This window comes from Saimiri boliviensis, chromosome 13, assembly GCF_048565385.1.
Source record: "Saimiri boliviensis isolate mSaiBol1 chromosome 13, mSaiBol1.pri, whole genome shotgun sequence".
Taxonomy (NCBI): domain Eukaryota; kingdom Metazoa; phylum Chordata; class Mammalia; order Primates; family Cebidae; genus Saimiri; species Saimiri boliviensis.
Genome location: NC_133461.1, coordinates 9,411,871 through 10,565,303, shown reverse-complemented (window position 1 = coordinate 10,565,303; position 1,153,433 = coordinate 9,411,871). Strand labels below are relative to the sequence as shown.

Sequence of the window (1,153,433 nt, the reverse complement as noted above, 5' to 3'; positions counted from 1 at the left end):
ATGAAGATGTGAAGTCCTTGGCATTAGGTATCTCAGAAAAATATAGGATTGGGTTTTGGGATTTAAATGCAAGCAGTCGTTTAAAAATCTTTAAAATAATTAACAAAAAGACAATACGCTGAGGTATAATTAAGTCAAATATATTGAGGAAAGAGTTGTAGCTGCTGTGGTACTGTATGAAGACCTACATGTGTTCAAAAATGTTATTTATCTAGATGTTGTAGAAATGGTTTGAAACATCAAAGAGTACAGTTGCTGCACTAGGAAGATCACTTAGGTAATCCTGTTTCAGCATATTTCCCTAAATATCTAAGAATTTATTTTCAGTTTTAATGAAGTGAGATTTTTGTTAAATAGAAATTGATTTTTAATACACTATTTTTATATTAAATATGAAGTTGATTTGTCAATATTTCATCTGTATGTTTACCTTTCTTTGATGAGACAAAGTCTACAAGCTCAGTATGTGTATTTTTCATGTTTTCAAAATGGGTACATCACTACAAATTAAAAAACTAACAAAAAAGAGAATGGAAAATCATGGATATTCCAAATGTTAAACAATGTAACCATAGATAACTACATGAAATTGAATCCATCCACAATATTTTCCATTATCAAGGTCTGACAATAATGGAAGAATCATCGTCCATATTTTATTTCCCTTGGACAGTGAATTTACTAATTTATAATACAATTTTAGTGTGGGGAAGTGCTAGAGCCTAATTTTCCTTCCAAAGCTAAGATTATTTAGAGTGTGCATCTCCTCCTATACTTCCTCCTCCTCCCCTCCTTCTTCTTCCTTCTCTTTGGGTTTGGTCATTACTTCTAGTGGAATAGTACTGTCTTACAGAACATGCAATTTGTAATATAAACTAGCTCTGAGATGAAGATTTCTCTCTCATTTTGTATGCTGCAAAATTCTTACGTAAGATATAATGGTATAAGTATTACAAGATTAAATAATAAAATCTAGCCTTTCTCTTGGTACAAATATTTATATTCATTTTTAAACTATGGATTTAAATAAGCAGCTTGAAATTTATTTTTCTGAAAATTTTCCTAACAATATGTGTCAGGTAAATGGTAAATGATGTGTAAAGTAATTATCAAAACTGACAATTTCTCAGTGAGGTATGTGCAGTAGAAGAGTGTTATTACTTCACCCATGCAACTTTGTTACAGAAAATTAGAAGAGCTAGGTTATCTTAGCTGTTTAACACCTGAATTTCATTTTGTGATATATTATTTACTCTTCCTGAATCTCACCTGTTGCACAGTAATGCAAGGAGAAGACTTGCTACTCATTACACACAGAGAAACTGTTATTTTCTATTGGTGTAATAACAAATCATGACAGTAACAAATTACTCCAGATTTAGCATGTTAAAACAAAATTTTATTATCTCACAGTTCTGGAGGTGAGAATTTCAATGGCTGTCACTGGTCTTCACTTAAGATGTAGCAGGGCTGACTCCTTTCTGGGACTTGTAAGGAGGATCCTTAACCTTGCTTTTTTTTTTTTTTTTTTTTTTTTTTTTTTTACTTCTAGAGGCTATCTGCATTCCCAGGCTCATGGCTTCTTTCCTACACTTTCAAAGTCAGTAATTCTGCCTCTGTTTTATTTCTGTTATCAAATCTCTCTGACTAGACCTGGAAAGGTTCTCTACTTTTCAAGAATTCATGTCATTAGATTGAGCCCACCTGGGTGCTAATCCATGATCATCTCCCCTATATAGGTTCTTAACCTTAATCCTATCTGCAAAGCCTCTTTCTCAGGTAAGCTAACATATTCATTGGGTATGAAGATTAGGATGTAGTCATCTTTGGGAGTGGAGAGACATTATTCTGTCTACCACAACAAGAAAGGGTTTTAATGTGTTATTTAAGGATTGAGGTTTCTTTGAAGATGAGGGAACAAATTAATCATGCAAATTTTTAAGATACTCATTTGAAGGCAGTATCTAGGGCACCAAGTTGTTTAAAGACAATGACCAGTCAAACTTCATATACAATGAACAAGACAACACTGAAGTGGTGTTATTATTTAGCAGGAAGAAAAGTCCATTCAGGTTTTTATTCTTTAGTGTATAATCCCCAGTGGTGATGCCTTTTGCTTGCCTCCCATAGTGTGAATTCCTTTCACATATGTAGGTATTAGAGATCATGAAGGCTATTGATGAAAGACTATGATGAAGACTGTTTCCCACTTTTCCTTATAGATGCAAATCCCCCTCTCTACTCCCTGGCAGCCAGATTATGGCCATATAATATACACTCTACAAGTCCAATGCACCCATACCCACTCCCTGTTGGCAGGTTAGCTGGTAATGTCATATATGTCCTCAGATGACTTCTGCATCATGACCTGAATGTGGTTCCTCCAGCCCAGTGTCCCGTGTGTTTCTGTGTGTGCGTGTGTGTGTGTGTGTGTGTGTGCATGTGTGTGTGTGTTTCTTCTCTACACTGTTGATTCTAAGAACCACCTGATATCCTTAAATAAATTGCATCCCTCACTACACAAGCCAGAACAAGATCTGCTATTTACAAGCAAGAATGAATGTCTGAGCCTGTGTCATCTTATCCCCAAATCCAAGGAAATAAACGACGTAGCAGAAACTAACAAACTTGGATCTACTCATATTTCAGTCTGTCTTGAATATATACTCTGTTATTTCAATCACCAAAAATCTGCTAAGGGAATTATGTTTCAGAGAGAATTTAATAATAACTCTTTCAAATACCTTATGTTCTCACTTATTCATAGGAGCTACATGATGGGTGCACGTGAATGTACAGCGTGGAATGATGGCCACTGAAGACTGTAAAATGTAGGAGAGTAGGATGAGGGTGAGGGATAAAAAAATTACCCATTGGGTACAATTTAACCTCTTCAGCTGATGATTACACTAAAAGTCCAGACTTTACCAGTACACAATATATTCATACAACAAGAATGTATTTGTAGCCCCCAAATCTATAAATACTTTGAAAGGAAAAAAAGGCTGTGACTTAGACGTTATGCATATATGATTTTTTAAAGTAAAATCATGAGACAGATATTAAAACACTTTGCATCATGGAGCATTAAATTAAAGTAAGCATGCTGGTTTGGCTTTTATATCTACCAATGAAATGAATTAATAAAAATAACTCAATTTGAAAGTCAGATTGCTGTATTTTAGACAGCCGGGAGAATGGAGACATTGCTAATACTGATTTTTGGAGCAGAATGTAAGTGCAGCATAAGAAATTCTCTTGATGATGGATGACATGCAAACTGAATAGCAATTTTAAATATTATATTAGAGAAAATAAAAGAAAGGTATGCTTACTATTTAACTGTTATTTTAAAAGGTTGTTTGCTTGTTTGTTTTTATCTCTGCCCCATGCCCCATAAATGTTTCCATAAGTTGACTGAGTCTGTGCTCACTACCACATGAGCTGAGGACTCCAGTTCCCCCTGGAGTTGGCCTCTCAGTCTAAAATGAAGTCTTTTTACAGAAAGTGGTGAAAAAGAGGGTAGAGGTAGATAGCGAAACATCATGTGTGAAATTATAAAACAAGTCGAATTTGAATAAAGGAAACTTTATTTGTATATTTATATTGTCACAGCAAATGAGAAATGCATCTACAATTAGAGTCATCAACACTAGTCACACCAAAGCCATGTAAGCTTCTTTTTGGGGCCTTTTAAATGTGTGGCCAAATGGTTAAGTCCAGTCATAGAATAACAGTCAATCAGCCAAAATCTGATACTGCTACTTAGGTATGCCAATGATGCTAGAAAAACAAACAAACAAACAAACAAACAAACAAACAAAAAAAAAAACCATGGGCAAAAGTAAAGAGGAGAGAAATTAGAAAGATTTAAGTGAAGAGAGTGATCTGCTCGAGGTGGTGGTGAATAGGACACCAGCAAGCAGATGTGTAATGTAGAGTGAAGAGCACAAGTGGGTTGACTTGAAAATCTAGAAGCATTAATATTCAAAACAGGGGTGGAGTGGACAGGAGTCTGGAAAACACTACTTTTAGAATTAAATGTTAAAAGCATAATCCTATTTTAAAAAGTAGAAAGGGGTCAGTTGACCATTGTACAGTCAGCACTACTTATACAATTTGTCTTTCTTTCAATGAGTTTTTCCATTAATGTTTGATCATTAACCCATTTTAAAGTGGGTCATTTTCTGCATCACAGTACAAGGGCTCTCAAGGACTCTCAAGCTGTCACCAGCTACTTAATAGGAAGCAATTTCATTAGACCAGACATGTGAGCAGTGAATTGATACAGTCTAAACTGAAATATAGAATCAGGAGGTATATGGCTTGGTTCTGTGTTTTCTCCCAAATCGTATGTGAAATTGTAACCACCACATGTTGAATAAGGAGCCTGGTGGAAGGTGATCGGGTCATGGGGGTGATTTCTAATGGCTTAGTACCAACTTCTTAGTGCTGTCTCATGATAGAATTCTCATGAGCTCTGGTTGTTTAAACCTGTGTGGTACCTTCCCCTTCTCTCTCTCTCTCTCTTGCCACCATGAGAAGAAGGTCCTTGCTTCCCTTTGCCTTCCCCCATGATTGTAAGATTCCTGAGGCCTCTCATCCATGCTTCCTGTTAAACCCAAGGAATGGTGAGTAAACCCTAGTCTTGGATAGTTCTTTATGGCAGTATGAAAATGAACTAATATAAAAGGATAACTTGAATTTTAAAAATAAACTTGCTTATATAGTTTTATTAAATTAATGATGTGGGAGAATCCTTCAGGGGTATCATCTCTGTGAAGTCTTAGGCAACGTAGAAAGTCTCAAGTCTCTTAGAGAATCAATAAAAATAGATCAATTTGTTGCCTATCCCCATTACTAATGAAGATAATTATTTATAAATCTTTTTACTAGAAACAGTGATATTTCAGCGTGCTTTTCTGCATTAAGTACTTTAAATATATATTGATAACTAGAATTTCTGCAAAGCTATCCTAAGTTGGTTGCTTTTCTTTTTCAAAGGTATTACTCAATTGCTCCTTAGGACTGAAAACTGGCTTTGATGAATTCTATTCTGATACTCCTAGCTAATCAAGGCCATGAAGACATTGTCCTGTTAAAGCTGTTCTTACTTAACTATCAGATGAGGCATTGATGGAGATCTGATTATACTGAATACCTTGCTCTGCTTATGGTTTGAACTGAACCATATAGATCTGTGCTCTTTGAAACTAGTTTTGAAATGTGTATCAAAGCTTCCTTTATAATTATTTGTGCCCAGTAATGCAGGAAGTGACAGTCAATACTATAGTCATCTCTTCTCAAAATTGATGAAAACGACACACTCTCCATTGGAGCTGATTTTTAAAATGGATCAAAAGTTATGTTTGCCAAAGTTAATGCTTTTTCTCAAGCTTGTCAACTTCCAGTTCTGTTTAGGATCACTTTTCTTGAGTATTACTCTTAGTGGAAGGGGACATATTCTGATTTTGAGAAAACACGTGACCTAGTACTAGGATACCTATGTACTAAGATACCTGTGTACTAAGAATTTATCAAAAGAATCCCATGATTCACATGAACAATTACATGCCACATATGATCTTCATATTTTCATGTCCTTATGAAATTGCCTCTAGGGCAAAAGTGCTCTAGTCCCAAGAAGCCATTCACTTACATTATTTCTTATATTTTTGTAAAATATAAGAAAAAACAATGTGCTCATATTTTTTGTTATGTATGTTCAGCCTTGAGTATGGGTGTGTGTTGCCATGCACACTTTTTTCTTGTACATGAATGCTGCATTTCAATATTCATGAAAACTACAAATGCTATTGTCGTCTCTAATTTGTCATCATTTGGTAAGGTTGAAGAATAGCTGGTGAGCTACACAGTCTTTTTATTAAAATTCCTTGCTGAAACTAAAATTAGATTTTTGAAATTACATTACCATGTTTTAGATGTTTTCACCAAAGGCTGATGCTAAAATGTGCTTATTTACTCTTTTGTTCTTAATCGTCATCCTCTTAAAATTTCGTGTACCTTAAATCAAGATAAAACTGAACCTACATGTTGCTTTTTGTCTGTTCTAGCATATTATTCATTCCAAGTTTATGAAATCTACATTTCAGTTTTTATCATTAGGAAAAAATAAACACTTCAATTTTTAACGGAAATTGATAATCACAGGGGTCTATGGTTAAGCAAGATAGCTAAGATGAGATAATATGTTGTTAGTTAGGTATATGATTTCCTTGTCATTGAAATTCTATTTCTGTAAAAGCCAAGATTTTATTCATAATAAAATAACATACAGATGCCCACACGAAGAGAGAGAGGCAATTTTACAGCAAGAAAAATTGTCAGCATATTTGAGTTCTAATTAAGAAAGGAAGCATGTGAACTGGAGTGATAGCTTAGCCAGGCGGGAGGGCGGGTGGCATCAGGCCCACACAACACATTTCTAAAGGAATATGGCAACTGATATCTGTCTTGTTCCAATTACTATATATCAAACAAATGGCTGCCTCTTCTCTATGATGGGACGCAAAAGAATGTTAAGAAAGCCTGTTTACCTTTCTAAAATTAAGTAATTCTATTTGTCAGAATATGGCCTAGGAGTCAGTTGTTTCTTCAAATTAAAATAAAACAAAGATTTACCAATTCAGTCCATCTCAGAAGTGCCAAACACAAAGGTAATTTCAAAGCTAAAATCATAAGTAGGAAAGGCATTGCCAATAAGACAGATGTTACCCTTGGAAGTCCTCTCTCTTTTTTGCTGGGTAGCATCTGAGCCTTCTTCAACCTTACCAAATGATGAAAAATTAAAGACGGCAATAGCATTTGTAGTTTTCATGAATATTGAAATCAAGCATTCATGTACAAGAAAAAAATGTGCATGGAAACACATGCCCATACTCAAGGCTGCATATATGTAATAAAAAATATGAGCACATTGTTTTTTCTTATCTTTTACGAAAACATTCTATTTGATTGATCAAGTATACATAAAGCAGCATTGTTCTATCATCTTTCCCTCAAGCCCTTAGATATAATGCTTCTTGGAGCCTTATTGGGTGACATGTGGATGGATAATTTGATATTTAATATTTTTTCATTTAAATCATGTCATCATGTCCAGGGGCTTGGTGGGGTGGCTCATGCATATAATCCAAGAAATCTGGGGACCTGGGCAGAGAGCATCACAAGCCCAGGAGTTCAAGATCAGCCTGGGCAACATAGCAAGGCCTCATCTCTACTAAAAAACAAAAATAAAAAAAATTAGCCAGGCATGGTGACACACACCTATAGCACCAGCTGCTGAGGAGGCTGCAGAGGTAGGACTGCTTGATCCCAGGAGTTCTGGATTATAGTGAGCTATGACCACTCCATTGCACTCCAGCCTGGGTGATGAGCAAGACCCTGGTACAAAACAAAACAAAACAAAAATAATGTCAGGACTAGGTACTTGAAAATACATGATAAATCCTAGCTTGTGTCTGTAGAGCTTGTTTCTCATACATGGAGATACATTTTATCAATTTGGATATTACCTCTACCATTAGATTTAGAAGGATTAACTTTTAGTCATCTTCTTATCAATGGGAGAAGAGAAAAAAATTAGTTCCTCCAAATATTTTTACATGGATATGTATCTTTTTGATATGAGAATAGTTCAAGAATTCTGCTTAACCCTACCCATAAACTGAGAACCAATTGCAAAATATATACAAAGATGTGTGTCTGTATGTGTTTGTGCTTCTGTGCACAATTTTTCATGATAGTAGTAAAAATGAAAGGGTAAACAAAAATGTCAGTCTAAGCAATTTATTTGACAGCATGGACGTAAACATCAATCAAATGTAAATGTGAATGGAATGGAATGGAATCTGCAATACATATTTTAAGTGTTAAAATGGCATTACTAACTGAGTTTAATCCTAGGTCTTAGGGGGTAAATGTGACTTAGAACATGTTCTTCTATTTAAAATTTTAGAGTGCAGAAGATAAATATACAAACAATCACCCCCCCAAAAAATAAAAATAAAAACGGATACTACTAGATTGGTGCAAAAGAAATTGCGGTTTTTTGCCATTAAAAGTGATGGCAAGATCCACGTTTACTTTTGCATCAGTGTAATAAGTGCTCTGGAGATAAACAAGTAATTTTGCCAAGAGACAGTAGATGTGCTGTCACAAAAGGTCTTGAAAAATAATTAAACATATTGAGACTATAGGAGCATTCGATCACAGTATTTTCAAAGTCATAGAAGCATAAGCAGCACTGCATATTAAAGAATTATCATTTTATGAGTTTAGAATACATGCTGTGTTAGGCAAAATGTGAGAAGTCAGGGTGGGAAATCAAGATAGACTCATTTTGAAGCGCATGATTTTAAAGACCAGAGAAAGCAAGGTTTTTGAAACAAATAATGGCAACTTCAGAATCATAATTTTTTATATATAAGTGTATGGAAGCACCTGAGGATGTAACGATGCTTAAACAACTAGTCTGTTCAATAAGAAAACACAATGGCACAGGTATAGCTTTCTAGGTTGTGGAAATATGTATGTCATAGAGTTGTGACACTTGAGAGACCTATAACTTATTTGACATCTATCTTTCTGCCTAATTTACTCCATTAGTGAAGAAATGATGTGTAAATATATCAACGCAACTACTACAAATAGTAGCAATACTGATACTGCTTACAACAACAATGACTAATGTCAGTTAAACTACTATGTGTCAATAATTATGCTTAAAGATTCACGTTTTTATTGTTTTATGCCATCAATATTAACCATTTTATATCATCAAGAAGTTCCTCCTCATTAGTCAAACTTAAAGGCACAACAAGAGTTTTCCAAATCCCTTCTTGTATCTTCTGAAGTATAAAAATATAACTGGTGTCTGTGACAAATCAACAAATGCTGTCTTTTAATGAAATTTAAAAAAATCTATAAAGATATTCGACTTTTTTTAATGCACATGATAACATACATCAAGCTAAGAAGCACTTCTCTAGATATTTGAGATAAGCTGACATATTTATTATATTTACAAGTGTATATTATTTATTTTGAATACATTATAGAGAGATTTGTTTTAAATACATTCACTGTATTAATCGTATATATGAAAATTTATCTTAAGACACATATGTATGCATATATGAATGGTTAGTGTTCTTAGAAAAATAATGCACTGTGTATATTAGTAATTTAAAAGCTAACTTTTGTCAGGCGTGGTGGAGCACCTGTAATCCCAGCTAGTTGAGAAACTGAGGCAGGGGGATCACTTGACCATCAGAGTTCAAGGCTGCAATGCCTGTGAATAGCCACCCCGTGCAGTGCCTGGGAATAGCTACCAGATTCCAGGTTGGGAAACGTAGCGAGATCCTATTTCTAAAATTAAAAATTAAATAAATAAATAAAATAAAAGTTAACTCTTTAATGGCCTGGTCTTTTATTCATTTACTCTTTTCAGTCAATCTTTTACTTATTTATTTTTATTAAGGTAACTCTTAAATTATGTAGAAAGTACATAATTTAGCACTGTTGCATATAAATTGCTTCAAAATTTAGCAGCTTATAAAAACAAAAATGTGTTATTTCACCTAGTTTATAAAGCTGAGGAGTCTAGATGCTGATTATCTGCCTGAGTCTGAATCAGGAGCTCTTAGGAGATTGCAGTCAAACTAAAGGTCTGCACATCAGCCACTGAACACTCCAGAGTTCTTTCTGCTAGTGAAGTTCGGCTTCCAAGCTCAATCACATGACTATTGGCAGGAGGCTTCAGTTGCCTGCCATGTGGGTCTCTTGATAGGCTGCACATGGCATGAGTTCCTCAGCATCAGTGATCCAAGCATGAGAGTGAGAGCCTGTACTTAAGGTGGAAGCCATAGTCTATTTATAACCTGATCTTAGAAGGGCATATTATCGTGTCTGAATTTATATTTAATAAAAATAAGTCACTAAGTCCAGCCCACATTAAGTATACAGAAATTAAGCTCCATCTCTTGAAAGGAGCAGTGTCAAAAACTGCTTATTGTCTTAAAAACCAACACCAAAGTATATTATCTTCCATTTAGTTTTTATTTTGATGACTAGAAATAGATAATAGAAAATTAGTGTATTCCGTGTATTTTGCTTTCATAGTTATTACAATTTACTTTAAAAATCTGTAACATTTAAAATGAGGATGATACAATAGAAAGAGCACGGTCTTTACAAGGAAAAATACCTGAATTTGGATTTTAACTCTTTTACTTATTAAATATAGCTGTGGCTGGTGTGCTTATACTTTTAAAGCAATTAGAATAGTGACTAACAGAAAAAGTTACAATAACTTCAGCTATTAGGATTACTTTCTGAAATTTATTCATCTCTAATTTTATTTATATCCTTTACTAATTTCATTGTAATGGTCAGTAATGAAATAAGTAATAATGTATTCATTATAATACTGAGAGTTTGGTTAAATAATAAATCCATATTTAGACATACATAAAAGTGGCAATCAAAGTCTCTTTAGCTGCAAGAACATTGAGATGCGCAGTGAGCCAGGAAGTGTACCATATGCCATGTTACACCTGGACGCTGTGTGGTTGCACCTTAATCACTCTGCTAATGTCATTATAGTTCCTGAATATTGGAAGACATATGGTATTTTGCCTCCTTAGTAGTGCATTTTCATCCTAGACTTGGTTGACGTTTATTTACTATTAATCTTCTGCCAGCTGTAAATATGATGTTAAATATAAAACTTGTCTCTACAGAAGAATTTCCTCTTGGGTGTTTTACATGCTCTTCCTTTATTGGCATCAACTTGTGTCAAGAATTCCATTATCTGTGCTTAGCATTTCCTCCTAAGCAATTCTTAATAAAAATAATCATCAGCTTTTGGTATGAATGTAATATAAAAAATTTTTTTAAATAAAACTAGTTCCTTAACTAAAGAATAATGTCTAGGCTACAGTACAATGTACAGAGTCCTCTCTCCAGTCTATTGATTCCAAGATATAAAATTCCAAGAGAAGTTCTTAAGCAGAACTAACCTGAACAAATATATTTTCACAATGCATGAATTAATGGAGCTTAAAAACATCATCCTTTTTATTTGCAAAAGAGTCCTAAGAAGGTTCTAGTCAATGTCAGAATCTGCCTGAACGTCAGTCTTCACCTCATTTGACATCAGGGCGTGTGGAGAAGAGAAATGAAGTGGGCATGCTACGTTTCCTTATGTGGGCTCAGGATTAACAAGGGGCACTGCCTTTTTCTTAATCTATTACATGGAAAAAAAGAAAAAAAAAAAACCTGCCACTTTCAACACATAATTTGGAAGTCCAGTGATAATGGGATTGAGAGTGAAAGTTTAAAACATCAGGCAGGCCATGGGGGCTCATGCCTGTAATCCCAGCACTTTGGGAGGCCAACGTGGGTGGATCACAAGGTGAGGAGATCGAGACCAGCCTGCCCAACATGGTGAAACCCATCTCTACTAAAAACACAAAAATAAGCCAGATATGGTGGCGGGCACCTGTAATCCCAGCTACTCAGGAGGCTGAGGCAGGAGAATCACTTGAATGTGGGAGGTGGAGGTTGCAGCAAGCCAAGATTGCACCACTACATGCCATCCAGCCTGGGCGACAGAGAAAGACTCAGAAAAAAACTCTAAAATGGTTCTAAGAAGAGCTCCTGGAAGCTGGATCCATGAAAAGTTTCTGTTGCACATCACCTCTCCCCTGCACCTGCTTCTTTCCTGCACACTGCTTCTCCCCTGCTTGCTGCTTCTCATCTACCTGCACAGAGCCTGGTAAGAGGTAGTTATCTAATAAAAGAGGGAAAGGAAAACCCTAACTCAGATGAGAGATGGCCACTGTGGAAATCTATGGCTACTCCCACAGCTGCAAGAAGTATGAACAAGAAAGACACTGAGAAACTTAGAGGAAGGTCCACATGGTGATTAGATGTCTAAAAGTCCTAAATTAAAAGGTTGTGCAGCTGCAGTGGGAGCACATCACCCATTGGTCAGGTATTGAAACAACAGGCTGGAGACTCCCCCTTATTCGCCCCCTGCTCACCCCCTCTGTCACCACCAACATGCAGCCCAGCCACACAGGGAACAGAAGACAGCAGCAGCACTCAACAGCTCCCAGAAAAAAACAGACACAGAAAACAGTCTAGAAGTGTGCATGGAATTCACCCCAGGGGGGTTAAATTAAGTCAAGGTTAACCTGGTATGGAAGAGAATGGGCTATTCTGTGCCACCACCAAAACTACAGGGTGGTGGGCTTGTTCTGATGCCTGAAGCAGGAGATCTTAACTCTTCCTACTGGTAAATTTTTGAAGCATGCTGGTTAAATACTAACATTTCATTGATATGAAACGATTTCAGGCACACAGTGGATTAGACATATTTTTGTGGATTTTTATACCACCTACCAACTGACCACAACAGGTTTCTAGAGAATAAGGCAAATTCTGAGTGACACATCACTGCTGTATAACTGACAATTGAAACCCAGTTTATATATGAGACTGATGAGGTTGATCAGGTAAGATCATACCAAAAAAAAAAAAAAAAAAAAAATGAAGAAAGGGGTTTTATGGTGAGAGTTACTGAGTAAAAACATGCAAGAGAAACACCCCATATAATAAGAAATAGCTATATAAGTTAGCTAACAAGCCTTATTTTACTTAATCCAATCTTGAAAACCATTGGTTTTGATGAAAAATCTTCATTACCCACCTGTGTTAGTCAGTGTACAGGCAGCAGATAGAAAGCAGACAGGAGTTTGAACAATGCACTACAAACAGCAAGGTGAAAATTGCTGCAAAAGCTTTCCAGGCAGACAGAATGCACACAAAGTTCAGATGGAAACATATAAAGTACTTTTAAAAACAACAGCTACCGGGAGGGTAAGTTTTAGACAGTTTTGGCATATTCATAGAGCCTGGTACCCAACTGTCTAATCCTGTCCTAGTTACTGGGAAGTGGTGAGACAGAAATGATAAAACCATGACTATATCCTTAAAAGCCTCATTCTAAGAAATTTATTCTAAGTAATTTATGATGGTTGTATGTACTATAAAGAAAGGGATGTTAGTCAGAGGACAGGCAAGTATTAATGAGATTTGAAAAGGTCTTAAATCCAGAATAACAATGTTTGGATTTTAGTCAGTGCATGAAAGAAAGGAAGATTTTTTAGCATAGGTGTATCAAAATATATTTTAAAAAGGCTAGCTATATGTATGCCTACGGCAAGGCCTGGGGAGATGATGTGAGGAGATGTTTGGCATCCAGAAGCTGTTCATTTCATAGTTTCAGCAAAAACAGATAAATCATGAATTATCTCCATCACACAGTCTTGCTCCCCAGATTGTAAACTCCTCAGAAGCAGAGAACCTGTCTGTCTGCTGAGTAATTACAATAATCACTGGCCAAATGCTAAATTATTAGCATTTAATAAGATTCTTGAATGACTATACTAGTAAATATATCATATTTACATTGTGTGTATATGTTTCAAACTCTCTCTGCAAGAGTTGAGGGTTTTCTTCATGAGTATTTTTTAAGACACTAGCCATGTTTCATATTATTTAAAAAGACAGATATTTGACTATTACATATAAAATGCACTATACTATTACCGCCCCCCCAAAAGAAAGAAAATAGATAGCTTAGAAAATTATTTTTCAATAACATTTCTAATATTTTGTCTTTAAATAATTGAATCTAAAATTTCAATTACCTAGAATTGCTACACATTTCAAACATCTCAAGAAATATTATTTTCCAAGTTCACAATATGCATCTCCATGAACTTAAAAGGTCCATACTGATAACTGATTAAGATGAATTTGTATCTCCATTAATTGGGGACACTAAATATGTTTTTCACCACCATCTTATTCTGTGAGAGCACATTAACTATAAAAACTGACATTTCAAAAGAGAAAGACACAACTGTTAAAAATGTCTTGGTATTAGCATTCAAATATGATTGCTGTTTCCAAAAAAGAACCTCTTTTAATGAAAATTGCTTTGAGTGATATGAATTATATTTACCCCAAGAAAAACATGCGCCAGGATTTTGTGTATATTCTTTCTATGCAGAGTTTCCACTTGGCTGTTCTTTTAATTCCCTCATTTCCTACATCCCCTGGGACACACAAAACACAGGATGGTCAGTACTCAGTGTTTGGGGTTTTGCTGGTTTGGAGTTGAGCTCTGATTTCTTGAAATAAATTTTCATCCCAGCACTTGCAATTATTTGTGCCAGTTAAAATATTAATGAAAATGCAAACTAAAGCTGCCATGAATCATGAAAGTGTTTAGGATAGTATTGGATGACTCTACTAGATGCTTTAATTAAATACTATTAACTGATGTGTATTGAATTACAGAAAATACGAAGTGTTATCTAGTCTTTTACAGACAAATCTTATGTAATTTACCCTGCAGCTCAGCTCCAATCATTTCTAAAACTTTATTTCCATAAAACATATATAAATTCTAATAAACCAACTCAAATTTTACATTTGATGGTTTTTAGCTTACCATTTGTGTCTACCTTTTCCAATTAAAATGGGTTTATATATTTAAATTATTAACCAAGTAAAGTTATTATTTTCCCAGGTATTTTCTAGGCCATTACGTGCTAGTCATAAGTATGTGCTCTGGAATAGCTCACAGCCTAGAAAAATAAACAAATTTACGAAAATGTAGGTACATGTCACTTGTACACACAATGACATGCAAAGGAGGAAGTGAGGGGTAGTTAAGGGGCAGCTTCAGAGAAATACAGTTTTGTGGATCCAAAATGTTCATATGTTTATTCTGGCATGTCAGAACAAACAAGGTTTCATTTCAGAATTCATTAAAGTTACATGAGAGAGCCATTCAGTGCCTTATAGAGCACCTGGAACATTCTGAATGTGTATTTTTGTAATGAATGAATGAAACCAACAACCACAACAAAAACCAGGTTGAACTCGGACTTCCACCAGTTCAACTCAACTTGCATTTCGTGAAGAATCCTGGGTATTGATTGGATTACCCTTTAAACAGGGGAATGCTTTCATAGCCACACCACAAAATATGCAGTGGCAATTTTGTAAAATGAACTCTAGAATCTGAGGGCTGTGAAGGGAAACATTCCTTGAAAAGCATCTTAAGTCAAAGCCATTTGAAAAAGTGGGCAGTTGGTTATATAACAATTCTGGAAAACTTAAATACTTTAAACCACAAAACACCCTTATGAATTAAATACGCCAATCTTCAGTGATCTGCCACTTCTACACAACTATATTGGTAAGGATAATGTGTAAGTGCCAAAAGATGAAATGACAATCAACCTATGTTAAGTAAAACATAACTGTTTTTCATTATACATAGAGTAATCAAAACCTTCTCAACAAGAAGAAATTTTCCGTGGGTCAAATAATCCAATGATGTACATGGTTAGAAGTTTGGCATGAAATATAATTCTCATTCAAATAGTATTAAACTCTCTAAGAGAAAAGTGGTCTTATTTATTTGGGTTACTTCAGATCCTTTTTAGGTCATTTTAGATTGTGGTCATTTGGTCTCTTAATCATATTTTTCCTCCTTCTCTTCAGATTAAAAAAATGACAAAGATCTCTGAAGTTAACTACCAAAAGCACCTGTAAGAATTCCACAGAAGTGGAAAAAAAGAGGGGTTAGTATATAAAATTGGTCTTTAGAACATCTGTAAAATAGTGTATGTTTTTGAGGGACATGCTTGTTAGCGGAGTGGGGGTTATTCATGAAGATTAAAAAAAAAATTGCCAGAGAAAAGCAACATTGGATAACTAAAGTATGACTCGGGTTTAAGTTGAGCATAAAGAAAAGCAAAAAAGAAAGAAAAAATGAAAAGAAAAGAAAAAAGAAGAGAAAAGAAAAATGAAAAGAAGAAGAAAGAGAACAATTCTTGGGACATTTTCAAGGAATTTTCATGCTTAGTTGGTTCTGATAATTTGATCTCCCATGTCTGAAATAGAGTTTATGTAAATGTTATTTTCTTTTTAAAAAAATCTTAATTTTAACCTTACACCCCACTTTCATTTTCTCAAAGTAGAGCTGCAAAAACTGAATGTGTTATTTCAGATGTAAATAACTAAAATGTTTAGTCAGTGCCTAAGGTGGAAGCAACACTTCTGTTGGCTTGGAACCCCTCTCACTGTTCATGTGATACAAAAGTTGTTTCTATAAACATCTGCTATGCCATACAATTTCTAAGAGTAAAGAGTGGGTGAATATTTTTTAACCATGGAAATAAAATAAACTTTTAAGTTATCCTAAAATTAAATATATAAACGTAAGCAGTAATAAGTATTGTAAAATGCGATCTTCTGGGATGGATGTGTCACAAAGGATTTTGTAGTGGTACAGAAGATAAGTGACCCTTCAATTGGCTTATACTGAAATTGGGAGTTTTCTCTCTCCTTTTTCATTCAACATGTGGGTTTTTCTGGTTGTCTTGTACTTATGATTGTAATAATTTAAAATATCTGGGTTAGCTGCCATTTTTGCCACTGCATCCTTGTGGTTCATTACTTTCCTACCTAATATGCCTGCTACATAATATTAAAGAGATAAATATTCACAAAGCTCATTCCGTTGCAGATAATTTATTAAATCAGCAGCTTTTGCAAGCATACAACATTTTTAAAGTATAGATGTACTTATGAGACTTTAAGGCTAATTATTTTTTTTTCTCATTTATTGAATTCAATTAAATGTTATCTCCATTCATTTAGTAAAAAATCTAGTGAATAACTACTTTCCACTTGCCGTTGGAAATAAAACAAGCATAGTACAGCGTGGCCAAAAGATCAGGTCTATTATTTATAAAGGCACCGTGAGAGATTGCAGTTCAGTGGGATGTCCAAAGGACAGGCACTGAATCCTCACATGAGCCAGTCATCCACTGATGGAGTGACAGAGGAAGTTCTACCACCACAGTGCAATGTCTGCTTCTGTGCACACCTTGCTCTCTAGGGACAAAGAGGGCAGGTCCAGAGTGGAGTACATTTAGTCTTGATCTTCCAGTGGCCCCTGAACAAAGGAGTTAACTGACAGAAGCTTTTGTGATAATGGAGCTCCTGTCAGGACTAGGGCAAAGCAGTGCCTTAACACTAGGTTTCAGGACTGCAAACAAGAGCAAAGATCTTTGCTTTCATGCGAGCAGCTCAGAGCGCCTGCACAGAATGCAGCCAGAAAGAGAAGAAACTGCTTTTGCTGAGAGAGTAGGCTGGAATTGCCAGAGAACATGAAATTGTGGTTGTGTGGTTCTATTTTTAGCGATTCTATGTTCAGTCAGAGTTGATGAGGGAATCTGGCTCGGGAGGGAATATTTTAGGCAGCAAATATTCTCCAGTAATTACATGTTTAATCTTCATACAGAGATACCTTCGTTTATCTGTGTGATCATTAATGCCCTCTAATGTCTTCTGTCTGCATGGGTCACCATGCAAAATGTTGATCCTAGTAAGAGTTTACATTTGAGTGATATGTACTAAGCATTTTACTTAAGTAATATAAATGATCTCTTTTATTCTTCCAACAGCCCTAGAAAGCAGTTATTATTATTTTCAAAGGAAGCAGTTATTGTTATTATTTGCATAATACAGATGGAAACACTGTTGTGTTGATGTAGGCTAATTAAATTGCATAATATTACAGAGATATTAAATGTCAGACATCAGAAGATAATCATGCCACCTAGAGAAAAACATAAAAATCTCTCAGAGAGCCTTGGACACCAACTGTGATCAGGTCTCTGTCTACCTTTTTGGATGGCCTCTCATAACCCAGCCTCGTTGGCTTTCTTTCAGTTATTCAAATGCTCCATAATTTTTCCTATTAAAGCTTTGAAAGGGTACTTTAAAAAGGAAAACATATATATTATTTATTGTGTTTTATTTAATATTAAGTATTATATTAGTTATGTAGTTAATTCTAAGAGTTATTTAAAATAAAAGTTATTTAATTTTTATAACATTTAAATTCATACCTTTACATTAAAATTCTGGCCCAAAATATATTTTCTAAACTTAAATTTCATCAGGTGTATCTATGAACTACAAAGTTCTCTTCTGAAATGATGTCAGATTTATTGTTTATAACATTTTTTTAAAACAAACATGCTTCTACTTTAATTTGAATTAATTTTCAAAGAAAGCTCTGGCATACTACATCAGTTTAGCCTCAGTATTGAAATAGATCATGTTTCATTCCAATACTGTGGCATATTCAGTCATATACTTAGTATCGAGATTCTGTTGTTAAAAGATACATTCGCCTGGTTTACTCAAGGAAAACTTCACATAAACAGATTTTGAATTAAAGGGAACATTTGCCTAATAATTAAACCAAACCGAGATCTATGTATTCATTTTTTCCTCTCTCCTACTCTTTGTTTCCCACAAATACTGCTCAGCACTTGTTATACTTGAGTTGCCGTACTACATTCTGGAATTAAAAACGATAAATGAGAGAACAGCATGAAAGTGTTTCCACAGTTAAGTGACAGAAGTTTAGAAAAAGAACTAGGACATGAGAAATTAAATTTAAAAAATAGAGACATAAACTGGTTTTTTGAAGAAATAGATAAATACAAGAACAAGGGAAAGGCAGGTCTTTTGGTCTAATCTAAAGGCAGGTCTAATCTTCAAAGTTAGGGGTGCAAATAATGAGAAAAAACGATCGAATTTTATGAGACTAGATACAAAATTATTCCCTAAGACTACACAAGACATTGGAGGTTTGGGAAGCCAAGAGAGTGACATTTCCAAAGAATCCTAAAATCAAGGACATTTCTTAGTAGAAGTCATAGAGACAGTGGCCCTGTTTATATCTTCTCCAACATTTAGCATCTTTTTGCCATTTGGAAACTTTTTTAACTTCTTTTTCAAATTTTATTGAAGAAGGAAAGCAATGGCTTTCCCTTCAAACAAGGAAGCTGTGTGTGGTTGTTGTTCGTTTTCTTTGCCTGTGTTTGTTTTTAGCGGAAGGAGGAGGGTGCGACAGAAAAGGTCAGCATTTCCTTCATCCCAGTCATAGTCAGACTTCCTGGATACCTTGGAATTACTTTTAAAAAGAAATTTTCAGTCTGAGAACTGAGTTCCTAATGATTCTCTGCTTACAGAATCATCCCCCTTCAATTCACCCTCATCAGAACCTATCAGTTCATCAGAACCAAGATCAGCTTTCTAAAACTCAAAAAGAATCAAGCAATTGCCCAGCTCAGAATCCTTCAACCCTTCTCCCCACAAGACAAGATAGATTTCCTTCTTTAATATGGCAGGTAACACTAAAACAGCGAGGAAGGGGCCTTGCCTCCTTTTTCTGCTGTGTGCCGGATGTTGGGAGCAGGGCTGAAAAGTAGCCTGCTCTCCACTGGATACTGATCTCCCACGACCCAGTCCCACCACGTGCTGCTTTCCACACCACTCCTCGTGCATTGCTGGGGTCACAGTCCCTCTCATCTCTTACCCGTGCTCTCTTTTCCGAAAAGCCTGTTCCACTTTCCATCCCTACACGCCGCCCCCTCATCTCCACTCCAGCCTTTTCTCACCTTGCTGACCCTACACATTTTCAAAACTCTACTAAAATGTCCCTTACTCTCTGAAGTTTTCCTTGATCTCTTATGTAATAAAATGTTTACATAGCAATTTCTGCAAACTTTATTGCACTTTTCTTATGCCCTTAATATAACTTTACATAGAATTCTCTCCCACAAAAGCCTCAGGCAGCCTTAAAAGCAGAACCGAGTTGTTCATCTTTGTATTCTCAACAAAAGCATAATTCTTGGCATCAAACTATTTTTTACATAAAAGCTTTTATAAATTGTTATTAAACATGAGTGAAGAACAATCTTTTCAAGACTCTCTTCTGTGATTGTTTCTGACTGCCAAAATCTTGTTTTCTTAATAATTCTCTTCTAATACAAGGATTTAATGTGAGAATTTTGTGCCCTAGCTCACTAACAATTACTCTCATTAGTAATTTATTATTTGATTCTAACGGAGTTTTATAGTTGGCTTAATCCATTCGTTTATCTATATTTGTGTTTAAGAAGATAACCTGTCCAGAATGAAAATAACCCTGAAACATTTCTGGTCATGGCTGCATTGTCAAAAAGCTGTGACCACTGATTTATTTGAACCTCAGTTTCCTCATCTGTAAATTCAAGATATGGACAGAGGATCCTGAGATTCCATGTAAAACTAAGGTTCTAGTTGAAAATGAAAGTAGAGTACATTGCAAATACACAATAACAGCTTACATGATATGAACTCATTCATAATTTCCTTTTGGTTTTTAACTACATGTACTGTAACTATCAAGTATTCTGGCAAAATGGGCCAAAGCCACTGGGGTGGAAATAAATCTAATTATTGGTTTTTGTTCATTTATTGTCTGTGCATTTGTGCATTCTATTATAATACGGTTTGGATATATGTCCCCGTCTACATCTTACGATGAATTGTAATTTCCAGTGTTGAAGGAGGCCTGAAGGGAGGTGACTAAATCATTATATCAGATTTCCCCCCTGCTGTCCTTGTGCTAGATCGAGTTCTCCCCAGATCTGGTGGTTTAAAAGCGTGTGGCACCTCCCCGCTCTCACTTTCTTCCTCCTGCGTTGGCATGTAAGACTTGCTGTTTCCCTTTTGCCTTCTGCCATGCTTGTAAGTTTCCTGAGGCTTTCCTAGAAGCAGAAGCTGCTATGCTTCCTGTATAGCCTGCAGAACCATAAGCCTATTAATCCTCTTCTTTTTATAAATCATTCAGTCTCAGGTATTTCTTTATAGCAATGCAGGAACAGACTAACACATATTACTCTAATCTGTTGAATTATTTTGTTTAGATGAAAATGCAAATAAATCATTACGATTAAATTAATTTATATTAGGAAAATAGTCCTATGGTTGTATTTCTGATTAATTTATCTTGATGGCAGAGAAAATTCCTTATCTGTTTTCCAATGTTTTCACCTTTCTGATGAAAACTTGAGCTTTTTTTAACCCTATGAGAGTGATAAAAATATACATAAAGCCAGCTTTGGGAATATGTGAATAATTTCTCCTTGCGTATCTTGAATATCTTCTTCTGAAAATGGCAATTTGTTTTTATTTTGAGCAGCAGAATTATGCCTCACCATGTGGCCTTACTTGAGATTATATTATTAAATGTAGCATGGGAGATGAAATATGAAGTGGAGCTTGTATGATTTCTAACTGCCTTTCTGATAAAAGCAGCAGGGAGCTATTAAGCAATCTTATTTTAAAGTGTATGTTTACAGGGGAAATAAGACTTCAATCCTCTCTCTCTATAGGGCAACTCTACATAGGCAAGCAGATAGACTGTATCAGTTTCATCACTGTAGCTTTTTTTTTTTCCAATTTATAGAATTGCACTCTGTTATAGGCATACACAATAAATCAGAGAACTCTCCTTTATTAGAAAAATTTTCCGTGGATCCTTATTTTTACCACTAAATTAGAAGCATGCTTTTTTATAATTCTTGAAACAGTACTGTTTAAGAGAATAACATAACCCTGCATCTGAATATGCACAGATTATTGGATTTTAAGATAAGGATATGCATTGGATTAAGTATCAGCATGCAATTTAATGTATTATTAGATACCCATTGATCACTAATTTGTCATTATTATTCAGTGTAGCACACTCGGCTTGTGTCAAACAGTATATTGGTTTGATTTTAAGATTTTCAAATGATTTTATTGACCCCGTACCATTCATAGATCTCCTTTTAGAAAACTTAAGGAGTTTTGATAGATAACAATTTTTTTTTCAGAGATGAGGGAAGGCAGAGCTTATTTAAAATAAGATAGAACTACTTGTTGCTGCTTTACTTTGTAGAAGGTACAATCAGACATAAATATCCCTAATTAATACCTATAAATCTCTTCATCTGTTGTGATAACATCTTAATATGATCCTTCTTGTTTAATTGCGGTTGTTTGCACAAATAAAAATATACAGAGAATAAGAGAGCAGACAGCCATGATGATAACCCTAATTTAACCACTGTAATGTATACGCTCATGTATTTTCTATCTATTAGAAAAAGCTTTACCAAGATCATGCCACTGAACTCCAGCTTGGGTGACAGAATGAGACTCCATCTCCAGAAAAAAAAAAAAAAGAAAAGAAAAGAAAAAAGGAAAGAAAGGAAAAGAAAGGAAAAACAGAAAAGCTTTGCAGACGTACTGCAGATATTCCCTCCCAGTTATTCTCATTTCTATCTTATTTCTTCTACCTTTTGCCTGAGATGCTGAGTGAATACGTTTCTCTTCATTTGGGATTTTATACATATTTTACAAACATGCTTTCGTAAACAATATATATCGTTACTGATACTGACATAGGTACTAGCGAACAAGCACTGCCTGATTTTTGCAACATGTTAATATTCACTTAAAATTATCTATTTGAAGTTAATTGATTTAGACAACATATTGGTATTCACTTAAAATTATATATTTGAAGTTAACTGATTCAGACAACTTTTTCTTTTTTTTTTTTTTGTTTAATCCATTGTTTGACCATCCTAAATGTATTTATCTATTCTCCCATCAATAAATGTTTAGATTATGTCTACATTTTTTCTACCAAAACCAATGCTGATTGAAGTTCTTTGTGCAGTTTAAAACATGCTAATGCTATTTTCTCAAGAGTATGTTTTTATCTTTTCCTTCTCTTTTATGTGTTTTGTTGTTTTGTTTTGTTTTTTGAGACCTAGTCTCACTCTTTCACCCAGGCTGGAGTGCAGAGGCACAACCATGACCCATGTATCCTGGACCTCCTGGCCCACAGAGATCTTCCCTACTCAGCCGCCATAGTAGCTGGGACTACAGGCACATACCACTATGCCTGGCTCATTTTTTAATTTTTTTTGTAGAGACAAGATTTCACCATGTTGCTCAAGGGGTATATTTTTTTCTAATTCTGAAATTCTTGGGATATAAACTTATTACTTTCTGCTTTTAAAGCTTCTAAGTCTTGTGATAAAGAAAAAGAGGTATGCAGATTTGACCTTCACAGTATAGTCTCTTCTGTGCCGTTACCAAAAAAATGAATAGTGAATTCCTAAAAACCTACTAGTAGAAAGATTATAACTTTTTCAAGAAAATTTTAAATTGTTCCATTCTGTGACTGCAGTGAAGGCTATTTCTCCTTTAAAAATATTCTTTCCTCTTGGCTCATAAATGAAAACAAACTAGTTAAATTTGTTGAAGTGCAATGGACCCAATCTGCAATCTAACTAACAAGAATTTTGTTACTGTTTTTAATATTGCAGTGCTTCTAATGCTTCTTTCTGACATGACTTTTACAAGCAGTTGCTTTACTATACTTACCCTACAGGTGTAAAAGATAAAAATAAAATAAAATACAAAGAGGAGAAAACAGAAACAGCTTTTTCTAAGATTTAGGTTCTATGTGCCAAGAAATTGTCTGGGCCATTTACCTGGATATGTGAGCAAGTTTGACATGTAAGAGTTAGAACTGTCCAAATTATGCCTAACACATTCAATAATTGATGTTTTGAGCTATAACATTTAGAAGTGTAAAATATAAGCAATAGATTTGAGAATTAAATGTTTTGATTATTAAAATGCTAAAAAGAGATTGAATACATGATAAATAACAATATCACTTTTACCAAATTGTATTTTATATATTATTTCTGTCTTAATAAATACCATGCTAGTAAAGAATGACAGAATGTTGTCCATAACAGTCCATTATCACATATAGCTTATATTTAATCGTAACAATTTAAAAAAAGACAAGCATTTGAGATGGTTAATTTTATGTATCAATATGGCTAGGTCATTTGGTCAGATACAGTCAAGATGTTGCTGAGAAGGAATTTTTTAGACACGATTGGCATGTAAATCAGTAGATTCTGAGCAAAGCAAACTACTCTTCAAAATGTAGGTGAGCCTCGTTCCATTAGTTAAAAAATGTAAGAGGTAAAAACGAAACTTCTCTGAGCAAGAAGCAATTCTGCCTCAAGACTATAGCATAGAAACCTTGCCCAAGCATTCAGCCTGTGGATTTAGGACTCAGGATTGTAACATGAAATCTTCCCTGAATTTCCAGCATGTTGGTCTGCTTGCTCAATGAGAAAATTCCTTTAAAATCTCTGCCCCTCTCTCTGTCTTCATAACACATTTGTGTTTGTGCATGTACACATTCACTATCGGTTCTGTTTCTCTGGAGAGCCCTTATTAGTATATCATTTCAATATCAATTATAAAAACCTGTTTGTAGAGATGGAGTAAAATACTAAATGTGAAGCTATTCAAGTGAATTACCAATTCATTGAGCAATATAGAATACTGGGAATTAATTTTGTAGCATACCTTTCCAATTAATAAGGTTTTGCTTTCTATTTTATTAATAATTCATGCTTCTATATGCCTTATTGTTTTTTCTTTTTGTTACACAATAATACCAAACTGAATTAAATGATGAAAAGAAATAAAAATTATGATAAATTGTTTATTAAATACAATTTACAAATTATGTAAATTATAGTCATGATATAAATAATATTAACCAATTAATATTAGGTATATAATTTGTAAGATTTAAAAATATTAAAATTATCATTTATTCTAACATTATTTGTTATGAGATTTGAAATCCTTCAGGAAACAACCCAAAATACAAAAGCAAACAAAAAGTTTGTCTTTTAATGTAAATAGTCTAAATGCCCCATAAAAGGCACAGAGTGGCAAGTAGACCAAAAAAAAAAAAAAACAAAAACAAAAAACAAAAACAAAACAGACCCATCTGTTTGCTGTGCTAAACAGACCCATCTCCAATATAACAACATCCATGGACTCAAAGTAAAGCACTGGAGAAAGATCTATCATACAAACAGAAAACAAAAAAGATTGGGAGTCACTATTCTTACATCAGATAAGACAGACTTTACACCAACAATAGTGAGAAAGAACAAAGAAGGGTATTAAATAATGACAAAGAGTTAAATTCAACAAGAAGACTTAATTATTCTAAATTTATACACACCCATCATTGGAGCACCCAGATTCATACCAAAAGTACTTCTATACCTAAAAAAATTTTAGACAACCATACAATAATAATGAGGGACTCTACTGCTCCCACTGACAGCATTAGATAGATCATCAAGGCAGAAAACAAGAAAAATTGGACTTATATATAACATTTGACCAATTGAACCTAATATACATCTATCAAATACTCTACCCAACAGCCACAGACTATGTATTCTCATCTGCACATGGAACATACTCTATGATTGACCACATGCTCTGCCATAAAGCAACTCTCAATAAATTCAAAAAAATCGAAATCATACCAACCATATTCTCAGCTGATAGTAGAACCAAAACAAAAATCAATACCAAGACGATATTTCAAAATCATGCAATTATGTGGAAATTAAACAACTTATTTTTTAATGTTATTTGGGTAAACAATTAAATTATGGTAGAAAACAAAATTTTTTTGAAATAAATGAAAACAGAGAAACCACATACCAAAATCTCTAGGATGAAGCAAAAGCAGTGTTAAGAGGAAAGTTTATAGCACTAAACACCTACATAAGTAAGTTAGAAAGATCTAAAATTAACAACTTGACATTACACCTGGAGGAACTAGAAAAATACAAACAAACCCCAAGACTAACAGAAGAAAAGAAATAACGAAAATCAAATCAGAACTAAACAAAATTAAGAATCCAAAATATCTTAAAAGGATCAACAAAATCAAAAGTTGGTCCTTTGGAAGGGGCAACGAGATCAATACATGACTGACTAGATAAAGAAAAAATGAGAGAATATCCAAATGAGCACAATCAGAAATGAGAAAGGTGATATGAAAACTGATCCCGCACAAATATAAAAACTGCTCAGGGAGTACTATGAACACTGCTATGCTCACAAACTAGAAAATCTAGAGGAAACTGATAAGTTCCTGGAAACATATAGCTTCCCATAAGGAATCAGGAAGAAATTGAAATTCTAAACAGAACAATATCAAGTTCCAAAATTGAACCAGTCATAAAAAGCCTACCAACCAAAGTAGCCCTAGACTAGATGGATTTACAGCTAAATTTTTCTAGATATACAGAGAAGAGCTTGTGTCAATTCTACTGAAACTATTCCAAAAGAGAAGGAAAAGAGACTCCTCCCTAACTCATTCGACAAAGTCAGCATCACCTTTATACCATAACCTTACAAAAACACACACAAAAAAATAAAACTGTAGGCCAATAATCCTGGTGAACATAGATGCAAAAATCCTCAATAAAATTCTAGCAAACCAAATCCAGAAGCACAAAAAATTAATTCAGCACAATCAACTAGACTTTATCCCAGGGATGCAAGGTTGGTTCAACATAAACAAATCAGCAAATGTGATTCACCACATAAAAGAATTAAAAACAATAAGCATATGATCATCTCAATAGACTTGGAGAAAGGTTTTGATAAAGTCCCACATCATTTCATGATAAAGACCTTTAACAACCTATGCCTTGAAGGACCAAACCTCAAAACAGTGAGACCCAAGTATGACAGCCCCCTAGTGAAAATCATCTCGAACCAGGCAAAAGGTGAAACAACTCCCTTTAAGAACAGGAATAAGACAGGGATGCCCACTCTAACAACTTTAACTCAAATAATACTCAAAGTCCTAACCAGAGCAATCAGTCAAGAGAAAGAAATAAAAAGCTTTCAAATATGAAGAGAGGATGTCAAACTATCTCTCTTCATGGAAAATATAATTCTACACCCAGAAAATACTAAAGACTCTGCCAAAATGCTTCCACATCTGATAAATGACTTCAGTCAAGTTTCAGGATACAAAATCAATACAAAATACAATCAATACAAAACACAATCAATACAAAACTCAGTAGCATATTTATAGACCAATAATTTTCAAGCTCAGAGCCAAATTGAGAATGCAATCCTATTTACTATAGCTGCAAAAAAAAAAAAAAAAAATTCTCGGGAAACATCTAACCAAAGAAGTGAAAGATCACTACAAGCAGAACTACAAAACACAGCTGAAAGAAATAATAGATAACACAAACAAATGGAAAAACATTCATGCTCATGGATTGGAAGAACTATATCATTACAATGGTCATACTTCCCAAAGCAATCTACAAATTCAAAGTTACATTTATCAAACTACCAACATCATTTTTCATAGAGCTAGAAACAATACTTTTTTTAAAATTCGTATGGAACCAAAATAGAGCCTGAATAGCCAAAGCAATACTAAGCAAAAAGAACAGAGCTGGAGGTAACATACTACCCAATTTCAAGCTTACTACTAGGCTATATTAACCAAAACAACGTGGTATTGTTACAGAAACAGACACGTACAAAAATAGGCCAATGGAACATAATAGAAAACCTAGAAACAAAGCCACCATCTAATCTTCAATGAAACTGACAAAAGTAAGCAACGGGGAAAGGATTATATAGTCACTAAATGGTGCAGGGATAACTGGCTAGCCACATGCAGAAGAATGAAACTGGACCCCAACCTTATACCATATAGAAAAATTAACAAAAGATGGATTAAATATTTAAATCTAAGAACTCAAACTATGAGAATTTTACAATATAACCTAGGAAATACTATTCTGGAGATCAACCCTGGCAAAGAATTTATGACTAAGTCCTCAAAAGCAAGTATAACAAAAACAAAAATTAACAAGTGAAACCTAATTAAACTAAAGAGCTTTTGCACAGTAAAAGATGCTATCCGGTGGCTCACGTCTATAATCCCAGCACTTTGGGAGGCCAAGGTGGGTGGATCACGAGGTCAAGAGATCCAGACCATCCTGGTCAACATGGTGAAACCCCGTCTCTACTAAAAATACAAAAATTATGGGCATGGTGGCGCACACCTGTAGTCCCAGCTACTAGGGAGGCTGAGGCAGAACTGCTTGAACCCAGGAGGTGGAGGTTGCGGTGAGCCGAGATCATGCCATTGCACTCCAGCCTGGGTAACAAGAGCGAAACTCCGTCTCAAAAAAAAGAAAGAAAGAAAGAAAGAAAGAAAGATAGATGCTATCACAGAGTAAATAGACAACCCACAGAATGGGAGAAAATATTTGCAAACTATGCATCTGACAAATGTCTAATATCCAGAATCTATAAGGAACTTAACAAAACAAGCAAAAAACATATAACTCCATTTAAAAAATGGGCAAAAGACAGACACTTCTCAAGAGAACACATACAGGTGGCCAGCAGACATGTGAAAAAATGCTCAACATCTTTAATGATCAGAGAAATGCAAATCAAAACCACAATGAGACACCAGCTCTCACCAATCAGAATGGCTATTATTAAAACACAAAAAATAACTAACAGATGTTGGTGAGGCTGCAGAGAAAAAGGAACACTTATAGACTCTTGTTTGGAATTTAAATTAGTCCCGCCACTGTGGAAAGCAGTTCAGAGTTTCCTCAAAGAACTTAGAACTACCATTTGACCTAGCAATCCCATTACAGGGTATATACCCAGAGGAAAATAGATCATTGTACCAAAGGCCACATGCACTCGTATATTCATTGTTTCACTATTCACAATAGCAAAGACATGGAATTAACCTAGGTGCCCAGTAAAGGTGAACTAGATAAATAAAATGTGGCACATGTACACCATGGAATCCTATGCAGCCATAAAAAGAAATGAAATTATGCCCTTTGCAGAAATATGGATGCAGCTGAAGGTTATTCCCTTAAGCAAATTAGCAGGAACAGAAAATCAAACACCTCATGTTCTCACTTATAATGGGAGCTAATCATTGGCTACATACGGACATGAAGATGGAAACAATAGACTCTAAGGACTAATAGAAAGGTAAGAGGGGAGATAAGGGAGGGCTGAAAAATTACCCATTAGGTACTATTCTCACTGTCTGGATTACAGAATCATTCAGCATCATGCAGTATACCCATAACAAACATACACATACACACACACACACACACACACACACACACACACACACACACACATATTCCATGAATACAAAATAAAAATAAAGTTTATTTTTAAAATGATGTTCATTATTTAGTAGCACAGATTGTTTTGATTAGGCAACTAACATAGCCAGAAATTTCAAGTTATTATTTATATTTTAACTGTGCTGACACATCTGGTACTTCAACAACTGCATTTCAATTTACTAAATAAATCCTTTACCTAGATATCTTTAAAAATAAAATACCCACATTTGTACATTAATTAATGCTTATCTAGGGAACATAATATGTATCCTTAACTTTTCACATCATACTCAGAGTTAATGTTGTATCATTTTCTAAAAGATGCAAGAACTTTGCAACCATGAAGTTTTGTTTATGTCTTTATGCTACAGTTCTCATATATGATACATCGGCATGTGCCAAAGCCCCACAATACAATGCCATCATTTTTCTTTAAACTGTCTACATAGGCTAAATAAAGTAAGAGACTTAAATAGTGTTATATATTTTTATTTACTTTGTGCATCTTTTTCTTTACGCTTTTAAGTATAGTTACAACATGACCATGTTACAGAAACTTGTGTCTGCATATCCCACTAGCAGCATCCTCTTAAGGTGGGTCTCCCTTGATTGTTTGTCTCTTGGGTATAAATCCTGTGTTTCTGGTGCTCTTATGATTAGTGATTTTGAATTCTATTGTGAACATTGTGAATGACACATTATAGGAACTCTGAATAAAGTTATTTTATTCTGAAGGAAAGACTTTTCAAGGTATTGCTTACATTTTAGCCAGAAGTTAACTTGCTGTAACACAATCATCAAACTAGGCCTTGGGAAAGTAGCACCTGAAATTGCTTCACGTTTTCTCTGGCCTCATTCTAATGAGCACATGTGCAGTTCGATGGTCAGCCAGAGAATTGGGCAGATTTTATGTACTGAATTTGAGTATCCACTTAGTGGCCGCTTTCCAGAATATTTTAAGCTACTCTGTTCATGACAAACCCTGTACTTTGTATTTCTCAGTCAGCGACATGATTGGTTTCAATCAGATTTCAGTCCTTCACAGTACTGCCCTGGGCCTGCTCTCAGGTGGAAAACCTTAACCATTGTAAAAGATCTCAATGTTACATTTTTCAGTTGTGGAGTCTTCTCCAGTCTTTGCCTGACTTTGATCACTGTCTATTGCCTTTGATAGCTGGTTTGTGTGTGTGTGCCTGTGTGCCTGCGTGTGTGTCTGCATTTCATTTTATTCATAGTATTAGTTTGGTGCAAAAGTAACGGAGACACCATAATTACTTTCCATCAACCTAAATATGTAGTTGTTATCTGCAAAAGAGTTAGTCCTTTATGAGACATTACACTATTACTGGAAATCTAGTGGAAGCCCTTTATTACGCAGATCATTTTAGCCTGTCTTGCTTTTTCTGGTTTTCCTATTCTCATGTTACTAAGTTCTGCAAATCAAAAGAAAATCTGGTTGCTAACCAGCAAGAAAGAATCACTTCTCAGGTGAACATTGCATGCATTTAGCTCACCATTTTATTTTATCTTTCTCATAAAGTTATATCAAATCCCACATAATCAGCCATATGAACTCAGGCTCACCAATCTGTAATTATAGAATAAAAGTAAAATGATTTTTAACATGATTTTATAAGTTCCAACAGACACATACTTTTTACAAATTAGCCCCCTTAAATATCCCTGAGTAATTTCAGAGCTTCCTAGAACACTGCATCGCCTGTGTTCCTAGAATTTCTTCTTGATGCTGTGCTGCTTTTCAGATTGAGACTCTAATGTAATTGCAGCTGTCTCTTCTGTTGATGGCTCCTGCTAGGAACTGATTGTTTGTGTTCCTCCCAAATTCAGGTAACGAAGTCTGCATTCCCCATGGGATGGTATTTGGAGATGAAATTTTGGGAAATAATTCTATTTAGATGAGGTCATCATGATTGAGAGGCCCTAATATAAGCATTGTTGCTCTTATAAGAAGGGACATCAACCAGATTCATTCTCTCTCTCTCTCTCTCTCTCTCTCTCTCTCTCTCTCCATATTGCATAATGTCTATTTATCTATGTTCAAATTTGCTTATTCTTTATTCCGCCAGGTCAAATCTACTGTTAAATCTTCTAGTAAATTTTTATTGCAGGTATTACACTTCCCAATGCCAGAAATTCCATTTGGTTCTTTCTATTTGATGTGACATTATCATATATTCCTTTATTTCTTTAATTATAGATTCATTTATTTCTTTGAATGTATTTCTAAGGGCTACTTGGAACTCTCTATATGTTAAATCTGACATCTGGTTGCTTTCCAAGGCAATTTCTCTTGCCTGCTTTTTCCCCTCAGTGTATAGGCCATAATTTTCTGTTTCTTTTTATGTCTCTTATTTGCTGTTGCTGTTGGAAAATGCTTGTTTTAGAGATTGCATCGTAGCAATTCTTGGTACTAGTTACCTCACATCCAGGAATTAGTAGTGTTACTTGCTTTACTGCTGTTTAGTAATTGGCTGAATTATTTTAGTAAAGTCTATGCCCCATCTCCCACTTTCCATGGAGTGAAGCTTCTCATGTCGCTCCTTGGTTATGCCCTCAGTCACTTTAGAATTACAGTGGTTTTGACAAAGCTTTCTTTGACTCTCTCTTTTTCTGACAACACCCACCTGTTATGATCCACCAGTACCAGCTGATATGTCTATTTGTCTATTGATTTGATGCCCTAGGTTACAAACTAATCCAATCAAATCCAGTCTCTTTTGAAGAGATAGTTCCTAAGGTCGGTGTTTGAAATTTGTCTTTATTTAAATGAGGGCTCTTTCCAACTGTCTCTTTTTCTGCTTTTCTCTGGCAAACTTGTTGGCCCACATACAATTTGGTGTCCACCTGTAAAGAATCTATCAATCTTTCACTTGCCTTTCCCTCACGGCTCCCATTATTGTTTAAGAGTGCCCTTCGGCTTGAACTTTTGTAAACACTTGCAAATGAGGCCATACCTTTTCAATATCTTCTGAAGCTTGCTTTCCCCCTGGGCAAAATCTCTGAATCATGGCTCTGGTGATATGGGGCATCCACATGCTTCTCTCTGAGTGGCATTTTTACTCTAGGAGCTAAACACAGTGGATGGGAAAGCAGCAGCCTCGGGTTATTCATTCCGCACAGAATGCCTAACCCACAAGCCAGGACAAAAAGAATGTAGGCCAGAGTGTTCTCAACAGTAACATGCCCAACATTGAGCCTCTGCCCGTAAAGGGGTTGAGCTGAAAAGGGGAGCCAGCACCTCTGATCCACACTCACCAGAAACTTAGCCTGAGCAACAGGGAGCACATACATAAAGAGAAATACAGGTGTCGTGAGCACATACATAAAGAGAAATACAGGTGTCCTGCTCATCCTGGGATGATGGCACCCCCACTGAGTTCTTGGCTATACCAGATTAGAGGGAAGTTTCCATTTCACTGACCTGTGAGAGAAGACAGAGAACAGATCTTGGTTCAAATACTACAGACTTTTCCATTTCTTTTTAAATTATTATTATTGTAATTTATGTTCTGGGGTACATGTGCAGATCATGCAGGATTGTTGCATAGGTACATACATGGCAAGCTGCTTTGCTGCCTTCATCCCCCATCACCTATATCTGGCATTTCATCCCTCATTTTCCTTCCTCACCTTCCTCACCCCTGCTGTCCCTCCACTAGCCCTCGCCCCCTACTGACCACAGTGTGTGATGTTCTCCTCCCTGTGTCCACGTGTTCTAATTGTTCAACACCCACCTATGAGTGATAACATATGGTCTTTGGTTTTCTGTTCTTGTGTCAGTTTGCTGAGAGCGTTTTAGCAGATTTTCTTGGGCAAATATTCTTAATTTGCTGTGGGCCTTTATAGACATTTCCAGAGACTCTAAATGGTTAGCTTTTTAAAAAGAATTTTCATTGGTCTAGATCTCTGTTTTGGTACCAGTACCATGCTGTTTTGATTACTGCAGCCTTGTAGCACAGTTTGAAGTCCGGTAGTGTGATGCCTCCTGCTTTGTTCTTTTTGCTTAGAATTGACTTGGCTATGCGGCCTCTCTTTTGGTTCCATATGAAGTTTAAGGTGTTTTTTTCCAGTTCTGTGAAGAAAGCCATTGGTAGCTTGATGGGAATAGCGTTGAATTTGTAAATTACTTTGGGCAGTATGGCCATTTTCACGATGTTGATTCTTCCTAACCATGAACATGGACTGTTTCTCCAACTGTTTGTGTCCTCTCTTATTTTATTGAGCAGTGGCTTGTAGTTCTCCTTGAAGAGGTCCTTTACGTTCTTTGTTAGTTGTATTCCTAGGTACTTTATTCTCTTTGTAGCAATTGTGAATGGCAGTTCGTTCTTGATTTGGCTCTCTTTAAGTCTGTTACTGGTGTATAGGAATGCTTGTGATTTTTGCACGTTGATTTTGTATACTGAGACTTTGCTGAAGTTGGTTATCAGTTTCAGAAGATTTTGGGCTGAGACGATGGGGTCTTCTAGATACACAATCATGTCATCTGCAAATGGAGACAATTTGATTTCCTCCTTTCCTATTTGAATACCCTTTATTTCTTTTTCTTGCCTGATTGCTCTGGCTAGAACTTCCAACAACAGAACAGAGGTCTCAGAGGAAACACAACACATCTACAACCATCCAATCTTCGACAAACCTGACAAAAACAAGCAATGGGGAAAGGATTCCCTGTTTAATAAATGGTGTTGGGAAAACTGGCTAGCCATCTGCAGAAAGCAGAAACAGGACCCCTTCCTGACACCTTACACCAAAATTAACTCCAGATGGATTAAAGACTTAAACATCAGACCTAACACCATAAAAACCCTAGAAGAAAATCTAGGCAAAACCATTCAGGACATAGGCGTAGGCAAGGACTTCATGACCAAGACGCCAAAAGCATTGGCAACAAAAGCCAAAATAGACAAATGGGACCTAATCAAACTCCACAGCTTCTGTACGGCAAAAGAAACAGTCATTAGAGTGAATTGGCAACCAACAGAATGGGAAAAAAATTTTGCAGTCTACCCATCTGACAAGGGGCTGATATCCAGAACGTACAAAGAACTAAAACACATCTACAAGAAAAAAACAAACAAGCCCATTCAAAAGTGGGCGAAGGATATGAACAGACACTTTACAAAAGAAGACATACAGGAGGCCAACAAACATGAAAAAATGCTCATCATCACCGCTAATTAGAGAAATGCAAATCAAAACCACATTGAGACACCATCTCACACCAGTTAGAATGGCGATCATTAAAAAATCTGGAGACAACAGATGCTGGAGAGGGTGTGGAGAAATAGGAACACTTTTACACTGATGGTGGGAGTGTAAATTAGTTCAACCATTGTGGAAGACAGTGTGGTGATTCCTCAATGACCTAAAAATAGAAATCCCATTTGACCCAGCAATCCCATTACTGGGTACATATCCAAAGGATTATAAATCATTCTACTCTAAGGACGCATGCACATGAATGTTCATTGCAGCACTGTTTACAATAGCAAAGACCTGGAACCAACTCAAATGCCCATCAATGATAGACTGGATAGGGAAAATGTGGTACATATACACCATGGAATATTACACAGCCATCAAAAATGATGAATTCGTGTCCTTTTTAGGGACATGGATGAACCTAGAAACCATCATTCTCAGCAAACTGACACAAGAGCAGAAAATCAAACACCACATGTTCTCACTCATAGGCGGGTGTTGAACAATGTGAACACATGGACACGGGGAGGGGAGCACTACACACTGGGGTCCATTGGGGGGAAATGGGGGGACGAGGGGGTGGGGAGGTGGGAAGAGATAGCATGGGGAGAAATGACAGATACAGGTGAAGGGAAGGAAGGCAGCAAACCACACTGCCATGTGTGTACCTATGCAACAATCTTGCATGTTCTTCACATGAACCCCAAAACCTAAAATGCAATTAAAAAAAAAAGAAGAATTTTCAGCCATTTTCTCAGGGTGTCTACAGAGCTCCTCAAGTTGTTGTATGAACCACGTTGTTAAATGGCTATTTATTTCAGAACACTGAAGGTGTTTTTAAAAATTGAAAGTATACCAAAATATTGATATTGAAAAGTTTAAAGATTAACTTTAAATATGGATGTGATATGTAAATACCACTCATTGTGTGGTAATTAATACATACAGAGAGTAGAGGTTCTACAAATAGAATGTATCATAATTTTAGCTTCCCAGATTTAATGGAAACAAATTAATCAGTAATAATTTTAAAATTTATTTGATTATCTTATTTTTACTTGAAGAATGGCTATGTTTGACAATTTCTTTTAACCAAGTGACAATCCTAAGCAATTTTATATTACCTTCAGTTGAATGAGTATGTTCTTTAAATTTTTGATATTTTGTTTATTGTATATTTTATATTAATGTTCACTCTTAAACTATTACATTAAATATTATTGATTGTTGATATCAACTGTTGAATAATTAGCATCCTCTGAAATTTTGTGCCCAACATGGGTACTTTATTTTTCTCTATATAGACTCACTCCTTCTCAGAGAGGAAGAGCTGCTTTCTTTCTATCCCAGTCTCTGTTGCTATGTGCTAGTAGGTCCAACCATTAATGTCCTGCCAAGTTGACCCTGCTGATGCTAAATAACTTCACTTTCATGGAGCCCAGAGGATGACTTGCAAAAACTGACTGATTTGCCGTTCTTCTCACTGTTTATGCCTGCTACACCATCTGCAAGCATAGGCAACACAAACCCAGACCCAGAGAGCTCACACATAGTGCCAGAATTAAAGCCTTTCCTCGTCAGTGAACATACCCCCATTCATCTTAACACTGTAGAGTATAAGCTCTCCTTCTCTTCCTCTATTCTAAGTTTTTCCCCAAAAAGAACAACTTTAAAGTAAAATGAAAGTGGTATTTTCAACTGCATGTTCTCACTTATAAGAGAGAGCTAATCAATGGGTACACGTGGACACACGGAGTGTAGTCCCAAATAATAGATACTGGAGACTCCAAAAGGTGGGAGGGTGGGAAAGGGTGAGGGTTGAAAAATTACCTAATCGGTACAACGTTCACTGTTCAGGTAATGGGTACATTGAAAGCCCAGGCTTCGCAACTACACCATATATACATGTAGGAAATTGGCATTTGTATCCCCTAAATAAAAAATAAAGGTTTTGAACTTTAAAATAAAAGGTATTTTATTGAACTTCATAAAAAATTCCTGCTTCAAACTAGTAGATAGGCATGTTTCCAATAGTCCTAACAAGCAAATAGACCTAAAGGGTATTTATAGTCAGCATTTTTTACTTAAATCTTAAAAACAGTAGTCAAATATTTACTTCAGTAATATTAGTTACAATGTAATCACATTAACTCCTTCTATTACATTGTTTTCCTACTTTTTCCCCATCATGGTAATTTTCACTACATAAAATTTTATATGTAGAAGCTTGTGAAAATGTATGCTTGTATGCTTGTCAATTAAAATACATGTTTTTTTTTCTCATTCATTGGTCAGTCTATCATTTAAGTACTCATATACCAGTCTTTGTGCCTATTGTCTTTACTAATTATTATTTTCCTTCCAATCTCTTGAACTTGCAATAGTAGAATCATATTTTGCTGTTGTGAAGAAAATTAAATAAGATAATGTAAGTGACAATACAAGAAACACAGTGAGTGGTCAATAAAAGTTTATGTAACTCACTTTCATTTGGAATTTTGTTGTTGTTTATTCACATACTGTGTTTCTGCCTTTGCCATTGTTTATATCACCAGGAGACTACTTATACTGATAAATTTATCTGTTGAAACCACAGGTAAGGTGTTGTAAGCCACAGAGTAATTTTGGCTTACAACTACTTTTATCTTTTAATATAAAGTGTGTCTTCTGTAGATAGCATATAGTCAGGTATTGTTTGGTTTTATCTATACTAACAAACTCTGCCTTTGATTTGATTATTAAATTGATTCTCATTTAACATTATTATTGAAATACTTGGATGTACACCTCCTGGTTCAATTTATATTTTGTATATATCTCTCATCCTCTATATACTTCTGGTCTGGGGAACTCCATGTGCCACCATTTTGGAAGACACTTCCCAGAATATTGTTTTTAGTGTTAGGAACAAAAACACATTTTTTAAAGCATCCAGTTTGATAGAACTTGCTTACTTTTTCATATGAATATTCATATGTTCATTATGTTTCTAGATTTAGCCCAATATAACATACACATTTCTAACAGCTTATATCAAATATTGCATTGTGTTGTGGAAGGGACATAGTGGAAGGTGACTGAATCATGGGGAATGTTACCTCCATGCTGTTCTCATGATAGTAAGTTCTCATGAGATCTGATGGTTTTATAGGGAGCTTCCCTTACCCCCCACTTTGCTCTGCATTTTTCATTTTTGCCATCATGTGAAGAAGGACATGTCTGCTTCCCCTCCCACCATGATTATAAGTTTCCTGAGGCCTTTCCTGCCATGCTAAATTGTGAGTTAATTAAACCTCTTTCTTCTATAACTTACCCAGTCTTGGGTATGTCTTTATTAGCAGCATGAGAATGAACAAATACAAGTTATTAAATTTTTTAGGAATTTTTAAACTCAAAAGATTCATTTCTTAAAATTCGGTAAATTGACTCCTAGATATATAGCAAAAAGAAAAAAAATCTACCAAAAGTGACATGCAATTCAAATGTCCATCACAAGAAAAAGTAATTGCTAAATAAATTATACAGTGAAATGTCATACTGTAATAGGAATACAGAATAAACAATTATGCCTACATGCAGCATTGTCTTATAATGATAGTCTTAGGCAAGAAAAAAAAAAGCCAGAGTATATACATTATAACATTCCATTTAGAGATGTTCAAAAATTATCAGAATTATCTATAGTTAAAGTCAGGTATTTGCCGTTGAAAGGTTGATGGCCAGAAAGGAGAAGAGGGAAAGTTTTATAAGGATTTAATAATAATATTGGTTTTTGTATTCCCTTGCTATATTTATGAGTGTCTTTACTCAGTGAAAATTCTTTAAGCTTCACACCTATAATATGTGCAAGTTTTAAGGATATGTTATACTCTAAGTTTTTTATTTTTATTTTTAGGGAATGAAGTTAAGAAACGACACGATCATAGTCAAATAGAAGTGCTGATGGTTAAGAATGTAAATAATTTGTTGATGAATTTTATATTAATTGAGTTTTTTAAAAGTTTAAAACACAAATAAAAGCAAGTTTAAAAATTGTTTCAGTGGTATAATACTGTTAGAAGTATATGTGAGATTATCATCAATAGATGTGGTGTATAAATTCATATAATACAGTTATCTCAGATATCATAAAATATTTTTAGTGATTCCTACTTCCAAATTATGGTAGTTGACTCAGTGCTAAATCATAAAATTTAAGGTATTAAAATGATACAGATAAATAATATTCTACCATAAATTTTCTCATCTGTTGATAATTCCATTTAGATATAATGAATGTTCTTTCTAATACTACACATTTAGTGTTTTATAATATCTCAGATTTCAAATGACCATTGAAAGGTTACTAATTTCTGAGCTTGATCAATTAACAGATGATCTCTTTCATTTCTACTTCTCTTTCTGTTCTACTTCTAAGTACACAGATAATAAACCACGTTTTTTAAAAGAGAAATATAGTTCTGTTTTTCATGTCATGACCAAAAAAAGGAAGCCTTCAATGATCTTTATTTTTCTACCCAGATATGACTCCGTTCTTCCACAGTGAGGGACATGGGTTATGGAAGATGCCATGGGTGGGATTACCTGGCCTCACATGTAACCCTAAAGGCCATTTCAAGGGTCCACTCTCTGTGGATAACAATTCCAGTGCCTCTGACAGCTGCCCTTCTTGAAATTCTGTTTCCCTGTGCCTTCTCTCTACAGCCCACATCAAACCACCACCATCACCACACAAATGGCTTCTATTCCTCAGGACAGAGACTGCTTCTCACCATCTTCAAGAGGTTCTTACATTTAGTTAGAGTGTGCAAATTTCTTTTTGGCTCAGCTACTCCTAAAACCTCTTTAGAAGAAGAGAGACTGTAATCATTGAATAGCCTACTAATTAATCTTACATTTGGCAGGTTCACATGAAAGCAAAATAAAACAAAATAAAAACCTCCAGTTAGCTGGTTTTGCTGATGAGACCAGATTTTATCCATGATTTATTGTTTATTTAAAAACAAATCATACTGATTTGTCACTATGGTTCCTACCTCTCTCTGCCAAATCATAAATGGAAATATTCCAATGCATTAGCTAAATCTTTTTCTTTCTCATATTTTAAGATTGTATGTTCTCAGAGAATTATAAAATCTACATCAAATAAGTGTATTTTGGAAGGGTATAACTATTGGAAAATATATCCAAAGCTCCACTCTAGGATCACCAATAAGCCATGTATTCAAAAAGTAATGATTTAGTCAACCTTTGAAATAGCTGCTCAAGAAGCTTGTGATGTGACAGTGAATTACACTACATGTAAATCAGGCTCAAGTCTTTGAAGTTTCATCACTTCTGATCCTTATATGAAATAGGAACATTCATTATCTTTACCCTCACTTCCACCCACTGTGCCAGCTTCGTGGGTGTGCAGCCTGTTCAGTCAGTCACAGAGGGTCTTTCACTTTGGGCCCCACTTGGTTTAATGCTGTACTGTTGCCATCTTCAAATCCTTCACGGTTTTTGAACAAGGGTCCTGAATTTCATACTGTTCCCTAAAAATTGTTGCAGCCAGTCCTTCTCCTTCCTTACAATGTATTTATAATTAAAGGTAAATTGAGTGAGGAGTGTGAATATTTGTAGATCACAGGCTGTGTATATGTTTAAAGTGGTATTTTTTAAATTGTATTTTAGGTTCTGGGGTACATGTGCAGTTCATGCAGGATTGTTACATACATACATACATGGAAATCTGTTGGCTGCCTCCATCCTCCTGTCACCTATATTTGGCATTTCTTCCCATGTTATTCCTCCCCAAACTTGCCACACCCCCTGTTCCTCCCCTAGCCCCCACCTCAACAGACCCCAGTATGTGATGCTCCCCTCCCTGTGTCCATGTGTTCTCATTGTTCAACACCCACCTATGAGTGAGAACATGCAGTTTTTGATTTTCTGTTCTTGTGTCAGTTTGCTGACAATGATGGTTTCCAGATTCATCCATGTCCCTACAAAGGACACAAACTCATTGATTTTTATGGCTGCATAGTATTCCATGGTGTATATGTGCCACATTTTCCCTGTCCAGTCTATCATCGATGGGCATTTGGGTTGGTTCCAGGTCTTTGCCACTGTAAATAGTGCTGCAATGAACATATGTGTGCATGTGTCTTTATAATAGAATGATTTATACTCCTTTGGATATATACACAGTAATGGGATTGCTGGAATTTCTATTTCTATGTCATTGAGGAATTGCCATGCTGTCTTCCACAATGGTTGAACTAGTTTACACTCTCACCAACAGTGTAAAAGTGTTCCTATTTCTCCACATCCTCTCCAGCATCTGTTGTCTCCAGATTTTTTTAATGATCGCCATTCTTGCCTCATGCCTCAGAGAAAATTTCTGAATCCTTTTTTTTAAAATCTCTTTGCTGCTTTTATCTCTTTTGAAGGACTCAGAATTTGTCTGTCTTTATTGTATTTCCATTTATATCTTTTGTCACGAACAGTGCATTTTTCCACTTTTCTATATGATTCCAGGCTCTATGTTGATATTCACTAAAGAAGAAAGACATAAACAAAGAAAAAACTGCATATTTGCAAGTGTAACAAGTGTTAAAGAGGGGGTTTTTTTTTCAGCAGGTAAACTCCTGGATTAAAGAGTACTAATCAAAGATGAGTAACTTTTTTTACTTCTCCCTATATCATCAAGTTTTATAACTGTTCCAGCATGCAAATTAATAACATAAGGCAGTGTTCTGGAAACACTCTCATAGGCACACCCAGAAACAATATTTCACTCGCCATTTAGGCATCCTGCCATTTAATTGAGTTGACACCTAATATTAACCACCACATCATGTGATCCAACAATCTCACTCCTTTGTATTTACCCAAAAGAGTGGAAAACGTGTGTCCACACAAAAACCCATACATGGATGTTTATAGCAGCTATCTTTATAATGGCCAAAACTTTAAAGCAACCAAGATGTCCTTCAGTAGATGAATAGACAAGTTGTGTTACATCCAGACAATGGAGAATTATTCAGCATTCAAAAGAGGTGACTTAGCAAGCTACAAAATGATACGGAGGAAATTTAAATACATATTACTAATTGAAAGAAGGCAAGCTGAAAAGATTATATACCATATAAATTCAACTATATGGCATTCTGGAAAAGGCAAAATTATAAAAACAGGAAAAGGATCAGTGGTTGCCAAGGCTTGGAGGTAGGGAGAGAGGTGTGTAGGTGGAGCACAGAGGATTTTAAGGACAATGAGACTACTCTCTATGATACTATAAATGTGGATCCATGTTATTATGCATTTGTCAAAATCCGTGGAATATAAACCACTGAGAATGAACCCTAAGGTTAACTGTGGACTTTGGGTGATTATGATGTGCCAGTGTAGGTTCATTATATGTAGGAACTGTACACTCTGGTAAAGGACACTGAGAGTGGAGAGGCTGTGCATTTGTGAACGGGGAGGATATACAGGAAATCTCTGTACCTTCCTCTAAACTTCTGTGAAAAAAAAAAAAAAAAGCAAACCAAAATGAAAACCTTTTCAGAAGCTTCTAAAGAGAAGCTGGAGCAAAGAATGACACATTCTATTGACAGGTTCACGTAGATCACCCTTTCCTCCTCAAGCCCCCTCCTTTCCATCCTCTATCCTTTCTTGCCTCTCTCTTTCCCAATTCATCTAGAAGTAGACATCTTATTTTTATGTATTAATGGCACATATAATGTGATTTTCATCTTTAAAAAAATTAAATATATACCTGTGAATATCTTGTCAGGAGGGATGTATGTTTGAAGGGATTGGCATTTTGAGACATTTTATGGGAAGTGAGAGGTCCAAGGATGCAGAAAAATAGAATAATTTTGAAAAACTTTTATGGGACATTGGTAGGTAAGGATGTAGAAAAATAGAATAATTTAGGAAAATTATCCATAAAATCATATAGGTTTATAGTTAGAGTCAGAGAAATGCAGAAGTCTAATAAAAGATAGTTACAGCTATGAGGGGATATTTTTCCCATTTATAATACATCTGCTTTTAAATTCTAGAAGTGCTGCTATTCATTCTCTGTCACTTTTACTAAATAGCTTACGTGACCTAGTTTGTGGTAAAGAGTAAGACAGTTTATGATGCAGTGAGAAGGTGGTCCCTGGTGACTACTTACAGTGTATGGAGAGAGATCATCACCCAGAGAGACGACAAATTGGCTGAATAAATGTCCATGATCTGTAAAGGACACACAATTCAGTTAGAAAGACATTACATAATCTCTGTGGCCCATTTCAATTTCTTATGCTATAATTCTACCACAAAGCGGGCAGCAACTAACCCAGCACGGAAGTGTCCACAGTTATCCACTATGATGACCATCTACTGAAATGTCCATACTACCTTTATTTCAAAATAGCAAAAGGAGAAACATATGTAGAATCTAGTCTTGAGTTCAGATAGTTACATGATCTTGAGTTTCCTAGCTCATTGTCTCTGTATGAATAAGGATTTCTGCATAGAAAGCATGCAATATTGAAGTGGATAGAATTTTACCTATAACTCTGCCCCTTTGACTTCCAGCCATCAGATCAGTAGAAAGAGGTGATACAAAATTTATTTCATGATAATTACTTAGGTGTTACTGAATAGGAACTGGAGTTAAAAAAAAAATGAATAGCATGAGCAACCTTTTGGCAGAGACATATTTGCAATGAATCTGAGCCCATCAGAGTAAAGATTTAGATTTCTGGAGTGTACTAGTGAAGGTAACTCTGAGTCCTAACATCCAGGGTTATCCCCTCATGGATCTAAGCCATTAATACTATATTTCGTTTTTTTCCTCTGTGTTTCATTTCTTAGGTTTTCTATTACAAAGTTCAATAAACTCAGTGGCTTATAACAATGGACATTTGTTCTTTCACAATTCTGGCTCCAAAAGTCCAAAATCAAGATGTTGTCAAGGTTACGCTCCCTTCAAAACTTCTAGGGGGAAGGTCTTTGCCTGCCTCTTTAAGCTTCTGGTAACTTCAGGTGTTCCTTGGCTTGTGACAGCATCACTGTAAATTGGAGTAATGTTTCCGTTTTCACATAGCTGTCTTACCTCTGTGTCTGTGTCTTTTCATCTTTTCTTATGAGGACAGCAGTCCTATTGGATTAGAGCCTATCTAATTCAGTATGACTTCATCTAATTTTGAGTACATCTACAAAGACCATATTTCCAAATGAGATCACATTTACATGTATCAGAGATTACAGCTTCAACTTATCTTTTTGCAGGACATAACTCAACCCATAACACTGTGTATTTGTTCTATCTATTTGGTACACAATTAAAAAATAAGACCTTGTTTCAGAATAGTCAATAATAAAATAAATTGGTAATAAAATACCCCCTTTCTTAAGTTCCTTCTTTGGGTCCATTGTCTTCAATACTACAGTCCAGGAGTTAAAACTGCTACGAGTTTCAAGATGTTGTTGGAGGTTGAACTAAAAACTGTATTTATTAGCACATTTTCCTTGCATGTAAAAACTAATGAGTAAAATATTCAACAGAATACAGTAGCTCTGATAAGAAGTTATCTTTGTCAGAATAAATGCTGCCTATATTGCATCTATACTTACGTTCTTATTTCAATGGATATTTCAAGAACTACTAGTTGTCTCCCATTTTTGTAAGGAGAAATTACTCTCCAATTCTATGAGAAGAAACAGATAAGTCCATAATCGTAGTCAGAGATTTCCACACCCCTCTCTCAAAACAAAAAGGCAGACAGAAAATCAGTAAGAGTATGGAAGATTCAAGCAACCATATCAAACCAAATTGACGTAATTCATATTTATCGAACACTTTAACCCAAAATTGAAAAATAGGTATTATTTTTAAGTGCATGTGGAGCATTTACCAAGATAGAACATATTCTTGGCCATAAAGCAGTTGTCCATAGGTTTCAAATAATTCATGTCATAAAAACTAAGTTTTATGACAATGGAATAAAAGTTAATATTGATGACATGATATTTTATTGTATGCTGGATGCTGTTAACAGAAAAGGATACTTTGACATGCAGGTTTGTAGATAGATACTTCATGTTAATTTCCCCCAGAGAGGGCCCTTATTTTAGTCCATCAGAAATACAGTATTGGTTATGGTTATCTTGATTTGCTGGAGAATTGAGCTGGATCGAGACAATCAGGACTGGGTTGCAGCTTCTATTACAATGAGTTTGTCTCTGTTTCCAGTATCTGGTGGACAATAACCATGGGTTTATTCAGACAACCCACAGAGTGGGAGAAAATCTTCACAATCTATACACCCAACAAAGGACTAATACCAAAGTCTACAAGGAACTCAAACAAATCATCAAGAAAACAAACAAACAATTTCATCAAAAAGTGGGCTAAGGACATGCATAGACAATTCTCAAAAGAAGACATACAAATGGTCAACCAACATAAAAAAAAGCTTGACATCACTGATGATCAAAGAAATGTACATCAAAAGCACAATATGATATGTGATATCACCTCATTCCTGCAAGACTGGCCATAATCAAAAAATAATAGATGTTGGCACGGATGTTATCTAAAGGGAACACTTTCACACTGTGGTGGGAATGTATACTAGTACACCCCGTATGGAAAACTGTGGAGGATTCCTTAAAGAACTGAAAGTAGATCTACCATTTGATCCAGCAATCTGGCTCCTGGGTACCTACACAGAAGAAAAGAAGTCATTATATGAAAACAATACTTGCACTCATAGGTTTATAGCAGCACAATTTGCAATTGCAAAGATATAGAACCTGTCCAAATTCCCATCAATCAATGAGTAGTTAAATAAATTGTGATACGTATGTATATATGCATATGTGTGTATACACACACACACACACACACACACACACACACACACACGCACGCACCGTGGAATAATACCCAGCCATAAGAAGGAATGAAATAATAGCATTTCCACTAACCCGGATGGAATTGGAGACAATTACTCTAAATGAAGTAACTCAGGAATGGAAAACCAAACGTCACTCACAAATGAGAGCTAACCTGGGAGAACACAAAGGCACAAGAATGATACAGTGAACTTTGGGGACTCTGGGGAATGTGTGGAGGGGTGAGGATAAAAGGCTACACATTAGGTACAGTGTACACTGCTCAGGTGATGGGTGCATCAAAATCTCAGAACTCACCACTAAAAAACTCGTTCATGCAACCAAACACCACTTGTTCCCCAAAAACCTATTGAATTTTTTTTTTTAATCTGTGGATCTATTGCAAGAAAGACTGTGGCTTCAAGTACACTGGGAATGGATAAAATTTCGTCTTGTTTTTCAGCCCAAATCTCCAGACTCCCATCCAATCCATTACTCAGCAAATATTAATATTTTATATTAAAAAAAAACTATCCTTCTTGAGCTCCCTTGGAGTCCAGTAAGCCAAACCAGCTCATATGACTGTCAAAGTTATAATGATTGCTTTCTTTATTAGAGACCTTAAGACTACAGCAAGGCCGATACTTGCTGTTTGCCCAAGAGGCAAACAATCATATCTGATCTCCATTGACTTAGGATGATTTCTTACGTCTTTTTAAAACATTATACTTTTGTAATTAATCTTTTTCCCCAGCCTATTGGAAAAAGTGTCTAATATCTTCAACATCACAATCAAAAGCAGAAATCTACATTTTCTTCTATCCTCTAAAATCTACAATTCACCTATATTAAATGTATGTTTCCAACAATGTAAAGTAGAAATTTAAAAAAATAAATTATTTAGGATGTTTCTATTTTGTAATGTGTTTTGTATACCACTTCACCTTCTTAATTTTTTTCTTTAAGTGTTGATTTCTTTTATGTAATTCTTCTGGAGGCTTAAAGCAATATATAAACTGCAAAACAACACAAATCTTTATGGCCAACAAAATACAGAATCTCTTGCAAAAGAAAGCAAAAGAAAATGTGGCAGGTAGATACAGGTGGTCTTACTCTGATTTCTAAACCACCACTGACCTTTAATTTTTTTTTTTTTTTATATTGCATTTTAGGTTTTGGGGTACATGTGAAGAGCATGCAAGATTGTTGCATAGGTACACACATGGCAGTGTGGTTTTCTGCCCTCCATCCCCTCACCTGTATCTGTCATTTCTCTCCATGCTATCTCTTCCCACCTCCCCGCCCCCCATCCCTCCCCCATTTCCCCCCAACAGACCCCAGTGTGTAGTGCTCCCCTCCCTGTGTCCATGTGTTCTCATTGTTCAACACCCGCCTATGAGTGAGAACATGCGGTGTTTGATTTTCTGCTCTTGTGTCAGTTTGCTGACAATGATCGTTTCCAGGTTCATCCATGTCCCTACAAAGGACACGAACTCATCGTTTTTGATGGCTGCATAATATTCCATGGTGTATATGTACCACATTTTCCCTATCCAGTCTATCATCGATGGGCATTTGGGTTGGTTCCAGGTCTTTGCTATTATAAACAGTGCTGCAATGAACCTTCTTAATTTCTTCAATGTAAAGCTTATTGTATCCTTTTCTATATAGAATTGGCTTATATAATGAAAACTAGGACAACTGTAATTGTGAAAATAACTTATTGGCTCTCCTACCTAAAATTGGATCAGCAGTTCCAAATTTAAAATATTGTATCCTATTAGCTATGCTTTCATTTTAAAATACTTGTGTTGAAGATTGTCATTTTAGGAAGTTGGAAAAAAATGGAAATTTTATACGTACAATTTTAAGGGTTTTCTTTTTATCAAATATATTGATTTGGTTTAGAAATCCCAGAGAAAAAATGAGTCAGCATTCATGCAAGAAATGTGATTGCTTTTTAAAATTAAGTGAAAATATAAAGGTTTTATAAATTTGTGCTCAGTTTTCTTAATAGTGTTGAAATTATAGTAATACATGAAGTAATTAAATTTTCAGTCATAGTTCTTGTTCCCTTAACTTTCTTCCAGAGAAAGTAACAAAGTATTCACATTGTTCAACAATAACCTACCAACGTGAAGAGCTTTTTATAAACAAAATTACTTGAAAATCCAACCTCTGGATTTGTCTCATGTACTCAATAAATATCTTCAGAAGTTAATATAAATGCAGTTTGTGTTTTTTGCCAATATTTATATTTTTATGCAAACAATGACAGCCACAAAGAAGACTAAAATATAATAATAAAACACCACCTAACAACCTTTAAGATGTTTTACTCATTTGATATAGGGGATCATATTATTACTTCCTAGGTAAAATGTAAATAATTAAATTCTCCCATATTAAATAATTGATTTTGCTTCAGTATTATTTCCAATGTTTTGTTGAAAATAAATTATTTATAATCTTATGTTAAATAAAGACTTCAGCTTATTGAAGAAAATTACACAAAAATCTTTATGCTCAGTAGGAAAATAGATAATAAATACATTGTATAACATCTTCCTCTGTTGCTATGCTTCAGAGATGATAACATTTCCTTGTTTCTGCTTCTCCAGCAAGATATTATTTGTGAAGGTCAATAAGCAAAATAAAAGGTTTAAAGGGATTCTATTAAAATTGTTTTTAATTCTAAAATTTTCAATAAGGATTTATCAGTTTGTCAGTACTTTACTTTCCAATATTTCAATTTTCAGAAACCTAGATTACACAAATTAGATTTTGAAAGACAAATATAAATAACTAATGTCAAATACTGTGCACATGTAAGTTCTAAAACTATGCAGGTTTTACTATATATATAAACTATATATCTGTGATTTAAAATTATGTATTATTTATATCAAACATAAAAGCTTCTAAATTACACATATAATTTGAAATGTGTTTGTGTGTGTAGTTTTAAAATAGTTCCCTAATTTTAACATAATCTAATCTGACACCTGAATTTCTAATGACTTTATATTTAATCAGTTCAACAATTTGTCATATATATAATTTGACTGTCTAAATATTTGTTATTCCCATAAATAACACTGATATTCTTCGAGGAAACTCACTTAAGAAATCTGAGTCACCTCTGACTGACTTTTCTCCCAGAAATCCCATGATAAATCAATCATAGGCAATAGTTACTGATTTGTTTTTACATGTGTAAGGGTTCAAAAGAATAATGTATTTAAGCAGAATGTATTCCTTTGTATTTCAACTTGAGAAAAACAATTTTAAACTTACGAAGTCTGAGAAAATGATTGTGGCAACCATTTGAATTCACAACCTGGGATTAACATTTTATCATCCCACTTCTAAAAATTTTAGAAAAAGTAAATCATTATGTAGCAAACCAATATCCTGTTAAATTAACACTCCCAATATCTTCACCCATCTTCACTCTCCAGACTTTTGCTCTAGTGACTCTATACCATTCCACTTTTTTTGTTATAGTATTCATAATTTAAAAATTTCAGAAATGTATGTAAATTGTACTATTCTGCAAGATGTTTTTGAAATTCAAAATACTCATTAAATTATTTTAAAAAATATTCCTCTATATAATTATAAAATTATAATTTATTATCTATGTATATGCATGCATATTTGTGTGTGTAGACATATATAATATTAATTTAACCTACATATAACCAAATTACTTATTTTATACCTATTCTCCAATTAATGTCTGTTTCCCTTTTTCCCACTACTACAAAAAATGCCCAAATGAACAATCTTGGGATCCTTCTGCTCACATGTGAGAGCTTTCCTGGATAATACAGCTAGGAGAAATAGTAGTTATTTTAACAAATACGTAAATACAAATGATTTAGTAATGAATACCACAAACATGGGCCAATAGAAAGGATAGATTCTTATGATAAAATTATATATAATTCTTTTCATCAAAGAAGTCTTTAATTATATTATCTTCTTAGTAACTAATAATAAAAATGAACAATTAAAACAAATAATCGGTAACTAGAAACATAGTTGACTATATAAAGACAACATTTTTCAGCCACTCCAGGAACTTGGAGTTGTCATATGATTAAGTGTTGGTCAACCGGATGTGAGCAGAAGTCATATGTTCCAGGCGCAGTTGGCTTTCAAACAAAAGGACCTGTAGTCCTTTGGTGTCTTTCTTTTTTCCCTAGGAAATGTAAAGACTTGAGGTATCCATAATGAGCTCATAAATACAGGAGTATATGGAATTTGCTACAATGCTGGGTCTACTTATATCAAACTGTAATATTAAAAAACTCAAAACCTTCCATTTTTTGTCTAATTCACTGCTTTGGCTGCCTTTTTTTTTTTTTTTTTTTTTTACAGCATCTTAACCTATAGGGCTCCTGATATAAACATTCAAACACAAACTTTCAAAGACTTACATTTCAATACAAAAGTCAGTTCAAAGTGTCTTTCTCAAAACGATGCTTGCAATATGTTATGTTTCGTTTACTGAAGAAAGGGAAGGCACACCAGTCTCCTCATGGTCCATATTCTAAGTGGAACATGTGCTTTGTGACTTCACACACCATCAAGTCTGCATCTGCCACAAGAGTCACTGAATTCTGACTCATTTGACTGATATGCAGTCAATCAAGAATCAGAAAACAGCTCACTTGTTTTCTTTAACAGGGAATATGTTTTCTGATTTTGTTTATTCAATGTGGGGTTTGTTGTTGTTATTTCCCTCACAGAGCACTATTACGTAATTTCAGCCCTACCTTTTTCTGTTGATATGCCAAAGCATGTTCTCATATTCATCTTCATACACAAAACAGAAATATGGAATTCATTATACCTTAGTTTCCTATTCTAAATCAGTTCATTCAGCACAAATGGGCACATCAGCCATTGTACATTTCTAGTGAGAAATGCTTCTAGTTTATTGTAAGGAAGTAGACACCAAATGCTTAGAGTAGACAACGTTTTTAACACTAGGTCTATCACTAAGTTTATTGATATATCTTGGGATTCTAATTAATCTAATTCATTTAGCCATTTTAATAAAATCATGATTATTAGAATTAATTTTTAATGATAAATTTAGAGTCATTTTGAATGAGTCATATTTTTATTCAAATAGCTGAGCAATAATGACATTCCTGACTGTCCAACTTAATCAAATTCTGCAGAGCATTGTATCCTCCTATCTGACTTTAATTTTATTCATTTTACTTACCGTGTGTGTGTGTGTGTGTGTGTATTTGTTTCCTAACTAGTATACAATCTCTTTCCCACTAGAAATGTAATATGAGCTCCATGAAGTCAGAAAGATGGTCATTATTGCTGTACCCACAGTAACTGAAACAGTACTTTGGTTATAAAAGCTACCAGATAAATATATTCCAACTGGACTAATATATTCCAACTTTCTGGATTATTTTATATCAACCTTTTTAATCTTTTGGGTTAAAATACATAGCATTCTTTGCTCTGCGTATGGAAGATGAGGGAGAATGAGAGGTAAGATTCTGTTTGTTATACTGATAGAAATTTTTTATTAAGTCAGGATATTCAACTATTAGCATCACAAAAATATATAGAATATCCAAATAGTATGGGTATTCTATTATGATGTATAATATTTTTTAAATTCCACAATTAGTTAAATAAGAAATGGCAAAAGAAAAAACACAAGACAGTAAAATGAATAACATTAGCAGAACTGAAATAAAAATGTCACAGCATATGATTGAATTGATAGTCTATTAAGGAATAAATATTTAAAGATTATTTTTAAAAAACAAAATACAGCTATATCCTTTTTCTAAGAATCATTCCTAAAAAACACTTGAGAAAGCCCGACTAGAAGAAATGAGCAAGAATGATCAAACAATTAGAGAAAGCAAGAAAGTGGGGGAGGGAGTGAGGAAGGGCGGTGCTGAGAGCAGGTCCTAACGTGTATAATGAATTACATTGTTTACTGAGAACGACAGCAAGGAAAACAGAGAGAGCCCACAAGCAGAAAACTGCTCATGGTGTTCAAAAATCGTAGACAATGTATGTCACACACCAGTAAAACCAATTCTTTAAACTTGGGATGTGTGGTCCTGCCCTCACTGCTCCCTCGTGGACGACGCTTTCTAGTTTGTCTTAGATCCGTGGAAAGCAGGCACCAGCTGCCTGCCTAGTTTATCTTGGTTCTATGAGAAAACACAGAACACCTGTTTGTTAATAATAATCACCTGTTCAGAGGGAATACACACGTGGGTCAGCGTCTGCTTGAAGTTCTCAGCTCAGAAGTCTGTTAGCCCCTGATCCCACTTTGCACCGTATCTTTGTGTTTGTTTCTTAATTCCTTCAGTGCCACTGGGTTGGGGTCTCCACAACAGAGCTGGTCTGGAAGGGATGAAGGGAGGAAGGGAAGAACAGAAGAACGGAAGAAGGGAAGGAAGGTAGGGAGGAAGAGTGGGAGGAGGGAGGAAGCAAGGGAGAGGGAAAGAGAGGAAGGAAGAGGCACTTCTGGCAATATCAGATTATATGAAATTTAAAGTCAAAAAATTAAGGTAAAAAGCAGTGTAAAGTAGAATATTTTACAATTTTAAAGATAAAAGGAAGATCTTTGGTATTTCATAAAGAGGAAAATCTTAATGTGAAAAGTTAGAAAATTATGAACGTTTATACATGCAGCACAGGTGGACACAAAGAAAGTAAAAACTTTTATAATGGAAATGTGATTAATACTACTGAGAGACTTGTGACGTCTTCCACAGTTATATAAAAAGAAAATAACCAAGAATTTTAAAAGATTTGAATAACAGAAAAATATCATATGCTGTCATCAACTGACCAAACAATTCATTATTTCAAATACCCATGGAACATTCCCAAAGACGGACCATGTATTAGGCCATCAAGAAAAGCTAATAATTTTTAAAAGTATGAATTATCTTTGGTTACTCTCTTGCCCCCAAATGCAACAAAAATGTATACTAAGCATAAATACCTTTTCTTTCCCACGTTGTCTTGTCTTACCTGCCTAGGGATTCTTTATCTTTATTTGAAATCATATAAATGCCAGTCATCTTTCAACATCTTCTTCATTAAATAGGAAATCAAAATTAAAATCATCACTCTCTGTAAATGAATAAAACTTGGGGCATAATGAAAACCTATATAGTATTTTAAACAACTAAAGAAAAATGTTGCCATTAATGCCTCTATTAGAACACAATGAATATTTAAAAGAAATGAGTTATGACTACAATTCAAGAGTCTAAAAATATAGTAAAATATTATCCTAACATGTTGAAGGACTCAATACAAACAAAAGGAGAAAATGGGTAAAACCCAAAACACGTGCACAGCTGAAAGCTGGTTCCTGGAAAAGAACAATAAAGTCTTCACCAAGTCTGATGACAAGAGGAGGAAAAAGCAATGACTTAACAGCAACTGTGATGAAAACTTAGATGTTAAAAATAATGTCGAGTAGAATCTAAAACTTAAAAGGTAGTAATGCATGAAATTATATGGCAGGATATTTTTTCTGTAAAAGCATCCACTACCAAAATTGTTTCACAAAGTAGTAAAGCTATAGAGACTAATAACCACAGAAAAAATAGAAAAATTAATCAAAATATAGAGAGCCCTTCCTTTCTCCAAAAAAGGAAGACTTCAGCTTCAAAACAGATGGAAATAAACAGCTGAAGAACAGATAATTCCAATATTATTAAGATTTTCTAAACTTAAAAAAAGTTCCGGATTCATCCTATGAGATAACCAAAACCCTGACAGGGAAATCAGCCAAGGACAACTCACATTCAAAATTAAAACAAGAGATTATATTCACTTGTAAATATATAAACAGATATCCTGAATATAAACTTAGCAATTACCCAGCAGTATATTAACATAAATGAAATAAGGTACTCAAGTACAGTTAAATTTTAAAAAGTCAAAACGTAAGTAAAAATAGAAAAATCATAATAACTTTAGTTCACAAGCCAGAAAATTAAGATGCATTTGTGGTTTTTTCTCTTCCTTACTTATCCTATCTATTACCATACTCTCTTTATTTCTAAACAGTCACAAATGTCTCCATTTCTCTTCATTTCCAGCACCACTTTCCTAGTACAAGAAAGTTAAATACTGGTGGTATATATACCAACATTAATTCTTTTGAAAAAATGTATGGGTCTCTTGTGAACATTATTTCAGCTCATTAGACAAAAATCAGGCCCTCTAATACCTGTGATGGGGAGAAGGCTGGCTCCTTCACTTATTTCTTCAATCCACTCAATGCTCTCCATCCAGGAAGCATTTCTCTGTCACTCACTCAAGCTATTACAACAGTTAACCAGGGTCAGCTGTGAATTTCCCACTCAGTCCCTATATTTTCCACACCTTGGTTTTGGGTGGCCTAGGTGCCTAAAATAAAAAGTGGTTCTTACACTTTTTTTCAATTGCTTAAAATTTTGTTTTTCATATCCACTCCGTAAATCATTTGCTTTTATTTTTTAAAGGATGGTGTGAGTTAAGGTTCAAAATTTACCAATTTTCACTTGCATATCCAATTCTCCAAATCAATTTGGAATTCATTCTCATCCTGGGGTCCCATTGATCTATTCCTTTCTCATATAAGCATTGCAATTTGTACAAATGTTGTTCTACAATATAGTTATAGAATGCATGGATAACAGGTGGGGCAATTTCTCCTTCATTGAGAAAGATATGGCCCAGGAGGTTGTCTGAAAAACATGTTACTTCTGCATTTTAGAGATTTAAAAAGAAAACTCAGTGGGGTTTTTAACAGCTGTTAAAATAATACAGCTTCGGCTCATACAGGAAGATTGACTAATTAAATTTAAAGTGTCTTGAAACTATAAAAGATTTACTAAAAACCATTAAATTCCCAAGACATCCAAATTTAAGTTTTTATCCTTAGGTAACTGTGGAAACAGGGGTATCATTCATTAGTCCAAAATATTTTCAGCAGTGATTTCAAACTAGCAAATAAATATATATAGACCTACTTACAGAGGGTTTGAAGCTGTTTTATGATATCGTTACCTGCAATTCCTTCCAATTTCTACTGGTGAACTAATTAGCATTCTCACATAGATATTCATCAAATCTTGATTTGGAGAGACAGATAAGCATATAAAAAACAGAAGATAAATATTTGCTTGTAAGACTTCTGCTTTGTCAGCGCTAGGATCTTGGCTGTATTAATTAAGCAATAACAACGTAGCCCACAGAAGCTTTATCAGGATGGTTTGTATATTGAGGTGAATGCCCTTGCAAATGAGTTTACATTTACATCTTCTATATACTGGGAAGCTTTAAACCATCATTAAAAAAAATTAGGTAATAGGTATTTTGCATCTCAAAATAGCTATGAGAGAGGATTTGAATGTTCTCACTACAAAGAAGTGACAAATGTTTGAGGTGGTGAGGATGTTCATTACCCTGATTTGAGCATTATGCAATGTATACTCGTATGTCAACATCACCTTGTACTACATACACATGTATAATTACTATGTGTCAGTTTAAAATATAGAATAAAAATTTTTAAATGGTAGGCAATGGGTGGCATGATTTTATAACATTTGAATTGAAATTATATGAAATGGTATATCAATTGTTATGCTTAATTTGTATTTAATTACAGTAGCACAATGAGTTAAAGGCTGGTCAATAGAAATATAACAAATTATATACCTAGCCAGAGTTTATTTTTATTTAGACAGAGATCAGTAAAGACTTACTTGTTCTTATTCATCCTGGACATGGGAGACTTGGCTATATTGTTCAAATAAATTCGCCATCTTTCCTCCATGCACTTTTTCAAAACTATAGAGGTATGATGGATTTAACTTGTAGCTGTATGATGATTACAAGATGCTTTTTTCCGTAACCAAAGCCAAATTTTAGAAATGCTATATAAAAGTTAATTTATACTACATTAGGCCTAAATATAAATGAATATGATTAATAGTTTAACAGAGGAATTTTGATAAGCATATCCATGTAATCATCCCCATATAGCTGGTGTTACTGTTATTTATTGTCATTAAGACAATTATTATTTTAGAGTTTCAGCTGGACTGTACAAATGTTCCTGGTCTGCTAAACCCCGATATTTTTTGTACCTAAGTGTTTATTCTTGCTTCAAGTCTTTTACGATTCGTCACACAATAATTTTTGTTTGGTAATAGACTTATTCAAAGAAAAGTTATGTCGTGCTGCATCTTTCTTCCTGTGGAAGGCTTTCCTTCTCTCTAAAGTTCTCTGCCAAATGTCCACTGTCAGTCTTTTTAACAGAAATAGTTAAACATGAGTGTTCTGTGCCAGCATTCTCTCTGTTGTGTCTTTCTCTGTAGCTTTGTGGTAATTTTTCTTCTACACCATGATGATAATAATTTATAGAACTTGTTTTCTTCACAGAAAGAGTCTTTCCTCACTGAAATGACACTGATGGAAAAAAAAAACAGATATTTTGCTTGGCACAGTTCCACTCCCCGACTGTATGTGACAAGTCTTTTGTCTTCATGCTAGACAGCCATCAGAGGCCACACACTGTCCCCGAGGACATAGCAACAAAGAAAGAGCAAAGCCCCTGTCCTCAGCGCACTTACAGTCTGAAAGCAATTAAAATTTCTCTGGCAGCAATATTTGTCAAGCATTCTTATCTAGATATTTTGGTAACATATCAGAAAATTAAAGAAATATCTTCAAATGGGCACACCAAGATTTTAAATCATGGAATTAGACTGTGTACTATAAATTCATGCTTGGACTCATGAACAGGAGCATTATACACATGGAGTCAATCAAACATAATCAAGGTTTTCATTCATTGACAAACATTTCTAAAACCTTTTAAGGAATATATAATATAGAATTTGTGTTTTTATCAATATTTATGAAGTATATTCTAGTGTTCACCAAATATTCTACAAGTTCAATCTTCTGCCCTTAATTGTTCACATAAGTAAGATTTCTCTAGCATTTTTTCTTTGTGCTGTTGTTGACCACTTTGAAGAGCTGCTGTAGTCATTTATTTCATTATATTTGCCCAAGTAATCTCAAAGAGTTTCACATTTGTTTTCTCTGAATATGCCAAACAACTTGATCAGAATGGATGTCTCTAAAGTCTAGGATGAAAACCATTAGTTTCAGGCAGTGCAGAAGTGATCTGGAAAATAAAAAGTTTTCTTTGTGCTTACTTTTAAATTTTCATTTTTCACTGTAAGAATTTTTATTTGTTGACCCATGCAACTTGAGCTTTCTTGCTTACTATTTATAATTACAAAAGTTCTGATATTACATTGGTAAACGTTTGCTGACAGTTTTACACTAATTTTAAATGCTCACTTGTCATTTTATATTTAATTTTTTTCACCAGAAGTTCAGTGTATGGCTAAATCTGATGGTGTTGTCTGGAGTGTGAAAGAGGTTAAAATAAGTCACCCAAAGTAAACTACAGTTCTTAAATTAAGATTATACTATTTCTAAGTACCATTCCTTAATTCCTTTTTGAAAGGAGGCTGCAAAGATTTTACTTTGATTTTAATAAACAAGTAGACTCCACTGAAAAAGTTTGAACAATTCAAAGCAATTACCATATGGAAATTTCAAGTATTTTGTCAATTTCGTACAAACAGCAATTTGGGGAACTTCTATATTCAATAGAAGAAAAGATGCAATGTTTATTTTGTACTTTCTAGTTCGTATTAATATCCACTGATAAGAGATAGCTTTTGCTAAGAGATAACATATCTATATGAAAGTGAGTTAATGCAGAAGATCTCATATGCAAATATGTTGATAACAAAGCAAATATTCAATACCTAGTAGAAATTAAGAATTCAAGAAGACTCAGAGTCACAAATGCAAAACCAGTTAGGAAGGTTATAGGTCATTGTTTAGCACCAAATGTGTTTTACTGCATAAAAATTGAGAGAAAAGTGCTAAGTTTCATATCCTAAACTATGATTTTTCCAAGAATTAGAAAATGAATATGTGTTTATCTTATTTATAGACATTAGCAGTAATGGAGTAGTTATTTATTTTTATCAAATGCTGCAAAGACATGCAAACAAACCACCTAACATGTTCTCTGTTGCTTCCTCTCTTTGGTAAATATTTGAACAGGTCAGATATAAAACATGACAAGGGAAAAGTCATTTATCAAATAAAATTGAGTGATAGAGATTGCCAACGACATTAGAAAGCATAGAGTATGTTTTTAGGAAACCACGAATCCAATAAGGCACAGATAAAATTGGGCAGATGTAGCTACAAATGAGTAAGTTAAATAATAGATATGAAGCACCATGACAGAGAGTGTAAGGCATTTTAAGTGCTGGAGATTAGAGAAAGCTTACAAAAGGAGTCCAATAACTTTGAATGACAAAATAATTTGGTATGCAAAAATGGGAGAGACATATGAAACTTTCTGCAGTATGTCCCCTGCAGGGGAGAACCTGGGGATTTTGCAGAACACTAATTACAAATTGGCCAAAATAGATTATTTGTAAAGAGGGATAATAAGACAAAAGGTTGAACTTGAGGAGTTGAATGTTAAAGACAAAGCATGGAATGTTACATTAACTGCCAGGCTTAAAAGTTTGTACTTTATTTTTAGGCAAAATTGAGAATACTTGAATTTTTCAAGTGAGAATCTTCTCACCGCAAGGCATAAAGTTTGTTGAAATGGGGGCCTGTTCTGGAATAATTATGTAGAAGGGGATTTGAACGATGCCTGCTTGTTTAATTCTGAAGTATTTTCCTTTTAAAAATGTGTCTACATTCTGTGTCCTGAATGTAACAGAAAAGATAAAGGAAATATGGAATTAGCCATCGTTTTCAAATGTAAAGAAGAGTACTGTAAAGTCAGCGTTCCTTATTTGAAGTTGGATGGCAAACTTCAAACCTGTATTTTTTTTAATATAGACTCATATGCAAAAGAAGGGTGTGTACTCTGACTGAATCCACACATTCTAATAATTACCTTTTCCTAATTAAGGTATTGGGAAAATGGAAAAGTGTTCAGTCCTTAAAGACAAAAAATTATGTCTAAATTAATATACTGAGATTCTTTATTTGAGGAGACTGTGGAGTCAAAGGTGATAATAAAATCATATTAATTATAAATTATATAAATTAATTATAAATAAACCACTATTATAAAACCACTATTATAAAATAATATTTTGTTTATATGTTATTTTAATTATTTTATTAATTTTAAGAAAGGAAAGGTTTGAGAGGAACTGGCAGATACATATTTCATGAAAGCTTAGGAATTTGTAAAGTTTGAAGAAAAAAATCAATAATATATGATAGATTTCAGCAACAGCAACCTTTATTAACTATGAAGCTGAATCATTTTTGTTTTAATATTCCTTCCAAAACTAGTGAGGGTTTCTAGGCAAGTTCTAATCTCTTAATTACACTTATTTTTAAATATTCAAAAAGCTTAAAACGAATGTCATTTATTACTTCACTAAATGATTGACAAAAGTAAATAATGAGGCATTTTTGTTGTATTTGGAACATACAGAAGTGGCTAAATAATTGACATAGGTCAGACAAATATTATATTGACCATTATTTATAGCCAATGGAAAATCTCTTCAGAAATCTGTAACTATTGGGAACATGTAAATATCCTACCTAGATTGAAATCAGATGACACCATCAAAAGACCATATGCTTCTGTGTTCACACAGTATTTAAAACTTTACAAAGCCAGCTGGCTTTATTTCATAATCTAATTACATATGAAAATGTTCAGTTAAATATTGCAATACTTGCCAAAACTTTAAATATCTTCATCTTCCTTAAGCTCCATGTTACTGAATTTATATGTTTCATTTCTCCTATACTTAAACTTTTGTTTTTTGATATTAGTTTTTAATAAAATATCATTTACTTAACCTAAAGTGTTTTATTCTGCCTAATAAATTATTGTTGCTGTTATGCTGGTGATCAAGTGAAGTAATATTATGAGAGTAGGTTATTTATGTATAAGAAGCAAGGAAAGACAGGAAGTTCCACCTTCTAACATGTCATTAAAATGTAAAAAAACATAATATTTATTCAATAATAACAAAAACTCATTTGACAATAAATAAATGTATACAATAGAAATTTTATCCTATTAATGCAAATTCTCTTCACAGTACTCACAAAGCAATACTAACTCTTGGATAAACAAAGAGCCTCTTGTTTGATAGATACACCTGTTATCCAATCCTTTCTGTATGGTTACATTTCCTTTGAATTTGATATTATGCATTGCCTTTTAAAATTTGTAAAATTCAACAATTTTCTGCCTGTATGTTATAATTCCATGAGTTTCTCTCAAAATAATTTTTGGCTATGGGGGAAAGTATTAATTAATATCAAAGATATGTTGGTTTTTGTTGGTTTTGCTATTTTTAATATTTGAAAAACTTTTTCTTTTTTTCACAAAAACTGTATTTTGAAATGACACTGATCCTTAATATATTCACACCATAGGAAGAAAAATGCTTTTATGCACTAACATCATGCATAATTCATTTATGTAAAGAAAAGGACCATGTGGATGTAGCAAATCACCATGGCGTGTGTATATCTGTGCAACAAACCTGCACATTCTGCACATGTATCCCAGAACTTAAAATATAATAAAAAATAAATTTAAAAAAATCCCAGGATGTGATTAGAAAAAAAAAAGACCATGAATAGCATTTATGAAATAAATGAAAAATTTTTAGTGGGATATGAAAGTGTTTACTTTATAAAAAGCAAAATTACATTTTCATGACTTTAGAATTTTTTAAGTTATTCAATTACAGAGCCTTGAATAGGGAATTCTTTTTGGGCTATTATACATAATTTTTAAAATCTGAAATTGCTTGCTATAATTTAAAGGAGAAGTTTTCACATTTTCAGAATTAGAGGGGAAAATGCCCACTCTGTCTTTTTAGAATATTTTTTTTCTAAAGTCCTTCTTCTGCTTTTATTCTGTTTTATCTCCTGATGCTCAAAACTAAAATATATTCTAGATTACCAAAAGCACTGTTTAATGGTCAGCCAATGGAGATAGACACACAGGTCAGAAACCGGCTTAAGCTGCCTCTTAAACATCTCTCCAGTTTCTCAACTTTCCCGATTCCCAAGTACAACCCAACTGGACTATTCAACATTCTTATCACATTCCTTGCACTGTCATTTCTACACTAATTTTTAAACCTGGAATACTCTCTTGTCAATTATTCCAAAACATTGTGCATCCATTTATACCTAAATTGAAATATTTATCTTTCATACAGCATTTTCTGTTATTCATTTCACCTCCAACAATCTCTTGCTTCTCTGACTCCGTCTCTTTTGTCTATACCACACACTTGGGAATTTGTTTTACTCTATTTGTTATTGTCTGAACTATATCTTATTTACCTGACTGCACGTCCCTGAACTGAGGAGTCATATTTAATATTGTCTTCTATCTTTCTTTTTTCCCCAACATAACACTTAACGAAGTAAAATTCTGTTACTTAATTGCTCAATCTAAATTTTGGTGATAAGCTTTACTGTTCCAAATATACTCATGTGTATAATTCCCTACCTAGATTTCAGGGTCAGTAGATATAGAAGGAGTGATTTATCTTTTCCATATTACCTGAGAATGCGAAGTGTGTGAGGCTGTCTCTTAGGATCTAGGCACCCATGTTATAGTCCAAGGAACCATTCACAAAACTTTTGGCTTTATTTCCCATAATCAATTTCTAAAAAAGATTAATTATATAAAATGATTATTTGATAATTGATACATATTACTAACACATATTTTACCTATGCATGTAAAATACATAAATACCATTATATAATTACATATATACTATTATATAATATCAAATATGTATGTAAAATTATTTATGTAAAAACATATAAAATCAATCTGTATAGAAAATAGGCTTGGACAGGAAAACCAAACTAATTTGGTGAGGTTTCAAATCCATTTCCAGAAAGTGTTTTATAATTTTCTGGATTTTAATTTAAGCAGCAATAGTTCTGGAAATATATTAAACCCAAACAAACACCCAAATAAATTTAGCTAGAATACAACATGTAATGACATTTAAACTACAAAATATAGTAAGCTATAAAAATATTACAAACCATAAAAATATGGGTTAGTATTATTGCCTACTTATCTTTTGTTTAAGCCTTAAATAGGAGAATAATATGACTAGTATCATAGGAACAATGTGTTCTGTAACAAAAGTAGGACTCAAAATATTCACGACATCTACATTTCTCTTCCAAATCACTTTATACTTTCATGATTTAGTTATGAATGAGAGGCTTAGGAGAGATCTTAGGATCAGATGCGTCTTTGTTACAAATTCTAATTTTGCTGCTTATTTATAATAAACGGAACCTCCCTTTGTTCATCTGGAAAATGGAAGTAAAACCACCTGGCATGGTTTCAGTGAAGACTAAAGATAAGACGTAAAACACTCAGCTCTATGCTTGGTTCATAAGAGACATTTAACAACTGGAAAATCATTACCATTTTCATTCTTTTGAGGGCAAATACATCGATTTGCACCTCCTTTTTTAGCATACTAAATACTATCTACTACATAATTTTTTCTTATCTGGTGTGATACTCATGATGAAATCTAATTCATCAGCTTGTCAATTTGATCTCTTGAGGTCTTTAACATTGTGGTATTTCCAACTTTATATTCTGTGAAACTGCAAGCTTCCAAATCAAATGCACATTGTTCTGATTTAAGGTACTGAAATTTTTTGTAGAATCACTAGATCCAAATAGTCTGTTTGGGCCTCAGCATCATGTGATACACCCACGTAACAAACCTGCACATGTACTCTCTGAATCAAAAATAAAAGTTGAAGTTATAAAAACAAAAAATAATTATTATGGGGTGTATTAGTCTGTTTTCACACTGCCATGAAGATACTGTCTGAGACTGGGTAATTTATAAAGAAAGGAGGTATTATTGAGTAATAGTTCCACATGGCTGGGGAGGCCTCAGGAAGCTTACAATCATAGCAGAAGTCAAAGGGGGAGCAAGCACCTTCTTCACAGGGCAAGAGAGAGAGAGAACAAGCAAAGGAGCATTGCCGCACTTTAAAACCATCATCTCTCTTAAGAACTCACTCACTATCATGAAGACACTGGGAGAAATCTCTCCCATGATCTAATCATCATGGGGATTATAATTCAAGATGAGATGTTAGTGAGGACATAGAGCCAAACCATATCATAAGGTAATGACTGATTTAAAGGTTTTACTCAGCTTCCAAAACCCTATATTGTTTTATATCAGGCACTATGGTAAGCTGTGGGACAGGTATGAAAACCACAAAACTCTCACCTTGCAAAGGCTGAGTCTCTCAGTCTTATTTGCAAAAAAGGCAAAAAAGGTTTGTGTGTTTGTGTGTGTGTGTGTGTGTGTGTGTGTTTATATATAGAAAGTATGAACAACATATTACAAGAAAAAATGAAAGAGGCATGTAGCACTATATACTATGGTTCTGGTGAAGGAGGGAATAAAGAGGTTGATACCTAAAGGCCACAGATTGGGCAAGAAGGATTAGAGACTACTCCAGCACAGTTAGTTCTGAACCAGTAATAGCAAGATTTTCATCCAGATGCTGTAGCAATAAAATTTAAAGGACAATCTAAAATATAATCTAAGAATAATAAAGCAATCTGGAAATAACATTAACTTTCTTTTCTAGCATCTAAATTCAGGGTAATCATGACTTAGATTGAGAAAGAGTTTAAACTAATTTAGTGCAATGATGCGAAATAGAGACTGTCTTTACTTTTATTTCTCCAATTTGATGTAGGAAGAGTATAAATCTATGGTAAATTCTTTTACAATTGTGAAGTAAGTATACTCATCCATGTAGTTTCAGTACTTGATAAGTAATCAAAACATCCCTTTCTAAGAAATAGTCTTACAAGTTACATACCGTATGTGATTATATAAACTTTTTTTTTTTTTTTTTTTTTGAGATGGAGTTTCACTCTAGTTACCCAGGCTGGAGTGCAATGGCACGATCTCAGCTCACCGCAACCTCCACCTCCTGGATTCAGGCAATTCTCCTGCCTCAGCCTCCTGAGTAGCTGGGACTACAGGCACGCGCCACCATGCCCAGCTAATTTTTTGTATTTTTAGTAGAGATGGGGTTTCACCATGTTGACCAGGATGGTCTGGATCTCTTGACCTCATGATCCACCCTCCTTGGCCTCCCAAAGTGCTGGGATTACAGGCATGAGCCACCGCGCCCGGTCCACATATTTTTATACCAGTATTTAAAATAAATAAAGCCATTTTTAAAGCAACTTTTCTATTTCTTTTCTTTTCTTTTTTTTTTTTTTTTTTTTTTTTGGAAACACAGTCTTACTATGTTACCTAAATTGGAGGGCAGTGGCATGATCCTGGCTCACTGCAGCCTTTTTCTCCCAGCTCAAGTGATCCTCCCACCTCAGACTCCCAATTAGCTGGGACTACAGCCACATGCCACCACCCCCAGCTAATTTTTGTATGTTTTTGTAGAGATAGATTATCGACACGTTGCCCAGGCTGGTCTCAAGCAACCTAGGCTCAAGCAATCTTCCCTCCTTGGCTTCCCAAAGTGCTGGGATAACAGGTCACCACACCAGGCCTTGAAGTGAATTTTCTATATTCAGATTTATCTACACAAAAGGAAGTACCCCCAGCACATATACACACAGGCAAACATATTCAATTTGTTTCTTCTATCTAATCTGATTCCCTTTTCTTGGTTGTCAAATTATACTTTCTCTCATCTGGACATGTACCTTTTATGTATTTTCCTTCTTCAATTCTATTAGCAGAGGCTAACACTTTCACTATTTTGCATCTTTCACCAAATATTTATGTTAATCAATCACCTACAGAGTTAAATGTTGCAGGAGGCGATCATAGCTCACATGGCAGGTTAAAACAGTTGCCTAGAAATTAGGTAGCAAAGTTGAAAGTTGTAAGTAGAATAAGAGAAGTCAAGATGGGTTTAAAGGTGGGCACTATCACTGGAACAAAGAGGCATTTTTGCTTGATCTTTTCATTTTTATTGTGCAGATTTGATCTACATAAACAAAAACATGAAAATAAAATCACTTTTAATCTAATGTCCCCTCCCACCCCATCCACCATTCTGCAAAATATGATTCAGTGAAGGAATGGGACTTTAGTTGCTACCTCTTTGTTACAACAAACACTGTGTACATTTGAATGGCAGACCCGGTTTTGATTCCATCCTATCAGGTGTGTGGGGATCAGACAGGTGTATACAGTTTTCTTTTCTTTGTACTGGCAGGTGGTGTCATCAAAGTGAGAGGTGCCCTTCCAATATGTTCAACCAAAAACCTTTGTCAGCTAAGCAGATGGCAAAACTCATCGACTATGCTGAAAGTTTGCAGATAAATGGAAGCCTTACTTGGCTAATCCATGCACTGCTAAAAAGCAGGAGTAAAAATCCATGGGTCACGAAAGAATTAGGGCAGTTCATATTTAGAAATAGCATAAGACCTTGTCTATCAGTGTTGAGAAAGCTTAAACTTAAGAAAGCTTCAATTAATTAAACCAAAGAAATCAAATACAAAAGCAAGATTACTAGTAACACAACTAATGGCCTCTTTTCAGTAAGGTAAAATTTAAAATCAAAACAGATTCAGCTAAATAGAAGGGTTTAGAAACATAAATCAATAGAATAAAATATTTTAAAATAAAAACTGGAGGACCAACTTACTTCAACTCCTAATATGTTGAAATTTTCATTAGAGTTATTTTAAAAGTCATAATTTCGCTTTTGGAATTTCATAGTGTTGAAAATACTTCAAGTCCATGGACATGATGTAAGCACATTTTTTTAACCTTATTATTTTGAGATTTTTTTGAATAAAAGTTTTATATTACCCTACACTAATGCCTTTCATTTTCTTTCTTCTTACACCTTAATAATTTTAAATGTGTATCCACTGTTTAATTATTTTAATCATCTCATTTTCTTTTCAAATATACAAATTCCCTAACAGTACCAAACATCTAAATTTTTTAAAAAAATTCCACGTTAGATAAAATGTAGACTCCTGGGATCAGAGGATCCTCACTTTGTTTCCATTTTTCTAGCTCCTGGTAGTCTTTCAGGTATAGATACTTTTTTCCTCTCTATCCTTCTTCTTGAAATGAAAAACTATTAATATCAAGCTATGGCTAGAGTTTATTAATGGCTTCTGAATTTTACATTAAAAGCAAGTATATGATTCCAGATTTCACCACATACATTTACCTATAAAGCAACCACGTGGAACTCTCGCACTTCTCTTATCTTTAAATCTTTTAGGAAGGAAAAGATTAACGAACATAACATTTCTCTCTCACACAGGGGTGAAATGGACTGTTATAAAATCTTCATGGGAGTCTGTCTGATTTATGAGAGGAAGAAAAATCCACTCGGTTAAAGGCACAAGGCTTTGGAGTGTTCTGTCCAAAACCATTTAACCTCTGGGTTATCCCTGCCAAGCAGACCTGGGAGGAGCACCAAGCCACTGCCCACAAGCAGACATTACTCCAAGATAATTGAAATGGGCACTTACTGGTTTCTTTTTCCCTGGTCTTGTTTTGAATAGAAAAAGACAGCTGCTGTCAATGCTGTACATTGTGAAGAGGGTACAAGGTGAAGAGGGTACACGGTACAAGGTGAAGAGGGCCAAAACGTCCCCTTGACCAGAAATAACTATCAAAGTCCTGCTTTGTTTTCACAAATTCCAACCTCATTAGCCCTCTCAGTGCCCGTCAGCACTCTTTCGCTAGCGTAATATGTTATTTAAGTTTAAAAGGATAAAGCTTTTTCTATCAAATTAGCTGAGATGGGTTTAACCAATTATCAATATCTATTACTACCATCTGCAGAAGAACCTTGGAAAAATAAGACAAGTAACAAGTTTAGCACATAGAATAAGAGAAGAAGTTTCCAAGAGTACTGAACTTGATCGGCGGCAAATGCTCTAAATTCTAATCCAGGAAAACTTGAGGTGAGAGAATCAGGTTAGAAGTACTTAATAGAGATGGAGTACTGAACTTTGTGGAGAGAGCTGAGTGTTTCCATTACTTAGTGACAATGTAGGGTGTTGCATCCTTTTTAAAAAGAGGTGAGTGAATACCATCACAGCCTCTACTTCCCCTAAAAAAAAGAAGATTTTATATATGCTTAAAGTGGAAAAACATTTTAAATTCTTTATGCTTCCCCCCGTATTAGTCTGTTCTCATGCTGCTAATAAAGATATACCCCAAACTAGGTAATATATAAAGGAAAGATATTTAATGAACTCAAAGTTCCATAGGGCTGGGGAGGCCTCACAATCATGGCAGAAGGCAAAGGAAAAGCAAGGCACATTTTGCATGATGGCAGGCAAACAAGTTTGTGCAGGGGAACTCACATTTATAAAACCATCAGACCTTGTGAGACTTATTCACTACCACGGTAACAACATGGGGAAAAACTCACCCCCATTATTCAATTGCCTTCACCTGGCCCTGCCCTTGACCTGTGAGGATTATTACAGTTCAAGGTGGGATTTGGGTAGGGACACCAAACCATATCATCTGCTTCCTACATACCCATATTAAATCTCACCTGTTTATGGCAAAGGGCAATTGTATTCCCCACGGCAACTAGATTTGACTAAACTAGCACATACAAGAATGCATGGAGGTTAGGGACACAGGAGGTGCTCAGCGAGGAGTTTGGATAGGGGGAGCCAGACAATTCACTAACCCTCATCAAACACATAGAAAGGTCTCCTTTTTTGACCCATAGCAAAAAATTGATCTAGGGCACAATTGCCTCCTAGAAGAATTACATCCCACTCTTTTACTTTGCATGCAGTGATTGTTTATTTAGCATTAAATCATGCAAGATGGTTAAAAAAAATCATTAGCTTTGGTTAGAACTGAAAAGAATTACTTGTTCAACCAAGGGAATTATTTTTGGGGAAAAACTAATACTGTTTTCTTAAATTTTCTATTTGCTGAGAGCTTTAATTATGTATTTTTAGTCAATAGGCAGCATTCTTTCATCCAGATTTTAAACAGAATACTTATCTCATAGTAGTGACATTTTGAGAAGCTTAGTTTTATCCACAGAGATTTTAGGCTAGATTTAGATGTAAGGCAGTTTTCAATAAAAAACATGAGCATTCCTAGCTCATCTTGAATCAAAGGAGGTTTTGGCCATGCATGGAATTGTTACATTGACCTGAAGAGTTTGTATTAAACTCACCTTTCTGACTGAGATACTGAGGAAATATGTAGCTATAGATGCAAAGTGTTACACCTGCTTCATTATTATTCTATTTTAAATTTCAACTAACATTCATTCCTCTAGGCATCGTCCTAGGAGTTAGAGAGATAAAAATAAACAAAAGGCCTCTGTCCTTGAACAGCCTCCCATCCTAAAAGACAAGCTGAGCATGTAAAGATATAATTTTAAACCAATAATGTAAAGGACTTATCTGCAAAATGATAGAATTGCTAAGAAAATGAAAAGGCTAATTGTGCCTAAGAGGAATAACATGAAAGGCAAGTAATGTCTATTTTCTGTGCTTATTGGAGAAAAGGTTCTTGGACACGGTTGGAATATAGACAAAGAGTTAAAAGTGTTACTATTTATTCAATAAGATGCTTTTGGCTAAATTAGAAAAATAACTGGTTGGTGAAATGGAGACTGTAATAGTGTGACAAATAATTGCAACGGTTATCTCCAGGGTACAGGTGGAGAAAGACACAATAGCAGATGCACCCTGGAATTGAGAGAAAGAAGATTGTAAAAGGTATAGAAAGAAACATATTCTGCACAAAGTCCTCAGCCAAGTCTTGCAGGATGGGTAGGGGCTGAGCTGTGAAATGAGTGAAGGCCATGGCTCCACACTCAGAGGATGAGGCGCGAGACGGGAAAAAGCAGAGAATGTGCTAAGCCTGCTGCAAAGCCAAGTTCATCAGGAAACAAGACTGAAAATGTAGGAGGAGCTTGGCTGAGAGGTCATGAAATACCTTCATATGTAACAGGCCCTGGAATTTTCACACCATCTAATAAACAGCTAAGAGCTGTAGAGATTTAAGCAGGCTGTGCCCAGTCAGTTGCATCCAAGGTTGATCACACCACAGAAAGTGTGGTTTCAAATGGGGAATGATACAAAGGAGCACTCCCATGGAAAAGATCTGTGCTGAAGTCTAATTTTTTTTTTTTTTACGGATTCTCACTGTCACCCAGGAGTACAGTGGTGCAATCTCAGCTCGATGCAACCTCTGTCTCCCTGGTTCAAGCAATTCTCCTGCCTCAGACTCCCTAGCAACTGGGACTACAGGTACACACCACCATACCCAGATCTTTTTTGTATTTTTAACAGAAACATGATTTCACCTTGTTGACAATAGGATGGCCTCAAACTTCTGACCTCAAGGGATCCACTGGCCTTGGCCTCCCAAAATGCTGGGATTACAGGCGTGAGCCGTGGCGCCCATCCTGAAGTCTGATTTTTAAAACACTGTTAAAAGCTTTTGTCAGGGGAAAGCTTTAGCTTAAAAAATGTTCACCTTCTCAAGAGTGCCTCACTGCTGGTAGTATTTGTTTCTCCTATTGGTGGCATTTTAAGAGTTTGAATCATACATTGTCTTAGATCAAGCATAAAGTGGAAGATGTTTATAAAACAGTCTTGTGGATTAATATACCCTGCCTTAGTGTGTCCTTTAAGGAAAATATATCTAATGATTCCGTATTTGGCCAAAAGTGACAGGATTATGTATGTATATATTAGAGTAGAACTCATCATGGTAATAAAAGCATCATAAATAGGGGCATTTGTAGACTAACATATTCTTATGGGTAACCAGAGGTCAATGAAGAAAAGAAAAAGTTTCTGTTTATGTCCAGCTTTCAACTAGAATAAATTGTTAAGTAACAGTTTTATTAATATTTACAAATTCATTAATAGTAATGTGATTAATATAAATAATACTAAGTTTTATTTATTGAACTTATGAGTGAAGCACTGTGTGGCACTATGCATAGAATGCTCATTTCATACTTCTAGTAATTCAGTAAAGTGGGTCCTTTTATTTATACCCATTTTACAAGTAAGGTTTTACAGCTTCAAGAATTTAAATAACTCATCTGTAACCAGTCAAATAAAAGAGGCTGAACTTGCTCTTCCGACTCTCCAGCCTGTACTTTTATCACGATGGTGGTGGTATCAATTAAGATGGAAATAGAGAAGGAAGAGCAATCTCAGGGATGACAATTACTTCTGTTGGACATGGAACATAGTTTTCAGTGCTGTATCTCGAGATGTGGCACCATATGTCTATGCGGTAGAGAAACTTGACTGTAAGAGAATAAGCCCATGACAAAATGTCTACCTGTGACTTCCTGTCCTAGCCCCTTAGAAGGGCTTGTTCAGGCCGGAGTCTTTGTGCTGCTGATCTGTCTGCACTTTTGTTCATGTTTCATCCTCTAAATTCCCCACTCATTATAGCTCTCTCCTTCACCTGCCTTAGTGTGGCTTCTCTATGACTCTCCGGAGACCTCAGTTTTTCATGAAGCCTTCACTATTAGTCATGGCCACATGGTGTCCAGAGTCTACGGAGTCACTATACCACTTCATTTAGCACAGTCTTTCCCACAGGATCATCTAAGCTGTTTGTTTCTGTGTCTGTCTGCCTTTCCTAGGGGATCACTAACCCCTGGAGGGTAGGAACTCTGACTTGAGTATTTCTGATGCTTCCTGTTTTCAGCATCTACAGGAGTTCAAGTAAACTTTTCTTAAAAGAAAAAATGCTAGCTAGAAGGATAAACCTTGGTTACCTATGTTATAGAGAAGATTTGGGACAGAGGCGACACTAGGATCTCATTTGTATGAGTTTAAATTACTGAAAGTTAGCTTTCAATTTCAGGAATGCATTCTGCTATTAGGGTGAATATATATATATATATATATTTGGCAGAGTTTCGCTCTTGTTACCCAGGCTGGAGTGCAATGGCGCGATCTTGGCTCACCGCAACCTCCGTCTCCTGGGTTCAGGCAATTCTCCTGCCTCAGCCTCCTGAGTAGCTGGGATTACAGGCATGCGCCACCATGCCCAGCTAATTTTTTGTATTTTTGGTAGAGACGGGGTTTCACCATGTTGGCCTGGATGGTCTTGATCTCTTGACCTCGTGATCCACCCGTCTCGGCCCCCCAAAGTGCTGGGATTACAGGCTTGAGCCACCGCACCCGGCATATTTTTTTCTTAAACATATATTTCAGGAATATATACATATTTTGCTATTAGGGTGAATATATATGTATATTTATATAAATATATATATATTTCTCAGTGAGATTATATACATATTGCTCATATATATTTCTGAAATATATATTTTGCTATTAGGGTGAATATATATATATGTAAATATATATATTTATACATATATTTATCATAGTGAGATTATTAGACATTTTTAAGGAGAGGCCTAATGCCCAATGTTCACAGATATTAAGAAAAGAAATATTTCAATGGGTAGAAAATAGTTAGATTATATTGCCTCTAATATACTCTTCTCTCTCAAAAATATCCTGTAATTCTATGTTGGTTTGAAAAAGTGGAGTTGAGAGCAGCTCCTTTGTGACTTACATTTCTAAGACTATCCTTAACATACAGTTCCACAAAGAGGTGGCCTCCTGTGCCAGATAATGAAACCATGGAGTTTGACATGACATGAGGATTTATGGTCATTCATATGCTGACCTGGCTCTGTGGGTGGTGACCATGGTCAAATACAGGGCAGAAATTGAAGGAGAAAGGATATGTTTATCTTAATCAAGATAGAAAAGGTCCTCCCCTGAAAATGGCAAGTAAAACCAGAAGTCATCTACAGCACATCAACAACACAGAACAGAATCAAGGGATTCTTGCAAACAAAAAGCTTTTCCTGAAAGGACATTTTCCCAAAACACTTCAGTGGACGAATTGATCACTGACATAATGGAAAGGTTAGTTTCCTAGAAATCCTTCAAATTCCAGGCAGCATTGTCACTGTGGATAGCAACAATACTCTAGATCGGATGGGTTAAAGGAGTTAAAGACACAGCCCAAGAAACAACCTTTGAGTAACCACAGAAATAGAACCTTTGTGCGTGCAGAAGGGACTCTGTTAGTACCGAATGTTAATATAGACTCCTGGCCTTGCCTGCATGTCACACTTGGGAAACCTTGGGCACTGGCTAGATAGTGCCAGAGCCCTTCACACGATATAAGGTCAGGTCCTCAGAAACATTAGTAACAGTCATGCTGCCAAGTCAACAATAACAAGAACTTAACCCACACTGTACCCTCCAGAACCTCTGCTCATCACTTCATGTGATTAGCACATTTACTCCTTCCAAAAATACATAACAATATTCCCATGTCATGAGTGAAGAAAGTGAGAATTTAAAAAGCTAAGTAACCAGACTGAGGATGTACAGCTAAGTTAGCAAATCTAAACTAAAAACAGAAAATTAGGCTGGGCATGTTGGCTCATGCCTGTAATTCCAGCACTTCGGGAGGCCAAGGCAGGTGGATCACGAGTAAAGAGATCAAGATCATCCTGGCCAACATGGTGAAACCCCGTCTCTACTGAAAATACAAAAATTAACTGGGCATGGTGGTGTGCACCTGTAGTCCCAGCTACTCGGGAGGCTGAGACAGGAGAATCGCTCGAGCCCAAGAGGTAGAGGTTGCAGTGAGTGAGATTGTGACACTAAACTCCAGCCTGGCAATAGAGCAAGACTCCATTAAAAAAAAAAAAAAAAAAAAAAAAAAAATCTGACTCCAAAGCTAGCACTCTTAGTTACAGCAGTCAAATACCTCTCCATGATCTGATTGAGAATGACAAATTTTACTGTTACAGCAGACGCAACAGGAATTGAAAATATTTAACCACAGGTAATGATGATCTTTTGCTCAGCAAACTCCCACCAGCGCTGCCAAGGGCCTTGGCTCTGCCAGTGAAGTCTCTTTTCAGGACTACAAGGGGCCTGGGGAATGGGCTATTATGGGGGCTGTTCCACAGGAGCTCTGTTAGTATCTTGGTGAGTTCCATGGTGGTCGCTGGAAGTGCCCACAAGGGGCTGCCAGGCTGAATGGAAGAGAAAGGTGGAGAACAGACAGGTGTCCCTCCAAAGTCTCCAGGAAAAGCCAACAGTAGAAATGCTGGACAGAGAGATTTTTGTATGAGTCTGACTGAGACAAACAATGACAAATTAGAACAGTAACCAGCTAGAAGTTGGTACAAAAGAAGGGATTGGTGCAGCAAAGGGAAGCTGGTGGCACTAGGTGACCCAGAACCACAGCTGTTCACCACTAAGTAAATATTTTAGCAATCAGTGCAGCTATCTTGCTGGGGTATAGGATGCCTCTCAAATTTGTAGGCTACAGAGGGGAGCTCTGATGTGAATGTCTAGCTCTTCCTCACAGAGGAACATGTGGAATCCCTTAGTCATCTCTCTTCTGATAGGATCAAGAGTGACTTTCTTCTCAGTTTAGCTAAAGTCCTGCTTTCTAGACTCTGGATTGGCTGACACCTGATTCTTTCAGTGCTCTTATTCCTGATTTCCACTTTTATGCTTAGTCCACAGATCACAGTATAGCTAAGGATGCTTCTCTGTAAGTGAGCTGTACTAACCACTGACTTCTTTCTATATTTATTGCTGTAGTTATAACTCTACCCTTTTCAGGTTGGACATGTAACTTTATATTTATCCATACTTAGCTGGCACTTTTCTTGCCTGCAATATAGGGAGATTTAAATTCTTCTCTTTCTGCAGACTGAGGTGGAATTACCTTGGGGAAAGGGTAGCTTCTTATTTACGGTACAATGTAAAGACAGATTCTGTCATTACACAGAAATGTGACCAGCTCAAAACTTCCTATATTGCAACTTTAACACGCCACCTGCTCCCATATCTGCAGGAGCTCAGAGGTTTTTCAATTTAAATTTATCACTGTACTCACATTCGGCTGTGTGCCACAATAGCAGATCATTAATAGCACTGAACCCTCCTCTGGCACCGCAGTTGGAGAACATCGAAGTTTGTGTTCCTTCTAAACCATCCAGCACACTTGTACAGTTTTCCTCAGCATTGAACAATTTCTAATCTTCATTCCAGTGCTTAGAGTGATATAATTTAGTGTTCTTGCTTTAATAAGTGCTCATTCTGGTCTGTGACACAAGTAGCCAGCTTGTTTTGGCTTTCTTTGTCTGGTCTTCAGCCCCTTTGCCCTCTCCTTCTGTTTTATTTTCTTGTGCTATCAGTGCTTTCTAACCATCAGTCTTTCCTCTCACTTTCCTCATCTTGGATTTTCTATTTAAGACTCCCATTTTACTCCCTTCTCTGTTTTTCTTTTTCTTTTTTTTTTCATTTTTATTTTTAATATTTCTCTTTTAAGATCTGTGCCTGCTGACATTTTATTGCAAGTCTCACTTCCAGGAATCCACAGCACTGAAATTTTAATTCTTTCTTATTTAAGAATATATTTAAGTTTCTCTTTTGATATTTTAACACAGAGATAACCAGCCTTTTAATATGAGAGTAGGTTGCACTAGTCATCTTCTTGTCTTGGAGAGGATACATTTTTATGAAGACCTGATTGAACAGAGACTTGGCCCACCTTCAGGGTACCAGGAAAAGCAGATAGAAGGTGTCTCTCACTATAATCCCCCCACCTCTCAACTGTGATTCCAGAACCAGCCATATTCTGTTCACTTCAGAAGGATGTGTGTACTTTATGCCATGTGCAAAATTTTAGGAGCCACATAGGAACTGTTTACAGACAAGGAATCCATGTCTTTTGATTCTTAGAAGCCAGTTTATTTGCTCCTAATAACTACTGGCTATTAAGAGAACCACTCGGGCCGGGCGCCGTGGCTCAAGCCTGTAATCCCAGCACTTTGGGAGGCCGAGGCGGGTGGATCACGAGGTTGAGAGATCGAGACCATCCTGATCAACATGGTGAAACCCCGTCTCTACTAAAAATACAAAAAATTAGCTGGGCATGGTGGCACGTGCCTGTAATCCCAGCTACTCAGGAGGCTGAGGCAGGAGAATTGCCTGAACCCAGGAGGCGGAGGTTGCAGTAAGCCGAGACCGTGCCATTGCACTCCAGCCTGGGTAACAAGAGCGAAACTCCATCTAAAAAAAAAAAAAAAAAAAAAAAAAGAGAACCACTTGGAGACAGCTGTGTGGGGAACAATCTGCCTCCACCTCCTTCAGTGTGGCTTCCACAGAGCCTCCCATGTGACTATGCCTACACGGTGGAGAATAAGTCCAAATGCTTTGCCATCAATCATTCTATGGCTGAACTCTCAACACGGCCACACTCCAAAAAAGTTAGACCTTTTCATGTGAAAATGATTTCTGAAAGTTTTAGAGGCATTTAGGTTTTTATAGAACACTCACGGAGTCAGCAAGTTATAAAACACTTATTGTGACACGTGGCCTTAAATTTGACCAAAGAGGGAAGAAAAAAAATGAGTTGCTCTCTAAGAGACAGTTCTTTGACCAGCAGGATAAAAACCTTCTTCACACTTCTATTTTGTTGACTATAATTAATGATATGTTAGTTTGGAGCCTCCCACATGGCTGCATGACAGATGAGAAAGTAGGCAGCAGGAAGGAGAATGAGGGCTCCACGTACACCAGCCATTGCTCTGATGACTCATGTGGGTTGCCCACTTTCAGTGAGGGTAGATGAATCAAGACTCATTCCAACAGTGGTGCAGTTAAATGGGGTAAACGAAATGACATTTGGCTCTCAGCTTTTGAATCCTAGCCTGTGTCTTCCTAAAACACTGGGGTTTATTTCAATAACAGAGCACGACAGTAGTTCATCATGAGGTCATTCTCACCTGGGGACTGTGTACTCCCAGGAGTAACACCCAGGAGATGGCTTATTGTCATGGTTTATTATTCAAAATACTACAGATCTCTGAGTAAATTAGAACCCCTATTAGCCACTGACACAAAATCCTGGGAATTGAGCACATTTCCAGAATATAGTTTCCAGTATTAGTCCAGACCTCTTGAGACTATTTCACAACTCCCCCAGGAGGCTCTCACCCCTCTAAAGAGCAGAAGAGCAAACACCACTTGAAGGTTACGATTCATTCTGGCCGAGTGGGGTGGCTCACACCTGTAATTCCAGCACTTTGGGAGGTCTGAGGGATTAAGTGAAATCAGGAGTTCAGATCAGCCTGGTCAACATGGTAAAACCTTGTCTCTACTAAAAATACAAAAATTAGCTGGGTATGGTGGCATGCACCAATAACCCCAGCTGTACAGGAGTCTGAGGCAGGAGACATGCCTGGATGACAGAGCCAATGCAACTAATTTGAGATGATTTAATATACTAACAAAAAAATCAGCAAATTATGAGTCTAATACATCAAATTCCCATGTAATTCTGTAGCCAGGATCCCAAAATTTTATGAAGGGTAATTTTTTTCTGACTTTGAAAGAAAATGTATAACACAAACCAAAAAAATAAAAAAGTAACTTTTTCTTAATATGGGGTTCCCTTTTGGTTGTTTAACCTTATGAACACTGGGACATTCTAGCTATTAAAATCTTTTATGAAAATTGAACAGGAATATACTAGCTTTACTAAAGTAATAGCCAATGAAAAATTTTTGTGTGTATTTTTTATTAGTACATACGAGTTTTCACCATGTTGGCCAGGTTGGTCTCAAACTCCTGACTTCAAGTAATCCGCCCTCCTTGGCCTCCCAAAGTTCTGGGATTATAGACTTAAGCTACTGTGCCTGGCCTAAATGTAATTATAACCATATTCACTTTTAAGTATAGTTACTGTATTAAACATGATGATAAAAATAACAATTTTACAGATTTTAAGGAAATTTTATAGTATGTAGGGTAAAATGATTCAGTTGATCTATATGAGCAAAATCTTAAAGAAATCATAAAAGTCAAAATAAGACTTCCTGTAAGATTTATAATCTTGACAAATGCATTTCTGAGTGACCATCCATGAATTTTTTGCTCAAGTTATAAGTTCCTGTCAGGTATTTATAGAGCAAAAAATCATCCCTGCTTTCACATCTAACCCAAACCTTTGCAGCCACTGGAAGATCGGTGATGGACATTTAATTGAAAAGAGACACCTGTGCCTCTTTTCTAAATTATCCCTCGTTACTGCTTTTTGACATGTGTTGCAAGCAATTGCAAAAGAATAAAAGGTCTGCTTTTTCCTTAAGATAATTGAAATTCCTTTGTCATCTAATTACATTGTTAAACATCTTTTCATGTTCTTATTACCTTTATCTAATGTTTAGCACATATTAAAATGTTCAGAAAATGTTCAGATGCTATCTTTTGTATATTTTTCTCATCAATTTTAATTCTAATGGCTATGATTAGCATACATTATTACTTGAACAAGAAGACTGAGCATTTTATGCTATGGTTGTGAGGGGGAGTTTTTTTATATCTTGACTAACACTGAAAAAAGTCCAAAACTCATGATTCCTAAAAAGATATAAACTCTTTGGAGAATGATCTGTAGAGGAGAACTGAATATTCTATGAGCCATTCTTGAGAAAATCTGTCCTCCCTGCTTCACTGTAGGTGGAATGTAATTTTATAGTAAGATATATATGCAAGGTTATTTTTTTCCTGGCTCATTTCTCTTGCAAGAATTCTCCATTGATTTCTTTAAAAAGCATTATCTGTGATAACAAACATGCCTTTGTACGTGCAGACCTTGATCTTACAAGCTGTCTTACTATTCTCCGTAATTTTGGTGATTATAGGAAAGGTCAAGTTCAGTTTGGCAAGCACTAATTAATAGTCCTTTACATGCCAGACACTACAAAAATAGTGAGGACAGAAAGGAGAAACCCAGATCACCTTTCCCTGGAGAGTCTCTCAGTCTACTCACAACTTCCTAAACAGATCATTTCAGTTTGATGTGAAAAATGCCATGACAAAGTTTATCCAAGAAAATGTAGATGGAGAATAGAATAGTTCACCAAGCATGAGAGACTTTAGGCGAGGCTTTTTGAAATAAATACCTGATATATGCTCTTCAGGACTGAAAAAGATTGCATCAGTTGAAGAAAGTTAACTGAGCATCTTATTTACAGCAAAAGGAAAAAAATAGTAAATACATAAGTGATATGGTATGGACCTATGTCCCCCACACAAATCTCATTTCAAATTGTTATTCCCAATGCTGGAGGCAGGGCCTGGTGGTGGGGGTGATTGGATCATGGGAGTGGCTTTTCCCTTTGGTGCTGTTCTCTTGATAGTGAGTTATGAGATCTGGTTGATTAAAAGTTTGAGGCACCTCCCGCCTCTCTATCTTTCTTTCCTCTAGCCATGTGAAGACATGCCTGCTTCCCTTTTGCCTTCCCCCATGATTGTAAGTTTCCTGAGGTCTCCCCAGCCATGTTTCCTGCACAGCCTGCAGAATGATGAGCCAATTAAACCTCTTTTCTTTACAAATTACTCAGTATGCAGGTATCTCTTCATAGCAATGCAAGAACGGACTAAAACCATAAGCATACGTTTTAGCAAAGAATGTTTAATGAAATGAACAAATGGCATAGGAAATAATAAGCTAGTAAGTATGTAAAATACCTCTGTGTGTTTTATCTAGCATTTACCAGATGATGTCATTTTAAGCAGAGTTCGATATTTTAGTTACTTAGAGAATAGCATAAATCAGTCAACATTTAAAAGGGAGTGCCAAGATATTTAGCAGTATTTTATGAAGACTATGTCATTATTACCATGCTTATTTACAACTAAGGTAACTAAGGGATACAGACTCTAATTAGTCAATAAAGTTAAGTTGCATAACTAATATGTGTTAGGGAGTTGATTCAAATCCAGCTGATCTGTCTTTAGGTTATCTTATCAAAACATGCTATTCTGTCACTCAAGATCCTGACTATCTTCTACCTACTAAAAAACTAATCCATGATGGAGTGGATAGATGATGAACTGGGGAGTAGGGCTGAGAACCTACTTGGTGCTGGACATCAGTTCTTTAGATAGGATATGACACTCATAGGCTGGAAGGAGCTGAGCATGATAAAAAAAAAAACCAGCTATGACTCTCAATACGAAAACAGATATGACTCTCATAGGCTGGAAAAAGGCTGAGCATGATAAAAACAGCATGTGCCAAAGAAAATTAAACATAATTTCAAATGTAGACAAATACATTGACCTAGGTATTAGCAGGGAGTAGAATTTAATAGACAAGCAGTACCAGCTTATGGCCACAAATTGCTAAGAAGTGTTTTCGTCTCTTCTGTGACCTCTTCAAAGCAAAGACCAATACATTCTCAGGTGTTTCCTTGAACTGGAAACATCCTTTTCTGAAGCTATGTTAAATCTATTTTCTATATTATGTTTGCTCTTGCTTAAATTCATTATAAGATATTTTGTAATCTTGGTTCCTTACTTTATATTTGTATACATATTGTCTCCAAAGAGCAAAGACTGCATCCTAAATTCATTTACTTGTCCTCACAGAATTTTTAAATAATGCTATCCATGTTGTATATGCAGTGAAATTATTGTATTATGTGCACGTTCAACCTAGGTAAGTGTAGTTACATGTGCAAGAGAGAAAGAAGAGTAGAAATTTAAAGAATTAAGACTTTGCCCACCTTCTCATCCATAAGCACCCACCCAGAGTGACCATGAAAAGGTAACTGAATCAGTGTTGACCTCAGCCATACTCAGCTTCCTCAGATTATTTGTAACATAAGCATTGCAAGCATTGAATATGATGCTTTGGAATCAAAGTTATATAGTTTTCTTTTAGTGCATCCCCTAAATACAAGGTAACCAACTAATCTGGTGTTCCACTGAAAGGCACAGTTATCTCTTTCAATCTTAAAGAAAAACCTGAAAGTTAAAATTACTATTAAATCACATGTCATTTGCCAATATATAGATTTCCTGAGTGAATTTTAAAAGAAATGTTTACACAATCACTCTAGGAGTCACCCATGAACTCTAACATCAGCTTGGGCTGTAATATATTCAATCAAAATCTTTTAAATAAACTAATAGAATTGGCAAGTGTTAGGGCTGATGGTAGGACCAAGGACACTGTTAGAGATACTTGCTAGGGAATGCCTAGATACGGTTTAACTCTAGACTCCTTCAACTCTCCAATACAAGGTTTGCAAAGCAGAAAATAGGGCCCCAAAAGAATATTCTTTTAGGTCACCCTGGGTTATGCTATTCTCCGTTCAAACTTCTTGTCTAGTTGGATTGAAGTATACAACTTACAGTTTTGATAAGAGTAAGAATCTTGAGTTTAATATGAAAAATATCATGACAAAGTTTATCCAGGAAAAATATGGGTGGAGAATAGAATAGTTTACCAGGCACTCTAGAGCACGACTAAATCTATAGCTCTAGTAAATTCTCCACTTTATCTAAGCCCAAACTCAACATCAGCAATCTGCATGAGATATAAAACTTAAGTCATGACAAAAATAATTATGCTGTGTGTTAGAAAAAAAGTCCAAGATGATTGACCCTATAATAAGATCAGAACTTTATTTTCTGATCACTTGTGATGAACACCAAAGGGAGGATAAAATACAGAAAAACTCAGATGCAATATTTCTTAATAAATAGTAAATGTTTCCACAAGCAAAAGACCCCATCATATTTTTAGGTAATCTGAAACTACCAGATTTCTGGTTGTAGAGCTAGAAAGGTGATATAAAAGAGATCTTTCTCTTCACTCTGAAACATCTCTCTTGATTTATTACCTGTGTTATAGTAGATTTGGTATAATTGAGAACAGACTTCTTGAAAAAAAAAATTCTTCCTAAGTTTGTAACTGAAGCAGTGTCATTGTCTGGGGTAAACACCTGAGATTTGTTGTCTCATGGCCATGGAAAACTAGGATGTGGACACACACAGAGTGAGCTTAAAAGCAGAAGTGTAATAGGCTAAAGCAATGGTATCGCTCTCTCTGCTTCAGAGAGAGGGGTCCGGAATGTGTTTCTGCTCCCGTGGTAAAAATCCAGGGGTTGTTACAGATAAGCTTGAGGAGGCGGTGACTAATTTGCATAGGGCACGAAAGATTGGTCCGCCCAGGTGTGTCATTTGCATAAGCTGCGGAAAACTGGTTAGGACTAGGTGCTGCATTTGCATAGGGCGTGAAAAGCTGGCTGTCCCCATCCTAATCTTCTATTATGGAAATGGATTCTCTACCTGGTCTGTACCATGTTCTTTTTTCTTCTTCTTCTTCTTCTTTTTTTTTTTTTTTTTTTTGAGACAGAGTTTTGCTCTTTTTGCCCAGGCTGGAGGGCAATGGCAGGCTCTCAGCTCACGACAACCTCAGCCTCCGGGGTTCAAGAGATTTTCCCGTCTCCGCCTCCCGAGTAGCTGGAATTACAGGCACCCACCACCATGCCCAACTAACTTTGTATTTTTAGTAGAGACAAGGTTTCACCATGTTGGCCAGCCTGGTCTCTAACTCCTGACCTAAGGTGATCTGCCGGCCTTGGCCTCCAAAAGAACTGGATTACAGGCACGAGCCACCACGCCAGACCCTATTTCTTTACTGTACAGGTGGTAACAAAGAAAAGAGAAGATGAGGGCCTCCACCCCAGGTAGCCTTTTTCTATTGGCACGGTTGCCAGCATTCACCCGTGCAAGCTTCCAGCTCGCTTATCTGTTTGCAGCTCAAATTTCCAGGCTGCTCTTTGTTGGAAAAAATAACTTCTTGGACTGTTTTTTGTTAGAAGTGAAGCCTTGCTGAGGACTCTTTTACCTTCACTGTCTGCCTAAACAATTTGTATCCTGTATCAGAACTTGACTGCGACTTCTATTTCTGTGATTTTGTATGTCTTAAAACAACATTATGAACTATTACCACTTATTTGATGTCAGTACCAGTTTTGAATTCCATAACTATAAAGTCAAACAGATAAACTGAAAAGGTTTGTGAAAATAAGTCAATGATGGAATGAAAGTATTGAAGAATAAAAGCACCTAATAAAATGGAAAAACACCTCAGTAATGACTAACAATAGCGTACACTTCTTCATCAGCTAAGTTTGCCTATGTCTAGGAGCTCAATTGGCCAATGCTGAGTAGTCAACTTGTTCAATTTTTCTAATTCCCCAAATAATAATTACATTGGCCTAAATCATCCTTTTTATAAAGACCAGAAATCACGGTTACTGCTCTTGAATTAGGATTGCAGTTTGTGGCTGCAGAGGGAGGAGTCACGTTGGGTGCAACATGATAGCATAGGTAGAAGTGCCCATGGGTGAATGGACACAATCGATAAGAAAGCTACCATTAACCAGGTCTGGTAGATTTCACCGTATCACTTATATGTTTGTTAGCCTAACACTAACTATGAAACTGAAACACTAACCAATACAAGATGGTCATATTTTCATTAAGGGGGTTTAGTGTTTGGAATCATCTACTTTCTAAGCTTTTGTCTTCATATATTTTTCTAACTGTATGTCTTTTAAAGGTTCTGTAGCTTTGGTAGATCTGTGCATGTGCTATCTGACTTTGTCCAGCATTTTTTGTGCACCCCTTCCTGATTGCTAATGCTATCATGGAGTTGCTCAGGTATAAGAGTTCCTAATGGATTAGCAGGTCTCACTTGCTGGTAAGCTCCAAGCTTATTTTGTAAGATTCTGTCACTCAGGGGATAAAGTTAAGTCGAATGCTCTACTTCTTTGCTGTCATCCTGACTGCCCCACAATTGATTTTATGCCTTTTGATGGCCCTTTGTAGTTATTATAATGCTGCCTTATGTCTCTCAACATGCAGAAAGCCAGAAACTTAAATGTAAAATAAGTAGCATGAAATACTGCTAAATTACAAGAACTGAAGTTATTTTCTTTCTGCCTTTCATCTTAAGCTTAATTCCCAAAGTAAAAGTGTTGCATTATTTCGTTTTAAAAAATTGATTTAATAGTTAAATCCTAAAACAGGTATGTTATAGCTCATACTTCTGTCCTGTGAATGAACTAAATCCAGTCTCACTGTAATGTCAAAATAATCCTATCCTAGTAAGTGAAATACCATCTTACTAGAAAGATAGATTTTCAGTTTTATCCTGGTCCCCAGTTGCCACTCTGTGAAAAGCAATTTGGGTCACTCATTGGAGCACAAATGTACTTTCTAAGGAGCATTTTTGGCTATGCGTGAGCAGTAATAAACACAGAAAGATTCTTCCATTTAGATTGAGTAGCAATGCATTTGAATTTATGGAGCTGCTTCGTCTTTTTTTAAATGGAGATACTGGACTAGCTTATATTTAATTTCTCTTCCAGAATTAAAATGCCGTTATCATATAAGTATACAATATAGTTAAGCATTCCCTTTGAAACAAAAGGATCAGAATTCAGGCAAAATTTGAATTAGATTAAAAAGCAAAAGATGTTTTTTATTCTCCATCGCCTATCAAATTTTCTTCTATACTCTGCTGAACAATAGTTTAGTGTCACAGAGTTAGTGTGTGTGATCATTTTCTAACTGCTTTAAATTATTGCTTCCTTCAGAGCTAAACATTTGTAAAGAAAGCTTGAAAACAGGAAAACCTTCAAGATACCAAGAGATCAATTACCAAAAGTGAAATTTCAGGAAATGACAGATGGTCCTTCAATTGACAGAGTAACTTATCTACTTACTTATTCTGGGGCAAGCATGAAGTTCTGGAGAATTACACTAACTCTGAAAACAAAGTTTCCTCTGTTCTTATAATCAATTATCAGTTGAGTAAAAATGTCAAACAACTATTTCATTTATTGGTCAAAATACAGCTGTTTCATATTTGTTTTGAAGGCAGGCTAGACCAAAAAAAAAAGCATAAAAATATACTGAGTTATTATTATGAAACCTCTGATGTCTGTGCATAGAGATTAAGAAACAATGAGTTTGGGAAATAATGAGTTTGGCAAACAGTACTTGATTCTGTTTTATGAATAAAGCTTTATTGAAACACAGCAATGCTACTTGTTTTTGTATCCTCCAAAAATACATTTGTACTAAAGTGGAAGAGTAGAGTAGTTGCAAGAGACCACATGGCCCCAAAGCCAAAAGTATTTACTATCTGCTCCTTACAAAAAAAGGTTTGCTGACACCCGAATGAGAATGACAATAATTTTAGTTTTAAAAATATTTCAATATATGTGCAGTTAGAGAGAAAAGGAATTCAACTGAAGTGAAATATATCATTTAAAAGAAATGATACATCAAGCATGTTTTGTGCACTGCTCACACCTTGTGCAGTAGACGATGAACCTACTGCCAGACACAGATAGCTGGTGACTGAGGAAGATGACATGTGAACCAAACCTCTCTTTCAGATGACAAGGTTTCCTCATGGTGACCACGAGGAGACAGAGGCGCCATTCTTGGTGTTGCTATTCACCTTTTGCCCCATACTTCTTAGGGTAGTGCCCCATAATGCCTAGCTCAGTACTGAAGTCAGAAATTTTACTTGGGACTGTTCAACATCAAGGGCAGCCAAACCACTGCCAAATAGCACTTTTTCAAATTAAATTCTCAGCTGTCTCTCTCACAGTTAGGGCAAAGCCCTGCCTATCTTCCCTGCCTATGAGCAGTATGTTATTTTAGGCAACTATAGATAGTAAACAATGCTGAAGACTTTTGCCAGCAGCATCTCATGGAAGTTTCACCAGAAGACACCACCTTTTGCTATGTATTACTAGAGATTGCATAATATAAAATATTAAGTACAAAATAGATTTCATGGGTTAATATTTGACCTTTTTTGATTTTCTTGTTTTCTTTTTTATTTTCATATTAATCAAAGAAAAATATGATAGCCAGTCAAGATAGACTATCATTTATAATAAATTGTGTTGATACAAACTATCAAAAATATGCCTATGCTTATGATGCATACTTACGTTTGCTTAAGATTAAAATATATGGCTGGGCACGGTGGCTCACACCTGTAATTCCAACACTTTGGGAAGCCAAGTGGGAGTGGATCAAGAGGTCAGGAATTTGAGACCAGCCTGCCCAACATGGTAAAACCCCATATCTACTAAAAATACAAAAATTAGCCAGGTGTGGTGGTGGGTGCCTATAATCCCAGCTACTTGGGAGGCTGACGCAGGAGAATCGCTTGAAGCCAGGAGGTGGAGTTTGTAGTGAGCTGGGATGGTGCCACTGCACTACAGCCTGGGTGATAAGAGCAAAACTCCATCTCAAAAAAAAAAAATTAAAATGTATTTATAGGATCATCTCTGGTCTGTTTGAATATTTTTTTAAGTTGGAAAGTCATATTGGAATGAATGCCTTTTTAATTTTTTTGGAGAATATAATAGTAGATTCTATACAAGGAGAGGGCAATATTATAATATCATTTGGTGATTAAGGTAATACCAAGTGATTGCCAAATCATATTCAAAGAATTACTGATAGTTAAATAATGCAGGCAGTTACAAAACATAAGCAAAGTATGCAGAAATCCAAGACCATCTCTACAGCTCATGTGGTCCTTCCTTATTATATTAAGATGCACTGTGGTTCAGATTTAGTAACTGAAATTCTAAGCTTCTTTGCTTAAAAAAAAAAAAAGAAAAGACATTTTGGTTATAAAATACCTCCAATTTATAACTCTATTAATTAAAAGAAAAAGATGACATTTTTCCAGGAAACCATGCCTAATACACTAATAAATTCCCTTTTTGTTTACAGTAGGCCTCCTAGACAGACCAAGTTATGTGACTACATACATTTTGTAGATAAAGACTGTGTGTTTTCTGGTAGTGAATATTATTAGGGTGTTTGCCACAAGGTTTCACTAACTTGTGCACAAGATAATTTAATCGGATCACTTCTTTTTTTTTTTTTTTTTCTCCCAGGAAAGAGGAAAGAGGTTAACATCTTACTGTTAATATCTTCTTTCACAGTGATGGCACCTGAGTAGCCCCAACTGGTACACTGTTGAGTATAAAATTTATAGTTTTGATTATCATATAATTTCAACCAGTGAAACCAATATTGCCTGGGAGGAAAAAAAAAGTCATGGTCACACTAGACACTTGCAACCATGTAGCACTAAGGTTACTTTGTAGACATACCAGAAAACAGATCAGACGTAGGAAATTATTAAAAATTACATTACAAGCTAGTAATAAATGTTAACCTATAGTGCTTAACCTAAATAATGTATTTTGTTTCGCCTTAGCATGTGCAGTTGAGAACAATTGTCACGATGATGATTTGAGGGAGGACCCAAAACTCTGGGTCTTTTTCTTGTTGTTGTCGTTTTATTTTTTATTTTTTTAAATCTTTCTTTGTTGTGTACTATGCATATCTCTAAAGCCCAGGGCATTAAATAGCTTCCCTTTGCATGACCTGAATACAATTTTCTGTTTATTACTCCAAAATTTTAAGAGTTCCAAATTTTAGGAACGAAATAGAAACCATACTCAGTCTTTTCTGAAGATAGCTTAGAAAAAGTCTCTTTCTAAATTATGAGTGTAAGAGGTAAGCAAGAATCCAAGATTTACATTAGCAAAAACATAAAGTTCCAGAATAATGGATAAGGAACTGCCCTACATAACTGTCTGAAGTATGGATGCACCATTCACAGCAGGTTCCAACACAGATTCTAAAAGACGTCACCATGGCCCCATCATTTGCCAAGCTCTATATGTCTGGGTTGGCTTGTTGGCCCATGGCAGCTATCCAGTCTTATAGCTTTTACTTCTGGAGGCACACATTCAGCCACTGGTTAGTATCATATTCTCCCTGTTGTTAAGTTGCCTTTGGACGCAGTAACAAAATGCTCGATTGGCTTAAACAATAAGAATGTTTATTATCTCACTTAAGAATTCCACTGGCAAATCAGTTCCAGAAGGCTCTACAAGTTCATCTTTTAAAAAAATAGGGGATTTTTATCTTTCTTGAAACTCCAGGATTCTGACTTTTATCCTGAAACTTGTTCCCAGAGAAATCAAAACTAATTAAGTCATGACAGTCTACAGAATGTATCCAAAGGCAGATAGAAAGGCAATGTTTTCCTCATGGGCCTTACTTTTATTACAGAAAAATTCTTTACCATTAGCCAAAGATCAGACTTATATTTTACGAGTCAAGACTGGGTCCACAATCATCCTAAATCATTTAACATCATAAAGAATTATACTACTGCAATTGGGTATCCAGTCATGATTAATGACCAGAGATACATGTTACCACTCCAAATACATAGGCAAATTTAAGTTTCTGCTCTAAAGGATGAAGGAGAGGATGGCTGTTGGGGATGTAGCTTAGCTTAGGTCTACCTGCCATTGTTTGAGTGTTTCTTGTATTTCAGAGGGTTTGAAGTGCTTTATGTAGTTTCTTTCTCTGAATCCCCACAACAACTCCATAAAGTATATTTATTATCTTCATTTAGTGGAGTTTTAAGGCTTATGTTTATAAAATCTGTTATTCTACCCCAAAATGCTGATGTATGACAAGCATTTCACAATTATCCACTTTCTAATTTTCTCCATGAAATAGAAGTTGTTGTAGTACAAATTAAAATAATCAATTAGTGAGTCCTACTAGAAGCAACAGCTGCATAGGTGCAACTTTGAATGCAAGGTATGCTGTGTGAGTCTCTGTTAAGAGAGAGAATTTGATCCTGAAGTAAACTGGTTATTCCAGACTTAGAAAGAAGAAACTATACAACATAGAAAGTTCATTTCGGAACTCAGAAAAAAGAATTCTGTTATGTTTAAAATTGGATAAGATGTAATGCACTTATTTATCAGACTCAAAAATAGCTTTTGCATAAAATGGTATAGTAATGACGATTAGAATTTTTTTCTCTCTCAATATTACAGAATTCTCTTATTTTATTGGTCTACTCTGAAAAAACACTTTGCAACATGTTTTTCATCATATTTTGAGTAATCTGACTAAAAAGCAAATATTGCGTATCATGGAACAATGTTATTTGCTTTTATGTTGAATTTATCATGTCCTTGATTATTTATGAGAACAAAGTTTCTCACATATTGAAGAACTAGCATTCTCTGAAATCATAACTCCTACATTTATTTTTAAAATATTTTATTTCCACTTGGCTATGAGTTCCCAGTTTGTTTCTCAGCAGCCCAGGATCTTATCTTAACCTCGTGTTCAAACATCCTTTTAATTTGTTTGATATTTTATCTCCCCCAAAATCTAATTCCAAATGATAATTCCAAGTGACACAAGAACTAAGCCTGAATGAATCTAGAGCTTTCAGGGGAGAGAGAAGTCTGATGAAAACCTGTCATGCTCTGACCTCAGAACACAAAAGTGTTCAAGTTAGTCTCTAGTGCCTTACACTGCCTCACATACTCAGTTTTCTAGTCTCCATTTTTCAGTGTTCAACTCTGTCACTCTCTTGACATGACTTTCAACAAGGTGAGTGGCTGTTCTCTAAAGCCAAAGGACCCCTCTTGTTTGATCTTCCTCTTGTATTGGATATTTTCATAACAATTTTTTGTAACACAATCTTATCTTCTTTGATGTCAGCCTCTTCCTTCTTGTAATCTTCCATAATTTTATCTCATTATCTTCATAAATTCTTCCTTTTGTAAGTACCACATGAATTCGGATGCTCATAAGGTCCTATATGATATTTTTCCTAGATATTCATACCCAAACTCAAGTCTTCAATTCTTACTACATTGTGCTGATAACTTCTACATCTTCAGCTTAAACTAGCTATTTGACTTCAGTGATGGGTTGTTCTACAGGCACCTCCAACTTGTTTCATCTCAAGGTCTCCTTTTCATCTCAGGAACCCTTCCACAATGGGAGGGCAACATCATTCACCCTGTTCACCAAAACAAAAAACTAGGATCACCCTGATCTCTTGTATCTTCTTTATCAGTGTGAACTGGTTATTTTCTAAGTCATGTTAAATCAATTTCCAAATTTCCTAAAGCACATGTCCTTCTCTATTTACTTTGCCACTGGCTCTGAGAAGGTGTGCACTATTGTTCTATGTGTCAGTACGAGATTTTTCTATATAGGTCAAAGTAAAAATTGTACCAAGTTACACAGGCAAGAAAGACTATTCAAGACAACTGCAATAGGGGAGAGAAACCAGAAATTAGTCTGGGCTCAGACTGGAAAGGTTTTAGTAGCTAAGATTGAGACAAATCAGGAGCCATCTGTGTTTGCTGATTGGCTTTTCCCTAAGACGAAGTAAATGTTCGTTTATCTTCATGACAGGAGTTAGTTTTACATCGTGGAACAAGGCCCCTCCTGAAAGTAGGCTCCTATAGTTCCACAGAAACTCAGCTAGAGACTGTCTTCTTTGGTGAGACTTCATTTCAAAGGGATGGCTCCTTGAGAAAGGAAATCCTGGGTTGTAAAACTGAGAAGAGGTTTTTAAAAGATGTATTCAAAGAGGCAGAGGAAGTGGGCAGAGAACGATCTCAAAGAAACAGAGAAAGATTTCTAAAGTAAATTTATCAGGTCGGGGCTAGAAGCAGGAAGAAGCCTGTCGAAAAGTTCAGCCCAGCTGAGTCATCTTAGTCAGCTACCATCCGCCACCTCCAGTCTTGCTTCCATAGTGACCCTGTCTCTGACGTTAATGTGATGTTTCCTAATCACAGATCTCATCTTGTCATTCTCTGACTCAAAGTCCTGCATGAGCTGCACACAATCTTCAAAATACAGAAAAATCCTTCTTCATTCTAGGTGCCACAGACTCCCACATGATCTCTCTTCCAACTATACTGAACTGATGGTGATTATAAATGTTCACTGTTTTTTACCCTCAGTGCTTTTCTCCATTCCAGTTTTCTTCTTGCAACATTTTTATCTTACCACTTTTTCTGGTTACATTGTGAAAATCTGTCAGGGCACTCTACTTGGGTCTTCTCCCTGGAAAACATCCTGAGACCCTTTTCAAGTCCATGTAGAAGTTCCCTAGCTTATCCATTCCACCATGGCCTAGGAAGACAAAATGCTTCCCCAAGAACAGCAGATGTGTTTCAGTCCATTTTCATACTGCTGTAAAGAACTGCCTGAGACAAGATAACTTATAAAGGAGAGAGGTTTAATTGACTTACAGTTCATCATGGCTGGGGAGGCCTCAGGAAACTTACAGTCATCGCAAAAAACAAAGGGGAAGTAAGGCATCTACTTAACAAGGCAGCAGGAAGAAGTACTGAGCAAAGACGGAAGAGTCCCTCATAAAACCAGCAGGTCTTATGAGAACTCACTCACTGTCATTAGAACAGGCTGGGGGAAACCACTCAAATGATTCAGTAACCTCCACCTGGTCTCTTCTTTGACATGTGGGGATGATGCAGATTATGGGGGTTACAATTCAAGATGAAATTTGGGGACACAAACCGTAGCAACATGTGAGCATCTACTACTCAGCCTGTGCTCAGCACTGAACCAAAGATAAACAAGAGAATGCCTGGCCTTTGGGTCACTTGCAATTGGGGGGATATGCGCACCACCAGTCCACTTAATAGATATATATGTACAGATATATATAGATATAGATGTATATTTGAGTGTGCAAAGAGAAAAATTTTGCTAGTCATGGAGAATTAGAGAAATAAAATAATACCTAATCTGATAATTAAAGGAGAAGTAGGTTGGGCATGGTGGCTCTCACCTTCAATCCCAGCAATTTGGGAGGCTGAGGTGGGTGGATCACCTGAGATCAGGAGTTCAAGCCTGGCCAACCTAACAAAATCCCATCTCTACAAAAAATACAAAAAAATTAGCTGAGTGCAGTGATGGGCACCTGTAATCCCAGCTACTCAGGAGGCTGAGATGGGAGAATATCTTAAACCCGGGAAGCAGAGGTTGCAGTGTGCCGAGATTGCATCACTGCACTCCAGCCTGGGTGAAAAGAGCAAGATTCCATCTCAAAACAAAGCAGAAGTAATTGTTATCAAGTTCATAAATATGAGGCAAGCATTCCAAACAGATGGTACATCAGGAACAAAGACCTGTAGGTATCACACAATCAACTGTATGTGAAGCATTTTAAGTAAATACTGCTTACGACTTTGATTTTCATGGTTTGAGTAAATCTACATTTACAAAAATCAACGTTGTGAGTAGTAAGAAGTTAGTCTGGGAAGAAGGGCAGACTTCAGTGCAGAGCATGAATTTCAGATGTTGCTGAGTGCGAGGCAGTTATAATAACCTATGCAACCATTTATCAAGATAGGACCTGAGGATATATATTATCAGGGATTGGTGGGTGTTTCAAATATGTAATTTGTAGTCTTCATTTTGATTATACATTGGAATCATCCTGATGACCACCTTATACCCGACTCCTAACATATAATTTCAGCAGCTGCAGTTGGGGTCATTATTTATTAAAATGACAAAAATCCACAAGTAGCATTACTTTAATTGCCAAACCTATCAACTAAAGGAGGCACAGAAACAGGTGAAATAATATATTTGTAGTAAATGAAGGCCATATGGTAAGGCACAAGTGAAAGTTTCAAAAAAATTTCAATAAAACAAAATAAATGGGAGAAGAATTATGTCACCCCTTCCACGTCACAGAATGGATACAGTGAATTCTAGAAAACCAGTGAACAGCAGAAAAATACAAACCTGAGAAGGGTAATTTAATTTCACAAAACATCATTCATCAAATTAAAATAATACATTGAATATTGTTGAATTCATATATAATTATATCTCTAGTTAATTTTTAATTAAATTTGCATTCTTTGTCTGATAGAAGTCAGATCCATGAAGAGTTTATACCTGGATTTTATGCTTTTTATATTTTTATTTATTTATGCAACATGCTAAAAATAAGTGTATTCAATCTTTTCATTCCTCGATATTTATTTTCCTTCGAAGAGGATTTGGAGCTTGTTGCTTTCCAAGTAGAAGGTTAACATTCTGATTTCACATTAGAAGGTCACCATTCTAGTTACTAGAAAAAGGAAGGAGAATAGAATGAAGGAAAGGTCTGCAGAGACACCTCTCAACTTAGGAGACTTCGAAGGGATTGGGGAAAATAAATGTCCTTATCTCACTCTCTTGCCTTTCTCTGACCATCTGCTGGGATTTTCGTGGCCAATATGAGGGAAGGAAAATCCCTGTTGATGTGGCAAGAAGTCAGCATCCTGGAGTGAGACAAGGTGAGGAAGGGCAGATCCAATATGGAGTGCCAAACTGGAGATCCCCAGCACAGCTGCTTCCCAAAATGGCTTTTAAAAAATGAAAAACAAGACATTCTGTTGGTAAAAATACGAAGACTTCTGTTTACATCTTTGCTTAAATGTATGTGTTTCTAGCTTAAAAAGTATCTATGAATCATTTTTATGAAGTGAAAATTAATGAGAATTGAACTTGTTAATCTAAAATTTCTCCCTCTTTTTAGAAGTACAGTCTTATATTTAGAAAGAAATTTAACTAATGGGGTGATAAGGGCAGGCTGCAAGCCAAGAAAGTGATAAAAGGATTAACTAATCCAAGGCAAAAAGGCATTATTTTTCAAGAGTCAGCTTTAAATCTTCCAATAACAAAATTCAGATTTTAGAAAGGTGGAAGACTGATGCACATCCTGCACATATGCCCCAGAACTTAAAAAAATAAAATAAAATGATACTAAAATTTAAAAAAGAAGGGTGGAGGGATAGATATCTCCCCATCCCCTCCTCCACCATATTGGTTAAAGAATTATTTATAAATCTTTGTTTTTCAAAATATGTTTTTCTAATTTTAAAGATAAATGTTAAATTCAATTTACATTTTAAAATGTGTATGAAAAGCCTAAATTGTATAATAAAACTGAAAAGTTTATTTTACCTTAATTGTTTTATAAAAATATATTGTTTATCTTCATGGAAATGAGAGGTTACTAATAATACAAATTTTGAAATTTGGGACATATCAATCTAGTTTCCTGCAAGTATTTGCATTTCTTCACTAAATGTAGACAAAATCTTAAATAAATGTAAAAGGAATTTAGAATTGCTATTGAAAGTCTTTAGGGCTTAAATAAGTTAGAATTTTGTAAGTTAATATAACTCCAAAATTTTGAATTTATAAACATAATCTATAGAAACTATAAAATAATATTACATTTAGTATTTATGTATATCTTATAAATCTTTCCTAAAATTTATTAGCTTTTAGCAGTCAAAATTTGTCATGGAAATAGATTTATATTTTCCATTACCCTCTGAAATTTTGTATTTCACAAGAGGGATTCATGTGGTTAGAATGAGAATGCTTAAAAAACAAAGACATGTGAAGTAAAGTTGGATTTGTCACATTATTCAAAAGGAGATTTTGGATCAAACCTTTATAACATATATTTGCATATACTGTTCAGGGCTAATCATGAGAAATTCCCAGAAAGGCATCATCTCCTGAATTTTTCTACAGGAAATCTGAAGACTTGGACTGCTATTGGGTTCAAACAAGACCACCGGAGAGAATCATTTGGAGTGATACATAGCAGTCATTGGTACAATATACTGTAACAGGATAATGAATAGTTTAACACATTAAATGTGAAAGGTTTTTTGTTTTTTGTTTTTTGAGACACTGTCTTGCTCTCCTCCCGCTTCCTAAGTAGCTGGGGCTATAAGTGTATGCCACCACACCCAGCTAATTTTTGTATTTTTTGTAGAGACGAGGTCTCAGTACATTGCCCAGGCTGGTCTCAAACTTCTGAGTGCTGCAAGTGGTATGCCCACCTCAGCCCCGCAAAGTGCTGGTCTTACAGGTGTGTGCCACTAGTGCAGCCAAAAAAGATTTCTGATATCATAATATAAGAACAAGTTGGTGGTGATTACATATGCCCAACCTGGGACATGTTCTGGTGCCACAAAGCAGAATATATTTCCAAGGTTAATGGAACCATTTCAAAAGTGCACACAAAGGAACTCCTGTTGAATGAGTGTTGACAATTTAAGCATCCAAAGATGAATAAAGACTTTAGTTAATTGAAAAATATCAAATCCATAAAGATGTGAGTTCATAATCATACTTCAAATAAAGAAAAGATAATTTAAAAGTATTTTAAATTATGAAATGCATAGTTAAGATTTTTACTACTTCATACACCTTAAAAACATTATAATACAAAATATTGTGAGAGAACAGAAAAAATATGTGAAAGACTTTTAATCTGTATAAATGTATGTGTTTAAATGCCTGAATTATATAAAGCAAAAAAAAATTGGCCTTTTTTCCTCAAAGTTAGAGGAAAAGCAAAGTTAAACAGCATTGTTACTTTAATAGTTTGAGTAACTGATTTATTTAGACTTAAGAAATGCCATGTGTCTACCTATGCAACAATCTTGCATGTTCTTCACATGTACCCCAAAACCTAAAATGCAATAAAAAAGTTACAATAAAGAGAAATACTCAAAAAAAGGAAAAGATGGTGAAAGTTCTCAATTTGAAAAGAGTCTTGCAGCATCTATGAGAACTAACATTTACTGCATCTGTATGAATAATTTATTAAATTCTAAAAATTATTTAGTAACTAGGAAAAATTTGTTTTAAAATCAAAGAATTGAAGTATTTTAAAAGGAAATGGAATTTTAAAAATATAAATCAATGTAAAGATACTTAGTTAAGTTTGTGAATGGGATCAAAGATACCTTAAAAGTGATATTTAGTAGACATACATTGAATGATAATTTGTGCAAGTGAAATTAAAATCATCAAAGACAACTTCTAGATTTTTGCCATTCTATGGTACTTTCACTCATTAGGGAAAAGGGCCCACCAAGTCCATGGAAAAAGACTCAAAACCACACATCTAACTCTAAAGAACCCGCAGCAACCTTGGGACCAGGGTCTGAAGTGGAGCCCCTAGTGGATCTTCCTCCCCTTCACTTTCTGTGACTCACTCCCTCAACTCCTTTCCTGAGGTGGTTGACGACAGAAAGCAGTAGACTCATGATTACAAATGCTTAAACATGTGGCTATGTCACCACAAAATAAAGAAGATAAGAGAAAAAACATTTCCTTTCAATTATAAAGATATCTACAAGTCATGTGGAGTCAAAGTTAGAGAAAAAGCAAAGTTAAATTCTTTACAAAATCATTTTTCTGAGCAGAACTGAGAAGGCTGCCATGCATACATTAGCAGCATCCTCCATCATTTTGACATTTGTTCACTTGTAAATACTAAGGGTATGAGACATACCTGAGACTGGGTAATTTATAAAGGAGAGAAGTTAAGTTGACTCACAGTGCTGCATTGCTGGGGAGGTCCCAGGAAACTTACAGTCCTGGGAGAAAGTACCTCTTCACAGGGCAGCAGGGGAGAAGAGTACCCAGCGAAGGGGGAAGCCCTTATAAAACCGTCAGATCTTATGAGAACTCACGCACTATGTTAAGAACAACATGGGAGAAACTGCCTCCATGATTCAAGTATCTCCACCTAATCCCCCTGGACACATGAGGATTATCACAATTCAAGATGAGAACTGGGTGGGGACACAGAGCAAAACCATATCATTTAAAGGATGTTAAGAAACCGGAGGATGATGTTCACTTTGATACTGGCTGGAGAACATTCCCTTCAATTCCTTTCCAGTGTGTCTTCAAAGTAAAGAATAGTCTTAAGTGCACTTATGAACCTAGATGAAAAAAATATATAGTAATCAAATCCAACAGTGTGAATAAAAATAAAAACAAAAAACACCAATGCAGAGATGGCTCAAAATCTTAAAATCCATTGATATAATATACAAGAGTAGCAGTTTAAAAGTAAAATAAAATAAACAAAGGAAGTAGAAACAAAGAAAAGAGAAAAATCATCCCAAGTACACTTAATCCAAATTCTCTATTATTTTTGGTACTCTATTATCCAATTTTAATATCAAGATTCTCCCAGTTCGCTTTCATTGTTTGATAAAGTGTCTGAAAAGGCTTCATGTAACTAAAAGAATGTGGAGAGGTGTGCTATGCTTTCAAAGGTTTCACATATTATTTTCTATTCAATAAACTTGGTATGTTGAGCTAAAAAATAAAGCAAAGTAAACAACAGTCTTATATTAATCCTCCGTCCGTGGCCCATTTTTTCTCTTCGCAGGAGTTTCCAGGCACTCTGTATGTCTCTGACACTATATCCAGACAGGACCATAAATTCCAAAATGTGTTCTGTTACCTAGAAGCTCTGTGTCAACTAGAACATTTGTTTATTTCTCTAATTAACTTTTCTTATCTGATAAGTGCTGCTAATATTTCTTACAGTTTCATAAACTCAACTGAAATAATACGTGAGAAACATTTGAATACCGTCTGAATATAATAAGCTGTTGACTATGCAACTGTTAGTAAAAGTTTTATTAGAATTATTACAATATGTTTTTTAGCTTGCTGCCTCCTCACTGATGTTAAGATCACTAAGGGATGGAATAGTCTGTTTGTATTTCTGAAAGTACTATATTTAATACCAGAGTACTTAATGCTGTGTGTAAATGAATAAATTCTTAATTAAATAATTAGCTGGTATAATTATCTTTCAAATACCTTCTAGTTATGGAATTATATACTTCAATTGTGAGACAAATACTTTAACTTGGATACAGAGAAGTCATGGAAGTCAAAAAGCTCGGAACACTGAATCCAAAGTGGCTTGTAGTTTACAGCCTTTCCAAAGAGAAAATACTCAAGATAATTTGGTTCTAGCTTTAAAATAGAATCAGTTGTATTAAATTCAGGAAAACAAAATTGTTTTGTGATTGAGATGATTTACGTGAAAAAAAAAACTGGTATAGATGTGAGACATTATCCTTATCTATCATCTATCTATCTATCTTATCTATCTGTCTATATCTATCTAACTGTATCTATCTACCTACCTACAAATCTAAACAGTGTACTCTAAACAATAAATATAAAGATGTTATAAATATCCAATGTTCCTTATTAGTTTTAAGAGCAATTTGATAGATTTAAAAGTATATACATAAAGAGATAGAGACAAAAAAAAGGATATAGATGGTGGAGATACTGATACAGGTGGACACAGAGATAGAAATAAAGACATAGATTGTGAATAATGCTTAAGTGAAGCATAGGTCTTCAGCTGATAAATGCGTTATTCAATAATCCAGGCATTGGGGATTTCACCTGGGAGATGCTGTAATCATGAAGAACAATGTCTCATGTCAGGGTGTGTACATCAGTTGAAAAGTACCTTAGGCTGAAACAGAAATCTGCAAAGCAGTGGCTAAGGTAAATGAATTAAATTTAGATTTGAGTGGTTCATGGATTTAGTTTCATTGCTGAAGGATCTCAGAGCCATGGCATTTTGATTTTTCTCATCTTTTCCTCATAGCTGCTTTGTGGCCACAAAATCACTACTTTTCCTCTAGCATCAAATACTCATTTTAGCCATGAAGAAGAGGCTGATTGAAGACCAGAAAAATAAAAACAAAAACACAGACCAGACAAAACAAAAAGCATGAGTCTTGAGGTGCTCACTTTTGAGGAGCTTTCTTAAAAATTCCACCCAGCAAGTTCCATTTCCCACAGCCTTGGAGCCAGCCAAAGCTGGAAATGCCATTAGGAAATCTAATTCTTTTAGCTGTCTGGATTTTCACTTCCAACAAAATCCTAGTAATCTTAGCAAGGAAAAGGTCGTGAATGGATATTGGATCAGTATTCTGCAATCTCTGCAACCATTCTTTTCCTTTGACATGGTTTTGTTTTAATAAATTATTTACCGAAGTGTCAAATAAAACCAATTATTTAAAAACTAACCCTGGAAAGGTCACCAACTTTTTTTAACTGATACATTTTTTAAAGAGTAGCTTTAGGTTTAGCATGAAATTGAGCAGAAAATGTAGAGTTCCCAAACACCACTCCCCATGCCACTCAAAAACATAGCCTCCCCTCTATCAACAACTTTCATTAGTTTGGTGCATTTATTTATAATAAATGAGCCAATATAGATATGACATTATTGGCCAAAGCTTATAGTTTTCTTTAATGTTCACTTTGTGTTGTGCATTCTATGGGTTTTGATAGAAGTGTAATTATATGTATCGACTCTTGTAGTATGAAACAGAATGGTTTCAATTCCCCCAAAATCCCCTGTGTTCCACCTGTTCATCCCCGACTTTCCCAAACTTTCTGGCATTCACCAAACTTTTCACTGTCTCTGCAGTTTTGCCTTTTCTGGAATGTAACACACTCAGGGCCACACAGTAATGTAGTCTTTTCGTATTGACATCTTTCACTTAGTAATATGCATTCATGGTTCCTCAGTGTGTTTGAGTGTTTTTGTGACTTGATAGCTCATTTCGTTTTAGTATTGAACACTATTCTACTGTATGGACTATGACAGTTTATTTGTTCACCTGCTGAAGGACATTTTAGCTGCTTCCAAGCTTTGACAATTATGAATAAAGCTGACATAAACATTCATATGCAGGTTTTTATGTGGACATCTGTTTGATTATTATTTAATTTTAGTCACATTGTCTAACAAGTATTTGCAAAAGTGTGAGATGTTCAAACTCCTCTAATCACTGAAAAATAACTAAACTATAATACTTAACAATTTAACTCTTTTCATTAATAAAAAGTACAGTATTATTACCTATGTCAAACATAGTCTTCTACAGTAAAAGTGTATATGGAATTACCAATTCAATAAAACATAACCATAAAATTAGTTTTTTATATTGAAAGTAGTTTCATAGTATCTAGGTTCACTTCCTGCAATGATATTAGCATAACCACTTTGAAATATATTTGTGGCATGTCTTTTGGATGTCAAGCTACATATTGCTGTCATAACAAACCCTGCTTTGAATTCCATTTCTAAGGAGTTCTTTTTAATCTTATTTGCTTATTCCAGGTAAAAATCAGAAACCCTTTCTCTGAGTCAGTCTTCTCCCAAACATGTCTCTGTTTAAGACTAATCCTTTTTTTACCTGACATTGATTCCAAGTTTCTAATTTACTTCTATTCTTTCTTATTTCATTTAAACCAAATCCAGATGCTTCGTTCCACTATTTGAGGTCCAGCAAGCCCTGCAATCTCTCAGTCCACTTCTTAGTTAACTGCACACAACTCCAAACTACTTCCTAATTGACTTATGCTATTTTTAGTGACTTTGCATATAATTTGATTCTCCAGCTTCTACAGTTCTGTCTCTCTGTTTCTTTTTCCCAGTCTAACTTTTCAAATTCTTTACTTAGAAAAGAACCTGCCTATTGCCATTTCTCTAGATATCAATAAACTCTACCCTAATACTTCATGAAACACCAGACTCTCATTTTAAACATCTATATTTTGGTCTATACCACACATTGAAACACTTTATATACTATTTTACATTATGTCTAAGCTCTTTTCTGTATGTTTGTCTTTTCACCTTATCTACACTAGGCTTCCCATGGCACTTAACATGTTATTGATCACATGGTAGATTTTTAATCAATGTTTGCTAAGTTTTTTAATTCATTCACTGTTACTGCTTGAATATATGCCAATACAAGCATTGTCTTGTCATCTGCATTGTTTTATCTAGATGTCATACTTTGTCTCTAATCCATTTAATTCATTCTTGTCTGTTCAATCCCATTCTAGATTCTGTAAACAATCTTCTTTTATCAGCAGGGTGAATAAATAAAGTCCTAGGTCAATAATGTTCTCATTTAATGACTATCTTTTGCTTTGTCATTCATAGACTAATTTCTTCCAGTAGTCCTCCGGTAGCCAGGCTTTTGGCTTATTCTCTCTTTCTCCTCAGATACGCTGCTGACTTGATCCCCAAGCATTTTAGAGATAAACAGATGTTCTTTTCTGATGCTTCATGTTCCATGTGGCAGGTTTCTTTCTCCTGAACAAGTCAACTTCATGAGAGAATGAACTGTATTCCTTTTGTTCCTCAAGTTATCTAGCAAAATTACAAGGCACTAAATGAATGTTCATTAAGTGAGTTAAAGCTCACCCAATATTTGCATTGGGGCTTCACTATTGCTGTTTTGACTTTCACTAATTATCGTCTTCATTTCTTTCATCGATAGACCTGAATTTTGATTTGATTTTGTTTGAGAATTTATTAAAAATAATTGCCTTCAACTTTTCTTTCTTTTAATAAATACTTTAGAATTTACTTTTTTTAGTATTTGGAGCTTCAGCCTTTAGTGAGCACTTAGCTCCTCTCATTGCCAGCTGAGTCCTAATTCAGATACCCACCTCTGTTAGAGCAAATAAATGCAGTTGTATCATGGCATCAAAATTAATCGAGGGAAATTTTAGCACATTTTCTGTCTAAGTATCACATTCCAAATTCAATCCTATTTGGGTTAATGTATTAGTCTGTTTTCACATTGTTATAAAGAACAACCCAAGACTGGATAATTTATAAAGGAAAGAGGTTTAATTGACTCAAAAACAGTTCTGTATGGCTGGGGAGGCCTCAGGAAACTTGCAGTCATGACAGAAGGTGAAGGAGAAGCAAGCACTTTCTTCACAAGGTGGCAGAAAAGAGAGAGAGAGACAGGGAGGAAGTGCCATGCATTTCAACCATCAGATCACTTGAGGACTCACTCATGAGAACAGCATGGAGGAACCTGCCCCCATCATACAGTCACCTCCCATCAGAATCCTCCCTATCACATAGAGATTACAATTCAAGATGAGATTTGGGTGGGGAAACAGAGGCAAACCATATCCGTCAATATCTAAGCAAAATTGAACTAACGTGGATATCTTGGCACCTCATTCCAGTAAGAGTCTTATATCATAAATTTCTTCATAGCAAAATTTACTTATAAGTAACAGAGAATTTCTGTTCTCAGATATATCTCAGCTCCATCTTGATCATGAACTAACTCAGAATTTCTGATACATTCTCAAACCTTTAAGTTATTTCGAATATTAAATATTGCTTTTATTTAATCCTATTATATGATTTTATACCTAAGTATAAAATGTTCTGTTTCCCCTTTTCATTTATCTCTTCTTCAAATGAAGATGGCATTTTTCCAAAATATATTTAATTCTAAAAATATATTCCTATTTGAGGTTTTTAATTCACAATGGGAAAAATATCACATTTTTCAAAAACTTATTTGAAAGGTGAAGAATAAATTTAAGCGATAGTATTTTCTTTTACTTCTTGAATCTGGTAAGTCTAAAGCATACTCAAGAGTAGAATCAGGATTTTAAAGTTGTTTTTTTTTTTTTGTAAAATGTTAATTTACATGTTTTTATGCTTTATCTTTGGCAACAAAAGATATTTGTAAAATGGTTTCTGTTCTAAGGAATGCATTTCATGCCACTATGACAGGCTTTGCACTACCGATGACATGAATGGAAAGAAAGCAGAACAAGCCAAAACAAATACAAACAAGAGGAATTCTAAATGCCAGGGGAAAATAAAGTATATGTAATCTTTGTATTTCTTTTAGAAGAGATATAACCTGAAAATACTGCTTTCAAAAGAAAAACAATGATCGAAATAACAACTTTAAATTGTATTACATTGCCTTACCCTCAAAACTTTTTGTTTCTTTCTTGGCACAACATACAAGATTAAATAAAGATTTAAATCATTCATCTAGTATTAAAACCTCAAGAGTCTAACACTGCCATTTTTAGGTGTTTGCACAGTTTTAAAATAATACATCTGTATATATTATAATAAAACCTTATAAAGCTGTCAGAAAATAGGCATATTGTGTTCCTTCTTTTTAAATAGTAAGAAAAATAATTTCAAAGAAAAATTCCCAAGTATAAAATTCAATAGCACAAGTTTGTGAACCAATTCAGTGTGTTCACATATACTGATATATCTTTAAAGCTTTATGAATATTTTTATAGATGTTTTTAGCCTAATGTACACAATCTTTGAAAGCATGTGAAACACTTGTTAATTAATGTAAAATTATGTATAAAATGAGAAGAAATATACCACTTAATTTTGCTTTTCAGTTCATAAATTTAAAAAAAAAACGGTAAAAACAATGTTTGTTATGTTCTTATTCCTTCATGGAATTATTATTTTCTTTAGATCCTGACTCATTTAGAATTTGGTGCATGGTGGCAATTATAAAGAATAATTTATAATTTCTTTCATTTAATTGTCCCTATGAGAAAAAGAAATAAAAGGTTGCCTTTTCTTTGGTACAAATGGTAATTGCAAATGCATTTTAACTCAATGATTAGTGTTTTTTACTCATTTAGTCATGTCCATTAATTGAGTGACAACCCATTCTGCAGTTGAAAGAGCTGTAATTACTTGGAGGTTGAAAACCAAACAATTTTGTGTGTGTGTCTGTGTGTGTGTAAAAGCACTGGTTTTATATGTTGGTCTTTACCAAATTGAGACGTGTGGAGATATTGTTAACGTTTTTGTCTTTTGCACAACGTCATTGAAATGTAATTTACATAGCATGAAATTCACCCTTTTAAAGTGTACAATTTCATGATTTTTAGTATATTCAAAGAGTTGTGCAGCTATCAACATAATCTAATTCTAGAACATTTTTTGCATTCTGGAAAAAAAAAGAAGAAATAAAGCAGCAGGTTTGCGAACTTGTCTGAGTCTGTTGAGACCCAGCACCCCTACACACAACAAGTTACATAAGGCAGCTTTATTACTTACAGATAGGCAGCAAGGGACAACAGATGTCTACAATCCAGGATAAGTAGGTCCCCAAGGCTCAGGAAAGATGCTTGGGGTAGAGGAAGTGTCGTCTGCACATGCCCCGCTTACACTGCAGCCGAGGGACCCCAGAAAGCAGCCCACCCTGGGTTTTATACCTTGGGGGTTACTGGTCTAGAACACTGATGGATACACTGGGGTATAGTGTGTCCACTGGGCTAAAGCATACCAGGAGATCCTATTTCTCGGAGGGCCTGGAACAGAGCCCAACTGTTGCAGGTGGCTCCCTTTTCTCTCAGGATGCTGCATTCCCACCACATTCTGTAGCTATTCTTAAGAGATACAAGCAAACAAGAGGGCGTGCTGGGTCTGCCTGAGGCCCCCTGGAGAACTGTCCCATGCCACTGTCCCCCACACTCCCCAACCTCAGTCCTAAGCAACCAATAGTTGACAGGCACATTTATTTTTGCTGCCTACATCCAAGATCTAGACTAAATATATTTAACATATTTAGTGCAAAATTTGTTTTGTGAAAAACTGTATATTATTATTCAGGATATTCATTTTCTGTTGGTACCATAACAGATTTCCATGCATTCAGGAACTTGAAACAACAGAAATTAATCTTTGGGTCATAAATCTAGAGTCTTCAGTTGGTTTCTCTACTCCAGACCTCATAAGGCCAAAATCAAGTTATCAGCCGACCTGGGCTCTTATCTGAAGGCTCTATGGAAAAACTGTGATCAGGCTTATTCAGGCTGTTGACAGAATTCGATTTCAGGCAGCTGAGGTGTTGAGGTGGCCATTTTCTTGAAGGCTGTCAGCCAGTATAATTTTCAGCTTCTAGAGGCTTTGTATCTTTCCTGGTTCACCATCTCTCAATTGTTAAGCCCAGCGACTTCCTTTTCTGCAGCATCTCTTCTGCTTTCCTCTTGTGACTCCAGCAAAAGTTCTCCTCTTTTAAGGGCTCAGGTGATTAGAGTGGGCCCGCTCTGATTATCCAGACTAATATCTTCATTTAAGGCCTTTAATTTATTCAGATCGGCAAAGTCCCTGTTGTCAGGCAACATAGTGCAGGCTTTGGGGATTCAAGTGTGGATATCTTTTGGGAGCCATCCTACCTCTTACAAGTCAGCAGTTTTCCTTGTTTGTCATTTATAGGAAGGTGACATACAGCATTGACCACAAAAATTTAAAAGTAGTGAGATAACTACACAATAATTACAGGTTAACAGTAAAAAAAATTGGTTTAAAATGCAATATATATAATCCTTTAAATGACGTTATCTTTATGCTTGTTGTCTCTGTCTTTTTACAATTCATATAAATATTTTCTTGGTAAATGTAGTCAATTCATGGTTACTTTTTGGAAAGTTTCCAGAGGACTGATGTGACAAACTCTCACTTTCCTTCTCCATGCTCCTGGTCACACTTCCCAACTCCCACACACAGTTTCTATTTCCAGAGGAAATTTATACAATTTCATTTGAAAATATGGACGTGGACCCCAGGTTTGATGTACACATTCTAGGTGTACTTTCCCCTTATTATTCCCCTTGCCTCAGCTACTCCTATCTTTATAGTTGCTGGTTTCTGGGTGGAAGCTGCTAGCACACCTGATTTGAAAACAACGTTGAGGGTGTTATCACATGGCTGACGATCTCCCAGATCTGGCAGGAGTTCTAAAAGATAGTCACGTGGGCTCTCAGCTCTGTTACCCAGTTGATTTCTACATTTTCCATCGTTCTCGTGTAAAATGCACAGGATCCACTCTCTGCCATTGCAGGATTTCAGGAAGCCAGGGTGTCTGTGAGCTCCTGGAAAGAGATCAGTTCTTTCTAACCCCTAAAGATCCCGTACTTTGTGGAGCCTCCTGTCTCATTTCTTTCCTCATTTTCTCAGGATGTCACCCGCCAAGGGCAGAAGAACACAATGACAGACAGCTTTTCAACCTTTTGTGTCTATGTCTCACCCTCTTCCTGAGCCTAGCAGTCTTGTTGTGGTGGGAGAGACATAAAACAGCAGCTCTCAGTCCTTACCAGGTCACCACATCCAACAAGGCTCATGTCAGGTACAGTGCCCTTTGAATTGAGTTCAGTGATGAATTCAGTAGTTTCTGAATTCAGGAATTTCTGTAATTTCTCATCCATCATTCCCCCACTTCCTCCCTAACATGTGAACAAGGGCAGAGTGATATGGCGAGGGGGGTGGTATCTGCAGCCTACCTGGCAGAAAAGGCTCACTCTTTTATACTTTGAAACATTGTCATCCCAACTATGTATAAAACATTTAAATTTAGATGCTTTTCTTTTTTCATTGGAATAATAAACCCCTTCAAAAATGTATGTTATTGATACATTCATAATTATTCTTTATTTGACATTAACAAGTCAATAATTATATACACAATGAATGGTAATTGTACCTAAACCAAGGCATTTTAATGGCAGTTTTTAAAGTATTGCTTATAATTGAAAATAAATGCCTGTTGTACTCACTTATAATTGAGACCTGTATAATGTGTACACATGGACATAAGTGTGTAACATAATAGACACTGGAGACTCAGAAGAGTGGGAGACAGGTGGAGAATGATGGATGAGAAATTACATAATGGGTACAAGGTATATTATTTTGGTGATGGTTATACTAAAGCCCTGACTTCACTACACAATGCATTCATGTAACAAAACTGCACTTGTATCCTTAAATTTATACAAATAAATAAATAAAAATGCATTCATTACTTTGCTCTCTTAAACTTTTCTTTTCTAAAAGTTTAGCCTTCATAATTCAAACTTTAAGAAAACTTTATTCTAGCAAAATATGACCTGAATTTATTCAGGAAAGTTAACATTAGATTACCTATTTTCTGTATTCCACTTGATAATTAAAATTCTCATTACACTCTTCTCCTAATACTTCCAAAATTAATCTAAATAATTTATTTAGGAACTTCTCCAGTCATTCATTTCTGTGAAATCAATGACTTTAAAACTGGGTGGCATAAAAAGCAAGCTATTTTTTTTTTAATTAAACTCAAAATTGTGTGGGTCAGAAGTTCGGACAGGACACAGCAGGGACTGATTATTTCTGCTGCATAGTGTCTGGTCTGGGTTGTACACAAAGCTGGAAGGGCTAGAATGACTGTGAAGGAGGAATATGCCTGACACCTGAGTCCTCTCCACCAGCATTTGCTGGGGCAACTCCACACATGGTGTATAGCCTGGCTGGATGTCTGCAGCAGCCATTAGTGCTCCCTTTCTGTGATTCCTTTCCACATGGCTAGCTTGGGCTTCGTCAAAATTCTCAGATTTCTTACTCAACACTTGGCTTCTCGAAGGGAGAATGTTCCAGAAATGCCTGACCATATATGTTAAACATGATCACTTCTGCCATATGTCATAGGTTACACAATGCTGGCCGAGATTTAATATGGAAAGAGATTATGCAAGAGTATAAACCAGGAAGCCTGGTTCATTTGAGCCTCACTATCCTAGAATCTAACAGATGGTGCTAATTTCTTCTCATTCTTCTAACTTAATGTTTCAGTGTTATCTGGAATGTTGGATATTCTAACCACACTATTTTGTGTACTTTGCTTTGTGAATAAAAACACAGAAAGTAAGTAGAACAGTCTATTTCTTAGAGGTTGCCTTGAAACTAAGGAATAAATAATATTTTATTATATGAATGTCACATAACACTGGGTATTAAAGCATACACATAGTCTACAGTCCAAAGGTGTAATTAATTCTAAAAATCCTCCATGGTAGAGTTAAAAAAACTAAAATGAAATGAAAAATAAATTCAAACTCAATAAAGTATTTGGGCTAATATGGTTAAGTTTGATTTTGTTGTTGCCGATGAAAAAGATTGCAGAGAAAAGAAAGATTAGTAGCAACACTCACACTCTTGGGCACATTCATTCATTCTATAGTTTCTCAAAGAGTATGGTAAACATTCTAGATTTTGTAGTGAAATGGGTTGTGGTTATGACAGGTTCAAATTGAGATTGAAGATATCTCCGTCACACAGTCTGCTTTTATTCTTCCTTAAAAATCATATGATTATATACCCAATGGTTATATGAAAGTTGTATGAAGGGGAGCAGGGAGTGGGGAACATGGTTATGTGAAAGTTGTATGAACAGGAGCAGGAAGTGGAGAAGAAGAAAGTTTGTTCAATAATTCTTTGCTCAGAAACAATTTCCTCTTAAATTCGAGTTTTAGACACCCATTGACTACACTTATTTTCCATTGCCACCCTCTCTAGCTGACATAGATATTGCTTACTGTGAACGTAGCTTCTTTCCTACACACATATTTATAATAATTAAATACTTCTAATGTACCACTACAGAAAACATACATATTTAACAATCTACCATATAAATCTCATCTAGTCCCAACGTCTTCTTCAAAACCATTGAGTCTTATTATTGGAAAATTTCGCACTCCTAGATTCCATGTTCTTACTCAAAGGATCTGTTTGACCTCATGCCTACAGTTCAATAAGGCTACTATGTTCTGCAAAGGTACAAGAGAGTGGTTCACCACTTTCATAATTCAGAAGATAGCATGTGGAACACACTCTGGAAGCACATGGCACACTATAGGGAGGCTCCTTTCACTGAGTTCACTGAGTATGCTGCCAACAGGGTAGTGTTGGTACATTCTTAAGAAAATATTGATTCACCATTGTACAAATACAATAAAATTCCAATTCTGTGCACTGCTCCCAAACTATGTCTACAGACGTTTCACCCCATTCTTCATTCTGTCAATGTACCTTATATTCTAGACTTGTCCAATGACATTATATTCCGAATACATCATATGCTTTTCCTTTTTTAATAACTTGGCTTAAACTATTCCCTCACATTTAAATGTCTAGAATACATATTTTCTTATCTTCAATTATCCAAAGCTTTCAGCATTAAAATGAAATTCCCCCTTCAATAATTTCCATATTCCATATTGAAACTGTTTTTTCCCCCTAGAACTCCTTTATGACTTTTGGTATCTCTGTTGCTTTCAATTTATTTTAATTTAATTTTATAGTCTATTACAGTTGCCTACTCTACTATTCTTTTAATTTCTAGATGTTAACCCAAGGCCTAGACCCCAGTATCTCAATACTGAACCATTGAACATATTAGGTGTTTAACTACTGTTACTACATGAATAAATGTATAAAGATAGCTAGTGATCAAATATAATGGTATATTCACTATTGATTTTGAGTAAATTGAAACATTCCTGACTCTAAAACAGGGCAGCCATAAAGCATCAATCAAGTAGACCCCCATAAGAAGCTTGACCCCCATAAGAAGCTTCAGAGAATCTATCAAATAGCTCACAGAAGGGTGATTTTTTTTTAGATGAAGTTTCACTCTTGTTGCTCAGGCTAGAGTGTGATCTCAGCTCACTGCAACCTCCGCTTCCCAAGTTCAAGCAATTCTCCTGTCTCAGCCTCCCTAGCAGCTGGAATTACAGGCACATGCCACCACATCCAGATATTTTTTGTATTTTTGGAAGAGACAGGATTTCATCATCTTGGTCAGGCTGGTGTCAAACTCCTGACTTCAGGTGATCTGCCCACCCGGGCCTCCCATAGTGCTGGGATTGCAAGCATGAGCCACTGCACCAGGTCCAAAGTGGTGATTTTGTACACTTTTCCATGTAGAATCTGCAAATATACTAAATCTGAATTGTCCTGTTGCATAAACGTTTTGTTATAATTTTAACTAAATATCCATAGCTTAAATACAAAAGAAGTTTTCAAAAATGAATTTAGTTATTATTTTTCTTTCATTGCAATTGTACCTGTTCTTTTCAAATAACCATGAACTGGGATGAAAGGAAACGAAAAAATGGAAAAATTCAATGTCAAAATGATTTATTGTATAACATATTTTCAATGGAAAAACATAAAAGAATAAGGATATTCAAAATGCACATATTCTGTGAAAGTGAAAAACAATAATACTCAAAATTAAAATGCTTTCTAAAATAAAAAAGTGACTAGGTGAGGTTTTGTGAAGTTTCGTTTGCATTGTTTTCAGTCAGATTTAGGATAAGTAGGACAAACACAGCCTTCCCATTTCTATGGCTCCATATAATATGACCTGAACGAATAAAAAAGCTTTTATTTACCAGAAAGATTGCCATTGAATATCAGTTGAACAGATACTCATGATTCATATAATAACCCCTTTGAAAGTTAATTTGCCTTTAACTATTTTAAATGATATTTACCTTACTTGCTATTAGAGTGCACTTCATACAAAATATATAAAAATATAATAGCAAGATCAAAAGAACTCAAAAGCCAGCAGAAGACAAGAATAAGATCAGAGCAGAACTGAAAGAGACAGAGACACAAAAAAACCCTTCAAAAAATCAATAAATCCAGGGGCTAGTTTTTTGAAAGGATCAACAAAATAGACAGACCACTAGCCAGATTAATAAAAAAGAAAAGAGAGAAGAATCAAATAAATGCAATAAAAAATGATAAAGGGGATATCACCACCGATTCCACAGAAATACAAACTACAATCAGAGATTACTACAAACAGCTCTATACACATAAACCAGTAAACCTGGAAGAAATGGATACATTCCTGGACACTTGCACCCTCTGAAGCCTAAATCAGGAAGAAGTTGAAACCTGAATAGACCAACAACAAGGGCTGAAGTTGAGGAAGCAATTAATAGCCTACCAACCAAAAAAAAGCCCAGGTCCAGATGGGTTCACAGCCGAATTCTACCAGACATACAAAGAGGAGCTGGTACCACTCCTTCTGAAAGTATTCCAAACAATACAAAAAGAGGGAATCATTCCAAAATCATTTTATGAGACCAACATCATCCTGATACCAAAACCCAGCAGAGACTCAACAAAAAAAGAAAACTTCAGGTCAATCTCCATGATGAACATAGATGCGAAACTCTTCAATAAAATACTGGCAAACCAATTGCAACAGCACATCCAAAAGCTTATCCATCACACTCAATTAGGCTTCATCCATCGCATTCAATTAGGCTTCATCCTGAGGACTCAAGGCTGGTTCAACATACGCAAGTCTATAAATGTAATCCACCACATAAACAGAACCAAAGACAAAAGCCACATGATTATCTCAACAGATGCAGAGAAGGCCTTTGACAAAATTCAACAGCCCTTTATGCTAAAATCTCTCAATAAACTAGGTGTCTAAGGAACATATCTCAAAACAATAAAAGCTATTTACAACAAACCTACAGCCAGTATCATACTGAATGGGCAAAAACTGGAAGCATTCCCTTTGAAATCTGGCACTAGACAAGGATGCCTTCTCTCACCACTCCTATTCAATATAGTATTGGAAGTTCTAGCCAGAGAAATCAGGCAAGAAAAAGAAATAAAGGGCATTCAATTAGGAAAGGAGGCAGTCAAACTGTCTCTGTTTGCAAACAACGTGATTGTATGTTTAGAAGACCCCACCGTCGCAGCCCAAAACCTTAAACTGATAAGCAACTTCAGCAAAGTCTCATGATTCAAAATCAATGTGCAAAAATCACAAGCATTCCTATACACCAATAACAGACTTAAAGAGAGCCAAATCAAGAGCAAACTCCCATTCACAATTGCTACAAAAAGAATAAAATACCTAGGAATACAACTAACAAAGGATGCAAAGGACCTCTTTAAGGAGAACTACAAACCACTGCTCAAGGAAATAAGAGAGGACACAAACAGATGGAAAAACATTCCATGCTCATGGTTAGGAAGAATCAATATCATGAAAATGGCCATATCGCCAAAGTAGTTTATAGATTCAATGCTATCCCCATAAAGCTACCAATGACCTTCTTCACATTGGAAAAATGTGAATTGGAAAAAACACATTAATCTTCATATGGAACCAAAAGACAACCCGCATAGCCAAGACAATTCTAAGCAAAAAGAAGAAAGCTGGAGGCATCATGCTACCTGACTTCATACTCTACGTCAAGGTTACACTAATCAAAACAGCATGTTACTGGTACCAAAACAGAGATATAGACCAACAGAAGAGAACAGAGGCCTTGGAGGCAAGGCATCTACAGCCATCTGATCTTTGACAAACCTGACAAAAACCATCAATGAGGAAAGGATTCCTGTTTAATAAATGGTGTTGGGAAAACTAGCTAACCATGTGTGGAAAGCTGAAACTGGACCCCGTCCTGATACCTTACACTAAAATTAACTCCAGATGGATTAAAGACTTAAAGGTGAGACCTAGCACCATAAAAATCCTGGAAGAAAACCTAGGCAAAACCATTCAGGACACAGGCATAGGCAAGGACTTTATGACTAAAACACCAAAAGCAATGGCAACAAAAGCCAAAATAGACACATGGGATCTAATTAAACTCCAGAGCTTCTGCACAGCAAAAGAAACAATCATTAGAGTGAACCAGCAACCAACAGAATGGGAGGAAATTTTTGCAATCTGCCCATCTGACAAAGGGCTAATATCCAGAATCTACAAAGAACTAAAACAGATTTACAAGAAGAAAAAAAAATTCAAAAGTAGGCAAAGTATATGAACAGACACTTTTCAAAAGAAGACATACATGAGGTCAACAAACTCATAAAAAAATGCTTATGATCACTGGTCATTAGAAAAATGCAAATTAAAACCACATTGAGATACTATCTCATGCCAGTTAGAATGGTGATCATTTTTAAAAATCTGGAAACAATAGTTGCTCGAGAGGATGTGGAGAAATAGGAACACTTTTACACTGGTGGGAGTGTAAGTTAGTTCAGCCATTGTGGAAGACAGTGTGGCGATTCCTCAAGGATCTAGAAATAGAAGTACCATTTGACCCAGCAATCCAATTACTGGGTATATACCCAAAGGATTATAAATCTTTCTGTTATTAAGATGCAGGCACACCTATGTTCATTGCAGCACTGTTTACAGTAGCAAGACCTGGAACCAACCCAAATGTCCATCAATGATAGACTGGACAAAGAAAATGTGGCACATATACACCATGGAATACTATGCAGCTGTAAAAAACGATGAGTTCGTCTACTTCGTAAGGTCATAGATGAATCTGGAAACCATCATTCTCAGCAAACTGACACAAGAACAGAAAATCAAACACCGCATGTTCTCACTCTTAAGTGGATGTTGAACAATGAGACCACAAGGGCACAGGGAGGGGAACATCACACACTGGGGTCTATTGGGGTGGACTAGGGGAGGGACAGTGGGGGATGGAGAGGTTGGGGAGGTATAACATGGGGAGAAATGCCAGATGTACGTGACTGTGGGATGAAGGCAGCAAACCACGTTACCATGTATGTATGTAATAATCCTGCATGATCTGTACATGTACCCCAGAACCTAAAGTACAATTAAATATGTATATATAAAATAAAGAATATATTTTCTGTTTTTAATTAATTTTAAAACACGTTTAAAAATACAAAATATCTTTTACCCAGCTATAATAAGAACTTTTCTAAGCTTTTCATTATTTGAAAGAAAAATGAAAAGCTCAAAATAATTTTCCTACAAAAACAAAAAACTTTAATCTGAGTGTTTGCTCATATATATTTTTAATTTCTTCCTTAACTTTTTATATAAAAAAGTACATTTTCTTAGTAATTTATTCCCTCCTTCCTCCTTCTCCCTTTCTTCTTTCTTTCCTAATATTAGGGGGAAAAGATTTGGTTTAAATGAGGAAAGTATATCTTACAAGTTATCAGATTTTTGAGACTCATGCACGCAATTCATACTGTGAGATGAGAAGTTCCCAGTTCTAACCTATCCTTTTGTCATCACTGTCCTATTCAACTGTCTTACTTCCGTGTGGATATTTAAGAGATGTGTCAAGTTAACATGTTCGCACCATGTCTAAAGCAAAATGTTTTCTTTACAACTCTTCCCTCCTACTGTTTCCTTATTCTTTTCTAAATGACATCCCTGTAATTGCATGAAACAAAAAACATAATATCGCCACTAACTCTCCTATGGATCACCCTGCATATTGGCAACCACAGTCTTTGACCAATTTCCTTTCCTTTGCTCCTTCTCACTCCATTTTCTAGAAAACAAGACACCCACATTTCCATTCTGCAGGCAGCCAGAGGTTGCCATGTGGCCAACTTCTAGACAATGAAAAACAGAATTACAGATTTTTTTTAAAACTTCCACTGTGGCTTTTTTGGTGCAGATCAAAGGGATAGATGTGGGTCAGGTGTGGTGGTTCATGGTTGTAACTCCAGCACTTTGGGAGGCCAAGGTGGGAAAATCACCTGACCTCAGGAGTTTGAGACCAGCCTGAGCAACATGGCGAAACCTGTCTCTACCAATAAATAAATAAATAAAAATGTATACCAAATTTTTTTAAAGGAAAGATGTGACTCATACCATCAAATCCCACCTTTTCTTTATTTTAATAGGTGAACATGATGTCTATAGCTGTGATTGCTTTCATACGACAAAGAGGCAAGAAATATATCAGTAAAATGTCTTCAGTGACAGATTCAAGAACAGAAAAATAGCTCGGATCTTTGACGGCACTAGTAAATAACAGAACCATTACCAGCAAGTACTCGTTGCCAGACTTCTTAAGTGGGGAAGATAACCACCCTTTGTTAACCCACTAAAGTTAGGTATTTTATTCCTTGCAGCTGAAAGCTTTCCTAACTGATGTAGCTCTCCTTCATTACTGCTCCACTCCTATCTTTAACATCAGTCCACCACTACATCTTGTCTATTTAATCTTCATAATATAAGCACCACAACCTTAATTCAGAACTCTATTATCTCTATCCAGGATTACTGGGTTAGCTTCCTAACTGGTCTTTTCATTCCAATTCTCCATATCTCTTCTCTATACAATTTAAAGAATGACATTTGTTGTACACTCTCCTTTCTGTTCCCACTACATAGAATATTCTTTTGTGGATTTTCATATGGTTGTAACCTTCTAATTCTTCTCTTACAATCATGCTGGTTGATAGTAGCCATTCAATATGTATTTAACAGATAAATACATTAGTAAATGGAAATCTAAAAGTATCTGCAACACTCAAATGCTTTACTACCTGAAGTCTTCCTAATATATTAATCCATTAAGTTTCCAACATTAAGTTTCTGCCTTTTGGTAAATGTATGCTAAAAATGTATACATTAGTTAGAATTACTGTCACCTTCTTTTTGATAGATTCCTAAAGATAAGTCATTGAGTAATATCTGTCTATCTATCTATCTGTCTATCTATCTACATATATAAAAAGGGAGAGAGTAATATAAATATATATACACACACATATATATATATGGCAAGGGGAATATTGTGTAATTATATATTGCTAATATTTGTCAGCACTAAATTAGCATTTTTCAGTAAGAAATTCACACTGAAAAACTAATATGGAAAGGGACTGTTTGGGGACAGGTGTAAGGTACACAATGTTAGAGATCACACAGGCACACATACTCTACTTCACATTCTTTCCCAAGGTTGATTCTACAAGAAATGGCATTACAAGGAAGGGGCTCTAACTGTGTGATTTTTAATTCCCAATGGGTGAAGTTCCATGAAGTGTAGTTAACAAATAGTGGATCATTATGGCAAGAACATGTCTAGTTCGTCTTACATTTCTTCAGTGTCTGCCTCATATTTTCTATTTCTCTTAGGCCTTCCCCTAAGAAATAGAACTATTTATTTTAGTTTTTAATATAACTTAGAAAAGTTGCATTTGTTTCTTTTTATACTGATTGTGCTATTAAATTGAAAGAATGAAGCAATAATTGCTAAGACAGATAACTGTTAATAATTTACTTTCTATAGTTAAACAATCCAACCAAAATATCGAACCTGTTTTAACTGGCTGACAAGGAATTACTTCACTTTTGGTTCCTTTCATTTAGTTTGAATAACATTGCAACAGTGTCTAAGTTTAAAATTAGAATACTTTTAGTGCAAGGAGTTAGTAGAGTTAATATCAGTTTCCTGTGTGATGGGAAGCTTCACTGTTTCCAGAATCTACCTCGAAGTCTTATCTGATGGCATTCTCTTTTCGCTAAATACTGCATTGCATGCCTACTTTGCCATTGGCCTGAACAGTCCATCCTCTCTCCCTAAGGCTCTGGATTCCAGACCTCTCGGTTAGAAATGGCCAGCACTGTGTGACATTCTTTAGTTCCTAATGTACCTATTAATTCTACAGCCATCAGAGACTTTACTCTTATTACATCTGGAATAATGCATTGGAGACATCACACTGACATTTCTACTCTACACTGCTTCATCCCAATGGGGTAGGAGATTTCTCCCTGAGACCCACCTCCCCTAACCTATGTATGTTCTGGAACATACAGAACTGGTTGTGCCACTCTTAGATTCCCCAACTTTCAAGGCTTATGTCACTGTATCTCTTCATCAGATTCATCTCAAGGGGTCAAGCACAAACTTTGCATAGACATCTCCTGTGTGAGCATACAATCCCTTTTCCTATACTTGCTAACCTCTAGTCTAGAAATCGAGAAAATAAAAATAAAACTTGCATCTTTAAAAATATATATTTATTAGGCATTTAGTTGCTGAGAATGTGTTGCCATCATTGCTGATATATCTGACAACTCTCCCGGGGCAATGACAGCTCTGTCTTTTGCAAATGTAACAGCTGTGTTTGCAGGGTCTAAGAAAGTAACATATGTGATAATATCAAAAAACCTTTTTTTTACTTTATCTGTACAAGTTAGATTTTTTGTGTCGAATGGAAGTGACATACTCATTTTATCTTCACTGCTACATATTTATTATAAGGATACTGTAAAAAGTGTGAAATAGTAAGATAAGATACCATCTTATGATCTATAAAGTTCACAGGCCAAGCAACAAGGACTGGCTGGAATGGCCACATATTGTCATTGGGAATTTACCTTTTCCCCAAGCATTTAGGGGAAGAAATGCTTTTTGTTGTCAACTGATCATAAATCTTTCAGGACTGAGTTATCCTTTAACTCTTCGATAGCTGTGGGACCCAGTGATCGCACCACTCCTTGGAGGCAGGCATCTGCTGTTTGCCAGGCCCTGCGCCTCTCTCTGTTCTTTCTAACTCTCTTCCACGACCCTGGATGATCTTCCCGGTGGTCATTGTAAGTTTTGATTGCATACTAACTCACCTTCCAGGCGGAATGGGCCATAACATTCTTCTTGAACCAATGTCCAGAATGCCTTTTCCCTGGTCACACCTGTGAACCCTGTGAAAGTGTGCTATGCTAAAGTATTTCTTTGTAAAACATTTTAAATAGTAAAGTCTTGTTATTTTTTGTCAGACACTCATAGGAAACTCTCTTTGAAACTACAGAATATGCCTAGTTAATGGACTCAGGTTCTTAAAACCCCTTAGGCATGTTACATGGGGTGTTTAAGGAATCATGTAAATAAATAGGTATTAATTTAAGGAACTTGTGTTCTCAATGATCCTGGGCATCTGATGTTTTTATACCATTTCCATTTAATAAGAAGATGCTTCGACAGACATCAGTTACTTTAAGGGGCCAAATTAACTTTGTTGCAAGACAGATACTTTATTTGCCAGTTTAATATGTACCCTGGATTGCAAAATCTCCCGGAAATCAGTGATCAAGTATTTAGACTCCACTAGATTCCTACAGCAAGGAAATTCTGTTTCAAAATTGGAATTATTTATATACTAAAGAAAACATGGCTTTGCTTTCAATCCTCCAAGAGATCTTGAAATTCTCCTGTTAATTTTGGTACAGTCCTCAAATTGTGCCCACCTCTGTTTCAGACACTTCAAGCACTATTGGAACTATACATATTTCTCTTTATCGAAATAAGAAATTTTTCTGGTTATATGATAAATGAGTTGCAGAAGGTCATTCATTTCAGGTTTATAAGTTGTTAAAATCCAAAAACTTACACTGATCCTCCTACTATCTTCCAAGTATGGAAGTACACTAATCCTCCTATTACCTTCCAACCTTATGATGGTTAAGTAACAGGACTATGTTCCTCACATGAGGGTATGTCCCTCTGTGCCATGTATCACTGGAGGCCAAGAAATTTTAGAAATGTAATGGGTCTTCATAAGGGTTAGTTTCCATCCCCCTCCATGCATAAAGGACTTGTCACTTCCTACCTGACATTATAAATTTAGCAGACAAGGACAATATCCTAGGAGAGAGAGAATCCATCAAGTTGACAGCGGACAACTTTGGAGTACAGGACTAGGAACTTTTTATAACCTTAGGACAGAATCCTAAACTGCATTGCTGCTATTTGGGGTAAAAATGAAACAGTTTGGTTGTTTATGTGAAAAAAGATAAGAAATGGCTTCACTGTAACAACAGCCCTGTGCCAAGTGTCAGTGAAGATACTTTGCAATAACATCACATTCAGTGTAGTATCTGTAAGTAGAGCTGCTCTCTGCTAGGAGTTGACATACACAGATATCCTTCGAAAGCCAAGCTGGGAAACTTAACAAAGGCTTAGAGAAATTGCCATATTTGCACATCTTTAGTTGTCATGTTCAAGGAGGAGAATTTAAGAAAGAGTTTCCTTAGTAAGTTAGCTTGAGTGTCAGATCATTTTTTTGGTTGGTGTGGTTGTTTTTTTGTTTTTCCTCTCTTAAAATTACATGGGGACTGGTGCAGTGGTTCACACCTGTAATCCCAGCACTTTAGGAGGCTGAGTGGGGATGGATCACCTGAGGTCAGAAGTTCAAGGCCAGCCTGGCTAACATGGGGAAATTCCATCTCTACTAAAAATAATAATCATCATCATAATAATACAAAAATTAGCTGGGTATGGTAGGGGGCACCTGTAATCCGAGCTTCTCTGGATGCTGAGACTGGAGAATCCTTTGAACCCAGGAGGCAGAAGTTGCAGTGAGCTGAGATTGCACTGTTGCACTCCAGCTTGGGAAACAAGAACAAGACTCCATCTCAAAAACAAAACAATACAAAAAACAAAAAACAAACAACAAAAAAATGTGGAATCAGAGTTTTCAGAAAAGATAAATTTTCAAAAATATTTAAAGAAAAAGAAAAGAATCACCCATGAATACACACACCCTCAAATGTATCTACTGGAATAGAAGTCACGATTTCTGGTGAGATGGGGTATTTATGGTGTTGGGTTGTAGTAGAATGAGATGATAAGAGAACTAACTATAAAACTAGGAGAAGTTCCTCCATAAACACATTGGTACATTTCCTTTTCTCAAGTTAAACAGGGCATGATAAAAGTAAAATGAATCGCAGAAACCAATGAGAAAACATAAGTTAGTCCGAAATGGTCAAGTTAAATTGCTTATTATTCACTTGAGACACCAAAATAAATTCCAGATAAACTAAAGAATTAAATGTAATAATTTAAATACTAACACTTTGCCATTCTTTTGGTGCCTTTTAAACTGCCTTGTGACATTAACGTTTTATAACACAACATTTTCTTTTACATCAAAATCATACAATTCTCCATCCATAGTATACCTTACCTTCTCCCAAGTTCAGTTACAGAATTTGCAACCTACATAGCAAAATGACCTTACCTTTAGATTACTGTAAATAGAAGTAGTTATCACCGGATCAATATTGTCCCATTTAAGATGTCTTTTTCTAAGTTCACAGAATGCAGAACGAAACAAATAAACAACACCCATCATTTTTAAAAAGACTTTTAGCTCAATGTTTAATTCCTAAAGAATTCCATGTTAAAGTGTAATATGTAAACCTGTAATTAAGCCATTCCTGATTCTCATTCTCATGAAGTTCTCCAAAGAAAAGGGATGATTCATGTCTAGCAACATAAATTAGAGGTGTAACTGAAAGACGGGCAGTGAAGGAAGATGGAAGATCTAGAAGCATCTTGCCTGGGATCGTATTGATCTCAAAACACTGATTCTGCGAAATGTGAGTAGCCATTGGAACGACGTGGCAGATGCACCGTTGACTCCTGCATTTCTCCTGCAGAAGACTTGCCCAATTAAGACGTGCTCCATTCCTATCTAGGGATGGACAACGTAACGTTTGGCTAACTCAATAAAGCCTTCTTTCTCTCTTTCCCTGTGAGAAGAGCAAGCATTTGCTTTTTAAATTTATGTAGTGTGTTTTTCTTCTGACTTTAAAAGTGTATAATTTGTTTTCCAGTTGCAACTTTTAGTGACTAACACCATCCATGACTTTCTTTTGGAGAATAGAGGGATGCAGAGGAACATGTGGGAAATTTTTTAAAAAGTAATTATTTTAAAACATAACTTGTATAATTTATGCATTTATTTTCAGTGGGATTTCTATGTGTGTTCCTACTAGGGGCTCAATGCTGTGATAGTTGCAGGGAAAGATACCACTCTTATAATATTTGCACTCTGGAGAGATTTGGTTGATAATTCTTTACAATTATTTATGATACATTCTTCAATTTGCTATACAAAATTGGATATTTTGCATATATTTCCCTAAATTGTGATACACTTTCACATAAAATATATTTTGATCTCTTCCCTTAATATTTTTCTAGGCATTAAAATGAAGGGAGGGCTGTATCAGCTTGAACATATTTGCAATAAACCATTCTGTACGAAAGAAAGCCTCCAACCCATGCTGAAAGTGAAACACATCCCTATACCACCCTTGAATCTTATTACACTGCAACCTGTCATGACTTACAGAAAAATAGTAATACAAAAATATCTAGAGCTACTCTTGGCCAGTAAAATTCTGCAAATCACTTCTAAGAGTAAAGGACTCACCATCCCATGTTTGAACTTCTTGTCACTAGGTTAGAAGCCTACCTTTCTACCTATTTCATGCCTGTGCCTAGCCTGTGACACCTCACCTTAGGAATTAAACTCTCTGACGTGGAACACAACTAAATTCATTTTAGAAAATCGAAGTGCAGCTTCATCATTTGAATTTTCCTTATTTATTATGACAGTAATATCTTCAAAGACTTTCATGAGGCTGGGTAAGCTTCACCTCTATGCAGCCTGCAGCTCTGCAGTTAGCCCTTATCAAAAGGTCCTTAAAGTTGTTTTCTCACTCTCTTCTTTACTATTTCATTATTGACTGACAGATTTGATCTCCCTATATCATGCCAAATGTTTCTGCACTCTAGAGTTCCCTGACAATATAATTTTGAACTATCACTTAAGTTTTCCAAAGCCATTTGGCTAGACTCTAAGGCCTCAATTTTATGTGTTTCTTATCTCTTGCAATTCTTCAGGGCATGGCTGCATAGCTGAATTTTCCTATGACAATCTGCAATGATGAAATTAAAGAGAGTAACATCTGAAAATAAAGGATGTTGCACAAAAGCCAATGTTTACAATGAAAAAGATTCACAAACCAAGATAAAATATTGCTTTGTTTATTTATTAAGGTTTTCTTAGTTACTTTCGGATAACTGGAGATAACTACTGTCAGCCACCTTACTTTAAATAGTCATTTTCAAGCATGGTGTTTCTTCAGTGTCTATGTAGCAGGTAAATCAGACAGCTGTAGACATCATTTTGGCCATTGCAACACCCAAATCAACTCTACTTAGATAGCCAGGCTGATTAAAAAACATGAATTGCAGTCCTTTCATACCAACAACATACACATCATATGTGACACAACATGAGCCTGAGAGCAAAAGACCATATAATTTTTTAAAAATTATAATGTAAATAATATTAGTAAAATTATATATTCATACAAAATTATATATATTAAATTGTATATAAAATTATATATATGTTTATATACATACACACACACACACACCAAGCAGGACTTGCCAGAGACCACCCAAAAAAAAATACAATCCCTAAGAATTAAACTTTATTTAAAATTTATTAAATAAAATTGCTGAAAGGGATATAAAGGAAAGAAATGACCTGTGTAATGTTTTGAAACAGGACCTGGACTAGCTACTGTAAGGCTAAAGGCAACAAAATCTATGGATAAATGGTAAAAGGTAATTAGTAAATATATTTGATGTGTATATAAGGATTGAAAATATAATTTATTAGTGGGAGAAAGAAGTTATAAATAAGCAAAGAGTGAAGACCAAAAAGATATCTGTGGTATTACACTGAAATCAGATGCATCAATATAAATTCATAGTGATAGATAGATAGATAGATAGATAGATAGATAGATAATAACAGAATGGATACATGGATAGATAGAATGAATACATGGATAGATAGAATGGATAGATAGATATATCATACACACATGGGTAAATTAGCTCACACTAACCTAAGTGTCTGCCAACAGAAAAATGCATTAAAAATGTGGTATATATAAACAACAGAATACTCTTCAACTTGTAAAAGAGTAATAACATAATTGTGGATTTTAAAATAAAGAATGTAACTGGATTGTTTGTAATCCAAAGGATAAATGTTTGAGGGGATAGATACCCCATTCTCCATGACGTGCATATTTTACATTGCATGCCTGTATCAAAACATCTAGTGTACACCATAAATACATACACCTACCATGTACCCACACATTTTTTAAAAAATAGTTTTTATAAAGCTGTGAAAAAAGAAGAAAATCCTGTTATTTGAGGCAACATGTACGAATCTGGAGGACATTATGTTATGTGAAATAAGTGCCACGTAGAAAGACAAATACCATTTGATCTCACTTAACACGTGCAATCTAAAAAAGAAAAAAACATGGAAGTAGATAATATAATGGTACCAGGATCTGGAAGATGTGGAAGAGGGAGATATTCATCAAATTATACAAAATTTTAATTCTATAAGAGAAATAATTCAAGAGAAATGTATTCTTGAACGTTGCTAAGTTGCTAAGTGAATAAATTTTAAGTCTTCTCACCACAAAAAACGGTAAGTATGTGAGGTAATGCATATGTTAATTAGGTTGATTTAGCCATTCCATACAGTATACATATTTCAAAATGTTGTGTTGTACACATTAAATACATACAATTTTAATTTGCCAGTTAAAAATAAATGAATGTATAAAGAGAAAAAAAATTCCAGACGGGAAATGAAAGGAAACTGGTGATGCCAATAGACATTGTTTGCAGCATATGACTGACTCCCAGAATTATCTGTCTACTATTGTGAGAATTTTTATTTACTTCACACATATATTTTGTTTATCTGTATGGAGGTGACACTCTCAATTTAGCTGTGTGTGTGTGGGGGGTGTGGTGTGTGTGTGTACATTAAAGCTTTATTATTATATAAATATAAATTTAAGTAATATAATCAGATATAATTCAAGTGATTTTTATTAAAACAATTTTGAAAATGTGATTTCTCATAGAATTTTGTGTCACTTACATTTTATCTATAACTGTAAATATTTTATATGTCTTATAATAAGGAAACTTTAAAAGCATAAATGAATGTCATGACAAATTTATATTGAGGAGAAGCATCAAGTAACCAATGGGAAACCTCGAGAGGGTGATATTCAAACCCCAGAAAATTCTGTAACCAGCACTCTTGAGCCTCTTACTGAAGCCGGCTCCCACTCTGTGGAGTGTACTTTTATTTCAACAAACCTGTGCTTTTCTTCTGTTGCTTTGTTTGTGTGTTTTGTCCCATTCGTTCTTCAAAACGCCAAGAACTTGAACTCCCTCTCCCAGTAACACTTTCAGATAAGGAGGCCTTCGGTTATTTCTAGTCACAGAAAGTGACTCAGGTGAATATTTCCGATTCCAGTTGTTCATAAATCTTCCCACTCTATTCGAAGTTAACCACACTCCAGCCCCGTTTTGCTATGAGCCAATCGCGGTAAAGGCCTGAGTCTGTTCTCTTCTCTCTTTCTCTATCTGGTACTTCCATTCTGCCCTGCTGACTACGGTTTCTGAACTCTGGATTTCAGCTTGTAAGGAATGAGAGCAGCACTCTCGCTCATTCCATTCTTGGGCTTGGCAGTTCTTTACAGCTACCACTTCCTCTGCTGATCCAGTTTGTTGGTGGTCTGGAAACCTGCACAATTCTTCCCTCTGTCACTCCTCTGTGGTGGAGGATGGAAGCTTAGGCAGTGCATGCTCAGCTTTCTCTTTCTCATGTCTATTGTGTTTCTCGTTGCTCTCTCAGGTGCCATTCTAGACAAGATCTATGGCAGTTCCATGCTGGCTTCCCCTTCCTCACCGCCCACAGGAGGCACTCCCAGGCACTTTGACTTGACACAGTCAGAAACTGCACACCTCTAATGTCTCTCCTTTTCATGGGATCACATTAGTCAGCCAAAATGTGTTTGTTTCTCGGGTGTGAGTCGAACATTGGTTGATCATATTTTAGAAACTCTAGAAAACAAATATCAAATGATGTAGGTTGTCCCACTAAAGCTCCTTCCAAGGTTAGCCTTTGAATCCTCTAGGATAAGCTGACAGTATTTGCAGACACCGCATTTGTAAGTTTTACAAAGACTTACAAGAGGTCTTCAATCCGCCTTTGAAATGTAGAATTTATATTTCTGGGTTTCACTTGAAAATGAAGACTAAAATAACTTCATTTTTAATTGCTTTCCAGGTAAAAACGTATTTCTTTAAGTTATATCCAAGGAAGTTGTTTTTTGTTTTTCTCCTCTGGCAGTGTTTGTTGAGCACTTGAGTATCCTGAAACTAAAAAATTGAAGAGAGAGACTATATACCATGTTGTAGAATTTGTGAAGACAAGTGCTTAGGCAAAAACTGACCCTATCATTGAAATTCTGTAAGAAAATATGGTAGTTAAAAATGTCAAATATTGTAAGGTTTTCTATTTCTGTCCTAAAAGGATAATGATTTGTTTAATCATTATGACTCATACTAGCCAACTATAATTAATGAACTACTTGGACATAACTAACTTGTAAACAACTTTTTTCCTGCTCTCTTTCCAGTCTCAAAGCTAGAATGACTCTTTTGGCTTTAGAATCAGTTTTCACAACTTCACTTCAGACAGTGCATAGATTTTTTTTTCGTGGTGGAAACTGCAATTAACAATAAATAGAAATAACTTCTAATGTACAGTATATTTACAAATGATCCCAAAAGTAAAGTTTATATTAAGGTCTCTAGACAATGGAAAATAACAAAAAGTATTAAGTAATATGAGGATATGGGGATATAATAGCACGTATTCCAGCACTTTTTCTAGGCAGTGAATCATTGCTGCCAACAAGCACTATAGAAATTGAAAATTTGAAAAATGGCAAAACATTACAGAAGGGAATTATGAAGTTAAGTAAACTGGCAAATCTAAAGTGAAATCGTCTCAATCTAAATGACAGACACAACTTTGTGAAAATGTGAACATTAATTCTGAACAAGTACTGTTCATCAAGTTCAGTTTTTATACTTGCATTATTAAACTGCTTGCTTTCATGAATTAATTTTGAATATTTGCATTATTCTATCATAAAACACTTAGCATCCCCCCATATGTTTTTTCCTTCAAATATCAAAAGGTATATTTTTCTATTTTGTAATATGATAGAAGGTGACATGTAACAGAAAACATTTTTTATTGGTTGACTGTCATTTTAAAAAGATCTCAACATGCTCAAAAAATACACTGTTTAAATCTTACAATAACATTGATATTGAAGTACTACAACAAGGAATTTCATCATAAACTTCATATTTTTGCAAAGATATGGTACTTTGAAACTGCTTATTTTCCCAGGGTCAAGGACGTTTCAAGTCCTGAAAATGATGTGCTGAGTAATAGGAACATCAGAGCTGGACTCAGAAGGGCACAGAATATGCTGCTGCCTAGGTGATGGGATTTTAGAAAATTAGATCCATGCTTCTAAAATATGCCTTCCTGACTTGTTCAATGATCGCTGAAATTCTTTCCAACATAGCTAAATCCTTTCATCCCAGAGTTAATTGAAAATCTTAAACTGCAGGTAAGTCTGGTAGTTTAAAGAAGGGATATTGCATTTTTTCTTTGGTTCAGATTTCAGCACAGGAGGAAGCTAATGAGAGTATGAGCATCCTGAACACTTTGATGGAAAAGAGAGTTTTCATAGTAAAGTAAAAGAATTCAGAAAGAGACTCTGGGGTACCAATTTAGGATATTTTGCATATTTGTAGTGAAACTTTCCTTTCTGTTGTCATAAGTGATCAAAGAATGGCTAAAAGCACGATATGGAGATGGGACATTAGACCACAGAGACTATCAATGGCTGTTGTGGATATGGTAAGTCAAGCACAAACATATATTCTTACTCGTAGAAGTTAGACAATTCATAGAATTATGTCATTATCATCATCAGTGTTATCATACAACATTTATTCATCTTTTAGGAGGTGCTATAAATGCATTAGGGACACTAAGGATAAGAAATGAACAGCATTCTTGGATTAATCTCAGAAATGAGAATTTCAAAAGTGACATTTAGGATAACAATGACACTATGTTCTCTCCTTGAATACCTGATTACCTCTTCTTTGTCTAAATGGGTCCTTACTACATCTAATTAAAAGTTCTTGTTATAGGCACATAGGCATAAGAGCTCTTCAGAGAATCTACCATAAGCTTGTGAGTGAGAGCCCGCCCTTCTTAACCTCCTGGACCACAGAAAGATCTCAGATTGAACTTTTAAAACTGTGTCAGGGCTAGAAATGCAAATCAAGGTAGACTTCAGACTTTGTGGGCAGTACCTATAAACAATTTAAAATATGGCATCCCATTCAAAGCCTTGGTAATACAACTAATGTTTCCAATTGTATCCTGCTATAAAGAGAACAAATTACTATTGAATTTATAGCTTAAGAGAAATGCTTTTTGTAAATCTGAAAAACAAAACATTTAATTAAAGAACCAATAATGTTTACAATAAAAGTTACATAAACATTATCAGCTATTAAATCTCATGTAAGTTTTGTTTTACTTGATTTGATTGGCAGTTTCATGAATTCATTTGTGTTTCTTCATCAGAGTTTTGAAAATGTCTACTTAATTCATTAATAATATTGTAATTATCAAGTCAAGCACTGATTTATTTGAATGCTTGACTTAATCAAGTCAAGCATTCAAATAAATTTTTAAAATTTAATGTGCGTGAAATTTTTAAAAAATATATTTTAAATTATCTTTATTTGTATATCAGTTTTAGATTTACAGAAAAATCAAATGGGTAATGCACTCAGTTTCCTATTATTAAAATCTTGGTTAGTATGGTACATTTCTTACAATTAACCAGGTAATACTGATGCATTATTATTAACTAAAGTCCATGCCTTATTCAGATGCCTTTCATTTTTACCCAGTGATCTTCCGCTCCAGTATCTCATCCAGTATGTACATGACATTTATTCATCATGTCTCCTTAGGCTCCTCTTGGCTGTGATAGTTTCTCAGATTTTCTTGGTTTTGATGGTGTTGACAGCTATGAGGAGTATTGGTCAGTTGTTTTGTACAATTCCCTTTTATTGGAACTTGTCTGAGATGTTGCTCAGGATTAGACTAAGGTTACCTGTTTTGGGAGGAAGACCACATGGGTAAAATGTCATTATCATCACATCATATCAAGGGTACATACTACTAACATGATTTATCATTGTTGATGTTGACCTTGACCACATGGCTGAGGCAGTGTTTGTTAGATTTCTCCACTGGATAGTTACTCTTCCCCTGGTTCTGCTTTGCTGGACTCTTTGGAAGGAAGTCACTATTCCCAGAGCATACTTAAGAAATTTGAAGTTAGGTTTCTTCTTAAGGGATTAGAGTATCTACATAAAGTATTTGAAATTCTTCTAAATGGGAAATTTGTAACCTCCTCCTCTTTTAATGTATGTATTCGACAATTTATTTATATTAATATGGCTTATGGATACATATTTTGTATTTAATGCTATAAGCTGATAATGTTTTGTCACTCCAACTGTTCAAATAACTTTTATTAGAAGAGGATAATATTATTTTATACATTTTAATTAAATTAGTAATGATGTGATATAAAGCTACATCTGTGAGAGTCAGGTGTTACATAAAATTATTTTAATTAAATAAATTAGCTTAGATATTCTGGAGATCTAAGCCCATCTTTAGTCATAATTATATTATTTGTAGTTACAAATTTACTGTTTTAAAGTCATGGGAAAACATGCTTCCCAAACAATGGCACAGATAGAAAATTTATTTAGGGTCACCTATGTGAATAATAACATGTCTGTTTCTTTCTATATTTCTTATAATTTGACAGCTAAATTAATTTAAAGAAGCATTCTTAACATTTAAACTAAAACAGAAATACTGAACAAATAATAACAGAATAATTGCTTTTAGAACTCAAAATTTTCTGCAGGCATATTTTGCATGCTTTAAATAATATAACATGAAATTATTCTTACCAAGGTGATATCCAGGGTCTGTTCCCTTGTTCAGGAATATTTTGAGTATATAAATACATGGATTATTGTTAGCAAAAATGCATTTCTCTCTCTGCCTGATCTCACTGGTCAAATGTACGATTTAATATTCAGTACAGCTGTGTAAAGAGGGATTAAATTCTCAATGCTTAATTACTCTAGCTAGTTTCCATCTGTTAGTTGATTTCGGGCCTTTTCTCCGACATTAGACTACAAAGAAATCTGCAAGCAATCCTTTTACATGACAGACATTTTGCGCTAACAATTCAACAGATTTAATATTCACATTTGAATTCACAGAATGGGCATCCTGGCTGCTATGGTTTGACCAAGCATGTCTCCCATAAGTTATTGTGCTGGAAACTTAGTCTCCAAATTCATATGTTAATCGTATTGGGAGAAAATTAGGATTAAATGAGGTTATATGGTAGGCCCTCTCCCATGATGGTATTAGAGACTTTATAAGAGGAAGAGACACTTTAGCTGTCAGGCTTGCTTTGTCTCATCATGCGATGCCCTCAGCCATGTTATGATGCAGCAAGAAGACCCTCACCAGATGCCAGTCCTGTGGTCTTGGATTTCCCAGCCTCCATTACGATGAGATAAATCAATCTCTATTCTATGTAAATTACCCAGTCTTTGACAATCAGTTATGGCAACAGAAAACAAACCAAGACATTGGCCTTATATGACCTCCAAGAATACGAAAGTGACTTGATTTCTGTACTCTTCATGTGCTTTCCACAATTGCAAACTTAACATTTAAGAGTGTAATGTTAAATTACTTTTTCTATGTCACATCTTTGTACAAGTAAAATAGAATGTTCAGGAACGGTTTATTCAAAACAGAAGCAAATTGAGGTCTAACAAAACCCACATTGTGAAAATCTAACACCCACTTGATGACATGGCTCATATGTACTTGCTGCCTGCCCCTCTGCAAAGGTCAAGAAGAGCAACGGAAATGAGTTGGATGAAAAAGCCACTGGAAATACAAAAATGTCCATCGAGTGGGCCAAATTCTTGATATTTCTAACAGCCTGAGTCAAGGCCCAAATCTAATAAGTGATAAGACTAATTAAAAGGAAGTACTTATTTCCATGAAATATAAGGCTAGCTCAGCAGTATAAATTTTTACATTGAATAAGTTAAAGAGCAAATCGAAGAGGGCATTTAGTTTATCCCATTACTTTCAATAAGGAATGCTTATGGTCCCACTTAATCTTTTCAAAAGACCTGGAGCAGGCATCCCCAAACGTTTTACACAGGGGGCCAGTTCACTGTCCCTCAGACCGTTGGAGGGCCGCCACATACTGTGCTCCTCTCACTGACCACCAATGAAAGAGGTGCCCCTTCTTGAAGTGCGGTGGGGGGCCGGATAAATGGCCTCAGGGGGCCGCATGCGGCCCGCGGGCCGTAGTTTGGGGACGCCTGAGTCCTGGAGAATATTAAAGTGTCCCCTTCAAAGAGATTACTCACTGTTTCTCAATGACCTATTCCAGTGTTTAACAATTCTTAGGCAAGTAAGAATTTTACTGGTTTTAGGAAAAAATCACTGAACAGCCTGTGAGCAAACAGTAGATACAATGTAATTTTTCAAAACAATTATAAGGCTAAGAACCAAGAAACAGAGAATGCTTTTCTTATTATAAAAATAATAATATCTCCAAGCTAATCAGTTCCTGGTACATAAGATATCATTTACCCAAAATTGCAGACCCTGTGGTTTTGTACCCCTCCACCAATTTCCATCCTTCCGTCCTCACTAACACATACCCAGTTCCACCATATTCATGGAATCCCTGTTGGTGGCTACAAAGCCATTTGTTGCTGGTGGATGCCGTCCCTTCAACACCAAATCTGACACTTTACATCCATTTCTACTGGCCCAGAGGTGTGTGACCTTTCATCCAGTTCCTCACAGCTGGCTGCCTGTGACCTGCCAGACACAGCAGGTACTGACACCTAGTTCTGCCTCTATTATGTGGACCCTGCTGCAGCGGCATGACCTCAGATGCCCAGAGAAGATTCCAAAGAGACTCTAGTGCACCGTTTTGCCCAAAGCTCCTCAGCACCATAATTGTATTAAACATAGTATATATCCATTTAAGTCTGAATCAAACTGAAAAGCTAAATAAGATTGTGTGTAAGATTTTAATGCAAATTTTATAAAGAAAATAAGACCAATATCTATGTACTTTAGAAACGCTACTGAAAATAGATACGTATTGAAATAATCTGAAGTATTTGTTAACTGAATTCTATAGCCAGATATAGAAATGACAGCATACAATTTGTGAGCAACAGATAGTTATTTTATGATTTTTGTTACTATGATTAGGTGAATGTGGATTTTAATTAAAGAAGAGAAATATCTTACTCTAAGTTTTATCTACCAGTGTTCTGTACAAAACATGTTTGCGTATGTAGATGTATTTGCAAATGTACATATAAATACAAATTTATAACCAGGCACTATCTTCCTTTTCTCTATTACCAACCACATTTAATTAAAACTTTTATTCTTTTATATTCTTTTGTTTATTTTTATTTTTGTTTTCATAGAGACTGAGTCTTACTGTGCTGCTCAGGCTGGTCTCAAACACTTAGCTTCAAGCAATCCTCTCAACTCTGCCCCTCAAAGTTCTGGGATTACAGGCATAAGCCACTGTGCCCAGCCAGCAATCATTCTTTACTAACTAAATTATTACACAGCTGTCTGCATGGCTCCCTTCTTCTAATCTTCTTGCACTTGTGTCAGGGTGCTTTTATAAAGTTATTTCAGTTACTTACTTTCTTTAGTGACTAACCTCAAACTTCTTAGCATGACAAGAAGACCTTTATAGATATGGCACTCACCCTTTCTGTTGTTCTAGACACACCAAACAATACGCTATTTCTATGATGTGACAAACTTTCCTACATATTGTCATCTGTCCTTGCCTGTCCTACCAATTCTCTCCTGCCCTTGTCTGACCTCTATATGTTATTCCAAATGTATAAGCTGTCACCTTTCTGTGCAGTTTCCTGACTCTCTCCTTATAATATGTATGTGCCTCCCTGCCATGCTATCTTGTCATTGCTGTCACGGCAACATTTGCAAATATTATAGAACATTTATTGACTGATTTTCTGTATTTCAGCATTATTAGCTCTCTGATGGCTGGCATGTGATATTCCTCATAAATATGTTATGGAAATGATAAAATAATTTGAAATTTGTTATCTGTATTGTTTCTTCCCAATTTCAAACTTCAACTACATGATCAATGTGGGTCAACTACATGAAAATATATGAGGGCTGATAATTTAAGTACACTTTGCAACAGGAAAATTTCAGTATAGAATCTATCATTTTGTTTCCTTTTGCTTTCATCCTACTGGTATAGAAAAATATTAGATTTTTTTTCTCAATTCCCATTTTAGATCTTAATGTTTCCCTCCATCCTGTGACCTCATTAAAAAGAAAAATGAAAAAACACTTCACCGGTGTATTTTGAACAGAAAGTATTCTGTTGCTAAAGCTTTCTTAAATCTTTCTTCTGTAAGTTTACAAAATTAAACTTTATTTTTCTCCTTACTGAGAATAATTATTTTTTCTCATTGAAAAACATAGAGGTTTGAAAGCAAGAAGAATCTATGGCAGTGTTGACTTTACATTCTCAATAAATATGAGCAAAGGAACATAATTGTTAGTGGAACTCTGTACCTAAAGATCTCTCAGAGTCATTAATTTTAAATAATAGGAGTAAACCATTTTCAATAAATAATATTTTAATTTTTTTCCTCATTAAAATATTGTCAATAGTGTTTTAAGAACATTTTGAGTTCTTTACTCACACTTCTTTGGAAACATATGATAATTTGTTTATAGATAAAAATCAATAGAGTTTTGAACACTTTAAAGGAGAAATTATTAAACACACACATTTATGTATATGGCACAAAATATGATGAGCATGCCTAGTGAATGCATTTCCAAAATAACATTAAAAAGTTTAATCATTCTGGTGATATGAAATTCACATTAGTACCTAAGCATTTGGGGTTTCCTGTCACTTAAAAGATTTTTAAGCAATTCATTATGAGATGCATTCTTTGTTGGAGAACCAAGCCAAGTGGGGAGAAAAGCTGAAAATCTAACATAATACCCTGATTCAAAGTGTGACAGTAACATCACTGACATAATACCCAGATTCAAAACGTGACAATGAAATCCTCATTATTTTGAGGAGATTTGAAATAAAATATTTGCCTTAATTCAAGGGGCCTTTATGTACATGAGCTCTCATATTTATTGCAGATTACTACAGAGTAATGAAATTCAGCTCCAAAACCCATCTAGAAAAAGATAAGTTAATAAAACTCTTGTTTTGAGCCAGATATGACAATTAAAGAATAAGAGTATATTCTCATACACTTCATCTGTGTTCAGAGATGAACAGGGCATGTGTATATTAGGAATTTCAGAACCACCCCCAATAGCTTCTTTATTCTGGGCAGGATCAGCCAGATCCTTGGAAGGCCATTGCCTTGATCTTAGAGGGAAGATTCCTTCTGCAATCCAAGCAGCTGCAAATCCTACCAAGTGGATACTATTCTTATTGAGACCACAGATCACACCTATTCTTATCTATAGGTGAAGATGAAGATGTCTCTACATCCAATGATTGTGCTAAGGGCTCCCAATGAAAGGCAATCCATTTGGTGCAGGGGTCTGCTCCCATAATACCAGGGGCTGTTTCTTCCATTAGTAATTCGTAGGCTTGCCTCTTGTAAAGTTGACATCCATGCATTGTGACAGCCTCATATTGAAAATTTATATTTATTTATTTAAGAAAGAGCCCCTGGGATGGTGGTATTTTTTATCACCTGAGCAAAAGGTGAGAACTCATATCCCCTTATAGTTTTAAGGCACTGGACATATACTGCCCACAGCTTTGGGAGGTAATAATCATTTCCCATATCTTAACTTTTGTTTGGGTGCACCATCCCTCTCACATAATATTGAAAATATTTTGTAATATACATGTAAAAATTTTATTCTGATTTTCATCAGAATACTGAGACATCATAGATTATCATTTCAATATTTGGGAATTAAAACTTTCTTATTGTGTAGTTGGTGTGTTACATAAAGTTTATGTTAGATGTTATGGAAATCAAAACGAGCAACACAAAACCCTGGTTATAAAGATTTTATAATCTTTTTTATATAACATTCAATTATGTCAAAACTACTATGAAATACAGTATATCCTAAAGATAAGAGGCACAAATGCAGCATTTACCTGAGTAGGAGTTCACTACGGAAAAAGTACTTGAGATGAATGGGATGTTTGTAATGAATCTTTAAAAAGTTATATGAATTCAGTAGGTAAAAAAGAAAAAAAATTGGCATCTGGTGTAAAAGTCATGCACAAAGACATGAAGGTTTGACAGCATGTCATGCTCTGGTGGCATAAAGAAGGGAACATCAGCTGGCTTTGCAAAGACGTTGAGCATTATTTGAGTTTGGTCATTTAGACTTTCTGAAAATCAGCTTTTATCTTTTGTAAAGAGGAGAGGATAAATATTGATAATTGATCACTGAAATGATAATTGATAAAGATAAATTTAGAGAAAATTAGTAATAGTGGTCATGAGTAGCTATGTGTTGGTAGCTATATTGCTGACAATATTAGAAATCCAGTATCTTAGGAAGAGAGGATACTAAAATATGAGTATATTTAGCAGATTTTGAGAGATTCAGTTTCAACTAGATTTATGCTTTATGATGATCCCTGTAGGTGATAGAGTGAACTGTCTACTTATAAATGCACATTTCAGCAATTATGTCATGCCCTCATTTTCCTCATCATATTAATATGGCCTTAATCCTGAGAAATGACTTAAATTTCTTCTCTGCCAGCTACCCTTGAAATAAAATAACCTTGAATTATCCCTGACGCAAAAGAAGGGAAACCCTATACTCCGAAACAATTTCTTTATTTTCCCACTTCCTCAAAACCGCTTTGCAAGTTAACATAACACCTGTTAATAATCTTTCTTATGTTTATAGAACTGAGTTTTCAGCAACAGCTAAAGTTAAGGTATTTAAACATCATGTCTCAGAAATGCATTTGAAATCACAAGTTTTATTTGAGTGGGTAAGAAATGAGAAAATATCTAAAATCAGTCTTTACGATCCATTATGCTAACCTTTCAAAATCTGAAATATAATAAGCTGTAATCTCTGAGCTGAAACATTCTGGTGAAATGAAATGAATTAATAAGCATTTGTTCTATATTTAATTGACAGAAAATTTGGAGGCTGAATTAAAGCCAGAATCAATGAAGTACAAATATGAATAGCACATTTATACCACATGAAGCCAGAGTATTGTGAATATTTACTTTGGCACACAGAGACTGAAGAGAAAAGAAAAATATAATTTTATTGCATTTATATATTCTGAAGAAATTCATTGATCAAGAACCAGCAGTGATATTGAGTGTGTGTGTGTGTGCGTGCGTGTGTGCGTGCGTGCGCACACATTCACACGTGTGATTTTTTTCTTGATTAGTAAAACTCTACTTTTTTCCTAGTCAAAATCATGATATAGGAACTAAAGCATCATTTGTCTATTACATTCTTATAAGTCATGTATCACTGCTACTGCTGTTAAGAAACCAGGAAATAAAATTTTGGCAAAAGATATTCCAGCTAAATTATAATAAAAAATGAATATAGTATCTGTTAGTGCAAATGTTTAGGTTCCTGTGGGACACAGAATTATAAAACAAAGAAAAAGCTACTGAGCTCTTTGCATGTATAAATAATCAAATAACTTCATTCTAAGCAGAATTTTTAGTAAAATACAGGTTTCAGTCACATTTTTAGTTAGAATAAGTATAAATATGATAGATATCTAAATAGCATTATCTAATCTTTTTAAGAGTAATGTAATTCTAAATCTTAGAAGTAGTTTTGTATAAAATATTTAATTGATTTGACTAATATTTTTATTTTCTCACTCAGAAAAAGCAGAACATTTTCCATTTTTTTAGTTCTCCCTTGTAACAGCACAAATAAGAGTTTATTCAAAATTATTTTAAAATGTTTTCTGCAGCTAAGAAATTCTTGATAAAACAAGTCTTAACTAATATTTTTCATGTATATGCATTTTACATAAAATAATATATAAGTTAATAAAATTATTTTAAAATTATATTTTGTAAAGGTATGTTTAGTCTTGCAACATTTATGTATATTTATCAAAGAAAATATATGTTTTTATGTTTACTACTTTTAAATACAAGAACATATATTTCATTTATTCTATTATGCATAGAGAATATTTTACTCTCTAAAATATGCAAAGCTAAAATTATCTTCTAATAGATAAAACCTTTCAAATAATTTTCAATAAATTTTATTTCATGGTCCTTATTTTTAAAGTAGTCATTTAGAATATATCCATTTATTTTCACAATATAAAATTGCAGTCACATATGTCATTTGTCTTAATTTACTTAAAATATTTATGTACAGTCTCTTCAACTATGCTTGGTCGTTTCCGTGATTCTTGCGTTTTGCCTTTTACTTTAGTTGTGAATAGTGTAGACAACCTGCACTAAATTAAAATATGTACAAATTGGGTAGTGTCAAGCAGTTTTTCAAAATTGTAGTAGGTTTTATTCATTCAAGCTCTCTGAATCAGTTATGCTTTCCACATTTTAAATTTCTCAGTGGTTAAATAATTGAATAACCAATTTTTTTTTAATTCCCCCACAAAGGACTTTACATATAAAACAAACTTTACATATAAAACAAACTTTCTCTTCAACAGTTTCATGTAACATGTTAGTTTTTTGTTTGTTTGTTTGTTTGTTTGTTTGTTTTGAGACGGAGTTTCGCTCTTGTTACCCAGGCTGGAGTGCAATGGCGCGATCTCGGCTCACCACAACCTCCGCCTCCTGGGCTCAGGCAATTCTCCTGCCTCAGCCTCCTGAGTAGCTGGGATTACAGGCACGTGCCACCATGCCCAGCTAATTTTTTTTTGTATTTTTAGTAGAGACGGGGTTTCACCATGTTGACCAGGATGGTCTCGATCTCTTGACCTCGTGATCCACCCGCCTCGGCCTCCCAAAGTGCTGGGATTACAGGCTTGAGCCACCGCGCCCGGCCTAGTTTTTTTTTTTTTTTTTTTTTTTTAAAAAAAAAAGAAGAAGAAGAAAGGCCTTATTATCAAACATTCAAAAAAGAAGAAAGAATGAAGAGGGACAGAAGGCAGAACTGGAGCTGAGAAAACTGATTTTGTAGAGGAATTCCAATAGGGGAAAAAATGGATGCATAGAAATCAGTAGCTGACTCTCTCTCTCTCTCTCTCTCTCTCTCTTTCTCTCTCTCTCTCGCTTTACACACACACACACACACACACACACACATTTATATATATATGTATACTCTAATATATACTTAGTATACATATACATGTATACTCTAATGTATACTTATACATATACATATATATATACTCTAAGTATACATATATATACACACATGTATACCTGTGTAACAAACTTACACATTTTGCACGTTTTGGGGTACATGTGCAAAATGTGCAAGTTTGTTACATAGGTATACACACGCCATGGTGGTTTTGCTGTATCGATCACCCATTATCCACATTAGGTATTTCTCCTAATGTTATCCCTCCCCATCCCCCGACCCCCTGCTATCCCTTCCCTAGCCCCTCCCATCCCCCAGCTAGCCTAGCTTACTCTTAAATAGAAATCCTGGAAAGTCAAAGTTAACAAAAAGACATCTATAAAATGTCTAAAGAAAAAAAATCAACATATAGTTTTTTAATGTTTTGAACATATTAAAATATGAAAGAAAGATAAAACTGATTTAAAGTCAAATAAAACTGATTTAAAATCAAATAAAAGCTGAGATAACACTTCATCTGAAAACCAACAAGGTAAAATAAATAGCTAACACTAAAAGTAAGATGTTTAGGCTACAGGAAAATGATATTAGATGTAAGAACAAAGTTGAAGAGAGAAAGGAAGATCACCAGAAGAGTGAGTGTATAAATATTGACGACAAATCTATAAGAATACTGTCTATTTGAGTTAAAAATAGTAATAAGAAAAATAATGATAAATGTCTACTGGATTTTAAAACATATGTAAATTATTTATAACGGTAGCAAGAAGGGGATTAGAGTGAAAATATATAATTGTCTTAGTCCATTTTGTGTTGCTATGACAGATGAGGTTGGGTAATTTATAAAGAAAAGAAATGCATTTGGCTTACAATTCTGGTGGTTGAATAGTGTGATATTGGGCATATGCATCTAGAGACGGCCTTCGGCTGCTTCACGCATGATGGACAGCAGAAAGATAGCCAGCATTTGCAAAGATATCACAGGGCTATAAAGGAAGGAAGAAGAGAAACCAGAGAAGCCAGATTCTTTTTAACAACCCACTCTTGCAGGAACTAATCCATTCCTATGAGAGAGAGAGCTCATTCAACCCTATAGAGGGCATTAATTCGTTAATGAGGGACACACCCCTATGACTCCAAATACATCCTAGGAGTCTCCCCCTCCCAACGGTGCCATCTTGGAGATGAAACTTTAAACACAAATTTTGGCCAGAACGAAGCAAACCACAGCAATGCTTATTCTAATCTTTATGCTAAAATATTGAGAAAATCATCTAACGGTTTACAAATAAAAGGAAAGGCTACTAGGGATGATAAAATGGAATAATAAAAATATGGTAAATACAAAATCAGGTAGAAAAGTTGAAATAAAGGCAAAAAGAAAGTACATAGTACAAATCTTAAAAGAACGCAAATAGCAAGATATAATGCAATTCTATCAATACTTTCATTAGATGCAAATGTGCTAAAATATCCAACTACAATGCAAATATGGTTATACTGAGTTTTTAGTATCAATTATATGTTGTTTATAAGAAACACATATGAAATAAATGAAAAAAGTAAGTTGAAAGTTAAAAGATGAATGACATATTATGCAAGCATTAAAGAAAACTGATATTGTTATATTAATATCAGACAAAATAAAATCTAAGACAAGAACTTTTGCAAGAGGTAAAGAGGGATGTTTTATAATAATAAAATGCTTAATTCAGATAGGGAATATTGCAATCTTGAATTTGTATGCATTTAAAATGTGTGTGTGTGTGTGTGTGTGTGTGTGTGTTATGTAGAGAATTAAAAAGGTAGAAAAATCCACGATAATAGTTGGACATTTTAACATAGCTCCATAAAAATAAAAAAACAATAAAACATAATTAACAAGTATATAGAAGATTTGAATATCACATTTAAGAGCTTGATCTAATTGGCATATATAGAACATTGCAACAACAGCTATAGAATACTCTCTTACGTTCAGTATACCCCAAAGATTTAGCAAAAACATTTGAAAAATAAACACCACATTTCTAACAACACATGGGTACACAAAAGTAACAGAGAGAAATATTCTTAACAGATCAATGATGAAAACACAGTATATCACAACTCACATTATGCATTTAAAACGTTTTGGAGAATACTTTTAAATAAATATATATTAAAAAGAATAATTAAAAATAAATATTAGGCTTTTATTAGTTATAAAGAAATCTATGAAATTACTTGCATTTTTCAGTGAGTGTAATTTTGCAAGACTTTCTGTAAGTCACCAGTGTACATAAAATTTTTGTGATGTATCAGCCCTTTATATAAAAAAAATGCAATAGTAAAATAAGCTCTAAAATGAAATGTAAAAATGGAGAATTAAAAAGAATTACACAAATTAGATGTTTGAAACTCCAAAAGCCAAATTTAGTTCATGTTTTGGTTCTGACAGTTATAAGCAGAATGTCATGAAGAATGAATTTTAAATTTGTTGTTTAAATTTTGTTGATCCCCAATTAGACATCAATGGCTCTATGTCATCCTGAATAACAGCTATCTGGACATCCAGGCCAGTAGGTAGTATTTGGCAGGTTAGATTGGCTGGCAAAGTCTAAGGAGTTTAATCAGAGATAGAAAGAGTCCTTTGGGAGGACCAGAAGCTCAGGTTTTTCCCAGAGAACCAACTCTGACCTCAGTATTACCATAGCCTCACATAATCCTGAAGGAGGTTGAGGGAACACACCTGCTGATTCAGAGGTTAAAGGGGTAGTGGTGAGGGATCTGGGTATTTGTGAGCAGAAAGGAGGGTACCCCAGGGACTGTAAAAGAGGAAGGTGTTGAGATGGAAAGAGGAGTAAAAGGGGAGACAGGAAAGGGGAGGAAAGGAAAGAAGAGTCAACCGTAAACTTTTCACACATGCCTTTACTTTTAAGATTGTTGCCTGGCGCGGTGGCTGAAGCCTGTAATCCCAGCACTTTGGGAGGCCGAGGCGGGTGGATCACCAGGTCAAGAGATCGAGACCATCCTGGTCAACAAGGTGAAACCCCATCTCTACTAAAAATACAAAAAATTAGCTGGGCATGGTGGCACGTGCCTGTAATCCCAGCTACTCAGGAGGCTGAGGCAGGAGAATCGCCTGAACCCAGGAGGCGGAGGTTGCAGTGAGCCGAGATCGCGCCATTGCACTCCAGCCTGGGTAACAAGAGCAAAACTCCGTCTCAAAAAAAAAAAAAAAAAAAAAAAATATTGTTGTAGTTCATGGAGTCTCTGTTTAATTTCGAAATATTCTCTTTATTGTTTACTTAAACCCTTCAATTGCATTCATCAAATTATTTTCTTTAAGGAGGCTATGACTTTTTTTTTTTTTTTTTTTTTTAGAAGACTTGAAATACCAATTGCAGAATGATCTGTTTTGAGGAGGTTCAGCAGCCTCTTTGCAGGGTTGCAGTCTGCAGGCTGACCATTCCACAGGCAGGGAAGCATAGCTCCGGCAGAAACTGGAAGCAGTCAATTCAAAGAAGGAAGAATGAGACAGGAAGTTAGGCTGATACATTTGGCTAAGTGTAGATATTCAATAGATTATGCTGGGAGCTGTGAATATTCACTAAGGGGTGTGAACACATGCATAGTAAGCAAACACACATGTTACGTATGTCCCATGTATGTTCACGTTAGGGTAGAGACTTAACATTGACATGCATTCAAATAGACCCTACATGTCAAAAAGTGAAATGGAGAACACAGAGGCATCCTGTGCGCAGCCTCTGTAAACCAGCCAGAGCTAGTCCATGGTCAATTATCAGGAAGAAATGCTAGTCAGGTGCTGTGGGGAAACCGCCAAAAGGAAAGGAAGTCCAGCAAGTCTTTCAAAAGGGCTGGTTTCTGCTTAACCCTTAGGAAAGAAAACCCAATGGTAGTTAATGAGGGAGAATGTATCAGGAAGTATGTCTGACCTCCTGTCTCACCGTGGCTGGGATCTCAGTTTCTAAGGTTTCTCTGGACACCCTTTGGCCAAGATGGGTTCATTCAGTCAGTTGGGGGGCTCAGGATTTTATTTTTATTTCTCAACAGCTATACCCAAGGAAGCTGTCTCAAATACATGCCATGCACTGAAAACTTGGTCCTCTGTGCTTATGTGGGTGTCCTTTGTAAGCTGTGACACTCTCACACCTTTCATAAATTCATAACAAAGAATGCAAAAAGAAAAAAAAAGTTTCTCTGCTTCCAAATTTTAGTGCAGGAAAGAGGGAAAAAAAGAGTAACTTTACAATGAAGAATGGTACAAACTGCCTCAGCCAGGTGATCAAGATTAATAATAAATTTTATTTCTAATATGAACCCATGTTATTACGTGAAGAGACTGGCCCTTTACCCCTGTGGTCTTTTTTTTTTTTTTTTTTTTTTTTTACCAAAAACACAACATCTATCTTACCATGAGAAAAACATTAAACAAACCCAAACTGAGAGTCATTCTACAATTCCTGACCACTACTTGTCAAAATTGCTAAGGCTATCAAAAACAAGAAAAATTTGAGAAACTCTCACAGACCAGAGGTGAATAAAGAGACACAATAACTAAATGAAGTGTGGTCCTTGGACGGGATTTTAAACAGAAAATGGACTTTAGGTACAAACTTGAAGGAATCTGAATGAAATATCAAATATGGTTAACAATAACATACCAATGTTGGTTCTTTAATTATGATAAATGTACCATCAGTAATAGAACAAACTCTTCTATTACCTTCTGTTACCAGTAAGGAACACTTGGTTTATGGGGTATACTGGGACTCTCTGTACTATTTTTGCAAGTTTGTAAATCTACATTTACTCTAAAATAAAATTTAATTATGCTCAAAAGAATTTAGCCCTTTTGATTGAAGTAGCAATGTTTTCTCTAGAGAAAAATGTGTTTTTTAAGAGATGTTTTATTCTTTGACATTTAGGAGGAAAATAATGCTCTGAAATTTCTCCTTGACTAACTAAAAAAAAAAAAAAACTTGTCTGAAATTGCTTGTATTTCATAGTTTTTGAAGAGTGGGCGAAAGTAGCCTTCCCTATTATTTCTTTATCTTCCTACTGCTTTTATCAATAGCTATATTCTCAGAATCACATCTGCAGTTGTCATGGAAAATGCATTGCTCATTGGCTTCCCGACAATGTTTGAGTAATTGCCTTGTGTTTTCCAGCAAGTTGCGAGACCAACTCTGAGCATGGACATATATCAAAAACAGAAGGTAGCAAATGCACTTTAGTAAGGTAACCTGAATAAATGGAGAGAAGTCAGAAGAAGTAAATAGTGATCCCCTTATCTGTGACACTGTAGCAAAGGTTTTCTTAATATTTAACCGGTAACATCTGTGACTGATTCTAGAGCCATGGTTATACATTTAAAAAGTGTGCTAGTAAAGAGTACAACACAAGAACACAGATGATTTCTTGAAAATGCATGGCTTGATTTCATAAACCGCGTTAGACATTTTGCTTATTTTTATAAATGACATCTTCATTATCTGAATTTTGCTAAGTATAGAAAGAAAAAAATTATCATCTACCTTTGTCAATTTCACATGACCTAATTCCATATATAATATCCAGTGGTAGTTATAAAACTTTTAAAAATATGTGTTGAAACAGGACCAAAATGTGAACAACAAAAAAAGATAGTGTCATTTAATCAACCAGGATTCACAAGGCGGAGAATTTGGATTGGTTACTTTCACTTATTAACTGTGTGAGCTATGCTTGTAACTTCCATCTCTCAGTCATTCTCTTTTCACATAATACTTGATGTTAATACTATGTTCTATATATACCCTAGTGCTTCTGTTACAGTCAAATACTATGTAATAATTTTTATGGGATAAGAAGAGCTATTCAGCTCTGTCTCTTCTTCTTTGTCACTCTTAATACTTCTACAGTTCTTCTGGTTCTCATAATATTTACATCATTGAAATGCTCCTGGTTGGTCCCTAAACCACCAGACACCGAATTCCTACTTAGGGCAAGTCAACTTTTTGAAATATTATCAAGCTGATCATCTAACAAAAACACTTCATTGGTTGGCTAGTAGAAGTGAATCTAGCCACATTTTACGTTGCTGTGTGATCTCCTTCTGTCTACGTATTCACAAAACTCTCTCACGTATCACCTCTAATTCCTCACTGATAGAAATAAAAAGTGCTTATAGTATGGCTATTACATGTGTCTCTGTCTTTGCTCATGTTTTATTCAGTTACTAAGAATGAATCTTTTAGGTGTTATGACTGCCTCACCCTAACCCCAAGACAGGGTAGGGCTCATGAGCTATGCTTGCAGAATACATTTTTGTCTTTATACTTTCACATTCATATTTGATAGTTTTTTATCCTACTGAACTCACAGTCTTAGGAAATGTTCTGTTGTATTTTGAGCAACTAATGCAATATTAAGCAGTGGGTCATATTCAATAAATGTTGTATACTAGAGCTAACATTTAGGATTATAAAATTATTTTACAGTTGACACTTGAATAACTTAGAGGTTAGGGGCACTGATCCATAGCACAGTCAAAAATCCCCCATATAACTTTTGATTCCCCCAAAAGTTCATTACTAAATCATAGGGAATAGAAATATATTTACAGTACTGAGCTGTATTTATCAATATGGGAAGTTTACGCCATCTGTTTCCAAGATGAATCATCTGTCTGAAATGGTGGGCAGTCACAGCCACAGACCTCAATTTGCAGTACATATAAAGCCTTTCACTTTTTTCTTATAATGTCATGACTTTTCTCTGCTTCTCAGGAGCACTTCCATCACTGGTAGCACTTCCTATGAGCCCCTTGATATTATTCAAAGTTTACAGTATTGCCCTAAACATAATTAAAAATAGCTGAGAACCATGAGCAATCACTTTGTACTGACCATGAAAGATAACTTTTTGCTGTGATACAATTTGCCAAACAGATGAAGTGATTACAAGGAGATGATTAATGTCAGCTAGTGTTTTAAGCAGTTATTTGCAACATTTGAGTTCACCCCATAGCAACAAGAGATAGCTATAAAATTATTACAGTAGTACAGTATACACTACAATTAAGTTCATTTAGTTATAATTTAATCCTGCATCTTTATCTTTGTTTACATTTCTCTGCGAATGTGTATGGTGTCATGTATGGTCTGTGTTTGTGTATTTTTTTAAAACAATCCATGTATAACTAAACACACACAGTTCAAAACCATGCTGTTCAAGCGTCAACTGTACTTTCAATTTGGTGGAAAATTTTTCTTGTATCTTACAGTCTATATTATAGGCCATGTTTCTGAGAAACTCTGTACTTAGAATGTGTTATGGATAGATACTCCCCAAAAGGTATGTTGAAATTCTAACTTCAGTAACTCAGAAAAATGCCCTTATTTGGAACTTGGCTCATATGTGGCAGATATAATTAGTATAGAAATAAATATTAAGTAACAAAAATTTAATACATTACTACTCAATGTCAACAATTATAAATAAAGATGAAGGCACATCCAGGAGGATGCATATATACGTTGAGCTTTATTAGTTTTCTGATTAAATTAAGGATCCACACATGTTCTAAGGCTGGGTTCCCACTGATATACTCTTGTGGTTAAAATATGAACCATGTACCACATATAAGATAACTAGTGGTCATAGTTACGTAATCAAAACACCTATCACTGCGTTTCATTATTATTCTAAAGCTAACCTCCTCTTTATGTTCTTAATCCCACCTAGAATAGACTCATGTTAAACATGTAAAAACATTATTAATTGTTGGGGAAATAGAATTAAAATGAAATCTTCTCCCAACCCAGAAATCCTCTCCACAATGGCAGTGGAGGAAGAAAACATTTGTATTATTGAATAAGCATTAAATTAGAATCTGATGTATATCACAGACAATCCACTAAGAGATAGCAAAGACAGAGGGAAATCTCATCTTTTTATATAGTCAAGCAAATATGACCCATTACATAGGTACTTTCAAGGTACACAGTAACTAGTCCTCAAATAAGAGGACTTGACATTATCATTAGCCAAACAGAGTTCATCCCAAATTTACCAGGGTTCATCTGTGTTAGCTAATAGACTTTATCCAAAAGAGAAAAAAAAAACTTGTCATATCCTTATTCTATGAAGTCATTTTGCAGCTTGGAGAAAGGGGTTCACTGAAGTTAGAGTCTTAATTTATCATAGAAACTGGGATATAAGGAGCATTATCTTTCTGCTGTTTACATTTCAAAAAGATGGCTTCCAGGTCTTTGAGAAAGATATTCTCAGGCCATAAAGCTGACAAAAAGCCTCTTTAGTTTTCAAAAGCATTTTTATATAGACTTTAAATACAGAAGGGAGCACCTGCAATTACAACTTTTCTAAAATAAATGTCTAAATGCCCCTCGATGATAAGACTGGACAAGGAAAATGTGGCACATATACACCATGGAATACTACGCAGCCATAAAAATTGATGAGTTCATGTCCTTTGTAGGGACATAGATGAATCTGGAAACCATCATTCTCTGTAAACTGACACAAAAACAGAAAAGCAAACACTGAATGTTCTCACTCATAGGTGGGTGTTGCACAATGAGAACACAGGGGCACGGAGAAGGGGGCATCACACACTGGGGTCTGTGGGGGGGTAGGGGAGAGACATCAGAAGGTGAGGAGGTTGAGGGGAGATAACATGGGGAGAAATGCCAGATATAGGTGATGAGGGGAAAGAGGCAGCAAACCTTGCCATGTATGTACCTAAGCAACAAGCCTGCATGATCTGCACATGTATCCCAGAACCTAAAGTACAATTAAAAAAAAAAAAGAAAAAGAAAAAAGGTGGGGGAATAACTCTGTTCTCTTAATTTTAAAAGGGAGAATCAAAATCTTATTTTTATTTGTCCTGATACAATATTTTATTTTTAAACACTTTCTTCAGTTTGAGTCTTTACTCAAAATACATTCAAACCCTTATTGTGTAAGAAAAAAAAGAAAATACTTTCTATTATATGAATCAAAATGAATAATACATTTTGTTAATTAAAAACAAAATATTTAACTTATTTTTATTGTGTAAAATTACAAATGAATTATATCACATTGAAAAATTAGAATGACTTAATTAAGAATTAAGCTCTTAATTCTATAATCCTTGTCAAATTATTGTGTCAGGGCAATTTTTTGAGATATTAATGTGTCTGTTGATCTAATTAAATATTTATCTCCCCCATGAGTCAGTATCCAGTCTTTGGCAGTTCCTTGTGTTATTTCAGTTGCAGGGCCACAAACTGAAATTATTTGAATAAAATTATTTTTCTTGATTTCTGTGGGCTCATTGAGAGGCTTAGTCTAGGTTTTCTGAGAGGGAGAATGCTGTGAAAGAAAAACAAAATCTGGCACTGGATGTGCTCTTCCTCCTTGTGCGATTCCTTTCCTCACATAAGAGGGAGGGCACTCTGCTCCCTTTCCCTACCTTGGAAGCCCTGGTGGTAGATTCCTAGGGAGTTGGGTCATGGATATCAGAAATCTCCGCCTAGGCTTGCATAGGCAAATGACACAGCAATTCTCGCCTTCAGGGTCATGAAAGGCCATCACAAGTTTAGTGCCAAGGCTTATGGGGACCAGAGGATAAATGGAGAACAGCCCTCAACTGGGTCCAGTAAGTCCACTGGGTCATGTGTTTATTCATCCTGCTGCTGGGACAATACATTCTTACCTCACCAAATGTTTCTTCTTCATATATTTTCCTTGCTCCTTCTCTTCTTTCTGATTTTAAAGATAGACAGAACCAAGGGCCAATCCTTGCAACTTCTCTATACATATTTTCTAAATAGTGTCATTCAATTTCACAGCTTTGAATACAGCCTCTATGCTGATGATTCCCAAGTACATAACCAAGGCTATACCATCTCCATGAGTTTCAGACCAAAGTGTCTAATTCTATCTAGCATCCCTATTAGAGTGCTTTTTGAAACAATTGCAAATGTACTAAACACTGCTGAGAAATCCAGAAAGGTGAAGACTGAGAAAAGATTGTGGTTCTGACTATATGGAAGCTCTGAAGATATTTACAAATGCCTATTCAATGAAAAAGTGAGAGAGCAGTTCAAAAGCAGAACATAAAATTAATGTGCCAAGTATATAAAACTATTTTGAGTTGTGTTATAAAAAGAGAGAAGAGCTGGCAGTTAGCGGGGGTCATGATGTCTCCACAGTTATATTACACTATGATATGTAGCATGACAAATCTATAGCAACACCTAACTCTATCTAATTTGTCAATATTTATTTTTTATAATTATAGAGGATGAATAGAGAAGCTGTTAATATAGGAAAAATATGAAAAATCTTAAGAGTAAATCTATAAATTAAGCAAGAAGTGAGAGGCTGTAGAAGAGATCTTAGTCATTGCATTGGAACATATACCCAGATCATATGCTAGTTTTGTGAACATTATAATTTTTTGAGGAAACTCGATATTGTTTTCCATAATGGCTGTACCAATCTACATTCCCACCAACAGTGTGTAAATGTTCCCTTTTCTCCACGCCCTTATCAACACCTGTTATCTTTTGACTTTTCGATATCGCTATTCTAACTAGAGTGAGGTAATATCTCATTACGGTTATGATTTGTGTTTTCCTGATTATTAGTGATGTTGAGCATTTTCTCATATACCTGTTGACCATTTGTATGTCTTATTTCAGGAAGTGTCTAATCAGGTTCCTGGCCCATTTTAAATTCAGATTATTTGTTTTTTTTTTTTTTGCTATCGAGTCATTTGAGTTTCTTGTATATTCTAGATATTAACTCGTTGTCAGATGTATAGCTTGCAAATATTTTCTCCCATTCTGTTAGTGGTTATCTATTCACTCTGTGGATGTTTTCCTTTACTGTACAGAAGCTTTTTAGTTTGATGTGATATTTTTCCTTCCTTCCTTCCTTCCTTCCTTCCTTCCTTCCTTCCTTCCCTCCTTCCTTCCTTCCTTTCGTTGTTTTCACAGTCTCTAGGAAGAAAATAAGCTTTAGTGAAGTTTGCAATATTCTCTAAATTGAGCTATTAATATCTATAATGCTTAAAGAATAGTCTTTAGAATTTGATTTTCAACAATTTTCTCAGTTAACCTAATGAAAGGATTTTGCAATAAGATAGATACAGAAATTATGAAACAGAAAAGTTCTAGTGAATATACTCATACAAAAAGTGTGTACCGGTCCAAAGAGCTACTAGTTAATGCAAAGCCTTCCCTCTGACTTACTACATTTGCTAAATCTTGTCTCTGATAAAGACTAAAAGGCTTTTGCTATAATTAAATCATATATGAGGACTTTATTCCAAAATGAGGCAATGAATAACTATAAAATTAACTAATTGGTTGGTCATGCCAGCTCATGCCAGTTGCAGGAAAAATGAAGATGCTTAACCTTGTCTACAAGCTCAAAGCACCCTGCTGAACTGCTGGAGGCCATGTATATAACTGAGTAAAGTAATAGGGCTCCTGAAGAGGAAGGACAGCCTGGGGACAGTGAGTCCTCGCATAAGACATGACTCATTTCTCCAGTCCCATATCTTTTCAATGCCTTAGTAATTAACAGTGAGACTATCATATATCATGATACAACAAGCATCTAGGGACCAGAGCACTATTATAAAGAGAGATGATTTCCTAGTTCTTATGGAGACATTAATTTCTTTATATTACTCCTTTTTCTTAAATAAAGACATAACTGATATCATGCAGAATGATATTTTAAAGTTGTACTCTACTATAAGATTAGGATCTAACCCTAAGGGATAACTTCCATAATTCTCTAAAATTAATTTATTTTCAAAACTATAATTAACAGTTCACTAAAATCTCCAGCACCATTATAGCAATACAAGAGCTCCTAAAGTCCCAACTACATGCTCATGAAATTTTGATTACTTCTTGTAATCGTGCCATCTGGTAGCTTGATTACAGCTGCATCTTAAAACTTATTGGAGATTGGCTGAATTTTGAAGTTTTTTACAGTATTTTGATAATTCAACATTTCAGAAATAAAAAATATATAGATTTTAATCTTTAAAAAAGGTATAAATTAGTTGTTCTTGTATAAAAGTAATTTGGTTGTTGCTCTTAATCTCAAGTACTACAATTAGTACTGCATGTAACATTTATTAAATCATTATTAGCTTAAACATAAGGAAATTATGCATCTAAAGTGTGCAAATAAGGGCATTTTGAATACTGCAGTATCATCTTCTATCAAGTAATGTAATTGTAAATTAACTAAAATCTAAATGTCTTATTTTTAGTTTCTTACAAGCTTAAAATTCGTATACAGTCTAACATACCTTAAAATAATAATAGAGAAAAGGAAGACTGCCTTTCTTTCTTTTTTATGAGACAGGGTCTTGTTCTGTCGCCCAGGCTGGAGTGCAGTGGCATAATCATGGTTTACTATAGCTCAAACTCATGGGCTCAAGTGATCCTTAACCTCAGCCTACCAAGGAGTAGCTGGGACCACAGCCATGCACCACAGTGCCCAGCTAATAGTGAGTTAAGAGTTCTCACTATTCTACTCAGGCTGGTCTCAAACTCTTGAGCGCAATCAGTCCTCCCACCTCAACCTCCCAAAGTGCTGAATTACAGGTATGAGCCACAATATCTGGCCAAGACTGCTTTTCAAGAGAATCTGGAATTTATCTACTATTCTTAAGTCAGGCTATTGGGCGACTAAGACAACAGGGCAAGACGAATAACACTCCAGCTACCTCTGAGAGGACAGCTGCAGATCTTTAGGTCATCTGAGAATCTAGGAAGTGGCATTTGTGGAAAGAAATGAACTGTGAAGCTTAGTGAGATCGGTCCCCAGGGATCCATAGACACCATGACCACCTCAGCACTGGGAGGAGTCTGACCTTGCCTGGTCTTCTTGGCTTCTGTCTGCTGGTAGGAGTCAAGACCTGCCTCTCACCTGTTCCTGAGCAGCAAAAAAATATCCTCATGGTGTTCACACAGGTTCAATACCTTCAATAGCTCAGAGAAGCACACAGCTCAGGAAGAACATATCCTAGTCCTACATGTGGATCTGACTCCACACAAGGTATTCTTGCAGCTAGACCACAGCCCCAAGGAGCATATAGAGGAAAATAACCCACCTATGGGCCTATCCTAAGAGACTACAAGGTGAGTATTTGAATCAAGTCTTTCACAAGGCAGAGATAAAAGAAGAGCAAAGCAGCAACTGCAATAAAGTATTTTGACCTTTGGAATATTTTAAACATCACAAAATTTTATAACTCCTTTAGGTATTTTGGAGTACAGGATGATGACTAAGCTAAAACAAAACTTAGAATAATAAGTGGGGAAATGCCTCAAATAATGCAAAAAATAGAAAGGTAAAGTAGAAGAGGAAATAACACCTAGAAATACAGGCACGAACTGGTTTCCACCATTATCAAAATGTTTGGAAGACTTCAACAAAAATAATAAGAAAATAAAATAACAACCATAGATGATAAATTCGCTTTTCTAATATTATGATTTTTACTTAAAATTCAAGATATAAGAATAATTTATTGGACAAATATTTTGTTGAATTACTGGATTTAAATAGTAAAGAAAAATTGTACTCTACCACAGTGACAATGTCAATCAGGAAATACTTAACAATACCATTAACAGAGTCCTGCACCTGTATAGAAGGAAAAATCACTATTAACAAAAAGATATGAACAAATGAAAAATGTCCCATGGATGCAGAAACCTAAAATCACTTCAGTGTAAATTATCCCAAAATTCTATAACAAAATCCAAAGTAATTTCAGTTAAAATTCTGATAGCTTTTATTCAATAGAAAAAAAATACTAATTTTTTTCCCCAGAAGTATTTGTTGAAAATCAACACCATGCCTGGCATTATTCTTGTCATTAAGGATGCAAAGGCAAATGAAATAGGCATGACTCTTCCCGCATGTTATTTATAGTCTACCAGGGAGAAATTCATTTCAAAATTTCACAGCATAATGTCAGGTTGGGTAAAGTGCTACAAAGAAAAAGCAAGAAAAGCTGCTAAATGAATTAAAGAGATTTTGTTTCAGACAGAGTGGTCAGGAAACAACTTTTCTGAGAAGTATGTTTCAATGGAGATGTGAATACAGTGTGTTAAGCTATTCAGCTCTGTCAATAGATGGAGGAAAAGAATTATCAGCAGTAAGAGCTAGTGCCCAAGGTAAAAACGTAGTGTGTTTGAAAAACAGCCAGGCAAGGTAAGGGGAAGAATGTCAGTAACAGAGGGCCAAAATACAGCCAGATGCCACACTTCACAAGGACTTGTGTAAAATGTTAAGGGCTTTGACTTTTATTCCACATGTGGTAGGGAGGAAATGGATGGTGAGGGCAGGGGCAAGGGACCGGCTTGGTGTGTTATACATATTAAGTCATATTATGTTATGGGGTGGTAAATGAATGGCTGAAGGGCAAGAGTGAAAGCAGAGAAGTGATGCAAAGGTCCTTGAGCAATTCAAACAAGAAATGATTGTGACTTAGAGTTTTCGTGATAGAAGAGTGAAAGTAGTTTAATTAAGAAAATATTTTCCGGGTAAACCCAACAGGTACAGTTTATGGAAGGTATGCTGACTGCAAGCAAAAGGGAGAAGTCGGGGTTGACTATGTTTTGTGTTGTTTGGTTTTTATGAACTGAGCAGCTCCATTATCATACATTGTGTTAAAAGGTGTGAAAATCAAGGAATATCCAGGAAAAAAAAGAATTCAAAGATGTCGTGGGGACATTTTTTGCCAACCTAAATATCAGAACTTATTGAATATTGATACAGTAAAAAATGTTACAGCAGTATGCCGGTAGACAAATAGGCTAATTAATCATAATACAGAATCCAAAAATGACAGTCATTATATATGAAAATTTATTATATGACAAATGTGGTATTGCAAGTGTGAAAATCATGATGCATTTAATAAAATATGTTGGCAGAATTAAATATCCATCTGGATAAGTATAATTTGAACTCTCTCACATACATTATTAAAAATAAATTTCAGATGGTTTAATGATTTAATTAGGTATACAGAAGACCTTCTTTACTAATACTAAAACTTATAAATTATATGAGAGAAAACAGCTTTCTTTTTCTACATATGTATCTCACACATATACCTAATACCATATACAAAAGTAATTTGACAAAATAAGAAAATGTTATTTTCAACTCACGTGATCAAAAAAGTGGTTATTATTCACATACTATTTGATCAAATTAATATAAAAATACAAATACTTTAATAAAATCATGGGCAAAGTATATAAATAAGTAATTCATAGAAGGCTTTGTTAAATATATATATATGTATATATTCCATACTTTAACACAGAAATGTTACCATTTATAATTTGTTCCATAGAGAAAAAAATGGGATTGCATATGTATATATAAATACATATACATATATCATATATAAATCTAGATGACATAAAGGTATTATATATAATTATATATGTGCTATATTTATGTGTCATGTAATATAAATATATATAAATATATATATAAATATATATAAATATATATATAAATATAAATATATATAAATATATATTTTGTATATGATACAAAATATATGTATTATTACGTATTTATCTTATACATAAAATTATATTTAGTGCAATATTGTAGCGGCAAAATCTCAAACTTATTGGAGAGTTATTGCTCTAAGTTGGTAGAATGTTATACAAACAGTAAAAATGATGATTTGTATAGTTTTGCTAATGGCCTTAGAAGGAAATTTGTGGATAATTAGTCGATGAGTAAGACAGATATAAACAAGTTCATATGAATCTACTTTTAAAGCAAAAATGAAACAAAAGCCCTCAAATACTTATTTATGTGTATTTTCATATGTGATTGTATGAGTAAAATCATAAATATTTCTATACATCAGCATTACCAGACAGATCATATGACAACTATATACTGCATTTAATATATAAGAGAAATAAAATGCCAGCCTTAGCATATGGGCATTAATTAGAACCTATAAAGAATAAATAGCTGTAAGTAATATTTTTTAAATCAAAATCTGAAATGGTAAAATGGGCCAAAAATAATCAACAAATTTGTAAGTATTTAAAGTACACATAGAATAAATATAATTACAATTCAATTAAGTTGGCAATCCGTAGGAAAAAACACACATGAACCAACAAAACTTGGGAAAAAAATTTGTGTTTGGAAATCCAGTGCAAGAAACACAATTCTGAATCACTGAAATATGCAAGAAAATATAATGACCATGCAAATACAAATGTATCCTTACTTAATGCTGGGCACTATAATTAGCATAGAGGATGATGAACCAAAAAATCGAAACTTCCTGCATTATAAGACTTTTTTTTAAGGATTTTGTCCTAAGCCCTTTATATTTAATCCTCGTAAGACCCCAAAGAGGACAGAACTGCTCTTCGTTCCTCAGTTTGCAGTCAAGACAACAGAATCCAGAAAAGGTAAAAGACTTAGTCAAAGGTACAGCTAGTTTTGAGCAGAGCAGGAGTACTTTGAATTGGATAATAAAGACAAGGAACAGCATAACAAAATTGGATGGAGTCAAAGCTTATGGAAACATTCTTGTGCTAGTGCAACAGGAGACATGTAAAAGGATGTAAATAACAACAGTGCTTAAACAACAAGCAGACAGGAAACAAAGCAAATATCCGTCAACGATAGATTTCATAATTTCTGGAAGAATTATAAAATGGCTTACTCTACATCAATTAAAATGCACAAATATACAGCTACATTCAGAATCAAAGATTTTTTTTTTTTTTTTTGAGATGAAGTCTTGCTCTGTTGCCCAGGCTGGAATAGGGTGTTGTGATCTCAGCTCACTGCAACCTCCACCTCTCAGGTTCAGGTGATTCTCCTGCATCAGCTTCCTCAGTAGCTAGGTGGTGTGTACCACCACCCTGGGCTAATTTTTATACTTCTTTCTAGAGACAGGGTTTTACCATGTTGGCCAGGCCGGTCTCAAACTCCTGACCTCAAGTGATACAGTGGCCTTGGCTTCCCAAAGTGCTGGTATTACAGGAGTGAGCCACTACACCCCACCAGAATCAAATAATCTTGTAAGGATTATGTAGAGAAAAAAAATCAAAGAAAGATAGATTATAAATAACATTTCTATAGAATTCAAGGACAGGTTCAATAAATGTTTCTTAATATGCATAATTCTTAAGCAACATACTTATTACTTTGCCAAGCAATAAAAATAAAACATATGAAGAAAATAAATAAAATGATTTACCAAAAGACACAAAATTGGGGTGGAGGAAAAGTAATGTGAATAGGAAGAGACACATATTTAGGAAGGTGACTTTAAAGTACTGACCATGTTGTTTTTTCTTAACCTGCATGATTAAGTGTGTGATGTATAAATATTTTTGTATTGCACTTAGAAGTTTCTTTTTATTTTATCTTTTCCATGGTTTCTAATTTTAAAAAGAAAAATTTGAAGAGAATGTATTGGGAATCTAATCTTTATAACAAATTTACCCTACAACTTAGTAGCTTAAAACATCATAAAGATAAGTTGTCCTCACAGTTTCTGTACATCTGAAATCTTGGGTCAGTTCAGCTGTGCTGTTTTGGCCTAACATCTTCCATGAGGTTGCAGTGAAGATGTCATTGGGGACATCATCTGAAAGCTTAACTGTGGCTGAAGATTCTGCTTCCAAGGAGGCTCACTTACTTGTGTAACAGGCAGTGCTAGTTGTCTGGCTTCAGCTTCCACACACCAGGGCCTGTCAGGAAGTTGGGTGCAAGGGAGGGAGAGCATTAGGGCAAATACCTAAGGCATGCTGGGCTTAAAACCTAGATGACAGCTTGATAGGTGCAGCAAACCATCATGGCACGTGTATACCTAATGTAGCAAACCTAATGTTCTGCATTTGCACCCCAGAACTTAAAGTAAAAAGAAAGAGTGCCAAAGAATTTGCAGACGTATTATCTGTGGTAAGAATATAAGCGCAGCTGATTAAATCAGTTGACAAAACTAACTGGTTTATAACAATAAATCTTCCTATCGACGTTATAAGGTAGAATTCACACATTTGTACACACTTGTACCCACTTAAATTGAACAATATGATGCTTTAATAAATGTATACTCCCATGAAACTATTAACCTCAATCAGGTAATAGACTATTTCCATTAACACAAAATATTCCATTTTGAACTTCCTAACTCTATTATGGAATGTGGGTCTGGAGGTTTCTCTGTGGAAAGGCTTTTACTTGTGCAATTATGGTAATAAATACAGTTGTGAATGTGCTTGTTAGTTTTAGGTATCAACTTGTCTGTATTAGGGAACACTTGGGGGTAAAACATTGTTCAATCTGGTTTTCACTAGGTCTCAGCTCATGTATCTCAGAGATACACAATAAGACAGTATAATATTGAAGACTTTTCTCATATCTACCAGGTAATTTTTAGTGTGAAAAGATACTAGTATATTTCCCAGAAAACCAAATACGGCCTTTCCCTCATCATAGGCTCTTATATACTAAATGCATTCCCACCCAGCCTCCTGATATACAGGAACATGCACCCCAAAGCCATGAGGTATCTGATCACCTGTTCTGTCATCAAAGAATGGGATTAAATATTTCAAAAGTTATAGTTTAAAATACGAGTATACCCGTTGAAGACTTTGGTGAACATAAATTTCTAATCTGTGAAGTTCAGCATAACTTTGCCCAGAACAACAAGAAGTAAAAAAAAAAAAAAACTTTTTAAATTTACAGGTTGGCCAATGACATTATTCACAGAATAAATTTGAATTCTAGCTGGACATGGTGGCTCACACCTGTAATCCCAGCACTTTGGGAGGTTGAGGCAGTCAGGGCAGATCATGAGGTCAGGAGTTCGAGACCAGTCTGGCCAATATGGTGAAACCCCATCTCTATTAAAAATGCAAAAATTAGCCAGGCATGGTGGTGTGCACCTGCAGTCCCAGCTACTAAGGAGGCTGAGGCAAAATAATTGCTTAAATCTGGAAGGCGGAGGTTGCAGTGAGCTGAGATTACACCTCTGCACTCCAGCCTGGGTGACAGAGTGAGACTCTGTCTCAAAATTAAAAAAATAAAATAAAAAAAGAAATTTGATTTCTTAATTTTATGCACACAATTTATAATGGGGAAGAATTATTGCCCACTTTTAAAATAATCTTTTTTAAATGACATACATAACAGAAAATAATTTAGACCGATATTCTTCAATAGAAATTTCCTTCAGATATTTATTTAACTCTTGCCATGTAATAATTGTTTTAAGGTTTAGATGGCTTTTTTTCTTTTCCAAGATTATCACAATTTCACATATTCGTCTAGTTAGAAACGGGTTAGGGTACATGAGTCTGTACTTAATCAAATCTGATTCATTATGAGAAGAAAGATTACAAATGTGATGCCCTAATCAGTCATGAGAGAATTATCAGGGGCCCTTGTCCATATAAAACTCTCCTATGTTGCAGTTGTGTGGTGATGATAGTGGTGGTGGTGGTGAGCATGTGCCTTCATGTTTATGAGGGTTTTGCTTCTGCAGTGGGTGAGCCAATCTATTTTGTGCTTTCTTCAGTTTTATTTGTGTGCTATGTTAATGTTCAGATAAAACAAATTATAATAGTGGAGTCTGGATGGGATAAATATGTGGAACATCAAGGTTCATTTATCATCTTGACAACAAGAGTAGTCCTGTGGCCAGCTGCAACAGGGGATACGTATTCCAGGTTACTGAGGTGACTTGAAATTAGTCTGCTATGATTATAAGCCTCATGTGTTTCACCAGTGCCTCCCCTACCTTGATGTTCTTAAAGAACTGCTTGCTGTTAATGTGGGGTTCTGCTATGTTCCATGGCCAGGTGGGGTGGGTGAAGTGACATCTTTTGGAGTTTTTTGGTATCTTGCATATGATTTACTCTCCTGTCAGAAAAATAAAATAACATTGTGACTATGAATTGCAGGGGTTTTCTTTTTTTAAAATAAGTAATCTAGAAAAAAACAGCAGTTTAATTATTAACTGTTAACATGTATTCTAATGGAGTTTAAACCAAGTAAGGTACACACAAACACACACACGCATGCACGCACACACACACACACACACACACCCTTTATAAAATAAGTTGTAGAGTAAGAGTAACATTAATGTATGTGACATTAGTCCATGCAGGCATTGCCATCTTTTAGACTATATCCTCTACAATGGTTTTACTATTTTCTAAAGCACACTTATATTATATCACTTTCCAGCTCAAAAGCCAGCTGATATTCTGTCCCTTGTTGAATCAATTTCAAGTCTCTAGGAAACCTATAAGATCAAATATTTCCACAATCTGGCTCCTGCCTAGATTTCCAGAGTTACATTCTTTATTCCTTTTAATGCATTTAGGGACAGGTATCAAAGTAATCTATTGTCTGGTATCTGCATATTTAATTGGCTTCTTTTTTTTTAATTTTCACATTTTGATATAGTTCTTGGATTGAGCTTCTACAATCTAGCATACTTCCTCATTACCGTGGTGAAGAAATGTAAACATCTCCCTGGAGTCTTCCTTACGTATTCACCACTGGACCTCACTTTCCAACTTCATTAGTACTTTCTTAATACTCATTTAATGAACCTTATTACTTTACACCTTAAAACATTTTATAATCTGAATTCTCATTGAAAACAGAACCCCTAACTGTTTTCTGTATATTCTCCATAACCTGATATTGAAAACAGAATAAGCTACAAAGAAATGTTGGAAAATTTTGCTGTTACTTTTTAGTCATGGCAAGAACACGGGAGATTTTTATTTTTCAATTTTCATTTTAGATTTCATACTCTGTAGTTACCTAAAACATTCCCTATTGTTGTTATATAATTTGGCCTTTCCTAGGTTTGATTAAACTAAATCAATATGTTTTTATCAATAGAATTTTTATTAATATGTTTCATCATAGTATCTCTTTATAAATTTGTATTAAAGGAAAATTTAACTTTTCTCTTCCAATAGCTTTTGTCTTGAAATCTATTTGGTCTAAGTATAGTGACTCCTACTCTTTTTTGGGGTTTTATTGGCATGGAATATATTTCTCTATCCATTTATATGTCTCTTAATAACAGATGTGTGCATTTTGAAGATCTTTTAAAATATTCATTCAGTTATTCCATGTCTTTTATTTGGAGAGTTTAGTCAATTTACATTCAATGTTATTAGTGATAAGTAAGGGCTTACTCCAACCATTTTGTTATTTATTTTCTGGTTGTCTAGGGGTCTTCTTTCTTTCCTTTCTTCCTGTCTTCCTTTCAGTGAAGGTGATTTTGTCTGGTGGTATTTATTATTATTATTATTATTATTATTATTATTATTATACTTTAAGTTCTGGGTTACATGTGCAGAACGTGCAGGTTTGTTACAGATATACACATGGTGACATGGTGGTTTGCTGCATCCATCCCCCCATCACCTACATTAGGTATTTCTCCTGATGTTATCCCTCCCAATCCCCCTGCCCCCTGCTATCTTTACTTTAGACCCTCCACCCCCCGACAGGCCCCAGTGTGTGATGGTCCCCTACCTATGTCCATGTGCTTTCATTATTCAACATCCACTTATGAGTGAGAACATGCGGTGTTTGGTTTTCTCTCATGCCAGTTAGAATGGTGATCATTAAAAAATCAGGAGACAACAGATTCTGGAGAGGATGTGGAAAAATAGGTGGTATCTTTTAATTTCTTGTTTATTATTTTTTGTGTGTCTGTTGTAGGTTTCTTTTTCTAATTTGAGGTGACCATGAGGTGTGTAAATTACCATCTTATAACTCATTATTTTAAAGTGATGACAACTTAACGCTGACTTATAAAATAAAAAGCAAAGAGAAAAATAATAAAAACTCTGCACTTCAACTTCATTTCCCCCATTTTTAAACTTTTTACTGTGTCTATTTATACTTTATTATACCATGTCTTGAAAAGTTGTTGTAGTTACTATTTTTGATAGATTTTTCTTTTAGTCTTTCTATCCAAGATATGAGTAGTTTATATACCACAATTACAGTGTTACCATATTCTGTGTTTCTCTGTGGACTTATAATTACCAGTGAGTATTGTATCTTCACATGATTTCTTATTGCTCATTAACATCCTTTGCTTTCAGACTGAAGAACTCCCTTTAGCATTTCTCGTAGGAAAAGTCAGATATTGATTAAATCCTTCAGCTTTTGTTTGTCTGGGAAAGTCTTTATTTCTCCTTCATGTGTAAAGTATATTTTTGCCAGATATACTATTCTAGGATTAAAGGGGTTTCTTTTTTTTCCTTCAGCACTTTAAATATCTCACGCCAATCTCTACTGGCTTGTGAGAGGTTTCCACTGTGAAGTTTGCTGCCAGATATATTAGAGCTCCTTTGTATGCTATTTGTGTCATTTCTCGTGCTAAAAACAGACCAATGTCTGTTTTTAGGATCTTATTTTTCTTCTTCTTCTTTTTTTAAATGAGGTCTTGCTCTTTTACACAGGCTGGAGGGCAGTGGCCCAATCAAGGCTCACTGTAGCGTCCACTTCCTGGGATGAAGCAATCCTTCCTCAGCCCAAGTATCTGGGACTACAGCCATAGGCCATTACACCCAGCTATATATATATATATATATATATATATATATATATATATATATATATACATATTTGTATTATTTGTTGAGATGGGGTTTTGACACATTGCCAAGACTGCACTCAAACTCTTGGACTCAAGTGATCTATCTGCTGTGTCCTCCCAATGTGCGGGGATCAGGCATGAGCTGCTGTGTCCAACTCAGCTAAATCTGGCTCTGAGAGTAGATTAAAATTGGAGGTATTATGACATAACATTTAAAGTGGTATTTTTTGTTGTTCATAGAAGCAAATATAATAGTTCAAAATATGTGCTAGCTATTTGTAAATATGTATATCTGACAGAAGACATTGTATGTAGAATGTGTAAATCACAATTTTTTCAAGTAAATAAAAAAGACAAAACAACAAAGGGAAAAATATATGAAAACATGATTTTAAAAATAAGATATATGAATAACCAAAAAGCACACAGAATGCTGCCCAACATTATTAGAATTTAAAGAAATGTAAAGTAAAATTAAAATAAAATATCACCTTACAACCACTAGAAGGTTAAAGTTAAAAAGCCTGACAACTCCAGGCACTGGCTAAATGTGAAGCATCTGGAAGTTTTGTACATTTCTCATAGGAGTATAAAAAGATTAACCACTTACAAATTTAAACATACATTCCCATGACCTCACAGAAAAAGACTTGCACATCGTATCTCAAATCGGTAAATGACCAAAACATTCATTAACATAGGCATAAATAAACAAATGCTTGTATATTTATACAATAATGTAAATAAAAAGAAGGAACTATTGACACATACAATATTGACAAATCTTGACACGCTATGTTCAGTGAAAGAACAAACACATAAAAGACATACAATATAACTTCATTGTTTTTCTTTCTAATTCAAGACTAGATAAAACTAATCTATAAAGACAGAAATCACAACAGGGGATTCTTTTTTTTTTTTTTTTTTTTTTGGAGACGGAGTTTCGCTCTTGTTACCCAGGCTGGAGTGCAATGGCGCTATCTCGGCTCACCGCAACCTCCGCCTCCTGGGTTCAGGCAATTCTCCTGCCTCAGCCTCCTGAGTAGCTGGGATTACAGGCACGCACCACCATGCCCAGCTAATTTTTTGCACTTTTAGTAGAGACGGGGTTTCACCATGTTGACCAGGATGGTCTCGATCTCTCGACCTCGTGATCCACCCGCCTCGGGGTCCCAAAATGCTGGGATTACAGGCTTGAGCCACCGCGCCTGGCGCATCAGGGGATTCTTATGAAAAGATGGGAATTAACTGCAAGGGACCATGAGGGAACCTTCTGGGGAAATGGAAATATTCTATATCTTAAGTGGGTGGTAGTTACACAAATATATATGTTCAATGTGTCCACCGAGATTTATGTTTTGGAAACTTAATCCACAGTTCTATAGTGTTTGAATGTGGGGTCTTTGGGAGATGTTTGCGTCATAAAGGCTCTGCCTTAATGAGTGGATTAATGCTGCTATAAAAAGGGCTTTTAGGATTGGGTTTGTTCTCTCTTGCCTTTCTTCCATATAAAAACACAGCCAGAAGAAACTCACAAGATGCCAGTGCCCTGATCTTGGACTTTCCAGCCACCAGAACTGTGAGAAATACATTTCTGTTATTTATAAATCACCCAGTCTCAAGCATTCTGTTACAGCAGCACAGAACAGATTAAGACAGTATAGGTTTGTAAAATCCCATTGAACTGTGTGTTTATGAATTATTCATTTACCATATGTAAATTTTACCTTCATTAAGAGAAAATATAATGAAATCTCTCTTTTTATATTAGTTGTAAATCTATGAATCAGGCTTTAAAATATTTTTTATATTCTAATATAATAAATTTTCAGATCAATAATAGTGTAATTGCTATTCCTATATTTCTCTAGAACTTAAAGAAATTTAAATAAAATGTATTATTAGTAAATATACATACTTATTCTCTAAGCCTTGAAACTGGAAGTAAAACTCTACAAATTGTGGGCCATACAGCAATCTGATCTGAAGCTATTAAATCTCATATCAATTAAAAATCACATGGAAATAACTTTTAATTTTCAATTTGTAGATTAAAATATAGTTCTTAACAATTAATAATTATTTCTATAAGCTTAAAAGAATGTAGTCATCATATTTAGTACTATTTTATTGGAAATCAAAGGTGACAGTATTAATTTTCACATCACTGATAAAAGCAATTTTAATTACACTAGCATTGAAATTTAACTTTTAAGTTGTAATGTTAGTGATTATTAATCATAATCAATGTAAATTTGTTACATAGTGTCAATTTAGTAGGTTGATGATGGAGTTCTTTTATTAATGTTATGGAATACTTTTCAGTTGTAATAAAATATCATATTGAGTTTTACTTTTGTGGTTTTTAAACAATATGAATTATTTTTCAAGCTTTTATTAGACTCAATATACTATGATATATAATCATTGATATGACCAAGATTTGCTGATAAATAATTCCAAATTAATGCTTCATTTTAATGCCTATTTCTTAGTCCTTAACTCCAGGTTCTAAATTTAGTATTAACTAACAATAAGCTAGGAAATACACATTCATCAAAACCATTTAAAAATATCCAATGCCTCAATATATTAGAAAGGTAGTATTCTTTAGCCTACAGAAAGTTAACTATAAAAATCAGGTTTTTAATTTTTGAGTATGAACTTAATTTCAGCAGATATTGTTAAAGACCTCTTAGTGTGCAATATATAACTTCCAATAGTCCAATTGTCACTGTGGTTTAAATAAATCATCAACAGCATAGACCAAAGACAAGAAGTCGAACTAGCCATCTTGAGATGGAATGCAGAAGAGAATTGGATTATATTCTCTTTCCTCAGCCCAGTAATGGCCAGGGAAGTAGCAACCGTAGTCGCGTATCATTGCTCTAGACAGGAGAATAATATTTTTCTTCCTCCTAATGCATTCCATGCTAAACCTTATGGCTGGTCTGCACTGAGGAGGAGAAGAGAGTACAAGCTCCGTTCCCTTGGCTGCCATTTATGATTATGGAAGATGCCTTCTTTCCAGGATTAACGCTCAACAACAACAGGCTGGTAATATAATCGTCACCAATTCTGCACGGATAAAAATTTTGTTAAATAATTTTTCCTTCTCAGTTCATCTAGTTCAAATGCTTGACTTTGCAACAGTGTTTCCCAATATTCACACCTTCCTGAGATGATTGGAACTAGGATTTTTAGTGATGGTTTTCACTAAGGTAATGTTTAAACTCTGGAATACTAAGGAAAGTTAGGGAGCCTCTGCATAATAAGTTTCAGGTCTCTTGCCTGTGTGTATACTCTCTTCACAGTTACAGATTGGGTTAGTGGCTCTACTTCGTCGGCCCTTTCTTAAGTAAACTTCTCATTATGGGGGAGCATATTCAGGCAACTCCAATGTCCTTCCCATAAGCCTCCCTATATTGCCTCAGTAAGAACCATCTCTACTGGAGAAGTTTCTCATCTATAGTACTAAAGGTGATTTGGAGGCAAGTGCTGAAATGTTAATGTTTTTCTCTCTCACCTGTAGGAAAACCCACTGCCCCTTTCTATTCTCCTCACATTAGTTTACAATTGAGAAAGGTTGGGTGGCTATGCTATATTTTAAAGCCACAGACCTAGCCACAGCATTTCCCTTGAGTAGCCTTTTCCAAGCCATATATGATCCATGTCTTCTTTGTATATATCTCTTTCCCAATACTTAATGAACTTGTGTTTCTCATTTTCCAATCTCATCACATAAGGTAAAACCCTTACTGTGGCCTTTTTATAAATGCTTAAAATATTTTACTTAAAAAGGCCAATATGATCCCATTTCTATGAGGATTTCTGTATTGAATATTGTGTCAGAATTACCTCTTACCAACTTCAGTTTTTCTCTGAAAATTTTCAGCTGACTGAATGAGGCCCACCACATTAACAAGGGTAATATTTATTTAAAATTAACAGATTGTAAATGTTTCTTTAAATGTAATATGTTTACTTTTTTAATTGGCAAATCAAATTGTATATATTTATCATGAACAAAATATTGTTTTAAAGTATGTATACATTGTGAAATGGCTAAATTTAGCTAATTAACATACTAAATACTTCACATGCTTAACTTTTTTTCATAGTGACAACTCTTACATTCTACTCTTGTAGCAATTTTCCAAAACATAATAAATTGTTATCAACTATAGTCATGATTGTACAATTAGTTGACAAAAAAACTGGGCACCAGTTAACTTAGTCTACTCTCATTGATACCTAAATGAATAATCAAACCACGTAAACACATACATACTTGCAAATGTATGCCTCCAGTTAACTGAGGCACTGTTTATTCTGAGAATACCAGTGCTTCAAAATTTAGGTCCATCAATCTCCTTCTTTACATATCCACTGTCTCGAGATATACTATGGTCTAGCTTTTAAAATTTCACTTGCCAGGTCTTCACCAGCAGCTCTGAGACAAAATTATTTGCATTTCCAGTACAGGATGGCCACAACAGCAGAAAGGAACAGGCTCTCCATGTGACTGTTCCAACATATTGTTCAACCTTAGTTTCTCTAACAGTTCTGGTACTGAAATGGGAACAATTAAACTTGCTCTGTCAGCCAAGGACCTGCCTCTATTTTATTAATGTAGCCATCTTTTACAGAAATTCCATATCTATGGAGCCGAATTGTAGTTGAGTGAATTATCCATGCTTTTTTTTTTCCCCTAAAGCTACTTATTTACTTGTCAACTGGATCTTTTCTAACCTTGCCTAACCTATAAATTGCCCTCTCTCTCTTGCATAATCCTTCTTTTCCTTTTTGATTAACTATTCTCATTACCTCTTGAACATACTGAAATTGGTGTCATCACAAAAAAAAAAACCAACAACTTTTCATTGACCTTCTCTCAGTTACCACTCTGAATCTCAGTTCTTTACTGCAGAATATACTTCCTGCCACACCTTTTCTTTTTTGCACACTCCAATCAGGCTTTTATTCCAGGCAATTGACTAAAATTGCTCTTGTAAAGGTCTCATATAATTTCCACATCACCAGATCCAAGTCAGACTTTATCTCACTCCACCTGTAAGCAATGAAGAACACAGGTCACACTATCCTTATTAAAACACTTTCTTCATTTGGCCTCTGGAAACACTATCTCTTGATTATCCTCTGACCATACTGGCCTTTACTTTTCAGTCTCCTTTGATGAATTATCATCTTGTGGACCTCTAAATGCTGGGGCGCTTTAGAGCTCTGTCTTTCTGCTAGTCCTCTTCTCTATCTGTTCTCTCTTACTGGATAATATCATGTAACCCATCATCTTAAATTTCAGATATAAATGAAATATATTCTGAATTCTCCATGGGAATGAAAGGATTTTCAGCAAGCCTGTAACCTATTCCTTCTCTACTTGGAAACCTGAGAAACAATAAGAACTCAATAAAAAATATTTCTAAACCTACTAAAAAAAGAGATCCTGGCAAATAAGTATAGCAATGGTATTTACTAGCGGAGTAATAATGGCAAGTCCCTAGCTGTAAGAAAATTTTAGCATGATTTAGCTGGTCTGAAAATGTTAATTATTGTATTAAAAAGTTGGACTATGTGCATTTATAGTAAAATTACTGAAGAATGGCAAATAAATTATATAATTAACACATGGGAGATGATGAGTTTAAGATGAAACTATTCCATGATAATTGCTTTGTCTATGCAAAATAACTTTACAGCCATTGCTCAAACACCTTGTCTATTAATCTGAAATTAAATTACATCCTACTACAGAAAACTTGGAAAATAATTTTACAAACAGTCCTGCAGAAGTCAACCATGTCAGTGTGATAAAACCAACGCTTACTGTTTTGCAAAAAACAAGAAGACCTATAATAAAGGTACCCAAAGGCGGCAAGATGGCCAACTAGATGCAGCCAGGAGGAACATCTGCCACTAAGAGTCTGGGCCTTAGGGAAGAGTGTTGCACCCCTAGCAGATCTTCAGATGAAAGGCATTGAGAACAGACAGAGGGAAGATGCTAGGCTGAAGGAGGAGGAGCTGGGGACCCTACACAGGGCTGCCGGGCACCAGGACTCATTCCCGGGCCCCAGCACTCCTGGGGAAGGGGATGAGTTGAATAGGCAAGGAGCAACTCGCTCTTGCCGTGGTCCTCTGTAATCCCAGCAGGAGGAGACTCCACGACCACCAACGACACTTGAATTGGCAGGGAGAGCTGCTTAGGGAAGTGGTAGGGGCAGAATTCCAGCCAGTGTGGAGCCAGAGTGTTTGGTATGAGATTGTCAGTAGTTGGACACAGCCGTAAAGTCCATACCCCCAGAGTTGACTTGTTCCCATATGGGAGCTGTGGGATCTGAGCTTTGCAGGGCGGTTTTCCTTATGAGAAGAGGTAGGTCCGACCAGAGCACTCCTCGGTCTACTGGCCTCTCCTAGTGCCCCAGCCTGGCTGTGCCTGCTTGCAGTGCAGCCCCTTACTCCCACCCCAGGTAACTCCTGGGCACTAACATCATAGCTCCTGTGCTGGCAGACAGCTCGCGATCCGCGGAGGAGTGAGGAGTGGCCCATAAAGACACACACCAGCCCCCTGGCATTCAGCCCACTGCAGCCTCCGGCATGCCACTTTGCCTGCACACACTTGCCCATGGCCATGCCCCACATCACTCTGCCAGTGCGAGTGTGCCTGGGTGGACCTTGCCTCCCCTTCCCAACCGCATGCATGTGTGTGCCCCCTGCGGTGCCACTGCTGCAGGCATGAGTGGACCCCTCCTCCCTACCCGCAGTGCAGGATCATTGCCTTTGGAGCATTGGTGGGCACTGATCTTGCCTGCTCAGCCTCCTCCAGCACCACACCCTGCGCCCAACATATAGAAAACATAACTGACTTGATAGAGCTTCAAAACACACGATAAGAATTTCATGATGCAACTGCCAACATTAACAGCAGAATAGACCAACCTGAGAAAAGAATCTCAGAGCTGGAAGACTGGCTTTCTGAAATAAGACAGTCAGTCAAGAACAAAGAAAGAAAAATGAAAAGGGAAGAATGAAACCACCAAGAAATATGGAATCATGTAAAGAGACCAAATGTATGACTCGTTGGCATCTCTGAGGAGATGAGAAGAACGGAAGCAACTTGATAAACATATTTCAGGATGTCGTCTATGATAACTACCCCAGTGCAAAGACTTGGGATCAACCAAAATGTCTAACAAAGACAGACTGGATAAAGAAAATATGGTACTTACATACTGTGGATTTCTACGCAGCCATAAATAAGAACGAGATCATGTCCCTTGCAGGAACATGGATGGAGCTGGAGGCTATTATCCTGAGCAAACTAACGCAGGAACAGAAAACCAAATAGAGCATCTTCTCGCCTTAAGAGGGAGTTAACGATGAGAACACATGGACACAAAGAAGGGAACAAGGGACACTGGTGACTACCTGAGGCTGCAGGGCGGAGGAGGGAGAAGATCAGAAAAAATAAATACATAAATAACTATTGAGTACTAGACTTAGTACCTATCTGACAAAATAATCTGTGTAACAAACTCCCATGATACAAGTTTACCTATGTAACGAGCCTGCATATGTACCCCTGAACCTAAAATAAAATTTTAAAAATAAATTAATAATTAGAAAGAAAAGTATTTTACTGGAACTGATGTCAGATGGCTTCAGACTTCTCCAAGTAAAATGCTTAACTTTTGCCTGCTGTTCTGCTGTGACCCTTTTATTATTAGTTTGGTACTAAAGTAATTACGGATTTTGCCATTACTCTTAATGGGTTGGGTTCGAGGAGAGAGAAAGGCTATTAAAAAAAATACATATATATAGCTAAGTTTGAATTGAGCTATTTATATGAATTTTCTGAGTCTTATTTTAAAATTTGGTGCTTATGTATCATTCCCAAAATTATTTTTCAACTCAAACACCTTCATAGAACTCCAGTTGCCTAATTCATTTAATTATCTTACGGCCTCACTCAAGTTAGCATTTAAAAAGAATATTAAATTTGAGAACAGGTCTTTCTCATTTAAATAAATGCCCATTTCATTCATCCACTGCTTGCACAAAAATTTTAAAGTCCAGAATTCAATCGCTATGTACTGTAAGTTATCAAATTATCTAGTCTGAAGTACTGAGGTTGCTTTCTACCAGATTTCCCTTCTGTTTCCCACCCGCAGTAAGGTATTCTGCACACCGCGGCCATCATTTCTTTTTCCTCTTCGATTCAGATCCCCCCCACAGCTTCCCAGTTCAGTCAGAATAATCCTGGGATCTACTCCTGCATCATGTCCTACAGGATGTACTTGATATGATGCCCTGGTTCCTCCATTACCTGCTCTCCTACTACTTATTCATGAGATACCTTGGCTCTTGAAACACTGACCTCCTGAAGTTCCTTGAACACAGATTGCTGACACCTCTGGGGCTTTGCACTTGATATTTCCTATGCATGTAACATTCCTCCTCCAGGTGTGACATGGTGCACTCCCTTACTTCCCTCAGATGTCTGCTAAGATACCCCTCCATTAGCAAGGCACGGAATGAAATATCATGTGTTTATTTGCTTATTTTTTATCTCAACAACTGAAAGTTTCTTAAAAACAAAGACTTTGTCTCTTATTTCACTGTCAAGTCCTCAGCTACTTGAACAGCTATTTCATGAATAATTCTTTTATATGACTTGCAATGAAAATTCATAATCACAAGAAATTAGGCTAATTGTGTGCAGAAAACCTCAGCTCAGTGAGGCCATCCACTCTGGAGTACCCTCACTCTTTGCATTCAGCTAGTATGTAAAGTATACACAGCCTGCTCAGGCCTGTGACTAGCCCTCATTTTCTGAGGCAGGGGCGTCTTGTCAAAGCTGGCTACTCACTAACTGACAATAGCTGCTGGTCTAGATACTGATTTATCATGGATCTATATAGTAAATTCCTAACAATTCCTTGAGTTAATGCTGGATTGCAAATCTATTCCTCAGCACATGGTCAGATACCCCTCAAATTGGAGTAACGACCTTAAAGCCAGCTTTTTGCTTTTTCCTTTCATATCTATTTGTTTATGGAGGAAGTAAATATGCTTGCTTGAAATTATCACATATTTCAGGATGATTTACCCATGCCAACAAGAATATATGTATGTATATATGTTTATTTATAGCCTCTCTCTCTCCTAGAACCCAAGTGTGAGTCTACACTGCAGCTCATGCATAGGTTTCAGTGAGAGTCATCACACTATAAGCTTATATCCTGTTTCATTAAGTTAATCAAGCCAGGCATCTTTCTCCTTATTAATTTATGTAAATATAAAAAAAGTACAGTGCAGGTGACTCTTCAACAGGTACTATACATTTAATTATAAAATCGCTATGTATTTCTAATTACATTCTTCTAGCTTTAATTTTTTTCTGGATATTAAGAAACCTTTCTGAACTACAGTTTTATGTATTTTTAATCTTAGCAAAGTGTCTTCCAATTGAAATTGTATCCTTGCTTTCAATTGCTATTGCTTCCATCATTCTTGTATATAATTTATCTTTTGTGTCCTGTATAATATTTCTTATTTTCTTACATTTGCTAATTTCCTCTATATTCTAAAATATCTCAATGTGTTCTTCCACATTTCATATTTTAAACAACAGCTTTATTAAAATATAATTCACATAAAATAAAATTTACCCATTTAGAGTCTACAATCCAGTGGTTTTGATTATATTTACAGAGTTGTGCAACCATTACTACTATTTTATTTTAGCCTATTTTTGTCACCCTCAGATATAAATCCTTTACCAATTGCCAGCCACTTACCATTCCCCATGCCTCCCCCAAACTCCTGACAGGAAAAAACACACTTTCTTTTTCTGTGATTTGCCCATACTGAATATTTCATATAAATGGACCAATGTGTGTGACTGTCATGAATAGTTCATTTTGTTTATCATAGTGTTTTCATTGTCCATCCTTGTAGCATATATCAGTACTTCCTTCATTTTCATTGTAGAATAATATTCATTTGAATGGATATACCACTTACTGCTTATTTATTCATCAGCTGATAAACACTTGGGTTATTTCCACTGTTTTGCTATTATGAATAAAGCTACTGTGAGTGTTTTTGTATAAGTTTTTATGAACATATGCTTTGAATCCTTTTGGATATAAAACCAGAAAAGTAATTTTAGGGTCTTATGAAATTATTTGTTTAACATTTTCAGGAACTGCCAAAATGTTTTCAAAAGTGACTGTACTGTTTTACAGTCCTCCCATAAACTTATGGGAATCCACTTTCTCCTTCTCCTCACCGATACTTGCTACTGTCTGTCTTTTTTTCATGTTAGCCATTCTGGGGTGTGTGAAGTGGTATTTTATTGTAGGCTTGATTTGCATTACCATCATAATTAATGATGTAAAACACATTTAAATGTGTTTATCATCCATTTGTATATCCTCTTTGATGAAACATGTATTTAAATCATTTCCTCCTATTATTTGTCCATTTGTTATTGAGTTTGAGTTCTTAAAAAATGCAAAGATGGTGACTCTTAACTGTTCTCAGCACAAAGATGATAAATATGTGAGGCAATACATTTGTTAATTAGCTAGATTTAACTACACACTATATATGTACTTTAAAGCATCATGTTTTACATGATAAATACATACAATTTTATCTGCAAAAATAAATAAATGAATGAATTTTTAAAAGAAAAATCCTTCAGGCCAGGCACAGTGGTTTACATCTGTAATTCCAGCACTTTGGGAGGCTGAGGTGGGAGGATTGTTTGAACCCAGGAGTTGGAGACCAGCTTGTGCAAGGAATATACATCATGCATTCTTGCTCAACCCCATGAATTATGTAACAGTGAGGCCCTGTCTCTATAAAATATTTTAAAAATTAGCCAGGTGTGGTGGCATACACCCATAGTCCCAGCTACTCAGGAGGCTGAGGCGGGAGAATTGCTTGAGCCCAGGAGATAGAGACTACAGTGAGATATGATTGTGCCACTACACTCCAACCTAGATGACAGATCAAAACCCTGCCTCAAAGAAAAGAAAAAGTAAAATTGTTCAGCTAAAAGATGTGTTCTTCAGATATTCCGGGTACAAGTATTTTATCAAATACACGATTTACAAATATTTCCTTGCTTTCTGTCTTTTTCAGGTTAAAAATTTTCTTGATGGTCCTTACAAGTAAAAGTAATATTGATGGTTTGATTTATCTCTTTTTCCTTTAGATGCATATGTTGTTGGGATTATATCTAAAAAAACTACAGGCCAATAAATAATTATTCCTCTGTTTTTTCCTAAAAGTTATATTATATCTTTTATATTAAGAACTTTTATCTGGTTCAAGCTGAGTTTTGTGTATGGTGTGAGGAAGGGCTCCAAATTAATTTTTTTGTACATGGATATGCAATTGTCTCATCACCATTTGTTAAAAAGACTACTTGACAATTTGTCTTGGTACTCAGGTTGAATCAATTGATGATAAAGGTAGGAGTTGATTTCTGGATTCTCCATACTATTCTATATAGCTATATGTTTATCCTTTTGCCAGTATCATGCTGTCCTGATTGCTGTAGCTTGTAGTAAATTGTTTGTTTGTTTGTTTGTTTGAAACAGAGTCGCACTCTGTCACCAAGGGTGCAGTGCAGTGGCATGATTATGATGCATTTCAGCTTTGACCGCTTTGTTTCAGGTGATCCTACCACTTTAGCCTCCCTAGTAGCTTGAACTACAGTGTGCCACCACACCCACATAATTCTTGTATTTTTTTGTAGAGATGAGGTTTCACCATGTTGCTTAGTCTGGTCTCAGAAATTATATTAAATGTAAAAGCACTAAATAATTGATTTAAAACACTAAGGTTATCAAATCACATTACATATTGTTTACAAAAGACAGACATAAAATATAATGACACAAAAGGTAGAAAGGTAGAAAGTAAAAGGAATAAAATATAATATGCAACATTAACAAGAAAGATAGGGAAGCTATACTAATATCAGAATAAATCACATTAAGCAATAAGTTCATAATGATAAAAGAATAAATAAAATAGGAAAATGAATCTAAATTTGTATGCTCCTAATAACAAAGTCATTATACACTTTACTTCAGATAATCAGATATGAAGTGGTTATTATGACAGAAATGGGGGTTATGCATGGATTCAACCACTTTCTGACTTACTTTCCAAAAGTTGATCTTACTACTGCTACTGATGTACACTTGACTTGGCAGAGACCAGTACTGAAATGCTGTTATAACATTATTCTCTACAGGGAATGTAGCCATTTGGTGACGAAATGATTACACGTGGATTCTCCTATTATGGAGAGGTAAAAAATTACAACCCTGGAAGACATGTATTCTGGATGTGGATTTATATTTTCTGTAAGTAATATGCATACCATCATCTCTAAACTTAGGAGTTTTTTATTTACCATAATGGTATTCCACATAGCATTGCTTCTGAAGAAGAGAACTCATCTCATACCAAAAGAAGAATTGCAATAGCTATCAATGGTCTTACTGTACACCCCATACTAGAGAAAGAATTAGACACATAAAAATGGAGTAATGGTCAACTGAAGACTGAGTTACAGTGCCAGTTGTCAGGGGAAATATGAGTTTACATCTTAAAAGGTAAATATATGTTTTGAACTAGAATTAGTAAGCAAGTTGTGGTATATTCTTCACAAAATCAAAATACACGAGTCTGAGGATCAAGGTCTTAAATGTGGAGCTAAATGATCTCAGTATTGTACAGCCAAATACTTCTTTTTCTACTTTCTCTAACTTTGAATTCTATTGATTCGGAGATCTTGGTTTACAAAGAATTAATGTTTTCACCCACATAAATTGAATTGAAAGCTAAGACTTTCTGCTGGCTATTTTAGATTCTGCATATTAAGTGAACAAACAAGCAAAGAAAGGAGTTAGTCTACTAGATGGGGTGATTAATACCAATTACTAAGTAGAAATTAACAGGGACAGGAAAGAGTAGGTCTGTTATGAAAATGAATGCAAAACTACTGAAATCAATAGCTAAAGGTAGGAACCCTTCAGGAATGAAGATTTGGGTACCAGTAATGCCCTGGCTTAACATAAAGGAAATGTGTAAGCATAGTGGGAATAAACAAGTTAAAAGTACCCACTACAGTCTCATTATAAGTTATAGAAATGAATGCTATAGCAGCTATGCTTATTTTCCCTACATCATTATGTATGTGTGTATCAACTATTTTCTTCTCTCTTCCTTCCTGTTATTGTCTTGTACTATTCTTCTTGAATGTGACCTAAAACAATTTGGATTTTTTTAGTTAACAGAATATTAAGCTGGGATTGTCAGTGGATTTTAAGTTAATAAATATAACTCAGAAAAGATAGTGCAACTTTCTTCTACCGTGAACTTTTAACAGCCACAAGTGCACTATGCCACTAAGGAAGTTATTATATCTGCTTCAAACCAAATTCTCTAAGATATTTTACTATTTTTAAGCTGTTTTTGCTATTTCTTTTCTCTTTCACTAGTACTATATTGCTTCCTTATATTTTAATGAAATTAAAACCAAAGCGTGACTGGATTAGGCCAAGGACAGGGTAAAAGATTATTAGAAGCAAGGTCACTGGGATACTAAGGATCCAGATCCTATAAGGTCTTATTTATAAGTTTTGCAAATCTGCTATAAAACATCTGTATTTTATTAAAGATGCAGATAATGTTAATGATTACATGGGGCTTCTATTATGGAGGGGTAAAAATAATACCCTTGGAAAAGATATGAATCCTCGATACAGATTTATCTTTTCAGAAAGTAGTACCCACACCATCTTCTCTAAACTTAGGATATTTTTGTTTACTATGGTGCTATTTCACATAGTAATTTTTAAATTATATTTCAATATAATGTTTAGAATATCTGCACTAGTAAGGAGAATTTCTGTTGTAACCAATGTTGCAAAATGTAAACTTTTATGAATATAAATAAAGAGTACGAATTCTCTTTAAAATCGTAGTAGAATGGTGTTTTCTGACAGTTTTGCTGTCCTGTAGCAAAATGATTAACCAGACTGAAAACAATATTTATCCTAAAAGCCTGAGAAAGGTCGTTCCTGTTAGGCTACCTTTAAGAGCATGGAATCTAATTCCACCACTTACTAGCTAAGTTAGCACAAAAGATCAAATTGTCCAGTTAGGCTCACACATACAAGAAATTTTATACAGTATTAAGCTTTCCTAATAAATTCAGAGATGGAAATAATCAAGACACATGGATTAAATGGGACAGCAAGTTATTTTTCTGGGTCATTTTTTCCCACATGGAACAAGAATCTTTCACCCAGATTAAGAGATGAGAGCTTTAAAAGAGATGTTACCTCTTGCACCAGGGCACATTTCACATTTGGAGTATCAAGCTCATTTGTTATACACATACAGATGTTTAACTTACATGACATTTTGTAGGGAACCATGACTCGTGAATCTATAATTTATAGTTTTGTTTATCAAGATTAAACCTACCCCAGGGACATCTTGTTAAAGATTACCTAACTAGAGGCTTGATAGAAGCATCACCAAACCACAGGCTTTCCTTCCTATTTTCAAGGACATTTCATTATCAGTGGATTCACAAAAAAATTACATTGAGTTAACTGATGTCTTTTCTTCCCCAGAACACTCCAATCCCTGGTAATCAGCAGAGAAAGGGATCCCAAGCCAACTATTTAACTTTTTGTTTCCTCACTAGGTATGCAAATGTGGGCAATTAATTTAACCTAGACATATATCCGTTTCCTTGTCTTTCACATGGAAATAAAGGGACTCCATGCACAGAGTTGTAGTATTAAGAGGAATGCAACATGCAACTTGCTGAGCACAATGCCTGGCACATAGAAAGCATTCAATGAATATTAGTTATCACTAATGGTATTGTTTTTTGTTTGTTTTCTGTATGTAAGGAGCTATTCCCCCTTCATCAGAAAAAAAATCAAATAAGGTAAGAACAATCAGAGAGATAGTGAGTCTTCGATAATAGTGAATGCATGAGGTACTTTATATGCATTTGCTTTATTGTTCTACGAAGAAATAACAATATGCCACACTCAGCTACTCAAGTACCCCAAACATATCCATTTCAGTAACAGAAGCTTGAACATTCATACCTTTATGCAACATCTCTGAATAATATGTTTTAACTTCATTGCTGAGAATATACAGAAATATAGCTCTCCTTGAAGAGGTCCTTTACGTTCCTTGTTAGTTGTATTCCTAGGTACTTTATTCTCTTTGTAGCAATTGTGAATGGCAGTTCGTTCTTGATTTGGCTCTCTTGAAGTCTATTACTGGTGTATAGGAATGCTTGTGATTTTTGCACGTTGATTTTGTATCCTGAGACTTTGCTGAAGTTGTTTATCAGTTTCAGGAGATTTGGGGCTGAGATGATGGGGTCTTCCAGATATACAATCATGTCACCTGCAAATAGAGACAATTTGATTTCCTCCTTTCCAATTTGGATACCCTTTATTTCTTTTTCTTGCCTGATTGCTCTGGCTAGAACTTCCAACAACAGAACAGAGGTCTCAGAGGAAACACAACACATTTACAACCATCCAGTCTTCGACAAACCTGACAAAAACAAGCAATGGGGAAAGGATTCCCTGTTTAATAAATGGTGTTGGGAAAACTGGCTAGCCATGTGCAGAAAGCAGAAACAGGACCCCTTCCTGACACCTTACACCAAAATTAACTCCAGATGGATTAAAGACTTAAACATCAGACCTAATACCATAAAAACCTTAGAAGAAAATCTAGGCAAAACCATTCAGGACATAGGTGTAGGCAAGGACTTCATGACCAAAACGCCAAAAACAATGGCAACAAAAGCCAAAATAGACAAATGGGACCTAATCAAACTCCACAGCTTCTGCACGGCAAAAGAAACAGTCAGTAGAGTGAATCGGCAACCAACAGAATGGGAAAAAATTTTTGCAGCCTACCCATCTGACAAGGGGCTGATATCCAGAATTTACAAAGAACTAAAGCAGACCTACAAGAAAAAAACAAACAAGCCCATTCAAAAATGGGTGAAGGATATGAACAGATACTTTACAAAAGAAGACACACAGGAGGCCAAAAAACATATGAAAAAATGCTCATCATCACTGGTCATCAGAGAAATGCAAATCAAAACCACATTGAGATACCATCTCACACCAGTTAGAATGGCGATCATTAAAAAATCGGGAAACAACAGATGCTGGAGAGGATGTGGAGAAATAAGAACACTTTTACACTGTTCGTGGGAATGTAAATTAATTCAACCATTGTGGAAGACAGTGTGGCGATTCCTCAAGGACCTAAAAATAGAAATCTCATTTGACCCAGCAATCCCATTACTGGGTATATATCCAAAGGATTATAAATCATTCTACTACAAGGACACGTGCACACGAATGTTCATTGCAGCACTGTTTACAATAGCAAAGACCTGGAACCAACCCAAATGCCCAACGATGATAGACTGGATAGGGAAAATGTGGTACATATACACCATGGAATATTAAGCAGCCATCAAAAACGATGAGTTCACGTCCTTTGTAGGGACATGGATGAACCTGGAAACCATCATTCTCAGCAAACTGACACAAGAGCAGAAAATCAAACACCGTATATTCTCACTCATAGGCGGGTGTTGAACAATGAGAACACATGGACACAGGGAGGGGAGCACTACACACTGGGGTCCGTTGGGGAGAAATGGGGGAGGGGCGGGGGGTGGGGAGGTGGGAAGAGATAGCATGGGGAGAAATGACAGATACAGGTGAGGGGACGGAAGGCAGCAAAGCACACTGCCATGTGTGTACCCATGCAACAATCTTGCATGTTCATCACATGTACCCCAAAACCTAAAATGCAATAAAAAAAAAAAAAGAAGAGAGAAACAGTACTAACTGGCAAGCAGAAAAAATTATCTAGAAAAATAATCTGAGTGTTTATGTCACATAATTTAAGTACCAAAAACCTTAAAAGCAAACTACAACTTGGCATATTTCACTTGAAATTAAGACTCATAGCAAGACACTTTTTTCAACAATTTCAAAAATCAAAAATCTATCACTGGTTTTGTATTCCAAACTATGATTTTTCTTGAAGATTAGTACGTATTCACTCGAGAACTGTGAAAACAATATTTTTTCTTGTGTCCTAAACCCTGTTTGTCAACTCTAAAACATATATAAACACAATGAACCTAATGGCTATTTCCATCCTAACAGGTACAAGCACAGTATGTCCAATGCCAAGACAATTAAGTGTATGTCAAATTATCCACATAGTATGTACAATGTTTGTTCCATCAACAGGTTTTCCTGTGCCAGGGGCAAATAGATGTTCATATTTCTTGGTACAAAGAGGTAGTTTGAAAGTTGCTGGGTTCAAGTTCAACAATCATATATCTTAATCATAATTCCAGCTGTTATAGTAAATCTTTTTCAAGAAATACATGCAAATGATTGTCTTACTAAAAGCAGATTCCAGATTCAAAACTGAAGAGAACATTACTCTCCACTGGCAAACACATTACCCATTTTACTATTCTTAAAAAGAGAGACATCAATCAGAAAGAAAGTATTAACGACCTTAAAATGGGTTAAAATCAAGTGGTAGAAAAGAAAACCAGACACGCCTGGGAGCCCAGGTAAATGTGTAAAAGCCAGCAGCTAAATGTAGTTTAAATCTATAGTATAAAGAATGAGTGCATAAGCTTTCATTGCAAGACAATATTCCAAATTAATTTGTAAAATGAAATAAATCCTTTTGTCTGCAAGCCTGAATTTAAAAATAAAGCAAAGGGACAGATTAAAAAAAAAAAGAAAGAAAAAAGAAAGAAATATAGCTCAGTATCTAGTAGCATTATCAATTACTGAAATAAAATAAATAAATAAACTTGCTTCTTCCTTTGAGACTTCTGTCTTGGGAAACAAAAAATGAAATGAGGGACTCATTTCAAAGGTGAGGCTTTTAATGAAGCAGTAAATTTTTTTCTTCCACTTTGTACCAACTACCCTCCTTTTGGGGCAGTTTAGTAGGTCACTACATTGGTTAGAGAGGTGATTGGTAAATTCATCCTTTATAGTAAATTGGTAGTAAATTTAAAAGAAAAATCTAATAATGACCATAAAAAACCTTAAAAGAAAGTTGAAGTGAGATGTTAACCAGGTTTAATCAGATCACCCCATTTTTCTATGGGTGGATCATTTGTTTTCTCTGAAAATACTATCTGTTGAGTGGATATCAAATATCAGAGACTTGATCAGGCTGCTGGGGATGCTTTGCCATGAATCAGCTAGTCTCAGGCTTCATGGAGCTTGCATTTTGGTGAACGAGAGGAAAAGATTAGAAGTGAGGGGATGGCCTGCTTGTAGGGAGTGATGTATGCAGAGTGATGTATACAAGGATGCACTAAATGGCCTGAAGTATAAGAAGCGAATAATTTTTAATCATCTAAAGGAAAGCTGACACACACACTGAGTAAAGGATTTTCTTTCCTTTTATTTTTGTTTATTTTGGGTGGAGGGGGGTTGTTTTGGGTTGTTATTTTTAGTATACTGTCTATCTTCCACATTACGTAGGACGATGCTTCATATATAGCATTCCATCATCAATATTTGTTGAATGAATTCTTAAGAGGATTAAAAATGGGTAAGAGGAAGGATATAGTAGTTACAGTTATAAATCTAAGAATAGATATGAAATACCAGATGACTGATGAAAGACATAAAATTGCAGGAAATGGTAGTGAAAGCCAAGGAGTTGTAAAAAATAGAACTCACTATATTTTCTAAAGTTTCTCTAAGCAATTTCTTATTCCTTGGGTGAGAAAAATATCTCATCAAACATCACTTTGTTTATTTGTTTTGTTTTGTTGTATTTATCTTCATTATCACCACACAATTTTGGCAAGTCAGTATGATTTTCAATTTATGGTGTAAAATAAATTTTCCTTTTAAATGAAAACTTTATTTTTTACCTGGGGAAATATATTTTTGATTTTTAAGAAATATATTAATAAATACAAGTACAATATATACCTATTTTGGGAAAAATAATACAGGAATTACACAAATAAATGAGGTTTGTAAAACTATGTTTAGAAGCACAAGCAGTAATGACAGTGTATGTATTATTTATTCCTTTAACCTATAAACTGTCATTTCAGCTTGTTTTGTGTTCTCTAGAAGTATTCATCTATTTGGGTTAAGTTGCAAAGAAAACCAACATTTGAGTTAACAGTGTTAGAGAGATTTGCCATCTAAGTACGGAAGGCAAGGGAGCTGAGGTTTCCCACAAGGAATACTAACAATCATGAGCCATGAAATCTTAAGAGTAATAAGGAGAAAAGGAAAGGGATCCAGGAAATATGTAGATAGAAATAACTTATCCAATTCTTGTCAAGATTAGTAGCTTCACAGAATAACTCAGAAGGCTTTCTGTCTTTTTCTGCACTTTGCAACTATTCAAATAAGTATAATATTCTTGAAGATGTGTGAGAATTTAACCTGTTAAAACTATTGATCTGCTGCTCCTTGGAGAATAGAACTTTCCTTATCTTTTCAAATTTATCTTTATTTTTTTCCTATTGCTTCAATAAGTTGCCTTCTTAATCTGCTTACCAATCTTTACTTTTCCTAGTTAATCATCCTCTTTCATCTATAATTTCAATTGAATTTATATAAATTCATTCAAAGTGATCCATAGAGTTATTTTTGGTCTTATTTTTATCTGCAGTTTTGTTCTCTTTTTTATTCCTCAGATTTGCTTGTTTTTCACTTGAATTCACCCCTAGTTAGTGTCTGCTAAAATCAGTCTTTTCCCAGGACATTTTGTAATTGTATGCTAAAATTTTATCATGTCTGTTATTTTATTTTTATTTATCTTCTTTTTATATTAATTCTTCCTTATTATGTATTTTTAAATTATTTTTATTGTTCTTCTAATTCCTTAATGTAGAAATGTTTTTGGTTACCTTCAGTTTGTTTTTTGTTTTTATTTTGAATTGACATATAATTGTACATATGTGTGGAATACAGTATGATGTTTTGATACATATATACATTGTATAAAAATCAAGTCAGGGTGTTCAGTATATCCATCACTTCACACATTTATCATTTCTTTGTGGTGAGAATATTCAAAATCCTCTCTTCTAGCTGTTGTGAAATCTCTTCTAGCATTGATTTTTATACCATAAAGTTCACAGCAATCTTCACTGAGAGGTGGGGAATGAAGCTTGAGGCTCCCAGTCACTTATAAGGCTTGTCAGAAACAGCTTCAAATATCAAGCTGTTAGTTTTCTAGGGATGAACAAACAATTGGTGCCTTGTTTTATTAGTGCTTTCACAAATAGCTATGCTGACTTTTTTGGGGGATTATTCTTTCTATTCTCTGCTGGCTCTGATTTTGCAGTTATCCCAAGGTGAGCTGCATGTAGGATTGTGAGCTACTTGCTTCCTGTTAGATGATGCCAATCTAATTCTTTATGATTTATATGAATCCAAATGTTCTCATTGATAGGTCCACCTCTGGCATACTCCTGGTTTTCTAGAGCAAATATTTATTCTTGTTCTTAATTTCATTTTATATTTTAATGGAATTATGGAAATGGAGATCCCTAATGATATAAAGTCATGTTGAATTAGAAGCCAAAATATAAATTTAAAGAATTCTGTTACATCTCAAGAAGCTAAAAACATGGCTGATGTAAAATACAGTCTTTAAGCATATAATGAGGTAATTCAGAAGCATTCATAATGTGCTACTAGTACTTGGGGCTTTGATATTGCATGACATTCCATAGTTTTTAAGATCTTGGAAATAAGCAAGTTGCCTTGTAGATGTTAAATTACAAAACAAATAAAATGTAAAAAAAAAAAAAAAAAAAAACTTGGATAAACATAAAATAATGGCCCAAAATGTCATTTAACTTTCTTACTGACATCAATGCAAAGTTATCTAGTTATCTTCTTTGTGATTTTAAAACATGCTGTTAGCACAACCTTTACAAATGTGGAGACTAATGAAAGGCATTATTCTGCATACATCAAACACAGAGCAGAAATGAGAAAAGTTTGGTTAAAAAAAATCAAACAAGTGGGTGAAGTATATGAACAGACACTTCTCAAAAGAAGACATTTATATGATCAACAAACATATGAAAAAATTCTCATCATCATCGGTCATTAGAGAAATGCAAATCAAAACCACATTTAGATACTGTCTCACCCCAGTTGGAATGGTGATCATTAAAAAATCAGGAGATAACAGATGCAGGAGAGGATGTGGAGAAATAGGAACACTTTCACACTGTTGGTGGGAGTGTTAATTAGTTCAACCATTGTAGAAAACAGTGTGGCAATTCCTCAAGGATCTAGATCCAGAAATACCATTTGACCCTGCAATTCCATTACTGGGCATATACCCAAAGGATTATAAATCATTCTACTATAAAGACACATGCACAAGTACATTTATTGCAGCACTATTTACAATGGCAAAGGCTTGGAACCAACCCAAATGTTCATTAATCTAGGAATACTAGGCAACCATAAAAAAAGAATGAATTCGTGTCCTTTGCAGGAACATGGATGAAGCTAGAAACCATCATTCTCAGGAAACTAACACAGGAACAGAAAATCAAACGCTGCATGTTGTCATTCATAAGTGGATGTTGAACAATGAGAACACATGGACACAGGAAGAGGAACATAACACACAGGTGTCTATTAGGAGGTGGGGGGCTAAGGGTGGGACAGCATTAGGAGAAATATCTAATGTAGATGACGGGTTGATGGATGCAGCAAACCACCATGGCACATGTATAGCTATGTAACAAGCCTGCATGTTCTGCACATGTATCCCAGAACTTAAAAGTATAATAATATAATAAAGATTTCAAGTATTTCAGTTGCATTTTCCAAACGAGTAATGTATGTCTCAATATTTTGTATTCCCTTAAATGTCATTACAGGAATTATTGTAATGACATTTAAATCTGTTTGACTCTATATGTCAACACATCTTTATTTTACTATAACTTGTCTTATAAAGTAGACTGAGCATAGAGAAATAGTACTTTTTAAATTGTGGACAGGCTTTGAAAATCAATATGTTGGCATCATTTGTGACCATTATAATTTAAATATAGGGGTGAGTCATTTAAAATTATGTAAAATATTTAGAAAATTACCAGTCACATAGTGATTTTTTGGGTAAATATTAAACATTGTCATTAATCTTATTTTGTCAAATTATATTCCTTTTTGATACTTACTGACCATGTTACCCTACAACTTGTCATTTTCTCTAGGATTAAGGAGATAAACTAGCAAGAAAAATATTATATAAGCCATCTTGTACTTTTTTTTTTTTTTTTTTTTACTTTTTAATGTAAATTCTTGGAGCAACTGGGAAAAAACAGCTATATATTACTGCTCTTTAAATGAAGATATTTCATTTCAAGCGTCAAATAGAAGAGTGTTTCATTTGTTTCCTTTAGGTATTTAAAATGCAAATAAAATATGCAGTGAAAAGAAAAAAAGCATGTGCATATATAAAAATCATTTTCAATCATGAGAATTTAGTGATTTGACCCTGAATTTTAGATAGTAGTAGAAATAATTTACCTAGAAACAAATCAATTTCTATGCAAATCCACAAAAAGATTTGGTTTTACAGCTGCAATTAGAAGTATAATGGAATAATCAAGCACCCTTCAGAATTTGAAATTATTTTAAAATATTCTGCTCATGAAAATTTTATGGTGAAATCAGACCATTTTATTTATAAAATGGCATATTGTCAATGCATATTCTCTATAAAATATTCTGTATCTTTAAAGCAATTATAAAAGGCTACTTGATACTTATAATGAGACTTTATAATTATTCCTTTCACTGTGATCATATACTGGGCTAGACAGAAGTGGCTTTTCTCAACCTTATCTCATAATTAATCACTAAGAATTTGAACTATTAAGATTTCCAAAATCCATATATTTGGGACAAGTTAGGGAGTATAATAATGGATCACAGGTAAATTCTTTGCTGAAGAGTAAATGCACACACACACACTTACTTTGCTCTTGATAAATATAATGCAATGAATAACAGCTATAAAATACCATGAGCAAACTGTTCACATAAAGATACATAGCTTTCTTTCACCCCTTCATGAAGATCTTGCTTTCACACAACTGAAGACCAAAACAACTAATTTACTATAGAAACAATAATATTGCAGTGGTTAAACATACACACACACACACAAACACACACACACACACACACACCAGCTTCCAGAGCCAGCCAAGGTTTAAATGCCAGGTCAGTCAGCTTACAGCTGTGTGAACTCTTGTAAGAATGATTGTCAATCTCTGACTCAATTTCTTCTAATTCTGCAAAATAAAGATAATATCGCCACTACTATTGTTACTGCCATTAATAGAAACTCACATTTGTTGCTTACTTATTTGATGTTAGGTACTGTGCTGAGTACTTTATATATCTCATTGGATCCTCATGATAGCCCTAGGAAGTATGTGCAACTTTCATCCTTATTTTCATAGAGAGGACACGGACAGGTTAAGTAACTTGCCCAAGACCACACTTCTAATAAGTGTGGGAGGCAGAAAACATATGAAGGAAATATTGAGGGTTTGTGAAATTGAGTTAACATGCAACCCTGCTTCAGCCTATCTCAACCTATGCTTCCATTCTTACATAACACATAACTGCCAACTCATATTTTACCCGAACATCCCAGGAGATTGCAACATGGAGCAATTATCAAAACTAAAACCCAATCAGGGATAACATGGCATGTACATCTTAGTTGCTAATAGCATGGACAATTGCTAATATTCTGAAGTTAATATTCCCCCTAACAACATATTGTTATATAAGACACCTGGGCCCTAAATGCCACCCTGGACACAATGTTGAATTCATCAGTACTATTGTTTGAAAACAACACTCCGGTCACATTTGCCGTAATTTCCAATAATAACACAAATAATATATTTATTTGTTGATAGTGTCAGTATTCCCTGACAAACTATAAACTTCATAAGACGGTGACTATGATTCTGATTATATTTTAATATTTTGTGTCCCTAGAACATAGTAACTGCTCAAAAATATTTATTGGTTGTAATTAAATATACTGAATTGAAGGTACTTTGAACGATTTACTCAAGGCAGACACAACGGCACTCAAGAAACAGGATTCTCTCCATTAGGCAAAAAAAAATCCTCCTCAGCAAATGGCTTTACACAATGTAATAGTTAGAAAAATGTATTCCTTAGATGCATTATTTGTTCTGTGTCAGGACAGGCTATGTCATGTGTGGTTAAAAAAAATTAGGTTGTGTTTTGCGGCTCACGCCTATAATCCCAGAAGTATTGCTTGAGCTCAGCATTCAAGACTAGCCTGGGCAACATTACCAGGCCCTTTCTCTACAAAAAAAAAATTTAAAAAATATCTGGGTGTGCTGGCATGTACCTGTGGGCCCAAGTACTTGGGAAGCTGAGGAAAAGGCGTTGCTTGAGCCCAGGGGTTTGAGGCTACAATGAGCCATGATTGTACCACTGTATTCTACCCTGGACAGCAGAGTAAGACCCTGTGTTAAAAAAAAAAAAAATCAATTCCAAATGTCAACAGCTTAAAACAATCATGGTTTGTTTCTCATTCACTACACCTGTCTTTACAAAATAAATTTCTGTTGTGTAAGCCACCCAGGCTATGGTACTTTGTTATAGGAACCCAAGCTAACATAGTTACATAGGCAAAGAGACAATGTATTTAGACCATGATCATGATGATAAAAATAATAACATTTATTAAGTACTTAGTTTCATAGTTTTATTTATGTTGTAATTGAAAATTTATTTTGCTTTTCAAGACACATAAAAACCATAGACATAAGGAGCTTTCACCTAGCTTCACGTTTGAAATATTTAAAGATAATTTAAACTAACACTGGAGGGGGTATTATATGAAAATACTTTTCCTTTTAAAAGAATCCATGTTATATACAAATTTGAGAAACATTGGTCTGAAACATAAAACATGTTTTACTTACTCTGTCTCTTACAGTACTGTGTAAAAAACAGCTCAAATATACCCACCTGCCTTGTCTTAACAATTAGGTTCATGAGTCTTGGCCTGCTCCGGGCCCTACCTGTCTTTCCTCCATAAAGCCCTTCTCCTATCTCACACTTTAAACTTCCCTTGTTGTATATGCTTCCCCCAAAATCTACCAGATCAGCTAAAAAGTAAAAAAAGGGAGACAATGTACTGAACTGTGCACTGTCTGTTAATTATTTAACCCAGAAGGGACACAGGACTTCCACTAGCGTTGCTAGAGCAAATGCCATCATTGTCCACTCAAATGTTCTCAACACAAGGCACTTTTAAAATTTTATTAAATTAATTTTTTTTTTTTTTTTTTTTTTTTTTTTTGAGACAGAGCTTCGCTCTTGTTACCCAGGCTGGAGTGCAATGGCGCGATCTCGGCTCACCGCAACCTCCGCCTCCCGGGTTCAGGCAATTCTCCTGCCTCGGCCTCCTGAGTAGCTGGGATTACAGGCACGGGGTGGCCCAGCTAATTTTTTGTATTTTTAGTAGAGATGGGGTTTCACCATGTTGACCAGGATGGTCTCGATCTCTTGACCTCGTGATCCACCCGCCTCGGCCTCCCAAAGTGCTGGGATTACAGGCTTGAGCCACCACGCCTGGCCTTATTAAATTAATTTTACACCAAAAGGACTTTTATGCTATAGAGATATAATTCTTTGCATGGGTTCACATAAATTATTTTACATCAATTCAATAATATAATTATGCCACATATATAAATTGGGGGGCTGAATAATATCTTTCTTTTCATTGTTTTAGCTTCTTTCATTCCTTGATTTTAAAGTTTAGCCACTGAATACATAGAAGCAAGGCACCATATTCAATTAAGTCAAGCTGTGTATCCCTTTATTTTGCATTTTTGTAAATTTTAATATTTTTATCCAAGTTATATAATCAGAAACTGACAACTTTGTGTGTAGTGAACATCAACTCACTAAGAGTTGTACCATTTTTATTTTTCAGACAAAATAGTGTTAAGAAAACTTCTTTTTATATCACTTTGCTTGCTCAGTTCTACTTCCTGGAAATGCCCCTTTTTAGCTGATTTGGCTTTAATTATTTTTAATGCCTTAATATACTCTTGAGTGTATTCTAATTAGTATGAACATCACAGGATTGATGGGTATTTACTTGGTTTTTTGCTAGGGATTAGTATGAACAAATCTGATACAATCAATTTTATTTATACCTACTCTTATACGCATGATAGTATTTCTAAGGGACAGACCCCCTAATAACAGGATTGCAGTACTGAAAGATATCCATGCATTTAATTTCAGCGAAGCCGCAGGGATTGAATTTGTGTAAATACTCAATCTGAAGGCAAACAAAGATTGTCATGTAGCTGATTAATGAGGCTGAAGCAAGTCCTAGTGACAAAGCTTGGCCAAACTAGGCTGGCCAATCTTTAGTCAGATTTCTCAACCTTCTCCTAGGCCTATCTGCATTTCCCCATAAAATTCCATTTTAGCAAAGAACCCTCAGAAGTCAGTTTTGAAAGAATGCCTCCATTTTTGACACCTAATATTCTCGATATCTGATCAAGTTCCCCATCCTCCACAATTCCCCAGATGATGCAAAGAATAACAGTCTTTGCATATAATAACAATAACTGCAACTCATAACAGTCTTATAAGCCTGGCCTGTGTGTAACTGGAATCCCCCTCACCCTGATGTTTTTTCTGTTAGTAATTCCTTATCCATTGACCCCCACACTGCTTCCAGGCTGAAAATCCCACCTGCGTATACACGAATGAAGTTGATCCCAATCTCTCTCTCCCACTGAAAGATCCCATTGTAGTGGCACTTGAACCTATAGTATGGTCCTGAATAAAGTCTTCCTTACTATATGTTAACAAGTATCCCTGAATAATTTTTCTTTCACACTGGCAAGACACAAACATATTGGGCAGTATAGTGTCAATGTGGACTCCAGAAGCCAGCTGCTTGGGGCCATGATTATGATCTTCCCACTTCTTGGGGTGTGGGAAGATCATAATCCTCCCACAAGTTACACTTATTTACTCGTGTTCTTTCTACCCCAGTCTGCTCATCTGTAAAATGAGGATAGTACAAGTACTATTTCATAGCACTTGTTGGAGGAGTTATATCAGTGTATAAGCAAAATGCTCAGAAGAGTACATGACACAACAAAAATGCCATGTAATTATTTCAGCACCATGATGGTCATCATCAGCATTATTATCTTCATCATTATCATCATTTTGTACCCAAATGTCAGACTTCCTTTTTAAGATTTATTCCCATTCAACATGAAAAGATAATAACTTTTATCTCATGTCTCAGGTCTGAGTTTGTTTTAAGCACCTTCGGTGTTACCATCGATATTTCCCCAGACACAGTTAACATCCTATCATGGAATCTCCCACAGATTACGCCTATAACCATGGGAAACTCACAAGCTCCCACCCCAGTTACCAGCATCCTTCTGCTTCTCTTGAGCTTAATCAGCCCAAGCTCAGAGAGTCTCGGAACTGCAGGGAATTTGCTGTCTCCTCAGGAGCAACCCATCACCAGTGAGATGTAACAGAACAATTCTGAGGCCTATTTTCTATAGATCTTACGAGAGTTCCCCAGGATTACATTCAAGTTGCCCACAAGAGTAACCACCTCCATAACATCCCCCGGGCCCTGCCCTCTTCTCGTGTTCTCTCCTCCCACACCTGAGCTTTCTGGGATCACCTCCCAAGTAAACTGCCTAACCCAAAGTCTTTGACTGAGATAAAGAGTGACTGAGGTAAGAAAACTAAAAAGAGTGACTGAGGTAAGAAAACCTCAGTGCTTGAGGTTTTTATTTTCCAGAAAGTACATGCTAAATTACCTCACATTTTCCTATGGGTTTCTTCCTTCTATGGATGATAGATAGATAGATAGATAGAGAGAGAGAGAGAGAGAGAGAGAGAGAGAGAGAGAGAGATGTGTATTTGTATAAATACATATTTTTGTGTATATCAATCTCTTCAATATTTTTGCCTATGCTTTAGGATTTTTGTTGTTGTTTGCGACAACAACAAAAATTGTTGTCTCACTCTGTCACCCAGGCAGGAGCATATTGGTGCCATCTCAGCTCACTGTAACCTCTGCCTCCTGGGCTCACGTGATTCTTGTGCCTCAGCCTCCCACATTGCTGGGATTACAAGTGCCCGCCACCATGCCCAGCTACTTTTTGTATTTATAGTGGAGACGGGGTTTTGTCATGTTTCTCAAGCCGGTTTTGAACTCCAGAGCTCAAGCAATTTTCCTACCTCAGCCTCCCAAAGTGCTGGGATTTTGAGTGTGTGCCACTGCACCCGTGTGCTTTAAATAATGTTTGCATTTAATCTACCAAGCACCTACCACACGAGAAAACGGTGACCATACTTGAACTTACCAGCCAATTATTCAGCTGGAAGTTATTTGTTTTTCACTCTCTGGAAATTATGTTTGTGTGCATGTGGGTTCCTTGTAAATCCCTTTAGGCATTCTCATTATTTCTCTCAAGCTGCCTTCTTCTTCCAATAGCTTTAATCTGCTCTGTGTGGTTTCCTTTGTTCTGCTCGCAGCCTATCTGAGAGAATTTATATTTTTCTGGGAATCCGTTAAGGATGAAGTCCAGAGAATACCCTAAATGTGATAGTTCCTCAGTGGTAGGAGTCTATGCAAGATTGTGAGCAGGGGCTGTAAATTAGGGGTTATCAGACTATCTATGCAAAGTCTGAAGCCCCTCCTACTCTTGGGCTGTTTATATTTTCCCAGGCTCTGCTCCCATAAGTTCCTTCACAATGTCCTCAAGACCAGAAAGATCAGACACAAACACAGTGCCTTGAACTTGACCTTCCTTGTTTTTGATGACACAGATCACTATAGATAAAACTCTTCCCAAGATCTCTAACTCCCTCTTACCTTCCCAGTGTCTTCCAATACTAGTCTCCAGAGACTTGTTTATTCTGCAGAGGGATGAACAAAAGGATGATACCAGCTTTTCCAAAGCAAGCCACGCAAAGGATCTCAGAGCTTCACTTACACTCAGAAACCCCTAAACCTTGATCAAAGTTAGCCAGAAGATGAGAGAGATCAGAGTTGTCATGAAAGGGAAGGAAGCTGCAGTCAGTTCAACATAGTTCCATCATGCCCCCCTTGAGGACACTGGGCTTTTATTCCTTTTGGTTTGTTTTTGGCAACATTATCACAAAGTAAACTTTCCACCAGGGCAACAGAACATAGTTGTTAAGAATTCAGTCTAGAGTAGGAGTACATGGATTCAAGTCACAGTTCATCTACTTACCATCTGTGAGATCTACACTTCATAATTTAAACTCTGTGTTTCTGTTTCTTCTTTAAAATGTGAATAGCAGTACTTACTGCTCACATCCTCCCAGAAAGGATCCTGGAATGAAGATCACATCTCTTTAGCAGATTCTAAACAGTTTGAGAATAAATTATCACTATGCATGTCAAAACATCAACTTATTACTGAAGGTCAATTGAAGTGTGTATCTTGGTAAGAAACAGATGTCGACTAAACCTCAGAATTACGCACATTTACCAGCCATTTTCCAGCAAAAGGAAATATGGCCTCACCGTGGGCAGCTGATGCTCTAGAGGACAAAAGGGCAGTGTTGAATGATGCACAGCTAATTATGTTTCCCAAGTTTGCCAGTTGATTAAGTTTCTCTATCTCTCTGTAGGTGGACAGAACATGTATAGTAGTTTTAAGTCATTTAGTGAAAACCTCTCCTCATGACCACAAGAGAAAGCAAGCAAAAGTGTTTCTGCTGTCACATTGAGGTTAGCATACATCTGAGACAATTTCTGTTCTGAGAATTCTTTGTGACTAATCATCATCCCTGCTGTAAAAAGAGATGTGGCTCTTCCTGACATTGGAAGAAAGCCTGGCCTCCATCTTCCCTTCATGAAGTTATTTCTCTTAAACTCTGCCAAAAAGGCATCCACAGGACTTGTGCTGGGGAGATTAGATTTAGCCCTTGATATGGTTTGACTGTGTCCCCACCCAAATCTCATCTTGAATTATAACCCCCACAATTCCCATATGTCATGGGAGGAATCGGTGGGAGGTGATTAATTATGTAGGTGGGTCTTTCCTACACTGTTTTTATGATAGTGAATGAGTCTCACAAGATCTGATGGTTTTAAAAAATGGGAGTTTCCCTGCACAAGCCCTTTCTTTGCCTGCCACCATCCATGTAAGATGTGACTTGCTCCTCCTTGCCTTCTGCCACGATTGTGAGGCCTCCCCAGCCATATGGAACTGTAAGTGCATTAAACCACTTTTTCTTCCCACTCTCAGATATGTCTTTATCAGCAGCTTGTAAACAACTAATACAGTAAATTTGTACCAGGAGTAGGGTGTTACTGAAAAGATATCCAAAAATGTCAAAGCGACTTTGGAACTGGGTAACAGGCAAAGGTTGGAACAGTTTAGAGGGCTCAGAAGAAGACAGGAAAATGTAGGAAAGTTTGGAACACCCTAGAGACTTGTTGAATGGCTTTGACCAAAATGCTGATAGCAAAATGGACTATAAAGTTCAGGCTGAGGTGGTCTCAGATGAAAATGAAGAACTTGTTGGGAATTGGAGCAAAGGTGACTTTTGTTATATTTTAACAAACAGACTCATGGCATTTTGCCCCTGCCCTAGAGATTTGTGAAACTTTGAACTTGAGAAAGGTGACTTAAGATATCTGGTAGAAGAAATTTCTAAGCAGCAAAGCACTCAAGAGGTGACTTGAGTGCTATTCAAGCCATTCAGTTTTATAAGAAAATCAGAGCATAAAAGTTTAGAAAATCTGTAGCCTGGCAATGCCATAGAAAAGAAAATCAGATTTTCTGAGGAGAAATTCAAGCTGGCCACAAAAAACTTGCATAAATAATGAGGAGCCAAATGTTTATCCTGAAGACAAGGGGGGAAATGCCTTCAGTGCATGTCAGAGGTCTTCACAGCAGCCCCTCCCATCACAGGCCTGGAGGCCTAGGAGGAAAACATGGTCTCATGGGTCAAGCCCAGGATCCCCATGCTGTGTTCAGTCTAGGGACTTGATGCCCTGTGTCCCAACAGCTCCAGCCATGGCTAAAAGGGCCCAAGGTAGATCTTGGGCTATGGCTTCAGAGGGTGCAAACCCCAAGCCTTGGCTGCTTCCATGTGGTGCTGAGCCTGTGAGTGCACAGATGTCAAGAGATTTGAGAACCTCTGCCTAGATTTCAGAGGATGTATATAAATGCCAGAATGCCCACGCAGAAGTTTGCTGCAGGGGTGGAGCATCATGGAGAATCTCTGCTAAAGCACAGAGTCCCTACTGGGACACTGCCTAGTGAAAGGATGCCATCATCCTCCAGCCCCCAGAATGGTAGACCCACCTACAGCTAGACTGTGCACCTGCAAAACCTGCAGACACTCAATACCAGCCCCTGAAAGCAGCCAGGAAGGCTATACTCAGCAGAGCCACAGGGGCCGAGCTTCCCAGGACCATGGGAACCCACCTCTTGCATCAACATGATCAAGACTATGAGACATAGAGTCAAAGGAAATCATTTTGGAGCTTTAAGATTTGACTGCCCTGCTGGATTTCAGACTTGCATGGGGCCTGCAGTCCCTTTGTTTTAGCCAATTCCTCCCATTTGGAATGGATGTATTTATCCAATGCTTGTACCCCCATTGTGTCTAGGAAGTAACTCTAATGCTTTTAATTTTATAGGCTCATAGGCAGAAGGAATTTGCCTTGCTTCAGGTAAGACACTGGACTGTGGACCTTTGAGTTAATGCTAAAATGAGTTAAGACTTTGGGGGATTGTTGGAAAAGCATGATTAGTTTTGAAATATGAGTGCCTCAGATTGGTTTTGAAATGTGAGGACATGAGGGACTGGGGTATAATTATATGGTTTGGCTGTGTCCTGACCCAAATCTCATCTTGAATTGTAACTCCCATAATTCCCATGCGTTGTGGGAGGAACCTGATGAGAGGTGATTGAATTATGCAGGCAGGTCTTCCTATGGTCCTTTCATGATAGCAAATGAGTCTCATGAGATATGATGGATTTAAAAATGGGATTTTTCCTGCACAAGCTCTCTCTTTGTCTGTTGCCATCCACATAAGATATGACTTGCTCCTCTCTGCTTTCTGCCATGATTGTGAGGCTACCCCAGCCATGTGGAACTTTAAGTCCATTAAACCATTCTTTCTTCCCAGTCTCGGGTGTGTCTTTACTGGAAGCTTGAAAACAGACTAATACAGCCCCTCTCAGGTCTTTAACATGAATCAGAAAAATATATTCTGAAAATCAACTTCTCTGGTATATCATTTCCCTTCTGTTCCTTCTTGCATTAAAACTCACGTCCAACCACAAAGTACTATGAGCTTACAAGTAAATAGTAAGGTAAAATGTATAAACACAATGTATAAATTCTAATTAATAATGTCAGCTGAGATATGCCCCCAGTTTTAATTCTAGGCAATTATAAAATGTCCAGGAAGTAATTAAACGTTAAATATTTAAACCTTTTTCAAGTTAAAAATCTAAAAATAGAAAGTTTGAAGCAATTAAAATCAATTATCTTGTTTTTAGAAGCTTAAAATCTACAATTCAAAATTCTTAAGTTATACTTAAGTCAAAATATTATCCTCCTAAATTTCTTACTCAATCTCATCTCACTAAAAGACTTTCTTGATGACTGCCTAAAAATGTTTTCCTTGAAGCAGCTAGAGACAGCATTCACATCTCTCAAGCTAATGGGTATACTTCCTTCAAGGCCTGAGAAATTAGAGATGAACAAACCTTTCGAGAGCTCAACTTTTTCTTGTTTTGTTTTTTTACTTCATTTATTTATTTATTGTAGAGATGAAGTCTTACTATGTTGCCTAGGCTAGTCTTGAACTCCTGGCCTCAAGTGATCCTCCAACCTTGGCCTCCCAGAGTGCTGGGATTATAGGCGTGAACCATTGCGCCTAACCAAGTTTCACTTTTACTGACTTAAAAAGCATCCACAAAACACATAAAATTATTAATTTTCCATATCCATTACTATAAAAATTTTAAAAACATAACATTAGCTTTGATAACAGTTATTCCAGGTATATTTATATTCCCAGAACCTAGTATTTAATTTTGTCAAAGTCCATAGCAGAAGCTGAAGGAAAGGAGAGTCTGCAGAGATAATATTTATGGAGTTATCCTGGCCAGAATGACAATCAATTCATTCCTGTTATTCAGAATCCATACCCTATAAATTTGCATTTGTTTGGAAGCAATAACCCTGCAAAGCAGTGTTTTTGGCACTATGCAGTCATTAAATCTGAAGGAAGGTTCATTTTACACATCCACATCCTGTCTTATACACTGGCATTGAAATGCTTCTAGTTTCTTGGGAGTCTAGAAAATTCCAAAGAAAAAGGTATCAGTCAACGGGTAATATTTGTGGTGCTTTTTATTTTATAATTAAAAAATGGTAATTGCTATTTATCCTAACTCCCCTATTTCTGACCAAATGTTACACTGAAGTTAGCATCTATCTGAGACACCATCCACTATTTTCCTGAGCAGCCTTTTTCATTCCTGGGCTGTAGTGGCTCATTCCACTGCCTCTTATTATGGGATAAATTAAAGCCTGTGAAACCTGCCTATTAATAATTGCCTCTCTTTCATCCCTTTACTTGTTTCAGTTGGAAAATCTCCTTCAGATCTCTGATCCAGAGCTGCTATTTGATGCTTTTGAAACCTGTGCCAAAAGGAACCTAAGAGGAACTGATACCACTGCTTGTTTCCTTTAAGACATGGTCCTTTTCATCCACTTTTTCAATATTCCAAGACTTAAAGCACATTATTTTACGTTGCTACTTTTTTCCTGTACACTCCTGAAATGTGTTTCTCGTGTTTAATTTCTCTGCCATTTCCTTATTCTTTTCAGGAGGATTCAGTCAGATCCCCACAAATACAAACATTTCTAACTGAGTACCTTTCTCTCTCTAATATGTGCAGATTGTTTAAATTTTATTTTTAATTGAAAAACAGTAATCGTACATGTTTGTGGGACACAATGTGATGTATTGATGTATTATATGTTGTGGAATGAATTGATTTTCTAGAATGGAGACTTGTTTCCCTTTAACTTTTTGAGTATTTTGTGCCCCACAGGTTTGTTTTCTCAAAATAATCTTTCATATTTTGTTCTGATAGTAAAATGGTTTCCGACCTTTCAAATGCTTGTGGGTGGTGAACCTTTGTTCAAACCAATATTTTTTTCACCATTTCTGTGACATAAGAAGTCCACTCACGCCATCATCCATCCACGTCGGGAGTCAATTTGCCATTGCCTGCCTTCTCTGCATTCCAGCTTGTGTGTATTTTAGAGTATTCATTACATAAGCATGTTGGGCAACTTGCTGAGGGCAAAACTGTATGCCCACATTCAGTGGCTACACGCTCTTGAAATAAACTAAAAATACTTCGACTCTTTTTTACTAATACTTCTGGACTTCTCCCTCATACCTGCACAGAAAATTTTTGGTAATCACTTGGTAAAGCTGTCAAGTTCTTTGAGGGGTGGTTCCCCTTGGGTTTTCTTAAGGAATCCCTGTGGTAAAGCCCTGTTTCAATGATGTTCTGAATTCTTTGGAAAAAAAAAAAAAAAACACTCCATGTGTCTCATTGAGGACAAATAAGCCTTAGATTTATGTGGGTCATAAGTAAAGTTTTTGTCTTCTAATAAATAAAACACATATTTTATTACATTTCTCTAAAAGAGCAATTGGTTATGAGGGTCTTTTCCCCATATTTATACCATCTCTAGCCTTCAGTATCACATCAGATTTTTCTCTTCAAATCTATTGTCTTTACTTTAGAATCTCTACCTATTTGCAAAGGAATTTCTCTCTCTCAAATATATTTTCCATTGTGAATTGTAGTTTAATGGATATGAAGTTTCAGTTATGCCAAATGAATACGTTCTAAAGCTTTGCTGTAAAACATACTGCATATGTTAACAATAAGAGATTGTGCACTTAAAATTTTGTTAAGAGGGCAGATCTCATCATAAGTATTCTTACCATACACACACAAACACACACACAGAGGAACACAAAGAAACTTTCTGAGGTGATGGATATGTTTATTACCTAGATCATGGTTAGGAATAAGCACATGTCCAAACTCATCAAATTGTATGCATTAAACATGTGCCCTTTTTTGGGTTATGTTAATTATACCTCAGTAAACCTGCTAAGAGACAAAATAACAGAAAAAGATTCTGCCTTTTCTTGGAGCAAATTAGTAGTTTCTTAGCCAATTATCTACATTGTACTATACTTAGACTTTCAAAAGCTTGACGTTTCTTGTGTGGAGGAACTTTATGAGAATTCATTTTTGGTCTATAAATTTTGTTTTTCTGTTGTTAATTATACTTTTTAAACATTGGTATCTGTCCTTTTCTTTATTAATTTCCCCATTTGACTTATTTATGTATTTATTTTGTTATTCTATTTCAAACTTATTGAGCTAAATTATCATTTGTATTTTATTATATTTTCTTTTTCTCTTGTCTTTTTTCTTTTTTTTTTTTTTTTTATTTTGAGATGGAGTCTCTCTGTTGCCAGACTGGAGTGCAGTGGTTTAATCTCGGCTCACTGCAGCCTCTGTCCCCAGGAGTTCCAGTGATTCTCCTGCCTCAGCCTCCTGGGTAACTGGGATTACAGGCGTACACCACCACACTTGTCTAATTTTTGTATTTTTATAGAGACGGGCTTTTGCCATGTTGGCCAGGCTAGTCACAAACTCCTGACCTCAGGTGATTCGCCCACCTCGTCCTCCCCAAGTGCTGGGATTACATGGGCCACCAAACTTGACCTTGTATTTTCTAAAAGTTTGCAATTAATGCAATCTATTTCCTCTCTGTATTATTCTCTCACATAGCAATTTATAAAACAATGTACTCTCATTTTATAATTTCCATTAAAAGAGTGAAAACCTGTCAACAACTAAAAGATTGAAGATTAGCTTGGACTGAAAAGAAAAAAAATGCAGCCTCAGCATTAACTAGGCTTGGAAACACACACAGATAAAGACAGAGGCAAAGTCCACAGGCAGCCATGTCCCTCCCAAGATCACTCAGAGCCTATGAAATGGCATAGTAGCCTGGAGTTAATATACTTTTATATCAGTGATGCCCCCAGATATACTTTGCTGTTCCTATTTAGTGGAAGGAAGTCTCAATTGGTTGGAATTCTTTCAAATGTATTATATTATTGCTTTGTTTTCATCATATTAATTCAATTTCTTTTCAAGTATTTCCACTTTAAGAAGTTTAAGTCCTAAATCAAAGTATCGAGTGGAAAAAAAAAAAAAAAAAAGCTAGTTTCAGAATGGGAGTTAGTTCTTGCCATAACTGGTGACACGATTATGTTTGGGTTATTTTATTATGTGTCTAGAATTCCCTGTTTAAAACTTATTAGTCTATAAAACATTTTTTATTGAAAAGAAACTTATGATCCCTCATCTTGAAGTTCTGAAAAACAGCTCTGGATGGAATGGCTATTTCTGTACAATTGCATTGAACTAACTTGTGGAACATAGAGGTAGAACTGTAAGCAGAGATGAGGATGATGTTTGGAAAGTCTAGAGAGAGTTGAACTTTTTCAGCTTAAAAATCATCTGCAGCCTTAGAAAACTGCCAGAACAAATATTGCCAGAGGCTTCTTGTAGCCTCCATACCAAGCTGTTGGATAACTCTATCGCAGAAGTCAGTATCTCTGAGCCACAATTCTGATCTGACTTTCTATGTTGAACCCACAAAAAATTAGGCTCTACCACAACCCCCTGCCCTTTATTTTTCTTCAGAGTTGCTATGGCAATCTTCCAAACTCTAATTTTTATCCTAGTACATAGACTACCGTTGTATACATTATCAAATTTGAAGCTGTAAATACTACAGTCAGAATCACTAGCTGGATCCCCAAAATGAAAGTTTGTAACAGATATTCTAATTTTTTGAAGAAATGAGCAAGTCTACTTGTAACATAGTTAATATCTGGGCCAACTACAGACCTGTACACAATCTACTCCCATCCACACTTCCTCTGAAGCAGGGGTATCCAGTCTTTTGACTTCCTTGAGCCATATTGGAAGAAGAATTGGTCTGGACCACACATAAAATTCACTCCCACTAATGATAGTTGATGAACTAAAAAAAATGGCAAAGAGTCTCCCAATGTTTCAAGAAAGTTTATGAATTTGTGTTGGGCTGTATTGAAAGCCATACTGGGCTGCCTGTATCCCATGGGCCATAGGTTGGACAAACTTGTTATAGACTATAGTCCTGCTTCATTTGGTTATTCATGAATTACCACATAAAGAACTGTAAACCACATTTTGCTTTATTCTTTTTTCAGTTGCTTAATAAGCAGTATATTTTAAAACGACTTTGTTCTTCACAAGCATGTCTTTTTTACTCAGTGGACATTGTTTTTCTGACTTGAGTTAACTCTTAAAATTTCTCTCTTCTTTTTCCCTTCTTCCATTTCTTTCCTTCTTCTTTGCTTCCTTTTCCCTTCTGGTCTTGGACCTCAGTAGCAGCTAGCACTGCTTTATCCCTGACAGATCTAGAGTATGCTGACCCTTGAATAAACACTACCCTCTCAACTTGCTCAAACTCAGGCTGGCTAGCAGGAAAGCCCATAGGGAATGGGGAGGAAACTATGTTTCTAGTTGGTGCCGATGAGCTGGAAAGACATTCTCTCATCTCCAGTGTGACAGTCCCAGTCTGCTTCTCAGCACTAGATCTTTGCTTCAACACGTATAATCCCAGATACCTATACAAATGCATTCTGAAATCAGTATCCAATATGTTGTAATAGCTGGTAATCATGGGGGTCTTGGAATAATTCTCTATAATCTTCCACAAACTAATGAACGTTTTGATCATTTTCAGGATGTGATCTGTCTTATTCATTTCTTTTTACTACAACAAAGAACTTTTGCATTAAACATCTTTGTGCATAACCTTTATGGCCAATTCTGTTATTTGTTCATTTTCATATGTAAAATAATGGTCAAAGTGACTGTGTTTTTTCAGTTTTGTCATATGCAGCCAGATTGTTCTCTCCAAGTGTTAGCGTTTTCCTCTGGCAGGGTATGAGAAGAAGCGGGGGTCAGGGGGTATGTTATAATTAGAGGGAGATAGACCCAAATCATGTAAGAGACTTCATAGGCCCACAAGAGGAATTCAGGTGGGTTATAAGTTCAATATAAAACATTGAAAGACTTTAAAAAGGGGAGTGACATAATTTTTAAAATATTACAAAAGTACTCTGACATAAATTGTGTGGGATAGTTTTGGAAAGGCAAAGGTAGCAGAAGGATAATATAAGTTTTTTGAGTTATCTGGATCATGAAAATATTTGAAATGAGGTCATAATATTGCAAGAGTCCTCTGACATTTTTATTTAATGTAGTTACACCAAAACTGCCGATTTAACCTGTAATATATATATATATATATAACCATATGTTTGTTTTTAATAAATGGATTACAAAATAAATGTCTATGAAATATAAAATGTTAAGTTACACCAAACAAACAAAATGAAATGCATTTTAACAGGGCTTTCTTGGAGGGATCTGTTTGTGATAACACAGTCTGAAATATATCTTTCTCTGTGTTATGTTCTCATGTCAAGTATCCTGCTTTTATTTTACATCGTGGCTCTTCTCTGATTTTCTTTTGTTTTTATATTTTCCTTTGTTTTCCTTCTAATAATTTCTGGGCCCATCCTTCTGTCAGACCCAAGCTCCAAGGCTGTCTGTTCCCAGTGTATACTCAGGATGGAGTCCAGTGTGAGTGCAGGACGCACGATACACACAGCTAAGCATTTGTTAAATTGATAAATCAATATTGGTATCTAAGAGATTAAAGAGAAAAGTCCATTTGTCTTCATTTTCATAGCTCTTTGAGAAAGACATTGGTGGACTCTTTTCAGATCTAAATGAAAGGAATTACAGAATCCATCTATTTAGAAATATATTTTTGGCAAATGAATACGTCATTCTTCTATCTCATAAGCTTGTATATCAGTCTTGAAAAATGTTTAATGCAGATCTATTTTAAGCGGACAACATGTTTATGGTATATAGTCACTCCCTTATTATTATTTGAATATAGTTTGTCTATCAAAAAAAATATTTTTGAAATGACTTTTGCCTCCAGTCAGGATTCTTCTAAACAGCTTGTCCAAATGGTTACAGGGAGATAGGAAATTCTTCTTGCACTTGAGAAAGAAACAAATAAGAATATGTTGGACATATATATGATTGAATATGAGGATGAGGGAAGAGTTCCAATGAATTTCTGATGTAGTTAAAATTAAAATAGAGAATTAGGGAGTAAAAACTTTGCCTAATAAGTCTATTGCTAAAAAGTCAGAAAAGTTAGAATATTCATGTCTGTTGGCTGTTTCTCGATGCTTTTAACAAGACACCATGAGATAAGCTGAGGCGAGACATGGTCAGTTACCGAGAAAGATGAAAGGAAACACTTTTGCTAAAAAAGGATTTCTCTTTTCTAAGGAGCCGTTTAAAGTGACTGAGAATCCACTAATTTATGGCTTCACAAAATTGGAAAACCCAACTATATGTTTAACCCAAAAAAGAGTAGATATGATTCTGAAAGCGATCCCAGTTGTAACAAGCTAATTAACACTGTCTCCTTCTTGCCCTACCTTCTATTTTGTATGACCTCAAGATGCATACCATTACATTGAAGGGAACAGGATGTGCAAACACAAACCCCAGTAAATAAGAGAGGGGAGTCATCAGGTTTAAGAACTACATGTATGATTAACTTGATGTAGAGTTTATTAAAATAAAACATACATTAGCCTGCAAAAACTCAAAGTTTTATTGCCACAAAAATTACAGACTTTTATAAATGTTGATTGTTCAATTATTAACATTAACATTTGCCCAATTTCTATACCAGCACTCATGCGGCATATCTCTGTCATGAACTTCACATTAGACCACTGAGGATCACGGAAGAGACTCTCAGAGTCTAAGGAAGATAACAGACATGTGAGTTATTCATACACAGCAAAAAAAAAAAAAAAAAAAAAAAAAAGAGGAAGCTGGGGGAAATTCAACAAGGAAGCAGTGTTTGCTAACTGCCACAGATTGAGGACCTTTCTCATTCTTCCCTTTTCTAAAAAGATGTTTGCTTGTTCCCATTCGATCGCTGTGTAACCAATGTCATGGCCAGGTCTGACATATTGGTGTAAAACTCTTATACTTCATGCTTCCTATTCAATGAACTAAATACAATGAACAAAATATGAAAAAACTACCCATAGAATCTGAAAAGTAAGCCAAAACAGATTGTGATAAGGAGTCAGAATTTGGAGAACTGATTGTGTGGATGTTAATTTCCTTGTTAGTGTCTTGTTTTTGTTGTTGTTGCTTCCCACAGTTTTGTCCAGAGGTAGGTCCCATTAACATAGTGGCAGGATGGTAGTGACGTCTAGAACTTCAGGAGAAGTCTCATGTCTGGTCAGAGAAACCAGTGAAGAAAGACCTTGCATTCCAGAGAGTGCAAGACAATCCAGAGCACTGAGAAACAAAAAAGGGGAACTCTAATTTTAAATATGAACATGCTCAATGTCGGTCTCACCCTTAAGCTACACAAATATAAGGCAGACACAAATCAACACAAGGAAGGCTTTGAGAAGTGATGATTACTTGAACCTCAGGGCAAGTATTAAATGAACCCATGAATTATGCATGTACAGAGCAGCCCAAGCCAAAAAAGCAAAAGTTAGAAGTGAGATTTAAACCACTGACAAGTTCTCACTTTTTTTTTTTAATGTATTAAACAGCAAAAATTTGGGGAACTGACCAGAGATTTGCCCTATCACTCACAAAATGTAAGTCAGAAACTATGGCCTAAATCCAACCAGGCTGATTTCTGGCTAAAACGGAAATATCAACATACTCCAGAGGATTCTAATAGGATCCATCATCTTAACATACCATTCAAATGTGTATGATACAACCCAAAATTACAAACATACCAAAAATCAGAAAAAGGTGACCAAATCTGAAGGGAAAAGACAATTAACAGATTTCAACTATGAATAATTAAAGTGTTGAAATTGTGACAGCAAGATTTAAGAGCTTGTCAAACTATGCCAGATTTGGCTGGGCATGGTGGCTCAACCCTGTAACCCCAGTACTTTGGGAGGCTGAGTTGGGCAAAATACTTGAGCCCAGAAGTTTGAGACTAGCCAGGGCAACGTGGAAAAACTGTTTCTACAAAAAATAGCCAGACATGGTGGCACACGCCTGTAGTCCCAGCTACTTGGGAGGTTGAGGCAGGAAGATTTATTGAGCTCAGGAGGTGGAGGTTTCAGTGAGCTGTGATTGTACCACTACACTCCAGCCTGTGTGACTGAGTGAGACCCCCCCAAAACTGCCACATTAAAAATTAAAGATAAAATCAGAGTTTTCACTAGAAAAACAGTGAAACTATAAAAAAACAAAATAATTTAAAAATTTTAAAGTACAATATAATTTAAGTCTTTAGTAGATCTCAATAGTACAATAGAACTGGCAGAGAAAATAATCAACGAACTTGAAGATAGTACAATAGAAATTATGCAAATTGTATAACATAGAAAATGAAGAGACTCAGGGACCTGTTGGATAAGATCAAAAGATGTAAATGTATAATCATTTACAAAGAAGAAATGTAGAAAGAAATTGGGGCAAATAATGTATTTAAAAAAATAATAACTGAAGTTTAACAAACGTAGTGAAACATACACATTTACTTATCTAAGAAGCTGAGTGAATCTCAATAAAAAAATTATATTAAAAAATCCGGCATACAGTAAAATTGCATTTCTAAAGAATAAAAATAAAGGGAAAAAAATATTCAGAGCAACCCAAGAAAAATAGCACTTTCTAAACTGTGGGACTGCAATAAGAATGATTACAATTTTTTCATAAAAAGCATGAAGCCCAGGAGACAGTAGCTTTAAGGGAAGGGGCAGAAAAACACATTTAACCCAGATTTCTATATCTAATAAACATATACTTCAGGAATTAAGGCAAAATAAAGACATTTTTAGATGAAGGTAAACAAAAATAATTAGAAACTAACTGGCTCACTCTCAAGAAATTCTAAAGGCCTTCAGACTGAAGAAAAATTATACCAGAGGTCTAAGGAGATCTTCAGCAATGGAAGAAAAAGAACAGCATTGATACACATCTCCTCAAGTAAGGAAGCATACTTTTTTCTTGTAAGTAAAAATACATGAGTTTTGATAGCAAAAATTACAGCATTGTCTGTGGGGGCTTCCCATCTGTGTAAATGTGATACATATGAAAGATGTATGTAGAGGTCAGTGGGAGGGGCCGTAAGAGACTATATGGTTACAATTTGTTACATTTTAATAAACCGATAAATTATTAATTCTAAATTTAACTGTGAAAGGTTACTATACATGTTGTAATCCCTAAAGCAACTGGACAAGCATAATATGAAGAGTTCTCAGCAAAACAAACAACAAATGAATTAGAATGAAATACTAAAAACATTCAAATAATCTAAAGGAAGACAGGAAAGACAGAATAATTTTGAAAAACAAAAAGTGGTTAATAAAACGGTAAAACTAAATCCAACCATATCAGTACTTACAGAAATGTTAATGATAGAACGAATAAAAAGCAAGATCCTGAGATATACTGCCTACAAAAAAAATTGAATAACATGAGACAGACAGATTTAAAGTAAATGTCTTGAAAAAAACTTTTTTATGCAAACCATAAGCGTAAGAAGGCCAGAGTGGTTGGAGGAGCTATATTCATATCGCATAAAATGAACTTCAAGATAAAGCATATTACTTGAGATAAAGAATTTCATAATGTTAGGGACAAGTTGTTAAATAATTATAACTATAAATATATTTATATTTACTAATAGAACTTCAAAATAGATTAAGCAAAAATCAACAGAATTTCGAAAACAAGATAACAGAAAATTTTAACACCCTTCCCTCAACAGTTGATAGAATGATTAGATTACAAAAATCAGAAAAGACAAAGAAGAACTGACCAAAACTTTTGAGTACCTTAATCTTAATATAAATATATAAAAGATTTATGCCTAACAATTGCAGAATACACATTCTTTTCATGGGCACAAGGCTTATTCAGCTGACAGTAGATTGGTCAATGTCTGGGGATGAGGATAAAGGGAAAAACTGATTCCAAAGGGGTGTATGGAAATCTCTAGGAGTGATCAAAATGTTTGTTATCTTCACTGCAGTATAACTTCCTGGGTATATACATATGTCAAACCTACTCAGATAGTACTAAAAATGTATGTCTGTTCAATATACCTCAATTACATCTTATTAAAGTTCTAAAAAATTCCATTGTTGCATTTGAAATGTTGATTAAAATATTTAAAAGATTTTTAAAGTGGTCTTATTAGCTAGCAACAAATTTGTCTTAAACCTTTCCTTATTTTTTAGCTGTGATGATAGGATACATACATATTCATTTTAAGTTCCACAGTTTACACTCAAATACCCCAAATGTCTGTTCACTAATTGTACTAATGGTAGCCCTTTTCCAATTAAAAAATTATGGTGAATTAAATCAGGGTGTTGGCTCTCAAGGATTTGAGAAAATATCATTTCCTTGATAAAAATTGAAGATATACCTAACAAAAAAAAGATATTGGTTTGCATTTCGAGTGCAAGAGAGAGGAGGCAGATTTTAAGGTCTGAACAACTGGAAGAGTGGGTTTGCCATTTAATTTAATTTAATTGGTTTGAGAAACCTGGGAAAAACAGGTATGAGGAGGTCAGTGATTAACTTTTAGATGATTATTAGAGATTACTAAGTTTAGAAGTATTTCCAGTCTGGAGTTGTTTGGGAAATATTCAATGTCAGAAAATAAGATAACCTGAGAGCTGCATATACACAGACAAGAGTTCCCAAATCCAAGACCTAAGGCATCCAACCATTGAAAAGTTGGGGAGATAGTAACAACTGAAAACATTTCTAGAAATAACAACAGTTCCAGTGTTCCAGGTTACACACACACATACACACACACATACACACACACACCAGTCTTACAATAGGTACTGTAGTCATCCTGATATATTTATATATTGATGAAAAAAACTCGTGGTGCCCTATCATGGTTACCATGGTAGATAGTACCCTACAATCCCTTTATGGTACCCTATCAGCTCTTATTGTAGCCATGGTACCCTATCATCTCCTTATGAGGAAAAGCTGGCCAAGATTTCTAGGAAAGAGGCTTCCATGTAGACAGAGAAAAAGCAAGAGAAAGTGAGGTTGTGAAAGCCACACACATGTCTCTTGGAAGAAGGAGGGATTGGGTAGGTCAAAAGTTGCTGATGGGTCAACTGAGCAATGATGAGACCTGTGCATTAAATTGGGCAGGACGAGTCACTAGTGTGACACAGCATTTTCTCAAAAAAGAAAAAAGAAAAGGCAGGGGGAGGTGATAAGGAGTGAGCTTAGAAGTGATTGTGGAGAAAGTAAAAGCAGAATGTGGAGCTCAATTTTAAGGACAGAGAAACAAGATGGCAGCTTGAGGGGGGATATGAGTTCAAGAAAAGGTGTTTGAAAGATGAAGTATATTACTGTCAGTTTGGGAGATGATCAAAATTATGTAGTATAAAGTGAAAAAAGCAGCAATGCTAGGAAAGAGTTCCATTGTTAGGAGTTACTTTCCTGAGTAAGTGAAAGAGAATGAGACCTATTGCCCAAACGAGTAGATTGGTCTCAGATGGGAAGAAGGACAGCTCCTTCTCCTTCTCAGTTAAAAGGAGGAGGCGGGAGCCAATGAGCTTGATTTCAGAAAGGTGGTCGGTGCTGTAGAGGGAGTTTTTGCCAGTTCTCTTCTGAGTGCTTGTTTTTTCACGGTGTTAGAGAAAATGAGTTTATGGGATGAATGTGAAGAATATGAAGATGAGAGAGAGTGCATGGAATTTTGAGAAGGGGGAACCCAATAAATTGTCAACTGGTGAGTGTTAAAGTAATTTGAATAGGGTAATATAGGATTCCTGGGACAGCACTTAAACTCAATTACTAGTTACAAATTTACAGTCAATCCAGATTCCAGCAATAGCTGCCATTAAAAATCACCACAATCTTAGTGATTTAATATAACAAATTTATTATTTTCCAATTGTGTAGCTCAGAAGGCAAAAGTCTGATCAAATTCTAGGTGTCGGCAGGGCGTGGTTCATTCTGTAAGCTCTGAGTATCTGTTTCCTACTTAGTGAAGTTGTTGGCAGAATTCAGTTAGTCAGTTAGTTGCAGCTGCAGGGCTGAGTGCCTTGTTGCTGGCTGCAATTTGACAGCCAGTCCCGGTTTCTACAAGTCGAGCATCTTTGGCTTGTACCTCTTTCCTCCACCTTCAAAACAAGCAAATGGTAAAGTCCAATTTACATCCTTCCATCTCCCTCATCACAACGGGGAGGGTTCTCTGCTTTTATAAACTCGCATGACCAGATAGGGCCCACCCAGATAAGTCAGAATAATCCCCCCACCTCAAGGTCCCTAACTTTAATTACACCTGCAAATTACCTGTGTCATGTCTCACATTCACAGATTCCTACAACTAGGAGTGAACATCTTTGAGGGCCAATTATTTCATCTGTCACATCCAGTCAGGATAAACATGTTTCTGCAAGCTGCATTCATCTGCAACAGTAGAACCTGCAAAGGTAGGAGTGTATAAAATTATTTACATGCAAATTACTGCGGGGTAGGTATATGGCAAGCAGAGTGACTCTTGAGAGAAAACAGATATGCTCAGCATTTTCTGGGAAAGTTTTATTATTGAAGGGCAATTTTAAAATATGAAGGTACAGAGAAAAACGCCTCAAAGTATAATGCTGTAACTAGTGACAGTAGAATAATTCTACCTCTAACCAAGGACAATGAAGAAGAGGAAGATTAGCTTAATCTGTGTTCCAGTAGCATTGGAGCCTTTGAGAAGAGACAGGGACCTTTGTCCAAGGGGCATAAACAGTTGAGCATGACATCCCAGGACTGGGAGATAAATACCTGACTTCACTCTACTCTCTTCTTATATTCTGCTGGGATTACCATTGGCTACGCCCAACAGGAAGGTATACAGGGTAAACCTCCCTGTAGAGATTAACTTCCCTGGCAAAAGCAGGACAGGAAAGGGTAGAGAATGGGTCAAGATGAACAGAAGGTGTGTGTCCAAAGGTGAGATGTAAATATGAGTGGGATTAGGGGTGTGGGGTGAGGGGTACTGACAGGGCCATAGATATAAAATGTGGTCCTGGTAGGGCTAAGAGATTATTGGGGTAAGTAAGCTGGAAAGAAAGGCCATGGTTGTTAGATGATGCGATGCTTGAAGTGACCCCGTGTTTAACATAATCATATTTGTGTTATACAATCAGAGTGCCGTTCACCTTTAACAATGGAAAATAATGTTACATTAAAAATAGATTTTGCATGTTTGTATATGCTAATATAACATTTCAAAATTAATTTAGATTTTATGTATTTATACGCATACAACTATAGAAGAATTATTCTTGAATGAACTTTTTTTTTATTTATTGCATTTAAAATCTCACCCAAAATACTTGAAAGTATTATGATTATAAATTTCCAAGTGGGACAGGTACAGCACTTTCAAACTGTGTCTCTTCAGTTGCTCTGTTTCTGCACTCAGCGAAAATTCCAAGACTCCTGTAGCAGTTCATCTCTTCCTCCAGAATGCCTCAGGTCTTATCCTCCCTAGTTTCCATTTCTTATTCCCAATGCTCCAACCTTTCATAGCTCTACAGATGTATCTAGTAATGTGGTGCTATCATACCCTTCCCTCTCTTGCCATTAGTTATTTTTATAATAATTTATAAGTACAGTTTATTTGCCTGTACTTGTCTTTTATAATATCTCCAGATTTTCTTCACCTTAATTTTCTGCTTTAGTCTTTGAAAGCACTCAAAATAGCTTATTCTAAAAAACAAATTCTTCATTGATAATGTACATCTCAAAGGCTCAAGATAATGTGGAATGCAAAGTTAGTTCAGTTTTCCCCTTGACTCTTGGTCTCAGGTCTTTAATTTAACACATATGCCCACTCTTTGAAAATAAATCCTTTTTTATGTGCTTATAATAAACAAAAATTAATACAATTAGAAAATAGTGCTTACCATTCAGTATGTCAACCCCATAATTTAAAGGCTATTGTGAGGAATTTCCTATACCCACGTATTTTTCCCATAGTGAACATCTTGGCTTTGGTCCACTGCCTCTAGGGAAGAGGTGGGGCATTTTCTCTGGTGGATCCTTGATGTGAGAGGCTTTAGATAAATTTGGGATGGCTTCAGGGACAATTGGAAATATGATTAGAAAAGGACACATAGTTTGAATACTGTTGTGAGTATGAACACTGACCTCATCATTTTGCTGGGAGATCTGACCTTTTGCTTTCTTTGGTGACCTTTCCTGAATCCTCAGCTCAGTAGCTGCATCATCCCCACCACTCCATCCCCTCATACTCGATCTGACCTTTTGCTTTCTTTGGTGACCTTTCCTGAATCCTCAGCTCAATAGCTGCATCATCCCCACCACTCCATCTCCTCATACTCATTCCTGTATTCTTTGTCTTATCAGGACTCTTCCAAAGAGCCAAAGTTGCATAGGAAAGTATATTGCAGAAACTTTCTTTAAATCAAGGCAGCATTTAGAATTTATTTTTTATATTGACTCTAGCCAAAGGACAAATCCTGATTTTCATCATAAAACCGAAAGTTGGAATGCCTTACTCCTTTTTATCATGTTTTCCTTTGGAAGAACAACAAGGCTAAATGCATTCACGATTTACTGCTCTCTTAAAGAAAGCAGTAATAAGCTTTCAGAAACAACCTTCAGAGCACACTTAAATATTTAGCAACATTAAAGCACTCTGTTTTTTTCCACTATAATTTAATGTCCCTACTATAAGAATTATCCACATATAAATGTTTAAATGTTGAGCATCCCTACATTAGTCATAGAATAAAGTGCAATTAAATAAATGTTTATGGAATCCTTATTATGTAATAGGGTACCCCAAGTGCCAATTAAAAGGTGTGTAATTCATTTAAAAATATTAAAATTCAAAAAGGAACATGAAAAAATATAATAAGAAAGCATATATACTCCCTTTTGCCATTACCATTTCCACTGCTGGTCTTACTGTCCTGGTTCATTATGGTTCTACTTCCACAACTTGGATTCTCCAATCTTCAGACCTGACAACTTGGAAATAACATTTTTCCAGTCTCTGCTCTGATCACACAATGTTGACAATAGTGAATGTCTGTTACACAATTGATGTCACTCCTGCTTCTCTGAAGTTTTCCCAAATATGCACGCATTAATGTGTGTCTTTCTTTTTAGTTTCTAATAGTAATGCTACACTTAAGTTGCTTTATGATTAAAAATAAATTTGCTTGAAGCAATTAAGTGTTAACAGGAGGTCATATCCAATGAGAATCATGAAGAGAGTAAGGGACTTCACAATTTCTCAGGGGGAAAAAAAAGGGTGTAAGTAAGCACTGCAATGTAATTAAACATGTCTTCAATGCCGAAGGTGATACACAGACATATCCTTTACATGTGCAACAGGAGTCTACTGGCTTCAGTTATCTTCATGGTTCATCACAGGAACCAGAACAAAAGAAAAGGAAAGTTAGACCTGTCCTTACATCTGTCCTCTGAAGAGCTCTGGACTATACAGAGCATGTGATAGGAGGCCCCAGGGCCCTCTCATTTTCCCCACAGTGGGCTCAGAAAGTCAGTGCGAGACAAAGGAAATCATAAAGTGGGTAGCAAGATTGACAAGTGGAAACCTTGACCAAGTTTCTTCATCCAAATTTGGCTTTCTGAATTAGTTTAAAATAATAATACTTTACTTGTAAGATTGCAGGCATAATAAAAAACTTAAACAAATTTACATGAAAGAAACAACCCCATTAAAAAGTGGGTGAGAATATGAACAGACACTTCTCAAAAGAAGACATTTATACGGCCAACAAATACGAAAAAAAACGCATCAACACTGATGATTAGAGAAACGCAAATCAAAACCACAGTGAGATACCATCTCACTCCAGTTAGAATGGCGATCATTAAAAAGTCAGGAAACAACAGATGCTAGAGAGGCTGTGGAGAAATAGGAATGCTTTTACACTGTTGGTGAGAGTGTAAATTAGTTCAACCATTGTGGAAGACAGTGCGATAATCCCTCAAGGATCTAGAACCAGAAATACCATCTGACCCACAATCTCATTACTGGGTATATATCCAAAGGATTAAAAATCATTCTACTATAAAGACATATGCACAAGCATGTTTACTGCAGCACTGTTCACAATAACAAAGACTTGGCACCTACCCAAATGCCCATCAATGATAGACTGGATAAAGAAAATGTGGCACATATACACCAGAGAATATTTAAAAAAATGAATTCGGCCATAAAAAATGAATTCATGGGCCGGGCGCGGTGGCTCAAGCCTGTAATCCCAGCACTTTGGGAGGCCGAGGCGGGTGGATCACGAGGTCGAGAGATCGAGACCATCCTGGTCAACATGGTGAAACCCCGTCTCTACTAAAAATACAAAAAACTAGCTGGGCGTGGTGGCGCGTGCCTGTAATCCCAGCTACTTAGGAGGCTGAGGCAGGAGAATTGCCTGAGCCCAGGAGGCGGAGGTTGCAGTGAGCCGAGACCGCGCCATTGCACTCCAGCCTGGGTAACAAGAGCGAAACTCCGTCTCAAAAAAAAAAAAAAAAAAAAATGAATTCATGTCCTTTGCAAGGACATGGATGAAGCTGAAAACCATCATTCTCAGCAAACTAACATAGAAACAGGAAAACAAAAACTGAATATTCTCACTCATAAGTGGGAGTTCAACAATGAGAACACATGGACACAGGGAGGGGAATATCATTCACCGGGACCTGTTGAGGGGTGGAGGGTTAGGGGAGGGATGGCATTAGGAGAAATACCTAATGCAGATGACGGGCTGATGGGTGCAGCAAACCATCATGACATGTGTATAGCTATGTAACAAACGTGCATGTTCTGCACACGTATCTCAGAACTTAAAGTACAATTTAAAAAGAAAAGAAAAAGCCATGTGTGAAGTATCTGTAAAAGGTGACAACTCAGGGTATGATAGTTTTGTTTCTTTCCCTTTCTCGTTACCCGAGGGAAGTAACGTTCAGTCCAATTCTTGCTCTGTTGAATGGACAGAGTTGTTGTTGGCAGGAAAACTAAGGAATGGAAGCCGCAGAAAAACCCTGAGACTGGGAGGTGTAGCTTGAACTATTGACAAAGGCTGCTGGTTAGAGACCTGGGCCTGCAGTGGAAGGTCCTTGCTGAGACACCAAGGAGTGGGCAGTGTGACAACCATATACTATGCTTTAGTAATATGTGACATCAGCTGAAAATTGGCAGTATCTGTGTCACCCTGGGGCTGTGGCAAAGATGGTCAGAGTGTCAGTGGTGTGGCAAGCTCACATTAATAAATATATAAACTGAGTATCAGTGCAGGGAGCCAGAGCTGAAAGACAAAGGTGGGGTCCTTACACCAGTGATGAATACTATTTCTGGTATGCTTTCTCCAAAAGGCCGAATGTGATGATACAGTGGTTCCCCAAGTTGCTGCAACTGACAAACTGCAAGTGTTTCAATCTTTAACCTATTGAATGAGGCTTACAAGGAGATGCAAGACCATTAGAAGTCATTTAAAAGCCATTTTGTGACATTTGGCCTTTACTCAGCTTAAAATTTAACTGGGAAAGGATCATATATTACCTTTTTTGTTTACAAAGTATGCATTTATCAGTTTTTCCCCAAACACCATTCCTGTCCCATGTATAATAGCAAGCCAGTTTTCAGTGATGGAATTAACTGCCTCCTATCATATGCAAAGTAAAGTGATTCTTTTCCTTTATAGATGCTGAAGAGGTTAGATTTTAAAACTGGGTAAAACAGGCTGTAGCATAATAGCAATCTCAATGTCTAGAAAAACATCGACTCTTAAAACAATGTTGCTAAAACCAAAGGAAAGGTGAATACATTTCCTCTGAGGAGCAGAGGCTTATGAGTCCTAGAACAGTGCCGTTGTTCCTACTCCCTGCACACCTCGGTTCCTAACCATACCAGGACTTCCAGCATTCAGAGAGCTCCCCAGATCTTTCCAGTAGATTATATTATGCTTGAGTTACCAAGAAAGAGTTCATGCTGCTTGCCTTTAGCGCTTCTCATGTGATGCATCCTCCAGCATGAACGGTGGGGAGAACCCTTCCTAGAAGCAGAGAGATTGAGGAAGAGCATCTCTGCACATGACTAGGAAAATCAATGACTGAAAACATCACTGCTTCATGATGCAACCACTTTCACATCTGGATTTAGCTAATTAAAAAAAAAAAAAACTCTTCCCAATAGTATACTGAATCTTCTTCCCTGCCATGTCTTAATCAGTAACAGATTATAATACTGAAAGTAATAGGTCATTTGTGACTTAGGAAAAATAGATTTCATTAAACTCCTGGGGCAGAAATCTAATTGCAAAGGTCTGGAGTGAGAGAGAGGTGTGGATTTCAGAGGCAGTGAAGGTTGCTGATGAAGTAAGAGAGAGACATGATATGCTAATGAAGGTGGCAACCAATCACAGGATATGTTTTCCAAGGCAGTGGAAGCTAGTGTATTTTTAGGTGAATTAGATGCAGTTGACAGGAACTGGTTGAAGAACAGCAGAGGGACGAAGAAGTTACAGACAGAAAAGAAAGCTCTCATGAGCAGAAAGCACCTTTGCTCATGGGGGTACAGGAGGGATAAGACAAATGAAGATAAAAGATCATCAAAGAGGTTTGAAAAACCTATGTGAAATGTCTTGGATTATTGTAAGGTTATTCATAAATCTGTAGGTCTGTAAGCATCTTAAAAGCATCTAAGGCTGGGTGCAGTGACTCACGCCTGTAATCCCAGCACTTTGGGAGGCTGAGGCGGGCAGATCACGAGGTCAAGAGATGGAGACTATCCTGGCCAACACGGTGAAACCCCATCTCTACTAAAAATGCAAAAATTAGCCAGGTGTAGTGGTGTGCGCCTGTAGTCCCAGCTACTCAGGAGGCTGAGGCAGGAGAATTGCTTGAACCCAGAAGGCGGAGGTTGCAGTGAGCCAAGATTGGGCCACTGCACTCCAGCCTGGTGTCTCCAAAATTAAAAAAAAAAAAAAAAAAAAAAAAAAGGAAGAAAAGAAAGCATCTAAAATAACCTCCTGACAAATGTTTGTATTTCTTCCTCAACCTTCAGCAGAGAGAGTCAGAAAGTTGTTTCCTGAAACTTTTACGTAGAAAAATACCATCTTATGAGATAATACAGGCTGTTTCTAAGTAGCTCAAACTGTACACTGTGGTAAATTAGGAAAGAAAAATATCCTCCTGTTATAATTCTATGGAATTGTCTTAATTTAATCCTCTAAGACTACAAAAATTCCTATCTATTTTTTCAAATATTCACTCCAAATACTTACTTACTTGAACATAAATATAATTCTTACCTTGGTAAAGAAACTCATCCAAACATATCTTTTAAAATATAGCCTGCCACATCACAATCTGTTATCAGAGATGCGTAATCTGTTCATGGCGTCTATTGTTTTCCCCTAGACTGGAATAGCTTTAGAGTCTCTCTCTGACCCACTCCTCCTTTCTCTCTCCTGGTGCCTCTCTGTGTCTGTACCTCTTTCTGACTCATCTGTCTCTTCATTACTCTCTTCTTCTAGTGTATTCTGCCATGCCTATATTTTTAAGTATGTGAATTTGTGTATAGTTAGATGCTTTTAATCACAAGGGAATCAGTCACTACCACATTTTTGGTCAGGCATTAGTATTTTTCTTTAATCCCTACTATTCAGAAGTTATACTTTTTAATTCATTAATAATTCATTAATCTTTACTTATCATGGAAGAAAATATTTGTAACTCTTAGTTTCCATTAAACAAGCAAGTAAGTTCAAGGTATTAAAAAGTAATGTTTAATTATAAAAATTAATTTGGAATTAAATCGATGTTAATTAATTGGCATCCTCATTGATATGTAATATTGATTGACATACTTACAGGACATGTAACTCAAGAGAAGTAGAATTATCTAGTCAAATGAAGTTACAGAAATTTCTTTCTTTTTAGCTAGAGATATCTAATTTTATAAAGCCAGTAGTTTGTTTTCAACCTTCTAGTAGTTTTTATTTTAATCCAGTGATTTGTCTATGTGGGATGATATTTTGAGGTACAGCAGATATAAGAGAACCAAAATAGGGAAGTTATTTTTCAGTTAGAAAAGGAAGTTATTTTTCAGTTAGAAAAATAGGATGCACAGGATCTCTTTGAACAGAAACTGTGGACAGAGAATGATAGAGGGGGAAAGCTCCTATCTTGGAGTCCCACAACCCCTAAGGGCTGACTTCCCATTAGGATTTTGTAGACCCTGTCTTTGCAGATTTGTCTTGTCCATGATAAACTTTTTAACACACCTGTTCCCTCTCTTACAGCTTCTCAAAAGATGTATATATACTTGGTGCTAACTCATACCTATGGCGTTCAGCTGCTTCTTTGGTTTTCAAAAACATCATTAATCTCTGCCGTTCACAATTCATCTCTGAAACTTCTTTGTTGTAGAAATAGCATGAAAATCAGAGCATGACAAAATATAACTTCCAGGAGCCTCAGTTTTTTCCAGCTAATGAAGATGAATATCAATAATTCAGAGATGTCTATTGATTAAGGTGATATTATGTCACTGACAGTGTCCATATCCTAGATTATACAGAACAAATAGTAGGTATCTTCTTCTATCTTAAACATTTTTTGTATGCATTTACCCTCTTCAAATTTCCTGGAACATTATATCTTAAATTGCAAGCAAAAGGTGTCCTATATATGTTTCTCAGCTACTCTCATTATTTTCCAATTCAGGCCACAGGTAAACTTCTACATAAGTAGCTTAGTTATTTTAATCTGATGATTAGTCCAAATATGTGTGTGTGTGTGTGTATGTGTGTATGTGCGCGCACACACATACACACACACACAACTGTATAACTTATTGATTACAGTCAAAATTGTAGCTCTAGTTTATTCACAGATATTTTACTTTTTGGTCTTTTAATATTTTATACACAAGATTTACCAATGCTAGTGGAATAAATGCAGATTTTAATATCATACCTCATTATGGGAGCTCCATTATGCTTAAAATGACCATGTATACAACTAGGAATCAGCTTGAAACTGAGTAAAGATTCTCAGATTTGAAATCACATGGTCTCATTTAGAATCTTATTTCTTGAACCTACAAGCTCTGTAACTGGGACGGTTTGGAAAGTCATTTTTTTTTAATCTTGTTTCTCTGGTAAAATTGAAGTCAGTATTCAATACAAATAAAATGTTCCATATAATTGGTATGAGGATCAAATGACATTTGAATGAAATCAGGATAACCCTAAAGCACATTACAAATATAAATCGCATTACCTATAACCTTGGTTATTATGAATGATTTTTTAAATATTTAGAGGATAAAGAAAAAGAACATTCACTTTGCCCAACTCTGCACTTAACTGTCTAACAACAGACTCAGATACAAATCACTGATATCTCCTTGTTCATGTGGAGAAGCATTTTAACACATCCAGTATGGAGTCCTGAACACAGATAACTGTATAAAGAAATGAAAACAGTTATTGGATATAAGTGTAAAAGTACCTTAGGGAGGGCTTTGTACCTTACAACATGTTTTTGTTTGTTTGTTTGTTTGTTTTGTTTTTTGAGACACAGTCTTGCTTTGTGACCCAGGCTGGAGTTGCACTGTCTCGGCTCAGTGCAATCTTCACCTCCCAGGTTCAAGTGATTCTCCTGCCTCAGCCTCACAAGTAGCTGGGATTACAGGCGCACACCACTACATCTGGCTAATTTTTCCACGTTGGCCAGGATGGTCCTGATCTCTTGACCTCATGATCTGCCCACTCGGCCTCCCAAAGTGCTAGGATTACAGGTGTCAGTCATCACACCTGGCCCATATTTTTAAAATGAAAGAAATACTGATTCTGAAGAAAGAGAAGAGCTATGGGAAGTTTATATTTAAGTTCATGAGTTTAAAAAAGACAATGATACAATCTCTTTTTTGTTGTTTTTTGGTTTTTTGTTTGTTTGTTTGTTTTTTCCTGAGGATATCCCAAAACACACTAAAGGTGACTGACAGGCTAGCTGGCTTAACACATCGTAGAAGATTTTTAGGCAATTCCACGGTGTCCAGACAAGACCCTGGATCTGCCGTGACTCAAGGAAGCAATTTCTCACCAAGTTTTCACAACCCCCAGTCTTTTGTCAGTGTCTTTCCTCTTCAATCCTTTCTCAATACCACAGCAATTCAAATAACTAAAAGAGAGCCAGAAAAGTTGTCAGAGGTTATCTTGCTCATGTTTTCTTAATTTAAATATTAGTTGGAACAGATTTTTATCAGAAGATCAGGTGTTTAACATGTAATTTAGGCAAGAAAAGGAAAACAAAATAATTGGAAAATGTTTAAGGAAGTATCTGATTATTCAGGAATATTCTTCATTTATGCCATAATAGATCAGATCTAAGGCACATAATTAGGGAATGAGCATTTTGCTTATTCCTATAGGTTCATGAAATACTTTATTTTGTGACAATATGGAAAGTAGCCATGTATTAACATGATACAATCCAAAAATATTCCTTCTTTCCAGATGGCAGATCTACATGATATTATAAAAAAAAAATCTAACTACCATCTCTTCTTGGGATCTCAACTAAAATGACATATCTTCTTGAGGCTGTTTTTGACATCTCTGTCTTCAGACAAAAATCAGCAATTTCTTATTTTGTATAATTAAATAGTTGTTGTGATTGGATAGATGTATTTCTAATATAATCATTGACTTACATATGCAATGCAGTCTACTGGCCACCCCATTAGAATAATCATAGTGTCTTACTTACCTTTCCACATACTATTTACCATGGTGAATTGAATATGATAACTCCTTAACAAAATTGATGGAATAAATCAATGTAGTAACATTTTATAGTAAGGAGAATAAGTGATAAAAAACAAAGCATCAAATACATCTATGAAATCCTGATAATAGTCTAAAAATTTATCAGGTTAAATATTAAACTGTCTTATTTTCATGTGAAGTTGAGATTTGATGAAGTTTTTAGTATAATGTGATAGCAGGATTTGGCTTTCTGGTAAAATACATGGATTCTCTACTCTGAGACCAGATGACTGTTATGAAGATAGATATATATATATATATATATATATTTCCTTGCATTTTATTGATTTCATGACAAGAAATGTAAGCTTAAAATGAGGGAGAAAAAAACAGATCTGATATATCTGTAATATTGGTAGAATCCAGGACATCTTTTCTGTTAAGGGATAAAGAAAATCAATAGAAGGGAGTTTCAGCAGTTTCTGGGAGAAATTAATGTAAAGTGTATTAGATATCATGTTTATGACTTTGGGTAGTACAACATTTAGGTCTGAGATAATGTGAACTTGAGATTCAAATCTAAGTAGAAACACACAAGCATAGACATCACTAAATCCTGAGATCTAAAATACTGGCATCTAGAAAGGCACATTGTTCAAAAGGAACATGCCTGACCAAAAATCTACTGACTGATTCCCCTGTGAAGAAAAGCATCTAACTATACACATATTCACATACTTAAAAATATAGTTGTGGCAGAATACACTAGAAGAAGAGAGAAATGAAGAGACAGATGAGGAGTCAGAAAAAGGTACAGAGACAGAGAGACGGGGGTGGGGAGAGAAAGGAGGAGTGGGGGGTATGATTATTGTTATAACTTAAATAATACTAAGATAACAGAATAAAATTTCTCATGGTTGCAGAGAGATTGTGGTTTTCAAACTCAATGTGCTCATAAAGTTCTCGTTGGGAAAAATGGGAAAAATAAAAGGAACAACTAGAGGATTGGGCCTCTCTTTTTTGCTGCTTCCTGCCCCCAAGCTCATATTTTCTGAGCCAAATGGCTGAGCTAAGATCTGGGTGCAAGCAGGAAAACTGTCTCCTATTAGAGCCTAAACAGATTAACTGGTTGTCACACTGTCCTCTGAGGTCTGAAAAACAGCAAAAAGGTAAGCCTGGAAAGCCACCGATCAAGAAAGGTTGTGGTCCAGAGAGACGTACATACCTTCAAAGGGAAAGGCAAGATTCTCACCATTTATTAATCTGCCACATCTAGACAGGAGCCATTCAAAATAAGTGGAGGTGTCCGTAAGTCAATGAAATACGACAAAGCAATCGGAATAAACCACATGAAGCACAACTGATGGAGGAGATGAATGAGTATCAGTAAAGTAATTCAAAGAGCAGCTGAGAACATCAAAATGACAACTTACTCAATGCAGACAAAAGACTTTCAAGAGATATATACGCGATTTTCCAATTAAATCAGTAGAATATGCATTAAGAGAGCAGAATTACTGTTGATGTCTGAGTGTATAATCTGAAAGATCAAGTGCAAGGTATGTTTCAGGGAAGAGAGCCAAAGAAATAAGGAGACAGAAATAATAAGGGGAAACAACAAAAATTGCTTTATATATAATAAAATTCCAGAAAAAGAAATAAGAGCAGCAAAAATTGAAGAAATCATATAAATAATAGAAAACATTTCTATAACATTAGTAACAAAACAAAAGTGTTAACAAGTTCTAGGGCATCTTAATTAGAAAGCACATGGGGCTCTGTTGGTATATTTCTGAAATTAAAAGATGAAAAACAACTTACGAGATTTAAAGCAGAAAGCTACATACTAAGGAAAAATCCATCAACATTGCGTTTGTTTGTCTGCACACTGTAGATTGAGGACAATGAACTAACATATAAAAATCACCGAGATATAGGACTGAAACCCAGGAAGCTACACTGTAATCAACAAACTATTCAATTTTTGGAGCGAAAGATATTTAAAGAAGATGCAAAAATCCAAAGTCTATCAATTACATACCCACTTCAGAACAGACTCTTCAAAAATAGACAGAAGAGCTCAAGAAACACTCAAATACCTACGATGGAGGAATATAAAACTTGGAGAAAAATATGTTGAGTACTTTAAGATATGTATATGTGTGTGTGTATGTGTGTGTGTGTGTGTGTGTGTGTGCGTGTGTGCATGTATATATATGTATAATATTGATAATAAAATGTAGGAAAAGGGTCTAGAAATTTGTCATACAGTGTTAATGGACAAATTATGAAACAAATTCATCTCAGAAAAAAATAACATAGTTGGAGGAAAGGAAGAGATAAGAGAAATAATCACATTCTAAGTCTCTATTGGGGGTAGGAAAAAAGGGAAGGTGAATATAAAACTGTTCTAAAATTGTTTCTTTGGGACTTAAGGAAAAATAAAATATCTTGGTGGGGGAAATGGTTTTGCTTGGGGAGTTAATTAGTGCATGCAGTAGATTGATCATGTATGTTTGCCTAAGAGGCAAGAAAAGAGATTTATTTCTAGAATAGAAAATTACACTGGAAGTTCTAAATTAATGAAAAAAGTGAATAACTAAAAACATATCAATGTAAGAAACACTGAAAAAGTGAAAACTGTTTAATCAATAATAAAAATGTATATGAAGGGAATGAAATCTAGCATAGCCATTATTATAAGTGTGAATTTAATTATCTTATAAGTCAAAAAAATGTCAAGTTGGGTTGAAATGTAAAACTCTTGTTTGAAAGAAACACACTTAAAATAATGAAAACAAAATGTTTGGAAAAGCGACATGTAACAAATATAATAAAGGAGCACGAAGATTACATATTTGAAGGGTAAGAGCACCAATAGATATAAAGGATCTTAAATGACTTTAAAAGGCATATGATGAAGCTATACCATTTATAAATCTGGATGCAGTAAACAACAGTGCAGTTAAATATGTATGCTAAATCTCAGAAAAATAAACAGAAAATAAGTTTTAAAGAACTCAATATAACTTTCTTGTAACCAGACAGACATAAGGAAAATATAAACTAAATTAAAAAGATTAATTGTTAAACATTCACCACTTAAGTACTTGTTGATATATGAAAATTTAAAGTATAATAAATAAAATTTAAAAATAAATTTGAAAATATAGAGTTGCTTTCATTGGTTGTACTTTCATAGTATAAGCCAAAAAATCTATTATGAATTTACAAATTACTTTAGCATAGGTTAAGTTCCAGGAAAATCATAATATCTCTAGAAAACAATGAAAAGGAAGCATCTTTTATTTTATATATATAATATATATAAATTTATATATATATTTATATATTTTTAATTTATATATTTTAAATTATGTATGTTATATATAATTTATATATTTATATTATATAATTATTTATTTAATATATTTATATTTATATATTTATATAAAATTATTTATATTATATAATTATATAATTTTTAATTTATATATAAATTATATATGTTATATATAATTTATATATTTATATTATATAATTTATATGTTATATATAATATAAATTATATATATGCATTATATATATATTTTATATATATAGAGAGAGAGAGAATGTTTTTTCTTTTTCAGACTGGGTCTCTGTCACCTAGGCTGTAGTGCAGGGCTGGGATCCTGGCACACTGCAGCCTCAACCTCCCGGGCTCAAGAGATTTTCTCATCTCAGCCTCCTGAGTAGCTGAGATTACAGGTGCATGCCACCGTCCCTGGCTAATTTTGTATTTTTTGTAGCGATTGGGTTTTGCCTTGTTGCTCAGGCTGGTCTCGAACTTCTGTGCTCAGGCCATCCACCTGCCTTGGCCTCCCAAACTGCTGGACTATAGGCGTGAGCCACCATGTCTGGCCTACAATAATATATTTTTTAAAAACACGTAAAATATGAGAAAAATTCTCAGATAATGACAAAATTGGACATGGGAAGGGGTTCAGTTTCCCCCCTAAAGAAACATGCTGAATTCTGAACTTATGTGGGATGCTTTAAAAGGTAAGGTCAAAAATTTCTGAAAAGTAGCATGCAACTTCCTCATAGTCTCATTGTTTTTTAGGAGTCAAAGATCCATCAGGTCTTTGAAAACACAACAGAGAATTAAGTGTTTAAAGCCATAGAGAAAGTGGTGGCATCATGTGTAAGCAGTCATTTCTATTCTAAGAACATTTGGCTATATTGCTGTACCTGGTGACAAAATTTTTAGGTTACTCCCATTGGTGGTCCATGGCTATGGAAATGAGAAACCGTGTGGAATTGTTGGAATGACATGGGGCCAGAGTAACCAACGGGAGACTTGCAGGTGCTTTGAATCAGTCTCCTCCTCAAAATATTTACCATCTGATAAAATTCAACCTCTATTCATATAAAATCAAACAGAAAACCAGCAGCAGAAATTTCTGCATAAGAAAAGCTATTTCTGAAATTAACATCTTAATGTAATACTAGATTTCCCCAAAATCAGTGAGTAGGCAAGGACATCCAATCTTACCGATTCCACTAAACTTTAAATAGACTCTAACCAGAGCAGGGAGAAGGGAGAGGTAAAGGGAGGAGAAAAAAGGATGGGAAGGAGGGTGAAGATGGAGGAGGAGGGGGAAGAAGAAGGGCAAGAGAATAGAAAGAAAAAAGTAAAACTATTTTCATTCAGAGATGACATCACTGTATAAGTAGAAAACACTACTAGATCTCATAAGTGACTATACCAAGGTCAATATATAAAATCAATTGTATTTCTGTATACTCAAGTGAAAATAATATTTCAAAAACATTACTTATATTGGCAATAAAACATCAAATTTAAATATCAAGAAATAAATTTAAAGAAATATGTGAAGACCTCCACAGCTATAAAATGTTTAAGGTAGCATAGTATATTAGTTTGCTAGGGTTACCATATAAAAGTACCAAAGACTGGGTGGCTCAAACAACAGAAATGTATTTTCTCACACACTAAACACTAGAAGTCTTGAGAGCAAAGGATCATCAGGGTTAGGCTCTTCTGAGGCCTCTCTCCACAGCTTCTGGACAGACATCTCAACGTGTCTTTTCATCATCTTCTCCCTCTACCTGTCTGTGTCCACACTGCCTCTTCTGAGGACAACAGTCATATTCGATGAGACACCTTCTCCTCACCAATAACCTCATTTTACCTTGACTGCCTGTTTAAATAGTCACATTCTAAGGTACTGTGAACTAGGGTTTTAATATATAAATTTTGAGGAAACACAATTAATGCTATAATACACAGTGAAACAAGTGGAAGTAAAGAGAGTGAAAGAAATAATATTTGAAAAGAAGGGAGGAGAGGGGTGTTCTGTGTGTGATGTCCAACTCCTGTGCCATGGACATCACACACAGAACATGTTAAAATGTGTTTGACTCTAGGACAGGCGTCCCCAAACTTTTTACACAGGGGGCCAGTTCACTGTCCCTCAGACCGCTGGAGGGCCGCCACCTACTGTGCTCCTCTCACTGACCACCAATGAAAGAGGTGCCCCTTCGTGAAGTGGGGGCCAGATAAATGGCCTCAGGGGGCCGCATGCGGCTGCGGGCCGTAGTTTGGGGACGCCTGCTCTAGGAAATAGGGGTGTATCTAAGTAAAGATATAGCAGGAAACTACTTACAAATTTATAAAACATTTTGGACAGCTATGTGTATATGTTAAAGATAAATGAAAAAATAAATGCAGTTAAGTAATAAGAGTTGATTAATGAGAAAAAGCAAACATACTCCTGGTAAACATAATCAAAAGAAAGAAGAAAGGGAATACAAAATTTTAGAAATAAGAGACTACTACTGTAAACATCAAAGAAGTGTTTAAAATTCTGTATATTACATTAAATACTAATTTTAAAGTCATAAAGATAGTCATGATTCTGTATTACATAAATCACTAAAATTAGCAGAGAAAAATTTTTGTACTCCTGGAAGACTCATTGTATTCAGATGAGTTTAAAGCAATCAAAGAATTAACTTGTCAAATACATGGGGCCAAAATTTTGTCAAACTTCTATAGATCAGATCATTTTTTATTTAAAATGTTTCTGAATATAGAAAAAGGAATATAATCTGCTATTTCATTTTTTAAAAATTCACAGAACACTACATGGCAACTATAAAGTAATTACATTGATCATAGGTAACTTATCCCATCAAATTGAATACTTCATTAGATTAATTATTAATCTTGATTAACCAAATTATACTTTAGGAAATAAAGATAGTCAACACTAACAAGTACACTAGTGTACTTAGTTTATCAAATTAAGATACAAATTATATTATTATTTTCATATATACAAAAGATATATTTAGTAAAATTTAATAAACATTTTGGTTAACAAGCGCTTCATAAATAAGGCTTGAAAAGAAGTATTTTATCTGCATAGTTAACCTTTTAACCATGAATCCCTCCTCAAATTCTTATTTAGCAAAAATGTTATTGAATGACTGCACTAGCAGATGTTACTTCACATTTTCTAGAAGTTATATCTATTGCAAATAAATGAATAAAAATATTATAGTAAAAGTATTGAACAGGAGATAAATTATTTTTATTTGAACAAAAAATTCCAGAAAATCAATGTAAAACTAATTCTACATAGTAAGAGCTTTCCATGAGGCTTCTATAAGAGCATTTCTACTAATTTAATATCATCGGTGATAAAATTTAATAAAGGAAGCAGTATTATTTGTGACAGCAAAAATGTGCCAAAGAATAAATGTAAAAGAAATATGTAAACATGATGCATATTTTTAAAAACTAATATTTTACCAAGGAGTATGATTTGTGGAAAGAGGAAACAATGTCATTATCTAAATAGGAAAATTCAAAGTTTGAAATATATGCATTAACTCAAATTTTAATGAAAAACAATATTGAAAGCAAGTCCAATGGAAAAGGGAAAACAGTGGAGTATGGGAGGGATTTATAGACTAAAACTTTGGTATCCCAAATTTTGAAAAGGACAGTTATAATGCACACATTGGGATGGGAAATGAACATGCATTAGCAGATACCCACTTTATATTAAATCCACATCATAATTATTATAAATTACCAAAATATGTCATTCTGTGATAAAAAATTGACTATTCTATTCAGCTGAATAGAAATACAAAAACAGAAGCAAATGCATATTTATTTTTAGTAGATACTATTTGGGCCATTCGTATTAAATAAAGATTTATTCAATAAGTGTATATTAAACATTAAAAGAAATATAGTCATATTGGTTTTCCCTACAATAAGCCTAACAAAGTGGATTAAATATTTATATAAAAATTTTCAATTGTAAATACAGTATCTTATAAAGATAGAAATAGATGCTCTGTATGATGGTGTTGGTGTGAGTAGCAAAAGAATTTGAACACCTTAAATCCTCTCAAATAACCAAAGATGGCAACTGGGATAGAAAAGGAAAAACAATGACAGAATTTCTTAATCTAAGTGACAAGATATGCTGCAGATGCTAAAATCAGGGTGGGTGTGGCTCATCACCAACAGCAACAAGGGTATCTGGGAAAAGTAGTTGTATAAGAGAAATGAGAGGAAATTAACCATCTATTACTGCCCTAAGAATAAAAGAAATCCAAATATACCCAATGATACACCTTCAAGAGGAAGATTCCCTACTTAGACTAAAGGAATAAGTAGACTAATCTGAGAACAATTAATGAAGAACTTGTTTAAAAGATTGGGCTTCAGATGTCCCAAACTTCAAGTGGTTGTGTGGAGACTATAGGTAGAGATGCAAGTGTATGGAGTTGCTTGAGGATTAGCACTCTGAAATATTAAGTCCCACCTTGAGGAGAAAACTATTAGACATTAGAATAAAAATGAACCAGGACAGGAATCTGTCATTATGAGAAGAAGATGGAGATATTCGTGGGTGAGAGACCTGAGTAGGCAAATTTCTGCAAGTCTCAAAAGACATACTTGAAGCCATATCTTTCACTACCTCATGGTACAAGAGACAACTGATGCCCAGGGTATCCTAACTCAGTCTCTTGCCCAGTAAACTAAACATCCTTAAAATACATAATTCACTAAAAATGAGTAGCAGGAAAGATCTATAATGTGTTTTTAGATTTCCAGTATTTTGAATTAGAAACATTTGACTGCATAAATTTTAGATGACATTCATAAGGAAGGAGTATATTCATTTTGCAAATGAAAGGAAAAAAGGAGAGAGCAAGAGATACCTAGGGAATACACCCATATTGTTTTGATAACCTATTCTTGAAAATGACATCCCATCACTTCTGCCAGACTGAGAATTTATTCGGTAGTCCAATCCACATGCAAAGAGGGGATCGTAAGGAGGGGGGAGGTCAGAGACCCATCTTAAAAGCTGCCTCCCACAGGCTGCCCTTTGTGTCCCTCATGTGCAAAATATGCCAGCTCCTTTTAAGACCTTCAAATTCTCACTCACTACAGTATGAACTCAAAGTACAAAATTTTGTTACATTAAATAGAAATGAGGTTTTTCAAGTGTAATGCCTTAGGCACAGTTTTTCAACTGTAGATCTTTTTTTCAAACCTTTGAAACTAAAGAGACAAGTCGTCTGCCTACTATATACCCAACAAGCAATGGTGGGACAAGTAAAATACAACCTCTATCCACATCCTGTTCAAAAAGGCAGAAAACAGAAGGCAAACAATTGCTGGTCCATGATAATTCTGAAATCTAGATGGGGAAATGTTAGAAGTTCCTGGACTAGTTCTCAGGGTGAGGGTATAATTCTCTAAGTTTCTTTCTTCTGCCCTCTAGGCTCTCGGTTCCTCCGAGTAACCTTTTTTTTTTTGTTGTTTAAATAAAATGTAGCATGTTTCTGCACCTGGTCTGTTCTCTCAGCCTGCTTCCTGTCAGTAGAATATTGGGAATCCACGTGCCTCTTCTCATTGTAAACTCTGTCTGGCAATGCTTCAGCATATATGATTCTTTCAAGAATGTTGTGGGTTACCTGTGAATCTCTTCATTAGATCAAATTAAAAGCAGTGCCATGACAAAGTGGTGTAAAGATAAAGCCAAGAGTGTGACCATAAAATCACTGATTTTTAAGATTTCAGAGAAATCTTTAAAAATGTATTTTACAGTCATACCCTTGATTTTACACTAAATATTCATGGCAGTCAGTGCCCAGGATGAGATCTTTGTTCAGCTGCCATTTATTAATTTGAGCATCCTGGTCTGGAGAAGGTGAGAATATTCAAAACTGTCAGTTCTTGGCCCCTTTCTGTTCAACACTCTTTCCCTCAATGTATCTCTCTCCTCTCAAATTTTACTAAGTGGGGCCGGGCATGGTGGCTCATGCCTGTAATCCCAGCACTTTGGGAGGCCTAGGTGGAGAGATCACCTGAGGCCCAGAATTCCAGACCAGCCTGGCCAACATGGTGAAACTCCATCTTTACTAAAAACACAAAAATTAGCCAGGTGTGATGGTGCATGCCTGTAGTCCCAGCTACTTGAGAGGCTGAGACAGGAGAATCACTTGTACCTTGGAGGTGGAGGCTGCAATAAGCCAGGACCTTGCACACTGCACTCTCCAGCCTGGATGACGCAGTGAGATTCTGTCTAAACAAAACAACAACAACAACAAAATTACTAACTGGAAAGGTTGCACTTCAAATACTGTGGTTGGAAATTTTCTAATGTAGATCAGGCGGTTTTTTAGATACATTTTCTAGTTTCCACATAGCCGCAAGGAACATGGTTACTAAGTTTCCTGACACTAAATAACCAGAATATTCCCCCTTCCAATTTTCAATCATATTTTCTTCACTTTGTGGGTAAGTCCACTCAGTGCCCTCAACATCCAAAATGCTACAAACAGCATGTTGAAGACACTTTCAGCCTTTACTAACACTCTTCTGGAGGCCACTCATGAATTCCAAAATCATTCTCAAATTTTAGTTTTTTTTTTTTGTTAAGACAACACCGTACTTCCACATACCAATCTATTTTAGCTATTAATTTATGAATAACTAAGTTTCCTTTGTTGAAAAACAACTGGGAGCAACATTGCTAGCTGGTCTTGGTTTAGTCTCTCTCAGTGACTGCCAGGCTGTGGTCATCTAAAGTGATTGGGCGCATCTATCTCTGAGTTTACTCGAACGGCTTTTGGAAAACTTCAGATGGTCACCCTTCAAGCTCATCTGCATGGGCCTCTCCATAGATTGCTCATATTATGGTAGCTGGCTTCCTCCAGGGCAATCAGTCCAAAAGAGGTTACCCAGCATATAAGAAGCCATAGTCTTTTTAATAATCTAATTCAGGAAGAACACTCCATCACTTCTGCTGTATTCATTAGAAGTTAGGAAAAAAATGAAAATAAAAAGCCCATCCCTGATGAGACCAGCTGGATCGTGGAGATCCCACCCCAGCGGTGATGAAGGAATTAAGAAACACAAAGATAGAGTGCAAATTGGGATCAGGGGCTAACAGCCTTCAGAGCTGAGGGCCTCGAGCAGACTCTGACCCACGTATTTATTCTCTGTAACAGGTGATTATTATTAACAAGCAGGTGTTCTGTGTTTCCTCATAGAACCAAGATAAACTAGGCAGGCAGCTGGTTCCCGTTCACCACTGATTGAACACAAATTGGAGAGCATACTCCACAATGGAGCAATGGGGTCAGGGTCACATATCCCATGTTTAAAGAACTGGTTTAACTAGTGTATGATATACCTACATTGTTTACTATTTTAGAACACCCTGAGCAGTTTTCTGCTTGGGGGTCGGCTAGGTTTTCCTTGCCATGGTTCTCAGTAAACAATATAATCCATCACACATGTTAGGACTTACCCGCAGCACATCCCACACTGAGAAGGAGGAATTACCAGGACCCCATATCAAGTGTTTGGGCCCAATTTAGAGGCTGCCTAGTGGAGTAATAAAATGTTGAATAGTATGCTTTTTTTCTTTTTTTAAGAAGACATAAATAGGAACCCATATACTGTATGTCTCTCATTATATTGGCAAAAAGAACGAAAGGACAAACCAAAAACTAATAAAAATGGTTCCCTACAAAGAAAGAAAGGGAAGGAAATCAGAGCTATATCTCTCAATGTGCCTTATTTTATGTGTCTGACTTTGGAAACTTGTAAATATTTCACATAGGGAGAATCTCAAAGGAAAAGAAGCAATCCTTAAATATGGAATATGTCAACGTTACTTTGAATTGAAAATATCCTTTGAAAGTGAGATTTTTTTTCTTTTAAATGTTTCTGAAATGAAAATATATGTATTTCCTGCTTTATAACTGAAAAGCTTAAAACTAGTAGCAAAAAACCACTAGCAAACAGATTATGGGAACTGAATTTCATTTCCCATTAAAATTTAAAAAGTTCCAAAAGAAATAATGAATTCAAGGTCTGCAGTTGGAAATGTGTTAGATAAGCATGGAATACCTTGTTATTGTTCACAGCCAGGTCAGTAAGGTTCATAGCTACCTGTTCAAAATGCAAAAATGTCTATGGAAGCAGCTCCTTGTTGTCTAAGACAGGATAGTTCAAACAACAAAAAGAATAATGACTGTGATGCACTGAAATACATCAAATATACAAAACTACATTTTTGAAAATGATATTCCAAAGGAAGCAGGGATTCATTTTGAACCCGTTTAGAACCCATTCAAGATTTCTGAAGCATGGATGACAATGGTTAAGAATCAAGCCTGCCATTCTTATTGGGTGTCTGTTTGAGGAGAATTCTTTCATTTGTGGGGGAAAGTATTTTTGTTTATTTGTTTTTTTTAGTAAGAGGGTATAAAGTCATAAACTCAAGAATAAAGTCAAATTAGATATCACAACTTTCCAATTCCTAATGAAATATTGTATTTAAGAAATGATCATCAGTGGCTGCAAAAACCACAAGGTGGAAGTTTGGTGAAGAATTTTATAATTCTATAATTACATATAATTTATAAGTTATGATTTTGTAATGTACAAATGAGGTTGACAACACTTTAACCTTCTGATCAATTGGACAGCTAGATATTTTGTTCCATTGGCATGAGTCAGTAGAATATACACAGCATTTTTTATTAAACATTCTTGAAAAAAAGGAGAATGCAGGTAAGTTTCTGGGTCACATTAGTAGAAAATGTGGGGCTTAGGTGAATATATTTAATTGATGCTATGCAACCAAATCCAGAATTGGGAAAATTTAGATGACAGATAACTTAGTGCTTTCAAGAGGCAAATAAAGATCATAAAAAGAGGAACACATATACATACAAATTGCTATATCAGAAATTTAAAAATAAAAGGTAAATAAAGGAGAACATTGAAATCATGCTAGGGTGTTACAAAGATGTTGATAAACAGGAGTGTAGGCACAGTCATTATATAATCATTAAAAGCCACAGTTATTTTTCATGCCTGACTGTTACTTATGTAAGCACTAAGATTGTTGCTGAGGCTAAACTAATCCCTGACTTCAAAGAATTGACAATTGACTTGTGAAAACAGCCGATGATATAAACAGAAGGTGGAGTCAGTGCTCATAGAAATCATTGCAGACCTCAAACCAATCTTGAAATGTGTGGTTCTGCAGCTGAATGTCTCTGAGCCTCAATTTCATCCAGTAACTGGCAAGTATTCTTCATTTAACATATGTGGTTGCAAAGAGGGCTGAATGAAATAACTTATTTAAAGCATTTGCAAAACTAAAGCAGTCTTTATATTTTAAAAAAATTGCCATGCGGCATATGAAATAGTAAAACGTCAGTGGAATAGACAAGACAAGCTGTGCCAGGTGTTTAGAGGAAAGCATTACAGGGAGTTATCAGAGAGTTGATGCAAATTTTCTGAGAAAGTCAGAGCCTGAGCCCATTCCAGGGAGTTTATGCAAATTTTCTGGGAAGGTCAGAGTTTGGGCCCATTCCAGAGTGACAGCCTAAAGGATTTTGCCATGTTATTCTTAGTATCTGATCTGCCCCAGCATCTGGTACTTTGCACAGTAGGAAGTTTAAAAAAAAAAAAAAAAAAAAAAAAAAAAAAAAAAAAAAAGCTTGCCCACATTATTGAATGAATAGGAATAGTGTGCTGTTGAAGCAAGTAAGAATTTCCACTGGATTACGTGGGCTCTAGATGGAGACTTCTGCTAAGGATGAGACAGAAATCTCCTTTGGATCCTCATCTGGTTGGAGTGAAGGACATGATGCCTTGTTTTTCAAGTTTTTACATTCATCCTCCCACCAACCCCATTCCAGTCCAGTTTCCTTTCTCTCTTAGCATTACTGTGTTTCAAACAGGGCTAGGAAATTTTTAATGAGAACCTGGAAAAATACTGCTTACTGTAATAAACAAATAAATATGATCTTTTGAACTTTTATTAAATATAACTCTTGCAGGAATCGCCTTAAAATTTTTCACTCTTTATACATTTTTTACTAATTAGAAACATCCTTAGCAAGTAAGTACTAAAATGTTCTATAGCCTATAGTAAAAATCCATATACTGCCTCCAACCAAAATTCAATACTCCTCTCTTTCCTTGAATCTTTCACAAAATATACAATCTTAAAAATTAAAATGTCTTTACAATAACGAAAAACCTACTTTAAAAATATCATGTGTTTCTACAATAAGGGGAGAAAGTTCCTCATTTGGTGTTTGTACAACTTGAGCATTCCAAGAAGTCACTGGCATCCATTGATACAGCCACGTTCTCCATTTTCCCAGAAAAGCCAGGAGCCACTTTTAGTCCCAGTTAAGGAAAACGCATGCATAAATCAAGCACCTGGGTCGGTCTTCTCCACTCCTTCAGCTGAGGCCGTGGGCGCCCGCCCACCTCGCCCGCCTCGCCCGCCTCGCCCGCCTCGCCCGTCCGTCCGTCTCCAGGCTGCGGGAGCGTTAGACACATGCGCACGATCGGTCTCTTTGTGTGCACCAGGAAGGGTTTGGCGTCGGTGTACACTTCCTAACAGGGCAGAGACCCGGCCCGGCCGCGTGCGCTCGGGAATAAACATGTACTGTAAACAAGGCCGATGAAATAAACAAGTGTCCCGCTCCCGCTGCCTTCCGCGTGGGAAGCGTCCCCATCGCCCTTTCCCCGGAGCCCAGCCCGCGAGCCGAGGTTCAGAGCCCGGGAATGGGGCGCCGCGTCCTCGGGAATCTTGCGCCCGGGCAGCGCTGCGGGCCCGGGGAGCCGGGTGGGGAGCGGGCCCCGGGGCGCGCGGCGGCGGCGGATGCGCTCCCGCCCTCGCGGACAGGGATGGAGCGCGTCCTGCGAGCGTCTCCGAGCCCAGCCACCCCGCGGGCCGGGGGGAGGGAGCGGGGCCGGCGCATCAGCCCGCCCCTCCGGCCCGCCCCCTCCCCCCGCGCCGGGGAGCCGCGGTGGTGCGCTCCGGCCAGCTGTGCGCCGCGGAGCGAGGCGCCAGCCCGTGGGTGCTGCCGGGGGCGGCGGCGGCGCGGGGCTCGCGGCGGGGGGCGGAGGGGAGCGCCGGAACGCGGAGGGCTGGCGCGGCTCGCGGCGCCGGGCCCCGTTCCCCGTCCGCGGCGGCCCTGCAGGCGACCCCGCGTCCCCACCGGCGGGAGCTCGCGGAGGAGCGGGCGGCGGCGCTGCTGCTGGCGGCGGCCGGCTGGATGCGAGACCCGCGTAGACCCGGCGGCGGACGGCGGCTCTCGGCTCGGGAGAGCGGATCGTCGCGGAGCGCAGGAGCCCGGTCGCGCTGGCCATGGCCTCCAACTTTAACGACATAGTCAAGCAGGGCTACGTGAAGATCCGCAGCAGGAAGCTGGGGGTGAGTGCCGGGCTCGGCGTTTTCCTTTCCCCGCGGGTTCGGCCCGGCCGGCTGCCGGGGCGTAGGGAGCGGTGACCCGTGCGGGGACCGGGCAGTGGGGACCCGGCCCTTCCGCGGAGGGCCCGCTTGTTGCTTGGCCAGGTGGGGGCCCGCACCTGCCGAGGGGTCTGCGGACGGAGCGGGGAGGGGGCTGCGGGAGCGCCTGGGTCCCCGTCCTCGAGTGCCCGGGGCGGGCTTCGACCGCGCGTGCGGGGAGGTCCGCGGACTAAAGGGGTTGTCGGTTCCAGCGAGGAACGTGCCTCGGAGGAGGTTTCTCGGCTGTGCCGTCCGCGATGCTCTGTTCTCAAAAGTGAGCGCCTGTCGGTGGAACTGCTCCGTGTGGCGACGCTCCCGTGTGTTTAGAATCACCATTTTCTGGTCCCCGTTTCCCGAGCTCATTGCGAAATTCCCGAGCGATGCCCTCCCAGCGCCGCGCGTCCCTGCCGGCTGTAACGGGCGAGTTTAGGGCGTCTTAGCCGTGGCCGCGGGCGGCTCCCGCGCCCCGCGAGCGTTCCCCGACCCTTGGACCCGCGCCCGCGTGCAGGCAGGTGTGCGCCCCGCGCCCTCCCTCGGACAGCGCTCCGTGACGGCAAAGTTGATGGAGACCTTTCTCTACTTACTGAGAGATGCGCCGCGTGACTTGGGGGGGGGGGAACAGTGTAGAACCCAAGGGTTCAAAAGCATTCTAGTGACCAGACGAGGAGGGAGGAGGGGCTCTCTGGAGGCGGCAGGACGGGAGGGGCGGCTACCTGGGCCGGAGCGGCCCGGACTCGGGACGCCACGGGGAGGTTGGAGGGACGGGCGGGAGTGTCCCCGGGGAGAGAGCTCGCCAGGTAGGGTGGCCTCCAAGGCTGACCCGGACGGGCTGATCCAGAAGAGGGAGGGAAAGTTGTCTGGGAGAGAAAGTGCCCCTGCTCTGGATACTCTGGTTGTGTCTACCTCACTGTCCGAGTTCCAGTTCTACCAGGCTCCTGCATCCCGGGGCAAAGGGTCCTTGAGCTAGAACCTTCCCTGTGTTCCCTGATGGCTGGATGAATCCTCCAACTTGGAGAAGGGGAGAAAGGGGGGAGGACTTTGCTAATTTTTGCATAAAGAAGAAAGCAAAGGAAGTGTAGCGTTAGAGAGTAGAAGAAAGGTAGAGTAGAATCCCCAGAAGAGGGCAGATCACCAAACATTGGGAGTGGCTTTGTCAGGAGTTGGCGGCGCCGAGAGCGTTGGGACTGGAGGACGGGAAAGGTAGACCTGGCTCTCGCTGCTGCCTCTGCTGGGTTTCGCATTAAAGGTACAGGCTGTACCCCAAGGACAACAGGGGCCCGTTTTGGAACTTCAGCAGCTCTGTAGTAGGCTGGGAGCTGGGTGACAGCAACGCCCCCCTTTCTTAGGCCTGGAGCCACTGGGCGCGGTCCTGAGTATCACCAAGGCAAGAGAGAGCAGGCGCCAGGGTCAGACCCTCGGCCAGGTTTCAAGGGCTTTTTTTTGGGTAGAAGACGCCTCATCCTTTTCCAGGGAGATAGGGACTAACGCACGGGAAAAGCTGCGGTTCTCCTGGAGTCTGGTTGCTCCTCGCAGCCAGGACGCAGTGCTCAAATCTGTCACCACACAGCTGTCAGCCAAGGGAGGTGGAAGGGAGTCATCTTAGCTTGACCTTTGAAGCTCTTTGCTTTATGACAGGCTACTTGTTCGTTTTTCTCAGCCTTTGGTCTTCCTGAAACCGAAACTGTGTCTGACACTTTAGACTATATAAACTAATGGATGAGTTAAGTCCCAGACAAGATGTGTGTCTGCGTTCACAGAGTCTGCACGTGAAAATGAGACTGAAGAATGTAGCCTGCGCACTTGGCCCTGGAGTCTATAGGATTCCTTCCCCCCTCCATCTAAGCTTTCCAGGATTTCACAGAAAAAAAATCTAAGTACGTAACCCAGTTATAACATAGGGCCCAAGGAAAGTGCATTGAATGTTTCTTGGGTTAACTATGACATTCACAGCATTTGAAATGTCATCTTGAACACCATTTCTGCCTAACGATGTGCTGTGCGCAAATGTGTATTTACACTTATAAAGCCTCTTTTACTATGCTCACTGTTCAGAGCTTTGCCTTTGTAAAGTGCAGCCTTCATAGAAAACAATAGAAGTGTGTTTAGGTAAAAGTTAATTGCCTTTGTCCTCCATTTCTACCTGAGAAATGTACACTTCAAAGTTTGATATGGAAACAGTTTTGTTTTAAATTAAATCAAAATATTCACCTTGACTATTTTGGAAACATTAGTTTTTCAGAGGTCAGATACTTTTCTGTTCGGAATATTCTGATACGCAGAAGAGAAATTCAAATGACAAAACTTTACAAAGCTGGTTCTGTGAAGCTTACTAAGTTAAATGACTCCTGTAAGAGAGTAAAACTCCCAGGAAATATTGTGTGCCTTAAAGAGTCATACCCCAAATCATAAAAATGGAAATTATCCAACAATTAATATTTCCTTTCCATAGTTAATAATACATATTCCTAATTTTATGGACTCAAAACTATGAATTTTTCCAAATAACGTATTTTTTAACTCTAAGGACACGATGAGTTTGTATGTTTTACGCCCAAAACTAAATTTCAAAATATAATTACACTTGAACATGCATCGATACTTGATTTATTATGGACAAGACCCATGCTTTCAAAAATTGAAGTCTGTGAAAAAAAGGCCTGGATATGAGGTCGACTGCATCTGAGATAATTATTGATATGAAACATTGTTTTATGATGAAATGTTCTAATGTGCCTTTTTCTCTTCACAGAGGAGTCCAATTTTGAGTAAGGACAGTAAGGCATTTCTTGTCCTCTAGGTAGAAAGTCAGCCCTGTAAGGGGGGCTTCCGGGTTTAACTAGTCAAAAGAGCTCTTGCCCTGTGTCTCATTGAAGAAGCTAGCAACCTGTTGAGTACAGTCCCTTAGCCCACTGTTTGGACAAAGAAGTAAAATTTAGTAAGCAGGGCATATATAGCAAAATATCCAGTAGGTTCTTGGTTTGCAGCCAAACTAAGAACTCAGTCACTGAAAGCATTAATAATCTGACACTTTGTGTGTTGACTCTAAATTTATCAAAAATAAATGCAGCATTGTGGAGTGATAGTATCATCATCATCATCATCACAGTCATTGTCATCAGCATCACTGTACAAATTTTAGACTACTATACTTTGGCTTACTCTAGACACAGACTTCACATCATTGTTTTCAAGGAATCCATTCAAATACATCAACGTGACTATTCACAGACACACTGTACACAGGCAAAATAGTATCTTCTACAGACATTTTATATTTCTTACTCAAACTCAGGTGAGAGATTGATATTGATGTATATATATACATATCAATATCTAATACAATGTATATATGTGTGTGTGTGTGTGTATATATATATATATATATATATATATATATACACACACACACACATACATACATACATACTATTCAGGTACATACTCAGCAAGTGATCAAATTATCCTGGAGTGCCCACAGTTTAAAGAGGCAGTGTACACTGGTGTTTGTGTGTGTATTACAGACTCGTATTAAGCCTGAATTATTTATAATAAATAACCTCTATCTACATCATTGCTACTCAGAGTACAACGGGCCAATCAGTCACTTTACACCAACTTCACTGTAGGGGAAACAGGGAAATGTGGAAGAACAGATTTGGAGTTTAGAAGAGCACTAATTTTATGAGCTGAGCACCTATTGAGAATTCACTTCGTGCATATTTTTCTTTTAACAACTTATTATAGATTCACCTACCTCTTGCCGTTTTTCCCCTCTTGATTAAAAACCTCAAGACACCTCCATTCCTGGCTTAATGATAATCGATCTGCTTTCTGTAAACACTTTTTCCTTTCTTCTCACAACAGCTTTCCTCAGAGTGTTTGTTGCTGAGATATATTTATGAAAATTTACTCTTTTATAGAAGTTCACTGATTAAAATAAATACAAATGACTGGGCATGGTGGCTCATGCCCATAATCCTAGCACTTTGGGAGGCTGACGCAACATGGTGAAAACCTGTCCCTACTAAAAATTACAAAAAGTCAGCCAGGCGTGGTGAACATGAGCCTGTAGTTCCAGCTACTCAGGAGGCTGAGGCACAAGAATTGCTTGAACTCAGGAGGTGGAAGTTGCTGTGAGCCAAGATCGTGCCATTGCACTCCAACCTGGGTGACAAGGCGAAACTGTCTCAAAATAAGTAAAATAAAATGAAATAAATAGAAATATGTGTATGTGCATTTGTATATTTTGTTCTTTAGAACATTTTACAATTTCTTTGGTCTCCAAGCATGTTAAAACTAGTTTTTAAAGAGAGATTATATCTTACATGGCATGCATTATCAATTTGCCAAAAATTAAATGCGATAAATATATCAAAGATAAAACATATAAATAACTTAGTCATTCTGACCATTCAAAAGTTCTAAAGAATTTTCAGGATCATTACTTCAGATATGAATTCTTTATCTATGGATTTAAGGTGCAGAGGTTATAATGAGTGTTTCATTCTTATCTAGAATATTGTGTGTTCTGGGTGTTGCTTTCTGAAATGGATCTGTGATGTCTATGTTTATTTATCATTTGTATATTCATCCTTTCTCATTAAATACAAATTTACCATATTACAATTTGAGTTATTTGAACTCTAGATTTTTATTCATGGTGACTATTATGCATATTCTTCACACTGTATATACATTTGACACTTCTGTATCTATACATATTTCTGCAAATAATGCTAGTTGTTAGAATTTTCCAGTAAGAAAAGATCTTATGTATCCTCTCCGCAGTCCCTATATTTTACGATATCTGCAGCTATATGTTTGTGTGTGTGACATCTCAGGTATGCGTAGAAACTACTATCTCTATTGGCAATTTTTTTCTTTTTAAAAGAATCCATCTGTCTGCATGTGAACATGCTTGATGTTCTTCAAATTTTAAAAATTAAGAAAACACATGAAAATTAAGGTAATTTTAACAGTAAAAACCAAATACAGAAACATGGCCAGATTTTGCTATTAAATTATTATGTCTATAATTTACCTGGGATTTACCCGGGAGGGGCTGGTAAATCAGAGGGAGATAACAGGATTCACATGGAAGTTTTTATCTTGATTTACAGATGACTACTGGCAAGGTGAACTTTAAAAATGGCATTCCTTTTCTTAGATAACAAAGATAATACTCAGTACTTAAAGAGATCTTTCAAATGACCGAAATTAATAAATAGTGAGCAGGGAAGTGTTATAGTGATCAAATATCTTTGTAAGATCTACATTCCCAGTTTTCTTAAATGTCTTTCAAATGTGCACAATAATGGTGAATATTTTGGATTACTATAAAATACAATACTGAATAAAAAATTAGTTTAGGCTGGGTACAGTGGCTCATGCCTGTAATCCCAGCCTTTTGGGAGGCTGAGGCTGGCACATCACCCAAGGTCAGGAATTTGAGAGCTGTCTGGCCAACACAGTGAAACCCCATCTCTACTAAAACTACAAAAATTAGCTGCGTGTGGTGGCCAGCACCTGTAATCCCAGCTACTCAGGATGCTGAGGCAGGAGAATTGCTTGAACACAAGAGGTGGAGGTTGCAGTGAGCCGAAATCGCACCACCTCACTCTAGTCTGGGCAACAAGAGCAAAACTCTATCTCAAAAAGATAAACAAAATTAGTTTCATGTGAAGCACGTATATTTGACATAAGTGTCATCTTTTTGAAGTATATTTATTAGTTAGCATTGCCCTGTTTGGATCGTAAACCATGTAAATACAGTTGAATAGGACAATTATGTATTTGTATCTTTAGACTGTTTCTATTTACATCAGTTTAGAAACTGTACAAGATAAAAGGCATGCAATACAAACAAAATTAAAATTATCTGTAGTCCCACCGTTTACAGATAATCTCTAGATTTCACACATTTTGAAGAGTAGGGCTACTTTTGAGGAAATCATAATTTCTATCAAACAAGATGAAATAATTAAAAGGGATCATACAATAATTTCTTTAGCCTCAGTTTTATTACTTGTACCTCACTTTAGTCACAGTATTTTCTGTTTTTCTTCAAGGTCTTGTAACTTTGTCCACAGAGCCCACAAATTCTAGATAAGGAGCATTTTCGTTAACTTTCTGCATGTATCCTCATTAGTTTTATTTTAAGATACAGAGCAGGATTATCCTCTAAGTAATTCATTTTTATATTGTTACACTGTTACTCAAGGAGAATATTGCACCTGTAAGAAATGGTATTTTGCTATAAGCAGAGAGCAGAAATTAATTTTTAAAAACTATTGTTTGCATAGTATTTGCAATTATTAGTGATGGTTGTAACCTTTCAACATGTACAAAATATTTTGTCTGCCATTTTGCTGAATTAGTTGCAAAAATTCTTGGTTAAATTTTTTTTTTTTGGCTAAATAGTAAAATTACTGGGAACAAAGACATATTAGTGCTTAGTTTAATTTGAGACTTCATAATACTAACATAATCTCACTGCATTTTGTGTGTACTGTGCATTTTACACCTTGTGAAGACTTTCACACATAATTCTTATAGCAAGTTTTTAAACGTATATTCAATTTTTAACCCCCATTCTATACATAAACTAGAATCTAAAAGAGGTAAGGTGAATCACCCGCAGTTATTGAGACACAGGTTGGGTTTGTGTGTTTGTATATACCAATCTAGGTTTATAACTTCAAGTTCAGTGTGATATCTAATGTACAACAGCTACCACTTTACGGTATATGTAGACAAGTTTAACAGTCGTGTACCCTTCAAAGTCAATGTGTTTCCTTTGGTATCTTGGTGTAAAGCTGATACGATTATTCACTTTACTCAATGCTAAATTATTTAGGTTGCAGATAAAAATGCTGTTTAGTGAAATAATTTATGTCACAATATGGAAGTACTATGCAGATACTTGTCCAGGCTGCATTCAATGGACACAATGTCATTTTCATTGATACCAAACACAAATTCACTAATCTCTCCTTTCAAAAAAAAAAAAAAAAAAAAATAGAGCACCTTTCAAAATGTAGCTGATGTTGCCTGGGTAGAATTTTAAAAGTTATTTAAATAGTTAAATACATTTATTTTACCATTATCTTTATTTATAGAAAGTGATACTTTATTTACCATGGCTTTATAAAAGATGATGATTAAATCAACTTAATGAAAGGCGAGTTCATTTAAAGCAAACCTAAATATAAAAACTATACAGATTAATGGGGATCTGACAAACTAAAAGCTGGCACGTGGTGACATAGTCATTGCATTGACAGTACTCAGCCGTACCATGATCTCAACTCAAGAGGCTGCATTATTTTGTTTCTTATTTTTGTTGCTTGCTGCTTTCAAGGGGCTTAAATCAAAATAAATGTATTTAAATTATGTTCCTTTATTTTAACAAAATCTCTTAATTTTTTAAGTTACCTGCATGCCAGTTGCTTATTCAAATGTGTACATTTATATAGAAAATGTATGACATGTTGATATGGTTTGACTATGTCCCTACCAAAATCTCATCTTGAATTGTGGTTTCCATATTCCCCACATGTCAGGGGAGGGACCTGGTGGAAATTAATTGAATCATGGGGGTGGTTTCTCCCATGCTGTTCTCATGACAGTCAGTGAGTTCTCACAAGAGCTAATGGTTTTATAAGGGGCTTCCCCCTTCACTGGGCACTCATACTTTCTCTTGCTGCCCTGTGAAGAGGTGCCTTCCACCATGATTGTAAGTTCCCTGAGACCTCCCCAGCCATGAAGAACTGTGAGTCAATTTATCCTCTTTCCTTTAAAAATTACCCAGTCTCTGGTATGCTCTTACTGTGTTGTGAGAATGGACTAATATACTTATAGAAATGCATGTAGTAATTTTTTTCCTAGTGATTTTTCCATTGTAAATGTAGAATTGCTTTTGTCTGATTTCTTACTACCCTTTCACATGTTTATGTGTGTATGTGTATATGTGTACACACATAGATACATATATAATGTGTTATATATTTTTATGTATATTTTTTCAATAGAATATGTATGTGTTTTTAATGGCATGTTACTACCCATACACATGGAATTGCTATCTTTCTTGAGTAGATAGTATCCACTCCTCATCTCTGCACCAGAAGGAGATATTCATAAAATGCTTTTATAAAATGCAAGGAAAGTTTTTATTGTATAAACCATTTTATGTCTACATTAGTCTTTACTTGGAAAAATAGATGCAATGTTTGTCTAAAATTGAAAAATTTGTATTTTTCCCCCAGAAAATATAAAAAAAACATAAGTTTAACAGCCTGGCAACCAGTACATTTCATATTTATTTTTGTTTACATAATTCTAGTAAATTTTCACACGTTATACAAAAATAAATCATACTTTTTACATATATATCCTTGCTTTGAAAAATACTCATTTTTGTTTAACTTACTAGCAAACAGTAATACGTTTTCCAGAGTGTTTTAAAGACCCTGGGGTAGTTCTGTAGAAAGCATCCATGTAATTTTACTTATTCTTTCATAGACTTTATCACATATTTGGAATCTTTTAAGTGTTGACTATGGAAGTCTTCTAAATAAAAGTACATCTCGTGCCGAGTCATGATACTGAATTTACCTAGAAGCTACCAATTTTATGTATAAGTATGAAATGTACTATTCTAGACATTTAAAACTGGACAATTATTTAGTACTCTGAAGGCCACTCAGCACATTCTGTTGTTTTCTGATACCTCACATAATTAAATTATCTATATTACTTATCTCTTTATTTAAAAAAAATTACTGTCAACCATGACTGCATTTAAGAGTGACTTGCAGAGGTTGATCCTTCAGCCTGGTCTTTCTTCACTGAAGTGGCCTGGCTGGAGTTGAGCATGGGTTTACTTTAAAGTTCCTTCAAGTGTTTTTAATGTGACACCAGAGTTGCTAATTGTTGTCATAAAATGATAACTTTTTTTTAGGAAATAGAGAAAATATGTAACATGTTAGACTCCTCTAAACTGCTAACTACACTGTTGTTAGTGCCAATACCTCTGAAATGTAAAGTTAATTATCCATTAAATCCTCATGTAACACTAAGTTCCTGACAGTCTATAGTGCTTTATAATGTGAACACAGAACAAATACAACAAATAATTTCTTTGATGTACAGAAATTCACTTCATGAACAGTGTGACAAACATGAGTTAATTCTTCCTAAAAACTGGATTGTGCCTTCTGGGCTCTGTTAATAATGACTGATGCTTCTGCCAGCAATGTGGATGCTCTTGAAAGATTTCCATCATCTAATTTGTATATTGCCATCTAAGTAATTAAAACACCATGGCTGTTTAAATTGTGCTTAAGACTCACCAAGTTCTAAACAATGCAATCATGGTTTTCCCAATGGGAGATTCAGTGCACGAGATTTTATTTTAAAAAATCAGTAGCTCAGACTCAGTTTTGTATTCTTCATAAGTCTGGGCTTGTGGTTGTGAAAGACAGTTGCTACTGTGCAACACCTTGCTCCTGATATCTGTGAGGTTTCTGTTTTATGTCCTTTCTTTTGTTCCTTGTTTCCTACTTAAAGAGATAGGGCATAAATGGATGGATAGGAAGAGAGAAAATTGAAGCAATTTATAGCATATACATCTTGAGTCCATGCAGATAGTAGGTACCCTTGTGGTTTTTAGAGAAAGTGACCATCAAGCTGGCAAATGATGAATAAAGAAGGGTTTGTTAAAAGTTCTATGCATAAGAAACAACATATCCAGACAACAGTACATGTCTAGATGAGATGAGTGTGGAGTAATGAGAAAAGATCCAGAATAAGGGCGCTTGTGGTATTCTAAGAAGCTGGGAAATTACTGATGTGTTTTACAAGAGGGTTTAAATGCTCACTTTCAAATTAACAAAACCCCTGAGGCTGGGGTAGAATAGACTGTAGGGAAATAGAACTGTTGGCAAGGAGCCAACTAGAAATGACTTTCAGTATCTAGGAAAGGTACTGAGTGATTCTAAGGGCTAGCCAGAATGGAGAACCATTGCTATATAGAAGTATTTTGTTTTTCTAGCTCTCAGAAAAAATGAGTCTTTCACCTGTTATTGCCTGCTTGAGAATCCATCTGGCAGTCTTATTTTTGCCTTTGGAAAATGATTAGTCTGTTTTCCTCTGTCTGCTTTTAACATCTTCTTTATCTTTGGTTTTCGGGGATTTTGTTATGACATATAGAAATACAGATTTCATTCTATTCATCTTTCTTGAGGTGTATAGGGCTTTTTGATTCTATGGCTTGATATCATTCATCAGTTTTGAAATATTATTCACCATTACCTCCTCAATTATCAATTCTGTCCATTCTTTCTCTTCTTCCTTATATGTAAGAAAGCAGAGATATGGCAAGTAATTAATACCATATTGAGTGTCTTTATGCTTTTACTCTTTCACCTCTTTGCCTATCAAATCTTCAAGATAAATATTTTTCTTGCATTTTTTTCAGTTTGCTAATTTTCTATTCAGCTGTGAATAATCTGTTAAAACTATTCGTTGCTGTCAATTTCAGTGATTTTATTTTCATGTCTAGAATTGTCATTTGGTTCATTAAAATGTATTATAAGAATAAATTATCAATTTTATCTTTGGTAGTTTTCAATGCCTTCGAATGCTTATTTTTGTATATGTGCAACGTTTGTGATTATGAACATGTGGACTTTCTTGAGTTACTTGGTACACCATGATCAGAAATGGAACTTTCTCACTGGTTAATTTCTTTTTGTGGAAATAGAGGTCATGTGATCTTCCAAAACTCCACTGAGAGCCAATAGAGTTGGATATGGCTTTTTCCTCATTGTGAGACCCTCTGCCTGTGATAATTTTGACTTGGAATATTCTCAAAGCAAGTTATCTACCTCCGTTGTAGAACTATGGCTTGTGATAATGAAGGTGAAGAAAAATGAAGATGTTTGAGTGATAGAGGTAACCACAGCTGTTGCATGTGGTATATGTGTGCCTAACTTGCTTCTGTATAAAGATGGGGGAGTGTGAAATGAGAAAAGAAGCAATGATAAGCCTGTTCAAGCATTTGACTTAATGAATAGAACCAAATAGTCTTACCCCTTAAAGCAGTGGCTCTTAACCATGGCTGCCTATTAAAATCGTAGGAGAAGATTTTTGAGGGTTATTTTTTCTCTTTTGCTTGTTTTAGTGAACAGCAATGAAAAGACCCACTCCCAGAAATTCTACCTTAATTCATCTCTGGGCAGAAGATTATCTGTTTTGGGCATGGTTTTTATCTCAAGTGATTCTAGAATAAATGAAGTACATTTTACCAGAATAATTTTCAGTGCAAGCTGTTTATCACCATGTATTTCCACAGAACCCTAGTAAGCTAGGATAAATAGGTTAAAATATGCCTCCATAACTAAAATAATAATAATAATAAGACTGGCTATATTGACACATTTGTCACTTCTTCATTTCATCCAGAATTTGAGTCTCTTTCCCATATTTGGAGAGTCCCACATTATGAATAGTGAAGGTAGCAAATAAGGTCTTGCATTAAAGATGATATGCGAAAAATACTTCTCTCTCTTACAGCTGGAGCACAAGAACATGAGCTGGGTTTTACAAATTACAGGAACCTAGGGCCAACTTTGAGTTAGTGACAAAAGAGGCAAGACAGTGGAGGACTCTTTACAGGGGATGACATAGTAATCATTTCTGCTGGATCAGTGTAATGACACAAAAGTAGAAACAATGCAAATTATTTCACCTATCGTCTCGAAGCGGTATCCTCATCAAGCCGCTTTAGTAACGCTAGAGAACATTTATGGTTGCTTAGTCTTGAGCCTGGTTCTCTAGTCCTCTGTTCCTTTTTAGAAATAATAAAAAATTTAACAAATTCCTTTCTATATATATCAGGTGTCAGCTTCTGTTGCTTGCAACTAATAGATATAACTGATAAAACAGCATTATTGGAAGTGACTCAATTAAGTTTTAAAATATTTTTAAATCGTCAATGTTTAGAGTAGTGAATATTAAATAGTGTCTTTAGCAATAAGTAGATAGAATTCATTTCTCTTCTGTTTACTGTTAGCTTAGATATTAGCGCATCATTAGTGAATTCTGCCCTTCACACATGGGGATTTGTAGGAGCTTTGATATAAGGATACATCCAGATTATATAATTATGGAAAAGTTTGTTTTAAGTAGGAACCCACACAAATACACATATTTTTGACAGAGGTGAAACACTAGTTTGATAAAGAGGAATGCCTTTCTAACAAATGTTACTTAAGTAATTGAATATCCATAAGCAAACTCAGTGAAACTTCACGTTAACCTCATACCTTGTAACTCAAAACAGATCACAGACTTAAATGTAAAACATAAAGCTATAACATTTTTTGGAAAAAACATTCAAAGAAAATCTAGGACTAGGTGGAATTTTTAGACGTGACACCAAAATCATGATCCATAAAAGGGAAAATTGACAAATTCTTCTTGCTGAAGTTAAAAACTTTTGTTCTGTGAAAGACCCTGTTAAAAGGATGAAAAGACAAGCTATTTACTGGCAGAAAATACTTACAGACTATACATCTCTGACAAAAATCTAGTATAAAACACTCTAAAAACTGTACAATAATTTTTTTAAAAAAATGCAGTTCAACCAGAAAAAGGGCAAAGGGCATCAACATTGCACCAAACTTGACGTATTTACAAATAAGCACATAAACAGATGTCTGACATCATTAACCATTAGGAAGATGCAAATTAAAACTACCAAGAGTTAATTATACACCTATCGGAAAGGCTAAAATAAAGTGACAGTACCACATGCTGGCAAGAATGCAGAGAAGCAGGATAGCTGGATCACTCATACATTACTAGTGGGAATATAAAATGGTTCAGACACTCTGGAAAACAATTTGGCAATTTCTTAACCTACATATGCAAAAATGAGACTTAGCAATTGCACTCCTGGACATTCACTTCAGAGAAATGAAAACTTCTCACATACAAACCTATTCATGAATGTTCATGGCTGCTTCATTTGAAATAGTAACAAACTGAAGATTAACCAGATGTCCATCATTAGGTGAATGATTAAACAAGCTGTAGTTCCCCAAATTATGCAGTACTACACAGCAGTAACAAAGGATCAAATTATTGATACATACAGTAAGAAATTCAGAAAATTATGGTGGGTGTTTGTAAAAACAATAGTCATCAAACATCACATACTGTGCATTTTCATTCCATTAACATTCTTTTTTTTTTTTTATTGCGTTTTAGGTTTTGGGGTACATGTGATGAACATGCAAGATTGTTGCATAGGTACACACATGGCAGTGAATTATAGAAAGGAATTGGTTGGTAGTAAGAGATTATGGACAGAAGAGTGGGAACTGGGTTTGTATGTGAGGTAGAAATGGTTATAAAAGCAGAGTATGGGGAATCTTTCTGATGGTTGAAATGTTCTGTATCTTGAATGTAATGTCAATATTTTGGTTATAAAATGAGACGATAATTTTATAAGTAGTTACCATGGGGAAAATTGGATAAAGCGCATGTAGGGTTGTTCTATATTGTTTCTCACAAATGCATGTGTAACAACAGTTATCTTAAAATTAAAAGTCTAATTAGAAAATGTAAGAGGGGGCATCAAAACCTAGCCTCATTTTACAACATGATAAGCCATCCATTGGGGCACAATTATAGCGGAAGTAGTGTAGAAAAGTGGAAAAAGTATAATCTTTTAGATCAGTTGAGGGATTTAATTAATAACTTGTCAATTATGAATTGCATAACGTATGTTAAGTTTCAAATACCTCCAAGTCTCACTTTTCTTAATTACGTATTACGTAGAAGAACACCAACCTCATTGTGTCTTGTTAACATTGAGTAAAATAATTTACAAGATCTAAAACAGTGCTTAGTCTATGATGCTCAAACCGTTGAATAATAGAATTGATTGACGATACCAAAAGCCTTGTGGGACAGACCTTTGAAAGGAATCTATTTCTTGGCAGCCTTTCTGAACCAGGGTTTCATAAGAGAAGAAACTCTTACTTCCTCCAGTTTTCCAATGTATGTAATGAGTTAACTTCCTTCCTGTATGGAAAATGGTGGCAACTGTGCAATGTTTGTGAACTGAGGAAAATAATGACTCCAATAATTTTTTGTAAGTCTTAATTCTCTCATGAAACTCAGGTTGAGAGAGGCCAAATTTTGATTGATGGGCTGTCATTTTCTGCATGTCATCAAGAAAACAGATAAAGGAAAAAGGTGTCATTCTGTGATGATTTGAATCATGAGACCCCCTACCTTCCAGTATGAATTTTAAATGATTATTACTGTCTTAAAGATAGGCACCAGATATTTATTTTTACCACAGTTTTACCTCAGTAGCTAAACTCAAAAGTCTGATACGGTGAGTTCATGTAGATAGCCATATTAATATACTATGTAACATTTTGGATTACTTTTTGCAAACATCTGTGGAAGCATGCATTATTTCATTTTCAGTACCTAAAGGTCAATGCATTCATGAGGTAAATTCTGATTTTGGAAGAAAAATCTTAAAAAAAAAAGAAAGCCATATTTTGAGGGTCACAAAAGAGAGGTAAAAAATATTTACCTTAACCCTACGATTTATATATTAAATCCCAAGATTATGAAACATATAAAAGATTAATTTATGGCTTACAGAATTTTAAGGGATTTTAGGTTGACTGTATATTCATATAAACATTTCCAGTGAATACACTCATCATTTACAAATTTATCATGAGGTTAGCTTATTTCACACATTATTAAGGGTACATTTCACAATGTCGTCTTCTGAATCTACTCCGTTTTCTTCTGCTTTCCAGATCTCTAGACAAATTTTTCAGAAGGAAGGGAGGAAGGGAGAAAGGGAGGAAGGGGAGAAAGGGAAGGAGAAAAAAGGAAAGAAGGGAGGGAAGGAAGGAAAAAAGGGAATGAAGGGAGGGAAAAATGGAGGGAAGGAGGGGGAAGCAAACACGTCCTTAAAATGAATGAATATGTTTTTGCTGAGCAGTCTTAATAGGACAACAGTTATTCTGAAACTCAAGCCACCATAGCATGGAAAAGCTAAATTTGTATTTTTGCATACAATTTAACTATCTGTATAAATATATGAATACAGAAGGATAATTAAATGGAATAACTAACTGCATCGCCCCTGTGAAAACATAAAAAATGTCTTTTCATCTGGAGACACTGAGAATTGTTCCCTTCAAAGTGGTGAAAACTGGACATAAAAATGTCTTGTCTTTTGGAGACAGAATTGTTCCCTTCAAAGTAAAGACTTGACATCCTCTACCACTGTTTTTCCTAGAAATACAGCATAAGGGCTGGCTTCTGTTCTTAATAATATATAGACCCCAGTATGCCCCATTGAGAAATTTCACTTAAGAACATGCCCAAGGCCGGGCGCGGTGGCTCAAGCCTGTAATCCCAGCACTTTGGGAGGCCGAGGCGGGTGGATCACGAGGTCGAAAGATCGAGACCATCCTGGTCAACATGGTGAAACCCCATGTCTACTAAAAATACAAAAAAACTAGCTGGGCGTGGTGGCGCGTGCCTGTAATCCCAGCTACTTAGGAGGCTGAGGCAGGAGAATTGCCTGAGCCCAGGAGGCGGAGGTTGCGGTGAGCCGAGATCGCGCCATTGCACTCCAGCCTGGGTAACAAGAGCGAAACTCCGTCTCAAAAAAAAAAAAAAAAAAAAAAAAAAAAAGAACATGCCCAAATCTTACTCCCTCCCTCTAGAATGTATCACCTCTCTTCCTCAACCTAGAAGTTTTCTACTGTCTCTAAGCTCATAGGGTTATTATTTGTAATCTAGGGTCACCACACAGGGCTGCGAGGGTTGTGCCCAGCACAAATCTAAGAGAGTGCATTTATGTAGACTATGATGTGATCCCTTTGAAATTGTATATATAATCCCGGCTGTTTGAATACTGTTTGAATGCATTGTTTTCAAGCTTGCATGTATTTGCCTTTGGCCTCATAAACCAGTTTAGGTTGTTGGAATGTTACGGCGATTATGCCGTTTTAAATTTTTTAATTTTTGATGTTTATGGATACATAATAGTTTACATATTTATGGAATACATGTAATATTTTTATATAATAATGCAGTGTATAATGATGGAATCTTGGTGACTGAGATATTCATGACCTCAAACATTTATCATTTATGTCAAGAACATCCAACTCAACTCTTCTAGTTCTTTTGAAATATACAATAAATTATTAACTTTACTATAGCCGGCCAATTGCACTACCAAACGCTAGGTCTTATCCTCTTATCTAACTGTATTTTTGTGCTCAGTAATCAGCCTTCCCTCTCTACTACTTTTCCGAACCTCTGATACCCGCTGTTCTGTCCACTATGTCCATGAGATCAGTACTGTATCTCTTATATATTGTGAGACATATGATGTTTGTCTTTCTGTGCATGGCTTATTTCACTTAACATAATGACCTCCATTTTCATCCACGTTGCTGCAAATGACAGGACTTCATTCTTTGGTATGGAGGAAGAACATTGCATTGTGTATAGCTACCACATTTTCTTTATTAATTCATCTACTGATAAATACTTAGGTTTATACTATATCTTGGTTATTGTGAATAGTGCTGCAATAAACATGGGAGTCATATCTTTTTGATATACAGATTTCCTTTCTTTTGGGTATATACCAAGAGATTGGATTGCTCTATTTTCAAATTTTGAGGAACCTCCATGCTGTATTTTAGATGGAAAGAATTTTTATTTCCATCAACAGTGTACAAACATTCCCTTTCCTCGGCATCCTCACCAGCATTGGTTATTTCCCGTCTTCTTCATAGTAGCCCTTCTGACTGGGGTGAGATAATGTCTCATTATGGTTTCTATTTGTTTACGTTGCTGCTGAGTTGTTTGGGTTATTTATGCATCCTGGTTATTAATCCTTGGTCAGTTGAATAGTTTCACGAAATTTTTTTCCTCTTGTGTAGGTTTTCTCTTCACTTGGCTGATTGTTTCCTTTGCTGTGCAGAAGCTTTTAAACTTGATGTGATCCCGTTTTTGCTTTGGTTGTCTGCTTTTGAGGCCTTATTCAAGAAATCTTTTCTCAAACAAGTGTCCTGAAGCATTTCCCTAATGTTTTGTTCTAGTAGTTTCATAATTTTAGGTCTTATTTAAGCTATTAATTTGATTTGATTCATGTATATGTTGATAGACAGGGGTCTAGTTTCCTTCCTCTGGATATGGTCTAGACAGTTTTTGGTGTTTGTTTTGTACCTTGGGGATTATTTCACTTCATTTTATGTCAAATGTAAATGGATGATCTTTTATTACAATATCTAATAAATTTTATATTTTCATTTAAGCCTGATGCATGATGACAGCTTTTCTCAGTGAGTTCTGAGAAATATGTAAAGTAGAATTTATATTTAAATATTAAACAGCCTTCTTTTTTCTTTCTTTAGAGATGGGGCCTTGCTCTGTCATCCAGGCTGGAGTGCAGTGAGTATGATCTCGGTTCACTGTAACCTTGAATTCCTGGGCTCAGGTGATCCTCCTGCCTCAGCTTCCTTAATAGCTGGGACTATAGGCACGTGCTAATTAAAAGAAAAAAGAATTTTTTTAGAGATGGGGACTTGCTATGTTTCCCAGGTTGGTCTTGAACTTGCAGCCTTAAGAACCTCCTGCCTCAGCCTCCCAAAGTGCTGGGATTACAAGCATAAGCCATTATGTCTAGCTGAATAGCTTTAAAATCAACATAAAGGTAATGTTTATTTAATGCCAGTCAAGAAATGGCTGCTTCTTAAATTTCATATGAAACTAATAGTAAATTAAGAAATGACAGTGAGACAAAACCTTTTTTTTTTTTTTTTTTTTTTTGGCTAAGTACATATATTTCAATTATTAGCTGGAACTTTTTCATTTTTGGTTTTCTGTTTTGAATTAGGGAAAACATAGATGTTAATCATTTTGCAGTTGCAGTTTAGTGTTCTTTGTGAAATGAGGTTTATGTAAGCTACAGTTGCCCATGGAATACCATACTAGGAGCCAAGTGGTTTGAACACTCCATTGACTTTAAAAACAAACAGCAGTGCAAAACTTCTGTCTTTGATGTTGAGCTCTAGAGCCATCTTGACTAAATGTTAGAAGACTTCATTACTTAGAAGATAACATTCAATGCCTTTTCAATGAAATTCTATTTTGTAACTGCAGTAAAAGACAGATCACTGAGCTGCATTCCCATCCAAAAAGTACAAATAGCTATCTTGATACTCATGGTTTTAACTAGTCACAACTCCCTTTTAAAGGACAGTAAAAGTGTACAGAATACAAAATAAATAAAGTCCCAAATAAAGCATCTAAGAAGTTTAAGTCATTATGCTCTCTGCTGACAGCTTAATGTCAGTATCTGAGTAGAATGTAAAGGGAAAACAGTAAAAATTACTTTTCAAAATAAAAGTGCTATCACCTAAATAGCACTTAAAGAAATAACACCTAATGGATTTGGATATCCATGGTTTACTCATTATTCAAGATCAAACGTGAAGTAAATAATTGTTTTACTCTACAGTTAGAATCTGTAATCTATCTGGTAGGTTTTTTTTTCAATTACAAATATTAAGGGTATGTTAGCATATGTATTAATTAAAGATATGCTAATAGGAACTACACTAAGGATGAAGAAGTAAAAAGATGGCATTAATACCATGCCCAGCATTTACTATACACAGGAGGATACAATGACATGAGAATAATACCATTACCAGACTAGTCCAGCCTGGCACAAAAGAGGGAAGTCAATAAACATTTGTTAATTGTTAAATAAGTTTACATTCGGAACTGCACCACTGTGGTTTTGAGTGATATGTACAAGAGCATTGGCACTGCCTTCATAGAGGCACTTTGTAATATCCACCTTTGTAATTAGTTTTAGCAATATCAATCGATTGCAATGTAAAGCCTGTAATTAGAAATACGTCAGCCAGAAAATATTTTATATCTTACCTAAGATGTGTTATTCAATGTTTAATTTTTAAAAACTACATTTTATAACTTCAACTAAATTTATTTTTTGAAAAATTTTTTGTTAATACACAAATTCAGCTTTTTAATGAATAAAATGTACAAAAAAACACAACAAAGGACATTAATGTTTTGGAGGGCAGAGATTTTGTTTTAAAGGCTATCTAAATTAAAAAAAAAATCATCCTGCATTGCCTTCAGTTGTATTTCTTATATTGTGATTTTTTTTTCAGTTGGCATTTTGACTATTCTTTATGTATATATTCGTCTTTAACATTTACTGAGAAATTTCAAATAGTCTATATGATATAATTATGCATAACTTTTACAGCAAGTGAAATTTTCTATTAGGAATCACCCACACAACATGAATTCTTTTTTTTTTTTTTTTTTTTTTTTTTTTTTACATAGAGTTCACCTTTAGCACAGCTACACTGTTCAGTGGGCAGATCAATATCGTTTTCATTTTATACAGGAAGACCATGAAGTTAAGGAAGCTGAGATAACACACGGAATCAGAAGGCTCAGATCTGTTACACTGATTTCTAGCACCTTCTCAGAACACCTGTTTCAACCACTGCACACCATTTCATGACAGTGTATTCCACTCTTACTCCAGTGAAGGTTGGTATATCTCTGAAGATGCCGACTGGGGGTGCCACCCTAGAACAGGACATGATATGCTTTTTCTGAATAATTTACAGTAATTCTAAGGCTCCTATTTTATATGGTTTTCCCCCAATTTAATTGGAGCATTGATAGTCCCTGATGAGTGCCTCAACTAATCTCAAAGGTAATGTCACTAATGATGGCTCAGATCTCTTTATCACTTTTTCTGTTATGTGTGTAGTCTACTGTCTTTGAAACCCTAAGATACATGCATCATTTTAAATGTACTAAAAAATTAAGACATGTTCTCAATTGTACTTGTTTTAAAACATGAAAAGCCTTTACAGAAATACACTATATGCAATAGTATGATTCTGAAATGGCTTCTGTTCCATCTCATTGATGTTGATTTTTATAACGTGATTTTATGACTTAGCTGGAGCTTATCAAAGACTACATTCATTGTTTTTGTCTTTGAAACAGCTCTCCACAGACTTCTACTTCAGGGAAACCCAGTGTTTCCGATTATTAACATTATTTAAGCCCCACCTCAAGAGTACCAAGTTCTGAATTTCACCGAAATGTAATGGAGAGAAAGAGCTTTGAAAATAGAGACATTGGTTGAGGCCATTGTCTTTCAAGCTCCATACCTCATCTGTAAAATAAGCATGATGTGTCGAATGGCTGACTCCCATAGGGATATTTCAAGCTGTAAATAAGATAAAACTTGCAAAGTACCTGGTGCGTTGTAAGCTCCATACCCTTTTACCTATTGATATTGGTATTTCTAAACAAGAAATAGGGATTTGATTTGCCACAGTGAAGGAGTATTTTTACATTTAAGTTCATCTCTTTGGGGACCACTTCTTTTTTTGCCATAGTGAAAGCAGTTTTATATTTGATACAGTCAAAGCCAAAATGCGTGATGTTTCCATCCAGAGCAATTAACTGATTAGATATGGTTTTACACATATTCATTGGACAAAATTGTGTGCATGAATTGATACATGGGAAAGACACAGAAACTGGTGTGGGGTTACCAGGCTGATGTCTCGATCATACTCTGTATAGAGGCATCGCAGCTTCCTCACCTGGAGTGCTGGGCTTCGTCATGTTCGCCTGACTAGCTCTACCTTGTCATTAAAACAAAGCAAAATAAAACAAAGACCACTTTCAATTTCCCTTCCGTTTGTATCACCCACCAGAAGTCCAGCTAAAATCACCTAGAAAGCCCTCAATTTCTGAACCTTCCATGATGTGTACCCTAACAATTTCCAGCCCTCAAAGCACTTCCTCTGCTTCCAATACCTGATGGTCCCATCTTTCTGAAGGGCCCGGGATCCACATACGTGCCTCCTGCTACCTGGCCCACTGTACCTCCTTCCCTACTTCTCCTCCTCCTCCTCCCCATGCCCTCTCCACCCACCACTACCAGAGTTCTGCTATTAAAAAACCTTATTCTCTTTCCCAAACAATCCATCAAGTCCCGAGCCCTATAGTTTTATTACTACTTCTCAAAAGACTTCTCTGAAATACGTATTTTATACTTTAATCTCACGTTCAATGTCCGGATTGGCATGATCAAATTTCTACAAAGTATTTCCTGCTTTCTACTCATATTTTACTCCAGGCCAATGAGTCTAAATGGAATATGCTCTGTTCCCTCCTGAACCAGCTACTCTGTCACATAGAAACCTATATTAAGTAGATATTTCTATTAACATGGCCACTGTTTTCATAGTTATTCAGTATTAGACCTCAAAGGCAAAACTGTCTTGTCTTTATCTCAATGAGCACATCCAACTGAATGCTGTATCTTATTGGTGCCGCCTCAAAATGTCTCTGCCTTCTGTGGTCTCTTTTCAGTCGTTATATTGTTTGTCTAACTCAAGGCACAAGTGTTGGAGGGACTTTCTAATGGTTTTCACCGCTCACTCAATTATCCTTGTGCTACTGCTAGATTAATTTTACAAAATTTTAGTTTGAAAGATAATTTTCCTCTTATAATGTTCCATGCTTTTTAATTACCTAGACTAATAATTATTCTTAAACTTGCAATTCAGAACCATTTGCAACATCTACCATTGTTGCATTTAGATTTTTAAAAATGTACTATTTCAAGCATGCTGGAAATTGTAAAGAGTCATATTATAAACCTCCACGTGCGGACTACTATATTTCAGAAAGGGCTTTTTTTCTTTAAATTTTTTAACGTAGAAAAACGTGGCCAGGCGCAGCAGCTGATGGATATAATACCAGCACTTTAGGAGACTGAAGTGGGAAGATCACTTGAGCACAGGGGGTTGAGACCAACTTGGGTACATGGTGACAACCCATCTCTACTAAGAATACAAAACTTAGCTAGGTATGGTGGTGCACACCTGTAGGCTAGCCACTCGGGAGGCTGGGGTGCAAGGATCCTTGAGCCTGGGAGATCTAAGCTGTAGTGAGCTGAGATCATGCCACTGCACTGCACTGCAGCCTGGGCGACAGAGTGAGACCCTGTCTCAACAAACAAGCAAACAAACAAAAATGTTAGGAGTCGAAGACCCATTTGAACCTCTTGCTGTCTTGCCATTTTCACACTGAAGAATTGCCTTCAGTATTTATCTGTGTTACTACCTAAGTCTAGTCCAGGCGTCCCCAAACTGCGGCCCGCGCATGCGGCCCCCTGAGGCCATTTATCCGGCCCCCCCGCCGCACTTCAGGAAGGGGCACCGCTTTCACTGGTGGTCAGTGAGAGGAGCACAGTATGTGGCGGCCCTCCAACGGTCTGAGGGACAGTGAACTGGCCCCCCTGTGTAAAAAGTTTGGGGACGCCTGGTCTAGTCTGTGCACTTCAACCGTTATATTGTCCTCTATTGCGTAAATTAATCACTCTTCCTCTATTAATAGACATGATCAGGTATTGCAGGTTTTGCTACTACAAACCATGCTTCCACAAACACAGATAGAATTATCCTTGACTGCATATATACATGTTTTTCCAGGATATGCGGATAGAAATAGAAATACTGGCTTTAGTTGTTGCTGTTTTTTTTTTTTTTTTTTTTTTTTTTTTTTTTTTGAGACGGAATTTCGCTCTTGTTACCCAGGCTGGAGTGCAATGGCGCGATCTCGGCTCACCGCAACCTCCGCCTCCTGGGTTCAGGCAATTCTCCTGCCTCAGCCTCCTGAGTAGCTGGGATTACAGGCACACGCCACCATGTCCAGCTAATTTTTTTTTTTTTTTTGAGAAATACTGGTTTTTAGAGCGTGCACATGTTCACTAGATATTTTCATATTGGTCGTAAGTAATTGTTCTAATTTACAAGCCTAGAAACAATGAAATGGAAACCTCGTTTATCCTCAGCAACAAATGCTTTTGCCAGATTTTAAATGATGAAATATTTCAAACATACAAAGAGCATAAAGTTTTCTTATAACATAATTTGCTATATTTGTTTCAGATTTTTAAAAAGAAATAAAATGAATATAATTGAAGCCTGCTGTATATCCCAATACAGTGATTTCAGAAGTAAACTCATGTTTATAGTTCTATGCAGTTTTTCTACATTTATTACATTTTTGTATGTCTTTAAATAATATTTGCTATTGCATTACGTAGCCTCAACTTTATGTAATTGGACTCATACAGTATGTGATTTCCTGTTTTTGCTTAAGATTATGTTTTTGAAATGTAATAGTTTTGATATATAGAATTGCAGTTCATTTTTTACTTCAGTATACTGTTGCTTTGTATAAATACTCTACCATTTGTATTTTAATGCAAATGTGCAAGAGCTTGGTTAGGTTACATGCTTAGAGGTGGATTTGCTGGGCATAGGTTGGCCACATACTCACCATCCATTGCTGGTTTGTCAGGTGGTGTATCCAGATGCACCCAGGTAAATTCCCAGACCTTTTGTTCTACCTTCTCAGCAACACATGACAGTGTGAGACTTTTACCGCTTGGATAAATGAGTGGGTAAATGTTGCATTTCTCTGTACTTTGAACATGTTTTCATGTTTTTGTTGACCAAATGATTTTCTTAATTTTTGAATTATTTATTCAGGTCTATTGATTAGTTTCCTATGCGATACCTTTTCTTAATGTGTACAGGAATTCTATCTATATTTTAAGAATTAATTATTTACAGTTATATACAATATAACTGTTTCACATAATAGTTTGTATTTAAATTTACTTATAGTCTTCCATGTCTTACTAACATTTTACATTTTGATAAAATTAAATTTATCTATTCTCTTTGTAACTTGAAATTTTTTTGCCTTATCCAAGAAGGCTCTTTCTACAGTAATGTAAGGCTATTATTTTTTAGTCTAATGATAGAATATTCTATTCTAATTAATTTACACATAGGTCTTTAATCAATGTCTAGTTAATACTTACTTTAGAGTTTGAATTTGGGATTTATTTGTTTCCATATAGGTAGGCTGTTTTTCTCCTCCGTTTATTAAAATCCTTGCACATGAGCTTGTTAAACATGCACAGCTTTTGATGTTTTCATACATGTATTTTCAATATTGTGCTTGATTTGCTTAGGCAAATAGAGCAACATGGGCAAGGCAAAGGCACAGGAGTCACAGAACACCTGCCATCATGCCTCAGTGCAGCTTGTGTGTGAGGTGTCGCAGATTAGGACACATTTGTTAGGTCAGAGTAACACAGTAATATTTGTACATGTGCAGTCTAGATTAGTGTGGGCAGGACCGGAAGCAGAAGTAGTTTATAGAAGCCAAGCCAAAAAGTGCCAGGAAGGGTCAGCATGAGCACAAAAATAGAGAAGAGATTTGCTGTCATAGTCAAAGTAGCACCTTTTGTACGTTATATCATTATGTAGATGTAGATTGATAATTTGCCCACTTCCAGTTTTTTTATTATACATATTTATGTTTATATAATAATTTTTTCTCCTCATACTATCACAGCTTGTCACAGTGCTACTTGCCACTTAAGACCATTTACAAAGCCACCTCATTTACAAGCTTTTCTAGATGTCATATACACTATGTGGTTTCTGCTCCTCCCCCTTTCAATTATTCATGGTGCTTTGCTTGTGCTCTTAATATACCCCCTTTTTTCTGGTTTACATTATATTTACATGTTTATGAAATTAATTTGTTCTCAATTATCCTACAATGATATGTTTACTTTTTAAGATCTCACTAAAATGTATTAACTGGAAATTTGAATATATTATAACATATTTTACTCTTTCATTGCATCACTATTAAAGCAATCATTTTTTAATTTTTAGAAAATAATTTTAAATGAAAATGCAATTTTAAAGCAACCTTTAATCAGATATTAGCATTTTGAATCAAAGTATTCTGATTTAAAATGTTGAAAAAAAAAAGTTGCACTAAAATTAAAGCAATCATGTTAACTGTTAAACATATACTTAATTTCCCAATTACCTATATTCCTTGACTTTATTTCTCTATCTGCATATTGAGTTGAATTTTTTTCTCTAAATATTAAGGGAGTCAGCAAGACTGTCTTTAAGACTGTTTTAACACTAGCATACTAGAGCTAGATATACAGATTTATATTATTTTAATTTCTGGAGAAATTTTTCCCTGCCTTAAAATCATAAAGATATTCTCCCACATTTTATTCTAATCATTTTGCATTTTAATTTTCATATGTGAGCTATCCATTCACCTGGATTGTTATTGGGTGGTGTGAGATTATGATCAGGTTAATTTTTTCATATATTTAGATAGTTTTCTTATCACCATTTGTTAAGTAATCTGTTCTTTTCCATTCATATTCAATGCTGCTGCTTCTTATACCATGTTTCTGCATGTGTGTAGGTAATATATGGGCTCCCTTACTCTTCCCCACTTGTTCGTTTCTGTATAATGGGCATTGCTGTTCCTCTCCATATCCAAACACATTTTCCTTCCTCTCCAAAGCTGTTCAGGGTCTTCCTAATCCTTTACTTTGCCATTAGCATTTTAGGATTTGTTTATTAACTTGCGTCAAATACTTTGCTAAGATTTGAATTAAAAAATTCATTGACTTTTAAAATTAGAAACATAAATACATTACAGGCATTACATGGTTTAACTCAATTTACAAATGTTGAAATAGGATCTCAAAAGAGTAAACTCAGATTAGCTGTGAAAGTTGTTTTGAGTCTAAGTTTCTAGGGGAAGATAAAAAGGACTAAACTTTGGGCCATGTTCCTAAACACCGTAGATCATGAATATGCCATTAAAAAATAATAAAATGAGAAACACAAGAAAATCTATAAAATTTGATATTCAATTAATGCAGTGACTTGATGTGAAAAGTGTCAAAAATGATTGTTTTAACAAACATTTATGCCCGTTTTTTCACTTTGTAAACATGGAATGAATGTGTCACATTTTGACTATCTAGTCATCTTGATCCCTGTTAGCCTGACGTTACCCTACCTTTATTTCAGTTGTTTGATTTTTTTGTACTCTTCTTTATTTCTTTATTTTTTTTAACTTTTATTTTAAGTTGAGGGGTACAAATCCAGGTTTGTTACATAGGTTAACTTGTGTAATGGGGGTTTCTTGTATAGCTGATTTCCTCACCCCAGTATTAAGCCTAGTGCCCATCAATCATTTTTTCTGATCCTCTCTTGTCCTCCAACCTCCACCCTCCGAAAGGTCCTAGTGTGTGGTGTTCCCCTCTATGTGTCCCTGTGTTCTCATCATTTATCTCTCATTTGTAAGTGAGAACATGTGGTATTTGGTTTTATGTTTCCATGTTAATTTGCTAAGGATAGTGGCCTCTAGCTCCATGCATGTCCCTGCAAAAGATATGCACTCTCTCTCTCTCTCTCTTTTAATTGCTACATAGCACTCCAACAAAGTTCTGATATCCAGCATCTATAAAGAACTTAAACAAAATTACAAGGAAAAAAGAAACTACCCCATAGAAAGGTGGTCAAATGACATGAACAGATACTTCCAAAAGAAGACATGCATGTGCCAACAATCGTATGAAAAAAAGCATAACATCACTGATCATTAGAGAAGTGTAAATCAAAACCGCAATGAAATACCATCTGACACCAGTCAGCGTGGCTCCTGTTAAAAAGTCAAACGTAACAGATGCTGGCAAGATTGTGGAGAAAAAAGAATGCTTATATATTGTTGGTGAGAATGTAAATTGGTCCAGCCATGTGGAATACAATGTGGTGATTCCTCAAAGACCTAAAGACAGAAATACCATTCAACCCAGCAATCCTATTACTGGGTATATGCCCAAAGGAATAGAAGTCATTATATCTTGAAGACACATACACACATAGGTTCATTGCAGCACTATTCACAACAGCAAAGACATAGAATCAGCCTAAATGCCCATTAATGATAGACCGATTAAAGAAAATATGGGAAAATGTGGTACACATACATCATGGAATACCCCACTTTTTTTTTTTTTTTTTTTTTTTTTTTTGAGATGGAGTTTCACTCTTGTTGTCCAGGCTGGAGTGAAATGACACAATATTGGCTCATTGCAACCTCCACCTCCTGGGTTCAAGCGATTCTCCTGGCTGATATTACATGTGCCCACCACCATGCCCGGATAATTTTTGTATTTTTAGTAAAGATGGTGTTTCACCATGTTGACCAGGCTGGTCTTGAACTTCTGACTCCAGGTGATCCGCCTGCCTCGGCCTCCCAAAGTGCTGGGATTACAGGTGTAAGTCATCCCACCCGGCCTGTCCCGGAATACCCGACTTTTAAAGCTACTTTACTTTCTTTACAGTTCATCTGGATCTTAACTTTGCCTTCATTGTAGTGTACTTAATTAAATTATAAAATATACAGAATATGGTATTTATATATAGAGAAAAACATAAAATACAGAGCATATAGATTATTTCTATAGTAATTTGCACTGCCTTGTTCTGTGACCACACAATGTGGGCTCTGTATATAAATTTGGTAAATTAAAGGAAATGTGTTTAAAATCCTGTAGTTTAATATCTTCATTCATTCATTCTGCAATATAGATTTAGCATTTACTTTGTGCCAGATATGATTCTAACCATTTGTAGAGATTTGATTTCTTACTCCAGTTGCCTTTTCAAGAAAGATTTCTTCTTTTTATCTGAAATTTGAGTTTCAAACAGAAATTAAATAATATAAAAATATAAATTTTGGACCCCAATAAGGATTAATTCTTAATCCTTAAGAGGATAAATCTAGAGCTTACTCATGAAAAATTGTTGGGTTATGCAAGTCAAAGAGAAAGTGATTTAGAATATAAGCCTCTGATAGCTCATTTGCTGGATAAAATACCAAAAATAATAAAATCCAAATAAGTTGACTAGGATTGTCTAACATGTTAAAAAACAAATCTACTTTTTCCAACAACCTCTATATTCTCCTTTAATATACTCTATAATTTTTAAAAAGCAAAAATGAAAGGACTTGCTCAAATACTAGAGCAGGCGTCCCCAAACTACGGCCCACGGGCCTCCTGTGGCTCCCTGAGGCCATTTATCCGGCCCCCGCCGCACTTCAGGAAGGGGCACCTCTTTCATTGGTGGTCAGTGAGAGGAGCACAGTATGTGGCGGCCCTCCAACAGTCTGAGGGACAGTGAACTGGCCCTCTGTGTAAAAAGTCTGGGGATGCCTGTACTAGAGTGTCAGTGTGGTACTATGTTTTACCTCAATGATGAATAATTGTCAGAATCATTGTCTTTTATTGTGGAATCATCATTCATGTTTATTAGTATTTCCTTATTGGCATCTAGAGTGATTCATAGAAAAGAAATCTGCAAAATCAACTTGTAGCTTTAGTCTCTGTTCCTTTTCACAAATGAGTGTACTCATGATGAAAAGCCTAACATTGCTTGGACTACTTCAATCTGGAATAAGAAGAAATCTTGCCTGTTCAGAACAGCCACAGGAGAAGTAATTAATTGAGGGCTTTGGAATCAGATTTTTATAGGAAATGTTTTAATTATTTGTTCTATCCTTTTTGGTTGTAGTATACGCTTAAATTTCCTCCTGTGACTCTTATAATTTCCTTATGTAGTAGCATGGACATATTCCTGTGAGTTGAAGATGTGATGAGAACTTCTGATTTAAGAATCTTTAAATATTCTTTGGAGAAAATGTGGTCCTGTCCTGATTAACTGCATACTAAAATGATTTAATTTACTAAATGTTAAGATGATCTAAAATTCCAGAATTTAAAAATGATTGGCTTTTTTATTTACTGCATATGGATAGTTTATATTTCTATCAAAATATATTGGAAATAATTCCTTAGATTCCTGTTTGTACTTGAAATTGTATGCTTAAATATATGTTGAAAACCACAATGTATTCAACCAGTTACATTTAATACAAACAACTTCTATATCTCTGTTGATTTTGCTATAAGGAAAATATTGAAGGATTTCCCTCTCTCTCTGTATGTATGTATATGTGTGTGTGTGTGTGTGTGTGTGTGTGTGTGTGTGTATAATTAATATATAACCTCTCAATATATATAAATGTATCTTATTAATATAGAATATCTATATATATCTTACTGGTACAACTCAAGGTCTTCCTTTCCTTCCATAACACCTCCAATGCAGTGTCTGTAATTTTTTATGATTTTTTGCATTCTCACAGTTGTAATTCCTAAGCCTAGTATTACAATTTAAACCTGATAAAAAGAGAGAAACTATTGTTTACATTTAGATGTAAAGTATGAGATTCATTGCTCTTATATCTGGAATTTTTCCAACGATAAACTGGTTAAACTATTCACTATGATTACGAAACACTGATTGTTAGTGATTATGAAATGCTGATAAATTGGCCATTTTTATCAATTGAATTTTCCTTTTTATGAAAGCGAACCATAAAAACAATCTCAGTGCAGAGAAGGTTATTCAGCTGCCTCTGAAAGAAATTTCTAAGTGGACATTTTACATCATTGATTTCCTAAACTCTGAATTATCAAAAAGCTGTTAATCTGTAGAGGGACAATTATAACTATTAGATCTACCTGTGTTGAAAGGTCTAGAATTGACTTGATTACAAAGGAGAAGAAAAAGCCATTATTTCCAAAAAAGTTTTAGGTTGTCTACATGAATACTGTCATCTTTTCAACATCCAATTTTAGAATATTTGTTATGTCTGTATCTTCAGTCTAAGCATTCTGAAAGGAACAGTAACTAGTGACAATGGCTTATTCAGATCATTTCTTTTTACTTTCGTTGTTTAATTATTTTTTGAGAGCAAAGGTCTATTCAAAATATTTTTTTAAAGTCTTTAATTATAAAAATGACTTGCTCATTATTAAGATAACAATCACACAACATAGAAAATGATAGTTGGACTTACCATAATCTTCTCCACTTCCTCATTAGGATCAGTACCATTATTCATTCTTTGAATGAATCTACCTAGATTTTTTTCTTTCCCTAAGTTGAATACATAAATAATTTTACTTTGCAAAAATAGCAGAGTATATGCAATGCTTTATAGGGATTTTTTTCCCCACTTAAAAATAGATTACTGGCCCAGCGAAGTGGCCCACACCTGTAATCCCAGCACTTTGAAGAGGCCAAGGTGGGTGGATCACCTGAGGTCAAGAGTTTGAGACCAGCTTGGCCAACAAGGCGAAACCCCATCTCTACTAAAAATACAAAATTGGCCAGGTGTGGTGGGCCTGTAGTCCCAGCTACTTAGGGGGCTGAGACAAGAGAATCACTTGAACCCAGGAGATGAAGGTTGCAGTGAACCAAGATCATACCACTGTACTCCAGCTTGGGCAACAGAACAAGACTCCATCTCAAAAAAAAAAAAAAAAAGATTATTAATGTTTTCCAATGTCAATTTTCCTAGCTCAGTCAACATAGGACCAGCACTGACACTCTCTACTGTGACAAAATCAGGTTTATTACCTCGGTATAATGAAGGAGACTGCACAGCAGAGAAACTTTGGGAGTTTTCACCAAACTAAGGGAAAGAGAGTTATCGCAGTGTGTAGGGTGTGATGGAGCTTAGGTGAAATGTAAATAAGACAGTACTGTAAGCAGACACAAAGCAAGACTATTTAAAGGGACTAACATCAGTTTTGGACTGCAGTGTAAACTGAGAATCCTTTCTCCTTGTAAACTACAGAGTTGAGATAATTATGGAGAGCTGTGTCCAGAATCTGCTTATCTGAATCTCTGCACCTGAGTTGTCAATTCCTGCGGTTTCCCGGAGTCAAAGTAACTTAACAACTCTAGGCAAGAGTGGGAGGTTTCATTCCTATTTATATAATTTCAAACATCAAAGTTTCTGACAGCAAACAAGGTTTCTCAGTGAGTAGAAAAACAGTACTCATTCATAAAAGAGTATCCTTAAGCTGCTCTTGATTGTGTAATAGCTTATTTTGGGGAGAAAGGGTGATTCCTGTTAACTTTGCATCTGGCATTACTTGTATTATTCTAGCCCAGGAATGGCAGGGCTGATTTTTACAGTTCGAATTAATTTTTAATTTCTCACAATAAATATAGGTGTGCACAATTTTCAATGAGTATGATTTACAGATATTATGTAATTCGTTTAATCACTACCTACTGTTGAAATTTCCTCACCCCACTGATAAAGCATTATAACAATTGTTGGGTCAAAGTTAAATGTAACTTTTACATTTGGGATAGTTTAAGGCTTACATAAAAGTTACAAAGATAGTACAGAGAATTCTACATATCCTTCATCTGGCATTCCCTTATGTTAATATCTTACATAAGCACAGAATAATTATCTAGCTTAATTTTTTGTTTTACACATATTAAAAATAGTTTGCATCCTACATTTAAACATAATACTTTAAAAGATTGCAGCTTAACCATAGGAACCTCTGTTAAGTTTTAATAACCAAAAATAAAAAGTTTGAAAGGAAATTACAATTAAACATTGATACTTCACAATATAGTATACAATTAGGGAGATTTTTTTCCCTAAAAATTGTTAAACTAAACATGTTTCTCATTTTGGCTGGGCACAGTGGCCCATGTCTCTATTCCCAGCACTTTAAAAGACCAATCCATGAGGATTACTTGAGCCCATGAGTTTGAGAACAGCCTGGACAATATGGCAAGAACCTGTCTCTATTAAAAAAATTAAAAACCTTACTCAGGAGTAAAGGTATGCATCTGTCATACGAGCTACTTGGGAGGCTGCAGTGGGAGGTTTCCTTGAGGCCAGGAGGTCCAGGCTGCAGTGAGCTGAGATCGTGCCACTGCATTCCAGCCTGGACAACAGAGAGAGACCTTGTCTTGAAAAAAAAAAAAAAAAAAAAGGTTGGCCATTCTTATTATTTTGAAATGTGTAAAAAATGTGAAACCCATGTGAACCTATAATCTGATTGCCAGTAAGATAATGCTATTTTGAGAGAAGAGAGGGAATACATATGCATATTTCTGAATTCAAATGAGGTTTCAATATTTAAAATTAATCTTTCTCACAGTTGGAATAATTGTATGACTACTGGCAACAGTGATGCATTTGGTGGTTTTACTGCATTAAAACTTGTTTCCAAAGTTTCCACGTTTAAATTTTCCCCTTCAAAAAAAGTGAATTAATATAATTTTTAAAATATTTCATTAGGAAGCATTTGTGTTGTGCTTGATATAAAATTAATGAATTGAGCTAACGAGTTACCCCATAGAATTTCATTGTTAAAGTGTGTGTGTATTATATTTTCTGGCACATTCCATGTTGATAAATCAGGACTTTAAGGTTATGGATATGTCTGCTTGACCTCAAAGCACAGTGATTTATTTGTTTTGATGGTTTTGATTACTGCAAAGTCATAGAAGTGGCAGTTTGTGAAAATTGTGGCATAGCTAAAAACGGAAGCTCTCTTCTGCCTTCTTTAGTCTGATTTAAAAAGCTTCATTCTGTGTGTTCTAATACATTTGAATCTAGTTTTAGTCCATATATTAATAAAGTTGAATTGAATTTTAAATTGAACTAGAACACATCCGTAATTTTTAGGAGATCTATTGGCATTTTATTTATTAGTGCTAATTGAACCCTGCCTCTGCTTGAAGAATTGGTAGTAAAACACTCTTAGAAAGCAAGTTTCCATTTTCTTCCCTGATTTTTTTTTCTGGGAATCAGTGTAATATGTTAAAATATCTAATCGTTTAATTGAACGGCAAAAGCATAATAGTTTTGGTTAAACATTGCAATAGAAATGGCAGGGAAAATTAAGGAGGTCTTTTAAGTGAGCTACATTTTTTAAAATTGTGTCAAATTTTGTAAGTAAACTATAATGTAATAAAAGTGCATTTAACCAAAATAGTAGCCAAAAATTATTCCAGATTGAGATAAAGCTTATATACATCTAAGTCTCATGCTGTACTTGAAAATGTAATACAGCAAGCCACATTGCAGGGAGGAATCCAGGACAATGAGACTCTGTGTGCACACAGTTTTAGAGGCTTTGCTCTGTCTGTGTCATCTGTATATACTGCAAAAGAAAGAATTCTTCCCTTCTAAAAACCTGGATATAAGTAGTTTGGAAAGAAATGTGGACTGTTTTCTCCCAGAAACTGGTTAAATATATAGTCACATTTATGACATGAAGTTCAATAGAAAGCACAAATATAGAAAGAACAATATGCATTTCACATTTGGGATTTTGTCACATATATCCCTATGTACTTTTTCACTACAGATTTTCTAAATGCTATACAAAGTTTTGCCAAAGTGTGGCTAATATAAAAAGAAAACCACGTGCACTAACTTTATAGCCCCAACTATAGCAGCATTTTCTGTTCACACATGATTTTTCTGCTGGGGATAATCAGTTCCACTTTTGTTATGCATTTTAATGATTTCTTACTGATTTTCAACTTCCCTTACGAGCATATTTATGTGAGGTCATGATCAGTTTGGTGTGGAAGCAATAGAAGGGTCTGGGAATCCTCGTGGAGCGAGTAGAAGCAAGGCTCCCAGACAGGCAGAACGATGTTTGAGACATGTTTTTCAACTTTTCTGTCGTTCCACAAATACCTGTTGATTTCTGGCTCTTTGGATATTTTTCTTGATTAATGTTTCTGCCACATTCTCTCCATGTGATCTTGGACAGATAAACACTTTGCACTTTAAACTCATTGAGAAAAAAACGAGAGGAAATAACTCTTCCCCTTCAGACTGTGGTGAGTCTCAAAAAAAAAAAAATGAAAGAAGTGGCATGTGCCCCACATGTTGGATGCACATGTAGATTTGCATGTGGCAGATATACTGGGTTGTTCCTGGGAGATACAGATGTAAGGAAATGGAAAAGGTAAGTTTGTTGTAGGGGAATCGTGATCCACAGTGAGGCTGTAACTGCCATCTTAGCCTGCTCCACAGTTGAGTTCTGGAACTGGGATGGTTCTTGAGAGTTGTCATAGATTGAGGCCAAAGAAGTAGTCTTTGCATTTGCACGTTGGCCAATCACTAGAGTCAGGTTTTCTCCCTCTCCCTTCAGTTTCCTGATGTTTTAAGTTTATTAATCATCCATTTATCAAATATTGATTTAGGCAGTGCACTCTACTGGAAATGTAAATACAGATAAAATATGGGTCCTTCCATTAGGAATGCATTGAACGGGTGGGTTGACTTAGTAAATGAGCAAATGGGTTGAATCTTGTAGAGCCATAATAAAAATACAGGTAAATGCTGTGCTTCTGAGGGAACACAGAAAGGGGCCTTTTCATTAGATGTGGACATGAAGTGGGAAAGGATTCCTGAAACCTTGCTTAATTATGTGGATCTTGAAGTAGAACTTTGGAACAATGAAGTCAGGATGGATACTGAAGTGGTAAGAAGTTCAAGTTGTAGAATAACCTTAAGTATCATTTTTTCACCTTAATGAATATATTTTTAAATCTTTTTATTTGTTTACCTTTTTTGGCCTGAAGTATTTACAGTTTATTATTGTTTTGATTTTCAAATAATCCATATTACTTGCTAAAAGGAAAATACATAAATATATATTTCAGTGATATTTCCCCCTCCCTCTTTCATTTTTATCACTCTGAGATGTATCCAGTTTTTCTCTTGGCTCATATGTGCTTTTCTTTAGCTATATAAAGATACAATTTAAGATAATTTAAGATAATATTGCTTTGTTCCCAGCTATGAAAACTAATAAAGTTAATACACTTTTAATCTTTCTTTTCTTTCTAATTTTTATGTACTATTTTAACTTGTTAGGGTTTTTAAAATTTATGTCCTGTTTTATAATTACAGTTCTTACACCTTAGTTCTTTATTTAAAACTTTAGTTCTATATTAAAATCTATGTGATTCACCACTACAGACTGTCTATTTTTGAGTTTTTTTATTTTGATACATATGTGAATTATCTGGATTTTTAAAATATACTTGAAGTTCTGGGATACATGTGCAGAACATGCAGGTTTGTTATATAGGTATACACATGCCATGGGTTTGCTGCATCCATCAACCTGTCGTCTACATTAGGTATTTCTCCTAATGCTCACCCTCCCCTCATCCCCGACCCACTGACAGGCTCCCGTGTGTGATGTTACCCTTCCTGTGTCCAACTGCTCTCATTGTTCAACTCCCACTTAAGATCTTGTGTTTGGTTTTCTGTTCCTGTGTTAGTTTGCTGAGAATGATGGTTTCCAGTTTCATCCATGTCACAGCAAAGGACATGAACTCATGCTTTTTTATGGCTGCAAAGTATTCCATGGTATATATGTGCCACATTTTCTTTATCCAGTCTATCACTGATGAACATTTGGATTGGTTCGAACTTTTTGCTATTGCAAACAGTGCTGCAATAAACATAGGTGTCCACATGTCTTTATAGTAGAATGATTTATACTCCTTTGGGTATATACCCAGTAATGAGATTGCTGGGTCAAATGGTATTTCTGGTTCTAGATCCTTGAGGAATCGCCACACTGTCTTCCACAATGGTTAAACTAATTTACACTCCCATCAACAGTGTAAAAGTGTTCCTATTTCTCAACATTCTCTCCTGACTTTTTAATGATTGCCATTCTAACTGGTGTGAGGTGGTATCTCATTGTAGTTTTGATTTGCATTTCTTTTTTAAAAAATTTGTTATACTTTAAGTTCCTGGGTACATATGCAGATCGTGCAGGTTTGTTACATGGTTACACACGTGCCCAGGTGGTGGTTTGCTGCATCCATTGCCTTGTAATCTACATTAGGTAGTTTTCCTATTGCTATCCCTCCCCAATTCCCCTACCCCCTGCTATTCTTCTCCTAGCCCCCCAGCCCTCAGTCCCTGGTGTCTGATTCCCCTCCCTGCATCCTTGTGTTCTCATTGTTCAGCACCCACTTACAAGTGAGAACATGTGGTGTTTGGTTTTCTGTTCTTTAATGACTAGTGATGATGAGCTTTTTCTCATAAGTTTGTTGGCTGCGTAAATGTCTTCTTTTGAGAAGTGTCTGTTCATATCCTTTGCCCACTTTTTGATGTTTTTTTTTCTTGTAAATTTAAATTCTTTGTAGATTCTGGATATTAGCCCTTTGTCAGGTGGATAGATTGCAAAAATTTTCTCCCACTCTGTAGGTTGTCTGTTCACTCTGATGATAGTTTCTTTTGCTGTGTGGAAGGTCTTTAGTATAATTAGATCCCATTTGTCAAATTTGGCTTTTGTTGTCATTGCTTTTTGTGTTTAAGTCATGGAGTCTTTGCCCATGCCTGTGTCCTGAATGGTATTGCCTACGTTTTCTTCTAGGATTGTTATGGTTTTATGTCTTATGTTTAAGTCTTTAGTCTGTCTTGAGTTAATTTTTGTATAAGATGTAAGGAAGGGATCCAGTATCAGTTTTCTGCATACAGCTAGCCAGTTTTCTCAACACTATTTATTAAATAGGCAATCCTTTTCCCATTGCTTGTTCTTGTCTGGTATGTCAAAGATCAGATGGTTGTAGATGTGCAGCGTTATTTGTGAGGCCTCTGTTCTGTTCTATTGGTCTATATATCTGTTTTGGTACCAGGAACCATGCTGTTTTGGTTACTGTAGCCTTGTAGTATAGTTTGAAGTCAGGTAGTGTGATACCAGCTTTGTTCTTTTGCTTAGATTGTCTTGGCTATACAGGCTCTTTATTGGTTCCATATGAAATTTAAACCAGTTTTTTTTTTTAAGCAGTTTTTTTTTTTTTCTAATTCTGGAAGAAATTTAATGGTAGCTTGATTGGGTTAACCCAAAATAATTATCTGGATTTTATCATGTCTTGGAAATATTCTGGAAATATTGTTCATGCCGGCATATCTTTAAAATGTTGTTGGTTCAGTTCTAGACCACCACAATAAAACAAATTTCAAAATAAAGGGAGTCAAACAAATTTGGGGGTTTCCTGGTGCATATAAAGTCATGTTCACATTCTGCTGTAGTCTATGAAGTGTCAATATAATTGTGTCTAAAAAAATTGTAATTCCTTTATTAAAAATAATTTATTGCTAAAAATGCTAGTGATTATCTAAGGCTTCAGTGTGTAGTAATATTTTGCTGATGAAGGGTCTTGCCTTGGTGTTGATGGTTGCTGATAGATAAGGTGGTGGTCGCAGAAAGTTAAGGTGGGTGTGGAAACTTTTAAAAACAAGACAACAGTGAATTTGCCACATCTATTGTGTCTTCCTTTCATGAAAGATTTCTCTGTTGTATGTGATACTGTTTGATAGTATTTTACCCATAGTAGAACTTCTTTTACAATTGGAATCAACTAAGTTTATGTAATATTCTAAATCCTTTGTTGTCAGGACAATTATATTCACAGCATCATCTTCAAGAGTCGATTCCATGTTAAGAAACTACTTTATTTGCTTATCCATAAAAAGAAACTTCTCATTTGTTAAGGTTTTACCTTGAAATTTCAGCAATTCAGTCATATCTTTAGGCTCCACTTCAAATTCTGATTATCTTGCCATTTCTACCATGTCTGCAGTTCCTTCCTCTGCTGAAGACTTGAGCTCAAAATCATCCACAAGAGCTGAAATCAACTTCTTTCAAACTCCCTGTTAGTGTGTATGTTTTGACTTCCTCCAATGAATCAGAAATGTTCTTCATCTAAAATGCTGAATCCTTTTCAGAAGGTTTTCAACTTACTTTGCCCAATTGCATCAGAGGAATCACTATTTGTGACATCTACAAACTTATGAAATGTATTTCTTTTCTTTTCTTTTCTTTCTTGATTTTTTTTTTCTTGAGACACAGTCCCACTCTGTTACCCAGGCTGGAGTGCAGTGACTCAGTCTCAGCTCAGTGCAACCTCCAACTCCTGTGTTCAAGCAATTCTCTTGCCTTAGCCTCTCAATTAGTTGAGGTTACAGGTGCTCACCACTATACCCAGCTAATTTTTTTTTTGTATTTTTAATAGAGACAGGGTTTCACTATGTTGGCCAGGCCAGTCTCTAACTCCTGACCTCAGGTGATCTGCCTACCTCATCCTCCCAAAGTGCTGGGATTACAGACATGAGCCACCATGCCTGGCCATGAAATGTATTTCTTATATAATAAGACTTGAAAGTCTAAATGACTCTTTGATTCACGGTGGTAGAATGGATGTTGTGTTAGCAGGCATAAAAATCACAATTATTACCAGGTATAATGATCACGCCTGTAGTCCTAGCATTTTGGGAGGCCAAGGGAGGTGGATCGCCTGAGCCTCGGTGTTTGAGACCAGCCTGGCCAACATGGTGAAATTTTGTTTCTACAAAAACTACAAAAAATAGCTTGACGTTGTGGTATTTGCCTGTAGTCCCAGCTACTCAGGATGCTGAGGTGGGAAAGTTTCTAGAGCCTAGGAGATGGAGGCTGTAGTGAGCCATGATTGTACCACTGCACTCCAGCCTGGGCAACAGAGTGAGACCCGGTCTCAAAAAAAACAAAACAAAAACATCACCTCTTTGTACATTTCCATCAGAGCTCTTGGGTAACCAGGTATATTGTCAATGACCTGTAATATTTCAAAAGGAATCTCTTTTCTTCTAAGCAGTAGGTCCCAACATTGGGCTTAAAATACTCAGGAAACCATGCTGTAAACAGATACGCGGCTTTGTTCTCCTGTTTATAGAGTACTGGCACATTAGATTTAGCATAATCCTTAAGGATCTTATGATTTTTGGAATGGTAAATGAGCATTGTCTATAACTTAAAGTCACCAGTTGCATTAACCTCTAACAGGAGAGCCAGCGAGTCCTTTGAAGCTTTTAAGTTAGGCATTGACTTCTCCTTTCTAGCTATGAAAGTCCTGAATGGCATCTTCTTCCAGTAAAAAGCTGTTTTGTCTACATTGAAAATATGTTTTTTGTACAACCACCTTCATAAGTGGTCTTAGCTAGATCTTCTGGATAACTTGCTGCAGCTCCTACGTCAGCACTTGCTGCTTCACCCTACAGTTATATTATGGAGATGACTTTTTTCCTTAAACCTCATGAACCAACTTATGCTAGTTTCAAACCTCTCTTCTGTAGCTTCCTCACCTCTCTCAGCCTTCATAGAATTGCACTGAGGGCCTTGTTCTGGATTAGGCTTTGGCTGATGGGAATATTGTGGCTGGTTCGATCTTTTATACAGACCACTAAAACTTTCTCCATATCAGCAACCCAGGCTATTTCATTTTCTTATGATTCATGTGTTCGCTGTAGTAGCACTTTCACTATTTTCAGAAACTTTTCCTTTTGCATATCTCAACTTAGATAACTGTTTGGCACAAGAGTGCTTGCTTTTGGGCTATATCTGCTTTCGACATGCCTTTCTTACTAAGTTTAATGATTTCCTAATAATTTGTAGCTTTTGATTCGAAGCAACAGGTATGCTATTCTTTGTTTCAGTTGAACACTTAGGGGCCATTGTAGGGTTATTCATTGGCCTGATTTCAATATTGTTGTCTCAGGGAATCTGGAGGTCTGAGAAGAGGGAGAAAAGTGAAAATGGCTGGTCAGTGACATCAGAACACATACAACATATTTGTCAATTAAGTTTAGCATCTTATATAGCATGGTTTGTGGTGCTGAAAACAATTACAATAGTGATATCAAAAGATCATTGATCACAGATCACCATACCAGACATAGAAATAATGAAATGGTTTAAAATATGAGAATTACTAAAATGTGACACAGAGACATGAAGTGAGCACACACTGTTTGAAAAATGGAGGTATTGATACACTTGCTTATCACAAGATTCCCACAGAATTTCAATTTGTAAAAAATGCATTATCTGCAAAGCACAATAAATTTAAGTACAGTAAAACAAGCTATGCCTGTAGTTGTTTTGAAGAAGACATTCAGAGTAGCCATGAATCTGTTCTGTTTTACTACATACTTGGGAATGTTGGTCTGGTGCTTTTATACTTGCAGGATAACTTGCGCCCAAGTATATTTCTTGGGTTATAGTCTTTTCTCACTGTGACCCTTGTAGACATTGTTTCACTGTCCTCTTGCATTTACTGTGTCTATGGAGAATTTCAGTCTCTCTAATATCTCACTTTTCTACACAAATTGCTTTTTCTTCTGGGATTTCTGTTCTCTTACACACACACACACACACACACACACACACACACACACTGCTTTGATGATAAGATACATTGAATGTGAAACAAAAAAATTGTTGACTTATGTAGAATGGTGACCTTGGGAGAAAAAAACAACTTGACGTTGTCTGGTTGAAGGTTTAATAAGGGTGCTGAGTGAGTGGGTAGTGAATTTCAGCAGCATCTTGAAGTATTTCAAACCCTACTATTTGATTTTCAATAGGCTAATTTAAAAATTAGTTGATGATTTTAAACCTTTGAAATGATAAAAGCAGAAAGATATTAAAATTAAACTTTTCAAATTAATTCTCTATTCTCTATACCACTCAATTTCCAGTAAAGTGTGTGTGTGTGTGTGTGTGTGTGTGTGTGTGTGTGTGTGTATGGTTTTGTATTCAAATTAAATCTGTCCCTATAGCCAATAACCACCATAAAAAACACTCCTTATATGAATACCAAATGAAGTTAAAGTAACATTTTATTGCAGTTTTAATTATTATAATGTTACTGTCAAAAAATAGTATTAAAGTATGGCAAATATTATGTGTACTCAATTTTTAAAATTCAGTAGTTATTTCTTTTTTGTTCATCTTTCTCACAAAGATTGCATATACTTTTAGCTAGGCAATTTCCTTTGAGGATCTCAGTTATTTTATACTTTCTGAAACATTTTTGCAATTTAAAACATTAAAAGACTAGAGAAATTTAATAGAATAAAATTTGTACATAACATCTGTTGTTACTCAACTTAATATGAATTACTTATTTTGAAGTATATTGCTTGTAGAGAAAAACTTCCAAAGCTATACTGAACCTACCTCCAATGTTTCATTCAAAAGTGAGTGGCATAAATAACATACATTTACAAGATATTTCTGAATTAGACAGTTACATTCTTTGAGCCCACCAGAACATGCACTGGACAATATAGCAATAAAAGTAGCTAAAAAAATGTGTTCTTCTTTTTTATAATAGAAATATCAACAGCCAGAGGATGCACAGAATAACTGTTCATTCAACAACTGTTGCATTGTGAAAAGCACAATAGGTGTTTCATGGCATAAAGAGATGGCCCAGAGGTAGAGGTAGAACACCGGTGTGCATAATGTTACACAGAATGTAATAAATGTCTTAAGGAGGAGACAATGAAGCAATTTGGATATTGAGAGGAAAAAAAATGTTCAGGTTGGAAGGAAGAGTTTAGAAAAATACTTCAGAAGGGAGATAACCTTTAAGCTGAGGATTAAAATATGGTCACTCAGGAGCATACAGAGATAGAGGTGAGAGAACAAAGTAGTCAGAGGATTTGGATAATTCTATAATTGTTTATAAATCCTGCATAATTAACCAGTCTGTCTTTTATCTTGTGTTTTTTAAAATTCACCAGTAATGTTGTTTTTGACTTGCTTAATTCTCTCTTCTTAAAACAGAATCAATTTGCTCATTTTATGAATATTAACAACAATATTTGGAGGCATATTTATGGTCTTTTTATTTTTAAAGATCTTCAAGGAACTTTAAATATGCTTTATGTGTTAGTCTGTCTCATGCTGCTATAAGGACATACCTGAGAGTGGGTAATTTATAAAGGAAAGAGGTTTAATTAACTCACAATTCAGCACTGCTGGGGTGGCCTCATGTAACTTACAGTCATGGTGGAAGGAGAAGCAAATACATCCTTCTTCACATGGCAGCAGGAAAGAGAAAGGCAGAGCAAAGCAGGAAGAGCCCCTTATAAAACCATCAGAAGTCATGAGAACTCACTCACTTTCACAAAAACAGCATGGAAGAACTACCCCCGTGATCTAGTCACCTCCCACAAGGTCCCTCACCCATTATGTGAGGATTAAATTTGTATTACAATTCAAGATGAGATTTGGGTGGGGACACAGAGCCCAAACATATTATTTTGCAAATTATTTTTGAACAAGAGACATGTAATTTCTGCTTGCTACTTTATATATGTTGCTTATTATCTTATACTATACTTGCTTATTGTCTTGAAGACACTTGTATTTTCCCATCATTACACATCTTTCATTGTATATCTCTGTCAATACTTTGTTAGTGTTTCTCTACCTTACTAACAAAATATGTAAGTTTTAAGATGGATATAAAAATATGTAAGTTTTAAGATGGCTTTAAGCGACATCAAGGAAATGGCTGAGTTCATGGAGGATCAAGTAACAGTAGGCAATTTAGAATTTTTAAAGATCTTTGATGTTTTAGAGAGCATGGCACTTTTTATTCTTTTAATTGCAGCCTAGGCTGGTTCATTTGCAATGTAGCTGAATAACTATTGTAGCATTATCTCATAACGGCTGAATATTTGAAGAGAACCAGAGAACAGTTCTGGATGTATAAGTCCAGGAACTCATTGCCTTAGTAACTGCACAAAAAGGGCAACATATGGAGTTGATTCAATTTGTGGTTGTTCTCCAAGAATGCATTTCCCAACCACCAAAGCCCACACATAAGCTATGCCTGTTTTGTAAATGTTCCTCTGAGGTCTACTTGGATGAAAACTTCAGTGGGAAGAATTTGTCACCTTTCTTCCTGTCTCCTCAGTGCTGAATACCATATTGGTTTTTTTTTTAAATTTTTGATTTATATAAGTTATTATTGAGGCAAAGTTAACATATTATAAAATCAGCCCCTCCCCCTCTTTTTTTTTTTTTTTTTTTTTGGAGACAGAATTTTGTTCTGTTGCCCAGGCTGGAATGCAGTGGTACAATCTCGGCTCACTGCAACTTCCACCTCCTGGGTTCAAGCTGTTCTCCTGCCTCAGCCTCCCATGTATCTGGGATTACAGCTACCTGCCACCATGCCCAGCATTTTGTATTTTTAGTAGACATGGGGTTTTGCTATGTTGGCCAGGCTGGTCTTGAAGTCCTGACCTTAGGTGAACCACCTGCCTTGGCCTCCCAAAGTGATGAGATCACAGGCATGAGCCACTGCATCTAGCAACAATCAACCATTTTAAAGTGGACTGTTCACTTTTTTATCCACTGTTACATTTTAGTGGTATTCAGTGGCATTTAGTACATTGGAAATGTTTTGTGGCCATGTGTCTGTCTAGTTATGAAACATTTTCATCATTATTATTGTCATCATAGTGTGAAGTAGTATCTCACAGTGGTTTTGATTTGAATTTCTATAATGACTAAGATGTTGAGCATCTTTTCATGGGTATGTTGGTCATTCATATATCTTTGGAGAAATGTCTGCTCAAGCCCTTTGCCTACTTATTGGATAGGGAGACATGGTAGTTTATTTGCTGTTAGATTGTAAGTGTTCTCTATATATTCAAGATACTAGACCCTTACAAAATACAGGGCTTAAAATTTTTATACCATTGTGTAGGTTCCCTTTTCACTTTCATGATAATACCTTTTGATGCATATTTTTTTATTTTGATAAGCTTAATTATATTTTTTTCATATTCTTTTGATATGTATAAGAATATTTTGCAAAATTTCATGTCATAGAGATTTACCTGTATGTTTTCTTCTAATAGCTTTATGGTTTAAACTTTTACATTTAGGTCCTTGATCCATTTTTAGTTAAATTTTTCATATGGTGTGAAGTAGGAGTTCAATTTTATTCTTTTCTATGTGGATTTCCAGCTGTCACAATACCACTTGTTGAAGAGACTGTTCTTTCTCCAGTGAACGGTCTTGGCACCCTGTTGAAAATAAATTGACCACAGATGTATCAGTTTATTTATATTCTGTTCTTTTAATCCGTATGTCTATCATTATTCCAGTGCCACACTGTTGTAATTATTGTTTTAATAACTTTTGAAATCGAGAAATATTAGTCCTCCAAATTGGTTCTAATGTATCATAATATTTATTTTTTTTTAACTATTAAGGATTACTTACAATTTCATAGGAATTTTGGATCAGGTTTTCCCTTTTTTAATAGAAATTATATTGATTCTGTGGATCACTTGTGGCAGTGGATACTGCCATCTGAACACTATGATGTCTTTAAGTTAATAAACATATACTGCCTTTCTATTTAATTTTGCCTGCCTTAATTTATTTTGACAGTGTTTTTTAGTTTCAGTATAAAAGTCTTGCATCTTCTTGGTTAAATGTATTGCTAAGTATAACATTCTTTTTGATCCATTATTTTCTTTATTTCATTTTCATATTATTAATTGCTGCTGCATGGAAGTACAACTTATTTTTTGTGTGTTGATCTTGTATTCTGCCACTTTGCAATTTGCTTTTTAGTTTAATAGATTCGTGTGTATGCGTATGAATTTTTAAAGATTACCTATGTATATTATTAGGTATAAATAATATATTTATATAGATACAAATAATTTTTCCTTTTTCCCACTTTGTGTGCCATTATTTTTCTTGGCTAGAACTAGTAGTACAACATTGAGTAGTGGTGGCGAAAGGGTTTGTCCTCATCTTGTTCCTAGTCATAGAGGGCAGATTTTCAGTCTTTCACTATTTAGTATAATGCTAGTTGTGAACTTTTCATAAATGCCTTTTAACAGTTTGAGAAAATTTCCTTCTTTTCCAAGATTATTAAATGTTCTTATCATTAAAGCGTTTCTTTAGGATTTTGTCAGATGCTTTTTTTGGCGTCAGCTGAGATCATCATATAGAGGATTTTTTTCCTTCAGTCTATTGTAGCATATTACTTTAATTGACTTTCGTATGTTGAACCACTCTTTTATTTCTAAAATACATTTTACTTGGTTATTGTATATGTATTTTTAAAATATGCTGCTACATTCAGCTTACTAGTATTTTGTAATATCAAAAATCTATTTTCTGGGCCAGGCATGGTGGCTTGTGTCTAGAATTCCAGTCCTTTGGGAAGCTGACATGGGAGGGTCACTTGAGCCCAGTAGTTCAAGGTTACGGTGAGCTATGATTGCATCACTGCACTCTAGCCTTCGTGACACAACGAGGCCATGTCTCTTAAAAAATGTTTTTGGTAATGTCTTTTATAATTCTTATTTATATATTAAGATCTGTAATAATTTCTCTACTTTCATTTCTGATTTTAGTAATTTAAGTCCCCTTCTTTTTTTCATGGTCAGTCTGTCTGACAGTTTGTTGATATGATTTATATTTCTTTCAAAGGACCAACTTTCGGTTTTGTCGATTCTCTCTATTCTTTATTTCATTCATCTCCACTATAATCTTCATAAGTTTCTTTCCCCCCACCACCAGTGGCTTAACACAACAAGATTTATTTATTTTTTTGTTACCTTTTAAAAATTATATTTTATTTTAAAATGTTTAAAAAAATTTTTTTAATTGCATTTTAGGTTTTGGGGTACATGTGAAGAACATGCAAGATTGTTGCATAGGTACACACATGGCAGTGTGATTTAAGTTTAGTTTATACTCCTTCAGTGCTCAGCCAGGTCATTTACAACCCTGCCCTAGCTTTCACCTCCTATTTTCATGGAGTCAGAAGGTGAGCCAGTGATGAAAGCTAAGGTTATTCTCTGCTTCTATTAGAGTATGTATACAGCCCTGGGCACATGATTAATTAGTCTTCTTCATATTCTGGTATAAACAGATCTTTTAAAAGTTGGCATATCTCTTTTTCTAACCTCTTCTTCCCTGGAGTTTTGCTGTATTGCCTGTTATATTTCTTGTCTCTGGCTTCCAGTGACCTTTAAATACTTTTGGCAAATGTTATCCCAGCCCTGAGAATGTGTTGGTTCAGACAAATTAACTGTAGCCCTCATGCTAGTCATTCAGGGAGCTTTGAACCGTAGATCAAAACACAGCCAGAATGATTTGATAATAGCAATTGTATTGCTGTCTTTGTTTGGCACTGGCAGCCTGAACAAGGAGTGTGGTCTGCTGCTGTCCGCATTGCCATTACCCATCTGGAAAGTGGGAGATGGTAGGCAGACAATTTAAAATGCCTCAACGATCTCTTACACTGATACAGCAAATTCTTTTTTTTTTTTATTTTTTTAAATTTTGTTTTACTTTAGGTTCTGGGGTACATGTGCAGGTCTTGCAGGGTTGTTGCATGGATGCATACTATATCCAGCATTTCTCCCCGTCAGTCAAGTAGGCTTCATCCTGGGGATGCAAGGCTGGTTCAACATATGCAAATCCATAAACGTAATCCCACATAAATGGAACCCAAAATTCCACATAAATGGAACCAAAGACAAAAAACCCATGATTATCTCAATAGATGCAGAGAAGGCCTTAGACAAAATTCAACAGCCCTTCCTGCTAAAAACTCTCAAAAAACTAGGCATCAATGGTAGGTATCGTAAAAAAGCTATATATGACAAACCTACAGCCAACATCATACTGAACGGGCAAAAGCTGGAAGAATTCCCTTTGAAATCAGGAACTAGACAAGGATGCCCTTTCTCACCACTCCTGTTCAATATAGTATTGGAAGTTCTAGCCAGAGCCATCAGGCAAATTCTTTCTTCATTAAACTTTCACCAGATTGCTTTAAGTGTTTAATTAGATTTCAGAATTCTAAAAAAGTTGACTCTGAGATTTTTTTTTGCTGGTGTTTTAGTTGTTTTTGTGCAAGGAGGGTTGGTCTGACATTTCTTGCTCTGCCATTTGGGTCATGTCATCCTAAACTGATTCTTTTTTTTTTTTTTTTTTTTTCTTTTGAGACAGTTTCACTCTTGTTCCTGAGGCTGGAGTACAGTGGTGAGATCTTGGCTCACTGCAACCTCCACCTCTCGGGTTCAAGCGATTCTCCTGCCTCAGCCTCCCTAGTAGCTGGGATTACAGGTGTGTGCCACTGTGCTTGGCTTTTTTTTTTTTTAAGTAGAGACATGGTTTCACCATGTTAGGCTGGTCTCAAACTCCTGACCTCAGGTGATCCACCCACCTCAGCCACCTGAAGTGCTGGGATTACAGGCATGAGCCACTGTTCTGAACCCAAAATTGATTCTTAATAGTTGATTATACCATTCTTGGTCCTTAATGAGAGATTATTAATTTTTTGAGCACTAAATAATAAGAAATATTGTTATGTGTTCAAATAAATGGTAGGTGCAATAAAAAAAGACATACTTAGTATGCGTTCTACAAATACTGAGTGACACACATATATATACACACATACATATATATACATATATATGAAAAATATGGCAATTTTCAATTTGAAATGTGGCAATATACTTCAATTGCCACATTTTTCAAAAGTAGAATATAGCAAAACGAATGCTATATGGAGAGTCACCAAATGATTTGTCATGCAAATCTGGATACTTTGAAAATAAAAAGAAGAACTGATCAGGAAATTAGGATTAAAGCATAACCAGGACTATAAGACTAATTTGTACATATGATTATTCTGGAGATCTTTTGCTATGTTTACTAATTGATAATCTTGACTTCTGCTCTAGTTAGTAGTTTTCTTTAATTACTGGTGCTTGTTGTATATTTTTGCAAAGAGTTTATTGCTAAAATAGTGGGTGCAAGATAAGTCTACTTTTGATAAAATACATATATGAACCATAGTTTCCATTATCACTTAAGAATAATCAAGTTTATGGCAGATACAATATTAGAAAACTTTTGTGTCAATATTGTGGAAATATGGTTTAATATGCAAAATTGAGGAATTAAGAGCTTTTCTCTTAGTCAGAAACTTTAACATAAATCTGTAAACAAGACCAAAGAAAGAAAATAGCTAGGTAAGTTCATATCTTAATAACATACATTATCAATATACCTTAGCATTGAAGTAAGGAATTTTTCATTAACTACGAATTTAATATCAAAGGTTTTATTGGGTTTTAGATAATATATAACCATATATGAAATAGCTGTGAAACATTTTCAAGTATGTTTACAATTCTCCTTTAGGTACTTTTGCTGAATAGCTATAGCAAAAACAAAACAAAAAGAAAAACCAAGCTGAAATTCGTTAATATGTAAAGGCACAGAACATCATGAAAGAAAGAACAGTAACCAGTTGGTATGCTTTTAGCAGTAATTGCAGTGCCTCACAGGATTGCAGAATAACAATGAAAGGCATTCTTGCAAGGTCAAAAGCCACTTGACGTACTTTATTTCTTAAATCTGCAGAAAGCTTTTGCTGTACTGAGGGTCTGTAGGTTGATTTTGTATGTGTGTGTTTGTTTTTAATACATAAAGTGAACATTGACTCAACTATTTTTAACAGAAATAGATTTGAATAATTCATTCTGTAATTTTTTTCTGTTTCTGTCTTTCTCACTCTCTCTCTCTCTGATATTACATGTGGCATATGCATTAGAATTGTGTAGAGTCACAATTGTATGTTGGGAGATGTTTTATCAATGTATCAGTTTGTTTTTACCTAAGGATGGGAAGTAAGATACACAGAGGCTCAGGAATTTAGCTGATGGCACATGAGAAGAATATAACATTTTGGGGTTAAATGCCCCAGCATAAAATGTGAAATATTGGCAGTCCTTCTCCTTCAGTAAAATTACCTACAGCTGTATTGGCAAATAACTTGTCATTTATATTCAAAAAGCTAAATGATAGGCAATTTGGAATAATTTATCTTTTTAAAATCCATACAAATAATGACAACATTAATCTTATTTCCCCCCAAAAGTATAAACTAGTTTGAAAAGCCAATTCTCTAAAGAGACTTACACTGACTATAGTGTATCTAAATTAAAAATCAGAATTTAAAAGAGGGATTGAAGACTTCAAATTTGTTTCTACCATATAAAAATAAATATTTAGCATTCACCCACTGCAGTCAAGAACCATATCTACTATATGAAAACACAACTCTTTTTTCATGACATCAAAATATTGTTTTTATCCCAGAAATTATTTCAAAAATGAAGCCATTTTTTTCTAAGTTTGAATTTTTATTTCATATACAGGGGGTACCTGTGCAGTTTTGTTACATGGGTATATTGCACCCAGGTAGTGAGCATAGTACCCAATAGGTAATTTTTCAATCCATGCCTCACTCCCTTCCTTCTCTAGTAGTCTGCAGTGTCTATTGTTTCCATATTTATATTCACATGTGATCAATGTTTAGCTCCTACTTATAAGTGAGAACATGTGGTATTTGGCTTTCTGTGCCTGCATTAATTAGCTTAGGATAATGGCTTCCAGTTGCATCCATGTTGCTGCAGAGGACATGATTTCATTCTTTAGTATGGCTATGCCGTATTCCATGGTGTCTGTGCACCATATTTTCTTTATCCACCTTCCTGCTGATGAGTATGTAGATTGAGTCCATGGCTTTGCTATCGTGACTACTGCTGCTGTGAACATGGGAGTCCATGTGTCTTTATGGTAGTATTAAAGATTTGTATTCTTTTTTCTTTTATTTATTCATTCATTTATTTATTTTTTGAGACAATCTCTCTCTGTTGCCCAGGCTGGAGTGCAGTGGCACGATCTCAGCTCATTGCAACCTCTGCCTCCCAGGTTCAAGCGATTCTCCTGCCTCAGCTTCCTGAGTAGCTGGGACTACAGGCACGTGCCACCACATCCGGCTAATTTTTGTATTTTTAGTAGAGACAGGGTTACACCGTGTTGGTCAGGCTGGTCTCAAACACCTGACCTCCTGATCCTCCCACCTCACCTCCCAAAGTGCTGGGATTACAGGCATGAGCCACTGTGCCTGGTTGAATGATTTATATTCTTTGGGGTATATACCCATGAATGCAATTGCTGGATCAAATGGTAGCTCTGTTTTAAGTTCTTTGAGAAATCTCCAAACTGCCACTAGGTTGTCTGTTTACTCTGTTGTTTGTTTCTTTCACTGTGTAGAAGTTCTTTACTTTAATTAGGTCCTACTTGTCAATTTTTTGTTTTCTTGCATTTGATTTTGGAGACTTAGCCAGAAATTCTTTGCTAAAACCAACATTGAGAAGGGTATTTGCTAGGATTTCTCCGAGGATTTTTAGAGTTTGAAGTGTTACATTTATATCTAACTTACCTTGAGTTAATTTTTGTAAATGGTGAAAGATAAGGTACTAGTTTCATTCTTCTGCATATGGCTAGCCAGTTATCCTAGAACAATTAATTGAATAGAGAGTCCTTTCTCCATTGCTTGTTTTTGTTGGCCTTGTTGTAGGTGTGTGGCTTTATTTCTGAGTTTTCTGTTATGTTCCATTGGTCTATGTTTCTGTTTTCATACCAGTACCGTGCTGTTTTGGTTACTGTAGCCCTATAGTATAGTTTGAAGTTGGGTGATGTGATACCTCAGGTTTGGGTTTGTTTTGTTTTGTTTTGTTTTGTTTTTTCTTAAAATTCCTTTGCTAATTTGAGCTCCTTTCTGTTCCTTATGCATTTCAGAATAAGTTTTTTTTTTTCTAATTCTGTGAGGAATGTCATTGGTAGTTTGATAGGAATAGCTTGAATCTGTAAAGTTATTTGGATAGTATGGCCATTTTAATGATATTGATTCTTTCAGTCCATGAGCATGGAATGTTTTTCCATTTGTTTGTGTCATCTCATATTTATTTCAGCAGAATTTGGTAGTTTTCCAGCAGCACATCAAAAAGTTAATTTACAGGCTAGGTGCGGTGGCTCATACATGTTATCCTAGCACTTTTGAAGGCTGGGGTGGGTAGATCACCTGAGATCAGGAGTTTGAGACCAGCCTGGCCAACATGGTGAAACCTGTCTCTACTAAAAATACAAAAAATTGCTGAGTGTGGGGGCATGTGCCTGTAATCCCAGCTACTTGGGAGGTTGAGGCAGAAGAATCACTTGAACCCAGGAGGCAGAAGTTGCAGTGAACCAAGGTCATGCCATTGCACTCCAGCCTGGGTGACAAGAACGAAACTCTGTGTCCAAAAAAAAAAAAAAAGAAACTTAATTCATCATGATCAAGTAGGCTTTATTTTTGGGATGCAAGGCTGGTTCAGCATATGCAAATTGATAAATGTGATTCACCGCATAAACAGAATTAAAAGCAAAAACCATATATCATCTCAGTAGGCATACAAAAAGCTTTTGATATAATCCAGCATCCCTTCATGATAATAATCCTCAACAGACTAGGCATCAAATTAATATACCTCAAAATAATAATACCCTCATATGACAAACCCAAAGCCAACATTACACCGAATGGAAGCATTCCCTTCAAGGATACAAAATAAGGATGTCCTCTCTCACCACTCCTATTCAACATAGAACTGGAAGTCCTAGCCAGAGCAATCAGGCAAGGGAAAGGAATAAAAGGTATCCAAATAAGAAATGAAGTCAAACTTTCTCTTCACTATCAATATGATTCTACATCTAGAAAGCCCTGAAGACTCTCTCAAAATGCTACTAGATTTGATAAACAATTTTAGCAAGGTTTCAGGATATAAAATCAATATACAAAAATCAGTAGCATTTCTATACACCAATAATGCCCAGACTGGGAGTCCCATTTACAGTAGCCACAAAGAAAATGAAATACTGGGTAGGAGCTTTCGCTTGTGCCTGTAATCCCAGCACTTTGGGAGGTCAAGGTGGGTGGATCACCTGAGGTCAGGAGTTCAAGATTAGCCTGGCCAACATGGTGAAACCCAGTCTTCAGTAAAAATACAAAAAAATTACCCATGTGTGGTGGTGGGTGCCTACAGTACCAGATAATCAGGAGGCTGAGGCTGTAGAATTTTTTGAACCCGGGAGGTAGAGTTTGCAGTGAGCCAAGATCACACCACTGCATTCCAGCCTGGGCAACAGAGTGAGACTCCTCACTCTCAAACAAAAAAAGAAAGAGAAGAAAAAAAAAATGAAATACCTAGAAATACCTAACTAAGGGGGTGAGAAATATCAAAAAAAATTTGTGTGTGTGTGTGTGTGTGTGTGTGTGTGTGTGTGTGTGTGTGAAGCTGCCATGTAATGTATTGTATTCCAAACTCAGTAATAAATTAAACTTTAGTAACCCCTAAAATTAGCCTTTTATACTTCTAGGGCTCATACGTTTCTCTTAATATTTTGTGTTTGTTTCTCATTTAAAATTTATTTCTCCAAGTTTTTCTGGCCCTAGTTGTTGGTTTTTATGTTATAGAGCTGATAACATCAATAATAATTATTATAATTATTATTATGTTGAGGTGGAGTCTTGCTTTTGTCCCTCAGGCTGGGGTGCAGTGGTGCAATCTCAGCTCACTGCAACCTCCACCTACTGGGTTCCAGTGATTCTTCTGCTTCAGCCTCCTGATTAGCTGGGACTACAGGTATGTGCCACCATGCCTGGCTAATTTTTAAATATTTTTAGTAGAGATGGGGTTTCACCATATTGGCCAGGCTGGTCTTGAACTCTTGACCTTGTGATCCCCCCGCCTCAGCCTCCCAAAGTGTTGCAGTTACTGATCTTCATCTAGTATTTAAAATGTGTCAGTGTTCTTAGCATTACAATTTTAAAATTACTCTGTGTTCACCTCTTCTTAGAGTTGAGGAATATAATATTTTAAAACAAGAACAAATCTCAGTCAGAGCTGCTCCAGGACTTGTGCTCAGAATGTCGAAACTCACTGCCATGGTCATTGTCGTAGAAAGTACTGCCTTCTGTTTCTGTATTTATATTCACTATCACTAAGTTTTCATCTCATACTGAGAACTTTACTATTTTTTAGCACAATAAATAAGACATTATAATTCTCGTTCAGGGAAGAACTCAAAAGAAATGTAAATGCAATATGTTAGTTACTTTTGGTGCTTGGCTTGAATATGCAGAGTTGATTTTAAAATATACAGTTCAGATGGTTTTTGCTAAATAACACAACCCAATTTTGATGTTACGTGTGGATAAAAGTTGTTGGAGAAACTACCTTCTTACTATGTTATTCATGTTTAAATATCATTTTTGCTTATTTATTAGCATGTATGAACTCTTCTACAAAATTTAATTTATAAATAATTGAAATCAGTATTCCTTTTGATACTTGAATTGTTCTAAGTATAGCCAATGAGAGCTTCTTGGAGCTGGCTTCGGCACCCTTTTTTTCTAAGTATAGCCAATGAGCGCTTCTTGGAGCTGGCTTTGGCGCCCTTTTGTTCTAAGTATAGCCAATGAGAGCTTCTTCAAGCTGGCTTTGGCACCCTTTTGCCATTTCCTTGTCAGTGTTTAAGCACATCTCTACATTCTGGCACTGTATACAAGGGATGTAAGGGAGAGGAGAAAATTCCTCATTTCTAAGGAATAACGAGTGAAAATGCAAAATGAGTGATCTATGTAGAAAGACATAGTGTTTACAATTACCAAAGCACTCAAACATCAATTGAACCACTCTAACATCATCAATCATTGGCTGAAAAACAGCAGACAGGGTATTCACAACTTAAGTAATAAAACATCACCAATGATAGGTCAGATGTAATTATTGGACACTGACATGATGCAATGACAAGAAGATATATATGTTAATACATTGTAATCAACAAAATATAATACAATATAGTGACAAGAAGATATATATGTTAATACATCAATCATAATCAACAAAATAGAATACATATATTGAGTTATATTAATATCAATAAGTTTTATACAGGTATAGCTAAATAACATCATTTATGCTATATATAAAACTGTTAGATGAGCTTGATCAATGTATTTGTACATGAATATATTAATGTTTCCATACCTATATAATATTCCAAAACAGTAGTTAAACATTAAGTCATACATACCTTTCTGGAACATGGAAGAAATTGTAACAAATTTGTTGTTACCTGGCAAACTCATTAGTATGATAAATTTATATAATCACTTGCGTGTTTTATTATTTTGCAAATAAACCACTGAATCTCCTACTTTTTAACTCATAAAGGCCTGTTAAAATAGTGACTTCTAGCCTGTAAGTGTATTTCCCTCTTTTCGTTTTTCATAAGCATCATCTAAAAGCCTACCTCTGCCTTTCCTGCAATCTCATCTCAAGTTAGACCATGCCCACTTTTGAACTGTCAGAGCAGCAATACTTTATGTTTCATACTTGATCTTTTTAACCTGTTTTATTTCTCTGTGTGTCTGCACATGCAAAATAATACAGCATTACGTTTGAGGAAAGCACATAAAAGTCTTAAACTGAATTACATTTCCCAAAGTGCCTTTTCCATATCCTTGCTCTTAGGAAGTTCTCAGTATTTGTGGAAGGGCACTGACATCTTCATCATTATTGTTAATCATTGTTAATAGTAGTAGTGGCGTTGTAAAGCAAGCACATTCTTTTTTGGTTCTGATGAACACATATACTTCAGAAACACACACACACACACACACACACACACACAATCACACAGTCTCTCTTTTTCTCTCAGAAACACATGCACAAGCTTATAAGTGTATTTTATTAGAAGCACTTGCAATCTTATCTGGAACTCAGAAATGCTCCCCAGAATTACTTCATGTTTCACGAGTTTATTTGTGCTTATTGTCAAACTTCTTCTATTTCCTTTAGTTTCTGACCTCCCGTATTCCTCATCACTCACAGTAAATAACCTCACCTCCCAACTCCATCATGGGAACAGCTGGCAGGGGGTCCTCAGTTCCTGATAAATGCCTGGCAGTCTTACTGGCATCTGCTAAATACATTCCCCTTTATTTATCTCATCTGATTACAGTGGAGCACATATCCCTATTTGGTCTAAATTTCTCCCAGCTTTTCTCTGAATTATAGTCCCTCTTGGAAGCCTTATTTAATCTGTTAATGTTATGTTTTCCTCCAATTTTTATACTGTTTCTCTCACTCCACTTTTATTCCAGCTATCATGAACATCTTCACAAAACCCTCTTTAAACCTAAAATTAAGAACATTGTTGATCTCATATTCCCCGCCAGTCATAGTCCTATCATTGTGTGCTAACCAAATTTTTGAAATGACTTCATATGTGCATGTGTCTGTATACGTGTGTCTTAAGAATTTGAAATAGAAATGGCAGTGTTGTTCGTCACTATCTCCTTTGATCCTCTCAACATCTTGTGGATTACGTCATCTGGTGAAACTCCACTCCATCTTCTCTCTTACAACTTCCCACACAGCTCAAAAGCCTTAATCCTTGCTGTGGCCCATAGGATCCTTTCGTGGTACTTATGCCTGTTCTTCCTTTTGTCCAGACTGCTTTCCTTTGCATTTTCAAAAGGAAGTCACAGTCCCTTGCATTTTCTCATCCTCTTGTGTGGTTAGTTGCCAACAATTTTTCAAGTAGATAGGATGTCTCTTCTTGGATATCTTCCTTAAAATTCCAAAGTGTGTTACATTTCTGCATGTGTTCTCATGCCAGTCATTAGATCATATAATAATTGTCTATTTATTTGTCTATATTTCCCTCTATCGTAGGATTTATGAAACTAAGCGCCCTGTGTATTTTTTTAACCGTGTACTTTCAAAATCTTGCAGGAGCCCTGTCAGATGAAAGCTGTCCACTAATCACTGATTAAATGAAATCTTAGCTATTGGCCTTCTTGCAAAAGGCTATTAAGTGTGGTATATTTCTATGTCTGTGTGTGTGTGTTCTCAATCTATTCCTTATGCTATGAAGGTTAAGAATATTTACAAAAGTATCCTCAGACATCAGCTTTTCATGAATATTTTGATTACATTATTGCTTCTTTCCATTTTGGTATTAAAAATTCTAAATGTCATGGGTATTTAAAGACATATTTATTCAGCACATTGTAGAAAATGATAGAAAGTCCCTGTCCTGTTTGTGCTAGATTTTGGTCTTTATTTTTATTAAAAGCTTCAGTGAATAGCTTTGGCTTTAAAAAATGTTTTTATACAGCATTCATGTAGGGTATTAACTGATTAATCCCTCTGCTAGAAGATTATGAAACTCTCAAATCTGAACCGAATTCAGCAAATCCAGATTAATAGCATTTAAGCATTGGAAAGGTGGTTTCTCTTGGGAGCGTAGGCAATTATTTTAAACTCTGTACCCAGGTAACTAGAGCCATTAAGAAATGTCCTGCCTTTTAAATTCTTTGAGCCCAAAAAGGTGACTGACAGCTTTGCCTGTTTTTCATTACTTTCATCAGATCAGTTTGTATTAACAGACTCAAAGGAAATTGGAATTTAGTCTATGGCTAAGCATTTTGAAATACATTTAGCTACCGTCTTAGTCCATTTGGATGGTTGTAACAAAATAACATCAATTGGGTAGTTTATGGACAACAGAAATGTGTTTCTCCTAGTGCTGGAGGCTGGGATGCCCAGGACTGGTGTCTGGTGAGGGTCTGCTTCCAGGTTCATAGATGGCACCTTAGCTGTGTCCTCACCATGGTGGAAGGGCTGAGGGGTCTCTCTCAGGCCTCTCCTTTAAGGGCACCAAGCCTAATCACGAAGACTCTGCCCTCTTTATCTCATAGCCTCCCCCAGGCCTCTCCTCCCACCAGTATCACTAGGGGATTAGGATTTGCACACACCAGTCTTGGGAGAACACAAAAATTCGACCGTGGTAGTTCCTCCTTCTCCCGTCAGAGGGCGTCCTCGGGAGTGCCCTCATCAGCCCTCAGCATTTGGAGGTGAACCGCAACGTCTATTATATTGCTGTGTATTGTTGGCTTCTCCTGCCTCTCCTCCATATCCTTTTGACTTAGCAAGTATTTTTGTGTGTAAAACATTAGTTTTGCCATTAAACTAACTGAAACATGAACTCATTTCTGAGTAAGACACTTGAGAGAGAGATCCACAGAGCACTTGCAGTTCTGTCTGCTGCAAGACTATTTCATTGTCTTTTGTCTTGTGTGTGTTTGTGTGTATGTGTATCTTTGTGTAAATATGTGTGCATGTGTGTCTATGTATACACATGTGTATAAGCATGATTGTTTATGTGTGTGTGTCTGTGCAAATGTGTGTGTGCATGTGTGTGTGTTAATCTCAAGTGTGTCCTCTTAGATTTTTTTTTTTTTTTTTTTTTTTTTTTTTTTACTGTAAGGTTCCACCGAGATATGAACTCGGTGTCTGTCTTGTCAGGCTAGTGCTTAGCATCCCATTGACACCAAGCAAACTGTAATTGTTGTAGTTACTGCTGCTTTTATTTGGAGATGGTATTTGCTATAGACTTTCGTCAATATTTTGTAACTTAAATTGCTCCCTCCTATGTTTCGAGCATTCTGATCTCTGAACCTGACAGCATAAAGATCTGGACGATCTAAAGATTTGGCAATTTTTAAAGTGCACAGTTTACCCTGGGCTTTAAACATAATTGTAAATTGTAGCACACTTAATGAGTATAATAACCTAACAGCATGAGTGCTGTTTTCATAAACATGCCTGCATAATGATAGACTCACTTCTGAAAAGAAATCATCTAATCAATGTGATTTTCAGTTATTTGTCACATATCCTGATGTGGGATTGACATCCTGATGTGAGATTTTCTAAAAACCTTTCTTGGCAAAAGCTTGTCTCAGGAGAGTGTAAACAATGGAGTGGGTATATGTGTTTCTCTGTTCAAATTTTAGTTATTAGGTCCACTTTCCTCTTCTTTAAGCAGAGGCCTATTCCAAGTATTTTTTTATGTCTTCAGCTTCAGGTATACTGAAAATTTGGTGACAGCAGTTTGATCTTTTTTTAATTGGACTTTATATTAGATTAAGAGAACAGGAAGCTAATATAAAATGACATTTTTATTTCACCATCTTCAGTGTAGAACAGAGATGTTCAGTGAAGATTTTTGCCCTGGGAAATTAATGAGGGAAAATAATCTATAAAATATTGTGTTGACATCATCTATAAAATTCTGTAGCTAAAACACTGGGTATTTTGTATTTGTCAATAAAATGTTTGCAATTTGAACTACGTGTGAAGAAGCCAGTCTTAATTATGAACAATGTAAACTACAGAATGTATTTAAAGATCTAGAGTATTATTGCACAGAATTAATCAGGGCACTTCAAATTAGTCTAGGAAAGTATTGGCCGTTGAAATGCTTGGAGGATCTGTTTCCAAGAACAACAATAAAAACAAAACTTCTGTTTTTAAATTTCAGATCACACTTTTCAAAGTAAATGTTCTTTAAGTGTAATCCAGATTAACTTTTATTTAAAATTATGTATCCTCCTAGCATCTTTACATATTGTAATTGGTCATTGAATACTAATAAACAAAAGAAGTTGGACTTTTGTTCATTCAATTTAGTTTCAAGTTCTTCACATCTAAAATTTGTTGAACTCAGTAATTAGGGGAAAGGTACATACACACACAAATGGAAAGCAGTTCACTAACTTTCTTGTATGGCATGTTTGATTTCTATCCGGAATTGAAGGAACTTTAGTTTTCTTAGAATATAAAATAACAGAAATCAGATACTGATAAATTTATATTTTCATTTACATAAGAAAATATAAAATTCTTTTTGTATTTATGTAAAAGAACTATATAAAATAAAATTTCTAATAAAATTATTGTCTTAAAAGTTTTAAAGGTATAGTTGCTACTTTAAAAATTTATAGTTGATAAATAAAAATTATATATACATGGTATATAACATGATGCTTTATACACTGTGAAATAGTTAAATCAAACTTACTAAACTATCACCTCACATACTTACCATTTTTTGTTGTGAGAACATCTAAGATCTACTCTGTTACCATTTTCTAAGTATACATTATTATTAACTGTAGTTACCATGCTGTACAGTAGATTTTGTGAACTTATTTATCCAGTCTAGCTGATACTTTGAACCATTTGACAAACATTACTCTATTCCTCCACCCCTCCCTCCAGCCTTTAGCAACCACCATCCTGCATTATGCATTTATGAGTTTGACCTTTATAGATTTCATATATGAGTGAGCATTTGTCCTTCTGTGTCTGCTTTATTTCACTTAGCATAATGTTTTCCAGATTCATTCATGTTGTCAGAAATGTCAGGATTTCTTTCCTTTTTTAAGGCTCAATAATATTCCACTGTACATCTATACCACATTTTCAGTATCCATTCTTTCATCGACGAACACAAAGATTGATTTTATATCTTTGCTGTTGTCAGTAATGCTGCAATGCACATGGGAGGTCAGGGTTCTCTCTGAGGTAGCATTCTCATTTCCTCTGAACATGTATCTAGAAATGGGACTGCTGGATCTTATTGTAGTTCTAGTTTTAATTTTTTGAAGTTAAATTTATATTTACTATAACATTTTACATACGTTTTGTCTTTGAAAAAGTTTTCAAAAGCAAAAAAGAAAGCTGTATGAGATCATAAGGGAAAATCTCTAAGTTATTCAGTGATCAGTTAACAGTGGATGTGATAAAATCTGAACAATCCCAATGATTCAGGGGGGAAAAAAGAAACGGTGAGAGAGAGGAAAGGAGGGAGGGAAGGAGGAAAGAAGAAAGGAAAGAAGGAAGGGAGGGAGGGAGGGAGGGAGGGCCCTTCTTCTCTGTCTGTAATGAAATATTCTTTTCTGGTGAATAATCCAAGTTACTTTTATGTTGATACTGGGAAAAATAGGAACTTTCTTTCATTTTCTATACTTTTCTTCTTTTAAATAGGAAGGAGAAAAGACCATGAAGGCATTCAGTGCCTAGGAAGTAATAAATAAATAGCAATGTCAAAGAGATCATAATGACTAATTTTAACCTTAGTAAAGTTTTTGATAAGGATCAATTCTGTCTGCATAATATGGCACAGGCAAAATATTAGCCACTGCCTTATTTAATAATGTTACAAAGTAAAGAGGAGGGCAAGATTAAGAAGTAACTGAACAAGTGATGAAAACACACCATAGTCTATTATAGCTTCTAAAGAGGTCATGTGGCAAACACAATAATTGCTGGAGTTATTGACAATTATATAAGATCATAGATCATTTTTAAATGACAAAGATGAATAGAATTTTAAAAAGTGCTTACTGTAACACAAATAAATTTCATAGTGAACTAAATAAGAATTTATTTTGAATCAGAAATATGAGGCAATTTATTTTGAATTTATTTTGAATCAGGAATATAGCCCTGTGCTGCAGGAAATACATGAAAATATGAGTGGCTTTATATTTATGTGAAACATAGTTTAGGTTGTTTATTTCATAATTAAGGAAATACAATTTGCTTTTCTCATCTATATTTGACTAATTTATATTTGGCTCATAATGTTGTAAAAATAATTTAATCCTTTTTTAAATAAAATCATCCAGATATTATCCAATCACTTGATTTCTCATCTCTTGTGTAATGAAAAACACCGGTGCTTTTTAGTAAACCTATCCTTTTATGTTCCAGCAGATAGTCAAACACTTACTGTTACCATAATTACCTGAAGAGTTTGTATAAATATGCAGTTTCCTGTATCATTTATTATTGTGAAGTACACATTAGCTGTTAGTCTTGCTATTTACAGTTACTATTATTTTTGTGATATCTGTATTAGAAGTGACAGATAACACAGTTTCCAAGGGACTTGAAGGAGTTATGATAGCTCCTGAATTGTGTTGTAAATAATAACATGGAGAGACAGCTTGCAGTTTTGAAAAGTACTATGCTATGCAATAGGCAATGGTTTAATTTTGAAGTCATGTTATTTTCAAATGAAATGTAAAATTCCCTTGTTTCTTACTGTATTTCTTATTAATTCATCGTTTATCCTCCTTAGGCGATTATCATGGTTCATGTATCATTCTTTGGCTTATGTATATACATAGCTGGCATTATATATTGTGGCAATTTGATAATCTCATTATAATGGAATTACTTTTTTGTATACTATAAAGGAGGTTCCTGTATTTCAGGAAGCAAATTATGAATACTTATTTAACAAATGGAAACATGTCACTGAGCAGATTCTCTCATTAAATTCTGCCACACTTAGAATTTGAAACACTTGGAATTAGCCCAGTTACCTTAATTTGATCATTACACATTATATGCTTGTATCAAAATGTCATATGTGCCCCATAGATATGTGCAACTATTATGTACCCATATAAATTGAAAATAAAATTCAGTTAAGCTCAATGCATTAATAAAACACACTATAAATTCAACTGCCTACTATACACCAGGTCCTCTGAGAGGTAACTGGTAGTGTCTGTATCCTTCACGAGTGTGTGGCTTGATATATAGATTTCCTACAGAGTCTATCAGTTTATCTGTGCTTTATTTTCTGAGATCTGAGAAGCAGGGATGTGGCTAAAGAGAAGCTGAACGATCTTAAAAATATTTCATATCTCATGTGATATACAATTAGATGTAGGGCGATAGATTTCAAACTAGTTGTGGTAATAGTCATAGATTTGAACAATTTATTGCAGCTGCATGCAAGATGGACTAGAGCAGATAAAATTTAGAATATAGCTTTTTCTCGACAAGATGGCCACGCCGGCGGTATCAGCAAGTGCTCCTCCTGCCACGCCAACTCCGACCCCGGCGGCGGCCCCAGTCTCGGCCCCAACCTCAGTCCCAGCCCCAGCCCCAACGCCAGCACCAGCTGCGGCTCCGCCTTCCGCTGGGACTCCAGCTTCATCCTCAGACCCTGCGGCTCCTGGCCAGACCTCGGCCTCAGCGCAAGCTCCGGCGCAGACCCCAGCGCTCGCTCTGCCTGGTCCCGCTCTCCCAGGGCCCTTCCCCGGCGGCCGCGTGGTCAGGCTGCACCCAGTCATTGTGGCCTCCATTGTGGACAGCTACGAGCGACGCAACGAGGGTGCTGCCCGAGTTATCGGGACCCTGCTGGGAACGGTCGACAAACACTCAGTGGAGGTCACCAATTGCTTTTCAGTGCCGCACAATGAGTCAGAAGATGAAGTGGCTGTTGACATGGAATTTGCTAAGAACATGTATGAACTACATAAAAAAGTTTCTCCAAATGAGCTCATCCTGGGCTGGTATGCTACAGGCCATGACATCACAGAGCACTCTGTGCTGATCCATGAGTACTACAGCCGGGAGGCCCCCAACCCCATCCACCTCACTGTGGACACAAGTCTCCAGAATGGCCGCATGAGCATCAAAGCCTATGTCAGCACTTTAATGGGTGTCCCCGGGAGGACCATGGGAGTGATGTTCACACCTCTGACAGTGAAATATGCATACTATGACACTGAACGAATTGGAGTTGACCTGATCATGAAGACCTGCTTTAGCCCCAACCGAGTGATTGGACTCTCAAGTGACTTGCAGCAAGTTGGAGGGGCATCAGCTCGCATCCAGGATGCCCTGAGCACGGTGTTGCAATACGCAGAGGATGTACTGTCTGGAAAGGTGTCAGCTGACAATACTGTGGGCCGATTCCTGATGAGCCTGGTTGGTTAACTCAAAATAGTTCCTGATGACTTTGAGACCGTGCTCAACAGCAACATCAATGACCTGCTGATGGTGACCTACCTGGCCAACCTCACACAGTCACAGATTGCCCTCAATGAGAAACTTGTAAACCTGTGAATGGGCCCCGGGCAGTGTACCTGCTGGTCTGGGTCTCAACCCCAGGACAGGTTTTTTGTGGTCTTGAGTCACACTGAGACAGTCAACTGCCTGTGAGTCTAATAAACATAGCCTACCTTTTGTAAGTTAATTTCATCTTACGTGAGTGTATTGCTGGGAGAATAGAAGGGAGGAAAATGTTTTAGATCACACAGAAACCCGGAAGTGAATATTAGAGATGGAGAAGTTGGTTATGTGTTTGGCATGTTAGTGCTTTACCAGACTGTTCTTTTGATTTTCAATATGGAAAGGTGTCCTTTGGCAAAACTGAATCTTTTCTTGAGGATTCCTGTGATTTCTACAGGAAATGAAAATAAGAATCCATGGAGAAAAAGTACTTGAGAAAATTGGATGCTTAATCTGAACTAAAAGAGTAGAGTGTGTCGTCACTATCTTAAAATACATTAATAGTTAGATTGAGCTGTTTGCCACTTTGGTTCAGGGAGGCAGAATTAAGATCTGTGGGTTAAAGATGAAAGAGATTTCCCCAAAAGTTCAGAAAATTCTTAAGTGCTGTCTGTAACTTGAGAGTACAGTGTTGGGTTATATTGAGGTCTGCTAGTGACTCAATTTAAGCAAAGACTAGATGGCATTTCCCAGGGACCTTGTAGGCTAGAGTACTTGCCTGTGTAACTTCAGACATCCCTTTCATCTGGTATTCTGAAGTTCCACCTTGCCACTCTATGTCTTAGAAAGAAATCATTATTCAAGGACTGAGGAAATTACATACTGGAGTGGAAAGGTGAATGAAGGCAATGGGGAATCAAAAAGGCCTGAATCCTAGTTCTGAGTTATGTGTAGCCTTAGGAAAGATAAATTATAAGGGTTAAAAAATGTGCATCATTAACATAGCCCATTAGGGTATTAGGAGGATTCAGTTAATTAATAAATGTCAGGTTAGTCAACACTTGCAGAGTGTTCCTGGCATGTAATAAGCACACATAGGTGGTAGATATTATGATGTCTGAAGCTGAATAGTTTGAAAGTAATAAGCAACATGAACCCCAACCTAGAACTCAGTTCTGAGATAAATAACCTTAGGAAATACAAGTTATGGGAATCATAAAGTATGGATAGTAATGCTACTTTCTTATAGGTAGGGAAATGTAAACAGAGGTTATCTGCAAAATAATAATGACAGACCAAATTGTGTGGTTAAAAGTAGAAAGCATGGTGGGAAGAAGGTTAATCAAAGTGTTTCAGTATTCTTATATTTTTGGGAGTAGCCAGTTAATATCAACTTAGTCTTTTTAAGTATACATGATAAAATTCCAAGGTTAGTTACTGGAAGTATATATAATCTCTAAATGAATAGTGATGAGAGATCATGGAATAATAGGGAAGAAACAAAATTTTAAATTTGAGAAATAAACATAGGAAAGGTGGATAAAACAAAATAAGATGCCAAACGAGTCCAAATACATCAGTAATTACAATAAATGTAAAAGTATTAAACTAGCCCAAGGGGGGAACATTGAATATTAAAACAAATCCCAATCATGCTATTTATAGGCGACACATCTAAAACAAGGACATGAAGTTACCCTGCAGCTGTGAGTAACAATACAGGTGAATGTGAATAAAAGGGTTGAATGCAAAAAGCTGGTCTTGGAAAACATGATACTCCTAAAGTTCAAAAACAAGTGAAACTTGTTAGACATACAGTTGACCATCTGCATATGTGGGTTCCGCATCTATGGACTCGGCCAACTGCAGGTTGAAAATATTGAGAGGAGGCCAGGCGTGGTGGCTCATGCCTGTGATCCAAGCACTTTGGAGGCCAAGGTGGGTGGATCACCTGAGGTCTGGAGTTCACCACCAACCAGCCTGACCAACATGGTGAAACCCCGTCTTTAAAAAAAATAATTTTAAAAAATTTAAAAAAAATATTGAGGGGAAAATTGTCTCTGGACTAAGCCTGTAGAGACATTTTTCTCTAAACAATACAACAAGTATTAGTGTTTACATTGTATTAGGTATAAGTAATCTAGAGATGACTTAGAAGTATGTGAGAAGGCATACACAGGTTATATGCAAATGCTGTATATTAGGGACTTGGGCATCAGAGGATTTTGGTATCTGTGGGAGGTTCTGGAACCAAATCCTCCATGGATACTAAGAGGTGACTGGGTATATATATGTACAGTCTGTTCTCATTATCTGTAGTAGTTCTATAAATTTACTATGAACACTGAAAAAAAAATTGAGAATATAAAGAGACGAACTTGAATACTAGTAGAGACATACAGCTCTGGATAAAAATGGAGATTTTAAAAAATGAAAGCAAAGGAGGAACCTATGACACACTTCAGAGTAAGCTGCGCCAGGATTTTATGACCACTTAGGTATTTGGGACAAAGGATGTGTGTGAGGAATTACTTTTGAAAATGACATCCTCTGCGTCTGATAGGTCAGGGGAGAAGACGAAGTTGATGTTACTGAAGGAGCCGCAGGTTTGCTGGGAAGTAAATGAGTTCGATATTGCTGTGGCTTCAAAGTCACATAAGGAGGAGGAGTGACATGGAATGGCAACCAGCAGCTGTGGGCAAGAGCTCCAGGAGTCAGAACTAGCAGTACCGATTTTTAAACCTTTAGTGTGTGCCGAGTACTGATAAGTACATAAAGTAAGGAGATTTTACCGTATTCGATTTATTACTAGTAGTAGATTTATACAAATTTAAGTAAGAATGCATTTTAGTCTCACCCTTCACTTAAATTATAATAAACTATATCAAATGCAAGTCATTTTAATTTTGTGTTTGCTGTGCAGGATAGGGAAAGAGGATTTAAAAATTCATAGAGATGGTAATTATGGTTGGTTTTTCTTGGTTTTTATTTGAAAATACATACAATCTATAACCTTCACTGGGGGTTATATGTCGCCGTGAAGGTGGCGGCGCCGCCGGCCCAGGAGAGAATGACGTCATCTACGCGCACGCCATCCGCCGGAAGTTGCTCTTTACGTCACTAACATGGTGCCCGGCATGCTCCTCCGGCGCCTGGTGCTACTCGCTTACTTCCTGCCTGTTCAACAGAGCCTGGCGCCGCTGGCCCCCAGATCCGCCGCTGTGGGGATGCCGTGAACTTTGTGGCCATCGGCACGTTGGGATGGGGAACCAGCGGCGGGTGGAGCACGGCAGAGGCATCCCCACTGTCTGCGGTGCCACTGGGTCCTTCAGCCGCCTTGCTGAGGACTGTTGGAGCCGACCCTTCCCCAGAAAGTGTCCTACTGGGTGCGCATGGGAAATGCCCTTGACAGCATCTGCTGCTGCGCCCCGGCTCCAGCCTCCTCTCCTCCGGGTCTGCTTGAACCAAGTGTCCGATCTCCCCTACCCGCTCAGCCTTAGTGCGCACCGACTTCAACTTCCCACCCATCACCAGGGGGAGATTGATTCTGGAAAAACAGGATGTTGCCACCACAGCATGATGATCCTTTCCCGCTGCTGATCAGTCTGTGTTTTGTGAAATTCGCAAGAGGAATGGTGTGTTCCCATTTCTTGGCCTGTGTAGGTCTGGCCCTAGTCCAGGGGTCAGCAGGAGGGAAAACAGCTCACGCAGGCTCTCACGTGCCAGTGTTCCACCAAGTGAGGACTGCCCTTTGTTCAGCCTTGCTGACCTTCCAGCTATCCTCTGACCCAGCTGCATTTGGCTCTGCAAGCTGGGAGCTTCCGAGCTATCTTTGTTCATCTCATAGCCATGCAGGAGACCCCTTTGCAGGACCCACACATCGGGAGGCAGGAGCCAGGGAACTCTCTCTTTCCCCGGCCTGGCCCTGCTGGCGTGAGTGGAAACCAGACACCCTCAGTGCCAGTGGCCCTCAGGCCCACAGGTTTAGAGCTGAGAATGCCCTGCCCCTCCCTCAGTCATTTCTTCTAGGTTTTGTTGGCCCAGCACTACCCATCCCACCCCCATGAGACTCACTCATTGCAGCTCCCACCCCACCCTGCCCCTTTCTTCCCCACCCTGGAGACTCTCTTTGCCTAGAATCCAGAACTGTAAGAGAAAGCAATAACATGGGACATGAATGGTGGGAAAATTATATATATATGTATATATGGAAATGACTTCATCTCTGCCATCTCTAAAGCACTTTTCATTGCCTATGTTAGCCTAGGATATGTACAGTAAATTAGCAATGATAGCAGCAGATCCCTAGCTCACCCTGGGTTTGCTTCTGACCTCGTCATGTGTGTGCCACCACACATGTTATTGGCACCTTTTTAAAATAAGCTCTCATGATCAAGATGGTGATGGTAGAGAAGCTGCCTGGAATAAATTGAATTTCATGTGTTCTAACTGACTAGCAATTTTATATATATATATATATATATAAGAAATTATATATATATATATATGTAAGAAATTTTCATTCCTTCAACATGTGGTTGTTGACTTTGACTTAGGTGCTGGAGATAAAGCAGTCAAGTTCTGTTAAAGTTTTCATTTGAGAGAAGGGGGCTGAGAGTACATACTTAGCACGTAAACAAAAAATAGTTGAAGATAAATACTGTGGAAAGATTTTTTTTTAATGTGATGCAGTAGAGATGAAGGGCAGCTCTTGTCTGAGGAGGCTGCCTCCTGTCTCCAGGCGAGGAGCCACCGGTGGATCAGGGAAATGCATTTGGAGGTTAGGGAAAGACGGTGCACTTAAGGAACAGAAATGAAGCAAATATGGTGGGTAGAGTTGAATAACATGTTTGGAAAGGTCAATGGAAGACAACTCAGTAGGACCATGGCACGCCGCTTGGATTTTATCTGCAATTCTCTGAGAAGACACTGGACAGTTTTAAGCAGGGATTTGTCCTTCTTTGATTTATGAGGGTTTGTTTTTTTTTTCTTTCTTTTCTTTCTTTCTTTCTTTTTTTTTTTTTTTAGAACACTCTGGCTACTGTGTTACAAGTGGGTGGGGGGTTGCAGGGAGAAGGGAGAAAAGGATCAGGGAGACAATTTAAGATGCTCTAGTGATATTACATTTGAAAGAGATGTCTAATCAATAAATATCGAATGAGCGAGTGAGTGAGTTGCCTTTTGCGGCAGGAAAATTGTCATTTGCTCTGTTGTAATAGAGAATTGTTCTTGGTTGAGCCTGAAATTTAGAGAAACTTTCAAATCACCTGATACGATTTGCCACTACTCAGTGATGAATTCTGTTTTGCCCTATTTTTTTTTTTTTTTATTTCAAATCTCAAGCACTCTGGTTTCTTATCCCCTACCACAGTACTTACTTTACAGTGTTGGTTATGGAATAATTATTACTGTTCTATTTCACATTTATTTCCTCAGCAGGGACTGTGGTCAGTGCTTTACATGCATTATTTCATATGATTTTCCCAAATAATCCTTTAGTTAGGTAACATAAATATAAATATCCCTATTTTACTTATGAGAAAACTGAAGTATAACCTCCCCTAGGAAATAGATCCTTAGATTCTTATTTAGGAAAAGCCAGAAAACTGCTTAAAATACCTGTTTCACTTAGGTTAGAGAGGTAGAATAAAAACAGGTGGATCTACCAAAGTATTTCTGGCCAGTTTCTGAGTGTGAGCACTTGGGCCAGGTAAGGTTACTGTGCACACAATGAGGTTCCCTTCTTCCTTGTGCTGTACCACTCTCTCAAGTGTCTTCATAATGTGAATACCCTCGGGGACCTGCAGACCTTAGAAGAAAGGTGGCACATCATACTCTTGCCTTTGGGTCTCAGATTTCTGTGCTAAGTTCACTACCTGGGCTCTCCTAGATTGCATGGGCCTTGGAATTGTTTTCTGTTCATTGTTGCAGTAAAGAGAAGGTGGCTTCCTCCTGCTCCCAGGTCTCTGGGCCACTCATCCCTAGTGCTCGTTGATGCTCCCAGGAAAAGAAGTTCTCTAGCCATTAATAGAATCTTTTTTTTTTTTTTTTGGCCTTTTTTCCCAATCCCTCATCAGGAGAATTGAAAACACATACATGCAAGCGCATACACATATGCATACATACGTATACACATAAACATACACACACACACACACACACACACACACACACACACACACACACAGGGTCTTTATTTCTTTAAAGAAACATTTATTTTCTTTTCATCTGTCCTCAGCCACAAAGTCTGATCTAGAGGAAGACAAGTGATTCAATTCAAAAGCTGCTTTAAAAGAAAAAATTTCAAACATAGGTCATTCATATCATATTGTTGTATGTTCTGTACTTATGCATGTGGAAAAGTCTCATTCTATTTGAAACCTCTTCAAAGACAGTTGCTATCATTTGCTTCTCTTGTTTCACAGCAGTGCTGATATGTAAGTTAGAGAGAAAACATATTTTATGTTTATCTCATATGGTAAAAATGTAACAAGTATCAGCTTGGTTGGGAAAAAAATTAATATTTTTTAACTTTGTGTAGCTAATATAACCCTGCTTTCCAAAGATGAGAGATAAGTTTATACTTGCTGCTTAATTATAAATAGGCTTGCCATGTAAAATATAGGAAATACTATTAAATTTGAATTTCAGGTAAACAATGAATAATTTTTGAAAATATGTCCAGTGAATAATGTTGTTAAATATTGAAAAATGTAAACATTATTTGTATTTGCTAAATATAGCAACCCTAACTTTTAGATAATTTTAAGTGAAAATCGAAATATCAAAAAGGTGTTAAAAGGTTCCCATCAATTTATCTAATCACAGTGGTGACATCATGCTCCCTCAAGTTTCCCCGGCAGCTAGACTGATTCCTGTCGTAGTTGAGGCCTGGTGGTCCCTGTTAACTCAGACTCACCTGAGTTCTTGCAGCCGTTGAAGATCCCTACGTGTCAGCTGTCTTTTCTATCTGGAGTCCGTCTTGCATCCAGCACTGTGAGTCGCTGCCCTGGGGCCAACTAGACTCACACCATAGCGGCTTGCTGGCAGGCCAAGCCCATGTCTTTACTATGGCATATCCAGGGATTTTTGAATCCCTCCCATGTTACAATGTTGCCGAGGGAAAAAAGACTAAAGACTACTATTTCATGTTCTTTCTCAACCAAAATAATCAACATGCAATGATTTTAAATGGCTTTGACCACATATCTAGCTATGGAATCCACTGGAGGGAAACTGTCTCATAGAATTACAAATAGAAGCAGGATACGTACCTCCTGTGCTGCCCCTCTTGCTTTCCTATCCACCCTATCTGGTTTTTTCTATCACAGCCCTACTGGAAGTGAACACCTTTCCCCCATGCATCCAAGCTTTTTAGACCCAGTGAAAGTTCAAGTAAGTCAGCTTTCAGATTCAGTCACCCTTTTTTTTTTTTTTTTTTTTTGAGACGGAGTTTCGCTCTTGTTACCCAGGCTGGAGTGCAATGGCGCGATCTCGGCTCACCGCAACCTCCGCCTCCTGGGTTCAGGCAATTCTCCTGCCTCAGCCTCCTGAGTAGCTGGGATTACAGGCATGTGCCACCATGCCCAGCTAATTTTTTGTATTTTTAGTAGAGACGGGGTTTCACCATGTTGACCAGGATGGTCTCGATCTCCTGACCTCGTGATCCACCCGCCTCGGCCTCCCAAAGTGCTGGGATTACAGGCTTGAGCCACCGCGCCCGGCCAGTCACCCTTTTATTTCCTTCTGTCAAAGCCAAAAATCATGGAAAGAAGCTTCATTAAAATAGAATTTTTAGGAAATGAAAATATATTCCAAAATAATTTTTTAAATCCTTCGTATGTTACAGCTTTTATTATGTGTGCGTCCTTCCTTGGTGTGTATGGGGGTGTCTATTTCTTAACGCTCCTCTTCTTTCTTTCTCTCTCTGCTTTTTGCTCTCTCCTTTCTCTCTTTCTTCCTTTTTCTCCATCTCCCTTCCATTCTACCTTTATCTCTTTAATTTTTTTTCTTTCTTTCTTGAAATCATGTGTGAACAATTATAAAAGCAACATGGCCCCTAAATATTGGAGAAACGAAAAACCTTTGAAAGATTGAGCAGCCTTGATGCTGAGTTTTCAGTTATAAGGCAAACTCTCACCTGCTTTATTCTAATGTAAATAAGAATTGGTAATTTTAATTGTTCATTTTAGACTCATTAGAAAATATGTACTTAGATCTTTAAGCTAAAAATTTTACATATAAGCAATTTGAATTTAACTTTTGCCATGGTTTGTTTATGGTTTAATGTATTCCAAAGGCTCATTTATTGGAAAATGTTTTGAAACTTTTTATAATGCCATCTTTCGCTTTTCAGCCAACTTGTATACCATTCCCTGGGGAACAGTCAGTGCCTTCTTTGGCAAGAAAATTTTTGGCCATAGGATAACTAAAATAATTCGAAAGGTTTCCAAATGCAAAATCTGACAGTCAGTGTATTCAGAGGTAGGACAACTCTTATCAAAACAAAAACAAATTCAGTTTTGTAATTCTTGTTAACAAATGGAAATAATCTCTTTAGAAATGCTACAGCCTGCGATTTTAATTATCTATAGCAAAAACTTGCACTAAATTAAACAGTATAACAGAATGTAATGCTTTATTTAACAACAATGTATCCATTCTAGATATTTTTAAATTATTCATATTAAAAATTTATGTTTTTATATCACAAAAGTATAAAACCTGAACCAAATAGTTATTTTACTTCGAGTTCCATAAGGGTACATTTTGCATTCACTTTAATGTATCAAGAAAAAGAACTCAGTAAATCACTCCTGAAGAAATAATGCAGGTAATAAATAGCCATTGTGTATTTCAGGATTTTCATCAACTTTAGCACAACAGAATAAGCATTTGTATAACATGTTTCACCATATTGGAAAAAAGAAAATGTGGTTAAGTTGAGGAGAATATTGGAGTCTTACTTTCACAGGGTAAAGTTGGCAAAACAAAAGTATTTATCTTACCAGGAGTAAATCGTTTCCAAGAGCATGCAGTAAAACTGAGCATTAGGATTGGACCTAGTGGAAATGCAGTAACGTTAATTACAAATTCCCACTTAGTATTTAGAAATTTTCCTGTAATGAGACTGCAAAAAAATCAAGTAATTTGACATTAGAAGTATGAAACAAAGAAAAAAATAGGAACAAATTATCACAGAATTGGCAAATAGTTTTAACATTTGGAGAGAGAAATTCAGCATTTTCTGTACTGCTAAACATTGCTGAACATACTTTCCTATGTGAATTCTCATTTAAATGGTCCCGCCTTTACCTGGAATTGTACTTCTGACTAATTTAATCTATAGAAATGAGGTATCTAACCTATCTAAAATACACCTAAAATATGTTAAGATCATCCAAAATATTTTTGTAGTCTCTTCTGTAATTACTTTTCTCTGAATTTACATCATACTACTTACAGCTAGAGACATATCTAATCTCTTTGAATTAAGATTTGTCAGTTGAACAAAACGATATTGTATAATCCCTCTGTGTCCTGCTATTTGAAGGCATCTTGATGTAGTGAGAAATGTCTTACACATGTGGGGAAGGAGATAGGACTTTTATATGACTGAGATCACAATACAGCATGAAGATTTTAACATAGGCACAGGATTATAGGCTAAGGGACAACAATAGTCCAGGTATGGGATATTGGTTAGGGCAGGTTTTACTTTTCAGGCAATGGAGATGGGTAGATGTCCCATGTCAGGGAGCTGTGCATGAGAAAGACTCTGGAGGACCCTGTGGAGAACTCCCACATGGTCTGAGATGACTGGATGGCCAGAGAAGCCCGGTATCTCTACCTGGAAAGTGAGAAGTGAAGGAGGCAGATATTTGCCCTTTTCCCACATTCTCTTTAAATTCAGCGCAAGGGGAGCAAAGCTTTGGTAGAGGATTGGGAGACCCAGCCAAAACCAGCACACACCTTGCACCAAGCTTTCCTTTGTCAGAACCCCTCTGGAAGAATGGAAGGTTCTCATGCAGTCCATGAAGACCAGCCTCCAGGACAGCAGGACAGAGAACAATGAGACTGAAGGAATCTAGAGGGGCCAGTGGAACTTACATTCCCATGGTCACATACACAGTAAAAAATTACTTGTATTAGTCAGGTACGAGATACATGCTTTACCTGAAATCTTAATTATGTGAGTGCCATGCACAGCCCCATCACTGAATTTATTTGCATAACGGACTTTATAAATAGGCTACTTGTAGCACAGGAAGAGTATTATTTTTAAAGATAGATTTGGTATATGAATGACTACGTATTGTTGTGTGCTTCATAGAGCACACACATCCCATGGTGACAAAGCTGTTTAAAATGTGTATTTGAAGTTTGAAGTAAAGTTTAGAAAACGTTTATATTTTTTGGGATCCCATCAATCCACGAGTGTGAAAGCAGGTTTCTGGATGCATTCTAAGCCCAGAGCGTCAGTTCCACAGATTGCTGAGACAAGTTTGTCCCATTGGAGGCTACAGTGGTAGTAGGGTGTACCTGGGAGCAAGTGGACCTTAACTTTCATCAAGACCAAAAAGTGTATGTTTTATATATTTTTTTATCAAATAAAACTATGTTTCTTACTGTATTTCTTTGTTTGCTGTAGCAGTGGAAAGCTTAAAGCCAGAGGGAGTCTAGCTGTACCATTCATTTGTTTCAACAGCTATATCTTGATTTCCTACCCGCCAACAAAAATACGAAATGCTGAAGATTCGAATAAACAGTATTCATTTCTCCATTTCCCTAAAAAAAGTATAAATTTTGTATTTGAATAGAAGCTAATGTATATTTTGTGTATGCTAATCTATGCATGTTTTAAAATTCAAAGGTGACCCAATTCTTGGTTTGGGTCAGGTATGATATGATTGTCTCGAAATTTCAAAGAAACGATATTAAACACTGATAACTTTTAAAGTGATTTTGGGACCTCCTGCATGATCAGTATTCATTTATCAGTCTAACAGCCAAGATGATAACCTTATATATCAGCACGAAGTAACCTTAAAACCATGTTTTCATATCTGTTATCTTCCTTCTACATTTGGTTTGTTTAAACCTAACTTGAAAAGAACACTGCTGTAGTATTTGAGCCTTTAGCTTTGATCTCGTTTAGGCTGAATGTGTCACAATCTATCACTAATCTCATTTAGGCAGTCTGTCACAAAATATATCAGTGGTGAATGCAAGTAAAAAAATTATTAATAACAAATGGTAGGAAAACTTATATTGTTGTTCTTTTAAGGTATAGAAAATTACACTAATATTACCTTAAACTGAGCATTCAAGCATGATGTTCATCCCATAGGTAAATTAATGTGTACTTTACAAAATACGTGGATCTGTGCGTGTTTATTCTATACTCCCGTTAGCTCAATGTGGTGGAAGAGAGAACAGACTTTGCAAATTACGCTATTTTGGGCACTAGACTTAACAGTATTTTGTGCATAGTTTAAAAATCAGATTAGCAGTCTTATTTTAGCACAGGGCATTTGCTTGTTACATTATATCAGCCACCGTTTAGTCTAAGGAATTTTCTTGCATGTTGAACATAAATCCATGTTTTAGAGCTGCAATTTCTAATCTGACCCCTATCTAATTTGGTTCCTCCTCTACTCCCCTTCTTTATTCTCTCTCTTCTTTCGTTTCATGTAAATCATTTTCAGAAAGCAGTCACTTTAAAGTTACTGTTTTATTTCCTAATCTGAAAAAAAATTGGGAAAAATAATTAATGTTCTAGTTTCCTGACTATAACTTCCTCAGTCAAGTTCATCATTTTCTTTGAGAGACAAATTCAATATGTGTCATTGTAAGATTAGTGTTGTTTTCTGATTCTGATAATACACATTTATTTCATGATTTTTTTTGCAATAACTTTTAATTTACAGAAAATTCACAAAGATTGTACAGGGAGTTTACTGTTTATCCAGTATCTTCTAATGTTAACATCTTCCATTACCATGATATATTTGTTAAAACAAAGAAACCAATATTGGTGTGTTACTATTAACTAAACTACATACGTTATTTAGATCTCCTGGGCTTTTCCATTGATGTTTTTTTCTCTGTACCAGGATCCAATTTATGATACAAAATTGCATTTAATACTGCTTTAATTTAGTACTGCTCTTCAGTTACAGAAAATGACTACCAGATTATAATATAGATTTCAAATAAGATAAATTAAGACATTTTTTGGAATATATCCAATTTAGATATTTTATCAGTTTCATTTTTGGTAAACTGTTTCTTGAGTGCTCAGCACACTGAAGAATACTTGCATTGGGAAGTAAGGAAGCATGTAACTAAAAGATAAATATGTGTTGCCTACTCGGGAACTAGTGGTTATTATAAACTAAAATGGAATAAACCAAGAAATAGGATATTTGTCAGAGGGAGGAGAAGAGTGGATATATTAAGTTCACAGTGAACAAGTTTAATCTTGAAGGATTCCAGTGAAAAGTTAAAAATATGAGAATAAAAATCAAGAAAGCGTTCCTAGGTGACTCAGAGAAAATACAGTAACATGAGTTGATATAAAAGCTAGCAACATGTGGTACATTTCACAGTATGGGCTAGAGTAAGGGAAGAATGTGATTCACATACCTAGCCCTCCATCTAAAAGGGATGTTGAGCCAGTTAATATATGGGAAGAAATGTAGAAGCATGTTTTGCAGGGTTCTGGGATTACAGGAATACAACCTTTTCCTCAGCTTTTACATTGTTGCAGTTATGTTTTCGATAATATGATCATCATAATACACTTTTAGAGAATTAATTATGATCTCTTTGGAAGAAACCAATTCATTAATAGAAGTTAATATTATGTAACTTAAAATATTCTTCTTCAAAAGTTAATATTATGTAACTTAAAACATTCTTAATATTCATTAACTTTGGCACATTTTCACACACAAAAAAGAAATACTCCTTGTCACCTGTGGTCTCAGTTGAAATGGAATTGTAAATTTCTTCCCATGAGCAGACGAAAAGGTATTTAACACTCTTAAGTTGAGATATGAAAGTAATTGAGTGAATTGCTTAAAATTTCATAAAGTGCTTTGAATGAAGGATGCCACTAATATGATTAAACATTTATTTTGCATCTGTTTAGTCTCTTGTAAGTGTCTAGTAGTGACCTGATTTTAATTTAATTATCAGAAGCATTAATAAATTTAGACACAAGTCAAGAGGGAGCAAGTCAGTTCCAAAACTTATTAGTAAATTGGCGCACTCAAAACTCATTCATTTCTCCAGCATCTAAACTAATGATGTGTTACAGTCTATTTGTTGGCATATTAATACAACTGAATGCCTTTTTATTAAATATGCACTACTTGAAACAGTAAAATAAATACAAGTTAGTAGTAGTGATAACTCAGAATAAGTTTAACTAACTTTAATGATAAATTTTAGGTTTTAAAAAATATGGACTCTTATCATTTCAAATATCCTTATTGGTATATAATTTATAAAATTAGAGCTAACAAATGATACATGTGGGAAAATGATATATGTTTCTTTTTTTTTCACAAATTTCATCTAACTTTTGAGATGAAAAGTTTACCATTTTGAGATGATAAAATGAGTCTCAAATATGTGAACCTTGACTATAATATTGACAAGAACCAGACAGATTTTTTATTTGCTAGTAACATATCCCTGACTAATTTAATCTATAGAAATGAGGTATCTAACCTATCTAAAATACACCTAAAATATGTTAAGATCATCCAAAATATTTTTGTAGTCTCTTCTATAATTACTTTTCTCTGAATTTACATCATACTACTTACAGCTAGAGACATATCTAATCTCTTTGAATTAAGATTTGTCAGTTGAACAAAACGATATTGTATAATCCCTCTGTGTCCTGCTATTTGAAGGCATCTTGATGTAGTGAGAAATGTCTTACACATGTGGGGAAGGAGATAGGACTTTTATATGACTGAGATCACAATACAGCATGAAGATTTTAACATAGGCACAGGATTATAGGCTAAGGGACAACAATAGTTCAGGTATGGGATATTGGTTAGGGCAGGTTTTACTTTTCAGGCAATGGAGATGGGTAGATGTCCCATGTCAGGGAGCTGTGCATGAGAAAGACTCTGGAGGACCCTGTGGAGAACTCCCACATGGTCTGAGATGACTGGATGGCCAGAGAAGCCCGGTATCTCTACCTGGAAAGTGAGAAGTGAAGGAGGCAGATATTTGCCCTTTTCCCACATTCTCTTTAAATTCAGCGCAAGGGGAGCAAAGCTTTGGTAGAGGATTGGGAGACCCAGCCAAAACCAGCACACACCTTGCACCATCAGGCACTAGGAAGCGGAGGACAGAAGTGGCCAAGCCATTTCTCTTTCACATCCCTTGAGGTTCATATCTGAGAGTGGAGATGAGGTGAGATGTCAGTCACATGTGGGATGGGGATTTTAAACTGTGCTTGGCACGAGTCTTCCAAATGGAAAATTACCAGAAAATGAGAGAGGGGTTCATCCAAGTGTTATAAATGGAACTGGATCTGACAGTTTTCTTACAGCACATTTTAGGGGAAAGAACTGAAGAAAGATTAACTTCATTTATGTTTGTATGCCATGGAATTTAGAACATTAAGTGCCCTCATGACATATATGCTGGAAAAACAATTCTGTTCTAGGCTGAAGCCGTTACCAAAGTGAGACTATATAGTTAAATTGGAAATGACAAAACAAATTAATATTTCATAGCAGCTTAAAAATGATTCCGTTTAGAAGTTTTAGCTTGTGTAGCTTATGTATATCTATGCTAGCTAGGAGTTTCTGTTATAAAAATTATTCTACAATATAAGAAACTATATGAAAAAGGATGAAACCAAAAAATTATTTAAGAAATATGAATTACGTAATTTAAAAGAACCTCTAAATACAATAATTTACTAATTGCATGAGTCTTCATGTATGTTTGTAAGCCATGGAATTTAGAATATTAAGTGCCCTCATGACATATATGCTGGAAAAACAATTCTGTTCTAGCCTGAAGCTTTTCATGCAGGGACATGGTTGGAGCTGTTGTTTTTAAATTATTTATTTATTTTTAACTTTTAAGTTCAGGTTGCAAGTGCAGGTTTGCTACATAGGTAAACTTGTGTCATGGGGGTTTGTGGTACAGGTTATTTTATCATCCAGGTATTAAGCCTAATAGCCATTAGATATTTTTTCTGATCCTCTCCCTTCTCACACCCTCCACCCTCTGACAGGCCCCAGTGTGTGGTGTTCTCTGTGTGTTCATGTGTTCTTATCATTTAGCTCCCACTTATAAGTGAGAACATGTAGTATTTGGTTTTCTGTTTCTGTGTTAGTTTGCTAAGGATAATGGCCTCCAGCTCCACCCATGTCCCTGCATGAACCAATATCTAGAAAACCCCCATAGTCTCAAGCTCAAAAGCTTCTTAAGCTAATAAACTTCACCAAAGTCTCAGGATACAAAAAATCAGTGTGCAAAAATTACTAGTATTCCTATACTCCAACAACAGTCAAGCTGAGAGCCAAATCAGGAATGAACTCCCATTCACAATTGCCACAAAAAGAATAATTGCTGTTCTTTAATGATACAGTGATGTTATTTGATGACAGAGTTTGAGGCCCCATCTAAGAAGACTCATTCTCTTTACAACATGTAATCTTAGAAAACCACTCTCTTGAAAGCTGTTTCAGCCCGTTTGGAGGGAATGGGCATCTATCTTTTCATAGCAATGGGACAGACTATGAAGTACTCACTTGTCTGCTGATTTCCTTTCCTAGTCTTTGCTTTTCTTGGCTGCTCCTTTCTTCTGAATTCTTGCAACACTAGAGTCCTTGTAACTCCCTTCTGCTCAGTGAACTGCAGATGCTGTTTGAAGCTCAAGAAAGTCTTCCCTCCAAATTGCAATAGTATGTTTGCAGGATAGACTTGCTTAATTACAGCAGTGCCTTGGCAGACATGCAGGCTTTACTCATGCTGGCCTAAACCAGATTTGGAAGTGAAAAGCATTAGAGATGCATTAGTATTTGTGTTTTTTTTCATACTGATTATGGCCTCTCCTTTGTTCATTGCTTTCCTTTAGTGATTAAAATAATTTTTCCATCCATTAAATATATATCAAACCAGGTTCGTTCGCTTGATTAATTTAAATATCTATGTATTTTTATTTTTTAAATTAGCAAGGATGTTTAACAGTTCTTAACAATTAATCCTAATATTTTATTTCTCTGTTGTATTAGAAAGCAACAAGTTGAGGGATTCTGCTCTTGGTGGATATCCTTGTGACCCTAATATATATTGAAGTATTGTTTACTTAATTTATAAATCCTAAGGCCTGAGCCTTTCCATAAAAAGTAATTATATATTCAATAGGTCTCTAAAATCTGAGACTGGCTGAAATATTATTCTTATGAAACATTTTGATCAACTGATTTCTATGTAATATGTACATGTCTTTAAAAGACTCAGTGCTTTCTCTGCTTTAAGTGAGGTATTTATTTAGAGAAGGAATCCAAGTAAGTATTTCAGCTTCGTATGTCTGCATAGAGATACTCAGTTGATTTAATTTTGCTGATGGGAACAAAGCCTAAATTTAGAAGCTATCTTTCTTTGATAACACTGTCCTAAAATACTTGCAGATATTTTCAGTTTTTGTGTTTTGTATTTGTTCAATGAATCAAATAACTAATATGGCAAAAATCTAGAAGGGTTTTAAGCTTTGTCTTTCATCAAGTAATACTGAAGCATTGCTCCTAGAGGAAATACAGAGTTGGGTTCTAAGAGCTTCAGGTCACAACATTGTTACGCACGGATCAATACATAAACTTGTTTCGAGTGTGTTTCCCATGAAAGACATCTTATGTAATATACGTTCTTGGTTCATTAGCATTAAACTCACGGCCAGCAGCCCTGTAACTCATGCCTGACCTAAGATTCTCTAATCATATTTTTTCCTTAAGGTGCATTACAGCCTTCCCCTGGTTAAGAGCCCTGAACAGCACTTCAGCACTGTGCTTAGGAGTCGTTTAAATGGTGAGATAGCCAAGAAAAAGTGCAAAAATGTAGAAATCATGACTAACAAATAGACCTCTCGAAAAGATATTTATTTATACTTAAGAGAGCTGGAACAGGAAGGCAGAGTGTTGCCTGCTGGGCTTCATCTGGGGAACTTGTGCCGTGGGTGACTCAGATTTCTCCCTTTCTCTTTCCGAAAAAATGCAGTGAGTATCGATTGGGTGGTTACAGATACAATGTAATGAGTAGGAGAATTTGCAAACGTGGAGTCTGCTAATAGTAAAGGTCACTTATATCTTCACAATGGATTCTTTGTACATCCTTTGGGATTTGGTTTGGGATTTGTGGAATCAACTATTCAGCAGATGATGCCACAGCAGTGCTTCTGGATTCCCAGTGGTTCCATGGTGAACAAGGGCAGCAAGTGAGAAGGCATGCTGGGAGCCTTGTTGAAATTTGTTGTGATTTTAGATCTGTTGGATCTAATTATATATTTGTAGTGGTGTCTATCTCACATATATGCGTTTTTCTTAGAAATCTATTTTAATGTGCTTTATAAAGTCTCTTAACAGATAGGAGATAACAAAGAAAAGATCCTTTACCCCAGACCATTGAAGAGGCATTGCCTTATTCAGTTGGCCATTTTATTCTGTCCCATGGATGCAGAATAAAACCAAGAGGATTTAGGATATCCTGCAGTTGAATACCCTAATTATTCCCTGACCCCAAGTCTGTGCCTGAGAAGTAAAGGCTTAATCCTTTTTTGTGCCATTTTGTTCTAAGATTCTTCAGAGGAGTGAAGAGAGGCCTGGTTGACCATTGGCCCGTTTGCTTTGTCTGTCTTAGGAAGACAGAAATTGGTAAAGTTCTAGGAATAAAAAAAAATACATATCTGATTAGATTTAAATGACTAGACAAGATGTTCTCTGATTTCACTGAAAATTTTAAATGAAAATATACAACGTATTTTGCCCTAAACATAGCCAAGATGAGATCCATTAAATTTTTCTCTTCCTTTACCTCCCCTACCACTAAAAAGAAAAATAAACTTAATAATATAACCTTTGGAAATATTTTCATCAACAGTCTCTGACTTGCTTTTTTTCTTTATTTCTAGAATGAAATGATGACAAAAATGAAAAGTATGTGTGTGTGTGTGTGTGTATATATACATTATATAAATGTATGTTTATAATGTATATTTTATATATATATATATATATATGCACACACACACACACATTTTCACAAGCCCAAGATCATCTCACAAGCGCTATTACTCATTAATTTACAATAAATATTTAGTGACCACATTCCATGTTTTAGAAGTGGTTCAATAAGTATTTCTATAATGGTTTTGTTAATCAATGATTACTCAGCGATGCTTTATAAACCTTTAAAAATTATTCATTTTATATCAAGGACTATAGTCATTATATATCTATCTAAATCTATCAATCATCTAGCTATGATCTATCTGTCTAAATTACAGTGAATTTATGCAGCACTTGCAGGAAGAGATAAATGGTTCAAATAAGTGCATCAATACATGCTTGAAAAGTTATACAAGGTAGATGGATGATTATCAATCTGTGTGTCATATTGTCCAAAGGTGGTCAGAGAATAGGAAAATGTAGTTAGACAAGAAGACCACTCCTCTATTGGAAGAGTTAAAGCAAATTTGTAACATGAACATCTTGAGTTGGCTCGGGGTCCTTTCCCTTTTGTTTACCTGAGACTCAGCTGATGAAAATCCCATCACGTTGAGACCAACCCATTTGAAGAAGGCGGCTCCTTCTTTGCCATCACAGAAGAGTAAGAGCCTGCAGGATTTTACCTGGCCTTCTACTAACTGAGCTAATGGTGACACTCCATTGCTGTTACAGATTAGTCACAATATGGCCCTTCCTAACTGTAGGGGCTAGAAAATATGGAGAGCAGATGGAGTGTGTGGTGCACTGCCTTTGCCACCCCAAATGAGTGCTGCTGGGGATTGGATTCTGCTTATGAACTGAAAACATTTTACAACTAGTACTTACGTCATTGTGTGCTCTCAATGACTTTCTTTTAGGCATTGGGGCAAGTATGGATTTCTTCTTTTGGGGATATGACTTTTTAATTAAACCCATTGTTCACTCCATAAAATACTTTGATTTATGACAGTGAGCCTCATAGACCTAGTACTGTGTTTTCAGAATGACGTGCTTGGAAACCTAAACATCTACAGAGGTACTTCAGTAACCCTCTCAGCGGAAGAGGGAGAGATCAGGTGGGCAGGAATATGACCAATCTCAACCTCTGGTCCCCTAAAAGTGTGACATTGTCACCTGTTTTATTTATTGCAGTTATGAGGAAGGTTTTGTTACAAATTTTAAAAGTTTCTTTTACTGAAGAATCATTTGAAAACCAATCATATTTTACAGAAAACCACTTTGTATTTATTGAAGAATTGACTTTAAAGTCTGTAGTGTAAAAAAATGAAATTTGATGTTCTTGACAAGCAGCTTATTTGAAGTGTCAACACAATGTAAGAACATAAGTCTTTGAAAGGCTCTTGTTCACAATTGAATCCACTTGTGATAAATATCATTATGTAGGATAAATAAGTCTAGAGATCTGATGTACAGCATGAGAACTACTATAGTTAAAAATATTGTATTGTGTACTAAAAGTTTGCCAAGAGAATAGTTAGGTGCTTTTATCACACACACACACACACACACACACACACACACACACTCTCTCTCTCTCTCTCTCTCTCTCTCTCTCTGTCTCTCAGAGTGTGGTAATAGGTCAAATGCTAGACGGCAGTAATCATTTCACTATGTGTTTGTATATCAAAACATATTGTTGTACAACTTAAATGTGTACAATAAAAATAAATACATAAAGATAAATGTTGACCACGTATCTGCTTTATAGTATCAAGGAGAATCTTATTTACTTGGTATTGGAGTATTTTAACCATCTAATTCGAGTCTTAATTTGTTATTTGATTTTATATATTTATACATGAAAGTTGAATTTTTCATAAAGAAATCAATAACACCGAATCAAAATCTTAACCACTGAAAGGATATAAGTGTATGAATATATATCATCATATTAAATGCAGATATTTATAGATTATCATAGCAAATAAAGATATTATAAAATTTAACATATGCAATTGTGTGTTAACAATGGGGACACATTTAAGAAGTGTGTCGTTAGCCGATTTCATCACTGCGTAGGTGTAACAGAGTGCACTTACAAAAACCTAGATGGTGGAGCCTGCTGCACTCATAGGCTACATGATATAGCCTACTGCCCCTGCACTTCCAACCTGTACAGCAGTTACAGTACTGAAAGCTGTAGGCAACTGTAACACAGTGGTAGGTATTTGGGCATCTACACATAGAAAACGTACAGGGAAAATAGAACATTATAATCTTATGGAACCACCATTATGTATGTAATCCATCATAGACCATAGCATTGTTGTATGGTATGTGACTGCGTATATATCACAGTAAATAAATCATAAAAATTATAAACTCTTAGAATGATATGTGTGTCAGGAAGTAAAAACGCCTTACAGCAACATGGCTCAAAAGAGTTGAAATAATGAAACCTTATTAAAGCATTTGTAATCGATTTGAATGAGCTCTTAAAAAGAATTACCCTTTGGAAAAATGCCACTTCATTCATACTAAATGCAGGGCTTTTACTTTCATTTAAAATATGTTATATAAATATTTGACAGTGAAGTCGAAATCATTGGCAGAAATGACTATAGTGCTGTTTGAGTTGTTATTTATTTCTCCTGTGAAACACATTTTTTTCCATCATTTAACATTTAACTTACACTGGATAAAAATTCCAAACTTGGAAGAGAATCAATTGATAAATAATACTTCCTCTGGCCTTTGAGGAAAACAGTTTTATATTCAGTATCTGTTATAATTTTCTTATTTTTCTCAGGTGTGATTTTAATATATTCAATCACAAAGATTAAACATCTTTGTGAAGTAAACACTATTATTATAGATAGAAATTGTGTGTAAGGATATAGAATTAATCATTTAGGCAATCAGATATTCAAATTTTAATTTTATTTTGCATTTTTCTTTTGTCATGTTGGCTAATAAACAATTGGCCAATACCTCTTCTTATCTATTCAAGCTCCTTTAATCCTAGTGACAATGTTTTTGGCAACTAGGAAAGAGGCATGCAGCAGCTGAGCCTTGTGCCTTGGAAAATTAACCTGTAAGATATCATTTATGAGACTTCATCCCGGGATAGTCTCTGAAAATAAAGTTAGCCTTAAATAATAGAAAGTCATTAGAAATTAAGACAGACGCTTTGATGCTTGTTTGGTTTATCTGTGCTTTGTTGTGTTAACCCCAAAAGTTAGTGGCTGGAAACATTTCATTTTATTCAACTTTTGTCACGACTGGAAAGCACTCTGCTGGTGTCCCACCCCAGATCTATGGGGTGTTAGCAAAAGGGACTGAGCCTGAAGGAGCTATGTCCAAGTTGCTGGGTTTCTCCAGAGAACAGGTTTATCCCTCTCTCTGTCTCATGGAGAAGACTCCCTTCCCAGGCCCTCTCCCTGTGGCTTAGGCCACTTTTTGTTTGCCACTTGGCTCTTCAGAAACAGGAAGCAGAAGGCCTGCATCCAGTTAGAAGCAGAAGGACTGCATCTCAGTCAGTGGGACTGAGATCACTTCATTCAGTCATTCACTGTTGGTCTCAGCAATTCAGAGGGGCTGTGCAGATTGAAGGAGGCGGAGAAATAATGAGAGAAGAGCAGGGTTACATTGCAGAAGAACATGAAATGGGAGAGATTTCTGCAGCTGATATAAAATAAAACCTACCACAATTCTTAATCTGAAAAAAAATAATATTTTAGAGCTTGAAATTCTTCACATTGATAAATCAAATAATTATTGGTAAGCAAAAAAGCCATTAACCAATAAAACCCTTTAATAAAAGTCTAATTAGCACATACGTTTTTCAGTTAACACGTTCTTAAAGAAATTCGCTTATTAGAAATTCAGAAATTCCTGTGATAAATTAAGATTAGAAAATGAAGGGTAAATATTAAAACATTCAACTCAGTTTGAGAAGAGATGATTTTTACGTCTAATGGACTCTAGAATGCAAAACAAATTGGTAGGAAATTTTGAGAGAACAACTTTTAGAAAGAATTTTAGCACAGACATATCCTGCTCATTCTGATAAGAAGAAAATTTAGTCAAATCATTTTGAATATAATTTTCTGTCTCATTGAAGACTTCCAACATTTCAAGGCTCGTGTGTGTGTGTGTGTGTGTGTGTGTGTGTGTGTGTGTGTGTGTATACACATCCCAGTATCCCCTAAAACTAAGGGTTTTTTTTATTAATATGTATTTTATTTATTGAAATATATTTGGTCTTCCTGTAAGTATTACTAATTATCTTTTGATCTATAAATGGCACTTCTTGGATGAAAAATATGAAGAAGGAAAAATAGTATATTTCATAGGTAAAAAGATTTGAGTTCCTATAATAAGTAGTAATAATGTCTAAGATGTCTAAGAGTATAGACATCATTATGATTTAATATATAATGTAACATACTCATTGTAAGTAATAATATCTACATTCTTTTGCAGAACATAGACATTTCTTGTTTTTATTGATATATTTAAACATTAGTTTTACTAAGAACATATTTTTAATTAAGAGTAAATTAACACATATAAACTGACTGGACTGTTGAAAAAATTATACATGTTTAGTTTTTGTTTAATCTGAAGGTACTTTAGAAAACGTTAGGAGAAATCGTTTTAAAATGCAAGAAAAGTCTTAGTAAAAGTCATAGTAGGGCCAATTAAAACGGTGGGGTGGGTTTTTGTTTTCCACTTTTTAGTTTTCCCTCTCTCTCCTGTGTGTGGTGATACTCACAGAAGTTCACTGCGCTTAACCTGGGCCGTAAATCTGCCATCCAAAATGAAGACCTAAAATCTATTGCAGAAACGTACACTGAGTACTTTCTTGAACTTGAAATTTAGTGCTTTTGGTCAAATTGTAACGCCAGTGGCTGCACCCACATTTTGTTAATTTATACAAATCTATCAAATGAAACTTTACACAGCGAAGTCTGAAAATACTAATTTTCACTTCAACAAATGCGGTGTTTACGTCTCTCCATGCTAGTTTTGGATTCAATGAAGGAATTTTTATTGGTAAATCCTAAACCTACCACTGCATATTTTTCTTTTTAACTAACAGTGCTAAGGAAATTTAGTTTGAAAATAGTGTTGATTTTAAGGTTTACATTTGTATGAATGTTTGCTATAGAAATACCATCTGCAGTTTATAAGCACCTATTTTTCTGTTTGACTTTTTATATTTTTCTTCATTCCTTATTTTTCACCCCCTTTCTTGTTTCTGTTGTATGTTATGCATGCTCTACTTACTATCTGCTCCTCTGTAGGGTTGTAAGTTTCCAAATCCTACCTTTCCTGTCAGGGCCTATTGGTATAAAAACACGGGGAAAGGAGGAGAGTGAAGGGAAGATACACCTGTATGGTGTCAGCTGCTGTCTTTATCCCTGATTTAATAATTTATGACTGCAATTAGCCTTGGCACTGATAGAATGTGTGTGTGGGAGGTCATTATTGTTCTGACTTTTCATGTCCTGTTACAGTCTTTAAAATTACTTATTTTTCACCTTTTTCTATTTTATAAATCTAGTGGTCATAAAGTAGGGATGAAGGACTGAAAGGAGGCATTTCTAGATTTGGGGGGGTCACTGAGATCACAGTCTTTGTTGAGGACAACTGGGGCAAAATCTGTCCCCAATGTGCAAGGAGCTGAAAGAATCCTGATCTCTTGTTTACTTTCTTGAGGTTTATACTTTGATGTGAGTAGATTATCCTTTGATTATTTTCATTAATATGAAACAACCAAAAGTCCCCTTTTTAAACTTTTAGTGCTGACTTTAGATGTGTACTCCTGTTGCTGATACTTTGCTACAAACATCCATTCCACAAACATCCATCGATGTTTTGAGAATAATTTTCTGTGTATTCAAAGGAACTATGCAAGGCACCTTCTGGACGGAGTCAGGAAAGAGGCCCTGAGAAGGGGATGACAGGTTCTTATCAGCTGGAAGCCTTTGGGCTCTGGAGCTCCAGTTTTAGGGCAGAAGGTCTTAGGCCCTCCACATTTTGAAGATCTCTGCCCTGCCTGACATCTTTCAGAATTTCAGGGAGCATCCTGCTCTTACTTTTGACTTCTGCTTCCTACTCCTTTGGGCTACTCCTCAAATGCTTTCACAAAAACTCTTTCTGGTCTAAGCACAGTCTGCATTCTCTGAGGGTCCCAAACAGCCTTGATGTTCTGCTCACATAGAGCTGACATGTCTTAGTCCCTCCAGAACCACAGTAAAATGCCATGAACTGGGTGGCTTAAGCAACATAAATTTCTTTCTCATGGTAATGGGAACTAGGATGTCCAAGATCAAGGTACTGGGCAGGTAGGTTTCATTCTGAAGCCTTGTCCCTTGGCTTGTACCAGACCACAATCTCATAGTATGTTTCTATGACATCTTGTGCTCAAGGGGAGAGAAGGGGGGAAGGCTGTCATGTCCCTTCTTAGAAGGGTGCTGATCCCATCAGGAAGAGTCCCAACCTCATGACCTCATCTAACCCTAAGTGCTTCTTAAAGACCCAGTCTCCAAGTACCATCACATTGGGAATGGAGGTTTCAACATATGAAACTGTGGCTGAGTGGGACACAAACATTCAGTCTTAACATGGGTGTCTCCCTCCCTCTCTTTGGGCCACTACCCAGCTGCTCCCCTCTGGTGTCACCAGCTCATGAGGCCTCAGAGTTGCTGCCTCAACATTCTTGTCATGTGTATTAGTACATTTTCATGCTGCTATGAAGAAATGCCCTAGACTGGGTACTTTGTGAAGAAAAAGAGGGCCAATGGACTCACAGTTCCACATGACTGAGGAGGCCTCACAGTCGTGGGAGAAGGCAAACTAGGAGCAAAGTCAAGATGAGATTTGGGTGGGGACAGAGCCAAAGAATATAATCGTGATTCACTTACATTATTCTCTTTGTGCCACTTCCTTTAATGTGAATGTCTCTGCTGCCTGTACTGCTATAGCCAGAACTCCTGTTTATTTATCTGTGGCCTTATTAATAGAGAAATAGGTTCAGGTTTCTGATTGGCTCAGCTCTTATTGATGGAGTCCGTAGGGTTCAAAATGCTGTAGCTGAAGTTTTATACACATAAAACTTTTCTACTAAATGGAAAATAGGGGGGTGCATTGAGAGAGGTTCCATAAAGAATTAGTGCTGAACTCAGAAACAGAAGTTCACTAGTTAGATTGTCTCTAAAATGATCACAGTGTATTCAGTGATTTGGCTGTAGGTTGGTGCCCCACCCACCTTGTCCAGCTTAAATACTTACATAGTTCTGAATCCCAACTTTTCAAAATCTTTTCCAGAACACTTCTCAGGTTCTAAATAAATTGTCAATATAAATACTGAAGATTCATCAGCACCATCTCCACTTTCTCACACAGGAATAGGTGGTCCACTTCCAAATATTGAGGGTCCATCATCTTCCCATGAGTGATAGGCCATAGGCCAGGGCAGAGAGGGTAAGCCCATTTCCATAGTGCTGTATACTTGGAATGATTTCAAATTAATAGCTTGAAATAAGCCATGGTGGTGAAAGTTTTTACACTGTGGAAATTGAAGTTCTATAACTCTAAGCTTTTCTGAAGGAAAGGTGTCCAAAATACCAGTATTATCACCATGGTTGATTATGAGTTACCTCAGAAGTTTACCTGGCTTCCCCCTTCCCATTGTCATTACTATTTTACTTTATTTAGGGTCCCATTTCTTTTGTTAATTAAAGAATAAAATACACAGTTGTAGGTTTTTCTTTATCCTTCTCTTTCTAATGCATATAGAAAGCCCTGTTCAGATTTTCATGAATTTTGTAGTTTTGGTCACATATGTTTTGGTGTATCTTAGGTAGATATTTTATTAGCTGATACAAGTTAATATTTCTTTAGAAGTGGATGGAAACAAGCTGGGTGTGGTGGCTCATGTCTGTAATATCAGCAGTTTGGGATTCCAAGGTGGGTGGATCACCTGAGGTCAGGAGTTCGAGGCCAACCTGACCAACATGGTGAAACCCAGTCTCTACTAAAAATACAAAAATTAGCCAGGCATGGTGGCGACGCATGTAATCACAGCTACTCGGGAGGCTGAGACAGGAGAATAGCTTGAATAGGCAGAGGTTGTAATTGGCGCCATTGCATTCCAGCCTGAGCGACAGAGCAAGACTCCATTTCAAAAAAAAGAAATAGATGGAAAAAAACAGCCGTATTTTTTCCAATATATTTCCTCTAAAATACATTACGAAGAACAATTTTGAAGTGGCGAATATATTTTGAGACAAAAATTCTAAAAAAAAACCCCAAAACCCTATCTTTACATAAATATAGTTTTTAGGCAAATTCTGCTATATTCAATGCAATATTGTATGATGCCATTTCATAGTTTTACATATTCACAGGACATGCCAACTGTTCATAAACTGAGATTTCTTGAGAATCAGAATTTGCAAAAGAATTGTCCTGATGTATTTTCTGTTTTAAGAGTTTAAGAATTTCTGAAGAAAAAAAAAAGGAGCAAAACAAATGTTTTGCTGTAATGGGTGAATGCTCTGTTTGCACTGATTATGACTTCTTGTCGGTGGTGAAATGCCAGATCTCACAGGGATGTATATCCTTGGACAGCAGTCGCAGCTCATGACACCATCAGGAGGTACTCTATTCCACATTGTTTTAACCTGCAAACTCAATTCCTCACAAAGGCAAGAAGCAATTTGGCCAAATTTCAATTGTTACATAAACATATGTTTGACAGAACATTCAAAATTTAGAAAGAAAAGACTTTAACAGTCAACTGTGGAAATCTGAAGATAATAATTTTGAAAAAATGTTTTAAGTTAAGAAGGAGTTTTAATGAATTTGTAAAATGACTTTTTTTTAGGGACATTTGATTCATTTTCCTAAAATGAATCCAATTTTAGGTAATTAATATATGCCTGTTAGCGTATATTTAATCTAGAAAGTTCTTTTTATATTATGTAGTACAAACTATTCACTTAAAATCTTAAGATCAAAGACTAAAGTTATGACCAGCTAGATACTGTTACAATAATTTCCCAAGTATCTGAATTACCTCCATTATGTGCAAAAAAAAAAAAAAAAATTAAAAACACAACTGATTCTAGTTTTGTTTTTTTAATTAAATAGAAAACATTTTAAGAAAAACGTAATAAAATTGTAAATTGTTTTTATTTGAAGCCTTCTTTTGGGTTTTATATTCAACTTTAGCAAATTTGACCTGCTAATTTCCAAGTGGGTTGAATTCTGCATATGGGCGATATGTACATGTTCTTATTCTGTCATGAATTTTACAAGAGTGACTCATGTCTCATTGTGAATGGCCTCAGAAGGCTGCAGTCTCTGAGCGTTTGCTGCAGGCAGTGGAGGAGCAGGTGGAGTAGAAAGGGAAGCCTTCAGCATGCTCTGCTCCTCTGAGAGCCTATGTTTCTTCCCCATACTGTGCCTTACACACATGACATTTTATCTGAGGAAGAAAAAAAATGTATCATATACAATAAAGCTATTTTTTTTTAACTTAGAAAGTGCTGACTTCTTAGTTTGAGTAGATGGGAGAGTAGTCTGACCTAGGAATCAGAAGGTCTGGAATGCATGTCAGCAAAACAAGCTCAATGCCGATGATTGTCAGATTTTAGAAATGCTTCAGGGGTTCTACAGGTATAAAAGTGGGTCACACATTCATGGCAATTTACAATGTTAAAGTTGTCCATTCATTACTTTTATTCATTTGTTTAAGAAATATTTTATTTGAAAATAAAAATTATCTCAAAAAATATAAACCTCTGACGTTCACTAGATCAGCTTAATGAATTTGATGAACACACTGAGCACTTCCATTTTTTTCTGACTATAAATTAAATATGTTTTTATAGTAAAAGAAATTGGGAAATGTGACAATAAATTATCCTGAAGAAAATAAACCATCGACAAATTCTAAAATCACGTCTTTACTCTGTGTATACTTTGAATAGCAAGACATCACTCTGAACATTTTTTAGATATCAACTTTATTTAGATACTAAATGAAGTGGAAAGTTAGTCTTATCATATGTCTAGACAATGGCACTGTGTATTTGTAATTGTCCACATTTTAGTAGTTTAACTAGATTAAATATTTTAAATAATTTTTAAAATTATGCTTTTGAGGATACTCACAAAATTGCTTAGAAGTTTGGTACTAATTAAAATGCTTAGAAATATAAGATAGTTCTTTGATTCAATAGTATTTACAGATTAAGTAAGAATTTTCTTCTTCCACAGCACATGAGAACACACATCTAAAGATTAGAAAAATTATGTATATACTCCCTAATATTGAAGGGATTGTGCTAAAAATTCTACCTCTGTCCATTATTGGTGATGGTATAAATTCACACAAGACTTTCAAAATCAATTGTATAACAAGGACCTACAATTATGTATACATTTCTCTACTTTTTGAAGTAAAAAGCTTTTTGAAATATAAAATTATCACATACATTTTATCAACTAAAACAGAATATATTCAGTATTAGACATTTGGGTGACAGTGGAAGATATACTTAATCTCTTCTTGAGTATGCTTCTTTAGATAGGTATTGACTCATTAAAACTAATTATTCAAGTATGAGATAATATGAAATAATGTTTTAATAAAAGGTTCAAGAAATATTTTTGTAGCTACTAACTATACAATATTTTTAAAATATCATTTGTTGCTTTCAAATCGGTTTCCTCATCTTAAATTGATAATACCATTTAGTTGGTTAATGTAAATTAACCAATGGCATGGTATATACTAATCAGTATTAGCTATTAATAGTAATAATAAACACAATGAAAGGAAAATAGTTTAAATTGACCAACCAGTGTTGTCCGTGAAGACCATCTATGGGATTTACTTAGATAATTAATAAATACTTCTACTGGCTAACCTAGAGGACATGCATAATTCTTGCACTTTTCCATCTCGATCGGTTAAAATGCCCTTCACAGCAGAAAGCTAGCTATTGAAGAATGATATTACCTGTCATTTTCTGATGTAATAAATACATGTTTGTGTACATAATAAAAAAGTGTTTTTATGCATCGTTTTCTTTCTCGGGAAAATAGCTCTAGGCATTGAAAGAATGTTTTCTAAAAAAATCAGTAAAAGTACTTAGGGCTAAATTTGAAATTCTGAAATGTTGTCTCATTGGCCACGTTTGTATTATATGTCCTACCTGTGATACGATTCTGATCATGTATTTGCAAAATGTTTAGCTTGTTAGCAGTATGTTTCCTAAGGAGGAAACAAGAATCTGTGCTGAATATTAACTCCAGGCATGACTGAGGGATTTCCAAATTGCAGTAGTCATTTAGCAGGCTGCTACTTGACACAAGACTATGGCCTTGGAGATTGTTTATTGTATCTGCTGACTTTGAATTTGTTTAGACTAGGTTGCCCAGGAATGTTTCTGAACATGCTGTCTTATTAAATATATAAATCATCTTTTTTCTTAACTCTGCCATCTAAATATATAAATCATCTTTTTGCCAACTGGCTAGACATTACTGAGTAAATGGAAATCAGTCTGCAGAGAACCAAAATAATATTAAATATGAGTATTTCCAGTTGAAAGCTCAGATAGTTTTATTACAGCTATATCTGTTACAAAGTGTGAAGTCCCAAATCTGTCTTTTTACAAAGCTAATTGTATGCCAGCAACAGATAGAAACCTGAAGAAATGAGTAGTATGAGTCTACAGTTCTAGCTGTTATCTTATTTGCAGATAAACAATGCATGTAAAAAGACTAATGGACTATACTGATTTATTGAAAAGGTATAATAGGAACCATAAAAATCACAATACTATTTATATGAAAACAAAGTGTCATACAATCATTAATTTTAAATTTATCGATATCATACACAATGTAAAATAATGTGAGATGTCACCTTCTTAGACAACAAAGAGCAATATTTTTTCTTCAGAAACTGGATAAGTCTATATCAGCAAGCTCCAATTCTGATAAACCCCTTATTTATTTTTGTAAATATATTTTATGTTATTTTATTTTATTTTATTCCTCTTTCACTTTAGGTTCAGAGCATAGGTATGCAGGTGTGTTATAGGAGTAAATTGCCTGTCGTAGGGGTTTGATGTACAGATTACTTTGTTGTCCCGATAATAAGCATAGTACCTGGCGGGTAGTTTTTCAGTCCTTACCCTTCATCCTCACAGGCCCTGATATCCATTGTTCCTTTATTTGTGTCCATGTGTAATCCATGTTTGCTCCAACTTAGAACATGCAATATTTGTTTTTCTGTTCATGCATTAATTTACTTAGAATAGTGACCTCCAACTGCATTCATGTTGCTGCAAAGGACATGGCTTCATTCTTTTTTATGGCTGCATAGTATTCCATGGGTATACATACCAAATTTTCTTTACCCATTCCACCATTGGTGGGCTTTGTTCTAGCTTTTGATTTTTAAGGATGGTTTAAGAAATACTCAAAAGGTATATTTTCTTTTTTTGATCAGCTCTGTCATTTACTACCTGTGGTTTTTCCTTTTTAAATGAGAATAGTAATACTACCTGCCTTACGGACTATTTAAGAGTCTTAAATGAAAATATAAACTTATTATCACAACAAATGCCCTCAAAATATGAGCGCTCATATCTATAAAAACATCATGATGATGTTACTGTATGACAGCCACCAACAGTATTAAGATCTTTTCAAAACCTCCCAGGTGAAATGTCTACTCTTTCTATCTCAGAATAGAAGCACAATACTCATACTCATCTTTGAGTAGCATTTTAAAAGATTATAAAGTGTTGTAAAAGGCATTACCTTATTTTAATCCCTTTTGTAAACTTATTTTTTGGCATGGCTGATTGTATAGTTTTTACTAATTGTTTAGTTTTTAACTAAGAAGTAAGGGAGGCACAAACGGGCAGCAAACGCAGCCTGTCCAACAATGCACAGTGTATAGTGGCCAGAATATGAGCACCCATGCTCTCCAGCAGTCATTCTCAGAGTGTGGTCCCCAGACCAAGAGCAGTAGCACTGCCTGAAAACTTGTCAGAAATTCAGATTTTCAGCCTCACCCACACCTGCTAAATCACAAACTCTGGGAGTGGAATACCATAATCTGATTTTTTAGCCACTCTAGGGGACATTAATACATGGTAAAATTTGAGAATCACTGCACTAGACAAGGCAACGAAGGATAATATCTGAAATATGAGCAATGCTCAATAATTATCATTTTTTTCAAAATCACATATATATATATATATATATATATATATATATATATATATATATGAAATTAGTATGCCAGTCTTTTAGAAACCAGGTATATATAAGTATTTTGATAACTACTAAATTGGTGAATATGTTTACAAATAAAATAAAATTACATGCAACAAACAGGAAATAATTGTTGTGGCTTTTTTCATGCCACAGCCATAATGGTTTTATTTTATTTCTTTCCAGCTTTATTGAGGAATCATTGACAAATAACATTATATATAAGATGTACAATGTGATATAATATGCATATACATTGTGAAATGATTATCATAAGCAAATTAACACATAATCATGCATTCAGATAGTAGTTATATTCATACATGCCATTTTACTTCAAAGGAGAGTAACCTGGGGCTGTTTCATGAATGTTAAAGTTCTATATAAAATGACTGAAGCCTAAAGACTAGATGAGATATTTTGTCTTCTAATATCAACAAATTTGGCAAATATAAAAGTATTTTTTGTCTTCCACATTTTTCAGATTAGTGCTCCTTTCTTAACCCCAAGGTTAACCTCATTTAAGATTTTAAATAAGGTTTGCTAGGCCAGGGGTAGTGGCTCATGCCTGTAATCCCAGAACTTTTATTAGAGGCCAGGGTGGGTGGATACCCTGAGGTCAGGAGTTTGAAACCAGCCTGGTCAACACGATAAAACCTCATCTCTACTAAAAGTACAAAAATTAGCTGGGTGCGGTAGCACACACCTGTAATCCCAGCCACTTGGGAGGCTGAGGCACAAGAATTGCTTGAACCTGGGAGACAGAGGTTTCAGTGAGCCAGTATCATGCCACGACACTCCAGCCTGGGCAATAGAGTGGGACTCTGTCTCAAAATAAAATAATAAAAAATTGCTACAAAATAGCTTATGTTTTTAAACAACTACTGTCTATAATTTTGGGGGAATGGGGCATTTTATTTTCTGGAATTACTAAAGAATTCTTTGAATTCTTCCCTCCCATGACTACTTCTTTGTCATGCCGTCTCATCTTCCTCTACTCATTCATTAAATGACTTGGTTAAATATATTGGTATTGGCCAATATATAATCGCAGTCTTACTACCTTCTAATTTTTCTCAAAAACTTAAATGATATAATTACCCTTCTTACATAGCCACTGATGCACTTATTTTTAAAAGCATGCCGTTACAAGATCCTTGGGGTGATGCTTTTCAAGCCGGAAACCTCTGTGGCCAGTGGCACCTTTATGTGAGTTTTGTTTAGGCCTGCTGAGCTCATTCCATCCACTCAGCTTGGCAGGCTATGCTTGGCTCACGCTGCTGGCCTGGATCCCGCACCTGCCAAGTGTGACCCAGGTGTGGAGTGGCAAGAAGCGTGTGAGAAAGCAAGCATTGTGTTCAGCAACTGCGCAGTCTGGCACACTGGCACATGCAGCAGGGTGGGCTCCTTCAGGTGCCAGTACAGGTGCACCGGCTTTCTGCAAGGCTGTGGCTGGACCAGGTGCACTACAAGCAGCTTCCACAGCTGCCACCAGGGATCATGATAGAAGCTTGGAGAATCCAGGAACTGCAAGGCCCCAAAGAGGGAGTCTCAGCCCTGGCTTGGGGGGCTCCCAGGTTCTGGGCTCCCTGAGGGGCCACAGCTCTTCTCTTTCCTTCACCTTCAGTGTGGCAAGCAAGCAGCATGTTTCAGCACTGTTTGCGTTACAGCTCTTTCAGCTCCGCCATTCTGCATTTCCCAAGTTCTTGTCCTGCATCCAGGAAGAATGAGGTGTGCAGACAAGTGGAGGAGGAGCAAGAGGAAGAGAAGATTTATTGAGTGCCAGAATATCTCAAAGGAGGCCCTGGAGTGTGGGTAGCTCCTCTCTGCAGCTAGTTATCCCAATGGCTGCTCAGCTTTGGCTGATCCTGGGGCTTTTATGGGCATTAAAGGGGAGGAAGTGCACAGTGATTGGTCCACGGGCAGCTGTAGGCAGGCCCTGAAAAGGCACCACAGGTTCCCACTCATGTCAGTGGGACTGGCAGCTCTATCCACAGCCTTCAGGCCCTTCCCAGCCTGAAAGTGGAGTCTCGCCATGGGCATCCCCTTTGCCCACAAGCCTGTCTGCCTCTGCTGCTAATTATGGCATTCAGGCTGTTCTTGCCAAGGGGATCCTGCAGGCCATCACTGAACTACCCGCAACACTCCCCAGCTTCCTTCCCATGCTCATCAGCACCCAAAGTCCAGAGGGGGCTAAGTGGGCAGGGGGCTGGTGTGTCAGCACTGCCCCAAGTGTGCACACACCCAGCCAGATTGTGACGGCACCTGAGCTCAGCCGCAACTTTGCTCTGAGATTGGAGTGGATCCCAGGAGTGGAGAGAGGAAAGGCAGTGAAAGTAGACACTCCTGAGACTGTGCAGGGAGGAGGGCCCTCAGGGTCCCCAAGGGCACAGAAATGCCTGACTCTGCAGCACAGCGTGGCTTGTGTGGTGATAGCTGCACCCTGGAGTGGGAGGCTCCTGCCTGCTCTGTGGACTGGGAGGCCCAGATCGGGAGCTGTGACTTGGGCATCTGCAGCTGCCCCAGGAGGCCAGGTCCCCTGCCTGCTTCTGACCCCCAGCCAAAAGCACAGGGAGTCCTGGATTCATGGCACACCTGAGCTGTGACCAGGAAGGCATGGCTTCTGCCTGCTGTATAGCGTAAGATGCCTGAGTCCACAACCATGACTTGGGCAGCTGTAGCTGCATTGGGGAGCTCCCATCCCACCAGCTCAGAAGGGGTGGGGCTCCCACTTGTCCCCACTGTCACCAGCTCTGTGGAGTGTGCAGCCCTGGTGGTACCTCCCAGCTGCAGCTGATGTGATGGCAGCGGCAGCTCCAGACAGCTGCCGCTGCCATCCGTGCTATCTAGTTCACCTATTTGCAGTGGACCTTTACACTTAAATTTCACACTTGACTGCTATGAGTTTCCCAAATGGACAATGCTTTCTAACACCTGTGGTTTTGGACACAGTGTTTTTTTCTATCTTTTTTCTTGGCTAATCTCCATTCATTCCTCTAAACTCATTTCATATGACATTATTTCCAGAAAATTTTTCATAATCCCCTCCGTAATGGGTAGGATAATTTTTTTTCCATTTTCTCATGGTATTCTCTGAATTTATCCATCATATCCCCTCCCATAAAATGTGAGAATCTTAAAACATGAATTATATTTAGTAATTTTCAGGCTTCCAGAACTCATTCCATGGCACGGAACATTTATTGAAAATTTGTTGGATGCGATATACAGGTGGTAAACAATATAGAGCCAGGAATGATATGTTTAGTAGCAAGTACTTATATAGGCAAAAACATGAGTTAACACTATTGCATTACAATGTACTAGGTATTGTTCTAAGCATATTACTAATGGTAAAGTATTAATTATTAAAACAGCCTTTTGAGGTTGGTATTACTGTGATTTTCATTTTATATTAAACAGGCATAAGTTGGTATTGACTACGCATACCATAAAGACAATAAGTACAAAAAAATGCAGATATGGCTAAAAATGTAATCGTTCTAAAATACAGCTTGGAAAGCCATGCATAAGAATATTATCAAACCTTCTACACAGCACTTGTCTGAAATATACATTTCTTAAATTTGAGCATTCATTAAAATAGCAATTGTAAGTAGTCCCCATTACTCTAATAGACACATTAAAAGGGTCAGGTTGGAGAAAGAACCAAATGTCATCTGATGACATACATGCTGCGTCCAGCCCCAGTCTCTGCACACACACCCTGCCCCACAACCCCAATGCTGAGTTTCACAAGCAGGATCCTTGAAAATGGAGAATCCTTCATGTGGTTGGAAATGGAGTGTTACTGGGTGTAAGGACTGACTTGGTCTATGGAACGGTGACATCTCAAGCAGTGGTTATTCTCCTGCTCACAGGTTATCCTCTGAAAGGATGGTTACTAGTTTATGAACCCTTAAGTTGATAGTCATCACGTCCATCTTATTCCCCTGCTTGGGCCTAGTACCTATTGGAAATAAGGAGATACTAAATATGTAATTGTTGAATTGCAAAATCAATGAATAGATACTCACTTTACTTGCTTGATCTGCAGATTTTAGGGGAAATTTAGGTTGCATATCAACTTTATTTTAAAGACTTTTAAATATATATAGCAGTGTTACAATTAGAAGTTGGATGCATTACTTTATTCTATACGTTAAAAAAATAATATCAGACAGGTGCAGTGGCTCATACTTGTCATCTCAGTACTCTGGGAAGCTGAGGTTGGAGGATCACTTGAAGCCGGGAAATTGAGGCTGCAGTGAGCTATGATTGCACCACTGCACTCCAGCCTAGGCAACAGAGCTAGACCTTGTTTCAAAAGAAAGGGAAAAAAATGAAGAAAATAATATTAACCTTCTCTCTCTCTCCATGCATGCACAAATAAACACACACACACACACACACACACACACACACAGAGACACACACAAATTAATACTTGTGTGACTCTTAAAGGAAGAATGCTAATCTTACTATGTACATAGGAGGTCACTTTAGGTCACTAGAGAATTCACTTTAGGAAAATTAGATATAGTGAAATGAAATTAATTATTTGATTTCATTTTCATTCATGAAGTAAATTAAAATAATTAATGAAAATAAATTGTAATACATTTGTAAATTTTTAACTTTGTAGTATTGAAACAATAGAACAATTCTTCTTTGAAATCACAAAGGCATATTTTAATAATGCCTAAAGACAAATCATTATAAACCCAGAAGATTTTCTTTGAAGAATAGAGTTGGGATGAGTCCCAGACAGGGCCATTCTTATTTTTTATGCAAATAGTTTGATATGATAAGGAATATCAAATGATATTTTAAAGACTATAATTCTTTAGGAAAATTCAGTTATATATGTTCACATATACTTAGATATGATGACAGTGGCTTTCTGAAAATTTGGGTGTTCTCAGTGAGTTTTAATTGATACCTTAGTGTATAAGTTACCACAATTAAAAAGTCATAATTAGTTTATAGTGGGGGGTAAATTATAATTTTTGGGTGAATTGGTTTAACATGATTTTTATAACTGTTTTCAGAGTCAAAGCATTTTGTACTTCATGGTAATTCTTCCAGGCATGGAACAGAACAGGGCCACTCTCTTGTACAAAGATGCAACTTCAGTGGGAAACAGTGCCTGGCACCTAGTAGCTGTTGAACAAACATGTGTTGCCTGCTGGAAAACAAATTCTCCCCTGTGTATCAGGGTGAGTTATTACATGGATTTTTACAAATAAGAGAAAAAATATTTTAATTATAGGGCAAGAATGCCCAAGTAATGGTTTGAAAAATCTTTCCAATTTTTAAAGGCTCTGAAACTATAGAGATTCTCAACAGAGTCACTTTGAGATAATAGATTCATGGGTTTATTATTGTATAATAATTTTGAAGATTACATTTTGCAATGGTATATGCTGTGTATAAATGCCATTATGCTGAACAAAATTTGCAGAGACAGAAATGTAATCAAAATAGAATAAAAATGAAATAAATTTCTCTCCATAATTTAAGCTTAAGAAGATATATATATACATATATATACACACACACACATATATATATACACATATATATACATAAACATATATATATATACACATATATACACACATATATATATGAGATAATGAATAATGAATATTGGATAAAATATGATTGGCTAAGAAGGTAGTTTGTTTAGTTTTTAAAATAATTTTTTATCCTGAAAAATAGAAAACTGTTTTTAACTCGTGAGAAAAATCAATCAATAGATGTGGACTGAAAACAATATTCCTTATAGTTGAAAATGGGTTAGATAGAATTAGTGTGATAGAATTAATCACATCTTCTTTTCCATTGTAGAACGAGTAATTTACGCAAAAAATGATTAACTTCAAGAAAGGCGAGATTTTTCTCTGTTTTAAAATTTTACTCCCCAGAACACAAGCTAAGGATTTCTAAAAACAGTAATTTGCCAGGTAGATTTTATCTTTTTCATGCAAATATAATTTCTTACCGTTTTCAGTTTCTAATGCCTGCCAATTCTGACGTTTCTATCTGCAGCCCAGACTCCGGCTTTGTACTCCAGATTCTGTGGTCCTGGACTGCTGTGCTTCTCCAGTCGGAAGCCTAACAGGCGCCCAAACTTAATTAGCGTCTACTTGTCTAGTTTGATAGTTAATGGGATAAGTTTAAGATAGAGAACTGTCGTTTTGTCTAGGTAGCAAGATGAGTAGATAATTTAAAATAAAAGATAAGTCATTTTAGAAACATGTGAGGTCAAAAAAGACCTATTAAGTTTAAATCTCTAAGTCTTAATTGAAACTGTCCCAACTACACCTATTCTATCTGACAAACTATGAGCAAGAAGATAACACCACAGCTGCTTTAAAAAAAAAAGCACCAACACTTTTCTCACAATCACAATTTTTAATGGAAGTAGTAAGGGAAGAGAAAGTAAGTAAATTAATATTAGAACATGTACCTGATATTTTTCTGAGCCTGCTTCTCTAGTTAAGGCACATATAATGTTTGCCATTGTATAGTTAGCTGGGGAATTATATGTACTAGTAACATTTTGAATCCAATGAATATTACAAATGAAAAAAAGGATATGATGAAAAATACTCAAATAAAAAATTCTGTCTTTATGGTTTTTGCAATCTATGCAAAAAGAAATTTTTTCTTCAATGAAAATGACATTTTTTCCATTTGTTTAACATGTGAAATACCACTTTGTAATGGCTTAAGCCTACCACATGTTATTTAAAAAAAAAAACAGGAATAATTAAGAGAAATTATAAAGATTATTCAGAAATCTTGTGATCTAGGGCTTTTGTGATTCCATGAGAGCTATTTAAATATTTTTTCTGTTTTCCAGCAATATCTCAATTTTGCTACAGGAAACATGTTGAAGACTTTAAAGATGAGGTTGTCTGTGTCTTTTTTTCTAATTAAAAGCTCCTACTGGCAACTCTCCATTCTTCTTCTTTACGTATAATTCCCTCTGCATTTATTTGCACATGACATTTATTATTGCATTTGTCCATTTAATTGTATCTTGTGACTTCCTTCTCCACTGGAGGACTGACAAAATGTTCTCTTTTCTAGTTCACAGTCCACAGTCACATGCCATCACACATATGAAAATAAATGCTACTAAAATATTAACTAAAAAGTAAGGAAAATAGGGTTTTCCTTTTGCTAGGAAAGAACTAACTTTTTTGGCACCTTAAGTGGAGGTGGAGATAATGATGTTGAAGGGACTGTGGTTAAGCATACGTGGAGTTTTATCTTCCCTTACCTATCAGTCTTTTTATGTAATTGACCAGTCCACTGAAGTAACTACTACCTAATTCCATTGACTTGTTTCCTGTGTGAAGCTCTGTACTGTAGAAGCCTTAAATTTTCTAATGCTGTGGGTGGCGGGGGTGGCGTGGGGGAACCTCTGGTGAAGTGGTTACAAATCATGGTTTCATAATTAAACATAGAACTGGATTTTAGTCCAGTCATACTCTTTTTTTTTTTTTTTTTTTTTCTGAGACAGAGTCTTGCTCTGTCACCCAGGCTGGAGTGCAATGGCATGATCTCAGCTCACTGCAACCTCCGTCTCCCAGGTTCAAATGATTCTCCTGCCTCAGTCTCCTGAGTAGCTGGGATTACAGGTGCCTGCCACCACGCTCAGCTATTTTTTGTATTTGTAGTAGAGACAGGGTTTCACCATGTTAGCCAGGATGGTCTCGATCTCCTGACCTCCTGGTCTGCCCACCTCGGCCTCCCAAAATGCTGGGATCACAGGCGTCAGCCACTGCACTTGGCCGGTAATTATAGTTTTATAGTAAGTCTTAAAATTTAGTAGTGGAAGTCTTTCAATATAGTTCTTTTTAAAAATTGTTTTGCCTCTCTGATTCCTTTGTCTTTTCATATATTTTAGAATTAGCTTGTTAATTTTTTCAAAAATGTATTATTTTGGAGAGAATTTACATCTTACTGCTGTTGAGTCTTCTAAAATATGAAGACTATCTGTACCTTAATTTATTTAAATCTTTTGTTTCTTTCGTCATCATTTTGTAGATTTCAGCATACGTATTTTGTACATATTTAAAGTTTCTAATCATCGTTAATATATGCATAAATAAGTTGCTGTTTAAACTTTTGTATGACAGTGCTAAACTCACTTGTTAGTTTCTTTGGAATTTCATGAATCGATAAAATCCTATGTCTTTCCAGTCTTTATGCATCTTGTCTCTTTTTGTAGCCGTGTTGCACCGGCGGGAACCTCAGCGATGATGTTGAAGAGGAGAGGGACGAGAAGACATTTTTTACTTTTTCCCAGTCTTAGGGGAAAAGCATTCAGTCTTTCACCTTTATGTATGATGTCAATTGTAGTTTTATTTTAATAGAGGCCATATGTCAGACTGAGGGATTTTCCTTTTAGTCTTAGCTTCCTGTGTCTTTTTTTCATGAATAGATGTTGATTATTTTCAAATATTCTTTCTACATATTATTTCAATGGATTAGTTGGGGGTTTTTTCCATTATATAATCTTTTGATATGGTAAATTTCACTGCATAGTCTTCAGTGTTGAACCAGCCTTGGTTACTAGAAGAAACCACTTGGTTGTGATGGATTGTGTATTTTACATATTGTCAGATAATCTTTGCTGCCATTTTAGTGTGTTTTTTTTGCATCTATATTTATAAGGTATATTGGTCTGTGGCTTTATTTTTTTCTTCTTATAATGTATTTTCTCTAATCTCAGCAATTGCTAGCCTCAAGGAATTACTTGAGAAATATCCCCTCCTCTCTGTTTTGTGCGGTAGTTTGTATAGAATTGATATTATTCCTTGCAACTTAGGGGAATTTTCCAGTGAAATCATCTGTACCTTTCCAATTTTGTTGGAAAGTTTTTAATCAGAATTCAGTTTTTTTTTTTAAGTCACAGACTTCTGTGGAGATTTAAAGGTCACATTATGGAAACAATTATGTGATGAGTGTGAGGATGGAGGTGGTGGTTGGGTCATGGGGTTCTAGGCAGTAAAGTCAGGGTGATTAAAGTTGGTGTGAGGGGTCAATCTGGCAGTAAGTGTGTTTATACGTCTACAGTGTCATTGCGTACTGTAGCAGACATATTCATTCATTCATAAGGTCATGTCATGACTCTTACACAGTCTGTCTCAGGAATTCATGACTGCTAACTAGAAGATTCAGATATGGTTAGGAAAAAAGAAATGAGAATGTGTGATTTAGAAGGAGTGTGGTGGAAAGCTATGGGCACTATGTGACCACTGTGGATGAAAAGGAAACATTTTTACATGATTAAACTGGTCATGGCATATTTGTTACTTTTAAAAACAAATTATATATTTTAACAAAAAATTTATTTATAATACCAAGGTATAGGTAGAACAGAGATGTGGATTCCACATCTCTATAGCTAATGTTACACATTTAACAATCCTATTACATTTCCAACACTTACTCAAGTTTAACCATCACCAGTGGTAAGACGAACCCTGTCCACTTGGTTGTGCTTGTGAGTCCCAGGTAGTCTTTACTTCATCAGAGAACCCTTTTTTCTACTCCTCAAAATTACTCAAGTCCTGGTTCCCAGAGTAATTTATAATCTTAATTCTTTTTATTCTTTGTGTATGTTTCTTCAACCTCATTTGTATATGTAATTCAATCATCTTCCAAAGTCTTAACAAACTGTTATACTGATAATCACAAAATTAATTTTAAAAGTCAGGATATTTATGCTTTCTGTTTCAGATTTTTATTTCTCCTTACCCCCAATAACACTTTCCCAAGCAAATTGTTCACTTAATATTTAAGCTGCACATTTGACAGCTCTCATTTAAACTGTCTCTACATATTTTTATTTTAGGGTGAGCAGAACCAAATTGTAATTGTGCCATTGGTGAGATTCTTGGGGTGCTGTATATTTTTGCAAGAGCAAATGGATGTAAAATGCTTTATTTCAAACTTCAATGCAGCAACAGCAGTGGCAGCTGCATTTGTTGCTAGTAGTGTTCAACTTGATCAAAGTGCTCTGTTTCATTAAATCAGTGTTGCAGCATACAAGACTAATGGAAGAATGGCAACTAGATGTAACTATTACCCTGAGATTACTTTGCTAGAAGACTAATGCTCTAATTTGTGTTTCAGAAACTTGCTATTATTTTACAGTCATTTTGGCTAAAGTTTGAATATTCTTGAAACAAATGAATTCTAACATTCTTATTAAGCACAGAGGGCAATGAAATACACATATGTTACACTGAATTGGAGCTGCTGGATATTGCCTGTTTAATTCTTCATTATTGGTAGATTCTTTTGGGTGCTATTAGAATCATACAATATTGTTTTTAGTTAATATTAACCATTAAATAATGAAAACATCTTCAGTCCCTTAACAGGGTATCTTACTATTCACTGTTCATGGCTTAAATTTGCTTTTGTAAATATGGACTACTGATTTTATTAACTTCTTTACTAATTGCTTTTAAGACACTCATGCCAAGTATTTTTCTAAAAGTCTGAATGAGATGAATTGGCGTTTTGTTGTTTAACTTATTACATTTAAATAACAAACAGCCAATTGTTTTAAATTGTTTCTATGATTTTCTGAATTACCATTACCAATGAGAATACACTGTGCCGTGTCCACAATGATCTATATATCTGTATATTGACCAAAGTACAAAGCATGAGCAACGGTGAAGTCGTCATTACTAAAATGTATAAAAACATATTATGATTCTGAACTGCTGTGAAAGGGAAATCAGACTGAATTTAGTCAGTCATTTGGGAAAATACACTTAATCGCCAGTTCTAACTTTACTAAAATAACTTTAGTAATTTAAAATTTATGTTTTAGTTGAAATTTGTTTATTGTTGCTCATTTCTTCCTCATCATCTTTGTCTTCATCTTTGCTCTCCTCTCCCCTTTCATTTCTCTTTGGCTAAATTATTTTTATATGGAGGAAATTATAAATGTTACCAAGTCATAGATGAAGTTAAGTGGTTGCACTGAGGAGGAATACAAATAATTCTGGCAACATCATCTTATTTACAAGAAAATAAAACTTGGTAACAAAAGCAATGAATTTTTTATTGTAATTTAGGTTCTGGGGTATATGTGCACATCATGCAGGATTGTTGCATAGGTACATACATGGCAAGGTGGTTTGCTGCCTTCATCCCTCTATCACCTATATCTTCATTATCCCTCCCCACCCTTCCCACCCCTGCTGTCTCTCCCCTAGCACCCCCTACTGACTGCAGTGTGTGATGCTCCCCTCCCTGTGTCCATGTGTTCTAATTGTTCAACACCCACCTATGAGTGATAACATGGGGTGTTTGGTTTTCTGTTTTTGTGTCAGTTTGCTGAGAATGATGGCTTCCAGGTTCACCCATGTCCCTATGAAGGACACAAACTTAGCATTTTTTATGGATACGTAGTATTCCATGTTGTCTATATGCCACATTTTCTTTATCCAGTCTATCGATGGTGGACATTTGGGTTGGTTCCAGGTCTTTTCTATTGTAAACAGTGCCACAGTGAACATATGTGTGCACGTGTCTTTATAATAGAACAATTTATTATTCTTTGGGTATATACCCAGTAATGGAATTGCTGGGTCAAATGGTATTTCTATATGTACGTCCTTGAGGAATCGCCACACTGTCTTCCACAATGGTTGAACTAATTTACACTCCCACCAACAGTGTAAAAGTGTTCCTATTTCTCCACATCCTCACCAGCATCTGTTGTCTCCAGATTTTTTAATGATTGCCATTGTAAGTGGTATGAGATGGTATGTCAATGTGGTTTTGATTTGCGTTTCTCTAATGAGCAGTGATGATGAGCATTTTTTTATATATTTGCTGGCTGCATAAATGTCTTCTTTTGAAAAGTGTCTATTCATATCTTTTGCCCACTTTTTGATGGGGTTGTTTCTTTCTTGTAAATGTTTTTAAGTTCTTTGTAGATTCTGGATATTAGCCCTTTGTCAGAGGGGTAGATTGCAAAAGTTTTTCCCATTCTTCTGGTTGCTGGTTCACTCTAATGATTGTTTCCTTTGCTGTACAGAAGCTCTAGAGTTTAATTAGATCCCATTTGTCTATTTTGGCTTTTGTTGCCATTGCTTTTGATGTTTTAGCAATGAGATCCTTGCCTATGCCTATGTCCTGAATGGTTTTGCCTAGGTTTTCTTCTAGGGTTTTTATGGTGTTAGGTTTTATGTTTAGATCTTTAATCCATCTGGAGTTAATTTTAATGTAAAGTGTCAGGAAGAGGTCCAGTTTCTGCTTTCTGCACATGGCTAGCCAGTTTTTCTAACACCATTTATCAAAGAGGGAATCCTTTCCCCGTTGCTTGTTTTTCTCAGGTTTATCAAAGATCAGATGATTGTAGATGTGTGATGTTGCTTCTGAGGCCTCTGTTCTGTTCCATTGGTCTATGTCTCTATTTTGGTACCAGTACCATGCTGTTTTGATTACTGTAGACTTGTAGTATGGTTTGAAGTCAAGCAGCGTGATGCCGAATAAAATGGCAGGATCAAATTCACACATAACAATATTAACATTAAATGTAAATGGACTAAATGCCCCAATCAAAAGACACAGACTGGCAAATTTGATAAAAAGCCAAGAACCATCGGTGTGCTGTATTCAGGAAACCCATCTCATGTGCAAAGACACACATAGACTCAAAATAAAGGGATGGAAGAAGATTTACCAAGCAAATGGAGAGAAAAAAAAGCAGGGGTGGCAGTCCTAGTCTCTGATAAAAACGGACTTTAAACCAACAAAAATCATAAGAGACAAAGAAGGGCATTACATATGGTAAAAGGATCAATAAAACAAGAAGAACTAATGATCCTCAATATATACGCACTCAATATGGGAGCATTAGATACATAAGGCAAGATACATAACGCACCTGATACATAAGGCAAGTCCTTAATGACCTACAGAGACTTAGACTCCCACACAATAATAGTGGGAGACTTTAACACTCCACTGTCAATATTAGACAGATCAATGAGACACAAAATCAACAAGGAAATCCAGGACTTGAATGCAGAGCTGGACCAAACAAACATAATAGACATTTACAGAACTCTGAACCCCAAATCCACAGAATATACGTTCTTCTCTGCACCACATTGCACTTACTCTAAAATCGATCACATAATTGGAAGTAAATCACTCCTCAGCAAATGCAAAATAACGAAAATCATAACAGTCTCTCAGACCACAGTGCAATCAAACTGGAACTTAGGATTAAGAATCTAACTCAAAACCTCACAACTTCATGGAAAATGAACAACTGGCTCCTGAATGTACACTGGATAAATAATGAAATGAAGGCAGAAATAAAGATGTTCTTCAAAACCAACAAGAATGGATACAACATACCAGAATCTCTGGGACACATTCAAAGCAATGTCTAGAGGAAAATTCATAGCAATAAATGCCCACATGAGAAGCAAGGAAAGGTCTAAAATCAACACCCTATCATCAAAATTGGAAGAGTTAGAGGAGCAAGATCAAAAAATACTAAAAGCTAGCAGAAGACAAGACATAACTAAGATTAGAGCAGAACTGAAGGAGATAGAGACACAAAAAACCCTTAAGAAAACAATATATCCAGAAGCTGGTTTTTTGAAAAGATCAACAAAATAGACCACTAGCCAGAATAATAAAAAAGAAAAGAGAGAAGAATCAAATAGATACAATAAAAATGATAAAGGAGATATCACCACTGATTCCACAGAAATACAAACTACCATCAGAGATTACTACATACAACTCTATACACACAAACCAGTAAATCTGGAAGAAATGAATAAATTTCTGGACACTGGCACTCTCCCAAGACTAAACCAAGGAATAATTTGAATCCCTGAATAGGCCAATAACAAGGGCTGAAGTTAAGGCAGCAATTAATAGCCTACCAACTAAAAAATGCCCAGGTCCAGACAGCTTTACAGCCGAATTCTACCCAACTTACAAAGAGGAGCTGGTACCATTCCTTCTGAACCTATTCCAAACAATACAAAAGGAGGGAATTTTCCCCAACTCATTTTATGAGACCAACATCATCCTAATACCAAAACTGGGCAGAGATACAATTAAAAAAGAAAACTTGAGGCCAATCTCCGTGATGAACATTGACGCAAAAATCTTCAATAAACTACTGGCAAACAGAATGCCACAGCAAATCAAAAGCTTATTCATAATGATCAAGTAGGCTTCATCCAGGGGATGCAAGGCTGGTTCAACATACACAAGTCTGTAAGTGTAATTTATCATATAAACAGAACCAAAGACAAAAACCACATGATTACCTCAATAGATGCAGAAAAGGCCTTCGACAAAATTCAACAGCCCTTTATGCTAAAAATCCTCAATAAACTAGGCATCAGTGGTACATACCACAAAATAATAAAAGCTATTTATGACAAACCCACAGCCAATATCATACTGAACATGCAAAAACTGGAAGCATTCCCTTTGAAATCTGGCACAAGACAAGGATGCCCTCTCTCACCACTCCTGTTCAATAAACTATTGGAAGTTCTAGCCAGGGCAATCAGGCAAGAGAAAGAAATAAAGGTCAGATAGGAAGAGAGGAAGTCAAATTGTCTCTATTCGCAGATGTCATGATTGTATATTTAGAAGAACCCATCATCTCTGCCCAAAATCTGAAACTGATAAGCGACTTCAGCAAAGTCTCAGGATACAAAATCAGTGTCCAGAAATCACAAGCATTTCTATACACTAATAACAGACAAATAGAGCCAAATCAAAAGTGAACTCCCATTCACAATTGCTACAATGAGAATGAAATACCTAGGAATACACCTAACAAATGATGTAAAGGACCTCTTCAGCAGGAGAACTACAAACCACTGCTCAAGGAAGTAAGAGAGGACACAAACAGATGGAAAAACATTCCGTGATCATGGCTGGGAATAATCAACATTGTGAAAATGGCCATGCTGCCCAGAGTAATTTATAGATTCAACACTATCCCCATCGAGCTACCAATGACCTTCTTCACTGAACTGTAAAAAAGCACTTCAAACTTCATATGGAACCAAACGAAAACCCACGTAGCCAAAACAATCCTAAGTAAAAAGAAGCAATGAATTTTGAAGAGAGAGGTGATTGGAGCAAACTGATTGATCCCTGTTGCTACTGTTGTTTTTCTTTACTTTAAAAATTTCTTCCCTCATATCCTATGCACCCTATTATTACAGAATTATCTGTTGACCATCACACAGCTCTTCAAGACCTTGAACTATCTTTCTCCCTATCATGTTTTTTTGTTATCTTGGCACATTGCTCTCACATATTATAATATTCATCTTTTGGAATGCAGTATATAAAATGAGGCATGAGACACAGATTCATAATATTGTTATTATTTTAGAAAGGAAACTGTACTCAGTGCTCTTTCTAAAACTGAATTTCATTTGGGGGACAAGATCTAATAATTATAATACTTGCCTAAGACATAAGGGTAAATATTTGAAGGACTCAGATAAAACAAGGATTTAGGCATCTTCAAAAATCTATAAATGTTTACCTTGATTTTAACATTCATATGCAGATGTTAAGAGAGATGAAGTCTGTTTTACATAGGCACATTGTCATTTTATCAATACATTATGATTATTTTATAGCACAGGAGATAGTAGCAATGAGTACGATTAGGTCCATATTGTCATTGTTAATATATTAAAGATTTTTCATTTATTGATTTTATTCATGGTTCTTACAGACTAATCTCATTCCATACTTAAATTTAAAATTAGCAGTGTATTCTGCAAAATACTAAACAATTTGCCTTGTTAATTGTAAAATATAAATACCTTAATATCACCATTGAAACCATAGTTTTTTTCATTAAATCTCTTCTAGAATCTGGCTAATTAAACTTTCATTCTAAATTAAGTATTCATTAGACTAAAATCACCTAAAATAACACATATCAGACTGTTAAGTAAGCCTGAGAAATGTGCTATGTGGGTAGGTATGAATGTAGAATGTAAAGGAGATTGGATTGATAATACCAGTTGGATTATGTTTGGGCAGATGCTTGGGTTGATCCTGACAATCACAATAATGCTGTTTCTAGTGGATTTCAGTTGCCTTTTTCTGTTTGTCACCTCTCCCCTACACATACACACACACCCCATGCAATCTTTAGGTTTAAAATATAGTTTTTCATGGAAATTATGTTCCATATCTGCTGATGGATCTGCTTGTCTCAGTGCTCCCCAGCCTCTCTCTTACAAAAAAAGACAAGAAACCATACTCAAACCTTGTCAATCAATAATCAGTGCTATCTTGAGCATCACACTTTATTTAAAGGTGGACACTTAGGTCAAGCCAACCCATTGGGCTTTGCTTTTTTTTTTTTTTTTTTTTTTTTTTTTTCATTTTCTTTTTTGAGGCAGTTTTGCTCTGTTGCCCAGGCTGGAGTGCCATGGTGAGATTTTGGCTCACTGCAGCCTTCGCCTCCCAGGTTCAAGCCATTCTCCTGCCTCAGCCTCCCAAGTAGCTGGGATTACAGGTGCCCATCACCATACCCAGTTAATTTTTGTATTTCTAGTGGAGATGGGGTTTCGCCATGTTGACCAGGCTGGTCTCAAACTCCTGACTTCAGGTGATTCACCTGCCTCGGCTTCCCAAAGTGCTGAGATTACAGGTGTGAGCCACCGTCCCCAGCTGGGGTTTGCTTTTTACTCCAGCAAGAAATAGTTCATTTTGAATAGTGGGAGGAAAAGGAAACCTGAATATTAGCTCTTCCTACAGTGTTAAGGATAGATATCATCGTTGATAAGTCAGTCAGTATCTCTGTGACTTAGTGCCCCGTTTAGACAATTGAGGATTGGTTTAGATCAGTGGTTTCTATGATTATTCTCCCCTAAAAAATAGTTATACCTTTTAACAACAAAAACTGGTATGTGGATTGCAGCTGTTCAAATTTCCTTTAAAATCTTGTATTTTAGATGTCACATCTTATATATTCTAGTGTTAATATGTATCACTGGAGATGAATGTTAGCTAAATATTTAACTTTATTTTATAATATACCACAATTAGCTGATTTCATTAAATATATGAGGTAAAATAGTATAGTAGATCCATTTAATCTTGAGATTTTTCATTTTTATATCTATCATTAAAATAATAAAGGCTTGTTCACTAAATGTCATGCATTTTAGTTCAATATTTTGTATTTTACCAATAAATGTACTCATTTCTGATCATTTATTGTTATTGAAAATAAGAAAGAGTAATTAATTCTTAAGATTTATGATTGTTGCCATGTTTTAGATTGAAACTATGCTTCTATCCTTTGGTCAAAAGCTTAAGCTAATTAAGTTTCTAGCCTGACTGCTGATACCGGACTCAGACACACGTCTTTGAGCATGTGCATGGGTGCACACACAAATACACACATACACTCTCTCTCTCTGTCTCTCTCTCTCTCTGTCTGTCTCTCTCTCTCTCTCTGTCTCTCTGTCTCTGTCTCTCTGTCTCCCTCTCTGTCTCCCTCTCTGTCTCTGTCTCTCTGTCTGTCTCTCTGTCTGTCTCTCTCTCTCTTTCTCTCTCTCAGTACAATCTACCCTAACACATCTTGCTGTGCTTTGCTTAGGAGAAGCTTCCAGTCACTCCAAATAATGACGATTTCCAGCAATAAGTGGTTTCCAAAGAAAAAAAGAACCCTTTGTTTTCTAACCAACCTAACATTGGTAATGAATTGTATTTACCTGTTGGGTTTAAAACTAGATTTCACTCTCTGAAAAAATATATAGAAGCCTTTCTATTATCTAAAAATCTTTCACAATGGGAGAGATTTTTAGAAAATTGTGCATTATGGTAAAATTCTTCAGCAGCTAAGCAATATACAGGTGATGTGACAGTAATTATAAAAAGATTTCAGTTAAGCTAAATTGCTTAGCAGTGAATCAATGCATTTTTATTTGCCAAAGGATGAACATGCTTCTTGGTGTTTTAAAAATGCAACATTATAATTTTATCAAAAAAAAAAAGCTAAGTGAAAATACAATTTATAATTAAAATGTTACTGTAATTTGCATTTCAAGTTAGTATTTGTCAGATTAAAATGTAATAAAATGTTAGGTATCTCTTAAGGTTTAAAATACATATACCTCTAGGTTTTATTTTAGTTCTGTGTCAGTGCATGTAAGCATGTAACTTATTGATTTCATATTTTAAATTATGCAACAATAATTTGAAAATCAGTATATGGAAAATGAATGATATAAGATCCCTTTTCATGTAGATATTTTCTCTTGAAATTTTCTTGCAATTATTTGATTACTTCATGTAAATGCTTGAAGCTTGTAAGTATTCATTTTGATTTCTCCAAGTACTTTTTTACTGATCACTTTGAGGTCAAAATTTTGAACCAATATAAGATAAAAATGTAAATGAGTAAAAAAAATCAGAGAGAAACAAGAATAAAGAAGGAAGGAGGGAAGGAGACATGAAGATAACATTTAAGAACACTGTTCTCCTTTGCCATCATTTTGAAAAATTAACAAAAATCGCCTTATGTGCTATATCGCTTTTCAGATCTCCTCTGTGCTGAATTTCCAAGTGAAAGAAAGTAACATTCTTGAATATTTTAAATAGGATATTGTGTCGCAAAAATTGTTTCAAAGTTAAACCAGTTGAATGAATCCTGAATTGTAATAAATAACTCATCTGATTCATATAGGAAATCTAAAATGAAAAACGTAGAGTACATGCAATTCATATAGACAACTTTGTTAACAATAAACAAATAGATAGCTGTTTTAATTTATATTGGGAACAAAATCATGATTAATGTTATTTAACCAGCAAGCACATTAATTTATCCCATCTTTGATCTAAAAAATTAGGGCAGTTTTTTAAAGAGTCCGTTTTTGTTTTAAAATTAGGCTGTTGTCATTGCCAACATGAAGGTCCCCCATATTATTATACAACATGCTACCTCCTACTTCGTAAACCACTTCATGGCTAGTGCTCTCCATATTTTTTTGGAAGAAACGGATGCTTGCTGTGGGCTTTGCAGGCATTGCCATTCAGCTCACTTAATGTCTTCTGTTCAAAGCCTCAGACTGATTAGAAGCTCTGCTCAGTTATTCAGATGACATAGTGGACAATTTTTAAAATTATTGATGGTAAATCTTCTATGAATTATATCAGCTATTCATACGTATCAGCTCTTGGTTAATGTTAAGATGATGACAGCTTTCCATTTGTATTACGTGTTTAACCTATCTCCACTATAATATTTAAAACTAGATGAGACAAATATTTTTACATCAAAATGATTTATCCAGAATGCTTGATTGTGTACAGTTTATTGAGTTCTATGATTTCTTCCTAGGCTTCTTTTAGACCACAGGAATAAATGAGGCATTGTGTAAATATTTATAACCAAGAAAATTTTCCATATGTTTGTGGAAGATAACCTTTCTGATGCATATGAAAGGAATGATAAACTTTTTTTTTTCTGGTCCTAAGGTGAACATGACAATGAATTCAGCAGCCTGTGTGCTTCAGTGTTTTCCAATATTCACTGGATAACCTCCTTTTTACTGTTGCTTAGTCAGTCATTTGTCTTTGTTTTCCTTTGTTTCTGGACCACCTGAGAGTGTCATTGCCATAAAGCCAGTGGCATACCGAATAAATGAGGGATTCAGGCTTGAACTAACAAACATAAAAGCCATTTTTAATATTATTTCTTTCTGCTACAGCTCAGAAGAAACAAAAATAAAAGTAAACCAGTGTCTAAAAAGAAAGAACAGGAAACAAATTAGAGAAAACTATAAAGAAATAACTTGAAAGTGAGAGATATATGGTTCCTAATCTTTCCACTTTCACTTATTTTAGTTGAGTAACTATTTTATGCCAATATATTTGGGGTGGAGGGGAACTTGTTTAACAGTAACTTCATGGAATAACAATACACACATACATGTACACACAGTCTGTGATAAATAAGCTTGGTAAATATTACAATTGGGGGATGTTTCAGCATTTTCAAGCATACAAATATGTCTTCTGAATTTCTCAGATTCATGATTATGCATTTTTCAACTCTTTAGACCATAGATTAATTTTCACCAACATTCACTGTTTTGATTTTGAATTACTTAGAAAATGCTTGTGAATTCTTAATTTTCTGTAACTTTGTAAATCCCAACATGATTTAAGTTTCTATTTCATAGATGTTTGTGAGTAACTGGCAGGTGTACTGAAAGCAGAGACCTTGTCTGGTAACTCTGGAGTGTCTGGTGCATGCTGGTGTGTCTGGTACACCCAGAAGTGCCTGTAATGGCCCAGATTGCTTTAACAAGTGTGCTATCTCTGAGAATGTTTCACATTCTAGGTATTTACTACATTCTGGGAGTTAAGAAGTTACCATTTTAGAATTTAAAATCATACCTTGTTTAGTGAGAACAGCAGAAATACAAACGTATAATTATGATACAAATAATTAGTGGTACAAATTAGGTATGAATAAAACCCTATAACAAAATGAGGGAAAACCAACTTAGCCTGAGGGAACAGGGGAGCATTGTACAGTAAGTGGACTGAGTCTTAAAGGATAAGTTGTTTTTTCACCAGGTAAAGACAAGAAGAAAGTGTTCTGGATGAGGGTGTATGTAAAGACATAGAGACATAAACAAAACACTTCATTTGCAAGAAACACTGAGAAAGTCATTAAAATACACTGGGCAATAATTTATCTAACGGCAAAGAATTTTGTATATTGACTTTTTATTATGTAACAGTATTTTATTGTATTAATCTTCTTTAAGGTTTTGGCTGCACTAGATAGTCTGCATTTTCATATTTAAAAGTACTATATTTCTTTTTTTTTTTCTTTTGAAATGGAGTCTTGCTCTGTCACTCAGGCTGGAGTGCAATGGCACGATCTTGGCTCACTGCAACCTCTGCCGCTCTGGTTCAAGTTATTCCCCTGCCTCAGCCTCCAGAGCAGATGGGATTACAGGCATGTACCACCACACATGGCTGATTTTTTAAAGAAATTTTTAGTGGATATGGGGGTTTCACCGTGCTGGCCATGCTGGTCTTAAACTCCTGGCCTTTAGTGATCAGCCTGTGTCAGCCTCCCAAGGTGCTGGGATTACAATCCTGAACCACCATGCCTGGCCTAAAGATACTATATTTCTTTCTTTTTTTTTTTTTAATTGCGTTTTAGGTTTGGGGGTACATGTGAAGAACATGCAAGATTGTTGCATAGATACACTCGTGGCAGTGTGATTTGCTGCATTCTTCCCCATCACCTATATCTGGCATTTCTTCCCATGCTATCTCCTCTTTATTCATCTACAAGAATTTTGAGATTGTATCATTTTAAATAACAAAAGTTTGAAGATTGAGATTGTAGTTTTTCAATATTTCTATTTCTCCCAATTCTGTTTGTGGATAGGAGACTCTTGGTCAATAAATGAGATGTTAAAATAATCTCTGAAGACCCCTAAGTGAGAATAGAGTCAAATTCAAGATTAACAAGTGGTGTTATTAAGCTTCAGTAGATTGATGCATTTATATTTACTATATAGATATAATGGCTGAGTGAATTAGATCTCCATATGACCATGTAAGACCACCTGACCTCTGCATAGGGGTCAGAAAACATTGTCTTGCTTATGTGCTTTTTTTAACTGCATTTTAGGCTTTGGGGTACATGTGAAGAATATGCAAGATTGTTGCATAGGTACACACATGGCAGTGTGGTTTACTGCCTTCCGTCCCCTCACCTGTATCTGTCATTTCTCCCCATGCTATCTCTTCCCACCACCCCACCCCCCCGTCCCTCCCTCATTTCCCCCCAACGGACCCCAGTGTGTAGTGCTCCCCTCCCTGTGTCCATGTGTTCTCATTGTTCAACACCCGCCTATGAGTGAGAATATGCGGTGTTTGATTTTCTGCTCTAACCATTGTGGAAGTCAGTGTGGTGATTCCTCAAGGACCTAAAAATAGAAATCCCATTTGACCCAGCAATCCCATTACTGGGTATATATCCAAAGGATTATAAATCATTCTACTACAAGGACACGTGCACACGAATGTTCATTGCAGCACTGTTTACAATAGCAAAGACCTGGAACCAACGCAAATGCCCAACGATGATAGACTGGATAGGGAAAATGTGGTACATATACACCATGGAATATTACGCAGCCATCAAAAACGATGAGTTCACGTCCTTTGTAGGGACATGGATGAACCTGGAAACCATCATTCTCAGCAAACTGACACAAGAGCTTATGTGTTTTTTAGATTCTCTTCGTATTATTAGCTCTTTAGTTATCAACTGTTTTTCAAACTTAAAATGAACATAATTGACATTGGCCATTAACCTTGAGACATTCTAGGCTCTCTCTGAATGGGTGATTGAGCTATATAGAGCCATGGTAGTTTCTTCTATAAGCCATTTATCTAAATGAGTCATTTCTTGTATGTACGTATACATTGACTGATTGTAGCTAGAAGTTGTGTTGCTTTTATATGTTTTTTTTTTTAAATTGTTACTTTCAATTTTAACTTAGTATTAAATGACCCAGTCCGTAATTCTTAGGGTACTTCATTCAAGATGCCTCTGAATTGTGTACCATCTGTATTTGAGAGTTGTGTTATACAGCTTGGGCCGTTTCTAAAATTTCCCATAACCTTTTCTTAGAGGTACTGTGTTCCAAGCAGCAAATGACATGGATGTGCAGATATCAATCATGGAATTGCATTGATTATATGGGATTGGGCTGTCCTCTGTCCTAATTTAATCTTTGTCGGTGCTCTTTAACTTGTAAGCTAGATTTTCACTATATCCACTTTCACACATTAAATGTTAGCACTAGACCTGCCTCTCCTAGCCAAATTACATCTTTATATGTGAGCTGGAAAAGCATAGCTTTTAACTTTTCCTTGGTGGCTTGCCTGCTGGCTACTGGCAAATTTCCATTTATGCATTTTGGTGAGTCTTTTAATAATTCAGAGTATCATTATTACATGACATAAATACTACAAGATTTACTTAGGATGCTTTTCACAATTTCTTACTTTGGGGAAAGCATTGCTGGTCTGATAAATTGAAACCTTGTTTCCACAATATTACAATTTTAAGGGAATTTGCTGCTAAAATTGTAAAGACCCGAATACCAAAATTTCTAAAATGCTCTCCTACTTATCCTTTCCCTTCCTTCTGCCTCCTCTTCCTTCTTCTCTTCTTCCATCTTCTGCTCTTTCCTTTTCTTTTTATAATGTGCTATGTCCTTCGTGTGGGCTGAACTCTCCTTTAGTCCGCCTCTCTTCTCTCCTTATTATTCTGATCTTGCTTCCTCAACAGCCCCCTTCTTATGGTCAGTTATAAGGAAATACCCTGGTTACTTATAAAATATTCTGTGGCAATTTAAATATTTCATGTATTATTTAATAACCAAAAATGTTTACTTTGCCTGAAGTCGTCAGTAGGTTGTTACAGTTGAGGTCAATGGCTGAGTTTGGAATATTTATATCAAAATTACATGAGATGGTAAATGTGGGATGTGTGAAAATATTCGACAAGGTGAATAATATGTGGATAATCTTTCCATGGTGTTATCTTTTTAGCTAAAGAGAAAACAAAAGCAGAAAGGCAAATCTTTAAAAACATTTCTAAAAAATAAGCAATGAAGTTAAAAGCATGCTATGTAAAAACGAACATATGATGGAAGGAATCCATTGGAAGGCATTGACCTAGTGTCATCTCTTTAAATTATGTATTGACATTTCACTGGGTATAATGGAATATATGTTGGCAGGTAATCTGACCATTGACAAACCTGATGGTGGTTTTAAAAATTGTCAGATACATAAAGTTATCTTCTACTGGTAGCGTCTGTCTTAGTCACTCTCTATTTGACTTGTAAATTCTTCCTTCTGCTCTCTGTGTTTCATGTCAATTGCAGGAAGAAATGAAGAAAGTACCAACACCATATTGTAGTTGGCTTTCAGAAATTTTCCTGAGAAAATATTAAAAATAAGATTAATGAGTATAAGAATGGGAATACTACTCACTTTGCCTCAACTGCACAGATTTTTGTATTGAGCACAAGACACAACTATTGCACAAATATTTATGCCATGAATCTCAGGAATAGAAAATTATTTTGAACATAATCACAAATTTTGAAAGAGTATATATTGATGCAGACTTTTAGAGGATAATTTAGTAATTTAGGGTATAGAAAAAAACACAAACCTCAGTGATCGAATAATACTCATAGCCATTTACAAGTCAGACTAACATAATGAAAATAAAGAAGCAGAAGACAATAATTCAGATACAAGAATGTTCATCACTGCTTTATTTTCATTATTCACACATACAAAATGAAGATAACTGAAATGTCACAAATAGGAGAATTTCTAAATAAATTATACTGGCACCACATATTGAATTTATATAGAATCATAAAAAATTGAACATTAAGACTATTTAGAGACATAGATGTTGATTAAAATGTTAGATGTAAAAGGCAAATTAAAAGAGTTGTGTGAGTATTAGAAATGTGTAAATATACACAATATGGAAAAGTATACTTAAATATTTTAAAAGGCTCCTTTGGAGTAAAGACTAAAAGGTGGATCCGACTTTCAAGATGGCCGCCTAAGAACAGCTCAGGACTTCAGCTCCCAGTGAAAGTGCAGAGGGTGAGTGGACGCCGCATTTCCAGACGAACTCTTATTGCCCACAGACCAGGAGATACCCAGGCAGAGGGGTCGCCAGCGTCGCAGTCCCAGCCGGTGCGGCTGTTTTGGCCCCCGCGGGGCTGATTCCGCCCGCGCGGCTGCTGTGACCACTCCCTGTTGCTGCGGTTCTCCGTACAAAAGCCACTGGTCTGGGAGCCCTCTTAGCTGGCGAGCAGAGCCTTGAGACAGCAGAATAGCCCATTCATCTGAAATAGCGAGTCAGGCCAGGAGATTCCTAGGCAAAAAATCCGCCAGGAGCCGGTGCCGCGGTTCGAGCCGACTCCGTGAGTCGCAGAACGGGAGATCCCGGCGCCTTTTCAACAAGCGACCGGAACGCGGGGTCGTTCAACTTAAAAGAAAAGACTCTGAGTCAGGGAGCCAGGTGATCAGGCTCGGTTGGTCCCACCCCTCCACCCCCAACAACAACGAAAACAAAAACAGTAATTGGAAACCCTCTGGGTTGAGCCCTTCAAACCAAGCACAGCTGAACCGGGACGGTCCGGCTCCCTGTGGGAGGGGCTTCCGCCATTACTGAGACTCTCCACCACTACGGAGGCAGGCTGCCGTTGCCGAGGCAACCCGCCGTTGCCGAGGCAACCTGCCACAACAGAGAGAGTCCGCCATAACAGAGGCGGGGCCACCATTGCCCAGACAGTTCTAACTACGCCCATATAAAAAGGACTACAGGGAAGAGCTCAGGGCAGCTGGGCGGAGCCCACAGCAGCTCAGCAAAGCCCCTGCGGGCAGGCAGAGGTTAGGCATGCTGCTAGCTGGGCGGGTCCGACCTGAAAAAAAAAATCAAAAAAGGCAGTAGTGCAACGGAAACTCATAAAGCTCCAACTCCCTGGGACAGAGACAGACAACAGGTGGATAAACCCACAAAAATGGGTAGAAACCAGCGTAAAAAGGATGAAAACTCCCGAAACCAGAACACCTCTCCTCCTAAAAGTGATCACAACTCCTCACCAGCAAGGGAACCAGACTGGATGGAGAAGGAGGGTGATGAAATGACAGAATCAGACTTCAGAAGATGGGTAGTAAGAAACTACAATGAGCTAAAAGAACATGTTCTAACCCATCGCAAAGAAAATAGGAACCTTGAAAAAAGATTGGACGAACTGCTGACGAGAATGGACAGCATAGAGAGGAGAATAAGTGAATTGATGGAGCTGAAAAACGCAACACGAGAACTTCGTGAAGCATGCACAAGCTTCAACAGCCGAATTGACCAAGCAGAAGAAAGGATATCAGAGGTCGAAGACCAACTCAATGAAATAAAAAGAGAAGGCAAGAACAGAGAAAAAAGCGCAAAAAGGAATGAACAAAATCTTCAAGAAATGTGGGACTATGTGAAAAGACCTAATCTACGTCTGATAGGTGTACCTGAATGTGATGAAGAGAATGAATCCAAGCTGGAAAATACTCTTCAGGATATTATCCAGGAAAACTTCCCCAACCTAGCAAGGCAGACCAATATTCAAATCCAGGAAATACAGAGAACACCACAGAGATATTCCTCAAGAAGAGCAACCCCAAGGCACATAATCGTCAGATTCACCAGGGTTGAAATGAAAGAGAAAATGCTAAGGGCAGCCAGAGAGAAAGGTCGGGTTACCCACAAAGGGAAGCCCATTAGACTCACAGCAGATCTCTCAGCAGAAACCCTACAAGCCAGAAGAGACTGGGGGCCAATATTCAACATCCTTAAAGAAAAGAACTTTCAACCCAGAATCTCCTATCCAGCCAAACTCAGCTTCATAAGTGAAGGAAAAATAAAATCCTTTGTGAACAAGCAAGCACTCAGAGATTTCATCACCACCAAACCTGCTCTACAAGAACTCCTGAAAGAGGCTCTACACATATAAAGGAACAACCAGTACCAGCCACTCCAAAAACACACCAAATGGTAAAAAAGCAGCAACACAATCAAGAATCTGCATCAACTAGCCAACAAAACAGCCAGGTAGCATCAAAATGACAGCATCAAATTCACACATAACAATACTATCCCTAAATGTCAATGGACTAAATGCCCCAATCAAAAGACACAGACTGGCAAATTGGATAAAAAGCCAAAACCCATCAGTGTGCTGTATCCAGGAAACCCATCTTACATGCAAGGATACACAAAGGCTCAAAATAAAGGGATGGAGGAAGATCTACCAAGCAAATGGAGAGCAAAAAAAGGCAGGAGTTGCAATTCTCATCTCTGATAAAATAGACTTTAAAGCAACAAAGATCAAAAGAGACAAAGAAGGACATTACATAATGGTAAAAGGATCACTGCAACAAGAAGAGCTAACGATCCTAAATATATATGCACCCAATACAGGAGCACCCAGATACATAAGGCAAGTTCTTAATGACTTACAAAGAGACTTAGACTCCCACACAATAATAGTGGGAGACTTTAACACCCCATTGTCAATATTAGACAGATCAACCAGACAGAAAATCAACAAGGATATCCAGGACCTGAACACAGACCTGGAACGAGCAAACCTAATAGACATTTACAGAACTCTCCACCCCAAATCCACAGAATATACATTCTTCTCAGCACCACATCACACCTACTCTAAAATTGACCACATAATTGGCAATAAATCACTCCTCAGCAAATGCAAAAGAACAGAAATCATAACAAACAGTCTCTCAGACCACAGTGCAATCGAGTTAGAACTCAGAATGCAGAAACTAACTCAGAACCGCACAGCTTCATGGAAACTGAACAACTTGCTCTTGAATGTTGACTGGATAAACAATGAAATGAAGGCAGAAATAAAGATGTTCTTCGAAACCAATGAGAACGAAGACACAACATACCAGAATCTCTGGGACACATTTAAAGCAGCCTCTAGAGGAAAATATATAGCAATGAGTGCCCACATGAGAAGAAAGGAGAGATCGAAAATTGACACCCTATCATCAAAATTGAAAGAGCTAGAGGAGCAAGATCAAAACAACTCAAAACCTAGCAGAAGACAGGAAATAACTAAGATCAGAGCAGAACTGAAGGAAATAGAGACACAAAAAACTCTTCAAAAAATCAATAAATCCAGGAGCTGGTTTTTTGAAAAGATCAACAAAATAGACAGACCACTAGCCAGATTAATAAAAAAGAAAAGAGAGAATAACCAAATTGATGCAATAAAAAACGATAAAGGGGATATCACCACAGATTCCACAGAAATCCAAACCATCATCAGAGATTATTACAAACAACTCTATGCACATAAACTAGTAAACCTGGAAGAAATGGATAAATTCCTGGACACCTGCAACCTCCCAAGCCTAAACCTGGAAGAAGCCGAAACCCTGAATAGACCAATAACATGGTCTGAAGTCGAGGCAGCAATAAAGAGCCTACCACCCAAAAAAAGCCCAGGTCCAGATGGGTTCACAGCTGAATTCTACCAGACATACAAGGAGGAGCTGATACCATTCCTTCTGAAACTATTCCAGACAATCCAAAAAGAGGGAATCCTTCCCAAATCATTTTACGAGACAAACATCATCCTGATACCAAAACCCGGCAGAGACTCAACAAGAAAAGAAAATTTCAGGCCAATATCCATGATGAACATAGATGCAAAAATCTTCAATAAAATACTGGCAAACCGATTGCAACAGCATATCAAAAAGCTCATCCACCATGATCAAGTAGGATTCATCCCGGGGATGCAAGGCTGGTTCAACATACGCAAGTCCATAAACGTAATTCACCACATAAACAGAACCAAAGACAAAAACCACATGATTATCTCGATTGATGCAGAGAAGGCTTTTGACAAAATTCAACAACCCTTTATGCTAAAAACCCTCAATAAACTAGGTATTGACGGAACGTATCTCAAAACAATAAAAGCTATTTACGACAAACCAACAGCCAATATCATACTGAATGGGCAAAAACTGGAAGCATTCCCTTTGAAATCTGGCACTAGACAAGGATGCCCTCTCTCACCACTCCTATTCAATATAGTACTGGAAGTTCTAGCCAGAGCAATCAGGCAAGAAAAAGAAATAAAGGGTATCCAAATTGGAAAGGAGGAAATCAAATTGTCTCTATTTGCAGATGACATGATTGTATATCTGGAAGACCCCATCATCTCAGCCCAAAATCTCCTGAAACTGATAAACAACTTCAGCAAAGTCTCAGGATACAAAATCAACGTGCAAAAATCACAAGCATTCCTATACACCAGTAATAGACTTCAAGAGAGCCAAATCAAGAACGAACTGCCATTCACAATTGCTACAAAGAGAATAAAGTACCTAGGAATACAACTAACAAGGAACGTAAAGGACCTCTTCAAGGAGAACTACAAGCCATTGCTCAACGAAATAAGAGAGGATACAAACAGATGGAGAAACATTCCATGTTCATGGTTAGGAAGAATCAACATCGTGAAAATGGCCATACTGCCCAAAGTAATTTACAGATTCAACGCTATTCCCATCAAGCTACCAATGACCTTCTTCACAGAACTGGAAAAAAACACCTTAAACTTCATATGGAACCAAAAGAGAGCCCGCATAGCCAAGTCAATTCTAAGCAAAAAGAACAAAGCGGGAGGCATCACACTACCGGACTTCAAACTATACTACAAGGCTACAGTAATCAAAACAGCATGGTACTGGTACCAAAACAGAGATATAGACCAATGGAACAGAACAGAGGCCTCACAGGAAATACAACATACCCACAACCATCTGATCTTCGACAAACCTGACAAAAACAAGCAATGGGGAAAGGACTCCCTGTTTAATAAATGGTGTTGGGAAAACTGGCTAGCCATGTGCAGAAAGCAGAAACAGGACCCCTTCCTGACACCTTACACCAAAATTAACTCCAGATGGATTAAAGACTTAAACATCAGACCTAATACCATAAAAACCTTAGAAGAAAATCTAGGCAAAACCATTCAGGACATAGGTGTAGGCAAGGACTTCATGACCAAAACGCCAAAAGCAATGGCAACAAAAGCCAAAATAGACAAATGGGACCTAATCAAACTCCACAGCTTCTGCACGGCAAAAGAAACAGTCAGTAGAGTGAATCGGCAACCAACAGAATGGGAAAAAATTTTTGCAGTCTACCCATCTGACAAGGGGCTGATATCCAGAATTTACAAAGAACTAAAGCAGATCTACAAGAAAAAAACAAACAAGCCCATTCAAAAATGGGCAAAGGATATGAACAGATACTTTACAAAAGAAGACATACAGGAGGCCAACAAACATATGAAAAAATGCTCATCATCACTGGTCATCAGAGAAATGCAAATCAAAACCACATTGAGATACCATCTCACACCAGTTAGAATGGCGATCATTAAAAAATCGGGAAACAACAGATGCTGGAGAGGATGTGGAGAAATAGGAACACTTTTACACTGTTGGTGGGAATGTAAATTAATTCAACCATTGTGGAAGACAGTGTGGCGATTCCTCAAGGACCTAAAAATAGAAATCCCATTTGACCCAGCAATCCCATTACTGGGTATATATCCAAAGGATTATAAATCATTCTACTACAAGGACACGTGCACACGAATGTTCATTGCAGCACTGTTTACAATAGCAAAGACCTGGAACCAACCCAAATGCCCAACGATGATAGACTGGATAGGGAAAATGTGGTACATATACACCATGGAATATTATGCAGCCATCAAAAACGATGAGTTCATGTCCTTTATAGGGACATGGATGAACCTGGAAACCATCATTCTCAGCAAACTGACACAAGAGCAGAAAATCAAACACCGTATATTCTCGCTCATAGGCGGGTGTTGAACAATGAGAACACATGGACACAGGGAGGGGAGCACTACACACTGGGGTCTGTTGGGGGTAAATGGGGGAGGGGCGGGGGGGTGGGGAGGTGGGAAGAGATAGCATGGGGAGAAATGACAGATACAGGTGAGGGGACGGAAGGCAGCAAAGCACACTGCCATGTGTTTACCTATGCAACAATCTTGCATGTTCATCACATGTACCCCAAAACCTAAAATGCAATAAAAAAAAAAGAAAAAACAAAAAAAAAAAAAAAAAAGACTAAAAGGTATTATTTTATCAATTTTGCTTTCCTGAATCTTGAGTAATGACATTATAATCACTTTAAGAGTTATAAAAATTTTATCTCAAAGTGTTTTAAATAATTACTGGTAAATTATATATGAAATATGGCATAAGAACATGAGTATAAAAAATAATTGTATTAATACTCATAATTGTATTATGCTGGCATTGTCAATAAACCTATAAATAGAAAAGCCAGATACATTTAATATGTAGCCATTTTGATTTTTTAATTTCTAATTTTAAAGGGAAATTTTATTGTTCATGATTATTTTATCACACAAAATAATATTGCCTAAATGTATCTGAGACACTGCTAGCCTGAGCAGCTTGGTTTTAAATGACAGTAAGAAAAATAAAACTCCCTATTTTCTTCAGTGCAGAGGAAACAACTTTCAGGACATCGAATTCTAATCTCAAGTCACCATAAAAATCTTGAGACTTATTATTATTAAAGAGGATATATGTATGTAATAGTTACTTGCAATTTTAGTTACCCTCAATGATGTTCCTGTAGACTCTTTAAAAAAAATCATTTTTAAAGAAAATATATTTACTTATTGAAAACAATTTCTACTAGACCTAGTGAAAAATATATAGTACGCTACTGGATTTGGGTAAGATGTTAGTAACATAAGCTAATATAATTAAATCCTATTATCCTCTTTGTGTAATATTAAATATACTTGAATAGTGTGTATGTCAGTATGTATGTTTTTAAATCTTACTTCCCTTATTTCTTTGAATTGCAGATAGTTTTAGATGTTTTCTGCTTCTGTTACAAATACAGGTAGAGAGAACATCCCTAACCCAAAAATCTAAAATCAAAAATGCTCCAAAATTCAAAACTTTTTGAACACAACATGATGTCAAAAGTAGAAAATTCTACACATAAGTAATTATCACAAGCTTTGTTTCTTGCAAAAAATTATTAAAATTTATCTGTAGATGATGTATATGAAACATAAATAAAAGTTTGTGCTTGGACTTGGGTCCCATCCCTAAAATATCTCATTAGTAAAGTATATGCAATATTCCAAAATTCAAAATAGCCGAAATCTGAAGCACTTCTGGTCCCATGCATACACAACATACACTAAGTAATAGGGTGGGACCAGCCTGAAATTTTTCTTTCAACTCAATTCAATTCAGTTCAGTTCACATCTATGAAATATTCTAGGCTCTACCTAAATAGTTTGAGATGTGATGAAAAACAGAGAGGCCTCTTAATCCAACTGTTCATTTTTGTATAAGTAGGATGTGGAAGCAGTTACTGAAATGTGGAAAGTGTGATGTTAAACAGTAAAGATTCTGATTTCGTAAAAGACATCAGTGTATGAATGCTTAGTCTTTAACAGGTTGTCATAGTAGAATATCTGTTATATACAAGAGATATTACTGTAATTACAAACTGATGTTCCAGATTTTTCAATTTTATGTAACCTTCTATAAACATTATAGAATTATTCTTTAAACATCTAGCATCTCCACAGATAGATTATAGACCACGAATCTGAGTTTCTTACATTACTGTTGCATGTTTTAAATAATATATGTTTATCTCTCATAGTATATTAAACAGTTTAAATAATTTATAATCTCCATCATCAAGGTTCTTATATTTTAAAAGTCAAGGAGAAAAAACCAGTCAAATCAGATGACACTGTTCTGGCAGTATTTTAACTGAAGTTTCTTAGAAAGTATGGTGCATTCAGTAGCTTAAATTTTACAGTCATTTAAAAAAATCATTTGAATCAAAGTTTATTTCCATCTTCACAACTTTTAAGAAAGGGCAGTTCAGTTTTAAGTCAAAATAGTATGTAAGTCCATTTTAAAAAGACAGTAAAACACTGATTTTAAATTTCTATGAGTGTAGAATATAGATTTGAGGATTAAGTTATTCATTAATTCTTCTAGTAGAAAACAGAGTAGAGAATCAATGGGTAGAGTATCTATTATTTGCACATTGAACCACTTGTAACAGGTACGAAGTTACAATTAGGAGAAATAAGTTTTAATGCACTATTGCACAGTAGGGTGACTATAGGTAATAATGTATTGAATATTGTGCTCACTACAAAGAAATGATAAATGAGTTGATGAATATGCTAATTATTATGATTTGATCATTATACTAAGTGTACATGAAACATCATGTTATACCCCATACATAGGTACAATTATTATGCAGCAATTAAAATTTTTTAAAAATCTCTAATGTAAAAAAATAAAATATCTCTAACTGTATAGATTAACATCTTGATTTACATTTAATTATGAACCTCCAGCAAAATAGAAAATAGCCATCTTGAATAAAGAACTAAAAGTTCCAGTGTTTTTCTTTCATATTTGTGTTGTACATACTTAGGTAAGGGCAGTAGAATCAACTGAATCCCTTACAATGGACCTGAGGGATAATTTTGCACAGTGTCTTTATGTTTCTGTGCCATTTACTAACAGTACGTTGTTGGTTCAAAACAACCTCCCCCTACCCCCACTCCACACATACACGACTTACACATTGCGTTAGTGGGAAACAAATGGCTAAAGGGATCAGTACTTCAACTTTGAAAGTCCTCAAATACGATAAAGCTTTATTTGGAACTGTAACACTTCAACTAGAACCAAATAGAATCCATTTTTTCTGAGGAGAGTTGGTAGCATAAGCAGGATCATAAACAAAGTAGATTCAGAGTGTGTGTATGCAATGAATATGCTATTTCTACAAAATTTAAATCTGTGCACATGGAGTTTTTACGCACTTATAGATGGCTAACGTCTTGATTGTCTAAATTTTTAGGCTCAGTATACATGTATTGGTTTACAAATAAATGATTGTTAAAGAAAAAGAAAAAGGTAGAGACTTGTAAAACTAAATTATTATTTCTCAGAGAAATACCATTTTAAACCATCTTTCCACATTCTGGATTTATTAGTTAAAATACCTTCTTGTAAGGGAAACATTTTAATGTCTGTATAACTAGGTTTGGCTAAAGCTAGTGTTCCTCATGCATAATTTATAGATTGTATTCTATCCAGCTTTCGTTATCTCCTTGTGGGACATTGATTACTGTTCCATAATATCGAACTCTCTTCTAGCTATTCAAAACCTAACAAATTATAGTTAAGTATAGGATAGAGAAAAGTACATCTATATTTCCCTTTGCTTCTTTCTTAGAAGGGTAGGTTCTGGTTATCTAAGCGTGTCTTACATGCTCTGTAAGAATGGAAGCATTAAGGAATGGTTATTTCCTGCCAGAGAAAGACAAAGAGAAGCCAGGAAGGAAGATTCAGAAAGTGGAAGCAAGGGAATCAGATTTTCTAGGCTTCACCAGGGGAACCTTGGTGTTATCAGAAAGGTGTAATTTAAATTTGCTACCAGGTGGCTTACTCTGTGGTGTGTGATACAGAACTTCTCTGCTTCCAAAGATTATCCAGGAAAGCCATATTTCTGTATATTGATTCAATAAAGCTCTGCATCTTCCACAGAGTGAACAATAGAAGCTGTACAGAGACAGAGAGACATTTTGATCTAAAAGAATTATTTTGTGAAGTGTATAAGGAATGAGAAAAAGTCATAACAAAATGTTTTATTGGAATGTTTATACCGACATATTTTAAGTTTTACATCCCATAAGTGGTTTTGAAACAGTTTTTAAAGAAAAGTAACACATATGTGTGTGTATACATACATATATATATATATATATATATATATATATATATAAAACATATACTTCAGATTAAAAATAATTACCTTACTACCTGAAGAATCAAGTCTAAATTCAAACTCTCTCAAAATGATTTAATGTAAGATACACCCTAGAAGTCATCTGTTGGATTTATTCATTTGTTTTCTTTTTATTTCAAAACAAATGTTTATTTAATGGTTAAAAATAGTTTCAGTTTAATGGTTTTATCAAACATTATAGATACTGATCTCCCACCAAAGAACAGAACTATTTTTTTTCTCTTGGAAGTTTTTTTCTTGTCTCTTTGGTGTTATTTATTTTGTTTATGTGTTTTTGTAACTGTTTAGGTCTAGTTCTAGTGGCAGAGAGCAAAGAAAATATTGCTTTGTCAGCACCAGTAATGTCTGTCCTGCTGATAACCCCATGAAATCTCTTCTACTTAAAGTAATGGTTACGACCATTTGACCTACAGAGAATGCATGAACATAAGTTACAAATGCATTCTCAGAGCATGATCTAAAAGCTAAATATTGACTTGGAAATAGATGTAAAGCTTTTTCCAGTTCATATATTTACAGTCTCAAATTTTCTTTCAAATTCTATCTTAGATTTTCAGCAATTGGATAGTGAAGAGATATGTCTAAAACTGTACAGCTACAGAACTAACTCTATTACAGGAGATTTTTATCCAAGCCTGTGTGCTTTATCCAGTGACTTTTGTATTCTGGAGTGGATGAGGTGCTTTGTAGTTATTTTGTATTTGAGAAACATGTTAATTGTGTAGTTCTGTCACCGTTTTAGTCAAATTGAACAATTTTGCATAAGAGTTGAGGTTATATGATAAATTAATCATTGAAAATTTAAAAATTGAACATTCTATTCAATTATACAACCCAAACATAAAAATAAAGTAGGCAATACTTTCCAAATGTTTTATGGTGTAAAATGTTTTTTAGTGTGTCTTATTGAACATCCTTCAACTTTTATATGATTTTTTTTTTTTTTTGAGACGGAGTTTCGCTGTTGTTACCCAGGCTGGAGTGCAATGGCGCGATCTCGGCTCACCGCAACCTCCGCCTCCTGGGTTCAGGCAATTCTCCTGCCTCAGCCTCCTGAGTAGCTGGGATTACAGGCACGAGCCACCATGCCCAGCTATTTTTTTTTGTATTTTTAGTAGAGACGGGGTTTCACCATGTTGACCAAGATGGTCTCGATCTCTTGACCTTGTGATCCACCCGCCTCGGCCTCCCAAAGTGCTGGGATTACAGGCTTGAGCCACCGCGCCCGGCCGAACTTTTATATGATTTATGCAATTTAAAGATCGATACACTGAGCCTGTTGTGAAATTAGAGTGTCACTTTCATTGCACTCATACTCCCTAAAAACAGTAGTATGTATAGTGGCTTAACAGACTAGAGCAGTGTGGACAATAGCATATAGTGACTTTTAGTTGGCTAAATAGATTCTAATTTCTAATTAGAGTTTAGTTGAGATGATTATAATAATCATAAATATGCTAACTAAATCTATGTCAGAGCTATTGAGAGATACTAGTTCTTTTATTTTACAAACAACTAAAAATATGCATCTGAAATAGAAATGTGATGAAAAACAATTCATTTTGAAGCCACAATAAACAATGGTTTTATTAATATTATGTGGATTATGAAGGATTTCAACCTAATTTTTAAAATCAAATAATTGTCCAGTAGTCTATAATTATTAAACAAATTTTTGAAAATTGAAATCAGTTGTCTTCACTCATTTATAATAAACAAATAGGGACAGTTTTTCTCTTTCCAATCATGTATTCCTTCCCATTATTGGACCAGTCAGATTTAAATGCTGTGCTTGCAAATTCACTGGAGAGACAAGAAATGCTTTTATTCAAAAAACTTATATTAAATGAAGATTTTCAGTGGAAAAAGAAATATTAATTTTATTGTGTATTAGTATATAAACTAGAATATAAAAATATTTTCTGAATTAAATTCAATCAATATTTTATAATCCATTTTAGGTGGATAGGTAGAAATGACTAAATCTTGAAACCTCTTGAAAACTATGTAGAAATGGAAAACAATTTGATTTTTCTAAGTAATCTTTGCAGTTTTAAGAGGTAATTATACTTTAGATTTTTCTTTATTATGCATAGTAAAATGCAATTTTGATTGTTAGCATTATCCTCCAATGTCCAATTATTCTATTCTAAAAATTTAGGTTTTCTTTATTTCAGTTTAACTTGTATTTTCCTTATATTTTAAAATCTTAAAATCTACATAAATATTTTTGAAATGTGTCATAAATAATTTTGCACATTTCTGGAGGGTTCTATTTTACATTGAAGGGTTGGGAAATCTGTAAAGAAATTGAAGGTGCTGATTGTTATAGAGAAATGATTCAAAGATAAGGAGGACTGAGGAAATATCACTGAGTAATTATCTTCTTGTCCTATTTGACTTGAATCCAACATCTTTCATCTTTAGTACACTTGCCTTGGTTGAGATATGTACTACTACACTTGCCATTTTCCTGCGCTAAACTACTCCCTGTGAATGGAAAATTTGGCAATTTCTTCTCTGTAAAAGGCCAGAGAGTGAATATTTTAGGCTTTGTGAACCATAAAGTCTCTTTTACAGCTACTCACCTCTGCCACTGTAGCATAAAAACAGCCACAGACAATACATAAGGGAATGTGGTCCAATAAAAGTTTATGCACATCAAAACTTGAATTTCAGTTAATTTTCACCTGCCCTAAAATATTTAATCCTTTAGTTTTTCCTACCATTTAAAAATGCTGCAACTATTCTAGGCTCTTGAGTCTTAAGTCTGGTCTGTGGCCTGTATTTGTATGGCTTATGAAATACACACAGTAAAGTTTGACAAGCAGTGATCTATACAATTTAAAAATTATTCATATCAGGCCAGTATCTCATTTTAAAATAAAACCATACATACTCCTACATCCCTCATTGAATTTTTATTCTGGCTTTATTAAAATATAATTTATATATTTAGAATTCACCCATTTAACTTATACAATTCTGTTATTTTTAGTGGATTCACAGAATTGTGCATCTATCACTACAATGAATCTTAGAACACTTTTATCACCATAAAAAGAAATCCCATAACCATGAATAATCATTCTCCATTTCTCTCCATGCTCCCCTAACCCTAGGCAACCACTGCTTACTGGTTTCTATTGATTTGTCTATTACAGACATTTCACATGAGTGGAATCATACAAAACATCAGCTTTTGTAATGAATTCTTCTACTTAGCATAATGCTTCAAGATTAATCAGTGTTGAGGCATGTATCAGTGCTGCATTTCATTATATTGCCAACCAATATTCTGTGATATGAATATCCTACATTTTAATTATTCATTCTTCAGATGATGGACATTTGAATTGTTTCTACTTTTTGGCTAGTATGAATAATGACACTATAAACATTAATATACACGTTTTTGTGTATACATATGTTTTCATTTTCTTGGATATATCCCTGAGAGTGAAATTGCTGGATCATACAGAAATATGCCACATTTCTTTTCTTAGTAATTTCTAATTTAATCCCATTGTGGTCTTCAGACATACTTAGTGTGATTTCAGTTCTTTTAAACATACTGAGATTTGTTTTATTGTTCGGCATATGGTTGTATTCTGAAGAATGTTCCATGTGAACTTGAGAAGAACAATAAGTGCTGAGAGAGCAAGGAAATATATATGTGTTAACTAACCCATGTATATACGTATACCCATAAATATTTATATGTGGAACCATCTGTATCTATGTTAAGCTAAATGTGAGTTCCTGCTGCTGTCTCCATAGCTCATTTATTACCTTGTGGATCATTTAATCCCCTTTCCTTGCTTATCTGTAACCTTCTGCTCAGAAGAACAATGAGAAACCCACCCCCCACCATCCACCACCCACTGCTTAATTGTTTAATTCCAGTACACATGTACAGTGGTTCAGCATTGTTAATGTATTCTTGTATAAAACCCTTTATCAATTAGATTCTGCACACAGACATTGTTACTTCTGTCTTTAGTCTTACAGTCTCTACTTATTTGCAGATTTACTTTATTCAGCACCCAATTCTCCACTCACTTCACTGAGATTGTTTCATTATTTGTAATGTCTATTAGTCCATTCTCATGCTGCTTTGAAGAAACACCCAAGACTGGGTAATTTTTAAAGGAAAGAGGTTTAATTGACTCACAGTTCTAAATGGCTGGGGAGGCCTCAGGAAACTTACAGTCATAGCAGAAGGGGAAGTAAACATGTCCCTCTTCACATGGCAGCAGGAGAGATAAGTGCCAAGCAAAGGGGAAAAAGCCTCTTCTAAAACCATCAGATTTCCTGAGAATTTACTCACTATCATCAGAACAGCATGGGAGTAACTGCCCCCATGATTCAACCACCTCCCACTGGCTCCCTCCCACAACACGGAGGGGTTATGGGAACTACAATTCAAGATGAAATTTGTGTGGGGACACAGCCAAACAGTACCATAATGCAAGTAGATTATTTGCTCACATTCTGGGTTCCATCTTAAATATACCTTACACTGAAATTCATTTGGTGACTACTGATTTGTACATAAAAAGAGCCTACTTTTTTCAGGCAAATGCTGATCTTTTGTTGATTTAACTTTATGGTCATAAAAACTGACTTTGGTCAGACGCAGTGGCTCATGCCTGTAATCCCAGCACTTTGCAAGGCTGAGGCAGGTGGAACCCCTGTGGTCAGGAGTTCAAGACCAGCCTGGCTAACATAGTGAAACTCCATTTCTACTAAGAATACAAAAAGTTAGCTGGTGGTGCCTGCCTGTAAACCCAGGTACTCAGGAGGATGAGGCAAGAGAATTACTTGAACCCAGAAGGTGAGGTTGCAGTGATCCAAGATCATGCCATTGCACTCAGCTTGGGCAACAAGCATGAAACTCCATCTCAAAACAAACAAACAAACACAAAACCCTACTGAATTTGTTTGCTTTATATAACTAATAGCAGTCACTGTTGGTGAACTTTACCCTGGATATAATTATAATCATAAAGGTTACTTCCCAGTAAAAGTGCTGCATCTTAGAGATGCAGAAACTAAGGCTGAGATGCATAAAATAAATTATTACTATCTCTAGAAAGAGTATTATTTCCTCCATTATTTCTCATATTCTATCAGATACAATTATTGTCATAAATACATTCTCTAATCATATTACCTTCAGGACTTAAAACATTCTGAAGCACTTAAAGTTAGTGAAAGGAGGAAAACAACTTTGAACTGAGCAAATACTTAACTCCCCAGTAGGTTTTAATAACATATTCCACTTCTGAATAAGGATGAATTAGTGCAGGGAGAACTTTGATTTCTGTGTTTGGCATTTATCCAGGAGATTCCCTGAAGTATAGCCTGACTCATTGCTGGTAAGAATATTTCTCCTAAGGAAAGCTCTAATCTTGCCAATTTGTACGGTGCCAGGGAACTCTAAATAGTCCTGCATTTCAGCATGTACTTATTTAGGCTTTCTATTTAAATGTAAGGTTTAATAAAATGTATCTCCATAGACCTTGTATCCATCATCCATGCTGTAGCTCTATCTGGGCCTCATTAATTAATCTTAAGAACAATCATGTCATATGTAATATTCCTCAACATCTATCTTGCTTGGAAACTATTAAAACAGCATCACTTTAGAGCAACTGGCTGTGCTTATGTTGTTACTCAGTCTCACCTTTTTCTTTTTTTTTCTTTTTTATTTTTTTAATTGCATTTTAGGTTTTGGGGCACATGTGAAGAACATGCAAGATTGTTGCATAGGTACACACATGGCAGTGTGGTTTGCTGCCTTCCTTCCCCTCACCTGTATCTGTCATTTCTCCCCATGCAGTCTCACCTTTTTCTAAACGAGTAGAAGACAAAAGTGAATTTTCCTTGCCCTGACAGGTCCACAGGGCAAAATCATATGGCTCTAGCAGTGTAAGAAGGATCAAGAACTGCATAAATCACCTGAAGGAAGTCACCTGCATTTCTAGAATTCCAGCTCTTTTGTATGCAGACCTTGCAATGAATATGGTTGACTGGTTTAGTAGTCTTATTCTACCTCTTTCTCTTTGTGTGTGTGCTGTGTGCATATGGGTGTGCACATCAGTGTCCTTCTTGCTACCTGCTATGAAAAGAAATTATTTAATAAATTAGGGTAATTTACTGCATAACCAGAATAGGAGTAGTATAACAGGATTTATTGAAAGCATCATAATTATATTCCAGTCTTTATTTAATAATTGAAACCCCTCTTACATGTCTTTTTCTCTCACTGTCCTATCCACCTAACCAAGAATTCTTTTAATTGCTTGGCGAAGTTTTGTACTAGCAACTTCTTTCAAATTCCCGTAGTCAGCACTATTTTATACCTTCATCTCTTATTTTGGACTCATTGTTCAATGGAATCCAAAGTGGGCTCTCCAAAAAGGCTTTCCCGCCTGCAACCCCTGCAATCTTTATTTATTTATGCATTTAATGTTTATTTAATGCACTGTACCATCCACTTGGAAAGGAATACAAATGTTTGCTGAGTCTCAGCTTCTGCTGTGTAAAGCAGTAATTCCAAGATAGCATAATGAGCACTACATAACGTAATAAATATACTCCCTGCACTGAATGGCTCCTATATTTTCTTCCTTTAAATCTTTACTCAAGTTATTATTAAATGGAAAAGACCTCTTTTCTCACTTAGCTTTTTACAATCTGACACAGCCATCCTTTAAAGTTAACTATTAATGTTACCCTATTCCATGTAATCTTCAACAAGCCACATCACAACAGTACTCTCATACTTAAACTTCAATATTACTTAATTTTCCTACCCCTATATTTCATATTTCACAATTGTTCAAAATTTTATTAAATGTATAGTAATGATATCTTAGGCACTCTCATTTCTGTAGCTTTAGTATAATAACAATGGAATCAGAAAAGTTTTAGTCTCTGGTAAGTTCCAGCTGAGTAGCTTTGAGCAAGCCTGTTAACAATTACCCATCTTTCAAATTAGACTTATTATGGTTCCTCATAATGTTACTGTGAGGACAAATGAGTTTACACATGATCATATAAAGCACTCAATTTATTATTATTATTATTATTATTATTATCATCATCATCATCATCATCATCATCATCATCATTTTAGAGAGTACTAAAGTGATGCCTGAAAGGTTCAGCAAACTGAACAAGATCATACCACTAATTAACAGTAGATTCAGGTATCTGATTCCAAAGCACACTGCTTTTAAGTACCATACAGTGTTGACTACTGTACATCTTTTTAAAATTATTATTAACTACAGGTTTGTTAGTAGAACTTTATATTGCAAGCACTGGGCAGAGATTTCTGCATCTTAATGGCAAAAACACTTTGTATGCCCCGTATGCTTTGGTTTGTGTAATAGTGCACACCCAAAAATAGCATCTACATCTATCTCAATAAAGTGGTTTTGACTTTGAACAGGTAAAGTGTGGTGGTCAGCTGGGCCTGAATAGCAGATATGCTTTAAGTGAGTCACCAAGGGTTGGAGAACCAAGGATGAGATGTATTAAAGAAAAATTAACCAAGAAAGATGAGAAGTATCAAAGAAAACTGAGAAAGATGAGAAGTATCAAAGAAAAAAATGACTGATCAACACCAGTGTCTCAGTCTTCTTGAAAAAAACAACAAGAAGTTTTTTTAAAGCAAGGTAATAGAAAAATTCTGGAGGACATTAGGGGCGAAGTTGTCAGTGTGATTAGGCCATCTGTGTTTGCTAATTGGTGCTTAAAGAGTTAGACTCCTACCTTCCCACAGAAACTGGGAGATAGGGGAGCTCTCTTCCTTGATGATAGCATATCAAATGGATGATTCCCAGGTCGTTAAGAAAGACATTCTTGTGTTGTAAAACTATCCAGAGGCTAAAAGAAGATCTACATCTAAAAAAGGCAGGGAAATAATTTACAATGGAAAGTTTTCCAAAGTAAACTCTTTAAGAGTAGAGAGATTAGGGGCCTCTAGTTAGGAAGAAGTCTGAAGTTTGGTCAAGCAGAAGGGAATGTTTATGCCATTCTTGTTCAGAAGTTACGCTAGTCCAAATTCTATCCTTCAAACAGTGTATTCCATGTGTACCAGCGTCACCTGGAGGGCTTGATACAGCAAATTGATATTACACTTGATTTTTGAGCTTGGCAGAAGGGGTAGGGTTGGTTAACAGGTACACAAAAAATAGAATGAATAAGACCTATTTGGTACCCCAATAATAACTATATATAGTCAATAATAACTAAAAGAGTTTGGGTGATCATAATCAATAATAACTAAAAGAGTATAACTGGATTGTTTTTAACATGGAGGATAAATGCTTGAAGGGATGGATACTCCATTCTCCATGATGTGATTATTTCACATTGTATGCCTGTATCAAAACATTTCATGTACTCCATAAATATATACACGTATTACGTACCCACAAAAGTCATTAAAAAATAAAAATAAAAAACAATGTTGCTGAACCTTACCTCTAGAAATTCTGATTTATATACTTTTTATTAACATGTTCTTACGTGATTCTGAAACTGATCTGTGGGCTACACTTATGGAACCACTACCCTAGAAAACTGTATGTCATATAGCTGGGTCACTAGCTTACCTTCATTATTACCAATTTCAGAGAGCTTCAGGCTAGACTGTTAGGCCCCACTGATTATTCAAAGTTAACTAAAAAATTAACTGTCCAAATGCATTTTGAATATTTTCAATGCAAAAAAGGAAAAATATAACGTTTTTGATGGGTTCTTACATATAGCTCTAAGTTGATGAAAACAATTCCTATATGTTTGTTAACATCTTAATAACATCTTTATTTTGACTGAGCAGAAAATTACTGTTAAAACATACAGTGAAATTTCTGAAAAATAATAATAGCTTTTCCTGTGTAAGTTTTGCTTTCCAGGTATAACCTCTTGCCTGTTTGAACACAGCTATGGTTCCTTCTCCCAGTTTTATTGTCAGTATTCTGGGGAAAAACAACATAAGAAACATTAGCAGAGCTCTCAATATCATTTTTAGTTTACATAGTAAGACTTTCTACTTTTGTGATTCTGCATAATATATTTTAATGAAAGAAGGAGTATTTTCTTATTTTATAAAAAAGTGAAAGTAGGAAATTCCCCTACTTTTTTTGCTGGTCATAATGTACTTACCCAGTCAAAAACCTAATTGAACAAGTTAGGTAATGGTTTTCTAAATAACTTAGGTAGTATTTTTCTTTCAGGTAATATTCACTACCAGTAGCATTAAGATGTTTATGGAAGGCAGGTATGGTGGCTCTTACCGGTAATCCAAGCACTTTGAGGGGCAAAGCAGGAGGACCACTTGAGGCTGGGAATTAGAAACCATCCTGAACAACACAGGGAGATTCTGTCTCCATAAAAATTTTTTTAAATTAGCTTGGCATGGTGGTCCTCACCTGTGATCCCAGCTCCTCAGGAGGCTAACATGGAAAAATTGCTTGAGCCTGGAAGGCAGAGGCTGCAGTAAGCCATGATCATGCCACTGTACTCTAACCTGGGTGACAAAGTGAGACCATCTGAAAAAGGAAAAGATATTTATAGAAGTAAAACTGCTTTAGAAATGAAATTTCAGTGGTGGATAAAGGTTTGTCAGAGTAAATATTGTTTTCTCAGAGAATAGCTTTATGGAAGACCATCAATTTCAATGTCTGTTCTTTTGGGAACAAACAGATAAAATCATTTTGAAAGATGACAATTTCTGATACTTTAAAAGAAATAAGAAGGAATATCAGTGAAATATCTTCTTAAAAAAATATCACATGTAGGTAGTATGCTAACCCAACATCTTTTGCAACTCCAGAAAAAAAATGATTAATTATTGAAACAAAACAGTTCTTTTCATTACATGGAAACTTCTTCAAATTTATTTCAAATTGTAAACTACATAGGTTAAAGCTTAATTTATGTATAATATTGCTCACTAATAATGTAACTCCAGTATTAACTCAAAATTAGTTCTGACAGTTTTTCTTTTTTAGCCTTTCAATTATGTTCTCATTATCCCCCCAAAAATTATTTTTAGTGTGGTTTGTCATGTCTTCTATAGTACAGAATAAGTCATGTCTAATGTTATGCCAACAGATTTTTCTGTTCAGTCAAATTAAATAAAAAGAAGGTCCTAGGCATTATCTCACTGAAAGGTACAAAAAGGTAATGATTCATATTATGCAAATACAAGTATTAATCTGACAGCTTCAGGAAAGGAACCTCTAGTAATTGTTTTATTTAAATGACTCATATGGGAAACTTAGATTATAATCTATAAAATATGGACAGTTATTATTTTTATTTTAGTATCCAATAGAAAACTTACGCACTTAAGTTATGATATAATGAATTCTAAAGTTGTAAGTTTACAGTTTTAATAGACTGTTTTATTTTCCTTTTTTTTGTTATTTCCCCCTTGGTTTGAACATTTAGGAAATTATCCTCCTTTTTATAATCTCTAAATGATTTGATTTTTATTCTTTGGTAGAATTGTTACATTGGGTTTTAAATAGCAGAACTTCCTAGTTATATCAGTTGCTCCACTTGTTTACTTTATATTTTTTCTGTATAAATGATTTGATTTTTATTCTTTGGTAGAATTGTTACATTGGGTTTTAAATAGCAGAACTTCCTAGTTATATCAGTTGCTCCACTTGTTTACTTTATATTTTTTCTGTAAAGTAAAGCTTTTCCAATTATTGTCTTAGAGAGAGAGTGCACATGCAAGAGAGAGAGAGAGAGAGCTCACATGCGAGAGAGAGAGAGAGAGAAATAAAGGTAAAAGTTAGATATGCATGCCTACATGACCTCCAGTACTTTCAGACAATAATATTAACCCTTTTGGACTACTAATTTTGTCTCAGGCACTGGCACAAAAGTACATTACAGGTATTAGCTCATTAAATCATTTCAACAACTCTTGGAAGCTCTTTTTTAAAATCTGATTTTTAGTCTGCTAAATAGAAGGCTAGTAACTTGCCTGTAGTCCCATTGCTGTTAAGTGGCAGTTTTAATGCAGGTGTCTTTGACTATGCTACATATGTCTCATAGATACGGGATCTATTCTATAAAATAATACTGTTCTGTAATTTAACAAGATACTATAATCTTATACACGAATTTAGAGTTATGAAATTGCAATTGCATGAAAATGCTAACTGAATATTTTAGAAGCTGACAGCTTCACAATTATGTATGCATTTGCTATATGGGAGTCTTCTGTATGTACATGTATATATTTTACATATATAATTGTTTTCCATCTAAGAATTTCTTCTAAAGCCCAATGTAATATACTTATTATTCTTTATTTGCTTCTATTTTTTAAATTTTGTTATTCATATAGACAGTATTTATGCATGGGAACTGATTCTTTGTATGGTGTGAGGTTGGAGTAAAACTTACTCTTTTTTTTTTCCCATATGAATAGCCAATTTTCTCAGTCCCATTTACTGAGTAGTCCCTCACTCCATTTAAGATCCCAGCTCTGTCATGTATAAGCACTCCACATATGAGCATTCCAGTATAGGAGCTCCATAATGTTTCCGCTTGTTCCTGTATCTACCTTTGCATCAAAACAACACATTCTTAATTCCTGTACTTTGATTATAAGTCTTCATACCATAGGCAAAACTCCCTCATTCTTCTTTAGCATCTGCTATGAACATCTTGGATAAATTATATAAGACATTAAATTTATTCATAAGGAACATTCCACTTTGATTTTCTAAAGACTTTTGAACCTTAGGCTCACTTCTGCTTTCTGGCTCTGATATTGCCTGGTGAACACAGTCTCACTCCTGTCTTCTCCTCCCTTAAGCAGAATTTCGTCACTTAGGCTGTTTTCCTCAGGCTATATCAGCATGCTTCCCTTTGTCTCAGTGCACCCTCATTCTTTAGCATCTGCTGTGATTTTAGCTTTGTAAAGATGCACATATATCTTCTAAGCGTTTTGGTTAAAATTGCATTTATAGATTAGTGTGAGGGGATTTAATGTGGATCACTGTATGTTGTGCATATATCTCTTCATTTCCTTAGGACTTTAATGTCATTCAAAAAATTTGTATTTTTCTCCATAATAGTCTTTTTATTTTATTTTATTTTTTTATTGCATTTTAGGTTTTGGGGTACATGTGAAGAACATGCAAGATTGTTGCATATGTACACACATGGCAGTGTGGTTTGCTGCCTTCCTTCCCCTCACCTGTATCTGTCATTTCTCCCCATGCTATCTCTTACCACCTTCCCACCCCCCGTCCCTCCCCCATTTTCCCCCAATGGACCCCAGTATGTAGTGCTCCCCTCCCTGTGTCCATGTGTTCTCATTTTTCAACACCCGCCTGTGAGTGAGAACATGCAGTGTTTGATTTTCTGTTCTTGTGTCAGTTTGCTGAGAGTGATCATTTCCAGGTTCATCCATGTCCCTATAAAGGACGCAAACTCATCGTTTTTGATGGCTGCATAATATTCCATGGTGTATATGTACCACATTTTCCCTATCCGGTCTATCATCGATGGGCATTTGGGTTGGTTCCAGGTCTTTGCTATTGTGAACAGTGCTGCAATGAACATTCGTGTGCATGTGTCCTTATAGTAGAATGATTTATAATCCTTTGGATATATACCCAGTAATGGGATTGCTAGGTTAAAAGGTATGTCTATTTTTAGGTCATTGAGGAATCGCCACACTGTCTTCCACAATGGTTGAACTAATTTACACTCCCACCATCAGTGTAAAAGTGTTCCTATTTCTCCACATCCTCTCCAGCATCTGTTGTCTCCAGAATTTTTAATGATCGCCATTCTAACTGGCGTGAGATGGTATCTCAATGTGGTTTTGATTTGCATTTCTCTAATGACCAGTGATGATGAGCATTTTTTCATGTGTTTGTTGGCCTCCTGTATGTTTTCTTTTGTAAAGTATCTATTCATATCCTTCACCCACTTTTGAATGGGCTTGTTTGTTTTTTTCTTGTAGATCTGCTTTAGTTCTTTGTAAATTCTGGATATCAGCCCCTTGTCAGATGGGTAGACTGCAAAAATTTTTTCCCATTCTGTTGGTTGCCGACTCACTCTAATGACTGTTTCTTTTGCCATGCAGAAGCTGTAGAGTTTGATTAGGTCCCATTTGTCTATTTTGGCTTTTGTTGCCATTGCTTTTGGCGTTTTGGTCATGAAGTCCTTGCCTACGCCTATGTCCTAAATGGTTTTGCCTAGATTTTCTTCTAGGGTTTTTATGGTGTTAAGTCTGATGTTTAAGTCTTTAATCCATCTGGAGTTAATTTTGGTGTAAGGTGTCAGGAAGGGGTCCTGTTTCTGCTTTCTGCACATGGCTAGCCAGTTTTCCCAACACCATTTATTAAACAGGGAGTCCTTTCCCCATTGCTTGTTTTTGTCAGGTTTGTCAAAGATCGGATGGTTGTAGATATGTTGTATTTCCTGTGAGGCCTCTGTTCTGTTCCATTGGTCTATATCTCTGTTTTGGTACCAGTACCACACTGTTTTGATTACTGTAGCCTTGTGGTATAGTTTGAAGTCCAGTAGTGTGATGCCTCTGGCTTTGTTCTTTTTGCTTAGAATTGACTTGGCTATGCAGGCTCTCTTTTGGTTCCATATGAAGTTTAAGGTGTTTTTTTCCAGTTCTGTGAAGAAGGTCATTGGTAGCTTGATGGGAATAGTGTTGAATTTGTAAATTACTTTGGGCAGTATGGCCATTTTCACAATGTTGATTCTTCCTAACCATGAACATGGAATGTTTCTCCATCTGTTTGTGTCCTCTCTTATTTCATTGAGCAGTGGCTTGTAGTTCTCCTTGAAGAGGTCCTTTGCGTTCCTTGTTAGTTGTATTCCTAGGTATTTTATTCTCTTTGTAGCAATTGTGAATGGCAGTTCATTCTTGATTTGGCTCTCTTTAAGTCTGTTAATAGCTTTTCTTAGATTTATTTCCGAGTTTTATATTTTCACTTTTACTGTCATTGTAAAACTTACATTTTCTCTTACATTTTCTGTATCTTTGTTTTTGGTGGACAGGAAAGCAATTGATTTCTGTATATTCATCTTATGATTGGCTAACTTGCTGAAATCTCTATAATTCTAATAATTTGCTATGGATTCACTTTTATGTAGGCAATATAATTTCCATAAATAATTATGGTTTGGGGTTTTTAAAAAACTCTTTTTAACCACTGTATATTTTAATTTTTTTCTTGGTTAATGAACTTGCTATGTATTTCCACTACACAGCTGAATATATATATACATGTATATATACACACATATATATGTGTGATTCGCATATGTATTTGCGATTCACATATGTATATGTGATTTTTATATATGAAATTCATATGTATATGTGATTCACATACATGAAATTCATATGTATATATGATTCATGTATATGTGATTCATGTATATATGTGATAATGGACATTATGTTTCTGATTTTTAAGGGTATTAGTTCTAATATTTTATTATTAAGTATTTTTACTTAGGCTATTAAAATACAAAATATCTAAAGTTTTTCAGGTTTCCAATCAGAAATGAAAATTACTTAAAGCAGGATGATTTATAGGAGTCTCAAATTTCATTATGAAACTGTGGCGTTCAGAAAATAATAAATATCTACAGAGTTCTGAGTGATAGGTGATGTTATCCAAAAAATATCATACCTGGCCAAATTATCATCCAAATACCAATGTAACAGGTATAACTTTCTAAAAATGAAAGATCTTAGTAATTATAATAGCTACAAAGAACACTTGAAAAGCAATTATGAAATAGAAATTTCTGCCAAAAAAGTAAATGGAGAGACATAGGGAAGAAACTAGTGCCAGATTCAATGTCCACATAATTAGCACACTGTCTGCAAGGTCCCATATAATCAAGCATTTACGAAGAAATTTAATCCAGCCAAATAGTCCCTGAGTAGAAAGAAAGCAGATGGTTATGTTTAAGGGTATAAGAAAGAACTCAAAGGACTACACCTGCAAGCCCTTCTTGAAACAAATAACGTGGCAGTAAAAGCAGGTTTCACTGAAACATGTATGATTCCTCGGAAATAAGAGACTGTATGGTAAAAATGACTTGGTAAATATTACATTCAAGTAATAGAAAATTTAGTATGAGAGGAATACAAGGTAAATACTGTAGAATTTGATATGTAAAAATAGGACTAATTAAACATGAACTGCTAAACATATGTTGTTAAAACTGAAAAGTAAAAGGGAATGTTTTGTGCTTATCAAGTATAGTTTTCACTAAATATATGTTCCCTTTATAAAGCGAACTCTGACTATTCATTTACCTGTGTACATAAACAAAGAATATATAAAGAATTTTGGTTATTTTAATAATTGTGGTTATTTCTGGTTGGCAAAATTTTTGTGAATGTCTATCTTCTCTAAACTTATATATGTCTGAATTTGTATTCTTAGTCTAAACATCATCACTTCAATAAAAATTATTACATAAGTATTTTCAACTATTAAGTTTAAACAATAAAAAAGATATACCCTGTGTGGTCACATATATTGATATATCCACAATTGACATATCCATTTTTTAACATATATTTTATTGCAGTTTAGGTTTGGGGGTACATGTGAAGAACATGCAAGATTGTTGCATAGGTACACACATGGCAGTGTGATTTGCTCCCTTTCTCCCCATCACCTGTATCTGGCATTTCTGAAACTTTTAACAGTGACTTAGTTCACGTCCTTCATTTTACAAGAGAGAATTAGAAAATCCAAGTTGTTCGGGAAACTGGCCAATATCATGTAGTTGGTTAGTGATTGAAAGAAAAAGGGCTCAACAGAATATATCTTGAATTAAATTAATCAAAATTATCATGCAGACACAAGAATGTTCACATTAACATATAAGACAGAAGATTTATTATTATCACGATTATTATTACTATTTTATAAAATAGAGACGGGGTCTTGCTGTGTTGACCAGGGTGGTCTGAAACTTCTGGCCTCAAGCAATCTTCCCACCTCAGCCTCCCAAGGGATTATAGGTGTGAGCCACCTTGCCCAGCCAATACAGAAGGTTTAAACTCTATTCAAGTAAGACGTAAAATTACCCACAAGGAAAATTCCACTTTGACTTAATAAAGGTTTTTGAACGTTGGGCTCACTTCTGCCTTCTGGCTCTGATGTTGTCTGGCTAACTCACTCTCACTCATGTCTTCCTTTCTCTTAAGTAGCGTTCCTTCGTTCGGGCTTTTTTCCACAGGCTGTATCAGGTGCTTCTCTTTGTCTCGGTTTACCCCGCAAATATCATTATCATGGCCCTTTCTTCAGTGAGTTGGAATTATTTATTTGTATGCTGGTCTGCCCCACCAGACTGCCAGTTTCTTCAAGTTAGGATCTTTTTATTCTCATATTCCTCAGTGCCTCGTACAGTGGCAGATATTAATTATCATCTGTACATTTATTTAACTGATTGAATTGCATGTGGGAATCTATACACTAATTATTGAGCATTTATGAGAAAGACATTGATAAGAGTTGGATTATTCCTTTGTTTCTAGATAAGTAGGTGAATTTTATACAAACCTGCAAACTTATACTTCAGTTCCAATTTTAAGGTTTTGAATAAGAAATCATTTATGATCTTTGCCTAGAAGATATATATCAAAGGTATCATCAATAGCTACACGGCCAAAATTCCAATAAAATCTCTTTTGCAGAGGACATTCTTGTTTTTATATGATTTTTATAACACTATTCTTAAAAGTATATTGACATAACAGTCAACATGTCCAAGATGTATCAGAAATATGGCTTCCAGTAAAAATAAGCTTCTTAAAAAGCTTTCAGTATTGCTGTTTTTTTCTGGAAGAATGATTGAAGGATTTTTTAAAAGGACTTGTATCCAAGAAGAGATTTAAAATAAAACTGTCATGTTCAATTTAATGCTTTATGATTATGACATGCAAAAAATATTGTAAAGTTACAAGGCTATCATTATTTTATTGAAATCTAAGGTAAATAGGTTCTTTTCTCATGTATCTATCTTCTTGGTCAGAACAATGGCATTTTAAAAATAGAAATGTTATTCTGAAATATGAGAACTTACGTGAAAGATAAATAAGAAAAGAATGAGAAGAAAAAATAAGTCTTAGAGCAAGCCCTGTAGTATTTTTGAATACTAGGGAAACCACTTGAGGTCTAATTTTTAGTGACTTTATTTAAAGCATGCTATTCATTGTTAATATTTTTTCCCAATAAGAGTAAGTTTGGGTGCCATAGATGATCTATTTCTCCTTTTTGTTCTGAGACAGGGTCTTGCTCTCTTACCCAGGCTGGAGGGCAGTGATGTGAATACAGCTCACTGCAGCCTTGATCTCCTGGGCTCAAGTAATCCTCCACCTTAGCCTCCAAAGTAGCTGGGACTGCAGGCATCCACCACCACTCCCAGCTAACTTTTGTATTTTTGGTAGAGATGGGAGTCTCACTGTGTTGCCCAGGCTGGTGGGAGTTTCACTATATTGCCCAGGCTGGCCTCCAACTCCTGGGCTAAAGCAATCTGCCTGTTTAGGCCTCACAAAGTGCCATCATTGCAGGCATGAGCCACCATCCTCAGCCTCTATTTCTCTTTACTACAGCAACCTTTCTATTCCTACTCTCTTCATCACCAGGATATTTCCTCCCTGTTTACTCTAGTCAGTCCTCTGATTGTCTTCTTCAGAATTCCATCTCTTCATTACTCTTTAAATGTCAGCCTTCCTCCTCTTCCTTTCTTCTTCTATCCTATTTTTCTTCCCAACCTCTCCTGCAAATACTGCCCTTAATCCTTGTAGGCTATTGGATGGTTTAAGTCTCAGTTGCTGTCCGTTTCTTCATCTCTAACGTGGAAACAATAGGAGTAGCTTTCACAGAGCACATGTGAAAATTGAGGGACAGAGTGCTTGGATATGCTCTCTCAAACAAACAGAAATCATGTAATGAGTATCAGCTGTTAAAACTTTGGTTAACTAAGAGATATCCCTGCCTTAGACTTTTTTTAAAAAAAATCAAACTACACTACACTGCCAGAATTAACCATTCTAAAATACAACCATGATTATGAATTCTTCAATGGTTGTCAATATAAATTTTTTTAAAAATCTCAAACACCTCTGTCAAGCATTTAATCTGTCATTCATCAAGTTTAGTATTAACTGTCAGGTAGGCAAATCACTAGTACATAATTTGTGAATTGAAAAGTTTCTCTCCTTTCATTTTGGTAGATTCTACCCCTGAATCCTGTAGTGTAAACTCGTTTTTAAAGTCATTTTGTGTAGTTCTAGAATTTCTTTATGAAGGTCAAAAAAAATGTGACTCTACATTTTTAATTATTTTTCCTTCTCATACAAAAGCAGCTTAGTTTTTTTTTCACATATAGTGATCCTCCAGCCTTAGCCTCCCAAGTAGAACTACAGGCACAGGGAGTCCAGGATGTATATCCTCCAGCATATACATATGTATCCTGGATAGATTTTCATGTCAGTATATAGAAAGATTTCTTATTCCAGTAAGTGCATGTACCATCATTCATTTAACAAGTTCATTATTAATGGCTAATTTTATTTTGCAGGTTTTGCTCTATTAAAAATTCTACAATATATAACATGCCCATAACACTATTATGAATGCAGATGTATCTAAGATATAAATTTTAGAATGTGGGAATGATGGTTCAAAGTCACATATATTTTTCAAAAAAATATGTTTGTATTACTCTGTTCCCTCACTACTGTAAATGAATACCTGAAACTGGGTAATTCACAAAGGAAAGAGGTATAATTGACACAGCTCTGCATGGCTGGGGAGGCCTCAGGAAATGCACAATCATGGCAGAAAGGGAAGCAAGGCACCATCTTCACAAGGCGGCAGGAGGGAGAAATAATGCACTTGGAGGAACTGTCAAACACTTATAAAACCATCAGATCTCCTGAGAACAGCATGGGGGAAACTGCCCCCAAGATCCAATCACCTCCCACCAGGGCCTGTTCTCAACAATTGGGGATTACAGTTCAAGGTGAGATTTGGATGGCGGCAGGGAACCTAACCGTATCAATGTTCATTATCCTTCCTGCATTGATTTGAGATGCCACCTTTATCATCATATCCTCTTTCTAGATTTTCTTTTCTGATTACTCATGTGCCATTGCTACACTGTTTTAATCATTGGGGCATTATGTTTTAATATATGTTTGGTCTCCCCCACCATATATTTATTTTTCTGAGTTTTACTAGGTATTTCTTATTATACCATAAGTTAAGTAATGTGTTAAACCAGGGGACCGGTTTAATGTTTATTGCATTCAAAATTTAACTAATATGAGAGAATTTAGCTTTTGCCCACAATCTTGGTAGATCTTTGCATTAAATCATAACCTGTTTCCTCCAGAAATATCTTCTAATGATTCTTTTGTGGTTTTTAACATTCTCTTAAGTGTATTTCTAGACTTCTTAACATTTACATGGCCATCGTAAATGAAGTTTTTTCTTCCATCATACTTCTTCAGTGAATATCGTTCGTGTATTCAAGATTGTAGATTTTTGATAATTAATTTTATTTCTATCTTAGTGAAATTAATTACTTTATGCTTTGTTCTAGATTCCAGTTGATTCTATTGGGTTTTTAAATATATGGGCATTTCACTTAAAATTATTTTAGCTCTTTCTAATATTTCTGTGTCTCATTTCCTTCTCTTTTGTAATTGCACTGGTTAACATTTCTACTACCACACAAATTGTAGTTCTGTTAAAGAGAATCTTTGTTGTTATCCTCATTGACAGAAATTCACCATTAAGTTAAATGCTAATTCTTGCACTCATTTGAGTGGGGGAGGAAGAAAAGAGTGTATGTTACCCTGCTAGCAAATACTGTAATATATAAAATACATATCATAATACTTTTCTGAACTTACCTACTGGTATGTTTATTTGCTCTTTTGTTTTGCCAAACTGTTTGCTTCTTTGAAGGCAAGTATGAGTTTTATTTCACCCAAATATAAGTATGATGATTCCACATTGTCAACATGTATTTACTGTATAATTTGAATTATAAGTTAAGGCACTAAAATTGCAGACTACTGTAATTTGCTCTCATGCTCTGGAGTAATTCCTAAATAGAAATATCTACTTGCTTATGATGGGGAAATTGATGCCTTTCATAATGTCTTAATATATAAGCCTTAAATCTAGGAAGCAGCAGTGGGTGGGATCTGTGCATTGATGATGTGTATATATTATCCACAAAGACTGAGTACATTATTATATATTTTTAAAACCCAACAATTTCTAATCATTTATGACAGATGCTTTATTGGAAATAGGTATGAAAGTGTTATTATGGTTTATATTTCATGTATCCAGGTTTGAAATAATTGATACTGGTTCTTTATGAATCAAAGGCATCAGTTTAGCCTCCCCCACATATATACTGAGCCATGAAGGGTCTACATTGTGCCAGAAACTGTTTGACATGCAAAGTTTTACCTTCAACAACTGTGCACTCTAACAGGAGAAATGAAATTTCCGTATGCTGATTTACAAAATCAGAAGAGTATGGTAATGGTCACGTTTGGGGAAAATGGAGCATAGGAAAACATGAACAGGAAAGCTTGATCTGCCAAATGATTCCTTCCTTGAAAACTTATAAAGACAGGAAAAAGTAATCAATATGGCCAGATATCAGGATACCCGGAAAGCACTGAGAAAGTTTGCTGACTGTGCTGCTGCACTCCAGACTCTGTCTCAAAAAAAATAAATAAATAAAAATAAAAGCAATTTTAAAAAGAAATGGAGTTGACGAGTATTGTGAATCCCTAGAGCTTAGTTTGAATAAAAAGAAGTGGAAGTTGGTCCAAAAAGGCCGAATGAAGATGGTGTGGATGGCCTCGTGTGTGGGGTTTAGGCAGTTAGAATTTACCTGCTAGACGACTGGAAGCCCTCAAAGGTGCCATGAAATTACAAAAGCATTAGTATGATTATTTTTATTGTGGTATACAGAACAGTTTGGAGAAAAAGAGAAAGCAGAAATAGGAAACCAACTTATCAAACTATAGCAATAATTTAGTATTAGGCTAAACTTTAAATTACTTCACTTTTTGGCCTGACTGTCCCATTCTGTAAGCAGGAATAATTATATTGCAAGCCTTGCTGGATTTTGGTGAGGTTTAAACTATGTTAATGTTTGTAAGTCACTTTACAATGGTGGGAAACAGAAGAAATTAACATGCCAGTTATTATTACTGAAAGTCAAGGTTCTTGCTGCTACCATATAAAAGTGATGACCAAAATGTTGACCCAAGAGAAAAAGTTCGGTTAAACCATAAAATTAAAATAACATTAAAACAAATATAGAACCCCAAGTTCAGTTATGTCGCTCTACGCAAAAAGCTAGTACATTTTACACAACAGCTAAAATTATATTTGCGAAAACAATAAAAATACAAAGTAGGAAAGAAATACTCTGTACTTTTTTGCAATTTCAGAGATTGATTTTTGTTTCTGAATAAAAACGCTTGCTTAAGATGTGTCATTTCAGGGGAGCTTTGTACATTTGAAATTAGTCATCCTTGAAGCTATTCTTCCACAGGCTTTTGAGCTTCTGAAGCTTTCATGACTTGATCATGCAATGAGGTGAAAAGCGTCTGTTCATCCACCCAGTGTGGATTAGTTCCTAAGGCTGCAAGGTACAATGGTCTCAAACATCATTTAGTTTAGATCTTGACATTTCTTTTACTCTTGATTTTAAAACATACTTATTATTTCAGTCAATTTGTCTTCTTCAAATGAAAGGTTGGAAGGCTTGTCCAAAGGGGTATTTTCAAAAAGGTCTGCTTTGGAGCAAGCATCTATTGATAACTGAGTACATGAAGTAGAGGGTTCTTCATTGGTTTAATCCCAAACAGACTCTGTACTGGCTTTCGGTTCCCAAGGTCTTAGAAGGAGGAAAGACAGTTGCAAACCCTTTTTCTTTCTTTACGCTCCTTTCGATTTTACGTTTTCTGTGTCGGCTGTCACTTGGGCTTTCAGACATGAAAAGTTGCAATTGTGCTGAAATTTTCAGTGTGCCAGAATAAATGGATGATTCTCCTGCATGACTGGTTTCCAATCTGAGAAGGACTTTTTAAAGGGAGTTTGGATATACTTCACTGTGAGGCAGGTGAACAGAGAACAAGTGAGACGGGGTGAGTATGAGGAAAGGTAAAGGGAGAAGATCTTTCCCACACAAAGGTGACTTAACAAAGAAGGATGAAAGAAACAGACAAGCATATACAACCTCTCATTTTAACTACACCTTTTTGTGTTTTGCATTCTTTTTTCCCCCCAAGTCCAGGCTTTCATTCCTGAAGAAAGCCAACTTGTTTTCCCTGGTGTTGTAGGTTTTCCCAGCTTTCAAATCAATACATTAATATATTGCTTAAGACTCAAGTGCATAATGCATGAGGGGGTAAATATTGTAATTCTGAATCCAAGCTCCGAAGCTAGATTGTCAGAGCTTGATTCCTGTATCTCCATTACTGCCTTTATTTTTTTATTTTTTTATTTTTTTTTATTGCATTTTAGGTTTGGGGGTACAAGTGATGAACATGCAAGATTGTTGCATAGGTACACACATGGCAGTGTGGTTTGCTGCCCTCCGTCCCCTCACCCGTATCTGTCACCTCTCCCAATGCCATCTCCTCCCACTTCCCCACCCCCCGCCCCTCCCCCATTTCCCCCCACCGGACCCCAGTGTGCAGTGCTCCCCTCCCTGTGTCCATGTGTTCTCATTGTTCAACACCCGCCTATGAGTGAGAACATGTGGTGTTTGATTATCTGCTCTTGTGTCAGTTTGTTGAGAATCATGGTTTCCAGGTTCATCCATGGACACAGGGAGGGGAGCACTACACACTGAGGTCCATTTGGGGGAAATGGGGGAGGGACTGGGGGGTGGGGAGGTGGGAAGAGATAGCATGGGGAGAAATGACAGATACAGGTGAGGGAAAGGAAGGCAGCAAACCACACTGCCATGTGTGTACCTATGCAACAATCTTGCATGTTCTTCACATGTACCCCAAAACCTAAAATGCAATTAAAAAAATGTTTCTGCACCTTGATTTCTTCATGTGAAACCAAATGATGATAATGTAGCCTAATTATGTTCTTTTGTGGATGAGATTAATTTCAAGGACAACAAAGAACAAATAAGGGAAAACATTATAAAGCATGTACATTTTAAAAATAAGGGAATTTCAGATAAAAATAATAATGGAAGCAAATATATTCACTTTAATGATGATTAAACCTGTCCAATTTGAGGAGAGGATTTAATGGAGAAAGGGACAAATGTTCCACGTGATTTTGGGCTTAGTTCATGATGGTTCTTGAAGGATAAGCTTTAGAATTCAAAATTTATTTTGTAAGCAATGGGAAATTGTAAAGTATTGACAGTTTTGTTGTTTTCTTATTTTTGTTTTTTGATCCAAAGAAATACATGACCACATCTGTGTGTTAGGGTATTTAATATGACAATTGTTTGTAAATTGGATTGAAGTAAAACAAACTTGAAGGCAGGATCAGCTAGAAAGTTACTAGAACCATATTTTTTAAAGTGAGACTCTCTTAGATTTAGTAGTGAAAATGAAAAGAAAGGTAGAGAGCTCTGTGTGAGTGACCAAACATATTTGTCAACTAAAATGGAGATTTGTATGCAGTGAGAAAGGTTTCAGAGGCTGCTGAGGGAAAAAGAGGCAATCTAAGAAATTTTATTATTCCATTACAAAGCCAGAAGAGAGTAAAATATATTGAAAAGGGAAAGAAAAAATAAAATGAGATGGTGAAGAGTTCAGGTATCTCAGTAACTACTTAAAGATAAGAAGCATTCCTCTTGAGCAGTTAGAAGTAAGAAATTCAACCAAAGAAGAAATAATTTACACATTTTGCTGAAGTAAAATTAAATCTGCTTTAAAAATTAACTTCTAAAAAAGTGAAAAGTCAGGCCACAGAATAGGGAAAGCTATTTTCAGCACATCTACCTGATAACAGATTTGAAACTAAAATGTATTTAATAATTCATATCAACATGAAAAAAGCTCAGTCTTATAATTGGAAGTTAGAATTAAATTTTATACGTCATGTTTTATACTATTTCAAAATTTAAAATATAAAAACAGTACTAAATCTTGCTAATGAACGTACAAAATTCTAGTAAAAATGTTAGTCTTTGCTTTGAAAGATGTAGATAACCTTTTATGGTAGTGACTCTTTTTGGTTGAGAAAAGGGAAAATAAGTGGTGGATATAAAGGAGGTTTCAACCATTTGTGTAATATTTAGTTTTGTAAAAGAGTGAAAAGATAAGATTAAAAAGTCCCACGCATGTGGTTTCAGTTGTATTTCCTATTATAATTTTTTACTTTTCTAAACTTTTAAAAATCATTTATTTATTTGTATATACTTTAATGTTTATTAATAAGACAAGTCAGGGTAGAAATATATGGAAATAATTCATGTTTAAAAAGCAGGAATGAATACAACAGGACATCCAACAAAACCAAAATGCAGAATTCTTCATTAAAAAACAAAATTGGTTCTTTGAAGATTAATGAAATGAAAAGAGCTTTGTCATTCTTACAAACAGCTGGGAAGGGAGAAAGCCTAAAGAAAACTTGAGAGAGTAAAGAGAGCTCGCTTAACAATATGGAGGGCAGATTCGCTAACCTGCTAGAAAACATTGTTGAGAACTTTCTACCAGGAAATGTGAAAAGTTGGAATACATGAATGATCTTTTCTTTCATGTGTTGCCAGTATGTTTGGCCAAACATTATTTTATTTTAATTTGTGATTCATTATTTGTTAATGTAGATATGCACCATTTTATATATTCAGTAGTCATGTTTTTTCTTCTAAGAATTGGCATGTCAAATTTTTGTGTATATTTCTTTGGATTTCTCTGCTTGTTTTCTTATACTTGCTCTATAGAAACACCTTACATATTAAGGAGGTGAACCTTTTGTAAAAGAGTGTGTGTGTGTGTGTGTGTGTGTGTGTGTGTGTGTGTGTGTATGTGTGTGTATGTGGTTGCCCAAATAATTTTCCCTTCCTTGATGTCTGTTATTTGGTTATGATGTCTGTTGCAGGATAGACAAACTTGTCAAACTTTTTTTTTATAGTTCCCATCCTTGATTATTTATATTTATTATAGTTATTTATATTATTTTATTAATCATCTATTCATTGTTGTTAATATATTAATATTATTTACTATCTCATACTTATCTGGTTTATTGAAACTTATTAATGTTTATTGAATGAGTTTATATTTATGTGTAAATTAAATATGTATATATTACACTAGGGTTCTCCAGAGAAACAGAAGCAGTGAAGTGTCTGTGTGCATGTATGTATATACATATATGCACACACGCACACACACATACATATATACTATCTTCCACTGAGTCTCACATTATATTTATATGTCCAAAACTATGTTTGAATACATAATACTATATATAATATTAAAATATGGTTGACCCTTGAACAACGTACGTATTTAAATTTATATTGTTCAAGAGTCAACCATATTTTAATATTATATATGTCTCTCACATTACACTATCTCGCTATATATATATATAATATGCATATCTATCCCTCTTTATATTATATATATTTCATATATCTCTCTATATTAAAAATCTATGTATATATATGAAGAGAAAGAAGATACTGAACCCACAATAAGGAGGGCCAACTGTAGTTATTGAAAAAATTCCCACGTTAAGTGGACCCATGCATTTCAAACCTATGTTATTTAAGTGTCAACTGTCTTTTAATTATTACCTCCAAATATCAATACATTTCACACTTAATAAGTAACCATACACTATCAAAACAAAGATGGCAATTGAAATTTGAATGTCTCTCTCTCTATATATATCTATATATCTATACACTGCAGTTGCATTAGCCAATTCCTTATAATAAATCTCTATATATCTATATAGATATTCTTATAATACATCTCTATATAGCTATATCTATAATCATATACTATTTATATATGTTAGTATTATATATACTAGTAAGTTAGTATATATAATCTAGATATAGAGATTTATTGTATATATATCTAAATATCTACATAGATATATATCTGCTGTACATCTGTTCATATATAGATATATCTATATATCTAAATATCTAAATATATATAGATGTATAAATAGCTATATGTCTAGATATATAAATATATAGATATATAGATGTAAATATCTATATAGATGTATCTATTATCTAAATAGCTATATAAATCTCTATATATCTATATATTTTTATATCTAATATATCTAAATTTCTGTATATCTATATATCTGCTACATATCTGCTCATGTATAGACATATAGAGAGATTTATTATAAGAAACTGGCTCGCAATTACGGTGTATGGAAACCCAGAGTTGCAGTGTGGACTTGCAGACTGGAGACCTGGGAGAGCTGACTGTGCAGATGAAGGCTCAGGCTGTCTGCCAGAGAATTTCCTCTTGCTTGGGAGGCTGGTTTTTCTGTTCTACTCAGGCATGAGGCCCATCTGCACCAGGAAGAGCAACCCTTTCCTCAGAATTCACTAATTCACGTTAATCTCAACCAAAAATCCCTCCAAGATGACACATAAAAATTAATGTCATGTATATGTATGAGATGTTATTTATATAAATTATGAATAAATTTTATATAACATACATTTATTTAGCTATATAAACATATATGTTATATTAAAGCACCATACATGTATTTATACATAAAATCAGCTTTGTTATATCCAGCACTAGCATCCTTTATACTTTTTCACCTTTGCCTCCTGCTCATCTATAGGCCTGAATAGGCTTTCTTAATGGTGCATGAGGTCCTAGCTGTCTGGATCTGGAGACCTCTTTTCTACTCCAGCAGCCTGATGTCACCCAGGGCACAGTATCTCTTCCTTATTTTTTATTGGTTCTGATCTTTCACTGGGTCTCTCAGATTATTTGTAGAGTAGTTCTTGCCAGTTCAGCCAGAGTACAATGCTGGGATTGGTCAATTGGAAGTCAGGATTTACCCAAACCTGTTCCTGAGGTCTTTATTTAATTATGCTTTTAATTGCCCGTACTCATCCTACCTCCCTGTTCCCTGTTGTCTCCAATCATAGGAAATTTGTATTCACCTGTATTGTGTTGCATGTTACTCAGTGTTGGAGATTTTCCGTTAATATACCATATAATGGTTAAATGCTCTTGTATGACATCATTCCAGAGTTTTCAATGCAATTATGAGTTTATATTTTATGATATTACAGGTATTTGAGAACAGTCTTGAAAACATAATCATAAATCATTCATATACGAACCATTTCCACTAACTTTTTAAAAATTATTTTTGATTCATAAGTCAACTATTTAATATTATAGTTTTATAATCTGGGAAAGTTTAGATAAGAAAGATCTCATAAAAGTTAATGTTATAAAAATATTATTTGTTAAAAATCTAGATTCATATAGGAGATTACATCATAAACTTTATAAAAGCTTAATTATCATTAATTTCCCTCAGCATACATTCGTACACTCACCTAAATCAAACAGGCTACACTTTTCATTCTCAAAGATAATACAGCTTCTGTGTGCAACAAATTTTATATATATTATCTCTCAGTATAGTACATGTTGGGAATTTGGTCTGGGACACCCCCAAACTTCTCCCTTAGGCTAATTTTTAAAAACACAATTTCTACTCTATAATTAATCACACAGCTAAAGGGTAATAACTTTTCAATTTAAGCTGCACTAGAACTATGCAAAACTAAGTTAAAGTAAACTAGAGCCAGGCATGGTGAGTCACGCCTGTAATCCCAGCACTTTGAGAGGCTGAGACTGGTGGATCATAAGGTCAGGAGTTCCAGACCAGCCTGGCCAAGGTCGAGAAACCCTGTCTCTACTAAAAATACAAAATTAACTTGACGTGGTGGCTGGTGCCTGTAATTCCAGCTACTTGTGAGGCTGAGGCAGAGAACTGCGTGCACCCGGGAGACGGAGGTTGCAGGGAGCCAAGATCTCACCACTGCACTCCAGCCTGGGTGACAGATCAAGACTCCATCTCAAAAAAAAAAAAAAAAAAAAGTAAACTGGAAACAATTTTAATTACTTTTGGTTTTGTTTTCTTTTTACTGTGTCTTTAGAATGATAAACCTTACATTCTAACAGACAGCTCAACAAAGGCTTAAAACTCTAGAAGTAAAAAACCAGCAGGCTGCCTCCTGCACAGCTGTCAACAAGAGAGCAGCATTTTATTTGCCTCATACATTTGTCCAATGTCTTTGAGGTAATGGTTCTTCGGCTCCTTCCTTTTCAGTGTGACAGAAACAGTTACCAAACCAGTTCCAGGGGTCCATGGCTCTGGGCTTAATTGAACCTTGACTGGAAGGTTCAATTTCATGGCATTTGCAACTTCTCTAATTTCTTTCAGTATTTCAGCTTCCATAACAGGATTATTGCCGATTATCAACCCAAGTTCCTCCCACCCCTTTCTGTTGTGCTGAAAGTGTCAATCTCTTCTGATTAAGAACCACAAAACTGATCACGTAGGACTGGTCGCTTTTGGCAAAAGCACAGATGTTGTAAGTGGACAATTCTTCAGCGCAGCTTCTACTTTCCCAAGAGATACATACTCTCCGGCTTGTAACTTCGCTAGATCTTTCTTATGATCTCTAATCTGTAAACATCCATTGGGATGGAATTCTCCAATACCGCCAGTGCAAAACCACTTTTGTCCATTTTCATCCACAGAATAATCCTCTGCTGTTTTCTCTTTGTTTTTAAAATATCCCATGGAGATGCGCTATCCACCAATTGCGATTTCGCCTCTGGGGTTTGGGTTGTCATTGATTGTATAACTGCCTTCCTGCCGGTCTTTTAGCTTAATTTCACAGCAAATAAGATGGGCTCCAGCTCAGTATAGTCAGTTACTTCAGTAACTGTCCCAGCGCTACATGATTCTATCAGTCCATAATCCTGCCAGCTAGGCAGCCGAAACAGACATTCATGAATCGGTGTGTCTGAGGAGATAGTGGGGCTGCTCCGGACAGCATCATGCAGACATTCCCTCTTGGCAGAGCCTTCGCCTTTTTGAACAGTAACAGATTGCAAAGAGGCACACCATATTCCCTTTTGATCTCTTCCAATTTATATTCATATCCTATCTTGAACAGAGTTTTCTGAATGTAATTCATCTCTTGGACTTTGCTCATAACATTCTTGTAAATTCCATTCATGATTTCCAGAACAGCAGTCACACATGTGGGCTTCAGTACAGTACAATCTCCTTTTGCTTCCTTGCTTTTAATTTTGCTGGACTGGTCGGAGAGTGTAAATATCTAATATTTACAGAGAAGAATATCTAATCCTGCAGCCATAGGTAAAGTAAAGATATCTCTGCTGTCAGTTCTAGCACATGAGCCAAAGGCAGGTAGCCAATATATGTGTCCTTTGGTCCCAATCCAGGTATTCTTTCACATTGGCCTGTCATTCCAGCTATCAAATTGCTATGATGCATCAGCACTCCCTTAGGTTGACCGGAAGAACCACCAGTTAAAAATGGCCATGTCTGAAGGTGTTGGTCTACTTGGAGGAATGCTCAGGTATTCTGCGTTGAATCCCAACTCTTCTACTGATTGCATGCTGTGAATCTCAGATCCTTCAGGGTACTCTGATTTATTGATAGTTTTATTGTCCACATAAATGATGTGTTTGACACAGTTAATATCTGACAATGCAGTCTTAAGTTTACTTTCCAGAATTTCCACACTAGTAGTCAGATAGAAAGCCTCAGATTCATTTAGCCCATGAACTGCTCCTACTTTGTCAAGTTGTGGCATATAAAGTCATAAGAGGATAGCTGCACTTAAAGCAGGTCTGTGCTACAGTCATCCGTTTGGCCCTGGTCTCACGGAAGATGGAAATGCTGTTCTTTGGTTTTTAGTCCCAGTGCAGTGAGTCCATTACCGAAGGTACTCACTCTGTGGATAACTCCGAAATAGTTCACCCATTTATAATTTCCAAGAATTTACTTCTTAAAAACTTCTCCACTTGGCCGAATTTCATTTTCTTCGCTTTGGATTTCCCTGGTCCCAAGGCTGTCCTTCTTTCCAAACTTGGGTACAGCATGGTCAAATAATTTATCCAGAGTATCTGCTCCAGGGATGTCTGTTACAGCTGGCGAGTCGAAGTGCCTGACGGAATGATAGGGGTTTCCAGGTCTGTCTGAAGTGGGCTGAGCTTTTATTCTCTTTGCCATGGCATTTTTCTTTGGAGGGGTTGCCTACCATGTCTTCGCAGCCGGTGCCTGGCACTTAGAAAGCTCGCAAAAAGGAGCCGTGTGCCCGTTAGCGCTGGGACAGGGAGGGCTTGTTTGTTTTTTGAGATGGAGTCTTGCTCTGTCACCCAGGCTGGAGTGCAGTGGCCTGATCTCAGCTCACTGCAACCTCCCCCTCCCGGGTTCAAGTGATTCTCCTGCCTCAGCCTCCCGAACAGCTGGGGTTACAGGTGCACACCACCACTCCTGGCTTTTTTTTTTTTTTTTTTTTTTTTTTTTTTCTCAGTAGAGACAGAGTTTCACCATGTTGGCTGGGTCTCAAACTCCTGACCTTGTGATCCGCCCATCTCAGCCTCCCAAAGTGCTGGGATTACAGGCATGAGTCACCACGCCCAGTTGGGCACACACTTTTAAACAATGCAATCTCAGGAGTATTCATTCACTATCACAAGCATAGCACCAAGAGGGTGTTTAAACCATTCATGACGTCCACCCCCATTGTTCAGTCACCTCCCAGGAGGCCTCACCTCCAACACTGGGGATTACATTTTAACATGAGATTTGGAGTGGGTAAGTATCTCAACTATACTAATTGCTATTAACTATAGTCACCCTACTCTGCTGTCTAATATTAGAACTTATTCCTTCCATCTAACTGTATGTTTATGCCCATTAAAACCAACCTCTCGGCCGGGCGCGGTGGCTCAAGCCTGTAATCCCAGCACTTTGGGAGGCCGAGGCGGGTGGATCACGAGGTCGAGAGATCGAGACCATCCTGGTCAACATGGTGAAACCCCGTCTCTACTAAAAGTGCAAAAAAATTAGCTGGGCATGGTGGCACGTGCCTGTAATCCCAGCTACTCAGGAGGCTGAGGCAGGAGAATTGCCTGAGCCCAGGAGGCGGAGGTTGCGGTGAGCCGAGATCGCGCCATTGCACTCCAGCCTGGGTAACAAGGGCGAAACTCCGTCTCAAAAAAAAAAAAAAAAAAAAAAAGAAAAAGGAAAAAAAAAAAAAAAAAAAAACCAACCTCTCTTCATCCCCCCCAATCCAAACACCATTTTTAGCCTCTCATAACCATCATTCTATTCTCTATCTTCGTGAGACCCACTTTCCTAGCTCCCACATAGAAGTGAGAATGTGCAATATTTATCTTTCTGCGCCTGGCTTATTTCACTTACCATGATAACCCCCAGTTCCATCCATGTTGCTGCAAATGACATGATTTTATTGCTTTTTATCACTAAATAATATTCCATTGTATCTAGATACCATAATTTTTATCCAGTTGTCCATTGATGGACACTAAGGTTGATTCTACATCTTGCTTTTGTGAACAGGGGGCATCTTTTTCTGGCTGACTTGTCTTTTTCAGTTGCTCTTGTATTCTTAAGTATTTCTACTAAACTTGCAGGTGGAGGAAAACATTTTGGATTTTACATTATCAGAGAGCCACTGCATTTATTTCAGAGAATTCAGCAGGCTGTGAACCATGTCCTGACTTGCAATTTTGTGCAAAGGAAGACCCATAATGGATGTGTGTAGTGTAGCAACATACAGTCTGTTTGGCTAAGCTTATACAAGCCACAGAACTGTAGATATTTTAATGACAGCTATAGGTCTTACAGCTTAAAGACTTGTAGCTTGAAAAACCAAGACATTGAGTACAAGTTGACCTGAAATACCCAGTCACTCAACCAGTCTGGTATATTCTTGGACCTATATGGCTGTTTTTAAATTTTATTTCTGACCTGAAGTATTTTATTTAAGAATTTTAAATTGTATAAGCTTCAGTTTACTTAAGAATTTCTTCCTTAACATGTCTTAAGTTAAGTTGATGCTGCTTGGAGTTCTGAATCTGAGTTAAATGTTAATGAATGACTTGCTTCTTAGATGCATTTAGCTATTTGCCAAAATGTGTAAAACACTTTTTAGAAAAAAAATGCTGTATAATGTGGAATATCATTATTGTAGCCACAGTACTTCTTATGGCAGCTGCCATATTTAAAGGAAGTTGTATGATAGGCCTATGCAAATTAGACATGCATTATTTTATTAAATTAGTAGTTGTAGGATGAGGCATTCTTACTACCGTAATGATATAATCTGACACTGAGGAAATGCATGAGGTGGGATGTTGCACATTCTCTGCTCCCTCTATAAATTCTTATCATGAAACTTACATTTTAAAGTTTGTAATCCAGTACTCCATTTGCCCAGTCCTTTTCTAGTTCTTGATTAGGTATTTAATTTAAAAAAATTGAGTGGCTTAATCTGGGCATAGTAGTTGCATTTACACTTTTTGGTGGCCAAGTTCCATAAAGCAGTTTGTATCTCAACTCATCAAGTAGTTTGCTAATGAAGTGAGAGTTTGTTAAAGATCTTTACTTGAGGACACTTAAGGAAAATTGATGCCTATGCATGTTACACATTCATCTTACTGTCAGGGAATCAGTTCTTGAAGCACTCATAGTCTGTAGAGCTTAATGAAACAAGTACATTTTTTATTTGAATGAACTTATTAGACTTAGAAAATGTGGAGAAGAGTTTTAAAAAAAATTGTCTACATAGCCTAGGAAATTAATGCTAATAGCTACTATTTCTTAGATAAAGACATATCAATAAGTAAGAGTATAACAATAGCTATATCTGGTTAATATGCTTCCTACCTGCCATGATACTTTGGAAATGTTAATTTTATTACGTTTATAAAGTTTAATCATCTTGCATTTTCAGAATATTAGAACATAGCCAATCCAAAATTTTATAAACATTTTTGACAAAAAAACAATAATCGCAATTACCTAAGGTTTCTTATTTCTTTAATAATACATAAAGTTTTAAAATTCAACCACTCCTGTATCTACAGAATTCTGTTCCTTAGAACCAGGTATATGTAAACAACAACCTTCCATACATTTTCAGATACTAAAAATGCCTGTATGAAAATGTTCCCAGAAAGTAGCACTGGTGAAAATGTCTCATTCTTTCCAATACTAACCAACTCTGGATAAGATAAAAGCACCCATGGGAAAAGATAAAGCAAAAATAAAACACAGAATAAAAACAAGGAAGCTGCATTTAATTACTTTGAGAAACAATATATATTTTTCCTCTTAATGCATTTTAAATGCTTTGAGATTCTCTGAGTAAAGAACAATTTAACTTTGTTTAATCCAGCATTTGCAGAGTCATTTATACATGAAACCTTGGCTTCTCTACTCAGCATACACATCCGTATCGAATGGTATTAAACACAGTTTGAGAAAGCTTCTTTAGAAAAATGTGAAGAAAATGATGACGTATACGGAGAGCTAAGAGTTATTTTACTTCATGATTTGAGAACAAGTTATATCATTTTGTTTTCCCTAATATCTATCGAGACAGAGTCTCACTTCGTCACCCAGTCTGGAGTACAGAGCTGAGATCTTGGCTCACTGAAACCTCTGCCTCCCAGATTCAAGCGATTCTCCTGCCTCAGCCTCCCGAGTATCTGGGATTATCATGCCCAGATAATTTTGTATTTTTAGGAGAGACAGGCCTTCACCATGTTGCCCTGGCTGGAGATTTTTTAAATCTTATTTACATAAGTAGTATGTGACATATACTGTAATTTTTTAAATATACTAATTTAATCAAAGCAGTAGAAAGAGAAAAAAACATTATTGGTGACAGGATGAAGCTGGATTTTTGAAGAATGATTTTCTTCCATTGTAAAGATGTAGTGTAATACCTCATTTATCATGTAGTCATAAATCATTGACTTAAAAGTAGGGCAGGAAATATTTATACTGTTTGTCATATTGAAATACAAACAATAATTGGAAAATGAATGGGCCCATACAACATAAAATACTAAGGTTTCTCTGCTAAGGAAATCCAAGAGGACATGTCAATAAAAAAGGTAAAAAAAAATGTATGTAGATGAGAAGCACTACACAAAGTAGTGGAAAGCCTTCAGTGACTATATAAAGAAAATCACTGTTATTTTTCATCATATGCCAGTGGCTTTTAGGAAATTCATATATTGAAACAAACATCAAAATTCCACTCTTAGCAAAACTGTCTTATTTTAAAATGTGTATTGTTTTAAATGTCTCATTCTTTCCAGACAAAGATATATTTACAGTTTGAATTTTCCAAATTGATTATTAATGTTCCTGTGTTTAGAAAATCACTTCTGAAAATGTATTAAAGTCTCCATGAAGAAAAAATAATTGCAAAATGCATTACCCCAGTTCACATACTCGGCTACTCAGGGCAAGCCCAATCACGTTCAAAAAAGGCAAGTAGGTTTTGCCTGCATTTTACTGAGCAAATTATTTGCTGTATGATTGTTATATCAATTAAGACAGTATTTTAAAAAATCACTTTCCTGGAACATAGTGAGGACTTACTGGACAAAGATTAAAAGGACACTGTTTCTACACTTTAGAAAGTCATTGTCTTGGGGACAAGTCAAGCAGAAAGACATTTAGGGGTTTTTATATATTAATCAAGATGTCAGACCCTAGAGTGCTTTGGAAAACTAAATTTCCACGTTCTAAGTACTTCATTTAGGACATATGGAAATATATAAATAAACATCTTAAATACATAATCATATATTAAAGATGAATTATAGTATTATACTAAATATATTACATTTATATTATCTATCTTTGCTTTATATTTTGTAGTGACAATATCAATACAATTTTTATTTATCAGTATTTTTCTATAGGAACCTGTTTGGAAATATTTAATACATAAATACATCGATAAGTTACCATTAAAATGATATTATACATGTGTATTTACTGGTAAGGCATGAAGTTCAGAACATTTGCTATGGGAAGAAGAGGATTACTTCCTCCAGAATTTCCACTTCTCATTCTCTTTTAATTTTCTTCACATTGGTTGTTCTTTTTATAATCTGCATGTTGTTCAGTTATTCTTTGTTTTGTCTTTGTGTCTGTACTAAGAGGTGAACTCCATGAAGACAAGGATGGCAGGTGTTCTTGTTTTATTCACTGCTTGACACTAAGCAACTGGAAATGTACCTGGAAAAGAGCAAAATATTCATAGGATGTTTGCTGAATGAATGAATTACGAAAATGAAACTCTTTGAAAAGCTGTATGCATATAGAAAATGTGTGTGTGTGGTGTGCATGCACAGAGATATGGTGTGTTAATGTTAGAAGGCTGTCTATCAAAATGTTAGCAGTATTTTTCTTGGGATGGTGGTGGTATTCTAAAATACTCTTTAATTGGCTTTTTAGTATTACATGTCATTTTAACAAAAAGAGAAGATAAAAATTAAAATTAAAAACCTTAATATTTTAAGGTTTAAAATTGTAATTTTAAAATATCAATTCCTTTATCACTGTTCATCCCAAAGATATTTTGAATGGCTGTGTTGCTGCAGGTGGGAAAATAATTGCTATTTCTGCTCATAAGTCAATTAATAGCTTACCAGGAAAGGTAATAAAACACTGACTGAAGAATAAAGTCAAATGTAATGAAATCTGTAACAGTTGTGCATAGTGTAAGTCTATTCTAAAGACTAAGTATTGAAAATAACTTAATTATTTCACACAAGAATAAAGAAACGTAAGTCATGGCCTTCTGTCCATGCATCCATTGTTTAAGTGTGTGTTTAGTTACACCTCCAGTACATCACAGTTTAGATTAGAGATATCATGATGTGGAAATAGGGCGGGCCACAGAGATGGGCTGAAAACACAGGCTTTGAAGACAGGAAATGCATTAGAGTTTTGGTAGCACAACTTTGTTTTGTGATCTTTACCAAATTACTTGACTTAAATGGATTAGACCTACTTACCCTTCTGGGCTGTGACCAGGATTGCCTGATCTTGGGTGTAAAGCCCCCAGCACAGGTGTCTCCCTGCTCAACAAGTGTGGATTTAATACCCTTTCCTAGTTAGGATCTCAGATTGTCTCCCTTCAGAAGCCCCAGAAAAACCACTTTCAAATTCACTCCAGACTCCAGTTGAAAATCCAGTCATTTACTTATTTCTTTTAACAGATAAATGAAAGTTGTTGGGGCTCCTTAGAAACTTGAGCACCTTAGATGTCAGTTCTTCTGGGATGCCTGCATCTTCACCAAAAGCTGTTTGATGTCCACCTGCTCCCTTAAAGAGTTTAGTCTCATGAGTGGCTTTTCATAACACCTTTTGTAGCACTTGTAGCAGGACTGTCTTCTGCTATCCTGATAAATACTAGGAAAGGCTCAATTCCTCTGTCTCTGTCTGTTGCACTATCAATTTTTTCTTACAAATAGGGAGCAAAAACAAGGAGAAAACCAAAATAGGTCTCATAACATCTGTATAAACTCCAAAATATATAAACTCATTTTTAAACTTATAACTGTAATTAAGGTAACCATAGAAAAAAATAACATAAATGGAGACTAAAATGACTAAATGGAGAGTTTAAAGAAAACACTAGTGTACAAGCCAAGCAGATCAAAAAACAGAACTTTGTTAGTAGCCAAGAAGAAACCCCAATCCCAACACATCCCTTCACTTTCACACCAGGACATGAACCACTGTGTTGATTATGATGGAAGCCACTTTGTCACTCTTTATACACTTGTCACCTAAGTATTCATCTTTGAACCGTATAGCTGAGTTTTGCCAATTTGAGGAATATATAGAAATAAAGCTTGCATCATGCTTTCTTTTCTGTCTGGATTCTTTTATTCAACATAATCTTTTTCAGATTTGCCTGTGAGGCTGTATGTAACCACAGTTCATGTGTTTCTTTGATTGGTGTCTAGTGTTCAACCGTATACAACAATCATAACTTCTGCATTTGTGACTTGTGTAAATAATGCTATAACGGGCATTCTTCCATGTCCATTATCTCTGCAATGCACATATATTTCTGTTGAGTACATAACCAGGAGTAGAATTGCTAGAGTCTATGTAAATTGTTAGCAGAATTGCTAGATTCTGGTTATGTATCTATCTCGCCAAGTCATCCAGTGCACACACTCTCCAATAGAGTGTGAGACTTCCATTGCACCATATCCTTGTCAACACTTGGCATTATCAGTATTTTTATTTTTTTCTCCATTTTGTTGGAAATGAATTGACAACTCATTATGCTATTACTTCAGATTTCCCTAAGTACCAATGAGATTGAGCATTTTGTATAAGCTTATTGGCCATTTATACAGCTCCCTTTTATAACTGCCTGCTCAAGTATCTTCCCCTTTTAAAAACTGGATTGTCTGTCTTCTTCTTTTGGATTCTTCACATATTCTGGATATGTACCATTTGACAGGTATGTGTGTGGCAAGTGTCTTCTAATCAAGTACTTGATTTTGAATTCTCCAATAATGCTTTCCTAATATATAAAAATTTATATTCTTATTGCAGCTTATTTTCTCTTACAATAATGTTTTTGTCTATTTTTCCCCTACTTTGCAGTCACTGATACACTAATTAACATACTATATTTGCTTTGAAAAGTTTTAATTACTGGAGCTTTTATACATATATTAAGGATCCACCTGATTCCTAAGACTGAAATTATAAGTGTCATCATTTTGGAGAAAAACTTACTTTAAAGAGCAAAAATCCTGTTGAGTGGGCATTGTAGTAGTTTGTTTAAATAGATCTACTCTTTTACATTAAGAAAAAAAGGGACTTGATCTGGCACCAAGATGGCCGAGAGGAGGCAACTCTGGAGTGCAGCTCCCAGCAAGTGAGACACAGAGGGCCAGAGGACTCCACAATTCCAAGCAAGGTGCTGGGTTTGTTTTGGTGGGACTCACAGGACAGTGAAAGTAGCCCAGGGAGGGCAAGCCCAAGCAGGGCAAGAGTAGCCAAGGCAGGGTGAACCGAGACAGGGCAGGGCACATCTCCACCCAGAAAGTACAGCTGGCTAGAGGGTTGAGGACTTCACCCCCTTGGAGCTCCAGTTCGGATCCTGTGCTTTCCTCATCCCTCCTGCAACCCACGGTTCATGAATGCCCTGCTGGACTGAGGGGTGCTGCAGGTTGTTGATGCAAATCTGAGTGATGGCTCTGACCTGCCTCCTGCCTGGTGCCGTAAGTTGTTGGCATGGACCTGGGCAGCAGTTTGGACTCATGCCAGTGGGATGGAACTACCCATCCTGAAGCAGAGTTGAAATCAGGGAAACAGGCTGTACGGCCTGGCAGATCCCACCCCACAAAACCCAACAAACTGAGGCCCATGTGCTAGAGAGTTTCACAACAAAATACACAGATCAAGATCAGGGAATGAAAGATGCCCACCATTGGGAATGCAGGGCTAATCTCACCTGTGTAAACAAACTCCAAGGGAAGACCAACCAGCAGCCTGACTAAATCTGAGGCAGCCCAGCAGTACCTCTATAGGCCAAAAAATAAATAAAACTTATAATGGACATATAGCTCCAACCTCAACAGAAAGGATGTCCACTCAGAGATTCCTCCCAAAATCACAAACTTCAAAGATCAAAGGGAGATGAATCCAAGAAGATGGGAAGAAACAAGCACAAAAAGATGAAACCATCAAAGACCAGAACACCTCTTCTCCTTCGAGGGATCACGGCTCCTCACCACCAAGGGAACAAAACAAGACAGAATGAGTTTGATGAATTGACAGAAGCAGGCTTCAGAAGGTGGATAATAACAAACTTCTCTGATTTAAAAGACCATGTTCTGACCCAATGCAAAGAAACTAAGAACCTTGAAAAAAGATAAGATGAAATGCTAACTAGAATAACCAGCTTAGAGAAGAACATAAATGACTTGATGGAGCTGAGAAACACAGCACAGGAACTTTGTGAGGCATACACAAGTTTCAACAGCTGAATTGATCAAGCAGAAGAAAGAATATCACAGATTGAAGATCAAATCAATGAAATAAAATGAGAAGGCAAGATCAGAGAAAAAAGAGTGAAAATAAATGAACAAAGCTTCCAAGAACTATAGAATTATGTGAAAAGACCCAGTTTATGCTTGATCAGTATACCTAAATGTGATGAGGAGAATGAATCCAGGCTGGAAAACACTCTGCAGGATATTATCCAGAAAAATGTCTCCAGCCTAACAAGGCAGGCCAACATTCAAATCCAGGAAATACAGAGAACACCACAAAGATACTCCTCAAGAATAGTAACCCCAATACACATAATTGTCACATTCACCAGGGTTGAAATGAAGGAAAAAATCCTAAGGGCAGCCAGAAAGAAAGGTTGAGTCACCCACAAAGGAAAGACTGTCAGACTCACAGCAGATCTCTCAGCAGAAACCCTACAAGCTAGAAGGTAGTGGGGGCCCATATTCAACATCCTTAAAGAAAAGAACTTTCAACACAGAATTTCATATCTGGCCAAATTAAGTTTCAGAAGTGAAGGAGAAATAAAATTCTTTATGGACAAGCAATCACTGAGAGAGTTCACCACTACAAGACCTGCCTTACAAGAGCTCCTGAAGGAAGTACTAAACATGGAAAGGAACAAAAAGGAGCAGCCACTGCAAAAAATGTACCAAATGGTAAAGACCAATGACGCAATGAAGAAACTGCATCAACTAACAGGGAAAAAAACCAGCCAGTAACAAAATGGCAGGATCAAATTCAAACATAACAATATTAATGTCAAATGCAAATGGCCTAACTGACCCAATCAAAAGACACAGACTGGCAAACTGGATTAAAAAGTCAAGACTCTTTGGTGTGCTGTATTGAGGAGACCCAGCTCACATGCAAAGACTCACACCTACTCAAAATAAAAGGGATGGAAGAAGATTCACCAAGCAAATGGAGAGCAAAAAAAGCAAGGGCAGCAGTCCTAGTCTCTGATAAAACAGACTTTCAACCAACAAAGATCATAAGTGACAAAGAAGGGCATTACATAGCATTAAAAGGATCAATACAACAAGAAGAGCTAACTGTTGTAAATATATATGCACCCAATGCAGGAACACCCAGATACATAAAGCAAGTTCTTAACGACCTGCAAGAGACTCAGACTCCTGCACAATGATAGCGGGAGGCTTTAACACTCCACTGACAATATTGGACAGATCAACGAGACAGGAAGTCAACAAGGATATCCAACACTTGAAGGCAGATCAGGACCAAGCGGACCTAGTAAACATTTACAGAACACTCCACCCCAAATACATAGAATATACATTCTTCTCACCACCACATTGCACTTACTCTAAAATTGCCCACATAATTGGAAGTAAATCACTCCTCAGCAAGTGCAAAACAACAGAAATTGTAACAAACAGTCTCTCAGACCACACCACAATCAAATTAGAACTCAGGATTAAGAAAAGCACTCAAAACTGCAAAATCACATGGAAACTGAACAACTTGCTCCTGAATGACAAATGGATAAAAAATGAAATGAAGGCAGAAATAAAAATGTTCTTCGAAACCAACGAGAATGAAGACACAGCATAGCAGAATCTATGGGACACATTTAAAGCAGTGTCTAGATGGAAATTAATAGGAATAAGTGCCCACATCAGAAACAAGGAAAGATCTAAAATTGACACCCTATCATCAAAATTGAAAGAGCTAGAGGAGCAAGATCAAAAAAACTCAAAAGCAAGCAGAAGATGGGAAATAGCTAAGATCACAGCAGACCTGAAGGAGATACAGACACAAAAAACCCTTCAAAAACTCAATAAATCCAGGAGCTGTTTTTTTGAAAAGATCAACAAAATAGGCCACTAGCTAGACTAATAAAAAAGAAAAGAGAGAAGAATTGAATAGATGCAATAAAAAATGACAAAGGGGAGATGACCACCACTTCCTTGGAAATACAAACTACCATCAGAGATTACTGCAAACAGCTCTATGCACATAAACCAGTAAATCTGGAAGAAATGGATAAATTCCTGGACACTTGGACATTCCCCAGACTAAACCAGGAAGAAGTCGAAACCCTGAATAGACCAATAACAAGGTCTGAAGTCGAGGCAGCACTTAGTAGCCTACCAACCAAAAAAGTCCATGTCCAGACGGGTTCACAGTGGAATTCTACAAAGAGAAGCTGGTACCATTCCTTTTGAAACTATTCCAAACAATACAATAAGAGAGAGTCCTCCCTAACTCTTTCTATGAGACCAACATCATCCTGATACCAAAACCTGGCAGAGACACAACTAAAAAAGAAAACTACAGGCCAATATTCATGATGAACATTGATGCAAAAATCTTCAATAAAATACTGGCAAACTGAATCCAACAGCACATCAAAAAGCTTATCCACCACAATCAAGTAGGCTTCATCCCGGTGACGCAAGGCTGGTTCAACATATGTAAATCTGAAAACATAATCCACCACATAAACAGAGCCAAAGGCAAAACCACATGATTATCTCAGCAGATACAGAGAAGGCCTTCAACAAAATTCAACAGCCCTTTATGCTAAAAACTCTCAATAAACTAGGTATCGAAGGAACATATCTCAAAACCATAAAAGCTATTTATGACAGACCCACAGCCAATATCATACTGAATGGGCAAAAACTGGAAGCATTCCCTTTAAAATCTGACATTAGACAAGGATGCAGTCTCTCACCACTCCTATTGAATATGGTATTGGAAGTTCTAGCCAGAACAATTAGGCTAAAAAAGAAATAAATGGCATTCAGTTAGGAAAAGAACAAGTCAAATGGTCCCTATTTACATATACTATGATTGTATATTTAGAATACCCATCGTCTCAGCCCAAAATCTCCTTAGGCTGATAAGCAACTTTGGTAAAGTCTCATGATACAAAATCAATGTGCAGAAATCACAAGCATTCCTATACACCAACAACAGACAAACAGAGCCAAATGATGAGCAAACTCCCATTTACAATTGCTACAATGAGAATCAAATACCTAAGAATACAACTAAAAAAGGATGTAAAAGACCTCTTCAAGGAGAACTACAAACCACTGCTCAAGGAAATAAGAGAGGACACAAACAGATGGAAAAACATTTCATGCTCATGGTTAGGAAGAATAAATATTGTGAAACTGGCCATACTGCCCAAAGTAATTTATAGATTCAATACTGTCCACATCAAGCTACCACTGACCTTCTTCACAGAACTGGGGGAAAAAAAAACACAACACCTTAAACTTCATATGGAACCAAAGGAGAGCCTGCATAGCCAAGACAATCCTAAGCAAAAAGAGCAAAGCTGGAGGCCTCACAGTACCTAATTTCAAACTATACTATAAGGATCAAAACAGCATGGTACTGGTACCAAAACAGAGATGCAGACCAATGGAACAGAACAGAGGCCTCGGAAGCAATGCCACACATCTACAGCCATCTGATCTTTGACAAACCAGACAAAAACAAGTAATGGGGAAAGGATTCCCTGCTTAATAAATTGTGTTGGGAAAACTGGCTAGCCATAAGCAGGAAGCTGAAACTGGACTCCTTCCTTACACCTTATACAAAAATTAACTCCAGATGGATTAAAGATTTAAACATAAGATCTAACACCATAAAAGCCCTAGAAGAAAACCCAGGCAACACCATTCAGAACATAGGCGTAGGCAAGGACTTCATGACTAAAACACTAGAAGCAATGGCAACAAAAACCAAAATAGACAAATGGGATCTAATTAAACTTAAAGGCTTCTGCACCGCAAAAGAAACAATCATTAGAATGAACTGGCAGCCAACAGAATGGGAAAAAATTTTCACAATCTACCCATCTGACAAAGGGCTAATATCCAGAATCCACAAAGAATTAAAGCAGATTTATAAGAAAACAAACAAAAAGTGGGAAAAAGAGATGAACAGACACTTTTCAAAAGAAGATATTTATGTGGCCAAGAAACATGAAAAAATGCTCATCATCATTGGTCATTAGAGAATTGCAAATCAAAACCACATTGAGATACCATCTCACACCAGTTAGAGTGGCAATCATTAAAAAATTTAGAGACAATGGATACTGAAGAGGATATGGAGAAATAGGAACACTTTTACACTGTTGGTGGGAGTGTAAATTAGTTCAACCATTATGGAAGACAGTGTAGCGATTCCTCAAGGGTCTAGGAATAGAAATTCCATTTGACCCAGCAATCCCATCACTGGGTATATACCCAAAGGAATGTAAGTTGTTCTGTTGTAAAGACACATGCACATATATGTTCATTGCAGCGCTGTTTACAATAGCAAAGACCTAGAGCCAACCCAAATGCCCATCAATGATAGACTGGACAAAGAAAATGTGGCCCATACCATAAAAAAAATGACAAGTTCATGTTCTTTGTAGAGACATGGATGAATCTAGAAATCATCATTTTCAGCAAACTGACACAAGAAAAAACCAAACACCGCAAGTTTTCACTCATAGACAGGTGACAAACAATGAGAACTCTTGGACACAGGGAAAGGAGCAACACTCACTGGGGTAGGTTGGGGGTTGGAGGGGAGGGGAGAGACAGCAGGGGGTGAGGAGAATGGGGAGGGATAACACCAGGAGAAATGCCTGATATATGCAACGGTGGCCGGGGGGATGAAGACAGCAAACCACCATGGCAAGTATGTACCTATGCAACAATCCTGTAGGGTGCAGGATGTGCACGTGTACCCCAGAACCCAAAGTACAATTTAAAAAAAAAAAGGGAAAAAGAAAAAAAGAATCCACGTAATACTGATTTTGGGATATCATGTCAGGAAAAGGTCAATTTTCACTTTGTTTTGAATATATTTATCCAATTATTCCAGAGCCATTTATTAAAAAGTCTTTTTCCATTTCTTTGAAGTGCCCCTTTTGTCATAAATCAAATATCCATATATGTGTTTATTGACAGTTCTGTTCCACTGATCTATGTGTCTTTGTCTGATTCTACAGTGTCTTAATTACCGTGTCTTAGCATTTGGTCTTGGTGTTCCATATGGCAAGGCTTCCCATCTTGTTGCTCAATCTTATTTGAATCCTTTGAATTTTCTTGTTTATTACCAAATATGTAATCAGTTTCTCTCATGTTCCTTGTGAGCTTGAAAATCATTTATATTATGCAGTCATTGGGTACTGTGTTCTGCACATCTATTTAACCAATTTAATAAATATTTTTGCTCCAATGCTGTATATCCTTCTTGATTTGTACATGATCATTCTAGCAGATACTGGTATTTTAATCAAACAAGACACATTATTGCACATTATTGCAGCCTTGTCTGTTTTTTTTTTTTTTTTTGTCAATTCTGATTTACAATTCTGAGGCTATGTTCATGTTCATGAATGCATATAAATTCAAAAGAGTTTACACATTCTGCTGAATTAACCTGTGATCATTCCAAAGTGCCTCTATCTCTATTAATATATTTTCCCTTAAAGTAGACTTTGATATTAATATAGTTACATCACTTCCTTTTTGTTAAGATTTAAGTTCTGTCATGTTCTCTCACTGCTTGGAGCTTTTAATGGCATCAGAGAGTAAAAGCCAAGATCCTTTCCTGACCTGGCTTGTCCCTGTCTCTCTGAACTCCAGCCACCTTGTTCCCATTCCCTGCCCTGCACACTGGCCCCTTGCAGCTCTTGAAGTAGTTCAGAAGCTCCTGCATCAGGGTATTTGTGTTTGCAATTCTCTCTGGCTGAAATGCTCTTTCCTCAGATGTCTGCATCACTCATTCTCTCATGTTCTCCAGTGCTGCTCCTAAAAGTCTCCTTAGGGGTTGGCCTTCTCTCACCACACCCGATGTTCCCTTCTCCATCCTTGCACATAATTCTATCCATAGATAGAATTATTTTAGCACATAGCAAAAAAAAAATCTATTTATAAATATTTAAAAATGTGTTTATTTATTTGCTGTCACCTATCTACCACATTGAAATGATAGTTTCATGTGGCTGGAACTTTGTTTCCATAAGGGCAGAAACTTGGTTTTTGTTACTATTTTGTTTAAATTCTTTTTTATTACCGAATCTAGAGAATGTAGAACTCTCAAGTACTTTTTGAATAAATGAGTTAATAAGAGGGATTGTAACATTATATCTATCTGTATATCTATGCATCTGTCATTAAATATAAGCTAGTATTAAGATAGAGCAAAATTCATTTCTCTATTGAAAAGATAGCTAAAGCTAAACTCATCAGTGTATCAAAGTTAATCCTGTTCATTGACTACTTTTTTTTACACAAACCAAGTGTGTCTTTCAGTAGTGCTACATACATTTTGTCAAAGGGCAAACACTTAAGACCAAGTAGTTGAAATTACTCATAGTCTAAACCTGTAAATATCTCTTCCTGGATGGGCTTTGCATATTTATTTATTTGTTGTCTTGATATGTTCATCTGATACACAGTTGTAAATTAATAATTAAATCTTATTCCCCGAGATGTCATTCATACAGTATCTTGCTTTCAGAAGGTAACACAAACTTAGCCACTCCAGCTGTGACACTTCCTTCTATGATTTTTTAAATCTCTAGGAACAAACTTTCTAACACCTCCTTTTTAGTGCAATGGACTCTCAGGTTTGACAACTCTCAGGTTTGACAATTCTTCCAAGTTTCCAACCAAAATCCTACTTGAAGTGCAAGGTTCATTAGGTCAACAGCCTGTAATAAAACAGGCCCATTAAACCCAACTTTCGGTTAAGGCAGAGCTTGTGAATGAGTCCTAGCTAAGTAACGTAATTACGGCTGTGGACTGAAGCCAAGAAATCTGCTCACTACTTCACAGCAAGTCTTAAATGGAAAAAGGATATCCTTTGTATAAAATCACCTTGAAAAGGAGAAAGCACTAAGGAAAAGAGATTGCTATGCAGCAAAATGGTTTTCATCAGATGGAAGGGGATTAAGAAGATTTTTAATTATGGCATGCTGGCTGGCTGGTTAACACAGTGGAAGGCTAAGGGTATGGACCAGCTGTGGTCCTGGGAATTTCTGGAGTCCCAGTGACAACATGGAATTTTCTATATGAGAATTGGAGGGGAACCTAGGAGCCTGTATGATGACATAACTAGCATGTTTAGAAGATAGTTTTGAATGAGAAGGTAAAATCAGCTAATCCCCCAGGATAAAGTTGTACAACATCCTGAAATGATGGGGAAGGCAGAAATGACATCTGCTGAAAGACAGACACTGGGAAGGTACATTCTCCTGTAGGCAATAGGTTCTGTTGTTAACCAGCCAAATGGTCTCTGTATGTTGAGATGCCCTTGAAGAGCCAAGTAGTATCTGAAGAGACTTCATCTCCTCCCACCTACTGCTAATGGGGGTTATTAATTTATGACCCATTCTCATGGGATGCAAATAAAAATAAGGTACTGCATCTATTTTATGTGGTGCTCTTTCATGTACTCAAAGAATTTGTATCTTTCATTTATAAGCAAAATAAAACCTATTCTTTTATTATTTTTTTTTTCTCCAGGGAGTGATTTCCGGATCTCAGGCAGTCATTTCTGCTGTTCAGTCCTGGAATTTCTCCAACACTCTCACATACGGCATCAGTTATAGGGCCTAAAGCAGATCCTAATGCACTAATAAAATATGGTTTGACGAAGAGTACAAAAAGGTGATCTCCTTGTACTTCTGCTTATTTTATACTTCTGGTACGGAGTAGGCTTTTAGTGTGCTGACTCATGCTTAATTTGATTTCACATTGACACAGAATGACACTTGAAAAGTCTCCACACCAGCGCCCTTTCTATTATTTTACTCCTATTAAAAAGCAAAATACTTTGAAAAACTGTGTCCAAAGAGGGGTGGAAGGTGGAACTCTGCACTTAGCGTTTAATTTTTGTGCTACTTCAAGTTTAAAATCTAGCCAGAGATCTGATCAAAATATAACCAGTCCATAGCCATGGTGAATTCATATTTCCTAATAAATTGTATGTTTTCATTACTTGATTATGAGACTTTTATTAGACCTTTAAAATATCAAAAATAACTTAAGACAAACAGGAATGAAGGACATTGCACAACGTACCCAACCGTTACACTTTAAAGCTACTTGGGTCATGAAAAACAAAGTGTCACATATCAGAAGAGACTCAGGAGACAGAACCACTAAATGCAGTTTGATATCCTGCGTTAAGCCTTGAAACAGAACAGGACAAGAAAAATCTGACGAAGTCTAAGCAGAATATTTACTTAATAGTATTTACCAATATTAATGTATTCATTTTGAAAATGGACTGTGGTTATATAGGATACTAATATTAGAGGAAGCTGTATAGAGTATGCAGGAACTCCACCATTTTTGCAACTGTTTATAAACCTAAACTTATTCCAAGATAAAAAATACTCAGGGCCTCAACTTGGTAAACAGTCGACTCTATAGAATCTTTAAAGATCAGTCGTATCTCTGTGTGGTTGCCTTTCTTAATGTAATAGCAAAGCGATAAGATAGTCTCAAAAATATTGAATCTATTTTTCCTTATCTATTATCAGGCTTATTTTAAAACAATATTGAGTGCATAAATAGAAAAACTTATGCCTTCTGGCTCATGTTTAACTCACTCTTTAATAGAAAATAACTATGGTAACATTATTTGGGGAATTACAGTCAGTAGTGTGTGTATTTGTGTATTTACGTATTTCCATGAATATTATAAGGTTTCATTCAACATCATGATTGTTCCAAAGCTATGATTAAAAAGTAATAGAGAGTAAGGGGAAAGCATTCCTCTGCACAAAAAGACAACTATATTACTAAGGATTTGAGTTTCAATTTTATTACTCAATTAAGACTCCAGATCCATTAACGAATAGCTAAAAGATCAAATACTGATAATCTCCATACATCCCACTTCGCAGATAATATTCTTTTTCTGCTACCATTCTCTCAAATCTCAGGTTCATGTAACTGTCTTTTACTTCCTCACTATTATTACTCTGACAACTACCAGAACCAGCACTATCCCACCATCACTGCTAGTTTAAAAAAAGATACCTAAAAGTATCTTAGTTCCAACTTCTGTAACAAAATACATACCAGGTGGCTTGAACCGCAGAAATTTATTTTTCCACAGTTCTGTAGGTTGCGGGTTTGAGATAGGGTGCCAACCCTGTTGGGTTCTGGTGAAGGCTTTCCTCCTGGCTTGCAGACAGCCACATTCTCACTGTACGTTCATGTGACCTCTTCCTTGTCAGTAAGCAGAGAGAGAAAGCACGTTCTCTCCTTTGTGTTCTTATAAGAGCACTAATGCCATTATCAAGGCCAATCCTCATGACCCCATCTAACCCTCCTGACTTCCCAAAGGCCCCATATCCAAATGTTAGCACATTGGGAATTAGGGCATCAGTAGATGAATTCTATGGGGATGTAGTTCAGTCACGGCAGTATTAGAAACCCAAAAGTTTCATGTAAGAGTTTGTGGATTACTTTCCAAAATCAGATTCTAGATGCTTTCTTCAGGTTATGTCTTGTAATCCTCAAAGGGCATCGTCATGAGGCATATTGATCTTAATTTAGCTTCTGCAAGTGAAGATATTTAATGAATAGCAGAACCTATACTAAAAATTAAATTGTTATAATGAAAAAAACTATTTTGGGGGGTATTAAAATGTAATATCCTGAATTAGGTTACAAAGGTGTGAACTGTATTAAAGACTGAGTGAAATGATTTATCCTGTGCAAAAATTATTTCATGCTGTAGGGTGAAGAGTAATTCTAGGAAGACTAATTTGATGCCTTTTTTCTTTTTTTTTTTTTTCAGTCATGTATTAGTGAATGTCAATATAAATAAATAGCTATATTGCTTAACAGTATCCAAACTACTGTGAAATGAGCAGGAACTCATATGTGTATTCAATAGAATAAACAGTTTTGTCCATTGATATTATATATAACATAATTCTCATAATTATGAAAATCATTTGAAATCTTTAAAACTATACCGATGCAAGCAATAATTTTTACAGTATATTTAAATATCCATAATAGTTATAGATGTGCTGAACAAGGTCTGTTGCTAAGAGCCTTTTATCCCTTTTGTATTAAAATGCCCTTGTGTGTACTGACTATGCTGTACGCACTGTGGCATGAGCTTTAAATACTTAGTTTCTTAACACTTAACACTTAATCATCCTCAAGCTAATTTAAGGACACAAGCTCAGGGAGCTAAATGCCTTGCCCAGAGTTATCTGGCTCCAGGAAGGGGCTGAGCTGGAATTCCAAGCATAATATTTGTAGTTTCAGAGTCTGTATTTGGGAGAACATTAATATAATTTCTGTTTTTAAAAAATTATTATATGGTTCTCTTATTTTTCCGGTTGCAAAATATTTGCATCTGAATATTCTGGTGCTGAATATTTAATAGAATTGTATGTCATTAGGAAAAAAGTATCCCTTCTTATGGCTTTGTCATGTGCAGAAAATTATACCTACTCTGTAAGAAAAAAGAGCTTGAGAAATGGCTGCGCCTTGTGGAGAGTCTTCTTTTTTTTTTTTAATTGCATTTTAGGTTTTGGGGTACATGTGAAGAACATGCAAGATTGTTGCATTGGTACATACATGGCAGTGTGGTTTGCTGCCTTCCTTCCCCTCACCTGTATCTGTCATTTCTCCCCATGCTATCTCTTCCCACCTCCCCACCCCCCCGTTCCTCCCCCATTTTCCCCCAACGGACCCCAGTGTGTAGTGCTCCCTTCCCTATGTCCACTTCCTCAATGACCTAAAAATAGAAATCCCATTTGACCCAGCAATCCCATTACTGGATGTATATCCAAAGAATTATAAATCATTCTACTATAAGGATACATGCACACGAATGTTCACTGCAGCACTATTTACAATAGCAAAGACCTGGAACCAACCCAAATGCCCATGGATGATAGACTGGATAGGGAAAATGTGGTACATATACACCATGGAATATTATGCAGCCATCAAAAACGATGAGTTCATGTCCTTTGTAGGGACATGGATGAACCTGGAAACCATCATTCTCAGCAAACTGACACAAGAGCAGAAAATCAAACTCCACATGTTCTCACTCATAGGCAGGTGTTGAACAATGAGAACACATGGAGAGTCTTCTTTGTACCACAACATAAGCTCATCTTGGTAAATCCTCCCTCCGTTTCATGATGTACCTTCTTTATTAGCTAAGACACTACATAATGTGTGTAAGGTTGCACAGCTAGTAAGTGGCATAGCCATAATATAAATCTATGTCTGTCTGATTCCAAAGCTCTATTAAGTTTCTGCTCTACCAAACTGTCTCTTCTTAGATATTTGCATTTCCAAAATCTGTTACCACTTGAAATGTAATTATTTCATTTAAGTTCAAAAGCAGAATTCTATAGCACTAAATAAATCAATGTAGAACGAGTTAAAGCTGAGCAAACCATATACTGATCATATTCTAATAATTTAATTTTTAAACATTATTTCGCTTTGGGGGTGTGGATCAGTAAGGGGCCAAATAAGCAAATAATAACAATATTATGTGTGGAATACAGAACTTGTATGTAGACAGAGCACCAGGAGCACTGAAGGAGTAATTTAGTTCATAATTTTCTGGTGCATGGTTAGGAAGCATTTGTTAGGGAGGGTGCATCTGATCCAGGCAGAGGAGAGGCATGTTCGTCCGTGCAGGAAGTTTAAGGTTGTCCTACACGTGCTTCTCAAGACTTCTGTAAAGTATGCAAGAAAGACAAAGAGTAAAGTCAAAGTGTGTGTATCTTGGTTGTTCTACTTTTATAATGAGAGGCCTTTATGTGAGTGTTGTAAGAATGCCTTTAACACGGAAAAGACTGTCTTCTTGTGAATAATAAACAATGTACACTTCAAAGGAATTATATTGCCTGGGATATATTTGTAGAAAGAAAACATAGTATGACAACTTTGCAATTTAAATGAAGACACAGAAGAGAAATATTGTGATCTAGATTTCAGAAATTTCCTTCTATCAGTTTCCTCATGGGTGTAAAGAAATTATCCACCAGCAAAGAGTGCACTAAAATTTGAAATTTAAAAGATGTAGCCAACTTGCATTTTTAGACTTCTTCAATTATTGGGAAAAATTCATTTTATTACCTTGTCTTCAAACATACCTATTGAGGGAGTGTGATATGGTAGAAAATATAGAACAATCTAGAGGTCCAATATTAATCAGGTCTATAAAATAAGGGCAAGGTTCAGAAATTATGTTTTGTGTTAGTGTAATTAGTTGTCTTGCTTTTTTTTTGTTCAGTCAAAGCTTAAGATGCAGATGTGTGTGTTCAAATCCTGACATTGTCACATACTTTATCTTGACATGAAAGTAATGCCTATTCTAGGTCTCTGTCTCATTTCATTATAAGGACTAAATATGTATATAAATTTTAATTTATTGCACATAAGTGTTTAATAACTAATTCCTATTACAAAAGTAAAGAAAGGATCAGACAGATGTTCACATTATAAACATATATTTCTTGCTTCAATGAATATTTTTAAAAATCTAAAATTCCACAAGTTAATTTTCAAATGTGATTTTTTTTTCAAAGACAGAAAATTGAGTATTATGTAAGTACTTCTCTTAACTTTATTAACCTGCCATTGCACTAGCATGGAAGATGGAGAATTGTCTGTCATTAGGATGGTGATAAGTAATTTATATGGTGTTGGTATCCAGGTGATTGAGTTATGTTAAAAACTACTGAAACCAGCCAGCAAAGTGAAAACCTCAAAACACAATCTTTTCACAAAAAAATTGTTTCATATGAAATATTATATTTTAAAAATACACTGCAATCTTAATTAAGAACATGCTTGTCAATCAAAAACAGTTCCTCTCTGTGAAGTAAGTACACTTAAAAAAAAAAAGTGTTCCCAGTGGATTAATTGAATAAATAAACTCCTGATGTCTTAAACTCACGTAAAAAGATGGATAATGGGATTCCTTTATTTGCTTTCAGATTTTCAGACGATGCTGGTTGGTTTTCAAGAAGGCTTCCAGCAAAGGACCCAGAAGGTTAGAAAAATTTCCAGATGAAAAGGCAGCTTATTTCAGAAACTTTCACAAGGTAAGTCACAGTCCTGGGAGTCCCTGGGGAATAACTGAGCCCTCAAAGACTTGTGGAGATGTTTCTTTAATAGATGAAATCTGCAAAGGCAAAAATTAATGGCTGGGATACAATGCCCTTTTCTGATAAAATGCAAAAGATATTTTTCTCCTTTATTTTAATAATCTGTTTTAAATGCCAGTGGTACCTCTGCAAAATGAAAGACTTGTTTTTATTGCTACTTTGCAAAATGAGATGACTCATAACCAAATAATTTTCTAAGGTGCTGAGTATGTATTTTCTCTCTATTCAGGTTAATTGTGCATTTGTTACTTGATGTAAACTGTGAACGATATTGACTAGATAAAAATTGGGGGGCTGCCTTTAGCAGTGCTAATGATATTGTTAATGTTTATGGCATTTGCTGTTTTATAAGCTCCTTAACAAGAAAATGATCATTGAATATGCTGATGTGTAGAGATAAGGCATGAATACTAGGAATGAAATATCAATTTCCTAAGAATTAAAAGAATATAAAACATAACCCCAGAATGATGCTAAATATATCTTTCATGATAACATCAAAACACAGCTAGACATTTTATACTAATACAGAGGATTCATGGTCAAAACTCAGAATTATAGAACAGTGTTGCTTATTGGTGGAAAGCTTAGTAAAGATTTTAATTTCCCAATGGTCATACATGGAATAAGTTATCCCAGATAATGTAATGAATTTGTGGAATTTTATTTTATATATTGTAATTTCTTTAAGTAGATTTTTTACAGTAAATAGTATTTATTACTAGTTATGGATATTAACTAGTAATCATTTCTATTGTATTTAAACTGGATCAAAGAGCTTAAAATTTGAGTTTGTAAAACTGTCTAGAAATAATGTATGTATACATAATTTTTTAAAATACTTTAAATATAGATAGACATGGGGGTCTTGCTATGTTGCTGGTCCCAAACTCCTGGGCTCAAACAATCCTCCTGCCTTGACCTCCCAAAGTACTGGGATTACAGGCATGAGCTACTGTACTCAGCCAAGTACTCCATATATTAATATAGATTTACTGCCAGAGGATACAAGTTAAAGTTTCTATCCATTCACTTACTAGCTCATAAGTGTTTGGTTTTCTCATGAATAGATGAATTTTAAAATTCTTTTATGTCTCTAAAGACTATTTGGTATATGGTTTCATAAAACAGCCAGCATAATACTTCTCAATCTAATTATATGCAATTATTTGAATTCTAAAGTCTTACTGGTATCTTTTTGTTACAACTATGATTATTACTTTAGCAATAATGTTAAACCTAACTTAATGAGGAACTACCAGATTGTAAAAACATGAGTCCCTGATATTTAGTTGGTGAGTAAAATTTTGAAGGGCTGAGCATATTATGTCTTCTTTGAATGACTGGTTAGAATCCCTGCCTGCTGATTAGTGACACGTACTAGTTGGAGCTCTCTGGCCAGTACAGCTGGGTTTATTTTTACTTACAAATGAAATAGGAACAGTTGTCAAGAAGAATTATTATCTTATCTCTGGACTCAGCTATCTTTTATCTGAAAAAAAGTAGACACACGCTAGTACTCTAACCCCCTACGGATTGGTAATTTGGACACAGATGGGCATGGAATGTCTGTTCTATACCAGGCATTCCACTCCTGGTTGGAAATACAAAGAAGCATGAAACACAGTCTGGCCCAAAAAGCTTGCATTCTAGTAGAAAATATGAACATACAGATAACTCTGACTCACTATAGCAAGTACAGATGGAGAAGTAGTCACAGATTGCTGAAGAAAGAACATGTTTTCTAATTTGGAACTCAGGTGAAGCTTCTCTGCAAAGAAGATACATTGATGGCCGAACTAGTGGTGGTAGTGTGTTAGCCGAATGAAGAGAAAGGGTCATCTCTCGGAGGCATGTGGAACAGCCCTTCCTTCTTATTTTATATTCTCTTGATTTCTACTACCTTGCCTACTCCTTATCCTACAGAGGCAATCTCAGCAGTGCTCAGAGCTAAAGAAAGTGCTAACTCCTATTTATCTTGCAGACTGCCTCATTAAAATCATTTGGCTTCCACTGTGAGCTGTGAATTTTAAGGCAAACTTCATTCCTTGAGTTATTCTGTGAATTGTCGAAACATGGTCTATTCGTTAGCCTGATATGGAATTCCAACTCATTAACATTTATCAGACATGTTTATGGGGGCCTCAGCACGAATGTGGCACTGGGCCATGTGCTGGGGATACAGTATTGGAAAGATGGCACTCTAGTCTATCATTGATATTAACCTCTTAATAACATAAAACAATGTAAATATGTAATAAATGTGTTTTTTATAAAAGAATATAATACAGAATTAATGGAAAACAGCTGTAGATGTGAGTAGGCTAAGACTCAACTGAAAAATAAGTCAGTCCTTAACAAATTCAGAGATATAAAGAAAGATCATTCCAAGAAGAAAGAAAAATTTTTTAAAAATCACTACCAAAAAAAATGAGGTGGAAACAATTCAGTGTGATCAAGGATCTGAAAGAGATCTGTTGTAAGTGAAGGAAAAGAGGTCAGAAAAACTGAATTAAACTGCAGGTGATGAGAGTCAGTGACAGGGTTTAAGCTTGAGTCTGGCATTATATTCTTAAAATACCACTTTGTGTTTTCATTTTCAGTACGTAACAGTGATCTTCTGACAATATAATTCTCCCGCAAATGACAGATAGAAATGCTGGATGTCAGCAGGTTCAAGCCCCAGCTGAAGTCTGAGGGGAGAAGATAGTTAGGGGTAGGGAGCTGGAAGAAATCTCAAGAAATGGCAGGTAGATGACACATGACATTATTCAGCAGCTCTCTCACACTGTTTGTCTCATCAGGAGCTTACTTACATGTTCACCTTTATCTCAGCTGCTTGCTCCAGCTGTGCCCTTCTCAGCAGCCAGCTCTGTGGCTCTTGCCGCTCTGATGCACAGCTGCACAGCTGGCTCCCTCTTACAGGGTCAGCAGCTTCCTTTCTCCCTCTCAGCCCAAGCTGGTTTCTGGCTCCCCTATGCCTGCATTCAGGTGATCAGCTCTCCCTTACAGATTAAGCAGCTTCACTGTCTCTGTGGGCACCAATCTGACCTGTGTCCTGACTCCCCTGTGTTCATCTGCAAAACAAAACCACTCTGGGTCTCTCTTTCTCTGGGCATGCCATATGCACAGCATCAGCAGGGCAGTTATACTGTTTACAAATAATAGTGGTTCCGAGCCAGGTGATGAGCTGCATAGCTATGTTTACATAATGCATGGAATCGTGCACCTACACTCCAATCTTGTTGAGTTGTGCAGGATGTTTACCTTAGCCTGTTCTTAACCAAAGCACATCTATTTACCTTACACTGGACAAAACACAAAAACAAGTCCCTGGGTCTCTGAAAAAAGCAAGTCATTTGTGTAGCAAAGTCAGATCTAGAAACAAGTAAATGACAGCTTCTTCCTTTCTCTGGCTGCAGCTTTAGGCTGGGGGCAGATTTAGTCACAGCAAAGCAGTATTGGCCATGGCAACAGGATGACTAAAACCAGTGGTTCCCAACCCCCAGGACATGAACCAGTGCTGGTCTGTGGCCTGTTAGAAACCAGGCTGCAGAGCAGGAGGTGAGCAGCAGCCAGCAAGGGAGCAGAGCTTCATCCGAGTTTATTTACAGCTGCTTCCCATGGCTGACATTAACATCTGAGTCCCACCTCTTATCAGATCAGTAGCGGCATTAGATTCTCATAGAAGCGCAAATCCTGTTGTGAACTATGCATGAAAGGGTTACAGGCTGTGCACTCCTTATGAGAATCTAATGCCTGATGATCTGTCACTGTCTCCCATCACCCCCAGATGGAACCATCTAGTTGCTGTGAAACAACCTCAGGGCTCCCACTGATTCTGCATTATGGTGAGTTGTATACGTATTTCATTATGTACCGCAATGTGATAGTAGTAGAAATAAAGTGCACAATAAATGTAATATGCTTGAGTCATCCCAAAACTATCCTCAGTCCCCACCAAACCCCTGGTCCATAGAAAAATTGTCTTCCATGAAACCTGTCTCGTGCCAAACAGGTTGGGAACCACTGAATAAAACAACCACAGAAAGACTTGGCATTGTTAAGAAACCAGGAGAAACCTAGGCTGCCAGAAAGTGAGGAAGAAGCTCCATCAAAGGGAAGGGTAGGAAAGAGGAGCTCTTAAATATGTACATAAACTCCCAACACGAGTGTGGCTGACACTTGAACCAGCTATGAAGTGGCAAATTGAAAACAACTCACAACTAAAGCTTAAGAGTCTGACTGAAGTCTGAGCCACACCCCACCACTGGTGTAGCATTTGGCAGTTCAGTCTAAGCAAGGTAATTGCTTGCTGAAACCAAACACCAACAATCGCAGAGAAATGTCACAGAATCCAGAGGCTATACATGACAACTACAATGTCCAATATGAAATCCAAAATTCCTCAAGGTATAAAATACTATGAAAATGAGTTTAATCAAAAGGGAAAAGAAAATCAGATGTTAAACCTGATAGGATTTAGATTCTGAATTATTAGGATGGGATTTTAAAACAGCCATTATGCCTGTGCTTGATGAAGTAAATTAAAATATCATTACTGTTTTAATTTTAAAAAGATATTTTTGACAGGAAAAAAATATTTTTAAAGAAATCCTAACATAAATCATTCTACCATAAAGACACATGCACACATATGTACATCCCAGAACTATTTACAATACCAAAGACATGGAACCAACCTAAGAAAATGTACATATATACTCTACAGTACATATACTATGTGGCCATAAAAAAGGAACAAGATCATATATAACATGGATGGAACTGGAGGCCATTATCCTTAACAAACTAATGCAGGAACAGAAAACATACACCACCTGTTCTCACTTACAAATGAGAGCTAAATAATGAAAACACATGTATAGAAAGAGAGGAACCCCCTCCCTTTCTCACTAATTGATAGAATAGGTAGAAAAAAAAAACATTAGCAAGGACATAAGATCAGACATAACATAATCAACCATTTTGGCTTGATACTTTTATACAATACACAAAACAGCTACAGAATACAGGTTATTTCCAAGTGCACATGGTATGGTCAACAAAGTAGGCTACTTTCAAGAATGTTAACAAGTCTTCATAAATCAGAAAGTATTGTGTTCTTTGACCATAGATGTTTTACATAAAAAATTAATAACGTATTATCTAGAAAGCTCTAAATATTTGAAAATTAACTTATGCCAAGGAACAATATGCAAAGGGACTAAGTAGGTATCAGAAAGGCAAATATTCTAAACTGAAAGATAACAAAGATACATTACGATAAACCTTAGTTCATTGTTTTAGAGTAAAAGGACAAATTTTGGATATGGTGTGTAAAAATGGACAGGACTTATGAATTAAGCATTGAGTGTGAATGAACATTAGAACTCATGCATGATCCATGGGTCTGGGCTTGAGCAACAGTGTCAAGGATGATGCAGTTCGTGGGGATGAGGGAGCCTAGGAGATCCAGCTTTGGGTGAAAATTACAAGCTTTTACTTTACATATATTAAATTTCAAATGTCTATTAGGCATTCAAACTGAAATGTCAAGTAGTCAATTAGATAAATAGCTATGGGCTGAGGTGAGGGAAATGTCACTGCTAAAGTTGTTCCTTTGGTTACCTTTGGCATATTGATAGTACCTTACACCAGAGCTCTGATAAAATGTCCTTGGGAAAGACAGAGAAGAAAAAGAAGATAATGAGCAATCCAACATTTAGAAGATTAGTGGGAGAAAAAGGGCCAGAATAGAAGTCTGGGGGGAAAAAAAAAGTAAATTGTGAAAAATAACATTAAGAGTTAGATCATTGGAAACCAAGAGAAAACTACTTATAAAGATGAGCAAATGATATTATGGCTAATACCAATAAGAGATTATGTAGTATGAAAGAAAAGAGACCATTGCATTTACAACACAGAGGTCCCTGATAACCTTGACAAAAGCTATTTCATTCAAATATGGGGACTAAGTTTACTTGGAGGAGCCTATAAGAGAATGATAAATGAGAAAGACAGCTATTTAGAAAACTTTTTCAAGAAGTTTTGAGCCAAGACCTGTGGCAGGTATGTTTTTAAACATAACATACATGTTATCTATGGATAACACACCTGTGGGCCTATGGGAATGACCTAGTAAACAGGAAATGTGATGAGGAGAAAGTTTCTGTGTATAATTATAGGGTTTTCTCTTTGACAGAACCCAGGATACTTCATTCATTTTAACAAAAACATTGAAAGAGAGTATGAGTATAGATATAAGTAGGTTGGATAAAAATTAATATTGGAAAATTGTGATCAACATGTCAGAAACATACATGCTCTGTGTGTGTGATTTTTCCCTCCAATGTGTGAAAATGAAGTAGCAAAACAGCATGAAGAGCATCATGAGAAAAGGAACAGTTAAGGGGATCATCTTGTAGTTAAAAACTATACAGACTTTCGACTGTAAATTGAAGCTTCCTGAAGCTCTTTTATAACTATGTTCAGCAGATCTGACAGCTGGAATTTACCTTTTTGTGGCCGTGCTATGAAGATGAAAGTTTATTATTACAACTTTCCCTTTATAACATTGGAAAGGCTAATTCACTTTCCCAATGACTCATGTTTCCCTTCAGGAATTTTATTTTATTTTTTCTGTGGTGGATCATGAAATGAAACAGCAAAGTTCAACCAATCCATGGAAAAATAACATAGGCGTGATTCATCAGTAGTAAAAATTTTAAGGGTTTTTTTTTTTTAAGAGTATATACAAGGTTCCTTTTCTGACTTTGATTTTATTTTAGTAAATATTAACTAACGTTTGTGTCTTTGTATCAACTTTACTGTATCTCTTCTTTCCACTATTGTAACTAATTCAATTATTCTGATTTTTGTTTCTTTTTTCCCTTAGGATGTACATCTGGTTTTCTTCAAATTCTCTTTTATCATCCTTTCATTATTCTATAATGCCACTCTTTATCACTCAAATGTGATCTATTCTTCCTAGTCAGCAAAATTATATTAAAATTAGGCAACTCGGAATTGCTCAAATTAAGGTAAAAGCCATTCGTATGAATGTATGCACTTGTTGGGTGAGATAAATAACATTGGCACATTTTTCTCTATGAGTTGTTGCCACCATGCTAAAAAGGAAAGAGACCTTCCCTCTTTATTGGGGAATTGCTGTTAAACCCAATTCATATGTGATAAATGCAATATGATCATTGATGTGATCATATAATGTAATATGAATTTTTGTGAGACTACTATGTGTAGTAACAGCACAGACCCCAGGTTTCAGAAAATGAAGAAGACACTCTTCTTGTTTGTACGCTAGGGACAGTAATTGTCCTAATCTTCTAGGACCAGTAGGAAAATTGAATAAGGTTCTACCTATAAAAATTTTAAGAGTGTTGGGAGTAGTCAGTCAACACTAAGAGTTATTATCATTATTGTTTTGAAATTTTATGATCTGAGGAAGTAAGGTTTGTAAATGACCAACTATAATGAAATATGATTAAATGTAGAGTACAATATTAAAAGTACACAACAACAGTTAATTCTGCTTCTGGCAACTAGGACTTTACCAAGGAGGGGACACTTAAGGAACTTCTTAGGTTTACTTAGTTTTGACAAGGTAAAATAATGGGGAAAATGCATCATATAAAGAAAAACGTGACCACAAGTACTGAAAAGCTATATTGCATCATGATTTGAATAATCTACTGTTGGCAGGCTCTGAAAGGAGGTCTGGAGTGGGAAAGATGAGCCTAAAAGAAGTGCATGGGGCAATAATGGGGTATAACTACCTTACTATGAGTTTAATTTTTATTTTTAGGCAATAGGGGAGTTGTGAAAGGGTTAAAATGGTTTGTCATATTCTCAAACATGTATTTCAGGAAAAAATCCATTTTTGTGGTGTCCCAGCCAATGGCTAGGGTAATAGACTACATACAGAGAAACTAGTTAATTAAATATTAAAATATTCTCACTTCCCTAAAATAGATGTGAAAGTCTTGAATGGACAAAGGTAGGTGAATGGGGAGGAGGAGGTAGATTTAGGTGACATTTTCCAGGCACAGTCAAGTAGAATTAGTTACGTAATGGATACAGTGTACACTCTTCGGCCCATGGTTTAAAGCCCAGAATTCCCTACTGCACCACATGTCCATGTAACAAAATAGCAGAGGTATTCCCCAAATTTATACAGATTAAAAAAAAAATTAAAGACTTTGTAACTGATGGTGTATAGGGGAAATGGAAGAGAAAGGAAGGAGAGTTCTAATCTTTTCAAGACTAGGTGGTGGATGAATGATTTTGCATTCACAGAAACAGTTACTATATGAGGAGGAGGAGTTTTCACTGGTGAAGAAAAATGTCATTCTTGGCATGGTATGAGAAGACATCTATTGTATATTCAGCTTTATATTCTCATTAAGCAATTAGAAGTACAGCAGATTGTAGTGAAATTGCCTAGGAAACCTACTGAATAGAAGTTAAGGTGGGTGCATATCAAAGCCCATCTATAAAAGCAGATCCATGCAAAATTAAACTCTGTAATAAACCCTTTTCTCTAAATGAAATGGACTTTGGTATCAGCCTTGTACTAACATCCGTGATATTTCACAGGTATTTCAATTCTAAAGTTATTGAGAACTACAAATTTTAAAAAAAGTTCCTTGACAGGGAAGCAGCTAATTTAAGAAATGATTTTTAAAATTGCAAAGAATGCCACTTAAATCAGTAACTATTAGTAGAATAAATGTTAAGAGACTAAACAGCAAAGGTTGTAGTAATTATCAATACTATGTAACTATACTCCTAAGGAAATAATAATTCTAAAGAGAGAATGTATTTATTTTACCAAAGAGAAAATTGTTTAAAATGTTTGATACTTACAACGGAGGAGAAAGCAGATATCGGAAGCTATGTGTGTCTCCATGGGACAGGACAGGTAGCTGTGGGTGACTTGAATGTCACTGTAGGGATCAGATGGCGATACTTTGTCCAAGGCCTAGACAACCAGCCATCAAAGCACCAAAAAAAAAAAAAAAAAAAAAAAACCACAGAAGTTTTAAAATACTTTTATGCTCAAATATACTCTTGCTCTTACAAAATTGTGGACTAAACCATAATTCCTTATGACTTGCTCCATTTCTAGAATTAATAATCCTTTTTCTTCAAAAGTCAACATTGTCAAAGTTGTGTATTTGGTCATAGTTACCTCTGAGGGTCAGGTAAATACAGGAAGCCCCTTTTATGAGAAAGGCCTGCAGATGTGAAATCTTTGTTTTCTCTTAGACAATTAATGGCCAGTCCAAATTTTGGTTCTCCAGAATTGGGAAAAAATACTCATTTTCAAGGGGGCTTAGAGAAATAGACTAGTATGGATTTCTCAAACTGTTCTATTTGTGAATGTTTAAATATCTTAAGCTTGTAATTAACCAGTTACTTTGATATACCCTAAAATGTATGTAACATTCAATAGCAATAAATTAAAATAATCAAATAAATGAAATGTTTGCCACCTAAATGACAGATTTCTGAAAAAAAAAATAATAAGCCAAGGATACAGTTATTTCTGTACCAACTTTGATTTTGTGTTATGCCTGATCTGGAACATACATATTATAAGCTTATGAGTATTAATGGTCTCATTTAGATATTTGATATGTTTACTGTGAGAGAGATCTTGCAGCATAAATCAATTTTTATATGAAACTGCTATAAAGTGGTATATGCTTTTTAAAAAACTTCTTGGTAGAAATTTGAAATTCAAATCACTAGCTGCTGAAGGAAGTTATTAAAAATGCATTAGGGTTGAAAATGTAGCTGTATATAATTGTCATAACAGATATTCAAAACAAACTTATCCTCAATGAAAACTGAACTAGAGCAATTTACATAGAATCAGCTAATAAATTTTCCTTAATTTTCTAAGCAGATGAAAAAGAAGCGTTTTATAGACATTTTAATAAAATAAATATAAATTCTGTCTACAGGGAAGAAAATATAAATAAAATCCCTGAGAAGGAGAAATGAAGATAGAATGATGTGAAGTTCCAGGGATAAAAGCTGCTTGATGCCAGAAAAGTGATGCTTGTATTGGGACCAATCTCACTTCTAAATTCCCTATAACCCAACACTGAAAACATCATTTTATTCTTTTTGGCATTGGCAGTATTTATCTTTATGTAAAGCAAACATCTGAGAAAGTCAGGGAAAAGAAAAGGTATCCTTGTGAAAAAAACAGCCACCTATAAATATAGCATTTCTTCAAAACTAGAAGCAAAGCAATGGATAAATGCAGAAATAGCACACGGGCATAACGTTCTGTTGAACACACTACCCTCATTTTGATTCCACAAAGAAATGGCCCTATGCATGGATGAGCACGTATGTGATGTGATGTGAAAGGTGTTAAAAGGTTTAGTGTCTTTTGAAATACCTGCTGGAAGTTCCCAAAGTGATCATGATTTCTTTAGATTAAGGTATCTTCTCTGTTCATTAATGTATTCATCCATCTTCAATCTCTTATCTGGAAGAGGTTTCAGTTTCTTGAGCATTAAGCACTTACTAATATACACATTGGTTTCTAGGACAGTGACACCTTAATTCAAATTTACTGATTTATTTACTTATATTACCACATGCAGGTTTCTCAGGGAAAACTCAAAGGAATGGAAAATGAAAAGTTCATGTTTATGTTGGATAAAGAAGGGGGAATATACCCATGGCCTGATGCACCCTCTGTGTCGAGTGTCTGAGAGGGATGGTCTGGTTATGAATGGAAAACTCTAAACCAGAGATTAGCCAGAGGCACTAGGTGTTGAGACTTTCAGGTGGAGGGGAGCTGTAATGTTGTGATCGCTAAATTCTAGGAAACTTCCAGAGCTAAACTTGATCTTCATAATATTTGAATTAAGGTCAATTAAAATTTTACAAAATCTTAGATATCTGTTGCCAATAAGAATTATTCTATGTGGCTTAATGATGCCATGGAAAGCAGATCACTCAGTAATTCAGCTTTCCGTTTATTACCAATTTCTCTACAGCAGTTATGATCAGACTCTTTGAAAACCATGAGGGCACCTGTATTCCTATGTAACAAACCTGCACATTCTGCACATGTATCTCAGAACTTAAAGTAAAATAAATCAATTTTAAAAAGTACCTGTATGACTGATCTGGGATTGACTTAGATTATATAGCAGCATGATTTATGTTTGCAAATTCTAGTTTGTAAAGTTATTCCACTTTTTAAATTTACCCATTTTTTTCTTTTATAAAGCAATAATCTATAATGGTACTATATAAGAAAATTTATATTTTAAACAATATATTTCCCTATTTGTAAAATGCAAGTAATTATAATATCATGGCACACAAAGTGAAGAGGTAATTGCAAGTAAGTTAATATGTAAATTATAAAATAATTATGGTTGTAAAAGTGATTTCTGCCTTAGGTTTTGCATCTTTGAAATTAAGAAAATAATACATATAAACTTTAGACAATTTTTGAGAAAAAGTCAGATGATAATTTTAAACAAGTCATATTACATGGGAAGTCAGATAATGTGAAAGAATATTCAGTACCGAAACACTGTTCTGGCATTATTTCCATTATTTCTGAAGCATTTTTGTGTTTAATTCACAAATTTAGATCCAATGCTTTTCATTATTTAAGAGTATCATCAGTGCATTTTTGATTTTGAAAACTCTTTTTTAATCTATCAACAAATTCTGCCTAATTGTGTAATATGTGACAGATGCAACAGGAGAAATGCTTACTGCATCATGTCCAAGGAGAATAAATTGTCTCCTACCATTAATGGAAAGTTATATATTACACCTACAGTTATAAATTCATATTTATTTAGAACTTACAATTTGAACACTATTTCAGTGAAAGTTTATTCTTGAATAGTAATTTGCACCTCACCATAAATATCTATCTAGCATCCCTTTGAAATAGATAATGATGTTGCTATATATTCATTTCAAATTTATATAGCATTTTAATATTTTTAATGCTATTTACTTCAATACAAAACAACAGTACAATTTTAATTGATCTTTGAGGAATCTAAATTTGCAGATCGAGAAAAACCGCTGAACTAATTTTATTTGAGAGCAGATCCTTAATCTAGGGAACTGGGGGCTTTGAGACAGTGAAATTACTTGTTTTGATCATAAGTGTTTAATATATCTACTTAGAATATTGTGACATAAATTGATCTCCTAAAGAAATGGTTGAATTTCTCCCATACAATATGAAGGCAAACAAGGCTTTTTCCCCTTTAATTTAGAAATGGACACAGGAAGAGAAAGAAAGATGATAAATTTTTGCTTTAAAATGCAACTATTTCCCCATAGTTCTTCTTTTCTATTTTTTTGAATCAAATTAATCCTATTTAGATATCAAGCATACTATAATATTAAAATGTAACTGGATTTTCAGTAGCCTGGAATTCTCTAATTTTTAAAAATTCTTTTATAAAAGATTTTCCTGCGTATACTGGACATTGCCTTCCTATTTGATAATCTCCCATGCTTGAAGCTATTGTGATATTCTCCTAGTCCTAAAGCTGGTTTGCCCAACTCTCCGAAAGTCGGCCAAAAGAAGTCAACTTTTTAATGTTTCATTTCAGTTCCATCTTCCAAGCAAACTGATGTGGTCAGTCCCACCATTATCCCAAATAACTCTATTTTTTATACAGTTCAAATACTAACAATAATTGGGATACAGTTTTAGTTTTCTTTTGCTCCATAATAAATCGTCACAAACTCGGGGGGTTGAGAAATGCCCATTTTTTGGTTCACAGTTCTGGGGTCAAAAGCCTGATTCAGCCTGTCTCAGGGTTTCATAAGGCGGAGGTCAAGGTGTCAGGTGGACTGAGTTCTCATCTATGGCTGTAGAGAAAAATCTGCTTTGAAGCCCCTTCTGTTGTTGGCAGAATTCAGTTCCTTGTAGCTCTAGGGCTGACTCCCTGTTTCCTTGCTGGCTGTCAAGAGCAAATTGCTCTCAGCAACTAGAGGCTGCAGCAATCTGTAACTCTCTTCCTCTCCAGGCCAGCAGGGCATGTCAAATCATTCTTGTGCTTTGGATCTCTGACTTCTGTTTCAGTGACCAACTGGAGAAAACTCTGCTTTTAGAAAGCTTCCATGATGAAGCCAGGCATGCCTGGGGAATCTTCCTTTCATTTTTGGTTTTATTATTATTTTCAATTGACACATAATAATTGTACATATTTTTGGTATACAATGTGATATTTTGATACATATATATGAAGTATAATGTTCAAATCAGGGTAATTCACATATTCATCACTTCAAACATTGATTTTTCTTTGTGTTGAGAACATTAACAATCTGCTCTTCTAGCTATTTGAAAATATATAATATATTGCTGTTAATATATAGTCACCATATGGTGCCAGAACTCTAGAACTTATTCCTCCTATCTAGCTATAATTTTATACCTTTTAAAAAGCAATTTCTCATTATCCTCCTTATGCTGACCCTTTCCAGCCTCTAATAACAATTCTATTCTTCTTTATGAGCTCAACTTTGTAGCTTCTACATTGCAGTGAGAACATGTTGTACTCATCTTTCTGTGCCTGACTTATTTCGCTTAATGTCCTCCAAGCTCATCCATGTTACTACAAATGACAGATTTTCATTCTTAATAAATTGGGAATTATTTTTCCTAATGTCTTGTTTATGGTTGAATAGTATTCTATCGTGTATATATAGCATATTTTCTTTACCCATTCATTTGTGGATGGACCTGGGAACCATTCTTTCTTAAACAGTGTCATTCGACATAATTTAGGGCATGCACAGCAGGGGTTGAGGCATCTTGGAGGATGTTTTGGAATCCTGTCCACCATCAATACCCATTTGACATCCTTGCAGGGCCCAGTGTTTGGTAACTTGTTTGTGGCTCATCACTCATGCCTTCTCAGCCCTGGGACAATGCTTTCTGTAATTTATGGAAAGGTACTGGTAACAGTGCAGTTCTCCTCACAAAACTCAAAACATATGTAAATGCTTACACTGTCATTTAGGCTATTTGTTTAAGGAAGCAGGGAGTATCACTTTAAAGTTCTGTGTTGTGATGTAACCCTAGTGGCTACCATTCCAGTCCTACTTTAGCTTTCATATGGGAAGGAATTTTAAAAATTAAGAGATCCACAATTCTCCTCATGGACTGTAGGAGGTATACACCTATAGGCATCATATTTTCAGTGAAACATGATACCACTTTGGCAATTCAGGCTTGGGATGTAATTTAATTAGTCGCTAACTCAATATCTATTTGTGACACATCACTTCCTTTACCATCTCTACTAAGAGACTGAAAAAGCAGAATGATCCCTTTTTTATACTTCCTACAGGTAGGGAGGTATATTTCGTGAGTTAAAGTCTGATAGAAGCTATCAATAGGGTTTTATGTTTTCCGATATGGCCAGTAGTGTTCCTTATTCTTTTTTCTGAATTGAAATCTTGATGGCTGGACATGTAACAGTCATTTTACGGCCATGAGGAAACAAGCATATGAGAAATGCTGAGAAACGGACAGTACGATGGGCCTGACATGCTGCCTCCTAACAGCATCAAACTGCTGAACCAACACCAGTAACTACCTACTTCAGAGTTCTGATGTGAAAAAAAAAGTCCTGTTTGTTTAAATTCGTCCTCGGAGGACACTTTTTTTTTTTAATTTATTTTATTTTATTGCATTTTAGGTTTTGGGGTACATGTGAAGAACAGGCACGATCGTTGCATAGGTACACACGCGGCAGTGTGGTTTGCTGCCTTCCTCCCCCTCACCTTTATCTGGCATTTCTCCCCATGCTCTCTCTCCCCAACTCCCCACCCCCCGCTGTCCCTCCCCTATCAGCTGGTAAAAAATTTACACTTTGCAGACCATGAGTCTTTGTTGGAGCTTAAACTCTCTCTTGGTATACATGAAACAGCCACAGACAACATTTGCTTACCTCAGGTCTCAAACATTGACAATTGGGTTTTCATTTAAGGCTGTATAAATTTCTAGCTGAATTTGTGAAAGTGTAAATAAACCTGAATATTATTAAATATACCGAGATGCCGTTTTGGCAGTTAACTTGTAGGTCTCACCTAGGGTTGGTCTCTTAAGTTTAGGAAAGGAAACTTTCCTAGCCTTTCCGTAACAAAGAACTGATATATATTGATGACCATACAAATACTCTTTTTCATTTTCCTTCCTGCCTCTTGGCTTCCCTCCTTCTTTCCCTCCCTTTCTTCCTCCCTCCCTCCTTCTTTCCTTCCATCCATCCATCTCTCTTCCTTTATTTTTCTAGTGTGGTAGAGCTTAGTTGCACAGGGTAAGTTAAACATATTACCTAGTTAATGGATGCTGTCATCAGTGGTTTCTATATTTGACTGATCTATTTTATTCCTATTCCTTAATCCCATTCATCTTTCCATCTCTGTAGACAATCCTTACAGTGAGTTTGATGGAAAGTTTGTATTTGTATAATTTGTACTATTGATTTCTTGTATACTTCATTGTTAATTCACGTACCTGCTATTATGTTATAATCCTTATACTATTTCTTATTTTTACTCAATTTGCATTATGGTTTTTAAGATCTATTCACATTTCTGTGTTTATTTTGCCAGTTGCTTCTAACTGCTGCATGATATTCTATAGTTTGCCTTTACTATATTTTACGTTTCCACTTTTCCTAGTGATAGAAACTAGATTATTAGCAGCTTCTCATTATTTCGAACAGTCCTGTAATTAAGATTTTGTATCGTCTCCTGTGACTCACTCTGAGACACTTCTGGGAATATATATAAGGAATGAGATAATTGTGTTAAAGATATGTAGATACTTACACAAGTCCTACAGATGGCTTTCCAGAATGGCAGCTCATTCTGCAGATTCACCTGGCACAGAAGGAGCTCTCTATTCTCACATTCTAATTGATGCTTACCCTCATGCATTAACTGTTCCAAATCTGATGGGTGTAAAGTCATGGTGAACAGTGTTTCGACATGTATTTTTAATTCTTAATGAGTTTGAGTTATTATTCAGATGCCTGGTTGCTTTCGGGTTTTATTAATCCAGGAACTAATTGCCTGATAATATCATCTGTCTTGATTTTTACTGGCGTTTCTACATTTTTTCTTGCTGCTTTATAAGGTTTACTTCTTGCTTTTAAGCACTAGACTCAGTTTAGTTTTACACATTGGAAATAACTTCTCATCTGTATTATCTGTCATTAACTTTGTGTATAGCATCCTCCATTAAACAGAAATCTGAAAATTTGATGTACTCAAAATTTTCATGGATTGAGCTGCCATATAGTTTTCTTTAAGAAATACTTTCCCATCCCACACACCACAAAGATACCGTCATAGGCCAGGCATGGTAAAGCACATCCGTAATCCAGCGCTTCAAGAGGCAGAAGCAGCAGAATTGATTGAGGCCAGGAATTCATGACTAGCTGGGCAGCATAGTGATATTCCATCTATTAAAAAAAAAAAATAGCCAGGTGGGTGGTGTGTCCCTGTGGTCTCAACTACTTGGAAGGCTGAGGTGGGAGTCACCTGAGCCTAGAGTTCAAGGCTGCATGCAGTGAACTATGATGGCACCACTGCACTCCAGCCTGATGACAGAGCAAGACCCTGTCTCAAAAAAAAAAAAAAAAGCATTATCTTAAATATTATTTAATTGGCCTTAAAGATTTACCTTTAATATTTTGCTTTTTCGTGTCCAAATTTGTATATTGATTTGGAAATTCCATTTTTTAATACTTAGTCATTTTTCATAAGCCCATTTATTAAACCTTGTATCCTTTCAATTGCTGTTATAGCATATATTTTACGTGCGCACGCACACACACACACACACACACACACACACACACACGCACGTACATGTGTCTCCGAGTTCCCCATTCTGTCTTATAAACTGTCTACTTCTTTGTTCTTATGCTGCTATCAGGCCATTTGTTGTAAATTACCATGGCATCACACTATATTTAACATTTAGTAAGGCAAGTGTTCCCTAAACACTCATAAGGCTCTTATTGTTTCAAGTTATCTTAGCAATTTGTCTAAGAACCTAGAACGTCCCTCCTTTTATTTCGTTTATCTTTTAAGGTTTACGTTTCTTTCAAATAAAATCCCTAGATACTTTATAGTTTGTCTTGTTATTCTGAATGCATTGTTCTATTTTATTTTCTAACTCGTAATTACTGGTCCAGAGAAGTCCTGTTTGTTTTTAAGCTCTATATGTATCTGACAATATTACTGAATGCTTTCATCATTTCTAGTAGTTTTTCTTTTGACTCTCTTAATGCTATGTCAGTGATCAGACTATGAAAATACAGGTAGTTTTAATTCTGCTTTCCTCAACTCTTTTCTCCTCCTCTTCCTTCTTGTCCAGGGCCTTCATTACACTGAGGCCCTGATGGAGAGCATCTCTTCCATGTTTCCAGTAATATATGGGATGTGTCTAATGCCAACTTTTGATGTGTAACCTTTTAACTAAAGAAAATATTTTCCCAAATGGTGTTGAACTTTATCAGTGAAGTCATTGTTTCAGTCTGCTGAGAAAATCATGTGATGTTTGTCATTTAGTCTAGCAATTTTAAGAAATATGTTCGCCGGGCACGGTGGCTCAAGCCTGTAATCCCAGCACTTTGGGAGGCCGAGGCGGGTGGATCACGAGGTCGAGAGATCGAGACCATCCTGGTCAACATGGTGAAACCCCGTCTCTACTAAAAATACAAAAAACTAGCTGGGTGTGGTGGTGCGTGCCTGTAATCCCAGCTACTCGGGAGGCTGAGGCAGGAGAATTGCCTGAACCCAGGAGGCGGAGGCTGCGGTGAGCCGAGATCGCGCCATTGCACTCCAGCCTGGGTAACAAGAGCGAAACTCTGTCTCAAAAAAAAAAAAAAAAAAAGAAATATGTTCATAGATTTTCTGATGTTAACTAAACTCTTACTCCTGGGGTCAACTCAATTTGCACTTTGGGATTTTTATTATTAAGTAAAATGCCACCATATAATTTTAAATTAATTTCCAAATTTATGACATAATTGTACATAAACAATTGTATATATTTAATAATTGTACATAATAATTTTACAGACATCACAGCGTGATGTTTCCTTGCAGGTGTACATAGCAGACAACATGATCATATGTATAGAAAACTCTAAAAACTCCATCAAAATACTGTTAAAACAGCATCAAATGAACTTAGTAAAGTTATCACCATATAATTTTTAAATATTTTTCATATCTGTGTTTTCTTCTTATTTATTTTTTTTAATCAGGGTTGTTGTTGTTGTTGTTGTTCTTTAGTTTTTGTTTGTTTTTTGAGACAGAGTCTCACGCTGTCACCCCAGCTGGAATGCAGTGTTGCAGCCACCACCCACTGCAACCTCTGCTTCCTGGGTTCGAGTGATTCCTTACTCTCCTGCCTCAGCCACTCGAGTAACTGAGATTACAGGCACGGCCACTAGCCCAGCTAATTTTTGTATTTTTCAGTAGAGATGGGTTTTTCGCCATGTTGTCCAGGCTGATTTCGGACTTCTGACCTTAAGCAGTCCACCCACTTCGGCCTCCAAAAGTGCTGGGATTACAGGCGTGAGCCACCGCACCCAGACCATATCTGGCTTTTGCATTAATACTAAACCAGACTCAAGTAGCTAAGCAGCTTCTGCTTTGTTTTTCTGGACTATCTTAGAGATTAATTCACTGTCCCTTAAAAATTTGATAAACTCAATTATGAAACCATCTGGAAATGGGCTTTTGGAAAATGAATATATCATTTTACTTAAGTTTTCTATTTTTTTTTCTGCTGATAATTTTGATATTTTGTATTTTCTTAGATATACAAGCTTCTAATTGATGTTTTTGGTTAATTAATATATAGTTGTTTAGAAGCTTTCCACTACTATTTTGGATTTTTCTTTGTTCAGTTTCCCCTTTTAATCCTGTACTTGATTTATTCCTATCTCCTTTCATCTCGCTTGCCAGAGGTCTCTTTTATTAATCATTTCAAATGGAGCTTTTGTTGAGATGGTTTTTTTTCATTTCATTGATTTCTGCCCTTATCATTATTATGTCTTTCTTTATGGAAAATCTCTGTCGCTTTTTTTTTTAATCACATTTCAGCTGAATGTCTAAATTCTTTGTTGTCAACCTGTTTCATTCATTAAAAGTATTTTTAAAGTTATATATTTTCTTGAAGTTTAACATATACTGTTTACTTTCTGTTAAAATCAACATATTTTGTAATTTAACTTTTAATTTCCTTTTAACGCATGTTCTTGAGAGTTATGTTATTTTTATGTATGTAGAATATTTAATTATATTACAAATTTTAATTCTATTATGACCATAGGATATAATTTGTATAATTTTGTTCTTTCGAATTTACTGACTTTCTATCACCATCTTTTCAGTTTTGTTTGCTGTTGATAGTACATGTGTGCATATAGGTCCACACAGAGAATATAAAATAGCTTAACTATATTTTTATTTCAGATAACTTTCATATCTTTGCTTATGAGATAGATAGGTTTACTGCTTAACTTCCTTGTCAGATAATTTTGTCACCTGTGATTAAATTTAATTTGTCTTTTATTTTCCATTGGACTATATAATATACTGGACAAAAGTCAGTGTTCTTCCAAAACCAGTTAGGATTGGGTGTAGGGATACACTTTACTGCTTTTTAACAGAAGTCAGTGTTCTTCCAAAACCAGTTAGGATTGGGTGTAGGGATACACTTTACTGCTTTTTAACAAAAGTCAGTGTTCTTCCAAAACCAGTTAGGATTGGGTGTAGGGATACACTTTACTGCTTTTTAGATTATATTTATCTATATAATCTTGTCTAAGAACTAAGTTTAATGGTTGTCCATGATTTGAACTTGAATGCCGTTCATAGACTGATACTTTGTCATCACATGCAAGCAGTTTCTCTTAAGCTTTTCCATTCTTATTTCTACTTAGAACCTAGCTTGTGACACTTTTAAAAGTTGATGTGTGTCAGCAATCTGTCCTTAATCATAGCACTGTATCTTTTGAACAGCTGCAACAATATTTTTAAGGCAATGATCTCTCAAGCTGTTGCCAGTTTTTTCATGCCACCAGAACTTGATCTTTCTATATTTTCTGTCTTGTATATAATGGTAGGTCAGCAATCCTGGCCAACTCATGGTAGTCTTTCCCAGCTGTCAGATTTGTGCAGTAAACAGCAAACTTTTTTATTAAATGAGTAAACAATCCTGTTTTGATTCCAGTAATGCCAACCAAAAGCAGTTACAGAAACCACAGCTAGCATAATGACTTGCTTAAATATTAGCCACGCATTTTCTAGAGATGCTTATAAAAATCACCAAGTCTATGATGATAGACCATGGAAGTATGAAATATAAGGAGCTTTTTGACAAAGAAATGTTTTATCTGTTTGAAGAGGGCGACCTGGAGACTCCTCATAATTTTATTACAGGGAAGAGTGGGCCCTCTGACTGTCTTCTCCAGGGCATTCAGTCTAGCATTTCAGGTTGACAGCAGCCCCTCTGTCTATTTTGCTCCCTGCTAATGTGCTCAAAGCAGAAAATAAAATAAAATAAAATAAAATAACTATAACTGGCTACAAAGAGCAGAGCAAGCCATGTCCTCTGAAACACTTAGGACTTTCCATCTGAACCTTTGAATGACCTCTCCTGAAGGTGCGTGACCTCAGACCCTACTGGCTGCTTCCCCAGCTGAGAGGAGGTAGCCCCAGAAACCTTATGAAGAGCTCCCCAGCTCAGTAGTGGGTCAGCTGTGCTGCTTGCTGCAGCCCGCCTCAAATAGCAGTAAATTATTTTTCCAAAGAGAGGCTTTGTGCTTTGCTGCCTTTTCCCTGCATTTCCCCACCCCCGGGACCCTGATATTGACAGAGCTCATTGACAAAGAGCTCTTGCCCAAATGGACCTCCACCTCCCACAGGCTGCCCGTCAATCACCTGCCCAGCCTCTGGGGGAAGCCCATTAGAGAACCGTGTGGACTTTTTAGTAATCAAAAATAAATAAGTAAACAAAAAAAAAAAAAGCATATTTAATGCCTTCAGGAGACACTGGATAGACAGAGATGTATCCCTTGCTTTTAGAAAAACAAATACCTTATTTGAGAAATGGGGTTATATAGAAAATTTCTGTGGTTGTCCTTCTATTTTATGTTCATGTAATAACTGACTCTAATACAGATAGTACTGCTTATCTTTTTATAATCCTGTGTCATTGTATCAATTGGGGCTGGCCACACAAGTACCAAAAACTTGGTCGCTTAAAACCACAGAAATTTATTCCCCTACAGTTCGGTGCCAAAAGTCACAAATCAAGGTGTCTGCAGGGCCACACTCTCCCAAAGCTTCTGAGGGAGTGTCCTTGCTTTCCTTTTTCAGCACCTGGTGGTTCCAGATCTTCCTTGGTTAGCGCAGCGTAACTTCTATCTTGGCCTCCATATTCTCAGGGCCATCTGTCTGAGTCTTTGTCTCAAATCTCCCTCTGCTCTTCTCTTATAAAGATACCTGTCATTAAATTTAAGGCATACACTAAATTCAGAATGATGTCCCCTCAAGGTTCTTAGTTATATCTACAAAGACCCTTTTTCCAAATAAGGGCACATACACAGGTTCTAGGGATTAGGATTGGACATACCTTCTTAGGGGCTCCTGGGCAACGCATTACAATAATCAAGAGATTTAAGTTTGTTCATCTCCTAAGTAAAGCCATAGTAGCTGTATAGTATCTGATAATATTTGTATAGTAAAATTGCAGCTCTTAGAGTAAGAGTGATGTTGTAACTGACTGAGTGGTTTTGTGAATTTTTGTTTTTGGAGTAAGTGGAGCATATTATTAGACATGCTAAATTTAAACACACACACACACACACACACACACACACACACACACACACAGAGGAGAAGTGCAAAGATTTTCTGCTTTACTGCCTATACTTCTATATACTGATTTTCTGCATTTCTCAGACTTGAATATAGATTCTCTGTTTTATAATAGACAATCTCAAAATAAGTTAGGCATAATAAAGTGATGAGGCTTTTCTTGGCTTCTTATCATCATCCCTGCAATTTGAGTAACTTTTGTAGTTGAGTTTTTCCCTGTAATAACTTCTTGTTTAGCTGATACTTGCCATTGGTAAAACATATGACTTTCAGAGTAACAGCTATTGCATGAATTGGTGGAAAGTGTACTAGCCTGAGAACTAAGAAATTTGATCCTTATTCTCTCTCTGACAAACTATGCGGTAGAAAGCCAAATTAGGATAGCCATTTTGCCATTTGTAAAATGAGGCAAGGTCTGCTCTCAGTTTGCTTTATCAGTTAGAAATTTTGGAGGGTGCAAATAACAGAAACCCAACTTAAACAAGTTTCAAACGTGCATTATTACATTTTACAGCAGAAAAAGAAAGTGGCTTCAAGGTTGCTTGATTCAGTAACTCTTGCTAAACAATTACAATTAAGGAGATGTACTTTTTTTCTTCTATCTGTGTTCTTCCATTCTTAGGATTGCCTCGGAAAACAGCAGCTGCAGAATTTCTTAGTTCTGACATTCAGACAGGGCAGCACCACTAGAGAAAAAGGCTGGTTTTTATCATGAAACCACCATCAGATCAGAAAGCATGTATCAGAAGCCACTAGGAGACTTCTATTCGTATCACATTAACCACACTTGTTTTTTTTTGTTTGTTTGTTTTTTTGTTTTTTGTTTTGTTTTGTTTTGTTTTTGTTTTTGTTTTTTTTTGAGACAGAGTCTTGCTCTTTTGCCAGGCTGGAGTCTAGTGGCGCAATCTTGGCTCACTGCCACCTCCACCTCCCAGGTTCAGCGATTCTCCTGCACCTCCCAGGTTCAGCGATTCTCCTGCCGCAGCCTCCCAAGTGGCTGGGACTACAGGTGCATGCCACCACACCCAGAAGATTTTTGTATTCTTAGTAAAGATGGGGTTTCACCATGTTGGCCAGGATGGTCTCAATCTCTTGACCTCATGATCCAACCTCGGGCTCCCAAACTGCTGGGATTACAGTCATGAGCCACCGTGCCCGGCCCATATTCCCTTTTCTAAACTAATCACAAGCAAGGAGACTTTACTCTTGGAATAATGAGTTGTACCTAGATATTAGGGCTGAGAGACTCCCAGCAGGACATACAGGCTGCTTTTTGGAGGGGCAGATAACGGAACCAAATCAGATTCTGGTAAGAATGAAGGAACTGGAGCTGGATGCTGAGTAGACAGTGGAGTATTACAGTAAATTCCAATTTTAATATAATTATATCCATAATTACTCATTTTTAGATGATGCATTTTATAATGCGGTTTATGCTGAAGATGTAAAAGACGAGGCTTGTAATTATTAATAATGAACATATGGAATAGTAATGTGTGGGCCATGGGAGAATTGTGTCAGAGCACATGTCTGCCACAGGTAGCTTAAAGAATGAATTAAATTGATTTCTTCCATTGTATACCTTCATTTCTATCAGTAACAAGAGGCAAATATGAGGAAGCAGCTACTGGAAAATTGATGTGAATTTAGTTGAAAAAAAGCAATAGTAAAATTTCTATGCAAATTTCATCATCCAGATATTGAAGTATATAATGTATAAGGTAATACAAATATTTAAATTATTATTATGAAAGTGAAGGACTCAAACATAGAGAGATTAACCAGTATTTATTGTAATAGTGGAAAATGCAGTAAAATATTTATTTTCTTTTCTTAACTCGAAAATAAATATTTTCCATCCTAATAAAGTGAAGTGTTATTAAATTTGCTCCTAAAAGGTACTATTTTACTCTCAAAAGTAAAATCTTTGACTTAATTAAAACAACCATAGAAGATTAGCAAAGCACCAGAATCAATAAGAATTATTAGATTAGTATGAAAGAATAGTAAAATTTATGTTCTAATTCATTTGAATCTACTTGAAAAAATCTAGAAAATAATTTCACTTTTCAAAAGATGGGCTTAAAAAAGAATGTTAGTGTTTTAATGGACAGACAATCTAATCTCAGTTGTGATGCAAGCTGAAAAGAGGCACATTAAACCTAATAATAATTATAGTAAATGTGGGGTTTTGCCTATTTATGTTTGTAGTAAATAGTGTAAATGCAACTTTGAGTAAGAGCTTCATTGAGTGGTAATATTCCACTCAGTTTGCATAGTTAGGCTAAAAGAAAAGATGCATAAAATAAATAGCATGATGCTTTTAAATTGCACAGTTAAATATAATTTATATATTCCAAATGTTACTAAGCATGCAAATAAAATAACTGAAAAACTTGGGCTTAACTGTAGAAAATATCACTATGTCCTTAAGCCCATAACATATACCTCAACTTAAATGGTAGTAATGGCAGAACAAGTAAAATCTAATTAGCCTTTTTGAACTACAATTGAAGCAGAGTTCCTCTCTGATATTTGTTCTTCTATTTATAATTTCTAAAGTTTCTAAATATGCCCTCCCTCTCACACATATACTCCAAGAGAATAAACCCTATTCTTCAGTCTTTTCTTCTCCCATAGGCTATGGAAGGAATAATCACTTCATAAATGTCTCATAGTCTTCACAGTGAACAGTACACTGTCAAAACCCACCCTCTCTGCACACACACGTGTCTACAAATGACCACAGATGTGCTATGAGTATTTATTTTGGGATTGTAAATAAATTTTTGCAAGTAGGTGGATTCACAAATATAGAAATCACAAATAATGAACAACTGTAACTTTAAAAAATACCTGATGAATTGAGTGATTTTCCTTCACAAGTAACTTTCAGATAATTCTCTGTAGTCTCCATTTCCACAGATGCACTTGCTTATCTCCATCCACATTATAGATTCCTTGCCTGTGATTTTTAGGGTGTTTTTGTGTTTTTATTGAGGATATTAGTCTAGTTTACACAGTGTAATGTTAAATACCGATATAAATGCTTGCTAAGTACTTACCACATTTAATGTTAACGATAATAAAGTATTATTTCCTTAGGAAAATACATCCTAAGGAATATTACATAAATATATTTGTTACATTTGTATTATATATTATTTATTATATAATATCCAAATATGTAAATATGCCTGTGTTTAGTTATGTTTATAAAAATATTAACCAGCAAAATAGCCTTGAAAGCTAGTTATATCCTGTGAAAATTTTACATTTGGAGAGGAGAAATTAAAGAATAGTCAAAAGGTAATAAATTTATTGTAAGATATCATGTAATTATAGGTGTAATATCATTGGTTGCCATTTAAAAAGGATATTAATTTGCTGTTTATTATGCTAGTTAATCCCTTCTCGTTTCTGTTAACAATATGAGTCCAGAAATAAGTAATCATATAAAAAGAAAAAATTCAGCACATCAAAAATATTTTTTAAAACTAACTAATTGAATATTATTGCAGTGTTGTGTTTGCAGAGTTGTTGAGGAAATACACATTTCTTTCTGTTGACTGTGGGGGAAAATTAAAGGTGCACAAGTTGTAGCAGAAGAACTTGTACCAATAGAGAGTCAACATCCAAAATACATAAGGTTACTAATATTTATTAATTACCCAATAAAATAAAGAGTCATTAACCTGGGTGCATAAATCTTGGATAGCCTTTGGTGGGAGAAGTGGTATACGGGTGTGTGAACACTATAAGCATTTTTCTGGAGAGCAAGTCCATTGCTCTAAAGTGTAACTTCGGGGCAGTGGAGCTGCTCTCCGTTCTGTTTGCTGACAGGCGTGTGTCAGTTGCCTCAGGACCACAGTCCTACTGGACACTTGCATGATAGGTGAGAATTAAAAGAGGGGACATGTTAAATACAATCAATATTCAGCACATGCTTAATGAGAATCTTCTGTATACCACAACTGCTATTATTTGCCAGGCATATACCTTTAACAAAAGCACAAAGTCCGTGGAACCCTTCTACATAATGTGTAGTCCATTTCAAAATGCTCCAAACAATATAGTCTGTGACCAAAGTTAAGAGCATAATAGAAGACATTTTGTTTTGTTCTTTACTGGTTTTGGCTGAAGTCAATTCAAAATGAGGACAAATATCCAGTGGAAGTTCATGTAAGACTGTGATAACTTATCATTTTGTTTCAGCACTCCAACATAGAGCATACATACTTTACACTAAGTTTAAAATATTTTTTTCTTTCAAGGTAACTGAACTGCACAATATCAAAAATATAACCAGACTGCCCCGAGAGACAAAAAAGCATGCAGTGGCAATTATCTTTCACGATGAAACATCGAAGACATTTGCCTGCGAATCGGGTAAGTGGTTATTGGCATTCTAGCCCTTGAGGAAACTGAGCTGCTTTTGAGACAGTGGCCCAGACGGATTAAGATACACTATTGAACAGGATGGCCTACTGTAATGAGAATGTGCTGTAGGAGACTTCATTCAGAAGCTCAATGGACTGATTTCTACAGATGTGTGGCTGCTTGTTGTTACATGTCTGTGTCTGGATTTGGTTCTCAGGTGGTCTGCATGTTGGGGTTTCCATTCAAGCTTTGAGAATTAAGTAAACACTACCTGGCAGGTGTTGTTCGGGTGAGTGCATGACCAATATTCTGGTTCTTGCACCATGTGTCTCTAGGCATTTGGAAGGGCAGGAATCAGGGTGCTGTGCAAAAGTGTGGCAGAGCACAGCTCAAGTCCTCATACACTGCAAAACAGACTTTGAGCAATTTGCTGCTTTCATGGATTCTCAGTACTGCAAGTAAATACGTTTCAGATTGAATTTTAGCATCCCAGTTCATAAAGCACTCTGACATTATTGAGACACAAAGCAGTTTATAGTTTGAACTTGCAGTATTTTTCATGTTGGAATCTCTGTGGTGTGTAATATATAAGTTGGCTTATCGCTTTTTAAAGATTTTGCTCAATGAAACAGTACATTCGTTTTATAATGGATGTTAGCAAAAAGTACTAAAGGTTTGCAAGATGTGAACTTAAATTAATGATTAGGTCTTTAAGAGAAATTTTGTTCAGTATTTTTTAAAAGGAAAATGGTGCTTCTAGTTTTGTATAGTTTGTTTATGGTTATTATTAATACCAGGTTATATTATTCTAAAACTGATATTATCTCTTTACCTAACTGAGATTGCTCACATCTCCTCACCTACCTTTTCTTAGTATGGCTAAACTGAACCGGAATTTATCTCTTGTTCCTCTTTTCTGGCATGTCTTTATGCATCTGTCCTGGCATATTTCTTTTCACTTGCCATCTAACCTCATTTCATCATTTAAAATTGACATTTTGGAGTTGCACAGAAGCCTGTTAATTGATATAAATTCCCATTTTGTAATACACCCTTTCCCAACCTTGCTGGTATAATATATTATTATCCAATTATTTTTCTGCCTTCCTGTCTGCTATCTTGAAGCTGTTAAACCACTTTATTTTTCTTGGGGCTCTTAATCTCTTGTATTAAAACAAGTATTTAAAAAAAAAGTAAAAGGTAATGTTTCCGATTTAAATTTCTAATTTTTCCTATTACTTTACATTTTCAAATTGTAGTGAGTAGTATTGTGAATGTGTAGGAAATAATGGAGCCCATTAATTTGGAAGAAAACAATATTTAGTTATATTTCTTTACGTGAAAATCTTATTTATATTGTGTTTGGAAAGATATTAACCTAAAATTCATGTTTAGTTAATAACTTATTCAGTATATTGCTTCTTTCAATCTGATTACAATCTTGAATCCCATATTAGAGTTGAAAAACATTTAATGCAATTTTATATATTTATGCAGATGGCTTTGCTGATTTACATCAGTATAATTTACTATCCATTTAACTTTCTATTGGTTTTAAACTAGGCTTGAGCATGTTATAAAGCTTACAAGACTATAGCTTTTTAAATTCTATATTCTAGGAAGTTGGAGAAAATATATATTCCTAAAATTTTGTCTAAATATCTTTGCTGCTCCATGACTCTTCTCTGCCTCTGACTCTTATCCTGGTATCACCTGAATGTCCTCTCCCTCACACATCGCAGAACACATACCAATGGCCCAATGGAAAGCAAAGCTCTGACTTACGTTCTGATACTTAGAGCATTTTAATGGAAAAGGTGTATTATTTGAATAGTACATTTGAGTTCTATGTTCCCATCATCTCAAGTTTTTGGTTTATAAATGCCAGTCTCTATAACATATTGATATTGATATATTAATTCAAAAACTCATGTATACATAACTAAAATTCAGCAGTACTTGTGTTTATATGGTATCTAGAAATTCTGAAGTATGATTTGTTGAACTTTGTTGATCTATGCACAACAGAGGACCAGGGTGTTCAAGACAGTAAGTGTAAGAGCAGTGCCCCCCCCCCCACACACCAGGTGCTAGAGTCAGAGCACCTCATCTTTACACAAGGCTCAGTGCAAACAAAACATTCTCCCCACTGGGTTGGCTTAACCAAAGCATTTAAATTTTTATTTAAACGCCATAAAGATGGAGGATTTTAAAATAAAACTCCCAAGTACACCAAGCATCCAGATCTTTTCCTGGTTTTTAGTAACAGGCACCAGGAATTCTTGGAGAAATGGCTGATTCTAGGACTGGGGCATAAAATACACAAGAGGAGCTGAGAGCATCTTGTAGTGCCAGAAAGTAAGGAAGTATCACAAAATGCTGCTTTATGTCAAAGGGATACGGGAGTTCCCAGTGGCCAAAGATGGAACAATTTGAGCAATCAAGTAGCAAAGGATTATAACCCAATTTATAAATGAATATTTCTGAGTCCATGCTTTAGCAATGGTTGATGAATAAATACATAGGAGAATATAGACAAATACCATGTTCAGAAAATTACAAATAATTTGTGTAAGGTGAAACATGACTCCCTGTGCCTTAAGTGGGGGCTGTTCATGGTGACTTCCTCCCTAGGAGAATTGTACAGAAGGAGGTGGTAGAAAACAACTTTAGGGGGAGAAAACTAACAGACACGACTTCAGCCAGGTGACCAAGGCGAACAGCGACAATGACAAATCATGTTGATAGAATATTCCTCAGAACTTTCAAGGTCATCACAAACAAGGAAAGCCTGGGAAACTGTCCCAAACAAGAGGGAGCTAAGAAGGCATGGTGAATAAATGTAATGTGGTATCTTGGATGGGATCTTGAAACTAAAAAAGGACATGAAGTAAAACTAAGGAAAACTTAATAAATTATGATTAGTAAAACTTTGACAAATTACTAATTGGGGAAACTAGGTAGAGGCGATATAGAAAGTCAGTATTATCTTTGCCGTATTTTTTTAAATCTAAAACTATTCCAAAATGAGATGTTTACTGCTAAAGAATAATGTGGAAGTGAATAAAAATATATCAGTGAACTAGAGTAGATTCAAGTAAGATAGAAATCTAGTGCATTTTCCAGGATATATTAAAAATTAGTGAAGAAAAATTGTATCTTACAATAACTTGTGTTTACAAAACTAAACTCTTACGCTATCCTAGTACAGAATGCTTTCAGAATGATGAAGTAATATGCATTATTTCTTAACAGTGGAAATAACAATACTAAAATCATTGCCACTGTGCAGTGGCTTAATTGGAAATGTTAGATGCTTACCTAGTGGCATGAACAATAATGAAGAACCAGACTTAAAGTTGTATTGTGAGATTTCCATTTTTCAATATAGGTGATTCAGCAGAAGGCTGAGCCTACCACATGTTCTTTCAGTGAACTGACCACTCCCTTCAAGGTCATTTTAGAAAACTGTTTTATGGTTTACTTTGCAATAATTATCCAGGCCCTGCTTGGTTTCCTCTGAAATGCTGCTGCGTGCACTTACCACACATTTGTAGGACAAATGCACAGATTACAAGATGCCTTACCTTTTGACACTAATTTCACGTTGCAAAAACCTACCCCTGCAGCCCATAAGCCTGCAATTCTGCCGGCCTGCTTTACAGAGTGCCCTGTGGACATTTGTTACCAGTGTATAGATCATGTAAAACCTATACCAGAATCTGCTACTCTGATTATAACCATCACAGCTATTGCTACCATGTTAGTCTCTTCCATAGATTTCTAGATAGCTTAAGATATAGACATCTGTGGAAAACTTTACTCAGTTCTTGTTGAGCCAAAAAGTTGAAATTAAGATGCAGGTATTTGTGAAGAATAAGTTTAGGGAAGCTATTTTGGAAATTAAGTTATTATACAATTTATCCTCAGTGAAAAACATTTATAAAGAAATAGGATTGTAATTTTATTTTAACTAGGAAAATTTCAAAATATAAGCATCAAACTTGGGTCACTAATAGCATTCTTAATTGAAGCTGACAAGTAGTGGTCTCAATAAATCACAGTGAGACTTTGAATCCATAATTTAAACTGAACACTGTAATTATTTTTAATATAAGCAGATAATTTCTGTATTTCTGACTTTGAACTTTCCCATTATCAATTACCAGTGGGGAAAAATGGCTTACTTGGCATACTAATTAAGGAACTACGATTAACCATACAAGACTAAGTTCTATTCTGTTTTTTTTTTTTTTTTTTTTTTTAATTTTTGGAACAAATAGAAACCTCTTGCTGACAAAGACTGTTTCTTCTCATGTCTGAATTTCACACATGTGTGTGAAATTTCAAGGTTTTTTAATACTGGTTTTATAGTTCATGTAAGATTTTTGGGAAGTGAAGGGCTCTTGATTCAGGTAAAATGGTCTTAACTTTCCAGAGAAGAATTTCCTGACAACATGGCTGAAGTTAGATACAAATGTTAAAATAGAAGAATGCTTTTATTTGAATTTTTAGCAAATAGTTCCAACTACTTTAAATATGACCTACTTGAAAGTATTTTTTTTAACACTACTTTTTATGTGTAGATAGAAGCCTGCTTGAAGCTAGTCAAGTGTTTGAGAAATAATGGCAAAATTGCCTCAACTTCATGACACATGCTGATGGGGATTTAAAAAAAGAGAGCTTGAAATTCATAAACAAGAAATAGTATTACTTTTTCATGTAAATTATTTTTAGATAGATGTTAAGATACAGTGCTTTATATCCGTTAATAAAATTTTATTTTCCAAGAAAATGCTGTGTCAAGCAGATATTGTATAAATTATTAGATACTCAAAGGAATTACCAAGTGATAAGAAGAAATCCATTTTCATTTTGTTTGTATAAATTTGGGGGTACAAGTGCAGCTTTGTTATATGGATACATTGTGCAGTGGTGAAGTCTGAAGAAATCCACTTTCTAAATTTTAATAAGAGTGTTGCTTTTCCTTATCTGAGAGCGTATCTGTAACACTGCCTCAGGATAGGAAATTTCAAAAAATCCTTTCGTTTTATGAGACACGTGTTAGGAGATCCTTTTTTTGTGTATTTCAGAATCAGCTGATAACCAAGTCATTTCGCAACATTCAGGGAGTATTTGTCATTTTTAAAAGCTCAAACATACAAAATGATACAGAAAAAGCAACAGTAGTTCTACTGAAACCTTTCTATAGTTCTGCAATAAGAATAGGAAATGCATTAGTGCAAAAAGTGCTCCCTGCAGCCCTGTGAACTGTCCTGTCCCTTTAACCAAAGAAGAAACAGACATACTTTGAATCTCAGTGCATGCTGTTGACAACTAGGGCACCGCACAAGTTTTCACCTGAGTCCTGATGCTAATTACCAAACATACATTCACTTAACACAGATGACAGCCATATGCTGTCTTTTCCTTGAGGTCTTTCTTTAAGCACAAATTATTACTAAGTCTAGGATAAAAGTTTAAAACATCACTTTTTTTCTGGTAGATGACTTGAAAAATGAAATGTAACAACAATAAAAGGTAGTATAATTTTCAGTACTCAAGAAAGTTAATCCTGCTAATAATCTAAAAAATAAAATATGTCATTTGTCACAGAAGAAGTATTTGACAATATTGAAAGACATGAATGATAAAAATTATGAGAAAAGAAAGAATAGGTGGGAACTGCCTCAACTTGATAAAGAACATCTGCAGAAACCTATGGCTACATCACACTTAAGATAAAAACTGATGCTTTCTCCGTAGACTGGGAACAAGGAAAGCTTTCCTGTTCTCCTCCATGCTGTGCAGGACAGTAAAGGAAGCTCTGCTATCACAGTAAGGCAAGGAAGAGAAATAAAAGACACACAGTTTGGAAAGCAATGAATAAAACTGCCCATTTTTTGAAGGCAACATAATTGTCTATAGTTTAAAGATCCCGAAGAATTCTAAAGTTATATGGAAGGAGAGACAACTCTCAAAAAATACATATAAAAGGAACAAACTTCAACAAAATAATGGCCACTTATGACAAGCCCACAGCTAATATCATAATCCATGACGAAAAACTGCAGGCTTTTTCTCAAAGATCTGGTACAAGGAAAGGATGTGCAGCCTTGCCAGTTCTATTAAACATAGCACTGGAAATCCTACCCAGAGGAATCAGAAAAGGAAACAAAGGACATCCACATCAGAATTACCTCTGTTGGCAGATGACATGATCCTATGTGGAGAAAACCCTAAGACTCTATTTAAAAACTGTTAGGATAAATAAATTAATTCAGTTAAGATACAGAATACGAGATCAACATACAAAAATCAGTAGTATTTATTCGCACTAACAACATACAACTCAAAATGAATTATTTCTTATTTTATTTTTTTGAAATGGAGTCTTGCTTTGTTGCCCAGGCTGGAGTGCAGTGGCACGAGCTCGGCTCACTGCAACCTCTGCCCTTGGGTTCCAGCAATTCTCTGCCTCAGCCTTCTTCAAAAAGGAAATGTTTTAAAATAAGCCTATCTATCTACAATTGCATTAAAAAAGAATAAAATACTTAGGAATAAATTTAACCAAGGAGGTAATAACTCCATACAGAGAAAACAATCAAACACTGATGATTTCATGTGTTACTTTCATGGATTCTAGCAGATGACAAAAAGACTCCTGGCTCAGAGGAAAAGAATTTTTTTTTTCCTAAGTCTCAAAGAGGCAACGTGATTAGCCCAGATGGATACCCACACAGACAGTGGTTTTGTGTCACAGTAGCAGATCCCGGAACCAGAAACTAGGCCCTTTTTGAACAAGCAGCACACACTGCAACAAGCAGCAAACAAGCCAAGCCCCTTACCTCCCGGGAGTGACCAGCTACCTGTTAGTCACACTTGATCTACTTTGTTGCCTTTGTGACTCCGCAGAGAAACACAGTATCAGAGTGCAGAGAGGCACTGCAGTCTAACATTACTGTCAGTTCTAACATTTCATTGGGAGAGGAATGGGCCCAGAGCCCCCATGCTGCTAGCTGGGTGTACCCAACTGTTGGTGTTTCATGTTTGAAATTTTACTTTGTTTTTGTTTTAACATTGGGATCCTGCCCATCGTTTGCTATTTATTCATTAATTAATGTTTATTGAGCACCCTTTATGTGCCAAGCACTGTTCAATGCCCTGGCATGGATTAAAGATTTTAAAAATGATTAAAAGTCAATTACTCTTAAAAAAAAAACAGTGATATCAGGATTTTCATATCTGAATTCTACTTAAAAGCCAATAATGCCTTTTTAAATATTTGAAACTACTAAAACTCATAAAAAAGGAATATGATCTATTTTATGAAGCCAGCATAGTAACATCTGGTATTATTCTGTTTTAATATATTTTTAACTTTAACTTTAAAAATTAACAAAAAGCTACAGCAATATACCATAGCAGCAAAAGGTAAATATTCAGGAGGGATTTAATTAGAGGGGTACTATATAAAGGAAAATAACAAGTCTTATTTAAAAACATAAAACAGATTATTTCCTTGGATATAAAAACATAATATTAAATTATAAACTTCTCCCATATTAACAGTGCATTTTAGTATAGTTCCTACTTGGCTGTCAACAAAATTTTACTTTTGGAGTGGGGAAAATTATTTAAAATTTATATGGTATAATATCTAGGAATAAACAAAGACAATATGTTAAAGTCTAAAAAGAATTTAAAGAAAATTCAGAAAACTGTATGTGTAACCTAGGGATTGGAGACATCTCCTTTATAGAGATAAATGCTCCCAAACTATAAGACACAAGGACTGATGTATCTGAGCCTAAGGATGCAAACAGCTATCCTACAGTGAAGGATTCACAAGCACAGTTACTACACAAATTAGAGTTTTAGAGTAATAAATGCAGGTAACAGATAAAATCTGAAAAACTATAATGTGGAAAAAACTCTTATAAAGTGACCAGGAGAAAATATTAACAGTTATGCAAAGACTATGACTAAACAATTCACATTTTTATAAATACAAATGGAAAATTATTATTATACTTTAATTTCTGGGGTACACGTGCAGATCTTGCAGGATTGTTACATAGGTATACACTTGCTATGGTGGTTTGCTGCCTACACCCCACTGTCACCTACATTAGGTACTTCTCCCGATGTTATCCCTCCCTAATCGCCCCACCCCCTGAAATTCCTCCCCTAGCACCTCACCCCACAACATTCCCCATTGTGTGATACTCCCCTCCCTGTGTCTGTGTGTTACTGTTCAACAACTGCCTATGAGTGAGAACATGCAGTGTTCGGTTTTCTGTTCTTGCATCAGTTTGCTGAGAATGATGGTTTCCAGACTCATCCACGTCCCTGCAAAAGACATGAATGCATCCTTTTTTATGGCTGCATAATATTCCACGGTGCATATGTTCCACATTTTCTTTATCCAGTCTATCCTTAATGGGCATTTGGGTTGGTTCCAGGTCTTTGCTATTGTGAACAGTGCCACAGTGAACATACGTGTGCATGCATCTTTATAATAGAACAATTTATAATCCTTTGGGTATATACCCAGTAATAGGATTGCTGGGTCAAATGGTATTTTTATTTCTAGATCCTTGAGAAATCACCACACTGTTTTCCCCAATGGTTGAACTAATTTACACTCCCACCAACAGTGTAAAAGTGTTCCTATTTCTCCACATCCTCTCCAGCATCTGTTGTCTCCAGATATTTTAATGATTGCCATTCTAACTGGCGTAAGATTGTATCTCAGTGTAGTTTTGATTTGCATTTCTCTAATGACCAGTGATGACGAGCATTTGTTCATATGTTTCTTGGCTGCATAAATGTCTTCTTTTGAAAAGTATCTGTTCATATCCTTCGCCCACTTTTTGATGGGGTTGGTTTTTTCTTGTACTTTTTTTTAAGTTCTTTGTAGATTCTGGATATTAGCCCTTTGTCAGATGGGTAGCTTGCAAAAAAATTTTTCCCATTCTAATGATTGTTTCTTTTTCTGTGCAGAAGCTCTTAAGTTTAATTAGATCCCATTTGTCCACTTTGGCTTTTGTTGCGATTGCTTTTGGTGTTTTAGTCATGAAATCCTTGCCTATGCCTAAGTTCTGAATGGTATTGCCTAGGTTTTCTTCTAGAGTTTTTATGGTGTTAGATCTTATATTTGAATCTTTAATCTATCTGGAGTTAATTTTGGTATAAGGTGTAAGGAAAGGGTCCAGTTTCAGCTTTCTGTACATGGCAAGCCAGTTTTTCCAACACCATTTATTAAACAGGGAGTCCTTTCCCCATTGCTTCTTTTTGCCCTGTTTTTCAAAGATAAGATGGTTGTACATGTGTGGCATTACTTCTTAGGGAGGCCTCTGTTCTGTTCCATTGGTCTATATCTGTTTTGGTATAGACCAGTAACATGCTGTTTTGATTACTGTAGCCTTGTACTATAGTTTGAAGTCAGGTAGCATGATGCCTCCAACTTTGTTCTTTTTGCTTAGGATTATCTTGGCTATGCGGAATATTTCTTGGTTCTATATGAAGTTTAACATGGTTTTTTCTAGTTCTGTGAAGAAGATAAATGGTAGTTTCATGGGGATAGCATTTAATCTATAAATTACTTTGGGCAGTATGGCCATTTTCATGATACTGATTCTTCTTAACCATGAGCATGGAATGTTTTTCCATCTGTTTGTGTCCTCTCTTACTTCCTTGAGCAGTGGTTTGTAGTTCACCTTGAAGAGGTCCTTCACATCCTTTGTTAGTTGTAACCCTAGGTATTTTATTCTCTTTGTAGCAATCGTGAATGGGAGTTTGCTCATGATTTGGCTCTCTGTTTTTGGTGTATAGGAATGCTTGTGATTTCTGCACATTGATTTTGTATCCTGAGACTTTGCTGAAGTTGCTTATCAGTTTCAGGAGATTTTGGGCTGAGACAATGGGGTCTTCTAAATATACAATCATGTCTTCTGCAAATAGAAACAATTTGACTTCCTCTTTCCTAATTGAATACCCTTTATTTGTTTTTCTTGCCTCTGGCTAGAACTTCCAATACTATGTTGAATAGGAGTGGTGAGAGAGGTCATCTTTGTCTAGTGCCAGTTTTGAAAAGGAATGCTTCCAGTTTTGCCCATTCAGTATGATATTGGCTGTGGGTTTGTTGTAAATAGCTTTTATTATTTTGTGATAGATTCCATTGATAACTAGTTTATTTAGAGTTTTTAGCATAAAGGGCTATTGAATTCTGTCAAAGGCCTTCTCTGCATCTATTGAGATAATTATGTGGTTTTTGCCTTTGGTTCTGTTTATGTGATGGATTACGTTTATGAATTGCATATGTTGAATCGGCCTTGCAGAAATTGAATCCTTGAATAGACCAATAACAAGGTCTGAAGTTGAGGCAGCAATTAATAGCCTACCAACCCAAAAACGTGCAGGTCCAGATGGGTTCATAGCCAAATTCTACCAGATGTACAAAGAGGAACTAGTACCATTCCTTCTGAAACTATTCCAAATGATACAAAAAGAGAGAATCCTCTCTAACTCATTTTATGAGTTACAACATCATCCTGATACCAAAACCTGGCAGAGGCATAACTAAAAAAGAAAATTATGGGCCAATATCCATGATGAACATCGATGCAAAAATCTTCACTAAAATACTGGCAAGTCAAATGCAACAGCACATCAAAAAGCTTATCCATTATGATCAAGTAGGCAAAATCGTTTTTTAAGAAGACTTAAATTGTAAAATGGTTAGAGCTATAAAAATCAAAATAGGAATGCTTGTGATTTTTGCACGTTGATTTTGTATCCTGAGACTTTGCTGAAGTTGTTTATCAGTTTCAGGAGATTTTGGGCTGAGATGATGGGGTCTTCCAGATATACAATCATGTCATCTGCAAATAGAGACAATTTGATTTCCTCCTTTCCAATTTGGATACCCTTTATTTCTTTTTCTTGCCTGATTGCTCTGGCTAGAACTTCCAGTACTATATTGAATAGGAGTGGTGAGAGAGGGCATCCTTGTCTAGTGCCTGATTTCAAAGGGAATGCTTCCATTTTTTGCCCATTCAGTATGATATTGGCTGTTGGTTTGTCGTAAATAGCTTTTATTGTTTTGAGATACGTTCCGTCAATACCTAGTTTATTGAGGGTTTTTAGCATAAAGGGTTGTTGAATTTTGTCAAAAGCCTTTTCTGCATCAATCGAGATAATCATGTGGTTTTTGTCTTTGGTTCTGTTTATGTGGTGAATTACGTTTATGGACTTGCGTATGTTGAACCAGCCTTGCATCCCCGGGATGAATCCTACTTGATCATGGTGGATGAGCTTTTTGATATGCTGTTGCAATCGGTTTGCCAGTATTTTATTGAAGATTTTTGCATCTATGTTCATCATGGATATTGGCCTGAAATTTTCTTTTCTTGTTGAGTCTCTGCCGGGTTTTGGTATCAGGATGATGTTTGTCTCGTAAAATGATTTGGCCTATACACCAGTAATAGACTTCAAGAGAGCCAAATCAAGAACGAACTGCCATTCACAATTGCTACAAAGAGAATAAAGTACCTAGGAATACAACTAACAAGGAACGTAAAGGACCTCTTCAAGGAGAACTACAAGCCATTGCTCAACGAAATAAGAGAGGATACAAACAGATGGAGAAACATTCCATGTTCATGGTTAGGAAGAATCAACATCGTGAAAATGGCCATACTGCCCAAAGTAATTTACAGATTCAACGCTATTCCCATCAAGCTACCAATGACCTTCTTCACAGAACTGGAAAAAAACACCTTAAACTTCATATGGAACCAAAAGAGAGCCCGCATAGCCAAGTCAATTCTAAGCAAAAAGAACAAAGCGGGAGGCATCACACTACCGGACTTCAAACTATACTACAAGGCTACAGTAATCAAAACAGCATGGTACTGGTACCAAAACAGAGATATAGACCAATGGAACAGAACAGAGGCCTCACAGGAAATACAACATACCCACAACCATCTGATCTTCGACAAACCTGACAAAAACAAGCAATGGGGAAAGGACTCCCTGTTTAATAAATGGTGTTGGGAAAACTGGCTAGCCATGTGCAGAAAGCAGAAACAGGACCCCTTCCTGACACCTTACACCAAAATTAACTCCAGATGGATTAAAGACTTAAACATCAGACCTAATACCATAAAAACCTTAGAAGAAAATCTAGGCAAAACCATTCAGGACATAGGTGTAGGCAAGGACTTCATGACCAAAACGCCAAAAGCAATGGCAACAAAAGCCAAAATAGACAAATGGGACCTAATCAAACTCTACAGCTTCTGCACGGCAAAAGAAACAGTCAGTAGAGTGAATCGGCAACCAACAGAATGGGAAAAAATTTTTGCAGTCTACCCATCTGACAAGGGGCTGATATCCAGAATTTACAAAGAACTAAAGCAGATCTACAAGAAAAAAACAGACAAGCCCATTCAAAAATGGGCAAAGGATATGAACAGATACTTTACAAAAGAAGACATACAGGAGGCCAACAAACATATGAAAAAATGCTCATCATCACTGGTCATCAGAGAAATGCAAATTAAAACCACACTGAGATACCATCTCACACCAGTTAGAATGGCGATCATTAAAAAATCGGGAAACAACAGATGCTGGAGAGGATGTGGAGAAATAGGAACACTTTTACACTGTTGGTGGGAATGTAAATTAATTCAACCATTGTGGAAGACAGTGTGGCGATTCCTCAAGGACCTAAAAATAGAAATCCCATTTGACCCAGCAATCCCATTACTGGGTATATATCCAAAGGATTATAAATCATTCTACTACAAGGACACGTGCACACGAATGTTCATTGCAGCACTGTTTACAATAGCAAAGACCTGGAACCAACCCAAATGCCCAACGATGATAGACTGGATAGGGAAAATGTGGTACATATACACCATGGAATATTATGCAGCCATCAAAAACGATGAGTTCACGTCCTTTATAGGGACATGGATGAACCTGGAAACCATCATTCTCAGCAAACTGACACAAGAGCAGAAAATCAAACACCGTATATTCTCGCTCATAGGCGGGTGTTGAACAATGAGAACACATGGACACAGGGAGGGGAGCACTACACACTGGGGTCTGTTGGGGGGAAATGGGGGAGGGGTGGGGGGTGGGGAGGTGGGAAGAGATAGCATGGGGAGAAATGACAGATACAGGTGAGGGGACGGAAGGCAGCAAAGCACACTGCCATGTGTGTACCTATGCAACAATCTTGCATGTTCATCACATGTACCCCAAAACCTAAAATGCAATAAAAAAAAAAAAGAAAAAAAAAAAAAAAAAAAAAAAAAAAAAAAAAAAAAAAAAAAAATCAAAATAATAACGAGCATAAACCCAAGATTAAAAGGAACCCTCAGTTCAAGTTATAAATATATTTAAAATCTTATAATTAAGTCTTCAATCTATTTTGATTTGATGTTTGGATATGGTGTAAGACAAAGGTCTAATTTTATTATTTTCTATGTGAATTTTCAATTTTCCAACACTATTTGTTGAAAAGCTTATCCTTTGCCTACTGTGTGTTCTTGGCACCCCTGTTGAACATCAGTGTACTATATATGCATGGATTCCTTTCTGGGCTCTCTGTTCTGTTCCATAGGTCTATATATCTGCCTTCATGTCAGTATTATACTGTTTTGACTACAGTAACCTTGTATTATATTTGAAATCAGTAAGTGTGATACCTCTAGCTTTTTTCCTGTTTCTCAAGAATGATTTGAATATTCATAGTCTTCTGTGCTTCCATATGAATTGTAGAATTTTTTTCTATTTTCATTAAAAAAGTCATTGAAATTTTGGTAGGGATTACATTGAATCTGAGGATTGTTTTGGGTAGGATGTTCTTCTGTTTTTTGGTATCTTTTTGAATTTCTTTCATGAATGTTTATATTTTTAAGTATACAAATCTTTCACTTAACTTTTAGTTAAGTTTATTCCTAAGTATGTTATTCTTAATTTTTTGTGCCCCTCCCCCACCTCGCCCTGTTATTCTTTATAACGTGGTATGGTAAAACTTCTAGAAGAAAACGTAGGGAAAAATTATACGTCCTTGGTCTAGAAAAATGATTTCATGGATATAATACAGAAAACCCAGATAACAAATATAAAAATAGGTAAATGGAATTGTGTCAAACTAAAAAGCTTCTAAACAGCAAAGAAAGATATCAACAGAATAAAAAGGCAAACTACAGAATGAGGAAAGCACTCCCAAACAATCCACCTGATAAGTGGTTAATTTCCAGAATATATTAGGTATGTATGCACCTCAATAGCCAATAAATAAATTATCCAGTTCAAAAACAGACATCTTTCCAAAGAAGACATACAGATGCAGTTGGTCAACAGATATGTGAAAGGTGCTCTGAACATAACTAATTATTATAAACATGTAGATCAAAACCACAATGAGTACTATGAATATGTAAATCAAATCTGTCAGGATGGCTATTACAAAAAAAACATAACAGGTAATAAGACAATTGTCAGTGAGTATGTGGAGAAATTGGAACCCTAGTCTATTGTTAATGGGAATGCAAATTGATGCAGCTGTTATAGAAAACAGTATAGAAGTTCCTCAAAACATCAAAAAGAGAATTACCATATGATCCAGCAATCCAATTTCTAAGTATTTATCCAAAATAATTAAAACCTGTATCTTAAAGAGATGTTAACACCCCTATGTTTATTGCAGCACTATTCACAGTAGCCGAGACATGAAAACAACCTGTATGTTGATCAGTTGATGAATGGATAAAGAAAATGTGGAATATACATACAATAGAGTAGTGTTCAATCTTTAAAAAGAAGGAAATTCTGCAATTTCAACAACATGGATGAATTTTGAGAGCATTATGCTAAGTGAAATAAGCCAGTCACAAACAGCAAGCAAGCAAACACTGCATGATTTTACTTGTATCAGGTATCTAAAATAGTCAAAGTCGTAAACCTAAAGAATGGAATAGTAGTTGCCAGAAGGCAGGGGAAGGGGAATTCAGGAGCTAATCAATGGACATAAAGTATCAGTTAAGCAAGGTAAATAAGCTTTAGAGATCTGCTGTACAACCTTGCACCTCTACTCATCAATAATGTATTGCCCTTTAAAAATTTTGTTAAGAGGGTAGATCTCATGTTAAGTGTTCTTATCACAATAAAATAAAATTTTAAGATGGGGAAAATGAGTTATCACATTTATTTCCCATGAAAATGTAGGTAAAAGTATATTCTCATAATGGGCAATAGGAATATGAATGATTTTCCTTAGTTTTTCAAGAAAACTGGCGATTGCTATTAAATAAACATGCATATCATTGATTCTATGAACTTCTTTGGGAATATATCTCATATAAGCATGCATACTAATACATGAGGATATAGGTTTAGGAACATTAAGTATATTATGTATAATGGCAAAAAACTGGAAATGTATCCGTATCAAGAAAATAGTTGAGCATTTATAGTGTATCCTTATTCCATGAAATATTTTGCAATCACTAAAAAGAATTCTAATTAAATCCTTTGAAAAGATTTCAATCAAACTTAGTTCTTCAGGCAAAGCAACCAACCAAGAAGTCTACAATGAGCACAGTTGGCCCTCTGCATCTGTGGATACTGCATCTTTGGAGTCAACCAGCAGTGAATCAAAAATATATTGGAAGAAAAATAAGAGTACACCAACAAAAAAACAATACAAATTAGGAAATATAGTATAACAATGATTAACATGGCATTTAAATTGTATTACATAAGTAATTAAGAGGTACTTTAAACTATTCGAGAGGTTATATGCAAAGACTACAGCATTTTAGGTAAGAAATTTGAGAGTTAGGGAATAACTGGTGTTTGAGAGGATTTTTAAACCAATTCCCCATGGATATTTAGGAGCAACTTTAATCACATATTTCAAGGAAACAGAAGGAGACAGAGTTTTAACAACTGCCACCTAGGGTAAGGGAGGATGATGGTGAAGTGGATGGAAAGGGAAAATGGACAAAAAAGGAAAGGCGGGACAACTTTTGTGTACCCATAAAAATTAAAAATACAAAAAGAAAATAGAAGATAAAATGAATAAAAGAAAACACCAAGTATACAGTTTATTCTATGTACATGAAATTACTCATATGTTAAATTTGTACATAAATGTGTTCAGTTCTTTTAAGTAAGTTAATCATCAAGAAATGCAAATTAAAAATAAGTGAAGTTGGCCGGGCGCGGTGGCTCAAGCCTGTAATCCCAGGACTTTGGGAGGCCGAGGCGGGTGGATCACGAGGTCAAGAGAGTGAGACCATCCTGGTCAACATGGTGAAACCCCGTCTCTACTAAAAATACAAAAAAATGAGCTGGGCATGGTGGCGCGTGCCTGTAATCCCAGCTACTCAGGAGGCTGAGGCAGGAGAATTGCCTGAACCCAGGAGGCGGAGGTTGCGATGAGCCGAGATGGCGCCATTGCACTCCAGCCTGAGTAACAAGAGCGAAACTCCATCTCAGAAGAAAAAAAAAAAAACTAAGTGAAGTGCATGGTTATGCATCTATCAGCATAACTAACATTTCTTTAAAATTAGTGACACCACCATGTGCTTGTGAGGATACAGAAAAACTAGATCTTTCATATGTTGCTGATTGGAAATGTAAAATGCTATAGTCTGGAAAATTGTTTGGCAGCTTCTTATAAAATTAAACATGCCATTACCATATAACCTAGAAATTATACTCTTAGGCATTTATCCCAGAAAAAGGAACAAAAAAAGTTTACACACACACACCCTTGTACCTGAATGTTCATACTAGCTTTGTTTGTAAGAGCCCAAAACTGGAAAGAAGTCAGATGTCCTTGAACAAACTTTGGTATCTTTGTACCATGAAATACTCTTCACCAGTACAAAAAAGAAGAAATTTTATGCAGCAACCTGGATAAATCTTAAGGGGATTACGCTAAGCAACAAAAAGCACATCCCAAAATAGATACCAGGTGATTCTGTTTACTTATTTTCAATGACAGATTTTAGAAATAGGGGACAGATTAGTAGTTGTGAAAAGTTAGGAATGGGGTTGGAAGTGTGAGGACAGGAAGGCTGTATGGTAGTTAAAATGTAACAGAGCTTGTATTGGAACTGTGCACCGTTGATTGTGGTGGTACGTACACAAGCCTACGCAAGTGATAAATTATATAAAACTTACACACACGTACATGTATAAGTAAAACCGGGGAAATCGCAATGAGATCAGTGGACTATCAATGTCAATATCCTGGTTGTGATATTATACTACCATTCTGCAAAATGTGACCTTGGGAGAAACTGGACAAAGTGTGCACAGGATGTCTCTGTATCATTTCTCATAACTACATGTGAGTTTACAATCATCTCAGTAAAATTTTCAATAAAAAGTAAATTAGGTTTATGTCTATGATCTTAAGGTTATCTGTAGTATATTTTTAAGTCAAAAAAAAAAAAAACAGGATGGGAAGACAGTTGCAGAAAAACATGTTTCATACGATTCTCTTACGGTAAAAAGAAACTAAGTACAAAACCAGAAATAATTCTCAACCCTTGCGTGTGTGGCTTGTGCATTTTATGAGCACAAAGAGACTGTGTGTGCAAGGGGGCACATGTGTGAGGGTGCATGTGTGCAAGGGTGCGTATGTGTGTGTTGCTCTGACATAGAGGCCGTGCATGAGCTGCTCCCCTGCTTACCCCAGCCCGGCACCAACACCTCACCCAACTGACTCCCACATTTTCTTCCATTTTCAGCATAAGGGTCACCTCCTTTGTGCCTCCTCATGGTGCTTAGTGCCTCTGCCCCCCACTCCTATAGCACCCTAAAGCTGGGTTTTACACTGTCTGTTCAGGGTCTCTCTACTCGGCCAGAATTTATCTCAGTAGGGACATCCCCATATTGGCTGGCTTATACCCCTGTATTCCTAGCACCACATGCTAATAAAAATGCGTTGAATTATAGATTAATACCTAAGTAAAATATGTGTTTGCTTTATTATAATGATGTATTTATTTTTTGTTTCAAAGAAAAAAAATTTTTGAGACAGGGTCTTGCTCTGTTGCCTAGGCTGAAGTGCAGTGGCATGATCACAGCTCACTGCAGCCTCTACCTCCCTGACTCAGTCAACCCTCCTACCTGTGGTTGGGACTACAGCTGTGTGCCACTTTGCCCGGCTAATTTTTTGTATTTTTTGTAGAGATGAGGTTTTGTTATGTTGCTCAGGCTGGTCTCAAACTCCTGGGCTCAAGTGATCTACCCACCTCTGCCTCCCAAAGTCCTAGGATTACAGCCATGAGCCACGGTGCCCAGCCTATTGCTTTTTCCAAAACAAATTTTGAAGACTTATTTAATAGTACCATGGGAAATATTATTTAAATTGCCAGACAAAAGATTGCTATGTGCTTGTGATAATGAGAGTGAATGACTAGCGTGCTGTGTGTGTGTGGGTACATTTATGTGTAAAATCGGTTATGGCACACCAGGCCTGTTGCAGTAACTCTGCAAGTAAAACATTGCTGTATAAAAATGAGAAATTCAACATTTTGCCTATTCGTTAAACAGAGAGCCCTTCTTTCTTTTTTTGAGTGCGTTCCAGTCTCAATGCAATGGCTAGTAAATGAAAAAGGAAATGATGTTGATGTCAGAAACTCAAAGTTTGGTTAATATATTCTGCTTACCTTCCTTAAGGAAAAAAAAAAGAGGAAGAAAAGAGTGTAACTGTGTCAGCATATGCAGCCTAAAAACTCACCTTCAAATAATTTTAACTCTGAATTACCCGATTAATTTCCTAAATAGTTACATGAAGCATCGAATGCATTCCGTAATATAATGAGGATATTTTTATAGGTTCTTCCATCCAAAATAAGTAATAGAGTATGTTTCAACTGAATAAATTCTCCCACATGAAAAACTGTGAAAGCAAATTTGTGTAAATTCCAAATCTCAATATATTTATACATTTATAATTAACATTTTTAAGTTTTCTGAGTATTACCTTGTACCTGAAATACCTGGTTATCAGTTTATCACATTTCAGTTTATTTAAATTTTATTTCTCAAATTCTATGTCATTATTTCAAAGAGAACATTATTTACTACAGTAACACCTTTTCCCAGTAATGATTTGTGTTAGGCAATATATTTGTGTCTTATAATATCATCACTAATTTTTCTAAACAATTTTTTTCAGAGAAGTCTCCATAGTTTTCTGCTTTGCAGATTTGGCATAATGTTTCCTATCACAAGTCATCTAGAAAAGATGCTGTCAAAAATCATCCTTGAATTCAAAATGACAGGGAGTAGGCATACATTTCAGCCTTTCTTTCCATTGGCATTTTTCAGCTTTACTGAGGCATAATTGGCAAGTAAAAATTCTGTTTATGTAAGGCATACAACTGGATGTTTCAATATATGTATACTTCATAAAATGGTCATCACAAGCTAATTAAAATATCTGTCACTTCACATAATTATCACTTTCTTTTCTCTCTCTCTCTCTGTGTGTGTGTGTAGAATACTTAAGATCTAACCTGTTAGCAAATAGATGCAATCACAAAACCTGTATTGGTTTCAATCTGTGGCATAGAACCTGTGAATAGAAATTTGTTTTACATCTGTGTTAAAGCTCTAGACACTAAACAAATAATCTGTACTTGGACATAGGTGAATGGAGTCTACTGTAAAGTCCAATTATTATTTATTAGCATAACATATATGAATATATAAAGAGTATATATGTATACACACACACACACAAACACACACACACACACACACACACACACAGGTGTATATTATTTTACCAAAAATATTTTCACTTGTTTTTTTTTTAAAGCATTTCTGTTTTCCTATTTGGAAATCCTTTTGAAGCATGTAGATTATATCCAATGGATTATAAATTGTTCTGTTATAAAGACACATGCACACATATGTTCATCACAGCACTGTTTACAATAACAAAGACCTGAAACCAACCCAAATGCCCATTAAGGATAGACTGGATAAAGAAAATGTGGCACATATACACCATGGAATACTATGCAGCCATAAAAAAGGATGAGTTCATGTCCTTTTTAGGGACATGGATGAACCTGGAAACCATCATTCTCAGCAAACTGACATAAGAACAGAAAATCAAACACTGCATGTTCTCACTCGTAGGCAGCTATTGAACAATGAGAACACATGGACACAGAGAGGGAACCATCACACACTGGGGTCTGTTGGGGGGGTAGGGGAGGGACAGCAGGGGGTAGGGAGGTTGAGGCGGGATAACATGGGGAGAAATGCCAGATATAGATGACAGGGGGATGGAGGCAGCAAACCACATTGCCATGTATGTACCTATGCAACAATCCTGCATGTTCTGCCCATGTACCCCAGAACCTAAAGTGCAATAAAATAAGAGGAAAGTTCCCTCATATAAAAGTTGTAATAGTTCAGGTGTGCATCCCAGATTATAGAACTTTTCATCTTTATGGCCAAAATGCTGATTTAATAAAAAGTAAGATAGTAAAGCAACTAATAGATTTTAATGATGTTAGATCAGTAGTATAGTCAAATATGACTTTAAGTTGTTGCAAATATAGTTTATATAACCCCAAATAACAGCGGGTATATATCCAGGACAAAGGAGAAAATCAATTCATTGCATTTAAGAAGCCAACTTTGGTATGACATTAGAAAAATTATTCACTGCTGCCGCTCAGAGTTATATGATCTGTGGGCAAATATAATACTTCAGTTTCATGTGATGTCAGCCCAACACTTTTATGGACATTCCATTACTTTGGAGAAAATGGGAAACATTTCTGTTTACTGATTGTTCAATACAATAGACAACTTGAACAAAGCTGGAACAACTTATATTTCTAGCTGACTCAGTCACTGGAATAGAATTGCTGGTTTATAACCATCTGTTTCTCAGCCATCCTGCTAAGAGATGTGGAAGAAATCATTAAAAACACAATATAGTGGCCTTATGTGATCTGAAATGTATTGAGATTTTGAAGTTAATTCTTTAGAGAAAGTGGAATGCTGTATTGCAATGTCAGTGTAATGAGACTTTAAATTTTTAATGCTCTTCACAAATTCACATTGAAGAAAAATACCAAACCTTAAGCTGCATACACCTCCATCAAAAGTTTACATTATTTGGGTGATATTTGGGTATCGTGTTGTCAGATTGGCATAACAAACCAGACACAGAGCTGATTTAAGCAAAGTTTAATGTGAGTAAACTACCCTGCAATATCCCACCTCTGATGTATATCGGATATTGGTGAAATGGGTGTATTCAGTTGAAAGTTGTTTCTGTTTGACACCAAGATCATAACCAAGGTGAACTGATTTCATTTAGGATGAGTGTAGCTAACACATTTTTTTCCAAAAGAGCTTCTTGGATTTAGGACATTGGAAATGAGAAAGGAATAAGTTCCCAGCGGGAGAAAAATATATAATTTAAGGATAGACAATAAAGTGTGATATGCAAAATACTGATGTATCTGGTATCATCACTCACTAAACACTGTTGAACAGTAGAAATTAATGGCATAAGAATAAAGTCCAGAAATCCAGTACATATCCTAAGAGGCTTCTCTTCCTGTTCCCTGCTTCAGTGGAGTTTGACAGTTATACTGGTCTTGCTTTGTTTCCTTGCCTTTGAACTTCATGAAGAGTAGAAAGAGCTGCCACTCTGCGCTGCACGTCACCCCAGCACCCCTCACCTGCAGCATGCCATGCTCATTGCTGGGCTTCCCAGGCCTGGTCTTCCCCTCGCTTTACACAACGAAACCCAAGCTGGCCCTGTGCCTCTTCTCTAAGCCAACCAAGTAGATGTTTACAAAGGTCAACCAAGTTCCAGAAAGTGACTTTAAAACTAACTACTACATGTGTAAAAATTTAGAAACTACTTTTTTTTTTAAGTTTTATGAGCAATTAACATAGAGTATCAGCTGGAAAATGGTTGTTGGGGAGTCGTCATTGTCATTCTTATTTTTGTACATTAAGAAAATATACTTCTGCTTTATTTGCAGAATTTACATAAAGCATATTACCTTGCTGTCTCACTTCAAAGTTTTACCATATGCTACTCTGTTACACAGAATATTGCTTTTTTAAGAAACTAAGCCCTCTATAATTGGGTGCCAGACTTTTTAAAATCTTTGTAGCAAAAAAAAAAATGGTTTGAATATTTTTATGCAGATAAAAACAAAACCTTCTATTTGAAGTGCTGAATGAGGACTTAAAAATATTGTATATGTTTCTTAAAGTAGCAATCTGTCTTAATAAGCTGACAACAGTATCCAAGACTTTTAAATGTAAGCTTTCTAGAAAATGGTCTAAACAATTAATATCCAGTAGTACAAAGACCTCAGGACTGAGTTTACTTTTTACCAACTTGTCCTTTATATATCCATATATTTGTTGTTGTTGTTGTTGTTGTTGTTTTAAAAAAAAAAAAAAAAAAAGGAAGAAAGAAAGAAAGGCCAGGCACAGTGGCTCACGCCTTTAATCCTAGCATTTTGGGAGGCCAGTGCAGGTGAATCACGATATCAGGAGTCCAAGACAAGCCTGAGCAACATGGTGAAACCCCATATCTACTAAAAATACAAAAATTAGCCTGGCGTGGTGGTGCGTGCCTGTAATCCCAGCTACTCAGGAGGCTGAGTCAGGAGAATTGCTTGAACCCAGGAGACAGAGGTTGCAGTGAGCCAAGATCGTGCCATTGCACTCCAACCTGTGTGAAAAAAAAATAATAACTACAAACAGATTAGGAAGAAGTTTTTTGTTTTTTGTTTTTTGTCTGTTTGTTTTTATTGTAATTTAGGTTCTGGGGTACATATGTAGATCATGCAGGATTGTTGCATAGGTACTTATATGGCAAGGTGGTTTGCTGCCTTCATCCCCTATATCTGATACTTCTTCCCTCATTATCCCTCCCCACCCAGCAGTCCCTCCCCTGGACCCTGCCTACTGACCGCAGTGTGTGATGCTCCCCTCCCTGGAAGAAGTTTTTTAAATGCATTGTGCTCTGGTATCACAAAGCAGAGTCTTAGGCTGGGAATGGTGGCTCACACCTGTAATTTCAACACTTTAGGAGGTTGAGGTGGGAGGATAGATTGAGCCCAGGAAGTCGAGGCTGCTGTGATCTGCAACTGTAACACGCCCTCCAGCTTGGATGAGAGAAATCCTGTAAAAACAGAAAGAGGGAGGAGAAAAAAGAGAGAGAGAAAGACAAGGCAGAGCAATAGTATAAAATGAGTTTGTTGTGGGTCGATTTGTGTCCCCACAAAATACATATTCAGTCCTAAGCTCAAGTACTTGTGCATGTGACCTTATGCAGTAGTAGGGTGTTTTAGATGTCATCAAGTCAAGATGAGTTTATACCAGTTTAGTGTCGGCCCTAAATACAAGGACTGATACCTTCGAGACAAAAGAGGGAAATATTTGGAAACTGAAACACAGAGGAGACATGAAAAGAAGAAAGTCACATGGAGATGGAAAGAGGCAGCTACAACTGAGAAATGTCAAGCCTTGCCATCAACCACCAGGAGAGAGGCATGGGAAAGATTCTCCCTTAGCCCCTCCAGAAGAAGCCAACCCTGCTGACTCCTGCACTTAGAAATTCCAGCCTGGAGAACTGTGCCAGAATACATTTCTGTTGCTTTAAACCACTCACTTTGTGATCATTTTTACGGTAGTCCTAGGAAACGAATACAGAGCTCTTCCAAATCAAGTTTCAAAATTGTCACTTGTGGTAGACTAAATGGCTTCCAGCAGGTAGGTGCATGGAAAAAGGCATGCTGTGTATAAAGGCAAACAAGAAATAATGAAATTCCTCTGTGTTTTTAAAGAAGCAGGTTTAGAGGCAGGGGCAGAAGAGCGGAGACAGCTAAGCAGGGTTTAAGAGTTTTGTATTAGTCTATTTTCATGGGGCTGATAAAGACATACCTAAGACTGGGTAACTTATAAAGAAAAGAGGTTTTAATGGATTCATGGTTCCATGTGGCTGGGGAGGCCTCACGATCATGGCAGACAGTGAAAAGTACATCTTAAATGGCAGCAGACAAGAGAATGAAGGCCAACCAAAAGGCGATTCCCCTTATAAAACCATCAGGTCTTGTGAGACGTATTCACTACCATGAGAATAGTACTACAGCGTGTGAGAAACCGGCCCCCTGATTCAATTATCTCCCACCAGCCCCCTCCCACAACACATGGGAATTATGGGAGCTGCAATTCAAGATGAGATTTCGGTGGGGACACAGCCAAACCATATCAAGTTTGGACTTTGTTTTGGATGCAAGTGGTTCAAATACAAATTATTTATTTTTAAATAAAAATAATGATTTTTTTCTGATCATCAAAGTGATATAGAACTTCTGTCTCCAAAAATGAGGTCAATGTTATATACAAAAAAAAAAAAAATCACACAACACAAAATGCCTAAAATCCAGTCCTAAGTAAATATAACAAACATTTAAATGCTTAATTCAACTTATAAGAAAGGAGATGCTACAAAAAAACGAAATGGAGAGAACATTTTGAAACAAAATGGAGTGGATTGGAGATAAAGCAAGGAAAGCCAAAGAGGAGTAAGCTGGACCTGCGAGCCTGTGCTCACCCCAGAGGAACACAGAGCACAACACGCATGCCTTTCGCAGCTGTGACTGCGGACCAGGAGAGAGTGCCTGGAGCGTCTATAGCCTGAGATCTCAGAACTGAAAGCTTTCCGTTAGAACTGATTGAAGAAAAAAAACAAATCCAAACAGAGGAAAATGACTAGGCTTCTGTGAACAGGTCAATCCCACACCTGCCTGGCTGATATTTTTGTGTCATCACACCACCTTCATGATCATGGGTGTCCAGACCCATGCTAAAGAATTCCTCTAAAATGACCCAGGAGCTGTAATTCACCTTCAGCATGACATGCCTCTTAGAATTCTCATGTGCAACTTCTAAAATGTAGACTTACCAGGAATGATGACCAAAATCGTGAGTAAACAAGCACCGTGAGTAAAAGTTAGAACACAAATTCATTGCAGTGCTTCATATGAAATAGAAAACTTAATGAACTAATTATCCACTGGTTGTTATTGGCATAGGATACAAAATAATTTGCATCAATTAAAACTAATGATGTAAATTTGTATTTATTGACTTGAAAAGATGTACATGGTAAATTAAGTCAAAAATCTCATTAAGTAATGTGCACCATGAAGTTATCCTGGTGTTGTGAACATGTGTTTAAACATATACATGCACACATATGTACAAATATACATACAAGTATATGTTTGTTATAAAACATGAGGTATTGCCTAGATTTTCTTCTAAGGTTTTTATGGTATTAGGTCTGATGTTTAAGTCTTTAATCCATCTGGAGTTAATTTTGGTGTAAGGTGTCAGGAAGGGGTCCTGTTTCTGCTTTCTGCACATGGCTAGCCAGTTTTCCCAACACCATTTATTAAACAGGGAGTCCTTTCCCCATTGCTTGTTTTTGTCAGGTTTGTCGAAGATCAGATGGTTGTGGGTATGTTGTATTTCCTGTGAGGCCTCTGTTCTGTTCCATTGGTCTATATCTCTGTTTTGGTACCAGTACCATGCTGTTTTGATTACTGTAGCCTTGTAGTATAGTTTGAAGTCCGGTAGTGTGATGCCTCCCGCTTTGTTCTTTTTGCTTAGAATTGACTTGGCTATGCGGGCTCTCTTTTGGTTCCATATGAAGTTTAAGGTGTTTTTTTCCAGTTCTGTGAAGAAGGTCATTGGTAGCTTGATGGGAATAGCGTTGAATCTGTAAATTACTTTGGGCAGTATGGCCATTTTCACGATGTTGATTCTTCCTAACCATGAACATGGAATGTTTCTCCATCTGTTTGTATCCTCTCTTATTTCGTTGAGCAATGGCTTGTAGTTCTCCTTGAAGAGGTCCTTTACGTTCCTTGTTAGTTGTATTCCTAGGTACTTTATTCTCTTTGTAGCAATTGTGAATGGCAGTTCGTTCTTGATTTGGCTCTCTTGAAGTCTATTACTGGTGTATAGGAATGCTTGTGATTTTTGCACGTTGATTTTGTATCCTGAGACTTTGCTGAAGTTGTTTATCAGTTTCAGGAGATTTTGGGCTGAGATGATGGGGTCTTCCATTCAGGACATAGGTGTAGGCAAGGACTTCATGACCAAAACGCCAAAAGCAATGGCAACAAAAGCCAAAATAGACAAATGGGACCTAATCAAACTCCACAGCTTCTGCACGGCAAAAGAAACAGTCAGTAGAGTGAATCGGCAACCAACAGAATGGGAAAAAATTTTTGCAGTCTACCCATCTGACAAGGGGCTGATATCCAGAATTTACAAAGAACTAAAGCAGATCTACAAGAAAAAAACAAACAAGCCCATTCAAAAATGGGCAAAGGATATGAACAGACACTTTACAAAAGAAGACATACAGGAGGCCAACAAACATATGAAAAAATGCTCATCATCACTGGTCATCAGAGAAATGCAAATCAAAACCACACTGAGATACCATCTCACACCAGTTAGAATGGCGATCATTAAAAAATCGGGAAACAACAGATGCTGGAGAGGATGTGGAGAAATAGGAACACTTTTACACTGTTGGTGGGAATGTAAATTAATTCAACCATTGTGGAAGACAGTGTGGCGATTCCTCAAGGACCTAAAAATAGAAATCCCATTTGACCCAGCAATCCCATTACTGGGTATATATCCAAAGGATTATAAATCATTCTACTACAAGGACACGTGCACACGAATGTTCATTGCAGCACTGTTTACAATAGCAAAGACCTGGAACCAACCCAAATGCCCAACGATGATAGACTGGATAGGGAAAATGTGGTACATATACACCATGGAATATTATGCAGCCATCAAAAACGATGAGTTCACGTCCTTTATAGGGACATGGATGAACCTGGAAACCATCATTCTCAGCAAACTGACACAAGAGCAGAAAATCAAACACCGTATATTCTCGCTCATAGGCGGGTGTTGAACAATGAGAACACATGGACACAGGGAGGGGAGCACTACACACTGGGGTCTGTTGGGGGGAAATGGGGGAGGGGTGGGGGGTGGGGAGGTGGGAAGAGATAGCATGGGGAGAAATGACAGATACAGGTGAGGGGACGGAAGGCAGCAAAGCACACTGCCATGTGTGTACCTATGCAACAATCTTGCATGTTCATCACATGTACCCCAAAACCTAAAATGCAATAAAAAAAAAAAGAAAAAAGAAAAAAGAAAAAAAAAAAAAAAAAAAAACATGAGGTACTGAAAAGGTATATTAATGATTGTGTCTTGGTAAGAAAATATCAAGGAGTAATAAGTGATGTTTCCTTTATATTTTTATATTCTAAAAGTTAATTAGTATGTGTTTTTTGTATTTTATGTACATAGACAACAAATATTACAAACACTGATGAACCTACCACCTTATTAAATATAACACAGTATAAATATGTGATGTATGTTTTAATACAATTATATCAATCCCTAAAATTATATTTCAATTCTTTACATGCTTTCTTTAGTAGACATTTGTGATTTTACTCACATGGTAACATGTATTTTTAGATTGCTTTGCATGTTTTGAAATATATATAAATGAGTTTCATCCTCCATTCTTTGGCAAGTTGCCATTTTTGCCCTTCAGGTTGTATGTGTGAACATCTTCACTTTGATACATATCACCCTACTTTATATCATTCCACAATTACACTAGGCTATATTTTTGATACCTAAAATATGTCAATTCACTCAAAGTTTGCATCCATCAGTATAATTACATGGTTTTTTTTTTCCTTTAAGGAGTGAATAGGATGAAATACATTAATATGAACACATTTCCTGATATTTAACCTTTGAGAGGAAAGGTCATGGATAAGAGCATACCCTGCAGCCAGATTGAGTTCTCATTACTCCTCTCTGCACCTCGGATTCCCCTTATGCGAATGGGGCCATAACAATCACACCCCATGGGTTCAAAATGAAGATTTAGTATCCAAATTACAATGCCTGGCATTTGATAAACAGTAGTTAATATAATCATATTTATATGTCAATAATGAATAATCTTAAAGCATTATTCTTAATGTCCTTGTAAATTCAAATATCTGAAATATGGAGGTTTTTCAGTCATATTCATGATTGAGGCACGCCTGTAAACTTTGTGTACTGTCCTAGTCAAGTTTTGGCATCAGGACATTGTGTTTTATGTACAAGGAATTTCAAAGTGTTTCTGTTTGTAAGCACTACAGCAGTTTAAATAACTGAAATGTTATTTTCATGTTGCTTTGAAACCACCTTAGCCTAGTGCACTTTTGAGGTGTATTTTTTACAAATGTAATGCTCACATCTACTTGAATGCATTCTGGTTAAATGCATTCTGATTTTTCTGGAACATTCTTCCATCCTGAATTTGGGGTTTCTTTGTATCGTGAACTGGACAAGGTCATACATCTAGCCCCAACTGCCTGGGTTTAAATCCTGCCTCCCCATGTCCTAGTGATATGTTTGGGAGAGAGTGGCTTTATCTCCGTAAGGCTTTGCCTTGACATTTTTAAAAGGATAATTATAGAACGTACTAAAATTGCTACTGATTGAGACTTAGTAAGTACTCTGTCAGTGTCAGCTATTATTACTATATTTGTTATTTTAATTTCCTTTTATTCAGATATCCTTTCGCTTCTCATTACTGATAGCGTGTACTTGTATTTCCTTCTTCTCTTTTAAAATTATATAGGATCTGTAGGAATATATATATTTTACTGTTTTGTTTTGCCAAACATGTGAGGAAACAAGAGGAAGGATTGAGGAAACTGACTTTGCAGGGAAGCAATTCTAATGGCTGACTAAGGAGTTTAAGCTGGACGAGGAGGGCAGTGAGGCCATGGGGGTGACTGAATTGAAATGGTGGGATTCACAAAGGTTGATCCTGATGGAGTTAAAAGAGGGCTGAAACTGAGACACTCATTGGAGTAAACTGGAATGACAAGAGGCATTTCAACAGAACTTTATGAAAACAGCTTTAGTGAGAGATGAGAACTTTGATTATTCGGATATCTTTTTTATGGAACATAGTTAATTCCTGAATAATAAAAGATGATGCCTGACAAATAAAAGACACACAAAAAAACATTTATTGTTGCTGATTGCGGTGTTTTGAAAAAGAAAAACATGAACTTACAGTGTATTTTAAATAAATGTAATTAAAAGTTCATTCTGATATATTTATTGTGCTTGCTTGGGAGGCTTTAATTTTTAGAAAGAAATACAGTAATCTAATTTTGTGACTTATAAATACTGTTTATACAGTAACAGATTTTGTGTTAATTTCCCTTTTGAATTTTCAGTTTCTACAGATTCAAATGCCAGAAGTATGTAATGCCCAAAGTACCTGACTGTGTGCTAAGAAAGACCACATAGGAAATCCTGTTTAATTTTCAAAAGAAATTCTTTCTGTTTATTGTGTTTTCCAGGCACACATCTTATTAGCTTATAAGCTCATTGCCTTATCTTTATTACTTTCTCCAGCCCCATAAAGAGAGAAAATAGAGACTAGAGAATTCTATGTAAGTTCACAGTTTGATAACCTTTGCCTCCTGTGAATTCAAGCTTTGTATTGTGGAAGCACATCACATTGACATCTGCAGTATTTATTTGTTTTGATAACTATTATTTCTTGGGCTGAATATATCACAAAGCTGCCTCTTAATTTCTGCAGCCGAAAGCATTTTTCTTTAGTGTGACACCAGAAAGGCTGTGAAATAAGCAATGGGATTTTGTGTTTAAGTATACTGTTGCCATTTGCTTCAAGCTATATATTTCTGTCTTTAAATGTACTACTTCTAAGAACATAGCTGTGGTTTGCTAAATTGGACTGACTTTGTTTATAAATAGTGAGGCAGATGTCAGCAGAAAATTAGATTTAATGCAGGTCACCATGGCCTCCTTAGATAAAGAACTTGGAGGTATTGAATGGAAATTGCAGAGTGACACAAAGAAAATTGAGATTTAGAGATCTGAACCACTGGCAGGTGCAACAATATTATTATTGTCTAAGGCATATGAATGTGAAACTTTAAAATAATTATTGATCCTCTCAAAAATTTCAGAAAGATAAGGATTTATAGGAATGTACCTGACTGGGAAGAGAAAAAGAAAATTGCTTGTGTTTACCACTACCACTCCTGAATCATATGGAAGTGAAATAAAGCCGTTTGATTTGTAATTGCCATTTCATTATTTCCACATGATATGGTTTCGCTCTGCATCCCCACCCAAATCTCCTGTTGAGTTGTCACCCTCCCTGTTGGAGCAGGGGCCTGGTGGGACATGATTGAATCATGGGGGTGGACTTCTCCCGTACTGTTCTCATGAGCGTTCTCAGGAGATCTTGTTGTTTGAAAGTGTGTAGCATTAACCTCTTTACTCTGTTTCTCTCTCTCTCCTACCGGCCACATAAAGATGTACCAGGTTCCCCTTGACCTTCTGTCATTATTGTAAATTTCATGAGGCCTCCCAAGAAGCAGAAGCCTGTAAAGCTTGAAGAACCATGAGCTGATTAAACCTCTTTTCTTTACAGATTACCCAAATTCAGGTAGTTCTTTACAGCATTGCAAGAATAGACTAAACACCACACTTTGTTTTTAAACTACATAGCTATTTGTGGACACTTCATCCATACATTCAAGAAAATTTTCCAGTGAATGAAAAAGATCATAAAATCTACCTAAAAAATAACAAAGAAGGTAAAATTCAACTTCATTCTAAATAATTAATTGAACCTCTATTGTCTGAATGATACTGGCTCATAATGTGCATAATCACATTTTCAAGAAAAATTATTTGTCTTCTAAGAAAGTAAGGGGACTGGAAACAGAGAGATCTAACCCAGCTAACTGTTGGCTCCATGACTTTGGGCAAACTTCTAAATTCCTCTAATGGTTGTTACTAATATTTATTGAATGCTACTGTGTTTCTCTTACTGTGTCCTACACTTTGAACTCATTTGAATCTCATATTCATTTTATGACAACACTCTTACAATGTCATTATTTTCACTTTAGGAGGCTGAAACAAAAACACAGAAAGATTACAATCACATAATTAGTAAGTGCTAGAGCCAGGATGTGAATTGAGGGAGTATTATCCAGAACCTCTACTTCTAGCTGCTATGCTATACTGCATACCTTCACCTTTCATGTTTTCCTATGCAGAAAGGAGTATTTATAGTGCTGGTAACAATAAGACATGATAGACATAAAGCCTTTGGCACCAAGTAAGACTTTAGTGAATGGTAACTATCACTATTAAGGTTTCACAAAACTTTCTCTTCTATTAATTTTTTCACGTAGAGTAAGGAACAATGAACAATACTTCTTTACTTGGGGAGTTCTAGTGTTTAATAAATCTAAAAACAACTTAGAAATTATTCATTTAATTTATTGGACCCCAAAATTATCTTCCTCTTTCCAAAACCCATCTATAGTTAAAGAAGTTAGTTTTAAAACATTTTATTATCACCATCATCATTCTTATTATCAATCATCTTATCATCTAATTGTGCCAAATAGATTTAGCAAATCATAATCATTTTGATCCTATCACAGTTAAAAATGGTAAGTATTTAAAGTACTTACAACAAAATTTTGCAGCCACTTCTATAAAACCTGCTAGCAGCATGTTTATGTTTAAAATTGTGTTCCTCTGTAATTTAAAAACAGTAATTCATTGTATTTTTCTGTTATCAGATAAAAGGAAAAAGTAATTATAGTCTCACTGCTAAGAACTTTTCAGTGTCATTTTTCACAAATATAAAATGTGTCACTTTAGTTATTTGACTATCCCATTTGATCTCTAAATGGCATACAATTAGCTGAGCAAAAGCTGAACCAGAGATGTATTTCATAAGAGTATTATTTCCTGATTTTTTTTAGCAGCCAGATTTTTTAATTAATTAATGAATTCTTATATGTAATGAGGCCACTTTTTAAGTTAGCAATACCATTTTTTTTACTATCGAATTTATAATGAATCCTGGCTTTGGAACCATTTTATCATACATATTAGAAGGGAGTTCCTTCCTAATTTGTATGTATAGGATCGTGTTTTGTATATTCGCTTACTTTATGCTGCAGGAGTTATACCAAAATCTATTTTTTTTATTTACATGCTTTCCCAGACATTTTGAAGATTAATGTTATTTTAAAGTACCTGTACACCTTGCTGTACTGGGTATCACCTATAAATTTTTATTAAGTAGCACTATGAAAGTATTTATGAGAATATACTGAAAGTTAAAACACATTCTAGAACAACTTGACTTGGTTACTGTATTGAAGATCTAAAGACTAGTTTTCTCTAGCATCTTCCATGCCCTGACTACGTAGGTGAATCTTCAAAGTGCCATTTAAAATGCTGTAAAGCAATGCAGTAGGTCACCTAAGAATGCTGTAAACTCTTTATTAGTGTCAAGACCCAATTACAATTCATTTAAGGTGATAAGTTGGAGTTGTTTTATTACATTTTCATGAGATAACCTCCTAAGAGGAGCATGTTTTATGGCCAGAGAGTAAGTTTGTTACATAATTTGTCAGGGAAGTAAATCTGTGGTTTGGTGAAATTCTCTGGTGATGCACCTTGTGAGGGTGACTTCCCTGAAATTACCTTGGTTGAGACTTCTGCTTTTAAAGATATTTTACTGTAGTCCTTACACATAAAAATGGACAACCTGAAACTAACATTGCATTCAGATGTATCGTGTCTATTATTAATAATAAATATTTGTCTTTGTTCTGAAGGTATATAAGGTTAGAAGTTTTACACTTTGGATCGAGATGCCCAGCAAAGTTAGGTCCTTACCCTCTCACAGAGAGTGGGAAGTAGCGGCTCTGTCTTCTTGGATTACTGTATTTCAAACAGATTGCTCCCAGGCACTTGGGAGAGAGACATTCCTGGTTTACAAAACTGGCAGAAGGTTTTAAAAAGATTTTTGTCTCAAAGAGGCAATTATAGTTACCAGTTTTCTACAGTATAAGCTCCAAGGAAAGGAAGGGATGGGGCCTCGGTGGTTAGGCTGCCTAGATCTCCGAGGACTGAGGGAAGAGAAGTCAGGCCTAGAGGTACCTAGGAAGTTTTTCTAAAGACTTACATATTTACTGTATGCACTCTTTGGGTCAGGCCCAGGACTCAATATTCACATAAAATATTGGAAGACTAAGAGAAGATGTTCATAAACTCAGGTATGGTCATTCTGAAACCTGTTTTTTGTTTCAACCTTTTAATGCATAAATATAATCTAAGTGATAATAAAGTTACTAAAAGGGTAGTTGATAAGTCTGTGTTTTCATGGGTAGAACCAGGGGAATTCTGAGATACGGGATAGAAAGAAATATAGCCCTATCCCTATACTCCTAGACAAAGTAAAGATCAACTCTGTATTAAAATTCATATCTGAGATGTGTCTGACACCCAGCTTTAGACAGCGCCTAGTAACACGGCTGATTCCCACGCAGAGAAACTTACCACTGCTTGTGCCCTTCCCACACTCCCCTGACCACTTCAAACCCCTGCTCAGTCCATTCACATGTGCTTCTGTTGATGATGATTACCAGAGAAAAGAAAATATTCACCTTTCTTCCTTTCTTTATTCATCAAGTCAAAAAATACGTACTAAAGGTCAACCTTGTAAAAGTTTGATTCAAGGCATTAGGAAGACAGCTGCAAACAAGCAAAGAAAAATCCATGCTGGCAAAAAGCTATAAGCTAAATGCCTATAACCCAGTGGGAGCAGGCTGGAATATGCACAACAAATAAGTAGAATGTTTAATAACTTCCTGATAAATGCTGCCAAGAAAATTGAGGCAGGAAAAACTGGTCTTAACCAAAGGAAAAGCAAACTTTCTCATGTCTTCATGACAGGACACAGTTTTACACTTTGGATCGAGATGCTATTAAAGTTAGACCCTTACCCCTTCACAGAGACTGGGAAATAGCGGCACTGTCTTCTTGGGTTACTTAGTGTTTCAAAGGGGTGGTTCCCAGTTCCTTGAGAAAAACATTCTGGCTTGCAAAACTGGCAAAAGGTTTTTAAAAGATTTTTGTCTCAAAGAGGCAATTATAGTTACCAGTTTTCTACAGTAAATGCTCCAAGGAAAGAAAGGGATGGGGCCTCTGTGGTTAGGCTGCCTGGATTTACAAGGACTGAGGAGAGAGAGATCAGGCCTAGAAGTACCTAGGAAGTGTTTCTAAAGTGTGGTCAAGCTGAGGGAAAGTTAAGACTCTTCCTGGCCTTACAGACCTGGGTAAAGACTCCTGTATAGTGAGACAGACAGGTATTGAAGAGCATGGAGTCCTGCAGTCGTGGCCCAATGCCTGATTCATATTTGTCCTACCCTGTTTAATCCAGCATTCATAACAACTAAGAAAAACAGTGCCAAGGAAGGGAGGGAGTAAGGGAGGGAAAGAGGGAAGAGAAACCCAGGAAGGAAGGGAGGAAGGGAAGAAGGGAGGGAGGGAGGAAGAGAAACCCCTTCTTCAGGTGCAGAGAGTACCAACTGAGTTGCAGCCAAGGAAAGATATTTCAGTTGGTTGTTTGCAGATATATTTAAGCCAAAAGTTGTAGCAGTGTGCATGGTGCTTTAGGGGGATGTTTCTACTGTTCATTATGATACTGGTGTAATAATTTATAAATAATTCACCTTCCTAAACTTTTCTAAGGTCTTCAAAGCACTAATGTCCTGGATGTCAAATTGATCAAGTGTGAGGATGAAGAACCTTTGAAAAGTAGCAATCTTAGAAACTTTAAATGTATATTTTGGGACACCACTCTTTTTCAATATTATTATCCACAACTTACCTTTGTATGTAAAATATAGAGATGCCACTTCACAAAACTGCATAAAATAAATTAAAATCCTCATTTTATCCTTTAAATGAATTTTATCTATAATGTACAAAAAAAAACATTGTTTCCTAAAATGATTCCTGTAGAGTCCATTTTTCCTGATTTCTTTATAAACAAAATTTGAGGAAACTTGTTTTATCGCACAGTGTTCCCCCAAATTGTCTTCTGTAAACCACTCATTGTTTGCAAGGTAAATAGCTGGATTGAAGAAATGGTTGCTGTGTGATCAAATGTTTGGGGACGCCGTGTGTGGTAGATTACACCTGTAATCCCAGCACTTTGGGAGGCCGAAGCAGATGGATCATTTGAGGCCAGGAGTTTGAGACCAGCCTGGCAAACCTGGTGAAACCCCATCTTTAATAAAATGTAAAAGTTAGCTAGGCTTGGGGTCAATGCATGTAATCCCAGCTACTTGGAAGGCTGAGACACAAGAATCTCTGGAAACTGGGAGGCAGAAGTTGCAGGGAGCCAAGATCATACTTTAGCCTAGGTGACAGAGTTAGACTCTGTCTCAAATATATATATATATACACACACACACATATATGAGATCTAGATTTATACATATATACACACACATATATATTTGGGGAATGTTAGACTATACAGAGTAGGACAATTTTATCTACTATAGAACTCCTCAGAGCAGTTAGTATGTTATGATGAGCTATGTTCCTCCAAGAGGGATATGGTATGAAACTTTTCCGAAATGTATTTTGATTTATGAATACCCTTGTAAACATCTCTGAGCATATCTCTAAACTGTAGTTCTGTAGAGACATGTAGAAACAATTATAACATCTGTTAGTTTGGGGAGGCCTTAAAATTAGGTCTAAGTATGAGAGTAATTCACACCTTCATGTAGGAAAGGCTTCTTGGATGGATTGGAGTAGGATGCATGTACATTAAGAGTTCGTTGAAGGCTGTGTAAGCTGGAGCTGGTGATGGAACCATATTCAAGCCACCAATATCCAGGTTTACGTGCTCATCCAAAGAATCCAGCTTATCCAAGTTACAGAGAGCACCTAGCCCCTGGCTGGAGAGATGACCACACAGTAGCAAAAAGTGTCAATTTAGTCACAAAGGCTGAAATATTCTAAGGTCTCCTAGCCCATCAGAGGGAATGTTGAGGGTTGGCCAGTTTGAGGATCACAGTTACTGCCAAATTAACCTGGCAGCTGTTCTGAGAGAGTTCAGGCAGCTTCACATCTATGCAGAGGTTCATTTGTATGGTGTTGATAGCCTGGCATCCCTGGAGCAATCCAGAAGACTGAACTGACCTTTAGTGACACAGCAAGTAGCAGTGTTTCTGTAATTTGCTCAGTGTATGACGGTTCAGATGGAAGTTTGGCGAAGTTTCGAATAAGATATCAAATATTATAGTTGCTTATTTCTTTCAATCTTACTAAATGGCTATGTATCATACTTATAACTGACGTGTTGCACATCCCACATATGGCGTCTAATTAAAAGAGCGGCAGTCTGACAGGCTCTTTTTCCCCAACCTCTTTCTCTCTTCCTGCATCTGGCACTTTTATTGAAAGAGAAATTTGCAACATAAATGTTTTCTAATGTTAATTTTTTTACAAGTGGAATAAAAACATTATTGAGACTTCGCACTAAGAAACTAGTTAATAAAATGAAACGTATGTTATATCTCCAATCACGGCTCAAAGGACTGTTTTCATCTTAACAGACTGATCATCTCCACCTTGAAAGATTGACTCCTCCTCCATTTCAAGAGTGGCAAGTCCTCAGGATTCTGCTTCCCAACACAAACCCTCCTTCAGCCCTATGGCCTTTTTTTTTTTTTTGAGATGGAGTCTGGCTGTCCAGGCTGGAGTGCAGTGATGTGATAATCTCAGCTCACTGCAACTTCTGCCTCCTGGGTTCAAGCGATTCTCCTGCCTCAGCCTCCCATTGTAGCTGGTATTACAGGTGCTAATTTTTTGTGTTTTTTTTAGTAGAGACAGGGTTTCATCATGTTGGCCAGGCATGTGTCGAGCTCCTGGCCTCAGGTGATCCACCTGCCTCAGCCTCCCAATGTGCTTATGGCCTTTAACACACCCTCAGCACTTCCAGCAGAAACTGTAATATACAATTGACTCTGCATTTTATGATAGTTTTTTAAATAACGTATTAATTCATAATGAAAACCTATTATGTAATATAAGCCTACTCTGTACACATGATCACCTAGCATATATCTCTACATGCCAACAGCAAGTAACTGAGAAAGGCCAGAAAGACCTAACTTGACCATTTTACATGTGATATTTCAAAAACCAACTGGAAAATTGATTATGGTTCTTCTGATTCCATTGTTCCTTTTATTACACTATGCTTTTTTGGAATTAAAACAAGGAATGTCCCACCTTATCACATTTTAATTCCCTTGGATTTTAACATTTAGTAGCATTTATGGTAAAATGTGTTTTACTTTAAAATTTTTTGCATGAGTGAGGAGAGCTATATATTTCTTTACTTTCATTCATTCATTATTCATGAAATCAGAACACAAATAGACTGTCAGAATACAGCCGAAGGGCTAAGTGTCGAGTAAGAAGGTTGCTGTTACCATATAAAGTGCTATAAAAAGTCAAAACAATAGTGGGGGGGTATATATATAATTCTTCTTGAGAAAAATGTGCCACAAGTTTCACAAAGCATTAGTCATTATATTCATTTCTATTTTCAAAGCCCCAGGCATTAGTTTGGATTTATTTGTTCTTTGTTGAATGGTCAAATTATACTGTGACTGGATGAATTGCACTGCATAATACAAGTTGTTACTGAATTCCCATGAAATGCTTCTGTAAAATAGTTTTGGTATTGCTGAACATTTTTTGTCTTATTCAGTAAAGTATAAATTTATTGGCATTTCCTTAAGATAGCTACTTCAGGCTATAAAAAATAGGTTCCCCAAGTAACTTGCCAAGTTTAGAATGCAAGTAACTGAGAAGAAGCTTGAAAACCTGAAGGAGTTCACTCAAATTATTTAATAATTTGCATTCAAGATGTTATATTTCTCATTGAATTAGGGAATATTTATTTGCCAGGATATTATTTCTATTCATAGCTATAGATAAGGTTTTTGTTTTTTTTGTTTTTGTTTTTTGAGACGGAGTTTCGCTCTTGTTACCCAGGCTGGAGTGCAATGGCGCGATCTCGGCTCACTGCAACCTCCGCCTCCTGGGTTCAGGCAATTCTCCTGCCTCGGCCTCCTGAGTAACTGGGATTACAGGCACGCGCCACCATGCCCAGCTAATTTTTTGTATTTTTAGTAGAGACGGGGTTTCACTATGTTGACCAGGATGGTCTCGATCTCTTGACCTCGTGATCCACCTGCCTCGGCCTCCCACAGTGCTGGGATTACAGGCGTGAGCCACCGCGTCCAGCCGATAAGGTATTTTTAACTATGTCTTCTTAAAAAAAAAAAAAACAGTTCTTATTTTTGCATTTCAGCATATTTTACAGTATTCCTCCTGGATCAAGCATTCAAGAAATATACAGAAAATGTAAACAGTATGAGAAAACATGTTTGCTCATTGTCTCTTTGTATGAGGAAGTTCTCCCAACTTCATTAGGGGTTTGGAGATGATATAATTGATAATTTATAAACCTAGTATCTTTTGAAGCTGCTGGATTCCTTAGAGTATTGCCAGCCAACAGAATTCTGACAGTAATTTGAAAGCGGAATTTGAGACACCATCAGATAATGTGTGACCAGCTGGGCCCAGGAGACCTTCCGTGAATAGCATGATAATTCATTGCACCTAACATGAAACTCCAGTTTTACCCGTCTGTCACTGTTCAACCTCAGTTTGCCCAGCTGAGTCATGTATAGTACATATTCCTGCAAGCAGACTAACCAATCCAACCCTTCTCTCTTTCAGGGCTCTTTAATCATTACTGACTGAGAAACTCACCCTACCAATGGAGAGATCAGTATGAGCACATTACTGTAGCTAGAACATGTCACAGATTGTTCAGATGTTATTCTTGACAATATTAGGTATTTGATATCATAAATACATGCACAGGAAAAAGAAGTAGTTCATGTATAAAACCATCTCACCTGAAAACTACTGCTAACAAATGGACATGTGTACATCCATTAGACAAAGTATCCAAAAATCCAAGCACTATCCTCTAGAATTCACAAACCTCTTTCCTGAAAATACATTTGTTTATATAAGCCTGCTCACTTTCATCTCTAATTATTTTTATCACAGGTCACATTGACTCTTTTTGAAAATCTTTATGTTGGTTTTGTGACTAATTTTTGATTTATTATATGCCTTAAGCATTCAAATATTAATATATTTTCTTGACTATATGACTACTGAAAGAATGCCATTGTCAAAAATTCTAAATATTTATCCTTAAATCGTAAGAAATGTTTACCACTATTGGTAATTTAATAAATGCATTTGTGTTTCCCTTGATGACCATACAAAAATAGTATAAAAACTTGGTACATACTTTATCACTAACAAACCAGATTTGGTTCATTTGTCTTAGGAGACTTATTGGCTCAGCAAATAGTTGGTAGAGCCTTTGACAGTGGGAAATTGAGTGTAACATATAGTGTAATCAACACAGGTTTTCTTGCTGTGTGTGTCTTAAGAATAGTTTTATTAATCTTCTAGTTTTTCATATATGTAACTCTCTCATTTTGTTCTGAGTTTTCCATCTGAAACTTATTATTCACAATTTTCCAAAAGTCTGAGTTCCAGTATTTTTGCCTCTAAAATATTAAAACAGACTTCTAAATTCTAGGATTAAGGGAGTCTGTTATCTTGAAGATAACATCAGTGTGTAAGAATACTGTATATAGGAGGGAACCTGGGTCCACCTCCTCACACAGGTATAAATTTTAAAAATTAAAAGTCACCTAATGGTAGCTGAAGATACCATCCTCTTGGTCGGTAGCAAGATGATTGAAAGTAAAGTCTCTCTTGGTGTGTTTCCATATTTAGAAATATACAATTTCAGTAAGCCACTTTTCAGTATTTTGTTTAAAAACATATATTGATATATTTGTATCTGCATACATTCTACAAATTTCCATGCAATAAATATAAAAAGAATCATCATTTGGAGCAAGACAAAATATGTATTAGAATCCAGCCAATTCAGGAAGCCACAGTAATGTATTTTCTTTCTGATGGCACTTAGTTTTGACATCACTTGTAAGACATAAGTACCCATAGAAACCACTGTGATCAGACACCATCCTCTGTGGCCTCCCCTCAGTCCTCAGTTTGTATGTCCAGGGAACACCATGGTTTACACTGATGGCAGCCAAGTCTTTCCTCCATTCAGTAGCAGTTGCGAAACTTACAGCTGTCAATCAGAGATTCTCCTTGTCTGATCCACACATGGACTTTATGAAACCCATGTATTCCCTGACTTCTTTTCTCATGTATGTATCTGTGGATTTCATTGATTTGTCAAGAACTATTGTTTTAATTAATTGTTTTCTTCTCAGAGTACATGTAATGTCCTCACAAGAATAAAAACAGCTGATAATTATTAAGCATATTCTACTTGTCAGTATGCCTGGAAGATGTGAAATACTTTTCTTCACAATAATCAGATGCAGAGAATATTATTCACACCCTTACGAATGAGAAAATCTCATGGTATGATGATTTTAGAAATTGTTGAAGCTCATACATCTCATTAGTGACAGAGCAAGAATTCAAACCTCAGAATTCCTATGCAAAGTGTATACTGTTAACGAGGAAGCTAAGGTTTCTGAAAATGTAGCTGGTTTTGTCTTGCAGAACATATTTTGCCTGTGTGTTTCCATGTATCTTCCTAGTGTATCTTACAGCCAGCGTCTAACTTATGAGTTATTTTGGCCATAAAGTTATATAACTTTAATCAAGAATTTCTAATTTTGTTTTTCTTTCAAGCCTATTTTACAGAAAGCAGAACCCATCTAAATATGCTTTAAATTATAAAACAGAAGTTTACTTATTGAATGAGAGGAAACCATCCAACTAATTACTCAGTGATGGCCAGGGTGCCATTTTCACTCTCAAAGTCTGGCAAAATGTATGCTTAGTGGAGGCATATCATGATGAGTAGTATATGTTGAAACCATGATTGTGAGATCATTTAACAAATATTTCAACTCAAAAAAGTCCTCTACTAAGTATTGAGTAAGGGAAATGGAATTTAAAGTGGCCTCTTCTTGGCTTACCAATAGTTTTAGGATTTAGAGGAACAAGAAGAGTATAAATATGAAAAAGTAATACTGAAAGTCTTATAAGAAAACAAATGAAAAAAAAAAAAAAAGACCACTAATTTAACAGTGACTTTGATCTAATCATAACTAGAGGAGTATAAGAAAGTTATCTCCCAGACCTAAAAAAGAAAGTACGAAATGGTTTCATATCTTCTCCTCTGAAAAATTAGTCTCTGAAATCTCTGAAATCTCTGAAAATGAAATTAATTGACTTGAGTTCAGCACCACGTCCAGTACAAAATGGTAGTACAGTCTTGGGTAAGCCAGTTAGATACCTAAGCTTATCTCTAAGTGTGGAAATAATAATGTCTCTTCACTTACATATCATGGAAGTCATACAAAATTTTCTCTTTACACAACTCTAGAACACTTTAAAACCTTTGTGTACTTTTGTATACTTTTGTATACCATTTGAACCCAGCAAAGAAATTTAAAAACTGATCATGCTTTTTGCCATGTTGAAGGAAGAGTTGTAAGATACTCGAATCTTCACAATCTAAGTTGTGACCAGCATGTCACTTAAGATTTCCAGCTCACAAGTAAAACAAGTGAATTAGATAAGGTGATCTTTAATACTTATTTCTTTTCTGTGAATTGAATACTGTATAAGGAGAGGGAGAAATTTTTGTTCACCAGAAATAATGTATTGGATAGTATTTATTTATTCAATAAATGTTTGTTGGCTGCAGATTCTTTGCTTGGACTTAGAGAAATGAATAAGAGAAGTAAAGCCCAGACTCTGAGGGAACCTTCTAGATGAGAAGACAACAAGTAAGCAAATAAATATGTAATTTCAGATAAGTGCAATGAACAAAATAAGGCAGGGTAAGAGTTTGGAAAGGTAGAGACATTTTTCAGTGACCACAGGGAAATGAGATGGTGATAACTGAGCAAAGACCTGAAGTAAGCAGGGGAGTGAAGTGTGGGAAGAACTGAAGATTCCAGGCAGGAGGAACTGCAGATGCCAAGACAGCAAGAATGGCCAGTGTGGCTGGACAAGCGTAAGGGAAGAGTGGCTGGAGGTGTGGACACAGGCTTGCACATGTAGGTCTGTGATCAGTTGCAAGTACACTTCTGTGTGTAGGGTCAAGACCCAGTCAAGGTTCACTTTTTTCCAATATAAATGCAGTTGTTCATGACCATGTTGTAAATAGACTGTTTTGTTCTACGAAATATAAAATCCTTTTTAAAATCTATCAGTTATTGACATGTGGGTCCCTTTATGGATTATCTGTTTTGCTTCCTCGATCCATATGTCTGTCTTTACACCCAAATCACTCTCTCTTAATTCGCTACAGCTCTTGTAGTTAGTCTTGAAATTGGGTAGTACAAGCCCTTCAACATTCCTTTTTCTCAAAATCACTTTAACTTTTCTAGGGCCTTTTTTTTTTTTTTTCCCTTAAACAGAGTCTGGCTCTATCACCCAGGCTTGAGTGACATTGGTGCAACCAGGCATTGGTGCAACCTTGACTCACTGCAACTTCCACCTCCTGGGTTCAAGAGATTCTTCTGCCTCAGCCTCCCAAGTAGTTGGGATTACAGGCATGTGCCAACATACCTAGCTAATTTTTGTATTTTTAGTAGAGACAGGGTTTCCCCACGTTGGCCAGGCTGTCTCTTAACCTCAAGTGACCTGCCTGCCTCAGCCTCCCAAAGTGCTGGCATATCATGCATGAGCCACCGTGCCTGGCCTTCTAGGTCTTTCCTAACTACCATGTGAAAGATGGAAACTCTCTTGGTTCCCTTCTTCCATTGGCCTTCTACAATGCATGGTGTGTGGATAATAAAATCTATTTTCCTGTGAACAACTTTATTCTCTTCTAAGAGCTTCATGCTTTAAAAGTCAAACAATTATATTATAGTGACATTCCATCCTTACTGCTGCTTTGATTTCCTTGGATTCATCTGGCATTGATTTCCTAGCACACATCCTCATGAGGTATTCCAAAGCTGAAATAATCTTCATGCTTAAACTAACTACTCTTACCCAATTGTTAGCAGTTTCCTTTACCATATTATGGGTAAAATCAAACATCCTTGGTATTTTGTGATATTTTTTTCCCCTTTCTTAAAATGTCTTTCCTTCTAAGTAAACTCTTTCCACCTATGTGCGTAATTTCCTCTCTGAGCAATCCCCTTCTTAATTTTCTCCATGTTCACTGGCTTCTTCCTGCTGCAGACAGCCAAGCACACCTGTCTCTTAGGCTATTTACTGCTGTAGCTGCCAGCCCCAGGTGGCCGCCAGTTGACACAACCCAGGTGCAAACGTGCAGTGCACACATTCTGTGGCTCTTACTTCTGTTCCATGGCTTTCGTGTTAACACCACGGCTTAGTTCCATGAGACCCAGATGGGTACTTATGCATGGACAACTAGAAAGTATAGGGATATTAACACTCTGGTGGAAACCAGAGATTTAATATTTGTCTTTTTTTTTAACATCCTCATATGGATTGGCTTGAGACACAGTTTTGTGGCATTTTGCAAGACAACTGTGCAAGACTGAGAGATGTTTTGCTCAGAGAGGTGTATAAGTTTAACAATACACCATTATATGGGCTTTCTGTTTCTTCCTTGTCCCTTACCCTCTCCTTCCGAAAGTGTTCTAGCTAATAAAATGGTACCACTTACGCCTTTTGCTTTGGGCTTTGCATTAACTATTTATGCTGCCATGGAACCATGAATTGCTTTAGACAACACACCCTCAGGACAGACTTTTGGGAGCTGGATTACTCCCGTATCTGATGGCAAAGAGGATCTGGTTTCTTGTTGTAAGCACATGGTGATCACTCTGGGCATGTGGTACCATCAAAATTACCAACACTTCCTCTTGTGAACTGAAATGTGGTACAGGTGGAAAAAATATGTTGGGATCCTCAGTAACTATATACCTAGACTTCTCTACCCAGACAGAGGACTCAGTGTTATACTCAGCATCTCCAACCAGTAAGAAAGAGGTACTATATTGGGGGTTTCTTGGATTTTTGGAAACAATATATATCATAATATTTCAGAATATTTTTTCAGTGCATTTACTGCTTTACTTAGAAGGTTGCCCATTTTTAGTGGCATCCAGAGCAAGGAAGGGTCTTCAGCATATGCTGGCTGTGCTGCAACCTTCCTGTCCCTGGAAGTCTGTGACACAGTACAGATGGTAGCGTTGCTGATGTCTGCAGTATGGAAAAAAATGGTGAGTAGAGGTCTCCAGCAAGGAGAATCCCAATAAGGATTCTATAATGCAGACACCTAGAGATTTGGAAGGAGTTCATGCCTTTTATGGAGAACTGTTCTCCAGTGTAAAATTGCCTGTAGCATGATTCTGACACTAGTGGGACAGATTATTAGACCATGGGGTACCAAGTGCCTGTGTGACAGAAGTCACCCTTTGTAAGTTGGATAAACTGACCAAATCTTAAAATGAGGTGGACATAGCAGCAGTCCACTTCATAATGGACTATTCGGGACCAAGCCCTAACCAGTACAGATGACACAAGCTATTATGAGGACATGTGTCACAGACTCCCTTGTCACATGTCCTTAATTAATGCTCTGGCACCTTTCTTCTGTCCATGCATATGGCCTCTTGGAGGATTCCCTGTGAATTGCTGAAGAGAAAGGAAGCCATCCAGGCATGGCTCACAAGTAGTTAACAAGGTATGTCTACGCAGGCCAAAAGTTGATTACTGACACATTTAACTTCACTCATGAATGTCCTAGAAGGACAACAGCAAAGAAGAGTTGTCTTAGTGACCAGAGTTGTTTGCCTTGGGCTCTGCTTTCTGGGGTAACGTTGATGTGCTGCCTTCAAAGACCTGCTTGTACTCCCCTCTCCCTTCTACTAGCTGCTACTTCCTACAGTTACTGTATCACTCTTTGCAACTGTCAGTATTTGCCTTAAATTTATGATCAGGGATGCCAGAGGTACAATGATTATAAGTCACATTTTGGGTTCCAGTACTGTAGATTACATACATTTATGCAAAGGAAGTCTGGTTCAATGAAGTTTAAAGTCAGCTGAAAGGCCAAAAAAAGGGTAAGGCACAATGCAGCCTAGGAAGTGAGGATATAAGGAAACGAAGTGAATTGACTTTGATGGAGTGGATGGTATGTTTATAGGATGGTTGTGTACCTAGATGCCTTAACAGAACTGTGGTTTTAGTCCTGAATGGCAGCACCCTGTCCCCACCACCACACCCACCTCCTCATTCTGGGATGCTGGGCTATTACCCAGAGCCGTCAGCAGGGAGCTCCCCAAGCCTGGCCGCCGCTCTGTGCACCCTGTGATCTGTCTTAACCAGGTTATTCTTGCCTTTCACTTGCCATAAATGTACCTAAACGACAACCCACTGCTCGTTATTATTTAAAGCAGTGTTTTCATTGACAAAGAGGTCACAAGAGATGTTCAGGAAAATCAATTTTCACAGTCATATGAGTTTAGGAAATGCAATGTAATATGTCTCCCTTTTTTGAAAATTCATGAGGCACATTTGCATATTAAAGGCTTTAAAAAAGAGTAAAAGGCAATAAAAAGATACTTTTATCCTTATTTAATTCAGTGATTACCAAACGTATGAGTCTACATAATTCCATTTTATCTTTGTTTGAAATACCATCTCCATTCCCTCCACTCCTTCCCCTGCAAACGTTTCATCCCTCTCTCATCATTCAGGGAGAAAGAAAAGTCATCATAATAACTTTGAAGTTTTCATGTGGTACATTGGTGCTCAAAGAATTTTGGAGTTGAAAAGGACCCGAGAGAATGTCTAATCTATTGGGTCACAAACATTTTATCACCAAAAACCATTTTACTTAAATCTCTCCACATATACAAGTTTAAAAAGACAAGTTCTACCACTTAGAAAATTATAATGTTGTCTTTTTAAAACCAGTATGTACCTATGCAACAATCCTGCATGATCTGCATATGTACCCCAGAATCTAAGGTACAAAATATATATATATTTTTTAAAATATATATATATTTTAAATATATATATATTGTTTTATATAAATATAAATATATATATATATATATTTGTATAAAACCAGCAAAGGGGTAGATAGGTGCCTTTGAAAGCCTTTGATTAATGTTGAGTTATATATTTATTTTGGCAGTTTAATAATACTTTCAGCAAAAAAAAAAAAATCAAAGGCCTTTGACATTTTGGGTGGCAAACTTTTAAGTTTTTTAAAAATGACTTCTTATTTCTATGATCTCGTAAGGATAGAAGATCTGTATTATGCCTGTCCTCAACTATTTATTGATAACATACCTTGGTTTCAAAAAGTTGAGCATCTTACTCTAGATCCACTGCTGTTTGATAGAACTCAGAGCTCCTAATTCCCTGATCAATATTCTTTCTATTGCCTTTGATGTTTCTTTAGAGCAGAAGTTGGCAAACTTATTCTATAAAGAGCCAGATAGTAAACATTTTAGTTCGTGTGTGTCAAAGTCCCCGTTGAAACTATTCAACTTCATTGTTGTAGTTGCAGAAGTGGTGATCAGACAATACGTAACAAATGGGTATGACTGTATTCTAATAAAACTTTATTAACAGAAACAGGCCACAAGCTATGAACCACAGTTTGCCAATCCCTCCTTAGAGCACTTTGCCATACGCTTCCCTGGTTATAAGAATTATCTGGCCTATGACATAAAATGTGGATTTCACTGTCTCTTTTCTGATGCTGAGTGAGAATGAGGCCCAGAAATCTGCCCTTTTCAAATGCATCAGGTGATTTTTATTTTCAAACGAACAAGTTTGTGAAACATTGATTTTGGTATAGTTATCCTTTTGGTTCTAATATTAGAAAACTATATCTATTTATTTCCAGGTTTAAGTATTTAGTAGTAACTTTTCCAGTTTGTACCAGATCAGGTTTGAGTCAAAGAAACTGAATATTTGGCTTTGATTTGGTTTAACAGATTAATTTGAAGCAAATTATTGGCTTTTGGTTTAGTTTACGGTACTGGTTCTTATGTGAACTCTTAAATGATTTATTCCTGGTTCATCTGTGGTTCTTCAATGGTAGTAGCTTGAAGAAGGATCCAGAATCATTCTCTAAAGGATATGACTAAGAAAATGTCTGTTAATATATGCTGTATATAAATGTACTTGTTTTTATATATACATACAGTATAATCCCACAAAAGAAATGACAGCTAGTTAGAAATGGGGTTTTATAAAGCAAATAAAAGTAATATTAACATGATGTTGTACAGCTGAAAAAATACATTCTTCTCATTTGATATTTATCATCCTGGGAGGTTATGTCTTTTTTTTTTTTTTTTTTTTTCTGGTTTTACAGCTGAAGAAACTGAGGGTCAGATCAAAAGCTGGTAAATGGAACTGGGGCATAAACTGAAGACTTTAAATCTCAAATTCTGTGTTCTTTTTCCTGCAGTCCAGGAGATACAAGTCAAAGAGGCATAATGGCAGAAGCTAGGAAAAATAGATGAACCAAGAAAAAGCTTTTCATGGGTGTCTATCTCTCCAGTGATCCCCCATCTAAATGGAATCCTAGACTCTTAAGAGCTACTTCTCCACTGTCTTAAAACAAAACTTGAAAAAATAGATCTAAGTATCTTCAGATCCTCTGCTGTCTTAGAGAAAACCCTTTACAGCACTGAAGAACCCTTCTGGAGCCTGAGAAATCCAAATCAAGAGTCCACACTTGATGAGGCCATGGTGGGATTCTGCAGAGTCCTTGACTTGCCGATGAGGAAGGGAGGGCTCCTGAGGATTCGGCAGAGCAGGGTTCTCACCCGTCTTCTCTATAAAGTCTTTCCAGTTTTCCTTTTCATAGCTTTCTGAAATCCTGGTCAACTATTCTTTGAGTCCTTGTGCAGACTTTTCATGGTTCTTATAATAGCTTTCATGCACTGCTCTCTATTAAGGTGTTACAGGATCCTAATGAATGCCTTTTGTATTATGGGATTCCATACCAGTTAGGGCCTAACAAAAGCACAGCATTCAATGTGTAGAGGTGACTGATAAACACAGGAAGGAAACAAGAAAGAAAGTAGGGAGGAAAAAAGGGGAAGGAAAGACAGAGAGAAAAGAGGTAAAAAGAAAACTGGAAAGTCAAAAAAGCATGAGACATAGCATAATTAATTGGCTGAGGAATATCAAAGTTAGTTTCTCTACCTGTTATTTTTCTATTTCTTTCTTGTCCCAAAACTAAGCAAGAGTGGAATTATCTCCCCAGAGTCCCTTGTCCTCCTCTGATTGTTACAGCTGGATCAGGACCCTATTAATTGATGATGAGGGTCACGGCCTGTTTTTCCGGGTAACCATGAGCACCCTGAGTTAAGACCCCTTTCTTAGATAATATTTTACCCAGTTTCCCTGACTCCAGCCTTTCTGCTCATTTTGTTGCATATGCAAATGTCAGATTAACCTGCAGCAAAGTTGTAGTAAACAGACAAAGGCTTACAACATCTCCATACTGCCCAGGATGACATGCATACTTTAGCTGACCTACTAGCCCTTTGCACACCAGGTCAGGTGCGGCTCTCTTGCCATTTACAGTATGATTCTCTTATTGCCAGTGGCTGAAAAATTGCAATTCACAATCATGTGCAAAATATTGCCTCAGTCTGGTATTCCCCACTCTTTGTTAATTCTCTTTCTTTCAAAATACATTCTGAAAATACATCTCAAAGGCAATCTCATAGTCCTCAAAATCCCTTAAAATTTTCTTTCCCTGATGTGTGGTATTCATCTCATTCTTATTTTATGAGAAGTACAACTGTATAACAAAAGCACTAGTTCAACCATTGTGGAAGACAGTGTGGCACTTCCTCAAGGACCTAGAAATAGAAATTCCATTTGACCCAGCAACCCCATTACTGGGTATATACCCAAAGGAATATAAATCGTTCTATTATAAAGACATATGCAAATGTATGTTCATAGCAGCACTGTTTACAATAGCAAAGACCTGGAACCAACCCAAATGCCCATCAGTGATCGACTAGACAGGGAAAATGTGGTATATATACACCATGGAATACTATGGAGCCATAAAAAAGGATGAGTTCATGTCTTTCGTAGGGACATGGATGAATCTGGAAACCATCATTCTCAGCAAACTGACACAAGAACAGAAAATCAAACACTGCATGTTCTCACTCACAGGCGGATGTTGAGCAATGAGAACACATGAACACAGGGAGGGGAGCATCACACACTAGGGTCTGTTGAGGGGGCCAAGGAAGGGACAGCAGGGCAGGGTGGGGAGGTTGGGGAGGGATAACATGGGGAGAAATGCCAGATGTAGGTGACAGAGGGATGGAGGCAGCAAACCACATTGCCATGTAACAATCCTGCATGATCTGCACATGTACCCCAGAACCTAAAGTACAAAAAAAAAAAGATGTACCCTTTGCTATGTTTGGTTGTATGCCCTTAGATAATTGGCATAGCCATTTGGAGTCTATGTTTCCAAATCTGCAAAACAGCTTCAGGAAAGTGTCAGTTCCCTTTTGCATGTCAGCAACAAGTAAAAAACTACCCTGCTTGTAGCAAAAACTTAAACTCCTATTTGCTGAATGACAGAAGCAACAGCATCTAACCCTGGGGTCAGAGAGAGACTGGGACCGCGCAGAGTAAGGGACACGGCAGTTGGACCCAGATTGGCATCTGTTTTTTTGTACAGTCATAATCCTTTCTTTACTTGTTATTGTGATTAGCAAGACACTAAAAAATATTTTCTTTTTCTAAGACCATATAAGGAAATATAACTATTTAGCAATCTGATCTCTCTTTCAGAACACTTTTCATGAGGTGATGTGAATATTTATTGCTTAACAGTGGGCTCTTCGGTACCAGCATCCCCCCGTAACAAATCAGTGTAACAGTATGCTCCTCCATTTGCTCCAAAATGTGATTTCTGCTTATTCGTACAAAAAATCAACTCAACCTAATGACAAAATAAATACGAAGTCGTTCTAATGCTGTTCCACAGAAAAATTTCCCCTTAATCATTGACTAAACTGATTACAAAACTGTTTCATGGGAAAATTTAATCAGATTTGTTATATTTGAACAATAGCAATAACACCTTATGCCAGTTGCTTATAAAACCTTAGCTAATAAATGTTATCGGAAAAACTGGATAAAAATTTAGACTCTGGAGCCACCCATGGACTTTTTAATTCATTAAATCTGGAACAGGGCCCAGGAATTTACATTTTTAAAGAAGCAGATGCTTAAACTATGATAATAATTTAAGCTTGTTTTCATTGTGGTTTCTTTCTGCACCTAACACAATCATTACTTGACTTATGAGCTAGATATTAGCTGCCCATACTAATTACATTGCTTGAGAATCTCTGCATTGAGAATGCTGGCTCAAAATTACCGTTATTTTAGAATGTGGTCTCCTGGCTTGAATTTTCAACTAGCTCCTTAGTGATAACAGTGTCTAGTGATAGAGGATCTAAATTTCCCAAACATCCAACTGCTACCCCAGCCATCTTGCTGTGCACAAGCAGCAGAGTGAAAAACACACACACAAAAAAAGATTCTTCAGAATAATTATTTGAGATGTGAAACTGCATGTTCTTTTGTCTTCTTTAGCCACCCTCATTTAAACTGTTTGGAGCAAAGATGCCAGTGCATCACCAGATTTGTTTTAATTTTAAAAAATTACAAATACAGAAAACCTGAAGAAATAGAATAAAAATCCATTTATACTCGAACTCAGCAGTTAATATTTTACAATATTTACTTCTCTTTCCTCTCCATGTCTCTGTCTACCTAACTGTGCTTTTTGACTGAATCTTTGAAAATGAGTGGCAGACTTGCTGATAACTACCCTATATATTTCGGTATCTCTTCTAATTAAAAAACCTTCACTTACGTAAATGCAATACCATGATCACAACCGACATATTTAATACTGATAAAAGAATACAGGCACATTTGTTGGTTCCTTTTCCCACAACTAACCTATAGCAATTTTTTTTTCCCTCCAGAGTTCAGTCAAGAACCACTTGTTTGCTAGGCATGGTGGTGCATGCCTGTGGTCCCAGCTACTTTGGAAGCTGAGGCCAGAAGTTCGGGGCCAACCAGGGCAACACAATATAATGAGACTTCATCTCTTAAAATAAACACTTAAGCACTTACTGCATTTGGTTATCCTATCTCCTTAGTCTCCTTTGATTAATTTATCTACCTGCTTTTTTTCATTTTTCTTCTTTTGTCTTTCAAAATATTGACATTCTGGAAGAGTTTAGAAACTTGTCTCTTATAATATCCTCCAACGTGGATTTGTTGTTTTTCCTTCCTCGGGTGAAACATCTCTCCAAGAATGTCTACATGTATGTATTTCTTACAGCCTGACATGAGAAGATACACAATGCCGATTTGTCTTCTTATGGGCAATGATAGCTTTAGTTACCTGGATATGGTAGATTTTGTCACATTTCCTTGTTGTAAATGTAACTTTCTTTTTGTAATTAATATTTTGTTCCTCACAAACTTATACCCAATAGATTAAGTACCTATTGATGAACCTTACCTAGTTAAATAGCACATTGATGATTGCAAAATAGAGATTCTATCATTACTTTTCTATTTTTAGGTGGTCTTAGAAAAAAGTACATACATGTTGGTGAAAAGTTCCTTAAATACTTTGTTTCCTGATCTTTGTATCATGGCCCTGTGGATTCTTTTATATTCACGGTAATAATCCATTACTATTCTTCTCTTGGTACTGCTGTTTTTATTGAAGTAGCTGTACATTCATATGCAGTTGTAGGAAATAACGGAGAGAACTCAAGGGTGACATTTTGCAAAACTATAGCATAATATCCTCCTAACCTGCATATTATATCGATGCAATCCACTGATCTTATCCAGATTTTCCTAGTTTTGCTTTTATTCATTTGTATGTTCCATATATTTTTATCACCTGGTCCGTTTGTGTATAAACAACACAGCCAAGGTACTAAACAATTCCAACTCCACAGGGCACCCTCCTGTTGCTCTTTAGAACCACACTCACCTTCCTACCATCCCACCCCATCCCTAACCCTTGGGCATGTCTTCCATTTCTAAAATTTGTCATTTTAAAATGTTATGGAAATTGACTCACGTAGTATGTAACCTTTGGAGATTGGCTTTTTTCTCTCAGCATGATTCCCTTCTGACAGATCCATGCATAGATCAATAATTTATTCCATTTTATTGCTAAATATTCCATGGTGTGGTTACATCCCAATGCATTTAACCATTCACCTACTGATGGATATCTAGGGCCATTTGGGGGCCTTTAGAAATAAAAGTTCTGTAAATACTCATGTGCAGGTTTTATGTAGATGTAAGTTTCCATTTATTCATGATAAATGCTCAAGAGATTAATTGCTTATCCTTAAGGTAGAAGCTTATTTAGTTTTATAAGAAAGAGCTGAAATGTTTTCCAAAATGTATCATTTGACATTCCCACCAGAACTCTAATAGTACTCCAGTTTTTACAATCTTGCCAGCATTTAGTGTTGTCACCATTGTATTATTTTTATTTTGGCCATCCGGATAGGTGTATAATGATATTTCATTTTTTACTGAATTTATCTTTCCTTGATAAGTGATTTTGAAAACATTCTCAAGTGCTTATTTGCGATTCATATATCCTCTTCACTCAAATGTCTGTTTATGTATTTTGCCCATTTTCTAGTTGGGTTTTGTTTTTACTATTGACTTTGGGGAGTACTTTATAAATTCTAGATATTTGTTCTTTGTCAGATATGTGGTTTTCAAATATTGTTCCCTAGTCTATAGCCTGTATTTTCTATTTTCATCCTTGTCATATAGGTTTCTATAGAGCAAAAGTTTTTAACTTATGAGTTCCAGTTTATTAGTTTTTCTTTTTGTGAGTCATTCTTTTCATGCCAAATCTAAGAACTGTTTGCCTAGTCTTAATTCCTTAAGATTTTTCTTCCACTTTTAACTACGTTTTACAGTTTTGAGTTAATTGCTGTGTAAGCTGTGAGGTTTGTGTCAAGATTGTCCTGCCTATGGATAGATGTCCAGTTGCACCACTGCTGTTTAAAGAAAAGGTTACCATTCCTCCTTTGAACTGCTGTGACACATTTGTCAAAAATCACTTGGACATAATTGTGTGGGTCTATTCTGGGTTCTCTATTCTAATCATTAATCTATGTATCTGTCCCCTGCCAAGACCATGCCATTCTGATTACTACAGGTATATTGTGAGCCTGATGTGTTAGGTAGAGTGATTCCTCCCACTTTATTACTCATTGTCAAGATTGTTTTAGCTATTCAGGACCTGCTGATAGTCATGCTAATTGCTGTGTTTTGAGTAATAAAGCTTTTCTCTGAACCAGGAGTCTTGTCACCTGCCAGGATTTATGAAAGAGTAACAGGTAGGCTTGTTGGCTTCTGAATAAAGCAGATCTCAGATCCTTCACAATTCTTGATGCATATTTCCTTTCCTTAGGAAATATTAAATGAACGCATTGGAAGGACCAATATGAACATAGATGTTTTAACTTTCTATTTAGAAATAATTACAGATTCATAGGGAAATTTCAAACATAGTAGAGAGCTCTTGTATACCTTTGATACTCAAAAATATGCAATCTTTGTGCTGTATATCAACCTGCAGTGATTGCCTGTTAGGTAAGTGTAGACCACCCCTAAAACCAGGGATTTAATTTGATACAATGTGTCTGAACAAAAAACAAAGCCCATTTTCTAATCTGTTCATGAAACCCCCGAGTCATGAGTTTACCAGTATAACAAATATGCACAGTGTATTTTAGGTTTTAGGTACTCCGAACCTAAAATAAAAGTTAAAATATTTTTAAAGCCCATTTTCTTTCTCTTTTCCATTGAAAAGGATGTATTCACCATCCTATTAATGAGAGTTTATATAAATGAACTTTACTGGGAATTTTTAAATCATTAAAATGGCCTATTAATCTCTCTAGCATAAAAACTAGGAATTAGAAGACATGGCTACATGAAAGTAAGTGTAATAAATATCCTCTGTTAATTGATAGGTGGAATATCGTTGCCCAGACTCAGCAGTTCTAAGCACTCCAGTTTTCTTTGGCTAAGTGCCAATGCATGTTCTGCTTATGCCTAGATGGAATTTGTAGAAAATAATAAGAACAGCCCCCTGTTCCCATCAGCAATAAAATAGCTCTTCATGCAACTGGGAACAGTAGTAAATTCTTTTTTATTTCCTAGTTCCTATGCAGAAGGTCAAATCCCTAGCCAATTTCAGATGTAAAGTATGTTAAACATCTATAAATTAAGAGCAAGAACATGAGCTGAATCTTACACTGTAAAAGAGACATGTTTTCTACTATGTGGCACATAATCCCAGTAGATATGATATTATTAGAGTATAGCATCCAGATGGCATATTCTTGCATCCTGATTAGTTTGTAGCAAAGAAGTCTTCGCAACTTCTCTTGCCATCCACAGAGCTTCCCATTCATGGAGTCTGTGGATATGTCCATTCCCAAGAAAACATGCAAGCCTGAGACAGGAGAGGGACACTTGCCTTTTTTCCAATACCTATCACTAATCAAACTTAAAAGGCTCATCTGATCACAGAAAAAGAGGAAGGCTATATTCATTTTTAAAAAACGGTTACAGTAAAGCTTTTCTCAAAAGCCATTTATTCTACAATGAAAGCTTCCTTTCTCAAAGAAATAATTTATGACGATGTAAACCAAGACTCCTTGTCAGATCTAAAAAGTGACAACCTTCATTACATGAACTAGACTTCCACAAATCCATGCTAATGATGAAAACGGGTATTTTAGTTTGGGAATGGATGGTGTTTTTAATTTGGGATGGATCCCTTTTACTGCCAGGGATTTGCCTATTTCTTTTAGGGTAAATGAACATAATTTATCTCACTCAATAGATATTCCTAGAATTCATCTTACTATGAGGAACTTTTTCTGCATACCCCTTTTTAAGGATAGCAGAGTCATAACAGACTTTACAATTGGAAAATATAACAAAATCAACTAAAAATGGATTTGAATTAATGAGATTAGTAAAGGGTGTGATACAAGATCAATACATGGAAATCAAGGACAAGCAATACATATTTAGAAAAGGCCATAGAAACATTATTTTTAATGACAAAATTCTAGCAAGATTTTAATAGTAAAATGTTTGAGAAATGTGCAAGACCTAAATAAAAACAAATTTATACATCTTTATGAAATATAATCTGTCATAAAAACAATATACATCTTTATGAATATTCATCTATTCTTGCAATGCAATCTCAAAAATTATCATTTCTTAAAAAGTAAAACTTGACCCACTGATCCTAAAATACACCTCTTATGGAACCCTCTCCCTTCATAGAGTCCTCTACATAAGGGTTAGACAGCCAAAATTCCCCACAGAGTGACTTTCCTTTCCAAGGGTAAGTACGTGGGATTAATGCTTTGTGCCTACCGTCTATTGTTCTTAGGCCATTATAGTAGGCAGCATGTCTAACAAGAATTTGCGAAAATTTTAGATTTTTCTATAAAATTACCATCTTTAGAAAACAAGGTTGGTTGATTTTATGTATTTGTAAAGAGGATACAGGGAGTACAACTGCTTTTTGGGTTGAAGACTTTAATCTTAAGTTAGAGTTTCAGTCTCTGAGCTAAGAGAAGTCATGAAAGGGTTCAAGATGCCTCCTGCCCTGAGCTGAGCGTTAGGTTCTGTTAGAGAGGATCTGCTACTGACAGTGAGCAAACCCCTAGACGTCTTCCCTATCACATATGAGCCATGTCAGACACAGGCTCCTAACAACATAGGAATATGCAGGAAATGCCTAGATATTGCTTGGCATATATTTCGTAAGAAATAAAACTGAAACTTTTTCTACAGTTTAATTATGTTGGTTATCAAATTTTTCAGAGCCATTTTTGTTAAAATGGATTAAAAACTATATTATCCATTTGAGGGGAGGTAGCCCTTGCTGTTCAATGAAAGTTCCAGTTATGCCAGAAGAATAAATTCTAGAGATCTTCAGTACAACATTGTGCTTACTTTGAACAATATTGCATCATACACTTAAAATACTGTGATCTCATTTTCAATGTTCTTACCACAATTAATATATATCCAAGACAAGAAAAAATTTGTCTTCCAACTCCTTCATTTTTTTCATGCTTCTATTACTGTTTTTTATTTCCAGATACCCATACTTTTTCTTCAACTGTTCTTTTTTTATTGCATTTTAGGTTTGGGGGTACATGTAAAGAACATGCAAGATTGTTGCATAGGTACACACACAGGGCAGTGTGATTTGCTGCCTTCCTCCCCTTCACTTATATCTGGCATTTCTCCCCATGCTATCTCTCCCCAACTGCCCACCCCCTGCTGTCCCTCCCCTATTTTCCCGCAACAGACCCCAATGTGTAGTGCTCCCCTCCCTGTGACCATGTGTTCTCATTGTTCAATACCCACCTATCAATGAGAACATGTGGTGTGAGTTTCTGCTCTTGTGTCAGTTTGCTGAGAATGATGGTTTCCAGGTTCATCTATGTCCCTACAAAGGACATGAACTCATCGTTTTTGATGGCTGCATAATATTCCATGGTGTATATGTGCCACATTTTCCCCATCCATTCTATCATTGATGGGCATTTGGGTTAGTTTCAAGTCTTTGCTATTGTAAACTGTGCTGCAATGAACATTCGTGTGCATGTGTCCTTATAGTAGAATGATTTACATTCCTTTGGATATATACCCAGTAATGGGATTGCTGGGTCAAATGGAATTTCTATTTCTAGGTCCTTGAGGAATCGCCACACTGTCTTCCACAATGGTTGAACTAATTTACACTCCCACCAATGGTGCAAAAGTGTTCCTATTTCTCCACATCCCCTCCAGCATCTGTTGTCTCCAGATTTTTTAATGATTGCCATTCTAACGGGCTTAAGATGGTATCTCAATGTGGTTTTGATTTGCATTTCTCTAATGACCAGTGATGATGAGCATTTCTTCATATGTTTGTTGGCCTCCTGTATGTTTTCTTTTGTAAAGTGTCTGTTCATATCCTTTGCCCACTTTTGAATGGGCTTGTTTGTTTTTTTCTTGTAAATCTGTTTTAGTTCTTTGTAATTTCTGGATATCAGCCCCTTGTCAGATGGGTAAACTGCAAAAATTTTTTCCCATTCTGTTGGTTGCTGATTCACTCTAATGACTGTTTCTTTTGCCGTGCAGAAACTGTGGAGTTTGATTAGGTCCCCTTTGTCTATTTTGGCTTTTGTTGCCAATGCTTTTGGTGTTTTGGTCATGAAGTTCTTGCCTACACCTATGTCTTGAATGGTTTTGCCTAGATTTTCTTCTAGGGGTTTTATGGTGTTAGGTTCTATGTTTAAGTTTTTAATCCATCTGGAGTTAATTTTGGTGTAAGGTGTCAGGAAGGGGTCCAGTTTCTGCTTTCTGCACATGGCTAGCCAGTTTTCCCAACACCATTTATTAAACAGGGAATCCTTTCCCCATTGCTTGTTTTTGTCAGGTTTGTCAAAGATCGGATGGTGGTAAATGTGTTGCCTTCAAGGCCTCTGTTCTGTTCCATTGGTCTACATCTCTGTTTTGGTACCAGTACCATGCCGTTTTGATTACTGTAGCCTTGTAGTATAGTTTGAAGTCCGGTAGTGTGACACCTCCTGCTTTGTTCTTTTTGCTTAGAATTGACTTGGCTATGCGGGCTCTCTTTTGGTTCCATATGAAGTTTAAGGTGGTTTTTTCCAGTTCTGTGAAGGAGGTCCTTGGTAGCTTGATGGGGATAGTGTTGATTCTGTAAATTACTTTGGGCAGTATGGCCATTTTCACAATGTTGATTCTTCCTAACCATGAACATGGAATGTTTCTCCATCTGTTTGTGTCCTCTCTTATTTCGTTGAGCAGTGGCTTGTAGTTCTCCTTGAAGAGGTCCTTTACGTTCCTTGTTAGTTATATTCCTAGGTATTTTATTCTCTTTGCAGCAATTGTGAATGACAGTTCGTTCTTGATTTGGCTCTCTTTAAGTCTGTTATTGGTGTATAGGAATGTTCGTGATTTTTTGCATATTGATTTTGTGTCCTGTGACTTTGCTGAAGTTGCTTATCAGGAGATTTTGGGCTGAGACAATGGGGTCTTTTAGATATACAATCATGTCATCTGCAAATAGAGACAATTTGATTTCCTCCTTTCCTATTTGAATACCCTTTATTTCTTTTTCTTGCCTGATTGCTCTGGCTAGAACTTCCAGTACTATATTGAATAGGAGTGGTAAGAGAGGGCATCCTTGTCTAGTGCCAGATTTCAAAGGGAATGCTTCCAGGGTTTGCCCATTCAGTATGATATTGGCTGTTGGTTTATCATAAATAGCTTTTATTATTTTGAGATATGTTCCATCAATACCTAGTTTATTGAGGGTTTTTAGCAGTTGAATTTTGTCAAAGGCCTTCTCTGCATCAGTTGAGATAATCATGTGCTTTTTGTCTTTGGTTCTGTTTATGTGGTGAGTTATGTTTATAGACTTGTGCATGTTGAACCAGACTTGCATCCCTGGGATGAATCCTACTTGATCATGGTGGATAAGCTTTTTGATGTGCTGTTGCAATTGGTTTGCCAGTATTTTATTGAAGATTTTTGCATCTATGTTCATCATGGATATTGGCTTGAAGTTTTCTTTTCTTGCTGAGTCTCTGCTGGCTTTTGGTATCAGGATGATGTTGGTCTCATAGAATGATTTGGGAAGGATTCCCTCTGTTTGGATTATTTGGAATAGTTTCAGAAGGAATGGTACCAGTTCCTCTGTGTATGTCTGGTAGAGTTCAGCTGTGAACCCATCTGGACCTGGGCTTTTTTTGGGTGGTAGGGTCTTAATTGCTGCCTCAACTTCAGACCTTGTTATTGGTCTCTTCTGGGTTTCGACTTCTTCCTGGTTTAGGCTTGGGAGGAGGCAAGTGTCCAGGAATTTATCCATTTCTTCCATGTTTACTAGTTTATGTGCATAGAATTGTTTGTAATAATCTCTGATGATGGTTTGAATTTCTGTGGAATCTGTGGCGATATCCCCTTTATTGTTTTTTATTGCATCTATTTGATTATTCTCTCTTTTCTTTTTTATTAATCCGGCTAAGGGTCTATTTTGTTGATCTTTTTGAAAAACCAGCTCCTGGAATTATTGATTTTTTGAAGGGTTTTTTGTGTCTCTGTCTCCTTCACTTCTGCTCTGATCTTAGTTATGTCTGGTCTTCTGCTAGGTTTTGAGTCTTTTTGATCTTGCTCCTCTAGCTCTTTCAATTTTGATGATAAGGTGTCAATTTTAGATCTCTCCTTGCTTCTAATGTGGGCACTTATTGCTATATATTTTCCTGTAGAGACTGCTTTACATGGCAAATTGGATAAAAAGCCAAAACCCATCAGTGTGCTGTATCCAGGAAACCCATCTCACATGCAAGGATACACAAAGGCTCAAAATAAAAGGATGGAGGAAGATTTAACCAAGCAAATGGAGAGCAAAAAAAAGCAGCGGTTGCAATTCTCATCTCTGATAAAATAGACTTTAAACCAACAAAGATCAAAAGAGACAAAGAAGGACATTACATAATGGTAAAAGGATCAATGCAACAAGAAGAGCTAATGATCCTAAATATATATGCACCCAATACAGGAGCACCCAGATACATAAGGCAAGTTCTTAATGACTTACAAAGAGACTTAGACTCCCAGACAATAATAGTGGGAGACTTCAACACCCCATTGTCAATATTAGACAGATCAACCAGACAGAAAATTAACAAGGATATCCAGTACTTGAACTCAGACCTGGACCAAGCAAACCTAATAGACATTTACAGAACTCTCCACCCCAAATCCACAGAATATACATTCTACTCAGCACCACATCACACCTACTCTAAAATTGACCACATAATTGGAAGTAAATCACTCCTCAGCAAATGCAAAAGAACAGAAATCATAACAAACAGTCTCTCAGACCACAGTGCAATCAAGTTAGAACTCAGAATTCATAAACTAACTCAGAACCACACAACTTCATGGAAACTGAACCACTGGCTCTTGAATGTTGACTGGAAAAACAATGAAATGAAGGCAGAAATAAAGATGTTCTTCGAAACCAACGAGAACGAAGACAAAACATACCAGAATCTCTGGGACACATTTAAAGCAGTCTCTAGAGGAAAATATATAGCAATAAATGTCAGCTGTTCTTTTTGGTATAATAGCCCATCCATATTTTATTCATTGCAGTGTCCAAATACCCTTCATCAAGGCAGTGGTTAAAATTTAAAAACAATCTTAATATGGAATATGCTCCAGCCATACATTCATACATAAGCATTTTAAAAAACAGTCTTAGACTCTATGTGGAGAGATACAGAAAGCATATTGCTGGTAAGCAAAAGGACTTTCTCCCCAACTTTACAGAGGAAATAGAAGTTACCATCATAGCCTAATTCCCAGTATGAACTATTCAAACATCTGTGCACGTCCTCTCCACATGAGCCTCCTGTAATAATGGGGGAATCATAATAACATCAATACCTCTACCTATAGTTTTGATCATACCACCTCCTTGAAGCACAGATAATCTTCTCTGCCTCTTATCCCATGTGTGATCCAATGGCTCCCTCAAAACTAGATCTTTCCCATAGTATTTTAGATGTAGTCCAATTTCTACACTTTTTTTTTTTTTGAAAACTTGTCCCTGCTTTCCCCTTAAGATATTCCTTATCTGTCTCACCTTCGCAGCTGGATATTTTGGCTCCTCTTTAAGGAATCCAATCCCTGCCCTGCATTGCATCATCAGAACCGCACCTCTTTTTCTTTTTTTTTTTTTTTTTCCAAGACAGAGGCTGGAGTGCTGTGGCACAATCTTGGCTCACTACAATCTGAAGTGATTCTTCTGCCTCAGCCTGCCAAATAGCTAGGATTACAGGCACATGCCACCACACCCAGGTAATTTTTGTATTCTTTAGTAGAGACGATGTTTCACCATGTTGGCCAAGCTGGTCTCGAACTTCTGACCTCAAGTGATCCACCCGCCTTGGCCTCCCAAAGTGCTGGGTTTACAGGCGTGAGCCACCACGCCTGCCCCCATCAGCTGCCTTTAATCTCTTTTCTGTGTTACCTCCTTGCAAAGCAGGCTAATAAACAACTCTCTGACCTCCATTGGTTAAATGATACTAATATTTTAAGTCATTTGATTATTCAGAATGCATTCTATACAAAATAAAAAAGGAAACTAAGTTAGCCTTAAAAGTGAATTGATTTGATAAGCGAAAGAGCAATGAGAGAAGGGCCTTTGGACAGTAAGCGTCCTTGTGATTCACTCTGCTTTAACCTTGCTTGGTGCTAGCCTCTCTATGACAGCGGTGGCTCCCACAGGCATTTACACACAGCTTGCGGAAAACTAAGGGTGCTCTGGTTTCATCACCAAGGAGCAATTGTATGAGTAATTTTTCTTTCAATCCAATCCATGAAACAGAGAGGATTAGGATGGCAAGTGAATTTTCAGAGGAGTTGGGTTTTTTAAATGTAATACACTAAAAATAAAAAGCACCTATTTATTGAAGTCTAGACTCAACCATTTTTAATTTTGTTCACATTTAACTCTTGGTTTTAAAAGATGAATATTCCATATAAATAGGAGACGTTGACTCACCCAGGTTCCCTTCTTTTTTACAAAAAGTGTGATGGGAAAATCCCAGGACTGTATAGAAGAACATCCCTCAGAAACTGGGAAGGAGCTGACAGACCACAGAAGGACTCAGGCAATTCCAGCCTGATGAGTAGATGAGTTTACTGGGATTCACGAACAGGACATTCTCTGGCAGCATCAAGACAACTCTAGTGATCCACCCGCCACACGCCTCTAAGCTGCTTTTTAGCTGATTTTTTCTGGCTCTTTGCCTGCTGCATGTAATGAGACTGTTTTCCTTGGTATGTTCCCAGATACACTCTAGGATGTTTGGGTTCTCAGGGACACCTGCTCTTCAGCTGAGCACCATGGCCTTGGCTCATTTCCCAACTTTTGGGTTCAAGCAGCGGACATACACTGTTAAGTAACCTGGTGGGAGAAACATCACTCTACAGAGAAACGTATTATTTTTGCTATATAATCAAACTTGAAGAAAGCATAGAGATTATTCTAGCTGGAAGATTATTCTAGCCATTATTCTAGTGGCAAGACCTCAGCTCACTGCAGTCTCCACCTCCTGGGTTCAAGCAGTTCTGCCTCAGCCTAGCGAGAAGCTGGGACTAGAGGCATACGCCACCATGCCCAGCTAATATTTTTGTATTTTTAATAGAGACAGGGTTTTACCATGTTGGCCAGGACGGTCTCCACCTCGACCTCCCAAAGTGCTGGGATTACAGGCGTGAGCCACCACGCAGGGCCAATGTCTGTGTTTTTAAAGATTCACTATGGAATTCTACTTCTGGCTATGAGGGACCCACTTTTATCACACCAACACTGTTGTTAAAAACAAGTACAGAATGGGTATTCTTCAAAGTCATCTATGTGAAGGTATCTAAGAAACATCATAGCAAGTGGACTTAGAGAAGCCAAGATCCAGGATAGAAAACCAACATATGTTTAAGTGAGTCTAACCTTTAAAACCATCTATACTTTGAAATGTTTGCCAATTTGTAAGTAGCATAGGCTGCAAGCCCATGGAGAATGAAGAGGCTATAGCAGAAAGCTGAGAAGAGTTTTAAGCAGTCTTACCAGATGGAGACTGGGACAATTAAAAAAAATAAAACGGAGGGGAGGTGGGGGGAATTTTAGCTAGCTTCCAGGGCAGCCAGGACTTGAGGAGCTGAGGTCCTGGAGAAAAGGAAGAACAGAGAAGTGAGCCTGACATTTGACTACATGTTGCTTCCCAAGTTACTTGCCATCTGGTAGGGAATCACTAGGGGCTGAGAAGCTAAGGTGAAGGTGGTGGCTGATGGAGCTTTCAATAGCCTCATGATATTGGGAGTCAAATTTGGATTTCAGGATCTACCAAGGAAGAGGGACTTCTGAAACATCCCACATTTCTGGTGGGATTCTGAAGGGCTATAACCCAGGAATGAAGAAAGGCAGAACAAAGTCTAGTCCTTACAAAATCGGAAACTCAGATTTGAATCAGCTGAGTCCCAGACTGGATAAAACTGGTATGTCTCTAACCACGTGCAGTAAAGCAAATTGATAAAGACAACATCATTCAGACCTTTGTCGTCTGGACAGAGATAAACACTGTTGAGATCCTCAAATGCTCCCTATAATGTTTCGAATATACATTCCAGCATTCAATTAAGTATCACCAATCATTCCAAGAGAAAAAATGGTTACTAGAGACAGGGCCACAGATTATCCAGTATTGGAGTTATCCTACATGGGAGTCCAAATAGCTGTGATTAACGTGCTCAAAACTTCAGCAGAGAACTGAAACCTCTAAAAAATGAATTAAACAAAACTTCTGAAATCCTACAAATGAAATAAAATGTAGTGAAGATTTACTATTGATTTAAAACAGTTGAGGAGTATGTTAGTAAACAGAAATGGGTCACTAGAAATACACAGACTAAACACAGAAGAAAAAAGCAAAAATAAAAATAAATGATGGATAAGATGCAGTGAAAAAGTCTAACATACTTATCATTTGGTTTCCAGAAGTTTAAGAAAAAAAAAATTGTGTAAACAGTTGAATGGAAATTGGCAGATAATTTTTCCAATATGACAAAAGACATCAAGAGACAAATCCACATTGCTGTGTACTTGAATGGACACACACACACACACAATTGTAAACTTCTCTAGGGCAGGAGGTCTGACATTGACATTGAGTTGACATGAAGTCAGGGCTCTGGACTTGAATTTTTTGCATGAAATCTGGCTCTTCCTTTCTTTAAAAAAGAAATAGCAAAATTTGACTCACCCTCAGAAAGTAATGAGAAAGGCTGACACATATCTCTTAGAATTAGGATGGTGAATTGTCGTCTAAATGAAGGCTTGCCCCTCTTATGAATATCATATCCCAATATAAACTACTTGCATAAAAGAATTCCAAGCTAATATTAAACTCAGACTTGTCCAGAATTGCTGTCTGCTGTAGGGCTTTGAAGGAAGCAAAGATGAAACAGTTCTGTTAAGAGGCCTTAAGAATTCCAGGCTCATTGGACACAATGGTGCACGCCTGTAATCCCAGTATTTTGGGAGGTGAGGCAGGTGGATCACTTAAGTTCAGGAGTTCAGTACCAGTCTGAGCAACATGGCAAAGCCTTGTCTCTACAAAAAATAAAGAAAATCAGCTGGGCGTGGAGGTGTGCACCTGTAATCTCAGTTACTCTGGAGGCTAAGGCAGGAAGATATGCCAAGTCTGAAAGTCAAGGCTGCAGTGAACCATGACTGTACCACTGTACTCCAGCCTGGGCAACAGAGTGAGACCCTGTCTCAAAACAAAACAAAGAGAATTCCAGGTTTATGAGATTTCTACAGAAGAGAATAACCTTTATGAAGATGAGCTTACTTTAATAAAATAGCACCAACCACATAAATAAGTCATAAGGAGGAAAATTCACCAGATGCAAAACAAAAAAGCAAATTAGCATCCTAAGAACAGCAAATAATCAGAAAAGTTATACAAGAATAGAAAATAATTTTATTTAAAATAGACATATTGGAAGAGTGTAATATAAAAGACAGAATGAATGTAAAAGAAACCAATAGAACTTTTGAGATATTTTTAAATGCCATTGAAAAGGAAAGGATTAAATAAAATTATTCTATCTGAGGGGATTGCTATTTACTTAGAAGATGAATCTGGATAAATCATCAAGAATGCAGCACAAAGGCCAGGCACAGTGGCTCACGCCTGTAATCCCACCACTTTGGGAGGCCGAGGTGGGTGGATTGCCTGAGCTCAGAAGTTCGAAACCACCCTGGGCAACACAGTGAAACCTTGTCTCTAATGAAACTACAAAAATTAGCCAGGTGTAGTGGCAGGTGCCTGTAATCACAGCTACTCAGGAGGCTGAGGCAGGAGAATTGCTTGAACCTGGGAGGCAGAGGTGGCAGTGAGCAGCCTGGGTGAAAGAGCGAGACTCCATCCCCAAAAAAGAAAAAAAAAAGAATAAAGCACAAAATATGAAGATATAAAAGCCTTAATCTAAAATATGAATAAAATATGACATGATAAAAATAAGATACGAAAAGATGAGAATGTCTGCCATACACTCAACATATGTATGACAGGATTTGCAATGAAAGAAACAATGGTGAGTAGGAAAGAGGCAACATTCAAAATGGTAATAGCTGAAACAAAATTCCAGAATTGAAGGAAGACTTGTGTTGTTGACCATTACATCAAGCCAACAAGTAGACACGAGGGTGAATATGTAAAATTAAATATAAACAAACAATCTTAAAAGCAACCCCAGAGAAAAATCAGACTGCTGTTAGAATGGAATGACAGAATGAATAGATGACTCAGTGTTAGCAACAATAAGACAAAAATACCCTTAAAAAAGTGTTTTTGTAATGCTAGGGAAAAGCAACAGTCAAGATAAATTAACATCGAATAGTAAAGGTAGCAAGAAAGATATTTTCAGAACTATAAAAGTAAAGGAAATTGATTAACCTAGATCTTCACTGGAAGGAGCGCTAAAAATATGTTCTTTATCAAGAGCAAAGTAAAAACAGAAAGAAGGAAGATTCAAATCACAATAATGAGACAATATCACAAAGTGGTTTAGAGTGTAGGTGTTTTAGTTGGCTGTGCTGTGTGACGAAGAGTAAATCACTTCACCTCTCTGTGCCTCCATTTCCACATACGTTCAGTGGAAATATCATAGTAGCACTTGCATCATAGGTGTGTCACTGGCACATAGTATAAGTTCAATAAGCGTTGATTAAAAATAAGTTGCTAAATTTACAGTAATATTGATGTAAAATGCTAAGATAACTATTTCAATACTTTAAAAACAATAGACTTAAGTATAATGTTGGACAGTGATATGGTACAAAGATAAGAGAAAATTTGATTAAAGTATTCTAAGATCACTATTTTTTCTTATACATGAGAAAGGGAGAAAATAAAGAAAATGCAATGGATACTGCACAAGCGTGCAGGTGTGGGCTGTGGACCACCAGTATTTTATTTAAAATAAATATGTAAGGAAAAAATAGACATCAGCATACCTGGGAGCGTGTTAGAATGCAGCTTCTCAGGTTGCACCCCAGATCTTCTCAATCAGAAATTCCAGGGTTCGAGTCCAAGAATCCACGTTAACAACCTGCCCACCCGGGTATTTATAATGCGTAATAAAGGCTGGGGTGCTCTCTTAGAGAAGATAGGAAAGGAGGCCAGAAGAAAAGAAAATTCGTGGCAAGCAGAAAACACAAGCTGAAATGACCGACGAGCAATCCAAATGCAAATACATAACGTTTTTCTAAGATAGCTCCAATTGAATTGAAAACCCAGTTATATACTTTTTACAAGATAAACGCACATAAAGTGGAGGATCCACAGTGATAGAAAGTAAAAGGATGGGAGGGATGAGCGCAGTGTGGTGGGTTGGATTATTATTTCTGCTGCTTGCCTATCTTTCTCTGTTAGAATATTAAACCTCCCTTTCCATTAACTTGCATCTGTCAGTGGAACCTGGAGCTGTGACATGTGCCACATCTGAATTTTAACTGCATGACATGGCTCTGCCTTTGCTTGTATCCCCTTTGCCTCGAGACTGGGTTAGACGCTACCCCTTCAGCCTGGTCCCAGAATGAGAGAAGCTGAGCAGAGTTGATGCTGACCTACATCCAACAAGGTCAGGAGTAAGAAATAAGCATTTTGTTATAGGAATCCTCTGAGACTGCTGGGCTATTTCTTACCACAGCATAATCTAAGTAAAAGTTGATTGATACAGAAAAATGTCACAGGTAAAAGCAAACCAAAGAAAGTTGATATAATGAGATGTTTGATGTTAAAACATTTATTGGAAACAGAGGCTAATAACTCTTCACCCTTACACACCTAACAAAATAGTCTCAAAATAAAAATTAAGTGCTGGTAACTTTTACAAGAAGAAAGCTGGCCCAACGCATGAAGGAAATGGTAAATCCACGAACTTGGTAGATTGTCACCTGTCTCATAAAAGTCCAGAATTAGGTCTGCATTCTATCAGACCTAAGATACAAATTAACTGGAATCTTTCTGTTGGTTGGTGGGTGGGTGGGTGAACAGGTGGGTTTTTTGTTCATTTGGTTGGTTGGTTTTGGGTGGGTTTTTATTGTTGCTTATGTTCGCTTTTGAGAGGAGTCTCCCTCTATTGCCCAGGCTGGAATGCAGTTTCACGATCATGGCTCACTGTAGCCTCCATCTTCTGGGCTCAAGGGATCCTCCCACCAGCCTCCTGAGGAGCTGGGTCTAGAGGCACTACTGTGCCCAAATGATTTTTTTAGTTCTTTGTTTGTTGAGACAGGATTTTGCTCTATTGGCCAGGCTGGTTTTTTTTTTTTTTTTTTTTTTTTGTTTTTTGTTTTTTTTTTTTTTTTGTTTTTGAGACGGAGTTTCGCTCGTTACCCAGGCTGGAATGCAATGGCACGATCTCGGCTCACCGCAACCTCCGCCTCCTGGGTTCAGGCAATTCTCCTGCCTCAGCCTCCTGAGTAGCTGGGATTACAGGCACGAGCCACCATGCCCAGCTAATGTTTTGTATTTTTTTAGTAGAGACGGGGTTTCACCATGTTGACCAGGATGGTCTCGATCTCCTGACTTCGTGATCCACCCGCCTCGGCCTCCCAAAGTGCTGGGATTACAAGCTTGAGCCACCGCGCCCGGCCTGGCCAGGCTGGTTTTATACTCCTGGCCTCAAGAGATCCTCCCACCTCTGACTTTCAGAGTGCTGGGATTAAGAGCATGAGCCAACACGCCCAGCCTGGAATCTTTTATTGAAGTTAAGAGCATAGGCTGGGACTGGATTGCTGGGTTTGACTCCTGAATCTTCACATGCACTTTAAATTATTTGGCCTTGGTTACATCATCTGCAAAATTGTGAAACTAATAGTGTCTATTTCATAGTGATGCTGAGATTCTTAAATACGTTAATACATGTAATATAAATTTCTTAGAATAGTACCTGGCATACAGTAAATACTTTTAAAATAAGTATCATTGTAATGTTTAGTACGTTGGCAATAATTACTACTACTATTACTATTGCTATTTTTATCATACAAGCTTATTGAATTTCAGAGCAGCATGGAAAAGGCATGAAAGTCAAGAACTGGGTTTTATTCACGAATTTCTATGATCAAAAATCAGGGATTTCTCTGCTTCCTTAGTCCTGCTACTTATATCTGCCAGTAACAGCTTGCTGTATTTCTCTATTTATTTCATAAATGGAAACGAATCTTTTTCTGTTGTCTTTTTCTCAGTATTCCAGAATACAGCACAAGCTAATATAGAGAGACTCAAAATACTTTATTTTTGCATAAATGTTTTTCCAACAAAGAAAAAGATTAATTGGTAACCGGTTTTCCAGTTCCTCTCAATATTCCTGGCTGCAGCTTAGAAAAGCTGTAAAAGTAAGCCTGCACATAAGAATTTAACACAATCCCTTCTCAGCCTATAGATGGTAAAGTCTAGCACTTACGAGTTACGACATGATTTTTTTGGTCTAGTCCCCTTAAGAAGGCTACTTTTTCTACTCTGGACATTTGAAAACACGTTAAAATCAAATACAGGCTAACTGAAAAGTTCCTTAACCCCCTGCAATCAAATCGTATAACAATGTAAACATTTAACCAATACATCTGACTTCCGCTGCCACTGAATCTTCCAGGTGACAGGGGCTTCTGGGCCCCTGAGCTGTGTGTGCTGTCTGCTGATCCAGCATTTAACCTTCATGGTCAAAGGATGCTGTCCTGGCTCTCTGGCCTGTTCAGAAGAAACAAACAGCATTCTGGCCTTTCCTGTTACATAAAAATGATTTCAAAATCACTGTTCTCCATGTCCACATATGCCTCCAAAGGGTTCAATGTATGGAAGCAATGGCATCCATTAGAAAATGATAGAGTGACGAAAAAACAGTGACAAAAGCCTGCGTGCTATGGTTCTGCAAAAGAAGATAACCAAATATACTATGTTATGTGTTTCTGCACAATATATTTCTTTCTGTTTTTATTTAGGAATTAATCCCCTGAGAAATTGAACATGCTCACATTTGCCAGCTGAATCTGGTTAATTACACAGGCTGAGATAAAGTCAAGGGCACTACGTACATGAGCAAACAGGTCGTTAAATGCAGTGACTGGAGTGGAGGAACAGGATGAAGAGAAGGCGCATTGACCAGTGTTTTACAGCCCTAATTTGTTTTGGACTGTCTTAGAAAGTGGCTAAAAAGGACGTTCATCTGAGTGTGACTGTAATTATTTGCTAGGATGGTATCATTCTGAACATTAAGTAAATGCCAGATTTTAAATATTATTAGATGGCCTTCTGAAATCCTGGTGTTTCATGGTGAGAAGAAAGTCGTAAACCTGGTCACTGTTGATGCGAATGACGTGGGAGCACCTTCCTAGCTTTACAATAAGAAGAGGGACTTCTGCACCCTCTCTGTCAGTTTCAGTGCACACTCTGGTCTCTTTGGAAGAGGCTTCCATGCATGAGAGAAGCAAACAGACCCTGACATTCTTCCTGAAGGCCAGTTTTCACTCTTTTCCAACTAGTTTCTGTGCTTCTGAAACAAACCGTCTGCATGGAGGCCTACAATGTGCATAGAGTATTCATATTTCAGAACCCTGACTTTAATCAATTGCTAAACGTGTTACCTTTTATTTGAAGAAAAGTAGGACACAGGTGTCTCTATTTATTCAAATAAAAGTTAATGATTGCAAAATTTCCAATAATGTATAAATTTCACCTCTAAAATACAAGTCTCAATCAAGCTAACCACTTTCTCTCATTGTTTGTTTTATCATGGTATGTGGTAGTGCAGGATGCTGACATTTTTTTCAGATTAGTCAACACAATCACTAAAAGAATTCCATTTTTCTATCTCAAATGACAGATTCAGCAGGATTAACATTTTATGAGGGATACCTCTGTAACCAAAATTGGATAGATTTTGGAGTTTTCACACTGACCTCAGGGAGCAGTACATTCCTTTTCCTATTTCTTATGAAGACATAAGACATCTATACTTAATATTTCTTAAGCTTCAATTACAAATTCAACTGAGGAGACAGCAGATGCTGAAAGTCTGAAGGAGTAACACTTCAAAACTCAGCAAATTATATCCTGTTTAGTTCATTCAGGCTGGTTTAACAAAAATGCCATACCCCAGGTGGTTAAAAACAACAGAAATGTATGTCTCCCAGTTCTGGAAGCTAGGATTTTCAAGATCAAGGCACCACCACATGCAGCGACTGTTGACGACCTACTTCTTGGTTCGTAGGTGGCTGTCTTTTCTCTGTGTCCTCACATGCTGCAAAGCACAAGGGATCTATCTGGGTCCCTTTTATAAGGGCGCTAATCCCATTCCTGCTAGCAGAGCCCTCATGACCTCGTGACATCCCAACAGCCCCATATCTTAATAGCATCACCTTGGGAGTTAGGTTTCCACATACGAATTGTAGGAGGACACAAACATTCAGTTTATGGCATATGCCTAAGCAATTAAGGAGCAAAAAAAAAAAAAAAAAAAAAAAAAGATACTATGGACATCTCCTAGATGGAAAATTTAAATTCAGAAAAATGTAAGTAACTCAGTCAGGTGCACCTGTGAGAAATGCTGGAGCTCCCCTTCTATTATACTCTGAAAAAAACCATTTAAGGTTCTTTTATGTGTAATTGTCAGAATAACAGCTCTAAACTTTAGACATTCTTATCAGCTAATATAAAAATGTAACACAATTCAATCTGGTCAGTTTTGTGCTATCGAAAATAATTCTTCATTAAAATACAGTTTTAATTTTAACTGAATAAAAACACAGTTGCAATGTGAAGGAAAAATAGAAAGCTTACATAATACGTGTAATATGGACTGTCATCTATCACCCCTAACTGTAAATACATGCTACACATGTTTTCTTGTCTGTCTGAGTTGGACTATATTTATGTGTGTCCACTCTGAAAAGCTGTACTTCTGGGCTAGCACAGAAACACTAATCAGAAGGGGTGACTAACCTATTTCTCACTTTTGTTCTTCTGGATAAACTCAGAATTTAATGTCACCATCAAGTTGATTCAGAACTCCAGGAGCTACCTTTTTTTTTAAAAAAAAAAGACAAAAGTTTCACTCTTGTTGCCCAGGCTGGAGTGTAGTGCTGGCACTACCTCAGCTCACTCCTGCCTCAACCTCCCGAGTAGCTGGGATTACAGGCGCCCACCACCACGCAGATAATTTTTGTATTTTTAGTAGAGATGGGGTTTCGCCATGTAGGCCAGGCTGGTCTCGAACTCCTGACCTCAGATGATTCGCCTGCCCAGGCCTCCCACAGTGCTGGGATTACAGGCATGAGCCACCGTGCTGGGCCTCCAGGAGCTACTCTTTATAGACTTTTATCTCTTCTGTCTTGTTTCTCCTGTGGTTCTGTTTTGAGACTTATACATTTTAATCAGGATGTATACTTAGCTACTTTTAGAAGGTGTCTGGTGATGTAATTTATTACTCTCTTTACCTCCATTTTTAATAAAGCTCTTTAAAAATGTTTTACTCTATTCTCAGGAGTTTAATACTACTTGCTCCAAATCCTAGGCTTTTTCCCTTTTGTTCATTTTGGACTTTTGTCTAAAGACTTCTATTAGTAGATGAATATTGCCTTCGAACAAATAAAAATATTTGAACACAGTTTTACACTGATCTATTTTAATGAACCAAAGCAAATTTTGCAAGGGTGTGCAGTCATAGATTTCCAATGAGACTTTTAAATAAGTCAGTTTTAAAATCTGCACTTCAGAAAAAATCAACTGTCGCCTATGAAGAAGCAAAATGGACAAGATTTGAAGATTAATTTCTTGTGCATGCCAGTGTAACACTGTCCCATTGCCAACTCCACAATAATGTTTAGCTTTACTAAACTTCCTGCTGCAAAACTGATCTTCAAGCCCAGTTAAACTACTTTCCTTCATAGAAATAGTTACTAAGGACAAATGACTTTAAGCAATAAGATGGACCAACCCTTCAAGGTGATATCTATTTACCTTAGCTCCAAAGCCAATTAAGAAAACCAGAGGATCCTTTTTTTGAATTATCCTAAACCATTGCACAATTATTAGTTATCTCATGGAAAAGGTTTCAGATCTCAAGTCCCTTAAAATCTAGTGCAGTTGTTAACAAAACCAAGGAGTTAAAAGGCAGTCTGCCTGCAGAATCTGAACAATGTGTCAACCTTAGGGACATAGTTAACAACTGGAATGGATCTGGCCGATTCCTTCGGTCCCAGAGAAATTCCTAAAGTACACTGTACTCTGAAGCAATTTTCCAGGAAAGCTTCTTTGCAAGTTCTGCACTTCTTCAGGGTCCTGACTTCTAAGGGTTATTTTAAGATCTTCTAAAAAGGGATTCGGAATCGGAGGGTGAAGTGTGGGACGAGGGAGAGAATACTAGGCTTAATACCTGGACGGTGAAATAGTCTGTACAGCAAACCTTCTTGACACCTATGTAACAAACCTGCACATGTACCCCTGAACTTAAAAGTTGAAAAAAATCTCAAAGTCAGTTGACCACAGGAAATCACTTCAGCCTAAACTCCACCTGGAGTATGAAAATGGGTCCCAATGACAGATAATAATTAAATGGTCCATGCTTGGTTACGGTAATACAAACACATCGGAGAACACTGTTAATTAGAAAAATGTGAGCTGGGATGTTCTGGAGATGTATGATTCTAAGAAGAATCGGGGAATTGTGTTATCCTTTCCCTGACACCCAGGCAGTGTTGTATTTGGTATTAACTGCAGTGGAGCTTTTAATACAATTGAATATTGAAAAATATTTTGTAACCAACTAAAGGCAACCAATGAAGGCAACAAACCTATCCTCAAATCTCTCATTTTTGATGCTGTGTGACTCTGGTGGCTCTCTTTAGAGTGTTTGTGGAATGTGCAGCTATTTAATGCCTTTTGTTTTCAAGTGGTAGCTTTAGCAGGCTCCAAACACAAGAGGATAAATCCCATTCAATATTATTATAAAGTTTACTTCAATAAAATTTCTCTTGATTCATAATACATAAAAATGCACTTCTAATTTATCTCATTTCATAAGCCATTAATTTTTTTAAAAGGGTGACTGGTCAACAAATACATTTTAAAATAAAATGCTATGTGATGTTTAGCTTGGGGTACAAAGCTACTATAAAACAAAGGTTGACACTTAAAATGTACTAATGCATCAAAAGTTCGTATTAATTTAAGAATCTAATACTTGAAATTCTTGTAGTTTTAAAGTTAAAAAGTAGTCAGTTTATTTCTATAACTTCTGTATGTTGTATTCAAATCATTACTCAGAAATCATTTTTCAGACCTATTAGTACTTTTCTGCAAACATATATGATCTTTCTTTCCAATGAATGAAAAATTAATGTGAACATAATATTTATTATAGGTTCTCATTTGATACTGACTTTTAAAAAGCCACCTTTATGAACTGTACAATACTTCATACAACTAGAACATGTAAATCTTAATGATCATCTTTATGCAACTTATCAGAATAATTATACTTTTATGCTCCTCAATAATTATTTGTATTTCAACATCAGTGGTTCTTTTGCTTTCTTCTTTTATGGTTGTATGACTAGAAGGAAAAAAGAATTCCTAATTGTGTAATGGTCAAAACCACTAGTGCCGCTTTTCTTGAAAATAAACAGACACTCATCACATTCCTCCCATGTACTAACTTCAAGCAGTATCACCCTGTAGGCACTCAGAGCTTTTCAAACTGTGTGCACTTAAAGGGAAACACATGGAAAATATTTTACTTTTCATTCACTGAACAAATATTCTCTGACTGCCCACAATGTGCCGGAACCTGCATTCAAAGAGGAGAAAATGCCATCTTGGAATGTGCCCGAAGCAGCAACTCCAATTCTAGCTGCACAAGAAACTGCAAAGGACCCCACCATGCATGCTTCTGCTCACTGAACCTCGTTGTTTTCTTCCTAAAAACAAAATGCACCCAGCCACAGAAGAATTGCTTGAACCCGGGAAGCAGAGGTTACCATTTAGCCGAGATCATGCCTCTGCACTCCAGCCTGGGTAACAGAACAAGACTCCATCTCAAAAAAAAAAAAAAAAAAAAAAAAAAAAAAAAAAAAAAAAAATGCATGCACTCCTCCCCAAAAGACACTAACTCAATGTCTCATCCAGTCATGGCTCCAAGATTCTGGGCAATGCAAGGTGGTCCCTACAGCCAATCCAGATGTAACCCTTTATGAGCTAGTAACCTATTACCCTGTGCACACTTGTGGAATGAGATAGGATAAACAGTTTCAGAGCCTCCTTGCTATGTGTAATAAAGTCTATTGTTTGATTAGGTAGTAATTTTGCATTCTAGGAGGGGTCACCAGTCCACTGTGAACTGAAACCCATGATGTCATTTTCTGGGAGTTTTCTGTCATCTGCCTTAACTCTGAAGCGGGCATGGGAGTATACACCTTCTTTAGGAGCTAAGAACCTTCCACAGATGTTTTCTGCCCTGGAATGTCAAGGATGATTTATAAGCTCCAACAGCCATTGACATTCAGAGAAGTTTTGGGTTTCTTTGGCAGTATAACTCTTTAAAACTTTGCAGTTTTGTGATCTTTTGATTTTACTTGGTTCCATAGGCCAGTAGTTACACCCACAGTTTTGTTTGATTTTTTTTTCTAGAAATACTTCTCTTCAATCCTAGACCTCTTGCTGTTTCTCTGTCAGACCTTATGCCCTCGGGTTTTGGTAGGGAACCACCCCTTTGCTCTCTTTTCCCTGAACCATTTCTCTATTAAGCAAGCACACTGGGCTTCACCTCTGGGTGGTAGACCTTTGCTCCGAGATGCTTTCAACCATTCACAGGCTTTAAGAAAGAGCATGTAGCTCAAAGGCTTATCATTTTTATTTTACTGGTATTGACTTGGAGTTGAGAAGCAGTTGCCTTTTCAACCTTGAAAAGCTCGAAGTTTTAAATACACTCTATTTCCTTTTGATCCTGTGTGCAAACTCACCAATTCTTTCTCTTAATACCCTGCCAAATACAGCCCGTGGCAACTAACAGGTGCTGATAAATTTGCTAATATTCTGTCTTCCAACTCCTTTTCCAAGGGTGGATATTTTCTAACGCATTTCCCCAAGTTACTGTGGGTGCTGTTTTAATCAAGTATTTCACTACTGGATAACATGGATCAGCCTCTATCCAATGCCCATTTCTTTTCCCTTCCTGACTGAGCACCAAGACAGTAAGATATGTGTTAAGTTCTTTGTGATGGCATCACCCTTCTCAGCTGTCTTCTGTTCTGTTCTTACCTTTTTAAAAGTTAGTCAGGAAACGTTAGACATGCTGCTATAACAAACAATCCCAAAATCTCTAATCCAGCAAAACTTTTCTTTTCTAGTTACACACAGTGAGTCTGCAGAATGGTTCTGTTAATCACTGACATCAGATATTCAGACTAACTGTTTGCTATTTGCTATTAAATTGGCCCACTGATGGTGTTTTCCACATAATGGGACTCAGAGAAAAATGTTTATTGAATGGAATGGATGATGTGAGATGAAGGAATGGAATGAGTTAGATGACAGAAGTCAAAAGTGACCCCAAGGTTTGTTACGTGGATTGAGTAAGAAATAACCGCCCACTGACAACCCTGGGTCACCTTTGGCAAAAGTTGCCTGCAGGCTGCCATTAACAGGGATTCACACACAGGCTGTGTACTCAGCATCAGACCACCCAACGAGGCTTTCCTTTGCAACAATGAGGAAATAGCTTCTTTTTTTTGGGAAATCAGTATGCCCATCTGCAAGCCTCACCTCTGTCACTAGCAGCCACCAGGGACACTGTGCTCCCAGAAGGATCTCCCATCCCAACCTCCCCTTAGCTCTCACTCTTGTCCACAGAGCATCAGCACAGGGCTGTCAGAATTAATCTCAACGTGCCCTTCGTCTCTGTCCATGTCAGCTACATACTCTTTCTCTTTGGTCTTTCATCTCTAGGATCTAATCTCTTGGGCTTTATAATGGTCTTTCCAACTCCTTCTCACACTGCTGCACACATCCTGATGATCGTTTTATGCTACTAGACCTCATCATCAAACAAAATTCTTGATCTCACTTCCCCCTTCAGCTATTGTGCCAGGTATTTCTTCTTGACTTAAAAAATTACAAAGTAACTTCTAGATTGAGTTGTCTATATTTAACTGTCTGCACTGACTCCAATTTCTGTTTCTCTTCTCTCCAGTTTTCTCTTGCACCTATTCAAGCTGTCTTTTATCTTCCTGCAAAGACAATAAGGGAAGCCTAACAGAAACTTTCCTTATTAAGGGAGCTCATGCTACCTTAAGAAAAAAGTAACAAGAACTTGTTAACAGAACTTTCCTTATTAAGGGAGCTGATGCTATCCAGGATGGAAAAATCCTACAATCAATTTTTGGACCTCATTTGACTTGAGCTTTGCTGGCATTAAAAAGTCGGCTATTCTCTCCTCCTTGAAACACTTTGTTCTTGGCTTTCAGCATATTGCACTTTTTTCTCATTTCTTCTTCCTTAAATGCCTGTTGTCTTAGTTGCCTTCCCTGTTTGTTTCCCAAATACCGAATTGTGGGAGTATACCAGGTCTTAGCCCTTAAATGTCTTCTTTTTTTCTACCTGCTGAAGGCTTCTTGGTGATCTCATTTGGTTCCATGACTTCACATGAAATCAATGTGCCATTGACTCACACATTTATAAGTTGGATCTAAATTTCTCTCCTGAATTCCAGGCTCATATAGCAAACTGCCTATTCATCCATCCTCTCCAATAACTGATAAGAATATAAGAATTTTCTCTAAAACTGAGCTCTAGTTATTTTCCTCTAAGTCTGCTTTTCTCCCAGGCTTCATCATCTCACTGCATGATAAATCCATTTTTCCAGTTGTGCAGGCTAGGAATCTTGCATTCATCTTTAATTCTTTTTCCCTCATACTCTGATTGCAAATCATGTAGGGTTTCCTGACTATATCCTAAATGCGAATGATTCTCATCAACACCATTCCCCACTCCACTGCTATATTGATCCCAGTCACCACTCCTCTTTTTCCTGTTATCCATTTCCACTGCTTCTCCTTGACCTTTTTACTTCTTTTTTAGTGACAACTTTATTTTTATATTTTACGCAATGCCTCTTAATAAGTGTTCATTTTAGTCTGTTCTCCCTTACCTACCTTGTACTTTTTCATTCCTACGTTTATTTTGTCTTTTTCTACTTCTTTTCCTGATTCATGCCACTCTTTCCATTTTCCTACAGAGTTTGTTCATTTCCATTCTTAGTTTATGAATTTCTGATTCAAGTTTATGTTTTATACCCTCAATGATTGAACACATTCAACTATTTTTGGAGTGTACTCATACTTTTCTTCTGCTTCATGTTTTTCTGGGAGATTGAGGTGGGGTAGGAGGTGATTTTCCTTAATTTATTTGAATTTGTGTGAATTTTCTCATCTTGAATTTTCGCAGTAGTTCTCTATGGACTTTCATTGTCTTTGCTGACTTTTATAATATCAGGATGATGTGTAAGAGTCCTAGTTTGTTGTTTGGCTGAATTTGATCATTCCACAATGTATGTGATTCAAAGCATCATGCTATACATGATAAATATATAAAGTTTATATCCCAATCTTTATATAATTAAATATCTGAACAAAAAAGGTTAAATACAGCATCTGACTACTGAGTAGTTAACAGTCTGTAATTAAAAGTCTTTTGTCCATGAAAAAACGTCCTATTTTAATACTGCTCTTTTCTGTCATTTTAATAAGGCCCAGGGAGTATGGTCGGGTTTCACTTGCATGCCTCTAGGGATAGGGATTGTCAGTTCCCTGATAATGTGGCACCGTTTTACTTAGAGGATCCTAAATCTTCTTTTTCTTCTTTTCCTTCTACCACCCCAATTGCTAAAGGATGTTTCTTCCTTCCTGTTTTTTTTTTTTTTTCCTTCCAACTTATATTTTAGGTTCAGGGGAGTGCATGTGCAGGTTTGTTACATGGATAAATTTCAGATTATTTTGTCACCCAGATGATGAGCAAAGTATGTGACAGATAATTTTTTGATCCTCTCTCTCCTCCCGCCCTCCACCCTCAAGTAGGCCCTGGCATCTGTTGCTCCCTTGCCAGTGTCCATGGGTACTTCATGTTTAGCTCACACTTAAAAGTGAGAACATGCAGTATTTGGTTCTCTGTTTCCGCGTTAATTCTAGTAGGATGTTAGCCTCCAGCTGCATCCATGCTGCTACAAAGGACGTTATTTTGTCCTTTTCAATGACTGCATCATATTCTATGACGCAAGCTATACAACTGGAAGACACGCCCCTCTAAACCCAACGTGTTTTTTAAATCACAGGCTTGACCTTTTGTATAACACCCGTCCTTTATACCACATGTCCTTTGAAATCTTCCTTATGGATCGTGTGACCTGCACCATACATTTTCAGTACCGTCAGGTTACCAGCGGATCTCATCTTTCTGGTGGTTGCTCCAGCTCTCCCTCAGACCCCTTCCTGCACCTTCCCTCTGACCCTTCTGCTCTTTTGGCAGATCAGCATTCTCTGCCTTGAGATTTTTCTTTCCCCTCCATGTTAATAATCAGGAAAACCTATTTAATTTCTTCAGCTTCAAGCAGATTTAATCACACCATATTCCTTATATGTATTTCTAATTGTTTTTATAGATCACATCCTATTAAATTGTGTGCTTGGAAGCTTTCCTATTAGCAAGGAATAAAATATTTGGCCTTTGTATTTGTTTTGGTGTTTTGTTACTAACATGACAAATTGCCACACACAGCAGCTGAAAGCACTACAAATTTATTATCTTACGGTTCTGAAGGACAGAAGTCCAACACTGGTCCTCCTCAGAAGAAAATCAAGTTGTTATCAAGATGACAGAAATCAAGAAAATCAAGATAACAGCTTGATTTTCTTCTTTTGTTATCAATTTGATTTTTTTCAACTTTATTGTTATCAACTTAATTAACTTGATTTTCCTTCCTTTCAGGAGGCTCTGGGATAAATACACTTTCAAATGTGTTGGGGTCGTTTGACCAAATTCAGTTTCATGTTCATTAGGGACTAACTTCAAAATGTTTTTGTAACAAATCTGGCTATGTATAACAGTTTTAGAGCTCTGTATGATTTCAGACTTCAGGTTTAGATACCTGTGTTGTTGGCTGTGTTTTCATATTCCTGCACACAGCTCTCCCTGTCTGTTTCTGTCTCAGCTGCCAACCACCTCTGGAGAGTTGCACAGAAAGGAGTTGCTTTCTGTGACTTAGGAAAGCATGACTAAGATAAAGGGTCTTGATAGCACCTCTTCCTCAAAAAGTTGTCTGCTTGATTACTATATTCTTGAGAAGCCTAAAACTTGTGCATCAAATTTTCTATTGGCATCTATTAATAATTCTACCCTGATGCTGGCTTTCCATCACAGAAATGCACTCATTCTCAAGGTGAGCTTCCCAGTTGTTGCAAAGGATCTTTCTTAAACTTGTAATTTTTTAAAAAATCCAGTTCCCATTTCTGCCTGCACCCCCCCTCCACCACTATTCTTTTCAGATCATTTACTGGTGTCGATTTCTCTTCTCTCTTATTTTCTCTGAATTGTTGTAAGCCCTTGTGTCATTTACTCACCTCCATATTAAATAATTTTGCAATGAATTCTTGTCGGGCAAAAGAGCAGCATATTTGATTGTCCCATCAATTGCTGCTATTTGTCATTTGTTACTTTGGAAAATAGGTAGGGGCAATTTTCTCTCTGGCCATGTTTGAAAGGCTAATCTCATTCCTTCAATTCTGCTAAAATAAGTAGCAGAATAAGGTTTTCTATATTGAGTCCAGAAAGTTGATCTATCAACCTGCTATTAAGGAAATCAAGTTGATTATCTGCATAAAAGACAAATTTAGGTGGTAACTCATTTCCTTGGCTCTAAGTTGACCTTTTCTAAGATTCCACTGTCATATCTATATAGAAAATAAACATTTAATGAAGTGCTGATCAGAAATAAAATTAAAAGAGTGTATTCAAAACTTTCAGGTTGCATAAATAGCCCTAATAAGGTTAAAAGAAAAAATCACTAATAAAAAACCTTTTTGGAATGGATATTTTATCATGACCTAAGTTCAATAGAGAACCATGTCATATATTGCTCTGTTTCTCTTTCTAATCAAAAGAGCTATTTTATCTACATAAGTAAGAGTTATAAACTCCACTTAAATGGAGACAATGGAGACCTCAAAATATCCTCCCAGATGCTACCCACCAAATTATTTGCATTTGGCTGTAGAATTTTTTTGAATTTCTGGGAATCAACTGCAAATTATATATACTTACTTGTTCTACATTTATCTACTAGTTTCCATATCCAGATGTTGTTCTAGGATGAAGGGTGACTAGATCAAGTACGTTTCTTGCACTCTAGTTTCTTAAAGTTGACTGGGAAAGGCAGAAGAATAGCTCATTGATACATAGGGGCTATGATAAAATTATGTACAGTGTTATGAAAATGTAGAGGAAAGGTGTCACATCTAAACATAGGTCTGAAGAGCTAAACTAAGGAGGCCATATTTGAACCACATTTTTAAGGACTATTAGGTTTCAGTGAACTTTGTGGAAGGGAGCAAATGAGGAGCACTCCACCGAAAGAAAATAAATGCACTTCCTGCTTAGAAAACTAATTGTTCCCCCATCTCTACACTGGTCAGTTCTACAAATCTGACTTCCAAAGAAACAGCTTGCTCCTGTAGCCTAACCCAAGATATGTGCTTTTGATCTTTGCCGAAGCAAGTGTTTAGATTTTTTTTTTTTTTTTTTTTTTTTAGACTGAGTTTTGCTCTTGTTGCCCAGGCTGGAGTGCAATTGCTTAATCTTGGCTCATGCAACCTCCGCCTCCTGGGTTCAAGCAATTCTCCTGCCTCAGCCTCCCAAGTATCTGGGATGACAGGTATGTGCCACCACATCTGGCTAATTTTGTATTTTTAGTAGAGATAGGATTTCTCCATGTTGCTCAGGCTGGTCTCAAACTCTCAATCTCAGATGATCTGCCTGCCTTAGCCTCCCAAAGTGTTGGGATTATAGGCGTGAGCCACCATGCCTGGCCGTGTTTAGGTTTTAACTGGTTTCTTGTCTTCCTACTATTAAAAAAAAAAAGGCGGGGGGTGGGGGGACTAAAGTCCATAAAACATCAGCAAGGCCAGTTAAGTAGAAGCTCATGCCACATCATGCCAGTTTTCAAGAATGATGAAAGCATCATCAAAATGTCTTATAATTTAATAGTTTTATAAATTTTAAATGACAGTAAGGGAGAATGTTATATTCTCTAAACAATAGCCTGTAAGGGTAACATTTTTCTTCACTTTACAGTAAAGCATGTATTTAAGACATTAATAAATATGAAAACAGCCTTTATCATCAAATCATAGCAAATCTGCACGGAAGATAAGAACTAGATAGAATTAAGAATTTCTGCTTCTGCTGAAGACAAGATTATTTTATCTATGCTTTTCAAAGATTAATAAAAGCTAACTACAGTGAGAAGTACATACAATGATTTATTATTTTCACACAAAAAAGTCCTACCTGCATCGTATGTAAAGTAACATGAAACTGGTGCAGTGCTGTTTTTAATTCTGCAGTGTAATTTCTGGCTGATAGCATATTTTCCATATATTTTTTTCCATATATATATATGGAAAATATATATATATTCATGATGAAAACTTTTTCACTGTTTTCAAATACAACTCATTTTGGATCATTTAACTTTAATGTCATTATCTTAAGGACTAAATTTAGTGAAAGCAATAAAGCTTGAATCTAATTATTTAGTCAATAGGCGTTTATCAAAGGCCTTCTATGTAAAGACCTCTTTTCTTATCCCTGTGAATCAGAATTAAAAATAGCACTGCGTCAGTCCCGTGTCACTGCATTGTAAGACACCATGCTTTCCCCAGAATTCTGTGAAGGAGAAATGGAAAGACACTGAAACACTGGGAGGAGCCTCCATCTTTGACTAAATTTGTTTCGTACTCTCATCATTTGCCCTCCAATCAGTAAAACCAATTATCACATAATTCATCATTTACTTTAATCTCTAGTCTCCATTTGTCTTATTATTCCCAAATGCCTTTCAATTTTCCTTTTGGAAATTACCAAATTTCTTCATTTAACTAATCGCCTACATAATGAAAACGTTATTTGTGTTTCTAGTCCAGAGAAAAAGTTATTTACTCAGTTAAAAATTTGAACATAGCTGCAGGCTACCTGAAAAAGGCATTTTAATGAAAAAACACTTCATGAAGAGAAAAATAGAAAACTTCATAGTACACTTTAATGTCTTTATACTCCCATAAAGAAAGTTATTTACATATAATCTGTAGACTAAAAAGTTTGAAAGATAAAGCAAATGACAAAAGGCATTGAGTCTGTGGGAAAATAAACATTTTAAAATGCAGTGGTGAAATGCAGGTGAGTGGCACACCTGTAATTCCAGCTACTCAGGAGGCTGTGGCTGAGGCAGTGGGTTCTGAACCCACCTGCCCAACCCACTAGACCTATGTGTTGCATTCATATTGATTCTCAGTTCTGTAAAAAAAATATAAAAATGAAAAGTGAAAGATAATTCAGAGAAAAACACTAATTAGAAAAAAAATTAACACTCAATAAAAGATTAAAAGACCTCAGGCCAGGTGCAGTCGTTCACACCTGTAATCCCAGCACTTTGGTAGGCCAAGGTGGATGTATCACCTAAGGTCAAGAGTTTGAGACCAGCCTGGCTAACATGGTGAAAACCCATTCCTACTAAAAATACAAAAAATTAGCCAGGCACGGTGGTGTGTGCCTGTAATCCCAGCTACTTGGGAGGCTGAGGGAGTAGAATTACTTGAACCCATGAGGCAGAGGTTGCAGTGAGCTGAGATCGCACCATTGTTCTCCAGCTTGGGCAACCAGAGCAAAACTCTGTCTCAAAAAAAAAAAAAAATTAATACATAGAGCTTGCCTAAGAAAGAAGAACTAAAAAATCATGGTTATAATATTTGAAAGGTAGTGACTATCAAAAGTAACTTTGGAAAACCAAAGCTTTGTCTAAAATCAAAGAAATTCAGCTTATCTGCAACAAAATAGATCAAGTATACAGACTACAAAGGTTAATTCTTTTGAGGTGAAGTTTTAGGACTTATCTAATTGAGCCAAATGCTAGAAAATCATGAAAAGAATGAAGTGATACTGTTTCTCGCATTTTCTACATGAACTCAGAGCTATCCCCTGCTGCTACAGGATGTCACTCTTGCTGCCCTGCAAATATCTTTCCCTCTGCCCCAGGCATCTTTCTCACTTGTCACAGACTCCTCCAACACACACTCATACACTCACAAACATATGGGTACACATGCACACTCACACTCAAAACTGCTGTGTGCACACAAACTCACTCACATAGTATAAACTCACACACACACACACACTCACACATACTGATATACATGCACACGCACTCACATACACACATCATCATTTTCTCCCTGCTTGCCCTTACATGTTTCACTCTGCTGAGCCTTTGTCATAGTTCCTCAGTCTCTCCTAGTGAGGCTAACAGCCTTCCAGATCACCACATACCAAACCCATCTGCCAGTCCCACCAGATACTATGATTATTGACAGCAGAAATAGTGTGTTTTTGTATAACCTCCTAGCACAGTGCCTGATATATAGAGAGTTCACAATAAATATTTGTTAAAGGAATGAGCCCTGAATTGTAAGAATCTTTCTTCTCTCTCTCTGTCTCTTTGAAATAGTTAACAGTTCGGTCTTTAGTGTGACAGTATGTACTCTACTTTTATCATGCTTGCTATTTCTATTCTTATATGCTACCACGCTACTAAAATGCTGCAGCACTGGCTGCAAAAGACATCTTTAAGTGCTAGTAGGAGCCCACAAATACCTCTCATTGCTGTGACAGGAGACCTCTTTGTTCCAGCACTTACAGAAATTCTGCATTTAGTTCTACTTGAAAGCATCCACTCCAGTTTCATAGAAGCCTTTTACTGTATGATTGTTTTGTCTCATTAAACCCTAGGACAAAAGACTTAATACAATGAAGGAGCGAATCATATTTCTTAAATATCTGGGCATGCACTGACTTACTGCTTAAGGAGAACATTGGCACCAAGGTGCTTTGGCAAATTTAACTTTCTTATTTTTACCCACAAGTAGCACATTAAATATTTTCACCTTCATGTGTAGAGAACTGGAAATACTACTATATAGAATAATGCAGAAAAGATATTAATTGTATGCAAATTTACATTATTTTTAAATTGTGGAATCCTGTGAAAAACTTAAAACATTAAAAATTTGAAAGAAAAACAATAGTCATAGTGTCCCGCTGAGAGAGATTTCAAGCATTTCTTGATGCATAGCATGTAAATTGGTTTAACCTGTAAGAGTTTGGTTGATTGTTAGAAAATCTTTTAAATCTTTTATACATTTTATAAATACTTATATATCTAATAAAAGTATTTTCAATATATGCTATTGTTGCTCCTATGAAATTTTTCTATGAAGTCTGGCATTTGCTTCCTAGAAGAAAAAAGTTTTGTTTGGGGATTTTGGGGGGCATGTGTGTGTGCGTGCGTGTGTGTGTGTGTGTGTGTGTGTAAGTAAGCCATAGCCTCAGCAAATGGTACATTTATTATACTGGTAGCCTTGTGGTTGGAAAGGATTACTTGCTGGGTTCCTAAGGAAATGCCTGAGCAGCTAATCCCAGGCCTCTGACTCCATCCAAGTGGGGAGCCAGGTCCACCTGAAAATCTCCCTGATCCCTGACAGAGTTTGATGGTGTGACTTACACCGTGAGGGGATGGTCCCTGATACATGCAAACTGTATTTTTGTAAATAAAATGGGAATTTTATTTCATTTTATGATGGGAACTTTGGAACTATTCTTTTTATTAGAATAGGATCCCATGAGGAACTGCATATTCTTTTTTCTTTACTTTTAAAAGTATGCACAGTCTTGAAAAAACTAAAAATAAATGACAAATTTGTCTTCCCATCTCAGTAATGAAACTTATATTTGCTGCAGAGGCAGCGTGACTAAGCTCAGAAAGAAAACATTACCCAAATTTGATGGTGTTGACCATTGAGGAGAGCCCAGAATTGGTAGTCAGATCCCTGAAGTCAAGAAAATCTGTCACAGATAACTTTTTATGGGGATATTAAAATGCCAAGGCAAAGGGTTAGGTGTCATCCACAGAGAGCAACAAGAGATTTACAGAAAATCCATATTAAACGGCTCTAGTACAGATTTATGTTACATGGAAAAGTCAGAAACTTCTCTGGGCAGATGTCAATGGAAAGTTCTTATCCAGTTTCTGTACAGTGATATTGGAGCTTGGCCTAAAATATTAAACCTCAGACCCTTTTTCAAATTTCTGCATGGTATAATAGCTGGAAGACTCGGTTGATTTCCACTTCTGTTTTGGTGTTGACCAATGATTTGAGACACAGGTATGATCCTAAGCCTTGGCTACCTCACTCACACAGGGCTTACACCAAAGTCAATTCATTTACGTTTAGGAAATCCTGTGAAAGCTTTAGATACGACAGTATTTTGTGTCAGTGTAACACATTCTAATGTGTTAACCAAGGGGAAAATGTGATTATAAAGAAATCTGGAGTTGATCATAGTTAAAAAAAAAAAAAAAGTGATCCAATCAATGTCTTAGGTAATTAGAATTTTCCTAAGAGAAGAGATTAAGAGTCTACCCCGATTTTTCAAAAAGTAAGAATAGCCTAATTTGTATTGTTTACAGAGAAAATGATCACATTCTAGAGCTGATTTATGATCCATTTCAATTTAGAATGACTTCGGGATCAGATCTTCAACTCATAAAAATCTAAGTAACTTTCAGAAAAACGTTCATTTGTTTAACCTGACATTTTTTCCAACTATTCACTTATATATTTCATATTTACTTATTTAATTTTTACGTTGATATAAAATTAAATATCATGTAAAGCATGATATTTTGAAGTATATATATACATGTATGTATATAATGGGATAACTAAACCTTGGTAATTTATTCTTTTAAATAATTTTCCTCCCCAAATAAAATCAATCTAAACTTTGCTATATAGGAAACAAATATTCCCAGACTATTAACTGTAAATAAGGTAAAGTACTACAAATAAAATAAACCACTTAAAAATATAATCTCAAGTAGTGGGAAATAATTGCTGGGACTTTTTTTTCACTTCCTAAATATAGTTTTTTGTGGTTTTTTAAAAAGTGGGTTCTTAAACTCTTGCCAATTACCTGGAAAAACGATTCAGGGAATATTCTTTCATCATTCCTAGGCAGCATTACTTGACTAGTGATGTTGTGGTTACTTTCAGAGCTGGAGGCTGAGGAGTGGTGCAAGCACCTGTGCATGGAGTGTCTGGGGACCAGGCTCAACGACATCAGCCTTGGGGAGCCCGACCTTCTGGCGGCAGGAGTGCAGCGGGAACAGAATGGTAGGTGTGAGATCGCCTTCCATCTCTTCAGAATAGCCTTGTAGTTGTAGCACTTTGAAACGGGAAAGGATCTCAGAAATGTTTCAGACCAACCAATCAAAGCGGTGGAGTACAGTGGTGTACACCAGTAATCCCTGCACTTTGGGAGGCTAAGGGGGGCCCGTCACTTGAGGCCAGTAGTTCGAGACCAACCTGGGCAACATGGTAAAACCTCATCTCTACTAAAAATACAAAAATTAGCTGGGTGTGGTGGTCCACACCTGTAGTCCCATCTTCTCAGGAAGCTGAAGCATGAGAATTGCTTGAACCCAGGAGGTAGAGGTTGCAGTGAGTCAAAATCATGCCACTGCACTCTAGCCTGGACAACAGAGCAAGACCCTGTCGCAGAAATACATATAATAAACTGAACAGTTCAAGTTATTAAGGAACTTTCCCACGACGGTGCAGCAACTGGAGAAAATGCTAAGGTACAACCCAGGTCTCCTGGCTTCTTGTCTGTGACGTTGCCTTTTATCCAAATAAATAACTAATAGGTTAACTCATTATACAGAAGGCTTTTGAATGCCTGGCACCACTCCAGTTTCTTTGAGAGTTGTTAAAGATTTAGAGTCTACATTAATAGATTCGGCTTCTCAGGTAATCAGTAGCTTTTAGGGCATTTGGCTAATACTACAAAGAGAAAAGTACAGCGAAGAAAATCTCAGGGTTTCACAAAACTGAGTTTTTTATTTCTAATGATGTTTGCTTACTACATTGTTCTCTAGTTTAACGTGCATTTCTAATGTCTTGTAACAATTTATGCTGCATGTTCTTGATTAGCAACTGTGAATAACATAATTGAAGTAATATTATTCAGGCTGTAAGCATTCATTGATTGTGAGCTCATTTTAAAAAATATTATCACCACCACCAGATGATCAGATAGTGTAAAAATATAAACTTTTCACTGTTGCTAAGTTTTGATGGTCAATGTTTTGAAAAGTTGAAGGATGTTGAGGAAACGACACTATTTTTTAAGAAGAAATTCTGGGCCTGGTGCGGTGGCTCACACCTGTAATCCCAGCACTTTGGGAGGCAGTGGCAAGCAGACTGCTTGAGCTCAATTCAAGACCAGCTTGGGCAACATGGTAAAACCCTATCTCTACAAAAAATACAAAAATTAGTGGAACTACATGTGTCTGTCTTTCTAGCTACTCCAGAGCCGAGGTGGGAGGATCGCTTGAGCCTGGGAGGCAGAGGTTGCTGTAAGCCAAGACTGGGCCACTAGAGTCCAGCCTCTGTGTCAGTGTGAGACCATGTCTCAAAAAAAGAAAAAGGAAAGAAATTCTGGAGTTGTCTGTGGCTCGTAAACGAGACAGCCTAGGTAAAAGAACAAATGATAGCTTGTGATTATAATCTCATCATTACTAACAATACTGTCAACAGCCATTGATAGCTCCTAGCCTATTGTAGTACGATTTTTAATATGTTGCTAAAATGAAAAACTTTTCTGCTAATGAATCATGAGCATATGTAAGTACCAAACATTGCTTCCATGTGAATTTTTAGAAAGTCACAAAAGCCTTTCTGTAGCTGTTTATCTAGCTTAAGGTTTATATTCCAGTTCCTCTCCCACAGTCTCTCAAATTTCCATCTCTGATTCCTTTTCTGAGAGCAGTGCTTAGCACAGAGGGTCCATAATCATGCTATTTAAAATGTATGCTCTTCATTCACAGTTTAAGAAAAGGAAAAACTTCTTACTGATAAAAATCTGTCAAGTGCTACATAAAGAAAATATGAAAAAGTGAATAAATTAAGCTTATGAATAGAAATACTACGTCTCTCTTGGTAGTGTGGACTGTGTGATTTTTACTTTGAAGATCTGGAATTATATATGGTTTCTATCCAAAAGTATAATGTACTTCTTTGGTTTATCATAATTTTATTTCTACTTTGATAATAATGTCAAAGTAGTTTGTCTAGAACATAAAGTTTTTAACATAGTTTTTTTTTTTTAGAATAGGACAGACACAGAATAAAATGCCAAAGCTACATAAAAAGCAGAAGGTTTCCTTAAAACACACAAACATCAAAATAAAGAAGAGAAAAAATAATTCCTGTATATACTTTACAGCAGACCTGAAACTATATCACCAATGCTATGCTTTTCTTAGATTAATTTTGTTTAATAATCCTAACTCCAAACAAAAGGATAAATGTGATTTAAAAATATAGTTAACAAATCTATGAGTAATTATTTAGCTAGGAAGGGTAATATTGGGTTTATTTAAATGGCCCACAAAGATACATGATATCCTGTAAGGAAATTGGCAACTTTAGCACACATGCTGGGTGACAGACGTGTTCTCACTAAGACTCTTCAATGTTTATCATTAAAAGAAAAATTTTAATGCTAAAATGGGAGAATTTCCATTCCCTGGGAATCTCCTTAGCCTTTGAGGAAGTTCCTTATTTTACTGCCAAGGCCATGAATACAGCCACTGGTCAGGGTTCATGAAGTCTGCGTCCCCTCTCTTTAAAGAACCTCCGTAAACTTTGGTGATAATAGCTTTTTCCTGTTCTTCTTGGTCCATTCAGAGCTGGCTAGAACTTTTTGAAACTGGCATTAACACTTTAGGAGAATAATAAAAGGAATAAGCATTGAGAGAATATCAAGATTTCAGACTCTACTCTTGCTAGCTCAATAATCTAGTGTGTATACCCAGAGACAACTGTACACACACACAGACTGGCACAATTTCATGGGTATATCCCCCAATTCTCTCATGTTCTCGTCAATAGGCTTCTCCCATACTTATGATAATTTCAGTTTTACTTATGATAATTTCAGTTTATGATGCTCTCTCTAACAATCACCAGTAGGCTATAAAACCTCATAGTAAAGACTAAGATATCTCGTCCGTCAACTTGGACCCTCTCCCCGAGGCCTTGGAGTCAATACTGATTTACTAGTCAATATATCCGCTTGTTTTACTTAAAAGTGTAGGGAAAGGATTTTAGATAACTAAAGTCTTTAAAAGTAGCATTGACTTTTAAAGCTGTCATTTCACTGACTCTCAGTCACTCTTCCAGACTCTTCAAGCATAACACCTTTTAAAATAAACAAAATCTATCATTAGAGTGAATAGGCAACCTATATAATGGGAGAAATTTTTTGCAATCTATCCACCTGACAAAGGGCTAATATCAAGAATCTATGAAGAACTTAAACAGATTTACAAGAAAAAAAAATCCCATTCAAAAGTGGGCAAAAGATATTAACAGACACTTTTCCAAAGAAGACATTTATGTGGCCAGCAAACATATGAAAAAAGGCTCATCATCACTGGTCATTAGAGAAATGCAAATCAAAACCACCGTGAGATACCATCTCACACCAGTTAGATTGGCAATCATTAAAAAGTCAGGAAACAACAGATGCTGGAGAGGATGTGGAGAAATAGGAAAACTTTTACACTGTCGGTGGCAGTGTAAATTAGTTCAAACATTGTGGAAGACAGTATGGCGATTCCTCAAGGATCTAAAACCAGAAATACCATTTGACCCAGCAATCTCATTACTGGCTATATAGTCAAAGGATTATAAATCATTCTTCTATAAAGACACATGCACACATACGTTTATTGCAGCACTGCTCATAATAGCAAAGACTTGAAACCAACCCAAATACCCATCAATGATAGACTGGTTAAAGAAAATGTGGCACATATACACCATGGAATACTATGCAGCCATTAAAAATAATGAGCTCATATCCTTTGCGGGGACATGGATGAATCTGGAAACCATCATTCTCAGCAAACTAATACAGGAACAGAAAACCAAACACTGCATGTTCTCACTCATAAGTGGGAGTTGAACAATAAGAACATATGGACATAGGGACGGGAATATCTCACGTGGCCCGTCGGGGGGTGGGGGCCTAGGGGAGGGATAGCATTAGGAGAAATAGCTAATGTAGATGACAGGTTGATGGGTGCAGCAAACCACCATGGCACATGTATACGTATGTAACAAACCTGCACATTCTGCACATGTATCCCAGAACTTCAAGTATAATAAAAGTAATAAAAATAAAAATGAATACATTGAAAACTTCTATGCAGAATATAAGAAAAAATTTTTAAAGAACCTGAGACATGAATAAATGTACTGGGGTATTAGTTTTATAAAAAACTAAATAAAATAAACAAAAGCATGAACTTCCTAATACATGGTTGAAGTCACTAATATATACAGATTGAATCTGTCATGACAATTATTTGATAAAAGATTATTCAATCTTTTATTAAGACATTTTATTAAATTATATAGCATATTCATCAGAAACATGATTTTATTATTTTGCCAGTAATATGCTTGAATTCAGTTTGGACTTTATTTCCTAAAAGATACATATGTGTGCAGAACTGATGTAATTACATTAATGTGGTTTGTGGTGATCTTGCAGTATTCTATCATTAAATAAAGTTACACCACTTAGTCTTTACCACAGCATTTTTGTGACATTCAAAATTGCTACTTCTCTTCTTGTGTTTCCCTGCCTCTTTGGATAGCCTGGTTTTATTTAATCTGAAACTAGCTAAGAAGAGACATTTATGCAAATAATTTTTAAAGATGAAAGATAATGTGTGCTGCTGAGATAAAACTGGTTATTGATTAAATCCTTTGCGATAATCATCTTTATCTACTTCTGTCAGCTGTTTTCATATCGACTCCGAATCCCACATGGTATGCGGAAAGTTACATGAACCCAAGTTCACATGCACACGTGAGCACGCACACACACACACACACACACACACACACAGAGGAAAATGTGCTCTGACATCAGATGACACTGCCACAGAAAAGTGCATACTTAGTAGACATTTCAAAGTTTGAATTCTTAAAATTTCCAGGATCTCCAGGTCTTTCAGTAATATTTAAGATAGCCTATACGGACTGTAAAAAATATTAATCTATGGTGTTATGGTTATTTATAAAGGATTCACAATACATAATAGCAATTGTGGAAAACAAATTGTTGCTTATTCATCATGAAGAGTAAAAGTGAACGTTGTAACCAAGAAGCAACTCAGTTATAGGAAGTTCCTGCAATTGCAGTTGGAAGTGGACACAAAGGATAGGTCCAATTTGCTATTGATGCAAGAGATCGCCATCTAGAACAACAACAAGAAATGGAACCTCAGACTTTGCCATCTGGTTTTGGTTTATTCAGAGTCAGACTGAAGGGTTTGCCTTTCCTCGGGACCCAGTGGCTCTGCTTATGAGTGGCCTAGGATCAGCATACATTTCTTCTTTTAGCCTAAAAACATGCATAACTTTTCTCGGAACCAAAGCAATATGCTAGTAAGTATTGTTTCTGAAGTATTATCTGGGTTGCCATGGTAAACATGCTTCCTGTATTCAACTCAGACATCCTTGAGTGTCATTCATTCATTCCTGACCCATCAAACAATTTGAGGACCTATGATATGTAAGAACTAAACAAGAAACGTAAAGCTGTACAACGTATGGTTACTTTTAGAAGCATACAATGTAGTAAAGGAGACAAACATAAACTATATAAAGTAATGTTTTGTAAATTAATGTGTTACCAGACAACAAAAATCTCAGTAGCACAGATTTATAAGCAGATCTTCATTGTTCAGGCACAGATAAAAAGGCTAAAGTTGGGCTGAGTTAGACTGGATTGTGCTGAGATTGGCTCCAGGCTGCCAGTAGACAATGCCAGTGTCTATTTCATGTCTCTCAGCCTTCTTACACTTGCAGCTTCCCAAAGCACACTCTCAAAACAGAAGATAACAGTAATGCATGACAGTATGCCCAGATCTGCAACCGAATTTAAGCCTTTGCATATTTCATGTCCACTAAGGTTCCATTGGCCAAAGAAAGTCCTGTGACCAAGCCCAAAGTCAAGAAGGGCAGTACACCACATGTAGAAGGCTACAATAGGAGTCAGAATGTATGACCTTTATATAGGGAGAGGAAGTGAAAAACTGATATAAAAAATGATACAATCTACTGTCTCAGGTATAATAAAATATATGCCAAAATAAAAACAAAAGGAAAGTACTGTGGTAGAGGTGTGGATTAATTCTAATTAACGTAGCCTGCTCTTTTCTTTTTATAATTACTTTTTATTCCTCTAAATTAGCTTTCTCAATCAGGCAAGTCTGAAACTCTTGATGTCCATCAGTGATTAAGGCCATTGTTAGCAGGACCTTACTCATGTAGAAAATAACCAATCAATGACAAAACAATGGCAAAAGTAACAATCGGCTCTATTTCGAGGATTTCTCCACAATATCTTAATGATCTGGGATGAACCATATTCACTTGAATACATTCTTTATAACCAAAAAGAAGAGTTTTCCAGGGTAATAATTTTTCTATGGGATGACACTGAGCAAAACCAAAACCAACTTTTGCATAGGGAGGGGAAAAAACCCAAGTATACCCACGTCTGAATTTCTAAAATGCTGCTTACATGCTCTAGCCTTGTCCAAAGTGAATTCCTGGAAATACTACTATGATGATGATGACAGCGACCTGCTCTCTGAAGTGAGGGAATTAATCGGGTGAACTTAATATTATATGGCAATTGTGTCCCTTCCAAAAAGATGAGTGGAAGTCTTAACCCCCCATAACTTAGAATGTGACTTTATTTGGAAATAGTTTCTTTGTAAAGGCAATCAAGTTAAAATGAAGAATTAGAGTGGGCCGTAATCTAGTGACATCCATTATGTCACTGTGAAGAGGGGAAGTTTGGACTCAGAGACAGGTATGGACAAGTGAGATGATGTGAAGACGCATGAGAAGATGGCATGTGACTGGAGTGACGATGCATCCACAAGCCAAGGAACATCACGCATAGCACACAAACACCAGAAGCTGGAAAAAGCAAGAAAGGATTCTTCCGCTGAGCAGCCAGAGAGGATGGCCCTGACGACACCCTGATTTCAGACTTCTGGCCTCCAGACCTGTGAGATTATATATTTCTGTTACTTTAAGCCAACCAACTGTTGGCACTTTGTTGTGGTAGCCCTAAGAAACAAATACCAGCCTTGTGTGATGGTCACAACATACATTAGTAAAGCTGTTGAGAATTCCTGTAATAAATCTGCTTAACTTTGTACAATCCAACATGTCCCAAACTCACTTGACCTAGGAGCCTCCTTCTGCAGATAGTATGCATTCATCTACTGTGGGACTTCTATGAAACACATATTTGCAAATGTTGATACAACCAACAGAGATTAATATCTGTGATTCTGAAAGGCAATGATCATGGGAGCAGCCCCCCCAAAAGAAATAAGATGACACTAATGGATGCAATACAAAGTCACATGTACATAGCAATTTTGCCTACCATTGTGTTGCACTGTTTTACTTTTATTACTTGATTTATATAGACACCACATATAATTTTGAAAAATACAAACTATAACCAGCACTTTTCTCACTTGGTCTTCGGTACACACTAGCCTGGAAAAAGGTCAATGCTATGTATAATTTCTCCCTACTCTTTGCCATAGATACTTCAGGGAAGCAAAAGATGTTTTGTAGTGCTTCTCTTCTGACAATGTCAAATCTAAATGATCCATTTGTCTATATCTAACTGTGCTGATATAAACGAGATATATGCATGAAGAAATATCTTGAAGCACCAAAGGACCTATCCTGGCTTTTTTGCCTTGGGGACATCCCTTCCATCAGTAAGAATAAAGATGCAGATTTTGAAAGCATTCATAGCTACATAAGGGGAAAGCTTTTGGGGGAGAATACTGAACTCAGAATTACTGCTCCAAGGTATGTACAAGAAGATGAAAAGAGTGGCTTGGGAAAGAAGAGTTTTATGGAAAATAAGAAATAGATCCCTTCCTTGCCTTTCCTCTTTCCATGGGAGGTCAAGTGGGTTGTGACACGTGCTTATATTACCTTGTATAAATTGGAGGTTTCTTCAAAAGAAGACTAGAACGTGATTTTCCCTACTGGGTTTAATGAAAGGCATAGGACAAGTAGCAGTCAATGTTATTGGAAGCCAGAGAGAGAAGAAAGTAGAGCCTCACTTGTCTTAAGATTGAGTGTGGCATGGAGAGGGTGCTCAGCTTTTCCTTAGGTGCAGACTGGACCCCAGGTATTATCTGGAAGCAGAAACTGACATGGCACAGGGAAGCAGAGAGAAAACTTTATTGGGATACAGGCACATGCAAACAAGATAAGACGGCCCCTTTTCCTCTGCCAACTCCTATGACTACATCAGTTCTACCAGCTTTCAATTCAGCCTACAGGAAAAGGCAAGGGTGCTCAGGAATTGAACTCTGAACAACAACAAAAGTGGGTTAAATCAGTCCTCATTTGACAGAAAATGAATACAATTTAACACAAAAACAAAATGTACTCATTATAAAGTCAATATATTGGGATTTCATTTTTTGGTATGCATAAGTTTTCATGATCCATTTTTTTTCTGCAGTACTAAAACAAAATATTGTATGAAGCTGGAAAGTCAAATACATAACCTGTCAAAAAAAAAAAAAAAAAGTTGACAAAGTTACTCTAGCCTCAAGTTCTATTCTACTTTTTACATGCTATGAGGCCGTGGTCTGATTAGTGAAATTCTCTTAATCTCTGCTTCCTACTTTGCATTGAGGATAATGATGGTCCTTCTCTCAGAGAACTGTTTTGAGGACTAAGTAAGATATGACTTGGAAAGCAGGCAGCACAATGCCTGGCAGGAAAGTCAGTTTTCTCTGGATGTATGTGAACATCTCCGTCACATTCACACCGGGTGCGTGTTAAACAAGGGAATTCTGGGCTCACCGACACCTACAAAGTGAATATCTGGAGGCGGAGGCCAGACATCTCTATTTTAGCAATTCCAGTGATGCTCATATATACACTGAAGCTTGTAAATAAGGGTAATGCACTGTCAATTATAATTAGCTTTAAAAAAAAATCTACCATTGGTTTTAGGAATTTGCCTATTGCTTGAAAAGTTTTAAAAGTACTGGCAAAAATTTCATCATAGTATCTTTGCATTATCATTTTGATACCTCTTTATAGTATGGTGGCATCCTTTGCATTCCTTCCTTTTGGCCGTGTGTGGGTTCTTTTCTTAGTTGGCCTCCCTATACTTGTCTATGTGTTAAACCTCTTTTCTGTATTTTGTGGGCTGAATTTTGTTTCACTTAAAACGTACGTTTTGAAGTCCTAACCGCTGGTACCTCAGAATGTGACAGTACTTGTAGATAGTATCTTTAAAGAGGTAATTAAGGCATAAGGAGAGCATATAGGTGAGCCCTAATCCAATATGACTAGTGTCTTTATAAGAGGAGGAAATTTGAACACAGACACAGAGGGAAAACCATATAAAGATATAGGGAGAAAATGACCAAGTACAAGCTGAAGAGAGAGGCCTCAGAAAAAAAATCAACTCTGCTGGCACCTTGATCTTGGACTTCCAGCCTCCAGAATGGTGAGAAAATCATCTGTTCTTTAAGCTACCCAGTCAGTGATACTTTGTTATAACAGCTCTTGCAAATTTTGCATGTTTTTTTGTTTTATTGATTTTTGCTCTCATTCCTATTACTAATCATTCAGCTGCTCTATAGTTTTGGGCTTAATTGCTGGTTATTTTTCAAATTTCTTAAGATAGATATTTCAATAACTGATTTGTAGCCTTTCGCTTTAACGTATTTTATAAAGTTCTACATTTTTCTTTGAGCACAGATTAAGACATTCACATCTTCAGAAGTTCTTAGAAAAGTTTCCAAAACACAGAATTCTCAGTCAGGAAAATAAACCATAGATGTAATTTTTGATAAATCTGGCAATAGACACAGTGACTCACTCTATATGTATTTTTAATATTTATTGGTAAGGAATTTCTGTAAAGTAATTTGGCTGTGTGTGATACTTACAGGATTTTATAGTATTTGCTCCAATGATTGAGATTTTATTACTCAATGTAAGTTAATAATCAGAGATATTTAAAATTATCTAAAATTTATATAAAAGAATATAGTACAGTAAACTCTATGAACCAATATAAAAGGACTGAATTATTCAGCAAATTGAGCTAAAAATTGGTTATTTTATTGCAGCTTAATTTATATTAGATGAAAATTGGCTTTTAATACTCATTAAACAATTTAAATAAATTATAGCATAAAATTAATATTATGCATTCCTTAAAAATTTCAGACCCTTAAAATATTTAATAGTTTCTGAAAATCCTTATAAGTGCAATATACAAGGTTAAATACTTTCAATGTAATAATTGTGTGTGAATATGTTTGTATATTACGGTACAGTATAACAGAAATGTTGGTAAGGTACAACAGTTAATTTTTTAATTTTTAAAAATAACTTTATGTATTTGCTGCAATGACATAGTTTACTTGGAAATGCAGATAAAATCCATGCAATAGTCAATTCTTATAAAGCAAAAAAAGAAATTTCTGGGGAATTTTAAAAAGACACTGGATTTTTTTTTTCAAGGACTGATGATTGTTCAAAAAATGCAAGTATTTCAATTCACAGTGGTCTTGGGCATTAAGCAGATGACACCTGGCAACTAAATCTGTTGCTATTTCCACATTATAATAAAATAAATGTTGACGAATTTTAGTTCTGTAGTGGAGATGGGGGTCACAATTTCTGAAGAGTTCTACAAATTTTGACCAGCATAAATCATGCTTTGTTTATTGATGGTTTCATTGCATTATACAGATCTCAGGGTGGGTCTAGATGGGCAAACATCTGCTTTCTCAGTGTGGCTCAGCTTCTAAAGCTGCTAAAATTGAAGAGTGACCACTGCAATAATCATCTATTATAGAAATTTTGTAGATAAGAATATAAAGAACAGAATGATCTTGAAAGTTCTCATCCTCTGTATAATATCTGGCTCTATTTAGTTTCTTTAGCATTTCATGCAACTATTAAGAAAAAGAACAAAGCAGATTGTTTAAACAGTGGAATGAACCTAGATTCCAAATTGACATGAATAGTCAATAATAAATTCCAAGCATTAGGTCAGCTTTTCTAATACCAGATTCTTGAGGACTCAAGATTAACACTTAATATTAGACCAGTGTCTCTGGTCTTTTGCCTAAATAACATTTAGTAGTTTTATATTCTTATGAAAATTTCATGTTTTCATTGGTATGAAAGAAGTGTTAAAGAAGATAGAATTGGGCCAGGCACAGTGGCTCACATCTATAATCCCAGCACTTTGGGAGGCCAAGGCAGGGGGATCACCTAAGGCCAGGAGTTCAAGGCCAGCCTGGCCAACATGGTGAAACCCCGTCTCTACTAAAACTTCAAAAATTAGCTGGGCATGATGGCAGGCACCTGTAATTCCAGCTACTCAGGAGGCTGAGGCAGGAGATTTACTCGAACCCAGGAGGCAGAGGTTGCAATGAGCCAATATCTTGCCATTGTACTCCAGTCTGGGCAAGAAGAGCAAAACTCCATCTCAAAAAAAAATAAATAAATAAAAAGGAAAACAAAAACAAATAAGAAAATACAGAATTGAACTTTCTTATTGTCTCTGTGCTGTGGCCACAAGAACTATGGATAGTGGGTGGAAACAACTAGGAAATGTTAAGAGAGATGTGAAGGGAATTCTTTGAAAGTGTTTTATAGGAGAAGAGCAGAAGGGAGGGGCATTTACCTCTCTCAAGCCCCATGAAAGAGGAAGGCTAAGACAACTACTCGTAGAATTTTGGTTGTTTGTCAGGAGGGGAGACTGGCTTCTCCCCTCAGCCATGCTGGTAGAACTGTAGAATCAGGTAGTGCTGCCCCAGCTGGTACCCGAGCAGTGTGCAAGAGAGCTTGGGGAGGAACCTGAGTTCGGGGAAGTAGTGGTTTCAGTTTTCACCATGGTGAACCTGAGGTCAGGATGCAGGACGGATCTGAGGCTGTTTGTGATGTCCAAACAAGGAGAATGGGTCAGCAACTGGACGAGATACACTGCCGCATTTGGTGGGACAACTGCACATCTTGAGTCATCTAGAAAAGACTCACACCAGGAAAACTCTTGTCTGTGAGAAGGAGCTCCAGCAGAAAGAAGATAAAGGTAGAATGCAGAAAATAGGAGCGAAGGCTAGTAGGCTCCATGTCTAACCAAGGCACCTCCCCTTCAGGGAGCAAGGGAGACATCTCAGGTGTTGGGATGGATCTTAGGAACATATCCTACACCCCAGAGAGAGAGGTAGCATTGGAATACATCTTGTTATTAAGAATTCAAAAATAAAGAAGAACTTTCAAGAGTACAACTATTAAGGGATTTACCCCCTTTTCTTTTCATCCTTCTTACCCTGGAGAAGTCAAAAGCAAAAGAAAGGGGAGCGGGTAGAGTCGCTGGGGAAAGAAGGTAACGGAACAAGCAGGAAAGAGCATATTCTATCTTTCTCATTCGCATTGCTGGATTCTCAGTTAATGGACTTGATCTGAAAGAAGAGGAGAAAATGCCACCTATTTGAGACTTTAAAATTTCTCAGTTACACCAGTCAACTCATCCGACACGTGAAGATGACAATATCCTTATGGGTGATAGTGAATTAAGCACTAATCTCTGCCTGAGATAGCGCCGGGGCAAGAAGGGGAAAATTCACAGTTGTGTGAGAGCAGGGGTGGAAGAAAAACCAGTTTGCTAGATTGCTCCCTACTAAAGTTGGGTATTTTAATGAATTAGCTACAGTAACAGATTTAACTTAATGTCTTCCATAAATATCGGGGTTTTTATCACGTGATATTTTGAAACAAATTTGAAGACTCTTGCCATCAGAGAATTTCAGTTAAATCTTTAAAGTTATTTTGGCCCATTAGTTGTATACAGAAGTGATTCTTAACTTTATGGAATCACTCATTACTAGAAACAATGAAGTGAAATTCTCCTATGTAGGGTTAACATCTGCTGTTTATGCTCAGATAGGCCCAGGCCATCCAAGTTTTGGCTGTGTCTAATTATATATACTTACAGGAAAAACAATAGATGGGTATAAAATACAGCAGAATGGAAAAAAATAAGTAATTATCCAATACTTACAGCTACTTTGAATCATTATATAACTGTTTACATCTACTGTATATATTTATGTAAATATTAATTTTATTTAAATTACTTAATAATGCCCAGATATTTTAATTAATGAATTTTAACAAATATTTAAGCCTATGAGATACAGGTTCAATTTTGCACAAGGAATTGTTTACAGCCTAAATCATTATGTCACCAACGACCTAAATAAAGAATGCCTTTCCTTTTGTACAATTTCTTCTCTCGAGCCATTTTTGGCTTTTAAGAGGAAGAGAAGGTGAAAGTATAATATAAGAAGTTCACACTCACTTAGCTTAATATACTGTTAGATTTAACTCCTCTCTGCGGAAAACCTAATGAGGTAGTATTTATGAATCTCTTGATTTCTGAAATATTTACATCTAATACTTCATTCCATATTCCATTGTTTTCTTTTGACCTATGACTTCTGAAATAGAAGAAATGGAATGCAGTGGATAAAAGTGTTCAGTAACAAGCTAACAACTGAAACTTCTTTGAAAATAAACAATGTATTGGCCTCCAGTGGACATTTTTCAAATTTATTCTAATGAAGTAACATACAGAAGTGCATTTTATGTCTATGCAGTCACAATCCACTGAATGTTCACCATGTGTTAGATGCACAGTTATTTAATACATACATTCCAAAAGCCTTTCTCGATAGAGTCTTATTTAGTATAAGGGAAATTTAGCTGAACAGATATGTCTGTTTTCCCGTACGGTTCTCCATTAAACATAGTTTTTCATCTGTATTCTTAGAAAAGAGAAATTACCAAGGGGTTGAAGGACTTGTCACCTGTTTGTTTTCTCTGCCCTCATTTCTACTCACTAGATGGTATGTTACTTCCTGTCAGAAACCCTCGTCTCTGATCCTTTGCTTCTCAAGGCAACTGCAAGCTCCACTTATCTCCCCCTGCCAGTCTCAGACTCACAGCTATACTTGGATTTGTTCCTGCATAAAACAGACCTATTTAAAAACTCACTGGCTGACAGGGAAGATTTCAGTTCTTCCTGGCACTGACGACCCATTCAGTCCCCTCACGCTCCACCTGGAGCCTCCCTGCTCCTTTTCCCCCGAGTGCAGCCATCCTGTCTTGCCAGCCTGGGATCTATTCAGTTCATCTAAGCCTGGTTTTGCAGTCCCATCTAGACTCTTGTTGTAGTTGTAACCTTACTCCTGTATCTCAGGCCTTCTTTGGGCATGGTCTATTCCTTTGGACCTCATCATTTCAGCCCCAATTTTTAAAATGCCCTTGTAAACATAATTGCAGATTCAGGACTAGTATCTTTGTTGGATGCGATATTTATATTACAATAAATCTATATATTTTGTTATAGTATAATTATGTAATCTTTACAGTATTCAGTATTTAATATTTCACCTTTTTTGTTTTAACCATTTAAAATTAAATTATACTTTCTTACATATTAGCTAATACGGGACTCTAAATTTTACCAACATGCAAATTCATGGGCAGTGTGTTTTTAACTCTGTAGTTTTAAATCTTCTGTGAATGAACAAATTTTGGGTTGTTATTAGAATTACTAACTAGATTAGTAGAGTATTTATGTTTTAGGATATTATGATTATTTAAACAATTAATTTCCTTTTCAGTACTGTTGGGTATTTGGGGATAAGTTGTTCAGTTTTCTTTAATGTTTTGTTGTTGTCAATCATCTTATAAGAAAAATAGCTGGAATACACATATCTTGATAAATTGTAAACCATCTTTCATATGTCTGCTTTCTTTCTATGCTCCCATCTCTTCCTTCATTTCAATTCATATAAGAACTCTTTCTTACCAAATCAGACATGAATCAGTTGAGATGGGATTAAGTTATTTAGGCAGATATTAGATAACACTTCTGAAAAAAAAAATGTGCTGGTTTGTTCTGCTGGTACATGGCATCATTTGCCAAAGTCATTCCTCATGGTTTCTCTGATACTGCTACTTCCCTGCCAATATTTTTAAAGTGAGTTTCACAAATCAACAGTTCTCAAAGTGTGGTCCCAGAGCAGCAGCATCAACATCTCTTGGGAATAAACAGAAAATGTAAATTATCTGGCTCCAACCCAGCCCTACTATACCAGAAATGATAAGGTTGGAGGGGCCACAGCATTCTGTGTTTAAACAAGGCTTCCAGGTGATTTTGATGCACACTGAAGTCTGAAAACCATTGCTATAGGAAATAAAAACCAAATATGGGTTCTTAGTTAAAAAGCAGCATAATTAGTGATTTAAAATGCCTGCTTGATAGAATTGTTTCACAAAGATAAACATTTTTTTAAAATCATTTTAATGGAGCCAATTTTAACCACTCCCTTTTGAAATGGTCTTTCTAGCAAAAACCTTAACACATTTTTCAGTAAAACAAAGTGTTCTATGCTATTAAGAGAATACAGTGATATATTCATTGTCAAGGCAGAAAGCTTTCTTCCTCATTATAGTGGAATTCAGTTAAATATGGTTAGGTAACATGATGTGCAGCCTTCATCTTTATGTGCCTAGTCTTCTGCTGGATTAAATTCATTCACTTTTTCATTGAATCCGAAATTCTTAGAAATTAGCCATTAGGAGAGAATAGATTATGAATATTTGAAAATTAAAAATTATATACCTCAGTAAAATTTCTTTCGAAAGTTGCAAGACATAGCATCCAAAGGAAGATCAGAGAGTTCTATTCCGTAACAAAAAGGGTTGACTTGAGTTGCTGGGTTAAAAAGTATATGAGGACAGGGAAAGCAGAAGGCAGACCAGAGGGTTGGGGCACCACCGGTCAATTTTTCCTGCTTGTACTGACTAGAGATGGCCCTGGAAAAATTCCTTTAGGGCAAGTTATCCCATTACTTTTTTTTTTTTTTAATGGGCCTTGATGATAAACAGAGACAGAGACCAAGATAGAGACAGAGACCTGTATCATGTGAATCTTATTAAATTCACCTGATTGTTTTCTGTTTTCTCCAATGTCCAGTGTAATGCTTGTACTCTCTCCCTGTTATTTTTCCTAGGCTTTATCTGCTAACATTTGAGCACACAAACATTTCAATGAAAATGTAATGGTCCTTCTGGGTCCACTATAATAGCTAATGTTCCATGTACTATCCATTTGAAGGACACTCAATGTCAAGATCCTTTTTTAACATCTTATGTTTTTAGCTATCAAACTGTGGGCATGAATATCAAGGGTCAATACAGCCATAAGCAATAATACTGGTTAATTATGTTTACTTCAATATTTTGGAATAAGTATTATTTATTGGCATTTTGGCAATGATGTTTTTGGTTGCTAATTCAGACTCTGGAATCGATGGCAAGGAAAGAATGTAAAGAAGTTTTACTTTTCATTTTTATAACAAAATATTTTCTCTATGCACAGCAGGTGCCACTGACATACAATTAATTCCAAATGTAAGAGCTGAACTTTATCAAAAGGTTCTGGACCAAAGAAAAGAAGATTGATTTTCAGCCTTGTCTATGTTCCTGTGTAAAGTCTTTGGGTCCAAGTTTCATTTATAGTTTTACATTAGATCACACCCCTTTGATTTACTACTAATCCCATTGGAGCGGGAATTATGGTGGGAATGTGAGTGATGTGTTTATGCTAAATGTTAATACTTTAGTTGGTTGCACATAAGAATTTTAAGCTATTGGGACTATGTATATAATTGGGCTTTTCATTGCAGATAATTAATGAGGCAATGTTCTTTCTTCAGTTTTCAGCCATAGAATTGATTGCAATTTGTCATTTCTTAGGAAATGAATGTGAAATCCATATACATATTAGTTTCATGGGTCAATAATCTTAAAAATTGAATCATTTGTAAGATTTGTCCAAAATATCAAGACACATGAGTATAAATTTTGCCTTTATGACTAGTAAACGTTAAACTATCATGTTTATGTTAATTTGGGATCTGAATATTGGATTTTTGGCATTAGAGAATCCTTACTAAGTAAAATATCTGCCAGAGAAAAGAATTTTTCTATTATACAGTTTCAGCTCAGTGCCAGCAAACATGTAGCATTTAAGATGATGGCATTATGATGTATAATAGTACATTTCTAAACATATCAATCATTTTCCATCTGCAGCTGCACTATTTCATCTCTCAAAATAATTAATTCAACAGCACTGACTTTAAAGCACTATTCACGATTAAATTCTAACCCACAGAGGTATATCTGCCAGTAATTCTTAAACTTTTTGTTATCAGGACTTTTTTGTAATTTTTCAATTCATGCATCTTGTAATTCGTCATGGCATAGATGTACTTCAGTCATACAGTTAACAAATATTTACTGGATATTTAATGTAAGGATATGATTACAGGAACTAGGGATACTTTATAGCATATGTTGTAAGGCATACCAAGTTTTTTTTTTTACTTCCTGGAACTTACAAACTAATCTTATTTTTCAAAATAAAATCTGTTTAATGCATTTAAGTGGGAATCAAAGGCAGCATAACTTTGCAATAGCCTTTAAGATACACAGAAAGTTACAAAGTAAGGCTTGGAATGATTGTCTGACAGTCATATTTTCAACCATAGGATACCCAGAAATTAAGAAAGTAAAGTATTTTTACTTTGCTTATCAAAGCAATGCTTGGAGTCCTGCAGAAGACTGTAATGAATATCTGCAATTATCAGATGCCAAATTTGACCATGACTACAATTTGTTTTGAGATACAAACTAAATTATTTTTTGCGGTGCTTAGTGAGTCAGAGTGTGCATTAAATACTTCACGCCAACAAAGGTAAAATCAAGTAAGATCTTGTCTACGTAGAATAAATAAGATATTCCTCGCTGGAATTGTATCTGTGATATCCACTTAGATAGTGTGAAGGAGCAGACCGTAAGCGTAATCGGGGAAGAGACCCCACTTAACCTTTGCCCTTATTTTTCCATTGTACAATCTAACTACTTAATCCTCATGATAGACGGTACATGCAATGAAAAGTTGTTAGGTGAGTGAGTGAATGAATTAATGATTCAGAACACATTAGTGAATTCAATTTCTCATACAAATATGGAAAGATGCAGTGTTCTGCAATGTTTATCCATATCACCAAGGGACGTGGTAATGTTTCCTGCAGTCTGTAAATATACAAAGTAATATAGTATGGCCATGACAGTCGCACCTCTTTTTACTTAATTTTCTCCATTTTTCATTTCTTCACAGAGCGATTCAATGTGTATCTTATGCCTACGCCAAATCTGGATATTTATGGTGAATGCACAATGCAGATCACTCACGAAAATATCTATCTCTGGGATATCCACAATGCCAAGGTCAAACTGGTGATGTGGCCTCTCAGCTCACTGAGGAGATATGGTCGGGACTCAACGTGGTTCACGTTTGAGTCAGGAAGGTAAGATTTAATGCAGCAACCAAGTGCGGGAAGTGTGTAACAGAATCCTAAAAGAAAGCTCTATCCATCATTGCCCTCCATGAGGACTATTTTTATTCAGGGTAAAACTTACCAAATACATAATTTCTTCAGACCCTCTAATGCAGTTCTGTTAATTTTTTGGCAGGTTAATTACCCCATTCAAAATAATCTCGGTCTCTTACACTAGCATCAAACTCAAACTGGTTTTGCAACTATTTTAATAATGTAGTATCTTTTGTAAGATTATTACAGTACTATATTTTTGGTGTGCTTGTGTGGAGTAGGATCTCCATAAAATTAAATGCAGCATGTCCTCAAACCTGCCTTGTTTTTGTGAGTTGTTTAAATAAGCAAACAATATTTCTTAGTTTTAAATAAAACTATTTAAATATTGCTTGTAGACAAATATGCTGCTTTCTTGGATACAGCACATATTTGGAATCCATAAGTATCTCAAATGAACCCTTGCTTCACAATCATTCACAGACACGGATTTAGACATAAACTACAACCAACCAAATCATGTCTTTATGCAATGACCCCTTTGTGATATTGTCACACATCCAAGATAAGACTTAGGTTTTGAGATTCTATATAAGGAGATGTTTAATGCTTCCGTCTTCACCCAGGGGACATGATTTATCACATTCTTAAAATGTATTCATGGTCTTATAAAGGTAATAGTGAGGTTTCACTACATTTGATATATTTTTAAGTTTATAACTTCTTATAAAATCACTAAATATTTACTCAAGGTCAGATTCTAATAACATCAATATAGGGTAGGTCGTATGTCTCTTAAAATTTTAAGGAGAAAAAAAAAAACCTGAGCTGGAATTATTTTACCAGTCTGGAGCCCTTTGCACTAAGGTAATAGCAAAGTCTCTACTACACTAATTTCTCTAAAAAGTGTTAGGTTCTGTGTTTGCTTAGTAGTCATGAGCTTGTTCAGCCATTTCTGCCTACCTAGATGTATCAAGAGTGTAATAATGTAATCACATTCTGATAGCCATTGGGAAATACAAATTCTTATAAGAAAATGAATATTTTTAAGATACGACTATTTTTAAAATCTTGGCTATGAAAAGGAGTTGACATTTTTTAGAGATTCACTGACCTAAAATCTATGATGCATTTTTTTAAAACTGGCTTTAAATGTTATATATTCATCCATTTTCACACTGCTGATACAGACATACCCAAGACTGGGCAATTTACAAAAGAAAGAAGTTTAATGGATTTACAGTGCCATGTGGCTTAGGAAGCGTCTCAATCATGGGGGAAGGGGAAAGGCACGTCTCATATGGCGGCAGACAAGGGAAGAGAATGAGAGCCACGAGAAAGCCAAACCATCAGATCCTGTGAACCGTATTAACTACCATCAGAAGAGTATGGGGGAAACTGCCCCTGTGATTCAATTATCTCCCACTGGGTCACTCCTGCAACACAAGGGAAATGAGATTTGGGTGGGGACACAGCCAAACTATATCCATTTTATATATAAAAATGAATTGGATGTTGTTGTTGGGGTTTTGCTGATGTTTTGTTTTTGTTTTTGTTTTTGCATCACTTACCAGCACTACCTCCAGGATCCCCTCCCCTGGATCTTTCTGGATATGCCTTTCTTCCTCTTTCTATGGAAAACAATTTAACTATTTTGTCTGTTCCATCATTTCAGTAGACTTCCACTCAAAATTTTAAAGAACAAGTTATTTTCTTTCATAAAGAACAATTATTCAGAATTTTCACTCCATTTATACTTGCCCACAATAGGTTTTTTAAGATCTTTCTGCTTGATAGAGGAATTTGGTATCTATGTTTTTCCCTCTTGTTGTTTGTCTCCAAGTTTAAAGATTTGTCCTTGGGACACAGTTCATTTGTGTCTTTTTCCTTCTCTGAATTTTGGGTATTGTTTGCTCATAGGTGACTGAGAAATTGTCCATAATTTTATGCATCTACTTTGTAAATTCCAGATAATCTCACACTTATTAAAAAGAGCCAATGGTGGGAGGTCTTGTCCATACTTGATCTAGAGAAATAAAAGTAGAACATTGCATTCCCTGGGTCTGGATTGATGGGGGTACTGGTGATGAGACTGGTGACAATTTAGAGGGCAGATTGGCAGGTGAGGCATGGCCAGTCATCCTAGCAAACCTAAGCCAAAGGCCAACACTTTTTTTTTCTTTTTTTGAGACAGGGTTTTACCGTGTTGGCCAGGATGATCTGATGATCTCTATCTCCTGTCCTCGTGATCCACCCGCCTTGGCCTCCCGGAGTGCTGGGATTACAGGCGTGAGCCACCATGCCCAGCCAAGGCCAACACTTTCTAGGTTTTATTTCATTAGCTCATTGCCCAAAGCATATCATTTGATATAAATTTTAGCCATTTATTTATACCACTATATGTACTAGAAAATACAATTGCATATGTCAGAATACTTTTTTCACTGGCAGACGTTTTCAAATGCATTGTTAAAGTCTACTGTAACCCTAAAATGTAGACGTGAACAGTAGGAATGGATCTACATCATTTATTCTGGAGGAGTATCCTTAAGTCACCCTCGTAATTATAATATATCTAAGTCTTTTTTTTTTTTTTTTTTTTTTTTTTTTTGAGACGGAGTTTCACTCTTGTTACCCAGGCTGGAGTGCAATGGCTCGATCTCGGCTCACCGCAACCTCCGCCTCCTGGGTTCAGGCAATTCTCCTGCCTCAGCCTCCTGAGTAGCTGGGATTACAGGCACGCGCTGCCATGCCCAGCTAATTTTTTGTATTTTTAGTAGAGACAGGGTTTCACCATGTTGACCAGGATGGTCTCGATCTCTTGACCTCGTGATCCACCCGCCTCGGCCTCCCAAAGCGCTGGGATTACAGGCTTGAGCCACCGCGCCCGGCATGCCTAAGTCTTAAGGAGCACTCACCCAGTGTAGAGTAGAAGAAAAGCAAGGACCGGGAAACTCTCTGTGGTTACCGTCCTCAGCACAGCATGGTGCCTGGGAGATGTATTCACAGTCTCAAATCAGCTCGAAGCAATTGCTCTTTTACCATAAGGATCATAACTTTGCATTTTAAAATTAAAAAAAAAAACAACCAATTTGCTGTGCAAGCAGATTTTCAAGAAAAATCACAGAAAATATCAGACCTTCAGAGGAAGTGGTAAGATTCATGATTATGGAAAACTTTATCTGGTGAAAGACAAAACTCCTTTATTTAACTGCCGACTTGACATTTTCATTTCATATTACCTCATAAATATTGTAAGCAAAAACCAAGATGAGTTCAACTGCCTGCATGACCAAAATTCAAGTGAGCCCCTGATCCTTGGTATGAAATATTGTTCAAAACGTAAGCACTCATATTCAGCACGATGCTTACTAGTACAAAATTGGTGCTGAAAATATGTGTCTCACTAACTTCGATAATATTGCTTCCATTTGGAAACCTAGGAAAAATCTGGTTACCAATTTTTAATGATTAGAAATTTAAAATACTTAAATATTGCAATATAGTTATTATAAAAATATTGTTAATAGACGCAAATGTTATATGTCATACAATTAAGAATTCTGTGATGTCAGAGGTAGGCTTAATTTATTCCTAAACCTGTGTTGGTCAGAGATACAAAGAGAAATAATCTTTTCTCTAATGCATAACCAAGTGATTAACAAGAAAGATAAAGCAGAGAGTTCTTAAATATGATACGAAAGCATAAAAATATAAATAATTACATAATAAATATGTCATATAAGGTATAAGGTCTAAACTAGTAAAGGAATTTCTAAAACATTCTCACATATGGACTCCAACTTTTCTGTATCAACCCAGAGTTTTCAATGCCCTTGGGGATTTCTTTTTTTTTTTTAAATATATATATCATTTGATTTGCCATCAAGAGTGTTAGTGGTACACATTTCTACATTAAAAAAAAGTGTACTGCTGTGATGCTAAGATTTTCTTCTGAACCACTGATACCTGTCCTCAAAGTTTTTTATGCTTGTTGGTGCAATCTACCAAAAGTTAAACACAGTAGGTTTTTAGACAAGAACTCGTGTTTCTCTTTCAAACGGTCCTGAAATATTTCTTGACTGAAACATTGAAGAATTGCAGTTAACTAAAATATAGTCAAACATGAGACGTGAAGTACTAACATTGCACAGAGCTTCAAGTGAAGTGAGGAAATCCTGAGCCTGTGCACACAGACAGCAGCAGCCATATCACTGCCTCCACCTGGCAGCCATATTTGGAGGCTGCTATTCCATAGATGATGTCGTAACAAAATATTCCCCAGTTTCAGAAATACTGAAATGTGAAGACATATGCTTTTCTTGAATGAATGAATTAACCAAGGGGATGGCTCCATTGTTCAAATAAAGCCAGCTGGGGGTGGTGTCCTGGGATACAGAAACCTAGGAATGAACGTGGCAACCCTTCACAAGTCACAGGAGGAGATCAAACCAGAACTTTACATTTCTCTTGACTTTATATTCTTGATTCCAGAAATCATTCTTTATTTGATGACATGGAGTTTAGGAACTTTCCGAATGAGAATAAAAGAAGCCTAAAAGGTGACCAAAACTCTCATTGTGATTCCTGCAGACCAATTAGTAAAAAACAATCCACATTAGAATATGTGTGGGCTCAATAAAAATGTATTGAACTTTAAATTGAGCAAAAACTAAGATCAGAGTCTTCATTTCTCAATAAAAACAGTTTCCTAAATCATTTAATTAATGCTCTCTCCTAGGGGAAAAAAATTCAGAACTGGTATTATTGTAGCAAGAGATTTACCAAATTAGACACATGGAAAGAAAAGGCATTACATTCCTAAAACGCTTTGTTTTAGCCTTACTTCTTTGGGATTAAAGTAAGGGTTTATATAGACCTGTGATTTTTTTTAAACATTGAATACATCCCTGATAAAATTTTTTTTTCATGGAGGCCTTTGCTACTCTATACCTTGTAACTAAAACTCAATTAGATATGATTTAAATCTTTCTGTGGCACCAGAAACCCATTTATTCTCTGGGCTACTATATTTCATTTACTGAACACCATGGAAAGAAGTAGAGAAATAAAGATGAGTAACACATAGTCCCTGTCCTTAATGAGCACATAGGGTACTTGCTGAGATAGATCAACTAATGATTTCAATATAAGAATTGCAATAAAATATATCCCAGGAGGGTTATGTATTAGGAACACAGGTTAAGTTGTTAAGTTGACACTAATAATGTCAACCCCAAATCTCAATAGCTCAGTATAACTAAGGTTTATTTCTCACTCAAGTTATGTCTGATGCAGGCTTAGACAGATCACCAGGGCACCTGGATTTAGAAACCTAGGCTGCTGCAATCTTGTGATTCAGACATCTTCATGCTAACACACCTCATTGCCAAGCATGGCAGGGGAAGAAGCTGGCAACATTCCCCAACAACCATGCTATGGACTCAGTTATTTCTCCCCACAATTCACATGTTGAAGCCCTAACCCCCAAACTTAAATCTTTATGACAAAAGGCAAAGATGATAGGTCCTTCATAGGTGTAATTAAAGTTAAATGAAGTAATAAGGCTGGGGTCCTAATCTGATAGGATTGGTGGCTTTATAAGCAGGAGAAAGAAAACTCTAAGCCCCTCTTTTCTGCCATGAAGAGGAAAGACCATGTGGGCACATATCAAGAAGGTGACCATTTCCAAGCCAGGAAGAGAGCCCTCACCAGAACCCAACCATGCTGGCACCCTGATCTCAGACTCCAGCTTCCAAAGTGAGAAAATTAATTTCCTTTAATTCATCCATTCTGTGCCATGTTTTTCTTATGGCAGCCTAAGCTGACTAATACAAAACATTTAGACACTTCAGTACAGTGGCAATGCATGTTATTTCTGTTAACAGCCCACCATCCAGAATGTGGCCTCCCACCTGCCGCCTTGCAAGCAATCCAGCCAGCCACTGATTTTAACTCAAAGTCCAGTGTCTGCAGGCAATTTGTGGCAGTGTACACATGAGGTCCAAATATGACTTCTTAGAGTTCCAAAAGAATGATCCAAAAAGATCGTTTTTTTCCTCTACCCACCCTGGCCCAAGGAACAGTGGTTTAAGAGGGGTGGGAAGCCTAGGACTGCAAACGCTCCCATTCAAAGGAATGTTTGGGAGCAAGCAGGCAACAGCCATTGGTCCTGGTAATTCTGAAATGCTGCTGACCAGATGTCCTCAGGGTCTTTGTTCAGTCAACAAGGATTTGCAGCTGGGCCCTCATTCTGCTCTTTTCCACTTGGCTCTGCCCTCTGCCTGCCAGGAGGATTTTCCTTTATCATTATCCCCCTTGTCCGTATTCGAATTGGACACTGGGAAAATGTTCTCTCAAGTGTTGCAAGTTTCTCAGCCCACATTTTACCCTGAGAAGTAGTAGTAGAGATCTGAAAGCTGCTGAATCTTTAAAAGTTACAATTTTTTTTTTTTATTTAGGGCCTTTTCTCCCCCAGTAAAACTTCGTCGAAATATCACTGGATTTCTTGTATATTTAGTTCCAGTTAATCACATGTTCCAAGGGTAGTACTCACTGTTTGGGGAAGTGTTTTTTCGAGGTTGTGTGGTTTTTTGCCTCCAATCTGCTCCTCAAATTTGCTTTGTTTCTTCTCCCAAAACTCAGTCTTTTGATTTATAAGGGGCCTTGACTTTGTCAGGTTTTTATAGGAGCAGCACTCACTTAGTTCTTTGCCTTGGGTCATTTTTATCTAATTAACAGATTATAATAGGCATCCTACCCTTGAGTTGCTTTTTACCTTGACACACCTTAAATGAGGGTTTTAGCAATAGGTGTAGAGATTACACTTAATCTCTTCTTTTCCTTGAGGCTGCTTTAACTTGCTTTTGTCACTTAAAGACATCCTCTCTGGTGTCTCAGAGTTATCTTTTCCAATTTTACAAGGTTTTGAATTTTTCAAACGCCTTTCATTTTTGCTTGCAAATTCTCAATTTCTTTCTAAGAGAGCCTCTTTCTTTTTAGTACCTTATCAGTCAACAAACACTGTTAACATTTTGCTTCCCCTAGATGTTGTTGGAGGAATAAAATTAAAAACAAAATCTTTTCCCAATGCAGAAATCTTCTCCATAAAGGTGATTTTTTTTAAAACACACACACACACATTATTTCTGCTAAGAAATTGCAGACAGAAGGAGAATCCTACACCCTTTGATATAGCCCAGCAGGTGCAACTCAATACATACAGGTTCCCAAGATAAACAATTACTGGTTTCAAGCAAGAGCACTTGACAGCACCCTTCGTCATACATGCCTTACCCTTGTAATTAGGGTAACCACTGGTGTCAGCTAATTGACTTTATGTAGAAGAAAAACAAATTTCTTATATCTTTATGACAAGAGACAATTTTGTGAGTTGGAGAGAGGTAGCACCTGAAGTTAGGTACCCTTGCTCTCACAGAACTAGGAGAGGACGTGGAGAAATAGAAACACTCTTACACTGTTGGTGGGAGTGTAAATTAATCCAACCATTGTGGAAGACAGTGTGGCGATTCCTCAAGGACCTAGAAATAGAAATTCCATTTGACCCAGCAATCCCATTACTGGGTATATATCCAAAGGATTATAAATCGTCCTACAATAAGGACACGTGCACACGAATGTTCACTGCAGCACTGTTTACAATAGCAAAGACCTGGAACCAACCGAAATGCCCATCGATGATAGACTGGACAGGGAAAATGTGGCACATATACACCATGGAATACTATGCAGCCGTAAAAAACAATGAGTTCGTGTCCTTTGTAGGGACATGGATGACCCTGGAAACCATCATTCTCAGCAAACTGACACAAGAGCAGAAAATCAAACACCACATGTTCTCACTCATAGGCAGGTGTTGAACAATGAGAACACATGGACACAGGGAGGGGAGCACTACACACTGGGGTCTGTTGTGGGGAAACAGAGGAGGGACAGCGGGGCGTGGGGAGTTGGGGAGAGATAGCATGGGGAGAAATGCCAGATATAGGTGATGCGGAGGAAGGCAGCAAATCACACTGCCACGTGTGTACCTATACAACAATTTTGCATGTTCTTCACATGTACCCCAAAACCTAAAATGCAGTAAAATAAAATAAACTAGGAGATGAGGGCGCTTCTCCCTTCAGGTTTACAAGTCAAAGACACAGTTCAAGAGTCCTTAAGAAAGGCATTTTAGGGTCTTAAAGCTGATAAAAGACCTATCTGGTTTTCAAAAGAATTATTTACATTTCAAAGAGAAGAGAAAGTACTTGCAACCAAAAGTTTTCTAAGGTAAATGCCCTAAGAAACAGGAAGGATAATTGCCCATTTTCAACAGGGAGAGTAAAGCCTCTTATTTTTAAGTTTCACATTTGTCCATACAATCCAGAAACTCTTAAGACATGAAATCCGCCTACCAAATTATCACAAGTTCTACTAAGAGGCAAGAGTTTTACCGAATATCTCACTGCTAAATGTTATTTTTCCAGCTTCCTTACCACTTTGCTTTATCCCTGGCCCAGCTACTATTTCAGTGCCCCATATTTTAGGACTATTTATTTATTTATCACTGCACCCCTATGAAGATCAAGAACAGTCTCAGTGGCTTATGCAACTGGAACTGATTTCTCACTCATGCTAGTCCCCTCTGATTCTGGGCAACTATCCTAGGCAATCAGGACAACACTTACATCAAAAAATAGATGCTTTGGCTTCAGCAGGCAGCCCTTCTGTTCATAGCCCTTTGTCGGGAGCTAGTTATAACGTTTCCAGAGTATGCTGGGTGCAGGGAATGATGGGGAGCATGAAACATTTGGAGAACAGTCCTGTTTAGGCAAACGGGTACCAAATTGAATTTTAGGGAATCGGGAAAGGCTTCCTGAAGAAGACAATTTGCACAGCAAATCATGAAAAATGAGTTGGACTTCTTCAAGGTAAAGTGTGAGGTTGGCATGAGGATAGAGAGGTCAGGGTATTCTCCACCAATGCACAGCACAGACAGCATGGATGGTGGATCTTAGCAGATTTTAGCTGCTGGAGATTAAAGAAGACAGTAGGTGGAGAGTTTGTTAGAAAGTCAGATAAAGAAAGCTCAAAACCAAGAGTGTTTTCTCTGTCACGTCAAAAAATGAATTGGACTTTATCTTAAGCAGCAAGGAGTTGTTTTTTAATGCAGGCAAGGAAACATAGATTTAAATTTTAGATATCTCTATCTGGTGACTTTGTGGAGGATATTTTAATAATGAATCTTTTAAGTAGGTTAATAACTTATGTACCTAGGGCAATATTGTCTGAGCAATCGGTTTGAAATAACATGGGAGAATGAATTAGACCAGACTCCTCTTCTGCAGGGGCCAGCACTTTCCCTCTGCCCCCAGTTACACTCTATTAACCTTTCTGAGACTTGGTTTCCTCATCTGTGAGAACCTGATAAAAATATACTTTGCTATGTCCACCTTCAGTGCTGATATGAGGATCAAATAAAGTAATGTGTTTTGAGGCCAGGTGCAGTGCCTCATGCCTGTAATCCCAGCACTTTGGGAGGCCAAGGCAGGCAGATCACGAGGTCAGGAGTTTGAGACCAGCTTGGCCAATATGGTGAATTCCTTGTCTCTGCTAAAAATAAAAAATAAAAAATAAAAAAATAGCCAGGTATGGTGGTGGGCACCTGTAATCCCAGCTCCTCCAGAGGCTGAGGCAGGAGAATCGTTTGAACCACAGAGGCAGAGGTTGCAGTGAGCCTAGATTGCGCCATTGCACTTCAGCCTGAGTGACAGGGCAAGGCTCTGTCTCAGAACAAAAAAAATTGCTTTCAAACAAGGGCTTTGAAAGCTATCAGATCTAACACCAGTATAAGAGATTATTAAATTTGGCAAGCACCTATTTTTACATGCACAGCACTGGACAGGGTAATATAGGGAATCAAAAAAGAGTCTTTCCTTTGAAGAAATCAACATTCTTTCATGAAAAATGCTAAAATGCCAGAGCATGATTTTTGTAGCTTGAGCTGCCGGAAAGTGATTACAAACAATGAGTTGAGTATGAACACGTGGCAGGTCTCTCTCTGTGGGAGCGGTCACCTGTGGAGGTCATGCCAATATCACTGCTTTGTCCTTGTTTAGAAGATTTCAGGAAATCTTTAAGGGGACCTTTCACAGCAAGTTAATGTGCCCCTCAAGAACATCCATCGTATGACTCTGGCTTCACTTATTCTAATGGTGGTGATAACCACGTTCATTAGCCTCATAACTTGTGAGGGTCAAAATCTGCTAATGAGAACTAAGGAATAGCGTCCTGAAATTATTTTAAAATTGAGTAGCCAAAATTTTGTCAAAATTTCTTATAAATGAAAATATTTTTCATTCTTAGTCTAATAAACTTATCCTTGACACAAATGTTATTTTTTCCCTTTATTGCAATATTTTTTTAAAAATAAATTGATACATGTGAATTCAAGTCATCTAGTTTTGTTGGAAAATGTTAAAACTTCAACAGAAGTCCAGGAGGAGGGCCAAAATCATAGTTGCTCTTGTATTTATAAGATTTTTTCTTGGTGTTGAATAAATTCTAGTAAAGATGATAAATTCATTATTACCTTTATCTGTTACAGATGCCCATCATATTATATGCACTTGGTCATGGTAGTAATTAATTCACAGTATCTTATGATTTACTAAAACTAAAGAATTTAAAATTATCTGGGTTATTTAGCATTAGCAAGAGTATAAAAAACAATTTCCTTGTTGTAAAGGAAATTCAAATTGTGATAAAATCTGCTCTTTCAAAACCATTTTTCTGCTCATATATTTTCTTCTAATATCTTTACTTGCTTAGATTTTCACCATCTTATTATCACTTCCTGGCCACTTTATTTTTAAAAAAAGAATTATAGGCCGGGCGTGGTGGCTCACGCCTGTAATCCCAGCACTTTGGGAGGCCAAGGTGGGTGGATCATGAGGTCAAGAGATTGAGACCATCCTGGTCAACATGGTGAAACCCCGTCTCTACTAAAAATACAAAAAATTAGCTGGGCATGGTGGTGCGTGCCTGTAATCCCAGCTACTGAGGAGGCTAAGGCAGGAGAATTGCCTGAACCCAGGAGGTGGAGGTTGCAGTGAGCCGAGATCGGGCCATTGCACTCCAGCCTGGGTAACAAGAGTGAAACTCCGTCTCAAAAAAAAAAAAAAAAAAAAATTATGAACTTACTTGCTAGGCCCCGCTGCTCAAGTCTATGTTCCCAGCACTTTGGGAGGCTGAAGCTGCCAGATCCCTTGAGTTCCAGGAGTTCAAGACCAGCCTTTGCAACATAGTGAGACCCCATCTCTACTAAAAATACAAAAAATTCACTGGGCATGGTGCTGTGTGCTTGCAGTCCCAGCTACTTGGGAGGCTGAAGTGATAGAATCACCTGACCCCAGGAGTTTGAAACTGCGTTGAGCCATGTACATGCCACCGCACTCTAGCCTAGGCAACAGAGTGAGACCCTATCTCCGAAAAAAATAACATATATATACTTACTATATTTAATAAGTTTATTACTGTAAATGAAGCAGAAGAGTTTTAACAGATCTTTAAAGAGGAAAAACTAATTTCTTCAACATTGAATATATTCCAACATTTTTCTAATTCTTACATACCTTATAGCAGTAAAGTCCTACAAAGTAGGTATTCTGGTGCTTATTATCACAAAAGGGAATACAACTCAAGAATCAAAATCAATTTGCACATACGTAGTAAAACCAGTCAAAAACTCACAAAGCTGAAAAAGCACATGATCTTCTCACAGTATAGCTTTGCTAATACGTCTCAGGTTTTGTGTTTAGAGGTCAAATAACTTAATTTGCATGGTGGAGGTTCCAGCAGCAATTACTAATAGATAATGAGAAAACATTTTCTCTTTTGACCCGAGGAGATAATAGATTACAAAAAAACAAAATTAGTGGTAATGTAGAACAAAATTAGTGTTAAACGTAGAACTTCCAGACGCTAGATTTTTTTAAATTAATATTTCTAAGTAGATCATGGATTCCTAATTGTCTTAAAAGAGAATGCAGTCTATCATAGGATATTCTGCCATGAGAACAAAAATCGATTAAACTACAAATGAAATTTGTATTTTAATATTAAAAAAATATGTTTTGTTCCCTTTATTTTACCATAAAGACTTGACTTAGTGAAACAGGTAGCTTGGCTTATTCAAAACTAGCTCTACTCTCACCTGACCCAAGCAAGGCTGTATCTTGAGAGAAGATACAGAGACACTAGGGGTTATGGGAGCCTAAGGCTCAGCGTTTGCTGCTGATCTTAGATCTGCCTTCTACTCTGGTTTGTCTGGTGTTACTCTTCAGGCTAGGTCTACAGTTCCAGAGACATACTAGAATTAATCAGTTCTTCAAATAGAGGTGAGAAAAAGCTTTCAAATTTATTTTCCATATATGGCACACCTAGAACATGGGGCTTTATAAGACAAATCCAATTAATATCATTAGAGGTAGAAAGAAAACAAATGCACAGAGACCGCGAGTCCATGACATGCTTTCTGCCAGCCTGTTTCCAGGTAAATATTTTCACTTACAAGTATAATTAGTAGGCGCACCTATGGAATTCATTACCTTTGGAAATACAATCCCGGTGATATTGGAATCTTTTAATGACGAACAAGGTAACAGATACTCAAATAAAATTGTCCTCAATAAACCTGTGATTAAAAGCCACTGCAATTCTCACAGTTGTTAAAAATTATGATACTTGTAGAACTTTTACTATTTTTCATGTTGATTAAAAACCAATTAGCTGGTATATTCCCGAAATCATTTCTTTGAAAAATCAGCATCTACTTAGATTACAATTAGTATGTTTGAAAAATAGTGCTACTCTAGTCTTTAATGTGAAAATATGTTTGCTCCTGAAATTCTGAACAATCCATTTTCCTTTGACATTTGTTTGTCCAAATACTCCTCAGGGCATCACATGTTTATTTGCTCATCTATTGCTTGATGTGTTTCAATGATATAATTACCTAATACATTTTTTAAAAAGCCAAATAATTTTATCCTACATTGTAGGCCGATAAGTCAATTAGGAAAATACAGAATACCATTTTATATCACAAGAAAAACACTTTCCTGACTTTTAATCCCTTGTGAATTCTGTAGGTGAAACCATTCATGGCAGGCTCATACTCATTTTCTGTTAATTTTATACTTGTCTTTTTCCTTATAGTCACCCTGAAAAACTCAAAATAAACAGATAAATTGATTATTAATTATTCTCTATGCTGGCATTAAAAAATGAGCCTTTTCTGAATTACATTTATATAGAAAATAAATTCTGTGAAGGAACACTTTTATTAAAGAGGCAGTGGACATTATTGTGTTTATTTTGAAAAGTGCAATTTACAACTCAAAATAGGAAAATACTAATTTTCAGGTGAAAGAACAGCTAGACAGATAGCATATAAATGCTCTGTATGTATACAATCCACCAAACTCTCTGAGCATGCCAATTATCTTTCTATAATTGTACACTGGGGCTGGGCGAGGTGGCTCAGGCCTATAATCTTAGCACTTTGGGAGACCGAGGCAGGCAGATCACTTGAGACCAGGAATTTGATACCAGCCCCACCAACATGGTGAAACCCCCCATCTCTACTAAAAACACGTAAGTTAGCCAGGAGTGGGAGCAAGCACTTGTAGTCCCAGCTACTGGAGAAGCTGAGGCAGAAGAATCTCTTGAACCCAGGAGGCAAAGGTTGCAATGAGCCAAGATCATGCCACTGCATTCAAGCCTGGGCAACAGAGTGAGACTCTGTCTCAACAAAAATGGAAGCTCACTTCTCCAAAAATCTCCAATAAATGAAGTGCTAAATATAAAATTGTATCTTTCCTGATTTGATTACATAGGTGGAAAAGATACTTGAAAATATTACTTTCAAAATATAACAGATTCACCTTGAAATTACAATTACAATTTAGGAACTTAGAGATCTTTTCCATGCCAGATCATCTAAAGGGTCTCATTTACTCTCTCACAAATGATCACTGAGTTCCTCTTATTTAAGAGATATTCAGGACACAGAGATCACAGTCTATCCCTAGCCAGTTGAATGAGAAAGCCATTCTTTATTGCTTTAAAATCATGATTAATCTAGTTGTGAGGAAAGCACAAAGCAATGAAAAGTAGAACTTGTGACAATTATTCAATGAGACCTGAAATTCATGAAGATTTTTGCGGAATTAGGGAAGAAAAGATTTAGAAGTATGCAGGTAGCTAAAAAGTCAGATATGTTTATTTCTGTTATCACTATACCAAAATAGTATTGGAGAACTAAGATCATGGGAGGTAGCATGGGTTATAAAGTAAGCTTCCTGCATACCAGATCTTTTATTTACAGCTGAGTGCAACTCTCTTAACACAAATATCATACTTACGTATGACACTAATGAGCTATGGCTTCAGGACGCCTCTATTAAAGATGACCTTGCACCCTGTCCACATGTGATCATGTAATTTTGTCATTTTGTACATGTAAATTATTTTTCTATTCTTTAAAGTAAAATGGCCTCTAAAATTGTGTAAGCTTTGAGCCTCACAAAACTTGCATCTGTACCTTCTCACTCTTATATTTGTTTAATTGTCTTACCCAAAGCTAGACAGATATCTGTCTACCCAAAGCTAGGGTGCTGGATTTCTATATCATACCTTTTTTGCACCTCCTCCTTTCAAGTGGAACCAGTGAAACTCCCAAGATGGAAGCTCTGCCTTGGTGCTATGGTATATCACCATGAAACATGATGCCACTGAATCACATAAGAATTAAGCTCCCAGTTTTGGCTCTAACTTCATCAGTACTCCCAGCAAAGTGGTGAAAACAAATTATAGATCTGAGGATGTACCCTACTAAGGTGGAGGAAGGTACACACCTAATCTATGATCATTTCTGTCTCGAGTACCACTAAAGGGACCTCCAGCGGGACAGGAGGTGATACAGCTTCATCTCCTTGTAAATGTGCTGGTGAGTAAACTCCTGGTAAATAGACTACTGATCTTTGCTAGAAAGACACTCCCTATATACAGACTGCTCTTAGCAAGATGCGTCTAGTTTAGAATTACCTATGGTGGACAGACCTACAGCTTCTGGGTCTAGGAGGCAGAGTTTTCTGGAGAATGACAAACTAAACAGCTGGGATATAACAGAGATTTCCTAACTCACATACTCCTTGCTGGGAGCACTAGTGCAGACCTGATGTAATCTGAGCCAGACAGTGCACACCCCACGGCAGAAGCGGGGCCCTGGGAGCTGCCTGGACAGCCAGACCTCTCCTGCTTTGTCCCAGACCTCCTGATTGTTTCTATCAGTATTTCTATATGTAGATTGTTTCTAAATATCAGTAACTTGATATTAAGTAAAATCTCTTGATAATTTCACCATTTTTATTGGCTCATGCACCAATATGCTCAAAAAGTGGTTTATGTGGATTAAAATAAATTTAGAACAGAAATTACACTCTGTTAATATTCTCTTGTAATGAGTAAACCATAAAAATAAATATTTTTAGCAGTATATCTAGCTAAGAAAAAAACCAATAAAGTAAATGTTGCAAAGAGATTTTTTTTAATACCAATCTACTACAGTAGTTGAATAAAAAGAACCTAGAAGAAAATTTTCCAGGGCAATTCACCTTAATCATTAAATATTTAGCAGTATTTTCATATGGTAAGTATTTCATCTATGCAGTGACATTCTCCAAATTGTGATAGTGTATTTATATAAAAATTTAGGTAAGTTGGATTATGCTTTCATTGACTCACAGAATTATTCCAAGAATATGCAAATCAAGAAAGATTTGGTATGAATAATATGTATATGCAGAAATCAAATCATACCATAGAAACTTACTTCGTATATTTATTTTATGTGGGGTTTTTTTGGTAATAAATATGAGAAACTCATTACCTAGGAAACAGCTCTAGAATGAAAAATCCTTTCTATCTGACTAAATGTGGTCCTATTACATTATACATTTCTCACATTAAGGCCATGTTAGGAAGTGCTTTGAATGAGAATATGAAATCTGCAAGCCAAATCAGTTTAGATCTACAAGATACTTCACCTCAACTGTTAGTTTTCTAATCGAAAAACTGAAGATTCATTTTGTCCAGATCATGTAGTTGTTTTTAGAATTAAGTGAGACGATGCACATATATAGAAATGATGGCATGCCTGGCAAAACATAAACACACCCTGAATGAAAGCCACATTTATTATTAATTGGACCCAGTGATGTCTTCTTTAAAACTTTTAAGGCAGTAACTGAACTTAAAGGGTACCAGAAGTTTTATATTTTAAAAAATAAAGTAGAAATCAGGTCCCAGGGCAGTATGCACACAGGCTAAACTAAGTAGCATACGGCCTGATAACTTTTCAGAGTTCGAGGCATCAGCTCCCGCGATCTCACGCACCCTGTTGCCTGGCAAACTGTCAGTGGAGTGCATTTTAACCACAGGCCTGATGAGGACTGGGAAGCACAACTTTAGACAGCTGATGCTGCGGATGAATGAATTCTTCCAACTTTACAGTCTTTGAAAAATAAAGGACTCTCTCTAAAGTTCTGTGAGATGGACTCATGTCCATTACGTGGTAAAGAGACTGTATTTGAAACAAGTCAAATCAAGATCTGAATTGGTCTTGTTGGCACTGAAAGTCCCCCTTGACTTTCTATTTGCTTTCCTATTACTGCTCCAAACCCATTCTACTGGTGCACTTAGTGATTTTTGAGGCTGATGAAGGAAGTGATTGGGATATGGGCTATGGTTTGGTTATTTTGCATTTGAGCTACTATGGTAGCATTCATTGTGTCACTACTCTATTAAGATAATTGGCAAAACTGTTCATTCAGTAGAGAGCTAGAAAACAAAACCATTTGTTACTCTGCTGGAATTAACCAATTTTTTTGTAAACAAAGCCTAATCAAAAGAAAAAGGAATGCTTTAGTAACATCGTTTCAGCAGCTGCATTCCAGGTCTATCCAAACTGAGTCATTGGTATTTTCTCCAATCATGCTAAGCAGGCTAAGATACTGAGATATATCTCCCATGGAGGTCAGAGTGCAACATCAAACCCTCCCAGATAAAGCAGGGCCATGGTGAGACAGTGTTCTTTTCTACCTACCGGATTATTGAGGGAATTTGTAATTTGGGGCTCATCTAATTGATGTTATTCTGTAGAGCCATACTTTGAGGAGTCAATAGGAAAAATTTAGTTGAGAATTTCACCATGCAATGAGAACTCTGAGGCAATTTAATACGCAACTATTTTAAGCATAAGTGGCAAACTATAAATATGTTGTAATGATGTTTTAATATGGGTATTTCTATTTCCTCTTCACTTTGGAAATGATGAAAACTGTAACCTGAAATAGCTAGGGTCTTGTCTTGTGTCTTTATTTGTACAGGTTCTCTTAATGCTATACCGTGTACACACTTGTTATTTTCCTGTGCTAATTTGCTAATTTGCCTCAAAATGCCCCTACTTTTTTTCAAAACCCTTATTGTTACAGAAGATTCTCAGACTGTGTTTGTAGTTGTTCATAGTTGCTTTAGAAACAGATTCTCTGCAGAATTGACCAAAAAAAAAAAAAAAAAAAAAAAAAAAAAAAAAAAAAGGTTTTCTACTTTTAACCAGGAACTGGCTTTTAAAAAAACAATTGTTCTTGTACCCTGAAGTCCTGAAGTGGTGTTTCAAATTCTGCTCCTTTTCCTAAAAGTAATTTCTTTTTTTTTTTTTTTTTTTTTTTTTTTTTTTTTTTTTTTGAGACAGAGTTTCACTTTTGTTACCCAGGCTGGAGTGCAATGGCACGCTCTCAGCTCACCGCAACCTCCTCCTCCTGGGTTCAAGCAATTCTCCTGCCTCAGCCTCCCAAGTAGGTGGGATTACAGGCACGCACCACCATGCCCAGCTATTTTTTTGTATTTTTAGTAGAGACGGGGTTTCACCATGTTGACCAGGATGGTCTCGATCTCTTGACCTCGTGATCCACCCACCTCGGCCTCCCAAAGTGCTGGGATTACAGGCTTGAGCCACCGCGCCCGGCCATAGTAATTTCTTAATTATTTCTAATTTCCAAATGGGTACCCAGTGAGCAAAGCCCTCTACTCCACTCTGGCCCCTGAGTAACACTGACTTGATTTTCATCCCTATAGTCTTGCTTTGTACCAAATGTCATTTGAATGCATGTCTGGCTACTTTTACTGAGTGTAATGCTCTTTAGATTCTTCCATGATAGTTCACATATTGGAGTTTTTTTGTTTCTTTGTTTGTTTGTTTGTTTTTTTATTGTGGGCTGAATATACCATAAGTCCTTTACCCACTCACCAGTTGAGAATTTTAAACATATTTTAGCTGATTGCTTTCTATAAACCCATGAATTCTGGTCTAAAGAATAATTATATCACACCCTTGCTGCACCACAGGCGGAGAGATTGACTTGTTTTATTCCATAAACTCCCAAAACCCAATGTGCAAAGGTAATTGTTTTAACAGATTTTATTTTAATTCATAATGAGGTCCATAGATAGGGACATTATGTTCTTTGAAAATACAGTTTGTGACTCTGTTCCCAAGAGGAGAGAGCATGCCACGTGTTTGGGGGCGACACAGAAGTACTGGGGTTGGTTACAGGCAGAAAGAGGGAAACTGGCTAAGAGCCTTCATTGTGTAACTGACAAGCCAAAGCAAGCAGGGTTAGGATTCCTTAGTTTGGAAATTTCAGCAGGCTCTGGGGCATAGAAGCTGTGCCTCCTTATCTGATGCTCGGCCCTGAGGTGATCAGGGAAGAGAGAGAGTGGCTCAGAGTAAAAAAGTCTGATGAAGAAGGTGGCTGTGGGTGTGGGTTCTGTATTAGTTGGTTTGCATTTGAAAAGGCCACCTTCTAGTAAGTTATTTACTATCTCTAGTACTAGGCTAATTGTGGTAGGGGCAGTCCTTCCAGTGGCATCAAGGCCTTAGATGTCAAAGAATCGGAATATAGAAAATTTAAAAAAAATAATGTGTTTTCTAAGTATGTACCTTTAGGAATTATAATTCTTAGGGTTAATGCCATTTTAATATAAATTAGAAAGTTGCCACGTTTGACCGTCTGTGGCAGGATTCCCTATCCAACAGCTGATGAGGACAGTGACAGAGGAATCTGTGGGGTCCACATTGAGTCTTGGAGACGTTAAAAGGTGTATTTGCCTGTTCTTGCATTTGAAATTCCCTAAGAATCCAAAGTAATTTTGAGTGAGTAGAAGGGAAGAGTTGGGAAGACCCATTCGAGAACCCCTCTCTCTCACAGGAGAGAGACCTATTCTCCTTACTTTTTCTGTTGCCTGTTAAACTTTGATCCTAAGCCTCCAGCCCCCAAAAGATGCAGGGAGTTAGGGTGAGAACACACAGCAGTTGACTGAAAGATGAGGGAAACATACAGTTTCCATGTAGCAAGAACCAACATTGAGAAATTTAATTTTTGATTCAGAAAGCAGTAAACTCTTAAGTGAATTGAAAATAGCAATAGGGGACGTTTTGTCATTAAAGGAATTATGAGGTAGGGGTTGGAAATAACAAGTTAATAAAACAGCTAGAGAAATTGTTTCTCTACCATTATTTTAAGGCCCCTATTTAGCTTAAAAAAGGAAGGATACGTATGCCATGCTCATCCAGGAGTGAGCAGTCACCTTCTTTTATGTTCATAGCTTTACCTCTCATGAATAGAAGAGAACTTGCCTCATGTTTTATACTACTCATAAATTCTACTACTAAAATAAGCCTAACAGCATTCAATATAAGCACCTACTTCATTCCAAACTGTTGGATCTCTATTCGCCCCCTTCTTTTAATGGAACCAATGACATTATTGAACTGGATAAATGCTAGAAAAGAGAATCAAGATGACCATGCAAATTAATATATGAGTATACTAGGTTCTATCAAAAAGGAAAACTGGAATCTCTGCTCTAAATCTAAATAAAAGCTAAGAATTTGGTAGTATAATATAATGTTTAACATAATCTATATCTCAATAATTCTATGACCTTAGAAGAAAAATGGAGCTGAAATTGTTGGAAAAAAAGAATTATTACAGACCAATGGGTTCATGACCATGGCACAGAAATGTTAACACACTGAGACAGAAGTGTTGCAACAGAGAAAGTTTAATTATTGCAAATCAGCTGAATGGAAGGATGGGAGATGTTTTTCAAATCTGCCTCTCCAAGAGTTCTGAAGCTAGGGTTTTTAAGAAAAGTTTGGAGGACAGAGGGCTAGGGAATAGGTGCTGCCAATTAGTTGGAGATAAAAATCATAGGAGTGTTGAAACTGTCTTCATGTACTGAGTCAGTTTCTGGGTGAGGTGGGGTGGGGGGGGTCACAGAACTGGTTGGGCAAGTTCCTTGGTATAAGTCACAGGTCAAGTGGAATCAGTTCATCTTCCCTAATGCAAAGTCTGAAAAATATTTCAGACTTAGGTTTTACAATAGTGATATTATCTGTTAGAGCAACTGGAGAGTTACAGATCTTGTTACCTCTGAATCCATGACTCCTGAGCAGTAAGCAATTATAGAAAAGCAAACTGAGGAACAATGGCTGGTTATAACTTAACTATGCCTGCATCTTAGCAGATTTCAGACTCCTACCATATTTCTAACCTTGGGTCTTTCATTAGTTTTAAAAAGGCACTTTCATTCCTCAAAGAGGGAGTCAGTTTGAGGAAGGAACTATTATCATCCTTGCTTTAAAGTGACACTATAAATTGCTCCAATAGTTTGGCCTATTCCCAGGCATAAGCAGGGACAATTATGAGGTTAGAAGCAAGATGGAGTCAGCTATGTTAGATTTTTCTGATTCATAATTTTGCAAAGGCAGTTTCATAATCAATACCTAAAAGTCCCAGGTCCCATGTGGTTGAGGATTCGTTTATATTGGCATTAATTCTCACCAACACAACATGCATTGACAATGAATCATGCACTTTTGAGAAGCCGAGGCAGGCAGATCACCTGAGGTCACAAGTTCGATGCCAGCCTAGGCAACATGGTGAAACCTTATCGCTACTAAAAATACAAAAATTAACCAGGTATGGTAGCACATACCTGTAGTCCCAGCCACTCGGGAGGCTGAAGCACATGAATTGTTTGAACCCAGGAGGCGGAGGTTGCAGTGAGCCAAGATTGTGCCACTGCATTCCAGCCTGGGCAACAGAGGGAGACTCCATATCAAAAATAATAAAATACCATGGAACCATGATTTAACTAACACAAGACTAGCACTGATGATGTTTAGGCCAAGTTTCAACTCACCTTTACCTCCCAATGTCTGAACCAAAAGGAAAATTTGCTAGGCAATAAAATTATAGCAAGTGGTCATGATCAGGGAAATGCATGTTTTCATTTATGTTTGCATTCCCCTTTTGATCCTGTATGCTAACTCCATATTTAAATATGCTTGCTTAAGGCAGTGAAGAAATTTTCAAATAACTACTCAGGTGATGAATAGAATAGCTTAATCCAAAACACAGATAATTTAAATTTGATATTGGCACAAAACTTCAACATTAACTGATTTCCTAAAGGGCTACTCAGATACGAATTCATATAGTTGAAACTGTTCCATCAAATTTTTGCCACAATTTATGTGGGTATAATGATGAAATCAATCCTTTTATCTAATGAAATAGTCACAAAAGTACAGTTATTTTATTTTGGTTTGACAATATGCTTAGCATAGTGATTATATAATTTTGTCCCTTTAAAAGACTTATTTTCTGAAATCAAAATAAAACTGTAAAACATTTTCTGTATGACAGTTTAAAAGTGACAATTTTCATCAAATGTAGCTACTTTAAAGGGATGAAATATATGGATTCCTATATAGAAGACTAAATACAACCAGAATGGAGGGAATTTTTTCTTTTGTAGTTAAAATGCCCTATATACAGCCTACCCACAAAGCATATTTGTATGTTCAATCTTGTATTTCTTGTCATTATTGTTGTGTGCGTTCACGAGCACAAAGATTACATACAAATTCAAAGTCTTGCCTTCTTCAGTTTGTAAGAAAAGTAGCTATCCTCACATACCCATGATTATATATAAGTGTTAAATTAAATGTTCCCTTTTGTGTTATTGTCAGGAGCTCCCTGCAATAAGTGTTATAGAATATATACCTAAAGTCCTTCTCTCAAAGTTCTTTTCTCTTACAAGTATATGTGTTCCTGGCACATAATAGAGTGTCAAGACTATTTGCTTAATTATTTGAAGACATATGTAGTCCAAGCCGACTATTTACTTGAAGAGTGAAAATTTTATTCTGGCTTATTCCCTCTTAAAATGGCAGGTGCTTGAGGAAGTACTCAACAGAAGTTCCAAGGCAACTGGCTATAGATCTTTAACAAAAAGTAAACATCAAATTTTCCATAAAAATATGCTATGACATAAATTATAAAAATAGGAACAAAAATGTTTTGGTTGTCAAAAACAAAAATATAAGTTTAATTTATTTTCTTCAATCACATTGTGCTATTTGCAGTACACATTCAGGTGCATTCCTTAACTGCAATGAGCATTTTCCTCTCTGTCTTGACACTAGTCATCCATCAAAAAATGCTAATTATATTAGTTCTTTCATAAGCTGTCTCCCTTGGAAGGAATTTCTAAAATGCAGAACCATTATTATGAATTTACTTGAAGTATAATATGTCATACATTTATTAATGAGAACAAGAATTATAGAAACCACTAAAGAATTTTTTCTTACAGTTACAAGAGACAACCTAAAATATATATATAAATAAATAATGTAAACAGTGCTGTCTTTTTAAATAGAATGAAGCTAAAGGATCATTGAAAGTTTATTCTCTGTAAGGCAAACTATGAATATACCTTGTAAAACCTGTTTGATCTGTCTTTAAACAAAAAAGCCTTAATTAATAAATTTTAGACTGTAAATGGTCAGCTCCAGGGAACGAATGGAATTAGAATATTATGATAACTCATGGGAAACTGAAAGCTCCCTAAAAAAAAAAAAAAAAAATTGGTATTATTTCAAACCTCTTTTCAATGGAAATCTTAATTTAGTTCCATATTATAAAATGAAATCATATGTTTGGGTCTATGTGTCACTTTTGATCACTGTTGAAGAGCTTTGATATGCTTAATACATTATTCAGGGAGGAAAGTGATGCTAATACTATTCACATTTACACCTTTGAACTTTTAGTTCATATTTATAAGAAAGGGTATTATCCCAGTAAGTTATTATTCTTATCTTCAAATGAGTGCCTTCAAACAGCCTAGCAACTCCTCATTAGTGTGGAGGATATCCTCATTAAGTGTAAGCCTACTGTTTTAGCCTGGACATGTTTTTCCTTTGATCTAGAACTAAGAGGACATTAATGACCAAGTTTTAGAGACAGCTAGTATATCCTCTCCCCAAAATGCCCATCTCTTTGGTTCCTGTCTCAGAGAGGCTTGAGAAGCCAGCTTCCCAGGGCACAACACCAGACACACAAGACAAGGAAGGACACAGAATAGATAGCAGGGTACATCGAGGTATGTAAGTCGTTATTTGTACAGTCCTGAATATAAAACTTTATCCATGGAAACTAAATCCAATATGATTTTGTTCAACTCCAAAATTTAAGTTGTAAATTCTTAGATTGTTTTCATTGCCATATGTTTGCATTAACAGCAAAATACTTCATATCTTTAAAGTTAAATTCAATCACATGTTACTTTAAAATATTAATAATCAGCACCAAAATTGAAAATGACAGCCCAGGATCCTGAAGAAATATATAACATTGCTTTGTCTACTAGTAAGACTGGTTTAAAATGAACCTTGCAATAATTCAAAAATGCTAAAGAAATTAGAAATATTCACTAAAAGAAATTGTTTTCTTACTTTTTGTGCTAAGGAAAATTAATGTTTTAAAAAGAACCCCAGAGAAAAATACATAAAGTCAGCCAAAACCAAAATCAGAAACTAAGCCTTTTTTATTTATTCCAATCCTAATCAAATATAAATATTTTATACTGCATTTCTATTAATATGCTGAAAGCTGACAATAGGTATAGAAATGGGTTGTTTTGCCTACAGTTCTAACTACATCATCTGCATGCTCTGCTGCACTAAATATAATGAAACTTGGTCTAGGTGGAAGATAGCACAGCCCCTGAGACAAGAATAAATTCAAAAAGGCAACATTACTGGAGCTATATAATCAACACCTTCCATTGCACAAGAAACAGGCTGAGAAATGACCTTTACATGAGCCAGTGAAATAGCAAAGTGTTTTTTGTTCCCTTCTCCAATGTTGTCCGTGTTGGTGAAAGAAGAGGCAGATTTCCCCCGTGGACAGCTGCCACTTTACCAGGGGAAGCAGCTTTTCACAGGCAAACTCTCACACGCTTGGGTGTGATTGGGCCTGTCAGGGGTATTGTGGGTCACAGTCTAAGAACAGGAAACACCATCTCTAAACACAGAAAACACAGCATCAACGCGGAAGGTGGCAGAGGCCAGGGATAGTCTAAAGCACAGCAGGAAAATATTTGCAAAGGAGGATGTTGTAGCTCTCTAGGTAGTGTAGTGCTCCTGTGAAACCATCGCTCACAATCACACTGATAATATCTTTTATTTCACAGTGCCTGACAGTGTTCAAAATGTGTTCATAGTTTGATCCTCATAGCAGCCCTCTAAGGTGTCAAAGGTAAATAGTTGGAGAGATGGGCAGCCCCAGACTTGGGGGTCAGGTGACTTTTCCAAGGCCCGGGTCCTTCGGTTCCTCATCAGTATGTTTCCCCAGGATGCCACCTGCCTTCAGAGGCAGTGTTTGAACTGTGCAGGGTATCCTTTCCACTGCTCTGTGCAACCTCGCACAGCGCAACTTCATAAGCCTGGTCTCAAAACCTTACCTTCTTTAACATAATACTAATTGAAAAGAAACACAGGAGATTTCCTTTTTAATTCTCTTTTTCTACTTTGCTAATTTCATCTCCCTTTCAATGTGTAGGAATGCTTAATGAAAACAGCGAGAGAGGTTATCACTGGGAACTGAAATGTGTCATCAATCCCTGGATGGAAAAGATAGCAGGAATTATATAATATGATCGCTCAAGCATTTAAAATGATAGACAACAGAGCAATACAAAACTTTATATGATGGAGTTTCTGTAATTCATCCTTACATATGGCAAAAAATGAAATCCTATAGATATTACTTTAGATATTGCTTAGCACAATCTTTTCTTCATAGACAAGACAGCATTGAAAATGAACATTTCATGGAGGTTTAACAACTAGCAAAGCTGAAATAAATATTTTTTACTAAGATTGCTTTGATCCATGCCATGATAGGTATTACAATATGCAGCCAAGGGCTTTGGCCATTAAGAAAAATAAAATATATACTGCTTGAATTCCCATTAGGTTCCAAGGGTAAAAGAGTAAATTTCTCTCAACTGCTTTCCTTATGGCATTTTCGTCTCATTCTTTATAACGGTGCTGAGTTGAGAAAAGTAAAAGAGATTCCAGTAAGTTCCCACCTTCTTTATACTTCCAGAGTTTCATCTCAAACTGGGAGAGTAGCTAGAGAGGGAGTGAGGCAGCCAGCTCATTCTGTCTTCTCCCTCATCTTATGTCGCTACTCAAGAACGGGGTGTTTGAAGAGTCCAGAGAGGATCCAGTTATAAAAATACCTGAGGCACTTAGACCAGCTCTCTCCAAAATTAAATGGAGTGCTGAGTTCCTGTTGTCTGCTACTGATGAGCGCTGCTTCCTTTCCTTCTCCTGACCCACCAGGACTCTGATATTGTCATGGAAGCCCAGTGGCTTGTCAAAGCAACAGTGTAACGGCTTTTCTAAATACCTGAAATTACTCTTTCCAGAAAACCAAAACTCTGTCTGTATAAATAGTTCTCAGTTATGTACATGATTCATTCATTTCTACCAAGAGCCCCTGAATTCTCCTGAAGGTGTTAATAACTGAAGGTATTTTTGGAAATATGAAATAACTTTATTTGGGTCCAGTCATGGAAATGTGGTGATCTGGGGGTGGTAGACAGAGGATAAACTACTCCAAAGAAGCGTCAGAATCTTACTCATTTGGGCAGCTTTCCCGATCACCACCCGTCAGCCTGCAGTCACATATTTGGCTGGGCAGAGTGCCTTGCATGCAATGAGTGACGAATAAACGTTTGTTGAATGAGAAACAAGCTAATGAGAACTGGGTCCCGTGAGAAGGCTTTCCGCGGCCCCTGGTTCTCTCCTCATGTTCCATAGAACAGGAAGCTACCCTGGGCTTGCTCTCAGAGTAGTAGATTGAAACTTACATATGCAGAAATCACCTAAAGTGTGTTTATTTTTATTTTTAAAATATTTATGTATTTACTGAGACAGTCTCGCTGTCACCCTGGCTGGAGTGCAGTGGCGCGATCTCCACTCACTGCAGCCTCTGCCTCCTGGGTTAAAATGATTCTCATGCCTCAACCTCCCAATTAGGTGGGATGACAGGCATGAGCCACCACATCAGCTAATTTTTATATTTTTAGTAGAGATGGGATTTCACCACGTTGGCCAAGCTGATCTCGAACTCCTGACCTCAGGTGATCTGCCGGCCTCAGCCTCCCAAAGTGCTGGGATTACAGGCATGAACCACCCTGCCTGGCCCTGAAGTGTATTAAAAATAAGGACTCAGTCCCCTCCAGTTTCCAGCTAAGCATTAATCTAAGCATTATCAGAAGGCTACGAAATCTGAATATCTGAAACAAAGTGTGCCTTGCATCAGGCAACATCAAATGGAGAGCTACCAATGGAGGAAGAGGCTGTGCACCCTCTCTAAGGACCCATCACCTTCCTTTGCTTCTCTTTCACAACTGAACTTCTCTCACCAGTGGATACTCATGTGTCTTGTAGATGAAGTCAGCCAGCAGGGAGAATCTGATTTTCTCACCAGCCAGCAGCTTATGCTATCAGGGAAATGCAGTCGGTACATCCAGCCAGAAGTATGGGCAGGTTGGAGAGAGGGATGTCTAGAATATCTCATGAGGATCAGACTTTGTAAATAGTTTTTATAAATTTTACTTGATTTCCCCTTTCTTGCTTCTTGGGCCTTTTTCTGTCTTCAGATTGTAACTGACTTGTGCACTGAACAATGCTCATTTGAATAACCACTCTGGACTCAATCCTTGATTTTCATCACCATTTGACTACTGACCTTTCCCATTCATCTTTTTGTTCTTTAACCTTTTATTCGCTACTCTCTCTCACCCCATATCGTTCCTCCAGTTTCTGGCTAAGCATTAATCTCACATGGGAGAATATGGTTAGCCTCCAAATTCAAACTCTTTTAATGTCGTGTTTGAATGCCACAGCAGAAAGGATTCCAGTGCCTAAATATGCCTTGTCCTAGTGAACTTGCTTTATTGTTTTTATTGTTGGACTGTCTTAGTCCATTTGGACTGCTATAATAAAATGCCATAAACAAGGTGGCTTATAAACATATATCCCTCACAGTTCTTGAGGCGGAGAAGACTTAAGATCTAGGTGCCGCCATATCTGGTGTGTGGTGGGAGCCCACTCCTCCTAGGTGGAGGCTTCATGCTGTAAACTTACATGGTGGAAGGGCAAACAAGCTCCTTTGGGCCTCTTTTGTTTGATTTTGTGATTTTTTTAAAAATTGAGACCGTCTCACTTTGTCACCCAGGTTGGAGTGCAGTGGCATCATCATAGCTCACTGCAGCCTTGACCCTTTGGCCTCAAGCAATCCTCCCTCTTCAGCCTCCCAAGTAGCTGGGGCTACAAGTTTCCATGCTGCCATGTCTGGCTAAGTTTTTTTTATTTCTTTGCAGCAACAGGGTCCTACTTTGTTGTCTAGACTGATCTTGAACTACTGGGCTCAAGCAACCCTCCTGCCTTGGCCCAAAGTGCTGGGTTAACAGGCATGAGATACTGCACCAGGCCTGGGTCTCTTTGATAAGGGCACTAATCCCATTCGTGAGAGCTCTGCTCTCATGACCTAATTAGCTCCCCAAAACCATACCTCTCACTATCATTACACTGAGAATAGGGTTTCTACACCTGAATTTGCGGGAACACAAACATTCAGACCATAGCAGACTTTTTTTTGAAGTGGCTGAAATCTAAGTCATTAGAACCTGTTCTAGCACGTATGATCCTATAAGCTCAACATTCAAGAATACGTTTTTAATTTTGGCTTTGTGTGTGTGGCTTTCCAAAATGGAAGGAGCCTCTTCAGTGATAATATGAATCACAATAAAATATATTCAGTTCATTCTGCACCCCCCAGTGACTGTAGAAGCCAGGAATGATGTAGTGAAATAATTAGAAAAATGTCTGGACAGAAACTTAGAAAAAATACTTTTTCCCCAAATTTAGGGAGAGACTATAAATCTGACCTGACGACTATATAAATGTGAATCCACAATAAATGAAAACCTTTGCTAATTAATTTTCATAGACAAAGGAGTGAATGTTTTGCTATTTGAAATTGCAGATGCTTTACAACTGTAAAGGTTCAAGAATTTAACACAACTTACTTAGTTAAGAAAGTGTAGGCCAGGCGTGGTGGCTTACGCCTGTAATCCCAGCACTTTGGGAGGCCGACGCAGGTGGATCACGAGGTCAAGAGATCGAGACCATCCTGGTCAACATAGTGAAACCCTGTCTCTACTAAAAATACAAAAAAATAATTAGCTGAGCATGGTGGTGTGTGCCTGTAATCCCAGCTACTCAGGAGGCCGAGGCAGGAGAATTGACTGAACCCAGGAGGCGGAGGTTGCAGTGAGCCGAGATTGCACCATTGCACTCCAGCCTGGGTAACAAGAGCGAAACTCCGTCTCAAAATAAATAAATAAATAAATAAATAAATAAATAAATAAATAAAGTGTAAAATTTTTGTTTCTTATTGAATATGTCTGAGGAACCCCTTCTCACTGGAAGGGGATAATTATAACTTGCCATTTTAAATCACCCTTTTCAGATGACTCACCTTGGTGTGATACTATTTTCTGCCCCTTCTTCCCAGTTTTATGTAGTTTGATGTTTAAGCACACAAAAATCTTACATGACCTTATGAATAAAAGGAACCCCAGATTCAATCATCATCTGGTCTGGTCTGTTCCAGGCTGTCATCTGCTGTAATAAATGTAACTGATCTCATTTGGGCTTGGCAGGGATGTGCTGTGACTCTCCACTGAAACCCCTGAGATTCTGGCCAGTTTCGTAAATCCTGGAGTTCTCACACCCTGCTGTTTGACTCCAGTCCTCCACAGTGCAATTTTTGGATGCCCTGCAGCCAGACCTGGGAAGGTCAGGAGTGTATCCTTTAGCTCACCCATCTAGAGATCAATTTATTTCACATTCCTGCATTTTCCAGAATTTTTACTCAGATAAGAGAATTTTCTCTCAGATAAGAGACTTCAGGATATACAAGTCTGACCCATGCTTCTAACTTCCCGCTCGCCCCCAATCACCCAGGTCCAGATGGAACAAGGCTGCCTCTTAAATCATGTTCTAATCTCCCTCTAGCTCTGATTTATAGCAAAGCTGACTTAATCATCTAGATTTGGCTTTTACAAATCCATCAAAGTCGGCCTGGCTAGTACTCAAATCTTCCTCTGAATCTCAGAAACAAAAGGTTGACTTCCTATTTCTTTTCCTGTCATGATACTTTCCATGGCACATAAAAGTCCTTGGTAGATTTGGGGAAAATGTCCCAATAATTTCTCAGTGGAGAAAAGTCCTTAGCATACTAAAAAAAAAAAAAAAAGAAAAGAAAAGAAAATCCATAGTAACTCCCTGCCCCCTTTACCCAAGTCCTGCTGTGTCTGCAGCTGTTTGTGGAAGAGGAAAGGTCTCCTTGGATCTACTGGGCAGTTTTCTTCTTATCTTCTCAACTACAAGCTGGCTCAGGGAGTGAACATCTACATGGATCTCAGGAGAAAGAGAACTCGAAGAGCAATGTCTATCGTGATGCAAACACGAGAACAGAAGTCTTCATTTAATATACATTTTTTTCTATTCTTTGATCTTTCAAGCACCAACATGATTTTTGAGACAAGGACAGCATCTGCAGTGCATCCCACTCATCCTACCCATCCCTCATAGAAAGTCCCCAGGGTCACAATCAGGTTTCCAGTGGCTCAGAGGAGGGCTGGAGAAGTCAGAAGACAAAGATATACGCTGTGTTACTTAGGAAACCTCTAGAGAAACAGACAAATATACATATACATATATTATACACATACATATATGCATGCATACATATACACATATATACATGTACATATGTATATAAACATACATATATAATACATATACATGCATATATGTATATGTGTGTGAGATATATATATATATATGTATGTATATATATATATATATTTGATTTGAGTATGAGAGGATGAAATCAAAGGTGAAAAAGGACTGAGTAGGATTCCTGACACAGAAAACAGTAGGAGCAAAGGCACATGCTCATTAAGAGAATGCCAAATGGCTTAGGAATGGCTGGAATGTAGATTTCTGTGCCTGGAGTGAGGCAGAAGCTGATACTCAGTAGCAGAAAACAGCATTTATGATGATTCCCACATCTTTTCCTTGGGAAATGAGAAAAAAATTCATTAATTTATAAAACAAAATGGAAGGAATCAGACTTGATGTAAAGCTACTTTTTGATATTTTTTATTTCAGTTATTTTTAAGATACTACATAGGTAGGGATAAGGCTTAGAAATGCCGAAGAATCTCCCATCAGCAAGCAGTGGTATTAAACCAATAATTGTGAATAATAGTGATCAGGAAAACAGTATGTAAAGAAAGATGAAAAGCTGACCAATGATAGAGGACTCTAGAACACAGTGAAATTTCATGAGTTGACACAACAGCAAAAATACTAAATACAGGTCTATTCACGTCAACCAAAGTTTCTGTATTTCGTGAGTTAAATCTGGCTTTTTCCCTCAGTTCTGTTCAATGACTCTAGTTTTGTGTTGTTTCTGCTTTTTTACCATTACCTGAATTAGCAAAAATTAAGAACTTATTTTTCCTTCATTATATCTGTCCCAATTGTTCTTTTCAAGCAAGATGTTTGTCTTTTTAGCAAAAAGGAAAAGTTTTATTTTCAAAACATTAACTGAGATAGGCTTGACCAGACTTTACTATTTTCTCTTTCACAGTTAGAATCAATGTCTAACAGGAGGTAGGAAACTATTTCAGTTCCATTCCCAAAATGAGGTAGATGGGCACCAGTAAGAAATGAGGATTAGGAGCAACTCTGTGCATATTGGTTGAGACTCCAACCAACTGAAGAAGAGGAATTGGCTGTCATTGAAGTGAAAAATACACTCAGCCAAGGGAAATTCCCACATACAATCTGTTCAGATACCAAATCTGGATATATGCCTCCAAACGTGAGGGCAAATAAAAATGAAAAAATGAGATCTATGAAGCAAATAAAAAGTTAGGTAAAAAATACATGTCATCCTCAAATTTAAGAACATGGAGTGGCTCTAAAAGTTTTATTGCAAAATCTAATAAAGGCTTTCAAAAAGAAGACTCCTTAAAGGTCAAAGAAGGAAGCCATAGGAAGAAATAAGAATAAAATAAATACATGTTAAGATGATGGGAAGAACAAATAATGATAAGGTTTTTCAGAAAGCTTAGAGAAAGGATAAATCAGTATGGAAGGAAAAGAGGGAAGATACGCAATAGGGAAAGATACACTACGTAAGAGATACAAACAAGTAAAAAGCCAAAACAATTAGGGATGTTCCTGTTTTTGCAGCCACCAAGCAGTCTGCTCTGACTTCTACAGGATCCTGGGTGGAAACCCACCACCCTCCCTCAAACACCAACATCCCCTTTTGTGGGTTGAGCTGCCAACTTTTATAGATTTTATTGTTTTCTTTTCCTTCCTATCACTTGTATTTTCAGGGAACAAGTGTAGTTGGGAAAAACTCATGTAAAAATAAAGGTAATGAGATATTAGAAGTACTGTAATACAGATTTATGCTTAATTCAGCAAGAGAAACAGAAGTGATTGGTCCATTCCTTAACTAGAATTCATTAGGAACCATGATGAGCCTAACATTGTATAGCTGAGAAGACCAAAAATATCAAGGAACAATATAAACTGATACTTTTATTTTTGATAGGGAGATATTTACTCCATTTCTTAGCTTCTACATTGAAGATAATTCAAACTGTTCACTAACTTTTTCAATGAAAATTAAGAAATAAAATTTAATGTGTTAAAATGAAGTTAAAAATTTAAGCTTGAAAATCTACTAAGCTGAAATGATGACATTTGAAATTATAAAACATCTAGGCAATTGCACATGAAATTCTTTAATGTTTAAAACTTACATAGATTCATGTTGTTCATTTTAGTAAATTTTAATTTCTATTTCAAAACAAATTAAAAATTGGTAACTTAGACAGAATGTGATAAACACCAGTAATATCAGCACTTTGGGAGGCCAAGGTGAGAGGATCTCCTAAGCCCAGGAGTTTAAGGCCAGTCTGAGCAAGAGAGGCCCCAGCTCTATAATAAATATATGAAAATAAAATGTTAAAAATTTTAAAAATCAGTAGATCAAACATATGCCTACATCTTTTATAATACCAGTTGGTATTTGCCATGAGTTTTTTAGAATGATTTGTGTTTTGTTGTTTTACTGGGTAACTTGTTTTGATAATGCCAATTTTTTTTAAAATGTGGTGCTGTATCAGAGATTTGTAGAGAAAACTGTAACACAGTAAGGATAATCAATTAAAAACTTCAGAATCCCCATAGAAGTTTATATAATCATCTATTCAGAGTTTTTTTGTTTTTGTTTTTGTTATTGTTTTGAGACGGAGTTTCGCTCTTGTTACCCAGGCTGGAGTGCAATGGCTCGATCTCGGCTCACTGCAACCTCCACCTCCTGGGTTCAGGCAATTCTCCTGCCTCAGCTTCCTGAGTAGCTGGGATTACAGGCATGCACCACCATGCCCAGCTAATTTTTTGTATTTTTAGTAGAGACAGGGTTTCACCATGTTGACCAGGATGGTCTCGATCTCTTGACCTCGTGATCCACCTGCCTTGGCCTCCCAGAGTGCTGGGATTACAGGCGTGAGCCACTGTGCCCGGCCTACTCAGAGTTTTTAAATAAAAAGTTAAATGCATATATGTGAAAACAAATGTAATTCATAGTAATGGTGATTACTTATGGTTTTAAAAATGATTTTTAAAAAATTACATCTTCCATTGAAAAAAGTAATATGTTTATCTCTGAAAATCTAAAATCTAATACAGTGCCTGACAAGTAGACAAGTGGGTGGTGTCCAAAAATATGTTGACAAAATGATCGAATATAACCTGAGAAGAAAAGTCAAGCCTTAGTCAATATAAAATCAAATCCAGTCTTGTATTTATTTTCTATTTGGCTATAAGATTTTTGTCTTTCTTCTATAGTCAGTTGAAATGCTGAAAGGATCTTTCACATGATTAAAAAAGTATCTTAACTATATTTAAAACAAAAGGAGGAATAAAAATATAATTTTAAACCCTGATTACATGCTCTTTTAGCTCTGAAAAAATAGAATTCTTTTTAGGTTCCCCTCAAAATGGTGGGGGAAAAAAAGCATAACTCTAATACTAAATACTCATATTTAGAAACTAAATAGTAATAAAATTTGGGACAGACTAAAAACTGTCCCAATCATAACATGGCCATTAAATTCATGTTAAAAGGAAAGTACACTTCTTAAATGACAGAACCCAGGGTTTCTACTTGTCTTCTTTTTTATTAGCTCTTCACCACAAGACTAGGTGTGAGTATAGATCAGTAGCTGTTCCATGCAATACACACAGATGCCTTCAAACAAGTTTAAAATAGAACAAGTCTATGCCAGCTGGAAACATAAGAACATATCACTTCTCTGTATTTCTTTTAACTGTTTTATCTGCTCCATTTGGAAGAGTACAGTAGCACCAAGGGACCATTCTTCAAAAACAATGTTTCTTTTATATTTTGTTCTGCTTTTTTTCCCTATCAGAAACTATAAAATCAATACTTTTTATGTAGCCACTATATTGATAATTTTCATTCGCTTTCATCAACAGATATTTCAGGGGTACACTGGGTGCTTTTCGTGATTGACATTGGGAGTTAAAAGTGTTAAAATTCCTAATTGTCAGGGAATATCTGATATGTTTACAATAAAGCCTCCAGGAGATATATATACAGGGCAAATATAAAATCATCATTTTAATTTTTTTTCCATTAAATCCTTGTTAGCATGTAGCCATATAATAAGGATAACGGCAATAATTGTAATTAGAGTCTTATGACTTACATGACATCTTCACATGGTGGGTGTTTTGATTCTGAATTTCTGAGGCATAAAGTAGGGTAACTAGAAGAGCATTTTGTATGTATATATTTTCAAAGATTTACTAAAGCCAAACTCCAGATGTTCAGAGAAACTCAATTAGTCATCTTATTGAGTTAAATTTTAAAAAAAGAATAATATAAAATGAAAACTTTGAAAATATGTGAGAAGATAGATTTTAAGTAATGTGACTATAATTGTGCCATCACTGAGTACACAGGTGGAAGAATTGGTAGAGTTTGGGCACAAATGTCTATCTTAGAGATGGTTTATGTTAACTCTTTCATTTAAAAGTTTAATTTTAGAAAGGGCCAAGTGGTATTTCACAAAGCTAATTGGCAGGAGAGCCCAGACTAAAACCAAGATTTCCTTGTAGGCATGTGTGTTAGTCCATTCTCATACTGCTATGAAGAACTGAGACTGAGTAATTTATGAAGAAAAGATGTTTACTTGACTCACAGTTCTTAACAGGCTTAACAGGCAACATAGCTGGGAGGCCTCTGGAAATTTGCAGTCTGGCAGAAGAGGAAGCAAGCACGTCTAACCATGGCAGAGAAGGAGTGGGCGGGGCGGGGTGGGGCGGGGAGGAGAGAGAGAGAGAGAGAGAGAGAGAGAGAGAGAGAGAGGGAGAGAGAAAGAGAGAGAGAGAGAGAAGAAAGATTGGGGGTACATGGTATTGTAAGCCTGTAGTCCCAGCTACTCAGGAGGCTGAGGTGGACAGATTGCTCAAACCCAGGAGTTCAAGGCTGCATTGAGCTATAAGCATGCCTAGGCAACAGAGTAAGACTTTGTCTTTATGGAAAAAAAAATCATAAATCTGTAACATTTCCTTTGTTTACCATGTATGTAAAGAGCTATTAGTGAAAATGTTTGTTTCTATACTTACACACCGTCTGTTTCACTTTGCCCCAGTAAATAGCAGTTAGTTTTTGTACATTCTTCCAGAGTTTAGTGTACATACATGCAAAGAGGCATGTAAATTCTTCCCATGCACATTTACATTGACATAAAATTATATTTATTGTATACAACATGACATTTTGAAGTATGTAAATGTGGAATGATTAAATCTAGCTAGCTAACATATGCATCACCTCACATAGTCATCCTTTTCCATGGTGAGGAACATTTATCTACCCTCTGTGCATTTTTAAGTATACAATATATTTTTTTTAACTATACTCACCATGTTATATGATAGAACTCCAACTTATTCCTATTTAACTGAAATTTTGCCCCACACATTTTTTACACAAATATTAACACAATCTATATATTACTTTCACCTGAAAGTTACTTTTAGTAATTTTTTCATAGAGTAAAAAATTTTTAAAAATGTATGTAAACCCTTAAACAGTGCCTGTAACTTATTATTCACTGAATGCTACTACTATTACAATTATGACTACTACTGGAGTAGCTGAATTTCTAAGATATGTTGCTAAATGAAACAAGAGAAATTAGTGTTGTGAAATTTCAATCTTTTTCTAGTTTTTGACTTATGATATCTTATGATTTCTATTATTTTTAAATAGGATTTTCAAAGGCAGATTCATCTATCTTTTCCTTCTGTCACGTTTTTGTTTGAATCTTCTCTTGAAATCCCTTCTCCTTTCTGAGTTTGTATAAAAATTCTTCAGTATTTTCTTGTAACACTTTTCCCCATTTGCTTTCTTTGGAATTTATATCAATGGAGGAAAAGACATGAATTCAGCTTTTTTCCAAATGGCTACCATTCAACAGTTTATTGAAGAGATCAGCTTTTCCCTACTGATCTGAGACTCTACTTTGACCATAGGTTTGTTATGTGAACTGGGTCTATTTTTTGACTTTCTGTACTGTTGCTTTATTCTGTTTCTCCATTTTGCTCAGTTTCTTAGATCACAGTCTGACTCAGAGTAACCAATCTTCTCATAGCAGCTAAAAAAAGTAAAATTCTAGCATCGTTAAATGACAATAAAGATTAAACTGTTAAAAAAATAAAAGTGTTAATTGGTTTTAACTGCTCTGTGGAAAAGCTGTGCTTTGAAGAATTTCATTATGTTCTATAATTAAACATTAAATTTTAAATACTGAATAGAAATACCACTGGGTTTTTAGGAACATGCTCCTGTTCTACCCCATTACTGAGAGTTTAACATTTCTGTGTGCATGGAGAATAAATATTTGGTTATTAAATATGTATACAACATTGCAAAACTTAGTGAGAATGAAATTATACAGCTGTGAAGATGGGCAAAATTGCCAGATGTCAACTAATTCATCTGTTGCAAAATTTTATCTAGAGACCCACAAAAAGTTAAAGTGTCTACACTTACTTTTTTAAGTCAAGTGTTTCCATAATTTTTGTCTTGGTAAATTTCTTTCACACATGTGGGAAGAAAGAGTGACATTTCAAAGTCACATCTTCGTAGAGAGCCAAGTTTGAGAGTTACAGGCAAGAAAGGGAGGGCATGGTCTATGCTAGGAATTTTTTCTCCAGAAAATTCCTCCATGCACCATGTTAGGGCTGATTCTGCCCTTGAAGGCAACTAAAAAGGAGCACCTCCTTTGGGATTCAGTTTCCCTCAAATATATACATCCACATGATCCTTAGTTATTTTTTTATTTATTAGAACATAGCAGAAATAAGTCTGACAGTACTGTTATTTCAAGTGATTCTGGATATGAGTGGTAAAGCTGGATAAAGAGGATATTCTTAGATTCCATAAAGGAATGTAATTTGAAAAACAGACATTTAGGGAAAAGACTGGGAATTTTACATTCTTACTGCATTAAAATATATTGACTCCTGGCCGGGCGCGGTGGCTCAAGCTTGTAATCCCAGCACTTTGGGAGGCCGAGGTGGGTGGATCACGAGGTCGAGAGATCGAGACCATCCTGGTCAACATGGTGAAACCCCGTCTCTACTAAAAATACAAAAAATTAGCTGGGCATGGTGGCACATGCCTGTAATCCCAGCTACTCGGGAGGCTGAGGCAGGAGAATTACCTGAACCCAGGAGGCGGAGGTTGCAGTGAGCCGAGATCGCGCCATTGCACTCCAGCCTGGGTAACAAGAGCGAAACTCCGTCTCAAAAAAAAAAAAAAAAAAAAAAAAAAAATATATATATATATATATATATATATATATATATATGGAGAGAGAGAGAGAGAGAGAGAGAGACTCCTTAGCACATGCTGGTAGTGTCAGATACAAGGGTTCCCAAGGCCAGCCTCCAGCTCAGTACTTCTCTAGAAGACTCACAAGACTCAGAAAGAAACACACCATGCTCACAGTTTGGTTCACCACCATGAGAAATAAGATTAAAATCAGCAAAGAGTTAAGTCACAAGGGATAAAGACCAGGAGAGTCCAGGCAAAAGCTTCCAAGGCCCCTCACAGTGGGGTTATAAGAGGACACCCTTAATTCTCTCAGCAATGACATGTGACAATACATGCAGTGCCATAAACCAGAGAAGTCCCCTGAGCCACAATGTCCAGGGTTTTTATTGGGGGTCAGTCACATAGGCATGCAGCAGCCCTAGGACTGACTCAGCTACACAGGCTCCATCAGAGTAAAGACAGGCACTCCTGCTAAGCTGTCTCTTGTTGGGATAAATATATATGGTAAAATGGATACAGCATGGCCCAAGGTCTCAGACTTACAGAAATAGGCAGAATGTCCCAAAGGCCCAGAGATTATATCCCAGAAGCCAGCCATAGGCCATCCTAAAATTAGCAATGAAGAATGTGCAAGGTTTGAATAACCAACTGGGGCCTACTAAATTAACTCTTTCCTGCCAACTATCACATGCATTACTTCATTTCCTTAAAAAAAAAAAAAAAAAAAAACTAATAAAATCTTGTTGCCAAGTTAATAAGTAAAATAACTGGCTCACATTAATCCCCCATTGCCCTCCTCATGGCCCTAAAATTCTCCCTGGTAGCACATATCTCCCTGGTAGCTCAGGCTTCAAACAGTGCCTAGGTTATAGTAGTTACTTGAAAAATATATAAATTTATATGACAGGCTAGAGCACTGTGGTTGAAATTGGTGCCCTAGTCTTTTGAATCCCATATTGTTACGATTTTCCTATCTCACAGTGTCAAAAACAAACAAAAATAAAGAAAATTCTGGAAATAAATGTGGCCGTTCTGTTTACCTCTTAGAATTTTTATAAGGCCCTAGAATATTCCTCAGAGCCGAAAGAAACCTCAGATTATATTATCCACCGTTCCGTTTTAGATTTTAAAAAGTTTCATTTTGTACAGAGACATTGTTAGATATAAAGAGATTACATTTGCAGTTGCCGGCAAATATCAATAGAATTTTAGTTTGAGGTAAGGACAAGTATGTCACCTGTATTTTCCCTTTTTCACAAAATGAATGCAATTGAGGAATGTGTGTCTTGTTGGCAAGGGAGTCAGAGGGCTCGTATGTGACTTCACACCTCTGTTTTAGCTTTTCCCAAGTTAAGGAAATAATTCTTTGGGTTCATTTGCTCTTTTTGTCATTTTTCTTTCTAACATTTGCTTTATGTATCACAGTCTTTAAAATGCTGTACAAATACAGCTTCTAATTTGTCCTCCTGTGGGTCCCATGTGTCATCTCTCACTTCTCTTCGATGAAATGGCGACCTGTGGAGAAGGTTCTGTAGTCCAGTCATTATCAAACTCTAATGTGTGTGGGGGTCACCTGGGGATGTGTTAAATGCAGAATTAAGTTTAACAGTCTGGACAAGCTTCCAAGCAGGCAGATGCTGCTGATCTGTGGACCATGCTTTGAGGAGCAAGTCAAATGCCATCTAAATTATTTCTTTTTTCTCCTAATTATCTTCTCTAGTATTGGCTCACTGCCTCAAGACTATTTAGACAGACATGAAGCATTCTGTTTCCTAACAGCCCCTAAAGAACACATTTTAAACAGTAACAAGAGACACCTAGAGTATTAGTCCATTTTCACACTCCTATAAAGAAATACCCAAGACTGGGTAATTTATAAAGGAAAGAGGCTTGAGTCGGTTGCACATGGCTGCAGAGGCTTCAGGAAACTTACAGTCATGACAGGAGGTGAAAAGGAAGCAAGGACCTTCTTCACATGGTGGTAGGAGAGAGAAGAGCAAAGGAGGAACTTCCAAACACTTACAAACCATCGGATCTCATGAGAACTCACTATCAGGAGAGCAGCATGTTACAAACCACCCCATGACCCAATCGCCTCCCTCCCTCCCTCCCTCCCACATGTGGGGATTACAAGTCCCTCCCTCAACACATGGGAATTACAATTCAGGATGAGATTTGGGTGGGGACACAGAGCCAAACCATGTCACCTAGCCCATTTATTCCAACATGGCTGATAATAAACATGAGCTTCATCTAGGCTGACATACAAACTCTGAAAAAAGAGCATCTTCTACCTAAAGTTTCTTTGCTTTTCATGCTGTTTTAAATGCCTTATTTCATGATCAAAGAATGAAGCTTACAGTTTTTATTTCAGAGACCAAAATCCCTCCTGTAAGCATAGAGGCTTCTGCATGGGGCAGAGTTACATCCCAGGAAGTGGACAAGCACTGGAGCTTTACATCTCAGTGACCGACTGGGAAATCACAATTTGTGTTTTCATCACCTCATTTCCAAAGGCTAATAAGCACTGTTTTTCAGATGACTATAAACAAAGCTCAACCTCAAACAAGATGCACTCCCTGCTTATCAATGGTTTTGTTGCTGCTGCTCCTTACGCTTCTGAATCAAAGAAAGCTCATTTGTTTCACTTTGTGAAAACTCCTCATTGTTCCCCCAGACTTTCCATTTCACGCTGGGTGAATTTTATTAAGATCTCTTTCAGAGAAGCTAAGTGCTGGCTCTGTAGGGCCCTAAGGGACCACAGCTGCAGCCTCCAGAACGTCTGAAGCCACTTGAGACAATTTTTTTCTATTGAAAACTCCTTGGAGAATCATAGAGAAGAATCTAAAATCTTTTTGGTGCTTAGTTTCTCCTCATGAATATTTTGATGTTATAACTTGAAAATTGCTTGATGTTATAACCTGAAACTCGACACAGAAATCCAGTTAATGTCCAGTATCCAAATATTAGCATATTGATAATGGGTGGGTCTTTCTGAAAACATTCAATGATTTTTAAAAGCTAGCTTCAAATATTAAAATATTTTCCATTTTAGAGTTAGCCTTTGTTAATGAAACTTTTCTATAATCCTATTGAATAACAACTTGTCAGTGGAGTTTCTCCAATAAAAAATGTTTTTAAAAAGTAATTCTAATTAGTTGAAAAAGAATCTGCATTCTGATTTTTCCCTGAATTGACATACAAATTTTATTATATACACTCAGAAATGACATAGTGATAGCTATTTGTCCGTAATATTGTATCATGATAGCATAATAGTGTATATCATAATGGCAGATAAAAATACTGTAATTAATCTAGCCATTTTTCTATGGTAGATATTTAGTTACAGACTTTCCCAGTGATGAAATTAGTAACAGCTAACATTTTTGAGTACTTAATGTGGGCTAAGCAACACTAAATGTTTTTGTATCAACTCTTTTAACCTTTTTAAGGATCTTGGGTCCATTATTATTCCTACTTTAGAGGTGTGGAAAGTGGGTACTACCAAGTTGAGTAACATTCCCAGGGTCAATTGCTGGTAAATGGCAGAGCCAAAGTTTCAACCAGATATTCTCATATCCAAATAGAGTCTCCTTTCTGCCTTGTTGTACCCCAGGTTATACCAAGATTTGCGTAAGGACTCAGTTTAAATAAAAGATTCAGCCTGTATGTGCAAATCCATAAACTAAAAAATATGTAAAACTAAAGTGTATTGAATATAGTTTTCTCCTTGTTCCAGTAAGTATAAAATTGCAGATTTATCGTGAGTTCTTTAAATTTCAAGAGCTATCAGCTCATAGGTAGTAGTGCTATTATGTTACAAGGTAAAACATTCTTAAAGAAAACATCTATTTTTACTCATTAAATATTGGAAATCATCCACTGCCATACCTAAATCACTTTTTTTCTGTTCCTTTACATTGTTATGAATGTTTCATTTTTAAACATCCTAATGTACCTGGATTTTTATTTTTAGTTTCGTTTTCATATACCATTTAAAGTTGCATCTTTTGGTTGGTTTGGTTGCGGCTGAAGCAGCCTTACTAACTCCCATGGAGGTCAGGAGGAGGCGGCAAAAGAGCAAGGGCATTGATTACATGGAAAACGGTGACGCACTTGAACACACGGAGACCTATCTCTTTCCCCTGTCTCTATTCTCACAGAATGTGCGACACAGGAGAAGGACTATTCACTTTTCAAACAAGGGAAGGAGAAATGATCTATCAGAAGGTCCATTCTGCGACACTGGCCATAGCTGAGCAACATGAAAGATTAATGCTAGAGATGGAGCAGAAGGCCCGGGTAAGGCCCTTTCCCTGGTAACCTATCAGCTTGGAAATGAATGTCACTGAGGTCTGATGTGCAATGTGGATGTGTGGGGCCATTCACACCGGTGCCTCAGTGTCCACCCTGCCCTGATGCTGAGGACTTACCCTACCCTCTCATCTCTCTAATATCCTACTCAATATGTCACAGAAGAAGTTGTTCGTGGCCACCAACTCTGAGCCCTGCACTTCTGGCATCTACCCATAGAAGGCCTGTTGCCTTGGATGTCAAAGAGAGTGGCTTGCATAATCAAATAAGAAGCAATGTTGTCTGCATGTCCCCACATACAGTTGGACAATCTGAGATTTAAATACGGGCTCAAAATAACTAGGAAGATTAAGTTCTCGCCAGAAAGGGTTCCGTTTTTTAAAAATCTTTATGTTTATCCTAGCTGCTCTAAAACTTCTAGCTCTTTCTGTGTATATATAATAAAATGTTTGCAGAAGGAGCTTATTTTGGTTGCCAACAGAATAATTTGTCTATCGTCTTGTCCTGGAACTGTATTCCAGTTTTAGGATCAAGCTAAAAAATAATCCAGTAACAAATCTAAAGTAGTAAATTCTATCAATATGACTAGCTAAAAAATAATAAGATTTACTACCAATTTGCTTAAAAAGCAAACAGTGGAATGACCATTGATTATAATCTTAAGAGATGAGTATTACTTTCTAGGATTTATAAACATGCGTTAGAGTTCATCTATGGAAGGACAGTTGGTGTTTGGGAAGCATCTATAATTCTCTTTGTGAAACATCAATAAGTCTGTTCTAGTTTAAGACAGTGAAGTTTTATATTACTGTTATCTTAGTTTTCATTTCTAAAATTCTATGAAATATTTTGAAGTATACATTTCTTTTAAAGAAAACAAAGAAATAGTTTAAGTGATCATATGTTATTCTTAATGCACTTCTAAGTTTCTCAATATGACATGCATATATCTATCTCTCCATCTGGGGTGTGGTTAAAAGAGCTTTCTTAACACCTCAGGAGGGAAAGGGCAACACAGGACATTGGACTCCCCATGGGACTGAAAGAGTAGCTTGAGTTTTAGTAGGATGATTAAGATGTGACTGTGGGAATGACTAAAGAATCAATCAGAGAGGGCTGGTAAAAATTTTCTAGGAAAACTTGGGTTAACTATAAATATTGTAACAGTTATCTAGTCAATATGATGTTTTTCTAGTGATTAACATCAGGTGGGAAACATAAGTATCAAATTTCAAATTATTTCAGAGCTATGCACATTGATCATCAGCCCATATTTTCAGTCTGCTGATTTTCAACCATAATTAACCATGGGGTTAACCATGATGTCAACTTGCTGTTAGTTAACCTTTGTACTTCTTTACTTATAGTTGCTTTAAACAAGTAAGAACTCATAGAGTGATTTCAATTATATTTTAATGATGGAAATTCCAAGAGCTCTTTCACATACTGTAATTATCTGCCATAAAGAGGAGCACACGATTGGTGCTCTGGGCTTGCATCCCAACATCACCACTTACTGGCTGTGTAATCTTGGGCAAGTTATTTAACTCTTGTTTTCCTTTATTCATAACAAGGGCATGTAATAGTTCTCTTCATTTGGTTGTTATGAGGTTTCTGTGCATTCATCTACATAAAGTGCTGAGAATCAGACCAAGCACACAGAAGTACTATGAAAGCGTTCATTATGATGAGGGTGATGTCGGAGTGACCTCGAATAATTATCAGAGTTGCTATTATGGCTACATAATATCCTTCAAATGCTTTCAAGTGTTTTGTGCTGAAACATTTGCTAAACAAAATTTAATTAACTTTTGTTGTTGATGTTATATATTTCTCATGTCCTGTGCCACTGAGAAGAAAGTCAAAAGACTGGAGGCAAGTAACTGCTGTTAATGGCTTAGAGATGAGATAATGGATCCAGTCACCATAACCTCAGGCAGTCTAGAACTAGGGTGTACACCGCAGACATGAGTGCTCGTATCAGTGCTGAGACAGATAGAAGGGAGAGTGCAACAAATGTTTAACAGCAGGCTCAATAAGGCTCAACAGAGGAACAAAATGTTTCTAGAAATCACAAAATCAGAGACTCCATCACTTGGCACATACATGTCAATAGAGTGCTTGGTTCAATTCCAGAAATGATTTTACAACTGTGCTTTTCTCTGAAGGTTAATGCTAGTAAGAATTACTCCATGAATAATTTGTTCTTTAGAGTAAACCGAACTAATCCTTTTCCAAGTGCAAGCTGCCTCCATTTGATAAATGCTTCAATTTCTAAAATTCTACTACCATAAGCTAAGTTTTCCAGTTCTCCCAGATATAATTTTTTTTAAAGATACCTCCTCTACATACACAAAACTGTTGTTTGAGACAGGGTCTCGCTCTGTTACCCAGGCTAGAGTGCAGTGGCGTGAACACAGCTCACTGCAGCCTTGACCTCCTGGGCTCAAGCGATCCTCCCATCTCAGCCCAACTAGCCGGTACCACAGGCCTGCACCACTACTCTCAGCTAAATTTTTTTTATAGAGACAAGGTCTTACTATGTTGCCCAGGCTGGTGTTGAACTCCTGGGTTCAAGTGATCCAACCTTCCTTGCCCTCCGAGAGTGCTAGGAATGCAGGCGTGACCACCATGCCCAGAGATATAAAACGTTTAAAAACAACTTCCAACAAGTGTGAAAGAATATTTAAATACTCTCTAACTCTTCATTTGCTATTTAAAATACAAAATTATAACTTAAAAGTTGGATAAACAAACTCAAGTGAGAAATGTCTCAACAACCGTTTCTTACTATAAAACAAAGAATATGATCTTTTCATGTCATATAAGACCTTATTTTGTCCTTGTTTATAGCCTTCTTAAGGGGGAGGGGCACATGAATAAACATATTTGACATGTATCCATAGTCTGAAATAGGCCATATTTCTATTTTTGCGTGAATCTGATGTCTAGAAAAATTTCTCAGCATTGTGAGAAAACATCGCATTTGCCACTCAACAGAGTAACTGGATAAAAGAACCACTAAATTGGTAAGATAATTAAAAGTGCATGTTTTGATTTCCTTCATGAGAACAAAAAAATTATTAACTGACAATTAATATGTTAAGGAAAAGTTATCTGTTTATTAACCATCCACAAGACTGTAAAGTGCTTGCTGTATGCTAATGCTAAGTACCCGGCAAGGTGGTATAGAGAAATACAACAGAAGAACAAGGAAGTTCCTTCTCAAGTAGCCCAGAATTGTGTGGGATCAAATAATTTGTTCTGCCCAGAACAAGATTACCCCATGTCCTTTGACTCCTTGAAATACCAAACGTTTTCCATACATTCATATATGGGTAAGACATCACCATCACCAGATTTTGGTACACGATGAAAACACCACTTGAGCTTGTTCATTGTCATGGAAGTAGAACCTGATTTTTTTAGATAATCAACTCATTGGAGTCAGCCCTCCATAGAATGAATTTCTGTTACTAGAAGATGACGTGCTTGCCATTTTGCATACAGATGTATAGCTACAGCTTCTCATTCCTGCCTCTAAGTGAGAATCAGAAAGTGGTCTTGGCAGAAAAGGAGACAGGAATCTTAAGGAGTCTCTATACCTTCTCCATTTTCAAACTACAAACCAGTCTAATTTTAAGAGTTTTAAGATGCATAGGAGAATTAAGCTAAGGTAATACATACTAAACAAGAACTACTTTTGAGGAATTAATGTGTTTCAAGTATTTGAGAAAATGATTAAAGCTAGATATTTGAACAGAATATGTTCATCTCTAGACTGTTTCCATTTTATAGAGATCATTCTTGTTCTTAGAGCTAGCAGACTTCTTTGGTTTTGATTGCCAAAAGTGTCTGTAGATGGTTTGACATGCATGTGCAACATTATCAAAAAAAGTTTGACATTCTTTATGATAGAAGCCATTCATTAGAAACTATATCACAAATGTACCCATGTGACTTAGCCTGTTAAGGTTGAGTCTAGGCTGAAATCATCATGGACAAGGCCTCAAATGGATTGAAATAATTTTAGATTTTCGACCTGTTTTACACACACATACAATTCAGTGAAAATGCTTTCTTTTTAAATGTGCTTTTACGTTCTTAAGCAATTATAAAATGCTTACATGTAACGAGCAGTTGAGAAGACATGAGAAATTGCTTTAACAGTTATAAACTTACCCAACTACTGATTACTACCAGTCTATGAAATATTTTTTGTTCAAATACTTGCATGAACTGGAATATACTACCATATTGCATCAATTTCAAGATACACATTTTTTTCATTTTGACATCTCTCAGTTCAAATGAGTTATAGTTTAATCAGCAGCACTAATCATTTTTAGTGCTACATAAAATGACGTTTTATCTTACAGTTGACAGCATCTTAGAGTGTAAAATATACAGTATTACTTTTTATAATCACAGAACACATGCTTATTTGTAACTTGAACTAAGAAAGCCTTTAAGGTGAATTCTGTCCTCAGCAACTTGGTTTCCGTTTTAGTAAAAACATTTTTCTACATTTTACAAGATTCTCTATTAGTATAACAAATTTTTCTCAATCAAAACTATGAAGAATTTGAAAGCATTATACTCTAATGAGAGTTATATAAATTAGTAAGTCTTTGCAGTTTCTTTTCTGGGTACATTCACAGATGTTTAAGCGTCTTCGAAAAAGCTAAGTGTGTGTGATTGCAAGTGGTAACTGATATTTAATATGTAAGAATAACTGTAAATAAAGTTATTCTTCAGAGTTCTATTCATGATTTTATCACTCAGTATTGTCACTATTAATCATAAGATTCAAGCTTTTATGATTGCCGAGAGTGATCACTTTTCTGCCAGGAAATATTATTTGCATATTTATGATTTTTTTTTTAGCTGATAGTCATGGATTGTGATAAAGCAACACAAGCTGAATTATTATGGTCAGTAATGAAAATGTGAAAATGGATCTGTGATCCAAATTAATCAATTCACTTACTATTGTTCAGTTTCAGAACACTAAAGAAAATTTAGTCTAGGCCGGGCGCGGTGGCTCACGCCTGTAATCCCAGCACTTTGGGAGGCCGAGGCGGGTGGATCACGAGGTCAAGAGATCGAGACCATCCTGGTCAACATGGTGAAACCCCGTCTCTACTAAAAATACAAAAATTAGCTGGGCATGGTGGCACGTGCCTGTAATCCCAGCTACTCAGGAGGCTGGGGCAGGAGAATTGCCTGAACCCAGGAGGCGGAGGTTGCGGTGAGCCGAGATCGCGCCATTGCACTCCAGCCTGGGTAACAAGAGCGAAAATCCGTCTCAAAAAAAAAAAAAAAAAAAAACAAGAGCGAAACTCCGTCTCAAAAAAAAAAAAAAAAAGAAAGAAAATTTAGTCTAAACAACAAAAAAGACCTCACATGGCTGAGCTCGGTGGTGAGCAGTGGCTCACGCCTGTAATCCCAGCACTTTGGGAGGCCAAGATGGGCAGATCACTTGCCTAAAAATACTAAAAATGCAGAATGTTAGCCAGGCATGGTGATAGACACCTGTAATCCCAGCTACTCTGGAGACTGAGGCAGGAGAATCACTTGAACCCGGGAGGCAGAGGTTGCAGCCAGCCAAGATTGCGCTTGACCAACAATAGCGAAACTCCATCTCAAAAACAAAACAAACACCTACACATACATACCCTCAAGAACAAACACGTATCTCTGCATAAAGATACACAGGGGATGGAGATAGTGAGAAAGCAATGTGTAATTTGTCTAAATCAGTCTAATCTCTCATGATATGAGTAAAAATTAGACTACGATGTTTTTTCTTAAAATTTATTGTTTCCTTAAAAGTTCATACTTTAGATGTTGCTTCAGAAAATGCACTTCATGTATATATATGTGTATGTATGTATTTCTCAAATGTAATTAAATAGATCAGAGTTGATTCTGTATAATAAAAATGATTTCCTAACACAAAAGATTGCAATCTGTGTTAAACTACAATTTTGTTTATTTACATTGCTGGAACTGAACAATATGAAGAAAGCTGCAAATTGAGGATAGTTTTCATAATTGAAAATATCAGATTTCAAAGGTTAATCAAAATGCCTCAACATACAGACATTATGGTGACATACACATATACAGCCCAATGGCTCAGACTATCTTTTCTTTGAAACAATGCTCTAAAATTGAAATGTTTTTTAAATGTAGGCCACTGAAATCTAAGTTGATATAAGCATTGCCTGGATGGATAATGAAGGCTACTTTCAGTGCATGTGAGCAGGTGTCAGTTCCTTGGATGTATTCAGTGAACGCACATGCAGTTTGTAAAAGAAACACAGTAGGATTTAGGAGGCTGATTCTGGGGAAAGACTGCAGCAGAGCAATGTGACCTTCAGCAAGTCACGTACTCTGTTTTAGTTACCTGTAGTTAATAGATGTTGAGTGAGGCGCAATGATATATGTACTTCAGAGTGTTAGAAAACCACATGGTCTTTAGTGAAAAACTCAGTAATTATGAGCTACTTCATAAAATGGCTAGCAAGAAACAATTTAGCTTTAAGTGGGAAAAATTGTTTTAACCATCGCTAAAAATTCATCCCAGCTTTCAGTACATGCAGATATTGGAAATTAATTATATGAGCTTAATGATAGCCTCTAGATACTTACATTTTTTAAATTTTAAAAGAGCCCAAAATTTGAATTTAAATCACTAAAAACTTTAATGTTTCTTATGTATTTATCATGTTCCTTATATTCAAAGAGCAGCTCTGTAAATGTGTCCACTTACAAATAAACAGATAAATATACATGTTCTTAAATGCATTACTGATTGCAGATGGAAATGGTGTTGAAAATGACAGTTTCTGCTGTTATTCCCAAACTCGGCTTATTTTCAGACTTCCTGAAAATATTTTAGTCCATACATGGTTTAATTTATTTATTCATTTACTCAGAGACAGATTCTCACCCTGTTGCCCAGGATGGAGTGCAGTGATGTGATCTTGGCCCACTGCAACCTCCACCTCCTGGTTTCAAGGAATTCTCCTGCCTCAGCTTCCCTAGTAGCTGGGATTACAGGCACATACCACCACCCCCAGCTAATTTTTTGTATTTTTAGTAGAGACCGGGTTTCACCATGTTTCCCAGGCTGGTCTCAAACTCCTGAGCTCAGGCAGTCTGCCCACTTCGGCCTCCCAAAGTGCTAGAATTACAGGCATGAGCCACCAAGCCTGGCCAATGCATGATTTGAAATATACAATAACACTCATGTTTTTAGGTTTAATGAAAACGATATCCTGCAAAGTTCAATTAAATTACATCTAGCACCTTTCATTAAATGATCATCTAAATATTACATTTTATTTGTCATTCTGGTACAGGGTTAGCAAGGTATCTTCTAATTCCTTTCCATTTATCTTGAATAAAATAGAAAATTAAGTCTGTGAGGAACCAATTGCCCATAAACCTTCAGGCTTCAGAGGACTGTTTAAACGAGTGCAAACAGTGCCGAGCATGGCTGGCGGAAGGTCTCTGTGGTCTCTATCCCCATATGGTTTTCAGGTTTGAGTTCTTTTCCAAGAACAAATAATAAAACTTACTGTTCTCAACTGAAAGAGCATTTGTATGCAGCATTTTCTTATTAAGCAGTATAACATTTCTTTTTACAGTTGACATACATTGCACGTGTCACATTGCATGTTTCTGTTCACTTGTACCTTTGCAATATTTCTTATTTACTGTTATTTTTTCACCCAGTCCCTCTGTGTCAGTCATACCAGGGAACATGCCAGCAGATGCACCTAGAGGCATTCCTTAACTCTCTTCATCATACAGAGAAAGCTATGGCTGACCCTTTCCAGCTTACAATGCACGCACGTGAACACACATTCTGTTACTATTGTCTCACTTGTCTCTCATCTGTTTCACTTTTCCCCACCTGCTCATATTGATCAGCTATCCCTCATATTCATTTGTGGGGGGGGGTTGTATTTCTATTTGGTAATTAGGCTTAGATCAAATTATATGTCTGTCTTCATTGTCATTCCTTTAACACATCAATTTGGATGCATTTTCCTGGCTTGGCCACATATACACGTGTAGACCCCTTTGCTCTCTGTCACTTCTTTCATGCAGGAGTAGAAATTCCAAAACAGCAATCTTTACCAAGCACTTAACATGTGACAAACACCATGCTTATCACTCCAAAAGTCTATCTTATATAATATTTATGACACTTAAGGTACATTACATTGACTCCAGTTTAAAGATGAGAAAGCAAATCTTAAAAATTATGTGCCTACCTGAGGTCAAATTAGGAGGCAGCCGTGGAGTTGATATCTGATAATGGGTTGGTGGAAAGCAAAGCTCATGTGCTTAACTACCTTCTGATTCTGCCATGCACACTGGGTGTTCTGTCTTAAATGTGAGAAGGAGGCACTCACATTCCTGCTCTGGTTTTGTGAAATTTACCCAGTTGGTGTAATTCTCATCTGTATCCTCAAGAAGAGCTCTAGTAATTTATTCTACAGTGAGTCATGGGGAAGAGGGAAGAACATCAGGACTCTGAAAACTCAGAACCATCGTTCAATGGCTATGTCACCATGAACAAATTATATTATCCCTCCGCACTTCATTGTCCTTGTCTGTAAAGTTCAGATGGCATATCTGTTGAAAATTTATGTGAATATTCAGTGGTATAACATATGAAACCAATTTGCACATTGCCAGGCACATAGAGAATAGCTCATAAATGTCAATTTATAAATGCTGAATTTCTCCTGTCTGTTGTATATAGATTTGTCTCAACTGCTAATCCAACTTGTAAATTTTTAAGTAATCACTAGAGAGGTAAAGAGCAAAAATAAAGTCAGTTAACAGTTTTTTATACAAATGAATTTTATATAAGTGAACACATATTAGCATCAATGTTCATCACAGGGGCAAGCAAAGCCTCAAATCAACAAAGGAAAAAATTTCAAAGACAGTAAGATTACCTAGATCATATTTTTGGTAAAATCATGAAGAGGTGTGGGTTGCCAATACCTTCATAAAATTCCCAACACTTGTTTGACCCACCTGTTTCCTCCTGGTAACTTAGGTCCTCTCAAAGGGAGAGGCTGGATGTTCACATTGCAATACATTGGGGAAAAGCTCTTTTTTTTTTTTTTTTTTTTTTTTTTTTTTTTTTTTGCAGAAGATATCAGCATCAAAGTCTAAGGAGCAATGGGCTCAGAGTCTAGAGAACTGTTTTCTGTTGGGAGCTCTGTAGTTGAGATTGCACCTTGAGAAAATTCTTGAATTTTTCTGCATACTGAGTTCCCATCTCTAAGAAAATTGCGAGGTTTTCTAAGAAGAATTAAACCTCGAATTGCATGGCTTGTCCACATAGTTTCTTGAGACTTCCTCCCTCCATAGCAGCCTTACCTGTATGCAGCCTTACATGTTGACTTGGAAGAAATGAGAAGAGGAGGAACTGGAATAAGGGCTTTAGAAGTCATGTCCACAGCAGACATAATGTCACATCTACCATATGTTATACTGGTCAAAACAGTCACCAAGCAGCCCAGATAAATGGGAGGAAACCATCTTACATGCAAAGAAACACATAGACTCAAAATAAAAGGGTACAGGAAAATTCACCAAGCAAATGGAAAACAAAGGTTGCAATCCTAGTTTCTGACAAAGCAGACTTTAAACCAACAGAGATCAGAAAAGACGAAGAAGGGCATTGCATAATGGTAAAGGGGTCAATTTAACAAGAGCAGCTAACTATTCTAAATATATATGCACCCAAATACAGGAGCACCGACATTCACAGAACCAGTTCTTAGAAACCTACAAAGAGATTTAGACTCCCACACAATAGGGGGAGAATTTAGCACCCCACTGTCAACAGATCATGGATACAACTCAGCTCTGGATCAAGTGGACCTGATATTTACAGAACCCTTCACCCCAAAACAACAGAATATGCATTTTTGGCACCACATGGCACTTACTCTAAAATTGCATATTTGGAAGTAAATCACTCCACAGCAAATACAAAAGAAGGGAAATCATAACAGTCTCTCAGACCACAGTGCAATCAAATTATAACTCAAAATTAAGAAACTCACTCAACACCACACAACATGGAAGTTGAACAACCTGCTCCTGAATGACTCCTGGGTAAATAATGAAATTAAGGCAGAAATCAAACAGCAGATGCTGGCAAGGCTGTGAAGTAATCAGAACACTTTTACACTGTTGGTGGGAGTATAAATTAGTTCAACCACTGTAGAAGATGGTGTGGCAATTCCTCATATCTAGAACTAAAAATAACATTTGACCCAGTGATCCCATTACTGGATGTCTACCCAAAGGAATATAAATCTATTACAAAGATACATGCACGCATATGTTCACTGAAGCACACTTCACAATAGCAAAGCCATGGAATCAACCCAGATACACACCTCTGATAGACTGGATAAAGAAAATGTGGTACATATATACCAGGGAATACTATGCATCCATAAAAAGGAACAAGATTATGTCCTTTTTATGGACATGGATGGAACTAGAAGCCATTATTTCCAGCAAACTAACGTAGGAACAGAAAACCAAATACCACATGTTCTCACTTGCAAGTGGGAACTGAACAATGAGAACACATGGGCACGGGGGGGGGGGACAACACACACTGGGGCCTGTTGAGGGGGTGGGGTGGGAAAGGGAGAGCATTAGGAAAGATAGCTAGGCTTAATACCTAGGTGATGTGTTGACAGGTGCAGCAAACCACGTAGCACACACACATTTACCTATGTAACAAACCCGCACATCCTGTACATGTACCCCAGAACTTAAAAATGAAAATTTTTTTAAGAAGGAGAGAATACAGATAATTTCTGAATGACTGGTTTTGGAAGAATTTTCAGCCATCTTCAATATTTTACAAAATAAAGCAATATTTAATACTATTCATGATGCAGGATTATGAGGAAAGGTATGATGCAGAATATCTTGATGGTGGAAAAAAAGAACAAAAGCACAGAGCAGAATCATGATTCCAGTTTTGCTTCAGGATAAATGGCCTTGGGAATGTCAATTAATATCTCAAAGCTTCAGCCTCCTCTCATTTTAAGGAGGGATACTTCCCCTTTCCTACCTTACAGGAATTTTATGAGGATTTAAGTAGATAAAAGTCAATGAGTTCTGGGTCAAATGCCAGGTAAAATCACTAAAGGGATATAAATGTATGGAATGTTTGAATTTGGCTGAAAATAAGGAAAAGACTTTATATATATATATATATATATATATATATATATATATGACACATATGTTAAAATGCTCAATAATTTCTACTGGACCAAGTGCAGATGAAACAAAGACGATATTAATGGATGATGAACAACACTATTTCTTGAAAAGGAAGCCCAGACTTCCTAGGAGAAAGTAGAGGATATTCTTAAATTATTTGTTTGGAAGAGCAGGGGCTAGAAGATAGAGGTGAAGTTGAACCCTGGGGCTGGGCAAAACTTTTACAAGTGGAGTTTAATAACCTAGCTAAGGAAGGAGAAAGTCAGTTATAGAACTATAAAAGTCAGCTTTGTGAATCTAATAAAAAAGCCTTGTGAATCAAATAAAACACCATTTTCATTGTATAAAATGCTACTTAAAAATGGACCAGGAACATGAAAACATGGGCAAGGAACACGAGTAGACATTTCTCAAAAGACGTAAAAATGGCTACAGAGGTTCATAAAAAAACGCTATACATGGCTATTAGGGAAATGCACATAAAAACCGCAGTGAGGCATCTTCTCACCCCTGTCAGAATGGCTACTATAAAAAGATGGAAGGTAGCAAGTGTGCTGGTGAGGACATGGAGAAGAGGGGGCCTTGAGGAGAGGGGGCCTTGAACACTGTTGCTGGGAAGGCCAATGAGTACAACCATTGTGCAGAACAGCAGGGAGGTTCCTCAAAGATTTTAAAGTAAAACTAACCCAAAGCCAGCAATTCTGTTTCTAGGTATTTACCCAAATGATTTGAATCAGTGTCAAAGAGATGCAGTTCTCCTGTACTCACTGCAGCATGTTTCACAATCATTAGTTTATGGAATCAGCATCAGCGTTGACTAACAAATGAGTGCATTAAAAAATGTGGAATATATATACCATAAAATACTATTCAGTCTTTAAAAACTTTGTCATTTTCAGCAGCATAGATGGAATTGGAGAACATTCAGCAAAGTTAAATAAGCCAGGCACAAAGAGACAAATACCACGTTCTCACCTATGAATGGAATCTAAAACCATCAACTCACAGAAGTAGAAAGCAGAAATTGGCTACAAAGGCTAGAGGCTTGGGGACAACAGGGGTATGACAGTCAAAGGGTACAAAGTCTCAGGGAGGAGGAGTATATTTTGGTTTTGGGGTTCTACTGTGGCAAACATAGTTACTGTCTTGTACATTTCACAATTGCTAACACAGTGAATTTCAAATGTTCTTACCACAAAAAGGATAAGTCTTTGAATTAATGGTTATGTTAGATTATTTCACTTGCATTCATAAATTATAATATCATGTGCCCATAAATATATATATAATTATAAATTGTCAATGTATGGTACAGTTAAAAAGTACTTAAAGATACAAGAAGAACTGGCAGAAACATGCTAATTAGTCATTTGCAATTAACACGTTCGTATCATGATACAGATTAGAAATTAGAGAAGGAAATGCAGACGGAAGTGTTTATTATGTGTATATTTGAGTGTGTGTAGTAGAGAGACTCTACACCAATGTGTGTATCGTTTCAAGTACCTATGAATTGTACAGAAATTGGCCATATATTAGTTTAAAATGAAAAATAAACTTCAATTTATGGAAACTACTCAGTGCATGTTCTCTGATTACAAAACATTAATTAAAAACTAATAATAAAAATTGCACAGATGGCCTGGTGCAGTGGCTCATACCTGTAATGGCAGTGCTTTGGGAGACAGGTGGGAGAATTACTGGAGGGCAGGGTTCCAGACCAGCCTGGGCAACATAGTGAGATCTCATCTCTATAAAAAGGAAAATAGAAGTGTACAAAAAAATCATTACCTTAAGAAAATATATACAAGCAATACTTTATGTAATAAGAAAATAAAGCTACAATTTACAATTATATAATTTTAAGAAAGAATACCTCCTATTCTGCTTCATTCAGAAGCAGATGCTTTTATTAAATGAAATTATAATTAAAAATAATTTGAGAAGGTTAAAAGATCAGTATGAAAACCTAAGTAAAACAGCAAGTGGAAATTAATTAGCACAAACAAAATAGATAAAACTGAAAAACATAATTTACATAAATGAAAACACAAGTCACTCTGATAAACAAATATAGAAACAGTATCCAAAGTAAAACCCAAATATATAAACATATGAAAGGACTTATAAAAACATTTTTTTAAAATTCTACAAGAATTTGGTGGTTTTATATTAAGATGTAAACATGAAATAACCTTAGGAGAATTGATGACTTTTGGGGGAACAACAGTCATAATTCTACTTATATTATATATAAGTAAGCTAAAGTCCCTATATGGCTCACTAACCTGTTTAAGTTTTTTCTCAAAATTCTTTAGTATTGATATTTGTTAGTTTTAGTTGCAAAGAGCAGAAATAACTTAATGCCTTTCAATGCAAACATAGTGAGTAAATTTGGGACATAACCAGGTAGTCCTTTGTATTATTCAGGGTCCAGTTAAGTAAATGGAGCCTGTGATAGACAGTTCAATGGAGGAAATTTAATACAGGAATTTATATTCAAGAGATAGGAAGAGTAGAGACAACCAAAGATTAGCAAAAGCAGGAAAGATGCTACCAGCTCTGCTTCCCTTGCCTATTAGTTTCATGGATGTTGGCAGAAAACACAAACTCCTGAGTCAGAGACAGAGGACTTTTATTCCTATGGTACAGTAAGCCATCATGAGTTTCATGTTTCTATAGGTTTCCCTGTTGCCCAGTCCCATGGGGCCACACGGAGCAATCAAGGTGAATGCTGCTACATACTGCCACAGCCAAGGACTGAGTTAGGAACTCCCAATCCTGTCAGAGGGTTGCTGGCAACCCTGCCCAGCCTTTGCCTTGGAGGAAGATAGGATCTATACTGTACTGGTCAGGAAATAAATCTGCTCCCTGCCCTGGAGGAAGACGTTCTATCTATCTACGGAGGCTGTTTGCTACGCAAACAGAATTGAAAAGATAGTAAATAACTAAAGTGCAAAGCCAGAGTGACACAGGATGAATTGTTTCTTAAAAATGATCTTTTCAATCAAATGTGTTCAGAAGAGTCTTCCAAAGTTTAGGGGAGGAGAGAGACGAGGGTTGGAATTTCTCTTGGATATCTACAAAATCTCATATATTTACAAATTTTTTTTAAAAAGTTTATTTATATATTGCCTAAATGGGAAAGAACACAAGGAACCACGCTTGTTTCTAACTCTATGAGAGCCCTCTAAATCTAAACTTCTTTTCTGGTGGGGGAGGAGGGCCTCTTCTCGTTAACTTGAGGACAGCATAACTCTCATCTGTGTCATAGTCAAACGTATCAATGCAGTCTCCATACAGCACACTTTGGGGCTGAATTATTTTCTTAGACTGTTGACTTTGTGATGAGATGTGTCGGTTGCCCCGTCAAATAAAACACAAATGTTTTAACTACCCTCCAGGCTTAGTTGAGCTGTGATCTGTACTCTTTCCAGATACTAATTAAGTGACCCAAAATTCATGGCTCATATCCTAGAAAACTGACTGCTGTTTCAATAGAAGAGAAGGAATAGAGAGTTAAAGCCCCCAAATGGCAGGGAGTGATGGCAAGTTTATCAAGTATTGAATCAATGCCTCCTAATCTAGCTAATTTCTGCATGTATGCCGAAGCATCCTTTCTAAATCCTGACACTATGCAAAAAGGAGAAGCAGACGAGCATTGCCTTCAGGAAATAGTCTTATAAATACCAAGGGAGTTCTGGCACAAAGGTTGCAGAATTTTGTATAGCTGTTTCAGGAATCTTTTTTTTTTCCTGAGTGCACTGAAAGAATCAATGCAGCAGACCTTTGCAGAGAAGGAACAAAAGAACTTTGAACACATGTATGCATCTTAATTTCTTAAAATACATTGTTTAGAAATAACCTCACCATATAATTTTTATGTATTTACTTGCAATATAAATAGAAATTGCCTTTTTTGATAGACATACTTTTATGATCCTGGTCAAATTGATGCACTGCTCTTTCAATTAAGAAATTACTACGAATGTTCATTGCAGCACTGTTTACAATAGCGAAGACCTGGAACCAACCCAAATGCCCAATGATGATAGACTGGATAGGGAAAATGTGGTACATATACACCATGGAATATTATGCAGCCATCAAAAACGATGAGTTCACGTCCTTTGTAGGGACATGGATGAACCTGGAAACCATCATTCTCAGCAAACTGACACAAGAGTAGAAAATCAAACACCGTATATTCTCGCTCATAGGCGGGTGTTGAACAATGAGAACACATGGACACAGGGAGGGGAGCACTACACACTGGGGTCCGTTGGGGGAAATGGGGGAGGGGTGGGGAGGTGGGGAGGTGGGAAGAGATAGCATGGGGAGAAATGACAGATACAGGTGAGGGGACGGAAGGCAGCAAACCACACTGCCATGTGTGTACCTATGCAACAATCTTGCATGTTCATCACATGTACCCCAAAACCTAAAATGCAATAAAAAAAAAGAAAGAAATTACTATAGCATTTTAAGTTTTGTTTTTTTTCTTAAAGCTTTTAATGGAAGCATAATATGAAAATAGTTAAGGATGAGTTTTCATTCAATAGTTAAGGATGTGTGTCCTCTTGTTGAAGCCTGTCATCAAAAGTAGTTTTACACCTGTAATCCAGGCTACTCAGGAAGCTAAGGTGGCAGAATCCCTTGAGCCCGGGAGGCTGAGGTTGCAGTGAGCAGAGATTGCACCACTGTACCCCAGCCTGGGTGACAGAGACCCTATCTCAAAAAAAAAAAAAAAAAAAAAGGTTTTATCGAGAGTATAAAATTAGATTCAACAAAATTATCTAATAAAAGTGCTGGAAATACTGTCTTAGCCATTGAGTACAAACAGGCCAATTTCTAATACATTGCTTAAAGTTCATAACATTAAAAATTGCCAGTTAAACAGTTTCTACAACTCTTAGATTGCCCATGACACAGTACTTAGTTTGTCAGCCTGCTATAGCAAAATACCACAAACAGGTTAAACAGAAATTTATTTTCTCACAATTCTGGAGGCTGAAAGTGCAAAAATCAAGATCCCTGCCGGGTTGGTTTCTCCCAAGGCCTCTCTTCTTGGCTTTTAGATGTGTCCTTAAATGTCTCCTTGCTGTGTCCTTAATGGCTTTTTTTTTTCTGAATATTTATCCCTGTGTCCCTTTCTCTTTATCTAAGGGCACAAGTTCTATTTGATTACGGTCCCACCCTTATGTCCTCCTTTAACCTTCAGTAACCTCTTTAAAAGCAATGTCTCCAAATATAGCCATTTGGGGGATAGTGCTTCAACATATGAATTTGTGGGAGAACACAGTTCAGTCTACAGCAGTACTCAATACATAGGTGCATGTGGGGAATGGACTCTTCTAAAATCCAGGGGAACATTTAAGACATTTGAGATATTAGGGACAAGATTTGTATCCCTGGTTAAGATCCCAAGAAATTCCACAATCAAGCTTTTAAATACAAATTTTCCAGTTTTAGCAATTAAGGAAGTAGAATGAAGAGAAACCTCAGGAACAAATAAAGAAATAGAGTATCATTAAAAGCATCCTAGAACATGAAAACAATAAAGAGGGAAAACTGGAGAAACATGAGGTGTAAAATATAGGGAGATTCAGAAGGAAATCATGTGTAAGAATTATTATCCATTGGCTTCCATTTATGTTTCCAGCAAACAAAACATGCTTACTGTATGTCCTTGATACTTAAGACTGACCATTTGGGAAGAAAAAAGTTTCCCAGAATAAAAAAGAAAAAGCACTTTCATCACATTTTGGAAAGAGTAATTTACCACCAATGATCTATTATATGCTAAGTAATAAATTATATTAGAGAAAATAAGTAGACAGAACCATGATTAATATTAAATTTATGGATTGTTATTAATGGACACTGCTGACAGGAATTGAAGATTTATGTGTTTAAGTTTGTGCCTCATATGGGAAATTGGCTTTAAAGACAAAAGTCGTATCTTTCTCCCAATAATGCTTTCACAAAGTGAGCCTTGCCTCTAGTCCTTTACAGTAGTGGATGATGGACTTCCATTCATATGAGGATGTTATGCATGTTTTTAATGTGCAAAGCCGTCCTCACAGAGTCCCCCACTGTTAGGTCTGGTGTAAAACTGGAAACGTCCATTGTTGATGCAGGATTTTTTGCTCCTTAGTTCAGCTAAATCCAGGTTTTTGTCTCACAACCAGGAAAAATTAGGCACGCAACACATTGAAGGATGAGGAAAATGGAAAGTATTAAGCAAAAGGGGAGCTCTCAGCCAAGAGAGGGGTCCCACCATCCAACTCCCACTTCACAGATTGAACACCAGGCCACCACACAGGAGGTGAAGGGGCCAGGCTCCTTCCCTGCATAAGGTGTGAATCCCAGGTGGCTCCACCCCATTTTTTTCAGTGCCCATGTGGGCTGTTAGTCTGAGCCACCCTACATTGATATCCCTTACTATGCATGTGTTAAGGGACAGAATTTTTTACCCTGGGCATATTTAGTCAAGTCCCCTATGCAAAATGACCTGGGCAGGTTGGAGGCTCTCCAGGGACCCTTTCTTATGTGCTTAGGCATTTGGCTGTCTCCTGCTGTTATTGTTGTTACCAAACAGCCCAAAGATTCTGAAAACACTGCTCTACAATAATCCAGAAATTTGTCTCCTTAGAACCCCACCCCTGTAAACACCAACCACAGGATATGGTTGTAGTTTTTGTAGTAAGGAGGAAAACTTTGAAGTATACCAAATTTTGAAAAACAAAGAATGGCTGCAAAGTTACCATCTGGAGCCATCTTTAAAAAAAGAAAGATACCTCAACAATGCCAGTCTTTTAAAATAGACCGAGTTAAGACACTTTTGTGACAAGACATAGCAGCTCCAGAAATGCCTTACTACTAATAAAGTAAAATGAAATAAATATGTTCAAGCTCTTTAATTATACTTGCTATTAAAATGTAAGAACCTCTTAGTTTTATGTGGCCTTGAAAGACGTGTTGTGTCGTATAAGGTACTTTCCTGATGGCATCTTCTATGAAGGGTGGTAAGAGTCAAATCCAATGCTGGATGCAGAGTATGTGACCCATCCAAGCATCAAGTGCCAGGCTAGGAGTGTGCAGGTATACAGTGGGAGGTACGTACCACAGTGAGCGGAAAGGCATGCAAAGCCTAGATTTGACAGAGATGATCTTTGCAATGCCCAGCTTTGGCAGGAATCAGGCATTAAATAAAGAGAAAATGTGAGACTTTATTAATTAGAAGATTGCTCATCGTCTGTCAAAAACTATTTGCTCAGGCCGGGCGCGGTGGCTCAAGCCTGTAATCCCAGCACTTTGGGAGGCCGAGGCAGGTGGATCATGAGGTCAAGAGATCGAGACCATCCTGGTCAACATAGTGAAACCGTCTCTACTAAAAATACAAAAATTTAGCTGGGCATGGTGGCGCATGCCTGGATCAGAGACACTGTGTGCCAAGACTAAATAAGCTATTTCTACGTTTTTCTTGAAACTTGTTGTATGTTAATAAAGCTGTTTCTTGAAAATGTAATGTAAACTACTATTTTCTTTGAACTAATCACGTGCCTGAGCAAGGGATGTGATATCACTTCTCGGCTGTCCTTAAAATGTATGTTTTGAATAAACAAACATGCCATAATTTTATCACAGCGTTTCTCAGAGAATACGCTTTTTAATATGTACAAGATTCTATCACAGGAGCAAGGGAAAATGCCTGTTTGAGAAAACAGCCACTGTATAAGGATAGGAGAAGTGTAAGACAAAAATTTTAGCGATTGAAATGAGTCAAAACAATAAATAACGGGTATTCTGTAAATTTTTCATGGGTCTCTGCTTCTGAAGGGGCTGGTACCTTCATTTTTTGAGTTATTTTACAACTCTAAATTGTAGAAAGCTGAAAGTCATGCATATAATTCTTGTCCATAGAAATGTAAATAATGTGTCCAGTAGAGTACAATTGATCATGCCCTGAATATTTGCCAGCATTCCCCACTGCTATGTTCACTGGAATCATTCCTTTCATCTTACTGTTCCCCTCTTAATTAACGAGTTACATTAAGTTGTTTACAAGTATTCCTTTCCTATTTTTGAGTAATGATTTTACTTTTTAAAAAGTTACCCTTTAACAGGGGATCATGCAAGTATCTCTAACAGATCTTACTGTCTGTCACTCACATTTAACCCTGAACATTTAAAAAAGCAGATTTCAGTTTAATATCTTAAGGCCTAAAACACATTTTCTTTTCTCTTTTAGCTTCAGACAAGTTTGACTGAACCAATGACATTATCCAAATCAATCTCTCTTCCTCGCAGTGCGTACTGGCATCACATCACCCGTCAGAACAGCGTCGGTGAAATCTACAGTTTGCAAGGCAAGTCACTTTAAAGTAAGAAAGGAGCGCCTCCATTAGCTTTCTCCAGGTGGACTGAGTCATGCAAATTGCTTTGTATTTGCATTGCTTGCTTTTCCTCCATTCCCACTTTTCAGCTGTCATTGGCCACAGTGGGAGCTGAAATTTACAGTGGCTTTTTAAAAGCTATCATTTCATATGCTCGTGGCAAAAAAAAAAAAAAAAAAAAAAAAAATCCAAAAATCACTGTGAGGGTGAAGGACCCAATTTGGCACAAGAACTTGACTAAAACATTATACCAAGCACATTATCAGAAGCTAAAAGCTAATGTTGAGGTCTGCTTCACGCTGGGTTTTATGAAGGTTTTATTTTTTTCGCATCTTTTTTTCTTTGAAAGGATTAAATATCAGTTCGGAAGGCTGACTTCAGGCCTTAAGGCTCTGCCGTAAACTGGTACATAAACCTGCCCATGAAAGTCTTAACGTTTAGCCAAAGCCCTAATATCGAAACCATTTGAAGAGGGTGCAGGGTAGAAGGGGCCACGTGTAGATACTTTGCCTTTGTACTTTTCTAACAAATGGTCAATTAACTAGCATAGGAATAGCTTAGCAGATGAATCAAATTAATAACAGATTTTTGACTAACAGCAGCAGACAACCCAGCTTCAGCAGTTGTCTTCCTGTTCAGAACAGTATTGACCGCCTGTATTTAAGGGTTATCTTCATTATTTGTTTGTATGAGAAAATATTTAATAGAAGGATTAGAGGGTTGAGAAAAGCAAGGGGTGGGGACTGGATTGGCAATTTCGAGAACTGGAAAGAAAAGACGTGTGTCTCGGGCTTTTACGTCCCTCTTCAAATGCCAGCAACCATGCACTCAAATTGCCTGCATCACGATTATGCAAAATTAATCTCACCCATTCCTGCGATTAAAAGTTAGGAAATATGCTTGTAATGTGAGGTTATTTTTATCTAAACCTATGTAGGTATTGATATTCTCTTAAAAACTGGAACTATAAAATATTTAAATGGAAAGATCAAATTTGTAAGCAAAAAAGTGAGATATGAATGATATTAAATCCAAAAAACGTAGGAGTGGGTCAGAAGTAATATAAGGACAACTTTAGGTTTGTCAAGGGTTTGATCTATAATTCCAGAAAATAAGAACTATTGTTTTCATGGTAGTATGAAGGAAACTTTTTATGAAGACAGAGAAAAGACAGGCTGATACACAACTTCAGAAAGCTTTCTCGTATAGCCAATAAAAAAATTAGAATGCACTGGAATGTTCTAAAACATTGCCAGAGACTTCCTGAAGGAAGATGTTGATTTGTAGTATAGATGTAATAACTGGTTGAAATACTCTCATTTATCTCACTAATACTGATTTCCAGCTAAGGGCTTGACATCCCTTGTCAATTACGGTTTACTTAAGTGATCTCAGTATTTCATGTTTCTGTTAGGTAGTGACTGTAGTTTTTAAAGAATAAAAATCAGCATTGACTAGGGTAGTTACTTAAGTCAAATATTTATAAAATACATTCAATGGAAATTACATTTCACTACACTGTGGGTTTACTTTTCGTACCGAGTGTTTCTTAGAGCAATACATTCTACCTCCCTATATACCCCTCACTGTTAAATACACAGATATAAAAATTTAAGTATCCAGATAAGGGGATAGATGATTGATAGTAGACAGAGGTAATATAGACGTAGATAAATAGAAAGATAAAGATATAAAGTTGCTAGTCATGCTTTGATAACGGTCGTTTGTTTCATGCCTCTTTCAGAAGTTCTGTTGTGATAGTCAAAACAAGCATAGAGCAAGGAACCTTGATAGTTTTTTTTTCCTTTGATGCTAGTCCCTAATGGAATCAGGGCAGAATAAAACTGAAAATAAGGAAGAAATAAAAATAATAGCAGACCCTCAGCACCCTTCCATACACATGTACCTTTTCCACAAAACTATGCTGAAAAGTCTAGTTATCCACCAAGCATGGTGACTCCTGCCTGTAATCCCAGCACTTTGAGAGTTCGAATTTTTTCCCCAGAGCAGAAGTGAGAGTTTGTTAAAAAGCTTTAGAGCAACAAAGAAAAGGAGAGAAAGAAAAGAAGGAAAATTTACCTTGAAAGACAGCAAGGCAGGCAACTTGAGAAACCAAGCACGCAGCTTGACCTCTTGACTTCGGTTTTATACACTGGCATACTTCCGGGATCTTGCATTATGTCTCCCTACACCTGAAATCCTGCTGGGAAACTGCTGATCAGTTTTAGGTGTTTTCTATCTATTAGGCACCTGCCTTTTCCTGGGGCTGGCTGTGACTAATTATTGCTTTAGAAAAACAGTTAACAACCTCCTGACCATTAGCTGATTGTTGCCCAGCACTCCTGGTTTGTGTTGGGAGGGGGGTTTCTCTCTCCTGCCCTGCTCATACATGATTAGCTACCTGCTGTAACATTGCCCACCTTAAGACACCAGGACCCCAAATCTTTGGGGGTAAATGGATGCAGGTCAGTTTTCTGTAACTGCTTCCTGCTGACAGAGGGGTGGTCGTGGTTCTGCGGATCTGGGCTCCTTGCTAGCTGTCAGGGCTGAGTTGGCTGCATGAGTTGATGAAAATGGTATCCAAGCAGGTCCATGGGAGACAGGGGCAGGATTTCACCACTGTCTTGTCTCACTGATGGGCAGTGCAGATGTCCCCTCTAGAAGGGTGACTCGAATATTAAGAGGATGATTTTCCTCACCGAGGATTGTCTGGAGCTCAATCTTTCCCCAATGAGAATTGTCTGTTTCTCGCTAGGAAGGTATCTGAGTCAGGTGCACCAAATATGTTAGTCGTGGCAGATACCAAAGTTACCCAAGTTACCGGCAGCAAATCCATACAGGTCTGTGGCAACTTCAATTCTTGCCTTCTCAGAAGAAAGAATTCTGCTGAGGAGCATAAGGCAAAAAGAGAGATTCAGGCAAGTTTCAGAGCAGAAGTGAACATTTATTAAAAAGCTTTAGAATAGTAAGGAAAGGAAGAAAAGAAGGAAAGTTCAGCTTGGAAGAGGGCCAAGCCGGCAACTTGACAGAAAGGATTGCTTGAGTCCAGGAGTTTGAGACCAGGCACTATAGTGAGACTCCATCTCTGCAAACAACAACAATAATAACAATAAATAAATAATGCAGGGTATGATGGCACGTGCGTGTATTACCAGCTACTCAGGTGGCTGAGATGGGAGGGTCACTGAGCCTGGGACATTGAGGCTGCAGTGAGCCATGATTGCACCACTGCACTGTAACCTAGGCTAAAGAGCAAGACCCTATCTTAAAAAAATAATTTTTAAGAAGTCTGGTTATTTTGAATCTCTATTTTCCGACTGTGCTCCTTGAAGTGGCATTACCTCTTCTTTACAAAAAGGAGAATATTGTCAGCCCTCTGTCATCATTGATTTTACCAAATCAAAGTAAAAGTCTGGCAATGTGGGACTATATCATTGTCAAGAAAATCGCAGATAGCACTGAGGAATAAAAATATATCTTTAGAATTTTCACATATTTTTTAGGTGAAGTTGGGATCAATATGAAGTGATGAATTTAGTGGACCTCATTCAGAAAACAAAAGTGGGAAACTTTTTTATAAAGTTTAAGAGATTGATTCATTAATAGGCAGCACATGTACTGAAATTTTTTTAAATGCATGGCGTGAAAACAAATCCATTCTATAGTAAGACTTACCTATAACTTCAATTGCTTGTCAGCCTCAAAGCTTTGACCTAGCTGTATTTTTTTCTGTATTTTGCTGTATTCATTTCTCTCATCCATTGCTAGATACACCCTTAAAGACTGACATATCAGTACGGAGATTCTGCATCTACCGTCATCTCTGGAGCATAAGAATTTCCAATACAATCTGCCTAATTTTTCCACGTTACTCTCAGAAGGGTGCTCTGAAGGAAAAAGTTAATGTGATTTCCCTATTGTATTCTAGTAGTCTGGAATCAAAAGAGTGAAAAAGGGAATAATTAGCTTCTAAGAAGCACATGTTGTTCTAAGTACTTGGCAGCTACTCTGTAAAAATCAGTGTCCCTTCATGGTTTGCAGTAAGTTCAGTTATGTTGCCTCTTCTTGCGGAAGCAAGACATTCGTTTTCTTTTTTGCCAGATTATCATAAGGATGGCTGATTTGTATTAGAAGGTCATTTTATATGTATACTTCTCTAACTTCCTCTGTACTTACACAAAATGTTTATATCACACTCATACTGGAGATGTTGTCTCTAGATTTAGGGAAACCTAAACCGTAAAGGGATAAACAGGATTTTAAAGTCTCCACTCAGAAGTGAATACTTCCTCTTTGTTTTAATGTTCATATCATTGTATTTCCAAGGCCTTGGGAAATATAGTAGGAAATGTTTTGAAAGCCTGAGCAACACTCATTTAAAAAAATTTAAAAAAAAAGAGAGAGAGAGAAAGAAATACAGAAAAGTTGAGAAGAGGTGCAGAGGAAGGGGTAAAAAGAAAGAAAAAAACAAGGAAATCAAATTACTGAGTTTTTCTTACTTTAGGGCTCTCACCTTGACTTTTAGTCACCATTAGACATATTTAGATGACAGGCTATACAGCTGGGTCTTTAAGTCAGGATTTGTGAACATGACAAAAGCATTTTTTGAAAATAACCAACTAGTAAAATTCATTGACAGTACAGGTGGGCTGCAGCCACTCAGTAAATCCAATTGAATTCAAAAATGAATTAGCAGTGCATTATAAACCACGCATGGAGAGTGTGACATCAGGACACATCTTCCTCCATGAGGGTGGACCTGAGAGAAATTCTCTGCTAATAAAGGAATCATGTCTAGTCCCATATGTGAGCCACATGTGGCTTCTTCTTGAGCAAGGTGAGGTGTTTGTTGGCATTCTGCTTTTTGCTTTAGGAACACTCTGGCTGAACACAAATGCTTGCCACCACTAGTCTTTATTTTCATGAACACAGGAAGCACTGTGAAATGCTGTAGATCAGACCCTTTATGTGATGGTTCAGTATCTGTCTCTCTACACCTGCTGCTTTCTCTCAGGTTAGTTCATCATCATCTTCTATAAACTGATGGTGAGAACAGGGGCCAAGAATATAAGCTTGAACACAGTACCCAATGAGCAGGTTTATGGGACTGTACAGGATGACTAAACTTTTTCTGATATGATGATATGGTCTAGCTCTGTGTCCCCACCCAAATCTCATCTCAAATTGTAATCTGAATTGTAATCTCCACATGTTGGAGGAGGAACCTCATGGGAGGTCATTAATGGGGGTGGTTTCCCCATGCTGTTCCCATGATAGTGAGTTCTCATGAGATCTGATGATTTTATAAGGGACTTTTTCCCCAGCATGCAGAAATGTGAACCAATTACACTTGTTTTCCTCATAAATTACCCAGTCTCTTGTATTTTGTAATAGCAGCATGAGAATAGACTAATACATATAACAATCCCTTATTTTCACACAAAATAATGTAGAATATACTTTGACTCCTTTAAAAAAAAAAAACAGCTTGAACAAGTACACTCTCAGAATCAAGAATGACTGGATATACCTTTCGTAAAGGTGGTAGCTTTAGGGGTTCTGCTTTCAGTAACCGCCTGATTAATATCCAAAGGCCAGCTCTGCCCCTATATATCCGTAATTAAGCTACAGACCACCAGTGTCAGCATGAAAGCATACCTCATCACCAGAGGGCATTTGATGCTCACAGAAAAAGTGTCTGTGGCTTCAATTTCTCTGAAGGACAGGATGGAATTAGGCAATTAGAATTAGAGATAACCTTCAGAAAATAATAAATAGAGTTCTGCCATAGATTAAGGAGATAAATCAAAGGTTTTGTTTCCTCTTTGCTCAGCAGTGACCTTCTGTCCTTCTCTACTGTTCATTCAAACTGCATTGTATATAAATTGCTTCTATTGAGATTTTCTATTTTGTTTTTAAATTACAAAGTTAATAAAAGCCTCTGGTAGCCAGTTGTTTAAAAATACAGAAGACTGCCACAGAAGTAAAAAGAAGCCTGGTAGCCATTTGGCAGCAGGCCTTAAAACATGAGCCGTTTTCTAGCGGCAACACTTCTGTCTGTTGAACCTTATTTATAAACATTTACTGCATGTCCAAACCTTAATAAAGGTAAGTCAAAGGCAGGAAATGTCTCCCTGGATGTCAGCTTTTAGAGTTAAATGAATCAATAATTCCCTAAAGCAGACATCAGAAAAATGCACGAAATATTTTCACTGTGAAATGTTCCTCACAGCTTGCAGTCTTAATTAATCACCTCCTTTTCCATGCTCGCAGAAACATTTGTGTATAATTGTATTATATCAATGTGTTTGTTTGCAAACCTGCTTGTTCCATTGGATTGTGAGGATTGTGAGGTAGTAATTTTGTGAAAGATTTTATCAAAAAAACATTGGGTTTGAATTATCTTGAAGGTGTTATCCATAGAGGTAAAAATTTTGAGTTTTGGAGTCAGATAGATCTGAGTTTGAATATTAACTTTACCACTACTGACTGATGGGATTTTTGGGCAATTTACTCAACCTGCCTAAGCTTATTCTTTCATCTCTAATTTTGATCTTTATCTCTAGTATTACCTCTCATGATCTCATTAAATGAGATCATCAACATAAAATGATTCACTATTGTTAATATATTAAAGTACAGTTGACCCTTGAACAACATGGGGGTTGAGGTGCCTACCTTACCCCTGCACAGCTAAAACCAGTGTATACCATAGCAAAGACATGAAATCAACCTAAGTGCCCATCAACAGTGGATTTGATAAAGAAAATGTACATATATGCTATGGAATACTACACAGCCATAAAAAAGAATGAAATCATGTCATTTGCAGCCACATGGATGCAGCTGGAGGCCATTAGCCTTGGAAAATTGAACAGAAAAATGAATTCTGCATGTTCTTATTTATAAGTGGGAACTAAACATCAGTTACATATGGACATAAATATGACAGTAGTAGAAGGAGGAGGAGGGCAAATATTGAAAACTAACTATTGGGTACTATGCTCACTACCTGGGTGACGGGATCAGTCATATCCATAACCTCAGCATCATGCAATATACCCAGCTAACAACCCGGCATATGTACCCACTGAATCTAAAAGAAAAGTTCAAATTATTTTTTTTAAAGAAAATCAATGTACAACTTTTGACACCCCCAAACTTAACTACTAATAGTCTGCTGTTGACCAGAAACCTCTCTGATAATATATTAATACACATTAATATATTAATTATATACTAAATAATTAATATATTAATATATACTTGACAATATATTATATGCTTATTAATAATTGATTAATGTGTATTTTGATTGACATGTATTATATATTATATTCTTACAATCAAGTAAGATAAGAAAATCATAAAGAGGAGAATACATACTTACTGTTCATTAAGTAGAGGGGGGTCATTAAATTGAGTAGGCTGAGGAGGAGGAGGCAGAGGAGAGGCTGGTGTTTCTGTCTTACAAGTGGCAGAGGTGGACGAAAACCAACATATAAAGGAACTTGTGAAGTTCATACTGTGCTGTTTAAGGGTCAGCTATAAACCAACCCCCCACTATGAAGTTTCATTTTCTGGCAGCAGAAGATAGGCTGTCCTACTCCCATTTATTCCAGTGCTGACTTGGAAATATTATTACAGAGTTTCTACTGTGCTTGGGAAAAATTGTTTTGTTCTAAGGACTATACAAATCTAGGCTTAGGCCAGGCACGGTGGCTCACTCCTGTAATTCCCACATCTTGGGAGGCTGAAGCAGGCAGATTACTTGAGGCTAAGAGTCCGAGACCAGCCTGGCCAACATGGCAAAACCCTGTCTCTACTAAAAATACAAAAAAAAAAAAGAGAGAGAGAGAGAAAGAGAGAGAGAGAGAGAGACAGGCATGGGGGCTCACACCTGTAATCCCACTTACTCAGGCACAAGAACAGTTTGAACCCAGAAGGTGAAGGTTGCAGTGAGCCAACATCACACCACTGCACTCCAGCCTGGGTGACAGAGCAAGAAAGTCTATCTCAAAAGAAAAAAATATGTATAGCTTTATAAATGGTTTCTAGTTTTTAAGGTTTTAGAAAAACTAAATCTAAGCTTAACTCTCACTCTAAGTTTTTAATACAAGGGAAAAAATTCAGTCTTAAGTCTTCAAGTTTTTTATTCTCATCAGTGAGTATAAATAAGACATGGCACCTTAAACAGATGAACCACTTCTTCCATGCCTTCTATTGCTCAGTCCAGGTAGCCTAAGGCAAACTAGAGCCTCTTTTCAGACCCAAGGGTTGCAGAACTCATGGAAGGACTATATTCAGCTCAGCCTAGTGTAGAGGAGATGCCCCGATCCAAATACACACATCCACACTCACCTCTACAACTTACCCTCCTGCCCCCAATCAGTTTTTACTAATTAGCTTACCCTAACTGCCCAGAAGTCTTTCAGAGACCTTCTTCCCCCATGAGGCCCTGACCTCTTTCCTAATGTAGACCTGCATTCTCGAGCCAGTGAATACTACATTGATTCTTTCATATGCTGTGTTCTACTGGCTGGACCAGAGGTGAACAACAAGATTTACATTAGTAATTGAATTCTTCTGCACCACCCAAAGCAAAATCTGAAGATGATTCACAGTGTGAAATATATCAAATCACCATTTTTAATCACGTTGTATCATATATGTGCAAATAATTACTAAAAAATAAAAGATTAAGAGTTTCCAGATGTTACATTGGATTAGTATAATCCACCAATGTTTTATTAAAATGAATTGCCTCACTCTCTTAACTCAAATTTGGTAGAAGTTAAAATGTCTATTCAGTCTATATATTTTTCTCCAGCAAGCTTCCCCCACTGAATATTTTACATAAAAGAGGTAACATATTGAGTTCTATATTAATCAAATTTTGTGGAGAATATGTATTAAAGGAATGTCAAATAAATTCTACATACAGGTATTTGATTTTATTCCAAAGGGAATAAACACTACATAATATTAGTTCAGGGAAATGTCAATACAAACTGATTAATACAGACAAATGTTAATACAGACAGATTTTAACACATATGGGTGCTCCGCTGTCTTTGTCATGTATGCGTATATACACACACAAACACATACATACACAGAGAAAGAGGAGCATCTGGTTCATCATATATGGCTTCTCATCATATTACTTCCCTCAAATATGTGTGTATTAGGCTAAGCTTCATTAATTACAAACTACAAAGAAGAATCTAGAGAGAAAAATGTTCAATGGTCTTTTTTCTCCCTGGTCTCTATTTCTTGTTTGATTTTTCTTAATCTCATCTCTGTCTCTGGCCCTTCAACTAAATGTTTCCTATCCCTAATTATAGGTTCAATACATGTATTTTGAGCAAGAGTTCCTTTATTTTCCTCTGCCTGCCAAGTAGAATGTGGCATTCATATTCTACTTGATAATGATTGAAAGATATTAAAAGATGAGAAACATCAGGAAATTAACATTCTTAAAATTACACTTGCCAGAGAATAAACTGCAGAGCTGATGTTTATTTAAGCCTGGATATGTCTTTCACATCTAGCACGGTGGGCATGTGTGAAGAACTTCTTTGGAAGTTCTAGCACCTGCCAGCTGTCCTACAACTAATAGACGCTAATTGAAAATTTGTTGCTTCAAACTTAGAGCCACCCAATTTTTGAAACTAAGGAGCATGGCTATATGTTTATATAAGAGGAATTAATGCTAAGATTTGAAAAGAGAAAGAAAAAGAGAGAGAGAGTGTGTTGAATGCCTGTATTTGGGAAGAAAGTATAGCTTGGGAGTACTCTTAGAAATTTTCGGCTGCCATTGTTATACTGTATTGGTTTGGTAGGGAGTTTCGAACTTTTGTGTTATTTTTGTCCTGCTATTCATAATACAAGAAAGAGAAGTTTGATATCAAACTGTCAGTGACACAGTATGTCTTTTACATATATGTTTAATGATAAACATTATCAGTGGAGAAAAGATAGTCTCTCGCTGGGAAAACTGGATATCCACATGTGAAAGAATGAAATTGGACCCCTATCTGACATCATACACAAAAATCAACTCAAAATGCTTTAAAGACCTAAGGGTTATGGCCTGAAACCATAAAACTCCTAGAAGGATAAGCTTCAGGTGGTTCTGGCAATGGTTTCATGGATCTGACACCAAAAGCACAGGCAATAAAAGCAAAAGTAGATAAGTGGGATTATATCAAACCAAAATCCAACTGCACAGTAAAGAAAATAATAAACAGAGGGAGCAGTCAACCTACGGAATGGAAGAAAATATTTACAAACCTTATCTGATAAGGAATTACTTTCTGAACTATATGAGGAGCTCCTACAACTCAATAGTAAATAAAAATAAACCACACTAATAACTCGATTTTTAAAACAGCAAAGGACTTGAACATACATTTCTCCAAACATACAAAAGGCCAATAAGTACCTGAGAAGATACTCAGCATCACAGATCGGCAGGGAAATGCAAATCGAAATCACAATGAGGTATCCCTTCACACTTGTTAGGATGGCTAATTATCTAAAAAACAAAGTATTCGTGAGGATGTGGACAAATTGGAATTCTTATCACCATTGATGGGAATGCAAATGGTACAGAAATGAGGAGTTGCTGTTCAGCAGGTATAAAGTTTCAGGTATGCAAGATGCATGCATTTGACAGATCTGTGTTTAGATAACAATACTGTGTTGTACACTTAAAAATGTGTTAAGATGGCTGGTGGGAATGTAAACTAGTACAACCACTATGGGAGTGTGGAGATTCCTTAAAGAACTAAAAGTAGAACTACCATTTGATCCAGCAGTCCCACTACTAGGTATCTACCCAGAGGAAAAGAGGTCATTATACAAAAAAGATACTTGCACCTGTATGTTTATAGCAGCACAACTCGCAATTGCAAAAATGTGGAACAAACCCAAATGCCCATCAGTCAATGAGTGAATAAAGGAACTGTAGTATATATGTATACAGTATAATTCTACTCAGCCATAAAAAGGAGTGAATTAATGACATTCTCAGCAACCTGGATGAGACTGGAGACTATTATTCTAAGTGAAGTAACTCAGGAATGGGAAACCAAACATCATATGTTCTCACTTACAAGTGGGAGCTAAGGTATGAGGAGGCAAAGGCTTAAAAATGAGACAGTGGACTTTAGGGACTGAGGGGGAAAGGATGGAAAGGGGGTGATGGATTAAGGACTACAAATTGGGTTCAGTATACATGCTCAGATGATAGGTGCACCAAAATCTCACAAATCACTACTAAAGAACTTACTCATGTAAGCAAACACTTGTTGTCCAATAACCTGTGGAAATAAATTAAAAATGTGTTAAGAGGGTAGATCTCATGTTAAGTGTTCTTACTGCAGTTAAGTTAATGTTAAAAACTGAATTGTGGAAGTGGTAACTTATTGACAACTACAGAGAGAATAAGCAAGTGGTAGGATAGGTGGAAATCACTTAGCGTGCAGCACAAAGAGATTAAGGGATGGAAAATATATCTTTAGACATACAGAATAGAATATGAATATTGAACACAGATTTAATAATCATTCCTAAAGGAGATGATACAGCAAATGAGGATGAGGTAAATATATAATAACTGGTAATTCTACAGACTAGACAAATAATATGACTTGTCAGATTGAAGAGGTATGTTGAGTTCCAGCAAGAAAAAAATAAAAAGCAATTTATACTTTGAAACACGGTAGTAAAATGGCCCAATTCTAAATGCAAACGGAAGTTTTAAAAGCAGAAAGGAAAAACCGATAACCTACAAAAGAACAGCAAACCAGATGGACATCAGATATCTCAATAGCAATGAGATAGAACAGGAAGTGATGAAACGGAATCTCTAGTTGGCCAAGAATTTTATAACCACTCAAGAAATGAGACCAGGTGGCATAAAAGCCAGAAAATAATGAAAACTGTCTTCAAATAACTAAAAACTCTTATCACCAACTTAAATACGTAAGAATAAAGACGAAATTGATTCATCTTTGGAAAATGCTGAGTTTACCAATGAAAAATTCCCTAAAGAAAATAAATAATGGATGTACTTAATGAAAAATGAATTTGAACTCACAAAGAAGGATTGGAGTATAAGAAGCAAAGAAACTGGTAAATATGACCAAATCTAATATACATTAACTTTAATAACAGTAATAGTAAGAAAGAGTAAGTTTTAGGTATTAAAAAAAAGTAGAAGTAAAATAGTTGATAGCAGTAACAAGAAATGGAAGGTAATAAAAAGAGAAGTATGGATACATTTATATTTTACATTTGATTTTACTTTTTGGTCAAGTGGGCACATTAAAAATTTAAGTAAACAAAAGAATATAAATACATCTAAACAAGTAAATAGGAGAAAAGGAAACATTTTTAAATTAATGCAATTAGAAGTAGAGAAAATGCAGAAAGGAAAAAGAAGAGTAAATACATATAACAAATAGACATGATAATATATAGAGAGAGAACTATAAATAGGTAGAATTAAAATAAACAAAAATGATTACGTTTTTCTGTTGTAAAAGAATAGGAAGGAAACCTTTTAAAAGCCCAGCTTTGTACTGTTTCTAACAGAAAACATCTAAAGTTTAAGATACAGGAATGTTGAAAGTTAACTGAAGACAAGGCGAAATACAAAGTTTTGGAAAAAGAGGGTCATTACATTTTATCATTATTAAAAAAAAATTGATCAGCAAGATGTAATATATCTGAACTCTTATTCCTTTGAGTGTATTTTAAGATTATACACACACATAAAAATGGACAGAATTATTAGGTTGAACCGATTGAAACTGCCATAATAGGTCTGTTAAATGGCAACTGTTAAACAGCAACCATTTCATATGATTCAACTAAAAAAGTTGAAAACCTGACAATTATAATGAGACTTTTAAAAAGATACATTTTATAAATATTATTAGACTGAATGAAAAAAGTTTCTAAGGAAATAGAAAATTAAACAGCATAAAACAAGCTTACACAAAAACAAAAATCAGAGAATACACATTGTTTTTAAACATTCTTGGAACAGTAACAAAATTTGACAGTATAAGATGCCACAAACACATCTTAACATGCATAAAATAATCAAGAGCCTGTAGAACATGGGCTCATGTTTTCAGATCATAATAAGGAAACTTATTAAATATAGGAAATATAAGATAGTGAAAACACTACATCAAAATTTATGAGATGTGGCTAAGTTGGTAGAGAAAATTTTATAGACTTAAATACACACATCTAGAAGAAAATAGGGACGGAAAATTAATAAGCTAAGCACTCAACCTTGTAGGTTAGAGGAGGACAATATAAAAATAGGAAAAAATCACTTCATCTCACAAACATCAATACCAAAAACATCATCATCACAACCTAACTGTATATAGTCCAGACAGTAAGGCTATTTTAACAATAAAATATCAATAAATGATTTTATATTAGGAAATAGAAGCTAAAATTATGAGATGATCTTGATAGGTACAGAAAAATATTTGATAAAATTCAGTGTTCATCAAGAGGTATCAAAATATTCTAAAGAAATGCAGGCATGTGAAAGCTCTATTAGACATGACATCACTTTCCTTCACTTCTACTTTGATTCTCATAGTTACTTAAAAACACAGGATAAAAAAGTAAAACTAACTTATTTGAAGCCTCAACATTCCATCACTTACATATTAATTTTTTGTAAACAAATTTTTCTAAAGATAATTATTTTCATTAATATTAAGAAAAATGTCTTACTGTATTATTGGAGATTTTCTTTAAATAAATTGTCCTTTCTTAAAGTTTCAGATTTACTTTATAGAAATAAAATGTTGTTGAATTCTATCAGAGGTATGATATTCTAAATAAGTCCTATTATTTATGCTAAAAATATCCTTTTGGCTTTATACATAAGTGCTTAGCAAAGCAGTTTTTTACTTGTAAGTCCTTCACAACGTTCCTAACGTTACCATCAACCTCTCTTTTATCCAGGCTTGCAAAATGACAGCCATCTTCTGTTTTCTTCTAACCCCAACAGTTGATTCAGTGCTATCAATATGCATTAACAGACCTATCACAAAGGACTACTCAGTTTGGCCAGAGAATTCTGAGATGATATATTTAATTCAAAATGACCTCCTTCCCAATCTTCCACCTCTTTTCTGTCATCACCCCTTAGACATCAGAACAAGTATTAGTTCTAGATAGGACTGCCCCTTCACTGACAAAAAAAAAGCAGAAAGGATGCAACATGATATCTGTTTGTGGATGATAAAAATTATTTTCAAAGAGAAAATCAACAAAGGGAAAACTGAAGAAGAAATAAAATGTTTTAAATATTTCTCTATACATTCAGAAAATCATGAAAATAGGCACTCTGATTTAATAGGTTGAAAGAGTCACAAGAAATCCAAGAACAGGTAAGACAATGGAAAGGAGATAAAGCAGACTAAAGGGCACATCAAAGTAAGTTGAAAATAATAAATGCCTCACACAAATAAAACCATCTTATAAGCACTTAGAAATGCAGTAATTGTAGCTGAAAAGAGACTATAGTAACTTCAGAAAATAATAGGCATTATTATAAAGTAAATAAATTCAGTCAGAGAGCGGGAAAACATACGGGTGTGTGTGCAAGTCAAATAAAGGAATTGAACATACAGGTGTTCCTGACATCGAGAATAAATACAAGATGTATGTAAAAGTTCCCTGAAATAAAGGAAGACCTATGACTTAACTCAGGTTCTCCGAGGAGAGGCCGAGACAGGTTGAGATGCACAACAGTTAGCTAGTTAGAAGTCACCAGATATTTGAGGAAAGCGTGAAATAAAAATAGAGGCCATAGCAAATAAATTGCATAAGAAGGATCCTGGAAGAGACCGAGGCAGTGCAGAAAGCATAATAAAGCCATGCACACAGCAGGCTTGCCAACACGGTAATAAACAGTTCACTCAGAAGTTAACTCAGGGCCAGATGCAGTGGCTCACACCTGTAATCTCAGCACTGTGGGAGGCTAAGGCGGGTGGATCATGAGGTCAGAAGTTCAAGACCAGCCTGGCCAAGATGGTGAAACCCCATCTCTACTAAAAACTGCAAAAATTAGCCAGGCGCAGTGGCAGGTGCCTATAATTCCAGCTACTCAGGAGGCTGCGGCAGAAGAATTGCATGAACCCAGGCAACAGAGGTTGCAGTGAGCCAAGATCATGCCACTGCATTCTAGCTTGGGTGACAGAGTGAGACTCTGTCTCAAAAAAAAAAAAAAAAAAAAAAGAAGTTAACTCAGAAGTTTGAGAAAAACAGACATGAAACCACTGTAAACTACATGGCTGGCTTATACATAATAATTAGATTGATGATACTAATGCAAACACTAAATACTGCTTTAAAAATGTACTTATTCTGAGGATGAAAGGAGGGAACATGTGTATGAGAGGAAGGAAGGGAGTGGTTCAGACCACTAAATCTTCATATTCCATAGTAGGAAGAAAATCTATAATACCTAAAAATTTAAAAACCCAGCTTTTAAAACCATTTTTACTTAAGAATACGGAGATGAATCTCTGAAGAGATAGCCTAAAGGATTGTGACTGATAACCTCTGAAAATACTGCATCGTACTGCCATTGTTAGTATGTTTGCCTTGCTTGTTTGTTTTTTGGACGTGGAACTTCAAACTCCAGCCCCCTAGTGAGTGGAATGGGGATGGAAGGAGCTGAGTGATCAGAAGAATTTTACTAGCTCACTTCTGCTCTATTTGAATCTTTTATAGAAATCAGGTTATCATCTATAATTTCAAAAACAATTTTAATATGCAAAGTACATAAAAAGAAAGCATTAGATGCTTCTTGCCATTAAGATAATTTCTAGATATTTCTTGATGTTCACGATGCTTCATATTCTGACCTCATCTTCATGCTGTTGAAAGGGCTCTTTCCAGCACTGTCTCCCTCAGTAAATCTGTTGGCCAGGACTTCACTGTCTCAGATGGTCCTGTACTTTCCCATTTTGACTCTCGTTTTATACCATTGCTTCCATTCAATGCCTTTTTTGCAATCTCTACTTGTGATGTTGCTAAATGTACGCAGAGGTCTAGATAACAGTGGATTAATTTTACCCTACTTTATATTTGTTTCTGCACACTCACTAGATCGTCAAAGCAGGAACTATCTCCACTTCCTCTAGTACCAACTGAGCACAGTACCCTACACAGCTCTGTGGAATGCATACAGTCTACACACACACACACACACACACACACACACACACACACACAATTGTATGTTTCTGGCAAGAAATTTCAGTGTTGTTATGCCTGCTATTTATTACATTCTTGTAATTATGTTGCCTTATAATAATAGAAATTGTACCTAGAGAGAATATGTATCCCAAGTTACTACTCTTTTGATTGGTAAGGAAAAAATTAAAAAATATTATGAGTGCTTAAAAGTAAAAGATAATTTAGCTGTAACAATAGGAGAGGTCCCCCTGCCCCGTGTGTGTGTGTGTGTGTGTGTGTGTGTGTGTGTGTGTGTGGTGTGTGTCCATGTGTATCTGTGTGTTCTTAATCTGCCACTGTATCATAGTCCACTTGACTTCATATGCAGGGGCTCCTAATTGGTTTTCTTGGCAAAAGAAATTATTGACCATGCAACAGCTCTGATGCCCTTCAAACCTGGACTTATCCTTTTCTATATTATAAATAAATATTCACCATATTTTTCATGTTTTTACAGTTTCATGAGAAAAATAAATTCAGCCATAGTATTCTATTGTGTTATGACTGGAAAAAGAAAAGATTTTATATAGAATTGTACAAATAACTACAATTGTTTAAATAACAGAGCATGAAAATATGGTCCTACCTCACATTTGAGAAAACAAAAACTTCTGAAAATATAATTTTTTTTATTGTACTTTAGGTTCTGGGGTACATGTGCAGATCATGCAGGATTGTTGCATAGGTACATACATGGCAAGGTGGTTTGCTGCCTCCATCCCCCTGTCACCTACAGCTGGCATTTCTCCCTATGTTATCCCTCCCTGACATCCCCCTGCATTGTCCCTCCCTTGGCCCCCGCAACAAACAGACCCCAGTGTGTGATGCTCCCTTCCCTGTGTCCATGCGTTCTCATTGTTCATCACCCACCTATGAGTGAGAACACGTGGTGTTTTGATTTTCTGTTCTTGTGTCAGTTTGCTGAGAATGATGGTTTCCAGATTCATCCATGTCCCTACGAAGGACACAAACTCATCATTTCTTATGGCTGTATAGTATTCCATGGTGTATATGTGCCACATTTTCCTTGTCAAGTCTATTGTCAATGGGCATTTGGATTGGTTGAAAATATAATTTTTTAAAAAAAATTCTAAAATACAAAAGAATGAAAGCATAAGATGCTCACTGCCATCAAGATAATTTCAGATTTTTTTCGTATTTATGGTGCTTCTTATTCTGACCTCATTTTTTGTGCTGTTGAAAAGGCTCTTTTCAGCATTGTCTCCCTCAATAAATCTGATGTCCAGCATCTACCTGTCCCAAATAGTCATGTACTTTCCTATTTGAAACATGAAACATTGGCTGGGTGCGATGGCTCATGTCTGCAATCCCAGCACTTTGAGAGGTCGAAGCAGGCAAATCATTTGAGGTCAGGAGTTCAAGACCAGCCTGGCCAACATGATGAAACCCTGACTCTACTAAAATATAAAAATCAGCCATGCATGGTGGTGTGTGCCTGTAGTCTCAGCTACTCAGGAGGCTGAGACAGTAAAATCACTTGAACCTAAAAGGCAGAGGTTGCAGTGAGCAAAGTTTGTGCCACTGCACTCCAGCCTGGGCGACAGAGCAAGGCTCCATCTCAAAAAACAAACAAACAAAAAGAAACACTGAAACATTTAAGATTATGTTCCAGTAATATAGAGTAAAAAGTTTTCATGGACACAATCTCTCTTTCCATACAGAATACAACACTAAACAATCAATACCTTCTGCTGTGTATGCGAGTATATTCATTATTCAGTTGAGTTCTAGGTATTGGCAAGTTACAAAACTGAGCTGAGATTTTAAGTGAAAATCATGTGATCATGTTTTATGTGTTTGAAGGTGTGCAGGATGAAGAAAGCTCTGTGTTTCTGTTCTCTTTGCTTTTCAATGAACATCAAGATATTTCTGGGCTGTCTACAGTAGAGCCATGTATAGTAGCTATGGGATTTCTTAATTTAGCCTTTAGATCTCAACTGATCTCTTCACTGGATGACAGACGGTCATTTGTCAGAAATATTATGGTGTACACTGTGTCTTTGCAATCCCCACAAACAATTTCAGTTACCAAGAGAAAACGCTCTGAAAATAGATTCCCAAATCCAACTGATCATCTGCTTGTCTCCCTTTAAATTTTTCAGAGGAAACTGTCAGAAGACAGTTTTTTTAGACTTAATCTGCACTCTTAAATAAAAGAGGATTTTTTTTCTATAGTGCTGTCAAAATAAGAAGGTTTTGCTAAAGGAAGAGTGAAGAGTGTTTAGTTGGTAAGCCTGACCAATGTTTTCTCCCATGACATTCCCAGATTTCTTGAAGAAAATGCACCCTTGGTTTTGTGTGGCATCACTCACCATCTGTTCCTGGATACTTCTACATGCAAAACTGTACATGATTTGGAGTAAACCACCTCTAGTTTTATCATCAGTGTTAATTGTAAATAAATTATCTGTAATCAGAAATAAATGTTAGTGACATCATGATTTATTTATGACATGACTTATCACCTAAACATATGAATATTCAGAGAAAGTGAAACTATAGTGGGTAAAGCTTATGAAAAGTACTCTATTACTACCATGTCTGCACGGAAATTTTTGTATTCTAGGAGTAATTGTCTCAGCTAGAGGTGGAAAAGCTAGGTTTCAAAGTAGATTTAAAATGGTGATATGTAGGATTGTATACTATTGGTTATTTTAATTAACATTTTCAGATAAAAGCTGTTGAAATCATTTACCAGTTTATGCAAATGAAATCATTTGAAAGGTAAATTTCTAAAATTGTGAAGTTTTCTCTGTGAGATAAAAATGTATCAAGGTAAAAGTCATCTTTTCATCCAGATGACTACCTTGACTTCATATTTACCTTTGAAAGAAAATTTCATTATGGTTATAAACAAGTAAAATTACATATTTGCTAGCAAAAGAGAGATTTTCATTAAAGAAAAATAATTATTTCTGGAATTGGGCAGTTCATTATTTACATTTGTGATTTAGAATTAGCTTAGGGCAACTAAGAAATAAGAATGAAAAATATAGCAGTTCTATTATGGTCCATGGTTAATAAAATAATTACTGGGAACAAAGGGGAAAGATTATAGAAAGATTATGTATAGAGACTAAAGGAAGAGTGGATGTTTTGAACAGTAAGTTTCCTTTTTTCTGTCAGTGACCAAAGTTTTTTAAATCCAGAACTATCTGGAAATTGTATGTGTTCTAATATTTTCTAAAGCTTCATGCAACTTCCTGAAGGAACTGTCTTAGAAGTTAGCTGCACAAAGACAATAGAACAAGTTATGTTTCATTAAACTCTTTCAGGCTGGGCACGGTGGCTCATGCCTGTAATCCTAGCAATTTAGGAGGCTGACGGGGGCAGATCATGAGTTCACAGGGGCGGATCACAGATCATGAGGTCAGGAGTTCAAGACCAGCCTGACCAACACAGTGAAACCTCATCTTTACTGAAAATAACAAAAATTAGCCAGGTGTGGTGGCATGAACCTGTAGTCCCAGCTACTCAGGAGGCTGAGGCAGGAAAATTACTTAAACCTGGGAGACAGAAGTTGCAGTGAGCCAAGATCACACCACTGCACTCTAGCCTGGGTGGCAGAGCAAGACTCCATCTCAAAAATAACAAAAAACAAGAAAACAAAAAAGAAAACATACTGGAAAAACAAAAAGCTTGCAAATAAAAATTCCTATGTTTAAAAACATATGAAAACAGGTCCCATGTGATTTAAAACACAAACTTGCTACTCACTCCCACTATCCTCTCTGAAGTATGACTCACCCTCTTTTTCCTTCTCTGTGGGTCCCAGATTCTCATTTCAGTAGCCAGCATGTGTGTGCCCTGTAGCCTATGAACTTTGGAAGAAATTCCAATTTCAGGTGTGGCCACACTGGTGAGCTTAATTGGTATATTTTGTTTGCTTGATCAGAGCCATCGATTCAGGGATAGACCTGACCCAGGCAATAAACAGACTTGCATCTCAGACTTTTGTTCAAAAGTACTTCTCACCCACCAGGCTTAACTGAGAGAGTAGACAGCTCCTACTGTCGCTGTGGCCATCCTCCTTCCACAAGAGTGACTACGCTACAGTGAAGCCAACGCTAGCACTGTGCATCCAATACAATAATCATTGCCACATGTGGCTATTGAACACTTATTGAGATGTGAGTAGTCCAAAGTGAGATATGCTATAAGAGAGATATACCAGATTGGAGGATTTAGCATGAAAAAAATGTATCTCATAAATAATTTTTATATTGATAACATGTTGAACTGATAATATTTTAGATACATTGGGTTAAAAGATGTTATCAAAATTAATTCCACCTCTTCCTTTTCACATTTTTAACATAGCTACTAGTAATTTTAACGTTACACTTGTGTTTTATACACTACGTGAATTGGACAGCATTGCTCCAGAATGATCCAGATGCTGATGGCATTCTTAAGTGGCCAGATCAACCCATCATGAATTCTACATGATCTCTGGATTTTCTAGAGACAATTCAATATACTTTCTTATTTTTAAAAATCAGTTTGGATTTATATTCTTAATTATTTAGAATAAAAAGCATCCAAATCAACACTTTGGTTTTATATTTAAGCACTTGATTGCTCTGTAATTTGAAAAATATGAGTGCCCATACTCAGTTTTTCTTTAAAATTCTTATAATTTTCAATGAATATCATTTGCTTTTTCAAAAAGCATAAAAGTTTAGTGCATTCATGTTTCTAAATTTATGTTTAAAATATCAAACATTCAGCAAGTGTTATTTAAACATTTTCTGCCCTTGACTGGGCATGTTGACTCATGCCTGTAATCCCAGCACTTTGGGATACAGAGGTGAGTGAATCACTTCAGCCCAGGAGTTTCAAGCCAACCTGAGTAACGTGGCAAAACCCCATCTCTACAAAAAAAAAAAAAAATACAAAAAATTAGCCAAGTGTGGCAGCATGCACCTGTAGTCTCAGCTACTCAGGAAGCTGAGTGGTGGAAGGATCACTTAAGCCCAGGTGGAGGCCGCAGTGAACTGTCATTATGCCACTGCACTCCAGCCTGGGCAGCAGAGCGAGATTCTGTCTCAAAAAAATAAAACAAAATAATAAAAATGTTCTACCCTTTTGTGAATATTATTACCATCTTAACAGATTACAAGTTAATTTTTGATATAAAAATGATAAATATGTCAGCATAATATTTATATTCCAAAGTAAGAATCCTATAATTCTTAGCCATGAAATATGGGCTTATCTTTAATTACATTTAGTTTTGCCCTAGACAAAACATCATGGCTTTGTATGGAGTTTTTTATATGTAAATAATTATTCTCATAACATTACAGTATCAAAAGAGCACACCATATTGTATCAATTTAATATAAAATATGATGTACTTATAGTTTATTATGCAAATAAAATTGTGATTAATTTCTTTAAAAACTGCATAAGATCAAGTGAAAATGGCTATTCATCATCACTTTATGTTGGACTACATTTTCTTCCCTCAAAAATATGCATTAATTTAGTTCATAAGATATTCCTAAGCCCTTATCAAACATGGCAATGTACTTATTCCATAGGGAGAAAAAAAATCTATTTCCACAAGATAGATGATTCTTGTTTTCATATAAGATTTTCACACACTGTTTTTGAAAAGTTAATGAGAGATTCATCAGAGTTTCCATTTTCTTGGTGATGGATCATTAACCTTAAAGAAATGCAGGTAAAATTGACTTCACTATTTTTTTTAATAATTATAAATCTCAAAGTCATAGAAACTGTTTGTCACCCATGCTGTGGCTTAAAACGCAATTCAAAACCTGATTCCATAAACACTCAGGCGACACTTTAAACTGAGACGCATAATCTCATATTACATGCTATAATTAAAGTACACTCAGTGTCCTTTTGATGGGATGGCAACTGATGGTCTGTGGTGACTTGCTTTCCAATTATTGCTGTCATCTAGGACACATAACTCAGCAAATGCTTCCATTTCTCAGAAACGTTATGTGTGTAATGACAGCCCAACCTCAGCAATGTTCTGTTGATATAGTAAAGAAGATAAGATTGTCTGTTTGGAGCTGAACAGTAAAAAGATTATTTGGATGATATCTTACTGAGAGTATCTTATTCATCAAATCTAGAATTTAATTCTAAGATGTAGGTTTGCAATTATGCATTTGGTTCAGCAAAAACATTTCTTATATACTAGGTCTTGAAATTCTGTTGGTTCTGTTTTGCCCAGCTATCTATAATTATCCATGCAGACTGTGTAACTGTGGTGGTCTCTGTTTCAATTTTAACAAAAACCTGCAACCCTTGTTCTGCGGCCAAGGCCACTGTGGTTTAACCACAAAAAGGGACATTCAAGTGAAAAATATGGAAGAGCATCAAGACATCCAATCAAGACAGATTATTCCCCTAAAACAGGCGCCCCCAAACTTTTTACACAGGGGACCAGTTCACTGTCCCTCAGACCGTTGGAGGGCCACCACATACTGTGCTCCTCTCACTGACCATCAATGAAAGAGGTGCCCCTTCCTCAAGTGCGGCGGGGGGCCAGATAAATGGCCTCAGGGGGCCGCATGCGGCCCGTGGGCCGTAGTTTGGGGACGCCTGCCCTAAAATGTACAAGTTATTGGGAACCTTCTTTTTTTTTTTTTTTTTAGATGGAGTCTCCCTCTTGTTGCCCAGGTTGGAGTGCAATGGCATGATCTCCATTCACCGCAACCTGCACCTCCCAGGTTCAAGTGATTTTCCTGCTGCAGCCTCCTGAGTAGCTGGGATTACAGGCGCCCACCACCACCTGGCTAATTTTTTTATTTTTTATTTTTTTTTCAGTAGAGACGGAGTTTCACTATGTTGGTCAGGCTAGTCTCAAACTCCTGACCTCAGGCAATCCATCCACTTCAGCCTCCCAAAGTGCTGGGATTTCAGCCTGGCCAGGAATCTTTTAAGAATAGATTTGACATTAGTGCATGGGTATACAGATCTAGCAACGTCGAGAATTCTTGTTGTTCAGTTGTCAGATTTGAAACTCAGTCACTGCCTTTTAGCTCAATGCACTTAGTTGCCATATTTCTGATGTTTCTTTCCTCATATCTGACATCACATTATCAGTTACGTTATTCATTTCTCAGTTGCTTCCATTCTTATGATTTATGCTATAAGTTACCACAATACCTTGTGGAAAGTCTTGGTATATAGTTATTAAATATGAATGATAATTAAATATGATTAAAATGTTCTTCTAGCTCTCTTTGTTTAGAAAGGTAATGCTGTCTCAGAGTTAGACCTTCAAATTTAGTCACACGTACTCAGCTAGCCTTAATGCCAATTGAAATATCTTCATGATTATAAAATTGAGGAAGTTATACTAAGTCAAAGACTTTTGCATTTTTGGTTTTGTTTATCAGTTATCCTTCCTGTTGCATGTGTTTGATATTTAATATACTCATATGAGGAAAGGGAAAAAAACACTACTTTTTTTTTTTAATGATTTTCACATGCTTGAAAAATATATCAAAACTTGACACTGAGACCATCTAAAAATTCATTGACTGTATTCTCAGAAGACCACCAAAGCACATGATGATAATCTAGCAAAAAAAAAATCCTGTATTTGACTTTTGAAATACATGTTGACCTTAAAAACTGTATTTTGATACAGGTATATTTCATGTGTTAAACAGACTGCTTCCCTTTATTTTACAGGTCTAAACTTTCAATGAGTCACTTGTGGCTTAACCTAATTCCTATTCTGAATATGATCTTTAATATAAAGAGTCAGCCTTATGGAAAAAAATACTTATGGAAAGTAGAATTGAAATAATGGTAATGTTAAATTGATCTCATCACAAAGTGATGGGAAAATTTGAGTGGTGAGATCAATTAATTTTCCTCAGAACTTAAACACAAGAGACTCTTGCATAATGAAGTATTATTTCCTACCAGTACCAGGTGTACATTTTCTGGCTTTGACATATAATGTATAGTTTCAAAAATACCCAGAAGTTAGTGCATTAGCACAATGCTTGCAACAGTTGTAAGTGGCACCTAAGGAATACTGCACTATGAACAGTGAAACACTGAGACATGCCCAATAATTAAATACAGTAAACTTGATACTTTGCAGACATTTTGCCATGTAAAATTCATACATATGGGTAAATTATGTTGAACCATGTGATTCCTAATTTTATAGGTCAAAAGTGATTAAATACCAGCAATTTCAGATTGTTTGACCTAATTTGAAAATACACAGATCCTAAGTATACAACTTGATGGCTGAACTCTGTGGCTCATGCCCATAATCCCAGCACTTTGGGTGGCCAAGGTGAGCAGATCACTTGAGGTCAGGAGTTTGAGACCAACCTGGCCAGTGGTGAAACCACGTCTCTATCAAAAATACAAAAATTAGCCAGGCATGTTGGTGCATGCCTATAAACCCAGCTATTCAAGAGGCTGAGGCTGGAGAATTGCTTGAACCCAGGAAGCAAATGTTGCAGTGAGCCAAAATGTGCCACTGCACTCCAGCCTGGGCAACAGAGAGACTTGGTCTCAAAAAAAAAAAAAAAAAAAAATTGATGAATTTTCTCAAACTGAAAATATCTGTGTAACTAGCATCAAGATCCAATATACTTTTTTTTGGTTTTAACTATGTGTCTGTCAAAGTAGGACAACATAACATATTTCCTTTTACAGTGTGTTAGCTTTATTTGTAACATAAGCATTCAGACAGGTGACATGTGAACCTCCATTCAAATTCTCGCCTTGGGTCCACCTCTCTGAGAGTGGAAGAGAAAATGGACTCAATACCTTGTAAGGAAGAATCATGAAAGTCATTTTATTTGTTTTTCTTCTATCAAGGGTCACATCTGTACTTTATCTAGCAGCCAACTCCGAAGTGCCTAAAAGATTATTAAATAACCAAGGGTGATCTGGGTCTTTTCTGGACTAAACTGGGTGCCCTAAAGATCTCCTTGCAAAGCAGGATACACACCCAACAAGGTACCAGAACTGGCTCATTACTAGTTGTGTGTGTTAGTGTCATTAGGAATCTAGAAATCTCCCAACTCTTCTTTTTACTCACTTAAACAATCGTGAGGTATGAGTAATTTCCTGCAGAATGCAGCCACAATTTGTAAGCATAAATGGGCTGTTAGTAATGAGAAGAAATTAGGGAGATCCATTCCATTTCCATTGTGTAGAATGGAAGTTTTCAACTATATGTAACAAATAAAAATTAAGGAGTAGGTGAAGAGTCCAACATTAAGGTAATGTTAAGCATATGATCTATTTAAACTTGCCACATAATGAACGAGAGTAAAGCTATCCAAGGCATCCTAACTGATCATTTGGAAGACTGGCAAATGTTCAGCACAAAACAATATGCATTTGTGTAATCAGAATTTGCAAATTGTAATCATAATGCCTCTTAAACGTACCCATGTCACTAACAGAATCGCTAGCAGGTAATGAAGACAGACTACTTGGTGAGAAATAGCTATCTCATTTACTTTTTATTATGTCCCAATCTGTAAATTAGGAGCATAAAAAATTGGTCCAGCTGCCCTGTGTTTTCACTTTCAGCAAGGCTATCTTATGAAATAATGGAAATGTTCTCCCATGAATAACCAAAGAACAGAAACAATGCAACACATTATAATACAATAGAGTATATGACTTCAACTCATTTTAACAAAGATGGCGTTCCCAATAAACAGTTCCTTAAACAGAAAATTAGTGGCAGGCCTGGCCAACATGGTGAAACCCTGTCTCTACTAAAAATACAAAAAATTAGCTGGGCATGGTGGCAGGTGCCTGTAGTCCCAGCTACTTGGGAATCAGAGACAGGAGAATCGCTTGAACCTGGAAGGTAGAGATTGCAGTGAGCCAAGACTGCACCATTGCACTCCAACCCTGGGAGACTCCATCTCAAAAAAGAAGAAAAAAGAGATAAATGATGTTTTGTTATTACTTTTTAAGAAATTCTTTTTTTTTTTTTTTTTTTTTTTTTTTGAGTCTTGCTCTGCCACCCAGACTGGAGTGCAGTGTGACAATCTCGGCTCACCACAACCTCCACCTTCTGGGTTCAAGCAATTCTCTTGCCTCAGCCTCCCAAGTAGTTGGGATTACAGGAGTATGCCACCACTCCCAGCTAATTTTTGGTATTTTTAGTAGAGATGGGATTTCGCCCTGTTGGCCAGGTTAGTCTCAAACTCCTGACCTCAAGCAGTCCACCCACCTTGGCCTCCGAAAGTGCTGGGATTACAGGCATGAGCCACTGCGCCCGGCCAAAATTCTTTCAAATATTAATAACCAAGACCGTATATTTGAGTTACAAACATAACCATGATTCAAAGTAACGATTGTGAAAAATAATAGTACAGTTTTCTCTCCCTAATTCTGAATTTTTTCTTCCACAGTGATTAGTACTTATTCATAGGTTTTATAGAAATTATTAAATATCTGTTAAATAAAATAATATATGGTGCATATGCATATAAAATCTGTCTTTACAAGTAAACTAAGTACCTCTTATAGGACCTTTTACTCTTATTTCATTCTAGCCTGTTTTTTTCCAAACCGAAAATTAATGCTTGCATTATGTAGGTAAATCTCCCTAAATGTTCCCAACTCAGCTACAAAGTGCATGACCCATTATATTGAGTCAGGTGTGTGTGTGCCTGTGTGTCTGTGCATGGTGTGTGTGTAATTAAAAAGAAATTCAACAAATAAAACTAAAATTATTATCTTTGTAACTTAAAATAACACAAGAAACTGCTGTCCGCTGTACCCCTTTTTATATTGGGGTGTTAAGCAACTGACCACCTGAGATTGTGTATGTTGCCAAAGATGACACATAAAATAAACTTCTTACATTCTTGGCAATATTCCTTTTGCCAAAATGTGTATAAATGTATTAATTACATCAAACAGATTAAATATATTAAACCTAGTTTTTTCCACACCTGTCCCTGGCTAACAACTAAGATATCAGCTGGAACTATTTGAATATCATCGTCACAATAAATTTTTAAACACTTTTTCTTCTTTACTTGATTACCTGGAAAGTGTCCTGCCACTAAGTCCCCTACACAACAGTAAGCACATTAAGGCGGGGGGGGGGGGTGCTGCAGTGTGAGTGTGTGGTGATATTCCACTATTTCTGAAACACAAAGACACTTTTCATCCCCTATGACTTCACACGTGTATGATTAAAAAGGCATTGTTGACTTCCCTTTGTTGCTACAGTGGAGTAACAAGATGAAGGTCCTCAGAGTTGAACAAGAAATACAGACTAACCCCCAAGTCCTCTATTATCTGTGACCAGAGATGTTTCCAAGGGAGATGTGTCTTAATCCATCAAAAGGAGCACCAGACACCTGTGCAATTTAAAAAATTGCTGTGTTTCATCACATAGTCTCACTTGTAAGTGGGAGTTGAATAATGAGAACACATGGACACAGGGAGGGGAACATCACACACCAGGGCCTATCAGAGGGTAAGGGACAAGGGCAGGGAGAGCATTAGGAGAAACACCTAATGCATGTGGGGCTTAAAACCTATGATGGGGTTGTTAGGTACAGCAAACCACGATGGCACATGGATAACTATGTAACAAACCTGCATGTTCTGCACATGTATTCCAGAACTTAAAGTATAATTTTAAAAAAATAATTGCCATATTTCGGAGAACCACTAAATTTTAAAGTCTAGAAAGTGTTTATAATTAATTATGCAATCTAATAAAGCATACTCTATGTAAGAATTTTTAAATTCTTCAAATACTACATGAGCAATATTAAGATCTTGTTTTTATATGTAGTAATATGTGCACTAATGCAGGGTTGCATTGCTATTGGGCTTTTTTTCTTTTTAGAAATTTTATTTTATTTTTGTAGGTACATAGGTATATATATTTATGGGATGCATGAGATATTTTGATATGGGTGTACAATGTGTAACAATCGCATCAGGGTAAATGGGGTATTTGTCACCTGAAATATTTATCTTTTCTTCAGGTTACAAACAATCCAAATATACTCTTCTAGTTATTTTTAAATGTGCAAGAAATTTTTGTTGGCTGTAGCCATCCTGTTGTGCTGTCAAATACTAGGTCTTATTCCATCTAACTGTATTTCTGTACCTAGTAACCATCCCACCCCACTCACCCTTCCCAGCCTCTGCTAACCACCATACTACTCTATCTCCATGAGGTCAATTGTTTTGATTTTTAGCTCCCAAAACTAAGTGAGAGCATGTAAAGTTTTTCTGTGCCTAGCTTATTTCAGTTTAAATAATGGCCTCAAGTTGTATCCATGTTGTTACCGATGACAGGATCTCATTCTTTTTTTATGGTCAAATATGTCTTTATCCAATTGTCTGTTAATAGATACTGAGGTTGTTTCTAAATGTGGGTTATTTTCAGTAGTGCTGCAATAAACATGGAAGTTCAGCTATCTCTTCAGTACACGGATTTCTTTTCTTTTGGGAACGTATCTAGTGGTGAGATTCCTGGATCATGTGACAGCTCTACTTTTGGTTCTTTGAGAAACCTCCAAACTGTTCTCTGTAGTGGTTGCACTAATTTATATTCCACTGATAGTGTGTGAGGATTCCCTTCTCAAAACATCCTCAGCAGCATTTGTTATTGCCTGTCTTTTGAACAAAAGCCATTTTAACTGGGGTGAGACGATACCTCAATGTAGTTTTTAATTTCTCTGATGATCAGTGATGCTGAGCACCTTTTCATGTACCTGTTTGTCATTTGTATGCCTTCTTTTGAGAAATGTCTATCCAGATTACCATATTATTTCATACAGAGTTCTTTGAGCTCCTTATATGTTCTTATTAGATGGGCAGTTTGCAGATATCTTCTCTTTCAGTTTTTAAAAACGTGATTAAGGATATAACACTATTTGTATAGAGCTAAAATATGCTTATATTTTGAATTATGAAACAGTATGTAGAAATAGCTTACAAAATGAAATAGTAATATATTGAAAGATAGCATAACACAGTTGCCAGTGAAAGTAGAAATAAAGACAAAGATCTTGGAACAACATTGTTTAATGTGAGAACAAAGTTCCAGTTCTCTGATGCCTGTATTCATTTGCAAATGTTTACTAAGCACCAACTGTGTGCTAGGCAAAGGGCCAGGGTTTCTTTATAACAAAGTTAGTTCATTATATACACTGACTCATTTAACAATAGCCCGTTTGGGACTTTTCTCCATTTGGCAGGCAGGATAAATAGAATGCCTTGCAGCACTCAAAGTAAAGGTCTTTAAGAAGAAGTTTTATCTGCTTTTAACCACCTCCTAACAAGTGGGAAAGAGGAGAGAAACAACTCTATGTGTCTGTTCAGGTTTATTTTTCCTCTGAGTGATCAAACTGTGGAAAGCAGCCTTTGACCATGTAGGGAGAGAGCCAGCCACTGAACTGTGAACCGCACTCATCCTGTAACAGAGGGCCCGGGGCACTTTCTAGAAGAATGAGTTTTCTGCCTGAGTGTTTCTTTCAGAGAAGAGAGAAATGAAATGTCACAGCAATTATCTGGGCAGCGGCAGTGTAGGGAAAGCTGGCTTTGGCCAGAGTCCCAATTATTAGATTAGGCAGAGATGGATCCCAGCAACTCAAGTCGCTTCAAGGTGAGCTCAGTAACAGCATGATGGAAAGGATGAAAATTCCAAAGAAGGGTCCTGGAAACTCACAAACGAGCCCGGCTTGCTTTTGTAAGAATGCTTTGGGATCCACATTTACAATTTCTCTAATCCCCAGTTCTGCCATTCCACATAATGAGAAACTGTTGCTGAGGATCTGTCTGCAATGAAAATAGCAGAGTGCCCTCCTTGCCCAGTCCTTCCAATCTAATTAATTTCTTATTAATGTACATAAGCCTAATACATGCTGACCACAAAAAAGCAATTTCTATTCACTTTCACCTGTTTGCCAACCTTCTAAGAACAGAAGCCTGTACCATCTTTGATGGTACTTTGTCAGTCTGAGAGTTCTGATAGGTATTAACACACCTATCCTTAAAAATAGAGTGTGCTGTGCATAAAACATAGCACACAACAATTTCACAAAGAGAAGTCTTCCTCTTGGAATAAAGTTTATGGAAAGATTAAAGTCACTGGCAATTCCCTATCATGAATGAATTTAGAAAGTATACCTGTCAAATTAGCCCATGTACACATATAAGACAAAGGGCACATGTCCAGAAAAGAGGCGCAGTTGGAATCCCCACGCTGTGACACTAGCTGCAGGAATCTCTACAGCATTGGCTTGTAATTCTTATATGCTCATTTTTTGAGCAACCTAGAATATTGAAGTTATTTGATGTTACATAACTCCTCCTAAGGCTGATGTCTTGAACAAAGGGTACAGTTTGGATTAAATAAATCCTGAGTCTGACTGACTGTTTTTCTTTAGTAAGACTCTTGAAAAGAGCTTGTATTTGATTACCTGACTTAGCTGGGCTATGGTGATTGCTCTCTCTGGAAATTGCATCTGTCAATCTAGTAATTTCTCAGAAATTGCTCGATTATTTCTAATTACTAACTTACCTCCTGATAGACAAAATTGCCTATATTTATCAGGAAATATTTAGAAACCAGTACTTTACACCTGCACAAAACCTACCCTAAATGATAGGGCTTCTCACCCACTGAAAGGAAGAATAAAAATGATTTTAAAATTAATTATGTGTTGGAATTGCTGAGATATAACTTATCTAAGATTCTTTGAGAAGAATTATATCTTTTATATGGGAATGAAATGCCACCATCACTGTAGTCAGATAATTTTACCCACTGAAAATGCATATTAAATGTGAAAAATATAAAGTTGTAAAGTTGTTAGATTGTTGCCTCAGGAAGTTAACATCTTGAGATGATATTAACCTTTACAAAACACTCTCATACCTTAAGGCAGAATATAAACAAAGCAGAGGCAGTAATCCTCTATTTTACTAGCACTAGGAAAAATAAGAGCTCAATTTTTAGTCTACTAATTTTTAAAATAACATGCAGGATAAATTTGACATACGTTAAGAATTACTGCAAATCAGATGTCTCCTACTTATTTTATTAAGACTTTATCACTGTTTTCCCAATGAATTGCCATAACTTTTTTTTCGTCCCTTCTTATTTGGCAGTTACTGTTTCTATTTGGTATTACAAATAACATGGCATAGAGCTTATTCTTCCTGGTTCTTAGGCTGGAGTATATTCTTACTTCTTCATAGTGCCTATTACTAAGCCTTATATTGTATTCATTTCTTCTTATTACTCATTCTTTCATCAAATGTTAATTAAGGCAGGCAATAGTGCACTAAAAAAAAGTGATTGGTGGCTCTATGCAATTTTCTCTAAATAGCAGTTGTTAATATCATAGTAAAGCAGTGAAAACCAGACTGTGTGTCTCAGGTGAAAGAACCTAGAAATATCCATAGCTTTGACAAAGATTCAAAGCCAAATTTAATCGAGGCTCTGTATCTGCTACTGATTTTCAGGGAATAGAGAGGAGAATGGAATATAGGCAGCAAAAGTGTGCAGCAGCAAATGTAGTCTGTGGACAAGTCCACAGGTCAGTCAGTCTGGGATCTTTGACAGATAAATTGCAAGGAAAATAAAGAGATGAAGAGGAAACCTGTAGATTAAAAAAAAACATACAAGACATATAAATGGGTCTAGGGATACACACTTAGGTGGTAAAACAATGGAGAATTGCAAGGAAGTAATTACCATATAGGTCAAGACAATAGTTGTTTTAGTAGGAAGAAGTCTGTGATAAGGATGGGCCTATTGAAGGGCTTCTGGGTAGGAGGGCAAAGTTCCATGTCTTATGGTGAATGATGGTTATGCAGGCTAAAGGATTGTAAGAGTTACAAACACTTAAGATAACTCATTAAGCTATACTTTTTAAGTGGTTTTCTGTATCTGTGTCTTATTTTAAATAAAATTGTTAAACTGTTGTTTGTATAATACTAAATTATACATACAGCAGTTTACTGCTGTTAAAAAGAATTTAAATTTTAATCAGCTGTATTTATTATATAGCATTTGTGTATTAGGTCATGTTTTCAAATCTGTATAAAAGTTTAGCTCATCTGAAATTCCAGAAGTCAATCTTACCAGGTTTTAGGAAAAATCAAAAAGGTATTTGTTTTCTGTTTTGTGTTATTTTGTAATCTCTTAAATAAATTAAATCAATTATATATGTTGTTATTTTTAAGTTATTATTATACATTTAGAAATAAATGTTCTGCATATTACTGTTTGCAAGTTTTTTGGTCATAAAGACAAGCATTTTCACTTTATGATATGTTCTTTAGCTTCAATTTATTCCTATCCTTCATAGCAGAGAGGATGGTTTTGAGATAAGACCAGCTTCATTGGAATCCTCGGTCAAGTACTAGCCATGCAACTGTAGGCAGGACACAAAACAACCGTATTGTCTCTGTTTCTTAATGTAAAAAATAGAACTAAAAATAGTTTTAGCAAGTCATTGGATTGTAATGTAAAAATAGAACAAAAAATATTTTTAGCAAGTCACGGATAGTAAAGAGAATTTAATGTAATTATTGAAAACATAGACCCTAGTACATAGTAGACTTACATTCAGCGTTAACTGCCATTATTTTTGCTATTATTTTACTACCAAGTATTACTATTATTACTGGTATACTGACCTATAAGCAAAAAAAGAGAAAAAAATTGAATTTTGAGCTAAAAGGAAATACTTCTTCACTTGACATTTTAAATATTTTTATATAGTTTTTCTGTAATCCATTAAGATGTTTCAAAATTAGCAATTCCTATTTTTTAAGAAGTTTATTGTCAGTAGCAATAGGCTAAAGACTAGCTTGGAAACATGAAATATTTGAAATTTAGCAACACCTAACCTCATTTTGTAAATGAGGTCATAATCCTAACTCGTCTTTGACCTAAAAACTAACAAAATCAACTATGAAATGCACCTATCATTCTGAAATCACTAAAATTGTCCATTCTTGAAAAAAAGTGAAAAAAATTAAAATGTTTCTCCATTAACTTACGTATAAAATGAAATGTACATGTAGTTCTTCAGCATTGCTTGATTATCTCCAATGTTTTCCTCACAAGCATCCAAGATCATACAACGCCCCTAGCAAGTCAGTAAACTCTGTAAAGAAAACTACTTCCACAGCAAGTTTTGGCTGTGGGATATAAATGTAATAGCTTTATCATGCAGAATCAATGTCTTAAGTAATCAGACTGCTTCAGCCATTTGTGGAAAGTACAGCATAATAAATCTGAGGTGTGATTCTATTCTGAGAATCAATCAGGTTTAGGGTGCCCTCAATGGCCGAGCCATTTTATTACAGTTATCCCACACTTCAATGGCTTCAGTCTCAGATATCAGCTGAGCAACCTCTAAGCTTAACCGTACACCTTGATTCTCCAAGCCATTTGACTTTAATATAAAGAAAATAAAAGTAATTATGATAGCTGTCTTTCAAGGGATGGGAATCAGTTCCCAGAATGTACAATTTTAAGGCAACAAATTGAAATCAGCAGGAAAGAAACATTTGCAGTTCAGCTTATTTTTAGGGAGTTATTTTTACTATTTTTAGTTTTTCTTTATTTCACTGTGTTCTATTTAAAAACATACACACACAAAAATAGGAGCCATTCAATTTGGCTTACTTTTTCTGTCACATTGAAACAGTAAATGAAATCTACAGCCACTAATGTATGGATTTATTTAATTTCAGAGTATTTTAACATTTTCCTTTAGATACTCTGCTTAGCAAATTGACTTCTCATTAAGTGGAATTTTAAATTTTTCCGGTATTACAATTAGTGTCTGCTCTTCCCCATTATATTTTCGAATTGCTTATAACAAAGAAGCTAAATCATCCTGCATTTGTTTTGTTTCTGTTTAGTTCTTCTTTTCATAAATCACTTATGATGGAGAAATTACCCATTGTGCTCCTGGAAAAGATATTTAGTGCTATTATTAAACATGATTCATCCAGTGTACTTTATCTGTATACATGTCTAATACAAGTCCTTTAACACAAAAAGCTTTATTACTTCATTTTGTCTGAACTGATTATTTTGGGGGGAAATGGTTCATGTGAATATTTTGTCTTCTTCAGACTTTTTCTATTTCAGTTCTGTAGTAGTTTCAGAAAGATAAATTGTTTTTCTTACTTACGACAGTGATCTCTGAAAAGCATGGGGCATCTTTTTTACAGTGGTTCATGTCACGTGCCCTTATTTAACCTGGCTTCTCTGAATCAACCACTGAGCAATTTGGATACTCTGCACAGATTAGAAATGTTATCACTATCATTTTGATGAAGTTTGTTCTTCAAGAAATATGTGACTTTTCTCTACACCACATTCTTTTCAAATAACATGATAACATGACTTTTGAAATGCTTCTTTCATAATTTTGTTGTTATAACAAAGATACCATTGGGATTCTTCTCATGGGGAAAACTGTATTTACATCCTTGGGTTGGGAAAATCCTGTACACCACAACCTGAGAGAGATACAGAGAGCATCTAGTTCAATAGCCTTCCATCCACCCCTGACACTGGATTCCCAGAAGGTTAAATGTGACACGCTGCATGGAGATGAAGAGCAAGGGGCTTTTGCTTAGACCAAATTGCTGCTGTGCCTTGTATGAGCATTGTGATCTCAGGTCAACTGTTTAACATCTCTGTATTTTGGTACCATCATCAGTCAACTGAGAATAATTATAGTACTTATTGCATAAGAGTACAACTATTGAGTCAGTTAGTACTTATTCTTCTAAATATTCACTTTTCTCCTGTTTTCAAGGACTTAGGACAGCGAATGGAACAACATATGGATTCAGTTGGCATCAGCATGATTTTCCTTTAATTGCCTAAGGCTGAATAATGGCCCCCAAAGAAATTCACATCCTAATCTCCAGAACTTATGTTTATATCACCTGCAAAGCAAGAGGGACTTTGCAGTTGTGGTTAAGTTAAGGCTCTTGAGATAGTGAGGCTACCCTAGATTAGTCCTGTGAGCCCTATATGTAATCAGAATGTCCCTATAGGAAGGAGGCAGAGGGGATTTGACTACAGAAGAGGGAGGTGATGTGACTGGAAGCAGTGGGAGGAGAGGGGATGTGATGAGGTTGATCTCCAGAAATCGCACAAGGCAAGGACACGGATTCTCTCCGGGAGGTTTGGAGGGGGCGTGACTCTGCTGATGCCTTGATTTCTATCCAGTGAAATTCATTTTAGAATCTGCCCTCCATCACTCCAGAGAATAAATCTCTGTTGTTTTAAGACACCAAGTTTGTGATCATTTGTCAGAGCAGCCACATGAAGCGAATACAGTCATCCACCCAGAGGTTGGATTTTCCAGAATTCTTGCCTCATCTGTGACTCCTTGGCTATTGATGTATCGATTATGGTGTGGGTTAATCCACAGAAAAGACTGCACATTGGGGGTCACTTCTGTGATGGGGAATACTGGACTCTTGTTAAATAACCTTGTAACTGCTACATAGTTGGGAATTGTTTAATTGTCAAGAAACTATCAAAGGTAAATGTTTAGTCATAGTTTGAGAAAGCCTACTTAAGCTTTACCTTTGGTTTTCTTCTAAATAGATACTTGCAATATTCATGTTAGTTGAAAGTTCCAGCCAGGGATCTGGCACCACAGCAGCCTAGGTGAAGGCTGATAGCAAAGCAGAGTCACTCTGGTGGGCAGGGCTCACTTGAGGACACCCAGCTCAGCCCATAAGATCCCCTGGGCTAGGGCTGTGGTGATTCAGCCCCTCTTGGCATCAAGTACCAGAAGACATTTGGAAGCCGTTCCCTGACCTCATTTCCTTGCAAAGATAAGTTAGCCCTCATGTTTGTTTGATCTCAGAGAAAACAGCATTTCAGAAACCACTGTCAGGAAACAGAACCTACTGTCCTCTGCATTATAAGAAGTACATTGTTTAAGATATTTCTTCTCAAACACATTTTCACAAATGACTTCACAGGAGAGTGATATTACCAAATACAAATTTCATTTACAATCCTACCATCTAATTTTGCTAGCAGTCCTCATTTAATAATTAAGAATGTTTATTGCTGCAAGTAAATAAAAAACCATCTGTTAGTGGCTTACACCAATAGGAGTCTTTCCCCCAGCCCTCCATTTTAAAAGGCCCAATCAGTTGATTGTTCCTGTCGATTTAACTGCTCAGTGATATTGTTGGGGCCCCAGGTTTCTCCCTGCCTCTGTTCTACTGTCCTTCTGTCCTTCGCATGTTTTCTGTCCATCTTTAAGTTTCTCAGCCAATCTTCACAACATGGCTAACATGGCTCCAGGTATCACATTTGCTTTCAAGATAAGAAGCAAGAAAAAGAAAAACTGTATTTTTTCATTATGAGACTTATTTATGTTTTCATCAGGGAAGGAAATATTTTTAGGATTTCTGCAATAACTTTTCTTTATTTCATGGACTGTAATGTTGACATGTTGCCATCCCTGTCCACAAGGGAGCTGAGAAAGTAACTGGCAGAGAGGAAGAGAGTCACTGCTGAGCTTACTTCTCCTTAACTAAGGGAGAACCCTAACTTTCCTGAGAGAAAAGATTCTCATCAGGACTCTTATCACAACCCGTTGTTTAGGCAGTAAACTGTGCCTAGTATGCCTTTTGGACCACATAATTTGAAGATTATAAATTATACAAGCATATTTATTTAAACAAATTACTTTATTTTAAAGTATATGTAGCTCTGAGTAAAACAATGTATGGCCACCAGAGAAATTTTGAGAAAAGAAAAAAGTACCGAGGATAAAATGAAAAGTTTTATTTTAAAATTTATCTATTATCTCCCAAGACAATATATTGGTATTTGGGTATAAACATATGCCCAGCCTTTTTCTTTAGTTTGATGTTTGTTTGCTTGTTTGTTTGTTTTTCTCAGTGACTCATGGCTTTAAGACTACTTTTTAAACAGCCTTTTCCTTGGACATTTTCCTTAACCGTGAATGTTCTTATATACAACATCATTTATAATGGCTGTGTAGTATTCTAGTCCATATGTCTGTAGCATAATTAATATAACCAATACCCGTTGTCAGGCATCTAGATTGTTTCTTGATATTCTGTTTGTTTGCTTGCTTGTGCTAGTAAGTACCAAAATTGAAAATAATGTCATTGATTTTTAATAAATAGTTCTATTTTTAAATAATTTCAAGGCCACCAAATATCACAGATTATGTAAACTAGTAAAACAGCCACATTAAGTGGTTTCCCAAAGTCATCTCTACCTCTACAGTCTGCTGCAATCTGTCCTCTGCATTGCTACAAGCATAAACTTAGTAAAAAATTACTGCTGTTGAGAACACATGGACACAGGGAGGGGAGCACTACACACTGGGGTCCGTTGTGGGGAAATGGGGGAGGGACGGGGGGTGGGGAAGTGGGAAGAGATAGCATGGGGAGAAATGACAGATACAGGTGAGGGCACAGAAGGCAGCAAACCACACTGCCATGTGTGTACCTATGCAACAATCTTGCATGTTCTTCACATGTACCCCAAAACCTAAAATGCAATTAAAAAAAAATTACTGCTGTGATCCCATTGTAATGACTCCTATATTTGTTGTGTTAAAGTCTAAACTGCTTTCCAGGACTTCTAAGGCCCTTTACACTGTGGGCTGTATTTTCTCTCCATCCGCTTTCTCCTACCTCTTTACATGGTCCTCCTGGGCTACCAAGTCAGCCATATGGATGTTTTACTTACCAAAAGTCACTGTTCTTTCTCTCAGATTAAAACCGTCTTATGTGCTTTTCCTTCACCTGGGCAGCCTAACCTAGGCTTCTTTTCCTTGCACTAGGTGAAAATAATCAGAATTGTTTTTGCAGAGTTTTGAACAACAGAAAGTAGGGCTTATATAAGAAATCATTTCTGTTAGCTATTGTCAATACATATTATAAATAACATTGGCAAAGGAAGGAGGAAAAATTCAAATTTCAGTCCTTTCCTTTAAAAATATCACTTTCAGAGGCCTTTTATGATGCTCTCTAGTTCTGGGAACTTTTTCCTCCACACTATGCACTCCATGGCCCACCCATGCCAAGGGTTCTCTCATATCATCTGAACCCCAGCCTCCCATGATAAGGCACATAATGTTGCATATGAATATATGTTTAGCAGTGCAATAATCTCTTTGTACAGTAGCTCACAAGCTCCCTGAGAACAGAAACCGTGTCTTTTTCTCCTGGTAAAGAGTGCCTACAACAGATAAATATACATAGTTTCTGATTTACCATGGTTTAACCTGATGATTTTTCAACTTTATCATGGCAAGAAAAACACATGTATTTGTTATGCTCCTTGACTGATGATGGAGTTACATCCCCAAACTTATCCAGAAGTTACCCCATAGTAAGTCACACAGCATCAGTAGACATTATGGAAAGAAATATTATCTCAAAGTTCTAAAAAGAATTATGTCTTTCTTATTAAAATTAAAATGCAAGTTGTTATGATTTGGATGTTTTGTCCCTTCCAAATACCTTGTTGAAATGTGAGCTCCAGTGTTGGAGGCTGGTCTAGAGGGAGACATTTGGATCATGTGGGTGGATACTTCATGAGTGTCTTGATGCTGTCATCACCGTATGAGTGAGTTCTCACTCTTGAGTTCACACAAAATCTGGTTATTTGAAAGCATCTGGCATGTCCTCTCTGTCTTGCTCTCTCTCTCTCTCATCATGTGATATGCTGGCTCTCCCTTGGCCTTTTGCTAAGATTAAAAGCTTCCTGAGGCCTCACCAGAAGCTGAGCAGATACTGGCGCCATGCTTATACAGCCTGCAGAAAAGTGAACCACCTAAACCTCTTTTTTAAAAAATAAATAAATAAATAAATTATCCTAGTGTTAGGTATTTCTTGTAGCAACACAAAACTGACCAACACAAAAGATGAATCAGAATATTTTTCTATAAAATTTAAGCCAAAGAAAGTAGGAATTGATATAAGAAACTCTCTCCTTTAACTCTTATTTTTAATAACATTAAAGAAGGAAGAAATGATAATTAGTAGCTATTAAATGATATATGAAAGATAGTTTGGAAGTCTGTTAAAAATTTGGTTGGCTTTATGATGTTATATATACTATTTTGTATTGATTTATCAAATGATAAAGCCTCCATTTTCACCTAGTACCTTGCAGAAGCATTTTACTATATTATTAATTATCAAATGTAAAAGTAAATATGTTGTTGAGTTAAAATTTCTAAACACTTTAATGTAAGTCTGGTAATCATAATAACAATTTTATGAAATGCTCTTTTGTTAATATTTATAATTCCTAGCAATATCACAGACATTCAATAATGGTTCCCCAATCAATACATAGTAAGGCAAGAAAAAAGGAAAATCTATTTGGCACAACATTGAGAAAATTTTTCATAAATAAAATGCAAAATCACCTGCAGTAAGAGGATAATATATGAAATGCAAGAAAACTGTATGAAAATGTACCAAGCAAGAAATAAGATGACTCACAAAATTACAGAATATGTTTACTCTCGATACATCCAATGAAAGAAATTCCAAAGGAAAGATTTAGGGTAAGAAAAATATATTTTTTTAAAATACCTATGACCCATACTGTAGAAGAAGTACAGGACAGAAAAGTGGAAGGAAGAAATAGAAAGGGACTTGGTTTAAATTATCAGAAACTCTACCTTATTTCTGTACTTCACATGAGTTTTGGTTAAATATAAACCAAAAGCAATTCAGCCAAATGAAAACAGAGAAAGTTCAAACTAGAAATGTCAGGAAAAGGATTGGTTTTCCCTAAACAAAATTGTTGAGGTTAATGTCTGTGTTCCCCAAAGGGAGCAATCCAAAGAGAAAAATGACCTGGGTGAGACCATGTTTATCTGTTGTTTTAGTTTGGTGAATAAAGACTTAGATGACTTGAGGAGTCTCATTGAAAAGTTGTTTTCACTGAGACAATGAAAAAACAAGACTTTTAACTTTATAATTTATTATCCCAAAGTTGGCTGTGATTTCTAAGAAGGTCAGCTGCTCAGAAAAATGAAGACATTTTGTGCTGCTGAGATATAGAAAATCTCCTTTCAATTACATTGACAAATGGTTTAATTCTTCAGTTTACTTATTTGATGACAGAGCTTTCATAATTTGTAAGAATAGAATATGTACATATATATAACTGTCATTCCTTTCAACTCTGATTTTAATTAGAAACAGAGATACTTTTTAAGGAGATACTATGATAAATTACACACATTATATGAACTCTTCATATTTTCTAAGCCTGTACACAAGGAAATCAATGGCATGTACTAACAGAATTGTTATTTATCTATGTTTATGGATGAACACATTAACACATTTGGGACAATGATTTTTGTGATTATTATTTCTATATTCAACCTATGGCCAGAATAATGCATAGAGGGTGAGATTCAGGACCAAACCAGTTCAACCTTCAACCAAACTACTTAGGCATCCTCAGAAAATCTTAAGTCAAATGTTTTCATATTAACACACATGCTCGTTCTGCAGTCTTAGATATTGACACAGAGCACCACTTGGTACTGTTGTTGTGTGTGAGTCAGATTTTCTCTGACTTTGACTTTGGTGATAAGTATCTACCAAAGGGAGTATACGCCGGGTTGGATAAAGCATGAAGGAGTGTGAACGGGGAAGGGTCAAAATAAATTTCTGCTCAGAGAGTAAGGTGGAGCCCTTGTACTGTGGAAGCAAAGGCAGCAATTCCCAGCAAGCTGCATTTAAATAATTTCATGGCCAAAATGGAGGCTTATGAAGGAGAGGTTTGGAACTCACTCACTTATTGATTATTATAAGTGCTATCAATAAATCAAGAACTACACGGCACATAAATAGACACAGCTCCTGCATTTATGGTTTATTCTCTAACAGAGGCAAACATACTGTTGAGACAGTAAACTCACCATGAAGAAAGTATATTCACCTCAAAGGGTAAAAGCTCACGAGCATGTGTAGGTTGGTTTTATTTCACATGTTGTGTCCTTTTATAGAGGGTGGATTGGAGGGTATGAAGGTGCTCTTGAAGCCCCTTGTGAGGTTTTATGAAAGAAGTGAGTAATGAGAAATAATGGCCCGAGATATATTGATAAATAATCTATGCAAAATAAAATAGATGTCATCCTTTTTAAAATATATATTTCTATATTCTGGATGTGCTAAAAGTCATAAAAAATAAAACAATTATACTGCAAATTTTACTCTAATTTTGACTGAACCTGTTTCGACAGTGTGATGTTCTTCATTTGCTATTCCATGAAATCTTAATACTGTTAGGAGCCTTCTTATGAACATGTAGGGAAATAAACAAAATAAGCCAAACAGACCATAATATTTACAAATAGTTTTCTCACAAAAGAGTCCTGATATAATATAAAGCATATATATGATAATGTTTGAGAACTGTAAATTAACAAGCAATACACATTTTCTTAAGATACTGGCTGAAGGTATATAAGCTTAACTGAAACTTCTTGGGGTATGAGTATATAGATAAGCTGTTAAGAAAAGTAATATAAATGGTGCCTATCTTTTCAAACCTGTTTTTTATTTCATTATGAAGGTAAAGTCTATTATAATAATTTATCTTCATTATTAATTATGCAGGTTTTGGAACTAAGATCATGTATGCATATGGGAAGTACATGTGTGTATTTAAATTTCTACTTAAGAAAGTATGGTTTTTGTGCTTTCTTTTCTTTTTTTTCAAAATTTCTTTGACACGCTTTTGCAGTTTTAAACTGAAATTTTTATTATACCCATTTAAATCTCTTTTTTTTTTCTGGGCTCATTTTTGAGTCTTCTAGCCTAATAGAGCCCCACCATAGAGAATTACTTGTTCTACTATAATTAGTATAATAAATGATATCATTAATGCTATCCACACAGTTTAGAAAATTCGTTTTATTTATGTTTTCTTAGATGGTTTTGCTGCCTATAAATTCTTATTGGAAGATAGCTGAACAAAACATAAAAATGTTAAAAAGCATGCTAATTCTATTTTTGGATTTGTGCTGTAGGTTAAATTTTGGCACTTTCTAACTTTTAATAATGTAAAAAGTCAAACACTCAATGCAAATGTACTTTAGAGTATCTACACTAAATGCCACATTAATCTCAGTGTAATTAATGAGCTTACCTTATATGTATTAAGCAGGAAAATAGGATTATTTCCCTCAGAAATCACAAACCTAGCAGAATAATAGATAAGAAACATAAATTTTACAGCTCTGTGCTGACTAGAAACAAACTAGATGGTCCATAAACGCATTTTGGTTTAATTTTCTAAGATCCAGAAGTACAGTATAAATCTCATTTATCCATCACTGTAGGTCCATTATCATCAGCCTTAGGGATCAGTGTTTTACAAGGAAGGTTAGGTAATCAGAGACTCACACCACTGGGCAGGTTATAATATAATATCATTATGTTATATGATGAGCTCATTGAGTAATCAGATTGCATGCAAATTGACTATTATGTCTACAATTTCTAAAATGTAAACACTATCCAATCAAGTACACCATGTATTCAAATGGAAAGTAGGATCAATATTGGATTTACATCAAGCTTTCTACAGACCTTATCAGGAGATGCTGATGGATAGATTAGGGGCAAACTATATCTTAGTTTTTCATTATCTAAAATATGTTATAAAAAGAAATATAAGTGCCATTCCAGACCTCCTGAACCAGAAATTTTATGAGTAAAGCCCAAGAATCTGTGTTTTGCAAACCGTTTGGGTAATTCTGATATATGTTTAAGTTCCAGGCAACGCTGTTCATTTTTTCCAGTTTGTGACAAGAATGCAGAGGTACTGGACGGCAAAGTCAAAAAGGAACCTCAGATCTCCCAATTTCCCTAAGAATATCCTACTGCCATTTAAGTTACCTTGACTTTGTTATGCCTCAAGGCAAAATAAATGTTTAGTGCACATCTTCTACGTGGTATATGTGACATACAAAGTCTGCCTTCATGGAGACAGCTTTGCAAAGAGGAGGCAGCCAACAAACAAAAAATATGGAGACTAAGATATATTTAATAAATAAATACATACTCAAATATATTCAATACATATATATACACACAAGAATATATTTAATAGAATGTCAAAGAATGATCATGCCATAAAGACAACTAAAGCAGAGTGAAGGGAAAATTATCCACAGAGGGTGGAATCTCAGAGTCGTCAGAGAGGCCCTCTCTGTAAAGGCAATTTCATGTTTGTTGTTCCAGAGTTATATACTCTCCCCGACAACTTTTATCTTGGTTAACCCAATTTAAGTGCAAGATATTTTTCCCCTGCACTGTGTGTTCCAGTTGATAGAGATGTCATGATAATACTGCACTGTCTTTCTACCATCCAGCACCCTTTTTGTGATGATAAAGTATGTCGCTTTTAGCATATTTTTGAAAAACCTTTACGAAAAAATTGCCATGCAAAACTGAGGAATGGTCACATCTCCTAGATCAGACAGTTGTCCGTGGCAATAAACAGCCTGCTGTAAGCTCCCAAGGGTGTGAAGGCACATTCTGGATGTCCCGTGATGGACAGCTGCTTACCAGAACCTACCTCTCAAGGAGATGCACAGCTGAAGGACAACACTACCTGGTTTGAATAACCAGCCTCAATAATCCTGACTTAATGAGTCAAAGCATCTTATATTCTTGGTTTTGCTGTATATATTAGTTCATTTTCACACTGCTAAAAATCTTGTGATAGGGTAATTCATAAAGGAAAGAGGTTTAATTGACTCACAGTTCTGCATGGCTGGGGAGGCTTCAGGAGACTTACAATTATGGTGGAAAGTGAAGGGGAATCAAGGCATCTTCTTCACAAGATAGCAAGAAGGAGAAGTGCTGAGCAAAGTGGGAAGAGACCCTGAGATTTCATGAGAACAGCAAAGGAGAGAATACCCCCATGATTCAATTATCTTCACCTGGCCTTTCCCAGGTGGAAATTATAAGGATTACAATTAAAGATGAGATTTGGGTTGGGACACAAAGCCTAACCATATAACCCTGACACATAAAAAAATAAATTTGCAGGATACCAGGATACCATCAAGTATGTTTCACCTGATTGCTAGGACACAGTAGCTTCAGGTTACAAAGGTAGACGTATCAAGACTCTACTTCATGCCTACCTGACTTTTAAACTTGCATCTGACAGTGGCACTGCTTTATTTTACAGATGAGGAAACTCAAGCCCAAGAGACATTAGGTGACTTGTGAAGTTCCAAAGTTCAAGGTGTCCTTATCAACCATTGTTTTAGGTAGTAATGAAAAAGGATCATACCAAGGGAAAACTATACATGTAATTAATTGAAAGTTTTCACTGTGTGAGAGTGTCCAGGTTGAACTTACGTCCTTATTGGGATGTTGAAAATAGTATTTAATGAAAGGCTGTGAGGATGTTAGATTGTTATCCTGCAGTGCCCTGGGAGTATATAAAAGTTGTCCCTAATGTTCCTATGCTTACTGATCCAGTGCAGTATGATTGGGGAGGCCCAAATAGAAGCATGGTTTATGCCAAAAACAAGGAATAAATATATTAGGAAGAAAAGGAAGCCCTCTAATCTTGATGGGCATTTTCTTTAGGTGGAAATTAAAGAATTTCTAGAGAAGATCGCATCTTTCTAAATAAGCAAGCTGGGCTTCATCTGGTTAAGTGGCAGTAGTCGAGAACTAAGGAAAGCTTTGTCTTTAAAAGGATCTTGGTGTTTCAGAAGCGACATGAAGCAGAGCACAGAGGACTTCTAGGGTATGTTACACGGGAGTAAATATACAAACTAGGAATTGGATAATCTGGGTTTTAGACCTCGCTGGAACCTAGCAATCCAAGCAAAGGCATTAGCAAAATCATGCAAACTCCTCCACGTTCAGTTTTTCCAAGTGCTAAGTAGGAACAAGACTTACCCTGTCATTTCTCAATGATATTTTGAGAATTAAATGAAGTAATTATATGTGAAAATATTATGACACTTAAAAGCAAAATGCATCCATGTTACTACCTCAATTAAGCACGTGACCTACCACCAACAGGGTATAGTGCCAAAGGGAGGAGCCACCAGCCAAAGAAGAGGGTCAGGAGTGCCAGGTGCCTGACCCCAGCGGGGCTCTGGTAGCAGAGGAGGGATGGGAAGGACACCCATAAAGGAGAGCAGAGAAAGCCCATGGCCTGGACCATGTGACCTTAAATGAAAAAGGTAGCCTGGATCAGATGTTCCAGATCAGAAATTTGCAGTGCAGCAAAAATGTATGTGCACTTTTCAGGCTATGTTGGCCCTGAGTGAGGTGAGGGAGGTAAAATATGTTGCTGTGTCATCTGAGGCAAAGGCCCCTTCAGGTGGACTAGATGGTCCCATCTGGAGATAATGGGAGACAGTGACAGATCATGAGGCATTAGATTATCATAAGGAGCACACAATCTAGATCTCTTGCATGCATAGTTTACAATAGGATTCATGCTTGTATTAGTCCATTCTCACACTGCTATAAAGAACTACCTAAAACTGGGTAATTTATTAAGAAAAGAGGGTTGACTCACAGTTCCATGGGATTAATAAGAAGCATGACTGGGAGACCCCAGGAAACTTACAGTCATGGTGGAAGGTGAGGAGGAAGCAAGGCATGTCTTCTCATGGTGGCTGGAGAGAGACACAGAGAGCAATGCGAAAGTGTCACACACTTTTAAACCACCAGGTCTCATGAGATCTCACTATCACAAGAACAGCAAGGGGGAAGTCTGCCCCCATGATTCAGTCACTTTCCACAAGGACCCTCCCTCCACACATGGAGATTACAGTTCAAGATGAGATTTGGGTGGGTACACAGAGCCAAACCATATCAGGTAGCATGTGGCTAGCAGGGTTTGAGTGTCCAGAAAAGAAAAAAAATGGTAAGATGGAGAGGTGGGGAGGTAATCCCTCTTCTCGGATATTTTTCTTCTGAGGTCATTTTGGTCAAATCTGACACCCACAGGAATGAAAGGGGAATGAGCTGCCTGCTCTGTTCCGTTTAATTCCTACTCCCAGAGCAATAACTTGCAGTGCAGTGAATCAGGGGAGTCAACGCACTGCACCAAGAAAAGCAAGTCAAAGGTTAATGGGAAATGAAAGACAGCACAAGGAAGAAAGAAGGGAGGGAGGCTGGCCAGACATCTCATGTGAGAGAAGATTCCCCTAAGGGAAAACTAAATAGAGATGTAGAGATACTTCAGGGGTGACAAAGAAGGAAGGAAGGGCAAGGAGGGAAGATTAACTTTGCCTTTGTTCACTTTTATATTGTATTATCTCACTTGTTGGAACAAATGTGCATTCCTTCTGTGTTTGGAACTCATCAGAGGAAAAACAGTAAATAAAAAGCGGTAATATATGATAGAGTTATGTGCTAAAATTTGCATTGTGGCAATTACTTGGGACTATGAATAAGGTTAGACACATCAGCGGTGTTAATGTGATTAGTGCTGCAACTCTCTGTTTTTATTAAGATTGTGCTTTCATGTAAGAATAAAGCTGCAGGAATAAATAATTTAAATAAGAGCAAATAAAATGACAGGTAAGAGAAAGTCTTATAGTAACCACCTAATTCTTCATTTCACCTATATATTTTAAGTTGAACTGTGTGAAATTACTTATATTTTACAGTGTGTGATCTACAAAACTGTAATTTCATAGGAATCAATTTTATCTTTTTATATAAACTGACAGATATAAATGGTAGATACATACATACATACAAACATACACGCACACATATATAAATACAAGCATGTGTCATTTGAGGCTTTCAATAATTGCTTAAAATTGTTTGTGTTGGTCTTACGTTCTGTGTCATTGATTATGTATATTTATGTAAAGATAATCCTGCTAGTAATGAGCACATCCACTTGCACTTTCTATCCCACATTTTGTATCTTCTAGGATTTATGGAAAACAAGTTACTGTAGATGTGATTATGTTTTCCAAAAATAATTCACTGTGACTTAAGAGGAGAAATTGAGCAGGGGCAAATACATTGATAATAACGACAATTTTAGAAAAAGACCAAATATAGCAGTTCATCCTCCATTTAGTGATATTTTCAAAACATAAAACAGGCTCATGAATCCATTAAGAGGCCCTCCCCACACCCATTGCTTCTATTTTGGGTTATTGAAGAATCAAATTCCAAACACAAAAGGCCTACAGCACTGCCAGGCCCCTTTTGAAATCTCCTGATCTACTGGACACTGAAATGACAGCAGCTGCTCCTATATTTTTCTCTGCCAATAGACTTTACCCTTTTATGTCTCTTGTGCAGTATGTTCCTCTTCCAGATAATAGGAACTGTGCATAATGACAGTTGTGACCACACATCTCATTATACATAGACCACAGTCCCTATGAGCAAATTAGTGAATTAATCATACAGCCTTAAAACAGATTAGCAGTAAAGGAACTATGTTTTCAGACCAAAGTTTGGAGATTTGTTACTTTGGAGGATTATATCTTCTTCCATGATGATAAACATAAATATTATGCATGGAATATTTACAGGAGGAAATAAATGCTATACTTTTTACTTAGCCTAAGCCATGAAGTAGGTATTATTATCTTCTGTTTTAATAACACAAAACCTGGAGCCTTTCAGTGACTTCTCATTAAAGGCGAACAGGATTTAAACCAGATCAGTCTACATGGGAACCCTGTACTCTAAGACTTTGACTTAGAGGTTAACTTCAGAGCCGCTGGTGTTGGAATTGCTCGTGACCATTGAATGCAAGGTAAATAGGACATAGGAGGAGAAGAGAAGGTCAAAACCGTAGCAGATTTTAACAGCAAAAACTTCAATAGTGTCTTAGCAAAAACTGCAGCAACATCTACCAGTGGGAACCTGAAGAAAACCCCAAAATGAAAACATTCTGTATTTGGTACTTTATGTGAAGAGGAAAGCAGAATTCTCACACATTTCTTTTTGCCCATGTAAGTAGTAAGAAGACACACAGCTTCAAAATAAACCACCAAAGAATGTGCAAATTAAACTGCTAAAGGTGTTATCTTTTGACTATTCTTGCATAGTAAGCTTCAGTTCCTTGAGTATGAAGCCCAATGCATACATTTTTTTTCTTATTCTTTCATGAAACATTTTATACAACTATGGTAGCTGTTCAGTAAATGTTTATGTCTTGACCTGACTCTTCATTTGTGATCAGTACCATTGATCATTTCAGATATGTTTCAACTTTATTTAATGAAAGAAGTCAATTTTTCTTCTTACTTAAAATAATAATAATCATCATCCTTAAGAGTATTTGACCCAAAAAGCGATATTTTCAACATTTACCAAAGTTAGTCTTTGTCTTGCTCTACTCAGGTTGTCATAATAAAATACCACAGACTGGATGGTGTAAACAACAGAGATTCATTTTCTTGTAGTTCTGAAAGCTTGAAGTCTGAGAGCTCTCTTCCTGGCTTGCAGAGCCGCCTTCTCACTGTGTCCTACAGGGCTATTCCTTTGTTTGTGTGCATGGAGAGAGAGAACTGCTCTCTCTCCTCTCTATCTCTCTCTCTCTTTCTCTGCCTTCCTCTCTTTCTCTGCTTTCCTTTTTCTTTTCTTTTTTTCTTTTTTTTTTTTCTTTTTTTCTTTTTGACACAGAGTCTCGCTCTGTCACCCAGACTGGAGTGCAGTGGTGCAATATTTGGCTCACTGCAACCTCCACCTCCCAGGTTCAAGCAATTCTCCTGCCACAGCCTTCCAAGTAGCTGGTTGGTACTACAAGTGCACACTGCCACACCCAGCTAATTTTTTATTTTTAGTAGAGATGGGGTTTCACCATGTTGGCCAGGCTGGTCTCGAACTCCTGACCTCAAGTGAGCCTCCTGCCTTGGCCTCCCAAAGTGCTGGGATTACAGGCATGATTCTCTGCCTTCTTATAAAGCCATCACTTCTATGGCATTAAGACCCTAAGACCCACCCTTGAGACCTCATTTAACCTTAATTACTTCCTAAACGTCCTGTCTTCAATACAGTCACATTGTGAGTGAAGGCTTCAACATACACATTTTGGAAGGGATGTGATTCAGTCCGGAGCCATCCTCTAATAACAGAGTGTAGTCCAAGATGCCAGTAGTCACACACTAGATAACCAGTTTACCACCAACTGCAACATCTCAGAGAAACTGACTGGCTACCCTTAATCCAATTATGGATTTTATGTCTAGACTAAAGCAAAGGCTCATTTAAACTAAGAAATCTTGCCAAAATCAAAATTCTGAGGTTTGGAGTTTTCTTAGAGAACTGAAAACTCAGAGAGAGTCCTTGGGACTCCAAACAAAACATACACTATACACCTCCTTCCCCTAAAAATACCTATGGAAGGAAGAACCCCCTTCCAGTTTAGAACCCAAGAACTTTGAGTACCTTATAAAACCAGACTCCTGACACTTTCCCAAGATACGAAGCATCCTTGGCCTGCATCAGGAGCCATTTTGGCAGTGGGGGCTCTCCCAGAATCATTCTCCTTTGCACATCCCGTTCCAGTGTGGTTCTTTCACATCTTGGGACATCCCCACCAGGAGGCAGTGGTGAGAGGGTGTGCTCTGAGATGGCTGGGTTTGTTAGCAGTGGACACCCCTGTGTGCTGGTCAGGGTCCAGGCAGAGAAGCAGGACCAATAGAAGATAAATATTAAGAGGCTTATTTCAAAGAACTGGCATATGTGACTGTGAGGTAACACTAGGCAAATCTGAACCAGGCAGGTGTAGGCTGGAGTCCCAGCTTACATCTGAAGTCCAGCAGGTGTAAGCTGGGACTCCATGGTATGGCCTGACATTGCTGTCCTGCTGTCACCAAGAAATCCTCAGCCTACTTTTCACGACTTTCAACTGGTAGAATCAGGCCCACCCAAATAACCTAGGATAATCTTTCTTCATAATGGACTTTGATCACCTTCAGGACTACGCCTGCATGAGCATTTGGTTGAATGATTAGGGCTGTAGCCTAGTTAAGTTTACACATCCAAAGACCACCACAGCCCGTATACAGTCCTGTGACACTGCTGAGCACTACCAGGCCCCAGGCCAAAAACTGGAGCCATGTGGAGACCAGATTGATGAAGTCCCCCTAGTTAGATCCTGAGAAACAGTGAAAAGAACCAGAGTCACAGCTCTGGGATTTGACACAACCAACCGTGGCCACACCAGCCTCCCACCATCACCAGCTAAACCTGCAGGAAACTTCCCATTTAACCCTTATTGTAAGAAAAGAAGACATTTTTTAAAATACCGTGAAAACCAAAGTTTTACATGTATATAAAGGAGGGCTGTTTTTACTATTATTATTTTTGCTATCAGAGAATATCCACCTTTCATGAAGAAGCAAAGAATATCCTCACAAGTACACAAAGGTATTAGGCAGTATCATCTTCGTAAGAGTAAATTCTTTTTCTCTTGAGGTTGAATTCCATGTATTTCTTACTTTTAATCAGTATCACTCAATCTAATCCATAGCAGTATCTAATCATAAGATGTAGCCATCTATTTTAGCATGTATTTCTTTCAGGAAGAGTATGCATACAATCAAGAAAAAAATCCAGAGTAAAATGTGTCATTAATGCATATTTTTAAACCCAAAGTGTTTCGCTGCTCATCAAACAAGCAAGCAGCCCCTCACAATTCTGCTATCCTGGCTGCAATAACGTGTGACTCTCTCTCCTGGGGTGACTCATGCAACGTGCCCAGGATTCATTTTCAGTCCAGCACCTACAATCCCAGAGATTTAATAGGATTTCAAGCCATCTTTTTGCTTTCTAATTGTGGTAAGAACACCTAACATGAGATCTACCCTCCTGAGCAATTTTTAAGTGAACAACCAGTGCTAAAAGCAAAATGTTGTATAGCAAACCTCTAGAACTTCATCTTGCATAACTGAAACTTTAGAGCCATTGAACAGCAACTTCCTACTTCCTCATCCCCAGAGACCTTGAAAAGCACCATTTTACTGTTTCTCTGAGTATGATGATTTTAGATACCTCACATAAGTGGAATGATGTGTTTTCCTTCTGAGTCAGGTTTATTTCACATAACCGAAATCTTCTCCAGATTCATTTGTGTTGTAGCAGAGGGTGTCCAATAATTTCACTTCCCTGGGCCACATTGGAAGAAGAATTGCCTTGGGCCACACATAAAACACACAAATGCTAATAATAACTGATGAGCTTTTTAAAAATTACCAAAAAATCTCATAATGTTTAAGAAAGTTTATGAATTTGTGTTGGGCCCATTCAAAGCTGTCTTGGGCTGCAGGTTAGACAAGCTTGTTGTAGCAAATGGCAAGATCTCCTCCTTTTTAAAGACTGAATAATATTCCATTGTGTGTATATATACATATAGTGTCTGTGTGTGTACTACATTTTCTTTATTCACTCATCTGTCAACAATTAGGTTGTTACCACATCTTAGCTATTGTGAATAATGTTTAGGTCACAATCTTAGAACTAGTTAGTATCCTATGCTAATACTTACACTGATACCCCAAATCATAAGTACTTTAATGAACAAAAATTATAACACTTATATTTTCTGCTACATAAATTTTTATATATGTAAACTTAATGAATCTCTCTAAAATAGCAATTGTCTGTAGAAAGCAAAGGGCAGAATCCCAAATAGTTTTTTCTAATAATACACACCAGTAGACTTCAAGCAAGACTCAAGCTGCTTCTGCATGGGATCATCTCTGTAGGTTGCATAGATTAATACTAAGAATAAAGAGTAACAGATCATCTGGCCTTACACTTGCCATATTTCATATATCTTCCCATCCACAAATTTAAAGCAGTATTACCATACAAATTTAAACATACAGAAGCGATATGAAAATATCATTAGAACCTACTGTTATTAAACAAATAGCTAATTCACTCAACAGTTTCTAAATATCAAAATAACATACTCTATACATTATGGAATACTATGCAGCCACCAAAAAGAACAAGATTATGTCCTTTGCAAGAACATAGATAAAGCTGGATGCCATTATCCTTAGCAAACTTAGGCAGGAACAGAGAACCAAATACTGCATGTTCCCATTTATAAGTGGGAGCCAAATGATGGCAACACATGGACACATTGAGGGGAACAGCAGACATTGGGGCCTCTAGAAGGATAGAGCGTGGGAGAAGGGAGAGGATCAGGAAGAATAACTAATAGATAGCAGGCTTTTTTTTTTTTATATACCTGGGTGATAAAATAGTCTGTACAACAAACTTCTCCATGACAAAAGTGTAACAAACCTGTACATGTGCCCCTGAACTTAAAATAAAAATTAAATTAAAAAAAATTCATTGGCCATTCATTGATTACATTATCATATTTTTGTTAATAGCATCATGTCAACCATGCTATGAAAATTACGGACAGTGGTTAGAGTGGTCTAGAGTCCTAAGACAGGTCAGTAATTGAAAGTTGCCAAGAGGAAATGCATTTCTGAGTCTCAGCTTGCTGCTCATACTCCCTGTTTCACACTTCCTATGTGGACCCACATTTCTCTTTCCATTGCACATTCTAACAGCCAGTAACAGATTTCCCTAAAATACATTATGTCTGCATCTTTTTGGTTCAGTTCAACTGTCTGTTATGGGGGCAGCAAGGAAAGGAATAAAAAGAAGCTCTCTTAACAAAAGAATTCTGATAAGAGATATATTCTCTAGTGAATCACCCTCTGATTGTTAACCGTCACAGTTTATAGGCTATTTACCCTGTAATCTCTTTATTTTCCATCTTTAAAAGTACCCTATTGTGGTATAGCAGTAGTCTCTTAGAGCAATTTTATGGGGCAGCAAATCTTTGAGAACAATTTACTATATTCAGAATTAAAACGTGCTTCACTGTTTTTAACAATGGCTTCAACAGGATAAAAGCTTGATTCTAAAACCACAGGAGTCATTCATTTTCTCTTCTTTGTGTTTATCCTAAAATAATTTTCCCCAGTGAAAATCAAATGAGGTCTCTGATTTTTTTTCCATTTCATCTTTATGTTGATAGCATGCTATTGTTTTTTTTTTTTTTGAAAAAAATCCTTTGAAGACTCTTGCCATCAAAACATTAACAACAGCAAAAATCTATGTGTCTTATGAGAAATAATTTAAACAAGCTTCTCAGGTAACTATCTTTACTGGAAGTTAATTGTGATTAATAGTTTATTTCAGTCCTATGAATTTCAGTGGAAAGAAAGTCATTTACCCAATTTTGTTTTCTCTAGTGATAACAACATTGTTTTCATTCTTTCTTTCTTATATATCTTGAGGTTATTCCACTCTCCCTATGAAACTATCCAGTTGGTCACTATTACATAAATTATCTCATGAAAACTTGATATGTATTTAATATCAAGAAAGGATGGCACTAGAACTTAGTAGTCTAACTAAATAATGAGTAAATGTCAAACCCAGCAAAAATTTTGAAGGCTCCAGCTTTAACATGGGAATTGTTAAATATCACTACTTATTGACATTGTCAAGAACTGTGAAGGGTCTTAAATCTTACCCTACTTGTAAGTAACAAATCAGCCTGTCAGTTTCATGGATGTTGTCAAAAGATACGAGACTCCAGGGTCAAAGACAATGGGCAGTTTATGACTCACAGCAATTGCATTAACCCGAGTGTTAGTCTTTTTAATGGTCTCCTGAGTCCCAGTTCTTACAAAATCATGCAAAAAGGCTCAGGTGGCACCTGCACATGCAGTAGGTTGTATCACAGGAGAGAAACTATACATTTGAGGAACCCCAGTGTTTTATAATGGGCAGTAATCAAGCCTGATATTTCCCTTAGAAAGAGACACTATCTTTTCTTTACTGGAATAAACAAATCTTCCTTTTTGCTTCAGAGGAAGACCTTTGAAGTCCTATGTTTCTTTACATATCCCCAAAAAGATAATCCAGAACAAGGCAGTCATTGCCTTTGCTCACAAAACATGCAAAAATGCAAAAGATTCATGAAGAACAGTCTACCAATAAACATTCTTCATTTTCTCACTAAATGTATCTGTTTAGATTTTTTAAAAATACTATACATTGTTATACTTGTTGGGACCAATGTGTTATAATGAAATTATAAAAGTGTTTTAAAAAAGAAATAGTAATTTTCTTATTCTCACCTTTATACCTGTAGCATACATTGACAATCACTTTTAGCTTTATAGTATTTTTACATTTTTATTTTATAAAGGACTGTCATTTCCCCATGTCAGGATCAGGCTAAATAATTAAAGTACCTTGATTCAACAGGTGATGATTAACAATCAGAAATGTGCAGGGAAAGATGAGACATCTGTGCTTCATTTTGTGTTCCACTCTGTGTACACAGGAGTGAGCTACTGCATCAATTTTTCAAAGTTTTATTCATTAATATTTATTGAGTGTCTGCTGTGTGCCTGACATTACACAAGGCTCCAAAGACACAAAGGTAAATAAGTTTCCTCTCCTCAACCCAGCATAATCTTATAGAGGAGACACAAATGCAAGGAGATGAGAGATGAAATAGAGGTATGCAACTGTTGCTAACAGACACAGTGGAGTGGCTTCTAACTCAGGCTGGCAGGATGGTGGGAAGAGTGTATAAGGCTTCCTAGATAAATTCTTAAAGAAAAAATGATAATTAGCATGGTAGGAGTTGAAGTTCAAATGAGTGTGAGGCCGCGCATTCCTCGTAAAGAAAGAAGCCCACATCACAGCTCAAGAGAGCCTGCTTTTTCTGGAAACTCTGTGTAGCTTCTAAGAGGGCCATTAGAGCAGAGGGTATCAGGATGGTACTGGAAAGCTGAGGCTGAAGAAGTCAGCACATTTCAAACCACTAGGAGTCCTTAGAAGTGTGTGTGTGTGTGTGTGTGTGTGTGTGTGTGTGTGTGTGTGTTATGTATTTCATATCTGCATATGAAATACAAATAAAGTAGTAAAAGAGTTAGTTAAGGATTAACAGTCTGCTCAGAAGGGAGCCTTGGAGGATGTGTCTTGAAACCATTATTTGCATAGCAATAACACTGTTTTCACATAGGTTTTTACTATGTAAAGAAGATTGGAACTGATGGGTTGTATATGTGGAGCTTAACTAAAGAACCTCCAAGTCATGTCCTTGGTACCAACCATTGTGAACTTTAAAAACTATGCTAGGGAGGCCGTACCTTGATCCTAAAAAGGTTTGGGAAGACAGATGACCAGATGTTCATAATCACTTTGGTAAAGAACAAATTAGGGAAAGATGAACACTGTGGGCAGGAAGACCAGTTGAGTGGCTGCAGCTACAAACCCAGTGAGAAATTCAAGGTCGAGGTAATGAGTATGAAGCAAATGGATGGACTCAGAAGGTATTAAGGATATAGACTCTGCAGGACTTGATGACCAATGGTGTGAGGGGAAATGATGAAAAAGCAAAGAGATAAGAAAGGCTCCTAGTTCTTTGACATGGGCTATTATATGCATGTGTGCCACTTACCAAAACAGTAAGCCCAGCAGGAAAGGGAAATTGAGTGAGGAAGAACAATGGATTCAGTTATGAAATACTGTACTACTTGTTGATAATAGCCAAGTATTGTTTCCTGATTACGCTCTCCTGTTCAATTGAATGCCAAGTTGGAGAGGCCCAAAGGTTTTCTTCATTTTATTATTATTATTATTATTATTATTATTATTATTACTTTTTTGAGATGAGGGTCTCACTACATTGCCCAGGCTGGACTCGAACTCCTGGATTCAAGCATTCCTGCCACCTCAGCCTCCTGAGTAGCTGGGTTTTCTTTGTTTTGAAAGCTCCTCTTTCTCTGTCAGTTGGAGATGGGGAATGTTACAGCTCTAAGATTTCCAGGTGTTAGGCTTCTCCAAGCAAAAGTTTCAGAGCAGCTCACCTTTAACCTCCACTTCCATTTTTGGGAAAACAAAATTCTTCATTTTATCACAACCTAGTTGTTTCACAGATTAAGCAACCAGACCTACATCTTACATAAAAAGTAAACAAGTGGCAGTTATCGATATGATATACGGGGCTTTATTCGTGGCTTTAGTTACATTATCTCACTTACCTTCACGACTCTGGGGTAGTTACTAATATTATTCCCATTTTACAGATAAGCGAGAACCTCAGGCTTCAGTTGCACAGTCAGGACTCAAACTGAAGTCTATTGCACCCCAAATTATGTTCTGTATCACTTTTTATGTTTCTCAGTTTTTCTTCAAAACATCTAAAAGTTATAGTATTTTGCCATGTTGGTCCTATTCCTAAACCTTCTTGGAACCATTTAAATGTTTTAAATTATAAGTCACTTGAAGTTTTAAGTCACATAAGTCTGTAAGTTGGTCAATATAAGCAGTACTCAAGGTCCCATCTCTAGTCTACTAGGCATTTCTTTCACAACCACATCTAAACTTCTCTTTAATTTTCTAAGAATTACATTTCTACTCTCCTTTGCTTAGAGCAAATGATATGGCCAAACTCATGTAATAATAGATACCATTTATTAAGCATAATAAATATAATAGTCTATACTAGAAACCTTAAATACAGCATCTCATTAAACTCTCACAAGTCAGTTGTCACTAGCTCAGCTCACAGATGAGGAAACTGCAGTTCACTGTGGCAGAAAGAACTTGCCCTGCAGCACACAGCTAGAACGTGCAGAGCCTGCATTCCAACCAAACCCAAAGCCACTGGTGTGGGCTACTCTGAATGACTTACAGTTCAGCTTTTATTTTCTCATAACTATTACATGTGTACTTGAAAATATAATAAAGAAACTTGGGAATACTAAATCCTTGAAAATATGATAAAGGCATAAATGAATCCTTTTCATCCTTGGTACCAAGAATTGATTTTCTTCAAACCATTTGAGAAGTGCTATGAAAGAGTGGGGGAAAGGAAGAAAAGGAAAGAAAAGATCAAGGAAAATTGGGAAGCACGGGTGTTCTCCATTCTCTTATATCAGAATTTTCCTGATACCTTCCTTCTATGACTCTGTACTTTTAGCTCCCACAAGACACATTTGTTTGAGTTGCTTCACTCATCTCTAACAAGGTTCTTCTACGATCGTTTCACAGGATTTATATTTGGAAAGAGCTGTCTACCAAAAAAATAGCATTTTCTCTAAAAATACATTTGTATTTCATTTGCACAAGTCAGAAACTTATGTGATTGCAGATCAAAAGTTATAATCACTAGATGATAGTACTACCAACCTGACCTGTGTGTGTCTGTGTGTATGTGTGTGTGTGTGTTCCCAAAAAAAGCAAATCAGACAGCCTTGTTATAGTAGTTATTTTTCTTAAAAAAAATTGAGACAGGGTCTCACTCTGTCGCCCAGGTTGGAGTGCAGTGGTGTGATCTCAACTCACTGTAGTTTCAACCTCCTCCTGGACTCAAGCTGTCCTCCTGCCTGAGCTTCCCAAGTAGCTGAGACCAAGGCATGTGCCACTATACCAACCAATTTTTGTATTTTTTATAGAAATGGGGTCTCACCCCATTTCCCATGCTGGGTTCAAACTCCTGAGCTCAAGCAATCCTCCCACTCAGGCCTCCCAAAATGCTAGGATTACAGGCTTAAGAAACAGTGCCCAGTATCTTTTAAATTTTTTAACAAAAATAGTTTACGAACCACTTCAAACCCATTCACTGCCATGACCTCTTGTGAATCCAGGCTGAAGTGTTAATGATCACCTACATAGTAGTTAAGAAAGGAGATTGGTACTGCCCTGTCCCAAGAAAGCCACTTTACACTGATGCTACACAGGCCTGAATGAAGTCAAGACTGAGAGAAGTTATACCCAGGGTATGATTATTTTAGTCTTAGTCTTGAAAAATTACAAATGACCATTCATTTCAGCTTCAACTGTTTTTGTGCTTAGAAAAAAATCTCACAATTCAAACTATTTTTCTAAATTTCTTTCCAGTGTTATTTAATGCTTATTTATTTCCTTATTTCTCAAGGTCTCTGTAATTTCTTTTTGTCTATAGTGTAGAGAGAGAACGTAAACTAACATGTTTCTCCAAAGAGCCAGTCAAATTTCCCAGTACCAGAAGTCTTTCCAAATTTGATAAAGGTATAGAGACTTGTGTGCAGGCTTAGAGACATAAAGACTTAAGCAAACATAAACTGTTTCTGTCTTTGACTTTGTTAACATTTAGAAAAACTTAATTTATACAGTTTACTAATTTGCATTAAGTCAGTGTTATTAATTATATAAACATAAATGGTTTGCATTAAAATACCCTATCTTTTACTGCAGTAGTAAGAGCACAGAGTAAATTTAGGGACATTAGCCAACCCATTGTCATTGATGTAATCCAAGAACATTGCAAACGGCTTATTAATCATAATTTATGTTCAAGATTTAACTTTCTATTCTATTAAATGGTGATTACTTGTAAAACAAAACAGAAACACTAATAATGTTTCTGACTTTCACAATTATGAATAAAAGTAAAACATAAAGAGATAACAGATCTTTAGGAAAAAATATTCTCATAGTGAAGTACATACAAAATACAAATAATTCACATTAGGCTGTGCTCTTTGGAAAATCTTGTAGCTGTGTAGAATTTTTAAAAATTTATGACACTTGCCTTGCACCTTGGCCTGTGATATATACTTTTATTTGCAAAACACTGTCCTTTTCCCCACCATTGTGCTGTGTGGCAGTGTTAACATTTTGGGGATCAGTGAATAGTTTTGAGCTGGTAGCCTGAGTTCCACCATTAGTGTCTGTCTGGTCCAACCCACAGACCCTGACCCAGCAATGGATAGACAAATGCACTCAGACACAGATATCCAGTGAGAGAACAGACTAGGGGTCTGGGCCACTCACAGACACTGAGGAGGGTGCTGTAAAGAGTCAGCAGCCATGGTCCTCACTAGTTGGTACTGTGGGCACTTATTCAGTATAGATTTAATGGCAGAGGCTTTGAGTCAACACATTTGTGGATAATTAACATGCTTGCCTTCCTCAGAGAGGGCAGTCCTACGAATGATTAAAGGTCAGGTTCTGAGGCATAAAGCAAACACCATTTATGAGTAATAACATTGTTGATCCCCCAAGTAGAGAGCAGTAATGTGCCCGTGGATGTTCAAAGGTCAGTCTTTGGACCACATGAGTAAACAAACTCTTCAGATAAACTCCACCACATTCCCTTGTACCTACTCCTGCCTAATTGCCTCTGGGTAAGAACTGCTGCCTTTGGCTCATTCCTTCTCAAGGCTTTTGCAAAAACCTCCTGGGCTTCCAAAAAGATTTGCATCCTTTTCTCTATAATTTTTCTCTTATAATTTCTCCCACCAGCCTGACTGAACTCCTACAAGTGTCTGTGTACTTTAGTGTTCTCATCTAAGTATTAGGATAAGAGCATCTCTCCTGTAGTTCTATCAGGTATATTAAGTAAATTGACAAAAATGGGATTTTTGACACTGTTAGTGCTCACTAAGCTTTAATAATCAGTATTATCATGAGCCCAGCACTCTGCTACTAGATATGTGAATATATTTGACCCAAAGTAAACTGGTAAGTGCTAGGAATCTGTACTGTTGGTCTTTTCCCTATCCCACAGGTTTTCAGTTCCATCAGAACATGGACCCAGAATATTGCAAAGTAGCAGTTATTCTAAACATATATTTTTAGCCAAAAATATTAGTATTTAATATGAAAAATAATTGCAAAAATGTATCTCAAATATATTCTTCTAATTAATTAAAAATTAAAGACTGATAAGGGGTTAAGGTGACAACTTTTATTGCTACCCACTGGTAGAGTGGAACCATGGTTAATAAGAGTTGCTAAACCCACCTAGAAAAGTGTTCTCCGAAAACATGAAGAATGTCAAGAAAATTCCTTCTTTCTCCTACACTCTTGACTCTATTTTCATGAATCTCAGATTTCTTATTCTCTATTATGATGTTTACAATATTAGTAGAAACACATTGCAATATCCAGTCCAGTAGGTGTTACTAACTAGAAAACTGTTCAGATTTCAGATTTCTAGGCTCTGAAATTACTGCATAGTTTATTCGTTGTACAATTCAGACCTTAGAGTCATGAACTTAACTGGGATAAATAATTACAGACTTTTTCTCAGTTAAGAATAAACTTTCTTAGTTCCCTACCACATCTAACCCTTCTGCCTCCAGTATGTCAGCAATTCTCAGCTCTCCTATTGGATGCTAGAGGATTACTAATTAGCTGCAGAAAAGGTGGAATTATTACCAAATCTTGGGAAATGCAAATAAAACCAGAAGCTTCTTTTTATCTTTGTACTAGTCTTGCATAAAAAAAAATGTTTGATCTAAGGCTAAATTGTTATCCATCAGATATAGTATAGTGGAAAGAGAGATTAAAACAGCTACTTGATAGTCCCATTGAATGAGCTTCCAAACTATACATCTGATCCAATCACTTGCTTTCTTAAAATCATTCAAAAGCTTCCTGTCACCTATTAGGAAAAAGTATCCAATCTATTTGGTAGAGTATAACAAACTTTCCATGACTGGTTCCCTCTCCATTCCCAATCTCATCTGCTACTACTTACCATTTGGATTTGGGCCTAATTCATAATGGTGAAACATAAAAGGTTTTAAAGCCATGACCATTTGGGCATTGTGACCTTATTAGACTGACAAAGAGAATATTTACAATAGTCAAAATGTTGTTCCTGATGATCAGAATGCTCCCCCGATCTCTGAAAAATTAATCTAATCACATATCAGAAAGAAAAGGCCTGGGCAAACTTCTGTTTTGGTAATTCATTTTGATAATTATGCATCAGACTTCTAGAAAGTGAGATGAAATTCAGGTCTTTATCAAGTTAAGCAAATTTTTTAACACATATCCTCAAAGTCATTTCAGAAGTCCTTGGACTAAATGCAAGCTTAACCTTGTATCCACTGCATAATAAAATTGTGCTACATTACGTGAATGCCTGATAGTAAATTTAAAAATAATTTCATGGATGTTTCTCATATGTAGTCTGAAATTTCTGCAAACTGACTCCTCTGTAAACGTATGTATCATTCAATACTTTTGTCTATACTGTTTATTTTGTAACAAATCTCTAAGTATATATTGTGCAGAGAAGTCTCATTCTCATGAAAATGTATTTTCTAGCATTAGTTTAAATTTTTAGAAAAGGATTGCCTCAAATAAAATTTTCAAGTTTTTTCTTAATATAATTTTAAGAACTATAAACTTATATGTATTCTTTTTGTTATTGATTTGTAGGACATTAATGTGATCTTTCATTAAATTTATTTCAATAGCTCACTTCATAGTTCAGATCTCTAGCTAAACAGGGAATACTGTACTTCATCATCCTAAATAGTTCCTTGATTACTAAAACTCTCTAATAATATGTTCAAAAGTGAAAACAAGTCTTTGCTATTGGAACCAACCCAAATGCCCATCAATGATAGACTGGATACAGAAAATGTGGCACATATACACCATGGAATACTATGCAGCCATAAAAAGTCTGAGTTCATGTCCTCTGCAGGGACATGGATGAAACTGAAAAACCACCATTCTCAGCAAACTGACACAGAAACAGAAAAACAAACACCACATATTCTCACTCATAAGCGAGTGTTGAACTATGAGAACCCACAGACACAGGGAGGGGAACATCACATCCTGAGGCCTGGGGGTGGGGACTAGGGGAGGGATAGCAGGAGGTGGGGGGATTGGGGAGGGATAGCATTAGGAGAAATACCTAATGTAGATGACAGGGCAATGAATGCAGCAAACCACCACCATGGCAGGTGTATACCTATGTAACAAACCTGCATGATCTGCACATATACCCTAGAGCTTAAAGTATAATAAATAAATTTTAAAAATATAAAAGGTTAGAAATCAGAAAAAAAATGAAAACAAAGATACATCAATATAGTATTTTTATTAACATTGTATTCAAATTTTATAACTGAGCCTTTGAAAATAGCAATGAAATATTTACAGTTTAAAAACTAAATACCTGAATTTTCTATAATAAAATATTTTCCCATTCCTCTTGTTAGTCGACATTAGTGAATTTTTATTTCATGTCTTCTCCAGTCCTTATATTATGTTTTCACTTAGATGATGCCATTTTAATATTTAAACATTTTTGGCTGTCACAGATTGCTTATAAACTGCATAATTATTCAAATGAATTTTCTGTTTGCTAAATAGTAAAGAATTCAGCTAAGCTTTGCAAAGAGATCACAGTTGTAGAAAATTAATATCCCACTAGGTAATTACAATAATTAAAATACAAGAGAAATTAAATGCAAGCAACAGAAATAAATGAATGCTACATCGACTAAAATAGGAGATATAAGACTTTTTATTATGGAGAATGTATAAAATAGCTATTAAAATATAATTCTGCATGAATCAAATTAAATCATCTTCAAGACAAGCCAAAGCATTATAAACTATATTATATCCACTATTTTTTTTAGTATTTGGATATTGTTGTTAACCTACCAATCTTTTTAACTGTGGGCTGAGCATTATATAAACTTATATGATATGCAGTTTTTCCATTCAAATATTTCTATCTAAGTTTTAAAGATATAAGTAAAGAATAGTTACATGTCCACTTATGAGGTAAACAAAAAAGAACCACAGTTTTGGGGATGAAAGTCCCCTTATTATTAGCAATACATTTATGATATATATCATATATATGATACATATACATATAAAGTATGTATGTAAGAGAAAGTAGAAGGAGGGAGTGAAGGGAGAAGGGGAATGAAAGCATTTGTAAATTAACATTTGGGTAATAGAATGCTTTTTAATTCTGTAAATCTCAAAGATAAAGTTAAGGAAATCACAAATCTCCCACATAGTAAAGCGGTAAAAAGGAGAGTGAAAATAGACAAACAAAATTTGTTGACAAGAAAAGCGCCAGATCAGTACAGCACTTGAACATATAAACAATAAATGATCCAGAAAAAGAGAACAAATGTGGAAGAGAGGCAGAGAGAACAGAGAAATGGAAAGAAATAATTAACAGAAAATTATTTTAATAATTCTGAAATATTTCTTGAAAATAAGAGACTTTGGTTCCTTAATTTTTTAAAAAAATACAGTTTTTCATCTTGAAGCTTAAAATGCTGGAAAGAAAGAGACATTTCTAAAAATTCTGAACAGGACAAAAGCTAACAAATATACTATTATCCTGCACCATTATGTACTAGCTTATTTAATATATGATTCTATTAGTAGAAACTATTATGATTGCCATTGTACAGCTGAGGAACTTAAGGGAAAGAGTAAAGAATTTTCTGGATGTCACCCAACTAGTAAGTAGTGGAGCTGGAAGTCAAACCAAGTAGTCTTATTTTAGAGTTTATACTATTAACCATTACGCAACATAGGAATCCTTAACATAGGGTGAGAACCAAGATAAATTCCCAATGAATTAATGAGTACAGTTAGAAGAAATTTATGGAAGTATTAAGAAGAAAGTAGGAAAAAATATTTTAATGTTACTGCAGTGAAGAAATATTTGTTATCAAGACACAAAACCCAGAACACACAAATTTGGGCACAAAAAATTAGATTCTTTTTGTAGGGAAAAAAAGAAATTAAACAGTGAGATGCAATGTTTTGTATTCAACTTAGAAAAAATATTTTTTTAAATCTTATAATATCTATATCTATCTAACGTTAAAGAAACTACTTGTATATCCACTAGGTGGGAATATAAATTAGTGCAATGCAATTTGACAGTTTATATCAGAAAAATAGTGGCATATGACAGCCATTAAATTAAATAAAATTTGTTGACAATTTAAAGAATCAGAAATTACATGCCATATTTAATCACTGTATGTAATTTTAAGCCAAATTATATAATTTCACAAACAACTACAAATATCTCCCAGAGAAAAGGTCAAGAAAATAATTATTCCAACATCCAAACCCACTGAATTGTATACATTAATTATGTTCAGTTTTTGTTACCAATTATACCTCAATAAAACTGGAAGAAAACAATCCTTAGAAAAAAGAAAAGATGTCATGAGTTAATATCTCCTGATTTATTTTGATTTTTATAGCTTGTTATGGACTGACTTTATTCCCACCAAAATACGTAGGTTGACTGTATTTAAAGATAAGATCTTCAAAGAGATAAGTAAGGTAAAATGAGATCATATGGATAGAACCTCATCTAATACAACTGGTATTCTTACAAGAAGAGGAGATTCGGATGCAGACATGCCCACACACAGAGGAAAGGCCGTGTGAGGACACAGCAAGAAGATGGCCATCTGCAAAACAAGGAAAGAGGCCTCAGCAGAAAGCAACCCTGCCAACACCTTCATCTTGGACTTCCAGCCTATAAAATCTTGAGAAAACAAATGTGGTTTAAGCTACCCAGTCTGTGATATTTTATTATGGCAGTCCCAGCAGACTAAGACATAACTTTACTTGTTTGAATGTTTATTGTTCTTCAGCAACACACTTCATTTTAAAGGCGTGTGAATCAAGTCTTAAGGCATTGAGTTGTGAAAACTGATATTACTTCTTCTCTGAAGCTGTGCTATATCCTAAAGTGACCCAAGTGTTTAAAGTGCTCTTATAAGAAAAAGTAGAACATGTTAAGGGCAATGCTTTGTCTTCTGTTTCCAGGAAAACTAGATCTGACTCCTTCTGCATTATCTAGCTTGGCAAGTTGTTAAATACCTTTGGGCTTCTAATTTATTTTTTTTTCCACATGTAAAACAAAGATATGTGTATGAGTGAGGGTTCTCCAGAGAATCAGAACCAATAGGATACATACAGATAAATAAGAGGAGATCAATTGTGGGAATTAGCTCACCTGATTGTGGAGGCCAAGAAGTTCCATGATCTGCCATCTGCAAGCTGGAGACCCAAAAGAGCCAGTAGTGTGACACAGTCCAAGTCTGAAGTCCTGAAAACCAAGAGAGCCCATGAGTCAGTCGCGTGGTCCAAAGGCCCAAGCACCAGGAGCTCTGGTGTCTGAGGGCAGAAGAAGACGGTTTTTCCAGCTCAAACAGTGAGAAAATTCGCCATCCTCCTCTTTTTCTTCTATCCAAATGGACTGGATGATGCCCGCCGACGTTGGTAAGGGCAGATCTTCTTAGTCTACTGATTCAGATGCTAATCTCCCCTGAAATACCCACACAGACACACTCAGAAATAATGTTTCACCAGCTATCTGGGCATTCTTTAACCCATTCCTGTTGACACATAAAATCCATCACAATATGCAATCTCACTGTACAGAGTTGATAATGAGGATTTTTAAAAATATGATTTCTAAGGTACTTAGCACTGGATCTACATCAAATGTATGTTCAATGAACAGTGGTTATTATATTATGGCTTTTCTAAATCACTGTCTTTATGGGTTGAAACCATTGATCTCCATTCCCTATTGTGTCAAATGTGCTGAACGTGAGCCTTGATACCCCCAACAAATAAATCTATTTAAGGTCATGAAGCTATTGAGACCCTGAGATCTCCAAAGAAATTTCAGAAGCACTCTAGGAGAGCATAATGATCCAATCGTAACCAGAATAGTCTGGTTTGACTTGCAATGAAAACAAATTGAGTAAAATTCAGATACAGCTTATAGAAAAGATGCTGGCAATAAGTCCTAGTATTTCTAAGCATAATTAATATATGGTACATTGATTTTGTATCTTGCAACTTTAGTAAATTTGTGTTTAACTTCTAACAGTTTTTTGGTAGAGTCTTTAGATTTTTCTTAATGTAAGATCATAACATCTTCAAACAAGGATAATTTGACTTAATTTACAACTTGGATGTTCTTTTTTGCTTTATTTTCCATAAGTGCTCTAAGGCTTCTAGTACTATGTTGAATAAAAGTGGTAAAAGTGGGCATTCTTGTTTTGTTCCAGTCCTTAGTGGAAAGGCTTTCCATTTTTCCACATTCAATAAAACAGCCTTTATTTGGTTGAAATATGCTCCCTTTGTGTCCGATTTGTTGAGGGTCTTTTGTCATGAAGGGATGTGAAATTTTACCAAGTGCTTCTATAGCATCTATTAAAATGATTGGGTAGTTTTTGTTTTAGTCCTTGATTCTGTTGATGTAATGTATCATGTTTATTGATTTTTAAACCATCCTTGCATCCTGAGGATGAATCGCACTTGATTAAGGTGAATGATCTCTTTAAGGCATTGTCGAATTCTGTTTGCTATTACTTTGTTAAGAATTTTTGAACCTATGTTCCTAAGAGATATTGGCCTGTAGTTTTCTGCTTTTTTCCTGTCTTTGTCTGGTTTTAGTATCAGAGTCATACTTACCTCATAGAGTAAGTTTGGAAATATCCTCTCCTCATCAATATTTTTTAAAGAGTTTGAGTAAAACTGGTATTAGTTCTTCTTTGCATGTTAGGCAAAGGTTAGCAGTGAATCCACTAGGTCCTGGGCTTTTCTTTGGTGGAAGATATTTATTAATGCTTCAATCTCTTTATTCATTATGGCCTGTGTTTCTAGACGCTAACAGCAAACAATCTGAAAAAAAAAAAATAAAGACAGCAATTTCACTTACAATGGCTACAAATATATAGAAAACAATTTCATTTACAATGGCCATTAATACAAACACAATATGTAAGAATAAATGTAACCAAACAAGTAAAACATATTTACAACAAGGAACACTATAAAATGCTGATGAAAGAAATTGAAGAGTACGAAAAATGAAGAGATTTTCCATGTTCATGGTTTGGAAGAATCAATATTGTTAAAATGTTCATAATACCCAGAGCCACCTACAGATTCGATGCAATCCCTATCAAAATACCAGTGAATTCTTTACAGAAGTAGAAAAGACAATTCTAAAATTTACATGGTACCACAAAAGATCCCAAATAACCAAAGCTTTCCTAAACAAAAAGAACAAAGCTGGAGGCATCACACTATCCAATTTCAAAGTAGACTACAATGGCATAGTAAGAGCATGGTGGTACTGGCGAAAAAACAGAACACAGAACAGTGGAAAAGAGTTGAGGACCCAGAAATAAATCCACGCCCTTACAGCACTTTTAACAAAGGTGCTGAGAGCATACTCTACATAAAGGACAGTCTGCTTAATAAATGGTGCTGCAAAAAACTGGTTATTTATACATGGAATTAAACTAGATCCCCATCTTTCACCACATACAAAAATAAACCCAAAATGGAGCAAAGATTTTAATATAATACCTAAAACTATGAGACTACTAAAAGAAAACATTGGGGAAATGCTAAAGAACATTGGTCTGGATGATTTTTGGAAGTAAGACCACAAAAGCACAGGTAACAAAAGCAAAATAGACCAATGGTATTATTATCTTGCTAAAAAGCTTCTGCACAGCAGAGGGAAAAAAAACTAACAAAGTGATGAGATGACCTACAGAATGGGAGAAGGTATTTCTGAACTATCGATTTGACTAGGGATTAATAATCAGAATATAAATAACTCAAACAATACCCAAAAAAAAGCAAAATGGTAAAAATAAGCAAACTCCTGAATAGACATTTCTCAAAATAAGATACACAGTGGCAAGCAGATATATAAAAAAGCTCAACATAACTAATCATTGGAGAAATGCAGATCACAACTACAATGAGATATTATCTCATCCCCCTTAGACTGTTATTATCAAAGAGACAAAAAATAACAAATGCTATCAATGTGGAAAAGGGGAAATGCTCACTTACTGTGGGTGGGAATGTTAAGTAGTACAGCTATCATGAAAAATAAAATGGAGATTTTTCAAAATAAACGAAATGTAGAACTATCATATGATCCAGGAATCCCACTTCTAGGTATATATCCAAGAGAAAGAAAATTCGTATGTCAAAGAGATATTTGCATTCCCATGTTTAATGCAGCACTATTTAACAATAGCCAAGAAATAAAATCAACCTATGTCCATGAACAGATGAATGGATAAAAAAAAATGTGGTTCATATACACAATGGAATGCTATTCAGCCATAAGAAGGTATGAGATCCTGTCATTTGCAGTGACATGGATGGAACTAGAGTCATTATGTTAAGTGACATAAGCCAGGCACAGAAAGACTAATATTACAGGTTCTCACTCATATGTGAGAGCTGAAAACGTGGATCTCATGGAGATAGAGAATAGAATTGTGGTTTCCAGAGGCTGGGAAGGGAAAGGGGGCAAGAAGGGTATGAAGTGAAGCTGGTTAATGGAAACAAAAATACAGTCAGATGGAAGGAATACATTTCAGTATTCCACAGTGTAGTAGATAAATTATAGTTAACAATAATTTATTGTATTTTTCAAAAATAGCTGGAAGAAAAGAACTACAACATGCCCAACACACAAAAAAAGATAAATGTTTGAGATGATGAATATCCCAATTACCCTGACTTGATTATTACACATTCTATACATGTCTCAGAATATCAGTGTTACTAAGATAAAAAATCTGAGGCTAGCAAAAAGGGAATCCTTGGCGGTCACTCTGTGTCAGCAACAATGCGTTTCCTAATTCCTCAGGAAGGAGAGGATATTCACAGTATGCTGTCATTCTCCATTTTCTCTTCCATTCATAATGTGAATCTCTGGTCTTGCATTTCAATCTGATTGTTATTTTCTACTTAATTTGTGCTCCTTCTAGTTCATTACTAGTTCAGAGTTTTTATGACACAGCAGGGAAGCTTCTTTTTAAGGCTAGAGTGGTTTTGCTTTTGTTGTATGATACTCTTGGATTGCTGGAATTAGAGAGAGGGTCATATAATTTTGGCGGAATAAAGCAACTGTTTTAAATGGCTCTGTAGCCAATATATTTTCTTATTTATGAAATGGGACATTTCTAGGGCATGTATACATAACCAAGTGAGAAGTTGGTGGGTAGTGGTGGTATGAGCGTCATTTCAGAGTATACTTGAACTACAAGATAAATGTGATGTGGTCTTTTTTTTCCCTCAGATTGTTAACATTACCTAGATACATGGGTAGAAAATAGTATTTTCTATTAAAACAAACATCAATACACAATAGATTAGAAAAGATAACAGGACTTTTAAAATAAACCAATAACCATTAACAATTTTATTGCCTTTAAATTGTAGCATCCCTCAGAGTCCAAAGGTACATATTCACCTTATTTGTCTTTAGTGGGTGATCTGGGGGAAAAGTTTAGGAAGCATTTAACTAGAGTCCTTGTATAGTGTGATGAGCAAGTCTGTTGCGTCAGGCTTTTCATCTGAGACACAAAGTTGATTTTTATTTTGTTTTGCTTCCATCCACACTGCCTAGGGGCATAATTCAAATGAACATTGAAAAAAAAGCGTAATTCTTTGTCTCTTTTATTCTCATACTTATTGTTGCCAAAATCAAACAGCATTTACAAAACCTTCATATATACTTCAATATACTGATTCAGGTGTGCTATTTTTGTAATATATATTAAATAGCATCATTTGTGAATTATTTGTAAAGAAATGGCTGCAGTCAGAGAAATCATCATTTAATTTCTAATTAGACTAGAAATCCTTCACAGAGGAGGTGAAGAAAGCAATGCTGACCTTGAAGGGGAAAATATTCTAAGCATGTCATAGTGAATGTCTCAGTCTTTTTTGTGTTGCTATCACAGAATACCACAGACTAGCTAATTCATAAGAAAAGAAATGTATTTACTGGAGGCCAGGAAGTCCAATATTGAGGGGTCCACATCTAGTAAGAGCCTTCTGCTTGCACCATCCTGTGGTGGAAGGTTAAGGGGCAAGATAGGATGAGACAGCAAAAAGGAGCTGAACTCACTTTTATAACAAAGCCACTTCTGTGACAACCCACTTCTGTGGCAATGACATTAACCATTAACCTATTCATGATGACAGCCCTCATGAAAGAATTACCTCTTATTAGGCCCCACTGCCCAATGCTGTTGCATTGAAAATTAAGTTCTCAACATATGAACTTTGGAGGACAAATTTGAATCATAGCAAGAGGAACAGCATATTGAGATGGTGGAGAAAGCATAGGTGTGAGGGAAAAAATGCAAGAATATGACCCCTTTAGTGCAGAAAAAAGAAAATTAACATTTATTGCGTCCCTGTCATACTAGGTGTCTTCCTAGATGTTGTTTCATTTCAATCTTCAAAATACCTTATTCTCCCCATGCAGAAAAATTGAGGCTCCAAAAGGCATGGAAGAACTCATCTGTCTGTTTCAAAAGTCCATGGTAGTGGGGGAGTTTAGACACTTGCAGAGGAAGCTATTTGTGATTATTGAAGTGATGTGTACAGTTTTATAACATGTTCTTCTAAGCCCCATTGGCTTTCTTCTGTGACCCTCTATAGCACTGGCTGTGTGGACTCTTGATTTGATGTTTATTGTTGTCTGTCTCTGACCATCAGAGACAGCATGTAGACTCTGAACAGCATGTAGACTCTGAAAGTCAGGGACCATACCTTCCATACTTTATCTTTCCTGTGGAGCCTTGAATCGTTTTAATAGATTATTGTAAATAGTAATTGCACGATTGACTATTTACAGCTAAGATTCTAGGATTTTTAAAACTGTGTTAATAGGCAAAGTGTATTTTGAATTTTCAACTCAAGCTTCAGTTCTCACCCCACAAGGAATGTGAATTAAAGGTGCTTCAGCATTTGTTCTCTTTCAGATATGCCTAAAACTGTTTTAAAATAACAGGATAAAACCAAGGCCAGGAGCGTTATCTTAATATTAGACTTTCCAGCTCTCTTATGCTGGTAAGTGCCAGTATCCCCAATTACAGAAACTATGAAATATTACCTAGAGTCACTGGTAAGAGATACAAGCATTAAAACTTTTAAGTGCTGTTTCCCATATCAGCCTAGTGTATTAGAACTTCGTCATTTCATCATGCCAGAAAGCCACCTCCTTAGGAGGCCTTCACCGACCTCCCTGGTCACCCATCCTGCCTGGATACTCCCGTGGCATGGTGACAGCGCACAGCACGTAATCCATTAATACTCAGAAGGATCCGATAAGCTAAGTGCCACTATTATCATCCAGAATTTTTAGGTAAGGAAACTGAGAAACCCAGAGATGACGTAATTCCCTCACCATGGGTTACACGCTAGTAAGTAGCAGAGGCCGCACATACAGCTGGTGTTCTAGCTCCAGAGATTCCCACCTCTAACGGTAACCACTCCCTAAAAATCTCCCCTAGCCCCTCCCCTGGAGCCTCCCCCAGCTCCTCCCCTCTTCCCTAATCCCGTCCCTAACCCCTCCCCTAGTTACTTTCCTGACCGCCTCCTTCCCTAGCCCTTACCTTAGCTCCTCCCCAGTCCCTGTAACTCCTCCCCAAGTCTCACCCCTAGATTTTCCCCTAACGCCTCCCGTAGCTCCACTCTAGTCGCCCCCTAGATCCTCTCCTAATCTCCCTAACTCCTCCTCTAGCTCCTCCCCCATCCTCCCCTGTCCCGCCCCTAGTCTCTCCTTAGAGCCTCCCTAGTCTCTCCCTAACTCCTTCCCTAGCCCCTCCCCAGCCTCACACCTAACTCCTCTCTAGCCCCTCCTCCATTTCCTCCTTAGCCCCTCCCCTAACTCCTCCCCTAGTCTCTCCCTAGCCCCTCCCCTAACTCCTCCCCTAGTCTCTCCCTAGCCCCTCCCCTAACTCCTCCCCTAGCTGCCTCCCCTAGCCCCTCCCCTAATTCCTCCCCTAGCACCACCCCTGATCCCGCCCCTAACTCCTCCCCTAGCCCCTCCCCTAGTCCCGCCCCTAACTCCTCTCCCAGCTTCTTTTCTAACCACTGCCTTAACCCATCCTTTTTTTTTTTTTTTTTTGAGACGGAGTTTCGCTCTTGTTACCCAGGCTGGAGTGCAATGGCGCGATCTCGGCTCACCGCAACCTCCGCCTCCTGGGCTCAGGCAATTCTCCTGCCTCAGCCTCCTGAGTAGCTGAAATTACAGGCACGCGCCACCATGCCCAGCTAATTTTTGTATTTTTAGTAGAGACGGGGTTTCACCATGTTGACCAGGATGGTCTCGATCTCTTGACCTCGTGATCCACCCGCCTGGACCTCCCAAAGTGCTGGGATTACAGGCGTGAGCCACCGCGCCCAGCCTAACCCATCCTTGAACTCTCTAACTCCTCTCCTCCTCTGCCCTGCTTCATTTTTCCTTCACTATATCATCAGGGTCCTGCGAGAAAGAAGATGCACCCAGCTGAAGCTGTTAAGAGAATTTGATGAGGCGAGGCGTCCGCTTAAGGAGCTGGGGGAACCAATGAGAAAATGCCAGCATGTGAAACAGCAGGAGGCATCACAACCCTCAAGCCTGCGGGCCAGGACCCTGGGAGAGAGGGGAGGGAAGGGAAGGGTCAGTAGGGCTTGCAGGTGCCGTGGGGCAGAAAGTTCTGGAAACTCAGAGACCTGGCGCCAGCAGAGCCAAGGGCGTCGGGCAGGAGGTGCCGGGGAAAAGCCCCTGTTTTCTCTGATCCGCTCTTGGTGAGCCTGGTGCGCTTTCCTTGACGTGGACAGCAACAGAATCCAGGACGTAGGGAATCTAAAATAATTTTTTTTAATGCAAGAATTTTCTCTCAGTTTTTTGACATTTAAGTGGTTCTGCCACTAAGTGGTTAAGTGGTTCCGTTTTAAGTAGCCTTTTATCATCCAGTTCATTTGAGTTTCCTCCCAGCCTCCCAAGCATCCCACACTGAGAGAATATTTTCCACGGCGCCAGACACACCTGGCAATAAAACAGGCTTAAAGTGATTGACATTGCCAAGGACAGAACCACCTGAGGAGCCTGACTCAGAGATAGATGGTCGGTGCTCGAGGTTAACAGACCGTCTTCTCTGTGTTCCTCGACCAAGCGATCAGATAACACACAAATCAGACTCAGCACAGCCCCTCCTTTGGGTAAAACAGAAACTCGGAAAGAGCGTGACATAGTACATCTATTTTTCTTCTCCCGCTAAGCTCATTCATTAGATACAAATCATTCTCAAGTATGAAGAATAATTGCTGGCTTAAAAGGATGAGAGGGGGAAAAAACAAAGATGAGGAAACGACTGGAAGGTTCATCTGAAGCCTTAGTACGCATATTTTTCCTCTCTACATTGTTAGCATTCTGATATGTTTTGGGTAATCACTTCTGATTCTGGTCTGCGATAGACTATTTCTCATGGCAGGGGTGCAGCTGAACAACCAAAAGCATAGACAGCAATTTCTTTAAACGTATTTTGTATGGAATTTAATTTTCAGGCCATTTTGGTAACCATTGGGCTTGTTTGGGTTAACCATATCAGGAAGTGAGTTAGGTGACTCACACACCGCTAGGATAAGTCAGAATCTCTACCTCTACCTTTGTAAAAGCCTTTTCCTCAGAACTGATGGTTACTGGTTAGGATAAAGCATAGCTTGCCTGTTTCCAGAGATTTTAAGAAAGTGTGTAATTTGCTTTGTATGCTGAAATTGAGCATAAAGGAAAAGAAAGCAGCTTATAGGCTCTCCATCAAAAACAGCTTTTTTCTGGGGAAAAGCTTTTCTGCTTTTATTTTAAAAGTTAAAGAATATTAGAAGTTTGAGATTCCCTAGAAAATCTACCTAGCTCTCTGGCATCCAGAGTTTTTGGCAAAGTACGTTTGGAGGAAATACTGAGATACGAATACATTTTAACTCGTCAAGGATCAGGGCAACAAAATTGCTCAGTTTTTCCCAACTTACCTTGAGCTCAATATTGAAGACATGAAAGCTGCTGCCTTGTTTATTGTTTTTAAAAATAAATAGGAAGACAGGTAAGTAGAGATAGTATTTATCCTTTTGTGCTTCTGAATCTGTTTCTTAGTACAGGTCTCCTTTCTTCCTCTCTAGGTCATGGGTTTGGTGCCTCAAAGATGTCTCGTGCACAGACATTTCCCAGCTATGCCCCAGAGCAGAGTGAAGAGGCCCAGCAGCCGTTGTCACGGTCCAGCAGCTATGGATTCAGCTACAGCTCTAGCCTCATCCAATGACACAGAGAGCCGCTGCTGACCAGAGAGACAGTCTGTCCTGAACCCGTCAGTGGGGTCATTGCACCCTCTGCCTCCTGGAAGACCAATTGCAGTACAAGTTGAAATGGGTTGGGTCTAGCCCCAGTCTCATTGGAAGGTTAAAAACTGGAGTTCTGCTTCCTTGATTCAGTGGCTAAGTCTTTTATTTATTGAATTTCTTTGGGGGAATCTATGTTTTACATAAATAGAATCCAAATCGTATGAAGTTATTTAAATAAATAAAATTCTTTGGGTCTGACAGTAGCAGAAACCTCAGCACTGGGAAAAGCTGCCCATGCTGGGGTATGCCTGGGTGGTGGGCACCTCTCACTGACCTCACAGGGTCTGTTCTTAGACATAATGGTGACCCTCCACAACCTCTGTGGCTTTTAAAGTTTTGACAGGGACACACCCAGTAAGCTCTACAAATGGTATCATAACTGCATATAAATAAACCCAGCGACAATTAAGAGAACATGAAATTCAGAACACACTATTAAGCAGGGCCCTGTAGCTGTACTCGTGTGTGTGTGTGTGTGTGTGTGTGTGTGTGTGTAGACAAATGTGGATATTGCTATATCCATCTATATATAACAAGTATTTATCAAACATGTGCTGGGGTGACAGATTATACTCACTTAAATTGTTGAAAACCAAAATTAAGATTGTTACGTTGAATAGCTATTTTTTAAATAGTGCTGTAAAAAAAAGGCTTCTTATTAGCAAAAGTATATGTAATCCAGTCTGCTCCTGTGACAAGGGTAATCAAAAATATGAAAAGGGGAACATTCAGAAGCAAAAGAAGCAGCCTAGCTGTCCTGCACATCATGTCATGCACTGTCTTTCTGGTGAGTGTTTCCTTGTCATTGACAATGTTGCTCCCTTTGGCCATCCATCTGATCTACGTGAGGTGGATTCCGTGTGAACACTGATCAGCTTCCATTTAACCTTGGGAAAAAAGAGAGGTTCTAAATGAAAAATTCTTTAAGAAAGAAAGAATACACCTAAAAAGAACTCAGCTATTTTACAGTAAAGAGAAAAACAAAATGGGCACAGGTGCTTATCAATATTTAAAATGTCATAGATGCTGTTCTCAGAAAACCACTGGGGGCTTGTGATTTACTGTGTAACCAGAACTTGCAGGGCTTTCTGTTTTCTTTTACTGGACACAGGTTGTCTGAGACTGTAAGAAAAAAATGCAACAAATATAATTTTCATCATCCCTGACACTGATTACAAACCTACAGTGTTTAAAGGGAATTCACGATTTCCACGTGAACTGAAAGAGTTTCAGGTCAACAAAGATATATTTGCCCTTAATTTTGGACTGAAGTAAAATTAAAAATGATCCTGCCTGAATCATCTGAAGCCTTGTTCCTAAGATGGTTATCTCTCAAATACTCTAGGGTGGAGTATTGTTAAAGAACAAGGAGCCCAGGTCATACAAGATGAAAACTCAGTTTTTTTGTTAATAGAAAATTTTTTTAAACTATCAAAATTAGTCTTTGAAAGGGTACCATTTTTGCTGATCTCTGACAACTTGTCTTTTCATCCCTATCCCTAGCGTGAGTGCAGATTGACAATTCATTTCAGTGAATTACCACGAAATAAAAGTGGTTCCGATCTCTCCTAGATAAATGTGCACTTACAGCAACTATCTAGGCTCTCCAAATCACTCCGCTAGGTATGAAAACCCCATCAAGATACTAATCATAAGAGTTAATGTGGCTGCAAAAAATAATTATCCTAAGCTTTCAGGGATAAAAAGAAAATTACCCAAGTTCTCTGCACTGTGAATTTTGCTGACATAGCAGAGGAGCAGATGACTGGTTCCTACAACTGTACAGCCTTCCTTGAAATTACAGCTTTTGGGGTTAAACACTTCTGAATTTCTTTAGCACATGGCATTTACTTTTGAAATGCCTTTAGCCAGATACTCCAGAGCAACTCCCAGCTGAGACCACTTGAGCACAGTTCCTAGTGGGGCCACATTCAGAGCAAGCCTCTCGCCGGCTCACTCAGTCGAGCTGTTGCTTAGACACCAAAAGTTTCTACAAGGGACTTATGGGGAACGGCCCTCAGGGGTCCTGGTTCACATCTCAGCTTTATTCACGTGCTGGAAGCACAAACAGCGAGTCCAGGGAGGGATTCTGCTAATTAGATGAGTCTGCTCTTGTGTCTATTTCTTAGGAGACAAATATCTGCATGCAATTGCTTCAAGAATTCCATTTGGTTCTGATCACTACCAATGAATATAACTGAAGGAGCACCAAAGATCAGGCGTAACCTTGGGCCAGTTCATTCTGAAAATAATGTTGTACAAAGAGTGTGTGTGAGAGAAATCTATTTCCCAAGTTTTTAACCAGATCTCATCACAATGAGAATAATGCTATAATCTCTCTCGTGGTATATTTTTGGGGGCTTTATTCTAGCATACTCCTCCAAGTCCACACACAGTTGTAGCTGAGTCAAAACTGCTAAATGAACAGGTAGGAGAATTTATATTAACCTAATAAACTTGACATGAGGCAGTGTTCATTGTAATAAAAATGGCAAACAGATCAATCTTCTACCAAAACCAAAGATGGAAAGTCACTGTGCCAGTCTCCTGGAACTTCGTAAAATCAGTTTCACTGGAGCAACCAGAAGCGTCATGGCTATGTATACCACTCGCTTGAGCTCGTAGGTTTTTGACTGGGAATGCCTCTGCACTTTGTAAGTCATTTCTCCCTTCAAAAATTGTATTGTATCTTTAATATATATGTCTTTTTCAATGTGAGGGAGGAATTCGTATGAACCAAAGATATCTTATGGTTCCTGAAAGTGACTCAGTTTGAATTCCATCCAGATTTGTACAGATAAACAGATGGTCACCGTTTCTGCATCAGGTTGGAAGAGACGATGACAAAGGAACCTAACGTGATGAATAATAGTTCTGAAAACAGACAAAGCCTAGAGGAGGTATCCGTTTCACTGAAAGATTACATGAGGGAACTTATTTATTATGTCTTCCAATTTTTCTTCTGATAATATTAATTAATGTACACATGACTGACACATGACATTACACGTAAAATGCAGAAAAGTACAAAACAACTTCGATCCAATAGTTTCCTATTCTGGGGAGTGGGGGTGGAGGTGGAAAAGAAAACACATTTTCACTGACTTATTGAACAAACAGTAAGCACTCAGAACTAATTTATTTACGCAGGTTGCAAATACGTATGAATCAATAGGTTCTGGCCACTGCCAGAGTTTGAAAGAAAAATATGTATTAGGGAAGATGCTGTCGATAGAGCATGTGAAATTGAGTGAAACATACTTATTAAAAATAAACCTCACCTTTTTCACCAACTAGTAACTAGAGAACTAGTCCTAGTTTCTTGTATAATTCTTCTCTGTATTCATTGGGAAATTATGTTTGAAAATCTTTCATCACCTATAAAATGTTCAGTATGGAAACAGTGGACTGATAACTTTACATTATTAGTCATAGTTCCTACAGATCCAGTTTATCACCTGTAGTATCTTTATTGTAAATATTAAAAACACATCATAAAAATTGATGTGTGCTCCTCATTGTTTGGCTAGTATCTCAGAAAACTTTGGAAAAAATAAAAGCATGGGGACGCTACTCCCTAGATTATTTGAGCCATTTACTCAAATTGGCCATTAGTGCTACAGTGAAAACAAGCTAAGGAAATGGTGTTCTCATAAAAAACTGTTTCCAGTTTTGACTATTATATATAGCACAGCACAATAAATGGGCAGTATACATCTAGTGGGACTGAGATTTAGGGCTTTAACAATTTGTGTTTAATTTTAAAATATTATACTGAAGACTGCACAGAGTGAAAATTATACATGTTTCTCTCATCCTGTGATATGAACATGTCTATAAATACCTTGCAATTTCAAATTACTTCCGTCATTAACTATATGATCTCCCGAACACAGCCTTCTCAAAATAGATATGCCACTGGATATGCATTAATAGCTAACAGTGGATGATATGCCACACAAATTTACCTTATGAAATTTATGGAGTGTGTATTCGTAGACTATGAAATTTATGAAGTGCAGTTTCCCATGGAAAGGAGAGAGAGGGAGGATGGCAACCAGTCTTGAAGGCAACAATTTAGGTTAAATGATAACGGATACAATGAAATGTCCAGAGTTACACTTGGTCTCTACCTTTCTAGCATTCTAACCTGAGGCCTGTGTCATGGACTTGGCCTTCTTCCTGTTGCTTCATACTAAGTATGCAATTTACAGAGGACATCTGTGGCATGTCTTAGGTCACTACAGGAAGACACTACATTCCCAACAAAGATTCATCTTTCAGCTTAGTGAAAAATGTTTAACGCAAAAGAATGTGTAACCAAGTCCACACAGTAAAATGTGTCTTCAGGAATACGAGAATAATTCTCCTACAGCCAGCCTTATTTGAATTTCATGATGAACATATATTATTGATGAGACTGGTGGGTGGGGCCAGATCTGTGAGATGAAATCAACACTCTCATGTGTGCATCCTTTATAAACATATTTGAAAGACTGCCCACATTTTCTTTGTAGACCTGCCACAAATCCTTTCTTTCTTACTCAAGAATGTGAATCTTGTAACATTTGTTCAATTATGCCAGCAGAGGCGACACTAAACAGTTTACAGACTCTTACGGGATTGGGGCACATTGGCCATGCAGGTGGAATGCTGGCTAGATCTCAGAGCACTCTTAAAGGTCATGTAGAATAAAAGTCCCACTTTATGTTTTCCTCAGGAGAAAACTGAAACCCATGGATGCTGTAATTTGTTTAAAGGCAAAGAAAGAGCCAAGAATCGTTTCTCTTAGTTCCAGGCTCCTAATCAAGGAATGTTTTCTTGGCTCCATGACGTCTCCCAGTTTGACATAGTGGGAGCTGAGAAATGCCACATGGCCTTGAAATAAATAAACCCTTGTACATTTGTTTTCCCAGATTTTCAGATGCCTGTACTCTTGCTGAACTCATTACCAACTATATCAGTAGAGATGTATTATGGGGCAATTCATAGATTTCTGGTAGCTCATGAATGATTGGTATAAGCTTTATTTACTCATATGTTGTCATGCAGTTCTTTGAAATTCAATCTTAGTTATCCTAAAGTGGTGGTCAAACTAAAAAGAAAATTAAGTAGGTGTTTGTGTTTTGTAGTCCTACTAATTGATCATAATCACATTGTAATTGTGATTATAAATTTTAGAATCATCACTTCCTAGCACTTTTATGGTGTCATTATTAATGGCATTTGTCACAACTCTGTTGGATGACTGATAACATCAGGGCTACATTCTTTCATGTAAGCCTCAAGAAGCTTCCAGTATCAACAAAAATTGGAGAAATGACTTTTTTACATGACAATACCTTATACATCAAGTTTTTCCTTATAAACTTCAGTGGACAATAATTTAAATTAACTGAAGTTTAGATAAATATGTTAAAATTACTAAATAGGAAAACCACATTTTACTTGTAATTTTCACTTTCCTCCTACCTTAATATTTTTAACATCTTGTAAATATTAATGTTTGAAGGAGAAAAACTACATTTGTAGTAGAAATATTTCCTCTAACAATTCTGTTTAACTAGTAAGTTTTTTTTAAGTGATCTTCTATGCCTGTTTCCCTAGTCTGAACTCCACATTCCAGTTGTCAGAAGAATGAATGGATTTAAATTTTCTAATCATTTTTTTGGGCCCATGTTAGCAGTTGAAACAATTAAGCTCCTCACTCTTTCCTGCTTTTAGGATGATTTTAGACTGTGAGCATAAATTGAACATCGAAAGGAGCAAGGTCTACACCCTCAACCTGTAGCTGTGCTAATGTTGGGATTGAATAGTTAATTCCCTCAGGAGACCCACAGCCTCAGAAGAGTTACTTATGATCAGGTATCCAATATTCAGAAACCCAAAGTCAGGCCAAGAAGGAAACTGAGATAATGATTTAATTTTTTTTTAAGTCACTGCAGGATTTCTCTCAAAGAAAACATCTTAAAATGGCTGAGAAAGTAGTTCCAGATCATTAGCTATTTTATAGAAGGACTGAAAGCCAGGGAAAATAAAGAACAAAATGATAGTAGTATCTTGATACTAAATATCCATCAGAAATTAACAAAATATAAGTCAATATGAAATAATAATTTAAAATCAAATTCAGATTCACATGTATAGTGCATAGTTCAAGAAATAATGCTTACTCTTGTAAAAAAATATATATATATATATACATATATATGTATCAGTGGGTGGAGTGGGGGAGCTTCAACTTTGTTGTGAAAACCTCTAACAGAGTATGATTCTTTCCAGTTTTAAGATACTATATTGCTTTAGTTCTAGCAGGCAGTGCATAAATGACATCAACAACTCAGGCTGCTCCCTGACATAAAAGCCAGTTCCATTTTTACTGCAGATGACAGGAGACTTTCCAAGACCTGCAGAGGCCCCTCCACCCCAACCTTAGTGCATGCGCACACACACACACACACACACGCACACACACGCACACACATACACACACACACATTTTTGGCTTTTGACCCACTCTGTGTGTTACACTGACGTTACCTTTTCTTTAATAGATCCACACAGAATTACCCCATCCTGCAAAATCCTTATCCCTATGAATCTCTAAAATGTATTAAATTATGTGTTATATATTTGCTTTTTGTAAATCTTTATTTAATTAATTTATATATACTTTGTGAAGTCTTATACTGTATATTATAAAGGGATGTCATTTGTAGTTGGTTCAATCTAATGTTTATGATCATTTTGATAAGAAATAACTTTGGAAATTAGGCCCTTGTTAAGAAATAAAACACCCATTATGAAGTTGCTTCTGTTGGAAAATACATGATTTGGCATACTTCATTTTTAGTAACAATCTATCCTAAATAAATGATAATTTGGGGACATCTGTACTTAAAAACTAGTTGAACTATGTTTTGGGATGAGATGCAAAGCAAAAGCTGTCCCTGGAACTGAAATGTGAATTTCTGGCAGAACATAAAATAGTATAATAATGAGGCAATAATAAAATTAGGAAATTAAATTATTTTTAAATCTGTCTGTGTGATTTTTCCCCTTGGTAAAAATACATGAAATACATAATTGAAGAATTACCTTCTTCTGAAGTCAGTTTTTTGTCTTAACCATCAATAAATAAACCTAATCTGTTGTTACCAATGCCTTATTCATAATTCTAAAAAATTTGCAAATTGTATTGCTATGAGGTTGTGCAATATTAAAACTTGCTCCATCACTTAAAGGCAAAGCAGTTCAAAAATACTACTTTACATCACAACTTTGCATGATTGAGATTTTGAACAACTAAACTGATGGTTTTATCCACAAGTTATTTAATAATGCTAACACTGTAATATACTTGGTTTTCTTATATTTTTGTTATCATGTGATGAAATGTAACTATGTAATTAAACAAAATTCTGACAATCATATTCTGCTAATGTTTAAAATGTTACTTATTCCTTTACTTACTAGCTTGCTATTTTGAAAATAAAGTGAAAGAAGGTCCTTTATTAAATGTAAGGTTACCAATAATTTATTATGTATTTCCAACGTTTTCCTAACCCTATCTTTTAATATAATTGAATTTTTATTAGGTTGACTCTGGTTTGAAGGAATTATAGAATATTAATACTGAAAACGACACTAGAGATTAACACTTGTTTTCTAGTAAAAAGATATCCAGGCCAGGTACTGGTGGCTCACGCCTGTAATCCCAACACTTTGGGAAGACAAGGCAGGTGGATAACTTGAGGTCAGTAGTTCAAGACCAGCCTGCTCAACATGTTGAAAACCCATCTCTACTAAAAATACAAAAGCTACAAAAATTACCTGGGCACAGTGGCAGGTGCCTGAAATCCCAGCTACTCAGGGGGCTGAGGCACAAGAATCACTTGAACCTGAGAGGTGGAGGTTGCAATGAGCCAAGATCACACCACTGCACTCCAGCCTGGGCACCAAAGTGAGACTCAGTATCAAAAAAAAAAAAAAAAAAAAAAAGATATCCAGAAAATGGCTTTTCCTCCAGTACTCTGCTCACTCTCTAATAGCCAAAAATAAAATTGAAAATGAACATTACTTGGTAGACAAAGATTAACTTCAAAAGTGAAATGCATATAGCTATGATTATCATGCTGTTATGTTATCAATGGCTTCTTTTATTTTTCATCCCAGGATTAAGTAGCCTTTGCCACTCAGATTTAGAACTGTCTAGAAATACATTTACAGAATCTGTTTTTCAAACTTAACCTTTAAATATTAGCTGGGCATTTCTTATGGATTTACTAGATTAATTTGTTAGGAGTATTTTTCCTTTTAGAGAATAATGCTTTTAGAGTGTGAAACTCCCATAAAATCAGAGAAATTAAACTGGGTGAGAGAAAAGTGATCAAGCAGTCAGTAGTGTTAAAAATGCCCTTCAGTGGTAAGTCTGACCAAAGTCATGAATTGAAGAAAGCAATGAAAAATGTACGAGACCTTTCCATTTGTTCAGGAGTGGCAATGATGGTGAAAACACCCATTCTTTGTCAATACTGAATGAAATACAGCTTATTCTGATTATGAATTTTCAGTAACACTTTTCCATAACGAATTGGTGGTATGAACTTGATGAATTTTCTTTCCCTTTTTGTCACTATTAAAATCATGGAGACTATATTTACTTGGGAAAGTGTCTAGAAAGAATGTAAAGGTTTATGTAAGCTTAGAGCTAACATCAAAGAAGGCATTCAATAAATATATGTCACAAGGTACAGCCCAATAGCAATTACGCTGCTATTTTTGTAATGTACAAAGAACACCAACTACTTTTACTTCCAGTTCAGTCAAGAAATATAAAAAGATTTATCTAATTTTAGCATCCATATGGTGAATAATTAAAATAAATGAGTAAAAGCTGGATAGAATATCTAAACATTCATGGAAGTATGAATTATACAAATATGTAGGTAGGTTATTAGCCTGCTGATTTCATGTGATCTCAAAGGCCAGTCAATCACTACTTACTGAGTGCTTGCTATCTCCAAAACATGAGTAGAGGACAAGCAATATCTCCTGATCTTTGTTCTTGCTTCTTTTTAATTCCTTTTGCTATGCATCAATGTCAGTATGCAGCTGTGACAGCAAATTCGTACATGGCTTTATGCAGGAGACATGAAAATGGATAGAAATAAGGAAGTGAGGAAGGCAAGAGAGACCATCCTCACTAGCTCCCTAAATTCCTTTCTCAAAGCTATGTCTGAACTTCTCTCTCCTTCTTCCTCCTCTTCCTTCTCCTCTTTCTCTCCCCCCTTCCACCACCCCATCCCACCCCACAGATTGTTAGGCTGCATTTTCAATCACATAAAATTATTAGGCACACCGCCTAATATAACTCAAAAATTGTCTCATTATTTGCATTGTAAAAATGTTTTAAAGCCTCTGTAAAAAAAAAATTTATTCAATACCATAATCGAACATAACTTCAAGCTTATCTATTGATATTTGAGTTCTATACATTTTTAAAACCTCATTTTTAAAAATCCTCTATTTCTTCCTCTCTTGACACAAACTTGCATATAAGACAAATATACACTCATTGTCACTTTTTTTTTTTTTTTTTTTTTGAGATGTAGTCTCCCTTTGTCTCCCAGGCTGGAGTGCAGTGGCACCATCTCAGCTCACTGCAACCTCCACCTCCCAGGTTCAAGCTATTCTCCTACCTCAGCCTCCTGAGTAGCTAGGACTACAGGTGCATGCCACCATGCCCAACTAAATTTTTTGTATCTTTAGTAGAGACAGGGTTTCACCATGTTGTCCAGGCTGGTCTCAAACTCCTAACCTCAAGTGATCTGCTCACCTCGGCCTCCCAAAGTGCCAGGATTACAGGCATAAGCCACCGTGCCCGGCCTCATCGTCACTTTCTATTCCTGTGTGAATTACAGAGATCCGTTCTAGATATTCGGTACTCGCCAAATATTTGCAAACTTTGGTTATAAGGAAGCCAAAGGGGAAAATGCTATTTAGAAATTCAATTTTAAAAGCATGAGTAGAATCTTCTAATTACTGGGAATTCAAAAGTGGGTACGATTTGGTCCCTTCTGTAAGATTTGACTCACCATCTGGAGAAGAAGTGTGCTCTCAAGCCATGAGTCAGGTAGACTCAGTCTAATCTTGCTTAATGACTGTCCCTTGAGTACCATTTGACTTAAGAAATTCCTTTCTTGTTCCAATATCTATTAAAAGTTATAGATAACCTGCTGTTTTTAGGTAACCTGCTGTTTCTGAGGCTTACAGTTTTTAAGAAATCTAAGTAAATTTCAAAGACCCAAACACAGAGATGGAAATTCATGCTCCCCCCAAAAAAATAATTAAGACCATTACCCAGAAATAACCCACTTTACTCACTGTAACTAGCCACTTGACTCTCATCAGAATAATCTAAAGAAAAATAGTACAAGAAATAGATTTAAAATGTTCTACTCAGCTCTTCTCTCCTCTCCTCCCTCTCATTCTTCGTATCTGACCCTTTTTCTCAATAGTGAAAAGGGATGGCATTCTAAACTCTGCAATGCATGGATCATCAAGAAATCTGACTAGGAAATGTAACTAAAATGGAATTGTTACAAGTTTAGAATTTGTAAGTGGGATGAGTTGGCATTTAAGGGGAGATAATGCACTTTTAAGACTGCACAATTAGACTGATTTGGGGTGACAATTGATACCTCAGGTGAAATCAACATTACGTATCATACAAAATGTTCTCTAAATTCATGAACAAAATCTAACTCCATCCTTCATGTGACATTTGTAGTGTCTAACTTTTTAATAGAGATGTTAAATGCATAGGTATCTTGTAAATGATAACATTTTGATGGTTTATTTAACCATGTATTTAACTTAAGCTATGGGTGGGATTTGGAACATTAATTTTTTTTGAGGTGGAATCTCACTCTGTTGCCCAGGCCGGAGTGCAGTGGTGTAATCTCAGCTCACTGCAACCTCTGCCTCCCAGGTTCAAGCAATTCTCCTGCCTCAGTCTCCTGAGTAGCTGTGATCCCTGCTAGGCATGCACCACCATACCCAGCTAATTTTTGTAGTTTTAGTGGAGACAGAGTTTCACCATGTTGGTCAGCCTGGTCTCGAACTCCTGACCTCATGATCTACCCACCTCAGCCTCCCAAAGTGAGGAGGCATGAGCCACTGCACCCGGCCACATTATTTTTAATATAAACACTATGATTCCTCAAGTAGTTCAGATCATTACCATTGACTATTGAGTAAAAGAGATCGCATTTGACTATTTTGCTTCTGTCTAGACACAATATTCTTCCTGAAGCTTAAGTGCCATGTGCTTCTTACTGGTCAGTTATTATTTAAGCTTTTTCTTAACGTGGAAAGGATACTAACATGTTTTGGGCAGTAGTGGGTTTTTTTGTTTGTTCATTTGTTTATACTAATAGAAATGTTCAACACCACTTCCACTAACACGTAGAGAGAAAGTGGGTGCAGCTTTAAGAAATTATTAAATGATCTATTTATAAAAGTTTTGCACTATTTTACATATAACCATATGGAGTGAACAAACTATGAGGTAAGTTGTAGCTTGGGTCTTTATTTCACATTAAAATGACTCTCTCACACATTCTTAAAAGCATTCCACTAACAAGCATTGTGTAAAAGGTCTCAGGATGTATAGACTTTCTGTCCTCTGTTATGTTCATCTTTCTTACTGTTTTTTTTTCTCAGAAGCCTAATATTTAAATATATAGACAAAGGTAGAACCCTTGACAATGCTGTTACTTTTTTGGCTCATCTCACCCATGGAGTCTTCTAATTCTTATTTAACTTTTATGCAACTAAACCTTAAAATAAATTAATACTGAATACATATGATGAGTGAAATACCACCCTGTGACTCATATTTCATTTTATTTTGATAGAACTTCCCCCAGTAAAGCTTATGAAATCTGATGCTGCAGACTGAGCTCTGTGATGAGCGAGCATCCCCAGCAGTTCATCCTTGTTTTTTTTTTTTTCAGTCACATAAACTTGACATATTATCTCCTTGTGGCTTGTGATACAAATTTTCCTTATTACTTTTTGCCTCTGGACTTGAAAATTTGTATGAGGCCTGATGTTGATCCAAGCATAAACAGGAAAACTCAGTATGATCTCTTACTCATCTTTAGATTGATGTCTATGCTTTATTACATATTTATTTAATAAAGAAATATGTGCTTAATTTTCATACAAGTATTTTGTCAGCTGGATCTATGATTCATAAAGACAAGCCAAAGAGCAGCCTAGACAAAGTCCAACAACAGGAACCCTAGTGCAGTATCAGAAAGTCAGGACAACGAGACAGGTCAGAGACCAAGATAACACAAAATGTATGTATTAAAATGTTTATTTATACCTGGAGTTTGGCTTCTGCCTTCAGTGCCACCACGTTAAGAGAATGGAAGATGTTGTTGCCATGCTTATAACAAGACAAAGCTGGAAAGCTGAAAATCAGTGACTTTTCGTAGGCCTATTAGAGAACCAAGGTCCTGGGCAAACTGTTAACCCAAAATCTGGAGATACATCCAGAGAAATACAGCAACCAATAGCCATTTAACCAGAGTCAAAGCACTGGAGCCATAAACTACTATGAGCCTTTATACAGTAAGTTGGGTGAATTGCTGGCATCTGATTGTGGACTGTGTGAGTGGGAAACCCATGGGGGCTGTGGGCTTGAGGTACTCCACACATTCATGGGCTTTTCCTGCAGGAAACCCAAAGGTTCTCATTACGAGGATCCAAGAAAATCCCCTCGTGGCTCTGGCAGCAGATGGAGAGCAGCATCCATTGTGAAATAAGCCAAGAACCTTCTTGGTAACAAAGACAGAAAGGACTGTGCCAAGCACAATTCCCAAACCTTATCCCAGCCCCTGAAATCTCCCTGCCCCACTTAAGGAAAGAGAAAATAACACAGTCAACAGGGAGCAGGCCTTCAAAGAAATGCACTGGGAATGCTGTAGCCAGATAAGGGAATTGAGGATGGGGAAGCTATGCTACTGGCGAAGCTCTGTGAATGTCCCAGACACAGACCCAGTAAAAGACTGAGATTTCACTGTAAGATTATAGAGCAGTCTCCTGTCCCACAGCTTATCACTAAGCCAGCTGAGCTCCCATATAATCACAGTGAACTGCAGAAGAAAGAGCTGCAAGACAGAAACTCTCTCTGGAGAGGAGCATTTAGGGAAGTCTGAAGTCAAGATGGGGACAAACAAACAAAACAAAGACACTAGAGGCCTTTGAAGAAATTTAGCACCTATGGTTATAACAGACTTTAAACACAGTCTAATGGCTAGTCGGATTAAGATAAGACTGTTAGCTAAAGACCTACTGACCTCGGTTCCTAATGCATAACACACCAGATCTGGCTTGCAACAACAACAACAAAAAAAAATCAAAGAATGTCAAAAGGCAAGAAAAATCATGATCTGAAAAGATAAAGCAATTATTGGAACCAGACAGAGATATGACATATATGTCAAAATTATTAGGGCATTTATCATTAATATCTTAAGAGCACTATTGAAAAAATAGACAACAGATGAATAATGTAAGAAGAACGATGGAAACACTAAGAAGGAATAAAAAAGAAATACTAGCAATAATAAAATAGAAAGGAAGAATATCTTTGATGCAATTATTAGTTGACTTGTAACCTCTGAAGGAAGAATCCATGATTTTGAAGGTAGGTCAATAGAAACTTTTCAAACTAAAATCCAAAGAGTGGGGAAAAGATCCCAGAACATTCAAGACTGTGGAACAACTGAAAAGAGAGAGAGAATGGAGCAAAAGAACGTTTAATAATGTCTGAGAACTTGCCAAAATTAGTGACAGACAGCAACTCAGGTAGCTCCGATAACACTGAATAAATGCCAATAAAAGAGGGGAAAAGGAGACAAATCTAGGTTGACCAGTGAAAAATTTCCTAGGAGAGAAAATCAAATCACATAAAAACCCCATTAAAATCAGAGAACACAAAAGGAAGGGGAAATAAAAAAGAAACGAAGAGCAAGTGTGAGAACAGCGAAGTCACAAGCGGTGTGTACCATCCAACTACGTCAGTAATCGCTTAAATTTGAATAATCTAAATGTACCAATCAGAAGCGGTAGATTTACAAACACTGTATATTCTCACTCATAGGCGGGTGTTGAACAATGAGAACACATGGACACAGGGAGGGGAGCACTACACGCTGGGGTCCGTTGGGGGGAAATGGGGGAGGGGCGGGGGGGGAGGTGGGAAGAGATAGCAAGGGGAGAAATGACAGATACAGGTGAGGGGACGGAAGGCAGCAAACCACACTGCCAAATGTGTACCTATGTAACAATCTTGCATGTTCATCACATGTACCCCAAAACCTAAAATGCAATAAAATAAATAAATAAAAAAATAAATATCTATGACAGAAAACAGGTAAGAATCTTCCTGATACTGGTCTTGACAATGACTTCAAAAATAAAATCACAGTAAACAAACAAAAAAAAAAAAGAAGTGGTAGATTTAAACAAACAAAAAATATGTGATAGATATCACAATTATCCCATATGGTCATTATACATTGTATACAGGTATCAAAACATCACATGTTCCCCCAAAACATATACAACTATATCAATAACATTAAGTTAAAAAAAGAAGCGGTGAACTTAAAAATAGATGGAACTGTATGTTGTCTATAAGAAATTCACATTAAATACAAAGATTTAGATAAGTTAAAATTTAAAGGATAGAGAAAGATGTGATGCTAATTTTTTAAAAATCAAAGAGTTATGTTAATTTCAGAAAAAGCAGAACAAGAAAGATGATCAGAAATAAAAGGGGCATTACATGTGGTAAAGGGGTCACTTCTCCAAGAAAACCTAACAATTCTGAAAGTATATGTATCTAATAAGAGTATCAAGATACATAAGACAAAAGCTAAAAAAACTGCAAGGAGAAATAGAAAAATCCTCTTTAACATCTCTATCAGTATGTGATAGATCAAGAAGAGGGAAAATCAGAAAGGATACAGATGATCTGAACAGTGCTATCAATCCTTTTGATCTAATGGACATTTACAGAATATTACACCCAACAGCAGAATGAATTCTTAAGACCACATGAAACATTCTATAAGATAGACCATATTCTGGGCCATAAAATAAACCTGAATAAATTTAAAAGAATAGAAATTATATAAAGAATGTTTTAAAAACATGATGAAATTAAGTTAGAAATCTGTAAGAGATAGAAAGTAGAAAAATCCCCAAATATGTAGAGATTAAACAACACATTGTAAAAAATCCATAGCTCAAAAAAGAAGTATCAAAAGAAATCTTAAAATATTTTAGACTAAATGAAAATAAAAATAGAGCTTACCAAGACTTGTGGAACCAAGTGCAATTTATAGCATTAAGTGCCACTATTGGAAGAAAACGACATATAAAATCAATAATCTAGGCTTCCACCTTAAGAAACTAAAGATGAAAATAAATCTAAAGCAAGCAAAAGAAAGAAAATAGGAATTAGAGGAGAAATCAAGGAAGCTGAAAACAAATGAAAAACGAAGAAAAACCAGTGAAAAAGCCAATTATTTGAAAAGATAAAAAAAAAATCATAAAGTCAAGCAAGACTAACCAAGAAAAATGAGAAAACACACAAATGCCATTATCAGAAATGAAAGAGGTGTCCTCACTACTGATACCACATGTGTAAAAAGGGCAATAAGAGAATATTAGGAACAACTCCATGCCAGCCAATTTGATAACTTAGATGAAATGAACCAACTCCTTGAAAGACAAAGCTGCCTAAATCTATACAAGGAGAAATAGATACATGGAATAGTCCTGTATCTATTAAAGAAATTGAATCTATAATTGATAACATTCCAAAAAAAGTATAATTCTACCAAACATTTTAGGAAGAAATAATACCAAATCTTCATGATGTCTTCCAGAAAACAGAAGCAGAAGGAACATTTCCCTAACTCATTCTATGAGGTCAGCATCATTTAATATCAAAACCAACTAAAAACATTTCAAAAAAAACTACAAATATCTTTCATAAACTTAGATGCAAAAACCTTCAACAAAATATTAATAACAAATTCAGTGCTGTGTAAAAATAATATAGACCATGAGGGAGCAGAATTTATTATAGTTATTCAAGCCTGGTTCAATGTTAAAAAATCAGTAATATAATCCACCACATCAACAATCTAAAGAAGAAAAATCATGTTTGTATCATTTGAGACAGAAATGGCATTTGACAAAATCCAACATCCATTCATAAAAAACAACAACAACAACAACAACAACAACAACAACAACCTCTCAGCAAACTAGAGAGCTTCTTCAAACTTGATGTTCAAGAACATCTACAAAATACCCACATCTAACATCATACTTAACAGAGAAAGACTGGGTGCTTCTCCCTAAGATCAGAAACAAGGCAGGAATGCATTATCTTACCACTTCTATTCCTGGAAGTCCAAGCCACTACAGTAAGACAAGGAAAAGAAATAGGTATAAAGATTGAAAAAAAAAAAAGTAAAACTATCTTTATTCACAAAAGACATGATTGTCTATGTGAAAACTCCAAAGGATCTACCCAAAAAATTCCTAAAACTAGCAAGCGAGTACAGCATGGTAACAGGATATAAAGCATCTAAACCCTGTGTGCATTTGGTTGAATGTATACCTACATTCCTCACTGGTTTTGGTGCTATGGTAAACAGCATCATTGCTTTTTAAATTTCAAATTCGAATTGCTCATTTCTGGCATATAGGAAACCAACTGACTTTTTGTTTTTGTAAATGCACTGACCTTGCATCTTGTTACTCTGATGGGAAGGGGAAGTTTGTAACAGGTCTCTGTGAAGCTGTTGCCACTGAACAGCTATTACCTCTGTGGTTCTGCAACAAACATGCAGCAGTGGCTAGGGCTACAGCTGCCCTGTCCGTCAACAAGATGCAGATACGCTGTAGAGAAACGGCAAGCTGGGATATGCCAAGCCCTCTCCATCTGCCCATCACCATGTCGACTAAAATGACCTACAAAGAGTAATTTCTAATGTTTCACATCCATCTTCCATATCTCATGCAAATTCCATTTTAGCCAATTCTAACTCAGAACCATAAAGAAAAAAAGATCCTGAGAATTACAATCCCTATTTTAAACTGCCATAGGAAAATCTGGCACATAATTTCTCCTGATCTAGTTTTCTTCAATTGTCAATCAGGATAATAACATTAATCTTGCCACCAGCTTAGAATTGTTGTAAAAAAAATGAAAGCATATAAAAATTGCTTTAAAAATTATAGCACACAGTAAAACATATTTTTGTCAATAGCTCAGCTTTAGAATAGCTATTCATTTGCCATTGAAAGAATTATCAAACAGACATGCAAAATTACACAAAGGTTAAAAGAGTTATCTATATCTCTAGAAGCTACTGAGCCATTACATTTCTTTGTACATTTTTATGTGAGCTAAAAAGAAATCAAAATTTGCTTCTGAAGACCATTATACGATAAAAATAAAGTGTGGGATAAATCAGCTCAATCAACTGAAGCCACATCCAAAGCTGTTACTCAGAAAACTTAATACCATTGAGAGTATATTGGAGAGCCCAAAGTCTTACTCAGGCAGCTGATCAAAGAATAATGGTCTAGGTCACTGTAAGTACCTTTGGATACCTGGCATAAAGGATATAATGAATAAATACATGACTGAATAAGGAGCTAGATTAAGAAAGCATTTTCATAAAAATAGAAAATCAGTTGAGATTATGTAAATTTTGAAGAATGAAGAAAATGAGTTATCATAGCTTCTTCTCAAGTTTTATTTTTACGTCTTACGAATATGGCTTGGCAATACGACACAAGGCTTCCTTTTCAGGGATTTGGAGAATTCATGCTTGATATTTTACATTCTTGAGAACTTAGTCTAGAAAGGGCTTCCACTTATTTGAGTACAGAGAGAAGACTGGCTCTGCTTTCTTCCTGTAATAATACTGGTTTCTACAGGCCAAATGATACTCAGTATAATTTTGTGGCATTTTGATTAGAAGTTTTCCATTTAAAAATAGACAAAAGGCAACTTCTTACTTGAAATTTTGGAGGTAGTATGTTACCAAAAAAAAATGCTAGTTTTTGTGTCTAGACATAAGTTCCAAGTTTAAAAATCATAGATTTGAATATAGAAAAATATGCAATATATACATGCAGAGGATTAGTAAATTCTAATAGCCAAATGCAATGTCAATAGTGTTATTAAAAATAAACTATTGATCATTATTGCAAAACTGCCAATTGAGAATATTGATATAAATGCTAACTTGTATGTATTTGTTCTTCCACCAATTTATTTTAAAACGATCTTGGTTATATTTAGATACATCTGGAATAAATTCAGGCTTTATATAGGGCTTTGAACTTTTATAAAAGGGTACATTGAACCCTGCCTTTAATAAAACTATCATTTGGTCAAGTAGAGACATTTGTCAGTTGAAGTTTTGTTTTGTTTTGGTTTTTTTTTTGAGACGGATTCTTGCTCTGTTGCCCAGGCTAGAACACAGTGGGGCGACCTTGGCTCACTGCAACTTCTGCCTCCCGGGTCCTGGTTCAAGCAATTCTCCTGCCTCAGCCTCCTGAGTAGCTGGGATTACAAGCACACACCACCATGCCCAGCTAATTTTTGTATTTTTAATAGAGACGGGGTTTCACAATGTTGGCCAGGCTGGTCTTGAACTCCTGACCTCATGATCAGCCCGCCTTGGCCTCCCAAAGTGCTGGGATGACAGACGAGTTGAAGTTCTTCAGTGAGCTTGGAGGGAATGTCACAGTGTGTTCTGTTGGAAAGAAGTTGTACCCTGTCTGCCACTGTGGAAGGTGAAGGGGTAGATACCAGCTGCTGCCTGCCAGATGTATTTAAGAGACACTGATTTTCGAATGAGTGAGTGAATAAAAATGGAGGCTCAGTACTCATCCAAGTGTGGGGTAGTGATGCTGCTCAGGTTCACTGCAGCTTGTTCCAGGGAGGATATCGAAGCCCCAGTTGTTAGCTGTGCTTCCTGCCTAATGTCCCACTGGAGTTGCCACATGTTCTATTTTGCAAGCCTACTCCATCAGTGTCCTGGGAATTCTATGAGCCATCCCGATCATTCAATTTTTTTTTTTTTTTTTTTTTTTGAGATGGAGTCTCACTCTGTCACCCAGTCACCCAGGCTGGAGTGCATGACACGATCTTCGCTCACTGCAACCTCCGCCTCCCAGGTTCAAGAAATTCTCCTCCCTCAGTCTCTAGAGTAGCTGGGACTACAGGTGCATGCCAGCATGCCCAGCTAATTTTTGTATTTTTAGTAGAGACGGGGTTTCACCATATTGGCCAGGTTGGTTCCGAACACCTGACCTCATATTTTTTTTTTCTTATAAGAGTCTATTTTGATGCTTAACAACCAATACCCTCAACTTTTACAGACACAAAAACAAACATAATAGACTTCTTCTTATTCCTTGTTATGGGCACATGTTTAACAAACATTTACAATATGGAAACACATGTCTTTTTGTTCTGGAAAATTTTTTAGAGTGGATTGTAAGTTTCATATATTCCTCTCCCTTCTTTTTCTGGAGGCATGGAGACACCAGGCTGGTGGCTATGCTAAAAGAACCTCTCCTCATATCCCCAAGTCAAGCTTCAATGGAGTCTTTCTTAGGAACTTGAAATTGCTAGAATTCCTGTTGCATCACAAGAGTTTCAGATCGATTTATGGTAAATACAGAAAGAGTAAACCCCCAAAATAATGAAAATCATTGGCTCTAGGTAAAAAAAAAAAAAAAAAAAAAAGCAAGTTACGTATGAGGGAAAGCCAAATCATTTATACCATGTGGTAAGAGTGCTGGCAAGGTCATAGAAATAAATGCCAAATATTGATATAATCACATTTTAACGCAAATATTTCCGAAAAGAGACATGAGAGAACTATTGTATGTGGCGAGTTTGGGGAGAGGAAGACATCTAAATTAATAATGAATGTCTGAAATAGAAAAAACGTATTAGTGTCACGAGTATGCTATTCAGAAAAGTGAACATAAATAAAATAATGAGTTAGAAGTTGTAAAATTTGTTGTCTCAAGGGAATGAAAATGAGGAAGGGCAAGGGACTACTATTTTTTGAAAAAAGAAAAAACCACACAGCTCTTTGACCCTTTGAACTACATGTACTTATAATATACAAAGGACAGTGCACTGAGATAAAAGTTAAAATGCATCATTGATTTGAGTGTTTTCTGCATGTAATTAATCATGTTAATTTTATTCTGAGAAATGTTTCCCCACTATGTTTTGATGGCAAATGAAACTAGTGATAGTGAAATACTGTGTTTTATTCATTCAAAACAACAGAATACAGTACATCAAGGAATGTATTTCTATACCCTACAAGAACCAAAAATCCAAGAGTACGTACTAATGCTGGAAAAAGTGTTCTAGACAGGTTGACCATATAACTTATTCTAACAGGGATAATAGGAGATAAACCAGAATTATCCCAGACATTTATTACCCATACTTCCAAACAGACGTTTTCTTCCAGCATCTTACAACATAGTTAGTGCTTTGAATCTGGAAAAACATATGTAAACCGACCTTGAGGATTTATAAAATTTCCTTATTCTAGAAGCTGTTTTTCTACCTACTGAATCACTAGAAATAAAGAAACTTTTTGAAAAATAAACTTGTTTTTAGTTTTCAGGTAAATGTTTTCAGAGTTCAGAGACCTGGCTGGAAGAATTCTAATGAACAGATTAGTGAAAAAATATACTAACTTATACAAAAGTCCGAAGGTGAAGGTCAATACTTTCTAGATGTTACATTTTAATAGTAAACTAATGATGATAAAATGATGTTACATGTTTAGATTGTCTTACATTTTTAAAAGATATTTTTTTATCACTATTGTGAAAAGAAACTTAACTTCATACTCACAATTTAGCATCTCCAGTTACACTTTATAAACATCTTTATAATATCGTCAATCTTGCTGAAAATTCATATAGGCAGTACAAAATACAGTTCATCATTATAAATCAAGGAGAAGCATTTTGGTTGCAGTGATCTCTAATTACAATGTGGACTCTCCCAATTTAGAAAACTACTGTTGGCCGGGCATGGTGGCTCACTCCTGTAATCCCAGCACTTTGGGAGGCTGAGGAGGGCGGATCATGAGGTCAAGAGATCGAGACCATCCTGGCCAACAGGGTGAAACTTAAAAAATACATCTCTACTTAAAAAATACAAAAATTAGCTAGGGGTGGTGGCATGTGCTTGTAGCCCCAACTACTAGGGAGGCTGAGGCAGGAAAAACACTTGAACCTGGGAGGCGAAGGTTGCAGTGAGCCGAGATGGCACCACTGCACTCCAGCCTGGCACCTGGTGAAAAAGCGAGACTCTGTCTCAAAGAAAGAAAAAAAAAAAAACTACCGTCATAAAGCTGTAATTTTTACTTAATACCGTTCTATATAAACCAATGTAACTTGGATGTTCACAATAGAAGAATGCCTACCAAAAGTATTTTTATTTGTCTTTTAAATTGATAGCCCATATATTTTAAGTTTATAAATATAGTATTTTAGTAATAAAACTTAAAACATAAATTGGAGTTTTTACTAAAAATTATATCCTCACCTACCTGCCTTTCATTTTAAGCATGATTACAAGTAAATGAAATTTCTATTTTATTTTCTCAACATATTATACATAAAATTCTTTAAAGTTTGAAAGTCTCACTTATAATATAGTTAATGCATAATCATCATGGGTCAGTAAGACATGTTTTTTCCTGACAAAACTGTGTATTCCACAATGATGCTTAACAAATCTACCTACCTTATTATCACAAAGTAATTTCCTTTAATTGGTTACTGTAATATAAATATTAATGGCATTCAAATGTGTGTATATCTGTGTATATATATATATATAAAACTTAAGAAGCATTTCACTTCCAAAGCAGCACCTTGCAAAAAATATCTATACTTAAAACATAATTTACTGCAATTCTGATCTTTTATTCTGTGGATCTGTTTTGATCTGTTATCGTAGGTGCAAAAGAGTAGATTGGGAGAAACATAGCAGGGTGAGTTCCGAAACTATCACGAATTAGGGATGATGTCAAAAAGATTACAATGAAAGTGCTTTGGTAAGTAAAGATGTCCAGAGAAAGACAATGAATGAACGGGATTTCATCAGTATTACTCCTGAGGGTATAACAGGAGCATCAGAGGAGGTCAGAGAATTTTCGGGAGGACTTAGGATGGCTCCAAATTCCTGAAAAAAATCCTGCACTCTTAGAGGAAGAATATATAGAGAAGAAAGGACAGAGTAAATAGTTCTCATTGACACTTTGCATAAGAGACCAAAAACACAAAAATACCCAAGGAAAAAGAGACAAGTTCCAAATGTTCTGGAGGCTTTGCAACACTTCAGTGGTTTGCTACAAAAGTCTTCTATGAAGTTCCCAGTGGAAACCACCAGAACAATGGTATCTGACTGCACTGTGCCTTCCACTCCGAGTCATTATTTTCTCTCTTAAAATTGGGTTTATATTTCCCCATCCTACAACTGTAAAAATGTTTTCCTTCTCACATACACCAATCATTGAGAATTTGTTTATCAGAGGTTTCCAGAAAGTAGTATTTTGATTGTCTTTACCATTCAGAAAAGGAAATTATTTACCTTTTAATTGATGCTAAGCTTGCTTTACCATGCAAACCAATATATTCACCCATGAAAATTTTGATTCATCTGACAGTAGAGTGGTTTCTTGTAAACTGCCTTTCAATTTTGTTACACTAATATATTTTTGGAAACATTTCATGAATCCAGGTATAAAAGGAACTTTAAGCAAACGTAATAAAAATGAGAGTTTACTCTTCTTGCACATACATACATTTCTCAGTACAACTGAGAAATGGTCATTTTTATTTTTTCACTTCTGAAAATGTTTTCTTTTTGTTGTTGTTGTTAAAAACTCAAAAATTTTCTAACTCATAGAAATGTGGGCACTTACCATTTCTGTAATCCACAAAATAATTGCACTATTTGGCATACATAGTGCTTAAGGCTAAAATCATAAGATAATCACTAGTCAGCTTAAAAGTGTAAACTACATTTTAGAATCTGTCTAGGCAACAGGAGAATTTGGATTTGTTTCATTTAAGATTATCATGAAGTCCACAACAGTGATATTTAAATACAGCCTTCATAATGAATCTTTTCTAGATGGTAGTCTTTAGAAATCTTTAGAGACAAATAATGAATCTTTCAGACATGAATGATCACTGTATTTGATAATGACCATTGTGCTTTCAAGGTGACCATGACAGTTTTATTCAGTTTCACAAATGTTTTTCATTGTTTGCCTATATCCAGAATTTAAACAAGATCAGGTATGGTGTCTAATTGCTTTGACTGTTGGTGAGGTCATTAGGGCTGTCTTCGTTCAAACTGTGAAGGAGAAGTTTCCCTTTGTATTTTTATGTGGTTTGATTCTGTTCTCCTGTTGCCTGTACCCTTCCAATTTCTTTTTTCACTCTCAAATTTCTACCCTACCATCCTATACCACCACTTCCAACTCACACTTTTTCTCTGTGGATAAAAAAGTGACAGTTAGACATGGTGTTATTATATTCAAGTTTCACATAATCATTGAAAAAATAATGCATAAGTTTCTGACCCTTTTGAGAGAACTTACATATTAAAAATAATTCTCAAAAGTAGAAAAAATAAAAAACAGTGTCCAAAACATTAAGTTATTTATTATTGGACTATCTACTACATTTGCTCCTAAGGTTAGACCTGGGATGGTGGCAAGAATTCTATATAGAATGGGAGATAAATATATAGGAGAAGAGTAAGGGAAGAGATTGCCCTCTCACATTTATCTTCCTCTTGACTATTCATTTCTTCTATTGCCAGGTATTTTTCTGGACTATGCTGACAGAGCAGATCCTACAAGTTTGGAGAGAGATTCCTCACTTCCAGAATCCATCCCATATTTCACTTTTCAGTTAGTTAACCAAAAATGTCTTGGTTAATCACTGCAGTCAATAAACTCCCAGCTCTGAGACTCTTCATCTCTCTTTTAACCTTGATCTGAATTTCCCAGTACTGTGCTTTGACCCTGCTCTCAGCTCTAGAAGTAAACCCCTCATTGACTTAAGCCATTCTATCCTTTCTGGTCATGATGTCTATTTGACAATGAAAAAAATAACCAAATTTGTTTGCTCTATTATAGAAGCAAACTCTCTACCAGACAGGAACAAGACGTACAAATTGCCAAGAGTTGGCAGCCATCTTGCCAACACAAGAGGAGAGCCTGCATGAGAGTGAGGCCAAGACCAGGGAAATGGATCCAACACTGTGGAAAGGGATTCAGAAGCTGGTTTATGCCCATACTTAATTACTTAATTATAGACACAACATTTAAGCCCTGGTAAATAGCTCCTGCCCAAAGCTTAATCTCCCCTGGATCATTCTATTACATGATTCAGTAAGTTTCCTGTTGTGTGTAAACAAGTTAGAGTCAGGTTTTCTGAAACACTTCTGTGAAAAATGTTTTTTAGGTAATATTTTTCCTACCAAATGAACTCAATTCAGTCAACTAGTATCTAAGGTAGACCCTGGGTTGTGGAAAGAAATTGCATAAAGATCCATGCATGAGTACATAAGAGTCATTATTAATGCACTCATGTCAAGAATAGGCTTAAACTCTAGTCTTTGGTCTATGAGAGAAGGTTGGGTAGTTGACATAAATATCCTCTCTTGCATCATCCATGGATTGATTGGTAGAGATGGGACTTGTAGAGTTGCTGGGTGCCTAGAAATACAAACAGCAGAGAGTGTCAATAATTCACTGTATTTCAACAACTAATGAAGACATTCAAAACATACCTCTTGTTAATGCAGGCATGACATGGAACAAATTTCCATGATAATTAATTTGATAAAATATTATCCTCATTGTATTGAACTCTGTTAGAAATCACATTCTTGAGTGAGATACAATAGAAACCTAGTCTAGATTACTACTTACTGTATTGTGCTAAGAATTACCTGTTTCAATTGGGAGAGGGAATTCCCTCTCCCAATGTTAAGCTATTTTGATAAGAACGATATGATTTTTTATATGGAAATTTTAATATAGCCTTTTGCTATACTATCAATTAATGTTTGTTGAATGAATATCTTAATAAATATTTTTAAAGTACACAGTGTTGAACTTTAAAAAATAAGCAACTTAACATATATAAATTAACAAAATTAACTGACATTCACTTTCAGGATGATTTTGTATAATCATTAATCTTCTCTACTGTAATCAAGTCACTTTGATCACATATGTATGTATGTAACAGAAAATATGCAGATGTGAAAAAAGGAAAGACAAGTTGAGAAAGAAAAGAGACTAGAGAAAGGTCTTTTGATGACTAATTTATAATTTTAGATTGACCTTAGTGTTGTTTTTCTTGAGTCAGAGTCTCGCTCTGTCGCCCAAGCTGGAGGGCAGTGGCACAATTTTGGCTCACTGCAACCTCCAGTTCCCAGGTACAAGCAATTCTCCTGCTTCAGCCTCCTGAGTAGCTGGGATTACAGGCATGTACAGTCACGCCTGGCTAATTTTTGTATTTTTAATAGAGACAGAGTTTCACCATGTTGGCCAGGCTAGTCTCAAACTCCTGACCTCAGATGATCCACCTGCCTCAGCCTCCCAAAGAATCAGGATTACAGGTGTGAGCCACCATGCTCAACCAGACTTCAGTGTTTTTAAGAAGAAAACAAAATAAAAATGCAAGTGTCATGTTTACTTATACAGGTTATCTTTTAAAAAAGAGAATGAAATAGTTCCAATGTCTTTTTTTGACAGTCCAAACTACTAACTTTTTCATAATCCTCCAAAATATTTTTCTACAAAAGGCTGAAAAAGTTGGATACCTAATATAGACAGTTGCAAAGCTCCCTTTCCTATCCCAAATTCACAACAATAAATGTGACTGGATTGGCATGAGTAGATAAAGTACTAAGGATGAAAAAGGGAATCCCAAAATTGTATATGACAGAATACCAATTTGTTTGCTGAGTGGCTGATGAAACAAAGCAAGGTTTCTTGATTCTGCAGTTGGCACCAAGAAGCAATCTATGTTTTTTTGCCAAGAAACAAACAAAAAAATTACTCTTACGAAAGTAACTACTTAATAAAAAAAAAAAAGTTAAACTGATAAATTTTGAAGGCATCTGATGAACACAGGTTGGACTGTCAGAACATTTTTAGCACTTGGATTTGGCCATGTAGACTTCAATTGCACGTAATTAAAATGAAGAGAAATTTATATACTTTTGGAGAGCATTTGAGGAAATTTTTGTCTTAGTTTGGGCCGCTGTCACAAAATACTGTAGACCGCGTTGCTTAAACAACAAATAGTTATTCCTCACAGCTCTGGAGATTGGGAAACCCAAGATCAAGAAAATATCTTTCTAACTTGAGGAAAAAAAAAAGTCTGGTGAAGGCCTGAGGGCACATTTCTTGGTTTGCAGACAACTGTCTTCTCAGTATCCTCACATTGCAAAGAACAGAAAGAGGAAGCAAGCTCTTCTGTCCTTATAAGCCGCTAATGCCAATCATGAGGATTCTACCCTCATGATCTAATTACATCCTCAAGTCTCTACCTCCTAATATCATCACATTGTGGGTTAGGACTTTAACATATGAATTTTGGGAAGGCACAAATGTTCAATCCATAGAAACTGTTTTGTTTTTTTGGGGTTTTTTTTTTATTTGTTTTTAAAATTTCATAAACAGAATGCTATGTGTTAGAGAGATCTGAAGTACAGTGGGGATAATGAGCATAAAAATACATATCCCTCTTATCTGCAAACCCAGAAGTTTCTAGTCTGTTAGTTAAACAATAAGGGAAGGAGCAAGGCAGAATAAGGAAGAAACTTTTACAGCTCATCAAACTTCTGCAGCCCATAAGGAAATAAAGAAGTTCTTTGGCTGGATAACCTAAGTATACATTAATTAATAACTTAACTTCAAAGATAATGATAATAATGAGTATCATGCAATATGTTCTTCTATGCGCTTGCTATGTTTCTGGGTCTTTTATGCATTTTAACCATCACAATAACCTTATGACACAAAAATATTATGTCTTCTCCTGGGTTGGATACTGTCCTCTGCAAATTCCTCCTCAGAACGTCATAATGTGACCTCACTTGAAAATAGGATCCTTGCAGATGTAATTAGTTAAGCTCAAACAATACTGTGCTGGAGAAGAGTGGGCCTTTAAGTCCAAGATGACTGGGGTCTTCATGAACAAAAGAAGGAAGACAGACACATACACAGGTGAGAACATCATGTGATGAGAGAGGCAGAGATTAGAGAGATGTATCCACCAGCCAAGGATTGACAGTGCCGCTAGAAGCTGGACAGAAGCATGGGATGGATTCTCATCCCACAACGAAACCAGTCCTTCTGACACTGTTTTATCCTTCAGCCCTCTAGTATCGTGGGAAAATAGATTTCTGTTGTTTAAAGTCACCCAGTTTCGGGAATGTGTCACAGCAACCCTAGAAAAGGAACAAAGATTTAGGGAAGGCATAGTGTTGATTGTTATTACATCAGGGTAATTGTTCCTTTATTTATATTCACATTAAAAAAACTTAGTTTCAGAGGGCAGTAAAAATAGAATAGTTCAGAAAATAACTTTCTCCAAATAGCTGATATTTAAATTGCAGGCAACTGCATAGTCAGGTTACGAAAAGGACAATAAAATATAAGATTGCTAACTGCAAAAGAGACTGATTCTGCATTTGTAAATTACAAAAGAATAAAATGACAAGTTCTTTATAAACTTACCTTCTTCGTTGTATCCCAGGACTCTGTAAATAAATCTCTTCTCTCTCTCCTTCTCCTTCTTCTGGAATGCATATTCAATAAAGGATATAAAGATATGATATTCCAGCACTATACTCTATACTTCACTGCACCCCTAGCCTACACCCACTTTCTAATATATTAAAGTAGCTTTATGCACATTTATCCAAAATTCTGTTAACCTACACTTTTTTTCCCTGTCTTCTCCAAAGTTCTCCCAGATGATGAGGGCAACTAAATGGATATCTAACCACTGTGCATTAGTAATTAATCTCAGCAGCTTTACTAAGAATGATTTATAGTGAGTTACTACATAAATGGCTTGTAGCCTTCTCCAAATAACCTCAGATTTAAGACAGTTTCCACAATTAAAATTTATTTTAAATGCCAACAGTGTAACTTCTTAAATGACAATAATATAATGGAGCTTTATAAAAGTTTCTGGGTGTCATTCTAAATCACTTGTATGGATTATTTTATTAAATCACTTACATAGATTCTGTTATTAAGATTTCATCAAAACTTTATATTTAACAGGTTTGGAAACTAAGGTATGAAGAGGAAAAGTAATTTGCCCGAAATCACATGATTAGTTAGTGGTAGTATTGGAATTTAAATCTATCACCCTCCCTCTTGACTATTAAGCTCTACAACTTCTGAAATCACTTCACTGTAGCTGAAAAGACCATCTGCAACCACAGGATTCAATAAACTCTCCACGGTTCCAATAAAATAAAAAATTAGCTCAATCATTGTGGAAGACAGTGTGGTGATTCCTCAAAGACCTAGAGACAGAAACACCATTCGCCCCACCAATCCCATTACTGGGTATATGCCCAAAGGAATATAAATCATTCTATTTTAAGACACATGCACGTGTATGTTCATTGCATCACTATTCATGATAGCAAGACGTGGAATCAACCTAAATATTCATCAATGATAAACTGGATAAAGAAAATATGATATACATATACCACAGAATACTATGCAGCCATAAAAAGAAATGAGATCATGTCCTTTGCAGGGACATGGATAGAGCTGGAGGCCATTGTCCTTAGCAAACTAGTGCAGGAACAGAAAACCACATGTTCTCACCTGTAAGTGGAAGCTAAATGATGAGAACGCATGGGCACATAGAAGAGAAAAACACACACTGGAGCCTACTGAAGGGCTGAGGATGGAGGGATGAGAGGATCAGAAAAAAATAACTATTGGGTACAAGGCTTCATACCTGGGTGATGAAATAATCTGTACAACAAATCCCATGACACATATGTACCTATGTAACTAACCTGCACATCCTGCACATGTATCCTTGAACTTAAAATAAATGTTAAGAAAATAAAAATGAAAATACAAAAGTAAAGAGAGTAAACATATCACAGTTAGATTTATGTTGACCAGCCATTCCAGTTTGCCTGGGACTAAGGAGTTTCCCAGGATAAGAGATTTCAGTGGTGAAATGGGAAAAACGAAGCTCCCTATTCATTGTTAATGCCGATATTCACAATGAATATAAAACAAGTATCTAAGATTTTTCTCCCCAAATATTATTTTGTACACTCAGCTGTACACCTATAGAACATATTTTGGCACTTTTCTGTTTGTTTTTGAGACAGAGTCTCACTCTTGTCACCCAGGCTGGAATGCAGTGGTGCAATCTCAGCTCACTGCAACCTCCACCTCCTGGATTCAAGCGATTCTCCTGTGTCAGCCTCCTGAGTAGCTGAGACTGCAGAAGCCTGCCATCACGCCCAGCTTATTTTTGTATTTTTAGTAGAAATGGGGTTTCACCATGTTGGCCAGGCTGGTCTCAAACTCCTGACCTCAAATGATCCACCCACCTCAGCTTCCCAAAGTGCTGGGATTACAGGCGTGAGCCACTGCGCCTGGCCGTATTTTGGCTCCTTTCACATTTGCCAATGAGAGGCCCTTTCCCTAGCCATAGCCACTTACTCGTGTTACTGTTGCTATCTCTGCATGAAAACAGCAAACCAGGAGCAGAGAAGCTGCTGACAATTCCTCCAACACACAGTCTACAAGGCGCTGAGGAGCCTGTGTGCGGGAGGAACTGGCAGCGGCTTCTCTGCTGAAGAATTCACTTTTGTTCAGGGACACTGTCTGATTTATGTTGACTTCTGTCCAAGTCAATGCATCTGATGCCGCAGGATTATTTTAAACAGTTGGTAAAACGGAGTTCAGAAGGTCATTGTTGGAGCCCCTGGGTCATCTTTCAAAGCATTTCCATTTGAAGTAACAACCACAAAGGTAGAAAGAATAATTGCTTTTTCCCTTGTGGTGTGCGTCCATGATTACAAATTCAAGTCTACTAATCTCCGTTTATCACATTTAACCAAGTGGGACAATATATTCTACCATTCAATTTAGCTATTCATGTAAAAGTGATGCATTTTCATGAAGCAAAATCTATCCTGTCCAGCATCTGTGACCCTGTGGAGGTTTGTCGCCACTCGCTGTCTCTTAGTCACATTGCCCGGTTCCTGTGTGCTCCCTCTGCCGTCTCTGCCCCTAGGATGTTTCCCATTGCCAAGGTGAAGCAGTAGAGGAGTCTGTGGTGCCACTAACACCTTGGTTCCTTACTTCCATTTGCAAATTTCTGGTCAGGGAAAGACTTAAGGGCAGTCTGTGATGGGGAAAAAGGTAAAATGACCTGATGTCATAGTTCAGTTTAATTAGACAATATTTATTGAGTATTGATTATTTGGTCAGAATAGTGCTAAATGCTATCAAATACTAAAAATATGAATAAAACACAAACTCTGCCATTATGAATAGAAAGAATGGCAAGCATGAAAGTGATTAAAATACAAAGCAGGATGTGAGGAGTAGCAGAGAAGTACACAATGATTCCAGATGGTGACATCATGTCTATTTGCAGGGACAGAGAACAGTGCAGAGCTCACAGAGGGGACAGGTGTTTCACACCTTGCATGATACACAGGAATGCAGCCAAATGTGGGGAAACAGCATTTTCGTAGCAAACCAGATGGGGAGAGCCTTGGGTGTGCTGCAGTTTTCACAAAATTTATCAACATCAGGGAGAATACATTAAGGAGAAAGCGGGAATAAAAATTAGGTTTCAGTCAGAATGCAGGGCAACTTCAATGACAGGTTAATGAGTTTTAACATTATTCTGGTAGATAATCAAAGATATTGAACAAGAGGATAACATGCCAACCCAGCTTTCAGAAGAAGAACAAGGGAAACTGGATGGGTTAGAGAAAAAAACTATAGCTGAGAACAGGTTGGAGACATTACCAAAAAAGGGAGCAGTGATGACAGCTGCCAAAGAGCCAGAGGTCAAGGTCAAGGATGAAGAGACAAGATGGAGAGACCTACTTGGAAATCCTATTTACAAGGAGCGTGTGTGTGTGTGTGTGTGTGTGTGTGTGTGTGTGTGCGCGCGCGCGCTAGTATGGTGTATTTAGTAATATTACTGAAGGAGAAGAGTACAGATGGACACACTCACTTACCCAGCAAACATATATTGTCTATGATATGCCAGACATGCAAAATACAGACGTCAAAACTGTGGTCCCTTCCTCCCTTAAGAAGATAACACTTTAGTTGTAATACACTATAAGGAATAATTTCAACCTGCTATGATTACAGCAAAGATATGCAACAAATACCTATGTACGTGAGTTGATAAGTACAGCAGAGCTGGAAGGTGAAGAAAAACCTCAATCAAGAATATCCTGGAAAATTCCCAACTGTACCAGCAGACAGTAAAAGATTTTTTTTTAATTTTCAATTTTTGAAATTGACAGGGTCTTGCTATGTTGCCTAGGATGGACTTGAACTCTTGGGCTCAAGCAATCTTCCAGCCTCAGCCTCCTGAGTAGCTGGAACTTCGGGCACATGTATCTGTGACCAACCAATAAAACACAAAAAACTTTAGTATAAGCCAATGGCTTCCTGCTCTCTCTAAGGCAGCACCCTCCAATTTCCTCTTCTTAGTAATTTTTAGGCATCTAGATTGCTTGGTTCTGAGAATATACAACCATTTGAAATTATGTTGTTTGCTTATTAGGATGTGAGCTTCACTATGTCTTGTTCACTGCTATGCACAATAAATATTTGATGAATGAATCAATGAAGGCTTTATCACTGTTAACCCTTGCTCTTCCCCTTCTCAGAATCTGTATCCATCTCATGCTGCGTCATCCATGCACACACACACCATCCCCTCACCGACAGCTTTTTCCTCGGAGGAGGAGAAAGCAGGGCAGGATACAGAGCAGAGGCACAGGCAGAATATAAAAGGGCCAGACCAGCATCTTCTACGAATTCTTAAGTGAACTATTCCCGCTTTCTCTGTAACATTACCACAACTATGTCTCCTCCTTCATGTTAGAACGATACTCTCAAAAATATTAAGTGTGAATGCTGAGACAGCTTGACAAATTATTGGGTTATTAATAGAGAACCTCTAACATCAGAATTACTCATGCTGAACAAGATTCAGGATAAGCTGCTCTACTCACCGGTTAAGGAAAATGACGATGATGGTGGTAATTGAAATAACAAAGAACAACAGTAAAACTGTCCCTCCAGCCACGTAGGGAATATATTGGTTATCGGTTTTACCTAGGAGAAAAAAAAAATGTAGGAATTAGGAATTCAACCAAAAGCAGTAAAAAGTAAGGCAGGAAAATAAAGAAAAGACACATTAAATATTGAGTAACAAAAAGACTCCAACAAAAAGATACAATAAGCTACAGGAAAAAGAGAGTTTTTGTTTTAGAGTCTCCTAAATGTTGCTGACTCGTAATAGATTTTTATTTGTTTCTCAGTTAAGCTGGGTGTTACACCTTAAGAAGAACAAAAGTATAAAGAGCATGCATTTACCAAAGACCTCATTCAAATAAGCTGCTGATCATTTATACAAAATCTTTTTTAGAACAAAATAATGATTAAAATAGTAAATAGGCCGGGTGTCGTGGCTCACGCCTATAATTCCAGCACTTTGGGAGGTTTGGGCTGGTGGATCACTTGAGATCAGGAGTTTGAGACCAGCATGGGCAACATGGTAAACCCCCATCTCTACTAAAAATACAAAAATTATCCCAGTGTGGTGGCACATGCCTGTAATTTCAGCTACTCAGTAGGCTGAAGCACAAGACTCATTTGAACCCAGGAGGCAGAGGTTGCAGTGCGCTGAGATCATGCCACTGCACTCTAGCCTGGGCAATAGAGAGGGACTCTGTCTTAAAAAAAAAAAAAAAGTAAATAAACAAAGATTATCTTTTATGCCTGATGTAGTAAATACACTCAACATAGAACAGAATATAACTTTGATGTTTATAAATTTTTTAAAAAGATACTTTTGTATTCAATTTGGTAATGATTTTAAAAATCAGAAAAAAATTGTTACTCCAACTCAATGTCTGAAAATTTATCATGGTCCAGTAATCTGAAGTCCTCATCCTAAATCTCTTACAATTTATCTGATTGACTCCAGCAAATTCCTTACCGTATATGTGTCATCTCTTCATTTGTCAACTGATGGCAATGACAGTAGCCCTAATTATGTCACAAAATTGTGCTGAGACTCTGATGACTCAATTTTCAAAAGATCAACTACCATTAGAGAAATGTCCCCTCTGGAGTGTGAGCCCAGTGAAATCAGAGAACATTTTATCCCTTTATAAAAGAAAATTTTGTTAATTAAACTTTAAGTTCCGGGATACAGTACAGGTTTGCTACATAGGTATACATGTGCTATGATGGTTTGCTGCACCCATCAATCCAACATCTACAGTAGTTATTTCTCCTAGTGCTATCCCTGCTCTTGGCTCCCACCCCACAGCTGGCCACAGTGTGTGATGTTCCCCTCCCTGTGTCCACGTGTTTTCATTGTTCAACTTCCACTTACCAGTGATAATACACAGTGCTTGGTTTTCTGTTCCTGTGTTAGTTTGCTGAGAATGATGTTTCCAGCTTCATCCATGTCCCTGCAAAGGACATGAACTCATCCTTTTTTATGGCTGCATAGTATTCTACAGTGTACATGTGCCACATTTTCTTTATCCAGTCTTTCATTGATGAGTATTTGGGTTGGTTCCAAGTCTTTGTTATTGTGAATAGTGCTGCAATAAACATATGTCTCCATGTGTCTTTATAGTAAAATGACTTATAAACCTTTGGATATATGCCCAGTAATAGGATTGCTGGACCAAATGGCATTTCTGGTTCAAGATCCTTGAAGAATCACCATACTCTCTTCTATAGTGGATGAACTAACTTACACTCCCACCAACAGTGTAAAAGTGTTCCCGTTTCTCCACATTCTCTCTAGCATCTGTTGTTTCCCAACTTCTTTTTTTTTTTTTTTTTTTTTTTTTTTTTTTTTTTGAGACAGAGTTTCACTTGTTACCCAGGCTGGAGTGCAATGATGCGATCTCGGCTCACCGCAACCTCCACCTCCTGGGTTAAAACAATTCTCCTGCCTCAGCCTCCCAAGCAGCTGGGACTACAGGTGGGCGCCACCAGGCCCAACTAATTTTTTTTGTATTTTTAGTAGAAACAGGGTTTCACCATGTTGACCAGGATGGTCTCGACCTCTTGACCTTGTGATCCACCTGCCTCAGCCTCCCAAAGTGCTGGGATTATAGGCATGAGCCACTGCGCCCAGCTCCTAACTTTTTAATGATCACCATTCTAATTGGCATGAGATGGTATCTCATGCTTTTGATTTGCATTTCTCTAATGACTAAGGATGATGAGCTTTTTTTCATGTATTTGTTGCCCACATAAATGTCTTCTTTTGAGAAGTATCTGTTCATATCCTTTGCCCACTTTTTTATGGGGTTGCTTGTTTTTTTCTTGTAAATTTGTTCCAGTTCCTTGTAGATTCTGGATATTAGCTCTTTGTCAGATGGATAGATTTAAAACTTTCATCCCATTCTGTAGGTTGCCTGTTAACTCTGATGATAGTTTCTTTTGCTGGGCAAAAGCCCTTTAGTTTAATTAGGTCCCATTTGTCAATTTTGGCCTTTGTTGCCAGTGCTTTTGGTGTTTTAGTCATGAAGTTTTTGTCCATGCCTATGTCCTGAATGGTAGTGCCTAGGTTTTCTTCTAGAGTTTTTATGGTTTTAGATCTTACATGTAAGTCTTTAATCCATCTTAACTTTTGTTTAAGGTGTAAGAAAGGAGTCCAGTTTCAGTTTTCTGCATATGGCTAGCCAGTTTTCCTAACATCATTTATTAAATAGGGAATCCTTTCCCCATTGCTTGTTTTTGTCAGGTTTGTCAAAGATCAGATGGTTGCAGGTATGTGGTGTTATTTCTGAAGCCTCTGCTTGTTCCACTGGTCTATATATCTGTTTTGATTATTGTAGCCTTATAATATAGTTTGAAGTCAGGTAGCAGGATACCTCCAGCTTTGTTCTTTTTGCTTAGGATTGTCTTGGCTATATGGACTCCTTTTTGGTTCCATATGAAACTTAAAATAGTTTTTATTAATTCTGTGAAGGAAGTCAATGGTTGCTTGATGGGAAGAGCATTGAATCTATAAATTACTTTGGCAGTATAGCCATTTTCATGACATTTATTCTTCCTATCCATGAGCATGGAATGTTTCTCCATTTGTTTGTGTCCTCTCTTATTTCCTTAAACAGGACCTCCTTGAAGAGGTCCTTCACATCCCTTGTGAGTTGTATTCCTAGGTATCTTATTCTCTTTGCAGCAATTGTGAATGGGAGTTCACCCATTATTTGGCTATTATTGGTGTATAGGAATGCTTGTGATTTTTGCACACTGATTTTCTATCCTGACACTTTGCTGAAGTTACTTACCAGCTTATGGAGATTTGGGGTTGAGACGACGGGATTTTCTAAATACACAATCATATCATCTGCAAGACAGACAATTTGAGACAAGTTGACTTCTTCTCTTCCTATTTGAATACCTTTAATTTTTTTCACTTGCCTAATTGCCCTGGCCAGAACTTCCAATACTATGTTTAATAGGAGTGGTGAGAGAGGGCATCCTTGTCTTGTGCTGGTTTTCAAAATGAATGCTTCCAGCTTTTGCCCATTCAGTATGATATTGGCTATGGGTTTGTCATAAATAGCACTTATTGTTTTAAGATATGTTCCATCAGTATCTAGTTTATTGAGAACTTTTAGTATAAAGGGATGCTGAATTTTATTTAAGGCCTTTTCTGCATCTATTGAGATAATCATGTCGTTTTGTCATTGGTTCTCTTTATGTGATGGATTATGTTTATTGATTTGTGTATGCTGAACCAATCTTGCATCCCAGGGATGAAGCTGACAACCATGGTGGATAAGCTTTTTGATGTGCTGCATGATTCAGTTTGCTAGTATTTTATTGAGGATTTTCACATCGATGCTCATCAGGGATATTGACCTGAAACTTTCTTTGTTTAATTGTGTCTCTACCACGTTTTGGTATCAGGATGATGCTGGTCTCATAAAATGATGTAGGGAGAAGTCTCCCTTTTTCTGTTGTTTGGAATAGTTTCAGAAGGAATGATACCAGCTCCTCTTTGTACCTCTGGTAGAATTCAGCTGTGAATTTGTCTAGTCCTGGGCATTTTTTTTCTGGTTCATAGGCTATTAATTACTGCCTCAATTTCAGAACTTGTTATTGGTCTATTCAGCGACTCAACTTCTTCCTCGTTTAGTCTTGGGCGGGTGTATGTATCCAGGAATTTATCTATTTCTTCTAGATTTTCTACTTTATTTGCATAGAGGTGTTTACAGTATTCTCTGATGGTAGTTTGTATTTCCTGTATTTGCTATATTGTTTGTAGTGATTTATAAAGGGTGATCAGTAGTGATCTCCCTTTAATCATTTTTTATTGCAATTCTTCTCTCTTTTCTTACTAGTGTGGCTAGTGGTCTATTTTGTTAATCTTTTCAAAAAATCAGCTCCTGGATTTACTGATTTTTTGGAAGGGTTTTTTGTGCCTCTATCTCCTTCGGTTCTGCTCTGATTTTAGTTATTTCTCATCTTCTGCTAGCTTTTGAATTTTTTGCTCTTGCTTCTCTAGTTCTTCTAATTGTGATGTTAGGGTGTTGATTTTAGATCTTTCCCACTTTCTCCTGTGGGCATTTAGTGCTATAAATTTCCCTCTAAACACTGCTTTAGTTGTGTCCCAGAGATGCTGGTACATAGTATCTTTGTTCTCATTAATTTCAACTAATTTATTTATTTCTGCCTTAATTTCATTATTTACCCAGTAGTCATGCAGGAGCAAGTTATTCAGTTTCCATGTAGTTGTGCAGTTTTGAGTGAGTTTCTTAATCCTGAATTCTAGTTTGGTTGCATTGTGGTCTGTGAGACTGTTTGTTATGATTTCTGTTCTCTTGCATTTGCTGAGGAATGTTTTGCTTCCAATTATGTGGTCAATTTTAGAATAAGTGCAATGTGGTGCTGAGAAGAATGTATATTCTGTTGATTTGGGGTGGAGAGTTCTGTAGACGTCTATTAGGTCTGCTTGGTCCAGAGCTGAGTTCAGGTCTTGAATATCCTTGTTAACTTTCTGTTTCATTGATCTAATATTGACAGTGGGGTGTTAAAGTCTCCCACAATTATTACACTATAATTGTGTAGGAGTCTAGGTCTCCTTGTAGGTCTCTTAAGAACTTGCTTCATGAATCTGGGCGCTCCTGTATTGACTGCATGTATATTTAGGATACTTAGCTCTTCTTGTTGCATTGACCCCTTTACCATTATGTAATGCTCTTTTCTCTTTTGATCTTTGTTGGTTTAAAGTCTGTTTTATCAGACTAAAATTTCAACCCTTGCTTTTTTTTGGCTTTCCATTTGCTTGGTAAATCTGCCTCCATCCCTTTATTTTGAGCCTATGTGTGTTTTTGCATATGAGATGGGTCTCCTAATACAGCGCACTGATGGGTCTTGACTCTTTATCTAATTTGTCAGTCTGTGTCTTTTAATTGGGGCACTGAGCCCCTTTACATTTAAGGTTAATTTATTGTTATTTATGAATTTGATTCTATCATTATGATGTTAACTGGTTATTTTGCCCATTAGTTGATGCAGTTTTTTCATAGTGTTGATGGTCTTTACAATTTGTTACATTTTTGAAGTGGCTGGTATCAGTTTTTCCTTTCCATATTTAGTGCTTCCTTCAGGAGCTCTTATAAGACAGGCCTGGTGGTGACAAAATCTTTCAGCATTTTGCTTGTCTGTAAAAGATTTTATTTCTTCTTCACTTCTGTAGCTTAGCTTGGCTGGATATGAAATTCTGGGTTGAAAATTCTTTTCTTTTAGAATGTTGAGTATTGTCCCCACTCTCTTCTGGCTTGTAGGGTTTCTGCAGAGAGATCTGCCCACGTCCTCCTCAAACATTTTATGTTTTTGTTACATCCTCTTGCACACAACACACCTCACAGCCCCCAACCCACAGAACACATTGTGAACACTTCCCATCAATAACTGCTGCTGAGAATGGGATTGAATCGAAACCCAGTAGTCATTTTAATTGCCATTTCTCTTTGGGACAGTGAACCTGCCAATCACCCCACCATTAAAATGGGGTCAGGCTCTGAAAGAGCAGCACAATTTCCCTTCCTCCTGAAATCAAAGTTTGAGTGCTTGGACTGTGACATCCAGGCTATCTGGAAACCTACTGCAACCTGAAAACCATGCCTTTCAGCCAGTTCTTCCCCATCTTTTCCTCGGATAATTTATTCTCACTTTATCCACTACTTAGCTGCATATTTTTTCATAAGATCTCAAAGTGTAGACCCATTCATTCGTTTACAAACTTTACTGCAATGGGAAACTAAGACAAAGAAACAAATATTTTATTTTTAAACTTTTTAAACCTAGATTCCACAAATAAGTGAAGTCACGCAGGATTTTTTCTTTTTGTGTCTGGTTTATTTCACTTGGCATAATAACCTCAAGGTTTATCCACCTTGTCACACGTGACAGGATTTCCTTCTTTTTTTAAGGGTTGATAATACTCCATTGCGTATATGTACAACGTTTTCTTTATCTATTCGTCTGTTGATGGACACCTAGGTTGCATCCACATCTTGACTATTGTGGACAATGATGCAATACATACATGGTGCAGTTATTTCTTCAAGATTCTGATTTCATTTCCTTTGTATAAATGCCCATCAGAAGGATTGCTGGTTCATATGATAGTTTCATTTTTAATTTCTTTTTCTGTTTTGTTTTGGAGATGGAGTTTCGCTCTTGTCACCCAGGCTGGAGTGTAGTGATGCAATCATGGCTCACTGCAAGCTCCACCTCCCAGCTTCAAGCAATTCTCCTGCCTCAGTCTCCAAGTAGCTGCAATTACAGGTGTCTGCCACCATGCTCAGCTATATTTTTGTATTTTTAGTAGAGATGAGGTTTTGCCATGCTGGCCAGGCTGGTTTCAAATTCCTGACCTCAGGTGATCCATCCACCTTGGCCTCCCAAAGTGCTGGAATTACAAGGGTGAGCCACTGCCCCTAGCCTGTTTTTAATTTCTTGAGAAATTTCCGTTCTGTACCAACAATGGCTGTACCCATTTACGTTTCCACCAACAGTGTACAAGGGTTCCCTTTCCTCCACATTCTCACCAACACCTGCCATCTCTCATCTTTATGGCAACAGCCATTCTAACAGGTGTGAGGTGAGAGTTCACTGTGGTTTTGATTGGCATCTCCCTGATAACTAGTAAAGTTGAGCACCTTTCCATATACCTATTGGCCGGCGTTATGTCTTCTTTGGAAAAAATGTCAATTTTTGCCCACTGTTTAATTGGGTTGTTCTTTTGCTATGAAATCCTGCCATTTGTGGTAGCATGGATGAATCTGGAGGACATTATGCTAAGTGAAATAAGCTAGACATAGAAAGACAAATACTGTATAATCTCACCTGTATGTGGAATCTAAAAAAACTTACAGAAGCAGGGAATAGAACAGTGGTTAGAAGGACCTGGGAGTGCAGAAAAAAGGGAGGCATTGGTTAAAGAATACCAACTTTTGGTTATAAGATGAATAAGTTCTGGAGACATACTATACAGTATGGATGGTGATAGATGGGTTAATTAATTAGATTGTGGTAATTATTGCACCTTGTTTACATACATCAAATCATCACATTGCATTGCCTGAATATATTCTATCTTTATTTGACAGGTTTTTTTTGTTTTGTTTTGTTTTTTGTTTTTTTTTTAATGAGACGGAGTTTCGCTCTTGTTACCCAGGCTGGAGTGCAATGGCGCGATCTCGGCTCACCGCAACCTCTGCCTCCTGGGTTCAGGCAATTCTCCTGCCTCAGCCTCCTGAGTAGCTGGGATTACAGGCACGCGCCACCATGCCCAGATAATTTTTAGTATTTTTAGTAGAGACGGGGTTTCACCATGTTGACCAGGATGGTCTTGATCTCTCGACCTCGTGATCCACCCGCCTCGGCCTCCCAAAGTGCTGGGATTACAGGCTTGAGCCACCGCGCCCGGCTGACAGTTACTATTTTTTTAAAAAAAAATTTAAGCACTTGTTTTCTTTGGGCATTTTTACATTTTCCAAATTTTCTAGATGATGTGTTCCTTTTTAATCAGGAAAATACAGTACAAAAAAATTAAAGTCTGCATACTTAAAACAGAATATTCTATCCAATCTTTGTGGTTAAAGTACAGGTTGTAGAAATCTTTTTTAAAAATAGACTCAGAATACTTAACAATTAAGATGGCTTTCTTTATTAAGGTCTAATTTATATGACTTTAACAGTATAATCCACTTGAAAGTACAAACACTTGTATCACACTACCCAATTATGAATCTAAACTTCAGATGCATTCTTTCCTATGAAATGTGTTACCTATTTGTAACCTCTTTTTAGGAATGTTTGACCACTTGGATCAGATCCATCCATTTACTCAGTCTTTAAACACAAAGTATTTCAAGGTATACTGTATGTCTGGTACTACAGACAAAGTGGTGAGTAAAGACAAATTTGACACTTGCATAGAAAAACACTCTCTCAAATTGTGTTTTTTCCTCTGCTCTCACACTACCACAACAATTGTCAACACAGACTTCTGTGACCAAAGGTGTAGGTGATTTTCCCCCACACCAAGTAACAGACACCAGTTGAGTGTCCACCAATTCATTTTCAACACTATCTACCTGAGGATAGTATCAGATCGCACAGGTTGGGGGCTCAGTCCCAAAGACATCCCTTCCCCTGTTGCCAACCCATTCTTCAAACACCAGTTGCAGGTCCAGGCCTCTAGAACCTCTAACTGATGGGCTTCAAGTTGGGGTTCCCATGACCTTTCTTCAGATTTGGTTAATCTGGTGGAGTGGCCCACAGAACTCAAGAAAATACATTTGTCAGTTTATTATCAAGGACATTTCAAGAGATGCATAAGGTGAGGTATGTGTAAAGGGGCACAGAGCTCCCATGCCCTCCCTGTCCAAGCCACCCTCCAGGGGCCTCCGTGTGTTCAGTTATCCAAAAGCTCTCCAAACCCCATCCTGGGTTTTTATGGAGGCTTCATTACATGGGCATGATTGACAACCCTGTAGAAATGGGATTGGACAAAAAGCATATCATCTAAACCCAGCAAGATCTGTCTATTCAGACTTTTCTTGGCCTCTCTGTCTAGCAGTCTCCCCTCTAGGTATGGGGTGGGATCCTCTGGAATGAGGGTCTTTTGACTCATATTCAGATTAGCGTCTTACCTTAGGCAGGAGAAAGGACAGAAGAAGGTCAGAGAGAGAACTTCCATTTCCTGAGGTCTAAAGTGTTCTGACATTATAACAAGGACCCTGGGAGTCTGGAGCCAGGACCGGTGATGAAAACCTATATATCTGTGCATCCTAATACCACAATACCTGATTTAGCTGAACATACATTGTTTTTGAAAAGTCCTAGACAATTTAAAAACAATTAAGGAAACAGGATTTTTTCTTAAGCAATAAAGTTGAAAGAAAGCACAGGGGTCAAGTAGAGATTCAATCAGAGACACTTCACTGCAAAGGGGCCCAGCCTGTAGCCAACACTGCTTCTCACTCCATTCCCTGCCCTGCCTGCAGCTTCCACATGAACGAACCCAGTTTAGAACAAGGCTCAGTCACCTTGCACCTTGCTGAGCCCTGGATGACTGGGGAAAATTAAAAAAAGCAAATGGGTATGGATGCTTTGAAAGTTAATCAATAGTTCATAACATTTACTTTTTTCTTTAAGTTTTGCTAATAGATCTCAGGTTGAGTCATGTCAGCCCTTAAACCCTTCTCTTTAAAAAAGAAGAATTATTTCCAGAAGCCACTTTTTTGCTGACTTTTTTCATTTATATCCCAATGCTGTGTTGATTCATAGGAGGACAAAAGTGTCTTTAACCATAAGGCCATTATTTTTCCTTCCATCACAAGACATAAATACAGTTAAAACAATTTAAAGCAAGCCAGTGAAATATATAAATGAATAATTTACTCCAAGACTGTGACCCTCTAGGCTAAGTTTCTGCCAGTGACAAGTATTTATGGCTGAGTTATAAACTCTTAGAAAAGGCTCATGATAGAAATATTGTCAGTCCCTTCCCTCAGAGTTCCACAGGCAAGAGCAGCCATATGCCTATAGTTTATCCTCTATTAGGATTGGGGTGGAGTTAGGGATTGAAGAGTCCAAGTAACTTAGAACCTAAATAACTGGACCAAAGAACATGCCAGGGAAAACCCACAGACCCTGACTCTCTAATGTCCAGCATTAGGCTGGAAAATGCAAATTAAAACCACAACGAGATACCACCTCATGCCCGTTTGAATGGCTCTATCGAAAAGATGAAAGATAATACGTGGTTTTCCTCCTCATCATGGTGTATGTGGTGACTCCATTTCTCACCATGTCTTCTCATAAGACTTCCAGGAACAAGCAATTCCTGGTCAAGAAATGAAAGCAGAATCATCCCAATCCCCAGTGGATTCAGAGAAAAGCTGGAAATAAAATCAGATACAACTACAAAATGGAGACACTGAAGAAGAACCAAGCTGGGTTTATAAGGAATTGCAGATGGTATGGCACACATATTGATGCTGTGTCAAGGTCAAGATCATCTCAGCATATTGAGCTGCTAATGTCACCACTATCTGGACACTCAAACATGATTTATTGGGAATATGTTTTCACTCTGTTTATATGCTCTGCATTGGTAGATAGGTTCAGCAATAAATACATGAGAATTTGTGTTTCAGAAAAAGAAAGAAGACAGGAAAGAAAGGAATAAATAGGAAGGAAGGAAGGAAGGAGGGAGGGAGGGAGGGAAACAAAGTGTTGGCAAGGATATGGAGAAAACAGAAAAACAGAACCCTCACACACTGCTGAAAGACAAATACCACATCATCTTACTTAAATATAGAACCTAAAAACGTTAATATCTCAGAAGTAGAAAGTAGAATGATGGTAACCAGAGGCTGTACAGTAGGATGGGGAGGGAGATAAAGGGAGTTGTTGGTCAAAGAGTATAAAATTTCAGATATACAAAGGGAATAAGTTTTGAGTTTTGTTTTCGTTTTTGTTTTGAGACAGAGTCTCACTCTGTCACCCAGACTAGAGTGCAGTGGCATGAAATTGGCTCACTGCAACCTTCACTTCCTGGGATTAAGCGATTCTCCTGCTTCAGTCTACAAAGTAGCTGGGACTACAGGTGCACACCACCACACCCAGCTGATTTTTGTATTTTAGTAGAGACACAGCTTCACCATGTTGGCCAGATTAGTCTCAAACTCCTGACCTCAAGTGATCCACCCGCCTCAGTCTTCCAAAGTGCTGGGATTACAGGCATGAGCCACCATGCACAGCCAAGTTTTAAGATTTATCATACAGCAGAGTGACTACAGTCAATAATAATGTATACTTCAAAATAACAGAGTAAATTTCAAATGTCTCACCTTAGAAATCAAAGGTAAATGAGGTGATGGATATGTTAATTGTCTTGATTTAATCATCCCACATTGTATACATGTATCAAAATATCACCTTGTACCCCCAGAATATACACAAATATTATTTGTCCACTAAAAATATTGATTAAGTTTTTTTAGATAAAAACTGGAATATTGGGCCTCATTTTGTGTGCAGATGGACCACACATAGTGAGTTCACACAGAGCAGATGTTGGTGAGCTGACAGATTCCGAATTTTCAAGTCACTCTAAGTTTTGACTTCTTATATGACGTAGACAGATAGCCTTTGTCCCACTTCAGACATTGGTTTACTGAAAACACCAAGACTGAGGAGAAAAGCCTTGGGGCCTAGTCCTGTCTTCTAATTCTTTTCCCTGGAAGACATCAGAGAGAACACTTAATGTTTTAAATACTTTTTTTGGCAACCGCAAAATGGTGATAAAAAATTAACCACAAGGGTAGCCATGAGATTTAAATAAAGGATGTAGAGGTGTTTTCAATGCTTAAAGCACCAAACAATTTAACTTATTAATCATGCATATATCATATATGCATTTATATTTTATGTAGACACATTCCAAATGAGGGTGAAAGAGATAAGTTGTTTCTATTTTTTTCATGTTGAGATGTCACATGGAAGCAGGTATGCATGGCAGACCATGCTTGCTCCTGCAGCTGGACTCACCTGCCTAGGGAAAGCCACAGGTACTGTTGATAAACATATATAAAATAACTGTTGCTTTGGCAGACCATGGGGACATAGCGGTAGCCCAGTTTGCTGAATTTTCCTATATGCCTGAAATATGCATCAAGTGGATACTGGTATGGTAATATTATTCCAAGTTTTCAAAGGTCAACTTTCTTTGTCCAGATAAATCAGTTTTATACTCTTTGTATTTCAGAAGCCTTTCTGTGTTTTATAGCAAGAAGTTCCTAAGGCGTAGATTATTTTCAGAGAATTAAAGGGCCATGACTTCAACCTCTAATCCTTCTCCTGAGTAAATAGCAATGACTCTTCCTCAAAATAAAAGTATTATCAGGCTTTAACTAAGAAACATAAGGCCCAGAGAATTTACATAATTTTCCTGTCATTATAGAACAAACCAATGAGGGAAGCAAGTTTCCCATCTGATGTACAAATTTTTCTACAATTGGCCTCTCTTGATGGCATTTTAAAAATATATATGTCAGGCGGGAAACTTTCTTTATATTGAAAATAGTGCTCCCAAATCGTTTAAACACTTTAAAGGTTTATGTCACTTGAGAAACATATAGTCTAAGATAGTCTGTATGTAAGTTTTACCTACACAATATAGAATGGCTGCATTAGCTCCCTTTTCTGGCACCATAATGTAGCATAATTCAGTTCTTATGGGCCTTAAGTTTTCTACAGAAATTGGTGTACAGCAAGGGTATTTAAGTCAGAACATGAAAACAAAGAGATGAGAATATCTTCAAATTGACACTTTTATTCAGAAAAATGTTAAGGCTGACTCCTTCGTATTAGATGTCTCATATTTTTACACAACTATTTCTTAGCCTTATACTTCTTGCACACTTAAATCAATTTTTATGAACACATTATTTGAAGGAAACTGTAGAGATGCTTCAAAAGTCAGACCGTGAACAGCGGCACATATCTCGCTCACTAGCATAGTGGACTAGCGTGCAGAAAAGAGTTCATGGAGCAGGCCTGGGTTCTGAGGGATCCTCCCACCTCAGCCTCCTAAGTAGCTGGGACCACAGGGACATGCCATCATGCCAGGCTAATATTTTTAAAAAATTTCTGTAGAGACAAGATCTCACTATGTTGCTCAGGCTGGTCTTGAACTCTAGACCTCAAGCATTCCTCCTACCTTGGCCTCCCAAAGTACCTGAATAACAAACAGGAGCCACCACACCTGGCTCTGAGTGATTTGTATGGCCTAACCAAGACTGTTTCTGTTTAGTTTTATTTCCAGAGCTCTTGTATTCATGTTTGTGAACGTGCCTTGATTGAAATCAGGATTAGAAACTAAATACCAAGTACATAGAAAAGAAAATGAAGTAGATGCAACAATTCTCTGGTGAGATAAGCATAGTAGCGAGACTGCCATGTAGATACCCTCACCTTTGACTCATAAAATGTCTCTTGGGAATCTGGCTCCCACTTATAACAGATTAACAATAAAAAAAAAAAACTAGAAAAATGGCAAAAAAATAGACTGTGGACTATTGAGGGAAATAAATGAGGTAGGTGATGCTTTGTATTGAGTAAGGAGACCAAATTAAAACAAGCAAACAAGAGTAGAAGGATACAAGGTAATTTAAAGTGGGGCTTAACCATCTTGCTTCTTACTCTAGCCCACCACATACAGCAAAGTGCAAGACTCGGTGTTCAGAGGACACCAGGACAGTCACAAGATGGTTGTATCTATTATCCTCTGTTTAGTGAGGCAAAGGAATATGCTATCCAGCTTAGAATTCTTTCCATCTAAAAATGGTAATTTTAAAACTTAGTGCATAAAAGGAATCAGATTTACTAAACTTTGAAGATTCATGTATATAAAACATCTCAGTACTTATTGCCTACAAAAATAAGGTCTATTGTATATGTAAACTTCAAATACAACAAATATGATAATGTATATGTTCTTACAGCAATGTAATAGAAATATCATCTTAAAATGAACTATCAGTATTAAAAGGCAACCAACATGCTATTTCACAGCTGTATTCGGGGTGCCCCCTCCCCAGGACCTGGGATTTGCTGGAAGGACACACAGCCTTCAGCCATGCTCACCGCTCAGATTTATGACAGCAGAAAAATCTAAGGCAAATCAGCAAAGGGATAAGCTGCCCAGGCAAAGTCAGAAGGACTGGCTGATATCTCCAAAGAAAAGCAGGTGTTTAGCGTAAACCACATGAACTATATAAACAGTTTAGACTGAATAAACCATCCCATCAGTTAGAGAATGGTCAAAAGCTTCCAAAAATTCAAGTTCCCACATGCCCATAGAGAGCCAAACTTGCAGGCAGGCTGTCCTAAGGACTGTATCCCCAGGCCTGGATGACAGAGCCAGACCCTGTCTCTAAAACAAAAAACAAAACAAAACAAAACAAATTATCACATGGAGCCTTGTGAAATATCACCCTGATTCATCGGCCTGGGAACAGGTCCCCAGAATCCTCATAGCAAGTATACCAGATGATTCTGATATTGGTTCCACAGAGCAGCTTTGAGAAACACTGCTCTACTCTAGGAAGCACCTGCCAGGGGAGCTCCAGCAGCGGATCCCCAGCCTGCTCCTGGGTTCCTCCTCCCTCCTTTCTTAGGGTATTGACTTTAGAACACTGGTAATTGGCAGTAGTGTCTCTGTCTCTTTGAAAGATATGCACATTGCGTATCTTTTAACAGCCGAATAAGTCCCTTGTCAGCTTTTGATGGATAAATGCTTTCTCAAGGACCTGGGAGCCATCCCTTTGAAATGTAATCATCAACAAAGACAGCACCCTTACCTCCCAGTCTGAGAGGGGAGGAGACTACCACAAGCACCTCGCTCAAGGTGCAAAAGCACCTGCTGTCATAAAGATATGATATTTTTCCTTTGGATAAAGCCAATTATTAGCTAACACATATAGTCACCCCCAAATACCAGTTGAATCTAGGATGAAGCATTCATGACAAATGTCTGACAAGTCCTCTTACTCAGACTAGTTATCATTCATCTTTAGAGCATGTGTGTAATGGCTTGTATCTACTTGGCTGTATGAGAGAGTGAGATTTGTCTTTGCAATCTCTTAGAAGGTTACCTGTGATATGTATTATATTCTTATTTAGTGCTTATTCAGTAGCAAAATTATTTTGTTTTCTACCTTTGTAGAGTTGTCTTCTGGGTAGGGAGGAGATTTTGTTTCTAATTATATTTCTCCAGCACATTTTTATCATTACTGTTGTTTAATCAGGTATAACTCTACATTACAGTGTTACCATTATGTTTATCCTCAGGAAAGAATGGGAAAATTTCCAAATGCTGCAGTGAAATAAACAGCCTACTGTGTGCAGGTTGCAAAAAGACACAAAATAGGCATGCTATACCATTTAAATATATTATGTATTTAGCTGTACAATATAAACTACATAAACATGAGAGAACATACATGTTCAGAATGTTTTGATACAGAAAATAAACTTTTGTTTTGGGGGAAAAATTTAGAGGTGACATCTTCACTATCCCTAAGGAAGAAGAGACTAGTATTCTGATTACTCCAGCTCTGGTTTCAAAAAGCCATTCCCAAAATCTCCTGAAACTGATAAGCAACTTCAGCAAAGTCTCAGGATACAAAATCAATGTGCAAGAATCACAAGCATTCCTATACACCAATAACAGACTAAAAGAGAGCCAAATCAAGAATGAACTGCCATTCACAATTGCTACAAAGAGAATAAAATACCTAGGAAGACAACTAACAGGGAATATAAAGACCTCTTCAAGGAGAACTACCAACCACTGCTCAATGAAATAAGAGAGAACGCAAACAGATGGAGAAACATTCCATGTTTCTAATGGTTAGGAAGAATCAATATCGTGAAAATGGCCATACTGCCCAAAGTAATTTACAGATTCAATGCTATCTCCATCAAGCTACTAATGACCTTCTTCACAGAACTGGATAGAAACACCTTAAACTTCATATGGAACCAAAACAGAGCCCACATAGCCAAGTCAATTCTAAACAAAAAGAACAAAGTGGGAGGCCTCACACTACCGTACTTCAAACTATACTACAAGGCTACAGTAACCCAAACAGCATGGTTCTGGTAGCAAAACAGAGATATAGACCAATGGAACAGAACAGAGGCCTCGGAGGCAACACAACATATCTACAACCATCCGATCTTTGAGAAACCTGACAAAAACAAGAAGCCATTAAGGTCTGTGTACAAGAGCAAGACAGCAGGATTTGAGAGGAAGGGAAGGAAGGAGGAGCCTCACAAGGAGGAAGGAAGGGTGTGCTTGGGAACTTTTAGCAGATTCCTGAAAAGCTGCTCCAGGGAGTAGGCTTTTGCACACAGGAGGCATCCAGTGGCTGGATCTGGTGAGGACATGAGGATCAGGTGCTCTGCTGTGGCCAGAAGCTGTGCCTATGAGACCCGAGCTGTCCCCAGGTCTCCTCTGCCCAGATGCTACTCCTAAAGTTCCCCTAATCTATTCCTGGTATGGATTTGACTCAGCACCTCCCCTCCAGACCTTCCCCCCTGCTACCTGACTGTGCCTGTCCCTCATGGCACTGTGTGGACAGCCTGCCTCACAGGATTCCATGTTGTACACAAGCCCCTGTAAAAAAGATGGGGAGGTAGAGGAGAACTTCCCCCCACAGCACTGGAGTCAGCTGAAGTATCCAGAGCTGAAACAAAATAGTGCGAGACCACGTCCCCCCACTCCTTTGCCTAAACTTGCTCTAGATGTTGGTTCAGCCTGAAACCGATAGCTTGTATAAACCCCCTGAAGAAGGACGCTCTGCAGCTCCACAGTCACCAGCTTCTGCTGTGACGAGTCTCCTGATGAGAGTAGTTTTTCTCTTCCACTTTGAAAGAAAAATAGTGCTGGGGCCAAGGATAAGAACTCTGAAGCCAGTTGGCCTGGATCTGAATCCGTGTCCCTCCACTTATTATCTACGAAGCCTAAGTAAGTTGTGCAAACTCTCCACACCTCACTTTTCCTCATAGGTCAAATGAGGGGAGTTGGGTTGCTGTGACAAATGAGTAAGTAATTACGAGTAAATTCTCAGAACAGACACTGGCACACATAGAGACATGGTATACATGTTTATCATTTAGCGGCCAAGACAAGGCCTTGTGACACTTAATTCTTTTTTTTTTTAATTGCATTTTAGGTTTTGGGGTACATGTGAAGAACATGCAAGATTGTTGCATAGGTACACACATGGCAGTGTGGTTTGCTGTCTTCCATCCCCTCACCTGTATCTGTCATTTCTCCCCATGCTATCTCTTCCCACCTCCCCACCCCCGTCCCTCCCCCATTTCCCCCCAACGGACCCCAGTGTGTAGTGCTCCCCTCCCTGTGTCCATGTGTTCTCACTGTTCAACACCCGCCTATGAGTGAGAGTATACGGTGTTTGATTTTCTGCTCTTGTGTCAGTTTGCTGAGAATGATGGTTTCCAGGTTCATCCATGTCCCTACAAAGGATGTGAACTCATCGTTTTTGATGGCTGCGTAATATTCCATGGTGTATATGTACCACATTTTCCCTATCCAGTCTATCATCGTTGGGCATTTGGGTTGGTTCCAGGTCTGACACTTAATTCTTTAACAGCTACTTGTAACTTTTTCCTCAGGTCCTTAGAAAACTTCAAAATGTGACTTGGTGCAATGGCTCACAGCACTTTGGGAGGCCGAGGCTGGTGGATCATCTGAGGTCAGGAGTTCCAGACCAGCCTGACCAAACCTGGTGAAACCCCATCTCTACTAAAAACACAAACATTAGCTGGCTGTGGTGGTGGCCGCCTGTAATCCCAGCTGCTCGGGAGTGTGAGGCAGAAGAAACACTTGAACCGGGAGGAGGAGGTAGCAGTGAGCTGAGATCGCACCATTGCACTACAGCCTGGGCGGCAGAGCAAGACCTTGTCTCAAAAACAATAAAACTAAAAATAAAAAGAATTTTTAAAAACTTCAAAATGCAAACCATATAGCATTTACAAAGACTGTATCTAAAGGTGCTACAAATGTTATACAGATCTTTCTGGAATACGAACTTCAGCAAGCCTTAGGCTGAATATTTACCTCCAAATATTCCATCCGATTTTAAACCATTTTATGAAAAAAAAGATTCACTAAGTGCTCTACAAAACAAGATAGCCTATGCCTGGCTATAAGAAATAATAACTAGGAATAATTTCAAAATCTGCCGCTTTATGCTCTAGAGTTTAATTACATATCTCATCGCTCTTTTTTAAAAAGAGCCAATAATTTAAAAAGGAATCACATGATTAGATTTCAGAACTGATAACTTTATTTGCTAGATAAGGAAGAGAAAATAGTACTCAATATAAAAGCAAAACTACTTGTTTTGATTAAACTATTTGGGATTTGGCATGTGTGCATATGTTAAGTGTGGTTGTAAAATTGCCTACACCATCATGTGTATTTGTTGAGTGTTTACCATATGGCAGGCTGAAAAATAAACTTGTTACTCCTCCTAACAAATGTTCATAGATATCTCAGTTCATATACTTACACACACACACAGACACAGACACACACACACACACACACACACACACACACACACATTTAAAGAGTGAATAATCAATCCTAATGCTCTACATACTATGTGAAAACTGAAGATACAGTGACATCAGGATACTTCATGAGCCTGTATTTTTATATGCATAAACTTGCCTCCCATGGGTTCATCTGCACTTTGCATCCTACAGAAAATACCCCACCGTTTGTTAATGAAATCTTCTCATCTCAGTATCTACTTTTTATTTTGCCTGTGTCCATCATCATCACAATAAGATTTTTTTCTTTTCACTCACTGTTCAACATAGCTAAAGCCACGTTCCACCAATCCAACTGAGAGTATTACCATTTCAACTTGATACCTGTGAAATAATCTCTCCCTCTGATTTAATTAATTAAAACACCACTCACATCTAAAGGATTGTGAACACCATGCTACTCTAAATTCTACCAAAGTTAAAAACATTGAATTAATCCTGGAAATAAATTTTAGAGTGTTCAATGAAGACTGCAAAAATATTTATTTTATCAAAGTTGTACCTAAAACCTTATATTCCTCAGTTGAATAAATGTATTTTTAACATCCCTGAGTCATTTTAGTATAAATAGTAATTTGAAGATACAAATTGGAGTTCAAAGATCTACCTCTACTTATGACAGATATGTTTTCTTCTTCATTTTCTATCCTCTTGAATAACAGTCCTCCACAAATGTAGTACGTCGCCCTTGACTTTATCAGAAGTCATGTCAATAATGTTTGAAATACTTCTGATGAAGTTCAAAGTAATCAACTGATAGAGTTATAATACTTAAATCAGAATTTCTACTAAGAATGAAATGCTATTAATCTTATAAGAAGAACTTTTTTATTTTTACATTCTAAGTAATCTCTACTTGCCTTTGGAGAAACCTTTACACAATCATTTATGTTCAGTTTTTAATAAGGCTCTAAGAGACCACCTCATGCTGTTAACAATTCCCAAGTGCTTTTTGAATGTAAATTCCATATATGACAATAAAGTATAAATGGTTATTTTACAGTCAGAGTCATTTGAAAGGTCTCGAAGAATGTGGCCATACATTTACTATTTTTCCTTTATTTTTATTTGTTTTATTTATTTATTTTGAGATGGAGTCTTGCTCTGTTGCCCAGGCTGTGGTGCAATGGTGCAGTCATAGCTCACTGCAGCCACGAATCCTTGGGCTCAAGGGATCTTACCACCTCAGCCTCCCAAAGCACCATGTGTAGATGTTAAGTGGAAAGAAAATCAGTACATTTGTCTGAATTTGAATCCCTACTTGTAGTCTAAGCTCCTAGGGAGAGAAAAACTTCATGAAGGGTTGAAAATTCAATCGGAGGATAAAGGTCCACCTGTAGAATAGCAGTTCCTAGGATCAACTGCTTTCTAATTCTACAGAGTTGTATTGTGTATAGTTGTGTTCAGTTAGAACTTGCTTCATGCACGTGAGGTAGAAATATACACTCAACGATGTTCCCCATATAATAGTGTCATCAAGCAAATTCAGTGTGTGACCTTTCAGAGCTTCATTCCCTCTGACAATAACTTGTCACTATTATTGAATTCAATAACTTATTTATCTACACGAATATGGTATGTATAAAAAATGATTGCAGGCAAACATTCTAGGTTTTTGTGTGTTCAAAAAAATGAATAAATCAATAGTAGGGCTTACAAAACAAATTAACTGACCAGTTGCATTTGTTTAAATGCAGTATATCATTTAAAAAATGATCTGGGCAGAGGCAACAGTAAAGAAAAGATGAAACGACATAATAGCCATGATTGAGTAATCAACTTACTTGTGATTCTGGAAACTATGTTTCATCTGGATACCCAGTTTCACGGAGAAAACTAAATTGAGCTGAAAATTGTGGTTGATCTGTTTCAGTAGAGGGTATTTTAGCTTGTGAGCAGTGACATGGTGCTCTGGGATTCTGGTCGTGTGGCTCCATCACATAAATTAACTGTCATGGACATTTTACTTTCCATGTAGGTAAAGATAATAAGAGGCTGAGGTTCACCGCATAACGTCATGGAGAGGGACCTATCTGTCAGCCCAATGCACACCAGCTCAGACAGTCCTCATGTCTACAAGCTTCATATCCATTCTAAATTCATGGGAGTGGGACAAAAGGTTCCGGATTAATAGAATCCTTAAAAAAAAAAAAAAAAAAAAAAAAAAAAAAAAAAAAAAACTGTCTTGTCTACAACCTGAAACTCTTCTGGAATCCAAATGGACTGGGAGTAAACTGGTTGGTTTTAGACAGAAATCAAAAGCCAAGCAAACAAGTAACATTTATTTTCTTTCTTCAATTACTTTTTTAATCCAACTCAGGAGCACAGAGTCTCAGTCAGTAACCTTCCCCAAGCCTGCATAACTAGAGGCAAGATTTATAATCTGTGTAAATAAGATGTATCATCCATATAGGATATATTTATAACTTATAGCACTCTGTTCCCCTATCCTTCCTCTGTGTCAATCCTGTACCTCACATATTCCCAGAAGAAACATCTGGGAAGACTCTCTTAGGTGTGGTACTATGATTTCCTAGTGAATACTTTTATAATATTAATTTATTAATCCCATCCTCTGTTCAGGTGACCAGCAATTATATGCCACTTATATTAAAAATGCAAAATAAGACAATGAAAGTTAAAAAATTAAATAGGCCTTTCTGGAAGTTATATGCATAAATAAAAGTTCATGAAAGTATTCTCTCGCAACACTGTAGCTGATCTAGTGAAATTTCACTTTCTTTGATCAACAATCAGTAAACCTCAAAGGTTAAATGTTGAAAAAAAATCAGGAAACAAAAGAGGTAGAATGCTTAAAACTAAAATGGACACAGCCCCTACTAGAATGAATAGAAACATTAACATAATTGGTCAAGAACATTTACTGGGCGTATTCTGAAAAGATGCTTTGACAGCTTTAAGCAGATGCCAGAATCCTTAATCTCAATTAATTTCTGATAACAAGAGCCTATAATCTTTGGCTCTTATTTGGAACATTACAAATAGATGCAGGCCAGGCATGGTGGCTCACACTACCACTCTCAGCACTTTAGGAGGCTGAGGCAGGGGGATAGCTTGAGCTCAGGACCATCTTGGCCAACACAGTGAAACCCCATGTATACCAAAAATCTAAAAATTAGCCAGTCTCAATCAATCAATCAATACAAATAGATGCAGTTACGAAGTCACTCAAGGGTAGCAATTTTCAGACTATAAAATTTTGAGAAATTCAGGATGCTTGATGTTTCAATGACAGGAAAGCAGTTTTCTCTGATGTGGAAAAAACATAAAGACATTGAGATCTGGCTGAAACTCTACAGGAAAGAAAGTAAATGTGGTGGAAACTTGACACGTTGCTTAGAAAAAGGAGAAAGTAGGAAAGTGTGAGTGTATTGAGGTAGTGGAAAGCACAAACTGAGATTCAAACCATGCTGACAGTATCTCTCTCTCCTGTGTAGGACACCTTTGTGCCCTGCCTAGGTGGATCAGGGGCCCATGACCCATCACCAATCCTAGGACCAGATGGCGTCACCGATGAATTCTACTAAACATTCTAGGAACCAGTGCCAATCCTTCGTTTAGAAACAGTTCTAAACTCAGTTTATGAGACCAGCATCACCCTGATACCAAAAGCAGACAAAGACAAAGGAGGGAGGGAGGGAAGGAAGGAAGGAAGGCAAGAAGGAAGGAAGGAAGGAAGGAAGGGGGGAGGGAGGGAGGGAGGGAGGGAAGGAAGGAAGGAAGGGGGGAGGGAGGGAGGGAGGGAAGGAAGGAAGGAAGGAAGGAAGGAAGGAAGGAGGGAAGAAAGGGAGGGACGAGGGAGGGAAGTGGGGGACAAACAAATTACAGGCTGACATCCCTAATGAACACAGATAAAAAAATCCTCAACAAAATATTAGCAAACTAAATTCAGCATCACATTCAATGGATTATAGATTCTAATTAAGTCAGATTTATCCCTGGGATGCAAGGATGGTTCAACATAGGTAAACCAATCAACATAATACACCACATTAACAAAATGCTACAAAAAGGCCACACGATCATCACAATGGAGCATAAAAAGCCTATGACAAATTCAACATGCTTGTGTGATAAAAACTTTCAACAAATTAGGGACAGAAGGAACTTACCCCAACACAATAAAGGCCATCTATTAAAACGCCATAGCTAACACTATATTGATCATGTAAAACTGAAAAATTTTGCTCTAAGATCAGGAACAAAGGTGGCCACTTTAAACATCTGCACTCAACATAGTACAAGAAGTCTTAACCAGAGCCATTAAGCAAGAAAAAGAAAACAAAAGCATTCAAATCAGAAAGGAAAATGCAATATTATCTCTGTTTGCAGATGACATGATTATGTATGTTTAAAACCCTAAAAATGCCACAAAAAATCCTGTTTGAACCATAAATTCAGTTAAGAGGTAGGATACAAAATCAACATATAAAAATCAGTTAGGTTTCTGTACACAAACAAGAAACTACCCAAAAAAGGAATTTTAAAAATTCCATTCCCAATAACAATAAAAAAATAAAATACTTAGGAATAAACTTAACCAAAAATATTAAAGACTTGCACACTGAAAATTATAAAACAACTTATTATTTCTTGATTGTTGTTTTGCCATCTTTGCTCAAGAACCAGCAATGGCTTTGCTTGACAATTATATGAGATGCAGGTTTTCACTGTCAACACTTAATTTAACCTAATTCATTCCATATTACTATGAAACTTAGACTCTCCATACCAACCTAGTCATTTGACTACAGGCACCCATACACCATCTCCCCTTTCCTCCTGCATATTTGGGGTTACTCTTCATAACCTGTTTCACCCTCATTTCTCAGCTCTAATCATTAATGCCTCATTTGAACCTTGATGACTCTGCCTCAGTGGTCTCACTAGTGGAAGACAATCATACAAGGACATGAGCAATTATACTTTTCAAAGGCAAACAGAAGTTTTTTCAATGGTAGCCTCCCCCAGAAACTTTCTGCAAGAACTGATTTTATTTCTTTTTTTAAATTGCTATTATTATACTTTAAGTTCTGGGGTACATGTGCAGATCTTGCAGGATTGTTACATAGGTACACACATGTCAGGGTGGTTTGTTGCCTCCATCCCCACCATCACCTACATCAAGCATTTCTCCCAATGTTATCCCTCCCCAACCTTCTTACCCCCTGCTATCTCTCCCCTGGCCCCCCAACCTCCAACAGACCCTAGTGTGTAATATTCCCCTTCTTGTGTCCATGTGTTCTCATTGTTCAACACCCACCTATGAGTGAGAACATGCCGTGTTTGGTTTTCTGTTCTTGTGTCAGTTTGGTGAGAATGATGGTTTTCAGATTCATCCATGTCCCTGCAAAGGACAGGAACTCATCCTTTTTTATGGCTGCATAGTATTCCATGACGTATATGTGCCACATTTTCTTTATCCAGTCTATCATTGATGGGCATTTGGGTTGGTTCCAGGTCTTTGCTATCGTAAACAGTGCTGCAATGAACATATGTGTACATGTGTCTTAGAGTAGAACAATTTATAATCCTTTGGGTAGATACCCAGTAACAGGATTGATGGGTCAAATGGTATTTCTATTTCTAGATCCTTGAGGAATTGCCACGCTGTCTTCCACAATATTTGAACTGATTTACACTCCCACCAACAGTGTAAAGTAGAACTGATTGTATTTCTTTTGTCTTCATTCTTTTTATAATTGATAAGTTTAAACAACAGTAGTCTGCACATCATTTAACTAATATTAAAAGACTTGAAAAATTCTTTCAGTGGCACCTAAGACACTTAATGACAAATAAAGATCCAGAGGATATTAAGGGACAAAAATAACTGTAGTCACTGTCAATAAGCACATATTCCTCTGCCTTGCTCATCAGTCCAGGCAAGTTTCAAATTCAGAAAAGCCAGTCTGAAACTATTTCATTCTACATTTTAGGTCATAAGTGCAAAGCACAGGAGAAATGTATTTCTTTTAATTCAGCAAAAAAGTCAATAGCAAATTTGAGTTCAGCTCTTGCTTCTGCCATTTTCTCCTCTGTTCAAAACCAAACAAGGCCTGGATACGTGACCTTTTGGTTGGCAGAGGTCCTCTGCTGAGTGGCCTGGTACTTGTCTGAAGATGAATGTAGGCAGGTAGGATTCAGGGGAAGAGCCCCTCTGTGTGTGTGTGTGTCCATGAGTGTCTGTGTGTGTTTGCGCATATGAATATGAGAGTCCTAAAACCTCTCTTTTACCTCCAATACTATGTGATATAAAAGAAGTTGTTGAGAACTAACAAAAGTATGTACATCAATTTATAAAATCTGCCACAATCACCTTTCCCTTGACAGTTGAAATAAATTAAATCTGTTCCACCTCTTCTTATATCTGTTTCTCTGCTTTAATCTCCACATTGATTTTTGACCAGAGAGCCTCAAGTCTTGAAATAATCAAATTGCACCAGAGAAAACACAAATGATCTGTTTTGCTTTGCAACTATTTTGTTATATTCAATCTTTCAGTTATTAAAACTGAAGAAAGGAATTAAACAGAAACACACAGTTAATGGCTGTCATCTTCTGTCAATGAAAACTTTTCACTAGGTCTGGTTGGATACAAGGTCCAGTTGACATTCTTCCAATCTGTCAACTGAATGTGAAAAAGCAGCTGTTCAAAACACATGTACACTAACAATACTGACCATTACATTTAGTCATCTTCATTTCACTGGCACATTTTGACATTGTTTATAATTTACACACAAATAAATAGCTTTGTGAAAGAAACTTAGTCATCTTTGGACAGATGAATGACATTTTTACTTATTAGTAAAAGTTAAATACAGTTATTCAACCATATTTAAAATGTTACCTAAACCTCCTAAAATCTGTTATCTTCATTTTCTCTGTAATTTAAGATGTTTATAATTACCTTTTCAGAATATAATGGACAAGATCTTATATGTATTTGAAAATGATCCTTCATGACATTTTTCTAAATAGAATATTTTCTTGCCTTGGTTCCTAAAAAAGGGTATCTGCTTTCACTATTTCTTTCTCCTGACCAGTTTCAACAAATACTTCTGTAATACAATTTTTTTTTTAGGTAAGAAATACTTTTTGTCTCTCTCTGAAGGACAGAGTCAACATTTAAAATGTGGAGTCTCTGCTCATTTTTCTTCCCCCAAATATTTCACCAACCACTCATTTTCATTAAATTCTAAGTCCAAGGAGTCCAATGTATGTCTCACCATGGTCCCTACCCCTTTAAGAGCAACAAGGGAAGCTTGATGTGGTCCAAGGTGATTGTGTACAAAAAGATGGTATCCACTGAAAATGCTCTCCTGATTATACACAGAGCTGAGGTGGAGGCTTCCATTTACACAAAACCTTCTTCTGCATTTTCAACACAGGAAGAAATACCAGTCTGTAATATAAGCAGAGTCTTCAAAGGGACCGCCAAAGCCTAGCAAGCCTTGGCTCTAAAAGTCTAATATAAGTCAAGGTAAATTGGCTGGCTGAAAGTATGTGGAAGGAATGAGGGAGGGAAGAAAAGAAAAGGGAAGGGAACAGAGTTAGAGAAGGAAGGAAGGGAAGGAAGGAAGGAAGGGAGGGTGGGAGAAAGGGAAGGAGGGAACTGGAGTACAGGCCTCTACACAGAACTCTATATGGGCCTCTGTATTTGTACTTCCATAAGTGAAAAAAAAATCACTTTTCCTCACACTCATATAAAGTGGATCCAGGTTTTGTGGGGTCTGAATCTTACACAATTTAGGGCTTCATTGTGATGAAAGAGACAAATGCCTAATACACAAATAGTGTCATGTCTTGGAAGGGGCCTGCTCAGGTGGAAGAAAGGAAGGGGAGGGAAGGGAGGAAGGGGGAACAAAGTGACAGGTAAAAATATTCTTTTCTCTTCCACGTCCTGACAGTGAGGAAGAGGTGGAGCTGCGAGAGCCTGGATGGCCTGGCTTCCTGTCAACTGTAATACAGGCTTCCACACAGACCTCCAGATGAGCCTCTCTATAGTAGCACTTCTGAAAGTAAAAAAAAAAAAAAAAAAAAAAAAAAAAAATCACTTTTTCTCACACCCATACAAAGTGGATCTAGGTTTTGCAGGTCTTGAAACAAAATTTAGGGCTTCATTGTGACAAAAGAGACAAATGCCTAATACACAAATAGTGCAGAGGGGGCCTGCTCAGGTGAGAGCCCCAAAGGCCAATTTCACGAGCACAAAGACTATACTCAGTAAATGTCACCAAACATCGAAGTCAGTGGTTCCTACAGTATGTTTGAAGGGCCTGGGGATCCCTGTGTTCCTTCCAAGGATCTGCAAGGTCAAATCTATTTTCCTAGTAATGTTAAGATGTAACGTCAGTCTGTTTCTGCATCCACATCCGAAAAAGACTGAGAGAAAAAAAGACTCCAGTCTGCCAAACTGGCAACCACACTCTCAAACACCTGTTGTGCTCCAGTCAATGCAGCCCTGATTCAGCCGTAGCAACCTGGCAGTGTCTTGTTATTGCTGGGGTTCATGGGGATTCTAACAACTTATCACCACCATCGAAAATATTCATGTAATTGGGAAGACAAGAGTTCTACAGCTGAAACGTGCAGGCTGGCAATACCATATGTTTTTCAGCCCATTGCCAATTCCTTTTTAAATTTCAGCACTGTGGCAGGTAAGAAAATTGGAATTTATTGTATTTTAGGTTTTGGGGTACATGTGAAGAACATGCAAGATTGTTGCATAGGTACACACATGGCAGTGTGGTTTGCTGCCTTCTTCCCCATCACCTATATCTGTCATTTCTCCCTATTCTATCTCCCCAACTCCCCACCCCACACTGTCCCTCCCCTATTTCCCCGCAACAGACCCCAGTTTGTAGTGCTCCCCTCCCTGTGTCCATGTGTTCTCATTGTTCAACACCCACCTATGAGTGAGAACATGCAGTGTTTGATTTTCTGTTCTTCTGTCAGTTTGCTGAGAATGATAGTTTCCAGATTCATCCATGTCCCTACAAAGGACACAAACTCATCGTTTTTTAGGGCTGCATAGCATTCCATGGTGTATATGTGCCACATTTTCCCTGTCCAGTCTGTCATCGATGGGCATTTGGGTTGGTTCCAGGTCTTTGCTATTGTAAACAGTGCTGCAATTAACATTAGTGTGCATGTGTCCTTATAGTAGAATGATTTACATTCCTTTGGATATATACCCAGTAATGGGATTGCTGGGTCAAATGGAATTTCTATTTCTAGGTCCTTGAGGAATCGCCGCACTGTCTTCCACAATGATTGAACTAATTTACACTCCCACCAACAGTGTAAAAGTGTTCCTATTTCTCCATATCCTCTCCAGCATCTGTTGTCTCCAGACTTTTTAATGATCACCATTCTAACTGGTGTGAGATGGTATCTCAATGTAGTTTTGATTTGTATTTCTCTGATGACCAGTGATGATGAGCATTGTTTCATATGTTTGTTGGCCTCCTGTATGTCTTCTTTTGTAAAGTATCTGTTCTTATCCTTTGCCCACTTTTGAATGGGCTTGTTTGTTTTTTTCTTGTAAACCTGTTTTAGTTCTTTGTAATTTCTGGATATCAGCCCTTTGTCAGATGGGTAAACTGCAAAAATTTTTTTCCCATTCTGTTGGTTGCTGATTCACTCTAATGACTTTCTTTTACCGTGCAGAAGCTGTGGAGTTTGATTAGGTCCCGTTTGTCTATTTTGGCTTCTGTTGCCAATGCTTTTGGTGTTTAGGTCATGAAGTCCTTGCCTACGCCTATGTCCTGAATGGTTTTGCCTAGATTTTCCTCTAGGGTTTTTATGGTGTTCGGTCTTATCTTTAAGTCTTTAATCCACCTGGAGTTAATTTTAGTGTAAGGTGTCAGGAAGGGGTCCAGCTTCTGCTTTCTGCACCTTAAACTTCATATGGAACCAAAAGAGAGCCCGCATAGCCAAGTCAATTCTAAGCAAAAAGAATAAAGCAGGAGGCATCACACTACCGGACTTCAAACTATACTACAAGGCTAATCAAAACAGCATGGTACTGGTACCAAAACAGAGATATAGACCAATGGAACAGAACAGAGGCCTCGGAGGCAAGACAACATATCTACAACCATCCAATCTTTGACAAACCTGACAAAAACAAGCAATGGGGAAAGGATTCCCTGTTTAATAAATGGTGTTGGGAAAACTGGCTAGCCATGTGCAGAAAGCAGAAACTGGAAAGACTTTTATTGCTGTATCTGTGATTGATGGATTCACAAGACAAAGAAATACTAAATACTATAATAATGGCCAACTCATCTAAATTCAGCCATTTAAAAAAATGTTGAATATGCACATTTAACAGATATGTTTACCATAAATAAAAGCAGAGACCAGCCCACAAGGGTTGGCTTCTTTCCTTTTTGACACTGCAAGATGTCTGGTACTCACTCACCCTCGGCTATGGTCAATCTCATCACGAAGGTTTCATTTTCTCCTGTGCTGGCCAAGAAGCGGCAGCCATAGAGCCCCGAGTCTGAGGCCCTGGCGTTGGGGATGACGATGAAGCTCTGCACTCCGTGACTGCAGTTGTTCACTATTTCTCTTGGGAAGGTGGAGGTGAAATTTCCACCATGGACCAAGTTGCAGTAAGTTAAGAGGTCGATCTGATGGGGCTGTATCTTTTCCCACCTCACTTCCTGCACAGGCCACGTCCTCTGAGGCTGACAGGTGAGTGTGATATTTTTTCCAGGTTCTGAGATGATGTGGCTATTTGGTGGCACAGCTGTCTCAAAACTATCTGAAAAGAAGAAGTAAATGATTAGATGCAGGTTGTCAAATTTTGGGTCACCCAACTGGAAGCTACCCAACCATCAAAATGATGAATGATGTTACCTGACACAGTTTCCTCCATTGTGAATGATCTCTTTCTACCACATTTTTATAAGAGGGTTTTCGTTTAAGGCAGCAAGATAAATAGAAAAGAGGATATGATTGTTCACACGTAGTTCCGTAAGTGTTACTTGGTTAACCATGTAGTGAGAAACAAAGCCAAAACCCCTGGTGCTTTTCTTGGTAGTGATCATATCAAGAGGCTGAATTTGCCAAGGAGGCTGTAATGCAACAATGCTGGGCTGGTGTCTCCGACACTGACCTTGAGTATCAAATTTCCAGATTATAATCATTCTGGCTAAGATTATGACAGTCATGAAAAATCCCAAATCATTTTCATTGAATACACACATGACCTCATTCTTCAGATACACAGGGTTGTCTCACACATGGATAGAATAGAGCCCCACATGTGGTATCAATTCTTGGTAACCTGAAAGTCCCCAGTATTCTCCCACCTTCCTGACACCATTTCTGAAATTCCCACCACAAAGTAATTGTCAGTAATTGTCACCGAATATCTACGTCAGTGGTCCTTACAGTGCGTTTGGGGGGCCCTCAGCATCCTTGTGTCCCTTTAGGGGATATGCAAGGCCAAACCTATTTTCCTAGCAATATTAAGATAAAATTCCCCCTCTTCAATCCAGTTATCTCACAGGTATACATTAGATATTTTCAGAGGTTCTGCCAGCAGGTGGTATGTGTGCTTGAAAATTCTTGTGTTTTAAATTTTTCTCAATATTAACTTCAAAGACAGTAAACATGACAGATATAACCTACATAAACAAATACTCCCTGAGAATCTTCAATAATTTTTGGAAGAGCATAAAGGGATCTTGAGACCAAAATGTTTGGGAACCTGATCTAAAGAATAAACTGCAGTATTTCTCAAAGTTCAGACAACCCAGCAAGGTAACAAGTCTATCTATTTATTAGTGATGAATATCTTCTTTCATCTGAGAGCATCAGTAATGCCAGCAAATTCTGACCTGTCGTCTCAGTACAGAGGAAGGCCTGGGCAGTGACGATGTCACAATGCTCTCTGGCACTAAGGGAGAAATGCAAAAAGTGCAAAGTCATCTGTCACCTCAACTATGTGACAGTTTCACTCAAGGCTGGCCCAGGAGCCATCATCTTGGCATATAGACAAAAGAAAAAAAGAAATAGAGAAAGAGAAAGAGAGAAAGGAAGGAAGGAAAGAGAAAAAGAGAGAGAGAAGAGAGAAAAGAAAAGGAAGGAGGAAGGAAAAGAAAGGAAGGAAAGGAAAACAGGAACAAAAAGAGATGTCACATTTCAAAAGACAGAACGAAAGTAAGTCTAAAGTGCAGTAAGATTTGCTATCTATTAAACTAGAATATCATGCCTACGATAGTTTCAGCTGCACCAAAAACTAGCTTCTCATCTTCATCATGCGGTTCCATGTGTCAAAATGTTGTAAAGAGAAAACCACAGCACTCCAGGTTTCTCCTCTGTATAGCTGTTTACCAAAAGTAGCACTTTACCCACATAACACACGCCCAGAAAACATGTCAACTCTAAGTCATAAAGCAACACAAGAAAAGGGGAGGAAAGAGAAGGAAAGGAAGAAAATTCATAAAAAATGGGAAAAAAGCGAAATAAAAGCTTAAAAGAAACAAAATAAAAATTAAAACAGGGAAAGAAAGACATGAGAAACGGAGGAAATGAGTGGCAACATAAAATCAGATGCCAGCATACCATATGGAGAAATGAAAGAACATAAAAGAAATGAAAAAAAAGAAAGCAAAATCAACTTTTGTGGGAGCCCTTCTGGCCCCTGGGAAGTAAGAGGCAGTGTGGGTGTGTGTCTTCAGTGCTCACAGGCACAACTGTTTTGTGTTTTTCTTCTTCTTCTCTCTGGATGCTGCCCCATTCAATCTCAGGAGCTTCCTTTGTCTGCCTATCTAACCAAAACCATGCTCTCAGAGAGGCCTCCATGAACCTGCTGACTCAGGTATAAACAGGAGTCTTCTCATAGCATTATGCAGTAATGCTGGGCTGGTTTCTCCAACCCTTCAGTATCAAATTTTCAGATTATAATCATTCTGGCTAAGATTATGACAGTCATGAAAAAGATCCCAAATCATTTTCATTGAATACACACATAAACTCGTTCTTCAGGTATACAGATACCCGTGTCTGCATTTTCGCAAAGGACAATGCAGGAAGCAATGGGGAAAATCCTAGAGAGGATGCAGCTGCCTTTGGGGAGCAAAGTGCAGGGAGGTTACAGCAGAGGCCCCATGTGAGGACCCAGACCTGCCTTTCAATAGACAGCCTAGAGCTGAAAGAAGTGTTTCCCAATCCTAGAGCCAGGTGGTTCAGAAGCTCAGAGTAGCCCCTAATCAACCTTTTCTGACAGAGTAATTGGTTGGTATCATATAAAAATCAAGACTTCTATGAGGTTGGCAGAACCTGCCTTCCCTCCGATGTTGCTTGTGGCTTCTCAGATGAAAGGCTCCTCCTCCACAGCACAGTGGAAGGCAGCTCAAAATACCTTGAAAAGAACTACCAGGAAGAACCCACACAAACAAGAGGACTCTGGCATCCTGATGAACTTGGAATTGGAAAATGGATTCACGTAAAACAGAAACCAAAATGTTGCAGTGAATTGGGAAGAAAAAAGTTTGATTTGAATAAAACAGAAACAGGCCGGGCGCGGTGGCTAACGCCTGTAATCCCAGCACTTTGGGAGGCCAAGGCAGGTGGATCACGAGGTCAGGAGATCAAGACCATCCTGGTCAACATGGTGAAAACCCGTCTCTACTAAAAATACAAAAATCAGCTGAGCATGGTGGCACGTGCCTGTAATCCCAGCTACTGAGGAGGCTGAGGCAGGAGAATTGCCTGAACCCAGTAGGCGGAGGTTGCGGTGAGCCGAGATCGCACCATTGCACTCCAGCCTGGGTAACAAGAGCGAAACTCCGTCTCAAAAAAAACAAAACAAAACAAAAAAAAACAGAAACAAAAATAATAACAACCAGTTTATACTTACCTGTAGCTATGTATTTATACTTAGAATAAACATTGAATACACTGTGTTGTTCTTCCATGATTTCCATTGCAGGGTATCATGACGAAATATTCTCTATTTTGTATGTGGCTTCTCTGGCTTGACCATAGATCATCGCTGGAAATTATTTCAGTGCTTCATCACCTTTTCTAAACACCACTCATGCTCTGGGTACCCCAAACTTTGCTGGGTACCTCTTCGCATCATGCCACTGTCCCTGCCCACCAGCACGTCCCTGGTTACTGACCTGTCCTCATCACCACCCCCACTGTTCAACAGCTCTGCATGCAGTTTGAGCACCTCTGCAAAATCCCCCACCAACCTCACAAAACCCTGAGTCTTTTTACTGTCAGCTTCATAAGCCCAAGCCTTCATATAGCTAGACCTTTTTACACTACCCTGCCCTTAGCACCTAGAACCATGCTTGGCATAAAGTAGAGAAGCCAATCAATATTTTTTGGTTGAAAAATTTGCCAACCTAACAAATGGTAGGAAATATTTGCAAACTATGCATCTGACAAAGGTCTAGCATCAAACATCTATAAGGAATTTAAACAAATTTACAAGAGCACAACAAACAATCCCATTAAAAAGTGGGTAAAGGACATGAACAGACACTTCTCAAAAGAAGACATATATGTAGCCAACAAGCATATGACAAAAAGCTGAATGTCACTCATCATTTGAGAATGGCAAAACAAAACCACAATGAGATACCATCTCATACCAGTCAGAATGGCTGTTACTAAGAAGTCAAAAATTACAGATGCTGGTGAGGTTGCAGAGAAAAGGGAACACTTATACACTGCTGGTAGGACCGCAAATTAGTTCAACCATTGTGGAAAGCAGTATGGCAATTCCTTAAAGAGATAAAAGCAGGACTACCATTTGACCCAGCAATCACATTCCTGGGCAAATACCCAGAGGAATATAAATCATCCAGCATAAAGACGCATATACGTGAATGTTCACTGCAGCACTATTCACGATAGCAAAGACATGGAATCAACCTAAATGTCCACCAATAACAGATAGGATAAAGAAAATGTATTACATATACATCATAGAATACTATGCAGCCATAAAAACAAATGAGATGTTTTGTGGGAACATAGATGGAGCTGGAGGCTGTTATCCTCAGCAAACTAATGCAGAAATCAAAAACCAAATACCGTATGTTCTCACTTTTAGGTGGGAGCTAAATAAGAACTTACAACCATAAAGAAGGAAGCAACAGACATTGGGATCTATCTGAATGGGGAGGATGAAAGGAAGGAGAGAAGCAGAAAAGATAACTATTGGGTACTGAGCTTACTATGTGGGTGATAAAATAATATGTACAATGAACCCCTGTGACATGTGTCTACCTATGTAACAAATCTTCACATGTACCCACAAACCTAAGAGTTAAAAAAAAATTCTTTTTAATAAAATACAACTGTAATTTTTACTTTAAATACTTGAAAAAATTAATTTATAATTCACTTTGCACTCAGAGTATAATGTATTTTTATTGATTTTGGGGGAGATTTTTATCTATAATAACCCTAATATTAAGAAACAGACTTAAAATAATATTAAGTCTGAACTTAAAATAATATTAAGTCTAAATATTAAGTTTAGAATAATATTAATTCTAAACGAATTGATAGTTCTAGGCAACAATCATCAGTGTCTGCAAATTCTCAAATGCCATTTATGTTTTCACAATACTACCATGGAAGTCGTAGTCTTGCCAAAATAATCAAACCTGATGCTAATCAAGCCTCTAACCATCAATTTACAGAACTACAAAGAGCAGAAAAATGCATTAAATGCCACCACGGAAAAGCCCTGGGAATAGGAAAAACTCAAGGTGACAACAAATGAAAGGTGGAGAGGGAAAGGAAAAAACCTACAGGTGAAAAGAGAGGTAAGCGACATTAAACAGTAACAACGTGTCGAACCTGAAAAGGAAAACTTCATAGTACTGGAGAAATGCGAAGTAGACATTTAATAATTTTAAGAAATTATTGCTGTTTTGTCGGGGGGTGAAGGTAATGACAGTATCATATTTATGTCAAAAAGAAAACTCATTTTTTTGAGATTCAGGCTAAAATATTGATAGATGAGATGACTTAACAGCTGGAATTTTCTTCAAATTAATCAAGGAGAAGAGGGAGCATGAGAAATGTAGAATAATACTAACCCAAAATTGATAGTCAGTGAAGCTACATAATGGTCACATGGGAATTGCTTACACTATTCTATTTTTGTATATGTTCGAAACTTCCATTAAAAAAGCTTCAAAAGTATGTGTTTGTACAAGATTTGAGAAGCAAGAGAACTAACCAAAATTGAAGTCCCTGCTTATGAAAGGTACTTTACACATCCAATCTCTAATCCTAACAGTATCATCCAATCAGTATTAATGAGCCTGTTTCACAGCTGAAAAAAAAAAATATATATATACTGAAGTAGCTTTCCAAGGAGCTGAGCTGGCAAAAAGCAGAATCAGAAACAAAACAAACTAATTTGGTTTTAAAGCTCATACATTTTTCATGCCAGAACACCACAAACTCTAAACTCTCTCCTGTATCTTTAACCTCCGATTCTAAATGGACCCTTCTCTCTCTCACTTTTAAATAGGCTCTTTCTCCCATTCCTGAAAACCAACGTTGGACCTTTTGGTGCCATCCGATCTGCATTTCTTCTTCCCTATTCATTCAAAGTTCCCGAAGTGGGTTCCCATCCTGCTCTGCCTCCTCCCTTCCCATAGGTGTTTCAACACACTCAAGCATCCATTTCCACCCTTCTACCAAGACTGCAAATGTCACCAATGTTCTTGACCTGAATGCTGGAGGTCCAGCACTACTAGAAATGTTCTTCCCCTCAGCTTCTGTGACACTGCACTTTTCTGCTTCTCCTCTCTCCTTTCTGACCTCCCTCCACTATCTCCTTCATGCTTTCTCTTCTTCTGCTGGTCCTTAAAAAAAATGTTTTAGGAGGCCACTGCCCTCCCCTGTCCACTCACCATCCCTGAGTGAGCCCATCTACCCTCCTTGCTCAACCATCTCTGAGGTGCAGATGAAGTGAAATCAACAGGGCCTGCTCAATCAGACCTCTCTCCAGGGTTTCTAAAGCACAAGACAATAACTTGTTCTTATGATGCTTCAAATAGACTAAAAATTAAACATCCCAGCATTGCCCTAAGCCATCTGCAGGAGCACCATTATTACACTGGCTAATTAAAAGTGATGATAGTAGTTGCTTCACGTATTCCCAACTGTGCCTAGACTATGAATATGCTCAATTAAGAACTTTTCTACAAACTCTTAATAGTGACCCAAATAAATGCAAAATGAAATGTTGACTGCATGATGACTAAGGAGGTCTCCTAAAGTGGCCTGAGATAAAGCTGCCAAAAATAAGCAAGTGAAAGAAATAGAAACATGAATTCCCAGTTACAAGCAAGCAACCAAGTCCAGCAAGCGGAAGAAAGGGTACTTTTGAAGCTCCTAGCTAGGGCATGCAGTGTGGAAAGACATACTGTGGACAGGAGAATCACAGACACAAAAGGCAGAATTTCCCAAGGATGCCTTTGCCTCCCTCATAGTTCCGGCTGTGACAGAAAAAAGTGAAAAAGACAGTCACTGTGGACACTAAAGTGAGCGGTCAGGCAGCTTCCAGCAGAATAGAAACAGAAGCCTCTTACCCAGAATGCATCAGCATTCCCAGAGGAGGCACCGCACAAGCTCCTGCCTAGCTGTAGACTCCCCGCGTGCCTTCATTTCGAACACAGACAGCAATGACAGTATCGGATGGCATTTCTCTAAACAGCTGCAATGTTCCCAGACGGCCAAGTTTGGGGATGTTACGGGTGGAATTGTGCCCCTCAAAATTCCTATGTGAAGTCCTAACCTCCAGTACCTCACAACCTGATCCGATTTGGAAACAGGGCTACAGTAGATGCAATTAGTTGATATGAAGTCATCCTGGAATAGGGTGGCCCCTAATCCAGTGTGTCTGTGTCCTTACAAAAAAGGGAAATTCTGACACTGACAGGAATACAAGCAGAATGCCATGTGAAGATGAAGGCAGAGATCGGGTTGATGCTTCCACAAGCCAAGGAAGGCCAGAGACTGCCAGAAACAGCCAGAAGCAAGGCAAGACCTCCCCTTGTAACCCCCAGAGGAAACCAATTGTGCTGACACCTTCACTGTGGACTTTGAACTGCAGGACAACACATTTCTGTTAAGTCCCCCACTTTTGGTATTATGTACCAGCAGCTCTAGGACACTAATGGGGAGTAAGGACCAGCAGGACAACATCTTGGGTAGTCTGGGCCTCGCCAGCACCCATCGGAAGCAGCAAGTCCACCCCGTTCAGGAAATCTGCCGTCTTCGCGACCCCGCTTCCCACACATTGCCATTTTCTGTCTTTCATTTAAAGTGCAGATCAAAGGTAAAGGACCAAATAAGATAAAAATAAGTGAAAAGTTTGCTTAACTGAAAGGCACAGATAAAGTGGGAAGAACGAGTTACAATAAAGAGATAAAAACACAACCCGACAAAGCCATCGTGAAGGAAAGCCAGGCAAGGCCATTTGTTGAAATGAAAAAAAAAAAAAAAAGAAGAAGGGACTAGAATTAGGCTGCATGTCCTGCACGGCAAATCAGGATTCCAGCCCAGAAAGTCCATATTAAGAGATTTGCAGAATCTCGTTGAAAGAGTGATTTCCCTGTCTAAGCATCAAACAGTAAAGGACTTGCAATGCAGGCCCCCAGCAGGTTTGTGATTCAAATGACCTATGAGTTCAAGCAACTGCTGAGACCACCTGCCTCCCAAGCCTCAGAGCCCAGGCTGCCTCCAGGGGCAGCTTCACGGAGCTCCAGAAACTTGAGATTGGCCACCTGAAAGGTAACCGAGGGTCCTCATGGTATAACATTTGTTTAGGTTCTAATTGTTAAAAAATAACTTTCAATCTCTCCACCATGGTACAATGAGAATGACCCTTCTTATTATAGTCGGTATCATCACATTTGCTGAAGCACATGGAAAAGTCAAACTTTTGAGGCATTCTGCAGTTTCTCTCAACCAGAAAAATAACTGACTAATGGGATATAAGAATTTTAACTATAGGCAGTACATCTCTGAGGTCTCATAAAAAAAAAATCATAATATGGCCCAAGAGCATTGGTCTGTTTTCTACTAAAATATTACCAATTGGCCCCCCGGGTTAGACAATTTAATGTAGACTTTCTGCATGACAGGTTTATAAAAGGATATCAAGAGATTAACACTGTCTCTAATGATTCCCTACTAGAGAATACATTGTTAGTGAATTATCCCTGGAGACTACATTAAGCATTTTGTCCCATAAACTCAAAAATATTTTCAGTATATTTTAAAAGCAAAATAATAAGCCTTGAACGAGTCCTAAGTGCCAGCATTAAACGCATTACATAAAATAGTGCATTTACTCCTCACAGAAAAGTCGCCCAGTCTGTGAATGGCAGAGACATTCTCACCTAGGCAGGGGGTCTAGGGAGCCATTTTCAAACCAGCCCTGAGAAGGGACTCCAGGGATAGCCAGAGTTTTCTTTCCTACCCTGCAACAGGGCAGGATCTCAGAGGCAGCATCCCCTCCAAAGACGCCTCTGCTCCTAGATAGCTTATTTTCTGATGCCTTAACTCTTATAATTAGAAATCAATTTCTGTACTTGTCCTTGTTAAAACGCATATAAAATTTTCAATTCCTGGCAGGCACCACCACATTAGTGTGAAATTGTCCATTAGGTTGTTTTCCAAGTAGAAAGCAAGGAAGATGTTTCCCACAGGAGAGTGGCCAGCAATAGACCTGCTGTGGCAAAGGAGAAAGAGAAGATCCTTAAATTAGCCTTGTCCCTGCCAAGGTGGGTGCCCCGCAGGGCGGAGGGCAGAGAAGGAAAGTGAATGGAGATGCAGGACGGGTGGGAGATTCACACAGAAAGATGCACTGCAAACCAGAAGCAGTGAAATTCTGCCTCCTTATTTTTCCTTCCTTTATTCATTCAACATTCATTCATTCATCCACAAGCCTTACCAGGTATAAATAAAACACAGTCTGAGTTAGTTAGGGGAGAGACACACAAAGTCCTCCAAAGAACAAAGTGAAGAAAACACAAACAGAGCCTTTAGAAATTCCCCATAGAGGCTCTGATGGCATCTGCAGAGACCCGAAGAGGGAGCTGTGAGTTTCAGAAGCAGCTACTACAGACTGTACTCAGCAAGGTCTGTCAAAGATTCTCTCACCAAGCACAAGGGCATCTGCCAGAAGAAAGTCTATTTAGGACTCCAAACTTAAGCTATTCGATTGCATACTTTGTGCCTTTAGAGCATCTACTCCAAGTTCAATTTCCTTCCTCTTCTCACATTTTCTGACCACGTATTTTAGTCTCTACTTCATTACACATCTTTGGTATTTCCAGATGTCTTTGTGGAGAACAAGTAGCATTTGTGATTCATGACATGAAAAATGACTAAGAACCAACTGATACGATGTTAGAAAGAGGAAAACAAGAAACAGTGCAGGCACACCCTCACAATGTACTCTACACATATTATATAAGCCTAGATGTGAACTTACGTATTTTGACTTACACTGAAAAACGGTGTAATAAAATTAATTATAAAACGAAGTTTTAAAACACACTGCTCAGAAAATCAGAGGTTCACCATTGCTAACAGTGTGATTCCTATCCAATTAAAATTGCTCTGAAAATTGGAAGATAATTTCTGCAGGCATAAGCCATGACCTATGAAATAGAAGACACTTTCCATAGGGATAGGGGAACACAAGGTCCTCTGGTCTTGCTCAGCGCTGCAAAAATCTCCAGTCAGGAATAGCAACAGCACTTAAAGAAAAGCGAGCTATAAATTCACCCTTACAGCTCTCTCCTGAAAATTTGATTATGAACCCTATTTTGCCTGGTAAAATATTTCATGCTGTAACTGGCCACAGTTAAGAAAGGCTAGGATTTCTTGAAGGGCTTAGAGTTTCAGACAATATTCATGTTCATTGTAAGGGAAAAAGGCAAATGATGAATCGGAAGAATTGAAAGACAAGATCCTCACTTTGGATTCTCTAAGCAATAAGGTCCAAACACTGCAATGCAGGGAACTCCATAAAAGTCGAGCAGGGGCCGGGCTTGACTTGGACACTGAGCAGATGGTCTCAGGGTCCAGGGACACCCCCCGGGACCTTTTTGCCTTCTTGAAGCACCCCAGCTTCTGTGCTCTTCTTCCCTAAGAGCCCAGACCTGCCCCTCTCAGTTGAGTACTGCCTCGGGCGGCTGGAGCCTGCCTTGCCTGAGAATGTATACACCCCAAGGAACCCTGATCCAATGACTGACCCTGGTAGAGTTTGCTTTTCCTGGCCAGGAGGCTTCCCTGGACCTCGCTGGATCCTGTGCCCTTGCTGGATCTCTCCTTCACTTTCCAATCTGGGTCCCCTGATGGGTTTCCCTGGGAACACTTCCTTATGAGTTCCTTTTCACATTTATCCTCCTCTCAGGAACTGCTTCTGGTTAATGTAACCTGAGGCAGGCAAAATTGTAGAACTTTACCAAATTATACTTGTGCCTATAATCTAAATTTCCATCTGTGTGCCTGGAGCCAGGCTTCTAAATGTCTTTTTTTTTTTTTCCCAGACGGAGTCTCAGTCTGCTACCCAGGCTGGAGTGCTGTGGTGCAATCTCAGCTCACTACAACCGGCGCCTCCCAGGTTGACGCAATTCTCCTGCCTCACCCTCCAGAGTAGCTGGGATTACAGGCAAGTGCCACCATGTCCAGCTAAATATTTTTGTATTTTTAGTAGAGACGGGGTTTCACTATGTTGACCAGGCTGGTCTAGAACTTCTGATCTCAAGTGATTTGCTCCCCTCAGCCTCCCAAAGTGCTGGGATTGCAAGTGTGAACCATTGTGCCTGGCCCTTAAATGTCTTCTTGATAACATAGCCTGAGTCAATGAAAATCTGTCTCATAGAAGCAGAGGGTAGAATGGTACTTACATTGGCTGGGAATTGGGGGAATGGGGAGAATAATGGTCAAGAAGGGTACGAAACCTCAGTCAGATAGAAGACGTAGATTCTTCCTTTTTTGAGCTCTGTCACACAGCTTGATGAATATAAATAATAGAGTAATGCCCATTTCAAAATTGCTAAGAGAGTGAATTTCAAATATTCTCACCACAAAAATGTATTTGAGAGGATGGATAGGTGAACTAGCTTGATTTAATTATTACACATTGTATTTATAAGTTATGACCTGTTTGTACCATATAAATTCATTATTATAAATTAACAATTTACAATTTAAAAATTAATAATAAAACAAAAGTGACTCTGGCTTTGACTCTTTGTTTGGCTCTATCACTCTCTCAAGTCCCAGCTTGACTTATCTCTCCCCCAGGACTTATCCAGAGTAATCTCTCAGCCATTGAATCCTACCTCTCTGTTTCTACACTTTTGTATAATTGGATATAACAACTTACTGCACTTGCAAAATATAAACTGTTGTGTTTTCTATTTTTGTGGCTATGCCTTTCTTTTCTCAACTACGCCGAGCTCCTTGGAGACAAAAATAATTTCTAAAATATTTGTTTGCTATTACTCCACCATGTTTCAAAAGCTTGCCAGGTAATTAATTGCACAGTTTATTGTACTCCTTCTAATCTCAGGGAAAACCTTACATAATAGCTCATACATATTTGATGATTAATAAATACTTGAGAATTCATTTACTACATCTGTAGGAGTTAAGCACAATGTCAAAGAAATCTGTACAACAGCAAGAATGACTAATAACCCAAAGATAATAAACATAGTTTGTAAACCAAACAGAATGAAAATTTGAAATGTAGTTATTAGAGGCTTCCCTATGTTTTTTCAACTGGACTATTGAAATAGTTGTCAAAATAATTCTAACTGTAGCCCCCTTTCCCTCCAACCCATGTTGCATTCAACTAAATAGCTAACATATATAACTTCTCAGGCTACAGCTGTACTTAAAAAGGTCAGATGCTTCCTCTTCCTACTACAGGACAAAGCACATGTTCTTTAGCAAAATCCTTTATGATATTCTTCTTGCCTTTGTCTCCAGTCTCATCTCCTGCTAGAATCTGCCATATACTCCAGTTTCCCCAAGAACATTATTCACCTTAATGATTTTGCATCAACTGTTTCTTCTCCTGGAATGCCTTCATAGACTCCTTCCACTTCATTCCAAGAAAACTGCTGTTCATCCTGCAAAACTTACCCTGTGATACCACTTATCCTCTGATATCACTTATTCTGTGACACCACCTACTTCAAGGACATATTTTCTTACTCACTTCAAAATAGGCTAACTACTCCCTCCTCTGTTTTCTCTCTGTGTTCTATTGTGCTGTTTATTTTTGTTGTCATTTCTTCCTGCCCTAAGAAACCATCAGCTCCATAAAGACATAGTACCTTCAATATGTCTAATCTTAGCAAAATGCCAGGCACATGAAGTTGCCTAGTAATTTTGGGGGGAATTAAATGAACGAGAAAACATCTCCAAAGATGACACATTGTAAATTTAGTGAATGATGCCAGGAACTCAGAGCAATATTTTCCAGTCCAGGTTCTGCGAGAGTTTGGGTCTCCATTCTGTGTTTGTCAAATGGAAACACACACAGGAGTTTTCACTCCTGGCACCACATACCCCTGAGCATCAGCCAGCACTGCAATATTTATGGTTTCAATACTTTCTCTCCAAAGAGCTCCAGGTGCTTTTCAAACCACAGAAAGATCAACAGTATCTCTTACAACCCCCTGAGGTAGAAGAGGCTGGCATTATTTAGTTCAAATTGTAATGAAGTTAAAACAAAAATATGACAATATTAAATCATCAGTGTGAGTATAGCTATTAGCAGCGATAGTTGTGATCATCTGATCAATTCAGAAAAGTAAGTAGTTCAGAAAAGACACAGAAAAAACTAACGGCAAGAGGGAAAGAAGAGTGTCCATGTTCTTTATTTTGGATTTTCAATGAACTTTTGTAGTTAAAGGAGATAATAATATATGTATTCAATTCAGCATTTAATTTGTGTTCTTTATATATCAGAGAAAATGTCTGCAAATTAATCCTAGGCAACAACGATTTTTTTTAAAGCATTATATGTGTGAAGATGGCTACCAAGCATTAGTTGAAATAGTGAATACTGGAAAGAATCTAAATGTCCAGAAACTTAATAAGGTTAAGCAAAGTATGAAAAGTAAAGATCAGTCTATCTGTATGGAAATTCTAATGACATAATGTACAGAAAAAATTATCAATGACATCTACACTTTGTTCACAGTTAAAACATATGTGTGCTCTGAATGAGAGTTGAACAGGAAATGGGAAGAGGAACCAGAAGCTTGGCAGCCTGAACTTTTTACATTTTTTAATGCATTTTAAAATCCCTGAAAATGTTGTTTTGACCCTCTTGGTGCGTTGTGTTAGTACTTTTCTAAGGAAGGAGGCAGCTCTGTGAGGGAAGGCACACCTTGGAGACTTGAGTCCAAAAACTAGAACACAGAAAGGAAAAATAGAAACCTCACTTCACCGTGGAAAGACTTGTCAAACATACCCTAACCACATGATAGAGACCAACATCCCAGTGATGCTGTGTGGATATCAGGTACACCTTGATATGATGTGATGAAAAGGGGCTCATGACTATGTATTCTTTCTAAAATTCCATATTCCCAAGTCTTATCATGAGTAAAACATCAGACAAACCCTAATTGAGAGATACTCTGCAGGATACTGGGCTAGTATTCCTCAGGACTCCCAGGGTCATGAAAAGGAAGGAGAGACAGAAATTGTCACAGACCAGAGGAAACTGGGGAGAAGTGGCAACTCAACGCAATGTGGTGGCCTGGTGGAGGGGACCCTGGAACGGAAAAAAGGACAAAACGTAAACACTTTGGATCCAAATAAAGTCTAGAGCTGAGATAACAGTAGTATACTCGTTTCAGTTTCATTGGTTTAACAAATATACCATGATAATGTGAGGTGTTAACAATGAGGGAGCCTAGTTAGGGGGTATATGGAAACTGTCTGTGCTAGCTTTCCCACTTTCCTGTAAATCTAAAAATATTCTAAAATGCAAAGATTATTAGAAGGGGGAGATGGTTGGATTTGGGAGTCTATAAGGAAAAGAAAAAGGACAGATGGGAGGGCAGAAGGAACAGCATCTTGAGTGGTACACGGCAACTGAGTAAGTGCCATGAGGCACTGGGACTACACCACAGTCGGTGAGGAAAGAGAAACAAGAGTGAGTTCTCAAGGGTGGAACTGAGGCCGTGAATAGCAAACTGGGTGTTGGTGAAGTGAGTTAGCTCAACCTACTGAGGCACAAGAAACAATGTTAACTGAAATGGTCCAGTGTTTTGTTAGCTAAAAAGGATAGATTTCCCTGTCTTCCTTGACATAGGTCCATGTTGGCACACACGAGCTAATCCTATTTTTTAAAGTGAGTAATGTCACAACATTCTGAGAAGGCTTCAGTGGGATAGGTTTGGGGTACTGGAGATTGCCACAGAGCTCCATCTTTTCCTTGAGGAAGGGTAATAGACAGAGTGAATTAGCAAAAAGCAACTGAATGCCAGCATCCTTTCCCTAAATGCTGGCATTTATCCAAATAGAATATTGAGCTATTAAAAGAATATTAGACTGGCAAGTCCTGCGAACTGCCTTCTTCATTTTTGAAAGGTGGGGCGAAAACAAATTGAAAATAAACCCTAAATAGATATTGCTACGAACCCCGTGTGAAGAATGACCTTGAAGTCCATGTTCACAGAGTGGGCACAACTGATATGGCAGGAACTCAATTCCACCCATCCCTTCAGGTCAGCAATCCTCACACACCTGAGAACACTAACATTCATAGAAATGTGGAAAGTTACCCAATTCACTCAAAATGAGGCCAGAATTCTCAACTCTCCTCCAAACCAACTCTCTTTTCACCACACTTATCTGCCCCATGTATTATTTTTTCCTGTATTTTCTTATCACTTGATTAAAATAAAGACGTAAATACTTCGGTATAAATTTTTAACTGTGATTTTTAATTCTTTTCTCAAAATAAAATAAAATATGCTTATTTAACGTGTGTGTGGGTGCAGGTGTGTGTGTGTATATGTATGTGTGTATTACTAATTAGTATACTGAACTAAGAGTCTTTGCCAACAAAAGTATATCTTTAAATCATATTTCTTGGCTGTGGACTTAACTTCTTGTTCAACTGAATACAGTAAATTATTCATTTTCTTATACCTACACAGAGTATTTCTTTCATTTCCTCATTTAAACATGAAATGGTTGAGCCTTCTTATGGGAAGAGATTTGTGCAAACCCAGGAGACACCAAAATCAGCAATGTCATGAAGTGAGTGGCTATTTTTTAAATGGTGGCCATTCTATGTTTTCATTTGTTTATATCCACATATCTTTTCCTTCCTGAGTTCTAAGAAAGGGTATACAAAGCTCTGTAAATTTTGAGATTGAGATGTCTAAACTACAAAATTCTTTAAAATTTTGGACACAAAATTCCTCTCTACTGAGGGCTACAACAAATGTCACCTCTGATTTGCTCAGGGATTTGGTTATATTTCATGATCTTTATTAAGAAAGTTGATAATAATCACATCCTTAGGTCTGACCTAATAATAATAATAATAATAAATTTTGAGTACTTATTTTCTGCTTGTGACTATACTAAATGCTTTGCATATGCATTTCATTTTAACATTTACAATTTAGTGAGATATGTATTCTTGTACCATTTTATAGATGATGAAATTCTGGGTAGAGAAGTAGAGAAAAGAATCACTCTTTGGATTTGATCACATGTAACAAATGGGACCTGTTTCTCTCTCTCTCCTCAGCTTTAGGAGAGGAACAACACAGCACAACCAGGAACGAGCAGAAAAAGAGCATTTCAGGAACTAATTGCAACAAACAGTCTGATCACTGGTTTCTTATAACTAGAAAAAGGCACTCCCAGATCCAAATGACACTCTGCTTATTATGAATATGGGCAGTAGAAAAGATCACTTCTGAAGGGCAGATTCCTCTAGCACCAGACCAGATGGTGGAATAAACAGGCTCTGGGATTTGCCATCATACCTGCCTACCCAGCAACCACGGGCATCTTCCGTCTCCACCCCCTGACCTTTCCAAACAGCAGTGGAGAAGAGAGAGAGACATAGTGAAAATACCAAGGATATCATTTTGTAAAAAAAAAAAATGAATGTAGAAATGTTTTAGAAAATAGATTGGCAGAGCTTTGAAAACCAAAAATGTCCTTACTGAAGAGACAAATGTGCCTAAAGGATTTGTTATTGTCACAGACCACAGATCAAAGATGGGATTAGTTAAGTTTTTTATTTATCAAAGTGAGAAAAGGATTGGTCTGGTCATAATTAGAAAACAAAATAAACATTTCCTTTTATAGGAATGTGCTTTTTTCTAAGTGAAAAACTGCCTAAAGCAATTCTAGAATTTCATTAATCTATGTTTATGCATTAAGTGTGAATATCATTTTTAAATATAGATCCCCTTAGAGGAAACTTGGTAAACATATGCCATACTCTTAGAGGAACAACCTTTGTCAATTACCATTTAAATTACAAGTGTGGGTAAGTGCTTAGAGCAGCTGGGAAGGAGGCAGGAGAGGTCCCTGCAGGATGGACCTCATAAGCAGGCAGGAGTCACTGTGGGTAAAGAACTCCTTTTTCAGGGCTCATGTATCCTAGTGAAATGCTCAGCCTGCATGTTATGAAGCAAGGGACCAGTCACCCCCTGCCCCGAAAGATGGGCTTCAGATGGGCTAAAAGAATTGGAGAATTATAGACAACTTCACTGGAAAGGGAGAAAAGATGTTTCTTATTAAAGTGTGAAGGTGAAAAAATGTCATCCCATGACTTCTCTATCATTCCATGTATCTTAATGAGGCTTCTGGAAACAAAGTGAGTTGGGGGAAATGCACTACTTCTATTAGAGACATTTCCAAAATTTAGAAAGCTGTCTCACTGTGATCCTATTTTCATAGCATGATTTTGGAGCAATAATCTAGAATGTCCAGTATTTATAACACTAAGAATTTGGTTTTTATGTATTATGTCAGAAAGTGAAAAATCTCTGGCTCTGAAAGTCTACCTTTCTATACAATATTTCATACAACACCTGCAAAACTGCTCTATGACCTTGACATTTTTGATGAGATCTTCGACTGCTTCAAGTCAATCACCTCACATCAGTGCCATTGGCAACTGACAAAGAGGAGCTTAGTTCAAGTTGATTAACACTACCAAAAAACAAACTCACAATGCACACCATATATCAATTATTCCATTGTGCTGCTCACGGACCAAGAGGAGACTATTTCTTTCCAAGTTTTGTGGTTAGCAATTCCTTGCGATAGTTCTGCCAGTTTCCAATTTTCTCACTGAAGGGTTACAGAGTTCGGTATTTGTGCCAGGTCCTATGTATTGCTGTTTTAGAAAAGCATTTCTACTAAAATAAATTGGAAAAAGAAGAAAGGGCAAGACAGACCAGATATTTGGCCTCCTTCTAATTGAGAATGACAACCACAACCATTTCAGTTACATTCAGCTGTCATTCTGTTACTCCCAATAAAATAGAAATGTTCATGCTCTAAAGTAACTAACACACAAATAACTATCAATTGAGGACTCACTATATTTAAGACAATGTCCTAAATTCTGAGCAAAACCCCAAATAAATTGCAAAGGAAATTCAAAAGGAATTAAAATTAATAATGCAGTAAGTCCTGACTCACCTGAAAGTAAATTGGCACAAGAGAACAGCCGAAAAATATTTTTTTTACTATCTTAGCATACTCTGATTTTCTAGAAATTCTACTCCTGTTCATTTTAAAGCAAGGGAAGATTTTACACTGAAGTGTTAGAGCTCTACCAGGAGTTGTTCATTTTGGAAACAGCATCATTAATGATTGACAATGCCATTCAGGGTAATCATGTCTCCTAGTCATAGTTCACAGTGATTCTAAACGGAAGTGAACACATTTCACTATTTGATTTTATCCCTCTCACACAATAACACCTGAACATTTATATATTAAATCATACTATTTTATTATAACTTAGTTTCATGTAATTTCTTCCCTATATTACATTTAGAGCATATATTTATTCTTGTGAAATTATGTGTGTAAATAGTTTTCATGATCTAAGAATATGATTTCAAAATGATTAAGGAAACTTATAAAGTATTTATAACAAAAGAAAATATTGGATCTGGGGGTCACCAAGATGGCTGAAAGAAGCCAGCACTGGAATGCGGCTCCCAGCAAATGAGACACAGAGGGCTAGAGGACTTCACAATTACAAATGAGGTGCTGGGTTCGTTTCTGTGGGACTGACAGGGCTCTGAAAATAGGCCCAGGGAAGGAGCTGCATCAACTAATGGGCAAAACAACCAGCCAGTAACAAAATGGCAGGATCAAATTCAAACATAACAACATTAACGTTTAATGTAAATGGCCTAAACACCCCAATCAAAAGACACAGCCTGGCAAACTGGATAAAAAGTCAAGACCCATTGGTGTGCTGTATTCAGGAGACCCATCTCACATGCAAAGACTCACACAGACTCAAAATAAAGGGATGGAAGAAGATTTACCAAGCAAATGGAGAGCAAAAAAAAAGCAGGGGCAGCAATCCTAGTCTCTGATAAAATGGACTTTAAGCCAACAAAGATCAAAAGAGACAAATAAGGACATTACATAATGGTAAAAGGATCAATGCAACAAGAAGAGCTAACTATCCTAAATACATATGCACCCAATGCAGGAGCACCCAATACATAAAGCAAGTTCTTAAAGACCTACAAAGAGACTTATACTCCCACACAATAATAGTGGGAGACTTTTATAACACTCCACTGACAATATTGGACATATCAAGACAGAGTCAACAAGGATATCCAGGACTTAAACACAGATTTGGACCAAGTGGACCTAATAGACATATACAGAACACTCCACCCCAAATCCACAGAATACACATTCTTCTCATCACCACATCATTCTTACTCTAAATTGACCACATAATTGGAAGTAAATCACTCCTCAGCAAATGCAAAAGAATGGAAATCATAACAAACAGTCTCTGAGACCACGGCACAATCAAATTAGAACTCAGGATTAAGAAAAGCACTCAAAACCACACAATCACATGGAAACTGAACAACTTGCTTCTGCATGATGAATGGATAAACAATGAAATGAAGGCAGAAATAAAAATGTTCTTAGAAACCAACAAGAATAAAGACACAACATACCAGATCCTATGGGACACATTTAAAGCAGTGTCTAGAGGGAAATTTATAGCAATAAATGCCCACATGAGAAGCAAGGAAAGATGTAAAATTGACACCCTATCATCATTTGAAAGAGCTAGAGGAGCAAGATCAAAAAAACTCAAAAGCAAACGGAAGGCAAGAAATAACTAAGATCAGAGCAGAACTGAAGGAGATAGAGACACAAAAAAACCCTTCAAAAAAATCAATAAATCAGGAGCTGGTTTTGTGAAAAGATCAACAAAATAGGCCACTAGCTAGACTAATAAAAAAGACAGAAGAATCGAATTGATGTAATAAAAATTGATAAAGGGGAGATCACCACCCATTCCTCAGAAATACAAACTACCATCAGAGATTACTACAACAACTCTATGCATATAAACAGTAAATATGGAAGAAATGGATAAATCCCTGGACACTTGCACACTCCCAAGACTAAGTCAAGAAGAAGCTGAAACCCCAAATAGACCAATAACAAGGTCTGAAGTAGAGGCAGCAATTAATAGCCTACAGGCCAAAAAAGTCCAGGTCCAGACAGGTTGACAGCTGAATTCTACCAGACATACAAAGAGGAGCTGGTACCATTCCTGTTGAAACTATTCCAAACAATACAAAAAGAGGGAATCCTCCCTAACTCTTTCTATGAGACCAACATCATCCTGACACCAACATCTGGCAGAGACACAACTAAAAAAGAAAACTACAGGCTAATATCCATGATGAACATTGATGCAAAAATCTTCAATAAAATACTGGCGAACCAAATCCAATAGCACATCAAAAAGCTTATCCACCACAATCAAGTAGGCTTCATCCCAGGAATGCAAGGCTGGTTCAACATACACAAATCTATAAATGTAATTCACTACACAAACAGAACCAAAGACAAAAACCAAATGATTATTTCAGTAGATGCAGAGAAGGCCTTCGACAAAATTCAACAGCCCTTTATGCTAAAAACTCTCAATAAACTAGGTATTGATGGAACAGATCTCAAAACAGTGAAAGCTATTTACGGCAAAGCCACAACCAATATCATACTGAATGGGCAAAAATTAGAAGCATTCCCTTTAAAAACTGGCACTAGACAAGGATGCCCTCTCTCACCACTCCTATTCAATATAGTATTGGAAATTCTAGCCAGAGCAATTAGGCAAGAAAAAGAAATAAAGGGCATTCAATCAGGAAAATAAGAAGTCAAATTGACCCTATTTGCAGACGACATTGTCGTATATTTAGAAGACCCCATCATCTCTGCTCAAAACCTCCTTAAGCTGATAAGCAACTTCAGCAAAATCTCAGGATACAAAATCAATGTGCAGAAATCACAAGCATTCCTATACACCAATAACAGACAAATAGAGAGCCAAATCATGAGCAAACTCCCATTTACAATTGCTATAAAGCGAATAAAATATCTAGGAACACAACTAACAAAGGAGGTAAAAGCTCTCTTCAAAAAGAACTACAAAGCACTGATCAAGGAAATAAGAGAGGACACAAACAGATGAAAAAACATTCCATGTTCATGGTTAGGAAGAATCAATATTGTGAAAATGGCCATACTGCCCAAGGTAATTTATAGATTCAATGCTATCCCCATCAAGCTACCATTGACCTTCTTCACGGAACTGGAAAAAAAACACTTTAAACTTCACATGGAACCAAAAGAGAGCCCAAATAGCCAAGACAATCCTAAGGAAAAAGAACAAAGCTGGAGGCATCATGCTACCTGACTTCAAACTATACTACAGGGCTACAGTAATCAGAACAGCATGGTACTGGTACCAAAACAGACATACAGACCAATGGAACAGAACAGAGGCCTTGGAAGCAATGCCACACATCTACAGCCATCTGATCTTTGACAAACCAGACAAAAACGAGCAATGGGGAAAGGATTCCCTGTTTAATAAATGGTGTTGGGAAAACTGGCTAGCCATAAGCAGGAAGCTGAAACTGGACCCCTTCCTTACACCTTATACAAAAATTAACTCCAAATGAAATAAAGATTTAAACATAAGAACTAACAACATAAAAACTCTAAAAGAAAACCTAGGCAAACCATTCAGGACATAGGCACAGGCAAGGACTTCATGACTGAAACATCAAAAGCAATGGCAACAAAAGCAAAAATAGACAAATGGGACCTAATTAAACTTAAAAGCTTCTGCACAGCAAAAGAAACAATCATTAGGGTAAACCAGCAACCAACAGAATGGGAAAAAATTTTCGAAATCTACCCATTTGACAAAGGGCTAATATCCAGAATCTACAAAGAACTATAGCAGATTTACAAGAAAAAAACAAACCCATTCGAAATTGAGCAAAGGATATGAACAGACACTTTTCAAAAGAAGATAACTATGTGGCCAATAAACATATGAAAAAACGCTCATCATCATTGGTCATTAGAGAAATGCAAATCAAAACCACACTGAGATAACATATCACACCAGTTAGAATGGTGATCATTAAAAAATCTGGAGACAAGAGATGTTGGAGAGGATGTGGAGAAATAGGAACACTTTTACACTGTTGGTGGGATTGTAAATTAGTTCAACCATTGTGGAAGACAATGTGGTGATTCCTCAAGGATCTAGAAATAGAAATTCCATTTGACCCAGAAATCCCATTACTGGGTATATATCCAAAGGATTATAAACCATTCTATCATAAAGACACATGCACATGTATGTTCATTTGTGGTGCTGTTTATGATAGCAAAGACCTGGAACCAACCCAAATGTCCATCAATGATAGACTGGACAAAAAAAAATGTGGCACATATACACCATGGAATATTATGAAGCCATATAAAACAATGAGTTCATGTCCTTTGTAGAGATATGAATGAACCTAAAAACAATCATTCTCAGCAAACTGACACAAGAACAGAAAACCAAACACTGCATGTTTTCACTCATAGGCAGGTAATGAACAATGAGAACACTTGGGCACAGGGAGGGGAACAATACTCACAGGGCTACGTTGAGGGGGGGTGGAGGGGAGGGGAGGGACAGCAGAGGGTGGGTGGGGAGGATGGGGAGGGATAACACTGGAGAAATGCCTGACATAGGTGATGGGGGTGGGGGGTCGGGGGAGATGGAGACAGCAAACCACCATGGCGTGTATGTACCTATGCAACAGTCCTGCAGGATGCAGGACGTGCACATGTACCCCAGAGCTCAAATACAATTTTATATATATATATATATATATATATATATATATATATATATATATATATATTTATATATATACACACACACACACACACACACACACACACATATATATATGATCTGATAGGGTTGACAATCATTACTACTTGCTTTAAATTATTAGTAGCAGAATAAGTAAAAAATATACAGAAATGCATATACATTTTATCAGATGATCAAAGAGTCCATATGATATATTTTTAATCTAATAAATGAATTCAATGATAATGTAACTAACCCAAGGTTCCTAGGTACTTTTTACCGTGCCATGGTTCTCCATTTGCCAAAATTCATCTAAGAGCCTCATTAACATTGTAAACACTGGAAGCAAAGATGAGATGGAGAAAACAAACAATTCTTTTCCAGATTACAGTTAGTTCTCAAATACACCATTGGAAGCTAGGTTAGAAAGAACTTAGATAAATATGCCCCCTATGGACTGGTATGTCCTATTGCTACGTGCCATTTGTTAAATGCAGAAACTAATTGAAACAGTTACTGTGAAATATTTAAACTCAGTGTTTGCCATTCTCCTTGGCTCTTTTATCTCACTGCAAACTCTCTAAGTTAGGATGACTTCCATTTCCCCTGCACGGTACACACTTTCCCCCCAATGTCTGCAATTTAATTTCCACCTCCATAATTTTAAATTTTAAATTTATCATTTTACACTCTCAATTTTCCTCCAGAATTACCTTCAGTAATGGCTTCCTAACTCTATTATCTTGGAATTACATTTTTCACATTTATAGGTTTGTCTTCTTAAAGCAAAACAAAACAAAAAAGCCATAAAATTTGGGGATCAGAATCAAATCACAGGATGTGCCAGAGCCAGTGGTAGTGATTACAGATATACCCTAATGTGAGGTTTATTGCAGTTATGCTATTTCATTCCAGAGGTATATTACTGCAGAATAACAGTTAAGAGAACAAAGCATTTTTTTTTTTTGGCCTAACAGATTCAATTGCATTTTACAGCAAAAATAATTTACTTGAAGGATTAAATTAGGCATCTAAGTGATGCACATAAATAAATAACTGATGATTTGAGCAACCAGAGATAAGCACACAGATACTGATTTGTGATTTATTTGTAATATACCACAAACAAAACTAAAAACTTCAATGTATATTTCAGGAAAAGATTAATTTGGTGTGTGGTTACTTACAAAATCATATAACAAGACAAAACCAATTTTATATAATAAAATTTAAGAATGCTCTATACCTAAGGGATAATTTAGTGTGACATTGACTATCTATCCATCCCTCCTTTTCCTCTCTCAAAATATGGTTTGGATGCTGAAAATGAAATACATTTTAAAAAATAAAAAGTAAAAAAATAGGCTGTCAGACTAATCTGTGCCAAATAAAATATTTTCTAGAAAGCCATAACTCAGAATATTTATGATCTCAACAAGAAACAATGATGTGTTTCATTCACAAAGTAATGCAAAAAGTGTATTTGTTTTCCTGATGTTCAGACAAGCATCAAACCACACAATATTTTCTTTTTCTTTTTTAAAATTTTTTAATTGCATTTTAGGTTTTGGGGTACATGTGAAGAACATGCAAGATTGTTGCATAAGTACACATGTGGCAGTGTGATTTGCTGCCTTCCTCCCCATCACCTATATCTGGCATTTCTCCCCATGCTATCTCTCCCCAACTCCCCACCCCTAACTGTACTTCCTCTATTTCCCTCCAGTGACCACACAATATTTTCTAATAGGTCATTAGACTCAAAATCTTAGCTTCATCTTTCATATTGAATATATGGTTCATCCACTAGAGTAGCAACCTACTGAACTGCCCTTTTTATACATTTTGTACGTTAGGGAACGTAAGAGATTTTTATACGCAGTATGTGCACCCAATGGGCACTCATTATATGCGCATCAAATTTGCTTTAAGGGATGTTGAGAGAGCAGGACAACTTTCTGCATATGAATTCTGATCCTTTGTGACATGGTATCCTTCTGACAATCTCTATCTTGGTAAACACCATCCCCACATGACCTGCTATCAAGATTTGAAGCCCATCTTCACTCCTTACTTCGCGCATCCTTCTCATTTAACCCACATCCAAATTCGGTCACTGCATCCTCCTTAATAGTGTTACATCTGCCCACCTCCACTTTCCCACTTAAACAGGTTCTTATTGTCACCACCACCTCTCCCCAGGTGGTGATGACAATGGCCTTATCATAATTCTCTGCATACATTACATAATATAGCCAGAGTAACATTTGTAAAACGGATCTGGCCGTGTTAGTCTTTAGCTTAAAATTCTATGTATCCCCAAAGCTTCCAGGATAAAATTCAAACGTCTCAGTACTTTTTCTAAGGCCTAATATAAGTAGTCATGGTTTCTCCAAGTGTCAGCTCTGGTCCACCACTCACCTTGCCCTGGGTCCTCCAACTCACCATATACACGCAAACTCACATCTGGACTCTGGACTGGCCAGTCCCTCCCCCAGCACCATCTTTCCTCCCTTCTTCTCCTGCTTTCTGACTCTTCCACTGAGCTTTCCCAGGTTGCCTCCTTCCCAGGATAGGTTACACCCACCCCCCAACACATGCACTTCATGCTCCTATTTTAGCCTATATGTACCTCTTCATTCATAGTGCTGCCCCTAAGACATGCCTCTTGTGCAGCTGTTGATTTTTTTTTAATAAAGCACAGGAATTTACATGTCCTTGTACCTGATTTTAGTGTGTTAGTACTGTTAGCTTAGTTGTTACTGTTGTTAGCTTGAGTTCACTTTTCCAAAGGGGTGCTTTTGTCTATCACTGAGAGCTTCAGGTATGACCTCAGTTATGTGTATAAATATATCTGTAACTCGGCTGGGCACGGTGGCTCAAGCTTGTAATCCCAGCACTTTGGGAGGCCAAGGCGGGTGGATCACAAGGTCGAGAGATCGAGACCATCCTGGTCAACATGGTGAAACCCCGTCTCTACTAAAAATACAAAAAATTAGCTGGGCATGGTGGCACGTGCCTGTAATCCCAGCTACTCAGGAGGCTGAGGCAGGAGAATTGCCTGAACCCAGGAGGCGGAGGTTGCGGTGAGCCGAGATCGTGCCATTGCACTCCAGCCTGGGTAACAAGAGCGAAACTCCATCTCAAAAAAAAAAAAAAAATATATATATATATATATATATATATATATATATATATATATATATATCTGTAACTCTTCACATAGCTTCTTGGACAAGGTGGGAGTCATTGAAAAGGATCAAACATTGAGTCTCCTGTCTAATACATAATGCATTGTTGATGACGCTTTGAGATCATAGAGCAAAGTTGCAGCGAGGGAAAATGAGTGGTTTGAATTCACTCCAAAGAGGAGCAAAAGGGCTTTATAGTTGCCAAGAGCCCCGAGCTCTAAAACCTTGAAAACAAGTGAGCTGCCCACTGAGCCTGCCTACCCAAGGCCGAAATTGACAAAATTTATGCCTCACCAACCACACCAAGTAAGAAGAGGACAGCCAGTTTAGTTTTCACCATGGAAGTGAGTTCATCTCAATTAAACAAATCTACTCTTAAGGGTCTATTATAAAAAATGTGTGAGCAATGTTAATGGGACATAAAGGTAAGCAAGACATATCACATCCCTGAAAGGGCTTACAAAAAAAGTCACTTGCTTCAATTAAGTTCAATTTTGAACTTAATTTTGAAATTAAGTTCAAAAATATTTGTTAAGGACCTAATACATGAGAGGGACTAAAGAAGCTACTAGGGCTAGGCACAGTGGCTCGTGCCTGTAATCCAAGCACTCTGGGAGGCCGAGGCAGGTGGATTACCAGAGGTCAGGAGTTCGAGACCAGCCTGGCCAACACTGTGAAACCCCATCTCTACTAAAAATGCAAAAATAAAATTAGCTGGTTGTGGTGGCAGGCACCTGTATTCCCAGCTACTTGGGAGGCCGAGGCAGGAAAATCATTTGAACTTGGGAGGTGGAGGTTGCAGTGAGCTGAGATTGTGCCATTGCACTCCAGCCTGGGTGACAGAGTGAGACACTGTCTCAAAAAGAAAGAAAGAAGGAAAGAAGAAAAGAAGGAAGGAAGGAAGGGAGGGAGGAAGGCAAGAAGGGAAGAAGGGAGGAAAGGAAGGGAGGGAGGGAGGGGAAGAAAAAGAGAGAGAGAAAGGAAGGGAAGGGAAGGGAAGAAACAAAGAAAGAGAGAGGGAGGGAGGGAGGGACATGGGGGAGGGAGGAGGAGGACAAGGATGAGGAAGAGGAAGAAGAGGAAGGAGAAGAGGAACAAGCAGCAGCAGCAATAATTAGGGATAGAGTGGATAATATCTCAGGCATGGTCCCAAACCTCACAGGGCTTAGGAACTAGTTAGGAAGCGATAAAACTAAATAGATGATTACAATGTAAAATGCACCATGAGCTCTCCACGGGGGCACAATAGGAGAGGGACCAGATTCAGAGCGAGGGAGCAACGTCCTGACTTGGAGCAGAGCCACAGCCATCGGCAGGCAGCCAGGGCACTTACAGACACCCCTGTGCAAACAGGGGAGTCATGGAAAATACAGATGGAAAGCGGAAGGCCTGGACTGTTGCCCAATATGCCTCTGTGTAATTTCACAGACTGAATGTGTGGGGCAGGCTAGTGATACTTCGGGAAGAGCTGAGTTTGCTGCTGCACTGATACACACGTGGGATGCAATTGGGAGGCAGGAGGTCGTGGGCCCGCCCAAGGCCTAGAAATGGCAAGAGGAGGAAGTATTTAGGAAATAATGTCACTGCTGGAGGACCTGGCAGGCAAATGAAGAAAAAAGAGCCAAAAGGAAAGAAATGTCAAACACAGAAAAAGGTTAAAACTTTAAACAGAAAATGTTTGGACAAGCTGAGGCTTCTTGCAAGCACTGCATCCAATGAGTATTGGATGTTATTTCAGCTAATTTGCCACTTCATTTCTCAAGGATAAGCAAGAACTGGTTGTGGCCTCTCTGTTTCCATTATGCTCAAGCTGGGGGAAAATAATGGAGAAACCCAGGCAATTTAAACATTCCAGAAACGCTGTCAGGGAGCTTTTTTCAAATATGGGACAAAAATTGACCTTTTATACAGCTACAAAAAATATCTAAAATATTGTTCAAAGAAGTCTTGAACCCGGGAATTTTATCACATAAGACAAACCATTTCATTTTCACCATAATATTTAAAGGATCATCCAGGAAGTAGATAAAACTCTTCAAACAATATCTAGTATCAGAAGAAAGTTAATGACTCTACTTTGTGAAAGAAGAAAGGCAAGAAGATTATCTAAATTTTAAAAGTAAATGCTGGAGAGACAAAACATATTATTTCTTTGTGAAGTAAATGGCACCAGGCAAAGCACATTTTCTTCTTATTTTGCTGACCAAGGCAGGGCAGGGTTATTAAGTCTGACAAGGCAAATTGTTTATCATGACTGAGTCACAAATAATAGTACCAAGATACGTGATTTACTGAACAACACCAAACACTGAATGAGGATTTTTTAAAATGAAGTTCTTTCAAAAAAGTTACTGTAAGAAACACGAGTTTTACTCTTAGCTTCATCTACTTCTGTTGCTACTCTTTTTTTTTAAAGACAAGGTCTTACTCTGTTGTGCATACATGATCACAGGTCACTGCAGCCTCAACCTTCCGGGCTCAAATCATCCTCCCACCTCAGCCTCCTAAGTAGCTAGGACAACAGACATACGCCACCACATTCAGCTAATTTTCATTTTTTTTTTTTTTTTTTTTTGTAGCAACAGGGTTTTGCCATGTTGCCCAAGCTGGTCTCGAACTCTGGGATGAAGGAATCTGCCTCCCTTGGCCTCCCAAAGTGCTGGGATTACAGGCCTGAGCCACCATACCTGGTCTTCTTGTCACTCTCCACACGGGTTCAAACCCAAAAATCGAAACAAGAAAAACTGAAGGTATTTTTTAAAACTGGTTTGCTTTCTTAGAGAAGATACTAGAAATGAACTGACTTCTGTACTTCCATTTGTTTTGATAAAAAGAAGACTAGCGGTCTCTCTGTTCTTCACAACACAGGGATGTTCCATGGAATATCTGTCTCCTACGGCCTTGAAATGTCCATTTACATACAAGATAAAAACAATGCTCCATGGAGTTTATAATATATAATCACTTATTGCCTTACCAATGCATTCTTTTCTTCATGTTTATATTATTTAGGAAAACTTGACACTTCTCCTTTTTACTTACGTGAACATTCTGTCCTCTGTATTTTTCTCTATAACCAGTAGCACTTATAACTACTCTTCAAAAGAAAAACAACTTTGCTACATTGTTATTTTGGCCAATTAATAATGACAATAAATTTAATATATACTAGGTATTTATAATAGCATGAGGTGTGATAAACACTTTCCAGTGGATGCTTACTGAATCTCACCCTACCTTTGAGGCACTGTTATTATGACTCTCATTTTAAAGATATTATAACAAGGGTTATGGCTAGTGAAGGTAGAGTGAGTATTCGAACACAGAAATTTGACTGAATTTCTTAAAAGAACACAACTAAAGACTCATTATGAGGTCAGGTGTTTGGGACCAGCCTGACCCACAGGATGAAACCCCAACTCTACTAAAAATACAAAAATTAGCCAGGCGTGGTGGTGCACACCTGCAATGCCAGCTACTTAGGAGGCTGAGGCAGGAGAATCGCTTGGACCTGGGAGGCAGGGGTTGCAGTGAGCTGAGATCGTGCTATTGCACTCCAACCTGGGCGACAAGAGCAAGACTCTGTCTCAAAAAACAAACAAACAAACAAAAACAACTCATTATGTACCCAAACAGTCAATGTGCATCATCTAGCACATCATGGTCCCTAAAACTGATAATGACAAACTATCAATTCTGGAGTCCTTTATACCAAAAGGTCATCTCACTTATGTACTGTTACTCAGCCCTGTGTATCTGTCTTTTCCCATCTGTAGGTCACTGCTGTCTTAGAATGCAATTGCCCAGGTTTTCGTGCTGAGGCAATGAAAACTTACCCAATCATTCCTCTGGGAGGACAATTAGTCCCAAACGTAAATCTGATCGTGGACCTCTCTGCTTGCAAACCACGGATTCAACACTTGGAGCTTCACAGACACACGCAAGTATAATCTCTCTCTAAGCCTCTTTCTCACTGCCCTCATCTCCCACCGTATCTGTCCCTGCCCCGTAATCACCACCCCTTCAGGCCCTCATGTGTTCACCTCTCTTGTCCACACCTCCATGCCCTTGTGCAGGCTGTTCTGCCTGCTGAGATCCTCAAACCCTGAAAGCCTCCTCACATGGGATCCTCTGGGAAGCTTCGCCAGCTCTGAGGGTGCAGTTTTCATTCTATCTGCACTCTGGCCACCTCTGCGAGAAGTTAACGTGTCTTATTGTGCCATTGGATTGTAAGCATCTCCACAGAAGCAATGGATTCTTAGTCATGTAAGAGGACACCACATCTTTAACCTCCCTACCCAATCTCGAATAAGGTGGCCACCCTCCCTCCAGGCTAATCCACAAGGCAGAACATCTCACCTGCCGCGTGGGAAGACTCATGGGGCCCTTTGTGGATTGGCCTTATCTTTTGAATATTACCTTAACTCCCTTGCCTTAAATGAATTCATAGGATGCAAATCTACACACTCCAAGTTTTACCCAATGCTGTTCGGCATAATTGCCTCCATGATATTCTTTCTTCTTAGTTTTATTACTCTACTGACTTCTTTCCTCCAAGTTTTTGTTTTGATTTATTTTGGGCTTTGTTTGGGGGTTTTAGGTTTTGTTTTGTTTTGTTTTGTTTTGTTTTTAAGTTTTTGTTTCTTTGTTTCTTTTGGTAGAGATTAAAAACAAGCTCTCATTTTTGTCTTTGGAAAACTCCACTCGAGGAAGTTCCAAGAATCTTCATTGTTTTAGGGACCTTGTCATTACCAGTCACATCCAGCATACAAAATCCCCACAATAAAGGACCTGTTACACTTACTAAATTGAGCACTAAGGTGTACAAATGGCTGGAAAATTAAACATGCGGAAGGCTTTTCTAACAGCATCAGAAATGTGGTAAATATATTGCAAATATTTTATTTGTTCTATCTGAAAAGTATAAATACTATTTTTAAAATATTAATACAGGCCTAATACAAGCAATGGCAAATGATTTTATTGTCAAGTAGTAAGGCCTTGAGTATTTGCTGAATGTCTGTAATTTTTGTTTGTTTATTTCTTGAGATAGGGTCTCACTCTGGCACCCAGCCTAGAGTCCAGTGGCACAATCATAGCTCACAGCAGCTTCAACCACCTGGGCACAGGCAGTCCTCCCACCTCAGCCTCCCAAGTAGCTGAGACCACAGGTGTATGCCACTACAACTGGCTAATTTTTTATTTTCAGTAGTGGCAGAGTCTCACTGTGTTGCCCAGGCTGGTTTCAACTCCTAGGCTCAAGCAATCCTCCTGCCTCAGCTTCCCAAAATGCTGGGATTACAGGCATGAGCCACCATGCCCAGCTTTGTACTAGGTTTTACACTAAAACAGACTTGGGTAAATGGAACAATTAGGTTGACGAGCCCAAGGACTGATCTGGAAATGCTGGACTTCTGCAGAAATGAGGACTCATCTCTCCACAAATCTCATCTAGTCAAGAAATAGACCAGGCCATCGTGAGGATGCACAGTGCTGAAAACGAACCCCTGGGAATGGGGCCCTTCGCGGTCTACCGAATTCCACTCTCATACGGCTTTCAAGTGGTGAGAGCTGATAACAACTGGCATGAGAGCAGTTTTGAAAAGAAAATCTCCTAACTGGCCAGGCGTGGTAGCTCACACTTTGTTATCCCAGCACTTTGGGAGGCCAAGCAGGCGGATTGCTTGAGGTCAGGAGTTCGAGACCAGTCTGACCAACAAGGTAAAACCCCGTCTCTACCAAAATTACAAAAAGTAGACCGGCTTGGTGGTGTGCACCTGTAATCCCAGCTACTCAGGAGGCTGAGGTAGGAGAATGGCTTAAACCCAGGAGGTGAAGGTTGCAGTGATCTGAGATCATGCCACTACACTCCAGCCTGGGCAACAGAGTGAGACTGTCTCAAAAAAAAAAAAAAAAAAAGAAAAAAAAGAAAAAAAAGAAAGAAAGAAAGAAAGAAAGAAAGAAAGAAAGAAAGAAAGAAAGAAAGAAAGAAAGAAAGAAAGAAAAGAAAAGAAAAGAAAAGAAAAGAAAAGAAAAGAAAATCTGATAACAAATTGGCAAAACACAGCATCATAATGTTGAAGGGCAAAGGTCATATGCAGGAAGACAAGATTGGGGGCCAGAAATGGGATTAATGCAGGACTGAAGTTCTCATTTATTAGAATCCTGTCCCTACCTCAACACCAACTGCTAAAAATGGTCTCTTTTTATCCCTGCCTTACCCCATTAGCTGTGGCCTTTTAAAAAACATTTGTCGTTCTCTAGTTAAGCCTCTATTGCCTTCTTTATCTGAGAACTGACCAATGGAAATTCATAACTTTATCTCCAGAAATCCCGGAGGCCTAAAAAAATTAAGAGGATTAATGGGAAACTTGTAAGAAAGTGACAATCTCAATAGAAGTGACACATCTGATTTAAGATGGAAAAAGGTTAATCAATAAAAATCAATAGAGTATTGTGCCTTCAGACTTCAAAATAAAAACAGATGCAGCATCATTTATCGAGGATGGCTTCCACAAAACTCATCTCTAAATAGCAACTGCCAACTGAAACCTCAAAACTTTACAAGGGAGAAACAAGCTTCTTGAATTACACCATAGACCACCGAGCCAACATCATAGAAGAAAATGTTATGCAAAATGAGGCAGACAGAAAAGTTAGGAAGGACTGATGGACTACTTCCATTATCTGCATTGTACCTTGAATTCCACCTCTGAAAAAGCCATAGACCCACTACATTTGTATTGCACATATATCTGGTTCCTGAATTTACAGGAATAAAAATATATGAAAATTTATAACATACTCTGGAACGAAATAGGGACATACAACATGCGCTTTGAAGCATCTGTCATGATGAAATGACTAAAGGCAATTCTGACTAGAAAGGCAAAGTCAAAAGTTCATTGGAAATTTTTGCATAATTACAAATAGAAACTACCATAAAATGCAAATATACTGGTTAAAAAATAAAAGTATAGTTGAAAAGATAAAAGAGTTTCCTCAAGAAACTCTTAGACTTACTTTAAAAACAAAAAAAAAACATGTTTTTGAAAGTCCAGGGAAAATACGTGCCAGCAGATCTAAAGGGGCAGGTGCTTCAAATAAAACCCCTTATGGCTAAACTGGCAAAGTCAAAGGGCAACAGTCAGATGAAGGTATTGTTAAAAAAAAAAAAAAAATTAAACTGGAGAGAACTGCAAAGCCCAGAGGTACAAGCAAGTAGCAAGGCCAGAAGAGTGTTTGAAAAATATCTTGCATAAGACTCCAATGTACATGTTAGAAAGTCTTTCAGGACATCAAAATGAGAAAGAGAGGGAGAGAAACTGGGTGGCATTTGGAAGCAACGTATACAGCGTAAGTTTTTCAGTGAATAGAATAACAAGGACACTAAAGGGATTATTCAATTTCATCTTTATGGAAAAAACCTATTAGAGAATTCCTAAATTTTCCATTAGAACACATAGGCAACATATATTCCTTTAAATAAATGACAAGCCTTTGACCTAACTCATGAACTGAAAAAAATTTTCTCACCAGGAATTAAAATCCTCCACTCATCTTGCTTTGCAGGTGCTGTAAGACAAACTGTTGAACAAAATGCACTTCTGATATTTGCACATGGCCACCATGCTTCAGAATGAGTATGCTTTCAATTGGTGTCATCCAAATGCGGAACTCTAGCTAGGTCATGAAATTCAAGCCAGTGAGTCTTACTGCTATGTCTAGAAAACTGGGAGAATGTGCTGGGACAAGTACTTGGTGCATAACCAAATGCAAACTCAGATAAGGAATGCAGCATGATTTCTGCAAAGAAAAGGAGGGCAAACTCACCTCCTAGAATTTCCCGATCAATCACATGACAAAGAACCAAAAGAAAAAGCTCATTTAGATTTTCAAGCTTTTTTTCCCCACGTCACAGATATTCCAAAACCGTATTTCCCTCTCCAAACTGGCTCCTTTTTGTTCTCCCCACTATTCAGAAACTGGGTGTCCCTTCCTAGCACGTCTTCCCTTTCTCACTCATCCAATCTGTTGCTGGATCCTGTCAACTCTACTTTTTAACGTCTCTCAAACACGGAGTCTACACTCTCTATCCAAATTGTCCCTATTCTGATCCATTCCCACTGGATTACTAAAATAGACTCCTGCCCAGCCTCCTTCACTCCAGTCTTGCTCCCACATGAATGACTGCCCACAACATGATCAACCTGATCTCTCTCTCAAGACATTAAAAGACTTGAATAAACTCTCAGTCCTCTTGTGGTGAGTATGCATTTCTCACTACAGCACATAGAACCATTTAGCAGGCAGCACAGTGGCTCACGCCTGTAATCCTAGCACTTTGGGAGGCCGAGGCAGGTGGATCATCTGAAGTCAGGAGTTCAAGACCAGCCTAGCCAACATGGTGATACCCCATCTTTACCAAAACTACAGAAATTAGCCAGGCATGGGGGCACACACTTGCAATACCAGCCACTCAGGAGGCTGAGGCAGAATTGCTTGAATCCAGGAGGTAGAGGTTGCAGTGAGCAGAGATCACACTACTGCACTCTAGACTGGGCAACAGAGCCATATTTCATCTCAAAAAAAAAAAAGAAGAAGAAGAACCACTTAACACCAGGTCCTTGCCTACCTCTGTGCTTGTATCTATCCCATTCCCACCTCATACATTATGCTTCAGAATGATGGGCTGCTTTTCCAGCCTCTTGCATCTCTCACTTTCTCTTTATTCTCTGGACCTTTGCACATGCTGTTTCTACTGCAAAGGACACCCTGCCCTTTCTTTGGCTAACTCCTACTTCTTTAGTTGTCAGACATGCTTGCCATCCAAGTTGAACAATGAGGAATGACAACAGTCATCTGAAGGACTCTGAGAGTCCCCTTTACCAGATTATCCCCATGAGATCATTTTTCATACAATGATGTAATGTCTACTTATATATGATATGGAGGAGGACAGGAGCTATAATGTTTCATTCATCCTAATATTTCTAGTTCATGATGGAATGCCTGGCAAGTGGTAACAGCTAAATATGTTTTAGTTGGAATGAGTTGAAGTTTCAGACTCCACAAGGTATCTCATCCTTCAGGGAACATGGAAAGAGAATTCAACGGAAACATGTGCTGAGCAACTTCTATGTGCCAAGTACTATAGAGGATCTTTGTATATTATCCCATTAGCTCTCATGCCTCCTTTAAAGTACATATTATGCATGAGTACATTCTATACATGAGTAAACTGAAGCTCAGAAAAATGAAGAGACTTTGCAAATGTCACCAGATGAGTTAGGAGAAGGGCAGGACCAGAACTCAAAGCTCTGTGTCAGCGAATCCATTTTTGTTTTCACTGTAATGAAGACAAAAAGCAAAAAAATAGATAGCAGGAATTTATCTAAATAAAGAATTGTTAACAGTGAAATTTCCCATGAAATAATCTTAGAACTAACCTCACTGCTATGATCTGAATGTGTTCCTCAAATTCATACCGAAACCCAATCCCCATTGTGGTGGTATTAAGAGATGGCGCTTTGGGGGACATTATTAAGTCTTGAGAACTCTGCTTTCATGAATGTGATTGGTGCCCCTAGGAAAGATGTTGAAGGGAGCTGCCTTGCCTCCTTCCACCATATGAGGATGCAGTAAGAAGGCACCATCTTGGAAGCAAAGAGCAACCCCTTACGGGACAGTTAATTTGCTCATGCCCTAGTCTTGGACTTCCTAGCCTCTAGATTTTGAGAATACAACTTTATTATTTATAAACTACCCATCTAAGGGTATGTTGTTATAGCAGCCTGAACAGACTAAAACAATACACACACACACACACACACACACACACACACACACACCATCTTAGCCCTTTTAAAATGTTTAGTTCAGTAGTGTTAAGTAAATTCATATTGTTGTAAACCCAATTTTCAGAATTCTTTATCTCTTGTAAAATAAAAACACCACCTGTTCTTCCATACCCTACCCCGGCAACTACAACTACCATTCCACTTTCTGTGTCAATGAATTTGACTACTCTGTGTACCTCATATAGGTGGAATCATATAGTATTTGTGGACTTGTGACTAGCTTTGTTCATTTGAAATCATGTCCCCAGGGTTCATCCATGTTGCAGCAAGTGTTCAAATATTCTTCCTTTTTAAGGATGAAGAATATTTCATTGTATGTATTCTGCATTTCACATATATTTTATGTACATATGTACATTATTGATATACACCGTAAATCTTCTGCACTTTGTTTATCCATTTATTCCTCCATATACATTTGGGTTGCTTCCTCTTTTTAGCTGCTGTCAATAATGCTGTTATGAACATGAGTGTACTAAGTTCACATATTTACAAATAATATGCTAATAAACATCCCTATCAAAAACTTGCAAGTGATACTAAACCATTTTGAGTGCTAAAATAACAAACTAGTGGGTGAATTCCTGAAGAATCTCATTAAGCTATGAAATATCCAGAAAAGTGGTAAATAAGTTTCTAACCATTTAGAAAGACAAATTCACACCCAAATATACTTCAAACCATGTTTCACATATAATGAGCTATAAACCTTTGTTACCACCCAGGGGAATACTTTTCACTTCCTGGAAAGTACTTATAGGCAGTTGTTCTGTCCTACTTAATGGCATATGGAATTGACACCTTTCCTAGGTACAGACCAGGGACTGGCGCTGAGAATGTTCTGTCACTCCCCTCCCTTCTCCCTAACTCTTTTGCTTTTTTATTGAGCATCTCTCCTAAGTGCAAAGCTCTGTTCCCAACATGATTGGGCTCATGCAGAGGGAAATGGGATGTGGCCTGCCCTCATTCAGGAGAGGAGGCACTGAGGGAGGGAGATGGGAATGGTAATCACTAGATGAAATGCAAGGAAAATAAAAGACCTTCGATAAAAAGGTAGCCACAAATAATATCTGGGAGAATGTAGGAAATATTGCCTTCTGTTTTAGGGGCGAGACAATGTTTCCTTAGCTGACGGATGAGAGCAGGTTGAGTATCCCTTATGCAAAATAGTTGGGACCATAGTGTTTCAGATTTGGGATTATTCTGGATTTTGGAATATTTACATCCTTCCAGCTGAACATCCCAAATCCAAAAATCTAAAATCTAGAATGCTCCAATGAGCATTTCCTTTGAGCATCATGTTGGCATTCAAAGAGTTTTGGATGTTCAAGCATTTCAGATTTCAGATTTTTTGATTTGGGATATTTGGTCTGTGGTATACACAGTGAAAGAGTATTTAAGGGAAAGAAAAGGAACAATCAAAACTAGCTACAATTCAGAAATGCAGAGGATGCCTAGGGAATTTGCACTTAACCATGTTTGACTGAAAGAAAGGCCCCCAAAGCTGACTTTGGAAGGTATACAGGGACCAAGTCTTAGAAGTCCTTGAACAGCACTTTCAAGAAACAAGATTAAGTAGGTAAGTGAGAGCTGCAAAGACAAATTCCCAGAGGGTCTGGGAAGATCATGAAAATGACCGGAGCCAAAGGTATAACAATAGGAAAAAGTGGGGATTGTGGGTGACTCAAGAATGTATTGTTTTCAAAGAAGGTGGTTGCTACCCAGCCTAGAAAATGCTGCCAAGCAGAAAACTCAGGGCACTATTAATAGTCCATCCAGATGTGTATATGAGTGTTTCTGATCTTCCAAAAACGTGTTGGTGAAATGGAGTACGTGTTACAGGCCACTTGTTTGCAAACTCTGGTGTGGATCATGAGGATACACTGAATCTAGTAACATCCCTTCCATCCTGATTTCTTCATGTACGTGTAACATCATTTTATCAGGTCATTCTCACATGCTAGGTCCTTTATCTCCCTATATTCTCCGGAGTCTGTCCTCGCTTTCTTTTTTAATTTCACTTTTTAAATTGTGTATTAATAATACTATCTACCTCATAGGGATGTGGTGTGGATTAAATGAAAAAATCAATGTAAAACCTTTAGAGCCCTGCCCAGGGCTGCCACATAATAAACATTCAATGAGCGGTGGTTATAAATGTGAAGGAACACTAGCCAAAGCTCTCTGTGCACACTAGTACACACCCGTGACTAGCACATCTGCATCTCCAACCCAAGTTCTCTCTTGGGCTCTGATTTAAAAATCCTCCTGCCTACCAGAGAGCTTCACTTGGTTGTCTAAACCTAAACCATTCAACCCCACTGCAGAGATTCTCACCTCATTCTCACTAACGCAGTCAATGACAGCACCATCTACTCAGGATCCCAAGTAAAGCCGGGTGCCACTCTTGAATCCCTTTTCTATTTCACACCCAACATCTAATATATTATGAAATCTACCATTTCTTTCTCTCTCTCTCTCTCTCTCTCTCTCTCTCTCTCTCTCTGTGTGTGTGTGTGTGTGTGTGTGTGTGTGTGTGTGTGTGTGTGTCTAGTCTATTGTATGAGCTCATTCCCAGAAATGTGGAAACTCCACAGGCTGCATACCATCTCTGGAGGTGATCGAGAATGAAGGCGGTCAGGCACCTCTCACCTGTACCGTGAGCATGAGCAGCTAGAAACAAAATCCTACCAGGACTGGAGAAGAGTCCCAAAACTGGGGTATTGGATACATTATTTCTGTGAAGACAATGGGCTACATTAGATCAGACTTTCAGGCAAAAGCATCTAGATGACAAATACTTTTTTAAAATACAAAGAGGTGAAAGATGAGTGCTTTGAATGAAGGCTGTTGCGATATAGTTTGAGATAAATGGATATGAGGCGTATATTTCACAAGTCTAGCCACTTAGATGTGAAAAATAAGGTGAACCAAAGCATAAAAGATGACTTCTATGTTGTTTTTTTTTTTTTTTTTTTTTTTTTTGAGACGGAGTTTCGCTCTTGTTACCCAGGCTGGAGTGCAATGGCGTGATCTCGGCTCACCGCAACCTCCGCCTCCTGGGTTCAGGCAATTCTCCTGCCTCAGCCTCCTGAGTAGCTGGGATTACAGGCATGCACCACCATGTCCAGCTAATTTTTTGTATTTTTAGTAGAGACGGGGTTTCACCATGTTGACCAGGATGGTCTCAATCTCTTGACCTCGTGATCCACCCGCCTTGGCCTCCCAAAGTACTGGGATTACAGGCTTGAGCCACCACGCCCGGCCCAACTTCTATGTTTTTAAGATGTGGGAATATTGATTCAAATGAGAAAGACTGGGAGCAGGACAGATTAGTGAAAGAAGCTAATTTATGTTTTAGAAATATGGTTATTTCTATTCCCCATGAAATATCAGGCTCCATGATTATCACCAAACTTCCTACTGAAAACAACTAAATATGTAGGATTAATACTTTTTTTAAATCTTAAAGCATCAAATCCCTGACAACACAGAGACCACCTGGAAAAATCCAGGTAAAAGTGAAAAACTCAGGAGATTGGGACATGGAAGCCACTTCTGCCCTGAGCTTGCCTGGTCAACCTGAGCAACTCGCTCTCCTGTCGAGACCTCTGAGGGATATTCCTTCGTGGTAACAGTGACGTGGAAATAAGCATGCCCTCACCTGCACCCCCAGGGGACTAAGGGAAAGAAAGAAAATCCTTGAGTAGTTCTAAGCACAAATAAGTCCTCATGTGGATGTACACAGCCTAAATTCCCATAGCATGGGTGCTTTGTAAAGCTCAGGCTGAAAGTAATCCAGGTCTCGACTCCTCTGAGAATGAAGCCCCCTTCATTTAAGGCTTCAGAGAATCCCCGGAAGGCTTTATCAAAGACTAGGAGCAGCACAGGGTGAAAAATAACCAGCAACATAAGAAAATAAAGCAATGACAGGAAGAAAAAAAATCTGAGGAAAAAAGAGGAAAAAAAAAAACTGACAGTAGAGACAGAACTACTTTAACATTTCAGCATCAGACATAGATTACAAAACAACTACGTATACCAGTTCCGGGGAAGATGGAGGCATGTGCACTGCAAAAAAACAAATGAAGGTAGAGAGACAGACAGAGCCAGGAGTGAAACCCTGACAAAGCAAGCAGGCGGGAGCAGTCCTCCAGCAACATCGGGGCCAAAGCTCTGGCAGATGTCGTTTTCTAAAATATAAGATCTTCAGGAGGGAAAGAAATCAGAATAAAGAAGAACACACTCGGAAGCAAATTCACCCGGAATATGCCCCATCTGCTTTATCCCCACTTAAGCTGCCTTAGTTTCATTCTTTTTCATCTCTTGTCTGACTTATTACCATCACCTCTGCATTAGTTTGCTAGGGCTGCCACAATAAAGTATCACAGACTAAAAAGGCTTAAACAACAGGAACTTATTTTACTGCAATCCTGGGGGCTAGAAACCCAAAATTCAGGCTCCAGCAGGACTGATTCCTTTTGAGGCCTCTCCCCTTGGTTTCCACAGGAACCTCTGTGTCCTAATCTCTTATTTGGAAACCAGTCAGATTGGATTAGATCCCACCCTAATGACCTCATTTTAACTTAATTATCTCTTAAAAAACCCTGCTTCCAAATACAGTCACCTTCTGAGATATTTGGAGTTGCGACTTCAACAAATGAACTGGGGAAAACCCTTCTCCTGACATTTCTTTCCTCTATCCTCTCTTGCTTCCGATCTCTCTTCTGAACCCTGTCTGAGTGCTCTTTCTAAAATGCAGACTAATGGAAATTCCTAACGGTTCCCCCTTGCCTAAAACCTAACGTTAAAATATCTTAGTACAGTGTACATTTGTGACACAACAATGTAACTAGAGGGAAGTAAAGCGCCTACTCCCATCCTGCTGCAAAGAAAATGCATCTAAGTAAGCATGTTAGTTTGCTGTGAAAATGCAGTTCCAAATCAAGTGTTCAGAATGCCCCCTCTTCTAAGCAAAAATCTGGAGCTCCTGCTGATCACACATCAAATTTCTTTATCACCACTATCCACCCCTCCAAGTTCACCACCTGGCACCACTGCACATTTAAATTAGCTTTTATTCAGGCTTTATGATGCATCCTGCAGTTCTCAAACACAGCAGCCTCACTTTGCTTTTGTGCCATTAGCATGATTTCCCTCCAGCAGGAACGCCATCCAGCTAACAGCACGATCACCCTTCAATCGTTCTCATCTTCCCCCATGAGTAAGCTCTAGTGTCTTCTGATCTCTGAAGCTCCTTGAATGACTCCCTTCTTTCTTCCACAACCCTCCTTCCAACATGACACACATACCCTGTCACTACCCACTCCGAACTCCACCAATCTCTGTCCTCTGCAACCAAACAGGACAAGCATCCAGTCGCATGGAGCCTTGAGCTTGAGATGAGTGACTGGGACATTTCTCCTATGTGCCTCCCCTCTCTAATTCTATAAATATTTATTCAGTGTCTGTCCTATGCTGGGCCTGTGCGAGGCTCAGCATAGGACAGACACTGAATAAATATTTACAGGATTAGAGAGGGGAGAAAATGGGAAGGAGAAACTTGCAGCGGGGAGCTTTCTTGGTGTGTAATGTATGAAGATTGCTCTGGAGGCTGCACTGTGGAGGCGGGGTCCCCTCACTGCAGGGCCACAGGCATCCCTCTTCCTTGCCTCCTGTGCTTCTACCTTCCTACCCCTACATTACGCTCCATGCTGTTGGTAGGGTCATGCTCCAAATCATGGCCAACCTGAGACTTTCACTGTTTGAAAACTTTACTAACAACCAAATGAAGTGCAAAATCTGGACCTTCCACCCCCTAACCTTTCCCTAAGCCTCTGGCCAAATTTGTTTCCACGTGCCTCAAACACAAAGAGCATCTCCCTGGTATGTGATGTCTTTTGTGATGCACTTTCCTGTTAGAACTTCCTCCCTCTTCCTGCCAGCTCTCATCTCCCCCTCATCCAAATGACGCCTAGACTTCCAGGCCATGGGTTCCCCAAACCGGAAGTAATCTCTGTCACCTCCCAACTCCCCAAACCTTGCTGTAAGGTACTTTCCAAATTCCACCCTGCATTATGGTCAGGTCACCCGGCCCATGTGTTTACATGGTGTATAGGCATACATTCTTTCTTTTCCTCATAGCAAACAATAATAGCTATTCAACAGATTTAGAAAAGATTTACACAGATTTTTAAATTACTGTTATTACCATTCATCCAATAAAGCAGATTCAAATACCTCTGTGTCATTTGAGCAACAAGGTTTTGTTCAATTCTGCTGTTTTCACTGAAAACAGAATAGTCAGGCGATGTAAAGAATGAAAATTCAAACTTTATCTGTGCCACGCACAAAGAAACACGATGCCAGTAGTTGAAAGTATTTTCATCATATTAGTTTGTTCTTTCCGAAAACATTTATAGGATTTAAAGAGAATAAAAGGATGAAGTTATAAGCCCTATGCTAAATATTCTTTATTTCACTTAAATGAGCAACTATGCTTCTTAAAAGATAATAGAAATATTTTGAGAAATCTGATGTCAGGAGTTAATGGGACTTTACAAAAGGTCTCTTTCGGGAACATATACTGACATTACCAATATGACAATTGAATTATTTGGCTGTTTCTCAGATGAAAATGATATACGTTCAACGATAGCTTCCCATTTGCAAAGAGAAATAAATGTACTATATTAGTGAAATGAATTAGGTAAATGACCTAAAATTTGCTCTAGTCTTGGGTTCTTTACATATCATGAAGGAAATGATCCTGTCCACACAGAGGACAGACACACACACACACACACACACACACACACACACACACCCCACTTCACTACGCAATTCTGGAAATATCAGTGTTGGTAGCATATAGAATTTTATGTACCTGGCCAAGAAATGGAACAACTATGTTCTTAAGAACTAATCTGCTAAAATGAGAATGTTAAGTTTCTTAGGATTCTGCTCATTAAATGGTGCACCTAAATGCTTCCAGAATTGACGCCTAGATTTTATTCTGTTTGGCCACAGTCATCGCCCCACTAAGTTCGGCAGGTGTGATGCACATAGCTACTTACAAGACTAGTAAGTATGAATATTATGTATTATGGCTCCATCCTTGGAAATCTCCTTATATCCATATCCTATGAAACGCCATGTTTCTCTCGAGGCAGATTACAACGAAGACTTTTTTTAAAGTGTAAGTTGGTTAAATAGCTGAAGTCAGGAAAAATGTTCTCTCATTGAGAGTTATTGGATTGTGAATAATCTCTCAAGGGAAGTGCCAGAAGCCCCATCAACTGAGTTATTTAATTAAAACTGCTCAGGAGTAAGCAGAAGAGGTGCTGCCTGGGGGAATAATTTCACACTGATCCCTCAAGGGTTGACTTGATGGTCTTGAAATTCTTAACTGTTTAAACATCTTAAATGTCTTCAGAAATAGTTTCCTACCATTTTCTCCAAGGAAACAAAAAGCCATTCTGCCTGCAACCTCCACTCCCTATAAAACCAAACAAAGACAAAAACCAGCAACAAAAACCATGATTTAGAAACCAGATCTTTTTATGGGCGCTACCTAAATCATCACAGGACAGCATTACCTCATAGAGAAAGCCGCAGAGGAGCCCCTTACAAGCCATGAGCTCTCTGACTCGCTTCGGCTACTTATTTACTTTTTGTTTGCTTGCTTTTGAGTATTCCAAATCTCATATTTTTTATTTTATAAAATGCAGTTTCTATTCTTACTTTCAGTTCATAATGTGATCTGTCAATGGGTAAATTCCCATAGGAAGGTGACCTTTGAAGGTCACTCACACCTACTCACTAATCCTATAAGGAAGTTTCCCAGAGCAAGCGCTGAAGAACAAGGCCCACTATCTGTAGCTCTCAACCTTTGAAGTGAGGAATTTTTTAAAAGATCACAGAAGCTGAGATGGTCCGAGGAGGAGTCTCAACGTGTGTGGGCTGAACATGTTCCACAGTTATTTGACGGGCCCTGAAGACTACAGGACACCAGCTCTTACTCATACGTGAGGCCGCAGTGCCCACACTGCACCGGCACCCACACACCACCGACACCCATTCTCAAGAGGAAACGTATTCCTCATGTTGTGGTTGGCAGCTGCTTTCAGTGCAGGGCAAAGAGCTGTTGTGGTAAAGGTGTGAGGTGTGTTGATCACCGAAAGCCGCAGGAGGAAAAACCAAGATATCATTTCCAGCTAGACTCCCGGAATGTTCTGGGGTCACAGGAGAATCACTGTCCAAAGCTTCGGCTATAGCCCATTCTCCAACAATTCAGCCAAACATACCCCTACGCTACAATCATCTTGAAAATGTAAGTATCTACTATAAGAAGGGTACAGTTTCATGTTTACTTAGGTAGTGTAGGTAAACAAAATGGTTGTGTGCAAAGATGGCAGCCAATTCCACTCCCCTCTCCGGCTTGCCTGAGTGCATCTGACAACAAACCCAAAGTGAGAGTTTCCTCTGGATTTTGCTATAGCTTAGAAGTGTCAAAGATTGGGATGTCTCACAGGGCATAAAGGTAGGTGAAGGAAGTAGAGGGACCCAAGCATCAAGACAGACAGAACTATTCCCCCAGAACCCAAGCATGTACCCGTGCCTCTATGTTAATTCCACTGTATCAGCCATTCAACCGCTGAATTCAATTGTGTATAAAAATTTTGCATTATCTCGTTATAGAGAGGTTTTAAACTTTCTCTTTTTATTTTTATTTTTTATTATAGAGCTTTACCCAAAAGCCTAAGGTTTGATTCCCACAGTGACATGTGTTCCTGCGCCTGCTTCTTCCTGGGCTTAGCACAGGGAAAGCACGTTGATAAAAACAACCTTGGCACAGGTTCTGGTAACCACCCGACTCTCCGTTTCCCATTTACTTCACCCTTGAGAAGTACAGAGACCATAACCTTGCTTTCTGTGAGTCTTAAAATGCTTTTTATCATCTGCCTTCTTTATGTACTATTTCATTTCAGTATGGAGTGAGAGTTCTAAGCTTTTAAAATGTTTCTGTTTCATCCCTTGCTGATTCCTTATAGGTACTATTTAATATTTTTTCTTTAAATGAAAAACTGCTAAAATGTAACATTTTTTAGTCTTGTGTGTGTGTGTGTGCGCGCGCCCACATAAACACATACACACGGATATATAAAACTTTTATGACTTGTTTCTAAGCTCACCAGAATGGGCCTGACGAGAGAGCTTATGACTTCATTCTCTAAGCAGATTTGAAATGATTTTTTTCTTATTTCTCCATCTCACTTAAGAAAATTAAAAGTGATAGAGATACATATGATAGACAAAACTGAAAAACATCTACACAAGGACTAAACAAGCTGTCAGGAATTCGTGAGCCTTGTAACAGGAGAGTAAGGAAGATTTTTTTCTCTGTGGTCTTCTTAACCTCGTTTGAAATTTTTTTTGACAGGCAATAGCCTTTCAGAACAAGTCTCCTCCACCATCACTGTCACCTGTCATTAATACATATGGTAGCATCATTTTCATACGTTTTTCTTCCTTCCTTCTGAATTTGGGATAGGCAAAACAAAAGCCAAAATGAAAGCGTGCAAATACCTTAAGATATGTTGTAAAATGCAATTGCATAATACATCTGGCTTCCCTTGCCTTTTGAAGCAGTAATTCAACATATCAACCAAGCCATGAATTGTAAACCAGAATAAATTGCATTAATTTATTGATCAATCCCATGTGTTGGTTCAATTTTAGACGCTTTTGTTGTTTTGCTGTTGGAGTCTTTTTTGAACAATGACAATTATCTTCCAAAGTAGGTCACGCTGGAGCCAGAGCTGTCTACTTTCTAGATAATTTTCTAAAGCAGTTCTCCTGGAATAGTGTCCACTAATCTTAATGTTCAGATTTTCTGAAGTGCCTCCTTCAAGGTTAAGTTCAAATTCTACTTTTTCAGTGACTCTGCCCTAAAATTCCTAGGTAAAAGTAAATTCTATCCTCTAGACTACAAAAGGACTTTTCTGTTTTGCCCAAATAATAATTTGTGATACACAACTTTTCTCTCCCCCAATACTCTGCATTCCATTTAGAGCTAAGATACATGTTTTTCTATCTTCCAAACCACTGAAAATTACATCAAACATTGTAGATCACAGGAAAGACTTGATGGGTGAATTAATGGATAAGTGGGTTCCGCTCCTGCAAATCACACCCATTTATAAAAGCCAGATTTGAGAGCTCTGCTTCCCCCTCCCCAAGCTTTAAATCAAATTTAAAGGCTGAGATTACACTCCAGCATTAGAAAAAATGCTGGCCACGCTGACATCAGTTAATATATAGGCCAGCATGATCTTTAGAATCCCTTTCATCACAGGATTTCCCAGAACTGCCATCAATTCTGGGGCCCCTAATATTAAAGGAATCTCTTTAATGCCACTAACCAACAGATATACACAAGAATGAATGAAAACTTTAGCTGCTATGTCAGCTGCTGGAAACCTGGATAGAGAACACTTGACCTTGAAGGGTGTAGAGATAAGAGCCTTCTAAGAATGAGCATGGATGGGACATAAGGAGCCTCATCCAGCCTGGGAGAGGATGAGACTCTTAAAAGAGAAAAAGTGAGGAACATTTCTGTGCCCAGGTTGTGATAAATGGATTGGAATATGGGAGATCACAGAGTCAGAAAACATATGATACAGCCAAAACAAAGTACCTACATGTGTGGAGCAAGAAAATCGAACCCTTTACTGTAAGTGTGAGTTTTACATGTCTTCTGCTCCCACATCAGTAATTTGCCTGTTCTGTGCTTTCCTCTTCCTCCCCTCACTCGCCCCCTCCTTTGTCTATTCCCTGTACGTTAACATGAAGGCCTTCTTTAACACACTGCAATGTGACCAACCTCCAAGCCACAAGCTACGACCTTAGACTTCTGCCCCCATCCACTGGTACTTTCTTAGTTAACCCTCTTGTTCACACGTGCTAGGTGATCATTCAGATGATTTCAACTTGGGTATTTTCAATCCTGAGCTTTCTCCTGGTTTGCTGTTCCATAATTTCAATTGTCAGTTGGTCAAAGGCTACTTTACAATTTAATACACCTGAAACAGACTTCTACTTTTTCTACTTAAGTGGGTCTCTTAATTTCACATATTTTTCACTAAAATCATCATTTTTTGTACTTGGATCATAAAAATTTGGAATCATTGCTGAAACTTACCTCTACCTGACACCCGGCCGTATCAGAATGAAGATCTCATTCTTACCTTAGGCCTGTGAACTGCTCAAAATTTCCAATGGCATCTGTTTTTACCATTAGAAATCAGTAGATTTGGCCAGGTAAGCTGGCTCATGCCTGTAATCCCAGCACTTTGGGAAGCTGCGGTAGACTGGATCACCTGAGGTCAGGAGTTTGAGACCAGCCTGGCCAACACAGTGAAACCCATCTCTACTAAAAATAACAAAAATTAGCTTGGTGTGGTGGTATGGGGCTGTAATCTCAACTACCCAGGAGGTTGAGGCAGGAGAATCACTTGAACCCAGGAGGCAGCGGTTGCAATGAGCTGAGATTATGCCACGGCACTCCAGCCTGGGCAGCCAAGCAAGACTCCATCTCAAAAAAAAAAAAAAAAAAAAAAAAAAAAAAAAAGAAAGAAAAGAAATCTAAAACATTTTGAGACAAATGGGAAATAAAACATCTGTATAAAGAAAACACCCGACTATGAGCTGTAAAGAGCCCTTCAATCCTTCCTGATTCTATTCTATCCCCCACCTACCCATGTTTCTGAACTTTGCTTTTCTTTATAGTTTTACTACCTATGTTTGTATCTATAAATAACATATTGTGTAATTATGCAGATTTCTGAAAACCTTAAAGAAAAGGAACCCTAGTCCACCTACTTTTTGTAACTTCTCTTTTCTTTCAACACAAAGTTCATGAGCTTCATCCGTGTGGGTTAGCAAAGTGCCAATTCACTCATGTTAGTGATGTAGAGTATCCTAATGAGTGAATAGACCTCAGTGTGCTTTTCTCTCCTACTGGTGATGGGTATTCGGGTTATTACCATTTTTTTTGCTATTGCAATAACTGTTGCTGTAAATATTGTCAGGAATTTTCCCTAGAGTGAGCGCTCTCTTGGATATCAAAGAGTAGAATTGGCCGGGCGCGGTGGCTCAAGCCTGTAATCCCAGCACTTTGGGAGGCCGAGGCGGGTGGATCACGAGGTCGAGAGATCGAGACCATCCTGGTCAACATGGTGAAACCCCGTCTCTACTAAAAATACAAAAAATTAGCTGGGCATGGTGGCACGTCCCTGTAATCTCAGCTACTCAGGAGGCTGAGGCAGGAGAATTGCCTGAACCCAGGAGGCGGAGGTTGCGGTGAGCCGAGATCGCGCCATTGCACTCCAGCCTGGGTAACAAGAGCGAAACTCCGTCTCAAAAAAAAAAAAAAAAAAAAAAAGAGTAGAATTATTGGATCATAGGATTTGGGGTTTTAATTAGCTAATGCCATATCATTTTCCAAAACAGATATGATGATTAATTTTATGTTTCAATTTGAAGGGTGTTTGGGGATGAGATTAACATTTAAATTGGTGAATTTTGAGTAAGGAGTTTGCTCTCCGTAATGTAGGTGAACCTCATTCAACAAAAAGACTGGCTTCCCCAAGCCGGTCTGCAGGGGCATTCTGCAGCAGATGACCTGAGCTTCATCTGTACCATCAGCTCTCATGGGTCTGCAGCCTGCAAGCCCACGCTGCAAATTTGGGCTTATCAGTCTCCGTCATTATATGATATGATTTGGTTGTGTTCCCACCAAATCTCATCTGGAGTTGTAGTTCCCATAACCCTCACGTGTTGTGGGAGGGGCCAGGTGGAGATAATTGAATCACGGGGGCAGTTTCCCCCCATCCTGTTCTCATGATAGTGAGTTGGTTCTCATGAGCTCTGATGGTTTTACAAGGGGCTTCCCCCTTCTCTGGGCACTCATTCTTCCTCTCCCTGCTGCCATGTGAAAGACGTATTTGCTTTCCTTTCTACCATAATAAGTTTCCTGATGCCTCCCCACCCATGCTGAACTGTGAATCAATTAAACCTCTTTCCTTTACAAATTACCCAGTTTCAGGTATGTCTTTATTAGCAGAATGAAAATGGATTAATACAGTAAATTAATACAGCTGAGAGTGGAGTGCTTCTTTAAAGATACCCACAAATGTGAAAGCTATTTTGGAACTGGGTAACAGGTAGAAGTTTGGAACAGTTTTGAGAGCTCAGAAGACGACAGGAAAACGTGGGAAATTTGGGAACTTCCTAGAAATGTGTTGAATGGCTTTGATCAAAATGCTGATAGTGATATGAACAATGAAGTCCAGGCTGAAGTGGTCTCAGATGGAGATGAGGAACTTGTTGAGAACTGGAGTAAAGGGCACTCTCACTATGCAAGGAGTTTGATGGCATTTTGCCCTTGCCCAAGAGATCTGTGGAACTTTGAATATGAGAGAGAGAATTTAGGGTATCTGGCAGAAGAAACTTCTGACTGGCAAAGCGTTCAAGAGGAAGCAGAGCATAAAAATTTGGAAAATTTGCAGCCTGACAATGCCACAGAAAAGAAAATCTGATTTTCTGGGAAGAAATTCCAGCCAGCTGCAGAAATTTGCATAAGTAATGAGGAGCCAACAGTATCACCAAGACAATGGGGAAAATGTCTCCAGGGCTTGTTAGAGATCTTCATGGCAGTCCTTTCCACCATAGGCCTAGAGACCTAGGAGGGAAAAGTGATTTCCTGGGCCAAAGCTGGGGCCCCCCTGCTTTATGCAGCCTCTTAGGACATGGTGCCCATGTCCCAGCCGTGGCTAAGAAGGGGCCAACATACAGCTCAGGCTGTTGCTTCAGAGGGATTAAGCCCCAAGCCTTGGCACCTTACATATGGTTTTGGGCCTGCAGGTGCACTGAAGTCAACAACTGTGGTTTGGGAACCTCTGCCTAGATTTCAGAGGATATATGGAAACACCAGGATGTCCATCCAGAAGTGCTACAAGGGCAGAGCCTCGTGGAAAACCTCTGCTAGGGCATGAAAGCAGGGAAATGTGGGGTTAGAGACTCCCCACAGAATCCCTACTAGGGCACTCCCTAGTGGAACTTTGAGAAGAGGGCCACCATCCTCCAGACCCCACAATCTGAATCTGATCCACAGACAGCTTGCACCATGTACCTGAAGAAGCCACAGACACTCAACATCAGTCTGTGAAAGCAGCCAAGAGGGGAGGCTATACCCTGCAAAGCCAGAGGGGTGGAGTTGCCCAAGACCATGGGTGCTCATCTCTTGCATCAACACGCCCAGGATGTGAGACACGGAGTCAAAGGAGATCATTTTGGAACTTTAAGCTTTAATAACTGCCCTACGGGATTTTGGATTTGCATGGGGCTTGTAGCCCCTTTGTTTTGGCCAAGTTATCTCATTTGTAATGGTTATATTTATCCAATGCCTGTACACCCCTTGTATCTAGGAAGTAACTAAATTGCTTTTGTGTTTACAGGCTTGTAGGTAGAAGGTACTTGCCTTGTCTCAGATGAGACTTTGGACTATGAACTTTGAGTTAATGCTGGATTGAGTTAAGACTTTGAGGGACTGATGGAAAGGCATGGTTGTATTTTGAAATATGCATTTGAAATGTGAGGACATGGGATTTGAGAGTGGCCAGGGCAAAATGACATGGTTTGGCTGTGTCCCCACCCAAATCTCATATTGAATTGCAGTTTCCATAATCCCATATATTGTGGGAAGGATCCAGTGTGAGGTAGCTGAATCATGGGGCCAGTTATCCTCATGCTGTTCTTGTGATCATGAGTTCTCACAAGGTCTGATAGTTTTATAAGGGGCTTTCCGCCGATCTCACTATTTCTCCTTCCTGCTGTCATGTGAAGAAGGACATGTTCACTTCTCCTTTAGCCATGATTATAAGTTTTCTGAGGCTTCCCCATCCATAGTAAACTGTGAGTCAGTTAAACCTCTTTCCCTTATAAATTACCCAGTCTTCGGTATTTCTTCATAGCAGTGTGAGAACAGATTAATATATCACATGATCCAATTCTTTATAATAAATCTCCAGGTACATACACATAGGTTTCTCCAGAGAAACAGAACCAAACTAAAATAATATATCAATTTACCCTACTGCTAGCAGTATGTAAGGGTTCCAATCTATAGATGCCTATTTGCTTACCCTCCCTGCAAACTCTTAACCCTTCTACAAGGCTATAGCCAGTGTAATCTTCCAGGTGGTGAAAGAAATATCTGGTTTTATTTTGTGTCTCTCTCTAAAAACTATTCAGAGATGCCCCTGGTCTGCATTACAGATGGCAGTCAAACTTCCATTAGGCACATCAATGGAAGGTTTGTTTCTGACATTCTGCTACCCCAGTGAGCTGCAACTTCTTTTTTAAGCATAGAATCTACAGTACTAAAGCTTTTCCTGAGACTCTAAAGCATCATAAGTGATCCCCTTTGCCAGCATGGGCAGGGAGAGAGTCCCATCCTCAGAGTGTCTTCCTTTCCTGGGAGGCTGCCTCTCAGGCCACCCCTGTGGGTGCAAAGAGCCTCAGAACCCAAACACATCCTATCCAAACCCAGTACCCTAGTCAGAGAGGGTCAAGCTCTGCCTCCTGCATGCACTTTTCACCTCCACTGTGTGCTTCTGTAAGCCATCACTACCCCCAGGACACCCTTCTCTCTGGGTCTTCTCTCTTCCCCTCACCCCAGCCTCTTTAATTAAAATATTCCTTCTAATTCTTCAAAGTCCAGCATGACTTTTCTCTACCTTGACCCTTCCTGGTTTATTATGGTGGAGTCAAGCTCTCTGGCTCTTCAGAAAAATCAACTGGGGTCACCTTGGTGCTGCGACCTGGCAGCTTGAGAACTTTGGACAAGTGAGTTTACCACCTCAGCATCTTCTGTCATATCACAGGAACGCATTACCTCCCCACAGTGCTTCATAAGAATTAAATGAAATGACACTCAGTTGCTTCCTACAGAGCAGGTACCCAGTAACCACCAGGTGGCACAGCATTCTGAGTGGATCACTCATTTGGGGGGTATTTCTGTAAATACAACTATCTTTGTTTTAACTGACTAATATGTCCAGGGACACACAAGTGACAGTAATTTTATCCACGACCTCAAGAACTCTGCCAGAAAGGTCTACCTTGAAAATGTTGCTTCCCAAGTCATCTCTGCATATTTTCTCACAAACTAGGTAAAAATAAATGCACTTATTCTTACCATTAGATTCTCTAAATCAATTGCTACTGAAGGAATGCCTATTCTGGGAGGAACATATATTTTTAAATAACTTTGTATTAGTAGTACCATTTATTCAGAATAAAGATGTCCTGTTTGCTCTTCAACCCTAGGCTGAAAGCTGGGGGCAGCGGGTAGCACTGATAGGAGGTGCAATGGCCAAGGTCTCCTTGAGGGCCCCGGTGGGTTCCCATGTCCCCCAGGCTGACAGTTAGATCAATTTGCAACTTTATCTGCTGGGACAATGTGAAACTTGGGGCCTTGGAAAGGCCACTAGACCTCACTGCACTTCAATGTCATCACCTGTAAAATCAGGCAATACAAATGTTCAGGTGCACACAGGGAATTCAAGGAGGAAGTCTATGAAGATCCAGACTATGGAAAATTCCTCACATAATAAGCTATCGGTAAATGGTGAAACCAGTATATTTACAGAGCATGGGGCCCAATTCCTTCATCCTTCTGAAGGTCTTACAACCTATTATACAAACTAGGATTTCTAGATTCCAAGTCTGAGATTTTTTTGTTGTTGTTTTTTTTTTTTTTTTTTTTTTACTATTTAATATATTTTCAATTCCCACTTTACAGTATACAAAAATACAATATTTGCAATCCTAGTACGTTGTTAACAAAGCACAGAAGAAAATTTTAAGCACATTTAAGTTAATTTTGAAATACAACTAATTTTTTAACTCACTATCTTTCCTTAAAAAAGTGTACCCTCCAACTCTCAAAATAGGGTAGAATACCCTCACTGGCCCATTGCATTGAACTGCTCTTTAAAATATAAATGATCAAAACAGCAGCAATAACACATGGCTAAGGACACCATCATAAAGGACTCAAACTAGATGGGCAGCTGGTACCCCTTCCTCTGACTGATAAATCACTGAAAATCTCCACATTGTATTCTTTTAAAGTCCCATGAAGGGGAAAGCTCTCTTTTCCTAATCTCAAAAAATAGCAGGAACAACAAATCTGAATGAAAAAAAAAAAAAGGAAATATTCATGAAACCACTCATATGTGATGCTAAAAATCCTACTTCTGCATAACAACCATCATTTAGTTCTCTATAGGTTAGCTCCATCCTCTGTCCTGAACTTTCAGAAAAGGTTGTGCTGTTTGTTTTCAATTGGTTGTCCCGTGACAGAAACCAAAACAGCTAATTTGGAACCCAAACTTTAAAGGCACACTACACAAGGCAGCAGTGGGGAGTGCATTCTGTTCCAGCCTTGGTGGTTCAGGCCTTGTTTCCAATGGCTCCCTCTATTTTAAAAGCGTTGCCAATCTTCTACTTCACTTGCCTGACTGATTAAAGCGAGCTACACAGTAAACCTTACGCTCAGGATTTAACAGGTGTCTACATACAACAGCAAATGAGGGCTTGCATGGTGACATGGAGTCTTTAATAAATAAACATTTAACTAAAGAAACACTGCAAATTGACACTCTATAAGCCTCAGCTATATACACAAAATTAGACGTCAGCTTAGCTACACCTAAAGAGAAAGGAAAAAATAAACACATGAAGAGGTTTCTTACCTACTGACCATTTGATATTCCTCATACAATTCTGTAATTGTTCTTTTAGAGCATAGATCCCTTAAAAATAAAGTACTATTATGTCAGATGTCATAGTGTTCTTCTCTATACAGCTATGGCGTATAATTTCAGAGACACCACACAAGAAACACACGGCTCCAAAAATATTCCCTTCTTTAGACTGTCATTAATATCTGACAGTTTCATTATTAGTCCTTTTGGATCACAAGCATAGGAAATAATAATACAATGTATCATTCTCTAACTACCATGGGCCAAGTTCTTTAAATATATTGTTCCGAGGCCATTCAACAAGTAGAACGGTACTACTAACCCAATTTCCTGTTCAGGAACCTGAGATTCAGAGGGATCGAGCAACTAACACAAGGTTGATGGAAAGTGATGTCTATCAACTCAAGTGTTTCTAATATACAACCATTTCATGCGGTCATCACTAGAAGGACAAAACCACAATCTCTGGTAGATAAAGCAGAAACCACTCCAAGGGATCACTAGGTTCTTTCTGCCACCACAGCTCACAATTTATGAAGGAAGTGTCCTCTCTAGCTAAACTTGGATGAGGCGAAAGATGGAGCCAGGGCCAAGCATGGTGGCTCATGCCTGTAATCCCAGTGCTTTTGGGAGGCTGAGGCAGTTGGATCACTTGAACTCAGGAGTCCAAGACCAGCCTGGGCAACATGATAAAACCTCATCCCTACAAAAAAAAATACAATTATCCTAGTGTGGTGTATTAGTCTGTTTTCATGCTGCTGATGAAGACTGGGCAATTTAAAAAAGAAAGAAGTTCTTCTTCAAAAGAAGAAAGCCTCATAATCACAGTGTAAGGCAAGGAAGAGCAAGTCACATCTTACGCAGATGGCAGCAGGCAAACAGAAAGAGCTTGTGCAGGGGAACTCCTCTTTTTTAAACCATCAGATCTCGTGAGACTTATTAACTATCATGAGAACAACAGAAGAAAGTCTTGCCCCCATGATTCAGTTACCTCCCACCAGGTCCCTCACACAACACATGGGAATTTAAGATGAGATTTGGGTAGGGACACAGCCAAACTATATCATGTGGTTGTGCACACCTGTAGTTCCAGCTACTTGCGAGGCTGAGGTGGGAGAATCCCTTGAGCCCAGGTGCTGGAGGTTGCAGTGAGCTGAGATCATGCTACTGCATTCCAGCTGGGGTGACAAAATGAGACTATGTCAAGAAAGGAAAGGGAAAGGGAAGGGAGGGGAGGGGAGGGGAAAGGAGGGGAAGAGTGGGGCCAGGTTTTGAACTCTCGCCCAGGATTTACTAGTAAACTTAGCTTCAGTACTGTAGGAAGAACTTTGAACATCTGTTGAGTGCTGAGTATTCAGCAGAAGGGAATGGTACCATGTCACTGGGATAAAGCCCTGATGGGAAGGTATCAGGATCCTGACCCCATGCATTGCCAACATCAGTTTAATCAAGTCCCAGGTTATCATTAAGACAACATGTGCTTTCTCCTACTACATTAGATTTGAAAGACATTTCTACTCAGACACGACAGCACATTCAGAAAAATGAAACACACTCCCAAGATTGCTCCTTCGAAACAGTAACATCAAAGCATCTACAAATGGCATTGGAGAATGCCACAGAAATATGAGAAAGCATTCCATAGCTTCTACTTTGGCTTTACATTAGCAAATGTTGTAGGTGGATAAAAACAGATAGAAATAAATTAAAAACTTGCCCTTACCTGACTGAACCACCTGTATCACCTTCTGCCAAGACCCCTCTGGGTAAACGTAAAGAGAGCAGGAATAGTAGCCAACATCATCTTCGGAGGCATTCCGAAAGAAAAGAGTAACGTTGTCGGAAGCCATCGCTGAATTCAAAAAGTAAACCTTCTCAGCATAGGGCTTCCTTATGACCACACCATGCGTAGGGCTGTAAATGGCTATGGAATCCTTCTTGGTCCCGATCTTGAACCATTCCAGCTGTGCTAAGACGCCCACTGATGGATACACACATTCAAGGGACATATTCTCGGCAAAGGGAATGGATGTATGCCAGAGCACCTTTTCACATAGAGCTGAAATAGACAACATCACATTAATTCTGTTAGCCTTAATGATGGAAACACCCAATCAATATCTTAAGCTTTTGAAGGCTCAGCAAAATAGCACATTGAGATCACACTAAAGGCTCAGTTTCTGCCTTCATCTAAAAAGATGTCCTGCTGACAACTGGAAAATGTAACTTTTAGATTTTCTCAACAAGTGAGAAATTATCCTCGCCAATTAAAGAGCATTGTAAACTCCGAATACGCCACACCGTGCAAACAAAAACAGGAACGAAAATTTCAAATGAAGATATAAAGATGAGCTTTACCTCCGTAGACATGAAGAAGAGCCAAAAGGAAAGTAGGATAATCCATGTCTGGAAACTGTTCAAAAGGCTGGTCTATTTAAAAAAAAAAAAAATTACTTTTGATAATCTGACTTGCAGAGGCTCAGCACAATGTCGTTTCCTTCCTCTCAGATGTTATCAGTCGTGTCTTCTTTTTCTAGAGTATGAACACAGGAAAAAGGCCTTAGCTTAAAAGACAGGTTTGCTCTCTTATGAGGATGGGCAGATTTGAGTTATTTCTCTCTCAGAGAACCAGTCAGCTTGTTTTCAAGCTTTCATTTTCTACAAGGATTCATTCATTCAACAAACATGCATTGCATGCATTCTCTGTGCCCAACTCTGCTGTAGGCAATGAGGATACAATAACATAAAAAAAAATTCTTGCTACGATAGAAATTAACATTCTACGGGGAGGAGGCAGAAACTAAAATAAAGATGTAAAAATATGAATAATAAGTGAAAGGTGGTGTGTGCATGGAACAAGGAAGTCCTCAATGATCACGTATGATGAGGCAGAGGCTGAAGTGCGTAGAGGGAGCCTCCTCCGCACAGCGCTGACAGCCCATCCCATGGCCTTCCATTCACCTCTTCCTCCTTGCTGACCTCAGGCATTTGCTTTGGTGAGGACCAGAAAACAGATCAAAAGCCCATCAGATACAAAAGTATGGTGGGCACATGCAGATCTACCACTGTGAGTGTTTTAACTTTTTATTTTGAAATAATTATAGAGTCACAAGAAGTCACAAAGACAGTACAGAGAGGTGCCTGCCTCCAGGTTCTTCCACGGGTTATATCTTACGTAATTGTAGTACAATATCAAACTAGGATTTATTTTTTAGGTTCATTGTTGCTCTCTTCTTTATCTTGTAAAGTAAAAGTTCAAATTTTAAGAACTTGTTAGGAACATATTAGCATGTCAGTATAAAAAGTATGCCCCTATTAAAAGAGGAATTGTATAAATGCATTTGACTCTGGTAAGAGTGTCAAAATAGAAGATGAGTAAAAATGGGGAAAAGTAGCAGCAGAAACCACTGAAGACAATTTTACCTAATGCCAACCCTGAAGTTCACATGTGACTCAGTCTCAAAGTGTATCAGCAAGCGTCAACTACTCAGCATGAGTATCTAATGTGGGAACTTCTCGGTGAATGTAAAATCAACGATGTAATGATAATCAGAAAAAACTTGAAATGTGTACATATAATCAAGCATGGTGCCACCCTGTATTTCCATGGTATTATATTTTCTAAAAGCTTTCACATCTATATTATCTGTGCCTCTAGTTGTTCTGTGATGTAGTCAGAAGAGGTAGGTATCTGTTATCTCTGTTTTGTAAATAAGTCAATCCAGCAATTCCTCCAAATTTTACTGAGTTATGCTGGGTCCCCTGTTTAGTCCCTTAGAAATACAATCATAGAGAGGATACATCTCTGCCCTCAGGTTATGCATAATGTAGCGAGTCACATCAATTTAAAAAGCAATTTATTACAGCAAAACGTGATCATCTCTATACAAGTCATTTGCTAAGTTTTATGACAGCCAGAGAGAGAATAAAGCATTCTAATAGACTGTGGAAAAGATGTTATAGAAATGGGAGAAAGACAGAGGTGTGACAATGGGGATGTTTCAGGAAATGGTGTGACTACAGTCTAGCAGGTGGGGAAGTGACCAAAAATGAGACCGAGTCTGGATTGAAATGTGACCTTAGTGACACACATAAAGGAACTGAAACGTGGCAATCAGAAACTGTGGCGTCATGCTTACATCTGTCACTCCGGCACCCAGCACGATTCCCCAGGCAAAGCAGGCTCTCAGTAATGCCTGTGACACAAACACGTCCCTGAGAGGAACACGGAGAGGAGCTGATGGAGGGAGGGGTGCACACAACTTCGCATTTTGGAAGGATAATCTTGGTCACTGTACAGAGCAAACTGGAGTGGCAAGGATAGGGAAGACTTCCATTAGAGTTGGAAAAATTAATTTCATCTATTATGTTCTAATGACAAGGTTTCCTCCTGACAGGCACCAGCAAAATTAAAACTACAAATCCTGGGCTAAACCAAGTCCAGAGAATTCTTGAGGTTCTCAGGACAGGGTCCCCTAAGTACTAAGATATGAGTGCAAGGAGTTTCCTCCTCATATGCATAAGCTGACATGTGCTCCCTACCACACATGCACACACTCACACACATATGCAGTCTCACACATGCTCTAACACACACACAACATGCACACACATACACATGCACTCACATGTGTGCTCACACAGGCATGTGCACACACTCACACATGCACACATTCTCACATGCATGCACTTACCCATACTATCACACGCCCACATATACATACTCAGTCTCTCATACACTCATACATTTTCTCACACAATCACATGCATGTGCACACACGCATGCACACACACATGCTGTCACCCACTCACACAAGCACATACTCTTTCTCTCACACAATTTCACACACTAACATTCATGTGCACACATACTCTCTTTAAAAAAATTATTTATTATGCTTTAAGTTCTGGGTACATGTACAGATGGTGCTGGTTTGTTGCATAGGTATACACGTGCCATGGTGGTGGTTTGCTGCATCCATTGCCCCGTCGTCTACAGCAGGTATTTCTCCTAATGCTATCCGTCCCCAGTCTCCCACCCCCTGCTATCCCTCCCCTAGCCCCCCATGCCCCAGGCCCCAGTGTGTGATAGTCCCCTCCCTGTGTCCATATGTTCTTATTGTTCAACACCCACTTATAAGTGAGAACATGTGATGTTTGTTTTTCTGTTCTTGTGTCAGTTTGCTGAGAGTGATGATTTCTAGTTTCATCCATGTCCCTGCAAAGGACATGAAGTCATCCTTTTTTATGGCTGCATAGTATTCCATGGTGCATATTGTGCACACATACTCTCAAACACACTCACATATGCATGCACTCACATGCATACACACACTCACACATGACTGCACTTATACATGTTCTCACATGCTCGCTCATACTCTCAATCTCAGTCACATGCATATGCACATATGCTGACACATACATGCATACACACACACATGCACTAACACATGCTCACACACTCACATTTGCACACACATGCTCTCTGTCTCTCTCTCACACACACACACAGCACCTGGAGTGATCTCAAAACAGAGACTGTATGGCCAATAAAGTCTAAAATGCTACCTGATCTTTTACAGAAAAAGTTTATCATGCCCCCCGGTCTAGTTGGAAAGGCAGACATTAGGCAGACAAACATACAAACAAATTTACAGTTATGAAGTGCATGTAATGCTATGAAAAGGAAGCAACACACATGGGCATGGGAGAGAATGGCTGGGGCTGGCAGCCAAGAAGAGCTGTGTCAGGTTGGTGGTCAAGAAGGGCTTTCAGGAAGTGAAGTGTGTTCTGGAATCCACAGAAGCAGGAGGCTGTAGCCACACGCAAGGTGTGGCCAGGTGTGAGGGCGAGCAGTCCAGGTGGACAGGAGAGCAGGTGCACAAAGTCAGAGACTTTGTGGCAGTTTTTCAATCATTGTAATTGGATCCATTGAGGGGAGATGTAAACAGAAAAGGACAGGAGATTAGACATAGAGATGCGTGGGGTGGGGATAAATTTGCCTTACAGACTTCCCGGTACAATTCTAACAGCAATTGGAGATTTTGAAGCACCAGAATAATATGATCAGATTTTAACTATTAGAAAGATAACTGACCATCACCCATTTCACTTTCCTCATTCCTAGTAGTATTGTGATTGAGTTTGGGTATCCATCCCTTTCCACATACTACAGAGATATTATGACAAATCTAAGCTATTCTACTGAAAACTGAGTGTGTGTGTGTGTGTGTGTGTGTGTGTGTGTGTACAGATGGGGTCTTGCTATGTTGCCCAGGCTAATCTCAAACTCCTGGCCTCAAGTGACCCTCCCATTTAAGCCTCCTGGGTAGCTGGGCCTACAGGCCTGAGCCACCACACGCCGCTAATTTTTTTCTAAATTGTTTTTTGTGGAGACAAGGTCTTGCTATATTGCCCAGACTTGCCTGGAACTTCTGCACCCAAGTAATTCTCCAACCTGGGCCTCCTAAAGTGTTGGGGGTACAGGCATGATCCACCATGCCCACCCTGAAAACTGTGATTGATTTGAAAGGTCAGAGGAGCCAACCATGGCCTGAGTTGGCCCGTCAGGGTGAAGAAAGTTATTCACATTCCATGCCAGAAAAACAGCACAGAACGTGAACAATTTCTCTTCTCTCCATCCCTGTTTCTATCTTTATCTTCTCTCATTATGAGTGGACAAGAATGCTGTCCTGTTTCCCGCAGGCAGCCATACTGAAGGAAATCAGCGGGAGGACAAACAGGATGGCAGAGAGAGACAGAATGAACGTGGGGCTCCGATGACGGTACTGAGCTACTGAATCCATCAGCTCTGGAGTCTGAGCGTACTATGATCTAATACCTTTTCACACTTTATCAGTCTCTTAGAAGTTTCTGCTACTTGCATCGACATCCGTCTGCACTGGTACCGTTGTTGCTGGCTGCTATAAGAAGACAAGTTTGGAAAGGTGTACAAAGGGCTATCCAACTATTTGGATGCTATTGCCATAATCAAGCAAGACAGAATGGTGGCTTGGACTAGGATCATTCCCATGGAGATGAAGAGAAATGAACTGATTGCCAGGATATTATCTATGACGAAATACTGACAAAATAATAAGTACCCTTAACCTTACATGTCTCAGGCAGAGTCCAGCCAGGAAGACACAGCTCATACCTAGGATTCACTAGAAGATATTTTATAAGAGAAACTACTAGAAAAAGTGATGGAAGAGAGAAAAAGAAAACAGGGGTGGAGAGACAACTCAAAGAGGGGCTTTAGAAGAAACACATTTCTGCCATTAGGGTTAGAAGGCCCAGGAGGAGCCAGACTGCCCACGAGGGAGGCTGCCTAGCTTCATGGAGAAAATGAAGCCCTTCTAGAACGTTGAAAAAGGTCAAGGAGTGGATTTGTCAGACCAAAAAGGCAGATGACAGATGAGGAAATGAATGGCCAGAGAACTGTAACTACTGCTAATGCAGGGCGTTCCTGAAAAATGTCCACAGCTAATATCACATTTAACAGTGAAAGTCCCCTCAAGATCAGGAACAAGACAAGAATGCCTGCTTTCACTACTACTATTCACACTGTACTGAAGGTCTTAGTCAGAGTAATTTAAAAAAGCAAAGAAATAAAAGAAACCCAAATTGGAAAGGAGAAGTAAAACTTTCCCTATGGGCTGATGACATGAACTTACCTATAAAAATTCTTCAAAATCTGCAAAAAAAAAAAAAACCACAAAAAAACTATCAGAACTAATAAACAAATTCAACAAAGTTGCAGGCTAGAAGATCAACATGTGGAAATCTGTTGTGTTTCTATACATTAGCAACAATTTGAACAGGAAATTAAGAAAATAATTTACTTATGATAGCATCTAAAATAATAAAATACTTATGCATAAATGTATCAAAGGAAGTGAGACTTTATATTGAAAACGACAAAAAAAAATTGCTGAAAGAAATTAAAAAGACCTAAACATACAAAAGACATATTTAGGAAATGTGTTTAAAAGACAACCCATGTTCATGAATTGGATAATTTAATATTGTTACAATGGCACTACTATTCAATGAAATCTAGAGTCAGTGTAATCATCAAAATTTGAATGGCCACTCTTTTTAGAAATGGAAAACTGATCTTCAAATACATATAGAATTGCAAGGGGCCCTGAATAGCCAAAATGGTATTGAAAAAGAAGAAAAAGCTGAAAGACTAACATTTCCCAATTTTGAAACTTAGTACAAAGCTACAGTAATCAAAACAGTGTGGATATTGGTATATACACAGACAAATAGACCAAGGAAATTGGAGTGATGATCAAAACAGATGTTAGGGAGGAGGTGGAGAAAAGAGAACATTTATACACTCTTAGTGGGAATTTAAATTAGTACAATATCTATGGAAAATAATATGGGGATTCCTCAAAGAACTAAAAATAGAATTACCATTAGATCTGGCAATCCCACTACAGGGTATCTACCCAAAAGAAAAGAAATCATTATATCAAAACAATAGCTACCCCTATATGTTTATTGCAGCACTATTCACAATAACCAAGATATGGAATCAACCTAACTGTCCATCAATGAAAGAGTAAAGAAACTGTGGTATATATACACAATGGAACACTACACAGCCATAAAAAGAATGAAATCCTGTCTTTTGCAGCAACAAGGATAGACCTGGAAGCCATTATATTAAGTAAAACAACTCAGACACAGAAACTCAAATACCACATGTTCTCACTTATAATTGGGGACAAACAAATGTTATATATGGACACACAGAGTGCAATAATGGACACTGGAGACGTGGAAGAACAGGAGAGTAGGAAGGGGTGAACAATAGAAATTACTCAATGTTTATAACATATTCATACGCAGGTGATGGATATATTAAAAGTCCAGACTTCACCACTACATAATACATCCATGTAACAAAACTGCCCTTGCACCCTTTGAATTTATACAAGTAAAAATAATAAGCCCATACATCTATGAACAATTGATGTTCAACAAGGTGCCAACTCCACTGATTGGGGAAATAATAGTTTCTTCAATAAATGGTTCTGGGACAACTGGATAGCCACATGCAAAAGCATGAAGTTGGATCCTTACCTCCCATGAAATACAAAAACTAACTCAAAATGGGTTGACCTAAATATAAGACCTTTGACTGTAGAATTCTTAGAATAAAGCGTAGGGGGAAATTTTCATGACTTGGAGGTTGGCAATGGATTCTCTGATATGACACCACACATTTGGGCAACAAAAGAAAAAAATAAATTGGATTCATTAGAATTAAAAATTTGTGTATCAGGGGACATTTTCAACAAAGTGAAAACTCATCCTACGGAATGCAAGCAAATATTTGCAAATAATCTATCTGATTATGGTCTAATATCCGTGATACATGAGAAACTCTCGCATTACGACAACATAAAAGAAACAACCCAATTTTCAAATGGGCAAAGTACTTGAATAGACATTTTTCTCCAAAAGATGCTCAATATTATCAATCAATAAGGAAACACAAATAAAAGGAACAATGAGAAATCACTTAATATCTATTAAATAGCTATAATCAAAAAGAGAAAGATCAATATGTTAGGGAGGATGCTGAGGAATTGGTGCCCTTGTGCACTGCCACACCAGGGCTGTAAAGAAATGTAAAATGATGTAGCTGCTGTGAAAAGCAGTTTAGAGATTCTTCAAAAAGTTAAACAGGATTAGTATATGGCCCAGAAGTTTTACTCTTACATATGTACTCAAAAGAACTGAAAACTGGTACCCAAACCAATACTTGTAGACTAACGTTCACAGCAGCATTATTCACAAAAGCCAGAAAGTGGTAACAACCCAAAGGTCTGCCAACAGGCGAATGAATGAACAAATTGTGATCAAATCCATACAATGGGATACTATTCAGCCACAACAAGGAATGAAGGACTGATGCGTGGTACAACATGAGTAAACCTTGACAACAGTATGCTAAGTGAAAGAATGCAGACACAAAAGGTCACATTTTGTAGGAATCCATTTATAGGAAATATCCAGACAGTGAAATCCATGGAAATGGAAAGCAGATTGGTGGTTGCCGGGGACTATCAGGAGGAGGGAATAGGGAGTGACTGCTTAAGGTATGGGGTTTTCTTTGAGGGTGATGAAAATGTTTTGGAATCTGATAAAAGTAGCAGTCGCAGGACATTGCAGATGTACTAAATGCCACAGAATTGTACACTTTAAAATGTTTAATCTTGGCTGGGTGTGGTGGCTCACATCTGTAATCCCAGCACTTAGGAAGGCCAAGGCAGGCAGATCACTTGAGGTCAGGAGTTTGAGACCAGCCTGGCCAACATGGAGAAACCCTGTCTCTACTAAAAATACAAAAATTAGCTGTGCATGGTGGTGTACTACTGTTATCCCAGCTACTTGGGAGGCTGAGACAGTAGAATCGCTTGAACCCGGGAGGCAGACGTTGCAGTGAGCCAAGATGTGCCACTGTACTCCAGCCTGGGCAACAGAGCAAGACTCTGTCTCAAAAAAAAAAAAAAAAATCTTAATCTTATGTTGAATAAATCTTAGATGAACAATATTATGTGAATTTCACCTCGATTTTTAAAAATTACTGCTAGTGAATAGCAAGAGTTCACATTCACTCCAGGTCTTACCAACGAATGAGGCCACCCTATCTTGCTGCTGGCCATGTATTTGATGATTTCAGTTGCTCCCCCAACCACCCCCGTCCAAAGATGCTAAGTATATTCTAAGAATACAGTACATTATCACAGTGCACTCTTAGAGTCCACGGACACACTCTGTGTCACGACTTTGTGATAACAGCTGGAAATAAATGCAAAAAATTATGATCATCTAAGTTGTCAGCTACATGATTTAAGATCTTTTTAAAAATCATTATGTGCTTATTAAACAAATGCCAAAACATATCTATTTTCTGAGGTGGGGCTCAGAGTTGGGTAAAGTGGGGCAGAGGTGCAGGTAGAGAGGTAGAGGGGCTGAGGGCTGAGCGGGCATCTCAACTCCTAAAAGAAATGAGATGAAACGTAGCATCATCTACTCTCAGTGGCTCCTACAATCACGCCCAAAGCGAACTTCCTCTCCCAGGATGAAGAAATGGGGTGCGTGGGAGGAGGACTGGAAAAGGGATACTAATTAGTAATAACTTGTAGGGACTCCTTATTCTCAAGGCATCCAGAGCCAACTAGTCAAGAGATGAAGAGAACTTACGTGTACTTACACCCTGGAATGGAGGGACCTGGAGGTCATGGATTCGAATGAAAGGGGCAGAAAGACTTGCAGCTGAAGACAAAGTTCAGCTGTTACGACTTTGCTAGAGATGAGCCCTATTTATCAAATCTAACCAAAGACAACTAGAGACCGCTGAGTTATTTTTGTTGTGTCGGCAGCCATTTTTTGCATGATTTATGGAGGGATTTTTGGCTTGAGGTTTTTTTTTTTCCTAATAGAGCTGTCTGTATAAAAGAGCTTTGTCCTCAAGGAAGTCATTAATCAAAATATTACTGGATTTTTCCACTATTAAAAATGTCTCAGCTAACCATATGAGCATGAATTCATCTCACAAGCTTGCCTCTGAATGCAGATTCCTAGGCGGCCTGAGGGCAGGGCCTGGGAAGTCTTCAGCCAAACTGTTCTCTTGCCCTCAGGCTGTCCACGCAGGCAGAACCTCCTCGGTCACCTCAGTTTCATTGTTTCTGCTACATACCATACGTCGTGCTTCCCCAGATGTCTCTACTGTTTCTTAGCATTGGGAGGATTCTTCTTGTGTCTCCTCCATGACCCCACCTTCCCCAGTTCATGCAAAAACACCTGATGTGTGTGATGGAGAATCTGCTCTGATCGCTTTCCACACTTGCTTGGAAAACAAGTCACTTGCTAGAGAGCAGAGGACTGCAAACAGAAAAGCTAGTTACACTCAGAACAAGTGACTGGGAATGGGAAGATTACAGTGTGAGATCCTCTGCTCCCTCCGCTCTTTCTCGGGTGTGAGGGTTTGTCTGCCTGCCTTCTGCTGGGATGGCCCAGCTGGGAAGAGGCTCCCGCTTCCAGTAAGATTCCCAAAAGAACACAATAGTCTGGATTTCTGCTCCTTTCCTCAAATAATCTCATTGAAAGAATCTTTCCAATGCGGGCCACATGGTCTCCTCTAGACCATGATACCCTGAGAACTTTGGCAACTCATACACATGTCCCCAGGAGTGAGGCTACTGCTGAGTGACCAGTAGAACCCCACTTCCAGTCAACACAGAGACTCCAGTTGGGGTTCAGCAGGGATGCTCTAAGACAGGGTTCTGAAACTATAGCCTGAGGGCAGAATGCAGCCCACTGTCTGATTTCCACCAACAGCTTAGTGGGACCCGGCCACGCTCATTTGGTTATGTGTCGCCTACCGCTGCCCTTGTGCTACGGTGCACTAGCCGAGAGGTGTTAAGTTGTGACAGATACCACATGGCCTACAAACTGTAAATATGAACTATCTGGCCCTTTACAGGAAAAGTTTCCCAACCCTTGAGTAGGATAATAAATCTCTGGATCATGGACATTTATTATTTAAGTTCATCAAATCTTTGGATCACAGACATTTATTATTTAAGTTCACCCTTGTTCAGTCTTGCTGGAGAGAAGGAAGATTTAGCTTGATAGACCAGAGGCTGGTAAAATTTGCTCAGTTTTCTTATTCTCAAGAACTTTACTATCAGATGTATTATAAATACAATTCTAGAGACAGACTGAGAAGAAGTACTTAAATGGCACCCTTTTACTGCAAACGGCACCCCTCATTAAACTAAGAGTTTACAGAACACCAAGCAGTTAACTTCTTCCAGCGTTTTCCAGCAGCTCCCTTTTCCTGCTGCATCAACTTACCATGGTTTTACTGGCAGCCCCCACCCTTTCACACACGATTAATTTAAAAAGTGTGAGCTCAGACACATCCAGTCTTTTTTCTGAGAAGGTTACTAACCTTGAGATGTGAGTGCTGCTCCCTCTAACGCTTCTTCCCATCTGTGTCTTAAGCTTTTATCGTATCCTGTTTACCGAGGTCTCTTACCCTCACCCTCTCTTGGTCACCGCAAGCTCCCTGCTGCTCCCTCTCTTAATTAGCACGGCAGGAGCTGCGGGGAGCTTTCAGCCCAATTGGGAGCTGACTCTGTGCTCTTGTGCTCTTCTCTACCAGAACTTCAGATAGCAACTGAAGTAAAGCACTAATATTTCATGAAGCGGGGTTTTTTGAAGTCAAGTTTACCTGCTTTGGGGAGCAACTGTACCATTGCAGCTACTCAGACTCATTCCAAACGCAGATAGAGTTTTGTCCCTCTTTTCCGCTAAGAGTCTACAATTTGAAAGGATGCACTTCTCCTTTGTTCCTGCTCTGAATGGAAACGACACGCCCCGCCCGCCGAAATCAGAGTTGGTTTCTTTGCCTTTTCCTTCCCTGTTGTTTTTTTTCCTGCCAATCAAAGCCTGTTAGATTCAGCTGTCTCTTTAAGTCAGGAAGCTTTCTTATCTCTGCCTGTATCTAAGTATGCTTTGGTCTTTCTAGATACTCTTTTTTTGCCTCCCATTCTGCGACAGAAAAAGCACACAAGTTTGTGTTTCCTGAGAACTAACTGCATGTTTAGCAGTTTGTCTCTTAGAAACACAATAGTTTTTTTTTTTTTTTTTTTTTTTTTTTTTTTTTTAGCTGCACCAGACCATGGCAGAGTCAGATTTATTGATTCCTTTGATTTATTAGGTTATGGAGGGTCCCTGCTGGTTAAACCACCTTATGAAGGATTGTGGCTGAGGCTTTCGTTTGTAAAATTCATGGAGAGACTAGGAAGGACTGCATTTGACAGGTGAGAAGGCACTCACGGGGCTGCTCTACCTGCACATTTGATTATGCATCACAGGTACAGGACCTGTCTCTTCCGCTGGACCACTGCGTGTCTGAAAGCAAGGGAGAAGAAAGTGCTGTGCTGCCTCTCATGACACGTGTTTACTGAGCCTTATTGTGGGCCAGAGGTAGCCTTCTAACACACCTGCCTGACTCGTCACTCCCTTCAGTGCCTCACTGTCCTCAAGAGAATATCCAAATGTCTTACTGACCTGCAAGGCCTGTGTGATTGACTGGGGCCATTTTTCCAGTGTTAATGTCTTATAACTCTTCTGCTCACTCCTAGCCTATATTGCTCATCCACCTAACGTTGTGTAATTTGAGGACAACGCTCTGATAGGGCAGGGCCTTTGCACGTGGAGTTCCTCACCTTGATTTCTTTTATCCCTCTCCTATCCAGCAGGTCTCAGCTCAAGTGTATCTTATAAGATACTCTCCCTGGGGCCCGCAAGAGTGAATTAGGTAGCCTGTAAATTTCCTGGGAGTTTCCTAAGAACCCCAAATATGTCCTCACTGAAACATTTACCACATCCTATTGTGATGCTTGTTCACTGCTGCATGTTGTACTACAGCCTTATAGGCACTTCCAGACCCAGGTAAATCCTCATCCCCTGCTCTATCAGATCCTTGCCCTTGCCCATGTCAGGTGCTCAATCGGCGTCTGTTGAATGAGGACGAAGCCTTGCAATGACTTCCATCTGTTAGGTTTTCATCTTGTTTCCAATCTGCCATTATCGGGCCTGCTTTTTGCCTCACCTTTGATTTTCTCCTTGAAGAAGACAAAAACAGCCTTGACCCAAAACACCCACTGATTTTTGCACGACGGACCCAAAAGCAAATTTTCTTTTGAGTCAAAACTCTTCCTCAAAATTATTCAATGGGCCCTGAAGTGAACCTCACCCACTGGCTGAAACAGTCACTGTCTACCCACGAGGTTCACAATGGGGTGAATACAAATCCTGTCTATCATGACAGTAGCTGCTGCCCACACCTACGGGCAGCAGGCTTGAAACTTTCTTTTGCCTATGTCCTGACTTACAAAATCCAGACTGATTAAGGCTAGGGAGTTTTTCCAAATTACTTTCTCATGGTCACTCCCTAATTCAGTGTCCACGGGCCCGTGCACACACACACACACACCTCCTCCTTATCACCCATCTCCCATAATAAAGCTACTGCTATTTTGTTTTTATATTTTTATTATTTAGCTATTGCCATTTTTAAGGGCAGCACAATGGAGATATCTTTTGTTGTTCCTCCATCAAAAGAAGTAGAGGTCTATTCTCTCTGGTTTATTTTGCTTCTTCTTGGAGGCTCTTGAAATCTTGTAATAAATACAAAGAACCCAACACTTAGCTTTGTATCGTGTGCAAAGAAACACAGGCATCCCAAAATCTTGGCCCCGAGGATGCAACACTGTCCCCCCAACAGAGAACTACAAAATGTTACTCAGCAAATCGGGGACGTGTTGAAATATCACACGAGCAATAATACATTAAAAAACAAACAACAAAAATAACCTGGGACAAATGAAATTGCCCTATCCTTCCAGAGAACAGATGTCCTAAATGTTCCAACCAGCAGAACCAGCGGATGTGAGGAGGGAACGTAGTGAGACAGAATGAAGATTACCGAAGATTACCACCCAGACATGAACGAGAGTCCTTTCTTCAACATTGTTTCACGACCCTTACAAAAGGCTTTTTGAACAACTGAAAAGCAGAAATACCCTTTCACCTTATCAGTTGCTGACACCAGTAGGAAACAGCAACAGTCCTCACTTCCCTAGTTGCTGGGGGCGTCAGTTCCCTCCTTCCTCTTTTGGTCTAAGGTCACCATGGCACTAACTAGCTGTTCTATAGGCGAGGCAGTTTCTCCAAATGACTTTTTCATGGTCACTCCCTAATTCAGTGTCCACAGGTGCGCACGCACACACACCACACACACACACACACACACACCCCTCCTCCTTATCACCCATCTCCCATAATAAAGCTGCTATTTTGTTTGTTTTTCTATTTTTATTATTTAGCTTTTGCCACTTTTAAGGGCAGCACAATGGGGATATCTTGTTATTTCTCTGGAGAGGTCTATTCTCTCTGGTTTATTTTGCTGCTTCTTGGAGGCTCTTGAAATCTTGTAATAAATACAAAGAACCCAACACTTAGCTTTGTAACAAAGGATAAGGAAATATTCTCAATAAAAAACTCTAGAAAGAATATATCTTAATTTAATATATCTTGCTGTTCTCACAAAAGATAAGGCATTTACCCTGCCTTTGCTGTACAAATTATAGTTCAAGGTGACCCGAGTTTCCCTTTATAGAAAAATTTAGCTACTAAGTGGAGAAAACAATCATAGTTATTTTTTTAAGTCACCATTTGCAACCCCTATCAAAATAATAGATGGAGACAATTGTTAATAGATGCTAAAACCATGAGGTGGAAGGTTAATAGGGAACCTCTATAATGAAACGTGCTGCTGATTGACAGTACCTGAGCCCTCGGATCAACCGTAATCTCGCTAAATATGGCACAGCCAGGCATGAAGGGGCTCCCAGCGTGATGCATCAGGAAGAAAGCAGTGCCACCTAGGAAGTCCTCTTCCCCTGGTAGCTGAGCCTCAATGCAGCCAAACCTCTAGAAGTAACCAGCAGCGCATACAAAATACAGGCAATAGCCAGGCGCGGGCTCATACCTATAATCCTTGCACTTTGGGAGGCTGAGGCAGGTGCATCACCTGAGGTCTAGAGTTCAAGACCAGCTCTGTACTGAAAACACAAAAATTAGCCAGGTGTGGTGGTGCATGTGTATAATCCCAGCTACTTGGGAGGCTGAGGCAGGAGAATTGCTTGAACCCGGGAGGTGGAGGTTGCAGTAAGCTGAAAGCATGCCATTGCACTCCATCCTGGGCAACAGAGTGAGATTCCATCTCAGAAAACAAAAACAAACAAACAAAAAACAAGAAAGAAAGCAAAGGAAGAAAATACAGGCAACAAAAGACTGAGTTAAAGGACACTACGAGACCACAAGGAAGCAACGAACTAAACACAGAAAGCCAGAGCTACTGCAGAACAAACGTCTCAGGCTCCTCAAGGAACGAATGGCAGCTGTGATGAACACAACCAGCAAACGCCAAAAGATACTTGATGATTTTTTTTTTTTTTTTTTTTTTTTTTTTTTTTGAGACAGAGCCTTGCTCTGTTGCCCAGGCTGGAGTGCAGTGGCACAATCCTGGCTCACTGCAACCTCTGCTGCCTAGGTTCAAGTGGTTCTCCTGCCTCAGCCTCCTGGGTAGCTGCGATTACAGGTGTGCACCAACATGCCTGGCTAATTTTTGTAATTTTAGTAGAAAGAGGGTTTCGCCTTGTTGGCCAGACTGGTCTTGAACTCCTGACCTCACGTGATCTGCCTGCCTCAGCCTCCCAACCTGCTGGGATTAATAGCATGAGCTACAGTGCCCGGCCAGATACTTGATAATTTAAATACCCTTTCCTGGGAAAAACTCATAACAATTTTGCAATTTCATCAGCATGATAAAGAAAATTTACAAGAAACTAACAGCAACTTCGATAGTGAGACACTAGAGAAATCACAATTCAATTTCCAAATAAGACAAGGATGGTCACAATCACTGTCAATATTTAACCCATTCTGAAGGCTTTAACTACATGTAGTAGGTTTAAGAAAGGAATCGGAGCCGTAAACCTTGAAAATTATTTAAAATGTATGACTTGTAGGTGATCCACCTAGAGAACATGGTCAAATAAAATGGAATAGAATTTAATAAGCTGCCTAGCAAAATAATTTTTAAAGACTCAGTTGCTTTATCATATGTCATATTCAAAGGAGCAGCAAAATTTACACATGAATATGTATATGTAGGTATAAATGTGTGTCCATGTGAATATACATGAAGGTACCTCAAGAATTTGTAGGAATTAAAGAAATTTGCTAATTTATCAAAGGAAATAAAATAAGTCTTGAATAAATGGAGGGATTGCCTTGCTCTTCTATGGAAAAACCCAATTTTGAGAATGCACCAGAAATATTTATTTGCCTGGAATTTTGTAATCTTTTACATTATTAAGCGGATCAGGCTCTGAAAGGCTGTACATGAGGCACGTGTTGACAGCACTCTGCCCAAAGGTCTTCACTTAGTACACTGTAAAATGTTATATGTTTGCACAATCAATCACTGAAGACCTTTTTGCAACACACATATCCCCATAAAGTAAGCAATGGATGAACTGCTGTGAAAAGTGCTCTCTGGAGCAGAAATCCACACCTGGTTCTTACCTGGTTTTGGCATTGCCAAGGGCCCAGCAAACTTCACCCACGACTCCCTTGGCTGCTCTTCCTTCTTCCACCTCTGTTTTCAGCCTCCTTCTCTTGACAGTCTCAAGGTTTCAAGGAAATAAATACTTGCACACACATCTTAAGGACTCCAGACCTCAAGCATGACATCCGGGTAAGTGCTAAGTTCTTCTTTGGGAATTTTTGTAAATGACAGCAGGAAACAGCAGCCAGCACAGCTATCTTAACAAACAAGGGCCTGCAGATACCTGCTATCTCCTTCCCACAGTCCCAGTCCTCTGACAAAGCTCATGACTTTCTCCCGGCATTCTGCATCCCTTTCTGCTGTGACTATTTGATAACAATACACACTGCATTGTGGCTCCTTAGTAAAGTGGGCGAGAGTTGCCATCCTGTAAGTCAAAGAATGTGAGCTTTGCAGAGAGACTTGGTGTTAAATCCTGATCCACGCCTGGCTAGCTGTGGGACCTCCAGTCCTCAGCGCATTGATGGCAGCACAGATCCTGGCTAAGCCACGGCTGATTGCCCAGGAAGGCAGCCCCCACCTCGTGTTACCTGTGGCCCAGTGGGCTCCACTCTTGTCAGGGTCCACTGAGGATCTTTCAACACTCTCAGTGATAAAAAGGTTATTTCGCCTCCTGAACTCTCAATACTGCTGTATCTCAGATTATTTACAGAAAATTTCATTTTCCAAAATGGCAGAAAACCCATATTGTTTACATTAAGGTATATTCTTTCTAGAATGTTTTACTGAGAACATTTTCATCTGCAATTGGGCAAGGTAGCTCATATATGAACTGCTTAGTTAGCATCTGCAGAACAGTCCCTGCCCCCATAACCCACCACCTTAGCAAGGTGCCTGAATGAGGGAGGGTCTCCAGCCCCAGCCACACCTTCCTGGACTCTGAATCCGGTACAACATCATCTGATGAGGTTAACATCACATCTCTCAGGTTCCCTGAATCCAGTTCAATATACACCATGTTGAATTTATTAACAACCTTGCATTTCATTCTCCAGTGTCTTGATTTGGATGACAAACTCTATGGTCACCCTCAGAGCCACTGAGGGGGCTGTGGGTTTGAAGGAAACCCCTCAGTCCTGGGCAAACCAGGACAGTGGGTCATCCTTGATATAGCAGGGACCAGCATCCCCTGGGTCCAGCCCACCTTCCCTCGTGGCCAGCTCACTTGAGGGGCCGGGGTATGTCTTCTGCCCAGGCCTCCGTTAGGATTGCCCTCGTCCATCAGAAAGCTTTGAACAATTATGGCTCTCAAAGGGGGCCAGAGTCTCATCCTCCTCTTCCCAGGACATGCAGCCCATTTAAAAAGTTGCCTCCTTTGCCCGGAAGGCTATGTGGCTTCAGGAAGAATAGGCGGCATCAGCCAGAGAAAGTCCTTCCATAGCCTTACCCAGGGCAAGGGCGCTTACTCACCTTTATCTGCACTTGCTTGAGGGGGGTCAACAGCGGTTCTGAAAACCAGACTGTGCTGAGGGAACCAGCTCCTTCATCCACTGGATAGAGCAGAAGACAGCTCATTTTATAAAATAAACAGGTGAACTAATATACAAATAAATACTTTAAATTCTTTCTAGCCTGCTGGCACACTCTATGTAAAGTTGTGCCCTTTGTCTTATATGCATGTGTATGTGTTTGTGTCTGGATTCTCCAACTTGAATATGAGTTCCTGGATGTGAAGACTGCATTGTTCACCATTGTCATAAACTGACCAACTGTCTGTTTTTGCCTGGTACCTAGTAGTTTCCCGGGACTCAAGGCTGTTAAGTGCTGACACCAGGAGAGCCCCAGGCAAACCTAGATAGCCGATCCCCCTAGCTGTATCCCAGTACCAAGAGCAGTGCCCAGCATATAGTAAGAGTTCACAAAACTGTTGTTGCTTGGCTATGATCTTCACTCTTATTTTGCAGTTTTGTACTTAGAGTTTAAAGAGTAGTAGGGAAATGCCAAAATGTCCAACAGGATCTTAATAAACACAAGTGCTGGCTCAAAGGGAGAGCATAAAGCTTTCTCCTGCCGGGACCTTGCTCCATCCCAGAAGGAGGCAGGATCCCATGGTTGACCAGACGCACCAGCTTGCCTCAGCCAAGCAGCATCATCCTGTCTGTGCTTCCTGCATCATGTCTCTTGGGCCCCTTGAAACCAGTCCAATATTCACCTCATTGTATTTATTACCAAACTCACATTTCACTTTCAAAAGTGTCTTGATTTGGATGACAAACGCTATGGCCGCCGCAAGAGCCCGGTATCTAGGGGCTGGAACACTGGAAGCTGCACCTATCGGCATCCCTGGCAGTGGTTTCCAAGTGAGATTCTGTCCGCAAAAGGCACTTGCATGAGATCTGGAAATCAGAAGAGAAGGAGGATCTCATTGCGCTGAACTGACATTTACGGTTCCACTTGTGTAAATGTATGCTTGTTGTTCTTTAGCTGCGGGAGCAGATCTGAGGGCTCTGCTTGAAGCAGCCTCCTTTCCAGGATCTTCCTGGAAATTCCTGCATGCAGGCTGGAGACAGCTGTGGATGGGCCAGTGGATTCTTCCAGTGCTGGAACCTCTGATTTCCTGAAACCTCCAAGTCAATCTGAACTCAGGAGACCTCTTCAAGCCTGTGCGTACAAGGCCTTCACACTGGCAACTCCCTCACCCTCTCTTTTAAATGCCATTCTGCATCAATGTCTAGATTTTTTCCCCGCTTCCTGATGAGCGTCTAACTACTACCTCAGGTCTAATACACTGCTAGTGAGGGAAATGTCAGCCAGCCTTGTTGAAAGGGAAAGCGAGGTGAATGTGGCCAGTCCTGAGGCTCCCGCCCATAGCTCCTCTGTCCACTCCAGGCACACAGCACAGCATGTCCTCTTTCCTGCCCCTCCAGGACGGTGGCCATAGCTCTGACAGATCATCCTCAGGGAGAGGCCCAGAGGCAGAAAAGTACGACCCGTTCCTTCCCGTGAGGCCCCTTCACCAGTGAGAAAAACCTTTCACTGCAACAGACGCGTTCATGCTATGTCTACTTTACCTATCATGAAGTCACAAACTTCCCCAAAGTTTAGTGGTCTACCATTGGTCCCCAACCTTTTTGACACCAGGGACTGATTTCATAGAAGATAATTTTTCCGTGGACCAGGGAGGGGGGATGTTTCAGGATGATTCAAACATATTACCTTTATGGTGTGCTTTATTTCTATTATTATTACACTGTAATATATGATGAAATAATTATGCAACTCACCATAATGTAGAATCAGTGGGAGCCCTGAGCTGTCTTCTGGCAACTAAACGATCCCATCTGAGGGTGATGGGAGACAGTGACAGATCATGAGGCATTAAATTCTCATAAGGAGGTCGCAACCTAGATCCCTCACATGCACAGTTCTCAAAAGGGTCCGTGCTCCTATGAGAATCTAATGCTGCAGCTGATCTGACAGGTGGTGGAGCTCAGGTGGTGACATGAGCCATGGGAGCGGCTGTATATACAGATTCAGCTTTACTTGCTCCCCTGCTGCTCACATCCTGCTGTGTGGCCTGGTTCCTAACAGGCCACAGACTGGTATCAGTCAACTGCCTGGGGGCTGGGGATCCCTGGCTAAAGCAAAAGCAGTTTATAATTCTACAGCGCAGCTATCTGGGCAGTACTGCAGTGGTCTTATCTCTTTCCTGTCTTTGTCTTATCTGGCAGTTCCTGGGTTTCTCTCTCTCCTCTCTCCCGTTTTGTGTGTGTTCTCTCTCTTTCTCTCTCCACCCTCCCACCACCTCTTTCCCTCTGTCTATCAGGGGCATAATTTAGGTATTTATGAATACTACTAAATTTGTATAGGTATTTAGTATTAATAAATACCTAAATTATGCCCCTGATAGAGAGAGGGAAAGAGGTGGTGGTGGGGGGCGGGGATATTCATTCTCTACTTGCCACTGTGATTTACCACAAATTTAGTAGTTTAAACCAAAAAATGTTAGGTCAGGAGTCCCACTCTGCCTGCCTCGTCCACTTTAAAGACTCTGGGATTACCCTGGGCAAACTTGAATAATCCAGGCTAAACTAATCTCTCCACCTCAAGGTCCTTAACCTTAGTCATGTGTGCAAAGTCCTTTTTGTCATGAAAAGTCATAGATTTACAGGTTCCAGGGATTAGAATATGGATGTCTTTGGGAGGGTTGTTATTCTGCCTACCACAACAGCCAAATACAAATTAATTTCCTTTCTTCTTCCCAAAAGCATTGACTAGGGCTTATTCAAAACCCTAGTGCTTGCCACAGGAATAGGTAGAATTACCTGGGAAAATCCACTTATTCATGGTGTTCACTGCTCTGGTTTAAGGACTGCTGGAAAGACAATTTGAAGGAAGAGATCATAAAAAATGAAGATAGAAAGAAGAAAAAATATTTAACTAAATAATACATACACGTTTAATACGTTGTCAACTAAAGATACCAACTCATTAAAATGTTTTTTGTTCAAATGTTTTTAGACATTTTCTCCTCTGATAATGGAATTCAGGGCTTCCTGGGTTTCCATAGGTTAGGACCCACAGGCACTATACAAGAAAATGAGAAATAAGATAAAAACAAGATTGGGTTAAAGTCTTTAATTATGTATGCAGTGTTATATTTTATACCTTTTTTTATACCCTAAAAAAAAGGCTTATTTTAAGTCCTTTTTACCTTATTTTAAGATCCCATTTACTTAAATTTTCTCTGCTATTGCAATCACAATTTCCTCTTCTCCCATTCTTTAATTTATGCATATTGATTTCTCTAGGGACTTTTTCAATTCTTCCTTCTTGTATTGTTTCTCTTCTTCATTCTGAGCACCAGCATGCCTTTCTCTTGCTTAATTTCCTCTCAGAGGAACCATACCACCACTTCAGTGCCCTCGATAAAAAGCTGCGACATCCTCAAAGTTCAAAGTTGCATCATGGGCATAATTTTCCTTGTAGTACAACTGTGTAATCAGATCATTCCTTTACCAACACTGATCAGTTTTCAGGCGTGTGTATAAATAGGCTGAAACTCTTAGTTTTCCTGCATTTATTAAAACCAGAAACTGAAATATCTATTTTTCTTTTTGACATGGAGTTTTGCTCTTGTTGCCCAGGCTGGACAGCAATGGCGTGATCTTGGCAACCTCCACCTTCCGAGGTTTTTCAAGCAAATTTCCCGAGAATTGTTCAAGCAATTCTCCTGCCTCAGCCTCCCGAGTAGCTAGGATTACAGGTATGCACCACCATGCCCAGCTAATTTTGTATTTTTAGTAGAGACAGGGTTTCTCCACGTTGGTCAGGTTGGTCTTGAACTCTCGGCCTTAGGTGATCTGCCCGCCTCAGCCTCCCAAAGTGCTGAGATTACAGGCGTGAGCCACCGTGCCCTGCTGAATCTATCATTTTTAACTAGAACACTAAAATCTTGTCTTACACATTGATATCCAGGACACACATCATCCATGGAAGCCACTCCCACAGCACAGAGGCTCCACCTTGATAGCATCTTTGGCTTGTCCTTTTTACACTGCATATTCAACCACCAAGTACTGAAGAGTGTCCATGAAAATATCTGTAAGAGTGACCTCTTGCTCTCCACCTCCATTCTCACCATTCCTGGCTCTCAAAGAATCCAGTGTGGAGCCAGAGATTCACCTTCTCCTAACTCATCCTACAACAGCCTTCCCTGAGGTCCACGTTCCAAATGAATGCTTTCAGAGGAACAGTGTCGACAGTCAAATGCCTCACTAACCATCTAACTTAATGTTCTGATTATACACATGCCAGGTCATGACCGTTGGATGGTGGCTATGTGTCTGACACTCTCTAATGCTTTATGTGTTTCATTCAATTGGTTTTAAAATATTAGAGTAGAAACTGCTACTATTGTCATGCTACATTTGAAGAAACTGAGGCATCAGGAAAGTAATCTGCCGTTTTCCCAATGTCCTCCCTCACATTCTAGGTAGCAAAATGAAGATTTGAACCCAGATATCTGACTGTAGACTCACACTTTTAACCTCAACACCTCACAGTTCAGCGTTGGGATTTATTTTTCCCCCACTCAACACATAATAAAATGAGCATCACAGCAGTTAGGAAGCCAGCTGCAGTTCGGCGGGTAAGCGACGCCTTTTATCATACCCCTTGAGTCAGAAATGCAAATTAACAAAATGATTTCCAAAGGCAATGATTCCCAAAGTGCACCTTCCAATTGCCACTGACATCTTGGAAAATGTTCGTTATACAAATAAACAGGATTAGGACGTTCTACACATTTTATTCCCATTTTGTAGACACAGAAATCCCTCACCACAGCACATTAAAAGCTCTGGTAAGTTCAGCACCAAAGAAGTGTATTGAGCTTAGTTCAACCCACTGTTTCTGAAACTACACTGGTCCACAAATACAGTCATCTTATTTAATGATATTTCATTAAAATATGGATGAGAGCCGGGTGCGGTGGCTCAAGCCTGTAATCCCAGCACTTTGGGAGGCCGAGGCGGGTGGATCACGAGGTCAAGAGATCGAGACCATCCTGGTCAACATGGTGAAACCCCGTCTCTACTAAAAATACAAAAAATTAGCTGGGCATTGTGGCGCGTGCCTGTAATCCCAGCTACTCAGGAGGCTGAGGCAGGAGAATTGCCTGATCCCAGGAGGTGGAGGTTGCGGTGAGCCGAGATCGCGCCATTGCACTCCAGTCTGGGTAACAAGAGCGAAACTCCGTCTCAAAAAAAATATATATATATATACATATATGTATATATACACATGTATATATATATGGATGAGAAAAAAAAAATGGGTGCCCGCCGGGGCCACTGTCCTGGAGTTTGCAAGTCCTCCCCATGTCTGCATGGGTTTTCAAGTATTCCAGTTTCCTGCCACATCCCAAAGCTAAGCAGGTTAGGTTCACTGGCATGAATAAACTGTCCCAGTCTGGGTGAGTGTCGGTGTGTGTGAGTGCACCCTGTGACAGAATGACGTCCTGTTCAGGTTGGTTCTTGCCTTGCACCCTGAGCTGATGGGATGGAATCTGGTCTCCTAAGACCCTGAACTTAAATAATTGGGTAAATAATTATCTTGCTTCTCTTTATTCATCTTTCTTTGAAGTATGAATAGCTCACATTTACTTCAATGTATAATATAAGTGTTTGGGGTCCTTATTTAGAAGTTTGGTGATGTTTTTCTAACCAAAAATATGCCATCAAACCTTAACTTTTGTTTCTATCAACTAACCTATGGTACAATTAGTTTTGTTACATGTTGTTCTTCTTAAAGCCACAGTTTCCAAGAACGTATCAAGGATGCTAAGTGAGAACTTACTGTACAATCACACATCACTGAACAATAAGAATCCATCCTGAGAGATCTGTCAGCAGGCAACCTCCTCATTGTGTGAAGATCCTACAGTGCCCTTACACAAAACTAGATGGTACAGCCTGCTACACGTCTCGGGTATATGGTCCAGCCTGTTGCTCCTAGGCTGGAGCAAACATGTACAACATGTTACTGTATGGAATACGGTAGATAATTGTAATAGTGTAAGTATTTGTGTTTCTAAACACATCTGAACATAGAAAAGGTAGAGTTTAAATATGGTATCAAAACCTTATGGAAATTACATCAGTATAGTGTGGTTCCATATAATATTATGGAACCACTGTCATAATGTAGTCTGCTGCTATAGTCTGTCCTTATGTACACGACTATAACTTTACCATAAAATTATATTTTTATATATCATTTATTAGCAGACACCACAGAAAACATTTTGGAACATGCTGTGTGACAGATCACATCTGAATATCTCCATTTCCTTGTCAAAGTGCTGTAAAGTCTATTCCCTTTCTTACCTCTTCAATGTCACTTCTCATCTGAAAATCAATCAGTGTAATTCAACTATCTACCAGCTGAAGAAGCAAAATCATGTGATTATATCAACTGACAAAGAAAAAGCATTTGATAAAATCTAATACACACTCCCAATAAAAACTCTTAGCATGTTAGTAATAAAAGAGAATTATCTCAACTTGGTAAAGATAATCTATAAAAACCCTACAGCTAGTAAGCCTAAATAGTTTCCCCCTGAGATTGGAGGCAAGGTTTAAAGGTCATTTTTATCACTGCTATACAACATAGTATTTGATGTTCTGGCCATTGCAATAAGGCAAGAAAAAGAAATAAAGCCATACAGATTGGAAAAAAAGAAATAAAATTGTTAAAGAATCCTTTTACCCATTATTAAGGTTAACTAAATAGTTATAGTAAGTATGACAGTATGTTATTGCCAGAGGAATAAATATATAAATAACTGGAAAAGAATAGAGAGTAGAACCACACAAATATGCCCAACAGATTTTTTTTAATGATTTTTTTTTTAAGATGAAGAAATTCAATGTAGCAAACGGACATCTATAGGGGAAAAATAAACCTTGACTTTGACCTAATCCTCAAACATTAGATAAAAATTAAATCAAAATGTATTGTAGACTTCTATATAAAATTTAAAAAATAAAACTTTTAGAAAAAAACTGTAATACATACAAAAACCTACACAGCTTATAAAATTGTATGGAGCATAATATAATTAATGTAATTATTATCAAAACACAATATTTACACATCTTACACAACTTAATACAATACAGCTGAGTGCCCAAACACACACAAATGAGTACAAGTGAACCTGGGAAAATCTGAATAAAGGAGGCAGAATGCATCAATGTCAACATCCTGGTTTCAATATTGTAGTATATTTTGTAAGATGTTACCACTGGGAGAAACTGCATAAAGGACAAGTGGAATCTCTCTGTATTACTTCTTATAGTTGCATGTGAATCTACGATTATCTCAATAAAATTTTTGATTAAAAAAGAGAAGGCAATAACGTAACATAACTTTTATGATTCTTTGGTGCTCAGACCAGATCCAGAGCCAGGCAGCTCCTGCCAAGAATTGGAACTGGGGACTCATTCATCTTTTAAGCATGACCAGGAAGGGTGTTTAACTCGAGCTTTTGAACATTACAGTTTCAGCACTGCCTGCTTTCTCCCACCTCAAACAGACTGCAATACAGACACAAAGCACTAAACATCGCAGCTCTTTCTTCTCCACAACTTTTAGGCAAATTGAAAAACTGTCCAGGCTGCATTTGGAAGTTGAGGTAACAGTACTTGACTAGAAAAAGTAAAAGAAGATGACATATAAATGTAGAAAGCCCCAGTGGAAGTTTGATTTTCTTCCCTTTTACCCAGGGTTTCATGTTGACCATAATCTTGCTCAGTCACCATACAGATATACTACGTGTTTGGCAAGTTAGGTGCTTTAAATGCTGGACAATTCCTGCTTCTCAATCCAAATATTAATGCCAATTGTGCTCTTTGAGGTAAAGGACAATACAGTCTCAGGTTTATTCTTTCTTGTGTGTGAAAAATTTCAGGGGCAAATGTAAAACTAATTATTGTTGACCCCATTACAGAAAGGGTTTCTATGTGTGAACTCCCTCTTATACTTCTATTCCAAGAATTCTTTCTTCTCCTACTGTGCTGACATTCCATGATTTTTCTTATGTAGTTTTTCTACCCCTAATTGAACATATAAAAATAAGTAATTTAAAATCTAGGCTGCTGGAATTTTAAACTATTTTGAATTGTAAAGGAATACTATCATGGGGCCTGACTCTTGTGACAAGCAGCTGTGACCTAGGCAGCGGTAACTTTTGTTCTCTGGTGACGGATTAGCCTTCTTTCTTACCTACATTGTTTTGTAAAATGCTGTAAAGGGCTAAAGGGTACCAGGGAAGGCTCTCTTCTCTTCCTGTTGATCTTCGTTATAGATTAACTTCCTTCTTATCTCTCTCACACAAAAACTTCATGGCTATCACACTAAGATGGAATGTTAAATATACTCTTTTAAATTAGAAAGAAAATGAGAAGCTGCACAGAAAAGAAAACAAACTATAATTGATCAAATTGTTGTAACTCAAAAACCAACCTTGAGTACAAAATGGTGTAGTCCTGTTAAATTTCTTTGTTTTCTTCCCATATAAGCAAGACACTTTATATTTGGAGCACTGACCCCATTTCTCTGGAGTTTTCAATTCGCAGATGGCCATTCCCAGCTTTCTCTTGAATTAACTCTTTAAAATGAGATTCTGATTCTTTCAATTACTTCAGGTTGACAGATATTTCTTATATTAATGACACCATTCCTTATACTAGGGATATTTTGTTAACAACATTTGCTATGTACAACCAATGACATAAATGTGTTACAAGATTTGTTTCTAACATTTTGTCTAGATTTAAAGTCTACACTTCAAGAGTGTTATTTACCAATTAGTTCCATACCTATCATGTATACACTTGATGAAACATCCCTTAATATAAAAATAATATTAACAAAGTGTTAACAGCACAAAGTTTAAAAACATGGAAATAAAAGACTAGGAAGAAATACACTAAATTAACTTTAGGTGGATGAACAGGAGTGATAGTTTTCCTTTTTCTTTATAATAAGTATGTTTCATTTGATGAAGGGAAAATTTTAAAAAATGTAAATCTGACATTTTCCTACCACTAGAGAACTACTTTAATAAGGGATGAAATAAATAAAAATGATACAAAGGTGTAAATAGTGGCTCCATCTGGGTTGATGGATGGAAAGTAATTTTTGTATTTTTTATTCATGAATTTATATTTCAAAAATTTAATATGAAAATATTTTTACAATCAGATAAGAACCTTTAAGTGAGAAAAATAAATGAATAACTGTGTGGATTAATAAGTGCAGCAGTCAAATCTTATATAACATACTAAGGTAGCACAATTCATGAAAATGTAAATTCTTCAATAAATGTTTATTGAATATAATGGGTCCTGAATGCAAGTAAGAATTAAAAGTATGTCAGTGTGCTTGATTTTTAGGCAGATACAGTAATTGCTGAAGTCAATTTCAGAGAGATAACAATGCATATAATTCAAAGCATTTTATCCAGACCAGTGATTCAGAACACTTGTCCCGCATAGCAGCAGAATCTCTCATTTGAGTTTGCGTCTTGCGAATGGCATAGGATGCCCTTCGCAATTTGTCCACAATGCATTTTTATGAGCTCCAAGATTACACATGCCAGTCACATTCAGAACAGAGAATTTCACCCTGTTCCTCAAACCATTCTCTTTCAACCTGTGTGCTTTGCATGGAAACAGGCCTTCCACGTGGGCCTAGTTCTGCTTTTCCCTCACGATGAAAGGAGAAGCTCTTGAATCAACTCTTTAAAACTAGATTCTGATTCTTTCCATTATTTCAGGTCAACAGACATCCTCTTATGTTAGTAAGAGGTAGGAACTGTCTATTCCAGCAGCAGGTGAACTCAGGTAGGCCGAGAGAACATGGGCCAGAGCACCACAGCGGCTCCCAGAGCCTCTCACAGACTCCCAGGGCAGAAGTACACGGCAATGCACCAACAAAAGAATTTGGAACGAGCTAACAAACTACTTATGCATTTATGCTGTGACCCAGCAACTCCACTTCTAGGAATATGCTCTGAATACACACCTCCACAAATACAAACCAACATAGAAATGGGTCTTTTTAAAAATAATGTGGCATTATTTGTAATATCAAAATATTACAAATGACTTAATACACAACCCTGGGAAACTGGTTGGATAAACTATGGTACATCCACATAACACAGCAAGAGAGAAAGATGCAGGCTGGGAGGCTAGGCCAGTCTTGCCTTTTCATGTTTTTTTGCCTGCTTTATATTCACTGGAAGCTGATTAGATTGTGCCTGCCAGATTAAGGGTGGATTTGCCTTCCCCAGCCCACTGACTGAAATGTTAATCTCCTTTGGCAACACACTCACAGACACACCCAGGATCAATACTTTGCATCCTTCAATCCAATCAAGTTGACACGCAGTATGAACCATCACAAGTCCATCCCTTCTCAACTTGAACCCATACATATCTCCTGAGATCACATATAATCTTCAAATAAAGACAATAAGGTCATAATTATGTCCAACATAACTATCCTTCATACAACCAGAAACGCACCAATCCCCAGCCTAAATACTATCACATAAAGTTAATAATACTTAAATGCTGATATGAAGTTAATAAATCTTATGTTACATGATAAAGGAAAAAGGAAATAAAATGAAGATGTTTTCTTAGTACAAGTGTATACATGCTCAAACATGTTTTTAATAAGAGGAGGAGGAAATACAACAGTTACAGTCCTCATTTCTGCAGCTGGTCATGTGGTCACAGCTGGTACTGATGACTACCTTCTTCTACCCATTCTGTATTCCCTTTGCCTTCAGCAAACACCTCAGCAGGTCACGGTTTTTTCCTTGGTGGAGTGATCCAAACCTTCACTCCTCAGAAGTCTGGGCCATTTGTAGTTCTGCCTGGACTGGGCTGTTGTAGTTTCCCATTGACCTTAATCACAGGGCCTGGTAATACTAAGAGGCACCCCTAATGGAGCTCCTGCATTCCATGCATACTCCGCCTTACCTCTGTTGTGGAGTAGTAGACTGACTTCATCTTGCTAGTCTACATCAATCACCCCGGCCAACATTAACTTCCTTCTTAGCCTGTTGACTTAAAGGTAGGAGAAGCCCAAAGTGTCCAGGTGACAATCTTAACTTCCAATTTAATGGAATCTTTGTTGTGTCTCCTGGTGGCAGTGTTTCTTCCTCTGGAACTAAGACCTCTAGGCAGCAAAATGTAATGTTGTGGGAACAGGAAGCAAAAATTCTGCTAGTGGATCACTACGGGTGATGGTGAGTGGTGCCACTTCCACTTCTAGCCCTTGATTCCTGGACCCATGAATCCTGGCTATGGGAGAAACAGTACCATATATTGGATGCTGATTCAGAGCATGTACAGCCTTCTGGAGAAACTTTTTCCCAGCCCTGCAAAGTACTGTCCCCTAGTTGGCATTGTAATTGTGACTTCAAAAGGCCATTCCACCATTTTATCAATCAAGCTGCTTCAGGATCATGGGGAACATGGTAAAACCAGAGACAATGCTGTGTGGAATACCATGACAATGGATAAGACATTCTGTAGGTACACGGACGGTAGTCTTGGCAGAAGCATTGTGTGCAGCACAGGCAAACCCGTATCTGAAGTCAGTGTCTATTCCAGTGAGGACAAACCTCTGCCTTTTCCATGATGGAAGAGGTCCAGTATAATCAACCTCCCACCAGATAGCTGGCTGATCACCCTGAGGAATGGTGCCATATGGAGGGCCCAGTGTTGATCTCTGCTGCTGGCAAATTGTGTAGTCAGCAGAGGCCATAGCCAGGTCAGCCTTGGTGAGTGGAGGTCCATGTTGCTGAGCTCAGGTGCAACCTCCATCACTGCCACCATAGCCACTTTGTTCATGGGCCCACTGGGTGATGATGGGGTGGCTGGGGAAAGAGGGTGAGTGGTGTCCACAGAACGGGTCATCCTATCAACTTGATTATTAAAATCCTCCTCTGGTGAGGTCACCTACTGATGAGCACTCAAATGAGATACAAATATCTTCACAGTTTTTGAGCATTCAGAGGTCCATCCACATACCTCTTCCCCAAATTTCTTTGTCCCCAATTTTTCAATCATGCTTCTTCCAAGTCCCTGACCATCCAGCAAAACCATTGGCTACAGCCCATGAATCAGTGTATAATCGCACATCTGCCCATTTCTCCTTCCATGCAAAGTGCACAACCAGGTGCACTGTTAGTTCTGCCCACTTGGGAGATATTTAGACAGGGGCTATAGTGCTGCAGCTGTCCACTTTTGCGTGGTGCCTGCATATTGGACAGAACCATCTGTGAATCAGGCCCTAGTATTCTCTTCCTCTGTCAACTGATCACAGGGAACTCTGCATGAGGCCATCAGTGCAGGCTGGGGAAGAGAAGGCAGGGTGGCAGGAGTAGAGACCATGGACATTTGAGCCACTTCCTCATGTACCTTGCTTGTGCCTTCAGGAGGTGCTTGAGCTCAATCACGTATATACCACTTCCATTGGATGATGGAATGTTGCTATGAAAGACCCACTTTATGGTTAGATGGGTCAGAAAGCACCCAGTTCATGATAGAGGTTCAGGTCACATGGTGACTTGAATGACCCATAGTCAAACGTTCAGTTTCCACCAAAGCCCAGTAACAAGCCGAGACCTGTCTCTCAAAAGGAGAGTAGTTATCTGCAGAATATGGCAGGGCCTTGCCCCAAAATCCTAGAGGCCTCCACTGTGATTCATTTATGGTGGCCTGCCAAAGGCTCCAGACAGCATCCTTATCTGCCATTGACACTTCGGGCAGCATTGGATCTGCTGGGTCATATGGCCCAAGTAGGCAGAGCAGCTTGCAAAGCAGCCTGGACCTGTTGCAGAGCCTTCTCCTGTTCAGGATACTAGTCAAAACTTGCAGCCTTTTGGGTCACTTGATACGTGGGCTGGAGTAACACACCCAAATGAGGAATGTGATGCCTCCAAAGTCCAAATGGGCCCACTAGGCACTGTGCCTCCTTCTTGGTCGTACGAGGGGCCAAATGCAGCAATTTATCTTTCACCTTAGAAGGAACATCGTGACAGGCCCCACACCACCGGACACCTAGAAATTTTACTGAGGTAGAAGGTCCTTGAATTTTAGTCGGATTTATTTCCCATCCTCTGTCACAGAAATGTCTCACCAATAAGTCCAGTATGTTTGCTATTTCTTGCTCACTGGATCCAGTCACATAATGCCATCAGTGTAAAGGACCAATGTGATATCTTGTGGCAATGAAAAGTGATCAAGTTCTCTCCGAATGAGATTATGACACAAGCAAGGGAGTTTATATACTCCTGAGGTAGGACAGTAAAGGTATATTCCTGGTCTTTCCAGCTGAGGGCAAATTGCTTCTGGTGGGCCTTATAGACAGGAATGGAGACAAAGGTATTTGCCAAATCAATGGCTGCATACCAGGTACCAAGAGATGTGTTAATTTGCTCAAGTAATGAATCGCATCTGGTTCAGCAGCTGCAATTGGAGTCACCACTTGGTTAAGTTTACAATAATCCACTGTCATTCTCCAAGATCCATCTGTCTTCTGTATGGGCCAAATGGAAGGTTGGATGAGGATGTGGTAGGAATCACCATCCCTGCATGTTTCAAGTACTTGAAGGTGGCACTAATCTTCGCAATTCCTCCAATAATTAGATATTGTTTTTTATTTACTATTTTTCTAGGTAGAGGCAGCTCTAATGGCTTCCATTTGGCCTTTCCCACAATAAGAGCCCTCACCCTACCAGTCAGGGAGCCAAAGTTGGGGTTCTACCAGCTGCTAAGTATGTCTATGCCAATTATGCATTCTAGTACTGCGGAAATGACCACAGGGTCTAGGGACCCACTGGACCCACTGTAAGTCAGACCTGAGCTAAAACTCCATTAATTACCTGACCTCCACAAGGCCCTGTTTTAACTGGAGGACCACAATGACCTTTTGGGTCCCCTGGAATCAATGTCAGCTCAGAGCCAGTGTCCAGCAGTCCCCAAAATGTCTATTTCTCTTTCCCCAATGCAGTTACCCTGGGAAAAGGCAGGAAGTCTCCTTGGAGAAGGATGGGAGAAAGATTCACTGCATAAATTGCTGGTGATGTAGTGGGATCCTTTCTCCAGAGCACCCACCCGGACTTCCCTTCATTCAAGGGGTTTTTGGTGTGTAAACTGGCTCAAGTCTGGAAACTGACTGAGAGGCCATGATTCTCTGTTTTTATAATTTGAAGTAGTCTTTTGTCCACTCAACCTAGAAGTTTTCTTCCTATATAAATTAAGTAGAAATGCAATGGGCTTCCTATCAATTTCACTTCTAGGGACACTCTTATTAATCAGCCAATGCCAGAGCTCTACACAAGTCACACTATTCTGATTGCCGCTTTGCCTCTGCTGTCCATTATGGTATCTATGCCCACCTTGCCTTTGATGGTTGGGTGCTGCCACTTGGCCCCTGCCCCTCAGGATCCAATTATTCCCGTTGCATTTAAATGTTGTAGTTGACTGACTGCAGTTCCCACTGTTAGATCTGACATACAGAGAAGAGCAATTGCCAGGCTTTTCAAAGATGCAGGTGCTGTCCTCACAAATCTATTTCGCAAGACATTGGTCAAGGGTATATCTTCTGGAACCTCCCCGCTGGGATGAGTAGGTCTAAAGTGACTCATCCACTCCACCATCCCAATCTCCCTAAGCCTTTGGATTCCTTCCTCTACATTAAACCAAGGGAGATCAGGCATTTCCAGCTTGCTCACAATGGGCCATCTTCTCATCCATATTTCAGCTAACCAAGCAAATAAACTATTAGAACCTTTTTTAATTCCCTGAGCTACAACATTAAATGCAGAGCCCCAACTCAGTGGGCTGAAATCAATAAATTCAGCCTGATCCAACTCTATGTTCCTTCCACCATTATCCCATGCCCTTAATATCCATTCCCATGCCTGTTTTCCAGATTTCCGCTTATATGAATTAGAGAACTCAAACAGTTTTTTGTGTTTTTTTTTTGAGTGTTAGCGCCCCTCCACATGGGTCACACTCTCAACCTCACCTCTAGGGGCCCACCAGGACTTCAGTTATAGGTCTAGAAGCAAACAGTGGTGTTGGGTATGGCTCCTGAAGAGAATCAACATCATCTTGCCTGGCAACTGCCTCAGGGGAGGCCATCACCAATGTCTCAGGCAGCACAGGGTTTGTCTCCTCAGACAGAGGTGGGAAGGCTGATGGCAGCATGGGTCCAGGAGGAGATGTAGCCACTACTAGGAATGGCGAAGCTGTTCCTTTGGGCAAAAAAGTTTCATCAGAGTTTACAAACTCAGTGTCCCCACCTTCATCAGGATCCTCCCACACGTCTGCACTCCAAGTCGCAGGGTCTCATTCTTTTCCAATCAATGCCTTCACTTTAACAGCAGACACTTGGTGAGGCTGTGCAGGTACCTTTTGTGCAGGTCAGCCACTTGCATGGTAAGAGTTTGTGTTGGTTACCACAATTTCAGCTCTTTCTCTACAGGAGATAAGATTCTCACTCAGGGCAATCTTAGCAGATTTGAGGCTCAGTATCTGCTTCTGAAGTCAGGAAACAGAATCCCTGAATTTATCATTTTCTTTTATCACTTTGTCCACTGAACTTAGGAGCAACCAACCAGCTTCATTATGTTCCTCGGTTCTCCACATATGGTCAAAGATATTAGGTACAGAGTTACTAAACTCCTTGCCCCTCGTGAGCAGTGAAGCAGGAGTGTCAAATGCATTTATTTTGCATAAAGTTCTAAACAGCTCACACCAAGGACTATCAGTGTTCTCCACACTATCAGAAGTAGAGTCCTTAGCATTTTGGGATCTAATTATATTAAGCAGCTAACTCTAGAAACCCCAAAACCAACAAAAAGAATTCATCCTTAATATTCTGTTCCTCTAGAACCACTCCTAGTACCAAAATCTGTATTAGTCAGGGTTCCCTAGAGGGACAGAATTAATAGGATCTCTCTATATGTATGCATACATATATATATATAAATGTGTATATATATCATAAATGTATATATATGTATATATATCATACATATATATATTTTTATATATAAACTCACATATATATGAGTTTATTAAGTATTAACTTACATGATCACAAGGTCCCACAATAGGCTGTCCATAAGACTGAGGAGCAAGAAGAGCCAGTTTGGGTTTCAAGACTGAAGAACTTGGGAGTCTGATGTTTGAGGCAAGAAGCATCCAGCACAGGAGAAAGACACAGGCTGGGAGGCTAAGCCAGACTCATCTTTTCCCATTTTTCTGCCTGCTTTATATTCGACGGCAGCTGATTAGATTGTGCCCACCGGGATTATGGGTGGGTCTGTCTGCCTTCCCCAGCCCCCTGACTCAAATGTTAATCTCCTTTGGCAACACCCTCACAGACACCCCCAGGATCAATCCTTCGCATCCTTCAATCTAATCAAGTTGACACTCAGTATTAACCATCACATTACTAATGTTGTATCTGCTTGTCCTTGGTAGTAGCACTCATGTAGTAATTCTGAAAGTATGCTGCTCAAGTTGCATATGACAGAGGAAATGAGTAGATACACTGACTCTGCTGTTATAGGGAACCGGGGTTCTCACTATGGGTAAGAGACATACAAATATGGAATGGGAAGGGGAGAAGAACTCTTGAGTTCTGGACTGAAACTGGAGTTACTGGTGGAAACTTTGGAATTTTAAAAATGTATTTCTAGTTCTGGCTCTGCCCACTAAAAAGGCCTAGAAGTAACAACAGCCCAGTGGCAACACCCAAACCTAATTCCCATAACTTAGTTTCTAGATGCTGTCTCCTACTAAACCAGCCAGGGCTCCTCGAAGAAAATGCTGACTGCAATCCGGCCTGGGGAAAATACAAGACCACAGTGTAATCCTTTGTGGACACAGACAAAAACAAAGTCCCTGTGCTACAGCTGTCACCAAACACCGCCCTCTCCCAGATAACCCAAGTGGTAGCTGCTTCTGTGCAAGCTGCAGCTTTAGCTTCACTCTATTTCTCTACCTCCTCTCACCCAGCACCCAATCCAGAACAAATTCCTCACCTCCTCAGCACCCCACCATCTCCTAATGCAAGTTAAATCCTCACAACCAGGTCAGGTGCTGCCCCACCCTTTGCCGTCCTGTGTGGGTGTGTGGGCTCCATTGCTGTTGCAAGCATCAAAAAGCCTAACTTGGTTGTGCCTGTGGTCTTGACTGAGGGGCATCAGTACCTCCCACCTTACCCACAGGAGATAACACCTTCTGTATGTATATGGGCTGAAAGACTTTTTGTCCACGATTGTGCTGAAACTCATTCCCTAGAACCTTCTAGAATGATGCAGCCAAAATGGCATTTCAGAACCTCACTCCACTCTGCACCTCTCTGCCTTACGTTGCCGCTCCATAGAAACAACCACTATCAAACCTTTTGGTTGTTTTTCTTGTGTCATGTTTCTAAATAATATGCTCATTCTGTTAATTATGGATTTATTTATTTTACACATTATTGCTTACCTTCCTTCAGTATGTTATTTCTCTTTCACAGACAAAATAAAAATTTATGCAAACTGAGAGCGAGACAAAATGCTGATTTCCTGGTTGTTTCGAAATTAAAAAGGCATTTTCTCCTAAACCTGTTTGACCCTCATGTTATACTCTCAGGGAAGGTTTTACTTTGTTCACAAAATATTTGATTAACAATTCACAATAGATGAAGTGTTTCCTTTTACACACATCTACATTCACTTCCTCCTCTCCCCATCTTCCCAAAACATATTAATAGTGACTTTTAAAATACTGGTCATCAGTGTTGACATTACTATGGCTATATAAATGCAGACTATTTCTTTCCTGAACAATTTCTTTAGCCAAATGCCACCTCTCTTCCTCTCAAACATCAAAAATCCCCTTGTTTGGGCCATGGCATCCTCACACAATGCACCACGCTCTTGATCCCTCCTGAAAATAGCCCAACTTGGTTTGTAGTAATGTACCATAGCTGGAAGGGTGTGATTCCCTGCAGACAACAAAGGATCATGGGCTCCCGGTGATGCACATGGCAAACAATGAATGGTGCCTCTACCAAGTGTCTCAGGCACCCTCGACTGGAGTCTGATAAAAATCTCTTTCTTATCCATTCATTGTCGTTTGGTGGATTGATTGAGAAGAAGCTGCATTTAGAGGATCTGGCCCCATTATTTAAGTCCCATTATTTAAGTACATTTGGTATTAGAAATGATGTTAATCTTCTCTCTTGCATTATCAATAGGTGAAAGGTAAGAGCCGACACCATTTATATGTGGGTTATGTAATAAGATTTTATCTTTATTTTGGAGAGCTCCAATTGTATTAATAGCATCCTGTATTTGATTACGTAATTGGACACTGAGGTTCCTTTTACTTCCACAGGATAAGGTTAAACTCAATTTCTGAGCCTAATAATCTGAGATCTTAGAAGAGGAAGTGGGGTTGAAAGGGAAGAAGGAACCATTCTTGACAGTGTCCTAGGAGCTATGCATTGCCAAGCATATTCAATTATTCTATAATTTTAATAAGATCAGCAGATTTTAGAGAGCAAAACTGTTGTCCATTTAAGATTTGGAAACATTTCAGGAGACGAGATAAACACGAACTTCTAATAGTATATTTTATTCTTTTTCCACCTCAATCATTTATCTCTCCATTGTTCCTTAATTCACGTAACTCCTTTTAAAATATCTGTGGACAAAAAGATGCAAAAATTCCTTCAAATTTCATTGAGTGATCCATTACAGTCCCTATTCCTCCTGCTGTGGCTCTTTGTCAGAACTGTGGTTGTCTGACTGCTGCTGTATCAATTTGAGCAAATTGTACTTTCAAGGATAAAAGAAAATTTTAACACCTGGATGATTCTAAAAGTTATTGCATGGCATGTGAAGAAAACTGAAATTCCTCTGGGGGAGGGGTCTTTTTAGATCTAAAAGGGCTTGAGAAGTCAGTCATGGAGGAGGCAGATGGATAGTGGGAAAAAGCAGTGAAGAATCAGACCAACTGTTTCCAAGTAAATCTGAATCTTCACAATAGAAGTAATAACTGAAGTCAAAAGAGGTAATGTGACTTCCTGGGGAAAGCACACAGAGGAAAAAGAGCTGAAGAATATTTACAGTAAAGCTAAACCAAATATAACCTCAAATTTCTAAGGGGTCCCTGAAAGATCAGAAGACAGACTTTATAGTGGGTTCAGGTTCTCAGAAGTGAGAACGAGTTAACAGCTGAATGGAAGTAAAAGTGAAACATCAGACCTTGTTAGAAAAGTTTTCAATTTTGCCATCATTCTACAACTAACAATAAATAACAATATTGTTCTTCTTTAAGACAGAGTACCAACCAGGTGTGATAAATAAGACCTGGAGAGTAAATAATAGAAATTTAACCATTCTAAAATGTCAGAATAATATTAAAGCACCACAAGACAGACACACACACACACATATATATTAAATTCAAATATATGAAGTGTCTTACCTATATCAAACCAAGGGAAGCAAATTTGTGACTGTTTCAGAGTACTTAGAACCCACAATTCTCTAAGTATGAAACAGAAACAGATCTATGGTCATTTTCTTTTTAATTGAATAACTGCATTGACTTGATCTATGCACTTAGCTCTGGGTAGGCAGGAGACAGACCTGTAACTTTCATCAAGCTGTAGAATAATTACTCATAATTCAATTGTTTCAGGAAGTGAGATTGGGGAATATGTGCACGTTTGTTCTACAGATAAATTGTACATCATGGTGGTTTGGTATACATATTCAACCAAATGACTTCTCAGTTTCTTTCCGTGTTCTGCATTAAACAGTACTTTATTCCTGTGCTATTCATCTATAACTGGAATAAGGAACTGGGCAGCCTTTAATCAAGTAGTATGCTGAAGAGACTTGCAGGCCCTATCCGTATATATTATCAAGGTACGTTCTGTGAATTTGTGACATGTGAACTTTTAAAAACCTATCACTACACCATTACATAGCTTGAAAAGGTAAACTGAAGGAATCGATTCTACAAAATCAACGAAATAAAAAAATACAAAATCAATGAAATAAAAAGTACAAGTGACTGCTTTTACAGTTTACGATTCAAAAGGAAAAGAGAAACTTCCACTCTTAGTGCACACATATTAATTCTCACCTAGAGGCTGAGCAGCTCCTACAGACAAGGGATGGAGCACACGATCAGCAGATTTCTGTCATGGGGCCACCCCTGTAGCCACTGGAATTACTCTGGGAGGCCAGAGAAGGAATGCTTTATACAAAAGGGTGCTGAGATGATCAAAACAAGAGGCGTTTGGCAGACAACCTGTCGTTGGAGGTTAGATTGCTGTTCAGTCTTACTGGCCTAAGATTTTTGAAAGGTGGATTTTCCAAGTCCTTCCTACAAACCCGTATGGCCCTGGCTTCCTACTCACCCCACCTACATAGCAATTCGATTGTCCATTGTTAGAACGGCTCACCAAAATTTACCTCTAATTCTCATATGCATATTTCAGTGCCTCCCTGCACGGCATGATTAGGCAGCAACTAGAAGAAACTTTGGATTATAATTTGGTGTTATTTTCTAACTGAACAATTTTACTGAGTTGTATTTTTTTTTTCTGTTCCAGTCTTCAGGTATACAGATATGATTTACTCACAAGTCTTAAGTGAGGGCATACTTCCATCACTGATTTATACAGGGTCTGTTTTATTTAATTAATTACTTGGTTATCAAAAGTAGTATAGTAAGTACCATGAATCCATCACCCTAAACAAAAATCTGAATCTTGGTGCAACTTACATCTACTTGTGTTCTCCCCACATCAAAATATTTCACTATTCTTCTCCTGCTACAGTTGTGCTGATTTGCCTTTTTATAGTTTTCATGTACCTATGTGTGGTGAAATTGTTTTTGTTGTTGTTTTAGTTTTCATCTCTATGAAAAGAGTATATACATATTTAAGACATATTTTTCTTCGTTCAATATACTACTACTAACAAAGTGATAGGAGTGAGATGGCAGAACAGGAGCCCCAGACCTCCTTTCCTCCCCACTCACCCGCAAGATTCAACAACTACACATGGATGAATTTCTTTTGAGAATTCAAGAGTCCAGTTCAGAGGCTCCTGTATCCTGAGCAAGCATGAAATCAGCTGTCTCAAATCCAGTAGAAATATTGGTGGCACCCTCGTTCCATAATCCCACATAATCCCACATGATCAGGAGGAAACCCCAGGTCATAACTTCTCCCAGGGGAGAGAAGGAGAGGACTTGACTATATGTCCCATGTTCTGACTTTCTCGGGGACTTCCCAAGGGACTGATTTCTATCTTGCCTGAATCTGAGAGATGACAAAAACGGCCCTAGGTCGGGAGCCACTGAGAACAAAGGACCCAGTTGACACTAGTATGCACGCATTACTCATACTTTCTGCAGTCCAGCACAGAACAAGAGAGGAACTCCCAAATCCTGAGTTCTCCCTGGGGTGGGACAGAGCTGCAGCAAGTGTCTAACGTTCTGGACTCTCCGGGGCTGCCTGGAGGACTGGCTCTGCGTCACCTGTCCTGGAGGACCGACAGGCTTGGCATACTCTTGATGCCTGGGGCTGCTCAGAACAAAGCCACCACCCGGACTAGCCACACTCACTGCCAGAGCCCCTCACCTGTGCTCAGTGTTTCTGTTCATTTGTACTGCTCCAAGAAAATACCTTAGACTGCGTAATTTATACAAACCCAGAAATTTATTTCTCACATTTCTGGAGGCTGCAAAGTTCAAAATCAAGGAACTGGCAGATCCAGTGTCTGGTGAGGCTCATGTGTTGCTTTTGAGAACTCTACCTTGTTGCTGGGTCCTCACATGGCAGAAGCCAAGAGGGAAAAATGCACCAGGCACTCCCTTCAACCTCTTTTATAAGAGCAGCAAGCCATTCACAAGAACAAGACCTAACGCCTTCATCACTTCTCAAAAGGCCTCACTTCTTAATACTATCAAATTGGACATTCGGTTCTAACATATGAATTTTGGAAGGCCACATATATTGAACCCATAGCATTCCACCCCTGGCTTCCCAAAATTCATGTCCTCAGACACACATACAAAATGCATTTATTTTATTGCAAAAGCCCTCAATGTTTTAACTTGTTCTAGCATTTACTTTAAAGTTTAAAGTCTCATCTAAATTTTGTCTAAATCAGATTATGGTTGACACCCAATGCATAATTTATTCTTTATTTGTTTTTGTTTTTGATTTTGAGATGGAGTCTTGCTCTGTCAACCAGGCTGGAGTGCAGTGGCACAATCTTGGCTCACTGCAACCTCTGTCTCCTGGGTGCAAGCAATTCTCCTGCCTCAGCCTCCTGGGTAGCTGGGATTACAGGTGTGAGCCACCATGCCCAGCCAATAAACAATTTATTTTGAGGCAAATTCCTCCTCAGTTGTAAGCCTGTGAAATCAAACAAGTTACATGTTTCCAAAACACAATGGTGGGACAGACGTTGGATAGACATTCTCATTCCAAAAGCAAGAAATAAGAAGGAAGGAAGGGGTAACTGGTCCCAAGTTCAAAACCCAACAAGGCAAACCAACATTAATCTTAAGGCTTCAGAATAATTTCTTTGATTTGATGATCTGCCTTCCAGACATACTGGGGCAAGGTTTGGGCCCCCAGGCCCTGGGCAGCCCCACCCCCATGGTTTTGCTAGGCGCCGCCCCTGTAGCAGCTCTCACAAGTTGCAATCGCATGTCGATAGCTCTCCCAGACTGGAGTCGTCTGTGCTGGTGGTGCTACAGTTCTGGAGTCTCAGAGGTGGCCCAATCCTGTGGCTCTGCTGGGCACTGCCCTGATGGGGCTCTCTATGGCTGTGCATGTCTGTGGCAGTTCTTCCTGTGGGCCCTGAAGTTCTCTGAGGTAACTTTTGAGATCTAGGTGGAGAAATCTAGTACACCTTGTATACTCTGTGTGCCTACAGAGTTAGGGCCACATGGATATTGCCAAGGTTTATTTAGCACTTGTACCTTCCAGACAAGTGGTCCAAGCTGTACCTGGGCCCACTTCACCACAGCAGGGAGCTAAGGAGTTCTGTGCTGGAATGCATGGAGCAGAAACTTGAGGTGACTCTGGGCAGTGAGCCCTGAGGTCCCAAAGGTACCTGGGCACTTCCCTTGAAACCATTCTGCTCTCAAGGTCATGGTACTCTGGCCTGTGATGGGAGTGGCCATCTTAGAGATCTCCAGAGTGCTTTTGGGGTTACCCTTTTACTGTCCTGATGAATAGCATCTGGCTCCTTTCTATCCATCCTAATCTCCTGACAGTCACTGGGCTACAACCTGTGGAGAAAACTTCAATTCTCTCCAGAACATGTCTTTTTATTCTTTACAAGCTGGCCAGGCTGAGAATTTTTCAATTCTTTAAGTTCTGCTTTATTTCTAATTATAAATTTCATCTTTAATTCATTTCTCTCTTCTTACATTTTATTACAGTCAGGAAAAGCCATGCCATACCCTCAATACTTTGCTCAGAGATTTTTTCAGTCGGATACCCTAGTTCATTGCTTTTAAGTTCTGCCTTTCACAAATTACTGGGATACAGACACAATTCGGTCATGTTCTTTTGCTACTTTGTAACAAGGATGGCCTTCCCTCCAGTTTCCAGTAACATATCCCTCATTTCTGTCTAAGACCTCATCATAAGCACCTTTCCTGACTGAGTGTATGGTGGCTCACGCTTATAATCCCAGCACTTTGGGAGGCCAAGGCGGGAGAGTTGCTTGAAGCCAGGAATTCCAGACCAGCCTAGGTAACAAGGTGAGCCCTCGTCTCTACAAAAATTTTTTAAATTAGCTAGGTGCTAATTTTAAATTAGCATCTGTTGTCCCAGCTGCTTGGAAGGCTGAGGCAGGAGGATCGCTTGAGCCTAGGAATTCAAGATTCCAATCAGTTGTGATCTCACCAATGCACTGCAACCTGGGTGACAGAGTGAGACCGTCTCAAATAAATAAATAAGTAAATAAATACCTTAACTGTTCATATTTTTACCTATATTCTGATCACAACCACTTAATCTCCGAGAAGACTGAGGTTCTTCCTACTGCTCTCCTTTTCTGAATTCCCTCCAGAATCCCCCTCTATGGTCCATTCGTGCTGCTCCAGCTTCTACCCATTAACCAGTTTCAAAACTCCCTCCACGTTTTTGGATATCTGTTATAACCACATCTTACTTCTCAGTACCAATTTCTAAGTTCATTCAGGTTATTATAACAAAATGCCTTAGACTGGGTGCCAGCAGATTCAGGGTCTGGTGAGGGTCTGCTCTCTCTGCTTCAAAAATGGTGTCTTGTTGCTGCATCCTAACATAGCAGAAGGGGGGGAAAGGGACAAATGCTCTGTGAAGCCTCTTTTAGAAGGGCATTAATCCCATCCATGAGGGTACAGCTCTTATGACCTAATCACCTCCTAAAGGCTTCCTCTTCTAAAACCATCACCTTGGTGATGAGGCTTCAACATATGAATTTTGAAGGGCCACATGCATGGAACCCACAGCACCCAGCAAGGCAAGATCATGGAAACACACACCCCCTGGCTTCTCTTTTAGGATGGAAAGAGAAGACTGAAACATACATCCAATGTTCAGACTTTTTGGAAGGCCGCTTGAGGGACTAACTTCTGTTTATCCTGTCTCAGAGCACTGATTAGACTTGGCAAACTCTAGATATCTGAGGGCTTCTGAGATAAACAACAATAAAAGAGCTGGGTAGTATGCTAGTGCTTCAGAGAAATTCAGTACAGCAGACAGACAGCAGAGAGAAAAGAGGTATGAATTGCTAAAAAAAGCAACTGGCTTTTTAAATGATCTATATACAAAAGTCCAAGGAATATAGATCTATAGATCTAGTTAAAAGTCGAAGATCTATAGATCTAGTTATGATCTATATACAAAAATCCAAGGAAGTCATATACATAGAAAAGGTTTAAGAGGATCACAGAATCTCTAGCAAAGCTGATTGGTGAAGGTCATGACCTATAAAAAGCCAGGCTGTAAAGACTGAAGAGGCAGCTGATTTTTCAAATAAACAGACCCTAACATAAAGGGTTAAGAAATACAAACAAACAGGAAAACATGGCCCAAACAAAGGCACAAAGTAAATCTTTTAAATCTTCAGAAATGAAGGTGAATACAATAGCACAGTAAAAGGACCATACACCATGAACAAGTGAGCTTTATCTCTGTGAGGCAAGGATGGTTTAAAACAGGTGCAGCAATTAATGTGATTACCTGACAAAGAGTTCATAATTATCATCATATATATACTCAAATAGCTTAGAAAACTAATGCATGAACAAAATAGGTATTTCAACAATGAGGTAGAAAATTTTTTTAAAAATTAAAATTTTGGAGGTGAAAAATACAATAAATGAACCAAAAAAATCACTAGAGGCCTTCAACAGCAGACTTGATTAAGCAGAGGAAAAGAAAGAGCACATTTGAAAATGTGTCATTTAAAATCTGGTTAGAGGAGCAAAAAAAAAAAAAAGACTAAAAAAAAGTAAAAACTTAAGGAGACCAATGGTACACACTATAATATACATGGTACATTGCAATGGCACCTCCTAAGGAGAGAGAGAAAAATGGCAGAAAGCTTACTTAAAGAATGAGCTGGGCACGATGGCTCACGCCAATAATCCAAGCACTTTGGGAGGCGAAGGTGGGTGGATCACGAGGTCAAGAGATCAAGACCATCCTGGTCAACACAGTGAAACTCTGTCTCTATTAAAGATACAAAAATTTAGCTGGGCATGGTGGTGCATGCCTGTAATACCAGCTACTCAGGAGGCTGAGGCAGGAGAATTGCCTGAACCCAGGAGGCGGAGGTTGCGGTGAGCCGAGATCGCACCATTGCACTCCAGCCTGGGTAACAAGAGCAAAACCCTGTCTCAAAAAAAAAAAAAAAAGAAAGAAAAGAAAAAAAAAGAAAGAAAGAATGACTGAAAACCTCCTAAATCTGAAGAAGGAAATAAACAGCCAGATTCAAGGAGTTCAAATGTCTCCAAATAGAATGACTCAAAGAAATCTACACAGAAATACATTATAATCAGAGTCACAAAGGAATAGAAAATCTGAACATTATCTATAGCCAATAGGGAAATTGAATTAACAACCAAAAACCTCCAAACAGAGAAAGCTCAGGACCAGAAGGCTTCACTGGTGAATGCTACCAAACATATAAAGAATTAATTTCAATCTTTCATAAATGCTTCCAAAAAACAAAGTGAAAGAAGAAGGAACTTTTTCAAATTTATTTTCTAAGGCCAGAATTACCCTGATACCAAAGCCAGACAAAGATATACAAGAAAAGAAAACTACAGTTCAATATCCCTGATGAATATAGATGCAAAAATTCTCAAAAAAATGTGCAAACCAAGTTCAACAGCATAATAAAAGGACCATACATCATGACCAAGTGGAATTTACTCCTAGAATGCAAGGATGGTTTAACACAGGTAAATCAATTAATGTGATTAATAGAATGAATAATAAAAATCACACAAATATCTCAATAAACACAAAAAAAGGATTGGATAAATTCAACGCTATTTCTGATAAAAACAATCTCAACAACCTAGGTATAGAGGAGTTACCTTGCCATGCATGACAAACCCACAGCTAACATAATACTCAACAGTGAAAAACTGAAAGCTTTGTTTCTTTTCTTCTTTTGGTTTTTTTTTGAGATGGAATTTCACTCTGTTGCCCAGGCTACAATGCAATGGCGTGATCTTGGCTCACTGCAACCTCCACCTCCCAGGTTCAAATGGTCCTCCTGCCTTAGCCTCCCAAGTAGCTGGGATTACAGAGTTCCACCACCATGCCTGACTAATTTTTGTATTTTTAGTAGAGACAGGGTTTTGCCATGTTGGCCATGCTGGTCTCGAACTCCTGACTTCAGGTGATCCACCCACCTCAGCCTCCCAAAGTGTTGGGATTACAGGCATGAGTCACTGCACTTGGCCTGAAAGCTTTTTTTCTAAGATGAGGAACAAGAAAAATGCCCACTCTCAGCACTCCTATTCAACATAGTAAAAACCAAACACATGAAAATTAGTAGTGTTTCTATATTCTAGCAATAAACCATCTATGAAGAAGTCAAGGAAAGAACTTCATTTACAATAGTATCAAAAAGAATAAAACACATAGGAATAAACTTAACCAAGAAATGAAATATTTATACACTAAAAACTACAAAACATTGATGAAAGAAATTAAAGAAGATGGAAATAAATGAGAAAATATACTGTGTTCATGAATTGAAAGACTTAATTAGGGAAATTTTCCATATTATCCAAAGCAATCTACGAATTCAATGTTATCCCCCTCAATATTCCAATGGCATTTTTTTAGAGAAAAAAATCCTAAAATTCCTAAGGAAGCCCCAAAGGTCCTGAATATTCAAAGCAACATTCTTGGGAAAGAAGTACAAAGCTGGAGGCACCAAACTTAATGATTTCGAAATATATTATAATGCAACAGAAATCCAAAAAGTATGCTAGAAGCATAAAAACAGACATATAGATCAATGGAGCAGAATAAAGAGACCAGAAATAAACCCATACATATCTGGTCAACCAACATTCAAAATGATGCCAAGAACACACAATAGGGAAAGGATAGTCCCTTCAACAAACGGTGCTGAAAAAACTGGATATCCATATGTAAAAGAATGAAACTGGAATAAATACTTAAAGGTAAGATATGAAAATGTAAAGCTTCTAGAAAAAAATCATAAGAGAAAAATTCCATGACATTGGTCTAGGTAATGATTTCTCAGATATGACAACAAAAGCACAGCAACTAAAGCAAAGAAATAATAATAAGTGGAATAACATCAAGCTGATAACCTTCTGAATGGCAAGGAAAAACAACGAAGAGTGAAAAGGCAACCTACAGAATGGATGAAAATATTTGCAAATCATTTATCTGTTAAGGAGTTAATATCCAAAATATATAAGGAACTCCTACAATGTAAATGCAAAAAACCCAATTAAAAATGGACAAAAAAGTTGGAATAGACACTTCTTCAAAGAAGACATACAAATGGCCTAAAGAAATAGGTGATCAAGCAGCACTAATCATCAGGAAAATGCAAATCATATTAGCATTCCATTAGGATGGCCATTATAAAAAAAAATAGGGCTGGTGAAAGTGTGGAATAATTGGAACACTTGTGTACTGTTAGAGGGAATATATAATGATGCAGCTACTATGGAAGACAGTATAAAGGTTTCTCAAAAAAAATACTAAAATAGAATTATCATATGATCTAGCAATCTCACTTCTGGTATTTATCCAGAAGAACTGAAATCAGGATCTCCATGATATATGCACTCTTATGTTCAGTGCAACACGATTTAAAATATCTAAGATGTGGAAACAATCTAAATGTCCACCTACAAAGGAATGAATAAAGAAAATGTTGGCCGGGTGTGGTGGCTCATGCCTCCAATTCTAGCACTTTGTGAGGCCAAGGCAGGCAGATTGTTTGAGCTTAGGAGTTCAAGACCAGCTTTGGCAACAGGACAAAACTCTATCTCAACAAAAAACACAAAAATTAGCCAGGCATGGTGGCATAGTTACTTGGGAGGCTGAGGTGGAAAAATTGCCTGAGCCCAGGAGGCCAAGGTTGCAGTGAGCCAAGATCACTTTACTGCACTCCAGGCAGGGAGACCTTAATAGAGTATTATTTGGCCTCGAAAAGGAAAGAAATTCTACTTTGTGTAACAACATGAATGAACCTGGAGGATATCATGCTAAATTACATAAACCCGTTACAGAAGGGCAAATACTGACTGACTACATTTGTATGAAGTATCTACAGTAGTTAAATACATAGAAACAAAAGGCAGAATGCTGGATGCTAGGATATGGGGGGAGAGAGAAATAGGAAGTTGCTATTCAATGGGTATACAATTCTAGAGATCTGCTGTGGAATGTTATAGTTAACAACATTACATTGCACAATTAATTATTTAAAAGGGCATGTCTCATGTTATGTGATTTTTACCATAATAAAAGATTCTACTACTACAATCCATTCATACTATTGGATATTGTTATTGTTCATTCATTTTGACTGCTGCATAATATTCCATTGAGTAAACAGAATCATATAAACTGTTTATCCATTAACTATCCAACTGATGGGCTTTTGAGATGTTTCCAGGTGTTCATTACTGTAAAGAATACTGCTATTAATACTTTTCACATGTCTCCTTATGCTCATAGTCTCTTGAATATTTTGGGGATATATAACAAGAACTAAAACTGCTACACAGTAGTATATGTTAATGTTGAACTCTAAAAAGTAATGTCAAATTGTTTTGCAAAGTGGCTGCAATTACTTCCATTTCCACCAGGAATGTATAAAAACTCCCATGAATTTATATGCTTTCCAACATCAATTACAGTCAGACTTTTTACTTTTTGCCATCACTTGAGTTTAAAGCTAACTTGCTGTGGTCTTAATTTTTATTTTCCTAAGTGAAAATGATATCAAAGGCCTTTTTATATGATTATTGGTCTATGAGTTTCCTTTTCTTGAAAATGCCTGCTTATTATTCATATTTTTCCATTGGGTTATGTTTCACTTATTGATTTATAGAAGTTGTTTATATATTATTGATAGTAATCCCTTGTCAGTAACATATATTGCAGATATTTTCTCCCAGTTTATAACTTAACTTTTTATTTCTTTACAGTGTTTTCTAATTAAGAAGTTTCCTAATTTTTATATATTGAAATTTGTCAATCTTGTCTATTATAGTCAATACCTTTTTTAAAATGTAGTTGAAAAAAATATTTCCTAGCCCACAGTCTAAAATACGTTTTCTACTAAGAATGTTAATATTTTGTTTTTGACATATATGTCCTTAATCATTTTGAACTGATCTTTGCATATGTTGTAAACAAGGAATCCAATTTCACCGTTTCCCATATTTTTTCTTACCCTATTGATCAGTCTCTCCTTTCTCCACTGATTGCATACCATTTTAGTCATATATTAAATTTCCGTATATGTGTTTTGCTTATCCCTGCCCCAATAGCACTGTTTAAATTACCATAATTTCATTATAAGTTCTAAAATCATTGCTCTTCAAAATTCCTCTTCTAAAATGTCTTGGCTATTATCAGATATTTATTCTTTCATATAATGTTCAGAATAATTGCATAAAACTCTACAGTAATAACTTGTTGAAATTTTGACTAGAATTGTATTAAATCTATCAACCAGTTTGGGAAGAACTGGCATTTAATGGTGAAAAAGACCAATCATTTTATGATGTTCAAAAATTGTGTGGGCTGTGATTGACCAAAAGTCCAGCAGCAATGGTTCTCCATCTACCATGACATCTGGGACCTCATCTGGTAAGATAAAGGCTGAGGTGACTCAATGACTGGGAGCTGGAGTCATCTGAAGGCTCATTCACTCACATCTGGAGTTGAAACTCAGCTACAGCTGTCATCGGAACTCATGGCCTCCTTGTGTGACTGCATGGCTTTTTCAAAACATGGTGGCTTGGTTCCAACGGAACCAGTAGGAGGCTGTTATCTTCTTTTATCACCTAACCTTGGAAGTTACATCATGATCACTTTTGCCACAGAAGTACAGACCCAACTCTGGAGTAAGGAAGTATCAGTCACTTTTTAAGGAAAGTAAGTGGGATAGGAAATACTGTTCTGGCCATCTTTGGAAAACAAAATCTATGTTAAGTCTCCCTCCCTATTCACGCAAAGCCTAACCATATCAAAAAGCAATCTGTCTTGCTTTCTTTTTTAATGGGAAGATTATAATCATGACTTCAATTTCTTTAATAGCTACAGGACTACTGAAATTTATTATTTTTGATGCCATGTGTAGTAAATTATATTTTCCCAAGAACTTGTCCATTTCATTTATGCTTGCAAATATGCTAGTATAGAATTGTTGATAATATCCTAGTAGTATCTCTTTAATCTCTAGCCGTATGTATGTCCACATTTATCTTCATTGTATTATTTGTATGATTTTGCTTTTTCAGTTGATCATTTTTGGCAGAAATTTGTCTCTTTACTGCTCCTTTTCTTTTTTCAAAGAACTGATGTTTTTGTTTGCCTGTTGACTACTTAGGTCTTTGATTCTATTTCATCGACTTCAGCTCTTGTTTTTTCATGATCTCTCTTAAACTTAATTTAGGTTTAGTCTTTATTTTTCAAACTTCTTAAAACAGACATAATGTAGCTCATTAATTTTAAGACTTTCTTCTTTTATACAGATTTAAAGCTAAAACTTTCCTGTGAAGATTTTTAAGAGAAAAAAATTTCACCTTTACTGCATTGCCTTAAAGTGTGGTGTTTTTATTATCATGCAGTAAATTTCCATTGTGGTTTCTGCTTTAACTTTTGGGTTATTTAGAAGTGTGTTTTTTAACTTCCAAATATGTGAAGATACTTATCTTGTTGTTATTGTTAACTTAATCACATGGTGTTAAGAGTTCTTTATCTATATAGAACCATTCTTTGAAATGTATTGAGACTCTGTTGCCTAATACTTGATAACTGTAAATTCTTTCATATGAAACAAGGAAAAATGTGTTTTCTCTAAATTTTGGTTGTAGAACTCTGCATATAACTATCAGATCAAAGTTATCAACTGTATTATTTAGATTTTCTATATCCTTCTTGAGTTTTTAACCTGCTTGACCTATGAGCATGTGCGGAAAGCTAGTCCCTGTGATGGCTGGTTTGTCAAATCATCCTTGTATTTCTAATACTTTTTTGTTTCATATACTTTGAGGTTATTTTATAAGGTGGATGCATGTTTAAAATTGTTAAATTTTCTTGGTGAATTGAATTGTTTCTCATTATAGTGATATTTCTCATCTCTATTTCAAAAAAATCTTGAAGTCAATTTTATTCATGTTAGTATCATTTGACAGTAACTTATCAATTTTATTTTGGTTACTTTTTCTCTCTTTTATTTCACCCTTGTAAGTAATATATATTAAATTTTAAAACTCAGACTTTCAAGTAAGTTTAGTACATGGACTAAACTTGTAATATCAAGTTTATCTTTCATTTATGTGTTTAGTTCATTTACTTTTACTGATATGCTTTTTTGTTTCTGTCATATTTATTCTTTTAATTTGTTCCTGTTTTTTTTCATCCTTTCTAAAAAAAAAAAACACTCTCCACCTCAATAACAAGGTAGCATTTTCTTACATCCTTCTTCCCTTACCAATGTCCATCATGTTGATATTATCTAGAGTTAATTTTCTTTCAGTACCTTATTGAACTACAACATACATATAACAAGAACAATTTTAAGACATTTTACATATGCATACATACACCTGTGTTACTATAACCTGAATCAAGACATGGAACATTATAAATTGAGTATAGAAGACATGGTTGCTTTGTACTTTTGGGTCAATACTCCACCTCTAAGTTACCATTATTATGACTTCTGTCACCAGAGGTTAGTTTTGCCTTTTATTGAACTTCATATAAATGAAGTACGTATAAACTTTTTTAATGTCAAGATTCTTTTGATCAGTTTCTGTTTATATATAATGTTGTATTTCTCAGTATTTTTCATTATTATGCAGTATTTCATTGCTTAAATATAATTTATTTATCTATTCTTTTATTGATAGGCATTTGGGTTGTTTCTCAAATCTGGGGCTTGGGACTATTATATTATCATTTCTATTTAGTATACATCTAATTCTCAGAGATTTCCTCAATCTTACTTCTTAATTCATTAATTCATAAGTAAGCTATATCTATTCTCAGGTCTACTATTTTAGTTTTTCAACTTTTACATTTGTTGTACATATTGTCTGCTCTTTTTAGGTTTTCTTGTTTGGGATTTATATTTTTAATTTCTTTCCTCATCACTTTCAATGACTTTAACTAATTTTAAATTTTTGGTTTATCTTTTTTTAATATTTCTGCTTCTTTTTAAAAACTATTTTCAGCATGCTGTTTTCCTGAAATGTCCTGTTATTTTACCCAATGAGTTCATTTTCCTCTGGAGTATCAGGCAGATACAGTGGAAGGCCAGCCCCTAGTTTGTATGAGTCCTAGAGAGATCAAGGGGTACATCAGGCTATAATGGAGAACTAGATCTTGGCTTCACTCAGTTAGTCACTCCCCACTCCTAAACACCCTCCTCCCTGTAAGGTCCTTGCCCTTTGCTCCCCCAGTGAGAAGCATTAGGAAGAAATGCATTCAGATTGCAGTGCATAGGTCTGGGGTGGGGTGGGGTCTGAAGTGGCAGAAACAGAAGAGCCCGGATGAGATCAGGGAGACCCACCCTTTTTCCCAGCTCCTCAAAAGCACAGAGGTTCTGTGTTGCCACCCAGAGTTTGCCCATGAGCACGGCTGGACCAGAGATCTAAACCACCAGGGACAGGCACTGTTTTCCCCAAGCAATGGATGGGAGAAGTAAGAACAGTCCCCACTACCGCCCACTCCCCCACATCTGTCTTCCCTCTCATGGTCTTTCTGGGCTGTCTGCGGCCCCTAAACAAAGATACATCCCCACCCTCAACACAGCAGTTCCAATAGCTCCCTCGTGACTCAGTTGGTTTCTTATAATTTTCTCTCCATCCTAGAAGGAAATTTTTGGAGAGGGATCAGCAGTCCTCACAGGTCAGCATCTTGGTCAGCACTAGCCCCATTTCCCTAACCATTCCAAGGCTTTTAAATCATTCCTAGCTCATGCTATACATGTTGAATCTACCAATTGTAAATCAGCCTGTCTTTAGACCTGTCTTTGACCCTCATTTGGGTCAAAACTCAGAATCACCAAATAAGAGATGCAATATCTGCATTCTTCTACATGGAGCTGTGTGTTATCAGCTGCTGTTAAGGCAGATAAAGTGATACAATTAGAGCTGTTAGTCCCTATTGTGATGGTACCAACAGAATAAGCATTTCTACCTGTTTTCATTAAGTCAAGCCACTATGTTCCCTTTCAGCTGTTACTGCTGCCCCCTCCTCTCTTTCCATTCAAAGAAAATAGTGTCACGTTTATTTCAGTCAAAGTCAGGTTCTTATAGTGCCTGCTGCTGCCAAATGTGCACACTAAGAAGCAGGGCCTGGAAGGAGGCTGACAGGTGATCTGTTGGTGTGTACCTTTCACACAGCATGGGCAATGCAAACTGCCTGCTTCTGTTTTCCCAGACTGCTAGAGTTGCAGCTTATATATTTTTCAGAATTTACTGTTCTATTTTCAAAAATCTGATGCCTACACTCCCCAAAAGAATGTACCAAGATTCCTAGTAAAAGAAAAAAAATGGATCCTTAAAGTTTAGATTGGTGTCTCTGTTTCATGTGGGTGCTAGTGTTTTCAAATCCTAGTAAAATATTGGTTTTTTTTTTTTAATTGAACTAAAAGATAGTTTAAGAATTTTAAGTGTTTTAAGCTGTACTTGCTTTTTTCAGTAAATAGAAATCTATTCCATAAAAGAAAATTATGGTTCTGTAAATTTTGAAAAAGTCAGAATTTTGAAACTAATTTACACTGTGAAATTCTGTAGCTCTGCCTAATAAATTTATATTTATTCATTCATTCATTCCATATAAATTGAGTACCTGCTTTGTGCAAGGCATCATGAGAAGGAGGAAGTTACAGGCTCAATCAAAGGTCATGCCTTTACGGAGATGGTGGGAACAATGTATGAGAATCAACATAATATGAGGGCAAAAGGGCTAAAGGATATACAGATTTAAAACAACAACAACAAAAAAAAAAAAACAGAAATCTAAAAGAGTTGTGGAGACTCAGAGTAAACCATTTCTTCCCAACTGGGGAATCTGACACAGCCTCACAGGAGAGATGACATTTGATTTTGGCCTTTTACAACAGGCAGAAATGGAAATGTGAAAGTGGGTGGAGGTGCACTCTGGGAGAGGAAAGTTGAAGAATTAAAGAGGTTGGAGAAGAAAGGGCATAGGATGAGCAAGCAAGAAAATCCGAAGAGGGCATTAGGGTAAAAGGTGAGTTGAGAATAACTTCCAAGCAAGTACACATATCCTCGGGAAATCTTTGTTCTAACAATAGGGAGCCAGGCAAAGGAGTAACCACAAAAACAAACAAAAGGAAGTTCAAAGTTTGAAGAAACCTCAAAAGGTCACAGACTGGCAGAGCCTCTCTTAATTGGCACCACAGAACAGATTTGCTGAGATTGAAGAATTCTCTCCATTCTCCCAATAAAACATCCTGGTTGATGCCAGAGCACATGAGCAGGAGAGAGACAAAGGGGGCGGGGATTAGGGCCACTTGCTCCGGCTTCCCCTAGGTGTTTCATGCTTACGGAGGTTTGGTTGTACTTGCTACTAAACCATTTTCACTCAGACTTGTTACTGGAATTACAGAATTTGGCGAAATATTAATGACATAAGTGATAAGAAAAGTAATTGTAAGAACTAAGTTGAATGCTTTGCAACGAGTTAGTAACAAATCACTTAAAAATTGCTATTGAATCTGGTGTGGCAAGTCAACTACAAAAGAAAATAAGAAATGGTAGAAATCTGGAAGAATCCTTAGAGGAAAGAAAAACTAATCTGAAAGAGGTTAGTTTGGGTTGCAAGTACTGAGTGCCTTAGTATTTGCTCCACTTTCAGAAACTGAAACTGGAAATCATCCAAATGCATTAGGTGTGATTTATGATAAAAATGAAAAAACAGTATTAACACCAATAAGGAAACTACATTCTAAAAAGGCCCCAGCCCTTAATCAAAAGTTTGTGGAATGAATATATATTTACATACATAAAATGTTAAAGGTACATATTTAAAATGTTGCAATTAATTTTTTCAATTAATCAGCCAGTTTTAAACTACTGTCTGTGAAAATGCTGGCAGTCTGTTCAGACCAACCATTCTGTCTTCCCAGCCTCATTTCTCCCTGAGAAGGTGGATCCTGACAGCTGATAGTTGCATTTCACAGGCATAAACTCCACAGAGGGCATTCAGCTTTACACTGGAAAGTCATCTGACACTAATATTTTTAGTTCTGAATGCAGCTAGAACTAATCACAAAGTCTAAATGCAGACTGAATAAATTCAGTAAGCATCTAATCTTTTTTACTGGGGAAGATAATGCTTCCCCACCCCCCCTAATTATATCACAGTTTTCTCTCAAATCAAGTAGAACATTGGTGGACACCGGTGGTTGTTGAACCAAACACCTCCTCCCCTCCTCTATTAGCAGAGGCCCGTGCTACTGGATCTGGCAATGTGCCCAAATAAAGGACTACAGTTCTTGGCCTCTCTTTCAGCTTTGAGTGTCCATGTGCTGTTTGTTCTGCCTGAGATGTGAGCCCTAGTTATTGGACCTGTCATTTGGGAAGGCTCCTTAAAGGGCAACGCAGCTGAGGAAGTCCCTTTCCAATCTTTGTCCTTCCTGATGTCCACGAGGTAACTTCCTGAAGGAAACGCACAAAGACAGAGAGAGCAGAAAAGTAGGCACCTGAGTCTCTGAGGACACTATTAGCTACAGACTGCCCACATGTGAGTTTCCTGGGATGCAAACTACAACAAAAACAGTAAAAAGAAAAAGAAACTCCTTTCTTACTGAAGCCATTATTACTTTGGAGTTTCTACTTAATCAAACTGTGGCTATTCCTAGCAGATACAGAATATAACTTTAAATCGGGTATGATACCCATAAATTGATTCTTTGTAATCCAATCTTTATGAATATGATCAGAAAACAATTAAAAACAGTAAGTTCCCATTTTATAATCTGTTTACTTCCATGGTAAGCCAAAGAAAGAATGTTCCAATAAGGTATTTGAAGAAATTATGTTTTCAGAATCACCTGGAACTGGAAGCAATCTGCTACCAGACTACCAAGTATCGCTGCCCAGATGAACCCAAATGGGTGCAGATACTCCAAAGGCACAAGCACTGGCAGAGGCCAAAGTGACGTAAGGATGCCACTGAAAAGTAGAAATGTGTCAAAGAACATTTCCTCAGAGTCTGTACTAAAACACATTTTTTCCCTTGGCTTTCACACAAAATTAAAGAGAAATTTATTAAATGTTACCATATGAATATTTTGTAAAACATTGGTCCAAAGATTTTTTTTTCTGAAGCAGATTCCTCCAATGTGGAAAGAGCAAACAGAATGTAAAAAATGAACATTGTTGGAAATATTTAAAGTAGAATCACACTGAGCTCCTTTTGCGTTGCTGCCAAATCTCAGAATCCTGGGGTCTTGGCACAGTTTTTCATACACCTGAGCCTTGAGGCTCAGCGCAGTCCCACACAGCCCCAGGTGCGGGACTTGAGTTGTATAAGGAATTACTTGAGTTGTATAAGGAATTTCCTACGAGAAATTTTAAGTGAGAAAGAATAAACTCTATGTTCCCCAAAACTGAGTTTCCTAATTCACCAAAACAATAGCATTTTATCATCCAGGCCTCTTAGTCTTTGGATAACAATGATCAATGGGGAGAAAGAAAAAAAAATGGCTACTCTCAATTAGATGAACTTTTTTAAGCTAAGATTTTCTTTTGGTTACTAAGGTTATAATTTTTTAAATCTTCCATTTACACAAGTCAGATGGAGGAAGAGCAATATTTTGCCGACTGACACTCAATCAGACAACATGACAAGCAGAAAAACATGTGCCTACCCCAGGTGTATATAACGCCTGTATTGCAGTGCTTTCTGAGACTCAGGTTCTCAATAATGCCTTGCTTAGTGCCTGGGCGATCAGTCGTCCCAGGACTGTGGACGCGCACTCCACCAGGAACCAACAATCCTTTTGGGATGTTGGAATCTGCGTTTCCACAGCCCGACTCACTTTCCAGCACATCCCCCTCCCAGAGGGGAGGAAGGTTTGCAAGGATACAAAAGACTTAAAGTTTTTACTTAAAGAGATGTTTTTGAGAATTAGGTAAAGATAATAAATCACTGATAACATCTAAGGGACAACTATGGATCAGGCTAGGCACTAAGTCCTCTCACCAACGGCACAAGGTACGTGTCTTCGTCCCGTCACAGCCTCGAGCCTCTTCCAGGGTTCCAACAATCGCACAATTGCAGTGGTGAGGCCAGGGTAGATTCCAGGCCCACAGGATTCAAAAGCCCTCTACTCTTCACGGCTCTATGATGCTCTCTCATTCACTGAGATACCTGCAAGCGGATCCTAATGCAAAAGTGGGGATGCTAGTCATTACTCCTACCCATCATTCTGCCAAATCTGAGGAACATCATGGTTAAGAAGCATACTTGGGGCTCTGGCAACCTCAGGAAATGGGAAATATACAAGGTGCAGCCCCAAAGACTGATGATGCAAAATTACCACAAATGATGAGTATATTTAACACTACAAAGGAAAATTGGTGATCTGGAGTTAAATAGGCAAAATTCTATTTTTTTGCTCTATTCCTTATAGAACACCACACACAAACAAAAAGTTACATCCAGCTATTCATTTTTGAGTGTTTTTAGGAAGAGTGGGAACAAGGTCCAGCCAGGTCTGCTAACTCTACTTTCCTACTAGCTTCCTGTTTTCAAAAGTAATGGCTGCCTCCTCCCTCAAATTGCTCCAGGTCTTCAGTCCAGAGCCTCAGCATCAATGTGTACACTTCACGTGTGATGTGACACCACCATTTTGTGCTTCCATAGTGCACACACACTAACTCAGCCCACCAAAAATGCTAGGATATAGAGAAATTGGAGGCCATGAGGTATGAATGAGCGCCCCGTACCTATTTTCTGGACCCTTGCTTAAACTTGGGCATGTGTGAAAGAAAAAATACTTGGTTAGCATTCAAGAGACCCAGATTCAAGTCATGATTTCATCAGGAAGCAGGTAAGTGATATTAAATAATTTCATGTTCTAGGCAGTGTTCTGTAATCACGGATTCAGTGGTTTTCAAACTGTGGTGAGCAGAGCCTGAAGAGCTTGCTAAACATTCTCCTATACACAGGCCTGCTTCACTGAGCCCAGGCATCTGCATTTGAGCACACACCTGAGGCTTCTGATGCTGGTCCCCAAGGGAGAGGCAGGGCAGCTGCTACAGCAGTGCGCCAGTCACCTCAAGGCTCCTGCAGAAACGTCTTCCCCACTGGCTGACGGGACACAATCCCAGGAGACCCAGTTCCAAGACTGTCCCCAGGATCTGGACCGCTGCGTGTGCCCAAGCTCCACATTCCTGGACACCAAGACAGGCGAATGCAAGTTCTCCTAAAGCCACGGCCCCGCTCCTTCCTCCAAGGTGTGCGGTCTCCTGGGCTTTGGCAGGTAACGTTTTTGGGTGGTTCTGACTACTAGGCTACGAATCTCCCTCTGGCACTACTGTGAAGTGCTAGGGAAAATGATCAGTTACAAGTCTTGGTTCCAAGAAGATGAGGTAGTACATACTCTGAAGTAAATCAATCAATCCATCATAATATCATTTCCCTGAAGAGACCCAATTTTTGTAGAAAAATGGTGTTTATGTGTAAGATCCAAACACAAAAAGAGATATCAATGGGGGAAGGGGGGGCGGCAGAATAAGGCAGCATGGCATGGTGATTTATAAAGAAAAACCAAACTTACTCGCAGTTATCCCGGGTTCCAACCTCCACTCCACTGTTAAGCAACCACAGACAAGGAGCACATTACTTAACCGCTCTGCGCCTCCGCTCACTCACCTAGACCACAAACACATTAGTAATATTTTAGAAAATGATAGATTAAATGATTAAAGTTCTGAGAATAGTATCTGGGACACAGAAGGAGTTATGAAGGGAGTTAGAAATTCATTTATTTAATCAATGAGAGCTGATTAGAGAATTTCAGAAAAATGGCAAGGAATGTAAGACACCACGAGAGAAGGGAAAAATAATTCTCAAGATTCCTGCTCTCAGAATTGGTGAGCTTTCCAGAATACGGCATGTCCATCGTTAGACATTAACTTGGAAGGCTCAGAAACTTCCGAGCTTCCTAGATTTATTTTTCAGATCACGAATCAGTAATTCTCAGACATTGTAACTTTAACTGGTACTGTTTCTGTATTTAATATATCCTCACACTTTCAGCTTAAATAACATCACTGCTTATTTTATTGATGCTAGTGATTTGTTAATAGCACTTAATATAGAATGTTTTTTTTCTTTTCTTGTGAACCTAAGTTAGGAAAATTTTTCTTAAAACATTATCCTGTATGTATGTATGTATAAATGTATATGTGACATATATGGATATATATATATATTAATATTTCACCTTTTATTTCTCTTAGATACAATTTTCTCACTTTCAAAAGTGTTGGGAAAGTTGCTGAAAGTGATTAACTCTTGATTTTGGTGTAGGAACTGAATTCAAAACTACAGATTAGGTAAGATTATGTAATGGAGTACTTTACAGAGCTTGATCCTCCTTTTTCTTTTTTTTTTTTTGAGACAGAGTCTTGCTTTGTCACCCAGGCTGGAGTGCAGTACACAATCTCAGCTCACTGCAACCTCCCTGCCTCCAGGTTCAAGAGATTCTTGTGACTCAGCCACTGGAGTAGCTGGGGTTACAGATGCTCACTACTAGGCATGGGTAATTTTTATATTTTTAGAAGAGATGGGATTTTGCCATGTTGCCCAGGGTGGTCTCAAACTCCTGGCCTCAAGAGATACACCTACCACAGTCTCCCAAAGAGCTGAAATCACAGGCGTGAGCCATGGTGTCCGACCATCTTCTGTATTTTTCACAGTCTTATACTATTTTTCATGATGTTTTGGGCTGAGCTAGAATTTGAACCCAGGCTTAGATATAACTCCAACTCTGTTTCTTCCTTCTTTATTACACAGCCTTGCAGAAGCCAAAGGTGAAGATTATAAATGTAACGATTTAAGAGTCATCTAGAAAGATAACGTCACTAAAAACGTGCATGAGAAAGCTACCTACAAATCGTACACACTTACACATGTCCCTTTTTCAGTGTGGATGCTCTGGGTAACAGGAAGTTTGAAAATAAGCATTTGTACTGACAGAGCCAAATTTTATATCAATTAAAATGAAAATATAAAAAATGAAAAAAACAGGACACAATGCCTTCTTTCAACTCCTAAAATTAATATTCATGAGACTGATAAAAGTCTGTAAGCAGCAATTATTGGTCAATTTTCAGTTTCTAAAAATATTGTTTTATTAAATAACTGTTAAATAGGATTTTTACAAAATAAACGGCATAGAAAAGGGTAAAAATGTTTACGTTCCCAGAGTTTTCTATGCCTTTTCGACAGAAAGGAAAAGGCATAGGAAGTTGTCAGCTGCTAGTACTTCTGGAGAGATGCCATGACTGGCTAGTGCTGGAGTATCACCAGTTCTGTCTCTCATGGGAAAGAGGAGGATCGACACTTGGTAGAGAGGTAGCATGTCTTCAGGTAACAGCTGCTACACACAGCTGGCTTCAACTGTAGCTCCCTCGTTGGTGGCTGTCAGTTTCAAGGTGTAGCATCTCAGCACTCAGGAAGAGTTAAGAAGCTGCACGAGGTTTTCAAGACATTTCAAATAATAGGCATTTAGAGGGTTTTCTTCTAAATTTGGGAAAGCTGAGATAGAAAAATAAGAGTACACAAATACTAGTTTATTAAACTTGGTACTATCCTTAAGAGGCACACACATAAATATATATGAACAGGATTTATATATAATTTAAAGCTCTACTTAAGTTCTTGATGTGATAGCATTCCAGAGTATTTTGCATTTTTTAAAAATGAACAAGTTACAAGATTAATACAGTTTACCCAAAGAGTATTTTTAAAAAGTACTCCCACATAATGGATACCATTAACTATAATTCCAAATGAATGCCATTATTCTTTTTTTATGGACCATCCTTTCTAAAGCATAAACTTTAACTCAGTTATTCATTAGCTCCAGAAATTCATGGTCACAGCTAAAACAAACTGAAACCTCCCCTGCTTACAAAATAAATAAGACTATAAAAACACAAATAACCAACAGATATATTATAGTACAGGAAAGACACAGTTTAGTGTTTTAGCATAAAAAGTATTCAGAGAACAATGCTCACTGAAATTTGGTGTTGCTAAAAATGAGTAATGTGCTTTGAAAAGAAAACCCTTTCTAGTATGGTGACCAGATCACAGGGAAACATGGATATAGGGGTAATAGGATCATGAAAGACTGTCCTCCAAGCTCCCTGATGTTAGATCCCAGTTTTTTGCTCACAGTTAATTCTAATTTGGCCAGTTCTTATCACTAAGAACATACTTCAGCATAACAGTCACTGTTGGCAAAGAAAATGTAGTACAAAAATACGAGAAAGTTCATAGATGCATTTTAAGAAATGATCACATCTTAAATCTTCATGTATCTATTTTATTATTTTTTTAAATGATATAATTGAAGCACAAACTGAATATTGGCACATTTTACAATGCCATTTTGCTGTGGTCTGTCCAAATATCTCATTAATCAGAGAATTCACTTAATAGCTTCCAAGTTTAACTATAATCTCTTTCTTATTGAAACTTACTTTTCTTTGCTAAGGAATATGCTTCATCCACTCTTCTTTTTACTGATGGACTTTTCAAAGCTGCTTTTGCCTAGAGATAATGTAGAACAATTCATTAATTAGGTTTATTGCCATGTGTTAAGGATCATGATAGCAAAACACTAATTCTGCCCACTGCTAACTAGAGTATTAAATAGAATATGATGAAATATGAATGATATAACTAGAGAATTCCATCTTAGTATATATAATACATCCTATTGTGCCAATCCCCTTGCACATTCTGAAGTCTTGACTATATCCTCTTATCTAACTTGTTTCTCTATTGTCCCATTTTCTTTCTTTTCTTCCCTTTTATTCCTCCCCTAATCTCAATTTGCTATTTTAAACTAGTCAACCTTGGTTTCCGTATTTCATAGTCCCTCGCACCTCAGATTTCTGATCGTGTATACCAAATATTACCAGTTGGCCAACAAATGTTTATGGAATGACTACAAAGTTCTAAGCTCTGGGGATACCCAGGTGAGGATGGCAGCAACGGCCTCTGTCCTTGTGTATGTGACTCTGGCAAACAGGGAGAAAACTAGCCCAGGCAGGGATAGTCGGCTGAGAGAACACCATTCTAGGATGGCTGTCTATCCTAACAGTGTCATTTGGCTATCATTTAATCACTAGATAATTATGGGTATTTCTCTCGGGAATGAGATGTCTGCAATAAAATAGAAGTCCAAAGGCCAGAGAAAAGTAGAACACGAGTCTCCACGTGGCCTGCCCTTTTCTCGAGCAGGCTTTGTGCTGCAATCTTACAAGAACTGAGCTAGAGAGAGGGGAATTATACAATTGGATAAAACTTTTGTTACTCGGTTTTACTTTAAGATGTGTTTTCCCTTGATACAACTTTTAGAAGAAACAATCTATACTAAAATTCCAACAATACAGTAAATCAATTTAAATTAAGAGGAAAATCTCAGTTCAGAGATTCTCTTCTGAACTGAAACGTTCTGTTGAAATGATTAAGTAAAAAGATTTCAACTAATGTTTTACTAATTGTGTGAATGAGCAAAGGGAACAAGAGTCTTTGACTTAGTTTTTTTTTTTCTTTTGCTGTAACTCTTCCGACATCTTTGGATGTATCCTAAGAGTGTAGACCCCGTTGTTTGCTCCTTAGGTGCAACAATGATTTTTAAAACTGACCTTCTGATAATTGTAAATCAGAGCCCAAAGCGCAGCTGCTCCAATCCTCTGAGCATTTTGATTCTCACTTTCCAGACAGCCAGCTAGCACAGTAATGACTTTTTCTAAAAATAAGCATATATTAAAAAACAGTTCAGTCCCAGACACTGCACTATAGTCTTGGACTAGTCAGAAACCTCCCTCTCTTCCCATTAGAACACATACACAGAGTTGATATCACCAGACTACTGCAAAACTAGTCTTTTATGCCACGTGGTACATGGGAGGACACCTCAGAACATTGTTTTCATGTCAGGCACAGATGGGTCAAAGACACTGAAGCTACCCCACTTTTTGGCCTGAATTCAACAAAAGGACCACAAGTGTGCCAAAAATAAGTATACAATTAGTTATATTAATGAATTACTCAATTATAGCTAACATTTTGGCAGGCAGAAAAACAGATCTGCTTTCATGATAAATTGTAAAGTCTATATACGAACATATCAATAGAATGAGCTACTATCATACTCGTTGATCTTTTTAAAAAATGACTAGGGTGGCTGTCAAGATGGCCGAATAGGAACAGCTCCAGGCTGCAGCTCCCAGCAAGATCAATGCAGAAGGTGGGTGATTTCTGGATTTCCAACTGAGGTACCCAGCTTATCTCACTGGCACTGGTTAGACAGTGGATGCAGCCCACAGTGGGCAAGCCAAAGGCAGGGTGGGGCGTTGCCTTACCTGGGAAGTACAAAAGGTCAAGGAACTCCCTCCCCTAGCCAAGGGAAGCCATAAGGGGCTATGCCGTGAGGAATGGTGCATTCTAGCACAGATACTACATTTTCACCACAGTCTTCACAATCTGTAGACCAGGAGATTCCCTCAGGTGCCTACACTACCAGGGCTCTGGGTTTCAAGCACAAAACTAGGCAGCTGTTTGGGCAGACACCGAACTAGCTGCCAGTGCTTTTTTTCTCAAACCCTAGTGGTGCCTGGAATGCCAGTGAGACAGACCTTTCACTCCTCTGAAAAGGGGGCTGAAGCCAGGGAGCCAAGTGCTCTAGCTCAGCAGATCCCATCCCCACCCCCACAGAGCGCAACAAGCTAAGATCCACTAGGTTGACATTCTTACTGATAGCATGGCAGTCTGAAGTTGCAGCTTGGCAAAGCTGCTGTAGCCAGACTGCCTCTCTAGAGTCCTCCTCTCTGGGCAAGACATCTCTGAGAGAAAGGCAGTAGCCCCAGTCACAGGCTTACAGATAAAACTCCCATCTCCCTGGGACAGAGCACCTGGGTCAAATGGGGGCTGTGGGTAGGTTTAGCAAACTTAAATGTTCCTGCCTATCAGCTCTGAGGAAAGCAGCAGATCTCCCAGCACAGCACTCGAGCTCTGCTAAGAGGCAGACTGCCTCTTCAAGTGGGTCCCTGAACTCCAGGCCTCCTGACTGGGACATACCTCCCAGCAGGGGTCCACAGACACCTCATATAAGAGAGCTCCAGCTAGCATCTAGCAGGTGCCCCTCTGGGTAAAGGTTCCAGAGGAATGAGCAGGCGGCAATCTTTGCTGTTCTGCAGCCTCTGCTGGTGATATCCAGGAAAACAGGGTCTAAAGTGGACCTCCAGATAATTCCAGCAGATCTGCTGCAGAGGGGCCTGACTAATAGAAGGAAAGCTAACAAACAGAAAGAAATAGCATCAACATCAACAAAAAGGATGTCCATACAAAAACCTCATCCGATGGTTACCAACATCAAAGACCAAAGGCAGATAAATCCACAAAGATGAGAAAAAATCAGTGCAAAAACACTGAAAATGGCAAAAACCAGAATGCCTCTTCTCCTCCACAGGATCACAACTCCTCACCAGCAGAGGAACAAAACTGGATGGTGAATGAGTTTGATGAACTGACGGAAGTAGGCTTCAGAAGGTGGGTAATAACAAACTCCTCCAAGATAAAGGAGCACGTTCTAACCAAATACAAGGAAGCTAAGAACCTTGAAAAAGACTAGAGATATTGCTAACTAGAATAACCAGTTTAGAGAAGACCATAAATGACCTGATGGAGCTAGAAAACACAGCACGAGAGCTTCATGAAGCATGCACAAATATCAATAGCTAAATCAATCAAGCGGAACAAAGGATATCAGAGATTAAAGATGAACTTAATGAAATAAAGCATGAAGACAAGATTAGAGAAAAAAATGAAAAGGAACAAAGTCTCCAAGAAATATGGGACAATATGGAAAAAAACCAAACCTATATTTGATTGGTGTGCCTGAAAGTAATAGGGAGAATGGAACCAAGTTAAAAAACACTCTTCAAGATATTATCCAGGAGAACTTCCCCAACCTAGCAAGACAGGCCAACATTCAAATTCAGGAAATACAGAAATCTGATAAAACACCACAAAGATACTCCTTGAGAAGAGCAACCGTGAGACATACACTCGTCAGATTCAACAAGGGTGAAATGAAGGAAAAAATGTTAAGGACAGCCAGAGAGAAAGGTCGAATACCCACAAAGGGAAGTCCATCAGACTAACAGGGGATCTCTCTGTAGAAACCCTATAAGCCAGAGGAGAATGGGGGACAACATTCAACATTCTTAAAGAAAATATTTTTTTTTTTTTTTTTTTTTTTGAGATGGAGTATCAGTCTGTTCCCCTGGCTGGAGTGCACTAGCGTGATTTTGGCACACTGCAACCTCAGCCTCCTGGGTTCAAGTAATTCTTCTGACTCAGACTCTCAAATAGCTGGGACTACAGCTGGTTAGCCACCATGATCAGCTAACTTTTTGCATTTTTAGTAGAGATGGGGTTTCACCATATTTGCCAGGCTGGTCTCTAACTCCAGACCTTGTGATCCACCCACCTTGGCCTCTCAAAATGCTGAGATTATGGGCATGAGCAACCACACCTGCCACAAGAAAAGAATTTTCAACCCAGAATTTCATATCCAGCCAAAGTAAGCTTCATAAGTGAAGGAGAAATAAAATCCTTTACAGACAAACAATTGCTGAGAGATTCTGTCACAACCAGCCCTGCCTTACAAGAGCTCCTGAAGGAAGTCTAAACATGGAAAGGAAATACCAGTACCAACCAGTGAGCAGACGCTGCCCTCTAACTAATACCAGTGAGCAGACACTGGCCTCTAATAATACCAGTGAGCAGACACTGGTCTCTTTAACTAATACCAGTGAGCAGACACTGGCCTCTAACTAATAACAGTGAGCAGACACTGGCCTCTAACTAGTACCAGTGAGCAGACGCTGCCCTTTAATACCAGTGAGCAGACACTGCTCTCTAACTAATAGCAGTGAGCAGACACTACACTCACAGACCCTGCCCTTGAACCAGTTACAGTTTAAATACATTTTGGGAGTGGCTAATAAATATATATAGAAAGATTTCCCAACAACAATGGTTCACCCTTAAGAATTAATTAATAAATCATTCTACTATCAAGATACATGTATGTTTACTGCAGCACTATTCACAATAGCAAAGACTTGGAACCAACCCAAATGCCCATCAATGATAGACGGGATAAAGAAAATGTGGCACGTATACACCATGGAATACTATGCAGCCAACAAAGCAGCATGAGTTCATGTCTTTACAAGGACATGGATGAATATGGAAACCATCATTCTCAGCAAACTAACACAGTAACAGAAAACCAACCACCTGTTCTCACGCATAAGTGGGAATTGAACAATGAGAACAAATGGACACAGAAAAGGGAACATCATACAGAGGAGCCTGTCAGGGGGTGAGGGGCTATGGGAGGGATAACATTAGGACAAATACCTAATGTAGATGACGGGTTGAAGGGTGCAGCAAACCGCCATGGCACGTGTATACCTATGTAACAAACCTGCACATGTATCCCAGAACTTAAGTACAATAAAAGAAAAAAAAAAGAAAGAAAAAGAAATCAAGGGACAGGAAGACAAATTCACAAAATTCCTCTAAGCATTTAGTTATTTTAATAAAAGAATAACAAATACAAAAGATGACTAAACATTTTAGAGACATTTGTGGGTTTGTCCATGTGTCAGAGGAAAAAGTGATTTAAAGGTGTATCAACCCACAAGACACACACTTTTTGCAAAGTGAGCCAGAGTAGGAAATCAAGACTTACTAATTATCTGCAGTAATCTGCTCACTAAGTGAAGATTCCTGGAAGTCTAGTTCCAAGAAAACTGTCAGGGTGTTTTGGACCAAATGTGAACCTATTACATATTTTACATATCATTAAATTTTACCAAATTATTTCTCTTCTATATTTTATGATTTCAAGAATGTGTTACATTCTTAAGGGTGAACCATTGTTGTTGGGAATTCTTTCTATATATATTTATTTGCCACTCCCAAAATGTATTTAAACTGTAACTGGTTCAAGGGCAGTGTCTGCTCACTGCTATTAGTTAGAGAGCAGCGTCTGCTCACTGGTATTAGAGGGCAGCGTCTGCTCACTGGTACTAGTTAGAGGCCAGTGTCTGCTCACTGTTATTAGTTAGAGGCCAGTGTCTGCTCACTGGTATTAGTTAAAGAGGCCAGTGTCTGCTCACTGGTATTATTAGAGGCCAGTGTCTGCTCACTGGTATTAGTTAGAGGGCAGCGTCTGCTCACTGGTATTATTAGAGGCCAGTGTCTGCTCACTAGTATTCGTTACAGGTCATGTCTGCTCACTGGTATTAGTCAGAGGGCAGTGTCTGCTCACTGGTGTTTAAAGTTAGAGGCCAGTGTCTGCTCACTGGTATTCGTTACAGGTCATGTCTGCTCACTGGTATTAGTTAGAGGTCAGTGTCTGCTCACTGGTATTCGTTACAGGTCATGTCTGCTCACTGGTATTAGTTAGAGGCCAGTGTCTGCTCACTGGTATTCGTTACAGGTCATGTCTGCTCACTGGTATTAGTTAGAGGCCAGTGTCTGCTCACTGATATTCGTTACAGGTCATGTCTGCTCACTGGTATTAGTTAGAGGCCAGTGTCTGCTCACTGGTATTCGTTACAGGTCGTGTCTGCTCACTGGTATTAGTTAGGGGCCAGTGTCTGCTCACTGGTATTCGTTACAGGTCATGTCCGCTCACTGGTATTAGTCAGAGGGCAGTGCCTGCTCACTGGTGTTAGTCCATCCACAGTGCTAGTACATTTTAGAAGCTCAATAAATACTCATTGGGTAAAAGATTCCAGAATTAAAACAAAAATTTTGTCTACGTAATTCAATTTTGTTTCTTTATTTTAAGGGATTTTAAATATTTAACAAAAAGTAAACAAAAAAAGCTGCCCCCATAAAGTGAACTCAAAATGCGCAGCAGAAGGACAATGGGAAAGGCAGGTGCAGCAACGTTTCTGGCATGCTGCAGCTGACTCCCTGAACACCTCATCTGCATTATCTGATGCCTTTTGGTTTTCCTGTATCCTAACACACCCAAAACCAAGCCATGTAAGCAGCTGGCAGACAAAATTTGTCATGTGAAGTATGGCTGCAAGTACCACTCATTAGGCACATCATTAAATGTCCCCTTATTAAATGGGAGGGTGATTTCCTTGTTTCCATCTGAGTAGCATCAAGTGATGTTTTTAAATGTTGTCTCAAACACTCAGAATATATAATTCCTATGATCTAGGTAAGTTTATAACTTCTTCGACCAGCTGCTATCTCTTAAGGCATTTTTAATGAAGTATTATATGTATATGTGTGTGTGTGTGCGTGCGCACGCGTGTGTGTCAGAAATAATATGGCGGGCCCTTATGATAATGCAATGATTGAATTTTTAAAAAAACAAATTTTATTGTGAAACACACACATTTCATATGCATATGAAAAAAGCAATAAACAATTTTGAGTTTAACAAATAAGTCTGAACTCTCACATAAATATTTAAATAACCTCAAGCAAATATGTGGTAGTAAAATATAAATAATTAGAAATAATGAGCTTTGAATATTACCTTCTTAATATAATTGGTTTAATTATAAATTTAGGGATGTCATGTTGGTAATTACAGTGAGTTGTCAGTTATGGTGATGTTAGCGTCTTAGAAAAGCTCTTCAGGTTTTTAGCCATCATCTCTTCAAATATTTCCTCTCCGATTCTTCTAGGACACTTCATTAAACACACGGACTATCTTGATATATCTGCTGCGTCGCTTAACTTTGATTCTTTTAATTCTTTCTCATCTTTTTAGTTTTCTCTGCTGCATTCTGGATAATACTTTCATAATCTATCTTCTAATCTCTAAGTTCTCTCCTCTGCTATACCTAACTTGCTGTCAAATCTGTATGTTAAGTTTCCAATTTTGGGCTACTGAAGTTCTAGATTAGTGCTGTCCAACAGAACTTCCCACAATAATGGAAATATTCATATCTGTGTTGTTTAATAAGATAGCCACTAGCCACATGTAGTGAGTGCAACTGACTAACTGAATACTTAATTTTAATTAGTTTAAATTTAAATAACTACATGTGGCTGATTATCATATGGCACAGAAAATTTCTTGAAGTTCTATTTGGTTCTTTTCAAATCTTTCAACTTGTCAGTTTCCCATTTCCTGAAATTTTCAAGCTTGTCATTTATTTATCTAAATATGGTATAATTAAAGTTATTTTTAAACCCGTGCTTTGTAATTCCCATAGTTAAAGTCTGGGCAGAGAGGCTGGTATTTTTATCCCTTTGCTGTTTCTTACTACATGTTGCCATGTCTCCTAATGTGTTTGATTATCTCTAACTTTGTACTGGTCAGTGCTTTTGAACAATTATTTGTGGAGGTCCCCTGATGCCCAGTATGAACTTGGCTTTCATCCATCACCAAGGCAGTTTGCATCTAAGTACCCAGAGGCACCTTCAATCGAAGACACCTTAAACCATGGCCAACTCTGCGTGCAGAGCCCTGTCAGAAGCAGTCTGTAATACCCAGTCTCAAACATTTTTTTCTTCTCTTTACAGTCTCCTTCATGCAGATTGGGAAACCAACTTATTTTTGACTCATCCATTTGTTAAGAGAATGGTTCTTTGGAGGTCCAGCTTAATACAAGCAGAAAGCCAGTAAGAATCCCCACCTTGGGGAATTGCGGCTTCCTGTACTCTCATCCCTCGATATTCAACAAAAGCCAAGCATACAATGTTATTGCTGTTTTCAAGGGAGACTTAGCCTGACATTACCAGAAACAAAAAATGTTCCAGATCTTTTTTTTTTTTTTTTGAGACACAGTCTCACTCTTGCTCTGTTGCCCAGACTGGAGTGCAGTGGCGTAATCTCGGCTCACTGCAACCTCTGCCTCCCAGGTTCAAGGGATTCTCCTGCCTCAGCTTCCCAAGTTGCTGGGACTACAGGCGCCTGCCACTACACCTGGCTAAATTTTGTATTTTTAGTAGAGGCAGGGTTTCACCATGTTGGTCAGGCTGGTCTCAAACTCCTGACCTCAAATGATCCACCCACCACAACCTCCCAGAGTGCTGGGATTACAGCCGTGAGCCACTGTGCCCAGCCTCAGATCTATTTTGAACAGCAAGACCAAGCTCCACTGCACACTCCACTCCTGACTGCTTAAACTAGATGTGCGGGTTCAACCTATCAGAGGCAGCCTTTCCTGGGAGACTTTTCAGCTGGCTGAATCGGCTAAGGCCGCCTCTAAAAATCACCAAGTGGAAAGGAAGGCATCGCCTGTGGCATCCCTTTATAGTTCCAAACAGCAACTGCACACTGCTGTCTCTTATTTTACCCCTGCCTCGAAAGCCCACTGATCTCTAGTCTGTGGGAGTATGGGAAGCTTCTTTTCACCAAAGTGTCCATCTGCTTTAAGCTAATGAAGGAGAGAAAGCATTGCTGACTACAAAGAAATGCTAAAAATAATTCTAGAGGGATCTAGAAGAGGAAAACGCAGACTTCTCTCCTTCCGTTCCCAAAAAGCTGATCCTTTTTCCAACTCTCAATAATAAATTGAAGTAATCCCCAAAGAAAAAAATTATTATAAGAAAGGTGAATAAATAATATCAGATGTTACTGAGTAAATTCTACATACCAAGAATGGTCACAGATGCTTCACGGGCTCTCTGACTGCCCTGAGGAGGGATTATCATTATCCTCATTTTACAAATGTGAGGACTGAAGCAGATACTGTGGGGGAGGATGGAAGTAAAACCAGTGATGTACATCGCCCGGCACCAGAGAGCGCAGCATCAGCGCAGCAGCCACCGGAAGGTGGAGTGCAAAATCCATAGTAAGGTTAAGTCTGGTACAAGCTAACGGAACTTCAAACATCTTTCTATATCATATTCCTAGCAGCTGATTATCAGAAGGCTTTTCAGAAAAATAGAATCACAACTATATACACCACAAAATATAAGGAGAATCGTTTTCATATACTTGGAAAACTCGATTTCATAGAAAAATGCCTCTGAGAAAAGATGAAGTGAAAAACATGAAAGAACAAGAGAATGAATCTATCTTAAACATTTATCGTGTTCTAGAAATAGTGCTGGGTACTTTATGTGTGTTTATAAACTGATTCTTAACCAAATCAAGAATAGTGGGTTTCTTTTATAGATGAAGAGGCTGGGTCCAGCGAGGCTGTCCCAGGCGACGCTGGAGTGATGCCAACCTGGGGTTGGCATTCAAGAACAGGTGTGCAGGGGTCTGGAGCCCACCTTGTGGTTTTTCACTAGAACACATGTCTCTTATAAAATTCACTCCCCCATGAAATTGACATATTCCTTGTAGAGATAACACATGGTTGCAGAAAAAGGTCTTTCCAATTCTTTTCAGTTCAATTTTTTTCTGAATCCTCACCAATCCTCGCCCCCATCTGTCCTACATCTCAGAGAATGAAGTCTCTGCAAGGCTAACTGCACCATCTAATCTTGAGCCCTGAACTCTCCGGCCTGCTTAGGATCTCTGTCAATCATCAAGTATTTATTGAGTGCTCACTAGTTGCAGGCACAATTCTAGGTGCTGCAAATAAACAAATAAAGCAGACAAAAACCTCCTGACCCCATAAGAGTTCACCTTCTGGTGTGGGAAGATTAGGAATAGACAGATACATGAAACACACAGTCTATCAGATGGCAATAATACTATGGAGAGAAATAAAACCAGGGAAGGAAATAAGAGAGTGAGGAGGAAGAAAGAGAAGGTGGAAAGAAGGGGTTGGGGGCTATAATACTGACGTGGTTCTGGAGAGGCTTCATTCACGTGGTAGCATTTGCTTGAAGATGCAGAGGATGGGAGGGGGAGTTACAGGAAGAGCAAAGAGAGAGGAGAGGGAGCAGAAGACAAGGTCAGGGTGCCCTCGTCCACAGCTCTTCTTCCTCCATGTGTCCAGTATGTCCATGGGAATGACATGATGTGCTAAATTCAGAGACTCCAGGCAGCCCATGGAATGCCTGGTTCATTCCCAGAGCCCATGCCATCCACAGTGCCTTGAACACAGTGAGTGCTTAATAAATGCCTAGAAAATTATTTATAAAATTATTTGGGGCTGATCTTAGCAGTCTATGAATAATCACATATATAAACATGCATGTGTGTGAATACTTACCATTAGCCAGGATCTTGGGTTTATTAGCAGGACTGAAGCAAATATTATGAAAGATAAGAAGAGGCAATAAAGGGCTGCTCCTATGCTTGTATTTGCTCATCTCTGTTAGTAAGTCCAGGCAGCCAGGAAGCCTCAGAATCATTTGTTGCCCATCTTCTCCAAATGATATATTCAGGAGTAACTTCAACCAAAGAATAGTCAGATTACTGAGATGTTTATTTCTGCCTTTTGGCAATGCTAGAGAGAGGAAGTTCTGTAAGAAGTTACTCTGTGGATAAACAGAGAGAATATTATTTTCTTCTCAAGTCTTTTTCATTATTATCCTAGTCCCTTGGTGACCAATTAACTAACATTCTGCTACAGTCTTCCCTTACATTAATTTCTCCTTCTTTCTAATACCTTCAGAATACTCCATCTATGTTCTTTCCAAGTAAAAGTGAAAAAGGTACGAACAAAATCGTGCTCAAGTTTTAATTTCCACTAGTTCTTTCCCCATGAAGGATAAAGTATACTATAGTTAACTCTTGATTATTCAGAATTGATAATTCAGTTTGGAGATTATTTCAGGCCTTTTGAGTTTTCTCTTTTGTCTGCCTTCTGCTAATTTTGCTACTCATTAAAAGTTACCCTATGGAAGAAAAAAAGACAAAAATTCAAATCAGTCTTGAATACTAGCTAACAGCTCTGGAAGTAGTGAGGGTATTTTGAATCATTGTAGCTACAAGTGTTGTTGTTTTTATCAAACCTATAGATACAACTGAGATTCACTTTACCCCAGGTACTTATCATTATAAATAAGAATTTTTTATGGCTACATGTCATTCTATTATGTTTACAGATGAGAAAGCTCTATCATTTGAACTGTGAGAGTCTTTTCAACCTCCAAATAAAGCCCCTTCTACAAACCCCACCAAATCCTTAAGTATATGAAAGATAATAAATTATTGTCTAGACTAATCTATATGCAAAGTATAAAAGTGCTGTGTCATGCTGAAGCCCATGACAGCATGGAAACCACAGTTGGCTGGACATTTTAGAAATGAAATGCAATCACTGAACTTTTATGATTGCACAGAATAACTCCTTTCTCTCTCTGTTTAAATCTACTCCAGTTTATCTCTTTGGTTTTCCTGGACCAAAATCAAGATGTTGGCTTTAATCTATAAAACGCATTTAACATTTTTATACAAAGGACTCTGAGTGTTGAGAATGAAATGAGTTACAGAAATATTATCAACATTACCCAAACAATAAGTAAACTGTAAAATTACATGCCCACTTTTAGTTGCATGCGCTGTCTGTCACTCACGCCCACTTCTCCTCTCTTAGCCAAACTGACATTTTTTAGATTCAACCCTTGCTGGATTCGGGACTGACAAGGGTGATAAAAGATATATGTCAGTGCTCTAAAATCTAAATGTGCTATGGGCATTCCTTTTGCTTTTTTTTGTTGTTGTTGCATCTAAAGATGTTTTCAGACAATTTCCTACACCAGGTAGAATGTGTAGAAATGTATACCATAGTAGAAAAGAAAACGGGACACTTCAGGGCCTGAATTGTACACTAGTACCTGCTGCACTTTCTAAGTCCTATAGATAAGTAATGAAGAAGTATAAATGTTAAGTGTCTGGGCTCATTATTACTTAATGCCACAGAGGAAGTCTCAGGCATTTCCTAATTAGAGCAGAGGAAAAAGATTTGATTAATCTGTCCCTGGAAAGAGAGTCTGATCACATTTCATCAAAATATTCTTAAGTATAGCACTAGAATAACAGATTAAAAGTGGAACATATCTTAGAGATTATTTACTTTAACCCAAAGGAAGCTGAAAGAGAACAGGTCTCCAGCTCAGACTCATGATTGGCACTTCCATTCCATCCCACTTAGCTTCCCACCAACATGCTCTATAAGGAAGTGGTGGAAAGCACTGCCCCTGCTCTGCTCTCACATGTGCAGAATCTCTCATTCTTAAAGTGGTAATCACATATATCCAGTTCAAGATAACATCTCATTTTGGAAATGATATATGTATATGGATACATATATGAAGAAAATATATTCAAATATATATACATATATGACATACAAGAACATATCAATGAAGAAAATATCCAGCCATGTGCTGGTAAATAAACAACTGATTGCAGTGAGGGTAGAAAAGATCCAGGATTTGCAGAGTTCACAAAATTACATGGTGTGATACTCCCACTGTGGCTGATTTCAAGACAATATAACATCAACTGGAATTTTTATAAAATTCCTGCAGACTTAAGATGACACTCATGAGTTAGTAGGAATTGGCACCAATGCACCACTGAAAACATCTTTCCTTGGTAAGATTGATCTTTCCACTTCCTTAGAAAGACCGATCTTTCTATTTATGTGGTGATAACAAGGCATATTCTGAGGAGTTCAGGGAGAAGGAACAGTAGAGGAAAAGGAGACTCAGTTCTTATAAATGCTCTCAATTTTTGCAATTTGTCTTGGCTTTCAAGTAAAAGAAACAGAAGCACTCAAATTACAATACTAGTAAGTAATATATAATCTGATTACATTCAAATTTGAAGGGATTTTCCCAATTAGGGAGTCTGTGCATACACATCTAAATACAGATTCTAACTGCACATGTGTACTAGAATTTATTTAACTCATTACATCCCTTTTAAATTACCTTAAGTTAAAATCAGTGATGAGAAGTCTAGATTGGGAACCAGAGTCCTAGAGAACTCAGAAAATTGCTTCTCATGCCGTAAAGAAGTTAAAGTCTAACAGGGGAGAGGGGCTGTAATTTCATAAACCATTTTGTCAATGAAATTAAACTGAAATTGTTACTGCTCAATTTGGTCTGTTTAAAGACCAAATATATTACTTTTATTATATCCAATAAATGTAAGACAGCTATCTTTCTAGAACCCTCATTTTTGAGAAAGATAAAATACAATCCAAATGCTAAGAAGATAAATGGAAGGAAATGGCAGGATTCTACCCTAGCTCCTGTCCCCTTTCATGTGTCATCCATCAACCGGCTTTAAACAAAGTGAACCTCTTAATCCTTTCATAATCCTTTAAAATAAAATGCCTCCAAATCATAATATATTAATCCTGGAAACTAAGTTGTAAACTTTTGATTGGAAAGATTATTTCACTGAGTAGCCTTTTATGAGATGAAGGGGAGTTTAAGTGCTTACCTTCTGAATTACTCCTTTACAGTCATGAGACAAGGCCAGGTTGGAAAGAAGCATAAAAACCATCTGCTGAACTGTGGTGTTCTCCAGTGGCATCTGGGAAGCCAACTTTAGGACACACAGCATCAGAGAGTTGCCCAGGGCTCCTCTGTGTGCAGCTTGAACAGGGTGCTGTCCACAACTTGACCAACAAAGAGAACTGCAACCTTCAAAAATAACCGCCTATCACAATGTCTTCTTAGTTTCCTTTCCCTGTTTAGTTTTTGAATACACTAAGTGGTAAAGCATATCTGTCTATCAGAATGACTTAGCCATTAACCTGCAAATTAGCAATGGAGGCTAATGTTGGTGTCTACATTCAACCTCATAGATATACTGTCCTCACTGAGGGCCTAATTATGTCAATAGAGCACTTTAAGATACCAGGTTTATTTTTTAAAAAAGAATAAAATAAGTATATTAGGGTTTTTAATTGTTCCTAAAGAAAACATCTAAATAAAGGCCTGTGTAGAGGAACAGATTTTAGAAATGTGAGATAACTTGTCTAATGCCTTCATTTTACATAACCGACAAATAAGGAACATAACATCCCTGGGAAGGGGGACAGAACAAATACTATTTTCTATATTTGGTCAACAAAGATATGAAGCTCAGAAGGGCCAGTTTGTTGTTCAAGGTCACACAGCTTAGAAGTGGCAGGAATCAGCAGTGGCATCTACAGGCTTTCCAGGGTCCAGTATTTCTCAGGAAATTAGCAACTGAATGAGACTTATTGAGGGAGAAAAAATTTTTTTTAATTAGAAATGCATTTTAATGTTAAATCAATAAGACTGTATTATATGTAAACCTAAGGTATAACTGACTTGTGAAAGTTCATACAAGGAGGCTAACTTAAGTACAAATTGATCAGAATCAAATGCATTCTATAAAAGAAACTCATAAAAGATGAGTAAGCCAACAAAAGATACAGTAGTGGAGCTGGAAAATGCACCGAAACGAGACATTCCCACCAGACCTAAGGAACGGAGAAAGTTGGCAGCACAGAATGAAGGCAGGGACAATCCTGTACACATATGCTTCAATGATAGTTCAAGTTCAAGAACTTGAAGGTCTGTTTATATCTCTTTGTGCTGACTGGGTATCAAAATGGACAGCTCCAGAGGTGTCAGACTATTCAAAAGAATAAGCATCATTAGCATCTGGCAGTAACTAGATGGGCTCTTAATTGTATAACCTTTGATATTTAGACCCCAGCCGCTGGGCTACTGAATGTTGTTGGAAGAAAGCACAAACACTTGGTAACTAGTCAAATCTTAAATTGGTTAGCATAAATTTTAAATGGGTACTTAACACTGCCAGCAATCCTACTTTGCTTCCCTAGTGTGTTTGCTTTTTTTCCTCTAAACACAGCTACTTCACACTTTCTCCTCTTCTCACATCACCTCTACCCCTCGTCTTTGCTCACTCTTAGTGGTCAGTGTTTTCTCCTAAATGAAGAAAGGAGAAGTATTCAAAATGGGAATTTTCTCATCATTCCCATCAAGTCTATCAACCTACCTAAATCCAGATCCTTCCTCTCAGCCTTCCCTCTGCTTCCCACAGTTGTCGGCTGTGCTCTAGCTCTCACCCCTCTTATCCTCCCAGGGTGTGCTCTTACATGCACTCTTTTTTGTACCTCATTCTACCAATCCCTTAATAAACATGCCTTGAAAATGCACATTTTTTAAAACAGCAAAAACTCCTCCATTGACTCCACATCTGTGTCTTGCTGTTGCTCCATTTCTCTGCCCCCTTATATGTAGAACATTTTGGAAAGGCTGTCTCCTCTACTTCATCTTCTCTCCTCAACCCACACTAATTAGGTTTCTATTTCAGTGCTGCACTAAAATAACCCTCAAGGTCCATAAGAACATCAAAGCCCAATAGCCATTGTTGCTATCCTCCTTTTAGTAGAATTTTCTAGAGCATTCCACACAACTGAGTATGCCCTTCTGACTTTCTGTGACTGTACACTCTTATCTCATTGGCTATTCCTTTTTTTTCTGGTTTTTTTTTTTTTCTTCTTCTTTTGATTAATTCCAAATGTCGATGTGCCCCAGAACTTGGTCATGGGATTCTGCTTCTCCATCTATACGTTCTCCCTGGGTAAGCTCAAATAGCCACAGGACTTTAAATACAATCTATATGACAACAACTCCTGTGGTAGCCAGCCTCCAAGATGGTCCCAGTGGCCCCTGCCTCTGCACTAGGGTTGCTGTGTGTGACCCACAGGAGGTAGGAGCGCTGTTCGGTTACTTCTGAGACTGGGTTATAAGATATATAACTATAACTTCTGCCCTGGGCCCACTCACTCTGGGTCGTTTGAAACAGCCCTAAGTAGCAAGGAACTGAGGCTGCCATAGGAACACTGAATCCTCTATCCCAGTCAAGACTTCAGATGACTGCAGAGACTCTGAGCAAGGACCACCCAGGTAAGCCATTTCCAGATTCCTGAGGCACAGAAACTGTGGCGTAATGAAATGATTGATGTTTACAGATGCTAAATTTTAGAGTAATTTGTCTTGTGGTAATAAATAACTAATAATACTCCCAACATTTTAAATCTTCAAACTTACCTCTACTCTCCGTTGAATTCAACTCCATCTTACTATTTTTACTTGAGTGAATACCAACACCTCATACTTAAAAAGACCAAACAGAACTCTGGATTCCTACTTTTTTCTCACTTCAAGTCTGCTTCTTCCAAATCTTCCCCATTTTAGTAAATGGCACCAGTGTGCATTCAGGCTCATTTCTCCAAATGAAGTTTACCCAGGACACCTTTCTTTCCTTCCTACCTCCCACTGCAGGTTTCCTTGACTCTACCTTTGGGCCATACACTGAATCTGTCTACTTCTCTCAATCTCTCCAGCTACCACTTAAGCCCAAGCCACCATTACGTCTCCATGACAAGTCTCCCTGATTCTAGCCTTGCTCCCAATCATCCATTCTCCACATATCACCCAGAGTGATCTTTCTCTTCTTTTTTTTTTTTTTTTTTTTTTTTTTCTGAGACAGAGTCTTGCTCTATTGCCCAGGCTGGAGTGCAGTGGCATGATCTCGGCTCACTGCAACTTCTGCCTCCTGGGTTCAAGTGATCCTCCTGACTCAGCCTCCCAAATCTGGGATTACAGGTGTGCACCACCATGTCCGGCTAATTTTTGTATTTTTTTTTTTTTTTTTTAGTAGACACCAGTTTCACTTTGTTGGCCAGGCTAGTCTCGAACTCCTGGACTCAAGTGATCCTCTTGCCTTAGCCTCTCAAAGTGCTGGCATGAGCCACCGCACCCAGCCTAATCATTCTTAAACACAAATTAAATCATGCCACTCCCCAGCTTACAACTGCCAATGGCATCCTGTTATATTCTCATAAAAATCCAAACTCCCTGCTGTGGCCCCTGAGGCCCTACATGACCTGTCCTCCTATCTCATTTCAGATCACTTTCACCAGAACTCACAATGCATGGCGCACAGCATGCTCTTGATAAAATGTCTATTGAGTGCCAGAGTGAAAGAGCAGCCCTAGTGATTTCAAGTATCACCAGACCAACTGTTCTGAGAACCAACTTCCATCATGCCTGTCTCCTGTTCTAGAATCTATAAGAAGTTCTAACTTTCACCTGGCTTTTGAGGTCTTACATCATAATTTTTATCCTCTCAATTTTCCTACTAAACTCAATTTCCAATTGCCAGATAATCAGACCAGTCCTCCCTCTCCATTCCCTGCACTGCCAAGGACTTTCTCATGTCAACAAATATACTAAAATATCTGTCTGCTTTCATACCTGAAAGAAAGCTTGTCTTTGCCCATCATATCCTCAATAAATCAGAGAAATACTTCAAAATACATATCAGTTTTTCTAGTTCACCTTATCAACATTTATAAAACTAGTATTTTGGTATATTACTGAAAGGCCATACTGGATCCTGTTTACCATTTGGAAAATTTGCAGTATAGACGCAAAGGAGCTGCAGAGAAATTTGCATCAATGAATCATCCATCAAAATCCAAGGCCAGAGAGAGTGCAAGACAGGGACAAGGTGAGCTTCAAGAGCTGCTTCCTGTTGAAGGAAGGAAAAAAGATAGCATTAGTCTGAATATGTGAAAATATAACATTAAAATCAAAACAACAACAAAAAAGCCACCAACATAAGACACAAGCAGAATCCTGTGGCTGGCTTCAGCATCTTGCCCCAGCCCCACTGGGCTCCACACATGACTGCCCTGACGAAGAGCCTGACCAGTCTCAGGAAGTCCCTTCAACACCAGGGTGGTTAATATGTGCTACTAAGGTAGGAAGCATAGAAAACAGCTTCTGTAACACATAAATTAAGCAGCAAAGTGGTATCTCACAACACTGAATATATTCCTGTAAATGCTATGAAACGGCCAAGAAGTGAGAATTTCTGGTTAAGTAAACATTCTGATCAACTCTAAGTCCTCCCTTGCCCACCCTCTCTTCCTCTCCTCACCCCCCATGTGTGTGTGTGTATATATATCCAAAGTAAATCACAGTTTTTGAGTAATATGAATATATAAAATTCAGTCTATATAGTATGTTAAATCAATACATTCTGAAGTAACTCGGGGTCTTTATTACAAAGATCAGTTATCCCTGGGACAACACTGCAGATAAAATACAGCTGTTTACAGTAAGGGCAGCAATATCTTTTTTAAACGAACAAGAATTCCAAGGTAATTTACAGACCCATGTTTATGCATGTGAGCATGCACATAAATACACACACCCTATACAATTTCACATAGCGTCAAGTGGCAGAATAGAAGTGATTCCCAGTGTTCGACACTCCCCGTAAGCACTAGTCATTCCCAACGCTCTCCCTAAAGTTCTTCCCACGTTCACCACTCTCTGTGGCACACAGCCCTCCATCTGCACCAGATGACCTTGCTTACTATTTCACAGAGAAGACAGAAAGGATTAAGTGCAAATTCCTTTATCTGTTCTGCCATCCTGTCCACACAGTTTATCTGTATTTTCATCCATTCATCCTTCCTGTCTGCCTGGCAGTGAGAAAGAGGTGTTCCACGTTTTGTAGGAGATTGATACATCCATCTGTGTTCTGAAACACAGCTCTTCCTGCCTCCTCAGGGATCTTTAACTGCCAGTTAGTTCTTCTCTTGCTGTCTCTGAAACAACTAGTCCCCAATTTGCTCATTTCTGTGCCTGTATTCAAATTTACCTGTTAAGAGAAACATCCTATATGTCTTAAATTATTAATGCCACTTTTCAGGACTAAACTTCCACATTATTATTGCGGTAATTTCCCCATCTCACATTTAATCTTTAATTCCCATTTATTTTATTTTCTCTCCTGATGATTCTATTGAGGCCACTCCTACTTTTGTTAGTTGCCAACAATGCTGAAGCACTATGGCATTTGCTATGTGTCTCTTCTTTCTTAATTTCCATGCTGCTGCTCTATCTTGGATCATCTCTGATAGAGTCTGGGTATTTGTCCCTGCCCAAATCTCATGTTGAACTATAATCCCCAATGCTAGAGGTGAGGCCTGGTGGGAGGTGTTAAGATCTTGGGGGTGGATTCCTCATGGCTTAGTGCTTTCTTCAAGACAGTGAGTGAGACCTCATGAGATCTGGTCATTTAGAGGTGTGTGGCACCTCCCCGCCAGCTCACTCTTGCTCCAGTTCTAGTCATATGATGTGCCTGTTCTCCTGTTGCCTTCTGACATGATTGGAAGCTTCCTGAGGCCTCCCCAGAAGCAGATGCCACTATGCTTCCTGTTCAGCCTGCAGGACTGTGAGCCAATTAAACCTCTTTTCTTTAATAAACTACCTAGTCTCAGACACTTCTTCATAGAAAGACAAGAATGGCCTAATACAATCTCCAAACTCCTTCTCCAGTATTCCCCTCTCAGCTGTTTTCTGCCTTCTCTTAAATGTCCTTATTGTCCAAAGATATGACCTAGGTTTTCATTATATACTTTCTTGGGAAATTTCAACAATAGTGAGGACACAAATGACACCCACACATCAATAACTCCTAATATCCCCAGTCTGTATCACTCCTCAGAGTCCCAGACCCATAAAATCTACTGACCACAAGCCATTTTTCACCTGGATGACCCAAAGACTCTTGAGGGTAGCACGTGCAAGAATGAACATCGGGTCTTTCACACCTGTGCTCTGCTCTATCATGCACTCTTGCATTGGTAAGTAGCTTCCATGGGAGTTTGAAACTCCCCTACATTCCTCTTCTTCTCAATGCCTCAAATTTACCCTCCTTCTCCTTTCTACCTGCTCAAGTTAAGGTGTCGTCATCTCTTGTCTGGACTATGACAGTCCCCTCCACCTAACCTTGTCCACTGTTTAACTCATTTACCTCACAGTCACCATGATCCTGCCTTCCAGTAGGAAAATCCCTTAATGTTATGCATATGCAAACAGCAGGGTGGGGTGGCAGTGGGTGACCTGGAGAATTACCCAATATGACCAACTATTAATAATGAGAACATGCCGTACATGTGATAAAAGCTGAAACTGAAATTAAGAATCTCTACCTCCATAAGATCATATTTATATTCAAGGATAACCTAAATATTCTTTGGATATACTTCTTATTAAACAACTTAGAAATATAGAAATGCTTTGACTTGTTGAGATATTACACTTTTATAAATGGCTAATGTGATACAAATTGAGCACAATATTTATAACTAGTAGCCAGGTTAGCATTTCATAAATCTTTATAGGTAGATCCTACCTGTAAAGTATTCTAGAGTATTTCCCTGAATAAAGTATCACGGATGAATATTAACTGCACATGCACATAAAATTTATATATTTACATATACACATGAATACTGATTGTACATCCAGTCACAAGCATACTATCAAAAGCATGAAGGAATCATAAGTTTATTAATGGCACCTCTGTTTTAAGAAAAAGTTCATATAAATTCATACAGGAATTTTAATAAAATATACAAATAAACATTTAATTCCCATCAAACTACTCTGAAATATAAATTGTGAGTCACGTATCTGGCTTTTTAACATAGCTTAAGGAATAAGTGTGTTCAACACATCAATTTTCCAGAGGTGATAAGGTTTTTCCAGTTGTACTCTTACCACAAGAAATAGTAAAACAGATAAAAATTCAAAAAGCAAAGGAAGCTTCTGTAATTTATCTTTGCTTTCTATATTAAAGCTTTAATATTTCTTTAAATTTTATTTTCATGATAAGCTCTTACAAAGAATAATCTAGTATTTCTGTATTAAAGTATTAATCTAGTATTTCAAAAGTGTTGTAAAACTATAGACAAAGCAAATCAGAGTGTTCAAAAGATTGTATCTTCTAGAGTAGTACTGATACAATGGTTTAAAACAACATTATCAATGCTTATCAACAAAGCAAAACGTCTCAGTGATTTATGACAGAGCGGCTGTGTAAATGGTCACAGGAAGTCAGCAGAACTAGAAGAAACTTCCTCTCAGTGGATGTGGCTGCACTAGGCAGCAGCTCTAACTATCTTCTCCTCTGAAGCAGGAAACTCTTCATCTTTCTTCCTTACAGATACAGATAGTTTCACTTATTTCCTTGGAGAGTTGTTCTGACAACCCATTTTGAAAGAATCTACCTTAGAAGACACATCCAGCCATTCATTCCATATCTAAAATAGGTGGGGAAAAAAACACCCAAAATGCCTAAGAGTACAGAATGAGGCTGAAGTTTGTGAAGTTAAAGTTTCAATGATAAATCAAAACACTGATATACACAAATGTAATTAGTGTTGATGAATAACTAGATACACCCATTTCCGACAATTACCACTGAGTTTAAGGACCAATCAACTGTGCATCTAAAAATTTAAAAGTCAGAGTGTTCCATTTTTCCTACTACATTATCTCATATAAAAATTAAACCGCTTAATACCAGCACTTCTATTAAAATTTTGAAAAGTAGCTCTACTTACTTTACATTCTTCATTTTGATAAAGACAGTTTCTTAGGAGCTGCATGGCAATGCTTAACTCTTTAATAACACCATCCTCCTATTTAAACAAAAAGCAGTTGAAAATTGTGAACGCAACAGCATACTCCACTCTTTGTATATAGTAATTCCCTCCCCTTTGGGTCACAGTACAATGCAACTGTGCTCTAATCACGCCCAACCACTGTAACTTAGAGGGAACTGACAAGCTAACGATCTCTGAAAGATGACCATATCTCAAGAAGCACATTCACCAAAAAAAAGCTATTTCTGTCCTATGAAGCATGGAGGAACTCGGATATATGATAGCCTCCACGTTTCATCTCAATAAAGTGAGGCAGATAGTGACAGGTTTTCAATCAAATCAGGTGTTGGCTGACTTTCTCAATGATAAAGTAAGGGCCTTGGGCTAGAGAAGAAAAAGGAAAAGATGCAAAACAAACAAACAAAAAATAACTGATAAACATACAATCAATCTCCTGCATCAATTAAATTATTAAATATGGCTTTGTCTTGGTTTCTTATTAAATGAAGTAGAAACTAGTTATTATATACAGTGCTGTTATAAAGGCCTTACATGCACACATGTATGTATATTTGTTTATTCATACTATTCATACACTTTCATTTGCTGAATAAGTGGGTGGCAGATCTTGTTAACCATAGTAGTTATTGTTAACCATAGCTATTATATAATAACTATGTTATTCTGAGTTTACCTGAGCGTGCAATTTAAACATGAGTCCGGCAGACTCAACACTAGAGGAGATACTCAGAAGGCACAGAAGGAGATAAACAGAGTTTAGGAATACCAGCTCTGCAACCACTAAGATATCGAGCAAATATTAGCTCCATCAATGACCAATTGTGTGACTATGCTGTAATGAGTGTTTGTTCATGAGATAATAAATATGAAATGTTTCAATAGTGGCTGACATATAGAAAACCCTTAATAAATTATAGTTGTTTTAGATCTCATTCCTAGTTAACCTACAGTTGTTCTGAGATAAAGATTTTCTTTTTGTAGTATAAAAAATTTATCTGGCATAGTATCATGAATGTATAGATATTTTCAAATGTTTATAAAAACAAAAGTGTATAATAGACAGACGTTGTCTAAAGATCTTCAAGTAAGAATTAAGAACAAAAAAAGCCAACAATCTGCTAATAAACAAGTCTCATTAATTATCCAATTGTACTTTTCTTCTAAATGAGACACGCATTTCAAGTCTGTGCTCATTTCTAGGCACTGGAGGAATAGAGAATGGTCTCTATATATAACCATTCATTATGTTACCTTTTTTTTCAATGCTGCTTTCCCAGGCCTCAGAGAATCTAGATTCAGTTGTGCGTTTATGTGTTTCATCTGCTCCATGCAGTTGTCTATGAGATTGGCTGAAAGACAAAATCTGCAGCAGTCTAAAAGATATTCTATTTCCAAGTAAGTTAAAACCACATACATCAATCAGATTCTCAAAAAAGTACTATTTTCTATTTCTGATCCACTTCATTTTAGAATCTTCAGTGACAGATTAATGAATCAGAGAGGGGAAAGTAAGAGGAGTAAAATGCTGACTCCCGCTTGTTTTCAGTTTTTAGTAAGACACTCCCCAAATCCAATTTATATCTTGAGGAATACATCGTTTGTTTTAGTAGCAAATCACAATTGATATTAATGGACTTGTTGTTGCCATTATTCTCTTTTAATTCTCAGATCTATATTCTCCAATTCCCAAATGAGAAATTATAACACACAAGAGGAGAAATTTATATGAAAATTGGAATCATCTGTTGCTGTTGTTTTTACCATCAAAACTATGTGAGTTTTCTTCAGGCATGCTGTGAGTGCTTCCGGATACCAATATTTAATTATAATGAAATTCAATGTGTTATCTTTTAGCTGCTCTAATATTTATGTAAAGACTCTTTAGAGCAAGGACCATCACAAATCAACCAGTGCAGAAAAAAAAAAACACATCTAATCTTTTTATTTGAAAAGTACTATGTGTTTACTGTGTTTCTGCATGGAAAAATATATGTTTATTTTTATTGACACTGAGATTATACTGTAAGTTTTTTACATTTTGAGTCCAAAGAAAATTAACTTGAACAAGCAACAAAACATGTGAACTGATGCTAACACCAAAACAGCTGAAGTGCCACGTGGCTCACCTTCCAAAGCACGTTTCTGCGCTCTTCTACTGACAGCCAGAAGTGACATCAGTGCATTTGCAGCTACTCTTTTCAGGATATCTTTGGAGGATTTTTCTTCATAGCACTGCAGAGAGAATACAAATCAAACTGCCTTGAAGAAAAATTTAATCTGGAGCAAAACTGTTGTGAATAAAAGACGTTTTCTACTTAAAAGATATTGCTAGGTTTCAACTATCATGTGAAATTAACTGGATTTTGAAAAATCATTAATATCTGAGAATGTTCTGTGTGGATAAGACTGTATAAGTTATTTATAATATGGAAGAGAAAAACAGTAATTCTTAGAGACTCATCATCTACAGAAAAAAAGCTTTATTTAGAACTAACACATAGCAAGCTAATATACTTACTCAAATTCACTGGATCATATTGTATATATATGTATAACTTATTAAAATGGGTCCCTCTAAAACTACTGAATAGGAGATGTCATCAGTTATCTCCTTTCTCTTCTAGGGAAGAGAAAGGAGGAAATTGCCCTCCCTCCATTTCTGCCTAAACTACCCATGTATCTCAGTTGATTTGGTTTTTTCCATCTTTCATTTCTATGGTAACATGTACCTGTCATATAACATATTTTCTCAGAAAATATTGCATAACTTTTTTTACTTTTATAGAAATGGAAAATCATTTGTAATTCTGAAAATACTATTTTTGTATATTTCCTTTATACATTTAAATTTCTGAGTTAGAAAAATTTTCACTTAAATATTTCTAATATGTACAAAAGTAGACAGAATAACAGATTCCATACATTTTTATTTTAAAAAAAGAAACTAGAAATTTCTGCTCCAAGATGGCCAACTAGATATAGCCAGGAGGAATATCTCCCACTGAGAGACTGGGACATCAAGAAGACTGGCACGCTCCTAGCAGATCTTTAGAGGGAAGTCATTTAGAATAGATGGAAAACACACAGCCAGGACTGAAGGGGGAGGAAGCTGGGAACCCTGCTCAGGGCTACCAAGCACCACAACTTGTTCCTGGTCCCCAACAACTCCTGCTTAGTAGGTGAGTTGAAAAGGCAAGGAACAAAATTTGCCCTCACCACAGGCCCCTGGAATCGTGGTAGGAAGGAACCCCTGGACCATCATGGACACTTGAGTTGACAGGGAAAGCTGCTTAGGGAAGCAGTACAAGCAGAACTCCAGTTGGGGCAGAGCCCAGAGAGTTTGGTGTGGAAGTGTCTATAGTGGAGCATGGCCAGGGACACCCATCCCCTTAGGCTAGACTTGCTCCCCTAGGAGACTTTATCCCTAGGGGAACTATGGGACCTCTACTCTGCAGGGTGGTCTTGTCCATGAGATGGGGCCAGCCTGGACCACTGTTCATTCTGCTGGCTCTCTCCCAGAGCCCAAGCCTGCCCACACCTGTCTGGAATGAAGCTCCCAGGTACTTCCTGGGAGCCTGCATAGTAGCTCCTGCAATGGCAGACTGTGCCTGACTAGCAGAATGCTCCAGCAGAGCGACCCCAGTGGACATGCACTAGCATTCCTCCCCCACTGCAGCCTCCTTCATGCTGCCTTGCCTGCAGGGACTCACCCACTGGCCACCCACCACAATGCTTTGTGGATGTGTGCAGGTGGACCTATCTTCCCTTCCCCATCAGCATGTGTGCATGTCCACCCTGCCGTGCCACTGCTGTCAGCGTGAGTACACCCCATCCTCCCTCCCTGCTACTGTCCTCAGAGAGTGGGCAGGCATGGAGTCCGCCAGCCCTGGCCCTGCCAGCACCCCACCCCTGCACTGGGGCCACCAGTACAAAACTAGCCACCAAAAGCAGTGAACCCACCCCTAGCCCTAAGCGGCCACTGACACCAGAATGAATGGGCACAAAGGGCAAACACAGTCTTGCATCCACCATTGCCCCGTCTCATGCTAACACCACCACCAGTATGAATGTGCACAGTCTCCAGTGGGGGCTCCCAAATCCCCAAGCTGTGCTGCTACCACAGCTGCTATAGATGCCTGCATGGAGGATGTCACCCTGGCACCTGACAGCACCCTGCCATAGCTGACAAGTGTGCACCCTGTTGCACTGCCGCTGCTGCTGTCATGTGTCAACAAGGACAGATCCTGCTGCCACCTCCCTACGAAGTGCTTTGGCTGGCACCAACCAACAAAGTGTCATGAACAGCAGTCTTAGAGTACTCTGGCCCCTCCTGAGCAACAGGTTCCTAACCTTGAGGAAACAGAGATCAAAGTCCTGCCCTGATACCAATTCCCAAGAGTTAGAGCACACAGTCCAAGAGTCCTGAGCTGAGCCTTGGTCCCCTAAAATCCTCCTAAAACAAGTCAACTGAAAACACCTTATATCATAACCAAATGCCCAAAAACATCAAATAAGACAAAAGAAAAAAAAAAGACAATCGTCCAAAGGATAGCAACTTCAATGACTGAAGAAACACCAGCCCTCGAAGACGAAAAAGAACCAGCACAAGAACTCTAAGACCTTAAAAAGCCAGAGTATCTTCTTTCTTCCAAACGATCATACTAATTTTCCAGCAAAGTTGCTTAACCAGGCTGAGATGGCTGAAATGACAGAAATAGAATTCAAAATATGGATAGGAATGGAGATCATTGAGATTCAGAAGAATGTTGAAACCCAATCTAAGAAAGCTAAGAATAAAAGTAAAACGATACAGGAGCTGACAGACAAAATCGCCAGTATAGAAAAGAATGTAACCGACTAGACAGAGCTGAAAATCACACTACAAGAATTCCATAATGAAATCACAAGTATTAACAGCAGAATGGACCAATCAAAAGAAAGAACCTCACAGCTTCAAGACTGGTTTTATAAGACAGTCAGAAAAGAGTAAATAAATAAATAGGAACAAACAAAACCTCCAAGAAATATGGAATTTATGTAAAAAGACTTATCTACAACTCATTGGTGTCCCTAAAAGAGATGAGGCAAATGGAGATAACTTGGAAAACATATCTCATCATCCATGAGAACTTTCCCAACACAGCTAGAGGTCAACACTCAAATTCAAGAAATGCTTAGAATCACAAAACATCTCACAAGAAGATCACCCCCGAGACACATAATGATCAGATTCTTAAAGGTAAAAATGAAAAAAAGAAAAAAAGATAAAGACAGCTAGAGAGAAGAGTCAGGTCACCTACAAAAGGAAGCGCATCAAATGAACACTGAACCTCTCAGCAGAAACCCTACAAGCCAGAAGACACTGGTGGCCTATATTTAACATTTTTCAAGAAAAGAAATTTCAACCAAGAATGTCATATCCAGAAAAACTAAGCTTCATAAGCAAAGGAGAAATAAGATCCTTTACAGAAAAGCAAATGATGAGGAAACTTGTTACCACCTGCCTTACAAGAGTCCCTGAAAAAATCACTAAATATGGAAAGAAAGTACTACCACCAGCCACTGCAAAAACACACTTAAGAACATAGACCAGTGACATCATAAAGCAACCTCATAAACAAGTTGGCATAACAAACAACTAACAAAACGATGACAGGATCAAATTAACACATATCAATATTAACCGTGCATGTAAATGGGCTAAATGCCCCAAATTAAAAGGAACAGAGTGGTAAGATGGCTAAATAAGCAAGGCCCAATGGTATGCTACCTTTAAGAGACCCATCTCACATGCAATGACACACATGGGCTCAAAATAAGGGATGGAAAAAGGCTACCAAGCAAATGGAAAACTGAAAAAAAGCAAGCATTGCAATTCTAATTTCAGACAAAATAGACTTAAAACCAACAAAGATAAAAAAAAAAAAAAAAAAAGACAAAGAAGAGCATTATATAACAGTAAAGGGCTCAATTCAACAAGGTGACCTAACTATCCTAAATATATATGCACTATACACAGAAGCATCCAGATTCGTAAAGCAAGTTCTTAGATATCTTCAAAGAGACTTAAACTCCCATAGGATAATAGTGGGAAACTTCAACACCCCACTGACAGTATTAGACACGTAATCCAGGCAGAAAATTAACAAAGATATTCAGGACTTGAACTCAACACTGGACAAAATGGATCTGATAGACATCTACAGAACTCCTCACCAGAAAATACAATGGAGTATAGATTTTTCTCACTGCCACACAGCACATACTCTAAAATCAACCACACAACAAGACAAAAAACAAATCTCAGCAAATTCAAAAAAATCAAAATTATACTGATATGGTTTGGATCTGTGTCCTCACCTAAATCTCATGTTCAATTGTAATCCCTAATGTTGGGTATTGGATCGTTGGGGTGGATCCTTCATGACTGGGTTAGCACCATCCCTTTGGTTCTGTTCCTGTGATAGAGTTCTCATGAGATCTGGCTGGTTAAAAGTTTGTGGTACATCATACCTTTCTTCCTCCTGCTCCCACCATATGAAATGCTTTGCTCCCCCTTCACCTTCTGCTGTAATTGAAAGTTTCCTGAGGGCTTCCCAAAGGCTGAACAGATGCCAGCATTATGCTTTTTGTACAGCTTGTGTAACTGTGAGGCAATTATATATCTTTTTAAAATAAATTACCCAGTCTCAGGTACTTCTTTACAGCAATGTAAGAATGGTCTAATACATAAGCCATCCACACCCTTAGACCACAGCACAATAAAACCGAATTCAATACAAAGAAAATTGCACAAACCATATATTTACATTGAAATTAAGCAACCTGCTCCTAAATAACTTTTGGCCAAATAATGAAATTAAGGCAGAAATTTTTATGAAAAGACATTTTTCAAAGAAGACATTTATGCAGCCAACAAACATACGAAAAAAAGCTTAATCGCTGGTCATTAGAGAAATTGAGATACCACCTCATGCCAGTTAGAATGGTGATCATTAAAAAATCAGAAGACAACAGATGCTGGAGAAGATGTGGAGAAATAGGAACACTTTTACATTGTTGATGGGAGTGTAAATCAATTCAACCATTGTGGAAGACAGTGTGGCGATTCCTCAAGGATCTAGAAATAGAAATATCATTTGGCCCAGCAAATCCATTACTGGGTAAATATCCAAAGGATTACAAATCATTCTATTATAAAGACACATGCACATGTATGTTTATTATGGCACTGTTCACAAAAGCAAAGACTTGGAACCAACCCAAATGCCCATCAATGATACACTGGATAAAGAAAATGTGGCACATGTACGCTAAAAAAGGATGAGTTCATGTCCTTTGCAGGGGCACGGATGAAACTGAAAACCATCATTCTCAGCAAACTGACACAAGAACAGAAAACTAAACACCGTAGGTTTTCACTTGTAAGTAGGTGTTGAACAATGAGAACACACGGACACAGGGAGGGGAATATCACACACTGGGGCCTGGGTGGGTGGGGGGCTACGGGAGGAATAGCAGGGGGTGGGGGGATTGGGGAGGGATAGCATTAGGAGAAACACCTAATGTAGATGACGGGGTGATGGATGCAGCAAACCACTATCATGGCACATGCATACCTATATAACAAACCTGCACGATCTGCACATGTACCCCAGAACTTAAAGTATAATAAATAAATTTTAAAAAATAACTTCTTTGAAACTAATGAGAACAATGATAACATACCAGAATCTCTGGGACACAGCTAAGGCAGGGCTAAGAGGAAAATTTATAGCACTAAATGCCCATATCAAAAAGTTAGACAGATCTCAAGTTAGCACCTAAAATCACAACTAAAAGAAGAAGAAAACAAAGAGCAAACCAACCCCAAAGCTAGCAGAACACAAGAAATAATCAAAATCAGAGCTTCACTGAAGGAGACTGAGACATAAAAAACCATTCAAAACAACAACAAAAGTGAGGAGCTGGTTTTTTGAAAAAATTAGTAAGATACATAGGCCACTGGCTAGACTAATGAAGAAAAGAGAGAAGATCCAAATAAACATAACCAGAAGTGAGGGGATTTCTCTGACTCAGAGAGAGAACTACCAGAGACTATTATGAACACTTCTATGCAACAAACTAAAAATCTAGAAGAAGTGGATGAATTCCTGAAAACATATATCCTCCCAAGATGAAACAGGAAGAAACTGAATCCCTGAACAGACCAACAATGAGCTCTAAAATGGAATCAGAAATAAATAGCCTGTACACCAAAAAGCCATGGACCATATGGATTTATAGCCTAATTCTACCAGATGTACAAAGAAGAGCTGATAACATTCCTACCGACATTGTTCCCCGAAAAATGAGAAGTAGGAACTCCTACTCAACTCATCCTATGAGGCTAACAACATCCTGATACCAACACCTGGCAGAGACACAATAACAAAAAAGGTAAATATTCTTGATGAACACTGATGCAAAAACTCTCAACAAAATACCAGCAAATTGAATCCAGCCGCACATCCAAAAGCGAATCCACCACAAACAAGTAGGCTTAATCCCTAGGATATAAGGTTGGTTCAACATACAGGCAAATAAATAAACATGATTCATCACATAAACGGAACTGAAGACAAAAAGAACGTGATCATCTCAATAGAGGCTTTCATAAAATTCAACATATTTTCATATTAAAAACTCTTAACAACCTAGGTGTTGAAGGAACATATCTCAAAATAATGAGAACCATCTATGGCAAATCTGCTGTCTACATCATACTGAATATGCAAAAGCTAGAAGCATTACCCTTGAAAACAGGCACAATACAAGGATCCCCTCTCGCACCATTCCTATTCAACAAAGTACTGGAAATTCTGGCCAGGGCAATCAGGCAAGATAAGGAAATAAAGGGCATCCAAATAGGAAGAGAGGAAGTCAAATTATCCCTGTTTGCAGATGACATAATCCTGTATCTGGAAAACCCCATCATCTCAGCCCAAAAGCTCCTCAGGCTGATAAACAATTTTAGCAAAGTCTCAGGATACAAAATTAATATGCAAAAATCACTAACATTCCTAAATACCAACAATCAAGCCAAGAGCCAAATCAGGAATGTGATCCCATCACAACTGCCACTAAAATAAATAAAATAAAATAAAATATAAAATAAAATTAAAATAAAATAAATTAAATAAATAAAATAAAATAAAATAAAATGCAGCATCTAGAAATATAGCTAACTGGGGGTGGTGAAAGATCTCTACAAGGAGAAATACAAAACACTGCTCAAAGAAATCAGAGGTGACACAAATGAATGGAAAAACATTCCATGCACAAGGCTAGGAAGAATCAGTATCGCTAAAATGGCCATACTGCCCAAAGCAATTTGTAGATTCAATACTATCCCTATCAAACTACCAATCACATCCTTCACAGAACTGAAAAAAACTATTATAAAATTCATAAAGAATCAAAAAAGAGCCCAAAATAGCCAAGGCAATTCTAAGCAAAAAGAAAAAAGCTGGAGGCATCAAGCCACTTGACTTCAAACTATACTACAGGGCTACAGTAACCAAAACAGCAATATTCAAATAGTACACCACAGGCCTTGGGCTCTGAGACATGCTGACTTCAGGTATGACCCAGTACATTCACAGCTATGTGGCTACAACAAAAGACTCTCTCTGTTTTAGAAAAGCAGAGGGAAGAGTAAATAGAACTTTGTCTTGCATCTTAGATATCAGCTCAGACACAGTGGGGTAGGGCAACAAGTAGGCTCTTGGGCTCCCTGAATCTAGGCTGAGGCTCTTGGACAGTATTTCTGGACCATCCCTAGTCAGAAGGGAACTGATTGTCCTGAAGCGTGAGCCCCAGGTCTGGCAGCATTCGTCACAGGCTGACAGAAATGCCCTAGGGCTCTACATGAACACTGGCAGCAGCCTGGCAGAACTCCTATGGGGCCATGGTAGTGGTGGCCAAAAGGAGAGGCTCCTCTTCCTGTGGAAAGGGAAGAGAAGAGCAGAAAGGATCCTGTATTGGGGTTTGAGTGCCAGCAAAGCTGCAGTAGAATATGAACATCAGGTAAAATTCTAAGGTTTTTCACTCTAATCCCAGCTCATAGACAGCATCTCTGGACTTGCTCAGAGTCTAGGGGAACTTACTGCTCTGAAGGGAAGGACAGAAACCTGGCTGGCTTTGCCACCTACTAATCATAAAGTCGTAGGGCCTTGGGCGAACACAGGTGGTAAGCAGGCAGCGACTGCAGTGGGCTTTGAGAGAAACCCAGTGCTGTGCTGACATCAGGTCTGATCCAGCGTAGTTCCAGTGGTGGTAGCCATAGGGGTGCTAACAACACCACACCACACCCCCAGTTCCAGGCTGCTCAGCACAGAGAAAGAGAAAGAGACTGTTTGTTTAGGAGAAAATGAGGGAAAAGAACAAGAGTCTCTGCCTGGTAAACTGGAGAATCCTTCCAGATCTCATCGAAGACCACTAAGGCAGTACCTCTACAAGTCTGCAAGAAACAAAGTGTTATTGGGCCCAATTCCCTTTGAATACCTGGAAAGCCTACTCAAGGAGGACACATACAAACAAGCCCAGACTGCAAAGACTAAAACAAATACCTATGCCCTGGCACTGATGAACATCTTCAAGCATCAAGATCATCCAGGAAAAAATGACCTCACCAAATGAATGAAAATAAGGCATCAGAGACCAAGCCTGGAGAAAGAGAGATACGTGAACTCTCAAACAGAGAATTCAAAATTGCTGGGTTGAGGGAAGTCAAAGAAATTTGAAATAGGAGAAGGAATTCAGAATTTTATCAGATAAACTTAAGAGACTGAAATACTTAGAAAGAATCAGGCAGAAATCCTAGAGTTGAAAAATTCAATTGGCATACTGACAAATACATCAGTCTCATAACAGTAGAGCTGGTCAAGTAAAAGAAAGCATTAGTAAGCTTGAAGGCAAGCTATTTGAAAACACACAGTCAGGGGAAAGAGACAAAAGAAAAAAAGAGAACAAAGAAGAATAAAGCATGCCTCCAAGATCTTAAAAATAGCCTTAAAAGGGCAAATTTAAGAGAAAGAGATATAGTAGAAAGTTTATTCAAAGGGATATCAGACAACTTCCCAAACCTAGGGGAAGATCAATATTGAAGTGCAAGAAGGTTACAGAACACCAAGCAGATTTAACCCAAAGAAGACATTTAAGAATCAAACTCCTAAAGGTCAAGGATAAAGAAAAGACCCTAAAAACAGCAAGAGAAAAGAAACAAATAACATACAGTGGAGCTCCAATATATCTGGAAATGTTACAGGCCACGAGAGAGTGGCATGACATATTTCAAGTACTGAAAGAAAAAAAAAAACAAAACGTTTACCTTAGAATAGTATAAAGAAGAAAAGATCCTTCAAGTATGAAAGAGAAATAAAAACCTTAGACAAACAAAAGCTGAAGGAATTCAGTAATACCAGACCTGTCCTACAGGAAATCGTAAATGGAGTTCTTCAATCTGAAACAAAAGCATTTTAATGAGCAACAACAAATCATCTCCCGGTACAAAATTCACTGGCAAGAGCAAGCACACAGAAAAACCCAGACAGTATTGTAACACTGTAATGGTGTTGTATAAACTACTCCCATCTTAAGTAGAGAGTCTAAATGATGAACCAATCAAAAATAACAGCTACAGCAATTTTTTAAAACAGCGAAAGTATAACAAGACATAAAGAGAAACAATTAAGAATTAAAAAGCAGGGAAGAGAAAGTTAGTGTACAGTTTTTATTAGTTTTCTTTTGCCTGTATGTTTATGCCATCAGCATTAAGTTGTCATTAGTTTAAAATAATGGGCTGTAAGGAAGTATTTGCAAGCCTCATCATGGTAACCTTGTAGCAAAAAAGATACAAATGGATACACAGAAACTAAAAAGAAATGAACACACCACCGAAGAAAATCATCTTCACTAAAAGAAAGACTGGAAGAAATTAAAGAAAGAGGCAATCATAAAACAAGTAGAAAACAAATAACAAAACAGCAGAAGGCAGTCCCTACTTGTCAATAACAACACTGAATGTAAATGGACTATGGACTAAACTCTCCAACAGAAACACATAGAGTGGCTGAAGGAATGAAAAAACAACACCCACTCATCTGTTGCCTACAATAAACACACTTCACCAATAAAAATATACATAGACTAAAAATAAAGGGATGGAAAAAGATATTCCATGCCAATGGAAACAAAAAATATTAGGAGTAGCTATACTTAATATCAGATAAAAATAGATGTCAAAACAAAAACTGTAAGAAGAGACAAAGAAAGTCATTATATAATGATAATGGAGTCAATGCAGCAAGAGAATATAATGATTTTAAGTATATATAGACCCATCACTGGAGCACTAAGATATATAAATACTAGAGCTAGAGAGAGCGAGAGCGAGAGCGAGAGAGGTCTCAAGACAATAATAGCTAGAGACTTCAACACCCCACTTTCAGCGTTGAACAGGTAAAACTTCCAGAGAGAAAGTCACCAAAGAAATATCAAACTTAATCTGCACTAAAGACCAAATGGACTTAATACATATTTACCAAACATTTCATCTAATGACTACAGAATACACATTCTTCTCCTCAGCATATGGATCAATCTCCACAATACACCAAATGTTAGGTCACAAAACAAGTCTTGAAACATTCAAGAAATTGAAATAATATCAAAGATCTTCTCTGACCACAGAATAAAACTGGAAATCAGAAACGAGAATTTTGGAAACTATACAAACATATGAAAATTAAACAATATGCTCCTGAATGTCCAGTGGGTTAATGAAAACGTTAGGAAGAAAATAGAATAATTTCTTAAAACCAATGATAATGGGGCCAGGTGTGGTGGCTCACACCTTGCAATCCCAGCACTTTGGGATGCCAAGGCAGGCAGACCACCTGAAGTCAGGAGTTCAAGACCAGCCTGGCCGGCCAACCAACATGCAAAAAATACAAAAATTAGCCAGGCATGGCAGCGAGCCTGTAATCCAGCTACTTGGGAGGCTGAGGCAGAAGAACTGCTTAAACCTAGGAGGCAAAGGTTGCAGGGAGCTGAGACTGCACCACTGCACTCCAGCCTGGGTGACAGAGTGAGACTCTGTATCAAAAACAAATAAATACAAACCAAAAACAAACAAAAAATGTATGTAGCAATTGGGGGCAGGGTGGGTGGGAGTTAAGACGCCTAAGGAAATAGTTGTGTGCACAGATCTTTTACTCCCTCTTGAAATCCCATTAAAATGACAAAAATGGGATCACACACACACACACACACACACACACACACACACACAACACAACCACCACCAAAAGCCTGAAAACTAGAAAGTAGATGGGTGAATGGCAAGTGTATTAGGCTTGGGAACCCTGAATTCTAAGTGGTGAATGGGGAAAGCTGAAAACTACCCCAGTCTATGCACTGAATTGCCCAAGGCTGAAGAAATTTAGCACCAGGTATCCCTGGATGTGAGGATAAAGGAGGGTTGCTTGAAGTCTCTATGAAGTAGTTATATGTCCAGATCCTGCCTGCCACCCACCAATTTCTATGTAACTAAGCCACTCTTCTTCCTAGCCCTTGCAAAATCCTGGATGTTTAGTCTCTGGAGAGGATAAATTAGGATTCTGAACTGGCAGAGAGAGGAACATTTGTAGGCAAGAGTATTCTACTAAAAACTTTGAAGGATTAAGTGAAATTGTGCAAACTAAATCCTAAGACCTCAGCTGTCATCTCTTACTTGACTCACATAACACTTGGCAGTTGAGTTTTTACCTCCAGGAAACAGATCATAAGACCATTTTCCAGGGAATCTGATAAGCCCCAGAAGATAAGCTTACAAAATAAGTAAGCTTGTTTGTCCCCTTACACAGCAACTGACAAGTTGCATTCATATGCTCAGGGATATCAATCTGCTTTGAGTTTTCCCTGTCTTAAATAGAGCACATAATCAAGATTACCAGACACCAAGAAAAGCTGCCAAACAGAAGAGACTAAAATAATTAGAGGAAAAGACAGAAAAGAGAGATTATGTAGGAAAAAGAAAACTTAATAGGAGTTCCAAATACACAGAGCATACAAAGTAGAGGGAATATCTCTGAAGTAATTTAGAACACATGAATTTACAGACGAAAAGAATCCCCAAGAGAGCCTGGCACAGTGGCTACAACAGATCCACACCTAGCTGCTTCAACTAAACATTTTAGAATACAAGAGATAAAGGAAAGATTCTAAAAACTTCCAGGGAGAAAGAAACCAGGAATTCTAAGGGCTTCAGAAATTTCTACAGTAAACATTTGGAATTAAAGAGAATAGACAATGTTTTCTAAATTCTGAAGTAAATGGTTTCCAGTCTAGAATTCTCACTAGCCTAACTACAAATTACATGCAAGGGTAGATAAAGACTTTCAGACATTTAGATCTCAAAAAACCTCATCTGTATCTTTTCTCTGAAAGCTAAGGGAGAAGAAACTCTAAGTGAAAAGGAGAGCATTAACCAGGAGAGGACCCAGGGGGTGGGAGACAGGGCGTGGGACGCAGGAGACTGCACATAGCAGAGCTAAAGGAATTCCTGGAACAAGGTGAATGGATATCCCAGGATGACAACGGCACCAAACAGGTCGGAAAGAATGCGAGAGATTTCCTCCTAAAGATGAAGTGATGAAATTCCGACAGTTCTGAACACACTGAGAGGATATTTAACTGCTGGCAAAGAGTGTGAAGTTTACAAGTAATAACAGGAAAGTCAGCACATTATAAAATAACAAAATAATTACCTCTAAGGCAAATAAAAGCTGTGCAAGAAAATGGAGTTAAACACTGTCTGTAACATGGTTCAATTGTGTGTAACACTGTCAAAGTTAACACCATTCATGCTGCCTATTCTCTAATAGGCATTATGGTATATGAATATTAGGAGAATAAGAAGGGAACTCATTTGGGCAGGGTAGGTGAGTGGGGCATGAAAAAAAAAAGCTAATGTCTCGTTTTCCATAGTAGGAATTCAACAGATAATATCTGAATAATCAAGACAAAGGAATATAAGCATGTTATTTAGAGACACAAAACAGAAGCTATAAAAAAGCAGCTAAATGAGGTATTAGTGGTCACCTCTGAGAAAATGACAAATGAAGGCAGAAATCTCCTACTTTTAGTAAAAACTAATAGATAGAACTGTTTGGTTCTCTAAAATGTGTACATGGCAAAACTGAAATCAAAGTCCAAAACCAAAAACAAACAAAAAGGAAACAAACAGGACTAACCTACGGTAAATTCACACACTTTCCAACATATACCGAAGGAAAGAAAGGCTGGAGTAAAGGACCGACTTTTCATCAGTTTCCATACAGTACTTACTGCAGACTGAACAGCAGTCTGAGCATCTCTGCACAGAACAGGTGGACATGGCTGGAAGTGTGAGAAGCCTGGAGGCAGCAAGGCTGAGAATAAACTCAAGCAGTAGATAACTAGCTCCCAGATGATGCAAATACGCAAAAAGACAAAAATCATTCAAGAAGATATAGAGCAAGAAATAATGTATTTTCATCAACCAAAATTCATTTAAATGTCACACTCTTTCTGGATTAATCCCTTCTGTACATTAAGTAATGTAGGGTATTCTAGGTTAAGATTTTTTGCTTTCTTTTCAAAAGGTACTTAAATGTAAAAAATAGGCTTTTCAATTACAGTAAACATTCATCAACAGATTTAAATATATAAGCCTTCCTTTCAACAGATTTACCCTTGAATTTTACCATTCACTAAATATGAGCACAAAATACATCAAAATAAGATGCAAGAGTTCCTTGTTTGCATTACTACTTTTAGATATCAGATGAAATAAGAAGCAAAATTAATTCAATATATCAGTTGATTAATATATAAATTATAGACAAAATCTACTACATATAGAGAATTTTTATCAATCTTGCTATCTATATGTATTTGCAAATAAAACATATTGAGCACAGTAGGCCCCCCTACCCTTTGGGGATCCATTCCAACACCCCCAGTGGATACCTAAAACCATGAATAGTGCCCAACTCTATATATTTTATGTTTTCTTCCTACACATATGTAACTACACTAAAGTTTAACTTATAAATTAGGCACGGTAGGAGAGTGACAATAACAAATAACATACAACAGTATAATAAAAATTATGTGACTGTGGCCTCTCTCTCTCTCTCTGTCTCTCTCTCAAAATATCTGACTATAATGCCCTCACCCTTCTTCGTCTTGTGATTTGTCAGTCTGATAACCAAGATGACTATACTAAGCGATGAATGGGCACGTATCATATGCAGTGCGGGTAAGCTAGACATAGGATGATTCACGTCCCAGGTTGAGGAGGGGGGAGAGAGAGCAAGATTTCATATTGCCACTCAGAATGGCATGCAATTTAAAACTTAAGAACTGTGTATTTCTGCAATTTTCCATTTAATATTTTGGACTACAGTTGACCATGGGTAACTGAAATCGTAAAAGGCAAAACTACAGATAAGGGGAGACTACTATATCTCCATAAACTAGGGAAGGTAAAATCTCCACTAAGTCAAATGTGTTCAATATTTTATGGACAAAAGACAGCTAAATATTTCTCAGAAAATATTCAAAGTCTGAAAGCTCCTCAAAACGGGCTTACAAAAAAAGTTATACATGACTGAAGATGTAACTATGCATAGTTTCAACATGTATCCCCTATGAGACAGTGCATAAAGAACCATTTAAAAGATAACTCCGCCCAGACATTTTAATTGAAGTTCTAATACAATAATTTGTTAGGAGGATGGAAATCTTAAAGGTAGCTAAAACTTAATAATAATGTAATAAACTCCTTCATTTTATACTTGACAAACTAAATCACAAGAAGTTAAGTGATATGCCTAAGGTCTCATATCAAATATTTTTTGAGTATGACTATACAGAAAATTTAAATAAATCTTTGAAGAACATCAATTTTAGAATATGATTTCTTCTGATAACTCAGACTGTAGTTTGCTTCATATAGCACTTGGCCCAACCCACAGACTCCATGGATACATAGTAAGCTACATTTATTACTTGTCAAACTGTGCTGCTGTTGAATGTATTGTAATAATATTTTAACTCACACATCTTGTTTCTACAGGGCAAAGAAAACAGTCCTCGTAGTTTAATAGACCCATTAACTGTCTCAACTTACATTAGATACATATTTTGTCGTAAATGTCCCAGAAATATAATTCCTCTCTTCACTTTGCCTGTGCACTTCTAACAGATGTCATGTATCCAAATTCTGCTGCTTACACAAACACGAAGCGTATGATTTATTAGGAAACACGGTTTAAACAATTGGTTAATAAATCCATACCCTCACAAAAAAACATGTTTTATAATTTAGAAGAAATAAAGAGGAATATTAGCTAGTCATTAGGAAAATCATTGAGATATTCTTTGACTGTAGGCTATCTCATTTTCTTTGTCCAAAAAGGTAACATAAAAAATTATAAACCAAAACTTTTATGATGAATAATATTACAAAGTACTAGGAAAAAATAAAAGTGAGGTAAATTTCAAATTCCTCTAGCACAGTTTGTTTTCCCCATCTATACTAACATAAAACTGATTCATTACCCTACATGGATCCATATTTATCTGAGTCTCATCACAGATCCTTCAAACACAGCACCACAAACAAGATTAAAGAGCTGGGAAATAAAATGGCCCTGGCTTTGCCTGGCTGGAAGTCTTTAAACTTCACCAGGTCCCGAGGTCCAGGAGGACTGGCTGTAGGATATGCACAGTCATCCATGCAAAGCCAGGCTCCCGAGCTATTGTCATTTTGGCCTTGGCTGCGGGGCGGGGCTCAGCACACTGCCCTAATTGCACTCTCTTCTGAGTGAAGTCACTGAAATTCTCTGATGAGGAAAGCATGTCAGCAAGAGCAAAAGCCTTTCCATAAGCAGGACAGTGCTCCAACCAAAGCCAAAGTTAGGAAATCTATAATTAAATTAGATAGAGGATATGGTGGGTGTGACTTTGAATTTTCCTCCTTATTACATTCTTTAAAGTGCAAAATTGGACTCAGTTAATCATTGGGAAATAAAGTCTGTTGTTCTGACTTTGAAAAGGTGTGACTTTGAATTTTCCTCCTTACAACATTCTGTAAAGTGCAAAATTGGACTCAATCAATCATTGGGAAATAAAGTCTGTTGTTCTGATTGGGAACGAGAAAACTGGGACAATGTCTAGTTTTTGTTTTCAACTAAGAAAATTTGAGTGACATCACAGTGAGGCAGTAGGTACAGGAAAGCTATGGCTTCCCAAGAATAAGAGAGTTTTAGAGAAATGCTTTGAGAAATCTTTCTCCCTAGACCTCTATCCAGGCTTCTGAAGGCTCTGCTGGTGACAGAGGAGAAAATGGGGGCTACCTTAACAGGCTTCTTATCCATGCTGGAAAGTCAACCAGATTCTGTAGCACAAGGGAGATAAAGTCCCCTGAGGAGCCCTGTGACATTCTCCACAGGACAATTCCGGGGTGAACCCAGGAGCATCATCTCCTCTCTTTCAGGCATTCCTTTCTGCATCTAACATAATCAAGGCTGGTGCCCAACATGCACAAGCGGTCATACCAGAAATATCTGCATGACCATGTCTCTCACAGGCAAAGAAGGGGGTGAAAATCTCCAAATTCTAAGCAACAAAGGGACGATAACAAATCAACACAGGAACAATCTTCTGTCTTGGCCAAATGTGACTGATTGGGAAACTGAAGCAAATTCTTCAAAAAACAGTTCTACTTTTTTATCTTTCAGTGAGAAGACAAAAATCATAAAACCATATGATTAAAGAGAGTAATTCTAAATACTGAAAAATATAGAAATATTCCCATTTGTAAAAAACATCGAACTTTAACTTAGAAAACACAGTTTTTAAAAAATTACTCATCTACTTATAAAATAATACTTTAGTGATTTTAGAATGTTTTCTGATGAGTAAAATTCTTGATTCATATTTTAGGACTGTAAACATAAGTCTGTAAGATAAAACAGGCAACAGGGCTTGGAAAGAGGGCATTTTCTTCCAAATGTGCCAGACGAGTCCACTTACCTATACATGTAACCAACCTCAAAAAAATCTGTGGTCCATTTATAGAAATCAAATGTCACTTAGGATATATTTTCAAAGATGTAGACATACCTTTAAAATTGCAATAAATTTTGAACTGTAACTACATTCCTGAAATATATCCATTTTGGTCATGATATGAAACAGTGTTTTCATCAACTGTTGGATTTAGATTAGTAGTATTTCACTTCAGATTTTACATCATATTCACTGAAGAAACTGGTCAATATAAGGGGTTGGGGCTAAGGAGGAGATAGTTAATTTAACTTTATAAACTTTTATATCATTTAAAAAGTCATAATAAGCATTAATTACTATTTCTTAATTTAAATGACTAAGTTGAAATCAGTAAATAAATTTAAATGACTGAGAAAGTTTTTAACAAGACCATGACTGAAAGTGAATTCATTTAAACACCAAAGTTTTTAAAAACAAAGAAATGATATACCTGAAGAATTACATCACTAAGTCGTTGAGAGTTCTGATTTTCCTGAGACTTATCAAGAAGTGAAGCCATTGCTGGACTACGGCATAAACTTGTTTTGCTCTTATCCTGGAGATGCTCTTTTGCTTCTTCAGTCAAGAGAACAGAAAGGAATTGCAAGCTGGCAGTATACAGGGCAGGACACGTGGCGGACAAGCTCACACATTTGCAGAACATATCTAAAAGAATAATTTCAGATGTGACTGTGTGAAAATTTCTTCAAAATTAAAGAAGCAAATCAAATTGATTTTAAAGTAACTATACTCTGGATCATTTAGATTACCAACTTGTGTGACTGTGTCATGATTTTCAAACAAGCTGGTGCCAAATAGTACTTAAAAGCAAGACTTGGGCTGGGTGTGGTGGCTCAAGCCTATAATCCCAGCACTCTGGGAGGCCAAGGTGGGTGGATCACCTGAGGTCAGGAGTTCGAGACCAGCTTGACCAACGTGAAGAAACTCCATCTCTACTAATAATACAATATAAGCCAGGTGTGGTGGCGCATGCCTGTGATTCCAGCTACTTGGGAGGCTGAAGCAGAAGAATCCCCTGAACCTGGGAGGCAGAGGTTGCAGTGAGCCAAGATTGTGCCACTGCACTCTAGCCTGGGCAACAAGAGCAAAACTCTGTCTCAAAAACAAACAAACAAAAAAGCAAGACTTAGTATGCAGTCTTGGCACAATTTACAAACAAATATTTCATAGCAGTTCAGGCAGTATATAAGTGGTCATGAACTGATTCACAAACTTAACACAGAGTGGAAAGAACAGTCCAAACCCAAAGGAATTTACACTGAAACAGTCATTACTTTCCGGTTATGAGCAATGATTTTGTTTAATCAAAATAACATGTTGTATTACATTTTACTAACTTGAAAATTTGTATTTATAATTTTCTTTGATTTTATATTTTAGATTTATGCTTATGTGAGAATTATGACCATAAAAATTTTTACTTAGATTTTGGCTTGTACAAATTAAAGTTACATAAGAAAAATAAAGTAGTCAGCAGTAGGATTTCATGAGAATTACATTCATTTAAAGGATGTCCAAATATTAGTCAAGTTTGAGAAAAGATTGTTATAGATAACACAAATTATGGAGTGACCATGAGATGTTTTAAATGTACATGAGCATATGAGATGGAAACTGATTTAAGAAAAAAAAAAGATGGCAAAAAAAAAATCAATGATAATTGTTATTAATGTTTTCATTAACATTACTATTATCAAAACCGTTTATGCAGTGTTACTTTTGATTAGCACTATTATTACATAAAATTGTACAGATATTTTGAAGGCAGGTTTTGAATTTAATACGTATTTATTTTATCACTAGGGAAATAGTGTCAGGTAAATAAGTTTAAGTCTGAGGTCAGCAAACTTTTTCTGTAAAGGGCCAAATAATAAGTATTTTATACTCTGCAGGTAACTGCCTTTGTCACAACTAGTTACCTCAATTGTTGTAGCATGAAAGCAGCCATGTGCAATATGTAAATAACTGTGGCTGTGTTCCAATAAAACGTTATTTACCAAAACACTGCAGGACAGATTTATCTAATGTGGGTAGCATCATGCTTTCTAGTGATATTATTGGTGATTCAGGTAGCAAACTAATTTTCCCCCAATGCATGCAAGAAGAAGATTCCAATGTCTCAATCAGTCAATCTCTTTCAATTATTATCTTTTTAACAAAATAATGATATCCTGAGTACACACTGTACTCCCTCCACGGTAGACTAAGAACTCCTATATCCAGAAAACTAACAATTCTGTTCCTTGTTAAACATACATTTGCCATAACTCTTACTATTGCTTTAGTTAAAAATTGTATCATGCATTTAAGTTTATGGAATGATCAAATGAGTCAGCTGAATTAGCAGGTACTTTGGAAACAAGATAACTCAGTTTTGAATAAATATAAGCAGATTATTTTAAAAGGTTATATAAATATTAGTTGTGAATATTTATGTCAAAAAACAGCTTTTGCTATGGTAAAATTTGGGAAGCTTTATGAAAAATTAAAGATTAGTTATTTTTAAATAATCATGTTTCTTTTAGTGGCTATCATACAAAAAACATTTTATAAAAATAATTACACTATACTCTTGGTATTTTGGTACTATAAGAAAATTCTGATGTCATGAGACAAGATAATATTTTTATCATAACTTTCCATGTTATCATGTATACAGAACTATATATGTAGATTTATCCACATACAATGCACATATGTCAGAAACGATACTAGCTTCTATATCAACACAAGAAAATTTATCTCATTGCTTTATGATCATATCATATGTACCTTTATGAAACCACAGACTTAAAACTGACAAATGGGACCTAATTAAATTAAAGAGCTTCTGCACAGCAAAAGAAACTATCATCAGAGTGAACAAGCAACCTACAGAATGGGAGAAAATTTTTGCAATCTACCCATAATATCCAGAACCTACAAGCAACTTAAACAAATTTACAAGAAAAAAACAACTCCACCAAAAAGTGGAGAAAGGATATGAACAGACACTTCTCAAAATAAGACACTTATGTGGACAACAAACATGAAAAAAAGCTCATCATCACTGGTCATTATAGAAATACAACTCAAAACCATAATGAGATAACATCTCACACCAGTTAGCATGGTGATTATTAAGAAGTCAGGACAACAGATGCTGTCAAGGCTGTGGAGAAAATGGGAATGCTTTTATACTGTTGGTGGGAGTGTCAATTAGTTTAATCATTGTGGAAGACAGTGTGGGAATTCCTCAAGCTCTAGAATCAGACATACCATTTGACCCAGAAATCCCATTAATGGGTATATACCCAAAGGATTATAAATCATTCTACTATAAAGATACATGCACATGTATGTTTACTGCAGCACTATTCACAATAGCAAAGACTTGGAACCAACCCAAATGCCCATCAACGATAGACTAGATAAAGAAAATGTGGCATATGTACACCATGAAATACTATGCAGCCATAAAGAAGCATGAGTTCATGTCCTTTGTAGGGATATGGATGAAGCTGAAAGCCATCATTCTCAGCAGACTAAAATGGGAACAAAAAACCAAACACCACATGTTCTCACTCACCAATGAAAATTAAACAATGAGAACACATGGACACAGGGAGGGGAACATCACACACTGGGGCCTGTCAGGGACTGAGAGGGAAGGAGAGGGAGAGCATTAGGATAAATACCTAATGCATGCAGGGCTTAAAACCTAGATGATAGGCTGATGGGTACCATCATGGCACATGTATACCTATGGAACAAAGCTGCACATTCTGTACGTGTCCCAGAACTTAAAGTAAAATGAAAATAAAGCAGGGTGGCCAATATAATGTTCTCAATAAAAAAGAGCTTCATGAATGAAATCTTTAAAAATCTTAAAAAATAAAAATAAAATAAAACCACAAGTTTTTCTAACTCACCTTTATGTTATCTTAAAATGTGTTTCAATTTTGCAAAAATACATTTGCGGGGGTCTCCTCAAGATCACAGCAAATTTTTCAAATCAAGCACCCTAATATCGCTTTTATATGCTACACCATCATTACTTAATTTTAATGAATTCACATACCTAAGCAGGCAGAATAATTATCTCTTTCTATTAGCACAAAGCCCCCAAGATTATGCGATTATCATCTTACCAATCATTGCTGTCCAGTGCTTGGCCAGGGCCACAGTAATAGATGGGAGTGTGATGGCACCAGTCTTCCTCAGGAGCGTGGCCAGAAGATTAAATAAATGTGTCCATGTGAGATAAAAAGCTGATATTAACTCTGTATCTATAAAATTAATCAAAACACTTCAAGTTATTAACACAAAGAAGGAAAAGAACCTTTCAAGATATAAAACGTACACAGACACTTCATTACACTTAAAATGAGGGGTTTGCACTTACCAATGAAGACAAATCTAATTCAGCATTAAGCAAAATTTATTTCAGTCAACTTCTCTTTTCCATTGCTTCTTAAGAGATCTCCCCTCCACCCTCCTGCATACAAAGACACACTCCCAAACTCTCCTCTTATTAAAGCATACTCAAGAACCATCAGAAGATATGACAAACTGAATAGTAAGCCATGACTGCAGAACTACATATTGGCACATTATAAAAACATGCCATGGTTTGTGTTACTTTTGTCAGAGTAAGTTTTCCTCTATTTCCTTTATCTCCTCCAGCAGCTTTGTGCAGGGGTGAAAGGAAAGCACAATGTGCCAAGGTCAAGGTAGAAAAGAAAGAATTTCTTTGAAGAACCAAGAAGAACCAAGAAAAGTTATCATCCCACAAAGAAAACTATGATACCAAAGAAGATTCTGCAGCTCTGTCTGTGGCTAAGGATGTAGCAATTAACCTTCTAGGGTGAGGACACCTTTTCCCATCTCTACACTCAGGTAAATGGAAGCTGGAGAGCAGTAGCTGAGAACTCTCTCTGACCATGTCATCAGCAGGATTTGTCATCTTTTATCAAATTCCACTATAATGTATAGGACACTAACTCCAAGGACATCCATCTAGGTGTACTTCAGCACCTATGAGGTACTTGAAAATTGCATCTTCCTAGGGGATTAGATTTAGCAGTCCTTGGTGGCTCTCACCTCTTTTGCCATTGGTGGCTCCCTAAAGAGTTTATTTTAGAAATATGTTTCCTTATTGCCATCCCCACAAAATTTTAATTCCACAGATATACTGTATATCTCTTTACGTACTATATGTGTATATGTACTTTGAACATAAAAAGAGTAAGTATACAGCTTACTGTTTTTATTCATTACAGGCTTAAGAACAGCCGAATAAAACATTTAAGCTGAAAGTTAAATTAAAAATTAAAGACCTATGAACACGAAATTTAACTTTGCAACTAAACTTGCTGAATAGCTTTTCACATAATTTATTTACTTATATATAGCACAATGTATCAATTTATATACATAAATTAGCAATCCATATAAACACATAATAGCAACATAATAAATTCTTATAAAATCATTTAAAACTTATTTTCCCAGAAAAAAATTTTAAAACAATTTCTTAAAAAATACTTTTAGTGAATTTTTAAAATCTTTTGCTAGATATGAGAAAACAATTTTTAATTTAACCAGCTGATAGATGTACATTCAGATATTGTTGACATTTTTTCCTTTCAGCACTTGATATAATTAATGAGTTAAACAACTTTTATGCAATTAAATAAAATACATACTACTTTCATTTGATTTTCAAAACCCAAAATCATACAGAAAAGCAAGAGGGTCAATAAAAGGCATTCACAAGACAGCCAGTAGCAGCCAAGATGCAGAGACCACCTTTTGCTATATGACCTTGGGATCAAATAATCAACCAAAAGTCCTCCAACTGCCATCATCTATTCGCGACAGTTTTGTAGCACTCAGCATGCACACATCTTGTATATTTTCCATGAACTCAACATCAATGCTTCTCAAGGAATTTTCAAGAAAAATCAAGAAGAGAAATATTAAGTAATAAGATTGTCTCAGGTAGAGCTGAGCTATGGTTTTTTCAATGTTTTTGCCTCACCCTCTTCTCCCCAGAATCAATTTTCACTCCTTAGGGAATAGGGGAGATATCGCCTTGTTGACCTTGTCCAGTCTAACCTAATAAGCTTAGTTAGGGCATCACTGCCTCTTGTTGAATTTCTAAGAAAGGAATTACTATTCTTTCAGCATCGAGATCATTTTAACACCGATGAGATGCCGAGAACTGGCTTTAATGGGTATCATAACACACTTCATTTTCCAGACCTAAAATCAAGTAAATCCAAAGTTCAAATAAAAATAAACTGAAAGGCAAGGAGAATTACCAAATGGTCAATTACTTCATTATAAATGATTATTTCCACTTTTAAAACAATTATACTAGATTTTGACAAAGATCATACATTGCTTTAATTTTCTCTATTAAGCATTACATTCAACTTTTCATCATAAAATTTTTCCTCTGGAGATAACATTAGATCACTATCTATCTATCTATCTATCTATCTATCTATCTATCTATCTTTCTATCCATATATCTATATATATACATACATATATATATATATATTTCAATAATTTAGGACCTTAGGAACTTTTTGTCATGTTCTATATTGGCTTATACTTGTTATTGAGAATGATTTATTAGGTTTTTGGCCTTAGCCACAGTTTATAAGAATAATTAATACCCAGAACTCCCTGTACTTTCTAACATCACACAGAGAGCTTTGCCCTCATTTAAACTGAAAACTCAGGGATGGTCCTTTATTATACTACACACTTGTCTCAAGTGATACCATTAAAAGGCATCAAAACTGTAAAACACACTATCAAAGCCTTCCAGACTACTAGCAAAAAGCAACGCAAAAAGTAACCTTCAAGTGAATATCTGGAACAGACTAAGTTTTTTTTTTTTTCTCAGTATTATTTATGTACATTCTAAACTAAAAAAATTAAACTTACCTAATACATCTTTGGTGCATATGGTGAGAATTCCAATGATATTAGTGATAAGAGGTTTCATAAGCTTTTCCTGAATCACAAGGTCAGGCTCTACCAACAAACATGACTGCAGAAGCCTGGACAAAGAGGATAGGTATTCCAGGAGAAAGGAAACCTGTTTGAAAAGGAGGACAGGGTACAATCAAACATGCCATATAAAAAGTCCATCTCAGTGATACAGCATTTTACTTTTGTAATACAAGTTAATAAAAAACTAATAAAATATTAATCATAATTTTTAAAGATCTGAAATTATCACATAACAGACAAAGCATTACTTTTCTCATAAGCATGTCATCCAGTCATATTAACACTGTCAACTACACACCAAACCAAGCAATAGTTTCAACGTCAAGTTTTGAATTCCATTTAAAGAAGAAAAGTCTTGGCCAAGTGTGGTGGCTAACACACCAGTACTGTAATGCCAGTCCTTTGAGAGGCCATGGTGGGCAGATGGCTTGAGCCCAGGAGTTTGAGACCAGCCTGGGCAACACAGAGAGATCTTGTCTCTACAAAAAAATACAAAAATTAGCTGGGTGTGGTGGTGCACACCTGTAGTCCCAGCTACTTAGGAGGCCAAGATGGGAGGACCACTTGAGCCCAGGTGATGGAGGCTGTAATGAGCTGTGATCACACCACTGAACTCCAGCCTGGGTGACACAGCAAGACCCTGTTTCAAAAGAAAAAAAACAGTCTCCATATTTTTCAAGTAGTCAAATTATAAAAATCAGTATTCTGGAAGAAGTAGAAAAGTGTATAACAAAGCCATAAAGTCTACAATTTTGTAAAGAAAGAAAGACTACAAAAATACTCTTCAGAGTGTATAATTGGGGGCAGGGTAGAGGGGGAGAATGGCCTAGTAGCCTACTTATTACTACAAATAAAATGCAAATATATTCTACTTTTGCCCACAGCATAAAAATACTATTATTAATTATAAGAGAAAAAAATTAAAGCTTCTTCGATATTACCAACAAAAGCATCTCTGGAATTTGCCTGATGCTAATATTGTTAAGTATTAACTGGAAAAAAGTACTTTTCAGAAAAATAATCCTCTGAATATGCAACAATTAAAGAATGAGCTGTGTGATGTCTCATTTGTCCTCTATGCTCAAGCAATGAGCCAGTACATATAAGAGAATTTTGTAAGATATTCTCAAACCAGTCATTCTCTCTCTCTGTACACATACACACACGCTTCTTTTCCTCACCTTATTCTGAGGTTGTAAAATGTAATTAGGAGTCGAAGACCTGTTGTAAATTTGTGGAGAATGTGTCTCTGAGATCAATGGTCTCAGATTATTTAAAAATAGTTCTGTCTACTTCTCCTGATGAATATGTCCTCTCTTTATCTAACCTACAAACTTACTTTATATAAAAGCATAGGTGGCTCTAGCCTTCACAAACTCTTCAGTCGGTAATATTTAATTTGTTTATTGCTGTGAAGTCTTTTTTGAGATTTCATATTATATTCCTATTCTACACTACTGGAATTATAGCAAGTCTGACCTTTGGATGTATAAAATATTACCATAAATAGATAAACCATGCCAGGTGAGAGGCAAGAAGTGTTACAGAGAAAAAGCTGAATTGCTCAAGATTACTTTGTATATGATCACATTCAAGGTTAAATAAAGTATTAATATATTAATAGTAGTTGATAAAGTAACTCTTTTTCTATGCATGGTCTGCTTCAAAAAAACATACCAACCTACCGACCACAGATTTTAATGCATCACACCTTTAGCAGAGTATCACCGCACCACCAGTGCCCTGCCCTCCCCGGCTGCTGCAGGCACTCACAGTCTCTGCTTAAGTGTCACCCACAGAAGGCCTTTTCCTTTCCACCCTACCTAAAAATAGCCACCTCTCCCCTTGCTGACACACCCTTTTACCCACTCCCACTGACTTCTGTCCCTGTCATTTGTGACTACCTTTTTAAATACACTTTATTTGTTTACTGTCTGTCTCCTGCATTTAGGACACAGAATCTATGTGAGCAGAGACGCTTGTCTGTTTTGTTCAAGGATGTATCTATCACTAGCACCTAGAACAGAATCTGGTAAAGCAGAGGCTCAAGAATTTTCTGGAATGAGCGAATGATCTTACATACATACCAGTAGCCCCGAAGCACTGAAGCTACATAAGGCCAGCTAGCGCAGTGGTTCAGAATGTGGGCCCCGGAAGTGGCCTGCACATGTTGGAATCTATGTCAGAGACCTGGGGCAAGTCACTCACCTCTCTGGGCCTCAGGCATTTCCTTGATAAAATGACATTAACAATACTTCATGATTGTTGATTGTTGTGAAGATTACAAAAATCAACAAAAACAAGTACCCATACATGTTTGCTACTGCTGCTGTTCGTCCACTGCACAAGCATCATGTGAGCACATGTGATGAGGCGAGCCCTGTGCTGGACCCTCAGAACACAACAGCCCATAACAGCCAGCCAAGTCCTGACTTCATGGAGCTGAGCGTGTCCCTCTGACCTCACGTTGCCCTCACAGATTCCGGTGCAGCCACTCCGCCATCCTTGCCGTTTCTCGGATAGGCCAAGCATACCTCAACCCCGGGGGTCTTACAATGACCCTGGGACTAGCTTCTTCACTAACGTCGGGTCCCGCGTCAGCACCTACTCATCCAAAGTGGAACAGCCCTACCCTTCCAACTCTGACATCACTTCCTGTTCCTTGCTTTAGTTTTTCTTCTGAGATGTCTATCATCATCAAGCATATATATTTTCTCATTATCTATTCCCCCGACTTGAGGGAGGGTCTTTGCTTTATTCACTTGGAGAAGATCCAGGCACACAGTAGGTACTCAATGGAGACTTTTTGGATGGAGAGCAGGAAAATGGAGGAGACAGTCATTATGCAATAGGCTCGCTCAAGTGAAAACACTGCACCAGGACAAGTGCTTCAAAGACCATGTGTGTAGCGTTCCCAAACTTTTCAACTGATTCAGCTCTTATTCCCTGTCTTACTCAGCTCAAGAACACATCTCAAAGCGAGAGATACTGGTCTAGTTCACCTTTAATTGATGACCTCCCAAAAAGTCTTACAGTCCTTCTTAAAATCTAATTTTGAAATAAAATTTCTGTTAGCAACAGCTACATGAATAATTGTTAAGCATGTTTTATATACAGATTCTAGCTAAATTCTAGACAAGAATTTAAAATAATAAATATCTGTGAAGAAACAAGAATAAATTATTTTTATCAAATTGGGTTTTGAAAATACATAACTTAGTCACCAAATATCTTAACAACTTTAACTCTGGTGTAAATAACAGACATAGCAGAGATAGCCTAAAATCAAGAAGCAGAAGATGAACTATACCAATGTCCAACCGTCCCTCTTTATTAAAGTGGTGCTCCAAGATATCCAGACACTTGATTATACATTTAAAGTTGGTTAATGATGGAGTCAAGAATAGAATCTAGGTCTTCAAACCCCACTTCTCTTTTCTAACATCCAAACATGTCTCATATTAAAATTTTAAGTAACATATTTCAAATAACCTCATTATACCATGTATATGTTGAGAGGTTTTCATCCTTTTCCTACGGCTAGTATCTCCTCAGCAAGATTTATATTTTTGACACCTAACGTAAACAAACTCACAAACAGACATGAGGCAAGACAGACTTGAGATGCTTACCTGAGCCTGAGTATGTTCAGCTGGAGGTGATGAAGGCAGCAGGGTCCTGAGTTCCTGGACACATATCTGTATGAGGGTAGCATCTGCAATGCTGTGAAGATCAGAAAAAGAACATCCTTCAGAAAATTAGTATACTTTCTATTAAAGGTTAATAACTTGGAATTTGAAATTTAAAGGTAACTCGAATACAATTCAAGAGGAAGGATCTTTGTAAGCGAAGAAAATGTTTATAAAAAGATATCCCAAAGAATTTTAAATTGTATTCTGGATTACCTTCAAACAGGAAAAATATCTTGTCAGAGAAAGGTGAGAAGCAAAGAGTTCTGAAGAAAATATCTAAGGAAACCAAATTAAAAGCAGAATAAAATAAAATACAGCCGCCCATTCAGGAAGAAAACAAATGAGTAAAAGGAACCCTGGTGGTTACTTTCCTAATAAAATAACAAAAACACTGGTTAAAATAGCAAAAACACCATTCATATTTAGAAAGTAAAAAACAAAATAAAGTAAAACAAGCAGGAATTTTTTTAAGTCAAAAATGAAAAACAGGTATGGAAATATGATAAGCCTTTGCCATAAAAGATCTTTTAATGCCAACATCAAACTCTTAGCTGACTCCTAAGAAGCAAAGAATATCCTATCCCTAGAGCTCCATTTTGGTTATCTTCAGACAGGAGGAGCATCCAGGAAGGAAAGCCGACTGACTAGCAGTTACTTTTCCAATCCAAGTAGGCACAGTAGAAAAATGAGCAATACATATTAAAGCCAGAACACACTCATATGCCATTGCATATTATACATGGTAAAGGAATAATTACAATTGAATAAGGTGAAACCAGCTACTTCCAGAGTTCATATTTTTTAGAGTTTCCTTAATATCCCAAAAGGAGAATGCACTAAGATTTGGCAGAGACGGAAGACATTCCAGATAGTGAAAGTTTAAAGGTAAAGAGACAGAGAGGCAAAGAAATGCAAATGAACATGTGGTCAAAGGAGGCAGGTATGGTTGGCTACAATAAACTGGACACCAGAAAAAAAGAGAAGTCATACTTACTAATAGATAAGGGGGTATCCTAGATACCATCACTTTTAATTCTCACACTAACCCCATTAAATAGATGTTAATGACACAGTAGGGATTAAAGTAATTTCCCAAGGCTGCAAGCTACTGAGTGAATGAACTATAATTAGACCTTAGGTTGCCTGAATTTCTAGTCCTTTTCGACTCTGCTTTATTAGAAATTCAGAAAAACTATGTCACAGACTGATTAATATCAGATAAGTAATAAAAATTCAAAGAATTTTTCTTTGAATTTAATTTCCCTAAATTTTATCAGAATACTTTCTGACAAAAAGTTTAATTTCCCATAACAAAATAACTCCAAAAGAATTTAACCAATAAATTTTCAACCCGGGGACATTATTCTGATATGAACTCTAAAAAGATGAATTCCAAAACTCCCTCACATCCTTAAGAATAGGGGATAGCACCATATTCCTTAAGTGTGCTGGAGGATAAATAATGTTTAGAAGCCACGAATTTCAGAAGGCAGGAGTTTTTCTTTGGCCTTAGTCAAGATAACAAACCAATACAAGTGCTTTAATAGATGTAAAATAAAAACCATCCAGACAATTCTGGCAAAAGCAAAATCCTAGAGTTGAATGAGGCTAAAAAAGAAATAAAGCTGTATTCCCAGGTCAAATGAAATCTTGTATCGTGTCACGAATATAGCTTATATAAATTTATCTCTACTAGCATGCCTCCCTAGGAGCATTTATCTCTTACCTACAGAGAAGTTCGATGAGATGAGCTTGTCGAACAGCCTTGGCAGTGTCTCTGGGAGCAATCATCAAGAGGTTGTCCAAGAGGCTGCACATTGCTGAAAGAAGAGATGGAGTAACAAAAACACACAGTTTGGGCAGGGGAGCAGAAAGAGATGAATCATGAGGTGGCCGTGGTGATGTACTTTCCTGGTGACCTATTATTGAAAATAAACATAAGAATTATTATTTTATTTACCTTACAGCGATGTACAATACTCACAAGTTCTTACAATCAGAAGAAAGGTCCTGAAAATGATAGCGGAGAGTTGGGGAATCACCCTAGCTGCTTGGCTCACCTTAACCTTGAGGCTAGGGGGTCAGGCTACGCCTACTACTCCTGACCTCCACCCTCCACCATGCGTGGATGTGGATGTGTACACAGGAACACTGCGATGTGCAGAAGACACAAGTCAGAAAGGGAAGAACATGACTTCATGCCCCAAGCATTCAGACAATGAGGAACAAATAGACGATTTACAATCATTTTTCTAAAACTCAAGGGCCCAGAAGTGTGTCCAAATTCAAATTATCTTTAGATTTTTTTTTCAGAGTAAAATCTTATTTAAAAAATTTTTAATTACATATATATAATAATTGTATATATTTATGGGGTACACAGGATAGTTTGATAGAGGCACACTATGTGCAATGATCAAATCAAGGAAACTAAGACACTCATTACCTGAAACATTTATCATTTGTGTTGGGAACATTCCAACTCCACTCTCTAAGTTATTTTGAAGTATACAACAAATTATTTTTAACTATAGTTACCCTGTTGTGCTACTGAACACGAGATCTTATTCCTCCTAACTGTATTTTGTATCCACTAACAGTCCCTCTTTATCTGGCTCTCCACTTTTCAGCCTTTGGTAACCCTACTTCTACTCTCTATCTTCATGAGTTCAACTTGGGTTTTTTTTGGTTCCCAAATATGAGTTGCAATATTTGTCTTTCTGTGCCTGGCTTATTACACTTAGCACATGGCCTCCAGTTCCATCCATGTTGTTCCAAATGACAGGATTTCATTGTTTTCTCTGAGTTATATTCCATTGGGTATATACATGGTTCATTTTGTTGATCCATTCATTTGCTGACAGAACTTAGTTCTACATCTTGGCTATCATGAAAGATGTTGCAATCAACATGGGAGTGCAGCTATCTCTTCGATATACTTTTTCTTTTCTTTTGAATAGATACTCAGTAGCTGGACTGCGGAATCAAAAGGTAGGCTTTATTTTTAGTTTTTGAGAAACCTACATACCGTTCTCCACAGCAGTTGTACTAATCTACTTTCCCACTGTATGAGAGCTCCCTTTTCTCCAAAATACTTTTAGATTTAGAATAAGATACCTGCACCCTACATCAGTTAATATTTCTATTAACCTTTGCGCATTCCCTTACTTTCTGGCACAGCAAGATGTCCCAGGTATATCTTGTTCTTCCCTAGCCCAGGCTCATTGGATATTTGTTCCAAAGTGTCGACTCCCTAAAATAAAAAATGGAGTTTGGGGAGCAAGATTTGGGCACTAAATGTATACATTGCTATTAGTGTGTCATTGTTTCTAAGCTAGAAAATGTGTGCATTTATACATATGCATGCACATACGTACCCCTGAGTACATAAGCATATATTATATTTATGAATAAAAATCATTAATTTGCTTGTAATTTCAGAACTTTGGGAGGCTGAGGCAGGAGGATCACTTTAGGCAAGGAGTTCAAGATCAGACTGAGCAATATAGAGAAACTTATCTCTACAAAAATTTAAAAATTAAGCAGGCATGGTGGCATATTCCTCTAGCTCAGGCGTCCCCAAACTGCGGCCCGTGGGCCGCACGCGACCCCCTGAGGCCATTTATCCGGCCCCCCACCGCACTTCAGGAAGGGGCACCTCTTTCATTGGTGGTCAGTGAAAGGAGCACAGTATGTGGCGGCCCTCCAACTGTCTGAGGGACAGTGAACTGGTCCCCTGTGTAAAAAGTTTGGGGACGCCTGCTCTAGCTACTCGGGCTGAGGTGGAAGGATCACATGAGCCAAGGAGGTCACAACTGCAGTGAATTATGATCACAGCCCTGCACTCCACCTCGATGACAGAGTGAGACTCTATCTCTTAAAAAACAAAATCACTGATTCATTCAGAAAGCTCCAAATATAATTCAACACTCCAAATATAATCCAACATTAAACATCTTCCTCCTTCCATATTTGTAATTTCCCTTATGTGAAAGTAAAAAATCTGGTTTTCATTATCTACAATATATTTACTTACCTGCCTTGCCTTACAAACACATTAAGTAGTTTCAGAATTTCTAACTAGTAATACTGCAAAAAATAAAACTAGTACTGGAGTTCAGTGCTTGGTTCCAGTTCTTTTTGCCATTAGTCTGGGGACTGAAGTCCTAAAAATATGTCTGAGAGTTACTAGGATTAGTTCCTTTCTCACTTCAGTGCTATTCACGTGAAATATAGCTGGATTAATTTGTTTTCTTCCATGTTATTTTTCCCCATTTTTGTTGATTTTATTTTTCTTTTCAGCAAGTAAAACATACATGGTTATAAAAGCCAAACTATACAAGATATATGCAGAGAACTGTCACTGTCCCCACCCCTCAATTGCTTTCACACTGTTCCCATCCTCTCTTATTTCCTACCTAACGCCTACCCATCCTCATAATTAATCTCATTCATATTCAGCTGTTCCTTCCTGTTTTCTTCCTACACAGATACATGTATTTTAAATTTTCCCTTCTTTTATACGCAAAAAGTAGGAAACTGCAAATATCATGAACTATACTCTTTATCATGGTGCTTCTTTATTTACTTGACAATATTTCCTAAAATTTGTTTCATATCTGTTTGAAGATATCCTCCCTTCTCTCTCTCTCTCTTTTTTTTTTTTTTTTTTTTTTTTTTTGAGAAAGGGTCTTACTTTGTTCCCTAAGCTGGAGGTTGGAGTCTAGTGGTGGAATCATGGCTCACTGAAGCCTCAAAGCCTGGGCTCAAGTGATCCTCCCACCTCAGCCTCCTGAGTAGCTGAGACCACAGGTGTGTGCCATCATGCTCAGCTAATTTATTTTATATTTTGCAGAGACAGTCTCACTATATTAGGCCCAGGCTGAACTCAAACTCATGGCCTGAAGCAACCCTCCCACCTCAGCCTCCCAAAGTTCTAAGATTATAGGTGTGAGCTGCTGTGCCCAGCACCCCCCTTTTCTTTTTAATAGCTACAGTTCTCTATTATTTAAAAAATAAATTGTATTTATAAATAAGTTTGTTATACATTTATCATTATCTATATATTGCTATATATTTATTTAAAAACTACCCTTCTACTTAGAGGCATTTATACTGTTTCTAATATTTTATAATTACAAATAATGCTTGCTAAATTGTCAAGTACATATGTATTTTTATATTGTTGGAGACAAATAAAAGAGAATTCCTAGAAGTGGAATTGTTTAATCAAAGGTAAATACATAGTTTTGTTATCTATTGCCAAATTTTCTTCCAAAAGAATTATACTAATCTGTATTCTAACAATGTATGAAAGTGCTCATTTTCCACAGGCTCGCCTCACCAACAGAATGTACTGCCAATACTTAATTGTTGGCAATTTAATAAATAAAAAAGTATCCTCGGGTAGTATTAATTTGTATAATATTTATCCAAAGATAAAGGCTACTTTTAGGGCCTTTGTGAAGTATCTTTTCATGTCTTCTGCTCACTTTTACATGAGGGTTTGTGTTATTTTTCCCTCAAATATTATGCCTGTAATCCCAGCCACTTGGGAGGCTGAGGCAGGAGGATTACTTGAGCCCAGGCATTCAAGATTGCAATGAGCTACGCTCATGCCACTGCACTCCAACCTGGGTGACAGACCTAGACCCTGTCTCTTTAAAAATAATAAATTTTTGGAAATAAAAATGAAAAAAAAATTAAATTTAGGTAATTATAATAAAAATTGTTCAAATGATTTCGGGGTAATATTTCAGTATTCATAAAATATGTATTACATGTCTTCAGCATTTCTAGGGCAAGCATATAGAAACCTTTTTTAAATTTTTCTGCAAAAAGAGCTAGTTCAGAAAATTGTTACTTTTTTCAATTTTCTTGATAATTTATTTTGTAAAACTAAGGCAGACATTTGATGCCCTGATCTCTTATTTCCAGGTTTAGGAAAAACGGAATATATCTGATAGTGTCATACATCACAAGGTAATTGTAAGGATGAATCCTCTGTTCACAACTCCCCTTTCTGTGGGTATTCTTTCTTCTACATACATTTTTTGTTTTGTTTTGTTTTATATATATATGTGGTGAAATGACTGGAAACCAGTAAAACTGCATAAACATACATTTGAAGCATAATACTTGTGGCTGGGCATGGTGGCTCATGTTGTAATCCCAGCACTTTGAGAGGCCAAGGCAGGTGGATCACCTGAGGTCAGGGGTACGAGACTAGCTTGGGTGACATTGTGAAACCTCATCTCTACTAACAATACAAAATTTAGCCAGAGGTGGTGGCACACCTCTGTAATCCCAGCTACTCAGGAGGCTGAGGCACGAGAATCACCTGAACCCAGGAGGCAGAGGCTGCAGTGAGTTGAGATCGTGCCACTGCACTCCAGCCTGGGCAACAGAGTAAGTCTCTGTCTCCAAAAAAAAAAAAAAAAAAACCGTAATACTTGAAAATAAAATAAATTTAAAATCGAGAGTAATTCAAACAAAAAAGAAAAAGCCTGTATATCCACACAAATGCCTATATCAAGTGACGATGGGTAAATGTAATATATTCATACAGTTGAATATTATTTGTCAATAAATAAATGAAGTTCTCATACATGCTAGAACATGGATGACCCTTGAAAACAGCACTAAGTGAAAGATGCCAGTCACACAAGACCACGTGTTACATGATTCCATTTATACAAAATGTCCAAAACAGGCAAATCTATAAAGAAGGAAAGTGGATTCGTGATTTCACAGGGCGCCAAGGATGGGGTAGACGGGGAGTGACTGCTAACAGGCACAGGGTTTTTGCGGGATAATGAAAATACCCTAAAATGGATTGTGGTGATGGCTGCACACCTCTGAATATACTTAGCCAATAAATCATATACTTTAAACAAGTGAATTATATGCTACGTGAACTGTATCTCAATAAAGCTGTTAAAAATAAGAGTAAGGCGACAGGATTTTAGAGATAGATGTTCATGAAATCATGATCAAATTTCACTTCATGCCCTATGTCCTTAGCCATTTAAACAATCAGAGTTTGCTACTTTCTTTCTTCTTTTTCCTTGAGGCGGAGTCTCGCTCTGCGGCCAGGCTGGAGTGCAGCGGTGCCATCTCGGCTCACCGCAACCTCCACCTCCCGGGTTCGAGCGATTCCTCGCCTCAGCCTCCCGAGTAGCTGGGACGACAGGCGCACGCCGCCTCGCCCAGCCAATTTTTGCATTTTTAGTAGAGACGGGCTTTCACCACGGCCAGGATGGTCTCGATTTCTTGACCTCGTGATCCGCCCGCCTCGACCTCCCAAAGTGCTGGGATACGCGCCTGGCCCTTTGGTTCTGAAGATCAAACGAGAGGCAGCCACGCGCTCGCATCCGCAAGATGGCGGCCGCTAAGGACGGTTGTGGCGAAGGAGACAGGGCCACAGGGGCGGGCGGCGGCTCCGCCTGGGGATTCCTGAGGCCCTGGTTGTGGAAGACGTAGATTCCTTCATGAAACAGCCTGGGAATGAGACTGCAGATACGGTACTAAAGAAGCTGGATGAACAGTACCGGAAGTGTAAGTTTATGGACCTCAACCTCGCTCAGAAGAAAAGAAGGCTAAAAGGTCGGATGCCTGAAATTAGACAGACCTTGGAAATTCTAAGACACATGCAGAAGAAAAAAGAGTCCACCAGCTCACCGGAGACCAGATTCTTACTGGCAGATAACCTGCACTGCAAAGCTTCCGTTCCTCCCAAGGATAAAGTGTGTCTGTGGTTGGGGGCTAATGTAATGCTTGAATACGATATTGATGAAGCTCAGGCATTGTTGGAAAAGAATTGATCAACTGCCACAAAAAATCTGGATTCCCTTGAGGAAGACCTTGACTTTCTTCAGGATCAATTTACTACCACAGAAGTCAATATGGCCAGGGTATATAATTGGGATGTAAAAAGAAGAAACAGGGATGATTCTACCAAGAACAAAGCATAATGCTGGCAATTAAAATTGTGGTTCAGTTTTCCAAACTTGTTATCTCAAATACTCCTTTATCCTTACAGGTTGACATAACTTTGAATGTTTTAACAGCAAGAATTTTAAGAAAAGATAAACACTTTTATTTATTTATAAAAACAAAATCAGTTTCAAATATTTTTGACTTTGTGATTTATTTTCACATTTTTCAGCAAAGCCAGTGCTATTTTAATCATTATTTTTGTCATAAGAACACTCTTAGCTGAAATGGCCCAAAACTGTGAGACATGCTATGGAAGCTGAATGCCAGACACTAGCACAGTTTACTTTTTCCGTTTCTTATTGGCCGATGTTACTCTCACTTGATGTGGTTAAACCATTTTAGAAGTAGAGAAGACAGAAAATGGGAATATTTGTAAACTTGTTTTTATTTGGTATATGTAGGATTTAGTGATCATCCATTGCTACTGTCTTCTATAAATGGGGTTTCATGACTTACTGCTCAACAAATAACTACTATGATATTTTGGACATTTCAGGAAATGGTAATTTGCCTTGTTACACAGTAAGAGGGCTATAAAAACAACTTTTTTTTTTTTAACCTCAGATAAGTGCATAGTGTCTTTGCAGTGCCAACATAAGGGAGATCTTAGCCAATATGAAATAAAGTTACTCATTTGAAACTCTTGGCTAAGGTGATTTTGTAGTTCTTAATAGTTCTCCAAAGCATCTTGAACAGGAATATTAAGATAAATGTAAAACTGCAATGGCTGAAAAGAGTTATGAGCGTTTTTACTAATGAGAAAACCTTACAGGAACAGTAAAAAAAAAATCCCTGTGGAAAGCTACTAGTACATTGGCCAGTGCTGGGTGGTACAGGTTCTGATAAAAATATAAATGTATTAGTTCATCTCCGTGTAGTTAAAAAGTATACTTATACAATGTTTTGTACTTATATTTCATGGTATTAAAACACTGATGCTTAAAAAAAAAAAGATCAAATGAGTATTTCCTACAGTTAAATCTTTTTACATATCGTGAACATGAATTACTAAAAACCAAAATGGAACACTGTTTAGGAAATTATTGGAAACAATATTGTAATGAAAATTCAAAGTTTTAATTCAGCAAGTTTTTCTAAACATTTCAGAAAGCATTTTCTCTGCATATACGAGTATGTATGCCAGTGTTTAAAATTACTTTCTTTTTAGGTAGTATATTTCTTTCAAGTCAGGAATTTAATGCTACTGAATAATATTTATATACTTTCTAGAATTAAAAAAAAAAAAAAAAACAAAAACAAAAATAAAAGCTAACCTGCAATCTTCAAAATATATAAAATTTGAAGCACAGCAGTGTTGGAAGCAGTTCCCAGTACCAGGAGTACAGTTTATATATTGTCATTAATAAAAATAAGTCACAAGTTGTGTATTGTGTATTTCTAATAAAATAAAGACTGAATACATTTTATGTGCTTTTAAATGGAAGCACAGCCTTAGAAAAGACCAGAATCTCTTTACTTTCAAAGTGAATTACTTGTAGTAAAGTGTTTTCTCAAAAGAAGGGAAAAAATAAAGTTATACCCATCAGTTCCCAAATTCTAATGTCAAATACCTATGAGAGTCTAATAAGGAGCTATATGGGAATCAGACTATTTGGTAGCCAAATTCCATTTATGAGTTAAGAGCATTTGTTTTGTTAATTTCTGATATATTTATTCTAAATTTATTTCATAATGGTCTATAACTTATTTCACTCAAATTATGTTCTTTAAACATTTACTTTCAAAATATCTGTCTGGACCAACTTGTCATTTTTCTTTTTGAAGATAGAATGTCTTCGCTAAAAGGATACCTTGAGCCACAAACTGGTCATGGGAGGCTTCAGGTAGAAGTGTCGTTGACTGCACAAGTGGCTGAAATTCAGCACTCTCCGATGAAGGTGCCACCTATGAATCAGTAAATTATTTTACCTATTAATGTGACAGTATGGAAAATGAAACACAAGCAACATATATACAAGGTATCCTTAAACAAGAAGGTTTATAAAAAAATTGTACTGGTTAAGATAACTAGAAAATACTCATATCTTGGGAGTTACAGTAGTTTTTATAAATGACATTTTCTACTTCTTCTTACAGGGATTGTCATTGTTTACATAAATCAGTGACTCAAAGGAGCAAAGTTTTAACTTGAGGTTCATTTAGGACAGGCATCCGGAAACTACAGCCCAGGGGCCATATGTGGCCCCTGAGGCCATTTATCCGGCCCTCTGCCGCACTTGAGGAAGGGGCACCTCTTTCATTGGTGGTCAGTGAGAGGAGCACAGTATGTGGCGGCCCTCCAATGGTCTGAGGGACAGTGAACTGGCCCCCTGTGTAAAAAGTTTGGGGATGCCTGATTTAGGAGTTTAAGGTTCCCATAAAGTCAATTCCCTCACTGCTCAAATGTTAGAAAGGCTAAAATATACCACTGTAACTATATTTCATTGTGATATTTTGCATTTCTTGATTCATACCAAAGATATTTTTTAATGTTCCAAATGGCACACATATATTTTAATAATGCCTAAAAAATTAGAAGTATTAAAAGATTTTTCTCCACCTCATCTCACATCAAGGAAGAGCATTGTGCCAATATGCTGGCACTGCTTCAGAATACAACATTTAACCTAACAGAAAAATCTGTGGAAAGCAAATACAATTTCATCTACAGGTGTATAATCAGCAGACAGACCTTCTAAGACTGAAAAAGCACAAAGTGATGTGTTTGGCACCTCTTAGGTGAAAAACACTTTACATGGTGAAATCAGATAACTCTTTTCTTTACCACCAATTTCTCTTCTGTGAAATAACATGAAGTGCCCATATCTGGGTAGCCTCCATATCAGTGCATGCATCACAACATAAGCGATCAACAGAAGTTATAAAGTACCACTCCAGACTCAGATCCTGTATCACTTAGACATCTGTATGTTGATTGTGTATATATCGTAACACTTAAATAGAGTACCTTAGACTTACTATGATATAATGAAAGCAAAAAATAAGGTTATTTTCATTTGCAGTTTCTAATAGTAAACAGAACATAAATTTGAAGAAATTATGAACATGAAATATACAGTTTTTTGAATCTTTTAACTTGAGCCCTTAACCATCTTTCACCACATTAAGTAAATATAACAGTCATGATACCAAGAAATAAGTGAGGAAGCTGCAGCTACAAAATGTAAGCTAGGCATATAAAGTAATCTAAAAGCTAAATCCAGAAAAACATTCAGCCTAAATAAGTCAAACATAAACAAACATTAAATGCCTTATTTTATATAATATTAGATCCAGATACTAGGTAAAAATAACTTAAAGCTTGTTTAATTTAAAAAATATATTTGCCTACAATTGGCAATGAGATGAATGTGAAAAAATGTTCCTGTCAACAGACATCAAGACAACATTTATAGTTCAGTGAAGAAAATCATATGCCAAGACTGATACCACGAACTATGCAGAAGCTAATCTATCTGGCTCCTGCCACAACTCTTGGTTGTATAAGAAAAGTTAAGGAGATAATGATGCTGAAATCCTTTATCATTTCACCGAACATTCTTTCAGTTGACAAAGACTCAAGAAGGCCTTATTAGTGATATAAATAGGTACCTGGTTTGCAGTTTCAAGATCAGTGTGCAGAAAGAAAGCTTATATGGGCCCATTTAATACCTGGCTCATTAGAAGAAAGCTAAGTTGTGATTTGTGAACAAAGGTCAGGCATTAATAAAGATGTGATTTTCCCTAGTATACTGCACAGAAGGGATACACAAGTTTAGAAAAGATCCTTCTAGAAAGTACCTTATAGTTGTATTAAAACTTATGTCATGTGGTTGGAGAAACACAAAGATTGCCTTATATGGTGCTTTAAACTTGACTACGGATGATTTATATTTCTACTAGCCTCTCTATTTTTTAAATTTGCTAAATTAACACATTGCTATTTTAATAAGTAAAAACAAAAAATTGCTCCACTTCTCTGCTCAAATCCTTGCTTGTTTAGAAATACTCTCTACTATAGTATTTGGTTATATTTGATAATGTACACTGATATGTAAATATGTTACTTTTCACCTTGAAATCCAAGTAATAACTAGACAATTTTGGCATTCAAGTACTAGCTATTAGAAGGTGCACTATGAGCCTACAAAGCTATAGGTAGAGAAAACCTGATCTAGTCCAGGTCCTCATTTAGAGAAAAGGACCCCAAGTTAAGGGATTTGTTGAAGTTGAGAGTAATCAGGATTCTCAGTCCAGGACTGCATTCATGAATGACGGCATACATGCCTTAAAATCAGAGCATGTCCTCAGATGTACCTCTTGAGAAAGGTGGCTGGCCTCGTTTGAGAGGAGAGGCTTCTTTCTCCGTGATCCCCGTGTCCCCATGAAACTTCAGCTAGACTAAGATCTCTGTCCCATCCCAGACAGAGGAGGGAGAGCTGAAGGAGGGGAGTTGGCTTCGTTTAAGAGCCAGCTGAGCCTGCCTAAGTCATCCCTTCCTGTCAAGCTTCGTGCTCTCTACCTCACAGTAGGTAGGAAGCCCCAAGTGGGATGCCTAGGGTTGTCCTCTTACAACCCTGAGAATCTAATTCTTATATCCATCACTTGCTCAGTTCACTAAAATGGGCTAAGTGCAAAATCATGGTCTAGACTTGTCCCTTGTTTTCACATCTACCACATAACATATCCTAAGATCTTCAATTTATATTCCCTTGATAAGACAAAATGAAACCTGAATTTGAAAATATTTCTAGTCTTATCACTTTGCAGATATTGCAGAAGACAATACAAGCTTTTTTGAGCAGGTTGATGCTACTTTTAAAGGTACTGTCCTAAAACAGACTCAGATTGTGTAATGGATGTTGCTAGCGGATAGCAGTTGGGGAAAGGGGGAGATGTTTATTCAAAGAGTGCAAACTTTCAGATAAGATGGGTAAGTCTTGGGAATCTAATGTGCAGCATGGTGAATATGCTTAATAATACCACACAGTCTACTTGAAATTTCTTAAGAGAGTAGATTTTAAGTGTTCTCACCACACACACACAAAAGGTTAACTCTAAGGTTAACTAATTTGACTGTGGTAATCATTTCACCACATATACATATATAAGATAATCTCACTGTATACCTTAAATACATACAATTTTATTTGTCATTTATAGCTCAAAGCTAAGGGAGAATAAAAAATAAAATTGACTCAAATCTTGCTTATAAAAACAAAAAAAAACAGTCTTCAATGTGTTTGTAAGCAGATTTGGTAACTAAAGAAGGTTTCTAAATTATGCTTCAGTTTAAGATAAGCAGCTAAAATTAAGAAAGTTCCTTTGAAATCCCTGAAAATAGCAGTCATTTGCCATATCCAAGTAGAATTGGAGCACAAAAAAAGACAATTTCTGTCATATAAGCAAAAATGCAGCAATGTTCAAAAATGATTTTCTTTGTATCTGCCTTACAGAAAAAAGTGATTTCACTTTTTGAAAGTTATTTCAGAACTTGAATATTTTATTTGTCAAAATGATCTAATAACAGTTTCATCAACTTCCCTCAAAAGCAATACTGGTGCCAAAAAAGGTTGTTTTTAAAAAGGTATAAAGGGAGAAAATAAGGATTGTAGTGTGAAAAAAAATAAAGTACAAATATAGCCATGTTTTTAAAACATGGGAAATTATCAGATGTGAAGGGTTTCTATGAGATTCTAAGTTCCATGTGTTCATTTTAATAAATAATACTTTTCTCGATATGTCCAAGAGAAGAAAAGCTTTGGCATGCTTCTCAATCTGTAATCATTAATTCTAACTAAACTATAATAAGAAGTTTAAATCATTGTAACTAATAGATTCATAATTCAAATGGATGTGTACAATATACTTCAAAAAAGAAAGTTCAGAAAATTCCTTTGAAGGAAATGAGCAGAAGATGGTAGACGACTCTTGCACATCTAACGAAAAGACTGCTTAAAGGGACAGATTATCACCACAACATAGTCACAGTCCCTGTGCCGTCCTCTGTGTAATTTAAGGGCACAAATTCCCAAGAGCTTGTTTCACTTGCATTTTCCTCCTAATTAAATACATAAGGTTGTTAGATTCTCGATAATCCACAGGTGGCTGAAATTTATTTAAACAGAGTATATCATTTTCTTTCTCTCTCCATCACCACACAAATTGCCACCTCCTCAAGCTTTCCTGGGGTCACCACGCTGGAAGTCTGTATATGTCCTAACAGTGATGCCTATGTCAAAACTATTTTTATTTTAAAAAGCCCCTTAGATCCATCCCTGCTTAAACTGTCCTCTGTCTACTCTTCATTCTATGAAACAATTTTAACTACCATCAAATGAGTGTCAATGTTATTTCTCTCATAATGTTTCATGCCATTCCATGCCGCTGAAATATCCTTTTATCTTTATCTTTATAGCTATTATATCTTATCTCTTCAAATCCGAAAGCTGACTCAGCTTTCTTAACTAACTCCTATCTGATTAGTCAGGTCATCAAACTTCAGCTTTCCCTCCCACATTCTACTCCAAAACGCCTCTTGTATTTTCTGAATGTTAATGCCTTCAGGACCACACAACTTTACATTCAGTTACTTTCTAATTATACTTTATGTTCTCACGTAGACTTTTATCATTTCAGTGGTCACTGAATCCTAAGGAATATTTGAATCTTTTCAGCCCCTTGCAAATGTGTGCATGTGTATAAAAGAGAAGGGGATAATATTTTAAAGCCCATTTCAATTGCCATGTCCTACACAAAATTACTTCTCATTTCACCATGCCTTCTAAAGAAATCTCACTGCTGCTTGACTATAACATCTTTTATGGGATCAATCACATCTGGCCTTAGAGTGAAGGAAGGGGCAAACACACTTCTGGACTCAAAAGAATGTTCTACCATCTACTATGCTAGGAGTGGGACCTCACTCCATACCCAAATTTCCCCTTTTGCAAGATAATAACAATGCTTTTCAGGTTTTTTTGTTTGTTTTTATTTCTTTGAGACAGAGTCTCGCTCTGTCGCCAGGCTGGAGTGCAGTGGCACAATCTCAGTTAACTGCAACCTCTGCCTCCCAGGTTCAAGCGATTCTCCTGCCTCAGCCTACCAAGTAGCTGAGAGTACAGGTGTGCACCACTGCACCCAGCTAATTTTTGTATTTTTAGTAGAGATGGGGTTTCACCATGTTGACCAGGATGGTCTCGATCTCTTGACCTCGTGATCTGCCCGCTTTGGCCTCTCAAAGTGCTGGGATTATAGGCATGAGCCACTGTGCCCAGCCCAACTTTTTTAAGACTATTAAGTATAAAAATTCTCTTTTAGGATGCTGAGGCAGGAGAATTGCTTGAACCCAGGAGGTGGAGGTTGCAGTGAACCGAGATTGCGCCATTGCACCCCAGCCTGGGTAACAAGAGCGAAACTCCATCTCAAAAAAAAAAAAAAAATTCTCTTTCAATCTTCAGAAAAACTAAAATCAGCATTCTTTAAATTTGTGCTCCAAAAATTTGAAAATATCACATATTTCACAAAGAAAGGCTCAAAAAGAAAAAAATTACATTTCCCACATATTCTATTTTGACAATTGATTAAAAAAAAAAAATACAGACATAGCTCTGCTCACGAACAATAGGAAAGACCAAATTTTGGTCATAAAGCTGTTGCTGCACACAGGTATGCAAGAGACACAAACACTTGTCCATCTTGGATACTTCTCAGAAGTATAAATGTGATTTCGAGAGGAAAAACAACACCTAATGGCTGAATCCTCCTACCCTAGAGAAAGAGAATACCGAGCTTGATAGAGACCATTCCTGAGGAAGCATTTACAAGGCCAATGCCCCCAATCTAACACTGACACTCTGCTTACTCTATCTGTAGTTTATAAAACATACAGGACCCAACAATCCTTACAAAGCTTGCCAAACAACTGAACCAATACTCACTAGATAACAGCAGGAAAGTCCCTAACTTGGCATTAACAGCACAAAATGGATAGTGACCCAGAAGGAGCATGCTGGATGACAAGACCCAAATCAAAAGATGATGCTTCCCTTGGAAAGACAAAACAGAAAAACCAGCCAATCAACCAATAAAAGATTGCATTTTTTCTCAATTCTGAGATGAAACAAAGATAAAAATAAGCAGATAAGCTGATTAATAAGATGTACATCCACTTAACTTATACCTCAATTTGTAACTTCAACATTTTCTAAAAATGAGAAAGTATGACTTGGTCTAAGCACTGGCACCTTTAGTTGAAAGTATTCCTGGCATAAATCTCCAGATTTTTCTCCCATTGGGACAAAGATACAGATCATCGGGGGTATGGTAAAGAAAATATGACAACTAGTAGAATTAGGATACTAAGACTATTTTTGTGAATAAAAGTCACCCATTCTAAAAATTGTTTGGAACCCCCCCAAAAAAGAAAGTAAAAAGTAGACGTGTTTTCTTGTATAGGATAAATACAACTTGAATGCTCACCACAAAATAGCTACGATAACTCAAAGTTAATTAGGACAATCACTATTTACTGAATACCTATGAAAAGCAAAAAACTGAAGTATGTACAAAGATTTCTAGGCTAGTCTATAGCTTCTGACAAATAGGTTAACCTAAGAAAATTTACTTTTAAGCACATATTCATGTTGTCCTTCTGTGAACTAAATAACCAATTAATACACTTCACTTTGGTATTTATCATATTATTACTCTTGTTGAGACAAACGTACACACTATCTCCACGTGGGAAAGGAAAGCATGACATCTAGTGGAACTCGGGTAATTATCTTACTTTTCCATATAAAGGCCCGATGTAGCACTAAACATAAATACTTCTCTTGAATGTAGGGGAAGAAAGACTTAAAACTGTAGCAAAAGGTATCAGTCTTTTGAGAAACTAGGAGATTGATTAAACATAATCTTTAAATTATAATGTCTATATAACAATTACTGTTCTCATATTATTTTTGTTCCTGGAAACAGATGTATCAAACCTTTGTCTTCCTAATATGTTCTATATAATACAGTAATTATTCCAAAAACACTTTAAAATTAAAGGTAATGTTATCCAGTTGAGAATAAATGATTCTATATGTTTATAAATAACTGAAAGCTAGCATCAATCATTACTCAAAAATACTTAGTGTTTCAAACTTTTCTGCAGAAAAAAGCAACTAATGCATGAATGAAAGGAAGGAAAGAAGGCATGCAGACAGGCATATATAAATTCCAGGTATTCCAGATAAACTTCTGTGTGATGCAAGTACTTAGAAGTGTGTTAAAGTTGTCAGCACCACACTGGAACATCTTAATGTTCTTCATATTGCCCTGCCCTTAAGCATGATCTCAGGGTAATCAAGCATTTTTAATCACATGCAACCTGTTCTCTTCTAATACTAATGATAAACACACTTTCATACTTTTGTACTATCAAAAAAAGAGAGGAAAGAGTGGTTGAAAATTCTCAACTAAAGGGATATTCAGTGTAGCTATACTGTAGCAAGGCACACCCTTGTTCAAACTCCAATTCTGCTACCTATAGCACTAATGATCACAGAGTTACTTTGTACTTCAGAGTGGCTTGTGCTCACAGAAAAGCAAAATAAGTATCTCTAATGTATGGCTGATGTGCAGGTTATACACAATAATTTAGCAAAATTCTGCAGACAGCATTTCAAATAAATCATAGCTGTTACAACCTTACACTTTGTATTCTTATCTTTTCCCACCATGCAAATTCAGATTTTTTCAGAGATTCAAAATGAAGCGCTTATGCATTCTTTGCAAGTACCGTTGTTTCTGAGGTGGAGAGAGAATTCGGATCTTGATCCTCACTGGATATCCTAGATGGAGGCCTCCAAAACTTGAATGAGTCATCTAAACCTGCAACAAAGAGAAAACTGTTAACATGGAAACCCTCCTGGGAACTGTAACAATTAACTAAAAGAGTACTCATTACGGGAAACCAATTCAAAACTAAAGAAAGAAAAAAAACTTACATGGATTTAGCTTCTAAGATAGATAATTTTTTTTTTTAAAGCAAATGTAAGGAAAGAGTTTTTTTGTTTTTGTTTTTTTTTTTTAATGTGCATAAAAATCACTGAGAGCTTGCTAAAGCAGTTGCTGCAGTCCCAACCCCAGAGGTTCCAATACCCCAGGTAAGAATGGAAGACCTCAATGTGCATTTCTAACAAGTTCACAGAAGATGCCAATGCTATTAGTTGGGGCCATGCTCTGAGTAACTGATCCAGAGAAATTTACACAATTAAGTCAGTCACTTTTCCAACAGGGATAATTATTTAAAATGTTCAAAACTTCATCAAATGTCATTTTCTTGATTCCGCCACGATGTAACAGAAAGTAAATCATAAATTCACACTTAATAATTTGGGATAAAGGAAATTAATGTCTTCAATTTACTCTTCAATGGCTCAGAAAGGATACACAGAGATCATACATCTCCGTTTATACACATATACACACATGAAGTAGAAAGTAAATATAGTAAAATGTTAACATTTGAGAATTTTCTTGTACTATTCTTGAACCTTTCTGTAAGTTTCAATCTATGGCAAGAGTCTAAAAAATTACTTTAAAAATGAATTTACAAATACAAGCTATTTATAGTATTAAATTACTATTTATTATAAAATACATTTATTATTTTTATGTGCTCAGATCTTATACTCAGCAAATCTAAGAGAACCTACAAACAAAAGGAATAAACAGGTTTCAGGAAAATACTGTGACAAATGAGTAACATACTAAAATAAACAGCTTTTGATACATGAGCAAAATACATTAGAAAATGTAGTGGGAAAGGTCTCATTCACAAGAAGAATGAAAAAATTTACATTGCCTAGAAATGAAAGTTCCAAAAAAGTTTAAGACATTAATAGAGAAAGAAACTATAAAACTGTACTGATATGCCTAACATAACTAGGTATTGATGGAACATATCTCAAAATAATAAGAGCTATTTATGACAAACCCACAGCCAGTATCATACTGAATGGGGAAACGCTGGAAGCATTCCCTTTGAAAACGTACAAGTCAAGGATGCCCTCTCTCACCACTCCTATTCAACATAGTATTGGAAGTTCTGGCCAGGGCAATCAGGCAAGAGAAAAGAAATAAAGGGTATTCAAATAGGAAGAGAGGAAGTCAAATTGTCCCTGTTCGCATATGATATGATTGTAGATTTTGAAAACCCCATTTTCTCAGCCCAAAATCTCCTTAAGCTGATAAGCAACTTCAGCAAAGTCTCAAGATACAAAATCAATGTGCAAAAATCACAAGCACTCCTACATACCAATAACAGACACACAGAGAGCCAAATCATGAGCAAACTCCCATTCACAGCTGCTACAAAGAGAATAAAATACCTAGGAATATAACAAGAAATGTGAAGGACCTCTTCAAGAACTACAAACCACTGCTCAAGGAAATAAGAGAGGACACAAACAAATGCAAAAACACTCCACGCTCATGGTTAGGAAGAATCAATATCATGAAAATGGCCATACCGCCCCAAAGTATAGATTCAATGCTATCCCCCATCAAGCTACCAATGACTTTCTTCATGGAATTGAAAAAACCACCTTAAACTTCATATGGAACCAAAAGCGCCCACATAGCCAAGACAATCCTAAGCAAAAAAAAAAAAAAAAAAAAAAAAACAAAGCTGGAAGCAAGCATCACACTGCCTGACTTCAAACTATATTACAAGGCTACTATAATCAAAACAGCTTGGTACTGGTACCAAGACAGAGATACAGACCAATGGAACATAACAGAGGCATCAGAAACAACGCCATATAACTACAATCATGTGATCCTTGAGAAACCTGACAAAAACAAGCAATGAGGAAAGGATTCCCTATTTAATAAATGATGTTGGGAAAACTGGCCAGCCATATGCAGAAAGCTGAAACTGGATCCCTTCCTTATACCTTATACAAAAATTAACTACAGATGGATAAATGATTTAAACATGAGACCTAAAACTATAAAAAATTCTAGAAGAAAACCTAGGCAATACCATTCCATTCAGGACATAGGCATGGGCAAGGACTTCATGACTCAAACACCAAAAGCAATCGCAACAAAAGCCAAAATAGACAAATGGGATCTAATTAAACTTAAGAGCTTCTGCACCACAAAAGAAACTATCTATAGAGTGAACTGGCAACCAACAGAATGGGAAAAAATTTCTGCAATCTACCCATCTGACAAAGGGCTAATATCCAGCATCTATGAAGAACTTACACAAATTTGCAAGAAAACAACAGCACCATCAAAAAGTGAGCAAAGGATATGAACAGACAGTTTTCAAAAGAAGACATTTACGTGGCCAACAAATGTGAAAAAAAGCTCAGCATCAATGGTCATTAGAGAAATGGAAATCAAAACTACATTGAGATACCACCTCACGCTAGTTAGAATGGTGATCATTAAAAAAAATCAGGAGACAACAGATGCTACAGAAAATGTGGAGAAATAGGAACACTTTTACACTGTTGGTGGGTGTGTAGATTAATTCAACCATTGTGGAAGACAGTGTGGCAATTCCTCAAGGATCTAGAAATAGAAATACCATTTGACCCAGCAATCCCATTACTGGGTATATACCCAAAGGATTATAAATCATTCTATTATAAAAACAGATCAATCAGGAGGCCAGGGCAATGAACTGGGCAGAAGAGACTGATGTCTTAGACTCAGGCAATAGGAGACAAGGCAGTGAGGAATATACTATTGGCATCAAGGCATCAGAACTAGCTGATGGCATCAATGTGGGAGATGAGGGAAAGAAAGAAATCAAGGGGCATTCATAGGTTTAAGGGCTGAGTAACTGGGGAAATGGGGATATTTAACAGAAATAGAGAAAAAAAAAAAACACATGCACATGTATGTTTATTGCAGCACTACTCACAATAGCAAAGGCTTGGAACCAACCCAAATGCCCATCAGTGATGGACTGGTTAAAGAGATTGTGGCACATATACAACATGGAATACTATGCAGCCATAAAAAGGGGTGAGTTAATGTCCTTTGCAGGGACATGGATGAATCTGGAAACCATCATTCTCAGCAAACTGACACAAGAACAGAAAACCAAACACAACCTGTTCTCACTCATAAGTGGGTGCTGACAATGAGAACAAATGGACACAGGGAGGGAAACATCACACACCAGGGCCTAGGGGGTGGGGGCCTAGGGGAGGAATAACGGGGTGGGAGGATTGGGGTGGGATAACGAGAAGTATCTAATGTAGATGACAGGGCGATAGATGCAGCAAACCACCACCGTGGCACATGTATACCTATGTAATAAACTTGCACAATCTGCACAAGTACCCCAGAACTTAAAGTATAATAAATTTTTTTAAAAAAGAAACTATAAAACTGTACTGATGGGCATAACTTATAAAACATTAATAAGATGTCAAAAATAATTTCCATCAAGAATTTATAACATAGAAAAATGCTTGTGTAATATTTAATGAAAGAAGGAAATACAAACATGTACATAAGATATTAACGTAATTACATAAAACAAAGAAAGCTATACAGAGAAAGAAGACTGGAAGAAAATATATCTATCTGGGTGGTGAAATGGAAATGAATGTTTTCCCTGTATACTTTCCTTTATTTTTCAAAATTTTTAAACAAACATATGTATTTTCACCAGTTTTTAAAAGTCACATATTATAAAAATAAAAACATAAAGATATTGTACTTACCATTTAAATCATTGCCTTCTGAATTTCTATCAAAAGCAGAAAAATTCAAATCAAACACACACCGCCCTAGGTAACAATGTTTTACCATCTGATTCAAATGTTCATAAAAATGGCAATGATATAAAAGAGCCTGAAGGGCAGGTTTTCCAATGAGTGATAGGCCAGAGTCCTCATCATGGACACAGGGCCCCTGTAGGAAAAGAGGGAAAGAAGGAGACACTGACGTATCAAACAATTTCTTTAAAAAAATCCATTGTCTCCTCTCAAGGAAATGAATGGGTCTCAGATGCTACCATCTCCTTCCACTCTGCTTCTGTCCTTACACACTTACAGCAGCCTGACCTAGGACAAAAATGCTCTAGGCCTTTGCTGCCTAAACATCCCCTGAAGGCACAAAGCTGTTCTCTCTCTTGAGGGGCCATTTCATTTAAAATGTTTCTATGAAATGATCAGCTTTAACCAAGAAATCATATACTTGAGCCAAAAACACAATAAAAGCAGTATTTTTCAATTTACATATAATGTAAAATACCAGGTGTTAAAATATATGAAATAAGGTGGTCCAAGTAATTATGTTCACAATTATTTTTTATACCTATCACTAAGCCAAACAAAACGAAAAAGTCCATCAATATCCAAGGCAAAATTTGCCACATTACTTCCTGTTGAATTCATCCTAACGAGGAAAACATACACACACACACACACACACACACACACACACGAACTGCCACCAGGAGGCTGAAAAGAATCTGTGATCACATAATTTTTTTTCTCTTTGCATTTTTCCTCAATATTTTGCATTGTCACTTACTACTTTTCCTGGAATATCTAATAGCAAATATCAAGCAATGAGGATTGGTTTAAAGTTTGCAAACAATCCCATCATTAGTTTATAAATATTTCTATTTTCTGGGAAATTATAATAAAGTTAAGATTTTAAAACAGGCCATAAGAAAGAGAAAAATAAAAGATAGCAAACGTAAATCTAACAGCCAACAAAAAAGATATGGTCAAAACATATTCCAAGTTTCCCTTTAACCATAAGATTTGTGTGTGTGTCTCTTCTTTCACACTCCCCATCATCAAGAAAAGATAGATATTTTAACTTACTCTTCAGAAAGATAAAGGAATTCACAAGTTAAAGGCATAATTAAACTAACAAGGTATTTCTATTAACACTTCTTTTTGAGAACATTTATATACGTCACTATAATTAAAACTCTTACTTCAATATTCAATGTCTTTTATGACTATGAAGTTGTTATTGTTGTGTTTTAATAAATCTAACAACATTGTGAGCTTACTCTTCCTAAACAGAGCAATTTATATAAGAAATAAGACTACCGTAAGGAACAGCCAGCACATGGTGGTCATTGTTATTTTAAATGTAGAGGTCTAGAAGAATCAGGTAAAATAGAAACACAAGGAGAATGGGGTTATGTGGTCATTTATTAACCAAGGTATATTTGTTACAAGCAATGGGGCCCTATAATGCATTACCTTATCTAATTATATACAGCAAAGTATTCATCCAAAAACACAGAGCCAATTTTCACAGCTTCAAGAAATTCTATCTTTTAAGCAAGTTATAACATACTTACATGCACAAAACATGCCAAACACCCAAGAGATTTACAATAAACTGCTTAACATCACAAATTAGATCCCTTATTATAATAATACACGGAAGTAATTAACAAATAAGAATTGTGTTAACATCAACACATACCTACAAATTTGTTTATCATTACTAAATTAGAAAAGTAATACGGTGAAGTGGGTAAGAGACTACCTAGACTCAAAGCAAAGGTGCGCCACTGACTAGCTGTGTGATTTAGGGCAAACTATTTAAACTCTCTGTTCAAAAGTTCCTAAACTTAGAAAACGAGAAGAGTAACAGTTCACAACTCAAACAATTATACAAGTTACTATGTCTTACATTTCTAGAAGAGTGTCTAAATATAGTAAACATCATGTCAACTATTATCATTTAAAATTATTTTGAACACTACGGAGGAGAATTTTTAAGTATGGTCAGCATAAAAAAAACTCTACATTTTGTTTTAAGAGAATATATAGTATATTGTATATAGTTTCATCAGAAATGAAATATACTACTTATGCTGAAAATTTATCATCAACTAATTTGAAATACCTACTAGGTTGATAATTGTTTAAAATCACCCACCTGCCAAGTATGATCCTTTATAATTTCTGTAGGCATTGGAATTACAAGGAGATTCTGAAAAATAAATGCAGCCTGAAAATGAAAAAAAAAAAAAAAGTCAATACTGCCATCTTGTTGTCATCTCTGAAATAACCAATATATTGTAATGTAATAGCAAAAGACTTATCTCTGGTCAATTGCACATGCTGAGAGGTCACTATGAGAATTGTCAAACTGTATTTCTTGTTAGGTGATGACCTTGGTAGGTAATGACTTAACAGTATATGAAATTATTTCATCAGAAAATATATTTTTTCCTAGTTCAGAATTCAGCTTTATTAAAAAATTATTTGTATAATATAAACTCTTCCAGGAGCATTTACGAAATATACTTTTAGGTTTTGACTGTCCCCTTTAAGATTAAACACACACCCCTCTCCCTGCCCTCTCTCGCTTTTTTTATACAGACTCTTTTCAATAAAAATTTGCCAACTAGAAATACAAACCACAAATGTCCAACTTGACTGACTAGATCCTGCAGATGACCAAATTAAATAATCATACGAATAGGAGCATTGACTGTCTACTTAATGAAAGATGATATAACCATAATGGGAGAATGACAGGATTAACAGGGTGGTCTCAGAAACTGGCATTTCCAAACATGGTAACTAGAAGTGACAGAAGAGCTTTGAAGTTGATAAATCAAGAAGAAGCCATAAATATAAACATTACTACTTAAAAACATGAAGTCAGATAGCAAGAAAACTAGCCTTTTGAGCTTGGAACTGGGGGCTGGCTAATGGTGGACCCAGGAACTGCTGTTTTTTCATAAACCTCTAAGTACAATTTGATTATTGTTTTAAAACTATTTACATGAATCATTACTTAATAAAAGCAGCAATAAAAAAAACAAACTATTTAGAAAGAATTAAAATAGGGTTTATTTTTCCCTCATGTTATATGATAAATACTACAAAGTTATTTTGACAGCCTCTTATCTATATTAAAGCTTCATAAATATTACAGACCCATAAATGCTGAGATAATATAAAAGTAATTTTTTCCTGTGAACTATTTTTCAATGCATAATAAAATAAAAGAGTTCACATTCAAACGTAGTATATTCTGATTTGATCTTACGGGAAGTTTTTACTGTGAATTAATACCTTTCAAGTCCTCTACTGTCATTTTGTTTGGGTTTTTTCACAGGTGGAAGAGATAATGGTCGGTGGTCAGCCCACCATGTTGATCAGGAGTCACGTATCGCTTACAGACACTATCACAAAGAATTTCTAAGGAGAAAGAGTGCTAAAAAACAGACATACCTCCCGGCGCACCATACTACATTCGGACTGGTCCAGAAGAATGTTCACCACAGTTCCCCAGAGCCCCCCAGAAATGTTCTGACAACTGTTTGCCAAGGCCACACAGCCAGTTTCAAGGGTGGTCAGTGCTGATCCTAATCCCAGTGAAGTGAATCTCACCTGTTCAAATTGAAGAGAAAGTTGTCGAATCAAATAAGCCTTTTTCCTAACATAAATTCTTATTTTTTGGGTATATAAAATATCATACTTTAAAAAACATATAGCATTGATTTTATGATCCTAAATTATAAAAAACATCTACAGAACACAGTGTCCTATAAGTTTATGAATGAATAAAAATCCCATTCCACGATTCAAAGAAGGAATAATATAGGAAAAATTAAATATAACCAAATTTCAAAGCAAATTAAAACTGGGTATAAAAAGAAGCATACAATTTACAGTTTTGCAAGTATTTTTCTAGGGAAAGCATAGGGCACTTACCTTTTATGAACGCAATTTCAATTTATTCTTCATTCTTAAAAAAGGTAGCTATTCTTTGTTCTACCTTTCTTAATTTTTTAGTGTTTCTTCCAAATAAAAGGTTTTAACTTTCTTAAAACTTCTAAACAAAGAGGCAATTACCATTTTACAAGGCATTTTGTATTTTCTTCAAAAAATGATTTTAAGAGAAAAATGTTTCCAAGTAAGATTGACATGGTATATCATACTTGCTGTAAAACCACTGCTGTTCAAGCCATACATGTTGGTAAATTTCTGAATTCTAACCCAAAAATATAGTTTCAATGATCACTACAGGATTTAAAAAAAAAAAAATGCAGTCATAACACAGTCAAGTAGTAAGTCCAAGTTCAATGTGACTAAAAAATGTATTTCAAATATTTCTATAAATAAGGTTTTATTATAATGGCATCTAATCATTTCTTGCTTGAAATCAGTGAACAACTGGCTAAAACTGGAAAGTTCTTTAATAATATAAAATTTTGTAGGGTAACGCAAATGCAATTTTGGCATTTAATTTCATTATATGACACTTACATGTCACTTAACTATAATTTCCAGATCCTTCTCAACAGTTTCAAAATGGCTAAGCCTCTCCAATAATTTTCCACTCTTCTGAAAGTAATAGATACTTTAACCTTTTCTCTTTTATATTTTCAATCTATACTCTAACAAATTTGATTGAAAAGGAGGGTGCTGTGCACTGAACTTTGTCTTCTCAAAACTCCTATGTTGAAGCCCTAATCCCCAAACTGTATTTGGAGATAGAGCTCTTAGAAGGTGACTACAGTTAAATGAAGTTATATGGGTGGGACCCTAATGCACTAGGAATGTTGGGCTCAAGAAAGAGGGAAATCTTTCTCCACATGCATGCACCAAGGAGAAGTCATGTGAGCACACAGTGAGAACGTAGCCATCTGTAAACCAGAAACCAACCATGTTGACATTCTGATCTTGACTTGCAGCCTCCAGAACTGCAAGAAATAAATTTCTGTTTGTAAGCCACTCAGGTGATAATATTTTGTGATAGAAGCCTGAGCACACTAACACAGATTTGTACCAAGGAGTGGGGATGCTGCTGAAACAAATGCCTCAACACATGAAGGTGACTTTGGCACTAGGTAATGGGCTAGAGGCTGGAAGAGTTTTGAGGTGCACGCCAGAAACGTAGACATGGGTAACTCTCATGAGATCTCAGACAAAAATGAGGAAAGCGTTATTTAAAAAAGGTTATTTGAGGAAAGGCAATCCTTGTTATAAACTAGAAAGAAAAGTGGTTGAGCTGTGGTCATGTTCTAGTGTTCTGTGGAAGGCAGAATTTGTGAGCAATGAAATTGGATATTTAGCTGAGATTTCTAAGCAAAGTGTTGAAAAGTGGCTTGGTTCCTCCTGATTGCTTATAGCAAAATGCAAAAGGAGAGAGATGAATTAAAGAAGGAATTAAGAATGGGTAAGCAAAAAGAAACAAGAACAAGATTTGAAAAATTCTCAGCCTATCCGTGCAAAAACTGAGAAGCTTGTTTTAAAGAGAACATGGAGGGTGTGGCTGAATAATCATTTAAGAAAGAGATCACGGTTGCAATTCATGGACTTAATTAGACATCTCAGCAGAAGCCAGGAATAGAGATGGGATTATATCAGCAAAGACACTGCTAGTTTGAACTAAAGAGGACAGAGAAAGATGCATAGAATGAAGGAAAGCTGTTGGACTTCCTGGAATCTGTAAGCAATATATGCTACAGTGGTCCCTCCCTTATCCATGGGAAATACATTCCAAGAGCCCCAGCGGACACCTGAAACCACAGAGAGTGCTGAGCCCTGTAACTACTATGTTTTTTTCCTACACATACATATCTATGATAAAGCTTACAAATTAGCACAGTAAGAGATTAGCAACAATAAAAATAAGTTATAACAGTTATATCAACATGCTGTAATATGAAATATATGAACGTGGTCTCTCTCTCAAAATATACGTTTTATTGTATTGCACTCAGCCTTCTTGTAGTGATGTGAGATGATACAATGCTTCCATGAAGAGAAGAGGTGAGGTGAATGATGTAGGCATGGTGAGGGAGTGTTAGGCTACTACTCATCTTCAGGCTGCTTTTGGAAAATGAAACCTCTGATAGGGGAGACTACTGTATTCTTCATGAAAGGTAATAGTGACCCAGAAAATGATTTCGAGATCACCAGGCTGCCCTCCCACCACAGGACTGGGGGATGGCTTTTCCTCCTGGTTTTAAGTACCTCTCTGATTTCAGTGGGCCAGGATGATGATCCTGCCCAGTGCTTCAGGGACAGGGCTGCCCTTGAAGATACCTTTATGGGCAGGGCTCTTGAAGAGACCCAAAGGGATGAGGTCACCCCATAGAGCCATCTAGATGCTGTCACCCTGGTGGGCCTGTAAGGCACAGCATTAAGCCAAAGAACATTATCCTTGGGCATTAAGATCTAATGGAATTTGTTTTGCGAGGCTTTGGACTTGCCTGGGATCCATCACTTCTTCCTTTTTTCCTGTTTCTCCCTTTTGGAATGGGAATGTCTATCCTACCATCATCTTTCGGAAGCATATAACTTGTATGGTTTCATAGGTTCACACCTGGAGAAGAATTCTGTCTCAGGAGGGTTTATGTCTAGAGACTTATCCATATGTGGTTTAGATGTTATTTAGATGAGATTTTGGAATTTAGACTTTACAGTTGATTTTGGAATAAGTTAAGATTTTTGAGGTTGTTAAGGGAGAATAAAAGCATTTTGCATGAAAAAAGAACATGAAGTTAAGGGGTCCAGGGATGGAAAACTATGAACTGAACGGCATCCCTCCAAAACTCATATGTTGAAGCCTTTATGCTCGAGTGACTACATTTAAAAATAGGGCTCCTAGGAGATAATTAAGGTTAAATGAGGTCATAAGGGAGCAGTACTATCTCGGTAAGACTGACAACCTTATAATAATAATTTTAAAAAAAGAGACAAATCTGTTTCTATACCACCCTCCCTACCCTGCCCCACATGCATGGACCAAGGAAAGGCCATGTGAATATACAGCAAGAAGGCAGCCATCTACAAGCCAGAAGAAGAGCCCTCACCAGAACTTGACTATGTTGGCACCCTGATCTTGGGCTTTCAGCTTCCAAAACTTCTATGAGAAAAGAAGTTTTTGTTGTCTAAGCCACCCAGTCTATGGTGTTTTGTTATGGCAGCCTAAGCTAAATCAGGGCTTAAATAAAATATAAGGTAGAGTCACTAAAATATAATATATGTATATATATTTATGGTTTGTATCATTTGTTTTTAATCTAAACACAATAAACTTGATTCTCCTTCACACTGACCTCTGGGTCCCGATCAACCCATAATGGAATCAACCAAGCCAATCCCTGTTGAGTAGGAATGTGTTCTTCACTATGACTACCCAAAGGCAAGAACCAAAGTGACATCCACTCCTACTGGGAAAAAGGGGAAACAGAAATACTTTAGGTAAGTTTCTAAAAAGAAAATGCAGGAAGGTTAAAACAATTCTGAATTTTTAATAAAAGAACATAAAAATGTATTTTAGACTTGGTTTTAATCCCATTATTCAGCCAAAACAAGGCAAACAAAAAAAAAATGTTTCTCTTTAAAAAATTAAACATAACAATATTTTTGACAGAAGCTATTTTTCCCATGATTTAGACAAAAGGTAATTTTTCAGTGAATGCAGATTTTAATCAATTTCAAATAAAATTCAGATTTGTTAATATACAACTTCTAAGAAACATCCTAGTCAAAAATCATTCTTGTTTCCTAAAAAGTCAAAAGAGACATTTTAATGTAGCAAGTTCATGTGCTTGAAATGTGTTGGACACAGCATATTCCTTTTCAACTAACTGTTAAGAAGACAGACAGCTTTAATGCGCTCACCAAGCTCCCAGCCTGGGCCATCATCTCATGGGATAAGTGAAGCAAGCAAAGAATTGTGCTCTTTGTAACACCTTTTCCCATGAAGGACATAGCATTTCCTCCACGCTCCACATAAAAGGAAGTAATGACCTGAAAAACAAATGTAAACAATTTCGTGGTGACTTTATTCTTAATGGTATAAAAGATAAATAAATACATAACTGTCTACTGACTTGGGTGGATTGAATCCTAACCTTATAAAGTTATAATTTTCTTAGTTCATATACTTAAAAATGATTAAGATGATAAATTTTATGTTACAGGTATTTTACCACTGTTAAAATATTCTTCAACTTGCATAACATAGCAAGATCCAGTCTCTACTGAAAAAAAATAAAAATTAGCCAGGCATTCCAGTGCACATCTGTAGTCCCAGCTACTGGGGGAACTAAGGAGGGAGAATCACTTGAGCCTGGGAACTGCAGCTTGCGGTAAGCTATGACTTTACCACCGCACTTGGCCTGGGTTACAGAGTAAGATCTTGTACTTTTTCAAAACGAAAACAAAAATTATTAGTTTCAATATTTTTCCATTTAAAGTTTGTAAAAAAAGATGTGTGGTGCCCTCCTAGTACACAGTTGTAACTTAGAATATGTTTACATGTTTTAAACGTTATGGCATCCTTTAAAAGTCTATAAATAATTCGTTGAAAAATATACATAGAAATTGCTTGCACTATAAAACTCATTACCAGAGTTATGTCAGATTTTCTTGAACTATGGTTTAAATGTAAATAGGCATTTCCTTACTCATGAGTGATCTAAGATTTCTATTGCATATTTGTATGCTTATTTACATCACTGGTTCTCAACTTTTTTCTCTCCCATGCTAACTATATGTAGCCAACACATTTTAAAGGAAAGATTTGTTGTTAAGTCGAAGCAATCAAAAGTACTTCTTATCTGCACTAACAGAAAAGAGTATTTCAATTCACCCACCAAAGGTCTCAATGCTTTTATTCAGCATGGAATCCTTCAATGTAAGCCATTTTGTCTCAATCTATCTTCTGGGCTTTTTAATTTTTCCAACTCATGTGGCAAAGTACGTCATATGCGTATTTTAAAAACAGCATAAATCACGTTAATAAAAGCATCTAACTGGTAGAATTTTGAGAAATTTGACCTGAATTAGAATTTGCGTAAAACAAACAAATTAAAATTACATCTGAGGCATGGTTGCTCACACCTGTAATCCCAGCCCTTTGGGAGGCCAAGGTGGGTGGATCACTTGATGTTAGGAGTTTGAAACAAACCTAGCAAAAATGGTGAAACTCCTACTCTACTAAAAATACAAAACTCAGCCAGGCATGGTGGCACATAATCCCAGCTACTCAGGAGGCTGAGGCAAAATAATCACTTGAACCCACGAGGCTGAGGTCACAGTGAGCTGAGATCGAGCCACTGCATTACATCCTGGGTGGAAGAGTGAGACTCAGAATAAAATAAAATAATGTCTGAAAAATAAAACAAGATTGGCCAGGGGTTCACAACTGTGGATGATACCTACATGGGCTATATTCTACTGTTCTTTCTACATTATGTCTGAAATTTCTCATAATTAAAAATTTTAAATTTTTTTATTATGCTTTAAGTTCTGGAATACATGTGCAGAATGGGCAGGTTTGTTACATAGGTATATACGCGCCATGGTGGTTTGCTTCCCCCGACAAACTGTCATCGACATTAGGTATTTCTCCTAATGCTCTCTCTCCCCTAGGCCCCCACACCCTGACAGACCCCGGTGTGTGATGTTCCCCTCCCAGTGTCCATATGTTCTCATTGTTCAACTCCCACTTATTAGTAAGAACATGTGGTATTTGGTTTTCTGTTCCTATCTTAGTTTGCTAAGAATGATGGTTTCCAGATTCATCCATGTCCCTGTAAAGGACATGAACCCATCCTTGTTTATGACTGCATAGTATTCCATGGTGTATATGTGCCACATTTTCTTTATTGAGTCTATCATTGATGGGTATTTGGGTTGGTTCCAAGTCTTTGCTATTGTGAACAGTGCCATAATAAATATACACATGTGTATGTGTCTTTATAACAGAATGATTTGTAATCCTATGGCTATATACCCAGTAATGGGATTGCTGGGTCAAATGGTATTTTTATTTCTAGATCCTTGAGGAATTGCCACACTGTCTTCCACAATCGTTGAACTAATTTACGCTCCCACCAACAGTGTAAAAGTATTCCAATTTCTCCACATCCTCTCCAGCATCTGTTGTTTCCTGACTTTTTAATAATTGCCATTCTGACCGGCATGAGATGGTATCTCATTGTAGTTTTGATTTGCATTTGTCTAATGATCAGTGATGATGAGCTTTTTTCATATGTTTGTTGGCTACATAAATGTCTCCTTTTGAGAAGTGTCTGTTCATATGCTTCACCCACTTTTTGTTGGGGTTTCTTATAAATTTGTCAGTTCTTCATAGATACTGAATATTACCTGTTTTAATTGTGAAGTTAGGGTGTCAATTTTAGATCTTTCCCACTTTCTCCTGTGGGCATTTAGTGCTATAAATTTACCACTAAACACTGCTTTAGCCATGTTCCAGAGACTCTGGTACATTGTGTCTTTGTTCTCACTGGTTTCAAAGAACTTGTTGATTTCTGCCTTAATTTCATTATTTACCCAGTAGTCATGCAGGGGCAGGTTGTTCAGTTTCCATGTAGTTGTGCAGTTTTGAGTGAGTTTCTTAATCCTGATTTTAGTTTGATTGCACTGTGGTCTGTGAGACTCTTTGTTAAGATTTCTGCTCTTTTGCATTTGCTGAGGAATGTTTTACTTCCAATTATGTGGTCAACTTTAGAATAAGTGCAATGTGGTGCTGAGAAGAATGTATATTCTGTTGATTTGGGGTGGAGAGTTCTGTACATGTCTATTAGGTCTGCTTGGTCCAGAGCTCAGTTAAAGTCCTGAATATCCTTGTTAATTTTCTGTCTCAATTGATCTAATATTGACAATGGGGTGTTAAAGTCTCCCACTATTATTGTGTGGGAGTCTAAGTCTCTTTGTAGGTCTCTAAGAACTTGCCTTATGAATCTCAGTGCTCCTGTATTGGGTGCACATATATTTAGAATAGTTTGCTCTTCTTCTCGCATTAATCCCCTTACCATTATGTAATGCCCTTCTTTGTCTCCTTTGATCTTTGTTGGTTTAAAGTCTGTTTTACCAGAGACTAGGATTGCAACTCCTGTTTTTTTTTTTTTCTTTCCATTTGCTTGGTAAAACTTCCTCCATCCCTTTATTTTGGGCCTATGTGTGTCTTTGCATGTGAGATGGGTCTCCTGAATACAGCACACCAATGGGTCTTGACTTTCCAATTTGCCAGTCTGTGTCTTTTAATTGGGTTATTTAGCCCATTTACATTTAAGGTTAATATTGTTCCATGTAAATCTGATGCTGTCATTATGATGCTAGTGGCTTACTTTGCCTGTTAGTTGGTGCAGTTTCTTTGTAGTGTCGACAGTCTTTACAATTTGTTTTTGCAGTGGTTGGTACTAGTTGTTCCTTTCCATATTTAGTGCTTCATTTAAAAGCTCTTATAAGGCAAGCCTGGTGGTGACAAAATCTCTCAGCATTTGCTTGTCTGCAGAGGATTTTAATTCTCCTTTGCTTATAAGCCTTACTTTGGCTGGATATGAAATTCTGAGTTGAAAACTCTTTTCTTTAAGAATGTTGAATATTGGCCCCCAATCTTCCGGCTTGTAAAGTTTCTGCAGAAAGATCTGCTGTTAGTCTGATGGGCTTCCCTTTGTGTGTAACCAGACCTTTCTCTGTGGCTGCTCTTAACATTTTTTCCTTCATTTCAACCTTGGTGAATCTGATGATTATGTGTCTTGGGGTTGCTCTTCTGGAGGAGTATCTTTGTGGTGTTCTCTGTATTTCCTGAATTTGAATGTTAGTCTGTCTTGCTCAGTTAGGGAAGTTCTCCGAGATAATATCCTGAAGTGTGTTTTCCAACTTGCTTCCATTCTCCCATCACTTTAAGGTACAACAATCAAACATAGGTTTGGTCTTTTCATATAGTCCCATATTTCTTGGAGGCTTTGTTTGTTCCTTCTCATTCTTTTTTCTCTAATCTTGTCTTTCATGCTTTATTTCAGTAAGTTGATCTTCAATCTCTGATATCCTTTTTTCCAATTCATTGATTCAGCTATTGATACTTGTATATGCTTGACAAAGTTCTCATGCTGTGTTTTTCAGCTCCATCAGGTCATTTATATTCTTCTCTAAACTGGTTATTCTAGTTAGCAATTCATCTAGCCTTTCTTCAAGGTTCTTTGCTTCCTTCCATTGGGTTAGAGCATGCTGCTTTAGCTTGGAGAAGTTTATTATTACCCACCTTCTGAAACCTACTTCTGTCAATTAGTCAAACTCATTCCCTGTCCAGTTTTGCTCCCTTGCTAGTGAGGAGCTGTGATCCTGGCAAGGAGTGGTGATCCTTTGGAGAAGAGGCATTCTGGTTTGGGGAATTTTCAGCCATTTTGGGCTAGTTTTTCCTCATCTTCATGGATTTATCTACCTTTGGTCTTTGATGTTGGTGACCTTCAGATGGAGATTTTGTGTGGATGTCCTTTTTGTTGATGTTCATGCTACTCCTTTCTGTTTGTTAATTTTCCTTCTCATAGTCTGGCCCCTCTGTTGCAGGTCTGCTGGAATTGGCTGGAGGTCCACTCCAGACCCTATTTACCTGGAGATCACCAGCAGAGGCTGCAGAACAGCAAAGATTGCTGCCTGTTCCTTGCTCTGGAAGCTTCATCCCAGAGGGGCACCCCCACCAGATGCCAGCCAGAGTTCTCCTGTATAAGATATCTGTCAACCCCTGCTGGGAGGTGTCTCCAAGTCAGGAAGCATGGAAGTCAGGGATCCACTTGAGGAGACAGTCTATCCCTTAGCAGAGCTCAAGCGCTCTGCTGGGAGATCCACAGTTCTCTTCAGAGCCAACAGGCAAGAACGTTTAAGTCTGCTGAAGCTGCACCCACAGCCACCTCTTCCCTCAGGTCAAAAACTTTTAAGTGACTATGTTAAAAATAAAATATCTAAATGATCAGGTCCTATTATCTTCCTCTAGGTCGTCACTGGAGATATCTAACATCTGTGATCTGTGTAATGATTTTTAATTATAGCTTATAATTGAGAAGCCAAGAACTTTGATTATATTTCCTTTTAATTTGGTAATTCTGTTAGACCTCTGGAATTATACATCATGTATCTGATTTAAAGATTTAATTATCATAGTTTATTCAACTATCATAGTTCATCATGCTTAAAGTCTCATTTCACATCTACAAAAAGCAAATACTCATATTCAAATTTCACTGTGCAGAAGCACACTAATCTTTTATTAGAAATATGGCCCCCTTCCAAAAACAAAATCAGCTTTTTTTTTTTTTTTTTGAGACGGAGTTTCGCTCTTGTTACCCAGGCTGGAGTGCAATGGCGCGATCTCGGCTCATTGCAACCTCCGCCTCCTGGGTTCAGGCAATTCTCCTGCCTCAGCCTCCTGAGTAGCTAGGATTACAGGCATGAGCCACCATGCCCAGCTAATTTTTTGTATTTTTAGTAGAGACGGGGTTTCACCATGTTGACCAGGATGGTCTCGATCTCTTGACCTCGTGATCCACCCTCCTCAGCCTCCCAAAGTGCTGGGATTACAGGCTTGAGCCACAGCGCCTGGCCACCAGCTTTAATTACTAAGAAACTATGCAGCAAATCATTTGGACCAACAACGACTTTGTTTCAAAATCCACTCCCATAAGCCTTATTTTATTCTTTAAAAGAAGAATTTGGCCAGGCTTGGTGGCTCAGTCCTATAATCCCAGCACCCTGTAATCCTTTGGGAGGCAGAGGCAGACAGACCATGAGGTCAGGAGTTTAAGACTAGCCTGACCAACATGGTGAAAGCCTGTCTCTACTAAAAATTAAAAAATTAGCTGGGCAGGGTGGTGGGCACCTGCAATCCCAGCTACTCGAGAGACTGAGGCAGGAGAATCACTTAAAACTGTAAGGTGGAGGACACAGTGAGCCAAGATCATGCCACTGCATTCCAGCCTGGGCAAAAGAGTGAAACTCTGTCTCAAAAAAAAAAAAAAAAAAAAGAATTTATTCATTTTAGTATGACAGGGATACCTGTTTATATAATTAATAAACTAAGCAGAACAACCCAAGATTAAATGTTACCCTGTTATAATTTCTAACAAAAGTAACAGATTTCTTCCTAATATTTTCCTGTCATTTAATATAAAGACAGAAAGATTTTCTTCTCAAGATGTTTTATGAAGCATGAAATGAACTCCTTTTTAAACCAAAGATTTGCTAATCAAATTTTTCATAACTGCTAAACATTACATAACAGGGACTGTGCCTTTTGTGTCTCATATAGCTAATAAACTGTTAATAATTTTTATTACCTCAAAGACAACTGAAAATAGAATAGGCTATTGCCTTTTTGCCTACACTTCTTACCTAAAACTAAGCCCTTTTGTTCTCCAATACAATAAACAGTTCATTTTAATTTCTGATCTAAAGGTGTGACCTAAAGTCTTTGTACATAATTTAAAAACAAAAGCACTTCTGAAAGTTTCTAAACATAAATGAGGTAATACTTCACTTCTTCTTTAGTTACTGCTATGGCAGGTCCTCACCTATTCCTGATTTCAAACAGCTAAACCTCACTTTATAGAGGAGACACACTCTACAAAAAGTTTATAAATAGAGTATTTAAAAATCACAGTACAAAAAAATGCTATAAACTAGGTACTGGTAAGTTGAATTATATATTTTTTTACATTTTTAAACTTTTAGGTTCAGAGGTACATGTGAATGTTTGTTACATAGGTAAACTCATGAGAACAAAGTTAGGACACATCAGAAACTCTGGGACACAGATAAGGCAGTTTAAGAGGGAAATTCATAGCATTAAATGCCTACATCAAAAAGTTAGAAAGATCTCAAATTAACGACTTAACAACAAAACTGACAGATTTAGAGAAGAACATATCAACCCTAAAGCTAGCAGAAGACAAGAAATTACCAAAATCAGAGCTGAACTGAAGGAAATCAAGACATAAAAAAAGCATTCAAAAGGTCACTGGATCCAGGAGTTTTTTTTTTTTTTTTTAAACTTAATGAAATAGAAAGGCCACTAGCTAGACTAACTGAATTATATTTTAAATGCACTAGAGGAGCTGACTTCCTAGAAATATTATGATTAACTCTTTAATATACATGCTTTTAAAAATTCATTTCTGATCACGGACAGCATAAAATAACTAATTAGTATACTGACAGTTGAGCCTTTCAGTATTTATACTTAAAAATGAAATTTCCTGTAATCCCAGCACTTTGGGAGGTCGAGGTGGGCAAATCATGAGGCCAGCAGATCAAGACCAGCCTGGCTAACATGGTGAAACCCCATTTCTACTAAAAATACAAAAAAATTAGCTGGGCATAGTGGCAGGAGCCTGTAGTCTCAGCTTCTGGGGAGGCTAAGGCAGAAGAGTCACTTGAACTTGGGAGGTGGAGCTTGCAGTAAGCCCAGATCACACCACTGAACTCCAGCCTGGCAACAGAGGGAGACTAAGTCTCAACAACAATAACAACAAAAACAACAACAAAACAACAACAAAATAAAAATAAATTTATTTTATTAAAGGTACTCCAGTAAATTTCATATTAAATTTTATAGTACACCAAAGAGTACTTATAATCTTTAAATCTGTTTTTAAAAACAAAATGTGCTTTTGGAAAAAAAAAATCTAGATAGGACCAGACAAAGTATGATTTACTACTGAATATACATTATTTAAATCATTATTTATTAATGAAAATACAAAAATAAAACACATATTTTTATAATCATTTATGTCACATTTCCAAAATGTTTTTCAAACTGTACTTAAATTAAAATGCTATATATAATATATATGTATTATGTAGCATATATATTAATTGATTCACTAACCACTATGTAAAAACCATGGTGCTAGGTCAATGAAGTAGCCATGGGATAGTAGAAACAGCCAAAGATGATACTTACAAGCTCACAGTCTACTACAGTAATGCAGAAAACAAAATAAAAGTCCAGGTACAGTGGCTCATGCCTGTAATACAGCAGCACTTTGGGAGGCCAAAGTGGGAGGATTGTTTGAGCCCAAGAATTCAAGACAAGCCTGGGCAACATAGTGAGACCCCACCTCTACAAAAAAAAAATTAAAAATCAGCCAGGTGTAGTGGTGCACACCTGAGGTCCCAGCTACTTGGGAGACTGAAGCAGGAATATCACTTAAGCCCAGGAGGGAGGCTGTAATGAGCTGTGATTGTGCCACTGCACTCCAGTCTAAGGATCAGAATAAGACCCCGTCTCAAAAAAAATAAAGTAAAATAAGTAAAAATATATTACATAACAGCCACATATATAAATTGTTACAGGTATATAACCTACAGGAAAGGCCAAATAATATTAGCTAAGTATACAGAAGGTAAGTAAATAAATTAGATCTTAAATTTTTTTAGAGATTGCCACTCCTAAAAGAGAGAAAACTATGTGAAGGAAGTCATCTTTTTAAAATGCATTTTTATTTTGGAAAAACAGCCAGATATAACTGAAAATTTAGAGACATGGGAAAAAAATACAATGGAGATAAAACTCAAAATGCAAAATTGAGTCTTATGCTCTTTAAAAAAAAGGTTTGGATTAAAAGATTCATGTTTCTGAAAACTAATCTAGCATAAACAGAGACTGTATGATGGCAAGAGAGTACCGATGGCATGAAAAAAAAAATCGGAGGTTAGAGATACAATTTGATCAGAAAATTCCATGTCCAGAACGCCTCTCACTGTATTAATCCACTTATCTTTCTAAATCTCACTCTACAGTGCCTCCTAGAAGAGTCATTCTTGAAGTCCCAACATAGTTAACAATCAAAACAAGGTTGACAGATTTGTCCAGTAAGAAAACAGTGAGTAATTTTTTTTATCCTGACAGTTTATTACCTACATAAACAGCAAAAGCAAGAACGGTCAAAGTTGACAGCTCCTGGTGTCCCTTGCACAGGATGACACTGAAACAAAGGGACCAGATGACTATAACACAGATGATAGGTCGCTCTGTTGCTGAGACCTTGTGCCATGTTGCAGTAAAGCAGTTTTATAACCTGCAGCTATGCACCAAGGAGAGCAAGGCAGAAAGCCCGGCCCTCATCAGGATGCAGGAACCAATAAGAAACAGGTTCCTAAATGACTTCCTAATAGTCAGTGAAGTAAATGAGAATCAACCTTGTATATAGTCAGCTGCTCATAAGCCTTTCATGTTCTCATGTTCCAGAAGGATGACAGGAAGTACTACCAAGGTTTAGATGAGCTGTGGTTAAGCCTTGTGTATGTGGCCCAAGTGCAGACATGCAAGATTGTCAGGCCACTGTGGTGAAGCTGTTCTCATAAAACTGTGTACAATCATATCACTGTTATATTTATTATATCATGATAAAAATATTTTAACTTAAATGATGATGAAAACATGGCATAAGGCCATGCTTAGAGGATTAGAGCTAAAAATGCACATTTGAGAAAGCCTTAAAAAAAAAAAAAATCAATGAAGTCAGATTCTACCTTAAAATGTTAGAAAAAGAGCTGTAAACTAAACCAAAAGTAGAAGGAGATAACACATATTGGAAGAAATAAAACAGGAGAAAAATATTAAAGAGAGGGGATCAACAAAGCCAATGGTTCATTCTATCAGGGAGATCAATCAAGAAAAATTGAGAAAGGAATAATTAATGCCTGGAATGAAAAGAAACTTCACTACAGATTCAGCAGACATTTAAAAAGTAAGATGATTTAATGAATAATTTCAAAGTAATAAATTTGAAAATTTAGATAAAAGTTTTAAAATTCTACAAAAACTTAACTTTACTAAGGCTGACACATACAAAAAGAAACTCTGAATGATTTTAGATCTACTTAAAAAGTCATTTCATAATTTACAATCTTCCCAAAAAGAAAACTGCAAGCCAAGATAGTTTCACCATCAAATTCTACCTAACATTAGAGAACAAAATAACACTAATACAAATCAGCTATTCCAAAAAAGAAAAAGAAAAAAGAAAGAGAGTTACATAAAGGAAAAGAGTTAAAATGGTTGAAAATGTCATATTTTTAGAATCTCCTCATCCCATTAATTCTGTCACTCTCCCATTTTAGTCATAAAAATGGAAAGATTTTGATGTTAAAAACTTGACAAACTCTTTATGAGAAAAAAGATGCAAAATTCGACAAACCTTTTTACACAAGAAAATAGGTAGAATAATTCTAAAAACTTGAGAATTCTAAAAAATTGAGAAACCAAATCCATTAATATATGAAAAGAATAATACATCACAACCTAACTGAAATGTTTCCAGAAATGCAAGGTTGTTTAACATTTTTAAATCAATCAATAATGGAATATAAAAATCATATGAGTATCTTATAAAAGATACAGAAAAAAGCAATATACAATTATGAATTAAAAAACAAAGCTCCTAGCAAAACATGACAAAAAACTTCCTCAATTTGATTTTTCTTAACTGACAAATACAACTATAAACAGCATACTGAAAGGTGAAAAATTAAAGGCTTTTGTTTCGATATTGGAAACAAGGATTGCTGGATACATGATCAATGTATAAAGACTGGCTGTATTTACATATTTCAGTAACAGAAGATAGTATTTCAAAAAAGATGCTCATTTTCACCAAAAAACAAGAATGTTCATAGCTGTAGCATCCAAAACTGCACAAACTGGAAGAATAAGAAAAACCAAACATCCTTTAACATTGTACTGAGTATGCCGTATACAAAATGCTTGGGGCCAGAAGTGTTATGAATTTTGGAGTTCTCTGGATTTTGAAATATCTGTGTCATATACTTACTGGTTGAGCATCCCTAATCCAAAAATCCAAAATCTAAAATGCTCTAGTGAACATTTCGTTTGAGCATCAAAAGTTTCTATTTTTTTGGAAAATGAGGGTACTTATAAAAGTGGCCTTCCTTACTTATCTATTAATAAAAATCACTAAAACATTTCAATATTATGACATATAATGCATAATATTCTACAATGAATACAATAATATATAATGCACTTGTGAACTGGCACAAAGTAAAAGCAATCACTAAGTAGTAAACAGCTACCAATCGGGGAACCATTATTTTTACTTACCTCAAGGAGACCTGACAAGTACTTCACACATATATCGAGAGGCTTTGTGAGAGGAGAATGTGAGCTCCATCCAGGAAATGCAGTGAGGTTAGCCATCCCTCGTAAGGTCCGCTCAAGGGATGGCAGGCCATAGAAATGCGGTGCATCCGTCACTTTCAGACACTGGAGCAGTTTCAGAGCCAGCTGTGTTTGAAAAACGTAAAGAAGTTCCAAGCATTTCCTAGGGGTGCAAAAGAGGAAAAATCAACCACCAAGAAGTATAGTGGGTTTAATGGGCTATCTCACTGGCTATAAAAGGTTACTTAAACTCATAGTAATAGAAAAATATGAACTAGACAAAACGGCAGAAAGTATTTCCTATCAAATAGAGACTTTTCAAGGAAAGCATAAAATACCAACTAGAGAATATCATATAAAACACAAGTAACAATTACATTGGGCCAGGGGCAGTGGCTCACATCTATAATCCCAGCGCTTCAGGAGCCTGAGGTGGGAGGATTGCTTGTGGCCAGCTTTGGCAACACAACACGGTGAGACCTCATTCTACCAAAAAATAATAATAATAATTTTTTAAAAATTAGCCAGGTGTGGTGGTGCATGCCTATAGTCCCAGCTACTTAGGAAGCTGAGGCAGGAGGATCTCTTAAGCCCAACAGCTCAAGGTTACAGTGAGTTAAGATTGTGGCACTGCACTGCAGTCTGGGTGACATAGTGAAACTCCATCTCTTAAAAAAGAAAAAAAGAGGGAGTGAAGAAAAAAACACAGAATAGGAAGAAAATATTTGCAAATCATGTAAGGGATTAATATCCAGAATATATTAAGACCCCCTACAACTTAACCACAAACAATTCAATTCAAAATTAGCAAAGATGTTGAATAGGCATTTCTCTGAAGAAGATACACAAATAGCCGTAAGAACAGGAAAAGATGCTCAAAATTATTTTTCATGGGGGAAATGCAAATAAAAACCACAATGATACCAGTCTACACTCATTTGGATGGCTATAATAACAAGTGTTATTGAGGATATGGAGAAACTGAAGCACTCATACATTGCTGGTGGGAATGTAAAACGGTATAGTTGCTGTGGAAAACAGCTCGGCATTTCCTAAAAAAGTTAAGCACAGAGGCCGGGCGCGGTGGCTCAAGCCTGTAATCCCAGCACTTTGGGAGGCCGAGGAGGGTGGATCACGAGGTCAAGAGATCGAGACCATCCTGGTCAACATGGTGAAACCCCGTCTCTACTAAAAATACTAAAAATTAGCTGGGCATGGTGGTGCGTGCCTGTAATCCCAGCTACTCAGGAGGCTGAGGTAGGAGAATTGCCTGAACCCAGGAGGCGGAGGTTGCGGTGAGCAGAGGTCGTGCCATTGCACTCCAGCCTGGGTAACAAGAGCGAAACTATCTCAAAAGAAAAAAAAAAAAAAAAAAAAAAGTTAAGCATAGAGTTACCATTACAGCTACCATACAAACCAGCGATTCCACTCCTAGTCATATACTCAAGAGAACTGAAACACATATTCACAGAAAAATCTGTATATGAGTGTTTACAGCAACACTACTGACAACAGCCAAAAGGTAGAAATAGATCAAATGTCCACCAGTGGATGAATGGATAAACAAAACATGGCATATCTATGCCTAGAATATTGCTCAGTCATAGAAAGAAGTAGTGCTAATTGCTACAACATGCAAGGACCTTGAAAACATGATGCTAAGTGAACTAGCTAGGCACAAAAGACCACGTTATTGTTTGATTCCATTTATGTGATATATCCAGAATAGGCAAATCCACAGGCATTGAAAGAAGACTAGTGGTTGCCAGAGCCTGGAGGAACGTATGAATAGGGAGGGGCTTTTTCATAGATACAAGGCTTCTTTTGGGGCTGATGATAATGTTCTGGAATTAGATAGTAGTGACAGTTGCACAATATTTTGGATATACTAAAAACTATTCAAATGCACACCTTAAAATGGTTAAAATAATGACTTTTATCTTAATTTTTTTAATTTTTAAAAATAGAATTCATAACTTCAGATATGTATTTGAGAGTCATCAGTGTAAAGATATCATAAAGTCATAGGCATAGGTATGGCTGCTCGAGTAGATTTGTAGATAATTAAGGGAAGACCAGGAATTAAACCCTAGAGAACAAAACACTGTGTGTGTGTACACATGTGAGTGCATGTGTGCATGTGTGTAGTGAAGGAGATCATGCATGTACAATCAGGCTGTAACAGATTCAACTGAAGCAAAAACAAACAGAATACTGTAACTGATTGTTACTTAAGTATTTGAAAGAAGTATTTCTTAATTTGAAAGCAGTACAAAATTTGAAATTCAAAGAAAAATCAGGTTCTATACTAATGCACATAAACGTTCAATGTTACAAATGGTACCTGTCATTAACGTCCATGAAATTGAGCAGCAAGGTATCAAAAAGAGCAATCAGTTCTTTCTGAAGTTGTTGCCTGACAGCAGTCCGGATATCATCTGTCTCTTCTCGTGCCTGTGACTCTGTCAGAACCAAGAGGTCTAACAGTGGGTTTGCACTCTAAAAAATGAAATTTGTAAAAAATACATTTACTAATGGAACTACGTACTGTTTCCTATAAAGGTTTTTCTTGCTAACTACGTTCTAGATTAACTATGAGTTATATTACCTAACTAGTAGGTGTGGGCCTTTACTGTACTAGTAGAGATGTTCTAAATTCAAAAGATGTTTAATATGTTCTCAACAAATAAAAGCATCTTTATGATAGAAAACAGAAAAAGGACAATGAGAAAAACAAAACCACACATAATCATGCCACACAGAAATTGCCACTGTTATTTATTGATACATAACACCGCTTTTTGTTTCTGAGAATATAAACAGAATTAAAACTAGACATTTTCACAAACCCGCATCAAGTGAAAAAATTCACTACTGTAACCATTTTTCCCTGCTTCCTGTTATTAACAATATTTCTGCCAAAACATTAGTTTAATATCTGATTGTTTTTCAACAATAAGGATTACCATATTAACTCCTGGATAATCAATGATGCATAATTTCACTAAGCCGCAACACACAGTGTACTCAAGTTGGATTTTATCTTACATATGAATTCCACAATGAAATTACTAAATCAAAATATTATTATACTTTTCATCTTTTTTTTATATATAGTGCCAAACTGTCCCTGTACAAATGTACCAGTAAATACAATTACACAGAATGGGAAAAGACCCAGAGCACCCAAACCAATGCTATGTGATCATTACTACTATAATCTTTGACAACTTCATAGGCTAGTAAACAAATACTAGTGCTTTCTAAAACTTCTCTTTTCCCAACAACAAAAAATATATATATATAGCTAAAAAAAATAAAAGGATTATTTCTAACAATATTGAGAAAAGAAAATATTACACTAATCAGAAGCATTAATAGATATATGGAACATTTATTAATCATCTACGATGTTTCAGGCACTGTGCTAAAAAGATAATAAGATTTCATTTAACTTTTTGACTAAACTTGAAGATTTGCATTTTCATTCCTGTTTTACACATAGGAACACAGATTTACAATGAGGTTAAATAACTGTCTAAGTCACAGACAAAGGCAGAGCAAGAAGTACCTTACTCCAAAGCTAGTTAATATTCCATCCTCAGCATAGTGCCACATCACTAGTGCATATAACAACATACGAAAAGAGATAAAATCAAAATGTAATTACTGTTCTTATAAAATCCTTCACCTAAAGAGAACTCAATTCAAAATTAATTGCAGTCTCTTTAGGGAAGAGAAATGAAAATATGTAAAGAAACCTCTAAATTGCTTATAACATATAGAGATAGATACAATTATAAATAATATAACTGAGAGTGTTTAGAAACTATTTAGTAGAGACATTTTGCTCTTATTTTACAGTGTTTTAACATCTAAACAGTATTTTTCCTAACTTTTTATCTTAAGCAATGTATGTCTTTGGATAAATTAAAATTGCATAAGACATAACTGCAACTTTTATGTTTCATGCATGAACAAAAGAATCCAAATTCATACTTTAGTAAAGTCATAAAAATAAATATATTTTCTATAGTGTTCTGAATCCTAAATATCCAAAAGCTGACTCACACTCACACGCCTGCTGACTCTGAAAACTACTGACGAAACGAACAAACTATTTATGCCAAGATGCAGACTCCATCTTGATAAAACATAATTTCATTATCAGAAATGATTAATTTTGATAATACTGATAAAAATTAAGTAGAAGCTACTATTAATACATCAACATACTGATACAGTATGTGTATACATAAAATTAAGATTCTCCCACAGAATCTCATCCTATTAATAACTTGTTTCTGCTTGAAGATTACTGAGATTTTTTCTCTTTTTATTTTTGACATACATGGTAACATTGAAATTCATTGAACCTTAGCAACACCAGTTCTAAAATAGTAGGTGAATTACCATTTCTCAAGTACAACAGAGTAGAATAAGATGCCTCTACTGATGCTTACAGATGTCAAGTGCTTAATCATATTGGAAGTTTTTGTCTTTAGACATTAGTATTCAATCCTAATTTTAAACCAACTACTTGGGCCATTATTTTGTCACTGTTGACCTCTAAAAGGCAACAATTTCTATAATGATGGCTCGTTTTCTTTATGCACACAATGTTACCACTCATCATATCCAATTTTACATCCATCAGCAAGCTATGCCGAAAGGATGTGCAAGGCCCTCAATAAAGTCTGAGTGCACATAAGCCTGTTATGGGAAAGTCAGCCAAGGAAAATATGTATACTATACAGTTCTGCAGAGCTTCACAAAAGAGAAAAAAACTAACAGCTTCACATTTATGAATTATGAATTTCCATCGAAAATGGATTCTGAAAAGAAAGATATTCAAAATTGGCATTTCTAGATTGTTATATACTAACAAAATATCATATTTTAAAAGATTATAAAAAATTAACTATAAAAAATATTTAAAAATCGTAAATTGCCTAAGAATTATAATATGTTTATAATAAATGAATGTCTTGATAAAACACATAGAAAAAATTTTCACAAGAGAAAATTCCCGAAATCTTACCTCAGGAAGTTAGGTGATTTTTCTTTTCACTTCCTCTTAGCATTCTTCTGACTAATCAGGCATTAATATCTGCCTAATTTTGTTTTTGCAACCACAGCCATTGTATATCTTTTCATGTATGTCCATACACTCAAAACAATTTACTTGGAAATGTTATTTTACCAAACTTCTTAAATCATTTCTTACTTATTTTACTCACTCAAAAGGATGAACTTTAAAAGGTACTTCATTTTCTATTTTCAGGTTCCCTTTATCTTAAACATTGGTAGTTCTATAACACATATTAATTTATCTTGCAGCATAATATTTAGGGAGTGAACCCTCCTGACAGTGAATACTTAAGTTCACTTTTGTGCAATCTTAAAAGTATTATTACTTATAACACTTGTGGTGATAATATATGAGATAAAGTAGAAGCTTTCCAAAGAAAGGTTTAATACGATACAAAGTCAAGTAAGTAAATGTAATTGTACCAAAAATCCTTTTCAAAAACTGCATTAAAATTATAGTATAATCATCTAGAGTCTTGTAGGAATTTCATTTTAATTTCATAACTATGAATACATTATAAAATATATATCAACACGTATGACATACTACAAAATTAACAGTAATTTAAATGTATGGTGTTACGAATCTTAACAAATGTAACAAGATTGAAGTCATATTTAGTATCGTTTCTGATCATAACAATAAAAAACTAGAAGTCAACAAAAGATGGAATTCTGGAATAGTAACATATACATAGAAACTAAGCGGCACACTCCTGAACAAACAATGGATCAAAGAAAAAGCTAAAAGGTAAAATTTAAAATGTCTTAACAAACAAAAATGAACAAAAAACCAACCAAAACTTATGGAATGCAGCAGAGCAGGTCTAAGAAGGACATACATAACAGTAAACATTTACAACAAAAAAGAAAGATATCAAGTAAACAATCTCAAAGAAATAGAAAAAGAATAAATGAAGCCAAAACTTAATAAAAAGTAAGAAAATAATGAAGATCAGGGCAGATACAAATGAAATAGAAACTGGAAAAACAATAGAAAAGATCAACAGAAGCAAGAATTGAAATTGTGGAGATAAAAAAAATTGACAAACCTTTTGCTAGTCTAATTAAAAAAAGAAGACAAATAAAATGAGAAGCAAAAGAGGAGACATTACAACTGATACCAGAGAAATACAAGATATTATAAGAAAATTATGAACAATTTCACACCAACAAATTGGACAACCAAATGGAAAAAAAAATCCTAGACACACGGAGCTACCAAGACTAAATCATGAAGAAACAGAAAATCGGAATAGACCGATGACAATGAGATTAAATCAGTAATAAGTCTTTCAGAAAAGAAAATCCCAAGACCCGATTGATGGCTTCACTCTGAATTCTACCAAACATTTAAAGAAGCATTAATACTAATCTATATACTGTTCTAAAAACAAATGAAGAGGAATACTTCCAAACTCATTTTATGACGGCAGGATTCCACTGCTACCAAAGCCAGACAAGGGCACTGCAAGAAAAGAAAATTACAGGCTAATATCCCTGATAAACACAGATATAAAAATCCTCTAGTAAATACCAGCAAACTGAAACTAAGAGCACAATAAAAAGCTCATTCACCATATCTCAAAATAATAAAAGCTATTTATAATATATCCACAGCCAATATCACATCAAATGGGCAAAAACTGGAAGCATTCCCTTTGAAAACTGGTACAAGGCAAGGATGCCCTCTCTCACCACTCCTATTCAACATGGGATTGGAAGTTCTGGCTGGGGCCATCAGGCAAGAAAAAGAAATAAAGTGTATTCGAATAGGAAGAGAGGACATCAAAGTGTCCCTGTTTGCAGATGACATGATTGTATGTTTTTAAAACCCCACTGTCTGAGCCCCAAATCTCCCTAAGTTGATAAGCAACTTCAGCAAAGTCTCAGGACAAAAAAAAATCAATGTGCAAAAGTCACAAGCATTCCTATACACCAATAACAGACAAACAGAGAGCCAAATCATGAGTGAACTCCCATTCACAATTGCTACAAAGAGAATAAAATACCTAGGAATACAAATAACAAGGGATGTGAAGGATCTCTTCAAGGAGAACTAGAAACCACTGCTCAAGGAAATATGAGAGGCTACAAACAGATGGAAAAACATTCCATACTCATGGTTAGGAAGAATCAATATCATGAAAATGGCCATACTGCCCAAAGTAATTTATAGATTCAATGCTACCAATGACTTTCTTCATAGAATTGGAAAAAAACTCCTTAAACTTCATATGGAACCAAAAAAGAGCCCACATAGCTAAGACAATCCTAAGAAGGGGAAAAAAAAAAAGCTGGAGGCATCACATTACCTGACTTCAAGCTATACTGCAAAGCTACAGTATTCAAAACAGCATAGTACTGGAACCAAACAGAGATACAGACCAATGGGGCAGAACACTGGCTTCAGAAGTAACACGACACATCTACAACCATCTAATCTTTGACAAGTCTGACAAAAACAAGCAGTGGGGAAAGGATTTACTATTTAACAAATGATGTTGGGAAAACCAGCTGAACTTATGTAGAAAGCTAAAACTGGACCCGTTCCTTACACCTTACACAAAAATTAACTCCAGGTGGATTAAAAATTTAAACATAAAACCTAACACCATAAAAACCCTAGAAGAAAACCTAGGCAATACCATTCAGGACATAGGCATAGGCAAGGATTTCATGACTAAAACACCAAAAGCAATCGCAACAAAAGCCAAAATAGACAAATGAGATCTAATTAAACTTAAGAGCTTCTGCATAGCAAAAGAAACTGTCATTAGAGTGAACTGGCAACCAACCGAATGGGAAAAAAGTTTTGCAACCTACCTACCTGATAAAGGGCTAATAACCAGAATCAATAAAGAACTTAAACAAATTTGCAAGAAAAAAAACAAACAACCCCATCAAAAAGTGGGCAAAGGTTATGATCAGACACTTTTCAAAAGAAGACATTTATGCAGCCAACAAACGTATAAAAAAAGCTCAGCATCACTGGTCATTAGAGAAATGCAAATCAAAACTACATTGAGATATCACCTCACACCAGTTAGAATGGCGATCATTAAAAAATCTGGAGACAACAGATGCTGGAGAGGATGTGGAGAAATAGGAACACTTTTACAGCTTGGTGGGAGTGTAAATTACTTCAACCATTGTGGAAGACAGTGTAGGGATTTCTCAAGGACCTAGAACTAGAAATACCATTTGACCCAGCAATCCCATTACTGGGTATATACCCAAAGGATTATAAATCATTCTATTATAAAGACACATGCACACATGTTTATTGCAGCACTGTTTACAATAGCAAAGACTTGGAACCAACCCAAGTGCCCATCAATGATAGACCGGATAAAGAAAATGTGGCACATATACACCATGGAACGCTATGCAGCCATAAAAAAGGAGGACTTCATGTTCTTTTCAGGGGCATGGATGAAGCTGGAAACCATCATTCTCAGCAAACTGAGACACAAGAACAGAAACACCACATGTTCTCACTCACAAATGGTGTTGAACAATGAGAACACATGGACACAGGGAGGGGAACATCACACACTGGAGCCTGTCAGGGGTAGGAGGGTTATGGGAGGGCTAGCAGGGGGTGTGGGGATTGGGGAGGGCTAACATTCAGAGAAATATCTAATGTAGATGATGGGGAGATGGATGCAGCAAACCACCATGGCAAGTGTATACTTATGCGACAACCCCAGAACTTACAGTAATAAAAAAAGGAGATGCAGATAACTAGTAAATTAATTTGATATATTTTGATTTATGGATTAAAATCAGTCTTTTTATCTCCATTTTCTTCAATTAAAAAAATATATTCAAACATTAAAAAAAGAAAAAGAAAAAAAGCAAGTTAAGTTGTCCCTCTATGCTGATAAGATAATCTTGAATCTAGAAAAACCCAAAGACTCTAACGAAAACTTCTATCTGACAAATTAATTCAATAAAGTTGCAGGATACAAAATCAATATATAAAAATTAGTAGCATTTCTATACACTATCCGCCCCCCCAATCCCATTTAAAATAGCTGCCAAAATATTTTAAGATTTTAGGAAATTTAGGAATAAACTTAATCAAAAGGTGAAAGATCTCTACACTAAAATGTCAAAGTTGCAGATACCAGAATAAAAGCATGCTCCAAGGAGACAGAAAGGCAGGAGAGAGGAAAAAGGAAAGGAAAAAGTGAAGGGGAAAGGGAAGGGAGAAGGGAAGGGAGGAAAAGAAAGAAGATAGGAAAGAAGAAATGAAAGGAGACCAACAACCCAACAGTAGAGGAAAACTAGCAAGGACATCAAGAGACAATTCACGAAAAGACCAAACACGAAAAACTCTCCATCTAATTCAAAATAAGTTATCTGTTATAAAACCACAAAACCTCAATACACACACACCTTGACAATTTGACTCAGCAATTACAATTCTAGAAATTCAGTCTATAAATATACTTGCATATGTAAGTAACTTTGAACATAATACATGATTTCCATTCTTGTTCTATCTTAAGTTTTAAAAGTAAGGTTATGTGTGCTTCTTATAATTAACTTCACAGCTTATTCCTGAGTTAATAAGTATTTATTGAGAGCTCACTATGAGTAAGGCACTATAGTAAATGCTGGGTATGTAATAATGAACGAAACAGTCCCAGAACAAAACTACTTTCACCAGTCTTCAATAAAGGAAAAGATAATTACTATGGCTTGAATGTTCCCTCCAAAATTCATGTTGAAATTTAATCCCCAAAGTGAAAGTATTGACAGGTGGGGACTTTAGAGGTGACTGGATCACGAAGGTCCTAGCCTCATGAATGCACTAATCCATTTTGGATTAGTGGATTAAGAGTTATCATGGAAGGGGAACTAGTGGCTTTGTAAGAAGAGAAAAACCTGAGATAGCACATTAGCATGCTCAGCCCTCCCACCATATGATACCCTGCACCACCTCAGGACTCTTGAGAGAGTCCCCACTAGCAGGAAGACTCATTTCAGATGTGTCCCCTCAAACTTGGACTTCCCAGACTCCGTAACAGTTAAGAACTAAATTTTGTTTTTTATAAATTACCCAGTTTCTTATGTTAGAAGCAACAGAAAACAGAATAAGATAATAATAAACATCTAAATATGTTTTGTATAAACACATTCATATCAATTAGCATTTCTAACAACACATCAATTCATATTTTTACAGAAAAATTATTTCTATGTTTTGCAAATGTATTACTACTATATAATGAAACATATTTGTCTTATAAGATCCACTATCTCCTATATCAGTTTAGGCCCTATTTTCTAGGATTTTTTTCTTAATTGTGCAAAGGTTTATCTTAGCTAAGTTGAGTACATTCATATGATATTTGCAAATAAATACATAAACAGAGAGACCAACAACAGGGAGCTGGCGTCCTGGGTTCTTCACAAGTTTCTCAGAATAATAAATCTGAATAGCTAAAATTTTTAGAGTAGCAATTTAGACAAATTTTAGAATTTTTAGAAGATCTAAAAATCTGAGAGTAGTCGGGGATAGAAGGGTAAATAATCCAGTAACCCTGAAAGCCTGAGCAGTTTTACTCATTCTTTATAACTTCACCATCACTATACCCCTCCTACCTCCATCTGGCTTCCTCAGCTAACTCCCAACATGCCTATCTGGACATCCACCCTGTCTCCTGTCACCAGAACTGAAATTCCTACTTAAAAACACAATTGCAGGCCGGGTACGGTGGCTCAAGCCTATAATCCCAGCACTTTGGGAGGCCAAGGCAAGTGGATCATGAGGTCAAGAGATGGAGACCATCCTGGTCAGCATGGTGAAACTTCATCTATACTAAAAATACAAAAATTAGCTGGGCATGGTGGTGCACACCTGTAGTCCCAGCTACTCAGGAGGCTGAGGCAGAATTGCTTGAACCCACGAGGCAGAGGCTGCAGTGAGCCAAGATCACGCCATTGTACTCCAGCCTGGGTAACAAGAGCGAAACTCCATCTCAAAAAAAAAAAAAAAAAACAATTGCAGTAATCCCAGCACTTTGGGAGGCTGAGGAGGGCAGACCACAAGGTCAGGAGTTCGAGACCAGCCTGATCAACATGGTGAAACCCCGTCTCTACGAGAAACACAAAAATTAGCCGGGCATAGTGGCATATACCTGTAATCCCAGCTAATCAGGAGACTGAGGCAGAAGAATCGCTTGAACTCAGGTGGCAGAGGTTGCAGTGAACCCAGATAGTGCCATTGCACTCCAGCCTGGGTGACAGAGCAAGACTCCATCACAGAAAAAAAGAAAAGAAAAGAAAAGAAAAAAATACAGTTGAAGCAGAAAGTTCATATGCAGAACAGGTTTTATTAAATACCAAGACTGTAGGTCCCATTCATTGTATCGAATTTTAATAAACGCATTCACAATCATATCAGGAAAGCCATGTTGTTATGAGCTATTCATTACATGAGGATTACTTTACCAAGCACAGGCAATATAAAAATTATCCTTTTCCATAATATAATGTTAATGATTTCTACAAATAAGCTACTTCTCAAATTTAAAATCCAAATTCTTTAACAACACTTACATGTCTAAGAAGTAATTCTAGAATCCAGTTCAGAAGTTCCAGTGAATAATTTTTTCTTTGTTCTTTTATTAATTTATTTAAAAAATGTATGATATCTATTAGCAGTTTCTCATCTTCAGTGGAAGCAGGAAGCACTTGTAAAAACCTATAATGAAAAGACAATAATCATGGTTTCTAGTTCTTTAAAATACATATTTCCACTGTTTATCATGGATATGTGGTTTTAACAAGTGTCTTATGAGGATGCTATTTTATGAGATACTGTTCTAAATGCTTTGAAAAAGGCAAAGTTGAAATAAACTGGGTATCTGCCTTCAAAAACCTGAGCTTATAGTAGGAAAAAACATGTGGACAAGAAACTAATTAAAATAACTAGAAGTGACAAGTATCAGAAAAGGAAAAATAACAAATTCAGAAAAAGTACCAAAAAATACCAAGGAGAAATATACTTCCGCTAACTGTCCAATGAAACTTGGTTTTTCATAATGGGAATGCCATATTCCACTGATAAGAAGAATTAGTACTTCAAAACAGTACTACAAGAGAATAAGGTAATAAAGTGAGAGAAAAAAGGTCCTGCAAGGATGCTACCAGAGTTTTAACAGGCAAGAGAAACACTGAAGGGAGACCTAGGATGAAATTTCTGTGTAAGTTTGGAGTAAAAGGATATCAGCCAATTTTCTGAGATTTCTTTAAAAAAAAAAAAAAAAAAAAAACTGGTATAAGTGAGCTGAAAGATTAATAGACAAACTTTTATTTAAAAGGGAGCAGTCTGGAAAATCATTTTTTAAAAAGGCAATTAGGAAGAGATACAATGAGATTCAATTTTATCTGTAATGTTTTATTTTTTATAAATCTAAAGCAATTGCATCAAAATGTTAATAAGAGTGACAATAATACTAATCATAATACACAGCATTTATTGAGCACCAACCTTGTGCCAGCCTATGGTCTAATAGCAGAATTTTTATCAAACTTAATAACAACAGTATGAAGTGGGTACCTCTTATTTCAAAGACAAGAAGACTCAAGCAAAAATACGGTTAAGTCGTTTCTTCAGTCACACAGCTAGCAAGTTTTAAAACGTGAATACTAAACTAAGCAGTCCAACACCAGGGATATATAAATGCTGTAATTCTTAGTAATGTCGTGTTTGTCTCATTATTATTTTTTATTTAAAATTCCCACATCCCCAAAATGACATTCAGCTGCATAGGACAGCAAGTGTAAGATTATAAAAACTGAGATTAGAAAAATACTCTGAAAGAATGGAATGAACAGATGAATTTAACAACCACAGATATTTGGAAGAGCTATGATTTAACAATCATAAGGATTACAAGAAGTCTTCCATGATATCATTTTATATCCACCCTCATATCCTTTAAATCCAAGTGTACTATCCTCTTTTCAATGACTCCTGAAGACACAAGACACTCTTTCCTAACTTGGAGTCTTATCCATTTGGCTTATTTTTTTAAATTTAATTTTTATAATATTTATTGAATATGGCATTTTGCTCCAGAGAAGAAATAATATCGTCCATAAGTGGTTATTCATTTATGGACTTTTTTTTTTTTTTTTGAGACAGAGTTTCACTCTTGTTGCCCATGCTGGAGTGCAATGGCGCAGTCTCGGCTCACTATAACCTCCGCCTCCCGGGCTCAAGTGCTTCTCCTGCCTCAGCCTCCTGAGTAGATGGGATTACAGGTACACGCCACTAGGCCCAGCTATTTTCTACATTTTTTGTAGAGACAGGGTTTCACCATGTTGACCAGGCTGGTCTCAAACTCCTGACCTCAGGTGACTGTCCTACCTTGGCCTACCAAAGTGCTGGGACTACAGGCATGCACCACCATGCCCAGCCCATTTATGGATTCAAAGTATCAAATTTCTGCCACATAACATGCACCAAACTATATCCCACTTATTTGTTTTATTTTTAAGAAATAATAATTGTATATACCCTTAGGGTACAATGCGGTGTTCTGACACATTTATACATTGTGGAATGACATAATCAGGCTAATTAACATACCCATCACCGCAAATATTATTTTTGTGGTGAGAACATTTAACATCCATTCTTTTAGCTATTTTGAAATACACATTGTTATTATTAACTAGAGTCATTATGCTGTATTAGATCACCAGAACTTATTCCTCTTGTCTAACTGCAATTTTGGGCCCTTTCAGCAACATTTCTCTACCCTTTCTTCATTTCTCCTCCCCTTACTCTACCCACATCCCCTGCCACTTGCCTCTGGTAACAATTCTACTCTCTACTTCTATGAATTAGACTTTTTTAGATTGCATATATAAGAGAGATCATGTGGTATTTGTTTCTCTGTGAGCCTGGCATCTTTTCTGCTTCCAATCCCATAGACTTTTAACATCCTTCTACCTGTTATGCCTTGGCTTAAGCTTCATTCTCTGAATCACTTCCTCTTTACTGAAGAGAGAGAAGGTACTCCTCTAACAGACTTTCATAATAGTCTGCTTAGAAGCATTCCTATTTTTGATTATACTTTTAGCTGTCTTAATTGCACGTTCCATGAAAGCAGGACCCTATCAATTTTGCTGACTGCTACATTTCCTACAAGAGTGATACCTCGTAAGTGATCAACAAATGTTTGCTGAATGACGGAAAAGCAGTTGGAAAAGACAGACAGTAGTCCCTTTCTTCCTGTTCACCCCATGCCACAGTACCACACCCTATGTAAGTCATGTCCAGATCTCAGGGAGAGTCCTAAGAAACACAATACTCTTGTAAAATGGCAGAAACAAATGAGAAGTCTGGACACTGTGGCTTTTAAAGTATATCTACAACACCAAACCATTTAAAGCAGGGTGGGGGGAATAGAGAAGAAATTATGGTTATGTTTAAATGAAGAGTTGTCACATGTGAAGACAGTATTTATTCTGTGAGTTTAAAGGACAGAATAATAGGTAGAAATGACCAGGTACAATTCAAAAGAGCAAAAAACTCACTAATAATCACAGCTCAGAAACAGAATGAGTATCCTTCAAAGGAGGTATTCATGCTGAGGCCACATAGCCACTTGACAGGGATACCCAGAAGGGAATTCACCAAGTACACAGCTGGACTGAATGAGCTCTAAGGTCTCTCCAACTCATCCACTTTATGTTTATTAGGAGTCAACTGTATACTATGACTTATGCCATAGGTGAGGGATATAAAAAGGAATATAATAAACCCAAGGCATATGAGAAGACAAATATTTAAACCACTGTAGAAGTAATGCAGGAAAGCCACGTGACAATTATGGTAACTACAATTCCACAAACGTTACAGAGGAAGAACACCTTGGAGCTCAAGGAGGAGTAGATATTCACAAAGCAGCCAGGGAGTTAACTATGTAAAAGTGAGGGGGTATAGAATGGAAGTTTATCCCCTAAAATATCCAGCAGTTTCCAAAAACCCCAATATTTGTACTTCATAGAAACACAATGTATGTTAGAGACACAGAAAATGAAACTGAAAAGGTAGGCAAGTGGCAGATCAAAAAGAACTTTCTACAGCATGCAAAGGGATTTGAATTCTATTAATATCTAGTATACCATGGAAAAGAATCCACAGGTGACATGTATTTTAGAAGGATCATTCAGAAAGCAACATAAATGAGTGGCATAAGGTTAAAAGCAGAAAAACCAATTCACTAATCATTCTATAGTTCAGTAAAAAATGGTGAAAAACAGTAGCAATAGGACTTTTACTAGGAAAGGGGTAGAGAGACATTAAACAGGCAAAACAACAGAAGCTAGCTGAAAGAAGATTCTAGATACCTCTAACAACTGGTAATCCTACTAAATCATGACTATCACCTATTTTCTTAAAATAAGTTTCCAAAATGATATTAGATTATAACAGCATGTTTGTGTCTTAGCATATACATATAAAAACATACACATAAATTAATGTTGGACTGTTAAAATAATCAGCAAATGCAGCCATCTGCTACGATCTAATCATGTTAAACTGACAAGCTAGAGCCTTCTCAATAACTGCTATAAAGAACTTCCACGTGGCAATCAACTTTGTGAAATTCAGAGTAAAAAGAAAAATGATACAATTTACCTAAGAACAAAACAAAAGCAAAACAAAACAAAACAGCCTGTGGCAGGTGTACCAAACCAATTAATTCACTGATGTTTCAACTCATTTATAATATGGACAGAAATAAACATTCAACTTGTTTCATCCATGTCTTATCCTAATGATTTACTTTTGTGAGGTAAAGTTTTCTAAGGATAATAAACTGTTGTAAGTTTATTAATAATCCCCTCAACAATGCAATGACTAAATTAAAAATCTATCTTTGGCTATTACAGATGATAAAAATCCTGGAGTTTTTCTATGATAGCAACAGTAAGGGTATAGACTCTTATCTTCAAAGAACTGGAGATGAATACAATACAATACAATCCAGGTCTTTGAAACTGGCAGACTTGACCTCACACTGACCTGTTCAGTGCGGTGTGCCAAGCCAAGGACTTCAAGGTAGCCCCACACGAACCAGGGCCACCCTTTAAAGACAATCTGTCATTCAGAAGATAAAAACTCATCCTAGTGACAGCGGCCCTAACTTCTCTGTGGGTTGCAGCCTCAGCAATGGAATGGAGGCAGTCCTGCAGCCCACTAGCCACGTGTGTTATCTTCAGAGTGAGGATGTCCTCTGCGGATAACTTCATTGTATCCAAAAATCTAGACATAAAGAAAAAAAGAAAGAGGAACATAAAGCTATTTAAATAAAAACTCACATTTATTTCTATTATAAACTCTCCCAAAAGTTGTTTTATCTTCATTTTCTTTTAATAAAAGATTGACTTACAGTGAAAAGAAAACTGATATGTATCTGTCAAAATCAGAATTTTACATTGGCATACCAAATGTTTATACCGACTTTTCCTCCTCAAAAAAAAAAAAATTTTATTCACATAAGACTGACAGATTAGCATATTAAGATACTCAAAAGTAATCACTATCACAGTAATAACACTTATGCATATACTTACTGAGATTTTATTCTAATCCAGAATCCTTTTCCTAGTGATTCACATCTATGAACAAATCACAGTTTAAATAATCTCTAAAAGAGCAAAGAGTAAAATGTTTTTTCATTTAAAATTTTCTTTTATGATAGATTGTGAAAAGTAATAAATACATGTAATCTTTAAAAATAAAAATTACAACTGTTAAAAGGCAGAATCAGATGACATCAAGGGAAAAGTTACTGGACCTAAGGAAAAAGTAAAACCTAACTAATTAATTACAATTAATTAATTGCAAATACTTTTTCAACTAATATGAGAGCTTACTCTTGTGTTTTAGTTTCAGAGTTCATTTGCTTCAACAGATTATCACTCCCATGATACCATGACAGGTTCCAAGCTATTTTCAGCATATCTGACACCGGCTTCAAGGCCAAACAATCAGCAGATAAGGGCAAAACTATGGAGTAAGGACTCACAGCATGGTGTCCGATTACATGAACAGGTAGATGATACCTAAAGGAAATGTAAAAACAATTACAAACTTTCAAATTCTTAAATGCTACTCAAAAAGATGAGCCACAAATGAGGGCTAGTTCAATGCCTCCCAACCCACAATAATGCAAATATTTCTCTTAGTCCCTATTTTAAACAGTTATCATAATTTACACAGTATTTCATTAATCTTTCCATCTCCTCTAAATTCCCCAGAATACTTAAACCCTTCCTTGAGAACTTACCCCATTCTATGCTATATTACAGTTGTTCTGGAGATAACTAATGCTCCTTGAAGTCAGGGCCCATGAATATAGTGAACCTAACATAAAAGGTGTTCAGCTAAAACACTGGTATCTACTTTATGCCAAACACTGCTTATTATGTATCACTCATTCACAGTTACACATATGGCACTATAATACCTATTTTACAAATGATCAAAATGAGGCTTAAAGCTGACAAATGAATTGCCTATGATCACAGAGGTCGCTAAGGGACTGAATTCAAACTTATTATTTTCAACTGAGAACACAGTTTCATCATCAATAAATTCAACAAGAACCAAGATATATGTTTAGAAATAAAAACAGATTCAACAGCAGTATCTCTTGAACCAAATATCAATAGCAATATCTCTTACACCAAAGTTAATTTTGTTCTATCATAAAGACACATGCATGTACACTTTGTCTCATTTTTCCTTTAACATGGCGAAATAATCTGACATTTGCATGTAAATTTGCATCCTAGAAGGAACAAAAAGAAATTTAAAAAAATGTATATTGAACAAAACATAATCCTAAATAGCCAAAAGAATCCTGAGCAAAAAGAACAAAGATGGAGCCATCACACTGCCAGACTTTGAATTATGCTACAAAGCTATAGTAACCAAAACAGCATGATACTAGCATAAAAGCAGACACATAGACCAATGAAACAGAATAAAGAACCCAGAAATAAATCCGCACATTTAGTCAACTTTCAACAAAAGCACCAAGAGCATACTTTGGGGAAAGAACTGTCTCTTCAACAAATGGTACTCAGAAAACTGGCAGAAAAATAAAACTAGACCTCTATCTCTCACCACATACAAAAATCAAATTACAGACTTAAATGTGAGACCTGAAACCATGAAACTACTAGAAGAAAACATTAGAGAAATGCGTCAGGACATTGGCCTGGGCAAAGATTTATTGAGTAAGACCTCAAAAACACAGGCAAGCAAAGCAAAAATAAACAAGTGGCAAGCAAATAACAAAATAAACAGGCAAGCAAAGCAAAAATAATCACATCAAGCTAAAAAGCTTCTGCATAGCAAAGGAAACAGTCAACAAAGTGAAGAGTCCCTTATAGTCTGAGAAAATATCTGCAAACTATTCAACTGACAAGAGATTAACAACCAAAATATATAATGAATTTTAACAACTAACACAAAATTATAATAATCCAATTAAAAACTGGGCAAAAGATCTGAATAGACACTTCTTAAATGAAGACATATAAATGACCAACAGTTATATGAAAAAATGTTCAACATTACCAATAATCAGAGAAATACTGATAAACTACAATGAAATATCATCTCACCCTGATTGAAAAGGCTTTTATCAAAAAGACAAAAAACTAACAGATGCTGGCAAGGATGTGGAGGAAGGAGAATGCTCATATACTGTTAGGGGAAATGCAAATTAGTATAGCCACTATTGGAAACAGTATGGAGTTCCTCAGAAAAAACTAAAAACAGAACCTACATATGATCCAGCAATCCCACTGCTGGGTATATATCCAAAAGAAAGAAAATCAGTATGTCAAAGAGATATTTACATTCCCATGTTTATTGCAGCACTATCACAATAATCAAAATATGGAATCTACCTAAGAGTCTAACAATAGATGAACAGATTAAAAAAAAAAATGTGGTATACATACACAATGGAATATGATTCTGACGTAAAAAAGAATAAAATCCTGTCATATGCAACAACATGGATAGATGGAACTGGAAGTCATTATGTTAACTGAAATAATCCAGGCACAGAAAAACAAATATCACATGTTCTCCTTTATATGTGAGAGCTTAAAAAAAAAAAAAAAAATTGAGCTCATGGAGATGAAGAGTAGAATGATGATTACCCCAGGCTGTAAAGAGTGGTGGGGAAGAGCAGAATCAAGAAGGGATGGCTAATGGGCACATAAAAATCTAGATAGAAGGAATAGAAGGAATAAGTTATAGTGTTCAGTAGCACAATAGGGTAACAATAGTTAATAGTAATTTGTTGTATATTTCAAAATAACTATAAGAGCAGATCTGAAACGTTCCTAATACAGAGAATCGATAAATGTTAGAGGTAATGGACATCTTTTTTTTTTTTTTTTTTTTTTTTTTTTGAGCCGGAGTTTCGCTCTTGTTACCCAGGCTGGAGTGCAATGGCACGATCTCAGCTCACCGCAACCTCCACCTCCTGGGTTCAGGCAATTCTCCTGTCTCAGCCTCCTGAGTAGCTGGGATTACAGGCACACGCCACCACGCCCAGCTAATTTTTTGTATTTTTAGTAGAGACGGGGTTTCACTATGTTGACCAGGATGGTCTCGATCTCTTGACCTTGTGATCCACCCGCCTCGGCCTCCCAAAGTGCTGGGATTACAGGCTTGAGCCACCGTGCCCGGCTGATAATGGACATCTTAATTACTGATTTTATCATTATACATTGTAAGCTTATATCAAAATGTCATGTACTCCATAAATATTTAATATTGTGTATCTATAAAAATAATTTCCTCCAAATAAATAAGCAAGCAAGCAAAGTGCTGTGGAATAGTTGGAGGAACTCCTAAAGGAATGGGGAACACAGTTCCTTCAAAGAAGCAGCAATCAAACTGACAGCCAACACTCCAACCAAAAATGGACTCCAACTGCCAACCTAGAATTCTATGCCTAGTGAAAACATTGTTTAAAACAGAAAAAAGGTTTAGATTAAGAAGAAAACTGGGCAAAAATCATTTCTAATGTAAGGGTACTACATTAAATAATAAAAACCTCTTCAAAAAAAAAATTCTCAGATGGAGGCAGAAAAAACAAAAAAGGAATAAAAGATAACAGAAATAACCAATACATACAAATCTAAATGAGTATTTATTGCATAAAATAATGATAATAACATCTTTTAAAATTTAAAATACGTATAGAATTTACATAGGAGGAAAAAAAAAGAGAGCAAATAAATGGAGTTAATGCAATCTAAGGTCCTTGAATTGTCTGGAATGTGGTAAAAAATACTAGCTTGCAGTCAAGGAAGTAAATTATAATGTCTTGATTATAAAAATTATAGTCATCTATATAAAAGAATATACAGAAATAATGTATATAGAAGAATACTTGGCTGGGCATGGTGACTCATACCTGTAATCCCAACCCTTTTGGGAGGCTGAGGTGGGAGAACTATTTGAAGCTAGGAGTTCAACACTAACCTGGGCAACAAGGCAAGATCCCAATCGCTACAAATGAATAGAATAGAATAGAATAGAATAGAGTAGAATAGAATACTTAATGTATGCATAACTACAAGTTAACAGCTGAAAAAACTGGACTAATTTTAAAAATTAATCAAGAAAAGCCAGAGAAAAAAAAGAAAGAAAAACACCACAATGGACAAATAGAAAATAACAAGCTAATAATCTGTATTCAAAAAATTAGTAATCCCAGTAAATGTAAAATGCATTAAAATATTCCATCTAAACTGTAAATATTGTCAGATTGGACCAAAAACATACTTCTTTGAAAAAACAAAACAAACAAAAAAAAACCTTAAATTTAAGGACACAGAACAGCTAAAACTACAAGGATGGGAAAATACAAATCATGCTAACTACTAACCAAATAAAAGCTGGTAAAGCTATAGTAGTAATAGGTAAAGTGAATTCTATATAATGAAGCACTGCTAGAAATAAAGAGGTAATTTCATAATGATAGAGACAACCCACCAGAAGCACATATACAAACTAAATTACATAGCCTCAAAATACAAATAGCCAGAATTGACAATGTCATAGTGGAGATTTTAACATGCCTCTCTGCTACCTGAAGGAACTTCACACACATACTATAAAGTAGACACAGGGAAAATTTGAACACTATTAATAAACGATATATTTTGATACTTATAGAACAATGTATCCAATGTAGTAGTTACTACATATATATTATTTATTATTTTCAAGTACACATGGAACATTCTTAAAAGTTGACCATATGCTGGGCCATAAAGTAAAATTCAACAAACTCCAAAGAATTAAAATCAGAAAATATTTTCTAATGTCAACATTAAGCTGAATATTAATAATAAAATAACTAGAAAACCTAATACACTAAATCTTCACTAATTATCCCCAATAACACTAAACAACCCTTGGATCAATGAAAAAAAAAAATCACAATGAAATCAGAAAGTATTTCGAACTAAATAATAAAATATGGCATACTAAATTTGTGGACTATACCAAAAGCCATACTTAGGAACATTGAGAGCATTAAATGAAAAAGCAGCTAATAATCAATGGTCAATCCTCCAGTAAGTCAGAAAACAAACAACAAAGCAAGTCTGAAGAACATAGAAAAAAGAAAATAATAAAAAGCAAAGGGTAATACATCATGACCACCGAGATACCACTATACATCCATCAGATGGGCAACAATTTTTAAAATGACAACATTACTGTGAGTAAATGAGTAATAAAACCCTTTTTCCTCTTTATGGACAAATGTGATCTTGAGCTAACTCTCTCTGTCCCTTTACCCGGTAAAATCAGATAGGTATGGAATGTCAATAATTTATTAAGCTGCTTTCCTTATGATGCAAATTACTCCCCACATCTGGACTGGGACATCCAGGAATAAACTATAAGCGCATGATGGGATGGCACAGCTCTCGGTAATCTTGAGTGCTATGGCTCTTATAAGCAACCTGGAAACTATGCCTACAACACACTTACTAGAAAACATATTATCTATTTGGGACATGAGGCTTCTAAGCCAGGACAGCTCCTAGTACCCACAAATGTGATCTCATTCTAAGCAGGACTACTGCAGTCCAGTGAGTTTTATTATTTAGCCAAACCTAAACACCATTAAGACTGGTAATGAAAATACCAAAAGCTGGTGAGGATGTGGGGCAGCCAGTAATTTTATACTGCTGATGGGAATATAAATCAGCACAACCACTTTGTAATACTGTTTGGTAGTATCTAGTATCTACCAAAGCTAAACATAAATATCCTATATTCCAACAATGCACAAGTTCAAGAACGTTCTTAGCAGTATAATAATATTAATAGCCCAAAACAGAAAACAAATCAAATGTCCACAAACAGAATGGTAAATAAAAGTGCTGTATATTCTTACACAGAATACTACACAGCAATGAAAACGAACCAACTATTGCTTCATGCAACAACATGGACAAATCTCTCCAAGTTGAGTAAAAAGCCAACATAATAATGCACTCTATTTTTAAAGTTCAAAAACCAGCGAAAATAATGTATAGCAACAGAAATTAAAATAAGATTACATTTTGGGGTGGTAGAAGGTAATGAGCAAGCATAAAAAGGATTTCCGTCTGTTAGTAATAGTCTATATCTTAATCTGTATGAGCTAAACGGGTATGTTTGCTCAGAAAAATTCAGTGACTGTACCCTTATGACTTACATACTTTATGTACTTTATGTATGCCATATGTCACTAAGACAATTTACTTTTTTAAAAAATCTAAAGAGACATGAAAATCAAACACAATGCAGGACCTTGACTGGATATTGCATTATGAAAAGATATATATAAAAGATACTTGGAGATAACCAGAGAAACCACATCATATTATAGAATTATTTTTAATCTTGTTAGATATGATCACATTGCAGCAGGTATATAAAATAACACCCTTAATTTGAGGATGTTCATGCTAGAATATATAGGAAGGAAGTAAATTTATGTCTGAAACTTATTTCCAATTGGTGGGCAGGAAAGAATTAAATATAAATAAAAATATATATTAGGAGAGAGAAAGCAAATAGACTCTTATGCTAATAATTAATGACCTTAGGCTGAACGACATATAGGTATGCACTGTACAGTTCTTTCAACTTTCCTGTAAATTTGAATGATATCAAAATAAAAAATTGGTGGCATGGAGATATACTTACTGAAATCTTCAAAGCACCATCATGAAGGAACCATGAAAGCCCAAGTTATGGGATTTAAATGCTAAATTAAAATTGTGAGAAACTATAGATTTTGATTTCCCTTTCTATAATAACATTTCATCCTTCAAGAAAATCAGAGAAATAAATTCTTTACCTTCTAAAAACTGAAACAGGCAAACTGAAGACTGATGGCAAAGAAGGTTTACTGGGAGGATTAACAGACCTATTTTATAAAAAAAAAACAAAACAAAAACAAAAATAAAGAAACAACTGAGTAGATCAAGTTTTGTCTAACAAATTTAACTTAACCTCACTTACTTGACTGCAAGTAAAATCAAACATTGCAACTGAGCCTATCATTTAGTATAGTAACAACATGTTTGCTACTTCCTAAGAGTAAATTAGGCTTAAAAAAAAAAATTCCAAGTAACATGATTCATGAATGCAGCAGTGGTACTGGCAGGTGACCTTTGTGTGTCTCCTCTCATGGATCCTGCTCAAGATCAGTGCTAATCATATTCTATCGTCCTAAACATCTTCCCAGTTTTTAAAAAATAATTAAATATTAAGAAAAAAACAAATGGTTGAAGGAATGCACTAAAAATGTAGATTTAAAGACAAAAATCACTGTAATTTTAAATTTTATACTTAATAATGTTTAAAAATAAAATTTCAGAGTGATATTTTGAGCCAATTAGCTTTTGAATACTGCTTATTCAAAACAAAATTCATACCACATATGTCTAGCATGGAAAGCATAAGCCTCATAAATCAGAAATTTCCATGCGTTGCTGTAAGACTGCATCAGATACCTGAGATAGTTATTAAGTGTAAAAAAAAATAAATTCTTATATCTCACCACATATCCATTCTTGATACTTCATCAAATAACAGAAGACAAAATAGTGCTCCAACCTCAGTCACAACAGTACAATCTTCATGAAATATTAAGGAAACTGAACAAAAAGAAGCACAACTTTATGAAATATTTGTACTTCTATAAAGAATGAACTTCAAATTTAAAATATCTTTAATTTGAAGAGAAAAGAAATGCAATGTTAACCCAGATAAGGTGACATCACTAAAACCCAGACTCTCATCTCAAACTTTTGGATGTACAAGAATCACCTGGAGGGTTTGTTAAAACAGTTTCTGACTGGATAGGCTTAGGGTAGAGCCTGTGATGTGCATTTCTAATAAGTTCTCAGAGGATGCAGATGCTTCTGGTCCAAGAACCACACCTGCAGATACACTCGCTAGACACTGTCTACTTTAGGTAGAGAAACAAACTGATACACCCTCTAGGATTATGCTGAGTCATGTAATTCTAGCTAAAGTTTCTCACCAAGAGATCTTATAACTTTTGCCCTTTACTACAAACATGTGATCAAAGAACTTGGATTTGACTTTAAAATGTTACACTTGGGCTGTGTCGTCGTTTGGGTTCCTGTTTGTTTATTACGACAAGATGATGGAAAAGGGAAGTGCTCTGAACTAATAGACATAACGCTAGCTCTACCACTTACTACTTAGCTAAGTGGCCTCGTCAAGTTCTTTAACATTAAGTCTCAGTTTCCAATTCTGTAATGATCTCAATGCTACAACTTCTCAATGCTTGAAACCTATGAAATTCTAAACGAAGACTTACGATGTACTTATCGCACAGGACTAACAACATAATAGACAGCAAATTCAGGGAAGCAGCAATAAGAAATAAGTTTTGAGAGAAGACATTTTTCCTAACTGCAGGAAAAGAAAATCATCCTTATGTAATTGGCATGATTAAAAATAGCAATCAACCAAAAAGTAAAGAAACAGAGAACACGTAAAAATTGACTTAGAATAGAATAGACATGTCATATCAATAAACCATAACATTTTCAAATAAATAAGAAATTACAGCAATGTATTTGTCTAATTTAAAATTTAATTTTTTTAAACAACACTTGAAACAGAAAAAGTATAGGAGCATATGTTTTCAGTCTGGAACTAGAGAAAGTTCTACTTTTAGAATATGATAAAAAAAAAAACTGCCCAACTGCCATAACAGAAAAGCTCTATATATTTCCATAAAATATTGTTTATTTAAGGTTAAAGATACAATAAATACATTTAAAAGGATAGAAAAGTTGAAAGAAAATATTAATCACATAAAATCAAATATAAAGATTGTGTCTATCTTATAATAAAAAACCCTACAAGTCACTGAAAAGAAATTAAATACAACAGGAAAATAGGTAATTCACAGATTAAGAAATTTGAATATACATGAAAAGATAATCAACTTCACTAAAACTAAAATAAGAAAATAAAACAATAATATATTTTCACCTACAAGATTAAAAAAAATTTAATGCGACATATTCAGTGTTGGCAAAGTTATAACGAAAATAAGTATTTTTAAACACCTTCAGTGAGAGTGATTTGGAAAGGAGCTTATCTATTATCTTATAAAATCTCTTTGACCTAGGAATTCCAATTATACTGTATGCACAAAGATGATCACACAACATGATTACTGTCATGGTGAAAAATCTGAAACAAATACCCAGTAATACAGCAAACTGAAATTCTGAAACACCAATGCAGTAGTTTTTAAGAGTTTTTGAAGAATATATACTCACTTGAAATACTATGGAAAGATAATCAAGTTAAATTTCCAGTTGAAAAAAGGAAGTAACACAATACTGTAATATACAGAATGAAAACTACACGTGTCTGTAGAAAAGATCATTCGGAATAATACATTCCTAATGATAACCAGTACAGTCTTCTTTGGGGAAATTGAGAAAGAGAAGAAAATGAAAACTTTTAGAATTTAGATAGTTCTATAGCGCCTGAATTTTTACAATAAGGATGTATAGGTCTCTGATTATTTAAAACAAAAGCAAACAAATGTAAGGAAGTTTGGATTCTTTCTCAGTAGCAAAAATAAATAACCCAATAATGATTTTCTGGTTATAGCCTTGGCCAAGTTGCTAAATCTCTCTAGACCTCACACTGAGATGGTATAGTAAATTATTTCTAAGTTAATTTCTAACACTGAAATACAGTATAGAAGTCTGTCATAACATAAAGTTCATGATTCAAGCAATGTTATCTGAGAAGTTATTTAATTACTGTACTCCTTTGATCCATTATCCATGCTACAGAAATAATCTTCCTGAAACACATACTCCCCTGTTGAACAACCTTAGATGGCTCCTCACTGCTGTTTAATAAGACCCCCCAGGCCCTGCACGAACTTGCCCCCCGCCTCATCCCATCATTTCCCTTCACTCCACACTCCCCAAATCCAGCCAACTCCATCTCAAACACATCCAACTCTCATACACATAATGATGGCTCCCTCTATCTCGAAGTTGATCCTGTCTGTTTGACTCCCTATTCATTTCTGGAATTCCATCTCAGATGCCACATTTCCTAGAAACAATATCTGCTACTTTTCACCAACCAATCTGACCAAAATGTCCCCTGGCATCAGGAATCCCCAACTAAAAGTATTACTGTGCTGTATTGTATATTTACTTGTCAACATCTCCAACTCTACTGTAAGCTCCATGAGGATCATTTACTATGCTCATTGATATAACCCAAAAGCCTAGCACTGTACCTAGCACATAGCATGTGCTTAATAAATGTTTGCTGAGAAACGGATTTTCTTGGTTAAGCAGCTGGTTAAAAATTAATTTTTCAGCTAGGCACGGTGGCTCAAGCATGTAATCCCAGCACTTTGGGAGACCAAGGCGGGTAGATCACCTGAGGTCAGGAGTTCAAGACCAGCCTGGACAACATGGAGAAACCCAGCCTCTATTAAAAACAACAAAAATAACCTGGGCATGGTGGCCGGCGCCTATAATCCCAGCTACTCAGGAGGCTGAGGCAGGAGAAATGCTTGAACCCAGGAGGCAGAGGTTGCAGTAAGCTGAGATGGCGCCACCGCACTCCAGCCTGGGTGACAAGAGTAAAACTCTGTCTCAAAAATACATAAATAAATAAATAAATGTAACTTTTCCTGAAACTAAATCCATTAATGGGAGATACTATATTCATTCTCAGACTCATTGAAAGTAATTTCCACAAACAGCAATGAAATAGAAAAACTGAAATACTGAAAAGGGTATAGACTATGTTGCCTTGGAATATGTCTTTGAATCCAGTAGGTGTTCATAATAAGTTCCATGCTTGAATAATTTAAATAAAAATTATAAATGAAAAGGTAAACTAGGAACTAAATTCAACTGAATGAGGTTAATAAGAAGATAATTATTAACAGGATTAAACAAAACTAAAAATTCGTAACTATTGCTCTTTGAGATGATCAGTCCATACAAACTTATAAAAATGTTACAGCCTACTCAAAACGTTATGAGTCTAAACACACTGAATCTGTTTAGAACTTTACCTAGTTTTACTGCTGCTACTTAAATAAACTGCATCTTACCCTTGGCAAGCAGAAGCCAATAGGAAAAAAATATTCTAAAATAAAACGACTATTTCTAACAACATATTTTGAACATAAATCTCATTTATCTCCTATATGCCTGATAACAGACAAGATGAAGCACATTCAGATACTTGGTCAACATGACTCTTGTAGAATACTAAAATAAGCAGTGGTCTAAACCTCTAAGAAAGAAAATAGTACAAAATATTACCAAGGGTCTCCATTGAGAAGAAAAAAAAAAAAAAACAGAGAAGAAAAGCAGGACAAAAATATATGAAGTGTGTTCATCTAACGCCTTACTACATTAGAATCAAATTAAAATGGGTTTTTAAAACCCACACTTTATAGAATGTAATAAATTTAGGCTCAGAGTCATTTAGGATGGTCTAGTGTCCACCCACACAAGTTGAGTCTATACTCTTAATGCCTGTCAAATGAAATAATCACACAAAATGTACAAGATCCAAAGGTACAATCAAAACAAGAAAGATGAAAGAGATATTAGAAAGAAGACAGTAATAACAGCAGCTGCAACTGTCTCTCTTTATAGGTAATAGTTTACTATCTGAGCACCAGATGACATCTACATCAAGGTGCAAAGAACAATCAGAGGTTTGAGCTTTTCTCAGCTCTAGGGTCCACTCAGTAACAGGATTATAAAACAATTTCCACAAAAATATTAAACGTTTTTCATTGTGATTAGTTTTTAGTAGTGTGTTCACTAATAAATGCTGTTGTTCTATTAGTAAATGCAAATGTGACTTACAATTAAAGAAGGAACACTTAAAACTGAAGAATAATCTTATTAGCAGATTTTCTTTTATTTACCTCTGAATAACAGCGTCAAAACAGAAGACTGTTGTGAGAGGGAAACACGCATGACGGGATCGCCACATAAAAGCTTCCTCAAGAGTGTCAGGCATGGCTGTACCAAACATTCCACAACCTGGTCCAGGAGGGAAAACACAGCTATTTTATTTTAGCAAATTATCAGGTGAGATCAAACATAACTGTATTATCTTACTCTAAATTTTATGCTTTTTCATCAAAATTATGTGAAACTAAAATGTATGTAAATACTGAGAATTACTTTCCACTGAAAGTAAGTTTTGTGTATACTTCTGCTTACCTATCTTATGGAAATTTTAAGATTCGTTTTCCTTTATAGAGACTCCACTTTTAGAATTTTAAACAATGAATGAGATACGAGGTGTTACTTAGGATTTAAAATCCAAGTACTCATCCAAATTCTGCTCAGTTCAATTTCAGATCAGATTAATAAAAACAACCGGTAAAACAATGCCTAGAAGCACATCAGCCTTACCTTGCCTTCTTGACCCACACATTCATTTAAATACTCAATTATTTTGTCAGTTAAGTGTAACTTTTTCACCACAGCATGCATTTTAATATCTGCAGAGCAAAAAAAAAAAAAAGTTACTAAAAGTTAAAAAAAAACTTTGAAGTTTTAAAAACATATTTTAAAGTACACAGAACTGATATCCACACAACTTTCAGACTATTAAAAATAGGTAGACCTGAGGCTGACATTAGAGAATGAAACTTTTTACTTTATATACATATGTCCAATTTAAAAATGTTTAAGTAAAAAGCATATTTTAACTTCTGTAATATAAAAAACAAAAGTATAAAAAAAGAATTACGTGAACCAGTTCTGACTCCGAAAACTACTAGAATTTTAGGTGTACAAATGAATCCTTATATTTAAACGTGGCAAACTGTCTTCTTTATATTATGTCATTGACTCTTCCAAATTTATCACCTTCAAATGTTTATAATCCTCCACAAGCTCATGTGTAAAATATGACTTGCAACATGAACATTTTTCTATCAATAAAAAATTTCTAACCTTAAACTATTAATGGCAAATATAAAAGAAACAACATTATAATATACTCCATATATTTCTAGAGAACATGAGCTTCTTTTTAATAAACATATATTCACATATTACATTTGTAATAAAAACATTTTTGTATACACACACACAAATTTTATATGCATGCACACAGGCACACACAAAAGTTACCAAAGCCAAAACTGTAATTGCTTATATATTCAATTTAACAACTTGCAGACAAATTTTAAGTATTTAACAACTTGCAGACAAATTTTATCCTATATTCTCACTGGGAAACAAACACACACACACACACACACACACACACACACAGAGAGATAGTGAAGTGGTAGCTATCACTGTAACAATCTTTAGTTGCTACTTTAAAAAAATTTTTTTTCCATTGCCCCCCAATACAGTGCATACAAAAACTATACAGTATATTTTTGAATGTTAACAATATTGAAGGAATACTCTTTAACAGAGTTTTTCTTGATCTTTTTTTAACCAGGGCTTTCCACACTTTCTGGTCTTATTTTCTGTAGTCTGTGTTACTATTGTTAAAACTACAAATACGTGGAAAATGCTTTTTCAAATTACTCTCTCATCCCAGTTTCCACTAATATCAAGACAAGAAGTGCTAAACACAAAAATCTTTTTATATAAACTCAAAGTTATCACTTGTCATAAATACTAAAGTACATGTATCACATATGGGGAAAAATTTAAAACTAACCCAAGGAACAAAAGCCTATGGAATAACACTACAAACAAAGCTAACCATGTTTTATACTGGTTGTTTTTAAAAATAAACTTTTTAAGGAAAGGTATAGCTACAGTGTACTATTTTTATTTTACCTGCCAAAAAGGTATTATTTGATTAATTCCCCTAAGCAAGATGGTACAAATTGAAAATATGATGCATGCACTCGGTAAATTGAGAAAGGAACATGCACTTCACTTTCAGAAGCCTATCAATATTTTAAAAAGAAGATCATTCTTTCAAAGGGCATTTTATTGGTCAAATAGTAACAAGGGGTTAGCAAACTTTTTCTATAAAGAACCAGGTAATAAGTATGTTGTCAGGCTTTGCTAGACATGTATGGTCTCTCGCATATTCTTTGGTTTTGGTTTGGTTTTGTTAACAACTCTAAAGATGCAAAAACCATTCTGGAGGGCTGTTTTAAAAAAAAAAAAAAAAAAAGCAGCTTGCCGGGCGCGGTGGCTCAAGCCTGTAATCCCAGCACTTTGGGAGGCCGAGGCGGGTGGATCACGAGGTCGAGAGTTCGAGACCATCCTGGTCGACATGGTGAAACCCCGTCTCTACTAAAAATACAAAAAATCAGCTGGGCATGGTGGCGTGTGCCTGTAATCCCAGCTACTCAGGAGGCTGAGGCAGGAGAATTGCCTGAACCCAGGAGGCGGAGGTTGCGGTGAGCCGAGATCGCGCCATTGCACTCCAGCCTGGGTAACAAGAGCGAAACTCCGTCTCAAAAAAAAAAAAGAAAAAGAAAAAAAAGCCAGAGGCTGGATTGTCTTCTGGCCCATAAACCATAGTTGCCAACCCCTGCCAGTACCATACAGCAATTGAAAATTCTATTATCACCAGTACAGCAATTATTTTCCTTAGAAAACATTACCTTGCATAATCACAGCTAACTGTTCAGCAGCTGACTTTCTCAAAACAAGATCAACATCATCTGAGATGAAGATTTCATATACTTTTTCAACAGTCTCCAACTACAAACCAAAAAACAAAAAAACAAAAAAACCAAAATTTATCTGTTTCCACTTCTCCAATAAAATTTTATAGTTTGTTCCCTATGAACAAAAGCCAAAAAAAGTCAACTTATTTATATAACCAACATATTTACACGTAAATTCGCACGATGTTGGGTTGAGTAGTAGTTCTATATTTAGGTCTTCAAGGAATTGCCACACTGCTTTCCACAATGGTTGAACTAATTTACACTCTCATCAACAGTGTATAAGTATTCCCTTTTCTCCACAACTTCACCAGTGGCTGTTATTTTTAAATTTTTTTAGTGATAGCCATTCTCACAGGTATGAGATGGTCCCTCACAGTGGTTCTGATTGCATTTCTCTAATGAGTGATATTGAGCTTTTTATCAGATGCCTTTTGGCCACATATATGTCTTCTTTTGAAAATGTCTGTTCTGTCCTTTGTCCACTTTTTAATGGGGTTGTTCATTTTTTTCTAATAAATTTGTTTCAGTTCCTTACAGAAGTTGGATACCCAAAGAAATACAAATCATTCTACCATAAAGACACATGATGCAAATGTTGACTGCAGTACTATTCACAAGCAAAGACATGGAATCAACCTAAATGCCCATCATTGGCAGATTAGATAAAGAAAATGTGGTACATACACACCATCGAGTCCTATGCAGCCTTAAAAAAGAACAAGATCATGTCCTTTGTGGGAACATGGATGAAGGAAGCTGAAGGCCATTATCCTTAGCAAAACAATGCAGGAACATAACAGGTAGAAGCTAATGATGAAAACACAGGGACACAAACAGGGGAACAACTGGGGCCTCCCTGAAGGTGGGGGCCAGAAGGAGGGAGAGGATCAGAAAAATAACTATTGGGTACTAGGCTTAGTACCAGGGTGATGAAATAATCTGTACAACAAACCTCATGACACGAGTTTATCTATATAACAAACCTGCACATGTACCCCTTAACCTAAAATAAAAGTTTAAAATAAATACATAAATAAATAAAATTTGCAAGAATTATACAGTAGGTCAAGAAGGAACTTAAGCTCTAAAACAAAGAGTCATCATGTCAAGTAAGTTTTTGTGTTGTTTGGTTTTGTTTTTTGAGACAGGGTCTCACTCTGGTTGCCTAGGCTGGAGTGAAGTGGTGCAATCTCAGCTCACTGCAGCCTCGACTTCCTGGGCTCAGGTGATTCTCCTACCTCAGCCTCCCAAGTTGCTGGGACTACAGGCTTGCACCACCGAGCCCAGCTAATTTTTTGTATTTTTAGTAGAGACAGAGTTTCACCATATTGCCTAGGCTGGTCTCGAATCCCTGGGCTCAAATGATCCACCTATCTCAGCCTCCCAAAGTGCTGAGATTATAGGCACTAGCCACTGCACCCAGCCCCTCTCTTCTTAATATACATCTTTGCTAGGAAGTCATTCATAACCCATTAATCCATTAGCAACCTTACAAAGGTAACAGAAAACATCCATGTTCCCTAACATCTTTACAGGTAGTACCAGGCTAATCTGAGAAGAGTGACCCAGACCTAAGACTCAAGATTTCCCTGTTGCTCCCGGAAGCCACCAGCTGGTATGGACCCTTCCATTCTTTCTCTTAGAAGACTCTAGAGCAGACTTGTTGTCCAGAAGCCCTTCAAAGCTTCCCCGCCCCCCCCAGACAAGTTCCTGTCACTTCAGGCTAGGACAGAGTCTGAGGTGGCAAAGCCAGCATCAGGAAAAAGGGACAAGAAAATAACAAAGATGAAGCTCCTTTCTCCTACTCACTGCTATCTTCCAGCCCTAACATGGACTCACGGAAGACATGTCAGAATGCTCCCTCCCTGCCTTTCTCCATACATGAGGACGCAGGAGTGAATACCAATGGCTTACTACTCAGGGAAGTTCCAAGCAGACCTGGTATGTGGCTGGTGGAAGACTCTCCAATCCTCCTGCCAGCACTGTCACACAGCCCTGAACATTCAGTTTAGAAGAACATAATGTGTTTCCCCATTAAAAAACAAACAAACAAAAAAACCCAAAAAACAAAACAAAAAAACGACCATATTACATGTGGCTCTATCATACTTCTATGGGCCTTAGAGAGTTAGTCTAAAACAAAACAGAGAGATTGCAAAGTTCAAGTGAAATGAGAAGGTATAAAACACAGGAATGAATCCATGAGAATAGCGGACAGCTTTCTTTGTAGAATTCTGCATCAGTCTAGCATGCTATAGGTACAGTCCCAGCTAATCCAGGGACATGTATTTACAGCCGCTGCCCTTTGCTCTCATTACCGCCTGAGCTCCACCTCTGGTCAGATCAGCCAAGGCACTGGATTCTCATAGGAGTGCAAACCCTATTGAGAATTAGGTGTGAGGGATCTAAGTTGTCTGCTCCTTATGAGAATATAACTAATGTCTGATGATCTGTCGCTTTCTCCCATCACCCCCACATGGGACTGTCTAATTGCAGGAAAACAAGCTTTCACTGATTCTACGTTATGGTGAGCTGCACTATTTCATTATATATTACAATGTAATAATAATACAAATAAAGTGCACAATACATATAATGCACTTGAATCATCCCAAAACAATACTCCTGCCCCAATCCATGGAAACACTGTCTTCCGTGAAACTGGTCCCTGTGCCAACAAGGTTGGGGACCACTGCAATAATTCAATGTATCCAGAAGCTGGATGAAGCCAGAACACAATTTCAAACCAGCCCTGAATCCCTATACTTCTCTCCCACCCCAGGACATACACAAACTAAAGAATGTCATATAAAATATATCATATAAAAAAATGTATCAAATTACTACATAGTAATAAACTCAAAAGTTTTCATTACCTTAATAACCAGCTCTCTTCTGTCATCCAGTTTGAGTTCAATAGGCTTCTTCACAATGAATAAATTAGTAACTCTGGAGAGAACTCTGGCATCTATTAGAGGGCGCTTTGTATCAGCCCCTTCTTCACTGGTAAGATGGAATGCTAAAAGTTTTAATGCTAGTGCACGGACCCTAAGAACACAAAGTACTTAAGTGAAACTTTTGTGATAAACAAATGTCCATTTTAAAAGGGCTTATCATTACAAATAATTATATATCAACAAAGTACAATAAGTAGTCACAATTATACTGCCATTACTAGTAATGATAATTTACTTTTTCTACAAAAAATCTTTGATATGTAACCATAATGATTTATTCAATATAATAGTTATAAACATCAGAAGCAAAAAATAGTAACTACAAATGAGACAGACTCACTGAGATTAAATATCAGTAAACTTCAATAAGTATATCTGTGAATTAAATCTATAATTCCTGTCTTCAAATCTAGTGATCTATTCTCAACCACAAAAAGTATCACAGGCCCCTGACCAGAGACCAAACACTCAGATGAACCCACAGGAGTAATATGCTCACAACTCAAGTGTGACAACACTACAGTGTAGGAAAACCTTCTTACATTCCTGTCAAATGTGAAAATATAAATACTTTTTTTAATCTGGAAGGGATTAGGAATACGGACAGCTGAGTGGAGAGGTGGGAGATCTTTCAAGAAAAGATTAAATACTGTATGCCACTAAACAATGAAACAGAGAAACAGAGAAACCGTCAAGTGCGCAAAGATCACTGAGGTGGCAGATACTGAGACAACCATGTATCTTTTCCTCCTCTGGTGAGTTCTTGAACTACCTGGAAACTGGACAAATTTTAAGCAATACAAGTTGCCAGGTTTTAAGAACTACCTATAAGACAGCAATTAAAACATGCACCCTTAGGGTGGCCCTCCTACCATAGACTAGAGCAGGTTGCCTTCTGTATGTGGGCCTGCCACCCTGAGCCCCTGCACCATAACTTTTATCTCACTTTATGACAATTAATACTAAACAATAATTGATAATAAGAGCATATTCCCGGTTACGTGCTAAATGCTGAAAGGGCAGGGCCCCTGTCTGTGTTGTGTGCTGCTCCATTCCCACAGCTCACAGGTATATAGAAGACACCCAATAAATACTTCCTCAATCTAACACCAAGTAGGCATCTACTGCAATATCGTTAATTGATATCATCTCCAGAGGACTAATAAATCAGGTAAACTTTCCCCCTCTCCATTTGTCAGTTACCTCAAGAGAGCTTAGAAAGGCTAAACACCTATCTAATAGTTTTCTATTGTTCCTTACATTCTAAGACAACGATATCTAAATCAATATCTGAGGCTGTCAGTTGAAAGACAGGTATAACCCCTAGTAAAGGTGGCTAGTGATAAGATATGTAAAGCATGTATTTATGCCTCTTGTTCTCTGGTATATATATATTTAGGGTCTCTTTGGGTTTAGCACAGGATGCCAGAATCTGGTTATTCCTATACATGTATGTAATTCTTTTAATATTTTTTGAGTATAGTCATGCACTGCCTAACAATGTTATAGTCAACAGTGGATCACATATACAATGGTGGTCTCACAGAATTATATTACTGTATTTTTCTAAACCTTTTCTAGGTTTAGATACACAAATACCACTGTGTTACAACTGCCTACAGTACTCAATACAGTAACATGCTATATAGGTTTGCAGCCTAGAAGCAACAGGCTATATGACATGACCTAAGTATAAACATACTAAGTTATTATCACTTAGGTTTGTGTAAGATACATTCTATGATGTTCACACAAGGACAAAAATCACCTAACACCGCATTTCTCAGGATGCACCCATGTCATCAAGCAACACATGACTGTGTCTTTATGTTTAAGGTACCCTATGAAGTTCTGAGTATATAAAGATTAGCCAATGAACAGGGTTCCTGCCTACATGGAGTTTATGTATGTGTTGGTGGGATGGGGTAGAATTAAAAAATAAGAAAAACAAACATGTCATTTAAACTGTTTTAAGTTCAGTATAGCACAGAATTATCTTAAAGTCTGGCCTTGCCTTACCCTATGCTCCTGGAGATGGCTTGCCCTAAAATTCTTTATTAAACTGAGGACCTTGGGCCCCCAACAGCAAACAAGAAATGACCCCTATTGTGTTGAATCTTCAAATTTGGGGGTTTGCTCAAGTAAAGAGTACCACACTAGCACATTAATTAACAAGGAACAGCTCCTCTACACGTGTAGAAGACAACCCCTGAGAATACAAGCACATTAACTCCCTCCGCCTACTTCTTCCTGTATCACCCATAACATCACTCTCTACACTACACTATCTTAAAGACTCTATAGTTTTCCTTCTTCCATTCTCTTAATGGTTTAGTTAACTTCCACCTACTTCCTTATTTTTCAGTCCAATAATCTGTCTATAAATAAGCTGCTATATTTTCTTGATGTAAGGTTTGGGAAACACAAATTAGCCATTGTCAAAAGAGTATCTGTCCGTTCTTCCTAGCCTTTTCAACCAACTACGGCTCTTTATCTCTGCTTATCCATCTCGACTCTAAGCACTTTTTCCTTTCAGTAAGGGAAAATCTAACCACTGTTACCTAAAAATAATAATAGAAAACATTCATGTTGCAATGACAGAGAAGGAAGAAAAACAGTATCATTCTTCTTCTTTTCATTAATTAAAACAATGCTTATTATCAATGCTGGTCAAAGAAAGGATACATTTTCAGTTTCCCAAGTAAGAACACACATAAATGAGATTAAAATAGCTGCATAACTCTGGGATATGATACAAGTAGCGTACTACACTTATGAAAAACTTAATATTCAGAACAGATGTTTACAAAAAGATCACTCTGAGAGGTTAACCATTTCTAAAGAGAAGATGGGAATACACTATAATTTTTACCATCTATTTACCTCCATCGCTCTCCAACTTGCCTAGGGTACTACTGAACAGCACTCAGTAGCAGTGCTATAACACAGGCTGCTCTGACAAGGTATAACTCAGCTGTAAAATGGATGAAACATCAGCAAGTACATAAAAGACGTTGTATCTGCTTAGTTTCACGCATTAGTTTCCTCTAGTAATGTAGTATCATCCCCTTAAAAATTATTTAGTTTTGTTTCAAATTAACATAACTATTATACTTTCTTACATGTTTTCAATAATCTTCAAAACAAAAATGTTCAAAAGATTATGTTGTACTCACGATGGCTTTTTCACTAGCAAAAGTCGCAGCATGGACTTTAACCGGGTAGTGCAGGGAAGGATCTCTTCTCCTGTGTCAGAACTTGCTTTGCTTAGAAGGAGAATGCAGTTACCCAAAGGATCTTCTGTGTCGGCATAGCCCTAACAGATTCGTTTTTAAAGAGAAATCATTGTTTAATTTTATACATAACTTTTCAACTTAAAAATAAGAATTGTGTTGTCCTGTCAAGCAATTCATAAATGTCTTTCAATTCAGTTGAATACAATAGTAATTTTTCAAAATAACCTCTATGAGGTAAGGAGCCTAAATAAAGCTGTATTTTAAAAAAAATTAAACATATATACAGGAGAACTTCAGGAAAACATGCCAACCTTCTTGACACTTGCTGATTTTCTGTTTTCTAAGATTCTAATAGTGGCACCTTCCCTCGGTGAAGCACCTCAAGGATCCTCAGCCTGTCCCACCCTAAGAAGATGGAGTGCTATAAATGCTACACCCATGGAATAGGACCCTGTCCATCTCAAGGCACAAGGCCTGGGCTCTCCTAAAAGAAGACCGTGCCTATGATGGCATTCTGAACTCTACCTTTTCATCCAAGAGACAGGGACCTGACTCCTTTAATATCCAGGATTGCTTTAAAAAAAACAAAAAAGGCTGTTTCTAAGAGCATGTTAATTAAAGTATCACTTTAATCTTATACATGCATGGATAGAATTCATGAAGCAAGGTAGTTATGTAAGGTCTGCTTAAAAAGCACGGTTAGCTCTGCCTAAAAGCCTTTATATAAGGTTGAGTTCTATTTTTCATAGTCAATGCTGTGCCTGCACTTCACTTTTTAACCTCCCACCCAGATACATAAAATATATGCAGACAAATTAGCTATCCTTGTTTAACTTTCTGCCAGAAACAAGACAGCCACCCACTTCCTGTTCACTCATCCACAGCACCTTCACAGCTTCTCTTCGTTTCTCTCTCAACATGACAGTTTTGCTGTTTGCATGCGTTTAAATCAATCAGAACTAGCCAAAAATAAATGGTATCATAAAAGGTGAATTTCACAGAATACCTGCAATACTGGAATGACAGGACAGAGAGATTCAATAAATTTGTTCCAGGTCAGTGCTGTCATCATCAATCGTCCCTGAAGCAGGTATAACAGAATGGCCTTGGCAGCAGTGTTCACCTGCTCAACACCAGACCCAATAAACAAGTCAAATGAGATGTCCTGCTAGGTCACCTGACATAACTGTAGCATTTCATAACATCTGAAAAGATGCTAGAATTAACATGTCTTTCTTCAAATGTTCACATTCCCATAGCATCATCTTACATTCTGTTTGCATTTTTTCTTCCTTAATGATTTCTACTTTTTTACCTTTAACGTACATTTGTCCCTTGAGTAAAAATTTCCCAATTGAAATAACCTGCTTGCTATAGCACTCTGTACTGTACAGTTCTCAGCATCTTAGATGAAAAATCTAAGTAAATTGATGTAAATATTTTGAGATCAAGTGTGTCTTGTATTTTTATTCCCACATTTTACATAACGTTTGTTTTTATTTAAATAACACTTCAACCGAATCAATGCACCGAAGACAGGTTTCTTTTTAGTTTCTCACCATGCTATCTAAACTATATTAGAATATCACCTCAATTTACCTTAGTAAATTACAGGAATTTTTTACACTGTTTTTATCATCGTACCTCACTTTTGGGCTCTTGAATGCCAAATACAGAGATTTCATACAGAACTTTCGGATGAAGTAGAAAATGAATTCCATTGCAAAGTGAAGACACAGGTTTAGTAACATTATGAACACCTAAACATTCCTGTAAAATAATATGAAAAAGTATTTTTAAATTAGCAACACTGAGTTTTCCAAAAGATCCATCTTTCTTCTATTTATAATCCAATTTCTATTTTAGTTTTTACTTCATTGAAACCTTTTTTAATAATAGAGAATGAAAAAGAGTCTCCTGTCCAACAGTCTCTTAGTTTGTATGAGATATATATTACTTTCTGCCAAAAAGCATAATAATGATAAATTAAGTAAACAAACGGCTGAGACAACCATAATCTCTCAAAGTTATTCATCGTGATAGTCACAAAGGACATAAACACAATAATAAACTTATCCTAAGGCATTTCCATTTTACTTATAAAGGTTGTGAAAGGAAAATTCAACATGAAAAAGGTTTAAGTTATGGGAGACATAACTTTATACATATATATATATACACACACACACACACACATATATATATATACACATAAAATACATACATACACACACACACACACACACACAGAAACACACACACACACACATATATATATCAAGGATATATATAAAGTTATCATCAATATAGCTATGTACCTAAAATACAACTACTTTGAACCATCACTTAAGAGTAACTATCAGAAATTTTTTTCTCAATATGTGATGGAGAATAATATTTTGTTAGCAGCTATTTAAGGTGGAGTGGGAAGGTACTTGAAATATTAATAGAATTTAAATACAATATAGAAGGTTAAAATATGATCAATAATGAGTTACATGAATACAATTTTTTTCATTCTGCAAATTTCTACTCCTACTACCAACAATTCAAAGGTCAAAATGGTACCTACATACACTCACATAGGTATATGCATACATCATTTTTCTTTCAACTATTAACCTCATGCCACAGCAGCAACTTTGCATTATAAGCTTTTCAAAGATCTAAAGCCTTAGCCTTAAAGTTTAATAATAGCTGTCACTTACTTCCTTAAGATACTTACCTACCAGCTAAACTGTGACCATATCCTTCTGAAATCAAGATTTACTCCCTCAAATTGTCTTACTTTTCTCCAGCACCTTTATTTTTCTTCGCATGATTATTCTAATCACCATATGACACATTCTAATGCGTCTCCGGCCCTGGCTTCCCCCTCTTGGTAACAATTCATTTTTCAGCTCTCCCTCCCAGCACAAGTCCTCCCAAAAGTTCACTGTCCACAGTTGGTACTTCCACATTTGCCAGGCCCTCTTCGACCCACAGCAGCAGGACTTATGTCCCTACCTTTCCACAGGAGCTTCTTGTAGAGGACACCAACGACCCCAGTGATGCCAAATCCAATGTGTTCATCTCTGTTCTCATCTGACTCTTCCTTCTCACCTCTGTCTCCACTACTGGCTCCCTCTGTTCCCAACTTCTAGCTTCTTTAAAACCCTATATCTAACTGGTTAGATCCTAGAAGGCCTTCTCTTCCCTAGTCTCTCAGTAGTTGATCCTATCAGGACTTGTGGCTTAAATATCATCTCTATGCTGATGACTGAAAATTTTACACCTCATCTGGGCTCCACACTCCAAAGGTAGTGTGGTGCAATGCTCAAGAATATGGGCTTTGGAGTGAAATGATCAGGGTTCAAAGCCCAGTTTTACCACTTTTAGTTGAATGACCCTGGACAAATTCAAAGTATCTCTATTTTCAGAAAAAGGTAGTACCTAGCTCACAGAGCTATAGGATTCAATGAGATAATATACTCATAAAAGTACTTGATACAAAGAGTAAATGCTCAATAAATATTAGCTATCATTATCACTGAAATTAATAGCATTATTATATTTAACAGTCTAGTTAACATCTACACTTGATATAAAAAGACATGTCAAACTTAGGTTCAAAACAGAATTCTACCCAATGCACAATCCCATATTTAGGACATCAATCCAACTGCTAAATCCAAATCCTTAAAATTCATCCTTAGGCCGGGCGCGGTGGCTCAAGCCTGTAATCCCAGCACTTTGGGAGGCCGAGGCGGGTGGATCACGAGGTCGAGAGATCGAGACCATCCTGGTCAACATGGTGAAACCCCGTCTCTACTAAAAATACAAAAAATTAGCTGGGCATGGTGGCACGTGCCTGTAATCCCAGCTACTCAGGAGGCTGAGGCAGGAGAATTGCCTGAACCCAGGAGGCGGAGGTTGCGGTGAGCCGAGATCGCGCCATTGCACTCCAGCCTGGGTAACAAGAGCGAAACTCCGTCTCAAAAAAAAAAAAAAAAAAAAAAAAATTCATCCTTGATCACTCTGTATCACCTACTCCCATTATCAGCAAGACCAATTAGCTCCAGGTCCATAATATATCCCAAATTCATTTCCTTCTCTGCATCTACCCTACAGCACCACATCTCATCAGGGCTACTACAATGGAACTGGTCTTCCTGCTTCCATTCTGACCCCCTAAAATCCATTCCCCACGCAATGTGAGAGTGAACTTTTCAGAAAGGTCATCAGATCATGTTAAAATCACTCAAAGTATCTCACTGTACTTACAGTAAAATTCACAGCTTTACAATATTTGGCACCTCGTCTACTTTTCAGACCCAATCTGGTATCATTTTTCTATTATTTCATTATACTGCCCTTCTTTTTGTTCGTGAAACATACAAAGTACATTCTCACCTGAAAAGCAGAGACTTCTCACCTACTGTTTCCTCTGGCTAGAAATTCTCCCTCCCTAGCCAGCCTACATAAATTTAGTCCACGTTACCAGGCATTATCTATTCCTTCGTCCTTTTACTTTCTTTACAACACTATTTTCTTTAAAATCCTATATTCATAGAACGCATATATAGTGTTGTAAAGAAAACTATATGTGTGTATATATATATATATATATATATACACACACACACATATTCCGTATATGTTACAAAGAAAACTATATACATATATATATACTCACACATATATAAATACATACTTTTTATGTATTTAAAGAATATTTTTAAATCATTCCATACTTCTCTCTCTCTCTCTCCTGTTGGAAGGTAAGCTCTCTGATGACAAGGCCCTTTTCTGTACTTTGTATCGCTACAGTCTAGCATATAGTAAAGTGCCCAGGAAATATTGCTAAATGAATGTCAGATGCAAGTAGCATGGAAGTGGTCACCATTTAATCATCCCTAAGTTTAAAAGCTATTTTACGTCTTTATCATACCGTTCTCAAAGTCAAGTCTTAAAATAAAAAGCTAACTTGCCTCTTCAGAAAAAGTAACCTACACATTAGCAGCATGCTCCTACATTTAGGTTAGGTAGAGCTGCAGCAATGCCTTGGAGGTTTACCAGAAGACACTGGAATAATATCATATAACAGACATAGCCAATTAAGGTGAAATGCCATTACAAATCCTCATATCTAAAACAAGGTACTATATCTTTACAACACGGAGGCTAGCTAGAAGAAATCTCATCATTTGGAGCTTTTGACTTAGATTATTATAACTCCCTGAAAATAAATAATTATCCATTTTTTAAAACCACAATGCACTATACAGACAAGTATCTTTTGTGAGAAAAGAAAAATCACAATTATATTTTGCAAGAACAGTGTCAACTAATATAAATTTCCAAATAGTTAACAAGAAGAACATTAAATAAAAGTTCATATTCTTTTATTTTCTCCCTTTTACAACTAGGATAGTAAGGTGAGTTTTAACAAAAATTATCTTTTAAATTTTTGCAACCAAATGTATGACACTTGGTTATAAAGACTATAGTATATTAAAATCTAGAATTTTCAAAGTTACTAACCGCTCAGTGCATTTTTTGAAAAACAAATTCAAGACTGACACATATGTATTTATTTCTGACATACTTTTTTTCCTATCATCCTAGTGATAGGAAAAATTATTTACATAAATGTAAATCTTAATGAAACTTTGAATAAAGCAATTCAATTGCTGGACTTACTAAGTTAAGGAAATTTAATAGTACAAATTTTCCAGAATTGACTAGTAATTATCATCTATTTTTATGGGATATAGTTCTTATATCTCATACAAAAGATCAAGTAATTTAAGTTTGAAGGTATAACAAGAGAGATTACTATTTGTTCTCAAAAACAAAACATACAGGCCAGGCACAGTGGCTCACACTTGTAATCCCTGCACTTTGGGAGGCTGAAGCTGGCAGAATATGAGGTCAGGAGATCGAGACCATCCTGGCTAACATGGTGAAACCCCATCTCTACTAAAAATAGAAAAAATTAGCCAGGTGTGGTGGCACACGCCTATAGTCCCAGCTACTCAGGAGGCTTAGGCAGGAGAATCGCTTGACCCTGGGAGGCAAAGGTTGCAGTGAGCTGAGATTATATCACTGCACTCCAGCCTGGATGACATAATGAGATTCCGTCTCAACAACAAACAAACAAACAAAAAAACAAAACCTCACCTTAGTGATTTCCAGACAGCAGTGGTAAGTTTCAACTTTCACTTGTGGCAACGGGTGAGACAACATATGGAGAAGCACCTTCTGACTTTCTCCTTGTAGTAATGGACTGGCTTGTGCAGATTTCCAGCTGGTAAAAAAGTATAAAAACTAAGACATCCAAGGCAAATAAGTTTTTTAAATCCACATAAGGAAAAGGTACAAAGAATAAAAGTTACAAAACTCTCAATTTAAATTATTAATTAAAACTTTGAAGATAAACAAACAGTATGTGTGAATAGTCTGGATGGATACCAAAAACAAATGTATAAAAATCCAGGGATTACTCATTTTGATTGCAGACACGACATTTTTTAAATTTAATCTTGAATATAACAGTTAAGAATACTAATGCAGCTGTACATATAACCTTTAAGTCAGACATACAAAAGCAACTAAAAAATAATAATAGCAAAGATATAAGGTCAGTTTCACTTTCACTGTTTCTAAGTTTACACACACTCTAAGTGTCCAATAATAATATCATCAAATTAAGAAAGAAAATATTACATCTTTGAACAAACGCTGATGATTTCCTTTATTAGGGGGAAATGCTGATGATAGGAAAAGCTACACAAGGATTGATCCGCCAGCTCCACTAATTCTAAGAGATCCTTCTCTCCCTAAAAAAGAAGCAGAATGGAACAATAAATGTCAAGTTCATGTACAATAAAATTCTCAACAGCTAACTAAGCAGCTTCAAGAAATTAGAACATTCAGAGACCCTAGGATTGTTTACATGTGTTTAAGTCCATTTTCTCACCAAGCAACCTAAAAACGTCAGTCTAGCGGAGAAATGGAAAATTCCCTAGCTAAATGCCACATGAGGCTTTCTATTATTTAACTCTGAGTAGGCTTAAAGGTACAACCAAGTTGCCTGGTTCTGTGACTACTTCTTTTTGGCTCTACCTCCCCTAATAACAGCAGGGCTAATGTATTTTATTATCAACCTGCCTCTTGTAACAGCCTGACAACTAGGAATATACAGGACATTCAATACATGTATGATCAACTGACCATGCAAAATGTCAAAGAGGCTGGACGCAGTGGCTCATACCTGTAACCCCAGCATTTTGGTAGGCTGAGCCAGGAAGATCACTTGAGGTCAGAAATTCACGACCAGCCTGGCCAACATGGTGAAATCCCGTCTCTATTAAAAATACAAAAACTTAGCTGGGTGTGGTGTCACATGCCTATAATCCTAGCTACCCAGGAGGCTGAGGTGGGAGGATTACTTGAACCTGGGAGGCGGAAGTTGCAGTGAGCAGAGATTGCGCTACTACACTCCAGCCTGGGAGACACAGTGAGACTGTGTCTAAAAAATAAATAAAATAAAATAAAAAGGCCATAGAAATAATTCAATGTAAAGACACAATTCAAAATTCTATCACAGAGAAAACAAGAAGCCAGTGGTGTTAACATGTGGCAAAAAGAAAAGAAAAAAATAAACTATAGTAGTAAATAAGAAAAATAATAAATATCAAGTTCCAGGCCAGGCACAGTGGCTAACACTGTAATCATAGCATTTTGGGAGCCCAAGGTGGGAGGACAGCTTGAGGCCAGGAGTTCAAGACCAGCCTGGGCAACATAGTGAGACCTCATCTCTATAAAACAATTTAAAAATTAGCCATGTGTGGTAGCATGTGCCTGTAGTACTAGTTGCTTGGGAGGCTGAGGCAGATGGATTGCTGGAGCCCAAGAGACCAAGGCTGAAGCCTAGGCAGCAAAGGAGGCTGTCAACATATTACAAATTCAAAGATAATAAACAGGTTCAGATAGATTCTACTTTAGCCGTCAAATGAATAAGAATTTTATCCCTAATTCCTCAAGATCTCCAGGATCCATTTTGTTAATTTCAAACAGTAAACAAGTACTGTATCAATGTCTGTCTCTAAGACCCATTAACCCTTTCATTGATAATATACTAATATTAAAATATTATTTTCAAAAGGGATAAATAATAAAAAATAATTATTGCTGTAACACTGCCCAAAAGTCATCCTAATACATTATCAACAATGTAGTTCATGACTATTTAATACTTTTTAAAAATCAGGCTTCATATATACGTAATATGTACCTACAAAATATTAAGGCAAAAATGTGTCTGCAAGTAAGCACTAAAATAGCGCTTATAATTCTGGTTACATCAGCTGTCACTCAGTTCATATCAGTAAGTCACTTCATAGAGGTACTCATTATTAAATATTAAGACATTTGTAATAACCACCACTTTTTTGTAAATCACCGATATTAGGAATATACACCATTAATTAAACTCTTTGTTTTACTTCTATACAAATCATATCCTTACTTTAACCTGTTAACTAACAGGTTATTTATAACTGACCCAACTCAGTAATAATGTATCCCATCTGTAACAATTTAACTATATGTCCATCAATTCAAAAAGTATAGATTAAACTTTCTAAATATGTCAAAGGGATTTAAAAGATATATTAACAAAACTTTTTACCTCCTTCTCAATATCGGACAGGAAGTTACAGGTGCATTCAATTGAATAAACAGCCTCTGAAGTTTGTTTATAAATACTGTAGTTTTCAGAATTCAGCTGCTCCAAATAGGCCACAACAGCTTCATGAATATTTGGATATTCCAAAGAAATAGGCATGTCCAAAGAAAGGAGAAATAACGCCGCTGACATGGGCTCTGGTAAAAACTTGTTTGCCTTGATGAATTTAAAAAAATAAATAAAACTTTGTTAAAAAAAAAAACCTCCTTTTAGAGAAACATGGTGGGCTATAATCTAATCCAACTTCCTTTTTTGGAATTCTTTGTCACAAAACTGAAGCTTTTTCCAAAGAAAATCCCATTTCCCAACACATCATCTACCTCTACCTCTATGTCTTTGTTCAATACAAAATGTCTCAAGTACACATATCAACTCTTTTTTTTTTATTGTTATCCAAGTGAAGACAAGTTTAGACTTCAGGTGATATGTGTGATCTGGAGGTATAAATTTGGAAGGCATCAACAAATAAATGGCATTTAAAGATCACAAATGGGATATTTCATGAAGGTTATAGTCAGTCCTGGGGTTTCACTCCTATAGAGTTAGGAAACTAAGAGCAATTAGCAAAGGTGATTTAGTGAGTTGGGCACTGTGCTAAGATAGTAAATCCTAGTGGAGCTAACTCTAAAGGCAGTGTGTTCTAGTTTAAGAGAGTTTTCTCTAACTCTAGTCAGAAAAACAGCTGCTATGAGAATTAAACGAACATTAAGCAGAGTGTATGGCATATAGCACTCGATAAATATTAATTTCCTTTTCTCGCTTCACTACAAAGGAATTCTAACATTTCACCCTGCATACTCATATTTGCAACTTTTGCTATCTCAACAACTCAAAGCCCCATGCTAATGTCATCAGCTAATCCTTATGTGGCCCAATGGACTAATCACAATTTACACCCGAGATCTAAGGTAGTTCTGCATATATAAAGCATTAGTCATAGGTCATGGGAACTAAAAGTGAAGATGTTTCAGTGCAAATTCATCATCCCTATCAGATAAAAAATAATCAGCAACATCATCTCATGTGCATTTGGAGGAAGAGCTATGAATGTTTCCTCTAAACCTAGCCACTCAGTAGCCATGGTGTAATTCTATGAGTTTGTTAGAAATGCCAGCTCTCAGGTCCTACCCTTCACCTGATGAATCAGAATATGTAAGATGTGATTAACAGTATCTCTAAGTGATCTGTGTGCACATTACCTTTTGAAAAGCACTGCTCTCAGTCACTCAACTGGTTTCACCAGGTGATTCGATTTTTTATACAACCTAAAGACCCTGTGTTACAAATTCTTCCTTACCCACAGTCAGCATCGCTAGCTAAGAAAGAGTAATAGCAGTTCCTAGGATGCTCTGTGCTTCTGCTTCCAGAACAGGGCCAGTACTTTTAGCTCTTACTTCCCATATGTTTTCCCAAGGAAATTACCTTTATCTGTTTTACCAATTTAGTGTACTCAACCACAATATTTTTCACAAGATTGCCAACATAACATTTTAACCTATACATGAGTATTCTCCAAAATCATTTAAAATCAACAAATACCAGTTTCAAAATAGGCCTCAGAGGACGTTTCGTCAAATTTAGGAAATCTCTACATAGATTCATATTTATTTTCAACATCAAAATTACATATTTGGTCAGTGACAACTCTTAAAAAAAAACACTTCATAGGCAAAAAGTTTCACAGTCCAAATTCTACTTCAATTGTTAGTAGGCTAGCAACAGACAGAGGGCAGCATAACCTTACATTATATAAACCAAAGCAGAAATTTAACAGCAATGAAAGAGCATTTTTGTTTAGATCTCATTTTAAAGTACTTAATTAATCAAAACAAATATAATCATCTAAAAACAAATACCTTAATTACAATCTGCCACAATGATCAAAATTATTCTAATAAAATTCCAAGTTACAAAGTACCAAAAATTAGATATTTGTTTTTAAAAACAGAAACAATAAAGCAACCATTTAAAAAAAAAAAGCATGGAGAATTAACTTTACATTATTCTAGCATAAAATAAATTATTGATTTCTATTTTGATTCCTGCCCAAATATGCACGTAGATGAAAAAATACAGCCAAAAATAAACACAATGCAACTGATAAGTTTTCCATCAATCCTTTGACCCATAGATTATCTGCAATACTTAATAACAAGCAATTGTAGCACCACTAATTTTTCAGTTACATAATATTAGGTAAGATACCCATATTTTAAATTCAATTCCTGTCTTAAAAGACTGGAATTCTTCCATTCTTAATGCTCATGCCTTGAAAAATTGTCACTCTTCAAAACAGAAAAGGACTTTAGAAACGTAATGACTAATGAATACAAGTTAAAAATTAAAAGCAACACAATTGATATTTTCCTTAAAGCAAAATATTATACTGAAAATGCAACGTTTTACTCATTTTCCCAGATCAACTGATAATACATTTAGTACATAAGTGATACTTAGAAAATGGAGTTTGGACTAGATGCTCTATAGAATTCTAGGAAACAAAACTGTAAATGTTTAATAACTAAGGGCAACAAAGAGGCCTAGGGAATAGTTTTCTAGTTTTCATAATTTCTCCCATACTTGCATTTTAGTATGCCACTCCTTTCTTTTTGTAATCAAAGTACGCCGCAAAACACTGATGTCTGAATGACCTGAGGTATTTTTACTGCTAACATTCAGAGATAACCTCTTATTTAAAAACACAGTATGAATATTTCAAAGAAATTTACACATATTAAAATCATCTTTAACAGACTTCATACAATGAAATATTTTGTAATAAAAGTTAACTAATGCTATAAGCAACAATAGTTATGGACCTTGAAAAGGAGTGGAGAGAATACATACTTTATAATTTCATTTAAACAACATTCAAAACAGGCCAACTGATCTACAGTGACAGAAGTCAGAAAAAAGTGTGGCTTAGAGAAGGAGGGAGAGGTACAGATGTGAAGGGGCCTTGGAATGCTGGTAACGGTCTATTTTCTATTATGGGCGTGGTCACTTTTTAAAGACAGATATGTTCACTTAGTAGAAAAAGCACTGAATTATGTACTTTTCTGAATGTTTATGAAAGTTAAAAAAAAAAAGCCTTTAGAAAATTAATGTTTTTCTAGTAGCATTTTTCAAATGATTTAAAAATTTAAGTGTTCTGATTAAACTAACAGTGTACAATTTCAAAAACTATGATTAGCTACAAACAGAAAAGATACCACCTTGGACACTTTTGAAAAGTGCTTCTTTTTAATAATTTCCCCACCATATACTCTCACAATTATCTTTTCTGTGTCCTATTCTTTTTATCCATTCTTTAGTAAAAACAGTAACACTTGTAAAATCATTATATTTTTTAATTATGCTTATAATAAAAACATGTTTAAGTATTCAACCTTTGATCTAGTAATGCTATTAGGAATATAAGAATCCAAAACATGAGTAAACGTGTATGTGGCAATTCAGCATAGTGTTATCAAAATATCAAAGAAAGAAAAAAAAAAGAAACCTAAAAGCTTATTTCTGGAATCCTTGTGCAAATCATAGAACATCTTTCTGGTAAAATATTAGTAGCCATTAAAATTTATGAAGTGTTTAATTAGATAAAAAATGTATGTTAGATAATAACAAATGGTAAAAAAAAAAAAAAAATGAATCAATAGGCCAGGTGCAGTGCTCACACCAGTAATCCCAACACTTTGGGAGGCCAAGGTGGGAAGATCACCTGAGGTAAGGAGTTCAAGATCAGCTTGGCCAACATGGTGAAATCCGATCTCTACTAAAAGAACACAAAAATTAGCTGGGTGTGGTGGCTCACACCTGCAATCCCAGCTGCTTGGGAGGCTGAGGAAGGAAAATCACTTGAACCTGGAATGTAGAGGTTGCAGTGAGCCAAGAAAGTGCCACTGCACTCCAGCCTGGGCGACAAAGCAAGACTCTGTCTCAAAAACGAAAACAAAAACAAAACAAACAAACAAACAAACAAAAGAATAAAAAACTTTTATGGATGTTCTCAATTTGACTTAAAGCAAAAAAGAAAAAAGCCTCAAAATTAACTTAAAATTATGAATGCACTTTTATTGTTTGTACATTAAACTGTTTTTTAAATTAACATCTTATTTTCTGAATAAAGTTTAAAATAAAGCTTAAGAAAAGAAAGGGCCAGGCAACATAGAAAAGTAGGAAAAAGAAAAGTACTAGAATAAAGACTACCGCAGAAGATAGTTTATTGTTATCACAAGCAGAAAAGCAGCTTTGTGAAAGACAGCTAAAGCAACATGTTAATTTAAAAAAACAACTTTCAAAAGACATATTAAGGTATGAAATCATATATTACATAACTCAAACTACAAATATGGTTAAGTTTAGACATAAAACAAATTACCAAGTATTAACTAGTTGAATCAAAAAATACTGGAATATTTAATCCTACCAGATGTGTCTTCTGAAAATCTTTTGACAAGTTGCTAAAATAAAAATATTAAGCAATTAAGTTGCTGTCAGAAAGGAAATAGTAGGATACATTCAAGAGAAATGCATGTGACCAAAAAAAAAAAAAAAAAAAAAATCCCGTAACTTACTAAAATACAAAACACACCAGAAAGCACAACAAATACAAAAACATAGGACAGTCCTCAGAAACCAACTTGATTAACACTTAGAAACTAAAGCACTGCTAACACTATTTTGAATTAAAAAAACAAGAAAAAGAAAAGTTTCCATGATATTTACATATGCTAACTAGAAAATAATTTCTGAAGCAGCAATGGAAACTATTGTTAATATTCCATGTGTCAAGGAACCTGGGAAATAGTGAATAAGTAAAGACCTAACACCATAAAAACTCTAGAAGAAAACCTAGGCAATACCATTCAGGACATAAGCATGGACAAGGACTTCATGACTAAAACACCAAAAGCAATGGCAACAAATGCTAAAATTGACAAATGGGATCTAATTAAACTAAAGAGCTTCTACACAGCAAAAGAAACCATCATTAAACTGGCAACCAATCGAATGGAAAATTTTTTTGCAATCTACCCATCTGACAAAGGGCTAATATCCAGAATCTACAAAGAACTTTAACAAATTTACAAGAAAAAAACAAACACCACCATCAAAAAGTGGGCAAAGGATATAAACAGATTTCTCAAAAGAAGACATTTATGCAGCCAACACACATGAAAAAAAGTTCATTGTCACTGGTCATTAAAGAAATGCAAATCAAAACCACAATGAGATACCATCTCACACCAGTTAGAATGACGATCATTTAAAAAACAGATGCTGGAGAGGATATGGAGATATAGGAATGCTTTTACACTGTTGGTGGGAGTGTAAATTAGTTCAACCACGGTGGAAGACAGTGGGTTAATTTCTCAAGGATCTAGAACTAGAAATACCATTTTACCCAGCAACCCCATTACTGGGTAAATACCCAAAAGATTATAAATGATTCTATTATGAAGACACACGCACACATATGTTTACTGTGGCACTATTCACAATAGCAAAGACTTGGAACCAACCCAAATGCCCATTAATGATAGACTGGATAAAGAAAATGTGGCACATATACACCATGAAATACTATGCAGCCATAAAAAAGAATGAGTTCATGTCCTTTGCAGGGACATGAATAAAGCTGGAAACCATCATTCTCGGCAAACTGACACAAGAACAGAAAACCAAACACAGCATGTTCTCACTCTAAGTGGTTGTTGAACAATGAGAATACACAGACACAGGGAGGGGAACATCATACACCAGTGCCTGAAGCGGGATGGGTTGCTAGGGAGAGGGATAGCAGGGGGTTGGCGGATGGGGAGGGATAGCATTAGGAGAAATACCTAATGTAGATGACGGGGTGATGGATGCAGCAAACCACCAGGGTATGTGTATATCTATGTAACAAACCTGCATGTTCTACACATTTACCCCAGAACTTAAAGTATAATAATAATTAAAAAAAACTGACACGTACCTAGCTGAAGAGAAGGAAAGGCTACTCTTGATATTAATGATAAGAGCCAAGACACACACTGTAGCGATAAGATCAGCAGGTTTTCAATGACCTCCAATCAATTAAAAGACACATCAAGTGTACCAATTATATATGTATATATGTATGGAAAAATGTATTAGTGTGTAAGACATAACCTCTTCCTTCAAGTGATTCCAAAGTTACCAAAGAAATTAAATAAGTCAAACATATACATGCATATGACTTATTTAATTTCTTATTTCTTACTTCTATATGTATACATATAGATAACAGCAAGTCTTGTCTTTTACAAAACTAAGTTCTGTGGGGCCAGGGACTAATTCTAAGCTACTCAGTTTTACATCCAGCGTGTAATACTGCTAGTCCATTGTAGGCAATCAATAAATTATTCACTGAATGAACAAGTGAAGGAAAAAACAAACAAATGTACAGACTGTAATAAAAACCACTGCAAATTAAAAAATAATTTCCTATCAAATGATTTGTCAAAATTATTCAAAATGTTACCCATTTCTCAATTTCTACATTTCCCATATAATCTTTGTTACACTATTTTGAAAATGTCCTAAAGCACAATACCTTCACACCATGAAAAGATCAGAAGAAATTTACAACACAGCATTTATTTATAATAGTCAGTAAACTGCAAATGAGCAGCATTACCTACCTTACCTTTTCAACAGGGAGAAGCGTTTGTAACAGTCGAACTGCAAACAGTGAAATGCTGATAAAGGCCATTCTGTGGTGCACAAGCATCACCTCTGATTGTTCCAAACTGACACTACTCTTATGGTAGCATATAGTTTCTCCAAGGGCTCCCAACACCAGGAGCAGTTTCTCCTTCTAAAAACATTTACACAACATAAAAGAGAAGAAAAGAACTAATTTTAGGGGCCAGTGTACAAAAGCACAAAAGAATGACAAACCACCTACATTTTGAAAATACAACTAATAATCTTTATGTATTTAATATGACTCTTTAACAATGAATAAAATACAAAAGGTAATGAACCATAAATTCCTGCTAGTTTCTAGTGCTTAATTGTTCCAATTTGGAACATTTACAGGTAAACCCCTCGTCAAGTATTTCTTATGCTTACTCTACGTCTAACACAGTGGCAGGCATGATGAAAAAAATGCATTAGAACAAGAGACATAATCCCTGTCCTCAAATTGATACCAACAGTTCTAAAGAAATGAATCAAGGAAAGTCAAACAATTAAAAAGCAATTAAATATCAAATTGTATAAACTCTGTCTCTCTTCAGATAATAAGGTTTCAAGTGAAACGTTATGGCATCATAAATTTTAAATAATTTACTACTCCAATAGAAATAATATCTTTTAAACTGAAAGGTATACATTAAATATGAAGAAGAAGCTATGCATAGTAGACTGACTTGTAAGTCACATCAGTATAGACCAAAGTATATGCCAGATACGCCTCCATAAATTAGTGGGTAAAAGGACACCCTCAGTAAGAAAGAAAGAAAGAAAAAAAATGCTGAAGTTCTTACCTTCAATTTTCGATTGAAAACATATGAAAATAAAAATGAGAAATACCTGCAAACTAGAAACAAAAATCTAATATATCATAATTTTTTAAATTCAAGGATGACCATACAGGGAACAACTAAAAGGTATGAGGCCCAAAAGTCACATGTAATTGGCAAGGATATGGAAAATCTGGAACTCTTGTGTATTGCTGGTGGGAATGTAAAATGGTACAGCTACTGTGGAAAACATAATGGCAGTTCCTCAAAAAAATTAAACACAGAATTATCATATAATCCAACAAATTCCACTTCTGGGTATACACACAAGAGAACTGAAAGCAGGGTCTCCAAGAGAGATGTATACACACCCAGGTTCATAGCAGCACTATTCACAACAGCCAAAAGGTGGAAACAATGCAAGTGGCCACTGAAATGGAGACACAAAATGTGGTATGTTGTGTATACATACAAGAAAAGGGGGCCAGGAAGGGTGGCTCACGCCTGTAATCCCAGCACTTTGGGAGGCTGAGGCAGGCAGATCACGAGGTCAAAAGTTCAAGACCAGCCTGACCAACATGGTGAAACCCTGTCTCTACTAAAAATATAAAAATTAGCCAGCCACAGTGGTGCACACCTGTAATCTCAGCTACTTAAGAAGCTGAGGCAGGAGAATAGCTTGAACCCAGGAGGCAGAGGCTGTGGTGAGTTGAGATCACACCACAGCACTCCAGCCTGGGCAACAGAGTGAGACTCAGAAAAAAAAAAAGGGTATTGAGCCTTCAAAAGGAATTAAATTCTGATACATGCTACAACATGGATGAACCCTTAAAACATAAAATAAGCCAGATATAAAAAGACAAATATATTAATGATTCCACTATTATATGAGGTACCAGGGGCTGGGGGCAGGCAGAATGAGGGTTTACTGTTTAAAGTTGTGTAGATAATGATAATGGTTGTACAGTAATGTCACTGCAGAAGTAAGGAAGACAAAATAATCTACATAGCAAAAAAAAAAAAAAAAAGCAAAACCTTTTTGAGAGTAGACCAAGCATAACTATACCATAAAAAGTTTAAATTTTCCTATAAATGAAAGATAATTTCATATGGAAGTAAAAAAACAAAAATTGAAAATTTATACATACAAAAATCCTTAACTATCATGGGATTAAGAGTTAAAAAAGAAAATAAAATTTTTAAAAAAGAAAAATCTTCGTGCATAAAAGGTTAAAAATTCAATGTGTAGTGGAATAAAAACAAAAAAAATCTAAGTAATACAAATAGTGAATAACTTAGGGCAAAATAAATTAATTTTCTACTGATGAAACGTTTAACAATAAAGACTCAATAAAAATCAGTCTGTGATCTGAATAACACAGAACATCAACAAACTTTTTATTGATATGGAGTTACAGATTTTATCTCGGTCTTTTCAGACTTAATTAAAATTAATAGACATTAACTTTGAACATTGCAAAGAATATAACTTCTCTTCAAGTCTCCAAGAAACACTGACAAAAATTAACTTTAAAAATACTTCACCACACAGAAAACTTCAATGTATATTTAAGGCTATATTTTCTCTCATCCCCCAAGAAATAAAACTAAAAAGTAATAAATATTTAAACCAAAAGTAGAACAACCCTTACAAAATTAAAACAGAAAAACTAAAACATCCTCATACAAGTAACTACTGGTCTAGAGAAAACAAACTGGAAATATAGTGACAGTCTTATATTGACAGGCAATTAATTCCTCTATATAGTATGTCTCCATTAAAATAGTACTGCATCTAAGAATAATGTCTCCATTATTCAAGATTAACTTTGATAATTTACAACTTAAATCAATAAATATATTTACGATCTCAGCATTGTAGGGCTTTTTCTAAAAGTCTATTTACTTGTGAAATTGTTTAAAATAACCTTGCTAATTCTAATGATGAATTGAGTGGTTCTCAAAATAAAGCAAATGCTGTAAGAATGAGTTTTCTAGTTCTATTTCCAACATTTTTTCTAAGCAAAAAAAAAAAAAGTGTTTTGTTTTGTTTTGTTTGGTTTGGTTTGGTTTTCTTTTGTTTTTAAGGAAAGGATTGAAAAACAAGAGTAACTGGCCCACATTTTTAATTCTTTGGGCTAAAGATTCTTAAACAACAACGCTAAAGGAAGGAGTTCACACGTTGGGTGGCGGAATCAGTTTTCACAGGATAGCCATGGTTTTTACAACAGAAGGTATCAAACTGAAATACCAGATTAGCAGAATATCTTAATTACCAATAAAACAGATTTTATAGCATAAACGCAACTTATATACTATCTCCACAATATACAATGGGTTGTAGGATTCCACGAGGCACCTGGAGTAAGTGCAGCAGGCTCTGTCCCTCACATGATTCCAATGGACCTTCCACACTGCAGCCAGTCACAGTTCCTCATGCCAATCTCATCAGGCGCTTGCCTGATTAAAAGTAATCTTTTCCTGCCTTCAGAGGAAGGCAGAGCTACTCAGCACCATGTCAAAAGCCCCCTACAAGAAGATCCTCATTTATCCCACCGGTTTCTCTCCACTATTTGCAACTCACATTTCATGCTCTAGGTGCTTTGTTCTAGCTACCACCAGCCCTAGCCTTTATCTCTGATTAGAACTATCCATGCCTCTTTGTCATGGCTCATGGTTCATTCTTAGTCTCTGTCAGATTAAAAAATATATATATTATTTTATTTGCTTGGCCAAATCCTACTTGTAATTTAAAACTCAGTTCATTCAGATCTACAAAAAGCCCTCACTGAGGCCAGGCATGATGGTTCATGCCTATAATCCCAGCACTTTGGGAGGCCAAGGCAGAAGGATCACTTGAGCCCAGGAGTTCAAGACCAGCCTGGCCAACATGGCAAAACTCAGTCTCTGTTAAAAATACAAAAATTAGCCAGGAGTGGTGGCACATGCCTGTAGTCCCAGCTATTTGGAAGGCTGGGGCATGAGAATTCCTTGAACTCAGGAGGCAGAGGTTGCAGTAAGTCAAGTTCATGCCACTGCGCTCCAGCCTGGACAACAAAGTGAGATTCTGTCTCAAAAAAAAAAAAAAAAAAGCCCTCACTGACATCCAAGTTCATAGTTCATAGTGATGGCTAGAAATACAAAACCTCAGGTGACCTTGAAAAATAAATTGTGCCTCAGTTATCTAATTTACAGGGTCATGATAATTAAAAGACTTCATAAATAGTGCTTAGTGTCTGATACATAGTGCTATATTTAAACCATCTTAGTTTTACTATTATCACCATATGCTTATCTGTTTTACTAATGTCACATTAAAAGTATTTATCACTCACAGGCATGAAAAGCACATCTTACCTATTTGACACCCCAAGAGCCTAGCATATATTAATAATAGGCAATCTAGAAATGTGAATTAAAATAACTGTCTTTGGAATGGTGGCAGCAGCAGGGAAGGTCTATGTAATTAGAGATCCCACAACCCCAGTTATCAATTCACACTCTGGTCCAAATACCCTTAATGAGTTCTTACTGGATACAAAGCCCTATCTTTAGTTTCTTTCACAATCCTCTTAGCCCTTCTTGAAGTCCTACCAACACTCTACAATTCTACCAACAAGTGTTGATGTCAAAGTTACCAGTTCATAGCAGGTCAGACGGGAATTTAGAAGCAATGAGTCATAAACATGAAAAGACCACTTTTCAATAACTGCATGACAGGAATGACATAGAAGAAACATTGAAAAGGAACAGAAGACAGACCTAAGAGTCTAGGTTATCTGGTAGGAGGTGAAAGCTCCTTTCTCCTTACACCTTGAACCTATCTCAGCACGTAAATAAGGAGAAAACAGACCCAGACTTGATGGTGGAAGACTAGGAGGAATGAGATGTGACACATTTTAGGTCAGCATAACTAATTTTGGTGAAAATATTTTTTCTTTTATTTACTTCAAGTGATATAAAAATATTCAATTTGGGGGGGGAACTGAAATTCCCTTACATACTGAATTATAATTCCAGACAGAATTGATGCTACTGATATTAGCACTGTGTAGAAATACCTAGAGATCTGATAATATATCCTCAGGTACTTAATTTGTAAATTGGTAACAACACATTTATTATTTTGTTTCCTTAATGACACAACAAAAATACTGCTTCTTTCTTTTGAAAATTGGCAAAAGTATGAACATTAAGAAATTCTACTTGTTTGCTTCTTTTAAAATATAGCCAAAGAAAAGAGACATTTATTCTTTTTAAACAAGTAAAAGTAAATCAAATATAATTTCAAGTACTTCTGTTTTATTTAGCATTTCGAACATACCAACTGGCACTTGTACCACAGAATTAACCTTTAAAGTAAAAATAATTCATTGAATCATAAAGTACCAGCAGCCAAAAGTTAAAAGTGAATGACTAACTTTTACAGATAAATGTTCTGGCCAAGAAAATTTAAGTTAATTTAAGAAACAACTGATAAAGCATTCCTCACACTTCAAAGGAAAAATTTACTTGTTGAAAACCTTCAATATGTGAAAAATCTCCTAAAAGTACTAAAAAATAGTGTGATAATCTTAAGGATTAAAGAAAAACCAAAATTAAGAACTATTCTCAGAAAATAAAAGACTTGAAAATACACCTATTTTAAAATATGCAATTTGTTTCCCTTTTCAAGAGGTTAGTGTTATGAAAAAAATAAAAGTTTGGATTTCTTTCTTACACCGGTATTGTTATCATGTAAGTATCTATTTTTTTTTTATGTTCAGATCTCTATTCACAAGGCCTTCAGACAGCCTGTAAGAATGTTTAACTAAATATAGACCGACTTACATCAAAATAGCATAAAGAGAAAAAAACTGACAGCTGTATAAGAGTCAATATATATTTTTATGACTAATAAATTTTTATTCTACTGCCTTGACAAGGCAGCAAAAAGGGAGGGAGGGAGGGAGAGGGGAAGGAAGAAAGGGAGAGGAAGGAAGACCAGACACTAGGAATTCACAGTAACAGAACAGATAGAATACCAAATCTTCAAGGCAGGCAAGGTTATCAGATGACAATTTCAAAATGAAAGACATAAAATGACAAATGATTTATGATACTTTGAAATGTAAAAAAGACATGTTTCCAGTTACATGGAGACATACACTGGTAGTCCATAGATCTCTTAAATATTATATTGAAATACAACATTCCTAAAGCTACTACTGTACACATGTTGATTACTCATGCAAAATATTACTTATCGAAACACTTCTTGGCAAAAAAAAACTTAATGCCATATTTTCTAAAATTACTCTACTGAATTACAAACAGCAAAAAACAAGGTATCCTTCTGATCTCTCCACACTTTGAATAATTATTCTAAAGCTGATCCTGAATTTTCACTGTAGATAAATATACATTTAAGTCCCTAATAACTCACAGACAGGCCAGTTGCTTAAATGACATAATTTAAAACTTTATGTAAAACTTCCAATTCTGGCCCTGAAGTAATTAACAAGGACTTCTCCTGTCCTTCCCAAGAAATTAACTAGATATACACAGTAGGCAGTGTAGGACTATGATGCCAGAGAAGGAAAATATGCAATCAGAGTCCTACTATACCTGAAAACAATTACTGTACAGCAAGCACAGGCAAGGGAAACCCAAAGAGTCTGACAGTCTCAATGACTTTAGGAGATGAAGATGCTTCTGGAAGTTGAGATTGTTAAGAATTGCGGGAGAGCTATGCAAAGAAGGAGATTCAGAAACCTAAACAAGTTTTCATCTAGTCCATGCTGAGATTAGGTGGCTTGGATTACAGGAAGATACTCTATAGGCCAAAAGTGATCACTGAGATTTAAACTGAACAACTCCCAGAGCTGACACAAGACAACAAAACTCAAGCTTCAACCAGCCAGAGTAAACAGTCATCATTAATCACTTTGAACATTCAATAGAGGTCCCAAAAGGTCACACCTCAGGAGCAGTTTAACCCCAAGCAAAGGTTCTTCTAGATCAGTTTCTCAATCTCAACACTTTCTCAAAGTTTTCTGACATCCTGAGCCAAAAAATTATTTGTTGTGGAGAGCTGTTCTGGCTGCTATCCAATAGAAGCAGGTAGCTCCACTCCAGGTGTGACAATCAAAAATGGCTCCTGATATTGCTAAACATCCTCTGGGGGGCAAAATTACTCTTAGTTGAAAACCATTATTTTAGACCCATGCTAGCAAAATTTTTTAAACTCTTGAGAAAATCAAACTTCTCTGCAAGTAACATAGTCACCCATCAGTCTCAAACTTCTGGGTTCAAGTGATCCTCCTGCCTCAGCTTTCCTAATAGCTGGGACTACAGGTGTGCACTTCCATGCCCAGCTAATGTTACTATTTTTTGTAGAGATAAGGTCTTGCTTTGTTGCTTAGGTTCATCTCAAACTCCTGGCTTCAAGCAATGCCCCCATGTTGGCCTCTCAAAGTGCTTCAGAACCCTCCCAAAGTGCTTCTAAAGGGCAAAATAAAAAATAAAGACACTCAACATGGTACTATTGAAAAGGTCCAGCATCCAATCAGAAATTACTACACATATCAAATACTAAGATCCATAAAGAGAAAAATCAGCCAGTGGACAAGTCCCAAAACTGAAATACTCAGATGTAGAAGACCTATATACTGACAACTTCAAAACATTGCAGAGACAAATTAAAAAGCTAAAAATAAAGCCAGGCGCGGTGGCTCACACCTGTAGTCCCAGCATTTTGCAAAGCCAAGCTGGGCAAACCACTTGAGGTCAGGATTTTGAGACCACCCTAGCCAAGATGGTGAAACCCTATCTTTACTAAAAATACAAAAAATTAGCCAGGCGTGGTGATGCATGCCTGGAATCTCAGCCACTTGAGAGGCTGAGGCTGCAGTGAGAGTCACTTGAACCCAGGAGGCAAACATTGCAGTGAGCCGAGATCGTGCCATTGCACTCCAGTCTGGGCAAAAGAATGAACTCCATCTCAAAAAAAATAAAAATAAAAATAAATAAAGAGCTAAACAAGCGAAGACATATATACGGTATTCATGGATCAGAAGCCTCAATACTATTAAGATGTCAATTTTCCCTGAATTGATCTACAAATTCAACTCAATTCCATTCAAAACCATAGCAGCCTTTTTTTTTTTTTTTTGTAGAAATTGACAAATGTGATTGATGTTGAAAATACATTTATTTTGGCTAAAATAGCAAAAACAACTTTCAAAAACAAGAACAAAGTTGAAGGACTTATACTACCTGACTTCAAGACTTACTATAAGCTACAATAATTAAGTCAGTTGGGTACTGGCATCATAAGAGAAAACTAATCAAATAGAGTCCAGAAGTAAACCCATATATAGTCAGTTGGTAAGAAATTCAGGAAAGAAAGGATAGTCATTTGAACAAATAGTGCTGAGAAAATAATTGTATACCCATAAGAAAAAAAGTTCATTCCTCACCTTGTACTATATACAAAAATCAACTCAAAATTAATCAAAGATCTAAAACTTAAATATTATGTAATACTTCTAAAGAAAACACAGGAAACATTCTTTGCATCCCAGGTTAGGCAAAGATTTCTTAGATAAAATATCAAAAGCACAATCCATAAAAGAAAAACTAAGAAACTAAACCTCATCAAAATAAGTATTTCTGCTCCTCAAAAAGCTAAGATCATCTCAGTAGAGACAAAAGAGATCAGGCAAAATACAATAATGATTCATGATCAAATTTCAATATACTAAGAATACAGGAAACTTCCTCAACTTTATAAAGGTATCTACAAAATACAAAAGTAATAGAGCTAATATTATATTTAATGGTGAAAGATTGAATGCTTCCCCTCTAAGATCACGAAGGAGGCTCTCACCACATCCATCCAACATTGTACTAAAGGTTCTAGGCTGAGGTAATTAGGAAATTTAAAAAAATTAAAGGGCATCCAGATTGAGTAGAAAGAAATAAAACTGTATTTATTCACAGATAAGATGATCTTAAAACTGTTTTTATTCATAGATAACATGATTTTATAGGTAGAAAATCCTAAGGTATCTACCAGGAAAAAAAAAAAGAAAGAAAAGAAGAAAATAAACTTATCAGAACTAGTAAGTTCAGCAAGGCCACCGAATAGAAGAGCAATACACAAAAATCAGTTGTATTTCTATATACTAACAGTGAACAATCCAAAACATTTTTAAATTTTTCATTCACAATGGCATTGAAAAGAATAAAATACTTAATTAAGTGTTTTAAAAAGACCTAGACTTCCTCACTAAAAATTACAAAAGATGCTTAATATCATCAGTGACTAGGGAAATACAAATTAAAACCTAGTAAGATACCATTACACATTAGAATGCCCTCTCCCCCACCACACACACACAAAAAAAACTAAACATAATAGATGCTGGAGATGTTGAACAACTCAATGTCCATAGGAATGTTATTTGTAATAACTAGAAACAACCCAAATGTCCACCAACAGGTGAATGGATAAACAAATTGTGGTATGTCTGTCTAAACAATGTAATACCACTCAGAAATAAAATGAATAAACTACAGTAAGCCTTCGCTTAACATGGTCAACACGTTCTTGGAAACTGACTTTAATGAAACAGCATTACAAGTTCCACGCCATTTCACTAAATGCTGATGAGAAAAAATAATTGGGTGTGTTATAAGTCCGTTTGTTTAAAGTCACAGTTTCAAAAAACCTACCTACGATGCTGAGTGAGGAATTGCTGTACTGATACATACACAGCATGGCTTGGCCGGGTGCGGTGGCTCATGCCTGTAATCCCAGCACTTTGGGAGGCTGAGGTGGGCGGATTACTTGAGGTCATTCTACCATAAAGACACATACATGTGTATGTTCACTGCAGCACTATTCACAATATCAAAGACATGGAATCCACCTAAATGCCTATCAATGGCAGACTGATTAAGGAAAGTGTGGTATACATACTCCAATGAATACTATGCAGCCATAAAAATGCATGAGATCATGTTCTTTGCAGCAACATGGATGAAGCTGGAAGCCATTATCCTATGCAAACTAATCTAGGAACAGAAAAACAAAAACTGCATATTCTCACTTATAAGTGGGAGCTAAGCAATGAGAACACATGAACACAAAGAGGTGAACAACAGACACCAGGGATTACTTGAGGGTGGAGAATGGGAGGAGGGAAAGGGTCAGAAAAACTACCTATCAGGCACTGTGCTTATCACCTGGGTGACAAAACAATCTGTACACCAAACCTCCATGACACACAGTTTACCTATATAGCAAACCTGCACATGTACCCCTGAACCTAAATAAAAGCTTTTTTAAAAACAGCATGCCCACTTAAATAAATCTACCCTAGAGACATAATTGTACATTTATGAAATAGCATAAGCACATTATTTATTGTACATAATTAACAATAATATCCATCAGTAAGAGGCTGAGTTAACAAATACACAATGAAGCATTTGCTATGTATAAAAAAGAATGAGAAAATCTCACGTATAGATAGATAGGGAATAATCCCCATACCTACTATTCTGTGCATGCAGGACATATTTTTAAGTAAAAATAGGGTACAAAAGAGTGTATACAACATACTACCTTTTATGCAGGATGTGGAGAGGATAAAAACCTACATACTCAGTTGCTTACATTTGCAAAAATAAAATAGCAATAGAAAAAATAAGCCAGAAAATAAAAAAGACTACCAATAAGGAAAACATCTTAAAGGTAACTGAATGGCAGGGAGGCATCTCTGAGCTACATTTTTATGAAGAAAAAGCAATTCCCAAAAGTGAAAACGAATAGAATTTAATTGTATGCTGAACTGGTAACAGTAGCTTTAAGGCACAGTATTTTGACTATATATCCTTAGTGAGATTAGTCAATGTCAAAAAGAACTGCCAGGAAATCTAGAGCTTTTTATTAGAGTTATTTACAGTAATGTAAATATTGTTGTTCTGAAACTACTTTACGTATGTTTAAGGTGAAGGCTAATAGGAAATTATGCTGACATTGCTAGGAATGAAGACTTTCTATAAGCAAATGCAAGGATAAGAAAAAGAAATTTAAAATGAGAAAAATCGCAACATAAATTCACGATCTTTAAATATACATATTTCCTAACGGTTAGTGAAAGGAAAAAATGGTATCACAGTAGCTATAAGCACCTCTAATGGCCTGGTTCTTGTCTTAATATACCTTTCCCTATTAGAAGTAACCAGAATCTTTGGAAAAATAGGCCTGCTCCAGGCTATTTATAAAATAAGCCTGGGACATACTGAGTCAAAAAGAAAAAAGATTTTGAACACTAATGAGACAATGAAAACCACCTTAAAAGAACCAAAATTTTAAAAAATACTGATCCTTATATCCCAAAGAAAACATTGATTCTCACCATATCTATACCAAAAAGGCTGCTGTCATCCCAGATATCTGCTGAAACTGCTTCACCAATAAGGGTCATATCCTCTGCAAGCAATTCCAGAACTCTTATTATCATTTGTCTGCTACCTAGGAATACAAACAGAAAAAAGTAAAGGAGAAAAAGTTACTTAACTTTAAAATAATCAGCTGAATACCATTTTGCCCAATTTTCTAGTTAGTCATTCTCCAAAATTTTCTCTTTTTTTCTAATGTTCTTAGAACTGTAGGGAAATCAAAATCAGCAACCACACTTAAGGCTTCTGTTCCAGTCACAATACTACTTTGCTATATAACAAATCAAATACATTTATAATTGGGAAAGATATTGAAAGTAGCAATAATATAACAACAAATACTGTGAGATGGATTAAAATATTTTTTCAAATCCAGAGACCATCTATGTTACATGTAGTATGTGACAAAGCACCAGAAAAGTTAAGAAAACATATTTTAACAATTTCTACTTAGTACCAGAAGGCTTGAGCCTTCTCATAAATTAATATTTTCCCACATAAGAGTTGCCTGGGAAGCTAAGCTTGGACCGGAGCAACTACAGAAATAAATGAACATGCTGGCACTTGCTAAAGAAACTTCAAGAAACTCTATTTGTACTCACCTTAAACTCCAAAAACTTCCCAAAGTCACACCCACCAGAGCAACCCTGTTTCTCCACAGACAGAATAACAAAGACTCCAATTCCATTGTCCTATGTGAGATGAACATTCACACAACACTTTTCCGCCCCACATCCCAAAGGTTAACTTCTAATGAATCACAGTAAAACAAACTACCAGAGTGAAAGGATCTAGATTAATTTTTTCACTAAAACAGCTGGAGCAAATTCTCTTAGAAATTTCTTGGATACTGAACAGTTACAAATCATGCCATAATTTACCACAAAAGGGCAGAAGAACATTTAGAAGTTTTTATGTCTCAATATATAGCTTTATAATTATCAATCTGACTTTTTAAAGCAAATTAAGAAAAGGTTAAATGCAGAATCATTAAAGTCTAAAACTGTTCTTCTCAGCGTACCAGGCAGATAAACATATGTACTGTATGATGCCAAAGTTCAGATCTTTCTTCATTTCACATTATTATTACATGAATTAATATACAGTCCAAACTAGTATAAAGTATGAGTATACAGTTTTCCTCAGGATAAAAACATTTTAAATGTTTTCCAAATATACACCTTCCTACTTCTTTCTCCCCCTTCAACTCCAGGTAGCAAAAAACAGCCATAGGACTTAAAGAACAATTAACTTGGAATGTATCTTTTTACTTTGCCAGTATAAACTTAAAAGGGCAAAACTTGCTTATATTTATATCTTGACAAGTTTATCAAATGCTGAAAATGTACAGATTTTGAGAATAAAAATCATTACTGCTTTCTAAAACTTTAACCTTGCAAAAAGCTAAAGTATTTAAGATCATGGACTTCAGATTCAGAAGAATTGTGGTTCAAGTCCCTGCTCTTAGCTGTTTGACTTCAGGCAAGTTTCTAAACCACTCTAAAACTCAGCTTCATCATTTGTAAAAATGGAGATAAAATTAGTAACTACCACTATTGGAAGGATAAAATGGGTTGATATGAGGAGTGCACAAAATAATGTACACAAAATCATGAATGATGGTAGAACACAGTAGGGACTAAATACATGGTAACTGTTGTTTTATTACTAGACTCAGTAGGCATCCGCCATATTGCTATTGCTGTTACCACTGTTCAGTAAAATTACAACTAAATACCAGTGTATATTTCAGTAAACCTATTCAAATTTTCCTATCACATCTGAACAAAAAATGTAATCTCAAAATATTTCTCGGTTTTTAAAGAAAAATTATTACAAAGGTAAGAATTCAGTTTTGAAGTTTTGTTTTTAACATATTAAGTAGTTGAAGTAGTCAGAAATGATTGGGAAGAGTGAACAACTGACAGCTATTCCAAAAATTTCCAAAGGGCAAAGGCCAAAGGTTTTTTTATTCTGGTCTATTCAGGCCAGTCCACCACTTATGACTTATTCCAGTTTCTCTATGTTGTCAGTGCTCAAATTTAAAATAGCCATACAATCCAAAAAGAAAAAAGAAAAAAATGACAGCAAGAATGCAAAAAATAAATAAAAATTTTAAAACTAATAATACGTGTGAAAGCCTGTGCCAATAAAAACCCATAAAATGGAAGGACTAGCTGAACAGCCCTCCATGGCATCCATATTTAATTTAAAAATCATAAAGACCTTATTATGTTTTTAGAAATTTGTATCCCAAAAGATAAGTAAATATAGATTTCAAAGGCCCTAACATAGAAGAGAAGGAAAATCCTACAAATACAAACAAATACAAACTATATCAGAATTATGATTTCAAAAACAACTAACCTGTTCTTAAGAGAGGAACAGCTGATTCCAGAATTGATACACAAAACTGAGGAAGACTGAGCTGCTGGAATTGTAGTTCCAACGTGTCTTCAGTTTCCAGCTCTGGCAAGTCTATGTGTCCCATATCCAAAGGTGAGTGAACGGATATCCTAGAGTTGACGTGAGCATGACTACTACTTCCACTGCAAAATAAACAAATGATAAACCTTGTATATAGAAAGACCCCAAACAGACTTACTGGATATCTGCTGCCTGGCATATTAGAAGCCTCATACAAGTCACAACTCTATTGCTTCATTCAACAACTCTGGTCAGATTTGTAGAAACTCTGACAAATACATGAAATTAAATTCCATAAAGATGACTCAAGGCGGGGCATGGTGGCTCATGCCCGCAATCCCAGCACTTTGGGAGGCCAAGGCAAGCAGATCATCTGAGGTCAGGAGTTCAAGAGCAGCCTGGCCAACATAGTGAAACCGCATATCCACTAAAAATACAAAAAAAACCCTTAGCTGGGCATCGTGGCACATGCCCGTAATCCCAGCTATTCGGGAGGCTGAGGCAGGAGAATCTTTTGAGCCCTGGAGATGGAGATTGCAGTGAGCTGAGATCACACCACTGCACTCCAGCCTGGGTGACAGAGCAAGATTCTATCTCAAAAAAAAAAAACAAAAAAAAAAAGGAGAGAGAGAACTCAAAATTGTAAATGAAGCCAAAAATGCATGTCTATTTTGCTTTTCAGGCTATATCTCAAAACACGTCAACATTCCTATAGTAGCAATCAATATTAGCACTGATAACCCACTCATTTCTAAAAGAAATCAAGCAGATTAATAGGAAAGCTCTTCTGTAATCAACTTAAAGACAAAACTGATAGTTCATACAGTTTCCTAGATTTTCTGAGTTTCACCAACTGTTCTAAGTACGCCAGTGTTAATAAATGAAGGATGTTTCCAGAAAAACATCATGGGAAATGTGTTAGTTTACTATATTCAACATCAGTGTAATGACTTCAAAAACATACCCCGAAAAATGGAACATCCCATCATCCTTGGCTTTCTTCATTAAAAAATTCCTACCTTGGGCTGGGCGCCGTGGCTCAAGCCTGTAATCCCAGCACTTTGGGAGGCCGAGGCGGGTGGATCACGAGGTCAAGAGATCGAGACCATCCTGGTCAACATGGTGAAACCCCGTCTCTACTAAAAATACAAAAAAATTAGCTGGGCATGGTGGCGTATGCCTGTAATCCCAGCTACTCAGGAGGCTGAGGCAGGAGAATTGCCTGAACCCAGGAGGCGGAGGTTGCGGTGAACCGAGATCGCGCCATTTGCACTCCAGCCTGGGTAACAAGAGTGAAACTCCATCTCAAAAAAATAAAAAATCCTACCTTGGATGTAAAGTGGTAGAGAAAGGATTTAAAAACTGTAGAAAAGCTAGAGCCCCACATTTACAAAGATCCTCAAAATTTTTGATTTTTGAGGTGATCCACAATTGAAGCTGAATCATAAGAGATATATTAATGCTACAGAACATTTAAATCTGCCCAAATTATATACGAACATTGTCATTTCTTCAATTTCAAGATACCAAGCACCCCAAAATATGGAAACAACTCGGGCTTCTCTGTAATTCTGAAAGGCCACGTGAGGAAGCTGTTCACTCAGGAGTGAAAACTTACAAGCATGCAGCACACAAGAGAATGAGGCAGAAAGGCTTCATAAGGATCCAGAGAACATGACTGATCAACCAACTACACCATAAGAACTAACAGCACAGACTCTCCTACCATATTATTTAACCCTAGCTCTGCTCTTTACCAACTGTCATGCTCTTAACCTCTCTAAACCTAAACCTCAGATTTTTCTGTGAAACGAGGATGATAATAATTATAGCAATCCTATGATATAATACCAATCCTATTCTAGGACAAATAAAGACGACAAAGTATGTAAAGCATAGGGCGTAACACCACGCACACAGCAAGCATGAGTTGGTATTAGCTTGTAACAGCAGTAACAATATTGCAAGAAAATAAGCCAACAAACAAATCCTCATCTTACTGAACACTTTTTTAGAATGACACTAAAGAAGAGGCTAATATGTTTTTAACATGTTTGCAGCGGAAGGATAAAGTAACATACAAATACCACACCAATCCTTTTAAGCAAAGTTGGTGTATGAAAATCTGGGGGCCAGGCACTCAGGGCCAAGCATGGTGACTCACATCTGTAATCTTAGCACTTTGGAAGGCCAAGATGGGAAGATCACTTGAGCCCAGGAGTTCGAGACCAGCCTCAGCAACATAGTTAGACCCCATTCTACAAAAAATAAAAGCCTTAGCCAGCCGGGCACAGTGGCTCATGTCTGTAATCCCAGCACTCTGGGAGGCCGAGGTGGGCAGATTATGAGGTCAAGAGATCAAGAGCATCCTGGCCAACATAGTGAAACCCCATCTCTACTAAAAAATACAAAAATTAGCTGGGTGTGGTGGTGCACACCTGTAGTCCCAGCCACTCGGGAGGCTGAGGCAGAAGAATAGCTTGAACCTGAGAGGCAGGGGGTGCAGTGAGCCAAGATCACGCCACTGCACTCCAACCTGGCACCTGGTGACAGAGCGAGAGTCTGTCTCAAAAAAAAAAAAAAAAAAAAAAAAGGCTTAGCCAGGTGTGGTAGTACAAAACTGTGATCCCAGATACTTGGGAGGCTGAGGCAGGAGGATCACTTGAGCCCAGAAAGGCTATAATCATGCCTCTGCCCTCCAGCCTAGGCAAGAGAGTGAGATCTTGTCTCTAAAAAAAAGGAAAAAAAACTATATTTACACAAACAAATAAAATTCCACAAACTGTTCAACTTGAAGGAGTCCTTATTTCATAAAAATATTCTCCAACCATTCAACAGTAAACACTTATGCATTTGTTATAAGACTTACAAAAATATGTTTAAAATACTATCAAAAATGTATCTATCATTTAAAGCTATGTTTTTAAACTAGATCATTTTCTGTTTGTGGCTGGTAAAAACAACTTAGCAGGTCAGAATCATTTCTTTTTTAATGAAATAGGTACAGAAAATACAGTTTGGTGTTTCTAATATGGAATCAGAATACTATTTTGTGGGACACATACACACACATATATATACATAAACAGAGTATATATTCATGTACTGAGCACTGAGTTGCGATGTAATATTTATCTGTTCTTACTGTGGATCATGGTCAAAAAAGGTATGAAGCCAGGGTTTAACATAAGACCTATACCTGTGTTAATGTTTCAAAAAAAAAAAAAGGACAGAAAAATAATTATCTCCCTCTAAAATTAACACACACAAGTTAACTGGCACTTCTAATTTCCCCAGAGACACTGCTAGCAGTCACCTCGAGGACACTGCATCCCAATCCTGGCCATCTCCTCTGGGGCGCTGGCCTGTGCGCCCAACCACTGAAGGCCGAGGGCTGCTGCTTCCTGGGGAAGGATTCTGGGAATGATGAGTACCTCTTGCTTCATGACAGTAAGATAAAGAAGAATTTTGGGAAACTGTGTCTGGGGAAAAAAAAAAAGAATAAAATTATCCCTAGTAGAAACCGACTTCTGACTATGTAGTATTTATGTATCATTCTTCCAAAAACATTAACAAAATTAAGATAGTAGGAATCCTTCTACAGGATAAAAATAAAAGCAAAGATCAAACTTTTCTATAAGTATTCACCTTAGCACATTTAGGTTTATGTCTAACTGACCTGATTGCATGGGACCTTCTAGCTAATGGTATTCACTTACAACATCAGCAACTACTAAAGCAGAAAAACAGGATTCATGAATTCCTCTGCTTCAAACTCCCCAAGAATGGCTACCTCATACTGTAGTCAAAAATTAATTCAAAATGGATCAACAACCTAAATAGAAAATCTAGAGCCATAAAGCTCTTAGCAAAAAAAAAAAAAGTGTAAATCTTCACAATCCTGAATTTGACAATATGACATCAAAAGCACAAACAACCAAAGAAAACACAGATAAACCGGACTTCATCAAAATTTAAAACTTCAGTAAATCAAGGAACATTATTACAAGAAGGTGTTAAGATAACTTACAAAGTGGGAGAAAATACTGGCAAACCATATATCTGATAAGGATTTAATTTTCAGAATATATAAGTAACCTAAAACTCAACAATAAAGAAAACAATTCTTGGCCAATTTTTTAAATGGGCCAAGAACCTTAATAAACATTTATATGAATAAACAATAAGCACATGAAAAGTCATCAGAGATTCATTGGTCATTAATCATTAGGTCTTTAGAGAAATGCAAATCAAAACCATAATGAGATACCACTTCACATCTACTAGGATGACTATGATTATTTTTTAAAAAGAAAAAAAAATGAACAGATTAGTGATGATGTGGAAAAACTGGAAGCTTCATATATTGCTGATGGAAATGTAAATGGTACAGCTGCAGTGTAAAATAGTTTGGCGATTCTTCAAAAAGCTAAAGATAGAGTTTCCATATGATGCAGTAATTTCACTCCTAGGTATTACCCAAAAGAACTGAAACCAGGCACTGAACAGATACTTGCATGCCAGTCTTCACTGAAGCCTTATTCACAACAACTAAATGTGGATACAACCCACATGTCCATCAACAAATGCATAGATAAATAAAATGTGGGCTTCTACATGCAATAGAATATCATTCAGCCATAAAAAGAAATAAAGTTCTGATACATGCTACAATGGGGATGAAGCTTGAAAACATTACAAATAAACCAGACACAAAAGGACAAATATTGTATAATTCCACTTAGATGAGGTACCTAGAAAAAACAAAAATCAGAGACAGAGAGTAAATTAGAGGTTACCAGGAGCTTTGAGGAAAGAAAAAATGAGAAATCACTGCTTAATGATTAGAATTTCTATTTAAGATAATGAAGAGGTTTAGCAACAGTGGTGACGGTTGTATAAAAATGTGAATGTGGCCAGGCGCGGTGGCTCAAGCCTGTAATCCCAGCACTTTGGGAGGCTGAGGCGGGTGGATCACAAGGTCAAGAGATCGAGACCATCCTGGTCAACATGGTGAAACCCCGTCTCTACTAAAAATACAAAAAAATTAGCTGGGCATGGTGGCGCGTGCCTGTAATCCCAGCTACTCAGGAGGCTGAGGCAGGTGAATTGCCTGAACCCAGGAGGCAGAGGTTGCGGTGAGCCGAGATCGCGCCATGGCACTCCAGCCTGGGTAACAAGAGCGAAACTCTGTCTCAAAAAAAAAAAAAAAAAAAAAAAAAAAAAAAAAAAAAAAAAGTGAATGTAATTAATGCCACATATTTTACACTTAAAATGTTTATAATGGCATATTTTATATTATAAGTATTTTACCCCAATAAAAAAAGAATTAGGTAATAAAAGCATTTACAGTCAGAGAGAGGGGAAAAATAAATAAACTCTCTAAGAGCTTCTCACTATACTTCAAAGAAAATACAAAATCCTTACAAAGATCTGCAAGCCCCAATATCCTCTGGCCCCTCAAAACCGCTCTGACCTCACCTCATTCTCCTCTCCTGCCCAGCTCACTGCCCTCCACTGTCCTGGGCTTTCAGTTGCTCAAGAACATCACCCTCAGCGCTACCTCAAGGCCTGACCTTTCCTGGGAACACTCTTCTTGCATCTCTTCAAGTGGACGGTTCCTTGTCACCCTTCAGGTCACCTCCTCTGAGAGGTTTTCCCTGACTATCCTAAATGAAGTTGTTTACTCAATCACGTTCTGTCACATCACCCTTTTTATTTCCTTCAAGTACTTCTCCTTATCTCAAGCAAACTTGATTATTTGTTTAACATATAAGCTCATAAGGGCTTGGATCTTACTCATCTGTTCAGTGTTATACTTCCCTAGAGCGGGCGTCCCCAAACTGCGGCCCCCTGAGGCCATTTATCCGGCCTCTCGCCGCACTTCAGGAAGGGGCACCTCTTTCATTGGTGGTCAGTGACAGGAGCACAGTATGTGGCGGCCCTCCAACGGTCTGAGGGACAGTGAACTGGCCCCTGTGTAAAAAGTTTGGGGACGCCTGCCCTAGAGGCTAGAATATCAGGGGCATATATCAGGTAATAAATACGTATTATTAAATACATTAATAATTCTTCAGAGATATCAATCATTTTTAATCAACATTATAACTCTTTCTGTTGAGGCATGGGGTACCCAGAAGCTCTCTGTTATCAGTCATTTGCATAATCCCATGCCCTCTAATATCTAGAATAAAACCAAGGTAAAACATAAATATTCAAGTAGCACAGGATCAGTGAAAATCCCAATGAAATAGGGATAAACTAGGAAACATGACAAATGACTATAATATTTGACTTTCAGTGTAGATTGTATAAGCACACAAAAATCCTAAATTGTAGATACTGTTTTGTCAAAGCAGTCTGGTACTCTATTTGGGCATTAGGTGGCGCTTTTTCTCTGAAAAGTCTGGCATGGCTCTAACACTCTGACTATATCCCACGTTGCATAAAAATACTTTTCATAAAATTTAGATCAATATTTTTCAAACAAAACAATTTATTAACACAATATGTAACTTGCTCAAATGCCCAGAGTCCTACATGAATAGCCACACCCAGAATCCTAGTCACTACGTCCCAACAACACTGTTCATATAGAATCTCTGGAAGTCTAGCAGAAAAGAAAAACACCTTGTAAATATCTCTTATCCAAAAAAAATAAAGGGTCAAGAGATCATGGCGGTTTCTGTCATTCATGCAGTCTGTAAAGATAATCATTTGAATACATTTAGGAATGGGGAGTTTATATTGTGAAATGCATATACAATAAACCCTAACAGTAACTATAATGGGAAACTCCCAGAAGAATCTACAAATAACACCCGTGGCTACTGAACAGATAAAAATAAATACCCTGTTTATTGGAGAAAAAACCTGGATCTCGGTGAAAATTAAGTCTGTTTCTTAAATATGTGCACAGCTGCTGCAGGCAGGACACTGACTGTAAAGCCAGGTGATGTTTTCCATCTCCTCCAAAGGCCAGTTTCAACAGAGATAAAAGGCTCTGAAATAAAGAATAGCAGTGAAAATGATTAAGGGAACAAAGTGCTCAACTTCAAAGAAGAATGTGGAGCTTAGGTAAGTAAGCTTAAGTGAATAATCAAGAGAAGTAAAAGAAGTTGCCAAATATTTGTAAGACCTAAGAAACAGAAGTGGGCAAAAATGACTCAGCACAAGGCAAGAAGATAGGTCAGAATAAAATAAGACAATAACATTTAAATAGAATAGTCAGTGTTTCCTAGTTCTAAAAGCTGTTAGTCAAGTAACCATTCTGAGAGAAGAGAGGAATTATTCCCCACTCAGGACATTGTATGACACAGAACGTTTTAAAAATCACAGCAAGCCCTTTTCATCTCAAGCATCTAAATCATTTGACCACATTTTGGTAATTAACAGCTTTCCTCTGCAATCATGTGCCAGCTTTGAGCCTATGTATTAACAGTTGCCACCCACTCGAGTCCACTTCAGCCTGGTGAGTGTGGAGCGAGAATGCTGAGGCATTACTGGCTGCTGTGGAGATGCCACAATCTTCCACCCTGGATCCCTCTCCCTCTACCACATAAGCAATAAACTAGAAAAAATAAAAGAATCCATCTATGTTACTCACTGCTACTATATTTCCCCAGCATGTACACTGTGCATTAAACAAACTAGATATTCAAGAAGCAATGCTATACTTTTTTTTTTTTTTTTTTTTTGACAGAGTCACACTCTTGTTGCCCAGGCTGGAGTGCAATGGCACGACCTCGGCTCACTGCAACCTCCGCCTCCCAGGTTCAAGCGAGTCTCTTGCCTCAGCCTCCAAAGTAGCTGGAATTACAGGCACCTGCCACCATGCCCAGCTAATTTTTGTATTTTTAGTAGAGAGAAGGTTTCACCATGTTGGCCAGGATGTTCTCGATCTCCTGACCCCGTGATCCACCCACCTCAGCCTCCCCAAGTGCTGGGATTACAGGCATGAGCCACTGTGCCCGGCCTATTTTTACTTTTAATAAAGACTCCTGTGAAACCTCGGTTTTCAAAGTCTACTCTACCCTTTAGGTGATCCATAAATGGTAACTCAAAGAGGCCAAACTGGACTGCAAGTGTCAAATGAAGCTACTACTATTGGAGGAGCTATAACTATCCAAGTTCATGAATAAGTGCTTTAAATAGACAAATACTTCACTTTTTAAATACATGAGTACATACAAAGTTCCTTCCCAAGAACTCTTACACTGCAAAATTTGCTGTATTGCAAAAAGTTCTCTACTTCAAAATCTAAAACAATTATAGAGGGCACTGACCTGAACAATTTTTGGTCTTTGAAGGAAAATCTCAGCAGGAAAATCTTGCATGATAACGTCCTTCAATAGTTCACAGGTGTTCCAGATTAAAGTGTGGTTACTACTTCTTAAAGAGCTACAAAATACAGTGTTAATCATTTTTAAGAAGAGTTCATCTGTTCCAGATTCTAAGTAGCCTACTGACATGACAACTCCATTAACAAACCTTCAGGTCTCAGCTGAGATACCATTTCTCCAGAAAAGACTTCCTAGATCTTTTCCCTTATCAATAAACAATTCTAGGGCAGTGCTTCATCCACTGTCCATTATCTCATGATATTAAACTGCCTGTTGATTTTGCATTCCCCCCACCCCCCGACCCTCTTCAAGAGCAGGAACATCATACTAACCACTGTAGCCACAGAGATTATCATAAGGCTACAAAACGAGTTCAATGAGGTCAAAGAGCACAGAATTCTAGAAAATCTATCAAATAAATTAAGAAATGAGACAGAAAAAACAATAAGTACAGAGGTAAATTCTAAGAATTAAAGTCCTTTACTAATCTTCCCTACTCAAGGTGAATCAGATTAGGACTCCTTCTTCTCCCACACAAAGGCTATCTATTGACTCCACCCACTTAGGATTGGCAGCTGTTCACTCCCCACCCCAAAAAAGGCACACTACTTCTCTCAGCCCAGTTCCATTACGCTATCCACCATTCACCATGCAGAGGCAGGCATTAGAAATTACCGCCATCTCTGCTTCAGGGACTGACTCAAAACTGAGAGATTAGACAACCTCCTAACCCTTTCCTGTGTGCACTGTACATCTTCAATATGTTGTTTCAAGAGAATTCACTGATGCTCTTGGAAGTGTCATCATTAAAAATGATTTAATAGCATCCAACTGTAACCTGGCCCTAGCCCTAATAAATTGGTCTTTATTTTCCAGATTGACACCCCAAAAAATGCAGAAAATTCATGTATTATGGCATTCATGAAACTGTGCAAAGTGAATCTGGACATTAAAACATTCTCCAAATTTCCATATATCAGCTATTTACTCTTGCAGATAGCAATCAATTAACAGTCATTACACAGCATAAGATTGTATCAGTGGTACCCAACCATCTCTACGTGGTATAATTCGTCTCCTAATGAAGCTCACATTTTGAAATGTATTCTGCCAAAAAGACTACATTTATGTTTAATTTTGCATTTTCATTAATCAAAGGCATAAGCAGTGGCCAGTAAGAGAATCTGGTCAATAAGAGAAAATTCCTGTCCCCAAAGACTACACAAGATTCCAACCACAAAAAGAAACTTGGGCCAGATGCAGCGGCTCACATAATCTCAGCAATTTGGGAGGCCAAGGCAGGCAGATCAACTGAGATCAAGAGTTCAAGACCAGCTTGGCCAACATGGGGGAACCATATCTCTACTAAAAATACAAAAATGAGCTGAGCATGGTGGCATGTGCCTGTAATTCCAGCTATTCAGAAGGCTGAGGTACGAGAATCACTTGAACCCAGGAGGTGGAGGTTCGGCAGTGAGCCAAGAGCCTGTTATTGCACTCCACTCTGTGTGATGGAGTGAGACTCTAACTCAAAAAAAAAAGAAGAAAAGAAAAAGAAAAAAGAAACTTGATGTGGAAATTGATTAAAAGCAAACAGGAATTTTTCTGGCTTGCTTTTTGAAAAACAAAAATCATTCAATATGACCATTAATACCTTTCATAGCCACTGGTATCTTTTCCTGGTGAAACATGCAGTAATAACTTTCAAACAATGACTATAAGTGAACAAAAATACCTAAAAATACATCAAGTACTGTACCTTTCATTAGAGGAGAGAACGTGTCTATCTGTGGTGGTCAGGGGTAGCCAAGGAAATATAGAAAACTTCAAACACTTCACAGTCTGATTTACTGTAAATGGAATAGCAAATCTTAAGGTATCAAAGAATAAAGAGATGACAGATTCACAATGTGAAGGGTAAGTTTTCTCTTTAAAACAAGTCTGAAAATAAAGGCTATATCATACAGTAACCTAAAATATACTAAACAAGGTCAGCTGCAAATTTGTTCTATCACAGGATAAATTAAGAGTTCTCTTTTCATAATTGAAACAGAATTTATATGATATTAAAATAAGTATTAGAAGAAGAGCATTAAACACAATCCAATACAGAGTGACATACAAAGTTTCAATTAAATTTTCTATTTTACCCTGAGGCTGACCAGAACATCAAGCTTAAATTCAACATAAAAGGAACTGACATTTAGGGAAAACCTCAACTTTTAGAAATTAAAAATGATAAAACATAATGATATACTATATCTAGTCATGTTTAAATATCCTATATGGTGTCAGGCATTTTAAATCTCTATGAAGATGACTTGAAAACCGTAAGGTTGAAAAACACATATCAGTGTTCAAACAAGATTAAAAGAACTCCGAGAAAGCAACACAGTTTTAAACTATCCCCATGCAAGTTATTTTTAACAGATCTTATATAGTACAAGTTAAGGTGGCAACACTGAGAAATAGCATCTACATAAGTCCTTCCAAATGGCAGTCTTTCTGCCAAATGCTTTGAAAAGAGCATGGAATCGCTAAATGTGGATAGCAGTATTATTAAATTCCCAAACATAGCACAGTTACTTCTTTCAAAAGTGCTAACATAAAAGCAGGATTTACTCTCTAAGGAAATAAGGAGAGGTGGGTGGAGGGAAGGACAGGCTTACACCACACAGTAAAAATGTGTCCAAAATAAGCTAGACCATCAATCAAGACAAACTGCAACTCACATAATAGTGTAACAATCGCAATTCCCCTTAATGTTTTCATCGGCTTCATTCAGATACCCATCCTTTACCAACCCTAGAGACTCCCCCTCCCTTCAGATGTCCCTCATCTTGATGAAATTGAGCCTCTCAGCCGTCTGGCCTCAAAAACAAAGCTTGCTACAAGCCTGACAAAACTTTTCAAGAATAAAAAGGTAAAGTATTCTAATGGCTTAACAAGTTTTCCATTCTTCCTTATAATGTTATTCCACTATGAGTTTCCATGAAAGCTTTTTTTTTTTTTGAGACGGAGTTTCGCTCTTGTTACCCAGGCTGGAGTGCAATGGCGCGATCTCGGCTCACCGCAACCTCCGCCTCCTGGGTTCAGGCAATTCTCCTGCCTCAGCCTCCTGAGTGGGTGGGATTACAGGCACGCGCCACCATGCCCAGCTAATTTTTTTTTAGTATTTTTAGTAGAGACGGGGTTTCACTATGTTGACCAGGACGGTCTCGATCTCTCGACCTCGTGATCCACCCGCCTCGGCCTCCCAAAGTGCTGGGATTACAGGCTTGAGCCACCGCGCCCGGCCTCCATGAAAGCTTTTTAATAACAGAGGCTTCCAAATGGAGTTTATTTGAATATGTGATGTCAGCAGATATAATCTCAGACACATCCTTTTCATCTTAACTATGCAGGAAGGAAAACTGTAAGTATGTGATTACTTAACTGTTTCCTAACTGCCTCTCCAAGGACCAAGTTTTCAACCTTTCTAGTATCAGCATCTTTACCAGTAAAATGGGGTCACTAATCATACCAATCTGAGAGAGACTCACGAGGATTCATTCATTCCTTCAAGGCTACATACTGAGTGCCTAACACAAGCTGGCATTGTTCCAGACACTGAAAATAAAGCAATCCTCATAGCTATTACCAAACTTACAGCAAGGGAGACAAACAAAAACAAATAATGTGTTAGGAAGAAAATTACACATAAGAAGTGATCATTGGCTAGAATCATCAGCAAGGTCTCTGATGAGGTGGCATGTGAGCTAAGACTGAACATAGCCAGATGGATGGACATGAGATTCCAGATTCCAGAAAAAGGGTTCTAAATTTGAATATTGTAATTAACTGGTATGAAGAAATGGGAAAAGAAGAAACTAAGATGATCTTCAGTCTCTGGCAGGAGTAACTGGATAGATGGTACCATCAGTAAGCTGGAGAACAAACGAGATGACACATGTGAAGTACATGGCACAATACTTCAAATAATTCATGTTTAGGCCAGGCGCGGTGGTTCACGCCTGTAATCTCACACTTTGGGAGGCCGAGGCGAGTGGATTGCCTGAAGTCAGGAGCTCAAGACTAGCCTGACCAACATAGGGAAACCCCATCTCTACTAAAAATATTAAAAATTGGCCAGGTGTGGTGGCGAGCGCCTATAATTCCCAGCTACTTGGAGGCTGAGGCAGAAGAATCACTTGAACCCGGGAGGCAGAGGTTGCGGTGAGCCAAGATCCTGCCACTGCACTCCAGCCTGGGCAACAAGAGCGAGACTCTGTCTCAAAAAATAATAATAATAATAATAATTCACGTTTAGCAAGCACAAAATACTAATGCCACTACTACCATCTATCTACAGAGTTGCTCAAATATGGTTAGATAATGCAAAATTTTACCATTTAGATTCGATATCCTAAACTAACTTGAAACAACTAAAACACTTGACAGTAGTTTGGTGCTGAAACATTTAAGTTTGGTAAAAATACATCTTCACCATAATGAAGAAAAGTCCATTAATTTTCAATTGACCAGGTCAACAGGATTTACTTCCCTACATATACACACCCACTGGTCGTGGCGGCACTTCCATCTGCTGGAAATTACTTTTATCTTGGGGAAAATATCCTGTTAAGATTTCAGGGTTTTTTGATAATTCTGAAAAGAAAATAAACATTAGTGCATTCTCAATTCCTTATTGGCTAAAAGTGAAGCTTACTTTCTTTAAATAATAATGTTCTCTCTCAAGTATTGGAATCATTTTAAAAACTTTTTTTAAAAAAACTCCAGCTTTTTTTCTCTGAATGATCTATCTTCCTAAAGAGGAAAACACCTGCACTTGACTCCATTTCCAATGAGGCATTTTCTCCCACTCTCACTTTCACTGTTAGCCAAACACAGTTACTTGTTAGAAAAAATCTGCCACAAAGTATTCAAGGACTATTCCTCTATACTTCCTAATCCTTCTCCCTCTCCCTTTACTCCAATAATATAGTTTCTAATCACCTCCATGTTCGGTCATATCTTTAAAAAAAAGTTGTCAAAAACAAAGGAGTCAAACATCATCTTTCAAATACCTTTATCCCTGTAACATAAGATTATACGTTCAGCAGTTCAGCTCCAATGAGAATGAGGAAAAGGCCAAAACTATAATTTGTAATTTTATGTTTGATGTTTTCATGCCAATAGTTCCTCAAACTAATAAAGAAAACCAACAATTAGCCCCCTAAACCATTCCTCTACTCTCACCTGCAAGGAATCAGATTAAAAACTCACAATGTAAGATTCTACTTTATCTGTGATGTCTTAGAAACTTTAAAATATATTGTTAGAGATCACAGATTTGGGAGCCAGATAAAGCAATGTTAGAATACTGTGTCTGCCACAGATTAGAAAACTGGGTGCTTTGGGGCAAGTTACTTAATGTTTTTCTTCTCAGATATAGGGTAAGACTAATAACATCTCAGTCAAAGAGCTGTTTTCAGATCTAACAAGATGATGTATTTAAATCAATTTATTCAATGCCCCAAAAGAAAACTGAGTAAATGACAGCTACTATTATTGTTGTGAACTGCCAGCTTTAACAATACTGGTAATGGTAGAAAAGAAAATATGGTCTAACAGATAAAGCATCAAAACTTTTTTTTTCCTTTTACTACTCAATCACAAAAACTGCATGAGCATGTTTTTCTTCAAATAAATTCAAATCCATTTCATGTGCAAGGCACAATACTGCACATTAACAACAACATGGCAATAACAGCCAATACTGCTGCATTTAATACAGTCTGGGTCCGATGCTAAGCGCTTTACAAGAGACATTGTCCCATTCTGAGAGAGAGGTGTTCTTATTATCCCAATTTTTAGATGAGAAAACTGAAGCCTGGAGGGGATAATTACCTTAGCCAAGGTCACACAACTAGTAGCATAACTGGGACTTAAATCCATGTCTCTTTGACTCAGATTTTAACTAGTATATCATTATGGGCTGCAGCATATAAAAATACTTTATTATGTCATTTTTACTGGTCCCCACTGCAAAATGATGAGCTAGGACAGATATCATTATACTTCAATATGAAGAACAAGGTCAAAAATACAAATATAAAGCACTAAGAACAACGTCTGCACGTGAGCGCTCAAAAATATACTGTTATTGTCAAAGAAATAATCTGTCAAAATGTTCTCATAAAAGCAAAGTCACTGGCATCCTTTAGGCCTGACCAAAAAAGCAATTAATGCAAATGTACCATCCTTTGACTAAGAGTAGAGGAAGGGGAAAAGGTCAAAATCATTTAAGTCAACACGAGAAAAATAAGTTTGAGGAAGGTGGGAGAAATCCTTTTTTAAAAATATCTAGTGTTCCTTTCCTTAAAATTTACCATTAGAATCAACATACTTATATTTTAACAGATTCCATCAAATTAATTCCAAAGAGTTACCCATTTGATTGGTTTGGTATGAGGCAGAAGATTGCGCAGGAACTTCCGAAGGAAGAATAAAAAGTCCATCCAGAATGCCATCAATTTCAGCCTGCAGATTTGGCTCCACATTAGATCGAAGCTGAGATAAGAACTCTACTGCACCAAAATCAACCAAATGTTGGACTGCTGGGGGATACTAAAATAAAAAGAGAATGGTCTTGAGAATAACTATATCAAAATCCCTAAATTTTAACCTTCAGTAATCAAAACATGAAATTATTTTTAGTATACCAGATGTTCCTTTTTGGGAAAAAAAAAAAAAATTCATGGCTCTGCCCCAAAGTAAGGCACTTCCATAAGGAGCACATACACCTACAGAGACATATATACAACACTTGACAACATTTATGAAAGATAAGCCAACACACTGCACACTAGAAATGCACACTATCAATTCCTACTCTTATTTTTTAAATTAGTTACTTTTTTCCACTGACGCTAACCTTCTGGTCCCACCCACAATCGGTCAACAGGATGTCAAATAATAAGATTCCTCTACCATTGTACAGTGATTTAGTTTTGAAAGGTTAAACTTACACTTTGATATCTGACCCTGACAACCACCTAGTGTTGAGGTAGTATAAGAATACACATCTAAAAGCATATGGGTGAGCAACTTAACAAGGGTATTTATGAATCATGGTTACGTAATATCATTTTTAAACGTGCTCCCTTTCATGCTGACACATCTAATTTTTAAGATGTAAATATCAGAAGATAAATACAGAGTACAAATAGTAACCTCCAAAGACAACTCCAAAAATCAGAACATAACAAAACTCAAAAGAAGTTCTGTGTTACTTCTGAGCCCAGCAGAGACCATGTGGGATTGAGTATCACATATCAAAGATGAGCAATATATACCCAGAGGAATTAAAATTCAACCTCTCTGGTTCTTAAACAACAAAATAAATAAATTTAAAAATAAACTTTTAACCCCAGTTATTTAACTTTCAATGTGTTACAATTAAATGACTACAAAACGGTCCACTCTTCGGATTATTTTCTTTATGGCAAAATGATCCTACCTTAACCAATCCGCTTAACAGGTTGAGAACCTCTTCCTTCATCGGAACGGACGGGAAATTGAACCATTCCAGCAAATGAAGAAAAAGTTGCCTCTCCTGAATGAGATCAGCGTGGCAGATTAAGTTGTGCTCGATCTTGCAGAGAATACTCCTGAGAGCGCGCTCCCTGATCTCGGCCAGCGGATGACCTGTCAAGGCACAGCACAGAACGATGTCCCGACTGCAAAGAGGCGCCTACCCAGACTTTATTCTAGAACGACGTGACTTAGGGTGTGGGCAGGGGCGGCGTGAAGCCGGAACAAAGCCGCTTTTTCAGAGGCAGGCCGCCGGTGCCTTCGGGACGGGAACCGCGGAGCTCACGCCGAGTCCGAGGTGGGTCCCCGGGGGCTACCCTAGCAAAGCAGGGGCGAAAGAGGGAGCCGTCGCGGGATGACCGGCCGAGGAAACGTGACACGGCCATTCTCAGGAAGTGACCAGGACAGGAGGGTGCCTTGGGCGAGGGGCGAGCTGACAGTTACCGAGTTTCCTGATGAGCCCCGCCGGGACCATCTCGTCCCCTTAACCTGCCGCCGCCGCCGGAGAATTAAACTGCCGCGCCACTGCGTCCGGCCACAATTAATGTCCTCCGGAAACGCGGCCAGTGGGACGCTGGGTTCCGCAATGCCTGCGCTCAGCAGGGGAAAGAGACATTCCGTGAGCCGTTCACAACCTGCAGCCTCACAGGAGCCACTACTGCGCACTTCCTGGACAGCAGTCTCCGTCGCAAAAAAGGGGGAAGAATAAAGCAACAGGCAAGGGGTAGAACCCGCGTTGGCCGCCGCGCACGTCGGGAGTTGTAGTCCTGGCTCGGCCGTGCTCCCTGCACCGAGCTCCGGGCCCGCCGCGACGCCCGGAGGCCTGGCGTTCCGGCTTTCAGCGCGGGAATTCGGGCGCTCAGCGCGGGCTGCAGAGGCCCCGGTGGGAGCCCCGCCCACCTGCCCCGCCCCCTCGCTCGGCCGCGGCTTCGTTCCCGGCCCTGCCAACCCGGTTCTCAGCTCCCAGAACTTCACGATTTACAATGCAGACTTCTGCTTTGTGGCCGTCCTCCCCATCCCCGACTGCTAAACCACGCACCCTCTTTAACTGTGAGATGTACCTCCGAAGTCAAGCAATGCCTTTGGGTATCCAAGTTCAGATACAAACAAGCAAGCTGCAGAAGCGGGGTGGGCGGGTATGAGTGAGCAGAAGAGAGAAAGGGGGCTGCAAAGAGAGAAATCAAGGCGGGGCGGGGGCCGGGGGGGTTGATTTGTTGCATGCCACCAAAGTTGATTTTTTTGCACCGCGCACAGTGATCGAGCTAAACAAATCCTTTTTAAAAGAAATTCTAAGCAACGGTAAGAAAAACAACAACAAAACTACATTTGTAAAATGATTTGCATTTTGGAGAGCATTTTCTCACTCTGATCGTTTCACTTTTCCTGGGAAAGGGATGTCAAGACAGGTAAAGTGGGCCCTCGGTATCTCTCGGTAACTGGTTCCAGGACCCCGGCAGATACCCAAATCCACCCATGCTTAAGTCCCTCTTACAAAGTAGTGTAGTGTTTGCATATAAACTACACACATCCTCCTATATACTTTAAATCATCTCTAGATTGCTTACAATACCTAATACAATGTAAATGCTGTGTAAATAATTGTTACATTGTACTTTTTATCTGTATAATTTTTTACTGTTGTATTGTCATTTTCAATTCTGGGTTTTTTCCCCCGAATATTTTCATCCCCTGTGTGTTGAATTATTTGTGGGAACCAGGGGAGAGCGAAGGCCTACTGTATTCCCATTCCTATTTTGCCAACGAGAAAACTTAAAATCACAGAAGTACTCCCACACAAGGTCACATTAACTAGTGAGTGACGGATTGAGAACCTGACCTCATGTTTCTTTGTTCTATTCATAGTACCTTGCTGCTTCCTCATGTGTGTAGATAAGAGAGTGCTGATATAATTGAGTTGGATCTTAAAGAGTAAGTAGGAGTTTGCCATAGAAAGAAGTTGGGTAAGGGAATTCCTGCCGGAGGAAACTGTCTTTGCAAAGGCAAGAATTCAGAGGGAGTTTATCAAATTCAGGAAAAGTGTAAAATTCAAGGTGGCCATGGTACCTCTGGGAAGAAAGGAGGAAGGGCAAGAGAGCTGCTAGCGATACTGGATCTTCTCCATTCCACCTTCTAGTGGTTCCGCCCAGCTCTTCCAGCTCTGCAGCAACTGACCCGAATAGGCCAAAAGACAGCACTATCCTGGCTGCCTGGCCCTCTGGCTTCCAGGTGGCTGCCGCCAATAGGAGACAACAGCAGGAAATTGGAGAGTAGGAGGAAAGAGATGTGGGTATGAAACCAAGATTCCACTAGCCCATGCCTAAGCCTGCCTGGCCAAGATTGATAACAGGGGCTGAATTTCTTGACCCAAAGACCACAGCTCCTGATGGGTAGTATACCACAGTGGGCACTGCACAGTTACACCAGCTCAGAAGTGTCTGTAGTTATCAAGGAATGAAGGTGTTAGTTATGAATTCGAAGTGTCAAGGTCAAAAAACCCATGACAGTACGGAAAAATAATAGAAATAACTTGTCAATGATATTTCTGAGATGAACAATCTTAGATGATAAGAGACTGTAAATGCAGTGGGTAAGGGGCAATAGTACTGTGGAAGAAACATAAAAAAAAAATTGACATAAAACAAGCATGTCACAAGTAAAATGGGGGTCAAACTATGAAAGGGTTTTATTTGTGTTGCACCCAAGGTCAACACAAACATTTTATTTTATTTTCATTGTTGAGCATATTTAGCTCTTATAATTAGACAAGAGTAATTAAATCCCATTCATTACACTCAAAGCAAATAAGCTGTCTATCATTCTCCTCTTAGACTATTGATTCGGCAATTTTTCCTAAAGAAAATCAACCTTCAATTTATTAATTGAAAACACACACACATACATTCTAGTGTATTAACTATATATTTTTTTTTAACCAATTACTTTCCTCTTTCAGCCAGGCTGGAGTGCAGTGGCATGATCTCTGCTCACTACAACCTCCATCTCCTGGGTTCAAGTGATTTTCCTGCCTCCACCTCCTGAGTAGCTGGGATTACAAGCATGCACTACCATGCCCAGCTAATTTTTATATGTTTAGTAGAGACAGGTTTTTGCCATGCTGGCCAAATTGATCTCGAACTCCTGGCCTCCAGTGATCCCCCTGCCTTGGCCTCCCAAAATGCTGGAATTACAGGCATGAGCAACCACACTCAGCCTGCATCCTTCTAAGTGTGTTTTGCTTTTCTTTTTCTTAACTTCTTAAGCTAAAAGTTTTGTTGTTTATATTCTTTCTTTTTTAGTTACAGAGAATTTTAAATCCATGATTTTGCATGTAAAAAAAGTTTTAATCATGCATCATGAGTTTCGATTTATAAGGTTTTATTGTTCTCAACCAATCTGAAACTGCTATTTTGTTACTTTCTGTTTCACCCTAGATCCATGTAGGAAGGTGGTCTTTAATCACCAAGTCTTTCTTACATATACTTTAGTTATTAATTTCAACTTTTATTATATCACAGTCAGCAACTGGGCCTTTCATAATTTGAATGTTAAAGTCAAAGATTTTCAGTGAACTTGAAAAAAAATGGGCAATAGATGTCTGTGTGGATGTAAAGAAAACTGTATGTAATTTTCTTCTTGTATTTACAACGGTTTTGTTGTATTTATTTAAATGCTATGTATGAAAACTTATGTTGAATTTTACGTGATGTTATCATGATGGTCACTCAACATGGATTGGGAAAGAGGTCAGGGGTTGAGCTGTTATGTGTTGAGATTTGCAATGATCACGAGCCACAGGACATTAAGGAAACCTGAACCCAGAAGCAGAGGTCAAATTCTAATTATCTTCCAATTCTACTATTGCCACTTGAATCTGATTCACCTTCAACCTGTTGTTCATACTTGTAAATCACTGGTGGTCATTGCCTCAGTGTGCTGAATCAGATCACTTAGATGAGATGAGATATTTATGCCCAAAGTCACAAGAAATAGTTACTCTCCTAAGAATTCATTACTATCTATAGCTATTTATTCTGGGGGCAAATGAAATGCTTTTTTCTCTTGGAATAGACTGCATTTTTGTTCTTCCTCACACTTTGGATGTGAGTTTTCATAGTTGGGGTTATGTATGGTGGGTCTCTCAGTTGTGATCATGAGCATTTTATATGCTTTCTTTCTGTTAATATTTGACCAACTTGAAATGTCTGGTTCATAGCCATATAAGCTAAAATACTGAGTAAAGCACAAGCGTTGGAGGTAGACGGACATGAATTTAAAAACAGTGTTGCGCCCTCCCTAATCGCATAACTGGGGGCAAAAGAATTAACTTTCTTGATTGCAAATAACAAAACTCTTAAGTCAAGCAAGTAAGCAAAAATGGGCTACGTATTATCTCACTCTAGAAGTGGATCTAGCCTCAGAGACTCAAAAGAATACCAGTATTTTTCATTCATTTATTGGCTTTGATTTTCTCCATGTGGTTGTCTCTTTCTCTTCTATTATGGGCAGAATTTCCTCAAAATGTAGAGGAAAAGAAGATTGTGGTTCAGACTTCCATCTTCCCATATAATGACTGTAGAAGAAAAAGAAAGCTTCTCTCTGAACATCCAGATATAAAATCTATGATAAGAACCCTAATCAGGATTACCATTAGGAGAGTACCTGATCCTAGGTTGTTTGTTCACATTCTCTGAACAGCAGGGCAGGATATTATGATTATTAAAATTATACCAGAGTTACCGAAAGTGGGGGAGAAGACTTCCACTTAAAAGGTATGCTACTCAAAGAAAATGACGGGAAACAATCTTGCACAGGGGAAAGAAAAAGAAAACCCTGATATCTCTATATCCCCTAAGCCTTAACTTCCACATATAAAAATAGGATTAATAATAGTACCTACTGACCAGGCGTGGTGGCTCACGCCTATAATCCAAGCACTTTGGGCAGCCAAGGAGGGCAGGTCACAAAATCAAGAGATCGAGACCATCCTGGCCAACATGGTGAAAACCCATCTCTACTAAAAACACAAAAAAATTAGCTGGGCATGGTGGTGCATGCCTGTAGTCCCAGCAGCTTGGGAGGCTGAGGCAGGGGAATCGCTTGAACCCAGGAGGCGGAGGTTGCAGTGAGCCGAGATCATGCCACTGCACTCCATCCTGGCAACAGTGTGAGACTCTTGTCTAAACAGAAAAAACAAAACAAACAAAAAATAATAATACCTACTAATAGGACTGTCTGAGAGCCAAAGAAGATAATTTAGTGAAAGCATTTGTTCCAGGACCTCCCATAATAGGTGGTTACTACAAATAATAGCTCTGTTTTAACAACTGTCAAGCTTGGAGGTACCTCCCTTTCTAGGAATCAAATGCGATGTCAAACCAGGTTCAAGTACAATCTGTGAGTGTAACTACATGGTAGACACTCCCTTCATCAGAGCGTTCTTAGGCCCCAGAAACAACTTTGCAACATAAGTGATGGAGGCTTGAAGAGCGGAGACGCCCACAACCCTACTGCCATTCATTTGTGCAGCCATATCCAAACAACATTTCCAACAACAGAAAAAAGCGGGAGGCAGCACTCTGATCCTTTTTTTCTCGTTTTTCAGAGGAGAGAGATTATTGGCCCAAAAGGGAAATCCTTTTACAACCTACTTTCACACTAACTGAGATCCTAATTTCTTTATGAAAACATCATGTAAAAAGAGCAAGCATGCGGAATTCCGGAACAAAGAGGGCTGAAACCAATATATGTGTAGAAGTTATTCATTGTCCCCAAGGCAGGCATATGTTTTGTGTGTCTTCCAGGGAAGTCACCGGCACCCCAACCTTGCTTCTTTCAGAGTAAAGTGCATGATTTATTAATAATTCTGAGCTCTAGGCAGGAAAAATGGCCCCAGGTTTCATCCCTCCCTTACAAATTTTCCTAATCATGCCCCATAACTTTGTCCTATGAATTCACATGATATTTAATTTTTAAGAGGATCGTCAAATTATAATTTATTCTTTCAATACCAAAATAGAAAGTTAATGCATATTTTATGCCATTTTAAAGTGGAAGGATTGAAACAAGATATATTCACATTCCATTTCAATTAGAGCAACATAGATTTGAGCCCTGCTTTCTTTTCACAATTTCCTAAATCATTGTCTTAATTATAAAAGGGGAGAAGCAGATAAAGTTGTCTACTTTCACCACATCTATTCAGCATTGTACTGGAAGTGTTATCCACGGTAACTAATTAAGAAAAAGAAATAAAAGGCATCCAGATTCAAAAAAAAATTTGTATATGTAATTGACATCACCTTATGTATACAAAATCCTGGCTGGGTGCAGTGGCTCATGCCTGTAATCCCAGCACTTTAGGAAGCTGAGGCAGGTGGATCACCTGAGCTCAGGAGTTTAAGACCAGCCTGGGCAACATGGTAAAACTTCACCTCTACCAAAAATACTAAAAATTAGCCAGGAGTGGTGGCATATGCCTGTGGTCCCAGCTACTTGGGAAGCTAATGTGGAAGGTGGGAGGATTGCTTAGAGGTTGCAGTGAGCTGAAATAGCACCATTGCACTCCAACCTGGTTGACAGAGTGAGACCCCATCTCAAAAAAAAGAAAAAATATCCTAACATATGCACAAAGAAATTATTCTAGCAAAGAAAATATTTTAGCAAGATGGCAGAATGCCAGATCAACATACAAAATCAATTCTTTTTCTATACACTAGCAATAAACAATCCAAAAGTCAAATTTAGAAAATAATTCAATTTCCAATGACATCAAAAATAATAAAATACTTAGAAATAAGTTTAACACAATAAATGAAAGACTTCCACGCTGAAAATTATAAAACATTATTGAAAGCAATTAAATATTATTTAAATAAATTGAAAGACATCCTGTGTCATGCATTGTAAGATTTAGTATTGTTAAGATGGCAATACCCCCAAAATAAGTACAGATTCAAAGCAATTTCCATCAAATACCCACATGCTTTTTTAGTAGAAATTTATAAAATTGTCCTCATATTCATATAGAAATCACGGGACTTAGGCTGACCAAAACTATCTTGAAATGGAACAAAATCAGATAACTTATATGTCTGAATTTCAAAACATGTTACAAAGCTACAGTATTCAAAACTGTGTGATACTGGTATAAGGACAGACAATGAAGTCTAATTGAAAATCCAGAAATAAACCCTCACACTTCTGGTCAATTGATTATCAACCAGTGCAGCAAGGCAATTACTGGGGAAAGAATAGTCTTTTCAACAAATGGGATAACTGGCTATCCACATGCAAAAGAATGAATTTGGATCTGCACCTCACACCATATACAAAATTAATTCAAAATAGATTAAAGACCTGACTGCAGCATTTAAACTATAAATTTTTAGAAAAAAACATAGGCATAAATCTTTGTGGATTAAAAAATGGTTTCTTGGATCTTCCAGCATAAACACAAGCAAAAAAATAGATGAACTGGACATCAACAAAATTAAAATCTTTTGTACTTCTAAGTTTTAGCAAAGGGTCTCTTCCAAGCACACTTTCCTTTCTTTCCTGTCTGAGGCCTTTTTCAGTTAACTTCCATTCCTGCTCTAGAGCTTGCCTTGGTCTCTTTTCCTCCTTTATGCCCCTCAGTCAAATTCTTTGTTCTGAAAGGATTGAAGTTGCTACGGACCCGTAAGCATAGGCCACTGGTAACTTGAGGTCTTTTCTACTGTGAACATAAGGACACATTCAAGAAAATTAAAAGACAATACACAGAATGGGAGAAATTATTTGCAAGCCATATATCTAGTAAGAGACTATTTATCTAGAATATATAAAGAACAATTACAACTCAAAAATGAAAAGACAAACTACAGCCTGGGAAACACAGCAAGACCCCATCTCTATAAAAAAAAATAAAAGAATTAGATGGGTGTGGTTAAGCAAACCTGTAGTCCCAACTGCTCAGGAGGCCAACGTGGGAGGAGCACTTGAACCCAGGAGACTAAGACTGTAGTGAGCTATATTCACACCACTGCACTCCAGCCTGGGCAACATTGCAAGACTGTGTCTCAAAAAAATAAAAATATAAAAATACTAACGACAGCCCAATTTTAAAATGGCAAAGCATCTGGCTAGTCATTTCCTCCAACAAGCTATATCAATGGCCAATACACACACGAAAGTATCTTCAACATTATTGATCATCAATGAAAAACAAATCCAATCTGCTTGGACTGCAATAACAAAATACGATGGTCTTGTTGGCTTAAACAACAGACATTTATTTTCCTACCGTTCTGGAGGCTGGGCAGTTCAAGATTAAGATGCTGGCAGGTTTGGTGTGGTGGGGCAGGGGGGCTCTTTTCCTGACCTTCGAATAGCTACTTTCTTGCTGTGTCACGTGGTCTTTCCTCTGTGCATGTGCAGACAGACAGAATCTGTTGTCTCTTCTTGTCTACTGTCTCCAAATACAATCACATTGGGGGTAAAGGCTTCAATACGTGAATTTGGGAGGGTGAGAGGATCACAATTCAATCCATAACAAAATGAACTAGCCAGAATAGGTAAGTTCATAGACGGAGAAAGCAGATCATTGGTTGATAGGGAAGGGTGCAAGCCGGGAATGGGAAGTGACACCTTCTTGGCTTTGCTGCCTTGTTTTGGGGGTGATGAAAACGTTTTGGAACTAGATAGAGGTAATTGTTGTACTGCATCATGAATGTACTAAATGCTATTGAATTGTACACTTTAAAATGTTAAATTTTTGTTCTGTGAATTTCCTTTCAATTAAAAATAATTGAAACTCTAGAAACATAGAAAATAGTAAGTGTTGACAAGGATGTGGAGAAATCAGAAACCTCATATACTGCTAGTAGGAATGCAAAACGTTACAGCCACTTTGGAAAACAGTTGGGAGTTCCTCAAAAGTTAACAGAATGTTACTATATAACCAAGCAATTTCACTTCTAGGTACTTGCTCTCCAAAATGAAAGCATATGTACACACAAAAACTTGTACACAACTGTTCATAGCAGGATTATTCCTAAGAGACAAAAGTTAGAAACAAGCCAAAGGTCCATCAATTCATGAATAACAATAGATTTATGGAATAAATAAACCATATCTATACAATGAAATATTATATAGCTAAAAATGGAATGAAATACTGATATATGCTACAATGTGGATGAACTTTGAAATTATGCTAGCTGAAAGAAGCTAACCACACAAGTACACATATTACAGTGTATGGTTCCATACATATGAAATGTCCAGAAAAGGCAAATCTAGAGACAGGAAGTAGTTTAGTGGTTGCTTAGATTTGGGACCATTGGGTAAATAGAGTGGTAATATCTGAGGCGTAAGGGGTTTCTTTTTGAGGTAATGAAAATGTTCTAAAATTGCCTGTGGTGATGGTGACACATATCTGTGAATATATTAAAACCTACTGAATTGTACACTTTAAATTGGTGAATTTTGTAGTACTTGGATTATATCTTAATAAAGTAGTACCAAAAAAAGCAATAGGATGATATTAAGTTAAACACAATAATTTATTTTGAAAAGACACAAAATGTTTGCTAAGGAAAATCAATGTCTTTTCCTGGGAATTTATGAGAGCATTATTTTCCATTTGCTGATGACAGTTAGATGTGATAGATCAGATGCTGGCCCTTTGGTGAATCTTAGAGCACCATATCTGGTTATCTATATTATTCAGGAAAGGCAAGACTTTTCTCCTCCATTTCCCTTTATCTCTAAGTTGGGGTTACTGTTTAAACTGTTTATTTAACCTCTCAAAACCCTTCTTTTTTGGTAAAATGAGGTAAGTATGTACTTTGACTTCCAAACCGTGAGATCTGATTAGCTAGATGGGCAAGTCCTTCGATGAAGACTGCAGTGTAAGTTCAAGGTAAGATTATTACAATTTTAAGATTTTTTTCAACAGATGAAGACATATAGCTTCATTATTACAGTCAGATATATGATTCCGGGAAGGAAGTATTTCCAGGAAAAAAGAAAGAAAGAGAAAGACAGCTCTTTAGGTACGTAACACAAAGATCTAGTTTCCTGTGATCTTCAGGGAGCTCCTGTCACAGCCCCTCTCCACTCAACCTGAACAATAATGGCCTCCTTTTGTGCTCCAGCTGAGTCTGATCTATTGAGCCGAAGTTCAGAACCTGACCCTGACTTTCAGCTTCATCTTGGCTAGTGAAACACCTGTGCTGAATGTGTGCCAGGCCTGTAAATAAAATACTAATTTTAGTCACATCTGCAGAATGTATTTTGATATTGAGGATACTTTCCAGTGTCAGCTCCATTTTAAAGCCAACTGTCACTAAGGGGAAAAGGCAGTTAATCAGTTAATGTCAAAAAGCAGTGGAGTGCTAACACTAGTCATTTTTTGTAAAAGTGTCTGAAGTTCTCCCTTAATTTGGGAAGGTAACCCTGCACGGCACTCAGATTTAAACAATGCGTCGTATTAACTGTCGAATGGAGACAAAAAGCTTGGAATTCTAAAGAACTTCTCATGAGGCCAGTCTCCATAATCTAATAATAATGCTTTTTATTTATAGCATTTTTGCACAACTCCTGTGGCCCAGGGCAGGCTGGCCCTCGAAGGAGCCTATGGCTGGTCACTTGGAAAGCTTTCCATGGTTAGTTTTCTGTGAGACTCTACCATGTCATCTGCTTCATAATTTTTTTTTTTTTTTTTTTTTGAGACAGAGTCTTACTCTGTTGCCCATGCTGGAGTGCAGTGGCGTGATCTTGGCTCACTGCAATCTCTGCCTCCCAGGTTCAAGTGATTCTCCTACCTCAACCTCCTGAGTAACTGGGATTACAGGTGCACACCACCACACCCAGCTAATTTTTCTGTTTTTAGTGGAAACCGGGTTTTGCCATGTTGGCCAGACTGGTCTTGAACTTCTGACCTCATGTGATCTGCCTGCCGTGGCCTCTCAAAGTGCTGGGATTACAGGCGTGAGCCACTGCGTCCAGCCCTGCTTTATAAGTATTCTGATTAAATAAATGAACGAACTTCCAGCTGATGCTCAAGATCATTTCTGTTGGGAAGTGAATTATTAAGTCATGAATCAGAGGAGACTTAATCTTTTTGAAAAGAGATTTAATGAAATCGGAAAACAGATTGAATCATTTTAATATGTGTTTTCGCGAAATCCTAGCACCAAGAGTGAATCTCCTTCACGAACTAGTAATTTTGGAAGTCCTGAAACTCTCAAGCCTGGCCCCATGCTATTTGCTCTCACTGCCTAATCTCATTCACATTTTTGGTTTCAGTTAAAAACAAACACAAGCAACTTACACATTTATTTATATCTCCATTTCTTTCTGGAGATCCAGACCAGGGTACTCAACCGCCTGCTCAGCGTCTTTAGTCTGACATCTCAGAAGCGTCTCAGACTCAACACACAAAAGTCTAAACACATGGTCGTCTCTCCCAGACATCATATTCCTTCAGCATTTCCTGTTTCAGCGAACAGCTGTGCCGGCTCCGGCTTCTGCAAGCCAGATCCTGGAGGAGTCCTCATGCTTCTCCTTCCTTACTTCTATATAGAAAGTATCCCCCAGTCCAGTTCGGGTTAAACATTCCTAATCCAAAAATCAGGAACCAAAATGCTCCAAAACCTGAAATGTTTCGAGTGCTAACATGACACTCAAAGGCTTTTTTGCTCAAAGGAAATGTTCATTGGAACATTTTGGATTTGGGATTTTTAGATTTGGGATGCAAATGTTCCAAAATCTGAAAAAATCTGAAATTTGAAACACTTCTGGTGCCAAACATTTAGGGATAATCTAGCCTTCTAAGTTGTCAATTTACATAAATACGTATCTCCCCTGAAATCGATTTTCTGAAGGCAGTTAGAGCAATCTTTTCAAATGTAAATCTGGTAACATCACCCCTCCGCATTTCACTGCTTGATATACTTGGTGGCTTCCAGTTACTTTTAGTGTAAAGAAAACACCAAACATGGTGTTCAGGGTGTGGAACAAACCCTCTCCCCACCTCATCTCACGCCATGCTCCCACTCCCTCTCAGTGCTCCACTCACTCTGGCCAGATTGACAGCTCCGATTTTTTTCTGTGTTCCTTGAAGCCACAGGGCCTTTGAATATAGTTCTATTTCTATTTCTGCTTGAAATGTTTTATTCTCCCTTATGTGACTCATAAACTGCTCTCTACCCTTTATATCTTCAAAAGCTCAAGCATAACCTCTTGAGAAAAGCCTTCTTCGACTAAGTTGAAAAACCTGTTACCCACTCTTGAATCACAGTATTCTTCACCTTTGTGGTACATATTACAGTTCCAATTTTACATGTATTTGATTAGTATCCATCACCTCTTCTAGAACGCCAATTCTATGAGACGAAGTTTTCTGTTTTTGTTTGCTACTTTATACCTAGAGTGTAACCAAATTCTTAACTCATGGTAGATGATAATAAGTATATTTAGTGCATGCATGAATCAACTGAGTTGTATCGGCCTGTAGGAGTGCATGGCTACTGTATTAGTCTGTTTTCACACTGCTGATAAAGACACATCTGAGATTGGGCAATTTACAAAAGAAAGAGGTTTATTGGGCTTACAGTTCTACGTGGCTGGGGAGGACTCGCAATCATGGTGGAAGGTGAAAGTCACGTTTCACTTGGCAACAGGCAAGAGAAGAGCGAGCAGCTAGGCTGAGGATGAGCTTTCTTCTGGCTTAAAGCTGGCCATCTCTCTGTGTCCTCACATGGCAGACAGAGAGAGAAAACTCTCTGGTGTCTTTTTTTTTTTTTTTTTGAGACAGATTCTTACCCTGTTGCCTCAACTCGAGTGAAGTGGCACAACCATAGCCCACTGCAGCCTCACACTCCTGGACTCAAGTAATACTTCCATTTCAGCCTCCTGAGTAGCTAAGGCTATAGGCATGCACCATTATACCCAGCTAATCTGCTAATTTTTCATAGAGATGGAGTCTTGCTGTGTTGCCCAGGCTAGTCTTATACTCCTGGCCTCAAACGATTGTCCTCCTCAGCCTCCCAAAGCTCCAAGGTTACAAGCATGAGCCACCATGCCTGGCCTATCTTCTTATAAATCCACCAATCCTATAAGATTAGAGCCCATCCCTATGACTGCATTTAACCTTACTTATCCTTACTTATCTCTTAAAAGCCCTATCTCCAAATGTGGCAACATTGGGGGTTAGGGCTTTAAAATATGAATTTTGGGAGGACACAAACATTCAGTCCATAGCAAAATGTAAATGTATTAGTTAAAAGAGGGCCTGGCACGGTGGCTCACGCCTGTAATCCCAGAGCTTTGGGAGGCTGAGGCAGGTGGATCACATGAGTTCAGGAGCTCAAGACCAGCCTGGCCAACACAGCAAAACCCCATCTCTACTAAAAATACAAAAATTAGCCAGGTGTGGTGGCACATGCTTGTAATCCCAGCTACTCGGGATGCTAAGGCAGGAGAATCACTTGAGCCTGGGAGGTGGAGATTGCAGTAAGCAGCGATTGCACCACTGCACTCCAGCCTGGGCAATAGAGTAAGACTCCATCTCAAAAATAAAATAAAAAAAGAGAAAGAACATGGATAGATGTTTCTCCAAAGAAGATGTACAAATGGCAAGTAAACACATGAAAAGATGCTCAGTGTTATAATCATTGGGGAAATGGAAATCAAAACCACAGTGAGATACCATGTCACACCCATTAGGATGTCTACCATCAGAAAAAAAAACAGAAAATAACAAGTGTCCACCAAGATGTGGAGAAAGTGCAACCTTTGTCCACTGTTGGTAGGAATGTAACGCAGTGCAGCCACGTGGAAAACAATATACTATTCCTCAAAAAACTAAACATAGCATTATCATGTGATGCAACAATTCCACTTCTGAGTATACACCCAAAAGAATCAAAGGCAGAAACTTGAACAGATATCTGTACACCATTGTTCATGGCAGTGTTATTCACAGTAACCAAAGTGTGGAGTGGAAGCAGCTCAGGTTTCCATAGACAGAAGAATAAATAAACAAGATGTGGTATATACATTTAGTGGAATATTACTTAGCCTTAAAAAGGAACCGAATTCTGACATATGCTATGACATGAATGAGCCTTGAGGACATTACGTTAAGTAAAATAGGCCAGTCACAGTTTTTGTTGGAATCAGACAAATATTCTCTGATCCTAGTTATATGAGGAACTTAGAAGAGTCAAATTCATAGAGACGGAAAATAGAATGGTAGCTACGAGGAATCGGAGAAAGGGCGAATGGGAAGTTCCTATTTAATGGGTACAGTTTCAGTTTTCCAAGATGAGAAGAGCTCTGGAGATGGATGGTGGTGATGGTTACATAACGGTGCGTGTGTGTGTGTGTGTTTGTGTGCACCTGCACATGCATATGTGTGATGCCACTGAACTATATGCTTAAAAATGGTTAAGATGGGCCAGGTGCAGTGGCTCACACCTGTAATCCCAGCACTTTGGGAGGCCGAGACGGGTGGATCACAAGGTCAAGAGATCGAGACCATCCTGGCAAACATGGTGAAATCCCATCTCTACTAAAATACAAAAATTAGCTAGGCATGGTGGCGCACACCTGTAGTCCCAGCTACTTCGCCTGGCGACAGAGCGAGACTCTCTTAAAAAAAAAAGTTTAAGATGATAAACTTTATGTTATGTATATTTTATCACAATTTTTAAAAACAAATTTTTTAATAAGAGAAACATAAACTTTGAAAGTGTAAATAAACACCTAATGGCAGAGTCCATAGTATCTCATCACAGTTTCATGGTTTTGCCCAAAGGTGCCCATTTCCAGTTAACTAATAGGAAACCAAACACCTTGACAATGTCACAGGAATGAGGCACGAGGGACTCATCAGTGCTGAGGACTTTCTGAGTCAGGTCAAGAGCCTTGACAGGGAGGATGGAATCACAGACTCTAAGGCTTCAGCAGGAATTTAGAGACTGTTCATGGATCTGTTGCTTTTTTGTTTTTGTTTGTAACTCAGTGCACATGGTCATCCCGAGTGTCAGTCTATCCCCAACCTGTTCATAATTGTTTTATATATTTGCACATGTGCACTATTCTAAGGAGAAAGTTCATGGCTTTCATCAGATTCCCAACGCATTTTCTCAACCTGCACAAAGCAAGAGACGGATCTAGTCTGCTCTCATCTTTTTCAGATGTGGAAACTGAGATTTGAAGAAACGTGGCTTCAAGTCGTAGAACACAGAGTTAGTTTCAGTGAGTTCTGCTTCTCCCTTTCATTAAGGTATTTTAGGTTTCAGGTGGCTTCCCCCATGGGAGTATTTCTGTTTTTAAGAGAGTTCTGTTCTGGAACTAGCTGTCTTTAGAACAAAGGGAGGGGTTGTATCTCAGCCCCTTTCTCTGCTGGTCCTGCCTTTAGTGACTCCAATGGGAGTTCTTTAATTAGGGAAAGAGGAGGGTGACTAGAATAGAAGCAGAGGAAGGGAACAGTATTTGCTGACAGGGCCAGGTGGAGGGAGAGGTGCAGACTGTAACTCTTTGTATATCCTTGAACCTAAACGACTCCCCTGAGATGGTAGCAGGAACTAGAACCATTGTGTTCTTATCACAGCACAATCTAGATGCAGGGCTGGGCACAGCGCGATCTGGCCTCCAGGAGGAAGAATGGAGAGCGATTCACAGCAGGACCCTCCCAGAACAAAAGGAGAAGGAAGAAATCTGAGCTAAGCACAATGACTACAAAGACCAAACAGGCAGCCTGATAAAGCATCAAGCCAGCCGAAGACATTTAAGCCCTTTTCTTGGCAAGAACTAGCTATGTTTTAGTAATAAGATCTTTTCACAGGAAAGCAGGTGCTTTGTAGACAACTGGTCTTAATGAGCACACACCAATAGGTTTGGCTGAAAACCTTGTAATACCAAAGAGCAGAATACTTAAATCCAATGCAAAAGTACCGTGGTCGTTCAGTAAATTAAGGCACATTGCCCAGAAAGTGTGCAGTTTTCTGTTGTCTCAAAATGTTGTGCCAAGTGCCACAATGCTCAAAAGAGGTGTTAGTTAGGTTAGCAGATTAGAATTATCCACTAAGTAGATGGTGGTGCATAGTCTTCCAGCATGAAGCAGTAGTCAGCAGCGAAGAGCCTTTTTCAATTAACTAGAGAGCAGTAGCATTTACCGGATCAGAAGCCACATGCTAAGGCTCTCCACAGCATCAGCTTCACAAATTCAGTGACAGCGAGACAACTTTTCAGATGTAGAACATTCTAGAAATAAATCATGTTCCAATACAGAACTATAAAGCTGCCCTTTTTATGAGATGTGGACAAAAGTAGAGATGCTGGTCTGTTCTTTCTTCTCTCCAAGAGATGAACAGCCGGGAGCTATGGGGCATAATAGAGACACCATCCTGACGAAGACTTGTGTACTGCAGTCAGAATTCGAATTCTTCATCCCATGAAAAATAAAAATCACTTACAAAAATTATTTAAAATAGCATCAAAAAGAATTTTATCATAAAATCCTTAAGAATAAACTTAATAAATGTAAAACTTATACACTGAAAATTACAAAACAGGATGAATATAGATTAATCAAATAGTATTGAGAGTCTAGAAATGAATCCATAAATATATCCTCAACTGATCTTTGACAGGCTGCCATGACCATTTGGTGAGCAATAAAATTAGTCTTTTCAATAAGTGATGTTAAGATGACTAGTTATCCATATGCAAAGAATGAAGTTGGTCCATACCTCATGCCATATTCAAAAATTATCTTTGTAAGGATCAAAGAAGTAAGCATAGAAACCAAAAATATAAAACCTTTAGAAGGCAACATAGATGTGAATCTTTGTGAGCTTAGATGAAGCCGTGGTTTCTTAGATATGACATCAAAAGCACAAGCATCCAAAGAAAAAATAAATGGAAAAAATTGGGCATCATCAAAATTTAAAACTTCTCTTGTGTGAAAGGATACCTTAAAGAAACGAAAGCACAGAGTGGGAGAAAAATTTTGCAAATTAAGTAAAGATCTAGAATCCATAATACATAAAGAATTTTACAACTCAGGAATAGAAAGATAAATAAACCAACTGAAAAATGGCAACAGATCTGAATAGACACTTCTCAAAAAAAGATATATAAATGACTAACAAATACATGAAAAGATACCCAACATTATCAGTATTTAGGGAAATGCAAATCAAAACCACAATGAGCACTTGTAGTCTAGCTATTCTGGAGGCTGAGATGGGAGGATCACTTGACCCCAGGAGTTCAAGTCCAGCCTGGACAACATAGCGAGAGCCTGTCTCTTAAAAAAAAAAACACAAAACACAATCAGGTATTACTTCACACTCATGAAGTTTATAAAAAATGGAATATACTTCCACTGAAATACGGTTTTGCTTTCTTTAATGCAATCTGTGTGTTTTGTCTACAACTCATAAGCTACTAGTTTAACTCTTAGGTGTTTCATTCACCCATTTGTCTCTCTTGCCTTCTGTTGCAGAATTGAATATTTGTAAATAATATAGCAAACTCACATTTTAATAACTGAGAAAAGCTGTTGGATTTAGCCAATTTTTAAAGTACTTTCATGTTACCTCCCTCTGCTTAAAATATTATAAACATTAGCCATTTGATCTAAATAAGTATGGTTCTTTGTAAAATTCTAACCCTGTTATTCGACTAATTTTTGTAGTTGAGTTGTTTTGATCCCTTTTCTCCTATTATAACTGTATCAGCCAGTAGACAGAAATCACATGAGTTATCTTAATAGAGAAAATTTAATAAAAAGGATAAAGAACTATGTATGTGAGGTTGTTAACTATATCTTAAAGCACCGTAAAGATAAATAGAACATTAAACAACCACAGCCCTAGAAACTGTGGGAAGCAGAGAGCTGTCCTTTTTGGGGACTAAAGTGAAGATTGGAGGAGGGTGTGGTGGTGCGGGCCTGTAGTTCCAGCTACTCAGAAGGCTGAGGTGGGAGGATTGCTTGAGCCCAGGAGGTCAAGATCATCTGGGGTAACATAGCAAGACCCTGTCTCTATGAGAAAAAAAAAAGCTAGTCATGGTTGCCTGCACCTGTAGTTTCAGCTGCTCAGGAGGCTGAGGCCATAGGATTGCTTGAACCCTGGAGTTGGAAGCTGCAGTGAGCTATGATTGTGCCATTGCATTCCATCCTGGGCAACAGAGAAAGATTCTGTCTCTTAACAGAAAGAGAGAAAAAAGAGAAAAAGAAAGAGAGAGAGAGAAAGAGAGGAAGGAAGGAAAGAAGGAAGGAAGGAAAAGAAAGAAAGGGAGAGAGAGAGGGGAAGGGAGAGAGAGAGGGAGAGGGAGGGAGGAAAGGAGGGAGGGCCCCAGGGAGGAAGGAGGGAAGGAGGGAAGAAAGGAAGGAAGGAAGGAAGGAAGGAAGGAAGGAAGGAAGGAAGGAGGGAAGGAGGGAAGGAGGGAAGGAAGGAAGGAAGGAAGGAAGGAAGGAAGGAAGGAAGGAAGGAAGGGAAGCCTAAGGCCCAGACCTCTGAGAAGGGGATGCTGCTTGGTCCTGGTGACTCTGAGCTCAGAGTTGGGCTTCATGGCACTGGAACCTGGACTTCTGAGAGCCAGCTGTTACTGGTGGTTCTTGAGGAGGTACATTGAGTTTAGTTCTTCTAGGAGCAGAAAAATTGCAAACTGGGTTCAACTGTGCCACAGGAATCAGCTGCTGCTAATGAAGTGCAGTGTTATTGCTGAGGTGATGCTCACAGCGACAGTGGCAGACATGAAGAAGAAGCCCTTTCCTTGCCCAGCCGTGGAGCCTCCCTCAAGCCTTCCCAAGAACAGGACCAACAGCCAGCAGACCAGAAGTGTGGGTTGTAGACACTAGGCCCCAACATCACCAAGTCCAGTACAAAGGGTGGTTTGAAGTAGAGGGACAGTGGCTTAGTAACTGGCACAACAACCCTGACACCTTTCGTGTGTGCTATTATTACTGACGGATGGGTGGCAACTCCTCACTGGCATCAAAGCTCCAATATGAACTGAAGTTGTGAGGGCCAATTTTTATTTCCATATGCAACAAACTGGCATTCTATTCTAGGTGAAGCCTGAGAGGACATCCCCAAAAGACTAACATATTTTTTCTGTCTTGAATGGGGAATCTATTCTGAATTTTCAGCAAATGGTCAATACTTTATTCTCCCAAATGTTTAATCACTCATACTTCTTTCAGGCTTTCAGAATGGTTTACTACCTGCTAGGGTATAATGATACAATATTTCTAAACATTAGACCTCAGGCAACTGAGGTCTACAAATCTATGAAGGGTGACTCAATTGCCATGTGAACTTTTATCTCTAACCCATAAGGTGTAAAATTTGGCTGCAATTCTTTCCTCAGTCCCATCCCCTACCAAGCTTAAACTATACTTGAAAATGAGCTCCATTCAAAGTATATTATACTATTTACATTTAGTTATTTCTGAAGAGCAAATTTCACTTTAACTATCAAGGGAATTATCCCCATATCATTAATCACAGTTACACAACTTGAATTGTTTTTAAATATCAGTAGAAATTCAAGCCTGTATTGAAATTTTAATAATTAATCAGAAATATGCAATGTTAATGAAATCTAATATACTCTATAGGACTTGTAATAACACAGCATGAGCATTGAAAATCATATACCTAGGCCGGGCGTGGTGGCTCAAGCCTGTAATCCCAGCACTTTGGGAGGCCGAGGCGAGTGGATCACGAGGTCAAGAGATCGAGACCATCCTGGTCAACATGGTGAAACCCCGTCTCTACTAAAAATACAAAAAACTAGCTGGGCATGGTGGCACGTGCCTGTAATCCCAGCTACTTAGGAGGCTGAGGCAGGAGAATTGCCTGAGCCCAGGAGGCGGAGGTTGCGGTGAGCCGAGATCGCTCCATTGCACTCCAGCCTGGGTAACAAGAGCAAAACTCCATCTCAAAAAAAAAAAAAAAAAGAAAATTATATACCTAAATAAGGTCACAGAGTTGAGGAACACCCATTACTCCTTGAAGTAGCATCTTCCCGGCTTTAATTTTAAGCAGGTTTGCATCATATTATGAAAAGCAAAATGAAAAGCACACATAGGATTGAACACAAAGAGCTATTAACAAGACACTCTAGTTTTTAGAAAATGCAATCAAAGTAACATAAGTGTCAGTAATTATTTAATTTTATATATCTGCTAACTAAAAAATAATTTAAAACATTTGTGGTAATAGAAAAAGATGCAAGAATTATTAGTCATAGGAAGAGATATTTTTCATGAAGAATATAGTTTTAATAATGATATTAAATAATGGCAATTTCATTTATGGAAATATTTTCATGATACACCCGCATGTCCAGAGGTTAACTACTTTGTGTATTTGAATTAACAATCACTCTGCATTTATTAACTCATCTGTTCAAAATATCGTTTTGAAGATATACAAAAATAAATAGGTTATTGTGCCTACCCTAATGGAACATAAAGTTTAGTAAAATCTAGGATTTTAGCTCTGTCCTTTTTGTGCATTTCTTTTTTAATGCAATCCTTGAAAACAATTATTGGCCTTAGAGTATGTTATCTATTTAAATGACTTGTTTAGCCACATTTATTGGAATATACACATGGTTATATAAAAGGTGAAAGCACTTTTTCAAGCAAGTAGAACCAAACAAGAATCTCTTAATCAGACTCTACTGTTGATCAAATTCATTAGATCACGTTCACCAGATAATTTACTTGATACTATTACTGAGCCATGGAAAGAAATAAAACTTTTCCCTTTTCTTTTATCCATTCATTTTAATTAGCTTTTGGTTATCAAAACCACCTTTGCAAAAATTATGAAAGTGAGAGAAATCTGACATAACTACTTCCATCTTGCTGTCAATAGCACAAATTAACTGACTTTGTTAAAGATGATGACAGTTCCTTCCTGAAACTAACTCCCTCCTTGCTCAGGGACTGAAACTGCCTTTGTAAGTCTCATCAAAAGCCATAAGGTTAGGATGATGAGAGGGGCCTGAATTCTGCTAAGAGGTAGGCACATTTAAACAAAAACCAGCTATCGTTCCATAGCTTGCCTTTCTATAATTGCTTACTGCTCGAGAATCACATAGCCAGAGGTCACAGGATTAGTAACTTCCCCAATTTTTCCTATAAATAACATCACTGTTATCAAACCTATGATTGATCTTTGAGATATTTTTTAGACTTTTGCATTTGCGCAGACCCACAGACACTACCAGGACCCACTCAGATCCCTGACTCAATCAGCCCTGTGATGCCCCCACCCCCAAAAACTGACACCTGCCAAACTGTCCTCAAAAATCCTAGCCTCTGAGTTCTCAAGGGGGTGAATTTAAGAAATATTTCCCATCCTCTCACTTGGCTGCCTCACAATAATTAAACTCTTTCTCTGCTGTAACACCACTGTCACAGTGCATTGGCTTTATCTGTACATTTGGCAAGAAGCACTGGGCTGAGTGATTATATTATTTCTAGGAACTTCTAAGAATATATTACTGCTGGTTGCAGTTACTGAGTCAAATTAAATTTTGGTTTAAAGACATAAGGATACACAATGGTTGTACCAACAGTTGAGATAGATTTATTTTGGATACTGTAAAGACTGTATTTCTCCTACAATCAGCAATTTCTTGTAACTTTTAGACAGCTGGTTGTTGTGCAAGTTACTCAACTGTAATAGCACAGTGAATACATAAAATATATTCTGTTCAGTAGTGGGGCAATAGGATTTCAAGATTATGGAATGATTATTAAATTTGTTGCGAAAAAGAATCTCCATTTTGAAAATGCTTATTTTTAATAATTACTATGATTTAAAGTCAGTATATGTGCCAGGTACATCTTTTAATCCCTCATTTAATCTCCAGAATGTTATAAGGAGGTTGTTATCAACCTCCATTTACACATGAGGAAAATGAATTAAAAGGCTAAAGGCATTTGTCTAGGATCACACAACTAATAAGTGACACAGTTTCACTCTTCCCATTGAGTTGCCAAAGACCTGGTTTTCCTGAGAACAATTTTATTTTCCCACAGTATTAAGGGGAGATTGCATAAAGTTAAAACTGTGTAACAATCTAGAACCTGAAAAAAACAAGAGAATCTCTTGCTTCAAAGCTGGTGAACCTGAAGTCAAGAACCTGTAAGACCAAAATAACTCATGCCTTTATATCTGGCATCTCCAGAGGCAAGAAAACTCCATTCACTTCTACCCATAACCTCCTGAGATATGCAATTAAGGCTCACACTAAAGGTCTTTCCATTTAGATGTTCCCTTTTATTCTCCACAAATTCTGAAGCTAACTCTCATATATTCAATTTCCCTTTCATCTGCCAATGTAATCTCTGCTAGGGTTTCAACTGTATTGTCCCATATTCATTATTATTGGCTCATGAAATGAGCTCATTCAGAGATCTAGAAAATTATAACCAAAATGACTGACGAAGGCAGCTTTAGGGTGTGCCTGGGAAAAGCATGAGTCACAGATGTCTTCTGTGGCTGTTTTTTCCAAAGAGCTTCTTAGAAGGTTTAGTATTTATTCATTGTCATTAAAAGGACAATGAGACAAATGGTAACATACTAGTGAGATGTTAGTTAGTCCCCAGTAAATCTATATTTTACATAAGGCGAACATTTGGAAAAAAAAGAGAGAGAGAGAATAGAAGAAGCAGGTGTCTCAGCTAAGGGTGAAGGAACAACTAATCTCATCTTGTCTTGCGTGGGAAGATAAGCTGGTAATTTACATTATCAACATGAAATCTTTTGAAAAGTCTGGCTTCTGTTTCACTGTAGGAAAGAGACCCTAATGGCAGTTTTTAAGGAGGCCAGTATAATAAGGCGTGTCTGACCTCCCATCCTGTCATGGCTGGAAACTCAGATCCTAAGGTCTTTCTGAGGTCTCCTTGGCCAAGAGGGGGTCCAATCAGTCATTTAAGGGCTGAGAAATTTATTATTTCTCAGAAGTCCTGAAACTGGGTAAGATGTATCCCCAGTGTCAACCACTGGCACCTGACACAACACTGAATGTGTTAATGGATAAATAAATGAATAAATGAAAGTGTGTTATGATGAAAGATTGATATTTATAAATTTACTCTGTTTGCCCTGGCAATCAAGACTAGAAAAATATTTAAGATGTGTGTGTGTGTGTGTGTGTGTGTATGTGTGTGTGTGTGTGTGTAAATATATTTATGCTAAATGACAGGCATGGCTGGGCACAGTGGCTCACTTCTGTAATTACAACACTTTAGGAGGTGAATGTGGGAGAATTGCTTGAACCCAGGATTTTGAGACCAGCCAAAAGGAGACACTCATCTCTACTTTAAAAAAAAATTACCGTGGTGCACGCCTGTGGTCCCAGCTACTTAGTAGGAGGCAAAGGAGGGTTGAGGCTGCAGTGAGCCATGATCCCGCCACTGCAGTGCAGCCTGGGCAACAGAGAAAGATCCTGTCTCAAAACAAACAAATAAAGAAGTCAGGGAGAAGGGAAACACCATTCTTATTGCTCTGTTGTAACTGCCCAATGGGTTCACCTTACCCACTGCCTAGATAGAGCTGATTTCTCAAGACAGAGGAATTGCAATGGAGAAAGAGTAATTCACGCAGAGTTGGCTATGTGGGAGACTGGAGTTTTATTATTACTGAAATCAGTCTGCCCAAGCATTTGAGGATTAAAGTTTTTAAAGACAATTTGGTGGGAGGTGAGGGGCAGTAAGTCTGGGAGTGCTGATTGGTTGGGTTGGAGATGAAGTCATGGGGTGTCCTTGTCTTCTTGCTCTGTCAGTTCCTGGGTGGGGGTCGCAAGTCAGATGGGCCAGTTTCTTGATGTGGATGGTGTCGGTTGATCCATCAAGTTCAGGTTCTGCAAAACATCTCAAGCACTGATCTTAGGAGCTGTTTAGGGAGGGTCAGAATCTTGTGGCATCCAGCTGTGTGATTCCTGAACCATAATTTCTAACCTTGTGGCTAAGGTTAGTAGTCTAGTCCCCAGGCAAGAAGGAGATTTGTTCTGAGAAAGGACTGTTATTGTCTTTGATTTAAACTACACATTATTAACTAAATTCCTCCCAAAGTTAGCTCAGCCTATGCCCAGGAATGAACAAGGACAGCTTGGAGGTTAGAGGCAAGATGGAGTGGTTTAAGTTGGACCTCTCTAGCTGTCTCAGTCATACTTTCGCAAAGGTAGTTTCACTACTGCTATTCATCTCCTTTTGCTCATCTGCTCAGTGTCCTGGTGGGAGCCCTAAGACAAAGAAATCATCTCTAACTCTCTCTCTTTTGCGCACCTATCCTTACAGATATATGCGTCTAGTATTTAGGGAGTGTCTCAGTTTGATCTGGCTGACATAACAAAATACCATAGACTGGGTGGCGCTTAAACAACAGAAATTTATTTCTCAAGTTCTGGAGGCTGAAAGTCCAAGATCAAAGTGCCAGCCAATTTTGTTTCTGATGGGAGCTGTTTTATGTATGGCCACCTTTTCACTGTGTCCTCACACAGCAGAGAGTGAGCTCTCTAGGGTCTCTTCCAATGAAGACTCTGATCCATTCAAATCCGTGCTCCAGCCTTATAACCTCATTTAACTTTAACTGCATCTGTATTCCACATGCAGCCACACTGGGGGTTAGGGTTTCAACGTAGAAATTTTGTGGAGAACACAATTCAGTCCATAGCAGGGAGTTAGGACAAAAATCAGCAAACCACTTCTAACCAGTGATGGCTAGAAAATGCTTGCCAACCAGCAGGGGGTAGTAAGGGCATGGTGAGGGCTGCTGCAGGCTGCAAAAGACTCCTGCAGAAATAGAAGAGCCTCATTCAGAACTAAATGGCTTTGGAAGTTACTTACCCAGTACCTTCTGTGTTTTACAAGAAGAACCTGAGATCCAGGAAGAAGTGACTCCTTGAGGTCATAGAGTTGGTGGCAGAGCTACGACTAGAAACCAGATGACCTCATTCCTCCTCTTTATTAGTGGTTCCCAAAGGTTGGTCTGTTTTACGTAAATGTTATACTACTACATTGACGTGGTTTGGCTGTGTTCCCACCCGAACCTCATCTTGCATTATAACCCCCACAATTCTCACATGTCCTGAGAGGAAGAGGACATGCGAGAACTCTAATTATTTGGAGAAGTTCTCTCATTACCATCCCTGTCAATTATTTAGAGATTAAGAAAGAAACCCATATACTCCCTGTTGTTCTCTTTGTTAGCATTCCTTCCAGTCAGAAGCACACCTGCTTATTTAAAAAGACAAGAATCCAGGCACGGCGGCTCACATCTTTAATTCCAGAACAAGTCAAGACAGTTTTGCTGATAATCTGCTTACGAAGTATACTAATTTCCAGTTTTGAGAATTCATCATCACAGAGAAGAGAAGCAAAATAGGATATATCTGTCTGAGTCTAAGATTAACTTTAGATCAATTCATTCTCATTTTGTCATATATAGGCAAGTTGTAGCAATCTGTTAGGTGCTTCTGAATTTCCCAAAGACCTTAAGAAAGTAAGTTCATGAAAAATTGCATTGTTTTTGACAATGTGATTAATTTACTGCTTTCTCCACAATATTACAGTTTTAGATTTTTAAGAAATTACAGAAAATACCTCAAGAAAGAAAAAAATGACTAAGATTTTTAAACTCTTAGTAAATATGTATTGAATAATGCATAAATTCTTCCATGGCAACATCTATAGTTTACTCAGTGTCACTTCACATGGAAGAACTGAAACCCATTCATTTTCTACTCACAGTCATTAAAATCCTGTGGCTGCTTTCAGATAAGCTTTTTCTGACTTATTCACATTTCTGCACACAGAGTAATAAGGTAATGAACAAGTGTTATTCTTAATTGAAAAGCTGTCTCTCAAAACAGTATTGAATTCAATTGCAACTAAGTATTTGCTGATGGGTAATAATCTTTTTTTTTAAGTTTCAATGATCCTGTTTGTCTCACTAAAGTAGGTTTTCCACTTGGAAGTATTTATCAGTTTGGGCAGGGAAAACTATTGTGGTGGTGTGTTTATTTTACTGCAGGAAACGACATTTTTCACTTGGAAATTGTAAGCCTTTTTGCAGTAGTAAGCTAAATTTGGGAACATATGGTAAAAATAAAGTAAGTTCATTGTGTGGCGCTAGCTAGGTTTACGCATGCTGTCTAAGACTTAATCACTATATATTTTAATGACCTTCCATATTTTGTCTACTGTGAATCTTAGCACCATAGTGCTTAGCTAAAAGGACATATCCCATACATATTTGTTGAATGAATATGAGTGCTGATTAGTCTCTGTTAAAAATACTGATATATTCTTTTTACTGGATGGAAGAATTGCATAAACCACTGTGGCAAATGGTGTTCAGGTTGCCCCCTCCCCCATTCACATCTTGCTGCCTGTCCTGGGGTTATATTTGGTTTTCAGGGAGATCAGTCCTCCACAATCCTGGGCGAGTGCAGCTTGAACCTCAATAGTCATTCTGCTGGCTAGGGACTGGTTGAAAGTCTGTGATGCAGCTCCAGGCTATGAGACAGGAGGAGGAAGGAATCCATAGGGAACTGATTCTAAAACTGGGGCATGAGCAAGAATGTGCTCCTCACTGCCCATCCTGCCTCTGGATATTTTCGTGTGAGCACATGATGTTTAAAGCTGCCAGAGTCAGCTTGTGACTATAGGGCGGTGGAAGGACATGGTTCACGTGCTCTGAGAGAGGCGTAGTAGAAAGAATGGGACATCTTTTCCCTCGATAATGTCTTGAGCCTCTGACTTAATGACCCACAGAATCATCCTCCCTTCCAGACTGACTCGTTGTAGAAGAATTTCCCCTGACCTTTTGAGCTGGGTGTTCTGTTATTTTCAAGCAAAAGTATCCTCGTTGATAACTGATATAGACCACAATTAGTTGATGGGTTTTTGGAGCTGACTGCCGTGATTTTTAGAGTTGACAGCCAAAATGCTCCAAGTCAAATTTAATGATAAATCATTACCTTATGCCAGTCCGAGTTCCCACAGAACATCAAATTGAGATTAAGTAAGTTTTTAAAAAAATTTTTCTTTCCGGAACCCAGTCTAGACAGACATACACCAGGAAACTCTACCATGCAGTAAAGGTAGAAATGGTGTTTCTCTTCTCTACGCTGCCGGGTATCCCCTCCAAACCACGTCAGTCCTTCATGCAGGTAATTGGGCAACTGATGTGCTACTGACAGCCCCACTCCTAGAGAAGGAAAACTGCAGGCCTCTGTGCCCTGCTCAAGGCCTCCTGCTGGGTGCAGACTCCCCAGGCACACACCTCACGGGGCTAGTCCTGATGCTTCAATTCATCTTGGTCTGTTTCTAATGGGAATCCTGGCTCACCTAGCGTCTGGTGAACATACCGTTTTCACTCTGCAGTTTTACCTGCTTTATCTGAACTGGCCTACTGTTCTGCCCCTGATAACTGGACTGGCCGGTGTAGGTGAAGGAGTTTAGGTTTAATCTAAATGGAGTGAAAAGTCACTGGTGGTTTTCAACAGGGGACCCAGCCCGGAATAGCCACTGATTTCCAGGGCTTGGCATTCCCTGGTCAGCTGCTTCCATCCTTTACTTGAATGAGGCCTCCACACCTTAGAGATTGTGACTTCCAGTGACAAGAAAGGCTGAGCAGTCACACCTGGGTCAAATCAAACGCTCACGCTAAAGCACACCAACGGTAGTAACCTGGCCAAAATTACAGAATGACTTTCACTCACAACCCCTATTTCAGCCACATGGGGATGGAAAAGAAGTATAAGCAGAGGAAGGAAACCAAATCACAGAATTCCTAATAAAAAGTGAGTGGGAAAATTAGTTGAAAGGAAAAAACACACCAGCAGTGATCAAAAAAGACATGACTTCCTGATGAAGAGTACAGTTTAATTCATACACAAATCCTGGAGAAGCTCCTAATCCCAGCTGGGTTATCCAATTAGTAACTATCTCATTAATTTGTCCCAATGGCAGAAACTATATTCTGGGGTAGCTTTGTCATTCTTCTGCTGTGTGTTTGCACATGAGTGACAGTGGCCTTTGAGTGAATTCATAAAACGATGAAGGAGACCTAGAGGACTGGCTCCCTCTGCCTGAATCTGAGGTGAGTGGGTTTTGTGCGGATGTGAGGGAACCACCTGAATCCTGAGATCTCTCCCCATGGACAATGGCACATGTCCTGTCTGCCCTCTCAAGGTTAGAGGAATGATAGCGTAGCACATTTAGCAAAATCTAAAATAGGATAAAACTCTGTAAATTCAGTTTTAAACCATTCTACTTGGCCATCTTAAATAACCCCAACTTGTTAGTTCATGAGAAAAAAACCTGAATCTGAGATTAAAAAAAAAAAAAAAAAAAAATCTCAGGATTCCCTGGCAAGATGGCTGAATAGGAACGGCTCTGATCTGTAGCTCCCAGTGAGACCAACGCAGAAGGCGTGTGATTTCTGCATTTCCAACTGACATACCTGGCTCATCTCATTGGGTCTGGTTAGGCAGTGGGTGCAGCCCACAGAAGGCAAGCAGAAGTAGGGTGGAGTGTCAACTCTCCCGGAAAGTGCAGGGGTCAGGGAATTCCCTCCCCTAGCCAAGGGAAGCCATGAGGGACTGTGCTGTGGGGGATGGTGCTGTCAGGCCCAGATGCTGTGCTTTTCCCACTGTCTTGGCAACATGCAGAACAGGAGATTCCCTCAGGTGCCTGCACCACCAGGCCCCTGGGTTTCAAGCACAAAGCTGGGTACCATTTGGGCAGATGCAGAGCTAGGTGCAGGAGTTTTTTGTTTTGTTTTGTTTTTGTTTTTCATTCTTCAGTGGTGCCTGGAATGCCAGTGAGACAGAAACATTCACTACCCTGGAAAGAGAGTTGAGGCCAGGGAGCCGAATGGTCTTGCTCAGTGGAGCACACCCCCATGGAGACCAGCAAGCTACAGTTCACTGGCTTGAAATTCTCACTGTCAGCACAGCAGTCTGGAGTCAACCTGGGATGGTTGAGCAAGGTGAGGGGAGGGACATCCACCATTAATGAAGCTTGAGTAGGTGGTTTTCCCCTCAAGCCACCAGGAAGTTCAGACTCAGTGGAGCCCACCACCACACTGCAAGCCACTGTAGCCAGACTGTCTCTCTAGACTCCTTCCTCTGGGGAAGGCATCTCTGAAAGAAAGGCAGCAGCCCCAGTCAGAGGCTTATAGATAAAATGCTCATCTCCCTGGCACAAAGCACCTGGGGGAAGGAGTGTCTATGGGTACAGCTTCAGCAGACTTAAATGTTCCTTCCTGCCTGCCAGCTCCGAAGAGAGCAGCAGACCTCCCAGCACGGTGCTCAAGCTCTGCTAAGGGACAGATTGCCTCCTCAAGTGGTTCGCTGACCCCCATGCCTCCTGACGGGGAGACACCTCCCAGCAGGGGTTGACAGACACCTATACAAAAGAGCTCCAGCAGGCATCTGGCAGGTGCCCTTCTGTGACGAAGCTTCCAGAGGAAGGAACAGGCAGCAATCTTTGCTGTTCTATAGCCTCTACTGGTGATACCCAGGCAAACAGGGTCTGGAGCCAACCTCCTGCAAACTCCAGCACACCTGCAAAACAGGGTCCCGACTGTTAGAAGGCAAACTAACAAACAGGAAGCAGTAGCATCAGCATCATCAAAAAGGATGACCACTCAAAAACTCCTCCCGAAGGTCACCAACATCAAAGACCAAAGGTAGACAAATCCACGAAGTGGAGGAAAAACTAGCACAAAAAGTCTGAATTCCAAAAATCAGAATGCCTCTTCTCTTCCAAAGGATTACTACTCCTCACCAGCAAGGAAACAAAACTGCATAGAGAATGAGTTTGATAAATTCATAGAAGTAGGCTTCAGAAGGTGGGTAATAACAAACTCCTCCAAGCTAAAGGAGCATGGTCTAACGCAATGCAAGGAAGCTAAGAACATTTAGCTTCTTAGAGAAGATCATAAATGACCCGAGGAGCTGAAAAACAGCATGAGAACTTCATGAAGTGTACACAGGTATCAATAGCTGAATCAGTCAAGCAGTGGAAAGGATATCAGAGATTGATGATCAACTTAATGAAATGAACTGTGAAGACAAGATTAGAGAAAAAAGAATGAAAAGGAATGAACAAAGCCTCCAAGAAACATGGGACTATGTGAAAAGATCAAACCTACGTTGGATTGGTGTACTTAAGTGATGGGAAGAATAGAACCAAGTTGGAAAACTCTCTTCAGGATATTATCCAAGATAACTTCCCCAACCTAGCAAGACAGGCCAACATTCAAATTCAAGAAATACAGAGAATATCACAAAGATACTCCTCGAGAATAACAACCCCAAAACACCAAATTGTCAGATTCACCAAGGTTGAAATGAAGGAAGAAATGTTAAGGGCAGTCAGAGAGAAAGATTGAGTTACTCACAAAGGGAAGCCCATCCAACTAACAAGCCAGAAGAGAGTGGGGGCCAACATTCAACCTTCTTAAAGAAAAGAATTTTCATCCAGAATTTCATATCCAGCCAAACTAAGCATCATAATTGAAGGAGAAATAAAATCCTTTACAGACAAGCAAATGTTAAGGGATTCTGTCACCACCAGGTCCACCATACAAGAGCCCATGGAGAAAGCACTAAATATAGAAAGGAAAAACCGCTACCAGCCACTGCAAAAACATACCAAAATGCAAAGGCCATTGACATTTAGAAGAAACTGCATCAACTAATGGGCAAAATAACCAGCTAGTGTCATAATGACAGAATCAAATTTACACATAGCAATATTAATCTTAAATGTAAATGGGCTAAATGCCCCAATTAAAAGACACAGAGTGGCAAATTGGATAAAGAGTCAAAACCCATTGGTGTGCTGTATTCGGGAGAGCCATCTCAGACACAAAGACATATATATATATGCTCAAAATAAGGAGATGGAGGAATATGTACCAAGCAATTGGAAAGCAAAAAACAGCAAGGGTTGCAATCCCAGTTTCTTATAAAACAGACTTTAAACCAACAAAGATCAATAAAGACAAAGAAGGGCATTATATAATGATAAAGGAATCAATGACACAAGAAGAGCTGACTATCCTAACTATATATGCACCCAACACAGGAGAACCCAGATTCATAAAGCAAGTTCTTAGAGACCTACAGAGAGACATAGACTCCCACACAGTAATAATGGGAGACCTTAACAGCCCACTGTCAATATTAGGCAGATCAACCAGACAGAAAATTAACAAGTATATTCAAGACTTGAACTCAGCTCTGGACCAAGTGGACCTAGTAGACATCTACTGAAATCTCCACCCCAAATCAACAGAATATACATTCTTCTCAGCACCACCTCACACTTACTCTAAAATTGACCACATAATTGGAAGTAAAACACTCCTCAGCAAATGCAAAAGAATGGAAATCATAATAGTCTCTCAGACCACAGTGCAACCAAACTAGAACTCAGGATTAAACCGCACCACTACATGGAAACTGAACACTCTGCTCCTGAATGACTACTGGGTAAATAACAAACTTAAGGCAGAAATAAATAAGTTATTTGAAACAAATGAGAACAAAGACACAATGTACCAGAATCTCTGGGACACTGCTAAAGCAGTGTTTAGAGGCAAATTTATGGCACTAAATGCCCACAGGAGAAACCAGGAAAGATCTAAAATCGACACCCTAACATCACAATTAAAAGAACTAAGGAAGCAAGAGCAAACAAAAAAGCTAGCAGAAGATAAGAAATAAATAAGATCAGAGCAGATCTGAAGGAGATAGAGACACAAAAACCCCTAAAAAAATCAATGAATCCAGCAGCTGGAACCAATGACAAAAACCACATGATTATCTCAATAGAAGCATAAAAGGCCTTCGATAAAAGTCAACACGACTTCATGTTAAAAACACTCAGCAAACTAGGTATTGATGGAATATAACTCAAAATAATAAGCACTACTTATGACAAACCCACAGCCAATATCATACCAAACCAGGCAAAAGCTGGAAGCATTCCCTTTGAAAACCAGCACAAGACAAGGATGTCCTCTCTCGCCACTTCTGTTCAACATAGTATTGGAAGTTCTGGCAAGGACAATCAGGTAAGATAAAGAAATAAAGAGTATTCAAATAGGACGAGAGGAAGTCAAATTGTATCTGTTCACAGAAAACATGATTGTGTATTTAGAAAACCCCATTGTCTCAGTCCAAAAACTCCTTAAGCTGATAAGCAATTTTATCAAAGTCTTAGGATACCAAATCAATGTGCAAAAATCACAAGCATTCTTAAACACCAGTAATAGACAAACAGAGAGCCAAATCATGAGCAAACTCCCATTCACAATTGCTACAAAGAGAGTAAAATTCCTAGGAATATAACTTACAAGGGATGCGAAGGATGCTTCAAAGAGAACTACAAACCACTGTTCAAGGAAATAAGAGAGGACACAAACAAATGCAGAAACATTCCATGCTCATGGATAAGAAGAATCAATATCATGAAAATGGCCATACTGCCCAAGGTAATTTATAGATTCAATGCTACTCCCATCAGGCTGCCATTGATTTTCTTCACAGAATTAGAAAAAACTATTTTAAATTTTGCATAAAAACAAAAAGGAGCCCATATAGCCAAGACAATCCTAAGCAAAAAGAAAAAAGTTGGAGGCATCATGTTACCTGACTTCAAACAATACTGCAAGGCTACAGTAACCAAAACAGCATGGTACCAGTACCAAAACAGAGATATAGTCCATTGGTCTATATATAGTCTAGTTAAAGTCCATTGGTCTATGTCTCTGTTTTGGTACCAGTACCATGCTGGTACAACAGAACAGAAGCCTCAGAAATAACATGACATATCTACAACCATCTGATCTTTGACAAACCTGACAAAAACAAGCAATGGGGAAAGGACTCCCTGTTTAATAAATGGTGATGGGAAAACTGGCTAGCCATGTTCAGAGAACTGAAACTGGACCCCTTCCTTACACCTTATACAAAAATTAACTCAAGGTGGATTAAAGACTTAACTGTAAGACCTAAAACCATAAAAACCCTAGAAGAAAACCTAGGCAATACCACTCAGGACATAGGCATGGGCAAAGACTTTATGACTGAAACACCAAAAGCAATGGCGACAAAAGTCAAAATTGACAAATGGGATCTAATTAAACTAAAGAGCTTCTACACAGCAAAAGAAACTATCATTAGAGTGAACCGGCAACCTACACAATGGGAGAAAACTTTTGCAATCTATCCACCTGACAAAGGGCTAATATCCAGAATCTACAAAGAACTAAAACAAATGTACAAGAAGAAAACAACCCCATCAAAAAGTGAGTGAGGCATATGAACAGACACTTGAGAAGACATTTATGTGGCCAAAAAACATGTAAAAAAGCTCATCATTACTCGTCATTAGAGAAATGCAAATCAAAACCACAATGAGAAACCATCTTACACCAGTTAGCATGGCGATCATTAAAAAGTCAGGAAACAATAGATGCTGGAGAGGATGTGGAGAAATAGGAACACTTTTATGCTCTTGGTGGGAGTGCAAATTAGTTCAATCATTGTGGAAGACAGTGTGGTGATTCCTCCAGGATCTAGAACTAGAAATTCCATTCGATTCAGCAATCCCATTACTGACTATATACCCAAAGGATTACAAATCATTCTACTATAAAGACACATGAACATGTATGTTTATTGCAGCACTATTCACAATAGGAAAGACTTGGAACCAACCCAAATGCCCATCGATGATAGACTGGATAAAGAAAATGCGGCACATATACACCATGGAATACTGTGCAGCTATAAAAATAATAAGTTCCTGTCCTTTGCAGGGACATGGATGAAGCTGGAAACCATCATTCTCAGCAAACTAACACAGGAACAGAAAACCAAAAACTGCATGTTCTCATTCATAAGTGTGAGCTGAACAATGAGAACACATGGACACAGGGAGAGGAACATGACACACTGGGGCCTGTCAGGGGCAGGGTGAGGGGCAAAAGGAGGAATAGCATTAGGAGAAATACCTAATGTAGATGACGGGTGGATGGGTGCAGCAAACCACCATGGCACATGTGTACCTATGTAACAAATCTACACATTCTGTACATATATCCCAAAACTTAAGTATAATAAAAAGAAAAAGAAGAAAAAAAAATATCTTTGAAGGGCATGTTCAGTAAATAAATGAAGGCATTTGGCAAAATACATCTACTATTTGGATATTTGTAGCCATTCAAGCCCTTTTCAACAACTACTCTTTCATTAAAACAAACAAGAAATTTTTGTTTTTTCACCATTGCTTTATCTATTTGCTTAAACAACAAGTGTATCATTTGCTCAATGGTAAGATTGTACAAGGAGGAAAAAGTAACAGAGCACAGCTGCATACTTTTCAGAGGAGTGCCTTTGCTGGTGAAATGTGGGTAGGGCGTGGCAGGACCCACAGTTGAGTGAAAGCAGAGGCTTAGAAAAACACAAGCATCTGAGGACACCTCATTCACAGACAATGAAAAACTCATAAATTAGTGTGCTGCTTATGCTGATACTCAGATTGGAGCCAGGCAAAAACAACAAAAAATAGTCTTATTAAAAGTTTCGGGGGAATTCTTTCTGAAAGGTCTTTTTAGTTTTTTTTTCTCTATTTAACAATGATGCATTGCTTTACACGCATTTGTAGACAACTACAATACAAAACAAAATATTGGTGGGGCTTAATGGCGTATGGAATTCCAAATAATACAATTGCTTGAATTTATATAAAGACTGATAATTAGCAGTGAACAGCAACAACATCATTGTTCGCTAATTTGGGCAAGCAGGAAAACTTAATGGAATCTGGCTCATAATTGTAAGAGGAACTGCCCTATTTACCTTTCCCATATCCAGAAACAAAAGATCCACACACAGTTTAAAAGTGTGGTTACAAATAAAATAGATGGTACTTTATTTCCTTGTTTACTCAGAATCATTTTTTCTCAAAATCTAATTACAATGGTACATAAGGCAATGATCTGCAACATAGTATTTTCTCCCCTTTGCCCTAGTGAAGAATTAAAAAAAAAGAAAAAGACTATCACATAAATTTCTGACAATGTTTTGAGGGGAAAAAAGTGACATTTTTTCAGTAGCAATGGAATGTTTTTTTAGTGGGTGGAAACAGTAACAGCAGACACTTCGAAACATAGTACTATTTTTTATTTAATGGAAAAAGTACTTTCAAAAATATTGCAGTTTATAGAAATATCTGTGTACAGAAAAGTGAAATGTATTGTTGATTTCCAGAATTATAAAAATCAGGCAAAAACTCAAGAAAATTTAATTACATGAACAATAGAAAATCTCTCTTAAAATCTAATGTAAAGAAATATTTTTAAATAGTCGTTGTGTTAATGTGGTTAGGTAATTAGTGCTTTGCTTTTACGAGCAAATTCTGTAATGTATGTGTGGGTATGAAAAATAAACAATAGAGATCAGTAGTCTTTCATATGTATATTTTAAGTATGGGCATGCATTTAAGACAACATTTATTTAACTTAAAGCTGTATTGCACCATGTATAGTCCTACTTGTTTACAATCACAGGTAAAGTATTGATATAATTATCAATATCTATTAGATGTCCACACTACTCCATAAAACAAATACTCAGGCTGGGCACAGTGGCTCATGCCTGTAATCCCAGCACTTTGGTAGACTGAGGCAGAAGGATCATTTGAGCCCAAGAATTCAAGACTAGTCTGTCTCTACTAAAACTAAAAAATAAACTGAGTGTGGTAGCATGTACTTATATTCCCAGGTACTGTGGAGGCTGAGGCAGGAGAATTGCTTGGGCCCAGGTGGTCGAGGGTGCAGTGGGCTGTGGTCCTGCCACTGCCCTTGAACCTGGGTGACAGAAGATACTCTATCTCAAACAAACAAACAAACAACAACAAAGGAGACACTTTTATACTGAAAATGCATTAAATGAAAAAAAAAAAAAATCCAAGCTGACCATTTCCCTTGTGCACCACCCACCTTCCCACAACCTGATAGAGGAAGATTTCTGTAGAATTCCTATCATTTGGCCATTCAGTTTTTGCTATTATTTTAATTTCAATATTCTGTTGAGAGGGGAACACAGAAATTGATAGTAGTTCAGTGATTCCAAGTCTATCTGGGCATCAGAATTACATCAGGAGCAGTTTGTGAAAAATATTTTAAAGTTACATATGGTCATTCAGGGGAAGAGAAGAGAATCATAAAAATGAACAATTAGAAATTATTTTATGCATTACATAACCACATTTTGGTGAGCAATGTATGTAATACAGGGTGATCCCGTAAGATTATAATGGGACTGAAAAATTCCTGTAGCCTAATGATATCATAGCTCTCCTAATGTCATAGTGCAATGTGTCACTCATGTTTGTGGTGATGGTGTAAACAAGCTTACTGTGCTGCCAGTTGTACAAAAGTATAACATGTACGTACAATTACGTACATTAGCAAGTGCATAATATTGAAAATGACTATAAATGACTGTTACTGGTTTATGTGTTTACCATACTATTTTTTAAATTATTGTTTTAGAGTGTACTGCTGATAGGGACAGGCAGCAGAGAAATTGTAGGCAGAAAAAGTGGGTCCCTGGCAAAGCCCCACATTCAAGCCAAAAAGCCTAAAACCACAGCCCAAAGTCAGAACTTAGGTCCCTGTTTTCCTGCTCAAATGTTGCCTTTTCCTAAACTCCCTATGGCCCACCCCACCCCTGACCCTAGACTCAACCAGCAGGGAGAGAAGCAGCTGGACATGGGAGACGACAGCTGGACATCAGAGAGAAGCAGCTTGACTTCAGCGGGACAGCTTGATGGTGTAACCTTGGAGAAGAATCCCGCCATCCAGCTAGACTTCATGGGAAGATCACCTACCAGTCCCATCCCCTTTTCAGCTCCCCTTCCTGCTGACAGCCACTTTCATTGCCAATAAAATCCACTCGCATTTACCATCCTTCGATTTGTTCATGTGACCTCATTTCTCCTGGACACTGGACAAGAGCTCAGGGGCCACTACTGAGGATACAAAAGGCAGTCACCCTGGCCCTTTCCCCTCACTGGCAGAGGGCAGCTGCCTCTCGCAAAAGGGTGGAGGATCACTGAGCTGTTAACACTTAAGCCGTCTGCAGATGGCAGAGCTAAAAGAGCTGTCACACGCCCCCTGGGGCTTTGGGAGTTGCAGGCACCCTGCCTGGACGCTGCTGTGGGGCCTGCACAGAGTTCGCTCCTCCTGGTGCCCAAAAGTGCTCTCTCTGGCTCCTGCACCCACTCGCCTGTGTGCTCCCTCCTGTTATGGGGATATGCAGCCGGTTCCGAGTGAGTGGAGCTTGATCCCACTGGTGGTGAAGCAGCAGGCGGATTCCCCTCGTGCACTCCAGTTCCTACCTTGTTCACTTGCATGCTCCCTCCTGCGAGGAGTTGAGAGGTGCAGGCTGAGTGAGTAAAAAAGCACCCCTGTTTATCCTGCTTCACTTCCATTTATGTATTTATTTTTGAAGCCAACGGAAAACGGTCTCAGGCAGGTCCTTGCGGAGGGATTGAGAAGGCACCGTTATCACCAGAGATGACAGCTCTGTGCATGTTATTGCCCCTGAGGACTTTCCAGAGCGATAAGATGTGGTGATGGAAGACAGTGATATTGATGGCCCAAACCCTGTGTAGGTCTAGGCTAACATATATGTTTGTATCACAGTTTTAAATAAAAAAAAAAAAAATAGAAAAAGCTTATAGAATAAAGAATGTAAAGAAACTATTTTTGTACAGCTATACAATGTGTTTGTCTTTTAAGCTAAGTGTTATTACAAAAGACTCAAAAAATAAAAAGTTTTTACGGTAAAAAGGTTATAGTAAGCTAAGATTAATTTATTGTTGAAGAAAGAAAACTTAAATCAATGTGGTGTAGCCTACGTGTACAGTGCTTATAAAGTCTACGGTAGTGGATGTGATGTTCTAGGTCTTCGCATTCACTCACCACTCACTCATTCACCCACAGTAACTTGCAGTCTGGCAAGCTCGTTCATGGAAAGTGCCCTAAACAGGTGTACCATTTTTTATGTTTTAAACTGTATTTTCACTGTGCCTTTTCCATGTGTAGATATGGTTAGACACACTAATACTCCTCCATGTTTGGATATGGTTAGATATACTAGTACTTATCACTGTGTTACAGTTGCCTTCAGTATTCTGAACGGTAAAATGCTGTACAGGTTTGTAGCCTACGAACAATATACACACCATATAGCCTGGGGGTGCAGTCGGCTTTGCCATCTAGGTTTGTACAAACTCTGTGGTGTTCACACAATGACAAAACTGCCTAAAGACTCATTTCTCAAAATGTAGCCCTGTTTTAAGCACTGCATGACCATAAATCTCTCTAGATATTGTGTATGCCTATATGGACTGTCAAAAACAAAATTCAGCAAATTGAATTGAATGATCCAACTTTTATTTACAATTCACGAATTACGGAGCATCCCAACTATGAAACAGAAAGTCACACTAATGAGCTGAGCAGAGAGGGTTTTATAGGCAGAATAAAACTGAAAAGAAAGCAAGAGGACTGGGTGTGGTGGCTCGTGCCTGTAATCCCAGCACTTTGGGAGGCTGAGGTGGGTGGATCACCTGAGGTCAGGAGTTCAAGACTAGCCTGACCAACATGATGAAACCCTGTTTCACTAAAAATACAAAAATTAGCTGGGCGTGGTGGTGGGCACCTGTAATACCAGCTATTCAGGAGGCTGAGGCAGGAGAATTGCTTGAACACAGGAGGTGGAGGTCACAGTGAGCTGAGATCGTGCCATTGTACTCCAGCCTGGGTGACAGAGCAAGACTCTATCTCAAAAAAAAAAAAAAAAAAAAAAAAAAAAAAAAAAAAAAAAAAGAAAAGAAAAGAAAAGAAAAAAGAAAAAAAGAAAAAGCAGGAATGAGGGGGAAAAAAGTGGATTGATTGATCTTTTCAAAATTGCTTTCCTTATCGGAGTAGAGCACAGGGACTTCCTCATCATACAGGTTCAGGTTGACCAGGCCCCTTCGGATTGGTTGCTGTGATTCTTCTGCTTTTTCGGAAAACTCCCATTTCTAAGTTTAGTTTGATTGCATGACACTTGGCATGAGTGACCCATTCTGGTTTGGTCTGGTCTGTTGGGGTCTGGCGCAGGAGCTAAGGCTAAAACAATGGACTCCCATTTTATTTCACAAAGTGTATAGGAGGCATGTGGAAGTAGAATGCATGCACACTATTTTAAATTACGTGAATCATATTATGCAGATACTCTTCTGCAATTTTTTTTTGGAACATTTATTTTCTCACTTAATCTGTGGCAAAGGCTTGGTGGTTTATTCCCTGAATACACTGAACCAGGGGGGCTCTGGACAAGAGATTTCTGGCATAGCCAAAAGCTTATCAAGCAGGTTCTTGGCAGGAAACAGATGGCACACTTTCCTCAAACTGCAACGAGGGAGATAACTGGAAGTCTTCATCATGACAAGCGTGTCCCAATTTCACTCCCTAGTACACAGACAGCCACGTATTCATTCCTTTCTAAGGAAACTGACCATCCAAAAAAGAAAAAGCCAATGTAAAGATAGAGCTTGTCACAATATCCCCACATGATACTCACAATACAATAAGTGCCTGAACACACAGAGCTTCCAAATTAGTCTTTCAGAGCCTCATTTTAAAATAGGAACAGACCATGCGGGATCGCTGAACATTTGAAGAAACCCAGACATGAAAGAACAAAACAAAGAAACTTGCAGGGACAGAGAAAGCTCAGGAAGCAGAAGGAAATACACATATATAGATAGATATTCTCAAAGTTATATAAAAAAACTTTCCTCCGTGAAACAACTGATCTTAAAAAAATTGGAGCATGCAGATAACAAAAACTACCCTGGGAAATTAACATGATAGCAAAAATAAAACATGCAATGGAAGTATTAGAAGATAAAGCTAGGGACATCTCTCAAAGAATAAGGTTAAAAAGCAAAGAGATGCAAAATAGGAAAAATGCATACAAAAATAAAGTCAGGAAAGAGATAAAAATTTTCTTCATAGGAGTTCCAGAAACAAGAAACAGAGAAAACAGAAAGAGAAATATCAAAGACATAATGTAAGAATATCTCTCGAACCGAAAGGTAAAAATTTTCAGAGCAAAGTTCCCTGTTGAGGGCACAGCGCCATGAAAGGGAGAAGACAAATATCAAAGAATATCTTTACGAAATTTCAAAATAACAGGGATAAAAAGAAGACTCTAAATGCTTCTACAAGGAAAAAATGGGTCATAGGTTTCCAGAAGGAGAATTCAAATATCTTGAAGACAATGGGGCGAAGTTTTCATGCTTTTGAGGGCAAAAATTTCCAATCTAGAAATATAAACCTAGTCTTAAATTCAATTAGGAATGAGGAGCAGCTAAATGCACTCTTCCCCTGGAGTTCTCCAGGCCTTCACTGCAACCTCACCTGTAATTGTAAAACCCTGTGTGATTTAGGCTCTGCTTGATGTGCTGGGAAGGATGGCAGAAATCTTAGAAGGGCCTGTGAGCTATTTAGAGATCAACAACTTTGCAAGTCTGTAGTTCATAGATGTTACCTTATATTTTGAGATGAGAAAATTAATACATTCCCCAGCTTTCTATTTCTCTGTTCTTCTGATGCCTCAGTAGCAAGTCAACACTGCTGTTGAAATATAAACTCATTAGGACTAGACCAAGGCCCTGAAGGAGCTGGGGAGATGTGGCAAAGGGAGGGGGCTTCTTCACTGGAAGCTAGCCCAGGGTCTTACCCACTGAAAAAAAATGCCTATTGGGCTTGGTATGGTGGCTCATGCCTGTAATCCCAGCACTTTGGGAGGCCAAGGCAAGTGGGTCACTTGAGACCAGGAGTTCAAGACCAGCTTGGCCAACATGGTGAAACCCTGTCTCTACTAAAAATATAAAAATTAGCCAGGCATGGTAGTGTATACCTGTAATCCCAACTACTCAGGAGACTGAGACACAAAAATCACTTGAACCTGGGAGGCAGAGGTTGCAGTGAGCTGAGATGGTACCACTGCTCTCCAGACTGGGTGACAGAGCGAGACTCTGTCTCAAAAAAAAAAAAAAAAAAAAGAAAGAAAGAAAGAAAGAAAATTCTATTGACTGGTCAAGTTAATAATATATTCAAAAGACAAGCTTGGTAAGGGCTGTGAAGTGAGCATAAGCTAGATTCTCTAAATTTGCTCTAAAATTTTGATTTAATAAGGTATATTTGTCTTAGCTTTTCTAGTCTGAGAATCATTCTAAATGATAGGAAAAGCATACATACAAACTTCAGTGGATTTTCTGCAGGAGGGTTTTCTGATGTCTTGGCCTATGTTATTTGAAATCCTTCCTTCTTGTATCTCTCTTTTTTGGTTATTTTTCTTTTCTTTCATTTCTTTTTTTGTTTTTGTTTGTGGTTGTTTGTTTGAGATAGAGTCCCTCTGTGTCACCCATGCTGGAGTGCAGTGGCATGGTCTTGGCTCACTGTAACCTCTACTGGGACCACAGGCATGTGCCAACGCACCGGCTAATTTTTGTATTCTTTTGTAGAGATGAGATTTTGCCATGTTGTCCACACTGGTCTCGAACTTCTGGGCTGAAGTGAGCCACCTGCTTCAGCCTTTCAACGTGCTGGGATTACAGGCATGATCCTCATGCCTGGCCTTGCTTCTTATAGCCCTAAAAATGTTTTCGTTTTGTTTTCAGACATCGCAATTTAGCACATTCTAAATATTGGCCTTTCTAACAATATTTTTACAGGCCTGGCTATCCTTCTAAATCTATTTTTGATCAGGTTTATTTTTTTTCTTTGTTTTATATTCATGCTTTTAAAATGTGAGTTCACTGAAAGCACATTCACAGTTTGGGGAACTTCTGGCTATTCTCTTATCAGAATCACCAGTGATTACATTGATGTAATTTTGGCTTCCCAGAGGTTACCATTCACTGTATTTGTCAGCAGAGGTAGGAACAAAGAAACGGTTCATAGCTCTCTGCAGGCTCTCTGTCACTCATGCAGGCTGTAGGATACAGCAAATCTCCGGATGGCTGGTGACAAGGGCACATAACTGACCTCCAGAACAACCATTTAAAAAAAATTATATTTATATATTTATTTATTGAGACAGGGTCTCACTCTGTTGCCCAGGCTGGAATGCAGTGGCACAATCTCGGCTCACTGCAACCTCCACCTCCCAGGGTCAAACAATTCTCATGCCTCAGCCTCCTGAGTAGCAGGGATTACAGGCATGCACCACCACACCTGGCTGATTTTTGTATTTTTAGTATAGGCAGGGTTTTATCATGCTGGTCTCGAACTCCTGACCTAAACTGATCCACTGCCTCAGCCTCCCAAAGTGATGGGATTATAGGCATGAGCCACCGAGCCCAGCCCAGAACAGTTTCTATTTTTTCTGTTTCTTTCTATGCACCATAGCCTGTTGCTTCCCGGAATTGTAGGATCTACCCTTTATGGCAACAGTTCGCAACCCTGGCTGCATATTATCATCACCCAGGCAGCTTTTAAAGTATGCCAGTGCCTGGGCCTCACCTCCAACTAATCGAATTGGTATCTCTGAGGGCTGTGGCTGCGTGAGGCCAGACAGCCCATCATCCTGATGGCTTTGTGATTAAAAGAAAGCCCCCTCAGGAAATGGGCGTTATTTGTTCTAACTTCAGTTCTGCTGTGTATGAACCAGGCAACTGTAGACAAGTTCCTTACTCAACAGACTGCAATGGTTAATCATATCAAAAATTCCCAGAATCCAATAAGCCCAGTGTGCATCCTGGCTCCGCCACTTACAAGCTGTGTGACCTTGGGTACGTTGTTTAACCTCTTCCAAACTGTGGGTATTAGCAACATTATCTATGCATTGAAGTTTTGGAAGGACTCAATGGGATAATGTATGTAAAGCACTACAGTGCCTGAGTAAACACTACATTTTGAAAATGTCTTCGTAATTGTTGTTCATTCACTCCATCTCTCTATCCTCCATTATTATCATCTGGAAATGAGAATAATAACAGAACCTACCTCATAGGGTGGTTCCCACAATGAAAGGAAATGAAAGATTCCCAACATTATACCTAGGCCATAGTAAACACTCAAAAGGTTGCAGTTGTGTTTATTAACAGGCATAGGAAAAGCAGCAGAGCAATACCCATCTGGGCTACACCATCATGGTGTTCTGATGTTACAGACAGCAAATCTGAATCCATGTGGGTCTGCAACGACTTCAGTCCTTGCGTCCTCAGAAGGAAGAATTCAACTGGGGGCAAAAGGCAGAAGGAGAGACCTAGGCACATTTTAAAGCAGGAGAGAACGTTTATTAAAAAGCTTTAGAGCAGGAACAAAAGGAAATAAAGTCCACTTGGAAAAGGACCAGGCAGGTAACTTGAGAGCATGTGTGTGGTTGGACCTTTGACTTGGGGTTGATCCATTGGCATACTTTGGGGGTTGCATCCCTTCTACCCTGATTCTTCCCTTGGGGTGAGCTGCCAGCCCTTGGGAGGGACCACATGCGCAGTGTGTGTTTACTGGAGTTGAGCACAAGCTCACTTGAGGTGTTCTTCTCTTACCAAACGTTTCTAGAGGAAAATCATCTACAAATTAAACTCTGCCATTTTCTCATACTGTTCATGCTTGAGCCCGCTCGCCCAGCTTCTGAGATCTTATCAGGAAGCTGCTGATCACCAGTTTCAGTTTTTTTCTATCTATTGGGAGATTGCCTTTCCCTAGCACTGGCTGTGATCAATTATTATTCTAGAAAGACAGTTTAATAACCTCCTGACTATCTCTGGATGGTTGCCTGACACTCCCGGTGGTGAGGGGCTGTCTCCCGGCCTGTTCATGTCTGCGTGACTACCTACTCTAAGAATATTACTCAAATTAGTTATTGGAAGTTAAAAGCACTACTATTAAAAGAAATACTAACACTCTGTAAATGTAAGGTGTGTGTGCATGTATATAATTTATTTCCGATACAGATGTAGAAATGTATTGAGTTTGAATTTGCCAATCCCTTTCTATGGTAGGTTGAATAATGTTTCCCCAAAGGTTCATATCGTAATTCCCAGAACCTGAGTATATGTCACCCTATACAGTAAAGGAAACTTTGCAGGTGTGGTAAAGGAGATGGTGAGATTATTCTGGATTACCTGGGTGAATCCAATATAATCACGGGGGTCACTGTAAAGAGGAGACGGTGTGATCAGAGTAAGTAGTAGCAGATGTGATGACAGAGCACAAAGTTGGATCAGAATGAGGAAGGGGCTTTGAGCCAAGGAACATGAATAGCCTCGAAAAGGTGAAAAAGGCAAAGAAATGAATTCTCCCTGAAACCTCCAGAAAGAACCAGCCCTGCCAACACCTTGATTTTAGCTCCAGGAAAATAATTTAAGACTTCTGACATCTAGAATCGTAAGAGAATACATTTGTGTTCTTTTAAGCCACTAAGTTTGTGTCGTTTGTTACAAACAGCAATAGGAAATGCATATATTTCCCTTGAAGTCAAGGAAAATGAAAAGTAAAAATCAAGGTGGTTGGGTGTGCGCAGTGGCTCACGCCTGTAATCCCAGCACTTTGTGGGGCTGAGGTGAGAGGATCACGAGGTCGGGAGTTCAAGACCAGTCTGGCCAACATGGTGAAACCTCATCTCTACTAAAAATACAAAAAAAAAAAAAATTAGCTGGGCATGGTGGAGTGTGCCTGTAATCCCAGCTGCTTGAGAGGCTGAGGCAGGGGAATTGTTTGAACCAGGGAGGTGGAGGTTGCAGTGAGCCGAAATTGCACCACTACAATCCAGCCTGGGTGAAAGATCTAGACTCTGTCTCAAAAAAAAAAAAAAAAAAAGTCCAGATGGTTGACCTGCTGACTGCTTTGGGGTACAATATGTTCATGACTTTATTTACTGAAATTTATTTTTTTTCTGAAGTAGAGACATAAATTGATTGAATGGATTTTTAGTTTTTAATTCTTCCAAGAAAGAAAGGAGTTGCAAAATAAATTAAACAAATATTCGTTGAAGATTCAGTCTATGCAAAATTTTCTGTAAATACTATCTAGTAGAATAAAATTGGATAGCAAACATTACATATTTTTATACAATGGGAATTTGAGTGGATATAACCTGATTATCTCAACACAAGGTCAAAAATACAAATCAATGTTGTTTCCTGATACCTACCAATATAGTTATTCAAGATTATCAAAATCATCAAAAACATATTTTTTAAAATAATAAAGGGAATAAATGGTAATCAAGGAGATCTTTGCCGACAGTAGGGAATTATGCAGTTGTTTTGACTTTATCACTATGCAGGAATGGTTGCCAGATTTACTAAATAAAAACACAGAGCACACAGTTAAATTTGAATTTCAAAAAAAAAAATCACACAAATAATTATATATATAAGTATGCATACAATATTTGCAGAATATTTATACTAAAGAAAAATAATTGTTTATCTGAAATTCAAATATAAGGGGCCTCCTATATTTTATCTGGCAACCCTAGTTGTATAGCTATTGGTAAAACCAGTTAACATACAAGCAATCTCTATTTATTTACTTTAGAACATTTATGAAAATCACATCAGAAGAGAGAACTATAAAATAAAGATCATTTTAATCCTACTAAACATAAGCTTCTACTTAACCAGAAATCACCATTTATATTATTAGATACCACTGTACATTTGGTCAATTAAAATGCAAATTGAGGCTATTTTTCCTGACGAACATACTTCAGAGATGGAGAAAACTCATGAATAACGGATTAATGGTGAAAAATGATATATGGGTTTTAATGACACTGTTACATAAGTAAATCAGTGAAATTTGAAGCAGGAAAAAGAATTAATGGTTGTATAATTATAAGATGCTCCATCGATTATAAAACAACCAGGCATTTCCTTAGGGGAATTTGGCACACAGGGTCATTTCTAGGAAGTATTGGGGCACACATAAGCAGATTATATGCTTCCTTCTCTACCTAACCATCCATTTTATCTAGCTGAAATCTAGTTAAATAAATTTCCAGGGCTCTCTGGGGAAAAAAGAAAGGTCACAAAAAGGCAAAGGAAGAATAGCTTCCTCATTTGCTTTAGAAGTTTGGGGGAGAGAGTATACAGTGAGGGTATTGCTGTCCAATTTAGCAAAAACCAATAGAGAGGGGAAGCGAAAAACTCTGAATAAACCTCTCTGTTTTCTCTTGCATTTCTCCAACAATGAGTTCCTCTAAGCCAAATGACTGATGATGCCATCAATCATGAAATCAAGAAACTGTAAAGTATGATCAGCTATAGTTTTTAACGGGTGTCAGAGTTCCAATAGTTACAGATTTTAGGGAGCAAGAGACTAGTCAGTTGGTAATTTGCAAATAATAGATATATCTTGACCATCAACAATGTTCCGAAGAATTATTCCAAGAAGTTTCAGAGTATCAATTCATAAAATGCACTTGTTCTCGTGGGCTTTTGATATTCTCTCCTAACCTTCTTCCCCTTCACTCTTAGCACCCTGGACACAGCAAACTCATGGCAGACCCATGTCATAGCCCTTTCTCTGGAGAGTGCCTTTTTAACATCCAGCCATGCTTCCCATTACTTGCCAACGCACCACCGCCAGTACTGAGAACGTAGAGCCAGTCCTCCTTCACATCTTTAAGTTATTCTTTTCCATAGAAATATAATTTTGCTCAGGTCTATGGCTCTATGAAACAGACGTCAAGTGAATTAAATGAAAGTTTTGCTCTTAATAAATACATTTGAATGTAACAAATTGTCTTATAATTTTGATATATTGCTAATCAATTTTCAAGTTTGAGAGATAATCATACTTAAATTGTCTCAGATGGATGAAAATAAAATGTGGTTTTCCTTCACAGAGGAGACATAAAAGATTAATGAAGGAATGCCCAAACATAGAAAAAGCAAAATTCTACAAGTGGTTAAGAGTTTAACAAAATTATGAGTGACCGCAGTGTGGTTACAGTTTATCACACTTGGTTCTAAAGCTAAAGCGAGTGTAAAATCTTATAATAGATGCCACATTATTACCTATATTTTTCCTTAATGAGATCATCTTCTTCACTGCCGAAAATAATGTTGCATTAAAAGCTTGAAATTGTTTTTACTTAAATTTCATGAGAGTAGTTTCTCTGACATAATCATTTGAGAGGAGGGTGTCTAAGGAGCAAAGCAGTAAGGGTAAGATTAATATGCGATTACTCAAGAGAAGCTCAGAAGCCATAAAGACTTCTCAATGCTTCTCTTAGAGCTAATATTTTGCACAAACATATTTATCGATTTTGTGTTTGTTTTACTTTAACAAATTCTATTTAAGAGTATTTGCTTGGCCCGGTGTGGGGCTCATGCCTGTAATAACAGAACTTTGGAAGGCTGAGGAGGGTGGGTCACTTGAGGTCAGGAGTTTGAGACCAGCCTGGCCAACATGGTGAAACTCCATCTCTACTGAAAATACAAAAATCAACCAGGTGTCATGGTGCATGCCTGTAATCCCAGCTACTCGAGAGGTTGAGGCGAGCGAATTGCCTGAACCTGGGAGGCAGAGGTTGCAGTGAGCCGAGATCATGCCACTGCACTCCAGCCTGGGTGACAGAGCGAGACTCCTGTCTAAAAAAATACTGATAATAACATGAAAAAAATTTTAAAGTATTTGTTCACTTTTTCGCAGCAATGCTGTGTTTCCTGAGAATACCCTTCTCACCCTTACAACTCGTTTTATCATCTGAGATTACAAATAAATAAATCATTTCTTTGCTTCACTGCCCTTCAATACAATTCCCTGAAGTTCATTATCCAATGAAGAGGTGCCATGTTTTTTAATACCAGGCATTTTAATGTTGACTTGTCAGTAGTCTATTTTTTTCCAGTGAATAAATCTGCATATATCTCATGCAAAAGTTACATAGATACTTCAGAAAGAGTAGACCACAAAAATTACGTTTAACCTGAAAATGTCTTTATTACTAATATCCCTTTCCCAACCCTCTCATTCACTTTTTAAAGATATTTTAATTAATTTTTCAATTATTTATTGCTAAATCTTTGAAACATAATTTTAAAAAAGAATTGTGAGCACCCCCATTGCACACATTATGATATTTTACCTTGATTTTAGTAAGCACCTCCTAAGAAAAGGATATTCTTCTGTATAATGATGATACCATTACCATACCTAGGAAAATAAGCAATAACTCCCAATTATCATCTAATGCTCTATTTTCAGATTTCCTTAATTTTCTGCAAAATTTTTCCATTGCCAGTTTTATTTTAGCTCTCATTTTCAAATGTAATGTATTATTTGTGCTAAGTGAAAATTCTGAGCCAGTCTTGTATGTGAATATATAAATATATATCCTATTTTGTTTATGTATGAAAGCTTGATTAGATCCAACTAAGACATTTCTGGCCATTGTATAGATTATGTGTGTACATCATATTGCATCCTGTCAAGAGGTATGTAATGTTAGATTATTGATGATTATTTCATGTAAGACAGAGACAGCAAGATCACTCTATTGTGGATACTTGCAAACTTTGTGATTAGCAAATATAGTGAGTCTGCTATAATTTAGCAGACGTGGTACTAAAAATCATCAGGTATGAAAAATTGCAAAATAAAAACCACAGGGCTTATGGGGAAAATCAGGTTAAAGACACAACACACAAAAACTTCATCAATTACACATTTTTTTTTTAAAAAAGCAGGCGCCCAATAAAAATGGTAGCACAGTTTTACACTTGTTAAATGGCAAAGAAATATATATATAGAGAGAGTTTATAAACAGGGCACTTGCCCCTGAAAAGACCTGAAGTTTGCATGTAGAAATGGGTGACAGGATAACTCTTCTGGATTAAATCAGGTATAAGCAAGTGTAAAATCTGCATTATGGTCAAATTGTTCCCTAATACATTTATATAGAACTAAATTGTGGTTTAAAACAAGCTGTATAAGAACATCATCTGTGGGTTAATATTTTGACATCCTGTGAGTATCCTATTTCTCACCACCCTTCCTCTTATTAGTTTTAGCATCCAGTGATTATCTTTGCCTGAGTCAATTACTGCAATGGCTGTTGCAAATGGTGACTTTCTAATTCCATTAATCCTTCTACGTTTATAAGCTGACATCGTTCTGTGGAAAGAGCCTTTTCACTTCAACATGGAGGATGGTCTCAGTATTACCCTTTGTGCTAGGCATGAGTGTGGTTCTTCTTTTGGGGGCTGTCCTTCAAATGTTTTAAGTCATGATTTTGGGGCCAGGCACAGTGGCTTACGCCTGTAACCCCAGCAGTTTGGGAGGCCGAGGCGGGTGGATCACCTGAGGTTGGGAGTTCAAGACCAGCCTGACCAATATGAAGAAATCCCATGTCTACTAAAAATACAAAATTAGCCAGCGTGGTGGCACATGCCTGTATTCCCAGCAACTCGAGAGGCTGAGGCAGAAGAATCTCTTGAACCCAGGAGGCGAAAGTTGCAGTGAGCCGAGATCGCCATTGCACTCCAGACTGGGTAACAAGAGTGAAACTCCATCTCGGAAAAAAAAAAAAAAAAAAAAAAAAAAAAGTTATGATTTTGGATTCCCTCTGCCTTCTTGCCTCCCAATTTCTTTAACTGTTTCTCATATCACTGCCTTTTTTTTTTTTTTTTTTTTGAGACGGAGTTTCGCTCGTTACCCAGGCTGGCGTGCAATGGTGCGATCTCGGCTCACTGCAACCTCCGCCTCCTGGGTTCAGGCAATTCTCCTGCCTCAGCCTCCTGAGTAGCTGGGATTACAGGCACGTGCCACCATGCCCAGCTGATTTTTTGTATTTTTAGTAGAGACGGGGTTTCACCATATTGACCAGGATGGTCTCGATCTCTTGACCTCGTGATCCACCCGCCTCGGCCTCCCAAAGTGCTGGGATTACAGGCTTGAGCCATCGTGCCCGGCCATATCACTGCTTTAAAATTATTTCACTGTCCTGATCACTTTCTTTCGAATAATCTCGAATAGCCCATGCACAATATAATTTTTCAGATGGGATTTAATAGAATGAATTGAGACAACTGCCTTTCTCACTCTGGACATTACCCTTCTTGTCTTGCAGCTCAAGGCCAGTGTAGCTTTGCTAAGAGTCACACCTTCCTGTTGACTCATATTTTCACTACGATTGCTGAGCTACATTTCCTTCAATCTCACTTGTTCATTTTTTTTCAGACTAAATATCATGAACTTACTGTGTTAAATCCCATCTTAGTAAATTCAACCCAATTGTGCAAATCTTTCTGTTACTCAGTTATCTATGCTGGCCATAAATCTACAGAGCTTCATATTCACATCTAAGTCATTAATAAATTTGATCAGCAAAGGGCCAAGGACAGAGCTCACCCTTGATTATGGTCATTTTGACATGTCTTGATTATGATTATGATTGTGATTTACCCACGGCTCAATCTATCCCACTGTTCTTGCCTCTAGCTAACATTTCTTCCTTTAATCCTCAGAGATATTACATGAGAGGCCTTGTCAAATGCTTTGCTGAAGTTCAAATACCCTGAGTCTACACTTTGCCCCTTAATTACCCCTTCAGTCACACTGTAAAAAAGAAACAAGGCGGATGTGGCATCACATGTTTTTGGTGAAGCCGTCACATAGCCTTGTGACCCTGGCTTCACTTTCAAGGAGGCCATAAACTGCTGAGTATCAGCCAACTCAGTCATCAATGTAACAAAAGCAACTGTTTTCAGGAAGTGAAAATGAAATATGTTTAGGAAGAATTACCTTAACATTCAAATAAAATATGAATTTACAATGCTTGCTTATTTAAAATTTTTAAAATTTTGACTGTGCTTTGACCATGGATGAGTGTTACAGAATTATGAAAATGTAATAAATGGCAGGATGCACACTTGATTCCAAAACAAGACCTTTCATTTAAGTTTTTGATGCACTATCTTAAGTTTAATTTTTTTATGAATTGTTAACAAATTCCCACTATTGTAAATGATTTACAGTTTTTTAAAGGATAAAATGTTAAACTCGGTTTTATTCCCCAAACCTGCTTTTAACATTTTTACATCATTAGTTTGAAACACTAGCTGTGAAGCCTCATTAAATAACTTTTCAACATTACTGACTTTAAGTGATGTTTGATAGGTCTATAAATCTACCTAAATAGAAAAAGGAGAAATAAGTTAACCGAGTTCAACCAAAGGGATCAATCAGTAATTTTATGGCAGACGGTCCCGAACGTGGATTGATCTGTGTTAAAATTCTAGCATTGCGGTTATGAGTGAAATTCATGCAGTTGAGTCTATGTAGCATTACATCATAAAATTAAAGTATGAGTGAGAAAAAGTGGCTATTTTTGTATAAACTTAGAACTCTAAAGGAGTGTAAAGACTTACGACAACACCATCTTTGTCTTTGAATTTATATAGGAAAATGTCTGTAGCACAATTCCCAGATTTCTCTTGTGAGTTAGTACTGCTGAAAACTAACAGAGTAAGTTATGTGATTGAAATTTTAGAGACATATATATACTCACTCTGATATATTGCAAATAGAAAAAATTTTATTTGCAATAAATGTTACAATAAACAATGTTTGTTCTGTTCATTTTAAGATATTAAGACAGTTAAAGAGCTAACACCCATGCTTAAGGATCTTGAGACGTTATGTGACTATGTAAATCACTTAGTAGTATCATATCATATATATGATCTATCATATGTAATCTTTTAATAGTAGAGCGTCAGGCATCTAATCAAGAAAAATAACATGCATAATCTTATCACAATATGTGAAAGCATCATTTCAATGTTCCAAAATAGAAAACACTGACATCAAATTACATCAATTCAAGAACTAGTAGCATCAATCCTATTTAAAAAAGGATAATTACTTTGTTTCCTGGAGTGGAAATGAGCACTTTACCTTTTATTTATTTCAAGGAATTCCACGTGGGATTCTGAATCTAAATATTACTTGACAATTTTCATCTTATCTTGAAATATCAATCTTTTTTCTAAAATGTCCAATACTGTAATTATTATATTAATAAAGAAGTAAAACTCACAAGGCAAATGATTTACTTCTCTTCACATTGAAAACAGAATATAAATTGCTTCTTTTCAGTGATTCTTAAAAATCTAGATAATCACTATTTTTAAATTGAGATAATATTATAGTATTATTGGTTGTTATGTTAGTCTATATTTTAGGGAATTATGGGATATATATTATACAAATGAAGCCAATTGGTTAGTAGCAAACTACACAAAATATAGTTTACCATGTGGAGTTTAATATTAATTTTAGCTGACCTTCCTGTGAATTTATTTATTTCTCCTCCCTTCCTTCACTCTGTCTAAATAAACTCTAGTTAATTACAAACTGAGTTCTGGCTCAGGAAATTACTGATCCTGCTTTTTATCTATTTGTTGTGAGTTACCCAGGACAATAAAATTAGTGGAATAGGACACTGTCCAGGTTCCATGCCAATTACTTTTAAAATAAGCCTCTTTTAACTAAAATGAATACTGTGCCAATATGTGTATTTGATTTAGAAAATGATTTGTAAATTAGAAGAAAATCTTGGCTTAGCTTTATAATGGCCTAACTATCCAAGTCCATTATCTTCCTCAGATTGATGAGTTCCACTGTGGATGGCATTTAATTAAATAAGGTAATGCATGTTCTTATTAATATGAATGTTCTTATTTATCTTACATGAGGGAATTCACATAGTAAAGAAAGTCAGATTTTAATGGTTACATTAAAAATATTTTTCAGGCTGGTGAATATGAAAGGCTTTTGAAATGTAATTGCTCTCTAAATAATTATTTTGTTCTAACTCAGTTCAACAATTTGACAAGTTAAGGTTCGGTTTTTTTCTATTCTATATTTAGATAATCTAAAGGTCTTTATTCTTAGATATGCTGGTCATGTTTATTTTACTTACTTTTACGAATATAAACTTGCCCCCTTTTTAAATTAAATATATTTAGGTATAATTCACAATATTAAATGATCCATAAAGGCAAAGACATTCCTGGCAAACAAAATCCTGACATAATTTATTCAGAATGTTAACATCTAACATTATGTCACATTTTCCATCAGAAATCGATATCAGATAATGCATATGCTCTATGAATTAGAGTCTTAGCTTTGACAAGTAAATTCCCAAAAAAGAAAGAAAATAGGAATGTTGCAATTTCTGGAATATAAAAAACATTTAGATCAATTAGTAACCTTACATACATACACACACACACACACACACACACACACACACAAACACACACAAACACACACAAAATAAATGACATAATAATGAATTTCAAATTATGGAAAAATTTAGACAAAGAGAATATGGAAAAAATTTCTATTTGCAATAAATGTTACAACAAAAAAGGGCTCAGGTGGAGCAGATTTTTATTGGCCCAATTAAAGAAGGTCTTTAATTACCACTGATAAACAATGGAAAGAAAGGAGGTTGCTTACTAGTAGTAGTTTATCAGAAGAATAAATAAGAGAAGATGTTTTCTGACCAATTTAGACATTCATTTAACTAGAAAGAAAAAGGAAGAAAGAGAAAGAGTAGTTAAGAAAAAGAGAAGAGAAAGAATGCAATTCAAGTGTATCAGTGAAATGTATAGGTCATTTAAAACTGTAAGTTGAACAATTTTAAATATTTTCACAGAAACCTAGTAATTATTATACAATAGTTTGCGAAATAACAGAAAAGCCAATTTAAATTTTAGTTTAATTTACAAATCATAGCCTCTGTGGGATGCTAATGGCCTCAAAGCAGGCATCCAGATTGATGTTAATTAGTTAATTATGTTCTCAAAGGAATACAATTTCAGAGTGTTATTTCTAAGATATTTTAGAAGGTAATGAGGCTCTGAAATTATAGTTGAAGTAGCATTAATAAAGAAGAAAAGCCAATGGCAGAAACTATTAAAACATCTAATGTACGTATGGGAAGATAAAAGAATGATGGTATAAGTAAATATGTCAGAGTTTGATGGGAGACACAGAACCACGCTGCATATTCTTTATTATACAAATATTGTGTATTACAAGAATTGACCTCATACCACCATGGGAAAGGGTTGGGCAGTCTCTGCACGACTATAGTCTTTCTGTCTGGTGTTTGACCTTCAGTCTGCAGGGCCACAGGCAGGAAGGGAAAACAGATGGAAAGTGGAAAAGAATAAAGGAAACTGGAACCCATGGGCATAAACTGGAGCCCACAGAGACAGACTGGAGCCTGGTGAGTCTCCTCCCTGCCAACGTTGATGACGTGGGTGTCTTGAGGGGAAGCTGGCATTTTTGTTTTGGAGCTGAACACACACGTGGCCCAAGCATCAGAGAAGCTATGGGAGGATCTGGGGGTGACAGAACAGCTGCAGGCCCAGATACTGCCCACACTAGTGAGGGCAGCCAGCAGGCAAATGCCAATGGGCACGAGTTGCCACAATACCTAGTGCCTCGTCACAGATCTTCGAGCCTAAAAGTTAGTCTCCCGCCCCTTTTCAAATATCTTTATGACAGACCCTAACTAGAAACATACAGGGACGAGAATGCTAGAAAATGACATTTTCCAGCCTAGCCAAGTTAGCATATTGCCAGACCATCAAAGCATGCAGAGGGATTAACCAGGAAATGAGATGGCAGCATGGTTCTAAGATGTATGCTCCAATTAAACGCCTCCAAGCTACACATGTACATCGCATCCACTTGTGTGATGTATGAAGAAAAGGTGCTGTGTTAATCAGAATGCTGGCAGAAGCAGAAGGCTGTCTCAAAGGGTTTAACCAAATAAAGCTTGGGAAAGCGGCTGACCACAGAGTGGTGAGCCAAATTAAGGAAACTAAGTAGGGATGACAAAGCACCCATGAACTGGCCACAATGGGAAGCCATTACCACCCACAGGCTCCAGGGGCCAAGAGCAAAGGGTAGCTTCAGTGAGACCTGGAGGGTGACAGGGGATCTCAACAAAACCTAGAGCTGAGGAAGGAAGCTTCTGTCCAAACTGCACCTAGCAAAGAGGGGGCAAAGGAATCAAACAACCCGAATTCTTTCTGCTCTGGATCTTCCATCACATACTGTTTACCATTATTGCTAAACCCACCTGGACACCAGCAGGCAAGGAAGCCCCAGACAACGCTATCCATAGACAGTAGCCTCCTAGACCACAGAGCAGAGTGCAGATGAGCGAAGGGTGGATTTGAGTGAGAAACTGAGAGTAAGCAGCACTCATAATCGATCTGAAGTAAAAATGACTTCCTTTCATAAGCACACATGGTTTTTAAGTGACATTTGCTGCTTCTACTGAAAAACTTACTAGTCAAGAATACAATTTTGTAAATGTTATTTAGGGTGACAAATTTCTGGGAAATACTAAATCACTCAAAATGTAGTGTTATTCCAAAGGGTCTGCACATCACCAGTTTCCATGTGTTTTCTTTGCTGTTTAATGTTATGCTCTCTCAAGCACTAGGATACTTGTGAGTAAGTGTGGACTCGGTGAGTGCACCTTCCCCACTGCTTGATGGGCTTGCAACTCACCAGCTGCAGGGTCCTTGCTCGCTTTCCCACTCTCCAGTCCTCCACCCACCAAACCCATGCCCTCTGCCCTAGCTAGGGATGTTGAGGCAACATCTCCTCCTCCCATGGGCCTGGCGGCACCACCCACAGTAGACCAGTGATCCCCAAGGGTGTTACAAATTCCCTTCTGGAACAAGTGACGCACTTGGAAACAGGGTGGGCAGATCTTCCTTCACTTCCTGTCACCCTGAATGAGCTATGAGACTGACAGGCCAATGTGGGGGCATGATATGGTTTGGCTGTGTCCCCACCCAAATCTCATCTTGAATTGTAGCTCCCGTGATTCCCATGTGTCATGGAAGGTACCTTGTGGATACCTCCAAACTCCAGGAGTGTGCCCTTGTCCCATGGAACTTCTCTTACAAAACTCAAAGAGATGATTAAGCACTCCAAGACAGAGCAAGAACCCACAACTGTGTGACCCTTCTGACTGTGGGATCCTGTGCAACTGTGGCAGCCCAGGGTAAGGCTTTAGAGTTTTGTTTTGTTTTGTTTTGTTTTGTTTTGTTTTGTTTTCCTAAAAATTCTCTCAGAGATTTTTACCATAAGTAAAATGAAGCCAACTTCCTTAAGAGATGCTACCCCCTGTTACCGGAAAATTTTGCAAATAGTCATAAAATGGAACATAATCATTGAATATCTTTTGAGATAATGATTGTTTTTGGTTTGCTTTCTTTTTTCTCTAATTTTGTGATGATATTTTCTATTTATTAATTAGACATTAAATGATGTTTTCTTCTGATTATATTTCCAGTAACAAGAAATGTCTAATACTGTCCTAGGTGACAAGAATTCTTTGAACCAAGACTGACTCTGATAAAAAGTTGGAAGATATTTTATAGAGTTAGAATTTTAATTCCTGTTCTCTAATAAAGCCACTATTTCACATCTATCCAGATATTAAGGTTTTGAATTTTATTCTGACACTGATAATGTCAATTACTCTTAGACAAATATTAACTTCCCTTGCCTTTTTTGTGGGGACAGAGTCTTGCTCTATTATCCAGGCTGGAATGCAGTGGTGCCATCATAGCTCCCTGCAGCCTCAACTGTCCAGGCTCAAGTGATCCTCCCACCTTAGCCTTCTGAATAGCTGAGACCACATGTGTGCACCACCATGCCCAGCTAATTTATTTTTTTAATTTATAAAGATGAGATCTTGCCATTTTGCCCAGGCTGGTCTCAAACTCCTGGGCTCAAGCCATCTTCTCACCTTTGTTTCCCAAAGTGCTGGGATTCTAGCTATGTGCCACTGTGCCCAGCCAACCTTTTTTTTTTTTTAAAAGAAATATTAAAAGTAGAAGAACCCATATGAGCATGTTTACAATCTACCTGTATTTCTGATAATTGAGCTATTGGCACCAATTAATTTAATTGGAACTGAATGTCAATTTAATGTGTCTATTTCCACTGGTTTGACAAACTGAAAGTCATCAAAATTTTGCCTAGTCATCAAAATTCTTTTATTTTTGGTTAGTCCAAAAAATTAATAGGAAAGCTCTGATCTTGCCTTACAAGTATTAATTGTCTTTTTTTTTAACAAGTATTAATTAACATAAAATAATTTGAAAATTTTCTTTCTTCCCTTGGAGCAGTTGCTTAGGAAATACTTCATTCCTTTAATAGTCCTGATTTACAAGATGGATTTTTTTTAAAAAATTAGGTAATTGACTTAAAAGGAGAAACTGAAAGCTATAAATATGATTACGGAGGAAAATAATTTGGGGATTCTTCTATTCCATGATTAAAAAAATAAAAATAAAAACTCAGCCAAAATATTTTGAGACAATGTGTCACTCTGATGTAAACCAAAAATAAAATTCCAAGCCTTTCAACCATCTGAATGGACTCCTCCTTTCCGTCAAGGGCATTCCAAAAACTAGTTCAGCCATGATGGGAAGAGGGCAGTTGGACACACCTCGCTATACCCTTCTCCTGCTTAGAATTCAGGCCCAGCTCACCAGCATTAACATAAACACAGACCTTAAGACTGACAGAACAGGCTCTTGAGGTCTGGTAAGAAACATTTAAAATCTAGTCTCTCCGAAGCATGTTACCTGACAGCTTCATATGCATGATAAAACCATGGACTCCACAAACTCTTATGGTAACCCAGACATTTTTTATTGATTCCGGGTCTTTAGACAATAACTCAAACAATTGCCAATCAGAAAATCTTTTCTTTTTTTTTTTTTTTTTTGAGACGGAGTTTCGCTCTTGTTACCCAGGCTGGAGTGCAATGGCGCGATCTCGGCTCACCGCAACCTCCGCCTCCTGGGTTCAGGCAATTCTCCTGCCTCAGCCTCCTGAGTAGCTGAGATTACAGGCACGCGCCACCATGCCCAGCTAATTTTTTGTATTTTAAGTAGAGACGGGGTTTCACCGTGTTGACAAGGACGGTCTCGATCTCCTGACCTCGTGATCCACCCGCCTCAGCCTCCCAAAGTGCTGGGATTACAGGCTTGAGCCACCGCGCCCGGCTTAGAAAATCTTTTCTTTTTTGAGATGGAGTCTTCCTCTGTCGTCCAGGCTGGAGTGCAAGGGCATTATCTTGGCTCACTGCAAACTCTGCCTTCTGTATTCAAGTTATTCTCCTGCCTCAGCCACCCAATTAGCTGAGATTGCAGGTGCGCACCACCATGCCTGTTAATTATTGTATATTTAGTATAGATGGGGTTTTACCATGTTGGCCAGGCTGATCTCAAACTCCTGGCCTCAAGTGATCTGCCCGCCTTGTCCTTTCAAAGTGCCAGGATTACAGACATGAGCCATTGCACTTGGCAGAAAAATCTACAAATCTGCCTATGACCTGGAAAATCCTCCACCTTCTCCCAGCTTTCTGGACTGAAACAATGTACATCTTACATATATTGATTGATGTGTTATGTATCCCTAAAATGTATAAAACCAAGTAGCTCAACTGCCTTGGCCACATGTTTTCAGGATCTCCTGAGGGCTGTGTTACAGGCCATTGGTCACTCATATTTGGCTCAGAATAAATCTCTTCAAATATTTTACAGAGTTTGACTCTTTTTGTTGACGTTAGATAGGTAGCATTAACATTAAAATGTTTAATACTAATATTTCTGAAGATTAGCTGTAATTTAAACTTGCTTTCTGTTTATTAATTTTACTATGTGAATTCTCATCTCTTCTTTCAAAATAACAATAACCAAAGTGTATATTAACCAAAAAACATTAAGTTCTAGAAAACGTAAAGGGAATTTATTTCATCTCACAGAAAATATCTAACTTGTGTTTTATATTACATCTGCTTTAAAATTTGGAGGGTAACCTTTTTTGCCATATTCAAGCATGGCTTTGAAATATGAGACTCCTGTTACTGTTGCTATGACAGAGCAGAAGTGAAATATTTGAAGGTATTTCCGTCCTGCTCTCAGAGACACCCTGGGACAACGTGGGGCCAAGCTGCTATTCTTCTATTCAGATCTATTCTTGTCTGGTTCCTCAACATCTACAAACTTGGCTGGCCTATCCTTGGCCTGCCTAAAAGTTAAACCTATTGCTCTGCCAACCAACAATAAAGACTAAATATTTACTATTCCAGCCATTTGTTAGGAATCAAGTGTTGATCTGGCTGCCATCAGCAATTCAGTTGAGGGTATCTTTACAGAGGTAATCTGTCTGAAACCCAGTGACGTAGTCCTCTGAAAAGGTAAGTAACTGGACTACAGTTGTTTGCTCCAAGATCCCCCCTGCCCCAACCTTAAAATGGTTTTCACACAAAATTGAATCTGCAACAGCTAATGACAGAAGGAAATCTGAATCACACTGATGTTTCCTAAATAGCTCCCTTTATTGTAGTATCTTTTCGAGTTAAATCCTGGGGTTGCCAGAATTTTTCTGAGTTTATGCAGATGCAGCAATATTTTTAAAGGAGAATCTTCTAAAAGACTATTTCAGAAGGTACTGGTCAAAAATTGCTCACTGGCTATTTTTGATAGATGTTAGTTTGCTATTATAATGAACTATATACTATACACCAATGAAATATAATCTTCCGATAGGCATTTACTTATTCCCTTAGGAAATGAAGGCTCATCTTTTGCCAAGTACTTTTCTTAAGTTGATGCACAGCCTATTCTGCCTCTGGGTCTCATCTGAAGTCAACATTTTCATAATGACAATGCACGGGTAATGAAGAGAGAAGAAAGAAGAGCATAGGTGGATGACTTAGCATCGATTGTTATGGTAATTATTAATATAAAACTAAAAGTTAACTCTACCTTAAAGCTCTATTGTCTGCCACCATGGAAGACATGCCTTTGTTCCTCCTTCACCTTCCACCATGATTGCAAGGCATAAAGTTTAGGGATGAGACAGCAGTCAAAACTGGTTCAGTGCCCCTTTCTCATGTAATTTATGGATCACTTCTTTCCTACAAAATATGGACATGGAAAGGAGGTTATTCTGATGTCAGCAGTAAAGAGAAAACCAGGGAGATAGATGAGAATGTAGGAGCAGCTGTTGCCACTCGCGGGTGTCCCCCCACCGTGTCACGCAGGGCTGGGAGGAGCCACTGGGTGGTCGGGGCAGAGGCGGCTCGTGTGGAAGTCGTCAGTGCTGCCCCTCGTCTGCCCTCCCATCAGTCCTGGCTCCCAGCCGCCATCAGGCTGGTGCTCGTCTCCCGCCTGCTGGACTAATTCCGTTCACTCTTCTGAAAGGAGGAGATGGAGCTGACGCTCGTGAGGCTGCAGTGCTCTGGGAAGACCACCTGCATCAGGGTCATCATATTAGGTCAATGTAGTGAAGATGTCATACCCACAGTGAGCTTCAACATGAGGAAGGTAACTAAAGGTAATGTCACAGGAAAGATCTAGGACACAGGAGGACAACCTCGATTTTGAAGCATGCGGGAGGGTATTGCAGAGGAGTCAATGCTATAGTTTACGTGATAGATGCCACAGACTGTGAAAAGATAGAACCTTCCCGAAATAAACTACGTAATCTTCCAGATAAACCGCAGTAACAAGGAATTCCAGTACTAGTGCTTGGAAACAGGAGAGATCTTCCTAATGCCTTGGATGAGAAACAGCTAATTGAAAAAATGAATCTGTCTGTTATTCAGGCTAGAGAAAATGCTGCTATTCAATTTCTTGCTAAGAAAAGGATAATATAGATAACACACTTCAGTGGCTTATTCAGCATTCAAAATCTAGAAGAAGCTGAAGCATCTCCTGAAGTCTTCCAGTCCATCTTGGCTGCAATCCTAGAATCACTGTCCGTTCCTCTTAAGTAATTCCCAGAAAATGGTCCTTCCCAAAACTGAGAAATTGCCTTTTTCAGAGCTTCTCACGTGCACTGCTGAAGATGCGTATCCCTAATCTCTCATGAAGAATCAGCTAGAGTTGTCATGATAAAGTCAGCACACACAAAAGACTTCTTATACATAGCTGTCTTAAATCATGTATGGAGCTTTTAAAAATAATAATAATAATAAACTCACAAATGTTTGATCATCTTAAATCAAGAAAATTGCATATTTCCATTCTGGTCTTTCTGAGCCAGATTTTCTTTCCTTTTTTGATACGGAGCCTCACTCTGTCACCCAGGCTGGAGGGCAGTGGTCAATCTCAGCTCACTGCAACCTCTGCCTCTGGGGTTCAAGCGATTTTCCTGCCTCAGCCTCCCAAGTAGCTGGGACTACAGGCATGCACCACCACACCTGGCCAATTTTTGTATTTTTTAGTAGAAACAGGGTTTCACCATATTGGACAGGCTGGTCTCGAACTCCCGACCTCTTTCATGATCCGCCTGCCTTGGCCTCCCAAAGTGCTGGGATTACAAGTGTGAGCCACCACATCTGGCCTTCTGGGCCAGATTTTCATATTGGCTTTCAGTCAATGTCTATCTATAATATTTCATTATAGAGTCCAGTAGCTTAATACTGACACTGACTTGATACAGCATGAAGTTTCTAGTGCCACACACAATATTTAGAAAACCTTTAACCCTGAATGACTCATGTGGGATATATGTAAACATAATGTTTATCTTATCTCACACATGCATGTGAAATATATGATTACATCTTAGTAATCCAAAATGGTCTGCACAGAGTGAGCGGAGGCAGCAGATCCATGTCGGTTCTTTACACTAGTGAGATTCTACCTGATGAATATGAAAGATATTCTGCTTTCTGAGAGCTCTTTATCACCAGATGGCAGTTGGAATATGGGCGGAACTAAAGCATGCTGTTTTCTGTCTGTCCAGATCATTATTTCCATCTTTTGTTTTTTCTTCCTGGTTCAGCATACTCTTTTAAGGGGTTGAGAATTGAAGATTTTCTCAAAAGATTTCATGAATTTAGAGCATTCCACCCAATACAATAAAACCTGTTATGAATGTCAGACTTCGTTCAAACATCGGTTTGTTCTACCTCCGTTCATTAAATCAGTGCTGCTACATGATACTGAAACTCCTGACTTTTGATATCGAGTCATCAGGTTGACTTTCAGCACCAAAGCTACTTATAAATAAGTTAAAATTTTTTATTTTTCTCTCTTATTGATGTAAAGTTTGGCACTCTTTTCACTGGTGCCATTAGACATCTTGATTCTTGAGGCAACTCTAGATCTGCCTGCTTTATCTAATGTTGTCGTGCTTGACATCTACAGGTTGTTTAGTAATCAGTCACAGAGAGAACTGAGGACTGATGCTATTTGTTTGCTTCTGATATAGGGATATCTAAAAAGAGCATGTTTTTTAGTTTAATGACCACTGTATACATAAAGGGACACATTAATACTGGTTTGTTTGTAAATTATTATTCATATAGATCATTGTAGTAGATAAAACTTCATGGTGGCCAAGGGTGGTGGCTTATGCCTGTAATCCTAGCTCTTCCGGAGGCTAACATGGGTGGATCATGAGGTCAGGAGTTTGAGAACAGCCTGGCCAATATGGTGAAACCTGAACTCTACTATCTACTGAAAATACAAAACTTAGCTGAATGTGGTGGTGCACTCCTGTGATCCCAGCTACTTGAGAGGCTGAGGCAGGACAATCGCTTGAACCCGGGAGGCAGAGGTTGCAGTGGGCTGAGATCTCACCACTGCACGCCAGCCGGGTAACAACGTGAGACTCCATCTCAAAAAAAAAAAAAAAAAGAATGTAGGGGCAAAGAGAAAACATCCCACGAAGTTGAAACCTCATTTCTATGAAAAATACAAAAATTAGCTGGGTGTGGTGGTGGGCACCTGTAATCCCAGCTACTTGGGAGGCTGAGGCAGGACAATCACTTGAACCTGGGAGGTGGGGGTTTTAGTGAGCCATGATCCACTGCATTCTAGCCAGGGTAACAGAGCAAGACTCCATCCCAACAACAACAACAACAACAACAACAACAAAAATTATTATCAGCTTCTGAGTAAATTCAAATTCATACAAAGGCTTGATGACTAAAAATAGTATGTATGTAAATTCTACCCAATTTTGCTATGAACCGAAAACTCTTCCGAAGAATAAACTCTATGTAAAATTCTGGAAAATAAAATAATAACATAAAATACTGCAAATGAGCATGCTTATGTACCTATTGGCCACTTAGAAATCCTCTTTGTCCCTCATGCTGAGCACCATGCCTCACTTTCTTTAAGTGCCAGAAGCATAGGGTGTGATGGTTCAGGAAGGGAGCCAACCCAGACCATGTGAGTTCAAATCCCGGTTTTGCCACTTTTAGCTGCACAATACTGGGCGATTATTTAACTTCTCTATCTTCTCTATGACTTATTTTCTTTTTCTTTTTTTTTTTTTTTTTTTTTTGTGGTTCTGAGCTGCATTAGGGAAACAAGAAAGGTTCAGCCTAACAAGTCAGATTCTGAACAAGGGATGAAGCCCACACCAGCTGTCTCCGAGTCTTCTCAGCTTTTCCTTTTTTTTTTTTTTTTTTTTTTTAAGAAAAAGAATAAAGAAGAGGAAGAAAGAGAAAGGAAGAGGGAGAGAGAATGGGGGTATTGCTTTATTGCCCGGGCTAGAATGCAGTCTAAATATGGGTATGCCTATAATTGTGCTTAATAATGGAGACATGAAAGAAAATGAGGGAAGAGAATAACAAACGAGGAGACAACCAACATTTCGTTTAAACTTCGAAGTTGATATGATGTGGTACTGATAAGAGTGTATATTTTGTGTATTTAAAGTGGAGAGTTCTATAAATAAATGTTAACTAAGTTTACTTGTTGCAGATCTGAGTTCAAGTCCTGGATATCATTATTAATTTTCTGTCTCATTAATCTGTCAAATATTAATGTTGAAGTCTCCCACTATTATTGTGTGGGAGTCTAAGTCTCTTTATAAGTCTTGTATATCTGGGTATTCCTGTATTAAGTGTGTATATGTTTAGGATCTTTAGCTCTTCTTGCTGTTGCATTGATCCTTTTATCATTATATAATGTCCTTCTTTGCTTCTTTTGATCTTTGTTGCTTTAACGACTATTTTATCAGAGGTAAAAATTGTAACTTCTGCTTTTTATTTATTTATTTTTGCTCTCCGTTTGGTTGGTAAATCTTTCTCCATCCCTTTGTTTTGCGTCTTTGTGTATCCTTACATGTGACATAGGTCTGAATGCAGCATACCAATGGGTTTTAGTTTTTTATCCAAATTGCCTATCTGTTTTTGGATTGGGGGATTTAGTCAATTTAAATTTAAAATTAATAATATGTGAGTTTAATACTGCCATTTAGTATTTGCTGGCTGTTTTGCCCATTAGTTGATGTAAGTTCTTCATTATATTGATACTCTTTACTTTTTGGTATTTTTTAGAAAGAGAATACTGTTTGTTCCTTTCTATGTGTCGTGGTTCTTTCAGAATCTCTTGTAAAGCAGGCCTGGTGGTGATGAAATCTCTGAGTGCTTGCTTATTCACAAAAAAAAACTTTATTTTTCCTTCACTTATGAAGCTTAGTTTGGCTGGATGTGAAATTCTTGGTTGAAAGTTCTTTTCTTGAAGGATGTTGAATATTGGCCCCCACTCTCTTCTGGCTTGTAGGGTTTCTGCTGAGAGATCTGCTGTAAGTCTGATAGGCTTCCCTTAGTGGGTAACCTGACCTTTCTCTTTAGCTGCCCTTAATATTTTCTCCTTCATTTCAACCCTGATGAATCTGACGATTATGTGCCTTGGAGTTACTCTTCCTGAGGAATATCTCTGTGGTGTTCTCTGTATTACCTGGAGTTGAATATTATTGTGCCTTACTAAGTTGGGAAAATTTTCCTGAATAATATCCTGAAGCGTATTTTCCAGCTTGGATTCATTCTCTTCGTCACATTCAGGTACACCTATCAAGCGTAGATTAAGTCTTTTCACATAGTCCCATATTTCTTGGAGACTTTGCTCGTTCCTTTTTATCCTTTTTTCTCTAATCTTGTCTTCTCGTTTTGTTTCAGTGAGTTGGTCTTCGACCTCTGATACCCTTTCTTCTGCTTGATCAATTCGGCTGTTAAAACTTGTGCATACTTCATGAAGTTCTCGTATTGTGTTTTTCAGCTCCATCAATTCACATATGTTCCTCTCTAAATTGTGTATTCTTGTTAACATTTCGTCAACCCTTTTTTCAAAGTTCATAGTTTCTTTGGATTGGGTTAGAACAAGTTCTTTCAATTCGCAGAAGTTTCTCATTATCCACATTTTGAAGCCTGCTTCTGTAATTGGAACACACTTGTTCTCCATCAGGCCTTGTTCCCTTGCTGATGAGGAACTGTGATCCCCTGCTGAGGGAGAGGCGTTCTGATCGTGGGTATTTTCAGCCTTTTTTGTCTGTTTTCTTCCCTTCGTTATAAATTTATCCATCTGTGGTCTTTGTATTTACTGTCTTTGTAATTGGGTTTCTGGAAGGGTGCCAACCCAGACCATGTGAGTTCAAATCCTGGTTTTGCCACTTAGCTGCGCAATACTGGGCGATTATTAACTTCTCTGTGACTTATTTTCTTTATCTATAAAATGAAGTGTATTGTCTACTACTGTTTAACAAATCACCCCCAAACACAGTGGATAATAAATACATAGTATCCCACAGTTTCTTTGGGTCATCAATTCAGAACAGGCTTATCTGGGTAGTTCTGATTTGGAGTCTCTTCTGAGGTTGAAGTCAAAATGCGTGCCGGGCTTCAGTCATTTCAAGGGTTGTCTGGAGCCAGGGTTTCCATGGCGGCTGCTATCGGCTTTAATTTCTCCCCAGAAAATGAGATCTTCTTTTCTACTGCATCATCAGGGCTGCAAATTTTTCAGACTTTTATGCTCTCTGTCTTGTGGTAAGTTCCTATCCACATAAGCTATTCCATGAGCTACTTGAGTTTCCTCCCATGATGGTGACCGGCTTCTTTCAGAGCAAGTAATTCAAAAGAGCAAGATGGAAGCCACAGTGTTTCTTACGATCTGGCCTCAGAAGTCGGGACACTCAGTCACTTCTGTGATATCCTATTGGTTACGCAAATCAGCTCTCCTTGCTGTGTGAGGGGATGACACAGAGCAAAAATACCATAGGATTGGGTTTATTTAGGATCATCTTAAAGTCAGACTACCAAATAGGGATAATAATAGTATTTAGGCCACATAGTATGATGTGTAACATATTCACTAATTTAGCATGTAAGGCATTTAGGCTTTCTCTCATATGTAAAGTACTCAGCAACTGTGATCTATTATTATAATTTTAATCTCCCCTCATTCTTTCTTTCCCTTTTCCAAAATTAAGCCTGTTCAGTCAGAAAATTAACTCTTCTACACTAATTCACATTGTTAGAATAAAAGGGCATGCTATACTCTTATGTATTTTATTCACTTCTAATCAACTGCCTGTTTAACATTTTACCTAGAAATGGCAAAAAAACTTACACTCAACCAAACTAAGATCATGATATTATCCCTGAAAGCCAGTGTCCCCTCTCTCAGCAAAAGGGGCCACTGCCCATCTACCCAGTTACATCTTTTACCCATCTTCTTCCAAACCCATAAAATCTGCCTTTGTTCATGTAATAATCATCTCATTTTTATTAGTGAAGTAAATTTTAACTTTCTGCTTCTGCTTTTGCCTCTTCTTAATCCATTTTTCAGTCTGAAGCTAGCACAATATTTATTTACTCTAGCCTTCCTTGACTAGGTTAAACGTGCTTATTATATGCTCTGATAGTACTTACCTCCCATATTTGTTTTGTGATTCTTAGGATAGTGACATTGTATTAGTTAGGATTCTCCAGAGAAGCAGAACCAATAGGATACGTGTACAGAGGTGCATATATATGTGCGTTATGTGTAAAGAGTATTATAAGGAGTTTACCTGCACAATTATGGAGGCTAGAAAGTCACAAGATCCACAATGAGTAAGCTGGAGACCCAGGACCACTGATGGTGTAAGTTCCAGCATGGTGGGCTCAAGACTTAAAAGGGGTCAGTGTTTCAGTTTGAGTTCAAGTTTAAAGTCAGGAAGAAAAAAAAAAGATATTCTTGCTCAAGCATTCAGGCATCGATGGTAGTTGTCTTAACTTTTTTGTTTTATGCAGGTCTTCACTTGTGATGGTTAATACTGAGTGTCAACTTGATTGGATTGAGGAATACAAAGTATTAATCCTGGGTTTGTCTGTGTGTGTGTTGCCAAAAGAGATTAACATTTGAGTCAGTGGGCTGGGGAAGGCAGATCCACCCTTAATTTGGTGGCCACAAACTTATTAGCTTCTAACGAATATAAAGAAGGCAGAAAAACATGAAAAAGAGAGAAGGGCCTAGCCTCCCAGCCTACATCTTTCTCCCATGCTGGAGAAACCTCGAACTCAGACTTCAGGTTCCTGCCCTCGAACATCAGACTCCAGGTTCTTCAATTTTGGGACTCAAACTGGCTCTCCTTGCTCCTCAGCCTATTGTGGGACCTTGTGATTATGCAAGTTATTACTTAATAAACTCTCCTTTACGTGTGTGTGTGTGTGTGTGTGTGTGTGTGTGTGTGTGTGTATCCTATTAGTTCTGTCCCTTTAAGAGAACCCTGACGAATACATCACTTGATCGGATGATCCCTACTCACACAGAGAGAGCAATCTGCTTTACTCAGTCAACCAATTCAAAAGTTCATCTCACCCAGAAACACCTTCACAGACATAGAATGATGTTTACATCCCTCGTTCCAGTACAAGTTGACACTTAAAATTAATCATCATAGTCATCTCCCATGATATCCAGGAAATCATGGCTGTGTATTCCCAGTGCATAACACAAAATACTACCAATACATATCTGATCAATGGAAGGCAAGCTTTATTTTTGACATCTTACTAGTCTGTTCTCATACTGCTAGTAAAGAAATACCCAAGGCTGGGTAATTTATAAAGGAAAGAGGTTTAATGGACTCATGGGTCCACATGGCTGGGGAGGCCTCACAATCATGGTGGAATGTGAAGGAAGAGCAAAGTCACATCTTACATGGTGACAGGCAAGACAGTGTGTGCCAGGGAACTCCCCTTTATAAAACCATCAGATCTAGTAACAGTTATTCACTATCATGAGAACAGCACAGGAAAGACCCACCCCCATGATTCAATTACCTCCCACCAGGTCCCTCCCACGACATGCAGGAATTATGGGATCTACAGTTCAAGATGAAATTTGGGGAGCTGGGCGTGGTGGCTCACGCCTGTAATCCAAGCACTTTGGAGGCCAAGGTGGGCTGATCACCTGAGGTCAGGAGTTCAAGACCAGCCTGACCAACATGGTGAAACCCCATCTTAAAAAAATTAAAAAAAAAAAAGAATTTTGGGTGGGTGCACAGCCAAACCAGATTATTCACTTTAAAAATATATATATTTTAGCCACACACACACACACACACACACACTTACACACACACATACAACATAGTTGACAATCTGTGGTACTATGGAATTCATATATGTAAATGGGCATTTGTTAAGAAGTCACAATATTCTTTTCCAACACTGCCTCATCAAAATCACTCAGTGGACATAAATGTTCCCAATCCTGACTCCAGGCATTATCAGATAGTAAAAAAATTATCTTATCACTTCTAGATTTTTTTTTAAAAAATCCAGTCCATGGTACTATCAAAACTCAGAATCACTATCCAATGTAAAATGTCTCTCTACTTCTCTAGCACTCAGGTCTTAAGGTTTGGAGGACAGGATTGTGATCAGCTTCTGGGTCATTTCCTCCCTCCCCTTCATCCCACATTTTCTACTACTGTCTTGAGACCTACAAGCACAAGAAAAAAAAATCAATAATAATGGACAGAAAGGTCTTGCCAGAGATAAAGTTGTCATCTGGCATTAGTGAGCTCAATGTAGCAGGTCCTCAGTGCTGATTTTTTTTTTTCTTCATGGGGTACCTTGTGAAACTGCTTTTGCAAAAATTATAGCAATGAGAAAATTATGACCATGAAAGAGATCTGACTTAACTGCCTTCATCTCGCTTCTAACCTCCAAGCTGTTCTTGTTCATTCCTGGGCATAGGCCAAACTATCTTCAGGAGGAACTTAGTTTATAATTTAACTTTAAAACAAAGATGATAATGGCCCCTTCCCTAAATGAGTCCCCTACTTGCCTGGGGACCAGACTGCCTTTGTAGGAATAGCAGACTAGCCACAAGATTAGACGTTATGGTTTAGAAGTCATGCAGCCAGAGGCCACACATTTCTAAATCGCCTCAATTACTCCCAGGGATAATATCACTATTATAAAAACTAAGATTGGTGCTCAAGATATCTTTCAGACCTTACACCTGATGGATCAGCTGGCACTACCCAGATATAAAATCTAGTTCTTCTGGTCTTGTAGCCCTCACCCAGGAACCAACTCAACACAAGAGGACAGGTCAACTTCCTAAGATCATCTCTGACCTGATCAATCAGCACTCCCCACTCCTTGGGCCCTCTGTCCCCCAAATTAGTCTTAAAAAACTCTAGTCTCTGAATTTTCAACTCTGGGGGAGACTGATTTGAGTAATATAAAACTTCAGTCTCCCATTCACCTGGCTCTGCATGAATTAAACTCTTCCTCTATTGCAATTGCCCTGTCTTGATAAATTGGTTCTATCTGGGCAGCAGGCTAAATGAATCCATTTGGGTGATTGGGTGTTTACATTTGTGGTTCTTTGGAGCTATTTCTTCCTTTTCCCTCACTCAACTGTGTTCACTCACCTATAGTTCTCTTGATTCATTCAGGCATGTCTCTACCAACTGCCCTACAGATGTGCACACAGCTCCTGTCTTTCCAGACATGCACTGAACTGCACCCTTCTTATACAGCTCCTTCAAGTCCTGGCAAAGAAAAAAAGAGATCCAGACTTAGTAAATAAAGACTTTATTCAAAAAATTATTGCAAATTTAGGGGTATTACTTGGAATTGTGGGGGTCCTTGATTCTTATCTTCTTAGAGGAAAGAATTCAGCCAAGAGACCAATTAGTAAAGTAAGCAGAAAGGTTTATTAAGGAAATAAAAGTACAACTCCAAGAGACCAGTGGGCTGGTCTGTCTGGGAACAGCCCTGAGAGTTCTGTGTTGCAGTTTTTATGAGGTTGGACTTTTTCTTTAAGTTCCTGCTTCTGTCTTAAGTCTCCATCTTCTTTGTTTAGTTTCCTGCTTCTCTGTTAAGTCTCCACCTTTGTCCCCACCTCACTCCCTGCTCAGGATTGTGGGATTCTCCCTTACTGTCAGTTGATGCACATGTGTGGGCCGTGTAATCAATACTAATCCTACCTACTGGTGGTATTGCTCATTACCACCACCCCAGGAAGGTCATACAGTGGTCAAGTCTGTACTTACCACACCCACATATCTCTTATTAATTTCCCTTTCGCCCTTCTTATCAACATGTAGCTAGCTAGATTCTGACGGATTTAACTGCAGAATGAGCAATGACTGGCCATCCTAAGGGGTGTTTCAGAGTGTTCCTCTGCGTAAATATATCTCCTCTTCTTTGCTCATACTTAGTATGCAGATTTCAGGTGGACTCAGGGGCTTGAGATTTTCCAGAGCTTCCTCCCCCAGGGGCTTCTTTCCCTGTTCATGTCTAACCATCTGCCTACTCTAACAGTGGGACAGCAAGTATTACAATGGATTTGGATGTCTGATATCAATCTCTGCACCATTCAAATACCAATGCCATAGATCAAGCTCTCAAATTTGTTTCTCTTGAGCCTTCTCCTCTCTTGCTTAAAATGGGGAGGAAACAGTTCCACCTCTCCCTCATTACAGGATGAGACACACAACTTCTGTTTTACGTGGGAAGCTATGTGGGTGGGCTCACGCAGGCAGAACAGGCTGTAGAGCAAGCCTTCCATGAGTCTGGCATAGATAGCCCAGCACTTAATGTAAAAGTACTTAGCACCTATTATTCCCAACCTCAGCCAAAACTCTGAGCCAACTCTGACAGTAAAATGGGTCCTGGCAGGGGAAAGTCACACACAGTGAAATCACTTGTACAGTATTTCGTTCAAAGAGAGCGCCTTTTGATCTTAAGTCATTTGGTCAGCGACTACTAAAATGTGACTCAGGATGGGAAATTTATACATACCAATTTCTAAGGTATGTTTATTATTGCACAAGGCACTGAAATGACCAGAACTTTTGCCTGACCTAGTATAGATATCATACTTCTTAGATACGTCTGCTGTTAACTGAAGAGAGTAAAGTGACTTCTACATAGATTATACTGTTAATCTAAGTGTCTCTGTAATCATTCATTGGCCCCTATATATCACCACTTACAACCTATATGTTTGTTCTGGGTTGCTCACAAAGTGAAATAATATCGCATTGTTCCGTTTTCAACATCTACTCTTTCCAATAGTTCGTTTTTAATGAAATAAATCTGACTTTCATCAGATTTAAAGTATTTCATAATCTATGACTGACTAGTTTCATTCTCAAGGATATGTCTGAATTGCAAATTGTAGGACAACTACCTTAAAATAATTGTTGACAATGTGGGAGACCAGAATATGTCACCCCAAAATATGAAAGATTGTTGAGCTAAAGGCAATTAACAAGAAGCCCATGTAGGAAAGATCTCTGTCCTCCCCATGGTCACCTAAAAGGAGGATATAGGCTTATGAAGACAAAAGGTATCCTGCCTTCCTTTCTGCCAGGGAGAATGAAGATTCACCACTCAACTCAACACTGGAGATGAGTTCGGAGGAATCTACATGAATAAGCCTTTCTAACCAGCTTTTAGCTATCATTTACTCGCGTTCAACCCAATTTGCCACCCCTCGGACTAACAATGCTTTTCCCTTGTCCTGTCCCTTCTCTCAAAATGTACTGTTTTTTGGTGAAGATGCCGAAGGCGCTGGATTCAAAGTCACCTCTTTGAGAAGTACTCACTCCCTGGATTTCTCCCGTATAGATGTGAAATATACATGTGAATAAACTTCTGCTTTTTCCTTGTTAACCTGTCTTTTGTTACAGGGGTCCATTCCAACTAAGAAACTATAAGGGTTGAAGAAAAAAGTATTTTTCTTTCCCTACACCATTCCAGCACTTTGTAACTTTAGGCTAATACCTTCTGAAAAATAACAGTGGAAAAATAAAAGGTTTGTTAGTGACGGAAACTCTCATCTTGACCAAACTTTAAGTCAGGCTCCTCTAAATTCTCTTCTCAACAAGACCCCATTCTTGCCAAATCTGCATAGCTCAGTTTAAAAAATCTTAAGTCAGTTTAGAGAGAATCCCCTATGCTTGACATCTGATCACTTCTCATATCGAGTCCACTTTCTTATCCCCACCATCCCGTAAGTGATATCTGATCACCTTGGCCTGTCTTCAGCAAGAATTCTAACAAGTCGGTTTAGCCAAAAGCTCCTCTTACCACCTATCTTTCACCTTAGCAATTTTCTATCCACTGACCCCACCCTGCTCTTTGGCTCTAAATCTTTGAAATTGAACCTGGCTCTATACTGAAGTCTCTTTTCCTCGATTGCAGCAGCTCCTGAATAAAATCTGTTTCATCATTTGCTATGGTCTGAATGTTTGTGTCTTCTCAAAATTCTTATGCTCAAATCCTAATCCCCAGTATGACAGTGTTGGTAGGTGGAGCCTTGGGCAGGTGATCAGCTCAAGAAGGAGCCTTTATGAATGGGAATCGTGCTCCTATAGAAGAGGTCCTGAAGAGCTCCCTCACTTTTTCTGCCATGTGAGAGCAGAGCAAAAAGATGGTTGTTCACAGACCAATAAGTGGGGACCCAACCAGCACTGAATTTGCCAGCACTGCAGGCACAAACCTTCAGCCTTCAGAACTGTAAGAAATAAATTTCCGTTGTTAATAACCATCCAGTTTATGGTATTTTGCTACAGCAGCCTGAAAAAAGACACTACTTGAACTACTGTCACTTTCGAGTTCTCTTTAACATAAGAAATTAGGCTTTGGAAAAGTCATTAACCTCATGCCTGTAATGTGGGCATTTTGGAGGTTGAGGTGGGAAGATCACTTGAGGCCAGGAGTTTGAGGCCAGCCTGGGAAACATTGCAAGACCATGTCTCCACAAAAAAAAAAAAAAAAAAAAAAAAAAAAAAAAATGAGCCTGACATGGTGGCATAACCTATAGTCTCACTACCTGGGAGTCTGAGACAGGAGCATGAGACTGCAGCGAGCTATGATTGCACCACTGGGCTCTAGCCTGGGTGACAGGAAAATGCTGTCTCAATAAATAAATAAATAAATCGTAACAGTAAGTCATTAACCTTGAACATATGGTCTTTTTCTAATCAAAATCTTATCTATATCTAGAATCTCAAAATCTTTCTAAGTGGGACTTTACACATGACTTGAGATAAATAAACAAAAACCTGATGTGAAAACATGTGTTATAAAGTTTGTTAAAGAGAGACTAAATTAAAAGCAACTGAGAAGTTTGGCAAACTTAGTGACTCTTATATAATTAGTTTCATGTATGATCTTCACATAAATTACTCATGCAGATTCTCAGTCACAAACTGGCAACAATTTTACTAAGCACATCTGGGAATTTTGTGAATGGAAATAAAAACACTGTGAAATACATTTACCATCAGTCTTTTACCATCAATTTAGTCCCGGGCAAAATTAGCATTTTCACATATAGTTCTTAAAAAAACAAACATGACGACATCATTAAATCCTTTACTTATTCAACAATGTCTCACTAAACACCCACGGGGTGCCAGCCCTCTAACAGGTACTAAAGATACAGTAGTGAATGAGGAAACCTCTCCCATGAGAGAAAGACTTTAACAATCATGTAAATAATTACAGGATTGCAATCATAATAAAGGCCATGAAAGAAAAGTAATAACAGCTGCCATTTATTGAGGATTTACTCTCAGCCCACCTCTGTGCTAAAGGTATTACATAGTCATTTAATCCCTCAGACACCCTTTGAGGTAGATCTTTTCTGACTGTTGACAAACACTCCCTCCTCCTAACTCTAGTCAGGCTTCTCTTGACCCTCCAGGCCTCAGCAGTCGGTGGACATCCTTGGTTTTTGTCAGCCTGCATCACTCAGTTTGGAGCAAGAATCCTGTGAAGTCAGGTTGGAAAGGACTTTCATGCTGAATAGCTGATCAGATTCCGCATCCTCACTGTCCCCCAGGTGATGTCTGATCACCCTGGCCCGCCTTCGGCAAGAATCCTGTCAAGTTGGTTTAGCCAGAATCCTCTCAGTACTTTTCCAACCACAGACCCCACCCTGCTTTTTGGCTGTAAATGCCCACTTGTCCAAGCTGTATTTAGAACTAAGCCTGGTTCTATGCTGAAGTGTCTTTTCCCCTTTTGCAATAGTTCCTGAATAAAATCTGTGCTTACAGTGTTAACTCCTGTCCACTTCTGGTTTTATTTAACGCTGTGACTGGCTTCCATTTTTTTTGGCTTGCTCTGTGCCACTGCCGTCTTTACCTTATGGGAAACCCATTCCCTATAGTTTAAGTGGATTGCTCCATGCCTAACTCCACAGACATGCGTGGACACAGGACCTAACCTGGTCAGCCAGAGAACCACATTTCTCTGACGACATTTATTGTTCAAGTCAGCCTTGAACCTTCCCTGATGGGAAAAGGTGCTCTCTCTCTTCTGGCATCACAAACAGAGAGAGTCACAAGCAGAAATGGCTTCTAGTCTCTCAATGTAGGTGAGGGTTTGAATCCCAGTTCTGATGGAAATGACTGAAGAGAAGTGCAATGCTTCGAAAGGAAGACAAAAGTGGGCTGACCCCAAGCTCCAGACACCGCAAAGAATCCCACCTCCAAGCCTGCTCTTTAGAAACCACTTCGACCTGGGCCGGGCGCGGTGGCTCAAGCCTGTAATCCCAGCACTTTGGGAGGCCGAGGCGGGTGGATCACGAGGTCGAAAGATCGAGACCATCCTGGTCAACATGGTGAAACCCCGTCTCTACTAAAAAAAAATACAAAAAACTAGCTGGGCGTGGTGGTGCATGCCTGTAATCCCAGCTACTTAGGAGGCTGAGGCAGGAGAATTGCCTGAGCCCAGGAGGCGGAGGTTGCGGTGAGCCGAGATCGCGCCATTGCACTCCAGCCTGGGTAACAAGAGCGAAACTCCGTCTCAAAAAAAAAAAAAAAAAAAAAAAAGAAACCACTTCGACCTGAACAACAGGATGTCAGGGGAACCAGAGGAGAGAAAGATGAGAGGGCCCTGAGTCGGCAGGAATCACATTGGCAGATTCATGTATAACCCTAGAGAAGGAAAACAAACCCCATTTTCAATAATAGTCAATGTTGAATTTTTCTGCCAAGCCAGTAAGATAAAAGCTCTGGACTGTATTTCACCTGATTTAAAGCAAATAGAGATACAGGGCAGGACGTGGTGGCTCATGCCTATAATCCTAGCACTTCGGGAGGCCAAGGCAGACAGATTACTTGAGGTCAGGAGTTTGAAACCAGCCTGGCCAACATGGTGAAACCCAGTCTCTACTAGAATACAAAAATTAGCTGGGTGTGGTGGCTGCCAGTTCGTACCTTCTTTAGCTGTGGAATGGTATTTGAGTACTAGAGGCAGTAGAGAAAGGGTTTGAATTTGCTTTTGACTTTAGAATGCCCACATAAATTTTTTTTAAAAATATTTCAAACACGCTGAAAAACACAGAATAGTAGAATGCACAGCCATGTACCCACCACTGAAATTTAACAAATGTTTGCATTTTGCTTTCTTTATGTTTGGGTTTTTCTTTTTCTTTTTCTTTCTTTTTTTTTTTTGAGATGGAGTCTTGCTCTGTCGCTCAGGCTGGAGTATAGTGGCTCAATCTTGGCTCACTGCACCTCCACCTCCTGGATTCAAGCAATTCTTCTGTCTCAGCCTCCTGAGTAGTGGGGACAATAGGCACGTGCCTCCACGCCCAACTAATTTTTGTATTTTTAGTAGAAACGGGGTTTCACCATATTAACCAGGCTAGTCTCGAATTCCTGACCTCACAATTCACCCACCTCTGCTTCCCAAAGTTCTGGAATTACAGGTGTGAGCCACCATGTCCAGCCATACTTTTGAGTTTTTCTTAAAGAAGGAATATATCCTTCCCTTTTTAAGGAGAAAAATCCCCTTTGTATGTCTCTCTGATGATTCTCCTGTCTCTGTCCCCACCCCACACCCCCTTAAGGTGTGTATGTGTGTATCTTCCCAATTCAAGTTTATATACTTTTTCTTTTTTTAGACAGAGTCTCGCTCTGTCACCCCAGGCTGGAATGCAGTGGCTCTATCTGGGCTCACTGCAACCTCTGCCTCCCAGGTTCAGCTGACTCTCCTGCCTCAGCGTCCCTAGTGGCTGGGATTACAGGTACCTGCCACCATGCCCAGCTAATTCTGTATTTTTAGTAGAGACGGGGTTTCACCATGTTAGCCAGGCTGGTCTCGAACACCTGACCCCAGGTAATCCACCTGCCTCAGCCTCTCAAAGTGCTGGGATTACAGGCATGAGACACCACTCTCTGCCTTATACTTTTTCTATATATACATGTACCCACAAAAAATGTATATGATTAGTTTGAATGCTTCAAACCTGACATATATGATTTCATGCTGTATATGTCCTTCCAAAACTAGTTGTTTCACTAACATCCTTAATATATATCCATGTTGATACATAAAATTTAGTTTACTCATTTTTTTTGTTTAAATGGAAGTCATTTGACTTACCCCATTACGCAGACATTTACATTGTCCTTAGTGTTTTTTTGAGGTTTTCACTACTACAAACAGTGCTTCATTGAACAGTTCTTGTTTTCTTTTTCTTGAGACAGAGTCTTGCTCTGTCACCCAGGCTAGAGTGTAGTGGTTCGATCTTGGCTCACTGCAATCTCTGCTTCATGAGTTCAAGCGATTCTCCTGTCTCAGCCTTCTGAGTAGCTGGGACTACAGGCACGTGCCACCACACCCAACTAATTTTTTGTATTTTTAGTAGAGACAGGTTTCACCATGTTGGTCAGGCTGCTCTTGAACTCCTGACCTTGTGATCTGCCCGCCTTGGCCTTCCAAAGCGCTGGGATTATAGGCATAAGCCACCACGCCCGGCTCCTCTTGCCAGTTTCTGGTGTTGACAGCAATTCTTGGTGTTCCTTGACTTGCAGACGCATCAATCCAGTCTCTGCCTCTGCAGGGTTCTCTCTATATGTCTTTACCTGCTATCCTCACCTTGTGTGGGTCTCTGTCTCATGTCCTCCTATAAAGACACCAGTCACATTGGAGTAAGGGCCCACTCTAGCCCAGCAGGACTTCATTTCAACTTAACAGTGGCAGAGACCCCACTTCCAACAAAGTCACATTCTAAGGTTCTGGAAAGGACACGACTCTTTGGGGGACATTATGTAACCCGGTACAGGTACCATGCAAGGGAAATTTGAGTGAGTGGAATACAGCACCTGAACCAGCAAGACAGGAAGGCAGGAGCAGCCGAAGGGCAATGGAAGGGCGGGAAGCAAGCGGAGGGTGGCAGAGTTTGCTTACTTTGCAGCTTTCCACAGGGGCCCGGAGAGTGCTTTCAGTACTGAGGATGTACAGTAATGCACCGATTAAATGTTTTGGTCAACTGCATACATGATTGTGATCCCATTATAAGATTATAATGCTGTATCTTTTCTGAACCTTTTCTACGTTTAGATACACAAATACCATTGGGTTACCCTTGCCTTACAGAATTCAGTACAGTAACATGCGGTACAGGTTTGTAGCCTAGAAGCAACAGGCTATACCCTGTTATTCTAGGTGTACAGTAGGCTCCATCTAGGTTTGTGTAAGTACAGTCTATCATGTTAGCAGAAGGACGGAATCACCTAGTAACACTTTTCTCAGAACATGTCACTGTCGTTAAGTGAGGTCTGACTGTACTTGAAACACCAGGACCGGGATAGAAGGCTGCCTACTGTAACCCATCCTGCTTCCACCCAGTTTTCTGCAGTCCGGACTTCCCTTTTCCCCTTTCAGAAGAAGGGAAAAGGCATAATATTATAAATCAAACAAGACTTGAAATTGGGAAATGTCAGTTCAAGTCATGAATTGACTTTTAACTTTGTCACTTTGGGCAAAGTATTTGAGCTCAGTCTGTTTCCTCCTCCTTACAATGAGGATGTTGGACTGTTTTTCTGTCTGTAAAAGGGGATGTTGAGGATGATCAGCAAGGGTGCTTCTGGTTCTATAAGCTGTTGCTCTAGGAGGAAGCGGTGGAACTATGCTTCCTGTCCCTGGTCAGAGGCTAGACTTTCAATATGACTGGTGGCTATCCCCATGTTTTAGCAAGTATATCAGACAGCATTTGTAATTGTAAACAATAGAAATTGATGATCTTGAGCAAAACAGGGATTTGTTAGAAGGTGTTGGGGACTGGTACCGGATCAATTTGGTGCAGGTAACTTCTTACTGCAGATGTGATCCTGTCCTCTTCCAGGAGCCCTCCATGATTGTATCACTTGCACAATAGTAAGCATCTGGACAAGAGTTTTTTGGTTTTGCCCTTCCCTTTCCCCTTCCCCTTCCTCTTCCCTCTCTCCTTCCCCTTCCCTTCCCCTCTTCTTCCCTCCCTTCTTTCTCATCCTCCCTCCCTCCCTTCTTTTCTCTCTCCCTTTCTCTTTTTGAGCGAGTTTCATGCTGTTGCTCAGACTGGAATGCAGTGGCACGATAGTGGCTCGCTGCAATCTTTGCCTCCTGGGCTGAAGCAATCCTCCAGTCTCAGCCTCCTAAACAACTGGAACTACAGGCGTGTACCATCATGCCCAGCTAATTGTTGTATTTTTAGTAGAGACAGGGTTTTGCCACATTGCCCACGTGAGTCTCAAACTCCTGGGCTCAAGCAATTCATCGGCTTTGGCCTCCCATAGTGCTGGGATTATGGGTGTGAGCCACTACACCCAGCCTGATTCTTTTTTTAAGACAGAATCTTGCTCTGTTGCCCAGGCTGGAGTGTGGTGACATGTTCACAGCTCACTGCAACCTGGAACCCCTGGGCTTAATAGATCCTCCCGCCTCCATGCTACCACGCCCTGCTAATATATTAATTTTTTGTAGGGACAACATCTGGCCATGGTGCTCAGGCTAGTCTTGAATCCCTAACCTCAAGTGAACCTCCCACCTTGGCATCCCAAAGTGCTGGGATTACAGGTGTGAGCCTCTCTATCTGGTCTGGGGAAGAGTTTAAGTAGGTGAGTTATGGACATATATCTTAGCTGTGCTGGGTGTTGGTAGAGCAAAGATAAGATTTCCTCCAAAAAGAGCGAGTGCTGATGGGAAAAAAGGGTTCAATGGTGGATAGCCAAGAAGATAACACATGTTTACAGCCAAAAAGTGTCTGAAATTCAGCCAAGCATGGCGATTTTAATAGTATATCTAGACTAATATCTCTACACTGAAGTTGTTGCTATATTATTAATACTATAATCACTATTTAGTGGTAAAGGGCTTATATTCTGGAATCACAGAGGCCTAAGCCTAAGTTCCAGCTCTGCCCTGTAGTAGCTGTGACTTGGAGAGAGTGAATTCCTACCTTCATGCTGCACATCTCAGTTTCCTCATCTGTAAGGCAGGGATGATGTTAATACTGACCTTACCAGATTGATATGAAAATTAAAGGACATAATATATTCAAAAGAACTGAATGCAAGGCCAGACTCATTAGGCCCCTAGTGGATTTTGTGTATTATTTCATGAAATCTTACAACTATTTGGTATAATTCGTATCAAGCCCCTTCACTCCCCCTTTACAAAAGTAGAAACTGAGATTACAACTGAGACACTTGTTCGAGGTTACACAGCTGTGCGACCTGTCAAAGCTGTGCCTCTGGTCCAGCTCTGCCAGACTCAGAACCCCCGGGGTCTTAACCATACATTCAAGTGTCTCCTGGAAGAGTCAACTCTTCCCCACCCTTCACAGCCTCATTGCTATGAAAAAGGCTCACTAACCCCCTGCTGCACAGCTCCTGCTGGTTGTCTGCTGTCTGTTTTAGAAAAATAAGGAGACACTGGCATCCCGAGGCAATGGGACTGAAAAGCTTGCTTCTTTTCTTTTTGAGATGGAGTCTCGCTCTGTCGCCCAGGCTGGAGTGCAATGGCACTATCTCTGCTCACTGCAACCTCCACTTCCTGGGTTCAAGCAATTCTCCTGCCTCAGTCTCCCGAGTAGCTGAGATTACAGGCACCTGCCACCATGACTGGCTAATTTTTGTATTTTTAGTAGACACGGGGTTTCACTGTGTTGGCCAGGCTGATCTTGAACTCCTGACCTCATGATCCACCTGCCTTGGCCTCCTAAAGTGCTGGGATTACAGGCGTGAGTCACCGATAATTACCGTTTGTTGCATTTCCTTCTAACCTCTCTGCCAATTCTATTTCAACTTCCATTCTCCAATCATTGTAATTAGGTATTTCAGAATTGTGTTGCATTTCAATCACAGTAACAATCATGGTAGCATTTTATTAATGAATCAAGTAAAAACTGAAAATGACAATGATAGTGTATGAAACACAACAAATGACATCAACTTTGCATCACCTAAATTTCCAACTTTTCTGTTAGCAATCTAGATTTCTTGGGGAGTATTGTATATTCAACATAGGAAATAAGATTACTGCATGTGAACATTTTGTAACTAACAACTTTCTCGAGATATAATTCGGGTAAAAACTCATACCTGAACAACTATTTTAGACTTTTTTTCTAGCCTTTTTTTCTCTGTACTTTCAGTTTTCATTTTAAACAGTCCATACTATTCAAGAAACAACTTTTAAAGTCCACAATAATTCTTTTTTTTAAAAGTCCACAATAATTCTTAAGTTAGATTTTAATGATACTTATCTGCCCCCAAGCTCTAGTGAAATAATAGTGACATTCATTTTAAATGACTTTTCATCATAAGAGAAACACAAATTTTCCTATTGATTTCCTATGGACAAAAATCAAGTTTTCGTGGTACTGCTATACATTAGTAGCATGTTCAACCAGTTTCCAGACATTAGTCAAGTCTCCAACATGCAACTTGTATATCACAGTACCTTGGAATTCGGCGGCACAAACATCAGTGAACTATTACTTATACAAAACCTCTCTGAAAACTACTAAATGGAAAAGTAGATGGCTCGAAACAAGGAATAAGTTTGTTTTTTTTAAGAGCAATTTTCATCGATTCAGTCGAGAACGTGTGGGGAGAGCTTCCCCACTTGTGGCTCTGCACGGCGTGCGCGCGCGGCAGTCCTGGGGTCCCCCCTTGCCGGGACAAGGCCTGGGTCCCTGTGCTAGTCCAGCGGACCTGACCAGCGTGGGGGGTCCCGCTGCCGGTCGCAGGGGCACGGGGACCGCGTCCGCCAAATCCACGGGGCCTGTTGGGGGTGGGGGGCGAGGAGACTTTCCTTTCCACGTTAGCCAGGGCCACCCCAGCCTGAGGGAAGTCACCAGGGACCCCGGGGGCTGGAGGAGCAGCGGCCTGCAGCCAACGGCGGAGGAGCGCAGGAGGGCGCGGCGGGGGTGGGGGGGTGAGAAGATCCGGGCTCCGCGCCCCGCCCGCCCCACGACCCCGGCCCGGCGCTCCTCCCTCGGAACCCCCGCCCCAGTGCCCGGCCCCCGCCCCGCCCCGCCCCGCGCGGCCCCCAGCCCGAGCCCCGCGCGCTCCGACGCCCCGCCTGCGCCGCGGGCCGGAGTAGTGGGCGCGGGGCGGCCCGCTCGACTCCTCCGCACCCGCTCCCGGCTCGGGCCGAGGCGCCGCGGCCGCGCGCCCCTCCTGGAGGAGGAGGAGGAAGGAGGCGGGAGGAGGAGTTGCCGAGAAGAGAAGGCGAGCGCGGCAGTCGCGCCGGCGCTGGGCGAGGAAACGGAGCCGGGCCGCCTCCGGGTGAGCGTGCGGGGAGCCGGGCGGGAGGCTGGGACCGGGCTTCGCCGTCCGCCTCCGGCTCGTCCGCGGCCCGGGGCACTGGCCGCCGGGCTGGCTTCCGCCTCGGGGCTCAGGGGGCGGATCCGGCGCGGGCCGGGCCGGGGAGGCCGCCGGGCGCGGGGCTGCAGCGGCGGGTCTGGGTCAGCGCGAGGGCCTGCGCCGCCTCGGCGGGTGCGCGGGTGGGGGCCGGGGCTGGGGAGCCGGGGCCGGGGGCGGGGACGCGGGAGCCGGGAAGCCGGGGCCGGGGCGCTGCGGCTCCTGGAGGGCTGAGGCCTGCGCGGCTGCGGGCTGCTCTTCCCGACCTCTCGGCCTCTTCGGCCGCGGCGCGCCGGCCCGGGCCGCCGCCTTTGTTGCCCGCAGCTCGCCGGGGAGAGGCCGGGGCTCCGCGAGGCCTGGGCGGCGGCGCGGGGCCTGCGCGGCTCCGCGCCCCGACCGGGTCCCTGCTCGGACCTCCGCCGGCTGGGGGTCGGGGCGCGGCGAGGCCGCAGGCGCGGGGGCGGGCCCGGGGCGCGGTGCTGGGACTCGGGGACGCCCCCGCCCCACCGCGAGGTCGCGCCGGCGCTGGCGGAGGGGCAGGCCGGGGCTGCTCTGCGGCCGAAGGTGCCGCCGGCCGGCCGCGCACTCACCCGGGTGTGGGGAAGGGACGATTGTGGAATTTAAAGCGCTCCTGGGACCGACGCGGGCCTGCATTTTCCGTTTGCTTCTGGAGTTGGCAACTTCAGGTACACCCTTGTGGCTCAAGGAGCAGAATTATGGAAGTTTCTTAGAGGCAGGTCCTGGCACAAAACTTGAGATGTGTGGTTGGAATGTGAAATTGGGGTTCCCATCCCCAGTGTTTGGAATGAAGGGCCAGGTGGAAATATGTAGCAGAACTCAGTCTTACGGTAGCGAAATAAATAATGTTGAATTCATTTCAACAAATGTTTCTGCAACATCTGCCCGGATAAGGCAACACGCACTGTGCCTGAGGACAGAGAACACACTAATGATAGAAATAACGTGAATTACCCATGCTGAACATCTCCCAGAGACGTTTGAAATTTACTATGTTCCTTGGGGTGAAGATCTATTAGTAATCAAACAAAGGTAAATGGTCTACTTCCAGTTAAAATATCTGACGTCTTCTCAACCACAGAAGGTAGCAGTTTATCTTGACTTTTTTTTTTTTTTTTTTAAACTCATAGCATTAAATCTATTTAGCTTACTTGAATGAATGAATCTTAGTGGAATAATTAATGCTGTGGACAGTCAGACTTACTTAAAAACAGGAATGGCATTGCTCACCAGCTTTCACAAAACCCGGAAAAAAGTCTGTAATGCTTTCCCATGGGCTAATTTCTCCTCCTGGTGGGTTTTGTGCACGCGTGGATGTGGTAAGGTCTAGGATCCATTCCGCTGTAAACTAAATAGGTGGCCGTAACCCTTTGGTTCCAACACCCTCCCTAAGCCTGCCTTGGTGCCTTGGAGGAAGCTGGTTCGTGGACAGTGGACTTGATTCCTAGAAGAGCTTCTTTCTGAAGTGTGGCCAGGGCTTTCCACTTGTGCCTGGGTAAGGATCAGCCAGGTATTCACCTGAATCTATACTTTTTTAAGAATTCCATTCAGCGTCTCTTTTGGAATACTTTCTCTCTCTTACCTTTATCATTTGTCTTTTAAATTAACCTCTAATTTGGTAGTCTTGCTCCTTGCTCCTTTCTCCTTCCTCCTGCCACCCAAGAGCACACCCTTAGGGCATCCCCTGACCCCCTCTCTTGGCAGGAGGGCCCCCCCTCCCCAGGGAAGGGATTTGAGTGGCGTTGACTGGGCGTTGGCTGGAAAATGGTGCTGTATTGACTGAGTTTCTAGTCATTTTGCCTTCCAGTGTTTTTCTTCATTCTTGAATTAGAACTGGAAAAGGTATTCTTTTTAATGCCCCTCCCCGCCTTTTTTTTTTAGGAAACAGAAAGCAAGTATCTCCTTTTTTATCTTTCCTCTGTCCCCCAGAGTGAAGTACAGTGGTGCAGTCATGGCTCACTGCAGCCTTGAACTCCTGGGCTCAAGTGATCCACCTCCCTCAGTCTCCTGAGTAACGACTGTAGGCATGTGTCACTAACCCTGGCTGATTGTTTTTTGTAGAAGTGGGGTCTCGTTATGTTGCCGAGGCTGGTCTCAAATTGCAGGCCTCAAGATCCTCTCACCTCAGCCTCCCAAATGCCCTGGGATTTTAGGCATGAACCACCGCGCCCAGCCTGCAGGTGTCCACTTAACGTCTGTCTTGTGTAGGTACACTCCTCAGAGAAAATCTTGCTAGTTTTCTCCATTGTGGCCAGTTTTCAGGAAACTTTTGGGTTATTGATCATGTCTTTTATTTTGCTTATAGAGGTGTGATCTTATTTAAAAGTCTAAACATATAGATGGTCCTCAGTTTTGGATTTTTTGACCTTTTGGTGGAGCAGAAATGATACACTATGCGCCTCAACTCATATCTATATAAACCCACTGTGAGTTTTGACTTTTAAGGTATTTTCAGTTTATCATGGGCTTACTGGGATGTAAGTCGGGGAGTGTCTGCCATTTGCAAATCTGTGGCGATAATTTTTCTCTTAAAAATATGCACTCATGAGAAAGGATATTACATACATAAATACATATGCATTTGGAAGTATTAGGTCAGATACCTCATTTATAATCCAATGTAGCTGATGGATGTGTATACATTCTATTTTAATGCTTAATAAAGTTAGATAAATAAATGAACTAAAAAAATGTCCTTTTGCTGTTTTCTGTTTACTTCATCCTTTGTAGGAAGTGAGGATTGTCTATTTCAGTCCTCTGTCCTCATCCCTGACCTCTTCCCATTCTGGAAATTATATTTACATCTGTGGTGCCGAAGTACTTTTGTAAAATTACTCGTTTTACAAAGGAGAAATTCCTCATACTAGTGTATGTCATAAAAAGGAGAAACTTTCTTATATGGCCGGATTGATAGAAAAATTGTTCAGATATTAAAAGAGAAACAGCGTAAGAGATGTTTAATATTCTTTTAAAGTGAAATTATCTTTAAGGTTTTTATGGATAATTTATTATGCTGTTCGGCATGTTGGTTTAGCTAATAAGTTGTGATGGCTTTAGGACTGAGGACACTGTTTACTTATACTGATTTCAGGTCTTTACTGACCCATACAAACAATAAATTTTACTAGTTGGGCAGTTGTTTTTGATGTTTCAAGAACAGACATATTTAGATAAAGCCATGTGAGGTGTTAGTTACCACCTTGCACACTCTGGACATGTTGGAGCATCCATTTACCATCTCTGTGAACTTGAATACGTTCTGTATGCCCTCTGAGTCTTATGCCTCATGTGGGGATAATAATTTATCTCACAAAGTTACAATGAATATGTATTTATGGTAAAAATCTAAACTTTTTTTTGGTTTTTGAGATGAGGATCTTGCTTTCTTGCCCAGGCTGGAGTTCATTGGCGTGATCAGAACTCACTGCAGCCTCATCCTCCCAGGCTCAAACAATCCTCCCCCCTCAGCTCCCCTCTGCTAGTGGCTGGGACCACAAGTGCATGCCACCATGCCCAGCTGATTTTTTAATTTTTTGTAGAACTGGAGTCTCCTTATGTTGCCCAGGTTGGTCTTCAAATCATGGGCTCAAATGATCCTCCCACCTTTGCCTCCCAAAGCATTGAGATTGCAGGCATGAGTTCCTGTGCCCAGTGAAAAATCCAAACTCTTTACCATCGACTGTAACATTTCTGCCTACTTCTGAAATGTGTTTTCATTTCTCTTTAGTTCTCATCTTGAACAACCTTCCCTGCCTTACCAGGGTTCTGCCCTAGCCTTTCTGTTCCTCAACAATCTGAGCTGCTTCCTGCACCCCCACTTTTGACACAGTAGTTCTGTTTGACTGCAGTGTCCTTTGGTGGCTTCTGTGGTTGGTTCATTCTCAGATCTTAATGCCAGTGTCACCACCCAGAGACTTCATGGACTACCTTATGGTTCCTTTAGTAATCCCAAGTCATTAACTTGTATGGTTCCTTCATAACCTCTATTATTTCCTGTAATTATTTTGTTTACTTGTTTCTGCTGTTTCCCGCCCCCACCCCCCACCCCAAATAAGTTCTACGAGGGCGCAATGCCAACAGTGGTCCTTCTTTTCTGTGTCCCTGACACATCCCAAGGGCATGGCCACTGAGTAGGAAGGGTGTGGCTATACAGAAAGGACTTGGAGTTTTCATGTTGTTATCTCCACCTTAAAGGCAGCGACATGCTGTCTGCGTGTTAGAAAGTTGTTGGTGTTTCCTGGTGTTTGTCCTTTTCGGAACTGGTCTGCTTGCCTAGCTGAGTAAATCATAGCACTAATAAAACCAAAGTCCTTATAATTACGTGGCCCCAACAGCCCCACAGAGAGAGGACTGTCACTGCCTGTAGAGCTATAATGTGTGTCTGAGTGACTCGAGGACCAGACTGACTTGCAGTGCAGATGCCCAGATCTCCTGCTTCTGAAAGTATAGTCATGTGTAGTGTGTAGAAAGTCACCATCCCAAAACACATTTCCTCTGGTCGTGTGGCTTAGTAAAGTGAAACCTCACTTACCTGAAACCTCCTGGTATCCTCAGATTTCTGGTGTAGAATTAAAGCCAGAAGGAAAAACTCCTTGGAAATTAGAAAAGCCAGAGACTAGGCTGGGCGCAGTGGCTCATGCCTGTAATCCCAACATTTTGGAAGCCCGAGGCAGGCGGATCACCTGAGGTCAGGAGTTCGAGACCAGCCTGACCAATATGATGAAACCCCACCTGTACTGACAATACAAAAATTAGCTGGGAGTGGTAGCATGTGCTTGTAGTCCCAGTTACTTGGGAGGCTGAGACAGGAGAATTGCTTGAATTGAGGAGGTAGAGGTTGCAGTGAGCCAAGATTGCACAACACCCCAGGCTGGGCAACAGAGTGAGACTCTGTCTCAGAAAAAGAAAGAAAGAAAGAAAGAAAAGTCAGAGACTTACAAGCCCTCAATGGTGACTGAGGAAGGCGGTCTCTCAAGGGGATACAGATCTAGGTTTGAATTTCAGCACTTCAATTTTATAGAGTAGATTTAAAAAAAAAATTAAAGTTTTTGTTGCTTTACATATAAAGTAATAATGCTGTTTCTCTCAGAGCTGGTGTGAAAATGGAATGAGATGATGCATGTTAGTGTATTAATTCAGTGCCTGAAATATAACAAGTGCTAATACTTTAATATTGTACTCCTTAATCTGACTGCTTTTGACTAGTCAGATTAATTTTAAAATAATAGTAATAATTCCTACTTATTACTATTAATTTAAAACATTATTACTATTAATTTAAAACATCTGACTAGTCAAAAGTAGTATTTTCTGATTAATCAGCCACGTCTTTGTTAGACATGAGTGTTTTTGTTAAGGAAGCCTAATGTGGGAAAAGGGTTTGAGACTAAAGGAGCAAGAGAAATGGTAATGAAAGCAGTAAGCTAGAGGGCGTCTTCAGAAGTATTATTAGTGCAAGCTGCTAGAACGGTAAGGATGACAGGTGGCTGCAGTGTTAGCAGCAGTGACCTGACTTGGCTGCGGGGTCATTGCAGTTCATTGATGGGAGACCGAGCCTTCTGCTCTGATTACATTTGTTCTGATACTGTTTTATCACTCCTAACAGCAACACACTAAAATACTTTCTTAAAATCATTAAAAGGGCATCACACTTGGAGATTGCAGAATGATGATGATCTTATTTTCTGTAGTATCAGACTCTCCAGTATAGAGAAAAAGAAGGAAGACAAGCTATATCTGAAGGCTTGGGAGGCAGGCAGTGATCAGAACATTAGTAAGTCCTAATGGTGTCATTATGCCTTCCTGAAATTTTCCAACAGATACATTTGGTCATCTGGAGAGGCATCCATTTATATATAGCAATTTGTGACAGTCTGAGGTTATACTTAATATACACACTTGTGCTTAAAATACCGTTTTGAAGACAAGAATGTATGGCTCCTATTAGATAAGATTTCCATCAAAAACAATTTCAATAGTTCAGTGTTAATCTTTAGAATTATCTAGACAAGGTCTTTTTACTTAGCGCTCTGGGTGGCCGATTATTTGATGCTGTTTTTGGTTGCACTTAAAGTCATTTTTGTGGTACATGTTATTCTGACCATATCAATAATATGCTAGATCAGGCATCCCCAAACTGTGGCCCCCTGAGGCCATTTATCCAGCACCCCCGCCGCACTTCAGGAAGGGGCACCTCTTTCATTGGTGGTCAGTGAGAGGAGCACAGTATGTGGCGGCCCTCCAATGGTCCGAGGGACAGGGAACTGGCCCCCTGTGTAAAAAGTTTGGGGACGCCTGTGCTAGATGGTTGAAGCAGTTGGGTTAGCACGTTTTTAAAGTTAGACGAATTCTTACTGGTAGATTTTTACTGTGTATGTTGTTTCTCTAAAGTTTGTTTTGATAATGGTGTTTGTTTTTAAAGCTTAAATTTGGTTTTAAGTAACATGTTACCATCAGACAATAGTCATTTTTGTTTGTTGACATTGCTTTTAAAGTTAAAAAAAAAGTAACATATTTAGGAAACAACATTATTGCTAAATACCATAGACTGGCAGAAAATGTAAGCAAGTACCAATGCAGAGAATTGTAGTGGGATTTTAGTGAATTTATACATTTGCACTGGAATTACTGCATTTAGAGCTAGAAGAAACTCCTCTGATTATAGATTATCTTCATCCTTGCACAGATGAGGAAATTGGGTCTAAGCAGCGTATGTCATCTGCCCAGAGTTACACATCACATTAGTAGTAGATTTCAGAATGGAGTCTGGTGTATGCACCCCTTCTTGCTGTTGATGCTAAAGGTTTTAATTTAATCCTGGGAGCTGGGGAATTTGGATTTGTCTTCATGGAGGATGTTACAGTTGAGCTGGCTGAGACCTTGCATGTCAGAAAACGTCTGTGTTCTACGTATTTGGTGTATGCCTGGCTGTGTATAAAATTCCAGGTTAATATTTTAGTTCAGATAGAATAAGTTATCTGTCAGTGACAGATGAACTCTGAAATCTCAGTGCATGAGTAGAGGTCTGTGTCTTGCTTTCAGGAAGTCTGCGGCTCCCTCGGCCTCTTCCTTTGGGTCCAGTCTGCTTTCACCTGCAGTTCCTGTCTGTTGCCCCCATGGCAGAGGTGGGTGTTCTTGCAGGTCGCACGCTGGTGACCAGAACTTGGCCTAGTCCCTGCAAGGATGTCAGACACGTGCAAGGGCATAAGGAGAGTCATTGAACTGTTAGTGGGGGTCATAGTTGTAAGCCTGTTTCCTCTTGGAATTTTGCAGGCATTGCTCCATTGTCTTCCGGTTTTTAGTGTTACTCTTAAGTCACGCGCCGCCCGTTTCCTAGGCATTTGTAAGCCATATCTTTTATCCCTAGAAGCTTTTGGGGTACATTTGTGTTACCTCCTGAATACTAACTTTTACCATGGTGTGTCTGGTGGTGGTTCTTTTCTACTTCGGATGTGCTGAGCATTCCATAGTGCCTTTCTGTCTGTAAACTTGTGTTCTTCAATTCCAGGAAAACTATTAAAATGCCTTTTATAATTTCTTCTCTTTCATTTTCTGATTTCGTTTTTTTACTTTTTTTCTGTCTTAAGCTCTTCTTCATTGGACATAGGAACTCCCAAATCCATCTATTTATTTTCTTAGCTTCAGTTTTGTTGTTGTTGTTTTTTGGAGGGGAGTTCCCTTGATTTTTCTTTTATTGGATGTTTAATTTTTGGCTGTAGGAGTTTTGTTTTCTAACTGTTCTCCTCATCCCCTCTTTTTTAAACAAATAGTATCCACCTCTTGGTTCAGATTTGTGAAAACTTCTCTCAGGCTGGTTTTTCATTGTCTTCCTTTCCAGCAGTCTTAAATTTTGGTTTATCCAATTTGTCTTAGCCACATAACACTGTTGTCATCTGCCATAACTGCTTTGTGATTTTCTTTGTTTTTGTGTTTTTAGGGAATGGTAGAGATAAAGAAGAGTGTGTTTAATCAGAAGGTTTTATTTATTTATTTATTTATTTATTATTAACAGTTTTTGTTTGTTTGTTTGCTAGTATCAATGAATATTAAAGCCTTCACTTTTGGGTGAAACCACATCAATTTTTTTCTTTCAGTGAGGGTAGTGTTTTCAGTTAGTGCTCTCATGAAGCCACATCTGTGTCACTGAGTTCAATTAACTTAGTTGATGAAATGCCTGCTGGTCTGTAGTGGCAACATAATGATTTTAAGTTGGACTATTTTAAAAGCATCAAGAGATCACATCTTTGGGAACCCATAATAAGTGATTCCTTTTGGCAGTCAACTTGCTGTTTTATAATGCAAATAATCTTTTCATTTTGTAAGATTTTTACATTATTTGGTTAATAGGCATATATTATTCAGTTGAATAATTATTGCTTTCCAAGATTCCCTTCAGCTGAATGATCAATGAATGAAATTTACATTGACTCTTAATATACATTTAATAATAAATTTTATGTGGATTACTTTTTGGACTCCAAATCTGCTGTTTAAAACTCCATTTTTAATTTGCATGTATTTTAGAAAAGAGGAAAAGATTATTTTAACTGAAGCTTATATTATGCGAAAGCATTTGAATAATGGACAAATTGCTCTTTAAATGAGAGCTTTTATGTTAAGAGCTGAAGGCTCTGAGAGCAGTCATAACAGTTCTACTTTTCAGTTATTTTTATATGCATGTTGCCTTTCAAAAGTTAGACATTTTTGCTTTAGTAGTTCAATACATTTAAGAGATTTTAATATATAAACAAATTACTTTTAGTCTTGAAGAAAATAAAAAACCAATGAAGAAACTTAAACACTTTGCTATAGTACAGAATAAAAACAAAACAGCATCTTTGTTCATAGTTTGTCAAATTCTGAAAGAATCTTACCTACTTGATAGTTTATAATTCATGAGGTCATGCTTTTTCATAGGCAATAAATGTGGTGAGATTTTTAGGGAGTTTGCTATATTTTTAGCTAAAATAATTTTGTTGACATTTATTAAAATGTTAAATAATTGTTTTTTAATTTGTCATTGTCAGCTGTGACAATATAGGTAAATGATATTAAAAGAACAACATGTAAGATAGTATTTTACATTTATTATTCTGGAGGTCAGGATGTATTACATATGTATTATATCAAAGTATTATTACAATAGCTGTTTTTAAGCCATCAACTGTAATTACACCTTAGTCAGTAAGGTCGCAGATGTAGAAATCATTAAGGATCTTACTAGTAGTAAGTCGGGGTGCTGTATTTTCAGTGTGCAAATGATTTCCTTTATCAATGTTGCCCGGGTATCCACTGATTTAGAGTTAAAAAACCTGTATTTTGCTTATAGCCATTACTGGAGATAGTGGGGGGGGGAAAAAAAAAGAAAAAAAGAAAAACCTCTATTGATTTGTTGAAAAGTGTCATAGTTATTTCATAGGAGACGCAGGCCTGGTACGCACAGTGGTCAAAATAAAAGTCTGATTTCTTTCTTGTGATGTGTTTCCAATACCAACAACCACTTCTTCAGCACGAAGGTCAAGTGTCCAGGCCAGACATGGTGGCTCACACCTGTAATCCCAGCACCTTGTGAGGCTGAGGTGGGTGGATCACTTGAGGTCAGGAGTTCGAGACCAGCCTGACCAACATGGTGAAACCCCACCTCTACGAAAAATACAAAAATTAGCCAGGCATGGTGGTACACACCTGTAATCCCAGCTACTTGGGAGGTTGAGGCAGGAGAATTGCTTGAACCCAGAGGTGGAGGTTGCAGTGAGCCGAGATCATGCCGTTGTACTCCAGCCTGGGCAGCAAGATCAAAACTCTGTCTTAAAAAAAAAAAAGAAACCAAGTGTCCAACAATTCAGTTAATTCAGATGCTACCCAGAGTAGGTACAGACTCCACAGGCAACAGGCTGAATCCCGTAAGACTGCCCCAGCTTCAGTTTTCAGTCACAAGTCCCAGGCCTCTCACACTTCTGACCGGCTGGCTACAAATCAGGGGTTCCTGCTGTCTCCTCCTCAGATTAGATAATTTGCTAGAATGAAACTCAGGAAAACATTATTATAATGGGTCAACTCAGCAACAGCCTGGTGGAAGAGGAACATGGAGCAAGCACGGGGGGACGTGGAGCTTCTGTGCCCTCCTAGGGTGACCTCCTGCCCAGCCCACCCTTGTGTGCACAAGGTCCCCGAATCTTGTGGTTGGAGTTTCTGTAGAACTCAATCTCTAACCCTTTCCTTTTCTCTCAAGCATAGGGACTGTAGGGGCGGGGCTGAAAGTTCCACCCTCTAGGCACTAGGTCTCTGGGTGACCAGCCCCATCCTGAGGCCGACAGTCACAGCATTAGCAGTAGCATTCACACTTGTGATTGAAAGGGGCTTGTTTTGAACAACCAGAAACACTTCTATCTAAGGAAATCCCAAAGATGTAGCAACTATGCCAGGAACTGGGGACAAAGATAAAATATTTCTCATGCCACGTTTCTCTGAATTGGTTAAGTGCAAATAAGATAACAAAAAATAATCAATTATGCAACACTTGTATTAGGTATTATAAATAATCAAGAGATGACTTAAAGTATAGGGGAGGATGTCCATAGTGTATATGCAGATACTGTGACATTTTATATAAGGGACTTGAGCATCCACAGCTCTTGGCATTGGTGGGGGTCCTGGAGCCAGTCCCCCATGAATACTGAGGGATGACTGTATACATATAAAGACAGTGGTTAATTCCCGTATAGGTGTACTACTTTTTAAATGCAACCTGCTAAAATTTGAATGGCAAAATTGAGAGGTGTGCAGTCATTTAACTAATCAATTCTTTATTTTCAGTTTTCCTTGAGACAAAGTCTCTCTCTGTCGCCCAGGCTGCAGTCCAGGGCTGTGATCTTGACTCACTGCAACCTTTGCCTCCTGGATTTGGGCAATTGTCTTGCCTCAGCCTCCCGAGTAGCTGGGATTACAGGCACCGACCACCACACCTGTCTACTTTTTGTGTTTTTTCAGTAGAGACAAAGTGTCACCACCTTGGCCAGGCTAGTCTCGAACTCCTGACCTCAAGTGATCCACCTGCATCAGCCTCCCAAAGTGCTGGGATTACAGGTGTGAGCCACCTCGCCCAGCCTCATTAATCAATTCTTATAAGCCAACACCATTAGCATTTTAACATGATTGCTGCTATGAATATTTGTTCCATATTCAGTTTAATAATCAAATAAGAATGTATTGAACACAATTAGAGTGAAGGATGCTTAGAAATGCTCATGGAAAAGCTATCTTTGAGTGTTAGGTATCTAAATCTGTACACTTACTATTTTTGAGTCAGATGCTTTTAGAACTGGACATGATTAGAGATTATCCCCTATTTTATATGGAGATTCACTCAGTACACCTCTGCAAACTTAGGCTGATGCTACCCCATATTTCCATGTCAGTAGCCCACAGAGAAGGAGTTAATCACTTGAAAGTTTATTAGAACTTTTGCTGTAAATATAAATTTAAGTTTAAATTGTTTGGTAACTTTAAGTTCATTTTTCTTAATTTGGCTATATTTAACTTTATTTAAAATCTACCTTTGTAGCCATGCAGTGTTCATATTGCCTTTTAAATTAGAGCTTATTGTTGTAAGACAGAAGAGCCCTGAAAGAAGTCAAAGCAATTGCTTTACGTTACTTAAGTAGATGTAATTATGTTTTTATGTAGTTGTAAACATTTATTATGTTTGCATGTAGTTGCCAAGAAGTGTGAAAACATCGGAGATTTTTACCTTAAACACAAGCTCGAAGGCAGGCTCACCGGTTAACCTGCTATAGTTTCATGGATGCTGGCAGAAGACATAAGACTCATGGGTCATAGATAAAATACTACCTTATTACAGTAGTAGCCAGAGTGTCAGCATCTGTTCCAGTTTGTTGAGACATGTTGAGAATAGAATGGGGCAGGAGAAGGAAAGCAAGGAAACGAACTAGGAGGTATTGCCATGATGCAGGAGAAAGAGGACAGCAGCTTGGTCTAGTATAGTGGCAAAAAGTATTTGGATTCTGCACACATTTTGGAGGTAGCTGAAACTGGGATTTCATGACACACTAGGTGAGATATGGGAGAAAGAAAGGAGCCAAGGGTGATTCTGAGTGTTCTTATCTGATCATTGGAAGATTGTGGAGTAGCTGCAAGTGGAAATACGATAGAGAAGATTTAAACCTGCAAGTGGATGGGTGTGGGGGTAGGTGGGAAAGAGCCAAGAGTTTTGAACTTGTGAAGTTTCAAGTGTCTGCAAGATATCAAAGTGTCAGTGTCCCGAAAGGAGCTGAATATAACTAGTCTGTAAATGAAGAGAGAGAATTTGGGAGTGTAAGGCCTGTCGATGCTATAGAATGTCATGAGCATGCGTGAAATCATGGGTGGGGAAGAGGGTACCAAAGTCTGGGTGGTGGGGCACTCCCATAAGACTCCAGAGGGAGACCAGGAAAGGAGTCACACTGAGGGGCCTTGAGTGTGTGGTGTGTTTAGCAAAGAGGTAAACTTACGTTAAAGGAAAAGGAGTGTTCAGTGATCACTAAGAGCCTCTAGGATTGTGTCTGAGAACTCACTCTAGACTTGCAATGTGGGCACCATTGGTGACTTTGACAAGAGCTGCTGTGTCCTATGACCGGTAGAGAAGGCCTTGGTGTGGGTGTAAGAGAAGATGGGAGAGGAATCGTGGGCATTGGTAGACACAATTCTCCTGAGGTGTTCTGCTGCAAAGGGAATGAGAGAGATGGGGCTATAGCTGGTGGGGAAAGTGGGGTCACCACAAGTTTGTTCATATAAATGAGAAATAACATTTTCAGAAATGACCAGTGGAGTGGGGAAATTGTGGGGAGACTAAGTATGCCAGAGGAGGGTGGAGGCCCTTGAGCAAGGTAGCAGGATGGAGTAGATGGAAACATGGTGCTGAGTGGGAACATGGGGTGCCGAGTCCAAGGTCTCCCGATGTTCCTTTTCTCAGTGAAATAGGAAGCTGGGCCATCTGCGGAGATAGGAAATGGGGGAGTGTTCCAGGGGTAACGCAAGTGCTCCGGGGTTGGAGAAGAGACAGAGACAGTGTGAAATGGTAGACAGGGAAGGAGAAGAATGGACCAGGGAAGAGTAGTTTGATTTCCAGGCAGCATTAAGGACCTGCCTGAGGGTCATGGCGGTAACTACAAAGTGAGACCCATCAGACCAGTTCTGTTTTTTTCCAGCCTGATTCAGCTCTATCTATGGGTGCAGGCAAGACATAAGTAGAGTTGAATTGACTAATGTGGTTTTGCCAAGAGAGTTTTTCAGAAGGAGAGTAGAGGAAGGTGCTAGAGGTATACACAAGGACATGATTACAATGATGAATTATGGAATATAAGCTGAATAGGAAGGGAAGAGTCTTGAAAAGCTGGTAGGCTTATCACTCTTGTCATTTAGACTTTGAATATTCAAGGCCAGTTCCTAACTATATATATACACCACTACAAAATTTTTTAAGTCAGATTTGCAAGAAGTTATTTTGAGCAGGTAAAGAGGAAAGGCTGCCTAGGTTCTACCAAAGCCAAAGAATAAAAATAAAAACAAAAGGCTACAGAAAAACCCAATGGTCTCATCTTTTGATTTATTTTTTGTTTGGCAGTCATGGTATAATTAAAAGCCAAGAAAGGGCCTTGCATTTTTTAATGGATTCGCTCGACTATTTACTTTTAAAAAAGTAATTTAAGAACAAATAAGCTCACAGGTTGTATTCTTATGAAAGCACTGCATGTTCACTATAGGATGTTTTGAAAATAATGTTTACAAAAATTCTGCCATCCAGTTAACAGTTCAGCTGTACTTCGTGGTCCAGTTTTCCTCCCTATTCTGTCTTTGTGATTGAACCACAAACATATAATTTTGTTTCCTGTGTTTTTGCTCTTAACAAATGAACAATGTGAATTTTCCCCTCATGTTATTTATAACTCTGCATAAATATCAATTTTAGTGGTTCTCTAAAGTTCTATTGTGTAAATGTGCCAGGATTTTGTTTACTCATACTGTTGGAAATGAGGATGTGTCCAGTTTTTAAAATTTAAATTGACTTTTTGTCATACGTGATCCAGGGAACATTTGTATGTGTGTTTTTTCTTTAAGATTTATAAAAACAGCATGATTGGGTCAAAGAGTATGATGATGTTTCAGTTGCATATTGCCAGATTAATTTTTATGACAATATATATTAAGCTACCTTCAACCCGGTGCTCTGGCTCACAGCTGTAATCCCAACACTTTGGGAGGCTGAGGCAGGTGGATCATCTGAGGTCAGGAGTTCAAGACCAGCCTGGCCAACATGGTGAAACCCATGTCTACTAAAATGACAAAAATTAGCCAGGAGTGGTGGCATATGCCTGTAATCCTAGCTACAGAAGGCTGAAGTAGGAGGTTGAGGCAGGAGAATCACTTGAACCCAGGAAGCAGAGGTTGTAGTGAGCAGAGATTGTACCACTGCACTCTAGCCTGGGCGACAGAGTGAGACTGTATCTCAAAAAACGAAACAAAACAAAAACTTTTGAAGCAGAGAATGTAACCATTTAGAAAAATCTTTGTTGATTATTAATAGTTTAATTTGTATAGCTCTGATTCTTGTGAGGGTTAACATTTTTCCATGAATGTGTTGAGTGAATTGGTTATATGTGTGGAGAAATGTAAATCTCTACCTACCTCACATATAAATCAGTACTAGATTAATCAAGGACTTATATGTGAAAACCAAAACAACTTTACAGCGAATAAAGAACATGTGATCTCAGTGTCAGATGAATTTTTTAAGACAATAGAAGGGGCAGATAATAAAGATAAACTGATACATTTGACTAAAATAAAATGGAGAAACTTCTGATCCTCAGGTACTAGAAAATGAAAAGTCAAAATACAAGGTCAATGCAGCTGTAAAGAAAAAAGAATAAACAGGATGACCTGTATGAACTGATACGGAGTGATTTCTAGGGGTCCAAAGTCTACCTGCCCTGTGATAAATTTTTTTGTTCTCTATATTTAGCCACACCCTTAATCATCACTTTCCCGAAATAGAGAAAAAAGAAAAACTTTATTTAAAAGCCAACCCTGGGCTGGGCATGGTGGCTCATGCCTGTAATCCCAGTACTTTGGGAGGCTGAGGCAGGCAGATTACAGGGCAGGAGATCAAGACCATCCTGGCTAACATGGTGAAACACTGTCTCTACTGAAAATACAAAAAAATTAGCTGGGTGTGAGGTTGCAGTGAGCCGAATTGTGCCACTGCACTCCAGCCTGGGTGACAGAGCGAGACTCCATCTCAAAAAAAAAAAAGCCAACCCATCTTACATTCCCACCAGCAGTGTATAAGGTTTCTGGTTTCTCTGCATCCCTGCCTTTGTCATGATATTGTCATGATAGTGGATATGCAATGGTGTCTTTTTGTGGCTTTAATTTACATTTTGAATGACTAATAATATTAAGGACCTTTTTGTGAGCTTATATTGTGTGTTGCCTTTGGTCAAAGGTCTGTTCATATTTTTTGCTCATTTAAAAAATTAAGTTTTGTTTATATCTTGGTACAATCTCTTGTCAGTTACACACATATTTTCTTCTAGCCTGTGGCTTATCTTTCTTTTAATGGTTTGTTTTGAAACACAAACATTTTTAATTTTAGTTATTAAATTTTAATAAAGTCTAACTTAGCAGAGTTTTTCTCTTATATATTGTGCTTTTGGTATTGTGTCTAAGAACTCTGTGCAAACTGGGGTCACAACGTTGTTTTTAGAAGTTTTATAGTTTTAGCTCATACATTTAGGTATATGACCCACTTTGACTTAATTCTTACCTATGGTGTGAAATAAGGGTTTACATTTTTGTTTTTAGCTATCCAGTTATCTCAGCACCATTTATTAAGAAGCCTTTGCTCATTGACTTGTCTTGGCACTTTTCTTGAAAATCAATAGACTATAAAAATGTAAGGATTTAATTCCAGACTCCTTTATTCTGTGATGTGTATGCCAGTCTCTATGCCAGCAGCATACTGTCTTGATTCCTATAGTTTTATAAGCACTTTTGAAATTAGATAGTGTAACTTCATTGTTTTTCAAAATTGCATTTCAACATAAATTTTAGGAATGTTGTGTCAATTAATATGAGAAAGAACCTACTAAGCTTTTGATAGAGATTGTTTGAATCTATAGTTCAATTTTGAAAAAAATACCATATTAATAATATTGAATCTTCCAATTCAAACACATGGAATCTCTAATTATTTAGAAGCTCTACATTCTGTTAGCAGTGTTTTATAGTTTTGACCGTATGAATCTTGTACTTCATTTGAGATGTTGAACACCACTACAGACCGTGCATGACTCAGCGACAGGTGAATGAAATATACTGTCACACACCAGAGTACAGTGTAAGAGTCCGGCTAGGGGGTCGTCGGCTGCTCTCAGAGGGCGATTGCAGCTAACCAACAACTACTCCCTGTTCCTCCTCATATTTATTCAGTATAGATTTAATAACAGAGGTTCTAAGTCAACATACTTGTGGATAATTAATGTAAAAGAGTGGTTTTATGAATGATAAAAGGTTTTGGTTCTGGGGCCCAGAGTATACACCATTAATGGGTAATTCCTCTTTGACCTGCCCCTGAGAGGACCATCCGGCACAAAGTTTACATGAGTAAACAGAGTAGAGACAAAGGAATGTGGAGTAAACAGACTTAACTGGGACAGCTTCTGTTATCCTTAATCTTCCCCTATGACCTAATGCTCTGACATAAGAAGTGGCTGCCTTCAGCCCATTCCATAAATTAATGAAAACCTTTCAGCCTTCCAAAAGGTTTGAGACTGTAATCTTACCACTTTCCCTGATAGTTCCCTTAATATTTTGCCACCCATCCTGAGTGAATCTCAGCATTTCATTTGTTAAATTTATTCCTGAGTAATTTTATTTTTTGTGAATGGAATTGTTTTCTTAATTCACTTTTGGTTTGCTAGTAGTTTTATTCTTGCTAGGTTCGTAGGCTTGTAGGGTTTTTTGGGTGTGATTTCCCTGGGTTTTTCTACATGTGAGATTTTGTCAGCTGGCCAGGTGTGGGGGCTTATGCCTATAATCTCAGCACTTTGGGAGACCAAGGATCACTTGAGCCCAGGAGTTCAAGACCAGCCTGGGAAACTTAGGGAAACCCTTCTCTATTAAAAAATTACCCAGGTGGGCTGCGTTCCGCGCGGCGCAAGATGGCGGCCTCCGTGTGCGGCGGGTTGCTGGGGCCAAGGGTGCCGTCCTGTAGCCGAGAGCTGCCTTGCACTTGGCACGCCCTGCATACCTCTGCGGTCTGCGCCGAGAACCAGGCGGCCCGAGTCCGCGTAAGCAAGGGAGACAAGCCGGTGACTTAGGAGGAGGCACACGCGCCGCACTGCATCGCCCACCGTAAGGGCTGGCTGTCGCTGCACACAGGTAACCTGGATGGGGAGGACCATGCCGCAGAGCGAACGGTGGAGGATATTTTCCTTCGCAAGTTCATGTGGGGTACCTTCCCAGGCTGCCTGGCTGACCAGCTGGTTATAAAGCGCTGGGCTAACCAGCTGGAGATCTGTGCCCTGGTCCTGAGGCAGCTGCCTGCACACAAATTCTACTTCCTTGTGGGCTATAGTGAAACTTTGCTCTCCCACTTTTTCAAATGTCCTGTGCGACTCCACCTCCAAACTGTGCCCTCAAAGGTTGTGTATATCTAGGATGATCCCCCTTTTTTGCATCAAGCTGTAGCCTGCAGAGAATGGAAATGTGGGAAAGGAATGGAACGTGAGGAAATGCATCCCCTCAGAGGACCTAGGCATGGTCTCAGCTGCTTTTAATAAAGACCCTCTATGTTGTCTTGCCAAAAAAAATAAATAAGTAAAAATTACCCAGGTATGGTGGTGTGCACCTGTGGTCCAAGCTACTTGGGAGGCTAAGGCAAGAGGATTGGTTGAGCTCAGGAGGTGGAGGCTGCAGTGAGCTGTGATCATGCGCCTGCACTCCAGCCAGGGTGACAGAGTGAGATCCTGTCTCAAAAAAGCAAAAAATAATATTGTGTCAACTGTGAGAAAAGGCAATTTTATTTCTTCCTTTCCAATTTGTATGCATTTTTTTCCTTGTTTCACGGGCTAAACCTTCAGTACAGTGTTGAGTTAGAGGGTGTGAGTGCAGATGTCCTTGTCTTGCTTCTAGTCTTTAGTGGCAAAGCATTCAGTCCTTTGCCATTAAGTATGATGTTGGCTGTAGGTTTTTCATAATTGCCCTTAATTAGTATGAGCAAGTTTCCTTCTATTCTTAGCTTATAAAAAGTTTCTATCATCAGTAACAGGTGTTGCCAATGCCTTTCTGCAACTATTAAGATGATCATGTGTTTTTTCCCTTCTTTATTAGTATGTTGTAGTGTATTAATTGGTTATTGATGTTAAACCAACCTGGATAAATGTCATTTGGTTGAAGTATATAATGCTTTTTGTATGTTGCTGAATTCATTTGCCGAAGTTTTGTTAAGAAGTTTCGGCCAAGTGTGGTGGCTCACACCTGTAATCCTAACACTTTGGGAGTTCTAGCCTGGAGGATTGTTTGAGCCCAGGAGTTCTAGACCAGCTTAGGCAACATAAGTAGACCCCATCTTTACAAAAAATGGAAAATTAGCCAGGCGTGCGGGCACGTGCCTGTGGTCCCAGGTATTTGGGAGGCTGAGAGAGGAAGATCACTTGAGCCTGGAGATGGAGGCTGCAGCGAGCCATGATTGCACCACTCTAGCCTGGACAACAAAGTGAGCCCTTGTCTCTACAAATAACAAAGAATTTTTTCTGTCGTTGTTCGTGATAGATGTTGATTTGGAGTTTTCTCGTGGTGTCTTTGGCTTTGGTATCAGCGTAATACTGGCCTCACTGAGTGGCTTGTGAAGTTTTCCTTTCTTCTCTGTTGGCTGAAAGAGTTTGTGATTATTTGCATTAATTCTTTAAATCTTTGGTGAAATTTACCAATGAAGCCACCCGAGCCTGATCTTTCTTTATGGGAAGGTTTTGGAAGGTTTTTAATAAGCAGTTCAACTTCTTTACTTGTTATAGGTCTATTTAGATTCTCCTTTTTTTTTTTTTTGGAGTCAGATTTGGCAATTTGTGTCTTTCTAGGATTTTGCCCGTTTTCTCCTAGGTTTTCTAATTTGCTGGTAAAAGGTGGTTTATAGTATTTCCACATAATCCTTTTAAGTTCCCATAGGTTTGATAGTGATAGCCTCTCTTTCATTTCTGATTTTGCTAATTTATGTCTTCTTTCTTAATTTCTTTGTCAGTCTAGCCTAAAGCTTTGTCTTTTATCTTTTCAAATGACCTACTTTTGGTTTTGTTTCTTTCCTCTTGTCTTTCTGTTTTCTATTTTATTAATTTCCACTCTAGCATTTACTATTTTATTCTGCTTTCATTGGGTTTAGTTCTTTTCTAATTTCTTAAGGGTGCAAGTTTAGGTTATTGATTGAGACCTTTTCTGATACAGGCATTTAAAGCTGTACATTTTCTTCTAAGCACTACTTTAGCTGCATCCCATACATTTGTGTATGTTTTGTTTTCATTCTGTCAAATATTTTTTAACTTCTCTTGTGACTTTTAGTCTTTGGGCCATTGGTCATTTAGAAGTGTTTTGTTTCATTTCAAAATATTTGGTGTTTTTCCATATTTATTTCTGTTGTAGATACATACTTTACCCCCATTGTGATCAGATAACATACTTGGTATAATCATAGCATCAGTCTTTTTGCATTTATTTAGGCTTTTGGAGACGGAGTCTTGCGCTGTAACCCAGACTGGAGGGTAGTAGCGTAATCATGGTCCAGGCACAGCCCCAGCACTCCTAGGCTCAAGTGATCCTTCTGCCCCAGCTTCCCATGTAGCTGGGGCTACAGGCATGCACCACCATACCTGGCTAATTTTATTTTATTTTTGGTAGCAACTAGGTCTTACTACACTGCCCAGAGTGGTCTTAAATCCTGGGCTCACATGAATGGTCCTCCCACCTTCACCTCCTCAAATTCTGGGTTTACAGTTGTGAGCCACCACACTTGGCTATTGAGGCTTGCTTTGGTCTATCCTGAAGAATGAAGCCTTGAAAAAATATTAATTAGGTTAAGTTAATTGATAGTGTTGAAGTACTATATACCTTGCTATTTCCTCTTTATTTTTTCTATCATTTATGAAATTGGCTTTTTGAAATCTTCAAGTATTATTGAATTGTCTATGTTACCTTTCAAATTCTCCCAGGCTTTGCTTTATGTATTTTGGGGTTTTATTAGGTGTATGTGTGTTTACAATTGCTATGTCTTCAGTATGTATTGACCTTTTTATCATTTTGAAATCTCTCTTTTTGACTCCAGTAATACTTAAAGTCTATTTTGTCTGATATTAATAGAGCTATCCTAGCTCACATGATTATTATATACATGGAAACTTTTCCTGCCCTTTTTAAGTGGTTTGTGTCTTTCTGTGTTAGGGGAGTCTATTGTAGACAGCACATAGTTGTTTCTTTTTTAAAGCAAATGTAGTCTGAGAATTTCTACTTTTTGAGTAGAGCAACATCAGCACAGTTTTTTTGTAAGGTCAGGTTGTAAACGTGTTAGGCTTTTATGCTTTATGGCCTCTTACCAATGCACCTTTGTTGCAGCGAGAAAGCAGCCATAAAAGATAGGTAACAAAGTAGGAGTGGCTTTATTCCAATCAAACCTTTATTTATGAACATTGAAATTTGAATTTCACATAATTTTTATGTGTCACTTTTTTTTCAATCATTAAATAATATAAAAACCATCTTTTAGGTTAGGAACTACACAAAAAGGATGATGAAAAAGCTAAAGTTTGCTGACTCCTAGAGTAAGAGTTTAGTCCGTTCAAACTTAATGTGATTATTGATTCCTTTGGATTTACGTCCATCATTTTGCCATTCTTTTTAAAATTTATTTTTGTTTATTTGTTCCTCTGTTACTGCATTATTTTGTGTTAGGTGCATATTTTTTGGTGTACAAATTTAATTCCTTGTTGACATTTTATTTTATAAATAATATTGTATGAGGAATTTTCTTTGTGATTGCTCCACAAATCACTCCATGTATCTTTACTTATCACAGCTTACTACAAAGTAATGCTACCTTAATGCTGATAAACTATAGGCACTTAGGCTGGGCGTGGTGGCTCAAACCTGTTATCCCAGCAATTTGGGAGGCCGAGGCGGGTGGATCACAAGGTCAAGAGATCGAGACCATCCTGGTCAACATGGTGAAACCCCGTCTCTACTAAAAATACAAAAAATTAGCTGGGCATGGTGGCGTGTGCCTGTAATCCCAGCTACTCAGGAGGCTGAGGCAGGAGAATTGCCTGAACCCAGGAGGCAGAGGTTGCAGTGAGCCAAGATTGCGCCATTGCACTCCAGCCTGGGTAACAATAGCGAAACTCCGTCTCAAAACAAACAAACAAAAAATATATATATAGGCACTTGGCTTCATGTCTTCTTTTCCTCCCCTGACTTTGTGCCATTATTATCATTATTATTGCTATTATTATTATTTTATTTTTTTGAGATGGAATCTCACTCTCTTTCCCAGGCTGGAGTGCAGTGGTGCGAACTTGGCTTACTGCAGCTTCCGCCTCCCAGGTTCAAGTGATGCTCCTGCCTCTGCCTCCCTAGCAGCTGGGATTACAGGCAGGCACCACCATGCCCAGCTAATTTTTTTGTATTTTTAGTAGAGACAGGATTTCGCCATGTTGGCCAGGCTGGTCTCGAACTCCAGACCTCAAGTGAGTGATTCACCCACCTCAGCCTCCCAGAGTGCTGGGATTATGGATGTGAGCCATCACGCCCAGCCTGTGCTATTATTTATGTAAATTACTATATGTTGTATGTTACAACCTCAATGGTACTGTTACAATTATTAACTTACACAATCTCATGCCCTTTGAATAAGAGAGGAAATGAAAAAAATATATTTATAGTATTTTAAATTAACCTACACATTTATCATTTCCTGTCATCACCAAATGTGATGAATTCAAAGTACTGAAATGGTTGCTATTGACAGTTTAGTCCAGTGTCATAGTTACTTTTGGGGAAGGAGACTGATTGATCTTCTCATTTTTTTTTTTTTTTTTTGAGACGGAGTTTTGCTCTTGTTGCCCAGGCTGGAGTACAATGGCGCGATCTCAGCTCACCGCAACCTCCGCCTCCTGGGTTCAGGCAATTCTCCTGCCTCAGCCTCCTGAGTAGCTGGGATTACAGGCACACGCCACCATGCCCAGCTAATTTTTAGTATTTTTAGGAGAGATGGGGTTTCACCATGTTGACCAGGATGGTCTCGATCTCTTGACCTCGTGATCCACCTGCCTCGGCCTCCCAAAGTTCTGGGATTACAGGCTTGAGCCACCGTGCCTGGCCTAAAATATATTTTTTATAAATGATTAAAAATTTTATTTTTGAGACAGGGTATCATTCTGTTGCCAGGCTGGAGTGCAATTGTGCAGTCACAGCTTACTGCAGCCTCAACCTTCCTTCCCAGGCTCAGGTGATCCTCATACCTCAGCCTCCTGAGTAGCTGGGACTACAGGTATATGCCACCATACCTGGCTAATTTTTTGGGTTTTTGTTGTTGTTGTTGTTGTTGTTGTTGTTGTTGTTGTTGTTATTGTTTGTTTTTTGCAGAGTCAGGGGCTTCCTGTGTTGCCCAGGCTGGTTTTGAACTCCTGGACTCAAGAGAACTGCCCACCTTGGCCTTCCAAAGTGCTAGGATTACAGGTGTGAGCCACGAAGCGTAGCCAGCCCCCTCATTCCATCATGCCAGAAGTGAATTCCCTAGGTATATACTGCTTTTATCCCCATTTTCACATGAGGAACTGAAACGTGGATGTCCAAGGTCGTTAGGAAATAGTAGTTGTGACGTGGACTCCTGTCTCCTGTCTGTGTTCTTAATCACGAGTCTCTGTGTTACCATGCCTGATGTTAGGTGAGGGCACATTCAAGTAAAATGGCAGTTTCTGAGTCATGCACCACACATTCAGCACTTGTGTCCATTACTTGGCAACTTTTTTGTGTGTGACTTTGGACAAATTATTAAACTAGCTTCAGTTGGCTCTTCTATGAAATGGAGATAAAAATACTGTCTTCCAAGTAGAGCGCTTGTGAGTATTCAGGAAGATGAACATAGCATTGTGAGTGCATGACCTCCAAGGGAGTGGCGGCTGGAGAAGCAGCACAGGTAGCAGCCTCAGTGATGGGAAGCCTGCCCTCCTTCCTCCGGGTCTGAGTTAGGTGTGGCTCTGAGTGATGGTGGCTTTCTGAGTATGTTTCTCTTAGAGTGCTTCTCAGTTTCCTACAGATGTTCACCAGTGTATCCTACACTAGAATCTAAGACACTAGAAGGTAGTAAGTTCATCTTTCATCCTTCTTTTTTCATTATTGCTTGAAGAGGGAAGCAAAAGGCTGAAGTGAGTATCGGGTACTTGGAATGAGGCAAGGCATGAGGGTGATACTTGGCTTCATGGGATTAAAAGCTAGAAAGAATTGGAAACCGTTTGGGAAGACTTAGAAAGTTGTTCATACCTTTGACCCTGAGGACATCAGGGTCCTGCTTTTCATGATACCAGATGACTGAAATGCAGAGAGACGGTTTTTTTACTTAGAGTGCCTTATTTTACCTTAAATTGTACCTGAACACTTTATGGGGTAGAGTGGTCCTTTTGTAGTATTGTAAAATCTGCTCAACAGTTACAGAAAAGGCTAATATAGAAAATAAAACTCAACTGAGCTTCCTCATCCCTTTTCCTGTTCACTAGAGATGTAATCACTTACTTCTTTATTCTTTGAAACATTTACTATGCACTTTTAGGCATATGAATTTATATACAAATGAGATAATCTTTACATTTAGTTTGGTAACTTGATTTTTTCCCCCCAATAATGCATTATGGACATGTTGTGTTATCTCTATAACATTTCCATTGGGTATTGATTATAATTTATTATTTTCAATAATCTAATGATTTATTATTTATCACAAATCTAATGATTTTTTATGGTTATTGTTGCTTCCTGACATTTACATTCCACATTTTTGCCAAAATGAATTATGTAGTAAATGTTTTGTGTAGAGAAGTGAGCTCTAAAATCAGTTGTGTGATTTTAGGCAAGTTTTTTAACCTCTCTGTATCTCAGCTTCCCCATCTAGATGTTGAGAATATTAGTACTACTGCTTTGACTAGCTGCAAACATCTGCATAGCCTAATATGAGCCAGGCATTTTTTTTTTTTAGAAGACATCACATATATTAACACATTTAAACTTCACAACTAGCCTGAGTGATGGGTACTGATATTTCTTAGGTCACACAATTATTCAATGGTGGAGCCAGAGTATAGCACATGAACTTATGCAGTCTAGTTCCACAGTGCATAGTACCAAATTTACAGGGTTGTAACAAAGATTTGGCACATATTAGGCCAATATGTGGTCTGTATTTAACAATATTAAGTCAATGATTGAGTAATGTTGTTTTTTTTTTTCTCCAATTAATGCAATAAGAAACATTGTTGTCTATATGTCTTTGTGTTTGGCATGAGTGTTGATGTAAAGGACAAATCACTAGTAGCATCATTACTTGATTAGTTATATATCAATTTAAGTTTTTGATAAATATTTTCAGATATTTTATGCAGTTGTACCAATTTATTGCAATCATTAGTTATGAGTGCTCAGTTTGGGATGGCTTTCCCAACATTTAAGTGTTACTAATTTAAGTTTTTCAAATTCACATGAGAGCTTATCTTGTTTTGGTCTGAATTTCCTTTTCAGTGAATTTTAATAATTGATTTATAATTTGCACTCAGTGAAGCCGCCTTTTTTAGTTGCATTTTGTTGAGTTTTTTTGACAAATGCATTCGGTCATATAAACACTATCACAATCAAGATATAGAACAATTTTCATTACACCAACATTCTTTGGATTTTTATTTATTTTATTTTTTCTGAGACGGAGTCTTGCTCTGTCGCCAAGCTGAAGTGCCGTGGCACGATCTCAGCTCACTGCAACCTCTGCCTCCCGGGTCAAGCAGTTCTCCTGCCTCAGCCTCCCGAGTAGCTGGGACTACAGGAACGTGTCACCATGCTTGGCTACTTTTTGTATTTTTAATAGAGTCAGGGTTTCACCATGTTGGTCAGGCTGGGAAATAGTTGTCTTAAGCCCTTACCAGCATGTCTGTTCTTCTCCTAAAGGGAAAAGAGCCTTGGTAGCTCCTTGATCACTTTCTCAGTTTCTTTGACAATTATTAGCTTCTTTTGGATTCCTGTGTCTTCTGCTGCAAATTTTGGTAATATATATTTTGCTGTAAAATTATCCTTTTCGTCTGAATTTCAAATTAATTTTCATAGAATTTTCAAAGTAATTTTACACATTTTGATTTCTCATGAATGTATGGTTATTGCTCTATTTTCAGTTTCGTATAAGCATATTTCCCTTTCTTGATTATGCCAGCTAGTTGTTTTCCAATTGAGTTTTCTCTTGTGTAATCAACTCTTGTAATGTTTAATCCTGTTACTTTCTATTTTCTAATTCATTAATTTGTGCTTTTATCTTTATTTTTCCTGATTTTTCTTTTGCTGGCTGGGGGTTTATAAATTACTTCTTGAATTGAATGCATAATTTATTTCTTTTAATTCCATACCATTTAGTTTTGTAAATTTTTAAATCTTTGAATTTTTTTGTGAGCCTAGTTTTAGGGTTTTGCAGAATCACATAGATTTTGGTTGGTAGCATTTCCTTTTTCTTTTTTCCCCAGATGGAGTCTCACTCTGTTACCCAGACTGGAGTGCAGTGGCGCAATCTCGGCTCACTGCAGCCTCCGCCTCCTGGGTTTAAGCGATTCTCCTACTTCAGCCTCCCAAGTAGGTTGGATTACAGGTGCCTGCCACCACGCCTGGCTAATTTTTGTGTTTTTAGTAGAGACAGGGTTTCACCAGGTTGGCCAGGGTGGCATTGAATTAACTTCAAGTGATCCGCCTGCCTCAGTCTCCCAAAGTGCTGGGATTACAGGCATGAGCCACTGTGCTCAGCCAATGTATAGCATTTTCATTGTTAGTATACCGTTTTTGTTCATTTTGAGATTTTTGTCTCTGACTTGAGTTATTTAAAGATGTTTGATGATTTTAGTTTAATTTAATTAATTATTTTTTGTTTGTCCTGTTTACTTTTATTGCCTCGTGGTCAATTAAGGAGATCTCTCTGACTTTTATGAAGGTTTTGATTGGGGCCTTTAGTAACTGTTTCATAAGTTCTTGTAAAGGAGTTGGCTTCTCATTTTTTAGGGTACAGAATCCTGTATGTCTAAAAGATAAATTAATTATGTAATTTAAATTTGCTATGTTCTTCCTTTTTGTTTACTTCCTTTTTCCTTGGCTGAAAGAGACATTTCAATGCTCTTCCATTTTATGTACAAAGGTTTTTGGCAGATTTCTTCTTCATTATATTATGGCTTATACTTTTCGTAATATGCCCCTTTTCATTTTGTTTGACCGGTTTTTCTCGAATGCAGCGTCATCTCATCATTGTTACTCTAGCTTCCTATTTGCTGGCTTATGCCTTTTTCCATTCTCTTCTGTTACAGGACTCCTTTTTCTTTTCCCAAAAGTTTTCAGAATTGGTATTTGTCAGTTAACTAAAAAACTTCATGGAACTAGGTACTCAATGTACTTTAAACATTTTATTTTAAATTAAAACAAGTACACTCTTTCATTAATTTCTAAATGTAGAACCAGCGTGTTTTCTTTAAATATCTATTGACTGAACTCTGTGTCAGTATAAATTATATAATCTATGTCCTTATATAACACATCTAGGATATCTAGTTTAGCACTTTGTTTAAGAATAATGAGAAGTGAATAGCCTTTGCCGAGCAATCTTTGTACAAAGGCCTAGGTGGTTTTTTTTCAAGGTATCATAGTGGATTTTTTTTTTGAGACAGAGTCTCTTGCTTTGTCGCCATGCGCCAGGCTAGAGTGCAGTGGCATGATCTTGGCTCACTGCAACCTCTGCCTCCCGGGTTCAAGCAATTCTCCTGCCTCAGCCTCCCAAGTAGCTGGGACTACAGGCGCACGCCACCACGCCCAGCTAATTTTTTTTTTTTTTAAGTAGAAAGGGAGTTTCATCATGTTGGTCAGGATGGTTTCGATCTCTTGACCTTGTGACCTCGTGATCCGCCTGCCTTGGCCTCCCAAAGTGCTGGGATTACACGCGTGAGCCACGGCACTCGGCCTGCATAGTGGAATGAATTTTTTTTTTTATAATTTATTTTTATTTCAATAAATTTTTGGGGAACAGGTGCTTTTTGGTTATGGGGATAAGTTCTTTAGTGGTGATTTCTGAGATTTTTGTGCACCCATCACCCAAGCAGTGTACGTTGTACCTAATGTGTAGTCTTCTATCCCCACCCCCCCGACCCTTTCTCCTGAGTCCGCAAAGTCCATGATATCATTCTTATGCCTTTGCATCCTCATAACTTAGCTCCCACTTGTAAGTGAGAACATAATGATGTTTGGTTTGTATATACACCACACTTTCTTTATTCACTCATTGATTGATGGGCATTGGGCTGGTTCCATATTTTTGCAGTTGTGAATTGTGCTGCCATAAATGTGTGTGCAAATATCTTTTTCTTATAATTTTGTATAATTTTTCTTCTCTTGGGGGAGATAGCTAATAGTGGGATTGCTCGATCAAATGATAGATGTACTTTTAGTGCTTTATGGAATCCCTACGCTGTTTTTCACAGTGGTTCTAGTTTACATTCCCACCAACAGTAAAAGTGTTCCCTTTTCACCACATCCACACCAACGCCTTTTTTCTACTCTGCCACCCATGTTGGGGTGTGTGTGTGTGGAGTGGTGTGATCTTAGCTCACTGCAACCTCTGCCTCCTGGGTTCAAGCACTCCTCCCACCTTAGCCTCTGAGTAACTGGGACTGCAAGTGCATACCATCATGCCCAGCTAATTTTTGTATTTTTTAGTATAGACGGAGTTTCACCATGTTGGCTAGGCTGGCCTTGAACTCCTGACCTCAAGTGATCCACCCGCCTCAGCATCCTAAAGTGCTGAGATGACAGGCATGAGCCACTGTACCTGACCTATTATTTGTTATAGAACTAGGGTTTTTTTTTTCTTTCTTTTTTCTTTTTTTTTAAGGAATTTCTCCCCAGTCTTTTAGAGTGGTTTTGTCTGTGCCTGCTTCTGCAGAAAATATTTTTAGCCACCTGCATTTATTTACTTCCAAATCAATTAGCACTACGTTTATAGAAATCATTTTCCAAAGTATACTTATTTGTTCATGTGTTTAAATTGCATAATGAATTTAAATACAAACAAAGTTTGCATCTGAGCATCAGCCGTGCCCAGGAGCTATCTTTGGTGTTGGAGATACAGCAGTGACCACTACTGAAAACATTCCTGATCTCAAGTAGAACATACTGAGTACAACTAGCTGGTAGCGTAAGAAAATCACAGGCACGGTGAAGAAGAGAACAGTTGGAAAGAGTGGAAATACTGGAGAGATTTTATGGTGTTTTGAAACTTTGAAACTTTTGAAACTTTCTGAGATAATTTGTTTTAGTGTGTTCTTTCTGTATATAACATGATTATTGCTTTTCAAAAACCAGATCTTAAAATATTTTTCTTCTAATAGTTGAATTTACCCCATTTATATCTATTGGTTGAAAAAAACATTTTGTAGTCTACATCTTATCATATATTTATGTTGTAATTCTGTTTCATGATATGATCTGTTCCATTCCTCCTTTTTCTTTACTCCCTTTCTGGGAAGACTTTGGTATCTCTTATTTTTTCTTTTTTTCCTAAGGGAATGGCAAATAGTGTTCTCACAGGTTTAGGAGCAGTGGAGTCGAATCTAAGAAACCGAGATGAAAGTGCATGAACCATGCAGGTTCAGAAATTGACAATGCAACTTACCGTGCGGAGAGATATTCACAACGCTATCAGCTCATCTTGTTAACTTTTTATGTGGATTCATTCCTTTATGTTAAAGTCTTTCTTTTTGTTCTTTTAAATTGCCTTCACAGATACTTTAAGCCTGTGGCTCTGGTCTGTGGATCCTCTTTCATAATAATGCTGAAACATCGTTTGCCTTTTTCACTGATGGTACAGAAAGCAATGGTGGATAAAACTGATGATGCCTTACCATGAGTCAAGGCAGTGGCACCAAACTGTAATAGTAGTCATGTAATAGTAGTCATATGTTCCTTACTTTAGTAAGAACCAAGCATTTTATTAAAAAAAAAAAAAAGAAAAAAACCTTTGATTATACTTAAGGATACCATTGATGAAGCTGTAAAAGTTATTAATTTTATTAAATCGTCACCCTGAGTGTTCATCTTTGTAAAATCCTTTTTATGAAATGTGAATATTTGGGAGATACTTTTCAGTACATGCTGAAGATGGAAGAGTGTCTTCAGGGGAAGCGCTTGTTTGAATTGCTGGCTACACTGGCTAACTAGCTTCTTGTTTTGTGAAATAACTGCTTTTACTAAAAACAGCAATTACCTGACACACATGATTATTCCATCTGAGTTTTAATAGATATTTTCCCATAAATGATCTACATCAGCCTGTCACTTCAATAAAAACAAGTGACAATATTGATGCCAGTAATAAAATTAGAAGTTTCTGTCTTTCTTTCTTTCTTTCTTTCTTTTTTTTGTTTTTGTTTTTTTTTTGAGATGGAGTCTTGCTGTGTTGCCGAGGCTGGAGTGCAGTGGTGTGATCTCAACCCATTGCAGCCTCTGCTTCTGGGTTCAAGTGATTCTCTTGCTTCAGCCTCCTGAGTAGGTGGGATTACAGATGTGAGCCACAATGCCCAGCTAATGTTTGTATTTTTAGTAGGCACGGGGCTTCATCATGTTGGTCAGGCTGATCTTGAACTCCTGACCTCAAGTGATCCACCCACCTCGGCCTCCCAGAGTGCTGGGATTATAGGCATGAGCCACTGCACCCAGCCCAAATTCCATGTTTCAAACAAAAATTACAGTTGTGGAAAGCTTGTCTCTACCACTGTTGACTTAACTGCTTTTCAGTACTTTAAAGACTTTTCTAATGAAAGCAGTGGTGATATTCACAAATATGAGTTTGTCATATTGTGTAATGAAATTACTAATATATGATGTTAGAAAACCATTATGCATATAAGATTTGTTCAGGATGCAAGATGGACCAATGGGTTTGAGTGTTATAGAGTGAAAAATTTCTTGTTATGGTTTCAGATTTTACAGGGCAATTTTACATTAAGAAACTATCATTCATTGAATTTTGATATCATATCAAAGAAAAATATAGTTAATATGAAAAGGTCATTAAATAAAATATATTTTTCCTTTTTCCAACTATGTATCTGGAGTAGGCTGAATTTTCTTCTTACACTTTAATTAGAACAACATACGGTAGTCCCCCTATGCACAGTTTCAGTTACCCATGGTGGATAGTCATCTTAACACAGGTAACTGCAGTACAATAAGATGTTTTGTGTGAGAGAGAGTCCATATTCTCATAGCGTTTATTACAATATGTTTTAATTGTTCAATTTTTAAAATAAATTATAGTTGTTAATCTTTTACTGTGCCTAATTTAAAAATTAAACTTTATCATAGTTACGTGTATATAGGGAAAAAAGCGAAATATACTTTATATAGGGATCTGTACTATCTGTGGTTTGAGGCATCCACTGAGGATCTTAGATGTATCCTCTGCTGAGACTAGACAGGGCTACTGTACTGTAACAGATTCAGTGCAGAAGCCGACATGGGAGTCTAGCTATCTCCTTTAAGTCAGGCAGAAGAGATTTACAGTAATCTAAAGTGGTGCTGCTTTCACTGATTTTTATTATCACTTAAAAAATGTTATTTATGTTAACATGTAATGAGTGTATTGTCATTTTAAAATAAATTTAAAATTAGACTGGGCGCAGTGCCTCACACCTGTAATCCCAGCACTTTGGGAAGCTGAGGTAGGAGAATTGCTTGAGGCCAGGAGTTCAAGACCAGCCTGCGCAACATAGACCTCATCTCTGCAAAAAATAGACAGAATTAACCAGGCGTGGTGGTGCATGCCTATAGTACCAACTACTTGGGAGGCTGAGGTAAGAGGATCTCCTGAGCCTGGGAGATTGAGGTTTCAGTGAGCCGAGATCATGCCTGGCCAAGACAGTGGTACTCTGTATCTTCAATAAATAAATAAATAACAAATTTTCTTAGGTTTTTTTTTTTTTTTTTTTTAGATTGAGTTTTCACTCTTGTTGCCCAGGCTGGAGTACAGTGGTGCGATCTTGGCTCACTACAACCTCCACCTCCTGACCTCAAGCAAATCTCCTATCTGAGCCTCCTGAGTAGTTGGGATTACAGGCACACACCACCTAATTTATTTATTTATTGTATTTTTAGTAGAGACAGGGTTTCACCATGTTGACCAGGGTGGTCTCGAACTCTTAACCTCTGGTGATCTACACGCCTTGGCCTTCCAAAGTGCTGTGATTACAGGTGCTAGCCACTGTGCCTGGCCCTAGTTTTATTTTCTAGTAGGGTACATTTCAGTCGACACAACCCACATAAACAGTGCTGCTGCTTGTCTTCCAATAATTTTTAAAAGAATAAAGGGACTCTGAGACCAGAATGTTTGAGAACCACTGATGTAAGCAGTAGAATGGCAGGTAGGGCAGTTTGGCATAGGGAAAGAATGTGAGCTTTGCAGATAGCAGCCAGGTATAGATTCTGGATCTGCTGTTTCTAGTAGCAAATTGTTTGACTTTGTTGGGCAAATTCGAATCTCTCTGATACCCAGTTTTCTCATTTTGTAAAAGGGGGATAATAAAGCTGTTTTGTTTACTGAAGATTAAGTAGTTGTTTGACCTAATTTTTTTTATTATGTGTTATGATGACTGACTGCCTCAAGTCATTTCTTTAAGAAGAGGTTGAAATTATTTGAAGATGCTATCCTTTACCCATATAGATAAAGTATTTTCAAGGGAAAGCTTTTTCCCTTGAAACTTTATATACATTTTCAAGTATATGTGTAAACCGAAAATTTTACAATTAGAAAAGCAGTAAAACTAATTCAGAACATTTACTCAGGCATGAGACAGATGGTAATCCTATAAAAAGATGGCATATATTTTTGGATGTGCAAACAGAAAAACAGATACTCTTAAAAATTTTAGAGTAATCTTTGCCTAGAAATTGAAGGGAAGAGATGAAAGACCATATGGCCTAATAGAACTTTTTATGGTTTGTAATGTCTAGGATTGAATTTTGTTTCTTTAATATTAGTATTGATTAATAGCTTACAAATACGGATTAGTAGTTGAAAAAGGTATCATTTTCAAGGAGGTAATTGCCAAGTACTTTTACTGTGGTTGCCGGTCTCTCATGTTTTTTGGGTATGGGTGTGATAGTGGGAAGCAGAACTATTTGAATCTCAGGTTTAGGAGGGTTCATCAGTTACTGATTCTGGCAGTTGTAATACATCATTATGCTTGAGTAGAAGACATGCAACTAAGACAGTGAGTTCACCTAATAGACGACTTCATTTATTATTTAAAAGTAACTGGTGCTTCAGGTATTTTAAATTTTTTATTTTTTACGACTTGGTTCAGAAACGTAGTGCGTGACAGTAGACTTATAAAAATTGCCTCTTCCTTTTGGGCACATGATATTACTGATCCCCTGATAGGCTGTCTGATCTGAGTGGTTTTTAGTAAGAATGATTCCATCGGTACACCACCCAAATCCTATCCAAAACTAAAAGGAGACGTTTACCAGGTTCTCTCTCCTGTCAACTTGTGTACCATTATGTGACTGAAGGGTTGATACTACAATGTATCCGTTCATACATCTGTCTCTCTTACTGGATTAGGAGACCATCAGTTATTTATTAATCTGCATATTGCCACACAGGGCTGAGCCAGGCTGACTCAGCGGAGGCTGAGTAGGGGCTTAGCAGATGCAGAGTGAATTCATGAATGGGATCAAAGCTAGAGCCAGAGTCTTTTGCCAAGAAACTGAGTGATGCTAAACTGCTGGTTTGGGAGGTCAGAATCTTGTTCTGGGTTTTATTAGCATTTCGCTCAAGTTCAAGCAAATCACCTTGTCAAGGCATTATACTCTGATGGCTGCAGAGAAGGCAGCACATGGCCGTGGAGGAAAGAAAACATTCTGCACAGTTTAAACAGAAGGCCTTTGTAAAGCAGTGTTGCTAGGATCACTTAACATGGTTTATGGAACCAGGATTTCTTCCTGTGAAATGACTTTCAGAAAGTCTTTACAGAATTGAAATCCTGTATTTCAGTGGTAGAACAATGTACAAAAAAAGTTTAGAAAACGTATTTCTGGATACAGAAATAAAAATTTGCCACAAGAAGTTGCAAAAAAGTAAGAAATAATAATTTTGGAAATACGTTTCATAATCTTCCAAATAGATCAAAACTAGACACATCTCGTTTTTATGGGTGTACTTCAGAGATGAAAGCTTTTCAGCCTGCACACATTTGACTTCTCCCTCCTCTGTGCTTGGAGAACTTGATGGTGAATGAGCCTATTCTCAAGGAACTCCCGAGTATAGAGGAACATCTCTAGATAATTTATCATAAATAATGAAATTCTTTTGGCTTATTTTGACGCATGCTTAAGTATTAAAATATGCATGAGGTGTTGAGGAGCTGACTAGGCTTGTTTTTCCAGTTCTGCGGAGCGCCTTTGCTGAGTGTCACGCTGGGACAGGGGCGGACAGCAGAGGAGCGGTCGGGGTCAGTGCTGCAGAAGTGCGAAGGTCTAGCCTAGAGCCCAGCTGGGAAGAATGTGAACACTGGCCCACACGTTAGAGATTGTACCAAAAAGCGAGGTGCCAGGGAAAAGAAAGGTAGATGCAAGCTTTTTCTTTATAAACATGATCAAATATTCAGCACATGCTCATTGTGTAGTCGGCAGTGATCTGCTCTGCTGGGTGCGACAGAAAGAAATCCCAGTCCTAACAGAGCTGACATTAGGAAAAGACTGGGACGTTCTTGTTCAGAAGCTAAAGGATTAAGACTGACTAAAATAAAACTTTGGTGGAAATATTTTTTAATATGACTCTTTCTTTTTTTTTAGAAAATGGCTCCAAAGGTTAAATGAAGCAGGAAAAATACATAGATGCAGCCTTGCAGGCTCTCCAGATGTTTGGGGATAATATTCCAGGAAGAAATTTTGATCCCTTGGATTAGGTAACTAGTCATAATGAAGAAAATTAGTCTTAAAACCTTCCGGAAATCTTTTAACTTGAATAAAAGTAAAGAAGAAACTGATTTCATGGTAGTACAACAACCGTCGCTAGCCGGTGACTTTGGAAAAGATGATTCCTTATTTGGTAGCTGCTACGGTAAAGATATGGCCAGCTGCGATATCAACAGTGAAGATGAAAAAGGCGGAAAAAACAGATCAAAAAGCGAGAGCCTGATGGGTACGCTAAAAAGGCGGCTTTCTGCAAAACAGAAAAAAGGCAAGGCAGGCGCACCCTCTGGGAGCTGTGCTGACGAGGACACCTTCTCCTCCTCCTCAGCACCCATCGTCTTTAAAGACGTGAGAGCTCAGAGGCCGATAAGGTCCACCTCCCTCCGCAGCCATCACTACAGCCCCACGCCTTGGCCTCTTCGGCCCACAAACTCCGAGGAGACGTGCATCAAGATGGAGGTGAGAGTCAAGGCCTTGGTTCACTCTTCCAGCCCGAGTCCAGCCCTCAACGGCGTCCGGAAGGATTTCCACGATCTCCAGCCTGAGACCGCGTACCAAGAGCAAGCCAATTCACTGAAGAGCTCAGCTTCGCATAACGGAGACCTGCATCTTCACCTGGATGAACATGTGCCTGTCGTTATTGGACTTATGCCTCAGGACTACATTCAGTATACTGTGCCTTTAGATGAGGGGATGTATCCTTTGGAAGGATCACGTAGCTATTGTCTGGACAGTTCTTCTCCCATGGAAGTCTCTGCGGTTCCTCCTCAAGTGGGAGGGCACTCTTTCCCGGAAGACGAGAGTCAGGTAGACCAGGACCTCGTCGTTGCCCCGGAGATCTTCGTGGATCAGTCGGTGAATGGCTTGTTGATTGGCACCACGGGAGTCATGCTGCAGAGCCCGAGGGCGGGTCACGATGATGTCCCTCCACTCTCACCATTGCTACCTCCAATACAGAATAATCAAATCCAAAGGAACTTCAGTGGACTCCCTGGCACAGAGGCCCATGTGGCTGAAAGTATGCGCTGTCATTTGAATTTTGATCCTAACTCTGCTCCTGGGGTTGCAAGAGTTTATGACTCAGTGCAAAGCAGTGGTCCCATGGTTGTGACAAGCCTTACAGAGGAGCTGAAAAAACTTGCAAAGCAAGGATGGTACTGGGGACCAATCACACGTTGGGAGGCAGAAGGGAAGCTAGCAAACGTGCCAGATGGTTCTTTCCTTGTCCGGGACAGTTCTGACGACCGTTATCTTTTAAGCTTGAGCTTTCGCTCCCATGGTAAAACACTTCACACTAGAATTGAGCACTCAAACGGTAGGTTTAGCTTTTATGAACAGCCAGATGTGGAAGGACACACGTCCATAGTTGATCTAATTGAGCATTCAATCAGGGACTCTGAAAATGGAGCTTTTTGTTATTCAAGGTCTCGGCTGCCTGGGTCTGCGACTTACCCCGTCAGACTGACCAACCCAGTGTCCCGGTTCATGCAGGTGCGCTCGCTGCAGTACCTGTGTCGCTTTGTTATACGTCAGTATACCAGGATAGACTTAATTCAGAAACTGCCTTTGCCAAACAAAATGAAGGATTATTTACAGGAGAAGCACTACTGAAAGATTGAGAACCCTGCATCTTGCACTTTGGGAATAAGGAAAAGAGATTGAAATACAGTTTACAGACTCTCATTGCCATCAACATCTTTTGCTGCCATAACTATTTCAGTTTTATGTGTAAAAGAGTCATCAGTTTGTTTAGGGGTGGGGAAGTGTCAGCAAGGTGTCTTGGGTTTCTTTTGGTCCTTTAAAAAGGGAAGTCTTGAGGTTTTAGAGGTGTGAATTATCTTTCATCAATGTGCAGAATAATCACAATGTGAATTATCAAATTCTCCTCAGTGCCCCCCGCCCAGTCCTTTGCTGCTATCCACTGTGATTTTTATGCATTAAAAGCACATTTCATGTGTATTCAGCCCTAAGTAAAGTTGAATGAAACTTACAGAATGGAAATTGCTATGTCTTTTTAAACGGCCCATTTTCAAAAGATAGTGTTGAATAAACATACCTGTGTGATGTGATAAAACACAGAATTTACATATACACTGAAGATGAGTTTTTAATCTCTTTAAAAAGATTTATTTAGAATCATGAATTGACATAATCTTGGGTAATGGAAGGGAGATCTACAACATATAACAACAACATAACTTTTTCTAAATTATTTCTGAGGTTGTGCTAAGTTTTTTGGTTGTGAAAAATTGAATTTTTCTGTTGCCTTCATTTTCATCTTATAATTTGTCTATTTTAATAAATGGCCTTACATTAAAAAATTGTAAAGAAATGTATACCACCAGTTTAGGAATTGTTGCCTTTTCTGTAATTAAATTCGGGTACAAATTGGCATAACACGAAAACCTATGGAACTAGAATTATTATTAAAGAAATATTAGATGATCATAGTTTCCTGTGATAGCATTTTTGGTGTGTGTTACCTATACGTTATTTGGTAAAATGTTTTATCTGTGATTTCTTAAGCTTAGTCAACATTTTCTTGGGTGAACTTGATTGTCAGCTAATTTTCATAAATGGACTGGATTCCCTTGCAGCATTAATGTTTATAAAAAGTTTTAAATTGATTTGAATAGAAAGAAATCTTTGTTTTAAAGTTGGACTTATATTTTTCTTCTATGTAGTTACTAGAAAAGTGTGCTGGATTTTGACCATTCCTTACCCCCACTATAAAGAGAACCCTTGATGACTTTAAAAATTCAGGAAATTGTGGAGCAGTTTTTCTCACAATGTGAAAAAAATATTAAAACCGTATTAGATAATGTGAAAGTCATATTGTCTATCATATATACTGCCATTTAAAAATAGGTTTTTAAAATTTAGCTGAATCCTCAGTAATTTGCCATGATAATAATTTTATATCCTTGAGTCGGTTGTTGGGGAGGGATGTTATATTCAGTAATTTTTAGTTATTTTGAAACGCAGAGTGTTTATTCACTTAACAGTTCTTCAGTGGATGTAGTATTTCGGGATTGCCCTGTCCAGAAAATTTTCAGCTACACAGCTTTAAAGGAAAATGTTTCTATCTCAGATGAAACATGTAATTTGGGATGGTTCTTCCTTTGTCACTTAAAGGAAGAGGTAGGAAAAGTCTCTTACCCACTTTAAACATGAGGGTAAAGGTGTAGGTCAAACTTTCTGGCTTTGTCATTCAAACATATCTGAATCCTCACCTTTTTCTCTTTGTTTTTTTAGGGTCAGAACTGAGATATTACCAAGAAAAGGCACAATGCCATAATATTATGGTGTTACGGTATTTTGACTTAAAGGGGAAAAGGTACTTAATTTTGGTGGGATGTTAATTGTACCTTATTACAAAGACTCATTCATTTTCTGTTACGTTTTCTCCTAATAAGATAGAATATGGAGTAATACTGTAATAATATAATTTAAGTGTTCATTATAAGCTATTTGGATTAAGAACTATTACAGAGTTGTAAGCTTGTTATCAAATTAATGCAAGACATTTAAACTATTTTTTTGCAAAACTATTTATTTTTAAAACAACTTAAAATATATCTAGGGTGAGTTAAAAGTCCCTGTGCATCTATATTAGATGGCAGGTTTCGTCACAGAGTCACTGTGTATTAATAATAGATGTTGAAATGGCTTCTCCGTGTCTCCAGAAGCATTTACATGTCCTCCTTGTGAGATCATGGTGCACAGAGGTCTTTGGGCTGCCCTGAACCCGTCTTATGTGGACATAACCTATTCCCTGCGTTTTCTCATCATGCCGTGTGTTTATGATCTACCCGCTTAGTGTCAAGATTATTCAGATTTTCATCTAAATGTTTTTTAAAATTGTACTTTGTGTTTTAGTGGAGGACAGTCTTGATACTGTTCTAATTCAGAAAGCCAAATTTTGATGTGCTTTTGTACATTCATGGTATATACTTTAATATGCCCTATTCTAATCTAGTTTGAAATTGTTAGATTCTGATAAAGTCAGACTATTTGCCAAAAAGTTAAATTTGCAAGCAGAAAGATGTTTTGTGACATTTTTTACTTTTGTGTGGAAAGACAACTGTTTGTGGAACCGAATGTGGAAGACTGGCTTTCCATGATACGAACACAGTCCGGTTAAAAGTGGAAACAGGGAAAAGAGAGAGAGAAAACTCGTCATGTAGTTTGGTCTAGATACAATTTGGTTAAATTTAGGATTCTATTGGCAGGTAACTGAGATGACATGGACACAGCCTATGATTGCTTTTTAAATACGTGCTTCTAAAAATCTGAGCTCAAGGCAAGGAAAAGAAAACAGGAAAGCTGTATCCATTTGCCATAATGAATGAATCAGAATTGTTTTCTATTAAATATTTCATCACGAAACATGATGGAGTCCAGAGGCTGTTTTTAGGCTTACTATAACACTATTGTTCATTTTTATAAATAATAAGAAGGCTGTAGAAAGTACTTGAAAAATATCTCATTCTTTCTCTTTCTGTCTAAGGAAAACTCTACTTGGTGCAATAATCTGAAAATTTAGAAGGTCAAAATATATCACAGGAAATGATCATAGGACTAAAAATAGTTTTTAAGGAAACCAGCTACACAGGGCAACCATCTTGCTATTGAAGAAAATCAAGTTCCAAAAGGCTAAATCATTGGCGTAAAGGAAACAGAACCCCAAGTATACGTTGTAATTTTTGAGTCAGTATTACTGAAACAGGATAAAGGTTACTAAAATCTTATATAGGTTAATGCAATGTCTCTGCTAGTGCTACAAGTCTAAAATATCTTTGTAACAATGCTTTCAGAAATGCCAATTTTAATTACTGTACATTTCACATTGTATATGAGATACTGCTTTATGAATGATTCAGAATAATACATTTTCATTTAAATCCTAATTGCTTTTCATCGAACGTGAAGTCTTAATTTTAAAATGAAATCACACTACCAGCAATAGACAGTTTTGTTGAATACTCTAATAAGGAACAATAGCCAGTTCCGCAAATAACTTTAAAATTCTAAAAGTGTTGGTACACTAGCAATCACAAATTTGGTTTCTTTTAATACTTTTTTAATCCTCTAAAGAAGGTTTTTTATAAACATTCTTTTTATTAATCAATCATAACATGGCAAAGTGTGTAGTTGCTGTTTCTGAAAAGTGATCCAAACTCTACATCCAGAGATTATGAAAAATTCTTATAGAATTTTGTAGTAAGTATACATGTTGGGTTAAAGAAATTTCATAGTTGTTGGAGTGCCATGAAATTAATACTTGCAATTCAGATTGCTGTAGTTTACACTTTTTCTGTATGTTTCAAATCAGGTGTGTACCATTTGTACTGAGAACACCACAGAATGAATTATCCAAAGTCCATTGATTTTAATATGTGTTTTGGTTTGTAAACAAATTATAGTAATTTCTTGCACATTTTTGGAAATTAATTGTATAAGAATTTATGTATCTGCTTCTAGATACAGTGTGTAAATAAAAAATTTTGTTCACAAGACCTGCCTTGTAGTCTATTTAACACCCTGATGCAGGACCTGATTTTAATTAGTACAGGATTAACTAGATAATTTCTGGGTGTCCCAGGACCTGTGCAGGGGCTGGAGGCTGAGAACCATCAAATTTTAATAAAAACTGGAAAGCAGAATCATGTCAGTAATGGAAGACGTCAGCCGGTGGTGGTGCTCATCTACAAAAGCCTTCCACGTGAAGGCTAAAGTGAGTTGGGAGAACATCTACTAAGCAAAAAGACTAAATTAAAACCGACACAGTAATGAAACCTCACTGAAAGCCTAGTTTAAATGATACAGTGTTTGGGTTTTGACATATTAAAAAGCATGTCACTGTTAATATTTCATGGAAATAGAACCAGGTCATTAAAGTTTATGTAGGGGTCATTTAGAAATCTTTTCATAGGTAAGAGTTGTCTTTATAGCCACTGTATTTAATTATTTCTTTCAGAGTTCTTAAACATACGGGATTAAACATCGATTTTAGAGTTTTGTTTGAATACTTTGTAAACAAATTCTTTTTCGAAAAAACCATCGCTAATTCAAAGAAGAATTTTAACCTGCTCTTGTTCAGAATGTATCACAAATTTTCACTTCAGTGGAATCCAGGTAATGGGGGCTCTAACCCCATTTTCCAGAGCTGTTATCAGTTGACAGCACTGATGTTAACGTTATACTTTGCTGCTGACGGTGCTAACGAAATATTAGATTATGAGATTATTGTGGGATAAAAATTGTATAAAAACACCAGGCTTTACAAGGGAACATCATCACCAGGTAGACAGGCTTTTCCGCTTTTTAAATAAAACGAGTGTTTTATATTCATCTACCTCCTTCCTCTCTAAGCTCATTCATTTAACAAGATGGAGGAACAGGGAAGTTTGTTGAGGCCAAGCTGCGTTCCTTGTAGGTGCTCTTGGTCCTGTAAGGCCACCTGTGAGGAGGATGAGAGCAGGCAGGTGCTCTCAGAAGTTGAGAGACCTGCTGCTAGGCTGCCAGGTAACACGGAAAGTGCTGGGCCTGCGTCAGAACTTCCGTAATAGTAATGATTTTGTTTGCTATAGCCAATTTTTTTTTTTTACTCCCAC

At 37.2% G+C, this 1,153,433-nt stretch overlaps 5 protein-coding genes and 4 pseudogenes across 19 annotated transcripts; 5 read left to right on the top strand and 4 right to left on the bottom strand.

Annotated features, from left to right (window-relative positions):
• Window positions 1-202,799: 202,799 nt before the first annotated feature.
• LOC141580897 (uncharacterized) lies at window positions 202,800-228,448 on the bottom strand. The gene is made up of 4 exons (XM_074384226.1): window positions 228,066-228,448; window positions 227,510-227,970; window positions 203,237-203,368; window positions 202,800-203,064 (listed from the first exon to the last, which is right to left on the bottom strand). Exons 1-3 carry the CDS (start codon window positions 228,446-228,448, stop codon window positions 203,310-203,312), a joined length of 903 nt encoding a protein of 300 aa, XP_074240327.1. The 3' UTR covers window positions 202,800-203,064; window positions 203,237-203,309.
• DOK6 (docking protein 6) lies at window positions 228,353-684,633 on the top strand. Its single transcript, XM_003926000.4, has 8 exons — window positions 228,353-228,512; window positions 409,338-409,445; window positions 435,731-435,845; window positions 522,685-522,804; window positions 541,061-541,250; window positions 582,967-583,105; window positions 602,664-602,781; window positions 676,984-684,633. The coding sequence occupies exons 1-8, from the start codon at window positions 228,447-228,449 to the stop codon at window positions 677,121-677,123; spliced, it is 996 nt and encodes a 331-aa protein (XP_003926049.1). The 5' UTR covers window positions 228,353-228,446; the 3' UTR covers window positions 677,124-684,633.
• On the top strand, window positions 288,790-296,027 carry LOC141580762 (eukaryotic translation initiation factor 3 subunit F pseudogene; annotated as a pseudogene). Its single transcript, XR_012513062.1, has one exon. The product of XR_012513062.1 is annotated as a eukaryotic translation initiation factor 3 subunit F pseudogene (transcript).
• Window positions 385,454-387,484, bottom strand: LOC104651072 (long-chain-fatty-acid--CoA ligase 4 pseudogene; annotated as a pseudogene).
• Window positions 684,634-695,733: 11,100 nt separating the features above from the next.
• On the bottom strand, window positions 695,734-811,724 carry CD226 (CD226 molecule). 5 transcript variants are annotated; one of them, XM_074383259.1, is made up of 7 exons: window positions 810,952-811,722; window positions 795,115-795,289; window positions 794,480-794,815; window positions 738,823-739,167; window positions 709,670-709,772; window positions 705,141-705,201; window positions 695,734-702,101 (listed from the first exon to the last, which is right to left on the bottom strand). In XM_074383259.1, the coding sequence occupies exons 2-7, from the start codon at window positions 795,158-795,160 to the stop codon at window positions 701,988-701,990; spliced, it is 1,005 nt and encodes a 334-aa protein (XP_074239360.1). In that variant the 5' UTR covers window positions 795,161-795,289; window positions 810,952-811,722; the 3' UTR covers window positions 695,734-701,987. The 5 variants fall into 5 exon arrangements, with proteins under 5 accessions (XP_074239360.1, XP_074239359.1, XP_074239362.1 ...); XM_074383258.1 differs by having other exon boundaries at window positions 795,115-795,186; XM_074383261.1 differs by lacking the exon at window positions 810,952-811,722 and adding an exon at window positions 806,024-807,025.
• A 35,357-nt stretch (window positions 811,725-847,081) lies between these two features.
• On the bottom strand, window positions 847,082-1,031,082 carry RTTN (rotatin). 9 transcript variants are annotated; one of them, XR_012513060.1, is made up of 50 exons: window positions 1,030,859-1,031,082; window positions 1,030,341-1,030,528; window positions 1,029,271-1,029,448; window positions 1,027,397-1,027,486; window positions 1,024,599-1,024,689; window positions 1,022,783-1,022,897; window positions 1,021,350-1,021,500; window positions 1,017,814-1,017,979; window positions 1,014,438-1,014,619; window positions 1,012,028-1,012,143; window positions 1,000,799-1,000,969; window positions 994,072-994,284; window positions 992,106-992,218; window positions 991,560-991,686; window positions 987,042-987,167; window positions 986,404-986,523; window positions 985,338-985,477; window positions 982,081-982,252; window positions 979,136-979,235; window positions 976,959-977,047; window positions 976,463-976,580; window positions 972,047-972,143; window positions 971,342-971,410; window positions 964,821-965,009; window positions 963,967-964,206; window positions 959,481-959,625; window positions 950,161-950,315; window positions 947,760-947,979; window positions 936,509-936,637; window positions 935,941-936,051; window positions 932,102-932,260; window positions 930,795-930,866; window positions 928,604-928,793; window positions 924,649-924,740; window positions 916,670-916,763; window positions 908,587-908,779; window positions 906,801-906,891; window positions 903,100-903,253; window positions 900,288-900,425; window positions 896,588-896,802; window positions 879,123-879,228; window positions 878,248-878,345; window positions 876,934-877,011; window positions 872,915-873,041; window positions 868,944-869,146; window positions 865,756-866,023; window positions 856,234-856,337; window positions 855,061-855,130; window positions 853,199-854,110; window positions 847,086-852,220 (listed from the first exon to the last, which is right to left on the bottom strand). XR_012513060.1 is itself a non-coding variant. In XM_074383250.1 (49 exons), exons 1-49 carry the CDS (start codon window positions 1,030,887-1,030,889, stop codon window positions 854,025-854,027), a joined length of 6,690 nt encoding a protein of 2,229 aa, XP_074239351.1. In that variant the 5' UTR covers window positions 1,030,890-1,031,082; the 3' UTR covers window positions 847,085-854,024. The 9 variants fall into 9 exon arrangements, 7 of the variants coding, with proteins under 7 accessions (XP_074239357.1, XP_074239358.1, XP_074239351.1 ...); XM_074383250.1 differs by having other exon boundaries at window positions 847,085-854,110; XM_074383252.1 differs by having other exon boundaries at window positions 847,085-854,110; window positions 865,756-865,936.
• LOC104651058 (prefoldin subunit 3-like) lies at window positions 914,229-914,833 on the top strand (annotated as a pseudogene).
• Window positions 1,031,083-1,113,033: 81,951 nt separating the features above from the next.
• SOCS6 (suppressor of cytokine signaling 6) lies at window positions 1,113,034-1,151,376 on the top strand. 2 transcript variants are annotated; one of them, XM_010336729.3, is made up of 3 exons: window positions 1,113,034-1,113,194; window positions 1,146,289-1,146,466; window positions 1,146,697-1,151,376. In XM_010336729.3, exon 3 carries the CDS (start codon window positions 1,146,823-1,146,825, stop codon window positions 1,148,425-1,148,427), a length of 1,605 nt encoding a protein of 534 aa, XP_010335031.2. In that variant the 5' UTR covers window positions 1,113,034-1,113,194; window positions 1,146,289-1,146,466; window positions 1,146,697-1,146,822; the 3' UTR covers window positions 1,148,428-1,151,376. The 2 variants fall into 2 exon arrangements, with proteins under 2 accessions (XP_010335031.2, XP_010335032.2); XM_010336730.3 differs by lacking the exon at window positions 1,146,289-1,146,466.
• LOC141580761 (small ribosomal subunit protein uS3m pseudogene) lies at window positions 1,117,724-1,134,645 on the top strand (annotated as a pseudogene).
• Window positions 1,151,377-1,153,433: the final 2,057 nt, after the last annotated feature.

Excerpts from the sequence above, each read along its gene's own strand:
- LOC141580897 (XM_074384226.1), bottom strand. The coding sequence starts at position 228,448 with ATGGCCAGCGCGACCGGGCTCCTGCGCTCCGCGACGATCCGCTCTCCC. Across the intron at positions 227,971-228,065 it reads GGAGGGGGCGGGCCGGAGGG|GGCGGGAGCGCATCCGCCGC; the intron begins GCGGGCTGATGC and ends CCTGTCCGCGAG. Across the intron at positions 203,369-227,509 it reads AGTGGAGAAGACCGACCCAG|GTTCTACTGTTGCAGATGAA; the intron begins GTGCTTGATTTA and ends CTACCTTTGCAG.
- SOCS6 (XM_010336730.3), top strand. The coding sequence starts at position 1,146,823 with ATGAAGAAAATTAGTCTTAAAACCTTCCGGAAATCTTTTAACTTGAAT.
- CD226 (XM_074383258.1), bottom strand. Across the intron at positions 739,168-794,479 it reads GATACAGGTGGTTCAGTCAG|ATAGTTTTGAGACAGCTGTG; the intron begins GTAAGGGCAAGT and ends TCTTCTTTTCAG. Across the intron at positions 705,202-709,669 it reads ATCGTCATTTTCCTTAACCG|AAGAAGGAGAAGGAGAGAGA; the intron begins GTGAGTAGAGCA and ends TATGCATTCCAG.
- RTTN (XM_074383250.1), bottom strand. The coding sequence starts at position 1,030,889 with ATGGTCCCGGCGGGGCTCATCAGGAAACTCG. Across the intron at positions 992,219-994,071 it reads TGTCCGATATTGAGAAGGAG|GGAGAGAAGGATCTCTTAGA; the intron begins GTAAAAAGTTTT and ends CTTCTTTTTTAG. Across the intron at positions 928,794-930,794 it reads TAAAGGATCATACTTGGCAG|GGGCCCTGTGTCCATGATGA; the intron begins GTGGGTGATTTT and ends CTTTTCCTACAG.
- DOK6 (XM_003926000.4), top strand. The coding sequence starts at position 228,447 with ATGGCCTCCAACTTTAACGACATAGTCAAGCAGGGCTACGTGAAGATC. Across the intron at positions 228,513-409,337 it reads TCCGCAGCAGGAAGCTGGGG|ATTTTCAGACGATGCTGGTT; the intron begins GTGAGTGCCGGG and ends ATTTGCTTTCAG. Across the intron at positions 602,782-676,983 it reads TGAAATCTACAGTTTGCAAG|GTCATGGGTTTGGTGCCTCA; the intron begins GCAAGTCACTTT and ends CTTCCTCTCTAG.